This window comes from Cuculus canorus, chromosome 1 (genome assembly GCF_017976375.1).
Source record: "Cuculus canorus isolate bCucCan1 chromosome 1, bCucCan1.pri, whole genome shotgun sequence".
Classification (NCBI taxonomy): Eukaryota; Metazoa; Chordata; class Aves; order Cuculiformes; family Cuculidae; genus Cuculus; species Cuculus canorus.
Window position 1 is genome coordinate 84,854,045 of NC_071401.1, and position 1,153,433 is coordinate 86,007,477.

At 36.9% G+C, this 1,153,433-nt stretch overlaps 5 protein-coding genes and 1 long non-coding RNA gene across 16 annotated transcripts; 2 read left to right on the forward strand and 4 right to left on the reverse strand.

Annotated features, from left to right (window-relative positions):
- Nucleotides 1–52,651: 52,651 nt before the first annotated feature.
- IL1RAPL1 (interleukin 1 receptor accessory protein like 1) lies at nt 52,652–749,722 on the forward strand. Of its 3 annotated transcripts, none has more exons than XM_054056063.1 (11): nt 52,652–52,849; nt 138,816–138,921; nt 423,715–423,994; nt 479,303–479,489; nt 480,187–480,340; nt 593,280–593,354; nt 719,148–719,280; nt 721,168–721,313; nt 731,772–731,915; nt 745,413–745,583; nt 746,877–749,722. In XM_054056063.1, the coding sequence occupies exons 2-11, from the start codon at nt 138,840–138,842 to the stop codon at nt 747,593–747,595; spliced, it is 2,091 nt and encodes a 696-aa protein (XP_053912038.1). In that variant the 5' UTR covers nt 52,652–52,849; nt 138,816–138,839; the 3' UTR covers nt 747,596–749,722. The 3 variants fall into 3 exon arrangements, with proteins under 3 accessions (XP_053912038.1, XP_053912039.1, XP_053912041.1); XM_054056064.1 differs by lacking the exon at nt 52,652–52,849 and adding an exon at nt 52,878–53,003; XM_054056066.1 differs by lacking the exon at nt 52,652–52,849 and adding an exon at nt 311,320–311,361 and having other exon boundaries at nt 138,894–138,921.
- LOC128850917 (uncharacterized) lies at nt 241,432–246,364 on the reverse strand. The gene is made up of 4 exons (XR_008448152.1): nt 246,236–246,364; nt 244,585–245,062; nt 243,298–244,242; nt 241,432–242,364 (listed from the first exon to the last, which is right to left on the reverse strand). It is a non-coding gene; the product is annotated as an uncharacterized LOC128850917 (long non-coding RNA).
- Nucleotides 749,723–873,791: 124,069 nt separating the features above from the next.
- NR0B1 (nuclear receptor subfamily 0 group B member 1) lies at nt 873,792–877,249 on the reverse strand. Its single transcript, XM_009561090.2, has 2 exons — nt 876,606–877,249; nt 873,792–874,870 (listed from the first exon to the last, which is right to left on the reverse strand). Exons 1-2 carry the CDS (start codon nt 877,156–877,158, stop codon nt 874,626–874,628), a joined length of 798 nt encoding a protein of 265 aa, XP_009559385.2. The 5' UTR covers nt 877,159–877,249; the 3' UTR covers nt 873,792–874,625.
- Nucleotides 877,250–982,405: 105,156 nt separating this feature from the next.
- Nucleotides 982,406–991,504, reverse strand: TASL (TLR adaptor interacting with endolysosomal SLC15A4). The gene is made up of 2 exons (XM_009561098.2): nt 991,270–991,504; nt 982,406–984,426 (listed from the first exon to the last, which is right to left on the reverse strand). The coding sequence occupies exon 2, from the start codon at nt 984,423–984,425 to the stop codon at nt 983,556–983,558; it is 870 nt and encodes a 289-aa protein (XP_009559393.2). The 5' UTR covers nt 984,426; nt 991,270–991,504; the 3' UTR covers nt 982,406–983,555.
- Nucleotides 991,505–1,014,612: 23,108 nt separating this feature from the next.
- Nucleotides 1,014,613–1,053,459, forward strand: GK (glycerol kinase). 6 transcript variants are annotated; one of them, XM_054073930.1, is made up of 22 exons: nt 1,014,613–1,014,724; nt 1,023,801–1,023,874; nt 1,024,467–1,024,573; nt 1,025,127–1,025,204; nt 1,026,214–1,026,293; nt 1,026,840–1,026,977; nt 1,027,480–1,027,589; nt 1,028,185–1,028,251; nt 1,029,342–1,029,359; nt 1,030,232–1,030,267; nt 1,030,854–1,030,921; nt 1,032,474–1,032,516; nt 1,033,192–1,033,272; nt 1,035,162–1,035,240; nt 1,037,084–1,037,180; nt 1,038,864–1,038,948; nt 1,041,917–1,042,037; nt 1,045,164–1,045,307; nt 1,046,269–1,046,349; nt 1,047,889–1,047,975; nt 1,049,887–1,049,957; nt 1,050,983–1,053,459. In XM_054073930.1, exons 1-21 carry the CDS (start codon nt 1,014,647–1,014,649, stop codon nt 1,049,928–1,049,930), a joined length of 1,716 nt encoding a protein of 571 aa, XP_053929905.1. In that variant the 5' UTR covers nt 1,014,613–1,014,646; the 3' UTR covers nt 1,049,931–1,049,957; nt 1,050,983–1,053,459. The 6 variants fall into 6 exon arrangements, with proteins under 6 accessions (XP_053929905.1, XP_053929923.1, XP_053929935.1 ...); XM_054073948.1 differs by lacking the exon at nt 1,049,887–1,049,957; XM_054073960.1 differs by lacking the exon at nt 1,047,889–1,047,975.
- Nucleotides 1,053,460–1,085,845: 32,386 nt separating this feature from the next.
- TAB3 (TGF-beta activated kinase 1 (MAP3K7) binding protein 3) lies at nt 1,085,846–1,135,420 on the reverse strand. 4 transcript variants are annotated; one of them, XM_054062379.1, is made up of 8 exons: nt 1,135,234–1,135,420; nt 1,105,590–1,105,778; nt 1,101,600–1,102,734; nt 1,101,282–1,101,419; nt 1,097,964–1,098,124; nt 1,095,108–1,095,201; nt 1,094,277–1,094,360; nt 1,085,846–1,091,378 (listed from the first exon to the last, which is right to left on the reverse strand). In XM_054062379.1, the coding sequence occupies exons 2-8, from the start codon at nt 1,105,689–1,105,691 to the stop codon at nt 1,091,230–1,091,232; spliced, it is 1,863 nt and encodes a 620-aa protein (XP_053918354.1). In that variant the 5' UTR covers nt 1,105,692–1,105,778; nt 1,135,234–1,135,420; the 3' UTR covers nt 1,085,846–1,091,229. The 4 variants fall into 4 exon arrangements, with proteins under 4 accessions (XP_053918354.1, XP_053918361.1, XP_053918346.1 ...); XM_054062386.1 differs by having other exon boundaries at nt 1,101,282–1,101,359; nt 1,135,234–1,135,419; XM_054062371.1 differs by lacking the exon at nt 1,135,234–1,135,420 and adding an exon at nt 1,134,471–1,134,602 and having other exon boundaries at nt 1,085,851–1,091,378; nt 1,101,282–1,102,734.
- Nucleotides 1,135,421–1,153,433: the final 18,013 nt, after the last annotated feature.

Below are 1,153,433 nucleotides of genomic sequence, written 5' to 3' on the forward strand. Positions count from 1 at the left end.
CTCCCATGGCACCTAAATGCAAGCAGGGCAGCCACCATGTCTGTGTTGGGTGGTTAGTGGTAACTCGCGTGTCCTGGAAGTAGTACGCTTTGCACATAATCACGTGTGCGTGTGACAAGAACATTTTGGGATTAGTTATAGAAAATTGCTAAGGAGGTTATTTATCATTATTTGTGTGTGTTTGTAATTGTTTATTTTGCAAGTGCCTAGTATTGCAGATCACCTACTGTATTACTGATATCAGTCTCAAATGTATAATTCACTGATTGCCAGTTAGTTGCATATCGTTAAGAAATCAATAAACTACTTTGATCCTGATTTGATTTAGATTCTGTGAAATAAGCAGGTTTTTCCCTACGACTGTCAGAAAGCACTAAAAGAATTGCTACTGGCCAAAGTAAAACATGAAAAATTTGATCCTTTTAAAAAGATATTCCTAATGGCACAAACAAATATTTATTTACATCATATTATTCCCACTAAGAGTCTCAAAAAGTGATGGATAACACCAAAAAGTATATTAGGAGATCTAAGACAGTTTTATATTATTTTCTCTCTAAAGTTTTTTGAGACTTTTTCATAGGAGTTATCGAGTGCAAAAAGTAGCAGTCCATCAGATTTTGGCAAATATTCATGTTTACCCACAGACACAATATGGGACACGTAAGTTAAAAGATACCAATATTCTATTTTATCCTTTGGATAAATTCCTCCCTAGCTCAAATGACATAAATGGAAGATGTGTTTATATTCTGTGGTCACAAAAAATTTCAATCTTTTTGTTATAGATTTTTGCAGAGTGAAAATGTAAATCATAAGACTTATAAAAGTATACATAAATTTACAAGAAGTCTCAGGGCACCTTTCAGTCAATCTAAATTGGCCCCTACCAAATTAAATCTACTGTCATTTCACATCATCCCGTGAAATTTTATGCTAAGGCTTTGTATGATAAATTGTAAGAATATGAAATCTTTCATCTGAAGAATTCCACTGGGAAATTCATTTTTCCATTTTCTCTAGCTTTTGACCGTAAGAAATGATTTTAGAAGAGTCTTGTTTACAAATGACTTAAAATAGGGGAGATATGTGGGAGACATTTTCATATGAAAGAAGAGGAGGAGTTCATATGTCTACCGAAGTCTGTGTGAAACTCTTGCATAAACTGAAAGCAATATCACATATTTGGGTAATTGTCTTAGAAGCACCACACTTCTCTTGTAACAATTAAATAATTTGCTTGCAATATCTTAAAAATTTGTGAGAAGTAATCAAGGTATTTCAATGTTATCTGTCTAACTTTCCAATGCCTGATGCATTTTATAGTGAAATGGGATAAAGTGGATTGTTTATCACTCAAAAACAAGCATTTTCTTCATCTTTTGTTGCATTTGATATTTTTTAAACATGTTCTCCAGATGTGAAAAATCTATGAAATCATCTTAAATATTATCTATTTCTATTGGGCAGCTAAATGTAATTCATTCGAACCAACAATCATCAGAAAGAAAAAATACTTCTTTTCAATCAAAGATTCAGTAAGTTTATTTTGGAAAGCTGGAGCTTGTTTCACTTCACTGAAAATATTAACTCACTGAGATTTACAAATACAACCACTTTAAAAAAGATTCAGAGATACAGGATCGCATCTGTTGTAAATGCATGTGTTGCACTATAAATGCTCAAAGAAGCCACTTACAGTTTTAGGAAAAGGAGAATCTGGTCCCTTGCCATACTACACAGAAGCTCCAAACTGTAAGGATCTGATCCTGTTTGTCCACGATCAGCTCAGTGCGTATGATTAGTCCAACTGTAAGACAAGGTACCAATAAGATTTTCAGTGGTTTTAGTGAGTACTCAGAAACTAGAACTGAACAAGAACAAACACTTTTTTTTTCTTTCAAAAGTTGTTTTAATTGAAAACACAATATTGTGATGGAAAATTTTGCTCCGTTTTTATTAGACTATAAACCTTTTTTTAATTTTTTTTTTAAATTAAAGCAGAAATTAATTTCTATTTCCTTTGCAAGATGGGTATACATGCACATAAGTATGTGTTAAACTCAATTCTCTCTTTTTTCATTTTTTGCGTGTGATAAAATTACAGAACGACTTGGATGGGAAGAGGCTTTAGGAGGTCTCTAGCCCAGACTCATGTTCAAAGCATTGCTGGGAACAAGATCAGGCCAGGCTGTTTGGGGCTTTTTCTTGAAAGACCTCCAAGGATTGAGACTGCACAACCTCCCTGGACCACTGCTTCTGTTCTTGACAACCTGGACCAACTTGAATCTCCCGTGTTTCCTGCCCACTGTCCCACATAGTCCTGAGAAAAGCTAGGGCCTTCAGTCCCAGCACCCTTCCTATAGGTAGGGGCAGGTGGCTGCTAGGGTCCTGCAGCAAGCCCAGCTCCCTCAGTACCTTCTCAAAGGTCCACTGCTCCCACCCTGACCATCCTGTGGATTCCCTTGGACTTTCCTTGGTTTGTCCAGTCTCTTCTCTACTGGGACACCCAACTGGAGGTAACACTCCCGGTGGAGTCTAAAGAGGGATGGTCCCTTCCATTGATCTGCAGTGCTGCTCTTGCTACTACAGTCCAGGGTGCTGCTGGGTGCCCTTGCTGCTAGAACACACTGCTCGTTCATGTCCTTGATGACCACCAGGACCCCAAAGCCTTTTCCCCAAAGATGCTCCTCAGCCCCCAGGCTGTAGCTACCAGGGCATCTTCCTTCCTAGGTGCAGGACTTGGCATCTGTCCTTGTTGAATTGCATAAGGTTTTTGTGGACTCATCCTTCTGAGTTTTCTCTGAACAATAACCCTGCCCTAGAACATATCCACTGTTCCTCCTTCACTCTTCAGTTTGGTGTCATCCGCAAACTTGATGTGTGCTCTGCCACCCTGCAGGATATTGATGAACTTATGCAGCAGAACAGATCTTTTTTGGCTCCTTCTTTTCTTTTTGTGTTTCTTTAAAAGCTGCTTCTTCAGACATTAAAGTGAGGGAAAAAAAGATGAGTTTCTACACTTTCATCACTTATGGGGTTGTGATTTGGTTTTTGGGGGGTTTTGTTTGCGGAATTTTTTTGTGGTTTCTTCTTTTCGCCTTTTTTTCAGTTGGAAAAACAGGTGAGAAGTAGAATGGATGGTAAAGGGAGAAAAACAACCTTAAAATTAAAATCTTGACATGGAAACCCAAGGCTCCTTTCTAAAATATATTAAATGAATAGGATAAGAGCCTTGCAAAATGAAAGAGAGTTTGATATGATTTTCCAAATAAAACTTTTTTTAAACTCTTTTTTTCTCCCATAATAACATATATTGCCCCTCTGAAAATGCCAGATTTAAATTACACATATCTAAAACTCACTAGATTTAGATTTACACAGAGCTGATTAAATTGAGCAAGGAACCAGCCCCATGCAGAATAACTGAGGCCTCAAACTCTCATACAATTACTCTGGATCAATGACTGATTAAGACAGACAATTATAATCTAACAAATGAAACTCCTTTTACATATTTTCTGTTGGATGGAAAAATGCTTTACATATTGTACAAATTGGGGATATGGTCCTGTTGCCATTGCCAAAGAATTAGCACAGAATCAAATAAATGAGCAAGAATGTTACTGAACCTTTTGTAACCAGGGAATGTGCAACTAATTATTTTATCTCAATGTGACAAGAGAAAATTACATTTCAAATGTGCTGCCAATAAACATAACATCGGCTTTTTTCCAGGAATGGTGCCTTCGGCAAGGCCTGTCTGATTCAGACTAGAAAAGTTTCTGAGCATTGTATATATTCATCAATCCTGATCATCTGATCTCTCTCTTGATAAATTAAAGGCCCAGGAGCCTCAAGCTCTAGAATCACAGAATAGCCCAGAACAGTGGGGACCCACGGAGAGCACCTGGTCTGGTTGTTTGTTGAAAGCATCATCTTAGATCAGGTTATCTGTGGCCCTGTCAGGCCAAGTACAAATATCTCCAGTAAAGGAGATCCCACTTGTTCTCTGCATAACTTAGTCAAATGTTTAGTTGTTCTCACCGTGCAGAATTTATTTCATATATCCAGACAGAATTTCTTCCCATGTCCATTGCCTCTCATCTTGGGAATCCTTGTGAGGAAGTAGCCCCTCCTTTTCTATAGCTACTTTCCAGAAGGCCATGATTAAATCCTCTTGACCTTTCTCTTGTCTAGGCTGGTCCTAATTTTTTTCAAACTTTCCTCATATGTCTAGTTCTCCAGCTATCGTGATGGCCCTCTGTCACAGTCTCTCCAGTTTTTCCACGTCTTGTACTGAGAGTAGAGCAAAACCGGGTGCTCTATTTCATATGTAGCCTCATATAACAATAATCACATCTCTTCATCTGCTCGATATATTTTTACAGATACAGCTGAGCACACAGTTTGACTTCATTAATCCCACAGTTGGTACTGCTGTTTGGGATTATTCTATCCCAGGACTTTGCATTTCTCTTTATTAGACATCATAAATCTGTATGATTTGCATATCTTCCAGCCTGTCACTGTATTGCTCTATGTTCGCCCTTCATTTTAAACTATCTGCTTCTTCTCCCAATTTTGTAATTTCACTTACCAGTTCCACTTACCCAACATGGTTGAGATTTGAAAATCTAAAGTAAAAAAATACTCTTAATAAATGGTTTTCAATCAGGAAAATGTGAGCAAAGAGAACAAACAATTAGTAACACTGAAGAAACAGTGTGGAAGCATCTAAAGACTATTTGAAAGCATCAGGCAGAATTTTAGACCTATGCAATGCATTCTTCCTTGTAATAGATAATAACAGATTAATGATAGAGAAAACAGAATAAACACAAAGTTTAGTCATAAAACTCCAATTTATAATCAGTTATAACATTGTTGTGGCAATTAGCCTACCTCGCAAAAATGTCCTTATTAGGAAGCAGATAAAATGCCATTGAATTAACAGAGGAAAGAATCAAAGAGGCAGTGCTGTAGTTTCCTCCGGTCAATGGAGAAATGGCTATATGGATTGTATTTACTATGCAAGGGTATCACCTATATCTTTGCTGACAGAAAAGGAAGGAATTAACACAGATGAAAAGTCACTGTTCTTACCTCTCCTGCACTTGCAAAAAAGAGATATTAAAGTACGAGCCAGAGAAGTTCACAGTGCCTAGCTCAACCAAATGCTGGAGCACCTGTTGTCCAGCAGGTGCTCTAACATGTTCTGTTTGGAATCAGGAGCCTTAGCATCACCCCTGAAATGTCCAGCAGCCAACACTGGCTTCTTTTGGTAATTATTTGCACTTGTATCTTTCAATAAATCGGATTCTGTGACCTTTATGGACCAAGGCCATTCTCTGACTGAAATACGGCAGCTAAGAATGTAGCGCATCATATATGAATATGATTTGGAAGCCTAAAATATGGTTAATATATGTGTACTCCAAAAAGTGATCAACTTTGGAAGTTGCTGTCTACTTGCTTAAATGACTTTACCCTCTGTCTTCACCCTGCCCCTTGAAAACTAGAAAACTACAGGCTCAGAAATATTCTTTCTACATATAGATGTGCCAAATTAAAAAAAAAAAAAAAAAATCTTAATTGCTCCTCATGAAACCCTCAGGCATAAAAGTCTTTAAAGTTCCCAGATAATTGCATCTTTTCACTGCTGTCTTCACTAACTTTCTGCAGGTGTGTCTGGATTCTTTGGTTTTTTGAACTTTTTCTCAAACAATTCTAAAACTGTAAAAATTACACTGAGAAGTGCATTAGGAATTATAAGCGTAAGCACAGCCAAATCGTCTATACAGCTTTGCTTCTGACTTCTCTTCATAATACATTTCCATTCACTCACTTGGCATTTAATTTCCAGTCAGAGAAAACTTTAATAAGATTCACTCACTTAATTGCTCAGTCTACTGCTGCCACACTTTATCTGGCCTCTCAGACACATTAAAGATTTTAACAAGGATTTGCTGACTACAGGATATAAGTATCAGGCAATGAATTTACCAGTAGTATCCATAATAGCCACAGTTTACTTATTAAAATTGAAAGTTTTCATTAGGATAGAATAGTTACTATTCCCATGTTCCCTGTTTATCAATATAACTGAATGTCTAACAACTTTCTAGATTAATGTATATAAATAGATGTACCTCTAAATGTTGCTTTTTTTTCAGGCACGTATGTTACACATTGGGAGCTGTTTTGGCTAGATATATAGCTGGTCAAACATAATTTCTAGTTTAATAATTGTATTGTTTCTAGTTTATCAATTGTACAATAGTTAATACAAGCATGGAAGTGTGAGCAATGAAGAAAATATTAAAGAGTGCTTAGAATTATTCACCTTAATAATTTTTTTGTCTTCCTTGCCACCAAGATATTTAAAAAGTGGGGACTCTATGTCCAAGAATACAGTTTGGTAAATACCCTGTACTTATGATTTCAAGACTTCATGCTACTGCTGCTGTTATTGCTGCTGTCCTTCTTTCACAGTAGATGAAAATGCATTTTACGGATAACTATTTCTGCAGAAATTTTCTTCTACATCCAAAAAAGAAAGAAAAATACGCTACTTCAGAAAATAATGTTTTGCTAGTCATCAATAAATATTACAAAGATTTTTTTTCATATCTTTAGATTTTCTCATACTGCATGGATGTAATTTTTACCTTTGGAGCGATACATCAGAGTGTTATCGCAGCACAGAATGATAGCCATCCTCAGACCTAGGAAACAAAAAGCATGCTCAGTCATTCCAAAATATTATTCACATGAAAATAATCCCAAAGCAACAAAGAAAAATCCTGATCTGAAGGGGAAATGTAATAAAACAACAGCACACCTTGTGACGAAAAAAGACAAAATGTTCAAAATTTCCTGTTCAGCAGTTGTGCAGTCAGAAATTATGTTTAAACTGATTTTGGCAGTGTGAAATGATGGAAAAATTGATAGGTTCAGAATGTTCAACAATTTAGTAAAAATCGTTTTATGAAAAGTTTCCTTTTTCAAAGAAGTATCCACTCACAGTTAAGAAACAATGACAATTTATCTGAAATGAGTGACAATGCCAAGAAGGGGTCACTCACAAGGACATGTCCCTGAGCCCCTGAGAAGAGACACATACCAGTGGTGTATGAGCTGCTGGTGTCAGAGATGGGAAGGGACACTGAACCATGTTCATGTTCTGTTCTGAGTAAACAAAACAAAAAAATTTATAAACATGAAAGAAATAGAAACACAGACACAGAGATGGATTTAAAAGTGCAAGTTTCAGTATTTTAACTTTATATTTTATTAGAAGAAATTAAAGAAGAGGTCCATCCTGCCAAAAATTCTGTAGCACCTTGTGATGTTCCTATTTGTACTAAGCACACAGCACAACCTGTGGAGAAATAATTTTAATGATTTTTGGAACTTGAATGCTTTGCATAAGCCACCTATTAGCAGCTTATAGAGACTTGCTGATGTTATACGTAATGCTACAACACAGAAAATCTTAGAGGGTTATCAGTCTTTGAGTGTCACAGATGTGTCATTTATCTGTCAGGCAAAGAATACTGCAACGTTGCTCAATAGAAACACCTTGCAGTAATGAGCCACCTTAATCTAGGAGATGTTGTTCCTCTGGTTTCTCTACAGTAAAAGGAAACAGCACTAGAAAATGCACAAAAGCAAAGCCAAGCAAGGAAACAAATGTGCATGATAATACCTAAACCCAAGGGGCTGACATAGCAAGATAGGAAGCTTTGGGCAAGGAAGAAGTCTGCATAAGTTCATCTTGATTAACTGTGACAGTGTGTACACTTCTGGGCTTGAATGTGTTTTTGAGTTGTTTGTTCTAGGGGCATACCCTGGCTGTGTCTGCTCCCATGGCAGGGAGAGAGTCTAGCACCTTGCCATCTCTCTTTGCACTCTCGTTTCCATACAAGGCAACTCCTCCCTTCCTTTGAGCACGCAGTGTCCGTAACTTACTACCGGGGGGGGGGACCATGAAGCCCAGAATCCCAGGCTGAGCAGTGGCACACAAGGGCAGGTGCTTCAGGAGCCATCTGCCATCAAAAGAAAATGCTGCAGTCCTGAGACAGGTGACAGGCTCAATGGTTACAGTTAAAACAGGAGCAAGCTGAATGCTGTAGATCTGATCATCCCCGCATTCCACAGAGCACATATGTGGTTGGAGCAAACTAGCTCTCTATGGGACACTGCCTGGACGTAGTTCACAGAAGAGCATACACCAGTGGGGGCCAGTAGATGGGATACAATTTCTCATTAGGCATATTGAACAAGTGGGCATCAGGGTTGTTTCTCTTTGCCCTATAGTGTCTTCTAATAATATCCTGTTGTCTTAGCACACCACTGCATGCCCATACTTTTGTTCCAATGCTCTGATAAGCTGAAACATTGCCCTCACATTATTTTAAGTACTCTGGACTGAAAAAACTACTCACAAAAATTACATATATCTTAGAGTCATGGAGCAGAACATGGGGCCCTGACTTATAGCTGAATGCCATATACTGTGGATGTGTGCCAGTTTATGTCACCTGAAGTCAGAAACAGAAGAGAACCCATTTATTTAGCAGTATAACTCCAGCCAATGATTCAGAAGTAAAGTCTGTTACAGCTCTCTGTAAAGGTAAAGCTGGGAAAGTAATTATGTTGGAGAATTCATTTTAGGCTGTGAACCTGTTCCTAAATTATAAATCTAGAATATCCTTATGGCTGGAATTGCTGAAGACAATCTACATAAACAACATCAACTACAGTGAGCTGGAGAAAGCAAGTTGGCATGCTCAAGAAAGGTCTGAGAGGTCAGCTCTAGAATCTCATTTTCTTAAAGGGATTAGCAAAACAAAGCTCGTGCCTGGGAATGGAGCCAGAGAAACTGCTTTCTAATTTGAGCATACATTCAAAGATTCAGCATTTGAGTACCCGGTACATCAGCTTGATGAAAATCCAACAGGTTTTACCAGGATTGTGAACTTTCAGTTCAATTCCTACTGTTGAATAACTTGTGACAGGCTTTGAGGAGAGTGGGAAAAAAGTACAACTAAATAAATACATAAACAAAAACACTGGAATCTTACACATGCCACTTTCAAAGAATTCTGTCCCAAGTCTGGAATCTCTGATCTGGCCAGCACTGTGATATACAAAAAATGTAATTCAAAATCTTTTCCAAAAGAAGGGCAATAAGGCTGTTCCATAACTTAAGAGACCATGATACTCAGAAAGGCAGATGTAAAAGGGACAGCTGACCCTTCCACCCCAGCACTGTTAGCCCCAGAAGGGGAAGGTGCAGAAATGCTTTTTCCTCTCGCCATCCAAGATTCAAATATAATTTTCTCCAGCATTTTGTATGCAAAGGAGATTGAGGTATAAGGAAAATTCTGAGAGGCCATTTCCTTTAACCCACACAAAACTCCCAGATTCCTTTTCCTTACTGGCATATGTCTCTCCAGAAAAGATGGGAAAAGTGTTCATTTTTACGTTAAGGGAGAACCCTGGGAAAACAATCTGATTAATTTACTTGACAAGATACATGTTTTAACTGCAAAAAAAGGGAAGATACCAAGAGTATTTGACACCTGTCTTATAGTAGTTTGAATAGTTTTAAAATATAAAAAATCATTGCAGAAGCTTGGCGTTCTACTTATGTCAGTACTCTCCACCTTTCAAATCCCAATGCAGAAAAAAATCAATTATACACACACTGCATTCAATGTTCAGAAGCTATGAGATTCTTCTCGAAGTCAGGCATTGTATTGCTTTTCTGTATTCAGTTCCCAGGTGGGAAAGAAAGGCCTGTGGGGACAGCAACAATCTGTGTTATACAGTGTTTAAATTTTGACCATATCTCCTTTTGCTGTGCTGTATTAAGTGCCACCATGAGGAATTATGAGGTCAAGGGGGAAAAAAATCATGCAGGATGCCACAAAACTGTAGCTTTCATTGCAGTGAAAAAGCTCAGATTGCCTCTGTGAAAAAAAAAGAAAAAAAAGCTGTCACACAAATGTACAAAGGGCATTTTAAAATCATTTTAATAATGAAATATTTGTCAGAACCATACTGAAAACTAGATTTCAGATCAGTGAACTGATTTTTCATGCATTATACAATGCCAATTAATGTGTAAATAGCTATGAAATAAGGTAGGGTATAATTTAAAAGTTCTGTGTTTTACAAAGTAAGCATCACAAAGCTTTTCATGTATTAAAGCTCAAAAAACAAGGTACAACCTTTAACATTCACATGTAAAGAAAAAGCTGGGGGAGAGAAGGAGCAAAGATTCAAAGTCCATTTTAAATTATGGGGCAAAGACTGTCTTCACCTCATATATTATTTTCAGCTTCAAAAAAGTCTCTGGGGCGTAAGACACACACAAATCCTTAAGAATTGCAAGGAGTGAAACACACTAAAAATTTGGAGAAACAAAACCAGGATTTTTATTATTTCCTTAAATTATTTCCTTGGTTAAATGCAGTAGAGATTGTATCTTTCAGGACAAAAGTATCTATAGGATGGTTTTATACTGCAATGCTAGGACTTGACTTTTCTCCTGAAAACATCCATGTCATCAGTGTTCCAGTCATGCATGCCATCCAACTCATAGCGTGTGCTTGGCCTCTGCTTTAGCTTATACCACCAACTTCTCAATGGAGAGGAGCCTGCACATGCTGGCTGGGCTCGTTTCATAACTCTTTGGGTAGCATAGACATGGCTAAAGCAGGTCTGGGACTCTTGCAGCCAAGAGTTTCTAATGACACTTCAGTAGACCCTTTGCCCTTATATATGCCTCAGTGATATTTCAACTCTGCATCACTGCCTATGTCTCACAACAACGGCAAAGAAGGCAGAAGACCAATGTCCATTAAAAAGTGTGAAGATGCCAGGAAGGGATCTCTTTCAGATAGCCCTAGTGGTATGCAACTGTCTAACATCTTCTGCCAGTAAGGAAACCAGTTTCTCTAGTTATAGAGATTTCTTTTTCATTTGATTCAAAGAAACAAGTACTTCTGAAGAGTATTTTATAAAAACAGTAAAACATTGCTACCAGGACAGTGATGTGTTCATAAAAATGTATCTGGGTACATACAGATCTTCCAGTCCTTCTCCTCCTGTTTTTAAAGAGGCTTTCATAGCACGAACCTGATATCTACGGACAACTGTGCAGTGGGGCTTTTTTTTATTATTATCCACAGAGTTCACCTAAACCAAAAGGGAAGCAGGACTAAATGACTCAACTGAATTAGGTGGAAACAACCCAACCACAAACCCAAAGATATAACTCCTTTCTTTAGACTCATGTGTCTGAGCATTCACCAATCGAGGCATTCATTCTTGTCTTTTCGGCCATCTCTAGATGGTTAGTGTCAGGGTTGCAGTAAGGTAAGGCAAGCGACAGGTCAGGCATTACTGGCATTTGGCAAAGACTGATACGGCACATGTCAGTCCTGAAGAATATTGCAGCTTTGAGCTGCAATCGGGTGCAATGGGCACACAGTTGGTATGAAAAATTACACTAGGAATTCCTAACTGCCTGTAATTCAGGCAGAATTCAATCTCAGCTGAATACAGAGTGAAGCTACATACATCTGTTAAAGCCGTCATAGGAATTGTAGTTTCAGAAGAAATGCATGCTGAGAGAGGAGAGAAATGGATGTTCAAGAGTCACCTTGAGGAGATGAGTGGCTTTTCCAAAATCCTATAGAAAAATCTTCATAAAATCAAGACCAAGAGAGTATGTGATAGCAGAAACAACTACTTAGAACAGTTCTAATACTCAGGTCAAAAAGTATTTGCATAAAGAATATGGAAGTCCTGTGGCAGATGGATCAAAACTACTTAATATCATTCACATCCATGCGTAAAAGGCAAAGCTCAGGTGAAAAAAAAGACAATCACAGGCCTGGATGACAGAAAGGGTGGTGTTAGAGCTATCAAGCATTTTCAGAGTTCAGCTGATAAAGATGATGTCAGAAATATTTTGGCATACAAGAAATCTAAGCATCATCAATGTGATGATAAAAGAAGTAGAATGGGGTCAGTCCTAATATGGCAATAGAATAATAAGATATGGAAGCATGGTTGGAGGCCCTAGCCCACAAGAAATTAAGTCCAACACATTGAGTTATTCAATAACATTAGGACAGATATGTACTGCTGGGTATAGCCCTATTTGAAGGAAAAGAATAGGGTCAAAATTCAGATTTAAGAGGACAAAATTAAAATATCTAACCATTAAATTTAATCAAATTTTTAAAATTTTTAAGAACACACTGGCAGTGCCTTTTTCATTTCTGTTTAGCAGCTAAGCAAAACTGAAAGTCTTCTCATTGGAAATTGTTATTGGACTACACATGCCACACTACAGTTTCAGAAGAAATTATAAACTTACCACCTTAGTTTTTATTTTGTTTCTACATTGGGACGTTTACATATCTCCATCTTGTTCATACTCTGTGCCTTAAATGAGAAAGGACAAGTGAATAAATAACCTGACTTTTGATCCTTCCTTGAAATCACACTGTTTTTAAACTAGAGATCTCTGGGTGTTACCACTGTGCCCTAAGTAGTTTTAAAAGTGTGGAAGATGACAACATAAACTGTTACAATAACTCTGCCTTTCTACAGATGGGTTCTGCTGTTGTTTCTGTCAGACTTCTAATACTTCTACAAGCCACTAAGGGCTGTTCTGAGTAAGTGTTCTGAATGTTCATTACAGCAACTGCAGTAGTTTTCTGACTGAATGGCTGTGAGTTGTTTTTATTGCTTAATCAAGCAACAAAAAACTCCAGCAAGTATTTGTTTTTTCTAATTTTCTCCTCCTTTACCAAAACACTGTATTAATGTGAATGGCAAGTATTCATCATGTGTAAAATGTCAAGGTAATTGCAAAAGGCCATGGCGATATCATAATCACAAATTGAAAAATTCTGTTACTACAGATTGGATGCCTGGAAATCATTTGTAGTTGAGTAAGAAGAAATATCTTTTTACTCTTGCTCCCCAGGACAAAATATTGTATAAAAAAATTTAATTAAGGCTAATCTCTAGGGCACGGAATTGTTTCCATTAAATGGCCACCTCTACTGACTTCTGCTCATTTTGAGAAATTAATTGAAAGCAATTATGTCTTAGCACTATTTTGTCTTTAGGTTTTAATCAGTCAACTCCTGTGCAGATCTCCCACCTCTTAATGATGATATTTTATCTTGTAATCAGTGTACGAGATGTTCTTTATATTGATAGGTAGTTAAAGCTGTATCTTTTTGTTAATTTCATGTAAGGTTATAGAGCATCCTATTTGAATATGGACAGAGTCTACATTTACTGTATAGGAATATAATGCAAGTACATCGCAGAGGCATAAGCAGAGATATTATTTGGCTGCATTTAATAATGGTTTGATTGTTTTTTTCAAAGTCACATTGTGGATGTGTGTGTGTATATAACTATACGTGTGTATATCTATGCAGGTGGAGGGGAAGAGAGTGAGAGCATGGCGTTTAACATCTTTAGTTCGGAAAAGGACACAACACACTTGTAGTATTTTATGTTTTGAAGAGGAGTATTACCTTTACTTTAGATCTTGTCCTGGAAAAATGACAGCAGACTTATTTCTGATTTCAGATAGTGTTGCTTATTATTTCTAAACTGCAGTCTTCCCCCCCACACCCGTAGATTGGGTAACAACTTCATCAGTGTTACATTTTAGTGTCTCTATATATTAATATGCAATATCTCAGAACCACAACTCCTGCCACTGAAAGGTCCTTGGGGAACAGGAATACATCCTTGGGGAAATATTTAGTATCACATCTTTAAGCACACACTTAATCTCATAATCACTGGTATCTCTGACATGCATATATAAACTCAAATTTTTGAAACAGTACAAAAGTAAGTATTCCTATCAGGCTCATATTTTAAAGCACTGCATGCTCTTCCAAATCTTACCTTTCATTCTATAATAGTATTTTTTTACTTACAAGAACTGCATAAAATTCCCTTAAAATATGAACCCAAGATAGGTGTTACAAAATGTCAACAGGATGTTAAAGTGTAGGAGACAGGCCAACAGATTTGGCAGCTTAGAACTCTCACATATTTTAGCTGTAATGCCTGAAAATCACCCAGATGCATTTCATCATGTTTTAATATAATGAACAGATATCACTACTCTGTTAATAATATCCCAGATTAAACAGCAAAAAGGTAGATACCCCACCTGATGATGCTTTGCTGGAGGCAAGATGAGTGTCCATCCAGATTACAAGTATATAGGTAGAGCATTATAAGAATATTATTTTCTTTGTAATTCACAAAAACAGATTCTCCCTTAATACACATCACAATTTAACATTTGCTTTTTTTTTTTTTCAGTATATTTAAGTACATTGCTGAATCAGTGCCTCAATCAGAATAATTACACTGATGGCATTTGAGTTATATCAGCTGGAAGCCTCAAGGCAAGGGTAGAAGAAGTCAAGTGGAATATTTCAGCAATTAAAATAAAACTAATGATTGAGGTTTTTTTGGTCTCCTATGCTAAGAATTTTAGTCAATTTGTATCTTTTGGGGTTTTTTTTGCAAATAGATTTATAGTGGGGCCTGAATACAAGAGCTTTGGGCCTACCTAGTCTTTCAAGATGTAGTTTGACTCTTACTTTAAAAAAAGAGAAATACAAAGATACTGGGTAATGGTGTAAATCAGAACAAGAACAGTTGGTTCTGCTTTTCCCAACACTACCCTCTATGTAGCGGCACAGGCTCATTGCTGCTAGAAGTACCCAGAACCAGCAGATTCCAGGATGAAGGGGATTTTTCCCACCTCCATTTGATGGTTCATTGACAATTCTCAAAAGAGCACAGTAGCACAGAGAAAAGGTTCCTTTTAGCAGCTTTTATTTGGGACATACATAGCCTCTCAAGAGTGTATGTGGCAGCTTGCATTTGATGTAAAATTATTGAATTTAACTATTACACTGGGAGTAACCAAAGTCTTTGAAGCTTTCTGCTTCACACTGAATGAAGGATGTCCAACACACATAGACAGACAGAGAGGACTCTCTGGTCTTGAACAGGCAGTGTAACCAGTTGCTGGCCCCAGAGCTGGGTGTCTCCAGCTGCTGGCTGGGCTCCACAGCCTACTCAACCCCATGCCTCCCTCCAGGGCCCCTCCAGGGCTGGCACTCAGCTTAACCTCCCACCTCACCACTAAGCTGGCTTGGTGTTCATCAGTGCTCATGCACATAGATGCCTAACACAAGAGTGTGCGTGCACTGAAAACAGTTGGAAATCGGATTTAGTGAAACAATAGGCTATATCGTGCTGAAGTGCATGGATCAGTCAGACAAGTATGCTGACCAGTAACCTGTTTGCACATCACTAGACCCTTTTAATCTCCTTTTCCTTTTATTTTCTCATGTTTGTTCCTGTCTTATCTACCTCACTCCTTCCCCCGAACAATCCCCTTTAAACATCCCATAAGAAGTTTTACATAATCAGAAAATGTTCTTCCCTCCTGCACTTCAGTTTACATGGTTCTGCAAAGACAGTTTATTTCACTGATTCATATTGGTGGGTTACATGCCAGGTTCAGTGGTCCAGTCCTTCTCCTTTGATAGTTTTAGAAGTTGCTGATTGTATTCTGCAATTATTGCTGATTAGAATTTCACTGATAAGGTTACTAGAGATCATATACCTACTACTGTTTCCCTGATCCTTGCTGGGTTTCCATGTCAAATCTGCACGGCCTTTCATCAGATAACCTAGCAGTTATGCTCTTTCCCTGTGTAGTTTCCTTTACCTCTCCTTCGCCTTTGGGCTTAATGGTAGAAGCACTCTCTCACCACAGAAAAACATTTGCACTTCTAACGTTACTCATGTTGTAGTGAGGACTATAATTTCTTAGCCATCCTATGGAGTCAACATAAGGAGGTAACTTCAGAAGATACCTCTATGCTACCTCAACATGAAGATACTACTTAGCTTAGTTAATACTCATGCTCTGACTTTTGCAGATGGGGGCATGGTTTGCCCTGTCCACTATATATGAGATATTTTAGGAACCTACGCTAGGCTACGCAGATAGCAGTGCACATATACTTACCCTCAGTCTACAGTAAACTATCATTATAGAAGTTTTCAGTAAAAGATATAAGAATATGAGGAAGGGAAAAAGTTGTACAATACAGCACTTCGGTAAATGAAGAGTCACTGGTCTTGCATAGAGTCAGGCATTTTGAGTTCTGTCTGACACCAGTTAAATCTCTGAAATACTCCCAATCTCAACATACACACTGTGAGCACCCCTTTTGAACCTCTGGTTTAGGTCAGAGATTAATGTACTTTTGGAAGAAAAGTTATGTAAATCCTTGCAGTATACTCTATTGATCATTTAAAGAAGCCAAGGATAAGGAATAAATTTTGCTCTAACAAAAAAATGTAATGACAGTATCTTTTGCCAGCCACCATCCTACTCGGCTGAAGCTGCAGCTATAGAAAACAAACCAAAGCTATTCTCACTGAACTAATATGTGAAGACAAATGCATTTGTAAAGGATTGATAGTTGAGACAAAGGACTATAGGGGAAAAAAAACAGCAAGGTGTGGTTTAATAATATGCGTTTGCATGTTCATGAGTGTTTTTAATGCAAAGGAGAGAAAACATACCTTTATTTTTACTTTTGAGATAGTAGCGGAATCACATTGCTACCAGTAAAAGAACACTATAACACTCTATAGCAGTATTTGAGGGGAATAACTGAAAATGTGTGTTGTGTGACAGAGAGGAAAAAGGACTTTTTCATTAGATAACACAAAGGCTTTTTAAGGCCTCCAATTTTAATTCTATAGACAATTAAGAGATTCTTTTAGTTTTAATTTTTTTAAGCAGTTAAAAATGTGCTGTATAGACATATCAAGGAAAAACACTGGCTATGCATGGTTTTCCTTTCCTCATTCACATGGCTAAGACCTTGTCAGTGGCCTCAGAAATGGGGAGGTATTGGAGTGTAGCAGATAGCAAATTCAGAAAAGATAATTGTAGCTTTTAAGCACTTTTTAAATACAACCTAAAATTCACAGACTATAGCACTAATGACATTCTTTGTTACTTTGGTGGCTCTTATTGAGTAATTTTTTCCTTTGTAGTTTGCTAATGTAACAGGAAATCATTTGAGAATCTACAGTATCAGAATCATTGCTACATTCTTTAACATAAAAAGTAGCTGCAAGGCATCAAGAAGACATCAGCAACAGCACCATCAAATACCAGAGATGATGAGCAGTTGACAATGCAGTGTAGGACTATGTGACAGCTCTTCTGTTATGTAATATTCCTTTGAAGTTGCTAACATTAGAGAACCAGGCTTACTTTTACGATCTTGAAGTGTTCATGCATATAAGGGCTAGGTTTTCAGCTACTTTAACCTGCAGAGCTTCATGGGCAGCACTGGAAGCAAGTGACTTGTGCTTACTGAGACCCATTTTAAAAATATGGCAATGTATCCTAGCAGTAAATTCTCTTTTTTGGCGGCACTACGTTACGAGGGAAAAAATATATTCTGAACATTTACTGATAACTTATCCCTTTTTCAGTAGCATGCGTGTGTACATGCAAAAGTCCAGCAAACCCTGAGTTAGTTTTGATTAATCATTTAACAAATGGTACTAGAACAGTTTCTCTGTTTTTACATACTTATGTTACATAATTTTTAAAAAACTACATTTACCACGAAAGGTAAATAATACTTTTAATAATAATTTTTATATTTTTCCCTCAATCTGGGCTTTAAAGAAGTTTGTAGTTCCCTTACCTCATAAATCTCAATCTTCGTACTTTATAAACCAACAAAAAACAGGGTTTAAACATTTGCTTTAACAATAAGTACAGGATCTCTACAGATCAATTTTTCATGGTTGGAATTATCCCTGATTCAATGTGAAGGAGAAAGTTTCAAAGATTTCAGTTACTATCAGCGTAATAGTTAAATTCAATCATTTTACATTAGATGCAAGCTGCCAAGTTCACTCTTAAGAGGTTATGTATCTCCCAAATAAAAGCTGCTAAAAGGAACCTTTTCTCTCTGCTACTGGGCTGTATTGAGAATCTCAAATGAACCAACACTAAAGACAAAAGGTCATTCAGTCAGAGTCAGTACATATAGCCCAATGCACTTGAAAGGCAGTAGATTAATTCCTAGAATTTTAGTCAGAAGTCAAAAATAGTTGAAGATCACTTCAACTTTGAAACCCAATATGTATGAAGAGTTTCCTTTCAAGCAACTGCCTGTAGTGAGAAGGGTTTTCAAGCCTCAGCCACCAACTCAGCTAATGAAAGCAAAGGGAGTAATAGTTGATGAAAACTGCGCTTTTTACAGAGACTGCAATGGTGTTGCTGCTTTGCCATTAGGAGTAAACATAACTTACATAATTTATATTCATATGTATTTATATATATGTATGTGTATTTATATGCATGTATCTATACATATACCAACTCAATAATTTCCAGCATTCTGCTATGAGAAACAAATTAGTATGTTTCCCTGGAATATATTAATAAATTCAGCTTCAATGGGCCAAGAAGATTTAGTAGAAAAATTATACTGGGATTAGATTTTTGAAACAGTGGGACATAAGGTATTCTCTTCCTCTTGAATTCCCAGCTTAATTACATTATACTATGCATGCTGACAACAGAAAAAGCATCTCTTCAATAAACACTTTTAATCTGTACAAAACAGAGTAGCAATGGAGAGCTCTGTGATGCCACAGTCTTTTACACAGTGGTTTGAGGTTACTGTCCTTATTAGGGAAACATCCATGACTAATTAAGCAAAAATGAAAAGAGAATCTATGCTTCCTGTATCCTAGCTGTACATACTAATGCTTTTTATTGGCATGTAGTAACCACTGCCTACTGCAATGGATATTGTAAAAATCTGAGTATGTACTTCTATCATTTATTGTCAGGCAGAATAGATTTTGGGGTTTAATTTTGACAAAAAAGGCTAACTTCATCAGTATCTTATGCAACTAGACTTATTCTCACCATCTTATTTAGGTGGATTTTGCATAAGGAGTTCTCACTGCACTTTGCAAAAATAAGGAAGCCAATTATCAATTGCAAAAGTAATATGGAAAAGGGAACACCATTTTTTTTCTTTTTAAGCAGGGACATAATACATCAAGAGTAGAGTATGGTAAGTACAGATGATAGCATCTCTTCAGCACCAGTCAGCCAGAGTTCCTCTCGAGTGTAGGCAAGATATCTTCCTCCATAGTGAATTGACTCAACCAAAGCTCCACTGAGGCAAGTGAGAACAACTCAAATTACCAAATTAATCACCCAGAAGGTGAAACACATTGCCTAAAACAGTTCATTTTTCTTCTAAGAGGACTAAATTTGCTAGACCATGACAGCAGGAATCCATTGTTCTCATGATGTATAGACAATTGCAAAAGCATATATCTTCAAGTGAGGCTGAGTTTACAGATATTTTGCACCTGGAGAACAGAAACATACTCTCTGTGACACCAACAGACGTCAACAGGACACATGACATGTGACACTTCATATCACAAGGGAAGAAATCACTTTGAGCAGTCATCCTGACACATTCAAGTTTTCTATAAAATTTCCAGACACTTCAATTTCTGCTTCTGCATGAGCCCAGAAACATGATTCAGTCTTCACAGATGCTGACATGTTCCAGTCTAGTTCATTTCAATTCATTTTGGGTTTGCTAAATTAGTTTTCCCTCTGCAGCCCCTTCAGAGCTCAGTTCAGAAGGATCCTTCTGCCTGTTTCTATTTCAATACCAGAAAAAGCAAAAAGTGTCTGTTTATCTAGCAGTTTAGCTTCCTTTATTCACCTCTTTAGAGCACTATCTTATAAGTAAACGTCATGATTTGTCTGAATTTTCTCAGGTGATAGAGGAAAATGACCGAGGATGACTGCTTTAATCCCTGGAAAAAAGAGTAGTGGTGATTTATTCTTCTGGATGCTGTGAAATAAGTACCTACTAGATAATAAGTCTACTGAAACTGAAAGAAGTCTGCCTCTTTCCATATCTGTTACAAGAAGGGAACACTTTATTTTATATATTAACAGCAGAAGTGCTAGTGATGTGAGAGAGGTATGAAGAGTGGAAACTTTTTTCTGTCCTTAGCTGATTTTCTTCTTTTCTCAATTTGAATAAATCTTTTAATCCTCAATCAAAACCTTTTTGGGCTGACAGATGGATCTGATTTTTCTCCAGTTTGTAGCAGGTTAAACCAGGTGATAAAAATTATTATACACTAAGTGACAAGACTGCAGATTAAAGTAAAAGGAGACCTAATCACATAATTTTTGAAGAGGTATTTCCTTTGATGTAGCACCTGGGGAGGGGGAGTGTCCTCCCCTCTTATTTTCCTTTTTTAGGTTTCTTCAGATTTTTTCATATAGCTATAACATGAAGGTTTTAAAATCATAAGTAATTTGAGATTTGGTTTCCTCCTCATTTAAACTTATATTTAATTAGTACCTGCTCAATAACAAAGACTTTGCATGATTTACCCTCATTGAGTACTAGTTTAGATTTTCTTAAAGCAGCAAGCAAGCAAGCACTGCTTATAGGTAAGTATATTTGGCTTTGTGTAATAGGCACTTTTTTTTTTTTATTTAGTCAGAAAGGTGTGTGGTATAATTCCTTGACTTATGGAGATGGAGAAAAATAAGTGCATCTTACTGTAGTGCTGAAATGAAAAGTTTGCTTTGATGCAGGACACTAGAATTACTTATGAGAGAGCACTGTTCTTGTCATTAAAGCTGGCAGCTGAGCTTTCATTACCTAACCACATAAAAATGACATCTGGACAGACAAAAAGTCAGCAGCACAGATGAAGAGGAGTTAAAACCCACTAGATCAGGTAGAAATATTGAGGTAAAATTGCAACCGAGACGTGACAAATGCTAAAGAAAACACGAGTAGATTTCCCTGCCAAGGGATATAACCCTGAATAGCAAAGAATTCAGGTCTCTAAGGCCTATGGATAAGCTGTTTTCTGAATGAGATTAATAATAAATTTATCTGTGTCAAAATCTGTAAGAATGTGTGCACCTAAGTCTCTGAACCCCTATAGCTACGCAACAGCACTCTGCAGGGCCCAGGGCTAAATTTTAGGCCAATATTGCTTGAGAATAAAATTAAATTAGCAGCATGGGCTTGATATATATCTCATCCTGAAATAAAGTGGAAGATTCTCATTCACATTTATAAGAGCTAGATTGGACCTGATATTTATTTCTAAATTTTTATTTACAATAAACACGACTCCAAAAGTTACCACAAAAAAGCGTTTCTTACCTTTGCCTCTCCATCCAATTTCATGGGCCCATGGTATAAATTAAAGTTGAAAGTAATTCAGATATTAATATTTCAAGTCTTCTTTGTAATTTTGCCTGTCAAATACTTTACAAAGAGGAAAGGTGCATACTAAACAATTGAATCATAGCGCCCTAAAAACGGAATCATACAAAACAAATAATGTAGATTGAGATAAAATACCAGGGAGGTTGGGGATTAGAGGGGATGATTTTGGATTTACAAGTCAACATTTTAACATGTAACTATAAGCAACAGCCCACCAGTATCATAGTATCACAATATCATAGTATTATAGTATAGTTAGGGTTGGAAGGGACCTTAAAGATCATGCAGTTCCAACCCCCCTGCCACAGGCAGGGACATGTCCACATGCCCAACGCCCCATCCAACCTGGCCTTGAATACAGTTGGCCTTCTGGGCTGCGAGAACACATTACAGGCTCATGTCGAGCTTCTCATCGACCAGCACCCCCAAGTCCTTCTCTGCAGGGCTGCTCTCTAGCACGTCACCCCCCACTGTGTACCGAAAATGGGGATTGCCCTGACCCAGGTGCAGACTTTACACTTGGCGTTGTTGAACCTCATGATGTTCTCAGAGGCCCACTTCTCCAGTCTGTCCAGGTCCCTCTGGATGACATCCCTTCCTTCCGGTGTGGCAACTACACCACTCAGCTTGGTGTCATCTGCAAACTTGCTGAGGGTGCAGTCAATCTCACTGTCAGTATCATTGATAAAGATACTAAACAGCACCGATCCCAGCACGGACCCCTGAAGGACACCACTTTTCATGGATTTCCATCTGGACTTTGAGCCATTGACCACTACTCTCTGAATATGACCATCCAACCAATTTCTCATCCACTGTACTGTCCACCCATCAAATCCATATCTCTCCAATTTAGAGAGAAGAATGTTGTGGGGGACTGTGTCAAAGGCTTTACAGAAGCCCAGATAGATCACATCCATCAATTTACCCATGTCTACTGCTGTGATTATCCCATCATAGAAAGCCATCAAGTTGGTCATACAGGACTTGCCCCTGGTGAAGCCATGCTGGCTGTCATTAATCACCCATCTGCTCTCCATGTGCTTTAGCACAGCTTCTAGGAGGATCTGTTCCATGACCTTCCCAGGCACAGAGGTGAGGCTGACAGGTCGGTAGTTCTCAGGGTCGTCTTTTCTACCCTTTTTAAAACTGGGCACAATGTTACCCTTCTTCCAGTCACCAGGGAGTTCTCCTGATTGCCATGACTTTTCAAATATCATGGAGAGTGTCTTGGCAAGAACGTCTGCTAATTCACTCAGGACTCTGGGATGCATCTCATCAGGTCCCATGGACTTATATATGTTCAGGTTCCTCAGGTGTTCACGAACCTGATCCTCCTCTACTGTGGGAGGGGGTCTACCCCAGTGGTCACGATCTTGCTGTCCCATGACCCAGGAGGGGCGATGAGAGCAGTTATCGGTGAAGACTGAGGCAAAAATTCATTGAGTACCTCAGCCTTTTCCTCATCTGTTGATACGTGCTCACCATTTCCAACCATCAGTGGGGGTACTTTCTTTTTGATCTTCCTCTTTTGATTGATGTATCTGTAAAAGCCCTTCTTGTTGGTCTTTACTTCCCTACAAGTTCAGCTCCGGCTGCACCTTGGCCTTCCTGACTTCATCCTCACACAACCGGGCAGTGTCTCTATACGTCGCAGGTTCCCTGTCCCTGCTTGAACTGCCTGTGCAGTTCCTTCTTCTTTTTTAGTTTAACCAGCAGGTCTCAATTCAGCCATGTCAGTCTCCTCCTTTTCTTGCCTAATTTTCTATATATGGCGACTGAGCGCTCTTGCGCCCTGTGGAAAGCTCCCTTAAACATTTTCCAGCTCTGTTCTGCTCCAGTAGTTGTATTTATTCCTGGCCTTTGTTATCTAGTCACAAAAACACAGTAATGTTAACACTTTACAGAGGGAACAGGCTCCCATTCTTGCCAAATGTGGCATAAATTATAATATCTGTGAGGCAAAGTATTGTATGAAGCCCATACATGTATTGCCTCTATTCATATTAATTATCATCTTACATACAAAAATAGCCTCTTAACATCTACCAGAATGAACATTGAAAAGGGAGCAGATTGTAAATCTTGGATTCAAGGTTGTATTTTAGGGACTGGCAAAATATTTCTAATTTATTTTTAGTATGTACTGATATTCTCCTTTTCACAATCAGTGAAACAGTTCATTGCTCATGTAGAATAAAGTACTGTTTTACTAAGAAAAAAGATGTTATTGCTTTAAACAGGCTTGGCCAAATCAACTGCTTAAATCTTAACTACATTAGGCAAAAGGCTGAAAGATAGTTTATCACTGTCTGTAACAGGTACACTACCAGACTATTTAATTCCTGTTGAGCCGGCATTCATAAATTAACTCTAATAATGGAAAGAAAAATCTTACTTAATTTCTAGTCCAACTAATTGTTTCATGGTTTATGAGCTGAGTATTTCAACAAACAGGAACACAGCCAAATTCTCTTCAGAAACTACCTGTTTGAAAACAGGTATCATAAGGGCTTCAGAATTTATTTTTCTATAGTAAGTAAACCAAGATTTTAATTACAAACATGAAAATTATTTTTAATATTCCAATAAAAACTTTTTCTGCCCCAAAATTCTGGGATGGAAAAAAGTTGCAAAAATGATGTTTCAGAAACACTAACACCAAAATACAAAACTTACAGTGAAGATATTTGCTTTCTGAAAAGAACTAGAGACCAGATGATGCCTTTTTGGGGATGAGAAAGGAGGTGGTTGTTGGTTAAATTAAATAGGGCCAGTTTTACTGAATATTTCAACTATGGTATAGAAATACATCCAAAGACTTCAGTGATCATTCAAACTAGCCCAAACCCTGTATATCATGTTGTAGTTTCTTTCATTCAACAGTAAATATTCTGTTGCAGTCAATCACTGTAATCCAGGTTGACTCAAATGCAGTTGTCGGATTCAAAACCTGGATTATCTTCTTGAATAGCAGCTTTTCATTTTTCTTTTATTTTTAAAGGCCATCCAAACAATAATCGGGGTAGCTATTTGATTTTATTCCTTGCCCAGAAACGTAAATGTAAACAGAGTAATAAAGGCGTCAGCAGGTACATAAGTAGTTCGTACAGAATGACCTCATTTATTTATTATAGGAAGAATGCATCAGGAAGGGGTTTACACATTTCCTTGAAAATATATGGATAACAACAGTCATAGCACAGCAAGAAGTAAACGGATGTTCACTTATAACTGTCATTTGTAAAAATTGCTCCTAGTCAAGGATTCCTTAAGCAAAGTCAGTGGTGAAAGGAGGAGAGACGAGTATTACTGCAGCCTAGTGATTCAGGGGAAGCCTCTGGGAAAGGTCCTACAATTCAGACCCTCTCCAAATCCAAGTAAATAGGACTATAATGGGTAAATAGAGGTCTTAGTGAGGACTACCACGCAGAACTGTGTCTCATGTTCCCACTAAGTGAAAGCTCTTAAAAAGGCAATAAATACAAGGTTATTAAAACAAACCCTCTCGGGGGAAGATGGGGGTGGGGTGGGAAAGAAAGGAAGAATTCATTCAGAAAAAGAACGGGGTTTTTCATGGAAAAGATTGAATATTTTAGAGCAGGAGAACTGATGAAAAGGCAAAAGTACTGGTGCTCTGTTGGCAAAACTTGTCTTCATCTGCAGTTTTGGTAACTGTTGCTTAGGTAAGAAATGTTTTGGCTTTGAAACATGAGCCTGTGCATTCTTGCAATGTGGAGCAATGCATTTATCTGCTGCTTTTAGTATGGTTGTAGAAGGTAAAACTCAAATCCATATTTCAATATTGCAAAGGTGCTTATGTTAATGAGATTTAGAATGAATATAGTTAAAACCGTTTCTTAGTTTAGGAAATTAAGGCACAGATGGCCTGCTTATTTGCATATAAATTACATTAAAATTTGTTTACCCAAGACTTTTGGTCCCACAGAACATTAACCAAACTGAAATTTTTTTTTTTTTACCTACAGGAAGAAATCTCTGTGGTTTTGGTTGTTGTATTTGTTTCTAGGTGACAACTTGGGCTTCATTATAAATCTGAAGATTCAACATCAGTAAGATACTTAATGCTTCAAATTATCAATTCAGGTCCCTTGTCTCAAATAATTCACTTTGGATGTCTGCATCTTTCTGTGATTAAATCATACAAAGGTGCATGAGAGAAGCTGTGATGTAAAGGGAGATTTCCCTATGAGAGATAAAAAACATTAATTTGGAGATTGTCTTTATTAAATAAGACAGTTTGTCCTTATTTAATAAGCTCAGTTTAAGCTCTAAAGAACTGATCACGCAAAATGAAATAAATGTGGTTCTCAAATGACATTTAACCTCGGATTTAGCCAATGGCAATAGTAAAGGTCTACCTACCTCTGTTTGCTTCTACTGATTTTGGAACTCATTTGGTTTACATTGTCATATAACTGCATGTATAGTTCAGCAGAGACACAGCAGTTTCTGACTCTATGAACATATCCTGATATAGACCGAGAGGGTATAATGTTTCAATGAGATCAATGTTTTATACTTGAAATTATTTGTTTCAATCAAACAATTCGCAATTTTGGTGTGTGGCTTTCATAACATTGATACATTGTGGTAATTATGCATTCAAATAGACATACTGCTATTAGTAAGAGTATCCTGTTACAGCCATTATGGCATGGATTAAAAAAAGTGATTATCATCTTTCCCAATCACGATCACAATTTACCAATACAATTCCAATTACAAGTATAGCAATTTGAAAGGATTTTCCCAAAATTATCGAGCAGTCAGTGCTTTCTAATCTCACACGTGAATATTTCTTCATACAGCTCTCTCCAACTTGGTTTTACATAACTCTCTAATCCATTCCCAGTGAATGTGCCTTCTAAGTCAGATAATAGTCTCCATTACTGTATGCCAGTATAAACTAGAGACACAGAACAGAGCTAATTTTTTCCCAGTGCAGTCTTACGTCCTTTATTCATGGTGAATTTACACAATGGAGCGACAAAGATCTCCCTGGGCACTGGAGAAGCATTACCCAAATCTGAGCTCTTATAAAAATCAAAGAAATTTTCTAATTACTTTAGTGATTATAGACTTCTTCTTTCACAGATTTCTTTAAAGGATTCAATAACTTGCATTTTTTTATGTTATCTATTTACTTCTTTGTATTAGTCTCCTCAGTTCAGCTGCAGAGAATTTAAAGTGGCTCTTTGAAATGCATTTGAAACTATATCTTCATGCTGACCCCTTGCTTGAATATTAGGTCGTAATCAAGCAAATATTTAAGAGTGTCCTCACCCTGATTAACAGTACCTACTGCCAAGGGTACACATTAAGCTAAATATTGGAATGTTAGTGAATAAATTTCTTTTGTAAGTTCAGCTAAGATAATTGGAAAGAAAAAGCCCACCTCTTGGGCAGAAAGCCCTTTTTTTCAGGTCTGCTGAACATGCTTGCAAGTCTTTTTCAGTATTAGAATTACTTGGCATTCGGTCAATTCTCACTCTTCTTTCAATAGACTAGCTTTTTCTGTATACAATAAAGTTCCTTTGTTCCGTTCTGTCTTCAGTCTTATTTGCCTTCCCCATTAAGCAGGTATTTCAGATTGTTAGGTAAAGTGAAAAATAACGAGAGAAATTTCTTGGTTTGTTCTTCATTAATGTTTCCTGTGCTTTTTCAGCTTTTTTAAAAATATGGTTTCGCTGTCCTTTCTGTCACTTTCACAATTTGTCAATATACTATTGCAAAGGTAAGTGGTACAGGCACAGTATTCATACTTTTAAAAAAAATATTAACACTGTACTATTTCAGTTTGCTAAATAGTCTACACAGTAGATCCTTCTAAAACCTATATCTAGCACTAAAGGGATTAGTTATATTGAACATATTCAAGTAGAATATGATTAACAATTTTAGTTTTCCACTGATGTTTAGGCATTTGAAAGCTCTTGATTAAAGCGTTAAGATAAAAAGCTCGATGTTTTTATAGAAGCATTGTTTTAAAAAAGTATACACATCTGCATACACATTAACATAAACACAAACTGCCATTCATTTTTAGTGAGGCTGCAAACACTATTCTTATATATAAAAAGCTTACAAAATGTAGTGCCAAGTGTTGTAGCTACTGAAATGCATTCTAGGAGAGTTTTGCTTTGTTACCCAAACACAGGCTCAAGTGCAATAAACACCAAAATATATTTAGGCAAGCAGTGAAATCAGCTATTATAAGTTATATCTTAATTATTTTCTTCTTCACTAATGTTTTCTACTTTTAGTTTAGGAAAAAAATGTATAAACAAAATGCCTAAATCTTATGCCACATATATAAAATTTAAATAAAAACTTGTATCAATATCTAAATAATATGAATATGCACATAATCAACATTATAATCTTTAAAGAACAAACTCCTTATTTTAAGATACTATAATTTAGAAGAATGATATATAATCAAGTCAATAAACTATGTAAGACATTTCCAATATAAATATATATATACCAGATAGGGATGAAACACCTAAGCATATTCAATTTGCAAACAGAAAATTGTTGGTGAGAAATCTTTCAAGAATGTTGCTTATTCTACTAGTATGGTATCTCTAAGCCACAATGCAGTTCTTAGCAATTCCTTCTGTGTGGGAGATAGCATCCTTTCTTTAAAATGAACAAATAATTGTATTCCATCACATCAAAATTAAAAATCTAGTTTTCTCATCATCTGTGATAAAAATGAATTGGTTTATGTACATTTACATACAGCTGCAATAGGTAGGTTTTATGGAGACATTTAGGTAGAAAACTACATTATTCATTCCTAATGATAAAATATATGACAACATTTAAGCCTTTTACTTCTTTTAGAAAAATTGCAGTCACTTCCACATAATGTGGAAAAAGTATGCTTTACAGCAATGTTTTAAGTATTGTATTCTCCTTCACTCTCAAGGACTTTTTCCCCAAAGATAAAAGATTCTATATAAAAGTAGAATTGTTTGGGCTCACTGGAAACAGATTTTTTAGTACTTTTTGAAGCCTTTGACAAGTAAGAAATGGCTAAGAAAGTGAAAACTGTTGAGAATACCCTGAAAAAGCTACACAAGAACAACAGCTATTAAAAATCAGCTAGAGCAACATTAAGCAAACTATACATTCATTCATATGCTGAGGTTCTTATTAGAACTAAAGAGAATTTTTTTACCCCTTCTTCTCACAACCTTCTACCCCAGTCACACATTTTCCTGAAAATATGCATGTGCGACTGAAAAATATGTTAATCTCTAAGAATGTGTTGAGCTAACGAGAATAAAAACCCCTAATTCTGCAGCCAGTCTAGTATAACACAGGTGTACCTTTTTTCCTCCTCTGTAAAAGATAAACAGGTTGTGAAGAGGCTGTGAAAACTTGGAATTCAACAAGAAGCCTTCCTTCTGCTCCTACTTATACTCTACAATATTTATCAAAGCTCATCATATTCACCGGTCAGCAATCCAAGCCAAGGTAAAAAAAAGGAGAGAATAAAAAGTGGTACATTTCAACATTGAGGGAAAGCAACTTCCTGATTCAGAGCATTGTTGGGACTTCAGTGGTGCTGCTTATGATGAGGCTGCAGTGCATTTGCATAGGACTTGCCTTTTCTTGCCTATAATAATTAATTAAGTATAGACATGTTAATGTAATTTAGCAGAGAAGGTTTGAATGTTTCAAAAATCTGATTACTTTACATTTTGTAATCCTGGAGAAGGTATATGAAGTAAATTTGGAAGAAAAGAAATACCTGCTTTATAACTCATTTTGGGTTATAGGGTTTGATTCCGCAAAACACTATATTAACAATTTCCCATGAAACCAAGGAGTAAAACACCACAATAAAAAAGGCAGAAATGAACCTTGATTAAAGCTTCATAGGAACATGGGAGCCGCACTGCAGTTTTGGAACTAAGACCAAATGCAAACAGGTGTGGTTATTTCCTTTTTTTTATTGCGTGGTAAAACAGCTAACAAAAGAGTCACCCACATAGTTTTCCAAATACTAGTATCTCAAGTAAAGACCTTAGATTGTCTCTACTGATAGAGGAGAAGCACATGCCTGGTAAATCAGCCAATAAAATAGCACAGCTAAACTTCTGAAATTAGAAATAAAATTTAAATGCCCAGTTTGAAAATAAAATTCTACCAGTTAGACTCAAATTATGCTCTTAATGCAAATTTTCTTGTCCGAAGAAGACTTCAGGTGAATTTGGCTAATTAGGAAGATATTTGGGAGTGAAAAGGTAAGAAAAAAGCATTCATACATTCATAAGCATACATCAGAACATGTTTGTATAATAAACAGATACATTTTAAGTCCTTTGTGTATTTAACAACTTCTAGTCATAACACTGTTCCAAAACAACCACAACAGAGCAGTTTCCTTGCTAGCGTGTCACAATCCAGTAACCACAAGGTTCTGCATTTTATCTGACAACAATAAACCTTCTCCTGCTTTTATTTTCAGTTTTGCTAAGTCAATAAGAGTCTTTTTAGAATAACTAACATTAGATAAGAACTACAAACAGAAGCTGATATTAGATACTATTGTTGAATGTTTATACTATGTGACTTGCAGATCAATACATAACTAATATTTTACAGTGAAGTGGAACATAGAAGCTGTTTTGTTTTTCTATTATACCTCCTGTTTTTCAAGAGAAATAGTTACACATTGTTGATGCATTAGACCAGAAATATTTGCAAGGGGATATATTCTCATCTGATAAAAATCCATATAACTCAATTAAAGTTGATGAAACTGGCCAACTTCTATTTGCTATATATGCAGCCCCAAATGAGTGTTCCTATATTTTTTTAAATTCAAAATTAAGAGTATGCATCTTAAAGAAAATGATTTATCAGCAGTCAGTGTTAGTTTTTGTCTTCATCTGCCACAATGGCATTCAATGACAATAAAAATTATTCTTTATTTTTTATTCCTCTTACTATTCTTTTCAGTAAAGGATGGCTGAATAAGGAAATATGGAAAGTTGACTATAAACTGCCAGTTCTTAGGGCTACCACACAAAGACTTAAAGAATTTGAAATCTGTCCTAACAGCTGGGGACTTAGTCAGATGCCTGGCAGGAACTGTAATCTTTCCTTTCTATTTTTCTTTTTTTTTTCTTTGGTGGAAGACTGAAGAGGTCCATAATTTACCATGATTACTTTAAGAAATGATGCTGAGTAATAAAATATTCTGGCATTTTATTTTTTAAGCACGGAAGGAAGTATTGAAGGCTACCCATGATTAATGAAATGTAGTATATGACATCATATCTCAAAATTGCTCCAAGAAAAATTTCAGAAGAGCAGAATTATCATATTCCTCTGTTAAACACTATCAAAAGAATAAAATACATTCCTCTTCTTTTGCTCTGTCATGTCTCAACATAAACAAAAAGCACAGGAATAAAACTAACTCCTACTGGAGGCCAGACTTTCTTGTATGGGGACAAGGGGTGGAGAGTCAAGTGGGAAGCAACATTGCATTTCAAATAAATGAAAATCTATCACAGTTGTCTTTGATTTTTTTTGAGTTTATATGTATAATTAATAATTATCTCTATATATTTCTATTTCTAGAATAATATTTTATATTTTCTCTATCTCAAGTTTAGCAAGAACGATGAAAAAGGCCACTTGTGAACACTGATATTTTATACCTAAAGTTGCAAACACCTCTTTTACTCTCTGAGTTGCTACAACTTCTCTTCCCAGTAAATAATCTTGGTCAATGTATAATTTCATCACATTTATGGGAATGTTTCATAACTATTCAGTCACCTCAAGGTAGCCAAATATTACCTTTTGTTGTTTCCTTTAAGCATGAATATTTGAAAGGTTATTTTGAATGTTAGAGATATAAATATCTTATGGAAATTTGGGAAGAATAAGGTGGTCAAGCCACTCCCAGAGAGACAATCCGCTAAATAAAGAACCAGAGAAGTACTTCTTTCAAAATTAAACCAGTACTTCTACTAAATATAGTTAAATGTAATACTTAAAAAGCCAGGTCAGTCACAGCAAGGTTTAATTACATTTCTGCTATACACTATTTCTCTTATCTTCATAAAAAAATATCCATTTTTTTCTTACTGCAAGCTTCAGAATGCCTATCCTCAAAAATAATGTATGGCAAAACCAGGAAGAATCATACTGTATCAGCTGGAAGAAAAGACAACGTAACAGGAAAGCATTATTTTTCTTTTTTTCCCTTCTCTTTTCTCTCATTTCCTTTTTTCTTATTTCATTTTTCTTTTCCTTTCTTTTCTTTTCCTTGATTACAAAAGGAGGGGATAAGCTTGTGCATATACACAAACAAAGACATATATGCCTGTCTCTTCATATATACTCATATACCTATGAGAAGACCAATCTTTTACAGTTAGTACTTAGGTAATAAAATATTTTGTAAAGAATCTCTCTTTGTGACTACTTCTGAAAACAATGCACATTTTTTTTAATTTTCCTTTCAAATGTGAATGGGGAAAAGCCTTCATGTCCATGCATCAAACATTATGGATGTAGTATCTCCAGTCAGATTGAAGAGAATATTCAGGGTACTCTGAAGACTAATTTGATTTAGACTATAACTTCAAGTATCTTTATGAAAAGGCATTACAGAAATACAGAAATATATTTTACTACGTAGTTAAAAAAAAATACCCACAACGTATAAACAAGCTCAATGGTTTGTTGCCCAATACAAACAATTCTTTCCTCAATAAAGAAGAACAATACTTCTTTTGTTATCAAAAATAAGCTCACATTTCTTGCAGAGGCAATCCCACTAAAACTGTTGGTGCATACTGAACAACCAGGATCTTATGGTATTGAATCCAAAGGACTACAGTCACAACATTCATCATGCATCAGTTCCCAACATGGCATTATACAAGCTGTGTATTTACCTATAAAGTCAAACAGGCCTTTTAAACATGCTAATTCTAATTAATTTATCTAATTATAAAAAGTATGTCCCAGTTACTCTTTTATAGTGCTGATAGGAAGTACAACTGACTTTCAAAACTACAAATCATTGAATAATGATGTATAACATTGAATAACGTTGAATAATTATGTACAATAACTTAAGGCCTAAAATCAGACAAAGCAAAAAGAAAAGGCAACTAGTATTTCATCTTATGCATATTTTTGACTCACGCTTTCCAGACTTTATTTCAACCTTTTGGGGTAAGTCTACACCACTTAATTTCAAGAAGAATTAGAACCGATGGAGTGGTTTTGCCCTTGGATACTGGGTGTTCTATAACTGCAAGGAACCAATGTTTGATACTATCAAAAAATAAAAATTAAAAAAAAATACCAGAAGCAAGACAAGATTTCAAAAATAAAAAGACAGCTGTGTCTACATCGCTTTGTTTGGAAAAACTTTACTTTATCTTGCATAGTTTTATAAATCTGAGGGAAGATGTGATGTCAAATAAAAGCCCACTGTTACAGAAAGGCTTACTTATATTAGTTTAAATCTAAAATCAATGACATTAAAAAAAATAAAAGCATTGTATGGAGTAGTGAATTAGGAGTCAAACAAAGCTCTTCTCTTATAACTTCATAAGAACTAAAGCGATGCATTCATAATTCTTAACATTAACTCAGCACCTTTCCCTTTAAGTAAAAATTTCAGCTTACACATAAAATAGGTTTTTACTTTCACTATTTACATAATACCAAAGAACACGTAAATCAGGAGACAAATGTCTTACTGAAGATACAGACCTGATTAAAGATATTACTTCTATTTGTATACACCATGCACTACAAGTTGTTATAATTCTATAACTTTGAGAGCATAAAATTTTTGTGGAATGCTTCAGACAAAGTCAAGTAATTTAATCAAATTAGCTTTTTGATATATAAACTTAGCTGGCTGACTTCATGTAAAAGAGGTTACAGTCTTACTTATGTGATTCTTCTAACATCACAGCTGAAGATGACAGGCATATGGATGATGTTAAAGACTTTAGCTGAAGCAGCTGTTTGCAAAATGAGCACCTGTTGATGGCAAAAGAGTAGGTTCTCACCTTCATTGTTTTGAAATGTAGAGAGAAGTGGCTAACAATTTTTAGTGTATAATGAAAACTAGAAATGTTTAGGATCTACATTTGGCTCAGGCTTTCAAAAAATACCACAGCTTTTTGACTTCATGCACAGACTGAAGTCGATGGGTGTGATTTTAAAGTAAAACATACTCCTGGTGGAATAAAAAAATGCAAACACAGACTGAGACACTAATTTTATCACAGACTTTATGCTGTAATAATGTAGGAAGAGGGAAACCAAGTGCAAAAAACTCAGGATGTCCTTCAACTTTTTATTCAGTCATACCATAGGGCCCAACTCTTTTTTTCCGTTCTGCCCAATCCCTCTCTGTAAGGCTTAATTCATAGCATTCTGTCTATTTTGTAAAGGAAGGTTCCAGGTAACTATTTTTCATCAGGTTACAATTCTCAACCCATGAACCCTCCAGTGTAATTTACAGCCCCACAAGTTTAAGAAGGTCAAAGTAAACCCAAAGGAACACCAAGGAATGATGCTGTCTGTCATGCGCTCTTCCAGATGCAAACAGACCGTGTTGCAGAGCAGGATAAGAAGTTATTATAGGAGACAAACATGTCAAAAAAACTTTTTTTCACAGAAACATAGGACTAGAACTTACCGGAAGGCTCAAGGCCTCCTGCCTTTTGCAGTCACAGGCAGTGGTGCAGTAAAAGATTTAGTCAAAAACAATCAACACTTCCCAGCTTCCATTGATAGACTTTAGTCTTAAAACACACTTGTGAATGACAGCATTTACAGCAAAAGAGAGCAAGAAAACTCTGCTCTCAGTCTTGAAAAAAAACCAGCTCAGTAGTTACCCAGAGGCCCAAACACAGACTTAAATTCTGAGCAGTATCAAGTTCTACTTCGATAACATCTTACAAAGGACACTGCAGGCTTTCTTGTCATAGGGAATAACAGATAAGGAAAGGAGAGACCTGAACATGTGGGCATGCTTCAGCTCCTGGCCTTGCTGCAAACTATCTGATTGACCACTGGCGAAATGCTTAAACATTCTACAAAATGGGGATAATCCACTTTATCTCCTAAGGGCTAGGAGAAGATAGGTTCATGCATTCCTTAGGCTTTAAAATATCCTATAGTGAGGGAAAATTATGATTTACAGAAATTGATTTGCTCTGTGCATACATATGTCTGTTGAGAAAAAAACATGCACACATGTGTAAAAGTGTTTTCTGAAATACATTTAACTCTCCTTTGGTTTTCAAATGTCTTTGGGTTTTAGAAAGAAGCTCTTTTTTGTTTCTGAGAACACTTGCCTATTTGTAACAATATAAACTGAACACGAATCTCATATGAGGCACATGTAACAATTCATACTTAGGTTTTGAGTTACAGACACGCATTTTCAAATTTCACATATTATGTATTTTTCTGTTTGTTACATGATCACCTGTGGTAGCATCCACAAGAGTTGAGGACATAATGGTATGTCCAGGCATAAAAAACTTCCTAATTGAATGTGGTCAAGATACTGTGCTCAACAAAGTTATTTTTTTCCAGAAAGGTTGGACACCTTTAATGACCACACATATTAATAACCTCAGGTTTGTATCTTGGTATTTTTAAAACAATGGCTGCTCCAACTGCTGACTGCATTTTCTGCCCTTCTGGAATCGGTGCTAAGTCAGGGGGAAGAGTGCCACCTAATGATCTGTAACTAAGTACAGGTTACAGCTGGTATCTTTTGGTTCCAGGTTTCTACACCCTCCATTGCCTGTAGGCTTAATAGAGATTCAGGAGTGGCTAGTTGATTTCACAGTTGTTTGTATATACAAACACAAATATGGAACTGTTTGCTTTTAAAAGCTGAATGGGGAACAGTGATCAGCTTTCCATTTAGCTTTCTAACTACAAACAAGCTTGAAAGTATTTCATTCTGCCTTTGAAGCGCTGTTGAGTGCAGCAGTAAGGCAAAGGCATCAAGGGGGAAAAAAAAAGAAAATCCTGAAGTATTATAGTTTGCTTTCCTAAATTAATGGGAGTTAGGACAGAAAACTATGACAGAAGTCACATGAATGAGGAAAATATTATAATCTAATAGTTGCTTCACAGAGTGATTCTTCCCCATCACAAAACTGAGAATTACTTGGTGAAGCAAAAAGATAAATACTTTCACAGAATATTTGAAAAATTGCATGTAAATTGCAAAGTTGTATTCAATAGGAGTTGTATTTTAATGTATTGAGACGTTGCAGGGGTTGTCAGTCACAGTAATACATGCCTCGGGTGGCTGAGTGTTCAAGCACTCCTTGTCTCTCTCATTGCACCAGAGGAATGTGTTAATGAGTCCATAGAACATAATCATGTCATATATTAAAGCTATGTTAATTTAAATGGCTGTGGAACAAATCCTGGGGCTAGGAAGATGCATAGCATGGAGCCAAATGAAGCCATGCATTTTGTCTTGATCCTCTGGTCACACAGGCCTAGTTCTCTTGAATGATCAATTGCTAAAGACACCTTGAGGGAGGGAAAGCTACTCTGTAGCTAACTTACTTTCAGCTACTTTGTCCTCAGGGATGGGTGATAATAAAACTGCTCTAGTGAGGATTATTTGGAGATGGATTGAGCACAATTCTTTTGGCAACACTGCTGCTTCACAGAAAAGTTGAAGGATGTTTTATATCTTCTCTTTGTTGCGTGTTCTTAGTTAACAATTTCAAGTGAATCACGAGAAAAAGGATTAAAAAGCCTTTGCTTCTCAGCAGTTCAAATGCAGCCTTTTAACGAATGATACAACTCCTGTTTTCAAAATGTTGCTTATTTATAATGTTATAAAAATAAGAAGACCCATTCTGGCTTCAACCTTATCATTGATCTAGGCCAGGCATGACTGCTTAACTGGGCCAAGAACACCCTGACTTACATTGTGCATACTGGAGAGGGATAATGATTTGGCTGAGTCTTTCTCTTGTAAACAGAGTGCCTACTCAGTGTTTAGCTGACATGGGGAATACTTGGTTCTACATTGCTGCCATCAAATTTTTTCTTCCCTTTGTGTGTACAAACAAGGATACTGGTGGTGTCCCCTAGCAGCTCTCCCATTCTCCAAGGAGTTGTAAGTAACTGCAGTGAACCATAAGTGGTCTGAACAGATTTCAGTTCAATTTTATAGAGAGCTGAACATGGTAGTGATGACATTCCCAAAGACAGTAGTAGTTGCCTTAGTCTGGGCTTTCCATTTGCATCAATATTACACTTTTGCAGAGTAGTTCTGAATCACTGGAGGCACGTCCCCTCTTGGTGCAATATACACTCCACAAGCCTTTGTGGCTCCACAGTAAAATCCACTCCTAAACTGTACTCCAATTTAGGTCCACACTTAGGCCCTATGGATTCGACTTTGCCCTAAATAGGCATCATTTGCACGTCAGTGTCTTCACAGAACTTGTTGCACACACATTCTGTCACAGACTGTCATTTAGGAAACTGCAAAAGAACAAACAGGGACAAGAGGCTGCAAGAATCCCTATGGATTTGGTCAGGCAGAGCCTGTAATTCTATTGTAGGCGAAGAAGCAGCATTGCTGTAGTGTCTTCTGCTGCCTTTTCTCCAGGATGAGAGAGGTGACCAGGGATACCAGCCCTAACACCAAACACATAGCAGCCACTCTTTAACCTTGGTTTGGTCCAAGTGGCTAGCAGCCCCTGTTTGTCTCCCTTCTTTTCTAATAGATGTGATTCCTACTCATCCACTCAGGTAGACTGATGCATGACCATAGCCTGTACAATGGACTCCCTGATGAGAATCTTCTGAGACATCACATGCTGGCAGTTTAAACAGTCTTACATTGTTCTCTTTTCTCTGGCACTGCCTGAAATGGCTTCCCATTCCTAGAGCTCATTTAGCCCAAGCTAGATAGCTACTAAACTCTCACAAGCCTGTTGAGGGTGCTGTTCCCAAAACTGAAGTCCTAGATTCTCCTTCAATATGGAGAAGAGACTGAAAAGCTGTTGAGTACTGTAATAGATTGAATATTGTCAGAAACAGATTCTATACTCACTGTGGTGGTGTCAAGAGTGCTGCACAGCCTGCCTACACTTGGAGTATCTGAACTGCACACAGTGATTATGAAGAAATATAATATACCACGCTAGAATATCTGCAAACTGTACTATGTATCCTTAGAGATATGAATGGAAATGATCAGCACCCTCAGGACTCCCAAGGTGTGCTGGGAATTTAGATATCAAAGAAATCACCAAATTTAGCAGCAGAAGGGGATGGACATGAGTCTTGCAGCTCTAAATGCAATTAATGCAGAAGGCCAAACCGCAAAATTGTTGTCACTTTGTCTCAGTTACCATGTCACTTCAGCTTTGAATAATATGGAACAACACCTTGCAAAACATTTTCTGAAATAAGGCCTTGTACTTAGTTTATTCTCCATGTTTAGCTTTCTTTTTGGCCAGGTGATAGATGATTTCAATACTTTGGTAGACATTGCCAGCAGATGACCTCACAATACTTCTATCCCATAGTCACGTTTCACCTGATACTTTCTACCAGCTTCTTCCACAAAGACATGTGAAATATCTTCCTAAGAGTGTCCTTTCCACCATTTTTCACCACCAATTGGGTAAAAAAATCAAATGAGTTTAATATTTAGAGAGGAAGTGTGAGTATTTGTTCAGAGTTCAAAAAGTAAGGAGGATAAAAATTTCAAACGTGAACTATGTATTTCCTTAAATTCTGTTTCTCTTTTTAGATCTCTGTTCCTGATGATAAGCATATACTAATTTGCAAAAGATATCTTTTTTTACCTGCCTGCTTCTGTTTAAGAAAATAGCCTCCCTATACCTTAGACTAAACTTGCTACTTTTACAGGGAAATTATAACTCAACAAGCTTTAAAAAATCAATTGATCAAACAGTTGTAACCACAAGAAAAAAAGAAATGTAGTTGTGAGAAAAAAAGGAGATTGATTAAAATTCAAAGATATTTTAATCATTTGCAACCAGTTCTTGAAAAAAAAGTAACAACTTTAGCATTCATTTTTCTTTTTCAGTATACATTAAATTGGAAGTTTACTGATAGGCTATAGCTTAGTTAAGAATTTATTCATACTATATTGTATTGTCCTTTTGTTCAGAAAGATAATCTGAGGAAAGACTTTTAATGAGGTTATAATTTTTTCCTTGGCTCTTAAAGGCAAAGGTGACATCCCCCCTGAAAAGAAAGATCCTTTTCTATTATAATTACGTTTGACAATATCTGCAAATATAGCTGCAAGGGAAAGATTACAGTGACAAGTGTCAAAATTAATAATCTCAAGTAATAAAACATTTTTAAAGATTGCTATTTTCTTCACAATGAAACAACAGCCTTAGATGCCATTAGATCCCAGTATTATGTCCTATGGAAGTATAATCTCCAGTATCATACCTTGTTTACATGTGCAGATTCCTGTCAGCCCATCATACCCTTAATATTGTATTATAAGATCAAGCAGTGATCATTTCTGAAGCTAGATAAATATTCTGAGCGCACACGCAAGTTCAGTCTGGAAAACGGAAAACAAAAAGTGTCTCAATAAATACCCCTTATTGTTGAACGTTTCCAATTTTGCTCTCTTGTCCCATTGAAGACTGCAACACCTTGCCACTTAAAAAAGAGAAAGAAATTAAAATTTATTAAAAGTAATTAAAATATACCAAACAAAATGACATAACTCTGAAGAGAATTAATGGCTGTTGATTATTTCGCTATGACCTGAGAAGGAGACACAAATAAGAGACGAATGACTCCCCAGTTCTGGGTCTGACAGAGCACGGTAGATCTTACAGCACACTTCAACTGTGAGAATCCTTACAAGGAGTTTATAATCTTTACTTTCTTCTCTTTTTTTTAATAAATACTCATAACTCTCCTATAAGACTTTGAGCATTATGTCAGATGTAATCCAAAGGTATAGCAAGAGATCTATCTGTGTTTTTTTTTAAAAAGTGCTTTTAGTTTTATTTTTATACCTGAAGGCCATTAGTTACAATTCCCTATTCACTCTTCGGGTGTTTAGAGATTTTAGGATATCAGAATTGTGTTGCTATTTTGCAAAAGTTGAATGTCTGTATAGGATGCGATCATAAAGCATCATTAAAAAAAGTAATAAAAAAAAATGTTTTTCTTTTAATAATCTCCATCAATGTTACTAGTTTTATATTTCTTACTACTGCTTTGGGTTTGTCTTTGAGGTATATCAGATGCACTGCATATGAGACAAACAGTAAATGAGAAAAAACAGCAGAATCAGTGGTCATTGCCTAAACACATTCGCATCAAGATGGTTTAGGATCGTGCCCTAACAGGGGCTGGGCTATTACTGCACGCATAGGTGGCAGCTGGAAAACTAAAGGAGCAGTTCTGTTTTGATTAGACTGTGTGGAAGCGCTGGTTCAGGGATATGCTGGCTTCAATTGCTAACTCAAAAGAGCCTGTAACTTTAATGTTCTGTAAAAACCTCTTCAAAAATGATAAAGTATCATGAACTACCAGATTTTTTTTGTCTTTTTTGTGCAGTGCCTTACTTTCTAAAGTCACAAATTAATCTCTACTTATTATTTTACATCCTTTTTAGATACTAACAACAAAATAAGCCCACACAGACTTAGGCATCTGTCACATACTTTCTATTTCCAAGCTTGCATCCATTTTCCTATCTAGTTGAGAGTGAAATAGGTCCTTCAAAGGTGAAATTCACTGAAGATGTCTACACTAGAATGACCTGAATAATTTTAAACCAGCTCTGATTTCTCTCCAGTGCCTACAGAGGTAGTCTCGATGATGATGATGGCAGTCTGGGTGCCTAAAGTTATAGAAGATTAGTTCTGCCCTAATTACATGATTTAGCATCACAAATTGTGGAGGCAGAATTTTTTTTATAATTTGTCACAATAAATTACAAAATTTCTTAGTGCTAGTTTTGAAAAATCTCTTAAAATCAATTTAATTATTTATGATCCTCTGATGAAGATGCTTAATATTTTCACTGCCATTAATGATAGTTATGTCTTAATTTAAAACTGTTAAATTAAGAGTGCTTCACTTTTTCTCTTAAGAAACAGTGTTGTAATCTTTCTTTAAATATATGTGTATATGTATATATGGATTACACTATAAGCCCTTGTGGAAACACCACTGAAACTCAATCCATCATTGTTGAATGATGGAAAGCATTAAACTAGATTTTGATTTGTAGAGGAGTTGGGTTTTGTTTTTCTTTTTTTATTTTTAATTTGATTTTGTTTGGTGGTTTTTATATAAGTATTTCTGCTTTAAATTTAAATTTAATTCATAGAGGTGCAGTCAAACATAAGTCATAGATTCAGAACAACCTGGCAGTAAAATCTTGGTCATTTATTTTAGTGGTTTTATTTTTAATTTAATGTCAGACCACACAAAATAATTATGTGAGAGATAAGGCATGGGAAAGAACTGCAAGGAAATGAAGCAGGAGAAAAGAAACAAATGACCTGAAAACAACCTTCAATCTATAGTCCTTTAATTTATCATTAATGCTAAGTCCTTCTCTACTGCATCTCTTTGTATCAGCAAGAATAGATCCACAACACAAAAATGTATGTGGTGTAGTATGAATGTACTAACCAGAGATAATAAAATTATTGCAAATATACAAGCAGTTCTTTTACACATGAATTCCAAACCCTCATGTCCTGAGAAAATGCACTGCTAGTTAACTGCTTTGTACCAAACCCTTATACTAGGTGCATTTATAAAAAACATATATGTTTTAACTTTTTATGAGTTATGGGTTGGTTGTTTATTTTTTTTTAATGTGATATTTCTATTACATTTTCTCAGCCTGAAAAGAATTTTAATTATCCTTATTATCATTTGATATAGAAGACACAACAATTTGATGACATTCTGCCTTTTAACTCTAATATTTGAATTTGTCTTTCCACTTGACAGTTACTCTGTTCAGAACTGAAAATACGAATAGGCATTAATCCAAAGAAACTCAGTTCAGTTTGCAGGATTTTTTCTGAGTTTCCCCTGTCTTCAAATCATGTTTAATAACAAAGTTTAGCATTTCCTAATTATGCTAGTATTGTTGAATTAAAATTAACAGCTTTTTTTTTTGATATTCATGCCTTTTGCTCAACACAGGTGACATGGGTAAGTGCCTTCATCAATAGCACGGTTACACATTGATCTTAAGTGTGAAAGGAGATGGAGGTGAAGTTAGGCCTTTACAGTTTCTGTGAACGCAAATTTATGCATCTCAGTGGGACGCTTAATTTCGAGTTTTATTCCCCAGAGAGTGAAGGGTCCAGATTCAAAGCATTCCAACACATCCACATTACCACATCGACACTATCAGAAGTAAACGTGGCTTTCAAGGCTCTAACATGGCAAGGAGGGAAGTAAGGCTACAGCCATTTTACAGTACTCAGAAGTCTGATGCTCCAGGAAACTGCCTATAAGCCAACAATTTTTGTTTGGGTTGTCCTAACACTTTTGCATGCACTGCAGTCATATTTATTTTCTGAAACTGCATTTAAGCAGCTTAATTTACACAACTTTTTTTTTGTTGTTGTTTTTTATACTGAAATGACAATTTACAGTTGGATATAAATTATGGCAACAAATGTGCTAATTAAAACCAATTTAATTGCTTTGATTCAGGCATCTCAGTATACCAGACTTTACTGCATCCAAGACCTGCTGAATTTCAGGGAAGCTTACCGTAAGTGCCTCTGAAAAATTCTAAGCTGTTCTGCCTACTGTTAAATATGCAACAATTATCAAATGCATTTTACTTTTATGGAAAGATACACAAGTATTAACTAACTAAACCCCGTGACTCCTATATATCATGCAGATAAATGTATAATTTAATTTTCACTCTTTACTTCTTAGTCAGGTAAATTGAAAAGGCCTATTACGAAAGAGTGCAGGATTTGAAAGAGCACCTTGGTTTCCTGGTTTTTCATAACTGATTGCAGCAAAACCACACTTTCCCTCTAGCTGTATGACAGAGGGGGAAAAACTAAAAAGCTCCAGATGTACTACAAAAAGCCATTATACAGTAAGGCAATTAATATAGTACTACCTCAGATAACATGTAAACTTTAGAAAATTATTTTTTTATCTCAGTGTACAATTTTGTGGCCTGCATGTTTCATACCTCACGATATGACAATGCGTTTAGGTCCATATTATACACATACTGATATATTTCACTATACTAGGATCTATACAGTGAAAAAAAATATTTACTGGGAGAATATACACTGTTGTGAGAAACAGCCATGTGCATCTGGGAGACCCTGACTCATTGAAAGAAACTGTCATCAAAGCAAATGGCTCAATAGCTGGAAGGTGATATTTTCCCCAATGCAGCAGCAGGTACTGAAGCAAGAACTTCATCAGTTTTTGGAGTATCTAGTATAAAGGTGTTTTATGTTCTTTTAAAGTTTGTCAACCTTTTGTTTTCAAAGATGACATGTCTGCTTGTTTGTTTCTTTTTCCAAAATAAGGTTTCCTCTGAGTGATGCTATCCAACAGAATATATATTACATTATGAATAAATTTAAATTATATATAAGTACGATACCTAAATGTATTTAACTACACTGTATGTATCCCTAGACAGTGGATGTGAAGTGTCAGTACATATGCTCAAAGACCTCCCTTATTTGTAATCAGCCTGAATTAGTCTGAGAAGAATTCTCAAATCTGATAAGAGTCCAGTTCCATGGACTGAAGGGTCTCAAAAAGCAGGGGAGAACAGGAAGCAGCTTGCTGTGCCCTTCCCCTTGGCAAGCATCCGCCATAGGGGCTGTGCCACCACCACTGATTGTGAATCCCATTTGCTCCAGTTTTGTGATACAAAAAGAGCGCAAGTGTCTGTCAATAGGGCAGATTTTACACACTGGAAATGAGAGGGCAAGAGCATGACAGAGATCTTTCATCTTGTCACTGTCTCTTTATCAGCATTCGGATCATATTGCCTTCATTTCAGACCCTGACACTCTCCTCAGCCTTTATTCTTCTTTCTTGTTCTGAATCATCTACATCCACTACTGAAAACAAAGTTTTCTCCTTTGCATTGACAGTCATTTCTCTTCTTCCAGGACACCATCACTATTGGTTTTGTAATGAACAGCTTGTTGCTCCTCCAAAGAAAAAGAATGCTGGCCTTTGAAAAAAACTGTCATTTTTAAGATAAAGCAAGGCAAAACTACACGTTGAAATAGAAGCTATGTTTCTTCCAGGTCCATGGGACAAAGTTATGGACACAAAAGAGTGTTCTTGTAAACCTTAATCACTGCTGATCCTCCATTTTTGATTGTCTGCAGCTTGTTTCCTGAAAGAAATCAAGACAGAAGAAAGAAATCCAGAAAGACTTGGAAAACCTGAATTTCAGAAAATGTATAACAGAAGTCTAACAAAAATGATTACAGATTCACATCAGGAAAAGATGCCTACTAAAGATTAAGCTGTGTAAAGCCTCAAATTTGTTTATCATGTAAGGTTGCCCTGTAGTCACACAGAATCTCAGTAGCACACAATACTCTCCCACCAAAGCTCTCATGTTTCTCTACCGACTTGAAGAAATAATGCAAAGTCTTCACAGTCCATATACGTTAAAAGCAAAATAAAAAAATATAAAAGAAAAAATGTCTACAGGGAGTCAGCACAAAGACCTAGCTAGCCTGTTGTCTTTCATAAGGACTAGTAGAAAAAGCCTAGGAAAAGCCTAGGCAAAGGGTGAAAGAAATAAGTGAAGCAGACTGAGGTCTTCTTACGGCATGTTCTTTCACCTTGGCCTTAGGTAGTTCATGCATTTTCTGACTGGAAAGTTGTCAGATTATTGTTTAATACAAAAGAGGACCCTCTCCAACAACAATATATTTAATCTTTCAGAACTGATTTATACTTTGGCCTTCAAAACATCCTGAGGCAATGAATGAATTATTTAATTAACTTATTTGCTATGCATCTGTTCTGAACATGTCACATCATAATTTCACTGCTCTTCCTGATTCTTGTATAATGAAAACTTCGGTCTTTACATTACTTGCGTATTTCCAGATCTCCCTTCTATTTCCCTCAGTATCGTCTTTTGCAATCCAAACAGACCTAGTCTGTTCAGTGTTCCTCCATCACTCTGAGTAAAGGTGTTGTATTTGTCTATTCCCTTGTTAATTACTTTGCTTATGTACTTAAGAATTACTATTTAGTAATTCGGACTTTTTTGAGAAAGGGTAACTTAATCACATGTCTTATTCAAGATCAAAGTGATTTGTTTTCTGTTCCTGTTCTAATCATTCATGATGTTTTGTTTGTTTGTTGAAGATTGCTAAATATTCAGCTGACATTTTTGAGAAACTTTGGTAGTGATATTGATAGTTTCCTTATTAGAATCATAGAATCATAGAATAGTGCTATAGAATAGTTTGGGTCGGAAGGGACCTTAAAGACCATCTAGTTCCCCTCCCCCCGCCATGGGCAGGGACACATTCCACTAATCAGGCTGCCGAAGGCCCCATCCAACTAACACTTCCTTGTGGAACCAAAATGAGTTCAAATGATGGTAGCAATAATTCTTTTAACATCTTTAGGGTTATTTACTTCATACATAATAGAACAATAACAACATTTTCTATAAATTTAATATTTTTCAACTTGTTACTGCTTTCTTCACTGATTTCTTCAACTAATTCCCATCCTACTCAATCATCTGCTGTTATCAATGATGACAAGTTTAATCTTCTAATGAGTTTGAAAATATATTTTCTCTATGCTGTACACCATTAGTGGGTTGATCCTCAACATTTTTCTCTGTGCTGAGTTGCTATAGTTTTACATTTAATTTACTACACACAATTTTTCAATTACTGGGTTGTGATTTTCATATTTCAAATATTGTATTTTCATTTCTAACAGATCCTGTACTCCTTTGCTGGATCAAACTAACCCTTTTTTTAATGATCTGATTCACTGAGCATGTAACATGAAGACTCTGAACAATTTATTTTGCACCAGCTAAAATTTCTACCTCTTTGGGTGTTTTTTTTTAACTTCATTCTAACTAACTTCCCTGTTTCTATGTATTTCCTCTATTTCTATGTATTTCTATGTATTTTACTGTTTACAGTAAAGCAACACTTAATTAGAAGAAGGTGAGGTTCTTTTGATATCTTTTTGGAGGGATCTGGGGAGATTTGCTCCTGGAATTGGAATAGTTCACACTGATCATTGTACAGTGGCACTTAAATAATTGGCCCTTCAACTAGGTGCTATGCTGCTTCTCCTTTTGTGAGTTTTCTGCTTAGTTGTTCCAAAGAGCAACTACTTATTACATCCTAAACTATAATCATCACATCATGTTCCACCATAACACTTGCTTAGTCCACATACAGTAACTGAGGTTTTGTATCACTATGGTTTTGGCTTTGCCTTCATAATCTTTCTTATCTCCCATTCATCGTCACCACCTTAGATACATGGTCCAAAGCATAGCTGTATTAGTACACTCTTTCATCCAGATACTTTAATCAAGATCTATCATACATCTAATGAATTGATTTTCCTCACCCTTTTTCCACTGTGTGTGTTGTCCCTTTCTTGCCCTCAAGTAATGTGCACAGTTAATACCTGAACGTACGAGTCTGGATTTCCCCATGTCATCCAAATGGCAAAATGAAGCTACAAAACATATTGATTGCAGACAAAACCTAATAATTTAAATTAATAATTGGAGTAAACCTTTGCAGTTGCTAAATCAGGTGTGTTGGTAGGCACAAAATCAAGGGCCTCTGTATACACACATGTCTGTGTGCATAAGGGAGACAGAAAATCAAAATGCTGAATTAAAAAAATTTCATGGGTTAACGAATTTTGACATGTATAGTTTTATTTTAATTGATTCATGAGCTCTGTGAGGTAATTCACATGGTTTTGGTTTTAGTGATCTTTTGTTCAGCTTCATAACTAAGCAAAGGATATTTTTACTCAAGAATGTTAAACCATTTTTCAGTCTGCTCCTGTCAAAGTGGTTTGTATCTACACAAGCAGTTTCTGGATTGACTCTGTATTTTGTCAATCAAACTCTTAGATATATGAAAGTTTAGTACTTAATGTACTTCAAGGATGGAAGTAACTGTACTTTTTTTGGAATCTACTCACAGGCAGGGTAAACACCTTATTTCCCTGCTTCTGGCAGTCCCACCACTACACTGACCTACGTGACTTCATGTTCTGGTTGGTCTACCCGCCCTAAGGCTTCAGAAGTCATTTTAGTGCTGAGTGAGTGCCTTACCCGCAGTCACAGAAGGAAATGCGTATTAACGCACCCATTAACCACATTTTCAGAATGAAAAAAAAATAATAAAAAGACTAAAAGTCAGTTTTTTCACAAAGCAGCTGAATGACTCAACAACGTTTCGCTTGCTTTCTTGCTTTTTCTATTTTTTTTCTTTTTTTTTTTGCAAGTCAGGTTACATTCGTCTCTTTATTTCTAACACTTTTCATATTTGTGACTGGCATTTTCTCATGGGCAAAAAAGTGAAAATCCCTGAACTGATGATTGTTACGAGTCAGGAGGTATATTATGTGAATATCTCTTTTGCTTTTCCTCAGCCCTGCCTTTCTCACCCACTGGCACTCAGTCCTGGCTGCTGCTGGGCATACATCATTGGCTGAGGTGGATTACCCTCCTAACTCTAGTCAATCGTTCCTATGCAACTTCTTTCTAAATAATGTTTATATTTAAAATCTCTAGTTTATGATCTCTGAATGCATAACAGAAGTGCAAGACCCGCGGTTCTAACTGCTGTTGAAGTAGCAGGAGGATTTCTATTGACTTTAGAGGAACTGGATGAGATTTATATTGCTGAATATTCTAAAAGTAAACAGATCTTCAAAGGAAATTAATCCCTTATTACTGCCTTCTGGTAGGTCTTTGAGGAAAAAAAAAAAGCAACTCTGAAATGAAACACACATATCTTTTTTAATGCATGAATGCACTTCATCTTTTTATTTTTCTCATCTTTTGATTTTTTTGTATTTAATCAAATAGATGAAGTCTAAGTAGCTTATGGGTGGATATTATCTTCATTGGAGATATCCTAATAAGAGAATAGAAACAGCAAGTAACTATTCTACAAAATTAAAAATGTGCAAGACATGAGCATTTAATTATCTTGACATTATCCTTGCTAAATCAGGTTAAAGCAATAAGTTGCAGGACAACCAAACTATTCCCTTTATATGTCTAATTCCACCTTCCTTAAAGATTAAGAATAAATAAAATGCATGTTTTGAAGGAATGGCTTTCTGAATTAAAGTATCCTCCCACTCAAGTAGTAACAAGATATTTAGGTTTTATGTAATATCAGTTTTCATCTATAGGTGTTGTAATGCTTTGTTCAGGCCACCTACAACTGATGCCTACCTGGCATGGGAAAACTTGTCTCAGCTGCATATAGAGACAGCGAGGCCTTGGCACAGCTGTGTATCAAATAGCCTGAGCTGTCTGACATGCTCTGCACAAAACTGCTGGATTAGTCACACAAAAATGGTACCAACAAGAAAAGCGTGGTAAAACTGGAGCATCTGGTACAAGATAGCTCAGCAGAGAGTACAATGTGCTTGTACTTATAGAAAGTTACATGTAGTTCAGGTGGAGAAAATCATATTGCAGCTAAGTCTATAAACAAGAATTGTTGTGATTAAATGTTTTAGTTAAGAGATGAGTGTTATTCTCTGATTGGATGTGTACTCTTTAGAGTGAGGCTCCTCTAGAAAGGAATATAAAGGAAATGGCTTTTGAAGCTTTCTCATGACATGTAATTATGGATTATGCTTTTCAAAATATCTGCTCTCTTGAACAATCTTGCCTGGACTTAATAAAAAATAGATAATATATAATATAAAGCACACAAAATAAAATAAAATTTAATATATACATAAATTCAAACCATAAAACATACACAGTACTTCAAGGAGAATCGGAGAAGTTAACCAGATCGCATTTTTCAGGTTTCATCTTCTTCTCTCTGAAGCATTCCAGACTACTTAGTTATGCCAAAGGTAGACAAAAAGGGAAGCTGTTTTTTTTAATACGATCAATGGAATTGTGTTTTGAAAATTGAAAAGAAAAAAAGATAGATAAAATGATGACCTTTTCACTTTACCGAAACTTTACTAATTAGATTGAGACTGCAGCTTACAGGGCTCAGATGTAGTTTTCTACATAAACAGGGCTTCTATTTGGTGTTTTCACTTGGGGATGAAGGTATATTTCAGAAATGTTGATTTCACTGCTTTTTTTCATCTAGAAGACACGACGCTTGTTTTCCATACTGTTAGATTTATATAACCTCATAGTTCTATTATGTATGCACACTAAGCAAGATAATATGGAAGTGCTGGTGTTAGCCTATTTCTCCCACTGTGCTTGTTTAAAAGTGGGAAATAAACACGCAAATGGAAACATTATTGAACACCTGAAGCCCACAGGTAGGCAGCAAGAAATCAAGGCCTGCCAGTCTTTGGATTTTCTGGACAGACTTGCCACCAAGGTGAGCATGAGGCCAGGAAATTTTGAAGGACACCATGCAGCCAAGGGATGGTGTTAGCTCTTGGGTACTATCCATTCAAGCGTATTGAATTTACTAACTGAAAACATTCTCCACGATGCTAGCATCCTTCAGAGCCACAAACTCTGTCAGCTCTTTCATTTTAAATATGTATTACTTTCAGAAAAAGAAGTTTACTTTGACCGCACTATTTCACTTTCCATAATAAACGTTAAATGGGATAATCCTTTCAAAGTCACTTACTGAAGTACAGATGAGGATGTGGTTTCTGCTGCTTCCTTACTTCAAGGGACAAAGTGCCTCAAGATCATACACTGTGCAGGTACAAGGTAGACTACTCGTTCATATTAACTCATTCATTATACACTGAATACCATGACATTAAAACAGTGTATAGAAAACAGATACGGTTTGGCTCCTATCTTCAGTGTGTACGTTTAAAACACTCAAGTCATGACGAGTACGAAGGAGAGTCCTTTCTATATTATACATGCCATACTTATTAATAGGAGGACAAAATCAGAGATTCCATATGTGGCTGCGGAAAATAAAATCTAAAATCTCTTTAATTTGCATCCATACAACTGCATTGCAATTCACAGCAATTTAGTAACTGAGAAATGAAGTGAATCCACTTTCCTTAACCAGGGAATGACTTTAAGCCAAGAATGCAGGTGTTTTGTATTCTATATATATGAATGGCCTAGAGCTTTTCTGTGTTATTAGTCTGTTTTTAGCCATTTTAGCAGTTACATTGTATTTTGCTCACATCTTTTGACTTTCACCCTTTTTTATTTTTCCTTTCTTCTGTCAGATCCTTCATCAGCCTCTCCGGGAACTTACATAGCTCCCATGGCCACCGTATATGAACAACTCACAAACACTAACGCCTTTTTATCTTCACGGCACCCTTGTGAATAAGAACAGTGTTAGCTCATGTTATAAAGAGAAGGGACAAAACCACAGAGATGAAATTACTTGCCTATCAATGGAAGAGAAATCTCTAAAACTTCTCAAACATCAGGAACTGAAGGCAAATGTGCCAAATGCCTGGCCAACGCTTTAACCTCAAGTCCTTAATTCCTACTCTCTGACCTTTGCAGAGCACAAACGCCCTTGAACAGTTGTACATGAACAAGGCTCTTGATATTGCATAGCAGAGGTGCCTGTGCTGGTAGTGTGGTGTCACACCTCCACGTTAAGAAAGCAGCTCTCCCAAAAGACAACATTGAGAATCAAAGCTGGGAGCCCCTCCCTCTTTCCCTCTCTCAACAAGCTAGGATGCCTGGGCTTCTAAATCAAGCACCCAAACCAGCTCTCACAAGTAGGTAGTATGAATCATTTAGCCAACTTAAAATGCCCTGTACTAACCCACAAAGAGAATTCCACCAATTTTTTTCATGTCTCTTTTACTGACCCATGCATATAGGGACCACTCATCATAGTAGCACCTGAATGCCTGGTCTAACTAGTCACATTAATTTCTGTATTTTAAAATTCAACTTTGACTCCTGGTTGTTGCATTCATTTCTAGTTTCTTCTGGGGTTTTTTGGGTTTTTTTTGGGTTTTTTTTTTTTTTTTTTAGCCAACATGAAGAATGCCATTCTGTTATCATAAGGAGAGGTGGGGTAGGGTGTGAGCGAGCTCCATGAATTCTGCAACAGCTCCCACCTCTCCTGCAACCCACTGACTCTGCACAGCACATTAGCTGCCTATTGATAATCCTTTATCACGTTCCATAATAAAATCACACTTTCCCACATGCTGCTTTTTTCTTTTCTTTCCTTCTCCTCTTCTCTTGTAATGTGTTGGGGGTTTAACAAGTGTAGCAGTTTGGATTCCTCTCTACAGCCCTACAAGGAAACCAGGATGGATTTAGTGGTAATTGAATGTTGCCTAGTGTCTTTGTCCTTGTTTTGGAAAGCATCATGCACACAGACATAAACAGATAGGTAACTGCACCCGTTTCTTTCACATTACTCAGACATTTCCATCTCCACCGCCCTCCCATCACATGCAATGGGTTGTAATAGTGTGAAATGACTCTGACCCAACCGTCACAGTTGGACTCGATGATCCAGGAGGTCTTTTCCAATGTAGTGATTCTGTCTACAGGCAACTTTGGGTATCTTTTCCTGTAAGTACACATCAACAGCACTGATGCTATGGAAGAGGGGCTGTCTGCTTCCCTGTGCATTGTGCAGGATCGCGATCAAATTTATTGTGGGGGAGTCAGAATTTTACAGAGTTACATTTTAGAGAACATTTGTTTAGTGTTATAAACATCTGCAAATGACTATTTATTTCATGAAGTAATTAACATTCCTAATTAGATGCACCTTGCAGCTGCTGTTAATCTTAATTGGCAATAATGCAGTTACATTCTGATACATAGCTTCAGAAGAGTTACAGAAGAGAAGGAGAGGAAAAAAAAGAAAGAAAAAAAATCTGAAGGGAAGGAAATAAAACTGTTCCCACACAGTTCAGAGAGTTCGCACAAAGAAGATCCCATGGCAACAGCGAGGCCCACAGTTTGCCTTATAAAAATCCAAGAATAGATAATGTATCATCTCTCCTAAAACAACACTTCGCTTCGGAAACCGGAGGGGAACGGTGGGTGTGTTGGGGGGAGAAATAAACCACAGCAGGAAAAGAGAAGCAGCAGCCCATCCTCCGCGCATCTTGCGCGCCCGGCGTTCTGCCCCATCCCCTGCCCGGGGCGGGCGGTTCCCGGGGCGGAGGGAAGGAGTTGCTCCAAGCTCCTTTCACCTATTTGCTCCCCTCTCATCCCCAGAAAGCCCCCTCCACCCTCGGCGCGGCGCTGCCGGAGAGGGAGCGCTCGCCCATGGGGTGGCAGCAGCGCCGCTTCCCAGCGGCTGCCGGCCCGGCGGAGGGCGCGCTCAGCCCAGCCAGCCCGCCTCGGAGAACACAGGAATCATTTATGCGCTGCAGTTTCTCTCGCCTCTTCTCCCTCTCTCTCTCTCTTCCTCTGCTCCTTAGGATATTTTGGGTGGATTGTGGTTATCAATCAAGACCTCCTCTTCTTTGCTGATCACTTGTCATTTTCACCGGGGATTAGTATCGTTCGGGGCAAGCGGACAGACGATTTTTTTCCTTTCTTCTTTTCCCTTTGGAGGTGTTTTTTTTTTTTTTTCCTTACCCCCAATCCCTTTCCCCTTTTATTTTTTTTTTAAATTATTTATTTATATTTTTTTTTTGGCCGGGCGGTGAGGGTGCTAGGACACGGAAAGCACCCTCCCCAAGCCCCGGTCCGCATCCGCAGCGCTTTCCCCTGGACCGCCGCTCGCTGGATACTTGTGCGCGGCCCTGGGTACCGAGCCGCCCGCGGGCAGCGCAGGGGTGCCCAGGCCGCCCCCCCCACCCCCAGGTCCCGTCCCCCCCCCGCCGCACCTGGATGGTACCTCCCGCCGGCGACGCGGGCACTTTGTGAACTAGGAAGGAAGGGGCGACTCGAGGGGGGAAAGGGGGGGCGGGTGGGGGGGACACGCACACACACACACACCCGACGCCGAAGTCTGTATGGAATTACCTGCGCCCGCGGCGGAGCTGGCACCGGTGGATGGATGGGCGCCGCGGCACTCGTGGCCAGCTCAGCCCCAGGAGTAAACGCGGGGCTTCTCCGGCCGAGTGCGCAGTGTGGTGACCGGCACTCGCCTCGCTGACTGATCGCACCGGAGGGATATTTCGGGAGACTCCAGTGGGTAAGGTCATTTTATCCAGGCAGAAGCCCGGCTATCGCTAAACTTGGTGGTGTGGGGTTGAGATGGACACTTTCGGGATTGCTGCATTACCCTGGGGCGAGGGGCTCCCAGCCCTTATTGGCAGCTGAGTGGAATAACTGCAGTAGGTCTTCTGGTGAGTGCCTTTTGCCATAAATAAAATAAGAAATCATCTCCTCTTCCCCTCTCTATTCCTGCACTCTCTGGATTGGGGAGAGTACTGAAAAGCAAGGAGTCTTTCATTTCCCTCCCCCAGTTGTAATATTTTTGACTGAAAAATGTATGTGGTAGTAAAGAAGCTCTCCGTGATGGAATCTGTTTCATATGAGATTGGATCCCATCCACTGGTTAAAACAAATGTTTCCAACTCTGTGCAGCATTCTGCTGCATTTCATAGCTGCATTGGAGGTAGAGATATCCTGGCTTTCAAGTTGTTAAACTTTAAGGTGGCAATCCTTATTAAGCATGGTACAGTGCTTTGATGCTAAGGGGGTTAAATGCCACTGGTAATTTGGGATTACAACTGCTCCTGTAAATCCTGCAAGGAAATTATAAACTGCGGTACAGTAAGGGGGGAAAAAAAAAATCTCGGTAGCAGAGACATAGCATAAATGCCACTAGCCTGAAAATTTTTCATCCACCTCCTATTATAAAATATTTTTTTTCAGCCAATAACTTACCTACTGAAACCTCAGACCACGTGTATAGGAGTTGAAGATTTGCAAACAGAGATGCTGTCTTCGGTATTTCATACATATAGGCATCTGGCTGAGGGACTGTGTGTGAATTAATTCCTCTGTTAGTCGTGGTGTGAAGCGAGACAGGGAGAAAAAAGAGAGAAAAGATTGTCGGCTCAAGAACAGAAGCGAGCAAGGGAAGCACTCCAGCCTTTAAAGATTTAAAGGGATCCAAGCAATGCACATTAGTTATAATTCTTTGCAAAATCAATTCTTATAGAAGGAATGGGGGAAGATTCAGGGATTTGATAGTGATGACGTTGTGCAGTGCAATGCACTGCAATGCTAAAGTTATATAGTGTGTGCGAAAATGTATACCCTTATGTACTGCTGGTGGGTTCATGCATAATGGATGGAAGAAGATATGCAGATCTGTCTGTAGGAAGATGGGTGTATTTGTGCAAAGACAGCGATTATGTAACTTGATTACATCAGTGGCATCAGTCGCCGATAGTGGAATAATATGCTCATATAGTGTATTGATCACTTGGGTTAACTTTGTAACGCTCCCGGCAGCGGGGGATGTAGACCAGGGCAGAGGAGGGGAGATCCTTGCTCAGCTCAAGGGGTTTGCCTCTCGCAGGCTGCCTTTGCATCAGTGTGCTCGTGGTGGAGTTTCCCTGGGACAGGGAGTTCATGTAGGAGGAGGCTGCCTAGTTGTTAATTCAGCCACACCCGCGGAGAGGGCTCCAGAAAAGCCCCTGCAAGGCTGCACAATGGTCCCATTGAGCAGATCCGGCTGTGTGCTCCTCGGCAAGGTCACACAGCAACCTGGGATTTCAGTGCATGGCAACAGCTGAGCGGAGGAGGAACAAAACTGAAATTAAAATTGGTCTTCCTCCCCTTCTCGACATGGTCTACCTCCAGACAAATCGTTCTGCTTCCCCCTCTTCCAGTGCTTGAGGCAGAGATGGTGCTGTTTCGCCCTCAGTAGGAGTGGTGCTTAGCACAGATAGCGTTGCCTCTCTGGGTGTGTGCAATGACTGCCTTGCAGCTTTAGCAGGATGCTGCTTCGGTCTTTTAGAGTACAGCATGACTGACTTTAGAAAAAAGTATTGTCAGATGTGGCGGCCTAATCTACCTGTTACATTTACAGGGAACCTAAAAGGTGGTCCATTAACACATTTCAGGCATCTCTGAAGAGCAGAGGTGTGACAGGAGTCACATCGTTTTAACTCAGATGGGCTTTTGTACCAAATTGTCCACAAAGATAGTAGTATCAGGACATCCTTTACTTTAATATCCATTTTAGAATCATAAATCACTATTTCTATCTATTCACGGTGGGAAGGGTTGTTGAAGAATACTCCTTGAGGACAGATAAGCTTGCACAGGCACTGCTAAGGCCCTGTACCTCTAATGGATGCATTTTCTGAAAAATGTAAGCCTGATGAAATCTTAACTCAGCTGAAATGAGTGGTCTTATCATCACTGGCCTGTGTCCTTCCCCACTTCACTCTGAATTCATTCTGGCAAAATTTCACTAAACCACTCTCAGTTAAGGAGAGGTGAGGGCAGAGTGAGGTTTACACATCTTGATAAACATGATCTTTGCATAGCTACTAGATTTAATGCACTGTCAAACTCACAGTAGTTTTACTATGGAACCAGTCTGAAAAATCATTTTTTCCATTGCTTCCCTGAAAACTTAAGTATTTTTAAAGTTGGTTCACCATTAGTTCATGACTATTTTCATATTTCTTTCAGATAGGTCTGGGCAAGCACTAATAAATCCTGCTAATGTAGGTTTAGAGTTTGACATTCATATGCTGAGTAAATTGGAAAAAAAAGGATATGACTGTTTCGATCCTTCAGGGGTCAGAATAACACTATGGCAACTCCTATGGAACTCCTATGCATTGCTACAGCTCTTAAAATTTTCAGAAATGTCCATGGAGTGCTCTGTTCTGCCACACATGATTGCAGGCATGTTCTTTCCATTTAGTTCCTTACAAGACTTGTCGTGACCCACAGACTACATACCTGTATCATCCATCTTAAAGGAAAGCACGATTGCCTACAGAAAGTGTTATAAAACTGGTGCATTGGCAGGTGGGGATACGTCACGTGGTACGTGTAAACTGGCATGCAGCACACACGGATTTGCAAAATCATGGTAATAGGGAACGCTAAGCAACCAGGTTTTATTTATAGGTTAATTTCATTGTTGTAGGTAGCTGTACCCACCTGGTAAAAGTAGAAGGGTTTGGCTCCAGTGCAATATCTGTTCTGTTTGCACCAAATATAGCTTCTTTGAGAGGAAACTTTCCTTGCTGAAGTAAAACTGTAAATCACTCGGACAAATGAAGAGAGAATGTGAAGGGAAGTATTTACATAAAACATTCCCAGGCTCCAAATCTCAGACCACTGAAAAACAGTGAGAGTTTTGCCACCCACTCCTCACTAGCACTGGAAAGCCGGCTTTTAAAGAAAACAGCCGTGCATGAGGAATAATCTCAGTGCTTCTCCCAGAAAGAACAGGCTTCTGACTGTTGTTATCGCTGAAGACAGTAGACTTGTTTAACTGCTGATAGGAAAATGTGAAACATACGGGGCAGATCTTAATGAAGCTTTTTTGCTGTTCAGTGATAGTCTTGTAATGTATTCAGAGTACTTTTGTGGCTATTGTGTCAAACCCATGTATCGGGAAACAAAATGAAAAATGGATAACTGACTGAGGTTCTCATTCAGTATATTTGCACTTATGGAGAAGTGTTTAGATATACTTCTTTGTTTCATAATATCTATGATCTTTAGCGTCTAGGAGTATATAGTGCATGATGCATCATAATATATGGCAATGGAAACATCCAAGCTCTGATTAATATGATTAAAAACTAGCAAATTATCTAGTAGTTCTCAAGTTGTAAAGTTAAATTATAGCAGTACCATTTGCACAGCTATAGATAAGGTTGTGTCAGCATTTCTATTATAAAACTCTATCTTCTTGCCATCCTTTGTGTCAGGGGTTCATGAAATAAGAATAATTTACAGTAGAGACCACAACAGTTTTTGGATTACCATCATGGCCTGACAGGTCAGGAATCCATGTGTTTCTTTAAGTCTTTACATGCACATCTACACAGTATCATCAAAGAAGCCATTATGCTTTGTCAGTTCAAGTGTATGCTTGGTTTATTTTAAAATGTAATTAAATATGAGATGATGAACCACAGTGACTCAGGAGGGATCATTTAACCTGTCATTTTGCATGCATTTTCGTAATGTTTTCATATTCTTTAAAAAACCCAACCAAACTCAGATCAAATGCAGCAACAAATTTTACTTGTGATAGCTTAAGATTAATGCACATTTGGAAGAGAGCTTTTTTGGAGGGGGGTAGGGGAAGAATGGAGATGAAAGCTAGTGGGGTTTTAATGTGAATTTTCATGCTTTGCATGTTCTGCTAAGGTAGTAACATAGGGAACTCCATCTATTGCAAAGGGGGAAAACCCTGTGTTATTTGCCAAAGCTATGTAAGACCAGGGCAAGGAATCAGGTAGTGCTGGTTCTGTTTTAACTTCGGTACTTTTTTTTTCTAAGTTTACTGTACTTGTGTATTATAGGAATTGCTAGGTCATTTCATGGTGTTATACAGCGCACTATTTATGCCTCAATAACTAGGTCTGAACAAATGAACCAAGGACTTCAGTCTTACTGCTCTCTGTGCTTAGAAATTTCATTAGAATTAAAAATTTCATGTTCATAAGAAGAGCACACAGAGATACAGTAGACCTTCAATGGTCATAGCATCAACTACAGTGATTTCTCACAAACATTTGTTGATTGAGGATGAAGGAGAAAGGGAGAAAATGAAAAAGAAAATAGAATTTCACCAGTGTAATAGATAATGTTTCCATTCTATTTTTAATTTTGGGCATAATTTAAAGAATGCTCAGTTTCTGAAATTCAGGAGAATGTAGTTTCTGAAAAGAAACTCAGAAACCTAATTTGTGTATTGAGAAGGCTGATACAATCTATACAAATCTATACAATCAGCAGGCAGACAAGGGGTAGTATTAGTGATTGAATGGCTAGTGGTGTCAGAAAGTTTTCTGTTCTCTGGTCTTTCACAGCTGTCTTTAGTGAATAGTGCATTGTAAAAGAATTTTTTCTTTTTTTTCTTTTACTATTGTAAAAGAAGATGGAGACTAGTAGAATGGGTTAAAAAAGGGAGCAGAAAAGCATATAAAATACACACATTGGTGATGGTAGCTCCTGTGTCTGTAGAGATGGGGTATGTTTCTATATTCATTTTGTCTGTTCTTCACTAATGAGACCCATATGCTTAAAGTTATTGTAGTTCCCAACTCCCAGTGCTCTAATTTTTCTGGGAATTCTTAAACTCTTTGGTGAGGATCATCACCTTATCATTTACAAGCAAGTTTTGCACAATGAGACTGTGATCTCTCAGCTGATATAACTTGAAGTGCTTCTCCATAAAATAATAGATTAGTGGCAGGAACATGAGAGAAATAATGTTTCCTGTTGGCTGTTTTAGAAAAGACAGGTATTTAACGCAAATAAAATTTGCCTCTGACGAAGCACAAATCGTTGGAATTTCCAACAAAAATCTCCCAACTGTCTTACAAGACTGCCTCCTTCTAAGCTAGTGCAACTCCCACGTAAAAATTCGGTATCTCGGTTTCACCTATGAAGTTCCACTTAATAATGTGTGCTCAGACTGTCAGTAGCAATTTCTGTAAACTCAATCTCAGCCAAAAGTTTAGACTATTTCAATAAAAATGAAGTCATGGTAACGTACATCATTATAATGTGCAGGGAAAGGCTTCTGCTAGTGAGATTAGGTTCCAACCTGGGTTCCCACACCAGTCTGAGAATTGCTATGCCTAAGCAGTATAAGGAACCTGCATGTATATTCATCCCTGCCCATATCCATTTGGCAGTGCATCTCTACTGGATTTGACTGAGATCAGTGGATCATATGCCTCAAGGATAATTCCTACACCAAGAAGATCTGTTGGTATGATGGAAACCTTGGGATGGAGCCACTATGTCTGCAGAGAGATATGTTTGGCCGGGATGCTTTTGTGTGGCACTGATCCCTGGCAACAGTTTTGGCCCTGTGTCTGTCAGGTTGCTGTTCAGTGCACAGAATTTCAGGGTGGTAGCAGAGCACAGCTGCTACTGTATAGCACCTTGGCATTCCTTTATCCTTGACTTTTATTCAGTGCTTTCTGGCTGTCTCCTCCCAGACTAAAACTTTTTTTTTCCCCCATGAAATCTTACCTTTGCTTATTTTAGAACAATGTAACTGGAAATGCATGTTATTTCCTTTTCAGCAAGTTGTGTGTGTGACGGAGATATGTGTGTTTGTCTGTGTATCAGTCTACCCACAACATCTGTGTATTTACTACACATAGAGTTTGTTTAATTCAACATCTCCTCCTACAAAACAGAAAAGGCCTGTGAACTTTCTACTAGACATTTCTTTAGGCTTCCATGACTGAAGTTGATGTGCTTACAGTAATGTTAAATCAGATGCATCGATTGGCATTGTCTGTACACATATATATATTTAGTTATGTACATGCACACATGCACAGATACATATGCCTACTTATGTGTAGGTGTATTTGTGCATTTGCATACATACGCATTTGCTCATGTACATACACAGAGGAAGACTGAAAGCAAGAAAGAAGAGGTATCTAGTTATTTCTTAAATGTAAGAAACATAACACTGTTCAAATCTACCATGAGATGGTAGGTGGTTTTGAGGGTGGATTGAGCATTAATATATTATTTTTAACAATCTGTAAATGCATCTTATTTGAAGACAACACAAATTTATTTTAGAATGCCAAAACAGAAACGTACTTTTAAAGGACTGTCAAAGATCACCAGTCAGGGCTAGGTGGTATTGTCTGTGATTTTAGAAGTATACATAGTGTTAGATCCCTTTAAAAGGTCAAACATTGTCTTTCAGGTGGTAACACTTTGAAAGGAACAATGTGAATGTTTCTTGTATACCTCTCCAACAGAACAACAGATACTATTGCAAAAGCTCTTGTCCATTACTTTGGACAAGCTTAGTCAGAGTGTTTGCTCAGTTCATAGCAGAAGAAAGATCTAAATATAAATATAGAAAGTAAAAGGATTGCAAAACTTTGTTAAGTATTTCTTCTGCAATGCTTGCCTTACCAACTGATGAATTTCATATTTAGTATGTTTAAAGTATATACATACTGCTTTTGGTCACTTCTTATTGAGAAAGCAAATAAGGAAGGAACAAAGGACCAATGAATGACAGCAAAAAGAAAAGACTCCCGCATAAAAAGATTCCCATCTGAAGAAAGAGATGAAGGTTTTGTATTATACGAAGAAAGAGGGAACTTTTATATTGGAGAACAGGGAATGCAGTGGGGAATACTAAAAACTAGTGGAAGATACTTTAGGTTCTCATATATAGTGTTTTCCTGGTGACTAATAAAATTAAATTGTGACAAATCTAAAATGAGTAAAGGAAAAGACTCCTTTACATGGTTTATTCAAAATCTGTCTCTTAATGGCAAAGATATGGTGAAGAAAAAGTTCTAGAAGAATAGAGTAGCTTGAGTAAGTGCATGAATAAAAACTAAATTTTAAAATTTCACATTGTAATAGGTAGCTAGATAAGAAGTTCATCAGCCTGAGTAACAAACAATTAGATTGGAAGGCTATCACCTTGTCTACCCCAAGGGCAACCTGCTAACTTCCAGTTATTGTATAATCAATGGATATATGCATCTGTGATCTTTAAAATGTCCAAGGATGCTCCATCCAAAGGATTTACTACTGGCCTCTGTTGGATGTCTACTGTGTGACTGAATGGACTGTGAGTTCCTGTGGCCATAGTTTTTCACTACCCATTCAGTTTACAAATCCACAAGTTGTGGTATTGGTTAATAAAGATTTTGTTTTAGTCCTGACTGGGCAACCTAATTTGGCTGTTTTAATTCTTCTTTACTAAAGTCCTGATCCAAAATCCACTCAAATAAATGGGAAGATGTCCACTGCACTCAGTAGGTACCCAGTCTCAGATGTCTCCAGTTTTATAATCTAATTGCCTCATTTTTGTTAGTTTCTGAGAAAAAAACTTGTGCTGCTTCTTGTCTTTAATAGGTTAATATTGATTAGAAAAAGAAAATCTTGTAAACTTTGATATAATTCGGTAAAGCTTCACTATGTTATTGACATAGTCAGTCAGTCTCATCCATTTCAATCATTAAAAGATATGCAACGCTAATATTTTCTTTCTTTATAGAATGGAATGTCTAGGTTGTTAAAAGGTTGTTAGACTATTTCTGGTCTCTGGTACTTCCAGTTGCTATGATGAGAAACTCATGAAACCCTTAAAAATAATCACTAAAAGTATATGCAGTATTGATGTACGTGCTGAGGTAGTTCTTTCTAAAAATTCAGGAAGTTAATCAAATTATGGATATATTTTACTCTTTAGTGAGTTTAATATATTCTCCTTCCTGTTGCCTCTTATAGCACTTTATAGTATATATTCTATTGAAAGACAACCACATGGCTCAATGGACAGACACTGTACATCTATTTATGACTGCTGAGTTACAAGGGACCTTCTTTAATTAGTGTTTTCTCTGAATTATGTCAGTTTGTAGTAGCACTTAATGCTTAAGACTTCCATATTAGCTAATGTAATATCTCTCATTTCTTCGGCATCCTAAAATTAGTTTTGCAGGTTTGAAACAAAGATAGACTCTTATTAGGGTAGGTAGTAGAGGAAGATGGGTTTCCACAAAGGCTCACAAAACTTGAGGCCTTTGCTATTGTTACGGAAGGAAGATGTCATTCCATGGTCAACTGAGACACTAACTTTAGGATCTCTGGTATCACTACAAACTTTGCCTCTTTCTGAATGTTCCTGATAGGAACAAAGAAACAAATCCTTAGCAATGAATTTTGAACACTGTAAGACAAAGAAAAATTTAATTATAGATTAGTAACATTTAATTCTAGTTACTGCTTTGTCATACTACTTCATCTATTTACAATATAAACTCTTTGTTAAGATTTCCATTTTATTATATATCGTGTAGGGTTAAAGGAAGAGTTACTGTGAATTTAATCTCCCTGCCTCAGTAGAAATTCAGTTTTCTGCCAGCCATTGAAAATCATGGGCAGTATTTGCTTTCCTCCAGAAAAAAAAAGGAAATTTCCATGTTTGGTAAAAGGATTTATTTATTTATTTATTTATTTAGCGCTTAGGTTATGGGAGGATTGACTCAAAAGATGAAATTTTACACATAAAATTTTAATGAAAACTTTTTTTTTCTGTAGAAAATTAATCAGAGAAGGTAATTTCAGATTACTTAAGCAGAACAGAACTCTCAGCTAAGGTCTTTAGATGCTAAATAATACAAATATGAAAATAATACTGTGAGTCATACTACTGAGGGTGGCTGGGTCAGCTACCTGTTTCCTAAGTACTAATCAGTCTTTTTAATTTGAAGTTACCTCACTATTTTTCTTCTGCTTTTTCCGTGTTGTCTGAATTAATTGCATATTAAATATGGTTGGGAATGAATCAAAGGTGGCTTGTGTTTTTCCCGTTTGCCACATACTTAACAGAACAAAAGTACTAACAGGAATAGCTTTTTCTAGTTTAGATGCCGAACTTTGACCCCATGTTTGCTTCTAGTGATCAAATTTTAATTCAGTGTCTGGGGAGTTGCTGAAAAGACTGCTGTTGGTCTCAGTGTATAGTACGTTAGATTTGGGAAAATCTTAGCAGCAAGTTTCTCTCATTTCATGCAGTGCGTTTGCCTGTCAGTGCAGGACCATCACCAGCTGCGCACTCATGGGTACTGCCTTTGTGAAGAGCAGCTTTTCCAGAGGGAAAGCTGGAACAGAGTAGCCCCATTTTGCCGTGAGATTATCCCAGAGGCAAGGGGATCTCGGATTTCATACAGGAAACCTCTGCTATTTGTTTTAAGTCTCGTTACTAGAAGTGACAAGTTGTGCTCCGTGCCATCCTTTGGGCTAATTCCAGTTGATGGCTTTTGCCTGCAGCCAGACCAGAGAGCTCAGCGGTGATGCCGGCAGCATTTCCTCTGTCATAGCCAGCCACAGGAATATGTCCGGCCAGCGGGCTCTGTGCCCAGCATGACCGGTCGGGTGGACTTATGGTCTCCTGTAGCTTGTTTAATACAAGACATTTTTGTTTGCTCTGAAGATACTCGTGTTTGCTGATGGGGAACAATATTAAGTGAAGCAAAGGTAAACCGATTTCATACAGAAACTCCTGTCAGAGGTCTGTGTTGCATCAAGAATAAGCTTAGAGTCATTCCAGTGAAGCTGTTTCATTCAGCTTGCCAGATTGAGTCCAATATGAACCTTCAACATAGATATTATTGCATTAATTTTAATGAATAAACATCACAGACACATTACTTATTTAATTAACATAGCAAAACCCATTGTCAGCAAGCAAAGAAGTTATATTGTACAGCCGCTCTAATGCAATCACAAGAGTATACTTTATGGCTGTGAGAATATAATTTTCTTGTTAAAAGCCTTTGATGTTTCTGTAAATATGTGAAACCACAGGAAATGTGTAAATAAGGCTTGCCAGTCATCTCAAATGCCTTATATCAAAATGTATCTTTTAGCTGTAAACTATGTTTATTTTGATGTCTTCAAATAATGCTGATGTATACATACGTATATATAAATATAAGCAGAGGTATACATGTATAGAAATGTCTTTTATTATAGAATTGTAGGTGTTAATATTGAAAAATACAACCATAATGACAATTTTCATGTGTTACCTTTGCCATTACTTTTATCTTTGAAGTTACACATTAAGGGTTGTTTAACTGCAACTTCTCTTGTGCTTTCCTGCCTGGTCCAGTGCACTGTTAGACACAAATGCTCTTTTAATTCATACTCAGGAATTCAAGAACATTGAATTGGACCAGTTGCAATACTTGACCATGGCTCACTGCTCAAAGTCTCACCTGCATGTCTAGTTTGGACCTACATGTGTTCCATCTGAATTCCCTCATGCATTACCGCATGAGGTGGTTCGAAGTTTCTGAAAATCAAGGAGTCAAGAGACCACCAGTCAGTGGAATGACAGTATCTTGATGTGCAAGATAGGCTGCTGGCCTTAGGCTGCTGGCTCTGCGTTAGTCCTGAATTCATAACTCAGGTGTCTGTGTTTTGTAAAGCAGGGGAAGCTGTGGGCAGTATATCTCGTAGACTGTCAGGAGCTGTTTGCTGTGTAGTCGGGTTTAAATTGCAGTAGGACTCAAAGTTTTAATGCACATTTTGGTTTCCTTAATCCCACACTGCCAGAGACTGTGAAAATTGTTGCTTGAAAGTAATGTCTGTAATCAGACTGTAGTTCATCTAACAACGAAACCTTAACACGCAAATGGAGATGTAAATAGAAGGTAGCCCAAAGTGTATCAGGCTTTATCAGTGCTACCCAAAACATAGAAATAAGTACATTTAATGTTTATCAGGAAATGTGATTTTACAGTCCTTGCTTTTGTTATTATTTTTTGTGCTGTGATTTTAACTCTGCAGAGTGTTCTCAAATAAGCTTTTAACCTTAGGCTTTATTGTGATGAATGAGGATTACTGAATTTTCAACTAGGGGCAGTTTCCTACAGTATTATCTTGTATTTTTTTCCTACCAAAATTGGTACAGTCTTCTTAGCTTAAAAAGGAAAGATGTTTTCTTTTTTTTTCTTTTTATAGAAAATTTATAGTCTTAAAGGTTATTGCAGTGTGAGGAAAAGTAAGTAGTAGTTTAAAACTATGTTCAAATAACACCGTTTTTTTTACACCTGCAAAATTTTTATTTTGGTTTAAGGATTATGTATTAAGACATAAGAAAACTCCACACACAAAAAAAATCCATGAAGACAAGGGAAAGGGGCATGCCACAAGAGACAAATTTTTGTAAAGTAGATTTGAAATTAAATTTAGATATACATTTCTTTAAGTCCATAACTTGTTTTAAATTTCAAATTGTCTTTCTGCTTATCTTAGAGGACAGGCAGTCCTTCTTAATATTTAAAGCTAATTTTTAAAATGTATGAGAGGCCCAATTTTCACTCAGTCCTTATCAAAGAATGAAATAAAGCAAAACATACTGTCTAGCTACGCTCACTTTCCTTTAGATATACAGAAGTAGTTAAAATACAGAAGGGAGCACTATCACTGATTTCAGTATCAAAGTAGTATATACTTCTAGGAGGTGTCATAAAATTTAGTTTATGGAACTCAAAAGTTTTACAACACAGAATTTTTTCATATTTGACAATGGGATCACTGATTTCTGCAGGAGTTCTTTGCTGGTGTCTGGAAATCTAGCCCACTTTTACTGTTACGTGACGTGCATGATGCATAGACTTTAAGGTCACCACCATCTATAATACATGGGTGAAACAAGAACTGTTTTATCAGTTTCCATGAGCAAATGGAGACTTGACTTTCCCTGGCTGTTGACATCTCTTTTTAAGTGAACACTAAATTTTATTTGAAGAGATATCTGTAGGGGAGTAAATGTCCTTAAATGCTGCTATATTTTATACTACATACAAATGGATTATCTTCAGTAATGTGGAATTTAACTCTACCAGTTGTGACATTCTGGCTCTCATCAGTAACTTACAGTGCTTGTGACTCTCTTCTGCACACATCACTTATATTGTACTAGAATACCATATTTATGTAGTTTATTGTTCGTGAGATTTCCTAACCTGGATAGACAATTAGGTGTATACCTGCCTGTCACTGTAAAATAGTGGGAGCTCTGCATTTAGGTCTTCTGGCTGGCTTTGAGAAAATTCATCCTCTTTCAATAAGCAAACTGTACACTGTGCACTAGCAGTGCCTGGCTGATGGGGAACGCATCGGGTGCCCCGCGTCAGTAGTCACAGGCTTTGCAGAGAATGAGAATGTGCTTGGAAAGTCTTGTTCAGCTCCTTAGTTAACACGTCTGCCATGTAACAGTGGACAGGAATGGGGAAGGCTGCTCTACGTTGGATATTAAACACTATTAATCATTAAGAAACTGTGAAGTCCTAGGTGTCAGTCAAGGGCCTCTGGCGTGGATTGATCACATAATCTTTTCTGTTGTATATATCATCTCTAGGGAGAGATCACTGCCTCCTAGGCTAAGTGTCAAGCCTTAGCTTAACATCAGCTCCCAAGTGAAAGAGGAGGCTTGGCAGGGGGTGGTGTGCCTCCATGGCAGCAATCTGGGGCCAGCTGGCCAGGTGCTGAGAAGGTCAACACCGTGACGTCCAACTGGTGGAGAGCAGTTCACAGCCACACTTCCCAGTACCTGTCCCCTCTCAAGCAGATTGGCCAGGACCGCTGTAGTTCTCATTTGGTCTGGGGTCACTTCTCAGCCACCTGTGATGATCCCAACACTTATTATTACTATTATGTTGTCCTCTGTAGCTTTTGGAAGTATTTTTAGTTTCAATTGTGTGAAGTGCAGCCCCCTCACCAACAGGTTTTTTTTCATGCACAAAACTGATAGTAGGTGTTGTGTGTCCCAGACTACACGCAGGAATAAGCTTAGGGATGTCATGGTATGAGATGACCATTCAATGCAGACTGAAGTAAGCCTATAATCTTGGAATTAGAGGCCGCCCTTGGAGTCAACAGACTCCAAACAGAACCCAGCAATAAACTCGCATTATGCAGTGTAGATCATCTGGGAAGCATGTGAAGGAATTACTTGCATCACTTGGCAATGCAGACGTATTGCCTGACTTCAGTTCCCATGAGCAGAATGGGGTGATAGCACTTCTCACCTCAGTAGCTTGCTAACAGAATAGATACATTAGAGACTGTGAGATGTTAAGATATGGTAAGATATGGTGTTTGGCATTGTGAGGAGAGCACAAAAGACAGGCTTCTGTCAGAGAAAATGGATGGGTTTCCTTCAGTAAAGTATTAATGCGTGCTGTATTCCTCCTCTGAAATGTGAGCTAATAATCACAGGCTCTGCAGTTGTTTCTGGGGATTTTATTATGCAGACGGTAATCTCTAATTATTACTTTGTAAAAACTCATGCACATGTGAAAGGGGAGAGTGAGATGGAGAGGCATAATCTAACTGAATATGAAAAGCATATTTATAAGCAAGTCTTTTTTTCCTTAGAATGAATTATCTCAGATTTAGCCTTAAAAGTTTGGAGCTCTCTCTGGCTATATCTACGTCTATAAGATGCCTATGTCTCTTTTTTTATTGTCCTCTGAAAAGACTGCAACCTGACTCCTGACTCTAACAGACTCTCGAGACTGGTCAGTGCAGAGCTGTGCACCTTTCACCTGGCTGTTTCTCTCCCATCAGAACAGGCAGGTGTGTTCCTGTTGCCTTCTGAATCAGGACTTGGGGGCACACTGGTCTCCAGCACAGGTCCCGTTTGGGTTATCACTCTGTAACACAGCTGCTCTTAAGAAGTAAGCTACAAACTTTCATGGTTTTGTATGCTCCTTTCCACAAATTGCTCTGCCAAAAAGAGGGCCAGTGAAAAAAAGGTTTGGTGAAACAATTGCATTGAAAAACAGAATTTGACACAGCTGTACTTCCCATTTGTAGGAGAACTGAAATGCACTCAACACTCTGGCAGATCATATTTATTCAGCAGATTTCAGTTAAGGGTGTTACAGCTTTTAAAGACCAAGCTGGACTTTTTCCAAAGCGTTGTTTTTTTTTTTCCTTTCCTCTCCATACATAACTCCATACAGGTAAATGTGCATCTGGCTGTATTCATGTTAAGCATTTATGATGGAGTTGTGGAATACATTCCTTTACTTTGCACTGTCTGAATTGGCAATAGTGTCTGCTATGGGAGAAAGTGGGTTTGTGGCTGCAGTTTGGATGAGAATAGGGATTTTAATGTTGATTGAAGAATTTTTATTATTATTTCTTTCTATTACAAGATTTCCCATAATTGCCCAGTTTCCACTTTCCTCTGTGTTGTGCACACTTGGAACCCATTCCATACAGCTTACAAGAGAGAGAAATTGGATAGGGGCAGCTAGGGAGCACAGGTAATAACAAAATCATACTGGAAACACTATCGACAGTAGCCGTCAGCTACCACTTCCTTCATAATTTTTCATAGACATCATAGTAGAGAAGACAGAGGTTAGAGTTTAGTGTGATTTTAGTCTGCTTGAATGACTGAGGACAGCTATAAAAAGCCACCTCAGGCTTGATTTCATACCAGCTAATTCTCACAAAGGATGAGGTCTTTCTCTGGGAAAAGCACAAAGATGCTGTGATGCTGTGGTGCCAGAGTGGATGTCACCTAAGAAACAATCAACAGTTCAGTTTTCACTGGGCTATCAAAACAATTAATTTGCTCAAAATCATGTTGATTCTGTAAGGTGATTCTACCCACAGAAAAAGAAATTTCTGCACAAATTCCCATGAGACTTTCAGAACTCTGTGGCATAAATCTTTCCTCCATCTGTGAAATCCCAGTTATTAAAGTTTCAAAAATAGAAAAATAAACTATCATTGAGGGGAGGTAAGCATAATTTCATATTATTCAGGGTATTTAAATGAAATATTTAGGCTTTTAGTTTGAATTTGGACTTCTGGCGTTTTATTAATAAGCAAGTTTTAATCTATTCGAAGTTGAAAGATACTTAATTTTTAGCACAGCCTTTGTTTCCTTTTGCTTTCTTAATAATCAGAAGGTCACACAGTATCAGATGAAACACCTTGTGACAATCTAAATTGAGTATATCATCATTATTACCGTTATCGGTCAGAAAGAATTAATTGAATTGTGAGTATTGCTCATAGATCATGATGTCTACTTCTGAAAAATGCACTGACCTATAAATTGTCCTCCAGTAGCCATCCCCAGACTAGGTAGAAGAAATGCCATGAAAAGCTAGACTCAATAATCAATGCCAATTTGATTATTAACTAAGGTACTCTTTATTGTGACGTTGGGCGTGCAGGGGATAACTCCACCTAATGTGCATGCAACTTCCACCTTGTGACAATCAAAACTGAGTATATCATCATTATTACCTTTATCAGTCAGAAAGAATTAATTGAATTGTGAGTATTGCTCAAAGATCATGATGTCTGCTTCTGAAAAATGCATTGACCTATAAATTGTCATGCAGCCATCCCCAGACTAGATAGGAGTTACTACAAGAAATTTGTAGAAAGGTGTCTTCTTAATGATGAGTGAACAGTAAAGCTGAGAAGAGGGCAGCTATTCAAAGGCCCTTCTTAAAGACTTTTTGTTAGATTTTTTTTAATTGCAGTTTTCTATTTCTAGTATGAATTAACATAATTCATATATGAGATATATTTAATTTCTTTTTTTACGTCTAGTTATTTCCTTATAAGAGAGGAGACTGGTTGAACATGCACTAGCCACCACATGAATTTATAGATACATGTTCCTAGTGCCACATTATTTTTTATCCCAAATATAATAAAATTGTTCAGCAGATAAATGATTCCTGGAACAAGTTATCTTTGTGTTTATTTTTTAAGATCTATTTTACAATGATTCATAAACTTTAATTGTGAATTGTTTTATAAAATAAATTTTTTGCTACTCATGATATACTCCAGTTCTGGTTATATGTAACCACCCTTTGAAACGGAGGACAGGGCCCTATTGTTACACAGTCCCTGCTCCCTCTTAAAACAGTTTCCTTTTCAGTTTGTTCTCTATTGTGGTTTCTGCTTTCAAGGCCAAAATAATTGCTGGTCAGCTCTGGTTTAGTATCCTTTAATTGGCATGAGTTTTCTTCTGACTCATGTCTGTTCCCTAATGGTATACAGAAAACAGACCTAAATTTTCTGATATTTATCACAATAAACAAGCTAAAATTTTCTGTTCTAGTTAGACTTCCTATTCCCCATGCTTCCTTTAGAAGGTACCTTTGCATTTGTTGTGACCAGAGTTCATCTTTTGGAGAATACCTGCCAGAAGCCTCTGCATTATGACAGGTCTCTCTGGTGTCATATGCAGTAGCTCTCCTACATTCCTGTCTTAAAATATGGATGCTAAATTTTCAGTTATTCAATGATATGTCATTCTTTTTCTGTCATTTAGAAGACTGTACTTATCCGATACTGTTTTTCTGACATACGGTGTGTAGCAGCGTTCTGCTTTACTGGGAATCTGTGGCTGGACCATCCAATCTGTAACACATTACCACTCTAACTTAAGTATGTCTTTAATGCTGAGAATCTGCCTAGAATCTGAACAGTAGCCAAAAGTATTACACTCTTTGCTTTTGCAACTGTTCTTAACAGTGGTCTGTCTTGTGGCAGTTGGTATTAATTGTTCATTGTTTAAGCCTGCTTAAAAATCCATCTTGATAACAAGAATTGCCTATTCCATTGCTATTTTGTACTTTACAGTCTATTGCAGTAGCTACTAACGTATAGGTATGTAAGGTGAAGGGATCAGTTTTACTTATTGTGTATGAGCACGTTCACCAAATCGTCACAAACAGTGATAAGCGCAAGGCAGAGAGACCTTGTAGAATATGTGTTATCTTACCCTCGCAAGACACTGTGTTGCTCATTGGTTCCTGTAGTTATCAGCTACTATTTAAAATCCCCTCCTCTCAGCTGTAAAAGCATGCCAGCAAATCTGGCATTCCAATGCAAGTCACAAACGCAGCTAAGAAAAATTCTGATTCTTTTTTCTTTGCCTACAGAAATTTCGCATATATTTAGGACAGACAATAATCAGATACTTCATTATTAAAAAGAAAATGGAAGAATAATGCTGCTGGTTTAGGAAGAGTATTAGCTTCCGAAAGAAGGGACTCTGGGAAAGTAATGATAAAGCATAATATCAGCATGATAAAAAACAGGTAATCTCTAATTTTTAATAGGAGTAATGTAAATAACACTATTTCGGGCAAACAGTATGCTTGGTAGCCTAAGCATTTAATTTGTGGTTCTTCAGCCTCATGGCCTTATTATGTACCATTTTTTCTTAAAAACATTTTTTCTTATGTACAATTAAGCTTTAGTGAGGGTATAAAATTATAGTAAAGCCAATGTGAGTTAAGATTATCAGTGACAGTGACATTTGTCAGACGCAAGAATAAAACTAATTTAGAAACACTAAGCCTTGATTGTATCAACTCAAATTTGCATAACCAGTGTTAAAAAAACTAGTTATGTTAGGTGCTTAATGTTTCAGAATGGCTTTTAAGTATGGGAGTAAGACTGGGAGAGGTATCAGATAATTTTAAATTGTAGGATTAAGATGTCAGAAACCCATCAGGAGAAGCGACCGTGCCTGTGCTGCTGAATGCAGCAGAGCCATGGACCATTCCCTGATCCTGAGGCCAAGTGACTGGGCCAGTTTGTATTTATGCTTTGTAATTTATGGGCTGAAGGGGTAATCCTGTCAGGATTGGGGTTTGTGAGGGTTGTTGTTTGGTTTTTTTCAGTTGAAGATGTTGGAAGTGATGTGAGGGCATTGTTGCAGCCTGTTAGACTGGTGTTTTTGCAACATAAATGGAAGAATTGTGTTGTGTAACGGGATGATGTGCAGGACTGTTTGCATATGAAGCCTTGTGGGAAGTTGGTTGGGGGGTCTGTAGGGCAGAGGGACTCTTGTCCTGACTGCCAGCTAGCCGGTGCTATGCCCTGCATTCTGCCTGCTCACCCAGACAATGAGCCTCGGTTCCCCCAACCCAAAGCCACACCAGAGAACATGCTAGCAGGGAAGCAGTGGAGTCAGCTGCAGATTCAGTCCTTAAGCTTTCTTCCTGGCTTTATTTTATGTAGCTCTGGTGCAGCCAGGGAATTCTAGCTGACTGCAAAAATGTAATACGCAGACAGTTTAAAAAGGACTGTAGAGAACCAACCACACACCACTTACATGTCACAAGCTCCAAGCTAATAACTCCCAACATCCTATAATTAATTAGAATTAAAAAAGCCCCAGAAATTACAATGTGTCAGTGAAAGAGAAATCAAGGGCATTAGGGATGTCCTAATATATATATACACACACACGGTGCAGCAGTGAGAATACTGATGTAACATTCTTTGTTCAAGTAAATGAGGAAGTTTTAAAGAAGAAATTACTAAAGATATAATAGAGGAACAAGTCCCACGTTGCATAAAAATGGTATCATTTTTCTTCATTAATGTGTAAGGTGGGAAAGGACAGATAGGAAAAAACAATCCAGAAACAATATGTTCTTACCTACGTCACACAGAGGAGAGCCAAATGAGACACATCTAGATGGGTGGCACCTTCACAGGCCCTTTTGTCTCACTATTAGGCACATAGCAAAAACTGGTTTTCTTACTAATGTCAGGTATATTTAATCGGCTAGGCAAAGGTGTAGTCATCCTGACGCAAGATGTAATAATCACCCAAGGAAGCAGCGGGGGAAGGAAGGATTGCTTTAAGGCTGCTTCTGTGGAAGTATGGAGAAGCTAGCGAGGGGTGAAATAATATTTCCAGAAGGGGAAGGCCAGTAGTTTTTCAGGCTTATGTCTTCTTTTCCTCCCCTTAGGTAAAACTGTTTTGACACTTTCTTGTAGTAATGCAGACATACCAAATGAATCTCCCCAGACACCACCCAAAGAAAAATGGCAGGAAAAAAGAGATGTTTGTTAAATTTTATTTTCACTTGATTTTACTTTCCACTGCAGAAATTAATATTGTGCATTTAGTCAAGTTAATAAATGCAAGGTTATCACATTCACAGCATTTACACATCATTTTGGATATTTTCAAGGTAAACAACATCCACGTTTCCATATCACTAGAGGAAACAAGCTACATGGAGAATACAGGAAATGAGTATGTTTCCCTAAGTAGTAATTTCACAGTATTTCTTTTCCAGTTTGCAGCGATGAGAGAGGATTTATATTGTTCAACGAAGTAAAGTTTAAACCACTCTTGTAAACAAGAAAAAGTGAATTGTTATATGGCAGATGAAGTACGACGAGAATTAATGCATTTCTCTCTCAGAAGTAATTTCTTCAACATGCATAAAAAACAAAGAACAGAGCACTCTGAAGAACAACTGAGAGAAAACACCACCACCAACAAGCACACACGCCTGTTCTTGTACTGGGTTGACCCTGGATGGGTGCCAGGTGTCCATCAAAGCCGCTCTATGACACCTTTCCTCAGATGGACAGGGGAGAGAAAATATAACAAAAGGCTCATGGGTCAAGATATGGACAGGGAGAGATCACTCTCCAGCTTCTGTCACAGGCAAAACAGACTCGACTGGAGGAAATAAAATTAATTTATTGCCCATCCAATCAGAGTAGGGTAAAGAGAAATAAAACCAAATCTTAAAAACACCTTCACCTCACCCCTCCCTTCTTCCTGGGCTTAGCTTTACTCCAGATTTTCTCTTCCCCATCTCCCCACAGCACTGTAAGGGGACGGGAATGGGGGGTTGCAGTGGTTTCATCACACACATTGTTTCTGCCACTCCCTCCTCCTCAGGGGGAGAACTCCTCACACTAACCCTGATCCAGTGTGCGGTCTCTCTCATGAGATACAGTCCTCCACAAACTTTTCCAGCATGGGTCCTTCGCACGAATTGCAGTTCCTCATTAACTGTTCCTGCGTGGGTCACTTCTTCAATGTCCAGTCTTTTTTCAGGAACAGACTGCTTCAGTGTGGGTCTCCCATGAGGTCACGAGTCCTGCCAGCAAACCTGTTCCTGCATGGGCTCCTCTTTCTATGGTTTCACAGGTCCTGCAAGAACACTGCCCTGGTTTGGGCTTCACATGGGGTCACAGCCTCCTTAGGGCATCCTTCTTCTCTGATGTGGATTCCACCATGGAATACAGATTCCACCGTGGACCTCCGTGGGCTACAGGGGACAGCCTGCCTCACCATGATCTTCAGCACAGGCTGCAAGGGGATCTCCGCTTCTTCACCTGGAGCTTTCCCTCCTTCTCCACTAACCCTGGTGCCTGCAGAGTTGTTCCCTTCACATATTCTCTCTCCATTCTCCAGGTGCAGTTGCTGTTGTGCAGCAGATTTTTCCCCTTTTTAAATATGTTACCACAGAAGTTCTACCACTGTCACTGATGGGTTTGGCCTTGGCCAGTGGCACATCTGTCTTGGAGCCGGCTGGCATTGGCCCTGTTAGACATAGGGGAAGCTTCTAGCCGCCTCTCACAGAAATCACCCCTTTAGCCCTTCTGCTAACAAAACCTTGCCATGCAAATCCCATACAGCTAGATCAGAGTGAATGTTGCTATGGGCTAAATGATAATTAGGCTGAATGTCACAAAAAAGTTCTCAATTCCATCAGTTGCATTTAGCTCTGTCTGCTTTAATAGTTTGGTTTGAAGCAGTAGCACAATCTTGAAGCAAATCTCTTGGCCTTTCCCAGTTTCCACGCTGTTTCCAGGCAGCTTTTGTAGCACGCGTAGCACATTGCCTTGGAGGATGGAGCACCACTGGTGTCTCCCTTCACTGCTGTGCTGAGAGAGTTCTGATTCCTGTCAGGCACACATGGATTAAAATCCTTGACTGAACCTGTGAACAGCCTCGATCTGGTTTCATGCACCAGATTAAATTTATTCAGAGATGTCCAGAGAAGGCCAACGAAGCTGGTGAAGGAGCTGGAGGACAAGTCTTATGAGGAACGGCTGAGGGAGCTGGGGTTGTTTAGCCTGGAGAAGAGGAGGCTGAGGGGAGATCTTATCGCTGTCTACAACCACCTGAAAGGAGGTTGTAGTGAGATGGGCATTGGTCTCTTCTCCCATGTGACAGGTGATAGGATGAGAGGGAATGGCCTCAAATTGCACCAGTGGAGGTTCAGATTAGATATGAGGAAAAAAATCTTCACTGAAAGATTTATCAGGCGCTGGAACAGGCTGCCCAGGGAGGTGGTTGAGTCACCATCCCTGAAGGTATTTTAAAGATAGGTAGATGAAGTGCTTAGGGGTATGATTTATTAGTGGACAGGTGCTGTTTGGCTTGATAAATTCAAAGTTTTTTTCCAACCAAGTGATTCTATGATTCTGTGATTCTTTGATTCTATTCTGAAGTGCAATCTACTGCACAGTGTAGAAATTCGGACTTACATGCTACATTATATGATCTAATTAGTGTTTCATTTTTATTTTCCTTAATTGGCTGATAATACAGGATTTATTTTTTTTAGTGAAAAGGGGGAAAAGCCCAATGATGTGAAACCAGAATAAGTAAAAAGAAGGTAGTTTATGGGGATAGTGATAAATAGCCTGAACAGTATCATGTGTTAGCTGGGAAAATGAAGGGAGTGAAATGAAGAACCACCTTTACCTTTATGGAAAAAGTGGGCTTCCTAGTAAAAAATGAAAATGAATAATAATTAATAAGCGCTTTTACCATTCACGTAATCCTGTCAACAAATTTAATGAAGCTTTAACAAAGTACTGCCATGTAAGCTAATAATTTTAAAATGCTCAGCCATAAGTTTGTGTCTAGATCTTCATTTGCTCCTGTTAAAACAGGATCATCAACTCTGTGTATGTATGTTCCAGCCTCCCCCTCCTGCCCACCTATGTTAAAGGAGGTTTCCATTTCTTCATCTGGCTTGTAAATCTTAAAAAAAAAAATAAAATTGATTTTTAAGCAGAAACTGGTTATTGAATTTTACCCAGTTTTGCAAATATTTTTAAAACAGCTGAAATCACTCTTTGGCCCAAGAAGAAAAGAAGAAAAAAAAAATAAAAAAATGAAAGAGGAGATTTACACATTTCATAGCACTATTTTGTCAGGTTTTGTGAGAAATTAATTATTTAATATGTCCCTTTGATCCATAACAGGATTAAAAATAATTATTTTCCCATTTTCTGCTTTCCTCTGGGGTTGTTTCAGTACATATCCCATTGTTTGTGTAGTCTTGCATTATTTAGGAAAATCCTCAGATATTGAACAGCTGTTTGCTGGTTTTGACCTGCAACAGTAGAATAACAGCACTACAAAGACAACAGATTTTGGCAGCTGTAAACTATGTACAGCTGAACTATGATATTTGCAATTAATATGTTACTTGCAAAACTGCATCTGCTTGTTTTCATTTCTGACTGTTTTTCCAGTAGCTCCATTTACTGGAATCTACAAAGAGCAAAGAAATTTTAGAGATGTGAATGAAGTTACATAATTTTGCATTTCTTTGCATTATATTTTTCATATCAAAATTTAAATTTGGAGTCTTAAATTGGTCTGTAGATTGGTCGTGTTAGGTCCACATGAATTTAAGTGTTAGTCAATAGTCAATGTTGTCTTAATACCAAATGATGTCTTAATAGTAAAAATACAAAGCATATATTAATCTTTTCTCCAGTAGACAGATATTACATAGATGCTTTTTTCAAGTGGCATTTGTCACTGTTGTTTTAATTACAGTAATTGCCTTATTGAATGTGCTAAGTAGAGTCCAGATACAGTTATGTTACAGTAATAGTATTTTATGCATAAGAATTTATGACATAAATTCTGCTAGCTATGTAACTCTAAAATGCCATTTGTCTTAATAAGGTTAGTTGACGGTCATTCCTTTACTGAAGGGAAGCAGTGGGAAGAGATGTTAGAGTAGAAACTGGAAGACGGCAACTCGAGGAGACTTCGCCAGCTGCATAGACAAACAAGGCTTACTTTATTATTGCCTTAATAAAAGCTATTGAGCCCTGAGTACATAGTAGTTTCTTGGCACCACATACCCTGTGTGCATGGAACATCCGATTCACCCGTTAAGTGGTCTGTTCAGTTACACTTGATTTCTCTGGCCCATTTTTTGTTGCTTTCCAGCCATGCTGTAGTCTCGTTAAACAAATTCCTAAGCAACTACTGTATAACACATCCAAAAAAGAGAAATGTCCAGGAGGTAGGTCCCACTCCTGCCCATTACTGAGAAGCCTGAATTCCCATGCAGCCCTGGAGAAAAGGAATGCTCCCTGCGCACTGTGGGAATAGGCAGGAGCTTGTCTGTGCAGGCCTAGCTTTAGCACTGCATGCCCTACTGCCTCTTTCTGGAAAGCAAATTTGCGCACACATAGGATAGCTCCAGGAACTAAAAAATCTGCAAGACTGATAATCTCTGTATTTCTTTTTGTTTGTTTTCTAAAAAAGATTTTGCATTAGCTAAACTATGTTTACACTGGCTAAAAATAAGTATCTTTACCTGAATCATAAGCTCTTGAGCCTTTCTGTAGCACCTTGGTATATTGTTTAGTACTCTCAGGGTCTTGGCATCTCCAGTATATGTTTCCAATTAGGACACTGAACCATGACAACGGTTTTAATGAGTTAAAGAATGCAAATTTATGGTAAAAAAATATATAAAAAAAAAAATAATATTTTAAACAAAAATAAGGAAAAAAATCAAAGTATGTGAAATGTGCATAGCATACATATCTGAGTATTAAACAAGATATTCAGAATCATTCTCATGAACAGTCCTTTTGGTCTAGTTCAGAAATTAAAAATATAGAATCTGTGTTTACATATTAAGTAGCCATTTAGAGAAAGCTATGCAGTACTTGATCAATATTCTTGAAGAAGATTGATGAGTATTCGTTGTGCTTGAAAATGACCAATCTAGAAGGAGTTGATGAATAGGTCATAGTCAAAAGATGATACTATAGTATCATCTGAGTCTGAACTTAGCCAACATGTTTTGGTAATAAAATCCTAGTTAACTCTTTTTATGTTTTATTATTGTACCTGAGGTGGATTGTAACTATTGAACAGAACAGGGGATTTTGTTGCTAAATGTGAGTGTTTCTGCAGGCTGTCCATTGCTCTGGCTTTCATGCAACAAAGCACATTAAATGGCTTCACTCAAGCTTTTAGGTGTTCATTATGCCTGACATTAAGCCGAAGAAGAGGAATTTTACTGGATGGAGAGATGAATAAAGTTCTCAAAAAATCATAATCTTCACATCTTTTTTTTTGTATAGTTAGTACACTAGAATAAGCTTGTTTTGTTTACTTTCTTGCCTTAAAGATGAGCCATTTGACAGAATAATTTTTGATTTTTTGACTACAATTAGTCAAGGGTAGGGATACGCTCGGTGGTTCCCTCTATGAGAAAGCAAAGCAAATGACTTGTAGTATCTGATTCAGGAGAACATTTGTTTGGTTGGTTTTTTTTCCTGTGTTCACATTGGAAATATGTCATAAAAGACTCTTTCTCAAGTAGTCCTTGCATTTTATGTTGAAGATGCATTTTATGTTGAAGATGGATGGGCCCCTCTGTTAGTTGTCTCTGTTTATTCTCTAAAAATTGCTGAATTTTTTTCAGTATACGAGTATATTATTTTGCAGGTTTTGTTGCTTCTTTGAGTAGATAATAGACAATGAAATACATGACTCTTGAGAAAATATGAAAAAAATAGTGGTGACTTATGTTCTGCAGAACTACAAAGTTTTTTTTTTAAATTTTAGTTCCAGACCTCAAAGAGTGACAATTCTTCTGATTTTACTCGCTATGACTTTTTTTTTTTTTCCCAGTGTATTGGAATATTTGCCATACACTATTGAGAGCTAACATGTAATTAACTTAAAATGAGCTAAGGCTGATACTAGGTTTTGAATAGTAGGCTAAAAAAAAACCCGTTTTTTTTTGCAATGAGAAGAGTCTGAATTTAAGATTTACTGTTTGAAAATGGGGTAAATTAATGCTTTCATGGCTAATGGGTCTCCAGGCTAAGAGTTCATATATTTGTATCTTTTGATACTGTTTTCAATTAGTATTTCACTATGATAAATTTTTAAGGCTGAATTAGCTGAACCTTAGCTTTTGTTTAATTTAATTGGACATTGATATGGTAAGAAACAGAACATCTAATACTAAGGCATAATCCATAGTGTCATGATTAATTAATTCTACACAAAATGGTAAGGTCAAATTATGCTCTTTATGACACGATCTCCCATCACTCCAATCGCAGCTGAAGTGTTCCAGGTGGAAAAGACAGCCTGGTTTTATTTCTTATGCTCATTTATGGTGTCTGTATCTTTTGCAGTGAGGGGTAATACTGGTTAGGAACTAACGACCCTAGTTAGTTTTACTTCTTTTGAAAGTTTCACAATTGTGTATAACCCATATCACCTTTATTTTGTCTCTGGTCACATAAGAAAGTCTACTTTGATCTATGACTTTTATTTAAATAGCAGTGAAGCTTTTGTTTTTATTAACTTACTATTGTAGACAGTTTCGTTTCACTTGCGTGTCCTGTTGTTATACTTCTCCAGGACGCTTGCAATTAGTTCTTCATGCAGGTTTTAGCTTCTCTACACTGCAACACAGCTTGCCATACATATGAAGCTTACAGATGTATCTGTATTTGGTATTGTATTTTCTGTGTAGACATAGCTCTTTCCAGAGAGACAGTGACACAGTGAAACAAGGTAGTGGGAGGCAAAACGGGAGGTGAAGTGAGGACTGTGTTGTGTGTGCCTTCTTTGCCTCACTTGACAATGAGACAGGGGCAGGACTAAAGGCAAATGGTGCCTTAAGTCTGTGCTGGAAGAACGCAATACCAGACTGACTCCGCCGTCCACAGCAGCAAGAGCATCCCCAGGAACTCCTTGGAACTTGCTCTTAGTATGACAGATGATTTTGGAAAATGACAGAGGTATTTTAATTAAAAGACAGTATCTGCTACATATTATCTCTTTATAGATGAGGTGAGTATGTTCATCTTTTCATTTGATGTCTTTGAAAACTAGCAAGGATCACTGCTGTTAACGTGAATATCAGCTTGCCTTTCATGCGTTGGCTCAGAGCCAGTTTTATGAGTTTTTGGTGGTGCTGCCAAGTTCATCAGGTGCTTTCATGTAACTGAGGTTATTCATGTGGATAAGTTGTTATAGGGCCAAAGACAGGTATTTTTACAAACACCTAAGGTCTTCTGAAAGAGATTTAATGGCATGACTCAGACACAGTTCCCCAGTTTAAGTGCTTTAACAGTTGCCTATATACTTTACTTGAAGAGATTTGATAATTGATGACATTGAGTAAATGATAAATTGCCTATTATTTTCATGCAATACTAGTCAGCAAGAGCACAGTAATCAGGTTTTGTATTCAGTGACCTTCTATTTAGCTTATATTGGTGGTAAAAGAAAAAATAAAAAGAAGGAACAAAAAGATGTCTGTCTTTCCTCCCAGTAAGGCTGGGCTGCAAGCAATGCAACAGTATGGCAGAGTGTTCTACAGGTTAGTTTCTTTTAATTGTAGACTGCGTTCCCAAAACAGCTTGAAATTTGTTGGAAGTTGTTTCTTTCATTCAGGCACAAACTAGTAATGCTCAGAGTGAAAAAAAAAGCAGGAAAAAGAAGGGCAAACTCTTTATATAGAGCTTATCACGGTGGAGCAGAAACATACATTGATAATGAAAATAATAGTTTGAAGAAAGAAGATGACTTTATGTGTGGTTTTATTTTATTGCTTTTGTATCAGTATTTTTTGAAAATAGGGAAATTCATAATTTCAAAAATTAAACACCTTTAATTGAGACACTCAAACAATCAAATGTGTTCATTTAAAATTTCAAACAAGGAAAATGTAAGGAGTCTTAACAATGATCCCATAGCATTTTTATTCTACAACATATGTTTACAGCTGAGTTATCAATGAAAATTTACAGTGAAAAAGAAGAAGAAATCAAAATATCTATGTTATAGCAGAGAAATTATAGTAACATACGGTAAAATAATAATGAATCATGCTTCTTCTTTGGTTCCAGCTTCCTTATACTGCTGCTTAGCAGTGTTCCTGTCCAGGAATATGCATATTTATCCTATCTTAAATACAGGTTCATATAAAATATGATCAATATTTAGCAACTGATTTAAAACAGCTACAGTGTTCCATGAACAACATGGGGCTTCAGCCTTACCTTTCTTAAAAAGACATATAATCGTGTAATTTCTAAACGGTACTTTACAAATGGTGTTAAAGTAAGCTATCTCATAATCTTTTTGTAAATGTTCATTAAATTAAGAGTAATACCTCTGTTATTCCCATTCTTAGATATTTATATCTAAGAATCCAATATCAAAGTATCCAATGTGAAATACTACAGGCTAGAGTGTTTAATAATGTTTTGTTGTAAGCATATAAAGCAAAGCAATTATAGGTACAAAGCCGAAGTGTCATAACATTGATGATGCAAAGATCTGGAAAGACAGAAATGTGTCTTTTGTTGATGGCTTTGCTCTAGACCAGTACTTTAACTAGAACATGATAGGTATTGATTTCACTGTAACTAGTACTGGTAAGTATTAATTTCACAGTAATAGTGTGAATAATAGCAGGGACTTGTTCCCCACACTAGTAAGATCATACTTTCCTTCAGCAGAAAGAAAGTTGGATTCTCCAAGCTGCCCTGGGTTACACAGATCACGTGAAAACCAAAAAAAAACCCAAAAATGCTGAGATCTTGTTTCCATTGCTAAGCACCAACATGATTTTCAAGAGATGCTTACATAAGCTGGGAATTAGCCTCCCCTCAATGCAAACATTTATAGACTGATTTTCCAGGAGATAATGCAGCTTTTATTATTTGCATACATACTTGGTATGTAGTGCTTGGGTTTTGCTGTCTTTTTCCCTCTCTCACCATTTTTTAATCAACTTGCTATTTATTTTGAGTTTTCTAATTATTTCTCTTATGAAAAATACGTACCTTTCCATACCTGGATGCATAAATTACAAATATTGAACTGTCATCCATCAGATAAAACTTCTGATTCTGCATTTGTTAACATTTTCCTGCTGGCCATACTACAGCTAATTTTGGTTTCAACATATTAAAATGCCCTGCTTGATATTGTTTCACACTGAGCAAATATGATTGCTAATATGGGTACATCAGGGTTTCAGCCCAATTTCTACAGCTTGCATTAAGGAATAAGGCTTCATAAAAATGTATCAGACCTGATTGTTCCATGTGTAGAGGAGACGGTGGACTGCACACTTCTGTACAGAAAGGCAGTTCCCCAAGGGCAGGATACCCATAACTTGGTAAACGTCTTACAGGATCCTTTTCTGCCATTACAGCTGTCATCTTCATGGCCACTATGGTTTGAAATTGTAAACATGAAATATTTTATTACAACTGTAGGGAAGAATTCCACTTGAGAGATGGCAAAGATAAAATATTTACCTCTATTGATCAAAGAGTTTCTCTAGCAGAAGGGTTTATTTTCATGTAGTCATGTGAAAGAGTTATACTGGAGATCTAGCAAAGTGTGCTTAACTTCCTCTGCCTTCTGAATCAACGTTAGCATATATATGAAGGAAAATGTGGGTATAGGTTGATGGTAAAATTGAAAATATATAAAAATCCATGGATGCACAGTGATTGCAGAGATGACATTTGGGGAAAAAGTAAGATCCTGATATCATAGAATGAGAGGATGGCTTGGGTTGGAAGGGACCTTTACAGTCCCTAGAAATCCCGCTGCTGTGGGAAGGGACATATACCACTAGATCACGCTCCTCAAATCTCTATCCACCTTCACTTTGAATGCTTTCAGTGACGAGGCATCCACAGCTTCTCTTGGCAACCTGTTCCAGTGTCTCGTCACTCTCATTGTAAACATTTGAATCCTTACGCCCAATGAAAATCTAGCCTCTTTTATTTTAAAACTGTTGCCCCTTTGCATCTACTGTTCCTACTAGCAGCATTTTCTGTCCTTGTACAGATAACTTAGAGGATCAGGAAATAAATGAAGGTCTTTTTTCTTTAGTAAGCCTAGCTTGTGCACCGGAATCTATCAAACTGATCATTGTTGCTTATTGACAGCTTAGGCTCCGATCTCCTGCTGTAAGGAAGGACTGTTTGCATAGTAGAGGAATTTCACTACTGTGTAGCATTTCCAGAAATCTTTAAGCCAAATCAGTTTGGTCTTACTCTTAAATTTGGATCAAACTGTGTTTGTTGTGCCAGCTTAAAATCTCCTGTCTACATGAATTTACCTCCTAGATCTCTCAGGCATCTGGTACTAGAAATATAACGTTGATATGGATGAAGATGGTAGTAATAGTAATTTTTTCTGATAAGCTTTTATTTTTTTTTCTGAGAACATATGAGCAAGCTTGTTTTATTTCTTTTAAAGCAGCAGATGTTTTTCTAGGAAAGTATTTTAATCACCCTTAGATAGTTGCTGTACAAAAAGTGAATCTTACAACAAGCCTGTCCTTTGCATTTATGTATGTCACCTCTGCTGACTTTGCTGAGATAATTCTGACTAGTAAAACTGCAAGGTTCTATTCTAGGCCACTGAAATCAACTTCTGGATAAGATACTATTTCAAAACCTGCGGAAGATAATAAGTAAGGAAAGGAAAAAAAATACATTGGGTAGATGTGGAAGAAAGGAGCAGTTTGACTCTCAGATTCGTGTATATGCAGGGCTAGGAATTAAAAAAAAAACATATTTCTAGTTTAAATTTGACCTGGAAATAATTGGTAAGAAAATTATATTACACCATTTTAATTTCTTTTTAGACAGGATATATATAAAAATTGCAAATATAAGCAACTATTACCATGTTACACTAAATTAGAAGAATAAAGTAAACTACATCTAAACTGATACTGATGTTCATTTAATCCCACAGATACAATTTTCTTAAAAAGTTCCAAGATTTGGAGTAAACATGTCTCATCTGATTTACGTTGCTCATTCCTTACTTTTACATTATTTTTTTTCCTTATTTTTACAATATTTAAAATTCAGCTTCTTACTTTTCTATCAATAAGAATAGTTGTGAAGATATAAATTATTTCCGCTTTCAAAGTTATTTCATTCGTACACACTTGCTAGCTAGGGTTTCGATATTTTCTCATAACATTTACTTTTTATTGAATAAAATACACATTTTGAGTGGACAGATTATCAGTGTATCCCCAGGTACTTCCTGGAGTAATTTCCATTGATTGGAGTGCATGTGCTTGTGAGAACAAAGATGATCAACTGCACTGAGTCAACAAGACAGTTATTATACTGCCAGATGCTTTTATTTTCACATAGCAAGAGGAGCTTTATGGACCATTGTTTTCTTTTTCTCCCAGAAGGAGTTTCTAGTTTACTTATAATGCCAGAAATAGATGCTCTGTTACATATTTAGAGAAATTCCTGGCAAGACCTTAAGAAATATAGGCTGTGCTACACAGACACATTCTTTATGTATGTATTGAACTTCCCGCATTTGTTTTAAGAGATAATTCTGGGTAAAAACAACAACAGCAGCAGCAATAAACGACAGAAGCAACCAACCAGCTCCCCCTCCCTCCTTCTTCTCTCATGATAAAAATATATTGCCTTATTATTGTGTTTTTTTCTTCCTGAAAGAGGTGACAAAAGCACTCACCATCTTTCATGTCTTGCTGTATGGACACAGGTCACAACAGCTGTCTGAATATCACCTCAGAAAGGCTATTTCTGTACTCTCATGTGGTTTGTCTTCACACATATATTATTTGCTTTTTCTAAGTGCTTGTTACAAATTGACCTAATTTGTCAAATGTGTAATGGATGTTGCATATCTGAGATGCTGTTGAACTTCTAAAGGTTGCATTTATACATTCACGTCTTTGGGAAGCCCATTGCCAAAGTTTATCAAAAGCCTTTCAGACCTGCCAATTGGTGTGGGAATATCACCAGATTACTAATGCATTCTGCTTCTGTCAGTCTAGTTAGCAAATGAGAAATGTACATATGTGGTATTTTGTACTTCTGGTCAAAGCTAAAGCAAGAAGCACAGAGGAAGTGTGTTTCTAAAGCAGACTGTGTCCTGGTGAATGCTGAAATGCGAACAGGTGGATTAAAAAGGTATTGTTTAAATCAAGAGGCAAAATTTTCATTTTTCCATTCAATAGGACATTTTCTGCTGCGTCACACATAAACTTTTAAATATTTACTCAGGATTCTTACTGTACTGGTTTAAATTCAGTTTTCTTAGTAGAAGAAATTCCATAACATTAATCTGAGGAAGACAGTAAGAAAGCTATATTTACATATCTGTTGGAGAATTTATAGGAGTCATTAGAGCTGTAATAATATGTTTGTATATAATGTATATTATTATATAATGTTGTATATATAAGAATGTATGTTATAATAGTGCATATAATGTAGAATTATGTAGTACGGACGGCAGCCAGAATAGTAAGAATAGTAAGTGTTGGTGCACTAATAGTATTTCTGAAAAAAAGAAGAAAAGAAAAAAAACTTAGGGTTTTTTTTGGTTTATACTCATCAAACAGGTCAGTCAGCAATGGATGAATGTATGTACAGACAAATGTGTAAAAGCCGGCTTTTGCAGACTAGCCAAGTAATTTTTCGATGTCACTGTTTAGCTTGTACACATGTGGACGTGATGTTTCTAGCATTTGTTAGTAATGGAACCAAATTCAAAATACAAGCATGAAAAATACTTTTCAGAGTGTTTAACCAATGTGTAGAAAGTAGCTCTGCCTTCTCTACCTGTAAGAAAGATGTCTTGAATTTATGGACTTACTCTCTTCCCAAAAAAGTGTCTTACACTCCTGTGTTGGTTGGAGCACTTCAGACTGAGCTTAGACTGGCTTATGGTGAGAGTTGAGAGGTTTTCTTTCTATGTGATTCTTGAGAACTCTTGCTTTTTTTTCTGCTAAATATTAGAAGTATACATATAAAGCAATTCCTAGCAGCAGAGCAGTGATTGCATAGCACCACACAAAGGGCAAGTATTATTTCCATTTCTTTTTCATGCATCATTTAGTGCTTGATGCAGTGATTTTGCAAATCCTTTAAGTAATCAAGGTGTACAGAAAGCAAGGAAGAAAGAAAGAAAAAAATAAAAAAAAGACAAAGAAAGAAGAGAAAACAAGCAAGCAAGCAAGAAAAGGAAAGAAGCTTCAGCAAGTCAAGTAACTGAACAGTGAGCAGCACTGACATTCTCACTCGCCTGCGCTCATATCAAGATATCATGTATCCTCAAGTTCCAGACATAATTTGTGTGTCTTGTAATGCAAAGGGAACAGAATACAATGGAAGGCAATTACATTCAATTGTTGGTAAATCCACGTTCTACCAGTTAACTTATATTGAATAGGATTTCTGAGACAGTGAAGAGCTAAATGGAGGAAGGATCACAGTCAGGTCTGCAGAAGCCTTTCATGACCCTAGAAGTGCCATGACCTTTTACTGCCTAGAGGATGACCAAAGCAATTGTGTCTGTGTTCCTCACAATAGTCCGAATTGAAAATTTATTTTAAATTGTAGTTTTAAGATTTTTTTTTTCCTAAGAGAAATTACTCTAATATGACATCACTAGCACTGCCTGCTGTCATCAAACAGAAATCTCTGCTGGGTTGTGCAGATCAAAGCAGAATATAGAGAAATACAATGGGGCCATTGTTACTCTGAACATTGCAATATGCTTAATTGTCGTTGTGCTTTGTGTTACATCTCAGAAAGAATCCTTGAAGGTAAAATTTCCATTTCTCTTACCTCCATCCAGCCCTTTTTATATTTCTTCATATGTACTTTGGTAGTGCAGGCTGAAATCTGATAAATATTTCTGATTTCTTTGTCATTCATATTGGGATAAATCCAGTACAGACTATATGGATAGCAGTCACATTAAACTCCTTAATGCAACATTACATATTATCCTAGTGCTGGTAGTTTGAAAGTAACATGGAATTTTGGAAGTAACAAAAGATTTTGAAGCTTATGTACCTAGCATTGAAGCCCAGTGTCAATACTCCTAAAACAGACATTCCACTTCATCTAAACTGTGGAGGAGGTAAATTCAATAGTAGTGAATCACAGAATCACAGAACATTGAGGTTGGAGGAGACCTCTGGAGGTCATTGGGACAACCTGCCTAGCTCAAAGCACAGTGAGCTGGACCCATGTCTAGATGGCTTTCAAGTGTCTCTAAGGATGGAAACTCCATAACCAGGTCAGCCTGAGCCAGGTCTCAGTAACCTTCACTGTAAAAAAGTGTTTCCTGATGTTCAGAGAGAATTTCCTCTGTTTCAGTTCGTGTTGCATGTCCCTTAAGGGGATCATGACTCATCCAGACACAAACATTCAGGAGAGGTAGACAATGGATTTCTTCGTGTTGTCCTTCAGCCACTCATAGGAAACAAACATTTCATATTCTGCCTGCATAGGCAAAGGAGCAAGTACTGTGGAGCAAGTGGCTGAACTTGATCACTTATATCCTAAATTATTGTCTGCATAGCATGATATTCTGGGTAATAATTGTTTAGTGGTACCTGTTAAATTTAATCTTCATTGGAGAAAACATTTAAGTATTGTTTGTATTCAGGGCTTTGAGATGTGTGCAATGACTAAAAAATACATACTTCCAGGCCCAGTGGGTCGAATATGGAATGTTTTAAACAATGTGACAGTATTTGAGGGGAAAATGATGAGAATACACGAGCAGTTTGGTGGTTAAACCATTAATCTGGAAGGAGAGTGATGTAAACTCAAAGTCTGTTTTCCAGCTTAGGCAACAATGGGATCTAAACCTGGTTCTTCCCAGGTTTTAACTGCAATTTCCCTATTTCAACTTTAAATACTTTGGTTATAGCCCCTGAATCCAAGAGCTAGACTAAGAATAAAACCTTCCTCTTACCTTTTGCTACATGCTACACGTAAGATACCGAAAGTACCTGCCTAGATCCGTGAGGAACCTGCTTCTTTAAGTCAGGCATCCAAACTCTGCTAGGCAGAAGGTTGCCAAATGGGAAACACTGTAAAACTTTGTTTAGAGTGACTGAATTTCTTTGTTGACTGGGCTCTCTATTTGATTTGGTTCTGTGTTTTGTTATGTCGTTGTCTAAAGATGATTACCTACTCTCTGAGTATTCAGTGCTAAATTCCTTTCCAGCTCTTAACGCCTTCCAGCTTTTATCAGCCAGTCTCCAGATACCAACTCTGACCTCATAAACAAAGCTTTTGCTAGGTGCAATATAAGGTGTGTACCTTACTTAGTCCCCTTTAGATGTAGTGTATGATAAAACTGGAGAGATATTCATGAGCTGATCATGATGTGTATACACAGTTTACTGTAGAGGGTTTTTTCCATTTTATGTAAGCATTATGGCCTTTTGTCAGTCATTGAAGTTGTACAATGTTGATGATACATAAAGTGTATAGGATCAGTCAACTACTGGAACCATATTCTTTTATCTACAAGTCATTTATAATATTGCAATGCCAAATTTTGGGGACACGTGATATTTGTGATATTTTAGACTATTCAGATTAAGCAATAGATGTTGCTATGACAGGGAATATATACCTAAATGCTAGCTTTTTGGAAAAGTTTTAACTAAGTCTAGTGATCTTCCTAGTGGCTAGGAGGTGGCCAGTCAGACCCTTTCCCTCTCTGGCCCCGACAGTATGAAAACAACCAGCTAAAGAAAAGACAATACGTATGTGAGTCAACTCCAGATTGAAATAGGCTGAAAATCTGTGCTTCCAGTGTAGTCAAAAGAGATCTAGCCAAGACAGTCAGTGCCAGTCAGAGAGCAGCTTTGTGTTTGGATGGAAGTCTCTGCATCTTGGTGAGCTGAACCGAGATCTGCAGCTGGTCCAAAACTCAAGAATTGTCCTGTAAATGGAGCAACAGAAAAAAGTGACTGATAAGAAGAGGAAGTAAGTAAGCACAGAATTGTTTTCAGAATATTTCACAGAATATTTCTAATGCAAGAATCACAAAATTGTTCTCTACAACTTAATATATGTTACCTAGTCAGGTATCTGGAAAAAGTGGACCTTACTATAACACTTTCACTTACAAAAGCTATGGTAATATACTTCAGTTCAAAAGCATTGTATACTAAATATGTAGGTCTGTAATAAAGTAGAAACTCAAAGAATGTCTTCTTATGTAAAAAGATTATTCAAACTTAAGGACTTACAAGTCTGTTTCTATCAGAACACTCAGACATTCCCATTTTTTTTCCATGTTTTCAAAACTCTTTGATGGACTGGCTTCTCTGAGAGGAAGGACTGTAAAATTAAGTGAAAGCTACCCCAGCTCCTAAAAAAAGAGAAATATTTTTAATAAGAAATATTTAGGATATATTTGCCCATGAGGAAAAATTGTATCTGTGAAATATTATTTAATCATTAAATCACAGTTTTGGTGCAGATGGATTTCTTCATTCTATGTGTATCATCCCTTTGCATGATAATTTTGGAGCTACTAAATTTTAAGGTCTTGCTCCTGAAGAACCCTGTGGAAACAAGAAAGAGGCACGTCATAGTATCTACATGTGTCATAAAAAAACTCTCACTGACTCTGAATGCATAGTTTCTGGAAACAAATTACTTGGAGGGACTTCATGGACCATCAGAAATAGTTTTTAGCCATGAGATCATATCTCTCAAGTAATGCATTTATTGTTCTACTGACCTTGACTGGGTGCTTCAACAGTAGTCACTGAAAGGATAATTACAATTTACAGCTCTTCTCGAGTAAATGTATCCAGTAGAAATGCTGCTAGACCATCACTAACTAGAAATTATGTGGAGAGTTGCCTTCTCTTGTCTTCCATCCTTATTCATGCTCACAACTTTCTTTGGGCATACCGTCTACCCTTTCCTTACCACCATTTAGTATTTTGAAGAGAAAGTTTTCATAATCCCAAATGTGGAAACTGTTTTACCAGATCTATTAATGAGATACTATCTCCATAGAAAAAGATGATAGCTTTTATTCTGTATAAACATTGTCTCATATAGCCTGTATTTAAATAAAGGAGCTATGCATTGATGACAAGCATAAGTGCAAGGTGAAAAAAACCCAAAAAAGTATATAAGTAATTTTAGTTGTTCCTCAGATGTAAGACATACTCTGTGGTCTTCTCATTAATGCCTGTAGTGCAAACTAGGAAAAGGGGATTAACAAAAGAGCTCTTTCATTTGTTTTGACTAAAGATAGCGCTTTAAATTTTTAATGTGATCCACGTTGCCTAAGCACTAGTAGAAACGAAAGATTCTAAGAAACTCTTCATAATGTTTCAGTTCAGATTGGACTGTAAAAGAAGCATTTACTTCTCCCTTTAAATACATATGTATCAGAGATGTGAAACAGAGGGTGGCAACAAAGATTCTGCGTTAAGAATTTGTTGCAGCAAACCCTATCTTTTCACTGAAAATGTTTTAATAGAATTGCAAGCAATTTTACAGCTTTTTGGTTATATATTAGGTAATGAATAAGTCAGTGTAATTCATGGAGATTTGAATATTTCATTATACCCATCCAGGGGCTAAAAGACAAAAAAAAAAATAGTTTCCCCAGTTTGGTAGATCAAGGTACATTGAGTCAAGGTAGTAACAGCCCTGGACACTATCTACAACTGCATCTATAATACTGAGAAATCAGCAGTCATTTCCAGATTGGGAGCATTACCTAACACCTTACAAACATATCATGTATTTTTAGGTTTTAATCTCTTTTAATAAATACTGTTTATGTAATGGCAAGAGTCAGTATCAAGTATGTTTTTCTTCCGATAATCTTTCTGTTGTCTTTATTGCTAAGGAGCCATTATGTAATAATTTGTATTGGAACTGTGCGTGCTTTTTAAGCATGCAAGGTGAAGAATGCACCAGGCCACAATTTGCAAAATGGCCTTTGGCTAATTTTGAAAACTAAATCAAGGAAAACAAATACGGATGCTAAATAGGTTATTTTGTTGGGTAACATTTGAAGTTAGTATGGAAGCACTAAGGTTTTTGAAGGCTTTTTGAGCTTCGTGTAACTAAGAGTATGTATATTTAGCACATAACGTGTTAGTAATTTTTAATCATGAAAGGGAAAGTGAATAAAAACCAAGGTCACATGTCCAATGTTTAATTTTGAACTATTTATGCAAGTTTCAATAGGATAAAAATAGAGGAATTATTTCTTTTTTTCTTCTGATGGCGTTATCCTGCCCAATGTGTAAGTTCAGTAAAGGAAAGGTTGGAAGGTGCATAAAGGATGGAAAAATGTTCTTAGGACTTAAAGGAATAAAGACAAAAAGATTCAGTAGGTGGCAGTCTTTCCTTTGAATATTTTCAGCACCAAAATCTCTTCTTAAGTTTCTTCTGAAAGCTGTTGTCTTTTAAAAGGACCTTAAAAATAAAGAGGTGCCCTCAAGTTGTTATTATTGATTGCTTGGGATGTTTGTTTTAGGCCTTGCCCTAACCAATTATTATGTCAAAAAAATCTGTTGGCTTTCATTTCCTCAATTATCTCAAGTGGATATCATTCCTTTTCCAAAAGCTGAAGAATTTTTGTTCTCTTTAAAGTGATGGCTTTATCACCTAGTGCAGTCATGGCAGTGAATTTAAGCAAATGCAGGTCCTTGCAGCAGTGTACAAGACTGTTTATTGGCTGTTGTGAGGGTTGGAGAACAAAGAGTGGACACAAAAGCATATTTTTGTCTGGATAGGAGTAGTACAACCTTGATTCTCCTTTTCTTAGCAAAAAAAGGTGTTTGCCTCAAAATAATAAAAGTGACATTTTAAGAGTTGAGAAACACCTGCTAATGAGCAGAAATTCAGGCCTATTTCACTTACCCAAAGACTAATTGGAGATAATTTGTATTCTTATTTAACTAAACAAGATGTTAAAGACATTATGGGTATAAACACAAGATATTTGGGATTGGCTAAATCAGACACACAAATCTTTTGTGCCATCAGTACTAGTTGATACATGTGTTCTTGGAAGTGAATGCATATTTGCAGATATACATCTTTAAAATAACATCCATTATGTTTTGTTATATTTTGTCCATTCTTCGTCATTATTTTACTTTTCATATGTTTACTAGTGGTAAAAGAAAAAAGAAACCTATAGTGATGCACACTGGGATACAGTGTGACCCAATGGAGTGCTCTAGGAAATGCACAGAGACAGATCAGGAGATAAATGAAATGTCAATATACAGCATAATCGTATTTCCAGCATGGCTTTTGTGTACCTCTCAGTCTAGGTCTCCTGGTATTTGGCAGCACTTAGTGACTAAATGTGACTATTGGGCATGATCATCCACCACAAAAGCTTTCACAAATTCACCGTACCATTCTCTTATGGTGTTCTTCTTGTAGCTCACCTGAATTATGACTCCTATGCTTATGGCGCTAAAGGGGAACTGAGGTTCATTATACACTCACGTCTCTTTTATTCATGTAGGCATTGACATAATTTGTCTGTTGAGGAGCACTTTTTCTCTAAAATTCATGTTGTAAAGATGTCTCCCTGTCCTACCATTTCCTTTAAAGGACAAATACACATTTTTGTTCCTGTTAATTTTCCAGAGACGGTATGGTTTGAAGTGAGATATTATTCCTTATCTTATGCAATTAGTGTCATTTTAACTAAGTTTCCACACTAAGACCTGATTTTTTTTCCTAAATGTAAACATTTAGGAGAGGATAACATTGAATTGTATTAATATAGGAGCAGGGTTAGACCTGTTTTACTCCTAGTAGCTGTTGCTCAAGCAGGAAAGAATGCCATTTGATTTCCTGACCACAATTTGTAAGTGTAATAAGAAGATTTTTTAAAAATGGAATAATAGAATCATAGACTCATAGAATCATGGAATCATAGAATGGTTTGGGTTGTAAGGGACCTTAAAGATCATCCAGTTCTAATCCCCCTGCCATGGGCAGGGACACTTCCCACTAGATCAGGCTGCTCAAGGCCCCATCCAACCCGGCCTTGAGCACTTCCAGGGACAAGACAGCCACAACTTCCCTGGGCAACCTGTTCCAGTGTCTCACCACCCTCATGGTGAAGAATTTCTTCATAATGTTTAATCTAAATCTTCCCCCTTCCAATTTATAGCCATGCCCCCTCATCCTATCACTCCATGCTCTCATAAAAAGCCCCATCCCATGCCCCCTTCAGGTACTGGAAGACAATTATAAGGTCTTCCTCCACGGAGCCTTGTCTTCTCAAGACTGAACAACCCCAACTCTCTCAACCTGTCCTCATAGCAGAGGTGCTCCACTGTATTAACATATGCTTTATGATCTGGTATTGAGGGAAAATAGCTGCGTTCATGTTGTAAGAATTGAGTTGAATATACTCATAGCGCCTTCCTCTCTTTTTTTATATGAAGTGATTAGATAACATCTTGGCACTGTCTAAGAAACAGAACTAGTAGAGAATACAGAAAGCTCATTTCTAAGGTCTGTTTCAGTTAATGTAGCTTTCACTGACTGTCGATTAGATTTTGGATAGAGGTTAAGATGCCGATCTTGACCTACAGAACCTGATATGATGTAGGGCCTGTTTTCAGTGATACCCATGTTGTGCAGTCACAGCTGAAATTAATTCCCGTGCTTAAAAAAGGATAAGTAGGTGGCAAGCTGTCTTTTTTGACATCATTATTATTTGAGGGCAAGGAGAAAAAGCTTTCTTTCTAAGGAATTTGCTCCCTAAATCTGTCGTATCTGTTGATATGTAGGACTCAAAAGTACCTTTTTGGTTTTTTTTATTCTTTTCTTTAACATTTTCAGAGATAAGAGGAATTTTAGTATGTTGTTTGATAAAGGTGCTGGTCTCTCAGCAACATTTGTAGAGTGATGTTTTATTCCCATGGCTTCTTTTAATTTAATTTGGGAGAAACTGGGATTTATAGTTTTTCTTTATGTTCAGCAAGGATTCAGAATTTGTAATTTGTTCCCCTTCCTGAATGGGAAAATATTAACTAAGGAAATGCAAAGAACATGTAATTCCTCTGGGTAATCCTATATTTTTTTCCAGTTGTTTTGATCTTTGAGGGAGCAGCTGTCATATGATGCATTTGTTCTGGGCTGTGAAAGTAAAATGTTATGTGGGTGCCACATGAGAGGGATTTTTATATTAAGTGGACCTAAGAAAATATTTTTACTATGATTCAGCTTTTCCCTATCCTGTGCATAATGGCTTCTACTGAGAGACTTGATATCATTCTTTTTCCTTTCTTAAAGTCTTCCTTTCTTTCTAAGCTCACTTTCATAGAATCTTAGAATTATAGAATGCTTTGGGTTGGAAGGGACCTTAAAAATTATCTGGTTCCAGATCCCCTGCCATGGGCAGGGACACCTTCCACCGTCCACCAGGTCAGGTTGCTCAAAGCCCCATCCAATCTGGCCTTGAACATCTCTGGGGATGGGGGCATCCACAACTTCTCTGGGTAACCTGTTCTAGTGCCTCACCACCCTCAGAGTAAAAAAATTCATCCTAATATCTAATCCAAATCTCCCTTCCTTCGGCTTAAAACTGTCCCCCTTGTCCTATCACTATAGTCTGTGATGAAGTCCCTCACCAGTTTTCCTCTAGGTCCCCTTTAGGTACTGGAAGGCTGCTATAAGGTCTCCCCTGAACCTTCTCTTCTCTGGGCTGAACACCACCAACTCTCAGCCTGTCATCACATGGGAGGTGTTCTAACCGTCTGATCATTTTCATGGTCCTCCCCTGGACTTCCTCCAACAGATCTCTTTCCTTTGTTGAGAACCACAGAGCTGGATGTAGTACTCCAGCTGAGATGGCGTGAGAGCAGTGTAGAGGGGAAGAACTACCTCCCTTGACTTGCTGACCACACTTCTTCTGATGCAGCCCAGGATATGGTTGACTTTCTGGACTGCAGATGCACACTGCTGGCTCATTTTGAACTTCTTATCCACCAGGACCCACAAGTCCTTCTTTTCCGCCCTACTCTCAATCCATTCTCTGCTCAGCCTGTAATTGTGTGTGGGATTGCCCCAACTGAGGTACAGGACCTTGCACGTGGCCTTGCTGAACTCATTAGTTTCACACAGGCTCACCCCTCAAGCCTGTCACCTCCAGCACTGCTTGCACCCTGCTGTGTTGTCCGTCCAATGGATATCAAGGTGGCTGAAGCCCTTCACTTTCCCACAAAACATTGGACCAGATGTTCTTCTGATGTCCCTTATAATCTGGGCTCTTCTATCATTCTGTGGTTCTAAGTCTGAAGGAGAACTCAATAACTAGGGCAAGAAATTGGACAGATAGTGCCATTACCTGAAGTTCAAATAGTTCTTGATGGGACTTACTAGAGAAATGAAGCTAGAGTGGCTGCCATTGGAGGAAAAGGTGAAAGATTAGGTTCTAAGAGAGGTGTTTGACCACAGAGGACTGGGAGGTGTTTGACCTCAAAGAAGAAAGGTAGGCCACGAAAAGGCTGGATTTGAGTGGGGCTTAGTCAAAAGAAGTGGATGGCAGGAAGAGACTGACTTAACGATTCCATTCTTAGAGAAAGTTTATAAAGCTGATACTCAGTTTACCTGATGATGTGAACTGGCCAATCTGTGGCTGTAGGGTGCTTACTTGTATGCAAATACCTTAAGTAATTTTCACTCTCAGCAGTTACTCTCAGAACTCTGTGAAAAAGCTGGAAGGTGGGGAGATGTATCGAGATATCTTATGACTTCTGCTGTTTGGGTGCCTGCCTGCCCACTCCTTTCACAAGCATTTCCCTGTGGCAAGCAGCTCCCTGAAAGCTGGTAAAAGGCTTTGAACTGTTTTACTAAATGCAGTTGGCAGAGGAAAAGTGCTTTCTATCAAGAAAGCTGGAGCACAGTGTTTCCCCAGCTGCTCCGAGGTGCCATATGTTTGCTGCATGGCTACTAATGATACTCCTTATTTCTTCAGGAGACATGCAGTAACCCTCTGTAGTGATACTTTTATGAGGATAAGCAAACTGCTGATACATGGCAGTATTTCACTAGGATTAATGCAAGGGTCAGCGCTGTCAAAGTAGCTAACACAAGGTGCATGAGGAATATGGAGATCAGGACCAGTGGTGTTACCAGTCTCATTTGACACTATAAAACCTTGGGAGCAAGACTCACAAATCTTTCTGACTTATTCAGCACTGCAACTGAGATTCAGCTGAACAGGATACTGGGAGGATGTTTTCCAATGACATTTTAGATGTTGTTGTTGTAATTTCTGTTAACAATAATATAAGTAGAATTTAGCACAGTACAATGGAGAAGTATATAGCCATCGGAATGTGCTTCCCCCATGCTCCCAGACCTTTACCTGGACAGCTATTTGCCAAGTAATGAGACCATTCCTCCTTAGGGTGAGAATTTACTCTTTTCTGCCCTAACTAGTAGTCTGGACAGTAACGAGGAGATCAAACCAGTGTGGAATAAGATGCTGAGCAAATGCAAGTAGGGCTCAGTTTCAGAGCTCTCCCTGTGGGCTGGCAGGATGGCAGCCACCAAGAAGAGAAAAAGTGAACAACTGAGCATGTGAGAGAATTGGGGTGAATGGCGGTTGCCTAGGGTTTGGAAGGGATAACAGCCAGGTGAATATAAGCCAAAACCAACAATGTGCTGGAAGTGGTGTTGACAAAAGTCTCTTAAAAAAAATCTCTTTATTGGGAGGCTTTGAGACAGTCTTGTACAGTGTAACACGAAGAAGTCAGGTGTCGCATTACGGTTAGAGATTTGCAGTCAATGGAACAGTTAAAACCGATAGGACACAGAAAGACTAAGGCAAGAGGTACTCTGAGGAGGAAAACTGGTCAAGGTTTTAAAGTTACAAGGCTCTGATTTCCAGAATGACACTGCCAGGGGAGCCCATGTCCATTTCTTGCCTCTACAGATCCTCAGAAAATGACAGCATTGATTCACAACTGCTTAAGGTTATTAGTCATCATTCATTGACTTGGCTGCAGTTACAATCAGGAATTGAGGTCTGGTCCTGGTAAAGTGCAGTGCTAAGTCTTCGTTCTGCTTCCTACAGAAGTCCAACACAGTTCTGAGCTTTAATTAGTTTGGATGTCAGACCTCCAGTTGGTGTCCTGGGGGAAGGGCTGGGCTTGGTATAGTCGGAGCACTTCTGGAGGAGGAGGAAGAAAAACAGAGAGAGAATATGACAACTTTAAAATGCCAGCACAGAAACAAATATGCAGGAACAGGGTTGCAGTGAGCACTGGATAAACCCTCTCTCCTTCATGATGCAAATTAAACAACTAATTTTCAAGGTGGAAAGCAGTTAGCCACAGTAATACTGGAGCTTTTGCCTAGTAGCGTCACTTCAGCAAGGCAGTCGGTGCAAGTTACCAACTACAGCTGTTGCATAGGGATACATTGCCATCTCAATGTGACCAGAGTTATTAAGGGTAGCAAGGAAGCATGGAGTTCTTCCTGAGTCAGTATAATAGTGTTATCATTATAATATAATGTTATTTTCTGTAATAAAAGTAATGGTCAGATTTCAATGGGGATCTGGAATTTCAGGTCATATTGGACACTGAATTTCAAAAAAGAGGAATGAGGTGCTCTTACAAGGCTAAAAGACTACCAGTAAGCACAGGAATTAGAGATTTTTTTCCTCCACTTGCAGGGATACCTTGGTAGGAAGAACTGGAATAAAAAAAAAAAAAAACAACAAAACTGTTTTTCCTTGAACATAGAATAGTGATGTGGCTATATGGCTACAGGGGCTGGTGAGACTACAGCTGTACATCCCTTATGGTATGGCAAAACAAACATGCTGTGAAAAAGTATCACAGCTACTGCCATAAAGTCCTGTAGCTGACATAGAATTTTGGTGAGTTGAGAAAAACTTTAGAAAGCTAGCTAGTGAAATTAAGTGGGAAAGACAAGAAGTTTCCTAGATTGCTGTGGATGGGTTACATTTGTGCTGTACTATCTGATCTAGTTAAGTGATACAGTTGAGAGAGGTAAATACTGTGCTAGATGACAAGGATTTATCATCAGAGTGTGATGAACACTCAATACTATATTGAAAACATATCTGAGAGTATAAAAATTGTGTGCAAGGAAGTGCACTGCAGTTAACTAGATAAATCTAGTAACGATGGAGTTAGTCGATTAGTTAAAGATTAAGCAAAAAAAAAATCTCCTTAAATTGTTTAATGATCAACTAAACTTACTAAATATAAGGGAAAAAAATAATTTAAGGTTTTCCAAGTGTAATATCAACAAGGAGGTCATTCTATGCAGTATACAGTGTGTTTCAGCTCAATGGCAAAGGGCCAGCCCTAAAAAGTAAAAGTTTCAGTAGTAGCTTTATGAGTTGAGATACAGACAGTATAATAAAATGTTGGAAAATTGGGTAGCATCATAGTATCATAATATAGTTAGAGTTCGAATGGACCTTAAAGATCATGCAGTTCCAACCCCCCTTCCATATGCAGGGACATCCCACTAGCCCAGGCTGCCCATGGCCCTGTCCAGCCTGGCCTTGAACACCTCCAGGGATGGGGCATCCATAACCTCTCTGGGCAACCTGTGCCAATGTCTCACCACTCTCATGGTGAAGAAATCCTAATGTCCAGTCTAAATCTGCTCCTCTCCAGTTTATACCCATTCCCCCTGGTCCTATTCCCACAAGCCTTTATGAATAGCCCCTCTCCAGCTTTCCTGTAGGCCCCCTTCAGGTACTGGAAGGTCGCTATAAGGTCTCCTCAGAGCCTTCTCTTCTCCAGGCTGAACAAGCCCAATTCTCTCAGCCTGTCCTTGTAGGGAAGGTGCTCCAGCCCTCTGATCGATCATCTTTGTAGCCCTCCTCTGGACCCATTCAAAAGTTCCATATCTGTCTTACGTTGAGGATTTCAGAACTGGACACAGTATTCCATATGAGGTCTCACAAGAGAGGACTTGAAATTGTGCTCAGAGGAGAGGAGTGGAGGAAGACCTCAGGCGACATGTAGACCAGCTTTTCAGCTATGTTCATCATCTACATTCATTGTATAAGTCACATGACTGCTTGGTGTATGGTTAAAAAGTTGCAGACTGTAATATAGTCAGAGCTTACTTTCTAGTCTTCATTGTTTGAGTGTCTGAGTCGATGTCTATGTAGGCTTAAATATAGTCATATAGAAGTGTTTTTTCCTCAGTCAATTTTCTAATGAGATTTTTATTAATCTATCATTTCTGACTGGCTAAACTAGTTAAAAATATTTTAAAACTGTTCCTCTTTGTTGCACATATTAACAGACTGGAAGAAAACAATCAAACAAAAATGCATATGTATTTATATTAAATTATGATATTAAGAGATATCTATGCCTACTAGAACGATTGAATTGCAGCGCTGAAGCAATTAGATTCTTCATCTTTGTTTTTTCTTAAAAAGCTAATAGTCAATGTGCAAGTCATGGTTTTCCATTGTAGCCACACAAGACCAAAGCTCTGAAAACATATACCAATCACGTATATATAAAAAGCACAGAATATACAGAACATGTTGAGCAGAATTATCAGTAAATACACCCAGGTACTAAGATGAAGATCTTAACATATTGTCTATAAAATCTTTATATGCAAATTACCTTTTAAGTCAGTTTTGGGGGAAAGTAGGATAGGACTAGGAGCTGTTTTAACATTAAAGTATAATAAATTTGAACTTGAAAAATTCAGGTATTAAGGAGTGTGGAATGAGTTTCAGGAAAATGTTTACAATTTCAGCTGTTCCAGGCTGTGCAGATTTCACCAGCATTTTAAACATACTGAAATCAACAAGGCTTAAGCACCTGCAGACAGAAAGTGACTGGGAAGTACCTTCTCCATATTGTCTCCCAGAAAACTACTAACTTCAAATGGTCATCTAGAAATTGATGCTGTAACTTTTTGCAGAGAGATGTGAATTCCACTGGACTAGTACTTCAAAGGACAATTACCTAAGAGATGTGACGGTGCTCACTAACTGACTGTGCTCTTTTTTCTGGTTGTCTGTGATTTGCTGGTTTTGGTTTGGGTTCTTTTAAGGATTTGAGTATATGTTTTAGAATTTCACTAATGTTTTATTTTCTTTGAAACTAATTGTTCTGTATGGTGTTGATTTTATACAGCAGTTATTGAAGTGTTCTTTAGCAGTACTGTTTATATGGGTGTATCAACAATCTGCAGTTTCTTTTGTCAAAATACGCTTTCAAATTAATTGCCTTTAGTAAATAAACCTAAATTATCACACAGGGGTCCTTTGGTAAGGTCTTTCTTCTGATTTCAGGGCTTTGCTGTTGTAATTAGCACATTGTTATAAATATATTTTGAGACTCAGTTATAATGAAAACACTTCACTTAGCATACTACAATCAAGGAGGTATTAATTCTGTAGAATTCATGAGGTCAATAACTAAATCAAGAATAAGACGTGTAGAACATAGAATTTGCTTTAGAACTGTAGAAAGGATATGTTTAAGAGTAATAGTGACATGCTAGTGAGAATGAGTAATAGCATGAACCTAGAGAGATCTAAAAAAGCAAATTGCCAGTGAAGAGAGGCAGCACTATAAAGGCCCTGTGCAACAGCTTTCAATGTGTAGGTTCATTCTGCTGAATCTCAGCAGTTAGAACTCCTGAGGCACCATATGGAAATTAGATGCATTCTTTCAGCAGTGGTACATGGGTGTTTCAGACCCTGTTTTACTTTTCACATTGTGGCTGTGCTGCGCCACTGTAAAAGAACATGCAGGTAAGTCATATAATATATAACATATAACTAAAGGCCTTTATAGGTTGATGTAACTTGTGATAATGCATAAAACCACAGGAAATATAAAAAAATAAGCTAGTACAGGAATCTCAAGGAAAAAGTATCAAACTACTATAGCTTATGTCAAAATTAAGAAAAAATAACTAATATGCAAGGCTTAACTTGGAAAGCTTTGAATTAGATTTCTTTTTTATATCTGCTGTCACAAACATGCTTTTATTGGGGTGTTTTAGTGCATTTAGGCAAGAGGATGATTTTCAATTTTACAAGCAGATTAAAAAAACATGATAGGAAGAGAACTAAAAAAAAAGACAAAAAATACAGATATTGCTGAGGTTATCTTTCAGAATGAGAAACTGAATGAATTTGTTAGGAAAAAAGTGATAAGTTCTTGATGATGCAGATTGCTCAGTTTTGAAAGGCTAGAGAGTACTGTTTTCTGTCCCTGACTGAAGTTGAAGGGAAATCACAAAATCATTACCGTGTAAACTCTGTTTTGTTACTTCATGCTGCCGCTGTTCTATTGAAGCTTTCTTTTTTTCAGTGCAAGGCAACCATGTACTGATGCTGCTTCACGCTGCTACAGTCTGTGTGGCTTTTCAGCTTCTCTTTGATGTATTACCTGGTGTCTTTTTTCCCTTTTCTCACTTACCTCACTTTACTACTTTTCTCCTCAGAGACACTTGTATCTTGATCACTCCTTTAGGCACATGTCAGGAAAAGTTACAAAGAGGAGGCTGTGAAAAGTGACATATTGCATATTTGCTTATATCCCTGCCACAGAAGAGCGTGCTCTCAAAGTGACCTGAATGGCAATTTAACTATCCAAAATGCTTTGTTCCACAAATAAGTCAGGGACACATAAATGCACCTGCATTTGTGCATGCAAGTTTGCATGTGACCACAGAATCACAGAATCACAGAATTACCAGGTTGGAAAGGACCCACTGGATCATCGAGTCCAACCGTTCCTAACACTCCCTAAACCATGTCCCTCAGCACTTCATCCACCCATTCCTTAAACACCTCCAGGGAAGACGACTTGACCACCTCCCTGGGCAGCCTGTTCCAGTACCCAATGACTCTTACTGTGAAGAATTTCTTTCTGATATCCAACCTGAACTTCCCATGGTGGAGCTTCAGGCCATTCCCTCTTGTCCTGTCCCCTGTCACTTGGGAGAAGAGGCCAGCTCCCTCCTCTCCACAACCCCCTTTTAGGTAGTTGTAGAGAGTAATAAGGTCTCCCCTCAGCCTCCTCTTCTCTAGGCTAAACAACCCCAGCTCTCTCAGCCGCTCCTCGTAAGACTTGTTCTCCAGCCCCTTCACCAGCTTCGTTGCTCTTCTCTGGATACGCTCCAGAGCCTCAACATCCTTCTTGTGGTGAGGGGTCCAGAACTGAACACAGTACTCAAGGTGCGGTCTCACCAGTGCCGAGTACAGAGGGAGAATAACCTCCCTGGACCTGCTGGTGACCCCGTTTCTGATACAAGCCAAGATGCCACTGGCCTTCTTGGCCACCTGGGCACACTGCTGCCTCATGACCAGTATAAATTGGTAGATGCAGATGACCTTCTTCTAGGCTAAACAGCCAGTTAACAGCAGAAATAATAAATTTGACTGGTAAAGTGTTAAAGCAGTAAGCTGCAGAAAGTCTTTTACATGCTGATCTGGAACATAGGCTAAGTGTTAATGACTGCAAAAGTATTTGGAATTGGGTCAAAAAAGGGACATTAATCAAATAGAAATGTCAGTATGAAGTTAATTATTGGAACAACATATGCATACGAAAAGGAATGAACTTTTTCCTGATAAAAACCAAAGCACTAAAGGCTCTGACTGTAAGCAGATAGTAACACTAATGCTTGCCATGCTCCACCAGTATACATCAGCCCTGACCTGCAAATGTCTTAACATTGAACCTCTGTTGAGGAAACACTGCCAGAAGAGTCAAGCTGAGTCACATTATGTTCCAGTCTCCTGAAACTGAGTACACAGGAAGGAAGCAGAGATAAAGTGACCTAAATTAAAAGCTGAATTTGTGTTTTGTGAAGTGAAACCACTCTGCACTAATTTCTACATTTAACTTCCAAATCAACTGACTAGGGATACTCAGAGATGACAAGGATTAATTAAAAATAATACTAAGCACCCTTCCACATGAAGTTTCACATCTGGAATATTTTGGAACTTCTTGCACAATATCTCATTTAATAAAAGCCAGAATAATTCATTTCTTCATACTCGTATTTTGAAAATTCTGAATTTGAAGTAAGTGAGATTCTTATGTTTAAAATAATACTTTATTCCTGAAATAAGCAGCTGTAGAAAGGGAAATCTTAGCACTCATGGATTTGTTACCTCTGGATGACTTGAAACATGAATGACAGTCTGAATAGTACAGTGTTAGTAGTCTGGATTCGGATTTTCATATTCAGTCTGATAATATATTTCGTTATGACATCAGTTTTATGCCAATGTTAATATTATTTTCTCTTACCATCTTACAAAAGTATCTCTTTGTCACTCTGTCCTGAAGTGAACAGCACTTTGTGTTGCCCTTTTTTTTTCTTATGCTTTAGTTCAAAAAAACACAACGACTCAAAACTGCATAAATTGTGTGTTCCCCCTCCAGTCTGGTGCCAGCTGTTTGAAAGGACATCTTACTGACTTTGCTGAATTGGTGATCAGCTCCTCAGTGAGCCTGGAAACTGGAAATCTTAGGGGTGACGCTGAACCTAGCCCACGCCAAATGAAACAGTTCCTTCCTTTGGTATCTGTTTGACTGATGTCAAACAACATACCTTAGAGACAGACTGAGACTTTTTTTTTCCAGCTGGTGGCATGAGATGTTGGATATTTAACACACACATCTTCATCTCATAATTATTTCTCTGTTTTCTCAGAATTCAAACATATGCACCCTTGAGTGCCTGTTCAGATCACAGATTCAATTAGATGCTCACTTTGGGCTTCAGGAGAAATACACAGGTTGATGTTAAGCTTCTATCAGATTCAATATAACTATTTCACATTCTTGGTATTTGTGGTGCTATATAGGTAGATTTTAAAATACAAGGTATAAAATGAATGTGCAGTGAATGAGAGGAAAGGAAACTGGACTGTAATCATTTTCTCCATATCATTCTGGGTAGTTTTAAGAAGTGTGAAATGCTACTGAGTGTAGTAATGTACACATTACTACATTCATTAGAACTTCACTCTATATGTTTTACAATTTTAAACCTACAGAAAAACTGAGGTAATTACTGTTATTTTCTATTGTGACAAACAGAAGGATTTAATAAACCAACTATTCCTCCTGACAAACCCAAGAGACAAAGTTTTGAAGGCAATATATTGAAATCTCCTTTAAGAGCAAACACAATGTTCACAATGCCTGACTTGGTCAAGTCACACTTACGAAAATCCTGGAGAGGAGAAATATTTTTGTCTTATATTAAAAAATCATGGAGTTCGGTAAACATGATCAGATTTTTCATGCATTGAAAACTGGCATCTAAACATTTATATAAATGTATTTCAACTTGGAAGTGTGATGCTATCTCAGTTATAATTCTAGATTACCATTGTAATCTGTGTAGCCTTCTGTAACAACTCATTTTTTTTTTCTCCTTGTGGTATAGAAGGTTGCTCACCAGATGAGTATTTATGAGAACAGAAAGCAATGTCCTCTGATGCAAAACTTCATATAGATACTGATTTCTCCCCAGACTGTTTTTGAATTTGAAACCTGTTCCTATATGAGTAAATCATCTATTTCGAGATTCAGTGACTGGGCTTATCACAGGCCACAGAAATAACATAGATATTTTTTCCAACAGAATATAAATGTGATATCTATATTTTTGCCCATCTTTGTTACATTTCAAAGCTAAGAACAGTTGAGATTTAATCAAAATGTCAACCTGCCCATTTTAGGTACTGATAAAGCAAGGAAGATTTGTAAGGTTTTCAATTGACTGCTTCCCAAATAATTAGATAAACACTGGGATGTATCTTATCCATCTCTATATATCAAGCTTTTAATGAATGCTTATTTTACACGTTCTGTGGCTGCAGTTTGAGTATCACAAAGTATTTATGGATTTGGGTATATAGTATCTTTACAATACATGCTTTATAGACTTCTAGAAAACAGAAATGCTCCCTGGGTGGAAACATTGAGAGAAAAGTCTGTGATGTGTTAGTCAACTCAAGAATTAGTAAGAGTATTCAAAAGCAAGCCTGCCTCAATAGAGTGTTTCAGAGAAGTAAAGTATAATAGATTGTATAATTAAATGATACTCAGTCCATGGCTGAAAGTATTAGAGCTACAACATATAAGATAGATTGTATCAGGTGGGAAGATGGTTTTTTATGACTAGGGAAAAAAGTGAGACAATTATATCCATATTGCTTGATAGAAGTCATACAAAGATTTCTGATGCTTTGGTCAGTGGAAAATTACTCTCTTAGTCTCCTGATAGCTAGTGTCAATTCTTTGGAACAGTGGGCTAAAATTTTTCTAATGCTACATATATATGTATTTTTTTATTTGCTTATATGTGCAACTTTTCATTGCTTGACTTTGGACAGCTTTGAAACTTCATGCACAAGAAACCCTCTAACTTCTGTGTGTGAGTTCTAGAGATGAAATTTAATCGCAAGATGCAAATCAGAAAATAATTAAGAATTCTATGTTCCGGATGGAATGCTCTAATGCAGAAATATTTTTCCTGGATTAGTGTGTACAGGAAAAATGACTTATTTTAATCTCTGTATGAGGGCTGGAGAGATGATGCTTCAAGGAAGATATCCATCTCTGATTCATCCTTCTTTTAGGGCAGGATGGAACTGATATAAGTTTCTACAAGATAACAATAAGCTGTTTTATTTTACTTGATAACAAACAAACAAAGAAGAAACCCCAAGGCAACTCCTACCATTGTCACTGAAAATAGAAAACTCAATATGCTAAATTGTAGAAGATGATTGAGAATGAATTTAACGATAATCTGAAAGATTCCAATAAATCATTCCAAAGGATTACCAGGAATAGACTAATTGGCCATTATTTGCATGAATATACCATTCTTTCTAGGTAAAACTTTGTTCCTGGAGTAGTGACTGATCCATGTGCTATGAAACCTGTAGTTTCTGAAGGCTGTAACGACTAGAAGTCCAAATCTTTCTTTAGCTGTTAAAGCAGATGTATTGGATGTATGTGGCAAGGTTTTGCTAGAGGAGTGGCTGTAGGGGTGGCTTCTGAGACAATCTGTGCCATATCCAACAGAGCCAGTGCTAGCTGACTCCAAGACAGACCCGCTGTTGTCCAACGCTGAGCCCGTCAGCAGCACTGATAGCACCTCTGTAATAACGTGCTTAAGAAGGAGTAAGGGCTGCTGTGCAACAGCAGCTGGGAAAGAGAAGTGAGAATATGTGAGAGAAACAACTCTGCATACACCAAGGTCAGTGAAGAAGGAAGAGGAGGAAGTGGTCCAGGCACTGGAGCAGAGATTCCTCTGCAGCCTGTAGTGAAGATCACGGTGAAGCAGGCTGTCCCCCTGTAGCTCGTGGAACTCTGTGGTGGAACAGATAGCCACCTGCAGCCCATGGAGGATGCTACAACAGAACAAGTGGATGTGCCGTGAAGGAAGCTGTGACCCCATGCAGATTACATGCTGAAACAGGCTTCTGGGAGGTGGTGTGTCCAGTGGAGAGAGAAGCCCACACTGAAGCAGGTTTTCCGACAGAACTTGTGACAAGTGGAGGACTGACACTGAAGCAGTCTGTCCTTGAAGGACTGATCCATGGTGGAGCAGTGTGTGAGGAACTGTAACCTGTAGGAAAGACTCATCTTGTTTGTGAAGGACTGTCTCCCGTAGGTTTGACCACAGGTTGGAGCAGGGAAAGAGCATGAGGAGGAAGGAACGGCAGAGAAAACACATTATGAACTGACTTCAACCCCCATTCCCCATCCTCCTGCACTGCTCGGGGGAGGAGGTAGAGAAGTCAGGCGTGAATTTGACTGTGGGAAGAAGGGAGGGATGGAGGGAAGGTGGTTTTAGTTTTGTTCTTCTTTCTCATTATCTTACTCTCTTTTTAATTGGCAATAAATTATATTAGTTTTCCCAAATTGAATCTGCTTTGCCCATGATTGTAATTGATAAGTGATCTCCCATGCTTATCCTGATCCATAAACTTTTTGTTGTATTTTGTCCCCCTGTCCTATTGAGGAGCGCAAGTGATAGAGTTGCTTGGTGAGAACCTGGTGGCCAGTCAAGTTTAACCCACCACACCAGAGAAAAGTATCTTCACAGAAAGTAAGCAAAGGGAAAAGGTGTGGACTCCTTCTGTTAGAGATTTCAAGTAATTCATCTTTCGGTCAGTCACAGTCCAGTATAAATTCATTACTATGAAGTATTGAACTTACATTTTACATGTACAAATCAGATAGACCATTACTTGCATTCCCATGTCTGTCATCCAACAGATGGATGTGAATTTACCGTTCAAACCAGTCAGTGATCAACATACATTTAATCAAGCATGTTAAGAAAGAGATGTTGCTATAATAATTGACAAGTTTAGAATTATTGTGATGAGTCACTGGGATTCCTGACAAAAGTAATATTCAGGGTTAGTACAGCATAAGGAGGAAAATGCTGCTGATCCAAACTACTAGACATCTCTGGTTTTCTTAGATGGGCCTAGTCAAACTGTTAAATTGTCTAAATTTAACCTTGCATTGCTAAATTGTCTCCTAGTTTCAATGATTCAGGGCATTTTTGTTTTTTTAACTTGAAAAAATCACGTGTTCCTTAAAACACACATCATCGAAGTACCATTGATTCAGCTAAATTCCATTAAGACACAAAACCCGAGCCTGAAATTAGTGATCTGCAAAATTATGATTTATTTCTGATGTTATACATTGTAAAACCACCTACAAAATCTGAATTCTGCTTTTCAATTTCAAAATTTCCCCTGAAAATTAAGAATTCTGAAATTTTACTTCAGTTGTTATACTTGTGAATTACATGCTCCTCATGTGAGTCTTTATTCAGGGAGAGATTTAAAATTAATCACATCAATCTAGCATAGGAGTTTTAGATGCAGGCTAGAAAGGAGAAGAAGAGGAGACAAAGCAAGTGCCCTAGGCAGATAATAGTAAAATTACTACCATGGAAGAATTATGTCATAAAGGAAGGGTCATGATTGATGTGGTTATCTTGTGTAAAAGTATTTTTTTTTGCAATAAAACTTGAGTCTTTGAAAAACAGGAGGATGGACAGCAGATGAAGCAGTTTTCTCTGGATGTTTTGTCTAGTGGGAAAAGAAATTTGCTTATTTGCAGGCTTGTGGTTTATTTTAAAGATTAGGTGCTCTGGGATTCTTTTCATGTAAATGTGACATCTATTTATTGCAATAAAAATAGCAAGTTTTTGCTGTGGTGTTTGGAAATTTTGGTGGTGAGTGATGTATAGTAAAAGAGATAATACCTAACTTGAGCAAAGTATGGGGAAATAATTACAGTAATCAGACTCATGAAAGAATAAAGGTGATCAAGAAAGCATCTAATGACTGACAAAGACAGATGAGGCATATTCAGAATGGAAAATAGGTACAGTAACCTTTTGAGTTACCTGTATTTATAACATTTTACCAGAATTAAATGGTTTGCAGGGACACAAAGACCTTTAGCTGCAGTACAATGGAAGAAGTAAAGACATATAGAGGAACCAAAGACATATAGAGGAACCACAGTATTCCAACCTCCTGCCAAACACAGGATATAATTAAGGTGAAGAGGTAAAAACTGAACAGAGAGATTAATTTTTAACAAAGCTTTTGTCTCTGTGGGTGTATGTGTGTGCATATGAAAAGGGAAGAAATGTACAGGGAAGCATGGACAGAATGTACTTAAGCTTTAAAAAGCATTAATGTAGTGCTTCCCAAAAGGCTTGTGTGCCAGGCCAGTAAGTAGCATATCAAGGATGAACTATTATACAACTAGATGTATAACTTATTGGAGACATACTTCATTCATAGTTCTGAATAAAAACTTTATTGGATTCCAAATGCAGAGTAATGCAAGGTAACTGGTGAAATGTTGAAAGAATTAATATTACGGCCCTCATTTACATTTCAGAAAAATGGCAAGAAAAGCTGCATCATTCGGCAAGAAAAGCTGCATCATTCAGCAAGAAAAGCTTTGTACTTTGGAGTAGCTAAACAAGCATAGTTTGCAACTGAAATACGGGTTAGCCTTGGTTAGACGTAAATTTTATCTCATAATCATTGCTGGGTTTCAGGCTTGTCGGCAGTGGAATCACAGCTAACAGAAAGGAATACGATATAGGTGTTAATCTTACAAAGGATTGCTGTGTTTCAGGTTTTGAGTATAATTTAAGCTTCTTAACTATGCGCATATCTTCAGTGGATTATGAAAATCAAACAAAATTTCCATCACCATTATAAGCTATTAACTATAGATTGTCATTCTTATACAACAGTGGGTATGAGTGAAGTCATCTCTAGAACACCTTTGTCATAGATTGTTCAAAAAAATAACCTACGGAGAGGGAGAAGTGGGAGGGAAAGAGATGAGTACATTACCAGGCAGCAAAGTGGTAACAGACATATATGAATTTTAGATGTTCAGGAATAGCTAACATAACAAGTAAGTCTACATGGAGAGAGAAGGAGGGAGAACAGTTGTGAACAACACACGTTTCTACAGCAAGATGGACTGCAGCATTTCCAAGCATAGGAGGTAATATGAAATTTAGGCAACGGTTGTTTTTTTTATTTATGTATTGTTTTGTTTTGTTTTTTTAGATGTAACTCAAACATTAAAGATATGTAACCAAGATTTATTAGAACATACAGCTGTTGAAAAGAAAAAAGTAAGCCCGAGACTCATAAATCACCTGTTGGGGAAAAATTCAGACATGAAATTGGTAGGAATAAAAAGCCCATTAATAGCTGCGTGTGGCTCAAAAGTTGTTAAAAAACCAAACATGTCTACTGCTACAACTGATTTGCTGCAATTAATTCCCATATATTTTGCCTTCAACTCGTCATCATTAGCAATTCTGGCAATTCTGTATTTATGAAATCAGGTATAGCATCCTTACTAAAATATTTTGACATTCATATGCAATCATAAAACATCATGTACTAATGTGCTGTTTAATGCAGAAATAGGATAATAATGGATTTGGATTTACAGTATGTTACTTGGACAGTATTTCAGTTCTCAGGCAAAATTTTCCCAGTTCTTCTGTAGCTTTTAAGATATTCTGAGCATTCAATACAAACAGTAACTCCAGTGAAGAGACAGAAGAGCTCAGTACAATCAGAATTTGGCATGGTTTGTGTTTAAAAATTCAAGGGTGGAAAAGGGTATATATATTTTTTTTAAAAAGATACTTTACTTACTTTTTTTTCCTATATAGCAATAACAGTGTAGCACTTTTGAAGGCGGATGTGAGAGATATGAATTGATCTATTCTGCCTCTGTGAAGACTGTCTCTACATGTGTCATATACAGATAACATTACTGAAGTCATTATCATTATCTCTGAGCAAGTGTTTTCAAACGTTTGATATCTTTTAATAAGAAAATAGTGCATTCTGTATAAAAGAGCTGGCAAGAGTCAGGTGGTATGGTTACACAGGATGAGAACTGGAGGAACAGAAGTACCAGCGATTAAAATTCAAGATAGACAAAAAGAAGATATACCATGCCCCCTCCTTCCTGCCCACCCTCCCCCACCCCTGCATAACAGTAATGGTTAATAAACATTATAATGTTCTCTGTAGATATTTACTTACTCAAATGTGGGGTGATTGAGGCTAGGACACTTTAGTCTTAATTTTGCTTAGCCTTTTAGTTTAAAATAGTTCCTACATGGGAAAATCAAAACAAACAAACAAACAATAAACCTAAAACATTGGTTTTTTTCCCAGAAATGATTAACAAGCGTGCAACTGATTCATGTAATGGTCCAAAATACTAATATATAACATAGTGTACAATACTCCTTTTACCATGTTCCACAGATGTCGTGCTTTCCTGGGAAACATTTTACAGTATATTATCTGCCTGATCATTGAGAATTAGTTATTAATTAATTCATCTTCCTTTCCTTTTTCTTAAGTCAACTAAAACAGTAGATGAGCCGTTACAGGCCTGTGACGTGGAATGATATGAAGGAGTGCAGCAGAATTCTAGTTGCTCTTCTTTAAAACTATAAGCTGAAACAGTTGTCATTTAATTAGGGCAAAATAATAATTTAACAAATCTTATGTGTTTATAATCAGGACCACTGTGAATATCTTTTTCCTACCATTAACAAGAAATAGTGATTTTTTTTTTGGTCACAATAAGTAATTCTGCTAATTTCATAGTTAAATAGTGGAATTTTTTAGTCTCTAGGAAGGAAGATATAGTATTGTTTCTGTTTCTTTAAGTCTTTGCAAGGTCTGAACTTAATGGTGAATCAGAAAATTTTTTCTTCTGGCACTGTTATTACCTAAATAGCAATGAGGTGGTTAGTACCACAGCAATGTGTGCGTTCCATTTGCTTTAGCTTTAAAATTTTGGAGAAGTAGGGAAATTATCGAAGGATTGGTTTTTTCTATTGTTGTATATAATAGTAAATTTGAAAACCAGGCTGTCCAATGTCAGCTTTGTCATGGCAAGAAAAATCCATTCCTTCAGTCTTAGTCTCAGCCTGAAAACTTCCTATGAGCAACAAAAATGTTGTGCTATGCCTCCACTTCCTTAAGGATCACACCTTCTTTCCGTTGCCTCTAAAAATTTGCTGTGCATCTATTGCTTGCTCCTTGTTGCAAACAGTACCCTGTTTCCCTCAAAATGCTCCTAGTTCAGATAAGCAGCAGTAGGAGTAGGAAAAGAGCAGAACACACATGGACACACTCTAGCCGCTGTAACACTGCCTCCAATTCTACCCGTCTAAGCAGGTTTCTCCAAAGGAAGGATGCGCAGACATGCAGAGTTACTCTCAGGGAGCCAAACTCTTCTCTTTAGCACTGAAGAAGAGTAAAAGGAGCAAACCAACAGCCTGCCTTCAGCTGTACTGCTTTTAAATCTTTTCCAGTAAAATGAAACATACAATAAAGGTACAATAAATTGTAAGCAAGTAGCTTGTTATACCGATTGCCATGCCATCTGATATAGATTACATGCCCAGATCAGTTTTTTAGCACTGGAGAAGAGTAAAAGGAGCAAACCAACAGCCAGACTTCAGCTGTTGTGCTGTTTACATCTTTTCCAGTAGAATGAAACATACAGTAGAGGTACAATGATGTGTCAACAAGCAGCTTGTTACACCAATTGCTGTACCATCTGATCTAGATTACATACTCAGTCAATTCACTGTGGATTTCTGTTTATAAAGCAGATTGATATATCATCTGAGTTAAACTTCCCCACTGACATCTTAGAAGAACTAACAGTTAAAATGTCTATGACACTGCACATGTATGGCTAAGCCCTTCTGTAAGTGAGCAGGTCCAGAAGCAGCCAGCAGTGTCCATTTACCAAGACCCTCTGTGAGCTGACCATGTTTTCCTGATGAACGGCTCAGATAATGTGTGGAACTTAATTTCTTCTGTTCCTCTGGAGTGGGTGTCTTCAATTGTGAGAAAGTACTTCAAAATGTAGGGCTTCAGTGGGAACTGGGGATGCATTTGTGTGCTTTGTTCTCTTTGTGTTACATTGAGTAATAAGTTTAAAGACTTACTGGGCTCCTGCTCTTCTCTTCCTAAAGCTCAGAAACAAAAAAAAAGAGCTTTTCAGGTAGGTGGAAGTAAAAGGGAAAAGGTAAAGTTTTAGGAAGTGCAATGACTCAAGCCTTTCAAAAGCAGAAATAATGAACCATAGAATCACTAGGTTGGAAAGACCACTAGGGTCATCAAGTCCAACCGTTCCTATCAACCACTAAACCGTGTCCCTGAGCACCCCATCTACCCATCTTTTAAATACCTCCAGGGATGGTGACTCAACCACCCTACTGGGCAGCCTGTTCCAGTGCCCAATGACCCTTTCTGTGAATTTTTTTTTTCTGATGTCCAGCCTGAACTTCCCCTGGCGGAGCTTGAGGCCATTTCCCCCTTGCCCTGTCCCCTGTCACTTGGGAGAAGAGGCCAGCTCCCTCCTCTCCACAACCTCCTTTCAGGTAGTTGTAGAGAGCAATAAGGTCTCCCCTCAGCCTCCTCTTCTCAAGGCTGAACAACCCCAGATCCCTCAGCCATTCCTCGTAAGACTTGTTCTCCAGCCCCTTCACCAGCTTCGTTGCTCTTCTCTGGACACGCTCCAGAGCCTCAACATCCTTCTTGTGGTGAGGGGCCCAGAACTGAACACAGTACTCAAGGTGCGATCTCACCAGTGTTGAGTACAGGGGCAGAATAACCTCCCTGGACCTGCTGGTCACGCCGTTTCTGATACAAGCCAAGGTGTCATTGGCCTTCTTGGCCACCTGGGCACACTGCTGGCTCATGTTCAGTCGGCTGTCAATCAACACCCCCAGGTCCTGCTCCTCCAGCTTTCTAGCCAGACTTCTCCTAGTCTGTAGCACTGCATAGGGTTGTTGTGCCCCAATTGCAGGACCCGGCATTTGGTCTTGTTAAATCTCATGCCCTTGGACTCAGCCCATCGGTCCAGCCTGCCCAGATCCCTTTTGAAGAGCTTCCCTACGGTCCAGCAGATCGATACTTCCTCCCAGGTTAGTGTCATCTGCAAACTTACTTAGGGTGCATTCGATCCCCTCATCCAGGTCATTGATAGAGACATGAAACAGGGCTGGACCCTGCACTGAGCCCTGGGGGACACCACTTGTAACCGGCCTCCAGCTGGATTTAACTCCTTTTATCAACACTCTTTGGGCCTGGCCATCCAACCAGTTTTTCACCCATGAAATGCAGTCTCTCATCTTTGTGGATATTTCCTGGGTGAAAAAAATCTGACAGATAATAACAATTTCCCTCCTTGCTTGCCTTCAGTGCTTTTGTTGAGGTGACGTTTCATCTGCTTTCAAGAACTTCATTCTCTGGTGTGTGTCTAAGATCCCCCTCTTAACCATTTTGTACTGAAACACAGGAATGTCTCCAGTAACAAATGAAGGCTGCACCACTGCTATTACTGTCTACTGATCCTTGCCATGCTTTCTGCAGCATGTGCTGAACTGCCAGAATTTATGATAAAGTCTATTACTCTAAATCACTCAAAAGAAAAGTGAGTGACACTGCTCAGCAGGAAAATGCTAAAGAAGAAATTGTTTTAAGCACACCTTATCCATAAGAATTAAGCTTGCAAATCCATCCAGATGTATGCAAACACCTGTGCAAGTTGTTAAAGAGTTCACGAAGCCTTATGGATAGCCTTACAGCTGGCCTTAGCCCCTTTTGTTGTCAACGATGGGCATGACAGATTGTAATAACTTTCAAGTTCAGTTACAAGAAAAAGTATTTTTTAGTGTAAAGAAAGAATGGAAGTAACACAAAGATAAAAAGACAAGTGCTTCCCTTCAGGGAAAAAAGCTGTCTGGAAAGTCATCAGTGAATCATGTGCTGATGACTGAGAAAGACCACGAATGGTGACTGACCTGGAAAAAAGGCATTGTATTTCAATTCTCTGCCTTCCTCCTTCTTCTCCTTCCCACGCATCTCCTACTCCACAATCAGGAATAAGTAACCTGAGGAAAGGGGAAAGATGATTTCAGCGCTAACTGAATAAGTTTCAGTTACACCTGTGACTTGAAATCCTGAAAGGAACAAGATTTTTAAAGCCTAAATTAGGGCCAAACTATGTTTATCAAAATCGGAAAATAGCTCTTCAACCATAATAAAATAAAATAAAATAAAATAAAATAATTCCATTCATTCATTTGCTTTTCCAGAAACTTACCCTTAAAGCACTACCGGTCTATGTGTGGATGACTTCTTATATGCAAAACAGATTTGCTATATATATGAAATCTATTTTGTGTATATGTGATTCCAATGACTTCTGTCTCCATCATCCTCTGCAGGTTGGTGGTTTCAGGTTCCAGTTTTCATATTTTGAGCTACAACATGAAATATTCTAAAGAAAATGCTTAGAGCATGTGTGCCTCCACAGGTTCCGTATAAAAAATTCTTTTCCTTCCAGGAACTGACTGAAATCATAATACTTCATATTCCTTTAATCTGTTTGTTGCTGCTTGTTCTCATATTAAAGGAGAGGAAACCCTATAGTTTTATTGTAATTTAGAAGACTAATTTTAGAAACAGGTGACAACAAAAACCATTAATGAATTATTGATACTGCTTGCATGTCAGCTCTGAATATGGCTGCTTTGCTAGTGTGACTTTTATCTCCAGTTTATGCTACAGATGCATATCAGAGAGCCTGGATACAAGTAGTTATAAAAGCACTTATATTTAGACTATTTTGATAATGAAAATCACGTTTACTAAGGCTATGCAATATTCAAAGTTAAAGAAATCATTAAAATCTGCATATGTTTTTAAATGTTGTAGTACCTCCATGCTTTGGAAGAGGAATCTGAAATTTGATAATTGTGGTTTCCTCATATAGAACATACTTAGTGTGAAAGTACATATTACATTTAATCAGTCTGCATATGCTACAGAGCCACACAGACATCTATAATTAAAAATCTCTGAGAAGTCTACTGATGCTTCATGTTTATACAGCATTTTTATGCTGTCCTTGCATGTCTTATGACTCAGGAGTGAAATAGCTCTTCCTTGCAGTTGTTCTCTCCAGAAGATCCTGCCCTGCTTGAAGACCTAGGCAAGGATGTTTGTGGTCACACAGAAAAGAATAAATTGTCCAGTGGCAGAAGGAAGAGAGTAAATATGAATACTATGGTAGATCGAGAAGGAAATGAGATCAGTAGAAAGTGTTTCTGGGAATATGGACAGAAGTACAGAAGACTAAGCACAGATATGAAAGACTAAGCAGGAGCTATAGACGTCAGAAAACGTTAGAGGAGAAGGAAACTGAAGAATAACTTTCTATAAATAACAAATCACTGATACTTGCAAGTCCTGGTAATGTTGAGTTATGAATGGCTCGCTTAAAGATGTGTCATATGTACTGGCAAAACTGACGTTGCCACTTCTGCAGATTTCTATGAAAGAAGTTAGCAACTTTGTACTGCTACAGTTTACTGCCTTTTTGACATAAAGTTCACTGTCCTGATTGTTCAAGGTTAGGATGTTTCTGTGTTAACAAAGTCATTGCTTGATTTTACCTAAAACAGAGAAGAATAAATTCTATGTCCCCAAGGTCTTTTTAAAAAAACTTTAGCATCTCCTTTTAGGATGAATAACAAAATCTTATACTATTCTAGAATATAGCCAATTGTGCAATCTCCATTTGTATTTAGTATCTATATCAATCATGAAAAAAAAAAAATCCTTTACATGTTTCCAAGAATTTTTGATTAAGATATAGGGTTTGTTTTACATGCTCCATTTACGTTTTTCTTGAGTGTCTAGCCATTGAAGTAAGAAGAACGCATTTTGTACAATGCTACCAATCTGCCTTACCACTTGAGAACTTTGAAGGTAGTACTTGCAAGGCTACTCTGTTGAGAGCTTAAATGGTATTGGTGGGAGGCCAGGTAGCCGCAACTGGTAATGCTGAAACTGCTGCAAGGTTAGATTAAAATTAAAGAAAGCCTAAAAGTATGTTCTCATCTTATTCTTTTCCTTTGTTTCCCATATTCATTTCAGAGCTCATGTTGATGAATTGTAAGTAACAATTGACTTTGATAGCTATTGATAAAACCCTCTGTGAATAATCTGATAAAACTCTAGGGTATTCCAGTCCTTAGGCTACAAACCACATAATTAAGCTTTACTGAATTTCTCAGACAGACAGAGCCTAGCTTAGCTCAACTCAGACAAATTAGGGAACGCTAAAAGTTTGAAGTACTTCCCCCTCTCCCCTCCCGACCCCCACTTCCCCCGCCCCACTCAGCTGCAAGATTAAGGGACACAGAGCCTTTCTGTTTCTCAGTTGCTCCAAGCTGCAACAGGAGGTGCCGTGGAGGTAACAAGGCATATATCACAAGTGAAATATGGAAATGGGAGAGGTCTGGGAAAATGATGGATTGTGTAAACATGAAACAATAAACAGAATATGAATTTAAAACTTTTGTAGTGGTCTAGAGATAGACTTTCTCCAGGATTTGTAAGAATTGACTAAGGAAATATTTTTCTACTTGCCTTTTTGTGCCTATGAGGAGAATTGTAAGTACTTTTATCCTTTGAGATGTTCCCAGTCGCAGGAAGAACAGCTGTCATTGACAGACAAATATTTCTTTCATATGCCTTTGTAGAAATGCTTCATGAAAAATATTTAACCTCTGAGGAAGAAATGCAGATTGTTATGAGTCTTAAAAAAAAAAAAAAACCACAGGCAAACTTTGTTTCTCAACAGCCAAAGGAATATAGGAGTTTGTGGAAAACATTGGAAAAGGTGGGAGTTCTACCCCAATGTGTGCTAGCTAATCATCAAATTTTACATCTCATTCTCCTGTCTGACTGTATTGATTCTTATTTTTAAGCTTTCTGTATTGCTGTTTCAAGGTGAGGAGTTTGCTTTCTGTTGAATGCTATATATCTTTTCCAAATGAAAGCACTAATTTATTCCATGCTAGAGGGGACACCATATCTTTAGTTTAATTTTAATCAAAATCTTCTGCTTTGTTATCAACACTCATCTCAAAGCTGAGTAGAATCAATACGCAATGAAAATGAAATTATTTACTCAGTGTTTGTTCAATGTTATCAGCTGCATAAAGATTCGTAGTATACAGAGCAGAGCAGATATATGTCTATTTCCATCTCCTAGTTGCTTTCAAAAACTTTATTCCTGTCTTTGTGATACTATCATTTTGTGCCTACTGAATGCAGAAGGAACATAGTTTGTGCTGGTTCATATACCAGTACTAAATTTATGCCAATAACTTTTTCTATTTGTCATAGTACAGTGTGAAGAGAATATTTTTAACATGTTTGAAAACACAGTTCTGTGATGTGGTTCCTGATAATGGTAATTTCATGTAAAACTTTTTGACGTTAGCATATCTTCAGTGTTGAGAAACAAACCTGTATAGTGTAGTTCCACATGCATGAGATGTGTTCCCAGTTCTATTCTAGAAATGTATACACTTTAAATAATATACATCCTGGGGCTGACTTACCAATGCTTCCTTCACTTGCATAATCTTGCATAAGCAATCCTGTTGAAGACTCTCAGATACAATGCAATTGCTTACATGCTTTAAGGTTGCATGGATCTTGACAGTTCTGTTCTGATCCCCAGCTAAAGGCTTGCTTGAGTTTCATCATGAGACCTTCCAGGTGAATGCTTCCCTGATGTGAATAATTATTTTGAAAGTTGACAAGTGTATGGCTCAGGAAGTAGAAAGCCAATTAGAGACTGGCAAACAATTTTTATGAAAAAGCAAATCTAGCATGCTTCTAACTCTTTTTTCAATGTTTTAGAACATTGCTGTTTACCTCACTTTACAGCTTTTGTTCTCAAGAATGACATGGCTTTTTATAGATTTCTTGCTGATGGTAGCCAAAATAAGAAAGAAAATGTGAATATTGTCAAAACTAGCCTTTACAATGACCTTCATTGTTGGGGCAAGAACTGAGGTCATATTTGGCTCCTAGTCCCAGACTGTTCTGCAGCAGTGCTTTGTCCCAGCAAACACTTTACCAAAATATTCTGCTCTCAGAGACAGCTATGTATGCTTTGTGGGTGTTTATGTATAATATATCTTCCTTACGATAAAAACAATGATTACATTTTAAAAGTGAATGGTACACAATCTATTGCATTAAACTGGCTTGGCTTTGCAAGGATAGCTGTCATAAATCGATTTTGCATGTCAATAGTGGCTATTAGCTAATTATATAATCTGGCTCTTTGATGTGCTTCATGCAGCCTTACTTTTAGACAAAGCTGCCAATGGAAGAAGAAATGAAGTTTTCTTTTCTCTCCCTTTCAATTACTTAACTCCTATCCTCAGCTTCTACTGAATGTAATTAAATGATTCTTAGAAAAATATTAAGAAGTCTTTGGAACAGTTGTGCTTGTGAGCGAGTGAGCGGGGGTGTGTGTGAGACAGAGAGGGAGTGAAGCTGGCAGTGGGGGTGTCTTCTTTCTTGTCTGAGCAAACTGAGGTAATGAATGGTTTCCCGCAAATATCCATCTCTACCAGCCAAACGTACAAAGCATTTTCCCTCAGAGTATTATTGTAATAAGCATTATCTTTTGGGAACTCCAATTCTCCACGCTGAATTTCTCTCCACAGTACAGTAGGATTTTTGGCAGGAGGTAGCAAGGAGCATATGGGTTCTTGGTATTAGACAGAGATGTACTGCTGATGGTCTTGTGACCTTACTTTGCAAGGATATGTTAATGATGCATGGGAGTTACCTTGTGTTATCTAAACACTGTTCCCAATTTGGTCAATTCCAAACAAATTTATAGAAGTGCATCATAACGAAATGTCATGGAAACAGATTTAATTAAGTGCTTTACTATCTGTGTATATTCTGTAAAGTCAGCTTATAGAACGTCTGTTGTTTTTGCATGTCTGTTTAAATCAAATGTGTATTACTTCACTGTAAAATGAGCCTGTACCTCAGCTCACATTATAGCTTACCAAAATTCCTGCAGATCTGTGCAAGTTGGCATACTAGCGCAAATTTATATGGGTAACGCTGTGACCCAAGTATTTGTTAATCTATTACACATTGTTTCACTAGATGCACACTTTCTAATGTGGGTTTTTAATATTGTCTGGCTGCAGCGTGTCTTCTGCTATTTAGTCCACGTAGCTATTTAGCAGGGTATATAATTACTGCTGTATGTAAGTTTCCAGGACTTGATTTGTGTTATTTGGGCAAGAACAAACCTTGAAACAGCATAATTTTATTTTTCAGTTATTATAAACAATCCTTGCTAGTCTGTTTTAAGTGCAGTGCTGTACTGTTGAATTCTGTTAAGTTATATCTTCTTTGTCCATGTATGCATGCATGCGTAAATGCTAAACACTGAAGCTTTGTGTTTTTATCTCATGCTCATACAACCTTTCTAAGGCAATACTGCCATTTTATAAATAAAGGCAATGGTCAAAAAATGCACCCTCTTGCTCCATTTCATATACAACACTATTGCCCCTCTTTCTATTTTCTCCTATTCTCCTATACACAAAACTAACTTTTAGTTTTCTTATTGTGGTAAAGCCCATATAAATTAAGTAGCAATGTACTATGCTCTGTAATTCAGAAATGTAATTTTTATTGGTTTAAATGTTTTTTAAAAATGACAAAAATTAAAAAATTCCAGCCATTTGTTTACTTCATGAAGGATTTATTATAACAGTCAGAAAATTGACTGTAACATAAGAAATAAATACTGTATAAAGACAGTTGAACTGCATTGTTTATGTATATCAGGTCTCATTCGCTTGGATTTATTTATTTTCTGTTCAGTATGAGTACTTTATGTGTGTTACAAATCATTTGACAACTTTTCCTGGCTCATCTGCACTAGATAGCTTGTAAAATGTAATTTGCAGAGCTCTGTGACCAGTAGAATTGTTTAAGCAGTCTTAACATTTTTTTTTAATGAATACTAGCCATATAGCTTCACCTAAATAATTCTCTTCTCTTCTTAATGGCTGTGAACTCTATTTGCCTTTGAAATTTTGATAAATATCACAGGCCTGCAAGAATAATTGGAGAAAGATTATTTCCCTTTACCGTGTTCTTCTTTATTTTTCTTTTTTAAAGAAGATAGCTGTGGCTACTGAAGAGCAATATTAAACTGCACAGAAGTTAAGACAATGGACTAAGTCATTATTCCAAACTTGGGCTTTTGTTAGGTGGGCCTTATAACCTTTGAACTGCAAGAAAAAAAATTAGGAGTGCTTAATAAAAGACAATTATTATTTTTTCGGATACTTAAAAACATTTTTATCTGGTTTTGGAGATTTTTCTACAGTTGAACTAAACAAGTTTTCTCAAGCTAACTATCATTTCTTCCAATGTAAAAAAGTCAGGAAATAAAGTACATTAATAGTCCTCAGCCTTCATTTTTGCAGCACCTGTTGTGTGCCAAAATCAGTCTCAAATTGGGGAATTTAATATATTGTCAGTTACCATAAATTTTGATTACTGTTTCTGGTATCAATAAACAGATAAACACTTCAACACTTAAATAACTTATAAAAACAAAAAACCCTCAGCTTCAATCCAGACACCTCTCTTACCCAGTTTCTGGTCTCCAATCCCATCAACACATTCCATCACTCCATCTCCTTGATGAGATAATGGGCGGCACAGAAGGTGGGGATCGGCATATTGTGCTTCCTTTGCTTTTTGCTGCTTCCTGTTTATCACTCAACTCCTCAAGTATGTTTTCCTTTACCAACTGCAGCCTCTTCAAGGCCTGTATCAGCTCAGGTGTCTCCTCTTCTGCATCCCCCTAATATCATCTTTATGTCTACAAGCTTGATCAAAGTGATTTTCTGTTTGAAACTGTGGTGCTAGGACCAAGCGCTGTGTCTTACCTTACATCACGGTCCTTCCTTTCAGTGCTTGAAGGGGAAATGGAGAGAAATGAAAGTATTTTGAGAATGTAATTTTTCAGGCTTCTCCTGGGAAAAATGAGCATCAAAATATAATCTCAGAATATCTGCTTGTTTGGTAAGGAGACAATAAAAGACAGTGCTATATTATGCAGACTGAACTCCCGTATGTACAGGATGTTTAACAATGCATGAATGTGTAACATATGGCACAGGACAAAGGGCTGATGTAGCTTATATACTTAATTCTGTTTTTCCTGATGTAGCATTTCTTACCAGTATACCAGATAGTTAAACATGGTTTTGAAGCCACCAGCATCTGTGATGTGTATATCCCTCTTGACAGGATCTTATTCTTTTAGTCTGCTTCTATTTCATCGCTATTTCATGATTACTTTGCATTAATGTATGGGGCACACACTACCAGGGGTATCATTCTGGGAATTGAAAGGGTTGGAGAGGACTGGAACAACTCGATTTTATATAAACAACTTTTAAGTAAGATAGCCAGAAGTCAAGAAGACAACTGGGAAGTGGCTCTTCATTTGAAAAAAAATATGATAGGAACATGTACAGTTTATCCCTCTGGGATAGGAACCAATTAAATTATTGGAGAATCTCATGTCTTCAAAAATATCCAAACTCCATTAGAAAGTTTCATATTTTTAAAGAAGGGTAGAGATGTCTGAGTATTTCAACATTATTTAAACTTTCTTGTCTCCTTGGGATGATATAATATATATATATATGGAGAGGAAAACTAATCTTTCTGGTCGAATTCCTATGCATATGAAAGAAAAGGGAATACATTCAAGCAATTTTCTGTATGGCTTTCTATAGGGGACCATATTGAGATCGGTACTTGTCCCAGAAGAACATATTTTGCAGAGATTACCAAAGAGGTGTTGTTGGTGGAACATCTCAACTGCTCTATCAGACCATTATCTGACTTTACAACCTAATTCCGTATATGCAGAGGGAGTTTTTTTTACTATTTTTATCCTGCTGCAGCAGTTAAAGACATAATGGTCTTCTTTGAAAAAGGAAATGAATAATAAAGAGGTTGGTCTACAAGCCATTTATGAAATGAACAGCTCTTGCCAGTGCTGTCATAAAGATTATACTTTCAAATAGACTAGCATATCCTCTCTGCATTGTATCTTTTTTTATACAATACTATGGAAAGAAGCATTTTGAAAAAGTCTGTGGAATGTTGTGATTCCAACTGATCTCCCTTGTTCCTGTTACTAGATTGTATTTTTCCTGTCTCATCCTCCTACAGCCCTTGAGAGAGTATACAGCTGCTAGCATAGAAGAATTAGACATTTCCTGTGTTAGAAGATTATTCTCTGCTTTTATGAGAAGTTGTGTATAGTTCAAACATTAGAAATCTGCTGCCAAGTACAGTTCAGAGCATGATGATAAATAATGTAATTAAACTAGAAAACATTTTAATGATTGCTGGCTATTTAGTGGTCTTAGCAATTTAAACAAAAATCACTGCAGCTATTGAAACTTCTAAGCCCCACAATAATTTCAAGACAATGTGGTAGAATTCTTTTATAAACTAAGTCATCGGTGATTTCCTGAACACTTACCCTGATATTTTTTGTATTATTTTTATTGCTAAGCAGAGGAAGAAATACAAAATATGATTTGGGTTGTTAAAACAGCATAAACCTGTTTCTTTTTAGCAGGGACTGTCTAGGAATAAAGCACGCTGTAGAAGTCATTCTGAATTCCCATGAGGACAGTTGCTGCAAGTTGACAAATGTATACTTTGCCAGCTCACCATTCTGTGCTTTATTATGGTTAAGGAATAGATTAAAAGGGCATGGCTTCTCTGTTGCATCAAGCCAACCCTGACTACAGAGTTTTATTATTCACTCCAGTTTCTACTATATACTGTGTCTTTTATTGCCAAGTATGAACAAAGTAGAGACACTAGCACTTAGTTCATGTATTTTCCTTTTTACATTTATATAGTATCTAAAAATGGCCAAAATGTAAATACTTTGTAATTGGAGAGAAAAACTTACCAACATAGAGAAACGTTAAGGGAAACCCTCAATGCTGAAATTAATAACTGATGGGTCCATATGTACAATTTAACCAGAAATTAAAAGTTTATCCTTCTGTGACCCTAACCACACAACTGAGTTCACCATTTACTCACTTTCATTTGAACAAGCAGGAATAGGAAATAAAAAGTTTTAAAAGAAACTTGGGTTTTTTTATTATTATTATTCTAAATGTAGAACATCTTTCCCAAAGTCAGGTAAGAATTTGGCAATTTAGCATGAATCTAAAAATCCTCATGCATTTGCAGAAGAGGATGTGTACTTAGAACTATGCTAAGTATAAAAAATAAGTTCTGAGTGCATTCTTGAAGATGGCATAGCACGGCTTGCATGAAATGATGCACTCTAATGGAGATTCCCTGCAATGCTCAGCATGTCCCTCTCCTTAGGTCTCTGGTAGTTCAGGTAGATGACATCCTTTTGTTTTTAATTTCTTTTTCTTACACACACACATACTGAATTTCTAAAATCTAAGCAAGAACGGGTAATTGAATTATCTATTTTGTAATCATTAATTTATCAAAACACTCTCACAATCTTAAAACATATTAGTGTTTAATAAAAAATTAAGAGAATTTATTGTCTTGTCCACTTTACTGTAGCACTTAGTATTTGTAAGGCTGGTATTAAATACCAAAATATGTTTACTCCAGCACTTGCTAAATATATTGATGCAATTGCGAACAAAGCATTCACTTTTTCTTGAATAATGTATTTGGTTTAAAAGTTGGGGATTGTTCCAAGCAGCATTATAGCAGAATTATTCAGGATTTTCCAAGTTTACTCTCACAGAAGTTATATGCCCAAACACTGAAGAATCCTAAGTGACTCATTGTCATTAAGAATAAGTGATGGTGTTTGGCCAATATATTTTTCTGTGAAAATGGGGCCTCTTAAATGGGTTCTCAGAGAAGTCTGTACCTTACTGACTTTTTGCCTGAAGTATAAAAATCTAAATGCACAAGGCAAAGCTTGTGAAGAGTAAAAATATTCTGTCATGGTGTACATCCTCTGTGAAGGTTAATTATTAAATCTCATGAACAACTTTTGGTCCCTCACAAGGGCTGTCATTTGGAATAAATTCAAATAAGCTTCGCTTTTTTTCCCTCAAATTTTGAATAAGCATGAAGGTAGCAAATATTGGTTTGGAGAGGGTAGAGATTTTTTTTTTGTTCTGTTTAATTGACCATTTTTGTTTCAGCTATCAGAGAGTATTTCCATGCTCTTTTCAAGGCTGCCCTTTGTGCTTTGTATAGACGCTACTATTTATAGTAAAGAAGAGGGTGTGCAGTCCTTGTAGAAATGAAAAATTATTTTTATACTAAATCATAAATATTATGGATAAAGTTATATTTATTGGGATTATTACTCAACAGTAGAACGAGCTGGAAGCTTGATGGTACATCTTCAGATTCATGTGAACCATAATAAGTGAAGGAAACTTCTGGATTTTCAGAAAAACATTAATGTGTACCGTTGATATTTTAAAAGCTTTCCTTCCTTATCAAATTTGTGATTTAAATGAAGGGTAAGAAACCTGGAAAACAGATGCATTTGAGAAGATATTAATTCCAAAAGGTGATCATGACAATGAAATCAGTGTGAAGAAATCTTTGAGATTTTATGTTTATGCCTTCACCTCAAGTGCGTGAATATTTGCTGGTGGCGATTATACAGATGATTGTCTTTGACTTTGAGTTTGACTTTTGACTTTGGTGCAGCTTATTGGAAACAATTTGCTTTTAAAAAGGATAATGGAAAACAAGAAGAGATATCTGTTAATCCTAAAACTGTTGTCTTGTGTTATAGGAAGTGACGTGGTTAATCTGATATACAATCTTCTGAGTAAGAATCTCAGATTTTTCTGCTGGGGCATGGTGAGAGGGTGACACTTTTGCATAATTTAGCTCTTTGTCTTGCCTGCTTTGGTAATCAAACTGTGCTGAGAGTAAGATTGCAAACTGAAGCCCTTTTGTTTCAGACAACATTACACAAGCATAATCTGTTCTCAGGGCAATAGTCATCCAGGGAACAGTCATCAAACGCTAGCATGATGTTTTTACCAAATTCAAGGCCATAATGACTGCTGTGTTGAAAGCAGAATAGTCCCTTTCCGTTTTCCTTTAAGCTACACTAGCCGCTGCTGTAATACATAAAACAGCTAAATGATTTCATAACATTATTAATTAATTTAAATGAGAGCTGCAGTCTGCTCTTCTCCAGTCAAAACTTTCAATTAACTGGGACAAACACGGACTACAATTTGAGGCAAGTCATCCCTTTTATCTGTAAAACTCTCATTGACAATTAGACATATTCATGAAGAAAGGAGAATTAGATCTTTTGTGAACATTGTAAACCAAATAATTTTAAACTAGCCACAGACAGAGGAAGGACTTTTTTTGACTGTAATATTGATATTTTCATACCTATTGAAAAATACTTTGTCTCATCTACTTATTAAGGAGAAAAGCTGAGAACTAGTCAAACTATTTAGTTTGTTTCATAATGGTCTAAATAAGTATGCCCTTAAATCCATGTTAAAGGACTTTACTCAGTTGGTCCAAAAGCAGTCTTTTCATTTCAAAATACACTTGGCAAACATTGGATATTTAGGGAGGGCTTTTTTTCGTGTAGGTAGTCTAGGCCTCTCAGCAAGCTAGGCTGACTGTTTTTTCGGAAGCTAACTTATGTTTGTGAACTATGTAGACGGTTAATTGCTTCCTGATATCGTGGCATATTCATCCTGAATTAACAAACGCATTGCACACTAACCACACTTGCTTTGCTGACACAAAGCTATACTCAGGCATTGCAGTAGGTTAGGTTAGTCAGCAAGATAAAAGGATGGATAAAAGGAGGTAAGCCAGGAGTTCAGTGACAGTCTAAGCAGATCTAAGTGCTCTTGGCTGTAGAGCTGCCTACTTCCATTTCCTCTTTCACTCCTGTATCATCTGACCCTTCCTTGAAGATTCCTTGTTCACAGCAAAAGTGAATAGAACACTCACATAGTCCAGTGACGGCGGGGAGGAGGAAGGGGATGGGGACAACAAAAATAGAAGTAGATCTGCTAAGTAGACATTTTTCAACTGTAGAATAAAATTAAGAATAAAATAAAATGCAAAATCAACGGAAGCTTTGGGGCCCTTCAACAACGTGCTTGAAGTACAAATGTCTAATAAAGAAATTATAAGGACATATATATGCTATAATCTTGATGTGGGTTCTGACCTGTTCTACTCTAACAAATAAACCTTTTTAATCGACCTGTGACAATTTAAGTGAAATTTCTATTGGTGGACACCTGTCAAAGTGCACCATTTTAAGACTGTGCTTTAAACTTTATGCGTCTGAATGGTATCTCGCATTGGTTTCTGCCATGCCTTCAGTCACATACAATGTTAATTAGCCACTTTGTTTAAAGTGTGTTTTTGCAACTTGATTTTCCTGTTTCCCACTTTTCTTTTGACCTCTCTGCAAAGTATGTTAATTGCCTACTACACCACCACATTTACCCCTGTTGCATCTGGTGGAAACTTTTCATGTCTTTGTGGATGTATGAGAATGGTGGTGAATAAAATGTGAGGTGTTTAGAATTTCTTAGATAGCACTAAATGCGTATACACAATGAGAGGAAGCAGAAGTAGAGGACGATGGAGCAATACAACTTCTAAGATTTTTTAAACAATTGAGAACCCTTGATAATTCATAGGTAATTAAATTACTGCCATGTGTCTTGTGTGGGCATCAAAGTCAGTAGCAGTGCCCAGCATAAGCCATCAGTTCTCTGAGTAAGTAGGAGGAATGCACACATCCAGCCCTTTATTTTCAGGACTAAGTAATTAGTATTGACAAGCCCTGAAATCACCAGCATTGAAAGGGGTGTATCCTGCCTCGGTAATATCGAACGTGCTTAGAACTAACACTCGCTTAAAAGTAACCTTAAACTAAAGGATTTTTTGTCAGGGTAGACAATTTCTCCATTTCTTTCGGAATATCCCTATACTCATGCTAGTGTGCTTCAGCAAAGGTTTTTTTACATTCTGTTCGTTGAACAAGTTCACAAGAAAACCTAAAACCTGTATACGATATAAAACTAAGAGAATTACTATGCTTGTCCAAAGGTATCTGCTTCAAAGACAAAATTATCCTTGTGGCAGATTAATGTCTTTTAAATATTGTAGACTGTATGAAATCTCTTGAAATACTGCATGTGCTGAGAAGATTCCTTATAAAATATAATGTTTCAGTGACTATCTGACAGCAGATACAGAAAACAGAGTACAGCGGAAAATGCTAAACCCTTATCATGTCCCCTGCTTTGAAAGCAGGAGATTAATTGATTCACAGGGGACCAAAATGTGTTTTATTAAATATTTGTATTAAAAAATGAAGTTCAAGTTAGTTGATTGATACAAGATGATAGCCAAAACTTTGACAGTATCTAATGGCTCATCTATATCAGAGCTAAAAGCTTCTCGGTGAGCATAGTACTTGTTCCATTAGAGCTGTGATAATACTCTGCACTTGCTAAAACCTGCTTCCATCAGGATTTTGCACTTTAACACTTTTCTCCATCAACAGTTCATTTGCACATAATTACTAACAATGCATGCAAATTAAACAGAAAATAGGTTTCTCTCCCCAGTGGGCAAAAGTCAGCAAGGAATGTACTCTCCTGGCTTCTTTAGTGGCCTCAAGGTACATAATGATTGTGGCTGTTAGCATTACACAGTAAAGTGTGTACAACTGTGAGCAGGGTATATAAGGCAATAAACAATAGGCAATAACTAGATGTAAATATCAGTCTACAGCATGTAATTTAACAAGGAACAAGGATGTTATGCTTACACCGTTTGTTTAAAGTGGATCTAATACAGAACTGCAGGGCACCTCACCCTGAATTCTTACATTGTCCCTATGTTCTCTGCATTGTGGCTAAGGGTGGATGTAACTGTGGGGGTGTTTCAAACGTGATGGTCCCTTCTAGACACAATACGCACAAGTAAAAACCTGATGTTTTGTTTATGTGTAATTTCGCAGATGAATTTTTTCACTCTTCCAATTCATGTTTCTTCCTTTCTACTTTTTACCTGATTGACAGTTCCAGAAGTAAACTGGAACTGTTTACTAATTCATGCCTAATTCATGCACCAGTTATAATGCTTTACACTCTATAATGCCTGGACTCACAGTGCCACATGTTCCTGTGCTTTACCATTAACCAATGACACTGTCGTAGTGATATTCCTTGAGTCTTTTCATGTATTCTAAGCCATTCTTTTGATTCTTTTCTCAGCTTCCTGAGAAATACAGGATGACCTGATAATGTGGATATTGCTGAAATGTGGTGTGCTAGCTAAACTGTGTATTTCACATGCTTTAATTTTGCACATAGTCCAGACATTGAGTACATGATTTATTTCCCCGTTCTTCAATTTCAAGACAGATAGTTTTCTAAACAAAGAATTACCAGTATTCTCTGCTTTTCTGGTTTTTGGGTTTTTTTTTTTTGTAAAATCTTGACACTGTCATGAGCCACAATGCTATAACAAATGAAACACACATATATAGTTTTTTAATCCACCTCAGAATTTATTATGCCAAAACTGTGGTCAGACATCAGCAACACCACTATCTATTCTAGGATTGCTTATTGTTTTCAAATAATGGTGAACATAACAGGTTAGACAAATCCAGCATTTCAACATGAGTTGGCTGCACTAGCTGTTGAATGAGTCCTTATTGGACCATCATTTGTTTCTATATGATACATTCTGAGTAATGGCTATTGCCAGTACTGGTGAACTGATTGTTACCTGTGCTCTACACTCTTGTGCTCCCACGCTTAACAGCTTTTTCATTCCCTGCCACTTTGTTTTGAAGCAGTATGTTCCAGATTGTGTTCACTTCATAGACATCCCAATGTTATTTTCAGAGTAAGTTTCATAGAATTAAAAGCATGGAATAAAGCTATCCCACTGCCCAATGTCAGCATCAGCTGTACTAAGGCAATGCGTTCAAACGTTAAATGTACTTTTAAAAAGATCCTTAGATCTCGGAAGGTACAGATTCCACAATTGTCCTGCTCTGTGCACATCCTAGGATGGCAATTAACTCTTTTAGGAAATGTAGTATGACTACTATATAGCTTCTACCACAATTGATAGATCCTTTTCTGCAGAACCAATATGTAGCCAGCTGTTCTTCATCTTTTCTGTATTTTGTTGATTACATCTGCTTAATTTGATAATTTACACTTGTTTCTCTAAAGATCTATTTATTTTTTCATGTTATTTCTGTGGTCTGTAAAGATACTTTTCAATACTGCCTATGACCTCAAACGGTTATGCAATTCATCCCATGTTGTTTGATCTGGAAGGGTAATAAACTGAATATTTTTCCCCATCATGTAAACAGTTAAAGAATAATACTGAGATAATAACAGGCTATGTAGAGGTCCACTTGGTATCTGGCCTATCCAATTATTTCCTTTTGATGAATCAATGGGAAACTGTCACACCTGAATTGTTTTTTGGAAGCCCTAGAACAACCTTCTTTAAATAAATGTAAAAAGAAAAGGGGGGAAAAAAAAAAGAAAGAAAAAGAAAGGACCAGAACTTCATAAGCTGTTATACTTCTAGGTTAATTAATACCTGTAATAGCTTTTATTAATATCCCGGTGCTATAACCAACGAAGAGAGTAAGAGTCAGTAAGATCTGTATGTATGGTATCAAATTCACTTCCTGTGAATTTACCTTGCACATGCATTCACTTCTAATCCCTCAGTAAATGGTGAACACAACAGCCTTGAACAATCCACAGTCAGGAGTAGGCAGATGACTGACATTTCCTGTGGGTCATCTGTTACTTCTGCAGCAACCCAAAGAACCCTTTCTTTCCAGTTCGTTGTATGAGGCTGGGTTGGCTGCTGTTAGACAATGAGAGACCACGTTCTTTTTTAGTGTGCATGAGAGGAGTATGTCATTGAATTAAAAATCCTGTGGAAATAATATAAGCATTGGTTGTTGATGCATATATTTTTAGAATGCACCTACATTTTAGACATCCATTTTTCAAAGACATAAAACCTCAACAGTGCTCTTCTGGATCGAGAATTTGTATATGTAATTTTTTTTTTTTACTAGTAGTCAGTCAGTAGCGTGGATTAATGGACAAACATGTTTATGCTCAGTTTGAATTCTGTGGAAACCAGATGCTTTTCTAGTCAGCTTTTAAAACTTCCTGGGGGCTTTCACAATAGGAGCTGATAAAGTTTTATAGAATGCTCTACTTTAATGTTTAGTGAATATGATGAGAATCATTCTACCCTGTACAACAGAAATTAAGTGAATAGTTTTGAATGAGCTACCATAAACATTTGCGTTTATTTTAAACGATAACATTTTAGTTGGTGCAATATGCTCCTTTGAAAGCACACAATGTGTATATGTGTTATGGAATTACAGCACATGCTCAGGAAATGGGAACATTGTTATGTAAGTCTTCTAGGTTTGAAGGATTGGAACCCACATTTCCCAAATGCCTCAACCAGTTATTTTGATGACAGCAATCTCTATAATTTTTGGGGAAAACAAGGTGCTCTGCAGCTTTGCATACTAATTTCAGGATCCTGGAAAAAGAAGCAAGAGTAGACAAATTCTGGCTTAATACTTATGACATTTCCATAGGTAAGAAAGAGTCTCAGGATTCTAGTCTCTTCTTCCATTTCTGTTATACATCTCATCCATTTTAAGACAAAAAGGTTTGAATTAGGGGCTTGGAGTCCCTGATCTATCACAGGTGACACCAGAGAGGGTCTCAGTCTCCTCCTTATCAATGAGTGTCTGAAATCCTGATTTTGAAGGGATAGATGAGCACCTGACATGGTGGAAGACAATGTTCCTAATTTCACAGGAAAGTTATTGTAGAGTTGTTGGTTTTTATTATTATTTTTTGTCATTATTTTTTTTAATCAAGATGTTGAAGAATGTCATTATTATAGCTCTCAACTATGAAAATTGCCAGAAATATACTGAATGTACTGAAATTACAGTGTAATATTCAGTCTGTGACCAGGATATATGTAAATCTTTACTTGATGTATATTTTCATTTGTCATAATCTGAAAATAATTTTGGAGGGCTTTGGAATAGTTATTGTTATCCATCAGGCTTTTGCATTTCTAAGGCTGGATATCATATATATCATGGCTACACATTGGTAACACGTGATTTTTAAACAGGAAGATCTGCCTCTTCTGAAAATGTCCTCTTCCTCTTAGTGTCAAATCAAAATCTGCAGCTAGTAGTAAGTGGTACTATTCCGCAGCACTTAATGGTTGTAGTTGCTTAGACCAGCGACACCACTTTCTGACACTGGATCTCAGTATAGTTTTAGCTCAGAGCTGAATGTACGCGGAAGAGTCATGGATCTGCTACTTTCTATTCAAGCAATGAAAGTTTCTTTAGCATTGGGATTATTAGGTAGCAGATTGGTGGTAGGGCAGTTCACTGGCTAGCAGAGTTTGTCTAAGAAATTAAAGGGGTCAAGATATCCTTTTCAAAAACTAGCCAAATAGAGCAACAATGTCAACACTAAAAATGAAGGAGAATTAAGGAATGTTATTCCAAAGTGAACCATGAGCTTGTCAGCTTCAAAGTTATCTTGTGTCAGTGCAGCTAAATGTTTTCCAGTTGTAATGGGAGAAACTTTAGCACCATTTATAATGCTTCCTCTTACACTTCCACTCTTTTTTATACTAAAAGATCTGGACTTAGAAAATTGTGATGTGCTTGTCAGTGTTGTACGCAAGATGGTTCACAGCGATGAGGTGTGGAACAGCACAGAAAGAGCTGCTGTGATGATGGCTGTATCTATGGAATCACAAGAAAATGTTGCAGGAGAAGAAAACAAAATTGAGAACTTGCTCTCCTTTGAAATAATTATTATCTTCCAGCCATTGTGGTGGGTAGTCCTGTGTGCCCTAATAAGTTGCCATTTAGGTGTAACAAATTTTAGTCATATCCAGTCTTGAAATTTTCTCCTGATAACTTTGATAAACTACAAAGACATATATTACAATTAAGTAACATATCATCAACGTTTAAATACTTCACAAACCAATTTAATGACGATAGCCTTTGTAGAAATTGTTCTGCTTTTAATGATTATGCACATGATGCTTTATCTGAATGGAAAAGCTGACCTACATTCGTATGCATCTTTCTCTTTAGGCCCTTCTTGTTCTTTTCATATGGTTCTTTTGTCTTTATCGTGCAGTAGCTTGTCTCTGAAATCCCATATAGGTGGTGAATTACACCTGCCTGAATGCTTTATATGTGATATATATGAAATTATCCTCTTTCTTATAGTGAGATGACATCTTAGAAGAGTTTTAGCATAGATAAAGAAATTGGTAAAATTGTGAACTTCTGGATTTGGAAGGAAGGCTTTTTTCCGTTGTGGAAGCACCATGTTTCAAAGCAAACTGAAGGTCCTTTGACTTTCTCTTCTTCATCTAAGTCTATGTACTTAAGACTATAAAATGGGAGATGTGTTTTAATTATTCTCTTCCAGAGAACTAGCAGTCTGGTCTGTCTCCCCTAAGAAACTAAGTAATGGTGCAATCATTTTCCAACTACCTTTCTTAGCTGTTGAGCTATATTTTTGTAATTTTGTTGCCAGGTTGCCAGGTTACCATCTTTTTTTTCTTTTTTTTTTTTTTTTTCCAGAAAAAGAAATTATGGTTTCAAACTTTCCAATTAACCCATTGGCCTAATTATCATCATGAGCACACATTTCTTATGTATTCTACTAGATATGTTGTTTCCATCAATTATTTCAGTCCAGTTGGTTTCACATGCTGTGTTGCAAAAACGTTTCCTCAGTTTGAGAATCTTATTTCTTTGTGATCATCAGTTGTGAACTTTTAAGATGCGGACATCTACTTGAAATCACAATACTAGGCTGTTTTAGATCTAGGCCTATATATTTTTTTTTTGTCTCATGTGAAGGCTCTTAGGAATGAACAGAAACTCCTGTCCATCCATTGTTTCCTTACCCTGAGAGCAAATAACTCACTGGCATACTATCCAGGCTTCCCTTGCCTGCCTCTTTTGAACCAGCATGTCTGACTGGCTGAACTAACCCTGATGAATTATCTGGAACTGAGAAGGTTGCCCCACTGACCTGGATCCCGCAAGGTGCTATGAGACCATTGGAAAGCCACTGTCATCTCCCTTTTTTACTTCTCTTTTGAAGTTATACTTTCTCTTAGCCACAGCAGTTGCCCAAAGTATGGGTCAGAGAGTTTTCAGCTATGTAACTATTTTAATCTGTGGTTCAGAAGGACAAGGTGTTAAACTGTTTCTTCAGTAGAGGATTCACAAGCATATGATGTGTTACATTTCAGGTATCTGCAATCTGTTGCATTTTATTTGTCTTTTAATAGAAAAAGCAGTGTCCAGAAATCTTATCCATTACGTACTACACCAAAAAGTCATTTAATGGAACAATCAGGTACATTGAGCAATTTTAATACTAGAAGGTCTCCCACTTATCCAGCTTGTCCAGATCCCTCTGGATGACATTCTGTCCTTCTGATGTGGCAACTGCACCACTCAGCTTGGCATCATCTGCAAACGTGCTGAGGTTGCACTCAATCTCACTGTCTATATCATCAATGAAAATATTAAACAGCACTGGTCCCAATACGGACCCCTGAGGGACGCCACTGGTCACAGATCTCCATCTGGACATCGAGCCATTGACCACTACTCTCTGACTGTGACCATCCAACCAATTCCTTATCCACTGAACAGTCCACCATTCAAATCCATAGCTCTCCACTTTAGAGAGAAGGATGTTGTGGCGAGACTGTGTCAAAGGCTTTACAGAAATCCAGATAGATCACATCCATTGATTCTCCCATGTCCACTGATGTGGTCATTCCATCGTGGAAAGCCTCTAGGTTGATCAGACAGGACTTGCCCTTGGTGAAGCCATACTGGCTGCCACTAGTCACCTCCCTGTGGAGCTAGCATAGCATCCAGGAGGATCTATTCCATGACCTTCCCAGGCACAGAGGTGAGGCTGATAGGTCGGTGGTCGTCTTTTCTACCTCTTTTAAAAATGGTCACAATGTTACCCTTATTCCAGTCACCAGGGACTTTTCCCAATTGCCATGACTTTTCAAATATCATGGAGAGTGGCTTGGCAACCACATCTGCCAGTTCCCTCAGGACTCTGGGATGCATCTCATCAGATCCCATAGACAGACTTACAGACTTAATGCTCTTCAGGGGGTTATAAAGAACTGCCACATAAAAGGAGGCTGTAACGGATCAGACGTTTCTGTTTATTTGGGGTTTTTTTTATGTAATCAGGTGAAGCTTCTCTGTAATTTTGTGACTTGTTTATGGTTTACCAGTAACAAGTTTGCGCCTTGTTCCACAATCCCAGAACCAAGAAAGGAGATTTCAGTGCTTACCCCATTTGTCACTTGTCAAGAAGAGAAACTGACATCTGTGAGATTTTTACAGCTGTCTAAAGGCTCTTCTGTTACATGGAAAGACACAGAATTAAGCTAAGAGTTAGTTTTGTTTTCTTTGCTTTGTTTTTTTTTTTTTTTTTGTTGTTTGCTGTATTTTTAAAAAGTATACTAATCATGCTAGCTAATAGCAATTTCATGATGTTTCCACAGAACAGTCGTGAAGTGTTTTGCAGGGTACATAGGATCTTGCAATTTTATTTTTTTCTTTGAAGAGGATATGATGGAGGAAGGTAATGAGTTAGTTTTGAATATGTATAAGGGAACATTCTTCTAAGTTAGAAAGGCAGCATGGGGAAAAAAAGTTATTTTCAGATAATTAGGTAATGGAAGCTAGCTAACATTTATAGGCTAACTGAGAATCAACCCCTTAAAGTTATTCTAAGGGACTGAGCCAATGGAAAATTTCTTACTTCAATTAACTTTAACTCAAGTTTTGGGAAAGGTTCAAAATGAACATAAGTAAAATTAGGAAATGAAAATTTTCTTTTCCATTTTCCTGCCTTATAAAGAATTGTGTTATTATTGTTAGCTTAATCTCTGCTGAACTGTTTTAGGAAGCATGTGTGTACGTTTATGTATTTTCCTCACAATGGGTATATATATATGACAATTTAAGAAAAAATGCTTTTTCGGCATATCCCTCAAGAATGTTAGTGTTGAGATACAGCTGTATTTCTATTTCTATCTCAACTGGAAAATGAGATGCTTGGCAGTACAGATGCGAGAGGCTTTCTGTGTCACTTTTGTGTCAAGCAATGACACTTTCTACAGAAATGACTTTTTAAAACACTAATAGTATACCCAGTTAAATTTTTTGTGGAACATATTTATAGATATTCAGGAATATTCAACATATTTTCAGTATTGTGGTTCATAGAAACAAACAACCCACAACTGAAGATCTGAATTTGTGAGTACTGCTTGAAGATGAAAAATATTAGGATCTTTCTGTTGTATAAAGAAAAGGGAACCAAAAATCCTTGGTTCTCAAAGGTTTTGTTAGTCGACTATTCACCCATGTAGTCTGGCAATCTAATAACCAGAGAATATGTAAAACATACTAGTGTTAATACAACTTTAAAAGCAGCAATTAAGTTTATAGCAACCATACATTGCTTTAGCTTTCTGGTGGAGGTAACAGAAATTCAGAAAGAAAAATAAAAAGTAAAAAGGACTGTGTATGCGAGTTGTTCACCTGCCTATTGCTTAGTGAAACAGCGGGCTTATTCTGCTTGTTAAATCAAATTTTTTTAAAAATTAAGGTACCACTAGGTGACTTATAAAACTGTTTCTCCCTTAAAAAATTTGTTGCTCAAAGAAGGGTGTTTTCAATTTGTGAAATATCACACAACTCAATGTAAATAATTTGGCTTCTCAAAATTATGCATTTTTGGTTTTCAGTTTAAAACCTAAGTATGTAACAGCATCTAGGCCTCAGGCATACTCACTGCAGCTATGAAGGCATTTTCTATGAACTTGTGGGATGTCCCTTGGGATGTTCGGATAGTTCTTTTCTTTTCTTTTTTTTTCTTTCTGACTTGCTTATTTTTTTCACAACTAGGGTGACATTTTCTAGAATAGTCAATTGCTGAGGCATTCACCTGGAACAGGGTACATGAGATGTTAAGTACCTGTTTTTTATCAGTCATACCAATGATGTCAGAGAGATTTTCCAGCCTCCCAGACAACTTCCAAAGTCATGAGGCATCAGCCTCTGTGTACTGATCTTTTACTCTTTCCATTTTCTTTGTTTGAGTTTTTGACTTTTAAAATGAAGAAAAGACCAGAAAAACTTCGCATCCTGTAGGAAAGGGAGTGGAAACAGAAGAGAAGAGTTGGAAAACTCTGCACAGAGCCCATGTAAGATCTGATTTGTTGCTCATATTGCTGCAAGGAGACTGGCTGCTGCTGGGAGCCACTGCTCCTGTTTTTCCCTCCCTCAAGCAGTAAGTGCTTTCTGCTATCTCAAAGGCAACAACAAGCTTTACTTTCTAGGGATTTACCACAAGGAAAATAGGCAACAGTCACTTTTGCTTATGCCTTTAAACTAGATCTCAATCTCTGAGTATTAATCTACATGAGAAAGGCCTCCATGGTGGCATCACTTGTTTAAAATGAAATCCTTGCTGTAACACTGCATTGTTTCTAATTGACATTCTTGTATTTACTGAGGTTTTCTTTGGTAACTTCAAGCTTTATAGCTACTGCATTGTTTCCCTACAAAAATATGAATAAATACATATGAATACATGTATGCATATAAACATATATATAAGCAAATATTTGTATATACTTGCATTTCTTTCACAGTAATCAGCAATATAATTTTTGACAAATGGTTGAAAAAATGTGTTTAGATCTACTTTCACAGTCAGAATCTATTCAGTGAATTTGTAATTGCATAGTAAGATCCTGTGGTTCTCTGGATAGTATTTATTAGACTCACACCGAGCAAGGAGTTGACTCTTGCTAGTACCCTGGAGGCTGATGATATCAACTTCAGGATTTCCTATGGCATCAGTTAGTGCAGTGACTGAGAAATGAGATTTTGATTTCAGAAAGCTTGACTTAGGTCTAGAGTAAAATGTGGCATAATACTTTATGATATCTACTCTCTATGCCCCTGGAAAATTAACCTTAATTCCTAGCTTCTAAAATTCTAAAGACCTATATAATTTATAATTTCCAGTGCTCATGGTACTTAGTTAAATTTTAAACTTAACTAAAAATGTTAGCATTGTACTAAAATTAACTCATAGAAGTCCTATATTTCATATTTTAATTTCTGTGTTGATAAGCAATATATTACCTAATTTCCCGAGGCTGCATGTGAATGTAACTACATGATAGTCCTTCACCTGTGATGCCTAAATGCTAGTTTGTTCACAGCCAATGAATGAGCAAACATCCTAATGCTTGTGTGTTTCTGTGTGAGTATAAATATTGTTATAAAAAATAAGATATCACAAACTGTTGTTGCAAACTGTATTGTCTCACTCCCTCATCTTTATATTAGTCACAATCATTAATGCCGTAAGTTTGTCCTTAGTTCTCAAATGTCTTGGAACATAAAGCCATAAGATGACTTCTATATGAAGTCATCATTATTTAATTAATTCTTCCTGTAATGTGCTCTTTTACACCTCCACTATTTCTTCTTCCTCACCCCCACCTGTTCTCTTCTAAGAGAAAGATATTTTAAGATACCGCTTTCAAAAATTGTTTCGGGTACTCAGTAGCCTGACTGTCAATGGAAGTGCAAAAGATTCATGGTGTCTTTTGAAATCAAAGCTTGTTCTATGTGGTTCCTGTTGAGAGTTTTTTCAGTTGCTGTACAGTGTTGTGTTTAACAGAGGTCGATATCAAAACCACATTGGTTTCATCTGGGTCGTTATTTATAATATTGCAAAATCATTGATCACAGCCCCTCCCCTCCATTAGATAAGAATATTTTTTCATAAAATACTATAATAAATATTGATAGCAGAGATAGACTCTAATGTCCAGCTTGACTAGACAGATTTGGTCTCTCTTTCCTCTTTTAACACATTGAAATATGAGATGTTAGTCCTGTCAGCCATTCCAGAGCAAAGCTGATAACCATCGCGACCAGGTGACACCCTCTTAGTTATATGGGGAATTAACAGAATGTTTAGTCCCTGCCTTTACCAGCAACTCATACCACTTATTTTCCAGAGGACATGAATAATAGAAATACAAACCTTTATTCACATCTTAGAAGTGAAGGCCTGTGATTCACCTGTCTCCCATCCTAATAACATTCACTTCTGACTTAGGGTAGTCAATATATTAGTTTGAACTTGCTCTTGGGATTTCGGCTCATCTGAAAGGAAATTATAGGGGTCTGCTGTTTCCTGTGGTTCAGTCTTATGTTTCTTGTTTTGCTATTCCTAAGATGATGAGCAAATTAGGTTTTAATAAATTGTTTGTTACACCATCAATCTTGTGCTCAATCTATGGAATTAATAAATGGAAGCAAAACTAATGTGAAGAAGGGCGTTATTTTCTTTTGCAGAGGAGGAGTAGATTATATGATAAAAATCAAGGACTAGATATTGTTTTTCAGATTTACTGAAAAGAGCACATGGAATAAATTAATCAAAGTTGTTTCATTCAGGAGATCTGTTAGAAGGGTTTAACAGGGACCCAGTGAATTTTAAATATGTAGACAAAATTGACACTTAAGCTCCAGGGTTACATATAGTGTGCACATGTGTTTGTTTCATGGTGATTTCAATTTACGCATCTTTTTTCAGGAACAATAGATAATTTTGGGTGCAATAAATTATTCACAAACACTGTATTCAGCTTTTCTACAATGTCAGTATTATGATTAGTTACTTCAAGTTTGTTTCAGCAGCAATGTAAGGTCAGTGTTTCTTTCTTCTTTTTGATACTCTAGGAAGCAGACACGGAAAGACAAAAGATGAAAGCTCCTATTCACAGCTTGATTCTCTTGTATGCTACTCTAACTCAGAGCCTGAAGGTTGTGACCAAAAGGGGATCAGGTAAGTAAGTCTTTACTCCATCTTTACAATGTGGTTTGGAAAGAGGTGCTTAATATTTGCATGTATATACTAAGATGTTGTTATACTCATTTGAAACATAGTTAAGAGGATTTCGAAATATACGTAGTAGTTTCTCTGTATTTTTAGACTATATTTTGTCACGTGAACTTGATGAAAAAAACAAAAATGCTGACATCAGATATGTAATGTGAAGCCATTGTAATGATTCATCTGCTGATGGAAAGTTATTCCTGGAACAATTTAAGTTACTTAAAAGACTTTGTTGCAGTCATGTTGTTAATGCGTACTACTAGATTTCTGTTTGACTATTATGACTACTTTATGGTGAAGAATCTCATAGATATGAAGATCATGCAGTACTGATTTAGGCTACTGATTTTTGTAATACAATAAATACATCAAGCACATTAAATTTAATATCCATGGAGAGTGAACAGCACAAACTGGTTTTGAAAGGGTCACCTGGTACATGGTTGAAGAGTTCAATTCAGAGAAGGAAATACTGACAGTTTTTCAGAAACCAAGCAGATGGTGACTTGATTACCAAACATTTTTCATACAAATTCATATAGAGTTATCTTCATATGTAAACAAAGGGAACACAGTGATTTGGGGTTCATTTTTTGTCCTGAAATTCTAATTTTCCCCTCTTTCACTTCTCATTGAATAATGAAAAAAAATAGGGGATGCTGCTTCTGCAAACTGTCTTGCTGTACAGCACTGAAAGACACTAAATTCTTAATTGAAATCTTAATCGCATATTGATGGAATTAGTTAATTTGGTTTGTTGTCACTAGTTATTTTGCTTCTGGCATTGGTGTGTTTCAGGTAGTTTTTTGTTGTACTGTTCCAGAAGTCTGGCCCTGATTTCTTTTTGTATTTTTTTTAAATATGTTTCTAGCTGGAGTTCATTAGTAGTTGTAAACTGGTGCTCAGGGGGGACACATTTTGAGCAAGAGCTTAAAACATATGTTGTATTTTCAATGGATTGTAGCAACATTATGAAACTGATTCTCTCTCCCATATTTCAGTGACTGGAAATGTAGATGGAGGCAAAGCAAACAGGGAGTACTATTATAAAGTAAGGTAATTCTCAACCAAGATTTGAGATTAAAATATATTTGGGGTTATTTCAACTCAAGAACACTGGAATATGCGGACTGTGTGCAGAGAGAAAGTTGGTGATGGGTTGATGTGTTTGTAGTATGATGTTGAAGTTTAGATAGATATCATAGTTATCCTTTGAATATGTCTGTGTGAGATTTTTCTCGTTGACTAATATTTAATACTTGTAATCTTTAAGTTGAGGCCCCTTAATCCATATTTAGTATAAGCGTTATCAATCATATTTAAGTAACTTTTACAATGGCATCCATTTTTTAAGGAACCCCAAAAAACACCCAGTCATCAGATACCTGTTACTTGAAAGTGACAATAGGACGACTTGGGTCATCTTTGCATTTTATTTCACTATTTTTGCCTGTATCCTGTTCCGCTGATTAACCAATGCAGGGAAGAGTGGTAAATATACATTTTAATTTCTGTTTAGGAAAGTGATCTATTTGCTGCCCAGCAAAAGAAAAAAGCATGCAATACTTTTAAGATGTAGAGGCTATATTCTCATCCTGATGCTGTAATAAAAAACAAACATTGTAGTGAAAATCTTTGGATCATACATTACTGTGACACGGGGTTCTTGGTGTTCTTGCATGAGATCTGCTTATCCTGCATATAGTTTCAATTAACTGTGTCGCCAAAGAGGCCTGTTTGTCCTACTGTATGTGCAAACGTAAAATATCTGATTTGGTCATCTTGCTTTGGCCTTTGGTCATCTTGCTTAGTGACTTTAGACTTCAAGAACTTCCACAGAAATAGGTGAAATGTAGTAACGTGGTGGTGCTTGGTTTGTTTTTGTTGTAGTTGGTTTTGGTTTGGTTTTGGTTTACTTTGAATTTTTTCCTCTCTTGGGTGCTCGGGAGGCCTCTTTTGCAATCCTGAAGTGCTTCTACAAGGATAGCCTTACTTTAACAGAAGTTTTAGCAAAATAAGGTTCACTCAGCAGTACTTTTAAGAAAATATTTTACTAAAACTAATACAACTTATTAACAGTTTCAAATCACCCTTTAACATAGAATGGATTTATTTTACCTTTAGAGCATATGGTAACTGTGTTTGTTACATAAGAATGGCTACATGAGCAGTAACAATTCGATTAATAAATACAATGATGTAAAAACCGTTTCTCTAGATCTACATATATTCAGAGACTCAATTAGTTTTAAGCACCTTAAAGTTTTCCTGTTCATTATAGTTGAATGCTCAACACCTGCAAGTTGTAATGCCTTCTTAAGCAAGAAAGATAAGATCTTTTGCCCAAGTCTTCATCATTCCAACCTCCGAATTCAGACCAGAAGCAATTGTTAACTGGGTACTTTAGGTATTCAGTGAAGTCCCCATGAGTTTCTGGAGAGGCTGTGGAGTCTACAACAGCAACTGCAAAGACAACGTTCATTTGGCGCTTAGTGGATATCAGATGTAACTTACTAACCAGGAAGCTGACTTTTGCACTACTTCTTGGCTTTCTTAAGTATCTCAAAGCATCTTGCTTTGTGAAACAACTCCTGTTTTCGATCACCGTGTCCTGCATGATGCAAAGGAAATATAAATACTTAAAGCATGCATCTTTTGATTTGTTCAGCACGTGGTTTTACTGGAATTGTCTTAAACCTCAAAATCATAGGAAATATTGCCTGCTTTTTAGCATGATACCAAACTTCATATAAATTTACAATATGCCTAAAAAATGCATAGATTTACTTTTTTGCAGTCTACTTAGTGGCTCTTGCTCAATGCAGTCCTTGATAGTGTTTTGAGAACTTTATGTTAATGTGTTAATGCATTTCTGTGTTTTCTTGTCAGTGATTTTTCCTGAAATTATTTTGTTTCATAGTTTGAACTAAATTGTAGATATTTTTTAGCCATGTGGTTTAACAGCCTTAGAAACTTAGGTTTCGTAATGTCTGTTCTTTTCAGGTTGAGTAGCATTTGATCACTAGCTTGTGGTGAATAGGGTTTTTTCTTATGAATTATTTAATAATCATCAAAGAGGAAGTAGGTTAGGAAAGAGAGCCTCATGCTGATCCATACAGATTTGGGGTTTTTTCCCCTACCATGTATGTTAAATAAAATACTTGAGCACCGCATTGCCATCTGGTTTGGTTTTTTTTCCCCCAAGGATGCTGAATAGAGAAAGAAAATAAAGGACTTTTTTTTGCTATTAAAACCCAAACCTATTAAAATGAAGAATGGAGAAAAAAATCTGTAAAAAGATTTTATTATAGAAAGAATTATGATTTGTTCAGTATAATTAGACAGTATTAATGTAGAGGCATTTAATACATTGTTGTTGTCTAATAGCAATCTAGTGTTGCCTTGAATCAAAAAAGGTAAGCGTTGTTTTTGCTTTCTGCAGTTACCTGTTTTTTCTACAGATTATTATGCATCATCAATTAATTAATTAATATTCAGTGTTCAGTTCTGCTATTGTGAATGGGAATTTTCTTTCCTAGGTCAAATTTACTCTATGATGAAATAATTTAAATGGAAGACCACTTTTTCCCATGATGGTTTATTAGTATATGTATGAGATTCCTCACATCATTGTGATGAGATTAAAGTATCTTGTCATGTAGGAGAAGATTACTTCTCTTTTTAGTGTCTAGTATTTCTGTGCCTTAGCTATGATGGATGACTATGGATGGTTCTACTTGTGTACTTGTATGGAAGATCAACATTATGAAGAAAAGCAGTAAAGAGCTTTGACATTGCGATGGGTATTTCTGAATTTTAGTTTCTTTTATAGGAGCAAAATATGCATTTTAGCTAGATACAATTATTCAAGATTTATTTTTTTCTGTTTTAACTAGGGGAATTCCAAGGAACAGTCTGAGATTATATAGTAAAATGTCAAGTGATTATTCTGCTTGACAAATTCAGTTCTCTTAAAGAACTATAAACAGACATTTTTCTAAAGTATGCCCTTCTATGAATTTTTATGAATTATTTCTCATGTAAGAGTGATATGTTTTAGAGACTAATATCAGATACATAAAAAAATATCTCTACACAAATGAGACAGTTTTACTTTTTAAAAAAATATTTCTTTTAAATGGAAAAGGTACACGTGATCAGTGCAACATTGACCTTAAGATAAGCAAAGCCAAGATTTTACATGACAAATGTCATAATGAGAACTCAATAATTTATTAAAAAAAATTTAAAAAATTAAATCCGTGGCATGAAAATTCTTCACCTGTGACAGTTTAAGAACTCTTTTCAGGTAGGAAGACTTTTTGAATTCAGTTTATGCATTTGTGCCCAATACTTGTACTGCCACTATTTTACAGAAAATAATTTAATATCTATATCTAGAATACAGCTTACGTGTCAAAAATGCTTAAAGAAATTGCACACAATTGAGTGCTGCGGCTTAGCAGAGGACTGGTACCCAGTATTTGAGTATTTGGGTTTGTATTTTGTTTTGTATAGTCTATTTATTAATCTTTTATAACCCCTCTAGATGAGACTTAGTCTTAAATCACCCTATTCTTCTAAGTGTCTTTCCTTCAGTGGTGCCATTGTCTTCCTCATTCTGCCTGTGTTTTGATCGCCTGAGTATTTTCTTCTTGGATTCTTGTCAAAAGATACTTAGTTGATAAATGTCATGTTGTGTCTGATATACACTGAATAGTAATCAGATGGTTAAAAAAATAAATGAATAGACATATATCTGTTGTTCTTTTTCTTACACAATTTATAGACCGAACACTCGCATATACACTACTTCAAGTACACTGCGCTTGGATCAAAGCATTTACAGCAATTAAAGGGTATACTTCTTGTAAGCATTAGGACTCTATGGCAGTTGATATTCATGGTCTCTAGCTGCTATTTTCACAGTTAGTTTTCCAGTATTAATTGATATTTGTGGCTTGTTGGGTGGTTACACAAATCCTGAAATAATATTTAGAATCTATCTGATGTACATAATTAAATTCCGTGAGCAAGGCTTTTATAATTTGAAACAGCTAAGACTGTTATTATTACTATGAAAACCTTTTTCTGTTTTTCTGGTGGCAAGAAGCAGAAGTGTAGTGAAAGTTGGTCCTAAGCAAAGATGTGTGCAACTTTCTTATTGCGTTGGAGGAACGGGAATATTTTTGCATCATGACCTGATTAAGAAGTGCACTTCATTTCACATGAGGATTGTTTCATAAAACTCATTTTGACTTGACATATACTTATGCAGCCTTGTTTGTGGCATAGCTGTGGGACTGAATGGGGAGAACTCTCTGAAACATTTTCTTTTTGAAAGAGAAGAGAGAGAGAAAGATGAGGGGAAACCTTTACAGTTAAAGCCGCAGTGGAGATTAAATGGAAATCCCTGTTGTTCATTCTCAGACAACTTTCTTATGTACAGAAAGTACATGTTCTTTTTTTCAATGGAAGAATGTATTTTTCTGAAAAAAAAAAAAATAATCCTTTACAATATTTCTTTAGCTACAGAATGTTGTATGTGTTGCTTTGCTATGGAGTAATTTTCATCATATAGTTTTCATTTGAAAAAAACCCTGAAAATAATCTTGTTGGAAAGAACACTAGTTTTTTTTAGTGAGCTTAAATAGATACTTGGTCACAGAGATGGTTTGATGGTCTCTATTTTTTTAAACTAAGAATGCAGTTCAATGTGTCGGATGAACAGCAATGATATGTATTGTTTACTATGGGGGTGGGCGAGGGGCTATTATTAAGAAAGAAAGAAACATCATTCTGTGCCTCTAGAGGATTTGGCCAATAAGAAACAATTACATTGCAAGCATAAATCCTTTATGACACATGATTTATTTTGGAGACACTGTGAAAGCCGTTACTGTTACTTGTCCTGTGAGCATTTATGAACAGGGTGACTGGCATTTAAAAAATAGTTATATGACCTTTTGTTGTTGCTAGGATCCATACTAATACTTTTCAGAGTCCTGGAAATGGTGAATAATACCATTATGTGAAAAGACTGTCTGTGTGCTAGCAAAGGGTCAATGTTTTGTAGTGTGCGATACATATTGAGAAAAAAACTAATGATAGTCAAGGAGACAAAACAAAATCTAAAGCCAAGAAGACAACAATAGGTATTCTTACATAGTTTGGTCACTGAGTTATAGTAGCTTTTTAGAGTGACTCTGCTTCCACTTCTCCACTTGCCCTGAGGAATGGTTAGCAATTGTTTCACTGATGGCAAATGGCCAAGAAGATGTAGAATTACCAGTGATCTCTGATCAGAAATAGCTGTTGCAGAAGATTTACTTGTTTGAATGTTTTGCTGACAATTTCATATTAAATAATGACTGTAAGGTGACAAAAAAACCTCTCTAGAACAAATAATGACCATCTGATAGATTTGTCTTTAAGTGTACTCAGTTCTGAAATATTATTAAAGTATAAAAATAAGCTGTGATACTAAGTTTTGCCCTTTAGAATATTTTATTACACTTAAAGCAAATTAAAATTGATGAAATCTGTCATGTATTAGAATGTTTACTGACTTGTTCTTTCTGAAAGATGGCGAGAAAGTGCTATCAGTGCTATACACACATGTGAAGTAACTTAGCATGAAAAGAGCAGGTAATCCTTTAGATTGCAGTATCAAAATCTTCAGCCATTCTTGCTCAAACTTGGTTTTGCTTTTATGGTCTTTTTTTCAAATGCAAAATGCACGTTGCCCATCGTTACTTTAAGATTTATTGTTGTATCTGTTATTCAAAACAGTTTTTTTGCAATAACAAGGAGAATTATCTCACTCCTATGATGACATAATAAATTATGACATAGTTATGTTAGTTGAAAGATGAGTGCTCCTGTAATTTTATTGCCTTGCGCTGAAGGCTTAACTCATTTCAGGAAACTATCAGGTGTACAGATGTAAAGCAGACATTTGTGTTGAAGCAATCTGCAAATTCATTTGGAGCAGCCCACTTCCACAAGTGACTCTTTTTCATTGTTGGCAATGAGAGGGCTGCAAACTTGAAAACAAGGAGCAATTTTTCTTCTCCTTTTAAATAAATTTTAATTCCAATTAAAACAGTTTCGACTGACAAACCTAATTTTAATTGCAATATCATTTACATTGGAAGGGACCTCTTACAATCATCTGGTGCAATCCCCCTCGTTCAAGCAATGTCAGCTGCAACAGATTGCTAAGGACTGCGTGCAGTTAATTAAATGACTTCAGGACTGTTCTTTAAACATTTTTTTAATGAATTTAGGCAAACCTTTTAGAGATTATATGTACATGCTGCAGTCTCTGACCCTTGCTTTTTTTCCAGATGAGAACTTCCCTAGACATCTATCTCATAATAGATTTTCTTATCTCCCAGTGGAAATCGTGGCATGTTTAGGATGGTAACACTGAATTGCTCTAATATGGAGTTACAACATACCAACAAAACACCTGGAGCTATTGTAATGCCAGGTTCTAAAATCTGATGTAACTTGAAATAACATTAGATATGATAACTTGGTATCTGTTCAGGATGTTCAGATTCTTTCACAGTGCAGTTATTTCTTTCTTGGAAATTACAAATGTATTCAAACTCTATTGAAACATTAGCCAATAAAAGAGACATGTTAAGCTACATGGAAAAATCAGTGCATACGCTGTGTAGTTTACCATTCCCTTGCTACCTCGCTTTTAGCCATAGTTATCCTTGATAATATGAAAAACTTAGTATCTTATTATGGGAAAAGTAATTGGCTAATCTGAGACATGCTACCTTTATGCACTTTTATATAATTCACTATAATCTTCTTTTATGAGGTTTGTCATAGTAGTTACAACAAAGACAGTGACTTGGGATATCAGAATTAAAGAGCAGGACAAAAAGTCAACGACTTTCAAGAAAAGCATCAATGTACATGTATTGTCTAGATAAGAAGAATGCAGTCCAAAGTAAAGCTGTTAATGCTGGTTTTTTTAATAAGTACAAGGTTGGCTTGTCTGAAACTCCAATTTTTTGGCTCAGTGTCATTGACCATACAACCTAGAGTGAATCTGTACACACATAGGCATCAATATCTGTGCTATGAGGGAAGGCTAGATTGCTTCCTAGGGATCATGGAACATATCGAGATGCTGTTAAGCTGTTGCATTGGTGATTGCTTGGGTGCAGCACAGCAGAGGAGGAGGGAAAACATAAAGCAATGCTGTCAAACTCTGAGCTCTTTCTAATCAAATGGACTGAGCCAAGTACAACGAGGAGTCCAGCTGCCTTTCCTAGGAGTGAATAATGCAAGCCCTGTGATTTCACAAGGGGCCTCCTGAAGGCCAGTGAATGCCCTGCTTTCTTTCTGCTGACTGCATCAGGCCGCTTTGAGCACTCTGCAAGAAAAACATTTTTTTCCTATCATCAATTTTATTTTTTCCATTGGCAAAACTATAACTATTATTTATATTGTTATAATTTAAGAGACAAAATAAAATTTAGCTTTGTATTTTCCTAGGAAATTGAATAAGAATCAATAACAGAACATTCTAGTTGGAGTAGGTGGGCCACAAATATGCATGCATTCATTTTATAGTATATAGCAAGCAAAATGGGACTGCTAACAGATGAAGTAGGAAGCGTAAAACAGACAAAGTATGGGAAGAAATAGTGACAAACGATGTTTGTCAGAAAATGCATTTTTATTGGGAAAAGTAGCTGTAATTTCAAGAAGAGAAATAAATTTCTTATGGTTAATAAGAATTATAAGAATTACAGAATTGGATGGCCTATATTTTTTAATTGTAATGATTTTTATGTATATTTGAAATGTATTCCATAAAACTCACTTGAAAATAATTCATGTATAACATTTGAGATAAGGAAAACGCTTATTATTTCTTTTTCTCACATTTTCAAAGAAACAAATGCATGACAAACTTAGTTCAGTCTATTAATAACTTTCATTGTTTCCCTTGAAATAGCTGCCAACTCTTATTGTCATCTGAACTTCTTTTTTTACAGTTCCTAGCGAGGTTATCATAGATATATACAATGGCATAAAAATAATGAGATTATTTAAAAAAAAAAAAATGTTTGGACAGGTTGTCATTTAACAACCTAAAAATTCTGTCGCCCCCCAAAAAAAAGACTTAATCTGATAGAAAAAGCAGATAACAATTTTTAATAGATAAGGCAGTGACTGAATTCCAGTGTGATTACACTTTGAAAGTGTCCAGAGAAGCTGTTAGCTCTCCTCCAATAAGAGTCCACTAAAAAGCAGCTGTCCTTGCCATCATCTGACTAGTGTGAGACCGTCTGTAATTCAGGGCAAACTTATGAGAACTGAAATTTTATTCATATTTAACCAGGTGGATTGCTGTCTTTTTTGGCACTTTGCTACTGTTAAGTAATGAATGTGCAATAAACCTGTGTTTCAATGTAGATCATGCTATTCTTATACCCGTACAAAGCCAGCATGTTTTATATGTGTTTGGCATTGAAGAAAGTTAGATAAAATGCTGCTGTTAATACAAAATCTAGAGTAGTTGCTGCACTTAGGATTCATGTGAGCTTCTACCCTAAAATGGTATTGATCTCAATGGGTAAAATCAGTCATTAATTTCAAACTGTGCTTGAACAAGACCATTCAGCAGAGTTTCCTTCTCACTATCAGCACATGAAACAGCTGAAGTTTTATTTTCTGGTAAGTCTAACTATGAGATCCAAAGAAAATACTGAAGTCCTGTGCTAAGTCTCCAGAATTAATAACACTGGGGAGAGAAGAGACTTGAGTTTTTGTTTTGTTGGTTGGTTGATTGGTTGGTTTTTTTTTGTTCTCTATGATTCAGTCTTTCATTATAAGCTAGATGAGGAAGAAAGGTACATTCCATGGTCTTTAAGACATTTACCCATTTCCTTCCTTCAGTATAGATACACAACGTGAAACATGTCACGAGGTATGGTATTTGCCCATCACTCAACAGCAAACTGTTAATGTTCCTGAGCTGAGAAACTCAAGAAAAGGCTTCAAAGCTGGCTTTCTGTGACAAGATGCATTCAACATCAAGTATTGACGATTATGCTCAACAGAGAGAGGCTTCTGTCTCCTGCACATGATTTCCTACATAGATGTAGACAGTGCAACAATCATCCTCCTCAAAATCATTGCTGTTGAACATTTTATGTCCAAGTTCTGAATTCTGTCAATCACAACTTTTGTTTTATTTAAACTGAAAATCACAGTAATCTAGTTTCTGATAAAGGCAGTTGCAACTTTTATTAATATGTAGGAACTCTTGGAAATGAATTACTGTGACACACTCTGCTGTGTAATTTCAAATGTATCTGATTGGCTAATTGTTTACTTATATCATAGCTGTTTTGTTACACTGTAAATGGCACAGTTCCTTTCTTTTTCTACCTAAAATTATTAAAAATAATTTAATTGAATTTATGTTTTATTAGGTTGATTTCATAGAATCATAAAATGGTTTAGGTTGGAAGGGACCTTAAAGATCATCTAGTTCCCACCCCCCTGCCGCGGGCAGGGGCATCTCATACTAGATAAGGCTCCTCAACCTGGCCTTGAACACTTCCAGGGAGGGGACATCCACAACTTCCCTGGGAAACCTGTTACAGTGTCTTACCACCTTCATTTTGGAGAATTTCTTCCTAATGTCTAAGCTAAATCTTATCCTTCCAATTTAAAGCCATTCCCCCTTGTCCTATTACTACATGCCCTTGTAAAAAGTCCCTCCCCAGCTTTCTTTTAGGTTTTCTTAATATATTCCTTGAATATAGCTCCTTGGATATATTCCTTGAATATAGTTCTTTATTTTCTCTCCCATTTGCCTGATCTTAATTTCTAGGCCAAATTTAGTATGAAAGCTTTAAGTCTTGCTTCTCTCTTATGGGAAAGGTCAGGCATCAAGTTCCATCACACTCTAGAGAGCAGAATAATGTGTTATGCATACTTTGTTCACAGTCCTTCACTGCTGTGGTGAATTCTCAATGGTAAGTCACATGTGAGAGTAATTTAGAGCCTAGAGCTATATCAACAGCATTGGTTACTATTGTTTCAGTAAAGGTTCTGCTCATAACTTTTGACAGGACAAACAGTTAAGGCTTTTCAGAAAACCATTATAATGCTTAATTAAATTGTTATAAAAGTCATGTAAATGTTAGTAACCTGTAGTGATACTATTGTATAACACTGTTTTTTTAAGCATATAGACAAGGAAAGGCTTGTTAGGAAGCATGGTGTCTTCTATTAGATGAATGGGTGCTCTTTTGAAGGAGGTCATCTTTGTCACTGTCAGGTTGTGTGGGGGAAGCAGATCACCTAGAGGAGATTGTATATAATTCAGGGATATATTGAAAAAAAAAAGAAAATAGGTTGTTAAGGAGTTAACACAAATTCAGTAGAGGTAATAATTAAGCTGGACTGTCATGAAACTATTCCATTTCTATCGGGCTTTATTATTCAAAAGTAATCAATGTCAGGTTTACGGGTCTTTAGGAGAATGTTCTTACTGTAAGGAAGACTTTGCTGTCCCTAAGAAACAAAATTTTCTTCAACATCAAAAGCTCACTTGCCTTGAATATTGTATAATTTATGTTATCTGTATCTCATGAAGGAGCAAATATTTCTAAATGTAATTTTTCTGCACATTACATTTTTTAATATCCTAGGGTTTGGGATAAAATATTTTCTCTACCTACACACCTAGGCTCCTGCTTTCCAATGTATGACTTAAAACTACAAAATTATGCAGACTGATGGAAACTGTGATGGGGTCAGAAGACAAAGAAGTTGCATCATGGTTAGGAACATTATCTGTTTCAGATGGTATGAATGGTCATTTTTTTTTTCATGGTAATGAACTTCAAAAATTTTAGATAAATCTCCTTGGCCACAGTTTACTTTTGACTGTATTTTAATCTGTAATTCAAACATTTTTTAAAGGGTTAAAAGGGCACATTTTTGGTCTTCTGAATGTGATATTCCATCTTCTTATACCTTTTTCAGGACGGTGCTGGATATCATGTATATAATGCTCAAGGATGGACCATTGACACAGTTATAAGATGTTGGGGGGTTTGCTTTGTTTGTTAGGTTTGCTTTCCTTCTGGGGTTAACATCCAAAGGGATTAGTGTGTCAGCTCAGAAAGTAATCACAGGTAATTGATCCACATGTAGCTAAACTCAGAGTGTTAAAAAAGAGTTGAATTACTTTCACTGAAAAAAAGAGAGAAAGCTCTAGGCACAGGTGCAGGAGAGGAAGTTATGTGAACAAAAAGTCAAACCAAAACGAGAAAGCAAATTCTGAATTTATTTTGTTTTGTGTAAAATTTTATTTTCTTCAGTTCCCAAGACAGTTTTAGAGTTGTTAAAGGATGATTTAAAATAAAATACAAATGTGATGAACAAAACAGTCCTGAAGCAGAGTGTTTCACACTTAAAGCTGAGTCTTCAAACTGTTTTTTAGAAGTGTTCAGTTACTGAGTTTCTCTTGTTTTGGCTGAACGTAGCTAGTATGGGATTATGCAGAGATGATGCACTCTAAGATAAAGGGAGAGCTGATTTTTTAAGACAAAATCTGGATGAGCAACTTTAAACTCACCTTCTACTGAATTGCAAGTCCCACATCAATGGTATGACTCTGCTTCATGTATGAGAAGGATCTATGTAATGAACCAGCTGCAACTTTAGATAGAGACACACACAAAGGGGCAGCATCGATTTGGAGAGATCTCCAAATACAGTTATTTGTAATCTTCCAATCAGTTATCTATAACAGTCAAGCAATCTATATTTAACACCAGATAGATTAGTATATTTCAGTTGTTGGAAGAGCTGGGAAACATTATTTACCCTGAACAGGTAAAAGATATAACTTATATATTGAATGCAATATAGTTAAACAAGGCAAATATATTGCCACACAAAATATTTTATAAGGAAAATGTTAAGTTACCAAGTATTAATTGGTAAGGAATGCATATTTAAAAATAGATTTAAAACCAAACGAACAAACCACAAAGCCAAGAGGGAACATAAAGATCTCAGATTTTAGTTTCTTAGATTTTAATTAAATGCATGTTAATATTCTTAGACTGTTCAAATGTAGTCTTTCCTCCTTTCTGGATACTCACTTGTTTCTGTCCAAAAATAGCTCAATCCAACAATCCAGCTCTTTTGTCAAGTTTCCCTCTTGACTTTTGAGTTGTTACTGAGCTTCTCAACTTGACAGTCTGTAAATAAAAAGCACTTCCTCTAGCTGATTTTCAAGATTGCTGCTCTTAACAATCAAATTCCTCAAACATATTTAGAACAGGTTCAGAACAGATGTAAATCTTTGCAGTTTCAAGAAACTCAGTAGAATTCCAGTGAATGTATTTATGTCACTTTGTTCTTTTACTTTGGAAGAAGAAACAAAATGGCAAATTAGTCAATTATAGCTCTTAGGGATCATCTGTATATTTTAAAATAGCCTGAACTTTTATATACTTTCTCCCAATAATTGATTCTAGCATTGCACTGCCTTTATTAAGCACAGAAAGTGCAATAGTTGAACTGCAGTATTTCATGAGATGCCCTAGAGGCATCAACATTTGGACATGTGTCTGATTCAGAGCTCCTGTATCATTCTTGCTCTGGGCAAGGAGGGTAATTTGCTGCTGGCCTAATTTTATGAGCACGAAGTTTCTAGTTTCAGCTCTACCATCTCTTCCTGTCTGTGTAGCTTCAATTTTCTGGCCAGGAAATGCTCCCTAGTCCAAGGTTTTGACAGAGTGAACAAAGAATGAGGGGAGATATTGCATTGCATTAGTCTGGAGGAAGTGTCTTGTTCAGTAACAGTTGAGCCCTTCAACTTTCAACTCTGTCCAGTAGAAGCTTTATTGCGTTTTGACATTTTTAAGTGCATATCAAAAAAATGACAAATAATAAAGTGTTAATATTAGAGTTAAAGTAGTTTTGTCTGCAGTTCGACTAGATTACAGATGAATGTATGACTTTTGCACTTTTCACATGTTTATGTAATGTTTTAAAGGCATCCTTATCTTTAGGGAGAGGCTAGGGTTTCTTCAGTGTGTGCAAAACAGCACATACAGATGCAAATGAGTGGATCTATGGACTGAATCCAACTCACTGCTTTAAAAAGAAAATGTTGTTTTAGATGTCAAATGCTAGAAGTCACTATTTGACTTTTGAAATTATCGTTTTGACCATCAAACAGTGTTTGCTTGTTTCTTTTTTTTTTTGTGCATGGTTAATATAACTTCTAATTTATTTTACTGTGTCGCCCTGCACATCCGTGATATGCTGACGGAGAACTTTTTCTAAAGTAATATTATATTTCCTGTTCCTGTAATGTTATGTATGGTTCTAGGAGGGATTCTATTATATAACATCACATTTATTTCTTCTGATTCTATTCAATATAGTGTATTTGTGCTTTCTACTCTGAAATACGTTAGTAGATCAAAATCACAATGGGATAATCTGTTGGATTGGTGGTGGAGAGGACTGGTGGGGCTGCAGTCAGGCAGACCGCATCATGTGCTTGGCGTTTCTACAAAATCATTGTATTAAATTAATAGTCACATCATTTTCAATCTCATTAAATTTGGCTCCACTTTCGAATTTATATTATGATCATGGGGAGGGGTAATTTTCTTATGTCTGACTTTTATAAATGTACTGTAATTCAAAGTCATGACCATGTAGTGTTATATTAGTAAGGAATGAAGTAAAGCAAACACCATTCAGCTGAAGGGAGGTTCTACAAAAATCTTGGAGAGAACACTTAAATATTAAAAGTTACATCTTACATGGCATTTTGGCATCAGATACTTCTCAGTCTAGCTATTTCTGAGAGAATATGTCTGTCAACCATTTTTGGTCCTGTTCTGGTAAGGAAACGCATACAGTAGTAATCGTATCAATTACCATCCACTAAAGAATTGACTTACAGGAATTTCTAAAAATAAAGATGTCAGTCAGCTATGCATGTTGCTACCATATATACAAAAATTTTGACACCTTTGAAAATTTTATCCTCATTTCAAAAGAGAAAATTCAGAAAAGCAGAGACAAGTGGCAGAGGTCTAAGCAATGGTGGTTTTGTGGATGCTCTTTATTTTTACCATCAAGAGCATAGGACCAGTTTCAACATTCTCTCTCAGAAGGGAAAATGACAGAACGTGTCTATGGATCTTTAGCCTGGGAGGCTTCCCAACATCCCATAACAAATCTAAGTTTCATTGATGACAGTATCATACACTTCCATGAATGGTTTGAGGCATTCCTCTCCCTCCCTTCCTCCAATATTAAGTCAGATGGTGTTATCATCTGAGTGCCTGCAAAAAAGGCACATTTCTTCCATGGTGTATGTGCAAAGCAGAAATCAATGCTGTTTATTCAAACTTATTTTTTATCTTTCATCAGCAATTTGAGCCCCACTAGCATTTTCTTAAACATTTAATATCTGTCTCATTACACATTAAAATTTTCAGTGGTCTAATGAAGGTGATGTTCTACTGAGTAATAGGATAAAATACTTCATCTCAATTTTCCCAGGAAAAAAATCACTTTATTTTTAACTCTGACCTTTCTGCATTGTTTCACATCTCTTCTCCCCAGACAGGAACTGACTATTGAATATATTTGGCTACCTTTGTTCAGCTACTGTTCTCAGTGTTTAATTACTACAAGTATATGTTTTTAAAATATTTTCCAGAGCTGTAATGGTATAATAGATACATCCATTACTACTTGCTTAAATGAAGCATGTGCAAAGTGAAGAGAAGATCCAAATCTCTGAAGATATCTCATTTTACCTATCAGTTATTCAAACGCTCAGAAGGTGACTTTAAGTTTTAAAATCCAGTCTTTCTTTAAAAGGCTGAGGAATTAAGTTAATATTTTCTTTTTTTTATTATTTAATTCATCTGTTTTTGAAGTAAGCATATCTAAAAAAATGGTTTTAAAAGCTACATCTTTCTATCAACATGAGGTTTTAAATTCTGCATCTGAGCAATAGAAACAAATCACCTCCACAGAAAAGTATCTTTCCTTTTCTGGAAAGAGTGATACTTACAGTTATTTCTCTACTTCCAAGCACTGTAAATAGCTTCACATGGTACTACTACATATAAAATTCCAATAGGTTTACAATCAATCTAGATTCCTGTCATTTGTGCATCCTTAGCATTATGTTGCCTAATCATATCTACTTTGTTTAGTCTGGGAATTTCTGTCCAGTCCCCTCTCACTGATTTGGGAATAAATAGAACACCTTTAATTCAGTCCTGTAGTGATGCAGAACAATGAACAGTAAAGGGTTTATGTGCACATGCCTTTGTCTCCCCTTCCTCCTTTGTTTCTCCTTCTTCCCTTAGAAAAGGAAGCATGCGTTTAACTTTATTTTTCAACACAAGTTTCAGTGAGATCTGAAAGCAATAAAATGGGGGGGAAAAATAAATCTAAGCACTGCTGTAAGTAAAAGAGCTAAAAAATGGAAGCTACAGATGGATCCATCAGAGAAGCACTTAACATAATTAAGCAGAAATTACAAATTATGGTTGATTTGGTTACAGCATATTCTGTTGTGTTTTCCACAGAAACCTCCCATTCAGTGGCTGAATGGAGGACACCACCCATGTTAATTTCTACTAACTTCTTGTGAACCTGATTAAAGTCTTTAAATTTGTCTTTAGCTAATTTACCTCCATCACAAAACCAATGTTCTTCAGAATCATTCTTGTGGGGATAATTTTTTACAGTTAATTAGATGTTCATTAGCTAACAGCCAGTAGAAAGCAGGAAGTTTCTTGGTTCAGCTGTTAATCGATAAATTAACCCTGTTCTTCCTAGCTAATTTTTTAGACAGTGAAAAATTCCTTTCAGTGTTCTTGAAAAATACCTATGCTGTAAACCAAATATTCAAGAGGACGTAGTACACATTTCTCTCAATGTTGTCAAAATCAGCAGAAGAAAATTCACAGAATGATGATTTCTTTAGGTTTAATTTTTCTTCCTTGTCTTGCCGATATTATGGAAAATGAGTTTTACTTTATATGATGTCTGATTCTGCATGGTGCTGTATTCAATTCCATAATATGAAATCAGTCAGTATTAGCATACTCTTCTATTTAAGTGCATTCACTGAAAATAATGAAACACTTCGTTTTTCAGTTAGGCAGATTACTTAAATGTCTAAATATACTCAAGTAAGTTTCAATCATTTCTGCTTATATTTCTGGCAATTTTTGAGTTCCCATGTTTTCTCTTCCTTCAGCCCATTGCTATAATGGAAGCTAGATTTAGTCTTCTGATTTCTGCTTCCCCTAGAGTTTCAGAGAATTTAAAACAAGTCTCAATTATTTTTCTTTTCAAAGATCAGTTTTGTCTAGTGCAATTGAACTCATTTGCACCAATTTAACAGATTCTTCCTGACTCTCAGAGTTATTATCTGCTGATTACTCATGAGTCAGAACCTTAGACAGAAGTCTGATATGGCAATGTTAACAGGAAGTTAAATTGTTATGTTATATATTTTAATAAGTGCTATAGACAAGTAAATGAAAATTACTGTGATACCAGTGATGTGGATAATAAAAGGAAAAAAGAAAAGTCTAACTTGAATCTTTAGGGGTTTTAAATTTAATGGAATGCCTTGCAATCAAATAATGTTCAAGTAATTGTAATTTATGCATTCCAGAGGGCATTTCAGGGGTTTGCCTGAGATATAGAGGAAATAGATAGTAAAATGGAATATGCATGTATGAATCTCATGAGGTTCAGCAAGGCCAAGTGCAAGGTCCTACAGCTGGGTTGGGGCAATCCATGGTTGAAACACAGGATGGAGGAAGATGTGATTTAGAGCAGCCCTGTGGAGAAGCACTTGGGGGTGTTGGTTGATGAGAAGCTCGACATGAGCCGGCAATGTGCATCTGTAGTTCAGAAAGCCAAATGTATCCTGGGCTGCATCAAAAGAACCATGACAGATAGGTTGAAGGAGGTGATTCTGCCCCTCTATTCCACTCTTGTGAGACCCCACCTGGAGTACTGTGTCCAGTTCTGGAATCCACAACATAAGAAGGATATGGAACTCTTGGAATGGGTCCAAAGGAGGGCTACAACTTGAGAGCTTCTGCTGTGAGGACAGGCTGAGAGTTGGGGTTGTTCAGCCTGGAGAATGCTCTGAGGAGACCCTATAGCAGCCTTCCAGTACCTGAAGGGGCTACAAGAAAGCTGGGGAGGGACTTCTTGTAAAGGCTTGTAGTGATAGGACTGGGGGCAATGGCTATAAATTGGAGAGGGGCAGATTTAGTATAGATATAAGAAGGAAATTCTTCACGATGAGTGAGGTGAGGCACTGGCATAGGTTGCCCAGGGAAGCTGTGGCTGCCCCATCTCTGGAGGTGTTCAAGGCCAGATTGCAAAGGGCCTTGAGCAGCCTGGTCTGGTGAGAGATGTCCCTGCCCATGGTAGGGGTGTTGGATCTAGATGACCTCTAAAGTCCCTTCCAATTTAAACCATTCTATAATTCTGTGATTCTATGTGTAAGACATGGTCTTAAAAGAAAGCACAAGATTTTTTATCATCTTAATTTCTTATCATTATTGCTACTTTTAAAGTGTATTTTAATAGAGAGAGTCTGAGAATTACTCAAGTATTCTATTTTGTAGTTTAACTCAAGTCTAATTATTCTCCTTTTGGATGCTTGTATAAATCCTTTAGGAAACTGTTACCATTATTTTGTTGTTTTGATATCAGTCCCAGAGGACTGAACCTGTGCTCTGAGGAAACTACTGAGTGCAACCAAATAACCACAGTCCTAAAAAAGTATTATTGAGCTTTCAAAGGTATGTGAAGACTCATCTTGTGTTTGTGTGCTGTAGTTCATTCTGAATGGGTCAGGCTAGAGGTAGTTCTTCATAACTGTGTACAATCATCAAAGACCTTTTATGGTGTAAAAGCACAGTAGCTGTAGGAACTTTTCTGCTACAGAAGGGTTTAGTTATGGTTACAGGATGGCATAGGCTGGAGATCCTTTCTCTGTACATTTTGAACTTCGCATTGCGTGGTTCTAGCCTGTGTCTTGCCAAGAAGATCTTGATTTATTGGGCTATTTCTCTTACACTTTCACAATGTATGCAAATTATATTCAAATCTCTATTAACCAGCAGATATGACACTGCTAGGCAACCAGTGCACTTCAAATATTTTTCTGTTCATCAATGGTAATCCCTGGGATTTCTTGTGACCATCTTCTAGTGACTACACTTCATTTCCAAGATTCCTAGAAAAAAATGTAAAATCTTTTTTAAAAAAAACCTGTTTTCTTTCTTAAACTTACGTCAGTTAAAAGCCTCTAGTGTCTGTCTTCTATGCTATTTCTATGATTTTCATTTTAAGGGGCATAAACACATACGCCAAAGCTGGAATATAGTATTTCCTGCTTTACTTGGCTACTCTTTCTTACATTCCTAATATAGAATGGGCAGGGATATAGAATCATGGAGTCTTTAGGTTGAGAAAGACCACTAATGTATGTGTCAGATTTTTTTTTTTCCTGTGATAGTCAATTCTGGATTTAATTTTGACAGTAGAAATAATTTAGTCTTAATAACTGCAAAACCAGTCTTGCAATAAATCCATCTTGCTCTATACTTAATAGCAGTCTCAGAGATCTCATTAACTGGGGAATGGAATAAAAAGTGATGTAGTCTTGCCCACCTAAGTGAAGCAGAAATGTTTGCAGAATTTTAAAGAACTTGAGGACAAATGCAAACTCTGTTATCCTTGTTTTTTAGTGCATTTAAAGAGATTGTTACAATTGACCTTTTCACTTTTCCATTTGTATAAATAACAAATTATTTCAAAGGAATGTTTCCTCTCACAGATTAGAGTAAAAAGCAGATTAAGGGGAAGAGTAAAATAGTTTCTGTTTCAGCATAATTGTTTTCACAGTGAATTCCTGAGAGCAGATAAAGTAATGCTGTATTTGAAAAATGATATATTTATATATTAATAATTTGGGTGTCAAAATAGTAAGATTAATAACACTTTTTAAAAAGTAAATTTTTTTCCTTCCCGATAAATATTGAACTTTATAGTAGTGGTGGGAGAATTCAGGACTTGACTGAATGGCTAATGATGGAAGCATGGTCTTTTCTATTTTCAGTAATTAAATGTTTGTATTTCAAGGTGGAATTCAGTTCTTTGTCCCAGTGAAAGGGAGAGCATTTGAGAAATGGAGGAAAATTTAAAATTAATGCAAATGCAGTTAAATGTAAGCCTTACACCTGGCTAGATGCCATTTGTGGAGTATCGAACAAGTAGAACTTGTATTTTCAGCTTTATCTTTTTAATGAGAAACACAAAACATATCATAAAACATGATACAATGCATTTACCTGCTCAGAAAAGTGTCTGCAGGTTTTTTTTTAGTATTGCATTGTGAAACTATTAACTTTCTTTGTTGTTGATGATGAATCACAAAAATTGAAATTAGTAAAATCTTTTTACTCTGTGTTGGAACTCCACTGATCATTTAATGAATGTTCTTAAGACTCTTCCCCAATCTCTTTGAAAACACTTCTAAAACTTTTCTCAGCTTCATTTGTGTGTTGCTTTTTCCAGTTGTCCATAAGAGGAAACTTGTTAGTTTTTCCTCTAGCACAGTGGGAAATCGAGTGCAAAAGTTGGTGGAAGCCGTCCTTGACTAGTGTATCTGCTAACCAGACCTCTCAGATTTGTTAGAGAAGGATTTTCCCCCAAAAAACAGGATTTTGCCAAAGAGCAGGAACCCAGCATGAATGATCAGTCATTGGATAACACCCTTTCTAGAAGGCAATGAATGTCAGCAAACTGGACAGGAAATAAGGTGCCTAAGTGCTCTGGAAGGTTTGTTGTGCTCTCACAAAAACATTCCTCAGCATTTCATGAACTGATAGAATGGATTCTACACACTTATAAGTAGGCATATTTTATTTTGTTTTGCTCTGAATACTAGCCATGTTATTGACGAAGAACAACAGGGAATAAAATATTCTGGCTATTTCCCGTACTCCAAACTTATGAGCAGGGGTAGGCTAAGACTGAATTTAGAGCGGAATGTAAATAACTTGATTTTCACCATTTCATTGGTGGTCAGTAACTGAATTGGAAGTGAAACCAAGCTGTTAGCCATTGACCACTTTTCAAAAAGTCGGGCTCTGTGTTTAGATACGAAGATTTAGACTAGGAAATTACTTTAAGGAAAGCATAAAAATGGAATTTAGCTTTATTTGTCCTCCTTGGGATTACAAGTGAAATGAATCATAAATATGGTACCTAGATAAAAAATATTATAATTAAAGAAAACCATTATAAACATTAGTAAAAGTTTAGCTCTTTAAAGGAAATTAAACAAAATCAAAGAAAATCAGAGAATATTATTTTTGATAAGTATTTCCCGACCAATAAAATAACAGAAGAGTGGAGCAAATAATCCTGTAATCAAAGACTTCTGGCCACATTGATGTCAGTGCTTTTCACAATTACTGTTATTGTACAGGACAAGTTTACTAGAATCCAAACACTGTACATGCCAACAGATGACAGTAATACACAGTATACAGAGAACTGACTGCAGTCTTGTAGAGTCAACAAAGAACTGTTTGAAAGTATACAGCAATTCTTATACTATTACCTGTTGTCATTCATTCCTTTTATGATTTTCGTAACTATAGAAGAGACTTAAACCAGAACATTATCTAACATATATTTTTAATTTGTACTTGCTTTGTCAAGATATTTTAATGCAAAGTCCTTCTCTTTCTGCATTTAGTTTTGTTCAGTTCTACACTGAAAATAGCAAATCTTCACTTCTTCAAAAAACATATTCTTCTAGAGTTTTTCTACAGAAAATATGACCTCTCCTTCTTATCTTTATGTGAATCAGTGAAATTTACATGCAGTAAAATAAAACCACGACATGCATTCACTGAGCTCAGACATGGCTAGATAATTGGTGATTTAACTTTTCATCACAAGGGAGTTTCCTTGACATGTAGTTTAAATGGAAATCATTCGCTCCAGCACTCACGTGTGGTTTGCATTCTTCTCAGCTTTTTTTCAGTCACGTCTTTGTCATGTTACAGTATAGAAGGAACATGGTTTTCTGTAGTCTTCATGATAGTATCTTTTCTATGTTTTATACAATACTAGTGATTCCTGGTTTCTGAAAGCCTAAATGATTATTCAATATATTAAAAACAACAGAGTAACCATCTTGCTTACAACCTTTTGCAGAAGAATTCAAAATTCTGTGACTTAATTTGAAAGACAGCATAACAAGATGTTTTATATTTCTTTTAAAACAACAACAATGACTGTATTTCTCCTTTGTTATTGATAGTACCTTCCTGAAAACTTCTGAAGATATTTTTTATTCACACCAATATTTTCTTTCCAGATATGGTAAACTGTGATCTTTTTCACCTATTTTTTTTTCTGAAGGAATGTAAATCAGCAGTCACTTAGAATTGCTTTTTTCGTTTGTTACGCTCTGGTAATATAGCTCTGGGAACAGGGCATGAGCTTTTACTGCTGACTGTGCATGAGCACAGAACATAAGATTTTGTTTTGACACAGTTATTTGCTTCTTTAATTTAAAAGGGGCAAGAGGAAATTGCTGAATAAAGAGCTGGAGGTAAAGAAAGCAGTGTCCAGCTGAAGTACATGACAGAAAATTGGCTGTGGTCTTACTCATAGTTCAGCAGTGAAAAAGAGAAAAGAAGGAAGATAAAGCTCTTTCTAAGTCTTACAGTATTATGTTGCCAAATGTGACACCTAAAATACTTATATCCCTTTTTACTTTTCAAACTAGATTTACTTCACCCTTTCTCTGTAGTATAGGATTCTGTTATTTGCAACTGACTCAAAACTTATTGACATTAACAGTGCACCTTGTAATTTTTACTACAGTTTTTTTTGCTAAATGGAAGGAACTAAGAAAAGAAAGAAAGTAAATTAAAAAAAAAAAAGGTTAATTCAATGTCTGTTAGCCTCTGAAGTGTTTCAGTTAAAGTAGAGAATATTTAATGGGCGAGAAAACATAAAGAAGCTGTTCTTTCTCTAGAAAGTGCTTACATGGGTATCATTTTACCATAAAATTAAATTAGTTTATTAATATAGGTCAATGAATGTAGAATTAATTATTTTCTTAATTTATTTGATTTGTTAGTTTTTTCAAGATTACCTTTTGTAGATGTATTAAATATCATAAGGAAAAAATTGAATCTTGACTGTTCTGATTCCCAAATCCCATCTGTAATTGTCATCATTAAAACCAGTTTCAAATCTTTGATTATTATAAAATTTATAGTAGCTTTCCTTATAAAGTTTGCAAATAGAATGCATTCTTCATACTTCATATAATTCCCCGTTTCCTGTTCCTTTGCCTTGATCAAGAGCACAGTGTGAGCACAAGCTCAGTTCTCTTGGTTACGTTACAGCTGTGTACCCACTTCTTCCAAGAAGCTGTTAAGGTAACACTGTGGAAAATTAGGTGGTGGATATATATATATTTTTTTTTTAACATGATGCATGAATTTTTATCAGCTCACAGGAGAGTGCAGTGAAAATGCAGTTATAGCAAAATAAGACATTTCCAAAAGTATCCTCAAACTCCTAAGGCACCACAGGAGGTGCTCCAATAAAAATATTTGCAGTCTGTGTACTTATTGGAGATACTGTATAATTCAATGGTTTTGAGCCATAACGATGTATCAGTTTTCAGTACACTAGTTCTCAGAGACGGAATAGGACCAGCAATCAGGAAATCATTTCATGGAAAGAAGTGAGGCATAGGCTTTTTTTCAGCTTTAGGACAAGTAGGACAATAGTTTGAACTCCTGCTACCAGAAACTGTTTATGGATCCTAGCATCTCCTACTGGAGGAAGAAAGTGCAGTATAAACTGATTATGGCACTTCTATTTGTTTTGTAGTTGTTGGGGGAGGGTAAGGGATTTCTTTTCATTAGGGTCCCAGGACACTCCCAAATCATATAGAAGATTTTTGCTGATTCTACAGGTATAATGTTCTTTAGATGAAAGTAGATTCATTTAACTTAGTGTTTACTGTATGGATGTTATCCATAGTATTGCTGTGTCAAATTGGTATGCACTTTTTGGATGGTGGAAATATTTCAGATATTTCTAGTTATGTTTAGTGGAAATGAAATGTTCTAAAATATTTTATGCTTTTGTGCTTAATGAAGAGTATACAAATAATTTAAACAGTTAGGTAAATAAAAGATAAGGGGAATTTAAAAAAGAATAATTCTTGGAAAAATTAAAATTGACATCCTCTTTACCAGCATCTCAAATGATATGCAGCCAGTTTGATGTTGTTGCCTTTCATGAAATTTAAAGAATCTATTTCAGGAGTATTGCACTACGAACCCTTACTACTGTAAAAAAACTCTTTGTTCTGCCAGAAAACAGACAATGCCTTTTAGCTCTGTTGGAAAATGAATAGCTCAGCAACATTTGCTCTAAGAAGGTAAAGTATTCTCTAAGATTGTACTTCATATTCTACTGATGCGTTTCTGCATGGTCTGAGAATTATTCTATAAAACGTCTGAGATGATACCCTGACCTAGTCTATAAATAAATTAAGTTGCAGCCAATTCTTGTTGAAATCCAGAATTTTAAATACATTAACTTAGGAGATAAATAACTTTGTCCAGAAATGCTTACGGACTGAATTGCTGCAGCTTTGTGTAAAAATTTATCATAATTTAAATTGAATCTTACGCACACGATAGCATAATGCAATTTTTAACACTTATTTTGGACATTCATTTTTCAAGAATGTGTCGGACTCAGCTTATGTATTACTATGTGGTAGATTTCAGTTGGCAAGACTGACTTTTTAGAATTTGTCTATCTGTAAGTATCTTAGTTTGCATCAGATCTATGCAGCAGTTAATTAGCTTTTCCTGTCCTTTTAGACTTTGCCAGTACACATGTGATTAATAGTTAAAGACTGTTTACTTAGATTTTAAGAGCTGCGTTTTAGGATTTAATGTGTGGTAAGAATAGGTTCAATTTAACATGTAAAGAGCTTGCATGACCTAATTAGCTTATTCAATAACTTGTTAAAATCAAAGGATATGAATATGTCTTCATCTTTCTTCATCATTTCCCTGAAATCTGGAAAAAAAAAATCCATAACTTTACATTTACTGGCAAGTTCATTGAAAACATTTTATATTCTGCTCTAGCTATACATACATTTAATTAAATCTTCCTGACAGCAGTATTGAAAATATTTATTGATAAGTGCAGCTAGAATAAGCTAGGGAAGTAATTACAATGCAGACTTTTATAATCTCTTACTATGAATATTGAAATATGTTAACATTTTAGCATATCTTCTCTCCTTTTTTCCTAGCTTAATTAAAAGTAACTTACTTAAGAAATGTTTGTCAGATCCAGTAATTAAAATCTCATTAAGCAGTAATATACCAAGTAATGACCATGTTTTTTTTTTCGTTTTCCCATGCAAAATAATATTCTTGTAGTGTCATCTTTTCCTGCCTGATCCCACTAATTAGACTGCTATCGGTTCCATGATGATCAAAATACATTTATTGGTGCTTTTTTTTTCATCTAGGAGTGCAGAGAAAATGGATTCAGACAAACTCGTTTTTTTGAAAAGAGAGGCCTCAACTGATATACTTTGCTTTTAATAATATAAATCTATGTGGGAAAATCGAAAAATAATCTCTAGATAGCTGTGTGAAATATGAGTGATCACTGTAAAAGTAGACAAAAGTTTTTAGTTAAAAGATTTGTTTCAATAAAGCTATGCAATTAATGGATTAATTAAGGGGAGGGGGGAATATTACATTAGCTGGTCTTTTATGGTGTGAACTGAACTATTCCATGTAGTCACTTCAGCACTCAGTTGCATACTTGTGTAATCGGAATGTTTTTTCCAGAATTATAACTACTGTTTTGTCTCTGGTTCTGAATTTTCAGATCTAATTCTTAAGCTCATCTCCGTAGTCACACAAGTTAGTTGTTTGTTTTTGATTTTTTTAACAAAAGAAAGGAAAAATAAGACAAAAGCATTATTTCTCAAAATTGCTGAGCTTTGAAGAAGAGAAAAACAATGAACCAATCACTCAAGGGACAAGCAAAGTGTGCTCTTTTCCTTGATCTTCTGATACACTACTAACAAGTTAAAAAAAAGACTAAAATAAAAAGGTCTTAAAACATCAAAACAGAAAAGGGTTTAAGTTCTGTTTGTTTTGATGAGGACAAATCTGCAGCTTTTGGTACAGTCAGATACTGTATAAATAGTAGAAGAAAGTTAAAGTACATTACATTACTGCTTTCTGAATACACTGGTATCTTGTCAGTAATTCTTTCAACTAATAAGCATTTGAAATATAAAAAAAAATGAAAAATATATGCGTTGTGTTTTAAATTGTAATATGTCTATCAATAGTTCAATTATCGCATAGCATTGGATGTGGGGTTTTAGTGGCCTCTGGCAATCTGGGGAGTTTTTTACACTCTCTCATGCTTGCAGTGAGTGCTTCACTTATCTTTTCCTCCAAATGGTTAACTTTCTCAGTCAAATTTCTGCTTAGACTGCATGACAGTCAGACTTGTGTGCATACACCACTGTAATTTTGATTATTAAACATATGTTGTCAGTAAATGCTCTAAAATAATGTGTAAAATTATAAAAAAAGTAGATCTGTCCTATTTAAGGAATAAAATTAACTCCATCTCTCTTGTTCAATGCATTTATTTACAATTTAGAAACCTCACTTATGTCATTGTGTCAGCAAATTGTGTTATGATGTGGCAGATGTGACTTGATAATGAGTTTTCTTCTGAAGTAATACAGCTAAGTCTGACAGATATCTAATTTATAATAATTATTACTTGCCTTCGTTTTTTTAGAAGGAAGAAAACTCTCAAATAAACAGGCTCTCTTTTTTTTTTTCTTTATTTTTTTTCTTTATTTGCTTGATGGAGAAAACTGAATTATTGGGATAGCACAGTATATGTTCATGCATTCAGTGTAAAAGGTAAGGTTCCTTTTTGTCTTCCCATGTGCTCCTCAAGTACCCTGGGCTATGTACAGACCTATGAGAGCTAAGTCCATTAGATACTAAATAGAAAAGCTTATAGGCTCAAGACTTCAATTACAGATCCAGGAATTCTAAAGCATGTATATTATTCCCTTAAGCTGTACACATATTTCAGTGCTTCGGCCATGCTGAATGATTTAATGAATATAAATGTTTCCATGGTGCTTATGAAATTCTATTATTTTATGCGTATTGTTTAGTAGAACCAAAATTTGTCTTCATTTGGATAAAAGAGAGTTAGATTACCTCTTCAGGTCTCTTCTCATTGTATTTTCTGTTATTTTTTTCTGAAATACTTAAACTGAAATTGGACCTGTTTCCATTTTTTAATAAATTTTACTGCATTAGTACAGATGCCTTCTTTTTCCTGGTATATGCATGAGGCACAGAAACCCCTCTGATAACAGCAAAGTTTTTGAAATTAGGATAGGTAGCATACTCCTGCAGAAGGAAGATGTGGAAAAGAACTTAGATCTTTAAAAGGTGTGGAGACTGTAGAATTGTTAATGGATCTACTCAGGCATATCCTTCTTTCTCTTTGCTTTTTTTTTTTTAATTATTATTTTTTCCTTAAAAAAATTGTCCTGTAAGTGTAATAATAGATTCATATTTGTCACTTTAGTAACCTAAAAACCCTCTGTAACTTCTATTTCTACTTGTTTTAAGAACATATCATAACTGTTCAACCTGCTATATTCCCGACTCCTTTAATTGTGAAAACAAGTAAAACTATAGACTTATCAGCTTCTCTAAACCAAATTCTTTAGCAATCTCAATTAATCCGTAAAGGAATCAAATTATGTTCTAAAATGCATGCAGGATTGCAGTTAAGTCTAGTAATTTTAACTTATAAAATCTCCAAAGCATGTAGCTAGGGCCAAGGAAGTGCTTTATTGGTGAGAGACGTACTTAGTATAATACTTTAAAACTCTGCCTTCCTTAGTGTTTTCTCTTGGTGTGGATATGGCTTTAGGAAATGGTGTATGTTGCTAACAAACTTTGAAATCCTAACATCATTACATTTAAACTGATTTGACCTATCTGAGGAGCTGAAACTCATTGGTTTTAAATCCCAAGAATTCACTGCTGGTTCATAGACTCTTACCATAGGCTGTCACAAACTTGTCACTAAGTGAAGGGTTTAATTTCGCTTTTTTTGCAACTACTTGAGCCAGTTCCAGAAACACTAAAATACAACCGCTTTGAATGTGCTAGCAGAGTATGACTTGGAGTCAAGGTATGACTTCTGGAGCAAAATCATACACGCTTATACCACCAAAGTAAAAAGACTTACAGAAAATAAGTTACTTGCAGCATTCCCAAAAGGTACTGAGCTTTTTCAGTCAGTCACCTTTACATCATTTCTCAGGCTCTTCAGCAAGACCAAATTATTTATTTCATTATCTTTCACTCCAGTAGAAAGCATTGTATTAGTATGTTTTATATTTAATTCTGGATTTTTCTCCCAGTCATACTAGATATCTTTTGAGAGAATTCTTGAGAATAGGTCACGTCTTTGAACTGTGACTTTTCTACAGTGCGATTACACTTTTGGCAGTGCTTGGGAGCTCTGGGATATCCTTCATGATCCACTTCTGAAGCTCTCAAAACTTTTTAAAACTGCCATATGGTGATATTTTGACTTGAGTTAGATTAGATAACATAACTGAGCTTGTTTAATTTATGTACTCTTTTTCATGAAACATGTATTACTTCACTCACAAAGATTGTGATGAGTTATTTTTATTAGAGCTTCTTGAAATAACAAGCTATGAGTACTGCAGAGGTGGCCATGAAAGGGCAAATAAACAGAACCTTTGTGAAAGAGTACAGACTTGAATTTTTTTCAGCCCTAAGGTCTACAAATAATTGTTTTGATCAAAAACAGTTCTTTTTTTTCTGTCCTTAGTATGTGCTGCAATAGTTGTCTTAGGTAATAATTACTTTTTTATTGAATAAATTCTGAGTGTTTCAAAAAAGATTGGGAATTTAAGAGCTGAACTCAGTACCAAATGTATAAATGTATATTATTCATGGACATATTCTTATCAGTCTTTTTGTTGGTGGCGGTGGTGGGTTTTTTTTTCTGTTCTTAGGCTCATTGAAACTAAGCTTGGATTTGTTACTTTTTCTGCCTTGAAGATTATGCAGGCCAGGGCAACAAGAGATAGCTCTCTAGGAACTCAACTCAGAGGATGGAAAGATTAAAAATATATACAATCAGTTTGAAGATGTTTTAAGTAATCTGTGCATAGTTCTACAGCTGAAGTAATCTGTGCCTCCAACAGATTTTCCAGAGCTAGAGTGGTTTATAACGTTATACAAAGTTTCTTTTCTAAGCCAAGAATATTGGTTTTGACTAAAAAAAGATGTTTTATCAGATTTAAAACATAAAGCAAAGATTTATTGCTGGTTTGGGGTTTTTTTATGGTGGATCTCAGTTGATAAAATTACACACTTATGATTATAGCATAAATAGGATAATCTGGCAAAAAAATCTTGCTCTTGTGTAAATCCTAGTAATAAATGCAATGCTTAGTTCACATATGAACTTCTTGCCTCCCTTTCTTTTTCTTGTGTTAAATGAAGTGTCTATACTTGAAGTACTGCTCTTTCATTTAAAGTGGTGTAATTTAATTTTCCTTCATGCTGAAAGAGCCTGAATATGAAAGGATTTTCGTAAGTCAGTGTGTAGTGTACCAGCATAATTCCTGTTCCCACATGAAAACACCTATGCTTCCTTAAAGCACCTTTTAATGAAAAATTAATTCCATCTAGGAAGTGTAACTATACTGGCAAACACAGACCAATGAAAGCCCTAGGAGAGATGGACACATAACTCTTACTTTCTTCCTTCTCTTTGTGCTGATGGGATGAATTAAATGCTTTGCCAAAAGTGTGTCTTGTGGAAGACACGCTTATTTCCAGTGTCTTCCTTGCTCTCTAATTCACACTATTAAATGGCAGTGTTAAAGCAGTCTGCACCTCCCTCACAGGGATGATAGCTATAGAGTCCTCCATGCAGGAGCCAGCAGTGTTGAGACTGGAGCTGGAGAGCCAATTAGGAGAATAGGGAGCCTGTCATTTCAGAGAAAGAAAAACACAAATGCTTCTTTAGAAACAAACAAAACCCAATAGACAGTCTCAGACTAAATAAATTAAAGGAAGTAATTGTGTAAAAACTTTTCTGGCTTAAGCAGTGCAACTGGTACTGGGAATTCCAATAAGAATCCTGTACATGGTATCATCTGCTTTTCTATATATGACTTTTTTCCTGTCATATAACTGTTCAAACTTGATTCATGAAGGTGAAGTTTTTTGCTGTAGGTCATATTTAAAATTCTGTAATTAAAATGTGCTTTTGAGGATTCTAGAGAAATAAAAAGAATGGTCATGCATATTAAATCCCTCACAAGACTTTCAGGCTCAGTTTTTTGATTGGTCTAGGTAGACAGCATATAGATTTAGAGAATATTTCAGCAACATAGGGAGCAGGAACAATCGTAATTTTAGACAAAATCCATGAATGTACTCTATCTTGAAGTGACATCTATTCAGAAAAAAAATAAACCAAACAAATTATAGGGAGATATTTTATCATAAACATTGCCTTCACCCAGCAAAGATTTATTAAGAACTTAATGTCTGCATTTCAGTTGTACGAAAAGAACACTCGGGTCACTAAAATGGATGTTTTAGAAACATTGGCATCTCTCTCCTATCAATAGTCATATCAAATATAGTACTTTGATAATTTAATACAAAACCTTTCTTACGTAGTGTCTATCCTGACTATATTTTTCTGCTTTTCAGTGTATCGTCCCTTAGTACTCTATTCCTATTATCATCTATTGAGCTCTTTCATGTCATAGAAGAGTCATTTGGGACTGGAGCTAAGTAAAATATGAGTTCCACGCTATCTCGTTTACTAACTCTTTGTTTAAAGGTGTTAAACATTTTCTTTACCTTTCACAATTGAAGTTAGAACATTATATGATGATATAGCAAGGTAGGAATTGAGATGATACTCTTATAAGTGAAACACCCTAGGATAAATATGTTTTTAAGAAAACACTGAAACAAATAGCTTTCTTCTACTACTCTGCTACTATAAGGGTAACAACTATAAGCACATAGGAGCTTTGTTTTTTATAAAAAAAGCATGTAGGTGTCTTGCAACCAAGAATCAGTAGGGTGCTAAAAGCAGCTGCTTTCAGATTGATTAGAAAGAATCCAGGAACCTGAACATAACTCTCACTTGAGTGTGGTGAAGGCAATTCAGAATAAGTATAGTCATTACTATAGACTGTCAGGAAATAATCCAAAAATATGGAATGTTATAAAACTTTTCAGCTTCCCTAGTTTATGGGCTCTTTTCTTTTAGGGTACATGCTGTATCATGTGCTGAGGTTTTCTCTTATTCAGTGTTCCTATTAATATGTGTGTACATCCATAATTATTAGTTTTAGTTGGCATTTAAGTACAGTGATTAAATAATGCATTACTATAAACACTGTTTATACAGATGCATATTTGCATTTACTAATAGGGAAAATGAATGATTAAAAAGTTATAATTTGGAAAAGAGTATTTTACAAACTTCTGAATCTGTACATTTAACCAAAGTAATACTGAAGTAGGGAGAAGGTTAAACTGAAATGAACTTAATGAATCGTGGGTCTGAGCCATCTTTTTACCTCCAGATATAAAAGTGAAAAGAATATCTCCTTAGAAAATCCTCAGACTGAACAACCAACTTCATTGTTAGCCACCTACCAAATCAGAAATTGTTAGTCAAAGGTTTCCGTTTCCTCATATTCTTGGCATCACCCTTTGCTCATTGCTAAATCATTGGCACAGCCACTAAGAATCAGCACTGATGAGGTAAGAGTGCCAGTTGATCGCACTAAATGTTGGAGTGGAATCTGTAACTGGGAAGAAGCATGGAATATGGAAAGACATGGAGCTGATTGCCTCATCTTCCCAGGCTGCTTGTATAAATTATGGCATATCTGACAATCTAAAGGTGGTTTTTCAAAGCTGTTTAGACACCTCAAACTAATTGCAATTAGTAGTGGTAAAATACCTTTCAGAAGAATGTGTTGTGAATTTCCCTCTTTTCCATGCGTGTTGTTGACATTAGGGACAAGGATACTCCATATTGAAGTTTGAGTATTTTAACTGCTGAACAAACAAGAGGTCTTTGAGACCTTTCTTATTTAAATAAATTTCAGAACGTTTTTTCAATTGATATTACTGATGGAACAGTCTTTTAGGTCTGTCTTCAGGTGCCTAAATACGAGTGTGTAGCACAGGCTGAAGCTGGCCTGGCCTCCAGCTGCCCATGCAGAAAAGCAGAGCTTCCCTTCTCTCCTGTATCAGATTTGGCAGCCACATGCGGGTGGGAAATTTTGAGTGACTGTAAATGTGTGAAACTCTGCCTGACCACTTGACATGGCATACTGGAGGGAAAAAAAAAAGAAATGTTTGGAGAAAGTTGCTATAAGAAGTCTGTATTACATTGCATTAAGATTTTCATTAGCTTCCAAGTAACAAATCCAGCTGGCAGGATAGTTACCATTGGGAGCTTGCATATTTGTACAGATATATATGTGTGCATGTGTAACTCTTATATGAAATTTTATATGTGTGTGTGTCTGTATAAACTTTTCAGATTTCAGGTTAATGTTTATAATTTGTGTGTAAAAGAGTTATTTTAAAAAGTTGCTCCTTCTGGAATATACATAATTTTTTTTTCTGCAGAAAATATATCTTCTAGATTGAGTCATTATTTTGTTGCCAAGAGATTATAATGGCCATTGGTCATACTGCCTTAGATTAGATTCTACAAATGCCTTAGAGAATCCAAAGTTTCTTCTGCCTTATTCCTTTATCCCTGGTGCTACAGCTGAGTTGGGGGGTTTTGTTGATCTTATTCTGCTACTGGGAGAGGAGATTCTACCTCACCTGCCACCTCTGGTATCAGCATTGACAATTACATGTCCTTGCAGAGGGTCACATCAGATGGCTAATCTGACAGGAAGGAAGAACTCAAAACATAACATTAGGAATGGACAGGGAGTGGGAATAGGGAGAAGAAAGCTCACAAGTAGGTAATAGCAAAATTTGTCTTAAAATGTACAGGAACAAAAATGCATCTTCTTAGGAACTGACATAATTTATTAAGAGGGTATTTTTACATGTTACTTCATAGATTAATAACACTGTACTTTTCCATTATCTGAATACTAGCCTCATTGATTAAATGGTAGGAGATACAAGACACATCTTATAAATGCATTTCTTCAGATCAGAATGGAGAATATATATTTTGCTGTAATGATATCTATTTCTTTCTGAGTGAAACAGAAGTACATCTAAATAGAGATAGAAAGTTTGGATGTCCGAATGTATTTCCGGTAAGATTATCTAGTCGTTTTATAGCAGAATAGCTAATACTTGAAGGTGTAAGAATGCTGACATTCTACATTTAATGAAAAATCTTGATGCAACTGATTGAAAAAGTATTTGGCATTTCATCTTCATATTAAAGACAGAATTTCATGCTATTCATTCAACCTCTGTTGACTTTCCAACTAGGTAGTAATGAAATCCATACATGAAATCTGAGGGCAATTAAAAGGGACTTGGGACATATGGTGAAGGGGCTGGGGGCACAAGTTATTGTTCTGTGTCATTCCTACTACAGGGAATGATGAGGGGAGGAATAGGGAGGGGCAAGAAATAAGTACCTGGCTCCGAATCTGGTGCGAGGAGAAAAAACTTTGGGTTCTTTGATCATAGGTTGTCCTGCACAGCACCAGGCTTGCTCTCCAAGGATGGGGTACACTTGTCCCCAAGAGGTAAAAAGGTAATTACCAAGAAGGAAGCAGTGCTCATTAATAGAGATTTCAACTAGATGCACTTGGGGCACAACAACCCCGTGCAGTGCTACAGGCTTGATGAAGAATGGCTAGAAAGCTGCCTGGCAGAGAAAGACCCCGTGGGTATTGGTCAAGAGCAGACTGAACATGAGCCAGCGGTGTGCCCGGGTGGCCAAGAAGGCTGATAGCATCTTGGCTTGTATAAGAAACAGTGTGGCCAGCAGGTCGAGGGAAGTGATTCTACCCCTGTACTCAGCACTGGTGAGGCCGTACTTCAAATACTACGTTCACTTTTCAGCCCCTCACTCCAAGAAGGCTGCTGAGGTCCTGGAGCATGTCCAGGGAAGTGCAACGAAGTTGTTGAAGAGACCGGAGAACAAGTCTTACGAGGAGCGGCTGAGGGAACTGGGGTGGTTTAGCCTGGAGAAAAGGAGGCTGAAGGAAGACCTTATTGTTCTCTACAACTACCTGAAAGGAGGGTGTGGAGAGGCGGGTGCTGGTCCCATCTCCCAAGTGACAGAGGACAGGACAAGAGGAAATGACCTCAAGCTGTGCCAAGGGAGGTTCAGATTGGACATTAGGAAAAATTATTCACTGAATGGGTTATCAGGCACTGGGAGAGGCTGCCCAGGGAGGTGATTGAGTCACCATCCCTGGAGGTGTTTAAAGACGGGTAGATGCAGTGCTTAGGGATATGATTTAGTAGTGGGCAGGTACAGTTGGACTTGATAATCTCAAAGGTCTTTTCCAACCTAGGCATTCTATGATTCTATGATTTAGTAATACTTTGTGTTTCTCTAACATAATTTCAGTGCGAGTGTACAATCTTGCCATTCGCTCTAGTACTCAATTTTATCCTGTTCATCCCTTAGATATAGCCCCATCATGAAGACAGCATCTAGGTAACATTATTCTAATCTAACCTGTGCATACTATTGATACCTCTGGCTAACTTCTGTTATGTATGAAAAACAAGGAGGAAGAAAGTCGTTTCACTTAAGAAGTTCTCTGAACGGAAGTACTGAGGAAAGTATTTCCCTATTACCTTTGTCTATGGATTTTAAGTCCAAAATCAGCATCTTGAATTTAAAACAGAAACATAGAATATACAGATGTTCTTAAAAGCAATACTGCAGGAGGGATTAAAGATGTAAAGGTATTTGAAAATACTAAATACTACCTTTGAAGACAGCAGGAAAAGGTAAAAAAATACAGACTAATCCATTCCCTCTCCTACTACTCTCATTTTGTCCAGTTTATTAATGCTTGAACTTAGATCTTCATAAATGGATTAGAAGTATGTAAGTAAATCTATGATCAAGACTAGATCCATGTAACTTAGTGGAAAGAAAAATAATATTAGGTACTTGAACTTCTGCATTCTCTAATCTCTTTCTTGCAAATTCCCTTGCAAAAAGGTATAATGAGTATATATGTTAATTACAAATCTGAGACACGATTGTTACCCAAACCCTGTGTGTCCCTGTTTAAAGACTGGTGAATAGGTGATGTAGTCACCTATGTAACTGAGTGTGAATATGAAAAATATCTCTCTCAGGAAAGAGAATTATTTGGGTGGAAAAAAAGAGCTTTAAAAAAACACTTTACTGTTTAATTACAGTATAGAAGTAATCCTCACCGGACATCTTTTATTTTAGAAAGAGTAAAAAAAAACTTCAAGTAGTAAAATATTGCAAAGCCTGCAGCAGTCTAAATATGATGCATATTCATATAGTTTATAAGTACAGCTTAGGATCTTGCTGTAGAAAGTGTAGAATTGAAAATGAAAACAAACAGGCAAACTGATAGTACCTTATTTAGTGGTGGTGGTGGTGAGGTTCTGAGGTTGGATTTCTGAGTTGGTTCTTTTTTGGCAGAAAATACTAAGTTTAAAACTTTGACTGGAAATATTTATGGCACTGAGTAGCCAACACCGTAGTACTACTTATGGCATTTATTCAGCATGTAGAGAATTTTTAATTGGCTGATTTAGAACATGTACATGAATCTGAGTCTTCTATGTTTTATGTAAATGATTGAGGCAGTAGACAGTAGCCCTTTTACAGAAGGACAAATTCAAAATTAAGTCTACAAATCTCTCTTGTTATTTCTCAGTAGTAATTTATAACAAAGTCTAAAATATTTATATTTCTTGTGTAACATAATATTGGATTTCTGGTCAGTTTTTTTCTGAGGGTGTTGTTTGTTTTTTTTTTTAAATTCACATATTTCTAAGAACATGCCTTTTACGAAGGTGTGTAGTGATAGGACTAGGGGGAATGGCTGTAAATTGGAGAGCGGCAGATTTGGTCCAGACATGAGGAGGAAATTTTTCACGATGAGTGTGGTGAGGCACTGGAACAGTTGCTCTGGGAAGTCCTGGCTGCCCCATCCCTGGAAGTGTTCAAGGCCAGGCTGGATGGGGCCTTGGGCAGCCTGATCTCATAGGAGGTGTCCCTGCCCATGGTAGAAGTATTGGAATTAGAGGATCTTTTAGGTCCCTTCCAACTCAAGCCATTCTATGATTCTAAGTAAAGCTTGTGAGATCTAAGGTTGTGCTGAAATGTGTATCTATACATCCGTGTACATAGATGCATTTGTGTTTAAACATTCCTTATTAGAATATGCCAGTCAAAGTTTGACAAGAATTCCTTGTGGATGTCTGGTAGTTTATGTGATCTATACTTCCATATTCATAATGTCTGTAGTCCCCGTGTTTTGCTCTGAGCTCAACCAACTTCTTTCCTCAAAATGGAAAATTGTATATCTCCAGGACTGATTAAGGGATAAAATGTAGATTATCTAAGAAGCCTCCTATACAAAACAGAAGAGGAGAATGGAACAGCAAATATGCGGTTGTCTGAAACTCCACAGCAATGTATTAATATAGAAATACTAAGGAAAAAAAATAAAACAGCCTGGACATTTCTGTGTAGATACTTGCTGTTAAAAAAAAAATTAATTAGAAAACTAGTGGGGAGGATTAGCCAATTTTTTATTTGTAAATCATAGGTGGGAATCACTATTCAAAGAATTTCTGACTTCCTAAGGTCAAAGAAGTAGCCACCAGTGGACTCTGGCTGGATAGGATGCACATCATCCATAGTAACTGAACCATACTTCTTTCACTATGAAACACTCTATAACAGATGGATAAAATTGCAGTTTTCCTAGAAAATGAGCACAAAGACATTTGAAAATAGAAGGCAAAAGTAGAATTTGTTGTTCTTCATTCTAATTAAAAAAAATTAAATTAATTCCTCTGTGGCAAAGAAGCCCTTCATAAATGATATATTCATAGCCACCACTTATTTAGCAGAGATACTGCCATTATTAAAAGGAATATTGATGAGTTAGCTAAAGCTCTGAATATATATGCAAACAAATGTGATTCTTTCCTTTTCTTTAATTATACATGCTATTAATGCAATTTGTGTCAGAGGCTTGTGTATTTCAAGCATGTTTTCTTGATGCACATGCTTTCAGATTCATGTATTAAATTATTTTCTGTTTTCATTGTGTTTATTATGTTGCATATGACATGCCAGAAAATTATTGAGATATTTAGAGGAAGGAAAACCTTTTGATAGGATGGAAAAGAATGTTTGGAGTTTTAGTCAAAATGTGGTGATGCTTCAGGCTTCTAAGGAGAAAGGCCTTTATTTTTTCTTTCTTTTTGTGCCCCTATTTTTTTTTCAGTTTCTGTTGTATCAATGTCTACTGTGATGCTTAATATTCCAGTAGACTACAAAGCAGACACTTTTACAGTTACTCAGTTCACCCTTGAGCATTTTATGAAGTTGGAGACACTGAAGATTTTATAAATACTATATTGTACTGTAGTAATTAAATACTAAATATATTTTACCTTGAGAATAAACGCTTGGTGCAATTCCTGATGCAATAAAAATGCTATTTTCATACTCTACTAGTGCAATAGTGATGCTTGCTTTGCCTGTGTGGTGATCTGACTTCTTTTCTTGTTTGGTATAATTATTACATAAAAACTTGTGGAAAAAAACATTGATAGAGGAGCAGCTGATGTGTCCTCACTTCTCAAATATATCTATTATCTAAGCTAAAAGACGATTCTGTTGCAAGTGACCTTTATAAGATTTTCTATATATACTCTCAAACTACAGCCTCATCTGTATGAACCTATGATTAGTATCTTCTTAAAATAGAAAAGAAGGGTCAGGGTACGATTGTTTTGGAAAGTCATAAGTTTCATTGTCTCAGCTGTAAGAAAACGCTGACTTTCTCATCTTGTGACTTAACTCATACTTAGTGATAGAAATCCACTGCATGCTTAGTTGCCTTTCCTGTGACAGAATATTCATCTGGCAATAGTGACTGCACAAATAACAGCAGTGTTGCTAAGATGTATTCCAGGTAATAGTTGATGCCTTTGGCCTAAACTGGGTTTCTCTAATGTTTCACTTGGGGCATGCAGGCACACTTCCTTCCACTAAAGGGCCGTTCTAAGCAATGGGATTCACCAACATCGGGTCCAGGTGACTTTGTAATATATTAGCTGCGCGTCAATGGATTTGTGTCTTTACCTTGAAGCAGATCCTGCTGAAGTTAATTTCTGGTTTGCATGAGTGAATAAGTTATTTGATTCAGATCAACTTATTAATCAGTAATGAAACTAAATGAAGATTCGGTGATATTAATAGGTGAGCTGTTTGAAATGATGGCTGAAAGACTGAGACTGTACATTTTATCATCAGTGTTCTGTGAAAAAAATAGCCTGCTTGCTTTTTTTTAATCAGCTAGAATGCAAATAGCTTTACCAAAACTATTTTCTCTTTTTCTTTCCCAATGTATGATTTTTGAGACAGACAACAGTCTTAATTTTAGGACTGTGACAATTAGAATTGATTTATTTGAAAGAAAATATTTAAACTTTCCTCCTTAATCTTGATAGCTCTTACTTTTCTAGATAACTTGATCCTACAAATTCTCACATTTTCCACTAGTTTAATTTACAAATGAATCTAAGAACAGTGAAAGACTACATATATGCAGGATTCTAGCCCCAGTGATTTTTTTTTTCCTATTACCCATTCCTGAATTACAAGACAGCAGAATTAAAATGGAGCAGTAAACAAACAAACAAACAAACAAAAATGTTTTCTTGTGAGTAGTGAGAGAGGTCTTGGGACTGGCTAATTTGTGAACTAGATTGTTTTCTCTCTTTTTCTAACTTCTAATTTGCATAAGATATTTAAATCGTAGGCATGGAGAAAAAATTCAAAACTTTTGGAAATAAGAGCAAAGCAGGAATAATTGCAGTCTGAGTATTTCTATTGCTGTGGAAACGAAGTAATGATTTATTTGTCTCACTTTGATTCCAAGAGGAAAGGAAATACTATGTGGTTTCAGAGAAGAAAGAGATTAACTAAAGAGCTAATGATTATCAGAGAAATTCTAATATTTAACTGTGTGACAGGAGAATACAGACATTGATAACTTTGAGAGCATCTGTGAATTACAATTTTTTATAAAACTATTAGGTTTGCTCTTCAACTTTTTTGCTGAAGACTTTCTTGTGTGCATTGCCAAGTTCCAACTAGGAATCTAAATAGTGTGCATGCTTTTTCTTACTGTTCAGCTACGCTAGTAAATATGGCTGGCAAGCTCTATCAAGGAATTGCAAAGAGCTGTCACCATTTAGTATAAGAATACAAAACCTACTTTCTGACACTGTATCTTCCAAATTAAACTGAGCATATTTCAAGCCCATGTCTGTGAAATAGTGAAATATACTGCTGACAATTCTATTCTTTGTAAAGGTATTGTTATTTTTATTATTACCCTCTAGCATTTTATAGGTATGATTTACTGTAGACACTTCAGAAAACACTGGCCCAAGAGGTTGAGATCTTAAAAATACTGTACAGAAATAATTCTCACTTCAATTAAACTCTTCTTCTGATTACCTGAAGTCATTATAAAGCTGTTTGATCTTCCATGAGTAAAACTTTCCTTTTGACTATAGTGTACATTACATAAGCTGCAATTTGGATATGATTTTTTTTTTTGGCTGCATTTCTAACAAAAGGCTTTTCTTATGGCAGAAAAAAAAAAAAAAAAAGTAGCAAAAGCAATTTCCCCTGAGAGCAGAGTATGCTAAAGAAATGGCTATAAGGCGCTTTTTGTTTCCCTAGAGCACGTGTGAGTTAACATTCAATTTTACAGTTATCTTCACTGTTATCATTTTACCTTTGCTGTTATCATTTTGGGAACAAAAAATCCCAGGCCATGTTCACTATGTTGAAAGAGAGAAGAAAATATAGGTCTTTCTGCATAAAAAAATTGAAAGCATTGTCAAATTTATGACTTGAGTCACAGCTTTGAAGATAGAAAAAAAAAACCCAAAGCCCACAAATGTTTCCAAGCCAAAATCTTAAGTAAGCAAACCTTCAGATGCTTATCCTTTCATTTCAGGAAGGTTATAGAAAATGAATGAAAGTAAAATCTTAACTATTGCTGTCATGCGATTTTCTTTGGAAAGTTTCAGTAAAATGATTAACTGTTTTGTTCCTCCTTTTCCTCCACCCCTTTTCTGAATAGTTTAGATAGGATTTGTAAAGAGGAAATGAGAAAGGTGGTGAGGTAAAAAGATAACATTATTTGAACTAATTCAAACCAGTTTATTTCTCTCCAAATATAAGAAAGTTCTAAATGTTTTGAAGATCTAGGCTGAGAGTGAGGCAGTATTATGATGTTTTTAGTTCTAATGACAGACTGAAATATTGATTTTAACATTTTAAAATGATACTCTGAACAAAATTTATTTTCACGTAGTAATGAAAACTTTTTAAAAAGACAGGCAACCTACTTGAAAAGCTTATTGTATAATGGTTGATATATAATGGTGGATTTTCTTGATTTTGGTTTAGGAACGAAAATAGGTGTAGTAGAGTTTAGAAGCATTTGCATCTGGCCATTTTTTCTGGTCTATAGGAGTACGGGAAGCACAAAGGATGCCAAAATTATATAAATGTAGAATCCTTCCTAGAGAGAAATATAAAGAGTTTTAACTCAGAGAAATACCTAAAAACATTTAATTTGGGGTTTACTGAGACTTAATAGAAATAGACAATAGGAATAGATATTTTAGAATTTACCTATCATTCATTTAAAATAAGTTTGTTCATATTCAGTTCCAATTAATATTTGTATTTAAAAAACTACATTGATGATAGGACACGTGATAAATTGGGAATGAAGTGTTTTTCATGTTGCCAGAGCATTCTGTAAGTGCTCAGGTTAATTTCCCTGAAGAACTCTAATATGTGGATAAGTTGTCCAAAAAGAAGATAACAAAAATAATATAGTTATTTGGAACACAGCCAGTAGATAAGAGTTAATATTCCCGCTCCTGAAAAAGCTGGTGGAATTGACATCACTAATTATTCACAAATCAAATACATCTGAATGAGTTTGAGCCTGTTGATTAAATCTTCCAAAAGCATGTTTTCTGCTGAAGTCATTCAGCAGTTCAAACGATATGCCTGATAAAGTTGGACATAAAAGAAGGTGTGGAAGTTATTGTAGTTTATTCTGCACATGTGGAAGGCTGTTAAATCTAGCATGAGTATCTAATTGTATTTAAGACAAGAAACACAGCTATCTTAACACTAACCTCTAATCAAATACAAAAGTAAAGATGAGGGCAATGTACCGTGCATAATGCTGTTATTTTAGCACACCTGATAAAGACAAAGCTTGCAAGTGTTGACCAGTCTTCCTTGTCTTGTTAAGCTGAAACGTGTAATAAATTTCACTCCCCTTTACTGTTTTTGTTTTAAATAATTTATCAGAGAAGGACACTTTAGAAGTCTGGTAGCTTTGTTGGCCTGTTAATTGTGTGTGCTGTCCACTGCTTTTTTATGTGTTGGTCCCAAGCATTTAATTTCAATTTTGGTTTTAAATAGTAATTATTTTCCTAATATTTTTGTTTATTTTTTCTTCCTCTTGATGAAAACTGAGACCTTGCAATAATGTGAGGGAGGGATTGGGAATGTGATTGCTCTTTAAACAAAAACAAACAAAAAAAAAGAGCAAACCCCAACCAGCCAAAACCCAGGGTCTTTCAGTTGGAATAAAATGCTGTATAATGGTGTTTGGATTATTGAAACAACTGGAATATCTGGGGAAAACAACCACAGAAAAAGTCTGAAATAGCTAGGCATTCTAGTAATCTGGTAATTCTATCTCTAATTGGCAACAGTACAGTTTTATGAATCTTCATTTTTGCCCAGATAAGCTAAATGCTAAAAATGACATTTAACAAAGCAATAGCGTTCTTCACAGCTGTAGTTTTTATTTTATATTAATTTATTCCTCTAAATAAGTCTTTTCCTCACAGCAAGTAGAAAGTGTTTCTCTTTGGTGTTTTACCATTACCCCTGATGTGCAGGTATTTTCCATCTTAAGCAGAATCATGTGTTAATTAAATATTTTTAATATCTGATCACCACAGAATGATCACTTCCATATGTTCTTCCTTTCATTATACCAAACAAATTCAGCAAAGTGCTGCCCCACAAAGCAGGACTGCATTTGGTGCATTACTGCATCCCTGTATCCTTTCTCTTACTTTTCTGACAAAGGGAACAGCAGTACTCATCCCTGTGGTCAGCTCAGAAACAACACACACTATTCTATGATTCTATGAAGTGCAGAAGCCTCACGTTCTCCCCTTTGACCTGAAATTCTGGCACCTAAGTATAAATAAGTCAACATAATAAGGTAGACACACCAGAACGGTAACTCTTGTTGACTGCTAACATTTTCTCTCTGATGGATGTCATATTTTGTTTTACTATAGATTAAGGAAATTTGTAAATGGAAGAAAGAAAAAAAAAACAGGAATTAGGAAAAAAAAAAAAAAAAAAAAAGCTAAGTAAATGAAAGATTTATTTGCTGGGAAAAAGTACCTGAATACTGATGGTGCATTGTGCTGTGGCAGTGTCCTTACAGATGAATGAATACTTAGCTTTATTAGGATGCTGCTTGTTGGAAGGAAGTAAAGTAATGAATTTTAAGGGTAAATTATAGTTAAGAACTATTCTTATGTAGGATCTATGACACAAAAAAACATTTAACTAGCCAGATTGTATTTTTCTTGCCTGTGATGGCATTTTACCAGCTCTGAGTACATTTTAAGAAAGTTAAGAGACTGAATAATAACAAAAATAATATACTATTTATATAAAAGTTGAAGGAAAAAAGATAAATAAATCTTGTTAATTGTGTTTAGTCAGCAAAAGAATTGTAGAGGAAAACCTGAGTTAACTACAGCATTAAATGTTAAGAAGTATAATCCAAACAACCTTATCATTCATGGTAGTTAGTTGGTGACTACTGTTCAGTTTTTGACCAATTGCACATTTCGAGCTAATTAATTTAAATATTGTAGAAGTGGGTTTTTTTAAATGTTTACAAGTTTATTTACAACTTAATTTGTTTATTTTTAAATTTCTTGCGCCCTATGTGTACACATGCTTTATAGATTAGTCACAACAGAGTGATCACAAGAAGTTAACGCTTCACAGAAAAACAGAGTTGCCAGGCTATCTGGCACTCTTTACAGTGAATGTGCTAACAGTAGAGGTTCCTATGAAGCCAGGAAGTTAGGAATTTCTTTTACATTGATCAGTAAGGAGGCTTCTGTAATTTCCACCCTCCAGTAAAAGAACTGCTGAAGAAATGTTGGAGATGAAAAAATAAAAGAGAATATGAATGACAAATGAATTATGTCTAAGAGCATAAGTATATTATGAGCTATGTAATATTAGATGCATAATACTGTTATGTTTTAGAGCATAATAGAGTATTTTAATAATTAATAGAATATTTTAAAAAATACTATTTAATACTTTAAAATTTTCATATATTTTTATGCTTTTATTTATAGGTTATTACATTCTTTCTAGTTTCAAGTGCTATTTATACAATTTGTCTCCTAAATTAAAGTGCCTGAAAGTAAGCTACTTTTATACTACCTCATTTGCTTCATAGAGTTAAGGTCTATGGTATCCCGTGAAATAGTACAGTTAGAGCCTGCCTGCTCAATCAACTTTGGCAACAGCCATCAGAGGGCAATTGTCTTCTTATTGACATTTTGTCAACACAGTAATGTTAGTGATAACCTGTATGTTGAAATGTACAGCACAAATCATCCAAGGTAACTTATTAAAATAAAAATATATAGTTCTCCAGACTTCTTAAAGTTTCTATTGTAAGCGGAAAGCAGGTGAATTGGCTTTTAAAATAATCATAGCTGTTTGAAAGTTGTTGTTAAACTGCAATAGCTGACATTTTAATCTCCATCTTTCTTGCTAAAGTAATTAATTTTAAGCCTTCAAGTATTTATGTTGGATATTCCATCTCTAAATAATGAGCAAGCAAACTGAGGCACTTCACTAGTTCCAGTAAATTCTTAGTATCTGTGTTGTTATTTACTGCTTTAAAAATTTTTGAGGGGAATTTATGCTAACCCTGAAAAAAAGACCTCAGTTTGCCAAATTTATTCTGGAAGTGATATTTACTGATACCAAACAGATAATTCTATGAAGATATTGAATAGTTATAGAGTAGGCTGAAAAACTTTGAGTTGAGAAAGGAGGAGTTATGAACAAAACAGTTTCAGAATTAAAAACAAACAAACACACAAACAAACTGCTATAACTGTAAAGGTCATTGTAACAATCCACTCATTTTCTGAGTAAAAGTTTCCAGCTTTCTAGAGACTAAACTCAAGTCAAACCCTTTGAAGTAAAATGTGTCATCTTAAGGTAAATATGAGAAGCAATTTTCCCAGGAAAAGATCTCAATTAAAATAAATTCTCTATTCATCTTTGTAGATACCTGTGAGAAAATAATATTTATTATTTATTTCAGTCATTGAAGATATCACCATCTAACCCATGCTACAAAGAGACAGTAAAGATTAACAAGGGAAAAAAAAAAAAAAATCATGGGTGCTGATGGGTGTGCCAGCAGTTAAAACACCCTTTGTGTCTCTTCTTTTCCTTTTTAAGTTGTTTTCTGCATCCTGGTCAATGTGCACTGAAATTGTTACTGATATCAGTATTAATATTAACACTGACTTATAAAAAATTAATATGTTTAACATTACTACTTAATGATAATTCACGGTTCAGGATTACTTGCTAAATAATGTCCTGTGGAGTGTATTCATTAAATAAGTAGGGATTTCAATCCTCCATATTTGCTTGGGGTTTCTTTGGAAAAACAAAGACTTAAATTAAGCTATTTTTTCATTGTTTTCATCAGTTGGATATTGGCAGTTGTGACAGTCACTGTGCCAAAAAGCCCTTAGGAATATGGATCCAAAAACTAATAGAGGCCTGTTGGTAGATTTCTAGTGCTTAAAGAGCTTTTTGTAATACTTCTGAGGGTTGTATTTATGGATGGCTGTCAAAATGTTTACCAGTGTCTTTACTAACATTGATGAAAATGCAGTATTTAACAAAAGAACCTGACATTGCCTGGAATTTCACCACCAGGTGGTATCCATTTACATACTTAAAGATATCCCTGGTATGTGAAACTCTATACTTTGTTGTGTTGATGAATAAATTCAACATTTTACTACTTTTTATTAAAATATAATGCAGATTTGCAACCTGAATTTGGCAAGTATGCTTGCTTGTGCTAAAATGATTTTTAAGAGGAACGTGTGTTATGCTTTGTATTATTTTACTATTTCAGGCAGATTATGGAGAAGGGCAATAGGGCATGTGAGAAGGTTGGAGGAAGAAAATAGCAATAATGTCATTTATTAAAGTGTACTCTGTTGGCAACACCAGTAAATAAATATCTTGCTGTGTTAGTCTCTCCTGCTTAAACTCCAAAATGCAGTTTGTTTAATTTTGTCGCTGACAGACCATTCGTTTCGTATCAAGAACAACTTTAAGTATGGCTTGAATTGTTGTTTATCACAGGTAAATAGCTGAAAGGACACGTATCAATGCTATCTTGTGCAGGTTTTTATACGCTGGACATGAAGCAAATGCACAATATGCTGAGATCAAATGTGTATGTGGCTGAAGAAAGAAAGTAAAGCAAATTATTCACTGTTTCAGTAACACACACCACTATTTAGGTTTCTTATGTATGTTACCCTAAATATTTAAGGGAATTTGTACCCATTTTGTAGGAGAAAAGATGCAAGGACATTGTACAGATATTGGAAAGATAATGAGATAATAGTGCTTGGAGTGTTATCTTAGCTCTCATTATATGCTGTATTTTTGGGGTATCTTATATTTTCTTCTTCATTCACCCATGACTCACTTCTCAAATGATTTTACTGTGGCAGTAATATAGATGTATTTTTTCTCACTGTCTTGGCACAAAGATGATGTGAGAGTTAGCCATGCACATTTACTTCCTAATAGGTTAGACTATATCAGTGAAATGCATGGTAAAGGCTCAAGGATTTTATTTTTTTCCCCTTCAGGTTATCTGAAAAATAATACTTAAATATATTGCTGGTTAAGTTAAATATTATAATCATAGATCACACATTTCACAGAAAAGTTGAACCTCAAATGTAGCTAGGTTATTGATGCCTCAGAACTAACAACTATTTACTGGCATATATAAAATAAGTAGAGCTCATTTCCCAGCAAACAGGCATCCTAAAACCAGCCTTTTTACTGTTGCACACATTCCTCTCAGCTACAGCTGATGTGAATGAACCCTAAGGTGAGCCAGCAAGGCAAAGAAGTATCCTGGAAAGGGCTGAAATGAAAATAAAAATGTAAAGAATGTATGCAAATTGCAGAGTGATCATCTCTTGAAATATGTATTTGAAGCTGTATACATTTATTTGAAACGATACCTAAATCAGGGTGTCTCATGACTGGCCTGATTAGCCTACAGAAACAGATGTTTCTGAGTGGCGATACTGATCTCCTCTAATTTTTGTTTCAGCAAGTCATTCCAGCTTCCTGTTTTAAGTCTGGATGGAGAAAATTGCATCCAGTGGTAGAGACTCCTCTAGTCTTAGGACGAAGCAAATAGTTCCGTGGTGCTCGTCTCTTATATTATGCTGCTCGTAGACAACATTTGTCAGATGAATACTTGGAAAATACAGAGTTGGCTAGGAAGAAAGGACTGCTTGCAAAGGTGGAAAGTGACAGACCTTGTTAACACATCCTAGTAAGAGATCATTCCTTTTAAGACTTTTGTGCATATATTTATGCCCATACAACAAACTGCAAGGAAGATTCTGTGTGAGGTTTATCAGTCTTTGCTTGGGTGCCAGGCTGAAGAATGTAACTGGTGGTGTTAGTGGTTCCTGCAAACTGTTTTTCTGCTCGTGTTGTTAATTTCATGATCTTTCAGTCCAGGCCACAGTGTTTGCTATTATATTATGTATAAACTAAAATGTTGATGTCTAAGAAAGCCTTAGGTTTACAAAGGTTTGATCAAGATCTTATATCCATGTTTAGCGTCTGTTGCAGCACATTGCTGAATCACAGAATCACAGAATCACACATGAATCACACAATGTTACACATGAAAATTTTTATTATGTAAACCACTTCTTTATGCAGTTGTTTCATGGTATTTTTTGTGAAAGATTTGAAGCCCATTTGAAAAAAAATTGGTTCTGTATTGTTCTGTTACTCTTTTGCATGGAAGAATTCCTCAATATTAACAGGAACAGGAAAAAAAAATAGGAATGATGGGTCTTTAACTGGTTGGTTGGTGAAAAACGTTTGAGTGAAAAAAGGCTATCAACATCACAATTTTTTTTACAGTATCAGTGTCTTCTTGATGTCTTCTCTAAAATGCCACTATTACGCAGTTACTGGTGCATTATGCATACATACCATACAAATTGACAAAGCCCAATTTATAGTTAAGGGAAAGAGAAAATATAATTTTCTCTAAAAGCTGTTTTCTTTCTAATTTTGGAATATACTGAATGAAACAGATTCTAAAACACACAAAGAGAGAAGTTTGTTGGGTAATCAGTGATATAGACCTAGCATGACTATGAGAAAACAATCTATAATTTTTGTTATATTATGAAAACACATCATGCACTAATAACATTCTCTGTGTCTATTTTGGGCAAGGTTAGTAAATCAACAAAGTGTAAGATTTTTATTTGAACTAGTAGAGATTATGGAAAAATCAAATTAGAAAAAGAGATGAAGGAAAAAACCACTACTTTCCATTTCATTTGGTTCTGGACAAGCAGAGGAATGTAAGCCAAGTCTTTTCTACTGCCAAGAAAATTCACAGTCTTACTAATAGTCTTTCTAAGTGTTTAGTGAATTCGTCTTGGTGGTAGTACTTGTTAGCAACGGCCCAGTGGAGCATCAGCTGAAATTGTGGAATTAGTAATTAATTGTAAATGTGACTAGTTTTATGTCCATTTTTCATTGCTTCTTGACTGATATTTAGTATTGATACTCAAAAGTAATTGGCTCTCTTCCTATTTCCTGGCTGCGGGGCTTGAGGGATTCTTTTGTGAGATGTGTGTGTGCACGCTGTATTTAAAATGTGTATTTTGAGCTTTTTGGGAAACTTCTCTTTGTCAAAGCAAACAATCTACAAAGGTTCTGATTTCAAAATATAGCAGTCAAGTTTCCAATTCAGACTATTAGACACAGAGCCTGACTTGTCAACACTTTTTCAGAGATACTAGATGATATGGTAAAAAGTGAAAAAAAAAAAAAGAACATGTGTTTAATGTGGAAAGTGTCTCATGACAACAGATCATAGCATCATTAAGGTTGGAAAAGACCTCTAGGATTATCAAGTCCAATTTTCAAATGAATTAACTGAACACAGAACAGGAAAATGTAGAAAATTAACAGGATGTTACTGTGGTGGTTTAACCCTGACTGGACAGAAGATGCCCACCAAGCTGCTCTGTCACAGGGGGAGAAAACACCACGAAAAGCACTTGAGTCAAGATAAGGACAGGGACATCTCTCAGCAGTTACCATCCTGGGCAAAGCAGATTCAACTTGGGAAAAAGAATTTAATTTATTGCTAATTAATGAGACAGTATGAGAGCAAATCTGAAAGATACTTTCATTCAACCTTTCCTTTCATCCTTTCCCTTCTCCCCAGGCTCACATTTGCTCCTTGCTTCTCCACCTACTCCCTGCAGGCGGGGCAGGGGACGGTGAATGGGGATTGTGGTCAATTCATAACACTTTGTCTCTTCTTCCTCCTCACATTTTTCCCCTGCTCCAGCGTGTGGTACCCCCAGTTGGAGGCAGTACTGCATGAACTGTCCCAGCATGGATACTTCCCACAGGTTGCAGTTCTTCATGAGCTGTTCCAGCATGGGTCCTTTCCACAGGATGCAGTCCTTCAGGAACAGACTGCTCCAGTGTGTGCACATTTCAGGTCACAAATCTTGCCAGAAAACCTACATGGGCTCCTCTCCACAGGTACTAACAGCAGCCTCCTCTGGCATGGGATCCTTCAGGGTGCATCCACCTGCTCCAGCATTGGATCCTCCATGGGCTAGAGGGGTACAGCCTGCCTCACTATGGTCTTCACCATGGGCTGCAGGAGAATCTCTGCTCCAGCATCTGGAGCACCTCCTTCCCTTCCTTTTTCACTGATCTTGGTGTTTGCAGAGTTGTTTCTCACACATATTCTCACTCCTCTCTCCCAGTTAATGTTGTGCAGCAGTTTTTACCGTTCCTTCAGTATGTTATCACAGAGGTGCTACCAGTGTTTCTGTTGGACTCAGCCGTGGCCAGTGGCAGATCTGTCTTGGAACTGGTTGGAACTGATTGTGTCAGGCACAGGGGAAGCTTCTAGCAGCTTCTCACAGAAGCCATGTCTGTAGTCCCTCCACTACCAAAACCTTACCATGTACACCCAATATATATATGCGTATACAGTGAAAGAGTAAGCTTCAGAGACAAACCTCACTCAACCTAGGATACATATTGCCTACTTTCCAGCCTGTTTTGTGAATAAAGCTGTTACCGTAACAAACTATGATTTCCATATGGTCAAGCAGAGTGGTTTTAGAGGTCTTTTTTATGTATTCATTTATTTTTATTTCCTGTATTTTTTTCTCTGTCTGAAGAATGGGACAAGATCAGAGAGGAGAGTTTCTAAGGTCAAACTGCTGGGTTAAATATGGACATGCTCAGGATGTTTGGATTTTAGGGCATCTTTATTGTAAGGATCAAAGAAAACTCAGTTTATGAAATTGATAGTGCTTACAATGCACTGCCGTAGTGTCATTGCAACCTAGTCTAAAAACCTTGTTCTTAATGCAAAGATTCATATCATATAAGCATTTTAGTAAGTTTTTTCTATGTAAAAAAAAAAATCATAGAATCACAGACTCATAGAATCACCAGGTTGGAAAGGACCCACCGGATCATCGAGTCCAACCATTCCTAACAATCCCTAAACCATGCCCCTCAGCACCTCATCCACCCGTCCCTTAAACACCTTCAGGGATGGTGACTCAACCACCTCCCTGGGCAGCCTCTGCCAGGGCCCAGTGACCCTTTCCATGAAGAATTTTTTTCTGATATCCAGCCTGAACCTCCCCTGGCAGAGCTTGAGGCCATTCCCCCTTGTCCTGTCCCCTGTCACTTGGGAGAGGAGGCCAGCTCCCTCCTCTCCACAACCTCCACAACCTTTCAGGTAGGTGTAGAGAGCAGTAAGGTCTTATACTGTCCACTTTTTGTATGCATAATATTTAATCCTTTGTAAAGACATTGTGGACAGTGTGGTAAAAAAAAAAAAAATGAACTGGAGAAAATATGTTCTTTTGAATCTGCCTTTTCAAAGGTAAACTTTGTACTAAGAAGTTAAATCCCAAAAGCGGTACCTTTCTTTTACTGAACTATGGTTCAGATGAAAAAGTGTGTAAATATCCATCACTACTTTTATTTTGGTTTTCCTGTTAATTTTCATTACTCTTTTCTCACAGAAGAATCTGGTATATTTTCAAAGCATTAAAACAAAGTTTACAACTATATTATCTCAATTCCTTTATGTGTTACGTTATAAATCAACCTTTAAAAAAGGCAGAATGCATCTTCAGTAGGTATAAATCCATTGTCCTTATTGGCTGCAATGAATGTTGACAATTTACATTACTAAGGGTTGGGACAGCAAGACTTCCTTCAGCTGTAAATATAAGAAATAGACCATAATAATATAATATAAAGACTGTAAATCCAGTCAACATTTCCCTTTACTTGTTCAGAAAGAAATATAATCATGTGTTTAAGAGTACATGTACGGTATAACTTACACTTGAAGAACTTCATGTCCGATGTGTTTTCAGAGACGGTTCAATGATTACAGTTTATTCACTGAAGTAATTGTGAACATATAATTATTCCTTCCATTACTAATAATTACCAACCCATTTTACTTCAGCATAAAAACCAAGACAAAAAATTGAATTAAGGCAGCCTGAGAAGAAGGAAAAACGTGTGTTCTTTAGTTGTGAACTCTAAAATAAAACATACAGAGCCAATGGGCCAAAAAATTGATTTTGCAAAACAGTGGCATGACTCTTATTTCTTATTTCTGCTTTCTGTAGAACTCCAGTCAAATGGAAATCTACATCCTTAGACTTTTTTTTTTTTTCTGGCATTTGCAACACAATGTGTGTCTTTATAGAGTGCTGGGTTCGTATCAATAATTTTCTTCTTTCAGTATTGATACCATTACTTGTGCATAGAATTGCTGCTGTGAAGATGGCAAATCTAAAGTTATCCCTATTGCTGAGAAAGCAAGTCCTACCAAAACCTTTGGGCTTTAAGCAGTGTTATTATTAGCTTGCAACTGATGCCATTACAGGGAAATGTAAAATAGTACTATAAAAATCACCGACTGGAGTGTAGATTCTTTGGGACAGGGACTTGTTTGGACTAGAAAATCAAGAAGAACGTTAGGGTTCATTGTCTGTAGTTTAAGTAGGTAAGAATATTATTAAGTTCTCTCATTTAGGACCCATTTGACAATAATTCACATACTACACATGCAGAGTCTTTTTTCTGCCTGCATAGTCTTTGCTTTCAGATCTGATGTTATAGAGCAGTTACCTAGGTGACCTCAGAAGTAATAGACAAAATAATTGAATACCCCAAAAGAAAATGTAAGAGGTGAAGTCCTTGCATATTCATGCACATGTTCTCTTTATTTTAAGATTAAGGGCTGAGAAAGAGAGATATAGCATTAGTAGACTAAAATTTTTAGCTTCTGACTATCTCTGCTTTCTGACAACAGTTTACTTCCAAATTCTTGTTATGAGAGAAGTGGCAAATCCCCTGAGTTTATTTACTGGATCATGCCGGGGTTAGTTACCTCAATATAAACAGCAGCAGAAAAGAGTTTTGCTCTGACTCCCCACTCCTTTCACCTAGTCTCGTGATAGTGGGCCGTTGAACATTATTAATTCTTTGTCATACAAGCATACAAAACAAAGCATATTTCAGCATCTTCCATGTTTCTTTTTAGAAACATCTGAACTGAAAGCAGAGTTCTATGCATTAGTTAGTCAGATTTCTGGATAATCTAGACACAATGAGTAATTGCTTTGGAGTCTGTTTATACAATGACAGTTCATAGTGAAGCACTTATCCTGAAAAATAGGTCAAATCATACAAACGTTTTTCCTCTGAAATGTATTAAAACCTCTTAAGCAGTAAACTGATCCTATAAATGTGATAGAAGTATAGCTCTTTGGCATAAATAAAAAAGAACTTTGGGAACATTTTCGAAAGACTCATGGCAACTTTTTGGCATTGTTGCTCACCTGATAATCTGTATTTATTAGTATAACTCATGCTAAGCAAAGTGGGACAAATCAGTTGTCAACAAGTAGGAGGACTAGTTATTAGGATAGTATCAGATTGCTCATAAGCACATATTTTTCCCTCTGGATTTTTCCCATACTTCACATTCTGGAAGCCCATTCACATTTTAACGTAGTTAAGCCTTCACCCTATCTATTTGGTAGGTATTACTTGATTATACCAGCTATCCAGATTTTAAAATAACACAATTCAGCACAGTCTGATAAGCCTAGAACATATTCAGATCTATTTCTGACATTCATTATTCTTCAAAGTAAATTTCCTTAAATCAACCTAGGTATTATTCCCATGCCCTAAATTTCTCTTGTTTATTCTTGCTCACCTGTGCATGAGTTCTTTGAGTAATGCCAAAGTGCCCAGTGGTTTAGGTCATGCTTCTCTCTTTTTCCAGATTTATTCCTCAAAGTTGAGAAAATCCTAAACGAAACCATAGCTTTCTCCCTCCAACACATTGTTAGGTTGAACATTTTTCCATCCCTGAGGTGCTGAAAAGGTGTTTTGCAAAAAACACCCTTGCAAGAGATAGAGCACCTTCAGCAGTGTTATGGAGCAAAAAAAAATAAAAGGTAAAAAGTATTTCCAGGCATCACAACTTGCAACAGATACATTTATTATAAGACAATTCTTTATCACAAACCACTCAGCATTTCTGTGGTTTATTGTTTCACTAGAGAGAGGTAGTTTTTTATCAAATGTTAACTTCCACTGGGGGAAAAGCAGAATGCAAAGAGAAGATACGCTCATATTCCAATGTTTTATCTTTTCCATTATTTTTTCCAGATCACTACAAGGTCTGTCAATTATGTAGCCAAATCATGCACTCTCTCTGACAAATGCATCAAGGCATGACATCCTATCTGATTAGATTTCAATTGTGTATGCTGAAATTTCTTCACTTTGACAGTCTGAAAGCATCACTATTGATTAGTGATTTTTAAGCATAAGGCTTTCATATTGCAACAGTGTTTGTGAATTTAGGTGAGATTTGTGTCACCTGTAACGGAATTGTTGAAAGATACTGTGGCTCATAATATTGGAACATGTCATGGAAATTATTTTTTATCAAACAAGAAACAAAATGCAAGTAGAAAGAAAAATAATATCCATCTAAGTTTGTTGTTAATCATGATACAATAAATTCAATAGAAGTTATACTATCCACTGGAAATCTGAAATGTATGTGCATATCGAAGAGATTCATGTCTCAAAAAATATATTGCAACCCAACAGCACTTATTTTCATTAAAGGTAATATAATTTATATTCTCTATTTTCCTTTCTAACAACGTGCAGCATCCTAATATATCTAAAATAAGAATACTCTCAATTTGTTTATATTTTTATATTGTATAATATCTTGACTCTTAGTGCAATTAATGTGGTCTTGCTTCAACATTTTACACTAACTCAGTAGTGTTTTAATTTGCTTATACTGTTCATTATACAGAAATAAGCTAGGTTTTTGGGCATCTGTCCAGTCCAAAATCTTTAAGATTGCAGAGCTTAGGAGCTTGGCTTTAGGTCATGTGTATCATGAAGGAGAAACTTTCCCCATGCACTGCTGTGCTTGTAAAAAAATAAAAGCTGCAAAGAAACAAACCCAAACACCAAAGAGCATAACTTTTAACCTGATTCACCTCTACAGAAAGGTAAGCAACCCTAACTCAAAATGCAGAGTTCTTGCAATCAGCATATGCAGCAGGTGTTCTTATTGGATTGATAATACGCTGCTGTGATCTGGGACATAGAGTATGTCAGTGTTCAGAACATCTTATTTTATCATTTTTCATGCTTTGGCAGGGAACAGAGTGCCCAGTGTGAGAAGCCTGATGCTTTTCCCATTAATAGAAACCCTAATTCATCACCACCAAACTTATTTAGTCTGACCATTCAGTTCTATGTTTCATCCGTTAAACAGCTAATGGATTGTTTACAGAACTTCTGAATGGAAATGTACAATAACCAAAATACTAAAATAGTGGAAATTCAATGTTAAAGTTATGCAACTCAAATTTCAGTCATTTATGAAGTTCATTGGTTATTAACAACTTCATGCACGTGGGCTGCATGAAATATAAATTCTGTAATTATACATGAGTGTTCCTAAGTACAGGAAGAACCTGATTCACAGTCAAGATGCTTGCTTAGAAAAATCTTCTGTTCACACTGCATATTTTCATGAATACCTGTAATTCAACAACAACAGCATTCTCAAAGATGTAGATGTGCTGTCAATCGAAAACGCCCAAAGTGGATTGTAGTAAAAGAAGGGTTCCTGACGGCTCTTGAATAAGGTTTTGCTTCCAGCCTGTTGTAGTAGCTTTCCTGCTCGGTGGAGGTGTCCTCATCTTTGGAAAACCTCCTATGAAAGCAGATACAACCTCACCGTTGTAAAATTTCACTTTTACACTCTTTTGAATATGTTAAGCTTTTCTGTGGTTGCTCTGTTCTTTTTTCTGCCCCCAGTATCTAATCTCAAATTGGTTTGGGTCACTGAAGTACATTATGGTTTGTTCTGCTGTACTTCTTGTTGCATCGACATGAAGAACTGATCAGTCCTTTTGTGGAATGATTACCACTTGTTGTCAGCCTTAATAATGCATGAGATCTGTATATTTTTTGTGACCTAATGATTATTGTGGTAAAGAGATAACTCATCCTCCTAAATTTTGTTACTCAGGTTATGCTCTGACTCTTCAGAAAAACTAGTTAACCTGAGCAATCTGGCATGAAGTTCTGATTTGCCCTTTCTTAAAAAGACTTTAATCAGTGAATCACTGGAACAGCTGGTAGAGGGCATTTTTTTTCCTCGTTTATTTTACAACTTGATTTCTACTTCACTGACTGTGTCATGGTGAAAGATTTAGTTAGAACAAGCATGACACTGACATTTAAATCATTCTGAAAAGCTGGTAATGATGTATTTTAAAAAGCCAACTAAAACCTTCTATTCTGCTAGCATTTAATCATTCTTTTTTAAAAAAAGTGACAAAGTTTGAAAAAATATGTTGAAGTACTGGGAGAAATTTCAAGACTGAAAAGTCTCCAAATATATGTCTCAAAGATCTGTCATCACTTTTCTACGGTATTTAAAAGAAGAGTCTTAATGATCCTTATTCCTTCATTTTCCTTAATTTTTTTTCTTAAACAAATTCTGTCTTTCTTATTTGTTTGTTTTGTTGTGCTTAAAAAAAATGCTTGTGAGGCGAAACAGCGCTTTCTTCATTAAAGTGGATGTGATCATTGTGACAAGGGATCTTTGGAGTTTGTTACATCACAGAGGAAAGGGCAGATGTATTGCATTTTAGTATTTCAAAGCTGACAAGCTGATAAATCTATAAGTGTATTTTGCAGACTTAGAAATTTGTCAGACAGAAGCTGAGCAGCCAGGGATGGATTTTTGAGTGCTGCAGGTTGTTTATTTCATGCAGGAAAATATTCCAGAATGTGAGCAGTTAAACTCTTGTGATCGTAAATTTTGAGATGACCTACACAGCCTCTGTGGCATTATTTTTAACTAATAATCAGGTAATGATTTGTTTATATTACACACCTACATCATAAATCTTTATTGAAGTGTCTGGTGGCACCTAGTTTTAGTAGTATCATAATGCAAGATTGGAATAAAGTTTTTTTGAAAATAGATATGACATACACATTACTGCAAAACAGATTTCTTCCGACTACTGTTATTGCTGTGAATACCAAATGAATTTATGAATATGAATGTTTAAAAGCATAATTCTTTCTAATACAGTCTGACATTTATTAATACAAATATCAATGATGTAGCAGTAGAAACCATGAATACTGAAAATTCTGACATGGCTTAAGGCTGAAGCTGGAAAACCAGATTAGCTGTCATGCAGACATTTTTATAGTGTGCTTGCTTAACCTTTGGAAGAATGATTGTGGTGGATTCTCTTTTTTAATAAAGACAGCTGTGTGAGTATCTGGCAGCCAAGGTCAACTCACTACAAAAAATTCTTCCCTCCTTAAAATATTTTCCAGTTCAAATAGGAATTATTTCCAAACTGTCCCGTAGTTAGTTTTATATATATATTGCCATATCAATGGACCTTTTTTTGTTTCAGGATTTATGAATTTTTGGTGAAAAAAGTACAACAGCACACTGACAGTTTCAGGTTGTTCTCAAATCTGAAGATGGTAGTACACAGTATTACAAAACTACATTTACACATTTCTTCCACAATATTTAATGTCTAGTACATTTCTGTTATAGTTTTCTTTAAAAAGCAGAACTAATACAACATTGCTTTGTGTAGTCTGCCCATGATGCATAGAAGAGTTTCAGTAGATATGACAAAATAGTTTCTGTATTTCTGAATCTTCAACAAGAATACTTCTAATTATTAAAGAGCATTTTTTCTTTCCTGATTCAGTCTTTTAATCTTTTGAAAAAGTATACTTCTACTTAAGATACCTAGTAAATACTACACTGATGCACTTGGTATTTTTTATGAGCTCTGTGATTATCTTACAGACCTCTGGAAATTAAAATTTTGATTAGTAATATGAAGCTGAAAATAAAACTTCCTTTATCTATTTACACTATAGGATTTTTTTTTTTTGGCTGGGTTCATTTAATTTCTCTCTGCTTTATTCATCTTCAACTCTACATCCCTCCGTATTTCCAAGTGCAACTGAATAAATGCATTGTTAGACTTGGAGTAGGGGCTCATCCTCTTCCCAGCCATCTCACCCAGATTAGAGGTCTGTCATGTTTTTTCTTCTTTTTCTTTTCACGTCATTTGACTTTAGGAATTCAAGGCCTGAGATTCAGATGAAACTCTAGTGACTGAAGTTTGTGATGTTTTTCCTTTTTTTTGATTTGCTGTAGTGTTGCAAAGAATAGCGGAAAAAAGTTTCAGTACCAAATATTGGACATGAAATCAATTTGTCTAAAATAAATAAATATTTTGGGAAAAAAAATATGAGCAAGTGACTGAAATCTAGCCCCAACTTTAGGTTACATACAGCTTTCCATCTTTCCCATATGATTATTTGCTTGGTAGGTATGCCAATGTATATGTGATCACAACTCATGTACCTTTTCTCTGAATAAAGGGATTTAAGTGCCTGAGGAGTAGGATTTTACATATATTTCATATAAACAGCCATTTGTCCGTTAAGCCAAAATAATTTTACAAACTGCTAACCCCAAAGGTGTCTTTCATGCTTGTGAGCAACTGTTAGTGGCTTTTATTTGATGGTTGTAAATGGAAATCTATCCACCCGGTGCTTTTGATTATTTCTTTGTCTTTGGACAAGGACAATTAAAAAAAAATAAAAATGCACTCCTGTCCTTCCTGTATGATGGGATAAAAAGAATCAATAAAAATATTGACTTCTTATTAAAACTTTTCCTAGGTTATAATTGACATGCATTTAAATTTTTTGTATAGGTGTAAAAACTCTTTCTGTTGAAAATATTTTGTGCATTAAATCCTAAAGTCATTCTGAACAGTAAAAAATAAAAAAAATTCCTTCATTACAAGACTATAATGGTATACCAATGATGCATGTTAATTGGTAGTCTTCCTATGTCTGTCACCTTTCAGCACATGAACTTGATAGACTGTTTTTTTTCGTATGAGCTCACACTGTGCATTGTTTATACATACTAGGCTTTCATAGTTTTCTTTTAGTCCTCAGGCATTTGGAGTTTACTAATTGGGTTAACATTTCTAAAGATGCAGTGGAATTTCCTCAGATAGCTAATATAGGTCTGTATCACTGTGTATTCCCATGTAAAATTTAAAATTCAGAAAAAAATACGATAAGTAATGTCTTTGGTTGCACAGCACTGTATAATGTCAGTTTATTTTTCATTGTGAAATGGCAATATGACTTGTGAAGCGCAGCTTGAGGGTGTGAGAGAAATGTGACCATCTTTTGTCTACTGTGCCAAAATCTTGCAGGAAAAAAAACATTAGACTGATGGTATCTGTTACTATTCGTAGGATTAACGCTCCATGTAAATTCCAGATGTTGCTCATGTGATTGGTGTTCCTGGTGACAAAGCGAGACTTTCCTGTGCCCAGCTAGGGCAACTGTGTGTCCACTTGCCGTTCAAAAGTCCAATTTGAATTATTCAGAGATATATCCTCTCTCCCTATGCATCAGAAGTCTCTTTCCTATGTATTTATAAGAGTAGAATATTAGTAATAGCTTATACGTGGTGGTTTGTAGGTAGATTATATGCTGCTTATCATGATTTTATTCTTCATGTTAAAAGTGGTTGTTTTTCTGCTTTTCACTTGCTAATCCACACCAGTTTCTGGCTTTTCCTGCCCAAGTGAGACGTAAGGAGGATGCCAGTGAAAATAGATTTCATTCTTTCCATTTTGCATCAGTCTGAAGGACTGATCTCATCTGGATGGCAGAGTCATGGTATCATCAGCACTGCTGAGCCATTCTGAGTGCCAGAGGCAGTCTGAGTGACTCATAGCTGAGACAGTAGGGCTTTTCAGAGCTGCCTCTGGGGCAGAGCCATGAGTCTCACAATCCTTGTGCTGTCAAAAGCACCAGTAAAGCTTCACAGTGCCCATGTGTGAAAACACCAAACTGAGTGGGTTGCATTCTCATACCGATAAGAGCTATGAATGGTGCAAAAGTTCAAACTCACATGCTTGGATTTACTTCCTCCATCACTGAAATTGTAATAACAGATTGCAGATCTCTGATTTTATTCCCCAAACTGGCTGTTTAAATGATTCCTTTTAGATCTCCCTATCTTTATCCCAGTTGCCTCCAGCAATAGAGGGACACCTGCCAACAGGAGTCAAAAAAACACTATCAGTCCAATGCTAATAAGCACTGTATTAATCACCATCTTGGTGACAAGCTTGTGTGTGATGTATGTGTGTGGGCTGGTAACAGATTAGTACTTTGTCTAAGTATATACATAACACATGAGCCTGAGATTTCGTTAATATCTATAAAATTTCTGTTACGCTAAGGAGTCTCTTCAACACAGCATATAATACTAGACACAGATGTCCTAAGCAGAAAAAAAAAGCTAAAGAACAAAAAAAGCTCTGTTCATCCTCATATTCCTTCAGTGTCAGGATCCTCTGTGTTTTGTACTCTTTTTTTGTTCGTATTTGAAAACCTTTTTGCTGAACTATTGTTAGTCCTCCTGACTAGGTAATTCAAGATTTCATGTGAAGTTGAGGCTTGTTTGTTAATTGAAATGTTTAATTCTATGTATTCTGCAAACTCTCCACCACCACATTATAGTGGTGATCTATATTCAGCTGAATAATGCAAAAAAAAAAAAAAAGAGAAAATATGGAAGCCTCACTTCCACTTTTAGTTTTCATGAGTGACCCGTTACAGTGTTAGGTCCTGCACTTATGCTTCTTTTTATTCTGCCTTTCTTTTCTTCCACACCAACAGACCTTTGGGTTTTATCTCTTCTCTAATCACAGTCATTTTTTATTTCTCTGGCTAGCATTTTTTCATGAAGTTAAACTGTTATTCATTTTGTAGATGGGAAAATACCAAAAAGAAAATTCCAGAGACATAGGGCTGGGCTCAGTAGGTACTGAAATTAATTGATTGCAGAATTCCAACCCTGTACATCACCACTAGGACAAACAAATCACCTTAATCTGTGAAACAAAAGATGAAGATTACAAACATGGAGCAACACAGTATGATATTCTGCTGTATGACAAAGTACCTTAGCATGAAGAGAAAGGTCATCATTTTTTGTGCAAGCTTAGCTGTGACAGGATTGTGTTTTTCTGATGATATTGAATATTATTTTAATCCTCTATTTATGATTCAATTTACTACAGTTTTTCTTTTTTCAATTCCTGTATTTAACATGTGATGTACTTCTTAAAAAAAAGAAAAAATGTAAATGAAATACCAGTGTTCTCATTATGATGTAGCTAAGGAAAACAAAGAGGCAGATTCAGCTGCAAGGGTGAGAGATTTTCAAGAGGTTTTGAAAAGGACAGTCTGGCCATTGCTTTTCATAGCATTGAAATCTTGACAACTGGAAAAGCAGCAGATGAATAACTGATAGTCTTTGCTTCTTAGATGTTCTTCATCTAATCCTAATCTATAACTGTCCCAGTATAGCTTTACCATAGACAAACAACAGCATTTTTAATTTTATTTTTTTTCAGTTTTATCATGTTGAGTGTCAAAATACAACCACAAAATTCACTTGGTTTTTAAGTTATTTTGTTTGCGTAATTCTGGATTACAAAACCACACAATGGAACCATTCTTATTCCTGTATCCAGGCATCTACAGTTGCTGATAAGCACCCTAAAATAATAACAGATAAAAATATTAACAGTATTTTCCTTCAGTTATTCAATTTTACTGCAAATATATTATGACTCAGAGAAAGAAATGTAGGAGAAAATAGTGTGATATTCAAACATGTATGAAAGATCTTTCAGGAAAAAATAAAAACCTTAAATTCCTAATGGATTGTAAATTTTACTTTTATTTTGCTGCTCTCTTATGGCATAAGAAATCAGAAGAAAACTTCCTTAGTGTTATTGTAGTGCTGTCAAGTCAAGTAACAAATTGTGCTAGGCTCTATATGAAGAGAAAAAAAAAAATATATATATATACTATTTCTGTGTACAGGACAAGGGGTAATGGATTTAAACTGAAAGACAGGAGATTTAGATTAGATATTAGAAAGAAATTATTTACTGTGAGGGTAAGGCACTGGCACAGTTTGTCCAGGGAAGCTGTAGATGCCCCATCCTTGGAGGTATTCAAGGCCAGGTTGCATGGGGCTTTGAACAACCTGGTCTAGTAGAAGGTGTCCCTTGTCCATGGCAGGGGGATTGGAACTAGATGATATTTAAGGTCCCTTCCAACCCAAACCATTATATGATTCTGTGATTCTATGTGCAGCTATGGTAAGGGAATTATCTGCAAGGAAATGCATTCTATTTCAGGTTGATATTGTAGGGGGCTACATTATGAAGAGAATGGGGGAAAAAAAACCAAAAACCAAAACCAAACAACCCTTGATGTAGAAATCTGTTCTCTGAAGTCAGCTAATCCTATACAGAACAACTGACAATTTGATTCGTAATACAAAAATGAGAGCTCTAGATATCTGTCACTGCTGTTGATGGTTCACCAAAACTGATTTGTATTCCAGCAGTAATGGACTCATACAGTGGGAAAAGAATATCTAATATAAAATATATTCTAGGGAGCATGCCTATCAAACACTGATTATCTCTTATGCTGTGCTAATTTATAGTGACAGAATGTTTCATTATAGCCTCCTTTGCTGTTTTGCACCAGGTTAGGTGATATGTCTGGTTTTGTGGTTTATTCATTATAATGCTAGGAATAAAAAACTCAAGAGCGTGTTTAGAATGCATCTATATTCCTCCAAGTTATTTATGTGATATTTTCTTGCCTTTTAAGTTGTCTGTTGTAAAACATGCAAACTAATTGTATCTCTCTTCAGTGAAGAATAAACTTAAGTTGCTGCTTGTCATTTTACTACTATTCATATTGCTTCATGCACACTCATCAGAAGCCTTTCCAGAAATGTTAGTGATGAAGACCTATAGCAATCTTCCACAGTGGCAGCAGTAGTTCAGAAACACATTAGGTTAGATGCCTGTGCAGAAGCCACTATGTTACTTATGATCATAGAATCATAGAATCATAGAATCACTAGGTTGGAAGGGACCCACTGGGTCAATTAAAATGTTATTTTTTTCCAAACAGGTTAGGGCAATGAAAAAAATATATGCTTGAATATCTCTGGAGCTAAGATTTGCTTTCAAATCTTTACAAACACTAGTTTTTTTCTTTTTTTTTTTTTTTAATGTTACGCACTTCTTTTACTGCATGAGATGAAAAGGAGAAAGAACTTTGATGCTGTTGTATGTCTAAATCATGCCATAATATGTTCTTCCATAATATTTTAAAGGAAAAAACAAACAAAAAATGAGTTGTTGAAAGTTGGGAAGTTTTTCTTCACAGAAATAAAATAAAATATTTTTTAAAAGGAATATGATATATTTTCAGCTCATTTGTCTGTACCTCTTCCTTTTCAGTCTTATATACACAGGAGCATATGCTTTCTGAATCTGTGAAAACCAGATTACCGATGTTTATCTTTATGCATTATTATTCCCTATTTTTACTAAATCTAGTATTTCTGCAATTTCATTTCTATAGCATGGTACCATTCTTTAGCAAAGAATCATCTTAATGTGAAGAAATTTTTCTTTATAGAAATTCTGATTAGTCAATGGCCTATGTTTTGAACATATTAAAGGTCCAGTGTACAATACAAATATCAATACTAAATTTTATAATTCCTTCAAGGAAAATTTTAATAATTTAAGTTAAAGTGTTTGGGTTTTAGCTTTACCCAGTAAAAGTAAGGAGTATGTGTGCTATAGTAATAAAGTTTTTAAGGTATTAATTTGTAATTTTATTATAAATTCCTCTTAAGATAAGCCAGTCTCAAAAACAATGGAAACCCCACCCACCCCCAGGAATATGTGTAACTAAAGTCATAGTATTATGAAGAATGGAGTAAGATGAAATTCGGTAAAGCAGTCATATGCAGAGAATGAGTAGCTATGTATTATACTGTATATGAATGTGTGTGTATATATTTCTAATGCTGTATGACCAAATTTGTTTAAATGAAATTAGACATTACTGAAGAAGAAATAATACTTCTAATACATACTTTTCCAAACTTTAACCAAGTTTAACAATTAGAAGGCCCCCGCTTAGACTTTACACTGAAGTCATGAAGACTCGGCCTTTAAGTATAAAGACTCAAGGACAAAGATCCAAAAATGATGCTTTTAATTACTTCCTTCTGGTGGTAACAGTGAAGCTATTTCTTTCATGCAATTAATATCTAACATGAACAAAACATTTTTTTTCTTCGGAAGTACTTTTCACGTGACACTGGAAAATAGACAGCATTCAGGGTTTTGGTTTTTTTTCTGTAGAATGACTTCATGTAGAGATAGTTTGGTGGCACTGTTCTTGACTCTCAAAGACATTTTATCTATTCGTTAATATATACATTATATTTTTTCTAAAAAAAAAAAATGGAAATTTTCATTTCATTTTTTCTAAATAAGAAGTTACATCTATTATGTTGATTGTTTCTTTTTAACCTACATGGACCAGAAATGAACCTTACATTTTATTGCTTCAATACAGTATCATTGTTCCTTAATTTTTTTTACGTCAAGACTTCCACATAGTCATAAGAGACCTTGGAATTTAGAAGCTAACATGGGGATTAAAGCAATACTGAGAAAAAATGTATCTAAAATATATATGTGTGCATTATATGTAATATATAACGTGTTTTGTATGTAGATGCATATGTATTGTGTTTGTATGTATTATATACACATGTATGATTTTATATACTTGTATGTATGCATCTCATGCAATGCCCTATGAAAGTGGATCCCATAATGGTAACTAAAACATCAGAAATGAAGAAAGTACCATATCGCTTCCCCATGTCATTTTTATTCCTTCTTTGATAAGAAGCGACATAAGGCTTATCACTTTCTACACTGTTCTTGATAACTGTCAGCTCAGCTTCTCCAAGGACATTGGCTGTTTTAATCCTGATGTGTAGGATGGTGTGGATGTCTGCCATCATAATACGATGCATGTGCTTGTCTTCACAATTACCTTGACTGTATTTTCCTTAAAGTGGGTGGTAGCTCTGCTTAATGTTCACTGTATAGATCCTTAGCCAAGAATTCTTGAAGCTACTGTTCTAACAGATAGATAAAACAGTGTAAATTCTTTGTAGTTTGCTAGAGTTGATCTCTCATGTCTAGATATTTGTGACAGAATAATGATTGTATTAAGGTAAATTTTTGGCTTCCTTATTAAGTTCTGCTGCCTGCCTCCTTTTCTTTAACAGGTTTTTTTTTCTTTCTTTTTATAGTTACTCTAAATTAAGAAAATATATACAACTTCATGAACTACTTGACTACAAGGCTTGTAGTGATAGGACGAGGGGCAATGGGTATAAACTGGAGAGGGGTAGATTTAGACTAGACATAAGGAAGAATTTATTCACCATGAGAGTGGTGAGGCACTGGCACAGGTTGCCCAGGGAAGCTGTGGATACCCCATCCCTGGAGGTGTTCAAGGCCAGGTTGGATGGGGCCTTGGGCAGACTGGTCCAGTGGGAAGTGTCCCTGCCCATGGCAGGGGGGTTGGAACTGCATGATCTTTAAGGTCCCTGCCAACCCAAACTATTCTATGATTCTATGATTCTACTTTGATTATCCCCTTCTCATCTCATTATACTCAGATTTTTTAAAATTTTTTTTCACAGCACATTTTACAGAAACTGTTAATATTATTTTGGGGGTTTTGGTTGGTCTTGTTTTGTTTGTTTGATTGATTTTTATGAACAGTTTTTAAGTAACAACAAACAAAAGAGGCAGAATGTTCTTAGCAGCCAGAACTATATTACCAAAACTCACAATTGCAAGCTGGTAGCAGGATTCAGTATATTGTGAATAAATATAAAATTTATTTTTATGTGTGTTGATCATAAATGAAAAATTAACAAAAAATAAGTTTTAAACAAGAATTAGTGCACTACTTACATATACTTACATAGATTTGCTGTTTATAAACACAAAATCTAGCTCCTAGATTCATTGTCAAACATGAGAGTTTAATAACAGAATTATCTTGAAAAAGACTGAATGCAATTGTTTGAAAAAGTGTGTTTTGGAGTTTTTTCATGCCCAACAGAAGTATTTGGATTAAATGTTAATTTGAGTATCTTTTTCATAATGCTAGTGTTTAAAATACCAAAAGAAAGAGTAAAATAGTATCTTTTAGCCATCTGCTAAATACTAATGTACTCATACCAATAGTGTACATTGTATAACACATAATGTCAAAATTTTCTTTCTTTATTGTCACTTTAACAATGTTTTTAGAAGTACTGAGGGTTTATTCTAAAATAGAAATTCAGTTTACATTTTTCATATGACTTTTTCCTTTAGAAATTAAATAGCTTTCTTGCCATATCAAGAAAAAATTCTGTTGGACCATATCAGTGTAATAATTTACTGTCTTGGAATAGTTATTATACAATCTCCTAAACTTTGCTAAGCATGATAGAACTAGAAAGGTTCCTTCTATTAATAAATATTAAAGCAATATTTTTAACTTAGGTTTTTAATATGTTAACAATAATAGTAGGTGGTAGTTACTCAGTAGTTGTTGTGATTGTTCTTGTGGTTTTGAGAGAACGCAATCACCTAGGAGTTCTGAAACCAAAATAGGATCTTAATTTCTTCCTCCTTTTGGTTCTGTTTGCTGCTTATTCTCCTCCTTCTCCTCCTCCTTTGATTATTGTTATTCGAAGGAAAAGGGCAAAAGTAATCAGAGACTTGAATCATTGCATTCTGAAAGACACACTGACTATTTAAGATAATTTTTTCTAATTCTAAAGCTTAATTTATTAGTCTACTATTTTTTGCTTCTAGTAACATAGTGATGAGTAAAGAGCATAGCAAATCTATTTGGGGCGTGTGATATTCATTGCTTATATATATATATAAAGTACAGTAAGATGGAGTTTTTTTCTCTCCATTTTATTGCAGAATTCAAAATTCCCTTTTAAACAGCTGTATAATCTCTACATATTGCTTAAAAGGACACAGGTGTAGTGGTTTGCTCTGACTTCAGAGGATATCTGAATGACTTTGACAGCTAAATGAAGTCTAATGGAGTAATGCATTTATACCCAATTGTGCTTGTTAATGATTTAGAAAAATTTTTATTGAGCAACTTCTGTAGGCAAGTTTTGTTTTGCCTGACACTTCATATAAAAATGCATACATTTTTAGCAAATACTTGGCAGTGGTTGGAAGCTGAGGACTTGAGAAAGAAATGCATGGTGTAAAGGAAGAAAAGAAAGAGACAGAAAGAGACACAGTTCATGAAAAAATTACTGGTTAGAAGATTCACCTGTGATGGCAAGGTTTCAGATATAAAGTCCACCTTTGCTTTGCTTTACACATATCTGAAACTCAGCTTCTGACAGTCTGCACTGGGCTTTTCTCTCTTCCACAGCCCCAGTGGTTTTTTTGCTGACCTAAGGGTTTATGTTATTAGTCTCTAGTAGATTACACACATATTGGCATATAACTTAAGTCCAGTGCTATGCCAAGGACAGTCTGCCATTGAAGGCTGGTATGAGTCCAGGATACCTTGGAGCACCTACCAGGTACAGCTGGGACCTGGCTGGACAGAACCAAGCAGGCACTCCTCTGTCTGGGTTCTGAGCAGGACTGTCCTTCAGAAGATAAAGTTAGTTCTTTCTCCTGATTACCTTCTCTTTTGGAATGATTTTCCTTTTTACCTTGTAGACTCCCTTTTAAACAGATACATCCCACAGTTTCTTCCTAGTGTCTCTGGAAGGAATTCAAAGAAAGCAGAATTTCATCCAATCTCATATGCTCTCAAGGCTGTTAAGTACATCTATTATCTAACAAGAAGTACAAAATCATCTAGTTCTTTTAGGGATGCCTTTGAAAACTACTTCTGACCTTTACTTTCTGTCATATAACTGCTTCTTTCGTAGAGCAGAGGAAATCCTACAACAACCTGCACAGTGCTAAAGGTCTCTTTACCTATGTGGAGTGCTAACTAGTGTATTAAAGATGTTGCTTATCCTGCTTTAGCTGAAATTGTGTGCCAGAGTATAGTTATTTAGAAGAAGAAAACAAAATGCTTTTCTTTCTGATTTTAAATATTCCATAAATTCAGATGATTATTGTAGATGGCCCCTGAAAAAAAGCAGGGACAGACAGAACAGCTTATGATTCAGGGCTCTACTTTATGTTAAATTCAGTAAATATACATTTATTTAAATGATTATTTAGCCATGCCCTCTTTACTTCCTCATTCTCCAAATGCAGGTGATTATAAGTCAGAGAAATCTATTTTTCTAAACAATTAAAGCTGTTGTAGAAAAAATCAGGCTTACTTTTAGTTTGCATGCAAATTTGTCTCAAATTTCTGTAATTTTATGACGTGAACAGCATTTGTCCTTTCTCCAGTCATATTAAGGGAAGTTAAATAAAATAGCTTCCAAAGGAAAAAAAAAAAAAAAAGGGCTGTTGACGGATTATCTGAAATGAAAGAGACTGCCTTGCTCATGTGTGGACAGTAGAAGTGATATCCTTTCCTGATGGTCAGTTATGGTCTGATTGACTTATACGGATGTAAGGTCAGGCTGTGCTGAGCAATCTAACCAGGCTGCTTTAAATCCACCCACTGGCAAAATATCTTTATATTTACAATTCTCCTAAATGTTATTTCAGTTAATCTCATCATAATTCTGCATCATTTCATGTAGTAATCTTAACAGGGCTTGAATCTGTAGACAGTTCTGATTTATTGGTTCTTTCAACATACAAAACAAAGTTGTGCTTGTATGCATTCGTACTTTTATCCTCCATTTCCTGTGTTTTTTAGGCATTTTGCTAACTTGGATGCTATTTATTGTTAAAAGTGCCATGCTACCAGTATTTCACTTTGTGTTTACAACACTTATTGTCATTCAATTTTCAAATATGCAACATATAAATCGTTTTTGTTCATAGATTTTGAAAAGAATAATTGAGTAATTAAGAGAACATATGTAGAGAGATTATTTGCTATGCTGTGCTATGCTATACATATACTATACTGACACATTTTCTTCAAGTTAAATAGTCAGCTAATATAAAAAGACCCCCAACGTTTCACATCAAATGGAGAGTAATACATCTACAGTTCTGCATTTCTATAATATCAATCTCACTGAAATATCACAGTGCTTTAAAAAAGTTATTTTCTTTCCAAGAGTGGGAGAAATACAAGCTTTATTTTAAAGGACTGAGTCATTACTGGTGCTAGAGTCTTGCCTTGACACAGGGTAAATTCATGCTTAAATAAGTTTTTAGGCATCTTTTAGCATATACATGTGAGAGAATAACATGACTCCTCTTGCACTTTCAGCACAGAAAAGCATAAAAATCTGACAAAATGCTATTCAGACTCAAGTTTCTACTAGTGGACTTGCAGAGATTTAGGTGTTGCTATGAGAGTGACTAAGACATTAGCGTGGGCAGAAATAATTCTGTGAATGAAATCAAAGTGCTGGAAGTTATGTGTATTTTTTAATAAATGTTATATGTCATTATACAATTTAAAACTTTAGATAAAATCATAGTATGGCTTGGATTGGAAGTGACCTTTAAAGGTCATCTAGTCAAAACCATCCTGCAGTGAGCAGGGACATCTTCAACTAGATCAGGTTGCTCAGTGCCCTGCCCAGCCTGACCTTGAATGTTTCCTGGGATGGAACCACCACTTTGGGCAACCTGTTCCAGTGTTTCACCACCCTCGTTGTAAAAATTTTCTTCTTTATATCTAGTTTTATTCTATTTAGTTTAAAACCATCATCCCTTGTCTTATTGCAACAGGCCGTGCTAAAAAGATTGTCTCCATCTTTCTTGTAGGCCCCCTTTAAGACACCCAATAAGGTGCCTACAGAGCCTTCTGTTCTCAAGGGTGAACACTTACAACTCTCTCAGCCTTTCCTCATAGAGAATGGTTCTATCCTTCTAATCTTTTTTTTTTATTTTTGGCCCTTCTCTGGATCCACTCCCACAGGTCCACGTCATTCTTGGGCTGAGGGCTCCAGAGCTGGATGCAGTAATCCATGTGGGGGTCTTACCAGGACAGAGTAGTGGGACAAAATCACCTCCTTTGATCCTCTGGCCTTGCTTCTTTTGATGCAGCCCAGAATACAGTTGGCCTTCTGGGTTGTGAGCACACATTGTTGGCTCATGTCTAGCTTTTCATCCACCAGTATCCCCTTCTCGTTCTTGGCAAGGCTGCTCCCAATCCCTTCTCTCCATGTCTCTCCAATTTAAGGAGCAGGATGTTGTGGGGGACTGTATCAAAGGCCTTACAGAAGTCCAGGTAGATGATATGCATAGCTCTTCCCTTATCTAATGCAGTCACTCCATCCTAGAATGCCACTAGGTTAGTCAGGCAGGACTTGTCCTTGGTAAAGCCATTCTGGATATCTTAAATCACCTCCCTGTTCTTCATGTGTCTTAATATAGCTACTATGAGATCTGTTCCATGATCTTCCCAGGCACAGGGGTGAGGCTGACATGTCCGTAGTTCCCAGGGTTCTTTTTCCTACCCTTCTTAAAAATAAGTGCAGCCTTTCACTTTTTTCCTCTCACCAGGGACATCACCTGAGTCCCGTGACTTTTCAAATATCATAGAGTAGCTTGGCAACTGCATCAGCCAATTCCCTCAGGACTCTGGAATTCATCTCATCAAGTCCCGCAGACTTATGTATGTTCAGGTTCCTCAAGTGGTCATGAGACTGATCTTGGGAAGGACTTTGCTTCTCCTGTCCCTGTCCTATGGCCCATACACTCAAGAGGTCTAAGAAGAGAGACTGCCAGTGAAGCCTGAGGCAAAAAAAAAAAAAAAAATTGTTGATTACCTCAATTACCTCAGCCTTCTTGTTGTCCATTTTTACCAGTTTGCCAGTTGTTTTCATCAGGAGAGGTATGCTTTCTTTGACCTTCCTCTTCTGGCTGATATTCCTGTAGAAGCCCTTCTGACTATTTGCATCTCTTCTCAAGTTCAGCTCCAGCTGTGCCTTGGCCTTCCTTAACCTATCCACACAACTGGGCAGTTTCCTAATTTCTTATACCTGGAGACTGAGAGCTCTTGTGCTCTATGGAGAGCATCCTTATAGCTCTGCCAGCTCTGCTCTACTGTCTTGTGCATGAGGATAGTTTCCCAGGGTGTCCTATTGACTTTTTTTTTGCTTTCCTAAATTTCAGAGTCCTGATTTTACTCTTTACCTGACCCATATCCCTCAGGACTGTGGACTCCACCTGTGCATGACCACTGTAGCCCAGACTGCCTCCATTCTTGATATCACTGATTAGCTCACTTTTGTTGGTGACCATCAGGTCCAGTAATCACATCATCTCTGGTTGGGCTTTCTATTACCTGGCTTAAGAATTTATCCTCTACTCATTCCAGGAGTCTCCTGGACTGCCTATAGCTCACCATGCTACTTTTCCAGCAGATGTCAAGGTTGTCGAAGTCCTGCAGCAGGACAAGAGCCTGTGAGTGTGATGCCTCCAGTATCTGGAGTAAGAAGGTTCCGTTAATAGGCTTCTCTTGATTTGATAGCCTGTAGTAGACACCAGCCACAAGGTTCCATTTGTTGCTTCAGTCTCTAATTCATACCCATAAGCTTTCAAACTGTTTGTGGCTATTCCTCCGAGGCAGCTCTTCACATTGTATACTCTTGATACAGGGAGAAAAACCTCCCCCCATGCTTCCTCGTCTGCCCTTACTAAACAGTCTGGTGCTATTGATAGCCACACTTCAGTTATCTGATTCACCCCATCAAGTTTCAGAAATGGCAACCAAGTCATAGCTTTCTAGAAATCCAGTGGCTTCCAGCTCCTCCTGTTTGTTGCCCATGCTGTGTGCTTTGTTGTGGAGGCACTCCATCTGGGCTATCAGCCATGTCACCTTCTTAGAGGAACTCCCCTTCATTCTTTTGAGATATTTCACCATATTTTCCCCCCCGTTTGCTCCTATTTCCTGGCTCATCTCTGTAAGACTTCAGATGTGCTGCAGTGTAGTCAGTATGTGTCAGAGCAACAGACCGAGAGCTTTTTTAGCACGCCGTCCCTCTAACCTTGGTGTGTCATCCCACAGCTTGTTACAGGTGAGCCTGATACTGTCCTTCTTCAATCCATCTTAAAGCTCTGTCAATGAGCCCTGCAAGCTCCTGAGCAAAGACCCTCATCACCCTTTGAGAAAGATGAATCCCATCTGATATCAGCAACCCTCATGCTGTGTAGACCATCCTATTATCTAAACCCCAAAGCTGTGGCAGCCACACCAGCCATTGAGCTGTCTATTAATAGACTGGTTGTGTCTGTGTCTTCCAACGTCACTGCCCACAACTGGAAAGAAAGAGTAAAATAAAGCCTGTGCTCCAGAACCCCTGACCAACTATCCCAAGTCGTGGCTTCATCACCATCCACATGAAAGAGCAGTAATGGGTAATAGTCCAAGGGCCGTACCAGGCTAGGAAGTTTCCTATTAATATCCTTAACCCAGACCTCATGGAGACAGCAAACTTTCCTAAGAGGAGTGTCTGTCTGGCATATTGGACCCTCTGTTCCCTCAGAAAGGAAATGCTCACTACTATATCACATATCTTCTTCCTGCTGAAGGTTGTTGTGATATGGAGGGTAGGTTTTTTTGACCTTGACATCACTTCTGGTGTAGCTTGACTGTCATCCTCATCGTCTATTGACTGACCTTCCATATCCAAAGTCTTGTGCCTGTTGTACAAAGGCACCTGGGAAGGCGAGGTGGGCGAGGAGGCTGTTTGTCTCCCATCCTGAGCATGGACTTGCCTCCATAACTCCGGGATTTTTATAAATCTATGAGTGGCTGTTTAACCTCCTAACTGAAAAAAAAACCCAAAAACTGAGTAACATTGCTGTTGCATATTTTCCATATCATTTAGACGGTATAGAAATTAATCAATCTAGCAAATTTGTTTCCATTACAAATTAACATGAAGTAGAAACTATTGTAAATTTAAGGGTCCGGTATAGCTTTTAGAAATAAATTTACCAGCCTGGCTAACACCTTTTGGATGATGAATAGATTTTTGGGTTTTTTTAATTTCCTTCTTATGGAAGTTATGTAATAAATTGCACTTCATAACTCAGAATGACTGAAAGACTAATTTTAGCTCTGAAGGGTTTTTACATCTAAATTGATCAATAAATTAGATGGATTAATTAAGTTCTGCTGTCAGGGCCAAGGACTGTCAGTGTATGTAGCCTTGCTGATGTATCATTTATTATAATAGTATCTTCAAAGAACTATAACTTTTTAAAAGCCTCTGTATATCCTTTCTCTTTTTAAGGCCTTGAAAAGTTCTGCCTCTTTCAAAGAATGAAATTTCATCCTGTTAGGGAAATGCTGAAGTGTCATCAGCAATATAGACTTGCACTCACCTGTAAAAGACAAGCAAATTCAGGAGGAATGTAATTTATTTCTGACAGTTGCATAAATTAGAAAGAAGTTTCCTGACAGATGAACCTGATTACATTTTGTCCATACAGCCAAAGTTTTACCTGATGAGAATAAGATAATGAAGGTTAAAACAGTAGAATTATTGACATGTGAACAAATATACGCTAATTCCCTTTCACCGAATGAGAATTATCTGTGTTCACAGCAGACCCCTGAAGATATTTAACATACAAAAGACTCCATTCTCCAGTTCAGAATTTCTATAATGCACAGCTAATTCTGATCTAAAAATGCCAGTGCCTAAGGGAAGACCTGGGCTCTTTCCACAGAGGACTAATCCTGGAATATGCTAAACCATCAGAAGTCTTATGAATCATGTCCAGAATTGTGCTACAGGTTCTAGTGCTGTATGATACAATGCATTTTGTCTCTGAGTAGTAATTGCCTTCCAGGTGAGAAATCCATAAGGGAGATGGATGAGGAGCAAAAACCTTTTTCATTATGACTGACCACAAAAGACGGTGTCCACTTCACAATAGTACGCGGGCTGATAAGTTTAAGGAAGTTATGATATGCATAATACGTATATTTTCATGAAAAAAAAGAATTCTGTAATGTTTTTCAGAGCACAGCATAGTCTGAATCTTACTGTAGAATTGGTACTGTAGTTTAGAGTTTAGAACAGCAGTTAGTTTGTTACATTGACCACATTTTTTCATGTATTCATATATCCAATGACACATTCTCTTCCTGAGCTTTTACCAGTAATTTAATATCATAATAAAAAATAGAAGAAGAAGAAGAGGAAGAAAGGTAATAGATTCATTGACTATAAATTAAATAACACTAACTTTTTTATTTGTCAAGAGATTTGCTATGATTCATTCCTGTGAAGAATAACTATATCTTATAAAATGTCATTCTCTAATGACAAATACATAGAGGGAGATTAAACCATAGACAACTCAGGAGGCAAGGGGAGCAAAACTGAAACAATTCTACTTCATAAAACAAGTTTAGTTCCTTCAGTTTTGTCTCTGCAATTCCTCATCTTTAGTTATACCCCTTTTTAATTAGTCTGCATTTGAAACATCAAAAACACGTGAAATCTAGATAGGTATAGAAAGCTCTGCGCATTTTTTTTCCTTAAAGCAGACTTCACTGGTATAGTTATATTAAAATAACTAAATGAAATAAATACATGACAAACTATATGAAAACATACTTAACATATGTACCTTACAGACTACAGTTTGAGAAGTAAAGTCAACATTGAAGCAGAAAGCCAGAACTTTTAAAACCATGAAAGGTAATTAAAATACTCCAATCTCACTGAAGACCACTGTTATTAGGACTTTTATAAGTGTGCCTTTTACACAGAACATGTTCATATTGCAAATAGCGCTCAATAACTCTTAGCCCATTCCATACTCAGAGATAATTCTAAACTAAATTATAATCTGACTGGCTAACTAATTTTATTATTTCTAATTATTTTGAAGTTGTTTAACAATGTTATGAAACTTCCTGGCTATTTTGAGACAAATTGTATTATCCATATTTTTTGAATATGAAAACAAAACCATAATCATGTAGTTGTAATGCTCAAGTTATGATTTATACATAATGCCATAATGCATCATTTTGGAGTAGTCTTTCATATCACCTTTCTATCATTATATTTGCTGCTTCTTCATTTTCCCCTAGGAATTCCATCATTTAGTGCAGAATGAGCAATACTTCTGCAAAATAACTTTGATTTGGGCTTATTACTGAAAATAGTTCAACTTCCTTCTCTGCATCCTCTGGTATTTCTTTCTATTAACAAAACCTATTTAAATAGGGTTAAGAAGCCTTGATTCTACTGGTCTGTAAGCCCCTTTGAGTAAGTTGATTTATGACTAGTCGTCAGTCCGGTAAAAGCCCTAGTTTGTATGCTTGCTTATCTGTGTTTTCATAGCTGACAAGGGGCATATATCTCTGGCAGGACAATTTGGTATAATGAAAACTGACTGGTTCTTACATCCCCAGTCTTTCTCTCCTCAAAAATATGACATTAAAAATATGACTAATCTTTATTTCTTTCCATTTCTACTCATAAAGCACCAACAGGAAATTGCTGCAGTATTTATGAGGATCTGATTATGTTATGATTTCTGGAAAGTGTAACTGGCTTCAGTAGATGTATCTGGATTTCTCTTAAACAGATGATCAAACACACACACGCAAAATAGAATGAACTAGTCTTTAGCAAACTGTAATGCTTACCAATTTCCTCTTTTCATTCTTCCCACTTCTATCTTACCCTCACTTCTTATGCTTTTTGATTAGTGATTTTTTTGCTCTTGAATCTCTGATTGAGAAAGCATTTGAAAAATAAAAGTATAAACTCAGTACATTGAGGATTTGCAAAGTACTCCTGCTTTATTCTTAGTTTTAAGACTGGAAAAAGTAGAAAATGCATGCATGATATCAAATGTTTATTTGGCCAAATCTGAGTGATCAGTTGTGAGGTTTTATGAAGTTGTGAATACCAATAGACTCCAGTGAACTCCATACAATCCAAAACCTTGCTACCTGAGATGTTTTCACCGTATTTTGTGTTTGATTTGTTCTTTTAGTTAAGACAGCATCGTATCAAGATCATTTATCTAAATGTGAAGTATCTGTTTAAAACTCAGAGCAACATTTTCTACTTACAAGTAGTTACGAACTGTTCCTTTGTATCAGTATTTCTTATCATTTATATCAATTACTTCAACTTTCTTGTAGAAGGTTTATATTTCGTTTAGGATATCACACTCAACTAATACCTCCTCAGGGTTCAAGTTTATGTTGCCACTACAAGATGTTAGATTTCCCCTTATTTCAAATGAAAACAAGAAAAAAAATGCGAAGTACCATGTGTCAGACTCTACTTCACATCGTGCATTGTTTCTTATACAGTTCTACTGTCTCATATGCTGTAGAAACAACTAGTATAACGAAATGAAAATCCTAGCCACTTAAAAATTACCAGAGGCTTATTGCATCATAGATTTGCAAGAATTAGACACCTGAAGCTTTACATGAAAATGGTGAAAATACCATGGTCTATTAGAAAGCAATTTCCTGCAGGCATCTACATGTAGGAATCTGACTTTCATACTTTCAAAAACCTAGCAGTGGCTGAACTGCATCACTAAGTGCTTAAATGTCTATGAAATCTTGCCCCTGTTCCTCCAGAATCTATGTAATGGAAGAAATTGTTGCAGTGAAATGACTCAAGAAGGAAGTATATGTTAATGTGTACAAAAGTGATATAAAGATGCACACATTCATTGTAGAGTTGTATGATTATTCTGTCACTTTAAGGACAAAAGCATTATGGCATATAAGCGGAAGTTTCCAAAGTCACTTAAATACTTATGAGCTCATTTCTCAGATGACCTTCAGTTGTACATTTAACTAACTATAGAAAATATTGCATTGTGACAGATCTAGCTTTCATATTATAAGTTAATGAGTTTCTCTTTTATCTTAGTAAATTAACATGAGCACTGCACAAAAGATTACAATGACATGATAAAAACATTAATTTAGTCTTAATTATTTAAAATGTGTTTTATAATCTTTTGACTCAAAAGGGAGAATAGTTGTAAAAATAAATATCATAGCAAGAAAAACAATGCTTTTCAGCAGTATTGTATATTATATTTCTGAGCCTGTGTGTACTCTATAGATATAGTCCTAAACCGTGCCTCTCAGATTTGTGTACAAAAATCTGTTACTGACTTCTTTGTTCCTGCATAGAAACAGGCAATAAGAACAAAGACATGGCATTATTAATTGATAGCATTATTTTTTACCTTCTTTACCTGCTCGTAGACTGACTTCATTCCAGGAAAGAAAGATGAAATCCACTTTCCTTTTGTAGGCAATTTTTTCCCCCCAAGAAGTTATGTACCGATTTCTGCAGTATTTAAAGCACAGATCATGTAACTCAGACCTGCCAAGCCCCATGAATTATGAACTTTTCCCATATTCCTTTCCTATTTCATCCTTTCAATGCTTCCAATTCATATCTTCCCAGCATTGCGCAGTGGCACCTCACCAGTTTCTGTAAGGCAAGGTGCCATTTCTGTCTTCTTTTTCTTGCATGGCCATTATAAGGAAGGAGGATCTTTCTGTAGAGTAACCCTTTTGATGTTAAAAAAATTTCTGCTCATTTGAAATGTATGAGGATCTGGCCAAACTATCTTTGATTCAAATTATCTTGGGAAAGAAATAGGTAAAATTCAAGAACATAGAAGTGTCTTAAATTTCTTGTTCTCCTTTGTTTGCCATATTATTAATATACTTTCATTCTTTAATTATTATTTTTTCTTCTAAGAACTAGCTGCAAAATGTACCCATAAATGTATATCAGCTTTGAAGCAGATAAGTCATTAAGACCTGCTGTATACCCAACATACAAGTCTTCTCAATCAGCAGGAGTGGCGTTTGTGTTTGAAAACGTTTGCTTTCGTTTTGCTTTCGAAGTAGATGATAACTTTTGACAGAGTTGCAAAACTAAGCTGCAACTGCTTTGCCAATTAAATTTCAAGAAATTTGATTTAGGTCTACTTTATAAAATACTTCAATGTAATAGAGTTGCAACAGTATAAAATTTAGCTGAAACTAACAGTTTCAGCTTTACATGAAGAACTTTACATGAAGAACCTCTTCATGCTTCATTTGTTGATAAGTTTGCAGTACCACTGTTCACCATTCCTTAGCTGACTTAAGTACACTTCATGGCTTCAAGCTGTTAAGTGGAAATTAATTAGATGTTCCGTTGCATTATGAAAGAAAAACTGAAGCCCACAGGTCCAGAACTGTCAAAATGTGAGAACTTCTCTCACTGAATCAGGAAGAAAAGTACCTTCTCTGCCAGCCTCCAATCTGACCACTGTGGTTTGGGAAGAGAAATATGCTACAGCAGGCTTACTTAGTCTTTGCTCTTGATTTGTATTATCTGAAAATGTTCAGTGGTAATTGCAGAAGCATGAAAAAATCATTGTCACAAAATAAAATATTTTATTTAAGTGCTGACATATTTGTAATTATTAAGCAGCTTTTAAAAAATTCTTTTCTGAAAAGGGAAACACTACACCTTAGTTGCATGCAATTACTAAAGAGAGATGTATTCTCCCATTTAAAAATTTACAAGCATAATTTTACAAACGATTTCCTTATGAAATGTTGATGCTTAAAGTGCATTCTTCCGGCAAATACAGTTTCTCCTTTATTTTTGAGAATGTTTGAATTACAGTCTATATTATCCTTTTTCCTAGGGTCTCTTGTGCCTATTTCACATTGAAAAATATGTGGATTTATTGTCTTTTGGGTTTTTTTAATCCTTTTTTTTTTTTTTTTAGTTTATATCAATAATATAGCAGAAATAAAGTGCTACCAAAAGTCTTGGATTAAAAATTACTTAAGAAATGACTTTTTTTTTTTTAGTGCAGATACATTTTGATTAATTGATGTTTAATTAATTTTGATTTGAATTGCAGCTGACATGTTTGATTTTTTTCAACTTTTCATAAAGGAAGTGAATTCTATTTTTTCATAATATCATCTGATTTATTGTCAGAAAACTGAATCCTCAAGAATGTTTCTGGAAGCTCTAAAATTCTTTGGATGGGTGAATGGAAGCAGTAAAGAAGAAAAATCAGTAAGATGTATTTGATAGAAGGGAAAAATCACCCATGGTTCCTTTATTATGCATCATGGTAAAAAGAGTTTTGCTGGATGTGATTATTGAACATTTGTTCATGATTACTAAATAGTAATTAACAATACTATTGAGTCTAGCTTATTGTTTATCTACATAGTTTTATTAAGCCTGGGTCCTTGACAGAATTTATGGGACATAGTGAGATTTCATTATACATGTGCCTCTTTAATTATGAAACTCTTCATATTACAGAGGTCATCTTGACAGATCTCATGAATCATACATATTCCATATAAATATGAAATGTTACATTCTGTGCAGAAACTCTTTGTATAGATTTGTCCTAAGTGAATTCCCAGTAATTAGATTCAATGTTTAATGTTACCTGTGAACATAGTTACGGTTGGCTAAAGTAGAAACATTGATTCCCCCCATTTTTCTCCATTTTTGCAAATAAGTATATTAGTGAATTGCAAATTGGAATGTTGTAGAATCAGTGTCTGGAGGTGGTGTCCACACAGCCTGAGTCATTTATTCCACAAGGTGTACAGACCTAAACAGCTCTGCAGATCTGCAATGTTGTGGCCTTATAAAAAGCAGAAAAAATAGATGGTAAATAAAGGGAAAGATTTTTTAGGGGTCATTTGATTTAGATAAAGTTGACTTATACTTTCAGATTAAGAAATAGTTTTAATTTAGGAATTAGGAAGGTAACTGGAGGAGCAATGCATTGCTCCTCAAAGGAGTACAGAACCAGATCCTAAACAAATAAATACAAAGTTTTAGGGCACATCAGCAAGTTTCCTGGAACTGTAAATGACTATGACAATGCAGAATGTCTTAAGTGCTATTTACATTGCATTATGGTTTCTGTATTTGTTATTTTTTGTTCATCTAAGAGCTAGAGAGTTGCTTGAAATACTCCTTTCCAAATAACAGGTTATAGAACTGATGTATTTGAGACAGAGCCATTGTGTTCTCTACTGTATGGAAACGCATTATACCAGAACAATTAAAGCAATGCATTGTACCAGAACAATTTCTTTCCAGTGCTTTCAGTACTACTTGCCTTGTGATTTCTTGTTCATTAATTAAGGAAGTACAATGCAAGTTAGTGAACTTCAGACAGAGACCAAAATATATAAATGTGCCTTTAAAAGGAAAAAGATGCTATTTTTAAAACACTTCTGGCTTAGTTTATTCTAGTTGTTTGCATAACTGTAATTAAGCTATAGCATGCTTCATTCTTGCATTAAATTAAGTAGAATAAAATTATTGCTTTTTTAATAATACCAAATTAACTCTCATTAATGAGAATTTAATTACTGTGTTTCACATTAGATATAATTAGCTAACGATCTATAAATCTGTATGAAACACAATTTAATATAACACTTTATATAATAAAATAACTAATCTAAGCCCAAGAAGTAATTAAGCAGATGTCATATGTGCCATATTTCATTGTCCATGAGTGAAGACAGCTTAAGCTCTGGTAAAATATAAAAGAATAAATTTGAGTTGGCCTGCCCAAAACCCTCTTCACCATTATGTAGGTTTTTATTTTGTAGCTTATGTTTAAAAAACATATGTAGTCTTTTGTTTCTTTGCCATGGTATTATTGTAATTGTTAGTAGGTGAGTAAACAGTGTATGTTGAACGCTACTGCTTAACTATTTAGCAAACTTTGCTGGAAATATTGTCTCTAGTTTTCTTGGTTTGTTCTTTATATTAAGAAATTTTAACCAGATAATTTTTTTTATTAAAACGAAAATTTCCTAAGAAAGAATTTCAATATTTTCATGATGATGTAGTCTCTGAGAATTTCTGCTCAAAACTAGTAAGCAAAGCAAGGTCTCCTTAGGTCTTTGCAAGAGTGATAGCTTAGAAAGAGAGCTTTCGATGTCAGCATGAGTTGAACTACCCTGCAAGTCTGCTGGAGTCTTCTCATGCTTAATCTGTGTCTTTCCAGTCATTTAAGAAAAAAAAAAAAAAAAAAAGACATGGGAAGCCTAAGAAACCCAGATCCCCACACTTCTTTACTATTCCCCTTTGGAAAAATAAACATTGCTAGAATAAAATAATCTAGTTGGAATGTACTTTTTAATGTACTCCATCATATTCTTCTCTTAGGTTAATGGACTTTGTGGTATTTATAACTCAAAGGAGAAAAGTGGAAAATATAAAATTATCTTTTCTGCGTATTGTGTTTGGTATGTGAAATGATTACTTAAGTATGCAGAGGAGTTGAAAGCCGTGTACACATCTTAGTCTGAAATGTCTTACAAAATATTGGATTACACAAAAAATTTATAATAACCTCCCTATAATTTTTTTCTTGAATTGAACTTTTGAACTTCAGTAAGAATATAGATTTCTTCCCTAACTTAAATATATGTACATAAATATATTTCTATAAATATGAAACAGTAATTACATTCATATATTTTCTGTTCAGGGACTGTTCATATATAAGTTTCTGTTCAGGGACTTTCACATCCTTGAAATGCTTAAATATTGTCAAACGTGCAGTGTTTAACACACGTTCACTGTCTGCTGTATATCCAGAAACTGTGTCAGTCACTAGTACTTTAGACTGCCTTATATTTTAAAATTCTTATTTCCTGTAATGTATTTCCTAAAACTAGTATTTGCTGTCTTGAAAAGGGACATAGAGATGCTGTTACTGGTAAAAGAGTACAAAGACAATTCTTCACTTTGAATTCTACCTGTCTGCAACTGAAGTATTTGTACTGACTTCAGTATAGTTATCTCTGATTGAGGTCATGCGTGCATATATGTAGTAACAATGATGCAGTATAAATTTATTGACAAAAAAATGTTCAAGACTGTAAATTATTTTAAAATCAAGGTCCAAGCACTTTAAATTAGAATTAGAACCTATTAGAGCCAAAATGGAGTGCAGACTGTTGGGATTTGCCACGTGATTTGGTGTTACTTTCAGATTTAACAACTGGTCCTTGGGGCAGGGTACCAAACCAAATATCTTGTCTAATTTGTGAGAACTAAAGAAGCATGCCTTGTATGCAAAACTGAGAATTCAGTGTTAATCTAATGAAAGAATTACTTTATTATAACTGTCTCCAAGCAGTGCTAATTTGACTAAGTTCTCAGAGCATGAGGATTCTCTATACTTCAGGAACAAAGGAGATGTTGCCATCTCCAATTCATGATTTTTCTGATGCTCAGATCTTGTTTGACTGTGTTTCAAAATCCCTAGATCCTTTTGGGCTGTGTGGGCACAGTGTAAGCTCTGCGAGTTGTTGTAGACAAGATCTTACATAAATTCAGTCTTATTTATATTAATGCAGATTCTTCCTCCTTTGTTTGCTATTTTGCTTTGTTCATTAGTGGTTGCGATCTTCTCATTGCTTCTCCATACATAATCTAATTTCTTGTGTTCTTCTGCTGGTGATTAACAGAAAATGAGAAAAGAGGTTTGAATTGTTGCACACAGGAAATTTACTTGCTGTGTGAAGTTCTGCTTTAGGTCAGTGTCCCCATGACAGAGGCCTCAGGAGGATGTGAGTGGATGTCAAACTGTTCTAGAGCAACAAATTACAATGAAACTAAGAAATTCCACATTGTGTTAGCTAATAGTATTGTTAATTCTAAATATTACTTCAGTGAAAAATGATAAACTTTCTCATAGAATCATTAAGTTTGGAAAAAACCTCTAAGGTCATTAAGTCCAACCATCATATTTTATCCTTTCGCTGTTGTTACGCTTGCCCTTCTTCTGATCTTCTGGGTCCCAAGTGCAATAGCAACAGCCTTCTCTCTGCAGAAGCAGAACTGCAAAAGACCAAAGTTTCAGCAAGTGCTCTGTGTCCCCAGTCCTTCACGAGTGGAAGTATGATGTGGCTGTGTGGGATTGCAGGTTTGTGTGACCTCATGTTTGTGCTTCTGGTAACACAGCCTGCTTGATTGATCTTTCTTTAAGAGTTATCCCTAAATCCATCTTTATCAAATCTCTCAAAATCCTTTATTAACCAGTAATTGACCATTTATGATTCGTGTTTATAGCTGTGGGGCCTCTGATAGCATCTTGTGTTTGCAGGTTCAAAGCTTTTGTTTGTATCTTGTGCTCATACTTTTGAGGACTATGAAAGCAGTGATTCATTACAAGGCATGTAGAAACATACAGGTACAATAACTTCAGCAAGGAGAAGCACAAAAACCTACATCTGGGGAGGAAAAAAAACAAAACAGGGTCCAAGATATGCTGGGACGTACCCAACTGGAAAGCAGCTTGGCAGAAAAGGACTTGGAGCTCCTGGTGAACACCAGGTTGAACTTGAGCCAGCAATATGCACTTGTGGCAAAGATGGCCAATGGTATCCTGGGTTGCATTAGGCAAAGCATTGCCAGCAGGTGGAGGGAGCTGATCCTTCCCCTCTGCACTGGTGAGACCACACCTGAAATCTTCGTGCAGTTCTGGGCTCCCCAGTAGAAGAGACATTCACATACTGGGAAGAGTTCCCCAGTAGAAAAGACATTCATATACTGGAGAGAGTCCAACAAAGGGCCACTGAGATGACTACGGGACGGCAGCACCTCACACATGAGTTAAAGCTGAGAGAGTTGGAACTATCCAGCCTGGAGAAGAAAAGCCCACTATCAGTATAATTACCTGAAGAGAAGGTGCAAAGCCCAGGGTCTTTCCATTGGTTCTCAGTGACAGGAAAGGAGGCAATAAACACAAATTGAAACACAGGAGGTGCTGTCTGAACATCGACCAAGCCTTTGCACAGATTGCCTGGGGAGGTTGCGGAGTGTCCCTTGGAGTTATTTAAAAGCCATCTGGACATGGTCCTGGGCAGTTAGTTCTAGGTGGCCCTGCTTGAGAAGGGTCTTGGCTCACATGATCTACAGAGATGCCTTTATACCTCAGTTATTCTGTGGTTCTGTGAATGCTTTGGTACCATCCTGTTGTTAATATGTAGTAGTTACAGTAGTATCACTATTGTAAGTAGTATATATACAGCATGGTATAAGCGTGCTTGTCCAGTTACCTCAGATTAGCTGCTGTGAAGTAACATATTAAAACAGAGAATCTTGTTTGCTTTTAATAAAAGGCACCTGTCCTTGAAGTAATCCCATCAAAATAGAGAAGAGTGATTTAGTAAGCATATTGAAATTCAGAGCAGAGTTTTCACTGATATTTCATTTTTCTCCTCACCTTTATCTTCTTTTATACATTGATTTATCTGTCTTTGGAGACAGAGATTGAAATTGAATCTTTCCTTTGCACATGCTTTACTATGTTTTAAAGTTATATGCAGCATTAAATACTTAATAATGATTTAAAGAAGTAAAATTCATTCATACATCCTGACACGCTAGACAGTTTTAAAAATGTGTATTGTTATATCATATCACTCATGTCAAGCCTTGCTTAGGAAGTCTTACTAATCAAAATCATAAAGTCAGACTTAAAGAAGGAGTGCAATGATTTTCTTCTAATACAAATGCCAGCTAAAAATCACTGTCACATTTTAAATAACTCAGAATTATTTTTCAATTAAAAATCCTTAAGATTGCTTCTAAATACTGATTGGTACTCCATGAAGTTAGATTTAGGCAGCAAATAATAATTACTTTTTTTTTTCTCACAGAATAAAGCATGATGTTTCTGCGTTGTTGTATGCATGTTGTAAAGTATCTTTACATTCATATAGTATTTTCCCACATCATAAATATTTTCTGTGTAACTCCCACAGCATAGAATGTGTAGCTATATAAAAACGAAATAGTTCCTACTATTTCCTACTAAAATTTCACCACTTCATAATAATTGAATTGGATGTCAAAGTCTTCTTTGGATTTCTATTCATTTCACACTGCTTTCCTACACTAACAAATTAATTTTTTGTGCTTTTATAAAGTTTGTGCTTAGATCCTTGATCACAAATTATAGTATACTTTGATTTCTGTAGGACCCTCATCATCATCCTCAGAGATGTTTTATCACAGAGCAAAGGTACAGGAAGCGGTTAATTACAGAGCATTGTTGAAGTCAGACTGGGTGCAAAAAGATTATTGCATGAAAGAGTAGTCCATTAAAGAATATTAAAACCAAATTATATAATCACCATCTGGGGAAGTCCTTGAGCCACTGATGGCTGAAAGCTGACAGAGTTAACTGGAGATGTTCTGGGATGCTCTGCCAGCTGAGTCCTTGCTGTCATGGTCCTACCCAGGGGGAGGGAAGCCCTGGTTGTTTGGGCTCTGTTAATTTGTAACATCTGAGAATCTTCATTATATATTTCTGTGTTAACTGTGAACTCGGAGACAAAGCATCTGTACTCAAAACATGGGTGTAATCAGCAATCACTCAGTAGAGAATATGATAATAAGCATTTACTCTTACCATGGATTTTTTCTGGCTTTGCAATAAGAGGTCAGACTTCCACCACAGGCATTTGAAAGGTCCGTTTTTTTGCTTTGATTAGGGTGAAATTAGCTTAGGTAAATTTTAAAATTTGAGAAAAACTATGAAAGGAAGCATTTAACTGATTCAGAATATTTTTTTTTTCACCTTCCAAAAGCGCAAAGAGGATATTTCAAACATCATCATTTCTAATAAATTTAATTATATTTAGATATTTTCTTTAAACTAGGTACACTGATTTTACATAGTTCTTCATGACTATTTACAGAAACTAAAGTGAGAAATAATTAATCTTTGGTAAAGTTTAGCAGGAGAAAAGTGAAAATGTGCATTCATTATTATTTGTGTGTGAAGAGTAGGGAAAAGATGATGACTGGGCACACAACTTTGGTCCTTTGACTCCACAGTTAGTTTCATTTGGCATACTTTTTCCCTTTCATATCCACTTCTGAAGCCTGAGCATTTGTCATGGGAGAGGGAGGATGGGACATGAGAAAAGGCGGCTGGATTTTTCCAAGCCTGGAGGTTTTGGTATGAGGTATTGGGCTTCCAGCAGGAAGAGGCAGATGGGATGAAAGATGTGAGAATACACTTCAGTATGTGTGGGAGGACATTAGGCACTTCTGTTGGAAAAGTCAGAGAGTACAGCAATATTTGGCAATATCATATTACTGTTGAGATTTTCTAGATAGCAATGTGTGTAAATTTATTGAGTATTTGGTGAAAAGTTAAGCTAAAAGTTTCAAGGCTGGGGAGGGACTATTCATAAAGGCTTATGGTGATGGGACAAAGGGGAATGGATATAAACTGGATAGGGGCAGATTTAGGCTTCATATAAGGAAGAATTCACCATGAGACTCGTGAGGCACTGGCACAGGTTGCCCAGGGAAGCTGTGGGTGCCCCATCCCTGGAGGTGTTCAAGGCCAGGTTGGATGGGGTCTTGAGCAGCCTGGTCTGGTGGGAGGTGTCCCTGCCCATGGCAGGGGGGTTGGAACTACATGATCTTTAAGGTCCCTTCCAACCCAAACCATTCTATGATTCTATGATTCTATGGTTCTATGATTCTATGATTTCCAGACTTATCACATATTTTCTGCAGTTCTCTTTTACTCATACTTCAAAAACACTAGTGATTTGCTGATCTTTATGTGCCCAATTAAAGGTACTATACAAGTGCTCCAAACCAGCAACAAGGCTAGGCATGAGATATCACTTCTTTACCAAATAACTGAATGAATCCTAAAAGATAATGATGGAGAAATGTTTAAAAATAGGTGCTTTATACTGATTTGACCAGGTATTTTGGTTGCAGATATAATGAAGTCCCAGCTGCTTATCAGATGAGGCATATTTCTTGACATGATGGTAAGGAGACTGTAATTTCCATCTCTAGCAACTGGTAAACATAATGTTCATATAGATTAGAATCTGTTTGGCATAGAGACTGTCATTTTAGCATTTTTAAACTAGCTGCTTTATACTGAGCAGTTTCTGATGTGAGAAATTAGTACTACTATAGTACACATTTTAAGTAACAAGACCCATTCAAAACTGGATCTGGGGGATGTTTCTGAAACAGAATGACAATGTCTGAGTTTCACTGAAGGTTTCAGCTTAACTAGTGGTTTTTTTTGAAGCCTCACTTTATATTTTTAAAATAGTAAACAAATAATTTGGATTCTCTTAAAATTCTACTAATCCTTGAGAATCGTATGTGCAATATATTCTTAAGATTGTCTACTAGTTGGGAGACAGCTTTATAAGAAAAAGGTTGGAACCAGAAGAAAGAAAGGACACTAATTTTTGAAACCTTCCCTATGTTATTTAGGAAAGCCTACTGTGAAGGAACAGTGCTTTAAAGCCTTAAGTGCTGTATGCCAGAAACATGAATTCCTTTGCTTAACAGCGGCTGAATTCTGCTTGCACAAAACATACATCAGTATTTTTCCTAAAAAGCAATACTTTTTTCTGAAGTTAGTAAGAAATGTTATCACATGTATTTTTCAGTATTCAAGTGAATTTCATAAACTTCTAACATTTTTTTTCTGTAGCATTTTAAAATTAATGACATGGTGCCTTTTTGCTCTCTTCTGTTAAATTGATAAAAAAAGTTGAGAAAGCAGTGGCCCAGGCATTCTTTACTGCTATGCCTAATTATTTTCTTCAGAGTTCCATCCTAATTGGCATTACAGGCAATAACAGTCAAAGCAAAGAGATTTTATTTTTCCCTTTGGAAGTGTCCAAAGTCTAGCTCTGAAATTTGAATTTTTGCTCTTCTGTCAAATACCCTCTTGTGAGATTGCCTACTCCTGCTATATCTCTCCAAAATTCAACTGTGCGGCTGTAGTTCCAAAGAAACACTTGTCTCTAGCCTTAAGAGAGGCTTGCTAGTTTCCTGTTGTAGTAATAGTGGTTCATAGTGGTTCTAAGTGGTTCATAGTCATTTATACATAATGCTTAATTAGTATAAGATAAACAGACGGTATTAATGTTTTTGAGTGAAAAAGATGTTTTGACTTCAGGTAGGCAGATGTTTCCAGTTCTGCATGTTACTGTGCTGAAACTTCCTGATTTACCAAGTTATAGCTGGAAATCCCTCCTCCTATCTTATGCATTTTATAGACACGTTTCAATGACAATTTTTTTAGTGAAACAAAGAATTAGACATAATTTTCTCTCAGTAATATGTTCTTATTGCATATGCTTGTAATTTACATATACCCAATGTCTTTTCCCTAACTGACAATTCTATACGTGTTTAACCCAGCTACGTTTCAATTTGTCTTTATTTCTCAGTATTAATATCACTATACTCTAGCTTTCTAGAAACTTACACTTAAGGCACATGGAACCTATTCCATAATAGGATGCGTGTGGCTGGTTTACCATATGCTGACCTTTGCTGAAGCCCTGTCCCTTTATTTTGTGGAGAGGGCCTTAGCCCAGAAACACTATTGTTGCCGTTTACCATTCATACACTGAATTTGCTGAAGCTTGCAAAGCCTTGCAAAGAAGCTTTATCCCATGCATCTCTGGCATGCTTTGCCAAATGCAAATATTTGTTTACGTTGCTTGCCACGTCACAGGCATATCCATGAGCTATGCTTTTTGAAATCCAACTGAAAATTTTACATAGCTTAATTACAGACTCCTCTTGCTGAATTTTGAATCCTAACAAATTTACAATGATGTCATGGCACAAAATGCAGTACATGAACTTTGTTCTAGAAGTGGTGACTTATTTTTCTCAGAAAACTAATATGTAAAATTTATAGGATTATTTACAGTTCATCCATTGATTTTTTTAGCTACAATGCAGTTCTTCAAAAAGTGTTGAAAACTGAAAACCTAACTTATATCTGTTGCAGACTATTCCAGGTATTCCTTTTTTCCCCCTAAATTATCTGTTTCAGAATGCCTTGTTTAATTTTTGTGAACAGTGTAGTAGTTCTCAAATTTTGCAGTATAATTTCAGTATCAAGCTATTCAGATAGTTATTGACAGAAACACAGATATTTTATTAGTATCTTCTTCAGCCCTTTCTGGATTGGTTTTGTGGGACCTCTTTAAAAACTGAACTTTTTTCACAGGGGTGGGTACAGGGGAAATATACTTCTGTGCAGAAATTTTGCTGCTCTCTGTGCACAGATTATCCGTGGCACATGAATGTATTATTATTTTTAAGGTAGGATTTTTTCCTCCCCAACTTCATATCCTTGATGCAATTTACATTTCAATTAGTTTATGATAAACTAGAAATAAAGCAGAAAAAAGCCCCTGAAGAAAAGCAAATTTAACAAGTTGCTGAACAATAAGGTCAAACAGAAAGTAAATGTACAGGCCATAGGCACTTCAGAACCATTCTAGAGAGCCAAATATAAGCATGCATGAATAGTCCCATGTATTACATAGTGACAAATATAATGAAAAGAAATCAGCCTGGAGACAGCAAGGTTAAAATTAAATGAAAGAGGGGGAACTAAGGAGGAAAACATACTAGAATGTGCTTTTCTTGGTTTATTGGTTTATTTGTTCATCACTAGGCAAAAAGAAGTATATGTAAAAAAAAAAAAGCTTTTAGTAAAAAAACCTGCACCTTTCAACCTTCTGTTTCAGTTTAAATGCCTTTAAGAAAACTTCATTTTTTCTCTTCAAGTATGTTCACTGTCCATTATATATGCAGAAGATGTTAAAATGACATTAAAAAGCACTCAGTTTTCTTACCTCTAGTCAGTACATAATGGGTTTAAATAACAAATGATGTTTAATCTAGATATGCAAGATAAAGTTGGTAATAAAGTATGAACTTCTGGAAACTTCATTTTAAGAAGGAGGCCTGAGTATGGCTCATTAAAAAAAAACAAACAAACAAGCCTCACACCCAACAAACCAACCGATCAACCAAACAAGCAAGAGTGTAGAAAACAACTCCCACCACCCAAACAACAACAGAAAGCTTTAAATAAGAAATTAAGGAGTAGAGTTACTTATAAGAGCACTTTGGTATTACGTACAAATTAAACTAAGAAGGGGACTGAAACTGAGAAACTGATAGCATCCGGGTTACTTTATAATCTGTGATTCAGTTTACATCCCCAATACTTCATCCATTGTAAATTTTGGAACAAAATATAGATTGGAAAATATTCTTATTTAAGGATACTAATTTCCTGTGGAACTGTGAAGCATCTATATTCCTCTCTCCTGTAGGGATTTGCCTGTCCTTTATTTGCTAGTTTTGTGTAAGTCTCCACTGCTTGGCTGAAACGTAGGGAAAACAGCAGTGTTTAAGACCGTATCAGTCAAGTACACTGCTAGAACTTGGTTTTGGCAACCTCTGCTCATATACTGCTGAGCCATATTTTATGAGTGATTTTTTTTTATAGCATGCAGATGTCTTGTTGTTATTAAGTAATAATCAAATGCAAAAATATAACAAAAACCTCCCTATGAACATCAGTGGTAAATGGTGTAGTTACTGCAGGTATTTGTAATCCAAGACTGAAAACACAACATGAATTTAAAATCATGTTGTTAAAATAAAATAGGAATTTAAAATTGTGTTGTGCTTTTTCATTCAGTCAAAATAAGTTTGCGTTTGTTTTTTGTTTTCCCCATATGGATAACATTTAGAAAGCAAAACCAAATTCTGAAAGGCTAGCAATGGAATCACCCATTCTCACTGATTTTGCTGTATTTCTGTTGTTTCCTGTTAAATCTTGTACTGTGATTGCAATGAGTCTTTTTTTCTGGAGAAGCCAGAGACATATTCCTGGAACACTTATGAATGACACTGGCTCATTTATTTCCACACTGATATAGCCTGAAAAATGAAAGTATCAGTAAATATAACTTTCTAGTGAGTCTCCTTTTGTTGCTGAAATTACATACCACGGTGTTTAAGTCTATATTGGCTCTGGCCAATAAATTTACATAATTTATAACAGACATAAATTTACTAATTTATTTAGAGCTTTTTATGTATCTGAGCAGCATGTGCACTGTAAAATAAATAAAACTGGTAAAAACTAATTCGAGAAACGGACCTCTCATAACTAAAATAGGAGAAAATTCTAAAGAAAACTCAAAACTACATTCTCATGATTGTTTGCAGTCCCATTTATATATGGGGAATTCCAAGACAGATAAGTTTTACTTGCCCAGGGCCCAAGAGTAGATCAGTGGCACAACTGAAAGTTGGTGTTGGAAGTTCCTAAAAATTATTATTTTAGACTATGTTTCCTCTGGGACATAGAGAATTTTTTTTTTTTTACAACAAGGTCCAGCTTAAGAGAACTTTTATCCTATGTTTGGGAATTGAAACAGAATAAGCTAAAGCCTGTTTTTTTAAAAATAAAAAAAAAAAAATAAAAAAAATCAGCATGTTAATAGAAAATTATATGTCTTTACTTCCTAGGAGTTGAGTTTCCTTTATGAGATTCTGATCAAATGTATGCTTGAAAAACTTCTTTCCTTAGCTATGCGTAATTTTGACACTGTTTGGCTTAATAAAAGTGTTCAAATACTAATGGTGATAAGCATTTCAGAAGATAGTACATAGAAAATAGTTTCACTGTAGGAACTACATTTGGAAAGCTGGCACAGTTGAAATGATGAAATTATGGTACGCAGAGTAGACAAATTCCTGTAATTATGGAATTATTCCTAAGAGTAAGATCAAGTGTGAGATTTACAAGGAATGCAAACCTTAGGGGAAATCCCTAGCAATGTTTTGTTACCTAGTGTTTAATTGTGAAATTACTTCCTCTTTCTTCCTGCTGCTGCTGGCTGGCTACTTGGCAAATTATAAAGAAGCAGCCATAAATGAAAGGAAGCGTTGTACACAGCTAAATGAGCTGCAGTGCAAGTGTTCCAGAATTAATAATGTATACTTGATGCAATATGTACATCCTGCTATATAAAAGACCCACAAAGATTAAAATATTGATATTTCATAAATGCGTCAAAATGTCAGCAAAGAATATACATAAACATATTTTATGTTAAAATTTTTGTTAAACTAAAGGTCATTTGGCATACTTTTTATGCCATATTTGTTGCTAACATGCTGTGCTGCTTATAAAATAAATAGAATGTTCCTATCTTTCAGTCCAATCTTGCTCGTAAACCATTTAAAAATATCTTATTCCAATGCACCACACAGATCTCAATATACAAATTTTAGGCATTTCAGCTACTCACATTGAAGCCAACATGAGAGTTCTTTTATGGTTCTTACCCCAAAAGAAAATTCAGAAGGAAATGATGCACAATATCAGTATAATTAATTAATAAACTTCCAAGCACAATCTCTCCCTTCATTCATTCAGACATATACTTCAAAGACTTCATCCTGATACTGTTTAGACATTAATTATTTTAAAGGCAGGTTCTGAAAATTGTGGAGAACTATGATCTAACCACAGGCTAGTCTTTAAATTGGTATGCATTTTCCTCTATGAAATAAAAAGGCAGAAAATTGACTAAAGCTATTTCTTTTTTTTTTCTGTAGTTCCTAATCTTTTTTTACATCCTTTTCTTTCTGTAGATTTGATGAAAACTCTTGCAACCCTCTACATTTGTTATCATAACAGAACACAGAGAAATTATAAATTATATATAAATCATTAAACTATAAATTGTTTCAGAGAGGAACTATCTATTTATTTTGCATTTATTTAAGCCTTACTAAATGGTTATAATATGTTATTTGAGGTTGGGAGAAGGGTTGTGAAGTTAAAAATTAGGCAAGTAATTAAACGAGGAATTTCAAACTTCAATTTTATCAAACAATATGTTTTATATAAAAGTGTTTCTTTATATGCTAGGATGATTTCTTGAGCCCAAGATGGAATTTTATAACTTAAATGTAAAAAAGGATGTGGAACAAGAATAAAGAATTGATTGAGAATCACAATACTTCATAATTCTTCAGTGGGGTGATTACCAAGTTGTACGCAAGAGGTGAATCACCGGTCCCTTTTTCCCCCTATAGATGCCATTGGAATGCTAAAATATTTTAAAATTGCATAGTATACATAAAACTGAGCGGTATTCCACTAAATAATCAGTCACTAGTGGTGAGTAAAATATCAGGGCTTTTTTGAGATGTTACTGACTTTGAGGACAGTCCTTACACTTTCAATAGAAAATATGGTTTAGAATATCTACATTGAGCTCTCTTTATGCCACCTCTTGAAATAGCCAGCTGAACGTTGTTTATATTGTCAGAGCCAAAACAGAATTCTCTCTCTCACTCCTAGTCCACCAAATACCTCATTTCATCAAAATACAGGGAGAAGTTTTTACATTTTGCTTTTTTTCAGAATTAATTGTGAATACAAAATCATAGAAAATTATTTAAATCTTTTGTATAGTTGGCACTCATAGTAATTAAAGCCTGAACAAGTAATAATAAATTTATTCCTAAAACTGAGAAGGAAATATCTTTCCTGAATAACAAGGTTTTTGAGGCATAAAATTTTCCTCTCAAATGAAGTGTATGCATGCTTGATTGTTTTATAAAATTATGCACTTTTCTTTCCATAAACTTCTATTTGTACTGGTTTAAACTCTGTGTCATGATAGCTCTTCAGATCCAGTATTCCAAGTTTGCTGTATTTTATTCATGATCTATGAGGTTAATTATGGGATTAACTATTTTAGCATTTATTCTTTTGTGAGGAGAATGAATGTAAACACACCTTACTGCTTGGTTTTACAAAGACCAAAATGCAGAGAAATCAGATGAATCACCTTCATGGGTAAAGTCAATAAGCCTAATTAAAATTATTTTAAACACTCAAGATGTGAAGTGAACATGCATAAATTTAAGTATATTTAAACATATGTGGACTATCTCATTCAGAACTGAAGTGACTTTAGAAGGCTCTAGTTTATTATTCAACGGAATGAACAGCAGCTGGGCAGTTACTTTGTGTAATAAATATCTCATATTTATCACTAGACATAGTGGTGGTGGTGTGGATGCAGAGGAAGGAAGCACAGAAGAGCTCTCAATCTCCAGTGTCCTGCCTGCACAGTTCACCTGCGTGCTCCCATTCACTCAATTGTAACAAGGCTGTAACCTTGTGTTTTCTGCTTCTTGACAGATAACTATCAACCAGATGTAAATTAAACTGAGAATATATATTTTTTTTACATACATGTGAGTCTCCTTTAATACTGATTTTGGTTTTGTGCCTTAGTTATAAATGCCCCTTTAGGAAGTTCTGAAAGATTGTCCAGGTGAGATGTCTTGATAGAATAAGATTACAAAAATATTGTAAGAGGTATGACTTAAATTAAAACTTTATTTCTTGTAAGTAGATTTATGTAAGGTTCTTTGCTGTTTGCTATGTTATTCAAAGGTCTGAAAAACTCAATGTCTTTTCCATAGGAAAATAAGAAAATTCAATATAAATTTGAAGAGAAAACATAAGCAGATATATCTGCACTGTCAGGGGTTTTTAGAATCATGATTTTTTCAAAACTGAGCTACCTCTGAGGTATTAGTTTGGGAAAGTTTAGCTCCAGAAAAGGCAGGCATGCAAAAATTGCATTATTTGTGGTTTGTTTTTTTTCTTATTTCCTATAGCCCTTATAATATAAATACTGACATAATTATAAATGAGCGTGCAGTGCATAGTAGCATGCTTTGTGTATCAGTTTTGTTGAAACATTAGTATTACAAATATTTGGCGATGAAATAAGAGAGTGATTTAATTGCATATTAAGTAGTTTTTAAAGAGTTAAAAAAATGATTTCTAAAATTTTTAAGCTATAAAATTGAAATAAATTTTGCTCTAGTCTTAAAAAGATGCCAAAGTTTAATAAATTCTATCAATGTCTTTTCAGATTATTTTCTGAAAAGGCTCATGAACTGCCATTACATTTTGATAAAGCATAATTTATTTTAATTTTTGTTTGATTTGGGTTTTTTTTTTTTTTTTTAATTAAAGTAACAATCAAGTATTTCTGACTCAGCTGTAATGCCCCATTCCCTACAAGTACTCTTGTTCCCAGTAGGAGCTGTCATGGTTTGAAGGTTATTGTGCCCATAGAGGATTAATCTATAACAACAATTGTCTCTTGTCTGTGTTCCTGGACACTGCAGGACAACTAAAACTGTCAGTTAAGTGACTACATCTATACTGCATTTAAATAATTTTGTATGGTGCTTCTCATCCACTTTCATTTATAATAATCTTATTTTTCAATTTATCTCAGATCACACTTCTTCTGTGGGTGATCTTTAATTCACTATTCCAGAAATGGGGTAATTTATTTCCTTCATTTTTACTGTTACCTTGAAGATATGATCCATCCCCTGGAGCTTTCAGGTTTTGTAGACTAAACTCTGTACTTCTCCATTTTCCTCACAAGTTTTTTTCTTTTTCTCCTTTTTGGTTTCTATTCTCTGTATTTTATCTGACTTTTTGATAGTTGTTCTGAACTGTGCAATCAGGAATAACAAAGTAAGACTTAAACTTCATAAAATTTAGTTAAAAAGCTCCAAACCCCTATTGCCTACACTCAAGCTTAAAGATACTAAACCTCACTGGGAATACCAGCCCTCAATACAAACTGATGTATAACCATGGCATTTTCAAGCTCTGGCTTTTAAGCAAACTTAATCAAAATGCAACAAAAGGCTTCTGAAGGTAAGTGCATCTTTTTTTTCGAGTGCCTGTGCTACTGTGAGACAACATTCTAACCGAAAATTTACATGAGAAGAGTAGAGCAGTGCTGTCATCTATACTATACGGTGATCCCTGGGAGGTACCTTCCCAAGGAGAAATTATGGTCATCACCACTAGGTCTACATGTAAACTATTGTGCTAAGATAAGAGGAACATAATTCTGTCATTTTTTAGGTTTTTTTTTTTTTCCTAATTTAAATGTAGAGGTGTTAAATCATATACCAGTAAAAAAAAGCAAAACAAACTTGCCAATATTTTCAGAGTATTCAAATACCAGCTAAACATTTCTATTGCATCAGTATACTTGGTTAGCATTTCAGTGAGATATATTTACAACCAAATAATGATATAGTGTAAAATCCTTAGTGGGTTTATTCAAGCATGGATATTTATTTTTGTACAGGAAAATAATGTAATCAGTTATTTAAATTAGGTTTTATCCATCTGTGAAATGCAGAATAAACAAACACGATTATTATTAATCATCTTAAATATATATATATAAAATCCTTTTCTATGAAAAAAATAAATGACTGTTCATGACAGTGCAACTTTCTTACTAATCAAAGTAGTATGGTTACATCAGGTCTTATTTTTAACAATTGATTTGATCTAAATACCAAGAGAACATACTATTTTTGGTGTCCTTTTTTGTAATAAAGTGAAATAATTGTTTTTTCTTCTATTTTTGAAAAAGCCATGAATTTTTTTTTTTGTGAAAAAGAGAATAAAAGACTTCTCCATAAGTTGGAAATACTCTGTGGACTTCACTGGAAGTCTTTGTGTATGTGTGAGATTAAAAGTGACTTGAATTCTTGAACTTTCACCAAATTTTATCTTTATTTACTTGTATTTATAGCAAAAAAATACATAAAAAGTTATATATTTTCCTTGTAAATGATTTGATCATAATTATTTGAGAAACTAACATGAAACTTTTCAACTTTGAAAATTTTTCATTTTTTTCTTAGATTCTAAATTATCCCAACTTTCCTGAAATAATCCTCACGTACTGAAAGAAATCTGTTTTGCTTGACAAAACAACAAATATCTGAGCCAGGCAAACAGCAGAACAGAAATGCGTGCAATGTAGAAGAATTAATTCAGAATGTCAACAAGATTTCATCCAATAAACTGAAACATACACACACCACACAGTGGAATCCCTGCTTTTTGCTTACTGCATGTATTGAAGTACAACTAGTAATTTATGAAGATAGTAATTAAAAAAAATAATTCAAGACGCACACTGAAGTTTTGACATTTGACTTAGACAACACATATTGAAAAATACATTTTCTTAAAAATATTATTTGGTTGTCAGATTATATTTTTTATTTCGTGTTTGTGTGTTTTGAATTTTGAGCTTCCATTGTAAAGTTTCATAATTTCCTTTTCTTTTTGACTCATCTCAACAGACTTAGAGTATACGTATCAAAACTGATAGTTGAAATAACATTAGAGACTTGTGATTTGAGAAAATAGACTGATAATGCAAAATTATAATATATGGAGGTCCCCAGTTGCCTTTCTTATTCTGAATGATGGGGAAGATAAGCAAAAAATTCAAAGTCTGAAGTTAGAATATTGATCTTTTACATTCTAGCCAGGGAGTTATAAGTAATGGAATTACAATGATATAAATACATAGCGACCTTTTTTTTCCCTCCTGAGCCCAAAACAAAGTCAAAATAAGAAATACAGCCTTTTCTTTCACTTCACGACCTGAGGTGTAGTAAAATGAAAATACAGCGCTATATAATTGGAGTTGTCAGTGGAATTTGCATAATAATTACTGCATTTTGAATTGCTAACCTTTATTGAGTCATAGGACATGTCTAATGTAAATTATCAACCTGCAAATACTAAATTAAAAAATATAGACTGTTAACTTGAAATAATAGTAGATCTGAAGAGAAACCTGATTCTTTTTCTAAGACAAGTTAGAATTTACTGACAATTATGGAAGTATCTGGAAGTGTCTAAGTTAGTTTTTTCATAAGCATGTAGGTAAAGAAAAATGCCTATAGCAGGGTGGCTATGGAGGCTAGGTTTGGGTTTGTGACTGAACAATACATACCAAAATTATCTGTATAAAACAGTGCAATAAATAAGAAAAAAATATGCTTTGGAAAATAGCATACATTTAGTAGATGAAAAAAAGGGAATGCTGTGCTCTTGGAAGAATGAAAATTAATGTCGTGAAGACAAACACCAGTCTACTGGACTTGAGAATGTGCTTTATGTTTCATTTTTTATATTAGAAAAGGAAATAATGATATTTATCTGATTCTGTTGAGTAATCCAAATATCCCTATAAAGAAGGAAAAAAACTTATTTTCAGGCTTGTGTACCCCCTAATCCTGAAAATCGAGTGATTTAAGTGAAAACAAAGAACCGAACTTAACATTTCATCTTTATGTAAAGCTAATGTGAAGCAAAACTCTTGAGACTCTTTAGGTTACAAGTTATTGATCCAGTATGTAGCCACTACTGTGGAAATGGTTGCACAAGTTTTATAGGTGTATAGATGTTATGTACAGAGTAAATACCTAAGGAAAATGAAATTGACTCTGTAATAGAACAGAGAAAGTTCGCTCCTTGGCTTCACACTTGTTTTCCAGACTTTGCAGCACAGGGATTAGTGCTCAACTGCTAATCTGCCTCAAGGCAGTTTTAACTCACTTTGACTCAAACTAAACTCTTGAGCAGATTTTGAGAGAAATAGCAGTAAAAAAAAGGTACAGCCTTACTTGATTAAAAGTGATAGTTCTGGCAGCTGTTTGTTGGAAAGGTCTAGCACATGTTACAGAGGAGACACTTGAAACCTGCCAGGGATTTTGTACAGGGTGGCACTCTTGCCCTCCCCAGGACTTCACAGTCTGACTCACAAAGGCACGAGCTTCGGACAGGGTATGGCTGGTGGTGTTGCAGTGGGATCCCTGGATTGCTCGGAATGTGGCCCACTGGAGCAGAGGGAGGTTTTCCTTAGGTCCTGCTGGGTCTAGATTCAGGGACCTGAACGAAAACCAAGTAAAAGGAGGAAACAAACTCTTCTGTGCTGGAAGTGAGAGCCTCCTACCCTAAGTAAAGGGCAGCATTATACAGGCAATACATTCATTCCTCACTCTCAGTGTGCATAACAGCGATGAAAATCTGGTGTATTAGATACTGACACTAATAATAACAAACTTGATTGCAGTCCTCTTGCTCTCATGCTGTACCTTCCCAAGTGCGAACTCAGCAATTCTGTATTTCTGCTGCTTGCCCTGCCTGTTTTCTGAAGCAAATCCCCCCAGCTCTGTACATTGCTGTGGAGCTACACAAACTCCTTTTCTACATCAGCAAAAGGCTGCACCAGAGTTCTGTCTCCTTCTCTCTCTCTTGCAACCACTGGTGCTTCTCTGTAAAGTGTGACTGGGATAGAAAGTCTGTGGGTCGCGGGGCAGAGCCCGCAGGGAACAATGTACCCTGAGGTACCCTGGGATGGTGTGAGGAAATGGACAATGCTTCAAGGGACTGAAAAACACAGGGAGAAATCTTGGCCCTTTTCATAGGAGGTGCATTGGAGCAGGGAGACATGGGAGACATCCTTGAAACCCCTCTGGAAGCATGAGAGAAAAAATTGAGCAAGTGGAGGAAAAGAAGGGAAGAAGGCATTCAGGAGGGAGAATAGGGCATTCTCATGGGTACACCTAGGCAGACAAAGGGACTGAAGGGACTAAGACTGATATTAGCAGATGAACACAAGAGATGTGAGTAGGAATGTAACTGTTGGAGCCAGCTTTGGGAAAGCAGGTTGAGGAATGAGGCATCTCGGCAAAGTGGACATGGGATCAAGGAATCTGGAACAACAATGGAGGAATGGCTGTATAAGAAAAGGGATAAACTAGGAAAAAGTGTGGTATCTAGAGAAGTAGTATTTGGGTGATGCATGTAAGGAAAAACACTCAAGTCTGGGGCAAGGAGTTAGGACTAGAGTGAAAGGTCAGAGAGAATACGATAAGAGAGTTTATATTTGTTTGAGGACACTTCTAAGTCTATGTTTCATCATTCTTCCAATGTCAGAAGGCAGACATGTTTTTCAAGCCCAATGTCTTACTATGAAGTTTGTAGATAGTAAATTGCTAATGTTGTTAGTTACTCCGTTTTAGAAATCTATGAATAATTCATATTTTTAACCATGATCAATTTGATGTATTTTGTCCAACTTACTATTATTATAATCATAGAAATTAAATGTATTAAATGTACTAAAGTGGTAGATTTAATGCTGTTTTAATATTGTAGAAATATTGGAGGTCATTAGCAAGTTCACAGCTTCAGTTCTACCACACTTGCCTATGTATTATCAATCTTCTAAAACATTAAATCTGTACAGATATGAGTCTTCAGTATGGTCTAATTTGGGCTGAGTTGGCATGCAGGAGCACGATGAATGATGTTTGGAGGAGGCATTTTAAGCACTTGACTCTGTGGACTGTCAAAGTAGGAGCATGTCAGTAAGCAATTCCTAATATAAAAAGCCTACCTTCAACGGAAAAAATGTGGAGATAGTTACTGGTCCACGGATTTGTATTAGTGACTCTTACTGAAAAAGTAGTACAAGAAAAAAAGAAAGAGATTGTTAAAGATACCAAATACTGTCCTGGAGAACTAGATTTTTTCCATCTCTGCCAGAGAGTACCTGTGTAAGTAGTTTATTAGAAACCCTTTTTTCTGTATATTAATGAATGATGCCTTATCTTCAAGTTTTGGAATTTATATCCTGAAGTCTGATTAGTAACCAATGGAAACATGGCACTGAGAATATCAAGTGCTTGTTGTAAATTTAGACATATGGAATTAGAAGATCTTTCTAATTTTCTTTATGTACTTCTGTTTCGCTTATGTAGAACGGGATAGTAAAGCATTCTTGTCTCATAACAGTTCAGAAAATTTATTGATAGCTATGAAGATTCAAGCAAAGCTGATGGAACATTGCAATTTGTTTTCAGACAATGGAATGATCAAACAATGAGAAGGAAAGAGAGCATTGAATAATTTTTCATTACACAAGCACCGTCCATTATATGATTGAATGCTGCAGGTATTCTGTGGAGAGCAATACTGTATTACCATGTCAAAAAAACATGTATATGCAGAGGGGGTTGAACATTCAGGCCTCAATAAGTTTTGTGATAGTGTAAGTGTTCTTCTATAATAGTTGGTTTATATCCAATAAATGTATTTTTATTTGTAGTTTGTGTTCAGAGGGAAAAAAAAATTCTCCTTGACACAGGCACAACTAAGGTACAACAAAACAGATATATGTATGACAGAGGGGACTGCTAATACCTCACATATAAATCTTGGTTCCATTGCATCCATTTACTCAAAAGATTCTTTTTCTTGCTGGTTTTAGAATGTGAAAATGCAGACACAGAAATTGCACATTTTGTATTATAAATAAATGAGACTGCATCTGGGTGCTATTCAAGTAAAATAACCTATCTTTTTTTTATGTTGTTAGTGTTTGCATTGTTAATAATTTCTAATTCTATTAAGATAGCTATCTTTACATATATCTTTAGAATACAGATAGGGAGAGTTATTTTCTCCAGGGTAACCTACATTGTAAACCATGCAGGAAGTTAAAATCACTGGCACATACCGTGAATATTCAGCAATTTGACTTATACATGCATTTAAAAAAAAAAAAAAAAAATCAGCCTTGATTCTGGAAGGTCTACTATGTTCCTTTTAACAGTCGTTTTCACTTTTAACTTCAGAGAGACCTGCATGAGCACTCTCTAACTCCCATTTCCACTAGCACCATCTGTAATTACTTTTGGTCTTTTTGTTGTTATCAGCCTGGTCAGCAGCTGGCTTACATCCCATAAAAATCCATGTTTCTCCTCACTTCACTGTTCCTCCCAAACTACCATTGAAGGAATAAAGCTACACAGCAAAGATGAAGTAAAATTGAAAATGTTTGAATCAGTCTATTTACCTTTTTGTGACTTTTAGTATGAGATTATTGGTGACCTCCCGTCTTCTTTAGTGGTCTCCTACTCTCTTTCACTTCTTCTGTGGACAATGTTGCTGGTTCTTTTGGAAGTTCATGTTCTTCTGCCCTGTGCCTTTTTTGCCTCTCTTTTACTTGTCTTTTCTCAGTATTCCAATTTGTCTTGGTAATCTTCTTTAGAAAGGTAAACATGTCCTAGCTTCCTTGATTGGAAAGGAAGAACAACTGACCCAACATCTCCCCAGTGACGACATCATTCCTTTTGTTGCTTTAATCACTCAAGTTTATGGAACATTAATTTTAATGTACTTCTGGAGCTCCTCCTTTCATCCCCACCCAGTCCCCCTCCTATCTTTTGTTCCTCGCACACTACTCAACTGACCTTTCTTTCCATGTAATAGAACCATTACTTCAGTCTCACCATTCTCCTTGCTTTCAGCACAACTGAACACACTTTTCTTGTCTTATTTCATAGCTTCTGAACTTTTGTTTTCCTTAAATTTTCCCTTCTCCAGTCACTCCTCTAGTATGTCCTCATATGTTAAAAATGGTTGTGCATTAATCACGTTTCTGTAAAAACTTGAAAAATATATGCAGCAAATATATTTATAATGTAGTTAAAGTATAAAGATAGTAATAACCGCCTCCTATGTTATAGGTATGGGAAAGATTTGCCTTATAAAGAAATGCCTTCTCAAAGCACCTTTCTAAGCTGAGTTAAAATTCAGTATTTTCATCCTTGTATCTTGTAATTAAATAAAAGCTTACAAATTCACTATTAAAAATATTTTTACCTACCTTAAAGGACTTTTTTTGTGCAAGATTGTCATCACAGAGTAAAATATCCCAACACTGTATTATTTTACTTAATTCTGTTTTTCACATCTGTGATCAAAATATGCAATCTGGAGATTCCTAAGGCTGAGAAAGCAACCAAGAAAGAGGAGTCTAGTTTTTTTTTTTTGCTTTAGTACTTTTATTGAATGAATATTATTTAATAAGAAATATTAAACTAATAATATACTCCACAAAACACTCGCTTGACTGATTGACAGCAGAACCTGAAAGCATCTCAGGCCCCGCATTCCTTGAGAAAGTCTTCCTGAGGCATACATAGACAGTGTTTTATTCAAACAAAGTAATTTATTGGCATCTTTGTGGTCCCTCTCGTGGTGTTAACAGAGGCCTCTTGTGCAAGGCTCCTTGCAGCCGCAACTTCCGTGCCTTCCTGCTCAATGCCTGGAAAGTGAGCTGGACTGCAGGCCTTGCATCATGCAGAACTACTTTTACTGAACAATCTAAGCTAGGCAAAAAACATCTGTCTACCTTATAACGTCTACCAGGACTATCCTCTATGTCCTACGTATCAAAGCTACTGCATGTTGAAAATCCACACCCGCTTCAAACAGACACAGCAGTGCCTCGCAGGCATCTTTCCCATGCTACTCAGTCAGCCATCACTGTCACGGTCCTTGTGTGCCTTCACATCTTTAGAGGCATTGCTTTTCCACATGGCTTGATGCAGCCAAGCAGGAAGTTGTGCTTGTGTGGATCTTGGCAAATGCAGCTTATGCAGAGGTACATCATGACCCAAAGTATCATAAATGTCTGATTAATCATCCTCCTGAGACACACTCCTCCATAGCCTCCTCCTCACTGTTCCAGCTCCCCTACAGGCTGCTGCTGTTAGTCTCTGTGTCTCTGCGTGTGTGGCCTGTAGAATGCATAGAGCACAGGCATGACTAGGATTTCAGAAAGCACAAAGACCCAAATAATACGGGAGACAGTAAGGAGCATGCCTTCATGTTCGTCTGGCTCCTGGCTCGTCAGTTCCACCTCCTCCAGCCAAGACATAGTCCAATCTCTATAGTGCCATTGGGGGTCTTCAACATCTCTGAAAGAGCTATAGCCTGCTCCCAGTGCACGCTGCACGACGCCCAAGAGGATCAGGATGTGGGTGATATCCACAGCCATAGCCTGTAGAAGCAGAGAGAGAAAACGTTCAGCAGGGCTAGCAGGGAGGAAGATGACAGCTGGAGCAGTGGGGAGAGGAGACCAATGGGCCTGGGGAGAGGTGGTGAGGGAGCTCAGAGGCAGCAAGTGGAAGGTTTATGAGTGGTTTGAGGAGGGGAACATATTCTTGCAGCCTTCCAGGCTCCTCTGCACCAGCCCTAAAAACTGCTCTTGCCCTGCCCAACGTGTTCCTCCCAGTGGCTGTGCCCTCCCCCCAGCCTTAGAAATGCCCTGGGGGCCAGCAGTTAGTCCTCGGACCTTACCCAGCCCAGCCTCCCTCCCAGTAGATGTATTGCTTTACTTAATTCTGTTTTTCCCATCTGTTATCTTATTTTTTCTACACAAAATCAGTCAAATTCCCTCTCCCCAGAGACCTGGATACCTAATAAGGCCTGTTTCTGCCATGTCTCCAATGATTAAATCTTTTTGCATTTTAGTAACACTTGTGAACCTGAGAACGAAATATGCAGTGTGGAGATTCGGAAGGCTGAGAAAGCAAACAAGAAAGAAAAGTCTAATTTTTTTTCCCTTTAGTATTTTTATGAATGATTATTATTTAAAAACAAATTATACACTAATCAGTTCACTTATTTTAATGCCTAAGTAGCAGATGAAAACCAGAGAGAATGTGTAAGGGTGCAATATTAAGCCATGATCCCCTTCAATCTGGAACGCTTGCAAGCATTCAGATATAATGACGGTGATCACAGTATCAGATCAGAGGTAGACAGATGTCTTAGTTTTAAAACGTGTGACACAACAAAACCAATCAGCCAGTGAACAACACAAGCAAAGCACAAGTTTGTTGCTCTCTTATTCAGAAAAACACTTAAGCACACTGTACAAGTCCTTGGACATGGGGAACCAATTCCCAAAGTTATAGAAATGAATCCCGACCTGTTTGGATCACAATGTGATTCCTGAAAACAATCCAGGTCACTCAGATGCAGTCCGGCACGCACACTGTAAGGGAACAGGAGGGAGGCAGGGAAGAAGAGAGAAAAAGGAAAGGAAAGAACTCAACACATAGACAGCAGCAGCGGCTTTTTTCAGGCCGCGTGGTCCCGGCCGGTCTGATTGAAGTGATGGTCGTGAGAGAGACAGCGAGAGAGCAGTGTAGCGCGAGTGCTGCCTGCCTCCATGCGAATTCTTTTCATAAGGGCCGTCCAGCCCCCCGCCCCCATCAGCACGTGTTGGGGGGTCTTTGCCACGTGTCTTTTCAGAAGGGTCTGGCTCAGGCAGTCCGGCGGGGGGTGTCAGTCCGGGCATCGCTGGCTACTGCAGCACCTCCTGCTGTGGCAGCCACCTCTGGGGCTGGAGCTCAGCCAAGCCGGGAGGGTACTGTCCACTCCTGCGCTACCCACTCCTGCACTAGCCCTTCATGTAGCCCGGCACCACAGACAGGCTGGCCCCACAAAGCACCCAAAAGGACAGTCTTCAGAAAAAACGTTCAAGGCAAATAAAGAAACATAGTTGGGCTCCAGAGTCTTTGGTCAAACAAGGTAATTTATTAGCATCTTTGTGGTTGCTCTCGTGGTGGTTGAAACTGTTGTCAGCTTCTGTTTCTCTGCCTGTGGTGCCCGTGGAACCCATAGAGCAGAAGAATGATCAGGACTTTGGCAAACACCAAAACCACAAGATGTGGGAGGCAGTGAGGAGCATGCCTTCATGTTTGTCTGGCTCCTGGCTCCTCCGTTCCATCTCCTCCAGCCAAGACATCATCCAATCTTCATAGTGCCATTGGGGATCTTCAGCATCTCTAAAAGAGCTATAACCCACTTGGTGTGCATACTGCACAACGCCCACGAGGATCAGGATGTATGTGATGCCCACAGCCGTGGCCTGTAGGAGCAGAGAGAGAAGAGGTTCAGCAGAGTGAAGTCAGAGGGAGATGACGTCTGGGGCAGTGGGGAGAGGAGACCAATTGGCCTGGGGACAGGTGGGAGAGGTGGTGAGAGAGCTCAGAGGCAGCAAGTGGAAAGTTTATGAGTGGTTTGAGGAGGGGTAGATATCCTTGCTGCCCCCCAGACTCCTCTGCACCAGCCCTAAATGCTATTCTCACTTTTCCCAAGGTGCTCCTTACAGTGGCTGTGCCCTCACCCCAGCCTCAGAAATGCCCTGGGGGCCAGCAGTTAGTCCTTGGCCCTTACCAGGCCCAGCCTCCCTCCTACCTGCCCCACTCACCGCTGTCCTGAGGTGTACTGCTGCAGCAGTACTGGTGTCTGGAACTCCAAATGTAGGAGGAATCAAAGCTACTCCACGTTGTAGATCCACGCCAGCTTCAAACAAGCGCAGCAGTGCCTCGCAGGCATCTTTCCCACGCTGCTCAGTTGTGGACGAAGAAGTGTGGATGGCTGGTCTCAGTGGCATGAGCGGGCCATCACTGACGCTGTCCTTGTGTGCGTCACATCTTTAGAAGTGTTGCCCTTACACATGGTTTGATAAAGCCAAGCAGAAAATCGTTTTTAGGTGGGGCTTGGCAAACGCAGCAGAGGTCCCCACCTTGTCTAGAGGTACATCATCACCCAAGAGTGTCCTGAAGGTCTGGTTTCTCATCCTCCTGAGACACCCTCCTCCATGTCCTCCTCCATCACTTTCTCCTCACTGCTAGAACTGCTCTGCTGGGTGCTGCTGTCAGTCTCTGTGTCTTTGCCTGCGTGGCCTGTAGAACACGTAGAACAGAAGAATGATCAAGACTTCAGCAAAGTGCCGAAGAGTGCCCTCACCCCAGCCTTAGAAATGCCCTGGGGGCCAGCAGTTAGTCCTCGGACCTTGCCCAGCCCAGCCTCCCTCCCAGCAGACGTATTGCTTTACTTAATTCTCTGTTTTTCCCATCTGTGATCTTATTTTTTCTACACAAAATCAGTCCAATTCCCTCTCCCCAGAGACCTGGATACCTAATGAGGTCTGTTTCTGCCATGTTTCCAAAGATTAAACCTTTTTGCATTTCTAGTAACACTTGTGGTCTTGAGAACAAAATATGCAGTGTGGAGATTCAGAAGGCTGAGAAAGCAACCAAGAAAGAAAAGTCTATTTTTTTTCCTTTAGTATTTTTATGAATATTACTTAATAACAAATAATATATTAATTGAGTTCACTTAACGCTTAAGTAGCAAATGAAAACCAGAGAGAATGTGTAAGGGTGCAAAGTTAAGCCATGATCTCCTCCAATGTGGAAAGTAGCAAGCATTCAGATATAATGATCACAGTATCAAATCAGAGGTAGACAGATGTCTTAGTTTTAAAACGTGTGACAGAACAAAACCAATCAGCCAGTGAACAACACAAGTTAAGCTCATGTTTGTTGCTCTCTTATTCAGAAAATCACTTAAAACACACGGTACAAGTCCTTCAGCAGAGATCACAAACTAAAATAACTGGATGAATCCTTTTCTAACTGGGAGTTCATTTGAGTGCGACAAGGAGATTCCTTGTCCCACTCTGACACATTACGCTTCCAGAGGAGGCTGTTGGTTGCGTAGTGTGTCCCACCCGGGACCCACGAGCCACACGCTCACGTCTAGGTCTTTCTGGGGGCTGGGGTTCGTTTATCCATGCAGCCATCTGAAGGCCAACAAGGACACTCCCAGGGTGAAAATCAAAAGGGGTATTTATTCTGGCTCCGACAAACATGAACGGATCAAAATACTGGGGTGCACAGACGGGACATGGGGGAACGAATTCCCAAAGTTATAGAAACGAATCCCGACCTGTTTGGATCACGATGTGATTCCTGAAAACAACCCAGGTCACTCGGATGCAGTCCGGCACGCACACTGTAAGAGAACAGGAGGGAGGCAGTGAAGAAGAGAGAATAGGAAAGGAAAGAACTCACCACATAGACGGCGGCAGCAGCAGTTCTCGGGAACAGGTGGTCGAGGCAGCAGCGGTATTTTCCAGGCCGCGTGGCCAAGGCTGGTCAGACTGAAATTACGGCCGAGAAAGCAGTGGAGCGCGAGCGCCGTCTACCTATTTGCGAGTTCTTTTTATAAGGGCCGTCCGGCCCCCTCCTCCCCCTGCCCCCATCAGCACGTGTTGGGGGGGTCTTTGCCACGTGTCTTTCGGGAGGGTTCGGCTCAGGCAGTCTGGCGGGCAGAGGAAAAAGGCGGGAGGTTGGGGGAGGGGGGGGAGGAAGAAGGCGGGGGGTGTCAGTCCGGGCAGTGCAGCACGTCCCGCCGTGACAGCCACTTCTGGGGCTGGAGCTCAGCCAAGGCGGGAGAGCGCTACCCACTCCTGCACTGCTCCTTCACGTAGCCCGGCACCACAGACAGGCTGGCCCCACAAAGTGCCCAAAAGGGCAGTCTTCAGAAAAAAAGTTCAAGGCAAAGAAAGAAACATAGTTGGGCTCCAAAGTGTTTGGTCAAACAAGATAATTTATTGGCATCTTTGTGGTCGCTTTCGTGGTAGTAACAGAGGCCTCTTCTGCAAGGCTCCTTGCAGCTGCACCTTCCATGCCTTCCTGCTGAATGCCTGGAAAGCCAGCTGGACTGCAGACCTTGGGAAATGCAGAGCTATTTTTATTGAAAAGTCTAAACTACGCCGAGAAACAGCTATGTACATTATGAATGTCTACCAAGACTATCCTCTGTGTCTTATGTATTTCTGGGTACCTTTGGAGGTATTCCTCAGCCTGAGCTTGCGAGGCAGGCAGCCCTGTCTCTTGGCAGTGGAACAACGCAGCACATAAGTCCCAGGCCGGGGTCATCAAGAGCTGCAGCAAGCAGCGCTCACATGTAGAGGCAGAGGCGGCTGCCAAGGTCATACAGGAAGGACCCCAGACTACTCTTCAGCTCATCCTCAAGGTGCAGGAGGAATCAAAGCTACTCCATGTTGTACATCCACGCCGGCTTCAAACAAATGCAGCAGTGCCTCGCAGGCATCTTTCCCACGCTGCTCAGTTGTGGACGAAGAATTGTGGATGGCTGGTCTCAGTGGCATGAGCGGGCCATCACTGACGCTGTCCTTGTGTGCATCACATCTTTAGAAGCGTTGCCCTTACACATGGCTTGATGAAGCCAAGCAGAAAGTCGTTCTTAGGTGGGGCTTGGCAAATGCAGCAGACGTCCCCACCTTGTCTAGAGGTACATCATCACCCAAGAGTGTCCTGAAGGTCTGGTTTCTCATCCTCCTGAGACACCCTCCTCCATGTCCTCCTCCATGACTTTCTCCTCACTCTTAGAGCTGCTCTACTGGGTGTTGCTGTCAGCTTCTGTTTCTCTGCCTGTGGTGCCCGTGGAACCCATAGAGCAGAAGAATGATCAGGACTTTGGCAAACACCAAAACCACAAGATGTGGGAGGCAGTGAGGAGCATGCCTTCATGTTCGTCTGGCTCCTGGCTCCTCCATTCCATCTCCTCCAGCCAAGACATCATCCAGTCTTCACAGTGCCATTGGGGATCTTCAGCATCTCTAAAAGAGCTATAACCCACTTGGAGTGCATACTGCACAACGCCCACGAGGATCAGGATGTATGTGATGCCCACAGCCGTGGCCTGTAGGAGCATACTCTTTGTCTTTTTTTTTTTTAAGTGATTTTTAGCTATTATTATTCTTTTCTTGCAAGGTTTTAGGGATAGCTAGTTGGTTGGCTGGACAGCTGTTATACATTTGTAATAAAACACAAGTTTTTTCTCCCTAAACGTACCATGGGAATAGGTAGAAGAAAAAGGCAAACACAACATTCGTAAGCAGCCTCCTAAGGACATTGCTACAATGTAAAACCCGCCCTGAGTCTTAAACTTCTAAAAATGAAATTGTCACTGTCGTGCAGAAAAGAGATAAAGAAGAGCATTTGGGTTTGGAATTGGCTAGAGAGATTGAAGGTATAGATAAATATATAGGGCATAACTGCATAACCTGGAGAAAGGTCCTAGTATGACTTTGATGAGCAAGTAAAAAGCCATCTATATAAATTCATCCACTTTCATGCATACTTAACATTACTCTGCAGACCATGGAAACTCCTCTTCACTGGACTGGGATGTTATGGGGAATACCTTAGCGACACAAAATGCATATCTTTTAGAGTTACTCTTCGCAAATGTGAATACTGAATTACTCTTCAGTACTTCATAATTCCAAGAAAACTTTTGTAGCCATGTTAATTTTTTAGAAGAAAATAGGATTCTCAGCAAAAGGAGGTGATGACAGCCTGTATTTTTCACGTTTGACTATGTAACAAAAATCTATTAATTGCCTCTGTCGGTTATTAAAACAAGTAATCAAGATGCTCTGTGCATGTCTGTCAGGCTGACTGCCCTAATCAGGCTCAGCAAATTCAGTGAGTATTTTGCTAAGCTTAATTAAAATTCAGCCCTGCATTTGAGCAAGCCGCAGTGGTTTGGCAGGCCTTCAAAGGGCTATACTGCAGCACAACAATAAAAGTGGTAAAGGCACACCATAACAATAAATATAATGCTAATGTTTCCATTATTCATAAATCAGGTAGGAAGTTAGTCATTTAAGTATTTTCTGCTTTCTGTGGCGATAAAATTCAAATTTGTGGATTTTTCATTTTCAATCTCTGCAAACGTTATTCTTGCCAACATACCATTTTATAGCTCTAATGAATTGAAATTAAATACTTCTAACACTTAAGAACAATACTCGATATACTTTATTCACAATGCTGAGAGAACTGCACATGGTTTTATTACTCATGGATTAAAAATTGAAAAATGGGACTTTTGCTTTCAGTGGCAATGCCGTTGGACCTTTAGTGGGTAATACATTGGCTTGATCAGTCACTCCTTCAGGTATCCTCTTTATCTACTGTACTGGACTATATAGCCCCAGCTCTAAGTTTCTCCTAGCATTGTATAAATTAAAGTTCTTCAGCATTAGACATGTAATGGAGTCTTCCCTGAAATTACTTAAATTTTGATTTATAAACAAGATTTTATCTTTATAAATACTTGGGGGGTTTTGTTACAAAATCCCAGCTGTTCCCCTCATATCTTAAGTATCTTTGGAATGTTTATTCATTACGCCTCATGAAAAATGTTATTTAGACCATATTTCTTCAGAATTATAATTTATTTTTGAAGAATAATTCTTTATGATCACTTTGAATGGCTAAGGGTCTCCATCAGGAACCATATACAGCATATTCTTGTGTCTTGTACTTCATGACAATGCCATTATCCTTGTCTTACTAGCTTTGTAACATGGTATGCACTACTGATATTTTAATATTTTGTTTGCTTTCTTGGCGAACACTGCATTGACAGTCAATCTTGGCTGAAGATTTATTATTTTTTGCCTTCTAAAAGTGAACTTCTGGAACAGTTAGGCCTTTCTTTGTCTTCTGTGACAAAATAAATTGACACCTATACTAAGAGATTTTTATTGTACCATTGAAAGAGCAAACTTTGGCAAACAAAGCCATTTTTCAGCAACTAGAGACAGCAAAAAAGTAGAAAACACTAAAAGCTGAAGCAAATAGTCGTCACTTTTGATCAGTATTTCTAAATCAGATTTTTGTCATAGGTAAGAAACTGTGGGGATATTTAGAAAGGAAAAAAGCTGATTTAGAAATGGAGTGATTGAAATATCACAAAGCAGAGACACGTATTCCTAGCTTTTGATATATTGATCACTTAAATGTTTAGTATTTACTAAAATTCACTAACTGTATAGTGACTTGTACAATAAGAATCATAAGTGTTTTGCAAGATAAATAAAAATCCACATGAATGCATAATAATAAAAAACTATACCTAAGAGTAAGAACAGTATGAAAATAGTTTTTCATGGGCAGATTAGAGATTCTCATATAAATTCTTTGACTGAATGAGATTAGAAAAGCTGTTCAGTAAAATAACATGCTCCTAATAAACAGAGGATAAAGTGGGGTCCTTATTTACATGAACTCCATATACCTTGACACAGCAGAACAAGTAAGCATGAAACTTCTTTGCATTTTCATGGGAGTGGATAACCTATCTGCCATTTTTTTTTCGTTTCTATTTTCTGCAAATCTAATCTGGACTTTGTTAAATGACAGCCTTTGATATTCTTAAACAGACTTGCAGAGCATAGATCTTTTGCTAGGTAACTGTTCAGCTGTCAGTCACTAGCTGTTACTCCTTTCCCCCTTCAGTCTTACTGTTGCACAGTCTTAGGAATATTTCCAAAACCAACTTACAATGGACATTTAGGGTATTCCAGGGGATTGTAAAAGGACTAAAAAGGGATTGCAGAGTTTATGTTGGCTTTTTTTGTGTTTTTTTTTTTTTGTCTTCTTGTTGTTATTTTGCCTAGAAGTGTAGGAAAGGAATCTGTTAAATGAGAAAAATGAGTAAGCATCCAAGTGCTATAAGATTATGAGTGCTGCCTACAAACTGTGACTAAACATTTAATTCAGATTAAAAAATGTCCTGCATCTTTCAGTATTTTTTTCCATGAGTCATGACAAAGAATACAAAGACCCATAAATATTTAGGAATGAAGTTCTTTCTAACTCCTTTTCCTAAATCGCCTCCTGATAGCATTTACAATTATTCACGATCATCAAAAGGATCACTGTGTTGCGAGATTTTTCTTCATAAGAGCAAAGACTCAAAAAGAGTAAGGTTTTTAAAAATAAATCTTACCTCAGTTCTCTTTATGCCTTGAGAGAGACATGAAATGAATTGTGACAGTCATGTTAAATATTAAATATTGGCCAATAGTATATTAGAATGTTTTCACAGATTAATGTGACTATTTTTGCACATTTATTCAGAAAAGTTTGTTATGGAATTAACATAAGTGTAAAATAACCTGTAATTTCCTTTTCACCGATTACTGGCATAATATTAGGTTGGAAGTTCTGCTTGCTCAGATGAAATCACTTTCTATAAATCATATTAAATACATTAGGATGAAATTTTAAAATAGTGCAGTTCAAAGAAGTTGAAAAAGATTGTTCAAATAGTTCAGTGGAGAGATGATTTTAGCATTCTGACGTGATCAAATCAATCTTGAAATAGTATTTTTATTACTTATGGCATCAGGACTCTTCTTTTAAAAGTCAACAAGGAGACATTAGTGGAATTGAGAAATAGAGTTAGATCTAGCATTTAATACAGGTGTAGTAAAACAGTCAGTTTTACACATACATATGTGTAACAAGTAAACTGAGAGACTGTTGCATTTAATTAGACTTCCTTTACACCAGAATGTAGCACCATATAAAGAGCAGTGTCACTGATGGAGTTTCTTCAAGATCTTTCTGTACTGAATCTTTCTGAAATCAACCATGGTTACTGTATATTTGCGTTTAATTTTAAACAACAGAGGATTGCTTCATTGTGCCAAACTAAATGTATCTGGTATTCAAGTCTCTCCTCTGCTGGCATCTGGACGGGAGGCTTCTTGGAAATCCCAGACAGAAAATAGAAACCAGAACATGTGTTTAATTTTTTTTCTTCCCCCCCTCCCTTCTTCTTCTTTCCCAACCCTTCTCTTTCTGTATCTGTACTGGAAAAAAAAAAAAAAAAAAAAAATAAAGAGTACTACTCCTTTTTACAAACATGCAAAAAGTTCTTTTTTTAGAGACTTGCAGTCTGTCTTTATTCTTGTATTTCAAATCTTAATGATACATACTATTGTTATAGACTCGTGCTTACTTGTGTGATACTAACATCAAGTTTTAACTGTGATTCAAGCAGAGATGAGTATTTAGATCTTTACTTACAGCCACATATTCTTGTAGAATTGTTGTGTAAAAGTGAAGAACTAAGGGCACAAAATACTACAATGGTCAAAACCTAATATAAGAAATTGCACATTGTTAGTAGTGCCTCTGCTAAGTTGTTGAAAGCTGTGGAGTCTAACTACTGCATTGTACTGATGCGTCTCTTTTGCCGTAAGCCTTTCAGCTTGATTCTTTCTAACTGCAATGTGATAGGTACTGAATAAGTGATTAACAATTCACATCTGAAGGATCTGTTGCGACTAAGGCCTGCTTATGCCGGAATGTGCATAAGAATAAAACCTTCTGAAGAAGTAAAATCAATTCATAGTAAAACTAATAAATGACTACACCATATATACATTTTCTTTGCTTGAATGTTAGATAAATTGCATTTCTAACCACAGAAATGACTTACTTTGTTTTAAGTGCTCATAATTTCTTTGGGTTTTTTTTTTTTTCCTTCTATGACTGCTGTAGCTGTCATGTTTTAAATGGTTTGTTTCTACCAATCAGATGTCCAGGTTTTCCATAGTAATGACATAAAACAACAAATCCCAAAACATTTTATCAATTTGTGAGGCTTTTTTATTCTCTCTGGCTGCTTTTGTGAAAAATTAGAAAAAAAATCATAACTAGTAATGCTCTCTAGCTTTTGTGGTACATTTTTGTCTGGGATTAAGAGATATAGGCCCTTGCAAATTATGAAGGAAAAACAGCATAAGCCTTATGGCTACGTTTCGTTTTCTTCTTAGGTATCATTTTAACTTTACTTTGTCTGAAGAGACCTTTTTAGAAAAGCTAAACTAGGAAACTAAAGGAAACTTACTTTAGGGAACTAAAGAAGAAATGGAAAAGAAATTAAATTATCTGGTACTATGTCAAATCTGTAATCTGGTGTGCAAGCACAAGTGAAGAAGTCAGATTTTTACCTTTTGGTCAATGCTGTAGGTGTATATCACCTTAAAACAATAGGGCAGCCACCATCAGCAAGTTCTCAGAGCTGACTGGCTGCAAGCAAATCGTCACTCACAGCTGGCATTAGTATAAATCACCACTATAACCCAGCCAAAAGATGAAGATTTTGAATGACAGTTTTATGATTACTGGCACCTTTAATTTCCAGTATAATTCAAAATAGCTAATAGCTAAACTTTCCAATCTCCATTACAGTGCTGGGAAATGATGGTGACTGTTAGTATAGTAGTTTAATAATAGTTAATGATAGTTTAAAGTTTAAAGAAAAATTACAGTTGATAGAAGCTGGAAGTTGTTCCACTAACATTCACTGTTGGAGCAGCAATTTATATTTTGTATTTTTTCTTCTTTCTGAAATGACAAGAACAATAATGAACTAAAGTCTGAATGAGACAAAAAAAATGGAAATTGTTCCCACAACACTCACATATGATATAGGAAAGTAAGAAAGAGGGATGTGTAGTGAAAAGTTCTGCCAGTCAGGGCCATGAATGCCTATTGTTTATAAGGTGGTGGTGGTTGTTGTTGTTATTATTATTATTATTAAATAAAAAATAAGTTGCTTGCTTGTGGTTGGTTTGATAGTTGGTTTCTTTTCAGATAAAAAATCCTGCATTTTTGTATGGTTAAAACAGAAGAGAATGCATAGCACAGTAATAGAAAAAAAACTTCAAGTAAAGATCATGGGTGAAGCAGTATGTAAATACTTGAAACAGTTTGAGTCTTTCAACATCTACGGTTTAATAATGCCCATACCAGTGCTTGAGAGTATTTTTATGGACTTCAGAAAAATATATATCTCTTCCTAAAATTCTACTGTATATGCTGTATGGTTTTTTTTTTCTCTTATTTTGGGAATTACATTTTCCAGAGAGCAAAAGGGAAGAGAATTGTTTCACAGTGAGTTCTGTATGGCTTTAAACTTTACAACTTTGCTGAAACACATGGACAAGTGCAGAAAGTTAAGTTATTGTATAGCCTTTGAAACCAAGAACATGTCAAACTGACTACATTCATCCACTTTTTCTTGTGCCTTCTGTTTAATGCTAGCATGTCCATACACTTAAAGAAAAATGATAAAGCTGTATAAATTTATCTTGGCTCATGTATTTATGGAAAATGTGTTGCTATAGATTTCTGTATGGCATTAGGTCTGTGGCCCTATATAATAAGCGTCTAGAGAGCCATAAAAAAAAGGAATTTGTCTTTTTACTTTGTTGATCACACAATTTGTGATAAATAAGTGCTTTGAAAATTTTCTGGCTGATTGAAGTGGGTTTTGACACATGAGATTAAAATTACATTGATAGCAATATCAGTATAGAAAAGTATCTGTAAACACTCTTTATGCATTTGTTTCCCAGTAGTTTCACAAACTGGTAAGCTGGCATGTCTCCATATGCTACTTTGTTTCTGAAGTTATTTTCTTATCCAGAATCACTTTTAACTTCTGGTTAAAATAAATATATCAAAAAATTCTTCAGTGTTATGAGGAAAATATGTGCGAAGAAGGCAAGTAATGTGGCTGTTTTCATGACACACCCAGTAGAAAACTTAATGACTGTAAGAGTATATAATGAGATTCATGGATTTTTTTTCAGGAGTACTAGTATTACTATACAGTGCAAATCCTACATATCTCCTGAGGTAGTATAGCATCACAAGTCTTTATCTGGAATCCTTCATGTATGATTGTGCCTTATGGACATAAACGTGAAGAAAGAGTGATCTGTAACTTTATGGATCTCACTGTGTTGGGCCACCAACTAACCCTTACACAAGAGTGTGATGAGCTGATACAGTGAGTGTTGATCTGATCCTAAATATGCTTCTTGTCTGGGAGATGTTAAAATATATCTTGTTGGTGTAGGAAACCTAGATAAACTGTTAGTGATTCACATAAAGCTCCTTGATAAACAAGACAAAGCTGAATCTCAGTCTTTTGATTGACTTAAAATTATGAACAAATATGAAATCATAGATTTTATTAAATTATTAATACTGTTAAGTATTTTTTTTATATATTTACAAAACAGCTGCTTAAATTTTAAGTTTTATTGGTCTTTCAGTTAGAGCCTCTTGATGTAAGTAGCTCACTTGCAATAAAAAAATGTACGAGGCATATAAATTTTGACTATATCAAATAGACTGCCTTCAGAAAGTGATTACCAGGAATTAATTTAATATTACATCTTTGCTGTAGATTCCAAAATCACATAAGCAAACATTAGTTGATATGTATGTCAAACTTCAGGTTTTGTTGAGTTTTAGGAAAAGCTCTTCCATCCACATTTGCCTTCAATCTTCATTTAGTATTCTGTTCATTTTCAATTTTAATTGCCACTTTATGGTTTGCAAAGATGGTGTGCAGCTGTAAAATACTACACTTTATTGCAGCAAGAGGAATATTTATCTGAATGGATACATTACGGCTACGCTAAAGAATGGGCCTATTTTACTTTATCAGCAACTAAGGGGAAGGTTAATGGCTATGATATATGTTTTACGTTCTGTGTGAAACACAGAGTATTCTGCACTCTTAAGATTTACAGTGTGGAAGACAAAGACAAAATGTGTGCTATTCCAAGCACTCTCCTAACAACATACTGTAAACTCAGGAATTAACTTCAAAACCAGTAAGTATGTTAAAACAACATTAATACTTGAAAATAATTTCTTGTAATGATATCTTTTTTTTAAGCTTACGTGGATGGGAAGGCCTTATACATTATCTGGATCTCCTAAATAAGTAAAGAATGCCAGTAACAAGGATGTTTTTTATATTTATTGTATTTCCATCAATAATGCAACAGGAATCAGAAACAGAGTCATACTAAAATGAAGTGTGGGGTTTTTTGTTTTTTGGTTTTTTTGAGAAAGAATTGGTACCTTCAGGAAGTATATCATAATCCTTTAGCATTCTATGAGGGAGTCTCCTCTGTTCAGCAGACAGACCAGATCTCATCTTAGGGCTACATGAATGCAGTGATAAATATCAGGCATAAGGGAGATAATCAGCTGTTGGCTTTTCCATCCTTTCTGTCCTGTGGCTGAAAGGAAACACAGTGGGTGACATCCCATCCCACTGGGCCAGTGTCCCCCAGTGACTGTTAACTGAACCACTGTTGGACTGCTACCGTTCTGGTAGGACACATTGTGGTGCTTTTCAGTATAGGAATAATTAGGATTACGTCCATTAAAGATTCTATATTCCTGAAAGCTAGTGATAGTACCTATAGAGTCTAATCACTAGAACAAAATTCAGATCTCTGTTTAGAGAACAGTGTCATACATGGCACAGGAATGGTTGACCATATTATAGTAAGATCATAAAGCAGCAAAAAGCTAATTGAGAACTGTTCAAACTTAGTCAGGAACTGTCCACTAAGACACAAATTTGATATGCATTTCTGGAATTCCTTTTTTTTTTTTTCTTTTTCCCATCATCTAGATAGCTCCTTTATATGGCTTGAACTTTCATCCGGGAGACTTGGATTATGTATCTGTTACGTGGAAGGGATTTCATTCCCCATCTGTACAAAAAGAGGTACTCTGCATCTCCCCTGTGCAGCTCTCCTCTGCTGGAGAAGAAGAGAAGTTTCATTAGCCTAGGAAGAGAATAGGGAAAAGGGACTGGCCTCTATGCAGGGATGCAATGAAGAAAGCTAAGGCCCGCTTGAAATTCAATTCAATCTGACAAGGGATGTCAAGGACAACAAGAAGGGCTTCTTCAAGTACATAGGTGGTGAAAGGAAGACTAGGGAAAATGTGGGCCCGTTGCTGAATGAAGTGGCTGCCCTGGTGACTGCCTTCTTTGCTTGAGTCTTTACTGCTAAGGCCAGCCCTCAGGAATCACAGAATCTGGAGGAAAGAGAGAAAGTCTGGTCTAGGAGCACCGGTTTTGAGATCATTGAAGCACTTCAGATTATTCTCATGATATGGTAATCAGATCATGGTTTTCTTTTTGCCAGATAATCAGCTGCCATAAACTGGACTACCCTTTATATCTGCGGCAGAGAACCTGCCCATGAACTTTCAGATGGTTTAGTAGGACAGTTCTTATGCATTGTGGGTGCATGAAAGAGTTGGAACCATTATAACATCTTAGTAAATAATTTGATAGATTTTCATGTTTCAAAATGTAAAAGTTTGTTCTGAGAAGTGAAAAGAATGATACCACTAGGTTCCTATTGATACCTATTACCTGGAAGAGTTTGTACATTGAACTCTGTGACTTTCTGATTCGCATAAAAGAGTAATTGAGAGGTCAACAGATTGAGATTATTTAGTCACTTATATGTCGTTTATCCATCTGTCATTTACAATAAATAGCTATAATAGCTAAAATGCTAAAATGAGGGGGTCAATGTGGGAAGCAACTGACAGCTTTGGCTGTAGGAGCAACTCTGAGTTTCTACCTTATCTGCTCTTCATTTTTAGGAAAACTTCACAGTTCTTGTGTCTCAGCTTTACTTTTACAGACCAAATTATTACTAAAAAAACTCTTCTAATCATGTACTCTACAATTAATACTGTGTTCAAAGAATCATAAAATCATAGAATAGTTTAGGTTGGAAAAACCTTTAAAGTTCATTTAGTAAAAACCCCTGTGCAGTGACGAGGGACATCTTCGACTAGATCAGGTTGCTCAGTGCCCCATCCAACCTGAACTTGAGTGTTTCCAGACATAGATCATCTACCACATCTTTGAGCAACGTGTTCCAGTGTTTCCTCTCCCTCATTGTAAAAGATTTTTTCCTTATATCTAATCTGAATGCACATTCTGAAGAAGTCATATCCACTAATTTGTGGCTGCTGTACATAAATTGAATATAGTGATTAACTTAATAAATATTTAAGAAGTGAAGGTGAAGTTCCCATCAATCAATACATGCTTCATTTTAAAACTTCTCAAAAATAAAATTAAGTTTTATAAGAATTCATGGAGAAATGGCTCCTAGAATGCTACTTTCATATAAAAACTAATAACAGGTGTTAGGTACCAGAGACAGGTGTAATGCAATTAGCTTAGTGCCATACACAGACCCTTCTTTCATCCTGCTCCAGCTGCTTAACACTATACATGTATTTCCCAGTGTGACAGGTGGCTCTTCCTACAGTATATTTTTTATTTTGTGGTAGCTACAGAATGTCCTTTCCTTTTATCTAGAAGGAAATGGGGTATTTAAAGATTCAGTTGTCTTTGTAGATTCTGGTGACATAAAGACTTCCTTTTTCTCTGCATATTTTAGCATCTATTCTACTATCTTTTGAGGGGATATGTTGCCATGATATTTGCTTAAGAACAAATTCACTGCCAAGAAACTGTTTGGGGGGTTGTTTGTTTGTTAGTTATCATTTGCTTGTTTTATTGCTAAATTCATTCTCTGTTGAAATACTCTCTGATTTTGGTAGATCTGATATCTGTATAGCTTAAATTGATGGCATGATTCCCCAGAAATGTAGATTTAGATACTTCTTTGTGGAAACTGTGTTCCTCTAACATATTCCAAAGAGTTCAGTGCTGTACATTTCTCCAGTTTCTGCAGCTGAACCGAAAATACATCCTTCCAAGATGAGTGCTGATACAAGTAAATCATTTGTGACCCCTGCAGCAATACCAATGTTGCAAAAAAATCCTGTTAAGAGCATTAACAGCCATAACATCCTGGATTCATAAATCATATAGTTCTGTTTCCATCTGTTTCTTTTACTCCGGCCCCTAAGGAAAGAAGCTGCAGGTTTAGGTATGAAAGTCGTCCCACTGCTTCCCGTTTCTGTATCTTCTCCCTCTTGTAAGGCTATTTGCAAGCCTACAGATGAGAAAATAAGGTGATGTAAGTGAAAATAAACATATGTATACTGCTGTCATAATGAAAGGGCTTGATTTTTCTGAAATTTTAGGACTAAGAATTGAAATTTAATGGTAGCTACTGTATTGACTTCAGAGATTTTATTTTAAATAATGACTTCTAAAAGAAATTAAAGAATAATATTTAAACAATGAAAGCTTCCACTAGAACAGCTGCAGATGTAGATAGTACAGCTAGCTTCTGTATGCTACATAATTTCCTTCAAATTAAAGCTGTCTTAAGCAGGTAGAACTGGAGTGAAATATTAGTAATGACACCAGTTTTGACAACCCAGAACAACTCACTTTTCTGAAATTTGGATCCCAAGAATAAGTTTTGCTATCAAACTAAAAAAAATCATCCTATCATAAAAGTCTAATCCAAACTCTAGCTTTTCCTTGCAATTCAGTGGAATTGAAATTTGGGAGTAGACCCATATGTCTATTTCTACCATTATTTTTTTCATGTCTTACTTCCCTTTTGAGGGCCCATTGTATTTAAACTTTATTTTCATTTTTCCTTTTCACAAAACGTCACTCAGTCTAATGATCTCAGTGGGATGAAATTTGTACCATAAACATGGGATAAATAACAAAACTTGAAATTCCCAAGTCATGTTGTTATTTATGTTTTTCTTCTGAATGCACATTCTCAGAAGTCATATCCAGTGATTTCAGGCTGCTGTACATATACCAGGGGTTACTAGTGGTTACAGCTATATATACAAATTATATTTTTATTTGTTTATTTGATTGGCTTTTGTGTGTGTGTGTCAGTTGAGCTTGACAAAATGAGTTTTGATCCATGATCTATGATGTTATTTGCTGTATTTCACTCTCAAGTATACATGGAGAATTATTATAACCTGCAGCATGGGTGCTGATGGCCATGCAAACTGGCCAAGAAGACTGAAAATTCATAGTAAATAAAATTCTTCTAGGTGAATTTAACTTTCATGTTTGCTAAAACAAAAGGTCATAACATGTGTAATTAAAACTTTTAAAAGTAAAATATAGTAAATACTAGTGTAAGAGAAAGAAGTAATGAGCTCTGCCCTCAGACAGTGTCTGGAGTCCTAGATGCTCTAGGTTATCCTAATAGGATTCCGTTCTGTTTTCCAGAGCAGAGTAGGTCTCTCACTGATTCATATCTGCTGGACCACACAGATGTCTTGCAAATCCTAAAACACTAAAAGCAGGACTCAACACCACCTTCTATTGAGTTAATCCTATAAAAGGCCTCCGAATCCATCAATACCTCGAACTTTCTGCAGAATTCTTACCTAATGCTAGTTAACAGAATCCCCTTTTCAGAATTTACTTACTTAGTTACTCAGTTAATTTCTGTCCCCACTATGATAGTTTGGGGACGCAGCCTGAACAATTCAGCTCTCTTATTATATGAGAAGGGATTTGCAGGAGTGTGAGTTCTTAATTGTTCAGTCTGAAATGCACAGTCAGAAAACTTTGAAGTTCAAGCCAATTCTGTACTTAAAGTATGCTGAGCTTTTTATCACCATGAAACAGTGATCTAAGGACATTCGTGCTAATATCTGCTTTTGATCCAACCGCTGATGTTACTTTGAAATATCATTGCTGCCTAATGAGCTTATTTAGACATGTATTCTGGCAAGGTGAACATTCCAATGCGCAAAAATTATCTAAAATACAAAAGTTTTTTCAGAGGTGTTCATTACTGATATAAGACCATTTAAACTGTAAACATTCTCAGTGTTCTGAGTCTAGAAGAAAAACGTTATTTTGCAGATTAACCAGTGACATTCAACATCTAGACAGCTTAATAAATTCATGAAGATAATTTTCCAGAGTTGCAATGTAGAACTATGAAAGGAGTTTCCCAGGATTACAGCTCATGTAATCATGCAGCTTACTTTATCTGAGAACAAGAAACAATAGGCAGCATACTATCTGGTTCTTTAATGAATTTGCAAAATTAATTACACCCTTCTTAATATGAAAAGGTAAACATCGTCATCAATCTGCTATGAAATAAGCAATTTTGTGCCTACATGCTCACCTACTAAACGAAAAGACGTTTTAACTTTATTTTTTATGATACTTTTATTATGCAAATGTTACACCATTATATTTCTATGAATTATACTAACATTTAAATGCAGAATATTCCTTTTCTTTTTTAGCCACTACAAAATTTATTAGGGTGTGTATACTAGTAGGCACTGTGTAAATGCAGCATGTTCTGCTGAGCCAGCAGAGATTAAACTAAATGAGAACACACTAGCTATAAATTTGACAGGGTTCATTTTCTAAAGTGACGGCTTTATGCATCCGCAAATGGAAAGAAATAGAGCATCAAGTTCTTAATTTTTTCTACACAAATAAAAACTGGAGTACTGAATGTCTTAATTTAACATCTTCAAACCAATATTATTTTTATTAGGTACTTGAATAGAGTACAATGCAGGAAACAGGAAGAGATGGTGTAGGATTTTTGTGTTATGCACCTTCGGTAAGAACCATCTTGTTTTTAGTTTAACTCTCTGTGACATTTTTCTAAATATTGTGGCACAAATCATGTTCTGTAAATTTCTGTATTAGTGACTATGTGAGGACAGAACGTTATATAAGTTCCCATGTTGCATATAAAATCTGTTTCTACAGCATGTGTATTTGGGATTCAATACCTTTCCCAGTTCAAGTCACTAATTATAATTCTACTGACTGGATTGAAACAGGATCACTAAGTTCCATATCCATTGCTATTAGTACTGAGTTTAAAGGCAGGAACAGGCTTTCCAGCAAATGCCTGTTTCAAAACTGTTCCGAATAGGCAACTACTTTAAAGACAAGTACCATCTCACAGATAAAAGAACAAATTCTCATCCCAAACATTCCTGCTTATGAGTTAGCTTGAAAAGTACATACACTGAAAGTGTATATAAAAGAATGGGTGGTCATTAAAACTTATCGTGGACTTAATTATTCAGAATTTATAGAATCATAGAATCTCTAGGTTGGAAAAGACCTATGAGATCATCAAGCCCAACCGTACCTGTCTACAGCTAAATCATATCCCTAAGCGCTTCATCTAACTATCTTTAAGTATCTCCAGGAATGGTGACTCAACCGTATCTCCTGCACCACCAGGATTTCCTTCTTAAAGAGCATCCATCCCTCTTGGGCTCCTTTGCCCTTAAGAACTGTCCCCCACGGAACTTTATCAACCAGCCTTCTGAACAGTCCAGAGTCTGCCCTCTGAAAGTCCGAGGTGGCAGTTCTGCTGACCCCCCTCCTTACTTGTCCTAGACCTGAGAATTCTATCATCTTGTGTTCGCTGTTGTCCCAGGTGTCCTCCAACTGTCACGTCTCCCACAAGGCCTTCTCTGTTCACCAACAGCAGGTGCAGCAGTTCCCTTATTGGCTTACTCACCAAATGTGTCAGGAAGTTGTCTTCCACACACTCCAGGAACCTCCTAGACTGTTTCCTCTCTGCTGTATTATCCTTCCAGCAGACGTACGGTAGGTTTAAGTCCCCCACAAGGACAAGGGCTAGTGATTGCAAGACTTCTCCCTGTTGCTTGTAGAATATCTCATCAGCCTCTTTGTCGGTTGGGTGGTCTCTAGCAAACTCCCACCAACCATAATATCTGCCTTGTTAGGTGCTCTCATCATCACCATCGTTAAACTCTAGGCTATCAAAACACTTTCTAACATAGAGAGCTTCCCCACCACCTCTCCTTCCTTTCCTATCTTGCCTGGAGAGTTTATAGGCAGCCATAGCAGTGCTCCAGAAATGCAAGCCATCCCACCACATTTCTGTGATGGCAATTATATCATGGTCTTCTTGCCCAACAATTCTAGTTCCTCTTGTTTATTGCTCATGCTGCGTGCATTGGTGTAGATGCACTTCAGCTGCATTGTTGATCCTGCTACACTTCTTTGGGGAACAGACTTAATCTGTAAGTGGCTACTCACGGAATTTTCTAACCCATCGGGAGTATTTATATCTGTGCTGCCCTTTGAAATGCTATCCCCCACTTCCTCTGAGGTGGTGGACCAAAGGGCCTTGCCAGTCCACCATTCCCCAGACACTGGAGTGCCACTCCCAGTTTTTTTTTCTGTCAAGCCTGGTTTTGACCATCTGCCCCTTCACACGTAGTTTAAAGCTCTGTTCATGAGCCCTGCTAGCTTCTTGGTAATTATATTTTTACGCCTTGGTGACATGTGTACCCCAAGCTTGGACAGCAAGCAGGCCAACTCATGATCAGAGAACTCGAAGTCCGGCTCCTCACGCCAGGTTTGGAGCCACCATGTGGCAGCCGTCACTTCTGGGAGCAAGGAGCCATCCACCCTGCACTCTCTCCTGGGTTTCCTGGGCTTCCCCTGTTCCGGCAACCACCTTTTTGCCTAGATCTAGTGCCCAGCAGCAGAACTTACTGTTCCTGTTGCCAATTCTTGCTGACTGACCATTGTTGCTCAATCATATATATAAAAATAAATTTAAAGTTCAGAGTTATAACTTCTGTTTTAGAATACTGCGGACACTACTTCTGTCCTTCCTGTTTGTTTATGGCCGTCGTCTTCTGTAAACATGTATATGTACAATTGAGCAAGATTGGTGAGATGTAAAATGCACGAAACTACAGGGTCTGTTCAGTTGTTTAAGCAGGTTTCAGTGTGCTACATATTCACATTGCCCAACTCCTGGTAACTGAATTATGAGTCTGTCATTTCAGTATTTCTATAGACAATGGAAAAAGTGAATCACTTCCATGGTGGAAGTGATGGAAATGGATGATTCTGCTTAGCTTTTTAGTTCAGACACCTAATTTAAGATGATGATAAGCTGTCTTCCTCTCCTACCCCCCAAAATGTTTCATCTGTGAAACACTTATCTAACACCCAAAAGAAAGATTATCAAGCTTACAGAAGATGCATAGAGACACTGGAGTGGTTAGAGGGCTTACAAAGGAGATATTTTCCTTATCAATTTCAGTTATTGTTACTGTTCACAAATCATTGCCATTTTAAATTTTTAAACAGCCGTGTTGCTGAGACAATAGTAGTGCATATCAGAGTAAACTCACGCCACTAGTGGTTTTTACTCTGAACAAAGAGACAAAGACATGTAAAAGCAGTCGCTGATTTCTTTATGCAAAATACAGGTCTCAGTGTCCGTAAAAGCCTCATCTCATTTTCTTAACAGCAGCAACTTGAACAAAAATGTGAAAAGAAAAAAAAAAAAAAAAAAAGAAAGGGAGGATTATGAGGAAAAACAGTTGCACAGGATTTTATGATCTGACAAAACTTTGAGTATAGTGTAACTGAAAACATTTCTGTGAAGTGATAAGCATTTAAAAAAATGGCTTTACTTTCTGACTGACAACAGAGAAGTACTTTAAAATAAATTTCATAGCTGAAAATACAGTGTAGGATTAGATTTGCATCCTAGTATTCACTGGTGTACCAAGAAGGGGATCAACGGCCTAGCCATATGCCACAGTTTTCAGTGATGTTATTAAATTCTCTTCTAAACTATATCAGAAGGAGTACTGTATTACATTCAAAGTTCACTTGAATGAACACACAGAACCTTGAAAGGCATGAGGGTCTTTACAATTACCACTGCTGACAGCACTAGCGTTCTCCCTTCGCTGCTGCAGCTCCTTCCCCAGGTATTTTAAAGGTAAATGAAAACCTGCCAACATAACACTGCTCCAATGTAGAAAGTTAAGAAATAGCTTTTATCCTGACTTTTTTCCTTGCTTTTTTTACAGTGAACAGTGTTGTTCGTATCACCTGTTGGTGTTCAATTCCAGAATGGGGTTAGTTAAAGAAGGCCAACAATTGCTTTCTGACAGTGAATCCTTAAGTGGCTTCATATACTCAGCCTAGACATTTCTTCTTTTCTCATGAAAGCTGAAACAAAGGTTTCTTTGCAGAAGAGTAGAGATGGAAGCTGGAAGAATGCTGGCACATACCATGCTGTGGTGTCTTTTTTCTTGTTTAGGCATCTGCTCTTGGCCATAGTGGAAGGGAGACTGTTCTTGGTGGGCTTTTGATATGACTCAGCACAGGCATTTCTCTGTTCTTCTATACCTTCAGAAAATATGTTAAGTACAGTATTAACAGATATTTCATGAGCATTTTTCATGAGACAAAAGAGAATCCAGAAATAATTAATTAAGCGATCTGCAGCAAAAATAACATTAATTTCTCTCCACTTTCTGCTTCTTCATGAACCTTGTGTCTACTCAAATTGCAAAATACTTAACCATTGTAGAGCACAAGAATGCATGCAGCACGCTGGCTGTTAGTGGTAATATTTGTAAATTGTATCTTTACTGTAGATTAATGTTGAAAACATCTAAAATCATCCAGAGTTATCTGCTCTATGTTGCATGGGCCCATTTCACTAGTGTTACTGAAAAGATGACAAAGTTAAACCTCTATAAACTGTACAATAATGTGAATTGTAAATTTAATTAAAACAACAAATAATTTAGGATCTTGAAATGGCCCTTTTTCATCTTCATTGTTTGACAGTTACTGCAAATCTTCAAGTATTTTCACTGCAGATACTGAAAGATATAAAATTGATTTTTTGCCACATATTTTTAAGTAGAGATTTTATTGACTGTAACTCCATGGATTTGTTGTTCAATACCAGAAAACTTCAATCATTAAAGCAACATACATTTCATAATACTTAACTATTCTGTACAATTACAGAAAATCCTGTAATTGCTGTGAGCAAGTATTTTTCTTGATTTGTTGTGCTTTACAAATCCCACACAGAGTCCAATTGAAGCCTAGCAATGCCAAGCTGGCAGTGGCTGCAGTATTAGCTACAAGAAGGCTTAAGAAAGAGGCTGTCAACATTTCCTCCTACAGACCTTAAATAGCTATGGAACATGAACAGAGCTTTGTATAAAAATGTGCTTTTGTCCAGCAAGTAAAGAAAATCAATTCTGTATTCATGCTATAGCGTGTCATGACAGTACCTCTACTCCTCTTCACTAGGTTCTTCCTCTGTTGCAGCACAATATAGTCTTAGTCTACTGTTTTGCTAATGTTCATAATTTCAGTCAACTAAAGTGGTTTCAAGTAGAAAGACAAAGATTAACTTCTTGAAGAATAATACCTTCGCTTGTCTCCTCTCAAAAATAAAGAGACAGATACATTGGAGCAGTTCCCAAAAAAAATGCAGGTATTTTGGGACAGTGAAGTGCTTCAGACTAAGAAAGCACTGGATCAGGATTCCATTTCATCATTTCATTTTAGGAATGAAAATTCAAAGACTGTGACTTTACCCAAAACACTGCTACTGCTGGACCGGTGGACTTCAATCCATATATCTGTCCTATTTCTCTTTAAGAAATCAGACGTTTTTATGATGAATGCCTTTGTTTTCCTCCATCTGTCCAGTAGACTAGCTGTTGTATATTGCCATGGAACATCATTTCATTTTAAATAAAAGTCAAGATATTTGTCTTTGAAAATAAGCCAGTACAATGTCACTGTGCAAGATCACACATTCAATCTTTTTCTATGACAACTTGCAATCAAATATTAAAAATTATACACAGTGATAAAATTTACGCAGAAAGTGGGTACTGTACAACCCACGGGCAATACTTGTCATAAGAAGTGTGTTTTCACTGCTTACACACTGAGTGATGCTTAACAGGTCATAAAGAAATTAGAGATTATGCAAAATGTGGTAAACTAGAGGTTTGTGAGGCATTTAGTTAATTTCTTGTATTCCATAAAATACAACAGCTACCTGAGAGAAATGGAGATTTTATGAGATGAAAGTTCAAGTATTTGTCTGGTAGTTACCGAACTATTACGTAAATCATAGAGGACTATGATTTTTAGAACAGATTTTATTCTGATTGTGTCTAAGAACACACTTTTGAACAATATAAGGCTTTTTCTACTGGGGTATTTCAACTACTGGGTAAGCATAAATATTTAATTTCCAGCAACAAAATGTTTCATAACATTTTTCTTAGCATAACAGAGGAAGAGCTCTTATAAGTTCTATCTCAATATGGAGAAAGTTTTTAAAATGTGCTGGAATATTCTCACCAAATGATTTTTTAAGTTTTGTGTCAAAACCTGAAGAAGTTATTCTAGGAAGCCACCATTTGGATTTTTATCACCTTAACTTTATGCATGGTTTAGGTACTTCTACCCATTACAGGAAAGGTTTTTACATTCTATTGAAGACAGTTATTTTGAGAAATGTTAGTGATATATTGCAGCAAGAAGACTTTTCTGAAATTGAACTTCTCTAGTGAACTTTTGATGTGATATTTCAAAATCAGGTTATTCCTTAGACTTAAAATGGTAGATATAACTTCTGCCTTCTCCTTCATGAGGGAGAAAAAGCATTGGGAAGTGTACTTTTGACCTTTAAACTCTAGATACTTATATTTTGTAAGACTACTGAAGATATATGGAAGAAAATAATGCTTCTTTTTCTACCTCACGAAAGAGTGTTTTTTTTCCCATCTCCTTCACAATTCTACTATTACATTGATAATTTTCAGCGGATTTTTCTTCCATAGTCTGGAAAATATTCATCTTGGAGCTTTTTATTTTGTTTATTTCACTTATTAACTGAAATTCCAATTTATATAATTTCACTTTTCTTTTTGACACCTCTTTGTAAACTTTTTATTCATATTTACTGCATTTAAGATTCATTGACTGGTACTGGTATTTGTTTTGGGGACTCTAGGTGGTCTACTGAGATACTGGATGTCTGAGGCAGGGTTACCGTTCAAGAATTAAATGCTTGTCTTTGGGTTTCTACATGAGTAGCTACAGCTGTGCCGTGCATTCCAAATTTCATTATCATACATGGAGACCTCCTCAATAAAATCATTGTATTTAAAGAATAATTCCTCTCCTTCTGAAGTGGTCACATTCAGTATTAAAGTGACTCTCTACCTCAGTCCACTTTCTGTATCAACTAAGGGTAGGATTTTTGTGTTGCCATCTATTGCCATTTGACTGAGGCATCCTGATGCTGGTGTGTGTGATACACAGCTTGAAGAGACTTGCACCTCTCAGAGAGCAACAGCTGATGTCAAGGAGTGATAACTGTCATCTGCCAATAGATTAATGTGCTTAGGCCATTAAATCAGATTGCTACTTAGGGTTTCGTGATTACCAATGCAATGCTTAATCCACTGGTTAATATTGCTGTCTGATATTATCTGTTTAAAGGTATATGACTTTTGTGGTAGAAGCTGCTATCATTCTAGTTAAACAATATTATTCCTCTCTAGGTGAAAGAGATCTGTGACTTTAGAATAAGTTGTGAGTTCTTATGAGAAGCATGTACTGCAGCATTTGTAAATGTTAGTTTCTTATGCTTGCACGGTTTTATATTCTTAACTTCATGTTAAAACTGAGATACTGACTTTACAATGTACCCGAGTTTTTTTCTTTGACAGTATAACCGCTGAATTACTTGACTAGGTTTAGAATATTTTGTACTTTGATTTTGCTTTCTGTTTCAATAGGTAATATGATGAATTATTTATGAAGCCAAATAAATAGAATTATTACAATGGTTACAGAATCAAGTCCCTGATTTTATTACAGTCAGTATTCAGTCAGGCTACTGGGGTTTATGTACAGACAATGAGAACTTCCGTAAATGTTATTTCCAAAGAAATTTAGGATTTGCAGTGTTATCAGGTAAAGTCATTTGTTTCTAGGATATGCATCATCTTGAATTGCTGGATTAGCAATTCGTGTATTGCATTGTCAGAAATTACCAGGATATTTTCTGAGCAGAGATTGTTTCAGATGCATTTACTTTCCGTTAATTGGGCCATATTATGTGTGGGTTTGTGTCTGTGTGGGTTTGTCCTTGCATAGAATTGTAAATGAAGAATGACAGAGGGAGAAAAAAACCCCTTTTAGTTATATCTTTTTAAACCAAAATAAAGCTGTTTGATGCATGACAACCAGCCATCACACCATTGCCTGTGTTACTAATTAATAGGCTTTACAGGTTTTGATATATTCAGCAGTATGACGTGGCTAAAAATCAATGCTAATGATCTGTGTAGTGTTACAATATAGGCAGCACATTGTCAAAAACTTTTATAAATGTAAAGTCTCATTTGTGCAAAATCTGTAAGGACAAATAAATACCACTGTAATTCTCAAATAAGTTATTATGCTTTCACTTTTCTGTGAAGAAACTTATTTCCAAATCAAAGTGTGGCTATTTTCATGTTACTTTTCAGTTTGGTTTTTTTTTTTTTTTTTTCTTTTATTGGGTTTAGAAGATTTTGTACTTTGATATTGCTTTCTGTTTTGGAAGGTGAGAGGATGAATTACTTATGAAGTCAAATAATTAACCCAGATGGAAACAGTTGGTCATTCACCTTCAATGTTCTTTGAAAACCCTCTATACAATCTTATCTTGTTCTTACTAGTTTATCGAACTTAGATCGAGCTCAACTCTTACTGAAGTTAATATTAATGTCCTCATTTATCTTGCTAGTTAAGATTTTCACATTCCTTTCTTCTGTTAATGAGAAATCCTTTGAAAATTAACTTTAAATTTTTAAATTTTGGTTTCTGCAGGACTATAAGTAGGATATAATTACATTTTTTTAAAACTGTTAAACATCCTATTAAATGCACATAATATTCATATGTAAAGCTATGTATGGTAAGAGTAAATTCTTTCCTTAACCAGGGATAATGCAGTTCAGTACTTGCTACAATTCATCAGCTTTCTAATTTTCTGCAACACAAGTGAGTGACGTGAGACAAGCATATGTTAACTCAAAGGTGCCATCATATATCTGACATTTAACCATTCACAAATAAAAACTCTATTTAATTGGAAAATATCAGGAATTAGCAGGAATATATTGAATAGGAAGTTGTTGAAATAGGAGCAGAGAGGAAAATAGAAGCTCTAACTCAAGTTGAATCTTTCCTGGGAAATTGCATCTCTCATAGGCAAAGCATAAAGTACAATTCAAGATTCAGAAATGTCAATCATATTCAACTGTCCTTCAAACAGTCAATATTCTGGCACATTTTAGCTATATCCCCTGGGAATTTTTGCACCAAAATATTCTCAAGATTGAAGATATTGATACATATCTGAGAATTGTATTTATTATATGTCAGTATATTTATCATATTTCAGTATTTACAAAAGAATAGAATTTAATTGAAAGCAGCATTCTAAACTTCTGTAAGTCCAGGTTTGTTTATCTTTAAAGTTTTTAAAACCTTGGGAAAGAATGATCCAAAGGCTAGCCGTAATGGAAAAAGGAAGAACTGACCAGATCTTTTTTTGGTTATGTTGATTTGGGAGAGTAAATAATATCTGAGAGACAGAGACGGATAAAAAGGTTCTGAAGGAACCAAAAGCCTGACTGAAGATAGGAACCTTGCTAAGGAACTTAATGAATAAAGTTTAAAGGGCAATGAGGACAGGCCAAGATGGCAAACCTACAGGAATTGGGGGAAAAAAGCTGTATTGCAAAACTGGGAATACTTGGACCTAGGAAATCAATCCAATGCAAGCTGCAGGAGCCTATATAAGAAGCTGAAGGATAATGAGGAGGAAGAGAAGGATCTGTCTTAGGAAAGGATTAGGCTTTAGGTAGTGTCACAAATGTAATTTCTACCTGCCCATGAATTTGATTCAGCTCCCTAAAACCTCATTTATCTGTGACAACCTATTACAGGCATATTACTCAAAAAGGAATAGGACTTTTAAGTATGAAGTTAGGCATCTAACAGTTAGACAGCCTATCTTTCCTTCCTCTTGCAAATTTCCTTGGCTGATTCACACATACCTTTGACTAAACCTGTAAAACACCAGTCCCTTTTCCCCAGAAAAGGCTACACAAAGATCAACTTTGGCATTCCTTACCATTATCCTTGTCACTTACATATTCAAGTTTAATCTTATAACAGAAGAATGTTGAAGGTAGCTTCAGGAAGCCAGTGAAAGCTCTCTGTTTAGGAATAGGTGTTTGTTTATAAACTGTTATAACCATATCGGAAGGAAGATAATTTTCTGACATTGTTGTCCTCTCAGCTTTTTACAGAAATTGAACAAACCATTAAAACTGAATAATTTCAGAACAGGGAATAATAATAATTCCACGTTGCCCTTATTACAGAACTGAATTAATTCTAAGGCAGTTAGAAATACATTTGGAGCTTGCATATCTTCTGTTGATCCATAGGAAAAAAAATTAAAGTTACAAGATGCTAGGACAAATCGTCCCCTTAAAATTTAAGATATTCTAACGTGCCTGCACAACTACATCCTTTTCTATTGACTTTGGAATTCAAGGATCAGAATAGAAACAATCCTGCATCTCTATATTGCTACAAGGATGATTTAAGTCCTCACATCACAGAAAATATGACTATGGAGAAGAGGGATATAGCTATTGTCTAGAGATAGAGAAGAAAAAATATATGTGTCTGTATCCTTATAATTTTACCGTAAAGTTAATTATGCTCTTGAGGACAATGACGATAAATCAAGGTGTGAATATCATACTTAGCTTAAGTAGTAATAATTGGCTGTCATTTTTATTTCTTTTTTTTAAAAAAAAGATTGGTCTGGGCCTAAGGCACAGAGGTTTTAGAGAATGCTTGTTTTGTAAAATGTTGAGGAAAGTATTTGTGTGCTGGTCTATTGGTAGAAGAAGTGGTCAAATATTTTAATTCCTCACAGTCTACCTCTTGTGACCCATATCACTTCTATTATTTTGTTTAATTGTTCTAAAGCTGTTGAATTTACAACTGGATTTCTATAAGTCTCTAGTGATCTACAGTGGATATCCTACATGCAGGGGTTTTCTGTTTATACACAAATAAAGTTTTGAATGATGAGTTTCCTTCATATTACTAGGTGACTCGGGATCTCGGGATCCAAGAGGCAACTCCCCTCCCATGGTATTGGGCTATACTGCAGTCAGTACTTCAAGAGCCTTTAGTGTATCTAAAGACTAAAGCATATCTAAAATAAGTGTATGGAAGACAAGCTTTTAACACAATGTTCATAAGTAAGACACTCTTCACAGTTTTTGAGAGTGTGAAACTACATGTGGGAGAGAAGAAATCTTTGGAGAACTACCCGTGAGTCCAATGGGGAAAAACTGAAGCCTTTGCTAGTTGCTCAAAAAGCCTTTGCTGCTTTTGATTGCAAAGATGTCTTAATATCAGTCAGATTGCTATGTGATTAAATATTTATGAAAGAAAATTCATTTTGTATATGGTAAAGTGTGCTTATGCAAGAAAAGACTTCAGTGAAGTGGTTTTATGGATTCCTATAGTTGCTGATCCTGAGAAATGTTGACTTTCAGTTACTTCATCAAGAGGCAAATGCAATCAGGAATTTAAGAGCAGTACATTTGTCAAATACCATAAATACATAAAGGAGATCTGCTGTATCTGGGAGCATTTATTACCAATCACTTTATCAGCTGGACCATTTTAACAAAAAGAAATGTTCATTCATTTAAGGAAACTATCTGAAGACAGCTGAAACCCCTGATATAGTGACTGGGAAATATCTCCTCTGAATTGAGCTGTTTAGAAGCTAGTTGTCTATTCTAAGTTAAGTAAATTTATTTCACTCATTTTAGATATCTAAAATTTGTTTCCCTTGCCATTTTGGTCCTCCTTAAACAGTTGCAATACTTAAAAAAAAAAAGAAATAAAAATTAGACTAAATGCTTAACAAAATAGTTGAAGTTTGATGAAGTGAACTAAGGTAAGTTAGCATCCTGAAAGACAGTTAATGCCTAACTGTGTCTATCTGACGGTATCTTCCCAATCTACACTTGCATACTTATTTTTTTGTTAGCGTCTGCTACAGCAGTGGAGACTAACATCAGATTTATAAAAAGTGTATATCTCTTCACTGGTAATCCAAATAAGCCTGTAATTTAAGAAAATTAATCCAACTGAAAAAATAGTAGCATTAAAGGAAGTGCTAATATTTACTATAAGTGTATTCTTACCTGTGGTAGCTAAAGGCATTGATTGTTTTAATTTGAAACTAGATGTGCAGTATACTAGGATGATGTAAAAGGAGGTTAGACTCATTTAAGTGGGAGATTTCTTATATGTTTATTGAAGTTTGCTCAAATGCTTTTCTGTCTATCATGTAATATATTTTCTATTGGGGAATTCACTTTAATTATTTACACTGAAACATCCATTACTCTGCATTTTTATTAAGAAGACATTCTGTGAAATTTCCATAATTACCAGTATATATTTGTAGTCATGTGCTTGTCTTATTTTACAGCTCAGTGCATATGCATAATCTAATGCATATGAATAAAGTTTGAAGGGTATTTTTTTCTTTTTCTTTTTTTTTTTTTGTAGAGCTTGTTTCCATATCATATTGCAATAAAACAAGAATCAGAGCTATATAAAGGCGAGAGAGAAACAATATTTTTGGTGTTTCAAGGCAGGGAGTCTTGTCATTAAATTCTAATAGTACTTCATTAAATTTAAATGGGGAGCTACGTTATCTTTTTTTTCTTTTTTTTTGCCTGCAAGGTAGCAGATCACTTTTACCTTGATTAGATATAATGTTTTTAATTTTCAGATTTTTTTGCATTCTAGTGTTCATACTGATGCACTGCTTGCAATGCTTATCCAGTTTCATAGTAGTTTCTGAGTGTCTTTTTTTCACCTATAGCCTACCATTACTAGCAGAGCAACAGATTTTTCATTGTGGCACTTTCTGATGGTTTGAGGATGCACAGAGTATTGCCTGCTTGGGTCCAGACCCACTGTTGGCCTCAGAGCTGGAGACACAGTAGAATAATTCTATTACACTTGAATTTTTATTCAATCAATTACTTAAACTAATATAATTTTCTTTATAGTTAGATTACGGCCTAGCAGTTTATAAGTTTATTAAATAATACTTGTAACTAAAATTTAGTGTTGCCTGAATATGACTTTGCCAAATATTGTTTTAAATAGCACCCTATCCAGTCAAATTAACATCTAATAAAAAACCAAATTATAATTTTCCTAATATCCGATAATAAATAAAAAATATAGGTAAAATAAAATCAGCATGAAATGTACTCAGTACTGTTTCAGAGGACAGCTGATGCTTATTTCACTCCAAGATAATATTTTCAACTTACTTATGGAACAGAGCAACCCTGAGTTTACCAACTCTGTGAAAATAATATGTCGGTAATACCTGTCTCGGCTTTCATTTTAGTCACTAGAGAACTTCTGAAACTGCAGCTGATTTTGCTTGTCCTGTGGTCTTTTTAACAAAGATGAAACATAGCATAACTGGTAATACCTATGCAGAGTTGACTCATTGGGAAGGCATCTTGCCTTCTTTTTTTCAGAATCCTGTTCTAATTACTCAAAACCAAAAGGGTGTTTCCCTCAACAGCAATGGCAAAGGTCCAGTGGCTTTAATCTAGTTATACTTGCATGGTATTACTCAGTGCAAGCAAGTTGACTGGAATCTGGCCTTGAACAGAAGATTCATGGACTACAACCTGCTTCTGTATCCCATTAAAGATAACTTATTATATCATACCTTTTTCCAATATGTAAGTACTATAACAGGTTCGGCTAACACAAAAGGATAAAATAGTAGTGTGGAAAAATCAGATATGCAGAGCAGGAAGATAGAATGACTGTATTTCAGATGTCGTGGTTACTATTGGGCCAGTGATTCATTTTTACTTTATATTTTCTATATTTTTTAATAAGCAAAATGATTCATTGCTAATATAACTGTAAGTGTTTTCAACATCTGTCCTAGAGGTATTACAGGTGTTTCAGCCTGTCCCATATATTAGAGCATTTTGTATTTCTCTCTCGAGTATGTTCCTTCAAAAGGGGTATCTGCTGCATTCCTGCATCATATCCAGCATCAATCACTTTGATTAGGGTCTCACTCCACAAACTGAACAGCTTTTCTTCCATGGCAGCTCCATATGTTTCCTGCAGCTGTTACAGTTTCCAGGCAGAATGTGACAGTACTCTGTTCTGAGTTTGTATTCCTGTCAAAAAAAGGCAGGAAATTATTCCTCTCTGCTTTGATTTGCTTTGAAATCAAGTGGCTTGAAACTGTCGTACAGTTAGACTATAGTTTCCTACAAAACCATATTTGAAACCGTGTCTGCATTGCCTTTTCATAGCTATGACTCTAGAAAGTACACACTACCGAAGTTTGTTCTCACAGCACTGTGTGAATATCATCCTAGAAAGGAAACACCAGGGAGATTTTTAACATGGATTGAATGATAGAAGACTACTATCAGTTGCAGACTACCTTCTTTATAGCTATGAGCATGAAGTATACTGAGTTTTATCTATGATTTTCTGGTTTCTCACTTGGGAAAATATTTCTGGTTTCTTGATTAATATTTTGTTTTCTTGCACTGAGGCAATATGTAGAACTACATACTACAGTACACTGTACTACAGTATAGTAGTAGTACTACTACAGTATACTGAAGGCAGTGCAAAGAAGGCACCAACTAAAAGATTCATCTCTGTTTGCAGAAATACTAAATATTTCCATGAAGGACACCTTGAAGATCACCACCACACTATGGTTTTGTAACATCTAAGAAATACAGAGACCTCAAGTTATTAAAATGTACATGTATGCAAATAAAACTCCAAACCAGTAAGGAGAGCTGATTTTATTTTTTCCTTTTTTTTTTTTGTTTGTTTTGTTTCTGATCACTGGCTAAGTCTGACAGTAATAATTTTTCTAAGAACATGATTAATCCTAAAACCACATGCGTTTGTTCACCAACCAGGCTTTGTTGTATCATTTTTCACTGCATTTGCTTAGCTGGATGCTCAGAGATATAGACAATGGCCCATTAGATTTTGGTGACCAGAAGCCCAGTTTGGCGTGTCTAAAATATAGTTTTCATTAAACTCATAATTGTGCACATGTTCAGGTGACAAGTATTTTTAATAGCTCTGTGAGCCCAAAACCACAGGTTGACAATCAAGATCTCCCACAGATGAATGAGCGTAATATATTCACTGTACTAGAGGAGTGAAAAATAACTTCAACATCAGAATATCTAAGTGTTTGCTGAACCTCTACCTCTGTGATTCTACACTATTAGACCAGTTTTAGCAACCCAGGCAAATTGATCTTGACACTGCCAAGTATACTGTTTCTCTGTGACTTCAGGATGACAGTAAGTAGTTAAGCTGTCGCAGTACAGAAGCTTCCTTTTTCCCACCAAGTACAAAAGAGAAAACATGTACAGACTGTCAAACTCATGCACCGTGGCAGCAACATTATGACTCTTACAGGAGCTAAGACTGTAGTCATAATGAAACAAGCTCAATGAAAAATCCTTCTGAAAATACAAAACTACTAAGAAATATACAATTTTTTATTAATTGAGGTAGTTCTTTGTCAGATAGTTTTGTCCTCTCCATGTGAAACGTAAATTTTGGCTGAATATAGAAAAAAATAAATAACTTAGAACATTTTTCTTTGTTCTAATGTACGGAAAACAGGCACCTAAAAGCAGAAGACAACAAGATTTTGGTTTTGGTTTATAATATTTTAATAAAATGCCTAACTTTTTCACTGGAAGCAGAAATTTTCTGTCCTATTTCTAGGTCAAAATCATTTTTATTGTAGCAAAAAGGCTTTTTTTTTTTTTTTTAGTTATTCTGAAAGTAAATTTTCTGAGCTGCTTGATATGAATAGGAAAAGTAAATTTATTATCTATATGAAGACCCTTGTCAAACAAAGCACTTAGCTTTTAAGAGTAACACCGCAGATTTCAGACAGACATCTTGAATGTTTAAGTGTTTTTCTGAGCAACGTTACAGAGAGAACATTTTTTATTAACTAAATTAGCAGATGGACATATTTTGCCATATTAGCTGCATAAAAATAATCAGTTGTGTTTTCTACTCCTCACCTGCTCATTTCCATAGTAATTAATGCTACGGTGAGAGTTCTTCTTGGTTAGGTGTGGAATAGGAAGTGGGAAGAGTGAAAACATGTTGAGGGGGGTAGGCAAAAGCCCATCTGGGGAATGGAAAGCCCTAGTGCCCGGTGTTGCCGTTGGGTTTCAAGGGGCTCAGGTTCCGTGCTGAATTTTTCAGCAGTAACTGCCGTCTGGCAATGTTGGACACAATGTGAAATACTAATATAATTTCTAGTCCCTCAGGAAGACTAAATTCTTACGGATTTGTGCCAATTATAAGCCAGTTTGTGTTTTAAATTCAAGCATTTGAATTCTAGCTAAAATTATATTCCCTCTGTAACTGAGGTAGAAATTATATCAGGAAATCATATTTGGTAGGTGAGTTGTGTTTATTAGCTTGGGCCTGAAATGCTAACATGTTACAGAGCAGCCCCCAACTCAGACTGAAGAGCAGTTTTGAAGCAGTAGACACTGTATATTTCTTGTTAGTGGAGAATCCCAGTAGCTGTATAATAAACACTCTCACAATGTGATTAATGCTTGTTTTGGCTGGAAATCATCTATGGTGAGAAACATATTGCACTGTGTATAAAAGTTTCTGGACATCACTGTAGAATCTAAATGCCTACTGTTGTGTAGTAATTTTTGCCAATTAAAAATCAAATTACCTGTCTTCTACCCTGGGTGGTGGTAGGTATGTTTTAATTGCAGTGAGTCAAAATCAAGTCATAGATACACGCAAAAGGAGAAAGGATTTTCTGCCAGATTTTCTAAAATATAGATTGTCTATGGATATACATTGAATTCTTGTATTTTTGTTTTCTTAAATACCAAAGTAAACTTCATTTAAAAATAAACTTATGCTCTTCTTTTCTGTACACAAAGATGATCAGCCACTCATACTTTATGCAGCAAAGTTCTTTAGTTGTACTCATTTTAAGAAGCAGGGGTGAAATTTTCTGGTGGTTGACTTCTTCTAAATCTTTCCAGACCAGGAATGGAGCACAGTAGTCCCCCATGCACAACAGCTTACTAAGGTGGTACTTCATTAAGGTCTAATATATAATATATTGATGTCTTGGATTTATTGTACAGATAAGGCTTGGCTGTAATTTGTAACATAATATTTTAATTAAACAAACAAAAATTTAATTTAAGATAGGAGCAGTGAGTCAGGCTGTTTCCTGATTAAACATTGTTCATCTTAGATTGATGGTGGTTACCATGAGATCTCCATAGGTCTAGAGCACTTGCATCCTGTATCACTTGATACAATGTCTTTGCAAATTTTTTGTTTCAGATGTTTGAATAAATTCTCTATAGCTGTAACGAGTGCTTTCCTTTCTGGCAGGGAATAATACGATTCCCTAATATTGATTCAGTTCCCATGAATATTCAATGCAAAATCATTGGAGATTTGTTAATAGAAGAATTAACATGTACCAAAAAGGAAGTGCATCAGGGAGATTATATTTGCTAATAGATTTTTTTTTCTTTCTGCTATGCTAAATGATGTTTTTTCTCTATAAATCTTCGTTAACACTGGCGATTCAGCATCTTTAACCTAATTGTTTCATTTGCATGCTTTGCCTTTGTGATTGGGTTACAGTTTGTTTTACTTTAGTCTTTATTATTAGCTCTCTGGATATATAATTATGCTTTATTACTTAACATTCAATTTACTTTGATCAGTATTTGAGTGTAAGGCCTTACACAAAGGCAACAATACACAAAAATACTTTTCTGCTTCTGTGAGCCCTTCTGCAACCCTTTGGCTCAGTCTCTGTAACTCTGGAAAAATTTAACTTGCAAATGACATATTACGGCTGTAGTAATTACAGTCAGCTGAAGAACTAGAAGATAAGTTTCAATTTATATCTGAATTGGTCATAGCATCTAGTGTTCAATCGTCACATCATTTATGAGCCCCCTCCAGAAAAAAAATAAAAAATATCACTTTTGAGAAATTATGAAAAACTGAAATATACTAATTGGATGTATTTGTCACCCCTCCTATCACTGATTAAAAAAAAAAAAAGAGATTTTTTTTTAATCCAATTAGAATTTTTTTACTATTTCAGATTTTTCAGGATAAGAGCTTTAGAAACCTACTAGTTCTTCTTCTGCTCCTTCCTTAACTTGGATTAGTGTTTGATTTATCGTAATCTTTTTTATAATCAATGGCGACTGCTGTTTAGAAAACATTTTACAGAGAACTATTAGCAAATATAATATTACAAAAGTAAAGATAGCAAAAAACAGGTTACAACTTTTTTACTGTTTTTCATAGGCAGTTTATTATAGAGCAGTGATCAGAAAAAGACAGATAAAATATTTGCAAGTATATTAGATTCAATAGGCTATAGCATTTAATATTAAGTATTTTAAGAATAAGACTTTTTTTAACCAATATAAGTATAATGCTCAAATTTGAACACACAATCATCATTTGAAAATTCAAAAATATACTGATAATTTTATTTGAAATGGATGATTATGATATGAAGACTCTGGTCATTTAATCAGGAATCTGAAATAAACACATTAATTTAAGTTCCAGATTTTCAAACATCTTTTAACAGATTCTAAAGGAGAGCAAATGAGCACAGGGAAACAAATCGAAAGTGTGATTAAATATGTCAGATTATAATATCAAAGGTAAATGACATCTAATTATGTAAATATGCTTTTATAGTAACAAAAAAACCCTCTTAGACAAATACAGTGTGGAGCTTATAATTTACCTACATTTAAATAGATGATTTATTTAATTGCTGAAGTAGAGTAGCTTAAGGTGTAGCTAATGGAAATAAATAGAAGAGCAATAAAGATAAAAAACTGGCTGAGCGAGATACTGCACAGGTTTTATATCAAAGAAAGAGTTCACCAGATATGGATTAGTAATGAAATTTCAGGGATAATTTTTCAGATTCATCCGCATTAGTATATTTATTAATGACATTGCAGAAAAATGAGAAATATGTCAATGGGAATCTTGGAAATATCGAAGCGAAATGGGTGAGTTTGTAGCTAATAATCAGGAAATAAAATACAAACCAAAAGCACGTCAACTAGAGATGGCAGTTCAGGAAACATCTCTGGTTGAATTTGTTGCTTATGGAAGAGCAAACTGCAAATATAATATACTCGTATATTGAAGAATAATATTGATTTAGCTAACGACTCTCTGAATCTGTATACATTCAAGTTCCAAATTCTTTTTTATACTGACAACAGTATATGCATGTCCATTATACTGTAGTCTTTCAACATAAAATGGCAATTGCCTTCTCTTGAAGTCAAGATGAAACCCATAATAATTGACAGGAGAAATTACTCTACTGCTAGAACATTTTCTGAGTCTTTGGCTTCATTTTCACCTGAAAGCCCTTTTGGTTAAAGAACTCGGCACTGACCAATGTTTGGACAAGCTGAAAGGATGGATCTACTTACCTAGTTCAATCTCAAATAAATTTCTAAGCCTAATCAGTAAGACATATGGCATTAAGATGGATGGTGGTTTGTGGTTTGTTGTTTGTTTTGGTTTTTTTAAAGAGTCTTCTTCAGAGGCTGTTTTAAGGTCACTTACTCGCATTTTTATTGAAAAAAAAAAGTATTTGTTGCTGAAGAAAAAATACCTGGAACTGCTTTGCAGACTTGATCTCAAAGTTTCACCTGAAAATCAGCTCTGGATTAAATAAGAAAGCATCTATCTTCAGACCCAACTACAGCAAGCTGGTAAATATTTGACAGTTTGCTTTAAAACCTCTGAGATTAAGCAGCAAATTTATATAGCCTTCTGTATTGACTGCTGATGAGTGACCATCCACACAAAACAAGCAAATACAAAAGTCAATACTGATACTGACTAGGCAAGGTGATTCTGGAAAACAATAACCAAAATCATTTATTTTGAGGCTGCTAGCCTTTGAGATCACTTCTGTTCTGAAATTTTAATATTTAATGAAAATGATATTTTGCACTCTTAAAATGTTAAGGAATAGTTCGTCTTAAACTTTTTCTGGTACAGAGCAATAAACTGGCAAAGGAAATTAGATAAACCACCTCAGTTTTATCAGCCAGTCACTTAGAAACATGGATTTGTACAGCACTGATTGGAAAAGCCATCTGTGCTGTCTATAACTTTGTTTCAATCAATATTGATAAAACTCCTTGTGACAGACACTTTTGCCTGAGTTTGTTGTAAATGAGAAAACCTTTTTCTTAGCATTTCAATTTGTAGCATATTCTCTTATTTTCTTGCTTCGTAAAGCTAGTGTTCTTCCTGTTGTGGACTGCAGCATAGCTGTAGGTGTTCAGCCTAAATTTGTTTGGGTATTGTTGCATCAGTGATGATTTAGGGGTCTTTTAGCAGCCAGAACAACAGAAAAAACCAACCCTAACATATACCTATAGCAAAATCAGTAAGTATTGTTTGGGTGTTGTTTTGATATTGTTTAAGTATAGTTTGTACTTGTTATTTTGAACTTCTGAGCGCTGAAGAGAATGCACCTGAAGAGGATCAACACAAAAAAATTAAGACTAGCCTTCTAGCTGGAGAACCAAGAGTGGGAGGGGAAAGACAAAGATGCTTATAGAACATGTTCTAACCTGCCACAGTGGGAAAACGCTAGACTCCATTGCCTCGCTCAGTATGAATGCCTCGCTCAAATATGAATAAAGGTGCTCTTTTTAAATCATTAAGATAATAATTTTTCAGTTAGGAAAATAGCTTTTAAACATAGCTTTTTGTTGTTTGTTTGGTTTTTTTTTTAGTAAGCATAACTCTCTAAAAATAACAGTGAATATCATACAAATTTCAACATGGGATATATCTCACATACTCCTATACACATTTAAAGTTCTTCTTCCATGTTACTATTCCCAAGCAACCAGTTTCTCCTGCCTGCTGCTCTAATGAAAGTGTACTTAATAGAGGTGCATGAAATTGTATGTTTCCTGAGAAGACATTGTGGTCAACCTAGGAAGGCTTCAATCGTAGTCCTTATAAGAATAATTGATGACACTGTGTTAAAATTAGAATATTAACAGTGTTGTTGAGATATCCCAAATAATGGTTCAACAAGCTTACTTCACCTTGTCTTTCAGTATTTTTAATGAATGCAAAAAATAATCCTGAGTGGCTTTAATTTTTGTCATCAAGGTGATCTATGGTGTTTCAAGACAGAATAAATGGGTTAATTAACTTTATTGTATATGATATGTGTCAGTTTGCAATAAATTCTCAATACATTATCTAGAGAGTGACTTCAAAGGTAAGATTGTTACAGAAATATATTTTCCTATTTCCTTTTCACTTCAAGGCATTTTCACTTTACAAACAGTTCCAGTTACTCATGGACCTTCTCCAAAAAGGAGACGCTAAGCAAAAATAAGCATTCAGATTAATTTCAGAGGGTGACTAGTTAGTTTCAGTTCCTGGAATTTAAGACTTAGAATTTCTCATTGATCTCTATTTTAAAATGGTTTTGCATATGAGTGTTTTGAAGATTGTTCTATGTTGAATAACAGCTGCTAAAATAGGTGGGCAAAAGCACAAATATAAGCTTTCCTGACAAAACAAATCAGGGTGGTGCACTAAGCAACTCTTATTTTCCTTTTTCTTTTTGTTTTAAATAGATTTTGTTATCGTATTATCAATAGCTCAGTAGGAAAAGATGAATTTATATCTTTGAAAATTAAAATAATAGACGGTAACATTATTATACGGTGACATTTTTGCTTTTCACGTCAGTTTATTCCTTGCCTCCTACATATGCACATACATCCTAGAAATGCATGCTTGTTCAGAAATACGTGAGTATATAGTTTGCTAAAGCAGCTTATACCATTAAATTTGGAAGTTAAAAAAAATAAAAGTCAATGCCATTATGTTTACTTACTTAGCACTTACTTTAATTACTTGCAGGAGTTGTCATTGCTTAGGCAGGTAATTAATGCGTAAGTATCCAAAGATTCTGTAAACTGTTGCTACTTTATTCATGTTGTTTATCAAACCAAGAGGAAGACTTCCTATTCCCAGGATCTTACAGACCAAATGCCATGTTACCACTATTTCTTATGATCAAGGTCTTATGCAATTAAAATAAGTTACATTTCATATAAATTTAAAAATATCTATAAAATATATCCTCAGAGGCCTTTGTGCTCAGGTTTTATATCAGAAAAATCATTATTCCAAAAAATTCTACCTGATACTCCTTAGAAGTGCTGTTCAGTGACTAGCATAGTGACAGATGTTCTTAGTGGTAGCTTGTCTTCCTCTGAACATTTGGATCAGATGACTAACCAAGCACTACAAAATGCCTTGAGATACAGCAGAGTCCAGAAGTTTCAGACTCACATAAAAAACCAAAAAAAAGTGTTTGAAACAACCTCCTTGTAAATCCTTAAAATGCTACAAGAAATTATAAGTAAGTGGTACAGTGAAAAGAGTAGGCAAAAGATTGTCCTATTTTTAAAAAATACAAGACCAATATCATCCATCTTGGGAATTAAGACTGAATAACAGGTCTTGAATGTTGTTATGTCTCGTTGACTTCTTCAGTTAGATCTGCATGTAGATCCTAGAGCTGAACTAATATTTTTGTGAATTCCTACTTCACAGTGGTCCAATTACAAATGCTCAGTTGTCTCTGTACTATATTCATGAACCCCTTCTGATCTCTCACAAGAAACCCATGTTGTTCTCCACAGGATTTTTCATGTCCCTAGCAGAACTGACCTGCTCAAGTACTAACATTAATAATCTTTCTGAGCTTTTGCCGGTAAAGCACTTTTCATACAAGTTTTTAACTGAATGATGCTTGGATCCTAAGCTTTTAAAACTGGAATAATTTTCCCAGTAGCATCTCTATGTGACAGGTAGATGATAACAACTTTCATAAAATTAACATTCTTGGGGGACAAAATATGTATCTTATTCACCAGCCACCACTGAGCCATTCTGTGATGGAGAATAAGCCTTTTAGTGTGACTGTGGATGAAGTGTTTAATTTCCAGCAGTTACTCTGTATTTAAAAAGAGAATACAGATTACTTACCCATTGTTGTATAGTATATTCAGATCCCTGGACTGAAATGTGCTGTAAAGTAGAAGCATTACATTCACTGTCACTACATACACAATGGAAAGACATTCATAGCAGCAATTTCAAAGGTAGGTAGTGCCTTTATCAGCTTTTTAGAAGATCAAGGTTTCCATTTGCCTACTACTTAACCAATTTTCTAAACCTTAGCATACTGTGATGTCCATGTAATCACATAATTCCTTTAAAAAAAATGCTGTGTTGCTCGTTATTAATAATGTTAGCTGCAATTAAAAAAATATGTAACTGTTCCTTGGACAAAAATAAAAAAAGGTGCAATAGTGGCAGTATATCAGCTTGGACTTCAGCATCCTTGCCACTTTTTAGGTGTTTCCTTGGGAAGAAAAAAATAACCTATCTTTGTAGGCAACACACAGGAGTTTTTGAAAGTATGAACTCCAGTATGCTATTACAAACTTTATGCATTTTACAACACACTAGAGTACAGTATAATGCAATAGTTATGCTTTATTTAATAGGAGAAAGCAGATATTCTATGGTTTTGAATGTTTTTGATAAAACAATGCCACATTATGTGTACATGTGTATGGGGATGACATCCCAGGGCTGTCAGGATGTAAACAGTAATACAGTTTTAAAATAACTTTACTTGTGAATACAGTTAATTTTTTTTTTGTACTTTTCTCTGGTCATTTATCCATTATATTCAGCTATATAACATTATATTATTTTTAAAAACTGAGTGATTAGATGCAATAAACAAATACCTTTTGACTTGGAAATGATTACACCTGCTGCTTAGGTGTAACTGGTATAGCGTTAGCTAAGGCTTTGGCCTAAGAAAGCATAAAAATTTTGTGTTAAAGTCACAGACAGAAATAAAAATGCAAGCATGAAAGAAAAATATTTATTTTCAGTAGCTGGAGAAGAACACAGTTATTTTTAGGCTGGTGGAATTTACAAATACTGTTAAAACATTTGAAGTTTCTTAAAGTTTGTATTTAAAAATTTAAGCATTGATACTTTTGTGATTAAAATGTTAATCAATTTTCCAATTAATTAATCTAATTTCAGACTTCCTTAATGCTTATTTAGGCTTCTTTTAATATACGCATAACTATTTGATATAGAAAGCGCAGAATCCCTGTTAAATGTCCCCATTATTGAAATGCCAGTATGTAGTGCTCTTCAGTTCAAGGAATATAACAAATGTAATAAATAAATAAATAGTGTACAAAGAGTTTCTGAAGATTCTGAGGTTGCTAACCATATTTCAGCTGGTTATTCAAGTCAATCCATTCACTGAAATACAAAGTGGCAGCTGCTCAAGTGTGCATAGTAGTGTTTCTTTTCTTACATTGCTGAACAGAGGATACTGCATCCAACTGAGATTGCAAGGGGAGTTAGGAAGACAGAAGGTAATTGCTCAGGGTATCTTGAGAATAACGCTTTTAATCATGTGAAAAGTGTTGTGAGATACTTAGTGACCCGCATGGTTAAAGTGTCCATCACACCTATCTTGCAGATAGAATCATTTAATTCAATGCAGTTTGTTTGCACAGTTTTTTTTAGAGGAATGCTGAGCCTTCTGTGGGTTTAGGTTGCATCTTGGCCTTTCTAGCAGCACAACCCCATGAAATCCATCCAGAAACTCATGAAATTTATTTTGACTTTGGATGTACAGTGAGAACATGTAAATTGGTTGTAAGGTAATCCTCCTTTAGGTTTGAAATTACATTAGGGCTTGTCTACATAAAAGCAATCAGGAAACTTAACCCAAATTGACTAAAGTTGTGAATTCAGAGCACCATAATTAAAGTAGATTAGTGGATTCACATCCTGAATAAATTAAATTAAACCAAACACAAGTCTTTTTAATTCTGAATAAGAGTACCCAGGCAGGAGTTTAATATAGTTTAACTAATCCATTTTAAAAGTTAATTCTGATTGATCTTTATGGGTGTCCATGAAAACGAGATATGCAGTGGTGTATGTGTGGGTGAATGCGTACAGAATCTCAAAGAAATATAGTCAAATTAATAAAATACATCTTTGTTCATTTACATTTACCATTTCACAGAGTATAGTGATTAAACATTCAAAATCATACAAGCAGTCAAAACAAAAGAGTTCTGTGTTTCCAGAGATACTAAGTATCTAAGTATATAAGTATATATAAGTATATAAGTATATATCTAAGTATACTAAGAATATTGAACTTTGGAAGTCAAACTATGCAGGAAAGCATTATTCCCTTTTGTGTATGGATCAATCTCATTAAGCTTCCTGCTCTCTTTAATAGATAACCTAGTCTACAGGGGCAACTTGAGTAATGGTCTATACAGAATACCTTCAATGAGGTACCACTGTACATAATCAATAGAATTAATAGCAAAATAAAATAAAACTTGAGCTATATATCATACACATTCTATTCCTTACATAAGGAAGGCATAATCTGTCCTCAGTGCTGCAGCTATGTCTTCAAATAGAGAAAATGAGATGCAGAAAATCAGAGGGGATTAGGAGTTGAGGTATAAGGACAAAACAGATTGCAAGAATGTTTATAGTCTCTAGTTTATTTTTAATTTCCTGTTTCATTTGCAATATATATTTCCTTTCCAGGTTTTATTGCTGAAAATTTTCCTTCATTGTGCAAATTGCAAGTCATGTTTTCAGTACAGCTGGAAGTGTGCTGCACTCATATTTACTTGCTATAAATGGTCCTTCATACTTACCCAGTGGTGTACACAAAATTTGCTATTGCTGTTTCTAGTTTCTGAATAGTATTTATTATTATTCATAATATCCTATTTGTCCAGAACATTTTTATTAATTATCTGAGAAAGTGAACTTCATATGCTGTATAGCTAAATTAATCATAACATAAAGAGTATATAGAATGAAGTTAATGATTTATTATTTTATAGCATTTTCTACTCATTTCAAATTAATTATTCTTCTTTGATGCAACAACTTGCAATAATGAATTAATGCAAACAAGAAATATTCTGATTGATTACAAATTTAAGCAAAAAATCAGGGGTATTTCATGTTAAAAGGGAATATTATCATATGCAATTTGATAAACTAACAAAACCAGAGTAGATAAAATAATGTTAATATATTGTACAACTGGATGACCAAATCATAAAAAATAACAGTAATGTGTAATGTGGGAAGTTTAACGCTCCATAGTGTGAACGATGAGAAAGGTCAGATATCTAATTACTGATCTTGTCATTGCCTGGAAGGTTTTGTAGGAATGATACTGGTAAAATCTGTTTTCCTATTGATTTTATAATTGGTCCTAGTTTTTGTTTCTGTATTTTCTGTGTTCCACATTGTGTATTAGTTCCTACTTAAGTCTGTGAAGAAAGCTGTAGTCTCACAATTTGGGGTTAAAATGTCAGTTAGAGAAAAGTGAGAAATTTATTAGCACTTTCCCTTTTAAGAAAAGGCGAAAGAATGCATATGAGTTTCTAACTTTTAGTGTGTGCAGTATGTTTGCTTTAGAATTATTTCACTTAAACTGGGTGAGAAATGCTCAGCTAAACTGAATTTCTGGATTTTTATCTGATAGTTCTTTCTGAAAATTTAGCTGTATTAGCCTAATAACAAAGCCATATTTCTATTTTTTTCTTAATCTTATTCTCTAAGATTACTTTTCAGCTGTGTATATTTTGGGTCAGTTTCCACCTTCTGTGTCTTCAAATGGTCTAGGTTGCATTCCAGCATCATAAAGCCAAGACTGGGTTGCATGCAATCAGTAGGAAATGCCAGTTACAGAGGTATGTCTTAATGCTTTTTGGTCATTGAGGAACTTCAGTATAGAGTTTTTGAGTGTAGAAATACACTGCTGTTGGGTAATTGCCTCTTTTTAGACACATAAATTACTTTCATTAAAAAAGGGAGCAGAAATTACATATCCCTTCTAATCCACAACGAGAATTTAATACTGTTTTTCTTTAATCATCTGCCCCTCTGATATCATCGGAAAGATTCCTGGTGCATTACATTAACCCACACTGTGGGAGAATTGGACTCAGCCCTCTGCAGTACAAGAGGTTGAAGCCCATACCTACCTCCTCTCTTCTCTGAGGTAGGAGTGTTCATTCACCCATGATGGGTAGTTTGCTTGTTGGTTTTGGTTTTGGTTTTTTTTTTTAAAGGCAAGAATGCAATATATCATGTGCCAAAGAGAAGAGGAACAATCTAGGCGAACCTTTAGAATTATCACGTCAAAAGTGAGTTTTGATCCCTGATCTTAAGACTGCAAATGGATCTTATTCAACAGGTTTAATACAAGTTCAAATCCAAGCTGAAAATAAACGTGTACACTGGATACTAAGTATGTGTTGTGCTTTTGACAAATTCTTCCTTTTAAGTAAAACTAACTAGTTCTAAGATGTCCGCAGCAGACTTCAGAGCAATTTCATCGGATGTAGTCTCATATAAAATCTGATTTTATGTGCAGAATGCTACCTAATTAAAGAACAGTTAAAACAAGGACAGCAGCTATTTATTTTTTGATGCTTTAAGCACATTATGAAAGCTTAAGCATTTAAAATTTGCATTGTTCACTATGGCTTAGAAATAGGGCTCCTTTGCCCTACTTCCATTTTCACAAGCAGAAATGTAATGAAAGTTTGCAAGAGAGGTTATGTCAAATAGGCCAAATTTATACAAAACCTTGATGACATGTGGAGCCAGAAATTGTCCAGAATAGGAAAACTAAGTATTCCTTAGAGGTCACAAAGTACTAAGCAAAAATGAAGGCTCCGCAGCTAGCATCCTATGTGCTTTGGTAGGTGAGGGTAATGTAACAGCTCCTCTGAGACAACTACTAGGCAAAATGATTTGGAGCAGTTTTGTGGTTGTTCTGTCTTACAAAACAAATTAGACCGCAGCTGCCCAAGGGATCTAGAAAATAAAAGGGTAGTCACATTTTTCCCTGTTTCCTCTTGACCAAAAAGTCTGCAGATGTACTCAGAAATCTGTACAGTAGTAATTAGATTAGCATGCTAATTGGACTGTAACTCCATGTACTCAGGCAAATCCGCACCCATTTTTTAAACCAGTTTTGTTTTTTTTTCCTTTCAGAAATAGAAGAGTTTGTTCAATATCACATCTAGTTGACTCATTTTTCTTTCCGGATGTTAGATTTTTCAAGAGGTGAAAAAGTTCCTTGAGATTTAAAGTTTATATGTTTGTGTATGAACATGGAATTTTTTGAAAAAGTTTAACTATCTTATAAATTGCTATTTTATAATCTTTCCTGAAAGCTATACTACATCTCACTATGAAGTTAACAGTATTTAATTAAATGTATTAAAATTATCATTTTGGGATACCGTATGAGGCAATATCATTTTTCTATGGAATTCCTTCATTTCAGGTACTACCTACTCACTCTGCATATGTATTTTACAGCCCACAGCAAACAGTAGCCTCATTTATTGTTTTTCTCAATTCTGTTTTGTTTATCTAAATCAGACATATTGCTTGCTCCGTTTCCTTAGTTAATAGAACGTACTCAGTGTGACTTACAGAGTCTTGTACCTTTTGACTGAAAGATGATCTGATAAGTTTTAGAATAGAAGCAAATCACTTCCAGGAAATCTGATTTGCTGAACTGAACTGACAATACTTCAAATTCTTCCTAAGACATGTTTGTTAGTATCTATCTTTAATTTATTTGCTTTTATGTAATTTATAAATATAGTTATATAATAAGTAGGAATGGATATTATTTGACATACAATATGAGCTGTTTAATGCATGAGCAAATGTGCACACATTACCTACTGGATGTTTGAAAATTTTTCCTTATACTTCTGTGAGGTGACACTGTCAGTAAGAGGATGGACGCTGTACTGTGCCAATGCTAGTGTTTCTCATGGATCCCAGTAAAAGATGTAGTGCTTTATAAAGCAGGGAGAAATTTAACTCCATGACTTTGTTGAACCGAGGTGAATGCATTTGTGTATATACGTAATCATATTGCTTTCGGTTCTGGTAAGAAACAAAGAGACTACAATTGCAGTATATTTTGTCCTCAGAGTAAAGAACTGATTATAAAGTATGAATTTCTACTTTCCATTTCATTTATTTTTCTTAATTTAATTGCTAGTGAATCTGGTTCTCTTTTTAATTTCATCAAATTAGAGGGAACCAAATGACTTGTATCAATAGTAATATAACTTCCACATTTTAATGCTGATCAATCTTTTCTAATTAGGATAGGTACTAGGATAATTCAATCACCGATTATAGAAAGGCGCTAGGGGAAGGCGTGTGCTGAGCACGAGAGAAACACTCAGGAAGAGTCAGAAAGTGATCAGGTGACAGGTTTTTTTTCTCAGATGTTGTGCTCCACTAGCCAGAGGGCAGAAATGATCAAGAGCTTATTTTATTCAAAGTTATTGAAAAAAAAAAAGATACACAGAATCTGAGCTTGGAGAATCTACACCATCTCACTGATTACCCAAAACCACACTCTGATAGGTCAGCTGAGCCTTTTTGGTGGTGCCACACTCCTGAAACAGCTGTCAGCAGTGTCTTGCTGTAATATTTCTATAGCCAGTGTATTAAACTGTGCAGTTTTATCTTCCCTCACCCCTACTGGGAAGAATAGAGAATGAGGATATTAGGACTACTGTGCTTTACCCTGACCTCTGGAACTGCAAGCCTTTGTAATAAAAATGTCTTTTTAAAAGTTTCTGCCTATTGCTGCAATAGAGAAACCCAATGAAAACACATAGAATTCAGTCGGGTTTCTTTTTTAAGAAAAATGCTTATAATATATCAGATATAAAAAATCAACAGTTTAAGCCATATCCATTATAAAAAGCCAAATTTAACATATGATGGATGAGTCAAAATGGTTCGCTGTATCTCGATCCAGCATTGAAGTGAGGCCAGCATTTTTCTGTTAACTGAGGGGTTTTTTTATTATTTTCTTTTCATTCATCATTTTACAATTCAAACTTCTTTTTTTTCCCAGTTTTGATAAAGTCTTGATAAGATTTAAACAACTTTTTGTTTCTTAGTAATTTTTTTGATGTCAACAGTAGATTTTTCCCTATATATTGTTTTGAAAAATTTTCAGAAAGACATTCATTACAAAATGCTGTATTTCTTCAGAATTAAGTCCAGGCCTACATGTAACTTTGGAGCTTACTTCATGACCATCCCACGCCTTTTGTGACTATTAATAAGCACAAAGCCCATGACTACTACCCATCAGAACAGAAAAAATAATGCATCCAAAGATACATTAGAGCAAAGAAAAAGTTAAAGCACAGCAAAGCAAAACCCTTTTTGATGAACTTGACTCATAAAGGAAGAAGACAAAATGTCAAATTAAAATATTAAAACTCTCATACTGAAATTCCCTTCAATGCTCGCTGTGTTATTCATTGTGTAAGTTCATCATTATCCCAATACTACATTAAAAACATGATACAAGCAACGTGGTACTATTTTTTTTTTTTTCAGGATTGCTTGTTTTGGGTTTTTTTCTGTCATGTACCCTAGATTTAGGAAATCCCTATGCTATTGTAATAGAACTCTGATCTGATGACTTTGAGGTAATATAACATTGTTCATTTTTCCCATGGTAGGTTGGAATGAGGCATTAAGGAAAAGAAAAATGAAAAAAAAAAAAAACAATCAATCTCTGTAAGAAATAGCTTTATGTGAAACGTAGTTGGGTATCATGCAGTTAAAGGTAGTTGGCAAATTTGTATGTTACAATTTTGTTATTCTGTGTTTGATAAAAACATCTATGACTTGGAATGTAGACTAAAAGTAAATACAAATGAATACAAGTGAATACAGGTCTTTCACATCTGCTAAATCCCTGCTATTTTTAATACACATTATTTTCTCCTCAGCTGTATTTTATGCCAAAATCTTCTCAAACAGCAGATTGTCAAGGAACAAACTGGGTGTAAAAAATTAATGTAAACCTGTACGAAGAAGAAAAAAATGATAAGAAACTATGTGTGTTGGAGTTCAGAAGTGGTTTCTAGGGCTTTGAAAAAGAAATAAAACAAATGAAATTGTAGTGCCTTGAACTTTCTTATATATATTTTTTTTTTCCTTATAAGAGTTCCAAGTGCCAATTAATATAAAGCTACTGGAGAATTCCAGGCAGGTGACGCTCCAGGGGACTAGTATCTCCTATTTCCAAAAGAGATTTAACAGAGTCAAGGAGCTGCTGATGCTGCTCACGTGCTCACGTGGTGCAAAAGGAGTTCCCCCTTAGGATATTTAAAATAATCCCTTCTTCATTCCTTTCTCAGCCTGCAAACGTGGTCCTGCCACTCAACAAATGGCCTCTCTACCCCAATGTCCTCACCATCCACTAAGGGCCTCATCACAGTGAGAATCACATCTCCACAGTATGGCCTTTTTCATTGTCCATCAGGAGATAACCTCTTTTAGGGAAATTCTCCTTGATGTCAGTTATTTGTTTAAAAAACAAGAATCAGGGTTTTTGTTATTTATTTTTAAGAAATCTCTTTTTTTAATAAAATTACTGGAATTCTAGACAACGGTACTATTTTTGTGGTGCCAGTGATGCACTATTCTTATCAACCTGCCACTAATTTTGCTATTTCTACCTGTCTGCTAACTAACATTGCAGAGCAGAAGCTCCTCTTCCTGGAAGCTCTTCCCTGCCCTGTCTACACTTAGACAAACAACTGATGCAAAATCTACCATTCATTTGTACAGTTATTCTTATGTTCATTCATCAAGTCTTCCCTCTATTTTCTGTTGAAATTAGTGGCTTTGTGTTTTTTTTTTAATACAGATTTATAGTTACGTTTTCCATTTACTTAAAATTAAAGTGTGATATTTAAAGTGATTTTTAAGTGGAGCATAGAGAGAGAGCTTAGAAGTAATGCTAGAGCTGGGTCTAGGAATTCGCTGTTGAAAGCTGAATGTTTCCTCTTTGAATCATGCATTCTTCCAGCATTCTGAGTATTGTCCTGTCATTTGTCTTCTTCATTATTTTGGAAACCATATGATACCATTTAATTCTGGTGGGGAAAATATTGTTACAAATTAGGGGGTCAAGGAAAAGAAGAGAACACTGGGGAGAGGGATTGGTGGGAATTTTTATAGTATATTTTTCATTAGAAAGGAGATACCATTTATTCAAAAAGCGATTTTTTTATTTAACTTTTTTTTTTTAATGTAACTCAAGCCACCGTTTTTACATCTTAAAGTAATGAAAATGAAAAATTTTCTTTTTCAGTATGAAAAGTTAAATATGGTCCAGGTCACTTTTACCTTGGTAGTAAAGTTACGTCAAGCATTAAAAAAAAAAAAAAAAATTTAAAATGGCAAATTTCTGAATTTTAGTAACAGAAAAATATAAACTACTGAATTAATTTTATTAATTTATTTTTTCATTACAGTTGGGGATAGCTGATCTCAGACTCTTCTAGGGTAGGTAACTTTCCCGGCCTTTTTGATTAGGGCATTATGAATGTCTGTGGAACAAAAGATTAGCTAAGAAGATAAGAGGTCAGTTTCTGGTGAGCAATCTCTGTGATCAGAAATTATAGAATACGTAATGTCATTAAATACTTTCTATCTGTGTGAAAGTTTGGATTGAAAACTTTGGATTGGACTGTGTATGTTATTTTTGGATTGGACTCTATATATAGTTTTTTTTTCTGTTTCTAATATAAGAAAAATGTTGTGTCTAAGCAAGTTTGTCACAAAGAAACATGCTAAAGTAGGGTTTGTGTGTTCTGAGAATGTTATTCCTGGCATATTTTGCCCTGGCAAGCTAAAAAAAAAGTGCTAAGTTTTACATCATCAAGCAGCCTCTGACCTCTCATTGAATGTTCCCAATACAGTTTTTAGAAAAGAAGCCAGGAAAAAGCTTAAGACTGATGAAATAGACTCATATTTCAGCAAAATTCATTCCTTTTTGCGTTTTCCATTTCTACTTTGCCTATCAAATCTGAAATACCTGTTGACCCTCCTGCTAGACTACGTTGGCCTCAGAGGGATGACCTCACTTCAGTGTTTCTTTGACAAGGATTTATAGATGCTTGGAAGTATTTGGAAAATATTTTTTTAAGAAGAAAAATATATTTTTATATGTATATCTATTGTCTATATCTATAAGTAATATAGCAATCCCTAAAGTAAGGCGATTTTTTTCTCCATTAGACATTTGAAAGTGATATTCTATAAATTTGAGCCATTAGTTCACAAAAGATGGCATGTTAAAAAAAGACTCACTTTTCAGAGCTGAACTGCTCAAAATCACACCAAAAAAAAAAAAAAAAAGGAAAATACTGATGTTCAAGAATATCCTAGAAACAGAATTGTTTCTTGTACTGAGTATATTAATTCCCTTCTCTACTCCCTATGAATTTCCTCTAGCTGCTGGTCTGCATGGTGACTGGTTCTTCATCCAGCTCCACAGGTGTTTGCCAGTTTCTGGAATTACGTTCACTGCACATACGTATGACAAGATTGCTTTTTACCTGCAGGACAAAAATGGTTTCCTGCTTCCTAACATGTTAGCAAGGAACTGAGAGTCGTGTTTTTCCTTTCCCTGGGTGACAAGTATTTTGAGCTACTGTTATTCTTTTTTTTTCCAGTTATACTTATTCTGCAAATAACAATTGCAGAGTTGCAGATTGTCTCAGATCCATCTAGGGACTCTGTTTAGTGGTTTAGTTGGTTATAAGGGAGCGTATTATAACCATTTAATGTTGATCACATAATCAAGTGCTCTGCAGCACCCTCCAAAAATGGATCTCTCTTGCCATATGAATAAATTGTATAACTAACTTCATGATGTTCCTCTTTAATCACTTCTACAGCACATTGTGGATTAAAATCCAAATAAAAGCCTGTCCTTTTGATCATTACTTTAAAATGCTGTTGACACAATTAAAATTGCTGTCATACCTCACACACTTGGAAGGCAAGAAATTATTAAATTTAAACTTCTAAAAGACAGAAAATGAATTATTAAGTCAAGAGGAGATTTATTGTGTAAGACTTTATATCTGGACTGACATCTTTTCCTGACATTAATATTGCTCAGTTACTTACGGTCTTTCTTATGCACTATGGGCTTATCTTCATGGCCATACAGCTTCACTATTCTCTTCTCCTGTGGGCACTATTTGTACCCCACTTCAGGCAACACAAATTTAGATCTCCAAGAATACAAAGTTAGAGAAAACACTGCTCCTTCCCCTGTATCCTCTGGAACTGGTACTGGGAACACAAGGTTGAAACGCTACCGAGCTGCCAGATTATGACAGTCTCAACATCTCTTGCAGCCTTCATATCAGGAAGATAGGCTGTCAGGAAGCAGTAAATTTAACACATACAAGCAGTAATAATTCAATAGCCTCTTCTAAGGGATACCATGAAATAGTTGTGCTTTCCAGATAGAAAAAAACTTGTGAATAAATGTGAAAAATATACAAGGAAATGCAAAGAAAAGGCAGCCTTAGAACTGGTAGTAACATCTATTATAAATGTGTTACTCTGAGGTGAAACCATACAGAAGGATGGACTCAGTAGAGAAAGAACAGAAGAGCTTTTGCTGAATTTGGTGCAAGCATATATTAAAGAAGCATATGTGGCCTGGTTTGGTGCTGGTTGCTATATATATATGAGGATCTTACCATGAAGACTGACATTATCCAGGATTCAGTAAGCACTGAATAGAACATATATACATACATATATATATATCTTTGACTTTCTTTTTCATTTCATTTTATGATCCGTTCCAAAATTGTCCATTCTTCTCTTAATTCAAAAGTCTGAAAATACGAATTCCAAATTATTTGTGCTGGTGGGAGAAGGATATTCACTGCTGTAAAGTACTGTTTTTATTTGTTATCACAAGAGATTCTGGGAGTTTCTTTTAAAAGTTAAAGACAGTGCCCTAGAGCATACTTGGTACAACATAAGTTAAACCAATCATCGAAAGAAAATTAATGCATTGCAATAGGTATATTTTTACTTTAATAATTTTGCTATTAATGCAAGTGGTGGAAATAACTTTCTTTGCTTTTATTTAAAAGAGGTACATTTACTTCTTATAAGCTTCATTTAATTCCGTTAAATACCAAATTATCTGATTTTTTGTTGACACTGAACCTGAAGAAAATCTGATCAAGATAATTTCATCCTTTGTAAAATGTTGTTCCTACCACAACCCTCACAAAGTTACTAAAATGTTGCATAATCTGTTGTGTATTCACTTTGAAACTGAGAACTTGTGAGTTATTCTGATTTGCATTCCCAAGAGCTTCTGGATAATGTGTAAGCTCTGCACCTTATGAACACACATGAAGAGTATCGTGGAAGACTCACTCATCCTTCATCTTCTAGAGGGTGTAGGAATCTCATTGCTACTTTTTGCCTTGTTGGAGTTCAGTGGTCATTTTCCTTCCTGTGTTTTAACTTTTCCTTGATCTTTTAAGCAGCTGATTTGACCTCTCCTCTACAACTCATGGAAAAGTCCCAACACCTAGTGGGGCGTTTTTTTATTTCCTTTAAAAAAAAAAAAAAAAAAGTGAGGCAAAATGCAATCTCGGTTGTATACAGGATTCATTCCAAATGACTTGTGTGGTGCTTTTTTAATTCAGACCAATAAAGGAGCAGGGCATGAGTTTTGCATTCTTTAATCCATGATAATGTGGACTCTTCTCAAGGGTCAAGCCATTGCAGTTGGTGGAACAGAAAGAGGCAGTAGCAGAAGGTACTGTCGTAGGAATTTCCCAATGCTCTTTTGATCACCTGCTCTCATTTCCCTGCCCCATATCTAGCTCTGCCCACTGTCCTACACCACTTGACTTGTCCCTCTTTTGTTTATCTCCATCTCCTCTCCCAGTTTTTCTATCACTGTGACAGAAAATATATGCCCTGTAGGGAGCTCCACCTTTCATGTTTCTCAACAAGCTGTATTCCCAAGCTGGTGTGTTTCATGGTGGGATATGCCCAGTTTGTGCCCACATTCTTCCTTACTCTCCAGACCTCTTACATACCATTAAGAAGCACACACAAAGAACTGCCGCTGACCTCTTGTTCTGCATCTTCTGTTTCATTTTGCAGGAACTGTGTTTTCATTACTCTGTTCTTTCCTTTTCTCTCTGAGTTAATTAAAGTTAATTGAGTAATTGATACTCTGCTATAGAAACTACCCAGCTAGAAAAATATCAATGTGTGGAGTAACCATACGTGTAGAGCGTATCTAATATGCTATCTTATGTAAAAGGTCCAGAAGTCCCTTTAAATTAGCTTTAACAAGATACCTTTCCTGAAGAAACAGTTAAGAGCACACCTAACAAGCTGTGGGTTCTACTAGTGTTCTGCAATAGATAGCGTTTGAACTTCAGTGAAAGGACATAGATCTAGCTCCATTGAGACAACGGCAGGAATCAGTTGTCTTCTGTTAAAATGGTTTCTTTGGACTCTTGCACTTGGCATTGCCACCAATGCATCTTTCAGAGTCTTTGGTGCATGAGCAATTTGCACATTAGGGGGGTGACAAAAGAGGTGTATGGGAATCCCATCGTAAAATTCTGGCTATTGTTTTCCCATTGGAGCAACAAGATCTCGGTACCTCTAGAAGTTAATGGTGGCAATACAAATTTTGTGTTTAAAGGTCTACTTTAATTCCTAATTGCATGGGCAATCAAACCAAATCCTTTTTATTATCCATTTTGTAAAAAATCATGGGTCTTTTTCAGTGACAGGGCTTTGCAGGTATATGTAGAATCCACTGCTCCAGTGATTTATACTATGGAACACACACGTTAACAGTCATCCTAAGGTACTGTATAAGAAAATCTTAAGTCAATACAAATATTTTTTTTAAAATGCAGAATTTATCAAAAACATTGACTCGATTTGAAATATCTTTTTTCCATTTCAATTCGTGATGAGTTCCAAAATTGTTCATTCTTCTCTCGATTCAAAAATTTGAAAAAACAAATTCCAAATTATATTTTGCCTGGGACAAAACAAATATCTTATTACTTCTTATAAGGCCTGTATGAGCAATCAAGTAAAAATAAAATCACAAATTATTTTCTGATTATTGACATTTCTGTAGAAAGGAGAATTTGCTGTTCTTCAGATAATATGGTAGGAGAATATGGCCGTAGGCATCTCTGTATAGTTCTTCTAGTATCTGCCAGAGGCAGCAGATGATTTTGATGGTTTTTTTTTTTTCTGAATCTGCATGACAATGCATCTGGTTACTGTTAGAACAGTTAGTGTTTGTGCCCAGGGTGAGCTAGAAAATTTCTGAAGGCTTGTTTTCCCAGAGAATCTGGTGCAGTATATGTCTCTAACTTACAGGAACAACTAGATTGATGAAAAAGAAATTATGAAAATTATGGAAAAATGTAAATTTATTAATTATTTATTTTAATAAGCTATAGGTTTACCTGTAGTTCCTTTCCAAAACTATAGATTTGTGCCTAAATTTGTTTCATTTGTATTTAAAGATGTAGCATCATGCCTAGCCTTATCCAAGAACTACATCTTTGACACAGCCCCCGCCCCCCTCCCCCAACATCCATCTATCTAATTGGAGAGATATGGATTCAATGGGTGGACTGATCAGTGGATAAGGAGTTGTTTGGGTGGTCACATTCAGAGAGTAGTGTTCAGTGGTTTGAAGTCCAGATGAAAATCCATGCCAAGTGTTGTCCCTCAGGCTTCCGTATTGGGACCAGTGCTGTTTAATAACTTCATTAATTATATAGACAGTGAGATCGAGTGCAACCTCAACATGTTTACACATGGCACCAAGCTGAGTGGTGCAGTTCTCACACCAGAAGGATGGGATGTCATCATGTTGGGGAACTCCATGATTTCAGTACAGGATGGGGATGATGTGATTGAGAGCAGCCCTGTTGAGAAGGACTTGGGGGGGTCAATGATGAGAAGCTCAACATGAGCTGGCTGTGCATGCTTGTAGCCCAGAAGGCCAACCGTATCCTGTGCTGCATCAAAAGAAGCGTGACCAGTGGGTAAAGGGAGGTGATTCTGCCCCTCTGCTCTGCTCTTATGAGACCCTAGAGTACCATGTCCAGTTCTGGAATCTCTAGCGTAGGAAGGATACAGAACTCTTGGAACAGGTACAGAAGAGGGCTACAAAGATGAACAGAGGGCTGGAGCACCTCCTATATGAGGACAGGCTGAGACAGTTGGGATTGTTCAGCCTGGAGAAGAGAAGGCTCCGAGGAGACAATATGGTGGCCTTCCAGTGCCTGAAGGGGGCCTACAGGAGAGCCAGGGAGAGACTTCTAACAGAGGCAGGTAGTGATAGGGCTAGGGGGAGTGGCTATAAAATTGGAGAGGGGCAGATTTAGACTAGACATTAAGGAGAAATTTCTTCACCATGAGAGTGGTGAGGCACTGGCACAGGTTGCCCAGGGAAGCTGTGGATGCCCCATCCCTGAAGGAGTTCAAGGCCAGGCTGGATGGGGCGTTGGGCAGCATGATCCAGTGGGAGGCGTCCCTGCCCATGACAGGGAGGTTAGAACTGGATGATCTCTAAGGTCCCTTCCAAGCCAAACCATTCTATGATTCTATGTTCTTATCTGTTGTGTTAAGTAGGTTGAGTCATGAAAAAATTAGTTCTCTGTTAAATATGGAAATTTCACTTCATCTCATGCTAATGTAATTATTTTCTGTTTATAATTGCTTACGAGTACATTTTTTTCCTCATTTTAGTTTAAGTTGTTTTCTAAAGCTTAAATAAAATAGTCAGATTCAAAGGCATGGGTTGACATTTAAAAAAGTAATGATTGGTACCTTTTTTCAGAGAAGCCGATCACCAAAAATATTTGACCTCATTCTTTTTAGCACTGAACAGTAATATTTAGAGGTTTGTATTATTCAAGGCCAGTTTCTTGTTAGGAATACTTAGGAACGTGTAAAAAGTTAAAAGGAAATGCAGTTTTTCTAGTACGAAGAACTAAATGTTGAGAGCTCAAGGTTAACGTAAATAAAGCTTCCGATCCTTAAGCAAATTATAAGATATATTTGCACACAGGATAAACTTAAAATGAACGTAGTTTATTTACTTAAAGGAAAGTGCAATCAATTAAGATACAATAGAAAAGGACATCACTGAATTAAAAATCAATAGTCCTCCTATTTACAGTATCTAATGTGAAAATCAGCATTTAGAAGAAGAGGCGTATTACTTTTGTAGGAAAAACATCACCATCTCTTACAACTACCACCAAACACAAAACCAGGTAGATCACATAATTAAAATAAATTATATTTCTTTAAATAATAATCCAAATATTTTGAAATCTGGATAGAAATACTTAAACATTGGCTTAAGTAATGTCTTATTCTGACATCGTTAGGGTTCTATTGTTTTATAGGTGGAAGGACACACATACTTTTTTATTTATTGAGCCCATATAATTTCAGTGAGCTGTATCCACTGCAAACAGCAGAGATCTACTTGCCCTGAGGTAAAGTAAGTATGTTATTTTTTGGTGGCTCATGGAACAATAAACACAAAAAGGACTTTAAAAATTTGTGTTATTGTCATGCAATGCTTTGCTAGGTTTTGTAGAGAACAGTAGCATATGGAATAATAAGATACAATAGATTTGTTGGAAATGAGTGTCTTAAGATTAATTAATTTGGGAAGATAAGTCTTAGTTGAAATACACAGATACAAGTTTTACCAGACATTGCCAATGTCATTTTCTGAAATTAATTCATCATCGCCTTTTAAATCAGTGTATTGTTAAATCTACTGACTTTTCCTTCTAGTCTACAGAAAGGTTGGCTGATAAGATTTATTCTCCAATGAACCTGAATGACATTTTTTCTACTAAAGTATAGGGTTCACTGGCAAGACCATTATAATTCAAGTAAAAATATACTCACGTTCATATGATTTCAATTTTCATACAAGAATGTTATCAAGATCTGTATGTTGAAAAATCTATATAGCGCATAAGTAAGAAAAATAGCATTGATCCTGTCTCTCTTAGGAAAGCTGTTGGATTGTACTTCTATGAAGGAACAGGTTTTCTTTCTTCTGCAAAAACAAATAAACCATAAAGATGGGCATATGTAATATAAATATATGGATGTGATATCAGCAGAAGGTGTGGTTTGTATAGAACCATAGAATCAAAGAATGTTTGGGTTGGAAGGAACCTTTAAAGGCCATGTAGTCCAACCCCCCCTGCAGTAAGCAGGGACATCATTAACTGTATCAGAGCCCAGTCCAATCTGACCTTGAATGTTTCCTAGATGGAGCATTTACTACCACTCTGGGCTACCTGTGGCAATGTTTCACCACCTCCGCTGTAAAAAATTTCTTGTATATAGTCTGCATCCACCCTGTTCTAGTTTAAAAGCATTTTGCCTTGTCCTGTCGCAGCAGATCCTGCTAAAAGGTTTGTCCCAGTCTTTCTTATGGAAGTCCTTCATTTTTCCAGGCTGAACAATTCTAACTCAGCCTTTCTTCATAGAAGAGATGTTCCATCCCACTGACAATTTTCAGACCCTCCTCTGGATACACTCCAACAGGTCCATGTCTTTCCTGTGCTGAGGACTCCAGAGCTGGAGGCAGTACTCCTGGTGGGGTCTCTCCAGAGGGGCAATATTACATCCTTTCACCTGCTGGTTATGCTTCTTTTGATGCAGCCCAGGATTCAGTTGGGTGCCTGGGCTGCATGTGCACATTGTCAGATCATATTCAGCTTTTCATCCACCAGTACCCCCAGCAGGTCTCAACTCACCCATGTTGGTCTCTTGCCTTCCTTTCCTGATTTCTTACACCTAGGGATCAAGAGCTCTTGTACTGTATGGAAAGTACCCTTATAGCTCCACCAGCTCTGTTCTGCTCCCTCGTCCTTGAGGGCAGTTTCCCAGGGGATCCTCTTGACTAAATCCTTGAAAAGCTGGAATTTTGCTTTCCTAAAATTCAGAGTCCTGATTTTACTTTTTACCTGACCCATAGCCCTCAGGACCCATAATCATCAAAATCTCAGAACTCCATAGTGCAGAGAGACCAACAGATAGACAGGGAAATATGTGACTAAACAATTACTTGACCAAGCACCAAGAGAGTCTTTTTCAAAGAAACAGAAGCATCACTGAGATAATGCCTGATTTAGTCTTTGAAAAACTGACGTTTTAGCATTCTGCACTGTATGGGCTATTATGTGCTGACATCAGCATGAGAATGGTAAAATTGGGGCACGACTACACTTTTCATTACAATCTCTGCTTTTTCAAATCCTTATGTGAAAAACTAATGGGGTTTTTTCATATACATATAAATATGTATATATGCATACATAACCTACCTCTAATAAAAAGGCTAACACAGGAAAGTCATGCTTTAAATAATCATGTCATCATATTGAAGAAAAAAAAAGAGAATGGAGAATATTTTACAGAGAATGGGTCTGGAAACACTCGACTCCCCTGTAGCAACAGTACAATTTGATTCAAAGCAGCAATACAATTATTTTCCCAACCAGTCAACCATTCATGCACTAGCACAGACCAGGTTGTAAAAAAACATTTTAACACTTGGTGACACAGAGTGAAGTGGTGAATCAGTGTTCATGTTAAGAGGGAGATTAGCATTTTTGTCTTATGCTTGTAATATGGGGAAAAAAATGTAACAGTGAACATTTTACTAGTAAAGTTTTCAGAAAAGTGTAGTACTGTGAGGAGATAAACAGTAAAAATAAATTTAACCTTTAAACATAGTCATAATCAGATGTGGAAATGCTGAACATAAATAAACCAGTAGGCCTGGAGCATGTGGGGTGACATTAAGATGAAAAGAGCACCATCAGGTTGAAATCAGAGTTGAACAAAGAATAAAATTATACAGCTACAGATAGCTCTTAATATTAATTCAGTAGTTCTCTGTGATTAAGGAAAATTGTGTCTTTGCATCTTTCTTGTTTGAAATTGTTTCTGTGGAGTTGATAACAGAAGTGTCTCACCTACTTTGCCAGTGCTAGACTGGATGTCATTCACTGCTTCTGTCTCTATTGCCTTATAATTCAGCAATGATGGGAGCTGACATGCAGAAGGAGGCTGTTCTTAAAGTAGACTTTGAGGCTAACTGCAAACTAAGAAAGAGGAGACTTGAGAAAAAAAAGAAAGATAAAAGAACAAATACAGGGGACAGAAAATGAGAGAGGAATGATAAAGCTGGTCAGTCTTTTTTATTTCTCCTCCTTTACCTCTAAAACTGCTGAGCTCTCATGATGATAAGAGTGGAATAGTAATAGCCTTTCAAAATTTTTTGGTTTTTTTTAACTCTTTGACGGTATTTTTGTTAAAAGAATGTTGTGCTGGGATATTGGTGTAAAATTTTTATAAATGGTATTCTGAGATAAAATATAATGCATTTTAAGTGTATATAATATTAAATGATGCCAGAACTCTTAACTACAAATAAGGCTGTTGTATACAGAATACTACTCGTGGGGGACTGTGTCTGGCAAAGATGATATGTCTTGAGAATCAAGGAGTTCTAAGGAGAATTCTGCATGAAGAAGGAACTAATTCTTGTGTAGTTAGTCCAAAATCTGAAAAGCAAGAAAAAGGGGATCCTTTCTTGCTTCCTTGGAGTATGTCCCTAGCTGCACGTTGAAGTCCCTCAAGAGCCTGTGACAGTTTTGCCTCTGCAGTGTGACCGTAATTGACAGTAAGAACTGAAGGTGAGGGAAGAAGAAACTCCTTCTACGGTCCTCAGCTATGAAAGCTCTTGTGCGAAATTGGAAATAGATTAGTGGGTGCTTGTAGTGAATATTTTATTTGGTACGTATTTCATGTGGAAATCAGCTGGCATCTCCAGCATCACTGCAGACCTATTATGCAATTTTTGGTGTATTTCTAATTGTTGTGGATTTTTTCTCTGAATTAGATTTGTACATATCGGTATTTAGACAGAATTTCTACTGTGGTCTATATGTGCATGAACTTAAAACCCTCCACAATTAGCATTAGAAAATGAGATACTTTCTTCTGAATGTAGCTTCTGTTTTTCTTTTGTACAGTACACCGAATATAGTCCTGAACATATCTGAACCATGTACTAAGCGAAAGAGCAATATGTAGCTCAAGAGTCCTGGAAAGAAGACTTCAGATAGCCTGAAGTCATTTCCTGTCTTTGCTAGAACGATAAAACCTGAAGAGCTAATGAAGTAAAAAAGGTCTTTTTCAACTTTCAGGACATGCAAAGATTTTCCAGCAAGAAAGCATGCAGGAAAACTTAAAATGAAAAAACATATTTGCTTTCTTTTACAATAGTAAATTTTGGGGAAATTACTTTTGGGTAATTTACATAAAAATATCGTCACCTTAAGCCTATCAAATTTATCTGTAACACCTTGACTATGTCAAGTCACTGAAGCAGAGTGAAGCACTTGTTAATGAAAAGAAATTACACTCCTTAAAATGAAGTCTTTAAACCCACTTTATCATCATTAGAATTTCCAACTATCTATCCCTCAAAGGTTGGATTATTTATGTTCACTTTAATGTAGTTGAATTTAATCAACACAAGTAGATGTGGCAAAGCTTACCTATCTCAGTTAAGATGGAAACTGCACTATAGGAAGAAAAGGTATTTTCAGATATAAAACTGTTTTTTTAGGGATAATTCAACTGGTTTTCTGATTTTTTTTAAAAGAATTTTTTTTCATCTTTCTCCTAAGGTAGTCTATAGAACTCTAATGATCTATTAATGTATAGAAGTAATGCTTCCTTTCTATAATAAACCAGCCAGTTAGCAGCTTATAATTTTCTCTACCTGTTTCCACTCTTGTATATATTCCTTCAGCTGCCACTGATAGTAACAACAACAACTAACAACTAACTTAAACTATCTCAAAAACTGAGGTGGCTGACCATAATATCTACTCTAGGACAGTCTACTCTTTGTGAAACCAAGGCTATAACTGACATATCTCAAAGAAAAAGAGCTTGATGGATTTTAAAGGAGTTTTTACAGCGCTATTTATGACATGCAGCTTTGACAGATCTCAGTGCTAAGTTGGAGATGGTAAAAAGAATCAGAAAGATACAGGCCACCTGGCAAATAAACAATGGTCATTTCTTCTGCTGCAGCAGGCACTTAGATGTCATGTTGGGTTGTCGGGGTTGAGGTAGGAACATCAGTCAATCCTAACTGTGAATAAAATGAAATACGATTCTCCTTGGGAAATTATATTTGATTTAATCAAAGCCAGGAAGAGACTATCTAGGTAACTAGATAGATGGATTTCTTGCACTTATTTTTGAAAATAAACAAAACAAAACAAAACAGCAATATAGAAGCCATTCTACAAATATAAACATTTGAAAACCAAACATCTTTAGAAGGGTTCTAGAGTGTATTTTTTTCCTTGCTGTTTTGCTTGGGATTTTTTTTTTCGAGGGGGACACATTGTTTATATTTAGCAATACTTAATGTATATACCTACAGGGAAAAACTGTCCTACCGTATACTTGTCATATGTTCTCTCATATTCTTGAGAACGCCAAGTGGTTTGTTTCCATAAAGCTTTAATTTAATTAAGATTGTCAGATATCAATATCATTTAACAGCAAGTGAGACGTATATACTTGTGTGTTTATGTAGATGAAACAAGCAGTATTACCCTGTATATGTATGATAAACAGCAGAATAGAGAAGACTTTTGAAAAACCTAAATTTCTTTAAAGATCATAATTTCAGCGCCTATAATGAAAAGACTGCATTGATGGCTTTTTAAGTAAGTATGCATTGCTGCTTTTTCAAAGTGTTAAGCCAGCAAGGAGCAGTATGTAAGAATAATTATATTTGCATAAATTTGAATCACACATATATACAAATTGTATATGTATTATATACATATATGTTTCAGAGATACATATATGCTTTAAAAATATATGCAAGTAAATTTATGGTAACATTTGAAAATGTTGTGAAGACTGAATTAAATATTGTATTTTATAAAAATAAGAAAGAAATAACAGCAAGGATAACAATACATCAATAGAGGACAAAATACAGGAAGCAATCCTGGAAACTGAGATTGGGAAATGGCATTGCAATAGCTTAAACTTACTATGATATTGTATAAGATTATCTATACCAGGTCAGAAAAAAGTTGCACCCAGTGTAGTACCTTATTTTGATGTCAGCCTGTACTGGACAGAGAAGAGACAAGGTACAACCATGTTATTATATTTTCAGGTATACTCATACTCCCCACTAGCCAGCTGTTATTGTCTCAAATCATTCTTTCTGATGTTTTTTCTCCCATGCATTAGGAGAAATGTTTCAAGCCTATGCAATCTGAGGCAGTGATTTACCTTCAAGCACAGAGGTCAACTATGAGCAAAGAGATAGCATATCTCCTGTTTTGAACTTCCTGTCTGATGACATTAGTCCTTTAATTCCAATTTTGTTTTATACAAACAATAAACATTCATTCCTTATTCATCATCTTCTTGGCATCCTTGATTTTGCAGACTTCATTTACATACCTGAGGTTTAATAGCCAGTTGTCATACAGCAGTGTTTGTATGTCTTTGAGAAACCTTGCTGCTCTTCTTCACTTCTTTTCAAGTATTATTAACCTTCTGGGGATAAGAGGATCAGAATTATTTTAACCTCTCTCCTTATCATTCTTGAACATTTTGTTTTAAATTATAGCTGTTTAGGATTTGGGGTTTTTTTGCTCTTTAGCCAATATTTTCATAGAAATCTTCATTATAATTGCAAGATTTTTGTCTAATTAGTAAGGTTAACGAGTGGTAGTTTTTAACTACCATTAGTAACTCTTCTTCAGTGTTTACATAAAAAAAATCAGAATTATTTTCTCCAGTTAGCATTATGTCATATTTTATCACTAGTTCCTAGAAGATAAGTGTCCTCCAAAACACTAATCCTCACCACCATTGGCTACCCTTAGAAGTATAAAATGATATTGTAAAATGACTGAAGGATAGTAAGCAATTCTCCGTGTTTTAAAGGAAATAGAAAGTAGACAGACCAGTTCGGTAGACCACCCTGTCTAATATTTTCTCTATGGTTCTCTTGAAGACAATATGTTTCAGAGAGTACTGTAGCAAGCATATTTGCAACAACCGATTTGGAGAGTGTATTTCTTTTTATATTTGTCACACTTAACAGCTTGAAACAAGAAACTTCACTCCTTCATCCTTGAAATCATTACCATCACTCTTCAAGGCACAAGGTAATCTTTAACTGACAAGAGCACAAAGATATGTTTAAAGGAGGCAGATTACTCCATCATTTTCCACCACGGGTAGATTGCATCTTTCTGTGATATATGTGGCCCTGGCCAGTGTTAAACAAAGAGTGCTGAACTCATAACAGTTCTGCTCCAGCGTAGCAGTTCATGTAAGATAGCAGATGATCCAGTGTATGCACAGCATTTCTTGTCTATAGTACATGAAAATTTAATTTCAGCTGAAATTTCATGCTAATACATATCAAATAAACCCAATTGACTGTACTTGTAAGTAATTTTATACTTTGCAAGTATTCGTTAATACATTGTGCTGGGAGTCAAGTCTGTTGTTGCTTCTATTTTTGGACAACTTTGTTATGAGAAAAAGCTTTACAATTATTTTAAAAAATATTTTCCTTGTCTGTGTGGAATGGAGAAGACAATTGTGGAATGGAATTGTAGATTGCTGTCACCATTTCTTTAATTTAAAATTGCCAGTCTAAAACCTGAAAATAATAATTGTTGTTTGTCTACAAAATATTTTCAGCAGTAAAAAGAAGTTGGGACAGTTCAATTTCTGGCACCATCTTGAGAAAATCTCTGTGTTCAGTAAATTATTTAACATCTGCTTGCCAACTAAATATGGGGACAATTATATCTTTCTAAGTCACAGTGGTGCTATGATAGATACACAAAAGCCACTAACCACAATACTGATCATCTGATTAAAGAACTGAGACCACCAATCATCCTAATCTAGCATGTTTTTCTCAGCCAAATTCCACAACTGTCCTGTATTTAAACTGCTTCGGAAGAGACATTGATCCACCAGAGAAGAGACATATATACAATCAACATCTTGTATGTATTTGGGGCTGCACTAAGAATCAGAATCAACATGTTTGAAATTATTTCGACTCCTCTGTTGACTTTTTAAATTATTGTATGGTATTTACAGTATTGTAGGTTTAATTCCTCAAATAAACATTTGGTTGTGTTAACTAACTGCCTATAAACCATATACCAGGACACTCTTTCTGGAAATCCTTTAAATTTTGTCCAGCTACTGTTGAACTGCTTGGCTAGCACACATTTTCCAAAAAGATCCTAGTTTGAATTTTAAGTCACTAGGAAAGAATTTACTATTTTCTGTGGAATGGATGTGAATTACAGAAGCTCGAGGGAGGATTGTTTTAATAGAGGTTTTTTTCTATGAAGTGTGACAACACTTCAAACTGGCACACTGCAATTTTTGTTGGAGGAAAAGAGGCTTGACATGGGTACCATTACTTTAAAATGTCTGATGTGATCAGCGAATAGGAAGGAGTGCCATGCAAGATATAGTCCCAGATATAAATGTCAATATGTCTACATTCAAAACAATGTGAGATACTTAATATTATATTTGTAAGGCATATAAGTGTAAAAAAAAAAATTATTAAGTCTCTCTCAGTTTCTCTTGCACGTCTATAAAACTTACATAACTTCCAAACCTGAATACCTTCATTCTGTCTGAACTGGAAAATTCAGGAAACATGTACCTGAACAAGATAATTTTCATATTACAGTTGACAATTTTCTCCTATATATTTCAAAATGTGTTGTTCCAGAGCTCTGGAATGTATCTTCATAACTCTTTTAGATTAAACTGCAGTCAATCTACAAGAAAGCTGTGGATGGACTGTTCACAAAGGCTTGTAGTGATAGGACCAGGAGCAATTGGTACAGACTGGAGAGGGGCAGATTCAGACTAGACATAAGGAAGAATTTCTTTGCTGTGAGAGTGGTGATGCACTGGCACAGGTTGCCCAGGGAAGCTGTGGATGTCCCATCCCTGGAGGTGTTCAAGGCCAGGCTGGATGGGGCCTTGGGCAGCCTGGTCTGGTGGGAGGTGTTCCTGACCATGGCAGGGGGATTGGAACTGGATGATCTTTAGCATCCTTTCCAACCCAAAATATTCTATGATTCCATGATTCTATGATCAAATTTGATGTCCTTATAATAATGAAAGTTGAAAATAACTTAAGGGAGAGTTTAGGGCAGGGTGGAGCAGTCACATTCAGGGTTGAACTTCTGAGGCTATTGATCCCTTTTTTAAAGCTCTGTGGATTCATGGAAGTGATCTGCTTACTTCTAAATAGATTTTCACCTAATTCCCACATCACAGTTTTTTTTTATTCTGCAAACTGTCCTGAATATTAGATAATATGGAAATTTGAATTAATGCCATTTTCAGATATTGTTGCCATATAGAATTAGATATGCTTGTAAAGGACAATTTTAGTCTCCCATTAATAAGATATGCCTTTCTTTATCTTCTATATGGTGTCACTTAGCATATTAGTGCTCATATAATTCTAAACTGTGATTATTTTTTTCTGTTAGAAAATCCCTTACACTCAGAGGTGACTGTCTTTGGTTTGATTGCACACTGTGCAATTACTTTAAGAGTACATTCTTATGCAACATAATTTCACCAGCTTTATCTCTGTGTTCTCCAGTTTTCAAAGTTTCCTGATAGTCCACGGAAGACAAAAATCTCTGGACTTATTCTATACAGAGTGCAGATTAAAAAAGCATATCCAACTTGAAAAAATTCCCACCAAAAGGTAGCCTAACTATCAAAGACTGACTCAAAGTCTGTTAACTAACATAGAGTGCACAGAGCACCAAAAATTGTATACATTCCATTCTCAGTGAAGAAATAATATCCCAATTCTTCTCTCACCTGCATATGTACAAGGACAGAGCATGTCTATCTGTATGAAATTTCTGTTAAAAAGGGATCTCTGCTGTGATGCGCTTCTGTCCATAGAGCAGAATAAGCAGCACAGATTGAGTGAGAAATGTGTCAGATGAAGGGAAAAATAACAATAGCATGTAATAAAACAAAAATAAAATTTTGTCATGCTGCTTCAGTCCTAATCTTTTTTAGAAGTGATTACCAGAATGCTAGTGACTCTTAGGGGCTCTTGCATTGGATTCCACAGTCACAACTGCAGGGATGCTTTTTTGGACAATACATTGTTAAGGACATAGACTGTAATCCATTGTTTACTAAAATCTTTGACTTTCTAGAAAGTATAATTCTCCAGTTTCATCCCCAGTGAGATGTTTTCAGCATTAGTGGGTCAAATCCTTATTTGTTTTACAGGCTGTGCTCCTGTGAGATAGAATTATTTATCAGCATAATTTACAGTTCTAAAGAATTCAGCTCATAGACCTGTGTAGACAAATACTGAAAATCTTTCTCTCATCTAATTGCCATTGCTTTAAGGTATAACCTTTTATGCTCTAAAGCAATTTCTCTCAATATCTTCCACAGAATGATTTGTAGTTTTGTTAGGTTTGCATTTGTGTAGTGGTTCTGGGGAGCTATACAAAATGCACTCTTCCTCCTGATTCTTCCTTCCTTTATCAAGATATGATGAGTTTTTCTACTATTGATAGGATCTTTCTCCTTTTATATTTTTTACTAGAACCCCTCTTGCACTTGGAGACTGCAAAGCTCCATATAATTGTATTCATCTATTTTGAAAATTCTTACATTTTCATGTATAATTTAGTTCTTTTTCAAGGATTTTCTGGGAACTACGAGTTCTTTTTGATCATTCTTCATGACCATTTATTGTACTTTCTAGCTTGCTCTCTTGCATGAATATATACAGTGACTACTTAAGTTTGTGTGTCAGTATACAAATATATGTGTATACCCACAAATTTATGAGTGCATGCATACGTATGCATGCATATACACACTCGTGTATATGCATAACTTATTTAGAATATACGTTTATAGATATTCATAATAGCATATTTAGACATTTAAGGAGGCACATAGATCCTAGCTCCCAGGGTGGCTAGCTCTGTAAAACTATTATGGAGCATAATTTTCTTTCTATGCTCTTTTCAAGGACGTTAGCTCTTCATGACACTTTCTGAAGTCAAGTGTGCAGTAGTATCTGTTCATCACCGTGACAAAGCATTTCTTGTCTCTGCAAATTGAAGTTCATTACATTAGTGCTGATGTTCTCTCAGCAGGTGGTCGATGTCAATTATTTTTTCTTCTGTATAATGAAAGCTGCTACATATTCATTTCAATTCTGTTACAGAGCTCTGAAGTTCTGACAAGCTGTGAGCAGTTCCTCAATCAGGTAAACTTATGAATAGCTTCATACTAGCTGGAATCATCATGTCCTGACTAACCTGGATTTCTCACAACTTGTCTCTATGTTTGCCTCATACACGGTGGCTAGATTGTCCTTTTCCTTTCTGTTTTTAGGGCTTATCACAGAAGACAGGCATCCAAACTTTGCTTGTTCACTTGCAACAGCTGTTTCCAAATACTGGACAAGCTGATTTTATTTTAATGGGCACATGAACAAGATAATTCACAATGATCTGAAACTTGGACCATGTCCACATAAGCAATCTACCTTGCCCTTGCCCAAGTCATCATGAAGTCTCTAGTCAGATCAAACTAAGTTCTTCTCCTCTGGGGACATCCTCTGGGGATGCTTTCAAGACTAGTGTGCTCGCTGTCCATATCAGTCAGATGGACACAAAACAACCTGACTTAAATCTTGAATAAGGTGCTTCTTAATCATACTGTATTCAGATGAAAAAAAAAACCCAAACCAACATAATATGAATCTCTCTTTCAACTCTTCCACCTGTTGCAGCGCTCAAATTCCAAATTCACTTCCAGGAGTTTGTAATAACTTTGATGTATTTTACACGTGTATTTTTGTGTATGTGTGTGTGTGTATATATATCTTATCTCTAGTTCTGAATTGAGTGAAAACTATTTTTAATTGCTTAGGTATTCAAAAACTTCTCTAAAAATACAAAGGTTTTCTTCTTCAAAAATCTTTTTTAATCTTATGACTCATCAGAAGGACAATAACTCATTGTGTGCTTGTATTACACAGGCAACTAAGTCTGTTGGGAAGTTTAAAGTTATGCCCATATATAGTGTCTACTTGAGCATTCCCTCTACCCAGTCATTGGCAGTGACCAATGTGGATGTATCATCAGAATATTGAAATGTAAGGGATAAAGAATAGAGGGTTGAGAAAACTAATTTCAAATTCTTCTAGATGATAAGTCATCAGAATTATTTTTAAAATGGAATAGAGGAAGAGTGTAGTGGCTGTGGTTCTGCCACTGTTTAGCAGAACTGATAATCCAGACTTACTCCATACTCTCTACTTTAGGTATGTAGAAATTTATTGTCAGCAATATAAAAACATCTGTCATACTCACAGGTTTAATGAAGGAAGCATGGAAGAAGAGAGTGTGATTTAGAGGTACAATTATTCTTCTTGAAAAGGTGGTTAAGAGTTGTGTAGCTTGTTCTTTAAAACACAGAATCACAGACTTACAGATGAACTGAGGCTCCGGGCACCTCTAAAAATCATCTGGTCCAAACCTCTGCTCATACCAGAGTCAGGGAGAGTAAGTTGCTTAGAGTCATGTCCAGTTGAGTTTTGAATATCTCCAAGAATGGAGACTTCACAGCCTCTGTGTGTAACCTGCTTTAGTGTTGGACCACCCTGACAATCAAGAAGTGGTTTCATATGTTTGTATGGAATTTTCTTTGTTTAAGTTTGTGGCCATTACCTCTTGTGCTGTCAGTGGTCACCACTGAGGGGAATCTAGCTCCATCCTCTTTACTCTTCCTATTAGGTATTTATGATCCCCCTGAGTCTTCTCCCCTCCTGGCTGAGCAGTCTCAGCCTGTTCTTGTATGTGATTTTTTCCAGTCCTTGTATCACTTCACTATATTTACTCTGGTATATACAGGTCTCTCTTGTACTTGGGGGCCTAGCACTGGACCCAGCACTCTTGAGTCTTGCCAGTGCTGATAAGACATCAGTGATAAGGATCACCTCTTTCAGCCTGCTGTTGACACATTGCCTAATGCAGCCCAGGATACCATTAGCCACCTTTGCTGCAAGGGCACACAGCTGGCTTGTGTCCAACTTGGTATCCACTGGAACACCTGGGGACTTCCCTATCAAGCTGCTTTCCAGGTGGAGCATATACCGAGACCTGGAGTTATTCCTCCCTGTGGTCAGGACTTGCTTTGCTGAGCTTCATGAAGCTCTGGCTGGCCCTTCATTCAGCCTGTTGAGGTTCCCCTGAATAGCAGCACACCAGTCAGTTGCATCACTCCATCTAGTTTTGTATAATCTGTAAATTCACTGAGGGTGGGCTCTGTCCCATCAACAAGATTGTTAATGATAATGCCAAACGATATAGGTCCTGATATATTTTCCTAAAAGAACACCTGTGTGAGGTTGTAGAACCAACACTCAATGTTTATGAAAAAAATAATATTCAGACCGTGTTATAACACAAAGTCTGTCTGTCATCTTGCTTACAAAATACAAATGCTTCCTTGAGTTTTTTGATTTTTTTTTTCTATTTCTGTCATTTTTTTGAGAATGCTTTTCTTCCACATGGATGAAAAAAATCATAAACCAGTATTTTTTAAAGCAATTGTCGTAGTATTGATCTTAAATTATGAAAATTTTAAATAATATTGTTCATGCTTTCTGTGTCGGACTTTTTTTTACGTGTCTAGAATTTATGTTTCCTATATTTCAAACTTAGCAATTTAGCTTTGAAAATAGATGCTCAGGCTCTAACAGTTTCTGTGTTTGCTTTCTTTAATAGAAAAATATATTGAGCTCTTATAAGGTGATAATTACTGATATCACTGGAACAAGTAAAAAAAAAAAAATCATTCACTGTTGATTTTATGTAGGATTTCATTTTTTCCTGGTTCTGGATTGCAGTGATTTGTTTTAGGATTTTGTTTCTTCTTTCCTTCCTTAATGATTTGATCTTGATCCCCTTTAACTAAGCAGTATGTAAGAGTTGATGAGTTTTCTCTAGATGGTCATCTAAAAGGAACACTGATGTTCAATGATTAAGAGATAGGCTATTATTCTTTATGTTTGTCTTCCTTAGAGCTCCTTACAGCTCAATGGCCACCCTATGTTTAGTTCAGAAGGCTTTATATTTACTTTGATCAGTTCTGCAAAGTACTGTAGTGTTCTGATGAAGCAATAGGTTCCGTAAGGACTCAGGAGGAGTGAGAATTTAGCATTTAGCATTTATTGGATCAGCTGGTTTTTTTCCACCATTTATAAATGTGCATTCGTACTATTCTTCTGCGTCTTTCCAAGTGCAGTGAGCCAGTTTGACTTGTCCTGTCTTGTGTTGTGTGATTATATATTTGTGAAGCTTCTTTTACACTAAGAGACTTTTTCTCACAATCCTCTTTCTTATTTTATCATCATCTGTGCTGTCACGTAGAAAGCAAGTAGAGGCTAAAGTTCAATGATGTTTCAGTAATAAAACTTTCTTATGCTACCTTGCAGACACTAGACTAAAATTCCTCTGCTATCTTCTCAAATTACTTTTCTTACTGTTGTTCATATTGTGCACTTGGAAATCAAACATTAGAAAAGATTTCCCCATCTGTCAATGATGACAATGTGCTAGACAATAAGGTAATAATGAGGAGAGGGACGACAGAAATAGAAGGAAGTGTTATGTGTATCTGTAAATACCAATAATTGAGGATCAGAAAAGGTTTTAGTACCAAGCTTCATGAAACCCTGCTCCTTTTGATGCGCACAAGAGCCTTTTTTTACAAAAAACATTGTTTCATCTGCATGTGTTATCCAGTACACTATATATTGCTGTTGTACTGTGTTTATGAATTATGGCTAGGCAGGATCCAGCTGCTTAAGTTAGCAAATCATATTAGGAAATGACCCCTGTGGTGCCTCACGTGTACTTGTTAATTATAAATGTACAAGTATACTTAAATCAGCATATGGACAATCAGTATTTAGGGGTTTCTACTGGGATTTAAAAGAAGAGACACCGTAATAATCTTCCTTCTTCAGCACAAGAGGACATCAGGGTAACCAAGTCGAATTCTTTCGAACTCTGGAATACCACATCTTTTCCAGCTGGTAAAGCTTCACCTTAGTTTTATCATCTACCTGCCCTATGGCAAGATTTGTCCAAAATCACAATCTTGTCTTCCTGGCTATTTGTGCCCATTTATTTTTGTGCAGATCTAGTCCTCTAGGTTAAAGAGCAGCTTTCACTGTGTGTTGTTTTTTCTTACACTTCTCTCACTGCCTCTCTTTTCCACTCCCATGAGATTGAAACATACAAGCCATCCTTCCATATTAGTTTTGTAGCCTAAGCTAGCCACACCTTAGCCTTCTAGCCTCATTATTAGTCTTCATTTAATAGTGTTTTCTGTTTCTTTAATGGCCTACAAGTCCTCCTCTGTACTCTACCATTGGCTCTGCAAATAGTAATGTGCAGACAGAGACGTGCAGAAGCTGGAACATCATTACTAACATCAATTTTTATATATTCAAGTTCTTAGAAGACATGTAGGCTAACAGTTAGGTTCCTGGTCTAAGATGAGTATGAATAGCAATAGAGGAAAAAAGAGGAGAGGAAGAGACTTATGTTTATGTACTTCATGAATGTCTTCATGCAGAATATCTGCAAGTATTAAAAAAATGTAATCAGATAAAGTACTAGTTAAACCCAGCAGAGCCTGCTGTAGCCATTTAACTCTGCTTGCTTTTGTAGACATTGTACCAACATCTCTGCTTTTTTCCCTCAAGATTAAGTTGTAGTCACTCAGCATTTGTCTGTGAAGTCTGAAAGAAATTTTTGCAAGATGCCAAGGGAAAAATATGTCCTCATTTCATCTAAAACCAAACTTTATCCCTGCTTGAATCTAATCCCTAGTTCAGCTTCCTTTCCTACCATTCCACCTAGAAATCGTAATGGGAGACTGGTCTCTCTCATAATCTGTGCAACGTTTCCCTACAGGGCTTGTATAATAATTGTATTTCCAAGTAGTTTGGTAGGATTATATTTTGGATTAAACTTCAGGAATACCATTTGCCAAGACAACTGAAAGATCTATTATGAAGTATATGTGTAAATAGGGCAGGGTACCGGCTTTGTAAAGGAAAAAAAAAACAGCTACTTTCATAAGAACTGTGTGGAACAATGTTTATCAGATTGCAATTTCTATACCAATGGATGTGCATAACCTTTCAGGATTTTTTTAAATGTGCATAATATATGTTTATGAAGAAGGATAAGGAAAACAAACAGAGTGATATGGAAGAAACGGGAGCACAGAAAATGTACCCTATATTCAGCACAGCAATAATTAAAAATTTGTGGCATTATTTCATGTTTTGGATGGATATTTGTGTGTGAGTGTTTGCATGTGTGCACATCTGCTTGCATGTACTATCCATGTGTGTCTATTTTTTTCTGAACCAAGTAACCCTCAAATCTGAAAAAAGTGAAGATCAACTACATGCTCCTAATTATTTCTTCCATCTCTATCACAGCATGCAAGTGCTGTAATGAGGAAACGAGATCTGTGAGTGCCACAAGCAATATCAATGCTGAGGAATTCATATAGCCTGTATAAGTCCTCATCACTTCTTTTCACCAGGCAAAAAACTGGTTCAAGAGAACTGAGTCTTTTGAATAATGATAGAAGTTACAAGATGCGTTTCCAGGCACTGTGCTCATTTTTGCTTTTTCCTTTTAGAAAGTTAAAATCAAACATATTCCTGTATTCCCACATGACATTTTTTCTGGCCAGATTTAAACAAATTGACTGCCATTATGACCAATGGTATCTCCGCACTTATAGGTCACAAGTAATTGATGAACTTTACCACAAAGCTATTTTTACCACCTTTAGGAAGGGAACCTGTGTAAGTCTTTCATTTTTAGTGAAACATATTTGTTTTGTTTTTTTTTTAATTTGGTTCATAAGTTTAGAGAAAGAGAAATTTCAGAAGTATGTCTTTTATGAGACTCCATTAAGCCCTAAGTCATTAAAAAATATTTTAGCTTTCTTATTCCTTTCACTTTACCCTCTAACTCAAATGACTAAAATACATTCTGTTGTACTTTTTCTTTGCTCTACTGTTTTACGACTCCAGTATATGCGTCTAAGTATTAAAATTATATGGAGAAAATTTATGCAAATTCTTAGGGGAAAAGACCACACAATAAAGTTAACATGCACTTTTCATTGTTAATGTAGCATTATATACTTTTATGTGTAATATCTATCCATCCTCTGTACATTGACATGTTGGTGCATTAGAGTTATGTGCAGAATTATATTGAAAGTTTTGTGTGTTTTTTTTTTAAATTACTGAAATCTCTAAAGTCGACTGAATAAATAGAGTCAAGAAAGGTTAGGAGACCACATATTAAATTGCATTCAGATGCATTATAAATTATAATTAAAAGTTTCTACTATGTGATTGCAATCCTATCACCATTAAAGTTGTGTGTTTGACCCATACTATAAAAATCATCACAAATGTCTCTCTTCAGTGCCTTAGTGTTATTCTCAGTAGTGGACCACAAGGCATTTAGCTGAACCATCTTTTTGATCTTTATATGTGGAAGTTGGAGATAGAATTGAATTTCTGATACATGCCTTGCAGGGCAAATATATAAGACTACAGGACCATTACTGTTGTGAAAGATCTTCTGTTGATAAATGTAAACACTTGCTTCCAGATTCTATTAATCCAGCACATTTCATTAGCAGTAAACTCATTTGGAATAAAGTTACAGATATTTGACAAAAAAGGTGCTTTACATTATGTCTGTCAGAGTAGCAATATTCATCTTGCATTAAACAATTTTAAAACTAATATTATGTAAAGTGACATGGAAATAAAAATGGCGATTTCCTTTTTTAAAAAAAAAAAACATTTCCAGAGGACAGCAGTCATTCTTCATAATGGCATTTCCGAAAATGCCACAAAGCCATAGTCTCTTGTCGTATCTGATCCACATATTCTAATGTCTAATTGTGCTGTCGTTACAGATGGAAGGAAGAAAATATATTTCTCTAAAAAAATAGCAAAAGCTTGACTTGATCATTCTATAACTGCAAATATATGGCTTTTGTCAGTATGGGCCCTTTTCAGGCCAAATAAAAACATATGAAATTGCTTATGTGAATACTAAATATCTGAGAATATGGTTAGTAATAAACTATGACATATATTCATTACTTAAAGGAACTAGGTGCCCTTAGATGTTAAAGCTTGCATAGGCTCAGATTTCTTTATACCTGCATGTAGAATAGATTGAGACAAATGCCCATTCTTCAAGGAGAAGCCTATACTGGTGCCCTGTGCTTCAGGAAGGACGTGGCATGAGCCTCTATGTTTAAAGCTGAAGCAATTATTTCACTTAGAAAACTCTGAAATGGAAAGACAGGAATAGGCTTCAGGGACAGAGGAATATGCAGAAGAGTTTAAGTACATTTATTGGAACACAGTCCATAATTTGAAATCTATGAAAGTTCAGTGATCATTGTCTTGGTTCAAACTGTCAGCTAAGCATTGATGAAGCAGAAGCTTCATCATGACTTCCACTAGTCATGGTATTAGAGGACAATTTGGTTAACATGGGGCATTGCTAATGTAGTAACATATTCGTCACTCTGTTGTTCCAGAAAGCTTGTGAAATCTCCATTCTTGGACTTACTTGAGTCTCAGTTCGACAAGGTGAAAACAACATGTTCTACCTTGACATTAGTTCTGCCTTGAGTAAAGACTGAACCAGATTATCTTCTGACATCAAGTTGATCTTCTCACATAAATTATTTAATGTATAGAAATTATCTCTAATACATTCACTGATAAGGAGGTATAAGGAAAATAAGACTTGAGTGAAAAACAGGAAATTTCTGGGTAATTCTGCACAATATGCCTGTAGGCCAAAACTCCTCTTAAATCTGTTCATTAGGGCAGTATTTTCAATAGTATATAAGTGATTTATTAGAATGCCTTCCACTATAAACAGAATTTTAGTATTTGACTGCCATTGTCTAACTGATATTTAGACTCTTAAGAATGAAGTTAATAAGATTACTTAAGTGCTTGAAGATGAACACATAGACTTCAAATAATTCAAAACCTATAAGGGATTAAGATAGTTTGAAAATTCTTTATGTTTATCAACAGAGAATATTCTTGACAGTTACTCTGGTCTGCAACCAAATTGAGTAACCAAAAAATGCCTGGCCTTCTTCAGCCTGACAAAGAAAAAAAAAAAAAAAGAAAACCTTTTGAGAGACTTCTCAAATTAAAATTAAATTATGTCCAGCAGTTCTGGTTCCAAAACAGACAGCCATCAGAAAGGAATGACCCAAGGAAAAATTGAAAAAGGAGAATGTTAAGTGAAATCTTAAATCTTTACTTTGTGAAAAGATTTTTTTTCCTAAATAGATTTTCAGATTGGTAATTATAATCCTTCACAATAGCTTTAAAGAGATAAAATGATAAGCACCAACAATATACTTCCTAAGTTTCTTCTCTCTAAGATATTTTATTGCATTAGTAGAATAAATATTTTGTTTTGTCTTTAACACAGAATTTCTGTCTTAAAATGTGCAAAACAGAATATGTGAAAAGCTTACTATCAAAAATTGAAGCTAACACAGGTCATGTCAAGCATCACCTTTTTCTCAAACAGGGAAGAAGAGTGGGAAGAAGGCATCTCAGATGTCCTTTAGAACTGTTCAGCCAAGTCAAAATATGTCTCACGCAATGCTGTCAAGATCAATAAGACTTACTATACAGTGACATGGTGAAGTTACTTTGGATAAATTATTCATTAAGAACTTCAGAGTTTTTATGGCATTTTAAGACAATGATTTAAGCAATCTCAAAGGCATGGCAATTCAGACTATTGATCCAAAGCTTGGAGATTCAACTAATTATACCCAAATGCTGCAGGTCAATGAAGTTTTCAAAACTAGCCTAAAAAGTTAGGAGAATTAATTCATGTGATCTATAGTATTCTGTCCTGAGGGTCAAGTTTCAAACACTGTAGAAATGCTCTTAACAGCAAAAGCAGAACTTTTGCTTTCTGCCAAGCTTGAAGATAGAAAATATTAATATTAGAAGAATTAAGCAAATTTCCAGGAACTTCGGTCCACTCTCATGGGTTCAGAAATCTATTTTATTTTCATATTGCCCTACAAATATAATTTAATTTGAAATAATTCTACTCTAATTTTAAGCTTGTTACTTATTTAATGCTTTCTATTTTAGGAGTATGTCCTTTTGTGAGCTTCAAATGCCAAGTGTGTGTTTCTGCATTTAGAAAAATTTGCATTGACTGAATATATTTAATGAAAGAAATAATTTTGCTTTTCAGTTTCAAATGCAAAAATAAAACCTAGCTTTGGCATAGTTAGAGGCAGGACAATGTGGCACAGAACATTAGAAAGTTCTGCAAATAACCCAAAACCTACTGTATAAGCTTTTTCAGATCTCTGAGTAAATAGCTTCATTTGGCTGTATTAGTACTTTCAAGAATCCTCTATCATTTAAAAATATATTAACTGTGAAAAGCAACATCTTTTGCACTGTGCTATATTGCTATACTGAAAATGCCTTTGTTAAAGAGAGCCTTTGAGAAATGCTACTTTGAAACAGAGCCTGAACATTTACAAATCTTACCAGTTCCTTTTTTTACTTAAAGCAAGAATGGATCATCTGTTCTGCCATTATCTACTCTTGCCTGACATTGACATTGCTGAAACATGTGAAAAATGAATGAAGAATTAAATAATTTGAAGATAAAATTTTGGGTCCGGTTTGAGAAAATCAAGGAGCAAAATAGATGAGAATAAACAGGGTTTCTGTTTCTGTTTTGTTCTATATGCAACAGTTACAGACAAATCTAGCTGCTGGTGACAGAAACCTGAAGGATCTTGCGATGTGTGTTCCTATTTGTCTCTAATCCTATATTCAACATTGTACTGAGGGTTGTTAAACATTGATAAGCTTTATTTGCCCTGTAGGTCCTCTGAGACCATCGGGCCTAAATGCCGTGAAGACCTGGATTCGGTTTATGCGTTGTTGAGGTGGTTTAGATACATGTTAGTACTCAGTATGTTCTTTCCAAAGGAGAAAGTCAGCTCTACTGTTAATTAATATTGACATGATTGTAATGAATACCTGGCTGGAATCGTAAAAAAAAAATTTTGTAAGCCTTTCGTAAGCCTTCAAAATTGGGAAATTTACAAAAATCCGTGGAATTACATATTCCTCATTTTTTATGCACCAGCCTTTTTAAAGAATGCTTTAAGTTTTCTTAGTCCATATAACATGCTAATTCTGGAACAATATTTCTCTGTTTTTTCTATTTTTTCTAGGAGAGCAAGAACTTTAATTTTTGGCTAAATATTTCCCCATTGCCATACTTTCTAAATTCTTGTATATGAAACAACTTATTATAGAGCCCTTTTTGGAAAAACAACTATTTTCATTTGTTTCTTAAGAGGTGCTTTTAAGGACAGAAAAATCGCAGTGATTTTATTACAGTCCACACACACTTAATTTTTCAGTGCCATTTTTGAAGTCTTTTGTTTTGGTTGATGTTGGTCCGTACAACCTTTACATACAGAAATGGTACCTGCTTGTCTCCCTGTTGGTACAACTCGTCGAAAGATAGAGACACCAATGCCATTTTCTGGGTGCAAAAAGATCATGTGGGGTTTCTTCAGCGAGGTTAAAGAAAGCAAAATAATAATAAACATTAAACACTTAGATTTCTTTTTGTACCTTGAAAATAGGTTCTACTTATCTCATTTGAAATTTTAATCCATACTAGTTTACTTAAAAGCTATTAAGGTGTAAAGAACTTCTGTAAACTACCATGAGAAAACCTGAAAAACAATAATTCTATCCAATAGAAATAATATTTTTTAAGTTTCTTAAACTTAGAAATGGTAGGCTACCTGTTAGATCTTGGAATAAGATAGTGACTGCTTTCAACAACAACTGCAAATTTTTTGTTAGTTTTGAAAGGCTGAATTATGGAGAGAGTATAAAGCATTGCATTTAGAACTGGGTTTTTTTTTAATCAATAAAATATAAAAATAAAATATAAAAATAAAATAAAATTTTAAATAATTTAGAATTCTTAATGTGATTTGCTGAATTTGAAAAAATAGATATTTTACTAATTGTTCAAGAAACCCAGAAAGCCTTGACATTCTGAACTCTAGCATGATAAAACTTGAAGAAGTGTTTCAGGAGATTAGTTTAAATACTTTATTCTGAATTATTTGAATGAAATGATGAGGTTGGTTTTTTAGGTGGGTGTGATTTTGATTTTTTTTTTTTTTTTTTTTTTTGTGATTCTGTTTGTTCCTATAAAGAATCATTTGAATGGCTCCTGCCATTCTCCTGAGGACTGGTGTTTTCTTACTGTGACTACTAAATAGGTCTGACTACTGAAACAGAACAAAACAAAATGCAGTTTCTCATCTGACTCTTGCAAAAACGTTTGGAATCAACACCGTGGGCAAAGGAAGATAAACTTCAGTCTGCTACTAGAGCAGACCTGTAACAGTGCTCTTTTTTGCCCATGTTTCTCTTCCTTTCTACAACTTTTACTTTGTCATTGCTTTCCAACATGTAACAAAGTGATGTTTTCCTTTTGTTCAGCTGGAAGAGCATGTATATTTAAAAAGCTAGCCTAATTTATTATTTTTATTATAATTCCTAAAGTAAATATTCTCAAAACAAGAGAGAGGCCAAGTGTGTTTGCTGTTGCAGTCACTGATTGATTTGAACTGTGCTGAACTTCAGGTATTTTTATGTTGCTCCTCCAGAAGCAGGAACTTCTGGAGGTGTAGGGCATTTTTCCTGACTCAAATGTACAGACAAAATGTCACATTGTATTTCATTTCTTCTGCTTAGACTGTTTTAGTGTTCATCTCCAAAACCAGCAGCTGTTCTTCATCTTTATCCTTCAGTATTGCCTTTTAAAGCTATACTACTAAATACTCCAGAAGCTTGCCCAATATATCTTTATTCACTCTTCACTTAGACGTACTGGTGTGTGGATGACTCTTATATCTCTAAAAGCAGCTTAGTCCAGAGAGATCATTCTCCATATCTCAGGATCACAGTTGTTCAAGGCAATTTCACTAACAGGATAAATATATTTGTTGACGTCTCTAAGTTGCTTTCTACCAAGTGGGATATTATCCTGATTATCCTCTACTATTTAACAGAATGACATCAGCTCTCTTCAGAGCAGGCTTTCCTAAAAAGAAAAAAAAAAACCTAAAACTTCCTTTTGCATCCTTAACTCTTAACAGTATGGAAAAAGCATCTTATGTCTATTTTTGCATTTTTTTGAGTTGTCTTATCCTCTCAGGATCACAGAAACCTAACTTTTGCCACAGGACACTCAACTTGATCTACCTGTTTCAATTTTCTAAACAAAAGAACATACTGTAATAATTTTTGAGCTTTAGATTGTCTTAGAAATACAAATGGGAATCTTTTTTTTTGTTTGTTTGTTTATGAGAGACTGCAGTAATAATAGCTTATTTTATAACTTGTAAGTTTATTTCACTGTGAATTTCTTAAGGTCAGTACTTCAAATTATCAGAAGTAGATAAAGGATCACACTTTGGCTTTCAAATTATTTGCTTGAAAAGATACAAGGAAGAATGGCAGGCTGAAAAAAAAAACCCAAAAAACAAAACCCCAAACAAATGAAATCAAACCAAAATAATAAAATCCCTAGACTTCCGAGCTTTGCTTTTGTGATTTTCTAGTAGCTGAAGGGGGCTACAAGAAAGCTGGAGAAGGACTGTTTACAAAGACTTGTAGTGAAAGGACGACGGGCAGTGGGTGTAAACTGGAGAGAGCAGATTTAGACTAGACATAAGGAAGAGTCACCATGAGGATGTTGAGGCACTGGCACAGGTTGCCCAGGGAAGGGGTGGCTGTCCCATCCCTGGAGGTGTCCAAGGCCAGGTTGGATGGGGCCTTGGGCAGCCTGGTCGCGTGGGAAGTGTTCCTGTCCAGCAGGGGGGTTGGAACTGGATGGTCTTTAATGTCCCTTCCAACCCAAATGGTTCTATGATTCTATGATTCTATTTTTTACCTATCTACAGCAGAGCAAGGGGACAAATTAATATTAAGAGTTTCAGAAGCAGCCCACTGACTTTCTCCTGGGTGATAATCTTCCTTTCTGCTTTTCAAAATCCGATTTCTGTGTTCAGTCAAATTAATGTTTTCTCTATTGTATGTTTTTAAAGTCCTCTACATATGACAGCAAACATTCCCTGTCAACTGATGAAGTAGGCCACGGAGAAGTAATGCCCATCTTTTTGACCACAGCGTAATTAAAGCCCAGAACAAATTAATGGTCTGCAAAGTGACTTGCTGGTAGAGAGCTGTGCAGCTCCCAGATTCTGAGTTTATATGCACATTGGCATATTCCCATGCTTTAAATACTGGTGCTAGCAAGGTAACAAGTTCTAATGTTTGCTCACCTCCCGCCCCCCACTGTGTATCTAGGTACTGCTGGCCACTGTACTTTTTCTTTTCTTTATTTTCTTCTCCAAAATAGAATATATCATATTTAAACCTAGGTGGCTCAAACAGTAAGTAGAAATCTAACAACCAAATTATCAAACTCAGACTCTGTACTTTATGGATATAAAGCCTTGGAAGACTATACTAGCTTTGGCTGATCCAAACTCCAGCTGAGTGACTTGATAAAATATGAGGTTTTATTTTTTGGGATACTTAGTTCACGAGTTGCGAAATATTAATATTGTGCCTGTGTGAAAGCATGTCTGAAAGCACAGAGGAAACAAAGATAAACCAAACCATTACTGTGTATACAATGAACTGCCTTGTCCTTGGCTATGCACTGTCTCTGAAGTTTAGTGCTATGGATCAATTCAGCAGGGCATTACTACAGAAACAATATTTCCATAATAACACAGCAAAGTTGTTTTGTGTGTTCTTTTTAGCTTTCCCCTTCTCTGCCTTTCACAGTGACATTCCTTCTAACACTTTTTTTTTTTTTTTTTAAGTAGTTGTCAGTCTGGATCCCTATCTGCATATCTAACACTAGGGTGCATGCCAAGCCTATTACTCCTCCATGGTCAGCACATGCTGAAGGTCAAAGGACAGATTTTTGCTGTAACTACAGAAAAATCAGGCATTTGACCTAAAATCACTCCTCCTTCCATTTGTTAATTGATTCCAGAGTTAAGAATGCAGACAAGAGTGGATGTTAACATGAGTGACTCTGCACACCCATGACATTCAACTGTCTCAGTGCCTTAAATATTGGAGGCCCAATGGGGCATAAAAGCTGTAGCTCTGGAATGAGCCATGTCAGTCAGCTTGACAAGTTCTCTTTTTTTTTTATTATTTCCATCAAATTTCATATCAACTGAGGTGCATTGCTGACTAAGACTTTAGCTCACACACAACTGAACTGTTGAAGCGGCTCACTGAGAGTAACGCTGAGGTCTTATTGTTTATCCTGTCTTAGCCTGTGTCTGCCCCAAAGTGCTGTTTCATTTCTACTAGTTTGACACTGTGGTTAAAATAAATTTCCTCTCATAAAGACAGGAGGTAAAAATAACATGAGCTTCCAATGAAGGACCGGGGCCAGAAAACTCTTCTATGCTAGTTTTTGTCATAGCCCTAGGAAACCAAAGGAAGAGGGCACGAGTTTGCCCCTTTTCCTGACATAATACTGCGTTTGTGCTGAAAATACAGAAAGGTCTTTCTCATTCCCATGAACAACCTAAAAACAAACTAAAAATAAATCTGTATTTTTTTTTTCACTACGCCTAATGCAAATTATTAGTCCTGTAAGTTGATTACAGGATACATAGGAGAAGCATAAGGAGAATATGTGCCACGGTACAAACTTGTAGAGTAACATAGAACCTTACTCTCTACCTCTCTGCATTTACCATCTCAATTCTATAGAAAGACTTCCAGACTTCCAGGGGCTCAGATTTCCATTGAAAACTACATATAAAAGATGAGTAGGTATATTTTAGAAAGGTAGCAAACTACAAATTAAGCCTGAGAGCATTTAAATTATTAAGTGGCTCTGTGGGCAAATTCCTGCTCAGTGACTGAAATGGATCGTTGTTTTGCATAAAGGTAGTACACTCACAGCAAAATAGCAACATTATTTTCCAAAATGCTTGGATTTAAATAATTTTGGTGGTGATCCATGAAGTTTAGGATCTTGTCTATATTTGAAGAAAGAAAAATGAGCATATGATTTGATTGTATTAAACTGCTTTCATTACAATGCATTGCAAATAGAGATTCTTACATTGCTGACATTGTAAGCAGAGTTATGAGAAAATAGAGATATAGACTGCATACTAGAATGTGCAAATTGTGTAAACTGATGAACTTTTTTCAGGTGAAAGTTGAACAGTTCAGACTTCTGGCAAATATTAAGAACGTAGCAGATCTTTAAAGAAAGTAAGAGAAGTTTTGGTTTTCTCTTCCTGATACCAGAAAATTTCACAGGAAAGGAAGAATGTTAATAGTTGTTTTCAGTATGTGTTAACATATGTTCCCTAGAAGTGTTAAATTCATAATCTATTCTTTAGCAACCAAATATATGACTTGAAATTACTATAATGTGAATTAGGTGTATTTTACATAGATGCTCATTTACTTTTACACAGAAAAGAAACAATGTTTGCATAAACTGGAGTATTTTGGTGTATTATTTCTGTCACAGAAATGCAAGTAAGAACACAATCATGTGTTTTTAATAGAAAGTTCTGTTGAGTTATTTATGCTATTGTCTTTTTGGTATCTGAGTATCTAATGCCTAATTTGTCAATATAGAACTCAGACTTGTACTGGTAGTTTTATGCAATCTGGATGGCAAGGTGGCTTTATTTCAAATTTAGAATGCTTTAAATTCATGGGATCTCTACCAGAATATAAAATTATTAAGTCTGCATTTACATAATTTATAAAAAGAGTTTCAGAAGTTAATTCTTTTACAGTGTTGTGCTTTTCTGTATCGTAATACATCTTAAACTTTGGGAAACATTTATAGCTACTAACATCCTCTTTTTTTTTCTTTCTATTATTTGTGTTGAGTACTTCTCATATAGGATGTAATTCTACTGAATCACAAAGATTGTTTATCAGACAGATAGGTAGGTACTACTCCACAAAAGTGATGGAATCTGTTCCAATTGATTTTTAGCCCTGCCAAGCAATTTCTTTTGTTACACATGAAATATCTGAGGTTCCAGAATGCTATTATTTCCTGAAAGCAAATAATAACACAGTTTCCATCCCTATTCAGAAACAAAAACTTCCCTCAGATGTACACATGCGTAACTAAAATTGACATCAGAAACAGCTGTGCACATGTATCTAAAGGCAAAGCTTGGCCTTTAATCAAACTAATTTTCTGGTGCAAAAATTCCCAGTTATGATTGTTCGGTTTATACTGTAGATGAGCCATTCATTTATCTTTCTTTCTTCAGTAGCATATCATGAATTGTAAACCTTCAGTAATTATTTCTTGTGGATTATTCCATTGCATTGCCAAGTCAATTAATTTGTATTTATATTAATCTAAAAATATCAGTCATATGTTCTAGGCAAATCTTACTATTCTGAATGTGATGAGACAATCCAAAAATGAAGCCTGTAGCCCAATTAATACAGTATTGACTTTGCTAATAACAGGTTTCAGGCTTCATAGCAGCTCTGTAAAGCTTTGGGACTTCTCAGGCTTTGTCAGGACTTCTCTTGGCCAGTCTAGAGCTGTGTTTCACATGGCTTAGCTGTATAAAGCAGTGTTCTAATGACCAGATGGCTATTTCCTAATTTGTTTTACTTTTGCTGAGCTTTGCATAACTGTGTAGTATGACCATAATTTTATATAGATAGTACTGCCAAGTAATTATTCTGTGTAGAATGAACTATTTATGACCCGAGCATAATGATGTAGTGTAGTCGAATAAAAGACTGTAAGTGAAATAGAGCCCTTAAAAGTGGGAAAACAGCATGCAGTGTAGAGAAAGTACAGGGATGGCATGATAAAGAGGTGACGTGGTTATACTAGGAGTGCCAGACCTATAAGCAACTCATCAGTGGTCAATTACCTACTGACAAAGAAATGCAACCTTCAAAGCTGGGTAAAACTGGTTTTCAGAATTAACAAGGAGGACAGAGAGCAAGTATACAAGATAGGAAAGATGATTGACATATAGTAAATTCAGATACAGTAGGGGCCTTCTAGACAAAAAAACAACCAACCAAACAACATTCAAACCCAAAACCATATGAGGAGTAAAAAACTGTGTTAGAAACATGAATAACTGACCCTGAAATGAGGAGCAAGAAGCTACCAACATGGCACTCCTTGGGGAAGTACATGGAATGCTGATGACATCTTACAGTCCTGCGCTCCCAGACTGATACTGCAAACTGTAGGACCTATAGAAGTAGTGTAAGGGTGAGAATAACCCCACAGAAAGGGGTACAAACTAAGAAATGTCTGCATAACAATTATAACTGGCTTACTTTTTTTATTCTCGACTTTGCATAAAAATGGGGGAAGGGGAGTGTTCCTTCTACCAATAGAAAGGTTTTCAGCATAAGAAGTATACCTCAAGTTTCTTCTGCAGAGATTGCATCCCCTGTGTTGAGGTGTAGATCACTCCATTTGCTCACGTGCTTTAGGATTCTATGTGTCTCAGAGAAACTCTCTGTGCAGAACAATTCTTCAACCTATTCAAATGATTCTTCAATATATTAAACTGAATTAAACAATTTTAGTTTAACTATTAAATTATAGCATTGCATTTTTCAATGTCTCAAATGGGTTCTTTATTCTACGGGACAGGGAGAACGTTGATGATCTAAGTGCCTGCTTCCAAAGAGCAAATGGTAGACAACCATAAAGTTCAATGTCTTTCTCTACTTTTTTCTCATAAAATAATGATACTTGACAGTGGCTATTAAGATCTCAAGACCATTCTTACCGCTCATTACCTTGCTTTAGGCAGACTAAAGTTCAGATTAAAAAAAAAAATATTTAGCATTTACAACTGCTTGAAACATTCATGTTTTGCCTATCTGTAGGCAAAAGCGAGATTTCTAGCAGCATTGTTACTGGAAAACAATAAGCTCTTTGTAAATGGTTTATTCATCTAGTTTCTTGTAGGGGGCAAAATTATTCTAATAAAATGATTTCTTATTATCTTTCATTCTTTATTTTTAATTATGTTTTTGAAGATTGGATACTAACAAAACACTTCCTGCTTAAAATTCAGTGTAAAATGTGAAAATGTTTCAATGAACTATAACAAGAAAAACAAGGTAGTCCTGTGAAAGATTAGATGATATATTCTTAAAATTTAGAGATTTGTAAAAGCATGGATTTTTTTTCCCAGTCAGCGTTGGATATAGGATTATTTTTTTTCTGATTTCAGTAGAATCTCTCTGGAACTGTTACATTTTACAGATGGAATAGAACAATTCTACAGATGGAATAGAACAATGAAATGACTAGTTAACAACACTTTCCTATCATTTTTCTGAATGTGTTGATATGTGTTACTCTCCAGTCACACTGAAAATATCAAGTGATGGCTTTTAATAGGACAATTTTCTGCAACATAAAGCAACATATCAAGAACATATTTGGACCATTCTCATTCTTAGAGAAAGATACCAGTCAAATGCTATAACGTGGTGGGGTAAGAGTGGGAACAAGAGAAATAAAGGTACTGGAAGTGCTTCGAGCACCTGCAGGAAGGAGCACTGCAAGCTGCAGCCTGCAGCAGCAGTCGGAAGAGAGTCCCTAAGCTGCCTTACCACTTGGGGAAAAGGAATTTCAGAAGGAGGGGCAAAACTTCAGGGCAGCATCCAAAGGGCAAAGTAAGCCTACTGTGTCTTTTATCCAATGTCTTTACACAGTAGCAGTAAGCAAAAGCATAATAATAATGCTCATCAATAATTTTCTGTGGTTTTTTTCCTTAGATCTGCATTCATCTTCATCTTTAGAGTTATATTCTTGAGATTTACCCATTATAAATGTCAGCATAACATTTATGCTGGAGTTAAATTTTGCTTCTCCAGTAACCCACATATATGAAGATCAACATTGGTTTCTACCTTTCCTAGACCATAATCTAAGAAGCGTAATCCTACCTTTATTTCATGCTCTTTTTTCGAAGAGCTTGAGTTTCATCTTTGACAAAACAAGAGTTTATGCAATTTGCTGTGAAAGATTTTGTGATTTCTATTTTTTGAAGGAAGTATCTAACTTTTTAAGAAATTGGTTCTTGCTGTCATATCTTGAAAGCCAATCTCTCTGCACTGTCATGAAAATAAGTGCTCTGCCTGTTCACGATGTTTTGACCATCATGAATTAAGGAACTTTACTGGCCATCATTAGAGACTCTTCTCATAAATACAAATATTCATGCCAATTAGGGCAACTGGCTTCCAATTTTGTATATATATATAGATACATTATAGGGTCTGATCTAAAACCTTACTGTAATTGATAGAAAATATCGGACCAAGTCCAAGTCAATGAAGATAAATAAATAGAAATGGAAATGAAATTCATAGAAAATACTTAATATTACCATAATCTATTTCCTATTTGCATTTCTGCCCATCCTCCCTCAGTGTTTTAAGATGTTTTGTAATGAAAGAAAACAAGGTGTTGAATGTCAAAACCTGAACAAGAACAAAATCCATTTTTAGGATGAGGAAAGTGACATGAAGTTGAATAGAACTTTTGCCATCAACACTATTCATAAGGACCATTTGTTGATTAAACTGTCTGTTGTACTCTCAGCATGTCATATTGCATTCATCACATATGAATTTAAATTAAAAGCCATATTCCAAAATATAATAATTGCCCAGTTGCCACATGTACCATCTGAGTGCTAAATAGGTGCTAAATTTAAACTTTTGCTGTACTTCAGCAGCTGCATGAACCTATGAATAATTCATTAAGTATATGAAATAGTAGATTAGAATTAACCAAGTAGTTGCATATTTTAGCTAATGTTTAGAATGGAAAAAATGTAACTAGCCAATTCACCAGATACTTCCTAATTAAAAGCAATTATTTTATGCAGCTTTTTGGAAGAGCCACTTAATCCTTAATATGTACTTTAGATAAACAGAAAGGAATCGAGCTAAAATTCAGATTTACAAGAAGAAAAAGAATGAATAAAAGAAGAAATAAAGGAGAGAAAAGGACTTCTGTTAGGTAATTTGCAAGTGGCTTGTAACGTAGTTCTAGGTATTCTTGTTCTTGAGTTCCTTAACAGACAACAGCTGATTTCATAAACTTACTTAGCTTCATTATTTTCATGTCCTATTTTCAGACTGAAGAAATAGTTATATATTTTCTATATCCACCAGGATTTTTTTGCCTTTCTTCTAAGTAACTAGCATGAAATTCTATACTCCCTGTTTCTAAATTGCCAGAGATAGATTGGTACTGTCCTTGTATGTGTTTTTTACGCTTTTTTAATGCTTTTTTGGTTGTTAAGCAACAGCAAAAATCTGATACATGGAAACGGAAAATTTTCTTTGCAGACATCACACATTCTTGTTCTCACATAAATTGCCAATGCATAAGCAGTTCATTTTATGTCTACAGACCCCAAAGTATTGTATTTTTAAAGCCAGGAAAAGGGATGCGTTGTCTCACTCGAGGTGTGACTGAAAGCAGAAGATTTATTCACTGATGTTGGAATCTAATGTAATGTAGGTACGTAAAGTACAGATACTTGGACCAAAACATATTTTCTAGCAAGATTTCAAACTAGGAGAGACTAAGAGCCTAAATAGAGAGATGTCTGATGTCCACTTTGGGTGTTTTCATTGTGTTTTCCCAATTATATTTGTTAAACAGCAGTGTCTAGTAAAAATCACACTGTCTGGAGAAGAGATTTCCTCTTTCAGGGAGCTGCTGGCTTAAGGAGTGGCCAGGTTATGCATCTCATCCCAAGGGCAATTGGACTCTTGATTCCTTCATTGCATGTTATGCTGGCCTCACGGCTCTGGGTATTTCCCCTAAAATTGGGAGCTTAAAGATTTCAGTTGTGGAGCTTATGGACATATGTGATTGTGACTGTATTTTTTTTGGCGGTTTTCAGGATGGTATTTTCTTTAGTAAGAACAAGTATTGTAACACGTTATGCAAATTCTTGACTGAGACAGCAGCATGAATCCTAAAGAGGAAACAGAAATTAGTGATGATGTATCCTATGGTGGAAAGGAGAATCCCCATCATTGAGGAAAGGTGTGAAGCTTCATTCCAATAAGACCCTTTGCCTGCTTTCTTTGATAGTCATACTCTCACACGTAAAAAAGAATGGGAAGGTTTTTATGATACTATTTGTAATTTTTGTGGGACTTAATGGGTTTTAGGTTTCTTTTTTTCAGAATACACGTTCTTAGTAAAAGTCAATTTTGAACTAAAGCATTCTTTTTGAATCATTTATAGAAACAATATTCCAGGCCTTCACTCCTGTATTTCCCTGCTATCTGTAAGTAGTAGAGGGAGCACTCATCACGCCTGCTATGAACAGGTCAGCTCATACTAAGTAGAATTTAGGAAATATCACAAGAATACATTTCCTTGGTTCAAAATGACTGTCCATAATACTAATAATGAAATGTTCAGGGTTTTTACTGGGGGGGAATTCCAAAGAAGATTCATGTGCATTACCTAGCATTCATATTCCTAAAAAGATTTTTTACAATCCCCATTTGTGTTTCTCTGTTTGCTCACCCATCACAGGCATTGCAGTAGCTAATGTCCTACTTTGATGAGTGCTTTGTGATGCCTTATGTCTGTAAGACTGTACAAAGCCAAATTCTGGTTTACTCTTCTTCATGACAGGAATATGGCTGTGGAGTTTTAGACTTAGTCTAAGTGTCTCTCATTTCAATGTCTCAACATCAGAATGAATTTCTGAGGTGCTCATTCTTCTTCTATTCATTGTCTTTCTGTACTCCCGTAGTTCCTAAAGAAGCCACAAAGGAAGAAAGGGAAAAAGGAAGGAAGAAAGGGAAAAAGGAAGGAAGGAAGGAAGGAAGGAAGGAAGGAAGGAAGGAAGGAAGGAAGGAAGGAAGGAAGGAAGGAAGGAAGGAAGGAAGGAAGGAAGGAAGGAAGAAAAAAAAAAAGGATGGAAGAAATAAGAGGAGGAGGAGTGGAAGACAAGTATGGAGAATATGACAAGCATATTAGAAACAAGGTAGCAATAAACCCAAGTGGCATTACTTCTATTTAGAGTCCTTTCAGATAAAATAATTAAGCTGATGAAATACCTTAATAATATAACTATTTTGAAGAGATTAAGGTACTCTGAAATTGCTTTTACTTCCATTGCAACTGCTTATACATAGTATAACAGGGTTTTGCAATTCTCAGTGCTTTAATAATACCTAAGTGAGAAGGCTCTCAGTCTAGGCCAAACACTCATAAGAAAAAGATAAAGGCGAAGAGGTGAAATGAGGTAACAGTGCAGTGACTTTTTAATAAAAATCAGTAGATTAGGGTGACGTTTTGTGTGATTAAGTGGCAGAAAAGTTGATCTAGTGAAAGAATTAATTCATTGAAGTTAACAGGAATAACTTTCTACATGGTCATAAATATCCTACTTTGTGGATGTTTTGTTTTACTTCAGATTTTCCCCACTCTGTTGAATAAACTGTACTTCAACACAGATTTTTAAAATACATGATTGTTTCTGACATATTTTTTTGCCATGATTTTTTTTTAGTCTTTTACGGGCATGTATACAGAGAAAGATGTTTGTTCCATCCCCTTAGCCTGTTCCTTCAGTATTTTAAAAAATCGTCCAGTGTGATATATTTCTCAGGATCACAAATAATTATGACAACCGGTCAAATGCACATTCCAGATTCCACAAGGCTATATGGCAATTAAGAAAATTCTGATAATATTATCATTTGGAATTATGCTATAATTATAATAATGTTCAGCACTTACAAGATGTCTTCTACCTCAGAATCTCAAAAAGTTCTGAAGAATATAATTTGTATTCAACATGTGGTACCTCTGCTGTTATCCCTGTTTTACAGATAGTTCCAACCCCCCTGCCGTGGGCAGGGACATGTGCCACTACATCAGGCTTCCCAAGGCCCCATGCAACCTGGCCTTGAACACCTCCAGGGATGGGGCAGCTGCAACTTCCCTGGGCAACCTGTTCCTGTGTCTCACCACTCTTATGGTGAAGAAATTCTTCCTTACGTCTAGTCTAAATCTGCCCCTCCCCAGTTTATACCCATTGCCCTTTGTCCCATCACTACAAGCCTTTGTAAACAGTCTCTCCCCAGCTTTCTTGTAGCCCCTTCAGGTACTGGAACGTCCCTATAAGGTCTCCTCAGAGCCTTCTTTTCTCCAGGCTGAACAACCCCAACTCACAACCTATCCTGGTATGGAAAGTTCTCCAGCCCTCCTATCATCTTTGTAGTCCTCCTCTGGAGCTGTTCCAACAGTTCCGTATCCTTCTTATGTTGAGGATTCCAGAACTGGACACAGTATTCCAGATGAGGTCTCACAAGAGAGGAATAGAGGGGCAGAATCACTTTCCTCGATCTGCTGGCCACGCTTCTTTTGATGCAGCCCAGGATACAGTTGGCCTTCTGGGCTGTGAGCGCACAGTGCCGGTTCATGACAAGCTTCTTATCGACCAGCACCCCCAAGTCCTTCTCTGCAGGGCTGCTCTCAGTCACATCATCCCCCATTCTGTATTGAAAACAGGGATTGCCCTGACCTGGATGTAGGACCTTGCACTTGGCCTTGTTGAACCTCATGATATTCTCAGAGCCCCACTTCTCCAGCCTGTCCAGGTCCCTCTGAATGACATCCCGTCCTTCCGGTGAGGCAACTGTACCTACCACTGAGCTTAGTGTCATCAAGCCCAGAGTTCCCTCAGCCGCTCCTTGTAATACTTGTTCTCCAGTACCCTCACCAGCTTTGTTGCTTTTCTCTGGACACACGTGGAGACCTCAATGTCTTTCTTATAGTGAGGGCCCCAAAACTGAGCACCATATTCAAGGCACAGCTTTTTCCCTGTAACAATAATAGAGAAAATAGTAATTGAAAGAAAATGTATTTTAAAAATGAAACATTTTTTCCCACAAAATATGGAAAATTTTAAAACAAGCCATATAACATGTCAGACTTTCTCTGGTTTTGCAGATTTAAGAGGAAACTTCGACCTCGCAGCTGCTTTATGATTGTCTAATGCAGAATCTTCCTCTGAAGGGACTGGATCTGTGATAGGATGTTTACTCAGATTAGATAAAACAATTACTCTTGATATGCTATGGATTTTCAATTGAAAATACTAAGAAATGACATTTCTACACAACAAATTCAAACTCATAAAGGATACACCAATCTTGTCTACGAGAATACTAATGATCTTCAGAATTTAATGATTTTTTTAAAATCAGTCATCACACAAATTTAATTGTAATAAAATATTCTGTTTTCACTTAATGTGACTATGAATTGTCTATAAATGGCATATATTCATCACTGAAATAGTCTTCAATATTCTTACAGATAATGTTGTAGGTGAGAATCCAAATCAATTTTTCAGCAATGACAAACAAAGGGCACTGACAAAGTGAAGAAATTGCTTGGTCAGCTAGCATATTTATTATTAATAAGCCTTTGTTTCCCCCACAGGTCAGGGAAAGTGTTTTACATCAAAACATTTTCCAATATTATCCACTATTGCTTGCGGGTCAGAAGCAGATAAGAGTGATGATCATCAGGATTTAAACATATGCAGTGGCATTCTGACTTTAGGAAATCGAAAGTCATGTTGTTAGTAAATGAAATTCACTAAACTTTACAAAGGTGAACTTCTCACTCGTGCTTTACAGGAAGCATGAAAACTGAATGCAATATTCTTCTGAATTATATCGCTTTGGGTTAGAGTGCACCAGTTCAAGGTTTACTACTGAAGGCAGTGCAGTCAGAGTTATGTCCTCTTAAGGAAGTTTATGTAGAACCTGTCTTTCTGACATAACTGTTATCTCAGTATGATTACATATGTGTTTCCAGAGAATAAAGATAGAAAGGTCCTTTGAGAGAGATGTGAAGTAGAAATTTATGCTACTATGTTCTCCTCTGTTTCCTCTCTCCCACATATCCTGGATGTAGTTATACATATATCTAGACAGTACTAGATATATATAGATAACTCTAGATATATCCTCCATTTGTCCCTCACATTGTAAATATCTGTCAGGAAAATTATGCTGCATTGCTGCTACTTGGATTCTTTCAAGGGGTTAAGAAGCCCTGGAAACTCAAATTCCTTTTAGGCTGTTCTAAAAATCTTAATGAAAATAAATTCCCTAGGAAATAAAAAAGAAAAGGAAAAAGATTGATTACCCAGAGATTATTTGAGTTAGATTAAGGTTTAGTAAAGTATCACTTCTCTATAAGTAACCTATCAACACTGTAATGTGTGAGAATTCTGCCAAACTGTGTACTTGGAGGTAGGATGAGAGACAGTATATTGTATTTAGCCACTACCAAGCACTGAATGCTTTCTCCTGCGTATCTGTAGAATCTGTGTGTATGAGTGTAAATCCTGGCTTTGTTGTGTTTTTCTTACCATATGGGGTCAAAGTAAAGCATTTAGGCTATGTGTTCTCCTGGACAAAGAATCAGGATGTAGTTATTTGCCACTCTGAACTAGACTTTTGTTCCTACAGCAGATATTTTTACAGGGTACTTAAGTATCCTGCAGAAAAATATTACTCAGACTTTGTGTTCTTTTACTGTCATAATTTCAAATGTCCCCTTAGTTCAAGTCTCTTGTTTTCTTCCAGCTGAACTGGAAAAACATGCCATTTTTGTGATGTGAACAAACAAGGACCAGGAAAACCTGTCTAATGTAATTTTACTTGACACCTAAATTATAGTCATGTTTGGAGGCAGGAAATAAAGAATGCAGTAGAAATGGAATGGGCTGTTTTTTCCTTTAGTTCCAGTGCTTTCTCTATTGTCATTTTCTGTGTATAAAAAAATAGAAAGGTTTTTTTTCATTACCCACTGACCTAACAAAACTAATGAAAAGTTTAGTTCAAAATATTTTTCTCTGGACCTACTTTAAAATTATAACTACCTTATAAGGATTTTAGGCTGGAAAACAGTCAATTTTAGCCTGTTGGTCCTAATGTTGTTATGCTAGATTATCAGTGAACCCGCTGTCATTTATTTTAGTATGCTAGATAGAGTACTTACACAATTTTTGTTTTATGTAATATAAATAGCCTTCAACACAAACAAATTAATAACTTTTAATTACATATTCACTTTAAACAAATGACAATTGTCATTAAATACAATGCAAAATTAGATTCAATATTATATGAAACCAACATTTTGCGCAATTTTTGAAAGACATATCATTTTCCATAATTTTCAAAACTATAAAAATAATTTATCTGTCAGAACACATTACCATTTTAATAAATAGTTATATACCTAACCTAGCATAGAATACAGCCATACATGTGAAGTGATAAAGCACATAAGGAAGTTTTGCATTGCTTTCAATACTATTGCATATGGCAAATCAATGCAATTTCTAGAATTTTTTTTCTTCTGTTCCAAGGAGCATTCATCATCGATGTTCTCCTGACCATTTAGGCTACATTTGACCACTGTTGTCACACAGATTAGGGATATTAGTTGTTGCTACTTATATGACTAACGAGGAAGACTTAAAAGACAGAACCATACCATTTTATCTGGCTCTCTGTATCTTTGGATGGCATCATCTACATGGATATGTTCAACAAAACCTGACTCTCTTTTCTTTCTCCTACTGCTCCAAACTGTCACTGTTTTGTAAGTTTTTCCTTCCTGAAAAGTGCTGATGAAAAGCTCTTGCTCTGACTGAATGGGAAATAAACAGAAAGATGCCTCTTTGGCTTTTTTTTCCCAACATTAATATTTAAGTTTGAGGAATTTTGAAGGATATGAAATTTTGAGATGATGAGCTAAAACTGTAGCTTTAATTAATCACACCCTTAATCCATCATAATGCTTATGTATACATCAAGCTTTTAAGTATGCAGAAGTGATTTCATATCAGTGTTTTTTTGAGAAAAGAACCTTGTCTAAGTAAAGTTTAAGGTGAATTTCTGTAATTTCCCTGTACTTATATAAACTTATATGCAGTTGAAATTTGTACAAAATATATATTTGATTTTGATTTTTAGTTGTTGGAAACTTCAGGTATTATGGGTGACAAAGCACTAGAACAGGTTGCCCAAGGAGGCTGTGGAGTATCCCCTGGAGATATTCAAAACCCATGTGGATGCATTCCTGTGCAACCTGCTTTAGGTGAATGTGCTTTAGCAGGGGATTTGTATTAGACGGTCTCCAAAGGTCCCTTCCAACCCTCACCATTCTCTGCTTCTGTGATTTTGTGACTTGTGACTCTGATTCTAAAGTTAGATATCTTTTAAACAAATCTAATTTTTCTCTTTTTCGAAGAACTAGAAATAGGAAAGGCAACTGGGAAATACTACTGTGATGATATGTCATCCTCTTACAGTGCACCCACAAAGGTGCCTTGATTTAGTGTCTGATACTTGTTTTTCGGACATATTATAGACTTTTTATCAAGACTAGGGTGATATCACCAGGCTGACCAGAGATATGATGAAATTCCTATTTAGAAGAAAAATGGTTGTACCTTGTCTACTGAGAAAAAAATATGCCTTGACTGATGCATCATTGTCAACCTTTTCTGCCATTGTTTATTCTTCTCTGTTTTCTGTGGAAGTTCTTCAGACTCTGTCCATAAATCATTGGTTATTGTGCTGCCTGAAGATACTAGGGCAACAGAGCACATTAAAAAATCTTTTTATGCAGTGCCTTTAGGACATTTGCTTATAAAACGCAGAGAAGCACATATTAATAAATATTTCCTTGTTACTAGAAGAATGTGTGCAAAATACATTTAGTGAATTAATATCTGTTTCAGAGGGGCTTTTTATTTCGTTCTGTTTAATAAAGTACAAGCCATGTATGTATTTGGATGTTGAATTTTTGATAATCTGATTTTTAGTGTTCTTTCATAATATTCAGACAAGTGATTGAAAAGCTTTATTATGTTTTGGAAAGCTCTAAGATTAATTAATCTAGAGAAGGAAGAAGAGTTTTCAGGAAAAGGAGTTAAAGGAAGAAAATTGACTCAAAGGGGCTGCCTGGTTGATACTGACCCAACAGGATGTACTAGATAACCCATTTAGATCCTTTTTGGCCATCCAATCCTATGAAAGAAGAAAAAGACAGAAGACAAAGAAAAGAAGCTTGTATAATAAATAAAATCACAGAAAAAGTAAAGGTGATACAAAGCACAGAGTATGTAACAGTGAATGATTGGTCCTACAGCTCAAAGAACAAAAGTTTCTTGTTTTGAGATTGCTTGAGTCTCTTAATCTCTTGGAAGCAGCGTTTTTGAAGAGGACTTCATAGTCAGCTGGCAAAACGCACCCTCTATTTCAGGAGTATAAAGGTTTCCATCATCTCAGAGCAATTTAGAACTAGCAATGAAATATATAATATTATCTGGTTTTGTTTGTTTGTCTGGCAGGGTAGAACAGATTTTACAAGATATTTACCCATCCAAAGGTGTCGTAGATGCCTACTATGATATTAAAAATATATTTTTGTTCCCAACTCACTTCAAAACTGGATCATGGATGCAATCATGGATGTGCATTTGTGTTCTCAGGGCCCTGCACTGTGATCCAACCCTACATACTTTGACAGCGTCAATAGATATCACTTCCCTTGTCCTTCCCTAAGGGCTCTCCAGTACCACAGAACAGGAACTCTTGACATTTATGACAATGTTCTATTACATCTATTACATTCGTAGGGTTGAAGACTCAAAAAGTGCTTAAAATCACCTCTTTTGATTTTTCTTCTGTGAGCATTCTGTGTATCAGAGTGTCCTGAATTACCTAATAACTTTGAAGTACTACATACTTTTTTAAAAAGAAGTGCAGCTTCCTTCAGCACCCCGTACAGTCCTCTCTGCTTGAGCTTTTTATGTTGAACCATGAGCAGCACTCCACGCACACAGTTTTGGCTCTTTTCCAACATAAAAGTCTTCGTACAAGTGCCCTTAAGTATCAAGATTATATAAATGTGCTGGCTCGTACAGTGTGGTCTGTTTGTTCCCCTCATCAACAGTTTGTTTTTTACTTAAGTCAAAACAGTGTAGAGATCTGTCTTGTGTTTTCTTGTCTTCCCCTTTGTACCCTAAATATGTCCACTCTTTCTATACCCACAATAACTTTCATTGAAGGATTTTTCATTTCAAAACTTGATCATCAAGGAGAGTGATTCAAAAGCACTGGTCACTTAAAGGAGGATCTTGGACTTCATGGCTATATCCAGTTCCTCCAATGTTTACTATGCTGCTATGGGGAAAATATTTATATGCATGAAGGAGAACACACCATGCTTAATTTCACGTATGTGGTAACGCTTAAAGCCAAACTCCCACTGCAAAATAGCAATCAAACTGTTCAAATAGAGTTTCTTTAACAAGACTCATACATTGTTTCCCTGGTGTGGATTGGCTTATAGAGAGCTCAAGGTAGTAGTGCCTTTGGAGTGAAACCTTCTGTAGGGATTTTCCACCTCATTTTCTCTTTATGAATTAGATAAACCTGATACTTTCTCTGAAATAGAGTATGTCACATCCTGGAAGTCCCTTGGTTCTTGAGGTGCCAGACTGTGCCTGTTAGGAGATGGATTACGTTGGGATGAATGCAGATCTCTGTTTTCCTTGTGGGGCCACCAGGAATTATGGCTTTTTGGCAGCACAAAATGTCTTCCTGAGGCGCTCAGTGTGCACAAGCAACATCATTTATCTTTTGTGCAGTGTGCCCTGAAGGCATGTCTGACACCTCTGCTAGCCAAGGTAAAGAGGAACAGCAGAGTGAGATGCTGACTTTCCTCATCCACCATACCCATTCTCTGAAAACAGGGAACACTGCAGAAACTTTGGAATAAAGAAACATAATTGTCTCTATACCCACTGCCACTCTACTTTCTCTTGTGCCACCTATTGTAATCCAAGTTTTGAATTCCGCGGTTCTCTTTGCCCGCGGAACTGTGATTGCACAGCATGCTGTCCCAGGGGAATTTAATTTTGAAAACCTAGTGTTGACAGAAAGGCCCTGATGCTGTGTCATTGCATGGCCCCTTCACGTGAAAAGCTTGAGTATTCTAGCCCCTTTTTGAGGATTTCCAATTCAGTGAATGTAATATAAGATTACTTTGTTGTTACAGAATTACATTTTCATACTGAAATATGGACATTTTCTGGGTTTTTTTGGTTTCTGCCAAATTAGTAGACTTATTCACATTAGTGGTGTGTTACTGGCCAGGTAATGCCCTGAATACATTTCCATACAGTAATTATAGTACACAAAACAGACTCAGAAATTACTGAGGTAGCTTACTGAAACATTTAAGGTAAGGTGTTTGAGCTATCTGAGAAAACTTTAAGTATGTATTTGCATTTCTATTTGTAGACTGTTATATTTTTAATGATATATTTATGACTTGAAGTGAGTAATGTTTTATATACTGAGCAAAAAGTTAATTTGCTTAGGTGACTCATACATTCAACCTAACTTCATTGAATTTATCTCCTGCCTCTTTCCTGGGAAATGCAATTCTCTTGTTAAAAACTGATACTGAAATGACATCTTACTGATGTCTGTAACACAATTCATACTTTTTACTTCTTTCATCACTGTTACTAGAAGCACATGGAAAATATTAAGATACAGTAATGTAAACAAATTTTCCTCTTTAAAGGAAAAAAAAAATCAGTTTAATGCTAGAAAAAGCAGCATACAAAAATCTATTTCCACTGAGTTATTTATGACTCCCCTGTGTTAGACCAGACTGCAATACCATTTGCTCAGCTATATAAAGAAAACATTGTATACACTATTTTTCAAGTTAAGAAGGCAAAAGTCTGTGATCCTACTTTGTCCTATCTTTGGAGTTCATATTGATTTTCCCATAGAACTACTTCACAAGAGAAACTAAGGGAACTGAAATGGATCAAGCCTGGGGCCAGACTGAGAGTAATTGTGCAAGAACCCTTTTTTTAAGAGAATTTCTGAGAGCAGCAGTCTCTGGGAGTGTGACTGTGTGCAAGCCATGATATTCACAGGCTGCAGTAGGGGAATACCAGAGATATGTCCACCAGAAACAATTTTCCTGGGAAATATCTAAGTCATCTCTTATTAGTATGACTTACTATTTAAAGTTGCTACCAGAATCTGGAGCATTTTCTGGTAGACCACATCATCAGAGAATGCCCCCCTTGGTCAGGCTTACAGCTGAACCAGGCCAACAGAGTGAAAACTTTTCTGATGATATCTCCTTCCACCTGGATCAGGTTATTTGGTCCATTCACATCAACTGACTAATGTGCATAACATTTGAGAAAGACTGAAAAGTTTGAAGCAATCTGAGACTGTTAAATACAAGCTGCTAATATTCTACAGGATTTGATTTTCGGTCAGCGTTGTTCATAGAAAAGGTGTTTTGTTGAAATATTAATTGGACGGAAAGTTTTGTCTGACCTACTGAAATTAATGATTCTTTAATTCTGTTTCTGTAGCTCAGGCATGTATTGCAATAGTTCTGAAGTGAAGTCTCAATACGCTATTCCTGTCACTTATTCGCAATATGAATGCATCACATTCTTTTCTGTATTCTCCAGTTTGGTAAACAGATTTTAATGTTTTAGAATATGTCTGTATTACAGGCAATATGATCTTAAGCATTTTTTTCTGTTACGTGACAATTGTCTCAGTACTTTTTTAATTATTTTATAGATTCCGTAATAACAGCTTGTGGTTCAAAAGCCTCTCCATTTTCTCATCTTAAACTTATGCCCTTGTGTACATAGTTTTTGGAGACACTGGCCAAAAGCATTACACAAAGGATGTGTTATTTAATACACCAGAGGTCAAAATGTTCATGATTCAATATGCCATAGGTCACTGCATTTCAAAATCACTGCATATTTCCTAAATGATGCCTAGTTCTGAAATATATTTTAGGAATTGACAACACTTCAGCTACTTTGGGAAAACACAAAGACTTCAGAAATGATTTAAATCAGTAGTTATGGGGTTTAGGCAGTATATATTTATTTTGCTGTGTCCTTAGTGGGAAAATAGATTTTCAGATTCTGTATCATTGTCTAGCATTGTTTTTACATTTCAGGTAATCCATAAGGAGTTCTTCAGCAACACTTGTGGGACATAATTTTAGTTTATATGGCAGTTCTTAATGACATTTTGATAGGTCCATAATGAGTCAGATTTTTTTGTTATGCACACTGTCTTTTCTTCTTTCGAAGGGAAATGTGCAGTTGTCTGACTGCTCTGATGTGATGCATTTTAGAAATCAAAATTCGTAATATTGCTGTGAGTTGCAGTCCCTTCCCTCCCTTTGCCAAAACAAAATACCATGATTTGGTGGGTTTTTCTGTTGTTGTGTGTTTTGGTTTTGGGTTTTTTTCAGTTTGGGCTATTAGTCATTAATTTGATGCTTCAGGGTCTAAGAGTAAATGATTTTTTAAAACCAGCATTTTAAGAAAGATTATTACTTGAGTTATCATGAAATTACTCATAATCAATACTCTTTTTTCTGCCTTTTTCCTGTTTTTCTTGCTAAGGACTATATTTTTTTGGAACTCTGCATGCATGTCAAGTTTTTGAAGCACATAGAAATGAAAAGTTTAATGTAAGACTTTTATTTCTACACATAGGAAAATTATGTCCTTTTCAAGATGAAACAAAAAGTTAATCCATTTTTCAGTCGGTGTAAATGCCACCATTAATATCCATTTGATATTAACTTCCACCTGCCTTGCATTTCCTGAAAGACTAGCATGAGATACATAAAAAAAAAAAAAAAATAAAAATAAATCAGTAAGTAATTAATCAAAGGATATTGCTTGGAAAATAATCTTATGAAAAAATCTCTAAATTTTGGTGGCTCATACTTTTAAGAATATTATCAATACAGTGTCATTACATTTAAGTATGTACAAAAGTAGCATGTTTGCTGTTTCAGTGCCAAGTAATAGATTAGTTGATGCAGCAAATGCTGTTCGCCATTAAACTGCTTACACAGATCCATGAACTGTAGCAGTTTTCATGATGTCCAGGAGATGTATTGACTCAAGATTGCCAGATTCAGCTGATCTTATACTTTCTCTGCCTCTTGGGGCTAACAAATTCACTATGGTTTACCAAACATGTAAAAGCACAATACTGTGCATCTAGAAGTTATTTTCCGTGTAGCCCATTATAAGGGGAGTCTAATTAACTGACTGGGTAATCATTGCTGGTTTTCTCCAGGGCATATGCAAAAGGTTGGTTTAAATTTCTTCTGAGCTTTAGGTAGAACCAATCTAATTAAATCCACTCAGCACAACATCATGTGGAGATGGCAGCATGTCTCTGGAAGCAGTCTAGTTTTGGGAGCTTCTCTTCTGTATTGCATGGATGCACCTGGTTTATTTCCAGGTTCAGGGCTGTTCAAGAAGAGCTAGCTAAAGGGATATGCATCTCATTTCCAGCTTTCAGGATTAGCTCACATAGAGCTAGTTTGGGTCTTTACACATTTGGTGCAGGTTATCTTTGTTCACTAAGAACTTAAATGTCACTGACTTACGTGGACCACACCGTCAGAGTTCAGGCTCTTCTCAGAAGAAGCTGTTTTACAGTATTTTTTTGAGTTTTGCTTTTCACAGACTGGTCTATGGCTGAACTCTGGCAAGAGTGAAAAACACATTAGATCAATAGCCATGATACAAATCATATGCCATTTCTGAGTGTCTTCATGAAATGTTTTCTTAATGTTCAAACATTGGATGTGACTACTACAGAATTTATTTTATTTAATTACTAATCAATAATTTATATATTTCCTACGTCTTTGCAGATTACTCCAAAAGCTGCTAAACAGATACCTGGGAGAGTTCTCATTATTACTGATCACAAGTTCTCTTGCGCATCTTAGTGTGCACAGTAATTTTGAACATATCATTATTTTAAAAGAAATATCCTTTCAACATTCTTTGCAATTGCATTTTTACTGTTTTAAGCATCATTTAATAGTCAAATGATATATTAGACAAATATCAGAATTCAATTTTGATGTAAAAGATATCTAGCTGATATGATGTTCTTCTTTATAAGCCTAATAAACGTAACTCTGAAACACTGTCAAGTAATAAAAATTGTAACACAATTTTCCAATGATTATTCTATGCCACTCAGGGGCATTAATGCTTTTATCGTTGCTAACATTCAAACTAATGAAACAACTCAGTAGTATTCTGCAACATGAACAACAAAGAGAAAATTGCTAAAGAAAATCTAACTAGCATGTTAAATATGCAATATTTTCTTTAGCGTAATAAATGGTATTAAGGTGATTTTATCCTTTGCTACATGTAAGATTATATCTCTGACTTTCATAGTTAGATCACATTTTATTTTTCTGTTCGTATTCAATAAGGGGTTTTTTTGACAATCCAAACCAGATTTTATATGAAATTTATATTAGTTGTGACACTTTAGTGAACAGAGATCATCCTACATAAGACAGAAAAAGCATTTTAAGTATATAAAGCTGTTTGCAGTATTAGAAATTCGATAGATGAGATTTATATAAATTGATATGTTCCTAAATACAAATATATTCATATACTATATGTATGTTTATACACTTATACACAAATAAACATACATTTGCATACATCCATATGTGTTTTTATGTATATATACATACACATAAGTGTTTGTGTAAGTGTTGTATAATTAGCATTCTTACTACACCTTATTTACCTACCTGTTAGGTGAAAAAAATATGCAAGAGTACTTAAAGATGCAGTAAGATTGTTCTTGAAATTACTTTGATGATATTTTGATCACTTTCATTATAGCAGTTGCATCAGTCAGTGTCATCACAAAACAGTGTGAAAGTTTTTCCTGTCCATCATAATCTAGGCTGCTATTTTTTAATCTTGTCATGTTTAGGCAATGTAGGTTGACAAGACATGGTATGATGAAGACTCCACATAAAAACTACTGAAAGAGCAAAAGAGTGCACCTAGACTGTGTCCTAAGATCACAGTGTCAGAGACTGCGTGTCCTCTTCTACAGTGAGGTCAACCCATCTCATAGCATACGGCAGAAAGTTTGCTGTGGATAAGGCTTCTAGCTCAGTGTCAGACATGATTAATGAGAAAGAGAAGAGAACATCCTCCTTTTTGACATCAAGGGGTGGATAGAGGAGAATGAAAGAGTGAAGGAAAGCCAAGCATTTATATCTGAAAAAAAATAATTAGAGTCAGCAAAGCTCTGGTTTCAAATTACAGTTGTGTGTTTGTGCATTTGTCATTGTAATTTGACCCCTTCTATGTGACAGGACTTTTAAGGAAAGATGGTAGAAAAATGCCCCCTATGGAGCAACAAAAAGGATTAAAAGCTTTGAAGGAAAGAAATTACAAGACAGAAACATAATGTCAAAAAAAAAAAATCTCAGAACTAGATGTTTCTTAGAATGTGTTATTAGTTTCTTCAGCTCTGAGATGAGCTTTTTTGAGACAGGATGTAAATGCCAAAAGTCATGAAGGATCTTCCTGTTAACACAGATATACCGTTCAAACTGTAGAAGATAATGATCATTCCTCATTTACTGAAGTTATTTAAAGGAGTACTTTTGTTGCAAACAGACAATTTGTAGGTAGAAAATTGCTTTCTTAGATGCACGAGCTTGTCATAATCGGAACCAGAGTAATTTACCATCTGGGTAAAATGTGTCAGATCTCACAAGAAGCTTGAAGGGCAGACTAAATTAGCTCAAATCTCTTGGTTTTGGAATGTGCTGCAGTAAAATTATCTATTAAACAATAAAATTAGTCCTTGGGATCCTGGGATATTTGTACTACAATGAGGAAGGAACTTATATTTAAAATTTTTTCAAAGGACTTCCCTAAAATATGTTTGTTTTGTGAAGTGGATAGGAACATGCATAGTGTTACCTGCATGTGTATGAACTTCATGCTGAATGCCTCTGCTTTATGAGTTTTTAAATAATTTACTAATTATAATAATATGTTTTTATTAAATTATTACTGATGATTAATTATTACAAAGTATTATTTTAATAATTTAGCAATAGTTTAGTAAATGTTAATAATTTCAGACTATATAAATTTATCTGTCATTAGAAAAATGGGCTATTCTTTTCAAAAATGTTTATCTTCCTGCTTTGAATTTTATCTGAAAGTGACATATCTTAGAGACACCAAGAAATGAATTTTAAAAAATATGTTTTCATTTATGAAAAAGAACAATTAATAGAGCTAGAAGTTAATTTATTGGAAAACATAGAAATGAAACACCGATTGAGTTGGTTAAAACCTGACTTTATATCTAGTATAATTCAGTTGAAAACTTATCTGCAAATGTGCAATACTATCAAAACAACTTAAAATGAAAATTCTTCCAGGATAGTTTCTTTTTAAGATATCACATGTTGCTAGTGATAATGCAGTTGAATAATACTTGTTTAGCAAGCAGGGCTTTTGAACATTTTTTGAGAGTAATACTTTCCTATTCATCAAACAGCAATATTCTGTAAGTTTACTGCAACAGAAAAGCAGGTCATATGAAATAAAAGCAAAATGTTAGTCCGTTTTAAAATATCATGGCAATTTCCAAACCAGAGCAGTCAGTTCCAAGAGATGAAGAGATAAACAATGGATGTTTTCACAGTTCTAATGATATGGCCTATACAGTTTTCCTCCGTAGCCTTTTGGTTGTGCTTGTTTGTTGCTTTTTTAAAATCTTTGTTAGCCATTTACTTATTTACGTGTGGAGTCATTACAAACAAGTTTATAACAATGCAGTTCATAAATAGGTTTCATTTTTTTTGTATGTTTGTCAAACGGGTCAATTAGAAAGTTATCTTTGTTACAGTCACAGATAACAGAAAGGTATATTGTCCCCAAGGAAATAAATGAAACAGCTATTCTGGTACTTGCACCTACTTGCACCTACTTGCTTAATCCATCATGAGAAAAGTAAACACCCAAGGAAGATATAGATACTTTTACCTGAAACATAAGAAACATAAAACCAGACAAGTTTTGTCTTATCCATGTTTGGAAAAGGGAGGTATGTGGGAGTTAAGTAGATCTATACTTAAGCTGAAAGATTTAGTGGGTATATTTATCCCTCTTCATAAAAGAATCATTCTGCAACTCTTTAAACCATGAAAATTATCTAAGGTTTGCCTTTTATTTTTTGAAACGTCCCAGTTTCTTAATTTTCCCATAAATCTATTTGTTCTTAAGGAAAGAAAATTTCTTAATACTTTTATTCTAAGATTCTGTTTTAATGAAATGGAAATTCACTAGACAGAAAAGGATTTTAAAGAAGGTAAAGCAGGAACTTTTATTTTGGAATAATAAGCAAATTATCAATTCTTCAAAACTGGATAAGAGTAGGCCCCTTGAGGAGTCTGTACAAGAAGTTATATTGCGAAATGTGCTTTATCTGTTACTTTTACAGTAGCCTGTGTATAATGAAATAAATTCATACAACAACAGAATCACAGAATCACTAGGTTGGAAAACACCTCTTGGATCATTGAGTCCAACCATTCCTATCAACCACTAAACCATGGCCCTGAGTACGTCATCCACCTGTCTTTTAAATACCTCCAGGGATGGTGACCCAACCACCTCCCTGGGCAGCCTCTGCCAGTGCCCGATGACCCTTTCTTTTTTTTTTTTTTTTTTTGTTTTAATCATTTTTGGTTTGTAGCTTTTATAACACAGCCACATGCAACACATTGTGTTTACTGCATGGAAATAACAGTGCTATGTAAGAACTCTATAGGTGGAAAACTCATTAGTCAGCAGTTTGACAAGAAATATTAACATCTAGATCAGCATTTCTTCTATGATATAGCTGGAAATTTAAACCTGATCTTTAATTTTTTTTTTTTTTTTGCTTCACTGACTTAACTATTTGCTGATGCTTGATATGAAGTCAAGAAGTATACACAAATGCCTCCAATCATGCTAAGAGTATATTTGATTCCGAAGCTCTGCTTTTAACGTGGATTAGCCAGGAGATAATATTTTGGTTTCAGAAAGACTTTCATCCATTGACAAAACTTGGGAGGGAAGGTAGATAGGCAGATAGTAGAATTCAAATTCTGCATATCAGGATCTCCCGTTCCATATGGAATTCAAGTGTATCCCCTTTATTTTCACCAGTCTGTTAAGAAGTACAAGGAAGGCTCCTTGGTCACAGCTTCTTATGGGAAGAGGTGAAGATTGAGAAGCATCTGGAGGCTGTTCATGGAAGAGTGGAGTGACAGACATAAAATGCCAGGCATTTAGCTACTGGAACTGGGTGTGAATTATTCTGACATCTTGACACTTTCCACAGTGAAGCAGAAGAATCACTAAATGCACCAATTAGGAGAACAGATGTCAATATACCTGTGTTAATTTTGAATTATTTTATTGACCATTAAAAACTACTTCTTCACTTCCTAGTCCCCTCAGCACATTTTTATCTTATTGAAAGATAAAAGTGCCATATTTAAGTAGTATTTAATTACTAAAAGAAATATAGATAATTTGAAGTAGAAAATTGGAGGAGAATCATATCAGCTGGAAGTTACTTTATTTTTTTTTTTAAAAAAAAATATTTAGAATAACGTATTATGCCATGTTATACAACCCTGACATGATATCAGGGTTGTATACATGATTACATATACATGATTATATATACATGATTACATTCTGGAATAATATAAACCCCATAATAATAAGTAGCATATCTAAATAAGAGTATATTTGTGAACAAAGTTAAAAAATAATGTTTTCAACCTCAGGCTGAAAGCATACTTTGAAACAAAACAAAATTTTCCAGTCGACACTCTGTTCTTTGTCTCTCTAGAGCAGAACTGTGGCCTATATTTATGACATTTATGACCATCAAGTTTCTTAAAACATTTGAAAAACTAGAGGATAAACAAACTCATGTAAGAGGTCAACAAACCAGTGAAAATGTCATTGAGAAAAGGCACTGTCTGTTCAGTTTTTCGGTATGGGGTTTTTTTTGTTTGTTTTTTTTTTTTTTTATTTTAAAAATCAATTAAGCAGCAACTGTATTTCATTGTACAAATAGCCCTTTTTGTAGAAAAGTGATATAGAGAAAATATAAGGGAGAAAGGTATAGAAAGAGTCAGAACCTGCAATCTCATGTCAAATTCAAGCAATAAGTAAGGCCAGTTTTTTTTTAATACTGACTGTGTTTACCTACTCAAGAAAACTACCTATCAGTTATTAAATTTAAGACATAAATAGATTGTTGAAAGTCTATATTCTGTAATATGAGATTTAACCACATACGCAAAGTTCTTTCTTGACCTCATTTCAGCTAACATGTGATGCTATTCTATATGGGGGAAAGATTCGCAGACTTGTAATCTCAACTCTTTGTATTTAAAATGAAAGCTATATTTGCAGCTTTTGTTTTATTAACTCATTACTGAGAAGAAAGAAAATATAATTGTGGACTTTCGCAAGAGAGGGTGAAAAAGAACATACTCTTTTCTTCTTTTTTTGTCTTCACAGATTAGAGGGGAGGGCTGAAATAGGAAGACCATTTATGGCCTCAAGTAATATCATAAAATCATAGAATGGCTTGGGTTGGAAGAGACCTTAAAGATCATGTAGATCCAGCCCCCCCTGCCATGGGCATGGACACATTCCACTGGATCAGCTGCTCAAAGCCTCATCCAGACTGTCCTTGAATACCACTGATTCAGCTCTCTAAATCTTCTACAGGCATTCTGGAAAGATTTTCATTCAAGTTAGGCACACACACTTCATTAAAGTCTGTATGTTTCAAGCTGTGAATGTGGAATCTTGGTTTGGATAACTGGGACAGAAAGCCATGCATTCAAATATATTCAGGGTCATTCTTTTTAAAAATGTGTGAAAAGAAACTTCAGCAAAATGTTAAGAAAATGTGAACTTTAAGATTTATCTGATTATTAGTGCCTTCTTTTCATTCTCATATTTCTGAAAATATGCCTATTTTTTCTTTATACTGTCTTTCACTTTTGCCATGTGTAGTAAAAATATTTTAAAGCTTGGAAATTAAGACATGGCCTACTGAATTTTGTGATACTGTGAGGTACTCAGTTTTTGACTTAAATGAGAAGTGAAAAATATATTCTCAGGCTTGTGGATGCATATAACTGAATTAAATACTGATAGATTCTTGGCTGCCTTCAGTTAAATTTTGTGCACAAAAATAGTTTTTTTCTGGCAAATACATACATCTGCTCTTAATGTAGTGACAAAAATCTTATATGTATCTGTATAAATTAGGAGTGACTCTAATAGTTTCATTCACCAGAATGAAAGTAGAATGTGGACTTGAAACTTTTTCATGACCTTAGCTTAATCAGTAATGAATTTGCATTAGTTTTGCAAATGTTAACATCTGGAAATGGCATAAAACTTTTTTTAATTTATCTTAGGAGATGCTTGTAGATTAGTCATACGGTCCGGAAATCAAAGTAATGTTCACCTGGGAGCTCTGCTACCACATGAGCTCATTTAAGTGTGCGATGCAAATAGAGAAAACCTGGTGAATAACTTGTCACCATGGAGGCTATGGCCCTGGAGCTTTTTCCTCACAAGGGGTCCAAATACTTTTCTTCAGATTGAATTTTTATACAAGCAAATTCTATATGCAGTAAGGAGAATTACACTGGGTGCTGATTCAAAATGAGTTTGATAAAGGCCGGGAGCCATCCCATTTCTGTCTCTTGAAATGACTCAACATTTTGTTCATATGAATTGGATTTAATGATCTTGATAGATACTGACACATCAGTCTCTTCAGAATCCTTTCTGTCTGTATAATTAAATTGAAGGTTGGCACCAGGGAATCTGGTGCTCTGTCAGGTAGTATATGTTTTTTCCAGCCTCGAATGGAAAGACTGTACAGGTGTTGAGGTATTATTCTGCTTCACTGGTTTGGAAGGAAAAGAAAGAGAGTGCTAATAGGCTTTTTGTACTAAGTTAGATTCAATTTTCCATTAACTAAGCTATTATTATTAAGGGTTTCTGTCTGAGAACTGTTTTCTATAAAGTACTCTATTTCCATATGCTTGTTTTAAACCACACACTATTTCTATATAAATTCAGGCCAAGGAAAGAAGTGTCCCGTTTTCTTGAGTAGTGAAATCCACTCTATTTTCCTCTGTTTGTAGCTGCTGACAGGTCTAATTTGTCAACTCTCTGACCAAACACCTTTTACAGTCCAGCTGCGGATGTGTAGATGTGTAACAAGGCTTGCACATTAGAAGATATATGGACTTTTCCTCCTAGAATACTATTTCTCCAACTTAATTTATCAGTTTTCTTTAATCTTTTGTTCTCTATTTCCATACATGTACATATACATACACATACACAGAATCACAGAATCACTAGGTTGGAAAAGACCTCCTGGATCATCGAGTTCAACCATTCCTATCTGCCACTAAACCATGTCCCTGAGTATCTCATCCACCTGTCTTTTAAATACCTCCAGGGATGGTGACTCCATATACATATACATACACATACATATACACGTATACATACACATACTCATACAAGTACACATACAAATACATGACTAGAAAATTATGGTTTACAAATACAAAGAAAAAAGCTGATCTGTATTTTGGGGAAATTAACGTCATAGCTACCATCTAGATTTCTAGTCAGGTTGTTATAAATAAACACATAATAGCATTTAGGTTTATGGACCTTCAGTGCTTTTTTCCCAGCATATTTCTAACTGGGGGATTTATCAAACTTTATTATTTATTTATATGATTATTTACATGCATACACACACGTATCTTTAAATATATATAAATAAACAATAAAATTCATTGTTATGTAATATAACTTGCATTATATAAATGATATAAATATTATTATATATAATATTAATATGCACTGTATATAATATATATATTCTACATACTATTATATATAAATATTATATAATATAAAGAGTTATATACATAATATAATATAGATGATCTATTTTTATATATGTGTATATATATATAAATAATAAAATTAATTAATTCCCATGGTTAGAAATGCAGTGGGGAAAAAGCACTGAGTGTCCATAAGCACAAAACAATTTATTGCCTATATGTGTCCACTCTACTTGAATCCTACAAGCAAAATACATGGCCTTGAAACAGAAAGACAACACTAAAAATGGGTGGTTTCATACGTAATGCCAAATACTACAGTATTCCTTAACAAACACAATATTTAAATATGTACGTGAAATATACCACACCAAACACAACACTATGATAGGCAGTGCGTTAACCAAAAGGAGGAAAAGGAGGTCATGCAGTTTATTCAAAAGAAAAGAGACAAAAGAGGAGGCCGTGCACTTATTTCTGAAGGAGAGGAAAAGAGAGCAAAGGAATGAAAAATAGAGAAAAATATCACCAGTCTTGGTTTCAAAGTCTATTCAGCCAAAGGGAGTTCATTCCTTCAGAGTACTCTGTTGAAGTTTCCCCATGACCAGTATCTATCCTTCGACTTTTATAGTTCCACATCAAAAAAGCAGCTATTCATACCCGGGAGGAGCGTTTGAGACTGATAAAACCAAGACAGATTCTGCCTGTTGTCCTTATCTCTGGCTTCTAAGGACCCCTTGGGGCACATCCTCTCCCTTTAATCAACCCTTTTAATGGGTTTTAGGGGATTAAAAACTGATATGGCCCTCAGGGTCCCTGTTCTCTTCTTGGGCTCCTACACATCTGCAGTGCCTGTCCACTTACAAAACGAACTTCTTTTTAATTCCACACTATACTGGCATGGATTTTGACCCTTGACAACATCTCTGTACATCAGGGGTCTTTACTAACAATGGTGGAGGCAGAGGATTCATTCTGTTCTCTTACAGAGAAGGAATTGGTGTGACATGATAAAGAAGATTATGAATAGCAATGGAATTTTTGACTCCTCTTTGAAAAATTGCCTATCTGTTTGTGAGGTGGTGGCCAACTGAAAATTGAATGGCATTTACTGCCTTTCTCTGCCAAAGCTGTTTTCAGTCTTCTGTTAGAAAGGCATTGGTGGGACCTTAAAAATTATAATATATCTTGAATGGAACACCAAACATAGAGGTGGTCCAGAAGTGAGACTATGTTAAGGGCATTCAACAATATATATGTACATACATACACATGCTGATTATGTATGACTCTTGGAAAAATACTGTAGAGAATTACATACCTTAGCTAAAAATGCACATCCACTTGAGCATTTCTGACTCAATATTGCTAGAGTAAAATGTTAGAAATTAAAGTATATGACAGAGGGAAAGGTAAAAACTCTTCTCTATCAGAATGACTTAAGCACAAAACATTGGAAATAGTGCCTCCTAAAACTGATGAAACATTGTGATTGCTCTTACTGATACTTCTTATATGTTTTATCTCTAGATTTAAAAACAATTCAGATAGAAACTCTCATAGAAGACAAGTAATTATTTCTGCATTCCTGGAGTTTGCTTGGTCTGAACCACTACACCTAGACAGCTGTTCAAGAACCACTGCTGGTTGCAGGCTTCACACTGAGAATTGGCTCTGGTGTGAAAGAACAAAAATCCCACACATTCTCTGCTCAGTTCTCTCCTGCATTTTTCCCTTTACAGCAGTCTGAATCTCTTCTTAGCTTTCATTAAGCAGATCCTTCTTAAGCTAAGTAAATAAACCCCATATGTTTTGTTTTGCAGTTACTAGACAATCCCTTTGTGAGCACCAAGAACTTGCATGTTTGGAAAGGTCTGCGAAAGTACTCCTCAAAAGTTTTATAAGCAAGATTTTTTTTTTTTAACTTTTTTAAGTATGTCGAATGTTATTGTTCTCTAATACAGTCTGAAGAACCTGTTTTTAAAGTGAATAGAAGATTACTAGAGTAGCCTTGCTGTAGCATTACATACTGTAAAAGAGAAAAAGTTCAAAGCAGGCAGTTCAAGGTATCTGCTCAAGACAAACACAGGTAAAACTCAAGATATATGCAAAACAACTGTCTGTTTTAAGCCGCTATAGTAGATGCAATTTGGTTTAAAAGGAATTCATTAATTGAATGCTAGTATTTTATTATATGTAATTGTTTTAATAATAAAAGTCTAAAATGTACTCAATATTCAGCTAGTTTTATTATCTCCTTTCCCATTTAAGTGAATTTGCAGTAAAACCAGTTTCACTTTTAAACACTGTGTGGCATATGCAGGCACTTATGTTTTGTCAGACCCAAGTTTTGCTTATCATTTACTAATATTTAATGTCATAACATCACGTTATCCCTCTACAAAGATCCCATATTCCATTATTCTTGCCATGATGAAGGGAAGAATAAGTGCTGGAAAACATCTAATCAACACATCAATTTCATTTTTGTGAGTGTGTAAAGGAGAAAATCGATTTATATGGTTACTAATAATGAACAAGATTGCTGTCCAGAAGAGGAAGACTCCTGTTGCTATCTTATTTGGTCTAACAAAAACTTTGAAGACTTGGAGATACTGGATGGCCTTTGACAAAGGGTAGGAGACTATGCATTCTCCTTTCCTCAAGTTGCCGTGAATCTTCACATTTCATTTTATCAGCAGTAGAGAGACAAGAGCTGAATGGAATACTAACTTCTTATTAACTGAAATCTCTGTTCAAGTCTCTTGGAGGTTCTCACCCTCTCTTAGGTGTTGGCCCTCCTCGCTAGCAGAGAAACTTTTAGTATGTGTCTGACCGATCATCTATTAAGCAGTTTAAATGTTTTCTTCCTGCTAGGACCAGTTTCATGTTGTATTTTTGTAATGTGAGATTCAATGCACTGGCTTCTCTTTAGATGGATCTAACAGTATGAAAAGAGCAACCAGAAAATAAAAAGGTAAAAAGAGATAATTATTAAGAAAAGAATACATTCTGTCTATTTACTAACCAGAGATAAAAATGTAGAAATAGATGTTAAAACATAAAAATGTATGTTTAGCCCTTATTGGGGTTGCTAGTATTTTTTCCTGTAGATTACCTGTAATCTTACTGGGCATGTGTGTGCATATATATACGTGTATGCATAAATAAGATTTATCTATCTATACATAGCCTTTTAAAACTACTTGAAGCAGTCTAATGATCCCACTGTTCTTCAAAATTACTCTAGAATGGTTGTAATCAGGACCACTGCAGAATTTATTGGATCTAGCTATATTTGTAATTAGCATAGCCCTTTCACATAAAAGACTTTAATTTTACAACATTTCTGTCCTTCATTCTGAATCACGCTTCAGGTAAAGAACAGCTCAAGAGCCATGAAAGTGTTCCCAGAACAAATTAAATACCTTAATTGCTTGGAAAGTGGGTGGTTAGTTGGTTGGTTTTTTCCCTTGAGCTTTTTAAAAGCAAGGGATGATTTTTGATTTGTTTTGGATGACCATGTTGCAAGTGAGAAAGTTAGGTTATGGAAGCAGTGCAACAGCAGTACCACAAAATTTACCTTGTGCAGTAAGTTGCCTTTTACGTCATTATTAGCATTTCTTCTTTCCTGAGAGAGTGTGCTTTTGAAGGAAAACTTATTTTTTAATTGGTACCTGGTTGCTTTGAAAAGATATTCATATATACATGTTCATGAGTCTTTTTTGCATATAAAATCTGTGAGATAAAATAGTGTCTTTTATTCTTGATGGCCACCTGTTCTTTGATATTAAGATGTGTAAGTTGAGATCGGTGTTGTGTCTTACTGATCTTGTTCATCTTCATTCCTCCTTGGAACACATGATCTATTGAAATCTCTGAAGATTAGAAAAGCTCTGCTGAGGAGGTAGTAGGGATAATTTTGTGTTGATTGAGGTCAAGAGGTTAATGAATTATTTCAATTATTTATGTGCCAAGTAGAACCTTTCTGTTTTAAAATATTGAAAAACAAAGATAATCTTCCAATGCTGTAAAAGCAAACACATCATAAATCCATAGAAGTTGTGTGTCAATTGTAAGAAAGCTGAATCTGGTAGAGGTAGCTCCTTGACCCCAGATCTGGCCACTACCATGCATAAGCACATACACTAATCCATGTGTGCACCCAGTAAGTGGCCTTAGGTGTAGTATGAGACTCATGTTACCCTGTAACGGGCCCTGAGTCATCTCAACCCAAATTGCCTCACATGTGTGCGTGTACACGTGCGCATACACAAACACAAACACACACACCCTCCCTCTCTCTTAGGTCTCTTCAGTAGGTGGCACAAAGCCCCTGCCTCCTCCAGTATTTGCCTCTCAGACTTCGATCTTTCCGTCTCTTTACCCAGACTTATGGCCTCTTTTATCCCTGGCTCCTTGACCACTTAACCCAACTCACCAGCCAATCCAGCCTGATGTTCACTGGTGCATGTGGCGATACGCACACCCTCACATGCTCCAGTGGTGGCCTGTAGGCACATGGACCCTTCAAGCCCCGATCTCACTCAGACATCCCAATGCCTACCTGCACACAGATAGAGAACCACTCACACAGGAAAATAGACAGAAAGTAAGTTTAATGAGAAGACAAAACAGATCAGGCAGAGAGTGTGACCAGATAGACACAGCAATGAGAGCTGCTGCTTACATGTTACCAACTCCTTTTAGTCCCTTAACTCACCATTTCCCCTGACTTGTTCCTCCCAAATGATCCTAAATCCCAAAGATGCCTGTGAGCCTTTTCCTGGCCTGACAGTGATGGGTGTCCACCCCAGCCATAGGGATGGTCATCTCTTGTGACATCCTGAGTAGAATCCAGGGCAGGGCTCCTCGCTTGCAGGTGTCCTCACATAACCCAATGAAAGGATTTTATCTTCTTATCAGGCAAAAACTGACTTCTTTTCTTTGTTTAACCATGTTGAATGCAGATTGCTCTGGTTTAATTGAATATGTGCACTGCCCATGCCAACGACAAATAAAAAACTATGGAAATAAGCAATTCCCTTTAATAGCATTTTAATAGCAATAAAAAGCATTTAAGTTTGTGTTGAGTTTATAAGGTGTAACCAAGGTAGTACTGGAAAAATATGAGCTAGTTGGAGCTTTCAGGAGGAAGAGATCAAGGCAGTAAAAGTGGCAGTGAAAGTGACAGTGAAAGGAGATTAAGCTGCTTACTTGTCCTGTCTGCAGTAGTGATAACACTTTTTTGTTGTCATTGAGAACGCTCCAAAACAAATATTGTGATGTCCCTACATAAGGACAAAAGCAAAGGCAATCTTTCCTCATGCCTCATAACGTTGGTGGGGATAGAACAGAGGAAAAAATATCTTTCCTGTCTTCCAGATCATACAGTGCACAAGAAAGGTGTGAGGAAATAATACTCACGTTTAAAAAAAATCTTTAATTTTCAAAGCGTGATGAAATTTTACAATGAGTTAACTGGGAGCAGTATTTGAGCTATGGTTTATAAAAGGATGATGGTATGTTTCCCGGCTTAAAAGGCAAGTTTCCACCTTTTGTCCCTTCAGAAAGCATAAACACAAGATCATCTTATCAGTTATGGGCAGCATGTACCATCATTTTAGAAATCATGATGCAATGAATGCATGTATAAATATGAATTTATAAATAAACCTCTTCCTGACAATGAGTTTAAAATAAAACTTATTTATCAGCTATGAAATCATAAGGTGATGGTTTAATGGACTGAAATATCCTCTAGATGTTCCTTTATTAGCTAGTTTTCTGAAGGCATTGCTAACCTGGAAATAGCAAATTCCATTGCTAGTATCAAGTAACACCTAACCTGTGGGAATTTTTGTGCATGTCATTTGTATGCAGAGGAAAACCGTGTTGCTGTGGAATTTGGTCAGAGCAAATACAGGCTAAAGATTAGGCCTGAATTAAATGAAAAATATTTGAAACCAACCTAACTGCAGATGCCTATAAATAAAAAATAATGTACAAAACATAGATACGCTTTTCAAAGTCTCCTTTATACAGTTTAATCTCCACTTATAGATCTCTTTGACACCTGACTTTTAGATAATACAATTATGTTTTTTTCTGTAGTCCAGGAGTGGTGCATTTCCCCATTTTTTTTGTGTGCCTCATTGCCACATTAACAGAGGAGGAATAGAGAACAGAATTAAGGTTTAATGCATTCTATATGTAGGATTGTTGAAGTGAAACTTGAAGAAAAAAATTGCTCTATTACTTTTCTGCAGTCTCCACTGATTTCTCAGACTAGAAATAAGACACTATACAGAATTGTTCTGTACTTTAAAAAGACATTTTTTCTGTGGTGTTTTTGGTGGTTTGGGAATCCATGGGAATATACTGACTGGGATCTTTGGGGATCTTATTAGCAGGCAATGTGGTTCATGCAAAAAGAAACATTTTCAGTATCTGTTGCAGTGGGTGGTGGGCTTAAGCACCAAGAAATGGGTGGTGGCTGTGGTTCCCTCCTCCTTTACCAGTCTCCTGGTGGCTGTCCTCAAAGCTTCTCCTCCCTTTCCAGTCCCTTAACACACACTTGTGTGTTCAAAGAATACTGCAACTTCTGGCATCAGACTTGATAGTTTACTTAAAAATAAGCAAAATCAGTCAACCTTTTTAAAAGTATTTGCTGCAAGCATTTTATAAACTTTTAAAAAAATATGCCCAAGATTTGCAGTTTCTCTTCTCTTTCTTCTGCATCTTAGCTTAGCATAAACACACTTTAATATGCTAGGTAAAATTTTTCTGCCATGGAGGAAGGCTTACAAATAAGTGGAAGAAGAAGAAGAGGTGAGCAAGAAAATGAAGGTGAATAGGTGAGTAGAGAGAAATAATTTAGTTTTAGAAAATAGCTGTTTTATTGTTCTTAATGACATGCTTAATTTTTGTTACTCTCTGTGAATCCTTTTGTTTTGTTAGTCTGGCATACAATTTCATCAATGCTACCTCAGTTCCTCTTAAATATGAGTGATTAGACAGAAAGGCAATGCAAATCTCCATTAAAAAAAGTGTTCAGAATTAAGACCATAATTATATCTACAGCAAACATATGCTATGATGCTTTTTTCTAAATACTTGATTATATGACCTTAAAGACAGACCAGAAAATTCTGTCAACATGTTTTTGAGATATATTTAAATGAAAATGTACACAATTGAGATGGGGAAAGCTATTAAAGGTTTCCAACAGTTAAAAAAGACATGCATAAACAAAAAGACAGTTAGGGAGAAAGAAAAAGAAAATACGTACTAGATGTGATCTGTATGAAAGCTCTTTTTTGTCTCACAAGAACTCTTCCTGTTCCCAAACTTAAGTTTTAAATGGAATGCCATGTGTAGTATCTATCTTTGTAAGCATTTGCTTTACAGACATCTAAACCCAATCTTTCTCGTTGTAGGTTTTCTTCGTCACTTGAATAAGTAGCTTGCTTATGCATAGCATGGTAACAGTTATTGGTAGAACGCGGTAACTGAAAAAGTATTTAGGACATAGATTATAAAAGAAAGAGACAGAAATATGGAAGATATTAAGTGCATTTTTGTACGTCCACGTCATGAGAACCTAAGGATTTTTCATGGAACTAAGCAGAAATTCATAGTGCATAATAATCAAGACGCTTTCAGAATTGTTCACATGAGCCTGGATACTAGAAACTGTTAAAAAAAAGGAAGCATGACAAGGTTTGTTAGATGAAACTTCTTGGTTTTCCCTCTAAAATATCATAGTATCATGGTATAGTTAGGTTTGGAAGGGACCTTAAAGATCATCTAGTTCCCAACCCTCCTGCCGTGGACATCCCACTAGATCAGGCTGCCCAAGGCCCCATCCACCCTGGCCTTGAACATCTCCAGGGATCCATCCACAGCACTCCCCGAGAGTGTCTCACCACTCTCATGGTGAAGAAATTCTTCCTAATGTCTAGTCTAAATCTGCCCCTCTCCGGTTTATACTCATTCCCCCTGGTCCTATCCCCACAAGCCTTTATGAATAGCCCCTCTCCAGATTTCCTGTAGGCCCACTTCAGGTACTGGAAGGTCGCTATAAGGTCTCCTCAGAGCCTTCTCTTCTCCAGGCTGAACAAGCCCAATTCTCTCAGCCTGTCCTTGTAGGGAAGGTGTTCCAGCCCTCCGATCATCTTTGTATCCTCCTCTAGACCCGTTCCAACAGTTTCATATCCTTCTTATGTTGAGGATTCCAGAACTGGACACAGTATTCCAGATGAGGTCTCACAAGAGAGGAATAGAGGGGCAGAATCACTTCCCTCACCCTGCTGGCCATGCTTCTCTTCATGCAGCTGAGGATACAGTTGGCCTTCTGGGCTGAGAGCGCACATTGCCGGCTCATGTTGAGCTTCTCGTCGACCAGCACCCCCAAGTCCTTCTCTGCAGGGCTGCTCTCAAGCACATCATCCCCCATCATGTACTGAAAATAGGGATTGCCCCGACCGAGGTGCAGGACCTTACACTTGGCCTTGTTGAACCTCAAGAGGTTCTCAGAGGCCCACTTCTCCAGCCTGTCCAGGTCCCTCTGGATGACATCCCATCCTTCCAGTGTGGCAACTGCAACACTCAGCATGGTGTCATCCGTAAACTTGCTGAGGGTGCACTCAATCTCACTGTCAATACCATTGATAAAGATATTAAACAGCACTGGTCCCAGTACGGACCCCTGAGGGACACCACTTGTAAAGGGTCTCCATCTGGACTTTGAGCCATTGCCCAGTACTGTCTGAATACGACCATCCAATCAGTTTCTTCTCCACCTTACCACCCACCCATCAAATCCATATTTCTCTAGTTTAGAGAGAAGGATGTTGTGGGCTATTTTGTCAAAGACTTTATAGAAGTCTATGTAGATCACATTTGTCAGTTTACCCATGTCCACTGCTGTGGTTACCCTATCATAGAAAGCCACCAAGTTGGTCAAACAGGACTTGCCCCTGGTGAAGCCATACTGGCTGCCATTAATCACCTCCTTATCCTCTATGTGCTTTAGCACAGCTTCTAGGAGGATCTGTTACATGATCTTCCCAGGCACACAGGTGAGGCTGACATTTCATGGGGCAATGTAAGATCACAGGGGACAGCGTCCGCTGGCAGAGGTAGAAAGCTATCTACTGCAGCATTTTCACTATGAATAGATCTTCTGTTGCCAAAGGAACCAGATACCTCAAAAATCTCAGTTACTTTATCTTTGTGACAACTAAAGTGAAGGCTATATTTTTTATTGGTTCTGATCTGTAAAAAGGACTCTTAAACCTACTTTAATCTCCCTGAAGATGTTTTGAATAGCACAGAGTATCAGGTAAGATACGCTTTCCTTTACTGAAATATTATTTCTCTGAGATATTTTAAAAAAAAAAAAAATCTTAGGAGAGAAGCATGCAATAAGAAAGTGAAGAGCTAACATTTTGTGTGACTGTAGGTCTCAGTATGCTTGTCATTTCAATATTAGATTTACTATACTTACACAGGTTAAATACTTAGTGCAAATGTGTGAAACACTAACATCATCTTTTTTGACACTTTTATCATATTAAGTTTGCACTTAAAATGCTAGGTGATAGTCACGAGTCTATGCAATTCCCAAGAGTGTTTCTAATTTCTTTACAAATAGTATAATTTCATAGGATCATGGAATCATAGAATCATAGAATCACCAGGTTGGAAAAGACCTCTTTGATCATTGAGTCCAACCATTCCTATCTGCCACTAAACCATGTCCCTGAGCACTTCATCTACCCATCTTTTAAACACCTCCAGGGATGGTGACTCAACCCCCTCCCTGGGCAGCCTCTGCCAGTGCCCAATGACCCTTTCTGTGAAAAATTTCTTTGTGATATCTAGTCTGAACCTCCCCAGGCATAGCTTGAGGACATTCTCCCCTGTCCTGTACCCTGTTGCTTAGGAGAAGAGGCCAGCTCCCTCCTCTCTACAACCTCCTTTCAGGTAGTTACAGATAGTAATAAGGCCAACCCTCAGCCTCCTTTTTTCAAGGCTAAAAAACTCCAGCTCCTTCAGCCGCTCTTGACTCTCATTTTTCAAGAAATACAATTTTTATATGATAAAATTATATCCCTGGCTGAGTATTGGGTTAGCAAGACATGGGGTTCTTTTGCATATCAAGGATTTGTCAACGGAACTGCTAATTACTAAAGTAAACTGAAGAAACATTCTGGATGTTAGTAAACACCTGAGGATATTTTCCTCTCTCAACATTTTCCCACAAAATAAAGGGATTATCCAAATAATAAATCAGACTTATTTTTTATTGGACTGTTCTAATGCAATCTTTTGTCTCTCATTTTATTTCTGCATCTGGAAAAATATCACTCCAAAATTTTTAATTTCCCTCAGAGTATGTGGTATTGAGCTATATGGCTTATTCAGTAAGAGTTTGTTCACAACTGAGGAAATCTTATAAATCTGGAATTTTCTGTAGATGATTAAGCTTTGTAAGACATTGGGTTCCACTCATTGTTGCATTCTACCTTGAATTATAAGAAAAATCTATTTGAAGCTCAAGAACTTGTCTAGATTATTTGACTTAAAATCCATACCACTGTGAGTCTTTATTAAAAAGTGCTGATACTTTACTGGCTCATACTGTGCACCCTCACCCCATGACTGATTTTTCTTAGCTTCAGCTCATAAAATTATTAAAGTCTCTAGCTGTTTCCTGAAGTGTGGCAAAGAATGGTTAGGTAACATTCCTATTATGCCCTACAGAACTCTGCTGAGTGTGATGGTTGTAGGAAGGCCTTGTGGCTCTCCATGAGACTGACAAAAGTGGCAATTTGTACACTACTGGTCCTTCTCAGTGTTACAGTCTCGGTGAAACAGTATTCTTGGAGATTTGACTGCTGTAATTCTTATCTACAAATTCAGTTGATGTAAGCTGTGGCTTTCTCTGGAATTTCTTATTGGGACAAGAATTGTGTACATCTCTGCACTTAATTTCCCAGTCCTCTCTTTCCATAGTTGGGTGAAAGATTCTCAGTGGACTAAGAAGACAGCAGGAGGGGAGGACAGAGACAGCACAAATTATTCTTTGTTGAGCATAAATTTCATAGTCTTCTCCAGATATCATGTGAACAATGTGGAAGGTATGCCTGAAATTTATAAGTGAAAAACTCAGAAGGAAAAGAATAAAACAGAACATTTTGAATTTTGAAGTGGAATAATTAAGACAAAAGAAATTCTGTCCAGCCTTCTATGCATGGGTGTTTTGAATTAGATCTTTCAGTCCTGTAGTTCCAACTTTTATTAGGTCTTCAGAAGCAGCTAATGATTTTGAATACAAGCTTTACTTTTTTAGCTACTAAGGCAGCATTTCCTGCTCACAAGTGGCTCTCATCCAAAAGTGTTTCCTAATCTGACATTTTTGGGATTGAATGTCATTGACTTTCAGCTCAAAGCTGTTTCAATTTGCACTTGATATGATGGAGTTTTTAAACTGTTTTCCATGCAGAGAAACAAACAAACAAAAAAATCCTGCTGTATTCTGACTTGGTTTGCAATGCATTTCATCATACAAGCCTAAAAATGCTAGTATATTCATAGAATCATAGAATGGTTTGAATTGGAAGGGACCTTAAAGATCATCTACTTCCAACACCCCTGCCATGGATATGGACATCTCACACCAGACCAGCCTGGCCTTGAACTCTTTCAGGGCGTGGTGGTATCCACAGCTTCCCTGGGCAACCTGTTTCCATGCCTTACCACCCTTTTGATGCAGCCCATGAGATGGTTGGCCTTCTGGTCTGTGAGTGCACACTGTCAACTCATGTTGAGCTTCTTATCAATCAGTACCCTAAAGTCTTTCTCTGCAGGGCTGCTCTCAATCATTTCATTCCCCCATACGGTATTGAAACCGCGGATTGCCCCAACCCAGGTGTAGGACCTTGCACTTGGTCTTGTTGAACCTCCTGAGGTTCAACACTTCTGAGGCCACTTGTCCAGCCTGTCCAGGTCCCTCTGGTGTGACAACTGCACTGCTCTGCTTGGTGTCATCTGCAAACTTGCTGAGGATGCACTTATCTCACTATCTGTATCATCAATGAAAATATTAAACAGCACTTGCTCGTCCCAGTACAGACCCCTGATGATGATGTTTAATGAATATCTATAGATGCAGACAATCATCTTTTGTTCAAAAAAGTTTGTGTTTTCCTCCAAGAGTTTATCTTTTCTTTTGAGCTTGGGTTTTTTTTGAGGAATCATAATAGAAAATAAATTGTGAGATTGCTCCTTTTGCATGCAAAACTACAAAATGTTGTGAAAGAAATAGACAACCAAGCCATATTATCTATGCTGTTTCAACTTCAGTGCGCTTGTCTTTAAGTTATGTTTCTACTTTTCTTGTTGGTATCAGTGATCCTGCACAGTTTAAACCAAGGTCAGAGTTTTGCCTTACTATTCATAAAACATAAGAGGTTTCAGCTGGCTTTCCCATAAGCAAATTAGCTGGGCCATCAGAAATAAACAGGAAGAAAAGTAAAACTAGCTTATTCAGTTAAATGAGTATGAATGATTCTATATTTGAAAGACCTATTTAAAAGAAAAAGTGCCAAATGTCACTAGACACATTTTAGGAGTTGAATCACTACCTTGCAACTCATTAAACTTTTAAAGCAAAGTGTACACCATTTTAAGGTCTTAGACTGGTTCAAGGGCTTGGTTGAGTTAAAGCAGCTTAATTGAATTTCACCATGTTAAATTAAGTTTATACATGGTCCGGGACTTAATTAAGAAAGTCCTACATAAACAGTATCAAATCTGATACTTGTATATTACCTATCTTATCTCATTTCTTTGAGAAAGAAATAAAAATTTACTCTTAGTCGTCACTTATTCAACTGTAGATCTAGCTCAGCTCAGGAATGGTAAGAAGAATTTTCTTTTAGGTCGTGAATCATCAAATTCCTGTTAACTTTGTTAACAAGGTTCTGTATTTGCAGATCCCTCTGTGGTGCTGATGAAAGATTTTTCTGTAGTTTCATAGGTGTGTCTGACATCAACAGGCATTACAGTTGTGGGTGAAGATCCAGTTTAATCATGAGAGGAGGCAGTGAAACTTTATTTTTTATTTTAGTTAACTTTATCATCAATAGAATTCGAGCTGTAAATAATCTGAACTATATATCAAGCCTTTTGTGCAATTTATAGTAATGATTATTAAAATATACTCGTTTGGAATTCCCAAAAGCTGAAAAATAACAGATAAACTGCTTAAAATACCCAAGAACTCATTTAATTTAAATCAAAACACGTTCCTTAAAGTCTTAAACTGAAACTATGTTAGCTAAAAGGCTTTCATAAAAGGATTAATTCCATGAGAATTAACTAGCTTGTGTGCCTAGGTGTTAAGCTCCTAAAACATCCTGAACTGTTAGAATGGGCTTAAATACCTGAATTCATCACTAATGCCTTGGTTAAATACCAGCTCAGTGCTCAAGTGTCTTAAAAATACTTCTAAAAGTGATGTGTTTTCTATTTATTTTTTTTTGTCATAATTAGGTCAACTTAAATAAGAGAATACTGAGTTCTCTGAGAAATCAGAAATCTGAGAGATTTTCAAAGGCTATTGAATTGAAAGTTCTGTCTTTTGAAATGATAGTCTAAGAATATCTTGAGAGGCATAACATGCAGGAAAAGTGGTAAGTAAGGGTAAAAAATAGAGACTCTGCTAGATAAGATTTTTGTGGGGACTGGTTTACTTAAAATGAGAAAGTAAACTACTCAAAACTGCATTTATATGGTGCTTTTTAGTGGCTTTCTAAGGTTATGGAGAATGCAAATAGATCTTTTAAGCAAAAGCTTGACACTGCAAATAACATCTAATCGAAACATAAAAAAATCTGAAATGTTAGTATAGGTAAGGAAAAAAGAAGGAAAAACAGGAATAATCTGTTAGAAGTAGGACAAGTTTTTTTCCCCAGGAGAAAAGGACAAATAACTTGTAAAAATGTAGTATGTTAAGTTGCAGAGAAAATAAGTCGAAACAACAAAAACAACCTAAAATTTGTCTGAAATTTTACATGAATAAAAATAATTTGCCTGAGAAACATTGTAATGAACTTAAGATTAAATGCCTTAAAGAAAAGTTGTACAGAGATTCTATCCTAGGTAATAATAGTCAGTTTCAGGCTTTCCCTGAAACAACTGACATCATTGTCTCATGTTATGCAATGACTTTAGCAGTTGCCATTATATTTACTGCAATACCAGTAAATATGCAATTATATTTACTGCAATGCCAAGAGCTAATACTGTAATGAAATCCAAATATCTAGTATGAATTCTGAAGTATGCATGAAAAGTAATTCTTCATCAGTCTAAAATTAATTTAAATGACTGAAATCTTTCTATACTCTTCTGACTTAAAGCATTCACATAAGTTCACTGAAATACTCAAAGCAGAGATAAGTTCACTACTGTCTTTAAATTTCTTTTAAAGCATTGTCTTGACCTAGATGTGCCACGGATTATTATCAAACTGGTTTATGCCATCAAGTTTGTAGAAGAAAGGCTCCATAAATCATCAGTAGAAGGATGAAGCATGTTTGCATACACATGCAGCATTCTCTTCCCATTCTCTTCTTTAAAACATTGTGGCTTTCTCCTGCTTGAATGTATGTTCCTGTATGTATTTATTGAAGGTGTTACACATTTGATAGTGGAATTATGGACTGCTGGTTCTGTGTTGTACAATACGAGCTGTTAATTTACAGTCCTTAGTAAAATTAATGGGCCAACGAGAGATCCTTTTGGAAAGAGAGAGTAGTAAAAAATGTGGCTTTTTTTGTTCTCTGTGATAATAATTATTGCAAGAAACAATATCAACTGACCAACTCCCAGTCAAGATTATCAAACTTGACTGCACCTTTCATTGTGCAAAGAGATGTAATCGTAAGATTACCATAGAGTATTTATTTACAGTTCTCACAAAGGAACAAAAATTCTGGAAACTTGGTAAATTTAATGCAGAAAGGCAAGGTAAATTATTTATATCAAGGCATTCTACTTCACCACCTGTGTTTTCTGACACTAACAGTAACTATTGCTGTAGTCAGGCTTGGTGACAAAAAATAGTTTTCAGGGAAAACAGCTGTAGAGCTATTATTCCTGACTTCTTTGGAGTAGTTCCGTAGCAACTTTGGCTTTACTGTAAACACAATATTCCATGTTTGGTATTAATTCCATTCTTATAGCTATAGAATGATCTGAGGTGAAAGGAGTTTGGTGTAGCTTGGCTCTTAGATGCAAGTAGCTTTCAAGGACTGCAGTTCAACAGGGGTCATAAAAATAAAATAAAAATGAAAATTAAAATAGTATTGTAACTTAACTGCAAATGAAAATCATTCAGTATCTGTTTGTTGAAAAGTTCACCTTAAGTTTCCTGTAACAACTAGTATTTAAACCAGATGCTGCTAAAAGTATGACTAGAGAAATGTAGCCTAATGCTGTCTCACCTCCAGCTGTAAGACATAAAATATTTGAGTATTATTGTTTGACATATTTAATTTATAAAAACTAATGCAACTTCATTAGGATTTTAATATTCATGATTGCCATGGTAACTTGATACGAAATTATTACATGCATGAAAATTAAATTGCGTTTTGTATGTTTATCTGGCTTAAGTTCAATTTATTCTGCAGACACTAATCAATGGAAGAGGTAATAAAAAAAAATATTAAGCTTAAGGACCTGATCCAGTACATTACATGTTTTCTGTCACTATTTTTATTTCCAAAGTAACTGAAGTGCCTTTATTTATATCTGTTAGCTGATAAAATCTTAGCTTTGAAACCACCAAGCAAAATTTACTGTAACTTGTATGGCAAATGCATTATTATGTCTTTTAAAATATTCTTGGTTATTAATATTGGATATCATCAAGGACAGTAAACTAATATTATTAGCATTAAGTCTAAACTCTACATTTAAATATTGCATTATTAAATAATGTCCTTAATTGTTATAATAAAGGGTTCTTTGGCTATTTGATAGGAAAACAAGATCTTGGTAACCTATGGCTGGATCTTAACATTAGAATATTTTGAAAACTATAGCATTAAGGAAGTGATTAGATTAAATCCAGTGGATCTGTTTATATACAGAAAAACTGCTTATTCCTAACTTCATTCTGGGAAAAATATAATCTGACACAATTATAAATATTTACTTGATTTAGCAAATAGTCATTTAGAGATAGGCCAGAACTGAAATGCAAACTGCAAATACTTTTTTTACCAAACATGATTGTGAACATGTACAGTAGGAGGCTCCTTTTCCTGTTCAGCTCATCTCCCATTTGCATTTTCTTGACAAAAATACCAGTAGGCTTTCTCTTGCATGTAAAAATAAATATTTAATTTCATCACATATTTTAATGATTTCTTTTGCTGGTTCTGAAGAGGACTCTGTTATGATAAAGTTTTATTTTGATTTTTTTTTTATTAAGTATACAATTGAAGAATCTTTGAAAGAAGAGTTTATGTTGGAATTTGTGTACCAGGCTAGAATTAAGAACATGCCAATTTCCTGATAGAGAGCTGAAATGATATAGGACAAGGTTTTTTTTTCCAAAGAGCGGTAAGGAGAATCTTTCACATCTTTTAACTGATACTCAGTAGGAGTGACACTATTTTGGAAGTGATACCTGATAATGGATATTGGTCTTTTATGGCTCATTTAGATAAGTTATCTTCATGGTTGTCCTGAAGAAACTGATTGTCTCAATAATGCAATTCAGAATTCTGCATTTCAAAGCTAGCTATCCAGTTAGAGAAATGTTTCTTGTCTCACTTTTAGTTTATGAACTTATAGTCCATAAGACTGGTATGACACTTGCTTAAACTATTTTCTATCTTTTCAGTATCTGAAATGATTAAGACTATGAAAACAAGTGAAACACTGGGTTCTATGGAGCTTCTTGGCAAGCCTTCTGCCAAGGTAGAGCTGTACTCCATGCTTTTCAGAATCATGGGTACAAACACAAAGATTTATGCAGATATTTATATGTACCTTTTGTGTTTGTGTAGCCTTGTTAATAAAAATTCTAAATGTGTAGCACCATTGAAGTGTCCTGAGGTGCAGAGCAGAGATAGTCTATAGGTGAGGACAGTTCTGTTTTATAAAATTCTAATTAAGAAAAAGAAGAATCAAACAACAACTCCAAAACCAGACGCAGAAGAAGAAATGAAAGAAGATTTTGAATTTCAGTAATAAATGCCTTTTGTTACAACTGGGGGAGGATAATTATTTAATTATTCAGTTTACTTCCTAGACATCTGGATAATAAATACTGATTTGTTAATAACATGATAATGCTAAATCAGCTCACTCAAAACCAAACAGAAAGTGTATTTTCTTTTCATATTCAACACCTCAAAAAAAATGCCTGCTATTGATTTACTCAATTAAAATAAATAAATGAAGCTCTATGGACATCCACAAAGACAACACATGATGACTCTTTGTGGCATATAAACATTGCTAATTTTTTTCTGGATAGTTGCCTATGGCTTTGCCAAAATATTTTTTAATAAATTGCACAGTAACAATTTAGGTCATATTATAACACATTTGTGGCATGAAATGCCTACATTTGGGTTTCAGATCTTAACAGAAGCTGAAATAAATACAATGGCCTCTCAGCATCATTTATCCCTGGTGTATTTGTTCTCGTTAGATATTTAGCACAAACATCAGGTGTCCACAATCAATCGGGGTTCTGTAGGAGGCATTTAGAAGGTGGAATTGTAAACAGTTTTAGGGTAGAAAGTGTCGACAAAAACATTTTAATTCACAGTGCCTAGCATTCTAACATAGACCAAGTTCTTTGGGGGTTGTATATATTTTTTTTAATTAAGTGAAATATCCTAAAATATGATCATAAACAACTAATTCACAGAAGAAAAGGGAAAACTATACATGCATGCAGTAGGTCATGACTATTGTTAAAGAAACTAAAATATCCCCTTAATTTTTTTTTCAAAAACTGACCCTTTAAATCAGAAGTCCTAAAAAGCAGAAATCAGTTAAGTGATAATTGTGCCATACTAACATGGTTGAGGTTTTATGCAAATGAATACTTGTGATTTTTTTTTTTTAATGAAAAAATACGAGGTTGGAAGGGACTTCAAGGATCATCTGATCGGACCTTATGTCATATTTTGGAATAAGTAATCTTGCAGAGATAGTGTTTAACAAGTGTTTTGAGACAGTATGTCAGTAGTTACTCAGTGAAGCCCTAAGCTTTAACAAGACTCAGTTGTCTGATGCTGTAGGTAAAATATTAGTGTTTATACAAAGTTCTTGGATATTCCAGTATTTGGTGAATGATATATTCAAGACAGTATTTGTATTAAATTAATGAGACAGCTGTGGCAGTACAAATTTAACCCAGTAATTTTAAAAGGAGTACAAAGGATTTTTGTGTTTAACATAGTAAAAATACTGCATGACAGACGATAAATTCAGATTTTTGAAACATTTTCTCTGCCTTCTTCTAGAGCTGGCTTTTGGAAAAGGTTTCTGAATAATGGCAGTTAAATGATGCTGAGAATATAATTTCTGTTTGGTTCTAGACCCTTTATGAATTTAGATGTTGTATTTTTTCAAGGTATTCTACTCCAGAAAACTGATAATACCTGTGACATATTAGAAAATTAATGCCAGCTATAGTTTTGTATTTAAAGATGTTTATAAAATAAAAAATAAAAACTCTCCTAAAACTGTAAAGGTTTGATAAGGTTAAGCGTAAGATATATTTCATGAGACAAAGAGACCTAATTGAAAATATTTTTTTACAAGAATATTGAAAGTTTTAAATCATATTTGTGTTTTAAGTTTATACAAACCTTGAATTGTTTCACTAATTTATGGTTCCATTTTTCAAGTTTTTTTATTCATTCATTAAAGTTTAACTGCAGCTTCGAAAATATAAACAAGATTTGCAAGGGTTTTTTTTAAGCCCTTTATTTTTCATTTATATTTTTGTCTTCTGTTTTTCCATTCCTTGGCTTTCAGGATATCTCCTTTAGTACACTTTGTCACAAAACATAAAATAAATGTCTCTGGTGCTCTATAGCTCACAAATACCAAAAAAACCCAAAGAAATCCCAATTGTGCTTGGACAACTTTATCTTTTAATCTGATCTTATTCTACCATACGCATTGTACTGTGTTATAATATGATTAAGCTAAGGAACAGCTTAACCAAAGCTTTAGGTAAGCCTACCAGAATTCTATAAAAAATTCTTGCAGTTCTTTGAAAAGATTAGTTAAAATTCTCTCACTCAGAAATAATGGAGAAAATTTTGTGTCAATTCAAGTATCTTATTTATTTGTTGTTAGTAATCTCTAAAGTCAATGGAGTCACAGTGATTCTACTTCACGTAATGAAAGGATTTGTTTCAGAAGCTCTGTTTTTTGATATAGTCTTCTTGTATCCGAATAAATAAGAGAAATCACATGTTTATATAAAAAAATAAGTAAAAATCACACTTGTTTATATTACATTAAAAAGTAATATTTTTTTTTTTGTTTGAACTTCCACACACACACCTACACAGGGAGTTGTGCCTTGTAGAAGTAGCTCTAAATGTCTTTTTCTCTGGGAAATGTTTCTTAAAACAAGTATGACCAGGAAAGAAAAGTATAGGGCAGTGAGAAGAGAGCATTTGGTCTACATCATGAGTGTGTCCTAGTAAAGGTCTGGAATTGTAATGTAAACCATTGGTCAATAATGCCTATGCAGTCATTTTTTTAACAGAATTTTACTTGGATAGAAATTTGAAACAATTTTATAACTCTCCATTTTAAGCTTTTGTATTGAAAATTTTACATTGATATCCCCATGAAATTTATACTTCTTTTTAGAAAAGTGTTTAGAAGCAACTGGAACTATGTTAAACAGGATATCAAGATAAGAAACGTGAAAGCCTCAGGTAATGGCGATAATATAGAAAGTGATGACCAGCTAAGCTTTTATCAGCAACACAGAATTGAAGAAAAAAATCTGACAGTGAAAAATATGTTTAAAAATTTCTGAATTTTTATATCTCAGTGTTAGAGAAGTAATTCTTAACATACACAAATATTATGGATTTTTTTAGATTTCAGATTTATAATTATTTTCATGGTGCAATTAAATTTTCAAGGTCATAATAGAGACATGTTTCAGTGGGGCAAAAGTTGAGAAAAAAGTGCTTATACATTACATATCTCTAACTATCTAAATTAAAAATAAATTTTATTTTTTCTCATTTCCTCTAGTTCTTCCTGTTAAGTTTATTGGCTTTTAAATCAAGCTGGAAAAGGATGGTTTAATAAAAACACATTCTACACTTGTTTCATGAATGTGCATAATATTAAATATTACTAATACTTTAAAATTTAATTTGTACTGCGTGTTCTGCTATGGTCTGCCTATGAAAATGTGGTTTGTTTCATAATAAAATAAACTGGTAACTTAGAAAGGCCTTCACCATATCTTAGATTTGTAACTATCATATATTTTTGTAACATATCATTATATCATAATATATATAATATATATAACCAAATATTATTAGATCTGTTTTTAAAGCTGGAGGGAAATGGCTAATCGCCAGTACTAGGTTAGAGCTCTTGATTTCATATTCTTAAACAAAAACTTGAGAAGTTAATGTAGTATGTGTCAAGAAACTCAATGTGAGTTTTCCAAATGAATGATGCATAATTATAACATAGAATGCATTATGTTAATATTTCAAATTGCAATCAAATACTTTTGACAGTTCAAAACAAAAAGAAATAATTTCTTTTCATAACATCTTCCTTCACTTCTGAGTTAAGTTGAAAACAAAATTACAAGACACAACTTTGCATGTTCAAGGAAGATGCTACCCTCTGAGAAACCTGGACTTCCTTACACTGCTCTTTTAGATTTCTTTCGCATATTCTTTGTAGATAAGGTAATGAATTGTTAAGTTTATGAGTTAGATTGCATGTATTTCTTCTCTAGTGTAGATGTTGCTCTATTTTGCCATGATAGAAAGAGGTATACTGTGGAAGTCTAGATAGAAAATGTTTAAATTAAGCAGGGTCTTATCTGGACCATTATGAGCAACCACAGTTTTTCAGAATCAAAAATATTAACTTAAACTGAATAGGTGAAGAGCAGTGATTGGAGCTCTTTGTATGAAAAGAAATAGTCAAGTCATTAGCCTTCTTAAAGATAAGTGTTTACTTGATTTGCTGTCCAAAAGGTAAACATCGAGGGATAAAGAAATTATTTAAAACGGCAATGCTGGTGCAGGATGAAGCGGCTATAAATTGATTATAAACGTGTTAAAACTGACAAATTTTCTAAGCATTGAAAGTTTTGGAACAGTGTGCTGAGAAGCATTATATGGCAAACATACTGAATTTAAAATCAAAAAAACAATTTATGATTTCTCTATCTTAAAAAAGTTTCTATTGAATCTTCAAGGTTTTTTCATCAGACATTCATCGGTAAGAATCACAACTGTCACACTGCTCTCTCAAAACAAGGGGTTTTACACAGTAAAACACAATGTAAGTGCAACAAAGGTTATAAGCATGCTCTAAAAGCACACTGACAGTACAATTTGAAGACTTCTTTTGTGTTTTCTTGTCAATCAGTGGCGTAAAATATTTTGTCTTAATCATACTGTTTCAGGCACATTTTTTTACTGCATCTTCCCATACCAAAGTTCACATTTTCTTTTGAAACCCACTGTATTCAGCCTTCATTTATATCTGTCCTCTAGATAAATGTCGCCTCACCAAATTTTGGCAGTTGCAGAAAGTAATTGAAAGCATTTAGAATGTAGTATTAAATTTATAATCCTAGACCCTAACATTTCCTTGGTTACAATGGCAGAGAGAGGAAGAAATCTGTATTCTCTGTTGATGGCAGTATTGACTTGTCTTGAACTGTCTTGGATTGTGTAGGCAAATCCTCTGTACCGTACTTGTTTCTTAAACATTTAAGAAACTGAATTGATTTATTTCCAGAATACATATATTACTAAATCGCAGTTTCGATGGTATTGAACGCACTATGACAAGAAAATTCTTTAGTTTGTTTGCTTTTTTTTTAAATTTGTACATACTTGGTAAAATTTTCATGATGTGTGGTCCTTAGATCAATCACAAATGTACTAGGTGACATAAAAGTATTAATAAATGATACCATGATTGCACTAATTTCTGTGTGCACCAGTTTACCCATTTTCCCAATTTACCTGAAAAGTCATCCTGAGAAATATTACGAATTAGGCTGTAATTAACTCCAAATTGCTACTTCTGGTTGTTTCCTTAGCTGATGCCTTTGAACATTGTATGTTTTAGAGACACATGATCAAAGGGTTGAAGTCAGTTAGTAGCATCTACTTTTCAGATCAGAATGATTTCTAACATTTCCTTCTTCTTCATTCTTGGGAAATTTAAAGTCAAGATTGAACACTTTTCCAGATGGGTATGTCATCTCAGTTTTTTCTGGAACGTTTATAGCTAGTTATGTTAGACTGGAGAACTGCATGATTTTTTTTTTTTTGCTAATCTCATGACTAGCAACACATTATTATGTTACGATTTGCAATGTACTTCCACTATTACGTCACTTACTGTATGAAATATCTTTTGGTTTTCTAGAAAAGTACTTCAGAAAAGTCGTTTACATTAAGAAAGAAAGCTTGACTCCAACGAATAAGGAGTAGTACTAAAATAGCTTTAAGGAAGAAATAGAATTTGCTTCTGTTTTGTTGTGACTGGTCTTGCAATACCAAAACTATTCTGACATCTTTAGTGATGAGATGTGTGAGGGTCTCAAGACTATTTTCTATTTCAAAACCAGCAGATGAAAGGAGAATGATTGTTATTGGATATTTATTATTGGAAATCCTATTGTGACTTTAATAAAAAGAAACTTATGATCATAATATTCAACCTGATCAACAGCAGGAGACTACAATATCTCTATCCTAACATGAGGAGGACATAAGTGACTGTTATCATGACCCCCTGCAAGGTTTTGCTTCAGGTATCTCCCAAAAAATCATGAATTTGGACAATGTCTAAATAACTGAGAAAGGAGGCATTTCAGAGGGTGATTAACTCACCAACAAGAACTTTGTACTCTTAATCAGAAGGCAAGACTAGCATTAAAGAGCAATGTTTCTTACAAAAGTACAGTTATTGTTTTGGATCGTTCCTTGTTTTGTTTGTTTGGTTTTCTTTATTTATTTAAGTGGGTTTTGTTTTAGTCATAGAGACATGGTAGACTAGAGAACTTAAAGAGAAAAAAGGAAAAGTGAGAATCATGAAATACATTGCTTGGATAGTCATGCTTTTTTGAAATATTCATAAATGAGGAAGCTGTCTGTTTCATTTGCCATGCCTTATGTTTCATAGTGATTTTCATTCCTTTGTGATCAAATTGCGTTCTTTAGATGACACATAGCATCTGAATGAAAAAAAAAAGAAAACCCCAAAATAGTTTTTAGACAGTTATAGATGTTATCTGCTTCACTCAGATAACTGCCAGCTGATACATTTTGTAATTGCATAGAGGTCTGTATACCAGGGCGTTAGCTAGCACATAACAAGAAACAAGATCTAGTAAGGAAGGGGAAGACTATAACACAACAAATTTAACAAATTTAACAAATTTAACAAATTTAATTTAAACAAATGAAATTTGTTTCATTTGTGTTCTAAAAAATGCATATATTTTTTTCTTCCATTTGAGAATAATAGAGCATTACCAGAATATATTCTTTTGTAACTTTGAAAATAGAGCTAACCTATCACTTTTAGATAGTTAGAGATTCCTGTTTAATGATACTTGGTGACATTATTTTTAGGGATTTATTACATAATTATGTTCTTAATATTAAACTATTTTAATTATCGATTTTCATACACTTTTTACTAGAATATTTCTACTAAGGGATTTTTCTGTATACATATACATGTATACAGACAGACCCTAAAAAAAAAAACCCTCTACTTTCAGAAAATTAATGAAATGTTCTTGAGAAATGAATAATGTATTAGCAAATTATATATGACTATTACTAAGATTACAATTTTAATTTAAATTCTTTATCAGACAGATTTATACTGTGTTTGATTTGCATTCAAATATTTTAATGTAGTGACATGGAATATAGTTAGATTCTATTATAGGTTATGTTTCCATAAATTTTCTGTTATTAAACATAATAATTTAGATTTGGGGTTTTGTTTTTTATTCTCGACTTTGGGAACACGTAATCCATATTGCCATATTTTTACATTTTACATGTCTAAAATCTGGATTGATTGCCCGTGTTTCGAATGTTATTTGAAAACTGACATTTCTGTAGTTTCTAAAGATTTTTTTTTTACTGTACAGCATACAGAAGCATATTCACTAAAGAACTCATGCTAAACAGAATGCTTTCTATATGATAAACATAATACTTTCAATAGGTAAAATGATTTATTATTAAACTGAGGCCTGACTATCAAGAACTAAGAAATGGAACCCAATTGTCTTTTGAACTTCCCGTCCACATCGGATGAGCTTGCATAGGTGTGCAGGTAGGAGTTGTGCTGCAGTGTTCTCTCACGTTTTCTCAAGAAGTCACTAGGGCAATAAAGTCTTCTTATCTTCTTTACTGTCCTCTTTTTTTTTGTATTGATCATGTCCTGTTTAGAGAAAAATTGCGAGAAAACTGAAAATAAGGAAGTTTACTTTTTTATTATCTTGGCAATGGTAAAATGAAAAATTTGTTTGAATCTTCTGTTGCTCAGTCAAGTGATCTTTTTCTTCTGTCATGTCAGTAATGTTGGTCTGTTTATCATCTTTCTGGTATCTTGTGGAGAAAAGCTCTGAGCACTTGAAAATTCATAAAGTTACATTTAATGAGTTGCTGGTAAGCAGACAGATTTTGTTTAGGCAGCAATGGCTAGAAGCTAACAACTATGCTCTAGTTGTTTTGTTCTTTTCTGTCATAAACTCCTAATACTGCTTTGGAAATAATGATCATAGGAAATCTCTAGATTTGTTACTAAAACAAGTATTGTACTGTTCATTGCTGTTAGTGCTTATAGAAGACCTAATAGCACATTTGAGAAGGAAAAATTAGAAAGCTGAAAAAACATTCATAAGCAATTACTTCATTATTTGGCTTCTATTAAAAAACAAAACACGGGCTACAATGTATTTATGCACTGATTAACCTTCAAGTATAGCTTTTCTCTCTTTTAAAAGATCAAAAATTATCTTAATTTAACATTAACAGATTTATTACTCTTCTTTGTTTATAGTATATTCTAAGGCAGTATTCTGTAATTTCCATAACAGCAGCTGTATTCTAGGTGTACTTCTAGGCTTAGATTAGAACTATAGCAAAATAGTGTTATGCTTTCTTTTGTTTGAAATTGCTTCTAGAGATGAAATGCAATACGTGCTTTTGTTTTGCATTTGGATTTTTCTCTTCCAAAGAATTCATTAGTGAATCTAAGGGAAGCTTAATTTTACTTATTGCAAATAAGCATACTTTTGAATCTCATCTACTTCATATTAGGGCATGGCAAAGTATTGCAAATTTATGTTAAAAAAACAAAAACAAAAACAAAACCAAAAACTTGATTTAAAGGGGTGGAAGAAGTACACCTTTTTCCCATTTATGGTGACGGCTACTATTTTCTAAATTTAAAATATGGCCACTTAGTTAATACTGAAAAACAGGTAGGATAATGTGACTATATCACAGCTCCAGTTTTAGTCAATGAAACTTTTTTTTTAGCAAACTAAGATTTCTGAGTTTTCAGTTGGGTATCGTCTGTTGGATCATTTAGTCTACAGGTTTTATTCTTTGTTTTCCTAGCTCAAAGAATCTCATTCAATCTCTTTCTGGTATTCAAACTGTAAGATTTGTCCAGCTGTCTGTTGAAAATGTTATGTTCTCTAATTTGATAAGCGGAAGTCTATAGATGTCAGAGTTTTAACTAGGGCACTCAATCTCCTTATCTGTATAAGCTTGTGAAATTCCTACTCCTGCTTGGCTTTTCTCTAGCAGCTTAACTAAAGTTTCATAATATCTTGTCATCTTTGCACAAAGCGACGAAGAAAGAAATTTGCATATGAACTAAAGGTGTATTATGCGGTGCTCGTATAGTACTTAATGGGGCCTATACAGTCATAGCCAGAGAAGATCTTAGAGTGTTAACAACAGTACAGAGCCACTGGTGTCTGTGCAAGGGGCTGGAATTAAAGCAGAACACTTGATCACATGTGAAATGCAAAGCCTCTGGATTTACTGTAAAAAGAAGTAATCTGAATATCTGGAGAAAGAAAAGATCATCCTCACAGAAAAGAGTCACCACAGTCAGGAAGTTCTCCTGCTCCATGCTGTCTCCATCTGAGGTTTCTGTAGTAGCTGTGAAGTCCAATTCCATCCTTATCCACTTGCTCTTGGTCAGGAAAACACATCCCAAACCAAACGTGTCCCAATGACTCATTTCCACAAGAAATATTGACACACAGACACACGGAAGCAAATAGTTTACTCATCTCTGTTCCCAGCATTGCAAAGGCTGAGGGCTTCCAGGTACACACAGCTGCAGTCTCACTGAACTTCAGAGTGACTCGGTCACCTGGGTTTTTGAGCACTGGCTTCATGAAGGGCTATGTCTTCATCTGTCTGATCCAAAACTGACCAATTCCATTGTGCTGCACATCTCTAGGGCTCACAGAGTTCTCTAGGATACTTACCTCAGGATCAGGTAGTGAACTATCTATGTTGTGGCTGGTATTTTTTTGGTGTGAAAATACAGTGTAAATTTATATTTAGATTTTAACCAAATTTTTATAGTAAAATATGCAGAAAGCCTTTAACAAAACATGTATTCAGTGAGGTGGCTTCTTTTACTGGAAAACTTAATTTCTTCCTATTAAGAAGATTCACTCCTATTTATAAAACCCTTTTTCAAGAAATTATTTTCAGGATTTATTTTCTCAGTTCATTATAATTTAAGAAAAGTTAAACTGATTTTCTCTAATATGAAGGTTTATTTCCATTATTATTTCCTTAACCTGATTTTGAGTATGTGCTGATATTGGACAAAATGCAGAGGGAAATTCAGCTGATCATGCAGAATAAAAATGGTTTTGATGTTTACTAAAATTTAGCAAGAGCTTTTTTAATAGCCGTCTTCTGCCATGTCGTAAACATAAAACTGTATAACAGAGATTTTGGAGTGCCAGTGCTGATGGTGTGTTTCTTGTAGTGATCTTTGAATTCATATTGTTCTTTTACTATAAAAATGTTGATAAGCTATTTTTCATGTGTTCAGAAATAATGATCTGTTTGTTGTGAAAAGCAATATTTGTGCTTTTCTCAAAATATTAGCTATCACTGTACTGAATTCAGATGTTCTGTATGGTAAGGGAAAATCCCGCCTAACATTATTCATTATAGGATGTCAACTGTATTAAAGAGTTTACATGTCTTTGGCCATCATTTTTTTAACATTGCATAAATTGCTTATTTATTCAGCAGTTTAAGATACAAGTTAGACACAGATAAATTAAATATCCACCTGGATATCAATAACATTTTATGTCCTTCTTCTCAATTTCCTTCCCAAAATTATCCTGAAAGGAATGTTTTTATGTACAGTAATCTGAGAAGTTATTCACATCCACTTGTCCTATGTAATAATTTTTTGCCTTTGCCTATACCTTTAAGCAAAACATTTAAAGCAGGAGGAACTTTACTGCCAGCTTCTTTTTTTTTTTCTCCTTTAAAAAATAAAAGTGCGCTCAGACCCACTGTCGATGTCCATGACAAAGTTCTTAAATAATACTGATCCCAGTATAGACCTTTGAGGGATTCCACTCATCACTAGTCTGCACCCAGACATCAAGCCGTTGACTGCAAACCTCAGAGTATGACCACCAAGGCAATTCCTTATCCACTTACCCACCAAGTGGTCGACCTGTCAAATCTATGCCTTTCCATTTTAGAGACATATATTTTTCTGGGACAGTATCAAATGCTTTGCACAGAGGGGGGCATCAAGTCACTCTACCTTTATCCACCAATGCTGCAATCCCATTGCAGAGGGCCACCAAATTTGTCAGGCATGATTTGCCCTTAGTGATGCCTTGTTAGCTGTCACCAATCATCTCTCTGTTTTCCGTGTGCGTTAGCATAGTTTCCAGGAGGATCTGCTCCCTCATGTTGCTGGGCACAGAGGTGAGACTGACCAGCATGTAATTCCCCAGATCTTACATTTTTGCCTTTTCGTTAAAGTGGGGGTTATGTTTCCCCCTTTTCCAGTCACTGGGAACTTCTCCAGTCTGCCAAACTTTCAAATATAATGGAGACTAGCTTAAAAACTTCATCTGTCAGTTCCTTCAGAGCCCTTGGATGCATCTGATAAGGTCTCATGGACTTGTGCACATTCGAGTTCCTTAGATGTTCTTGAACCCAATCTTCTCCTGCAGATGAAAGAATACAAGTAAAAAAAGCTGGGTTGATGGGTTGAAAGCTCTCTGAATTGCAGCTGAATAGCATGAGGTATAAAATTTATTAATACAACAAATTACTTATAATTTATTATATTAGTATCATCATATTAATTATTTAAATGTAGTTTATCTTTTAAATTACTAATAAGGGCATTTACTTTATCAAATTGACCCCAATTAAACTAATTTTCTTCAGCAGCTTGTTTGTCTTTTTCATTTTTTAAGACTGTAGGAAGTCTCACTAAGACAGTCTGTGAAGGGAAAATTCGGTTTATGATTCTTCATTTTGGAGGAAGAAAACAAAACCAATAAAACTTTAGTTCAATTTATCATTGTGAAATTTCATCCAAACACAAATTAAATCTAAAATATTAAAAAAAAAATCAGTGCTAGAATTGAAAAGAAATCAGTTAGAATGTGTGGTGATGGCACGCACTCGGTGTACTGAGTGTGATAGAAAAGGAGGAACAGATCAGCTGGTAGCTGATGCAAAGTAGTACTACTTAGAACTAAGCCCCTCTGACCTCAGCAATTTAAAAATAGTGAAACTATTTAAAAATAGTGAAACTATTTATTGGTGGTTAGGGAATATCAATAAGGATGGTCAGAAATCATGAAATAAAGATAAATAAAAAAAATAAAATGAAAATAAAATGAAATAAAAGCAGTGTAACCAACTACACTGGCTTTGGCAATCTAACTGCAACCTCTGCTCCAGCTGTAGAAGTGGCATTTAATATCTGATCCAGAAAAACTGATGCCAGTGGGAGTTTGTTGTAAAGTTCAATGAATTTAAAATAAAGTTCTAAGTAATTTTAAAATATTGACTTCATTTTCCTTTTCTGCCTTTCACTTCTTTAAACAATTTCTGTTTCGAAAAGTGAAATGGGGCTCTTTAAGCAGAAACATCAAACTACCTCCTGTATTTCAAGAGATTACCTTTGCATTTCATTATTTTTCAGAAATATTGTTTGAAACATTGTATTTAAGTTACATGGATGGATGCCCAGCATATTCTAAAACCATAAAGCTTTCTACAAAGAACCATGCATTCAACAGGCTTTCAGAGTTTAAGGAACCCATTGGTCATTTTCAAATTAAATAAAGGTGCAAATCAAATGCTGCTTAGAAGTGGTTTAAAAATATGTATCAATTTATACCCATCTGAAAACAAGCATTATTTCCTAGTAATAAAGCTTTACCAGAATACACCAAACTCTAACGCATGTGATTAAATCACAGTTTATTTGCAACTCATGCTAGCAAGAGACGGAGTTTGAGATTTGTTTATCACTGCTTTACATTTGCAGCTGCAGCAATCTCTCTTTTGAAATATTCTTTCTTGGGAAAAAAGTGGTAGTACTATCCATATTTATCTTTTATTCATAGTAAGAAAATAGTAATCCTTTCTGGACATGAGAAGGCTTATATCTGGGAATGCTTAGGAATCTAAAATAGTGATGTTTAGGAATCAGCTCTTAAGTTTCAATTCATTATGAAAGCCATAAAGAGCAAACACCAACTGTTACTCCAAATATAAGGTAATACAAAACAGATGTTATAGTACCAGAGAGGGCTATGCTTCAAATTCATTTTAATTACCTTGAGTGCACCTTCTAATGGCAGATCTTGTTTTCTGCTCCTCGTTCTGAGTAGAAGCCATACCACCTAGACACTTCTGAATGCATCATTAGGCTGAAATCGTGCTGGCTTTAAAACCTGTTAGCCTGAGGCCAAATCAGTTTTGGCCCATGAGCCTTCACAACATAACTGTGTGATGAGACAGCTTTTCGACAAACAACCATCCACAAGATTTTCTTGCATAAAGTGTTCATCGATTCATCCAAATTTATATAACATGCAGAACACAGGATTAAAACCAAAAAAAGCACAGAATACTTACGAGTCTTACCTTAAAGGAGATCCTTCTGTCCCTTCGTTGACTAAATTAACTTTGTCTTGCAGTGGGCTGTTTGTAAATCAGCCATGGTGCACCTCTTTTTTCGTTTCATTGCTATGCAGATCAGCATCTTTATGGTTGTAGTGTTTCTTTCCATTTGCGTAAAATTTACTACCTAAGCAGGTGTTAAGCTGAGGTTTATTTAACTGCCCTTCATGAAATAGTGTAGGGAATGTCTTCTTTGACATTACTTTGCCTTTTCTTCCCTTTCCTTTGTGATTCAGCTTTCTATATGCAATGAGAACATATAAGTAAATATATGCATGTAACATTCATACTATCATATGCTTAATATTTTCAGTCTCTACAGGAACATTTCATCCTTTTCCTAGATATTTGAGTTATTTAGGTTAAAAACAGAAGGAAACTAGGTCAAGAACTTCTGAATATAAATAACTGAAATTGTATATCGAGCTCATAATGAAATAAGACTGTTGACATCAGTGGAACTGCTGTTACTGGTATTTGTTAGGGTGGTCTGTTTCATTGTCGAGATTAAGATTACTATTTCATAAGAGAAAACTTTTAAAATGTAATAGCTTTTCTTAAAAGTTGTAAATATATTGTTCAAAGAACAATACTGGTTTTTGTTTTACAAAACAGAAATGATTTGATATGTTGGGATCATTTACACTAAAATAATTTAATTCTCGTATGCATCATAAATCATTAAATCATGATAATTAGAAATACATGGAAGAATATAACATCTTAATAAAATATGAAATGTTTAAAGTAGAGTTGATATTTTGGGTTCTTTTATGTTGCAGTGATATTTGACAAAGAACTAGATTCAGAGATCTTATTTTTAAGGAAAACATGAACATAAACAAAAGGGAAACCTAAATCATCAAAATTAATCCTCAGAATTTCACAAAACCAAATGCAAGTTTTGCTGAATGAGGGAAAAAAAATTATATGTCTATAAGGAAAGGTAATGTATATGTTTATGCTGGTCTTCATGCTTTCTTACACAGTTATTTCAGTTTTATTCTAGTATTGCAATCCTGTGTATCTCCTATAACTCACTGTAAATCAAGAGATGTTTCTTCATCTGGGAAATAACCAATCGCAGCTGCGTGGCTGTTTTCTGAACTGCAGCTCCCATACGCCATAGCAATGACATCATGAACTGAATGTTTCTGCTTGTTCCTTTACTTACATAATGGAAAACATTTTCTCTGGAGCATATGCAAGGGAAGTGGAACCATCCATTGACAAGCACTAATAACAAATTTCATCATGTTGTAAGGAAATTATATAGGGGTTCCAGTTATGAAAGTGGCATTGTGTTTATCTCCCTTGACTTTCTCAGCTATTAGTTGATTTCTAGAAAAACCATACTCAATGCATGTGAAACAGAGGACTAAAATGAGAGTTAGCAGATATTGCTTCAAGGTATACACTACGGGAACATATATTCTAACAGCTAATATGTCAATAACATATTGCGAGCTCACAGGTGTCTTGGGTGGGATAACGGCAGTCATACTATTTCTAGGTCACAGATTGTTCCCATTTATGTGAGGTAGAACAAACTCCTAGGAGACTCTTTGACAGATTGACTTAGTGCGGTACTCCACAATGTGGGCTGTCAAAATCAACACAGTCCCTCTAGGGCATGAAGGAGAGCAAGCTGAGGTTTTCCACATGCCTTCACTCAGCTAGTCAGAGCTGTTTTGTGTTCTATGTTAGAATTAAGCACTCTTGGGTAACCCAAGCCTCTGCAAAGTACAGCAGTTGATTCCCACTACCTCTTGCCAGAGTCTCTACATTCCTACACTTAGGAACTTCCCTGAGGATGACTTAAGAAACTGTTCTGTTGCTGCAGGGGAACCAAGGGACACAAAATGTGAGAGAAAATGTGGAATGTAAAGACAACCTTGTTCTCTCTCCTTCTTTCAGTTTCTTGAGGGAAAGGACAGAAATGTGTGTGAATTAACTCCTTTTTAAGTTAAATATGCCTTTTGCCAGTTGTCAAGAGAAGTATTTCAGTGAGAATTTCTAATAAATGAGAAGTCTATGCATAAATTGTAAAAATACAAAAATATTTCTTTAAATCAGTTAAGAGATATGTTATGTTTTAAAAATATGAAATCAGTTTTGTCCTGGCACTATATATAATGATGAAATGGTTGCATTTTACATAAGAGTAGCACACACTAATCTCTTCTGTTTTTAATAACTGATAATCTCATATAAAGTCTCTAGCAAGGAGGACCGTGTGAGCTTTCTTTATTAGTTGCTTCTTTCAGGTCCAGCATGGAGTTACTTGTTTCAGGAGGAGGAGGAGCATTATGTCTCTAGAGAAAAGCTGACCTAACTGGAGCAAGGCTGTACTTCCAGAACTGAGCCACACTCCAATTCCCATGGCACTATACTTCCTGTGTCTGGGCACATGCCATAATGTGCAGCTAATAAAAACAGGCAGATGGAGTCTGCTTTCATCAGTCTAGCCAGAGACTATATCTCATTGAAGAGAACTCATATTAGAATGGAAGCTTAAAATGAGAGGAGAAAGAAAATTTAAAATTTGAGACTCATCATGTCATTTTAACCTTGTTCCATTAGCAAAAATAAAATAATCACTCAAGAGCAACTGCATTTGAAATAGTCTATTTTAAACTCAAGTTCCAAATTGCCTGTGATTTTATAATGACCTGTACTTAGTTTTACTGACATGAACTTTTTGTCACTATACTTTCTGTACTGATACATTGTGATAATTCTTTGTATATTGAGTTAGAGAACAACTCTTTACATGTCTTCAAATTGATGTTAATGTAAATAGATTCAACAAGCTAATGAATATCCTTTTTCCATTTTGGCTTTTCCTCTTCTATTTTAAATCATTACAGGCATTTAAACAATTTCGTTACAGCCCTGCATACACACTAGAAGCAATCAAAACAATCTAATAACTTTTTGGAATAGTGAAAGTCTTTCCTGCTTTCACACATGGCTCTCAGAAGGAGAAGATGTACTGTTCATTAGCAAAGACACAGAGCTAGTGCTTGTTGCAGTTGAGACTAGGTATCTCACTGCAGTTCTGCAAAACTGTAAATGTCAGATCTCAGTTTAATTGTGGCTATTACATATCTGTATAAATATTTTTATATATATAAAATAAATATTATAAATTTTATATATATAAAATAAATATTATACAGATATTACATATCTGTATAAATATTTTCAGTATGTAAATATTTTCAGTACTAGTGGATCATGTTTATAGACTATGCTAAAAGGCCCTGAGTTATGTCATAATTGAGGGGAAAACGGGTGAACATTCTCCAACAGTTCTGCTCCTCTGAAGGAAGCAAGTTTAGTCTTCAGAAACAAGCTGCGTATACATAGAATTCTTCTCTTAATACTGTCCTCATGGGTAATAAATACTGCTACATACTTTTTTTCTGTGAGATACCTATATGATCCAACAAAAAATTGGGCCAAAAGATTTGAGATTTAAAGGTCAGTAGAAAAGTTATGCTCTGAACCTTGGGAAAGGGGAGTAGGGTAGATTGATTTTGGAGATCGCAGAAGATGATACACTTGAGGGACTCCATGAAAAGCATAGACCAAATGTTCATTCTGCTTCCTAAGGTGACAGTGCATCAGAAGGTCCAATACACTGTCATTGGGTTTAGACAGACTGCTGGATTTCTTTCAAACCACTTTCTAGTTTCATTAAAAGAAATTGCATGCTTTATATTTCTGATGCAGCCAGCAATTTTTACAGTAGCATAATATAAGTAATTTAAGCCAGTGATGACATTTTTCTGGTGCATTCATCTTAACAAATGTTTCACTTAATTGCCTTCTTCTTCTCTCAGACAAGTGTGGAATGTGGGTTGTATTTGGGAGAATAAAGGAAGTGATAGTGACTGAGTAACTTCAGTAAAAGTTACTCTCTTCTATCCTTTTGATGAAAGTTCTCTGAAGCTGTCTGGAGTCTGCTGTAAATACATGAAACTTCCATGATTTCTTCTGCAAATCTTGTCTCTAGTTTTTCCTAAACTGAAATTCTTAAACGATGTAAGAAAAATATTTTCTTCATATAAGAATATATATTGCTTAAAAATAGTTAGAGCTTACAGCTATCTTCAGTGGTTTGGAGGGAAATGAATTTTTTAGCAACTCTGTCTCGAAAACCTTAAAACAGTCCTTTTGCATAATTCAACTAACAAGATTACCTGTAAGCTATTCTACCTTGTTAATTTTATCAAAAATCTGGTGGCTAGTAACAGTATTGCAAAAAAAAACCCTCGACCTTCAGATTAATCCATGAAGTTAGATTGTTTGTCTTCAAAGAGGAAAATTTTTTCTTGTCAAATATTTTGGTCAAAGAACAAACAAAGATGAACAATATCATAATGTGCTTCTTGGCTGGAGAGAAACATTCAAAACTGTTTAAGTATATTAGGGAATAACAAGTAACTCAATATAATATTGGGAAGTCCGGGTATGATGGAACAATGATGTCAACACTTCAATGCAATGGCACCAGGCTTTCTGCCTTATTTCTGAGTCAAGGAAAGGGTTTCAGCTATTTATGGTGCCATCATGTGGAGACTTCTGAGCATTGAAGAAGTTGAATTAAAATTGCTTGATTAGAATGAAAGTTGGCCCCCAAACTGGTATTGGTAAGATTAAGCTATAAACAGGTGCTTCAACTTAAGAAATCATAACTCGTTTCTGATTTGCCAAACTTCTAACAAGTTTACCTTTCTTGCATAGCTTCTCATGATGGTTACAAGAGTCCACCAGATACTGAATCCAGAGATTTCAGTATTTTATTTAAAAAAAATACCTGTGATTTTTTTCTTAAAGGGGAAAAATGGTAATTGTCTTAGCTTAACATAACTGAAGAAAAGTAATGAAGCTAATTTTCACTCTCTGACATAGTTAAATAAATGTAAATGTAAATATAAGTGTTGAAATATTTTCTTCAAAGCCTTAGTACTTTTCCCTGGTCGCAGCAGTCTTGTGTTAAGGTTGTGCAGCATCATGCAGACTGGGCAGTTTTTTTATTCTTTTAATGTATATTAAAAAGAGTAGGTCAAATTTGTGCTCATTTGGGTAGAAAGAGACAGTTATGCTCTTTTGTACACATCTTAAGAATCAGGAAAACATTAATCTATTAGTAATTTTAATGTCTTTTTATTTTTTTTTTCCAGTGAGGAAAAGACTGTCTAATCCACCTAGATAGTGACAGAAACAGGTCACTCTCTTTTTTCCCAACAGATTGAAAATGGGATATTATAATAGTACCAGAATCACCTTTTAATTCGACATGCACTTGCCTGCACAGGTGGCTGTGATTCATCATGAGAACCTATATATATGTTCTTTGATTTAGCTGCATAAGACAAATTGTTGTTTAACAGTTCTTTTATGAGCATCCCATTGGATACCTCTATGCATGCAGAGGGAAGAAGAAAAATTGCGAAAATTTTCTTCTTCCCCCAGGGAAGAAGAAAAATTGAGCCTCCTAAATCTATAGTAGACATTTTCTCAGTTTTCTGGTAAGAGCATTTCATTGTCCTGGTCTTTCTTCATGGAACATAATACTTCAGCTATATGCAATAAAGAAATCTTTTGGTTGCTACAACTGATGTCTCAACAGTTGGTTATCAGCTTTTTAGATCTGTGTATAGGATAATTTGTTTTTGAAGATAAAAAGCTGTCCTTCCATTTGTAGGCTAGGTTGGAGAGTAAGGACTTTTTTATTTTCTTTGATGAGCACCTGCAATAATTTTATGCAAGGAATATCAATATGAGGCTTTTTTCTTCCTTATACCACATTTATATTACTTTTCCAAAGTAACCTCTTACACAGGTTAATCTGGATAATTTCTAGGCATGTATGTCATGAATCCACATTATTGTGGAAAAGAAATTCCTGGGTTTATCACTAAAAATTTAATGTACCCGTATTGATTTTAAAAGAGTGGTCAGTTATTTAGCTTATGGATATGGTATGGAAAATTCAGTAATTTATATTTAGCCTGTTTGCAAAATTTTAGTAACTTTAAATAGATCAGGAGAAGATGAAGAATTATGTAAAGGGATGACAGATGAGGATTTTGTCTCTCTGAGTTTTTTTACAGAATTTTGATAAAGTGAAAGATAGGCTTTGAGTGGACTATACAAGTGCATAGCTCTTAATGCAAATGTATATTGCAATTTCTTTTTCTCGTGGGTGTTAATTTTAAAAGTCATAGCCAGAATGCTGAGATAAGATGTAGTATGGTATGTCACATTAGAAACATGTTGATACCTCATGAAGGGAGCCTAGGGAAGAGAGAGGAATTTTATTCAGGCAAAATTAAATGCAGTAGATAAATTGCAAAGTAAACTAGCTGAGAAACTACAAATGATCAAGAGAAGAAAGCAAAATACATCAACTGAATAAACCAATCAATTTTATATGTTTGGGAAGGATTCTTTGCAAGTGGATAACAAGTTATAACTAGGCTGCATCTTAAACACCCTAAACCTGTCATTTTTGTTCCCCAGTGCATATTATTCTTACATAAAAAGAGATGTGATCATTGAGTCCAGTGGGCCTCTTAGAAGTTACAGAAAATTTATTGTAACACTACTTCTTAGCCTTGACTAACAAAAAGAATTGAGAATCTAGGGAATTGTAGTTTTTTATTATAATGTAGTAAAATGTACTGTGTTGTGTGACTTTACGGCTTGCAGGGCTAGCATTCTGGTAGAAATATGGGATTTGTAATGGAAGGTTTTATAGTCAGCTGAAGTGGAGAATGCATTGTAAATGTGTTTTCTGGCAATCTGAGACTTGAGGAGGAGGAAAGCTGGTTTCCTTTTTGACCTTAATTTTTGTGCTGATAAAATTAACTTTGGCCAGAAAAATGCTTTGCTTTTCAAATGAGATTTGTGTACTCAAATTTGCATCAGCAACTCAGTTACAAGCACAATGATGAGACACCTCCAAACCTTTCTGAATATATCCAGTCAAATTTCAGTTCCAAAGCAATGCCTCTTTCAAGCTATGGAAGAAAGATTTAGTAGCGTTTTTGATGTTATCTTGAAGCTGATAGTGTTCTTGAAGAGGGAAGAGGGACAATTTTTCCAGGAAATTAAGATTAATTTCTTTGAAGGTTGCTGATATTAAGTTATGATTATTTTATTATGGCTTTTGATTATACTTTTGAGCAACAGGTGGTGGTAAAGCTCATAATCTAGGGCTTTATAAACCATCCACTCTTGTGAGTGTGGATAGACAAGTAGAAACAAAATTGAGAGACAAAGAGAGGTTTTTAAACATTACTGTTACGCTTTGGTATTTATATTACATTAGTTCATCCACAGTTACAGGTAGCTGTGATATGTGGGCGCAAGGCATTAAAGAAGCCCAAAATATGAGTGAAGCATACCAATAAAAAAAAGACAAACCAAATATAGGAGGACAGCCAAGAAGAAGTTAAACAAGCCTGGCTGGTATGACAGATTACAATGAAGGTAAATTAATAGCCTTATATATGTCAGCAAGATTTACGGATTTCACAGTTTAAAACAAAACAAAACAGAGAAATTTTACATTCCAGAACATCCATTTCAGACTTTCTCTTTTTATGAGGAGGAAAAGGAAAAAAAAAAACAAAACCAAACACTAACTCCAACATATTGAGTACATGAGCTAGAGAGATACCTACTTAAAAAAAATATTTATATTTCAAATGAAAATTGAAACTGAGCAGCCTGCTGGGAGCTGAAAGGAATGCATGTTACAGTCATACCTGATGAAAAAAAGTATGGAAATTCTGCTCAAGGATGTTGGACTATTCTGGGCTTAGAGATTACAGAAATACAAACTGTGGTAAACAGTTGTTTACAACATTGATGAGGAATATGTAACAGTAAAATCTACTTCTGAAGTAAGATATTGCTGAACCTGAGTGTTTTATGTCAATGATCACAGTAAAAGCCAGTAAATGATGTGAGTTTTTCCCCTTCCTTTAAGGCAAATCAAGCGAGAAATATTAGTGAGTGGGGATGTCTTGCATTACTATTATTATAACTACTCTTGCTTACTTATGTGACACAGTGTGAGTGCATGTGTGTTTTCTGAGATAGCGCAGATTAGATCATTTCTGTAGGAAGAGAGTAATAACAAAGCTTTTATCCAACATTATTTTTCAATTGGAAACCTGGTACAGGTCAAATGTAACCAACTCTGTTGAGTGCTGAAGCCTGTGGACTGACCTTGTACATTACCAGAAATTAAGGAGCGAGACATAAAATTTATATATATATATAAAAAAACCCAACTGTGTTGCACATTTGTTTCAGTACTGTTTTTTTTAGCTGGACGTTCTTTTCACAGAAAAAAATTTTATAGGATTCCATCCTTGTTGGAGCAATAGTTCTCATCTATATACCCTAAATAGAAGTAATGAATTCTCAGGTCTGACAGACGGGGATTTAAAAGAGGTGCTGTATTCCTTGTATTCTCTACTTGTGTTCTTATCATAAAGCAGTATTTCATTGTGTCTTTTGGGGCTTTAGTTCTTTTTTAAGTCTTGAGAGGCTATTACCAAGTTAAGAGTGTCTTCCCATGTCAGTCATAATAAAAAAATGAAGATATCAAAAGCAATGAGAACTTTAATTCATTTTGTAACTCTACTTGTATATTAAGTCACAACCACAGTATTACTACAGTGGCTGTTACAGCCAAGAATCTGCCAGTGGTCAGCACTATACACATGTTCATAAAGGCACTGTCCAAGCCCTACATACTTGGCAAATTACGTGGAATAAAATAAAACAAACCTACAAGAGAAGGGTTTTCAATATGAAGAACTGATAAAGGGCAAAATTTTCTAGGGGTTGTAATGTAAGCTTGTAGCAGTCACACTCTACCAAATGCCACCAGTGACATCTTTCTGACTGAACTAAGACCAGAAGTATCTTTGTTCTTCATTTTACTTACCACTAAACATAAAATGTGAAAAATTTTGTCTCTGCCCCAACCTCAAGGTGCCTGATGTTAGGTGTTTTAACTTTGTATTGCCTCACAGCAAGGGACTAGTAGTGAATTTTCCTTATGTGAATGTAGATTTAGTAATCAGATAATTAATTCTTCAAATATATTCTCCACTAGTAATAGATTTGTTTCACTTTTGAGTTTCTTTATGTGCCAGTAACATTGTATAATAGAAATCAGCAAACTAGTGTATCTAGCATGAAGTAATTCCTCTGCCTTGTGTTTACCTCCTGTAGCGAATCCTATTATAAAGCTGTCAGTTACTCTCTTCCTGTGGCATAAAGAAACCTTTTCTGACTCAGCAGGATCAAGAGATCCTCTGAGTTTTTTTCAGGCTCAGGACTGAGTGATGCCTGCCTTAGATCTCACAATAATGTGTATGATGGGGAGAGGGGAGGAGGGAATCAACATTAGAGGAGAAGAAGCAAAATAGTTTGGTAATAAGATGCTTTCTAGCAGATGGGTGGAGGTTGGCATTGTTAAATGACTGGAAAGCGGAGGAGACTATATTAATGAATGTGATGCAGATGAGAAGTTCAAAGGTATACAGTAAATACTGTCTATTCAGATGATTGCAGCCTATTTGTGGGTTTCATGTATGAGAATCCTAACAGTACAGGTCAATCTTCACTGCCTGATATTTCAGTCTTAACATTGAAAGGTGTCATTTTAGTGGAAAGTAGTAAAAAAGTGAAAAGTAGTAAAAAAGTGAAAATATGTTCAGAGACTGCTCTTATATGTGCACACACCTAAAAAGAACTGTCCTGTATAAAATGATCTGTAGTTTTCCCACATGTGTGTAGAAAAAGGAATGTATATTAAATCTGTATTCTTTATTAGAATGTTGGGGTTTTTTTTCTCTTTAACATGCATGGCTGTGAAGTTCCATGATTGTGTTTGCTTACAAATAATTTTTTGCATAAACGCTTTAATAGACAGGAACTTTTCTATTAAAAAATATGAACGGACTAGTATCTAGTTGTGTTAAGCAGTCTGGCCTTTAATTTACACTGCATTTTCAAGTAGTTGCCTAAGGCAAATCATTACCAGATGGAAGTACATTTCAATACAACTTACTATTTGAGCTTAGAGTTATTCTTTTTATTCCTGATTGTACCTTATAATATTATAGCAATATTATAATTGAAAAGTCTAGTTGGAACAATCAGCATCAGAAATACCACATAATATGTACTCGTATTTTTACAGATTGTTGCATGCTTCCTTAGAGGATGGTATACATATTTTTTAACCCTCAAAAGTGTATTTTGGGAAAAGTTCCAAGAGCTAGATCAGGGCTTTGGAATAATTCCATCCTGAGTAATCCATCATTCCTATTCTCTTACAGGGTGTGTAAAATCTCTTATTTCCATCTTCTGCTTTACTCTGCTGGAAACATAAAGCTCACGTTACTCTTTGTTCTTCAGGAATTTACTTACATCTGTAGGCTGACAAGTTTATCAAGTCTGCTAAGGCTAAGATCAGATCAACTGATAGAGCTAAAGGAACTGTAAAGTTTGCCTATGTGCCCCCAGACCAAGGTAGCATTACTGATTTTAAATATGTATGAATAAATATCAGTCATCTAATGGTGTCATTACTGTAAGTTTTAATCTTAGTCACAAGAGTCACCCATGGATAAATTATACCTAGTAAAGGCTCAGTCACCCGTCTTCTTAGCCTGAGTTAATTCTTTCTCTGTTTTCAACTTTACCACATCTTGTGACCAATAATTGATAATTCTGGTTAAAGTGGAATATAAGTTTTCCTGAAAGTAATAAATGAGGAGCAATTGCTCCTTGTTTGACTAATCTTGTTGTAACCTCTGTACTTCTGCTTAGAATAAGTGCAAAGCACTTTCTGTTGGCATGCAATAGCAGTTATTCTGTCTGGCATATTGAATACAAAGATTCAAGTGATCAGTGCTGAGAAGGGGAAGTACCTAAAACTAGAAACAGACCTTCACTACCCCTTGTAAACTTCGCCTTTTGCAATGAACTTCAGTTCCCAGCAAGAGTATCTTGATAAAGATTTGCATGTTATATTACTGGTATAATATGTGTTAGAGAGAAGATTTATGCATAAAGTACTCTTTTAGAGCAAATGTAACCAAACTGATGGATTCAGAGAAAAATATCTCCTACTTACTGAAATATTTTTCCCCATCAGTCCAATTAACTTTGTAGTGTGGCTCTAAGACAAATTTTTTTTTCCCCAGCAGGAAACTTGTTCTTATGTCCTAAATTATACAGTAGCCTTGTTTATCATAGACTCCAAAATAAGGTGAAAATTCTATCATGTATTTCATTTAAAATTTTTCTAAGAGGAAACTCATAGTATGAAATAAAGCATAGCTAATTTATATTGCATGTCTTGTGTTTTTTCAAAAAGTGACTAATAATGTGTTACTTTTCTTGAACTCACATATTTTAGGAGAAAATACTTCAGTGAAGAGACTGTAAAATGAAAACGTGGAATTAATTTGTTTTGCAGATATCTATTTTTGGAAAGCAGAGCAATTACTTCTCTCTAAATAAAATTTAAAAAGCCTGCCATCTCTATAGAATGTTACATGATTTCCAGCAGAGCCATTTGGGTTTTTTGGCAGCATAAACGCATGAGTGTGGCAAGATAAACCAAAAAACTTTTTGTGTGTTGAATAAGTACTTTAGCAATTGTATAAGGTAAATTCATGTTAGTATTTCAGAGTGAAGTTATTTTTGGGGTACTCAAAATCAGTACCATTTGAATAGGTTGGGAGGCAAACTGGAATATTGGAAAGTTTCACAAATAACTCACCAGTCACAGACTGACATCACTGTTGAGGAACAGCTATAAGACATACTCTTTGGGGTCCTTGGGGTACTGGTCAAGGCAAGTACATCGTTATTTGCCTGCATGTCACATTGCTTAAAACTAGATGCTATAGCTGCCTTGGAATAATACAAAGCTTAAGCAGACCTAGAGCATGGTGCAAAATCTAAACCACCTTGCTAGGAATGGCATAGCAGGATTTCTAACTAATTTATACTCTGAGAACTTTATCTCAGAGAAAGAGATGATCCAACTACCTCTACAGATGACACTAAAGTGAATACAATGAAATGTCTCTCAGTTTATGTAATTTTCATTTAGGAGGTCTTGAGCCAGAACCATTTGTCTAGGAGAAGCCAGAGATGAGATCATAGTGAGAAGTCCAGTGCTTAGTATGTGACTCTTCATGCAAAAAGCAAAGCTGGATCTGACAACAATAGGGTGCCTACCAGTTAGCTTTGCAGTCTTGTAGATGGGTTGGCCTCAGAGTGAAGTCAGATATCAGCTGCTAAGTAATTGAGTACTTATACAAGACCTAAGATTCACAACCTGCAATGGTTCTTTCCACATAATGTAGGCATCACCAACTTTCTTTTTAAAACGCTGCATACTTATGGTCTTGCGAATATTTAGAGTGAGGTTTTCTGCATTCTACTCATGATTTTCACTCTAATACACTGCAAGAGTGTCTAAACTGAATAAAATTTATTTTATGATAAAATAACAGTATAGAAATGACAGAGGTTTTCTCGTTGGCTTTGATGTTTGCATACAAGGCATTGTATATTGAAAAAAAGTATTGCACTCTACATAACAACCCATCTGTTAAATAGTGAGGTGCTATGATTAAGACTGTTGTGTAATCTGGCACATTGCACAGAGATAAACTTCTTGAGGTTTCAACAAATAATATATGCATGGTAAGCTGTTAAAAGAAACTAAGGAGATTTAAATGACAGTTTGCACAACATAACTTTATTTCAAGGAACCACTGGTAACTCTACTGGATAGATCCTATCAGTTTTGCAGGAATATATTTCTTTGATATTAATATATATTCATTTTGGCTACACAGTGGGGCTTCAACCTATCGGGCAGTAAAAATTCAATATCATACTTCTGTTATTTGAATTATGTTAGCATCCTTGAATGGAAACTATGATCACATTAAAACTAATAAGGACTTTTCCTAGGAAAAAAATCCTTCCACTGTAGGACATACACAGATTTTTTAAAAATACTTTGAGTTACTTGTAATTATTTTATTAAGACAGTGGATTTGTTTAAGTTGTTCACAATGATTGATTCAGTACCTCTAAATTATTTGAATATTGTCAGTGTAAAAGCTTTGCTTTTATCCAATATTCCTTGCTTCTTTACTTGAACACCATACAAAAGATACCATCACTCTGAAACAGAAAACCCTGTGAGGAGTTAAATGATTTGAATATTATTATAAAATATTGCATTTGTATGTTTTTTTTAAATATGTCAGAACAGATTTTGAAGTTATAGAGCTACCTATTTGATGGAATATATATATCTGACCTGGTGGCTAAGGTAAATTGCAATTGTTCTTGTTTGCTATGGCTGCCTGCAGATCCCACTGGGCTGTCACAGTCCTTGTGTGTACAAATGTAGCGAATAATACCTCAGAACATCACTCATCTGAGAGAGGAAGAAGTACTTGAGGAAAGCAACATAATATTCATGATTATTATTATTTTTAATCAAAGACTGCCTGTCATGATACTTTTTTCCCTGTGGCTTAAGGAATTGCATGGATTTTCTGATTGTCCAGTAAAAACATTTTGGGCATATTTAAGGACTTCTCAATGCTGACATAAATGCTATCTTTTCATAACTGATCTGGAGCAAGACTACAGTAAAAACTACAGTCAGAGATATGGAGGTGACCAGTCACTACTGCAAATAAAGCACAGAGGTATTTACATGGCCTAGGCACAGCTGAGAGATTCGCACATGATCTTGCTTCAATTTTACAAGAAAAAAGAGAAATTAGGTCAATAACAATGTTTAAATACTTACCTAACAAGCGTTTTGAATTTGAAAGTTTCTAAGTCTAGGGTATATTCATGAGAAATCATTACATTTGTGGTATTAAGGTAATGCCAGCACATTAAGGCTCTTGGGGAAAGTGTTTAATAGGGAATTATTTTCAAATGTTCATCTGTAAATTGCCCGGTACATACTTATCTTTTGAAGAGTTGTTACATCATTTGGAGTCTAATTTTAATCACTGAAGGATGAAATGGGAGAATTTTAATCCTGCTTTAAGTGTGCATTTCAATATAGCATTAACTGTGGTGTTGCTACTGATACCTCTGTAACATATCTGACAAAAGCTGCAGGACAAATTGGATAAATCAAGCATTCAAGCAAGCATTCAAGCTCATGAGCTTTTTTTTTCTTTTTGACCATGTTTGCTCAAACTATGAGAATCCTGTGGATTTTTCATGATTGTGATCATAAGGTAAAATTTGAATATAATAGGAAGAAAAACAGAGAAAGACAAATGTGTAGTTGTATGTATTTACTTATGTAATTGTAATCCAAGTCATAAACCCAAGGTATATGTGTGGAACAGCCACAAAAAAAGGAAACGCTTATATAAAAGCGTATGTTTTCCATTTTGTGATCTTGAGGGTGGGGTTAATATCTGAATCTCAGACTCAGTGATTGCTTTTTTGTGTATGTGTTTGTTTGTTTTTGTGAGAAGAGTTTTAGAATCATGGAATCATAGAATTGCAGAATGATTTGAGTTCAAAAGGACTTTAATGATCATCTAATTCTATCCCCCTCGCCATGGGCAGGAATACCTCCCACTAGATCAGGCTGCTTAAGACTCCATCCAACCTGGCCTTGAACACTTCCAGGGACAGGGCGTCTACAGCTTCCCTGGGCAACCTGTTCTCAGTTCCTCACCACCCTCATCATGAAAAATTTCCTCCTTATGTCTAGTCTAAATCTGCCCCTCTCTAATTTATAGCCATTCCCCCTCGTCCTGTGACTATATTTCCTTTTAAAAAGTCCCTCCTCGGCTTTCTTATACACCCCCTTCAGGTACTGGAAGGTTACTATAACATCTCGTCAGAGCCTTCTCTACTCCGGGCTGAACTTCTACACCACTTAGTAACACAGAAATCTATGGCATTAGATGGGATCCTTGCAAGGGTACTGAGGAAGCTGGTGGAAGTTCTTATCGAGACATTTTCAGTCTTTTATGAGCAGTCCTGGTTAAATGGAGAAGTCTCAATTGACTAGAAGTTAGCAAATGTGATGCCCATATACACGAAGGGCTGGAAGGAGGATCCAGGGAACTACAGGCCTGTCAGCCTGACCTTGGTTCTGGAGAAGGTTATGGAGCAGCTCATCTTATTTCCCGAGGCTTAATACTGGAGCCAGCTCTGTTTAATATCTTTATCAGTGATCTAGATGAGTGTACTGAGTGGACCCTTAGTAAGTTGCAGATGACTCCAGGTTAGGTAGGAGTGTTGGTCTGCTTCAGAGAAGAAAGCCCCTACAAAGGGATCTAGACAGACTGGATTGATGGGTCAAGGCCAATTTTGTGAGATTCAAAACAACAAAGTTCCAAGTCCTGCAACTGAGTCCCAAAAACCCCATGCAACCCTACTAGCCTGGGGAACAGTGACTCCAAAGGTGGCAACCTAGGGGCATTGGTTGACACCTGGCTGAATATGAGCCAGCAGTGTGCCCAGGTAGCCAAGAAGGCCAACAGCATCCTGGCTTGTATCAGAAATGGTGTGGCCAGCAGGACTAGGGAAGGGTTCATTCCTCTGTACTTGATGTTGGTTGGGCTGCACCTTGAATACTGTGTTCAGTTTTGGGCCCCTAACTACAAGAAGGACATTGAGGTGCTTGTTCATGTCCAAAAAAAGGGTAATGAAGCTGATGAAGACTCTAGAGAACAAGTCCTGTGAGGAACACAGAAGGAGCTAGGGTTGTTTAGTCTGGAGAAAAGGAGACTGAGGGGAGACCTTATCAGTCTCTACAACTGCCTGAAAGGAGGTTGTTGAGAGCTGGGTGTTGGTCTTTTCTTCCAAGTAACAAGTGATAGAACAAGAGGAAACAGCCTTAAGTTGTGCCAGAGGACGTTTAGATCAGATATTAGGAAAAAAATATCCATCAAAATGTTTGTCAAACATTGGAACAAGCTGCCCAGGGAAGTGGTGGAGTCACCATCCCTGGAGGTATTTAAAAGACATGTAGATGTGGCACTTAGGAATATGGTTTAGTGGTGGACTTGAAAATGTTAGGTTTACAGTAGGACTGGATGATCTTAAAGGTCTTTTCCAACTTCAATGATTGTACGATTCCATGATGCTTGCTCATTTGTGTCTATTTTGGCAAAATCTGCAGAAAATGGAACTCCTCACCAATGTATGGGAAGGTATCTTGAAGTACCATGTGGGTCTGAGTAAGCCAAAGGTACAGCAGAGGAAGACTAGCTTCTGCCAAACAAATTTAAATTGTAGATACCACTCACGAACATCTTCTCTGTGTTCATGCGCTTTACTGCATCAAATCGTTCTAGATTCTTACCCACTTGAAATGGTAGGTGGGAGAGAGGAAAAGCAGGGCAAAAAAGAAACTGAGGAGAATCTATTGGGTCTCAGGTTTGCAGATGTTTGACCTCTGAATAACCAGCCTGTGGGAGGTCTTATTAACTTCAGTTGTTCAAATTATTTAAAATAAGCTTTTGTGTAGGTATTTCAGGATCAAAGTTTTAATATCTAGAGAAGATCTGCCAAAACTATGGCTGTTAGTATGAAGCGGCAGTCGCTGACAGCTGTGCATCCATGTCTTCCTTCTCTTCCTAGTCAGGTTCGTATCTCTCTGGAAGGAGCCTCAACAAACTCTTAAAGTGGCAAAACCAGACTGCAAACATTAATAAAATGTGTATGACTAAGAACATAGTTCAATAAGGAGGAATAAACTTTTTAGTGAACTGAAAGAAATTTGGAGATGAAAATAGAAATAAAATGCAAGTATTTTGTATGCCTCCCGAACTACCAGCATAGTGCCGTTGAAGTGGGAATAGACAGGTTTTTTTTCCCTATTGAATACCAGCAATGCACAGTGCCTTAACTAAGAGCAAATATGTCTCTTTTGGCATGTGTGCAAAACAAGCAGGATCAGAATTATTTCGAGAAATAGATGTTTTGCTGATTTATTTTATCGGATTTATAAATCATTACATATGAGTTTTAGATGTTAATTCACCTGTTATCTGTAGATACTTTTTTGATACTCTGAGAATTCTGCCATATTTATGTAGTACTCGATCAGGTGCCTGGGAAAAGAAAAATGGCACTTTTGTGTAAACCCATATACATCATTCACTGCTTTATCTTACAGTACTGCATGTTTTCTTTTTCCCCCTTTTTAAAGAGCACACAATATTCTGGTTAGTGATTTTGAATAATTTAATAGGAGAGTGGAAGTGCTTTTCAAGATAAATCTGGAGGGGGAAAAGTATGTTTTTTACAGCTTGTCATCTGAAATTATGAAGACTGAGCTAATTGTTCCTGTTTAAAAGGGAAACAAATACAGATAAAAGCTTGTTTATGTGCATTGTTATTTTTTTGTTGTTTAAAAACCAGATGAGTAACCCAAGCTATAAGTGGTCAATTATCTTTAAGTAATAAGATATTGAAACCTAAGGGTTATAAATGCTCAGCTTAGGGATTTCTGAACACACAAAAGGCAAATGAAATTATTAGGTAAGTGTAGCTAATAAGGAAAATTTATGACTTTTCAAGTAATTTTACTAGTCCCCCTAAAATACCCTATCTGGGAAGTTGTACCTCTGCATCAAAGAAGGGAAAGTATGTTTTGGTATTACCATACCTTTGTGATACTTTGTCTACCAAATGTTTAATATATTACAGTTATTAAATTATTAATATTTTAATTAATATTGTAATATTCACAGTGCAAAAGCTGTCTATTATACATTTTTGTGTCTTGGTTAACAGTATATTTGATTGTCCATGGCTGAATGCCTGGAGGTGACTAAGAGGAAGAAGTGATTTAATAACAAAACTAAAATATGTATGGATATGATGATTTCTGCTGTGCAAAGTAGTAAACATCAATGCATACACAGAATTTGTTCATTCCCAGTAATGTCTTTGACAGCAACTTATAGACTAATGATGGTGTAATGAATTCTCAAGACAAAAGAATGCCAGTAGCTCACGGATAACTTAATTATTTCTCTTTTGAAATCATATAGATGCCAGAATGATTTCAACAGTGTATGGTCCGTGATTTGACAGTTTTTTAGTTTTTAAAAGCAGCTGTTCTCTACATTCAAAATCTTTTTGCCTTCTCCTGTGATCTGTTGCACTCAGTCTTGTTATGGGCAAGAGGGGAACTACTCATCGTATGTAGGCTATGGACAGAACCAAGAACAGTGAAAATCCTAATCATCAGATTTTTAAATCAAAGAACGATTTTTAGTCCGTGCTGGATTGCTACAGAAAAAACAGAGAAAAATAATAATACTAGTACAGGGAAAAAAAAATTATAACAGAATCTAGACAGTGTAGTTAAAATTGCTGCACACATACATTCTTAGCGCCATGCCTTTCTCTGCTTTTGTGCTCATCCTTACACTGCTCCTGTGTTTCATAAAGCCATTGGCTGGAGAGGTTGAGGAATTTCAGAATCTCAGCATCATATAGTAGTTTGGGTTTGAAGGGACCTTTAAAGGGCATCTAATCCAACCCCTCTGCAATCTGGCCTCAAATGTTTCCACAGGTGGGCATCTATCACCTTTCTGGACAATCTGTCTCAGTGTTTCACCTCCCTCACTGTACACAATTTCTTCTTTATATCTAGTCTAAATCTACCCTCTTTTAGTTTAAAACCATTACCCGTCATTCTATCACAACAAGTCCTAAAAATCTTGTCCCCATCATTCTTCTAAGCCTCCTTTAAGTATTAAAAGCCCACAATAAGGTCTCCTCTGAGAACAACCCCAACTCTCTCAGCCTTTCCTCACAGGAGAGATATTCCATTGCTCTGATCATTTTTGTGGCCCTCGTATAGACATGCTCTAACAGATCCATGTGTTTCCTGTGCTGAGGACTCCAGAACTGAACGCAGTACTCCAGCTAAGGTCTCACAAGAGAGGAGTAAAGGGGCAGAATCACCTTGCTTGACCTGCTGGTGACATCTCTTTTGGTGCAGCCGAGGATGTGGTTAGCCTTCTGGGCTGTGAGCTCACATTGTTGGCCCCTGTCCAACTTTTCATCCACCAGTACCCTCAAGTCCTTCTTGGCAGGGCTCCTCTCAGTCCACTTGTATTCAGTCGCTGTTTAGTACTGAGGATATGCTGATACTTTTGGGATCACTGTAGGAAAAGCACTAACACTCAAACTAGTTAACAGATTTATGGTATTATATAAAGAATACAAGTACTAGAAAAGGAGAGGGTGATCTTACATGGTCTTCTGATGCTGGGAACCTCATTTGCTGCTGTATTGTGTGAGGCCTTCCTCATTGATCATGGCTCTTTGTGATTTACATAAAAAATATGCTTAATAGTACTTTGTATAATTTCATGGCATTAAAGTGAAAAAAAAAGTAAAATAAATTAGACAATACCTACCTTGTCCTTAGAAAAGCTGTTGTTACTGTTAAACACATGAAAACAGTTCCAGACAGGCCGTGAGAAGCCAAAGCAGAAGCTGGAAAGTCCTGAGAACTTGTAGATCCAGCAGAAAGCTTGTAGCCTTTTACCAATGGCAGTATTGCGCTATTTACGAACCTTGTAGTCTTCTACCATCCTGCCCGTGTTTGGTGAAATGACTGGTTTGGTAGATGAAGGGCTTATTCAGGTTTGCTTGGCAAGGTCTGGTAGCAGGATGGCTGCAGGGGTGGTTTTTGTGAGAAGATGCAAGAAGCCTCTATTTTGTTCAACAGAGCCAATGCCAGCCAGATGGACCTGCTGCTGGTCAAGGCTGAAACAGTCACTGATGGTGGTAGTGCCTCTGTGATAACATATTTAAGAAGAGGGAAAAAACTGCTGTATAACAACAGCAGTAGGAGAGAGGAATGAGAATACAAATATGCAGACACCAAGGTTAGTGAAGAAGGAGGGGGAGAAAGTGCTTGAGCTGCTGGAGCAGAGATTCCCCCGCAGCCTGTGGCGATAACTATGGTAAGGTAGGTTGTCCCCCTGCAGCCCATGGAGGTTAATGGTGGAGCAGAATTCCACTTGCAGCCTGCGGAGGACCCAATGCCAGAGCAGGTGGATTCCTGAAGGAAATTTCCTCCCATGGGAAGCTCATACTGAAAAAAGATGCTGGCAGGACCTGCAAACCTGTGGAAAGATAGGAGTCCACTAAGGACCAGGTTTGCTGGCAGGACTTTTGACCTCATGGGAAGCCTGTGCTGGAGAATTCTGTTCCTGAAGGCCTGCACCCCATGGAAAGAATCCGTGTTGGAGTAGTTAATGAAGAACTACTGCCTGTGGGAAGGATACATGTTGGAGATGTTCATACAGGAATGCCTGCTGTGGGAGGGACCCTATGCTGGTGCAGAGGAAGAGTGTAAAGAGTCCTCCCCCTGAGGAGGAATGAGCAGCAGAAACAATGTGTGTGACCACGACTCCCATTTCTGTTGCTTCCCTGCACCACTAGGGAGGGAGAAGGTAGAGAAAATCAGGAAGAAGGAAGTGCTGAGGGGAAGGTATTTTAAGATTTGTTTTTATTTCTCATTACCTTACTCTGATTTAAGAGGTAATATAATAAATTTATTTCCCTGAGTCGAGTTTGTTTTGCTCGTGACAGTAACTGCCAATTGACCTCCCTGTCCTTATCTGAACCCATGAGCCTTTTGTCATTTTTATGTGATCTTGTTATTCCTTTTAAATTCCCTTACAAAGGACACATAATATCATTAACTCTTAATAGCTAGGAACGTCATGAAGCAGATTTAAATTCAGTAGAAAATTAAGATTGTCAAAATACTTATATCTTGAAATCTTTAAGTAGGCAAGGAGGTGTTTTAATATACCAAGGAACTGAAAACTGTGTGTTAGCTCTTACTCTCCTGTTACTATGGTGTTCTGATGAAGGTCAAAAGGCATAGGTGAAGGTTAGGAAAACACCTCAGTACTAACTAAAACTTGATTTTTAAGTTATCCTTTTTTAAAAAAGTAAGAATTTACTTTACTGATACAGAATAAAAGTAAAGTTAGTGTAAAAGTTTTAGAGAGATTATTTTATTATTTGCCAACCTTATTCTTCTCCACTGATGGTTACCAGTTAGAAGACTGAGAAATGTCAACTTTGGCAAATATTTCCCCCTCCCCCCATTAATTTCTGGCCTGGTTTCAGACTGTTTGCATTTTTTGCAGTTTTATGTATTTCAGTAGATTAGAAAATTGTCAGGCAGCGCATTTCAGAACAACTTTGGTTATTGTGTTAGAATTTATTTACATTTTGGCTTACAACTTTTTTATTTATCTGGATTTAGACTTGGAACAGGTGTTCAAATCCACTTTCTTAATATCTTCCATTATTTTCATTACATACTATTTTATGTCTTGTGTACAAATAAGATTGACGTGGAGGCAAATAATGCCTCCATCCTAAAAACTGTCTGTAGCAGCTTCACTCTTTGAGAAAGAGAGTATCACATATTCGAAGTACTCCTTTTCATCCACTCAAGCACTGCATCACGTTTATAAAAAGCACACAAAAAGTGCTAAACTGATATAACTGTCAAAGTGAAGATCCAGCTGAATATTGTAAAGACCTTTGAAAAACTTGAAATGATCCTAATCCTCAAACCTCGTTTCTGATTTTCACAATGTGTAACAAGAAACTGCCTGTAAGACTACTCACAGATATCTTTGGATTTTTAATTCATGTGATCTATTGACCATTCTAAAATAGTCAGTTAGATACAGATTGTATATCTGTGAAAGTGTGAGTTTTTCTTTCACCATCCTATATTTCATATTATTGTTGTTACTGTTTGTGATATTATGTACTAAACATTTCCTGGCACTGAAGCAGGCAAGGTCCTGGGATTGTCTTGTGGAAACTTATAGAATTTATAGGAATCACGTGTGTGGTGTTGCTGGTTTTATGCCTCTTAGAGTGCTGTTTTGTGCTTTTTTTTTTTTTTAAGTTCATCTTCCATTAATTGTTTCCAAAAGACAAAATCTATTATCTTTGCAAGCTTTAGACTGTATCAGCTGAATGGTGTGGTGAACTGAAAAGCAGGTAGGTATTTAAAGTAGCCTCTCTTGCCATTGTTTGAGGTGCATCTGTTCAAGCAACTCTTTATTAGTGAGAACTTGGCTGTGGTCCAGCAGTTTAATTAGCATTTGCTTGCCTAATGTCTTATAACAGATAATATTATTACTGAATTCAGGGACTCTAAAAATCCCATATCTGACAAGGTAGGCTTAATAATGAAAATCACTGTGTTTTTACATTGTATTTGTCTTGGCAAGAACACCTGCTGCTATATATAGATTTTTTACTAGCTAGAAAACATGAAGTTCAGAGTTGCATTCCCTGAGTTATTCACTCTTTAGAAGAACAGAATCGAGCACAAATTAAAATTGAATGAAAACTGGAGGGGGAGATGCAGAGAAGGACAAAGTGTACAGCAGAACATCATTTTCTAGACAGATGTTAATTTGTTTCTCACTGGGTGAAACCGATCTGCTGTAATGTATTTGTGTGCAGGTTTTGAAATGTTTTTGAGCAGAATGCCTCTGGAGTGCTGTGGGTTGACTCTGGCCTCTGGGTTGCCTGATTTCTTCACACAGCCTAGCTAGCTTGACTCCTTTTTGAAGGCTGCTGAGAGCTGAATTTTGGAGACGGTACTCACAGAAGGAGTCATTTCATGTTTTGTTGAAAGCAGAGGAAACATACTCAACCAGTGGTTCTCAGAAGCGATGCTGCCTTGGTATTGTCTCTTCCTCTCCAGTCCTCCTTTTGGCAGGGATGTGGGGAAAGCGATGTGGAAGTATATTGTTAGTATATACGGACTACAAAATTAAGAAGCTGAGACGTGATTTTCTTTCAGCGGGAAACTGGGGATTACTCTCTCCATTTAGCAAAAAGGACAAGTCCATTTGCAAACATGGGTATATGCTCTGCTGTACAAGTACTGATCATCTGTCTTAGAAACTGTAAGGGTTATCATCTGTGGCTATGCAGCACAACCTTACTTTGCGCTTTCCTATCCTTGTTGTGGGACTCATCACAGTTCATAATCTAGTATCATTGGGTAAACTGGCAACAAGTTTGGCTTTAATTCATGTGTTGTGCTGTAATTTGTCTTTGTTCATTAGCTTTTATGTAAGTAGATGATCTGTCCCTGGAGGTGCACGGGACAGCAGTGACAGGTGCTGCTGTTGCCAACCCAAAGTGAGGTCTCTCCTCCCACGATTCAGTGCTCAGGGTCTCTTTCTGCATACACAGGCAATTTAGTCACGGCTTAATTTTAAGTGTTTGAATTTCACATTCCTGGTTGCCCCATCACAGATCTTCTTTCTCTTTTAAGTAGACACAAAATGAATCTTCTGTTAGGCGCTAGAATTATATACCTGAAGTAGACAGTCTGAGTAGTCCCCAAAGTGTTAATTTTCCATATGTTTTACAATATATGAATTGGATCATTCTTAAGAATCATCTCTTGGTAAAATAAAGAAAATATACTACTTACAACATTTTTTTCTCTCTCTTACAAGTGCATGTCTCCATTCTTTCAAATTGCTGTATTGGGATCTACTGCTTCTCTGTAGAGACTTCTGTGATACGTCTAAAATATCAATAATAATGACCGAACAGAGAATGAAAATTGTATGTAATTGTTCTTGCAATGATCTCAAATTCTGCCAGGCAGCATATCATGTCTTCAGTTATGACTCTGTAGTTGTGAATCTGTTTATTTAGGGACACAAGGGAAAAATTAAGCAAAGGAGGCGTAAAACATTTCTCTATGGGCTGTAGGGACTGTCATATAAACTTATTTCTTTTTAATCAGACTGGAGAAACCCTTGAAGAAAATAACTGAATGTAGTCTGATGTAACCATACTGAGGATCAACAAAGATATTAATAAAGATTTCTTTAAGGATTTATTAGAATTAGTAAGCTGGTGTTTTTCTTCTGACAAAGCTGGACCCATTCAATAGAGGCCAACTTGTAACATCAGTAGCTGAGGCAATTATTTTCAGTCCTCCTGTTCCGTAATTTAATCTTTGAAGTACACTTATTCCAAGATTTTTACTGTATCTTCAAAAGATAAAATATTGTTTTTCTTATATAGTTTTATGTTACAAATATGCTTCTCAATAGTAGTGGTAGTAGTATTGCACCTGTTCAAAGGTGAGTATTCCTTGTACTATAGTGATCAAGATGTGAGTAGTTGCATGAAATTGGTTTTGACATTTCAGATAAGCAAAAGAGATGACTATAAGGTGGTTACAGGGCTTTTCTAAGTTTCTAGTTACCAATAAGAGAAAATAGATAAGGTGCACTTGCACAAAGAAGTGTAAATGTGAACTGACCACAGAAAATGTAAGGTACAACTTTAGGCTATAAATTACAGGATAATAACAGTAGAGGAAGAAGTTTATGAAGCAATTTACGGCAGCAGTTTCAGAAAAAAAAGTATTTAAGTGGTCTTAATATAAGAACCTCTATTTCCTCCATTGATTGAGCTGATAGACAATTAGAACCATTGACCCAGAAGACCTGGAAGGAACCCAGAAGTTTGCTTAATAAAATAACCCTGCCATTAAGAACAGCAGGTCATTTTATTAAGGGAGAAAAAAAGAGGGCATTTTTTTCTTCTTTTAAAGTTCGTACCTATAAGAGTAGGCTTGCTTACTCTCTAATAAAACTTGATGGATTTCATTTTTCTTTGTGTATACTTCATTTTACATAGATTTCAAGTAGATAGTGCATATTTTCATGTGAAAGGTTATTTTCATTATCCTCCACTATCTCTATGTGTTCACTTGGGTGGAATGGATCTTATGATGTGAAAAACTGTCTAGTAAAACATATAAAAATGCATATATATGCAGATTAAATAAAAAGCTAGCAGCTGTTGGCAATTCAAGAAAAAAGATCAAAATATTAACTTATGAACTCTTCAGTTTCCTATTTATTTTTTGGATGATTTTTCATTAAGATACGTTTACTATGAAACTTTTTTAATTCTAACATTTTAGAGTTAGAATTTGAATGTCTTTTATCTGCAGTGGTTAATTTTTTTAGTACTAGATTATGTAGTTACCTTTTCAATAGGGCCTTGTTCACAAAAGAATTAATAATTCTACATGTTTAAATGCCTTGATGGGACCAGACATTCCAATGGGTCTTTTAAACATGCTTTGCACTCTTGATCTTCAGGATATTTCATACTGGAAACAAAATACCTGGCACAAAACAATGTTACTTAGTTCTTTGCAGAGGAGGAGCTTTGCAGTGCAAGGAAGGCAGGAATTTTTTTACTGGATAATGTGAGTCCACAGGCAAGTAACACAGTTTGGTGAAGTAGGATTCATTTTAAAATCCGGAGTTGATATGAATAACAATGTTTGACTATTTTGTCACAAAGAAAATGTTTTATTTCAAGCAGTGATATTTTGCATTAAACTCTATGTTGTTGTGCAGTATTATGAATACAAAATATTATTTCAAAAGGAAAACTGAAATATTTTTTACTTTAATGTTTAATATTGCCTGCTTGTTTTCTTTTCCAACTTTCCTTCAAAAAAAAAATTTTGATCAGGATTGACCCAATTTCTTAGGTACCCTGATTTCAATGAATTGAACAGATAATTCTATTGAAGCTTTTTCTGTTATTTGTTGTTCAAAAACCTGTAGATACAAGCTAGTCATAGAGACAGGGTAAGATGCTGACTAGTAGAAAAAAGAAAATAATTTCTTAGGTTGCTAATTTCACTTTTATGTGAGGCTTATAATGCATAAGTGGAATAAAATGTGCTTTAAAATGTGACCTATGTAAAATACACGCATGCTATGTGGTGTGCGTATACAATGTAAGCTTGAACTGGGTGATTACTGTGATTGCAAGAAGAAAAATAGCACACATCTAGAAGATTAAAGAGAAATCCAGAAAGAATCAGTTCGGTAATATGTTGTTTTTTTTCTGAGACTATATTTTCCAGAGAAAAAAATAAATGGGTTCTGCTCTGAAGAAATACTGTTAACTCTGGAAAAGAAAGTCAATCAATGAAATGGATGGATTTCAAACACACTTTCTGCAAAATTTTGGCCTAAAATATGGAGTTACTAACAACATTTTTATCAAAAAAAGTCATACCATCTAGAGTTCATATATAATCATTTAAATTAATTGAGACCCAGGTTTTAAATCTGATCATACATTTCCTACAATTAAAAAACGCTTTACTTCCATTTACAAAACCACTTCTGAGGAAACAGAAAACAAGACTCCTGAGAATGAAAGCTATGAGAATCTTGGGATTAATACTTATGTGCCTCATGCTATTTATTTGCTCTATTACACATGTGAAGTAATACACCATATGCCATATAGTAAGATTTAATTCCATCAAATTTCACACGTACTACACGAGGGATGTGTTTTAGCTTAGGTTTTACTTCCTGGCCTACTCTTTTTGTTAGTGGAACATTTAAGAACTGATTTGCAATTGCCATTTGAGGAGACGTATAATCCTGCCTTAGATTTTCTTTCCTCTATATTATGGTTTGTACTTCTGCATATCATAATATGAATTTTTCTAAATAAAAATGATCCTTAAAAAAACCTGTTGCCCTTAATTTCAAAGTTCAACTGAAAGAAAAAAAATAATTTTATCAAAAACTTCTACATCAGCATCATTCATACTTACCAGGATTTTTCTGTAAAGCTATAATCTTTTTATTTATGCTAGTGGAAGACTTTGATTGGTATGGTTAAGTCACATACAACATTTAAACCTTTTCCTCAGGTATCTTTGTTGCCATTAAAATCGAGCCTTACAGAAAGGTGGTAATTAAACTGCTGATGACCCATATAAGAGCCAAGTTTACTTACAGACTGCAACACAGCAGTGTACAAAACATTGCTCAGTTGGAGACAATTTTATTCTCAAAGACAAGTTTCCCATGATATTAAGACTGTATTGATGAGAAGCTTGATAAACATTTCTTAGTCTATTTACAAACCCAACTTTAAAATGAGACTCAAGTGTCAAATGGGAGACACATATGACTTGTCCTACTGTTTGGCTAATGTACTGAAAAATGCCATGTGAACAGCCATCCTGAGCTACTGGAGTGGCACTAATTTATTACTATAAACTGGAACAACCAATGGCACTAGTAACAAAATCCTGGGGGAAGTATATGAAAATGTGAATGAGGAGTTGATGTAACTTCTCTGACTGCTTTCAGAGGCTGTGCTGATCTTTGAAAGGCAAGGAGAAATTATTCGTTACTTGGAAATGCCTCACTGACAGCTGGGAGCTTTGCAGCTCTCCAAACTGGAAGCTGTGAAGTCTCATTAGCATAGAGTTGCTCCCAACCCAAAGTACAGATCTTAACAGCTTGTGCGGTCTACTGTGTTAATATTGGGCTGGTTTATGTCCAGCCAATTCAGGCCAGGCTAAAGTGGGCCAGTCTCACTCTGCCTTATAAACCTATTTATACTTGGGGTTTTTTCCCACTCAGAATACATAACAAATATTTGTAGGAGGGGGGGAGATAAAAAATGAAACAAAAATCTCAAAAAAACCCATATATATGTGTATATTTTCATATACTGTTTTTTATTTTTTCCTGGCTTTTTAGAGAGTCCTATTAGACTATATCTCTCTTGTTGTATCCCCATTTCAGGCATTTAACCTGATATCTAAACACCCGTTGAAGCAACTGGAATGACACAATTATTTTCATCCCATCCAAAGGCATAGATATTACAGGAAGTCCAAGAAAAATGCATATCTTGATTATCAAAAAATATCTAGTATTCAGGTGATATTTCTCCCTATATTTGAATTGCTAGAAATTCAGAAATGAATGTTGCAGTTTTAGGCTCTTCTATATATTCTTATATCTTTCTACCAGAAATTGCAGTTCTCCTCAGAAAGAAAATAAGAGACCTTAAGCTTACACACCATAAATCAGTCAAACACCTTCATGCATAAACTTAACCTTGGAACATTTTTAAAATTGATACATATTAGGTACCCCAGAAAACGAGGTGTGGGGATATAATATGAACTCTTCCAGGAACTTCATGTTTGTTGAATTTATATGAAAACAACTTGGATGCTGAGGAGAAACAAACCAAACCAAACCAAATCAAACCAAACCAAACCAAATCAAACCCAACCAAACCAAATCAAACCCAACCAAACCCAACCAAAACAAACCAAACCAACAAGGAGCAGCATAAGTACTGATGTTTACAAACAAACATGCAAAACTTTATTAAGTATGTTGTTTTTTCCTATGTCTTCTCTACCTTTCAAGGTTATCCAGTCTTGTTTGTCTCTGATACTTCTAATATTTTTTTTTCTACTTTATTTCCTTAGTTTTATTTCTTTTAGTTTGGAAGAGAAAAAAGGGGTGGTGGTTTTCATTTCTTACAGAAAATATCCCTAGTCCTTTTTTCTTCTGTCTCGACACATACACACAAATTCTTCTTTGGCTCTATAGGTGATAGAATCTATGTCTATTTGTCTACTTCAATCACATCTTGTCTTTTCTGGCATAAATCTGAGACTATTTTTGTACATTCCACGTGTTGCCTTCCTACACTATTAGCAGTAGGCTATGACACCAGTGACCCTCAAATTTCACTGCTCCAGTTTGGACTCAGATTTCAGTCTCATTGGTATTCCCTACACCATGCAGTAAAATTCATCATTAATAATTAAATTGTGTATTTAAGTGTGCGTATATGTACAGAGGAGGACAGTGAGGTTAGATAGAAGGTGAATTAGTTACTAAATTGAACAATCCCTGAAGAAATTTTAAATAATTGCAGATCAAAATCTATTTCAGCTCTGTGACCTTACCTTGAAAAATATACTAGTAGTTCTTTACCTTGGTGCATTTGAGGTAGCAAAAAGGCCGCATGAAGATCAGAGTGAAGCATCACTCAATAAAAGTTACTCCCAGTGGAATATGTGGGTTATAAGGCACTCTTACCACCATTTCTAATTTCTTTGAATTCCTTTATAGAAATGTTCATTCCTTCAGTGACTAGAAAGATGTAGTATGAGCTTGTAAGCCAGTTTCTTCAATCTAAAACACAGAGATTTCTATTTAATTTTCTTACACTACTGGATTTTTGAATATATTCAGAAAAATTGTTCACTTAATAGAAGTAGCTCAGTTTTCATGTTACTCAAGTATGAATACACGCTATACAATTAACTAAAAGCTTATAGAGTAAGAAATTTCTTATGATATTTATCCAGTGCATTCACACCTAGTGCCTACTCTGGATTAAAGAAACTTCTTGGTCTTCAGACAGGCATGTAAGTACTTGGTTTAACTGAAAGCATAGTTTATTTTGCTTAGTTTTGTTTGGTTTAGAACATTTTGCATTTTATATGAAAAATAATTCTTCCTTTAAAGAAAAAAAGATAAAATTGAATAGGGGAGTGGCGGTTGTTGCTACCATCCTATACAATGCTACAGTCCCTAATCCTGTTGGTTTTGTGTGCCAGGCTTCTTTGGATGATGTATCCTATATGGATTCATCTAATGACTAAGATAATGGAGCCTCATAGAAAAGTTATAGGTCAACCAAGAAATCTGTCTAACCCATGGCAGAGAATGACCCATGAGATTCAATTTATTCAGAGAAAAATGACAGCATTCTGAAAATCATAACTGTAATTTTTTTCACTGGAAAGCATTTTCAAGGAAAATTTAAGATTTAAGACAATTTAAAAACATTTAAAACACAGCAATTTTGTTGCTGTTGCCTGTTGAAGTTAACAATGCTGCATAGCATAAGCAAGAAAGATGGCAATAACAAAAAAGTGCCCTAGCCTTAATCTGAAATGTATGTCTTAATGCCAACTTTACATATGAATTTTATCTTGATTTTGGCATCTGAATTAATATCTGCACAACTTTACTCTCTCTAGAGATATCTGTGCTTCGTGCCCTAGGTGCTTTCTGTCTATGGTTAGTTAACACTTCTTTCCTAGCAAGTGCTGTCCCCTCTGCCAGTCAAATTGTTACACCAGGAAAGAAGAGCCTCCTCTTTGGCCACTTCATGATTAGCAACAAATATAGGAACGTAATGAGTATCGCACAAATATTGTTCAAATATTCAATAGGTTAAATACCCAAGAAAATGTCTGAAGTAGGACAACACCACTGGGCTGAACTATTTACTTCTTGCCTCCAGGAATGTCAATAAGCATTGAGCATGAACATTCAGTATGCGCTTTGCCTGTCTGGAATGCAAAGTTATAACTGTACAGAAAGTGCAAGTGTTTTAGACTTTTGTTTTGTTTTGTTTTGGGGTTTTTTTTTGCTTAAATATAGATTTCTTTTTTGTTCAGTGAGCCTCATAAGGTTTGAGTTTTCAGCGATTGTCTGCTACTTTACATAGGTATAGGGTGAAGAGCAGTAGAAGCATATCTTTTAAAGTTGGTTTGAACCAGTCACTGGAGTATCATCTTGATGTAAATTGAAACAATTATTGAAGTAAATCAACATAAAATTGTATTATTTGTTCTGTTTACTTTAGAAGTTGTGATTTGGATGACCAAAGTCCAAATCATTTCTGCTGTACAATTTTGTTACCATGTCTTTTTATCTTTAGTCGTGTAATTTGTTTTTCATCATTTATCGGGAGTTATTATGATAGTAAGGATTTTATATGATATGACTACTAAGAAACATGGCTACTAGGATAAATCTGAGCCATCTGAAATGATCATGAGTCCCAGTAAAACTGTAGGTAAAAAGCAAATCACAATCAAATAAATGTGTTGTGTCCTTTCATTAAAGCCTAATGAAAAAAAGATTTATACTATATAAAAAAATTCTCTTTCAGTCAAAGTTTACAGATTTTTCTGATTGAAAATGTTCTCAATAATTCATTCAAAAATATTTCTGCTCTATTCATTGAGGATATAAAAATGTATTTGAATGTAAGAATGTATTTTTTTCTTTTTCTAAGAACTCTTAATTTTGCTTTGGATCTATTATGGGATATAGCATGAGGAGGGAAAGGGAAATGCTCTGATATTTTGATTTTACCTTTGAAATTCAATGCAGCTTGCCACATCCATAAAGGTACACTAGAAAGCTTTTTATCTTAATCTCGTGGGATTTGGATTCCTAACTCAATTAAATCCATTCTATTTCTTTAAATTTGCTTCAACCAAAACATTCATGCTAAGCTTCAAAGTAAGCTTTGGTGAAAGCAGCAAAGTTTTCTTCTCAAACTCAAATAGTAACGATTTTCATTTCCTTTGCCTAATGAGATTAAAGTACTGAACTACTATATTACTCTGGTGACCTCTTTCTCTTCGGTAAGCTGTCTCAAGTGTGGCAAACAAGTGGCATATGGGAATGAAGGAAATGTCAAACCAGGGAGCAAAGATTTATAAAATGTAATATCTTTCATGGGCTTTAGCTTCTAGACTTAATATGGACAAAAAAGAGGAAGTAAAATGCCAGATGCTATAATAATATGGGTTCTTCTAAAATGGAAAAAAGTGTACAAACAGATTTATAAAGGCTTTTTGTAGTCCATAGAGTGCAGATTTACTGTAGTTAATGTTTTCTTTTTAAAGTTCAGTTGATATTGCTGTTCCTTGCTAAGTCTTTCATGAGATTCCTATTGGCTTTAAACTGCCATGTTTTGTACTTGGTAGCATCTGCAGGAAAAGAGCACATATCATAAAAACTTCTTCAATTAAAAATTAATATCTATTTCTTAAGCAAATATGTTCTTTCTTTAGAAGTTTGATGATAAATCATCCAGTGTTGCACATATATGGAAGATTTTCTTGTAGTTTTGTGGAACAAGCATATTTTTTTCTTGCTCCCCTCCCATCAGTTATATTCCACTTTTGATTTATTTTAGTTAACAAATTCCATACTGACAATGGCTAAGTTTCTTATTTTGGCTAGTATATATTTTCTAATTGTTATGGCACTGGATGCTATATCATGTGCTGGTAGTAACCTTCAGAGCAATATCAAGAATTTATTTTTCTATTGAGCCATTCCAACAGAAAATTGTTAAGGGCTCCTGGGATTAAAAGGCAATGCAAAAGAGATGTGAGGCATGTGGCTTTCTGAATGTTGAATGATTGTATAAATGTACACAAAGTAGTATGCAAAAAATACAGCAATATCTGTTAGTAGTGTATAGTTTTTTAAAATTTAAGAAGTGTAATCGCAGAACGTAGAGTAGATTTATCTCTGTTGAAAAAGTTCAACTATGATTTAAAGTAAATGCATTACCTACTGAAGAGACAGCTATATGGAGGATGTCATTTTGGGGTTGTTTTTTTTTCACATCTTTATTCGCTATTTACTGCTGTCTGATGGTAGGGCAACACAGCTTCTATTCTAACCTGTCTTGTATAAAACCCCTGTTGTCTCCCAATGCAGCAGTGCTCATTACCAGGCCACAAAATTGGTGCCATGACAACCATAACCAGGCCATGAAGCATCTACCCTTCCACATCTCTGTGCCCCCATGCCTTCCTCCCTCTTCCCAGGCTCAGCCTTTGGGTCCACCTCTGCTCCACTCACATGCCCAAGAACATCTATGGGGAAAATACATTATTCTTTCCTCAAGTGTTTAAAATATTTTTGGAGTGTCTCAAAATCACTGATGATTACCGAAGCCGTACTTCATGGATTTCTGGCGGCACTACACATTTATATTAACTTACAGATATAAATATTGGTATTAGATCCTTATCCAAAACCACTGTGATTACTATCGCAGGTCAGTTCTTTGGCATGCAAATGCACACTTAGGTAAAAAATTGGAGCAGTCATGTGCACTGAAGATTATTTTTAAATCCTTGACAAGTTTGAGATCAATTAATAACTTTATCATATTGAGTAAAAGAAAAGAAAATATGTGCCTAGAACTGCTTTAGGCTCCTAAATGCAATACTGTATTTGAACTTCTATTTAATTGCAAGTATAAATACAAACACCCGTATAAAAAATCTCGGTCTAGAGCTTGAGTCTTGCAGGACTACCTGTAATGAACCAGAAAAAAAGGTTTTGAAAGAAGCAAGAGGGACCAAATGGGCATTAAGGAAGAATTATTGGTTTGCAATAGAAAATTAGGAAGTTCAGCATGCATTTGCTTTTCCTTTGGTTCTCCATCTTTCATGGTATATTTATGCAATTCATTTCTTAAAAGGAACTTTTATTTTTAACTTTTTCTACCACATAATAATGATAATTAAACACTCTTTACTTTTATGTAAAAGAGAAATGACCTAAAAAGCTCCCACCAGATAGAAATAAAGGTATTTTCATGCTTATTCTGGCTCTAAGCAATCCAGTACCTAGGCATATGTACTCTATTTCATGTTAATGTAGTACTGTGAAGCCAAGAAATGCAGCATTTTTAATTAATTTATTGCATCTCATAGCTTTCTTTTTTCCATTACTCCTCTTCCTGTGGGCTAGTGCATTTGCCAAGGTTTTTCAACTACTGCATCTGCCACTTTTCAAATTTCTCTCAGATGAGGCTGGGACAACTGCAATTCTTGGGAGCTAACTTCTTTAGTAGATGATGATACCCGAAATAATTTTTCCGTCTCCCTCAAATTTCCTTCAAAATCTTATTTTTCCCTTACTGGCACTGCTCCATACTGGCCATTAAACACTTCTGTACTGAGAACAGAGTACGTAAGTTTTTAGCCTACCACATAATTTTTGTAACAGTTTTCAAGATAATGGAAAATAGGATTTAAAAATTTACAATTGCTATCTCAGACAGAAGTGCAGCATACCTGTAACAGCAGTCTTAGCACAAGAGGAAATTCAATCGTGTAAAATACACTTGATATAGTCATTTGAAAACATTAGTACTAATGATAAATGCATTTTTTTTCACGTTTACAATTTTATATGATACTTCTTTGATAGAAGAAAATCTAAGTGGTCTGAGAATAGAACTGACCATGTTCTTTTTCTTATCTCTTATTGTGTTGTATTTCTAAGCTCTTCTTCTTTATTCTTGTCAGAGTTCATTTTTATAGCAAATTAAATGATACACCGACCAAAAATAGGAAATCTGCATTTCTTCATAATGAGAACACACACTAAAATACCATGTGTTGTGTTTCACAGAGCTAATTGGCTCTGTAATGGATGTGCTACAAAATACAAAATCTTGATTTTGTTTTTCTTTTTTCAAATGCTAGCAAGCCTAAGCAAAAAGCAAAAAGAAACAACAAAGGTAACAGGAGATAATCCAGAACAGATTGATAATTTTAACATCGTGATTTTGAAAGTTAAATGTTATTATGAAAATTGTTGTAAAGAAGTAAATCTTAATTCTATGAATCACTTGATAAACTTATGAAAAGTTGTTTTATAAAAAGCAAGTTAAGGGAATACTGTTGTCATGCCAGATTATGCCTTATACTTCTCCACCCTATCCAAAAATCGTAGCTGCACTGCTGCAATATTCTTTGTTCACTTGCTCTACCTATCATGTTTACTCTCCCCATGTACTGCCATCTTATTTCTGCATCCCCTAGTGCCTTTGCAAGTTCTCCACTCTAGGAATACAGCCTGGTGTTTTCTCCTTTATATATCCATTTTTCAAAAACCTGAAGTGGATAATGAATAAGTAGAAGGCACAGTGACATTGCACAAACCTCTGTAGGAAATTATATTAAGAACAGAAGCAAAACCACAGATAAGTAGGAAAAAAAGGATCTGTTATTTTTTATTTTATTAAATATTAATTAATGCAATCGATTTATTAGAATTTACTGTTTTAGAAGTGTGGTTTTAAACTGCCAGACCTAAATTATTTAGATGTCCAGAATCTGTATTTCCACCAATGTATTGGAAACCTGAAGACCTCTGCTGACTCTGAAAACTATAAATTCAGTTGAAGCTTTTGAATGAAGCCAGGCTGAAGCAGTGGTCTCAGGAGCTATTAGCTTTATTTTTCTTTCCTTCTCAGCACTGAATTTTGCCTTGAAAATTATGTGTGTGATCCTGTAAAATGAAGTGGAAGATCTTCTCGGTAATATTAAATGTTTTGTGTGCTGGGTCCTATCAGCAGGTATAGCCTGCAAGAAGCTTGTTTATTCAACCAAACAATATCATTATTAAGACAGGGATGCAGTGTGGTTTATTTCATACTCTGAAATCACTCAAGGAAATAACTGAGTGAATGATATTCATCCTGGACACTGCATTGTGCTATTATGTGTAGCAATAATGAGTAGGATATTAAAATAGAGATGTGGACTACAACCATGCATTTGAAGGCAGTTCTAAATTTTCAAAGATGATGAATTATAAAAATATTTTCCAATTTATAATATAAAATAAAATACAACTGACTGCTTGATAGAAATAAAAAGATTTGATATGTCTTTAGAGTATTATTTTCCCCCCAATTGTTCTGTGTCAGCTTAAATGTGGGTGTTGGTTTTGTGTCCATAGCAGCCATAACTAAGAAGGGGAGCACTGTGTATTTTGTTTAGCCAATGTCCCACTCATACATGAAGAAAAGAAAAAAAACTAGTCAAAATAGAAAAGGACCACAGTTTGAGTACATGAAATAGAAATCTTGCAATCCTTTTAATACTAACAAGTCCAGCTGAACATGAAGCCTTTCCTCTTTTCTGTGCCTATATGTGAAGGCAGTAAGACAAGTGTTTAACAAGCAAATGTGTAACAATTTTGGGTTTTGTCTTTGTTTTGTGTTGACAATTTGCCTTTGTCAACAGAAAAAAATCTAAAAATTTCTATGAATGTAAAGGGTGTCATGAATTTAATTATTCTTTGATTCTTTGAAAATGTAACTTTACATGCTTCAAGGAATTTGTAAATCAGGATTTTGATTAGGTCTATGTTACATCCAAGTTTTCCTATACTGAAAAATGTATGTATACTCTATAAAATACATGCAGAGTGTATGTGGGAAATGTCAGTTAGCACATGCGTGCAATCATCATTTCACGGTAATCACATTTTTAAGGTCATGACAATATATTTTGCTTTCCATTATTAGGTTTTAAGCTGCTGTTTACATGACTGAGTTACAGTGGAACAGAAGCATTTCAAGCATAGATAGACTTTTATCTTCTGAAATATCACTGTTATTACAAAATATCACAGAAGGATGTCTGTGTCTGATGATGAGAATGATGAGCTTCTATTATATCTGTCAAAATCGCATTAGCACCTTCTCATAGATGAAGGCACATTGGCTGAGAAGTAGTATGAGGTATTTTCTGAAAGATTTTCAAGGTATTAAAGCTTCCAGCTGTAATAAGGTTAATGCAGTTCTAAGTGACTTGAATGTCAGTGTTGGCAGAGTTTAACGGGTATAACATTTCCGTAAGCAGGAAGAGAAACATTGTCATGTTCACTTCATTGAAAGACCACACCGAGAAAAAGATAGATGTTTTCTTAAAATTGTCACTGAACATAACTCTAATAAATCACAGATTTATAGAATTATTGAGGTTGGAAGGGGCCTCCGGAGGTCATCTGGTCCAAACTGCTGCTCAAGCAGGGTCACCTACAGCTGCTTGATCAGGAATATGTCTATCTGGCTTTTTATTATCCCCAGGGATGGAGACTTGGCAACATCCCTGAGCAACTTGTGCCAGGACTTGATCAGCCTTACAATGAAAAGCATTCCCTGATGTTCAGACTGAACTTCTTGTGTTTCAGTTTGTGCCCATTACCTCTTGTCCTGTCTCTGAGCACCACTGAAAAACAACCTGACTCCATCCTCTTTGCATCCTTCCTTAGGTATTTACATACATTGGTATGATCCCACTTGAGCCTTTACTTCTCCAGGCTGAACAGTTGCAGCTCTCAGCCTGTGCTCAGACATAGGAGAGATGCTCCATTCTTTTAAAAATTTTCCTGGCCCTTTCCAGTCTGTCCAGGTCTCTCTTGTACTGAAGAGCCCAGAACTGGATATAATTCTCCAGGTGTGGCCTTACCAATGCTGAGTAGAGAGGAAGGATCACCTCCCTCCACTTGCTGGCAATACTTCGATTAATGCAGCTTAGCACACTATTGTTCTTTTTTGCTGCAAGGGCATATTGCTGGTTCATGTTCAACTTGGTATCCATCAGGTGGGTGTTCTGCAACATATCTTGGAGCCTAGGGTTGTTCTGCCTCAGATGCAGGACTTTGCACTGGGGCACACCACCAGCTGAAACATAAATTACAGATTCATAATATTATGAGCATGCCAATATTTATATTTGCCTGAGTTGTTCTCTTAAGCTGTCTGGTGAGACATACTGATGTGATTAGTGCCAAAAAATGATCAAATAGTTCAGTAGATAGTTACATTAAATTGCAATGTTAATTGTACTTTGTGATACGAAATCTTAATGTGAAACTTTAGACAATTGTATGTATTTAAGAGTTGATGATTTGTATTCTCTTTCCATAGAAATGTCATCCAAATTATATATTTGGAATCACTATTTCACAGAGCATTAATGTAAATACAATGCCTACATATTCAAACTATTGTTAACATTCTCTTTAAAACTCAGGAACAAAACTTTGATAATGTTAATTTTCAAAGGTTTTGTAATGTTCTCTCTGGTTTTACATGTGAGTACAGAATACCTGTAGACATTCTTGAATAAGCATACTAAAAGGGACCACAATTGCTTCTTAGCATTTTTTTAATGAATAATAACATGCTGAAATAAAGTCAAGGATATCTACTTGGCATAGTTAATCCTTCATTGAATACTAAGGCTTGAAACAGAGTTATTCTGCAGTGTATTCTCATGGATTCGCCAAGCTCAAAGAACTGAGAACCATTAGAACTGAATATGCTGCAAGAGAAAATATGACTAGCAGATGAATATAATAAACTAAAATGTACTAACTGAATTAGGCAGTGAAAGTCAAAATTACAATCTGATAAAAAGGTATGATGAAGAAGCTATTAGCTGGTAACATATACTGCATAGAGGTGCATGTTAATTCAGTTTTTGATGTGGAGATTTAGAAGAAGAGAGAAACACTCCTTCAGAAAGGTAAAAAATAAAATTATCAAAGATGTAAATAAAATCTGAATTAAATGGAAGTCAGTTTCTTACGTCCTATGGGGAGGCTAATAGCATAGCCTTGTCTCTGTTCACTTCAAATTCTTCATGATTATATGTATGTCTTATTAGGGTTTTGTAAAGGTTACTAATTTTTAGGAACTGTTGGGTAGGAAAACTGGAAAAAACATATATTATTGTCCCTTCCTTGTCTTAAAAGTAAACACAGGAGGACACAATCCAAAGATATATGAAATATTTTGCTATGTGAATTCTGTTCATAATGCAAATTGATTCTAAAGTTTTGTGTTTTTTCCTCCATCTTTCAGTGATGTATAGAGATGTTTGTGTGTTTCTTATTTTGCTGTCTATAATAAGTACTGTGATATTATCCAAAAACAAATATCAAAATGGGCATGATATTCTCCCAAATAAGAGATGAAGACATTTTCTTTAACATGCTAGTACTGCGGTATTATGTACAGTACCTTGAATTATCTGTTAAAGTCAATATTCCCCCAGCTTTAGGGTGAGAGGCATTTGACTTTATACCTATGCAAAAGTTGCTTTTCTAAGCTAACTAGCTGTCAAAGCTCTTTAAAAGTTAACAAAAAGAAGTGGCAAATTCAAAGACCAAATATTTATGAGTCATAGATATGCATTTTAAGATGAAATAAATTGATCTTTGGATATACTGATTGCTTTCTACTGAACTGGAGTGAGGGCCTGATTAACTAGTGAAGTTTGGACATTGAGTTTTTAAGTGAATTAACCTAATGGTGGATTTTCCTCACTGAAATTACTTAAAAAAAAAAAAAACAGCATAAGCTTTTGTTAAGGAAGCCGTTGTATCTGTATAAATTTTGTTGGTTTGGTATTCCTAACTAAAAATAATAGAGGAGTAGAGGAGTTGGATTTTTTTTGCTATTGTATTTTGTTTTATTTTGGAAGTCAAAACAACTTCAGTATTGCCTCCTGAAGAACAGTTATTGTGGAAGAGTATTGGTGCTACCTGATGTTGTTCAACAGGTGAAGAATACGAAAATTATTCTTGAATTATTACTAGTGAAGACAAGAAAAAATAAAAACATTAATCATGTAAATTAATTAGTAATATGCTTCTATAAAGGAAGGAAATCCTAGTAAGATCTACTTAACTTGTTCTTGAGTAATCCATTAAAAGTACTGATAGTCATTTTCCTGGCACTGTCTTGCTCTTATTGCTAAGACTGTCTTTTCGTCCTTCGAATCTGACTTGAGCTGTCACAGTTTTTGGTTCAGACCACAGCTCCTTGTCCTAATGTCTTCTGAGCCCAATACCTTCTTTCATTTATATGGCTATCCTGAAAGTATTTTATTAATGCAATTCACAGTTTGTGACAACTCGCATGCCACATGGCCTTTGCGTTGCACTAATTTCTCTCCAGTATTTTCTAACTGGTCATCACAGAGTTTCACAAAAGAAAAAAAACCAAAAAACAATTGCTCAGTTATCTCACAAATTATCTACATTTAACACAAAATCTCATAACTGTTCTGCATAGACAAGTACATGACATTAACAGTGTGAAAATGCAGTTAATTTTTCAGAGATCAAAAGGGCGCTGCCAGTCACCCAATGGACCTTTACTCAAATGCAATGCTTTCCCACAATAAAGGTTTCTGTGTGAATAGTGCTCTCTGAAGCCTTTGATAATCTTTTGTCATTTTCTCTTCTTTTTTAGCTGATGGATGCACTGACTGGTCTGTGGATTACAAGAAATATCAAGTTCTAGTAGGAGAACCCGTTCGTATAAAATGTGCACTCTTTTATGGATATATTAGAGCTAATTACTCACTAGCCCAAAGTGCTGGACTTAGTTTGATGTGGTACAAAAGCTCTGGACCTGGAGATTTTGAGGAACCTATAGCTTTTGATGGAACTAGAATGAGCAAAGAAGAAGACTCCATTTGGTTCCGACCAACAGTGGTACAAGACAGTGGGCTCTATGCATGTGTTATAAGGTACTGTATTTAAATATACTGCATTTTAATTAACCAGATATGAAATGTAATAATGAGACTTTGTGCCCAGAAAAATGTTTTCTGAGCACTTTCCATTTTCCTCTCCTCCTGGTATTTCCTTCTCAGAAATGTTTCATGCTTAAGTAGAAAATACTGTTGACATTCTTGAACAATTTTTTTTTCTTATAAATTTAGATCACTTATTGCAAAATACAATGAGATGGGTGGGACTGGATGCATAAGTCATGTGTTCCTTCTTCTTGTTTAGCTCTTACAATCACTGTCCTAGTGTAAAAATTTTGTGTTCACATTCAGATTTAATTTTATATGGATTTTATCCAATGGTTTCTTTAACTATTTTTCTGTAAAAATCTTTATTTGATGTAAAGTAGTTGCATCATGGAAAATGGAAGATGATATTTCAGCATTTTTACAGACATATATCCTCAAGAATCATATTTAGCTTAAGATGATAATAGAGCCTGGGTGCCAGATATTTTCCAAAAATATTTAACCTTCCAATGCATCAAGCTTTATCACCATAACTTGGACTACATTCTGTGTCCTGCTTTCCAAAACAGTAGTGCAACATCTTTCTGCATCTTTAAAGTGGCACTGAGATATTGTTTTCTGCCCTTTGCAGTAAAAAAGTTTATCTAGGCGCCTCCAAATTGTCTCACAGCCTTATACTCAATTTTGACTAGATGTGAAATTATGCAAATTAGAATTTATACATAAAAAATACAGAGGAACATTGATATTAATTGTTTAGAGGTTTGAAATAATTGATTATTGCAGTTAGTTGAACAGATGAGGTAGTGTTCTTCTCTGACCGCATATCTATAAAAATAGTGGTACTACCACTATAATAGGAGTCAAAAAAAAAAAAAAAGAGTAAGATAACTGACTGACCAGACAAGAAATACACGATGAAGCCATTCTGATGTTGCAAGAAGAATAGAAAAATTGTTTTACCAGCACCTGGAGATGGTTTTGGGTTTTTTTGGAGGGGGATCTAGGGGAGAAATGCTGTCTGGGTTGTATGTGATGAAGGAGCTTTTACTAGATGGCGATGTTTTTAGACACATTTGTTCTTTAAGATCTTTACATAACCAATGAGATATTTCGTATGACATATTATTTTCAATAACATTTGCAATGTGTTTCTTCTTCTGGTAATGGTTATCTTTAAAACTTAGGACAAAAATTATGCTTAGATTAGTATTTCTTTCAGATAAATGTGAAACAATAGCTATGAAAATGGCAACACTACTGTCAATTATGCCAGTGTTATTTAAAATACCATAATTAATCCCTTCTGTTTAAAGAAAACCTTAAATATCTTATATTGTACTTTCCAGCAAGTACAGATACATGCTGAATTTAGATAATCAGTCATACTTTAAAATATGTTTATCATGCCAACCCATTTTCATGCTTTTTCAAAATGATTTTCTTTATAATCTGGAGGTAGGTAAGGGCATGTTCTAATCTGCTTAAAGCTACATACAACTTTCTTATGACATGTTTAATTTTCAGCTGTCAGTGCCTATGCATTATAGATTGACAATAGATTTAAGAAGATACAGTAGTAATTAGTATGTGATCTTGAATACTCCTAAGAACAGTTACAGAGCCATTTACTTTGAGGACACCTACTAGAATAAGCAAGTACTGGTTAAAGGGTTGGTGCTAAGAAGTCTGTGCTTGTTATATCGGTGTTTCAGTTTTAGATTTGTTGGATGGAACCTTTCAAATTTATGATGAAGATAGTTATTGGCAGAAGGCGTAATCCTTGTTTCAATATATATATTGAATATATATTACGGTTTTGTATATAGTATTATATGTATATATAACGTTTTGTGTTTTGTGCATATAGTTGAAGGTTACTTTCAAATGGTTTTGAATGACTATTTATAATCAAGTTTAAAACTTAATATTTCATGTTCCTGAGAGAAGCACTTATTTGATATTTAACCTGAAATAACTAAAATTAATTGCTAAGCAAACTAATGGTTCTCTTTTTTCCCCCTTATTCTTTTCAATTCTTACACTATCAAGTCTGATCAAAACAAAAAAAGAGGCTGAATTGATGCCATCTGGCAAAATTATGTAGTCTATCCGATTTTATGGAGTTATTGCTATAGAAATGTCTAGAAAAGCCTCTCACATCAGATAACTGTCTACTGCTCTTTACTGCTGCATAGTCTCATCACTGCAATCAGAATAGTCAGCCCTATTGGCACTTTATGCGTGGTTACTTGTAGAATACACCAAAGTATCTGGAGAAGGATTAGAGTTGTAATTTCTTTCAAGGAGCAAAGTGAAGATTGCAGGGATGAGATTTAGGAAGTTTTTCTAACAGATTTGAAGTTTTTATTTATTTGAATGACAAGGGCTTTAAATGCCTTCAGAATGATGTTATAAGCTATTTGAGAATTGAAGACCCAATTGAGAAGCTCAGTTAAGAGGCTTAAAATTGCCTAGTAGCAAATTTGTATTTGGTGTGATTTTTGCAATAACTGGAGTAGAAGAACGAAGAGAAGAGATGTACTTGTGATGTAATGAGGGCAAAAGAACTGCACTTTGAATAGATGGTTCTGCCTAGTTTCTTGAATGGCTGGAACAGTCCAGTACTTATTATTATCTTTGCTCAGAAGCTCCTTTCCTCATACTTCTGTGCTTTTTCTACCTGTCCCAAAAATAACAATGAGAAATGCATATCTTGCACAGAACATGTGGAGAAAAACATGTTGGAACAGACTGTATGACACTAAATGAACAATATTAGAAGGGTAATTAGTGGACCAAACTAATTTCTACAGTGACTACATTACTGTAGAAACATGAGGTTTTGTTGAGCAGAAACATTCACATTTCAGTGAAATCAACTTAGGGATAGAAGTGAAGTCTGGCTCTTTTTCCTTCAGAAGCAAAGAAATTACCTTCATCCTTACTCCTTTTCACAATACTCTCACCTTTAATTTGCTATCCCTGCTATTCTTCCTGTGGGAAGCTGGCAGCCATAAAGGAACTGGGATCAAGACTTAGCCTTAGTATCAAGACACTGCTGCACACCGTAGCTGGAGAAGAGGAGACAGACAACTAGAAGTAACTTTCAGCTTACTACGGTCAATACAAGGACTATGAACAGATTCATAAAAAATATATGGGCTTCTATCCTGCTTTCAAGGAAGAAAATAATGTAGTTGCATTCAGGTACAGCACTGTACTATTCTGCTGCAACTTCAGTGTGCTGCAATTTTAGTGAAGCAAAAGATATGTTGTCTCTTAATGGATGTCACATCATACAGTCACTTGTATTTATCACATATAAGAACTAGATATAACCAGATAAGCTGCACAAAGAGTTAATGCGTATATGAAACTCAAACTTCCAGAAATTATGTGTGTATTTATACACTGAATATACCAGTAAGTATTTAGCTCAGGTCAAAGGGGTCTAAGAGGAAGGCTAGACTGGGTTTCCTGCTAAAGACCTACAATAGGATGTATTGTTTTTTATAATACAGTCTGCCAGACATTTGCATTAGTATGCCAGTTAAATTTGTGAAATAAACATGAGATAATAAATATGATGTTTAAAATAAACACATTTTATTTTTAGAGAAAATGCATAATTTATTATTTTAGAGAGAATTGCCATAGTTTTTTGTTTGGTTTATTTGGTTTTTTTAAGGCCTGACCGTCTCCTACAGTAACTTGTTGAATTACCAGTGTTTTTTTCAGATATTATGGAGTCTTTTTTTATTCGTTTCAAGATGTGTATCTATTTCTATATATATCATACTATTGGTTCCTAAAAATACATATTGTATGTAGTCATAGTATGTATGTGCACAATTATTTAATGCATAATCAGAAACCCTGAATATAGAATGCATAAGGAAATCTTTGCTTTAGTGAAGGAAAAAGAAAAAAAGAATATTATATTTTCATAAATCTTGTGGAAGCACTGTTGCCTTATCATCTTGAACAATGTAAAATATATTTAAAAATGGAAATTACAGTTACATGGTGTCAACTATTTTTAAAATCTGTCCTAGTGCAGGAAAGGCCTTTCTGCAGTCACATAGTTCGGAATATTTTTATTTCTTTCTAAAGTTTTTGCCAATAATTATCTTAAGAAAAGAGTAAGTGTTCAGATAACTAGATGTTAAATCTGAATGTAAATAAAAAATATTAAAAAGAGAAAATATCTGAAAATAAAGGCTTAAAGTAGTTTATCTTACAAGTTCAAACACATGATGTTCCCTAGATATCCACGGGATCCCTGGTTATATTGTGTTATTAGCAAAGAAATCTTGCAATAGCTGAGAGAAATCAGCTTTCTTAAAAAAAGATCAAGTGTGCTAGCAATACACAGGAATCACTCTCAAAAGCCTGATATCCTATAAATTCCTTTAAGTAAGTATCATCACAGCGGTAAAATAATCAACAGAAAAGGAGCACTAGAAACATTTAAAATTGCTTCACGATAGTTTGGAATGCTGTTTTCAATTTCCAGCATTTGCTTTTATTTGGACACTTTTGACTAAAGACCAGAGGTCCTTGTTTACAGCGCTGGCCCACACAAAGAAAATAGTTCTGTAAGCTTTTAGCAAATAGGCATTCATAGCTGTATGGCAAGAAAACTGAGGGGATGGAAAAGGAAAACAGAAAAAAAACCCCATAAGGATAGAGATTGCACCATGTGAATTATCTAAATGTTGAACAACCATTACAAGTATTTGTACAGAAGTCAACAACTCTGACAGCCTCTTAAAGTGCTGTACAGGTTCAGGAGAACATTTATCACACACAAGAGATGGACTTTCCTTGGTCCTCTCTTTTATGTTGATGTGGTTCATAGAGAGTAAGATAGGCAATTGACTGTACCTTCATTCTTTCTGCATTTCATTTGTAAGCTTGTCTGAGCCTTTTCCAAGGTCTTGTTCTTCTGTGACAGTGTTTGGTACTGTAACAAGGAATCTGTCTCTTCTAATGATCAAGACCTGATACATCTAATTTTCAAATAGTAGGTTGGTAGCCTAACCAGACATCCATGAAATTTTTCACTGCAGCTTAGGGATGCCTTGGTGAGCAGAAAAAGCCTTCAGGATAACACTAGGAATTTATACAGGCTGAGGTAATGGATCTTACATTAAATATCCCATAAAGATGGAAAAAGAAGTTCCTAACTCCCAGAAATAAATGAGATCTGGGAAATTCTTGAAGTTGATGCTTGTTTGAAGTCATGTGATTGAAATCTTCTCATGTTCAATTTGATATATGCTGTGCATAATGCTAAATTCTAGCTTGTGTTTGCTATTTGCCTGGTGAAGTGAGAACTTGACACTGAAAACCAATCCACCAAGCAAGCATGGAAGTGACAAGATAAAGGATCTGTATGATCTTTACAGTGGGTAGAATCATGATTTTAAGTGAAGAGCCTTGGTGTACTAGATGTAAGCAAGTCTGAGAACTAAAAGAGTTAGTCCAGAGAATTATAATATATAGGTAAGACTTCATTAAAGTGTATATTAATTTGCACCAAGGGTAAAATAAGTAAATAAAGTAAGTAATGCTTGTACTTAACACAGGATAGGGGATGAATATTGATATTGGAAAAGAAGAGAAAATTGGTGTATTTGGCTGAGCAGAAGGCATTGTTAATATCCTATTTTAACAGCTCTGAACATATAAAATGCTTGAGGAGAGAATTACTTGGAGAAAAGCATTCTATGTGATACCATGTTTCTTTTACTACTAATTATTTTGTTGTTGAGATATATGCTGAAATACAGCAATGTAACAAACAACTTATTCTGTCTTTAGCTTCTGTGATTATATTAGAAGCTTTTTTGTTTTTCCGTATGATTGCTTTTAGCAAACGAGTTTTGTCTGCCGTTTGATTGTCTAGGTTATTCTTGTCACAACTAAATTAATATTTCTGACCAAAAAGAGTACCACTTCAGATCTCATTTCAGTATAATAGTAAAATAGGACTGTGATGTCTGGTTTTGCAGCTGTAAATTTAAGAGGGAATAATACTAACATGTAGCATTAGTAGGTGCTAGTAGGTTGCATTAGTATGCATTGTTTGTAGTAAGAAACAGCTTATAATCATCGAATCATAATGCAGAATGTTGTCCGTGTTACACTCTCCTGCTAACTTCATCCATCTTAGAAGAGGACCAGAAACCATGTAACAGTATAGAGGAAGTGGCTTACCTGCTGTCCTATTAACAAATGTGGGAGAAGGAGAAAATATAGATAAAGTTAATTTCATACAATAGATACATAAGTGAAGGGTAGATAATTTTCTTCTAAACACTAGAGAAAATGGAAGACGAAGGCAGAGAACTAAAATGTCTTGCACGTGTTTTCAAAATCAATAGCTACAATTTTTTCTGTCTCCGAAGTTTGTCTATAGGGTTTTTTTTAATTGTTTCCTCTAACAGAATTGAAAACAACCACATTATATAGCTAGTAATAATATAGGCCTCCTACCATTTATATGATCATTTAAGTTTTCTGTTAACATCTTATTTCAAATTCTAGTTTGACTCTGCAAATGCTTACCTCTGTGTATATAAACAGCCTGGAGCCATCAAATTCAGTTTAAGCATCTAAATGCTAAATAGCTGCATATGAATTTTTTCCTTCTTTGATGCCCATTGTTTTCAGGCCGAAGAAAAATTTAGCTGACATTAAAACAGAGTTAAGGCTTGATTCAATTACACAGGGATAGGTGTCTAAGAATATTTTAGAGCTACTAGGAGCATATCCAAGACATTTGTAAGGGAATGACATATACGGTACTGGATATGGAGAAGGCTGTATGTGGGATACATTTTGGCAAGCCACATGCTACTATGCACCCACTCTTAGGTAAATAAAATGAGGGGGTTTTGACATTTCAGCTAAACCATTTGCTAGGCTCCATCAGCCAAACTGACAAATATGGTAGTTTAGACATGGCACACAGGCATATGAATGTAAGAAGTGCAATGTCTTGAACTAAATCCCAAACTAAATTTAATTAATTTCTGTATTCATATCACATGCATTGAAATGTACTGGCTGATATGAAAATTAAGGGACATATCTGCACTCAGTGCTATGTCATAAGACTGAAATTTTAAAATATTAAACTTACTTGAAGAGTCTGTAACGTAGGAACATAAAGTGATTGAGTTAATTTATAATCTAAATTCTTCTGAAATGCAAATCTAAAATAGTGGTTGAGGCACACAATTCATCAAACTGACTTAAAAGCCATGAATTCAACACATCTTTCTTAGTAATAAGATTAACATTTCTGAGGTTTCTGCAGAAACAAATATTACAAATGTATTTTATAAAAGGGGAAAGAAAGGCAGCAGCTGAGATTCTTTTGTCAGATTCCAAGAAGCATCAAATATTAAATGATTTGTGGTGAAGTCTTACATGATCTTTTCAGAAGGATTGAATCTGAAAAGCATGTTTGTGCTATAACTCAGAAAGGTTACGAATGCAATATATAGACTGAAGAGACCCCTGCATACTGACCGCTTTCTGGTGCCATGATGATAGCAATGAGTACAGATGGGAAGAAAGTGCTATGTTTCCAGGATATCTTTGGAACAGTTCAATACACCCTTGCTTTCCACATCAATAGGATTATTTTCCCCAGACCAAGACAAATCTAAAGCGGTCCTAGCAGGGTTTACAAGTTCTTTCTTGGCCTGTGTTCTGGTCCTTACTTCTCTTTCCTCTTCCTTCATAAATCAGAGAAAGACACTGTGAGCTGAACACAGGCAAAGCACAGGAACAACCACAAAGCTGCAGATAAAATGAAAAGAATAAATTTATTTCAGTTACCTCGTGATCAAAGGCAACTCTGGAAAACAGCACCCTGGCACAGGGAATGCAAGCAAGAACACAGGTGCTGCAGAGCTCAGTCCTTGCGAGCTAGTGTGTGTGTCTAAACTGATGGTTTCCCTGTATTTATTAGAGAAAAGCAGACTTTCGTCTTTCTTACAGCAGGGCTGGAATCTCAAGCATGTTGTATGGCCCTGTGTTTAACAGGCCTATGTTATCTAAATACAGAGGTTCTACCTGTCAAGCACGCAAGGCTGAACAACAATTAGTATTATATATGTGTTTTTCTTCACCCCAGCTGCAATTTACTTCGGTGTGTTTATAATCCTCTTTGCCAATCTTTCATTATATTCCCACAGTCATCTAATAGCAAAAACAAAGAATAGGTTGTGTGTTCCCCAGCATAAAGGAGATTGGAATGGTGGAGGCTTCTGCCCTCCTCTCTCCTCTCCTCTCCTCTCCTCTCCTCTCCTCTCCTCTCCTCTCCTCTCCTCTCCTCTCCTCTCCTCTCCTCTCCTCTCCTCTCCTCTCCTCTCCTCTCCTCTCCTCTCCTCTCCTCTCCTCTCCTCTCCTCTCCTCTCCTCTCCTCTCCTCTCCTCTCCTCTCCTCTCCTCTCCTCTCCTCTCCTCTCCTCTCCTCTCCTCTCCTCTCCTCTCCTCATGTGTGCTATGGAAAATTAAGGATATTAAGAGGATGACATGGAGATAAATATTAAAAAGAGTAAAATATTTGTGTTGTTTGGTTTTTTTTTTAATTTCTTACCTATGAGGAGAAATATATCAGGAAAATCAAGATGCCAGTCAGGCCAAGTCATTGGAAGGACTCTAGCCTTTCTCTTGTTTTCCAGATGCACTGATGGGTTCTGGCCGCTCTTTTTCAGGCTGCACCGTAAAGAACCCCTGTAAGGTATTATTTTATTATAAGGCATATATAACTATTATATAGCTGGCTCATGTCAAGCTTCTCAAGAACCAGCATGCTCAATTCCTTCTCCACAGGGCTACTTTCAGACATGTCATCCCCTAACCTGTATTGGAACCACGGATTGCCCCAACCCAGGTGTAGGACCTTGTATTTGGCCTTGTTGAACCTCATTAAGTTCACACGTTCACTTCTCCAGCTCTTCCAGGTCCCTCTGGATGACATCCCATCCTGCTATGACAACTGCACCAATCAGCTTGGTGTCATCTGCAGACTTGCTGAGCGTGTACTCAATCTCGCTATCTATACTATTGATGAAGATATTACAGCACTGGTCCCAGTACGGACCTCTGAGGGACACCACTTGTCACTTGTCATGGATCTCCATCTGGACATTGAGCTGTTGACCGCTACTCTCTGAATGCAACCATCCAACCAATTTCTTATCCACCGAACAGTCCACCCTTCAAATCCATTTCTCTCCACTTCAGAGAAGAAAGTTGTGGGGGACCCTGTCAAAGGCTTTACAGAATTCCAGATAGACCACAACGGGAGGTTTTCCCATGTCCACTGCTGTGGTCACCCCATCACAGAAAATCACTAGACTGGTCATGCAGGACTTGCGTTTGGTGAAGCTATGCTGGCTGCCTCTAATCATCTCCCCATTCTCCACATGCTTTAGCATAGCCTCTAGGAGGGTATGTTCCATGATCTTCCCAGGCACAGAGGTGAGCCTGACAGGTCAGTATTTCCCAGAGAGCTTTTCTACCCTTTTTTAAAAATGGGCACAATGTTACCCTTCTTCCAGTCACCGGGGACTTCTCCTGATTTCCATGGCCTTTCAAATATCACGGAGAGTGCCTTGGCCACTACATTAGCCAGTTCCTTCAGGACTGTGGGATTCATGTCATCAGGTCCCATGGGCTTATATATGTTCAGGTTCCTCAGGCGGTCACAAACCTGGTCCTCCTCTACAGTGGAAGGGGTTTTACCACCCTGGTCACCATCTCGTTGTCCTATTAACCCAGGAGAGCTGAGAAGAGTGGTTGTTGAGGCAAGAAAGTGGTTGAATACCTCAGCCTTCTTCTTGTCTGTTGATATGAGGTCACCATTTACAGCCATCAGTTAAGGTATGCTTTCTTTAACCTTCCTTTTCTGGTTGACATACCTGTAGAAGTCGTTCTTGTTAGTCTTCTCTTCCCCTGCCAAGTTTAGTTCCAGCTGAGCCTTGGCCTTCCTGACCCAATCTCTACACAACCAGGCAGCATCCCTGTGCACTTCCCAGGTTCCCTCTCCCTGCTTGCACTGCTTGTGCAGTTCCCTCTTGCTCTTCAGTTCGACCAGCAGGTCTTGACTCAGCCATGCTGGTCTCTTTTCTTCCCTGCACAGTTTCCTGCACCTGGGGACTGAGCACTCTTGTGCTTTATGGAAAGCATCCTTAAATATTTGATGGCTCTGTTCCGCTCCTTTGTCCCCGAGGATCATGTCCCAGAGGGTCCTACCGACTAACTCCTTGAAGAGTTGGAAGCCTGCTTTACTGAAATTTAGGGTCCTGACTATACTCCTCTCCTGTCCCGTATCCCACTGGACGTTGAACTCCACCAGTGCATGATCACTGCAGCCCACTGCAAATGCAAACTGACCTATGCAAATTAAATCTGTCAAACAGCAAGAAATCTTTATAATATGACCTTCCCATGATTTTGGCATTTATCTTTTTGTCTTTGCATACTAAATCTTGACATAAACTATTTAAAATACATGGCAACAAATAAGGAGATAAGGTGGCTTTTTTTGAGTTTAGCTTTTTTTTAACTGGATTCATTATGATATATTTATCTGTTGTCTTAGAATGAAAAAGATCCCAAAGTTTTCATTAAATAATTGAATTAAATATAACTTTAATTAGAGGGTTGTATTTGTTTTCTAAAAAGGATATTGAAACTGATTGTGTTTTTCTTGATATGTTAATTTTCTTTATGAAATCCTTGAAGAACAGAAAATGCTTTTTATATACTTTTTTCAGTTATTTAAAATATGTAGGGAAAAGAAAAAATAATGGATAGTTATGAATCTATTTCACCTTTCAAACAAATCTTTCCACTTTAAAGCACAAGGTGAATTGGACAGATTTAGCAGCAAGGGTAATCAGCTTCATTTCTGTGATGTTCTTAAGTTTTCAACATCAAGCTTGCTTCTGAGGGCAGAGTGTAAAGAATAAAGTTCATCACCTTCAGCTGTGGGTTATTAAAGTGACAGAGAGATTACTCAAATGAGCACAAGTACTAATGCCTTTTCAATGACATTTTCATGACATATTTTTGTTGCGGGTTTTATTTCCCCTGAAATGTCTGTCTACCCTTCTGTTGACATTACCATTAACCCCAGCTTGGTTCAGTATGTGATCCAAGGCAATCTTTCTTTCCAGTCTGTGACATCTAGCCTCAGGACAAAGCCAGGCAGGCTAGTGATTTTTTTATGGCACTGGTCAGGCTTCAGATTATGCATTCAATGCCCAAACAAAATGTCTATAACAACTCCATGAAGGTGGTGGGGTGAGGGAAGTCCAACATATAGGACATCAGCACTGTATCCCTTGGTCTTGCTGTATGTTGTAGCACCCAAAACATGTCCTGAATAACTGATGGGACAATATTTCAATAAAGGCTTGTGGAGAACTGAAAGAAGTGTTGGCAGTCATAAGATAATCAGAAAGATACAAGTGATTTTTCTTCTATAGGCAGTTTAGCCTCAGACAGGATCTGGAGGAGAGGACAGAGGAATGATCCAGGGAGGAAAAGTGTGCCATCGGTTTGATACCAATGGTGGAGAGGTGGAGAGAAGTGGAGTGTGAAGATTTCTTTGGCACTTCAAGAGAAATCCTTTGCTTAAGGCAAAATTTAATAAACTACAGATTTTCACCTGTGCATAGCAGCTGCCATCGACACCATTTCCAGTTCTTATTTCATTTATTATTCTGCATTCTTGTATTTAATGAATGTAATGGGTTTGTCAGGGGTATAGTTAATTTTATTCATAGATCTAAGTATAGAGTTATGTTTTGGCTTTGTGTTGAAAGCAGTGCTAATAACACAGAGATGTTTTAGCCATTGCTGAGCGGTGCTCACACAGAGTCAAAGCCTTTTCTACACCACACCCCAACCCACCAATGAGTAGGCTAGGGGTGCACAGGAAGTCAGGAGGGAACACAGCTGAAATAACTGACCCTGACTGGTGAAAGGGATAGTCCGTACCATATAAAGTCATGGTTGGCATTAAAAGCTAGGGGAAGAAGAGAGCGGAATATGTGGAGTTATATGTGTGATAGAGCCCTGCTTTTCTGGAGATGGCTGAACACCTGCCTGCTGATGGGAAATCATGAATGAATTCCCTATTTTGCTTTGCTTGCAATCACAATTTTTGCTTTAGTCAGTGTGCTGTCTTTATCTCAGCCTGTGAGTTTTCTCACTTCTACTTTTCTAGTTCTCTCCCTCATCCCACTGTAGGTCACTGAGAGAGTGGCTATGTGGTGCTAATAATTTCCCTGGGAAACTGCAGTCAAATATTCTAGTTTGAAAGGTAAAAGGTTAACGAAAAACTTGTATAATGATAAAACTATATATGAGCTTATAAGGAAATGAAATCCTTTGTATTCAGTTCTGGATATGCAACAAGTAAAATCAGGACCTGCATACTGACTGGTAAAATAGAAAGAAAAGTGAGATCAGAGCACTTTTGCTGGAGGTTGTACATGCATTGCACAGACAGAGTACCAAACAAGAAGGGGAAGTGGCTGAGTAGAGGAAAGATAGGGAAAAATATATATACTCATGCTATTTAAAGATAACATTGTAATATAGGCACACAGGATGGCAGGATTAAGGGAACTTTAATTACTGCATTCCTTTACATCTATTTTTTTTACTTCACAGTTTTTCTTCATGCATTTTAAATCTATATATTGCGTGGCTGTAGAATTGTATACTTTTGATTTTAACAGAGTGCATATACCTTGTTAAAATTAATATGTTATCTCATATTTTTCTGTCCTACAAATTTTGCCCCAAGCTCTATAGCACTATAAATAGAGACGCTATTAACAAATCGTATAGATTTAATTTTAGACAAAATTATGTTGAGTCCTTGTCCTTCTTAATAACTCCTCTATGATAGTGATGAGATCTAATAGTGGTGTATGCAGTTTTCCAATTTCTAGGTGGTATGTTTCTCTTAGGCCCCCCACATAGGAACAAGTGGGACAAGTGTTCTTAGGCAGGCACAGTCTATGCTGGTGGTGACACCGAGGGTGTGTTTGAGCTCCCCCCTGCAGAGTGCTGGCTGCTACATAGCAAAATACCCTCTCCCCCAAAGAAGTGTACTATTGCTTTCAAGTTTGGAAAGTGGCAGTCCCTTTAACTGCTGACAGAAATGTTGCATTGATCCATTCTTTACTTAAAATGAGAAGAATGGCCTCAGATAAATGTGAGACTTACTGGAGTGCTATGATATACTGACAGTAAATACTCTGTGCTTATTGAAATGGATATTTTTTTCTTTTGATTTTTGTGCTATAGGCAAAACAGCATGCCGACTCATTTATGGGCCCCAGAAACACCCTCTCAAGTCAAGTCTGTGCTTGACTTAGTTCAAGGGTTCTTATATTTAGAACAGTTGTTTTTCCACTATGAGTAGTATCCCTTATCAATTAATATTTTTGAAGGGGGGGGGTGTTATTTTTTTATGGGAAAGTTTATTTAGGAAATTGTTCTAAAGCCATACATATCCCAGCATTAGACTTCTTGGTCAAAGGGACTCTTCAATATGGTATGAAAGAAAACAGGGATTTTGTTAACCTGTCACTGTTCACCAGAGAGAAAATACCTAGTTGTTAATTAGAGCAATAAATCAGGAGTGTATGTGATTATGTTCGATTTGTTTAGAGTGGTACTTTCAAACCAAAAATCCTCCCACATGACTTCAAATTGTGGGTGTTCAGTACATGAGGAAAACTGGCAAAGGCCAAATGAAGTGAAATCATCTAAAATAGAGTTTGGATAATTTTATTTTCTCCATTTTTCTAGCATGCACTTATATTTAAAATAACAAGACCGATGAGATTAATCAGTAAATGCCATTTATGTAACTTGATATGGCCTGCAAATGTGACTTGCAAGAGATTTTATGACAGTTCTGTTAGTGAAAAAAAGTAAGATAAAATTGCATGGACAAAATAATATGAGAAAAATCATAGAATCATAGAATTGTTTGTTTGGAATAGACCTTTGAGATCATTAAGTCCAACCGTATCTGTCTACTACTAAACCACATACCTGAGTACCTACTAAATCTACCCCTCTTTTAAGAATCTCCAGGGATGGTGACTCAACCACTTCCCTGGGCAGCCTGTTCCAGCTCCTGGTAACTCCTTCAGTGAAGAATTTTTTCCTGATGTCTGATCTGAACCTCCTCTGGTACAACTCGAGGCTATTTCCTCCTGTTCTATCACCTGCCACTTGGGAGAAGAGACCAAGGCCCACTTTGCCACAACCTCCTTTCAGGTAGTTGTAGACAGTAGTAAGTTCTCCCCTCAGCCTCCTTTTCTCTAGGCTAAACAACCCCAGTACTCTCAGCCACCTCTCATAAGGCTTGTACTCCAGATACTTCAACAGCTTCGTTGCCTTTCTCTGGACACTCTCCTGCACCTCAATGTTTTTCTTGTAGTGAGGGGCCCAAAACTGAACATGGTGTTCAAGGTATCACCTCACCAGTGCCGAGTACAGGGTCATAATCACCTCCCTGGACCTGCTGGTCACACCGTTTCTGGTACAAGCCAAGATGCTATTGGCCTCCTTGGCCACTTGGGCATGCTACTGGCTCATATTCAACCAACTATCAATCAACACCCCCAGGCCTTCTCTACCAGGCAGCTTTCTAGGCACTCTTCCCCAAGCCTGTAGCATTACATGGGATGTTTTTGTCCCAGGTGCAGGACTCAGCACTTTGTTTTGTACAAGCTCATACCACTGGTCTCAGCCCAGTGGTGCAGCCTGTTCAGATCCCTTTGCAGAGCCTCCCTACCCTCCAGCAGATCAACACTTCCACCCAGCTTAGTGTCATCTGCAATTTTCTAAGGTTACACTCAATCCCTTCATCCAGATCATTGATAAAGATATTGAACAGGGCTGGACCCAGCACTGAGCCCTTGGGAACACCACTTGTGACTAGTCTCCAGGTGGATTTAACTCCCTTTACTATGACTCTTTGGGCTCAACCATCCAGCAGAGGGTGTGCCTGTCCAGGCCTGTTCAGTTTCTCAATCAGAATGCTGTGAGAAATGGTATCAAAGGCTTTACTAAAGTCCAGGTACAATGTATCCACAGCTTTTCTCTTCTCCTTTAAGCTGGTAACCTTTGCACCGAAGTCAGACTGAGAGGCCTGTAGTTCCTTGGATCCTTTATCCAACCCTTCTTGTAAATGGGCATAACAACAGCCAGCTTCCAGTCATGTGGGACTTCCTCAGTCATCCAGGGTGGCTGGGACATGATAGAAAGGGGTTTGGTGAGCACGTCTGCTAGCTCCCTCAATACCTTTGGGTGGATGCCACCCGGTCCATAGAGTTGTGAATGTCTAATTGTCCAAGCAGGTCTCTAACCATTTCCTCTTGGATCATTGGAGATTTGTTCTGTTCTTCCTTCCCGTCTTCTGGCTCATGAGGCTGAGTACCCAGAGAACATCTGACCTTACTATTAAAGACTGAGGCAAAGAAGGCATTAAGTACCTCAGCCTTATTCTCATCCTTTGTCACAATTGTTCCCCCTGCATCCAGTAAAAGATGGAGATTCTTCTTTTGTTGTTAATATATTTGTAGAAATATTTTTTATTATCTTTCACAGACTTGGGAAATTTAAGTTCTAGTTGGGCTTTAGGCCTTCTAATTTTCTTTTTGCGTGATCATGTTGTGATCCAGATTTTTCTGAGGCAGTCTTCGAGCACTGAAAATCAGAGTTCCTCAGACCTTCAAGGGCAGAGCAAGCACAGCTGTTTACTGGATGAGTTAAACTGTGCTGGACAGTGTATTACTGACATGCCTCCCACAGAAGGCTTTACATAAAGTGATTTTGCAAACTTTGCAATTTAAAGTACAGAAACAATATACTTTTGCATTTGTGTAGGTTTGGATTCCATCATAGATGCTACTTCTTCTAAAAGTACAAAAAAACACCATGATTATCATGATGGTTTTAATTTTCTGTCACCAAATAAGGGAGAAAATATTTGTTGTAAGAGGACTATCATCTGCTACTCAATAACTGTCATGCAGAAATTGATAAAAATTGGTCAGGAAGTAATTTTCATGTATTTAGAGTGATTTTGATGTCACAGTGTAGTTAGCAGTTGCAGTCAAATGTGTGTGAGTTACTCATCCTGTACTGCATCCTCAGAATTGTTACAGCTTAATTTTCTGTTCTGATTTTAAATGCTTAAAAGTCTATGTTTTCAGTCATTTTGGCTTCATTAATCAGCAATTTAACATTAGTTAAAATAAATTTCAGGGGAAAACAGCATGAAGAATATGTCAAAGGTCTTTCCATATTTAGAGTATTCATGATCCTGCCTAGGCCATGAAATACATATGAATGAATGCATTTCTGTAAGAGATGGAAGGGGAAATTATGCAAAAATATTGTACATTTTGTTAAAAATGAGCGAAAACTCAAAAATAAGCATATAATAATTGATGTTATTTATAATTATCAATAATTCCTATGCTTACCACTGTACCTCTATATGATTTAATTTTAGGTAATTCTCCCTGTAAGGAGCACGGAGTTGGACTCAATTCTTATGAGTCCCTTCCAACTTGAGATATTCTATGATTCTATGATTTCTATGAGATTTTCTTCCTATACCCTTGTACATACATATTTTCTCCTGAGAGACAATGAAAATGATGTCTCTTTTTTTTTTAATATTTTATGACTCAGAGAACAGGCAGTATGCACAGTTATTTTTATCTTCTGTGTATTAGCAGGTAAACTTCTTGCTAGCACTAAATGGCTTCAGCTGGAGAACTGACCAACCTCTTCAAATAGTAGCATCAAATGTTTCCAGTTCTCTGGGGTATGTATAGGGAAGGAGGGAGAGCAGGATATACATGTTTAGAATTCTCTTTAGAAGATATATGTTCAAGAATGCAATATACTAATCTCAAAGCAGTGTAATATGAGACTAGCTATTTTACAAAACAATACTGTGATCCATGTTTTTCTGCTGCATATCAATATTAAAAAGCTGAAAAACTAGCAGACAAGGATCTTGTAATTGAAAATTTCATTTTCCAAAATGTTTAAGTGTGTAGTCAAGTCTATAAATATGTAGTTACTTGATTATTATTGTATTTTTTGTAATGAAAATATATTAGGAGTTGAGATGAAATAAAATATGTAATGAAGTGCACCAGTTCTGTAACATCCAGCAGATGTAACTAATAAACTAAAGCACTTCCAGAAAAGTATGGGGATAAGTTTGAGAACCTTGATAGACAGACAGCAGTCAGAGATAACCCTACCGTTTTAACACTACATATTTGTAACTGTTTGTTTAAACATTTCAATCCTTTCTCCAGCCATTACAGATTCCTGTTTTCTAGAGAAAATATATAATTATTTCTAGTAGATTTATGGAAGTGAAAAATTTGGCAGATGATAGATTAGATAGATGCAGACACTGATTTTAATTCTCATAATGCAAAGACTGTTCCAAAACATGACTATTTGATCCCTTCTTATATGGATTAAAACTTCTAGAACAAAGCATGTATCACATGTACGGGAGAAGGAACTCTGTCTAGGAGTACAGCAACTGAAAATGTCTATTGAGTCATTGTAAATAATGTTCAGACATGAGCCTCTTAGTTTTTGTTTAGTTTCTGCACTTGTTATCTTAAATATGTGTCAGAGGATGAGAACATCAAGTAGGACAGCTCAGAAAAAAGGCAGGTCAAGGTTCTGTGGTAGGACACTTGAGTGATGTCATTCAGTCTAGGAACAATGACCCAATTATGACTATTATATTTGGAGCCAATTACTTGGTGTTTTGGTGAATTATTTATTTCCTAAACATTTAAATTGAGTAAAATTATTTTTATAAAATACACGCAAAACCTCAAACAATTTGCATTCCAAAACTGAAATAGTTCATTTCAGATTGTACATCATGCAGATGATTACAGGGTTTTGCTATGATCTCTTCTAATGTTAAAATAAAAAAATCTTTGACAATGGAATGACAGTATTATTCCTTAAAATGCACTTTATTGGGAAACAGATCCTTCCATGAGAAGGAGCCTATGATAATTATAATTGGGAAACTTAACCAGGAGCTTTGATAGTCCTGAAGAAAGTGATGAAGGTAATGATGTTCTTTTGTATTCTTGTGCTAAATGACGGTTTCGTCTCTGACCAGTAGCCACCTTATTTACTCTTTCTCATTCATTCTTCATTCCTCTTTCATTCTATCCTTTATTTTTAATAGTGTAGTGAAGGAGGACATGATGTATGTTTGTATGGCAACACGTAAATGTCCAGTCATGTAAGATGAAAAGAAAAAGAAATTTAAAAAGAGAAGATTGTAAAGAATTCCAAAACATAGAATCTATTTCCATGGATCACTAGAAGAACTTCAGGAGTTCTAATGCAGAAATTAAACAAATACTGTGGAGAGAATGAATGAGGTTGTGTCACTGTGATTTTATCTGAAAATATGCTTGCTTTTTTTCTTTCACATGTTTAAGTATGTGCAAGGGACAAAAAATAACGTGAAATCAATTAATAAATAATATGTATGCAGATAGATTCATCTTTTGAGACTGGATTGTGGAGAACATTACAGATTATGAATAGTGTCACTGTCATGTCACATTTAAAGCTTTGAAAATAAGAAAGGGTGCTTATAAAGAGAGGGAGCTTATAGGATCATGTTGTCCATAAGTATAGTATTTTTGTCAGAGTAGTACTAAAATTCATGGTGATGGAATGTGCAGGCAACAAAAAGCTTTATGCATTGATTAAATGCCTTGGCTTTGGTCTAGTATTTAATCAACTGCCAGGACAATTTATTGCCTAGCAAACACAAGCAACATGAATATTATCCTTTCATCTCACGAGTACAGACAAACGAATGCTAGAGTTTCTGAAGACAGCAAGCTAAAAAACTGAAGGGTTTTAGTATGCACATAAATTGTCTGTGTATACATCCATTTATTTGTCCATGTACATAAATTCAAGATAAAATTGCGCTACCATAGAATCATAGAATGGTTTGGGTTGGAAAAGACCTTAAAGATCATCCAGTTCCAACCCTCTGCTGTGGGCAGGGACACCTCCCACTAGATCAGGCTGCCCAAGGCCCCATCCAACCTGACCTTGAACACTTCCAGGGATGGGGCATCCATGACTTCTCTGGGCAACCTGTTCCAATGCCTCACAACCCTATCAGTAAAAAATATCCTCTTAATGTCTAATCTAATTCTATCCTCTTTCAGCTTAAAACTATTACCCCTCATCCTATCACTACATTCCCTGACAAAACGTCCTTCCCTACCTTTCCTGTACGCTGCCTTAAGTACTGAAAGGCTCTGGACCCTTCTCATCTCTAGGCTGAACAGCCTTAAGTCTCTCAGCCTGTCCTCATAGGGGAAGTGTTCCATCCCTCTGATTGCCTTTATGGCCCTCCTCTAGACTTGCTCTAACAGATCCATGTCCTTCCTGTGCTGAGGACTCCTGAACTGAATATAGTACTCCAGTTGAAGTCTCACGAGAGCAGAGTAGAGGAGAAGAATCACCTCCATCAACCTGCTCATCAGACTCCTGACTCAGCCCAGGATACGATAGTCTTTATGGGATGCAAGCGCACATTACCCCAGAGTTATCATATTGCTTATTAGCAAAGCTCAAAATTTGTAGTTAAGAAGTTACATTCAAATATTAAAACTTTAAAAATCACCATATGCCCTATGTAACACTGGACTTGAAGGTCCATTTGAACATTATTTTCTTGGTTCACTTACAAGGTCAGAATGATAAGGTTTCCACCTTGTTTCTTATTGCAATTTAGAAATCTGTGATCACTAGTATCTTCTGATTGGTTCTTCTGACATAGCAATTAATGAATTAATTTCAATGACAAAAGAAGAGACATCCATCCAAGCCTTGAGACATCAGCAATATGAGCTAAAAAGCAACAATTAACTAAAATAGCAGCTTATCCTCCATCATGCATGAACTTCTTCAACTGTACTGGAGTATTCCTCAAAAGATATGAAGCACGTATCATGGAAATTAGTGGGTATGTTGTGCTAAGAATAAGCAGTTAATGCTAGGTTTTATTTCTTGTGTAGTTACAGTTACAAACAGATGACATGGTGCTGTTTGTAAGCAAAAGAACCAAATCTACTATAACTAAACCCTGTGGCAGCTGACATGTAATACCAAATAGGGACCACATTCATGATGATAACCTTAATCTCAAGAATCAACATAGGACATTGAAAATGAGACAGAGAAAGGTTAGCATTGAGAACAAAAGTACACTCTCTTCCACATGACCAGAGAGCAGGTGGAGGAGGGTTAGTAGAAGCTGTGTTTCCTAAATCCTGATGAAGCTTGCACTGTAACTGCATCAGAAAAGAAAACAGAAGGAAGTTCTTGTTCTATTAACATAGGACAGATGTTCATGTTGCTGGAGACTCCTGAAGACATGTTTAGCAATATAGCCTTTAATGTAAGTGGGTTTTATCCTGCATCTGATAGATATCAGTTTAGATTAGATGATCGAGTAAAAGAATTACAGAATGGCTGAGGCTGGAGGAAACTCTGGAGGTCATTTGGTCGAAACTCTGTACAAGCAGGGCCACCTAAAGGTGGTTGCCAAGGGCCAGGTCCATATGGTTTATGAATATCTCCACAACCTCCCTGGACAATCTGTGCCAGGCTCAGTCACCCTCACAGACAGAAAGTGTTTCCTGATGTTCAGACAGAACTGCTGTGTTTCAGTTTGTGTTCACTATCTCTTTTCCTGTGACTGGGCTTTACTGAAACGAGCCTGTCTCTGTCCTCTTTGCACCTTCCCTTCAAGTATTTATATATAGACTTGAGATCCCCCCAAGCCTTCTCTTCTCTAGGCTAAACAATTCCAGCTCTCTCAGCCATTCCTCACATGTGAGGTTCTCCAGTCCCCTAATCATCCTAGTGGACCTTCACTGGAATCTCTTCAGGGTGTTCATGTCTGTCTTGTACTGGGGAGCCAGGAACTGAACACTGTACTACGTGTGGCCTCACAAGTGCCAAGCAGGGGAAAAGGACTACTTCCCTGTATCTGCTGGCAATGCTTCTTCTAATGCAGTTGAGGATACAATTAGTCTGTTTAGCTGCAAGGGCACATTGCTGGTTCCTGTTCAACTTGGTGTTTCCCAGGACTCCCAGCTCCTTTTCCATAAAGCAGTTTTCCAGCTAGCTGGATGTCTGCCAGCACATCTTGGTGCATGGAGTTGTTCCTCCCCAGGTGCAGGACTTTGCACTTCTGCTTGTTGAACTAGATAATATAGAGCTGATATGAATAAGATTATTGTAGGAGTATGGGTAGTTATTGTTTGTTGTGGGGTTTTTTTTTATTTGTTTGATTGGTTGGATGGGTGTGGTTTTTTTTAGGGAGTGTTTCTTTTGGTTTGCTTCAAGTTTTTTTTTTAAGACAATGTTGTTAAATTACTGTGGCTGAGTGTTCTCTAATTAAAACAAATTTGTGGTTGCCTCTCTTCCCTCTTCTACCAAATGAACAGTTAAAATGGAAACTGCAGATTTAAAGAGAATATTAGGCATTTTTCCTGTCACAGTCCAGAGAAATACCATAGTTAAGGACAGAGTTCCCACAATAAAAGAAAGGGAAGAGTTGTTACAGGGCATAATATGGAATAGTTTGCTGGAATCTCTAGTCAAAGCAGCACAATTTTTGCCTAGAATGGAGGGTATTTCTTTGTTTGATTTGGTTAGAAGTTCTAATTGAATGCAGATACATCTGCAGAGTGCCTGTTTGTTAAACAAAGTAGCTAAGAGCTTATGGTCCTTCTCCTAATACCTGTCTGTTGTTTTAGTCTGCAGTTTCCCAACATTTTCTTGATTCTTTCTATTCCTCTTCTTTCCCTCTGTCATGAAAACTTAAATCTGTGTCAAAGAATGAAGTAAACAGTAACCTGCCAAACAACATGTTCTTCCTGAGCAAGTACTTTTATTTTATTTATTACATTTATTTAACAACAAAGTTTCAAAAGTTTCTCTGTCCATAACTAAAGTCACTAAAGAAACACAATAGATTTTGAAAAATGAAACAGGGTCATGTAATTTTTAAAAGATTATCTGTTTTGCCGTTGTAAAATTCTAGTGAAATAATGATCGTGCATTAATGATAATAATGATGCTTGTGCATCATCAGTCTCTCATCTTAAATCTGTAGCATCATCTCTGATCTTCTTGCCTCTCTGATCTTTTTGCTTCTCTAATCTTTTGTCTGTTTCCCAAGAAGGACTTCCATTACCTTACCATAAAGTTTTTTTGAAGGTATTTCAAAAGTAGAAAACATGAAAAAGAGATTTTTATTTTTTTTTCTCAGAGGATCACCAATAAATTTCAGGATTATTTTAGACAATACATAAGTGATTCAAGAAAACTAATCACTAAACTACCAAAATAACAGAAACAAAAGTGAGTGTAAATGGTGAGGAGAAAGAGTTTTGAAAATCCCCTCCCCCCAATGTGTACAGTCATTATATACAGTCTAAGTGATATTTCTTAATCCTATGATATTTCAGCATCCATTTCTGTGATAGAAGCATTTAACAGTTTTAGGAGTCCAGAAGGTTGCAATTTCTAAATTTCTGGATATTGTTTAATAGAGTAAATTAGTTAAAAGCATATTTCAATAACAAATTGCTAATGATTCTTTACACATACTTTTTTTTCAGCAGTTCAGAAATAGTTGAACTTTGTTCTTTTAGTTGCCAGTTCTCATATGCACCAATTTCACTCCCCCAAAAATCGTTATAATAACTCTCAAAGTATCTTGTAAAATAAAGTAGAAAATATAATGATTTCTTATTTGTTTGTCCTTGTTATTCATGCTTACAAGTAAATGTTAAAAACTGTGATTAAGAATATTTCATATGATGAAGCTTTCTAAACCAGGAAATGAAACAGAAACAACATCTCTTTTATTATTGACTTTATTTTGTCTGAATAATGATTTTTAAGCCTTATATTCTCTCTTTGACTTTAACGTGACCAGAATAAATGACTTCCTCTCCTACCTATCATCTATCTGTCATTTTCCTATCCTTTTTTCTTGCCAGATATCTAAATGGCAAAAAGTGGGTTGTTTTGATTAGAGATTTGCAGCAACTAAAAAGTAGGTGTTATTATGTAAAAATATCATTGCTCTTAGAACTTCTTTATGTTTCAGTGTTACAACTAGGTCTCTAAGGAATAGCATTACTTAATGATTCTGCACTATTTCCAAGAACTGTTGCAACAAAAGTAGGAAATTCTAAAATAGTTTCGATATGTATTTTCTTTATTATGGAAGGCTGTTAGTGGATTTTTTGGAAGAAACTCTTCTTGTATATTTTTAGTTATTATTTACGGAAGTGTGGAGGTTGAATTGTCTTTGGGATGATTAGATAATTGCTAAAAAAAGCTTTATTTTTCCTTTTCTTAAAAAAGAAAATAAACCCCATAGCTTTCCATAAGCGTTCATAAATATACATATAAGTGTATGATAGACTGCTAGGACACATAGAATGAACATTAGTCATGAAAGGACTAGTCTAGTCATGAGGACTACTCTACAATGACCTAACAGTCTTTTCTTGCACTCAGAAGTAAATTAGATGGTCAAATCCTTGCAAATTTGTCCATTATTAAATTTTGCTTTGAGTAAGGGTTTGTATTTGCTGACCTCTGAAGTTTGACCTAAATTATGATTACACGAATCTGTTGACAGTTATAGTTAATATTTGTCCTTTTATATTTTTTTAAAAAGAAGATGCTCACTCCAGCTTGCAAAGATTTTGCTTTGCTTTTCACTAGTTTCCCAGAAATGAAACTATTTCAGGTTCTCCCTACTTCTAAACACTCTTAGGGACTGTGTCTGACTACAAATAATGCAGTTCTGCAAGGTCTGAAGAGCAAAGCAAGTGGTGCTGTAGATCTATTTATGTTATACATATTTCTAATGTTTTATTTTAGCCTAGATGCGGTTCAGTACCTTGGCTTGAATTTCTGCTGGTGGTGGCCAGAGCGCATTAGGTCTGATCTTGGAACAATCTTTCAGTTTTGTTTCCTTTGAAACAGCCTGGTTTGTATACTCTCAGTCTGCAATAGACACGATCAAGAAGTTATCTTTGAAAGTGAACTCTTGATCCAAAGTAAGAAGCCAATCTAAGTGTGCCTCTCTTTTTCTTCCTTCATCTCTGTGACTCCTTTTTCTCATTTTGGTGTTTAGTGTGCCTCTTAAGGTTTTTTGAAATACTACTGCTGGTAGTTTGTTGTCTTGATGACACCACCACTTACTTATCTTTTCTTCCTCTAAATAATATAGCACTCTACTTCTCTGACCTTGCACTTTTTACCCATGTTCTACTCACAACATTTGCTATTGAGTTGTCAATTCTGTCCTGGAACACCTGTTTACCTGTATTTGCGCATGGGAACACAATCATTCAAAATATACCCCCTCACTCCAAAACCCTATCAAAACTCACATCTCTAATAATACACACTGTAACTTGCAGCTTAACCATGGATAGTTAAGGACCAAAATAGGGTTACTTAACAGTTAAATTATGGCTTTGTGAGAGGAGTATGATATTCAGAGTGAAAATATGCTAATTTTAATTATTTATGTTTGCCACTGTACGACTTAAATTTTTTAATTATTTATTGCTGCAGCTGATGTTGCAGCTGCACATAGGACAATTTTCAGTGACACGTTTTCCCAGAATATATTCAGCTGAACTGGATTTAGTGATTAATTTGAGAAGCTAAACTTACTCTTTGAGCATCTGTTTTTCCACATTGCCTGCAATGCAGGTTATTCCTTTCAGACAGAGGAACAGTCAGTTTAAGAAATTTTGTCCTGTGGCAAAAAGAAGAGATTTTATTCAAGCTCTACTGCTTGGGTTATCGCTTAAGTTCAACTTGTTAGCATGTTTTAAAGCAAGTAAGTTTGTTAAGATTAGGTAAATTCTAAAGTATTTCACTCTTTTTTAATTGTCATTTTCATGTTAATGCATTTTTTTCCATTTTACTTAATGGTTATTCTTTAGTGACACAAGTAACTCAACTAAACTTATGCTGTAGCAGCTGACATATTTTTCTACTGAGAGTGTTACATTGATTATTTTATTTCTGTATGTACTTTTGTCCTATTGGAGAAAACAGAGGTTTATTGCTGTGGTAGTCCTGGGTTGTAATTCTCACTGAGCCTACATCTGGGTGATTGCAGACAAGCCACTTGACCTCAATATGACTCAATTAACCCAGCAGCAAAATTGGGTAAACATCAAAATCTCATTGAGAAGCAGCTGCTGCATCTAAATTGAATTATCTAAAATAACATTGTGACAGCATTGCCATTGGGTCTCAGAAGACTTGAATTTTAATTGTTTTTCAATCATAATGCTACATGAAATCCACTGTAAAAAGCATACAGATAATGATATCTCCATAGTTTTGTAATGCCATTGCCTGTATAGTCAATGAAGGCATTTAGAGCAAATCTGTAAAGCAACTGTGATAAATTCTTCTTACATTTTTCAAATCTTGCCATAAACATTTAGAGGTATATTTACTTACAAGGGGTGTGTGCTTGTATAATAGCAGATAGCAGCAATTTCATCTTTAATTCAACCTACAACCATAAGAAATTGCATGATCTTGAGGACAACCTAGAAAGCAGGAAGATTATAAGAAGGTTAATTTTTTTTTTAAATACAAATGACTCAATCTTGGGAAATATTCTATGACAATTATTGCTTTTTACCTCAATTTCAACCTGTTCCATTTCCAGTTTGCAATATCTGCTCCTTTGTGTATATTTTCAGGCAATGTGAGATGTTCTTCACTTAAGCTGTGCCATGAAACCTATAATAAAAGACTGTAATTGAAGTATGAGCGTACCTTTTTTCCAGTAATGGAAGAGTCTGCACTTCTGAAGTCATGGATGGCCTAAGAGTGGTCTCTCCTGGCACAAGCAGCAATGATGTCTTGACAGGACCTGAGTTTATATCTTAATCATTTTTTCTTTCATCATACTGAATTTTAAATCTGAACTATTTAACTTTCTTTTTTTTAAAATATGAATTTAGACTTCTAATTCTCGTGCACTCTTTTTATAGGACTGTAATTTAGGATGTTGGCTGCTACTTCCTACAACTGAACATGAGCCAGCAATGTGTCCAGGTGGCCAAGAAGGCCAATGGCATCTTGGCTTGTATCAGAAATGGTGTGACCAGCAGGTCCAGGGAGGTTATTCTCCCTCTGTACTTGGCACTGGTGAGATCGCACCTTGAGTACTGTGTTCAGTTCTGGGCCCCTCACCACGAGAAGGATGTTGAGGCTCTGGAACATGTCCAGAGAAGAGCAATGAAGCTGGTGAGGGGGCTGGAGAACAAGTCTTACAAGGAGCGGCTGAGGGAACTGGAGTTGTTTAGCCTGGAGAAGAGGAGGCTGAGGGGAGACCTTATTGCTCTCTACAACTACCTGAAAGGAAATTGTAAAGTGGAGGATGCCAGCCTCTTCTCCCAAGTGACAGGGGACAAGACCCAAGGGGGAATGGCCTCAAGCTCCACCAGGGGAGGTTCAGACTGGATATTAGAAAAAAAATTTTCACAGAAAGGGTCATTGGGTGGTGGAACAGGCTGTCCAGGGAGGTGGTTGAGTCACCATTCCTGGAGGTATTTAAAAGATGGGTAGATGAGGTGCTCAGGGACATGGTTTAGAGGCAGATAGGAATGATTGGACTACATGATCCAAGAGGTCTTTTCCAACCTGGTGATTCTATGATTCCCTCAGCATACTAAAAATTTTGTGTTACTCTGGGATATTTAAGGGTCAACTACTTGGGAAATAATTGCTATTAATAGTGATCATGCCAGTATCCTGCTCTGCCACTAGAAAAAGGTCCTTAGCTTACTTAGTAAACTTTAAAGTCAGGTTTAAATCTGGATTTGTCACACAGGACACCTTATGCAGATACAACTGCAATAGCAAACATACATACTATCTTTTTTTCTCATGAAGAAATTACTACTGCTCAGTGAAAGAAAGCTATACAAAAGCCTATATCCAAGCCTAGAATCTTGCTTTTTCTGTTATTTGTATACTTTTCATTAGGCATCATGATTTTTACCCTCTAATTATCTTTTATTGTGAATCACTCATTATAATGAATACACTCATTATTTTTTATCCATATGCAATGCATATATTCAAATGCCAGTCAGTACAGTAGCAGCTGCATAGGAAAATACACTTTTTATACCATACTTGGCTATTTCTCACTCTATGTATTTTCTTTGAACTATGACCAAACTCCTTATGAAAGGGATGATTGTGTGAGTCACTTGATAACCTACATAAAATTTTATTTCATACAATCAAAACATATATTTTGCCTTTTCACCGTACTGCACAGAGCTTCTGAGGTTATCAGCCATTTGTAATCACTTAATGTATTTCATAAAGCAATCACATGAGGGGAAACTGATGTTTGTTTGAACACGGAACCAGGTTTATATTCTGGAGCTGCCTGTGTGTGAAAACCAATTTTATCATTATTTACAGTCAATGATCTGCTTACCTATATAGCAGCAGAGATCAAATACTTTTTTATGTTCTAAAACTTAAATTAAATTTCTAATCATGAAAATTAAACATACAGCTTAAACCTCTCCTTGTACAAGTTCTATTATTTAATGGTATATTCTATTCTACTATGTTTACTAAGCACTAAGATAGTTATAGCCATGATATTAATAAAAATAAATATATAACCTTGATAGGATTTAGTAAGTAGTCTTTATGTAAACTGTAAAACACGGTAAATATTTGGCACTTAGTCTCTTCTCATAAAAAATCCAAACTTTGTTCTTTAAAAAATGATAAGTATCAGTATCCGTGATATAGTGGGTAAGTGGAAAAAAGATTTCTGAATTCTCAATACAATAATCTTAAAAATAAATTTTATTTAATAATGTAAATGAAAACTAAGAATTACTAAGTATACACTCAATTACCACATATTATGTATAGAAAAGAAGAGCAATATGGTCCTCTGGCAACAAAAAAATCAAGAATATGCTGGCCTCTTTCAATATAGACTTAATGTTTTAGGTAACCTCATGAAATAGGAATATCCGGCTCCAAAATAGTAAAAAAAATGAGCTTTAATTTGACCTGAACCAGTATCTTATATGGAGCCACTTATGTAGGGCCTAAACCATGTGTTAGTTCCAAAGGGGCACATGATATTGAAAACCAGTACAGCCATGAAGCTGTGCTCTACATGAACAGTCCTTGCAATGTTTTGCTTTTAATTATTTTTCCACCCTCTGTGAGGTAAATTATTGTTAGGAACTACAAAATTATCCAGAATCCTATTCACCTGCCCTGAGAAGTGTGTTCAATGGTGGGTGAGGGCGAGGGTGAGGTTTCAGTGGATAATTGTATCCAAATGCAATAGGAAACTTTAGTTCCTATTAATTCCCCACCAATTTCAAGACTGACTTGATGACTTGCACTTGAGATAATAGTGTCTTAAAAAGACTTAGTAGGTAATGATCAATCTACGAACTATCTATCCTTTTTCTTCCTCCCTATCCATAAATGGGTTCAGACAACTAAGAATGATCAAGAAGAAAAAAATTGCTTCATTTCCCATTTCTTTCTGATTGTGCTTCTCTTTCTCTTATTGCAAACAAACCTGGCCAGAAGTGGCCACAGAGAATACTTTTTCTAGGTTTTCGCACCAGAGATGAAGGCTGTCGGCACTGAAGTCCCTAACAAGTCCCCCTATTTCCTCTGGGATGTGGGGACCTCCTTGAATTTGCAGTCTGCCCCTGCACCTGGGGTTTTCTAGGAGAAAGTAACTTCCGCTCAACACCCATTGGAACATCTGTTTGGGGCCGTCAAAGACCCAAACTACCTTAGCCAGTGGTGTGATGCTCACTTGGTTAGATCCCAGATAGCTCTTTGGAAACCCTTCTGCATTCCTGTGTGTAACAGGTTCCATTTTCTTACTCCAGGGTCCGACTCCCTTCATCAAAGAGGGGTACTTTTATGGGCAAAGCTTCCCCTGCCTGTGAATACCATGGCTCAGATAATGGTCTAATTAGCTCAGGAATACAAAATAGAAAATGCTTTTGGAGCAGTAGGTGTAAACTCATAACATCATTCACAAGAGCTCCTGACTCATACCTGTCCTGCATACAGCCTGTCTTGCTTTTCAAACAGTGATGGTGCACAAATGTATCAAGTAACTTGCTTTGTATTTTATTTCTGTTTTCATTGGGACCTTGGGGTGGGAGGAAAGGGAGGCGGGAAGAGTGATGGGGACAGGAGTTGGGAGATCTTACAGTCTCATTTCTGTTCTCTTCTCATGTCACATCCTTGAGCATCACTAATATTTCATTTTTCAACCTCTCTCCTCTTCCTTTATTTCCCCAAGCTGCTTTCTTTTTTCAGGTTTGAGGAATGAGGGGAGATAATACAGTACTTCTGTGTACAGCCTGATTCCTGTCCCTAATTGGGAAAATCAATAGAGGCTGCTGTCACAAGTGTATGCATAGGGAAGAATAATGACAGAAGAAACAATTTTGATGGAGCACAATACCCAGGCACATAGTTTGATGCATATAGTGAGCATAGACTTCTACTAGAGTAGATAGCAGCCCAGTCAGCAAAGTGTTTTCTTGTCCTGATGACATTTTATTGCTTTTCAGGAGTTCTTTCAGAATTTTAGTTGTTTCTAACTGCTGCTTTCTCCTTTCTTAATTGAAAGAGCCAGTGTGTAACTCTCAAGATTTTGTAATTAGTATTATTCAAAAAAAAAAAGAAAAAAAGAAACAGAAGTATATAGGGGACCACAATTATTCAGTTGCTAGTGATTTTGTTGCTTAGTTTTCTAGGCAGTATGATACAAGATATTACCAAAGTTTTATTTTTAAAATATTATTAATAATAAGGAACTTCTTCTCTCCATTCAATCCATCCTTAAAGGCTTTTAGTACAAAAAATGAATGTGAAAATAATTCTCAGAAGAACAATCCTAAATTTCTAGTGGTTGAAATATTATACTAAAACTTTCTCAACAGTTTTGTTTGGTAGTGCAGTGAATAAACACAGTTAGCACCAGTTATTGTCAGTAATAGTAATTTATGTTATACAGTACCTTGCAGATAAGGATATGCAAGTCTTTCACAGACAAACTTCACTTGAGCATGAAGTAGACAAGCTGGGTTAAATGAAGGCATGTGATAATGTCACCTTATTTTCCTAGGGAAAATATACTGAAAAATGAAACTAGATGCCAAGTTTTTAAATACCATGAAATTTCAAAAGAAAATGTACAAAGTGGTCTGATGTGATTTGAGCTGGAGAGGTAGAAGAAAGTATTTAACATTTAAGTTTTTGCTGAGCTTTTTATTATTCTTTCTGATAGTTTAAAAACAGACAAACAAGCACACTATTAAGTGAGACTATTTTTCTGTAAAAATGACACACTTTTCATGGAAAAAAATTATTACAATCATATTCTTCAGTAATTTTAAGCTTAAGTATTTTTTCTCATTTAAAATGTAAAACAATAGCATTCTCATTTGCTATACTGTCATTTGAATTATAGAATTTGTAAAATAGTGTCACTTTATCAAAGTTCACTGATTCTGATGTCCAGCATTCTGAACTTGCCAGAAAAGCTTTCACTGAGGAGAGAGAAATTACCTGTCAGTAGGTCGCATTTGTTAGGATTTCTTCTGCTGCGTGCAGACTCTGTGTGCAGTGTATGCAGAAGTTAAGAGTACAGAGCAGTTCAGCAGTTATTTATCAACCGAGGCATACAATAGACAACTGGTAGTAATGTGCCAAGCTTTAGTATATCTGCACCGTGAATGAGACCCCAGATGTGTGTGAGATGCTGATAGTGAGACAGCTATTGGTTAGGTAAAACTTGGCCTCTCTTGCTCATTCTCAGACATGCAGAATTTCTCAGTTCCTGGGTTTTCTGTTGGTTTGTTTTTGGAGAATATCAGAACTGTCACAGTAATGTATTTCTTCTGGAAGTCTTTAGCTATTATTTTCTCAATAATTTCAGTTATATTTCCAATCTAGAGTAACTTTAAATTATACACACTTTCACATCTTAAAACAGCCAGTCATACACGTGGGTATTATTTAATAACAAGAACATTTGATCTCCTCTGTTGTTCAGATAAATGCTTATCCAAATGGAAACTTTCTCTTCATTGAAGGACTTGCCAATCCGAGGCGCATGGTGAAGCTTTAGAAAGGCTTCTTCAGAATAATTAATCATTTTTTAGAGAAAAGGATGTAAACACAATTGAAAATGTTCTAGTATTTATTCAGTAAACTGTAATGATGGTATACATCATGTAAATTGTATGCCATTACCCTTTTTTAAAATCTATGTTGTATTAGCTCATCCATTCTTGTTTATTACTTCGGATTAGTTCTGTTTCATACACGCATCATGATACTATTCCACTGCACTATTAGATATTTGTTGAAAAAATCTTATGCTAGTCACTTTTAGCATAAGCAAAGTGGCTATTACCCTGAAAGTTATTAATTTTCACATTTATTATTAAGCTGCACCAGGGATCACAAACGTTGCTAATAAATGAAGGTGCATGACCTCTAGTACTCTCAGATTAGTGGCAATAATTAATTGTAATCAGGTCTTTCCACTTTGAAGCGATGGGCCGTGGAAGCGATGGTGAACATAATGATACAAAATAAGGAAACATTTATATTGGGGTTGTATATTGGTATACGGGTCTTTGTTAGCTTTGGCTGTATTAAATAACTTTAAATGCCACTCAGCTTTGCTATATGTACTATTCTAAATAGAATTCAAGAAATAAATATCTCTCAGACTGTCAAAATTACACAGTGATGCAATATCCTATAATATGTCTGAAGAAGTCTATTCTTTTCTTGATACCATATGTAAGAAATTTAAGCAACAGCTGCTGACACAGGCAATGAACCTCACAGTGAGTTTCTTCTCTCTGCTTACAAAGTTGGTTTGTTTCTTTTCCCTGAAAAACAAGAAATTTTATAGTCACAGTATTTATGTAATACAGGAAAATATTTAAAAATGCATTCCACATAAGCAGGCTGTCTTAGCATGTCTTTACTATGTCTTCTCTGTATTCTCTTTCCTGTTTTATAAATATCCTATCTAGGATATTTATGAGATAGGATCTGTCTCTAACCTGTGCCTCATGAGATGTTTAGGATATTTATAAATATCCTATCTAGGATATTTATATCCTAGATATATAAAGGTAGGATATATATATAAGGTAGGATATATATTATAAGGTAGGATCTGTCTTTAACCTGTGTCTCATGAAATGTTGACTCAATTATAACTTAAACACACAGACAAAAACATATTTACCTCCTTGTTTCTGGAACACATTTTCTGCTTCGTGATGTAGCTGATCATGTTTCTATCTGCTTAAAATATGTAAGTGACATATGTTTTTTTATGCTTTGCAGCAACTTTTCATGCATTTATTTTAAAACCAATTTCAATATTATTTTAAAGCGTTTCATTTTTCTCTCCTCATCTCTTCAGGTGATTTTTTGTCTGTTTTTTTTCCAACAGTGTTTGCTGTTAGAAATGAGGATATTATGCACGAGTTTCTCCTGACTACTTGGGTTAGAGAAATAGTTTCTTTAAGAATCCCATTCCCTACTACTGTACCAGTTGTGAAACGATTTATTTCACTTTGGGATATTGAAAGCCTCAGAAAAGTGACCTGAAAAATAGCCTTAAGCAGTAGCCCTAGATTTTGTTTGCATGAGGCAGTGCATGCTAGTTTAAGAGTAGTGCCAGTGCACCTATATTATGGCATCTGCAGAACAAGTTGCACAGATGACTCAGGAGACTATACTCCTGCTTCCAATGTCAGCTCTTGCAAGGTGAGCTGAGGACACCTGAAGTCTAATTAAACCCTTGTGAAGGCACATGGTTGCAAGCTGACTGGCTTCTTAAAGAATTTATTTCACCTTTTCTTCCTCCTTAAACAAGAAAGAAACTTACTGAAAAACAACCCGGCTCCGATCCCATTGAACTGAATGGAAAATTTCCTGTTCACTGCAAACGACTTTAGATCAAGAACAAAGTGACCTTAATGCTTTTCTGTGATGCTTAAGTGATCACTCATCTCAGTGCTGGATTTCCTTCAGGCCTTCCTTCCTGCCAGCCTTTCTGCCTGCCCTGCCTGCATTCTGTTTCTCCTCAAGATGCAGTTTCAAACACTTCTTTAAAAGTTCAGCTTTTTTCTTAGCAATCTCGCTGTCTCCAGATGTAGTCTAAGCACACTTGTCCTTAGTTATTTTGCAATTTTAGAAAAACAAGTAGAATTTCAGAAACAACAAGTGGAAAAACACGTGGCTTTATTTATCAAACACTCTTCCTTCTCTTTTTGAAAGGCCAATTCTTTTCTAGTGTAAGATTCTCAATCATGGGCTTTCTCTTGAGCATCTATACATAACACCTAAAACAGGGAGGCATTCATTTTGATGGGAGCGTTTTGCTACTACTGGAATGCAAATAATATGTTCTAAGACTAGACCTACAGAAAAAGCACACATTATTTCAGTTTAGTTTCAGAATAAAGGCATTTGTAGGAGTGGGTTTAAAAATGATGTGGAGAGAGAGAGAGAGAAATCTGTAAAATTTTTGTTTGGTAGTAAACATTTATATGCCTCTACCACTGAGTATCTAACTGTGACCTATAAAAGAGATCGTAAAGGCCAGCCTGCTTAGTAAATAGGAGCTGCATTCAAGTTGCTTCAGCTGGCTAGACAATGAGAGCATCCACCCCTTGGTTCAACCTTTTAGAAATACTGAATGATATGTCCCACTCATTCTTCTTCACTAGGAAACGGGCCAGATTGTTTGCATGTGCTGTAACACCACCACTGCTGGGGACTTAAAGCAGCAACCGTTCTGTGCTCGTTCTGCTGTACAGCAATGCCGCTTGGCTTCCTTTTTTGGTTTCTTTTTCATTCAAGATGAAATTAAATAGAATTTTCACAGAGGGATGCACTGTGTTTGAGTAACAGCATTGAAGTATGGCTAAAGAGGATTGCTCCACGTTTGAAAGCGATTTCTTTTGGATGAGGCATTAATTACAATTATTTTTGTGCCTTTTAGATTTTATTATTACTATTATTTTGTTTACTAATTACAGACATGAAGATTGAAAGTCTGTTATGAGAAACACCAAATATTCTACCAAAAAAACACATTTTGTAACTACATCTATTCAAGAGCTATTAGTGTTTGTTGCATACTGGAGACATGGCTTTCTACATACAGCTACTCCCATACCTTGAGACACAAAGTCCTTGAGTTTTGCTGCAAATTTTTCAAGAGCATTTTGGAAGTACTGTTGAAAACTTGTCTGAGTCTGCATTAATTTTTATGTTCATCAAGTTATATGACAGGTTAGGATTACGTTCAAAAAGTTTTTGATATTGATGCCGTGCATATTTTAAGAAAAAGAAAAAAGTGAGAGCAAAGCAGAGGCAAAGCAGAGAAGACTATACTTTTTTTGGAAGACAAAGTTAAAAGGTTGAGTCAAACAAGATGAAGAAAAAGTAGCAAGCAGCTTTAAAACTTAATAGGCAAAATAAAATATTTCAAATTTAGAAGAGAGGAGCTGTGGCTTGGGCTGGCTGCAGGAAATGTTTTATTTTGTAGTCCTTTCTCTGTACGTAGGGGCCCGACATTTGATTCAAACAATTTCTTTTGCAAAGCAGTGCTTTTCTGGTCTTTTTAAAGACAGCTTCTCAGTCATGCTGCATTTTATGGTCTTTTTCTGCCTCTTAGTATTCAAAATTATAATAGAATACTTGGTATGATAGATCAAAGTGACGTTCTTGTCGAGTTTCCAAAAGCGATGTTTAAAAAAGTAATGCTCCAGCCCACCATGTCATCTCTGTCTTGGTTCTGTCTCCTTTTTCTGTAGCTCTGAAGAAAATCATGCAACTTATGTCTAATTAATATTCTTTTTGAAGATTACAATAAGCTATCTAAAACAAAGTAATATTTTTAATGTGTAAGGTTATTGCTGAGGAAGTTAGTAAGATAATAAAATATCATTAAAGACTAAATGGCAGGAAAAATTAAAACCAAATTTTTTTCTCATACCTTTGGGATTCAGAATTACTTTGAGTGCCAGTAGGAATGTAATGATTTACCCTTGTGGTGTGCTAACCTTGGCTGGCTGCCAGATGCCCAACCTGCTTCCCTCTCATTCCACATCCTCAGCAGGATAGGGGTAAAATATTAGATGAAAAAGCTTGTGGGTCAAGATAAAGACTGGCAGATCGCTTTCAATTACCTTCATGAGCAAAACAAGCTTGACTTGGACAAAACATAATTTAATTTATTGTCAATTTAAAAAAACGTAGAGCAGGATTTTGAGAAAAAAAGACAAAACTAAGAACAGTTTTTTCTTCCTTCTCCCTAGACTAACTTCACTCCTTCATTCTGAAGTTCTCTACTTCCTCCCTGCCAACACAGCCTGGCACAGAACAGGGAATGAAGGTTGCAGTCAGTTCATAACAGTTCATCTTTGCCTCTCCTTTCTCCTCACACTTTTACCCTGTTCCACTGTGGGGCCACTACCACAGGATACAGTCCTTCAGCTGCTCCAATCTGAGTCATTTTCATGGGCTGCTGCTCTTCAAGATTTGCTCCAGCATGAGTTCTTTCCAAAGGACACAGTCCTTCAGGAGCAGGTTGCTCTAGCGTGGCTCAACAGTTGGATGCAGCTCCTAGTGCTCCTACACAGAATCTCCACAGGTTACAGCTTCTTTCATAGCATGTCCACCTGCTGTGGCATGGGGTCCTCCACAGGCTGCAGTGTGGATATTTGGTCCACTGTGATTTTCCATGGGCTGTAGGGAGATGACCCGCATCACCATGGTCTTTCCTAGGGGAATGTCCTGCCTGCCTGCTGGACTCAGTTGTGTCCTTATGTAGACCTATTGAAACTGTCTGGAAAAGGGTCTGTCTAGCATCCAGCAGCCCCCGCCCACTTCTGACACAGGACACCTCTGCAGCCCCCTGCTGCCAACACCTTTCCATGTGAACCAAATATAGCCCTTTATTTTGCTTGGTTCTTCTAATCTACCCTAGCATGTTGCTGTTGGACACAGGCTAAGTCATTAATATTTAGGCTATGTGTGTCTTGATTTTACTCCTGCCATTTTCCTGATGTTACCACCCTGCTATTACATATGAACATGAATATGAATAGGTTGTGTAAAGGATGAACAATTAGAGGGAAAAATGACAGAGTCACAAGAAAGGGCCGTATTTATATGCTACAAATAAAATAGGAATGTAGCTTTTTCTTTCATACCTTCTCTGTGGGTTGCGCTCCTTCATCTTGTAATTTCCCAATTCAGAAATGGAGTTGATTGCAACAGGTAAGTGTTCAGAATGGGATTAAAATTATTTTTGTGATTTTTAGTCATATTACTGTTTGGGAGGAGTGGGATTAGTCTTTCCATGTCAGTACCTCCTCTGCAAAATAACATTTTTTCACTTCATATATGATGAGACAAAGGTATTACAGAGTGTGAAACACTTGGCTACATTTCGTTGAGGTCACAGGCAAATACTTGAGCTGGAGATGGATGGGGTTTTGTGTCAGAATATGTCTAGCGACAAAGCACATCCCTGGTACATTGGGTGAAGTCTTTTCTACCGGGGGCAGTGATTTACTGTCATCACTGTGACGGTATGTTATTCATTATTCAAGATGGATGATTATTGATTTATTTTGTGTGCTGTACTTTGTTTCTTGATTGGATTGCTAGATTGGTTTCAGAGGAAAAAAAAATCTGTATTGTCTTGTTTGTTCTATGATGAGGCTTCCCTTCAAAGGGGGAACACAGCTGCATGAAAACACGCTTGAATTAAGGTAGTTAACAGATATTTATATGAATGCAGTCTCGCTTGACTGGATGTTTTGCATACAGGGAATAAAAAAAAAAGGGTAATATTTTTAGTGGTCAAATAGAACAGCTGTTTTGAAATCTAAACTGCATATTCATGAACTTTCTTCCTGCCTTATTTAACTGATTTGAACTTTCAAATACTAATGCTTCCTCAGAAGTTTTACTCAGACTAATAGTCTTCCCATGTTTATACAACATGCAAACACACCTGATACACATACAGGCATTATCTTAATATTACCTAGATTTTGTTGAACAAAAGATCATTTAACAAATATATAATTTGCTGCCTTTATTGCAGTTTTATAAGTGACACTGTTATAGAAATGGGTATGACATTTGCATATATGTTTAATTGCTGTGGAGTGAACATAAAAAGATAAGAGAGCCAAGAGAGCTTATTAAAACTGAAATGAGGGCAAGCGATAAAAGAATATTTTAGTGGTGCTGCAGTCAGATATGTCAGTCTGCCCACAAAACCAATCTTATTCTTGGATTTTTTTTTTTATTGGGAACAGAAGATGCAAGTTTTACGTAACTGGTCTCTTTTTCTTTTGAGCTACACTTGATATAAAGAGTCTCTCCATGACTATATTTAAACTTTGGGGCCTCAATAGCCCAGAGGACCTTCTGGAGAATAATGAGAATGAAGTAGCTTCCATTCTTAATTTTCCATTTTTTCTTTCCCTCCCCACCTCCCTCTCCGCCTTACCCCCTTTTCCATCTCATAATAACCCAGGCTGTATGTAGGGGCACATGAGCCTAACCATGGTGTGCCTCTTAGCCACTTCTCTGAATTCCAACACTTCCGATGGGATTTAGTAAATAAGAATTATGTTTTTAGAGAAAGTTTTGAAAGGAATATTTCATTGTTTGAAAGGTTAAGCATTAGAAAGTTAGGAAAATCTACGATTCTGTGAAACACCAGTCTACTCTGGATATGTAAATAAGCTAAATTCACAATGAAAAATAATGTATAACCATATAACTAACAGCTCATAAATACTTTAAGTGCACAGAAAGGCAGAGCTAAAGGTATATGGAAATCATTTAAGTGAGAGCCTTCCTGTTTTTTGCATTAATGACATCATAACCAAGGCAATGCTTTTTTTATAAATAATTCTATAAACGTACTCCTGATTTAAAAGAATAAATAACCATATATAAAAATGTGCATATGCTGCATGCCACTGCAAGATCTTCCCTCATCTGCTTTTGAATATCACATTCCATCTGAAACCACCACAGATATTTTTATTTAGGCCATAAGTCTAGCTGTGCAGGAAAACTACAGCAGGAAATTGTCTTAGAGGAATCTATGCTCTGAAGAGGCAACCTATTTCTCCTCATGTTCGGCATTTCAGCAGACTGCAGTGAAATTCTGCTTTGTCAACAGAATAAGCCCAGTTTGACTAAGTGTTCAGTGCAGCCTTCACTCACAAATCAATGATGAGCTGTCACTGAACTGATGCGGGAAACAGAACTTTGTTACACAGCTTGTTCCACAAAAAAAATTTCAATTCTGTTCTCTGCAGGAAGACTCATAACTCCTGATATGAAGCTGTATTAGCTTGCTCCAAAACTGAAAAAAAGTGTGCTTGAATAAGTAAAATCTACCCAAAACCAGACGTATTTGTTTCATGTTCCGTCTTACTTCTCTCAAAACAATAGTTTACAATTAATTTAAGGAGGGACAGTCGTCTCTGAGACTCTTATAAATACTGCTCTCTGGGACTAGGTTATAAATACTGACAGCTGAGATTGCCTCAGCTATTTCTAAATGAAGTACGACCATGGCACATGTTTTTTCCTTCAAATATGTATCTTGTTTGATTTATTGTGTATGATGATACTCTGAAGGAACACCTCCCAAACCCGCCAAAACTGGTCATCCTAGTAGCTTAGTTTATCTGAGTAGTTTGCAATGAGAAGCTGCAGGAGTAAGGAGTAAGCAAATACTCTATTTCTACTGAAACTCCATCTTGCTATAAAAAGTAATACTCGTGTTAATAGCACTTATAGGAGCAGTTTGGTTTTGGTTTATTGTGTTTTCACAGTTTTCTGTGTTTACTGTGAAAGAGTAATGTCATTAATACTCATTGCAAAATAACTGTGGAAGCTAAAAAACTCATATGAAACCAGAAAAGCTACTCTTATATCGTTTGCCTATGTAAGTTTTTTACTGTGTGAAGACATCTTTGGTTTTATAATTATTTTCTTTTCATAATAATAGAGTGGGCTGCTGTCACGTTGTGTTTATCAGAGCTACCACAGTAAGTTAAAACTGATGATTACTTCTACGCTGCAATATATTTGAACACATTATTGAGTTCTGGCTTTCTTTCACAAAGCTGCCATGCTTCAAATGTTTTGACTGTGTTACGAGGTATGAGCTTTTTCATTTGTTTACTCAAATCCACAAAAAAATGTAGAAAAAATCCATTCATTGTTCCACTTCTAATACAATTTACATTTTAATATATATATATTTATGCATTTGATTAATAACTGTACTATATTCATTGATATTTTGGAATGTCTGAGACTAAGAAATTAGCTACTTTGAAAATTATTTAATATAATAACAGAAAAGTCTGTAATTTTATGTAGTTTTTTTAAATATACAAATAAATTCATAAGGGCCAAATATTCTGTTGTCAACACGTTTTACAATAATATGCAATATTCTTGTCATTAACACTAATGCATACATGTAAAAAGAAAAAAAATTGCCTCCGTAAGTTGATGACTATAGGACTTTGATATTGATCACAATAGTAGCAAAAGTGTCTCATAAATTTCAGCCTGTAGAGGAAGGAAGAATATAATGTTCAAAAATTGTGTTCCTCAAAACGTTTGTGTTGTGTTACTGCTTTGCACAGTTCAGCAAAAACCTTTTGCTGCATATTTTCTTTGCTGTGCTGCAATTTGTGTTCTTATTCAAGATCTCAGCATTTCAGTGTTACTCCTTATCTTTCAGTAATTGGAAACTGAAATATTTATGAGCTATTTTTCTCAAAAAAAAAAAAATAGTAGAAAGAGAGAGAAGTTATACTGAAAGCTTCAGAATAATGGAGTAACAATTGCAGATCCAAAATTACAATGGAAGTTTTGCCTTAACAAGCCCTGTTTAAAAACAAACAAACCTTAAGTTGCTTAGAAAGAAATAGATTTTCTGGGTTTTTTTTTATATGTTTTCTCTCTCTCTTCACAGTACAATTTTTCAGTGACATTTATAATTATGCTATCCTGAAATGTTATCAGGGATTTTTGCTACTATTTTATATTTGTTTTGTTTGTAATAGCTTCAAAACTGGTTAGCTTAGAAGAGAAATATCTCTGTTAATTTCTTGCCCGGTAAAAAAAAAAAAAAATATTTTGAGAATATTTAGGATTTAAGGCACTTATATTGATATGTTATCTATATATTTATAGTGAGATTCATAGTGTAAAGAAATATATTTTTGAAATAGATTCGAGTGAGGTTAAAATTAGTAGGTAAAACATAACATTCAGAGAAATATCAGTAGAAGGAATGTTACTGTGAAACTGAAGATTAAGAAAATAGAAATTGTATTTCAAATTTTCTAGGAAGGTGTAGAAACTCATTAGATGTTTTGGAAAGTTTCGGAAAAATCATTAGACAAGAGCATTAGCAGAATATGGCACATTCAAAAGCAGTTATGATCACACTCGTGAACTGTGGCTTTTACCACAAGATGCCATCTTTTGAATGCCTTAGATTAAATACCACTGAATGGATGGCACATGCTACAGAAAAATAGTCTTATAGAGAAACCTGATGGGAATATATTCTCAAGGAGATAGATCAAGCGAACAGAAGAGAGGCAGGGATATACACAGCTGAGAAAAGAAAGGGGGATACCTGGAAGATACCTGTGATTTGTCAAGAATGACTCATCTCCAAGATGGCTCATCTCCAAGAGCTGATCTATGGTCTCAAGTTTTAACATAAACATACTGATACCTCATCTGCTCCCATGCATGTGGTATCAAACTGTTCAGTGCCCAAAGATGATTGTGGAAAACATAAAGGCTTTGTGAGGGTCAGAGGAGCAGTGATGGGTAAGATACCCCCATGACCTGTGAGTGGAAAGTCACCCAGAGAAGTCACTTAAGAGGGGCTCTTTCCTGGAAAACATTCAAGCTGAAGGTCATATGGAGCTTACAAAGGGATGCAGTAAAGAAAAGTATTTTCTGGGAAAAAATATTCCTGAATAATGTTTTGAAGGGATTGTGAGGATGTGTGATACTTATTTTGGGATGTTTAGAGGAAGGGAAAAGGTAGGAAAGAGACTAAGGTATATTGAGAAGTGTGGGAAATGTATGGAGTAGAGAATAATAGGCAAAGGGATGGAGGGGGAAGGAGATAAAAGACTGTCCAGCATACATGAGCTGATGGGGAGTACTCTTGTCTGATCTCTGCAGTATGTCCTATCTTCTCAGTAAAGGGCATTTCTGTTTTCCATGTGGCTGTTTTGTCTACCCTAAATGGGTGTTCATGCATATTAGTAAGCTTTGATCTGGCCCGGTTGGTAAGTAGATATCTGAGACCCAGCAGCTGGTGGGAACTGTGAACCTTGTGCCAGCAGCTGGGGTGAGCAGAGGACCCGGGGCCAGGTCCTGAGATGAGTGTCTAAGGCCAGCTGCTGGAGGCACCCATGTCATGTACATGGATGTGTATATATTCCACTAGCTGACTTCAACTTAATCAGCTGGAGGGGAGGAACTGAGTTTGATCAGCTCTTTAGTTCAGCAGTGCTGTACATCTGTGTAGGTGCCTGTGTGACTGCCTCTGTGTGCATGTGTGTGTAAGCGTGTGCTTAGTCTGGCTGCTGGTGGATCCTGGGGCACAGAGCTGCAACAGCTTCTTGTCTATGTGGTTACTGCATTCAGCTACCTCTAACAAAGGCATCAAGGATGCAAGAAGTCAGGTTTCTGAACAAATGGCATGAAAATAGCTATCTAACCTAAATAGATCTGAATATTGAAATACTTGCAAATAGATATGAATTCACCGATGAAAAATGTAGCAAAGTGTTTAATTGATATAGGAATTCGCGGGTTCTTTTTGTTCTTTTCCAATTTGAAGAATAAAAATGAAACTGAAATAGATTACAGAAACAAAAACATGGAATGGAAAATGTGCTACAAAAATGACAATACAGGTTAAATTGTCTTTTCAGGAGAAATTTATATATTTATTCAATTATCTACTGATTATATAAACTGATGGCAGGGTTTTGAGCCGTAGCGTATTTACAAAGTGAACTAATGTGTGATAAACAACTCTTCTTATATTTACATCTTGGGAGATTTAGGAGTGAACTTAGGGCACAAGAAACAGCAGAAGATTAAACTGGCAGCACCAGCCCAGCTGGAATCTGTGACCTGCTCTGAGAGGAAGCAGGCACACAAGCCAAAGTAGAGATTCTTCATTTCTGACAAATGAAGTGGATTTTTCTGTGAGACCACCACCAAGAAATAATATGTGAGAGGTGTCTGCTACAGTCCTTCACCTATCTGTGCTGAAAGGCACTTTACAAACACACTGACACATAAAGATTGGGCCAGGATCCACAAAAAGAAAGAGCCACTGACTTTCAATTATCTGAAATTTATTTAGAATTGTTCAGTTTACATTTTATGTCTGAGGTGTGAATTAAAATACGTAGGAGAAATTTTTTTGTCTAACTAAAATAGCTTACACATGAATGTATGAATTAGATAAAGTTATTCAAAGCTGTCTGTGCAGAAATGTTGTCATATATTCATACTGCCACTGTTCACATGATTTTGGATTTTCTTGATATTCTGGATGATTCATTCTTCTGAGGATAAGAGGCAGCAGCAAACTTGAAAACTAAAACAACAGAGGAAAATATAGTATCTGGCACCTGTCTGTTCCTTATCCTCATACCCTGTTCACTGGGGCAGCTGAAACCTCCATTGCTTTTTTATTACTTTGGTGGCTAATAATAATATGACTGAATTCTCAAATGCATCACATTCTGTTTGGAGCCAGCCACGGGAGGTGGAAACCTGGTGTTGAGGGCAGTGAAGGTACACAGCTATTGTGTTTTTTTTACATTTTGTCAAAAAGATCAGGAAAACAAGAATGAATTTATCTGGAGATGCTGCAGAAGAAAGGAATTACTCATTCTTTAACATGGTGTCTCAACTTATGCTTTGAGAACCTTGCAACAAAATGTGTTTTCTCCCTGTCCTAGCTGCTTCAAGAAATTATTTCCAAGGGATCCTTGAAAAACATTTACTTAAAATGATTCACTGAGCTTTGTTTTCTTCTTTATGGAGTTAATTGTTTTTATGCTTACAGTCTTGGAGACAATGGACATTATGCAGATACAAGTATTGTGTTTTCAGGAGAAGTGTCAGTGTTGGGAGGAAACAATGGCATGCTGTCTCTTGTGAAGAAGAGATTTTATAGCTTTGACTGCTGAGAGAGTGCTTTGATGCTAGATAAAGCTTGCATTTCTACACTTTCCTTTGAACATGTGGACATAAAGATGACTTTTATGTACTTTTAAGTACATTTTAGGGCAGATAGGCAGACTGAAAAGAAGCTCTAAGGCTGCACTGAGAACTAACACTTTCAACACTGGGCAGAATAGGTAGCTGGGGTGTGTGGAAGTGCTTGCTTGCTGTATTTGACATCAGGGCTACTGTTGATATGATTTTAATGTTATACAATTCGAATTCTGGTTTCTTTTTCCTGAGCTTCCATGACTCTGATCTTCAGCAATAGCCCTGAAGCAGATCTGGGTCACACTTTGGAGCTCAGAATTAGAGTGAACTGTAAATATTTATTGTCTTGATACAGATCACACTGAGGCAATTTTGGAATCTATTTTGTGGTAAAACCGTTCATATGAATACAGTAGAAAATACCTAATAGATAAATTTCCCATGTACTTTAGGGTCATTGGATGAAAGACACATCTAATGTATATTAGATCCCTTTTTTATTGATCTGTTTCTTCAAATTCTGCTCTCTTTCCTATATGTAAATTCCATTTTTTTTTTGAATTCAGGACTCACTCTGAGGTATTCAGTTGTAAAAATTTCATCAAGTTCTCTCACCTTTCTAAAGGTTGAATTGGTGGCATGTTAAGCACTGCCGAAGACTGCCTTTTCTGCAGAAAGCCAGTACTTTCTTTTGAGTTCTAATTCACTCTGTACACAGTAATGCTCTTACAATCATCTGTGGGATACCATACTACTTGAGAGACCACCATCTCTCTAATTTTGCTTCTGATAGAGAGGACTGACAGATTCTGAATTGTTGATTCTTGATAGGAAAATAAATGTAAAATAAGAATATCTTAAGTTATTTTTGACAATTTGTTTCTCAACAAAGGTAGCAGCCATGAGTATTGGAATTGTTTACTTTTTAAATTGAGAGTTGTAAAGCAATTTCTTTTGATAATTTCCAGGAGTCTGGAGAAATGGCATCAGTGTGCTAGGAAATAACCTTGAAGTAATAAGCTAATAAATGTGATGATTTTTCTCTTGTTTAGCAGCTGCTTTGAAAGCCTGTCATCCTTACTCCCATTTTTATTGGGTAGATATGGGTAAGAGGGATAGAATTTCAAAAGAATCTTTCTCATATGTAAATATTATTCCTTTACAATCTATAATAAATACTATAGTTGTTGGATATCTCTGTCCATGTCTACCTTTAAGGAATATCTCTGATAGTGAAAGGTTAGAAATCTCTATTCAGTAAAGAAGACGCTCATCCAGACTCAGCAAGAGATAAATTTCTAATAATTCAGTAACAAGATGGAAACCTTCAAGAGATATTCTTTACACAGCTGCTTAACAGCCAAACGGAAAAATCTAACAGTATTTGAGACAGAACGATAGGATCTGTCCTCCTCTAGCTCAAATTCAGAACTTGTGCTAATTCATCAAGAAAAGAGAGGGTACGAGGAGGAAGCCATTCAGCATCTTCTTTGTTTCCAATAGTGCTCTCAGTTCAAGCGGTATAAAAGAAGGTGGATTGCGTTTACAGAAGGGATGATTTGATGGTAAAGATGTTCCAATATTTGATGACCTTATGAGTCATCAGGATGTAGTAACACCCAGTTGTTCCTGACAGCAGAAGCCTACAGAGACACAGCTGCTTGGGCACACACTGTTACACCAAATGGTAGGCATAATTTTAAGGGCCTCTGGCTTCAAAGAGTAAGCATTTTTTTTCCCATTCATTCTCATACCAACTGTTATCTTTTTCTGTCCTTTTTATATAAATTCTTGAAAAAGTGTTTTCCTTTAAGAGTTCCCCTCTACTGCCTGCCAATTAAAAAACCCCAACTAACCAACCAAACCTCAAAAACATAAAAAACAGATGTTCCATGAACATCTGTGCAGCTTTGCGGAAGAAGGCTTCTGGTCCTGGGGAACACCAAGTTAAACATGAATGAGTTCTGTGCCCTTGTAGCAAAGAAGGTTAATGACATTCTCCACTGCATTAGGCGAAGTATTGTTAGCAGGTGGAGGGAGATGATCCTTCCCCTCTGCTCAGCACTAGTGAGGCCACACCTGGAGTGCTGTGTCCAGTTCAGGCCTGCTTAGTGCAAGGGAGATGTGAACATACTGGAGAGAGTCCAACAAAGGGCCACAGAGATGATTAAGGCTCTGTAACATCTCTCCTATAAGGAATCAATGAAAGAGCTGAGACCATTCAGCTTGGAGAAGAGAAGGCTCAGGAGGTTATCCTCATGGTATACAAATATATGAATGGAAGAGTGACCGAGCCCTGGCACAGGTTGTTCGGGGAGGTTATGGAGCTAATCTTGGAGATAATCAAAAGCCAGATAGAATGTTCCTGGGCAAGCAGCTTTAGCAGGGGGTTTGGACCAGATGACCTCCTGAGGCTCCTTCCAACCTCAACCATTTTGTGATTCTGTGATTGTGTAGTAGAAAGAATGGAAAGAATAGTAAAACTTTGTTAACTTGTCATTTTATGAAGAAGCCATAGTTCTGCATTTCTGCTATTCTGGCAGATGATGCTAAGTAAAGTTTAAATTTACTTTCCTTCATGATTGTTGGTTCTCAAAAAAAAAAAAAAAGTGCTGTCAAGTCCTGAATTATGAGGATACAGTCTATGTAGAGGTGTTCCATGCTAAGGCATTATCTCCCTATCGCGGTTTGTAGAAAGCTAAAAAGATTTTAATCTGTAAGTGTATACTTGCACAGCTCTTCAGTCTGCCATGTCCTTTGGGAACATACATTGATCTGCTGCAGAGAAAACATTTTGTATCTTTCCAACACTTCTCCCTCTTAGCACTTTATGACTCATTGACCCAAAATTTCTTCACTAACAATCCCAGGAAGCCTCACTGAAATGAGTAGCTAATTTAACACTAAATTCATAAGTAACACTAAAATATTAAACATACTGTTAAAATCAGACTAGTAGTAATCCATACTGTACTCACTCTATACTCAATGCAGTACAATGTTTTTTTTTTACTAATTCCCATCCTTTTTACTACCTGTAACATTTTTACCTGCAAACTGTGTGCAAGTGCTAGTGTCTGAAGGAGTTCACATACCAAATATTTCAACAGACAGTAGTTTTAAAGTTGAGCTTTAATCAGAATGTGTAACATATAATGTTAGTATGCTTTAAAAACCTTCCTATGATAACATTGTTAAATGACGTAGTCTCTCTGGTTGGTTTTACAATTACTGGAACCCCTATTATACCCATTTGACTGATTTTTATATATGTATGTATAGATTATTACAGTATAGGAATATAGTTCTAAGAATATGGGAATTCTCTTGTGAACTGAACTGAAAGAAAACTAACTTTAAAGAAAATGTATTTAAATATAGATTTTTATACTGTAGGAATACAGATCTACACTACAGGGATACTTAGATCAATGTATATTCCTGTGGTGTAAGAGTATGGGGGTTTTTTTGTTTGTTTGTTTTTAATTAATCTGAAAGGAAGCTTTAACTTTAAAGGAAATTTTCTATGGTGTTATGCAACTGTGACTTCCATGTAATTGTCAGTGCACGTTCATAATTAAGATGACTGTCATAGTTTTGTTCAAGTATTTTGTACTAAGAAAGTGAGGTTTTATTAAAATGCAAAAATCAATGCCAGATTGATTCCATGTCTCACAAAGGGAAAAGTTTCACTTAGACTTTAAAAAAGACAGAGATCATACAGAAAAGTCAATAATATAAAACTGTACATGTATTTTTTTTCTATCTTAGTCACAAGGGAAGCTTCAAGATATTATAAGAGAGAAAATTCAATTCCCCTTCTAAAGTCTAATTTGTATTTTATTTTTACTGTCTAGAACATCAGTAAAGGACCTTTCACATCAGTCAGTAGCTCTCTCCAACACAAGGAAAGCATTACTCTAATACAGTTAGATGTACTTTTACATCCTCTTCTGGCAGAGTTGGAGAAGAGAAGAGGGAACATGGGATGACAACATGTACGAGTTGTGTGATGAAACGTGAAATTTTTGGCTTCCAAGAGTGGAAGTGAGTGCTAAAATTGATCAATATTTTCTGGTGTGACTAAGTCAAACATATTAAAACAAGTATCTTGCAGAGCACTGATATTCAAACAATCCTGGAGGCTCATGTGTGATGTGTTATTTCATAGTATCATGCATATAATTAGGTGAGCCCTGAGGGAAGAAATCAGTGCTTGTGTAATTCAATTGAGGTCAAATGCTGTTTTCAAACTGAGTTGTCCCCTTGGGGCGTGGAAGCAGGAGATAATTTCTAAGGCACAGAGGAAAATTGCAGTCAACTTCTTTCCATCTCCTTCTACTTTTCTTCTCTTTTCCCCTCTTCCTCAAGCACTGTTCCAGCACTTGCAGCTCTGTTGCCTCTGGAAGCTTTGTAGAAAAAGAAATCTGTGGTTGCAAGCCATCCCTGAGTTTGGGGGGGAGCAAGGGGAAACCACCAAGTAAAAAAAAAGGGATTCTTCCTTAAAACACGCTATCCTGAACAAACAGTCCAGAAGCCACAGCCTGTTGAGGACATCGAACCCTGCCACCAAGGGGACCTTCCTATTTGGCAGCAGTTCTGGCTGCCGTAATGTATGCTGACCTTCCTCCCTTGCCAAGTGGCCTAAGGCTTCAGGCAAAACAACCCCACTGCTGCCTAAAGGCACTAAAAGGTTCTTCTGTGAAAGGTTTAAAGCTCACAAAGAGACTTTGGAACCACTGGCCAAGAGTACAAGTAGCTTATCAATAATGTGTTCTTGTTTTTTCCTCTATCCAGCTTTTAGGCATCCAAATAACTCTAACAGAAGTTACTTGAACTGAGAATGGACTAAATTGTGTTTGCAAAAACATGAAAAAATAATTAACGAACTCAACAAGTTTTCCCATGAAATCTGATGGATCAGTTATAGAAAGTGAATATTGCCATCAGTGTCCAAGATTACATATTAAAATTTAAGTTACTGTGAAGAAAAGGTGTTTCTCACACTTTTTTTTTTTTTAATATCCAGTTCTAAGGATTTGGTAATAAAATTACTTTCCCAACTCACTTTGTACGATGAGGGGAAACATAAAAGAGATTTTTTTCTGTTTCCTGTTTACTCTCTAGTCTGTTTACCCTGGTAAATAGCATAATACAATAACATAACACAGTACATGCAACAGATTTCCATTAGTGCAAAGCTTACAGATTTTCTAGTAATACTACCGAAAGGTAAAAATGCAGTTGTCGTCATGATGCACACTGGAAGAAAGTGTCTGCCCTGCTGAGTGTTAACTTCCTGATTAGTCCTCATGTTTAACATACCCTGCAAAAATCCAGTGTCATGACGGGCCATTTTTCCTTAAAATGAAGGAGAAATAAATGGTATGAAGAGGAATACAGAGACTTGGGAGAATATCCAGTCTCTAGTGGATGCAGAAGGAATAACAGTGACAGGGGATAAGGACAAGGCTGAGGTACTTAATGCCTTCTTCGCCTCAGTCTTTAATAGCAAAGAAAGTTGTTCCTTCTGTTTACAAATCCAAGAGTTAGAGGGGCAGATTGAGGCTCCCGTGATCCAAGAGGAGGCGGTTAGAGACTTGCTTGCCCAGCTAGACGTCCACAAGTCTATGGGGCCGGATGGGATCCACCCAAGAGTATTGAAGGAACTGGCGGATGTCCTTTCCAAACCCCTATCCATCATCTTCCAGAGGTCCTGGCTGACTGGGGAAGTTCCACTAGACTGGAGGCTGGCTGATGTTGTGCCCATATACAAGAAGGGTTGCAGAGAGGATCCGGGGAACTACAGGCCTGTCAGTCTCACCTCAGTGCCAGGGAAAGTCATGGAACAGGTAATCTTGAGTGCTATCATGAAGCACACGCAAGAGAACCGGGTGATCAGGCCCAGTCAACATGGGTTTACAAAAGGCAGATCTTGCCAAACTAACCTGATCACCTTCTATGACAAAATCACTCAACTACTGGATGGGGGAAAGGCTGTGGATGTAGTCTTCTTGGACTTCAGTAAAGCCTTTGACACAGTTTCTCACAGCATTCTGCTTCAGAAACTGTCAGCCTCTGGCCTGGACAGGCGCACACTCTCCTGGGTTGAAAACTGGTTGGATGGCCGGGCCCAGAGAGTGGTGGTCAATGGAGTTAACTCCAGCTGGAGGCCAGTCACAAGTGGAGTTCCTCAGGGCTCAGTACTGGGTCCAGCTCTGTTCAATGTCTTTATCAATGACCTGGATGAAGGCATTGAGTGCACCCTCAGCAAGTTTGCAGATGACACTAAGCTGGGAGGAAGTGTCGACCTGCTGGAGGGTAGGGAGGCTCTGCAAAGGGATCTGAACAGGCTGGACTGCTGGGCCGAGACCAATGGGATGAGGTTTAACAAGACCAAATGCCGGGTCCTGCACTTGGGGCACAACAACCCTATGCAGCGCTACAGACTGGGGGAAGAATGGCTGGAGAGCTGCACAGAAGAGAAGGACCTGGGGGTGCTGGTTGACAGCCGACTGAACATGAGCCAGCAGTGTGCCCAGGTGGCCAAGAAGGCCAATGGCATCTTGGCTTGTATCAGAAATGGGGTCACCAGCAGGTCCAGGGAGGTTATTCTCCCTCTGTACTCGGCACTGGTGAGACCGCACCTCGAATACTGTGTTCAGTTCTGGGCCCCTCACCACAAGAAGGATGTTGAGGCTCTGGAGCGTGTCCAGAGAAGAGCAACAAAGCTGGTGAGGGGGCTGGAGAACAAGTCTTATGAGGAGCGGCTGAGAGAGCTGGGGTTGTTTAGCCTTGAGAAGAGGAGGCTGAGGGGAGACCTTATTACTCTCTACAACTACCTGAAAGGAGGTTGTGGAGAGGAGGGAGCTGGCCTCTTCTCCCAAGTGACAGGGGACAGGACTAGAGGGAATGGCCTGAAGCTCCGTCAGGGGAGGTTCAGGTTGGATATCAGAAAAAAATTCTTCACAGTAAGAGTCATTGGGTACTGGAACAGGCTGCCCAGGGAGGTGGTCGAGTCGCCTTCCCTGGAGGTGTTTAAGGAACGGGTGGATGAAGTACTTAGGGACATGGTTTAGGGAGTGTTAGGAACGGTTGGACTCGATGATCCAATGGGTCCTTTCCAACCTTGTGTGATTCTGATTCTTAAGATTGCAGTCTTAAATGAAAAACATTGTTAGAAGTTCTGACCGTGTTTAGCAGGTATCATTATTGTACTGTGGTTGCATAACACCTTATTTGGAACTGCAGAAAGATGTTGTTTCTTATGATCAACACCAGGATCAACAGAGGTCTCCTTGCCCTGTTCACCCTTCCTTTGAATGCTGACTTTGTGTTCTAGATGAAGATAGATTTACCCTGAACACCTTTCATGAGAAAAACTGCCTCTTCACACAAAAGACAGACAGTGCCATTTTTTCCAAAGCAATCGCATCATGGCAGATAGATTGATTGAGAACAGTCATTACAAGAAGAAAAAAAAAGTCTTTTTTTATTATTGAGGTTCTTAGTTTCTGACTCTGCCTGCCCCCAGGCTCTTGACTGCTACAATAAAAATCTGTAAATCAGTTGATGGTCGGTATTGCTGCTTTAGACTCTTTTAAATGTAATGATCCTACATAAATATACCAAGTCAGGCAGAATTAAACTTAGGATACACTTGTGTGTGTATGTATGGAAAAGTTATTCATAAGTAGCACTTGAATATAACTGAATTCAGGTAAATGCATCTGCTACTGCTTTAAATATTACTACATTTGTTAACATGATACAAGTATCAGTAGCCAGAGGTAATTAATGGAAAGAACCTACTAGTAATGTGTTCCTGAGATGATTGTCTTCATTATCCTTCTGTATCAAAACTGAAATAATTTTCATTTGGATTGGTTGTTCTTTCTTCTGTTCCTGGACACAGAAGTTAGCAACTTGGTTGAGTCTCTAGTGTATTAACAATTATTAAACATTGAACCTTATCCTGACTGTGAGGCTTCCAGTAATTTTGTAACCTACCCCTTTTCTACAGTTTGATTTTATACAGAATTTAAAATTACTTCTAATTTTTTTATGTTCTACGCATTATAACAATATTATACACAGAATATTACAGTAAAACTTGAAAGAAAAATCTTTTTTTACTTTCCAAATGTAATAATTTATTCTTTTTTTTCATGTTATGCAGATGTATAGATTTTATTGGGGTAACTGATATCACATTGGACTATGTACAATAGACTTTAAAAAAAAAAAGAAGTCTTGAGTAACATGTTGTATCAAAATCACAAAACAAGCCCTCGAAAATAGTTAAAGAATTCTACCCATGTACCCTGGTAGTCTGTAGATCTTTGAGCCCTGTTGATTTCATAGGCATGTTGTGATAAAATTCGCAAGAGTCTTTGTTTTGCTAGACATGAACAACAATGGAGGCAGGTATTTTAGCAGGACAGTCCCACAGTTTTCCACACAATTTTTCCTTTAATTTTTTTGTAGTTGTCTGTTTTTCCTTTATGTAGAGATGAGCATGAATAAGGTGTGCCCTGCTTCTAGACTAGACACCTAAAACCGAAGATACATTCCTTTTTTTTTTCCACTTTGGTCATCCTCTCTTCAATCAAGAAAAAAACACGAAATGCACATGTGTATTTTCCAGCCTATATCTCAAAGAAACAACATCCTGAAGAGGATGTCAATTCAAGCAGAGAAAAACAACAGAGAAAGGAAAATAAATATTTTTCTTCAAAATGTACGGAAGTTGTTCAACTCAAAAGCTCAGTTGAAGTAAACCTTTTAATAAGGTTAATGGTGGTAATTATACTGGTGTGAGAGCATGGCTTACATAGGTAAATGACAAGCTTTAATCCGCTTTAATTTCTAATATTTACTGGTTAGTTCCTTTGATTTCTAAAATAAAAATAATTAAGTTTTTAAATAGAAACAAGTACTACAATTCATTGAAATGATGAATGCATAATTGTCATAAAACATTTTCAGTTGCTAATAATCATTTCAAGTTTTAAGTTGGCTTTGTTGCAATTAACTTTTGTTTCAGTTAATTGCAGTCTTAAGGTTTTTTTTTTGAAAAGCAGTCTATTTAATGGATTTGATTGTAAGAGTAAAGTATTGCAGAAGCTCGTCTATTACAAATTGCTATAATTCCATGTAATTCAAGGAAATTGTATCTGCTTATTGCAATTGAGAATCTCAGAAGACTAAATAAACATTGACCTTATTTTAGAAACTACTGACTTGGGTCATGAGTTAAGCAGAGTTTTAAGGGTGTTGCTGTGCGTTTCGGGTCACCGTCTGGAGGAGAGATTTTGTAACGTGGTTTTTTGAGCCTATTTTTTCCTGCTTTTTATCAAGATATTCTTTACTTAACTGTACTTTTGTTTTCTTTACAAGCCTTTTCCATACTTCATGCTCTTCCACAAACTTAACCGTATTCTTTTAGTTGTCTACAAAAAATTTTTTCAATCTTCACTCTGTCACGCTCTATCTCAGGATTTGAATATCAAGGTATCTTATATGACAGATATCCTTTGTGAATGTACATCTATAACAGCTGCAAATTAACTAAAATTAAAGTGAAATAGCTAGTGATGAACTGGTGAGGTAGATGTCATTTCAAGCAGAGAGAAAGGTAAAAAGCAGAAGTCTTCTGATTTTATTTAAGTAGACTCTTGTTCGTGCTCTATTTGCTTTCACATGGCTGCTGTGCAACCGAGAGGTTAAATAGTATCAGATAAGAAAAGATGAACCATTGATTCAAGGGAGCAGTGGGAAACTGGACATTAGAACAAATGCTTCTGGGATATAGAAGTCATTGAGAATTCAAGCCGTTTTTACACTTTTCTTTCCTATGATTCTCATGGGATTCAATTACACATCCACTGCTACAAGGCCTTAAAACTTTAAGCATGATAAATGGCTGCAACATTATAAGACCAATAATGTAATCAATAAATTAAAGTAGATATGATTGCTGTATTATTTTTACTTTCACACTTAATAGACAACAACTGTATAAATGACGTGTTAGGGTGAAGATGACTGCATGGGTTCATGTCAAAGGCCAAGGCAGCTTCTGTCATATGTTTGTTCATCAGTGGTAGCAAGAGAAAAAATATTTCCCTAGTCCTTATAAGCAACTCAGTCTAGTGGACAAGAGAAAGGAAATACATAGAATTCTAATAAGTCCTTTGCGATGTATTCATAATTTGTGTGATTGTCATTGCCCACATTTTTTTTAAGTAGCTGTTGCAGATTTGAGTTTTCAGACTGCTACTGCTTTGAAGCGTAGCTGCCTGGTGAAAAAGGACTGCAGTTTGGACCACACTGGAGAAGTAAAGGAGAAGAACTCTTTGTAGAATTTGCTCTTAATAATAAATGTAACATTGTGTTTCCATTGGGCATAAAATTTCCTTAGACTCATGAGCTCAAACACATGGAAAGGAATAAAAAAGAATATTTAAACGTACAAATTAAATAGCCAGTAGATCCCGATGTATTGAATCCTGTCATCCAGTAATGGAATCGTCTTTCATCTAGTTAGTGTACTCTCATCTCTTAGAGCTTGATCAGTTGTTTAGACCTTCTCCTTATTTCAAGTGGATAGATCTTTCAAGAACAGAGAATTTGGAAAAACAGTCTTAGGTGACTTTTAATGATTATTTCAAGCAAAAACAATTCATGTTCAGTGCATGCATCCTTTGCTTTGCATAAAGTTTAAACACCTTTATTTACTTTATACAGCCAGTTTCTTGAACGGGATAATAAATTATACTTACAGCTTCATTATGAGGAAGAGATTTTGTGTTTGTTCTCCTTGCAAGTTCATGAATTAACTGGATAGCTAAGGGTCATTCAATTCCAGAATTTACACTTCTAAGAATATTCTCTAATTTTATAGTTACTTATGTATCTTCCTTTTCAGGTTTACACCTTCTGTAGAAAATTGGACTATAGAGTTCTTTGAATGAAGTTCCTTTTTTATTTATCCTTAAGTATGTCTGTCCTGTCTTCTTCAACAGAAAAAGGAAACAGATACTAAAAACCTAATGAGAATGAGAAAATGTAGCCAGCTTTGAGATTCTGCCACTTCCAATACACACGAGACTGATGTTTATTAGCAATCAGAATCTGAGGATGGAGATAAAATGGAAGTTTTCTCTGTGATGTAGGCAAGATCCTCTTTCACTGTAAAATGGGTCAAACGAATTCACAAAACAGTAAAAGGGAAATCTTACATTGTGTTCCTGGAGAGTATTCAGTTTTACTAGCTCATTTGCTTCCCACCTGGAAACTCAAATGAGAAAAAAAAATAAAAAAAAATCATTTCAAGTAATTTAGTCTTTCAGCCTAATTAAAGTGCATAATGAAGTGTGGGAAGGAAGTCAAAGTTCCCTAGCCTCTGTTTGGCTGGTATATCAACATCCAGCAGCAGAGGAAGTAACAACTTTCAGGAAAAAGCCCAAAGTAATGAAGATGGTAGGTAATGCAGAAGCAATTATAAAATGCAGAATAAAAAATTAAAATAAAAATGAAATAAATAAATAAAAATAAAATATCTTATTTTTTTACCTTTGGCTCAGGATGATCATTTAAAAACACGCTCATGTATGTTTGCATTAATTATTTTTTTTCATATTAGACTTTTATTTCTATTTTTATTGCATTACAGAAATTCAACTTACTGTATGAAAGTGTCCATTTCGCTGACGGTGGGTGAAAACGACACTGGACTCTGCTACAATTCAAAGATGAAATATTTTGAAAAAGCTGAACTTAGCAAAAGCAAGGAAATTTCATGCCCTGAAATTGAGGATTTTTTATTTCCATTTAGGGAGCCTGAAATTCTGTGGTATAAGGTAAGGAATGCAAAAGATTTTCACCTTCAATAAGACTTTATGCAATGTTCTTATGATTTTCATGATCTAAATATGATATGAATCTTTATTGTTTTAAAATTTGTTAGGAACAGGCAACAGAATCAGGGATAGAAAAGAATGAACTAAATGTGAGAGAAATTCAAATGCTTACTTTGGTAAACTTTAGAGTTGATTTTTTCTTAATATCCATTTGTGGACGTTGCAAAAATTGGCAGCTTTCTGCTAGCAAAGAAGATTGAAAAAGAAAAGTGTTACTAGCCTGGTCTGTTTTGATATGCTCAGGTAAAGCCATGTGAGATCCTTATAGAGCAACTACTTGGCTATACCAGGCCAATACGTGTATCTAAAAAGTAATGGATCACAGACAGGTGTAATGGCAAATAATTAGCTGGGAGGCACTCAGCAAACTAATGTCAAAAGAAAACCACCAAAAGAATAAATTCCTCTTCTTTTTCTTATCAGAGGGCAAATATTAAGGCAGATAATACAATTTTATAGTCTTTTTTCTTTTTGATCACAAATAATTGAACTAGATTTTTAGTTATTTAGTGTATGCAAAGTTTATAACTAGCCTGGGCTCTTGCCTAGCCACTTTAACTTTGAGCAGCATTGTCAACAGTGGTCCAATTTAAGTGTAAGAACGTAGTCACTGAAGTGTTATATTATCTTTAAACAGGAATGCAAGTCAAAGACATGGAGATCAAGTATTGTGTTTAAAAAGGACACTCTTGTCATTCGTGAAGTTAGAGAGGATGACATTGGAAATTACACTTGTGAATTAAAATATGGATTCTTTGTTGTCAGAAGAACTACGGAATTAACAGTTACAGGTAATTACAGGCTCTTGCTATCTTTTATCTTTAGAAAAAACATTGAATGCTGTGATTTCAGCCATTATACATACGTAAATCACTTTTGCACAAAACTTTGCTGTGTGCCTAGATATGAATGATTAATACATTAAAGTTGTCCTGAATACTTCACAGTAGTATGTGTAACATTTTGAACAAGTCTGAGTTTTGATCTATTGCAAATGTTTGCAGGTAGGTCTTGGTTTTGAATGGAAGATGTCAAGAAATAGCTAATTTCAGCAAGCACTGCCTCTAATAGAAAATGAGAACATTAAGTGAATCATACTTCTTCATGTGGTTAATGCCTTAGTACCTACAATTAATATAATTCAGTAGCTGTAATTGCCTTTTGATATGAGGATAGCTGTGTCTACAAGTCAACAGCATTAGCTCTAGCCCAGTGAGACCATTGCAACTGAGTGACAGATACGTAAAGGGTAATGTTTGACCAGCAAGTGACTGAAGAATAGTAGCACTCTTCCTCTAGTACTCTCTTAGCTTTCTCTAATTTATAGTTCAAGAACTTCCTGATCTCAATCATCATGTGCTGTGGTTACCAATTAACCTATTTTCCATTAGTCTGATTATTCTTTTAATCCATTTATTCATGGCTTCAAAAACATTTTGAAGTATCAAATTCCACAGAGTAATTACATAACATAAATAAACTCTGTAATTTAGCAAACAGCAGTTGAAGAAGATGCATTTAATATAATCTGCATTTGAAACTACTGCATTATTATGTAAAATATATCACAGATGAAAACCGAATATATACGGTAATGTAATGTCTACAGCGGCATAAAGTATGAAGAATGGTCCATTAAATTTTCAGCTCCTCACTAAACTTATAACATCTATTTTACAAACATGTAAAGTGTATCGTTGAACATACACATCAGATAGAAAATTAGCCTCTGGAGTTATAGGATGACATTGGAAGACAGGAGTACATCATTATGTATGTAATGCAGTGAAGTTCCACAGTATATTCCTTAAAAGAAGGCAAAAACTCCTGGCAAACTGGAGGTGAACGAGATCCACATCACTGACAAAGGTGCTTGCTTATATAGGTTCTCACATCTTCAAAATACCTAATAAAACAAGAAACAAATCTTAGAGAAGGGGTTTTGTGGGCTTTTCTTGTTCCTTTTTAGCATCTAACAAATAAATATATTGCACACAGAAAATTAGTAACAGCACTTGGGATATGCGTTAGGCTAAATTGCAACAGTTTCACTTTATGGTGAAAAGTTTTCTTTCTATTTTGATGTGTCTCATTTGCCCTCCTCATTATCAGAAATTATAGTGAATTATGGTTTGTAATTTTCTTCTAGTAGATTAGTCTGGAAATCATATTGCTTATGCCATTTTGAGAAAATTCAAGCAATCAATCATATTTATTTAACCTCAATATCCAAGATCTCTTAATAATTTTTCTTTTGTACAGCATTGATTTATTTGGTCAATACAGACAGGCAATTACTGTCTAGTGATTAACCTTACAGTAAACATCCATATACTCTACTTGATTGACTTTCATATACGGAAAACAGAAACAGTCTTCAAGAATTCGATTTACACCAGAAGGAGGTTGTAAATTATCTTTTGCAATATATGATGTATAGATTTGAAAAGTACATATACCTTTAGTCCTCAGGTGATCCCTTCTCTCTCTATGGTTGGTGCTCTACTGGATGGAATACATTTCCATCTCAGACTGATGGAAAGGAGAAAGGAAAAAGTATTGGAACCAGATGCATGTTACTATTTGTGGTAATAGTTAAAAAAATGTAATTAATCACTTGCAGTGTAGGTAGGAGTTCAGTATTTAACTAGACAGAGACAGAAAGATACTTGGCTGATTTTGATGTGGTAGAAGTGAATGAAAGCATATGTAGGGAATTATTCAGTTTCCACCTCTGCAAATCCTGGCAGATGTAAGGAAAACCTCCAAATTAGTGAAATTCTTGGGTAGTACTGCAGATTTTCACATCATAGTTATAGTATTACAGGACTAAACAGGACTAACAGATCTACTCATAATAGTACTAATTTTATGCCACATATGTATTGATGTCTTGATAAGACAATGGAGCTTGGAAGGCACTGTTTGTTTGATTTGAAAAAAGAATTAAATTTAAATCCAGAAACTGAGAAATGTTGCAAATCCCAAATTCAAAGTAGAAAATTAAAATGATAGTTGATGGCTTTACAGTATTAATGAAAATGTACTTAATTGAAACAAAGGTATGCTAAATCTTTCTGACGTACAGTCTCCAGCACGTATCAGGCAGTATCAATAATGATCACGCTTGTGTAAACCCTTGCTAAGAATAAATTCCATCAGTAATTCCCAGCTCCACAAGGAGTAGAAAAATTATTTCTAAGACACTTGAAATTTCTCTACCAAGCATACTTTTTAGTTAGAATAAAAGAAATTAATAAATATTAGTAAGAATTACTAATTTGCCTCAAACTTTCAGATCATATGGGAAGTTGCAATGTGTTTATGAAAAAAATAGATTTATGAAAAAGATAATGTCTCTATTAATTAGCATTACTTTGTATGGCAATGATAAGAGTGCCATCACTATACAGTCATGATCAAAACAACACAATCATGTTTTTTTCCATTTTGTGTGCTATTTTTCCATATATGTGTTTAAGTAAGATTAGAATTTGGACTTTCTATATTTCTTTCCTGGAATATACTACTTTTCCTCTAGAAACTCACCCCCCCCACACACACCCCCACCCCTACCCCTCTGCTGCAAGAAATCCACAAGTCAGCTGGTTTGTATGTATACATTTCTATCGTTCTATAGAAGATGAAGACATCTGCCTTTGTGCATTGTTACCGTTGCCTAGTAAGAAATCAAACGGTTAATTATTTTTCTAAGAAATCGTAGGTACCTGGTTGTTGACATAAGAAAATTCAGTGTGTTAAATAGAGTAGAACTCTGTTAAAGTAGCATTCTTGTCCTGCTTTCTACCTAGTAGAGGATAGGAGAAAAAGGCAAAATATCCGGAGAATATTATTACAAGATCATAGGAATACATTCCAGTTACATAAAATTCTCTTCTTCCTTTGAATCTCCAAAACTGAGAATAAACAAGGGAAAAATGATAATTTTATAAAGTAACATTGTATCAGTGGATAGCCTATCTCTAAACAATTTTTACTGATAACTTTGCCTCAGATTGGAAACTAAGTTTGGGCCCAGGCAGTCATTTGTACAAATGTCATGAAGATATTTATTTTAAAAGTCTTTTTTGCAAATGACAATTTAGATGTTCTGTAAATGATATCAAAATAAAAAACTAGTAAGATCGCATGAGAATGATCCTTTGCTGAATTTATAGGGAAGGAGAGATGCCAAGACTTTTTCTCACAGACTTCTTGTGCTACTTCATGCAAATAATATATCTTTTCTTTGTTTCAAATATACACAAATTTGACTCTGCAATTCTAAGTTCATGAGCACCATAGTTCTACCTAAATTAGAATGATAGACCTAATACTGAGGAGACATAAGCAAGTAACTAAGTGAGGAATGCGTCCTGTAAGTTTGTTGAAAGTACACTGACATTCACAGTAACCTGAAATTCCTGGTCATTTTCAAGAGAAATCTTATTGGAGAAGAAAGGGTAGGATTTCTTCAGACAATACGAGAAAGGATAGAATCAGTTTTCTTGACCTTATAAACAGCCATAAAAAGCTCTCTTTCTGATATTATGCATAGGAATTAGAGTAGAAGGTGAGTAATCTTTATAAGAGAACAAAGCCATGTGTATAATCAACTGCAAAAACATAAATTAAGCTCCTAGATTGCTTAAGACTGGCAGGATGAGCCAACTATGACATTGTTGGGATGAGGCACTAGCTAGCCTTCCTCGCCTCTCCTCTGTGGGCAGCAGTGGAAGATCACTAACTTCAGGATCCCCTTTATTTTAGCTCACAGTACAGCCTTACTGCCTCCTGTAGGGACCCACTGTCGCTATTGTAGAATACTAAGCTACGTTATACATACATTATTTTGATTATTGATGTTGTGTATGGTTTTTATGATAATCTCAGTGCTTTACACCTTACATATTTATGCGCCTCATAGTGAATTATTTGTAAATAATACACAAAATCTTCAAATGTTATGTATTTGTTCGGTACCAAGAACAGGTATATGCTTTACCTCTTTCCAGAGTACAATTCCTTCTTATAATACGAATGCGTATCTTAGATTTTTAGGATAATTCTTTTTGCTTTGATTTTAATATTGTTTAGAAGATCTGTATCTCACACTGAAAATACATTATCGTCTAAGTGGTTTGAATCAATTTCTGTATTGTTGAGATCTGACTTATCAATCATCTACTTTGCAAAATACAAACTATACACTGATTATTCTAGCTTGTAATTAAAGTAAATATTCACATAAACTATGCAATTGGTAGTTCTTGGTTTGTGTTTGTGTGATTAAATGTCCTAAAAAATCCTGCAATGTACAAAGACACTTTAGACATTTATACCTTCAGACTGGTCAGATTAGCACTTTTTTCTTTCATATGTGGAAGTTTAATTAAGGCATGCCTGCTTTCTGTGATACACTTAATTAAATGTATGTTCAGACATGGGAAAGAATCATATTTTAGTAGCATAGTATTAATTTAGTTATAGTGCACATAGTGGATCAAAAATATGTTCCAGCAGGTATTTCTTTTAATTAAATCTTTGATTTAATATTATTATGATTATTACTTATAGTACCAAGACAAGTGCAGAAACTCTTTCCACTTTTGCAGAATTTCATTCAGGTCTAATGAAGTCCTGCTTGGGTTTAAGAGGGAGATCATGAATCCCCACTGCAGTATCAAATAGTTTTCCATGATGAACAACATAAAGCAAGCAGACCTTATTAGCCTTGCAGATGGAGCATTACTTATTCAATTCCTCCATGACTTTTTTAGTTTTAAATATTAAAACATTTTTTTCCATTCTGTTCAAAGTAAGAAGCCCTTATACCTTACAAATGGAATCAGGGCTAATCAGTAGGTTCTTATTCCCAAAGCCTTTCCTCAGAGAGATCCTTTATTGTCTTTGTTCATTGATTATCCCCCTAAAGTCCCCTTGAAAGCAACTCCTACTGGAAGAAGCACAATTTTAGATTTACAGATTTGAGTATGTTCACCAGGAAGCTATAGCAATAGTAAGTTTAATGTAAATTAATGCAAGTATTTCTATTATTTAAAGTTAGCCTGCTTGGTTTAAAATATTTCTGCAATAATCTTGAAAGTGCAAGTACTCTTTTGCATCTACTACTCATGACTTTTTTTGTCTTTAGATTTTTTAGGCAAAGAAAGAAAGTAATTTATCTGTTTCACGATAATGCAGTAATTGACTCTGCTGGTGTTGCATAAAGGTTGGGATTTGTCGAATAAGCTTTGTCTCTTTTGCTTTCTGACAGAATTAGTCTTCATTAGCATAGTAGAAAATCTTAAGTGACTGTATGTATGTATGCATTTTTGGTTCTGAAAAGACTACTGTGAAAATAAATTGTGTGAAGAAATAATTACAATTAAATTATATACCTAGCCTCACAGATCACTACATCTGGAACTTACATACATGACCAGTCACCATATTTTGGGAAAAAGAAAAGGAGTGCTGGGGGGACACTTTGAAGGTTTTAGCCTGCTTTATGTTCTATATTTTAACTATGTAAGAGAAAATGCATTTTTTTTCCCAAAAAACCCCCATTGTCTTTAATTTATTTCCGGTTCTGCTGCTCTTTCCCACTCAATACATTAGAATGCGGAAAGGTGCTGCAATAAGCATGTACCTCTTTGTTTTTAGCAGGTGCTAAGTGAGAAAATTGTTAAAGAACAAAGAGGGTTGTCTTCCACATGTTTAGAGCTTAAGAACACTCTGCTTGGTTTCTGCAGTTAATGACAGGGATGAACCATTTTGAATGCACCCAGCCCCTCTTGGCTTCAGCAGATCCTAATAATTATCAGAGCTGATGCTTATTCCTTTTGTTGATCATGAATTTAATTCATCTCCAGAACATATTCAGATAGAAATTCTATTTACCATTATTCTGTGCAAAGACTAATAGAATATAAAGCAAACAATAGACTCATTATGAAAGCAACATGTTCAAAGTGCCAACCTAGCATTTTTATAATGTATAAAATCCTGTAGGATTAACAAATTCGTGCCTGAAGTGTGGGTTGGATTTTTTTTTTAATTAGAAATGAGTGATGTTCTTTTAAAGTACAATCATTTTCGTATGGCTGAAAATAAGGGTCCAAATTAATGTCCTGTGTGCATTTGAGTAATAATAATCAGAATGTTATGTAAAGATTTCATTAAAACTTTGTCTATAAATATTCATTTAATGTATTAATTGTAAATGGGTTTAGTGGGTTATTCAAACCCAGTCTTATATGAAGGCAACAATGAGAAAATCTTTACATATTTTACTTTAATATAAGTACAAAAGATGTCATGTACTATATGTTATAAGTTGAAATTACGAATTAGAACATCAACTAAAACTTAGCAAAAGAATGGACTCAAAAGTTAAAGGACAATATACTCAGCTCTATATTGAACCTTGCTACCTGTGACCTGATATTTCTGACTTTGCGATATGCTAAATTGGGGTCCTCACAAAAGCCAGCTTTACTGTTTGGAGATTATTCCCATCTATGGTCACTGGAGAGAGTTATAGAACACTAACATATATTAAAAAAAATGGGGTTTAGTATGTTAAAGCAAATTATCAATATTTACAAGCTTTTTTCAGTCATTCTTTTTCACTGCGTGTTATGCCTATTGATATCTATGCTTGTCTCACACAACGTGAATAAGTGGAAAAAATATGTATGACTTGTAATAGTTCATAGCAGATGCTATGAAACAATGTAATTGATGGTGCCCTCATGATGTCTGTTGGAGTCCTCCTTCTTGACAATATGTTGTTGGTGAAAGCTAAGGGGATGTTTTAACGTTTGGTAATCAGTAGAAGAAATCCTCCTATACCCTGACAAAGATGAAGAATTCCACTTAAATATGTGTTATGTAGGAAGTGCAGTATGTTGCTGTGTATGCTGTTAGAATTACGACAGTTTTACTTATTTCTGTTGATTATGTTATTAGAAACCTGAGGACTCTTTAAGCTTATGTCAGAGTTCTTTTCCTGCAGATTTTTTTTCAATTGTGGTTTTGTGTATAAGGTTAAAAAATAAGATCAATAAAAACCAACACTGAACATATTTGGGTTTTATATCAGTTGAGAAAAATTTAGGAAAATGCCATTTCCTGATTCCCTTTTCCTCATGAGTCACATCAGAATATTAAAATATAAGCATTTTTTTAGTGGATCTTGTTACCATGGTGCTGCTTCCCATTGTTGCAGTTTAGTGTGGTAAAGTTGTTAAGATGAGCTCCATTCTACAGAGAAAAAGAAACTGCAGATAGAAATGTTTATTACAAAACTCTAAGTGTTAGTGACTTCTAAAGACATAAAAGACTTATAAACCCTTCGTTCAATAAGATATTCAAAAAATTAAATAAATCTGCTCTTAAGGCACCCAAGATGCTTGTTAAGCAACCTTTAAAAATGTAGTTAAATGACATTCAGATTTAATGTTTCGCATTATTGCTATGGAATCAGAAGACTTCATTTTACTTTTATGTTCCCCTAGAGTATGTTAAATACAACAATATTGTCCTAGCCGAGCATTTATCATTTCCCTAGCTTTTCTTTGAAAGCTTTAGATGATTTATATGTACAGTGGAGTCTTCTGGGAGGGTATTTTAATAGAGTATAGAATGTATAAGTACAATAGCATATGGACCTTGTGTTGCTTTCATCTTCAAAAACAATCTGTACTCATCCTTAAAATTAGGCTGTATGCAGTTACATTAACTGAATGTTTAGCTTTAAAATGGAGGGTAATTTTCCATTATTTTCAATATCTTTCAACTAACTTAGTCAAATTCTTAACTTAGAGCCAAGTTTTATGATATTGCTACTATATATTTTCAGTTTGAAAATCCAGATAATACAAGTATCTGAAATAGTTGCAATTTTTATTACAGAAAAGCTTTGCTTAAAGAGGAAGAAGGAAGACACCTCATTTTTACTGCAGCATTGTGTGCTTGGGTACAGTGTTAAGAGAACAGTAGCCTCAAAGTAATGTAGAAAGTATCTAAGATGTATTCCAGTATGCCAAAAGTACATTTATCTTAAAGAATACTCATGTCTTGAGATGACCTCAAAAATACTGTCCTTTCTCCTTCACCGTGGCCAAAAAAAGAAGTGATTGGCTTTTCCCACATTGTTGCCTGCCGGTAAAAATTAACCATCTAAAAGGTCATAGTATATAAACAACGGGAAAAAATGTATATGAAATTTAAGGAACAAGTTTTACTTGGAATTCTTTTAAAGGTGTGAGTTGGAAGTGAATTCTTGTTTTCTTTGAGATCAGTGGCAGTGTGCCCACTGATTTAAAAACCAAATATTTTTCCTCTTTTGACTTTTTTGTTAAGAAAGATGAGAACTCAAGTTCATTTGAAAAAACAAAATCAGATTTTTAGAAGATCCAATTATGCAAATCACCTTGATGTTTTATTGGTTATTCTTTCTTACAATTTCTTTTTATTAATTATTGATTTTTAAAAAGACATTTAAAAATACCTCCATTGTGTTCTAGTAACAGGAGAAAAGGTATGATAGCTGCACATTGACATTCCAAAATAGGATGAACAGTAGATGAAAACTTTTTCTACAATAGTAAAAGGAAAAAATCTGCCCATCTATTTGTTCATGATTCTAAAATACAGTTTTTATTTCAGAATATAGCTGAAACTGTTGTTCTTCCTAGTTTACTTACTTGGTGAGTAGTTTGATCCTACTCTTAATGGAATCACTATGGATAAAACAGCTACTGACTTACTATAAAGAATACAGGGCTAAAATAAAGTAATCGAGAAGAAATTTTCAATTCTAGGGTACTTTATTTGAAAAGTTTAAAAATGAAAAGTATGTGAAAAGGAATAGGAATGAATAAATCAAAATTATATCATAGTTCAACTTCTGATGTTTTATGTATTCATATATGAGAGCTTAATATCAGAAAACAATTTCACCAATTCTTTTTTTTTCTGTGTGAAGTTGATAACACCTGGTTATTGTTTGAATATAAGAAAGAAATTGCAGCTAGCAATGACATTTTTCAATTCTTTAATACAGTACTTTCTTTCACTTTGGAGTATTATATTCACATCTAGAATTACATTAACTTAAAAATATGAGATGTAACATCATAGAAACAAGATTGAGGGGTCATATAGAACAGTGGATTTCCTCCATATTTCTTAAACAAAATGCAGAGGGAGGAACTAGAATAGAAAGATGTCTGTAGTTTTCTCCCTTTCTAAATCATTCTATCCCTTCTCGCTACATCCTTTCCAAAACTATGATATTTCTCAAGACACAGGATAAGACAAATTCTCAGTTCCTATTAGGCTCTTTATAGATTCAACAGTCCCACAGCGTAATTCTGCTCAGGTTGTGGGAGGTTTATTTATGGTGAACATTTGATCAGTTGTCTGTGTTTTTGTTTTTTTTCAAGAGATAAGATTCCTCTCACCTAACTTTCATACTTACACTCAACTCCATATGAGCTAGTTGCTCTTCATAGCAATTCTGTGGCATTACTTGTCTCCTTCTAATGCTAATGTGTGAAACATCAGCTGAGATGTTTTATATGAAGCCCCACTTCCGTCCCTTAACGTCTCTTTCAGGTGACAAACTCAAATGTAGATTTACAATATAGGCATCTAATTTATATGAATCCTACTTTAGGGTTTCACAGTTGTTATGCCTATAATATTTGGAATGGTAAGCTGGATTTACATAACATTTTGTTGTTATAAAACAAGTCCAAAAATTAATGACAGCTTTTTGAAGCAGACAAGAACAAATCTGTAGTAGAAATGTCATTTGGTTTTAGACTGAGATATACAGCTGAAAAATGTAAGCAAGCTTTTGGGAGTAAAGACTGTCTTCAGGACACTGGGGCTTAATACATCAACTGGTCTAATAAAATATATTACTTCTACCACGTTTTGTCTAAGCCATCATGTCTAAAACAACATTATGATTATTGTTTTTCATGGTATTTAAGTTTTCTTATGATGGAATCACAGCACGTATTTCTTTAAGCTAGCTGCATTGTGCAAAATAAATATAGGGTTTTTTATTAAAATCTTACTACTTTGATTCATTTTGGCAGCTGGAATAAACTGTGCTTCACGTGTAACACCGAGTGTACCCTTTTCCATTCTGTGCTTTCAAAGAAAGTGATGATTGTGGTAACAGGATAACTGAAAGCTTTCCTTTTGTTTCACTATTCTGAATACAACTCAAGCTAAACACAAAGAAAATTGAGTCCTCTCTGAAAACAAGGGTTTTGATTTAAGACCTGGGGAAAACAGAATAAATGTTTTATCAGTAAGTAGGAGGGTTATGATATTTCACTGTAGAGGTGGTAAATTTATTTTAAACTACTACTTCAGTTCACTACTTACATGCATCTTCTATCAGGATGTTCTTAATGTTGCTATCAACTGGCACTAATGCCCAGGTGGGTAAAAAACCTGAGGAGAGATGTGATTTTTATTTTATATGTGATGTTTATTTTTTATATAGTATGCACAGCATGGGAGTCAAGCATTACACTCCATGAACAACTCCTGCTTCTTTTGCAGCTTTGTGCTTTACATTAGAGCCCAAGCACCAGCTGCCTTTTAGCATCCCGTGCTGGACATGTCCTAACATACCACCCTCTCCTGCATCTGACATAGCTTGTGATTTCAATGACCGAAAAAGACCTTTCTCACTTTGTCGATCCTGCCCTTTGAAAGGACAGACCAGTAGTGCACTTCAGGTCCTGGCATCGCTTCCAAGATACACTTCATCAGTAGCAGCAGCTGGCACCTCTGAAGGGGCCACCCTGTCTCCCCACAAACACTGCTATGGTTGCTCCTGCCCTCTTTCAAACTACCCATCTGTCCATCCCCCCCTTTGAGAAACTCAGACAGTGTCAGTGGACAAGCCAAGGCTTGGTAGGAAGGCAGTGTGAAAATAACCTGCTGCAGAGGCTTTTTTTCTTCTCCAAGTGACAGGGGACAGGACAAGAGGGAATGGCCTGAAGCTCCGTCAGGGGAGGTTCAGGTTGGATATCAGAAAAAAATTCTTCACAGTAAGAGTCATTGGGTACTGGAACAGGCTGCCCAGGGAGGTGGTCGAGTCGCCTTCCCTGGAGGTGTTTAAGGAACGGGTGGATGAAGTGCTTAGGGATATGGTTTAGGGAGTGTTAGGAATGGTTGGACTCGATGATCCAATGGGTCCTTTCCAACCTTGTGATTCTGTGATTCTGTGATTCTGTGAGATGGAGGCCACAGAGACCACTGCTTCTGTGGGGCCAAAGAGAACACCTACCCACCCCCACCTGAGAAACAGAGGAGCCACAGCCTCTGGCTGAGAGCAGTCACCCTCTGTGCAGTGGCAGAGCATTGCTGAAATCTTGTTTTGATTTTCAGGTGCTTTACTCTTTCAAACCGATTCCATTAGTTTTGGAGAATTTTTGAGCTAGCATTCAGAATTCAAAAAGTCACTCATGAATAATTTGGCAGAGGGCGAAAAATGCATTGTGATAAGCTAATTTAAATAGAAATAGACTCATTCCTTTGTGTGGGTTGCATATTCTTTTTTAAAAAACAATCTAGATTTTTATAAGCAAATTCAGATTTCTGAGGAGCTACTCTGACACCTCCAGGAAAAAAAAATAAGACTAAGTTTGTCAGTTTTGTACAATAGATATTTATAGCAATATCTAGAACTTTCAGTTGTGTTTGAGGAATGGCAGTTTTTCAGGATGAATGAGAGGGCAGGAACAGAGATTAAGGAAGAAAATATCTGCAAAATCTGGATAATGTGACATTTACTGGAAATTATGTGATCATAACAGGAAAAGTATTTAGCTTTCCCTACTTTTTTTTGCACAAATAAAAAGCTGTACGCATAATAAGAAATAGTCCTATGCAACTACTGTTCCGACAAAGACATGCTTAAAGCATTGAAAGGGAAAAATATTTGAAAGAGCTCTTCTGGCTTCTGTAAAGTGAAGGACATTTCAAAATGCTTTTGCATGTGCTCTGTAGTGCTTTATTGTAATATATTATAAATGCTAGTTGGCAGGTTATGTCTCATATTTTCAAAGGCTAAATCCTGTACTGCTCTGCTGTAGGTGTCTTCTTGTCTATGTGGTTCATGAACACCCTTGTGATCTGTCGTAGTAGATTTGATATGCGCATAAAACCGAGAGAATAATGATTTGCAAACTCCACTCAGAAAGGTGTACACACATATATATGCCTTCTATGGGCTGGATAGAATGCACAAAGCACTGAAAATGTCTTATTTTATGCTCTAGTTTATCTATATAGGAAGAAATTACCATATTTAAGCACAAGTTCAGGGTCGTGTTATTATTTAATAGTTCCATAAGAAACGTGATAAATTCTTTGAGTTGTCAGTTATTTGGTTTTTTTCTGACTTTCTAAAACAGGAATTCAGAAGAATGTTACTTAATTCAGCAAAGATAAAACAACCCAAAACAATAGAAATGACACTTCTAGGCCTTAAAGGCCAAATTAAGCGACTTTCATGACTTAAAAATTTTCTTTCTGTTTTTGAATGTATAGCAAAGGAACTCTTCTTAAAAACCATGACAGTTGACCTAATTTCCTTATTAAACTGAGTGTTCATAGTATCAAAGGACAGAAAACTTGCATTAACTTGATTAAAAATACTGTACTGAGTCAAGAGAAAAAATGATGAATCTACTCTTGGGATTGTAAAAGCATTTTGTGAGCAGGAGACATTTTTAATAAGTAAATTCTTACAGAATGAATAGCTACATATGTAGAAGGTCCTTATAGTTCATATTCATGTTCATTATGGAAGACTTAAGGAAATGACTGGAGTATGAAATGCAATTCTGACTTAAGAAATTAATTGGAGGGGGTCTCAAATATCGTATGTTTGTGGCAGTTGATAAGACCTAGTTAAATTAAATGAACTATTGCTAAATTTTTGGGCTATGGATTGTTTCTTCACCATGCATAGCAAAAAGGCATGTATTTTCTTAGAGGCCTGTCAGCACTACCAGCATGTTATGTTGTTATCTGCAATTTCAGCCATTAAAAGAGAAGCTAAGCCAGTCAGTGTTGGAGTAAGTTTGTCATAGAATTGAAATACTGAAATTGGTTTGCATTGAGACTACTTGCATTTTCAAACTTCATTGTAGACTCTACAGAATTTTAGAAAAAAAATTACTCTGTATCGTTGTGCTCTTATGTTGAAAGATTTTAAAGAAGCTGAAAGCTGAATTAATTTACAGCTAAGAGACATTTATTATTTTTTTACTTATTCAAATAGAAAATGTAGTCACATGACTTTTAGAATAATTTTTACCTGTTGCATTTTTTATTAAAAATATTGAAGAGTTCATGGTTAAACGCATACACACATTCACTAAATCTGAATGACCTGGCTGATTACCAGTCAGCAGAAAGCATTCCCAGTTTGAACAAATCCTCTTTTTCTTCTCCAAAACCTTCACCGACATTTTCATCTGAGAGGAGATGAGACAAGATGTTGTTTAGATGTTTATTTGGTTTTGTGCGGAGAAAAAATAATTCTTTTTTTTTGACAGTATTTAGCTGTATTTAACCTCTACTGAATTTTGAGTAATACATCTTTGAAGAAATATGTGACTTTCTGCCCTGGAAGAAAAAGACAATTCTTATAAGAAAAAGTTACTTTTAAAATCTTGCTTAGAATTTATTATTAGAAAGCTCTTCTATAAAATGAGGCAGATTTTCATGCCTGTAGTGATACACCAACTCTTTTTCCTTGATGACAGTGTTGCTGAGGCAAATGAAAGGATTGCTGTGTATTCAAACCATGAGAGTAGTACAAGACTGGAAAAACAGCGTATTGGTTTGAGACAAACATATATTTCCTTCTACTATGAATCAGGGACTTTGAAAGACTTTAAGAATACACCCTGAAAGATTCAGTGGGTGTGGGAGAAAGTGAAAATGTGAAGATGAAAGGAGTAAGAGGCTTCCACAACTAGAAATGAAAAAAACCACACATAGAGAAAACAGAGATTTGTTCTTCTAAAGAAAGCCTACTGTAAATGTGTTTTTATGATTTTCCCTACTGTGGAAGTCTGCACTAATTTTCACAAGACTACTAACACTGAAGACAGTGATGAGCTAATCAGAAAACAGGAATATATTTAAGTTAAAACAGTTGTATCTGCCATTGTGAACGGCTGCTGTAATCACTACTTCTAAAGCCCATTGTTGGTTTCAACAGTCTGTGATACAACGGAATTACAATAGCTGTTGAGAGTCCATTAAAGAAAACAATATAAATGGAATTAATATGCTTAGATTTCTTTTTATTCTATACAACTGATTGAAAAAAGAAATGGTAGGGAGAGAAAAACAAGAGGGCAAATCATTGTAAAAAGTAATTAAAGGTCTGAATACTTGGAGGGTAAAACATTGCCACAGCTGCAGTGAAGACTATTTGGCATACTTTAAAATATTAAATGGATTTTTTTTAAAGGTTATATATTGAAATATTGTTATGATTGTTGAGATATCAGAGATTATCAGAGATATTTTGATTCTAATTTCTTTTAAAAAAAAGTCGGTTAAGTAAGGCTTTTAATTTATTGAGTTTGCACCAACAGGCTCTATAACAAATATTTTACAAGATTTTCTCAGTTGAAATTACGAATAGTTAGACTCTGGCAGAAGTGCAGAGGTGATGGATACTTAGTTAACTTTTTTACATTATGTATTTCTGCATTCAGCTGGTGAAGAATGTAACCGACCTGAATCTCACACAAATGATGCTTGAATGTAAGTTCTGTGTTCGAGGTCTTTCTAGACTGATACAATAAAAACATCAGCTAAAAGCATATCTCGCCATCATTTACTTAATTAATAAATAATGATTTCCTCTCTCACCCCCAAGGATAGTCTTCACAATAATTTTAGAATTAATATGAAATCCATTGAAGATTTTTACTTTTATCTGTCTACTTTGCCTTTACCTGTCATCATGAAATGTTTCAACCACATCATTCAGCCTTTTCCCTTTTTAAAAGCTTTATAATCACTGTCCTCATTCTGAGTAACATAACAAGTAAGAGGTTTCAAATCACCTTTGAAACTATTGCTATGTAGTGTACTGCATGATTTTGGTTTACTTGCTTAGTTGCTTTTAATCTAGAAATGGCATTACAGCAAAGAAAGTAATGCTGTCAAATATATTAATCCATTTTTCTCCTTCCCTAAGGTTATGTTGGCTACCTATACAGACATTTGAGAAATATCTATACGTCTTATGCTTGAATATTAGATAATGTGGAAGTGTAAATGCATAAAGAATATCAGAATAGTGTTTTAAAAGAAGAAGTTAATGTTTAATGTGGTTTATTATGCAAATAACTTGTCACAGCCTGTAAGCCTCCCTCCATACTCCTACTGCACTGAAGAAAACCCCAACACTTTAGCTAGGCAAAATGAGAAATATTTTTTATTTTGTCTGGTAAAAGTAAGGTGGGATTTCTGCACCCACATAGCATATTTTTTTAAAATAACCTTGACTAGCCTTTGGAACTTAATTCCAGATGTCTGGTACTCCACTCATGCATTGTTATAGGGTTTAGATCACAAGCCGCAAAAATTGTGAAAGTGAGTCTGAAGAAACTCTATAGCTAGGCAAGCACCTGGAATTCTTCTAAACCTTTTTTTTTTTTTTAAATATGTCATCTGTAAGAAAGTGAATACTTACACTATAAATCAGGCTTTTAAATATTGATTGCTAATGCCTTGTTTTCTTTCTGGGAGATTTATTTCTGCTTAAGACAGCAAGAAGAGAAGCTAAAATTAGATTCTTTTTTTAAGAATCACGATTCAAATCTTAACAAACAATGAAATATGAATGCAGAAATAAATAAAAAAATATAATTGAGAACTTAAACTGTGTTGAAGTGAGGGAGTATGGGAGGAGGTCATGTGTTAAAGAAGGCAGATACTGCAACAAATGAGGCTCAAAAAATCTTAGTAATACTACTGGTGATTAATAATTAGGATGTGCTTCTTGAAAGATCACACTATTCCCAATCTTTCTTTCTAAGTGACATAATTCTGTTACCTGCACAGTGGTTCCATCAAATGATGATTTTTGTGGCGCTGCTAGAGTTGGTGAAGTGTAACCCCTGTCTGGCAGTCATTCTTGGAAAAAAGGTTTTTGTTACCAACAAAGCAAATAAATAATGTGTTTTAATCAGCTGCTCTGATACTGCAAGCACAGTAACATGCAGGAGCTTTCTGGACATATCTAGACAGTTTGAGGTTTGGAGACTTTTTAAAAACTTTTCTTTAGTTTCACTGCTCATGAATTCAAAGACTCAAAACAAAACTTCTCTCAATTTATCAGTCATTTGCAGGAGATTCATAAGAAGAGAGAGACATTAACTTTCTGTTTATAAATTAAAAGCTTGTCTCATTATGATTCCTGGGTGACAAATATCTACATTACAGAAAATGTCATTATAGCCAGCCATAATTGACACCCTCAGTGGTAATCTCAGCAGAGAAGATGAGTCTTGAATAGTTTTGGAGGTTGCACTACTAACCACTATTAGGTGGACTCTCTAAAGTACATTAGCCAAGGAGGGGTGGAGAAACCTTGTTTTCTACTCTAGTTTGTAGATAAATAAAAGAATATCATCGTCCTTTGCTACTCAGAACAAATAACTTCATGTAAAATTAAGTGGGCTTTGTTATTTTTCTAAACTTTTTTTCAATAGTTCACCTGCGACTGTTACAGAAATGGAAAAATAAATCCTAAATGCCATATCAAGATGTTTATTAAAGCGTTGCCTAGGTTCAAATTCTTTTTTTTTTCAACAGAAACAAAGAAAATAATTGTGTTATTCCCTATGTCACTTCGAGACCCCTTCAGCTCAGCTGTATGGTGTAGCCACATAGTTTAGCAGCTGACAAGAGCGATGAGTTTGTGCACTGTTTACAATGGCCTTAAGTGATGATTGGTCTTTGCATTTGAAAATCATCATTGCTGTAACCAGAATCCTAGAGTTCACTTTGTATTCTCTGGAGGTTCTGTGAGGTGTAATTTCACAAAATAACTTTGCAGGTATATTGTGAAATTTGAGACAGTAATTTTGGGACCAGTGTGGGCCTATATATATATTTAAATGGTATTAAACTGGTTAAATTGATGGTGCTTTTACTCTATTTTTCAGGTAACTGTTTTCAAATAGCAATTTGTACAGTGAAAATCAGTATCAGCATTCAGAAAGGCAGCAATATTTCAAAAAAAACAAAAAAAAAATCCCACCAACTAATAGAACAACTGTTAATGATAGCCTGTCCTGCCTATCTCAAAAGGTGAAGGGAAGGCAGAACATTTGCACTCTTCTGTCAGTGTTCTGCCCAAATTTAAAGCTGTTGCCTTTAAATTCATGGCTGCATTGCTCTTCTACTCCTCCTATTTCATCAATCCTTCTGCAAAATAACTGAACAATGCTTGAGAGCTGAGATAGATATTGAAAGTTTCTAGAAAGGTCAGCTGAAACATTATTGTGCTGCTCTCAGTCTCTCTCCCTGCTGGATCTCAGGCTCCTCACAGCCATGCTCTTCAGAGGCAGCCTGTGAAAAATGCTTGCCAGCAGCACTCCCTTGGTAATTGTTTCTTGATCCAAAGATGCTGGTGCTTCTAGAATAGGCAACATGTCAAACTGACAGTGAAAACTGCACAAAGCAGAGTTGCCTCTGACTGTCAAACCTTATGCTGTTGATGCAAAAGGTAAACCTCAGAGAGTGACTGCAGGTAAGAGCCACTCATTCTAGATAATCTAGATTTTTTCTAGTCAGCCGCAGGCTTTTATGAAGACAGGTTGGATATGACAGTGCTAGGACTAACCATTATCTTCACATTTAGTAAAATGCAGAAAATTTTCTCCAAAGGATCTTTCAATTGCTGCATTACAAATAGAGACATACAACAGTATTTTGTGTGCTTTTCTTTCCAGTCACAAGTTCTTCTGATCAGATTCTGAGGGAAACAAATGTCTCCAGATATTGACTTCAGATTCTGTAAGTCCACCTAGGTTCATAACATTATTATGTTCCAGACAGCATGTGAACATTAAAGTAATGAAGCATTCACCCTGAATGATTTATAGAACGACCTTTCATTTTTTATAAAAGTTAAACCAACTAGTTCAAAGCATTTTGAATTAATACTGCTTTTAGTTTGTGATCTGCAGGCATAAGGAAAGATATAAAATATGTAGAGCTACAGGATAGTTAGGTACAACTTTATTTATTCAGTAGGTATTACTTCAGTACTAGTGTAAGCTACAGTTCCTCCCTGGATCATCGTCCTCCATGGAAAACTTTAATTAGCTCCTTGCTAACCCTCAGACCATTTCTAGAACTGCATTCCCCTACCCTCACACAGCAGTGAAAAGGCTGGTCAAGTAGAATTATCATTCTACTTCATAGGATCATGAAATGGTTTGGGTTGGAAGAGACCTTAAAGATCATCCAGTTCTAAGCTGCCTGCCATAGGCAGGGACACCTTCCACTAAATCAGTGTGCTCAAAGCCTCATCCAACCTGGCCTTGAACACCTCCAGGGATGGGACATCTACTACTTCTCTGGGCAACTTGTTCCAGTGCCTCACTACCTTCACAGTAAAAAAATTCTTCCTAATATTTATCAATCTACCCTCTTTCAGCTTAAAACAATTCCCCTTTGTCCTATCACTGGCTCCCCAATAAAAAGCCCCTCTCCACCTTTCCTATAGACCCCTGTTAACTATTGGAAGGCTGCTAGAAGGTATCCCCAGAGCCTTCTGTTCTCTAGACTGGATAACCCTAACTCTCTCAGCTTGTCCTTGTATGGGAGTTGGTCCAGGCCAGTGATTATCTTTGTGACCCTCCTCTGGACTCACTTTATCAGATCCATGTTCTTCCTGTGCTGAGGACTCTGAAAGTGAATTTAGTACTCCTGGTGAGCTCTCACAAGAGCAGAGTAGAGAGGGAGAATCACCTCCCTCAATCTGCTCATCACATTTCTTCCAGTGCAGCCCAGATTGGCTTTCTGGGCTGCGAGCACACATTGTTGGCTTAAGTTGAACTTCTCATCCACCAACACACCCAAGTTCTTCTCTTCAGAGTTACTCTCAATCCATTCTTTATCAAAATTGTGCTTGGGATCGCCCTGACCCAGGTACAGGACTTGCCCTTGGCCTTGTTGAAATCCATGAGGTTTGTACAGATCCATCTCTCTAGTCTGTCAAGGTCCCTCCAGATGGCAGTCCTTCCCTCCAATGTGTTGACTGCACCACACAGTTTGGTGTCATCAAATTTGATGAGAGTGCATTCAATTCCACAGTCTGAGTCTCCAACAAAGATGTTAAACATCACCAGTCCCAATATCAGCCCCTGACAAACACCACTTGTCACCCATCTCCACTTGGACATTGAACTGTTGACCACAACTCTGCAACCATCCAGCCTAGTCCTTATTCGCTGAGCGGTCCATCCATCAAATCCATGTCTCTCCAGTTTAGAGACTAGAATATTATGTGAGACAGTGTCAAATGCTTTAGGTCCAGGTAGATTATGTCCGTTCCTTTTTGCTTATCCACCAGTGCTGTAGTCCCATCATAGAAGGCCAAAAGATTGGTTCAGCACAATTTGCCCTTAGTGAAGCCTTGAAGTTTGTCACCAATAACCTCCTTATTTTCCATGTGCCTTAGCAAAGTTTCCAGGAATATCTGCTCCATGATGTTGCCAGGCACGGAGTTGAGACTAACTGGCCTGGAGTTCCCTAGATCTTCTTGGGGAATGTGATGGACTGCAGCTAATTAGAGATATTCAATTCTTGTTGAAATTATTCTTTCTAAAAATAATTATTACCACTGAAATTCCAAGAAAGTTCATTGCATTTTGTTTTTGTAATTGCTTTTTTAAAAACAGATAAATAACTTTGAATTTAGGCTAGTATTTTTGTTGCAACACTGTACAATATGTTTTCCAAGCAGTCTATTTTGGGATTGATTTGAGGTATAGATTTTAAAGTAGTAATGATAGTGGCCAATAGAGTGTAAAAAAAGGGACATGAATCTGTATATAATCTTAACTGTATTCTCAAAGAAGGCATATCCGTACTGACAAAAATAGGATGGAATTAAAGGTCCCTTTGACAGTGGCTTTCTCCCGATTACTATTTCACAGTATCTGAGAAATCATGGTTCTTTCCTCATAGTGAGAGATGGAAGTCAATAGGGCATTTCTTTACTGAAAAAATTGAAGATACTGCCTCTCAGATGAGTATATGTTAGTATTAATAGCATATTTTGTGGAAGAAAACTTAATCTTAGATAGTAGGGCCATAGTTTGGCAAGCCAAACCTCACTGGTGTGACTGATTGGTGGTTGCCTGCCTCTAAACACTGAAATTACTACCTAGTATGTATCAGAACTATGTTTTGAAGTGTAAGATCTCTAGCCAGACCCTAACTGTGATTTTTAGATAAGGTTTATCTATAAGAAGGGGGCAAAAAAAATATCATAAATTGTCTGTTTATACTGATATCCATGCTAAAATTACCAGCTTCTTTCATGAGACAACAATGTCCATCAGAACCTCTGGACTCTGTAAAACTTCCATGAGAAAAATATTATATTGGCGCAAAAGAATCTTTAAAGGTTTACATTGATATGAGACTGTATTTATTAGTTGCCACTGGAACTGCCTGATGTTTGTATCTATCTCTTTTTCAATGTAGCTTGTCCCTCTCTGGGGAAATATATCTGTCACCAGCTCAGTAGAAGTCCCTGTTATCACAAAGTCTGCTGCCAATTGCTGGCATCAATTTGAGTTATTACTGATTTTTTGGGCTTTGTGTTCAACCAGAAGATGTGTAACACATAGAGATATATTAGTACTTTTAGTACAAATCATAAAGTAGGAAAGGGTCCTTAGATAACTTTATTAAGGAAGAAAGCACATTAATGATCTTTTTGTGAGATTTTATAAAACTGTAACCACTTGCTTGGATAGGTGTGCAGTGTAACTTTTAATGGTGCATAATATTCATATATAATTGCATTGTATATTTATCTTTTTTACATTCCTTGTTTTCCCTGATGTCATCCACTCTATTCTTTTATTTAAATTGGAACCAAAAAGTAAGTTTACGTTTATTGCAATGATAATATGTTCTGCTTCTGGTAGTAACATATAAATTAATGAAAGAGAGAAATACAAGGAAACTGGACTGTCTTTTATTTTTACTTCTAATTAAGTAATTGATAGAACAGAAATGTTAATACTGTTCATGTGTATTAAATTAGAAGCTTTTAGACAAGTAGTCATGACATGACTTGCAGACTCAATATATTCAAATTCAAATATCTGTATTGTATTTCTAGGAAACTAATTCATAGTAATACCAAAAACGTCTTTATTAAAGATTTGGATTTATTTTTATGAAGCTTTCCTGGCTTATTTATCACTGTTAACATAATGGTGTTTCAAGAACTGTAGCTAATTTTTTAACTTTTCATGTGCACCTTTATCACATTCTAATTAGAAATACTGACTGCTCTTTTTAGCATGGTGAGGTGGCTTTAAATAACTTTGAAGGTTTCAAATTAAAAAAAAACCACAAAGAAGATATCTTGTGTTGCAGTGGTAACTAAATAATGTGTTCATATTAAAACTCAAAATATTGACTAGAGGTACTGCCTGTGGAGCTATAAATAAATAGTATGTATGCAAAACAAAATGACTAGTCCGCTTTCTTTCATGTTCTCTCTTAACCTTTTCCCTGAATACCCAAATACTTTTAAAATGCAGATTTTCAACACTTTAAGTTCCCAACAGAGAGCAAACTTTGTGAACAAAACATAAATTTGTAGTCTAAGATGTGAATTTTTCATTGAAGTAGTAAGAAAGCAGTTACAGAGTGTATTTAAATTTTCTCTTAGATGAAGTAGCTACTGAATTCTCTGTTGAAGACAAATGCTGAGAAATGTAAATAGGACACACAGTCATACACAATGTATTTATACTTGGTTGCATATATAATTTACTTTTTAAAACTCCTTTTATTGTAGTTTATGGAAGTAAGGCTTCTTCTCATTTTTAGGGTTGGGAAAAAGTTTTCAAGTTAGAGGACTGTGTGATTTATTTATAGGACTTTTCAGAAACTCTTCTGAAAGATACTAATTCTGCTCTGAATTAACCAATATCTCTACATGTGGACAATAGTAGTTGCATAAGGAGAAATGAGAGAACCAGGGTATTTCCTGAGAGTATCTTCCAGTTTTCTCTTGAAGTTCAGGGAACTTTTCCACTGCTGACTGTACTTAGAAGTCTTTTTGTGATCTCTGTTTCACTCATTTGTCTAGTCCTATGTATTATTTAGGCGTCCACCATGCCTTGCAGGAAAGAGATTTCAGTCTTTTAGCTAAGGACTGTGTGAAGAACAATATTATTGTTTGTTCAGACTCTTTGTTTTGCTAGGTTTATTCATGGGATTTTGTATAAGAAAAGTGAACGGTCTTTCTCAGCTCTTCTGGCTGCATGATTTTATTATAATGCTTTCTGATCTCTGCTTTCAGTCATCTAATTCCCGATTGAAAAGTCTCAGATTATCTGCTTACTCCTTATATGAACATTACTACTTATGTGGAAGAGAATGATAAGAAAGTATGTTCATAAAACAGTGTCCAGGTACAAAATTTGAAAGCAAGTATTTGAGGAAGATACCAAGTAAGATCAAACATGTTAGTTGAGTTTTGCATTTATTCTGTTACCTGTGCCTTCTTTTTCTTTTTAACTTTCTATTTTGCCTTAATCTTTTAGCTATCAAATAAACACTTCACAATATTTCTGATCTATTTCTTAATTTATTTATTCACATGTTTGTGTGGTTTATGATTTTTTGATGGTGGAAATAATTAATCTGGAAAAATCTAAAACATTTTCTTCTCATCATTGGAAGTTCCAGTACCATCTTTAAGAAAGCATAAGATAAGAATATGGTATATGCATATGGTCATAAATTCCTATTCTCTCTAGCTAAATAACTTGACCTGTCAGTTTTAGTGGTCGAAGATTAAGATACTTGTTCAAGGCATGCTAACTGTAAAATTGGTATTTATGATCAGTACAAGTCTTTTGGAGGAAATGTAATATTTGTTAATAGTTATTGACGGGCTGATTCTATTCTAATTTACATTGTTAAAAAACAAGAATAAAGTAGATTTTCCAGTTGTAACACAGAGGCTTCAAAGAGATGTTGCTGTCATGCTACAGAATATTCTGGTTCTCAAATGTAGAAGAGTGTGATTTCAAATGCCTCCAACTAAGTGTTGGTGCAAAGCATGCTGAAACCAATGAAAATACGTCATAATTCTCTCCGTTTAAAGTTGATAAACTTTAGCTCTCAAGAAGTCTGCATCCAGTATTTGTTTGGCTGGTTTGGTTTTGTTCAATCTGTTGGTATTTATGCCCAGCTTTACTTAAAATTTTCTTTATTTTTAAATCCACAGAATTTAAAGCATACAGATAAAATAGTGATCAATTTAAAATACCCGTAGTATAAAGCAGTCACCTAGATATGCTCCCAAAGGCTAAAGCTATCTTGAAGACTTTCAGGAGAAATAAACTCCACACAATTACACACAAATATACACAATGTGTGTGGTGATAGTCAGTGTGTAGTTTTGTCTCATCTTTTTCTAACCACTAGGCTAGAAGAAATACACCATGTATTTAGTCTGTGCTAGTCATCTAGGCTCTTGCCATAATCAGGGGAGAGCAACAAAGGATCACGGAGGATATCTTGAGATTGATTCACAGTTAGAGGTCTCCATTTCTGTCCTCAGTTAGGGGAGACTGTATACAGTTTAAATGGGTGTGGTTAGTGAATTATATCCATTCAGGACAAGCAGAAATCATCAGTCATTTAGAACTGATAGCAACTTGATTCTTGTTTACAAGATATAGAATATGCTCATGGCTGAAGTACTCAGGTGCACTCAGATTTCTGCTACTGTTTTTCATTCTGAGTTTTACCTTCCTGGTACTTCGGTTTCCCTTTGAAAAAAAGGACACAACTGTACTTTCATTCTCCTGCTTGTCAGACAGTATAGCTCTTTAGATTGTCGTTTACTTTTTTTCTGTGTGTTGAGGTCTCTTGTAAATTCTGCAACACAAGTACTAAAAGACAGTATTCCCTATCATATATACTGGATGTAAGATACATCACCTTTCACAGAAATCATTAGTATTCAACCTAACCCTCCTTCCTTGTTGCTCTCAACCCAGAAATGATCGGGACAGCAAACTAAATAACAAGTTGCTAACAGTGAATTATCCAGATAAGTTCATGTCCAAATCCACAAAATAATCTCATTTTTTGGTGCTGCTCTCACGAATGGATTTCACAGCAGTCAGCATCAAATGGAGAAAAATGAAACACTTTTTTTTTTTTTCATTCATTAACAATGACCAATGCATAGTTGTTACTAAATAAGACGAAAGTTTTTTTCTATTTTATCAATGTCCTCTTTTTTCCGCTCAACCCTAACTCTTATTCATATATCTATATCTATCTATTTAAGTATGTAAAATATTCACAGCACCGTGGAGAGATGTAGGCTGTGCGCTTCCCATGTAGTGGTGTCATGACATATAGGAATTAAAACCCTATGAAGATCGTCACATAAGATGATTACTCAAAAAGAGTATATTAGCCCAGGATTTGAAATTGATGAACAATTTGCAGTGTTTATGCTGTATGACACAGTTATTACAAGAAGAATGTAATAAGAAATTGTCCTGGGTTTAGCTCTAATAAATTAAATCTTCTTCAGTTTCTTATGCTGGCCAGCTAACGAGAAGACAGGAAGTGCATGGGAAGCTGGGAAGGGACACATTTGGGACAGCTGGCCCAGGCTGGCCAAGGGGATATTCAATACCATGTGACATCATGCTCAGTATATAACTGGAGGGTTTGGCTGGAGGGTGGGGGATTGTTGCTTCTAAGTGGGCTGGGCATCAGTTTCCGGGTGGTAAGCGACTGCAATATGCATTACTTCCTTTGTATGTTCTTTTATTATTATTTTTGTTATTATTTGTTATCTTTCTTTGCTGTTCTGGTAAACTGTTTTTGTCCCAGCCCATGAGTTTTACCTCTTTTTTTTTTTTTTCCTTTCTGATTCTCTTCCCCATCCCGCCAGGGCTGGAGAGGAGTGATGAGTGGTTGCATGGTACTTAGGTACCAGCTGTGATGAAGTCATGTCAGAATTACTCCTATCTGGTAATGTGTATCTTAACCTTATTGAATGGAGCTTAGGCTTGTGTTAAAAAATGAAACACTCGTGCCTACAAGAGATGCTAGTTGGTGCAACTAATATTGGAGATTTTCTTTAATGGAAACCTTAACTCTGTTCCAAATAAATGTAGAGACAATAATAAGAATTTCAAGGATTAAAGCTGTGATGTATTTTAATTCTTGACACTGCTAATAAATTTCTTATATTAGTTTTGCTGATTAATTCGTATGGCATGAAGAATAAAAAATGCAATTGGGATGAGAGAATGAATATTTTCTTACCAACCATAATTGATCATCCTTTCAGACTGTAACACTATATCTCTCAGTGTTTTCTGGCTACAAAACTGTAATCTGCACTGAAACATGCAGCCTTGTTGGAAGCTCAGTATCTTCCAAATACCAGAGGTAGTATTAACAACTGTGCTCAAATTCATCTCTGTTCACTATTTTCCTTTGCTGTAGTTAGTTCCACAGAGTGGAAAGAAAGTGATGGAGAAGTGGCTTTGAAGATTTGCTAGGAGCAGAAAATCAAGTATCTATGAAGATTTCAAGCTATCTTTGTTGTGAACCCTGCTGTTTACGTTTGTCACTCTTAAAAGTGTTTAGATAGAGATAGAGTTTACCGCTATATGCTATTTTTTATTCAGATGTGATTTAGCCTCTTTTATAATGACTGGATGCTATATAAAAACTTACATTTTTTTTTCAGTAGAATAAAATAATAGAACTCAGTATAATAAAGGTAGTTGACAAATAAGATGAATTTTAGTCATTACTCCTTAATAGTAACCTGCTGACAATCCTATGAGCACAGAAATTTTATTTAGTTATCATTAGTTTCTGTAGTTAACCACTGAACCCCTATTTCATACCTTCAGTTGTTGTTCCCTGCCTATCTACCTCCTGGAAGACTAAACAATGTATGTCTGTTAGAGAAATCAATCAAATTGCAAAAATGCATTCAGATACTGACATGACTGTTTAAGAGTGTCATGCTTATAAGAAGAAAACACTGTCTTACTCATTTGTAGCAACTGACAGTAATTTCTGAACTCTTTTGAACTATTGTGTGTTTAAATCAGTTAATCATTATACAGATTTTCCTTTTTCCCAATAAAGTACAAAACATTGTCAGGAAGAAAAGGGGGTTGAGGTCTCTTATATGGTTTCTTTATATAATAATATCTGAAAATGAAATGTATATTAACATCTGGGCTCCCGGAAACAAAAAAAAAATAAATGGGCTCCTAAATTGTAATACAATATCACAGTACTAGCAGAATCCCACAGAGGTCCTCATTAGCTTCCTGCACAAAATCCCTGGTATGTTTCTATGCAGCATCCTTTTGAACTCATCTATACTCATCAACAAGCAGCAGCTTACAGGTACTTGCAGTCCAGCATACTTAGTCTGAATTTCCAAACTGTTGTGCTTGCATGTATAGTTACTTCTGTGAGATTAGAAAGATTTCTTGAGGATATAGCTGCATAATAAAGTAAATATAAAAGATATTCTATATGTTTCCGGTGCTTTTTACTGTTTAAGTTGGTAGGAGGAGCATTTTCTGACTTAACTGCAAAGTACTGAGCAACAAGTACATTTTCAGAATGTAATAACCTATGAAGAGATTGAATGCTGTCAAGACAGTCCTGTTTCTCGGATAACTTTAAGGGAGTACAGACGTAGTTTGGGTATAAAAGGCATTCTGTGCTATGAAAGACAAGGAAATGGGATTTAAAGGATATTATTCAATGTACAATATATTCTTTATTGTAAAACTCCTAAGCTACAACTTCCCTACTCTCATTAATTACTCAAATGAAATTACAAAGTTATTTTAAGTAGGAGTACAACCAATTACTAAGTACCTCCTTTATAGCAGTGCTATCTTAAAGATGGTTTAAATATTTTTCCTAAGAGTTGTTTCATCATTATGATTACAGTTTATGTCATTGTTGGTCTTTATGAGAAATCTGAAACACCAGGGGATTGAAAATATGATCAAATCATCAATACCAAATGGAATTGTATGTAATTTTCAGAGAAGGTAGCAGTGAGTCCAATAGATTATGTAGTAATAACATTATGTTTAAATGGATCTATTCTAATACACAGGTAACAGTGTGAGTTTTGCTGGCATTTTTAGATGGAAGTTGTGACAATTTTTTGATGATACTCTAGAACCACCTACAGAATATGGGTCATTGTTTATGTGGAGCAACACAACCCTGTTCCTGCTCTCACAGAGGGCATGTTGTCTCCAGTAAGGGTGTGTAATTTGTATGATAACTTAATAAAGACTAGCAACAGCTCCCAGATAGTCTTAAAGCACAGCAGGGGTGAAATCCACCCAGAGCTCTCTGGCATATTTTTAAACTGCTTCCATGCCATTCTGAAACATTACATAAAGTCTTCAGTAGTCCTGCTTTAATTTACTATGTGAAATAATTTTTACTGCACAAAGAAATTTTCCGTAAATATTACAATTCTGTTTAGCAGCAAAATTCCTAATATTGGTCTTCAAACTCCTTGTTTATTTCTCCCTTGTGTGTTCTCCCCTGCCCTGCTTTATCTTCATCTTTTTCACTTAACTTCCTCACATGGAAGAAGTCAAGTCTGCAGCAATTCTTATGGTAATTAATTCTGCTAATATTTTTTTGAATAAACACGAAAAAGAAAGGCGACTACAAATATATTGTTCTTGCATACTTTAGAATGCCTCAGTATTGTTACTTTACAACAAGCACTTGTATCCCTTTATCTTTCTCAGTCCTCCTAAAATTAATTTCTTTTTTCTGGAAACACTGAAACTTTTGAGTTTAAAGATGCATGAAACAATGGGGCTTAGATGAGAAAATTATGTAGGCACTTTCATGATTTTATGTATTAACTAGTAAATGCAATTTTTAAACACATCAATAAAACCTCAGGTATCATATAATCAATATATTTTCCTGTTGTCAAATTCACTCATTACAAATATTCTTTTATGTCAGCAACAAATTGGAGGGCAATTCATAAAACTGTCACAATTTAATATACCTTGAGCCTTTTCTTATATAAGGATTTTCTTTACAAGAAAAAAATCAACAGGTAAGTTGGAATAACTTATTACGTATATTGTGGCATATGCAAAAATCAACAGTACCAAAAGTACCTTTTCCATTAATGAGTAAACCAAAAGAAAGTCATAAAATTAAGGGAGGTTCACACTAAAAGGAGTAATTGTGGATAAAAAAAAATAGTAACATAAAGAACATAGTTAAATATAAAATATGGTCATACAGTTACTTAGAAAACTGCTTAAAACATCATGGTGGTTTTATGGACAGTGAAATGGAATTTCAGCACTGATATTTTAGAAATGTTGTTGCTGTTTTCAGACCATAACTTTAAGTTGCAGCTACTTGACAGATGGCTGTGAAAGAGAAGCCTTACTTCCTTTCTTAGAAAATAAAGCCAGCGCTGAGCTCACCAGTGAAAGGGAAACAGACTTAGTGGAGAAAGCCCAGTGAACGGCCACAGAGATTAAGCATCTGGAGCATCTAACATATGAGGAGAGACTGAGAAAGCTGAGACTGCTCAGCTTGGAAAAGAAAAGGCTCAGAGGAATATATCCATGTGCATAAATACCTGATTGAGAAGTAAAGACAATAGAGCTAGACTATTCTCAGTGATTCCCAGTGACAGGACAGGAGGCAATGGGCACAAACTGAAATATAGGAAATTCCATTTAAATATAAGAAAAAACTTTTTTACTAAGTAGGTGATCACACAGAGGTACAGGTTGCCCAGGTGTGGTGTGTGCATCCTTGGAGATCTTCAAAACTCAACTGGACACAGCATTGAGCAATCTGCTGTCATGAATCCTGCTTTGAGCAGAGGATTGGACCAGGCAATCTCCAAAGGTGCCTTCCAGGCTCAGATAGTCTGTGAATCTTTGAAAATATATAAATGAACAAAAAAAAAAAAAAATGGCCAAATTAATAGATATGGCTAAGAAGTGTCAATCCAAGAATCTTGCCTTTGTTGAGCATTGCACTATGACATGCTTCTGTCTCATCCTTTACATTTATTCAGTGAGAGGCTGTTGTGATCTGGTGCAAGGAAATTCAAAAGGAGGTAGAAAGACACAAGATGATAAAAGGAGCCAGTGAGTGCTGGAAGTTTTTCAAGAGCACTCTCCTGGAAGTATAAGCACACTTCATCCTTGGCTTAACTGTGAGATTCTGCTCTACTCAAAACAAAAAGAGATGCATACCAGAGATGGAAAAGTAGACAAATAGACATTAAGAACTACAAGAGCATTGCCAGGTTGTGCATATATGCAGTTAGAAAAGCAAAAGCGCAGCTCGAATTTAAACTGGCTAGAGATGTCAAAAGCTACAATAAAGGGTTCTTCAGATATGTAAACAAGCCAAAACAGGAGGAAAATATTGGCCTGCTGTTAAATAGGAGAGGTGAATTAGTCAGCAACAACACTGAAAAGGCAGAAGTTCTCAACACTTTCTTCACCTCTGTCCTTACCAGCAGTGTTGGGCCTCAGGTCTTGGGAGCAAAAATCAAGGTTGGTGCAAACACAGACCCACCATCAGTGAAGAAGAGTTGTTATGCAAACTGTTACAGGAGCTTGACCCCTACAAATATTATAATGACAATATTCACCTGAGGGTGATAAAAGAGCTGACTGATTTTGCTGCGAGGCCACTCACTGTAGTCTTTGAAAAGTCATGGAGAGCAGTGGCTCTTCCAGATGACTGGAAGAAGGCTAATGCCACAGGAAGGGAATAGAGGAGGATACAGGAAATTATAGGCCCATCAGTCTTACATCAGCCCTTGGGAAAGTGATGGAACAAATCCTCTTGGGGCTTACCACAAGTCAAATGAAGCATGTGACTGGGAGAAGCCAACAGGGATTCCCCAAGGCCAAATTATGCTTGACAAATCTGATCGCTTTCTGTGACAAAATAATCTGCTTGATTGATGTGGGGCGACTGGTGGACATTTTCTACCTGGATTTCTCCAAGGCTTTTGCTGGTTTTTGCCACAGCCTCCTCCTAGAGAAACCAATACCTTATGGTCTAGTCAAGTGATCCATGTGGTGGGTGAGTGTCACCCAGAAAGTATTGATAAATAACTGCATTTCAAACTGGCAATCTGTCACAAGTGGGATCTCCCAGGGATTTATATTGGGCCCAATGCTGTATAATATCTTCTTAAGTGATCTGGATGATGGGGTCTAGTGTACCCTGATAAGTTGGATGATTATTCCAAACTGCATTGGGAATTGGACACTTTGGAAGGGAGACCCATCCTGCAGAAACATCTGGATAGACTAGAAGAGTAGGATAACAAGAACTTTATCGAGTACAAAAATGAAAAGTGTAGGTTCTTGCACTTTTGAAAACATTTTCCAGAAGTTCAGCACAGGCCGTGATCTATGCAGCTGGGGGGCAGCTCTGTGGAAAGGAACCTGGGGGTCCTGGTGGACAACAGGCTCAATATGAGCAAGCAGTGGGCTGCAAAGAAATGCAATAGGGTATTGTGTTACATCAATGAAGGCATCACCAGCAGAGATAAAGAAGTCCTTCCCCGACTCTACACCCAGAATACTGTATTCATTTTTGGTTCCCTCTATATATAAAAGATGTGAACAGGCTGGAAAGGGTCAAAAGAAGGGCCACGATGAAGACCAAAGGACTGGGAAGCCTGCCATGTGAAGAAAGGCTAAGACAACTGGGTTTGTTCAGCCTTGAGAGAAGAAGGCTTAGGGGAGACCTTATCACTGTATTCTGTTATTTCAAGGATGGTAACAAAGAAGATGGAAACTTTCGAGGAGTCGCATGGAAAAGATAGGAGCTAGTAGGTACAAGCTACTGCTGGGCACATTCTGATGGGACACAAGAGGAAAATTTTTCACAATGACAATGATCAGCCATTGGAATAATCTCCCCTGCAAAGTGGTGGATTCCACAGCACCAGACACATGTAAGATTCAGCTGGATAGGATGCTGGGCTGTTTTGTCTAGACTGTGTTTTTGCAAGACGGGCTGGACTAGACGAACTTTGAGGTCCTTTCCAACCTGGTATTCTATGATTCTATGATTCTCTGATGATGATCTCTAAGCTTATGAGTAACTAGCAGTCTGCATGAAAGCCAGTGTTCAGACAGTCACCCTGGGCACTTGCTCTTTGATACCGGCTTTCAATCTGACTGAGCCACTGGGTTGGACCCTTCATTCTGGACAGATTCCGCTAGGGTTATTTGTATTCTGCTGAATGTGATTATCCCTGGAATTTGTAAATTGCTGTGATATTCACTTCCAGTCTTGTGTGATTCTGAAATCTGTTTTAGTTGCTTAATTTTATTCTAGAAAATGCTGTATTTTATTAGAAAAATAAATGATTCTTCCCTCCCTTCCTCCCTCTCCCCTCTCTCTGGATGTACATGTGTCCATATTTATTAACACAATTGGCACCTCTTATTACAAGCTATTGCTAAATAAAATCTGTAATATAGCTTATCAGTTATTTATGATTCATAGGTAAATAATTTTCAGATTCACTGCTTTCCCAAGTATTTCAAAGAGAATTAGAGCCACAAGTAGAATGCCTAATATCTCATTTCTCCAGCAGTGGAAAGCACAGGGTATTTCAGTTACATTCAGTGATATGATAGGTATACCTTAGCCGTTTCAGTTATAGCAGCTTTGTTGAAATATGCAAATAATGTGTTGCATCATCATGTGTATCTCACTGGCCATGTCAAAGTCTTTTAAGTCTGTGCTAATGAAACTAATATTTAAAAGACACATCCTTAGAAATACAACAGAAATCTCAGATACTTGCATACCTCTATAGAACACTTTCAGACAAAGTACACTTTTAATACAAGATAAAATTAAATCATGCATAGAAGACATACATATCAATCACTGATTTGCAGGGGTAAGTGTAGGGAAGGTTGGTGGGGACAAGTGTTTTGTCTTTTTATACAAGATTGAAGCTATAGCTTTCCAACACACGTTAATGCAGAGAAAATTTACTATATAGTTTGAGCAAGCGGATCCATTCTGAAATTTGCCCGTGTGTTTCCTTCCAAAGATATGAATCACTCAAGGAAACTGAATGCTTCAACTTGAGCTTGTGCATAAGTGCTCACAATAGAGTCTATAAAGTAAGAATATTGATTTTGGTGGAAAAAACCCCATTTATTACAACCCACAATGGCTTTCTATATTTTTTTTTAATTCCTCTGAAACACCAGCCTTTGATTGACATTGTGAACCTCATTTAGTTTGCTTTCTTACTGTTTACCATGACTCAGGTCTTCAAAGGTGCTGAGAAGCCTAGCTGCCACTTCAGTCTATATTACTGTGAGTCAATTGCTTAAACCGAGTTTAGTATTAGATGCCTATTGCATTTGAGGATCCGAGACTAAATGGTTATGTAAAAAAAAAATAAAAATCTGATAAACTATTATTTTGTTTTAAAAGAAATGGAATATTATTCAATAATTTTATCTGCATTTGACAAGAACTAAAAGCTTCAAAAAAGTATGAACAGCTTACTTCCCTGCCTCTTGCTAACCAAATCTCATTTATGATTTTGGTCATATACAGCTAGGGACATCTGGACTCCTTAATGTTTCTTTGAACTTACCTAGACATATGAAGATCATCTGTATTTTTTAAGCATCTTTAGTATGAGTGAAAATATAGAGATAAATGCATTGCTTTTCAATTTTCTGAAGGTTAAATTTAAACTTTTAAGTATCACTTTATTTCAACAATGTTCCTCGCTTTCATATGCAGTATAAGTATGCAAAAGAACCAAACACTGTCTTATTTATGGTGCTAAAAAGAAAATGCTTGGAGCCGGTTTTGCAATATCAACCATGCTGAAAGAATTACTTTATTTGAAGAGAAATGTTAAAGTTTGTGATGTCCTAGTCATGTTAATGAGAAAAAAATATTAGGCTCGAACTTCAAATGTCATAAAAAATATACATATACTACCATGCAATACTAGATACTGGTAAATACTGTTCAAGTTAACCAAGAAGAAAATGCTAACAAACTTTTAATTTCAAGTTGCATGGAGTTTTTGTCAAAAAATGTCTTAAATTTTAACTTCTACATATGGACAATTATTTTAATTATTTTTTCTGCTACTGAACACTCACTTGCGGTTCTCCTCAAATGTTGTGCTATTGTTCTGTATCATTTCATAAAAAAAATATTTAAAAAAAAATCATTGTGGTATGTAATGCGAGTCATAGCATCATCCTATATTGCACAAATGCTTGGTATAACGTTAACAAATTAATGACCTTTATGTATGCTGCTGGTGATGTTTGGTGTCAGATTGTTTCCGCTTACCTTGGTTAATGGGTAATTCAGATACATCATGGATGAAAGTGTCATGCTTTGAATATAATTTGAAGTTTCACCGTCTGAACAGATCTATTCCTGTCTGTCACTGGGATTTATCAAATTTCTGAGTACATGACTTCTCATGACTAGTATTCAGAAAGCTAATTAACACTCAAATACACTTGATACATATTTTAGAAACTCCTCATTGTACAGTTCAGCATCTGTATATGAACTAGCATAGGGAGATATGAGTAATTGTTTTAATGAAAATTTCACCTCTGAACCACATTTCACTGGAGTTCATTGTGAATATAATTAGGTCTGCCATACTCCTCTCCCTGTCAAACTGCAGATAAGGCACAGAAAAAAAAAATTCTTTGCTGTAATCCTGCTTAAAGATGATAGGGAGGCACTGATGAATTTAATATCATTCATACTCTCTGAACAAGAACCATTCAAATAATAAAGTATCATATAATGTCTTTTAAAAGAAACATTTGTCTTTTAAACAAAGATGGGATAACACTTTTAAACAAATACACTACAGGGCACCCACTATAATAAATGAAGGAACATATCCTGTATTCTTCAGTCCCATGCAAACAAGAACTTGGACTTGCACTTCATTTGACTTTTCTTTAATAATGACTAAAGGGACATGTTTTCTCTCTGTATGCCAGTATGAACCCTTTGTTGGTGGTTTGTAAAACTTATTAAAGTGACAATAAGCATTAAGAAAATATTTTTCTTTATGTAAGCAATGGCTGAAAGATTTAAATTTTGGACTTAATTCAGGGATATATTCCATATATACATATATATGGAAGAATTTGCTTCATGAAAAGTCTCCCAAGACCTTTAATTTTTAGCACAGCTTAGTTAATGAATATTAATATAGTTGAGCTTTGGCTGTACTCTGTAAATGCTTATCAATTTGTCATGTAAGGATACTTTATCTGAGAAGGAGATTTTCTTAGTATTTGCATCTTTACCCTCTATAATCTGATAATGTAAATAACACTGATTTAAATGGAAAATTAGTTGTAAGAATATTGAAAACACCTTCCAAGATGCAAGAAATTCTGGAAGACAAATATTATGTTACTGAAGAGGGTCTGTTTTAATGGAGGGTGTATTAAACTTCTGTGAAACTTTCCTGATCCTGGAGGAAGAGATGAAATGCAGGCTAAAAAAAGTGCCAACCTTGTGGCGAGTTTATAACTTGTTTTTCTTTTATGGTTGTTTGCTGTGCAATACAGAGTGCTCAGTGCTTGTAAAGTACAGGCAGAGCAATGGATACCTAGAGGTACCTTGGATTACTTTCAGAGCTTTGGTAAAGACACAGCACATATCAAGTGATAATGTGCTTTGAAAGCTGGCTGAAAAACCCACTGATTTTTATTTAAGAAGTTCATAGGGTATGATGAGTAAATGGGATAGAGTTTACTGGTTTGTGAAATGAAGTACTTGCTGAAAGTAAAGGCCTACACAAGTATCTATTTCTCACTGAAGCTCTATCAGAAGTGTTCAACAAAGCCTTTGGATCATTCTAGGGTGGCATTTAACCCATATCACCAACAAAAAAACCTTGTTATTTTACTCTATTGTAAATTGAAGGAGTGACGGTTCATTGCCAAGACAATTTATGAGCAAAAATGAAAATGATGAGTTATAGAAAAAAGCTAGAAGGCATCAAGTTTTGTCTCATTATGCATAAGTCTGCATCACAGGAAGAGAAATGGGTCCAGCCATCTTGGATAAGGTTAAAGCACGATTTTTAAAAGGCAGCAAAGTCAGTCATTGTCTGTCAAACAAAATGAAATGAGACATCAAGCAGTTAGAAATGAAATGAGAGGAAAATAGGAAAATAAAGACCTAAGCTGAAGTGTCTATTAAAAATTTATCATGAGACAGCCTGCATGTTTGAAGGATAGAAGAAAACTCCTTGCTATCCATGCTTGTTAAGTGCTGCTTGTGACCTTGAAATGTGACCTTGAAATGTGACCTTGAAAAGTATGATTTAGTTCCTTAACAAAGAAAAATAGTGATAAAGACAGAAATATATAGATGAGAACAAGCAGAGTATCTAAGAAAATCTGAAAAGTCTATGTGATAATTTTCCAATATCCGTGAAGGAATTAAGAAAAAATCCTCTAGATTTTTTATGATGTGGTATGCCCTAAATATTTACTATGTGAAGGTTTTACTTTTTTATTTATCTGATATTCTTATTTGTAATATATGCAAATCTTCCTGAATAGAACTTTGTTTGTTTGTTTGTTTGTTTAAATGTGAACTATGTTATGATAGATGATTGGTCAGCTGGTACGATGAATTTTTCAGTATGAAAAATGACTAGGTCGTTTGGAGTGCTGAATGTTCTTTAAAGGCTGAGAAGGTAAATTTCTGTCCATTTAAATGGCCAATTAAAGGGTATAGGAATATAACTGAGATTGCAGAATGGTTGTTCATGCTGAAGTAGACTAATTCAATATAATCATACCAAGGTAATGATCACCTTACCTAACCCTTAATAAAACATGTCAAAAAATTTTGGTGAGCTTGTTAGTCATGACATGAGAGGTCAAGCACTGAAATCTGGAAAAGAATTAGAATTCCAGAAGAAGAAAAAATAATCAGTGTTAATCTTGGAAGGAAGGAAGGAAGTAGCATGGCTTTCTGAAATACTTCTTTGCATTAGTGGAAATTTGTGTACTATACAACAACCAAGGAGTCTGGTATGTAGAGTTAGTTACTGCAGTAACAGTTAGTAAAACTGTTTCTGCAAAACTCATTTGAACATGTAGCATAGTGAGACATTGGAGGTATAGTTGTAAGAGGCCTGATAAAATAAGTGATGAGAAAGATGAGGAAAGACCTATATTTTTGTACATATATGCAAACTTACTAATTATATTTTAGGATTGTTTTTAACACACATCTAGAGAACCTTGATCAGGCAAAATTACGTAAAATATGTTACTTTGTTTTAATGTACTTACCGAAGCTGTAGAAGACTCAAAACTATTCCGTAATACATCAGGTTTGTTTGTGCTTTCAAGTTGTTGTCTCATACACATTATGAAGTTACACCATTATGAAGTTTTACGATTTGTTGTGTAATCACTGGTTATCCCATGCAAAAAATATTATACTTTTATCTGTTTAAAAAAAGTACTTCCCAAAGCCAAATTGCTCTCTTCGAGAACTCATAGTGGGACATACAGTTTTTCACTTTCAAGTGCTGAATTTAAATTCACTCAGGTCAATTACCTCTGAAGATCATCATTATCTGATAGCTCACTAAGATAGGAAACTTGTAGTACAGTAGTTCTCGTCAATAAATAAAGTTTCCATTACTGTTATTCCACACTTTTCATCTTCTCTGAAGCTGTTATTCCATGTCAGAACTTAAGACTCCTTTAATTTTACATTTCTTCGTGCAATCTGTCTTCCTGACCCTCGCGTTCCAGACATCTCTGAATAATGTATGATTTTCCTTTCTAGACCTCAAACTGTGTTAAACAGTGCTTTTGGTCGATTAAGGGCTAACATGGCCAATGTCACAATGTAAAGCACAGTCCCTTCATGATTAATGAGTTTCAGCTCCTTTGGAGAAGCAAAGCAGAAATGCTGTAGCCATTAAACTTATTCAAGCTGCACTTGAAGAAAACCCAAACCAAATTGAAAACCTAAAAAAACCAACTGGAAACTAATGAAAGATCATTTACTTAAAATCCAAATATTTTTTTTCCTCTCTATGTTGTAATTTTTGAAGTTGATCAGATGTTGAATCTGCAAGAATGGGCAATTTTTCTTGAATTCCTGGTTTGTGGTTCAAACAATAAGCAGATTAAGAACTATACAGTGAAAAATCAAAGCATCTATTTTAAGCTGCTAAAGAGAACAAAAAAAAAATCCATTAAAGTACCTCAGGAAAATATATAATTCTTCAAGTTCTTTTCATCATCTGAAAGAAGCTAAAATTTATAAATATAACATATAGGTATAGGATAAAGTAACAGGATGCATTTGTATTGTTGCTGTAGTTTGGTAATTGCTTGTGGAAAGGAAGAACTAACAAACTAAAACAAAGAATGGAACTGAAGATAATGTGTCTTATTATTATAGTAATTAATTAACTGCAAGAAGTTGTATGTATATGTTTATTTGTATATTCTATATGTAAGTAAAAGTTTGATTCAATAATTCTACAAATCACATAATCTCATGTACATTCTTCTTATTTTATTTCTCATTATTCTGCACTTCCTCTAGCAAAGAATGTCTGTAATTATACTTTTTTTTAAAAAAACTCTGAAATTTTAAAGCCCTTTTCCTCACAGTACCATAATAGGCTTTTACAGAATGGCTATTCTTAGAGTTTAGTCACTTATAAATATTTATACCTAGGCTCTGATAAAAATAAGAAAATCTATTCCTCATCTTCCTTTATTTTATGAACCTTGTGTATAAAGATTGTGGTGATTATTTTATCATCTTTCACTAGCATACCCACATTTATTCCATCTTGAGAGGTAAAGATGCAATTTATACAAATGAAGTAGTTTTGAAGAAAATATTTTCATGTATATGTTGTCTTTAGTATAGACTTAGAGATGGCAAATTTTTCTGAAAACTGAAGTAGAAAATCTTGCAAAATTATCTTTGTGTAAGAATGGACAAGTTCATGGAAGGAGATATGACTGTCTAGGTTTTATTGCTGGTGTCCTAGTACTTAAAAATTGTGCAGGTGGCTTTTAATGAACAAGTAAATTATGTCTTTATTTACTTTCCAATCTTGGTTTTCAAAAGTTTGTTTCTGACAGGGATTAGGGAAGGGGATTGAATACTGAATAAAACCCCCACATTTTCTATGCTGTTCAGGACTCAGATTGAAGATCAGAAGTCAAAAAACAACCTGTGAAAACAAATTGTGATGGGCATAAAGGTTAATTTATATGTATACTGAAAAACATTCTAAAGAAAGTAATAATTTTCTTAATTTCAATCTTAGTCTAATAACAGGCATACGTTTTAGGGAATGTCCTCGTAGCTGTGATATACTAGATATTTCAAACTGCTACTTGCAAGGAAACATCTATAATCAATCGTCGGTTATATTATTCAGTTTTTTAAAAATCTCAATGACTTGTATGTTAAATTTGATATATGTCCACATTTTATCTCTGGATCCAGTTTTTGTACACTATACAATCTCTTCAGGAAATTGTAACAGGGAAATATAAATGGAATAATTAATGATATTTCCCTCAGAATGTAGGTGTAGATATTGTTTCATTTACGTAGTTGTCCTCTCCCTCAGCTCTTAGCAGATAATTTTTTAAACCAGGATTAAGAAAATAGAAACATCTATCAAGGTGCCCTTCAAGAATGATGACTGAGCCCTTAGTTATTACTTCTTTAACTCCTCACCATGAAACATGGCTGTGCCTCATGTACAGGTGTCTCATGTGCTTCATGCAGCTATACGAGACCAGCCTTACATGAATGATTCCTCCATTATACTGATGGCCAGGCTGGCATTCTTGTGGGTGTTTCCTCACAGGTCTTATTAAGCACCTTGACATTAATTCCAACTATGAATTTAAAGCTAGTTATCAGAAAAAAAGATCCTCTCAGAACATCAATAATTAACCTGAATATGACAACTCTTTGATGTCAATCCCCAAGGGATTCAGTTTGGTGAGAGATCATCTAAGAGCACAGTATTTCTCTGGTTTTGCTTGCAAATCTCATGTATTGCATCACACCATGGTAGAATTTTTCCCTGTACAAATGTTTCAGATAATCTCCCTGTGCAACAGTTTCAAACCTTGCCATGATTTGAGTCAATTGGTATCACACTTTTTGTTGTACCCTTCCAATGACAGGACAGAGACACAGATTACAACAAGTTATTCACTCTGAAGTAGTGTTTTATCCCTTCAAGGTTGTTTCCTCTGATTTCATTAAATGGATCAAATAAATGTTTTCCTCCTATTTCCCTCTTTGCTTTAGTTTTCCAAATTATATCAAAATAATTGGGAAAAATACCCCAGAGAACTTATGTTTTTTTTTAGCATCAGAATGCCAGAATTACTTAATTTCCTGCAAATAAGAAGAACCTTAGAAAGTAAAAATGATGAATTCGTGTTAGAAAATAACTGCTTTTTCATAATTATCTTAGTATGTAATATTTATATTTACGTAATTGCCAAGATATGACAGTACAACTCACAGAATACCTATAGATTGTATTTTGTAAGTTAGTTACAAAACTAAACTTTAGTTACTACAATTAAAGTAATTTTTAGACAGCTATTAGAAAATTAATATATAGGACTGGATGATATAAATTTAGTGAAAATAATCCACTTAACCATGGGCTGGAGAACATCCATTGAGGAAAAGAGCTTATGGCTTCCCTTGTCTTGGAATGACCTTTTTGTATGAATCTTTCCTGTTATACAAAGGATGCACTCAAAAATTATGCATAAAAACAAAATATATTTTAATTATATAATTATATAGATTTATATTTCTTTATGCACAATAGAAGGATGTCTCGTCCAGAGCCCACATAACAGATTTTTCTATAATGAAGAAAACCTCTCTTTCCCTAGAGAGCCTGCCATTTAAGGGGAAAAAATAATCCATAGTAACATTATGATTAGTACATAATATTAGGGAAAGAAACAATAAGACATTGTTATCTATAAATAGTTAACTCCCTTGGGGATGTGGAGAAGGAAGCACCTTGTAAGTATATGGGAAATGCAAGGTGAATCCTTGAAACTAAGGGAGAAATGATGTCTGTTGATACGCTGTGAAGCCTTTTGTCTTCACTTTCTTTTGTGATATGAGAGGGCAATTCAACAGAGAAATAAAAAAAAAAATGGAATTATATCACCAAAGTTATAAGAATGAGTTGTGAATTCAGCAAAAACATCTTTAATATCTTTGCATTTGAGAAAGAAAAAACCCAAAGAAATAAGAGAAAAGAAATATTAAAATGATAAAAATTTAGAATTGTCTTAGTGGTAAAAATAAACATGTTGGGACATAGGTAGCCTAGATGTGATGACTCAAGTAGCAAATCTGATTTGAAGATGATATCCAAGTTAAACGCCTGGACTGATAGACTTGGAGAGAGATTTTTGGTGATAAGAACAAGGTAGCAAAGAGGAACAATGGGATAAGGCTTGTCTTAGGCAACTGAACTTAGGCTTACAGCTGGACATACAGTAAAATTTGTATCAAAAATATCAAACAGAGGTCTTAGCGTTGACAGTCAAAGTGAGACTATCTGACAATAACGTCTGAGCTAGCCACCCAAACTCTTTTATAACAGAGAAAAGGAAGACACAACTTTGAAACCATTCTTTCTAAAATAGTAATCTGAAACAAATCAGTGCCTAAAACCATTTTGGTTTGTTTGTTTTCTGAAATGACTGTAAGGGGGGATGTGGTCTACCAGTACAAACACAGCGCACATAAGCTGCAGATGCCTGAAGTTATATGTGGTAAATTTTTTGAAAGAATATAGTGCTGGGACGTGTTGCCATGTAACAATAGAAGGTAAATTCGTTTTCTGCGGAGAGGTTTCATGAAAGAAATAATTTAAACAGAAAATGTACAAGGCTGAGAGGACTCAGGTAACCATGGAGAAAATTGCCACAGGATTTGAGATCTTATTTTTCTGTTTGGGATAGGCTGAAATAGTGATCCAGGTCAGAAAAGAATGTAGTTAAAAAGGATGGAAGAGCAAAAAAAAAAAAAAAGGCATGAGGTGAAAGTTAGCTTAAGAAAGCTAGTAAATGAAAGAAGGAAAATGGACCACTTTTCTTCATATTAGAATATACAGAAGATACTAAGGACTTCATTTTAATAGTTTCCAGAAGATATATGGAAACCCAGTTAGGGGTAGACATTGTGATACGCTGTGTCTGTGAAAACTGAAGAGAGAGGACAAAAAAAGAGTTGCTGAAGAAAAAATGTGAATGCTTTTTTCTTTACCAAATGGAGGAGACTTAAGCATGTTTGTGTAGTAGGGTGAAAGAGATCAGGAAAGGCCTCTGACCCATAGTTAGAAGAGTGGAAGCCATTGAGTTAAGGAGGGCCTGCAAACAAATTGTCAAACCAGCACAAATTAAGAATTGCTGGTGGCAAGACAAAAGCTAACCATTACTTGCTGAATAACTGCGTGAGTATAGCTACCATTTATTTTGACACAAGTAAGTAATAGGACAATATCATGGCTTAACACAGCTGCAGAACTGATTATCTATGGGTCGTTCTTGGAGCTGCATCTCCAGGATGGGAGCTGAAACCAAGGGCTGAGTGATCAATTTGCTTTGGATCAAATCCAGAGATAGTTCAGTGGGCACAGTGAACCATCTGTCCAGAGAAGCTGGGGAGGGATGTAAAGCACTGTGTCCCAGAAAGTGGAGGAGATAGAAAGGTTGCACAAAGTCTGCTGTAGAGAGGGAGAACAGAAGAGAGTGAGCCTTGCAGATCCCAGGCTGTGAGCATCGACTGATACAGGTGTGGGTGAACACCTTCTCTTGGCAGCCTTGGCACACCAGCAGGACTCCTCGATGCCTTGTGTCTGCATGTGGGCTGGCAAATTCAACTGACAGGTCCTGTAGACCTGCCCAGGTTGGAGCAAACTCAGGAAACTGGGAGTGCTCATCCAAAGGGTTCTAGAAGTGCTTGTAGTAACCACAAAACTGTGGTGTTAATACTTACTGTGATTATATGGCACTGAGTTTATTAGAATTATCTACTGGTAATTGTCATATCATAGTTATATGACAGTCACTGCCAAATTTAAAGTAAAATATCTGCTATAACTATATCTGCTATTGCCATACTTGCATGTTGCGATCTGTATAACCTATTAAAATTAACTATGCATGGACTTCATATATAAAGATTTTTTTGTTCCTTAAACAGCTGTAAAATTTTCTCTCCAGCTATCAAAATTAACAATGATAGAACAAAAACTGAGTGACTGAGACAAGTGTGACATGAAGAGAGAGCATTCTGTGTCTCTGTATAAGAAACAGAGGGCTGAAATCAGACTAAGAGGAACAATAATGTCAAGCATTCTGTCTTTTTTTTTTTTAACCACAAAAAAATAGGTTGATTCCATCTATAGAAAAAAAAACATGAAATGAATACTAACTAGACAAAAGCAACTTATGAACAGAACTGTATGTTACAGGTGTTAAAGGGTATAACAAAAGAGATTTAAACTCAAAAAAATGAAAATGCTTTACCAGGAATAAACTATATGTGAATGGAGTATAAAGGAGTCATAGTCTTTAAAGAGGATATGATGCAAAGGCAGGAGAAAGGAGAGATGAAACTCACATTTGCAAAAGTATGCCTTGCCATGGAATAATTGTGACAATGAAGAAGAATTTTTTAAGGCTGAGGTTATAGAAGCTGTGGCAAGACTAATAGTAATATCAAGTTTCATTAAGGTTATTGTAGTAGGTAGGATAAATGAAATACATTCTGAGGACAAAAAAAACATGCAGTAATAATGAATCAGAGGTTATAGTGAAAAGTGGGAAAGAGAGAAGAAACAAGTTTGATGGCTGGAACTGTCAGAAAGATATGAAAGAAGGGATCCCAATTGACATGACTGGCCATATATACAGTATGTAGCAGTATACACAAAGTTGTATTCTAGCAATTTAACTACTCCTCAAACTGGGTACACTTCCTTGGTCTCATGGATCTGTGAGGAACATGGTAAGAACTAAATTGTTAGCTTACCTCAACTACCTTCTGTTTTCACTTTAAAAAATTAGGAATATAATAATAATGATTCACCTAAGAAATATCCTTATCAAATACATCACTACAAACAGGAAAGATGAACATTAACAGCTTACTGGACACTACCATTTTTCTGAAAAGCAATTTGATACAGCAGATGAGCCTAGAAAATCTGGCTAGCTTGATCTGGCTGTAATGCAATCTAGTCTGTAATACTGAGTTTCTACACAGACTTATTTTTGAAGAGTTCAAGTGGAAAGAACATATTCAAATAACTTATAGGAGGCATATTTAGGTGTACAAAATATGCAACTATCTTCACATTATGGATATATTGAGATTACAGTATGTACTTACCTTGTTTTTCCGTCACCTTTCTAGAAAGGACATTAGATTCTGACTAAGGCTTGCTTTATTTCTTGTTCCTTCACTATAGTTCACTGATCTTCTAGCAGATTCTTAATTCAAGAGTACATTTATTCTGGAAAGCATGCCAGAAAACATATGATTACTGAAATAGGTTGGTTTTCTTTTCCCCCTTACATGAAAATTAGACAAAAAGACCAATGAATCAGCATGGTAGTTGTTTACAAGGGGTGATGGCAAAATGCATTTTTATAACAAGTTATCACCATAAAAACTTTGTAATCTCAGCATTTTACCAATCCTGCAGTTATGTTTTATTATAGGCTTTACACAGGTTTACAAAAGATAAGGCTATTATGTACAAATTTGTTTAAACACAGCTATTTTAGAACCTTTTCCATGATCATTTTTTATTGATTTTGCTGTCAGTAAATGTTAAAAAAATAAGGTTGCAACATTTTCCTTTGTCAGAACAGAAGCAATATTTGTTAGAGTGAAAGGAATTGAGTGCTTAATCCTCACACTGGGAGAGGAAAGGTTAAAGGCAGCCAGAAAAGCTTTCTCAGGAGCACAAGAATATGGACAGGTAATGAATGTATTACTGTCTTTCACCTTTGTAGCTTTTGAAAAGTAGACAGGGAAGAAAAAAGAATGGGAAAAGCCCAGGAGTGCGCCTACGCTTCAATACAGATAGGAAACTTAGAAATTTATTGGTAAAGGGTTAGAAAATTAAACTTGGTGAAGGCTCAAAATGTTTAACTTTCACGTTTAATATTTAGTACTCCTTGGAAAGTAATCATGCTAGGGGAGCCCAGAGGCAGGACGAGATATCCTGAATTTATTTTTTTTTTTACTGAAAGACATATTAGAAATTTTAATCAGGGACTTGGACTTCAGCTTCCTACAATAAACACCAGTGAGTAGGCTTAGTGTGTGCAAGAAGCTAGGAAGGGACATGGCTGGGACAGCTGACCCAACTGTCCAATGAGATATTCCATACCATATGACGTCATGCTCAGCAAATAAAGCTAGGGGAAGAAGAAAGAATAGGAGATGTTTGGGGTGATGGCATTTATCTTCTCAAGTAATGTCATGCATGACGGAGCCCTACTTTCCTGAAAACAGCTAAACACCTGCTTGCCAATGGGATATAGTGAATGAATTCCTTGTTTTGCTTTGTTTGCAGCTTTTCTTTTACTTAGTAAATTGTCTTTACCTCAACCAATGAGTTTTTTCTCTTTTACTTTTCTAACTCTCTCCTTCATGCCACCAGGGAGGAGTGGGTTAATGATTGTGTAGTTCTTAGTTACTGTCTGGGGTTAAACTACAACATGTTCCTAACAGCCTTAATCCCTACTACCCTAAAATAAGTAAACAAGCGAAAAACCAAACCAAACCTCTTATAAAAAAACCTCCCTCAAAACCCAGTGATGAACTGTGTGGTAAAAAGACCACACAGACTGTGTGGTGAAAAGACCACAAAGACTGTGTGGTGAACTTGTGCTCTGGCAAACACAGATTGAGTAATGTATGTCAGGCAGAGTGGGATTTAATGTCTTCCATGCTTTATTTGTGGTTGTTTGTTGAAGGTTTACCAGGATTGTTTGTACTTCTCTCTCTTTCACCAGAAATACCGAAATGGAAACAGGTATTGTTCCTGCAAAGCTTACTAGAATTTGACACACTGTGCCACAGGGTTTCAGTGTGACTTTTGCTGGATTTCCCCCACTTCCCTCACACACATACACCCACACCCAAACACACAGGGCAGGACCAAAATGCCCTGCCAGCTCAAGCTTCATCTCAATGATATAACTTGTGTTCTTTTCGAATATCATGATATTGAATAATTCATTATTTATTGGTGGCATACAGTGGATGTTTGTTGTCTTTCAAGATGCTATTAGTTATTTCCAAGTCCCCTTTAAAAGTGCATCTTCTAGATAAGCATGAACCTGTACAAATTTCATTTGGTTTCCAATCTTCAAATGCACTAAAGCACTGTATATTCTCTTACTTTCTCTAGCAGTTGTTTTGGGAGAATAAGCATCCTGTCAAACAGATAACACCTGCTGGTAGATGTAACGCTGAATGAAGGCTCTGTTACTTTTGAATTTAAATTTCAACTATTTATGCTTAAGGCAACAGTCCCATTATTTTTTTTTCCAGAACAATTTCTATATAATGCTTCAGTAACCTACTGTCTCAGGACTAAAATTTGCAATATGTGCAGATTTTCTGTGATTTTTTTAATACATACTCTTGTATTTCTCTGGATAGGTATTCCTAAATGTACACATAAAAAACACGTTTTCATGGAATCACATTGAAACTGTGATGCTGTTACTTCGAAATTTTTCTATCTTAAAGAATATTTAATTCCTTTCATCCTTGGATTTTGAATGTGTTGAACAGGCTGATGTCTGAATAACTTATTAAATCATCTGGTAAATAATTAGCCTTGAAAATTCTGAAGGAGTCATGAGTACTGCAGTCAATGAATGACTTTATTCTTTAGACTATCAACGAGAAAACTGACTAAATAATGTTACTTCTCAGCTCCCCTACCCCCACTGCCATTGCGGCATTGCACATCTGCTCTTGGCTGAGTGCTTTATTTACTTCATTCAGGAAACTGCAAAGATGCTCATCCAGTTCATAAACTTTGGAAGATAGTTTCTACTATACAGGAATTTTCATTCTCTTTTTAAAAAAATAAGTATATAGTTGTTCATAACTGCTGAGGAGCATATTTATAGTTAAATAATTGAAGTTAACAGTAAGTATAAACATTAATAACTTTCAAAAATATTTTTAATTTGTAAAATACAGTTGTCATTGTTTTTGTGATATTCCTAGTTGTTGATGTACAGTGCTTGTCAAGCAATTCAGATTAAAAGTTGTAACTGACTGCAGTAACCTTCAGAAACGACAGCAGAAATAGTTTTGGAGTATGCTGGCAACATATTGCAATTCTTGAGATGTCAGAATTGATCACTTGCTAAACAGATCCGATTAGGAACAAGTTATGAGCAGTCACTTCTGTGATAATACAGCTTGTAATGAGATACCATCAAGTCATATTCGCATTTTGGTGTGAATTATTTATTATACATAGTCAGGATTAAAAAGTATAATGCATTCCACACTGCATTTCCCCAAATGACAAACTAATATGTTTTAATTTATTTTAATTCAGTTATCTGAACTAATGATATTTTAGTGATGTTTAGTGATAATTATAGTCACTGTTAGTGGCAACAGGGATATTGAGTGATTAAGCCAATGTAAGTTATTAAATTTTAAAACTTGAATTTTAAGAATGCATTGTCAGAGGAAACTGTATCTCAAATATCTTCTTTCAGTACCTTTTGGAGAATTTCAGTGTTTTGAAATACTGCTTTAAAATGTATTTTTCCTATTCAATGTGTGAATTTCTGTTAAGATTTTTGAACCGAGTGCCACAGTGCTTGCACCTTACCCGTTCATTGTCCAGCACATGTATTACAATGAGTTTAGAGCAAAACAACTATAATGCTAAAATCACTGGGCAGTTTTTTCTTGTGACAGTGTCATACAGGTCTCATAGGAGCTGTGAGCAGTCACTACTACTCTGAGTAGAAACATGATGAAAGCCAGACACATGGCTACCGAGGAAGTAGATTGGATGGAAGGGGAGAAATTCTTTCAGCAGGGCATTGTATACACTGAGCATTCAGGTGTTTTCTAAGTAAGAGGTTTTGCAGCCCCCTCCCCTTTATTTTTTTCTTATGTGGTTTATCTTACTCATCTGTATCAGTACAATAGCTTTATTTATGTATTCAGGAAACTATTTGATTTTGGGGAGCTGATGTTCTGTATGGCTTATTTATGCCTCCAGTGCAGCACTCACTGGGTAAGAAATCAGTGCCATTTCAAAATGTCACATTTCATAAATCTCTCTTTTTCTTCCTTTTCACCAAAACAGACTATTAGAGACCTGTAAACCCAGGGTAGAATATACTATCGCCTTCAACATAACTGTCTGCTGGATTAACCTAAGGGGTTTAAATGAATTGAAGGAAAGGTTTAGACACCACATTAGAACAGTCTCTTCGGAATGAGGAGAGGGAAAGTGGTTTATAGTATTATATGCTGGTTTTCAGATCAGTATTATTTATTATTTTTCCATGTACCTATATTATCCAGTGTGCACAAAAAAAAAAAAAGCTATAATCAGTATAGATATAGTGCAAAATAACCAAAATAATAAGAAAGCTGTTTCTATTTTATTTTTAAATGTGAGTTTTACAATGTACTGGAAACTACATAGTATGCACTACGAATACATACAGTTCAAATATACGACAGCTAAAAGAGTTTATTTAGAGGTAATTGTCACCTTAAGAATGTTTTATGTGTTACAGAGCAGCATTTGCTATACATTTTTAAACTATTGTCTCCATCTCACATTTAAATCGCTGATGATTACTGACAAACAACTGGGTTTGTTTCTATTTATTCTGTTCTTTTGTTCTGTAAAAAAATTCTTGTATTATTCTTCTCTTTTTATTAGAATGTTAAGTCTTAGATTGGTTAATTTATTTGGAGGAAAGCTTATATCACTGTGATATTATTACATAATAAACATAGTAAACTAAAATTATTTAATTTATTCTGGTGAAATTTAAAGCTAGACATGTATTTGTAGTAAAGTTTTTCAGCTGTTTTTCAAACTGAAAACAGAAATTCACACCTTGATAATTCACTAAGTATGCACTGAGCTAGAATTGTCATGTAAATAGAAATGTCACAGTGGATTTCAATATTTAGACTACAATACCCTAAAAGTTTTCGTGATCCATTATAGTCTGTGTAAGTCCAAAGAAGCTGAGACACTGTGATCAGCCCCGTTACACAATATATTGACATGACTGTTTTTATGTTGGGGTTGTTGAAGAGTGGCTGATCAAGCAGTAACTTTGAAGTGTGGGAAATCGTATAGAATTGTGACAAAAATATTCCAAGTATCTTAGTCCAAGCAAGTAAAAAACCCTCTGTTGTTACATACCTAGTTTAAGCGCTACACTGATAAGAAAAGGATTACAAAAAATACCTGAGGAGCTATGAGTTTAAGTAGTCTTTTAACCAATAAACAGCAATTCTCACATTACATTGCACATTTTACTGCACTGCAGCTGTAAAAGCTGTGAATGCTCATTCAGTGTATGGGATCAGAATAAGACTAATCTAAAAGAATTTGTTGTTTTGGTTTTTTTTAATAAAAGGGCAGTCATCCATGCACTCAAAACAAAACCTTGAAATGTGTGTATGTGTCAGGTCATCAGCACCAGCTGTTTCATTTGACAGCTTTTCTCTTATCCGTCTGTACTACAGACTGCTTCTGTTATTTTTATTCAACATATATAAATTACACATTGATTTTTTTAATGATACTATAAATATATTGAGGAAAATATCTACAATGTCTAAGATTTTGACTGATGTTGTTAATCTGCCAAAGTTTAGACCAAACTACGCAGTCTTAAAGTGGTTATGGAGTATTTGGTTATATCTTAGGTATATAGTGGCAAACTGAATGCTTACATACAGATAAATCCAGATTTTTCTGTTAGAAAATAAAAGAAAAGGGTTTAAACAGGGCCATGATCTACACAAATCCCTCCATTAACCATTAAGTAGAAATTAAACTATTATAAACAAATCCACTCTAACACTAATTGCCTGCCACACTTAATAGTTATCTGTAACATTTCAACATTTCATTTTATCTTTTTTTTTTAGGATATTTGCATTGAAAACACTTGAAAACACAAGTAGTTCATGCCTCATAGTACCATTTATCCCCATTTCTGAATTCTAAGCACAGCATCAGTCTGTAAATACAAATGCATTCTAGAGAGTCATCTCCTGCATACAGAACATTTTTTCCCAGCTAATTTACAAGAGTGAGCTTCTACTAAACAAGTTGCTCTTCAAGGCTGCATTAATGACAATAAACAAATTCTTACATATAAAAAGGAATTTAGTCTTTGGCGAATATCTCTGTGGTCTTACCTATTACACTGCAAAGTTTTTTTGCAAGTCCATATTACTCTTATCTCTCTGCATAAATTCCTACAAGAAGTGATCTGTCTTATATTTCTATGCCATAGTACATTTGCCAAAACCTTGTTTCTATAGTATTATTATAGTATTGAGTGCACCCTCAGCAAGTTTGCAGATGACTCTAAGCTGGGAGGAAGTGTGGATCTGCTGGAGGGTAGGGAGGCTCTGCAAATGGATCTTAACAGGCTGGACAGCTGGGCCGAGACCAATGGCATGAGGTTTAAGAAGGACAAATGCCGGGTCCTGCACTTGGGGCACAACAACCCTATGCAGCGCTACAGACTAGGGGAAGAGTGGATAGATAGCTGTGCGGAGGAGAAGGACCTGGGGGTAATGGTTGACAGCCGACCGAACATGAGCCAGCAGTGTGCCCAGGTGGCCAAGAAGGCCAATGGCATCTTGGCTTGTATCAGAAACGGTGTGACCAGCAGGTCCAGGGAGGTTATTCTCCCTCTGTACTCGGCACTGGTGAGACTGCACCTTGAGTACTATGTTCAGTTCTGGACCCCTCACCACAAGAAGGATGTTGAGGCTCTGGAACGTGTCCAGAGAAGAGCAACGAAGCTGGTGAGGGGGCTGGAGAACAAATCTTATGGGGAGCGGCTGAGGGAACTGGAGTTATTTAGCCTGGAGAAGAGGAGTCTGAGGGGAGACCTTATTGCTCTCTACAACTACCTGAAAGGAGGTTGTGGAGAGAAGGGAGCTGGCCTTTTCTCCCAAGTGACAGGGGACAGGACAAGGGGGAATGGCCTCAAGCTCTGTCAGGGGAGGTTCAGGCTGGATATCAGAAAAAAATTCTTCACAGAAAGAGTCATCAGGCACTGGAACAGGCTGCCCAGGGAGGTGGTTGAGTCACCTCCCCTGGAGGTGTTTGAGTCACCTTCCCTGGAGGTGTTTAAGGAACAGATTGATGAAGTGCTTAGGGACATAGTTTAAGGGAGTGTTAGGAATGGTTGGACTCGATGATCCAGTGGGTCCTTTCCAACCTAGTGATTCTATGATTCTATGATTATTAGAAGTTTTACTGCTTACCTGAAGTGAATCAAGAATGACAGCTGATCACACAAGGTAATTCGCTGCCAGCATGCAGGCTTTACATTGATTTGTATTTGTAGTATTTATTACATCAAATTGCTAATACTTAGATTGAGTTATGTTGTGTGGATTAATTGTCTAAGGAATTAAATAAAGTATTCTCATGTTTGGAAAAGGTTTCCTTATTTGTGTAATTTTTTTTCTCATTAGTCAAAATATGATTACATTTTAGTACAGTGTGGATTGTACATTGACCAACAATCAAAAGTGCAACATTCTATGTTGATATGGAGACGTGACTATGCAGTGGATAAAGATTTAAGAACTAGAATAAAGACAAAAGCGACACCATATAAAATGTTTGTATTCAGAAAAAAATCCACAGAAAAGCAGATAACATGAAAGATTGCTTTTAATTCTCACTAGTATAGTATTGCAAAAAAGGCAGTCTAAAAGACCAGTACGGAACATAATCTCAGACTTTTTGTCATGCAAATGACAGTGGGTGGGTGTGTATTTTGACTTCTGTCTAAAAAGTCTGGGAACATACTGGTGGCTTTGCTGTAGTCCCTGAGGCCAGCAGGGCAGATGAAGCAGCCAAGCAGCAGCCTCGTCCGAGAGCCAGGGGCCACAGGCAGCAGGACATCCACCCCCTAGGTGCTAGGAGGGGTTTCCTTGCATCAAGACAGGGAAATACATATCTTTCTGCTATGCAGAGAGGCATAGGAGTTTGAAAACTGCTTGTTGTATCTCTGTCTTCTCTAATGATTTTAGACTTCTATTTTTAAAAAAAACCCTGAAACTTCTAGTTTTAATCCAATGAAGAAAAGCATTTTTTAATCTAAAAATGGAGGTGTTGGAGATGGGATTTGGTCTTGGTGGGATGGTGTCAGTATATTTTTGAGATCATAATGTATTTAGGTCCTGTCATTTACTATAACTAACTTATTTAACATTTAAAAGTTTTAGTTAATATAGACATTATATCCTTTATGGTTTTAGACTAAAATATTTTCAGATTCGCTGGTTATACCTCATTAGAAATGGCTGTATTATTAAATTTGTACTGAGATATGTAATTACAGATTATGTTCTTGGTCTTACTTTGCAACTATCTTAGTCTTGCTTCTACATATTTTATGAACTTCCAGTTCAGATCAGATGTAGATCAGATGTCTAGCACATATGAGATTGATTTTAGTAAGTAAAAATTTTTTAATGCTTCTCTTAATTGGCAGAGAATATTTTACTTAAGAGCAGTGGCATGGAGAATTAAGTGAATTTGAGTTCTATCAAAACATTGAATTCCTGTAATGTGTATGATTTTTTTGAATGAAAATAATAACCATTAAAGCCTTTATTTTATATACAAACCATTTAAATTGGTATTTGATTTTGTAATATGTGCAGAGGATATCTTTTATTTGAAGTGAAAAGAAATATAATGAATGCTCCTGGCCTGTAACGTGCAAGAGGTCGTTTTATATTATACAGGGTTCCCCTGTCTGGATTTGTGATAGAAATATCACAATATATAGAATCAGCTTTACTAGTTTGATATTTTATGTCAATGACTATGAGACTGGGTTTTATTCTATGTAAAGATTTTGAAAGGAAAGTCGCATTTTGGAAATATTGAATTTTTGGTTCTGAAAGTTGTGCTATTCGGTATCCTCTTTGCATCTTAGCAACAAAAATGTAGTACACCGCTCCACCTGAAATGTAAAGGTAGCTCCCTGCAATTATGGGGATTCATGTGGGTCAACAATTTGATTATTATGGGAGAATGCAGCAGAAGGTTAAGGGGAAAGATGATAGCTGCCACCAGAAGGCAACTACTACAGATGGCTTTAGATATCAGAACAGATAGATTGAGCTGATCACTCCATTCATTTGGGAGAAAGTGTACAGAAGGAGGGATAATGCGTTGTTAACGGTTGCTAAGCAGATGGCCTTTTGCATTTTGTACTAATTATGGCTTTTCTTCTAGATGGGTGCTTTTGTACCTAGGTGTGCTGAGCTGCAGTAATCAAGCCTTATGGCACAAGATACGTAGTCTGCCTGGAAAATTAATATAAGAAGATGTGAAGTCTTAACCAGGCTTTGTCTATTGTTTTAGTCTCTTTGATACCTGAGTAGCCTTTACTAGAGTGCCAAATTGAGAAGCAAACCCCTCAACTTATCCTGAAGATGTCACAGGGCAGGTTTAGCCATAACCAGCTTCAAAGTTAAGCCATCACTGTAGTCACTATAGAATGGTTTAGGTAGGAAGGCACCTTAAAGATCATCAAGTTCCAGTCCCCTGACATAGGCCGGGACACCTCCCACTATATCAAGATACTCAAAGCCCCATCCAACCTGTCCTTGAACATCTCCAGGGATGGGACATCCACAACTTCTCTGGGCAACCTGTTCCAGTACCTCACCATCCTCACAGTAAAAAATTTCTTCCTAATATCTAATCTAAATCTACCTTTTTTCAGCTTAAATTCACTCCCCCTTGTCCTATCGCTCCACTCCCTGATAAAGAGTCCCTTTAAGCCCCCTTTAGGTACTGGAAGGCTGCTAGATAATCTCCCTGGAGCCTTCCTCTGTACTTGGCAGTGGTGAGACCACACCTTGAGTACTGTATTCAGTTCTGGGCCCCTCACCACAAGAAGGATGTTGAGGCTCTGGAGCATGTCCAGAGAAGAGCAATGAAGCTGGTGAGAGGGCTGGAGAACAAGTCTTATGGGGAGCGGCTGAGAGATCTGGGGTTGTTTAGCCTGGAGGAGGCTGAGGGGAGACCTTATTACTCTCTACAACTACCTGAAAGGAGGTTGTGGAGAGAAGGGAGCTGGCCTTTTCTCCCAAGTGACAGGGGACAGGACAAGGGGGAATGGCCTCAAGCTCCACCAGGGGAGGTTCAGGCTGGACATCAGGAAAAAATTTTTCACGGAAAGGGTCATTGGGTGGTGGAACAGGCTGCCCAGGGAGGTGGTTGAGTCACCTTTGCTGGAGGTGTTTAAGGGATGGGTGGATGAAGTGTTGAGGGGCATGGTTTAGGGAGTGTTAGGAATGGTTGGATTCGATGACCCAGTGGGTCCCTTCCAACCTGGTGATTCTATGATTCTATGATTCTATGATTCTCTTCTCCAGGTTAAATAAGCCCAACTCTCTCAGCCTGTCCCCACAGCAGAGGTGCTCCAGCCCTCTGATCATCTTCATGGCCCTCCTCTGGATTTGCTTTAACAGATCCATTTCCTTCCTGTGCTTAAGACTCCAGAACTGAACACAGTACTCCAGGTGAGGTCTCATGAAAGTAGAGTAGAGAGGGAGAATCACTTCCTTTAAACTGCTGGTCACGTTTCTTCTGATGCAGCCCAGGATAAGGTTGGCCTCTGAGCTACAAGCACGCCCTGCCAGCTCATGGTCAGCTTTCTAATCTTTCCACAAACATCAATGCAACAACAATTTGCTTAAATTTTACCAAGCCTTGATCTGGTTGTTTATTTCCTGAAGGGACCTTAGAAGCTGAGAGGAAAATAAAGGCATAATTTTGCATAAAATATAAGTCTCTATGGGATATGCTTCCTCTAATATGTTAGCTTGTTTGTTTAATCACCTTTCTGAATTGCTTGAGTTAGCAATTTTTTTTCTCAGTCAGTAGGCACTTATTCAAAGGAAACCAAAATCAAAATAATCTATAGAGAGGGTTATTCTGTTTGGAGCTTTTAATGTTATGCCCTCTGCAGCTGTTAAATATTGCAAGCAATGAAACTTCTTTTTATTTTTTATGCAGGATTTTTTTTTCCACAGTATTTTTTTCTCATCCTCTTCAATATTCCAAGTGGAAGAGCAAGCCAAAAGTGAAAATTATCTTGTTGAGTATGTAAAATCTGTACATACATGAACCAGCCCTCTTTCCTCATCATAGGAGCAGTTCTCAAATTAATCCATAGAAAGGTATCCTCTGAGGTATACATCAATTAACTGGTTTAGCTGTTTTATGGGGAGGACTTCTGCTTTTTTTTTCCTGATTTCAGATATGGAATAAATACTCTGTGTTTCAAAGAGCGACTTGTTATCTTGAATAACATTTTTTTAAAACAGTGGTCTGATCCCAAAAGATATTCTTAAAAACAAAAGGAAAAATAAGTGAATGGTTGCTATCTGTTGTTTTACTTTTCTGTCAATTTTAAATCTGAAGTTTTAACTTCATTTGTAAAGGCATTGTAGCAAGATATTAAAAGGGCTTTCTGAATCATGTTTTAAAATAATAAATAATAAATTGGGAATAAAATAAAATTATAGCAGCCATTGTATATCCCAAACCAGAAGGAAAAGAAAAGAAAAATAATCACTTTATTTAGTGTTGGTATTCTTGTACAGACTTAAACCTGGATAAGCAACTTTGTACAAATTTATACTGTTTTCTTTTTGTGAAGAAGTCTATGTTAGACAAGTAAAACTTCTGTTTTAATGTAACTTTAATATTTACTAGTTTATTTGGAAGGTAATTCTCATTCTCTCGGCATGCAAGATAGAGAGAGACACTGTTAGTGTAGCTGTGCTCTTCAACTTTCTTGTCACAATTATTGGCTGTGTCTCATCAAAATATCTTCCTGAAATTCCTGTCATGTCAGCAAAACTTTAGTCTGCTGTTGTTATGGAGTGTCTTCTAATGAGGAAGCAGGAACCCTGATGAAATCTTTAGGTGTAACTGTAATGTCCCTATCAAAACCTGGTTTATTTTTCAGCTAGCTTTTCCCCCTTATTTCATCACTGAGCATGTGTGTATCAATGAAAGAGAACGTGGTGATCTTAAATCTCCAAAATGTCTGTGTGTGCACATGATATATAATCAATACATAGATGACTCCCTAAATAGCAGAGTCTAAAAATTAGGATGCTAATTCTTGTGGAGTTCCTAGCATCTTAACATCGTAACATTGTCACATCCTAATATAGATGTAAGAGTCAGATGTGATGAAGCCCTTGTAGAGTCTGCCCCTTTTGAATATTGCAGTACTTATACACTAGATTTTTTGTGTTCAACTCCCATCACAAAAACATAGTCGTTAATATTTGACCGTCTCTGAAGGCCTCTGCCACCTCAGGTGATGGAAATGCTTTGGGAGGAATTTTTCATGTAGCCCATATAACTCCACAAGAAAATCAGCCGATTGCATTATTTCCTTACCATTTATATCCCTGAAGTGGATGGTCGCAAACGCAGTGTTTATGTCAGGAGTTTTTGCTACAGCTTTAGATTTCTGTGTCAATGTGGTGTTTGATGAGGTTATAAGCATTATCATATTTCTATAAAACTAATTTCCAGTAATAGGGAAAATCTATTTTCTTTCCATCTGGATCACGTGTACAGTGAATATATATTGAAAAAAATGGAGTTTTAATTTGTAAATCCAGACTTGCTTTCATACATATGAAATTGCACTTAAATAGAAAAGATTAAGAAACCCTGCCCTGTTGACACAGTTATATATGCTATAGTTTTAGTGGCGAGTTTTGTTATGTGAAAGATGACATCAAAAGCCTTTTGGTTTTGTTTTTCTCGATTGAAATAGAAAAAGAAATTTTCCAAAATCTTAGGATGATTTTTAATACTGTTATAACTTTTCATCTAAAAGTCTTCTCTACATAGCAGACATTTTGCAAGTCAGTCTGGAAGCACAACTGTAATATTGTTAGCTTTTAAAGGAGAAAATGCTGTCTTCACCCAGTTCTATAGGCCCATGGAGCACTGTTAAGATAAGCAAATGTTAAGTGTTAGTCTCTGTTGGTCTGTGAACTTAATCATGCATAACCAGGAAGAGTTCATTTATTTTAGCCAAATCGCACCTCCTGTTCACTACTTACATTATCCTCAAAGGAATATATCAATGCAAAGGGTCAAAGTCTGCTGGACCGCTTGCTGTTCATTTAAATTATCACATCTTCTGATCATAAATGTACATGTTATACTAAATGTGAAGAATTCTGCATATTAGAAAAATGAGACTTCTTTCTGAATGACAGAATGAGATCAGGGTTTCTGTGTAAACCGTTTTGTCTGCAGCCTGTGTTTGTGAGTAACATGCCATTATTTTATAGTAGCTGGCATCTATGAAAATTCTTGAACAATAAAATGTTGCAAATTGATTTAAAAAAATTATACAGGCTACTGTAATAGTATCTGAAGAAAAATATATCTTATTTTACCGGATTGTCTATGACAGAACCAAATAACTGTTTGAGAACAGACTTGCAGAGGGAAATATAAGCAAGGACTTTACCTCATTGTTCATATAACTGTTATATTCAAGAAAATCACTATTGGAGAAGCTACATTTTTCTTTTTTCATTCACCTAGCATTTACTTATCCCAGGGGTTAGCTGAACTACATGTGAAGACAAGGATTATTTACTTGCATAAGTTCTTCCAAGAATGTATTATTGGATTTCATATTGCCCATCTCCATTTTGAAAGGCTTTTTTTCAGTGCCTTGTAAATTCCTATGTGGAAACGCCACAGGTTTTAGGTTCAGCTGATTTATTATGAACTTCTTTGCTGAAGCTGAGAAAAGAATACCACAAATCACTACCTATTTGTGTGTTTGATACCCTAAAAGAGATTATAAGGCAAATCTCATGAGCAGACAGTTTGTTTTGAGAAAATAGAGGCAAAGATACACAATGATTTTGACTTGCAGACCTACACAGGAATTTATTATTACGTTACATTATTTCATAGTGCATTGACACCGTCAATTAGCTTAATGGCTCCAGAATATAAAGGCTTTTGCTAGCATCACTGCAACTTCTCAGTCATCAGCCTAAAAATGAATTCATGTACCTGCTTCTTTTGCATCTTTAAAGATGCATTAGAACAAGCAATATGACATGTTTGTAGTCTCAGCTGCCTTCAGTCTTACTGCGCCTATTTTGAGTGCATGTCATGAAAACAAGGAGACATCTACATTGTCTTAAATTTCCATGTAACGATGGTATTGTACTGATTATCTACAATGTTTGATACTTTGGTAGCATTGCAAAATTTCCTTCCTGTTGCTGTTTTTCATTGCTTCTGATTTGGTTGTGTAAAGTCAGAGTGAATGAGATGCCCAGAAGACGTGGGTAGGTGTAACGTGGTGGCATCCTAAGCAAGGTTGCCATGGAGTCAAACTAGACCCCATGGTCCTTTTTCACTGCAGGGCCCTGGGCGATGGTACACCCTGAAGTGTGGAACTACCAGCAGGCCCCCTCAAGTTTGTTCTATGCACGTCCAGGAGAAGTTTGGGATCTATGTCAAACCAAATTTCCTTTCTGGCCAAGTTTGTCTTTCTACCAGTGAAACAGTGTTTATTGAGTGCTGCAGCAGTGTTCTCTGAACCCTACTTGATGAAGCTAATTCTGCTTGATGAAGCTAATTCCAATATTACAATACATTCCCCCTTGAATAATTTATAACTATTTTTTTTTTGGACGCTGTGTCCTGCGAAATGTGTCTCTACTTCCAGCTGTATTCTACCTAGCAAGGAATGTTTTTTGATTGTGCACCACATGACCATACAGCGACACTTGTTCCGGTGCCATATCTGTATTATAAACAATTAATACATAACCAGTGTTGACTTCTGCACTGTTCCATTGAACTAATTGAGATTTTATAACATTTTCTTGCAAAGGAGTATCCAAAGTAGAATTTGCTGCTTGCTATATGTTCATAAATTTATATCAAAGTTGTATAAAGGGTTATCATCTTTCTCATCACTGATGGAAGGCAAGTTTGTCCAGCCAAAGAGCACAGTAGAATTTTTGGTCAGGCTAGTACATAGGCATTTGCTGATGGAAACCCAACAAATTTCTTCACAACTTCCTTCAAGTTAATTCTTAGTTTTATTAATCTCAATTTTGCTTGTAGCCTGAAGCAGTCAAGAGATAAAAATGGACAACTACTATAGAGCAGATACCAGTTAATAAATCACAGAATATCACAGGGGACCAATTAGAAATACTCTCTGACCTGACTGAAAACAATCCCCGTAATTTAAAGAATTTGTCACTGTCCTCATTTAAGAAGCCCCCTGACAGGTACACAATATGGAAACATCTGTTACTTTCCCCAGTAGTTCATTTATACTCCTTTTCTTAAAAGTTATAATCTTGCTAAATATTTACTTTTGTGTTTTACTTGTTAATAAACTGTCATTGCTGTGAATAGTGTATTTAGTATAAAGAGAATTATATTTTCTGTTCCTTATTAGTGTGCTTTAAAGCCACACCAAAAATATACTGATACTTGCATGCTACTTTGTAGTCTTTCAGAAGTAAGTTTGCAGTTTGATTGATTAGTTTCCACCAGCAAAGAGAAGCAGCTGCAGTTCTGAATAAAATTGTGCTAATGAAGCTTTCAAAGTGGTGATCAAAAGCAGACTTTGCTCTTTCAATGAACACTTTTCTAAAGATAACTAATTGTGCTGTTTCAGCAAAATGTGCATATCAAAGCAGCTGAATCATACATTGCAGTTGAAACTTTAGAGCATGTTTAACACATTATGATGGCTAATCTTTGTCAAATTTGGTTTGTCAGTTGCAGAGGAGTAGAAAATGATTAACTGTATTTTTAGCACTAATTCATGTAGTCAATCAAGAGTCTGAATATAAAAAATATTCTATATTTGCTCATAGACAACTATATATACTTGGCTGTGAAGACACATGTCTAGATCACTGGTATAGTTTTGGTAAAAAGTACAAATCTCATAAATTCAAGAACAATTTCAGTTTGATGGACAGACAAGACAAAGTTGTATGAGCGGTTTGGGCACAAAGCACGGTCTGCCACAAGCTTTCTGTCAGATGTCCTGGAATAGTCTGCGAGAATTGAATTTTGACTCGTTTGGCACCTAAAGACAAAGCCAAGTAACCTTCAGAAAATTCCCTTTGTATATTCAAGCAAAAGCATATTGTTCCCAGCTCAGTTAAGCCTCATCGTATCACTGCACTAACTTCAGAAGGCAAATTTTGCTGCCTGCAGTGAGTTCTGCACTGCTATTTTTCGACTGCTTTAGTACCAAGGCCACCTACCTCACGCTGGTTCCACCACTCTCTGAAACACACTTCAGTCCCATCCATACTGTAGGAAAACCCACATACAGTAGAGGCATGGTTTTCATGCTAAAAACTGTCAACAAAATAAAAGGTAAAACCAAATTAAAAACATAAACATTATAAAATCAATTACCTGAAAGATATTAAAAAATACCAACAACCCACACATGAGTTGAACAAAGGTGCCAATGTACTTTTCAGGACATGGAACAAAGAACCTGTTGCAGAGCCTGAAAAAAGATTTTTGTCTTGACTGTAAAGTAGTTCTTGATTGATATATAGTTATAGGTTTCGTCCATTTAATCCAATCTATCTCCATAATAAATCCAAAGACTTTGTTACAGATTTCAGGTTTAAATCTCTATGGTACATACAGGAAGCTTATAAACTGGCTTTCCAGATGGTGTATCAACACAATGAAGTCATGAGACTACTTTGGATGACATTGAGCTAGGCAGCTCCTTGGGATGACAAGATTTTTTTTTAACTCAATCCACTAGATGTCATTACATTGTTTACCTGCTGTGTCTTTATTCTAGATATATAAATTTTAAGAACAATTACATATCTGTTGTACAGTATCCTTTTTTTGGCCTCTTTTATACTCAACTTTGAAAGTAGTAGGCTGAATGAAGATAATATGAGATGTCTCCGACAGGATATATTACTCTAAATGGTTCAAAGTGCTTGTAAATGTTAACTCTTGAGAAAACAACACATCAAATAATGCTTTCGTGTTTTCTATTAGTAGAGGATAACTTGGATGTTATATGGAAGTATTCTGACCTTTCTAGGTGCTCATCAGGCCAGTAACAAGAATTATTATTACAGAAAAACATTACTTTTATATTTATTATAATGTTGTACATGGTCTCCACAGAAAATATTAATTTTCTCTTATTCTGCCCTCTTTCTGGTTTTCTGTGGTATATGTATTTTTAACAACTTAATTCCAATTCAGCGAAATTGCATGCTCAAAAACAATCTTCTTCCTGAACTTCTGTGACTTACACTATTCACAAAGATAATACCATGAAGAGAGATAAAAGAAAGTTCAAACTAAGACAAAACTTCAAATGATTTTTTTATCTGTTAATTTTTTTTTTTTTTATCTCTGGTATATTCAAAGCCACCATCTTTATTTGCATTCATTATCCAACAGAAATTAAGTGGAAAACAATCCTTCCATTAACACTGTTATAGATGCTTAGCCAACCCTGCTTTCCATTCTCCATTCTTGAGTATCAAATAATGCTTTCTAATAACTTAAATTATTTTAGGAATTTTCAACACTGATATAAAAATATTTTTTGATTTAGTATGCATTTTCAGAATATCCTGATTTATTTTTAAGCAGTCAAGATAAAAGATGTAATCTAAATGTTACCATAGTATCCTGAAAAAAAATTATTAGCATCCAAACATTCCACAATCTAAATACTGAAGATAAGAGAAGGAATAAATAATGGTAAGGACTAATTATGAAATAAAATAATGAAAACAATTCCATTTCACCTAGACTTTGTGCAGTTTCTACATAAAAGATGTCCAGTTAAATCGACTCTCTAATTCTCTAATTTTTTTTAATTAAAATCTCATTATTTCAAGTATTTTTCAAAAATCTTTATATTGAGACATATTTAACTCTTTTAAGGATGTGAGCATACAAACATAAACTAAAGCAATATACACCCAATGTAATGTATGCAATTACTTTAATTTGAGGTATGTATGTAATATGTCATATTCCACTAATATAAGTTGGTCTATGATGAAACTAGAAACAGAAGAAAACAAACAAGGTGACTCTGGGTGTTAGAATTTAGCTTATAGTTAGGTATCTATGTAGTTATGTATACATATACTTATGTATCCGTTACACCTAAATATACACGTAAAATTTGCACTTTATCTTTTTTTTTATTTTGCAGCTGTCAATCGAGATCATGCATTGCTCTATAACGTAACTTGTCCATTAGAACCATAGTCGTACATTAAGGGTGTTTCAGAGATTTTCCTCCCTTGTAACCTTTACAAGGTTTTTCTGGATTGTCTCCTGATATCACTAGCTCTCTTCACTGCTGATATGAACATTTTGAGGCAAGGTTTTTAAAAATGGACAGATTAGATGTCCTATTTTGAGAGCTATTTAAACAGAAGTGCTGTAAAAATACAGATTTGCAAGCAACTAGATTTGCCCACCAATTATTTTGATGAACCTTTGCAGTGATGCATTAGCCACAAATGGAATGAGGTCAATGGTTTCCCCAGGGATCCCAGTGCGAAGCCGCCGCATCTTACATACAGATTCTACCTTATAATCTGTCCCACTGCATTAAGCATTTTTCTGACAACATATATAGTTTTACTCTTTAAGATAGTCCTTCAACAAAAAGTCTGAGACCTTTGAGGTTAATGTGGGAATCCCTTCTGCCCCTGTTCAAACTCAAAGCTGTGCAAAAGTTATGAGCACAGTGGATTATTTTATCAAATATTCTTTGACAGTTGATTATTTAAGCTAGTTTTAGTCTGTAAAAAAATACCATGAATTATTCTTTATAAGATTTTAGATGATGGCTAGGCCTGGTTAAAGTGAGTTGGGTCTTGTGATACATATGCAAATTGAGGCAATATTCAAAATTCAGATGATAAGAAATAATCTTAGATGACCAAATATGATGTTCATTTGAATTTGCAAGCATTTCTGAGACATTAGAAAGTAAAAGGGTAAAAGGTGTGGTCAGTGAGGTGCCTGTTTTTTATCTTTATATTTCTCCATCTCTGCAGCTAGGGGTTTTCCCAAACATCTCTCCATAAAAGTCACTTTCGGAATCTTAATGTTGATGGAAAGAACCTTTTTGATTCCACCTCTTTGGTAAATTAAAAATTATAAAAGGAAAGCTGTTTATGCCATTGTTTTAGACCCCCCCTTGTTTTCTTTATTTTTGTCTACAAAGAGGAATTTATGACTGTTTCACCAAAGCATATTTTTAAGTTTCTTTTTCCTGTTTCCAAACTGCACTGTTAATCCACAATTTATTTGCTAAGACAGTATTTTTGAAAAATGGATTGTGTAAGGATGTTGGTGAGAAAATGTAAAATTTCTGCTGTTGTTCATAGGAAAATGTTATTAATATGCAGATTAAGTCACTCTGGAAGTTCAATGAGAATTAGATTTAGGTTTTGTACGTTGTGAGTGTATTTCATTTTTCACAAAGGGATCGAAAATGTCATTACATAATCTTTTATAGCAAATAATTCACTTCAGAAATGAATAGTGTTTTAAAATAAATGGTATATAACAGTTCTGGGGAGACATTGTTGGAACTCCTACTAAAGAAATAGAAAAATTGCATCGTACATCAGAAAGAAATTTACGTAAGAGAGATTGTTCTTTTTAAGGTCTCCAACTCAAGGTCCTATAAGAATCTCTCCATTCTTCTTACCTCTGAGCCACAGGTGCCCTCTTCCCTACTCTCAACGTAATCTTTAAATGGTCCCTTAATGAGTCATCCCACATTAGAGAATTAAGGAGAGGGTTCGGTAGAATCCTGTTCTCAAATTTACAGCATGTCCAGTATCACATCTGGGGTTCATGCTTTTGTGTCTGTCTTCCTGTGAAGCTGGGACCCTTAGTTCAAATTACCTATACAAGAAAATCTACAGGGGAAAAAAGGTTGTAAGGCAGAAAATAGGAATTAGATAGCTTTGCCATGTGAAACCTTAGGTCCTTGTGCATCAAAGTACTTTTGCTTCTTCTGTAGTCAGAATGAGACTGGGAGCTGGACAGTGTGTTACACACCAGTAGCAAGACATTTGGCGTTGTGCTATGCACTGCTTTTTTCTCCCTCAGAAGAAGCGCATGTGTCATTAGTTATTCCAGGCCTCAGAACGACTTTAGCAATTGATTGTTTATAGTTTGAGATTTCGAGTCTGTAGAGATTTTTTTTTTCCATACCTTGTGACTGCAGTTAGAGAGAAACACCTGATTATACTCATTACTCCTGTGCTGACAAATCTATAGCAATGCTAATCATCAAAACCAGAAATCTCACCTCCTGTCGCATAATACCAATTATATTATCATTGTGTAATTTTTTAAATTTCTTTTATCTTCAGGCATTTTACATTACTAAGATGTTTTTGCTCAATTTTCTTTAAAAAAAAAATTACTTTGTTACAGTGAATCTTGAATACCCTATAGTATATATATGCCAAAACAGAGAAACACTCAGGCCATTGGAAATAAGATAAGCTCGCTAGACACTTAGTACTACTACAGAGGTGGAGTTATTTCTTAAAGGAATGTATATTTGTGTCCACAACTACTGAAGTGAACATGAAAGCGTAAGTGTAGCTAAGAGAAAGACAGATGGAGAAGCCAGGCTCCCAGTGAAAGTTTGGCTTAACACACTTCTCATCTCACTTGCTCCTTCCCTCTTTAGCTTAAAGAGACCCACTCTGCCAGACACATCTTGAAAGCTGGCTTTGGTTACCCAGCTGTGCCTAATTTCAGGAGTCTCAGGTGCAGTGATACTCTGGCTGCAAAAGGTGTGTTGCTATAGACACTCCCCTGGGGAAAGCAAAACAAAAGATGACAGTTTTTTACCTTTCTCTTTTCAAACTCTAATGAGATGGGATGGCTGGGGGAATCCAGTGGTAAAATTTTCCTCAGTTGAAACAAAAAGGAAATAGAGAGGGTTTTTTTGAAGAGTTCTTTATCTTTTTCTGACAAGTGATTTAAAAATTCTATTGCAATCCTACCACTTCTGCTAGTTACTGTTTTCCAACCCAATTCTCTTTTCCTACGACAGAGCAGAGCCCAATAACTGAACACAGATTCTGCCTTTCCACTTCTGTATCTGGGGTCCATGCCAAAAGGGTATAACATCTCATGTGCAGTTACCATATGCCACAGTTTAATCCTAATTTGATGTGACAGTAAGACCCCTTTCCTTCTGTTATTTTATTCTGCCTGCTGATGTCACTTTGTATCCCCAGTCCACCTTTCCATTGCAGCAGTCCTATGAGCTGCATAGGTACGTACTGCTGCATGCATAGGGCCTTGCAGCTGGAGGAAGATGTTGTTGTACTGATCTTTTCTGCCCACGTTTGTGACAGGAGAACATGAGAATGAATTCTGGAGATCTTCACTGAATTGTAGAATTAGTTTCTAATTTTTTATTTATTTTTTTTTTTTTTTTGGATAATCCTCTCCTGATAAAATCTACTGGCACTCCTAACAGCATCTCTGATATCTGATTACCGTCAAATTGCACTTATTTCTTGATGCAAAAATTACTACCAGGTATTTGACAGCAAAGGTGTTTTCCAACAAGAGCTTCAACATATTGTTAGAAAATTCCGAGATACCAGAGTTTTTTTCTGACATACAAACAATAAGGTCAGCTTAAGTGCAAGCCAATATCATGGGAGCACATTTTTATTTTTAATCTTTTCCATTTTCTTTTCTTCTCTCAAATTTACTTGACAAATTTCCATTTAACATTAGTGTTTACACATGCTTTGCATTACGTTATGGCTTAAATAAAGAAAGTAGAGCGTATGTCTCTGTAGTATGGAGAGAAAAAGACAAGTAGATTAGTGAGTTCTTAACTTAATTTGCATTGTGTTTGTTCTGAATGCTTCGTTAGTAGTCAGGACAGTAGCCTAACTACAGGAGTGTGATATACTTTGCATTCCAGCATTACCGAAGGACTTCCTGTAACACTTTGGGTACACGAATTACAGTCTCTAACCCTCAGTCTTTACCTACAAAATGAAGATTTTATACCTCATATATGAGATAAGGGAATATTGTGTTTTAAGTTCCCTGGTCATAGAGTACCATTAGTATCTGATTCTGTTTTAAATATGACCTATTCATCTATTTTCTGAGTCTGGTGGGCTAAAAGCATTGCAGTGATATCTCTGCACTAAAATCCAATATGGAGAAAATACTGATGAGTAGCTAGTGCTTTCGCACTGTTTAATCATCTGTAGCTATGGGTTGTGCAAACCATACAGGTAGCACTAAACCTGTTTGAGTACCACAACTGTCAATTTTAGAAGATTTATCTCTGCTTACTTCTTTTCCATTTCTTACGTTGCCAATTCTCTCCTCTTCATCCCTACATCTACCCTAAACTTATCTTTTGCAGTGTCTCACAGTGGTTATGGCCACCTGAAGGTATCCCACCCTCTACCACTGCCTTCCCAGTCCCGCCTATCCCCAGCTGTTGGTTTTGTACACACTGCCCAACAAATGATATTTCCTGCCCTTTAGCCTTGCAGATCTACATGGTGATTTGCTGCTGCCCTCCTGCAAACTCCTTATGCTTTCACAGATGCCTTATGCTGTTATTTTGATTCTCTTTAAAGACATGGAACATGGGCAAACATAGCTTTCTCCCTGCTCTGCAATTGGAGACTGGACCATGGGACCATGCATCACTGTAAAAGAGTTACTTACATTTTTTATGACTTGGGACTGGAAGAAAATTTTGTTTTCCTCTCTATTCCCCTTACATTATTCTCACATTGTCAGTTATCTAGGAAAGACCATTCCACTAGGTTCAACCTAAGTATACAAAGCTCTGGTTAACAAAGGGGAATACTAGTGAAACACTTCAAAGGAATTAAGGGGAGTTCCTCTAAGAAGTTAACACTGCAGACAGCTCAGCTGAAGTTCCTCTACGTGCAGCATGGGCAACAAACAGGAGGAGCTGGAATTGAGCAGCAGGATAATTATATTTGCCATCTCTGAAAAGTGATGGGATGACTCACGCAGTTGGAGTGCTGCAATGGATGGCTACAAACCCTGCAGAAGGGACAGGCAAGGAAAGACAGGTGGTAGGGTAGCTCTTTGTTAGGGAGAGTTTGAAATGTCTAGAGCTTAATGATGGTGACAATAAGGTTAAGTGTTTATGGGTAAGAATCAGGGAAGCTGAACAAGAAAGATATCATGGTGAGAGTCTTTTACAGGCCACCCAACCAGGATGAAGAAGACCAATTATTCTATAAGCAGCTGGAAGAGACCTTATGATCACTAGCTCTTCTCCTCATGGTGGGATGAGTAGTTCAATTTACTAGATGTCTGCTGGAAATACAGTAGAGCAGAGAGAAAACAGTCTAGGAGGTTTCTTGAACGTGTGGAGGATAACTTCCTGATACAGCTCATGACTGAGCCAACTAGGGTGCCCTGCTAGACCTGTTGTTTACAAACAGAGAAGGACTTGTGGGTGATGTGATGGCTGGAGGCCATCTTGAGCATAGTGATCATGAAACCATAGAGGTTTTGATTCTTGGAAAAGTGAGGAGGGGGATGAGCTGAACTGCCACCTTGGACTTGCAGAGGGTGGACTTTATCCTGTTTAGGAGACTGATTGACTGGTTGAGTCCCATGGGAGGCAGCCCTGAAGGGCAAAGAAGCCCAGGAAAGCTGGACATTCTTCAAGGAGGAGGCCTCAAGGGTATAAGCGAAGGCTGTTCCTATGTGCAGGAGAAAGGCTGACAGGGAAAAAGAATGGTCTGGCTGAACAGAGAGATTTGTTGGAATTCACTAAAAAAAGGAGAGTTATGACTTTTGAAAGAAGAAGTGGTCTACTCAGGAGGACTACAAAGATGTTGTGAAGTTACACAGGGAGAAAATTAGAAGGGGCAAAACCCAGTTAGAACTTAACCTGGCTACTTATTTAAAGAACAGTAAAAATGTTTCTATAAATATATCAGCATTAAAAGGAGGGCTAAGGAGAATCTATAGCCTTTATTGGATGTGGGGGAAACCTAGTGACAAAAGATGAGGAAAAGTCTGAGATATTTAACAGCTTCTTCACCTCAGTCTTTAACAGTAAGACCAGTTATTCTCTGGGTACTCAGCCCCCTGAGCTGGATGACAGGGACAGAGAGTAAAATGGAGCTCCCATAATCCAAGAAGAAATAGTTAATGACCTGCTACTCTGCCTAGACAGGCACAAGTTTATAGGACCAGATGAGATCCAATCAAGAGCATTAAAGGAACTGGTGGAACTGCTTACCAAGACACTTTCAACCATCTATCAGCAGCCCTGGGTAACTGAGGAGGTCCTGCTCAACTGGAGACTAGAAAATGTGATGCCTGTCTACAGGAAGGGCCAGAAAGAGGATACAGGGAACTACAGGCCTCTTAGCCTGGCTTCGGTACCAGGGAAGGTTATGGAGCAGATCATCTTGAGTAACATTACGCGGCACTTACAGGACAATCAGGTGATCAGGCCCACTGAGCATGGGTTTAGGAAAGCCAGATCCAGCCTGCCTAACTTGATCTTCTTCAATGACAAGATGGCCTGCTTGGTGGATGAGGGAAAGCCTGTTGACTAGTCTATAGTAAAGACTTTGACACCTTCCGCATAGCATTCTCCTGGAAAAAATGGCTACTTATGACTTGGACAAACATACATTTTGCTGGGTGAAAAACGGGCTAGATGTCCAGGCCCAGAGTTGTGGCGAATGGAGTTAAATGTAGTTGGTGGCTGGTCTCAAGCGATGTTCCTCAGGTCTCAGTGTTGGGGCCATTTCTGTTTAATATCTTTATCAGTTGTCTGGAAGAGGGAATTGAGTGGACCCTCAGTAAGTTGCAGATGAAACTAAGTTGGGCAGGAGTGTTGATCGACTTGAGGGAACTTTCTACAGAGGGATATGAACAAGTTGGAATGATGGGCTGAGACTAACTGTATGAGGTTCTACAAAGCTAAGCATTGAGTTCTGCACCTGGGACACAAAACATCCCATGCAATGCTACTTGGGCTTGGGGAAGAGTGGCTGAAAAGCTGCCTGGCAGAAAAGGATCTTGGGGTGTTGGTCAGTAGCCAGCTGAATATGAGCCAGCAGTGTGCCAAAGTGGCCAAGAAGGCCAATAGCATCCTGGCCTGTATCAGAAATAATGTGGTCAGCAGGACTACGGGAGTGATTGTCCCCCTGTACACACCACTAGTGAGGCCACACCTCAAGTACTGTGTTCAGTTTTGCGCTCCTCACTACAAGAAAGACGTTGAGGTGCTGGAGCATGTCCAAAGAAGGACAGCAAAGCTGTTGAAGGATCCAGAGCAAAAGTCTTATGATGAGCGGCTGAGGGAAGTGGAGCTGTTTAATCTGGAAAAAAGGAGGCCAAGGGGAGACCTTAGCACTGTCTATGACTACCTCAGAGGAGGATGTAGTGAGGTGGGTTTTGGACTCTTCTCCCAACTAACAAGAAATAGGACAAAAGGAAATGACCTCAAGTTGTTATAAGGAATATTTAAGGTAAATATTAGGAAGTATTACTTCACTGGAAGGGCTGTCAAGAACTGGAGCAGGCTGCCCAGGAAAATGATTGAGTCATCATTCCTCTAGGTATTTTAAAGAGGTATAGATGTTAGGTTTATGCTTGGGCTGAGTGATCTCAAAGGTCTTTTGCAATCTAAATGATTCTGTGATTCTGTTATCACTGTTCTTTGCATAGCTGGAGAAATTTCAAATTTTTCAGTCTACTGTAAATGTAGATGTGCATATCATTTTGAGATTTGCTATGTTTTCTGAATCAAGGCTGTAGAAATTTTGTATTTAAGATTTGTTGCCCTGTAAATCCTTCTTTTCATGGGATACTTCTGTGTTGTTTGGTTGGCTTCTTTTTTACTAGGAAAAAAATATGAACAGGATTCAGTATAGCCCTTTGAGTAGAATTATTCTGTTTTGTACAAACCTGCTCAAAATTGAAACATTCTCAACAATATAAAAGGCTTTTGTGTCTATTTTTTTTCTTTTTCAAGAAATGAAAGAGCAGTGAGTAATTTTCACAAACAATGTATTTTCAGAGGTTTTGTCAAAGCAGTCGTTGTTTATCCTTTACAAGTCTTTTATAACCTCAATGTGTTCTAGTGACTTCTTGTGTCTATGCCAGTGAGAAATCATGACAATCTAACTGGCTGACATTTCAGATCTTGAAGATCAGCGATGTTGTTTAGTAATATGTAAAAAGAAGTAAACCTTTCCTTCTTTACCATTACCTCTTGTATCTCAGGATGCAGAAAGTGACACTGATCAAAGCAAATTTTGGGAGAATCTGATAGGAGTTTTGGTACTGAAAAATTAGTAATTAGATGAGATAAATATGTTTGAGACTGGAGAATAAGTGGAAGAGTACATGGCCCATGGAGAACCCTAGAGGTCTGAAGTGAAGCCATCTAACCAAAGGGCTTATTCTCTGGTGTACCGTGAGAATAATATTGTTCTATGAGAATTATCTGATCTTATCTCCCTGCTATGTGCCTTACACATTGTGCTCAAGGATTAAAGCCAGATGAACTGTTTTCATAAGTTCTCTTGAATTTGGAATAAGTTCATGACGTATATTTAAAATCTGCTTTGGTGCAGCCCTGCTCACAGTGATTCGCTGGTTATCGCTAGACACAGCCATGACACTGAGTTGTATTATCATGTCTGCTATGTCATGTTTGTATTACTAGGCTTTGGTAAAAAGCCTTCAACATGAGCAAATTTTTCAAGCAATTCCATCAAGCAAAATTAATAAAGAGATATCCATAGATGCCAGAAACAAATCCTGAAGTTTAACACTACTTTTGACGTGTGTTCAAAAGGAGGAATGGCCTTCTGAACAAAATGACCAAAACCACCTTCTTCCATATTTTCATCACAGTTTGCCATTCAATTCAGTCTTGTTCTGGTTCCATCCTAGTTCAACACTTAAGAAAGCCCAAATTTTGCTGATACACAGAGGGATTAGAAAAATAACAGCCTTGTACAGGAAATAATCAGGAAGGTGGTACAGCCTCCACAGGTCCTAAACTTGGGGAGCTATCACCATTTGTGAGCATACGATTGTTCAAGATCTTATTGGAGAAAAGAATCAAGAGATACCTTCTAAGCATGTAAGACTGGCATTTTATTATGTCAAGTCTTTGACATGTGAAATCATCACAGTTGCCTACAATTTTATTCATCATGGAAGGCTAATAAAGTTCTGAGACCAGTTTCACTTCCATAATTTCTATGAAAAGGACTGAGGAAAATCTCTGAACCAAACCTTACACCCAGGTTATTTCTCCACAACTCTCTACAAACCTCAATATAAAAAGAAAGCTATAAATTCAGAGCACTGAAATGCAATCTTGAGCTTAATAGTGTAAGAGTAAGATCTTGTCACCATGAATTTATGGCTACTCTCACCATAAAACATTATTATAGCACAGATGGCTATATGTTTGCCTATGAAAATAAAAGATTTTGTAATTCAAATATTTTCCATGTTTTGTCCAGTAACAATTATTAAACTTGGAGCAGTGATCTGCTCCTAGAAAAATACCGTGATGTTTGCATAAATTTAATTAAGATATTCCAATTTTAAATGAATATAAGTGACTTTTATGTAGCTGAATTATCCATGTAAGGGTGACTATCTTCAAATACCTATATGGCTAAGTTTACAGTGTGGAAATTACTTGATCAGTCCAAGATTATTTTTTGCTTTTTGTTTTTGTTTTCCATTTTTTTTTCATTCTTAAGGAAAGTAAATTTCCTCAAGGCAAGACAAAATAGTGTTTGGAATTCTGCATTGTACACACAAATGACCTGGGAAAGTATTTGCTGAACTAATAAACCCATTGTAGCAATTATGTAAATAGAGAAATTATGTAAGCAAACTGACGTCTATTCTATTAGTATCGTTCTACTACATAAAATGTTGATTGTGTCCTTGTAAAGTAGTCTTTAACTACTACTGCATCACAATCATTCATGTTCAATGCTAATGAATCAATAAGAAACATGGAGGATAGATGAGCCATTCATTCCACTGTGTTTCCTACAACAAAAACTAAGAGGTGTGGGGAGGACAGTGGCAATTTTTTAAAGGTTAATTTCTGAAAGCTCTGAACTGTAAACAAAACATTGCACATTTTCTTCTGTTTTGTGCTTTATTGTTTCTTCCTACAGGAAAACATTAGATAGTTTGCAATTACTTCTTAACACTTTATGTAATTACTTCTTTTATATTTTTATCTATAGAATGCGTATGCAAACAGTGTTCTAATTTGACTATTAACATTTTCCTAATTAGCTTAGTCCTATAAAACATCAGGCTAGTGGGTTAAGTGTAGATTTTTTTCTCCTGAAGACAGTTTTCTAATTTTGTACCTGTTACCTAGATAAACTTTTTCATTGTTACCATGGTTATATATGGACCTGTAACTAACTTTTTACCAATATCCATTGAATGTAAGTGTTTGAAGGCATTGTGAGATTCCACTGAAGACGTAGAAATGTCTCTTGTAGGAGAATGTAATGGCTGGTGCTTATCAGTGCAATGTATAATTACCACAAGATAAATTAGACTAGAACTTGAAAAATTACAGTTCATGTCAAAAAACTGTGAGATTTATGTCTTGGAAATATTCCACTCATTCATAGTGCAAAAATCCTTCAGTGACATCTCTATTCCCTCCAGTTATCCAGAAATCTTGATTTGGAACATCTTGTGTATACTCCCCTAAATCTTTCTTCCCTTTCATATATTTCCAAACAAATAATTATTTAAGAGAGAGAGTCATCCTGCAGATACATTGAAAAAGATTCGTTTTAGTATTTGTGGACAGCACATATTTGAGAAGTCTAAAACTTGAAGTGGTGAAATTAAATACATGTAAGTTACTATATGCTGTTCTTCCTGTATTAAGTGTTGTCTTTCATTTATGCCTTTCACTTACAATTCTGAGGAGACAAATTGCTGATTTTGTTTTTCCATGACTTTTGTCTTATGTACAAAGAACTTTATTTTCAAAGACAAAAGCATGAAATCGGCAAAAATATTCCATTGCTATTTATTTTGTTCTGATTACTATGGGGGAGTGCGTTTAAGCTGTGCATCCTAGGATCACAGTCCTGAGGAAGAGAAACAGACAGAGTCCAGATGTTATTGAGTGACAATCCTATTTTCATGCTACTTCAGACTTGTCTCTCCTGAGACAAGATACCTGAAAACATATAGTAATGAAATATGATTAAAATTAGGGACTCAGGGTTCTGCCCATGAGAAACTGGGCTGAGAGGATTCTCATGGGAATTCTTGTGTCAAGGATCTGCCTTATTTGAACTACATTGCTCCAGTTGCAAAAAAAAAAGAGATAAATTTAGAAAGTGTAGATATATAAATTCTAAAAGATTAATCCAAAATCCAGCTATTGAACTGGAGAAATCAATCTAACCATAAATAAAGTGTGAGACTATCAATACTTATCAAATTAAAGGAGGGGGAAAAAAACCAAAATAATTGTCAAGGAACTAAAACTTGCATTAAAGGACAGTTATTTAGACAATTAAATTTATGACTGCTCTGATTCTTCATTTTAAAATATATTGTTTGTTCTTTGCTTTTAATTTATATTTTTAATTCTACTTTTTTTTACTAGATTTCTTTTGTAATACAACTTCCCAAACTGCACAGCTGCAAAAGAAAATAAAGATTTAAAGTTCTAAACAAATACAAAATATCTTCCTCGACATGTATCATTAGGAGACATTAAATGGTTGAGTACCGTAGCACATATTGGTCTCTCTGCTCTGCAAAAGCAGAAATATGGTCTTGCTGGACAGACTTTGAGGTGGCATAAGCACCTCATATTATTTGTGGGTGATTTTTTTGTTACCATTGTGTTCATGAGAGTATCACAAAATGATCCAGTATTATGTACAGGTTCTATAATTAGTTATGATGGTTATCTATCATTGGATGGTTATCCATATCATTGTAATCTCAGTATGAGTCTAAGGAAATCACAAATCATGTTTCTAGTAAATCATCAAGATGTGCGCATTAAAAACATTTTTAGTTCAGAAACATAAAAAAAAAATGTGCTACACTATATTTCCTATAGCACCTGGGAAAATATTGGATTAAGAAAATGGAATAAAAATGCTGCATACAAAGATAATAGACAAAATATTTTTATTTTGGTAAAAATCTACTTAAATCTCAAAATTCCCATATGGCTTATTTCTTTCAGAAATGATGATATATTCTCTGTCAAAAGCATTTGGTACCAAGTTGCATACAAATGGTAATTGATGCTATGAAATAACTGCTTATTTAAATCTGGCTCTAAGTGTGAAGAACATATTCTTGATCTTGTTCTTAATCTTGATTTCCTGTTATGTTTTAGAAATATTTTACAATTTGAGCTCTGGACAAAAAATTGTTTTCAGGGTTTTAATTATATTATAGATTCACACGAGTGGGCCTCTCATGTATTCTTTACCTCTGTGGATTGGTTTAATGTCTTTTTCATGCAGGACTGCGTATTGCTATCTTTTTCTTTTTTCATTTTCTGGCACAGTATCAATGTGTAAATGCAATTTCTAGTTTTTCTGGCAGCTCTTAGATTATTCATGTTGGATTTCTTATAAAAAGAAAGTGGGCCAGTAAAATATAGGAATGTTTATAATACTGAGTTCTGGAAGTTATGAATGCAGGCTGAAGGAAGTCTACAGTGTTTCGACATAAACCCCTTTTTTGTACAAAATATATTTTTCCAGGCTATGCAATTGTGAGAGGAAATCTACATATTGTGTACAAGATAGAATAAAGAATAGTACTGTCTGGTGAATGCTCATATCTGGTAAATACTGACTGAAACATGATGAAAACTATAGGTTGTAAATCATCCAAGTGGTGATACTTTCTTGTTTCTAGTTGTTTTCCTGCTATTTTGGAGAGTTGCACTGTAGGACAATAAAACAGAGGAGTGTTTTCTTGTACTCAACAAATCTGAAATAAAAGAAAATGAGGTCTATCTCTCTTACTCTTTATAGCATTGCAATAGTATGATATGTGCAGTGACCTTGTGTGTGTATATGTATAATAGTTGTGGTTTGAGCTAAACTAGAGTCAGTTTTGTGACTAACTCAGTTGCTGTAAGTAACTACGTTCTCAGAAAGGTAACTGCATGTTTTCGAGATAGCGTTCTTCTTCCAAAGTGGTAACTCAGGGCATTGGTATGCAAGAAGGCCAGTGCTTATACTTAACCAAGGCTATCCTCTAGCTGGTGGAAAAGGGGCTGCACCTGCAAGGAGGGGCGAATAGGGCAGGTGACCCTAACCTGACTGACAGATTATTCCATACCATATATGTCATCCTTGGTATAAAATTGAGAGATCACCAGGGTCTCTTTCTCTTCTGAAATGGCTGATGTCCAGTGAGGACCTCATCTATCTGGTTGTTCCTGATCTGAAATCCATGTGTGCCTGAATCCAGTTCCTGAGTCCAACTCCTTCCTAGCCATGTATCCATTCCCTTCGTGTCTCTCTACATTATTTATGGTGATGTAGTCATTGAGGGGTGGGGGTGTGATCTCATATATTTGTATATATCTTATTACTTTTTAACTATTTTCATTGTTATTGTTAATTTTATCATTTCATTAAAGCTGTAGTTTTAGTTTCCAGCCTGCAAGTCTTTTTCTTCTCATTTCCCTCTCCCCTTTCCCTGCAACAGGTAGGTCAAGGCCAGGAGGAAGGGTCAGTTAAAGGGATTTTGGAAGCTCAAGTGCTCAGTTTTAGCTGCCAAAATTTAGCCAGGTGGGACTAAACTGTGATAACAATATAATCTTTATTTAAAGGTGCAGTGCAATCTGTCATATCAGACTCCATTTTTCATTTAAGAAAATTGTTGAGTGCTTCCAATTGCCTCCATCATGACTAAAAACAAAACAAAGAAACTCTTGCAGTGTGAATGTGTAACAAATTGGTTAAGTCTTTATCAGTAAAACCCATATTAGGCTTAAAGTCTTATTTTAATAGATGTAAGAATCAATTATCCTGTACATGTATTTCATTTCAGCTTGATTTTGTGTAGCTTGTTCATTTTGTCTATTCTACTTCCTTAATTTTGGTAAAGTAAAAAAAAAGATCCCAGGATTAAAGCAGACAATCTTGATTCCATTTAATTGATTGGGACAGAATTTTCATAAAGAATTAAGTGTTTTCTGTTCTTTCTAGATTAGTTCTTTCTAGTCTGCATCAAGACATTTGTTCACACACAAATTAAAAAGTGGAAAGGAACTAATAACTGAAGACATGTAATATGCAAGCTTCACTCATTAGATTTCTTTTTACACTGGCTTGCCAGCCTTTACATTCAACTTTTCTAACTCTGGTTAAATGCACTGCAGCATTTTGGTATAATATAAATTATATGTTATATACAAACTGTACCAAAGCATAAATTTGCCCAACTCTTTTAGCCCTAATAATATTCTGATTTTTACTTTATTTTTCATTCTGTAAGCCTCTACTTGATATCCTGTTTCCTTACCTCAGAGAAACTGAGCAGCAAATTTTCTTCCCAATTGCTATATGGGTTGATTTGTATGAATACTGCTTGCATTGGTGACCATCCCCTTAGGTAGGGCTGTTCATTACCTGGGTAAAAAATTTATCCTTAATTCACTCTAGGAGTCTCCGGGTTGCCTACAGTTCACAACTCCACTTTTCCAGCATCTGTCAGGGTGGTTGAAGCTTTCCAGCAGGACGAGGGCTTGTGAGCACGATGCCTTCTGAGCTAGAGTTAGAAGGCTTCATCAATAGGCTCTCCTTGTTTGGACAGACTGTAACAGACACTAACCACAGCTTTCCTTTTTTTTTGCCTCGGTCTCTAATTCTTACCCATAAGCTTTCAACCTGCTTGTGATTATTCTTCAGAGACACCTCTTCACAGTCTATCAGTCCCTTGATCAGAATTTCCATTAGTTCATCCAAGCAAATGTAAATCGATGTTCTTATTTGCTGCACCTGGGTGCAGCACAAACCTGCAGCACAAACTGAAAGAGACGTTTCCTTTTTATCCTGCTGCAGCCATCAATCCATTCCTCTCAGTCAAGGTATTATGACTTCAATACCATTCTTAATACTGATTAAGTCTCCTGAATGGATTTCCTGTTTTTTTTTTTTAAATACCAGCATGTAGCTTTTATTTCAGTTTTTACGCTTCTATTCATCCTGAGGTGCATGTCCTGATGTGTCTCCTTCAATGAATATTTTAAGTAGAAAACACGTAAGAATAATGAAGTACTAGTACGGAAAATCTAAAGCTCTGAAACTGATTAAAAGCAGAGTAAAACAACTGGTGCCTTCTATCACTTTCATAATGCATTAGTACATTATTCTTGCATATGGCTGTTTACTTCCCATTCAGCAGTAAATTCAGTATGTTATTGAATAATAAAGTGTAACTTCACATTTAGACAAAAGATATAAATTCATCAGTTGTGACAGCTAGAAATAAGTTTCTAAAATAAAATTATTATGAAATTTCAACATGCATTTAAATAATTTCAAGATAAGTGGCTAATGTTCAAATTCTTCATAAAAAGCTATTTATTCACTTGAGTGCATAAGGTCTTCTGAGAGAAGATTAAGTATATGTTTCTACTCTATATGAATGGAAAATATATTCAATTTGTACATTATGTTAAAAGAAAAAAATGCTATTAGGACAGTTTCATTTAAATTCATGTATTAATAGTTTCAGTTCCACTTAAAAGAAACATTTAGAAGCAATATGTGTGTGAATGAAAAATTCTTCAAAAATACTGCCTAATAGAAACTTTGATTAATTGCTTATTCTTGTATTAATCCTGGTTACTGGAAAAAAAGTATTTATATTCAGTGGCTGCACTCCTCCAAACTGTTTCTAAGCTAATAAATGTCAAGTAGGCATTCCTAAAATACTGAATGTATTTTCTTGTTATCAATCAAGATCTGCAATACACATTAAAGTAGTTGTCAATAGCAACTTCCCTAGAATGGAGGGGGCAAGACTTCCATCAATTAAAACTAGAATTAGCCTCACTGTCTCTCAGATGCAGAGTCGCTGTTACAGTTAGTGTCTAGTTATTAACATGACAGGGTGCAGGATCCTGATATGCTCCAGCCCACACCAGGTGTTCCAGTTATGGTGCCTGGAACCCTTCTCACTCTCCCACTTTCTTTATAATTGCTATGAATATTGGGCTGCACAGATTCTCTGTCTCCTTCATCTTGTGCATGGAACTGCTGATGAATGAAAAGGGAAACCCATAAAGCAGTTATTAGTAGAACTGTATTTGTAAATTGAGAAAAGCCATTGTTTAGATTGAATGAAAAAAATCCAAATTATATGAAGGAGTGGAGATGTATTTATATTCTGCCCTGCAGTGATACAATCAGAGAGGAAAATGGAGAAATTTGCCATTAAAAATAAATGTAATGAATCTGGGGCATCTGTTTATGCATTAATCGTAATTGTATATTTCATGTTGCCATTAGAAAGAGGAAATAATATAGCTGTCAACCTTATATACTATATCTTATGTTACACTGTGTGCTTGTATAATCTTTATACTTATTTTTGTCATCAGAGAGCTTAAAATATACATATCATGAGCTGTTGAATAAGTGGAAACAAAGAGTAATTACTTTCCTCCGTAAGTTCATATGTCATCCAAATGTACTTGAGTAATTTTATTGAAGAGAGAAGTTATTCATTTACTGAAGCACTTGCAAAATACAGAATTCGTGGCATCTCAGATTCTTTTTGAAAAATTTTCTTTAAAGAATCATGTAAGCTCATATTTTGTGTTCTCTGATTCCTTTCTGAGAAAAAAATGGCATAGAATTTTGTTTGCCTTTTCATTTCACTGGAGATTATAAAAATCTTGATACTATTCTTAATTACTTTAATTTTCTCAGGTAGCTTGTGTCGGTATTTATTTCTCATCTAAACTGAATTAATAGCTTATTGTCGCTGCAAAGAGAAGCTACAGCACTCTATCTGGACTTACCTTTTTTCATTTTTGATTAGTGCACGAGTTAGCATGTGGATAGTCATTTGTCCTTCTATGGAGGTTGTATCAATACCTTAATGAAAAACCCTTACTGGACACATCAGACTGCTGTTTTTGACATACATTCTCTCATTTTTCTAGTTTCAAAATGCAATATAGAGTGTACTCAAAGTGCTACAGTGTCTAATCAGAGCCTCAATGCATGATATTGGATAATTAGTCTTTCTTTTTTGCCTGATTTTAGGAGATAACGCATGACGCAGAACCACCTCTCTGGTGCTGATAATCTCATAGCATATGTTTACATTCTGAAAACATACGTCATTTAAGTTTGGTGGAGACTTTCTTCAACTCTCAGCATCTGTGAAAACAAAGAATATCTCTTTTTTGATTTCAGTCAGCCCACTGGAACAGGGAGTTTCCACTGCAGTTTCTTTCTCTAGAGTTTAACAAACTGTGGTTAGGTACGTATCCACAAGATAAGTGCCATAGTCTGGCAGCAGCAAATGGACTTTACCTTTTGAAATAATTTGATTTGAAAGGAAGCTTTTTGTTACATTTTTATATGCTCCCTGTGTCCCCATGACTTCACACACATTATTCCTCTGGAAGAGTTAATACTGGCTAAACAACTATAATATTAGTTACAAATGAAGTACATTTTCTGTATTTCATAGGACAGCTTCTCTGTCTCTCCCTACTTGACAATTTTCCTTCTGTGTTCCCAGATGTAGTTCAATAGGGCTTAGTAGGTTCTACATACTCAGGAGGAGACCTCTCAGTCTTTGATTTCCTTTCTCCAGCCTTTTCTTCTCCTCTCAGCACTGCAGTAGTCCCTTTAAATTCTGATTTTGGAACAACCCAGAAACTTACAAGCAAAAAAATACCTGTTGTGTGTGTAATATGACACCTCTTGATAACAACTTTGTTAGCTGTAAGAAAGAAGCTCTATGAAGTTAGTTTTTTTTCTTACAGATTTCCATTCTGATCACATTCAAGTCCTATAACTACTTTAATCTAAATGGGAAGCCGTGATGAGCTGTGAGCTGCACTTAAGTATCCTGGGTGTAACTGACTTCAGGGATGAAACAAAGAAAGCAGGCATTATAACTTTGTTTAATTGCAGCACATAATAGCAAAGTTGATTACAGTGCAACATGACAGTGGGGTTTTATTAATGATATGGTAATACAACTTGAAAAGGATGTATTTTCTGCACATACTTCAGAAGAGATTATCCAAAAATTCTGTCTTGCAACACTTGCGAAGGTTGTTTTATGGTCCCAGAGTTGGGAGCCTTACAGCATAGTTTTATCTAGAAAAACTACACTAACATATTTATATTTATATTTATATTTATATTTATATTTATATTTATATTTATATTTATATTTATATTTATCAAAGTAAGATTATTATGTGGGAAACTTTTGCCATACTAGCATCATCATTTGATAACATAAAATTTTATTGTTTAGCTGTAATAGCAGCAGAGAGCTGTGAGTGTAACATCCTTTGTTTATCACCTACACTTTCGATTAGTCACTTCATTCCCCTTAATTCCCCACCAAGACTTTATCTGGAGAGGACTGTAGGAACAAGCTACAGAACAAAAAAAGGCTAAAGTGAGAGGATAGCATTTATAAAATTCTATTACATGGTTTCTGTAATAACTTGTTATACCACAGTGAATTCACAAATGAAAACTCAAGCAGAATTATGTTTTATTTTTCATAAAAAGTAAAATAAGTCTTAAGCCCATGGGACTAAGTAACATATGCATAAATGTATACAGACATGTGCACGCAGAGTGATTGCTATCTGCTGTATTTCCAATGTACCATAATACCTGAGGGATTTTTCTGTTGCTATTATAGCTGTTTTTCTAAGCAGACTCATTCCTTCTGTTGTTGGCTTATAGATGAGAAAAAGAAAGAAAAGAAAATGGTAAAAAATTCCATGAGATCATTAGAAACAAAGTTCTGAAAAATGTGTCACATTAACTGAATAAAATTATGACTTGCACCTTCCCTGATTAATCTACTGTATATCAGATGTGCTGTAGATTGTAGATTGTAACAAGAATCCATGTGTGGTAGGGTCATACATAAATTAAAATTGGATACCTAAACTCAATCAACACTTGTAAGGTGTATTTGAATCTTTAAAATTATGGCATAAATGAGCATCTTTAATACAAGTTTTCATAGAGAGCACTCAATTTTAGGAGTCTTCAAGCAAAGAATACCTAAATGTCTTCTTTAAGGAAGGGTCTGAAGCAAAGTTTTCATTTATGTTTGTGCGTCTGTATTGCCTCCTTCAAAAAAAATTGGGCACACTACTTTAATTGGCATTTTCTTCATGACAAATATATTCAAAACCAAATGCAGGCAAAAAGGTAAGATTTGGCTCTCAGAAATCTTTTAAACTTTGTCTCCTCTGAGCTGATCATCCTATGAAAATCAACTTTCTTGAAGAAAGCTGAGAAGAGCACAGAAACATTCCCCATTTGGAATGCTAGATCCTTAGTTTTGCAATGATTGTTCATTCTTGGAGATCATCATAATTTTTTTTTATTGTTCAGTGCAAGAATGAGATCTCAAACCTGGTTTAGTCCTAGCATATACTGCTCAGTGAAATGTATGGGTCAGATATAAAAGTCTGAGGTTGTTTAGAAGCTGGAGATGCTAGCAGAAACCACAAGCACTGCTCATATTTTATTCTTGTCTTTCCAGCTAGCCTTTTAAAGCAATTTGCTACTGTATACATTTTTCTGCTATCACACTGTGTTTGGCTATTTGGTTATTTTTCATCATTAATCTTTCCACCATTCATTTTAGAGTAGTGCAGCTCACGCAGCATTAGGTTTTGTGATGCCAGGAACAGTCTTTTATGTTTCTGATTTACTATTTCCCTTCTCTTCAGTGATTCACAGTGAGTAAAAATGGTAAGATTGCCAACATAGTCTTGTCCAGCAGAGTCTTGGTGAGACTTTTATTCATAAATTTGTCCATTGTGAAGCTGAGTTTTTTTTAATATTTGTCTTCAATTACTCTGAGTCTGAGATCCACTGTATTTGCTCAAGGTACGCAATCAAACCAACAAGCAGCATTCAGCAAGTTCCTGAACATAAAAAATTATTAATTCAGATACAAATGGCATATAAGAGTGATATTGCCATCAGATCTGTCACACAGGCAGGCATTATTTCTTTTATTAGTGAAACTGCTGCATAGAATTTCTTCTGTTACTTTTTTACATAGTATTTTTATATGTGATTTATTCTCTTTTTAGTTCTAGACATAGAAATTGCCTTGTGACAAACTTTACAAGAAGGTATCCTGTGTCCCCTGTCTCTCTTAATTCACAGTTGGTATCAATAGCTCCAACCCAAGTAAACAGGAAAAGCTGTACAAAAATCTATTTAGAGCTTCTTTACATCAGGGAGATAGAAATACATTTTTTATTTTTTTTTTCTGCAAACTTCAGGAGGATGAATACTGCAGTCTGACAGTTGCATCTGGGAGAAATCAACTGACAAGTTATATAGGCTTTTAGCAAACAGAATGCATGGTTCATGACACAAGCTCCTGTCACTGTAAGCTGTTAAGAAACAAAATATGAATTTTTCATAGGAGGTTTGAGATATATCCTAGCTATATAGCCTATTTTCAGTATTGTTTTTGCACACAGAGAACCCAGCAATGCTGCTGTATTGAAGTCCTTACCTTTGAGTTACTAGTTTCAGCTCATATCTCATTGTGCCAAATTATTCGCAATGATATCTAAATGAAATGTCAACAAATTTTTAAGCAAATAATCCAAAGATATTCTGGTTTTGTGAAAAAAAATGGAACAAACAAAATTATTTGATTAGGTGAATTTCTAATGCACTTTTCCTCAATGTAAACCACCGCTGTACAATTGTTGTGGTTATATTATTTTTTCATTGGACACTGGCAACTTAAAAAAAGAGAGAAAAGTGTGTTATTTTGTTCATTTTGTACAAGCATATATGATGCTTTAAAATAGCTTTTCCACAGAGCATTTCGTCTTCTTAATTAGGGGGAAACTGCCTGGGAAAAATATATCATTTTAGCAATTCTTCCAAACTTTCAGATAAGACTTTTATTAGGTGGGGCTGATTTGGCCACACCAATAGGAAACAGGAAGCAGCATGCATATTCTCTTATAAACCATCTTCGGCTATTATATATTTCTGAGTAGGAAATAGTATTGTTAGATGCCCTTCGGTGCAAATCGCAATCCTGAATTAAAGCTTTACTTAAATATAATTCATATTTCATTTAGATGTTGAAAGCCAACATTTAATTCTTTTTCCACAGTTTCTGTAATTGTCCATATTTTTTGCTTCTTGATGGAGCTTAATTATGCCTTCGAACTGTAAAATAGGTAGAGAAGCTGCTGGTGTGGTATGTGAAGTTTTACTTTTGTCTGGGAGGAGAATAATGAACTGTTCATATAGTGAGTGACCCTAAAGATTTTACATCTGGGTTACCAGAGTCAGACAGGACTGCTGAGCAGTTAGCTGTGTTGTGAAGTGCATTACCAAGTCTTTTAGAGTAACTTCTCGGACACTGAGAAAGGAGCATTTTCTGGGCATCAGGATGGGAAGACCAGAAATTACAAAAGGGTCAAAGGAAGTAGAAGAATCATTGCTGCAAATACTCATCACTGGTGGCTGCTTGATGCACCAGTGGTCCTCCGGCAAGAAAAGGACTAGCTTTATACTTCTTTTCTTTGATGATGTGGTGTGCAGTTTAAGGGATTAAGATAAGACTGGCCCAAGAAGTAGGAAAATACTATACTTTTCCTATTGTTTGACCCCATTTAATTTTACACATATACTGGAGAGTTCAGTGGAAAGAAAGAAAAATCCTAGCTTAATCAGCTGAGCAGACAGTGCACAGAAAATCTGCTGCAGGGTATTCAGAACAAGGTGAACAATATGTTAACAATACTGTGTGGTCTCTGATTACTGTGACTATACTAGAAGAGCTCCTAAAAAATTAATTGTAAAATAAAAAGTACAATTGTAAAATAAAAAGTACAATTACTATGATTATGACTATCACTGCTATCATTTCTTATGATTTTCGAAAGCAAGCTGCTTCTTCCAAGCAGCAAGAAATGTGAATTGATAACCTGTATGAAAATCAAAACATAGGATTGTTGTTTCTGCTATTAATGATGTTAATTTTAACTCTGACAGGCAAAGCTCAAGAGCAGAACTAGTTTGAAAAAAGGGTGATTTAAAAGCCACAGAGCAAAACTAAGGTTTGTTAATTGTCTAGAAGTTAAAATAACACAAATCAAATGTAAAAATACTATATTATCTGATCTCATATTGATAATGACTTTTGATGTGATTTGGTTGGAAGGAGAATTTTGGTGATATGTGTATCCTGGTTGATACACAGGGTTGGTCCCATGGTGGCAGGGACTTTCTTGACTAGAGCTGTTCAGTATAAGTGCTTACAGTTACGAAAGTTCCTGTATTCTTTGAGTCTGACAGCAGCTTGCATACTGATACATATTTGAACATCGTACCTAGCCGCATGCAGTCATGTACCCTGATGTAGCTTTGGTAACTCTGACATCATCCCAATAAGCGTAAAATGTCTGATTTTTCAAAACTTCAGTACAAGTAACTTATTTCAGTTCAGATAAATTAAATAATGCTGTCACAGATGGTTTGATGCTTTCAAGAGTCTGATAGCAGTGATATTTTGCTTAGATCAAAGATACTAATGCATAGAAGTAGATTATTTGGGGAATTATAGTGAGGAGTAATAATAACTCATGTTTCCATGATGATTGGAGGCATAAGTGAAAAATCTGCTTCTAGCCAGACAGTGTTTAGAACTAGAATGTCCTTGTATTAAACTGTTTTCTATAATTCTTGTTAGACATATTAGTTATTAAATGTATTACTCTTCAAATAGGTCTAAATATGTATCTTTGCTCTTAGCATGAACATCAATATTGTGTAAAAATTCAAATATAATAGTGATTTCAGCCTTGTTCAGGACATGGTAGGGAAGGATATCACTCCCATTCAAATATGTGTATTATAACAAACTGGTTAAACAAACATACTGGGAAAAACTTCATTAGACTTGTTGTCAGATCAGAACTGGATTCAACAAGTTTTCAGAGGGACTTCAACTTTCTATCATTCTCCTACTGCAAATCAGAACTTGAAAATTAAACTGCTAGATAATTTTAAACAAAGAGAAACGTGTATAAGTGTGTGTATATAAGTGATCCATAATATAATTAATAATATAACAACTGTAATTGGCCCTCTCATAATACTTAATAATACTTCAGAATCATTAGCTAATTAGCAGTGTACTTACAAAGAGCAACACTACACCACATAGCGAAAGTGTGTTCAGTCACTCAGGGGTGTTTTGCTTTCAGCACAAGACAAACATGTAATGACTAATTACTCCCTTCCCTTCCCTTCCCTTCCCTTCCCTTCCCTTCCCTTCCCTTCCCTTCCCTTCCCTTCCCTTCCCTTCCCTTCCCTTCCCTTCCCTTCCCTTCCCTTCCCTTCCCTTCCCTTCCCTTCCCTTCCCTTCCCTTCCCTTCCCTTCCCTTCCCTTCCCTTCCCTTCCCTTCCCTTCCCTTCCCTTCCCTTCCCTTCCCTTCCCTTCCCTTCCCTTCCCTTCCCTTCCCTTCCCTTCCCTTCCCTTCCCTTCCCTTCCCTTCCCCTCCCCTGCCTTTCTGAGTCAGTCTGTTTGTAGATTTATCATTTGAATGCCCTGAAAAAGAACAAATCTTAAGGGCTATGTTTCATTTCTGCTTAGAAGAGGAGTTGAGAAAAAGGCAACTTACTGACTTTGGGCTTTGCACTGACAGTTCTGTCAGGCTATAACTGATTTGAGCAGTCAATTCAGATCTTTCTCACCTAAAAACAGGCCTGAAGCACTGACACCTTGATTGAGTGTTTGTATTAAGCACTGAGGCTTCTTGTATAGTCAGATGCACACCAGAAGAATGGATGAGAGAAGTTTAGAAAAATCTCCTGTATGTCTCATCTAATGCAAAGACAACTCCTAGTAGACTGTATTCTGAGGTGGACCAAGGTTTCATTGGCAATCCTGATTCAGTAGATGGGAGACATTTACTCAGGGATTATGAGGCCAAGAACCAGTTAATCTGATATGTCTACTTGGGAGGTAAATCTCTGTAGGTTTCTAACAGAAAAACACAGATGGTCATACATTTAAATGCTTCTCATTTCTACTTCCATAAATGATAGTTAATGAATATGCAATGAGCCCATTTTTCTTAGACCCCTAGACTCCTAATGTTACGCAGAGATAATTTTTTTACAAGCAGAACACAGGAAATCTCTAGATATGGTTGCCATACATGATGGTGTGATTTCAGCTTATTACTCTTTAAATGAGTCTAAAGCATTTCTTTATGCTTTTTTACAGTATAATTTTAAAGCATGAATGTTCAACATATCTAAAGAAAAAGTCATCAAAAACATGTCATTGAAATAGCTCTTTATATGAAGAACTTGAAGGACAGGAACAGAGCATTTAAATGATTTTTCCCTGTATCAACTCTCTTAACACTGTTGAATGACAGTGTTGACTTCAGAAAAAGAAAATATCTGTATCCATCTGCATGCTGTGATATCACCTATCTAAAAACTATTGCTAGGATGTTTTTCACAAAGTTCCGGTATCTTGCTCATTCACTACACAGTTATAATATTGAATGTTTATTGAATGCTATTCTGAATTATCACTTATCCAACATTGGTGTGGAAATCCTTGAAGAACAATTTTACCTTTGCTTCTTGTTAGACTGGAACAAGGAAAAGTGGAACAAGGAAGAACTGAAACCATAGAATAACTGGGTTGGAAAAGACCTTTGAGATTATCATGACCAACTGTACTGTCCGCTACTAAACCACATCCCTGAGCACCTCATCAACCCAACTTTTAAATGCCTCCAGGGATGGTGACTCAACCACCTCCCTGGGCAGCCTATTCCAGTGCCCAATAACCCTTTCAGTGAAGAAATGTTTCCTAATGCCTAATGTGAACCTCCTCTGGTGCAACTTGAGGCCATTTCCTCTCATCCTATTGCTTATGACTTGGGAGAAGAAACCAACACCCACCTTGCCACAACTTTCTTTCAGGTAGTTGTATACAGTGATAAGGTCTCCATTCAACTACCTTTTCTCCAGGATGAACAACCCCAGATCCCTCAGCCACCTCTCCTAAGAATTGTTCTCCAGCCCTTTCAACAGTTTTGTTGCCCTTCTCTGGATGAGTTCCAGCAGCTCAATGTCTTTCCTGTAGTGAGGGCCCCAAAATGAACACAGTATTTGAGGTGTGACCTCACCAGTGCTGAGTACAGGGACACGATCACTTTCCTGGTCCTGCTGGCCATGCTGTTTCTGATACAAGACAAGATGCTATTGGCTTCTTTGGCCACCTGGGCACGCTGCTGGCTCATATTCAGTCATCTGTCAACAAATACCACCAGGTCCTTTTCTACCAGGCAGCTTTCCAGACACTCTTCCCCAAGCCTGTAGCAGTGTGTGGGGTTGTTGTGTCCCATGTGCAGGACCTGTAACTTTGCTTTGTACAGGCTTATACTGTTTGTCACAGCCCATCGATTCAGCCTGTTCAGTTCCCTCTGTAGAACCTCCCAAACCTCAAGTAGATCAACACTTCCACCCAGCTTAGTGTTATCCATGAACTTACTAAGGGACACTCATTCCACTCATCCCACTCATCCCTGTCATTGATAAAGATATTGAACAGAACTGGGCCCAGCAATGAGAGGAATTATTTTTTAAAAATATTCCATTTAAGCATTTTGAACATGGATTGTTGCCTTTGGTCATTCAAAGGGAATTCTGTTCAATTCACTCTGTTTGCCTATGCATAATAACAATGCATTTTATGGATATTTGACAAGATAATCTGTAACCACTGTACAATACTGAAATTTTTACTGTATACATTTGAGATTTATTATAAATTATTAAGCCTTTTTGAAAATTATTTATTGTTTATACATTTTCTGAAGTTAAATAGAGGCTGGAACCAGTCTATTCCTTTATTTACCATCATAGCTGAGAATCTGAAGTTGCTCCAACAGAAATATTAAAGAGAGAGTCTAATAATTTGTAGAGTAGTAATCTTTACATCAAATTATTTAAGTTTTGTTCTTCCCATTTGGAGCCATAATAAGCAACAAAGTGATGGAAAACTAACTGTTTGCAGCAGACGTACATTTTCATTCCTTTTGCTTTGGTACTTCATGCCTAAATAATTTTTGAAAACCTAAAACCCCCAGTGTGCTGATATAATTGCTGAAAACCAGTACAACCATTTAAGTCAAATATCACTGTGTAATGCATGTATTATTAACTGTCTGTGATCAATGGCAGATGACAGCTTTGAGCTAATTAAAAGAACCTTCCTATTGGACTAAATGAGAGAAACAATTTTATAATTTTATTGCAAAATATAGATTTCTTGCAATAAAGATTTTACCTAGCTATTTACTTTAGCAATAAATATGTGGACATAAATAATTTTGCAAGAGTTTTTTATATTTTAATATTTTTCTAAATACATATACATATATAAAACAGCTGTTTGCTTAGATGTGATTGAGGGTTTTCGGGAAAAAAGAAAAATATAAAGTTGTTATTACAAAATTCTCATTTAAAAACTCATAAGCTCTCTGAAGCTTTTTAGTTACCACGGCAATTGTTATTAGTCAGGCTTTAATATAACACATAATAGTGTTACAACTGTAGAAATTCAGTTTCCACGGTATACTTGATAAAAACACCATGCTTTTCTTCTAGATATTCTGAATCATTCCAAAGAGCTGCATTAAAGACAGATTTCACTAACTAGTTTATTTTTAATATTTATAAGCTGTAGCAGAGATCAAAGGTGTTTGGCATCTAATTATCCTGTTAAATGAATGTGATCTGTGTGTAGTATATGGCAGCAAATTTGAAAGCAATGAAGAAAATTGTATTCAAGACACTTGCTATTGTCTTCATCTCAACCTACTGATGAATGAATGACAGTATAATGCTTTCTGGCTTTTAGATGAGGACATAATGATCTGAAGAATGTCTCATCAAGTTAAAACTACTCAAGCGCTCCTATTTAACCTTTTAAAAGTTTAATACAGTGTAACTGTGATTAAAAATCAATCTCCTGTCTAAGACAGGAACTGACAATTCAACCTGATCAACAGGATGCTTCAGGTCTGTGTGGCCAGTGTCTTCAGGCAGACCTGTTCAAAGCTGGAAAGGCAACTGGCATTTTCACGTGCATATGTACAGCCTGCAGCCCCCAAGCAGAGAAGGCTTTGGGATTGAGACCAGATGCCACGGGTAAAGCTTCTGACACCAAAAATCTATTGCACCATATACTGTTTTAAATATTGTAAACCTATAAAACTTAGAACAATGTTCCTTAGCCCAAAGCATATTAATTTCCTGTTTCTACATGGTGACTTGTGGGCAGTTTGTGGGGAGTAAACCATTAAAAAGATTAGCGGCTTACCCTCCTGGACCTGGGGGGACCAAGGTGCACCTCAGCCTATGAGTTTCTAGTTCTTAGTTACGAATAAATCCCCAGATTGAAATGCCTAAGTTGTTCCTGTCAGGTGTGTTAACCACTGACAGTCTCATAACATTTAGCTGTAATTTAAGCAATAGAGAAGAAAACTAAATTTTGTCAGCTTAGCATTTGTTAAGCTGCAACTGAGAACATGAAGGGCATTTGACAGCTCAGATGCCTTGTCTCTGAAGACAAGGCTGCCTTCAGAGAAGTAGTAGCAAGTTTAAGGTTTGAATGACCTTTTTCAGATTCCTGGTGAAATTCATTGTGATGAATCAGAGCACATAATACTTTCAGCATTTATGAGTTCAGACTCTTAGAGGTGTGACTGCTTTTGTTACTCTGGTTACTTCTGATTCATATCATATGTCATTTTGGAAATGTGGGAGAGCATATTCTTTTTTCCCTTCTGAAAGAAACCTTGCACTTAAGGAGCATGTTTATTTCAAGGGATTCACACACGTCAAAGAAAATTTCTAGAGAGATATGAGTTGAAGGAGTCTTGTGTTGGGTATCCCAACCTCAATTCTAAAATCTTTGGGAGGAAAAGTCATATGTTGAAAATGAGGTTTGTGTCTTTCACAAGGTCAGAAATTCAGAGCATCCTTTGTTTGGAACGTAATCCAGAGAAAGTTCCAGTGCTCAAAAAACTTCTCTGATCCTTGGTTATTCAGAAAATGGGTTATTTGAGTTGCAGCAATCTTCCTTTGCAAATATGTTTTTGAACATACATACATAGATCAACATATGTGTGTGTTTATGTAGACTGTGCAGTAGAATAAATCTTCGTAGGTTCTTGCTCAACCTCATGATAGACGTTCCTATGAATGTCTGTATTGACTGCATTTCAAAATCTGTCACTCATGACAGAAAGCCATGTTAGTCTTAGAATTTGTGCTTTACCATCTTTCTGAACATGTGAGCAACCTGTTTGTGTCATCCCTCCCTTAAAATGTCTGATTTAGTATCTGGTGTGTGGTAGCTGGTTACTATGATTTCTGGTCTTTTCTTCCACCACTCCAGGGAAAAGATGCTCCTGGCATTGGTAATAAAATAATTTTTTTGGGTAAAGTCTTCTTCATACTCTCCCCGCATTTAGATTTTCTTTAAAAAAAAAAAACAGGGCTTACATTTCAGAGCACCTGAAATATAGATAGCATATTTTGGGTTCAAGGTATTTGTCTGTCTGTTTTTTTCATTACCTAGCAGTAAAATAAAGGAAGGCTTGCTGCACATCAGGCAAAGGTAGTTGTCTATGTTAAGGATTCATGAGTCCCTTGCATTATAAAATCACATGGTTATTTCTAAGCAGCTAAAAGAATCTATGGCTTTTGTACCAAGTTTGTCGTGTGCCCCAAGAACACATTTGTCCACATGCTGACAATATTTTCCAGCACTGTCATTGCTTTAAGTTTCAACACTAATACAGAACTTGGATATTGTGTGAAATAGGGAGTATATTAGGATTTGTTTACTCCTTTGTTTACTATTCTGTTTCTTACTTGCTTGGACTTAATTTTACATTTATGATTGACAGTTTTATCCATTATATTTATGAAAATAAATTCAATGGTTTAGTAGTGATAAGCAGCACTGTGATAAACTTTGACATTTCAGTGTTAGAAAAGTCATTATTAGCCAGGAGACTTTTGTGCTTTTTTTTTACCCCCAAGAAAAAAGGCAAAACTCTTGAGTGCCAGCTTTGTCTTTCTTCTCTGACCAACAAAACAATGGCAACCTTACATTCAAGATGATAACATGGTTACTCAGGAAGAAGCCAATCTCTCAATATTATTTGTATCTAAAATTTGTTTGGAGAGGATTCATTTGCACTCAGATTAATTAAGTGATGACAATGGGAGAATCCCATCTTCAACTCTTACTTAACTTGAATTTGTAAATGAATGTATAAGCTTAAGGTGCTACCTTGTGAACACTGAGATCAGTAGAGTAAATATGACTAAAGAAAAGTTGCAGACATAGATGAACTGCAGCTGCTTTTAATTCAAATAATTAATTTGAACAGCTCCACTTCCAGCAACTCAAGATGAGACTCGATGTTTGGATATGAAGAAATAATAAGGCATTCAGATGTCATTGCCAATTATTTTTATAAGAAGATTAAACGCTTTTCATGGTTTGGTTTTTACTTACAGGAAAGTAAATAGGGAAGTAGAAGGCTATTATTAGTTACAATGTGTTTGTGAATCAATGAATAATTTGATCATACAGAAAATTAGCTAGAGACCTATATTGGTTTAATGACAAATAGTCAACATTTTGGTTTTATTTAAAAAGAGAAAATAGATGTAAACCAAATCCCTAGATTGGTTTTGTTGCTAAAAAGCCTCTTCCTTTGAATGAAAATTCCTATTGAAATAGGAGACAGATGTGGGCAACAGCTGGAAAACTTTAAAATATGGGGGGATTATATTTTGCTGTTTGTTCTGGTACACAAGATAAAGACTTTTATATACTAAATGTTGGATATATTTAGGTTTTAAGACTTTAGAGGTGTTTCAGATATTGATGAATTGGTTTTCGACAGGAAAATGAAGTGTGTGGGTTTTCATCAAGTTTGAATGGATACAGGATTTCACAGGAAGGCAGGTGGCATTCAATATACTTCTTACATGTCTCAAAGAAAAAAAAAGGAGCAGGTGAAACAGGTGAAATAACGTCCTTAAAACAATGACACAGGTCACTGTGTGTGATATTCAAGGTAAGACAAGACAATCAGGTGGTCAGGCCCGGTCAACATGGGTTTATTAAAGGCAGGTCCTGCCAAACTAACCCGATCTCCTTTTATGACAAGGTGACCTGCTTAATGGATGAGGGAAAGGCTGTGGATATAGTGTACCTGGTCTTTAGTAAAGCGTTTGACACCATTTCTCACAGTATTCTTCTCAAGAAACTGGCTGCCTCTGGCCTGGTCAGGCACACCCTATGCTGGGTTAAAAACTGGTCGGGTGGCTGGCCCCAAGGAATAGTGGTAAATGGATTTAAATCCAATTGGAGGCCGGTCATAAGTGGTGTTCCCAATGCCTCAATGTTTGGTTAAATTCTGTTCATATCTTTAGTGATGAGAGGATTGAATACATCCTTAGTAAATCTGTGGATGACACTAAGCCAGTCGAAGTGCTGATCCGCTTGAGGGTTGGGAGGTTCTGCAGAGAGATCTGAACAGGCTGCATTGATGGGCTGAGACCAATGGAATGACATTTAACAAGGCTGATTCCTGCATTTGGGACACAGCAACCACATGCAGTGCTACAGGCTTGGGGAAGAGTGTCTGGCAAAGAAGGACCAGGGTGTGTTGGTTGACAGCAGCTGAACACGAGCCAGCAGTGTGCTCAGGTGGCCAAAGAAGCCAATAGCATCTTGTCTTGTATCAGAAACAGCATGGCCAGCAGGACCAGGAAAGTGATTGTGTCCCTGTACTCAGCACTGGTGAGGTCACACCTCAAATACTGTGTTCATTTTGGGGCCCTCACTACAGGAAAGACATTGAGCTGCTGGAGCTCATCCAGAGAAGGGCAACAAAACTGTTGAAAGGGCTGGAGAACAATTCTTAGGAGAGGTGGCTGAGGGATCTGGGGTTGTTCATCTTGGAGAAAAGGTAGTTGAATGGAGACCTTATCACTGTATACAACTACCTGAAAGAAAGTTGTGGCAAGGTGGGTGTTGGTTTCTTCTCCCAAGTCATAAGCAATAGGATGAGAGGAAATGGCCTCAAGTTGCACCAGAGGAGGTTCACATTAGGCATTAGGAAACATTTCTTCACTGAAAGGGTTATTGGGCACTGGAATAGGCTGCCCAGGGAGGTGGTTGAGTCACCATCCCTGGAGGCATTTAAAAGTTGGGTTGATGAGGTGCTCAGGGATGTGGTTTAGTACTGGACGGGTACAGTTGGTCATGATAATCTAAAAGGTCTTTTCCAAACAAGTGATTCTATGATTCTATGATAAGTTATAGATTCCTTTCTTTTATTTGATTTATAAATTCTTTAATTTTGTTATCTTTCTTCTCTTGTCCTTATTTGAACAATTAGGTTTCTTTGTCATTCAAAATACTCATGCTGTGTATTGGTATGCTATTCTTTGTTTAAATACATCACACTCTGTTATATTTCATCTGTATATGTAGTCAATAAGAGAAAAATCATATTTTTTCAGTACCCATCTATATTGCAGCACTTTTTGCTGGTAGCTTGTAATGACATCTTTAAATTATGCATATTATTTGGCTTTTTATTCATAAATCAACAGGGAGAAAGCCCAGGCAATGAAACCACGTCCTAAGTTCGCAGTTTACTATGGAGTTAGAAAAACCCATTACAAACATTATTTACACTAGAAAGGATGTTTCATTGATTTGATATTATTTAATCATTATATCTCCCCCACCGCAAAACAGACTTTGTGTATTGATTTGATTTGGTAGGTTTATTGTGGTTAACTTGTGATCTCAACCAGGAATTTCATGCATGCATGTTTTTAAAAACAGGAGCTACTTAGTTTCTGTTTCCATTCCATTCCCTTCTTAAGGCATATGATACTTACAAAAAATAATTTTCTTCATAGTAGTGTACTTTAAGATTTCTCTCAATTTCTATACTATTCCCCTTCCTCTCTCCCCAAATACTGTTTGACAACTTGCTGGCAGTAAATGTTAAAGTGACTAATTAGATTGCATCTTCTACAGCTGTAGTGTGTTACAATGCAGGCTAGAAAACGGGTTTCTGGCAAGGAATCCTGGCTTCAGGAACCAGGTCACTAATACAGAGTGGCTGGACGAAGGAAGAGTGCTGGTGCTTGATTGATGAGATGTGAACTGTACCCAAAACAGCCTCTCCAGCCTTTCAGCTGAACTCAAAGGCTCTAAGCAAGTAGCCTTCAGCAAAATGCAAGTGAATTAATCAGGAGACAGTGGGGAGAGACTTGAAGATTAATGTAATTTTGAAAGGGTCATTAAAAAAGTTCTTAGCAATTCACATACTCTTAAAGAATTATCATGGTCATAACATTGCCCTTTCGTAAAACTGGTGTACTTTATTTAGAAACATGCCTATAGGTAAAGGTATAAACTGCTTAAGCACAAAAATAAAAACCAGTTTAAAAGTTTAATCCATAATTTCTTTCAAAAGACTACAATATAACTTTTCACTGTCAAAATATTCAAAAGCCTGTGGAATTAGTTGTAAAGTTAAATTACTAAATCATGGTTGTTAAAAATATGCTTTCAGTGTTAGAGCTTGTGCAGTGAAAAGACAATTTCAGACAAATGCAAGACATAGCACTATGACCTTTAACCAAGCAAGCACTTCTCATAATTGTAATTGCCTTGGGCTAGTGAATGCAACTATTAAACTAATTTTCACAATAATTGTACATGTATTTGAAAAGATGTGTCATGCATCTTTGATGTCTAACTTACAATAGTTTAGTATAATTACAGCTAATTAAATCAGATGGGGAAAACTGTACTTAATCATGTTATTTTCTTGAATAAAAAGATCTAGATTTGTTTAGATAAGACCTACAAAGTATTTCCTGTATTCTCAGTATGAGTCCAAACTGGAGACTTTTTTTTTTAAGCTTTGTGCCCAGTAATGTTCACAGTTTTTGGAAATATCAATAATTCTTCTTTGCTCAAAATTTCAATTAAACCTTTCTTTTTCATTTATTATGTAGAGGTGTTTTTTTTTCCAAATGCCTAAGCAAATGATGACTAGCAGGAGAAAAAAAAAAAAAAAAAAAAGATGAATGTCAGGCAATCACTTCTGATGCCGCTGAGGTGATTTGGTGGTTTGAATTTTCTCCTCATCATCCATCCATTCAACTTTCACCCCTGCTGTATAGGTAGAAAAATAATTTTTGAGTGTGCATCTGTATCTCTTAACCTTTTATTTTTTTTGCCTTTATTTCTGCCTTTTTTTTTCTTCTTTTGTTCCTGGATCATGGACTTGCATTCCTAGTGAGAAAACCAACTTACTTAAAAGTACCTTCATGCTGAAGGGTTAGTTTACTTACTGTTACCTACAGGTGGTACATAGGAAGGCCAGATCACTAGGTTTGCACCAGCTAACATATTGTAAGAATGGTCTCAGACTGGGCTTGCTCTCTGTACATGAGTAGGGAAGTTGTAAGCACTGCTCACAATTTTAGTACAAAATCCTCTATGTCTGCCTAAAGAGCCAGAGCTGGAGCTGTGTGTCCTGCATACAGGTCCACTGTAAAAATCTCTGGAAACAATTTCTACTAAGGAGTTCCATGTGAACTGGTATGAATATTAATAATGTTGAATATAAAATATCAATGAAAGTGCTGAGCAGCAGGAAAATCGCTAACTAAAATTAATATATTTATGTAGTTACCTTATGACAGTGTACTTTAATACTTCTATATGCAAATAATTCTCAGCAGATAGAAGGATGATGGGGATTTTACGTTTTAATTTTCACTTCTCAAAAACATCTGTTCTTTCTGCTATTTGACAGAAGCTATTAGACAGTCTATTACGTTTCCTTGAATCTTCTACTTTCCTTAGAAGTCAGTAGGAGTTTTCTACCAATTTTTCCAACTTTCATGGTCTGTAGAATTTGTCTAATAAATTTTCCAAATTTTAGCCTTTCTGATATTACAGAAATGTGATATAGTAGATGCTAACCGTATCTGACCATCTTTTATTTATTTCAACAGATTATTATTTATTTTACAACTAGCACATAGACATCAGTCTAGCTTTTCTGTGTTCACCTACTGTCTTTTTCCATTTGTATATTTCCAAAACACCAGAATAATGAACATTATAGCTACTTAAATATCTGGGGAGGGTCAGGAATGGAGAAGATAAAACATATCTTCAGACTGTGAAGACAGCTGTTTATACAGAAGAGTATAAAAGTAGAAATGCCTATTAATGAGGCAAATCCCTTTTAGTAAGTGAATCTTAAGGTGCATTTATGATAATCAAGATACTAACATGCATGTAAATGATCTCAGAATATCTGATTGTACCTTTTTCTGACATTGATTCATAATATCAAGAAATCCTTCTGTATATAGTACTTGAGATTAAAAACATATTTCAGATGTTCCTAAGTGCTGCCAAGACTCAGCTGTATAATAACTTAACACTTACAAGCAGCTTTTAGTATGTCTGTTTTTTCAAACAATAACACTTGTCAAATTTTCCCTTATTTTCTTTTTAAAAAAATTAGTGGTGAAAAACCCATTCTAGAAAAGTTTGAATGAGACTTTTTTTCTCATCTAAGTTCTTGTGTCAGAACTCCAGTGCAAGGCTGTTCTGGCATGGGCAAAGCAGAGGTGGACAGGAACAAAATGGTTTCCTTTCCTCATCCCAAATATATTTGTTACAGAAATACTTCAAGAGGATTAGGAAGATAAAAAAACTACTAATATAACAAATATTATTTCTCCATGGTCCCTTGAACATGAGTGAGTTCAACAGGTGATTTTGGACCAGATAACTAGATGACTAGATGGCTGAGGTCATTTCCAACTTAGCCATTCTGTGATTCTTATATTTTACATAATTAGTGCACTCTCAGAAACCCTTTGAAATATCCACATATAGATGGAACATTCTGATTAATATATAAGGTAAAAATTACAAAACTTTCAGTGATGCTTTCTATTCGAAAAGACTATTGCCATCTGCTTGTAACATCTTTACAATATTTGTTTCTGAAATATGTTTTTTTAAATCTGCCCAAAATAGCACATGATTTTCTAGTGCGATTTGCTATATACTTATAATTTTTCTTTTTTGCTTTTCTTATCTGGTATATATGGTTTAGTTTCATTTGGCCTGAAGTATTTATTAAAACTAATTCTCTTCCTTTCTCTCTAAAAATGAAGGAGGAGGGAGTAGAAAAGACGTGCATACGTCAAGCGACACACATTCACTATGACTAGCAATGAGGTTTTCCCCAGGAAAATGACTGTGGCATGACTCCAGCATTCTTCCACACCAAAAAATTTTCCAATTTCTTGCTTATTGATTCCTGATAGCTTGAATTTACCTTGTACTTTAAAACTATTTCTACTTCCAGAACTGGGACAGAGAACAATGTCTCTGGCTTCACAGAGGTTTTATTCTCTGTTTCTTTACTTTTTTTTTTCTGTTCCTGTTGTAAAATATATTCATTTCAAATTTATCAGAAACTAGTCTAGCTGAACAATGCTTAACTTGCAGTGTAATGATGAATGTTTTAGAAATGCACATGAAGGATAAATATATACATATGGAACTGGTTTGGGACCCCACGAACACTTGATAGATTGGGTTCTATCAAAACAAATAGGAAAGTAATGAAAGAGGAGAAATCTTTGAGTGCTGCAAGAATTTGAAACTTTGCATTTATACATGAAGCAGCTAATATCAGTAGAAATGCATGATGTTTTCATGCTTTTCTCCATTATTCCTTATGCAAAGTGAATTTGAGAATGATTCACTTTTCTTTTTCATTTCTTTCTCTCTGTCACTGAGTATGATTGAAATAGGAATATACTCTTAAGTTTCCTTTTTCTGTAGTGCTTTTTTACTTTCTTTTGAGCCTCCATTGTGGCAATCTCTATATTTGCAATTTGTGATTAGTCCATTCAATGACTAATTTAAGTTAGTGCACTACAGACTATTAAGCTTCCCACCACCCTAGCTGAGGTACCATTCCTTGTTGCACCACTTTTTATTGTGTGTTCCCCAGTGATCACCTCTGAACAGCTCTAATGAGGCTTCAGCTGGGTTTGTATGAGACAAATAGGGAAGCTGAGCAGAGGGTAAAGAAGCAGAGAGGAAGACAATAAACATGAGGTTTCTTAAGCTGCTAAAAAAATTAATACTATTTACCTTTTTCTTTTTTTTAGTTTATTTGATAAATAATGCCATTACTTAATTTGGCACTAATCTGATGCTTTCAGTGTTTTTTTTTTTTCCCGGGGTTATATATTATGAATCAGTAATAAGAAGGGCCTGTAATAGCTTTTGAAGTCCCAGTGGAACCCACTACTACTAAAAACTATGCCAGCTTAGCTGGATGGCAGTATGCTGTAATAAGGGAGAAAACTTCCATATGTGCCACCAACAAATGTTAAGGGTAAATTAAACTGCTGAGGGAGGCAATAATTCCCAGATCCACTGTGGGAGGAGTTACATGAATGAAAACAACATATATTGTCACTATATGTAACTGAGCTATAACTGAGTCAGAAAGAAAGTGTTGGAACCATCTTTATGTTTTTGACACATATTCTGACTCTTTAACATGATACAGAGTGCCTAATTTTCCAAAATACCCAGTACCTATGAGCTGCAGTGGGAACGTCATAACCACAGACACTGAAAATCCATCTAGGTATCTGTCTGCATATTTTAGTAATTAAAATATACATCCTTAAAATACAATTTTCTCATCTCTCACCCTTGTTAATACATGGAAGTCACTAATAGAATTACTATAAGCCCGACAATAAAATCATACTTAAATCAGTGTGTACCTGTATTCATTTGAAGTATAAGAAAAGACCTTGACAAGCTTGAAGGGTGGGACTCATGAAGTTCAATAAGGCCAAATGCGAGGTCATCCACCTGAAGTCAGGGCAATCTCAAGCACACTTACAGGCTGGGCAGGGAATGAATTTGAGAGTAGCCCTGAAGAGAAGAATTGGGGGCTATTGGTGGATGAGAAACTCAACATGAGCTGGCAGTGTGTGCTTGCAATGAAGAAAGCCATCTGGGCCATATCCTGGGCTGTATCAGAAGAAATGTGAGAAGAAGATGAGGGAAGTGATTCTGCCCCTCTAATATGCTCTCATGAAAATCCATGTAGAGTATCGCATTCAGTTCTAGAGTCCTCAGCACAGGAAGGATGTGGATCTGTTAGAGTCAGTCCAGAGAAGGGCCACAGAGATGGTCAAAGGGCTGGAGCACCTCCCCTTTGAGGACAGGGTGAGAGTTGTCGTTAAGTCCAGAGAAGGTTCTAAGTAGACCTTATAGCAGCCTCCCACTACTTAAAGGGGGCCTACAGGAATGATGGGGAGGGACTCTATCAGAGCATTTAGGGGTAGGATGAGGGATAATGGTTTTAAGCTTTTTAACTTTGTCCAACCACTATTTTCTGTTTCTAAAGGAAATTAAGATAAGATTTTTTAAAAAACAACACAACTAAAGAGATTGAAGTCTGTCATCATTTCCCAGTTACATTATCTGGAAAAGAAACAATCCAATGTGTTCTACAGTTTGCCAGCAATGGTGCTTTTTATCAATTTGATGTAATTTAAAAATTGAGATTTGTGGTGTTGTTTTTCTTTAAAAGAGCTATGTAATAAGAGTATTACTTTCAAAGAGATTTTCTGGGTTTGGAGCTTGTTTTACAGATATTTTAGTATATAAGTAAATACAGATTTTTTTTACAACTAGGGTTCGGGTTTTTTATGCACCAAACATTAAATTATGGTTGTGTAACTACCAGCTCTATTAACATTTCTGCAGACTAAATGTTTTTGATGTCTAATCTCTTTTTGTTGCCAAGTAACTGTATGATATGTGCTAATATAGCATCTGCTGCACCGGGTTTTTATAGTGAGCTTTATTTAAAGCTTAGTACATCAAATAGACAATAACTGCAGGTCGAAGGAGGTGATTCTGCCCCTCTATTCCTATCTTGTGAGACTTCACCTGGAGTACTGTGTCCAGTTCTGGAATCTTCAGCATAAGAAGGATATGGAACTGTTGGAATGGGTCCAGAGGAGGGCTACAAAGATGATCAGAGGGCTGGAGCACCTCCCATACAAGGACAGGCTGAGAGAGTTTGAGTTGTTCAGCCTGGAGAAGAGAAAGCTCTGAAGAGACCTTATAGTGGCCTTCCAGTACCTGAAGGGGGCCTGCAAGAAAGCTGTGGAGGGACTTTTTACAAAGGCATGTAGTGATAGGACTAGGGGCAATGGCTATAAATTGGAGAGGGGCAGATTTAGACTAGACATAAGGAAGAATTTCTTTACAATGAGAGTGGTGAGGCGCTGGAAAAAGTTGCCCAGGGAAGCTGTGGATGCCCCACCCCTGATGTGTTCAAGGCCAGGTTGGATGGAACCTTGGGGAGCCTGATCTAGTGAGAGGTGTCCCTGCCCATGGCTGCGGGGTTGGAACTATATAATCTTTAAGGTCTCTTCCAACTCAAACTATTCTATGATTCTATGATTATCATTCCCGGGCATGTTTCCCTCCCTCCTTTCACGTCAACTGTGTAAATTTTGGGCGGTTTAATGTCCTATGGTAGAAATTGATTTCCTACCCTGTTACAAAACTGGAAACTAAATCTTTAGGGCTTAGACCAAAATGTCCTGTGTCAGGATGTCTGGTGTTATAATGGGAGGGTCTGCATGCACAGTACAGGTAGAACCAGGTAGAACATCTGTGAGATAAACTGTAGAGTTTTGCAGTTCAATTTGCATGGCACGTCCCTCACCTCCATTCCCATCCTATCTACTACTGCACATCCACAAACTACCTAGGACATCCTGGGAATTCTCCAGAATTTCCCAACCTGATCGTAAGTGCAAATACTTGCTAAAAATTGCACATGGGGACCTGCTGGAGATTATTTGGTCCAATCTCTTGCTAAGAGCAGGTCAGTGATGGCAGGTTGATAAGAGTTGTATTAAATCGGGTTTTGAACATATCCAAGGGTGAAAACTCCACAACACCTCTGGGCAACTTGTTCCTGTGTGATCGTCCTTATAGTGATTTTATTTTTTTAATGTTTAAGTAGAATATCCTGTTTCAGTTTGTGACCATTGCATTGTGACCCTCACTGAGAAGAGTTTGTATCTGTTTTCTTCCTTCTGCCATCAATTTTTTTTACACATGGATGAGATCCCCCTTAGTCATATTTTCTCGAGGCTGAGCAGTCCTAGGCCTCTCAGCTTCAGTTGCATGAAATGTTCCAATCTTTTAATCATCATGGTGACCCTTCAATGTCCTTATCCTGGTAGGTCTACATCTCTCTTACACTGGAGAGTCCAGCACTAGACCCAGCACTCCAGATATGTCTCATTAAAGCTGAGTAAACGGGGAGGCCCACCTCCTTCAACCTGCTAGTCATTCTCTGCCTGTGCACCCAGAGTGCTGTTGGTCTTCCTTGCTCCAAGACCACATTTCTGATTTATGTCCAACTTGTTCTATGATCTCAGGGTCCTTCTCTGCCAGTCTGATTTTCAGCTGATCAGATCCAGCCTGTACTGGGGCCTGGGGCTATTCCTCCCCAGGGACAGGATTTGGCATTTCCTCTAGTTGAACTTCATGAGGCTCCTGTCAGACTATTTCCCCACCCTGTCAAGGTCCCTCTGAGCAGCATCACACTCATCTCATCTATCAACCATTCTTCCTAGTTTTGCGTTCCATCATCCAGGTCATTAGCGAAGAAGTTAAGCAGTGCTGTCCCCAGCACTGATGCCCTGGGATACGCTGCTGGTGGAAGGCCTCCAGTTGGACTTTATGCTCATGACGGGACCATCTGAGTCCAGCAGACCAGCGAGATTTCAACGCATCTCACACACTTAGTCCATCCTTCACTGGTATGTCAGTGAGAATGTTATGTGAGATAGCGTCAAAAGCCTTGCTAAAGTCGAGATAAACTGCATGGAGTGCTTTACCCTGGTCCACTGAACCAATTATTTAATTACTAAAGGGTATCAGATTGGTTAAACACAATTTCCCCTTTGTAAATCTGTGCTGACTACTCCTAATCATCATCTGGTCCTTCATATGTTTGGAAATGCTTTCCAGAACTATTTGTTCTATAATGTTCCTAGGTGTCAAGGTGAGGCTGACCAGCCTGTGTTCCCAAGATCTTCCTTCTTGTTTTCCTTGAAGATGCATGTTGCATTTGCTTTCTTACAATTCAAAATCTCCTAACTTAAATGCAAAAAAAGCCCACTTGAATGGAACAGATCAAAAATAGCTGCCTGAGAGGAAAGAAAAGTTAATGTGAGCTCAAAGAGAAACACAAAGGGGAAAAAAAGCACTCGCAGTGTTCACTAAAGTAGAAATTATGAATTTTTCTCAATTTTTGGGCCACAAGAAATGATGGTATGTCCAAGTTCCTAGCAAAGCAAAGACAGATTCAGAAGACTAAATTACTGAAATGACTTTGAGAAAGAGATGGACAGGTCCATGACAGAGTCAGAACAGAATCAATGGGACCAGGTCACCTTTTAAGTCAGATTATTTTGAAATAAAACAGAAGAAATAAAAGGTTGACTATAAATCCTGAAAGAGGACACTATGCAATATGTAAAAACTTTAATTGCAAGGCCATTAAATGACAGCTCTTTGGAAAGATTGAAGTGATCATGGTCTATAGGGTCCTATGCCCTTTGCAGGGCCTCTTCAGAGATTGAGAAATCTGAAATGTCAGCATTATCTGAAGAAAGAAGCAGTTATGAAAAAAAAGAATCTAGAATTTGTCTTCAAAGGTCATGAACTACAATATTTCCAAGGACTCTCTACCCTAATTCTCAAAATGCATATGTTCCTATTTGTTTCAACAGCCTTATACAAGATTTATGTAGCACATCACTTCACTGAAGACTTTTCTATACAAAGGCATAACTTAATGTGTAGATATAGGAGCAAAATAATACTCTTATGGGTTCTAATAGCAAGTAAATATGTCTCTAAGTAGTTACAATAAGGGTCATAGTCCATATAAATCCTTCAAAAAAATCATTAGTATAACTTTCCAGAGATAAAAACTGCTGGGAAACAATGTCCCGAAGGCTTTCATTTGTCTTGGAACAGAACAATAGCAGAAACTGCAGCACAGATAGTTTAACTGAGGTGAACTGGATTTGCTTAATGCTGTTCTCACACAGTGGTAAGGGAAAGGTTGTAAAATTGTAGAATATGCCCAAACAAACCAGGAGCACAGTGCATGAGTACTAAAACATGCAAATTGTAGTAGTTTTCTCTGTTATCAGTTTATTTTGTCTACTAATTGTTGTCATTACAAGGGCAGAAGATTTAGAGACCACACAAAATGTCAGATCCTATTGGCTTGTTTTGTAAGAGTGTCCTGTTAACGTGATAAGAAACACTCCTCAAACAGAGCAAAAAGTGCTTATGCAAAGCATCCACTTACAGAGGAAAGATGGCTGTTTTGGCCTAGAGGATTCATATAAGCCAGTCTTATAAACATGGCAGAACAGACAAAATTTCTACTGAATGAAATGCTGGTGAACTTCGTCATTAAGATAAAATATCAGGGAATCTCCTGGTGGAAGTGCTCCTGGCTGCAGTTTCATTCTTCTGTGAAGAAAAGCATTGATTTTAATTCAACACACAGATAATCATAGAATCATAGAATCACTAGGTTGGAAGGGACCCACTGGATCATCGAGTCTAACCATTCTTAACAATCCCTAAACCATGCCCCTCAGCGCCTCGTCCACATGTCCCTTAAACACCTCCAGCGAAGGTGACTCAACCTGGGCAGCCTGTTCCAGGGCCCAATGACCCTTTACGTGAAAAATTTTCTCCTGATGTCCAGCCTGAATCTCCCCTGATGGAGCTTCAGGCCATTCCGTCTTGCCCTGTCCCCTGTCACTTGGGAGAAGAGGTCAGCTCCCTCCTCTCCACAACCTCCTTTCAGGTAGCTGTAGAGACCAATAAGGTCTCCCCTCAGCCTCCTCTTCTCCAGGCTAAACAACTCCAGCTCTCTCAGCCTCTCCTCATAAGACTTGTTCTCCAGCCCCCTCACCAGCTTCATTGCTCTTCTCTGGACACGCTCCAGAGCCTCAACATCCTTCTTGTGGTGAGGGGCCCAGAACTGAACACAGTACTCAAGGTGCGGTCTCGCCACTGCCAAGTACAGGGGGAGAATAACCTCCCTGGACCTGCTGGTCACACCGTTTCTGATACAAGCCAAGATGCCATTGGCCTTCTTGGCCACCTGGGCACAATGCTGGCTCATGTTCAGTCGACCAACACCCCCAGATCCTTCTCTTCCATGCAGCTTTCTAGCCAGACTTCTCCTAGTCTGTAGCACTGCATAGAGTTGTTGTGCCCCAAGTGCAGGACCCGGCATTTGGTCTTGTTAAACCTCATCCCATTGGTCTCGGCCCAGCAGTCCAGCCTGTTCATGTCGCTTTGCAGAGCCTCCCTACCCTCCAGCAGATCCACGCTTCCACCCAGCTTAGTGTCATCTGCAAACTTGCTGAGGGTGCACTCAATGCCTTCATCCAGGTCATTGATAAAGACATTGAACAGGGCTGGACCCAGTACTGAGCCCTGAGGAGCCCCACTTGTAACTGGCCTACAGCTGGAGTTAACTCCATTGACCACCACTCTCTGGGCCCGGCCATCCAACCAGTTTTCCACCCAGGAGAGTGTGCGCCTGTCCAGGCCAGAGGCAAACAGTTTCTGAAGCAGAATGCTGTGAGAAACTGTGTCAAAGGCTTTACCGAAGTCCAAGAAGACTACACCCACAGCCTTTCCCCCATCCAGTAGTCGAGTGATTTTGTCATAGAAGGTGATCAGGTTAGTTTGGCAAGAGCTGCCTTTCAGGAACACATGTTGAGTGGGCCTGATCACCCGGTTCTCTTGCATGTGCTTCATGATAGCACTCAAGATCACCCATTCCATGACTTTCCCCAACACTGAGGTCAGACTGGCAGGCGTGTAGTTCTCTGGATCCTCCCTGCAACCCTTATATATATATCACATGCTTGTTTATAGCAATAATAACAGCATCCATCTTGTTCACCATTTCTCTTTTTTTTTTTTCAGAGAATCTGATGATGTCTCTTAGATGGAAGTGGAGGGACAAATTTAACAGAGCATGCAGACAGACCAGGCTTAGTATGATATCATTATTGTAGACATACATGGAAAATCTCATTTCCGCTGTCTTTCTTTAGGGATTAGTTTTGTACAGAAAGCAATGGTGCAATGCAGAGGAACTTGTGCAAGACAGAAAAAAATGGTTTTGATATTTTTTATCATTCAGTATTTTTATTTATCTTTTTGTATTTTGTATTTCTTTTTTGGATTTTTTTTTTTTTTTTGTTGGGGAGGGAATCCTGTCCCTATAATATGGAGTCTTAGGATCAAAAGCCTTGCTTTACTTCTTCATTTCTTCTTTGTAAGATCAAAATATAGATTCTAAATCTGCCACACGGAGACTGATAATTCTCAAGATGTTAGGCTGATATTTCACTCAATAGTTTTAACTACATATACGCTTTGGATTTTTTTCTGTATTTCAAGATTGTGTTAGCATCTGTGATGACAGCATTTTGATTATTTGTACTTCTTCCTTAGAGACCACTGTGAACTGTCACTGTGTGTTCAAGGAAACTAACAAAAGAAAAGGAGCAATATATACATCTTCTCTGAAGTCACAGGAGTAGCACAAATGTCACATCAGATTCAATTAGAGATGAGCAGATAATGAAAACCCAAACATCTGGCTGCATTTGCTCTTCTCCAGTATACAACCTGTTGTTAATCACAGGAGACTCAACTAGCTTAAAACATTTTGAAAGGCTTATTGGAAATATTCCCATCTTCTAAGGTTTCATTTTAACAGTGCCTCTTTACTCATCACTGAAACTTTTGCATAATAAAGTTCTCTTTCCATTAGCTATGATTTTATCTGCTTCTGCACTTTCTTGCAGGAAGTGTTAATATTCTATTTACTGCATTACATAGTTCTTTTAGGAAAATTTTCTTTTGTATAATAATCAAGGATTGTAAAGTTAGTTTGGAAAAAAAATCAGAAGAAATTGTGAGGTGTCATAAATAAAGACCATTTTCATTTGTATGCCCAAAGCAAGAAGCGTTAGTTTTTTATTAATGTATGATAAGGAGAAGACAATGAGAAAGACATTAACTGAAAGAAGAGGCAGATTTTTTGTCTCTCGGTGCAAGGTTTATGGGAACATTTCAGAAGATAAAAGCTGATCTTCAATCAGTCATAGTGATTACTAAGTCACATTAAATAGCTCATTTAGTGATATGCCTATGGCTTCACACGTATTTTCAGTATCCTTATATGTATCTGTCCTCAGTTTGAACTACTTGATTCAGGGTATAACAAGGCTTGTTCACACAGTGAGTCAGAATATTCTTATAGGGCTGCTGTGCAATTCATGGCATATGTGAGTTTAAATGACACCTTTGTGGATGAAAACTAATCTGATTGCAGCTGAGAAATGAGGTTTAATGTTGTTAGAAGTCTCAAGCAGGTACAAAGATTTTTGCTTTTATGAAAGACCTTGCCATATATTTCTTAAAAGACAATGATTTTTCTATTGATATATCTAAATAGGTGAGGCTATATCTATGTCAGGAAAAATAACGAAAAAATCCAACACCTTTGCATTGCATTATTTAAGTTTTACTCTGCTCACAATTCCTCTGAGGAACCTCAGGGATCTCAATATCAATATTCGCCTAGACAAAGACTGTGCATTATTTCAAGACTGCAAGTATAAGCTGCTCATAATTAATTTTACAACCTACTATAGACCCCTTCTACAGCATTATTTCTCTTTCAGACATCATTATTAAAAAAAAAAAAAACAAAACAAATCCAAAAGTATTCACCATTATTTTCCAAGGTATTGCAGTTGTCAACTGAAATACTATAGTTTTTCCTCCTATTATAATTAGCTGTGATTGCTAAACATTGCCATCTACAGCAGCTTTTTATAAATGAGGGCTTTCCAAAGGCAGTGCTTTATTATTTCGAGAACCCTCCATGAAGTGAAGATTTTAACATAACAAGCTGAAAAACAAATCTATTGTTTTAATCTCATTTCAAATCTTTTCAGTTGCCACAGGTATAACATTATGATGTTTGAGACAATGTTTGATTAAATGTTGAGATGTAGTAGTTAGAAGGGTAAGCACACCACTCCACACACACTTCATAGCCAGGCACCGGCCAGCCCTGAAGGCATGACAAGCAGGCAGCAGTAACTTGCCAGAAGCTTCAGCTTTATAGTCAATCAGACCTAACACCCCTCCTCTGAGGTGTCGCATCCCCAAGGTTGTTTGCTTGTGCCAAAAATAACACAATGAAGAGAGGAGAAAAAGATACCGAGGCTCAGATTATCAGTAGGAATGTAAATTGTAATTCTTTTAGTTTCCAGAGGCTAACTAAGAGATGAGTGATCCTTCTGAAATGCAAGGTGAATTCAAAGAAACAGTGTGGACTTCAAAAAAAGAACTCCATCTCCCTGGTTGCCTTTGATTTCCAAGTCTAAGAATATTTTGCCTAAACATAGTCATGATTTCTTTGTGCTATTTAAACCTTTGCTTTCTTTGCAATATCTTTCAGGGAGGTGTTAGCAATTTTTTTCTAAAAGTGGTCTAAATTCATAAACGTACAATGTTTAATCTCATTGCATTATCTCAAATCTCAGAAAAATCAGAAGGGTTTTAGTCCTCAGTAAATAAGTTTTACTTCAATAATTTGATAAAGAATTGTTCTAAAATATAGAAAACTCTGACCAGGTAAAGCAACCCTTCCTGTTATTTTTTTGTCCTTATCGGAAGTGTTCAGCCTATAAATTGCTTTTCCAAGTTGCAGACCACTTCACACAGCCCTATCTGCCTCTAAAATCTAAGACTATTTTAATCATTACAGTTTGCAAGGAAGACACTGAAACCACTTTATAAACAGGAATAAACATATGTTCTATTTTTTCATTTCCAGATTACTAATATTTTGATGTACAGTTTGGATTAAGCTTTTCCGAATTAGCTGTGTTGAATTGTAACAGGTGGCTGGTCTCTTCAAAATCACAGAATTTTACGTAGACCAAATTTTTGTATCATGTGACCATAAACATCTAAAGCTAAAGAGGCAGCTTAGAAAGAGTAGTAGAGAAGCAGGTGGCTGATGTAAAAATGTTATCATCTGGCTAGTTTCCAGCTGGATGAGTGATTGTTGTGGCTCTCAGTTTCATCGCTGCAAGACATATTGTTCAATATGTTTTAAACGCACATCTAATCTGATAGACATGGAATGTGAATATAGGCACTTACTTTTTTGAGAAGGATCAAAATGAAGCTTAATGATGCATCTGAAATGAAATATTAATTTTTAATGCAGCTTCAGAATTGGTTACTTCATTTATGTTGGATTTTTTTTTTTTGCTTTAGTTTGTTTCTAATGAAAACAAGTTTGACACATTTGTTTCCAAACCATCCATCAGTTATGGTTTAGAAATCAAACATAAGATGGACTGTACACTTGATTGATTATCCAACAGCTTTTCTTTGAAAAAAATTTACCTGTCAAACCCCATTTTTTGGGGGAAACATACCAGAAAAAAAACGAACAACAATAGAGAAAGACAGAAAGAAAAACAAAAAAGGGAAGGTGAGGAGGAAGAGAGTGAGAGAAAAGTGAACCCATGCATCAGTAGAAAACAAAACCCAGGATCTAAGTTTCTTGTCGAGAGACTTGAGAATTCCTTCATGGAAGAATAGAAATCTGGACAGTGTTCCTCTTGTATGACAACCACGTTGATAACTAACATGCCTGGTGGAAAAAGAACCTCCTCTTTAGTTTTTTAAACATTCAAAAGAAATACAGTCCTTTACATACAGTACAGAACTTAACCAGCTGTAGTTTTAAATTTTTTAGATTTTATTTGATTTTTGCTATTTGGTAAAAGTGATAAGATTATTTTTTTTTTTTTTTTTTTACGGTTCAGTTTAGTAGACAACTAATTTTAGTAGATAAATGTGTCAATATACCCATCGGAAAATTGTATCAATTTTTTAATAACCTGTGGTATGATGGGTTGAGCCAGTTAAGAAACCATAGCCCATGGTTTGAAGGATATGAAACAGGTTCTAGGAGATGCATAGGTCTACTTCAGAGTTTCTAAAGTAAATGAGGACTGCAGAAACTCTGTGCTATTGATTAATGTTGCTATCTATGGAAAGTGTAAACTTGAAAGGGAGAGTGGCAGCTAAGAAATTCCCACCTCTACCTCAATGCACATGGATTCATTGCCATGGAAACATTTGTAGGCTAGTAAATAGATAAAATAACAGACACTAAAGGTGTTGATTGACTGAGGGCACATTTGAAATCACCTTTGAAAATCTGATATTTTAAGAATACCAAGATATTAAAATTATTTTCCTTCCCTATATTACTCCCATTCACAGTGTTTTGCTACAGTCTAAAACTCTGGAATGCTGAATACTCACAGATGTTTTTCCTTTTCCAGACGAATGAAGATGTTGGCCCTGAGAGATAACGATTGCTAGTAGTATAGACATGCCTACAACAGTGTTAGGTTGATATGCATCAATAGGGAATGCAACACTGAAATAATGCTATTTGCCCTAATTTAAAGATCTTAGATTTGCCCTGTTTTATTAAGCATTAATTCTACCTGGCCAGAAATATTAACTATCACTTTAAAATATGGTGTATGCCTTTGGTGTATCTTTGTTTTAATGTTTTTATGTACTCTGTGATGTCAGGACAGAGTGAATTCTCAGCAAAGTGGAAGGAATGGGTGACAAACTGGAGGGCAAAGCTGCTGTTTAGGGAGATGTTGATGAGTTGGAAGAAGTTCCGAAGTCTAACAAAGACAAATGTAATGTGTTGCTCTAGGAGTGGAACAACCTTGTGCGGCAACACAGAACTGGGGATTGACTGAGCAGCTAAAAGCTTTGTAGGAAAGATCCTAGAAGCTCTGGTGGATAATAACTTGAGCACAAGTTGGCAAAGGATATCTACATAGCTTTTGGCAAGAATTTGGCTAGCAGATCCAGGAGGTTGATCCTTCACATCTGTTTACATCTGTGAGGGCATATTTAGAATGGTGTGTCAAATTTGGGGCTTCCCAGCGTACAAAAAGAGAGGATGTATTGGATTAAGTCTGGTGCAGGACTACAAAGTGATTGGGAGCTGGAACAACTGAGGTGGTGAAATCTTCTTCCACAGAAATGTTCAAAACATAACTGGGTGAGGTCCTGACACCCTGCTCTATTGGACCAACAGGATATTGGGCCACTTAGTCTCCAGAGACTACAGAGCCTACATGCTCCTGTGATCCTGATTGTTTTTATTAACTTTTTTTTTTTTTGTTTAATCATCTGTTGAATCTTACAAGTTATGTAAAAATTACATTGGGCAGAAGTTTTATAACAACTTCATACTGTGTTTGAAGGATGATTGGTCTGAATATATTCGACAGCCTGTGTATATTCTTATAAAAGAGGGGAGTCTCTTAGAGACTTGAAGTACAGGATCACAAAAGTAATACAAATCTTTTCTTAAACTGAGAAAAATACTGTTTACTAATCTACTTACTCATTCAATTCTGATTAACTCCACCAGTTAATGTATCTTTACTTACAGTGAGAAAACTTAGTTTGCTTGAAGAGTTTCAAAACAGATTTAGAACAACAGTGACTCAAAAGACATTATCTGATGAATGGTAATTGAGTTGAGAATGACAGAACTATAGAAATAAATTTAAATTCATACTGGATGATGTTTAAAAAATGTCAATGTGCTGATAATGTATGAGTCTTTACAGAGAAGTTAAGAAATGGGAATGACTAATTTTGCAGTTTAAGAAAAAGTATATTTTGAATCCTTTTCCCTTTCACTCACTTTAGAATTGTCGAATTTTACATAAATAAAATACTGCTGAAGACTTTCACAGGTGTGGCTCCCTACAAAGTCAATATTGCAGAATGATTTCCTATAGAGAGTAGAAGCTGTTGTTGGAATAATGAAATGAAATAGGGTCTATGGACCAAATCCAGTTCTTTTTCCATCCTTGAAGATGTTTTTTTATTCAGTCCAGACCAGGATTTATAGTCTGTTCAGATATAGGTAAATCTCTGTAAAGCAGAAACATGAGTTGATAATGGATCCATTCTGTAATTGCTGTGAGGTTGAAATTAATACCCTAGATTTTAAAGGGCCTTGATAATTTAATCAAAGAGAAGAGGAAACATAGTAAAGAGAATGCAACTAAATCTCTCCTGCAATTCGACTGACAGGAGATGAGTACGTTTAGTAGATTAAACGCATACACATGTAGCTCTGTGTGTGTTTCAGTAAGAAAGGGAAGAGTGAATTTGACAAGTTGGAGGGAACAAATATTATAGAGTTGTATCAGAATGTCAAATGTACTTTAAACCTCTGACAGCCCATAATCTGCCTTAAAGATTCAAGTATGAATTAATGTTGGAAAGCAAAACATCATAACGTTCCAGGGGACTACAAAAGTTGGTGCTTTCCCATGAATATTTGCTATTAATTTTAAATAAAAAAAGAATGAATAAACTTTTCTTTATATAGCATGCACTTGTCTGTTGGAGGTCAATAGAGAGTACACTACAACAAAAGTAGTAACAACCAATGTCACTTCTATGAACTGCATTATTTATCTGTGTGATCTGAACATGCGTCAACAAACGTCAGAAGGATTTTGATCATTACAAAACTATTCTTATTCTACAATTTGCCTAAGTCTACTAAAATTATTTCAGGGTAGATCAAAAAGGAGGAAGGGAGTCATCTTATTAGGAATTTCAACACTATTTACTGTATCCATCTCTTGGATCTCAAAATCTGAGCCTTTTTCTAGTTCTTTACTTTCAAAAGTTTGGATGATGGTCATAATGTTTAAAATATTTTTTATCAAATATTCAAAATTGTTTTGCACTCTCTTAGTTTATATTGTTTATCTGCTAATGACCATATTTGATAGAAAGGTAATGAAATGTTATGACAAACCATGAAATAATCATGCTTATGAAAATATGAAATTCTAGCATGTCAGTGCATGTTTTTATGAGGGTTTACAAAGATTACTTTTTCAAACACAAGTGCCTTCAATACCTTAGCATGTGAAAGTCTGTAAATTTTTGTGCTATATCTGCTCTCTAAGTAAAAACATTTACAGCTGCTGACATTATTTAAACAAAAGAAAAAATGAAGCAGTCCTGAAACAATAGGTATAATATAAAATTTTATTTTATACAATAATAATCAGAAAACTGTATATATTACTTTCTCTCTTTTTTAGCACCACTAACAGATAAACCACCAAAGCTTTTACACCCCTTGGAGAGTAAGCTAACAATTCAGGAGACCCAGTTAGGTAAGTAGGAAAAAAACTTCTATTCAAATAGAAGGTGTTTGATGAATTAGTATATAATAGTAATGTGATAATATGCTGGAGTTGATAATTTCATTGAAAAGATATATATCATCTAGAAGATTGCTGTTCACAAAAAAAACACTGGTGGTAATTAATATTGTATAGTAAGTCCTTGAATAGCACTGATACTGGTTTTTACCTTTGCTGAAAGACTATAATTATAAGCATACTGAGCTTTTCTTTCTGAACATGCTTTTTATGTATATTTTTATGTATTTACTGTGATATTTAGTGCGATTTTGTAGTTTAAATTCTGCTTTTCAAGACTTCTCTGCTTTGGCGATTACTTATGGAATTGCAAAGATATTTGCTAGTTATAAATGTTTTGCTGGTCTAAAACCATCCAGCAGTGAGAAGTTAACATAATAGTTTCTGATTATTCTGATGTAAAAATGAATGAAGAGAAATTGACGAGTGACAAAACCATTGTTTTTTCACTTTTTTTTTCTTGCCTAGTGGATGGTGGGTATGTTTTGTCACTTTGATGTCCTGCTGTCATAAAGGTAAATAAGGTTCCAAAGCTAAGTACATAAGTTACTACAGTCTGCAGGGTATGACATTCATTCTCCTCTGCAGACTGACACAGAGGACAACTTGTAAGAAACAGTCCTCAGTAGTTTACACTGGAATTATACTTTGGTGTCAGAAAAATAACCTATTGACAGAACTTTTAGCATGTTAGCTGCAGAAACAAATCGAAACAAATCTGGTGGTTGTCTAAATCTCAAAGGAAAAAAATAAAAGGAAATAAAGCAAGCAAAACTAAGTACCTTCTTCAGCACAACACCAAAAAAAAGCAGAAGGCTTGCAAATTAATTCTGACAGTCATTGGCAGAACATTTTATGGTACTTGCCAGCCTATGGCTAATAGTGGGCAGAAAATAATTTGTCTTTGTTTTGATATTGATAAAATGTTGCTTAAAACTATTCATACTATCCAGGTAATATTCTGAGATGCTGATAGATATGTTTTCAGAAACAGTTATGTAGAAAATGGAATATGTAACATATTTCCTTCTAGAGGCAATTTCTATTGTTCTGAAGGTATTGTTTCTGACGCATGAACTCAGAAAACTTCCTGTATGACAATTCTAGATGATTTTACCATTTCATTTGAAGACAAGCCTAGGGTACAGAAGCTAAAGTTACTCTACACAGTTTTTTTCCTGTCTAATTATCCTAAGATAATTTTTATGAAAAAAACAGAAGTGAGAACCTTGTTTTGGCTTTTACGTTGCCTTGCTAAATATAATGTATTGGTAAGATTACTTCAATAAGAGTGTAATTATTATCTAGCTAGAGGCTTTTTATCTCTGATTTTTAAAATTAATTATATCTTTGATTTCTCATAGTTCTAAGAAACAGATTAAATGATCTCAGAAGTTCCGAGCTTGGAAAAGACTTTTCAGAAAAAAAAATATGCATAGATGAATATGAAAAAGTTAATTTGAAAATGTCGCTTTCAGACAGAGATGAAAAAGTCAACCATAAATTAATATGAAGCTACAATACTTAACCTTATATAGAGAAGCTACAAGAATATATCAATTTATTGTTTAAAAGCCTCTGAAAAATCCCATGAGAACTAGAAAAAGTGAGAAGAAGTGATAGCTCCCTGACAGGAAAATTCGGTTTTCCAGTCTTAGACTTAATGTCTTGATCCTGATGGACAATGTTTGGAAGGTCTGTGTTTCACTTTCACTGAGAAAGTAAGTGTTCATCTCAGTGAGAGTTTGTACCCTGCAAAAAAATGCAAAATATTTTAGTGTTGGAATAATGTTGAGATTCTCCAACATTAAGAGTTCAGTTCTTAAACAGGACACCTCCACCCAGTTCTAAATCATTGTGGGAAGGCTTCAGATATCTCTCGTCCATTTGGCTCCAGCACTGCTGAGGGATAGAAATATCTGACATTAATTGCTGAGATACATCAGTCTATATATATTGTATGCACCAGCAATTAAAAATAATGTCATGGGACCACAGACCTGTTGTATTGTTATTCTGTGTGGCGTCCATAAAACAGCATCGGAGCATCAGAGCAAAGGATGACTGCACATTAAGGAAGGAGTTTATATAAGGGGTGACCAATAGAGTGTTATAGAATAAGGTAACAACACCTGGACTTGCTAAGACAACAGGAAAGAAAACAGAGCTGGAGAATCTGCAGCCCTATCCTATGATCCTACAGGCTCCCACCACGCTCACGCTATCTGCAGTCGGTCTTGGGAAAGGCGTCCCGCTGTTCACCTGACAATCCACTATTCACCTGATGTTTGGGAGAGTGTTAAGCATGCCTGAATTGTAATGAGCAACCTCAGAGAGTCACAGAAATCTTGAGACCTCATCTGAAATATCTTTTTATCATGTTGAATAGTATTCAGAAAAGCACAGGATAGAAATTGAAGAAGAAATTAATTTTACAAAGACTTTTCTTGAAAGACATCATGAGACAGCAAAGAAACTAAGCAGAGAAATCCTAGATGAGAAAAGAAAGATCGGTTCCCAGCTTATCCTGTTCTGCATTTAATGTTTTTTCTTTTTTTGCAACTTCACTTCCAATTTTATAATCAATAACTTAATCCTGCTACAAGGGTGAAAATATTGTTTTCTTTTTGAGATTTTCTCCTGTTAAATGGATCCTTAAGGTAGCTGTGGTGACTTCAATATAAACTGCTTCTCTGGAAACAATGGCTCCAGATAAAATATTATGCCAAGTACAGTGTTCAAAAGTTTGCAGCCTGCAAGAAGCCTAGAGCTATAAGGAGGTGAGGAGTGCTTTCCACACAGCTTTGAGCTACTTTGTGGACTGGCAGCAGCATATGTCAGAGAAGGGAGAAAAGCAGACAATGGATGGGAGGCAAGGCAAGGAAATGCACTTGTGATGAAAAACAATACAATGACCCGAGAAACTATACCTCACAATGTCGTTTCTGTAGCCCTTAACATGCTAACAAAATCAAACAAACTAATCCCTGCTAACATGAAATACCCTTGTAATAGTAATAGAAAGATAAATTGTTCAGTTCATATCTGTTCAGAAAGGCATTAACATGGTTTCTTACATGCAAAAAATCCTAAAAATTAATAGATTTTATATATTATATAAACATATCATAAATAAATATTATATATGTATGATTATATAAATATATCATATCCATTATATATATACTTATATAAAATTCATGTTACCGTTGTATTATCTTTTTCTGTTTTGATAAATTCTAAGTCTCTTCGGTTTCACTTGTGTGTCAGGTAATACTGTTTTTACCATGAGCACTGCCAAATACCTGTCCTCCTTGAGGAAACAGGAAGAATAATTTTAGTCTGATTTGATAAAATCTGATTTCAGTATCCAGCTGGTCCAGGTGTATCTCCACAAAAGGCAGTAATGGTTCTTAAATAAATAAATAAATAAACAAATAAATAAATAAACAAACCTCCCATTACTCAGTAACTATTTTAAACACCTCAAAAGCCAGTTAGCCTCTGTCGTCCCCATTTTTCCTATGTTTTTCACTCTTCTGGACAAAGCTATAATTTGAAATGCCAAAATTCATGTGGCAAATAAAGCAATTGTTGAATTTTTAGCTAGGCTTAATGCTAGAGAAAAAAAAAAAATAAGGATTTCTAGCAATATATGAATGGAACTAAAAGGTAAGTTTGGATAGGAACCTAAACACTTTCCTTGCCATCTGAGTGATGTAAGTTTTCTTGAATTCCATCCAACACTAAATTAATTACTTTTGTGGCAAATACGCAGTGAGTGTTTTTTTCCTATTTGGTTTTAGGGCATTATTTCAATAAAATTAATTTTTACCTAGTGAATTGGTGCTTGCATCTTTCTACTCCCTCCCCATACGTATTTAAGAAAAAATGTCACTAAAATTGCTTTTAATGTATTATTTCTAAAACAAGAATACAAAGAAATTCCAGAGATAAATCATGAGGAAGAAGAGAATGCTATTTCATTATAGCCCTGTGTTGTCATAAATTTCTTTTGCATAAATTGGCCTTGCTAATGATAAAAGGCCTCCTTAACTAATTTAATCAGTAGCTGTATAATAAAATAAGTAAAGTGATATGAAATAAATAGGAATCTGTGCCTCCTTTCAGGATGAAAATTTAAATGAAGTAATATCTAAAATTATTAATTTTTATCTCTTCATATTTCATCTAAATGCTATATTCACTCCCTAATCACTTTCTGTTTGAAATACAGTGTAAATGCATGAAGAACCTGTGTGTTCTCAGCATCTAGGGAAAAAAAAACCTAACTGTCTTTGCTCAAGTTTCCCTACAGAGCTAGACATCAAAATTTAAAACAACCATTTAGGAAAAACATGTACAGTACAATGTTTACCTAACTCTGACCTAGACAAAAGTTTTTATATTGTTATTAATTTTCTAGAGGTTTTTGGTGGTAATAATAGCTACATACCTTAACCAGTTCAAGCTCTGTTGTTGTAGATTGGGACAGATACACAGAAAATTGGAGGACACAAAAAGTGTCAGAAATAGCACCAATAGCAGCTATGGGTGTATTCAGTAAATCTAAATGAATCTAGTAAATATGATATGTTCTGTTTTTTATGAATGTACTCAAGCAGTATTATTCAGTAATGCAGAGTTTGAAGGGAACATCAAAAAGCTGGTTTTTTTGGTTTTTTTTTTTTTTGGCTAAAGCAGTCCTATGATGAAACTCAGAATATCAGATTACCAACTTTACCGTATGCATCACTTTTTAATCTAACCAGATGTAAACTGACCAAAATCTCACACATGTAATTTTACACATTCTGCTTGAAAAAAAAGGAAATATTTTTCAATTTTTTTTTCTTAGCATTTTCAGCTCAGCACTCCAGTTCCAAATTGAGAAGTATTGCATAGGAATATGTTCCCAAAGTGAAAATGGACTGAGGACTTCCAAAGGTCTTAACTCGGGAAGAAAAATCTAAAAAAAACCCAAATCCAAACCACATGGTAATAAGGGAGATTTTAATTACTAAGGTCTGATTATTAAAAAAAAAAAAAGAAAAATATATCTTAGGTACCTTGTAGTCCCTTCTTTAGACTTTCAAACTTCGGACTCATCAATCCAGCTTTTCTATAGCTGAGGCTGTCCATGAAGGGCCAAACATAGTTTACTAAAAAAGAAACAGTGAGTCAGAAACATTTAACAGCACTAAGCAAAAGTTTGTCATTACAGCTCAGTGGCAACATGTCAACTGATTTTTCTTCCACACTTTTTCCTAATTTAGTCAAATCCTGAAAGATCTTAAGATAATTTGAACTAGAATAACTATGTATTTTAAATGTTTATTTTTCTTTTTTCAATCTGTGTGTGCATCTGAGAATAGATACATATATGTGTATATCTAATCTCTCCATAAATATATATTCACATATATAGATAAAATTTGACAATACATTTATACAAACTTTATCTCACTTTATTAATACTCTCTCTGGAAATCATTTATCTGAATTAATGATGGAATAATAAAAATTTATTTATTCATGTTGGATTATAATCTGTTGAGAAATGTCTGTTCTAAAGGGTACTATATGCCATACTTATCTGAGGTAATTTCTATGTTAAGCATCTAAATAGGATTTAATGTGATCAAAAGTGTCTGTTCAGTCTCTCGGCAACTCTGTACATTTCATTCTTTATGTAGAGATTAGATATATGATAATTTCTATTTCAGACTTTTGTGCAATTTTTCTCATTTCCTACTAAAAAGATAAACAGCGAGTTTATTTTTAAAGTTTTTTATTTTAAACGTTGGGGTTTTGGGTTTCTTTTGTTTTTATGAGAGAAGTCTGTAGAACCTCAAAAGATTTTCCATATCAGTTGGATAATCATCCAAAAGTTCAGTTTCTTACATAAGTCAATTAGACAATCAAAACTTTTATGTATTTTACTAGAAAAATAAAATAAAATAAAATACAATAAAACTCCTGTGGGAGACAGGGAAGTGTAACTTATAGAAAGTAAGGTTATAGTAAATACATAATACTGCATAACAAGAAATGCAATTTAGAAATAGGCACATAATTTCCATCCTGTGAAATTATAGACCTGAAAGGACTGTAATTTTCTGAATTTAAAACATCAGGAGTCACATTGTTCTCTGATCATTTTTACCAGATTTTTGGCTTCAAGCTATGCTCTGTTTCTAAATTATATTTAAGTGCTTCATCATATATAATGTTGAAAGACACACGAGTGTTTCCTTGCATACAAAAAAAAATGAAACAGTGCTTAATGGAACTATGGAAAAACATTAAAATATTAAGTGGTAAATATCAAAACAAAAATTTAATAGTGTGTCCCCAGCACTTATAACTGATAACTATTTTAAATTAATGATTTATAACAAATTTTAATTAATGAACTCCTCCAGAGTGTTCTGCTTTAGTGAGCAGTAATGGTCTTCACATGTAAAGCTAACCTCAGTAAGGATGTTTTTGGGCTACTGGTGGAACGACAAATGCTAGTACCTTTTTTTTTTTCTCCCAGTAATTATTCTGCTTTCCAGTTCTAGAATAAATGCTTTCCAGTATTATTGGTGAATGCACATGCTCATGCAGTCCAAATGAGGATTGGTTTTACAAGAAGCTGCATTGCACATTGTTTTTATCTTAGATCTACTGTGGATTTGTGGCTTGTATTAAAGTTCAGTGCTGTACACATTCTGAAAAATCCATCTTAATTTGCGTGCAACCTTAATAGCAATAATTATGAGGAATTTGACATTTTGTCATGCCAGTAGAAAATGGAAAGTTATTTGGAGGAACTCTAAGGGGTTTAAATACTTGTTATTAATTATATCATAGTAGTATGAATATTTTGAAACAGTAAGTTGAACAGGATATTTTTCCTAGTTGTTAACAGGCGTGTAACACTTAAAGTTCCTATTGCTCATATCTAGGTGTTATTCTCTGTTTACGTAGCATATTATGGATAAATACACAGATTATAGTATCCCTAGATATACTTGACATACATTTGTTATAAATGGCCAATTCACTAGCTATTTAATTATATTTATTTAATATATATATTTATTTAATTATATTATATTTAATATTGGAGGCATTTGCAATAAAAAAAAGTCTTATGGAAAATGTTTGCTGTTATATAGCATAATTGATTAAACAAAAGAATTTGAACAATGGTTCATTTATGACATGTATTGTAATCCTTCATAAAACACATTGATAGTGATGAATGCACGATCAAGATATATATAGGTCAGTGAGGTCCTTAGCATTGAGTTAAGCTTGACAATAATAGGATGCATATGTTTATTAGTCCAAATTTCATATTCGATAATAAATTACTAGGAATATGTTTAACACTCACATGCCAATCATAATTTGTGCCCTATATCCCTCTCAGAATATTCTATATGTATAATCATAAAATAACATAAGAGTATTTTCCACAGACTGTACTCTTAATTTCTTATACTTTTGCCTAAAGGTAAAACTATACAATAGACTACTTATTTACTTTTCTTACTTCCACATAAGAAAAAAAATATCACCTGAAATGAGTGATTTATTCAGCACTTAGTTTTCACGTCAGTCTTAACCTACACACAAAATAATCCAGATATAAAGAAACTGAGGTTGAACACTTCTTTCCCTGAACTCAGAGGTAAATCTTGAGAACTGTGGACTTAGGAAATTAAAAGAGAGAAAAGGCATTCAGTTCAGTAAAATCACATTTTAAATTTACACTTCAGGATCTAGTTATTTGCGAGGCCTGTCTTGGGTATCTACCTTGAACTTCATAGCGAGTGTCACCTGCTAGTCATTTCAACTGCTTAAAGTATCTTTCAATCAGATACATGCTTTATTACAAATTTATTGTTCTCATTTCAGTAATTAGTTTATAATGAATGAAAAAAATGGAGGAAATACTAGAAAATATCATACTAAGAAATAAAACACATCAATTGACTATTCAAAGTCAAAATATAAATAAATGCAGCACATATTCAGTTAACCCACATGAACTTTATTAAGAAAAAACTATAACAAGCATTTCAAAATTACCTCTGTCTTCAATGATGTAATGGATAAACTGGAGATGTGAGACTAAAGGGTCATGTATTTTGTTTCTTTCACATTTCTTTCTAAGCAATTCATTTAAAGTAGTAAATGCTCGTACTTTTAAATAATTCATTTAGGGTCAGCTCTTTCATGGGTTTTCTAACAGCATGCATGTTTTATTTCCGCTGAATAAAAGTCACGAGAGGACTAGCTTCCTGATGCTGCATTTGCGATACTTTTAGGCATTGATACTAAAAATACCTACAGGTTTGTTATAGTTGAAATGTTAGTAGGGAGGTTTTGTAGGTTTGTTGTCTGTGTTTTTAATCTCTCGCTAGTTTCTTTTAAATAGATCTTTCATCCCACTTAAGTGAAAATGAGTGAATTTCTTTTTTGGAAGACATTTTTAACTTTTAGCATGGAGATTCAATTCCCATATGAAGAAAGATTACTTACAAAAAAAAAGCAATAAATATTGTAAAATCTTTCTTTTTTGTTTGTTTGCTTTTTTTTTTTTTTCATATCTCAAATGGTAAGAAATGTTAAAAGAGGCATCCAAGATGCTATTTTTTGTTTCCTACTTTTTGTTTCCTAATTTGGAGAGGTTAGGCATATTAAAAAGCTTGTAACTATGAATACTTCCCTTCACGTGAGTACTCAAATCAGTGAGATTATTCTTTGTAAAAATGAACAAAGAAACGAACAAAAGTTACATTTACAAGAGCAAAGTGTAAGACTGAAAATATTTGGAATTACTATTGAGGAATAAATTGTCTTTGGTTTGTCCAGGGTTGTTGAATAATCTGCTTCCTATAGTAGGAAGTATATGCAAATATATTACCAAAAATAACATTTCAACACAGTTTATTCAAACGAGGATTAAAATCTATTGTAATATTTACTGCATGTTCACATACAAAGAATAACTCAGCATACTTGAAGGACTTTTCTGAGAGCACTGGTAACTGTTACAATTCACTGACTGGTGTTTTACTCTTATGAATATCGACTTATTTTATTTTCAGAGTTATTTTCTTTTAGGAGTTCCTTGTACTAGTCTCCTTGAGGTACGGAGAATATAGTTAGAAAATGGAGTTTGGTTTCCAGGGCAGCCTAAGCCTGCACACCAGGAGTTCAAAAGAGAAGTAGCTGTAAAAGCTTCTACTTTAACAGAAAAGTCTGCGGACTTTTTTCCCTACTAACAGTTTCCTGGAATCTCTGGACACGCAAACTCCCTTTTTTCGGTTGTTTTTTTGTTTTTGGTTTTTTTTTTAGTTTAAAATGCTTCTCACACAGTCATGATGAAAGAGGAAGTTATCAAAAAGTAAAAATCCATTTAGAGTCAGATGCACAAAAAATATTTAGATGCCTAGCTTCCATTGCTGTCAATGTCTTTGTGTTCCTGGTATTTATATATTTTGAAGAGTGTTCACTTTGTCCAGCTTGAGACTTATGACTCAAATAGGTTTTTGAATTAATCAGCTGAGCCTTTCAAGGGCATACAATTTTACCTGGCAGCTAGTTTAGCCATTAGTGGTATTATGCTTCATAATTGCTTTAATGCAATGCTGCTCTGACGCCTGTTTCCTGTCATTCTCCTCTTCGTCAGTAAGCTTCAGAAATCATGTTCACAGTGTTTGCAATGTAGCTGAAAAGAAATCCAAAAGGAAAAAAAAAACCCATTTTTTTAGTAGATGACTCAATACGCTAATGGTGACATTGGTACAACAAACCCTAGAGCCAAGATGTTGTGAGGGTCTGAGTGCATGGCGAGGGGGTTAAGTGGAGAGAAAGCAGCATAAAGGTGTTTTGGCTCAAACTGATTATGAAACATCATTCTAAGTCAATATTTGGTTATAGTAAGTTCCCCATAGGGTCTATATAGATCAAGAAGCACCTGTATGACATAAATCATATCGCATCAGAGTGAAACTGCTCTGCAACTGCCTGTATCTTCCCATCAACGTGGCTTTTGTCTGGACTTAGGCACACTGACAACTCACTCTATTCACTGTGCAGGAATTTGGACTCTGCATAGACATCTGAGACAATATACTGAAGTTGGAGTGTGTGAGGATTTTCCTTCATACCTATAGACAGCAGGTGAATACCAGGCTTTCAAAAATATTTTAAGTAGAGCTTTCAGGAACATCTAACATTGAAACATTTAACATCATGAATTTTATAATGGGAAATGTCATAGGTAAGATGCATCATAGAAATTTATAACCCGTGTCTTCTACTGTATTTTATTTTTGACTGTTAAATTCATTGAAATGTAACTTCATAAACTATTTTAATGATTTACTATAACTAAACGTGACAGATAATTCTGTTATTATTTTGAAGTTATTTAAAGCTATACATGAATCACACTGTTATTTAATTGGCTATCTGCTATCCAATTACAGAAACTTGAGAGCAAGGAATAAATTTTACTGCCATAAAAGAAAAAATTATATTAGTCATATCAAATCAATGCTTTAATCAGACATTCAGTTAATTTTGTTTATCAGCTTTATCTCCTATGTACTCATTTATATAAGTAAAAAGCATACTGGTTGATGGTTCTTGTTTTTCAGTAGAAGTACACATGATAAAGTAGTGATACTGAGAGCAACATTACAAATATTTTTTATCTGTTTTAGTCATACTTATACAGCTCATCAAACTTCAAAGACAATTTTAACTTTAGCAGATGATATTTTCACTGGTAAATGTTCCGGTTTTTTATATTGTCATGTGAGATTTATTTTTCAGACTTTTTTAGTTTTTCATCTTTGTAGCGTAAAAAAAAAAATAATCTCAGGATTGTTCCTGCCTTTGAAATATTATTTTGTTATGGAAAAAAATGTACTGACTTTAATACAACCTGCACAAGTAAGGCTGTTGACATTAAATTGATCATCATGTGAGTTTTAAACACACTGCTGGTAATTTGTTGTCAACTATGAAATTTGGACTGATAACCATATGTATCCTGTTATTCTGAAAAACATATCATATGACTAATCTTAGGGTCATGGAGTATCTTATTTTTACTTTAGTCTGACTTTATGCTATAAGCAACCATCAATTAAAATGTTCAAAATTAATAATTTGAAAAGAGAATCACTCTGGTTTTGAAATTCTTCTGTTATTCTTCTGTTATTTTCTCTACACTGGAACCCAGAGCTTTCTGTAAGAATTTTGAGCTGCTGTGATCAGCATCGTAAGTGCCAAACTACCAAACCCCCATCCTCACTGCATTCATGCATACATTTTCTCAAGTTTATTTTGCTTAAGCTTTTTATGTAATTAGAAGTAGAGTACCAGCCTGAAGTAGATCAAAAGAGGAGACTTTGTTAATAGTAGTCAGTATTTCTCAGAGCTTGAGCATCTCCTTTAAGTGCTGCTTGTCATTTAGAAGTGTTATCCTTCTTATGGCAAGATCTTGTCACTGATTGATCTATCACGTACTACTCTGCAGCATCTCTGCCCCTATCTCTGGCTTTGCTTTGTGGCAATCTGTTAACAAGTGTGGGTGTCAACCAATTGCTCTGAGCTGTCATAATATCCTAAGGAATGAAATGTAATTCGTGAGAGTTTATGTCCTAAATTCACTGTGCTTCATTCAGAATTAGCCGAATAGATGAGGGGATCCGTGTGGGTAGTTGGAGTTTGCCTTGCTGTGTGGGTATTTCACTGCTGAGGCTGTGCCTGCAGGTAGCTCTGAACCTCCACAGAGGAGGAGACTCCACTGGATCTTAGCATGTCTTATATAAAGGTCATATTAATCTCAGGGCTGGGATTACCTTCCAGATGACAGCCCATGCTCCAGGATTGAAATAAGTCTAACTTTTCTTGAAAATAAGACAATTTAAAGCAGCCTGTTTCTAGGTCCTCATTCAGCATGTTTGAGTTTTTCCAGTTGTCTAAATCCTCCGGACAGTAGAGGTTTCAGTCAGATGGATAAGAGAGTAGAAACACAAAGCTAAGAAAGACTGCGGACCAATCTATAGCACTATAGGAAAATTCTTATCTACCAGAATGCTGACAGTGGGAGTCAACGAGTGTAAGATTCCTTGACAACCTTTATCTCAGGTAGATGTAGGTAAGAGATATGCCAAAGAGATTTGGGAATAGAGCTGATTCCACTTCAGTACAAGTGTCTAGTATGTTAGGTGGTACTTCTACAACTCCTCAAACAACGCCCCTCCCCCCTAAAAAAAAAGTGTTGAACTGCAGTTAGCACTTTACAAGTAATTCATAAAGGAAAGTAGGTCTCCACTAGTTAGAGATGGCTGAAGATAGAAACTGCTCGTTATTTCCAAGTCACTTAATTGGGATCTCAAGAGTGACTGAGTTGTCATAGGGACTCTAAGCTGAGTCCCAGTAGCAGCAATTCCTGGAATATATATTTAATGCATTCTAAATGCAAGATAAAGGATTAATAAATTTAAGACAGCAGGATTTTCTTTAGTTTTCCAACAGATAACAGTACATATTATCACTTACTGTGGCACAGAAGATGTGCCAATTCCTTAAACTGTGATAACACATTTGTGAGTTAAAGAACAATACTGAGTCCTTATTAAATTATCTTTCTAATATCTATTTTGTCTATACAGCTCCTTCACCATTAGTAGTGATACATTAGCTGAAATTACTGTCTGGATCATTTAAAAGCACTGAATGTTAAGTGAACACATACTGCTCTCTACATCAAAGGTACACTGAAAGTTATATTCTACTTCAAAACCTCAAAATCTTTTTCATGTTCATTTCTGTTATCTGCTAGCAGTATAGCAATTCATCATATATGAGTGCAATTTCAAGGTAGTCCCATTTTTTTTCTTAGCTCTTCTTGTAACAGGGACATACCATTAAGTCTTTCTATCTTATAAACATAATGGAGGCTGTTTATATATGTATTTTTATGGCCTTTGCATACAGAATGATAGCTCATGCATCAGATTGAAGGGTGTATTTCTGTATAGTAAACATTCTCCACTTACCTACCCTCAGATGCATTATATATGATACAGGTAAATATGCATACATAAAACTATGCAGTCTAAATAATGAAAAGCTGACGTGTTATGTAAGTATGGTCAATTTTATTCCCTGGTAAATTCTATACAAAAAAGGAATTTTTTTTAATTTATTTTATGAAGGATAAAGACAGATATACTGTATTTAAGTCTTCTGTTTACCTTTAATTATAGCTTTTCAAAAGGAAAACATCTCACCTGTGTAGATTGTAGGCACAAGTAGTACTAGATTACAATCTAGATTTTACAGGCAGTGCAGAATAATGATAAATCTATGAGAAACACATTATCTTACACACAGTTGAAAAAACACATCCCATTTCATTGTCTTTAAGGCAGTAAGTCATAAAACCTTTTTTTTTTTAAGACTGAAAGAAGTTGAATTTTATCAATTAACTATTTTCTAATAAATAAGAAAAAAGATAAATAGATTATTGTTAAATTGACAGCTTAATATGGGAACTTAAATTGGAGAAAGAACATTTTTCTCCATAGGTCTCATTCTTCCTTATGCAAATGTGCTACTGAGTTCTGCCTGCTTAAAATATTAATCCAAAGAATATTTATTTTTCTCTAAACAAAAACTAGAAAAAAACTTTTTAAAAAAGAAAGAAAAAGAAATAATAAATCATTAGTAAAGGTCAAGACTTGTAAAGTCTGTGTTGCCTTTTTATAAACATCAGATGACAACAGAAGTAAACTAGTAAACTGGCAGTAGCTGACTTGAGAAAATCTCTAAAATGTAGCTAAAGGAAAGAATTTGTGATACGAATGTTAGCATTTTTTTTTTTTTTTTAATAATAATCAATGCTAGGATAAAGTGTCTCTAGCAGATTCTTCACATGAATTTTGATTGAAGTAGGTAATAATATTAAGGATCTTTAAATTATACATGTTTCTCATAAAACTTCACTTTCAAAACCACACTGCTTGGAGTAGCAAGTGAAAAAAAAATAGTGAGATGGAAGACTGGCATACATAAGTAATGAAAACACGAATTTCAGAAGTATTGCATTGAAAGGAATTCTAAGTGTTTCTCTAGTCCCAAACTTTTTCTGATTCTCTTTAGCCAATCAACTTAAGATGTCTGTGCAATTTAAAGTCTTTGCAGTTACATAAGATAGAATTTCAGGATTTTGCGTCTGTCTGTGGATATATAACAAATGATACAAATGATACATTCCTTATGTCTAACCTAAATCTGCCCTCTTTCAGTTTCAAGGTGAACCCCTTGCCCTTCTAAAAAGTTCCTTTTCAGTTTTCTTGTAGGCCTCCTACAAGAAAGCTACGATGAGGTCTCTCCGAAACTTTCTCTTCTCCACACTGAACAACCTCAATTCTCTCAGCCTGTCTTCACAGCAGAGGTGCTCTACCCCTCTGATCATCTTTGTGGCCTTCCTCTCAACTCTCCAACAGGTCCATGACCTTCTTATGTTGGAGGCTCCAGAGTTGAATGCAGTTGGCTTTCTGGGCTGCAAGTGCCAGTTCATGTTGAGCTTTTCATCCACCAACGCACCCAAGTCCTTATCCTTAGACCTGCTCTCAACCCATTCTGCACCCAGCCTGTATTTGTGCTTGGGATTGCCTCTATCTAGGTGAAGGATCTTGCACTTGGCCTTGTTGAACTTCATGAGGCTCACAAAGGCCCAGCTCTCAAGTCTGTCAAGGTCCCTCTGAGTGGCATCCCTGCCCTCCAACACGCTGACCATACCACACAGCTTAGTGTTACAGTAAACTTGATAAGGATGCACTCAGTCTCATTGCCCATGTCACCAACAAAGATATTAAACAGCGCCACTCCCAATACAGACTCCTGAAGAACAACACTTATCACTGGTCTTCACTTGGACGTTAAGCAGTTGACTGCAACTCTTTAAGTGTGACCATAAAACCAATTCCCTACCCATCGAGTGGCCCATCTGTCAAATCCATGTCTCTCCTACGGGACAGTGTCAAAAGCTTTGCACAAGTCCAAATAGATGATATCAGTCCCTCTTCCCTTACCCCTCTATGCTGTAACCCTGTTGCAGGACACAAAATTGGTCAGAGACCACTAGTCATCTTATTTTCCATGTGCTTTAGCATACTTTCCAGCAAGATCTGCTCCATGAACTTGCCAGGGACAGATGAGACTGACTGGACTGTAGTTCTCTAGGCCTTCCTTTTATCCCCTTTTTAAAAATGAGGTTTACCTTTCCCCTTTTCCAGTCAGTGGAAACTTCACCACATTGCTGTGACTTCTCAAAGATAGTGTCTTAGCAACTTCATATGCCAGTTTTCTCAGGACCTATGGATGCTCCTTATCAAAATCCCACGGACTTGTGGACATTAGGGTTCCTACGGTTCTTCTACAGTGGGCAGTTCATTCTCCCAGTCCCTGCATTTGCCTTCAGTGACTTGGGTGGTGTGGCTAGAGCATTTGCAGATGAAGACTGAGACAAAAGAAGTCACTAAGTACCTCAGCTTTTTCCATATCCCAAGTAGCTAGGTTGTCTATTTCCTTCTGGAGAGGGACCACATATTCCTTAGCTTTCTTTTTATCACTGACATACCTATAGAAACTTTTCTTGTTGCCCTTGAAGTCCTTCACCAGATTTGATTCTCTCAGGTCTTTAGCTTTCCTAACCTCATCCCTGATTGCTGGGACAATTTCTCTGTATTCCTCCCAGGCTACTTGTGCTTTCTTCTACCCCTCTAGGCTTCATTCTGTGTTTAAGATTGTCCATGATCTCCTTGTTCATCCATGTAGAACTGTTAGTGTTTCTGCCTGACTTCCTCTTCATTGGGATGCATTGGTCCTGAGCTTGGAGGAAGTGATCCTTAAATATTAACCAGCTTACTCATCTCCTCTTCCCTCCAGGCTTTTATCCCACGGTACTCTACCAAGTAGATCCTTGAAGAGGCCAAAGTCTGCTCTCTTGAAGTCCAGGGTAGTGAGCTTGCTTTGCACCCTCCTCACTGCCCTAAGGATCTTGAACTCCATTATTTCATGGTCACTGCAGCCAGGGCTTCCCTTGAGCTGCACATTCCCCATCATCCCTTCCTGTCTGGTCAGAACAAGGTCCAGCATAGCACTTTTCCTCATTGGATTGTCTATTACTTGGAGAAGAATGTTAGCATCAATGCATTCCAGGAACCTCCTGGATTGCTTATTCCTTGTTGTGTTGTGCCTCCAACAGATACCAGCATGGCCTAAATCCCTCATGAGGTGCACAGCTTGTGAACATGAGGTTGCTCCTATCTGTCTATATATAGGGAGTCTCATCCACTCTGTCTTTCCACTTAAGTAGCCTGCAGTAGAGAGTTATTCTAATGCAACTGCAAAGGATTATTGGACATTCAAACACTGTGCCTTTTGCAGTACTGGAACTGTACATTTTGCAGTGATGGACTGCTCTCCACTTGTCTATCTGAGAGACATTTAAAACACCAGCATACAGTTTGCAATTAGTTTTTGGCTGTACCATTAGTACAGATAGGAGAAACACTTCTCATAACAGTAAAGCAAGAAAGATTTGCCTAAAAGAGCATTTCTTTTTAACAGCAACAGCTTCTTAAGTGTCAGTTCCTGTAATGAAATGTTCTGCCTCTCCTGCTGAAGTTTCACCCAAATATCCTGAGAGCAGAAGATACTCCTTTCCCAGGATCCACTATAAAAGTGACGGATAAGTAATGGAATAGGAGGAAATAATTATCTCAGGAGCCTCTTTATCTTCACACATCCTTACCTGAATTCACCCGAGGAGCACTGAAAATTCTGTAACTCACTCAGAAGTATATGGCAAAAAAAAAGATAATGCAAGTATTGTCCTCTTTCAGACTCCTTGTTGCTGGAGTACATACACCGGTGATAGCCAAGCAGAGAAAACTGTTACTGAAATTACTAAAATGTGCTTCTTCTCAAGTACAGTTAACTTTCCATAAGATCCTAGAAAGGACACCGTATTCTTCTTCTTCCTTCACCACTATCTGAAAATTCTGTCTGGTCACAGTGTAGTCTCAGAGCCCTAGTATTAATATCCAAAAATATGCTGCTTAGTGTAGCCTTCATTTGCTATTTCAGCATTTTTGCAAAGAACCAAACCATGTGTTTGGGTGCATCCAACATGTATCCACATGACCATTTTTAATGGGAAATAAGATGTAAAGAATATTTTTTTGCATGCATATGTGTAGTAAAAGCTGTGAGTAGTGATTACAAATTTCAAGACAGTACTTATTAGTAGTCTTTTCCACACTAATTCAGAATGATTATTATTTGCAGACAGAAGTATATTCATGTTTTAGCAATGCATAGAACATGTTCCCATCTCTGGCACTATCTTACTTCTGGAATGGACTAAATTGATAAGAGATACGAAAATGCATGCTATTGAATTCAGCACACCTGCTTGCCTTTTGTTTAACCATTTTGTATCAACAATATACTTTCTGTGAATTAATGAGCTATGTTTGCATGAGTTTGTGAGACATCACACACAAACTTCCTCATTATAGTTTATGTAGTTGCGGAAAGAACTGTTGCGTAGATATGCTTAATGAAACATGGAAGAGCTTTTTACCTGCTCCTAGCATCTTTTGCTGTGTTCCATATTCATGGCAGATTTTTTCCCTGAGTATTTTTTATTCTTTTCTCTCTTATCAAACACGGATTTTTAATGATAGGTATGATATTTAGACGTGAAATATTCCAATATGTCATGCCTGGTACTCTGTTCAAGTTTCAACAAATGACTTAAACCTCAGAAATAACTTCAAAAGTATTTGAGATATCCTTCAAAGACTGTTAACCAAACAGCTGGCTCTGAGAAAGCAGAAAAGTTGAGAAAAGGCTAAGAAATATGAAGCAGATTTGGAGACTAGGTATAATGGGTAAGAATGAGAGCCTCCAGCAGAGTGAAAAAATAAAGCTATGCAAACCCAGAAATTCAGGCACCAGGAGATGAGAATTCAGGAAGCACACAAAACCTCTTCTAAAAAGGAAGAAATCCACACAGCGGCTGAATAAAAACAAGCAAAGACTGGCAACCAGCAGAACAAGATAAAAAAATCATAGGTTACAGTGTAACCACAGCCCATTGTGGAAAATTTAATTAAGGCAACAAATGGTCCCCATTGCATGACAGAGGAAAGGGAAATCCACAGACTCCCTCACTGAGGTAATGTAGTGTGATACAGGGAGCAGATAAATGCAGAACGTGTGTTGGTCAATTGCCTTATGACTATAATGGAAGGGCATAAGGCATAGCAAGAAGAATCTGTCTTGTTCATGCTGCCAGGATTACAATAGATATCAAGTAAGAGATCCTTAATAATCTTCTTATTGGGCTGTCAGCCTGTGAGTCTAATACCGTTTCCTTCTGTTTGTTAAATGAATACTGAAAGAAATGTAAACAAATTATGTTGCAGGAAATCTATTATTTTTCTAATTATATTAGACCATGCTGGGTTATAATTATACATTTGTTTTTTAGTTCAATAATTATACATAAAATCAGATTTCTATAAATGTAAGTATCAGAAAATATGATGCATGTGTTAGAAAGTATGATTCTTCTGCTTCCTGCCTGGGGGAAAAAAAGAAAGAGATAAAGAGAAGAAAAAGGGGGAAAAAGTACGGAAATTATGGTCAGCAGTTGCTCTGTCTTTTGAGAATGATTGATAGGGTACTCTTCATTTGGCCTTCGAAGCTCTAACATCCTTTTATCTTAACTACTCATTTTCAATTTCAAGCTTATTACTGTTATGTAAGACTTTTAACAATGACTGGTCATGACTAAAATCAGCTATGCAGTGTGTTTTAGAGTCTGTCCAGGAGAACTCTGCACTATCTGAGTACCTTTCCAGACTATGCCGACCACAGCAAACTGCATTTGGTATTGTGTTGATCTGTACTAATACAGTCTGTGCTGGATTATCTATGTTACTCATACTTTTTGCCATGTTTACTAGCAAAACCTTTGAAATCATCAAATCCATGCAGGCCAGTAATACCTTTAGAGGACAGATGAAGTGATTCGGAGATCATCAGGTAGAGAGCCTGTTCCTGACGTAGTATCCACTCCTGTCCCTCTGCATATATGTGATCAACCACTGACACACAAAAAGTTCTTAAATATTGAAAAATTTTGTCATACAACTAGTCATGTTAATTCTTACTTAAGCAAAGCTCTGATAATCTGGGTCCTGGAGTTTCCAGGAGCTAATTCTTCATTAAAGTTTTGGTTCAGGTGACTGGAACAGCTGAGAAATATATGACATTTTTTCCTGGCAGACACTTATGTGAATCCGACTTAGTAACTCAACAGGCAATAACTGAATGCTTTTATATGGGGTCTAACTGTAAGCCATCAACATTAATTTTGCACTCCACAGGGAAAGGCAAAGGCTTAGGTTAGAGAAAATGAATTACTGTCACCTACTGAGCCGAGTGGCTGGTTGCAGGCAAGTGGCTTTCCCTTCCTTGCCACGCTTCCACTTCACTTGTATACATTGAGGACCGGGTATCCTTGTTGGGAAAGAGCACAGAGCAGAAAGAGCTATTGCAGGACTACTAATGTCTAACCAATTCCTTTCACAGAGTTGTCTCTTTAGGGTTAGTGGTGCTATCAGTTGGGAGGAGTTTCTTCAGTCTCCTTGCAATTGTCTATTTTGAAAAACGCTGATGAAAAAATATCCTGTAGCAGCAGGTTTGGTTGTGGTGATGCATCCAGGAGACCCAAAGAGAGAGACAACGTCAGGAAGAGGAACACTGATGCTGGTTGTGTCTAAATGATTAAATACAAGAGTGTTAATGGACAAGCGCAATGAAATCCGACTTTTAAAATAAAAATGCATATTATGAAAGACAGTGAGAGAAGAAAATACTAGAAAATAATAATTCAGTAGTTGTCCTCTCTTACACCTGCAGGATTTGACAGGTGGGGAATTTTTGTCCATTAAAAGTTTTGGGCGTATTACATTTACTGATAGCACCCTATCCTCTTGATTTAAGTATATATGACAAAATTGTAGTAAGTTCTTAGTCCTTTTGATATTTTCACAGTATATGAAACTACTGGGGTCTTTTTTCCATTTTTAATTTCTAAAAATGTTTAGAAAATTATTTTATAAATGCAACATTTCAAAGTGTTTTGTAGTTTGTGTGGTTTTGCAGGTCTCTGTCAAGAGAATATAAGACATGAAAGCTAAATTTCTAACAACTCGCCTCTTTTCCATTAATCACTGTTGCCAAGAAAGCACCTTTATAGGAATAAAGAGCTAACATCAGGTCAGAGAAGTACAGTGCAGAAGTACAAGGGGAAGCTGTAGTTTTTTCAAAGTGGCTACTTACTGAAGGATGTCTTCAGAGAGTAAAAGTTTCTTTTAAAAATGCAATCAGAAAATAATCTCTAATTAAATGCTATTTTTTTAATTTTATTTTTAACACATGGCTTCTTTGGGTTCCTGTACATGTGTGTAGGTAGAATAACTATCAGATGATATCCCATATGCTATATCTTCTGTAATCTTTCATAATTTTAAAAGAATGAGGAATGAATTCTTGAAACATGATCCAAGGGCAAAAAAAAGAGTGGCAACAACATTCTTTCTACTGTTTCACAGTATGTGAAATATGTTGTGTTCTTCTTTAGACAGAGTAAAAATCTGAGTCAAAAAGAGAGAGAAAGCTCACTTGTCATTCTGGTGCCGGGAAAACTTGGGACATGAAACTCTATTGCTCACAGCATAGAATGACATTAGAGAAGCTGTGGGCATGCTGCCTCCCCATGGAAAAATAAATCACTATTTACTTTTGTCCTCAGCATTTGAATCAATTCTTCCTCAGATGCACTGACAAAATTCCTTCCCTTGCAGCAGCAAAGGTTATGGCTTTTCTAATTCCTATGATGTCCTGAATTATGGGGATATAAATTACTTTTTGTACTTACTAGTATAGCAAAGGTAATTCTTGTTTTTGAACTTAAATGAAACTTAAAATCTCTTAATCTTGTCCTTAAAATTTTCTCTGTAGAACCTAAATAAAGCAGTTTTATTTGAAGGATCAGTTGCATATGTCATGTGCACGAGGCTTTTCTTAAACCCTATAGGTGTTTTTAAACTTTGTAATGGAAATATTTTCTTGAGATCTAAGCCTAATTCCATATTGAGGAATTAAAGAAACTGACTGAAAAACATGGGGAAAAATATTCGTTCTAGATCTACCTTAATCTGTTTTTTTTCTATTGCTTAGCTCAGGCTGCCATCCACACGGGTAAACACAGCTAAGCCTCTTTAATATAATGTCTCCTTAGTTTCATTCACCATATGTGACAGTAGTGCTTACAGTTGTGCATGTTGGAGTAATGGAGATGTTTTGTTAAAACACTCCAGTTCTATCCATGGAAGCTTACCTGCTGATACTCTCATGAACCTGACGGCAATGTTTGTCTGATAATAACAAATAGTGTCCATCTGCTCTATCTCATCTAACTGCTCTGTAAGGACCAGAGGATCTGTCTGCATCATCATCTGTCAGAGTGGTCTGAGGAAGAGAAGTACAAAGTGGCCTTGAATAACAACTAGAGTAACTGTCTGTTTCTCTAAATGTCAATAATTCAGTAGTTAACACTACAAAAATGTCTATTTTTTTATACAGGAGATGCACATTCAAACTATTCAAGAACATCATATTGAAAATTGATAGAATCAACAATTGTGTTGCAACCCGTTTTTTATCATATTTAATATTTCGTCCTGCCCTCATTTGCACCTCTGAGCATTTGCACCAGATGAATAGTTACTGACTTCCTTGAATAGTATGCTGCAGCCACATGCTCTATTTATACAAGCTGCTTAGTAACAGTGAGGGGGTGGATGCTTCCACCATATTGTTCATACTGTGTTTATTCACCATCCCGGAGAGATTTCTTTTCTTTTCCTATTTCCTCTCCTATTACTTTCTTTGGCTTTATGTCTGCTTCTGAAGCTATTCTTGCATTTTTTGTTTTATCGTTTGTCTCAGGGCTGTTAAACTAGTGACAAGCAATCTATCAACATGGTGTTAGTATGGTGATTTTAAATTTGCATTAGCTGGAAGATACCAGACTTGCTCATTGCTAAAGCAAGTTTCTGTCTCACTCAGCTTGTGTTCCATGCTCTGCCATGCAGGTTAGCCTTGTCCTATGCCTCTTCTCTTCACCTAAATCTAGAGCAAGAACCCTTTCTCTCCCAGCCCCTATCAGGAGTTGGAGACACAAAAGCTAGATTTGCTGTTTTCCCATTGCTACAATAATGCTTTTCTCAGTAAAATTCTGGAGGTGCTACACAAAGAGGGAAATTCTAGGTCCTGAGGATGGGTTGGGTAAAGTGCAATGATTTGAACAAAGGGCAGGGAAGGAGTGACCTGCAGTGCTATCATAGGCTATGGGGGAAATTTACTTCTGGGGCATCTTTGACTCTTAAAGACATCAGGGATGATGCAGACATGGCCTTGGCCACAGTACACCTTCATTTCCTGACCTACTTTAGTCTTTATGCAAGAAGTTCAATAAGAAATAATGTCCAGGGCATCACTGGTGGTGATGCTTGTTGTTGTTTGGGAGGGTGTGGAAGTCATGAAACATCTCAGTGGTGGTGTTCTATCCCTACCCTGAATACACTTAAACTATAGAAATGTGCTTATACCATAATGTCAATGTGTGTGTATTCTCAGATTGTCCATAAACAAGAAAAAAGGACTTAAAAATAACTGAGTAGCCCGTGAAGCTTTTGCGGTCACTACACACACCACACACCTGGCTGTACCCTGCACTGGCCAAACCGTACTGAGACCCAGGCTTGGAGGCTCTTGCACAAAGCACTGAACAACCCCGGCAGGAAGCTGAAGCTTTGCGATTTACAGCTAACTCTCTGAAATCCTGTAAAGTAGATCTCACATTTCTACTGTATGCATCAACTTTCTTGCAAAGTCCTGATTTTCAGCTCAGGAAAAGCTGCATTTAAGGTATCCCTGTTGGGACATCTGTGTAAAAGCCATATATTTTTCAGGGCCAGGAGACAAAAAGAGGGCTTCTCATCTAGTGCAGTGGAGAGGGATAGTACTCAGTCTTATTGTGTAGTGTCAGATACACAAATGTTCTTCTGAGGACTATATCTTCACTAATCCAAAGTCTTTGGTCACTATGAAGACAGTGATTACTGGCTTGTGCAATCATGGGTGTAGAAGATGCCATGTGATGCTATTAAAAGCCAAATGGGCTGAAGGTCAACACCAAGCAAATATCTCCACCTACCTGCCAGCATTGGTTGTGAGGAGTTTTCCTGTTCCAGATGACTTGAAGGAAAACAAAAACTAAACCAAAATTATTAACAGGTTGACAAAACAGAGAACTGTGTATTTTGGTGCATACTAATGCCTGAATGAAAGTTCATTCTCCTAAGGGGACAGTCAGGTTTTCTTACTGGCCTATTGATAATTTGGGCTCTTTTTACTGTGAATTATGTTATGATGAGGTAAAATACTATACCATTCCCATTAAACAAGAAAAGGAACCCTGGGTTTACTTGCAAAAAAGGTAAAGCTCTTAATCTCCTGCTTCCAGACTAACTTCCAGTGGCTTCAGACTGAACTCAGATGGGATTTTTCTTTTCAGAAGCTCTGTTGAATCCTTGAAAGCAGTATTGAGCTGAATTAAAAAAACAGTGCCATTTGTGAGAGCATGGTAAACTGTTCCCTTCTTATTTCCCTTTGTTTGTTTGTCTGTCTACCAAGAAATGATGAGACATTCTATTTTCAGCATTTCTTGGGCTACAAAATATCTCATCTATTTCTTTTTTTTTTATCTAAACCATTTCTTAAAAAGAGATAATAATTTAAATTATATTTTTCATTTGTGCTTTTTAAGATGCATGACACTTGGCAGATATATCTATTTTTGCAGTTGTTATTCAGACCAGCTGAAACAAAGAAGTATTTCTTTCAAAATAATGAGTTTCCATTTGCATGACTTCGTTATGTGTCTCTTACCTGTACTGTAATAACTGGTTTTCAAACAGCAGTACTAGCACGACTCTTATGCGTATGTTTTAGAGTACAATTCATTGGACTTATACTGGCAATACTGGCTGATGATGCCACAGGTGGTAGCAGGTCATTATTGAGAGCATTCCCAGAGATAATTTATTGCATTTATAAGTAAGAAACAATGCGGTGGCTAGAAGAAATTCCCATAGAACATTAAAAAAGACCTACAGAAATATTGACTTTAAATTACTGAAAATCATGTCCCACTTTCTTCCATGGTACGTACATTTTGAGTAATTCACTTTAGCATCAGGTAAAGATTTGAACATCAATTAAATAGTTACCCAATACATTGTAGCTACATGTTAGCATTTAATATAAGGGTTATTCCACATTTCATTATGTTGTATAAAAAATGAATTATTCATTTCTCTATATACGACGAACAAAAAATATTTTACCAGCATCAAGTACTGTGTCCTTTCCAAAATCCATTTGATTTTAAACCCAGGTGAAAAGATGATGAATAAGTGAGAATATAACAACAGGTTTTACTTCAAATCAGAGATGTCACAGAAAGTAAATATGTTGTCTCAATGGATAACAAGAAAATGTAGATTCTTCTGGGTAACTCTTGCCTGTAGTCTGTGTGCTGAAGAGCCTTTTTACAACAACAGGGAGGGCTACTACCTGCATACAGCCATATATATTAGCTAGCAACACCAAGGTACCCAAAAGTCAGAGGGAAGAAAAGAGGAGGGACGTGGGAACTATTGGTATGTTGTTGAGATAACTTTTCAAGGGAAGAAGAACAGATAAATAAGCAATAACAAACCCATTAAAAACAAACTCGTACCTAATGTTGACAGAAAACCACCATTGGCCAAACAGGTTAAAATTTCTAATTTCTCTGTATCATTGCAATGATAGATTAATCTTCTCTTCTTATGCTCTTAATGTTTGAAGATAATTGAAAAAAATATTTTAAATCTATGAAGCTAGAATGCAGTATTAATTAATCTTTCCCTGCTTCAGACAGTAGATTTGAAAACTCAGTCAGCAATGCCTATTTTTTCTGCAGAGTAATTGGAAATGGTTTCTTTGCATTCTTTGAGGGATCATATTTCCTTGATTTATTTTTATTTACCTAGATATGCAACCATGAAATAGGCCGTTATATCATCCAACTGGCATTAATAGATTAAGGAAAAGTTTCAATTGTCCTAGGTTTAGACGTAGGAAAAATATGTCACCACTTTTGTGTAAACACTTTTTGTGGCCAATTGCCTTCATAGACAATTTTCTTTGCCGTGTTTTTGAGATAGAAATGCTATCTATTGGCTAAAATGAACTGGACTTTCAAAGTTCAGGTGTGGCCTTGTTGAGCAAATGGTTATACCATTATTTCAGTATCAATATAATACATTTATCTTATAGAAAATTAATTGTTCTAGTGTAGACAGAAATGCAAAAAACTGAACATCTTAGGCAAGCTATTAATTGCATTTAAATCATTCAGACATATAATCAGTAAGAGACGCGTAATATTCCTTGAATCACACAAATATTCTGTACGTGTCCACACTGTAGCTACAGTCTGCATGGTATTAATGACTGCACCTCCACTGATAAAAATCAAGTCTTTGACCATGTACAAAAATGTTTTCTACCTTGGTATTGTCCTGTAAGCCATACAGTCACTTAGTAGATGACAAGCTCCTTAACTAGAAAACCTTACATGAGGAAGATTTACAGGTAAAGTCCACTGTCCTTCACACACTGCTATTGATTTCAATGCATAAATCCTGACCTTATGTGAATGTACTATTGGAGCAGCTACAGAACTAGAAGATATGAATGAAAGTGCATATTCAAATCACTCTGGAATTTATTTTGACCTAGAATTATCAGAGCTAGATGGCAATGAAGAAAGTTTAATGTCTGCTTGAATCTTTGTATTACATTGCTGCTGCATTTCAGAGACCATGAGATTAGCGAATAGGTCTACCTGAACATCTGGATATGCTTCAGATTTTTTCCCCTTGACAGAGCAAAAAGGGCACTAAAAATGCTATGATCACCCTTTCTCTGTTTCTTGTGAGGGTGTTTGAAAGAGTTCACCTACCAGTTTCAAGTCTGGCAAAAAAAGCCAGGAAAACTAAAATAGTTTTTATGGGAGTGCATTTGTTATGCTATCAAGAAATGACATTGTTACCTCTCAGGGAGAAAGAATAAGAATGCCTTGTACTGTGGAAACCCACAATGAAACTTGAAGAGACATACAGACAACAAGAGTTTACAGCAAAACAGTTTCTTGCTTTGTTGTTCTCTCCTCAGCTCTAGGCTATATGATTCATTGTCCTGAAACACAATAGAGAACGATAAAAGAAAAATCCTTGCCTGTTACTCTAACATAGCCAAATAGGTTTCAGATTTCATTTTACCTGTTAATTAGTGCCTGAAATTTACTTTCATTGGATTTTGTTTTATAAAAGTCAGTCATCAATTAAAAAAAAAATAATTTGCATGAGTTAAAGAATAGTATATTTTTACCAATGAGAACATGCAGCATTTTGACATCTGATAAACTCTATATTTCAAAGTGATTTTTTAAACTTTGAGGTAAAACTCTCTTATTTTTTAGCATTTAAATGAATTTTCATGCTTAATGCTCAAGAACATGATCTTTTATAATGAGTTTAATGGGACATTCTGACACTGCAAGGGGGATTATCTCTTCTTCCACAGTTCAGAAAAAAAAAAGCCAGAAACATCAGCACAGCAGACAAAACAGCCCACAAGCACTGACTGTCTATGTACCTTCTTTTTGCAATGTATGAATTCACGTCGTATATTAGAGTCTGGTCCTTAGGGAAGATAACAGAGTGCGGTTTATTCTTGGTGAGTAATGAACTACATTATTATAAGGAAAGTCCAAATCTCTTTTTCCCAGTATTTTGTGTATGACCTTTTCACTCATTACTCTCACTCATGGACATGTTATGAGCAGCTTCTTTAAAGTTCAGAAGGATTTTGGATATCTGTTCTTCCCTCCTCTGTACAGCACTTTAGGTGTTACATCTCCCTTGAAAGCCCAAAACTTTCAAAAGGCAGAGTATTTTGAGTAGATCATTAATCTCCACCACTCTGTGGAAATACTTGTTTCCCTTCTCTGGTTATGCAGGTATGCTGGGAGAATAGGCCCATAAATTGCACAGCTCTTTACCTCATATTAATAATCTGAAGACTTTGCTTCTTCCCATGTTAACTGTCTACTACCTGTCCAGCTGTACGAACTACATGGTGACCTGTGGGATGAAGCAATGGAACTTGTCGGAGGGAGTTCATCCCTCTCTGTATAGGACTCACAGATAGGGGTTTGATTAACAAGCGATGTTGTACAGAGACCAAGCCTCCATCTTCAACTGGCTTTGAAGGTATCAGTAGGAAAGTAAAGCTTGCACTAGGAAACCATGGGCTGAAATTTGGCCCTGATGTAAAAATCTTGAAGTATGTGAGTGGACAAAGCAGTGATGTAGTCAGTGTAAAAATATTAGCACATTCTCAGAGTGGAGTCCAGGTGCTCATAAGTAAGCCTTACAGCAAGGTTAACAATCCTTTATAATAGAAGCGTCTAACTCAAGGTAACATTCACTTCTCTTAGAAGAGCTCACATCTGTCTCATACTGTAAACAGGAGATGAGTACAGGGTGGAAAATGAGGCACGTGGAAGAAGAATCCTGTAGAGCATTTTTTATCAAGAAGGGTTGAAGTTAGTTTTGAAATTCTAAAAAAGGAGATGGAACAAGTCCAATATGTGGGAATACAGAATAATGCTGATAGGAGATAACTTAAATCAAGCTACCTTTCTTAGTAGGAGTTCATGAGAATGGATGACAAACTCTCACCTTAGTATCAAGGACAAGTTGTTCACATAAATTGCACCTTTGAACTCATATGATTTCTGCAGCTTCACCTGCAACCTTCAATTTCTATGTTTCATATGTTTCTCCTATTAGTGTTGATGCAAGATGTTGTATGTAATTTACTTAACCACTCCAAATGTAAGGAGAATCTGTCCTCACCTTGATACACACACAACATGACTTAGTGTGTACAGGACCTTCACTAGCACAGCAAGGCAGTAACAGACTTCTTTGGACTCTAAATAATCAAATTTTCCATTTTAAAGAATTCAGAAATTCTAGGTTTACAGGTCCAATGCAAATACACACAAAAATGAGACTAACTCTATAGCTCAGGAACCAGGAGTGGGCGGGGAGAGAAAGAAAGCCGATAATAGAACATATTTTAACCCATCACAGTGAATCAAGGCTCAGCTTGATTGCTTTACTCAGTACAAGTAATATTAATGCATATTCAAATATAGATATTTTCTTACTCTCTGTCAGAAAATGTTGGTGTGCAAGAATGAGCAATGAGTTGACATCTAGTTTCTTGTGAAACTGAAGAAATCTGTGACAGAAACTTTTCAATTGTTGGTTGAGTCTTACAGTGAAGAAATCCCAAAGAACAAGTCAGTGCTCAAAGAAATATGTATTTTTTTGACAGTAGAAGACACGTAAGCAAAAATGAAGGAGATTCTTAAGTGTCTTTCAGAAAATGATGTGCAGATCAGGTTTCTGTGTTGGACCTTGTAGTACATCGCTTAGGAGGTAAAGCATCTCTTCTGCTTCCAACGCACTGTTGGTGTCCCACTGGATAATCCACTCAGGTTGCCCAAGCGTCCTTCCATTCCTTAAAATGACCTTTGAGAATCCAAAATAATATTTTCTAGATTGGCAAACTATGCAGCTTGATGAAATAAGTGAAAAAGGGTGAAAGAGAGAAGCAGGTTCAAAGTGTGCTCATATTTACTAGTGCTGGGAAAAGGGAAAGTAAATATATGAAGTAGGACATACAGTATTTTCTATGGAAATCCCTAGTTAAATTTTGGCAGGTAGCATCTATGTTCAGGCCATACTTGTAAGCCAATAGGGAGCCAAGGAAGCGCCTTGCCACTTACTAAGGAAAAGTGGTGATGATTCACCTGTGGTTATCCATCTTTCTTATTATAGCTCAAGTCAAACTTGTACCTTTCTGCCAAGTGGTGAGAGTGACATCGTTAATGGATGTCATTGGGGAGAAAGGAGTGTATGGCACTATTCAAATATTTTGTGAGGCAAATTATATCCCAAACACAAATAATGTTATCTGGACATTAGGTAGTCAGGGCTTTTATGATTTATCTATAAGGTCTTTTCAAAACACAACACCACCTCCTCCACCCTCCAAATGGATGCCAACATTACCTACTTGAATGACATCTTAGCCAGAAACCCAGCTGTGTTTGATGCAGTAGGGTAATATATATTGCCTTTCAATTCAGTGTAGGCTTACATCTGAGTGGAGATCACAGGCAAAGCAAGTCTGCTTGGAAATACTGTAAATAAGTATGGGAAATGAGAAGATATGGGATGGAGTTCTTATTTTTATACTCTGGAGTAAGATGAGTCTGATGGGCACAAGACCCATTATCTCTGCAGTTGCAAGATACTACTTTCATGCCACTCTTTAAATCCTCATTATTAGTTTTTTTCCTTTTGTTTTGCTTTGCAAGTCTCATTTTCCATTCTCATTTATGGCTAGCTATCCCCATCTAGACTTATAGTCTTTCCCACATTTGCCCTGACATTAAATCTTTTCTTTCACTTACCTGGTGCAAATTATCAAGCATTTTCTGTTTCCTTTTGTGGTGTCCCTGTTGTTAAGAGTTTCCACAGAGCTGTTATGATTCTCCTTCAAATTTGTCCTTAAAACTCTCCTCGACAATGATGTGATGATTAAATTTGGAAAATAGATCACTAGTATGTGAAAATTGCTGGTTTTAATGTCATCGACTCATTTTCCCTTGCATTTTTCCATCTGCCTATATCAATCTACTGACTCTAATCTTAAATGTAGATTACAGATTTAAGATCATCAAGCTTAAGACGATCTATGAGTGTTGTCTGCCTTTATAATGCTCTGCTATATGGCTGGAATTTTTAGACATTATGCTAATGTAAATTATTAACCTTTCGCAGAGCGCAGAGATAAGGATTTTTTCCCCTGAACTTACAGCTGAAAGCTGGAACATACAAAATGAGAATTCTGTTTCATAGAATGTTTTAAGTTTTCACTAAATGGAGAGGAAAGCTGTTTATAACATTGTGAAAAGCAATGAGGGAAGATTATGCATCATCACAGTTGCCTCATTCTGAAAAGCCTTCTGTGGTATGAGGGGTGGTTTTGTGTTTATTCTTAAATAAAAATAAAGCTATTTTTATACACTCACTGTAAAATTTCTTTAAAAAAGGCTTGAGGAGGGAGACTGAATCAGGCAGAAGCATGAAGCTGTATCTATCTATGCTATTTCTATATGCAGGCCTATGGAGTACCAGAAGTATATTTGTCCAGAAAGCCATCCTTACAGGTGAAGGAAAGAAAAGAAAAAATAAGATAAAAAGAAAAACGATTTTTAGAAAATAATATTAATTTCAATTAAAATTTATTTTCTGATTAAGAACTCTTTCATCACAAAATTATACAATAGTTCTGTCTTCTAATAAAAAATATCTGTTTCTTTAATGTGTTTTCTCTGTAACAAAATGAGGAAAGTAATTTAATATCTCTATTGGAGTGTTGTGAGAAGGCATTGAAGCTCAGAAAGCATTTAAAGAGCCTCAGGGAGAATATACCAAAGTCACATGCATTCAACCTTATTAAAATACATATACTTAATATTAAATTATTTTAATAATAGCAAAATAATAGTTTTCTTTACTATTTTGTTATGCTTTTTATGGCTATATAAATTGAGTGTAAGCATAAAAATCAACAAATTTTACATCCCAGCAGTAAGGAAATGTTTCAGAGTGTTTGAAAGTTTTTTCTGTTTAAAAAGAAAATCCCTCCAGCAACATGCTTCCACAGAGTGTATAAAAATTTGAGCAATGTATACAAAATCTTACTAGGAGTGAATTACACAGAGGGATTTGTTTGTTTCTGTTTATATTTCTGCAAGGTTTTCTAGAGCTTACCAACAGTGCAATGAATATTGAGGGAAAAAAGGTCATGAACACATTTTCAGTTAAAAACATATTTGTATTTTTTTTTCCTGTAAACTTACCTTTGTGCAGTTTGTTGGTTTTCTTTCAAATAATTACTGCAAAATATATACATCTATATACTTTGAGCTCATGTTTAATGAAGTCTTTAATCAAATGAAGAAGTTTGACTTTTAACTATAAATTTTAAACCAGATAGATGTAAGAAGCTCCTGAAAGATAGTAAACTATAAGTGAAATGATGGTTTAGAAATTAAATCCTAACTTACTTGCACCTCCAAGGAGCAGACAGGGATCAGCAAGTACCCTGGCACTGGCATGTGTGGTGTCTTCAGCCTCCAGAGGGAGGGTCATTCGTACTCATTCTGTGTACAGCATGAGTGATGGTACATTTCCCACAGCAAAGAAGATTTCATTTTCAGACAAATAAAATGGCCTGTTTTATTTATTGCTTAAGCACTTGCCATTCCTGGAGCTAACTGTTGAAAAAGTTGAAAAATGATGTAACCATTACCAACTCTGACCAAGATAAATTATGTGAACTTCATCAACCAGCACTCAAGTCCTTCTACACAGGACTGCTCTCAATCACGTCATCCCCCATCCTGTATTGAAACCATGGATTACCCAGCCCAGGTGTAGGACCTTGCACTTGGCCTTGTTGAACCTCCTGAGGTTCACATAGGTCCACTTCTCCAGCTCATCCAGGTTCCTTTAGATGACGTCCCATCCTTTTAACATGACAACTGCACCACTCGGCATGGTACCATCTGCAAACTTGCTGACGGTGCACTCAATCTCTTTGTCTATATCATCAATGAAAATATTAAACTGCACTGGTCCTGATAAGCTTTCTTTGTATCCCCTGATGATCACAGACCTTCCTTATTCTGTAAAGCTTAAATGTCAAGGATTTACTCTAGGGTATTTGTCACCTATGGGAAAGAGTCAGTGCCATATATGGTCTGTTTTAGACCACAGGAGGCTTGACAGGTCATGAGCAAGTCACAGGAGTAGTTAATCTATTCAGTAACAGTGTTAAATGAGAGTTTTATGTTCTTACTAAAGTATAGGAAGTTGTGGAAAACAAGTTACTTTTGGAATTAAATTTAAGGAAATTATGTTTGACAATATGTCCTTTTTTTTTTTTTTCCCCACTCTGATATCGTTTCCATTGTCTGGAAAAAAAAAAACCAATTAATAGGGAAACAGCACAATGTATATTCTTATTCTTCAAGGAACATTTTAAAGAAGGAACTGTACAATATTTCCAATATTTTTTTAAAACAATTATAGCTTTTTATTTTGTTCACATAATATTATAATCAATAGTGAAGAAAGTAATTTTTAAATAAAATGCTCAGATAAATACATACATAGAGAAAAGAAGCAGAACTTCTACTCAAAGTATTGTCTATTAACATAAATTCATTTTCAGTTAATAATAACTGAAACGGAATTTCAGTAAGAAAAAAGAATGTCATAAATCACATTAAAAGAAAAAAAAAAATACTCTTTTGTGCTCCGTCCTGGTGGTGTTAAGGTCAGGCTGGACGAGGGTGTGGGCAACCTGATCTGGTGGAAGACGACTCTCCCCATGTCAGGGGGATTGGAACTAAATGATCTTTAAGCTCCCTTTAAACCCAAAACATGCTGTAATTCTATGATTACTTAAGATTTAAAGCCTCTTTGATGGGAAACTCTATGTATAATGCATATTTTTCTGTAAGGGCTTCCATTGCATGTCAATATTGCAATTATGTTGAAACTTACTACTATTTTATAGTATTATTCATTTAGAAATGCAAATGGAAGAAAATTAAATATTTTATTGTTAGAAATCACTTTCTTCCTTAGAAGTCAGCAGGTTCTTTTAGTTTCTAATGTTGACACATTTCTGAGAAACACTATAGATTTACACTTAAATACTGTCAGCATACAAAATAAGAAAGCCTTGGGTTTTTCTTTCAGAGTCCTAGGAAGCTGTGATCTGTCATGTCACAGATTTATGTAATACTGACTTTCATATCCTGGGTAGTGTATAATTTAGCCTGCCACATGAATTATGTGTCTAATTTTAAACATTTTCTCAGATTAAGGACTTTGAAGCTCCCGAGTTCTGTCTGTGTGTATATATATGGTCGCATATACAGTAGCTTTTCTACATATATAAATACAAGTGTACATATGTGTACAAATACACATACATTTGTAGTTGTGTATATATGTGTATGTTTATATGAATATTTGTGTGTATTTAAAAAAATTACAAATATTTACAGATATGCATCTTTAGTGGTTCTACTAATATTAATAATACATTAATAGTAATAATGCTATACAGTGTATCACCCGATATAGTTCAGTCTACAAAGACACCGCTAGGAAAAATATACAAATTTTCGCCATTCAGAAGTCTTTAAAAAATCTTGTCAAAAAAGATCAGTTTAGTTGCAGATTTAGGAAAGAATTTTCTTTGCAAGAAGACCCACATTAAATCCTGAAAGGGACATATTGAAAGCCTAATAAAAGTTGGTAGATATCCCAACTGATATAAATCTGTTAAACTGCACTATTTCCTAGTGTAGAACAAAATAGTTTGGGTCCATTATACAAAACTGATTATTGATATCCTGGTTAGGTTTTACTGTGTCCCTAGAGACATTAAGTTTGCAGTAGATAAATCCTAACCTCCATACTAAAATTACCTCTCTTTCTGCTGTGTTCGTTCCAAAGTTTGTACATGAGAGAACAACAAAGGTGCACTCTTTCAATGTGCTTTTTCACAAGCAGTATTATACTGTGTCTCTGTTTAATGTAGGTAAAACCAAATTGCTTAGAAAAACTGTTTAACCGTTGAAATATCCATAATTTTCATTTATTTCCAATTAAGATATTATGTCAAAAGATTTCTGAGATCAATCATGAGAAGATAATTCACATAGCTCTTTCAATCTGTCAGTGTAGAAGATTAGCTGCAATGTAACCTGTGTACTAAAGTTTGAATAGAGGAAAGGTCTCATTACTAAGGACGAAAACAGTAACAAAGAAACATCTTAAACTACACTATTGGTTGTCAGCGTTGTTTTTCCCTGTGTCTAAGTTTGGGATGAATACTTCATCTGTTGGCTGCACTAGAAGTAGGATAATTAGGTAATTGTCACAAAATGATATGATGGCTTAGTTGAAATCAGGATGCAGTTCCTGAAATTGGAGTGCACACTTGGTGGTTTTGCCAATTAGAGCATAAAACCTTCAAAACCTTCATTTCTTCTTTGTCACCTTTTAGGCAAGAAATGTACTGTTTTCCATCCATAAACTTACTTTTCAGCGACTACATATATTTTAAGTTTCAATGTTCTCATGTTTAATGGCCCAAAGATCACTGCTGAACATAACATGGGACTATAAAATCAGTGTACAGAAGCCAATAACTGAGCTTTTGAATTAGTGTCAGAATATTTATTCTTAGGCACATTCTGCTGCAGAATAAACCCCTTTCTTCTGCTATGAACAGGCTTCACTGGAAACAGAGGTGATCAGGAAACATGGAAACAGAGAGATTTTGACATTTTGAGGTTAAACTGAAAAGACATTTCCTGGCAGGCAGCACATTTCATGTTTGACAAAGTGTTGCATAAGTACTGACAATTGTCGCCTTTTCCCAACCTTTACAAAGTCAGAATGAGCAAAGGTGCTATCATCCACACTGAATGAATTGTGATCTAGATTTTCTAATTCAACCAGGTTCAAATTTGATTATACTTATTTATGAATCCTTTAATGATATAAAACTCTTTTATGTCTAGTTTTCTGACTCCTTTTTATCTCCCAGTAGGAAAACAGTGGAAATTAAGTGGCATTTTCATACTTATTCTGGGGTAAAGATATACTTCTAGATAATGTAATCAGGTTTTTTTGTTTTAATAGTTGTTAAAACATTCTCAGTTCTTGATCAAAAATACAATATTCAGCATGATGCATTCTACATTACTATAAGGATTTATCTCTCATTTAGCAGACTAAATACACTGTACATTTCTTTATAAAATATTTACCATATTTTGAACGATAATGGAAGTACCTTACCAAAATTATTGCTACTTTTTCCATTCAAATAAACAGGAAGAAAACCCCAAACTTGTGGGTAAAATGCCAATGTATAGAACAGTTTAAATTGATTAATGATGTTGTTTTTTAACTTTCATAGAATCACATAATGGTTTGGGTTGGAAGAGACCTCTAAGGTCATCTAGTCTAAACCTTCTGCAGTAAGCAGGAACATCTTCAAATAGGTCAGGTTGCTCAGAGCCTATCCTATACTTTGAATGTATCCAGTGATGGGCCATCCATGACTTCTCTGGGCAACCTTTCCAATACCTCATCACCCCCACACAGTAAAAAATTTCTTCCCAATATCTGGTCTAAATCTACCCTCCTTCAGATTAAAACCATTACCCCTCATCCTATCCCTACACTACCTGACAAAAACCCTCACCTCACCTTTCCTGTAGGCCCCCTTTAAGTACTAAAAAGGGTGCTGTAAGGTCTCCCCAGAACCTCTCTTCTCTAGGCTGAACAAGTCCAACTTTCTCAGTCTTTCCTCATAGGGGAGGTGTTCCATCCCTCTAATTGTTTTTGTGACCCTCCTCTGGACCTTCTCCAACATATCTGAGTCTTACCTGTGTTGAGGAATCCAGAACTGAACACAGTACTCCATGGAGGCTCTCACCAGTGAGGACTAGAGGGGCACCTCCTCTGACCTGCTAACCACACTGCATTTAATGCACCCCAGGGTACGGATGGCCTTCTGGGCTGCAAGTCTACATTGCCAGCTTGTGTTCAGGTTTTCATCCACCAGTATTCCAAGTCCTTCTCTTCAGGGCTGCCCTCAATTCGTTATCCCCTAGCTTGTATTGATACCAGGGATTGCCCCAACTGAGATCCAACTGACTTGCACTTGGTCTTGTTGAACCTCATGAAGTTAACATGGGACCACTTCTTCAGTTTCTCTTGATCCTTTTGGTTGGTATGCCACCCCTCAGACGCGTCAACCTCACCACTCAGGTTGGTGTCTTCTACAAATTTGCTGAAAGTGCACACCACCAACTGTCTTTTATGAAGATATTAAACAATGATAACCCAAATACAGAGTAGTCATCCCTCAGGGTCACCACTTGCCACCGATCTCTATCAGGACATTGAGCCCGTGATCACTAGCCTCTGCATGCGACCTCTGGTGTGTTCACCATATTTCATTTTAAAATAGTTGAGAGTCATCCAAATTCTTCTGTTGTGATACTTAATCTCCTGATTTTCCATTAAAGCATCACTAGCAAAATTTAGTGCCAAATTCAATGGGGCAGCAATAGAATGGCATTCCTATAGGCAACCCATATGATTTTCTAAATGAAATTTTTGACAACAATCATCAAATGCTATACTTTGTATCTCATTATGTATACTTATATATTATTACATTCAGAAGTTGCTGAAAGAAAAAGGCTACATAATAGCATGGAGGAACACAGAGCGTTTGGCACATGTTGATGTCAAAATGATGATATTTTTTTAGTGAGAAACTAAGTAATAGGTACCATATAGTATGTTTTTCCTCTTACCACAACATAAAAAGGATACAGAGCTGTTGGAACAGGTCCAGAGGAGGGCTACAAAGATGATCAGAGGGTTGATCCTGAGCACCTCCCATGCGAAGACAGGCAGAGAGAGTTGGGCTTGGTCAGCCTGGAGAAGAAAAGGCTCTGAAGAGAGCCTTATAGTGACCTTCCAGTACCTGAAGGGGCTACAAGAGAGCTGGGGAGGGACTGTTCACAAAGGCTTGTAGTGAATGGACTAGGGACAATGGGTATAAACTGGAGAGGGACAGATTTAGACTAGACATAAGGAGGAATTTCTTGACAATGAGAGTGGTGAGGCACTGGCACAGGTTGCCAAGGGAATTTATGGATGCCCCATCCCTGGAGGTGCTCAAGGCCAGGCTTGGGCAACCTGATCTAGTGGGACATGTCACTGCCCATGGCAGGGGGGGTCGAACTAGATGATCTTTAAGGTCCCTTCCAACCTAAGCTATTCTATGATTCTATGAAGTCAGCTCAGAGTTTGGCTTCAGGAGATACATCAAATCACCTTATATTGCAGAGATGGCATGAGAAAAACCTTTTGTATGTGCACTGTCAAACAAATGCAGTGTATCTGTTCCCAGTAGTCCTTCCTATACTACCTTTACACAGCAAAATCAGGGAATAACTTGAATTAATTTATCTATATTATGATGAGAAATTTTGAACTGAACTTAAAGCAAAATATCAAGCAACATGGTGAAAAATAAGAATGCTGAATATAAATCATCTTACTGCTGACTTCAGCCAGGCAAAAAAACGGAAGTAAAAGCACGGAGCATTCTGTACTTGTCATGATCCTCGATTTGTAAATGTCTTGTAACCAAGTCCTGACAGATGCTTTGTGTAAGAATGATCGACTTCAGCAAAGTTGTTAGTCAGCCCAGTCCAGCCCTCCCCAGTGATCAAAAACCGCTGCTCCTTTGCTACAAGCTCATTCCAAGATCTTTTAATAAATCATGTTGATGTTTATCCTCTAGATATATACATTGGAAAATAGGATGCCTCTTCACCTTTTTTTTGCAGTTCACTGAAACTGTTAAAACACCCTAAAGACTAGCTCATTTGTCACATTGTCCTGGTTAGGAAAAATGCTTTACACTACTCCCTTACTACTTACCCAAGAATCTTAACGTTTTCTAAGGACTGAAGAGTTCTAGGACCCATGAGAAGTAAAGAAGGATTAATATAGGTATTCCACAGATAAGTAATTTGTACAACAAAGACATTAATGTCGTTCAGATCAACTTTCAAAGTGAAGCGGAGTGAGATTTTAAAGAAATCCCTAAACTAATCAAAATATACATATCTGTATTTATTTATCTTCTTAGTAGATTTTTGTACCCAAATCTATGACTTCTGTTTCAAGTGCCTGAGGCATAAAATATTGCTTTATCACAACTGCGTGAACATCCTTAATTGTGGGTGAATGCTGATTTTATATCAGTCAGAGTATTTGACTAAGAAGGAAATACTGCTGAGACATATGTGAAACCTAAGAAATCATATGATATAACCTATTTTTATAAATGGATATTAAAATAAATATATGATGAAAAATATAAAGAAAAGTAAACACATAAAACCATGTAAACATTAGTGACAGATACCGAACTTTGCAAAATGACTCTAGGAAACACAAGATTTATAAAATAATGGCTTGAATCTGAACAAGAATTTCAACATGTTCACTACATTGTTCAGAAGTCAAAATGTATTGACCCTTGAGGATGGTATTTTCAAAGACAGCAGAAGCAGTGGGCTATACATTTTGGTATGGAGAAGATTGATTTTCATTTTAGTAGTTGCTGAACAACTTCTATGGAAGTATGATGAGCCTTGTGTATTTTCTAAGTCATAACATTTTTAACTTTTTATTATTTCCTACACTAATTATAAAAACATCACTTGTATATTTGCATAGAAGAGAACTATTAATTTTAAATATTATACTAAACACCTTTATGGAAAGTTGTTTTTATAAAAGCTGCATCATGGAAAAGGGTTTGAGTTTTTACACAAGTTACCCAAAGCAGAAAAAGGTAATGTCACATTTCCTGAAAAAACCTGCAATGGAATTACTGCCTTGTAAAGATTCTATTTCAGCCCATGCATTTGACAGTTGGTGGTCTGTGAAATGAAAGGTTTGGGATTTACTAGACCATTTACACTTTGTTTGCAACTTTTTCAGGTTCTTGCAGACCATGTAGTACTTCTGGAATAACTGTGGAAAATATTACATAAATATAGTTTATGTTTTGTCTATTTTCCTCATTATTTAATGACTACAGACTATTTTTGCCAGTTAAGTATCTACAGCAACACATATTCATGAAAACATAATTTGTTCATTTCTTCATTGTTCCTTTTACTGAAACAAAATGAAAAAAAATGGTTGTCATTATTGAAAACATAGTACTATGAACAATCTCTTAAGAAAAAAATCTCTTAATTCTATACTGTGATTTATTTTTATATTTTACAAGCAGTAAAACAATTCTGCTTTGTCATCTGTCATTTGAAAGATTGTCATTGTCATCTGAAGGATTTTCACCTGTACGTTGTAAAACTGTTGTTATCCCCTCCTTAGTTCTGTTTTAATATCCGTAATTGTTGAGAGCAATTATATATTTCTTCAAAATAAAAAAAAATGCCGAAAATCCAGGTTAATTATCAAGAAATGTTTTAATACTGGTGATATAAAACACAGAAGTGGTAGAAGGAACCTTGCTCATACTTGTCATTTCTGTTGGCATCCTCAGTCTAGGTTAACAAGATATAGACTAGAAGGAAGAGCAGGGCAGTCTAGAAGGGAAATCTGTTCAGTTCCTGCCTCACAGTTTACATATAGGTGTATTCCACTGTAGTAAAGGCTGACTGCAAAATGCTTTCATCTAGCCTTGAAGCCAGGTCAAAATCACCCATGATTTTAAGGAGCGGTTATTGAAGTAATATTTATAAATTATCAATAGTTGTTCCCCATCCTTTTTCAGTCCTACATGTGTGATAGATATTTTAGAACAATTCAAATTATTTTTATAATCATATGATACTGCTATAATCTTTAGTACAACTCCAAACAGAACAAGGCTTTAATGTAGTGAAAACAAAAGAAATTTTTTAAGACTGAGGAAAGAACAGTCTGACTCAGTTATGTGCTTGAATACCTCTTTTCACCAGGTTAATTTGATTATGTATGTTAAGCGGATGAAACTTTCATAATCTTGTTTGCCAATCTCACCTTGAATGATTATAGCATATACGATTGTCACAGCCCGTGATTTTATTTTCCAGACTTGCTTGTATTCTGTGCAATTTAATTACAATTCTGACAGGATTGCAGCATACTAATTAGTGGCAATAAACACACTGGAGATTTTGGAGTAAAGAGATCTGACAAAAAACATCAAAGTACTTTTTTTGTCATGTATTTCTTTAGTCAACCTGAGTAAAACCTTTGTTAACTCAAAGTTTAGAAATGCTGTATCTAATAAGTAATAAATAAGTGTAAAATAATTCTTTTTCACCTGGTTTTGATAACAGTTAATTTTGTACATTTTTCCCAGTACTGCAAAAGCACTTTCAAATGACAGAATCTGGTGACCAAAATTTACTGTCGGAAAAGTCCAACTGTCTTCTTGTTTTGGATTTATATATCTTTCTTGATCATGGTTTTGGCTTGGCTTGTTGTTGTTGTTTGGATTTTGTTTTCCATTGGGAGAACAAGCATTAAAGTCAGTCACTAACAGCAAATAAACCCTCATCAATCATGAACTGTGACTATGTTGGGAAGATTTCCTAAATGTTATATTTCGGAAATATAACATTTAGGAAAATGTTATATTCTTCAATTAACGATATTTAAAATTTCTCTTTCTTATACTGCATTTTGGCATTTAGACAAGTACATCAATACCTGGAGAGCAAGAAGTGCCTAAAGTGGATGATTCATCCCATTCTAAAGTAGTTGGCTAAATTCTCTTAGGAAATACATTATACCCTTTAGTGACTACAGAGGGATCCTTGATGTGCTGCCTTTAAGATGGTGCTTAAAGTCAGAAGACATTAGCACTGTGTTTCCAATTTAAACAGAGTGGTGTAATTCTCTCAAATTCAAGAAAGTTCAGAATCCAGCCTCTGTTTCAAGTAATGTATTTATATAGCAGAATTTGAGCGAGATATGGTCAACTAATGCTGTAGTCATTCAAGAACCTGCCACGTGGGGGAAGTACTTCCTTCAAACAACGTTCTTTGCAGGTGATGGGGCTTTCAGGGTTTGTCCAAGAATCTCCTAGGAATTATGCAGGGACTAGGAAGGTTTTGGTTTGACCCTCTTTGTTTACAAACCCTGTTGCTTGATGGATGTAAGCTTTCACAAACTGTGAATCTTTTTGCTGGTTTTGCAATATAAGTAATTAAGTATTACCTGTAGAAAATTGTACTTCCTCTGGCTGGGATGGAATTAACATTCGTCATAGCAACTTGTATAGTGCTGTGTTTTGGGTTTGTGACTAAAACAGTACTGGTAACAAATGTTTTGGGTCTCACTGAACTGTACTTGCACAGCATTAAGCCTTTCTCATTTTCCTACACTGTTCTCCCTCAACCAAGTAGACGGGCTCGGGGTGGGTAAGAGGCCTGAACAGCTGATCCAGACTGGTCAGAAGGATATGCAATGCTATATAAAATCATGCTCAGCAACAAAAATTGAGATAGAGAAAAACAGAAGTATTTTAGTTTTGGCTTCCAAGGTGGCCTTTGCTCAGAACTGGTTGGGCATCAGTCTGCTTATGGGAGGAGGTGAGTGATTTCCTTTGTGTTGCTTATGGTTTTTCTCTCTTTCCTTCGCTTGTTAAAATGTCTTGTCTTGACTCACAACTTTTTTTTAACGCTGTTATTCTCTCCCCTGCCCTGCTGGAGCAGGGAGTGAGTAACTAGTTGTGTGGGTGCTTGGCTGCTGCTTAGGGTCAACCCATCACAGTTCATTTGGCACTCTAAGTGGAGCTCAAGGGGTTCAAGATAATGACTGATCTAACCATAATGTGCTAAACTGAATTTATAGCTGTTATATCTGTTTAGATGTTACTTGGCAGGCTGTTACTTTCTGTTGCTAGTCCCAGTGCTGACTTTTTTTGTTCCTTCACCTGACAGGTCACTCCTTTTCTTGTGGTACATTCAATTCCAGGGATTATTGGTGACTGCTTTAATCTTTTGCAGTTTATGTTGCTTATGGTTTTCACTTCTCTTGTGACTTGTTACACTGTCTTCATAACAACTCACAACTTTTCTAACTTTTTGTCTTGTTATTCTCTCCCTCATCCTACCATAGAGGAGGAGTGAGTGAGTACATGTCTGAGGGATTAGATGTTTTCTGGGATCAAACCACAATGCAAGATGATCCTTTAAGCTTAACTGATAAAAAAGAAGGAAATTGTCATTCTATTCCTTATCTTGCATTGTATTGATAACAATTAGACAAATAGCACTTCTGAGATTTACATCCTCATGCTTTTTATTTAAGATTTTCCAGTACGAGTTTCAATAGAACAAAAATTTATGTGACACTATGAAGCGGATTTAGATCACATCAGGCTGGTAGGAGGGCACTGCAAAGAGGCAGCCTGCAGTCTCCTTTCCAGAATAAATACTCAGCAGAAGAAGATGTATTTTGTCTAGTAGTCTTGCTTGTTTATGCTTTCTGTGTTTTCACTGCACACTACACTATAGTATCATACGCAGATTAGCCAATAATAAAAAGGAATATTGATCATAAATGGACACCAGTTTCCTTACTAGCTATATTTCTGGAATGCTAAGGATATACATTTACTGCAGCTTTTATGTATGTTTCAAAAGACATGCAAATATATCTTACTGTGCATTTATATTTATTCCAGGGACCTGTTATTTGACTCTGTAATTATGTGGCAGGTGTTCATTAAAAGCAAGCAAATTCTACTTCTTAATATTTCATAAATATTATAATAAATTAATTTCTTTAAGTTCCTATCCCTTCTTACTGAGACAGAAATTGATAATTTCAGCCAAAATATTGTTGAGAAACATTTGTTTGGTTTGTAATTTGTTTGATTACAAATGCGAATAACTACAGGAACAGATTGTCCTGGACCTAAGTGGATCTGGCAGGGAAGCAGATAATAGATTTCTGGTTTTAACAGAATAAGGTTATTATTGACATCTGTATCCTTGGGATTAGCAACTAGAAAAAAGTACCAGAACAAATCAGGGTCCCTGCTCCCTCTGCTTCGCTTCCTTTACGTTCCCTCCAGTGTATTCCTGCCATCCCACATCTGCTTCACTTCAGCACACCCATATTTCTGGATTATTGAAGTCTAACCTATCCAGTCTTTTCCACTGCAGGCAAAATGATGAAATGATTTTGCACAGCTGTGACATTACACACCCTGTATTGCAGGGACGAGAAAATAAGTGAAAGAATGCATAACCTTGTTCTTGTGATGTATGCTAGGAAAAGAGCAATATCGGGAAGCAGGGAATTTGTGGAATTCAAACTGCCTAATGCCTGACTACCAGGCCATCATAGCACTGGCTAAATAAAGACATACAAATGTGGATGAATTATCCTTCCTGGGAAGAAGTTGCCCTAATCTAAATAACTATTAAACATTGGTTTTAGAAAGCATTTGAATATTATAAACAGGTGGGAAAAAAAACCAAGAACATAGCAACAAAAAAAACCCAAACCCAAACATCAGACTCATCAATAAATCTACCATGGAACTTATTTAGATAGGAATGTTCTGCATGATTCTTGTCTTAAATATTTCTTAAGAAATTGATCTACTAGACAGACTAGAAGAGATGCTGAGCTCCTTGAAGACAGATCTAGAGAAAAGAGCAATAGCTTATCATGTTTAGAAAACTGAAACATGAAACTCTGGCATGACAAATGCCATGCTAGACATTGTATGACCACCAATATATCAGATCATCTTCCTTTGCCTCTTTTTTTCCTATCAGCAAAATGGCAATGATAACACTGACTTCTGTTTTAAAGTACTTTCATATTCAATGTTTAAAAATTAAATAAAAATTTAGATGTGTAGTATTTTGAAAAGCATCAGCACAGTTATAAACAGAGGAGAACATCAAAGGTACCAAAACAGGGCAAGCTTTATTTTTAGGTTCTTGTCTTCATCATTCCAGAGGGGTTTTTTTAATGCACATGCTATTTTCCTATGTGGCTTTATTTGGGGGTGCTCATTGATGAGAAGCTTGACATGAGCTGCCAATGTGCACTCGCAGCCCAGAAGGCCAAATGTAACCTGGGCTGCATCAAAAGAAGCGTGACCAGCAGGTTGAGGAAGGTGATTCTGGCCCTCTGTTCTGCTCTAGTGAGACCTCATCTGGAGTATTGTGTTCAACTCTGGAATCCTCAACATAGGAAAGATATAAAACTGTTGAAACAGGTCCAAGGAGGGCTACAAAGATGATCACAGGGCTCAAGCACCTCTGCTATGAGGACAGGCTGAGAGAGTTGGGATTGTTGACCCTGCAAAAGAGAAGGCTCCTGGGAGACCTTATAGTGGCCTTCCAGTACCTGAAGCGTGTGTACAATAAAGCTGGGGAGAGACATGGGTAGGCAGTGGCTTTAAATTGGAGGCAGAAAGATTTATGCTAGACTTTAGGAAGAAATTCTTCATGATGACAGTGGTGAGGCAGGTTGCCAGAGGAAGTTGTGGCTGCCCCATCCCTGGAATTGTTCAAGGCCAGGTTGGATGGGGCCTTGGGCAGCCTGATCCAGTGGGAGTTGTCCCTGCCCATGGCAGGGGGCTTGGAACTGGATGGTCTTTAAGGTCCCTTCCAACACAACTATTCTATGATTCTATGATTTAATTTAAAGTTATATTTCATTACAATAAGAACAACAAGAGCAGCAAAAGCAATAACAATAACAATTACAAAACACTACAAAGATTAGTTTTGTGCAGATACGTATACACATTATGAAACTTTAACAAAATTTCCATAGTTGATTGAATTTTATAAATAATAGTTTTGTCTATTGAGTATGCATACATACATTTATATAATACAAACACAATATAGATATAGTATGAATTACACTTTGCTAAAGTCAGATGTTTGTAGAAGATGTTTTCCTGACAGCTCTACCTCGTCATCACATTTTCAGTAAATAGTGCAATGAGGAAGATGGTTGTAGTAAGATCAGCAAGCGTTCTTACATGATAAGAAGTAGCAGTCACACACACTAATCCTTTGAAAAAAGCAACATACTGAAAGAATACTGTCAAAATTGTTATGCTTGAACTACCTACCTTGATAGTAGTTCCCTATGGTAAATCTTACTGTAAAGGTTGTAAATACTTATGGCAATGTGATTTGAGAGAAGTATTACAGGGTTGAAATTCAAGAATTTCTGCTTTCTGGTCATTGTGCTCTTGACAATATATGTGATGACAGAGGAAAATCACTTGGGTAAGTTGCATATCTATGACATCTCTCTATGTTGGTGGTCATCCACATTACTCAGAATAAACTTATGCCAGATTTTCATAGCTCATATTCCAACGGCAGCAAGGCAGATACCACTTCCAGTAAATGGTGTCTTTTTCAGCTCCACAAGCAACCAAAGACATCCAGCCAGTTTTTATCCAGACTTCATGAGAAGTTACACTTTTTTCTCCCTTTTCTCATAGGTCAGGGTTGTATAAGTACTGACTAGATTTTATCCCTTGATCTTTCTTTCCAAGTCGCAAAATCTGAAAAATGTATGCAGTAAAAAAGGGCATGCATTAATGTTAAAACTGATGTAGATTTTTACACAGTGCAAAATAAAGTTATGCTTTTGAAGTTCGAATTTCTCTGGAAAACTTTCTTTTTTATTGGTGTAATATAGTTTTTCTTTTTTAACTGAAGAAAAAATCTTCTATTTTATTAGTCCTTAAGCCTGATATTTCTGAGATTAAGTAATTCACGGTTTAGAACCTCCTACTGTCTTCAAATCTGTATAAATTACAGGTATGTGTTGAATAGATAAAGGATATTACCCATACTCACATTAAATTTGCTAACTAAACTTTTGAGAGTATTTGAATAAAATATGGTAACTCTGGAAGCCACAATAGTGACTTCAGCTTCATAGATGGACATATCCTTTTACCCAAAACATCTCTCCTACAATATTATATGTCTACATTACAACAATATCTGTCTTTCTGCAGATAGATACCTGTTTTTACAGTGAAATTCATTAATTCTGTTCTCCAGTGCAATTCCAGATTAATTGTACATATAATTATCAGGGTATGATATCTGCAAATCTTGTAACAAAATTTGTCAATATTTTGAAAAATATCTTGAAATAAAAATGTCAGAGTAGTTAGAAAGTTGCAGATTTCAGCTTCCTTTGGTTAAGTCTTCCTACTTTAACACTTCTGAATCATTTCAAAGATTAACTATTACTATAATATTTACAGACTTCCTATGGGAGGCACGTATCTCAGTGAACTGATAATCTCACCTCAGAAACAGTTAATCATGGATAATTTGTGCATACTGTTATTATTTATGTTTAGTGCAGTGATGATGCATGGAAACAAACAAAAACAGTACTTGATTTTACCAGTCAAAAAACCCAAATACCACATAGGATATGGAGTTTGTATCCAGCAGATTTCGGTCTGGATGAAATACATGCTTGGGAAATGAATGTTGTATAAGCAGAGTTGGAAACAAATGTCATGTTAATTCCATCATTTTAAGCAGGAGGGAAGGAGGAAGAAATGAGGGAGGAGGTAAGAACAGGACAAGAAAGAGAGGAGTCCAAGAGGTGGAAGGAGATTGAGGGGCACCATGGTGCCTGACTGGCACTGCCAGTCAGCTCCGCTTCCTCAGGGTCCCTGCCAGCATGTGAAAGCAATAGGGGTGATTCTTGGCTGTCAAGCTCACGCCAGCAAAACTGTCTTCAAAGCCCATGGGGCTGACAGCTCTATACTCATTTTCTTTGTCTTTTTATTTTTTTTGCAGAGTACAGACACAGGGTAGGAAAGTATGCAAAAATAAATTATTGTGTGTATCTTGCTCAGTAATCACCTGAACAAATGAGGATTTCTTGAACCGATTCTCAGCTTAGTCACTGCATAGTGTTCTGCTCCCTCCTCCCACTCATGGGATTCACGTCAAATGAATCCATTTCTTCAGTTATATTTACTGTTTCCTGGCAACCACCCACCTTGGAAAAATAAAAGCCTGTATAACGAGAAAAAGTAAAGGACCTTCTCCCTCCCTCCCTCCATCCCTTGGGCAAGGATTCCTGTGCTTAATTCTGTGTACAGTCAGGCAGCCTGTATCCTAGTTACTTTCCTGAGATAGCAGTTATTCAAATAGATTAGGGGCATGACAAATCAGCTTGTTATGTAAACTCAACAAAGCTTAATCATGTGAATAATTCTGATTTATAAAATTAGATATGTGAAGTTTTCCTTTCATTTTCTCAGCCTGTTCGTGCAGATGGTCTGTTTCAGCTAGGAAAATGAAACAAATTTTTAAAAGATGACTTCATACAAATATTTTTCTCACTTAATTTTATGGCAGAAAATTAATTGAAAGATAAAATTAATGATGACAGAATATTAAACAATAAACAATAAACTTAACCCTAATCATGATTGGTTTTATTATCTTTTAACAAAGTGCATAGGGAAAATATGTACAGATAAATCCAAGAAATTGTCCTGAAGAATTCTTGAGAAGTTTACTTTTAAGGGGAAACCAAGATTTTCATTGCAGGTTGTGGGTTTTGTGCTTATGTGTGTGAAGCCCAGGACTGCTTAATATGTTATTTGTGTTCCTTTTATTGGTACTTGAATGTCACACGTTTGTTGTTTACTGTTATACAGTTAACTTATTCTTGGAAGGTAGCTAAGATGTACATTTGAAGAAAGCTTAAAGAAGGAAGTGAACTGCATAACCAAAAGCATGTCAGCAGTGGACCAGATCAAGTCAAAACCTTTATAATTCCTTACTCTTGCTTCAAGAGAGACTGTAACAAATGACTAGACAAGAGCAAAAATATGGTATTAATTCCCCAGATGTTATCCTAAACTTCATTAACTTGCAGATCAAGGACTTCCATCCTCAAACTTAACTTCTTTTGGAAGAAAAAGAGGCTAGTGCAGACACACACAACTAATACAAATTATAATAAGTTGTAAAATATACATTTCAGACAATTTCCTGGAGTTATACAAGGTCTACCAAGAGCTAAATGACTTACACAAAACTAGAACAAGCTGCAATGATCCTTAAGCTAGAGTTAGCCTCACTTGTGCATCCTTTGCGCAGAGATTTGGAACAGGCTGCCCAAGTAGGTGGTTGAGTCGCCACCCCTGGAGGTATTTGAAAGACAGGTAGATGAAGTTCTTTGTGATGTGATTTAGTAGTGGACTAGTATCGTTGGACTCCATGATCTCAAGGGTCTTTTCCAACCCAGTGATTCTATGATTATATGACATAGAATCATAGAATCGTGGTAGCATTTAGGTTGGACAAGACCCCTAAGATCCATTAATAGCATGATAGACAATATACTCTGGAACTAGTACATACATGTGACTGGATATGCATGGGTCTCCTGCAGGTCCCTAATGACAAGTACTCCTGTATGGCACGTCATGGAGAGACTTGAGCATGCAAATCAGAGTTCAAAGATGCCCTCTCTTCAAGAAGGACAGAGAAGAAAACTTACAGAAAAGGGAGAGACAAATCTTTCTTCACAGTTAAAGAGGGATAAATAAGGTTCAAGTTAAGGGACCAACTATACCCTGTCTTGAAAACAATAGACTCAAAGGGCAACAGGGACCTTCTACATTGGTTAGAGAAAGAGACAAATAAAAGAAATGGAGTTCAAAATATATTTTTGTTCTTCAAGTAACATCCATGATTTGGACCTCAGCCTCGTGATATGATGTCTACTACTTCATCTCCTTTTGTTCTAAAAATCCTAAATTTTATGTTTTGTCAAAAGAGATGGGCTAATACTAGTTGAAATTCATATGCTAGTGGTGAAATTAAGTTCTTGAGTCCACAACAAAAGACACTAGATCATATTTACCTTGCAAGGAAAGGAATATCTCAGACAGCAGTTTCAATAATACCTTGTTTCAGTGATTTATGTGGGATTTAGACTATCAAGTCAGTCTGTTAAATAACCATCACAAAAAATTGCGTTCTTTCAGTGAAGTTCTGGTTTAAAATTACTATTAGTAATATTTTCCAACATAACCCACCTTGAATTAACAACACTTAGAAACATTGTGCAACTAGTACGATGACCTCTTCTAAAATACATTGATGACAAAATATGTTTTATTTTAGTAAATCTCATGAATAAATAGCATTTGAAAGTTGAGGAAAGTAATGAAAAATATATCTGTAAGCAGGAACAGCAGAAAGCTAAAGTTTTTATTTTATGAGATTATGTAGATTAATCCCATTTACTGTGGGAAGAAAAACAAAACTTTATATGATGTGATATATCAAATAATAAATTATATAGAATAATTTTATTAACAATTTTCAGTACCAGAAGGAGAAGAGGTCATTCAAAATTAAAATGCAACACATTTGAAATGAGAGGTCCTACTTACTACAGCATGTAAATAATCTGCGGAACTCAGCACCATATGAAATAGTGTTAAAGCAAATAAATTTCTAGGATTTCAAGTAGTATTTATACAAAGTCTATTAATAGTCTGCAAGATTAAAATGAAACAGACTATTAAACATACTATTTCAGTGTACTGAGTGATTAAGAAATTTTCTCCCCAATGTACGTTTTTTAGTTTCCAGATCTAAGAGAAAGATTTGAGGTTTTCATTTAATGTTTGCTTAAAATCTTTTGATATCCTAATTACCTATTGATTTTTTTTTTCTGTGTGTGCCAAGAAAACCCACAAAACCCAGAAGGAACACTGAATTCTTATTTCATTAGTAAAACTGAAGAAAGACTTGTGTTTGTGTTAAAATGGAGAATCAAATGGAGAGAGGAATCTTACAGATGAAGATGATTGGGCTTTTATTGCAGAAGGAAAGGACAATGGGAAATTTTCCATTTGAACCTGAACACTGTAATTAATTAGTTGACTCTGACTATTAACTCATGAAGCCTCATGATTCTCAAAGAAATAACGAGAAAGGATAACGCAATAGAGACAACAAGCTTAAAGAAAGCAAATTTAAAACTCCAAGGATTGGTATGTTACATTGTAGGAAGCAAATGTAAATCTTGAAAAAAAGAGAAGCTCTGGAGAGTTCAGAATTCCTAATGACATTATATTGAGGACACATTAATATTTTTCTATGCAGAAAGTTGGATCAGAAGTTTAACAGCCAGCTACTGTGGCTGCATTACAAGGTCTTCAACTTCATCAAGCGCAAGCAGAAAGTAGAAACCAGATTAGTTTATTAGACATGCGTATAGAGGAATGCTCATATATATAGGCAGAAAATCAGAAAACACAAAGCTTTCTGCAGCGACCAAAGGACATAAATTACGTTAAGGAACCATTATTTAATTCTAGGAGGACTAAAGTTTTGTTTCTGGCAGAAATGTGTTTTATTGTTGCAATATACAACTTTCTGTTGCCTGTGAAGTGATACGATGAAGGACAGATTTTTTCTTTTAACCTTTGGATGATCTTGGATTTCCTCCTTTGGGCCAGGCTAGCACTAGAAATGATGCATTTTTGTGTTGAAAGGAAATTCAAATTATGCTTCTAGTAGTTTGATTTATTGAAATTTGAATGGCAAAGTAGTTCCCTCACTTTTCATATTTACTCCAGGTAATGCATGGTGGGTATAATCTGAAAAGCTTGAAATACCTGTTTTTTGTTGCACAGAAAAAAATATTTCTCTACAACAAAAATATCAAGGCCTGGATTAAGGATCTCAGATTTTAATGTAGTAAAAATTAATTCTTTTTCCCACACACAGCAGCAGTGTAATTGACAGATGATTATATATCGGCCTTTGCCAAGAATATTGCTAAGCACTTTAAGTCTGGCAAACTGTGTGATACATTGTGATTGGCAGAAAAATCTATAATTTTCTCTTGGGGAAAGGCCAGCCTTGTATCAACTCAAATGTTACACCACACTCTTTCCATCACAAAATTCCAGCTGCACACATTAGACATGCTCCTAAAAAGATGGATTTGATTTATTTTTAGTAGAATAAAAATTTATTTAAGGAAACAATAGCTTAGCCAACTTGTTTTTCCAACTTTTAACATCTTTGAAGTCAGAAGATGCCCTTGGATTCACCTCTGGATTTCAACTCACAAATAAATTATAAAATTAATGGTGGCAATTCATTCTCGAGGCTTGTGAAAAGCATATCCTGTGCCCCTGGAGTTTCTTCCCCCCATTGTCTCTGATGTAATCTTCCAGTCATGCAGCCAGAAAATATATATTCAGAAAAGCTTTTGGATTGCCCCTTATAGGTTTTTGTCAGTCACCTTTTCACATTTCTCTCTTGTTTTCTTGAGTGTGATCTGAGGATTTTCTAAGAGGTAAACATTGTTCATCATCATGCATGTATATAGGCAAGCTGCTGAAGCTTTTGATATTTTGAGTTCAAATCATGGAAAGATATCATTTAGGTGAAGCAATAATTGTGGGCCTTCACCAGTTTGACACTGTGTGCCTAGTGGGAGTTTCATCCAATCTCCTATTGAATAGCTGGGTACTATCTCACATTCTGACATCTGAGCTGAACTGGACTGATGGACTGATTTCTTTTACTTGAATGATAAACTATGTAATTGATGACAAATACTGAGCTGTAGAAGCAAGAACAGAGAACCATAGGAGGGTATAGTTAATTATAAAAACTAACTGACCATTTCTGGCCTACTTTTCTTGGAGACCTGAGTTAAGGTTTTCTTGCAGATCAAAATAATTACATAGCAGTTATGCATATATTCAAACACAAGTCATTTGCCGTCTCACTAAAAAGAGCAAGCATCTGAGATCCCATGACACTTTGAATGCTAATCCTTTTCTTTAAAGTAAGTGAAACAGTCTCTTTACTGTCATTTGCAGTCCTTTAGGACAAATAATCTATGTACTTCGTGCAGAAAAGTAATCAAAAATGCCGGCATGATGAAATGAAATCTTTGAAAGATTAATTCTAGAATACTAGTGCAAAAACTCTTCTGAGAAAAAATGGGTGAAGCAATGGCTTTTTAACCAAAAGACATCTTTTCCCAATGTGTATCCACATTCTGATTATGATCAAAAGGTGTATTTGACTGTATAGAAACATACTCATATGTTATTAAAAGAACTAGCATAAATAATAACCTTTTTTTCCTAGAAATATTGCAAATACTTAATTAGCATTGAAATTATCTCTGGGGTGACAGTACCTTTATATATATGTCTTAAATGACATTTCTCACCAGAACCTCATGTATTTGAATGCAAGAAATACTGGAGAGCAATTTAAGTTGTGAATGCTGCAAAGCAAGCTCAGTAATGAAGCCTGACAATGAGGTTCTAATCATTACTTTCATAGCAATTATGCAGTATACTGAACATGACTTCAACTCCTAGAGGAAGATGGACAATGAATACCAAATTTTGATCTGCCTTTTAAGACATTCTAGACAATTTAATTGGGATCACATAATTACTCAAAAGGCAATCTCAAGAGTGTCATCATTCTCCTGTGTAAGCCCTGAATACCTTTTTATCCTGTTAGAGTTTGCCAAAAAAATGTCACAGGAGACCAAATCTTACAGTAGATAATAACCTTACTGCTGTCTCTTCAACCCTCACAGCTGAATTCTGAAATAATGAGAAGATTCTGCTGCTAGGAATAAACTTTTTCATTTGTTTGGGATATTTTTTAAGCCAGACCACCCAGTTATATCTGTCATAGCAGGAATAGGGTTTTAAAAATAAAATAAAATATTGAACAGGGGAGTCTTCATGAGTTTTGTTGACTGACTTATTATGCACTATTTACAGAGGTATCTAACAGTCCATTGATAGCTGGGTTGCATATATTTCTAAGGATCCCTTTCCATCTCTGTAGAAGAGAAATTACATGGAAATAACACTTTTTAGGATGGCATCTCAACTGTTTTTTGCAGAAAGTTTACAAGTAGAATTTATTCTGATACTCTTTTTTGTTTCACTTGAATACACAATGAAGTTTGATAGCATGTTGCTACAACATATGTCTTCGTGTTACTGTTTGTACCATTTATTAGCAAAGAGAGAAGGCAAAAGACCGCTACCAACCAAATTACTTATTTACTTTCTTAGTCATGCCCACTCACAAACCTTTTGAATTCTACCAAAATGAAGGAATCTGACGGTATAGCTAAGATAAATAATTTTCAGACATATTCTTCCAACTAACTTGACTTTTATATGTCAAAAATTAAGATAAGGCTGAAAGTCTTCTGCTACTGCAGATATTTGGATTGAGAGCTTAGTGATCCACCAGAATATTGCCATTGCCACTTTGTCGTCACAAGCAGATATTATACTATCTTTCCTTCTTTTCTTTTTACTTGGTCATCATTCACTTCTACAAAGACTTCTGTGGGCCTACCTGAACTACTCTATCTCCCATTTCCAGGGGAGAAAGGCAAGCATGTTTTGTTTCTACAGACACTGTAAATTCTAACACTGATAGCTAGAAGTCATTATGCATAAAACAAGGTAATTGCATGACAATTAGACTATTTCAATAAATTCTGCTTATATTTCTTATAATAAGAATTGAAGAAACTGCAAAACAACAACAAAATTAAATTATCTCAAAATATATTTTAATATTTTTACTTTATTAACACATATTTTTTAATCTAAGCAGGTTTTGACTACAAAATGAATTTACAGAATATTTCATGGTTACGGAAGTTTTGTTCCTATCTATTCACAAACTTCCATAATTACCAAATCAAATATGTCCACAGAAAAATAAAACTTATATAAAAGGCAGTTACCTCTCATTCTCACCTTGTATCAAACACACATAAATTAAAATCCATATTACAGTAATTTATACTTCATTCCATGCAATTGTCAGAAAAATGAAAACATTTTTCATTGTTCCTTATTGCTTTGTCTTCCATGTTGGTTAGTATTGTACATTCATTAAACATATAATAATCAACTGGATTAAAACAAGCATATGAAAAGAATCTTTGCAATTTCGTCTTCAAAACAGCTCTCTATTTTAAGAGGCATAATGCAGTCCTCAATTGTTTTTAAGGTTTAACATTAATAGCAGTAATTATATACTCCTTTATCAACATTTTCTTAATTGTCACCCACAGTTATTTACATGTGAATACAGAAATGGCATTTTACTTACTGCTAGGCAGCTGAGCTGTGTCACTTGCATAATTTATAACATGACTAATTAAAATGAATGAGTTTCCTATAATGTTCTTTGCAGTGTTTACTGTATGAAAGTTATTTAAAATATTCAATGCAACAACAATAAATTCCCTATTCAAAGCATTGTAAGCAAGTATATTTAATTTAATGTTAACCCACTTTCTGCCAAACTGAAAGTTGATTGAGAACTCTTTAACAGCAGCATAAGGTTTCTGTATATCTTCTTAACATTTTCAAACAGTTTTGTGTGTGCTATATAGCCTACATCTGGAAAAGTATTTTGAATATACCAGCCCAACTTCACCCTCTTGGTGATGGCATCCTTCCCTAAGACCAAATATTTAAAAGGACCTGTTGAGTAATCCATCTTACAGTGTTTCTTCATGTTTTCCTTAGTTGCTAGTGGGAAAGAAGTGTATTATTGATATGAATTTCAACAGCCTGAAGCTGTCATTGTTTATAATATTTGTTTGATTAATGTCATTTTCACAAAGTGCTATGGGTTATTTTCTCCTCAATACTTTAATGACTCTTGTCACCATTTTGCATCATTCTCTATAGAGAATGCACTGCTCTCCGCAATCATAGCCAGGAAAAGGCAATGCCAGCATTCAGTGTTCAACAAAATTACCAAGTTTTCCATCATAACCTGAAACAGAAGACCATATTTTACCAAATTCCTTGTTACAAATACTCCAAATATATTCTTCTAGTATGTGTTCGTTCTGCTAGCACAAAGTATCTAGCTAATTAGCAATAACATGCATGGAAATGATGCTGTTCATGTTAAGGAACTTTGCATAATAACCCTATGATTAGTAAAGCAATTACAATAGTAGCTTCATGTAATTATTAATCATTTCAATAACTTCTGTATAATAAATTTAGTTCATTTTTAGTCCTAACTCATAATATTCCTTTTCATCAAGTTTCTTGCTTTTGCTTTTTAATTGTTGAGTAACTCCGTCCGCTTAATTTAAAATGTTCTCCATTATTTCCCACACTTCAAAACAAACATTTATAAGAATACTACATTAGTGTCAAAGAGTGGCTGAAGAATAGGTATATCTTCATGACGCAGTTATCCTAGCTGTGGAGATCATTTGCATTATGAATTTCTATCCAGCAGCTTTTTATGAGAGACAGTTCTGAGCTTAAACAAGAAGAAACAAAAATGCTTTATATATGTCCATTCTCTCACACACTCATAGTTTCTTGCATAGGTAGCAGTGCAATTAATTCAAACCATTGTTTCTTGCTCACTGACTCAAGGGTTAATAGTTTGAGTCTACGGCTATCGAGGCAAGTACACTCCAAGGCCATGCCTTGCAGGAGAAAACGCACTTTCCCAGTTTCTCAGAGTCACGAAGAAAGATATCAGGTGAGAAGTATCAGCAAGTGGCCTTTTATATAGTTGTTTGCAGAATCCACTTTGTGGTCTGTGTACTAATAAGACTGTGCACATAAAATACTGATACCTTTAATTTAGCAGTTTATAAAACATAAAATAAATGCTGTCTTCAGAATAGGGCTGGCATAACAGTGGCTCCCTCTTTTCCTCATACCTTCCTTTTATGTGACCTATAGACCCTTCTCAAGGTGAGAAAGAAAAGCTGAAAGTGTTACACTGAAAGAGCCTCTGTATTGGCAAAGAGTTTTATGGTTTGCTTTGAAAAGGCAGAATTAGTTTTAAGTTTAACAGCCAATAAAGAGACCACTTTTATCTGCAGTATTTATCATAGCATAAACACATGGTCATCAAAGTCAGGCCTTGGTCTGGAAAAAACATCCCTGTCAGGCTTGAAGGATTGTTAACTCCATCTCTTTATTGGGGAGCAGCTGATATGCTGGAGGACAGGACTGGGAGCGGACAATTAACAGGCTGGGAAAATGAGCAGGAGAAAACCTCAGAAAGTTCAAAAAAGTGAAATGCAAAACATTGCAGCTGGAATAGAATACTGGCACGGAGCCATGTAAGAGGGAGGCCAACTGCCCAGAAACCACTCTGCAAGAGATGTTGAGGAAACTCAGATATTCATAGTTTATTGTAAGCCAGTAGTGAGCCCTATGGCAGAGGCATGCTCAGCAATCTGGGCTGTATTGGCAGTGGCGGAGTCAGCCCACCCGTGGAAGTGATGTCTTCCCTCCACTGGGCAATTGTGACTGCATCTGGAGTACTATGCATCCGCTAAAGGAAAAAGGGAGAAGGGGAGTGTTCTGGGGTTCCAGGTAGGACCTCCCAAGGTGGCATAGTTTCTGTATGCTATGGAAAGAGGGAACCTGTATCCCACTCCATTTCATTTCTCCATCACTGTGACAGCCTATTTGCGTTGGTGCAGCTAATCTAGTATGAAGACACTTTTTTCATGATCTCCTTGTAGCTGTTAACTTAGTTCCCATTCCACTACCTCTAACTCAGGATGTACCTCTAGAGGACTTCTACAACAACTGCTATGTCGTTCTCTCAATTTCTGTCAAGGAAGGCAAGCCAACAACATAAACCCAAACCAAATGCTGAAAGAATATTTATCTATATTTTAACTAAGCATTTGGAGCTACCTTGAATTCCCACTGGAAAAACTGTGTGTGTGTGACTCTATGCATATGTATAGGGCAGCCCAGATTGTACCCTGATCTCTGAGCCTTGTACAAGTTTTTCGTGTTTTTCTCCTATTGGGAAATTCCTTTCTTTGCCTTCCAAATCAATATGGCTGAATGCTTTTCTCAAAAGCTTCTGCAAAATGTTGCGTATCTCAGGAATTAGTGCACTATATTGCTCTCCTTCATCCAACATCCTTAAAGCTAATTTTTTTTCATTAAGAAATATCACTATACATCTCAGAGCAGTGGAAAAATGCACAGTAGAAATGTTCAGCTCCAAGATTCTTCTTCCTTTGCTGACCGTGTTGTAAATTCAGATCACTTACCATAGTTCCTAGCACATATTTACATTGAATCTATATGGATATTTTAGATACTGACGCACTTTGCAGTGCTTTGATCTTCTTGTTTTCCTTCTCCCAATGCTGACAACTTATATAGAGTATGATATATATGTAGATCTTTTCCAGCTTATTCTTTAGCTCAGATAGCATGATATACTTTTGATAAAGAACATTGCTCAAGAAATGAGGAGGGGGGATGAAGCAGAAAAGAAAGCAGCTACATGTCACTGTTCAAATCCAATTACAGTTCTTCCTATCCCTTTATATTATTTTTCAAATTAGCACAATCTTCAATTAATTTTCACTTGAGGGAGGTAATACTTGGATATTTTCCACTGCATTGCTTATTGTAAAGAAAATAATATAAGATTTCTATAAAACTGCAGTTTTAAAGGCTCCAATAATTGGGCCAAGAAAGTTCTAATTTAATAAGGCTACAGGCAAACTATTACAGGATTTTTTGAAAGCTGCCAAAAAATACCTGCTTATTTTTTCCCTTCTGTTTTCTCATCATATGATAGAGTTGTCCAAAGTAAAGCAGTCTCAACTCTATTTTGTGTCAAATTTTAAGGTGCTCATGTTTTGGGGTTTGGGGTTTTTATCTCTCTTTTGAAATTGCTCATTGGGAAGTAAACAAAACCTCTGAACATTTTCAAAGAATAGGATTATGCTGGCTGGGCATTTTGTGTGAGAATGTGGGTGCATTTATGCCTATACCTTGAACTGTCTCTCTTTGTCTCTCTTCACATCCTGTATATTAAAAATGTTCATCTTTGTCTAAACTGACACACCTCTGGGCAGATTTTCAGCTTTGTAAAAAAAAAAAAAACCCAAAATATTTTGATGAAATTTCTCTTCCCAAAAATATTTAACTAACTCTGCTTTAAAGCAACTTAATCTGCTTTTGTCACTGATCTGCTCCTTGTAAACCTGCCCAGGATCCATTTGAATAACCTATGACTCATCAAAGTCTGCAGGAATGTGAAAGGTATTTTGGATGTATTGGAGAGGAGGGAGAACGTAAAAGATGGGAGGAAATGGAGAGGGTGAAGCATCTTCCCCTGCCTGCCCCAGCGTGTCTCTACTGCCTCTACTGTGATTCACAGTGATACGTGATCTCTGCTTGCTAAGGAACAACACTGCCTAACTTGAAGCATGAGATGAAACTAATCATGTGTAGCATGACTTTCTTCCATTCACTGGAAGGTCGGTCATACTAGCATTTGTTTGCAAAGGAAATGTTTTAGATTTTTGCTTCTACTGACTGACCTGGATGCTTTCACTGGGGAATCCACGCCTAAGGAGTTTCTAAGTTCAAACCAAATGTTTCCGTTTCATCTAGAAACCTTTCAGGTTTTCCATCTCTATTCCATTTTCTGTCACATCTTCCACTTTTCAAATTGCTTAGAGAGGAAAATAGGAGCTTTTACAATATCGATTACTTCCAAAGTCAAAGGTCTTGGTGTAGCAATAAGATCTGAACATTTACAACAATTTTCTACATTTTTCAATAAGGAGAAAGGAAGCACACTGCCAGTTCTAGGAATTTCTTACTAACGTAGTATTTCTTCAGTTCAATCTCTCACCAACTGAACTTCACAAATAAAGCTAAACCCTTCAGATTTCCTATTCTTTTTCACTTTCTCAGATTTATATGCAGAAAGCTATTGCAAACATTAACCCTTCACAGAGATGTCATTGCTCCTTCCTAAATTGGTTCCTATCACAAAATCAACAAGAAACATAAGAAGTGCTACAATTCAAGCTTTTCAGATGGTGGTAAAACACACTGCAAAAATGAAAGTAATTTTTATATTACATATGCAATTTTTGTTTGCATGTGTATATTGCATGTGCACATTTAATTTGTACATTGTCTTTTCTCTGAAAACTATGTGAAATGCTAAAATTGTTTTTCTTTTAAAAGTGGATGGATAAGTAGGCATGAAGAAGAAAACAATTTTTTTGTGTTGATGTTGTTATCATTTTCTTACACAGTTAAAGAGTTAATTTTCTCAGTCAGTTCCTTACACAGCTAAAGAGTTAATGTCATGAACACCTGTAATAAGACTTAGGGATGATCAGATTAGTATTTATTATCAAGCAAAAATGTATTCTGAACAAAAGTATTGACTGGAATCTTTCATCCGGAAAGATTCTTCTTCCATGTCATTGTCTTTATGTTGTTGTATTAGTAAACAGAAGCTAAAATAGATAAAGCATTTTGATTAAGTTCTTACATTCCTAAAAATATTCTTCAGATTTAGCATAGCTTGAGAAGCTTCTAACTTTTTCTTCATGTGACATAGTTGATCTATGCAACCCATAAGGTCTACATAAATATTCTTTTTTTCTATGATAACGAGATCATCTTCAACAAATTAAAAAAATGTAATTTTTGGTAACCATGAACATCTGGAAAAGAACATCAGTGCTTCCTGTTCTACAACCTACTTTGGAATTTTTTTTTTTAAACATGTAAAACTTCCTACGTTGCACATTGTTCATTTTTATAGGTTATCAGAATTTAAGCCTTCCTATCTCTTCACTTATCATCAAATAGGGTACTCCAGAATGTGAAATCCATCACACTAAATTATATTAATATTTACCAGAAAATGCTATTAAAAGCAGGCCTACGGTTCACTAAACTGTCAAACAAAAGTACAATCACACCATCTCTAACGCTCATTTGATTCTGCTTTTTTTCCACAGTAACTATAAGTAGCTAATTTTAGTAATCTCACAAATGTGTTTTCCTTTTTCTTTCCTTACAATGTTCATTGTTTTATGAAGGGCGAGAGATTTTGTGCAGGAAGTGTCAACAAACTACTTTATGTTGTTTAGAAGACAGCTAAGGTAATTGTTAAGATAAATAGCATTTTGTTTACTGCAGGTGCCTAGTGGCTTTCCACAGGAGTAGATTTTATTATCCATCTTAATTAATATCTTATTTTTTGCTGTAGAAGTTGGAATGATTCTCACATGAATGGTCTTTACCGATGATATATAAAACAGGTGAGAGAATGAGTATCAGTGGTAACATTAACCTAAAGAAGTAATAAAATTTATGTTCAGATTTAGTATTTATATGAAGAGTAGAAATTTAGCTTAAAAAGTATCAACTTGAAAAAACAGTGAACAAATATACTTCCAGCAAAATAATACATTATCAGTTAAAGACATGAAGCAAAGTCAAGGAATATTCTAAAATTTATTCCAGAGACCTTAGTGACGAACAGCAGGTGAGGTCAGTCTACCATGTAGTACAAGTGCTCAGAAGGCAAACAAAACTTTAGTTCGAGCCTGATGGGCATTGTATATATCTCAGCATGGAGTAGTGCAGAACTTGCATTCAGTCTAGGACATTGCTCTGGGAGAGCAAAAGAAATGAGCACCTTGTGATGTTTTGATAAGTAATATTTGTAATCACAGAAAATATTTGTAGTTGAAATTCACTGCATGGGTTTGAAGGTTTCTTAAAAGAAATTCTTTGTTTTCTGTTACTAAAATAGTACTGAAGGTATCTTTCCATTTGTATTTCCTTGCTTATAATTATGATTTATTTCATTGACTGCTATTGATATTTGCAAAATAGCATTTCCACATCATTAACTCTCCACACCACACAGAACTTTAAGCCAACAAGTGTAATTTCACAAAGTTACAGGGGAACTGGAGGGCTTTGCAGACTAGTAATTCATCCAGAATTTGCTTTGGTCTACAAAGCCTATAAGCTGTGTATTAAGATGCTGCTTGAAATTCTGTGAGAAGTTCAGGACTTTACACAGTTTATATGCAAAGGCAACTGAAATTTGTCAATCCTGTTTGTGGTTTAGGATGTTATAAACCGTCTTTCACAGAGTATATGTGAAAAACTAAATGCACCATTTCTAGCAAGTGAGGAATCAGTTTCACAGTTCTACAAACTGTTGAACAAGCAGCTAATAATTTTCCTAAATATTTGCCAGAAGTCATGGGGGTGGAAAGGAAAATGTCCCCAATTTTGTGGCATTGAAGCAATTTTAAGTAATTTCTTTAGAAGCAGAATACAAAACCCCACAGCTCATCTACCAAAAGTTGTGAGTCCCTAAGTGTGCAGAAGTTTGTCTGACCTCTGTGAAAATAAGAGTTTATCTCAAAATATCAAAATATCAGCAATTATTCTGAGGAAATACAAGCTGCTGAACAACCATAGTATTGCTTAGTTAGGACCAGTCTGGGCACGCAGAGGATGGAGCAGCACAAGCTTGGCTTTTCTAACCTGTAGGTTCTCCTTGGAAGTCTATAATAAGAGGGAAAGTAGGAGTAAGAAAGTAATAATGTTCATTTATGGTGGCTCTTGTACTGAAGTTCGTGAGGGTGAGTGTCCACAAGAAATCTGAAGAAACATAAGGGAGATTGCTGTCTTTCCAAGTTCTTGACAAACTTAGTTAAAATCCCACAGCAGGAAAATTTGTAGGCTACAAATCAGTAGCAAGAACTAACTACTGCCCTTCATCCATCCCTTGAAAACACAGTGCAGCAGAGTGAGAAGGAATAAGGGAGAACTATGACATAGAGGAAAATATGTTCCCTAGATTTTCAGTCACAAGAAGCACCAAAGTTATGCTGAGGAGAGGATCAATCTAGCCCTCAGGAAAATGGACAATCATTGCAGTAGAAGCCAAACACAAGCTTTCTTATTCACTTGGGGGAAGACTACTGTTTTCCTTTCAGTTTCAGTGTAAGTGGACAATTTCTAGATACAGAGAAGATATTTACAATCACAAACTTAGAACTTGGGCTAGCATTTGTAGTTTAAAACCTCTTCAGAACTATCAAGGCTTTACTTCAAAGTCTGCTTAGTAAGCATAGGGTTCTTTATGTGTTTAATGGGTATGAGCTTCAGCTAAACTCTCTGAATTCAGTTTTATCATTACCCAAATGGAAAATGTTTCTAGTAAGCAATGACTTATAATCACTTGCTATTTTTTCTAATTAATTTATTAAATTATTATAATTAATAAAAATATGAGTTATATTCTAGCACTATATTATTATATATTCATGGTTTTATTCCTGGAATAATACAGGCATAAGAGCAGATGGCTTTTCCCACATGCGACAGTTTTATATATAGACAATAATTTCTTAATATGGTTCTGTTGAAAGTTGTTTTGAAGTATAGCTTAATAAGATCTCTATGTAAAATGAAAGGATTTCAAAAGGACTTTTGCTCATTCCAGTTGGAGGCCACAGGGTGTGAGGATCTGAACCTGAGGTCACAAAGTGACTCTGTGTCTCTGAAGCCAAACATAAAGTTTGCTTTTATAAAGCTGAGGGTAACAACTAGCTTTATAATGGTTAGCAGGAACCACAATATCAATGAGAATTTATTGAAATTCTTTGCACAATCCTCATTTCAGGAGTCAGCAGTTTGAAAATTATTTAGAAAAGGACTCAAAGGAAAATGTAAGGTTAAAAAACCAGTCTCAACTATAAAAGACTAAAAAAACTGAATGTATTTAACTAAACAAAAGGAAGGTTAAGAGGTGAATTGTTTGTAGTCTGCAGCTGCCTACATGAGGAAAGTTTTCTGGTAGTGGAAGGCTCTTTAATCTTGCAGCTGAAGGGAGAATGAGACCCAGTGGCTGGAATTAGAAGCTTAATAAACTCAAGGTCAAAATGAGATAGACTTCAGCAGTAAAATGTAATTAAACTGTGTAACAATTTGCTGAGGTTTGTGATGCACTTCCCATCATTTAAAGTCCTTAAATTAAGATTAGCTGTCTTTTTAAACGATACTCTCAAACTCCACCAGAATTGTGGGCTCAGTGAAGGAACTAGCTTTTGGGGTTGTTTTGCTGGAAAACAGATTTGGATGATCATAATGATTCCCTCTGGATAAAGAAACCGTGAAATTTCAGAGGCTTATACTCTGTTGTCCTTTCTCATAATGAACAATATCTTCATTTGCAATTAATCTCTTTTGAAGCCAGTGGAATTGCATGTCCAATATGTGCAACAGATTCTGGCTCTCAGTAATACTGTTTTACAACCTCATTCTGGTTTAACACTAGTAAGAAAAATATTAAAATTTGTAAGACACATAGTCCTCTCATGTACGATGATTGTGATTGAAATCTTTATACTATCCGGAGTGTTATTTCATTATTTGCCCACATACATTACACTCCACCATTCCTTTTTTCAGGAAAATGTTTGGCCATTGCTCGCTGAGACAGAAACCCTCAGAGATATTTAGCACTGATTGCCCAGGGATATTGCAGCCACCAAACCACCCCGAGTATCACTCAATGAAGCCACTGGATGGTCTCTTTTACATGGAAACTTTTCCTTTGTTCTGACTTTAGTGCTACAAGAGTGGTGGGATGGTGGCACCAAACATGACTGCCCAGAGTAATGATTCACTATCTGAATTCACTATGTGCAAGACTATGTGTTGGGGCTGGGGACACAATTTGTCCTTTACGGAAGCCTATTTCATTATACTTAGGAATGTTCACCTTCTAACTGATTAAAATAAGTCCAGAAGGCAGGGTTGATAAAACAATGTACAGAAATTCTCATGCAGCCCATAACTTCACATGTGCAATAGTGATAATCTGCAGGCACGTCACTAATCAATTGAACAGGAGCATATTCCATGGTACAATATTTAAAACAGACTCCTAACAAAGGTTAAATTGAATCCACTAACATCACTTAACTGATTAAAATCTTCCATTGAGCAAATGTGGTGCTCCATGCTTGCAATAAACAAGATGGTATTCCAAATGCTTACCTTCCATTAAAATAAGAAAATTACATTATAAGTTAGAGGGCAGCTTTCTCTTATTTTATGGGACTACTTCCAGAAGCAGTAACTAGCAAACTGCCAACATGCTTTTGAAACAGCTCACATATTTTTTTTTTTCTAAAAAAATACACTGAATGTTATTGGCTTGCCTCTGTTTTATGCTTGCATTATAAAGGTAATCTATGTAAAGTATGCAGTGTTAAAACTAGCACAAAACTCAAGTCACATGTATATGATGTATTCATATCTGCAGATTATGTCTTTTAAACCATTATTTTAATTTTATGTGTTTACTTAGTGTTTCCTTATTTTATTTTCTAAATGCAAAGGGTCATATTATTACAGAAATATCTGATCCTATTAAACATTTGTTGTGCAATTCATTAATAATACCCTCAGGTTTGGATATTATTACATAATTATATAATATTATACTATCTTGTGTTTGATATTATTACATAATTATGTAATACCATACTATCTGGTGTTTGAATGTTCTGCAAACAAGTGACTAGGAAAATCCATCCATTAAAAGCTTGGCTGCACTTACAGTAGAAAGCGCACATCATAAGGCATGAAGTGCCTTTGGATGTAAAACTTCTGCCTCTGTAAAGGCGGTAATGAGACAGCATATGGTGTTGTGCATAACCCCTGGTAAGCAGATAAGTATCTTGGGATAAAGACAGGTTAATGGCTAAAGTAAAAGTCACATGCTCAAGCAAAATAAGATATGGAATTCTTCATATTTCTTCCAATCAGCAGGTGGGTGTTTAGCCATCTTCAGCAAAGCAGGTTCCATTGCACGTAATGGTGATTTAGGAACACAAGTGCATACCTCTGAATGTTCCCCCTTCCTTCTTCTCACTCCAGCTTTTATTGCAGAGCACAATAGCATACAGTAAGGGATGACTGTTTGGCCAGTTGGAGTCAGCTGTTTTCCCTCCCAACTGCTTGTGTACCCTCAGCCTGATTGCTGGTAGGCCAGTGCAAGAAACAGAGGTGGTCTTAGCACTCTGGAAGCACTGTTCAGCAGTAGCTAAAATATCCTTGTTTTATTAATGCTGCTTTGGTCAGAGATCCAAAACACAGCAATTTATGGGCTGCTAAGAAGAAAATCAACTCTATCTTATGTCTGTCCCTGAGACCTACTGACCTGTCAGCCTCACCTCTGTGTCTGGGAAGATCATGGAACAGATCCTCCTAGAAGCTATGCTAAAGCACATGGAGAGCAGGGAGGTGATCAATAGCAGCCAGCATGGCTTCACCAGAACCAAGTCCTGTCTGACCAACTTGGTGGCTTTCTGTGATGGGGTAACCGTAGGAGTGGACATGGGTAAACTGACAGATGCTATCTATCTGGACTTCTGTAAAGCCTTTGACAGAGTCCCATACAACATCCTTCTCTCTAAATTAGAGAGAGGTGGATTTGATGGGTGGACAGTAAGGTGGATAAGAAACTGGTTGGATGGTCATATTCAAAGACTAGTGGTCAATGGCTCAAAGTCCAGAAGGAGATCCATGACAAGTGGTGCCACTCAGGAGTCCATACTGGGAGCAGTGTTGTTCAATATCTTTATCAATGGTATTGACAACAAGATTGAATGCACCCTCAGCAAGTTTGCAAATGATATCAAGCTGAGTGGTGTAGTTGCGACATCGGAAGGATGGGATGTCATACAGAGGGACCCGGACAGGCTGGAGAAATGGGCCTCTGAGAACATCATGGGGTTCAACAAGGCCAAGTGTAAGGTCCTGCACTTCGGTTGAGGCAATCACCATTTTTCAGTACATGATGGGGGATGACGTGCTTGAGAGCAGCCCTGCAGAGAAGGACTTGGGGTGCTGGTTAATGAGAAGCTTGACGTGCGCCAGCAATGTGCACTTGCAGCCCAGAAGGCCAACTGTATCCTCAGCTGCATGAAAAGAAGCATGGCCAGCAGGGTGAGGGAAGTGATTCTGTCCCTTTATTCCTCTCTTGTGAGACTTCATCTGGAATATTGCGTCCAGTTCTGGAATCCTCAACATAAGAAGGACATGGAGCTATTGGAACAGTGCCAGAGAAGGGCTACAAAGATGATCAGAGGGCTGGAGCACCTTCCCTACTAGTACAGGCTGAGAGAGTTGGGCTTGTTCAGCCTGGAGAAGAGAAGGCTCAGAGAAGATCTTATAGAGACCTTCCAGTACCTGAAGGGGGCCTACAGGAAAGCTGGAGAGGGGCTATTCGTAAAGGCTTGTAGGGATAGGACCAGGAAGAATGGGTATAAACTGGACAAGGACAGATTTAGACTGGACATAAGGAAGAATTTCTTTACTGTGAGAGTGGTGAGGCACTGGCACAGGTTGCCCAGGGAAGTTGTGGCTGCCCCATCCCTGGAGGTGTTCAAGGCCAGGCTGGATGGGGCCTTCGGCAGCCTGATTTAGTGGAGTGTCCCTGCCCATGGCAGGGGGATTGGAACTAGATAGTCTTTAAGGTCCCTTCCAACCCTAACTATTCTATGATTCTATGATTCTAACAAAAACAATAAGAAAACATAGTTTACCTGATTTCACTATGATTAAATAATTCAGTTCAGTAATGCAGTGTCTGCAAATACAGTGTGAAGTTAAACTTTCATGAAAATTGACCTCTGGTGACAATTTTTTTTTTTTAATAGTTATTGTGCCATCAAGCAATGAAAGCTACAACCTTCAAGCCTATCAATGAAGATTAATGCATCTGGAACTCATAGAATTGTAGAATGGTTGGGGTAAAGGGACACTAAAGAGCACCCAGTTCCAGCCTCCCTGTCATAGGCAGGGACACCTTCCACTACATCAGATTGCTTAAAGCCTCCAGGGATAGGGGCATCCACTACTTCTCTGTACAACCTGTTCCAGCGCCTCACAGCCCAGTAAAATATTTCTTCCTAAATCATTCCTTTTCAACCTTAAAATCATTACCCCTTATCCTATCACTCTACACCTTGATACAGAATCCCTTCTCAGCTTTCTTGTAGGTCCCCTTTAAGTACTGGAAGGCTTAAGGCTTATACTTAAGTATAAGGTCTCCCCAGAGCTTTGTCCAGGCTGAACAAGCCCAACTCTCTCAGCCTGTCCTCATATGGGAGATGTTCTAGCCCTCTGATCATCCTTGTGACCCTACTCTGGACCCATTCCAACAGCAGATCTATGTCTTTCCTGTGTTGAAGACTCCAGAACTGAATGCGATACTCCAGGTTAGGTCTCACAAGAGTAGAATAGAGAGGCAGAATCACCACTCTTGATCTGCTAGTTGCACTTCTTCTGAGGCAGCCCAGGATGCAGTTGGCTTTCTGGGGTACAAGCCCATTTGTCAGTTCATGTTGTGCTTCTCATCCACCAATTCCACTCCCTTTTTACCTGCTTTGAAAGTAGTTTAGATAAAATTTCATATCTGTCAGAGAGTCAGGTTTATCTACTTTGCATATAAATAAATTTCCACTCCATATCACAGTATGGCAACAAAACTCCTGGCATGCTACCTCAGTGGGAGGGAGTATCAGGGAGGCAGTGTGTACAAAACCCCTTGGATTCCCTCTGAAACCTCATCTACATCATTGAAATAAACTCCCATTTCTATTTGCCACTTTGTAGGACAAAAAGTGGAACAATAACAGATTTTGAAAGTAATTTTTACTTTCAGTCAACGGACTTACAGCTGAAGTCTCTTCCAGGTTTTGCAGGCATTGCAGGCCTTCATTTCTTCATCACTTTGAAATATTCACGTTTCTCAATATCTTTGGAAATGTTTTTTTGCAAATAAGAGACTATATATTTGATGTGGCGTATATGCTACTAGCAGGAATGATTATTAAACTCTACTGGTTGGGTATTAGATACTAGAGAAAAAGAACATAAACATTAATGAGAAAACTTCACTCTTCCATTCCTTCTTTTGCTTCCCTGCTCCTCCTCCAAAAACTTGACAAGATTCAGTTTCCCAGATTACCCCATCTTAGATAAGGATCTGAAAAGTTAATTTTCTCTGAAGGAGCAGAGGTTTACTTATGATAACAGAAGGGACTTTAAATGGCTAATTTTAGGCATTACAAATAACACAGTTGGAAAATCCTGTAGTCTCCCTACCTGTTCCTAGTGCCTCATGGCACCATAAAGAAAGAGCAAGGTCATCAACTCTGCAATACTGTAGTATTGCAAGGCTGCAGCTGAATGAAATTCCTCTCAACTAATTGGAACCATTTTTGAAGTTGGCAGTAATTCTCACTTACACCAGCTATTTCAAATTAGGTCCTGCTAATGTGTATATCCATGTGATTTTTTCATTGTCTGTTGCTGGCATGCTCTAGTGCTCGTACTCCACATCTTATCTCCATTTTTTTTTCACTGGCACTGGGCTGTGTACATTTACATTTACTTTTATCTCCCAGGTGTAACAAGAGCCTGTTTGCTGTTACTCAGATGCCAGTGTGGGTAGCGGTTCATTGTAAGCATGTGTAACAAAATAATATATTAAACTTTGAAAAGAAAATATTTCAGTCTGCATTTGGGATAAGAAAGGCTGTTCTGTTTTATAAAATTGTATACTAAACTGTGATTGAAATGATTAGTGGTACTGCTTTTTCATCTTAGAGTCTTTCTCATTATCTTAGATTTTAAGTATGACACTGAAATTTCCAGCAGAGAGAAACAGTTGAGAAAAACATTTTGCTACAATCATTTTTCTTCCCTACATGTGCTATATTCAATGCATCCATTTTAAAACAATGTTGTCATCCTTAGAATCTACAGCAAACCCTAGCCGTGCAAATTTTAGAGCGTGCTTATCACTGTGGGACTACAGTTTTCTAATCTTTATTATATATCAACATTAAAATAATTAAAATCAAATTTTACGTAATAGAAGGAAATATACAGGTTGTCGAAGGATTTTTACAGTTCAACTTGCTTCTTAAAGCTAAGCATAATTGCTTTTTGAAGTAGATGAAGTAACGAAAGAGCATGTTGTTGCTTGTAGAATATTCAGAGAAAATAATATGGGAAGAAGAAAGGGTCAGATAATTAAAATCCGAGTATTTCACCTGCAATGCATTCACATATTGCCAATCCTTTCTAGCAGCAGCTCTTTCTGACACTGAGACTGAAAACAAGGTTTAATAAACAAAGAATCCTCTGAAAACCTAGTTCTTCCTCCTACAAAAGAGAGTCAGATATAAGAACTTGGGCACTGAAAAGTGTAGGGGCTCTTCAGACATTCTATATAGACAATTGTAATCTCTGAAATGGCAATTTATTGCTACATCAAGCAGGAGTGCCTCAAATTTATGGAAAAAGCAGTTATTTGTTGTGGTTACCAGCCACATCTGTAATTCCATATGTGACCAGAACTGTCTCTGCCATACAGGCAATTCACATCCTTCAGGACCCAAAGAACCGGTGAAAGTCATCTGAACAAATGAAGGAATCTGCAATGTAGATATTTTCTTCTGATATATTGATTAGCATGTCCTTTGGAGTAAACGCAAGTGGTGTCCCATATACTTCCGACAAATTGTATCTCACAAGTACTTATTTAGTTTCATTGACCAAAAGTCAGCTACCTTCCAGACAGACTGTAAATTCAGATTTTGCCAATATTAAAAAAAGTAAGATCGTGTCTTAATTTTGCTATGAAAGGAATTGAAATTGGCATGCTGTGGCTCTTGATAGTGTTTTTCATGAAGGGTTCAAAGGCATGATTAACTTCAGCTAAGGAGTCCCTCTGTCCTCTCCCCTACATGAAAAATTTTCAAATAAATGTCTGAGGAACTGTATTTTTTCCTGTACCTGGCGTGTTTTTCAAGACAGCAAACTAGTAGTGGTTCACCCTACGTGTCAAGGAGACAGAAAGACAGACAAAAGAAGTGATTTGGAAATGAATGGATTGAGCCATGGTCTTATTTAACTTTTAAATATTTTGTATTGTCCTTTTAAAATACAGGAGAAATTGAGGGTGAGGGGAGAGAGACAGTTATTGTGTTTGTTGTTACGTTTCTTATTTTTTTTAAAAAAAAAAACAAGAGGCAAAATATCTTTTATGGTACTGAAGGGGAACAAGTCACAGCAAATAATTACTATCTGAATGATGCTGGATATTATCATGCGCTTCTGTTCCCAGTATTTCCTATTTACCAGGTTTCAACATCTGCAAGATTAGTGTGTTGGGATGTGACTGTGAGTAAAAATACAAATGATTTCAAGAAAGGAGAAGCAACTTCATGGAAGAGCCCCTCAATAAATGCAACAGCTATTTCAGGAAGTTTCTAAACTGGGAGACGTAGAAACTGTAATAATAGGTGGGGAGTAAAGGTCTACATGTTACTTACTCTTACTCAGGATCTGATCCAGAGCAATAACTCTCATCTACAACATGGGTTTAGATTTTTTTTAAAAGATAATTTGAGTCTCTTGGATCAGAAAAGACAGTGACTGGGTTCTATTGCAGGGCTTGGCTCAAATCTAAGCTGTGGGGATATGGAATTTGTCCACATCTCTACCAAGCTACAAAGGAGTGAGGATGGAGGTTCAATAAACTGTGAGCTCAGTAAAATACATGAGATTAGGTAAGATTTATGTACATACAGATGGTTTACATTACAACTTAGAAGTTGGAGATCTCTGAAATAGAAATTCTTGATATATTATGTTTATTTTGACATGGCATCATTCAATGGCTGGACACCAGCCTTGAAGGTCTCCCGTCACTAGTATTTTACTGGCCATTTACTACTGTCACTTTTACAAATTCACCTATTTTAGACCCTGATGCTGCAGGGAAATCTGCTGCTAACAGTAATGATTATTTCTGTTGTCTGAACTGTTGATTCTTATATACAAGTATTTTCTCTAGGACTTGTACCAGTCTTTCTTCCTGTCATTGTATTTTCTTGTTCTATTTTTTTTTGGTGTGTCCTCCCCGTGATAGTTTTTAATGAAAGTGAAAACAATCATAGAATCATAGAATGGTTTGTATTAGAAGGGATCTTAAAGATCATCCAGTTCCAAACTCTCTGCCATGGTTAGGAATATCTCCCAGTAGACCAGGCTGCTCAAAGCCCCATCCAATCTGACGTTGAACACCTCCAGGGAGGGGGCATCCACAACTTCTCTGGACAACTTTTTCCTGCTTCTCACCACCCTCTTTGTGAAGAATTTCTTCCTGATATCTAGTCTAAATCTTCACCCTTCCAATGTATAATCATTCCCCATCATTCTACCACTACATGCCCTTGTAAAAAGTCACTCTCCAGCTTTCTTGTAGGCCTCCCTTTAGGTACTGGAAGGTCACTATAAGGTCACCCCAAAGCCTTCATTTCTCCAACTCTCTGTCTCTCGTCTTTCCTCCAACCTCAACTCTCTCAGCCTGTCCTTGTAGCAGAGATGTTCCAGCCATCTAATAATTTTTGTGGCTCTCCTCTGGACCCATTCCAACAGTTCCATATCCTTCTTATATTGGGGATTCCAGAACTGGACGCAGTACTCCAGATGGGGTCTCACGAGACTGGAGTAGAGGGGGAGTAGAGAGGGCTTCATAGAACTAATTCAGAGAGTTTAAAGCCATCATCCTTACTCATTCTCATGCTTCATAGTTCATATAGATTATGGCCTGGATGTTCAAAAGCAACTACTTAAGTTCTCTGTCTACACTGAGGTGTTGCTAAGGTAATTTAAGGGAAAGATAGGGCTGTTTACAGAAAGTCTTGAAAAGGTGCCCTTTAGAGAAACTGATAGCAAGCTAGATATGCAAATATGTAGGCACTCTAACTATCTAGTGCTTTTAAACAACAATTTTTATGATAATAGATCTGCCTCATCTCATACATGTTCAATACTTCCCATTTTATCAAACAGCAGAAGCCTAAAAATATCTAGCTATACATTTTTTAGGAAACAGGTTTCCTGAGTAGAAGTGACTTAATCCTTAGAAATTTTCTGACACCAATTGTTACAAGCCCACTCTCATCCAATGCATTAGACAGTCATAGACAAATCAACAAAACAGCCTAATTTAAATCTTCTGAATGATAAACTGATTTTTGCTCATATTTATCACATACAAATTACAGAAGAAAGTGAGATAACTGTAGTGATAATAAGGATGCACAAAGCAGTTAACTCTCAGTTATCCATGGGAGGATGATCTGTGTTGTGGTTTAGCTGTGTTGCTTGTACAAGGCAGACCAGCTGGCTCCACCTTGACCAGTCCCTCTGAGGAGACAGTCTCTCAATGTCTCCAAAACAATCTGTGTCTTAACTTTGCAATCATTACAGACAATAATTTCGTTGCCCCTTCTTTTCCCCTTTCTAGAATACTTGTTCTGCCTTTTGATAGTCTAATGTAAATATTTGCTTGCTTGGGCTATCACACTACTGTTTCCTTATGAGTTAAAAACACTGATAATAAAAAAAAAAAACACTAAAGAAATAAAATTAAAAAAATAAAATAAAAAAATAAAGAATTCATCATCTGTGTACAATTAACTTTGAATCACTTAATGTTTTGCACAGACATTCCTCTTCCAAATGGCTTATAATTATTATTATAATAAAGCTTAAGGCTTTTTTTTACATTATTAATTCACTGACTTATCTGGCAAATATCCAACATATTTGAAACCCCTAATCTTTATGAATGTCCTTCATCTTAGTTTTCATTTTGTGTGCTTGCATAATGAACACCATTAGGCCTATCAAGAATTAAGTGCGCTTCTGAAGTGTAACTTACTTCAAAATACAGAAATTCCTTAGCTGAGAATAGTTGTCGGTTCCTGTTTGATCCATTTAGACATTGCACTACTGACTCTGAAACTTATATGTGCAGACGTATGCTGTAGATTCTCTGCAGAAATTTGGAGTTCCAAAGGGATGTCTTGGAGGTATATAATATCCCACAGGTGTATGTTACCCACATATGTTGAAATCAATCTAAATAAAATTCATGTTATTCATGTAATTCAATTATTTACAAAATAAATGAGTAGCAAATACAGAAGTATCAGAAAAAAAATATCTTTGGATTATTTCAGAATCAAATCTTTGTTAAGCTAGATGGAATTCTCCCTAGGACTTGTACTAAATTGTAGACACATACTTGCCCTGCACGGTCAGGAACTTGTTCCTCCTGTCAGCCATACATCTTCAGACTATATGCATGAGAAAGGTCTTTCAGACAGAAGAGAATGTTAACTTGCGTACTTAAGGCATTGTTTATGGTTTTGTTTAACTTCAAAATCTCTTCTTGTCCTTGAAAATATTGACAGCCAATTCTTCAGGAAGAAGTTTCCTTCCCAGACTGTCCATTGTTCTTATTTCTCTTTAAATGCTAATTTCCTTTAGGTAGGATTGGTGTGGAAATCTTCTGTCTCTTCCTTAAACAATTAGCAAGTCATTAACCTATGAGAAAACGTTCTTTCTTACCTAGTACAGCAATGCAGATATCTCAATAGGAAATTATTTCCATTCATCAAACTTTATTTTTTACAGAAGGTTGCAAAACAATAGGTATGATTTTTGCAAACTTCATTTATACAAATAAAGGAGATTTATTTCAGTACAGACTTATAACTGATGCTGGATGTGATTGCAAATTAGTATCTCTGAAGCGATGGCCATATTTTCATATATGTATAATATAAATATAATATTATAACTTAGTCCAGCCTTTGTCTTCGAGAGACCTTAAAATGTTCTCTTATTTTCTAAGTACAGAGTAAGGAAAAGGGGAAATAGGAAAAAGGAGAAAGACAAGGAGTAGGAGGAGAAGGAAAAGGAAAGGAAAAGAGGAAAAAGGAGAAAAGGAAAAGGAGAAGGAGAAGGAGAAGGAGAAGGAGAAGGAAAAGGAAAAGGAAAAGGAAAAGGAAAAGGAAAAGGAAAAGGAAAAGGAAAAGGAAAAAAGGAAATTAAGACCTCTTCTGAGAAAAAAAGAGTTTGAAAAATGCTTCCAAGCTGTAACATATTCAGGTTATATAAAAGCCAGTTTATCACTGGCTACATTACACGGTAAATCTTAAATTAAAAATGCTTAACATGAGGATGAATTGCTTCCGAATATTTTTCTCCAAAGCTCAAACAAAATGAACAGGCAAACAGCTTTGCATTGATATAATTTAAGTCAACTTGAATGGTGCCAAGAAAATTGCTGTTCATTTTTTCCAGTTTTTCTAACCTTCCTTGCTTCTCTGCCACTTATGGAATCTGAGACTGAGGACTGCAACAGCCTGCTTTTTTTCTCCTTTATACTGCTATTTAAGATTCAAAATGCATTGTGCAACTGCCAATACCAAATGACCTTTTGCTCTGTCACTTCTATATCATTTTTTGTTTTCCTTCTGGTATGTGACAGTCCTGTTGCAATGACTCTTGCTTTGTTTCTCTGTGAAGCAGCACCAGAAAAACTGATGGGAATACAAGCCTCTTCATGCTATCAGAGGGGGTTCATGGGATGCTGATATTCTATTTTAAACTGGATATAGCTGGTCCCAGCTGCAGCTCCTCCAGCATCTATAAGGAATCCTCTCACAAGATCCCATAAATGCACTATTACTATTAATGGAATACAACATGTCACTCAGCAGGCAGGCCACTGATGTTTCCATAACTTCCTAGTCATAATTTCATTTTAGGAATTAGAATTAAAAAAGAATAACTACAACCTGTAATCCATCATTCTTGCTGATGTTTTTCCTACAAAGGAAAATCATTTCGTCCAATGATCTGACATCTGGTATACTTTTAAGTTACTATGTTTCCCATTCTTTTCCCATGAAAGTATATTATACATTGCAGAAGATGCATAATTTTTTTTCTCTCAAAACTTCATAGAACAGTTCACATGAAGACTTTTAAACTGCTTTCTTCCTTGCTTTTCTCAAGTGCCCTTGCACCTCCCATTTATCTAATTTACCTTTATCCAGTTTCCATTAGAGATATTACATCTGTAGACAATGTTCTGTTCCAGTACAAATTTACCAGCCTCTACAGAATTACACTGTGCTAAAATCAAAGCTGGAAATGGAGAGTGAAGACAGTAATCAGAAAGATGATTGGGAAGGACTTCAACTCATAAATTATTTTTTTTCTTATTATTAGCATACAAATTGCCACCAAGAGTCTTATTTATCTGCTTGGTTTTTTTTTGTCACAACCATAAAGCCGTATTTGTGCCTCTGAATGATTTAGTAATATTGACAGCTAAATTTAGATACAACATATACAGTCCTAATATTTTCCTCCTAGGATGGGGAATTCTGATTTTGAAGAAGCTGAAAATCACTCTTGTACTGGAGCCTAGAAACTGAGATCAGAAGCTTAGAGGCAGCAAATATCTCTACCTTGAAAAACAATTCAGCAGAACATTAACAGTCCAATTTTCTGACCTGGTTTGTGTTGAGGCCTGAATTTTGACAGTGTTTATATTTTAGAGTTTTATTTCAGAATAGATGTAGATCAGTCCCTGTGACTCCATGTCCTCTCCACATATGTGGCTCAAAGCTGCCCAAAGTGAGAATATTTGGTGTGCATGCAGGGTTCTCTTTAAAAGGAGTTTAGTCTACATCAAGATTCCTTTGAAAACTTTGACTGTACATGGTAAATGAAATGGAGCAGATGATTACCTGCAGAGCTCCACTGCAGCTCTGAACAGCTTGATGAAATATATAGTAACAATTTTTTGAATGGGCTATAGATTCATGGTTTGTTAATATGATCCTCCTTGTATTAATTCACTGTATAGAAAATACCAGAGGAAGAGGTAAACCAGAGTGTCTCAGATTTAAATGCTTACATGCCCTGACATGTGCTGTGATATCTTCTTAATTTCAGAACAAGCATATGATTTGTTTGCAGAGAAAACTTTTGGACTGGTCTGGATTGGACAAACAGACCCAAGGGTCTGAAATCTGAAATGCAGATAATAAAATTTGTCATCTGAAGACTCATTAAGATTGGGGAAGAGGAATCTGAAGCAAATAGAAAGGCTAAGCTAAATCCATAAGAAACATTCTCCCTTGTGTTGCTGGGGAACACTGGTAAAGCTGCCCTTGGAGCAGTAGGAGATAAGAGCAGAAGAAAAAGCTGGAACAAATGCTACAAAATCCCTCTATCTAGACTGTCACAATGAAAGCTGAGTAAGAGAAGATTAAAAAGCAAGGCCCTTGGGTGAAGGGTGATTTACAATGATTTCAGGTGTATTTGAAAGAGTTCATATAGCAAGTGCTTTGAGAAAAATTGGTAATTGCTGTTAATATATGCCCCAATCATGCGTTTTGTTTGGTTAATGAAGGGGAGGGAAAGCAAGGAGATAAAGGAGGGGGGGGAGGGAAGGGAAAGGACAGAAAGCAAAAAATTAAACAATGTGGGGGTTTTGGTGCCAACCTACTTTTGAAAACATATTTTGAAACTACCTCTTTAAAGATTCTAGGAGTTTCTAGGTATGTTCATAAGTAAAATGTCCAGATGCTTCCCCTGAAAAGAAAGTTTGGGATTAATTTTACAAGGGCAAATGATACATATATTTATTACACTAGACATGAATTAGCTATTACTATTATTTTTTTCTGTCATCAATTAACTAGTGATAAATACACACTGCTTCTAAATAAGTTGTTTGAAATGCTACAAATTGTGATTTCTTCCCTAAATTTCTTGGGACTATTGTGGACGTAAACTGAGTTTGTCTTCCTGGCAAAAAAAAATTATTGCACATTCAGATTGTTTAATTAAAATCTGGGAAACCAGCAGGACATGTATATTGCATTTCTCTGCTTTTTGTGACAAAATGCCTGAGATCTAACAGGTTCAGAAGTGAATGTTCTGCTCGAGTTCTGGTGCTGTACCTGCCATCTCATTTTCTGAGTACTTACACAGCTTGATAATTTTTGCTAAGCATCTCCTCATATATTGTAAAATCCTTCATATTAATTCTTCAGATATTGCAATTTTATTATTGATATTGAATTTACACATTAAGATATCTTTCTGCACTCATCTAGATGTGAGCCAGGCTCCTACACTCCTGCTTTAATCAGGTATAGTCAACGCAATGGACTCCAGAGAATTATTAATCTCGTTCTGAATTAAACACCAGTATGAACCAGTTATATTTTTTGCGGAGAGGATTCTTATTCTGCACTCCAGGAGACTCACTGGAGGCTTATCCATACAGACATATTTCAAGCTAAGCATTTGCAGCCATTTTTTTTCGATACTACATTCTGGGGCATCCAGGAGATCTTTTGTACTTGTGGCCAGACATAAAGAAGACTAAATAATCATCTTTCATGCCTGAAGTGTTTGAGAAAATCTTAACAATTTACATAGATATGAGCTTATTACTAAAATTCATATGAGGATATAAGTTTACATATACTTCAATGTTGCCTTTCAGAGAGACCCAAAATATGCATAAATGCTTACAACACTGCCTGAGGAATGATCATTGATCTCTATGGTTTCTTTACCCTCTAAAACATGCAATGCATCCACCTAAAAGTATCTTTGGAAAAAACATAGAAATTTAAAAATTAAAGTACATCAAGTCATTCTCTATTAGCAAAAAAGTTGTACCCAGGAAGGAGAGGCTGTGCACTCCTCTTTCTTGAGGACACATAGAAGATACAACTTTTCTGCTCTTCTAAACATTGATCTTTATGAAGATGAATATATAAGGGATAGATTTCAACTATTTCAGCATGTTCTTGTCTTGATTTGGCTATTCCTTCATCTTAGGTTTATTTGAAAGAAAGATTACCAAGGAGAAGACCTATCTGAGCATCACTATGACAGTCTATTAGTGAAAGAAGCTGTATTTCATCAGTGCTTATCATTACATTAATAATGATCTGAGTTAATGAAATGCAAAAAAAAACCCTGACCAGTTAACAGGAATTCAATCCACAGAAAAGTAATTTAACAACACTGACAAAGTATGCCTAATATGAAACATAAAAGACAACCTTTCCTTATGACTCTGTTTGTGGAATTGTCTCCGTAACTCATGCAGAGACTTAGTAATCATTGTTCTTGAAGAAAACTAGTTTGAATGGTTGAAGAATATTATTCTAATAATGATATTTACTTCTTCATTGAAAAGGAAAATACTTAAACCCAGATTTAGCATTCTATGTCTCTGAACAAGGTATTGAAGATGATTTCTGTAAGCAACTAGATCTCCTTTCTCTTGCATTATACTATTCTTCACAGGTTTAAATTCAGGGGAACGTGTCTCTTTTTTGTCACTAGTATTTCACACATAGTTTGTTTTCAATAGTGATATTTTTGTTTACTATCTGATACTGGTAAACAACTTGCTTATTGTTTTGCAATGTGTTTTCTTGTGTTTACATAGAGATCTCAAACCGTAAGTCCAAGTGCATGTGTTAACTTACATTGCGTCTTCATAAAGTGGTGGTCTATTGATTGAGTATATGCAGCTAGTTCTCCTTTATGGTTAATGTCATCTGAAAGTCCTAGTTGAAACATCTCATTGATCTTCAATATACAGTTCTTTGTTATGGAAATAAATCAAAGGTGTTCCCAAATTATGCTGGCAATAATATCATTTTTACATCTTACCTCTGTTTATGGCAAAATGTTACCATCCATGAAAAAAATCTAATGAATGAAAATATTTTATTGAACTATTTCTTCTTTGGAGTAAGGAAGTTTATAGTTTTTATACTCTCATTTAAAGCAAATCTACAAGATTTGTATGCTGATCTATATATTTCATTTTGAATGAACTTTAACTTGGTTAAAATTTTATTTTTAACTAGTTATCACAGTAACAAACATTAGATTCGAATTTACTGTGCATGGAAGACATGTATTTTTATTTCTGTGTCCATATATAGTCAATTCTATCCACATCAGAAATAATATAATGAGTAAGTGTGGCCATTTTTGCAGACATATTTGTTTTCACAGAATCATAGAACACTTTAGGTAGGAAGAGACCTTTGAAGTTCATTGACTCCAAGACCTCTACAACTTCAACTAGATCAGGTTGCTCAGAGACGAGTTCAACCTGACCCTGAATGTTTCCAGGTATCTACCTGGAAACTACCATCTCTCTGGGCAACTTGTTCCAGTGTTTAAAAACCCTCATAGTAAAAAAATTCTTCCTTATATCTTGGGAATGTCTTTTCTGCTGATGTAATAGCTGATTTGATCAAACTATTGATTTTCTCTTTGTGGAGGAACACTAAGTTGTTACGGAATCATTACGGTAATTTCTTTACGCTGTATTCAGATACTGCCAAATAAGCATAGGGAGAGCAACATATTTTATTTTCCTGTCTTTTTATGGACAGATATTTTTTTTGTCTGTTCTATTTAGAAAGGGGAGAAGCAAAGACGTAGCAGCCCTGAACTTTGGCCAAGTGCATTATAACAGCTCCTCAGTTGTGATTTGGTTTTAATGAAATGTATAGAAATGTGCAAATAATGGGGAAAAAGAACCAAAATGAACACCTTTTTATATTCACATACCTTTATTTAAATTAAAATAGATTTAATAGAAAAAAACAACAGATAGTCCTATGAGTTTTTGAGATATACAAGTTCACATTTACTCCCAGATACATATATTTCTTCTTTTACAAATCTTGTCCAAAGAGAATAACTTTCAAACACATTTTCAGGATAAGAGTCTCTTTCCTGGCTGAATCGGTACTTCAGTAAAATAGACATAAGAGCAAAATTTTTATTTAATGAGTGGTGAACTCGACTAAAACATCTAGTCAGTTCAACAATTTTTTTTTTTAAACAAATGAGGTATTACCCATACTCATAGTTTAAAACCCCTCATCTGTCATGAAAAGAAAATGCTGGTTTCTTATGAGAATTCACAAAATTCTGTAGTGTCTTAGCACTACTCAGAGAAGCTCAAAACGTTTTTTGTCTTCAAACACTAAGAAAATTAAGAAATGAAAGCTCATTGTGAAAATTGACTAAGAGAACAGTTAAATGATATTTGAACACTCGCAATAAAAAGAAGCTACATGTTTTAGGATCTGACACAGCTTAGTTATCATCTAGTACTTTGGATGTTCTGCCTCATTACTGTCCACTTTAGAGTTATGCTGATGGGTTTTGTCACTGGGCAATTGATAGTGCTAATTGCTCAACAAACTGATAAAATGGAAAAAATATTGAATCAGTGTGTACTGCAACTAATAGTCAGAGCTAAAAAACAGTAACAAGATTTGAAATGCACTTCCTCATATTCTGTTCCGTTATCTTCATTATTTTGTGGTCACAAAGAACCACATTTGAAAAATAACTCATTTTATATGCAGACTGAAGTGAAATTTTCATCACTCTTCAAACACTCTTTCATTGTATATGATATTGATAGGAGGGAAAAAAGCTAACAAATTAATTGAATTCATTTTTTCCTAACATCTTTCTCTTATCCTTCAGAAAAAAAAAAAAAAGGCTCATAAAGATTCATCTCACGTTACATTACAAGCATGTCTGAAATACTGTTTTTAACTGCTCAGCATTATGTGGAATGTGACAAGGTTAAAATCTAACTTTTGACATGCTCATCCTTAACATTTTGACATTCTTTTAGCCTGGCTGTGTGAGATAGGTAAATAAAAAAAAAACCAAACATATTTTCTCTCTAAATTAATGTAATGACTACTTTCATGATGAATTTTCTAAATCATTTTCAGCTTATACTTTCCTCTCTATAGGTTCAATTATCTTTGTCATAAAAAAAGAGCTTTTTTACAGACAACCTTTAGCCATTTTTCGTGGCCTAATTTAACTACAAAGCTATTACCACCACATTTTAAAGATGATGATAGATTGCCTTTTAGCCTATTAGAAATTTTCAGATTAGATATTATAATATTCATAGATATAACCTTAACAATTATGGAGTAAAATTCTAAAAACACAAATATGGCTTTAACCTTGAAACCTGACTGAGGTTCAGAGACAGCAGAATCCATCATATCATATAAGTACTTTGTCACGGCAAGTTCTGTGATTTCTTGAATTGACTGAGATGACACCTGAAGGTCAGATTCTTCTGAGACTTTTGTATTATGCTTTTCTTGTAGCTGATTTTACTGCCAGATAGCTCAGATGTTTCAGATACACCCTACACCTCCCATTTAACTTTTACACTAATATGACTTCTCTTATTTGCTTTTAAAAGTGGGTGTAATTTGGCTGCTTTATTACTGTGTTGTTTGCTCATTTTGCTCTCAAAAATTAGAGAGCTTGTTTTAACAAAATAAATAACATACATAATTGACTGAATTGTTTGAGTACTGGGATAATCAATAATCACTCTAGGAGATGTTTCTTCAAGTGGAAAAGATTCTCTGAATTTAAACCATATTTCTAAGTTATATGTAATATTTTCACAGAGAAGTCCTCTGCAGACATTAGCAGAGCTACAAGAGACAATTTACCTTAGCAAAATGGTTTCAATTAGCTAAGTTTTCCCAAACATAAACTGTTGGTTGGAATATAACTGTCCATACCACTAACAGGAAGGACTGTAAACCAGTATTAACAGCCAAGTCTTTTACCAGGTGATGTGAATAAACAGCTATCTTCCTTTCGTTTGTGCACCATATCCTGAGAGCACAGAGGGAACAATTTAAAAATTAATAAAAAGGAAAAGGTGCAACTTTTTGTCTGTAATTGTGAAGATTTACGTTGAGCTAGGACTTATGTTAGTTAAATTTATATTTTATTATATATCAAGGAAAGCAGAGTGATTTTACCCACCTGACATGATCATTGTGTCAAAGACCATTCTATTTGCCTTATTACATTGTCTTTCATTATTCAACTTGCTTCACTATTTAGGGACAGAAATCTTCTCTGCCTAATAAGTTTTTTCCCCTGATGCTTTTTCCTGCTGTGGAAAATCTCACCGTAGTAGCACTATAAGGCTGCAGGTATGTGGGGTGTAAAGACCTATGGCAGTTACCTGGTACTCACTCACTTAGAAAACAGGAGTGCAAAGCAGCAGCAGCAGCACCTCCCGCAGATAAGAGCTACAAGTCTCCTATAGCTTACCTAATCCAGTATTAAAGAAGTAGCAGATAGATGAGTGAGTTACCAGGCTGCCAGTAGAGTGTAACTTCACTGTTACCATCTTGCTTGAATAGCAGAGCTTGTGAGGAGTGTGTCTGTGTTCCCCCTGACTGCACAGCAAAGGAACTCAGCACCAGCTAAAACAGTCTGCTGTGGCCAATGGTACTGTTAATAGGCAGCCAACAATATACTTTTTTTCTGTGACTGAAGAATACTATTATAGCAATAGAAAATATTATATTCAATTAAGAAATTAAGTTAAACCCATTAAGATAATGAGGGCTAAAGTTCAAAATGACGGACTGCAGTATATTCTTGATTCAGTGTTCTTGGAGGAGATTTAATATTATAATGTAAATACATTTTCCAGTGCATTGTGGGCTCACTAGTGGTATGGTTTTTATGTGTTTTTAATACATAAACATACTCAGATGCTTAGAATATGAGATTTCTTCCCCTGTAACATCTCTGGAAGCCACTGGTTCAGCCACATTGCATAGCTGAAATACATGTGTGTTTATGAACCAAGCATGGCTGGATTTGACTTTCCAAAATTATCCAGTCCCACTGCTTGCCACTGTCTCTTCTTTTATAGTGGTTTAAGTGCCATTGCGAATGAAGTCTTCCTTTCCCATCTCCTGATCTTGTCACTTTCCTTTCTGAATCCCTTTATTGAATGTTTTTCTCCTTTGTAATATGGTAAAGCTATTAATTGTTGATGACAAAACCCTTCACAATAACCTCAATGATATCTCTATTTCTAGTTTCTTTTCATCTGCACACACCCAATCCTTCTCCCTTGCTTTCTTCTTCTTCTTCTTCTTTTTCCTCCCCCTCCTCCTTCTTCTCCTTCTTCTTCTCCTTCTTCCTCACCCTCCTCCTTCTTCTCCATCTTCTTCTCCTTCTTCCTCACCCTCCTCCTTCTTCTCCATCTTCTTCTCCTTCTTCTTCTCCTTCTTCCTACTCCTCCTCGTCCTTCTCTTCTTCTAGTTCTCTTTCTATCATCCTCTCATCCTCTGGCAGTCTTTCCTAGTATTCAGAGACTACTTGCTAATGTCCTTCATTCATTTCTCATTATCATGAATAATCATCCCATCCAGTATTGCCTAGTGATTTGAGTTAACTATCAGTGCAAGCTCTTTAAGAAAATGTTTTTCAATTTATTTGTAAAATGTTGTGTAAACATCAACACACTATATAGCTATAATATTACACCTTTCACAGAGAAAGCATGTCAAAACAGCTATAGGTCTGCAGTACTAAAGGCTCATCAGGTAAACAAGGGAAATAAATTTCAGTCATTCTCTGCTATACTTCCATTGAATGTTTTCATCTTGATTATACTCCCAGAATTCACATCCAAAAATTTTTAACAGGGCTTTTTAGCCGACTACTCTATTTGACACCTTGAAAACCAGGGAAAGTTAAATTTTAGCCTAAAAATCCCCATAGAACAACTTTAATAAAAAGGGCATTATTTGAGCACATATACATGTTGCCTGAATGCCAAAAGCACCTTTATATATAAGCATCTAAAGCTGGACACACAGAAATCACTAGGCATTTATCTTGTCAAGACCAAGCTATGACTTTAAACAAAACTGCAGAGTGCTCAGCATTTTAGAAAATCAATGTTCTAAGTAGTTCATCAGTAGGATTTAGGAACCCTCTTTAAGGTACCATTTTTATGTTCTTAAGTATCAGGCTTAAAGCAGACCTTTAACGGAAAGTTGCACCTATTTTTCTCTGCTCAACAGCCTGAGAGCTGACAAGATGAGAAATGCTTGTATCCCTGAATAACTTGCCATGTGTTTATTTTTTTTGGGAGGCTTCAGTTGCAACTTGTTGATTTAATGCTTTCCTGCAGAATGGTGTCATTTGTGAGGAGCGTCATAAGAGGATCACAACTACGGATTTTTTTGGTGTGTTAAATGAGTACTTAAGAAACAAAAAAAGAAAAATTAAAATCATTAAATCTTTAAAAATGGTCTTTTATGATCATTTCAGCAATTACTGAAATATAATTGAAGTGTATTTACAAATTTCTACACTGAACTTTCATACCACCACTGTCACAAATCACATAGCTTTCCAGCAAAGGGTCATTTCTAGTATTCAAGAAAGGGAGATTATTTAAAATGAAATATTATTTCATTTTGGGCAGCCAGATCTAGTGGGAGGTGTCTCTGCCTATGGCAGGAGGGGTTGGAAGTAGAAGATCTTTCAGGTCCCTTCCAATACAAACTATTTTTGATTCTATGATTCTATGATTCTATGACTGTAAATTCACAATGATGTAGTTGTTGGCTTTAGTATGCTTTTAGTTGTCATTTTCCTTCTTGGTGCTGTGTTATGTCTTGTTTATTTTGCTTTGTGGTATTCTGTGAAAAAGGAAGCAGAGTTTTTTCCAAAGATTTATTTGGAAAGTATAGGGAGCTTGCACTAAAAATCCAGCTTCTTTGGAGTACCTATGCATTACACATTTGGAATCGGCAGAAATTTTCCTTAAAAGTTTATACAAAATGTGTATTAATATCATTACTGTTGCAAGTGGGTGCTTATAAAGGTGGAGGAAAAGGAGAGGTAAATGAGCTTTACCTATGCTTTTGACATGGCAGAGCAGTCTTTCTCCCCGGATTCAGTCAGCTTAGGGTAGTGCACATCTGATTTGACTGACATGTACTTAAATAACAATAGATTGCTAAAAGGAATGAAATTTATCCTAAAAATGTGGATGTTCTTATCTTTTGATCACAGTATCTATGAGTCTGTGGTCTGCTTTTCAAACAAAATCAAATAATTTCAGCTGGCTAAGAATTCTCTTTTATTCTCTCTTAAAATATCACTCTGGATTAAGGCTTTCATATCACTGAAACAACGATCCCCGTGCCACCTAAACTTTGCAAACATACAATACTTTCTACTTCTTTTGCTTGCAGATTTTTGTCTCAGCTGTTATTTTCTTTTTAAATTATAATATCATTTTATACCTCATGGGAAATGAAAGACAGACATTGAGCATGAAGAAGAAAACATCAGAAAGCCACACTGTATCGTTATAACAGTTACTGGATACATGGATGAGTTCAAAAAAAGAAAGCCTGAACTAGAGAATTTAAATAAAAAGATGTGTCTTTGTTGCCCATACTACACACTGAAGGAAACCTAAGGAACAAAAAGGCCTATATGCTAACTACAAAAGTTCTTGACTTATTAAGGAAAGATGGATACAACGAACAATACAATTTCTCAGTCTAAATGGCTTACTAAAAAGGAAATAAGGACTGAAAAGCAAGAAAACTGCTGATAAATTCTTCAATTCCTTCACTAAAAATAAAAGACAATCAAAATACCCACTGGGAGAATGCAAGTTATATTTTCCAAAGGCTCAAGACCAAATCCTATTTTTCTCAAAATTTAGACTTTTTCAGCTCCAGAACTCAGTTCAGAGTTGTTTCTGTTTTGAAGCTTTGCTACAAAATATTTATCATTGAACTGAATAGAAGATTTGACATGGGACATTTGCTCATAGGGAAATATTATGCAACTTGTATATTTTAGGGCCAGATGTCTTGTGGAGCTATTCACAGTCCATGTGATCACAGTTAAATAATGAAAGCTTTTAATTAGAGACGTATGCTCTCAGAAATAATGCTTGTGTATCTACTTTAACATCATAATGCTGCAAAATATTAGAAGTCATTGGAAAATTAATCCATTGTCTTCAGATTTGTACAGATGAAAACATAATTGAACTGTAACTCAGCTAAAAATTTGTTGTTTACTATCTGCCTAGTAGCCCTCCATCCTTCATTTTGTTTTTTAGAGTATATGGATCTAATTATTAAGTCAATAAGAGCTCTATGGATATTTCTTTCAACTAATTATTTATATTAACCAACTGATTAGAGTGGCGTGGATTCTGATTTGAAAAATAAGGTACAGCTTGACTGAATGAAGAGATTTTTCAGTCACTTTTCACCAGTCTGTGAAAATATTTACACTGTAGTATGAAGATTAAAGATTGTACAGAATATTGAAAAAGAGTTCAAAAAGTGTCTTAAACACTGCAGACATTACAATGTCTTATTTTTTAGTTACTGGAATCCAAAGCGGAAAACACAGTCCTATAAACTGTCTATCTGAGAAAAAAAAATACAATACAATAAGTTTCACAGCAGTGGAAAGCAACATCTAGTAATTCATAAGATTATGAAGAGCAGGATTTATCTTAAATATTCTTCTCAGAGGCTTTGGTACTTAACTTAGATTTGCAGAGAAATATTCTAGTCAGACTGGATTGATGCATCTAAACTCTGTCACAGAGTTTGAAACTAAAGCTGTTCTCTTAAAAACGTGGAATGGAGGGTCAGTCCTTCCTTTTGAAACATGCTGGTGGGACTTGCTGCTGTTACCTATGCCACTGCATGCTGTAAGGAACAGAGATGGACTCCAGGCATCCTTAGACTAGGAGGACAAATATTTGCCTCTGTCTGCAAAGGATTGCTGGATAATAGCTGCAATCTTCTAGGAACTGTGTGCTTTTTTCAAGAAATAATTCAATATTTACTTGGCCAGAAAAAGGGCCTTTGGAAAAGCATGATTCTCCAGCCTGCAATGAGGGCACTGACCTCAAAGAGAGAAATCCTAACTAGTAGCTATGACTCCCAAGTCTACCAAATGCATTTCATCTACTGTACATTTACTGCAAGTTGTGGGAAGGTGGTGAGAGAGAGAGGAGATGCAAGATTCCAAATGACAACAGAATTTGAGAAAAAATGTCCATGTAACAGGAAAAAATGTAACAGAGGACCATAGAACAGCTAATAACAGGAAGATGTTTTGAGGCACAGACTAAAGCTGTCTCAGTGAGTCATAGTTCAGAAACAGGAAGCAGTAGTGGGAAATATCTATTAGAAAGAGTTTAATAACATCCAAAGTCAAAGGGGAATAAGAAAAAAAAAAAAAGAAAAAAATAGTCAAAATGTTCAGACACATTGCTTATGCTACGACCACTCATCAGTAAGGCAAATAGCTTTGACGAGAAGGAAAGGCATTTCTCCGAGGAAGTCTGCATCATGTGTTGCAACATCTGCATGAACAGACCTGGACAAGCCCAAGAACTGGCAGTAGCATTAGCAACTACATTTATGGTGGAAGAATTCACAGAAGAACTGCTAGCATGCTTGTCATCCCTGCACAGCTGGGTCATACAGATAAATTCCCTTGCTGAGAAGTAATGATAAATTCCTGCATTACATGGCACAGGTATATTTGTTAATTTGAGGGCCAGGGAAATCTACCCTCAGAAAGTCTGTCCTTCTCACTCCATGTAGGAGAATGGTCTAAAATATGTTAATCTTGGCTTCTGCTACGGATCTTTTATAAGGTCTCAATGGAAAATATTTTGAGAAATAGAAATATATTCAGTTTCCATGACATATCAAAACCAGTAACGTAGTGACAGATAAATACTTATCAGAAAAAAATATCTTCCAAGAAATATCTTTCCAAGAAAGTTGCAGATGGACAGAGAAAGAAGAAAGAATGTTTCATATAATAGTGGCGTCAACACAACCATATGTTTATCAAGGAACAAGTTGAAAGAGACCAACCATCTCAAAGGGGTAAAACAACTTTGTTTGAATCATAAATGTGATTTCTGACCCTTTATAAGTTAATAAAGTCCATGAAGAATGAAACATAAGTAAAACAAATTACCTTTTTTTATTTTTAAATGATAGGCATGTTTGCTCATAAATAATGGTGTGATGAAGCTAGAACAATTTTGGAAGGGCTTTTGATGTTTGATGCAGGGCAAGCATTTTTCTTTCAAAAGAAGGTTGTGCTTTAGCCTCTGTGCTGTTCACAGCACTGCTTCTGCAGTGGGGGAAGGTTGATAGTTGTTTCAGGAAAGCCAACTTAAATTTCTCTAATGAGTATATTTTTAACAGAATCTGGAAGCAAGCAATTGATAAATAGGAATCTATGAAGTAATTCACTTATTCACTTATCTGGCTGCTTTCCTTCTAAAATATTTATCACCTGAATGAATAGTAAGAGAGAGCTGCATATCAAAGTTACGGGGCATTACAGGTCTTGTAACATCTTTCTGTCTTTGATGGCTCACTATCTACCTTTGCAGGAAAAGATCTGAGCTGAAAAAAATAATACAGAAAATTCACTGACTCACTCCACCTCAGTTAATAATTAATGACAGATGTATGTTATCATGCCAACAGCACATTCAAATGAGTTAGGCTGCAATAAGGAAAATTAAGCCCTCTGTGAGCCATGCGGGAACCGAGTTAGGTCAGAAACACATTGTAGTGTGTGAGATTTTGCCTTCCTGAAAAAGGAAATCTTTGTTAGGTCTTTACGTTGAATACCTTGCCTAAGGAATTTGGTAAAAATTCCTTAAATAAGGTATGAAATTCCCATGATTTCCAAATAGGAAGCTGCTGAATCTGACTGCCACTTAATGGTTTGTGACTTAAGATGTTGTAGGGCAGGGAATATGTCTGCCCCTGTGCTTATTCACTGCCAGCAGAAGTGTGGCAGTCATCCTGCCTAGCTACCATAGGAAAAATAATAATGACAAAATTGATGTTATCTAGTTTTCTATTGTTATGGTGGGAACACAATAAAAATATAATTCTTTATATGACTGGCTGTATTTCTGTCTGACATATTTTATGAATAAGGAAAAAAAAAAACCAAACCAAAATACCTGAGGTAGTTCACAGTCCTCACAGTTGGGTACTCCTCATTTGGTTAACGTGAACCAGCCAATTCCCCCTCAGTCTAAGAGATGATATCGTTGTATCTTCACATAAAAGTGGATTACAAGATTTCCCAGCTTGCTGTGTCTGCAGTGACTGGAAATGGTTTTTTTGAATTTTTTTTAGACTATTCTTCAGAGTAGTACTTACTCACTGCAGGTATAAAGGAAGTGGAAAAAAAGTGAGAAACTATTTTGGAAATCAGGCTTTCTAAAAGTCTTATAGAAATCTCGCTTTCTGAAGGAGGGATACTCTAGTTTGCAAGGGTAAGTAATGATCTATTGAGACAAAACCAGGAATTTATAATAACTGGAAACGGATAGCAAGGACGTTTCCAGTTCTTTCATTTCTGTCTCTTAGTAAAAGATTGCTGTGAAATCTTGAATCTCTGTTGTTTAGTGAAGCTTTTAATCTAAAGATGAAGGGTATAAAAGCTGCTTATGCAGTGCTGTACTTTAGCTGACAGGATGAATCAAATTTGGTGACCTAAGACATTTCTTCTGTTCTGCTGTTCACAAATTACCTGTGACTGAAATATTAAGTTTGCTCTCGAATGTTTTCACTCCTAAAGTCCTTGCTGATCTAGATGAAGTCTATAAAGAACTTGAATGATACACACGTAAGTCATTCTTTGTGCAAAATATTTTATAAGACAGATCATATCCTGTGACCCTCTTTCAGAGGATTGTCTTTAATTTAATATATTAATATGTAATGTGCTGCTTCTTGTCATTTTAATTCGGATCCTCATATTTTTAAGATTTTATTATCCTTCCTAATGGGTAAGATAATATAAATGCTAATGAAAAAGTTACTTTTGCCTTCAAAAAAAATATTAGTCAAGTCATATAAAAACTTCACAAATTTGAAAACATAACGCAGTAAAGACCAAAGCGGAGACTGGGGATGCAGGAGAGAATGACAAACAAAACCACCCAGAACACTCCTTAATTACCATAGAAATTCTTTATCCTGAGCATTTGCTCTCTTGAAACACCTCTACCCTGTCCCAAATCTAGCAAATTAAAGAAACAACTATATGAAACAAAAAGTTTATACCTGAAAAACTTTAAATAATATCTTGTTTGTGAGACTTAAATTAAACAAACAAACACCAAAACCAAACAAAAAAAACAGCAGAAAAAAACCCTGATATCTTTAGAGTATGAAAATAAAAGGAATAAACAGCCCAGGAGTGAGGGGATAGGAGATGTGTCCGTGTGTTAGTTTTTCTTCTGAGTGATCTCTATCTACAGCTGATTTCACCATGTTTTTGTTTTGTCTTTTTTGTTTTTCTGGATTGTTGTTTGAATTTTTTTTCCTATTAGCCCCAAACCACCAAAAGTAAAACATAAGAGATAGCTGAGGCCTATGACCATATGTATTAGGCAGAAGAAACAGATAATAAGAAATATACATCAGTTTATAAACAGTAATTTGGAGAGACATTTGTGTCTTCAGCGGATTTAGATTAGGTTTTTCTCAGCGGAGGAAACAGAGATATCTGGAGGAATCAAAGCATGTATGATTTTTTGTTGGAGACAATAAATAAAGTCATACATAGTCAGTAATACACAAGCAAGCAACTGAGCATCATAGGGGTTTTTATTTGTGGAAGGATTAGAATAATTAGAAATGACTGTTTGAAGTCAGTTAGATGAACAGTAATGGTGTCGGAAATATTCGGTTCTAATTTATGTGTGCATGTGCTAAAGCTCCATAAACTATGCATTATCAAGTGGTTTATTAGAACACTAGGAACTGGCCTTATACATGTATAGTCTTACATCTTTCTCTTAGATTTCACTCTCTCTAGGCAACACATAACACAAAAGAAAGCACAACATGGTCTCAAATAATATTGGTCTCATTAATTCAAGTTATTAATAAAAATCAAATTTACCCCTGCCTTAAAAAGGAAATATTTACCATCTTTAAAGATATGCAGATAGTAGTATTATGATAACTTCATCCTGTCAGCAGCTTACTTAATTCCAGTAATCCTAATGAATAACTACAAATGTAAAATGAAATAAAATTGCTGGCTAAGACTCCTAAAGTATTTCTAGACACATCAGAATTAATTATGATTTGTAAGGTATAAGTCATGACAATGAATATTTTTCAACTTGACCAAATGGTGCATTTCGATCTGGGCTTCTGGTATAGTTTGTTCCTAAATTTGATTTTCACAGTTCCAGCTATACTGAATTCGTCTCCTTCATCTCCTAGGAGAAGGAATAATGCTGCAAAGAATGTATCAGAGAATATCAGAGTGACAAGATAGGAAGATGGAGGTCAAAAAACTGCAGAAATATAGGTTCAGATAATTAATCAGCTGCAACTCTGTTTGATGATCCAGCATAAGTTATGTAAATAATGCTTTGGTAAACACCTGGACAAACTAGTGAGGAAGAAGAAATCTATTTTTTTTAGGAAAAACATTGGATCTTATAAAACCAATGGTGAATGGAATATTGCTTCTTGACATTTTTAGTGGTTTTGAGGCTAGCAGTGCTGGTATGTGTTTTGTTATAAATGGCCCTACCTTGAAGATGCTCATACTGCAGAGCAAAGCTCAGGTCCTGAAGGTGTGGTTTCTCCACTGAGAATCTGGCTTTAAGTGCTACATTCAGTGGTCACTGGAGTGTATCACCGAAATTAGTAATGTTTATATACATCATCTCATTTTTGTTGGATTTTATAAACTAAAATTTGAAAAGACCTTAAAGTTTCAATGTTAATATATCTTTTCATGTACTTTATGTGTTCTTTCCTTTCTTCGTTTCTGCACCAGTCTTGGGAAAATATGTAAGCATCTTTGAGAGATTAAACTATGTTATGCTTAGTGCTCTCTAAAGCCACACTTAAGTCATCTTACAATCATCTTGTACTCATTTTGCCTTGAGAGCAGTAGTGAGACATTGTTAACAGTGTGAAAGGCAGCACATCTAACTGCATATTGTATCATAAGAAGAGAAAATTATAAAACGGGTATGAGGTGAAGTACCTGCTTAGAAAGCTGTAATTTTGACTGGTAATTAAACTCGAGTGTTTCATTTTCCCAGTCAGCTCATCAGTGACTCTAGAAAATAAATGATCTGAAAGTAAAATCCTTTGGGGAAACAATAGTAATTAATTACATTTCTCAAGGGGCAATATAGTCCCAAATCTTCTTTCTGGGTAACCTCTTGAGCAACAGACATCACAATGTACAGGTGGCAAAGTAGGGAGGATAAGAAAAAAATATAATTTAATTTGAATATTCATGAAGTCTCCAGCCTTGCTTGTAGTCTAGCATCATTTTCTTAAAAATCACAGAACCACCACGTTTCCTATAGTATGTCACAATCTGCCACATTTGTCCATACGAAAATAAGGAGACAGTATTACCCAGGATTTGTGGCGGTATTTTTTCTGGCATTCTTCCAAAAGTTAATTACATATACAGACAAATTAGTGATTAAAAGGACCTAGTAGGTCAGAAAATAATATCTCTTTGCAATGCAGGAATTTTCCCAAGAGATCCTATTATGTTTTTTCTCTATATTGAATTAAGACTTGAAGTGTTGGGAATTCCTCTTTTGTTCTGGATAATTAATCGATTCTACATTTCCTATTTTTTTTCTGTCTAATTTTTCTTCAGTTAATTTCCTTCAGTTACCTCAAGTTATTGTGTTTACTCCCTGTATGACTATCAATCCTTTCTTAGTTTTTGTTTAGCTACTCTGCACAAATTAAATTTTTAATCTATTCTTGTATGTCAATCCCTTCAGACCTCTTACATGTTTCCGTATTTTTCTCCATAATCCTTCTGTTCTGCATACTTCTTCTAGTTATCAATCTCCCACAGTGAGAGCTGAATTTAAAACCTCTGCTACAAAAACCCAGACATTTTATGGAGCAAGGTAAAGACATCTTCCAAAAAAAAAAAAGAACTAGCAGTATTGAAATTGTTGGAGTAAAATTCCAACCTGTTCTTTCCTCCAGTCTGCAGAAATGTTGTAAAACTCTGTCTTTAATGACAATCTTAAGTTGGTTTTGCTTGGTATTATATAGACCTTACAAGATGAACTCAAAATGAAACGGTACATGACAAGAAAGTTTAAAAGCAGACGACAGATGTTTCACAGCAGACATGGAAGATAAACAAGCATGCTGTCACAGCACCTTTCAGGACAAGCAGCAGAAGTAGCCACGCTAAGAATTAAGGATTTTCATCTTGGGCAAAGTTCCGCAATGACTTGGGTGGATTTGTTCTTGGTCGTGAGTGTGTTTCTTACTTGTGGCAGTATATATCTCCATCTAACTACAGCAAGTGGAGTACCACAGCTCCCCAGCTTTCCAGGAAAAGCCGGGTACAAATTTGTTGCTTAGGCAAGAGAATTACAGTACCATCCTTTTTCACAAGCCCACCACTTCATCCCAAAGTCACATTTTTGCTATTTTCAGTCAGGGGTTGCCAGCATGCAGAATGCTTTAGAATACACGATGCCATATAACAGTGTTTATTTTGTCCTGATCAAGTGCAAAACGAGGTTGAGGGTTGGAAGCAACATCTCTTACCACATTATCTGAACTGGCAGTGACACAAAAAAAGAAACGATAAAAGCATTTTCTACTTTATTAACAACATTTTATTCTTCCCTCACCATTGGAGGTGTTGTCAATGAGAATATATCAGGACAACATACCCCCAGTTACTCAGTCTTGTCATATCTTTGCCGTGTGATTTCTCCTCTATAGATCAAATAACTTACATCACTTGAAGATCTATCAATATTTTTGTGTAGGACTGTAATAAGTATCTATCAAAGAGAAATCTGCACTACCACTCTATATTTCCTTAAAAATTCTTGGCTTACTACAGACAAAAGTTTATCCAGTACTCTCACATCAAGAATAGCATGGTTTCAAATGTTTGTGTCCTGAAATGTAGAAATATTAACAGCATAATGAAAGAAAACAAGGTGATTTTAAGGCTTTTCCTAATCATTTGAGGTATATTCTTTTGCCTGAAATTACCTCTGAAAAGTTCAATCAATCAGAGAAAGAGAAGTTTTATATGACTTTTAATCAGACCATTTTTATAGTTAAAATTAGTCCTAGAACTTCATTCATACTTAAGTAGCCGAAGAAGTTATGAAATAGCTTGTAAGGAAAAGTCCCTTGGATTTCATACAGGTAATTGTCATACAATGACAAAAATGAAAAAACACAAAGTTTATCTGAAACTTGTTTGAGATCAGTGGCCTATGGATAGAACACAGCTGTTCAGAGACAGATTTCAGCACAGAGATCCTAAAGGTTTGGTGAGTCAGTGCACCAAGATGACACAGTTTATGTGGCTGTCAGTGACTGGAAATAATCATATTGACACATGGATTTAGAGTCGAAGTGTTCTCATCCTTGTGAGCTATCTGAAAAGGGAGGGTAATATAAGCAACAAGAGTCAAAAGCAAGAATACAACTGAGGTCTGACATAAATTAAAGAAAAGGAGACTAACTCTACAACTCAGGAATCAAGAGTGCGAGGGGAGAGATAAAGTGATGGTTACAGATATTATTCTAACCTGTCACAGTGAGACAAGGCTCAACTCAAGCACTTCACTCAGTAAGATGCCACCTAGCAGAACACCTCAGTATGTGTTTAACAGCATGTGTTTAAGAATACACATGGCCTACAGTGTTGTCCTTTCATGTCTCACATAATATTAAATTATATATACCTCAGGAATAAGGGTTTTCTTGTTAAGAGGAACCTCCCTTGACAAAAAAAAAGGTTCCTATGTGAAGAAATTATTACATTAGGCATGTAATTATTTTGAAATATTATGGAATAATACCACTCAAACAACAGAAAATGAACCGAATGATAATATTTTCTAATGTGACTTATCAAAACATCTAAGAAACAGAAGTTTTGAATGCAAAAACTGTTCTACAAATGTGTAGGTCCAAATCTTGTTGTTTGAGCCAAAAAGAACACTGACTCTCTGCAGATTTCACAGGGCAACTTTACCTAAACCTGAGGGTTCATCATGGCATCCAAACTTCAGTGGTGCCAGGGAGGTGCTCTGACATCAGTGAATAATATCCTCCTGTCTCTGTCTTGCAGAGCAAACAAAGCAGTCAGGCAAACTTCAGAAGGTTTCAGAATTTATGTTCTATTCCAAATGCTAGTCTTTTGGCAAAACCTGAAGAAAGAACATAAAACATTAACTTCAAGTCAGAGGTTGAGATACTGAAATGATAATGAGCAGATAAAAATTATTAAGTGGCATGTCTTTCTCAAAAGCCTTCAATTTTTGCTTTTCCTTTATTACATCCTAATGTCTGGGAGATGGTGGTAATTGTATAGCAGTCCGGACATGAATTCTTTAAAAAAACCTAATGTAACAATGATGAATTCTGACTTTGTCAATTCTTTTGCTACATAGGCTTTTAAGTTAAAGAATTTTTAAAAATCTTCACGATCTGATTCATCAGAAAAGAAAAATCTCCAGTGTGGAAGAAAAGGAGATTTTTATTTCAACATTTTAGCAAGAGTTTCCTTCAAATATCTTCATTTTAATTTTTATAGTTAGTTGTGGAACCCCAGGACATAGCCTAGTAAAAGATAATCACAACTATGTATCAATATTTCCTCTTAATCAAGTATTAGTAGTTTGGACATGAAAATTGACTGCTTCATTCACTCTGGATTTCAACTCACTTACAACTTTGTAATGACAAGTAAATTGTTAGAGTAATTCCTATTTTAAAATTGCCATATGTTCAAAATCCAGACTCATAGAATACATTCATGAGTACATATTTTCAGTGAATCTCAATTATATACCATGCTCATTTGAACCTTTTCTTAGCCTCTAGTGAAATATTAAAGACAGATCTTCACCTGACTTTGATGGTCTTGGCAAATAATTTATTTTCCAATTTTAGTCTCTTCATACTATTTAGTTATTGTAGTTAATTAGTAATATCAGATTAAAAAGTCAAATGAATTAGAGGACTTTCTTTGGCAAACACTGCAGTTTAGGGAGTTCAAGTTAACATGAGAGGAGGTAATTTTTTTCTGCCCGATTAAGAGAAAATACTTAGGTTCTCCTGTGATTCCTTTTCAGGTATCTAGACAGTGCCAGCAGAGAAAATTCACTTTGAATCTGGCACATGATTAAAGCTTTAGGTGTGGGAAACCGAAGTAAAGGCTTTTTTGTTTGGGTTTTCTAAGCCTAACTGGTATCACTGAAAATAAAAATAAACGGATACTGAAGTTTAGAGACTATTTTCATAGTTTTGTTTTTTTTATTTTTTTTTAAAAAAAAAGGATTATATTTGTGTTTGTTGAAGAGGAAAAATCCCAAGACTCATGCCTTAGCTGCACAAATGGGGTGAGAGGAGCAAATGTGTTTGGATCTCTATTTCTTAAAGACTGCATACTGAGCAGTCTGGGAATAAAACACTGCCAAAATGTAACAGTTTGATTATATTCATTTTTTACAGACTTAAATGGACATAATGAAGAATGAAGGCCAGAGTAAGATCACATATACATAACCAATTTTGTTTGCTAAAGTAGCGCTTTGCTCATGTAAATAGCGGCCATTTTCAGAGAAGAGAACAAAAATACCATTTCTGATATATATGGCTAAAGAAGCAGAATCAAATTTATCTGACCATATAAAATGATCCAAAACTGGCTGCAATTCATTTTGAGCCATACCACTTCCAAAGTCAATAGCACCAAACAAAAACTGTGGCTCATTTTGAATACTGTTTTAGCATAAATTAACATGAAAAAAATTGCAAGTTTTTTCCATGTTAGCAGAATTATAACACTGAATGTGAAAAATAAAAATCAGACATAAGAAAAAAATTATAAACCACAAAAGAAAATGGGAGATTTCCTCCTTCAAATTAGAGGATTTTTTTTGAAGGGAAATGAATATTAAATGGTTAAAATGTTTCTAAAAACATTTTGTTGGTCAGAAAAAGTGGAACAGAAAATCCTGTACAGTTCATCTTAAAACTCACTGTAGCTTTGATAAAGAATTCTTGCATTATTAGTTTGGCCTTTATTTTTACTGCTAAAATATCCTTAATTCTATTATGGATTACTCTTTCATTTTAATTCAATAATTTTTTCATACCTTTTGGTTATAAAATTAGCTTTCTATGCTGGACAAATATTTTTCAATATAGTATAATATTTTATTTTAAATTATCCATTCTTTTTATAAGTTACACCCTGTGATCTATTCTCTCTTCAACAGTTCAGTGGCCTGGGTGGTAGTGATATAGTCACATCCTCCAGCTCTTTCAGTTTGTTTTGGAATATCCTTAAGTTTTATGTGTTCCTAGCCCAAGGACTGCTTAGAATTCTGGGCACTGTTTGTCATTTATTGAGATTGTCTGTCTTGGGAAGCACTCACAAACAGCTCTGCATTCAGTAGAAGATGAAAGATTGAATAGCTCTTGCCCTAAAAATTTACAAAGAAGTTGGGCAATGACTGGGTTTACACATTACACAAAAAGATGCTGATAAATCTTCTTTTCTAATGCTTTCAGAAAGATTCATATCCAGAGTACTACACTAGTCTTGTATTCTTACCATTCATGCGAGTTCCTTGGTAATACTGCTAAAACATCTGGGTAGAATCTGTGGATGATCCCTAAGAAGGGCTGTTGAGGAGGAATTTGAAAGGAGAGGGGAGAGGCAGGGCATGTGCTGCATTAACACCTGTGTGAAAAAGTAGACAGAGAGTTGGACAAGCAAAGTCAAAAGATGACATTTGAGATGTAACTGGAAAAAAAGGCCAATCATTCAATGCACCCTACATATTAGAGTGGCACAAGGAATGGTGGCTTTCTCTCCTTCCTACTGTATGGTTTTGCAAATCTTTCTGCATGGTACATAGAAGAGGCTTGGGAAAGTCAGCACTTTTGGGATGCATGCACTGCTCTCTCATAGACAGGAAAAAGAGTCTTGATTTAGTACCTAAATAATGCAGCTAATGGCAGCATGGAAGGAGGATAAAAATGTGACCTTAACAGTTGCCATGACTTTTCAGCCCAGCAAGGACAGGGAAGTAACTCTAATTCGGTCACAATTACTGCTCCTCCTAGGCTGTTGACTCAGTCAAAAGGCTCAAACTACCTATTAAAATTAAATAGGCAGGGAAATACATGAGAAGAATAATGATGTATTGCTTAGTTTCGTCTGTTTTTCTTAGTTTTGAACATTAAATATATTGGAAATTACATATATTGAAATTTCTAATAAATTTTTAAAGGCAGTGGTGTTCGCAAATCACATACTGACAGAATAGGATTCTTTTTAATGACTTTCTCACTTCCCATAAAACAAACAATATTTAAAAAGCTGTTACTGCAATTTCCTCTCCATTTTTTACACTATTAACACACAGTAAATAAGACTCTTTTTTTGTTGCTGTTATTTATTGATTTATAACATACACTTCACAGACACAAATACACTTTTTTAATAGAACATCAGGAAAAGAGCACATAAAATCTAATACAACATAAAACATAACTGATAAATTGCAGAAATAGAATGACTGCAATAAGGCATCACTGTGGATTGAACCTGTGATGGGCTGAGACATCTGACAAATGTTAGATTCTGCACTCCAAAGAATCTTTCCAGACTGCTTTCCAAGTTTATATTGCTTAACACAGAAATTCAAATAGTCCAGCATACATAGTAAAGGCATCCTGTGAAATCAATAGAATTTAACCTCAGCAGCAGCTGTAAGATTTGTACTCTGGATATTGTAAAAAAACAAGTAAAAATTATTCAGGAAGGGCATACAGTTTATGAGTAGAAACAGCAATGCTAATTGAATTCTACAAAGAGACTATCATTGAAATGTGAAGAGCCTTTGCGTAAATTTATGGCCACATTATGCCTTCATTTTGCATCCCATTGTGTTCATCTGGCTCATAATTTGGTTCCACGAGCCAAATCCTCAGCTGCTATAAATTGGTGTCATTCCACCGAAGGCAGAGAAGCTACACTGATTTATAACAGCTGTGGACCAAGCTTGTTTATTCTTTCTATTTTTTTTTCAAATATTTAAATGAAGGAATAGTCAGAAGAGCTTCTACTGTCTAAAAACCAGCTGAATAAATGTAGTTTGAAATAGATCCAGTATGGCTGTAGCACTTACATTACTCAAGGAAAAATGCAAAACCAGAACTACAACTGAAAATCAGTTAATTGGCAATTGAGAGATCACCCTTACATTGGGTCACATACTTGTCTGCATTTCTGTGTTGTTTTTTGAAATGTGGAAGATTTTGAGTACCAATAAATTGTAATAGTCATATTAGAATGTGAATCACATGCATCATGAGGATAGTCTAACTTTGGGTAATTAATTTTGGCTTCTGAAATCACAGAGTTCCTATTTATTACATTAATTTTCCTTTTCTTTGTATCCCGTTTTACAGGAATTTAGTGAGTGGAAGCAACTTGAACTGAAAAATAGAAATGAATGTCAATATTATTTTTTTTTTCTATTTTTATCCTGTTAGGACCACTGTAGATATTTCTTTGATACTCAGAATTAAGAAAGATAAAGCTGTATGACAGAACATCGACAATTCTGAAGGGCTTTGACTGGAGATGTCTTGTACTTTCTGAAGTATAATGAAGTGGCATTCAGTTATTTGGAACATTCCAGAAACTATTTCAAATACTGAAGTACCAAGTACTGACTTGGTGGATGGCACTTTTTTATTTTTATTTTTTAAACCTTTTTTTTACTGCATTGCTGTTTATTGGAGTGAATTAATTCACCAGGAGAAATCAAGGACATAAGACTATGAAACACAGAGTACACCCAGTGGATCAGAAGATATATTGTTTGGATCAGGGCCTCCCCCTTTAAAAGTATGAAAAAGAATATAAATATGAGAGAAGTTTTGAAAAATGTGGAAAGTGTCCCTTTATGAAGGAAGAGTTTATTGCTTTTAAGTAGTTAATAATAATTCATTGTAAACTATTAATTGGTTAATACTGATCAACTAATGAGTAGTTAATACCTAGGTGAAGGTGATTGTTTCTAAATAATCATTAGTTGATACTGATAAGTGACTGAATAATGATTAATAATGATTATTATTGATGATAAAGCCCACTTGGAGTGTACCTTCAGTGAAACTATTTATCCTTTTCCAGAAACGTCTATCCATGTAGCATCTAAAGGATACTTCAAGGAAATAAGCCCTTTATTCTCTTTGAGAATGTCTAAGTGACTTGTTGAGTAAATGAATGGAACCCTTGGTTTGACTGCAATATCTATCTGATTATAAGGTCTCTATAATTCTTGTTGGAACTTTTTACTAACTCTAAGCAAACAGTACAGAACTGATTCTACTGTTCAGGCAATGTGCTTGTAATAATCTAAAATACTATTTTGTGTAGTGTGGAAAGGTTCATTAAGTTATGCATAAGGGAGTTTAATATAGCATGAAAATACAACTCTTAAAGTGTATGATAGATGGGACTTTAAAATGAAGTTTGTAGAAAAAAATTTTCTGAAAAAATCTATAGCCCAATTTATTCACTGAAAAATTCAGAGCTGGTGTAATAATGTATAACCTCAGATTTTTTTTTACTTCAACTGCTGTTATGCAAGGATAATATGCAGTTTGAGGAGGAAAAAAGAGTTATTTCAGGAATTTGAATCAGGTTCTTTTGGATAAGCCTATAATCCAGATGTAGTTGAGTTAATATACCTGGATTCCAAGAAAATATATTTATGCCAAGAGAGCCTTCAACAGCAGGTGATGAAGCTAAATTAGATCTATGAGCACTTTTAGTGGCATCAATTCTGGACCTGGTAAAACACTGTTTGCACTGAAACTTGAATTTTTGCTATTTCCCACTCTATGAGGTTCCAGAAAACCCATAGCTTCTGAATCTCTCAACTCCCATGTAAATCATTATTTGAACAGTGTTCAAGGGTGAATAGGGAGGTGCCAGCCTCTTGCACAGAACTAAATTTTATTCTTCTTATTCAATCACTGCTCTCAAGGGTATCACCTCATCAAGGATTTAAATGCTAACAACAGACGTTTTGCCACCTCCTGCTAAGAGAAACTTTATGACCAGTGAGAGGCTTTGGCTCATACTGGAGTCCTGCTAAGGGAATCTAAAGTTTAAATAATAAAGTTTAAATAATATGGCAACCAGGTTCAAGCATGTTTTCTCGTTATTCCATGGTTGTTGGCATCTCTAGCATAGCTGGGTGAAGTTTTGTCTTATTTCTTGTGTGGGGTCACTGAGGGACATGTTCATGTAAGGTAAGCAACATGATGCCAGATGCCAGCAAGCCCTAGTAGTGCGGGCTCCAACCAGTTGGGAAAGGTCTGTACTGGTGAGTCAGACACTGGATCTCTGTTCCCATGGCTAAGGGCAAACGCACACAGATGCTGATGGCTGAAACTCCAGAGTATTTTTCCTCATGCTATTAAAAATCACTTCATTGAACCGCACATACAGTACTATTCAGTGTATCTAGAGCGTGTTCACCAATTCCTATTCTGAAGATGTGACAATTCCTTGCTGTATGAAGTAGAAAGCTAAAGCAGGTTATAAAACTGTGATGGACGATTTAGGTGGCTGTATTCAGCTGTAAGCAATAAATGCTGAGCTTGGCAGAAACTACTAAAGGCGAAACTTCAGGTGATTTACTAGCAATTTAAAGCACATGAGATTTGTAATGCATGAGGCCCTCAGGCCCATCACTTCTCTTCAGTAATGGAAAACAATATTTTGGTGAAAAATGGCACGTTTAATTTCAACCTTGTGCTGTAAAATATAAAGGCAACCTAGTTTTCTTCACTTTACAGGGGGTAACTATTCAAACTGCAGGTAGATGTTAAAAAAATGGCAATATTAATATCCTTTGAGTGAGTTTGTTATGAAGAAAAAACAATATTTCAGGATAACTAAAAAAACCCTTGCAGTTTTAAAACTACTGGTATAAATTATTCAAAATTTGGTTTGAGTATGACAAACTTGTGTAAGATTAACTCCATAGTAAGCCAGTACAGCTACATTTTGATAGAAAAAAATGAAAATGTCATCTGTTTATACCCAAGTACGAATACAGCTAAGTAGTCCAAAAGTAAATCTTAATTTAATTATATAATTATTGAGACATCACATATTTGGTGTGACAGAGGTAAACACCATCCAGCTGGGGAATTATACTGAAGTTTTCCTGGTACATCAAACTTTCAGTAGAGTTACCATTTGCCGTGTGAAAAATACATCCATGATAGGTGAGTCCTGCAAGAAACCAGGTGGTAATCTAATGACTGCAAATCCCCCCCCTAGCTAGCAAAGACTGGTATCTGACTTCTCCTGTGGTATTAGTAGCTGAGCAACAGTTTACTGATAATACAAGATGGAGCTGAACAATTTGTTTTGGTTCACTTTTTGCACTCTGCCCAAAACATCTGGCTTCTTTCGCATCTTTGCTCTGAGCAATACATTGTCCTTCCCTCTGCTCCCATACCTTTATAGTGCAAGCTCTGCCCAGCATACATATCGTTGTGTACAGCTTTGCAGAAAGCATTATTTTAGTTACAAAACAGCTGTTGTAAACATTCCAAATTCCAAAGGTAATAAAAGCATCCCAAAATACTTCTTATGGATAGACGAATACATGAAAATTTTATCCATTCATCCATTTGCTAATGAATATTAAAGCCAACTAGTAGGCAATGAAGAAATAATACTTCTAATTTATTTTTTCTTTGAAGTTTTTAATGGAGTCTTTCTTTCCCTTACTAAAAACTTGAATCTCTTCAAACTTCTTTATCATAGTTAAACTCTCTCTGAGAAAGTTTCTAGCCAGAAAAGCAAGTTACTCAACAAACCACAAAACCTTAGAGCAGCAACATGAACCAGGAGGGAGGGAGTTAAAGCGATGAACTATGTGTTTATACTTTTATACTGAACCTGTTGAAACCATGGTAATACATCAATCATTTCTGTCCTACCAGTGTAACTCTTCCTAACTTGCTTAATAGAAAGCATTAAGATGAAAAGGAAGTAGTAAAAGCACTTTCTGTCAGATGCCAGTGTACATCTCCCCTTAAAATCTTGTATCTATACAAGGATCCATAACTGACTAGAAAGCAGTTTTCACATGCTACAATTATTTTTTCACAAAATTATTCAACTGGAATAAAAAAAAATAAAAATCACAGAAACTTTTAAGAACTAAAATCTCAAGATCAGTCAAAACTTTTCATGATAGCTCTTGATTTGATCCTCTTAATTTTTTTTTGCATTTTTTAAAACAAAATATCCATTTCTTTTTCCAGTAAAAGGTTTACCTTATTAACAGACTGTGCTAGACTTCATTATTTGGAGTAAATTAGGCATGGCAAACTGTTTAGATAACAACAACAAAAAAGAAAAGCAAATAAGTAGAGAGTGAAAGTGTTTTTAATGGCATAGCAGGTGGGGAAAAAAAAAGGATTTTTATAGATAAATCTGCTTTCAAAGCAGCTGATCTTACTAGTCAGGTTTTTATGGCAATAGGTGACAACATTTTAAGGACCGCTAGAGAGAAGGCTGTTGTAGAAATTAGATGAGATGCAGATCTTCAGATGTTAGGAGTGTTAGGATAGGGCGGCTGTCACAAATGCTGTGGAAGAAAATAACAAAACGTAGACATATTCTATATTCCTGGCATGAGAAAGAGCAAGACCTGGATCTGCTCACAATTGCTTTCCATCACACACAAGTAATTGCTATCAGTCAAAGGATGTATTACGCTTTCTTTTCCATTTAGTGGGTGCAGAAATCAAGTCGTATTTTCACACAATTCTTCCACTTCTGATTTCTCTGATTTAGAAATGTCTAAACATCAAAATATTTGAAGGTATTAAGATTTTTCCTCTTGACTTCTTTAATGTAATTTCCTCTTTTACTCTTCCCCTCATCTACCCTCCGTGGAGTCTCCTTTTTTTCATTTCCATGAGCAGTGTGTTTACAGTGCTTTAATTCAAAGAGATCAGATCCCAGGGTACTAGAGATCACTGCTCTTCCTAAATCACACTTCAAAGGAAGTCTAGGACTAGCTAAGGATTTGCAATTTATGTTCACTAATTGGAGTAGAGCACCTGATAAGGCAGAATATTAGATCTCATTTAGTCACAAATGATGAAACAGTGATGTCCAATGGCTCTTGTAATGTAAATTGATTTCAAATTATTATGGAGTCTCTCTTTAGTTGACCAGGATTGCATAGACTTCTATGTAAAACATTTATTGTGCTCTAAGTGTGTGTGTGAGATTCTTTTTTAAGTAGCATGGTTTTTAATGAAGACTATTGAAGCTGTGAGCACGCAGAATTTCTTTTGAATAAAATTCTTTTCCCACTAATAGATTTCTTTTTTATTTCTTTCCATACAATATTTGACCAAAGTAGTTAGTTACTGTCATTTCATACTCTAAAGCTTGCTGAAATGTGACAGTCATATTTTCCTTGCCTCTATATAGGCTGCTGTCTGTAGCTTTTCTTCCCATGCAAACTCTTTTATATGCTAAAAAAGACAACAGGCAGGGAGTCAAAATCTGCAGTGCCTACATAACAGAGACCAGTGGGTCTGAACCTGGAGTTCAGATGAAATTATTGCATGCATTAGCAATGGAATCATTTCTGCAGGTGTTTGGTCTCGGGAAGATTGTGGTAATTTCTTTCATAATATGTTGTCACAAAATTGTAAATCCGAAAATACAAGAGACTTCAGAAAGGAGAGTTTATCAATCTGCTTAATTCTTCAACTGGCAATATTGCAAGGAATGAAAATATATGCCATCCAGCCTGTCAGTCACAGTAAATACTGGGCAATAATGCAAGAACAATTAATATTTGTCCAGCTTGCCCTACTCTCCATTTCAGTTAGATTCTTATCAACAATCTCACAAAGACAATCAAACTTGTCTAGCTTGCTGAGTTTGAATCAGAAGCTCCGTTTAAATCTCTCTAAACAGTTAGTAAGATTTCTGAGACTTGTATATGTACAAACAAGTCAATTTTGTTAAGAATAATTGATTACAACAGCTTGTGACTCAATAATGGTTTGGTGGTGGCTGGGAATACGACACTGTTTGCAAAAATACATCGAAAGTCAAGCACTCAAGCACAGAAAGGAGTGATACACAGGTAAGAAATACGTAGTTTAGGTTAAAGTATAGAGAGATACTAGTAATTGGGCATTGGTACCAGGATCCTTGCGAGGGAATTATGATCCTTGCTGACAGGAGGAGTTCGCTACACCTGTTCCAGTTGTCCCATCCTCCACTTCACATAGCAAGATGCCTTGTTCTGCAGTGTGCAGCAATGTGCTGCATCTCCACTGACTTTGCTTTTCAAAGCCTTTTGCTTTCAAAGCCCATGGGGGGAGGGGGAGGGCAGGAAGGGGGCAGAAGAGCACCCAGTCCCATTTCTCCCCACATTCAGCTTCATTCTCACATATATCAATTTCAAACTTCCTATCATAACAATATAAAACCAACTTCATGCACAGATTGTGGTCATGAAGGAATCAACTTTTTTGTTTTAACAGAACAACAGCAAAGGTAGTAACTTCCAAACAACAGAAGATTTTCAGATCTACTTGCCTGAAATCCCCTTTTTATGGGGTGCTTATCACCTTCTGCTCTGAATTTTATCAATGACGATATTCCTCAAGCCTAATGTTGTCTGTTTTCTGGAATGGTATCACATTTGAATAGTATTTTAACAGTCATACCTTTCAGGACACAATGGAATGATAGAGGAGGGTTAAATGGTTTTTATAACATTTTTGTCAGTCATTTTAAATGGTTCACACAGTAATGAAGCACATATTAACTACAAACATGTTAATAAAATTAAGATTTAGCATTTAGTCACTGAAAACCACTGTACAAATTAAAAATCTCAGAGTAACTTACATGTGAACAATGTCCTCTCAGCATCTACAATTACAATTTGAAACCAAGAGGTAGCATGTAAACACAGCTGAGCCTATTGTTTTTAAGTTCATGTCATTGGGATCTTTAAAATAGAAGCCTTACTGCGTTACATGATGTATGTTATTTTTCGATAATTATTATCCATTTTCACCAGAAAAATTGGTTATCTTCGTAGCACCTGAGAGTCAGAAAAAGTCAGCAATATGTTTGGTTTAGCAAACTATCTCTTTGTTTATGTCATTATGTGAGAGTTTTTATTTGTCCTTGGTTAGTTCTGCAGTTATGCTGATAACTTCTTTGTAATCTTATTTTGTGGTGCAAAATTTTCTGATGCATCACAGGGCCAAAATCCCAGTGTTGCCCTCCAAGTGCCTGGGATAGTTCTTCAACTCAGCTTCTGTAATATGCACCCAAAATAGTCCGAACTAAAAACAATTCCTAAGCAAAACTTTATTAGAAATATCTTTATATCCAACTCATGTAGTATGGATGCATAGGGCATAAGCAGATAGAATGATCCATATGGAAAGAATTAGCCATTCATGCCAGTTAATACACTGTTTGAGAATGTTAAATCTGAATGGCAGAAAATAATTTTTTATTTGGAATGCAAGTTAAACCCCAAATACAAAACATTGTCTCAATGGTTCATGAAATTTTAACATTTTCTTTCTATTCTTGTGGCATACACTCATAATTGTCCTGGGTTTACGTTAAAAGAGAAGTGCTAAAACAAAGGTCAAAATTACCTGAACTTGAGATGTTGAAACCTCTGTAATCTGCATAGAAAACATTCTATGATGGCATAGTTTGTTCCAGGCCTAAGGATTCATAGTCCATTTCGGTTTTGATATATCACCAAAAATATTTCGTCACATATTTTTTCGTGTTGTGCATAGCAACAGATAAACTTCTCTCAGCTAAAATACAGCAAAATTTGTTCTTGTTCTGGAGATATGTTGCACAGACAAAATCAGGACCTATATCTCTTTCCATATGGTCTTCCCAAGTTCTTTGGATCAGTCTGTTGTTTGTAGAATATCAAGCAGTAAAGTAAAATCTGTACAGGCTCCTCCATGATTTCCTATGTTCTGTGTAATTTAATGTCCACATGCTGGTCTTCATCCCAGCAGGATGACAGTGATCACATAAACATATAATTTGTTATGAATAACTCACATGACATATTTAAAGGAAATTTGAATGCACAGAAGATAGTTTAGCTAAAATAATCTTTGCTTTGCAGATTTATCAATGAGTGTCAGATTGGGGTCTTTCCAGTAAATGTATTCTGAGCAAGACTAAGTCATATACCACTTCCATTCTGTCACATCTGGAGATATAAAAGCTGGCAGGAAAAAATCCTACATAGGTTTTCATTTAAGTTCTGCATGTTTTCTATATATTTCTGTGCAATTCTAAGGCACTTGAAAGCACAAAGAATGTTATGTTAGGTTTTGTTTACATATCTCATCCTTTGACAGAACTCAAATATTTAGGGACACAATACCTTTCCTTTCCCTCATGGTCTACTGAATATCATTTGCCTGAAAGGCTAGGATAATGTGAAAGGACAATTTAGATACAGGAGATTAATGCTTTAAAAAAAGCGATTCTCACATTAATGAGCACAGTTTAAACTTTGTGATTTGAATCTGACAAAGGTCAATACTTGGATAAGAAATAAGAGTGTGACTTTTAGAATTGAAATTAAATATTTTTTTTAGGAATATTTGGTGCAACAATGATGCCAGTCAGTATTTCATTTTAGAGTAGCCAACTCTTTCATTCAGCACGAAACAATAAGTTGCATTTCCTGCCAGTTTACTAATCCCCTTTGAAAAATCTTTCCTTTATTAGGGTAGATAATTTCTCAAAATAAAACAAATTATAATACTGAAAAAGTTTATTTGAAACTGTCAAAAGAACCTTATTGATAAATTTGACCTTATTGCTGAGACCTTATTGCTCTCAACAACTACCTGAAAGGAAGTTGTGGAGAGGAGGGAGCTGGCCTCTTCTCCCAAGTGACTGAGGACGGGACAAGGGGGAATGGTCTCAAGCTCTGCCAGGGGAGGTTCAGGCTGGACATCAGGGAAAAAAATTTCATGGAAAGGGTCATTGGGCACTGGAAAAGGCTGCCCAGGGTGGTGGTGGAGTCACTTTCCCTAGAGGTGTTTAAAGGACGGGTGGATGAGGTGCTGAGGGGCATGGTTTAAGGATTGTTAGGAATGGTTGGACTTGATGATCCAGTGGGTCCTTTCCAACCTAGCGATTCTATGATTCTATGACCTTTCTCTAGTCTGTCAGCCAAAGCTCATTTGAATTCATAAATAATTTTGCACCTTTTTCCTTTTTTTCCCTAAAACTAGAGATTCACTGAAAAAGCATTTCATTGGCCAAGGTAAAGAGAACTGTATAAAAGCTTTGTGCATATCTGAGGAAGGAGGCACAGTTACAGTCTATATATGATCTTTTATTGGGAATTTTGTTCTTTGCAGTCTTCTGAGAAACTGGAACATTCGCAATTCTGGATGAGAGCTAATGCACCCTGCTTAGCATCTGGACAGACCTTGCCTCTCTCTGTTTGCAAATGAGCCTGTTGCCTTACGTTGCATGACTAGTAGGTATTTCTTCCTTCCACCAGCTCTAGTCTCTCCCATGTGTAGAGAAGTTCCCTTCTCTACCAACAGAATTACAAATTTCATCTTAGTTTTATCACCATCGTTGAATACTTCCAGGCAATTTCTATACATGAACCTTTTAATTCATTTAAGATGCCTTTCTTAGGAGAATAAGAATTAGTTAGGAAGCATCACTAAATAGGTCAAGTCCCAGGATGTTATAGTCTCTGGATAGTCCTTCTTTTTATGCATAAAAAACAAAGGATTTTCTTACTGCATCTTTAATGTGTAGAAACATTATGTTCTCTGCAAATTCAGAAGAGGATGAAAGCATTAATATTTAAACTGAATTATTACCCATATACTCTCAAGGAGACACAGCTTGAATCCAAGGAAACCTCAGATATTTCTGGCAAAGCTGGCAATGCAACCATTACCATAGTTGCATTATCAGGGAGCTGAGAAGAGAATAAGTATTTACTTCCTGAGGGCAAACATGCCTTCCTACATACTCCCAAAGGGAATATATTTCAATCTACCAATAAAGAGGATACATTCTAGAGAATTTTAAAGCATTATAGTGAAGAAAAAACTAATATAGTATTTAATCCCAAAGCATTTATCTTGGCTTCTGTCCAAATCTCTCACATAATTATGCAACTTTCTTGCTGGTCTTTTGGCTAAACTCCAGTCAAACATCAGTTTCATATAGTATGAAAACTATGTCTTGCACTAAGGATGTGGACTCAGTGGTCTGAAAGGTCTCTGCTACAGCCACCGTGTTTCCATGACTACCTTTTGTATTAACAGTAAGTGTTCATCCTCTGACACTGGAAATAAAATCCTTTCTTGTAAGGTGTGGGGTGATTTTGCTTTTCTTTCCTCACAATTAGTCGCTTTCTCCAGCTGACTAAGATTTAACCGTTCATCTTGGCTTTCAAAGGAGCTACTCTGATATTCCTCTTCCCAGTTCACCACAGTCTTTTTTTCTCTGTGATCATCACAAACACATTTAGGGGCAGAAAGCAGGCAGCATTCAACAGGGCTTTCCTTGATCACGTGAGACAGAAATACAAGCAACACATAGGCAACCGTTGTGAGGAGTGAAAATTGTTCAGTGGCTCGTGTATGAAAGATCGACTAAACACCTTTTTTTTAGTTCACATAAGCACCCAAATTCAACATGCCTGCTGTTGGTTGACTCATAATAAAGGACTCCAAGATGATAAACTTTTGCATGGAAGGAGTAACATGGACTATTCTCATGCATTTATCTCAAAGCAATAAGAGACTTAAACAGTTTTATATTTCATTACACTACTACAGCTGTTGAGCTGGGCAGTGGTAACGATGAAGATTATTTTGCCAGCCGTCAACAGATGGCATTTTACTGTGCAAAATGCTGTGGTGCTGTGAAGACAGTGGGTGAAATCCCCAACCAAGACAGAAGTTTTGTTGTTAGCCTATGTTGTACTTCAGCAACTGGTTTCTCATCATGCTAGCAATCATAGAAATGTATTAATTATGTTCTACTGGGCAGAAAACATAAAGCCAGTCTCTTGAATCAGAAACATTCTTATGCTATTTAAAAGCACTGTAGAAAATCTTCAGTTGGTGAATACAAAGGCAGTACAGAAATACAAAATGCTGCATGTAAAATACAGAAGGGAAATGAACCCTTTTATGAAAAGAAACAAGACAAAGTTTATTTAACTTGGAGTCTAGATTTTTCCCAATGGATTACAGAAATAGGAAAACCAGGGAAAAATAGGATCCCCCACCATGCTCATTGAAGTAAGTGATCTTGGGAGATCCTTTCCAATCTATTCTGTATTTTTATGATTCTATGAATTAATATATGGAGCACACATTGGCTATATTGCAGCAACGCGAGAATGATTAATTAGATTAATTAGAACACTTATTCAAGTGTTCTAAATTCATGATGAATGTTTCAATTTCTTCACATCTGCATCTTCTAGCAAATATTGTCTCTAACCAGGAAAAGGCCACCAGATTACATTGTTAAGGTCTGAATTCATCCCTATTATGATACCACTCACAACAGTAATTGTGCTTTCAAGGTGTATTTTGGAAGACTTACAAACATATTGAATGAAGAAACTTGGAATCTGTTGAAATAATAGTACCTGGATCATTAAACAGCATATGGACACCCATGTAAGAACATATACATATTTCTGTATCATATGCAGCTAGATTTTTCATCTTGATTGTAGATTAATGATATGGAGTATTAATATTAGATGGAGTAGTTACCACCGTACTTCTTTCTTCCACATATAATTCCTTCTGTAACATAGTGACCTAAATTACAAAATGTTTTCCTTGATTTTCATCTTGGCTCTTTTGCCTTTTTCATTTACCTGTGCCTTTTTCGAGTACAAAAGCATCCAGAAAGCACTATGTTTTCTACAAGTCAATATTGGAGAGAAAAAGAAGTAAAAAGTTATCTGGGATGTTGTAGCGGATACTGCAATCATATTCCTACTAGAAGCAGGAAGACTTCTAGAAAAGGAATGAAATGTTATGTGCTTGATGAGCATAAGAGAAATAATTCTCTTCTGCTGTGAAGCTCATGATCCAATACCTGCAGAGTATAAACAGTTGTGTACATTCAATTATGTACAGGCTATGAGTCATCTTGTAGCTTAACAGTGTTAAGCAGTTTCTTCATTGCAGAAACGTAGTCTAGACCTGAGTGATAACAAGGGTGGTTTCACTAGCAATCTATTTAGAGACCTTTGCAGTGTCTAAACATTCAACATTTATTTATTCTTTTCCTAATAAGCTTTAAGTAATATCGCCTTACTGAATTATACTTGACCTCCTTTATATAAATGTATTAATAAATCTTTCCTTTTCTTCACACTTCTTTACATAGCCTGCCAAAAAAAAGTAACCTCCTTGAGGAACAGATGAAGAAACAATGAATGGTAAATGAACAATCACAAATATAACTAGCAATAGTTGTTATCACAGTGATAATTACTGACCTCCACCAGAAGGAAGATCCATTGCAATTTTAAAGTGTTTTGTACAGAAGGAAGAATAATTATAGATCTAGAGTATGTAACACATCCTACCGTTAAATCACTGATGTGCTTCATAATGAGTAAGCTGTGGTACAGAAGCAGTACAGATGTTCTAATACAGCTTTTTACAGCTATATTGCTGTCAGGACTCTAGCTGTTATCATTTTACTATGTAATGTACTCAAGCCAACTCATTCATTCAGCTGGTGCTGGTGAGTCTTAATTGTGGAATCTCACTGACTTGCTGCCCTTGCAGTTTAATTAAACAAAACAAAGCATAGGAGGACAAATCTCCATGACCCCTGATGGCAGGTAAATTAGAAGCGAAAAAAATCAATAAGAATACCAAAGTCATACACAAGACAAGTAGCAGAAGTGGAACTGCATTTAAATGTCAAGGTCAGAAATTTTTGGTAAAAGACAGTCTCACCCAAAACAAATGGGCTTCTCAACATTTTGAGAAATGAAACATCTTTGATTTGTGGCTGATCACTGGAGATTCCCAAACTTACATTCCTTTGGTCTTGGATATCAACAGTCAGGTGTGGCCTTTCACATGCAATGCAGTGAAGCTGAAAGGCTGAGTTTTCTGTAGGCTACATTCATCACCTAAGAAGCAGCTTTGTGCACCATAACTGGTATGCATCCCTGCTCCGGTGATGGTTGACATAAGAGGCACTGTAGGAGCTACAGCTTCAAGCTTGAGCTGAGCTTCCAAAATCCATTTTTCTAGGCATAAAGCTGTGGAAGAACATCAAGATCATTAGTTTGAAGTTCTCTAGCAGTAAAGCCTTGGGATCCCTAGCCTCAACTAAGTTATTCTCCTTAAAAGAGAGTTTTAAAACTCTCAGAACATAGGTTGTCCAAGATCAGAGCCTGTAAATCCTCATCCTAGCATCCTGGCTTAACAAGCCAGTTTTGCTCTTGGATCTATCCTGGGCTAACAGCTCTGAGGTGTTAGTCTGTTCAAATTAAATGAACTAATAGAAATACAATAAAATAAAATAAAAATAAAATAAAAGTTCAAGTAAAGAAAATAACAAGTCTTTTTACTCAGAAATCCTCTTTCCTGAAAACCTCTGCCCTTTCATCCTACTGTTTGAACTACAGAAACTTAATTCTACTAAACCCAGCATGTCCAGCCTATGAATCAGTCTGTTACGGTCAATTCATAAATATAACTGTAAAAATTCTGTGGGAGATATGGTTTTGTTCCTGTCTAACCAATAAGCAACAATTTGCCTGGGTAATTTAAATAATCAATTGGAACTTTTCATGTTCCCACTTAGTGAAAGGGTGAGCTAGGAGCTCTGCATTTTTTTGTCTTTTTTAATGAAAATCTGAGGGGTTGGAGCTTTTTACATGAACAACAGCTCATCTGCAATATCTCCCATGTCACCAACATAAATTTTTATTCATGAGTGACATTTGAGTAACTAATATCTTTTTAATAGAAATATCTCTAAAATGAATATAAAAAGCAGAATTTTTTTTCTTCGAAGTCTTCATTTATGCAGAGAATGTCATGTCAACCTTTTTCTTCTGCCTTTTCAACAAATGCTCTTTTCAAACTACATTTCTGTTTCATTTTAATACGTAACACATGCCAATCATATTAGGAATGATTCATTTTATTTAGGATGGCAAACTGCTTCTCTTAGCTAATTCTTAATCATGATGCCACTCTTAAACCTACAGGAGAAGAATCTCTTTCATGGATGAAGGAAAGTAGCTGCTGTCAAACATTTCTTCAATACCTCTTTTACAGTGTTTTGTTTTGTTTTGTTGGGGGTTTTCCTTCCTGATCACTCCTCAAACAATGTAATCTTTTAATATTTGAAGATCTTTTATGTTAGGGTCTTGGTAGATTCCAGCCTTCACTACTTTAGTTATGAAGACAGAGGTGTAAGATGCATCTCCATGTTAACAGGGTTCAGGCTGTCATCTCATCTGTGTGCTGGAGGTCTAGTCCTGGAGTTGTCTGCAGGCAGGGAGATGCTGGCAATTGCAGGACATCTGTCAGGATGGAGAGAAGAGGATGAGGTGAGAAAGGGTGACTAGAAGAACATGAGGCAACAGGGTGTTGTGGGCTTTTGTTTTGAGGAGGAAAAACAATATCTCCATTCCAGCTATAGGTTTGATAGGCTCTTACAGATTAGTCTTTTACTGAAATCTGCTTTTCAGCTACTGTAGTATCACTGGGCAGGTGCCAGCAGGCCATGTCTAAGAGGGTATCTTTTCATTACTGTCGCCCAGCCTTGCATTTGAGGAGGTCACGTCTTAATCTCGACAGCATCAGTCTTTTCCCACTTCCCAACTACTCCTTCCACACAATACTGATCTAAACATTAAAAATGGAAACAGCTTCTACAAGAGATCCTTACTGTAGTACAAAGGGGTACAATTCAGCAGGACATTTTAAAAAATTACTGCTGCTGCCACTGAGTTAGGTTTTCTCACTCTCATTGGGACTGGTTTCCATTTTAGAGACTGACTTAGAGGAAACAGAATAGTTTCAGGACTAGCCACTCCATGCCATCCTATTACCTGCCTCGAACACCAAGGAAACTGCCTGCCATCAAAGTCCTGAAAAAAATCTTCACTCATCTTCAAATGATCACCTGGACTAGCAACAATTTTGCCATTTCCCATTTGCCTTTTATTATTTTCTGGATTTTTCATATGTCTTGAATTCTGTTGTTATTTAACACTTCAACTTTTTCATCACACTCTAAAAAGTGTTTTAGCAGAGCAATTTATTTAAAGTAAAGTTTAATATACCTGTTATCAAAAATTGAATGCATTAAAAAAAAAACAAACAAAACTTTAGACATAACTATCTCTGATTATCCTGCAACTTGGATAAAATAAAAGCAAGTTGTGGACAAACAGTCAACTGGATAAGCTCAACTAGGTCCTTTTTATCATAACAATAAGTTTCCCTCTTTTAACTTCTCAAACAAATGTACATACTTTTATTAAAAAGCATATTGCTGAAATTCTATAAGAAGGCTATTTTTTCTTGTCTCCTAGTGATAATGAAGGTGATTACTGGTACTATTTTATTTGTGCATCCTGTAAGAACAGACAGATTAATTTCCTACAATGGAGACAGCCATATGATCTTGCTTCTTATTAGTAGCATTGCTGGAGTTTAAATTTTGTCAAGATTTTAATAATAAAATTGGGGCTGTTTTCAGGAACTTTGACTCCTAAATCTAGATTTTGTCCTCCTCCTCTTGAATATTGCTAGTTACAGGATGCTGGGATAGTGGACCTTTGCTTAGATTCAGTCTGGGTGGCTGTGTTACTCTTCCTCACTTTTTGTGTTTGAAGATTAGGTTTCTCAAATTAACATTAAAAAATATTTCTTTTTGTGAAAGAAGGAGCATTTTCAAAGTAAGAATTTTCATTCCCCACTGATCTAATTTCTGATAATCCATGTGACTTCACTTAAGGTACAGTAGTTTTAAACTTCTCTGAGGGTGTACTCTGTATGTTTAGGAAACTGGATAGATATGCAATTGTGCAATACGTAATGCCTAAGGCCATTTATTTTAGGCTGTTGTATACATGATATTCATTTTCATATGTGTGTCATTATAAGACATTTTTAAAAAGATGCCATTTAGATGCCAACAGACTGGTTGTAAACACTGTAATAAGCACTTTCTACAAATCCATCATTGTTTTAGTACCCAGTAGATTGTATCAGCAGTTGAAAATAACTACATCATTAAAAATCAAAGCATATAGATGCAACAGTATTCTTTAAACCTGACAATGGGCTAGATAGTGTTAGAATTAACACAGCCGCTTCTTTTCCCCAGACTTTGATTAAAACTGTAGCTGCAAGTCACAAGTGAAAAGAGGTTTTGCAAACTTACAGTGGTCCCTTACGTACAGGTGTCTACATTAAAAAGCCATCATGTATCTTGGAATGACTGGCAGCCCCAACTCTGGAGTGGCAAAGGATTGCGTCAACAGTGGAGCTGCTGCTCAGGGTGGCACCCCACACCTCTGCAAAGGGCTGCACTGTCAGAGACACCAGTCTGCCACCTTCCTCCTTGCACAGTTTGTATCATAAATGTTGCATAATGAAAATTTCTCTCTGTTCCTGTAACTAGCAGCTGTCATACCTTATATTTCTTTTGTCACTCAACTATGCTTTTAATCCTTGCTTTGAGACCTGTGAAAACTGTTAAAAAACACAACAACATTGTAGACAACGTTCTGCGCTCCTGGGGCTTGAATGGAGCAAGGTGAAATTTTCCTTCACTTTTCTCTGCTTTTAAGAAATGTCACAGCTCCTGTGCCTCTCAGAGCACTTAGAATATCAAAACAAAAAATACAGTATTGGTGGGTGTGCAGCAGGAGGAGGGTAGGTTATGTAAAATGGTCAGAAAATTCACAATTACAGTAGTAATGAGGATTTATGTCCTGCTCCCTGACCTCAAGTATCTGGGTTCAGAAAAAGAACATGTAAATCTCTCAAGACTTTTACTGGCAGGACCCTGTACAGTATAACTGTGGAAATTACAACTAAAAGAGGATGAAGGTGGACTACAGAAATGAGGCCTACATGGCTGCTGAAAGAAGATAAATCATTTAAGCCTTACTGTGGTCCAGATTTTTCAGTACTCAAAAGCACTTCCTCTTGACAAACAGGAGCAAGAAACCAAAATAACTTGATGATTAATTGTTCTTGAGAAGGAAGTTATTTTGGAAGGATCACGTTTTATGATGCCCAGAAAGGTAACCTATTTCACACACAGATAGACTTAACAGGCTCTGTTTCTTCCCAGCTTCCAGCCCAGCCGGGTCATTTTCCTATTAAAGAGTGATAACCACCTTAAAGACAGCCCTCAAGCAGGTGTATATTTAGGAGCATAAGAACACCGCTCCCACCATTGTCCTTGTGGTGCAAGAACAGCTACTGTCTTCACCCATTCCAAAATTCTGAGAGAAGGCGGGTTTCTGGGACTGGGTCTTTTCCAATTGACATTTTCCAACACATGGTGTGATCTGACAGAACAGGTTAGTTCATAAAAATGTTAGAACTCCTAATGTTTCCAGTGTGTGCTGCAAAGTTCCCCAGAGGATGATATTCTTTATTATCTGTAGTTTTGATTCCCTTAAAATCCGTTTAGCAGGTGTAGGTGAAGCTGTGCCTTCCATTTTCCAAAATCTCTGCTTTTATAAAACATCTTCCATACGCAGACCATCTCTACAGTATTTTTCAGAATACTTTCTTAACTGAATAATTTCCTGCAACATATTAAGACAACTTATTATTTAAAATATCTTTGAGACTTCAAAGCTGAGAATTTGCTATGTACACTCAAATTAACTAATGATCACGCAAACGTTACAATCCTTCTTTCCTAACCAGTTGAAAACCAGGCATTATGAGACGTTATGGTAAAACACAGTTTATAACGTTGTTCATTTAGTCCTATATCTGAATAAATCATCTGGCTGAACAGTCAGGGCCTGAAATATCCACAAGAGGTTGAATAGCTGATAATTTCTGTATAAACTGACTTGCCAAATCTGCTCCTTAAGATTATTGATACTTTCATTTAAGTGTGATCTGACATAGTAAGTTTTTGCTATAGCTCCCCAGAGTTAACTTGTTTTGGGGAAAAAAAAATGTTTTATTTATCATTATATAGAATCCAGGACATACCCTGCAATTCTCTTGTACAGAAAGCATTGTGCAGGCACGTGAGAGGGAGACTGGGAGAAGGTAATGGGGCCGCAGCTGGTTGCCATGATTTATGTGCAGTGTTTTTTGACATGGACTAGCACCCACAAGATATCAAAGCAAATCTATTATATTCTGCTCAGAAAGAACAAGCAAACAGGATTTCTAACAAAACATCCACAGCAAAAGATTTAAAAGTTTTAGTCTGTTGAGTCAACACTTGTCACCTTAAAAAAAAAAATCAACAACAAAAGTCAATTATTTCCATAGCTTACACAGGTAAAAGAAAGCAAAGTGAAAAAGGAGTTGTGCTATTGCAAGTGTGCTATATTAGAAAATTATTGTCATTGTAGACATGGGTGAGCTGGATTAATTTCAAGTAGTTCCTTAGTAAAACAAAAGTCTAGCAACAGCTGAGATATGAGGAGCCACCTAAGTCCCACTTTCAGTCTGCTGCTGCTTTACCTCTGGGTTTTGTATGGGAATGAAGAAAACGTTTTGAGAGATGTAATGGCTTGAAACTCTCTGCCTTAGACGTCAGAGACTCCAGTTCTGGAATTTCTTGGGGCCTAGTGTCACCTACAGAACTCCAGGAGTTTACCATTCTTAATATCGTAGAATCAGAGAATGGTTTGGGCTGGAAGAGACCTTAAAGCCCGTCCAGTTCCAACTCCTCTGCCATGGGCTGGAACACCTTCTGCTAGATTAGGTTGCTCAAAGCCTCATCCAGCCTGGCTTTGAACACCCTCAGGGATATATCTTATCATTAAATATTCTTCACCAGAGACACATACATTGAATTATTTTCTTCTTTCTTTTTTTTTCTTTATTTTCTTTTTTGCTTAATCTAAGCTGTCTGAAATGTGATGAGATATACAGGAAACCCCTCCTGTTTTTCTTAGTGTTTCCCAAAATATGACCCAGAGTAGGACTTCACAAAGCTAAATCTGCAAGATGCCATTTTAGTTGTCAGAGACTGCTGAGGGGCAGTGGGATCCCTGGACTTGTGACCTAGCTACCTCACTTTTGTGACAGAGACAGACCATAAGAAGTATGGTCTCCCATATGGGATTTCTCACAGAAGTCCTTATGGGACTTCTTTATGCAAAGAGAACTTCAAGTTGCTAGCTAAACCTGTTTTCTTACCACGTAGCACCATTAAAGCACAAAAGCCACAGCACCGTATTCAAAGTCAGTATGGTCACAAACTAATCCAAAAACAAGACACCAAACAATATTAAGCTATGCATGATGCAGACAGCTTTAAAGGTCCCAAGTAGTAGGTCTATAAGAGCTAAAAAACATGTGAAGTTAGATATTTAGAGCCACCTCTCCTTTTTTTAAATTATTTTTTATATTAGAGATATTTTGTTAACAAGAATATTTTCTGGTGACATCTAAAAACAGCTAAGCTTCTAAACCAGAAATTAGCATTTGATCTGACAGAAAGGGCACAAAAAAAAAAGTGCTTGAGAAATGTATTCATCTAAAAAGCCCTTGAGAAAATATGAACTTCTGGAGTAAAAGTGAAGTAAATCTTGTAGTGCAGTGACTTTCAATTGTCAATTGCAACGACTTTCCTTTTCTTTAGCAAGTCTTGCTTTATGATTGTGATACTCATCTCCCACCTCAGCCTCTAATTCTGAAGAAGTGGGAATGCAAAATACTTGCTGAACCACTGATTTATTAGCCTTAAATTACCATCTATCGAGAGGAGAGGCTTACTGTTAGGAAAATCCCTTGCCCAGGGAAGTGAACACCCCGTCCCTGGAGGTGTTCAAGGCCAGGTTGGATGGGGCTTTGAGGAGCCTGATCTAGTGGGAGGTATCCCTGCCCACGGCAGGAGGTTTGGAACTAGACGATCTTTGAGGTCCCTTCCAACGCAAACTATTCTATGATTCAAGATCATTGTTTCAGGGGTTTCGTTACATCTTGTGAAATGAAAGGTAGTTTGACAATATACATACCTGAGAGAAGTTCTGTGCACTTTGAGCCAAAAGTGCCATACATCACTTCTTTTTCTGCAGTTTGCTGTAGTGGTTGCTGTCTTTGTTGATTCTGCCTCTTACATTTATGCTGCTAAAGAGCCCATTCAAAGCAGAAAGTGTTGGAGTTCCTTTTCCTTCACATTCCACAGAAAATTTTTGATACTCTTAGGTTGATCTTAGATCTTACCATGCGTGTTTCACTGTAGCATCTTATTAAGTGTTGCAGACACAAATATCTAAGGGCAGGGAATGCGTGAGCAGCAACATACAGATGCCTCCATTAAGCGCCCTGCTGTCGAACTGTAGTTCAGCAGCTGGAAGCCTTGAAGGGTAGAGGACTTTTCATATGGCAATGGATGACTGAGTGGTGCAAATTAGTTTAGCTTTACGGTGAATGAGGGCTAGTATCTAATTAAAAAAAAAAAAAAAACAAACAAAAACCAAAAAACCCCAAAAAACCAAACAGAGAACCCGAATGTACAAGAATTAGGCTTTTTTTTTCTAATTTAGAAAAAAAAAATCAGAAATTCAAGGAAGTGATTATTCTAACCTCTCCAATAAACAGTGATATCTACAAATTCAGTGAAAGTTCAAAAGTTTCAGTCTTTCTATGATCTTGTGGCGAACCTCTGCTGATGGGTTTTTTTTTAATGGAGGAATGGTTGTGTGTACTCTAAGTTTACTCATTTATGGCTTGAACAACTTATTCAATAAGTAATTCAGAGTCCAATGCGATCAACAAACCCCTCTACAACATAACGAAATAGGGACAGGTCTACTAATGAAGAGATACAGCTGTGTAATCACATTCAGTCACTTTGTATGATGCTTGCATGATACTATTCAGTGGAATGACATTACCCAGCCCATTCAAATCTACATTCACTAAATTCAAAGTAGAAGGAATTTGTACATTGTGTATTCACAATTGTATAGGTACAAAATCTGATGATTTGCCAAAGGCTTCGCAAGAAAGAACTCGGTGATGAGACTGGAATTTAATAGTTCTCATCTGGCAGTTATATTTCAGAAAACAGCTCTTTGGGTTTTTTTTCCAATTTTACCTAACCTGCTATATCAAACATTCAGGAAGAGAGTAACAATCTAGTTAGAGTACAAGATATCAAGCTTTGGAATTATGTGTGTGAACTGCACATAGCGGTAGGTAATACTCTGCACGGGCAACGAAGGCATCAAGAGGAATCCCTGCAGGTGATCCTGCTGTAAGGGAAGACTTGCAGATCCTGAAAATATGATCATATGATTGGTTTATGGCTCAAAACTGCATGGTACTTTATTTTCCTTTTTCTCTCTCTTTTTTTTTTTTTCTTAATGGTGTTTACAATAAGGCTTTCAAGAACTGTTGAACTGGTTTAGGATGTGACACTTCTTTGAAAACATGAGCAGCTTCTCCTTGCCTGCCTGCTGGGCTTGGCAGATGGCACTGGCAAAACAAGTGGGTCACTGACTTTGTGGAATTGCCACCTATCTGTCACACCTCAGAAGTTAACAGCTTTTACATCCCTCCATTTGGAAGACTGACATCTTGTCAGTGTTTTTTCTGTAACACAAATGAAAAGAATGGTATTTCATTCATGTCTGATAGAGTTTGATTGCTTCTGCCCTGGCCTTTTATAATTTCTTTTTGAAGTGTTAATCTTACAAATAGATGGGATACTTATAAATGCGTAGATATTGCCTGTGTACAATTTTTATAAATTTTTATCGTTGCACAGCAAAGGAAAGTCCCATATTTCAGCACACTTAACGTTTTCAATCTTTTGGCCCTCAATGTTACTTGATATTCAGCATGACTTTTAAGCGCTTCACTTCCAGGATACATCTTTGAGGATTCTTCTAGAAACAGTTTGCAGAAGAGGTCTGATATTTATCATTGTTTCCAGCAAAGGTGGTTGTCCTTCATTGGAGAATATATCAATTCACAGGCTAGAACAGGTGCCATCATGGTATGTCCTAACTCGGATGAGTGATGGTGTAAGTTTAATTTAAACTGCCTATACAAGATGGCATTTCACGAACTACAAAACATTCACTATTTGCTAATTACAACAAGCAGGTTCTTAGCAGGTTGATGTTCTTAATTAAAGCCAATACACTAAGAATTTACTTTTTTTTTTTTTTTAAATGTTTCCAGGTTAGACAGTGCCCTCTCCTGGTCATGGGGTCCCATAGCAGTGGTTTGCAAAGCGCCCCAAACGTTGCCAATTACAGAAAACAGACACAAACCCAGTGTGTTGCTCTGCTGAAAGGATTTGATAGTTTCAAGGGAGTACACTTTGTTGTGGTCCCACCTTGCATTCTGCTCTACTTGAAAACCATACTGTGTACCAAAAATTGTTCTCAGTTTGGATAGCAAAGGGCTTTTCATTAATTCAACTTGAATCCAGTTGGCTAGACTTGACAGTGCAATTTTGTCACAGCAAGTAGCAGGAACATGTAGTGCTTACATTCCACTGTTCACAAAAACCGGCTCAGTAAAGTAAGAACATACTAATCATCCGAAATAAGGGTGGTGGAGAAATACGCAGCTGAAGCTTACTTTTTAGGTGTTCTTTTGTATGTCTTTATTGCATTATTTCAAGGTAAAATATGATAATTATACTATAAAGTCAAAGGTGTAATTTTCCTCTTTAGCCTTTCTTGAGGATGTTTTTTTATTGCTTTGGAGGAGGTATTAACAAAAACCCTACTGCTATCAGTTTCACTTAATAATTCTAACCTCATGCCTTTTGAATTTTCCAGGGTCCATAAAAAAGCAGTTTACCCAGAACTCGACTTGAGATAGAACATTCTTAAGATTTACATCTCACAGCAAAGGAGACAGGAAGAGAGAGATGGATTTCCTTAGTAGTTAATTCAAAATATGTATTTAAATTCCTTCAAAGCTAAGCTATAAAACTGTAATAATACAGCATTTACAGAAAAATTTATATCAATGGCGTAGAAAGCATTACATATTCATCAAACTTTTATAGTTTTCAAACCATTTCTATGGTTTTTCTCAGCACAGAAAACACACAAAGAGATTCAAGATTTTGGGTTAACTGAATGATTTCAATTAATTGACTGACGGGTTGTTTTGTACAGTAGCTTAAACATGAAGGAAAGCAACTTTTAAATTTATTTACTTAAATTGTCCATGCGTTATAAAAATAGACTTCTTCAAAACAGATTGTCCATGCAGCACATTCACTCTGTGCCAAACTCAGCATCTTCTGGCACACTCACTTCAAAGGTACACTTCTGAGGAAAAATATAGCCCATTGGACAGCATACACTCACTCACATGAGGGCAGCTCTGAAGCAGCGATAAAGATGTGCTCCTAAAATACTCTACGCACTCATAATATTGCCCTTCAGTCAGCCTTTGCCTATTACTTACACATACCTGCAACTGTGACATCTCTGCTCCACCAAGTGAGCTCTGCCACCCTCTGCAAAGAGCTGTAAACTGGAGTAACAGACCTCCTCATTAATGGTCACAGATAGTCATTAGCTGGTCACTGAAACTTTCTTGATGACCTGCTAATGGACTTCCCACTGGCTTATTGTGAAGATTGGTCAAGGTAGATAGTATAGGTAATTTATAACTGAACACCTGGTAAGATAATGGCCTTTACAATGGCCTTTACTCTGTGACTGTAAAGAACAGAGTACTACTAAGAAACATTACATCAGTCCTGATTTATTTCTCAGGTGTAAATATTTCGCGTTGAATGGAAACTTACGCATTCTCTATTTAAAATGTTTACATTTTTTATTTAAGGGGGAAATTTATTTAAGAATGTAATGATGGAAAAAGCTTCACTCTCAAACTTACTTTCTACCATTTTTCCCTTAACAAAATAATTTATTTAAAAAAAACCCAAATAAATAAAACAACTATACACGTTAATATTCACCTGTGAAAGTCTTAAAGGCCTACAGAGTGCAAAAATCAGCTCTCAGTAGGTGCCTGTTAGCTGGAGAGCTTTGATGGTTCAGCACCTGTGGTGCCTAATCTCTGTGAATCATGGATAAACTGGTCAGAAGCTTCAGTCCCTCCAGCTGTGATCTTGCCAGCTCTTAAAAGCTAAAAAGTTTCAACTGGGCCTTGACTTGGTGGGAAAGCTCTGGAAAAAGCTCAAGTAGTGACAGTGATGTATTAGATAGCACTCTTCCCACTAAGACTGGTAGATAATGCACTAGGGATTATCCAATTATCACAGGAGTCTGCTATTGGTTTGATGTGCAAGTATCTTCTTCTGTTTTGAGACTGATCATAGTCCAATAATCCTGTGGTTACTAGGTATTTCACAACCCTGAACATGTGCTAGATTGGATGACTGTGGCCAAGATATTCATAATCATTTAAGGTTTTGTATTTTCCTTTTCATATATTTGTGTGCTGCAGTTAACGATGTAAAACCTAAAAGAAAAAACAAATTAGTTTATATCTGTTACACAACTGCTATAAGAAACTGGATATACACCTGTTAAAATGTCTGTGGTACAACCAGGACATTTATAATGTTCCATTACACGTTTTCGTGTACCTAACCCACTAAGTGGTATTCCAATACAAATGGTTTCAAAATTGCAAAAATCTTTCTCTCCAGTGCTTCTAAATGACACTTCTTGAGCTGTGTAGAGATTGAGAGGGTGGATTTGCAGGTAGGTGTCCTGGCTATTGCTCCTCAGGATGTGGAAACAGGAGCTGTGGTTGTCTTAAGAGAGTTTTTGCCCTCTTGCTGAAGATCTTCAGCTTACGTTTGGTAACTTTGCCCTAAATAAGATGAGATTAACAAAATGTTTCATTAATCAGAGATTTTATTTCATACCTTTTGATTACAAATGAGACCCTCCTCTCCGTTCTGCTTTCAAGTTCTGCGATACTCCTGTCTCTTTAGCAGTCATTGCTGGCAAAGGGTGTGGCACCAACCAGAAGTTCATCTAATGACTGGAAGCAGCTCAGTTCCTAAACCTCTTGTGAAAGCAGCATAGATAGTATTGCCCTTGATGTTGCATATTTTCATTACAGACATTTGATTCTGCACCCGAATGTGAGAGTTCAAGCCAGGTGAAGGAATCAGATCCTTTTACAGAAAACCACAAATCATTTCAGATAAATAAAGCATTTATTCAGTAATTAATCTTCTTGTTACAGCATCCTGCATTTTTTTCTGTACTAAAAAGTAAATAAGACATTCAGATATTGATGTTATATGTTTGAGAAGGACCAGGTTCTGACCCAAAGCAGTGCATTTTTAAGGAAATTCACTGAACCCAGATGGAATCCTTATGGCAACTCGGTACAGAATCAAGTAGTGTTAAGAATGCATCTTTTTTTTTTTTTTCCCCAGAAGCTGTGGTCAGTCAATTTTAAAATCCTAAGATCAAAAATTGGAAGTGTAAATAAAATATGAGTTTGCTTGAGTAGTAATATAAAATCCATGAAAATACTCTCCTCAGGGAGAAGAAAACAGTCCTTAAATCATGATGGTTCTTTAAATCATTGCATAATTATCCACTAAAAAATCCATGTAGCAGTTTAGAAGGATTAGTGCACATTGAGACAAGCATCTTTACAGCACTGAATGGGATATCTTTAACAATGTGGCTGTCCAGAGTACAGCTAGTTTTATCCAATCTTACCAACGCATAAAATGTGTGCAAAGTACTGTTTCATTCACTGTATGGGCTTTAGCTGAACCCCCAAAGCCAAGTGGTACTAACACACTGTAAGACTACACAACGAAAACAAACAAAAGGGAGGGCATATTACATTTTTTAGTTTTCATTATAATGATTAAACAAGTAACATTACACATATATAGAATTCCTGCTCCTTGCTGTGTGTACTTAATGATTGAGTACATTAATAAGGTGAGATGTGTCCTACAATATACAAATGAGTTAATATGTCTTTTTTTTTTGTTTAGATATTTAATACTTTTCTGCAAAAACAGCTTAGCAATGAGCATGTATATTTCTACTAGCTGTTCCTTGGAAATAGTACCCTACAGAAATCTACTGCCTGCTTTGCAGAAAACACTGCATCGCTGAAATAGGACAGATGTGATTGCACGTCTATGTTACCTAACGTTTATCTGTTTTCAGAGAAAACATGAAAATCTTTGGTTGAGTTAGCTCTTTTTGAAAAAAAAAAACATATTCTTTCATTTCTTTAGCAAATACAGAAAACTTTGGGAAAGAATACAAAACTGAATTCTATCCTTACGTAACATTTAATTTCATTTTCATTGTACTTATTTTCAGAAAATATATTTAACAGCAGTTGCAAAACAAATAGATACTTTGGATGTTTTCAACAGCAGGTGGAAATTGAGGGTCTTTACAGATATAAATTGTTTATTTTAAAATCAACAAAAGCCACTGATTAAAAAATGAAGCTTTTCTTAAAAGTTTTGAAATAACATCTTTTCTTACATTCTTTTTAACAGGCGGTTCTGCTAATCTAACCTGCCGAGCTTTCTTTGGATATAGTGGAGATGTCAGCCCTTTAATCTACTGGATGAAAGGGGAGAAGTTTATTGAAGATTTGGATGATAGTCGAGTTTGGGAAAGTGACATCAGGTAAAAAAAGCATTTTCCTTTTCAATCAATATCTTTTTTTGATTTTGATATAACAGTTGTTATCACAGGCTAACTCAGGATCTGATCTCTGGTTTTTGACGTCCATTCTTTGCCTTTTCAACTCCAGCAGTAGAGAGCAGAAAAATGCACACCTGAACTCATATTAGAAAGCTGCAAAAGCAGAATAACTGCTCGACGAGTGTAACTGACCGGAATTTGCATAGTGACTTTTTCAAGCTGTGGAAATCTACAATAAGAAATATTAAGACATTTACTAAGGTGAAAGAAAGAAAATGAAATACATCAAGGAAAACAGTTTGAAAGAAGTCTTTTTAAAACATGGAGCCCTAAATAAATACTGAAATCTCTCTTCTCTTTTGGAATATTTTTATTTCGTTTCTTCAAGGAAAAAAGACCAGCTTCCTAGAATGCTATCTGGCCTGTAGAGCCAAGCATCCTGTTACGTGGGCAGCTTATTTCTGTTGAAATACTTATTTTAGATAGGATCTGGCAATTTACGTCATGTACTTTTACTGCTGCAAAAAGTGCTGCCTCATTTGAAAATTAAGAAAATGTGGGTTTGTATTGAGAATTACATGCCTGACATAGCATACAAACTCCTATGCAATACAAAATATCTATTAGGATCTAAAGAGATTCCTTTTTCATTTATAGATCTGTATGTGTGTATATCACTGTATTTATATATCATGGATAAACCCAGAATTGAAGGCAAATTTAAACATATGTTGCAAAGGAAACTAATCACAGATGTGTTATCTACAGTAATTGTGTCTAGTAGAACAAAAGAGAGCTTATTTGTACTTTGCCTCTTACATAAGAGTTTACTTTCTCATCAAAAGACATGAAGGCACACTGATTTTCATCTTAACCTTTGAGTTCTTCAGTCTAACCAAAACAACAGAAACAATTCCTTTACAAAAATCAAGAAGGCCACACAGACATTCAAGGTCATTTCGATGGCCCAAATATAGGCAAAACGGAAGCATATATCACCCCAATCTACTTTAATTTTATTTTGTAAAGCTCCAGACTAAAACACTAAGTGGCATACAACAACCATGTGAGGTGTATTTCATATCTAAGCTCTTCAGTCGGAGACTTGTCAATCTGAAGGTTGATAGAAAGGTGACAAGAACCTCATTAAACCTTCTTGGACCTCATTAAACCTTCTTGGTTTGTGGAAGGAGGAGCAGGCAGGCTGGTTTCCACTTCTTTTATAAGGTTTGAGGTGAGGGAGCAGCTTAGAGCAGTTTGTCATTTGCTATGCTGGGTTTCTAAATACACTAATGGGGTTGCTAAGAAATAAAGAATGCCATGCAAAGACAAGTGGAGTCTTATGCAGGAGATCTTTTATTTAGCATCTGTATGAACGTGCAGCATCTCCTATGCCAGTTCTTTCTTCTGATTTACAACATCAGTCAGATTTTATAATACATACAAGAAATAATTTTTCAGACCCTGACATCAACACACCGTTTCTGAGTGACATGTCAAAAAGTCTCAGAAAGTGCACAAATAGTTTGTGGTTGGCGTCGTGTGACTTTAAACCCTAAAATAACTGTTTCCACTTTTCTCTGCTTTAACATTTCAAGACCTCATATAATACAGATCAGGTGTGTATCACACAGTGTATAATACCAGTGTGCATATCATCCTGCTTAGAGAAGCTCTCATTAACATCTGCAAAGTCAAACCTCCTCATTAGTGAGGAAGAAGAGCATATAATATAGTTTAACTAAGACTTCATCAAACCATAGCCAACTTTGAAGCCAGAGAATTTTAAGTGGCACTACTGCATCATGTTTATCTAATGCTCTGCTATAATTCAAGCAGAATAGCAGCAATGGTTGTTTTTTTTCTTAGGGTTCTCAAGGAACATCTTGGGGAACAGGAAGTTTCCATCTCCTTGATTCTTGACTCGGTTGAAGAAGCAGACCTGGGTAATTACTCATGCTATGTTGAGAATGGAAATGGACGTCGACACGCCAGTATTCTTCTACATAAAAGGGGTAAATATACAGCTTTTCTCCACAAAATTGTACATTATAGGAGTGGTCAGTTTGTACAACTTCCTTCTGATGATCACATGAATTTTGGCTTCCTGAGTTATTAATAGGCAAGGATTATTTTTCTCCAGATATTTCTACAACTTTGAGAATAAAATAGAAAGACTGTTGTTTACAATGTCTGTTACTAAGAAAAAATGCATTTACACCTTTTCATTATTTCTATAAAAGATACATTTAATAATTCATGAACTTTAAAGTTAATACAGGCTCAATGTAGGAAAAAAAATAGGAAGCTATAGGTAATACAGCTGTAATAATTTTTTGTAAGAAATGAAATCAAATTTTAGACAAGCAAACAAAAATACATTCCACTTCTGTCAGAAATGCCACCAAAACCCTACGCCAGCGGAGCTCTTACATAGCCTGACCATGGACACTTTCCTTCTAACACATTTGTTTAACGTCAAGATTTCTGAAGTGAAGAATCATGACAGAAACTTCTGAGGACTTTCCTGTTCCTACTTACCACTCATAACCCATGATTCTACCCCACCTAATGGCCACAGCCATCTCCCATGGAGGTAATTACAGATGGGTGGAGAATTTCTCCCAGTCCAAGGTCCCAAGATCCATTTCGTTCACTTTACCTCCCACAGGGTGCTCCACGTGGCTGGGCTCGATGCTCACCATCTTTGGTTTAAGAGAGTAAAGAATAATCAGGACAAGTGTTTGTACTTTGCTGTCATTACTATGCTATTTTTAGATTGTAAAGGTGAGCAAATCAGGTTCTTACTGTGGTGCTGAACGACTTGTGCAATCTTAATTTATATCAAAGCAGTGATTTCTTCCTTAGTTTTAGTCTTGTAACATGCAAAGTCTGTCTAAAATTAATAGAAAGGCATAAATTAAGACAATGTGACTCATTTATTTGAATGTATTTTTGTGTACCTCCAGTTAATGGAATACAACTAATTTGTAGCCATTTTTCTGAACACTTGCCATTGCTTTTTAAGAGTTGCAGGTGTAAATAACCAGATGTTCTGCTCAGCCTGTCATTTGTCTCATTTTCTTGAATTTACTGAGATGAGAAATTGACTTATTAAGTTAATTATCCTTAATAATTTACCACCTAGTAGTCATATTCTCCTATTTCAGAGACATTTGAACTCAGAGCAAGAGTTTAGCCCAACAAACATTGAAATCCAATGGCTAGTCATTATTAATACAATTAGAACATGGAAACTGGAATGAAAGAATTTTTAAGGCTTAAATTACTTTACAAACAATACTTAATTAACTGATATGTATTAAGTCACATGCTGATGGTGAGTCCTTATTTTCCCTTCCACACAGGCAATAGCTCCAAAACTGACAACACATAAGTTTTTCCTGTTCTATGACCACTAGCTTTTTAATCTAACGGTATGCATGCATAAATTTTGCAAGTGTCTGCTTTCCTTGCTCCTTCTCTTGGAGAAATCATTATGTCAAACATACCACACTATGTGGCTTCATCATGACATTCTTAAGAGAAAGTAATCTCAATATTTAATTGCCCTTATAAATAGCAAAAAGCCAAAAATAACAAAAAGCCAAAAATAGCAATAACTTCCCCAATATTTTTTTTCCTCTTTAAGTAAAGCTGAATCTGAAGTTTTGATTTAGAAACAAAATCTGTTGTGCCCTCAAAAACCAAAATGTACCTCCTATAAACCTTCTACGTACTTTCATATTAACAACTGTTTCAGTGATGTGATAAATTAACCATGACAGATAAAAATTTGAGCTAGTCTCTCAGGTCTCCTAGGAAGAGGAGCTTTGCACTGCTTGGTTAGTCTCCTGTATATCACCATGACAACATTTCAGTTTAGGTTTCCTTGTTTAGATCTACATTTAGTCTCTGCTAGGAATGAGTTTGCTGTTTATTAATTATTGATTATCAGCTTACTTAGAACAACTAGAATGTAACAATTAGGTAAATATTCTTCCTGAACACCGGGACATTTGCAAACATATTAGTTTTGGTGGGTTTTCTAGTCAGTGACATTTTTTCCAGCAGTATAAGCCAAAAATGTGCTGAATCTGGAATGTTCACCGAATACCTGAAAAAGAAATTATAATCCTTCTTAAACTTCATATGTGGTACATTATCACCTGGATCACAAGGGACAGGAAAGCAGAAAGCATTGTTACTGAACAAAAAGCATTCCTGGGAAAAGAGATATTTAGGGCTAAAAGCTGCAGTGGGTATTCAGGTACAAAATTCAAGTCTTTCAAACACCCTTGCAACTGCTGCTTCTCCCTGGTTAATACGTTCTTTGTAAACTTGATGTGCCAGGGGGAGCTTTTCAGTATGCCTGCTATTGCACAGAAAGAGCATGAAGTTCAGAGTCTAAATCATCAGCAAAAGCCTGATGCATCTTCCTCACTCTTCCCAAGTCAGTCCAGCAGAGACACACATTCACCTCACAGAAAGCACAAGCAAGGTCCATCTGATTGTAGTCCCTGCCACAAACCAGCACCTGACACATTGAGCCATGGAGAGGGGACTTCTGCTCTTTCCCTGACATGACACTGAGACAGAAACCCGGAGCAACCCCTTCCGAAGAGAAATTCTGGGAGGAGAGCAGAACATAGCTCCCCCAGAGTTTTGCAGGAAAAGCAAACCCAGTTAGAGTATCCACTACCAGGGGAAAGCTGGGAGCTCTGGCATCTCCCTTTAGCCCAGATGCCAGTGATTTGCATCTCAGGGAGCTGACCCCAAATTTTCTCCTGAGCTTCTTTTACCTTCTGTCTGCCAGTGGATAAAATCTATGTTCTATGTTTATGTGCAGCCAGCTAACCACTTTTAGACTCCTACCGTACAACTTTCCCCTGATGCTGCGCCCAGGGAGCATTTAAGTCAGAGCAAGAGGCAACAGAGCATTTTAAGCATGACAATGCCAATGCTGTTTCCTTTTCTGGTCCATTCCTACAAAATTTGTCCAATAATAATCAGAAAAAGAGAGAAATGAGAACCAAGGACATTTAACTTTCTTTGCCTTCCTCCATCTGTTGTCCAAACCCCTTTCTATCACATTTACAATAATCAAATTATTCCCCCTTCGTGTGAGAAAAATGTGTGAGACATTATTTCTCGTGTGAGAAAAAAAAAAATCTATTTGTTAAAATCTAAGGCTGATTTTATTACTTATTGGTGATAGTTGTAATCTATCATCTATAGCAGTTACAGGTTAATCTTCAGCCAAATAGAGGAACCTTCTAGAAATTAATTTGGAGAGTGGTAGTGACAGTAACTAAGCATATATTCATTAATGACAGACCATATATTGCAGAAGATATAAGGGGAGGATCACACACTATAATTCTATTTTTTCACAGGTTTTAATTCAAGAAGACAAGCCCACAGTCTACCAATGTCGTAGATAAAAATGCTCTTCTACAATGTTCTGTATTGAAAAGTATCACCTTCATGATGGATCAAAAACCTCATAGTCTCATTTAATAATACACTGTATTGGAAATACAGATTATTATCTCATTTTGTGATTATTTTGTGGAAATTCTTGTCTGTATGTCTGCAACTAGAACTCTAAAGAAAAAAATTATCTCAGATTGTATCTTGGCTTTTTTAAAAAATGTTATTGATATTATTTAAAAAGCTTAATAATATACCTATATTTTTCATAGGACAGAAATTAGAACTAAGAACACGTAACATATTTTATGCTTTTTTTTCAAAGTATGTCCTTCTCTTTCTTCCCATTTAATCAATGCTGTCTAATTTTCTTTGCAGGACCTCTTTTAGCTTTTTAGGTTTGTTTTTCTCTGTCATAGCTGTTCTCAATGGGCATATATGAGTCCTGTTGACATCAGCATTGCTGATGAACACCTTAAATTATAGTGTCATTCACATAATAGTGTAAATATGGTTTATTACAGAAGAACTTGAATAAGCTAGGTTTTTGACCGCATAAGCATTTTCATGTCACTAGGACATGATTTTACACAGTGGCAGTGATGAGTGACAAGACTTAAAAGAGAAAAGAAACTAGTTCTTTTCTAACCTCTGAAAAGAAACTGCAGGTATTATAGCTCACTGTACCATAAGGCTTCACGATGCTTCTGGAATTTCTGAATGGGAGCTCATATGTGAGATATGAGAGCAATGAGTTTTATATTTCAACTTCTATTAATTAGTCCCAGTTACTTGAACATTCCAGCAAATCTCTAAGCCTCAGTGGAAGCAAAACTGTTGTAAGACTCTGACCTGCTTTGTCAGTTAAGGCCTTACACATGTATATCTTCCAGTGTATAAAGCATTCAGTTTTTATTCTGCACTGCAGGAAAAAGCTTTTCTAGTTCCTCGGTAGATTTTGGAATTGGAATTGAAATTGTAACTGATTTGATGGGAATAGATTTTTCATCCTCCAATTACAATTGAAGAAACCTTCAGGGTCTCATTGTGCTGAGCAGTGCAGAATTTTAGTCTCTGAGAGGTTCATGACATAGGGCCAGAAACTGCCTCCCTTCTTGTCCTGAACCTAAGCAAAAGTGAGTGTTCTTTTTACAATCAATCTCATCTAAAATAAGATAAATCCTCCTGCCTCTCAGAAACTGCTTATAAGATTTTTTTTCTTCTTTAGTTAGGCTTTTCTCATTCTTTAGAAAATTGGACATTTCCAGCAAAAAGGTTAGTCAAATTACTTATCATGTACCTAAATCTAGGCTTCCTCTGACAAAGTGTCAAACAAGTTGGTTTGTTTAACAGATTCGATTTTAAAACTGCTTTTTGTACCACTTTTATCATAGTTCTCCTCTTTATATAACGTGCAATTTTAACCTTGATTGGCAAGAATGACAGTATTTTAAAATAAAATGTCACAAATTGTCCCCATAATCCATGCAGAGCTAAATTATTCATTAATGCTATCCCCCCAAAAATGTAAACAGTGTGTTTTATGATCTTGCATCCTTGGAACTTGGTACTCAGTTTTTCCCTACATTTTAGCACCTCCCAGTTCTTCTTACCTTAATTTCTTCCAGATGATCTAAAAGAAGTAATTGCGTGGGTTGTCTGATTTCTGTAGTGCAATAATCAACTGGAAGCTCTCCCAGTCAGTAAGGTTTTAAGTCATACACAATTTGGGGAAGCTAAGCAGACATTCATGCAGTTCTACACCATGATGACTTTTTTCCTTCAACCTGAAGTGTAAGCTTCCTTCAAATGCAGTGTTCTGTATTTAAATGTGGTAAACTTAAGTAACGTTGCAGCATCTATAATTTTTTCAATCTTATCCTTTCTTGAGCTAATATACTTTTGGAGATAGTGTAATTATTCTCATGCTGGGAACAGGTATATCGCACTTCTCAGAAGAAATAAAAATGTCATTGGTAAGAATATACTTCTATTATAATAATTTACTATCGCTATTCTAAGAACACTGAGAAATCCAACAGCACCATGTCTTAGATATGCTGCCTGCCATACTAATGAACAGGTTAACAAGATCCTTGTCTTGTATTTGCACACATATATCCATACATACACATAATCCCAAATCTGACTCATTCTTTTTCATAGATGAACAGAGAATATATATTATATAGTGATCTAAAAATGATGTGAGATAACTAGATTTTGATAATTCTAATAAATAAAATGAAACAACTGCATTGAAAATCATATTAGAAACAGTAACTAAACTTAGCCATCTTAAGTAAATTCTGCAGATGTCTACAGGCACATGTGGCCTATGCTGGCAAAAATCATATACTTTGTGCTAAGAAATGCTTTCATAATCAAGCTAACAAACATCTTAAATATGTTTCTTAGTGGTACCAGAAATATTGTTATCCTACAATAACCATCAGCAATCATTTGCAACAGTATCCATAAAGTTGTTTAGGTACCTTAAATACAAAGAGATTTTATTTGGCACGTTGAAACTAACAAACATCCTAAAAAGTAGAAAATAGATTTTGGATATGCATATGCTGTATAAAGCTCTGGTCCCATATTCTATGCATTGGAAAACTTATATACATTGCACATACTGCAATAATAACATTCAGATAAGTATTCCTCTTGTAGCTAGCTTCCTCTTCCTTTAGAAGAAACACACTTGTTTATAACCAAAGCTGCATGTTATGACATATCAGTCTTGAATTGGTGTCAGTATCTCCCTTCTTTACTTTCTCTCAGGTGTTGTCATGAGAGCTGTAGTATTGTCTTCAACTGCTTTCCTTCCAAATTCTATTCATTACCTTTATGTTTAATTTAACAACTGAATTCTATGAAAGTATACCTAGACAAACTGAGAACTGCCTCTAATCAAACCTTGTAGCTTTGTGAATTAAATCATCCAAGACAAGCAGAGAATGGAAATGAGTTTAGGCCACAAAGTTACGAAGATTTATGTATGTGTTAACCTGAAGCTCTGTGAACAGTCCTGTTGACTTCAAAGGGATTACATACACTCCATGAAGTTAAGCAAGCTGCATAAATGATTGCAAAATTGAAACCTCAGATAGACTGTAATTGGATTTTGAAAAAAAGGCTCAGAAATTGAATACACAGCTATAAATCACATCCTTGAAGAGTTGTAAATCACACAAAAAAAAAAAGAATGTTTGAAATATAATTACTTTTTCTCAGTAGCTCAGCTGTATGTGGACTAATGAATAGAATGAGATTAATTTTAAATTATCACAGGTCATTAAATGTAAAGTCCCTGAAGCATGTCATGTAAGTCAAAAAATATGAATCTTTTAAGGCAACACTTTATTTACTTTCTTGCTACAACTCCAACAAGTGAATTACCTGCATGACACAGTGAAAGGAAGTTTATCAAATATTAAAGCCAGGTAAAGATCAAAAATATATTCTACAAATGTGCCTAATAATTAGGATAGAATAAGTATTAGATGAATGCATTTATTACCAGCCATTTTGTGCCAGTTATTTGGAGAGGACACATACTTTATTTTAATTAGCCATCTCTTTCATTGGGTTGCTTGGCCAAAGACTCCCAATAAGGAAAAAAAATTGTAGCCATTGGTCAAAATGCTTGTAACAAATCTTGTTTTAAATTGAAGCTATTTATTCGGAAACCAATCTACTACTGCAGCAGTAATCAATGTGTTTTTCCTTGGAGTAGAACTGTTCCTGTGCTACCGGAGGACTATTGTTAATTGCCTGTAACTAAATGATTGCTGTGCTTCTGGATGTAACTCCCTGGCACTCATTCATTTGTTGTGTTTAACAGAATGCTTGTCCCCCTAAGGTTTAGCCAAGTAATTTTCCTCTACTATTTTCTACGTTCAGCCTCAGCTTCTTAAGTAGGGCCAGGTCTGTAATGTGAGCAATGTAACACAGAAGCTAAATAGATTTTAAAAGGTTTGCACTTTTCATTTCTCCCCTCTGATGTGGAATTGTGCTGAAATTGAATCTTTTTAGTGTGGAGCCACTACAGGAAACTTGAATTTCAGCAGGAAAACCAGATCACACTTCAAAGGGAGTGTAATGCCTGCTGCAGCAACTGTACTCAAATCACAACGCAAAAGGCAGAATAGAGCAGCACAAAAAATTGTTATTGTGAAAGTAAGCTTACACTCTAACCTTGCTGTTATGCTTTAACTTAGCTTTAGCTGTCACTACGTCATTGTTGACATATACATCACCAACACCCTTGGTGTCTGCAAAGCACATTTCAGGGGCAGACCCTCCTACAAAGAAGTCAGGCGTGCCTTCCCAAATTTACATTGAGAAAACCGAGGCACAGAAACGGGAAATGGCTTTAGTCACCTGGGGGGCCAACAGCAGAAGCAATACAAAGTCTTCTACTCCTCATACGTTCAGTTCAGCTCAACCCAGGGTAACAGTGCTCCCAAAATCCGTGTGGCAGCTCAAAGCTGGCCGGTGCCCTGGTGGGGCATGGTTTATCATCCCTCAGAAACACTAACTTGCTTGAAAGCAATCAGCTTGGTGTGCCTGTGCCCCTGCCAATCTGTCCCACCTTCTATGATGCTGGATAGATGTGGCTCTCACAATTCCAGTGCTTTAGGGGGTCAGCTCAGTCGTTTGCAGGGTGTGTTGCAAGGATGTAGCAGTCTGCCTGGCTAATTACTGCTTCACTCTGCCTCTGGACCCTGAAAAATAATACCCAAGACAGAGAGAAAACAGCTGATAGATGTTGTCCAGCACAGAGGGAAATACAATCTTGCTATACCAGATGGATAAAGCATGAAATTTGCTTTGCAAACAAAACTCTTTAAGAAAAAAACACTTTATTCTTATGTTCATAAGTGATCACAGTGTGCTCTACAGCAGCATACAATAAGGCAATTTCTAGCACTTTTCAGGTTGACATAGAGAATTTTGTTGTTTGCTTTGGTTGCCTAATTTAGGATGGTTTTGTATGTGTTCAGATCGGCTTTATTGAAGTAAAAATGTAGACATAATCTTGAATTGCTTTATGGGAAAAAAGGTAACCAAGAGGGAATCTTTGATAGCAAAAGTAATGCAGTACATAGTCTGTTTTCATGCACAGTGACAATGAATAGATGACTACCTGCAGTTATTACTTCTATTTAATCTCAAAATCATTAATTTAGGGAAAACTTTTGCTTTCTGGGGTAAAGTTTTTCCTTGCCTTTAATGAGTCATAACAGCAGGCACATAAATGAGTATTTTGTGCCTAGCAACCTGAAATATTAAAGCCTTTCTTCTAGTTACCATTGAACAGCTGCATCACCTGTAGTACAAAATGATAAACAGGGTATAGTAAGCCAGTAGAGAGTAATTTCCATTTCCATTTATATTCTAAAATACTGTATTACTTGTCTATGCAAACAATCTCTTATTGGATGTTTTTAATAATATTCCCCTCTCTGGACCAGAAAATTACTGAAAGTCTGAAATAACCATGCCCGTCTAATAATAGCTAACACAAAGGACTTTCCAGCACAGTTTTGGAGAGGATGACATGGAATATAAATGCCTTTTTATTTTATTTTATTACACTTCTAGTGTCTTCTAGAGAGCAATGAAATCTTGTTACAGTTGCCTCAAAATAATAAAAAAGCGTATGATTCTCAGTAGATGCAATCAAAATAAATGGAATTGTCACTTTTTCCTCTAACCTTTTTTTTGTCTAATTGAATTGTATTGTACTGGAGTAACACGTCTACACAACTGCATGCATACACAAAAAAAGAGGTTACTTCAGGGCTACTCTGCATCACTCAGACAGAGGCTGCCCACTGAAAGAGGATACTGTGAAAATAACATGGAACCAAGCTTTTTCCAGCACAGATTTTCATGAAGAAAATTGCATATTTTGGATTTCCAAGATTTTATCTCTTGGCATTTGTCAAAACTGAGTGATATTGGAAAAGTACGGGTAGTCTTAAGACATACCCTTTATTACTCATTTCAAATTGCAACATTTTTAGTAACGGTCTTCCTCCTCCCCCAGTTTTCAGTCAAGCAAATGAAAAGTGAAAACAAAATGGATGCCTTCTAACTGTGTTAGCTTCCTTGAGCTGCAATGGATAAGACTAGGGAGGGGGACTGGTGGTGGTGGTGGTAGAATCCCATGACGACCCTGCTAATGATGGTGGTAGTTGTGGCCACATTTGACCTGAGTTCATGTCTTCAATAACAGAGCTACATGGTGAGGAATTCAATCCATCATGTTAGTCTCCAGTGGCGGAGAGCAGCAAAGACACTAGGAGGTCATAGTCTGAATGGGAACGCCAGAATGGACAAATCAGAATAATTTGCTGTGACACATAAACCAGCCCCATCATGGGAAAAGGAAGCATAAAGATGAACTGCACATCATTGGGAAACTGTCAAAGATGTTAACGTATAGCTTAAATGTGAGGCTGCAGGTTTCCTTGGATAGCTTGTCTCCACATCTCTTAAGTTTTTTTATTTAAAAAAAAATCTGAAAAAAATTTAAAAAGGCATCCTTAGTGTAATCTTATGCATTAGACTGAAACTCACCTTATTTGTTTGTTTGTTTAATAAGAGAGGAGCTGTGTTTGCATTCTAGTGTCCAAAAGAGAAACATTCACCTCTGCTTTCATTGTAAGTGGAATGTCAACATTTACCTCTATAAAGCAAACTGTGATCTATCTTTAGAGAGAGAAAAAGGAGTTTTCTTAAGGCATATGCCCATACTCATATACACACCCCCAACCCCTCAACCCAATGCATTTTTTAAGTCAGATGGTGGACCAGAGTAATTATTAAAGGCTATTATTATTATAATTATTAAAGGAAAAAAAATACTAATTATGTATCTCTTCAAGGGTCTTATAACAAAATATTTACAAAAATAGCCAATCATTCATTATTTTATTTTAAAGTTTAAGATAAGTGAGAGGTCAGCTGCTAATCTTTTTCTGATTTGAAATGTGGTTGTTAAAGCGTTTTGTAATTCTTTACAGAGCTGATGTATACAGTTGAGCTTGCTGGTGGGCTTGGTGCTATTCTGCTGCTGCTTGTTTGTTTAGTGACTGTCTACAAGTGTTACAAGATAGAGATTATGCTCTTCTACAGGAATCATTTTGGAGCTGAAGAACTAGATGGAGGTAAGGCAGCTTCTTAGTACATTACCTGCTTTTAAAATATGCCTGTCTTTTATTTCTCTCCACCAAGGACCAAATTTCAGTTCAGTTCAAGAAGCGTTAACGACTGAAATTTTTGTTTCTCACTGCATTAAACACTGACTTGAATATGCATTCCTCATACAGCACATTAGCAGCAGTGATTGCTGAGCTGATCTACATGCTGCTCTCTGGAGTTCCAGAAGACATTCATGTCTTTTAGATTTTTATTTGCGACACTGAATATAAATTACCAACATTGATGCATTAATGATTTTCACTTTCTGTCAGTACTGAAAGCCAAATTCACTTCTCCATAAGCTAGGGAGTGTCTTCCCTAATTGTATTCACCAAAAAGGTATAGGTTGAAGTGAATCTCAATTTACTGCTTGTTTAAACTGATCCGTTTCAACAAACTGTACTGAGTGTTTGGGAATGTATCCAGCAGTTCATTTTCTTGAGTTTACTTAACCACTGAAAAGCAGCTAATGGTCATTAAAGTTGTTCCGTGATTCAAGGACACCTAGACTAAACCAAAGTTATCCACGATGTATGCACTGGCTTGTGTCAAATGTATACATGAGTTTCCTTTTCTTCTCTTTTTAAGCACTAAAGAAAAAGGTTTTCTTTGCCTCTAGCCCTGCTAATCAAAACAGCTGCTGAGCAGCAAACACGGTTGAGCTGCAGGCTTTGATTTATTAGGATTGGTTTCTTGGGTGAGAGTTCCAGACATGTTTTGCTACCACTGTGTCTTTGGTGACAGGACCTTCTGCTTTACTGAAATACTAAAAAAAAGTTATTTTACAGTTCAAGCTAATAGCCCATGGGCAGAAGGCACTGTGACATAATAAGTGTGTACTGATAAAGAAGTGCTGGTCAAATCTGTCACCGATAAGGGTGAAGAGTGTCAGCAGAATTAGACATCCTTACATAAGGGAAAGAATTCCATAATAAGATCACTAGGGAATGACCCACTTCTTCCTCCCATCTCAAAAAGCAAAAGGATTCGAAATGGGAAATGCTCAGAACAACGCTCCCAGGAACTTTAGAACACTTTGTATCCTTCCACTGAATTTACAAAAAGGATGCATTAATATAGCATCTCAGTGAGGGAAAAATCAGCTTATTCTACTATTTTACCAAGGAAGAAACTGAGGTCCAGAGGGACTGTGACTCATGGAGGATTTTGGCGAACACCTTTGTTTTTAAGGAGCTGAGATCCTCCCATCTTCACAATGCAGACCTCAGTTCAAATGGGCATGCTCACTTGTATCAATTGTATTAATTGAATAATAGTCATGTTATATTTTGCAGAAACCACTGTTTAATTAATAATTGGTTAAACAGATGCAATTTAATGTTTTCTCTTTCAGTATTAGTAATTCTTACTTTCACAGCTGTCATTTATTTTTATCTCAAATAATTCAAATTAATTTGCAAACTTACTCTAGCCGGTGTTACACACATGCCACCCCATCCCAGATGTTGGTCACTTAGGGAAAGCAATATTTCAATGAAACATTTTAGAGAACTAATCACTGACCTCTAAGGAGTACTGTCCTGGGATTCAAAAGAAGGAAAACCAATATCCATTCGGTGTATGCTTCTGGGCAAAATTTATTGTTAAAGAAGATAAAGCAAGGATTCTCCTGATAATCACTGCAAACACTAATAGCTTGGGTATTTAATCACAATAATAGAAGATTTCCTAATGAAAAACTGTAGCTTCTACTGTATTCAATATACTAGCAACATGGAGAAAAACCATTGTTCCAATGAAGTTATTGCAGCTGGACTTTTCACTCTGTCTCTTTCACTTACACGCTTGTAAAAGCAAGAAGACAGAAAGAAAATGTCCCGCAGAAGACCAAGACATAGCTTTTGCAGAAATAAATTGCAGACATACATTCAAGTCCTTTCCTTTGGCTTAGTCTGTTATTGACAGACACAAAATGCTGAACTCTAAATCTTCTAACTGAATCTCCTGCAGTGCAACAGCAGAGCGCCCACGTGCTATCCATAATTTACACTCAGGACATACTTCAGGACAGCATGCAGATAAGCAAACATCAAAATATCATAGCCTTTTTTTTGCATGCTCTATATTGTACCCAGAGAGGATTTGAAATACTTTAAAAGTGAGATCCAATTAAAATTTTCAGTTGAAAATCTCTTTTAAAATGCAACACTTCTTTTCTTCCCTGATTCTTCCCTGATCAAGAGAACAAGCCCTTCAGAATGTCAAATCTCATCACAATTCCTCTTTCCTTTTCAAGCCTTACTCACATTATTTTGTTTCAGGCTATTTCACGCATTTCTATGGAAGGCATGGGTAAATTTTGAGAAATATTTGCAAACAAAGTAAGTGTAGTTAATGCAACTGGATTTATTGCTTTCTGTAGGGGCACTGCAGGTTAAGCAAGAGAACACAAATACCAATTCCTCATTTCTCTGGTTTGCAGCTTTGAATTTCCCATCTCCTCTCTCATCCAGAGGACTAGACTCTCCTCTTTTTTATTTCTCCTGCATACACTTTAGCTCAATCTCACCTTTATTGTCTCCTGGGAATAAGCTTTGAAATCTCCTTTTTTGTTTTCATGGTTAATTCCCTGCCTTTCCTACTAAACTGGAAAATAATTGAATCTAGGTCAAATTTTACTGTTTTTCCTCCCACTCTGTGCCTATGCTTTCCAGCCACCTGGGAGTTGACTCCACACCAGGAGACTGCATGACAGAGACAGTGTTGTGTCCTTCAGTGTGCAGCAAGCCAACATGCCAGTGTTTATTCAGGGGATCTCATGTGAACATAGAATCATAGAATCATAGAATAGTTAGGGTTGGAAGGGACCTTAAAGATCATCTAGTTCCAACTCCCCTGCAATGGGCAGGGACATTCCACTAAATCAGGCTGTCCAAGGCTCCATCCAATATGGCCTTGAACACCTCCAGGGATGGAGCATCTACAGCTTCCCTTGGCAACCTGCTCCAGTGCCTCACCACTCTCATCCGACATATCCCCATGGGAGGTGAAGCACAGGGGCAAGAAAAATATTCTGACACTTGGTAAACCAGTAGCTCTCTTATCTACAAGTGTTTGGCATGACCTTACTTCTCAGAGATATAACTCATCCCAACCAGTTTAGTGGTCAGAGACTCCCAAATCTGTTTAAGTGTTGAATTTCAATTCAAGTTCTCTCCACATACACAGTGAAGACAATACCTTGAAATTCTATGCAAGCAAATCAATGATGCCCTGTATTATTCTGAAAACAAGAAAAATTCAGAAATAGATAGTTCACTGGAAACTGCTAGAAGTTGTTCATTCTTAAATGTCAAGCAGCCATTTTAGGTTTGCAACTCTAAATTTAAAAGCTTACTTTAAAAAGTCTTGTCCATAAAGCGTACTTTAAGGATTAAGACATTATCGGGGAAAGCCACTTTTAGAAGAGATCATTTCTTTTATTTTGCTGTATATTGAACTCCAACACAAGAAATTTTATACCATCCTCTGAGGAGTGTTTTAGTGGTTACTGTTTGTGTATTTGTATTTTCCAAGGATATTTTCTTGCTCTTTCCCAGTTTTTAAATTACTTGTTAAAAAATCTAAGTACCATACTTCATTGAAAGAGAAGAGTAAAAATGCAAATAAACGTTTACAAGGACCTATCAATCACACCTGCCCTGACTTCTTTCTACCTTGCACTGTCTGATCTTAAAAGGCTGTTTGTATCAGAAGAGATATTACCACTCTATAAAAATCTGCTTTTTGCCTGCATGTAATCCACGTTCATCCAGGTCCCCTAAAATCAATGGAAATGTCCCCAGGGTTTTACACGGGACAACTTTCTTCTTTGTGAGACTGCTTTTGCTTGTCAAATTGTTCAAAGATCAGTCCCCAGATGTAACAGCCACAACAGACACGAGGTCAGAGTGGGGATTCAGACCACTTCTCTAACCAACACCATTTCAAATGATGCCTTATAGTGGCCAGGAGGCTCAAAGTCACCAAAACATCTATTGTCAACTTTGTGTTGCCTTTTCAAGACCTGACAGTTTCCAGTGGATGTGCAGATGTCCGTATGCCAGCTTTAAGGTATACTAAGGGCAAATCCAGAAGTCTATGGGTGACAGGCTGAAACCCATTAGATATGGTCAGATAGGCAAAATTACTCAAAATCATGAACTTATATATGTGTTTACATTCCAGGTTACAGCTTCAGAGAAAAGAGTATATGGTACAGTTAGAGTTAGCACTAAAAACATTCTGTGGGCACCAACCCCTACTAGTAAGTGGGCATGTTAGCAACCATTTAAATTAGTGGAAGTTTTTGTATGAAAATGAGATCTTTGCTTAGCAGCTAATACGGTGACTTTCACAATGACCCTTGGTGCCTTTAGACCCTTTCACCTGTTTCATCAGCAGTGGACAGGAGCTCTCCCTGAGGTTCTCAACCTTATTCTCAGCTTTCTTTGCCAAGGAAAATTTGGTGACTTGAGAAAAATATAGCACCTGTGCAACTAGGGTGCAGGCAGGAAGGAACCTAGGACCCAGCGCCCGGAGTTCCTCCGTGTTTCACTTTCGGTTCTGCAGGTTGCCGATTTTTTTTCCCTCACATTGGTGAAATAAAACAAAGTGCTTCTATTGTGATTAAAATGTGTCACTATTGAACTTTCTAAATTCGGGAAATCTCATTTGGATTTGGTGCATGACATCAATAGTGGCTGTTTCTTGGCTGTGCTGTTTGCACTCTCTTAAGAGATGAGTTTTGATTCCTTGCTGAGGAGACACAAATCAATGCTTAAATTAGGAGACTAATGAAACACATTCTGTTTTGAAGTCTCTGTTGCACATGGGAATCCTTAGATAATAATGGTTTTTGTCCTTACTGTTATTTACCTACAAATGACTAGCAGTGTTCATGGTCAGACCTATGGGGTTCCTCAGATAATATCTTATTAACTGTACAAGATGAGACAAGAGCAGATAAGATATAATTCTTAGTGGTTTCCTGGGTTCCAACCCAGTAAACCTCTAATACAGCTAGGAAAGACAGTGCTTTGAAATTCTTAATATTTCAGTGTAACTTAGTTGCTAACTTTCAAATATAAATTTTACTAATGGTTTAGGCACTGCCAAAGGACTTATGTTAATGATTATTCTATGCAGGTATAGCTTGACTGAAATTACTGTTGAAGTTAGTGACTTTGCAATTACAGAATCTTCCCTGGAGACCCATAGAATGAGCTTGCAATAGCAGCCATGCCACTGTGCATGTATTCGTATTGGCTCTTGGCATATTATGGCAATAAGAAATCTCATTCTATGAATACCAATTTCAAATTCTATTAAAATTACATTTAGAAAAATGCAGTTTTCATCTTTCTAAATATTACTGGTTACAAAAGGGGATTTTCCTCTTCTTTAATTACAATGTTATTGTTGCAGAACTGCTTCTCTTAACTCTTCTCATTTATTCTACTTATTTACATTTGAAATGCAATTTAAATGATAAGATCTCAATTTATGTCTCCACTGAATGTGAGATTTTCTAGATTCTGTCCTTGAAACTTACTAATTCAAAGAAATATTCTTGCTTTTTTCTCTCTCCCCATTACATAGAATCTGAAGTACATGTATAATATATATGTGTTAAAAAAACCCCAAAACAATATTACCAAAAATGTCTTTAAATTCAGGTTAAAAAGTCCAGATGTCAAATAGAAAACCAAAAGATTATCATATATAAATCAATGAAGACTGAGATATCTCCTGTTCCTCAACCAGCAGCACCCTCAAATAGTTCTAAACTTCAAAGTTCTTTTATCAAAGGCCAAAGCACATTCCAGATATCTGAGGTAGGTGAGATGCACACAGAATGTTGTCATCTAATTTTAAGAATCTTAGATTAAAAGCCTGTTTCCAAGCTACTTCTCCCTTGACTTTTATTTATATCTATAAAGATTTACTTAACTTATCCATGCTTTCCCTAGATCAAGGTTGTCTTAGCTTCAGTTTTCAAAATACTTAATAGCAATGATAGGATACAGGTACTGTCACCGAGATCAACAGAACTGAGGATTATACATAGAATTCAGCATGCATTTTATACAGGTAACTAGTTGCTTTGTTGAATTAAAACCATAAGAAGAGCATCAACTCTCAACACCTTTTATTCAAGAAAATTCTTTAGTATAGAAAAATTATATTCTTCTATTTTCAGAATTTATATGGCACTCTTTACTAGTGCCTCTTACTACTTTCTCCTTTTTTTTTGAACTGTAGCTAGTTTCTTCCAGTCTTTCATAGATAACTATTATGCTATTCCATTTTTCCAGCTGAGTAGATACCATTCAGTCTTTCAATATCTACTAATAATATGTTTTTTCTAAGTTTGATGTCTTACCTGCAAATAATTCATAGCAACGAAGAAAATAATTTCTGTCACCATCTTTTAACATTCATAATATTTTAACATTGTGAAACAGACTCATGAGTTCTCATATCTGTCAAGAGCAACTGCTAATATTGATGCCTCATCAGTTTTTCATATTGAAAGCAGAATGTCTTAAGTGGTAGTAACAAATTTAAACTTCCATGTTAATGAGAATGACTGAGAAATATTTGAGATGTATTCTTCATTTAGCTAGGAATACAAGATCAGACTAATTATAAGACAAAAAATAGCTTTAATAATAGGCTATTCAGTTTAAATAAGTAAAATTCATCTTATGTATCTATCAATGCCAGATTTTAGTTCTGATTATAGAGGGAAAATACAGCTTACACCTGAAAACATGTCACTGCATTATTTTTGGGGTAAACTTTTATCAGCAGGGAATCATATTTTTCAATGTCAAATGCAGCATTGATATATTGGGGGTTGCATAAATATAAAAACAACTTCAAAATTGTTATTTCTTTTATTTTCTTTATGTTCTTTAGACTTCCAAATTCAATAAGGCTTAACGGGGGTGAGGGGAGAAAAGAAGAAAAAAAAGGGGGAAATAAGAGAAAAAGAAACACTTGTCCATTGGCTTAACACTTCTTTAACTTAGAATCATAGAATCACTAGGTTGGAAAGGACCCACTAGATCATCGAGTCCAACCATTCCTAACATTCCCTAAACCATGCCACTCAGCACCTCATCCACCCATCCTTTAAACACCTCCAGGGAAGGTGACTCAACCACCTCCCTGGGCAGCCTGTTCCAATGCCCAGTGACCCTTTCCATGAAAATGTTTTTCCTAATGTCCAGCCTGAACCTTCCCTGGTGGAGCTTGAGTTCATTCCCCCTGTCATTTGGGAGAAGAGGCCAGCTCCCTCCTCTCCACAACCTCCTTTCAGGTAGTTGTAGAGAGCAATAAGGTCTCCCCTCAGCCTCCTCTTCTCCAGGCTAAACAACCCCAGCTCTCTCAGCCGCTCCTCATAAGACTTGTTCTCCAGCCCCTTCACCAGCTTCGTTGTTCTTCTCTGGACACGCTCCAGAGCCCCAACATCCTTCTTGTGGTGAGAGGCCCAGAACTGAAAATCTTGCCCAGTGCTACATTTATAAAATCTGCCTTCAGTTTAACTTTACCCGCTCTGCACAAGAATATGAACTATCATTGAGAATGCTACGCTTAAATACTTTGCCACAGAAAAAGCTAACGGTAGTTCTTAATTTTTATTAACATTAAAAGGGCTTGATATTAAAAAATAATAGAAAATGTTGATGTAAGATTCACAAGCAACAGTAAGTAATGTGAGAAAATGTATAAGCTTTTCTAAAGACTTAGGATTTGGGCATTTTCCTCAACTAAGTATTTAAATCACAGTTTCCATTTCATTAAGGGTGATGAACAATATTGTAATGTGTACATTTAATGTGACCCCATGAATAATGAAACAAATGCAGATTATGAAATGCCATAGCCATTATAATTTTGAAGCAACTACAGTCTATAGGAAATTTCGAAAGCCCAGGAGTTTGTAACCTTTCCTGGACACAGCTTATTTTTTAAAGAGGAAAGTCTCCTGCATCAGCTTGACCTCAACTCCCTGCTTCTAAGAACCCCACTTAAAACCCTGGAAGTTAGAGTTAAACCAATGTAATGCTCCTAGACTCCAGTAATAGTATCTCAGTCGTTACTAGGCTGGCATGTACTCTGGCAAAGGAGGGGAATCAGCTATCCAATTCGGTATTGATATAGAAGTAGAAGACCTTGTCAAAGCCAGACGTTGCCAGCTACACCTAGCTGCAGAGCAGCCTGCACACGGTCAGCTGCCTTTAGTGCACTGAATGTTTCTGAAGGCATTGCTAATTACTCTGGAGGGTTTTAGATTGCACAGAGCCGTGGGTTGACCCTGGTGTCTAGGTCTTACAGCTTCACTGCAATGAGAATCACTAGGAAATATGGCATTGTGGGATTTCTCTTTGCTTTGATCTATTAATCTGTCTTGTGTATAAAACGTATCGAAATTCGAGTTTGTTATCTGCTTGAACCTGGCTGATGAGAAAATACTGACTCTATGAAAGCTGTTTGTTTTTCTTAAATAATATTTTTCATTCATATATATAATTTTCTGTCTCCCATTAGCAGAATAGCTGCAGTGTTTAAGGTTTAATTAAAACCTCAAAGGCCCAAACTACTGGCTTCTTGGATCACAACATGGAAATAGTTAGAAAACCTGTATATCTAAAATATAAATTCAATGCTGAATCTGTTTGCTGGACCCTGTAGAAGATGAAGATTTATCAATCCTTCTGTAGGCACCAGTTTACCATTCCTTCATGTGTAGCTGTTACAAAAGCATGCATACAGATGAGTTCTTAGATGTCTGATGGCAATTTATTTACCCCAAAATCCCATTTGCATGTGACAAAGGGGATGTCTATAGAGTCTGGGTTTCATTTTATGCTCACATCAAGCCTTTAAGTTGCTGCTGAGCATATGCTTGAAATAACAAGCATTATTTGCAGCATCATCCCCTAAAAGTTTATGTCACTTCTGCTGGATTAACAATGTAGAAAGTTGCAGGGATTACGATATGATTGCATGAGTACCAGAAGGAATACATAGCATTAAAGAATGCATGTTGCTGTGATGCAACAGGTGTTTTGGCTAAAATCCTAGGCCACTAAATGAAGTAATATTTCCATGCGTTATTAATAAGGCTGGGATTTCACCCTCAATGTTTACCCTTAAGATCAACCCAAACAATTTTGTCAGACCTGAGACTGAGTGCAGCTCCATAACCATTACTCAATGCTTTCAACTCCATAGAATAGTTAAAATTTTATAGCAAATATTGCAAAATAAAGTTATATAGCAATATTGTACCTCACAGTCTGTTTTGACCAGAGTCTTCCAGTACTAGTGTTTTTGGAATGACTGAAGCATTTGTGAGTTGAATATATCATACCTTGAGGACAGGCTGTATTCAACCCCATTGCAATAAACTAATCCAGAGCTTCCACATGTTTTTTGCATTAAAACTGGTTCAATTCAGCCATATAAGATCTGGCTTATGTGTTGTTTTAATATTTTCAATTAATAGATACAAGAAAACTACACAAAATAGAAGCTGTAGAGTTGAAGAGCTCCTTCCTAGTTCTAAACTACCTCTAGGCAGCAAAAAGTAACTACAGACCACATAACTGAAGAGGATTACTTGTCTGTTCTCAACGAATGGGAAGAGAAGAGTTATTACATCAAAATATTTCAAATTATTGCTATTGCATGATATTTTATGTCATACTGAGCTCTGTTCAACAAATTAAAGGACAGCCATTACATAATACAGCTCTGCAATGTATCTGGACGCAATGCAAGATGGGCTTATTCTGATATGATTCTAAAAAAAGAATCCTGAAATGGTTAAGGGAATAAGAGTGCTTTCTGGTACAAAAGTACGTGTAGATAATTGCTTTCAGTCTCCATGGGAAAGAAAAAACATTTCAGATGAAATGATCAACGTCCTTGCCTTTGGTTATTAGCAGCTATTTTTCTTCCAAAGTGTGGGAGGAAGCAGGTAGTAACTATATTCCAGTTTATTGCTAATGCCTTACAAAAACAAACCTTTGAAATGGCGTAATCTATATCTAAAGCCAAAGTGCAAGCAACGATCAATCACATTTTCATTTCTGAGGATCCTTGGATAGAAGACTTAATTACTTGCTGATGAAGGCAAATAAGGAAATTCTCATTTTAAAGAAAAAGCTTATTTTGTCACTGGCTATTTTTTTGTTTTCAATTTAGATTGTTGCCTTTTTTTCTGACACTGTAAATCCAGCCAGTATCTGAATTTATTGCATAGCCAAATATGTAATTATCATGCTACATAGTAATATAAGTATTATGATTTGATTTGTGATTAGGAGCAGAACAGGAATATTTTGATGAAGTGGATTTTTTTTTTCTTGGAAAAGAAAGATATGCTGACACCAAATATTTTCACAGATAAAATACCTGTTCCAATGAATGGCCAAGAAAACACAAAACTGTGATATACTTCCTGCATGCTTCCTGGGAGTCTGGAGAATCCTGGATGCATTGCTCAAAGGAAGGCTTACTTGGAGAACAGTCTGAGAGCAAAAGGCTTGAGAGCAAAGCTGAAAGCCTCCTGTTTCCATGTCACATGACCAAGAGACTAGCAAGATGCAAGCACCATTTCTTAGAGTGTTACAGCTGTAAGATCAGGATGTCTGCAGGCTCCCATCTTTCCCTCTCAGTCCATTTGGACAGCATATTAAAAAACACAATTTACAATCAAAAATGATCTTTAGAATGTAGGCAGCGGTCCCATCCATTACAAGTAGGAGTAGGTGGGACCATTTAACTGAGAAGAACTGCACATAGAGACGTTATCTACAGTGTGTTTAAATACTTTCCTGGAGATTTCAGCAATTTTATGATATCTCCCATTTTTCATTATGATTGAAGTTCTACATTTTCTTGACTATCAATTAGAGAAAATAGTAAATGCTCTTTGATCACATCACATCACATCACATCACATCACAGGAAAGAGAACTTATGATGGCTATGTAGCTATCTACCCATTGGAGTTCTTTAAATGTTTCAGAGTTGGCAATGTGGCTCAGATATCTTTAATTAACTAAAAGCAGACTAATACATAAATATCATAGAAATAAAACAAAGGCATATGTGATCATCCCAGGCATTTCACATCTTGCAAATTGTCTGCTCATGCCAGTGTGTCAGCCCATCAGATAACAAAATTACCACATAAGGAAATTCTGCTGTAAAGTGAACTTTATACTTTTCGTGAAAGGAAGTTGAAAATAACTGACAGATGGGGAGTAAAATAGCTAAAGGAAACCACTGTGCTAACGCATCGAACAGTTCCCCAAACTGGACTACACATCTTACTGGATTGGAATTTGAATAAACATATAATTGCCTGCACCCGTCTGTGTAGATACACCCTAGATCTTGGCTGTTCATAGCCCTTCAAATGCTATTTAAACTACAGTACTAGGATGAATAGAAACATTCCCTGCAATACCAGATAATGCAGTAAGCGGAAGTGGTGGAGCCTCCATGGTATGAAAAATGTATATTTCAAATAAATACATTAGTGGAATATCTACATATACAAGAAAATAGTGGCAGAGTATGAATAATTTTCCCTCTAGGTAGGAATGTGCAAACCATCTTAGAAACCAATACTCCAAGCCTTTAAAACAGTTTGAACACTGCATTATTTATCATCTTAAGAAATGATACATTCTCAGCTTTACTCAAAGACTTTCAATGAACTCATTTTGTTCTCAAGCATGTGCTTTGGTTATGACCATTATTAAGGTGATGATAGAAAATGGCATTACTGCATCATCATTTCGTCAGTAGTCATAATTTCCCTGTATATCTCTTGCCCTCTCTCTATGTTAACTCAGTTGCTGTGTTAACACTGTCCTACAGAAACAAAAACCTGCTATGTAATCTCCCTCTATCTCATACTAGATCCAGTTAGTGCTATTTCTAGGCATTGTCAAAGGCATGAGGATCTTGTCTGTTGTGAAGGATCACGGTTTCACAAATATTCCAGAGAAAATTAATGGAACAAGTGAACCATAGGAGGCAGCCCTTCACTTTTTCTTCTAAGTTTTTCTGCTTCATTTTTCTTCTTCTTCTTCTTCTTCTTCTTCTTCTTCTTCTTCTTCTTCTTCTTCTTCTTCTTCTTCTTCTTGCACACAAGAAGTGTGCAGGGGAGAGAATAAGCATGAAGTAATTTCATGGGTTTGGTGAGTTTGAAGGTAGTTATGGATTTACCATTTAAGTTTTGTCATCTGCAAATGTTTATAAGAATAATATCTATGCTTTCTCAGAGTGAAGAGTGCACTGTTCAAGATTAGCACCATTTTATTAACTTCATTTGTACTCTTTGCACCTATCTTGCATTTGGCAAGCTTTTCCAAATAATGCTACCAGAGTACCAAAAGTTGCAAAACGAGGAAAGGAGTGGCTCACTAAATAACTGAAGTTAGCACTGGAGCAATATAACATTACTTATGAGACACAGTCAAGTATCCAATCAGGTCTCTTTTACAAGTAATTGATATTCTTGATAGCCTATGCATAATGTTGACGAGAGACTTAGAAGGATGTTAACACTTCATTACTCTTGCCATTGATTTTTTTCTGCTTTCTTCACAAGAAAAGTCAAAACCTGACCTCTTATTCCACTGAATTAGTTCCAGAACACTTGGCATTATTGACCCCCTAATGAAAATTAATGATGGCTCTTTTGATCCAGTCTTTCAAGTAGGCACAGCAAACACATTTAAGAAATAAGCACACTTATTTCTCATATTGAAATGAAATAACACACTGTTAAGTAACAAAATGCACATTAATGGAACATTAAATTTGCAAATTTAACCACACAGAATCAAGAGAGTTAAACTACTTTATCAGGAGTTGATGACTCAAAAATTTAAGCATGGCAATAATTTCAGACCAGGAAAGAAAATGAGTTTTACAAGATACACATAAAATTAGAACACTTTGGCCCAAGGTCCTAAATTTAGAGTAAAAATCTTGCAAAACTGAAATGGTTTTACCATGCAAGAGATGCAATTGCACATTAGCCTAGGTATTTCCATGTTTTCCTTTTAAATCTAAAGAAGAATTCACATTATTTTCAGAAACTTTTTTCTTTTGTGCTCACAAGTTGTCACCCCACAGTTGAGTGGATTTCCTTCATACAGAGCCTCACACAAATGTTTATGCAAAACCTGACTTCAGTCTTTGGATATGGATCCCTTCTCCCTTGCATCTGTGTAAATAAGGATTACCTCTACCAGGTTAAACAGGAAAAGTGTATGTGTTCACATCTACGTATTGGATGAAACCTGGTCATATTATCTGAACAACTTCATACCCTGATAAATTCTTTCAGAAATTATTCTTGGGGAATTATCTGGGAAATCTGCAAGAATCATGAACTAACTTACTTTCTTCCTCTCTTTCCTTAGATAACAAAGACTATGATGCATATCTATCCTATACCAAAGTAGATCCTGATCAATGGAATCAAGAAACTGGAGAAGAAGAAAGATTTGCTCTTGAGATCCTACCAGATATGCTTGAAAAGCATTATGGATACAAGTTGTTCATACCAGACAGGGATTTGATTCCCACGGGAAGTAAGTCATGTCTTCATGCTTGTTTATTTCCTCAGCAGCAAGTGCAGTAGTTGCAGAGATTGTTTTGGTATTGTTTCTACACCTCCTCCTTCAGAATATCATCTTAGAAAATGATAAAGATAAGCAACAAACATACTTAATGTGTATAAGGTGATCATTTATAGTAATTGTATTATACTGATTGAAGGTGGGACAGTGTTGGAAGAGCTTGCAAAAGTAAAGGAAGTGAATGACACCACCATTTTTCACAGATTTTTGAGAACTTGCATATCTGGGAATGAATACAGAAGTCTTTGAGTTTTGTTCCTTAGAATTTGTCTGGAAAGATATCCATGATTCCAAGTGTTTATTACAGAAATTCTGATAGGAAGGAAAAAGTTGTGTTTGGACCAGGGAAAGGGCTGAGTAATAACATCTACAGCAGAGCAAAGTACTGAATTCTGGTAGTGACCACTGGAGATTAAGGCACAGTGGAGATACTGGATCATTCTCAGAGACTACAACTTAGAATTTATTCCAGCTGGTACACGTAGATATTTTTCATGTTTCTTTCAAATATTCCAACCTGTACAGAAATTTTTTTGTAAGTTGCTGTAATATTCTTCATAACTACAGTGTAACCATATAGGCAGCTACTAAGTTCAATATCTTTTACTGAAGATAAGAAAAGATGCTTGGTCTAGGCAAAGCACAACATCAGACATAATTGCATGGATATTTTTGAAGTCTACAGCAACAGCAAACATTAATTTACAAGAGACAACACTGTTTTTGAGAACGTGTGTTCTAGAGGCATGAAAAGAAAACAAAAATCTAACCTTACAGTACACCTTAGAGTATCTTTTAGGTTTGAGACTGAACACCTGAAGAAAATATTTGCTGCTCTGTTGCCCACCTGAATGCCTTTGCCTGTTTAAAGGAAAAGATGGTGACGGACACGCTTGTTCCAATAAAGATAAAGACAGTGATACAAAACCACAACTCGTGAACAAACACTCATAATCCATAGTGACTGGGGGAATAGAAATTTTACAGGATAATAATGGTTGAGACTGAAAGGGAGGAATCTCTGGAGGTCATCTGATCCAACTCCCTGCTTAAGCAAGGCCACTTAGAGCAGGTTGCCCAGGACCAGGTCCTGGTGAGCCAACCTGGTGCATTTGCAGGTGATGGGTTTTTGCGTATGTCAGTGAGCTCTTCTGAGAGTAGGGATTTGTTTCTGTTGTTTTCCCCAGTCTATGGGAGCAGAGTGTTTTCTTAGACTGAGTTATGAGCACTTGTCTTATTTTGTAGCCTACATTGAAGATGTGGCAAGATGTGTAGACCAAAGCAAGCGATTGATCATCGTCATGACTCCAAATTATGTGGTCAGAAGAGGCTGGAGCATCTTTGAACTGGAAACGAGGCTTCGAAACATGTTAGTCACAGGCGAAATCAAAGTGATACTGATTGAATGCAGTGAACTACGAGGAGTTATGAACTACCAGGAGGTTGAGGCGCTGAAACATACCATCAAGCTCCTCACTGTCATTAAATGGCATGGACCAAAATGCAACAAATTGAATTCCAAGTTCTGGAAACGTTTACAGTACGAAATGCCTTTTAAGAGGATTGAACCCATCACACATGAGCAGGTGTTAGATGTCAGTGAGCATGGGCCATTTGGGGAACTGCAGACAGTCTCCGCAATTTCCATGGCTGCTGCCACCTCTACTGCTCTTGCCACTGCCCATCCAGACCTGCGCTCCACCTTTCATAACACGTATCATTCACAGATGCGCCAGAAACACTATTATCGAAGCTATGAATATGATGTACCTCCTACTGGCACCCTGCCACTTACCTCAATAGGTAATCAGCATACCTACTGCAACATCCCTATGACACTTATAAATGGGCAGCGGCCACAGACAAAAACTAACAGGGAGCAGAATCCAGAAGAGGCTCACACAAACAGTGCGATACTGCCCCTCTTGCCGCGGGAGACTAGTATATCAAGTGTCATTTGGTGACCAAAATGCAAGGGGCCACCAAACCCCTTGAGTAGGAGCTGAATCTGCAGTCTGGTGCCTGGAACTACATCCTCGACTGCTGCTGTTAAACATGCATTACAACTGATAACATACGAGGAAAAACAGGGTCTTGTACATATGTTTTTTGCAATTTCTTTGTAGCATCAGTCTTCCTGTTTTACCCATGTCTCTTCCCATTCACATTTTTGACTTTGTTTTATATGTCATTGGAATTTGTATATTTACATTTTTTTCTAAATGAAGAGACTGCTGTATAGATAGGAACCTTTTTTGCTTCATTGGTATAGTTTTAGACTTTTTGTTTGTTTGTTTTTAACCTCTCTTGGGAATGCTTGGACAAAGCTATGTTGATATCAGAAACGCCATCCATTTTGTTGGCCTGCCCAGCCTGTTTCCTGAAGGCCATGCCTGCTGCAGTTCACTTCTTTTGGAAAATATTTGTTCTTAGAAGGACCCCATCCCTCACTGAGAGCTCCAGTTTCATTTCTACTCCCCTAATGTGCACTGCTTCTTCCCTGCCCTTACAATGGCCCCCATTTGGGGTACAGTCTGATCATCTAACATGTAACTTGGTAGATACTTGTCAAACAACAGAGTATACTCAATCTGTATTGGTTGCTTCACAATAGGCACCACAGAGTGTGAAGAAAATAGAGATGGTTTGGTTTTTGCTTTCTTGGGTTTATTTTATTTTTTTTTTAATATAATTTTAAGTATAAGCTGAATGTATCCCTTTTATAAATATAAAAGCAAACCCTATTTTTAACATTTCCTGGAAAAATATTAATGTTGTTGTGGACTTTATTTTAAACATTTAACTTTTTATTTCCCCCCTTTCAAAATCCTGCAAATAAGATCATTTGCAATTGTCAGACAATTAAGACAAGTGAGGCAATAGGCACTGAAGTGCAATGTGTCCTGCTAATATTTGCAGAACTGACTTTCAAACCAAAGGGGAATAAAAAGATGATAATTTGTCACTTTGTATTATATAAAAGTGTTATTTTCTGAAAAACTAAGAGCAAAACATTATTTTGCTGTGGATTACAGAGCCCCCTTGTATTTTAATGTTCCAAAAACTGTATTTGCTTTAAGATTATATGTTCAGGATTAAGCAATCTTCTTTCACTTGGTTTTAGCTTGTAACTATAAGTAAAACTTTATTAATTTCAACATGATTTCAGTAAAAACTCAGGCAGAAAATAGTGACATGAATATCAACAAATATAATTGTTCTCAGAATAAGTTTTATTTATACAGAATTAATATTTAAATCAGACCTGGAAGTATTAAAAACAGTTTATTCACTTTAATGAATAAATAAATTAGTTCTATTTTTCATGTATGATTCTATCTTTGAGGAGTTGCCAATAATGTGTGTACCACGGTTGCCTGAGAAGAAAAAAAAGAAATAGTATGTTTATATCTGGACATCTTTAAGACAAAAGAAATAAGCATCTTATGTTTTAAATAATGAAAAGTCATTTCTGGTTTTAGAATGAGAGAGAAGTGGTGTTGTAGCATACAACATATTCAGGCCAAGCTCTCTGCTACTCTGCTAGCAGAAGCAGGGAAGCTAAGGTAAAGCTGGTTGCGGCACACTGTTGTATGGTCATGGGTTTGATTAACCCTGGCAGAAATATAACTGGTATCCTGGCAAACAGACATTATAGTCTAGTTATACAATTAATTAGCTGTAGGTATTTTTATGTTAGCTGAATTATATTAGCCAATATAATGAACATGTGGGGTTTGTTCATCCTGATTGTCACAATAAGAAAAGTACAGTTTATAATATTTTGGTCTTCTCTAATGAGCAGTGATGGGTAGAGAGCAGTTAAACTGCAGTTTGGGGGATGTTTGTGGCAGTAAGCCAGAAATAACAGTATGGGAGGAAATGACTACGCTCCTGTTGTGAAAGTCAAAAATCTCAGTATCCGTGTAACAAGCTAATAGAGCTTTGGGATGTGCACTGATTTTTATTTTCTTAAAAATGTTTATTTCTCTGAAAATTTGCTCAATCCCTTTCCTACACTCTGTTCTTTATTGAGGTGTCTCCCTCTGGACAACTGCCAAACATCCGCAAAATGGAAATGAAGCTGCCAGGCTAGATACATTTTTAAGAGAGCTTTGCACATTTGGCTATTTTCATAGTGTAAGAAAGCTATCATTTATTTGCTTTTGCAGACAGCTGTCAGGCACTGATGGTATTTTCCTTCATTCAACTGGATGCCAAATACCCCAGTATTCTCTGAAAGCAATGCATTCTTCCTCTCCTTTTCCCTCCCCTGTACATGCCCTGAGCTAAAGACTGGGATGTGGAATAAATGTAGAATGTAGCTATCTTACTGGAGTCACATTTAGATGATTGGTAGGCGTTTCCTTAGGCACATGGGGAGTACATTTCTATTATTCTATTTTTAGTGTAGATTTAAGCACTTTCAATAGCATGATTCAGGGATTAATGGATAATATTTGATATTCGCACTACTTAAAACAAAGGTTTTCTTATAATGTTTTGTCATAATACTAAATAAAAGAAAAACAAACAAAAAAAGAGAAGCAAACCACAAAACAAAGCCTGAAATAAATGGAGAAGCTGATATGGCTTCAGAAACATTTCTCCTTAGTATTCCTCTTCTATGAACAGCTCTGTGTGGGGAACAGTAAAGGAAACATTTGTGTGTTCACGTGCTCTATGTTTGACAAAAGTTCTGTTGGAACGCAAAATAAAACAAACAAAACAAAGCAACTAACAAATCTTTCATTACCCTAGTGCTTAGGCTCTATCCTCTCTTGGTGAAGATGTTCCAGTTTTTGATAATCCTGCTGGAAGTGTGCATGCAGTGGCCACATATGAGGTTTAGCCATAAGCAAATAGCACTTTATTTAAAAAAAATGCACAGTGTGATTATCGGAAAAACTTACTCCGCCTGGACAATTACTTCAAGTCTATATGTGGATTCTATGCATATGAATTACCCAGGTGTGGTGCTTTGTCTTTATAAGGTTCTCTCTAATCAGGGTGGTCCTTGATATAAAACTAGAGGACTCTGTTGCACAACATGTAGAAATTCATATATAGGTTCTCCAGACCTATATATGTTCTCCAGACATCACATACAGCTGGACAGCAATGGGGGACTGTATAGTATGCAGCTAATAATTTTGAAGGTGAAGTGCATTGCTGGGTCTGATTCTGTTCTCACTTGCAGCAGTATGATTTGAGGGTAAATTTAATAAAGCCAAATGAGAGCAAGATTGATTTGAGTGGGAGGAAAAATTGGAAATGCAAAGAGAAAAGGAATTCATATTTGCAGTCTGTGACAAGCTGAAACCTTGACTGCAAGGAAAGCAGCAGCAAAATATCTTCTGCATTTTAGTAGTTCACACCTGGCAGCCAACACCAAACTCTTTCAATATGATTTGGTTCAGAGCTAAATACTGTTAGGGTTTGATGCAAAGTAGGAATTTTCTTTTACTGCACGACTGTGAAAACCATGTGTATGTTATATAACAGGTGATAACCGGCTTCAAAATAATTGGAAAACTTCTTGTACCCACATGATTAGAATTCACAGAGTTTTATTTGGATATTGTTCATTAATGACACATTTAAATTATAGATAAAGCAGTGAGATTTGGGAAAAAAAAAACTAGTAAACGGGTTTTCTTCATTCTTAAACTGAAAAAAAATTCTTAAACTGAAAAGAAAAAAAAAGAAGAAAATGTCAAGCTAGCAAGCCTAAGAAGAGTTTAATTAAAATACAAAGAGGAAAAAAAATCACAGCAGTAAAGTAAGCTCAAAAATAGGATAAAGCCAATGAAGAAGAAAGGTCAAAATGCTTACTTTTTTTTTTCTTTCCTTACTGTGTTGTGGTTTGGTTTTTGTCATGTAAAGCTTTGTACTCTGGCTGATGACCTACATAAAGAAAGTGGCTTTGTAGAGGCCCATCCAGCCAGATCATCAACACAAATACATCCCTATATGTCTAATATACTTCCTAATAATTTTTAATTTGTTGGTAGTCTAGCACAGACAGTTTTTGGTGTGACTTCTATTGTTGTGACATAGAGCATAGCAGAAATCTGTCAGTAAAAAAAAATTCTGTGACAGGCTTAGTTTATTACCCAGACTAACTATACTCTTTCACACCCACCCTTTTTCTGATTTGCTGTTATTAGAATGTTTTTTTAAACTCACTTCTCAGCTAAGCAAGAGATTAGTGTGACTGCCATCAGAAAAAAAAATGTGAGCAATGTCATAACAATGATTCTTTTTGTATAATGAATACTGCAAGTTTCCTTGCATGTTTTCTCTATAATCACAACCCTTTGGCCTCCTAAATAGCCCACTGAGTGGAGGTTGGAGAAAGCCATTGTGTCTTGCATTTGAGGTCCACTGAATGGCTACTGAGGTGTCATTTGTGAGGTAATTTTGCAAGGCTATTTCCCATCAACTCTTACTAAATCCTCCAAGAAGATGTGTTGGCAGCATCACACTTCTCCAGCTGGCCTTGGGTTAATGTTCCAGAACTTGGAGTTGTTACCCTGAATAGTGAAACTAATAGAAATGTTACAGGAATTAATAATGTTCTTATGCTTTTTGTTTGTTTAAATTCTGTTTAAGACAAAATTTGCTTTGCACTAATAAACTGTGCAGGTAGAAGGTCAAAAGCTCACAGTCATGAAGTAGTAAGAGCAGAAATTACAAAGTAGTGCCTGATAACTTACTGGAAAATGTATAAAATCTCAAGTTGCACAGATTACTAAAACTTGAATACATTGATATTGAAGGTTGGTGAAGGAAAGAATTCTGTTTGTTATTAAAAGCAATCTCATTCCAAAAGTTTATCAGCATTCTTACATTAAATAGCCAATATCCTAGATAATGTAATTTCAGAAACATTCAATAGTAAATTAAAATATTTTTTTTATTTTGGTGGAATAAGAGTGATGTGATTGTCTAGGATCTAAACATTAAGTGAAATGGATAATCTTTATCTAGTGTTGAGATTACAGAAATTACAAACATTGCTTTTCTGTGTCACTGGTATTAGAAAAACAATTTGAAGCAAAATTTGGGAGCTAAGAATCTGATGAAGATTTTTTGATATTTTTTACAAAATCATCTGTCTTAACCATCTAGACCTGTCAGAAGGAACAAAAAAATTACTCCTAAAACAAAGTGGATATGCTTTTTAACCTTTTCTTTCTCTTTTTATTGCATAATAGTAGGTCTCCACTCCCTCAAAATTACAAAATAATCTAGGAAAAAATAATACCTACTGAGCCTATACTCTCAAGCGCACTTGGTAAAGAAGGGCAAGACAGAGTGAGGGGCTACACCACATGGCTGCGACTGAGAATCTGTACAGTGGGGAGACCATATGCACCTTCAAATGGAGAGAGAGGGCATAGGGCCCTCTGGCCATTGCGTTTAGTTACTCCTGTGTAAGGTGGGTGCAAAAGGAACTATAGGCTCAATGCATTGCCACTCCTCTATCTGCTATAGGCAACACACAGGGAAGGTGGGCAGTAAGCCGTGATATTAGTAACAGTAAATGTTATTGCCCTTAGCTGACTGAGCACAGATACCCTATTGTAAAGCAGCCAGAAAAGCAGAAACAGCTGACAGCATTTTCCATTTGTTCAGCGTGAAAAGTAAAAGGCAGCACTGAGCATGGAAAGAGGCTACCTGACTGGGTTAGTGCAAAATCCACTAAATCGCAATTGCAGGGAATTACCATCTCAATCAGCTAGCATCATACCTCTCTCCCCTTTCCTCCGCTCCCCTGCCCTCCCCTCCCCTATTCACTTTAGAACATTGTACATATGTCTTCTTCAAATGGAACAATTGTGTAAATACAGAGAGAAGAAACTATTGACACCACTGCCTCTCCATCTACCTTATCAAAACACTTCAGTGACTTCAGGCTCCCTCTTCGAGATCACTAACCTATGCCTACCTCAGCAAAACACAGGAATCTACAAAATACACAGATATCTCGGGAAAAATCATTACAATAAGTACTCTCAAAACCCAGTTACATCACAAAACCCACTTTTTACATTTTTATACCTATACTTAAGTTTTTTAACTTGTAATCATTTAATCATAGAACAGCACAACAAATGAAAATAAATAGCTCTCTCATAAAAATTCAAGGAATACCCAAAAATCCAGGTTTGTTCACAGGTCAACATTTTCCGTGTGTTGCAAGAAGATGACAGACTTGTAACCTGGACACTTCTAGCTGACACTGTGAGACAGATATGTAGCTAGGGGTGACATGGAGTGGGAGATTTATAGTGAAGATATTTCCTGGACGTATCATGACCAGATAGAGGATATATGACAGGCACTCATCTAGTCCTGCTGCCACAGATTACAGACATCTTTTGCCTGTAGAACAGTGGATATCTAAATTTACCAGGTATTTCCTTCACCTCCCAAGTGCTATTTAAAGTCATTTATATAACCTTGTTAGAGGTAGGAAATGTTCTTTTTCTGGATGACAGGATCTACTTGAATCATAGGAATATCTGCCAGAGTTCCTATCATTGCAAATAATAATTAGTGTCAGTACAGTTTGTCTCCTATTAGCTCTACTTTTTCACCTTTCTAACCAAAAGAGACTGTGAATACCTCTTAGTGCCATATAGAAAGTAGCAGTCCTACACTTTGTTTTTTCAGGGTTTTTTTTACTGTATTTGAAGACTGAGAAATAGTAGTAGACACTATCTTACTGAAATGACACTTTCCAGATTGTTCTTAGGGAATATTGAAGACAAATTCCCTTTTCAGTCATTGTAAGCATCTTACATGCTCTGCTTCTTTCAAAATACTGGCAAAAAGCAATCCAGAGCACAAGAGGTTGGAGTCAGATGGAGCTGCACATGCATATAATTTTCAAGAGGCTTTCACTCCTTGTAGCTTCTTGTGTTGTTTTTGTTGCTGTTGTTTTGCTTTATTGGTTTTTTGTTTGTTTGTTTGTTTTCAAAAGGAAAGAGACATAAAGACTGAGATACCACTGCATTAGATAAGTTCAGTGATGGCACAGCCATGTTAGAAAGAAAGGAGTCGAGCTCCAGACAACTGAAGTAGTCATAAACCAGGCTGAAAATCTCCTACTTTTGCAGAGTGCAGCTGTTCAAAGAGCTGCTGAATTTCTTAGCTCCCACTTCAGTCAGTCCTCCACTTCATAGACACTCCAACAAAGAGATTTTGAAAGGCAAAACAGTGCTTTTGGGTGCCATAATAATTGGAGTCTCAGATACATTGACTCTGAAGCATCATGCTCACTGAGAGAAGTGGTTTCTGTGAAAAACCTGAGGCTTCACATTTTGCTTTTCTGTTGGTCATCTGTTCTCTTACTAACAAAGGTTCTCCTAAGACTCAAAAAATAAAAAAAAATCAGATGTTTCAAATTCAAGGTAAATCAACAGCCCATTCTTCCTATACCTCTTCCTGTCCTCCTGCCCTAGAGAGTCACCAGATATAACTTAAATACTATCTATGGTTTGGTTTTGTTGGGGTTTTTTTAACATTATATTAGTCAGGAAAGTCAGATATAGTTTAACGTAACATCTTGGTTTCATCATAAAGGTTTATAGATTGGTTAATCATTTTTATTTTATATCTGTTCAGTAGCCAATAAAGTTAAAGCAGGCAACTGTCCAGTGCTGGGCAGTGGTAAAGCAGCCAACACAGTTAGTAAGTTGGGGATGCTAAAAGACAAATTAGTCATCTTAGCTCTTACAGTGAAATGGAATTAAATTATCTTCCCAGCATTACATTGAAATATCCACTGTTGTCTCTCACAGCGATTTTTGAGTGATATATGAATTTTGCAATAAAAACACATTATTATATCTGTGCAGTTATTATTGTTGTGGGACTATTCATGAATCTGAATTTAAGCATATTTGTCATTTCATAGCTAAATATTTTTATTAGGATATTGTACATAACCATACTTTCTTCAGAAGACAATAAAACAAAATGACCAAAATGTCCTTTATAAGAAGAATATGTGCCTAGTTGCAATAGTAGAAGAAAAATTTTCCCACCTTCATGTTTACTAAAAAGCTGAAAATGTAACACAAATAAAGAAACAAAAGTCTATAGTGAATTGCTTGACTCTAATGTCAACTGCAACATCTTCTTACTAATTGAAATTTGTCAGGGGGATTTAGTTTCCTTAATTTGGTTCCTTACTTTATTCAGCTCAAGAGAACTTGGCTGTCCATAAGCAGAGTGTGCAACACAATTCAAACAATAACAGTTCCGTCTTGGGAACGTGTTATTCAAAGCTAATAGCTGGATAAGCACCTCGATAAAGCACTTTGTTACAAAAGCTCTCAGCTGACCTTCTGTAATTCCAAGAATAACCATAATTGAAACATTCCCTCTAGCTCCTATTGAATACACTCATATACATTGTAGATACAAATGTATAGTTATCAACCTTAAAACATTTTGCATTGATGGAATGAAACAAGTGATAGGCTTGATAGTCATGATAGGCTTTGGGATCATTCTTCTTAATTTGCTTAATGGCCAGTGATAGTCAAAAATAACTCTAGCAGAATTAATGCTGTGTACAACTGGTGCAAAAAAAGAGCAGAATCAGGCCCAGAATTTGTAAACATAGATTTCTGATTATTCTACAATTTAATTGAAAATTCGACATCATTGACTCTTCCAAATGTTTGTTACTATTGCTATATATACCATAGATTAACATATGCTTTCTTATAAAAGTTTTCCTTAAGGCTACAGGTATGATGGAAAAGTGGAAAATATGTCTCTTCCTTTATATTCTTAGTTCAAAATCACTGAAGTTAAAATAGAAGCACTAAAGTTAAGTGGAGATACATCAACCTATATTTATGTCTACTGTGTATTAAATATTTTACCTAAAGAGATTAACTTATATTTATTTTTAAAGAAAATTAGATGGTTCATAGCTGAAAGAAACCACATTTTTTTAATACTACTATACACATTGCTGAGAAGCAAAAGAGACGTGATCAAAATGTTAGCTAGTTTAAGTGTATGTTACTTTAAAAAGAACATGTTTTATGTTATCCTAACCTCTGGAAAATTCACCAGACCTGGTGCATACAACTGAACAACTCATTGTAACATCTATAACATGTTAAACATTTTTGTATTTTCATCTTTTTATTCTTACAGGAGAAAAGACATCACTCACTAAATATGAATGCTGCACATGTTAGCAATAGAAATATTGTTTTTTGTAACTTTGATTGCACTTGCCTTAACTTTTCCACACATATATACAAACACAAATAACACATAGAAGGGAAAAAAAAGAGGATTAAGGAAAATAAAATCCACAAAAATAGGCAAGTTTTGCATTATTTAATGAATAAAGACACATAAGCATATTCACTAGAATCCTTGTAAAGAGCACATGATGCTGTAGGTTTGTTAAAGCACAAGGTGTACTTTGTCTAGATTAAAAAAAAAAAAAAACAAAACATAAAAAACAAACAAACAAACAAAAAAACTTTGGTGTGATTTTGCTTTAGGTTTAAAAAAGTTGGATGTTAAAAATAATCTTTATTACTTGCATATGAATATTTTTGTATAATAATATCTGAAAAAGGTTTTAAAACAAAGCAAAAAACCCTACTTGCATTATGGTGTGCAAATTTTAGAGAATAATAAACAGGGTATGTGTCCAGTTTGTAAAAAAATGTTCTCCTTTCAAGATTATTCTTTCACTGGCTAAATGCAAGGTTATGACAACTTGAAATACTTTTTTTGTGAACTGACAAAGAAAAAATAAAGCAATGTGAATAATTTGCCTATGCAAACTTTTTTTAAAAGTAATTGTTGCTAATAGCAATATAAATTTAACAGCATGATAGTGAAGGCTTTGAAGAATCCAGTGCAGTGATTTGCCTTGCAGGATATACTGAGCCAGAGCATATGCATGGGATAAATTGGCATAGCTCCACTGGAGGCAATGGAGCTGTTCCAGCTTATACCAGCTGAGAACCTGATCTTTTGTTCAAGAATGCTTTTAACAGTAAATATCCCTCCATTAATATTTTCTTTCTTGTTGTTTTCTCTTGTTCTATGGTTTTATTTCTTAAAGATATTTGTTTAGGATGCATATACCGTATATGTATTCTTTTTTCTTAAAAACATGAAGGGTTACTCATAGTAAAGCTCACAGTCTCACATATCTCCGAGGGAAAGATTTTGTGTGTGTGTGTGTGTGACTGTATGCATATATGTTTGATTTACTACTACATTGCTCCAGTTTTATGACTCTCTAGCTCCACTGGAAGCACAGGGTGACAGAGGAATAGGATAACATGGTAGTGAAAAAATTTTTCTATCAGAGTGTGTTGTGGTGTGTGTGAGAAGAATGGAAGACCCTGACTAAAACAGGTACTGTAGTGGAACAGAAGTAGCTCCAATCACAGCAATGTTGCCATTGCACAAATGAAAGCTAAAAAGAAAACATCAAAAAAGGCATTATGAATTATGATTGCTTTTCTTTTTTAAGTTTGTTGAATACGACAGTATGCCTGAGTCAGACAAATTCCATCTTTGGTTTCCTGAATGGACGTTAAGCTCTGTAGTTCTGCTCTCAACTGCAGTGGCATAAATCAGGAGTGTCATTATCCAAGGCAATGAATTTATACCCTATTATACCAGTCACATGAACTGGAATCACATTCTTTTTGGATTTTCTATCAAGACCGTCATCTTCTCAGCTCTTTGAAAGACGCAAGAAACACTTAACTTGTTTCCACCCTTGAATTGTTTTCTTAAAAAAATATGTTTTAAAAGTTATGGATGAGAAATGCTCCAAATTTGAGCCTTTGTCACACAAGAATTGGGGGCCTTCCAATAAGAGACAGGCACAAGGGCGCAGCAAAGCTTACAAAGGCTAATCATATGCTGTAGCTAGAGCTTAAGTTAGCAAAACTTTAAACTTAGCTGCGAAGGTCCAATCCATAAACCAACTTGTGTCTTTGTAGCTCATGAGTTTCACAAGACTTTTAAGACATGACAGCTGGATCAATTTACCTGCAGCAGCTCATACTTAAATACATTTAAAACATAATCACTCTCTTATGTGCCTGCAACCTGCAGCTTGGAGTCAAGGTGACCTACATTACAAAATGCTCTTTCTACAGACAGGCAACTTTTTGAACTTTTGTCTTTACTATTCAAAATATCAGTAAGGTCATCTTATTAAATGCTTATGGCTTCACCGATATCAACACTATTCCTTGACCTGGTGTGGTGGCAGTAAATGCATTTAGCATCCTATTAGACACCTTAAGAGTTATGATTGCTCAACTACCAGCTTGTGAAGTACACAGAAATATGGTATCCGCCATAAATTCAAAGAATACCTATGTATATTTAGTTCCATTTTTTAAATATTGCTATTAAACAGACTTTAATAAAGAAGTCAAGAATGAAATGCTCTGTTCTTTAATAAAAAAGTCAAGAATGCAATGCTCTGCATTCCTTGCAATTCTTAGACTCATGACTAAGACAAATTGAGATGCAGAAATTTTACTAATCACTGGTATTCCTTCCCCAAATCCTGCATGTATAAACACAGCCACAAAGGGCTGCGTGCTTGAAGAGAAACAACACAGACAAAGTAAGTAAACAAGAAGACTGGTTGAAAGAGCACTGAAGTCTTGGCTCCAAAAAATAGAGAAACACAGAGAGAGAAAAACTGAGACAGAGGCAGACAAAGAGAAAGCCAGAGGAAAAAACCACCAACAAGATCCAGTACTGATTAAAATACTCAGAGTATATCTGGAAAACCTTCTTGGAAACTCCTGACATGCACCACGTAAAGTCATTGTCTGGAACTCCAGATTTCATAATGGCTGTTTCCTGACAAAACCTTAGGTTCATTCTCATTTTCTTTTCTTTTTCTATGAGCTCTCATCCTCACAGGGTACTCCCTTTCAGCATGCTGTGACTGAAATACTGGAAAAAAACTTCTGAGCTTAGGAAACTGTCTCTGTTTTTGAGGGTCTTTTGGTTCACCAGTTTATTATTATAAACAATTTCATTAATTGATTAGAATAATAGATTTTCCCTCTCCCTTATAAGTATTTATTTCATCCTTGTATTTTCCCAATGTGTTTTTCATTTGTTCTTTTTTATTTTCATATTTACTTTGTATTGCAGATGTAATTGAATTTGGTAATTAATGAAAAATTATGCCTCTTTTAAGTACTAGGTCTGACTTAGGAAGTCAGTGTGGTCACTGTAACTGGAACATTGGTTCTTGACAGAGCTGTGCAATGCAACTATTCACGCACTTGTAAGCCTACGTTTTAACTACTGTGCCAAGGAGGTCAGGATGTCATTTGAAGTAATACACACATAACAGAAAATTAAATGCTCAGGTATTTATAATATCCACTGAAGTGCAAATAAAGCTGCTATTTGTAAGTAAATATCTGTTTTATTTCAATCGGCAGACTACATACAATGTCTTCTGTTAAACAACCTGCTAAGAATTGTAAGACACCCTCATAATCATAAGCTACAAAAGGTGATGCTGAGAATAAGGAAAAGTGCATCTTTAATTGCAGTTTGAGTTTTCAAAAGCTCTCCAAAATATCTGGGCACATCCTCACCTAAAATAGAATTAAACATGGGTTAGTTTCAAAGCTCAGTGGAAGCAAATGTCAAAAGTAAAATGAATAGTTAGCATATATTTCAGCAGAACAGGAACTACAGTGCTGTAACAGAGGAGACAAAACAGTTACATATAAGCGATATTTAAATGCATTGTCTAGAGACCGAAAAATAGACTGCAGAAAATTAATCAGAGATCTTTGAAGTGCTTTACTTTCCAGTTGCATTCAGAATGTGTTCATTCATTTAAGTCAGTATGCATGGCACGAAATCAAATAACTATTTTTCTAGACTATGAATGCTGGTGAAACTTAATCAGTTTAGTATGTTCTCCATACTTAAATGCAGAGGAATGTACGCTGAGCAAGGTAAAGCTAGGACAAAGCCAGTGCCCTTTAGGATTGCTCTATGTGGTACTCTCATTTCTGTCTTGAGAAATTAGATGTTGACTATCATCAGATTTAGTATTGGCTATGGCGGAGACAGCTGTCAGAAGCAACATAGCTCAAATATTTTATGTGGGAATATACTGTGGCTTCTCTGTCAGCAGCGCTGGATACACTGCCAACAACAACCACGAGATGTTTGCACTCCTGTGAGCATCAGCCTGCACCTCATGGTAGCACCACAGGTACTTAAGGTAATGGAAAGAATACAGAAACAGTAAAGGAGGGTTATACCACGAAAAAGGATGCAAGAAGAGCTATTCCTCCTGTGCTGGTTGACATCTCATCCCACACAATAAATTCCTTGGTGCCTCCACCAGGTCTTGCTTGGTCCCAGTTTCTGACCCCAGGCAGATGGGAGAGATAGACAATGCTGAGCCACACTGTTCGTACTCCATCATGTGGTGCTAGCTCAGCCATCTCTACACTCCTTACTGCAAGAGGTGACTTCCTCCAAGTTAACTCCCAAAACTCATCTGGATGTTACTACTAATGATATGCTCTACTCAACCATAGCATTTCATGTACTAACAGTACACAACGTTATTTTGCTGTCTACTGTGAAGACAGCTTTTGCTTTTTATATTCTATTTATTTTAATACATTTAAGAGAACATTCTTGTTATTGAAAACAAGTTGTAAAGTTAAGGAGTATATACTTATTTTGTTATAAAAAAGTGAGGATGTGGTGGTATGAAAGAAGAGACTAGTTTGAATTTGTAAGTAATGGTGAAGAGCAGCATTTCTTCTAATGACTGAAATCACAGAACATACACTTCTAAGTAAGTACTAAATTAGCATTTAATGTAATCAAGAGAGACCTGCAGAAAATATCCTTAGTTTATAGCTAAATTAAATACAATAAAAAGACAGCAACCTAAATATACATTTGTCAAAAATATTTGAACATCTTATATAGGAACAGATATTAAGAAAAAAAAATCAAAACCTGTGTTTTTGTCCATAGTAACGTTGTAAAAGTTGCCTCAGTGTCTCTGGTAAACAATTAGCTTTTAAACTGATTAAATACATATTTCTATAACAGATTAGAAGGGGTTTCAAGGACTTATTACAGCTTTCTTTGTTGTAAATGGGATGGAATGTCTCTGATCTCATCTCCTGTTAAAAAATACATTTTATGACTTCTAATTAAAAAATTAAGAAGTGAATTTTTTTTAAAGAAATACTTAAATCCCAGCAAGGATTTGATTCAAAAGTGAACAGACTTAAAAACAAGAAGGACATTCCACCCTTGATTTCTGTTTTCTTGCTAAAATAAAATTCCAGTTGCTGGAGGTTCCCTTCAGAGCTTGTCCTGTGGGGCTGAGAAATGAGGTCTGCCTTCAAAATTACATGGACTACTTTAAGAAAAACTACTGAGATCTGAAGCTGAATTAACTTTAAGTCGATACTTTTTAAGATTTGCCATCTAATATAATTTATGCATAAGAGAATCTGGAGTATAAATGATATTGTTACAGAGCTTTAATTTCAATGTGGAAAGAGATAGCTCTGTTACTGGAGAAATTATGCTCACAGATCAGGAGTATGCAACCATCCTCATATTAGTCTTGATAAAAAAATATCCACTCAGAAACAGTAGAAAAGAACTTGCTTTTCCTCCTGACTCCTACTTGTAAGTGACTTAAACATAGAAGAGAGAGAGCTTCACCTTCTTCCCAGAACTACAAACGGTTTACAGTGGATATGAAGTAATTTTTGCACCCTTCCTTCAATTAGGAAATTATTTCTGGAGAAATACTTTCTCTCTTGAGGTCTTGTTGTCTTAAAATACTTCTTAGGACGTGACCACTGTAGAAAATAAGTGTGAAGCTTCGAAGTGTAAATCTCCTCTATTAGTCATGAGAAAGACATCTGCGAAAGAAGTCCATTCAAGTCCAAAAAAATCTTCATATGTGCTTCAGATAGATCTTAGAAAGTGCCATTAAGTAGAAATAAAGGACAGTCTTATAAAAATTGCACTAGGACAAACACTACTGGCTGTCAAGTTACATCATTACTTTAAGTACCCAGTGTGGTACTTTCCTTAAGCTTAAATCCAAATAACTGTTGTTCTTCTTACTCTCTTAGATATATTGATCCAGACCATCACTTTCTACTGCTCAGAAGTCATTAAACATTTATACAAAATATATTGTTTCTATGCCAATGTAATTTCTATGCTCAAATAATTGTCTTATTTTTTGCATTTACATAGAACGTAATAGGGTATAAGGTATCATATATATTTTCTCAACCTTTTTCTTGTTAAGAAAAACGAGACAAGTTAGTCTAGTCTTCCTATAATAATCTTCCCCCTGAGCATAATTAAGGTTTCTCCATGATGGTTCTCTTTGGAAAACATCTTTGTGGAAAAATGATTGAGCTTGCAGCATCCTGTTAATGATCAACAAGAAATCTTCTACCGAGGTTTTGAGATATCCGGAACCAGTCAGAATTACCTTATGATGAACTGTGAACTCTGTAAGAGTTTGGGGTTATTTCTCATCTGGCTTTTTTTGAGGCAGTTGTTACAATCCCTCATCAATTTCCAGGCTTTGGTTAAGTCCTAAGATCTCCTGCTGCTTTACCATATTATTCTTAAACTTATCTATTGACAAAAATGTGAATCAGAATTTTTCCTTAGCATAGCTAAAATCAAAGGCACTGATAAGACTGTGCCACAAGAATGATCAAAGAGCTCCATTACCAGTCTTTTCTGACTGAAAAAATTTTCTTTTCAACATAATCAAATGTAATCTCTTTTATCAATTTGTCTCTATTGGCTGATAATTGATCACGCAGCATGTTAAAAGTTTTACTGAAATCTGGATTATTAGATCTATTTTACTTCCATTTTCTAGAAAAACAGAAGCCTTACCTGGATGGTGTTGCACAATGCATAGATGATAAACCACACTATTCAATTTCCTTTTTATTTGCCTCCATAACTTTCAGTTGTCTCTTCTAAAATATTCCAGAATCCTGCCTATAGCTGAAATCAGATGAAGGGGTCTGTACTCAGCTGTCATTTTTTCTCCATTTCTTAAATGTAGATCCTACGATTCCGATCTTTTAGCCAAAAAGCACAAGTCATCAACTTCATAAATGTACTAACAGTTCTTATTATGGGATCTAGATTTAGTGTGCAGGGGGGCTTTAAACCTCTGGAATGGATATCTCCAAACTGAGTTTTACTTCAGTCTTGGATTTAGTAATTTCATTTGCCTACTGTCTTTCCCACTATCTTTTGGGATAGTTGGCTAATCACCCTAATCAATAATACCAGAAAAAAAGGCCAAGCTTTCATTTACATTTTTATTCATGTCAATGTTACTGTCTTTGCTCTGTCCTTATTGTGCAGGGGTTAGGGTGAAGATGAGATGTCTTCCTGCTCTTGTATATTTACATGGCTATTTTTATGGTATAAATTCATTTGCAAGTTCTAACTCTGCTTGACTTTTGCCAGTGTTGATTTTTCTCTAACCTTAGAGACCTCTAAATTTACTTTGTAAGTATATATCTTTTTTTTCCCATTCCTTAGTGAGTTTTTTTTTTGTTTATTCTTTTGAGTCCACTGCTCATCCCTATATTTTTTTCTACACACGTTTTCACAAGTTGTCCTCACTGTGGTCACTTTCAAATTAGCAAATTAAACAGTGACTGGGTCCAGTCTTTGGCCCTGGGGCCAATGGGTGCACTCATGCTATTAAACTCTTTTGGTATCTAAAAGAGGTGCCTTATCCAAATTCTCTATTAGGAACGGTCATGCAGACTTGCTCAGGCACTGACTAGGAGAGCACTTGGTGGCCCAGAGCAAAATCATCACAGAGACCCTTTTAACAGTGTGAGGCTGAGATAATAGAGCACCACAGGCAATGTTTAATTAACTCATGTAGATGACTCACTATGTTCCCTAGCTCTTCTTTCACGTTCACTGCAAACGAGGACAGAAAGTTATTAATCCTCACAATCTTATAATGAGTTTCACACATTTTGGAGTATATCTGAAATCTTAAACTCTTGGAAAGAAATATTTTGGGATAATTTTACCATCCTTTTTAGAAAAAAATATTCAATCTTCATGACTTCAAAAAACACCTGGAAAACACTAAGTAACAACATGCTAAAGGTTTAGGGACTTGAATTATTTCCTTACTTAATAGTAAAAGTTTTGAGAATTTGATGAAAGGGGTCTAATTCACAGCTTTGAATGCTTGAGATTGTAGATCACTTGAGACTGCAGACTTCATTCAACGTCAACATTGTTAAGCACTATCCGGCTTGCAACCCGGCAGGTTTCAGATGAGTTCTCAGATAGTCAACGTATTTGTATATTTAGGGTCAAGTATGGAGGCCATAGCATCTTCTGTCTCCAAACAGGTATAGCAAGGAATTTGAAACAGCCTAGAGAGCCCTTTTCACTCTCATCATTCATAGGAACTGAAATCGTATCATAATAAAATTTCAACATATTTTGACTAGATGGAAAAATTCAAAAATATATAGAAAGTAGTGCCCTTCAGCTTAGTAGTACAGTATCATTGATAGGCTGGGCTTTTTGAATTTGCAGATGGAGAAAGAAAAACTGATGCTATATATACACAAAGCTTCCCATAAATGATATTCTGAACTCTGATTGTAATTTTAGCTTTGTTTCTGTATCAGTAGACTTAATCAAGACAGGAGAAATAAGGTGCAGTTTCCTCTCCATTTTCAGTCCAACTACTCACTTGATTTGATTATAATCTTCCTTCAGCGTTTTCCAGAGAAAACTGAACTGGGACATGTATCAATATATATGCTTCTCGAAGTCTAGAGTATTTTCTGATGTGAAATATCAGATAATGATAGGTTATGGACTAATTGAAAACACAAAACAACGATACAAGTAATATTTGGAAACACTCTTTTCTTGAGTTTGAAAGAATAGCCATCTACAAGCAAAAAAACTTGAAAGTAAAGCATAGATTTATTTTTTGCCTTCTAAAAAAGAGACTTGGATAATTCACAGATTGAAAAAAAGATTATTTTTGGAAGTGTAATACAAGGAAAAAAATAAATAAAAATCTGGTATATGTTAGTACTTTGTATTTGAAACAAATTGTTTGGTTTGGGGGGATTGTTTGGTTCTCATTGTTTCTCTTCAACAGGCTTTTCCAAGACCTGATTTAAGCCTCCCTGCTTTTCAGTACTTGAAAATACGATGTTTTACTGGTCACACAATTTGATTCTGTTAAAAAGAATTTTTGAATGTCTTAAGAATGTTCGTGATCTGGATTAACACACAAAGAATTTCCACCACGTGAAAGTATCACTTTGGTTTGATTTGTTTTTTTTCACCTGAGGTAATCCTCTGTAGTGGAATTACTTAGATGGTATTTCATGCAACTGTTACCAATACTAGTAGCTTTCAAGACTAGTTTTGAGGACAGGTTAGAAGATATTTTCTTCCGATTTAAACGGAGGTTGCTGAATAATGTTCTTATTTCAAATATCTCTGCTGCTATGAAGATTTTCTTTATTTGTTAATTCATTTACCTATTGTGGAACTGTTTCTGTAGAAACTTGGATTTTACTTGTATTTTCATGTGGTGAGTTGACCTTGGTTGGCTGCCAGATACCCACTAAGCTGATATTTCACTCTCTTTTCTCAACACGGCAAGGGGAGAAAATATTATGAAAGGCTTGTAGGTCAAGGTACAAACAAAGAGATCATTCAACAATTACCATCAAACAGACTCAGCTTAGGGAAATTAATTGAATTTCTTGCCAATCAAAATCAGTGTAAGATAATGAGAAATACAAACAAACTTAAAATTACCTTCTGCCTGCCTCTCCCTTCTTAGGCTCAATTTCATTCTCAACTTGTCCAGTTCCTCCCCATGAGCAGCCCAGGGCAATGGGGAGTGGAGCTTGTGGTCAATCTATAATGTTTCATCTCTCTCACTTCTTCCTCCTCACACTCCTCCTCTGCTTCAGCATGAGGTTCCACCCACAAGAGGTAGTACTCCATCAGCTCCTCCAACGTGAACCTTTCCCACAGGCTGCAGTTCATAATATACTGCTCCATCACGGGTCCTTTCCACGGGGTGCAGTCCTTCAGGAACAACATGGGTCCCCCACCACATCACAGGTTTTGACAGAAATTCTGCTTCAGCGTGGGCTTTCTCTTCACGGGGTCACAGGTATTGCCCAGAGCCTGATCCATCACAGAGGCTCCATGGCATCACAGATTCCTTCAGGGCACATCTGTTTGCTCCACTATGGGGTACTCCATGGGCTGCAGGGTAGATATCTTCTCCATTATGGACCTTCATGGGCTGAACAGGGACCATCTGCTTCACCATGGTCTTCACCACATGTTACAGGGGAATCTTTTCTTCAGTGTCTGGAGCAGCTCTCCCTCTCCTTCTTCAACAATCTTGGTGTCTGCAGGGCTGTTTCTCTCACATATTCTCAATACTCTTTCCCAGCTGCTGTTGCACAGCAGTTTTTCCCCTTTCTAATTATATGATAACAGAAACGCTAACACCACCGCTGATAGGTTCAGCTTTGGTCAGCAGCATGTCCATCTTATAGCCATCTGGAACTGGTTCTATCCAACAAAGAAGCTTCTGCATCTTCTTGCAGAAGCCACTCCTGCAGCTCCACAACTATCAAAACCTTGCCAGGTATACCTAACATACTCCATTAATGTGATCTGCAACGAGACGATCTGATTATTTGTTTGAAAGCTTTCCTGTTTCCATTCAAAGTTGTCATTGTGTGTATTTGCCAAGGAAAATAATGCCAATTTACAGAGGTTCAATGGCTATATAGTCAACATTATTTTGAAAATTATTTCCAATCTCTAGAAAGCACAAAATGTGTCCCCTCTGATTATCTAAGTTTTATATTGACCATATAATCACAGAAAAAGAAATACCAGTTATGGTACTTACAACTGAATTTCAACTCTTCAATATATCGCTTGCAAAATCTGTGCACAGGTCATTCAACTTTATCATGGTTTGCTTCACCTTAGTGAAGTACCTTCCAGTTATCTAATTTCCTGCTTAGCTTAAGCCCACACCCACAATTTGGAATCCATCTGTGTGTTCTTTATGGTTATATTTATTTTCTTTCCACACATTTCCTTTCCTTTTATGAAGTGTACCAATGACATGCAAAGGACCACAGTGGTCTAACAGAATCAAGAAATATAAAGCAAAGACACATAACATGTCCTTGCCACCTGCTACTTTATGAAATCAAATTAAAAGAGGGCTGGAAGATGGCACCACAGTGAGGATTATAGATGAAGTGTCAGGCATTATTTTAATTCTTCTTATCTTCTGTCAACTTAAATAAATTCTTGAAATGTACTGGGGCAGAGAACAGGGAGGTGGTTCTACAAAGGGCCTAAATTAAGAATGTCTCTTTTTTCCTGTGAAGCAGAATACTTACTGATACTTATTCAGAATAATATCTGTTAAATGTTGTAAAAAGAGGTAAGATTGTATTGTTCCTGTTGTTATTAGTGCTGCAGAACCAGCTGGGTACAATGTGTGGTTTCTCCACAGAAAAAAACCCCAAAGTTACATTGACTGCAGTCTAAGGCAATCTGAGGCAATGATCCAATTTACTGATGTCCTCAGGACACCTAGATTCCACAGCTGACATAAAATGAAGGTAATGTGACTACACAGCTGTCACCAAGGGAATGGGGAAATCAGCAGGATTGAAAAAATATACATAGGGGTATGATTTGACCTGGTGAACATTTACTACAAAGAATGAAGAAGAAGGTCAGAAAAGATTGATTTTGAAACCTCAAATTGGATAGAGAAGGAAAACCAAAAGTGTAAGTTTATTAGCATGCTCTGTCTATCTCTGGATCTTTCATTGCCAGGGTTACTGCCACCTGTCAAAATACAGGAGGAATTTTATAGTGCTCAAGAGAAGTTGGTCTCACAAGTGCAAACCAACAATGCTCTGCCTGTGCTTAGGGTACACAGTTACCTAGTGACATTCATAGCCCTTCCTAACGCTTTAGGTTCTTTGCACCATGCAGGAAGAAAAATTCCTGTTTAAGAAGGCAAATCACAGCAAATAGCACCTGGAGTAATGAATATTTATGCCAGAAGATATGAAACAATGAGAATAAGCACATATAATCAAATGTACCATTCTCTCAGAGTCAGACACTTCCCTTCAGGCACAAGTCGTCTGTCCCCAAAAGAAATTCAACCCCTCAGTGGATCATATATAAAAACTCCTTCCTAAAGTCAGATTGGTACAAGGATTGTAAAGGCTCAGCTCTCTACCTCCTCCTTTGCTGTCTGTGGTAATGAGACTGGTTTAAGTGTTACTAGGTAAGTATTTGGGGGGCAAAATAAATCCCTTCCATTGCAGTTTTTCCACTTCACATACAGCAATTAAATATTCAGTAGTCCAAAGAATGAGTAGGAAAAATTACTTTGTAGCCTAAGGATAAGGAGCTTGTTTATGAAGAGGATATCTAAATTCATATACCTTCTCCCTTCATTCCATTCCTATTTTACTTACAGTTTTCAGGTTCACTCTTTACAGCAAATTAACTGTTAGGTTTTTTGCAAGAAACATGGGACAGCTGAACACAATGGATTCCAGAATATATTGAATTTTTCAGTAAATTTAGCCTTCTTTTTGTTATGTAGATGTATGTTCTTGGTTTTGGTCACATATTGTTTCAGGAGAAAACATGCACTTTTCCAAAATGATTAAGTAAATTAATAATCTAAATTTTTAGATCTGTAAGACAAGATAATAAATACTGATCATTTTTTTCCTAGTTTGTTTCTATGTGGAGTTTAAGAAACCTAGATACAATTTCTTTAGTGACTTGGCACCAGATTATTGCTATGTTTCTAGAAGTCCCTCATGACTTCATGCAAAATATGCCTGAATGGGACAAAGTACAAGATCAGTATCTGAGAAGAGATATTTAAACATGCAAAGATTTCAGTGGGAGGTGAGGACCCAGAAAATCTCATAGATGGGAATTTCTGCCTCTCAAGCATATCTGAGAATCTGTCTCAAACAGGATGGATTTCTTACAGCTATGATTAAAGGTTAGGAACTCCCCGCAGTCCTTCTCCTTTGTTCATACTACTTTATTGTGCTTTCCTCCATTTAATTTATTTGTTGTTGTGAATAGATAGAGGGTCTTTATAAAACCCTAGTGAATGTACTTTTAATTAATTTACTAGCCCTACAGTTGAAAAAAATTCTGTAGTTGTTCAGGCATTAGAAGGAAAGTTATATTGAGACTACCTTTAAGAATATTTCACGTCCATTAACAAAAACTTTTTCCTGTTCTTTTCTTGCTTGACATACCTACCTTTTGCCTTCAATGCCTCAGAATCACTTGCTAGCTCTTTTCTTTGGGTAGAAGTGGGTTGGTTTTAATGTTGAGGGTTTTTTTTCCCCCTTTGTGAACTTCCTGAAAGATTAAAGGACAAATTACACTCAACAGGAAGAATTTATAACTAAATTAATAGGAATAATAAGGCAAACAAACACAAGAACTGATACGGAGGTAAATAGATAACAATTTGTAATTTATTGTGAGTCAGGTGATACATATTTTAACTGGCTTTTCATTGTTACTAGGTTTAGATACACAGAGAAAACAGAGAAATCACAACTTATTAAAACTTACTGTTCACAGATGGCAGAAGCACTAAAGAAGACAATGATACAGACTGTAGGAATAGGACAAAAATTCTTGCTTTTGATTTAGTATTTGTCTTCATAAAACCCCTTGTTTTTAGTATCTTAACATCTTGTTTTCTTCGATAATACTGTACTAATACTAATGGTGAATACTGTGCTGTTTCCACAAATGGAGAACGTAAAATCAAGTAAAATCTGCATTCAGACTTAATTTTCTCATGTTAGATTTTCCATATCTTTTGTACACAGCCTTGTAAACATAGTTTGCCCAAACTCTGGGCTTTGATAGCTCACTTCTCAGGAAGCTCACATCTATCTAGAATGAGTAAGGCACAGTAATTTTAGCAATGTTTACGCCAAACACAGCATCCTTCATCTTGAGCTCTTAGTGGTATTTTGGGTGCTGAATACATGATAGAGCTTGCAAAGAAGTAGCTTGCTGTAGCATGAATACGAAAGATTCACAAAAAGACAAAATCCAAGGGAATAAAAGAACAGACCTTGACTTGAGCAAATGCAGCATAAGCCTAAAGCACTCTAAGCATGAAATGATCATTGAAATAATCATGAAACAATCATGCCTGATTATTAAAATGAATTCCAAACTAGCTCTAACTAACATTATGTATGGGCATCTTATTTCTTGTTAGATTAAGTCAAAAACAAAACTGAACCTAAAAGTGTAGGTATAAGTGTATTTAATTTCTTTTTCTAGTCTTCATGGTGCACATTCAGCCTCTGCATCCATGTTCCCTCTTCTACCTGATGATTCTTGCTCCAGTTATAAGGAATATGAACACACCTCCTGGGAGCACGCTTGACACTGGAGCTTGCCAATTAGGTTGGTCAGAGTGAAATTTCACAAGAAATTATGTACTTCGAAGGTGATTCAGAGGAGGATATTGTTGAGAATTTTGTTCATTCCTTTTTCAGATGGATGATTTTTAATATAACACTGACCTGTCCTTTGTTGCCTCCCCACCATCCCCCCCCCCCCCCAATTCCACATCTATCAATGTCATCTGCTTGCCAGTTAGAAAAAAATCCATTTTAGCAAGAGAGGGGGAGTAATTCTCAGGCTACCATAAAGCATAACCTAAATCAACACTCTCATAAGCAGTATAAACAAAGTCAAAAGTTCTTTCTGTGATCATTCTCATGCTGAAATGAATGAACCATACATTGTGGTTCTGGACCATCTTTAAAGACTATGTGTCAAACTAATTTTACAGCAATTACCAAATTATAACGCATATATGACCTAAGCAATTTTCAGTAGTCCCTATGAATGAACAGTAAACTTCATGTTTTAGAGTTTATTTAGATGATTATATTTTAAATAATTTTAATTGCTTTTATTAATCATTAAAAACTAATTGCTTTCATAATTTGAAACTTAAACGTTAGTAGAAGTTTAAATGTAGAAATCTATAACTTTAAGAAGAACTTAAGTTATTATAACTATTTAAAATGGGAATCTAAAATGGCAAAATGTTAAATTACCCTAGAATAATATCTTAATCATGTTCTGTAGGAGTTTATATCTGTTTTCAATAACAATAAAGAAACCAAACTTCACTTGAGCAGTGACAGATTGAATTTAAATATTACTAGCAGAGCAGATCCATAAAAATTATTAGCTTAAATGGCATGGGGTATGAGATGTTATCTATTTATCTGCATGTATTCTTTTAAAAAACAGCAACAAACTTAACTATACTTTGTGGTTATCGTTTGTTTCCATCCAGAGAAAAGAAACAGAGTTGTCATTTCCACCCATTTTACTCACTAAAATACTTAAACAAGATCTCTACTAGGAAGTGCGATGTACATTCACTAGAACATAATGGCACAACCCCTTATGGTAAGCTGTTACCATAAACCTTGTCACCATCTAGATTAAGTCTCACTTTAGGAGAAACAGAAGGAGGGCTGCAAGCAGCCTGGTTATGGGTCATACTAGAAGCACCCATAGGATCTGGAATGGAAAGTCACCTTTAGTATGAGTCTGTATCCACCACCAAGTTTCTGGAACTTTTACTTTTTTATTGGCTTAATTCCACACAATTTTTGAAAGAGCTGCATAGAAATTACTGACAGTTTTAACAAAGTAGCCCTTTCTTTGCTTGTCAAGCATTGGATGAACCTCTTGTGCAATACATAACAATAACAAAATCATACTTAGTATAAAATGCACCAAGTATTATTCTTAATCACCGTACTGCTTATGTAGCTGTTCAAGGTTCAACTTAATGTACAGGGAGTATGGTTCAGGTCAAATACCTAATTCTATGGATTAAATTTTTTATCATGTCATGACTGCGGTCTCCACATATAGCATTAGTAGTGGGTTAGGTGAAATGGAGTCACATGGACTCTAAGAACAGAGCATTCTCTAGTATGTGGAGGGAGTTGATTGCTATTATATTATTTTCATAGTCAAACTTCGGAATAGTTGTGAATTGCTTCGCAGGCAGGCTAATCTGGGTACAACTAGTCTCTAAAAACATGCATAACCAGTTCATCATGAAAATAATCATGTGGTCACATGATTGCGTATTCATTTTCACAACTTCATTCTTCCTCCTGAAGACAAAACTGTGATGGAAATAGTTATATACCTTTTACATGTAAGCACATATCATTCACACGTATGGCTTTGAAAAAATAAATATGTTCTTGTTACTAGCTTTTGTATAGCTAGTTCTTTAGGGCACATATCGGAAGATGGAAAGCTACCTGCCTTAATTTTCTGGAACACAAGAATTTCAGAGGTATTTATTTCCAGCCCCTGGGTATTGTGTCAAAGCCAAGGACTCTAAAAAAATCTTGTGTGCATCTCAGCATGACTGGCAGGCATGGCTGGGACTGCCTGAAGCCACCTGTCCTCTGCAACCTACATCACCTGGGACAAGACATCTAATGGAATTTAATATTTATGACCATGTATGTTACAAAGGGCATGCAGAGCATCTAGGTGAAACAAGTTATACTGAGAACATAGTCCGGTACCATGCCACTGATCATTTTTTTTCCTAACAGGAAGCTGACTTGACAAGTTCTAATGGTGTGTTTCTTGTAAAGAGTTTTAATGCCTTTATTAAGGAGAAAGTAAATTGGAATCCTGCTAATTTTGGTGCTTGATTATATTCCCTCAGATTTTATTCTTCCAAAGTTTAAACATAAACTAGCAAAAAGGTTCAGATCTATTAGTTTTTTTTAAAGCGCAGGCATACATTGGAAGATCACTAACCACAACGGCAAGTTACATTTTTCTTCTGCATTAGAGGCAAATGTTTGTTGGTTTGCCTATTTTTTTCTGGACAGAATGTGGTATATGAAGTTGATTTTCATTGACTTACTTTTTAAAATCAAAAATAGCACACTTTTAACTGAGATTTACAGTGACAATCTAGTGCTAATAAATTATGATATTTGATTTATTTTGGTAGCTAATCAAGCTCATAGCAAATCACAAGTCAATGCATTACATTGTGGAAGAGAAATGGATGTTGGCATGGGAGGAGGAGCAAGTATGATTTAGTAGCTATATAAACAATAATATAATTTGCTCCTTTATTTGAGGTTATGCTCTGTTCAGTATGTCTTCCCAAAGCGGCAAGGGGAATGATGATAAACCCCATTATTCTGTCTCCAATATTGACTGGTAAAATGCTAATGCTTCTGATTTCATGAAGGATTATGTTTGCCTGCATGATTTGTAAGTCACATGAAATCCTTTAAAATATATGTTCTTGAGACCTGTAAATTTCACTAACAAAACCTGCACATTTTAAATAACCTTCCTGTGGCTTCTGTGAGACTTTGTTACTTGAGACTTTGGTAAAAGAATGATTTGAGTTTTCTAACACAAAGTTTCTTTTGTTCCTTCTTTGTTGCTTATTGCAGTCCTTAAAAGCTCCCTCTAGTATGAACTGATATATTTGTGTTCATTGAATTGGCATTTTCTTGTTATTCTCTGAAGAGCTTGCAGGTTTAAGAAAGTGAAACTTGCTTTACTCATAAATTAGATTTCTGTGTTTACTCTTCATTTTATCCAAGTCATTTGTTCTCAGAATTGAACATCATTAGTTTTCACAAACAGTAAACAATTGTTTTTGTGTATTGATTACATCATAATATATCTCTATTAACTAAATGAGAGCATTTAAACTCACATCTCCAGTGTAATTACGGGCTAGTCTGCTGAATGGTAGCATTTCAAAATCTGTTTGTGTGTTCAGGTCTAAGTGATTGATCACAGATGTTTTACCTGTTGAAAAAATGCAACAGTACTGCACTAAGAACAAATTCTTGCTAAATACACCTGCAGTTTTTATGCTGGTAAGATGTTTCCTTTTTCTTTTCATATGTAACTGTCTCTTGTGACATAGTGATATAATGCTTGTCACCAACCAGTTCTACGACATCCAGGAAATTCTGAATACACAAGAGAGCTTCCTCAGCATTTGGCTGGAGAACATCATTTAGAAATTCAATTAATTTTTTAATCAGAAAAGGGCTTTTTCACACTGACATCCTCAATGATGTTTATTTATTCCATTTAAATTATTTTTAATTCATTCTCTCATATTTTTTTCCTCAGGCCAGATGTTATATATCCAACTTGAATTACTTTGTATTTCTTATATCACACATTTCTTCACTTGTTACCAGTTTGATGATTTCAACAAAGATTTGTGAGAACAGACAGAACAGGTAACATTAGCTTTTTAGCAGTTCACAAAAGAAAAATCTTTCCTTGGGTGACTGGCAGTTTTGTCCCAGAGTGCCTTGCTACCTTTAGCACTTCTCCTGCTGATAAAGGAAGATGAGGATAACCCGACCCTGCATCAGCAATTTGTTCAATAAGAAAAGGTATTTTTCTACATCTGTTTTCCTAATGAGAACTGTGTTTTCATATCTGGATATATTTAGGTATTATGCTTGTAATTAGAAGTGTTAGTCTAAGTCTCAAAATCTCCTGTGATAAACCCAGCAAGCAGAATTTAAGAAGATGATTAAGATAATTTGATGTTTATAGGCAAACAGGAGAGGAATCTGTTTGCTTCATCTCACTTGCCAGCTGGTGATGGTGAGTGGTAAATTGACTTTGTGTCTCCAAAATTGAAATTGGGTTAAAAAAATGTTCGTTTTATTCTCATTACTACTTCCCTGAGGCTTATTTTCATTTAGCATCTGCATTAGTGTTTTACCTGGATCAGGAGTACTCTTTCGAAGTGTTACTCCAATGCTCCCTGTTTGCTATGCTTTGGTGCACATTACAGAGGTGGCTCAGAACACTTGATCTGAATTAGCTTTGTATAAGACTGAACTTGAGTGAACCCAAAAGGAGAGTCCTTAGAATCACAGAATCGTATCATCATCAAAGTTGGAAAAGACCTCTAAGATCATCAAGTCCAACCGTCAGCCCAACATCACCACGGCTACTAAATCATGTCCTGAATTGCCACACATACACATTATTTTAACACCTCCAGGAATGGTGATTCCACCACTTCCCTGGGCAGCCTTTTCCAATGCTTGACCACTCTTTCACTAAAGAATTTTTTCCTAGTATCCAACCTAAGCCTTCCCTGGCGCAAATTCAGGCCATTTCTTCTCCTCTTTCTGCTAGTTACTTGGGAGAAGAGACCAACACCTACCTCACTACAACCTCCTTTCTGGTAGTTGTAAACAGCAATAAGGTTTCCCTTCAACCTCCTCTTCTCCAGACTAAACAGTCCCAGTTCCCTCAGCTGTTGCTCATAAGACTTGTTCTCTAGACCCTTCACCAGCTTTTTTACCTTCCTTTGGACACACTCTTACTGCTCAATGTCTTTCTTGTACTGAGGGGCCAAACTGGAACACAATGTTCAAATTGCAGCCTCACCAGTGCCAGTGGCACAATCACTTCACTACCCCTGGCTACATTATTTCTGATATATGCCAGGATACTGTTGGATTTCTTGGCCACCAGGGCACACTGCTGGCTCATGTTCAGCTGGATGAGACTTGCACCTACAAGTCCTTTTCTGCCAGGCAGGTTTTCAGCTGTTATTCCCCAAGTCTGCACCGTTGCATGGGGTGTTTGTGGCCCAAATGCACAACCTGGCATTTGGCCTGGTTGAACCTCATGCAATTTACTTTGGTTCATCAATCCAGCCTGTCCATATCCCACTGCAGAGCCTTCCTACCCTTGAGCAGATCAACACTGCCACCCAATTTTATGTCATATACAAACTTATTGAGTGTGCACTCATTCTCCTCATCCAGATCACTGATAAAAATGTTAAACAGAAATGGCCAGAACACTAAGCCCTGGGGAACACTGCTTGTGACCGGCCACTGACTGGACATAACTCGGTTCAGCACAACTCTCTGGGCTTGGCCACCCAGCCAGTTTTTTACCCAGCCAAGTGCACACTTGTCTAAACTATGAACTGCCAGGTTCTCTAGGACTATGCTGTGGGAGACAGCATCAAAGTCTTTACTAAAGTAGAGGTAATTAATATCCACAGCCTTTGCCTCATCCACTAGGTAGGTTACTTAGTCATAATTTACTCAAGCAGAGCCCACATTTCATGAAGCTGTGCTGACTGGGACTGATCCTCTGGCTGTCCTGCACGTGCCTGGTGAGTGCACTCAAGATGAACATCTCACTAATTTTTCAACTTCAGGCTGACAGGCCAGTAACTCCCCAAATCCTCCTTCTGGCCTTCTTCGTAGATTGGCATCACATTGGCAGGTCTCCAGTCATCTTGGACCTCCTCTGTCAAACAGGACTGCTGATAAATGACAGAGAGCGGTTTGGCAAAGTCCTTCACCAGCTCCCTCAGAATTCACTCTTTGGTGGATTCCATCCAGCCCCATAGACTTGTGTGTACAGCTGGCATAGCAGGTCATTAGCTGCTCTACCTTGGATTATAGGGGATTTATTCTGCCCTTCGTCCCTGTCTTCCAGGTCAGGGGGCTGAATACCCTTGGGATAACCATTCTGACTCTTATGTCCAAGACTAAGAAGGCATAAAGTACCTCAGCCTTTTCCTCATCTTTGGTGACAAATGTTTTCCTACATCCAACAAAGGATCGTGATTCTCCATGGGCTTCTTTTTATTTTTAGTGAATTTGCAAAAACATCTTTTGTTATTTTTTACAATAGTAGCCTCATTGAGTTTTAGCTGGGCTTTTACTTTTCTCATTTTCTCTCTCCATGACCTAACAAGATCTCTGTACTCTTCTTGACTCACCTGCCCCTTCTTTCAAAAGTGGTAAACTCTCCTTTTGTCTCTGAGTCCCAGTGCCCCAAACGTAACTGGAAGGTCAGCCTGTGGAACCAAAACCTGTCTGAAACCTCCTTCGCCTCCTGCTTGAAATGTCCGTACCATGGACATGGGGTGCTCAGCATCAGCTGGTTTGCTCTCATGGTCTGTTCACATTGCTATATCTGACTGGGCAACAGAGACATAACTGCTCCTTCTCCTTCTTTTTGCTCGCAAAATAAAGTTGTTTTGCAACGGTAAAAATTGCCTGCAAACATGAACTCTGGAAGACATCAGTGTAAATCATTCTACACTAATATATATGTAATGAAATGTGAGTGTCTGTTCATAAAATCTGTGTGACTAGGCATTGTTCAATATCTGTTGGCCCAGGATTTTGGAAATATCAGGATTATAGTTGAGATTTGCACAATTTACTTTTCACTTAAGTGAACAAGTTTACACAATTTTTTTTTGGAGAACAGGCATTATTGCCACTGGCTGCATTAACCCAGTAAAGATTGGTTTACAATTGACTTTTTTAAAACATCATTTCATATTTGGAAAGATGAGTAGGATTACCATACAGAAACAGGAATATACCAACCTCAACTAAATGGGCAGAGCCTCATGGGAGCACTTTTTATGCAAGTTTTGTAGAAATGTCAGACAAAATGATTTTGTAGAGACAGCAGACCCCATCACCTCTCATAGGCTATTTTCAAAAGTACTTGCATGTACTTGTAAGATGATGAATGCAATAAAAATGCAGGAGAGGAATGAAGCATGTTGAAAAGATCTAGCTGGTTCTCTACATTAAAGATCAAAAGAATATATTCTGTTGCACAGATTTTTATTTCTTTTTAAATTTTGAAACCCTCCAAATGTGTGAGAAAGTATTACAACCTCTTTGAACTTGTTACCATGCTATATTATAGTGCTTGCAACTGAAACACAGGCCTACTTCTCCAGCTTGTCCAAGTCCCTCTGGATGGCATCCCATCCTTCTGATGTGACAACTGCAACACTCAGCTTGGTGTCATCTGCAAACTTGCTGAGGGTGCCCTTAATCTCACTGTCAATATCATTGATAAAGATATTAAACAGCACTGGTCTCAGCATGGATCTCTGAGAGACACCACTTGTCACAGAACTCCATCTGGACATTGGGGCATTGACCACTACTTTCTGAATGCGACCATCAAACTAATTTCTTCTCCACCAAACAGTCCACCCATCAAATCCATATCTCTCCAATTTAGAGAGAAGACTGTTGTGGGGGACCATGTCAAAGACTTTACAGAAGTCCAGAGAGATCACATCTGTAGGTTTTCCCATGTCCAGTGCTGTGGTTCCCCATCATAGAAAGCCACTAGGTTGGTTAGACAGGACTTGTCTTTGGTAAAGCCACGCTGGCTGCCTTTAATCACTTCCTTGTCCTCCATGTGCTTTAACACAGCTTCTAGGAGGATCTGTTCCATGATATTCCTAGGCACAGAGGTGAGGGTGACAGATCGGTAGTTTCCAGAGTCATCTTTTCTACCCTTTTTAAAAACTGTGCACAATGTTACCCGTCTTCCAGGCACTAGGGACTTCATCTGACTGCCATGATTTTTCAAATATCGTGGTGACTGGCTTGGCCGCCACATCAGCCAATTCTCTCAGATCTCTGGGATACATCTCATCAGGTCCCATAGACTTATATATGTTCAGGTTCCTCAGGTGGTCATAAACTTGATCATTCCCTACACTGAGAGGTGCTTTTCACCTCTGATCGCCTTCTTGTGTTCTATTGACCCAGGAGGGGTGAGGAGAGCTATTGTCAGTGATACAAAGTCACCATTTTCATTCATCAGTTGAGGCATGCTTTATTCAACCTTCTTTTTCTGATTGACATACCTGTAGAAGCCCTTCTTGCTAGTCTTCACTTCTCTCGCCAAGCTAAACTCCAGCTGTGCCTTGGCCATCCTGCCACCATCCCTACAAATCCCTACAAATGGCCTAACTGGGCAGCATCCCTTTACTCTTCCCAGTTCCCTGTCCCTGCTTGTACTGTCTGTGCAGTTCCTTCTTGAGCTTCAGTCTGAACAGCAGGTTTGAACTCAGTCACACTGGTCTCTTCCCTTTCCTGCCCAATTTCTTGCATTGAGGAACTGAGTGCTCTTGTGCTTTATGGAAAGCATCCTTAAATATCTGCCAGCTGTGTTCCGCTTCTTTGTCCCTGAAGACCATATCGCATACTGACTAACTCCTTGAAGAGCTGGAAGTTTGCTTTCCTGAAATTTAGGGTCCTTCCTGACTATACTCTTCATCTGTCCTGTATCCCTCAGGAACTTGAACTCCACTAATGCGTGATAACTGCAGGCCAGGCTGCATTTAATCTTGATATTACTGATGAGCTCACTTGCATTAGTGATCAACAGGTCCTCATGAGGTTCAACAAGACCAAGTGCAAGGTCCTACACCTGTACCTAGGCAATCCGTGGTTTCAGTACAGGATGGGGGATGACATGATTGAGAGTAGCCTTGCAGAGAAAAATTTGGGGGTGCTCATTAATGAGAAGCTGAACAAGAGCCAGCAATGCATGCTCGCAGCCCAGGTGGCCAACCATATCCTGGGCTGCATCATAAGAAGCGTAGCCAGGAGGTAGAGCTTCTTATTCTTTGCTTTAACACAAAAAAAAATTTAGGAAAGAGGACCTCTTCCAAATCCATATAAGTAGAAGGAAACTCTGAGTATTACACATTTGTAGTATTTTAGTTAGAATAGTTACACTATAGTTGTAAAGTAAATTTTTCTTAAGTTATTTGCAAACATGTTATCAACTATTTTATCATGAGGTATCTTACAGGGTGAGGGGTCAGTTTTTGGGAGGGGTGAGCTGTGGGTATTGTTTTGTTTTTCCCTGAGATCCACTCCAGAACTCACCAGAAGTTTAGGCTTTACAACAGAAAAATATTTCAGGGTAATCTCAGCTACATCTGAAATAATAAGACCTGAAGTGCCTCAGGTACACAACGAGTCTGTACCCAGACAGACCTGTCCACTGCTCTGAATTTCAGAAGACTTATTAGCTCAAATTCAGTGCTGTGATTGATCAGGATAAATCTGTTTTTGCTGCACTGTACCTGAACTAGGCAACATTTCTAGCTTTGAAGTGAAGGGGATTCAGGGTAGCATGAGCTTTCTAAATTGTGATAGACTAGAAGTAGGTTTATATTAGCACTTTCAGGGCATAGGTATCTTCAGAATTTTTCCCACCCTTCTTATTATGTTGTTTCTTTAAATGAAAATTCACCTACATAGTTATCCTATCAGGTATTGCACAGCCCAGGGATAATTATGTCCAGAACAAACAACACACCTATTTTCTCAATTTGACTCCTCTCCAGCCTGCTGGCCTCAATTGTTTTAATCCTTGAGACAGCAATTGTAATTACAAACTTAACAGAGTAGAGTAGTAATTCTTGTTAGGTTCTACACTAAGTATGACCTATTTAAGATATCATCCTAGCCCTGGTAATCTTGTGAGTTTTGTCAATAAACCTAGCTCTGCTGCTTCAAATTCCCGCTGTAACACAACTATTAACACACAAGTGCAGTGACCTTCCTGAGTCTTACTATCAATCAAAAGCCAAATGCCACTGCTGGCACTGACCTTCATCTTAGCTCTGCGAGCTTTGCTGGATCTGTCACTGAACCACGATGATCAGACTTGATGTTAATCCTATCCTATACCAAATTCTGGCATTAGTATAATAACATAATACTACAAAGACCTTGATTAACTCAAGCAGTAATCACAAACATATGCCTCACCTTTATTCAGTACTTTCCAATCACACTCTTCTTCTAGTGGCTTCTATCTGGATCTTAAGAGAAAATGTGGGGATTTTTTACCTGATGTTAACCCGTTCTCATACAACCAAGCAATTAAGCTAACCCCTAGTTAAATTCAGCCCGTTTTCCTAAAGACTGACATTAAGTCTGACTTAAATGTAACCCTTCATTCAATGAAGTCAAGCAGCAAACCTCCCTTTGGCAGAAATCACAGTGCATTTGCCTCTGCTTAGCCTAATACAATACAATATTTTTTGTTCCCTCTAGTCCTAAAGCCTAATGTCAAGCCTTCACTCAATGTAGCAATTTATTAACTCCATCTAACCTGGGACTTACTACAAAATGTTTCTAAAAGGACCAGATCTATGTGCCATGCAGGATTCATACTTAACATTAATTCTCCATTCTCAGCTGTCCCAAACCCTGACTACAAGCTTCCCTGTATCCTGCAGGACCCAGATTTCCTCCTCCTCTGAAAGATGATCTTGTGTCCTCAAACACCCTGGAATTAACCTTTCTTGCTTGAGGACTGCTCATCACAGTCAGATGTGCAGCATTTCAAGGGAGAATCATAGGACTGTTCCAAGCGTAACCCCAGCCATAATGAAAACTACTCTAATCCACTCTCTTCCTGAATTCTGCATATTTGCCCATGTCAACTACAACCATCACTGATCTTAGTAAGGCCAAAATATATAGCTGGCTCTGCTACTCTAAATCTTACTGTGGCTCTAACAGTGGCAGCAGGTATTTCTTTGGGCAGGTCCTGGCCTGACAAAAAGTATTCGGGCATTCTCATTGAAGTAAGTCACAGTACTGACATGGGTGGCTTAATGTTAATTCTTGAGTTAGTGATAGATGCTGCTGTATACTGTCAGAGAGTGATTAACACTAGAGTTAGAGGACAGGAGAGCAAGAAGGCACTGGGAGATTTATGGTTCACTCCTGGGAGACTGGGGTAGGAGTTTTTCACAAGTGAGTGTTTTAAGATGCTGTTAGGAATTGATGGATGGTGACACTGTCATTTCATTAAGGTTAAGACCAGAAGTAACAGGATTTAAACAACCAAGTGTTTCTATATCATGCCAGATCCACAGAGTCAAGATGTGATTTTTATGTGCTTATAACACCAGTCCCTTCCTTTAGTTCTTTCCTTTAGTGGGAAAACCAACTTCTGCCCTCATGAGGGGGCAGCAGACATGAGCACCAGCCTTAGCTACAAACATCAACACAAACTCTTCCTTGATGAAATCCTAGCACGATCATGAATATCTCCAGTTCTCTACCAGTTATGAGAGTTCACATTGGCCACAGCCCTCAGCTAGCCCAGAGGTGGTCATACTGACATTATAGAATTAAACATGGTAGCAGAATCAGAAACATGTGCTTTCAGTTTTTCAGTTTCAGAATACATCCAGGTAGCATTCATACAAGCAGGAGCCACACATATTTAATAGAGGTAGTAGTCATGTTTACCTCATAAATAATCAATAGTGTGTGGACTGTCAAATTGCAGCCTCCAAATAATCCCAGAACTCAATGAACCTTCAGTGAAACAGCTAACTGTTCCCTGGCTCCTACAAAATTTGGACAAATGTTGGACTCTGTTAATGCTTTATGTAATTCTACGAAGTATAATTCTTACACCTTAGCAAGACACTGGCACTGCTACTTATGTGAGCCTTCCAAACTTCTCCCCATCATTTTTCCTCTTAAAGCTTTTTCACTTTGTCCGACAATTTATATAAATAACTATATGAACAGCAATCAAACCACAATCCCTCTCTAAACAGAAAGAATACTTATAATTCTTCTATTTGAAAAAACAAACCAACCCAAATGTCTACACAACTTTCAAATTTATGCATTATTATATGTTCATACCTGTTCATCTTCTGAGCCATCACTGGCTAAGGTAACCTCTGATGCTGGTTAGCTTGAGGTTAAGGCCTTCATATGTCAGACCTCTTAACCTCCCAACACCTACTGTCACAAATAGTAAAGCAAAATCTGGTTCTAACTCAAATCTTTCCAGTCCCAAATGTAAGACTTCATCTGATCTCACTACATGCTCCTTGGCTTGAAAAGCAAGAAAGCAGTTCATATACACAAAAAGCAATTACTGGTTTAAGATGTACAATTGTTTCTGAGTGAGGGTTAGGCTTGGTTTATATTTTAGGAGGTCTTAGGTCACCGGACTTTGTCAAATATTGCAGTTAGGTTTGTGTCTTGAATACAGTCCAGATGAAAGAAGAATAATGGATAAACTGGGTCATGTAAGACTCATGAGAAGGCTCTGGCTGAGACAAATAAGTATTGTATTCTTGTCTGGACCAGGAAGTATCCATGTGTCAGCAAATCATATTACAGTTAGAGTTTGAGGCAGTAATGTCTAAAGAAATAGTTTTACTGCTTAAAACATCTTATATCCTCGTGGCTAAGATGATGAGTACTTACAGAAAATCTTAATGCATCTATAACAAATTTTGGATGAGGAAGATGTACCTCAACTTCAGTTTAGGGCTCAGGACAGGCAAGACTGAATAGCTAGGATTATCGCTATGGTCAAACAAAGGCTTACATTTAATAATAAGGAATATGCTAAACTCTGGTCTAAGCGCAGAGGAAAGGTTTTAGTTTCTTGATAGAAGCAACATACAAGGCTTGCAGTTTGGGCTGAGCTGCAGTTGTGCAGTTGCAACTTGAAGCTTGGTCTTAAGAAAAGGTTGCTGAGCAAAGGATGGCACTTGGTGTTCAGAGATAGATTACAGTTCAAGAGTTAGGTTTGTATCTGTACCCTTCTAGATTTTTAGAGGTAACAATCTAGATATCAGCAGACACTGAGATTATAATTTGTGGTTCTAGCTTGTATTGATGTAAATAGGCTATGATATGGGAGTAACATGGATCAGGTCTCAGGATGGAAGCAGTAGTTGATCAAGTACGTTAATTTGCTAATTTACTAGTACTGGGATCAGGGACATCAGCAGAGCCAATATGAAATTGGTTCTGATTTTCAGGGTGTGGTAGTAACCTGTGAAATGTTGTGGACTAAGTTTAAAGTTGCATTATGAGTGAGACTCGGGTTAAAAGCAGCAGACCTCAGTCTTCTGTTGGGAAGTGCAAGAACTTGAGGACTCATATGAAGCCTGTTGTTGGAAAATGCAAAAAGTTGTGCCACAGTTCTGACAGAAGATAGGATTTACTACAGCTCTGGAAACAATTGAGTTCCATGCTGACGTTGGTGTTAGATTTGCAGTTAGGGCTCAGCCGAACATGAAATGGTAGATTTCTTGCCCAAGCAGCACAGGACAAGAGTAAGTGTTTGTAATTAATTAAGGGCATAATGAGGTCTTCTACTGTAATGGTAATTTGGCTGAATAAGCATTGCAGTCAGGCTTGGAGCCAAAAGTGCTTACATGGCTAATACGTTAAATTCTAATGAGGACTAGCGACAACAGGAATGTTTAAGAGATGGAGATGGGAGTCACAAGGCTATAGCATTAAATTCAGCATTGGGATTCATTTTGGGGGAGCAGGGGCTGATGAATTAGTTTGGTTCATTGCTGATCCTGACAGCAGGTAAGTTGAACACTTTGTTGTCATTCCAAAGTAATAGTGGTCACTGTGCTGTCTGAGTTGGTGTTTCCATGCTTGTGTATATATAAATGTATACATATGAGTAGAATACATATGTATATATACTCATGTATGTATGTATTCACATAACTAAATTTTGACTTAGGACTGAATCTAAACTAGGTTTCAGGAACAGTTCCAAAATGAAAAAACAGAGTGAGTGGCCATCATCTCTGTAATTCTTTAAATCCTTGAAGAAAGAAGCGGGTTTGAGGTGGGTTATATTACTAAGTGCGGTACTAGGACTCAAGTCAGCAGCTTTGCGAGAATGCAGACTTGTTGCTTTATTCTGAATGCCCTATCATGTCTCTGAGACACAAACAAATTATGTATACTTTGGAAGCCAACAGCAGTTACCTGGCTCTGGTATTAACATGTGCTGCATCAAGTTCTAACCATGTATATGCAGTTGTAGAAGCAGTAAAATTCAGCACCTCCTTTAGCCATAGCTAGAGACTTCTGTTCACTGCAGAAGAAAACAACACAGTTCAACAAAGTAGTGAAGGCAAGTGGCAGCTTTGATCCTAACCTGTATGTTGCATCTTCTGGAAACAGGTTTCTCCCCTTAACCTACACCTAATGCAAATCCTGACTTTAATTTCATTTTAAACCAGTGACAACCTACAAAACTGTAGCCACTCCAGCTCAGTGGGACACTACTCTTCAGCCTTATTTGAATGAATCTCCACTTTGGTGTCTGAGCACTGTCTGCAAGAAATTGCTTTACTCAGATAGCACCAGCTCACAAAAGAGGAGAAGACAGCAGAATAAAAAGGCTCCTAAGTGCCTTGCCGGTAAGGTTCATCTGCAACCTTATCTAAAACCATGGAAGAAAAAAGCATCAAATTGTATTTCCATTCAGCCTAGGATAAGTAATCCAGGAGGGAAATATGAAAAGTATTTAATTTCTACAGTCGTCTATTCATTGCCTGTTTGTTGTTCCCTCTCTTCAACATGCATTACATGAATATAAGCAGAAAAGAGGAGTATTTAGGTTAATTATTTCACTGAACACATCAATTTTTAGTGTCTAGTATATAAAAAGTAAGGCAGGGTAAAAGAAATGTTTTAAAATAATTAGTTCAGGGTTTCAATTTTTTTCTTATACAAATGAAGATCAGATAGAAGTAAGTAATTGCTTCATTTTTACATTGTTCTTTCCTGTTAACATATAAAAAAGTATGAAAAATGATATTTTAATATAATTACTACATTGATTTGATTTTTCTTGTTCTTTATATTTAAAAAAGCATGATAGATAAGTTGCTTCTATAATGAGTTTTAAGTGGATTCTGTGCTGCTAAATGAGGTTAGAGTAATGGTCTTCATAATTGAAGTTTTCTGAAGTAATGCTAGTTAGAATATTGGTCTTATTATTTCCTCTACTTAGATTTAGGATTTCATTTTATTTTGTTTTATTTTATTGTAATTTAAAATAATCCTTCATTTAATAGAATCTATTAGAAATGTTGCCATGATAAGACTGAAAATTTAAATGCTGCTTTATTACATTCTCCTATGAGAATGTAATAGCTGGGTCTAGCACCCCAGCTATATATTTAAATGTATACACTGCCAATTTTCTCATTACTGTCATGATTATTAAGCAAAATGCTGCTTCATTTAATCTGGTGAAATATGTGGTATTTATCAAGGAAAAAATCTCTTCAAGCAGGGCATATAACACATGTAATATCTTAGTGTCAAAGCTAGAGTTAAAAATACATTAGTGTAAGTGAAATGGAAGCCAAAATATTCATAAGATCACAGAAGCTGAATGGAAAAAAGCTTTTGAAGTAAATTAGTATTATTGCCTTTGACACTTCCTATGGGAAACTATATTCCAATCTCATAAATGTACTCATGAAAAAAGTTCCCTAGTTCTGACTGGAAACCCATTTCCATTAAAACGGGTGGATAAACCACTGTAGGCTTCAAAGGGGCCAATACTTCAGCCAGTGTTATATGACTAAATGGCATGTGAATGCAGGCAGGTGGAGGGTCCCTACTTGAGTAAAGAGCACCACGGTTGTGTGGGTTCCTAAACTCATCATTCGTCTACCCATCTCCACTTCTGCTGTCTCTGCCTGAATAGATATGCACAGCAAAGTAGAACAGCAGTCAGGATGAGGTGTCTGCTTTTCTAAATCTCTTATTAGCTGCCTTGGACAGCTCTGCCCATTTCTTTGCCCTTTGTGACAAGGGAACCTGAGAACACAGACAGCTGACCCAGGGCTTTGGTTCCTAAAATAATGGAAACCTACATCTCTTTCTCCATTTTTTTTTTTTTTTTTCTGGTTATGTTTTGTTCAAGTGCCCATTTTCAAGTGAAATTAAATTATTGCTTTTAGTATTTTAGACAATACGTTTCATTCTTTTAGGAGAAACACAAAGATTTACAGCACAATAAATCTTATTTCTGTGATAATTTTGGAGCTGTTAAATAAAATGAATTATTTTAGTGAGTTTGGTTTGTAACTAGGAAGCGTTAATCAGAAAAGCAGTGCAACTATAGAAGCCCTTTCATCACATGCAAGCACTTTCATCATTAAAAGTGAACTCTAATTCCATTTAAGTAAAAGTCATTTTGGCAGCTGTACTCATGTGTTGTTTGAGAAGAGCCCACCTTCCTCTAAAGTACTTTATGGCATAAGGAAGCATTTCACAGGAAAATTGATCTACTGTTGTTCTACAGTGGAAAAGAACAGGGTTACAACAAAATATTGCCAGTCTCAGAGCTGGTTCCTGCTTTTACATTTCTGAGCATGAACACAATTTTCCTCTAAGAATTAAAAATTGTTTATATGATGCCACCTGAATACCCAGATACAATTGAACAAATGCCATCAAGAAATGGATGGAAGTTACCATTAGTTAAATAAAAATGGTCACAGTCAAAACCTTACAGTTATTTGCACAGGGAAAAGCCCACCCAAAAGCACCACGTGGGAAAGTGGGCCCTGGAGCAGATCTGTTCAGTTCCTACCGGCCAAGTTAATCCAATATGAGCTGGAAAAACAGAGAAGCAATGGATTATTTTTGTGAGTAACCATCCCTAACTTCACATTTCTGTAACTCTCTTGGGCAGGGAGACCAGAAATCATGAAATGCCTGTAACGGACCTTAGTTGACCTTAGACATGGAGGAAGTCAAAGGCATTTCTCTGGGGCTAAGTGATGAGCAAGGTCACTTGCAGCCTGTGTGGACAATTGAATTTAGAGATAATAAAGAGTTAAAGCAATAGTCTCTGGAGGGGGAATATACAGAGGGAGGCTGAGACCTTCCTGTCATCCATTTCCCCTCCCTTCCTCCAGTCTAAAACCTAGTAATAAAAATAATACAAGGCTTTAGCACTTAAATAGTGTTTTTATTTCTTTCAATATCCTTATTCTCTCAGGTTTCAAGGTCACTTTCTGAATCACTTAAAAGAAACAAAGGCATAAGCAATTACAAAATAACAAAGAGAAGAAATCAGGAGCTAATGAGTTCAACTCAAAGTAAAATCTTTTCTGAAGTCATATGTTTTTCCAGCGCAGAGGAAAAGTGACAGAAAACACTGACATAAACATCAAGAAAGAGAAAAAAGTTTCAATACTAACACAGCCTAACACGTTAACAAATTGTGAATTGAGAAAATAAAAGCCCTGGGTCCCTTCTCGGTTTCCTGCAAATATTTGTATATGTGGAGTCTTCACAAATGTTTCAGAAATGTTTTGTTCAAGAAACTAATTCTGCTCCTATTAGTATCAATAGGAATTTCACAGTGAATCCTAAAGAGTTACACAATTACTTTTGAAGCTATGACATCAGAATAGATCTTTAACATAATACTTTTGTGGGAGGATGGAGGGACACCAACACTTTTATTAGTTCTTGGTTTCATGTTAGCCATATGCTTATATATACACACATTTCTGTTAAAGCTATGTAAATTCATGGCAATGTGCAAATCTGGATTTGTGAAATTAGGTTTATTAATAATAATATGCTGGTCCCATTTGGAAAGATTTAAAAAATAAGAATTCAAAATTACAACATGGGAATCATTTTGTTTAATAAACACTTCTTGGGATTTGAATGAATAAAACTAAATTGAAACGCCTTTGTTAAAAAGGAAAAAATAAGAAGAAAAAACATTGCCCATATATACATTATTTGCATTGTGGAAAACTCTATTCTTCATGCCTCAAGTCCTAACACTAACATTGTGCAAACATGAAGAAAGAAAGAAGAAAATATAAATGAGTTTAGATGGACAGATTAGATAATATAAATTATAGTTGCTTTCCTACTAATACCAATAGTATTTTCAGTTCTGACATCCTACCTTAAGTTATGGCACAGAAAAGAGAAATAATTAAGATAAAAGAAGTAAAAATAATTTAAAAAAATGATTTGAAGGTTTGGCATACAAGAAACTTCGACATACTCTGTCAGTCAGGAAAAAGTATCAAGCGCTAAACTTTCATCCTTCATGTCATAAGGTAAAGAGGAAAATCATCCATAGTAATTTCTTTTGCTAAGGAGAATTTAGCCAACTCAATCCCAGAACACAAAATAGTCAAGGCCTGCACTGATTAGAACTGTATCATGGGAGAAGAGGCTCTGTAGGGTGAACCAGCTGGTGTTGAGGTCATCCATCTGAGGAGCAGTGAAGGAGGAAATACCTACCTGTTTTTCCCTTGAAGTACAGGAAAATCCTTGAAAGCGTGAATTTTCTTCCTGTTATTCTTGCTTGCCTGTATGATTTGAACTTATGCCTGAAAACCATAGATTGCATCACGTGCTTGGGTGCAGTATGTGGACAGAGATATTCTGCTACAATATTAAAACAAAGAAAGGACCTGCTGTCAAGGCCAGAACTGCCTTTAACTGCCCTGGTTTGCAGCCTGGGCTGTAGCGATCTTACACTAGCGCAGTTACTGCCAGTAACTTCAGCAGGCAAAAGCAAAGTAAGAAGTGAATTCTGCCATTTATGGCCTTCACTAGAATTATTATTGAACACAGTAAAGTATATATGAGCTATTTTAAAAGACAGCATTTGAATTTCCAGCTACAGTTAAAGAATCAGCTCTGATGCTTTTAGAGGAGTTAATGAAACTTCTAAATCTCAGAGCAGTTTCCTGATAGACTTAATGAATAGCTGTCAGCACAACTGGCACTAATTGGCATGCTTTTGGGTATCCTGGAGAGGAAAACTCCAAGTGGATAGTAATCTCACACTTCTTTGAATCATAAATGTTCAGAGTCACTTCATTTCTAGGGCAGTCCGTTGATATTTCTACTTTTGTTTCTCTGCTGATTCTTGTTCTGTTCACATGCAGAGACCACAGTGTCTGTTTTTCCACAACACCCTATGGAAGGATTTTAACAAAAATAGCTGTGTGGGAGGAGAGGAAAAAGGAAAAATCTTCAAGTTATTAGAAAAAAATTAAATCTAACTAGTCTGTGGCACATAACCACCTTGATTTCATCAATCATATAACTATTGTGCTACTTTAAATAAAGCTTGACACTGTTAATTCTGCACAGATAAATTCTCATGAGGTCTCTGGCTTTTAAAGCTTTGCCACGTCAGATGTGCCTTGAAAGTAAGATGTAAGTGCAAGTTGCATGTATGATATTTTTCATGGGTGGCTGTTTATGTTAAGGATTCTCCCAAATTTCTTCTGTGTGCATATGTCTTGTAAAGACTAGCATCATGCTCCTGCCTGAAACAGGTAACTGTGATGGGAAGACATCAGCTTAAGATGAGAAATCTTTCTCAGTAAATTCATCACTTTTCTTAGGTTGAAATGTTAACGGTAATGTTCTTGCGTTTAACAGAAAGTGACCCAAATGATGATTTAAACCCACCCTGTTACAAGAACCTACACATATCCTCAGACAGTCACTCTTAGCCAGCTCAGTATCAGTTACCACATAGCAGAAAGTGACTAATTTTAAACATTTTTGGGCACTTTGTTTAATCCTGTAGATTTTGGCCAAAGTCTGGAAGTAACGTATTACAGAAAAAAATATAGTAGTATGGGAACAGGAGGTCCTTCTATATACAATTGTATGCTTTCTGTTGATTGTCTAATTACTGAAGCTAAATATAATCTTTAAAAACATTCAAAACTGCAAAGAAATCAAACTTTCCTATCATAATGTAGCAGTTTAAAAATAGAAAATTAAAATGCAAGTGTAACATAGTAATATAATTGAATCAAAAGAAAATGAAATGTAATTATCTTCTTGGAACAAGGGGTTTGTAATTATAATGGTGGCGGTATTAATGATATGTCATATTAATACCTGTAATAAAATGCCTTCTGGAGCTTTCTCAGCTAACAGAAAAGTTACAGAAGACTAGTAAAGCCAAATGTTAAAAGAATAAAAATATCTTTCTCATGGCTGAAGTCTTGATGGATTAAAAAGTACTAGAAATAGTCATGAATTACGGTGTGTGACTTTTTTTCCTTTAATTTCCAGAAGTCCAGTAAGTACAGTATAAAGGGAAAATATATATTTTAAAATATGTTGAGGAAAAAGGCTGTCTCTGGATTGTTAAATGGGATGTAAGAGTTGGTTAGGCATATGTGGTGGTGTTAATCTGTGAAGACTTCCTAAAAATGGCACTTGTATCAGTGGCATGCCCAACTGCCTGCAACTGGAAATTCTGTATATCAGACCAGATGTAGTAATATTTGAAGGTTGTCTGGATAATGAGAGTGAAAGCCATAGTGTTTTGTTCCCTTTTGTACGTAAAAATGTCTGTATTTCAGATATGGCTCTCCGTTTGCTGCCACAGAGACACCGTTTTCTGTGTTTGAAACCCCGGGTTGTGCCTCTTGAGTGCTCTCACCACAGGAAAGGTACTGATCTCCTCCTCCTGAGCTGATGAGGAGCCCAGCCTGCTCCTGGTTATTGCCCTAGCTCACCCCGTGCCTCTCTCATAAGCATCAGAAAGTACACCCGTTTTCAAAGACTCCAAGAGATTTAAGTTGGTGAAATTCCAGGCTGTTCTTTGGCCAGATTTTCACTGAGTCTTGTTTTATTTTCTCTCCTGCATAATGCATAAAATGGAACATAAGAAAGCAAGATATAATGAAAGCAGCAGCTATAAATAAACATGAAAGGTTACCCAGATATTTTCTTAAAGGAAATCAGATAATGGAAACAGCATATCTTATGGAAAATGGATTCTTGCCTTTTCAAGTGCTAGTCTTACAAATATTTTCATGACAATACTTTGAATGTTTTAGTAACTACAGCAACCATGTTTGGAGTACTGAAGACATATTCTTGCCCAGAGATATTTTCAGAAGAAATTAGATGCTCTTAACACTACCACTAACTGTAGCATCGCCTACTGAAAGACAAAGAGCTTAAAGATTTCTATTCACTTTAAATTTCACTTCTGTTTAATTCAGTTCCACTGGGTCAAGCCCTCATTTTTAATACTGTTTCTTGCCTTCTGCTTGAACAGAGCAATGAACTCAAAAGTGCTTTTAGTCATAATGAACACTGAATTAGGTTGTCTATTGCATTTTTGAATGCTGGCAACAGACAATTATATATAGATTTAAAATATTTCTGAAAACATTCTTGACTGATCCAGTAAATTTAATACATGTACATATATACAAATTTCTATCAAAAAAATATTCTGCTCCATTGTTTTAGAAAAGTTTGGCCTGACAATGTCTCTTTAATTGCAGCAGCTGTGAAATTCTAAAATGCTTGGGGTTTTTTTCAGTTGAGCAGATCCTGTTCTATGTAGAATAATGGCTCATTAAAGAAAAACCTCCTAGGAGAGAAGTTGTCTAAAGCATAATGATTCAGATTAGCGTTTCAAAGGAATTTGGAATAGTCAGTCACCTTTGATCTTGTTTAGTACACTAAATGAGGATTCTGTATATCAAGTCTGCAAGCTAAATCCATGGCGAAGAAAATTGAATAAAATGGATTATTTCCTGTGTGAGGCCATTTGATAGATTTCATTCTAAATGCTCTCTCTCAGGAATTGTATGAGATCCTAAAAGCTGGAGAACAGACAAGCAGGAGGATGTGAATAAGGCTGGTGGTTAAATCCATCAGCAGCTGACAGAGTCCAAGACAAACTCAGGTGGCTTTTTCAAAGGAGAGGAATAATAATGCAAGCAAGGAAGCTGCTCATATTTTAAAGAGGCTGCAGTTTGACCCAGCCTCAGTTAAAAGGCATAACACAACACCCATTCTAACTCAAAGCCCTGCAGTTCTCTCCCCAGGTTGTTGGAGAATCAAAGAACACGTATGTTTCTAACAGTTCTCTTTTATATAGTCAAAAACTGGATTAATATATTAAGGTTTTGACTAGTTAGGGGTATGGGTGTGATATCTTGTTTGTTTTGCTCTTTTAACTCCCTGGAGTTTTTTTCTTAGTCACATTCTCACGCACACTGGAAGGGATTTTACATTTCCATTAGAATGCATGTTTTCTTCTACCAAACAATTTTGTATCTATTTTAGATTTGCCTGATTTCTTTGGCAACACCACAGAATGATTTTTCCGTTGTATCATTATGCCTCAAATCTGATGATTGAACATGTCTGAAAACTTAAAAATTATCCATGCTGCAGTCAAATATTTTAAAACTCCAAATACAGAAGATCTCTAACATGCACTAAATACTGCGGGGGGTGGGGAGGAGGCAGGAAGTGTGGGGAGAAATGTTATAGAAATATTCTGTTAGCAACATATTTGCTTACAGACATTTAGTGTGCATGTGCTACTTATGAAAATTTTAGTAGTTTCAAGATGTTATTGTTTAGCACTGCCCCAGCTTAATCAGCAGCCCAACAAAGCAGTTGTGGTGGTCCCAGTTCCTTTCCTCCCTCCCAGGGAAAGGTAAATGAGAAAAAAAGATTTGCAGTTTGGAAATTAAAGCAGCTTTAGTGAAACAATAATAATCATAAGAAAAATACTATTAATAAGAAAATAATAAAACATACACAAATATAGGAAATCACACCGACAACGCCCCTGCAATAACTATGTCACCACAGATGCTGCAGAGCAGTCACAGGGAAATTGTTCTGGGCTGGAATCAGCAGCTCGTGAACTTGATTCAGGAACGCACGGATCCAGGATCAGGGCAAAAGGACAGACAAGGTCCTCAGTGGATGTCGCTCGTCAAAGAAGAGAGCTTCATCTTTGTAATGTCTCAGTTTTGTATTGAGTATGATGTATATGGAATTACATACTCTGTTAGTCAGTTTGGGACCATCTGTCCTGACCGCTCCTCCCTGCAGGTGCAAACCTTTTTCTCCACTTTCACTTATGGCATTCCTCCAGCTCATGAATAGCCTTGGTTTCTACAGGAATAAGTATAAACAATGACCTTTCTGCATACCAGTGTCCCATGTTATCACTTCTAGAGAGAAATACTGTCCGAAAACATGCAGTCAACTTTCAGAAAATGAAATTACTTGGATGAGGTTTAGCTGAAGTTAGAAAACTGATTCTACTCTAGATGAAATCAGAACACAAGAATTCAAGATTTAACACAAACTTTATACCACTGCTATGATCTCTAGAAATCCAGAATGCATCAATCCAGACTCAATATGTCTGAAGACCTTCAAAAAGGCAGTAGAATTCTGGCAATTTCAGGAAAGTTGTTAAAATAGAATGTTAATAGCATAATATAAAGCAATACCATGTAAAATTAGGAGGTTTTTTTCTTTAAAAACAGAACATTTCAGGATAAACGTAGCTGAAAGGAAAAAATATACATACATATCTAGCAATAAAAAGGAGGTTTGTACTTTTAATTGGAAGTGAACATAGTTTTCTCATATAAAAACATCACATATATCTAACCACCACAAAAGAATGTTTCCTGACACTCAGAGCAGCCCCTGTCTTGTGCCTGTCTTTCGATTCAATTATACATTTTCATACTTCTGTGTTACCCACCATTTCATCAAGATTGTTGATCATCTGTTTGATCCTTGATATTTCAAGGGACCTCCACATTTTCATTCCAATAGTCTTTTTCTCATCACTGAGAGAACCACTGTCATTTTATCCTTCAAGGATATGTTTTAGAAAAGCTCTCATTTTGCAGGTGGGAATACTTTCATTCTGTATTCTTAATTTAAGGACACTTTTACTATTTGTAGTGATTTGTCATCTTAGTTGGATATGTCTACACTCTAGTCAAAGGTACCATTGCACATCCTAGAAATACAGTCACATAGACCAATTGGATATTTATCATGGTTTTAGCACTGGACGAGAGTGAGTCTGTAGCAGCAGCAAAGTACTCTGCAGGTGTTGGAAAAGCTGCTGAATAAATCTCAGCAATTGAAGCAGCTTTTATTACCATCCAAACTAGCAAATTTTAGGGCTACTTTGGATATGTGTATGTGATCTGGAGTATGGGATCTGGATCTGGATTTGAGCTAATACAGGTTCTCCACTGCAGATGTTATTTTGGCAGCCATATCTGTATTTTCCTCTAGTAGTTTGCATTGGTAAACACTACGGAAAGCAGGGGAAAAAAATCTAGGAGGAGAGCTGGGTATCAAAACATCTCATTACAGAATTAACATTAAAAAGAAAAGGAACAGTAGAATGGAGATGAATACCATTTTCAAGGCTTAAAAGAAATTTTAAATTACCCTGAAGGATAAATAGAAGAAAAATAAGTGTATTCCCAGAACAAATTGCTCTGGGTTGTATTTCTCTCTCCTTCACACACTTCTTGTAGGACCCCAGGGCTGACAATGCCTCAGAGGCCATTAGGATAAGGATACTGCAGTGGATTTGGGAAAATACAGCTTAATATTTGACTGTTCCTTTGAAGAACACCTAGGCTTTCAAGTCCATGAATAACAACTTTCAGATGACACAATAATATCATTTCATGATAAAATACACTGTGTTTCCTCATGGGTTTGTTAAGCATTTGGTTGTTTAGCAAAATGCTACGGGTTCTCTGATATGTAAGATAAGGAGATGAAGGAAATAGAGAACTCTTTATTCATCGGCCCAACTTGTCACTCTGGTTTCTGGTCACCCTTAGCTTCTTACTGAACCTGGAGGTGTGCATATGTCCCATTTCTGTGCTCTTCTACAAAATCTTCTCCTTTCAAAAGCTTTTGGCCATTAATATCTGTGGAGCTAAGCCTTGGACAGTATGAGGACTATGCTTTATTTTCCTTCTTCAGTTTCCTAAGATGTTTGCATGCCCTTCACAGCACCACCCATCAGATACACAGACCTCAGTCTGTAACCTTAGAAACAGACACTTAGACTTTTAGGTGGGATATTTTTCAATTGGCTTTTAAAGAGATCAACAACTTGTTGCATTTGGGCCCATGTCAAAAGAAAAACCTTAGACTTCACTTCCTGTTTCAGAGACTATCTAGGCAGAGTATTTCTTTAAGCAAGCAATACTTACTTAAAGATTTACTGACATAATTCAAAATTACTTTCATCTAGTGATGTCCTTTTTATTTTCTGGCCCCTGTACATTCAGAGAGCAGTTTGAATCTGCAATTCATAGAATCATAGAACCACTAGGTTGGAAGGGACCCACTGGATCATCAAGTCCAACCATTCCTAACACTCCCTAAACCATGCCCCTCAGCACCTTGTCCACCCATCCCTTACACACCTCCAGGGAAGGTGACTCAACCACCTCCCTGGGCAGCCTGTTCCACCACCTCATGACCCTATCCGTGAATTTTTTTTCCTGATCTCCAGCCTAAACCTCCCCTGGCGGAGCTTGAGGCCACTCCCCCTTGCCCTGTCCCCTGTCACCTGGGAGAAGAGGCCAGCTCTCTCCTCTCTACAACCTCCTTTCAGGTAGTTGTAGAGAGCAATAAGGTCTCCCCTCAGCCTCCTCTTCTCTAGGCTAAACAACCCCAGCTCTCTCAGCCGCTCCTCATAAGACTTGTTCTCCAGCCCCCTCACCAGCTTTGTTGCTCTTCTCTGGACACACTCCAGAGCCTCAACATCCTTCTTGTGGTGAGGGGTGAACACAGTACTCAATGTGCGGTCTCACCAGTGCCGAGTACAGAGGGAGAATAACCTCCCTGGACCTGCTGGTCACACCGTTTCTGATACAAGCCAAGATGCCATTGGCCTTCTTGGCCACCTGGGCACACTGCTGGCTCATGTTCAGTCGGCTGTCAACCAACACCCCCAGGTCCTTCTCGTCTAGGCAGGTTTCTAGCCAGACTTCTCCTTGTCTGTAGCACTGCCCAGGGTTGTTGCGTCCCAAATGCAGGACCCAGCATTTGTCCTTGTTAAACCTCATGCCATTGGTCTCAGCCCAGCGGTCCAGCCTGTTCAGATCCCTCTGCAGAGCCTCCCTACCCTCCAGCAGATCCACACTTCCTCCCAGCTTAGTGTCATCTGCAAACTTGCTGAGGGTGCACTCAATGCCTTCATCCAGGTCATTGATAAAGACATTGAACAGAGCTGGACCCAGTACCGAGCCCTGGGGAACCCCACTTGTAACTGGCCTCCAGCTGGAGTTAACTCCATTTACCACCACTCTCTGGGCCCGGCCATCCAACCAGTTTTCCACCCAGGAGAGTGTGCGCCTGTCCAGGCCAGAGGCTGACAGTTTCTGAAGCAGAATGCTGGAGAAACTGTGTCACAGGCTTTACTGAAGTCCAAGAAGACTGCATCCACAGCCTTTCCCTCATCCAGTACTTTGTCATAGAAGGCAATCAGGTTAGGTTGGCAAGACCTGCCTTTTGTGAACTCTTGTTGACTGGGCCTGATCACTCATTTCTCTTGCATGTGCTTCATGAGTTTATGCACCTCAGTATATTTGGTATGGTCTAAGTTGATAACCTCTCAGCTAAACAAAAAGGATCACTTCACATCTAAAATAAACCTCTATTCCTATCGTGACCATGGCAGTAAAAGCACATGCATGCACAAGGAAACATGGAAGAAGCATAAGTAGTGTATACAAATAATCCTGAAACTATAAAGCATCAGATCAAATTATAAAACCACAGCTTCAACACTGTTTGGCTATGGTTATCTAACTAAATATAACATTACAGAAATTGAGATTGTTCAGTGTCAAGCAAAAGGAATTATTATAAACATCAAAAAGTCACTAAGAGATTAATTAAGAAGATTGGAACTGTTTACTGTAGAAATGAACTGAACAAGATAAAAATGTGTGTAGTTGGTAAATGAATCATTTTTAAACATTTTTGTTCTAACTCACACAACTGTAAAGTATCAAATTTTAATCTGCTTAAAGGAAAGATTTATTTTAGACAATTTACAACTGTTCTGTAAAATTCATATTGTGGTTCAAGCCAAGTGGTGTAGACTTTGGTGGAATAAGAATTCTTTACATTTCTTCCATCAATGATTTCTTCGCTGGAAAATTACTTTTCAAACATGCTTAAAATGTTACTGTTTGTAGTGATTTTCTCTGTAGAACAGAACAATTTTATGTCAGTTTTCTAACAGAAATGAAGAGCACAAAAAAATAATTTTTACACTATCAAATTCAAATGTCTCCGACTTGATATTTCCTGGATTTAATTTTATTTATTTATTTATTGCCCCCTGGCATCATTTTATTTATTTTCCTTTCATTTCAAAAGAATTGCAGTATGAAGATTTGATATGGAGAAAAAAGTAGGCTTTTCTATTTTTTTTGGCTTTTTTTTTTAGAAAAGCAAACTTGTTCTAAAAAAAATTTTGCTTTAATTTTGAAAAGTACTAGTAGAAGTGATTTAACATATTTCCAGTGATTCAGGGAAATCCCAAAGGGAAAGGTTACTATTATTTGTGGATATAAGCGCTATCCTTACAGCAGAATTTATATGCTAATTCTTTCTGATTACGAAGAAAATTTTGGTTTGAGTAGATCGCATGGGTTTTGCAAGCCTGGTACAGAATAGCTCTGCCAGCTCATCAGGAAGCAGGCACAAACTTACTGGAAGATGTGCAGATTCTCAGAGAGCTGAAACTTATTTTTCTCCCTCCGCTGGGCTGTGTCACGTGTTACACAATGATTGACCATATCTGATGCTTTACAGTTTCCCTCCTCTCTCTCCTCTCCGTCTAACTGCATTGGACTCTCAGACCAAGACTGAGAATGCAGATTGATGTTCTCCATGACTGAGAATTTTCAAAAGCATAACAGAATATGAAAAGCCATGACACTGAGCTTTCTAAAACAGAGTCCAGTCCACAGACTGGTAGTAACATTGAGAGCAGGGCTAGCACACATCCTGTATTACCCAGACTGCTTCCTTTTCCCAGTCTCTGGTTCAACTCATAAGTGTACGTGTCTGTGTGTGTTGTTGTAAAATACCCAAGAGCATCCACCCATGACATTATGTGCTGGACTAAGGTCTGAGGCAGGTCAGCAGGAACAGAGAGAGCTCCCTACATGGTGACACCCACACAGAAAATAATGTTAGGGATTCTAGGAAGAGGGCAAGATGATGTGTGTGAGGGGTGACCTGTCACTGTGAGGGTGCGACCAGTCTCAGGTCATGCAGGCAGCCTCCAGGGGAGAAAGGAGTACCAGGCTGGGATGTTTTGGACAGGATTACGGGTTTTCAAGATGGTAGCAGGAGGTGGGCTAGGTGTAGGAACAGAGATTGCTTGGGGGCAAAAGGAGCGTTCCCACTCCCACCTGAACATGTTAAATGAGAGGTTATTTTCATGGTGGAAATACAAGACACTGTTTCCCTTGCCTCCACTGTCAGGCTTATACTGCTACCCCCTACCCTATTCCTGAGATCTTTTGTTTTTTCTCTTGGAAATGTGGTTCCTCCAGCTGTGATTCTGCTTGTGGAGCTGGGTGGCTGTTACACCAGTCACACTTTCATAAAATTATAGTACCAGTGGTCATCATGAACATTCTGCATCTCAGTAATTGTTTTTCATGTGTATAATCTTAATTTCATCAAGTACTTCTATGTAAATTTCACATCTCTCATTCTTTCACCAGTAATGAGAGAAAAATGGATAAAACCTGTCATCTTCATAGAAATTAAGTGGTATGATATGCAATGTGAAGTACAAAATATTAGAACTTTAACATATAGCTTTCAGAATGACTAAACTTTATGGCATAAAATTGTTCCTTTAGATGTTAGATAGAACCCAATGTACATATCATAAATTAAAAATAGAATCTGAAATTATTTTTATTTTTTTGCCCAAAACATGTTCCTCAAAGACACTTTTTGTCCAATAGAACATTTCTATTTTTTACATTGAATTTTCATCCACAGACCAAGAAGATAAAAATTATTTAAGGATTCTATTGTTACATTTTTCTTCACTAAACCCTCTTTAAAATTATATTTTGGTGCTAATACCATTACAATTTCTCCAGTAGATTTTTGATAGTAACTCATCAAAGAAGAGTTGACAAAGACTTCAGTCCACCATTCTATTCTCTGACCTACGCACATCTGTTCGCTACCCTACAACCTTTTCCAGTGTTTTGCTGATGGCATCTGACGTGGGTCAAGCACTGGAAATTCCACCAGTTCTCCTAAGAGAAATGGGTCTTCACATTTAAGGAGTTTGTTTGTAGTATCTATGCAAGCTGCAGGATAAGAGGATTTCTTTTGGATTTATCAAGTCGAATTCCTGTGCTGCTGTAAAAAATATCTGCTGGCATGTACCAGCATCTTATATTTGCTGATGCTATTAACAAATCTGGCAGCTTTATAGAAGACGAATTGAGCTGCAGCCTCTTTCATGAAACAAAACACAAACCATACCTCAGATCAAGTAGTATATTTTTTCATAGATGTTTAATTCACAAACATAAATAAAAGGATAAAAGGAAGTTTTGTTTAATAATACATGGTGATGCACACATGCACAGTTGGTGATTATTCCAGTTAAAGTTTCCTTTAGGCAAGCACAGGTCAGGGAAACCTCAAACATTACTGAGCAACTTTCCCAGAACATAACAATTAACTTCTTTGATTCAATTTCTAAAATTGTCTTTTTGTGGACTGTAGGAGAGCTTTCTTTTTGTAAAATATTCTCTTTTCACAATTATGGGAGGTGGTTTTTTTAAATGAGATTGGTGTTCCTTGTAGAAGATCCCGGTCACTAACAACCCCTCCTTGATTCAATCCTGTAAATGTTTTTTAAATCCTTTCTCTGAAAAGTCTTCTCCCCTTCTGTATGGTTATTTAAATGAACTCTGACACTTCCAAGTACAAATCAATGAGAGATTTAGCTACATTATAGAAGAGATGGTGGAACAAAATGGCTATCCAATATTTTAAGTGCAGTAAGATACTCTTCTTGAATCTGCAAATTTACCGTTGTTCCTTGTCCCGCTTGGTCAAGCAACTGCCTCTGTTCATTTTATATATGGATGATCTGTCTCACTGGTCAAATATATATATTTGCAGTACTCAGAATTATGATCACTATATATAGGTGATTATATATGTATTTGACCAGTGAGACAGGCCTTTGCATACCAACATGGATTACATCGGAAATTCCCTTTAAGGACAGTCTTGTTAGTACTCAAGCAGAGATATTAATTGGTATCAGAGAAGTAGCTTAACCATGAGGAAAAATCTCCTGCCCCAGTGAGTAGGGCTCATTAGCTGCAGCATACCACCATTTTGACACTATGGCTGCATTTCACCCCTAAAGCTGATTTCCTTTCAGAGCATAAGTGGTACATGGACTCCACACCCATGATGACAGTAGATCCAGGACTTTGTGTGAGGCAGTCCTGGAGAATTTGTGGGAGAATTGTTATCTGTGCTATGGATGAAAACTGCTTCCAGTTAGCGTTATGGACAGATGAAAGACAGGTAGGAAATGAAACAGGGATTTGCTCACCCGAAGATATTGAAACTGAAGAAATAACACTGCCTTTGCTGTAGAACTGCAACATTATCACAGCTCAAGTGGCAAAATGGGGCCTGACAACAAGACTTCAGCAGAAACAATAGCTGAGGACAGACTGTTAACTGTGAGACAGAGCAAGATATAATGCACCTTTTGATTTCCTGGCTCCTCTGAAAATCTCAGACCCAAATACGTTTTTATACTGCTTTATTCTTCACTCTGTTGCCTAAGAAACAGATCTACTTTTCATATGCAGCTGAAGCCACTACTTTTTATTTTTTCAGTTAAGGCGATATCTGTCATCATGGTCCCTGTGCTCTGCAGGGAGCTACACGCACAGACATGGCCATGTTCTGCTGCATTTGCCAGTACTATTTGGTTGATCAGCAGCATTTCTCATGTCTTAGTTATTCAGCATAGGTAGGACTTGGACAAACCGGTTCATCAAAAGCACAAGAGAATTCCTTTTTTGGTGTATTCACCGTGGATTTTGCCCAGCTGTTGCCAATAGGTCTAAGTCAATAGGATTGCTGCTCTGTTGCACTAAGAATTCTCAGCCATCAATAAGATGCAACTCATTATGGCATCTTTGGGTCTCTTCTGTTTTGGCAGCAAGCAGTTGAGATTCTTCAGTCTTTATTTGCTCTTTTTTCCAGTCAAAATCACTAGTGAAGTCAGAAATCGGAAAAAGATACGCCAAAATTATTATAAATAATTACTGCTAATTGTTTCATTTTGTAACGTCTACCCCCATCCTTTATGATTTTGCAGCTACCCTAAAATCTTTGCTTTGTTAGAGAATCCTTTTCTTTCCTTTTGATTCCTGCAGAATTCATCATTAGAAATAACATCCTTTCAAGTATCTTCCAAAAGTAACCTACTTGGTGTCTTAAATAAACATTTTTTAGTAGTAGGAAATGCCTTGTTTGTCTTAGTTTGAGATATTATTGAATACATTTAATTTATAGAATAGTAATTAACATTGATGAGCACTGTAAAAATCTCCTAATACGATTGTCCCATAAGTCCCAACTGTTTAGCTTTGGAAGCAATGAGAAAACATTTAATTGATCTTTAATCAGAAAATGCTGATATGTCAATTACATTCAAATTGTTTTCAAAGTGCTTGAAAAACTTTCCCAATGTGGTGTTTGAACTCCTGAAATTCCCCTCCACTCAACCATCCACTTGTAGACACCTCCATAGTAGGCAGTAGACTAGTGGTAAGAGAAGAAACATAAAGTTTGACATTCCCAATTCATTCTGTCATTCAGATCAGGGTCTTGAATCTCAGTGTCCTCCATCCATGCCTCTTAACCTAGTGAAATCTGGGAACAACATTTAGTTTTTGTCTTTATATGATAAAGTGCCCCATGTCCCCAACACCTTTAGGGTCAAGATACAATTTTGCTAGTGATAAATCCAATTCACTTTTTCAGAAGATCAAAAATAAAAGACTTTCTTGGCTGGAATTCTTTTTACATCACCCATACGCCTTCACTGGAAAGAAGGGATGATAGGAAATGCAATAAGATGAACCATTACCTGTGGTTAACCATGCACCACAAAAAAGCATCCACTTAAATGTACTCTGCAGCCTCATGCAAAAAGAAATGGCTAACCCAAAAGAATCCCCCAATATTTCAATTTATGAGAAAACTGGGAGAACCTAAAATGGCATAGAACTTAAACATACTCAAATGTCAGCTGAAAATCTTAAGCAGTAGGATATTCACTTTGTCTCTGTCTTGCTGGTTGTCTGGGAGAAAATCTTAAAAGATTTTTTTGAGATAAGAACAGGAACAGTCTTGTGTTGTCCAGGGTTATATCTAAATGACTTCTGAATGGATTACAAAACAGGAAGACCTGCATAGCTGACATATTATTGATTTAATTTTAGCCCAGAAAAAAATATTATTTTTTTATCTACTCAAACCCATTATAAGATCCATTATTTATTGCATAAGGCTAAAGATTTTTGCATATTCAAAGCTCAATCTGAATATAAATGGTATTCAAACTAATCTTAGACTTAGTCCAAATTTGCATCTTTAAAACTAAGAAAGTAAACAGGTTTGCAACAACAAAAAAATCATTTTATACTGAGCTTGCTGTTCAAAGCCAACAGTGAACACCGAGTGCTTATGAGTGAGAAAATATCAAATCCAGCAGAAATATAATTCATGACACTTGGCATCCTGCTTTGGGAATGTCATGGTCCAGATAACAATGGAGCTGCAATGGAGCAATGGGACCAAGGTGAGCAGCTGAAATGTAGAATTGTCACTGGCATTTGTGATATTATTGTTGCATTGTGATACTATCATTGCAAGTATTTCAGATATGCTTAGTACATGAAGTCCAAGTGGTGCATTGTCACATGCAACTCAGATTCCATTAATATTGACCAGAATTTAGGATGTTAAGATGATAGAGATAGAGATAGAGATAGAGATAGAGATAGAGATAGAGATAGAGATGAGATAGAGATAGAGATAGAGATAGAGATAGAGATAGAGATAGAGATAGAGGTACAGGAGTAATTTTGCTTGTGATAATTTTTTTTAAACCTTCAGATGTGCAGAACAAGATGCACCTTTGTCTGACAGAGTTATTGTGAGTATGAAACAGCTGTAGAGTCATCAAAGATTACAGCCACTCCAAGGCATTTGGGAGAATTTGGAGAAGTAATTCTACTTAACCACTGTATTGTTTTCATGCTAAGGGGAGCCTGTTGTTGGGCAGTGGCAAGGGAAATGAGTGTTGATTTATAGAGAAAATTCTACACATGTTGAAAAAAGTGCAGAGCAAAGGATTTTACCCTCTACAGAAAGGGAAAAGGAAGAAATGAAACAAAGATGAAGATGATACAGAAGTATGTGAGTCACTGGAGCTGGAAAGTAATCTCAATCATCCTTGTTCCTCCACTGGATCATACCTCTGCTGTTGACCTGGAGATGATCAGTGGGACCAAAGACAGTATTCTTCTTTGCTGAAAATACTGTCGGTAAGCACAGACAATATGTACACAGCTGAAAATAAAGTTTTTAATTAAATGAGAGAGACCAGCTACAGGGCAGGCTATTTCTCTTACTGTTCTAGTTAGAAAAGAAGTCAGAAATTCAAAGTGAGAGGGCAGAGCTGAAAAAGTGATAAAGTACACCCATTCCTCTAAAAGTATTGAACTAGTCATGGTCTCTGTCGCACTTGATCCACCTTCTGGTCTGATTGCCCAAGGTGCTAAGTACCTGCTCCTGTCATTGAATTTCTTCTCCTATGTGTACCTGGGGTTTATGATTATCAGTCTATACTGGATGTACTAGAGCATCTCCAACTCCTCAGAAGAGCAGCCCCTTTTCAACTAACTCTGGGACAACCAAAAAATCATATTCCTGAGGGCAGGAAAGGAAGAACTCTCTACAGTTACTCAGTGTGGGTGTAAATGATGCTCATTCCTCTTCCCTGTAGGAACTATACTAGGGGCAACACTTCAAGGCACTTTGCTTTACCCTTGACATATCTTTATATAAATATTTGTATCTAGTAATGACAGTAGCATCTCCTCTTCTTGGTATAAGTGGATATTAGGCAAATAGAAAAGTACTGTGTTTTGCAGCTCTTTGAATTTTTTCATGGTGCCTGAAAAGGTTAAAATCCTCCATTTAAGAATACTGTGGCAGACGGACAAAACACCAGGGCTGAAATTAGGACCATGTCTACCATTAAACTGCTGGTACTTGGTGCATGTAAAGTAAAACTGTTTGCATTTCAAATGATCTAAAAATAAGTGGTTCGTTAGTCACTCTTCAAATTATAAATAAAATAATTTATTTTGTGTTTATTTGGTTTTCAGCGAGGAAAAATGACCTGTTCATTAGTTGTTTGTTCATTTACTGTCATAATATGTGGATCAATTTTTAAAGAATTAGTTTGTACTACAATGTAATAAAAAAAGTATTGGCCCATGTAAAGTAGAAGCAGGCAGTTCTATGAACACAATAAGGTACGATTAATTTTAATTCATCTTTGTTCTGGTAATCATGGGGCCACTCTAAACCGAAACGCTGGGGTTTTTACTTGGAGAGGTGATCTGTGTGCATATTATTCCATCATTTTAATCAGAGGAAGGGCAGTTTTCTATTGTACATTAGCATATGTATTAGGTCCAATCTATGCACAAATTTTGCATTAGCCTATGTTGATTGCAACATAAAAGGGACTAGTAATAGAGTGCTACAATTCCATTGCACATGCAGTTATAACCAGTGTATTAGTGCTTCCTACTGATATATCTTGCCCACTTTGTCATAAAAAAGTTTCTAATATAAGCAACTTCTTCTGTTACTAGGAGAGATGAAGTAGTGGAAGTTCATTTGTAGTCAGGCTTTAGTATATGAAATTATGAACAACTTAACACAAAGCAAACGAATTTACAGAGTCATTATTCATTGGCAAATGCAAATTCATGTAAAATTTCTTGCCTTTGAGTGAAAACAGCACTTGCTAACCCAAAATACATTGAGGGAGGAGAGTCTGCCCAGGGCAGTTTCTATAGATTAATTGCTTGTCTCTAAATTCATATACAGTAGCATGTTTGGCACATGCCTATGCCTCTACACTACACTTTCTTTCTTAAGTTAATGTAATAAAATTAAAAGGAAGAAGGGAATCTTTACCTAGCCAATATAGGTGTGCTTGCCAGTATCTGAATTATCTGTTAGCATACCAAGCCCACACTTGTCATTCATAGTAGACTGAAAAAAATATTACAAGGTCCATGATCTAGAGTCTGATCTCAAAATAAAACGTCTTTCAGAAGCAGGGTCAGTGGATGTTCAATCATGCTAGAAAAGTAAACAAATGGAGTTGGCATGTGGACACATAGGAGAGATTCTCTGCTCTTGTTAATTTTGCTCTTCAAAAAGCTGAATGAGACATATTTTTTCATAAGGAAGTCAGCATTTTATTCAAACTATCTTAACCTTTCACTAGCTTTCCTGCCAAGCTGCTGTGAAACAAAACCAGGCCCAGGGCATAAACAGGGTCTGGCAATTCCTCCCCTGCAGTCCAGTGTTTCTCCCAGATATTTCCTTCAAACCATGCTGTCTCCAAGAGCTGAAGGGGTGGGCTCTGGTGAAAGAAAGTCTAACTGTAGTTTCTCATTTTGTTGCTCTTTAACTTCCTTTAGGAACACTAGAGAAAGATTATTTCCTGGAAACCAAGACAATCTATAATGTAAATGTCATAGAATGGAAACCATATAATTTACTAGCTCAGAATCTGGTATACGATAGTAGCAAAACAAATAGAATGCTATGTGACTTAGAGAAAAAAACAAAAAAACCCAAAGAATGGCTAATCCAAAAGATGGTTTTCCTTCACAAGAGTTACATTTCACTACTTTCTCTTTTTCAGTCTTGTCCTTGAGCCAGAGTAGACTGTTATGCAAATGTTTATTTCAGGTCACAATGAGCAATGTAATGGAGTATCATAAGATGATACCTACATTTATACATATAAACTTCTATTGGAACTGCTCTTTGGATTTAAATTGAGTGTGATTACATTTTTGCATTAGATATATGTTATAATCTTAGTTGCTTTCCACAACTGTACTTGTCTACAGGGGAAAAAATACCTCCATTCAGATACAGAGTTTTGAAAGTTTCAGCAGAAACTTGATTCTTTGATTGACCATCTCCAAGGATTTCCATTTTCAATATTTGTCAGCATTATATGAAGTCTGACTATTTACAGAACAGGGCCTTCCCATCCTTCCCTGGAATAAAATCGCTCAGAATGCAACTGGGACCGTAGAAAATTTTCAGAAAAAAAATCAGAATACGGTCTAAACTACAGAAACATGTCTTCTGTTTTTTGTTTTTTTTAAATTCTGCGTGGTAATTACTTCAGCAAGTCAAGATTTTTAAGAAAGATGATACCTGTTTTTGAATTAACACATGCTAAATTTGTAGAAAAACACAGAGGGAAATAACGGAATTTTTTAGATCTGAAACAGACGCAGGAATTTTAAAGCAGTTCTCGACTCAAAATAGCTACTCTGAGTTTAATTTAATTATGTTAGTCAATTAGACAGTCTAAGAGAAAAATATGGATGGCACTAGCCAGGAAAAAGGGGATGTTAGAAAAGGAAGAGATGATAAGGTCATTGGGTCCTGTGGGATGAGAGGTGAAATTAGTAATTATCACTTACGGAACACTGAGTTATCAGGAAACAACTTGAGAGAAACTGCACAAAACTAATATCTCAATTGACTCTGTGGCTTTTAGTATCTTTGGAGGTCATTAGACTTTGAAAGCTATATTTTGTGAATTCCTGCTACAACAGTGACATCAACAGTTCTACACAGCTTTATACAAAGACCCAGTCATGAAAGCTAAATTTCGATGACTTGATCTTATGTGTAGTATCTTTTGAAACCAAGAAGTCACCAAACTCAGAGTCACCAAAACTTAGTCACCAAAATCAAAGTGCTTCATTACGATGATGATGTTATTGTCACTATTATTGTTATTACTACTACTACTATTAATATTATAATTGCGTAGATTGCAAGCTAACAATGAAAGAAGAAGGGTCTTTCAGTAACATGAGGGCATATATTTGGCTTGGAGGTTTCACTAAGGTATTACACTTGGAACCAGTGAAAGTGATACAAATGCTCTCAGTGTGAATTTATTAAACAAAAGATGCCTTACAATTGTGAATTCAAGCTCATGGTTACAATTGTTCACAACTGTTCTCATTCTAGCTAAATAACACTGTTTAAAAATTACAAAGGAAAATGGTTTGCAAACTTTAAGTAGGTCACCTCCCACAGTATCTCTGTAAATTAGTATTAATTTCTTTCAAATGGCAAACTGAGGCAGAAGTAGTCATTAAAACTTCTGATTCCACAGAACGACTGAATATTTCCACTCTTTTTGCTCCAGAGGGATCTTCCCTAGGAAGGGTTATCGTATTTTAGACTGCTTTCATTCTTCTCCAGCACTATAAACTATGAAAGAGACCAGACTCCAAAGCACCATACATGTCTCAAGTATTTTCATCATCCAAACTTAACAAAAATTTCCTCTTACAAATGCATCTTGAAGAAATACATGTGCCATTTTGAGACATTCCTATATAACTGCTTTCCTCTCCTATCATAAGACAACAGTTCATACAGGAATTATGGCAGCCTGAAGCCAATAAGGACCACTTGAAACAGAGCAAAGCTGTCACTAGGCAGAGGCTGACTTGTCAGCCAGAAGTTAGATTAACACGTACTGAAGACAGTGGGAGTTATTTTAAAGTGATTGCTTTCACTAGGAGAATGAACTTTCTCAAGTTCAGCCTTATGCGATGTTGTTTTCCTTTCGTCAGTTCACTCAGCTCCCAGGAAGTCACACAGACAAAACCAAAATTAGTGAAGCTACAGTTTTGTTAGTTATTCAGGAAATAACGCAAGACCCAGGAATGCTGGTGTCTAAAATGATTTGAAGCTGAGGACTTTGGAAGTTAAATATCACAACAATTTTAGGTGATCCTTGGCAAGATCCTTTCCCGGATTTTGCTCATAGTTCATATTTTGCTGGAGGCTAACTTACACACTTTTCACATAAATCCTCTGCTTTTTTTGTCACCACAGGCAACTCTCTCATCTCCCATGGCCATCAGTGTCACAGAGTTGGTGGGGTTTTTTTTAACTTCTTTCTCCATTTCTTTTCCCTTCAGTACTGCCATTAAATCCTACTGCTATTTCTTATATATCTGAGAAATCCAGTCATTCCTCTCTGTCCCTAAGAGCAAAACATGTGTTCCTACAATATTTTGTTTCTTTGGTGCAGCAAACCACTTCAGTTAATAGTGTTGTCAATAAACCCAGCTCACATTCATTCCTCTCAGCACAGGAATTTGACCCAAACTCCTCTTCATCTTCTTTTCCTCCTTCTGCAGCTCAGATCCAGCTGCTTTCTGTGCTTCTGACTTTTCTGCTGATGTCCATTGTTTTCTTTCTTTCCCAGGACAATCCTGTGGGGCTACTTAGATAGTTGGTTTAATGTTTTCTGCAATATGATCAGTTAGCTATATAACCCTTTAGTTTTTGGGGTCTATCACTCTTTATGAAGGAAATAAAGTGGTTACAAAAGAGGAAGAAGAGGAAACTCTAATTATGGAGAGCCAAAGTCAATGGGAAAGGAAGGACGCAGTTTTCATATACATATAAAAATGTACGCATTTAAATATAAAAAATACAAAAATATAAATATACATATACAAATACATACATGAGTCAGCAAGAGGGTTGTGCTGGAGTGTGTTTTGAACTCCACCACTACATTGGATATTTACTTCTTCCCTCTCCTATCCTTACACCCTGCTGTCTGATTGGATCATTGAGACTTAGAGCAGACATATGACAGCAACAAAACACCTTTCCCTCATCACGTTTACATACTGCACGGTTGAATAGAAGAGAATCATAAAACTAATGTTATTAGCCCCAGAAGTTTTCCAGAGTTGGATCTTTTTTTTCCAGATTTGCTACATAGAAGCAGCTTTAACTGACAAGTATTTGTCCTGTTCCCTGGGACTAATTCAGGAGCATAAATATGCCAAATTCCCCTCTGATCAACGTATCAGGTCAATGCCACAGAGTGAGAACCATTTTCAGTTTATCTTACTGGGGACAGAGAAGAGACAAAAAGGAAAAAAATTACAAAAGGCAAAAATGTAAGCTTCTATTCTTTGACTTCAGTGCTTCTTCAGAGATCTTCTTCTATGACAGAAAGAGAACCACTGTATATTGTTAAAATAGAGTGATATAGTAAATTCTATTTCCCAATTTCTGTGAGTTTTACAATTCCCAGTAATAATACATATCAGATTTGGAGGAATTTTCATCTTCAAAGTATTGAATTAATTCTTATTATTTTTCCCTAGGAGTGTTTTCTTCTTGTCTTTCCCTCATATTCAAGAACATTTTATATTTGCCTACTTTTCCTTAAAAGTCTTATCCAATTCCCATCAAAGTAAATGGAAAAATAGCACTGGAGTCATAAATGAAAGAAGAGGAACTTAGATTTCTGCTTCTCCTCTGGGATTGTTTTTACTTAATTCTTTCCCTTTTCTTTTGTATTGCTGTCATTTTTTGTTATCTTATCAGATTTTTAAGTCCTTTGGTTAGCTCGTTTCAATACATCATTTGTTCAGCTCTCTATTCTGTTCATCCCTTTCCTCTTTATTTTCTTTAGGTATTTTATTAGTGTTACTTGTCTGAACCTGTCCTGTCTCACTTTTCCTTTTATTTATCCTTTTCCCTCCCTCCCTCCCTCCCTCCCTCCCTCCCTCAATATTTCTTCCATTACAGTAGAATCATAGAGTCATAGAATTGTTTAGGTTGGAAAATACCCGTAAGATCATCAAGTCCAAGCATTAACCACTGTCATGTCCACCACTAAACCACGTCCCCAAGTACCACATGCACATCTCTTGTAAATATCTCCAGTGATGGAGAATGCACCACTTCCCTGGGCATCCTGTTCCAATGCTTGACAACCTTTTCAGTGAACAATTTTTTCCTAATATCCGATCTACATATCCTTTGGCACAACTTCAGTCCATTTTTTCCTCTTGTCCTATCACTTGTTACTTGGGAGAAGAGACCAACATTCACCTCACTAAAGCCTCCTTTCGGATACTTATGGAGGTCTCCCCTCAGCCTCCTCTTCTATAGGCTAAACAACCCCAGCTCCCTCAGCTTCTCCTCATAAGACTTGCTCTTTGGACTCTTCACATACTGTGTTGTCCTTCTTTGGACATGCTTCAGTACCTCAATGTCTTATAGTGAGGTGCTCAAAATTGAACACATTATTTGAGGCATAGCCTTACCAGTGCTGAATACAGGGGTACAATCATTCCTCTATTCCTGCTGGCCACAGAAGCCAGGATGTTATTGGCCTTCTTGGACACCTGGGCTCGACTGCTGGCTCATATTCAGCTGGCTATCAACCAACACCCCCAGGGTCCTTTTCCTCATGGAAGCTTGCTAGCCAATATCTCCCTCAAGTCTGTAGCATTGCATGGGGTTGTTGTGACCAAAGTGGAAGATGTGACATTTAGCCTTGTTGAATCTTATGCAGCTGGCCTTGACCCATCAATCCAGCCTGTCCAGATCCCTCTGTAAAGACTTCCTTCCCTCAAGCAGATCAATACTCCTGCCCAGCTTGGTGTTGTAGGCAAAGTTACTAAGGGTCCACTTGATCCCCTCATCCAGATCATTGACGAAGGTATTAAACACAATGGATCCCAGTACTGAGCCCTGGGGAACACTGCTTGTGACCAATCACCAGCTGAACTTTATTACATTTGCCACAAGTCTCTGGGCTCAGCTATATAGCCAGATTTTTACCCATCAAAGAGTACATCCATCCAAGCCATGAACAGCTAGCTTCTCTAGGAGAATGCTGTTGGAAACGATGCCAAAACTTTACTAAAGTCCAGGTAGAAAACATCTACAACATTTTCCTCATACACTAAGCCGACTGCCTTGTCATAGAAAGAGATGTGTTTAGTCAACAGGACCCGCCTGTTGTGAACCTATGATGACTGAGTCTAATCCCCTGGTTATCCTGTACATGCAGCATGATGTCACTAAAGGTGCTCCACACCATAACCCTCTCTGGCACTGTGGTCAGTCTGACAGGTCTGTAACTTCCAGCCCTTGTTGTAGGTGGACACCATATTATCTGCCCTCCAGTCAACTGGAACCTCCCTGGTTAGCCAGGACTGCTGACAGATGATGTAAAATGACTTGGTGAGCACTTCTGTCAGCTCTTTTAATACCTTTGGGTGAATCCCATCCAGCCCCATAAACTTGTGTGGGACTAAGTGGTGTAGCGGTTGCTAACCACTTCCTCTTGGGTTATGGGGACTTCAATCTGCCCATTGTCCCTGAATTTATACTATGGATTATTTGCTATGTATAGGAAAAGCATACATTTTTGGAGTTTTTTGGGTGAATAGTCAGAAACAGAAGGAATGTTCAGGCATATGAATAAATCTGGTTTTATTCTGAACTATGCTGATGAGCTTTTTTTAAAACAGTTTTACTGAAAATAAGGACCTCTATGAAAATCAGTGATGCCAGGAATGAGCATCGTGTAAAAACAGAAAACACCAAAAAAACCTAGCCAAGATCTCTGAAAAAATGCTAGGAAGAAAAACAGTACAATGCCAATGGTTTAGAGATACTGTGCTGTGTAGGGACTGTTCATTTGTCTGGTTGGATTTGTTTTCTTTACAAAGCCCATTCCTACTTTTTTGCTGCTGTGGCATTATTGCTTTGTGTTGGCAGTGTAAATTAAAACTGAATGTCACATTTCTCACATAACAAAATAAGGTAAAATCCCTTGCAGCAATTCCCAAATAAAATACCATCACCTTTTGTGCTGAGATATGCACAGCCAAAGGAGTTTTTTGCAGTTTTGCCTCTCACATTTCGAGGGCATCTGCAGTCAGAACCTGATTTTAAACAACTGGAAGTGATGCTCAGCTGCTATACCAAAGGGCGGGATCAAGCCCTTGATATTCATTTCACATTTTCCATATTGCTGTTCTGAATGTCACAGGTAGTTAAATAGGACAACTCTGTGCCACATTTTCAAAAGATATGACAAATTTCCAGCATTTCCCCAGGAAATGCACATTTTAAAGAAGAGTTCTTTTAGAAGTTGACATGCTAAAGCATGTTTCTTTCTTTTTTCCTCTGAATGTCTAAAAGGTTGTGGGCTTTTTCCTTTTTCTAGACTAGCAGTGATGCTTCTTTCTCTTTCTCTTTCTTTTCTTTTTCTTTTTTTTTTTTTTTAAGGTATATGAGTTATTTCCTTAGAGACTGGTACAGTGAGAAGTGAGCAAGGTACTCTCCTGCAGGCTCATCTGACCTTGCAGTCTGGTATGCTGTTTTACAGGAGGAAGAATAAGCCATGAATATTACTAAAAGCCACTGAAGCGTAACCATCTTCCTCCCAAAAGGCACGTGTAGACAGTTTCAAGCTAGCTCCAGGTGAAGAGGGTGCAAGTTAGCACCATTCAGACATGCAGGTATGGGGCTTTGCCCACACTTGTTCAGTGAGGTCTGGAAATGGATCTGGCTAACTGCCCACACTTTAGGCTGCAGCAAAGCTGGGTCCTCACTCTTGGTACCGAACTTCACAAATAGATACATTCATGTTTGTTAAGTCCTATAGCTGTAGGAAATGGGGACAATTATTTATAATGTTCTTTTAAGAAGGATCGGTGGTTTTGACTGCACTGAGATGAATGGAGGAGATTGAGGGGTGCTAGGCTAGATGTGAAACCACCGGAAACTCTCAGCTATGGGTGAGCATCCGTTCAGTATTATTCATAATTTTGCCTACTCTGATTGCTAATTAAGACAGCAGAGAGTACTGCACAGTAGAGGTATTGGAAGAAGTCTTACATCTACTGACATCCTAATTGGAAGAAGGAACTCCTGCATTTCTCCCGCGTGCAAGAGCTTAGCAGACAAAAGGAATAAAGGAATAAAATCCCTGCAATCCTTTATGTAAATATATAGAGACCAAAGCAATAAATACGGATTGTCTAGGATCCAAGTCATTCCAGTTACTAGCATCTAGCATAGCTCATATCGAGAAGCATAGAGGAGGTTACTATAGCATGCTTCCATTTCCTTTGCATTGATGGGAGACAAGTAAGTTTGAAGTCAGCTTTTTGTGTTTGTTGTTTCTGAAAGCAGCTGAACTTGTTGAAATGCATTATGCCATGGTGTCTAAAACCTATTGGCCTTTTTGCTTTATTTTTGCAACTCAAAGGAATGTAAAGAAGCATGAAGCATGCATGTGCTAAAATATCCAGCCAGTCGTTTCTGTGAGAGTAGAGCTGGAAAGTATAACTTATGCTGATGGCGTGCAGCAGCCAGGGCACTTATGGTACCTAAACTGCTCATCTCCTTTCATTTGCTACAGAATTGCAGATCATATAACATCAGAGGCTAGGGAGATACAGCGTGAAATTACTATAATTTGCCTTTAAATGTCAGGTTAATTTTACACTTGATGCCTACATTTTGAAACATCATACTACACTACTTTGTTTGTTATTTCTTTAACCTGGAGTAATATAGTGTTTGAAGAGCTGAAAGTGAATATGGATATGGAAAGAGCAGTCTTCTCTAGAAACACAGGCATGTATGAAAAATAATGGTGGTGATAATATGATTTCCCCATTTACTTCCTATGGTCACTTCTAGCACAGCAGATTATGTCCAAACTTTACTATTCCATTTCAACCTTCTTCTTCCTTACCCTTTACAGACTTTTTTTTTTCCTCCTGCTTACAATGACAGACTAACAGCACAGCTTGTAACTTGAGCAACTTCTTTCGTCCCTGCTTTCTTTTTTAATACCATTAGCTTTAATAATTCTGGATTGCTTTATCTGTTTACACCCGTCTATAATGAGATAATTAAAAACGTATGAGGTGTCTTCATTAAGGCACATGGAGGCTGTTCTTTTTGCATTACTTTTTTGTTTCTGCTGTGAGTCAGACCTTTCTTTCCTCCCACAGTCTCCTCTTACTAGGTTGTGGGGTGGGGGTTTTTGAGATGGAGGGCAGAGACTGTTATTCTGGAGCCAAAACCCACTTGTCTTCTGGCAGTACTATTATGCAAGGTTCCTTGAGTTTCCAAGTAGTTTTTTGCCTTGTCAAATAAAACACACCAGCATCACTTCATTTCTTGGTTCAGCTATCTCACTTAGCTAAAAAAGAGAAACCCTCTGCTGCTCTGCTGAGCATGGGTCTGCTGTATTAGATTTCTGGAGGAGCAGATTTGGGATTTAAGCCTCCTGTGCAGTAGCAAGCCCCAATACTGGCCATTTGTTCTTCCTGCAGAGGCATGCCATGAATGTTGTAGCTTTCTGACTATGTTACCTCTCCTTTACCTAATAAACTTTACTGGTTGACCATAGGTATGGAGAGGTAGATGTTTGTGTCCGGCCTATTAACTCGAAGTTACCAGGAGTTTGTGCTGTACCGTTAGATGAACTCAGTTTCCCCTCTCTCTCCCCGCGTATTTGACTGTCATATTCTCCTAAGGCGAACTGAAAACCTTGGAAATCAAGTTTGTTTGGAAAAGAACAGTTTCCTGGTGGGATGCAAGGCAAATTCAGATCTTTTCTGGGATATGAACAGTACACTGGTGGGTGTCATTCTCAAGTTTCAAGCTGAAGAAAAGATCCAAAATGTGTGAAGTTCCACATTACAATCCACAGTCTGCTTGGGACTAGACCGTGATCTATATATATGGACCTTTAATTTTTCTGGGTCCCTTCTGGCTCTGGAAATATTAGAATAGATTTTGCAGCTCAGTTCTTCTGGGGTAGTTTGAAAATTATGTTGAACTCTCCCTAGGCCATCTGATTTTCCCTGATGAGTTTCCACAAAGATGAAGTTGACAAAAGATGATACTAAATTAGTTTTTTCTATCTCCATTTTCCCTTTCTGTTTTCATCAGTTCATCATATGTGTGCTTCATACTTCTAAGGAGACTAAAATTGGAGGAGGGAGGAGGAGCTGAGGAGCTTAGGTGGCAATAGGTGAAATGGAAAAGCCAGCAAGGAAGAAATAGGTCTTTAAATCATTTAGAGAATGGGTGAGTGAGGGAAGAAGGCATGTGAAATGTAATAAACATCTACAACTGACACTGAATTTAGGAAAGGCTCATACTTGGCTAGTGGCAGAGCCCTGGGAATCCCCACTAGTGAAAAAGGTACATACCTGAAAGACAGACTACATAGAAAGGGAAGTCTTCAATCCCACCATGTTACCACACAGTTCACACTCAATTGTTATATGTTCTTTTTACCTCTTTCATGAATTGTTTCAAAATGGTATGACAGATCTCAGATCAAAGCTGTTTCTAGACTGAGTGGTGCTTGACTCAAAGATGTTGATAGGGCTTTAGGAATTCTTGAGAGATCAAATCTACACAAGAATCGTAACCATACATCAGCTATATGATTCTTTTTTCTATTGCCTTGAGAAGTAGTTTGTACTCTGTCACTAGGGAATTGTGTGTAGCAAGAACTATACTTTAGTAAGCCTGGATAACAATGAAATTCTGTATAATTCTTGCACAGTCACTCAAGAAGACTCAAATTAGCAACAAACTACACTGGGAAAAAATGTAATCCAATGACAAAGGTATCAGATACTCTTATAACATGCTAATATCCCATACTCATCACTGTTTCAAACTGAATACTGAACAGGCAGTTCCAAATTAATTTCACTAAAAATGTCTGTTTGCAAAGGAAATTGGTCAGTGTGCTCTCGAGATTGAGCTGTAAATTGTCTACATCTGGTTGTAGGGTAATTATCATGGTAACAAGAAGTACAGAGATACTGGTGAGCATATTGCTATGGAGATTCAGTGGCTTCCAGAGAAGTCTCTTAGTGAGACATGCAACTTACCTTAACCACGTGTTATTACTTATGGACAACCAGCACACTAGTCAAAGGAGAATTGCTTAAATCAATAATTCTATTGAGGAAAGGAATTTTGTTTTTAAAACGATTCTTCTGTCATGGATTAAAAACAGGGTGTCTATAAAGTTCAGTAAAAGAAAAATGGCAATAAAAGTAGCATTGCAGGACACCACATCTATTCTCCCACCAAGATTTCCACATTGCATTTTCTTATTTCACAAGTCAAAACAATGAGACAGTGTTTACTTGTATAAGACAGTACATGACAGTCTCTATGAAAATTTCATAATCATATTTGGTATATTTGAGTGGTAAATAAGTTTAAGAGGACATATAAAATTGATAGAAGTTTTAAACTACTGTAACTTGATCCAATCTGTCATTTTGTATACGGTATTATGCTGAGAGGTAATGTAATAACAAAATCAATGAATGGTCAGGTGACTTGTACATTCTTCTTGTTGTTTTTTGTGCTGTTACTTAACTTAATCCCTGTTTAGTTTTGAGATTGCAGATTGAGTACTTTTCTGGTTATATGTATACACATTATTAAGTCCCTGACCTTATGTACAAATCATGTACAGGATTATCTACCTGTTAAAATTTTCATACCAAAAAAAGGAAAAGAACAGAAACTCCCATTTGGATTCTGTAGCACCTTCAAGGATGCTGTTGCAGTGTTGTGGCATTTGGGATGGAGTGTGCATTTTGATTTACTTTTCCTTGGATGCATGCAGTAAACCAAGCATATCAAAGGATGGAACCTGTCTATGCTTCACCCTAACCTAGAGACAGATGGACTAGTTATAAGCATACCAGTATGAGTCACAGAAACAGCGTATCTATCTTCAGCAACACAAACCTTGAGGAAACCCCAAAGTTTCCTTTTTGGTTTCTTAAAAGATTCTTTGTAGTTCCTGATTTAAACTTTTACAAAGCTGACTACTCTGAAACATAGACATAGACTTGTAGTGCTTGTATCGTAATCGTGCTTTGAGATCCTCACAGGTGGCTTCTGAACATTCTTGTGTTATGCTGGAGAGTATTTAATGCCCTGTCTTCCTGGTCTTAATATCAATGAAACGTTAGAATTCCTGTTTGGGTAAAATAACCAGCTCCAAAAAACTGATTCTATTCTTACTTATACTATTGTTTCCCTCTTGATATATTGATATAGGCGCACACATCTAAATGTTCACATATTTAATTGTTGACATATGTTGGTATATTTGTGGGTTTATATTTATATTATATATTTATCTCATATTTTTATAGATATTTAACTTTTATATATCTGTGAGATTTGTGTGTGTGTATATACATATATATAAATATATATAAAAATATATATAAAAAAGACAGCCAGATACACTCTATGTCAGTTCAAGTTAGATCTTTCGGATACAATGCACCCTTTCTCTGGCTCTTATTTCTAGAATAGAGTAGATCAAATTTACTCACTGAAATATTTGCTTTTGATATAAAGTGATAACATAATTGTTCTGCAAACTGATGGTTTAGAAGTCTCATCTGAAATGCAGAAAATAATATAGCTCCAGATAACTATGTCCTTGCTGACACTAAGGAGTCATTTCAATGAGTGACATCTCTTCCAATTTTGTCCTCATCTCAGAAATTCCCTGGAGAGCTGGCTGTAACTAAGAACATGATATAACAACTCCAGCAATCAAAAAAAAAATATGGAGGAATGTCTAGAGGAATTTGTCTTTTAAGAAGCTAGTCCTTCATGAGATTCAGACCAGTAAACAGGGACCAAGGTTTCCCAGGTTTTGTCCACTGGCAATGACTGTTTAAGGGAGAAAGGGGCATCTCCCTAGAGTACTTTTTTCAAACACCTGTTCTCTGAAAATATTATTTAAAATATATAAGACGAGTTCTTACTTCTGCAACAACATTGCATGGATGGCTGTCCTCCCACGCATTGATATAATCACAGATGGTGGTGAGAGGGACCTCTTTTTTTCTGGTCTCACTTGTAAAGACTTTGCATGAGTACTTGTGTTCCGGAGAAGGAGCTTTCTTCCCCAAGTATCCTGAGAATTACAACAATTTTGTATTTGCTGTTTCAATAATATGAATTGTGTTATGCACTATATCATGACATAAGAAACGGGAAAGAAGAGCTAATATTATGATGTTGGAGAACCACTGAATTAGGCAAGGAGACCACCAGAAAACCCTGTGAGCAGAAAGGGGTGGGAGAAATAGCGATCAGATAAGCAGAATGACATAAATTAATATTTGTGTGGTCTCTAGATGCAAAGGTCTTCATTGAGATTGATTGGAGAGCCCAAAATTGAAGGTGGTGTGAGCAGGGGGAGAAACAAGACCATAAGGAGGGAGGGAGTGCTGGGGGAGAGATCAAGGGCATTTGGGGTAACACACAGCACCCGTCCATCTTTGCCTACTCATGGTGAGCGAGCCTTTCAAACACAGACTCTAGTATCAGGTGAGCACAGGTACCTACTGACTACATACTAGCTAGTCCTTCCCTCTCCCTCACCCAGTCTGCCAAGAGCTTGACTGTATTGTTTTTATCATCTGCTGTGGGAACCAAGGTAGGACAGAGAAAGGCTCTGCAGCCAAAAGCTTTGGCTCAGGGTCCCAGTGCTGGCAAAGCACTGCTCTTGTCTTCCAGGCAGTACCATCCCTGCAAAAAGCTGCAGCTCTGCTACTGGGCTGCAGCAGCCAGAGCATGGACTCAGATCCACGTCGTTTCCTTTTAGAGGTAGTATGTGAAAGGAACTGTGGTTTTGATCCCTGCTTTATGTGAGCATGGCACAATCATTTGCTGTGGGCATGAGTTCCAACACTATGCAGTCTCTGATCGGACTTCGAGGTGACACCATGTAGTGGATATTTGGCAGACTAGACATCTCTGAGTCTCTACTAAAAGATCCTGATGTCACTAGCTGCAAAGGGCATAATTTGCAGAGTAGTCCAACCAGACCTCAGCATTCCCAACCAGCTAGCTTAGTTACAAACTATGCATGACTAATGTGCAAAAACCCTAAAAGTATCTCTCAGTAAATCCTACACTCTACCTTTGAAAAAAAGTAAAATAAAGCAGACTTTTTTAGTAGTTTTCCTGAGGCAAAGCATTGAAATAACCCATCAACTAGAAACCCTAAGTTTCACCTTAAAGGGTCTTTGTGAAACCCAGCTCTTAATAAAAGTTTTTTCCCCACAGCTATAAAGAAAGACATCAAGCTTGATTCATCTTCACGTTAAGTTATGCTAGTATAATTACGTTTCTTCCAGTGGATTTACATAAATGCAAATTAGTCCCACTCTATCTTGCATGCAAGTAATGAGATTTTTCAAGTTCTGTAAAGCATCATCTCTACATCTTTAATGAGTTAATTCTCTTCTCTTACTAATTTTGCTATAAATAGTAGGAATAAAGCAGGGTGAAATACGATAAGTTATCATTTAGAGTTTCATTTTTCCACCTATGTTTATAACTCCTAAGGTTCATCTTAAGCACCAGAAAATACAAAGTAAAGCTCAGGCAAGTTTTACTGTCTTTCACACCAGAATGGCGAAGACTAGAATTTTTCAATGCTTTTGTTACAAATACCAATTTCTCTCTTCTCAATAAAGACCATTTTCACTTAGAAGGTTTTTTTGAATCTCAACAAAACCATTGTAATGATTTCATTTGCAGTGAAACCTAAGAAAGAAGCCAATTTCACTGTTTAGAGTATCATTGGAAATATTTTTTTCAGCTCTACCACAAGCCAAGCAAGAGTAAGTGATTAACCACAGAAGGATTTAACAGTAGTGTGTGTGAGATCGTGTTAGCACAAAACCCTCTCAAAGATGAGTTTTGCTAGATCCTTCCTTTCATTTTATTTCCACTTTGTTAGTAATATGGTGACTGAACTAGTCCTTTCATGAAATCCACTAATCTGACTTCTGCAGGTACAAACCAATATATCCTGGGAAGATCTGAGATAAGTCTGGAGAATTTCACCCTATGTTCTATCTATAAGTTCAGAAAACCTGCTATGTGGAGTTGTCATTCCTCTTTTTCCCAGGGAGTTAGATCCCTGAGCCTAAGATTCAATTCAGCTCCTGCTATGTGTTGGCAGTAATATCACCTTCTTTTATGTTCTGTCCTGAAATGAAAACTCAAACTCTTTTATTCAGTCTGTCTTGCAATCATGTAAGAGATGCTATACATTAAATAACATGTGTGTGTATTTAACGTGATTATGACTTATGATTTTTAGGTAGGTTTTCCACGATCCACTCCTAGAGGTTCTCAAGCCTTCATGTGCTACAGCTGAGTTTAAAAAGAAGCGGATAGGCTTATGAGCAACATTTGCAGTTGCGTATGATAAGCTGAATAGTCAAAAGAGAGGATGAAGTAAATCACATTGGGTTCTAAGAATTTATAAGCCATGGACAGTATTGCAAAACATGATCAGGTACATTATATTAATTTAAACGTTGCCCTTTGCTGAAATATCAGTGAGTGTTCATTTGCAGAGCTTGAAACAGCATTCATCTGACCAAGCTCAAGATTCTGCTCTGCAAACCGAGCTTTCAGCTGGGTTTATTACACTCTGCTTTGGATAAGCTCCAGTGTCAGAGTCTAGCAATTACAATAAAGGTATTTAGGAAAAGACACAAAAGAGTAAATAATTGCAAGGCACATGACTCCTATAATTGATAGGTTTTGCTAGTGTGGGCAGCATCATTTAATAGCTTATCTCAGTCAAAAATTTTCTCTGCAAGCGGATGGTCAACAATTACATTCTTTTATTTAGGTTTTGATTTACATAATCATCTGCAAAGATTTTAGTTCATTTTACGTGAAAATGAAGACAGTTTGTTAGCTACATTCTTGTATACATAATCTCATATGATGAATTATCGCAGTAGGATATGCTTTATTAATGCACATATTTTTCTTTCGACATATTTTAATTTGCATTTGAGGCCAGAGGTTTCAGTCTTCTGTACTCTTCCTTTACCTACCACCACCACCCTTCGGTAGGAGATGAAAGGACGCTTAGTCTGATGCTGACTTCAATTAGTATTTCTGAACCAAATTTACTGTCAGGGTCCTGAGTCCACTAATTGGTCCTGATGAACCTGACCAGCCTCACCAGTGACCTCCTCTAACACTCATCTGGTTTACCCAGGAACTGCCTCTAGGTTCAATCCCTTTCTGAGTCCTGGCCTGAGCTATATTACTGCCAGCCCTCTACCCAGCCCTGTCCCTTGCCATCTCCTGCCTCCCCTGCCCTGGTCCCCATCCTCATCCCAACTTTGCTCAACAGCTCCATTGTGACAGGGACTCTGCAGGAGGTTCTTACTCCACTAGTCTGCTACTGCCTGCCTGAGCCATGCTGCACTTTGATAAACCTTTAGACATGGAAATCTTTAAAAGTTAAAAGTTTCCATAAGAAAGTTACAGTTGTGATGAACATTTGTCAAAAAAATCCTTCAGGAAGCTCCAGCACAGCTGATGACTGGATCTCACTCATTCATATAAAAGAGTGGGGCTGAGACTCACTCCTTCTTTCTGGCCTGGAATGTCATTTTGAGCCCAGATCACCCACATCCAGGGATTATTTTGCGTATCAGGATATGGAGTAGTGTATGTGACAGCTCCTCTCAAACACAAGAAATACTTAAGCATTTAGGCAGCATGGAAACATAACAAAGGGATTCTACAGCCTTCCTGTTCAGGTGAACCTTTCGTGACAGCAGATCTGGATGAGCACAAAATCCCAGACATTCCTCTCTAACTCCAGAAACAGGATGGATGCAATGTCTCATCTAAAGCTAACGTTGTCTCTTAGTACCAAGGAATGCTGCTTTTGCCAGGAGAAGGTTGGAGATTTCATCTCAACTTGGAATGGTTGCTTCCAAGTGGGAGGAGGTGCCCTCATTTCAACAGCTTGATCTTTCTGTAGGATCAGACATACTCTGCCTCCACACAGCCAGAAGCACACAATGTCCTGAAGCAGTCCCTAAAGGAGATATCAAGAAATACTTCTCTTCAGAAATTTTGACAAAGCCTTCTCATTTCCAAAACTAAAGGAGAAGAAGGCATTTCTGAACTTTACCCGATAATTTTGAAGCTGGGAAGCACATCTGCAATTCAGATGTTAGACTAAGATGACCAGCTCTCTTGCTTGATATGGTGATCACTTTTTTTTTTTTTTGCAGTCAGGTGTCCTGTTGTTTTGATGAGTGAAATAGAGGATGTCATTTATTTTGCATTGTGGCTTTAAGCTAAATATTTTAAATTGTCTGTTTCATAATGCAGATGTGAGATGTTCCAGATTACCATGAAGAAGCTTGCTGAGTGATTTTATTTAAATGTTAGAAAAAAATGATCTGTTAATTATCTTTATTATCTTGGCATGATATCAAAATTTACAGATTTAAAAAGCAGGATGATTGGGGTTTATGCTTGTATTCAGATTGGGAGTGTTGTAATGAAGGTTTTGTTTTGTTTCATTTGCTCTTTCATCTGCACCTCTTTGTAAATGGTTTTGAAGGACTGAGCCTTACTTGGACACCTGGTTGCATATTTGTCAGTTTATTATCACGTTTGCATAAACCCTAATGAGATCATTTACTGAAACCTTAATTGCTGAACTTTTGGTTTGTTCTGTTTTAGACTTAACTGAAATGGGAATATTTTTGGTTTTAATAAGGAAGTCACTTGAATATAATGCAACATAAATAAACTCAGCAATAACTTCATAATTGATTTTACTCAAAAAATTGTGATGGGGATGAACAAAATCTAGATTGCTTGGCCTTGTTTCCCCTAAATAAAAACAAAAATGCAACAAAATAGCAGCTGGTATACCCTGGAGGGAAGACAAACTTGCTCAGGAGAGACAGTTCTAGATGCTGCAGAGTGTGGCAGGAGAATAAATTTCTCAGCAAGGAGCAAACAAACTGGGTCCCAAGGTCATATTTCTCTAGGCACAAGAGGACACTTCTGTACTTAGAGCCTCTTCAAACTCAGCAAGACAACAAGCTGACTGAAAATAAGACTAGAAGCAAGGACACAATCGATAGAGGTAGAATTGTGTTTAAGATATTTTTCACTGCTTTTTCTTACCAGTAAATTTTAGTTTTCTCTGTTTGCAAAGCTAACCAATCTAGGTTAAATATTAAGGAAAATGTATTTTACTAGAACATAAAATAACTCCCTATGGGAAAGATCTACATGGACTGACCTGAAAACTCTGGCATACTTTAGGTCCTAATATACAATAAAGAAAAGATTTTGCCTGCATCAGAAGAGTGATGAAAGAGTTCAGTCTAGAACTGAAAATGTAGATATATGCATACTAATTCTGAACACTGTCCAAGATGTTTGGGATTATCTGGGTTATGAAATACACTACACTTCTAGACACTGCTTCAACTCATGTTTAAATAGTTTCGCATCATCTTACCTACCCTGTTGCTATACTTTGGATTTGGTTGTTTTGCTTTTCAGATTTAAACTATGATAATGCAGAAAATATGCTACAGAAATCTGGAAAGTCAGCTATTTGACTGATTTTATTTCTGCCTTTTAAGATGACAATCTCGGCCCAGTTTTCCACAGGCCAGGAAGAAACAACACAATAGGCATATGAACAAAGCTAAACAAGAACTTGAAAATTAGTATCCTGATGTGGATCATTTTGTCATAACTGCCAGGAGAACCAGGAAAACTTCTCCTTTCAGTCCAACAGCCCTCTCCCTGCTCCCACTTGGTCAGCCCGTTGCAGAAGGAATGTGTTCCTGCCTCGCTGGGGGATGCTATAGCCTGCAGTCTGAACTGCTGTGCATCTAGTAACATTTGAACCAGCATCATTGGTTATGTGGCTTGTCTCACAAAGACTCTGACTCTCAGCTCAGTGGGTGGTTGTAAGGTTAACTCTTCCAAGGAAAAATTACTGTAATGGATGTGCTGGCTTGCCTGCCCTGCCTTCTGTCAGACCATAAATGAATATAATGGCTCATCATTCTGCTACTTGTGTCCTTCATGGAATACAGCCACCAACATCATGTAAAATCTGTGATCAGCATGGATGCATTACTTGGGAGATCATGTAACTACTTTTGCTGTCAAGTAGAAATAATTTCTGACTTAATTACAGCATGGAAGCTATTTCACAGGCCACTCCCTGGCATGGTGACATGCCAGTTAACACCTCCAAGACATCCATAGGTACGGTAAAAATTGTTTTGAAATTCGTGGTGTATAACAGAATACAGGAGGAAGCATTCCTTAGGAATCACATCATACAAGCTGTTTTTACTGTAGTCATATGCCTATATGAGGTCTGTCCTGAGGCATGCTTTGAGCAGAGTGTTTGGATTAGATGACCTGCAGAGGTCCCTTCCAACCTGAATTAACTCTGTGATTTTGTGAGCTGTGAACTGGTGTCACTGACATTCAGTCAAGACTGAGTTGTACTGTAGTATATCAGCATCAGTCGTCCACAGTGAGATCTCTGCCATTTACTAGCCAACCCTTCAGTCATCACCATGTCCAGCACTGCTCTCATTTCTCTTCCAATAATATTTCTGAGACCCACTGACTTTCTGAGGGACCTCACTGGTAGGTTTACTTTGTTTCAGTTTGACACTGGGTCAAAGAAATGTTGTCTGACAGGATCAGAAAACCTGTGTGGCAGTTACCATTGGTATCAAAGCTTCTTTATTCTGTTTTATTTCTGTTTTTCTCCAGCTGTAACTGATCTTCCTGAACAGCACGAGCCTGCAAGGCTGTCAAATATGAACCAGAGGAATTTCTGTTGAGCTTTGTGCTTCAGCTCTATTTCATGATTTCCCATATTTACAAACAAATAGGAATATGGGTGATAACAGGTCTCCATTGTTATTCTTCTGAAAGTATCCTACAGTTTCCTTATCCTGGAGGTCCTGCAGTATGCAACACAGTTGTTCCTTTTATAATAAAGAGTTCTGTCTGGACTCACATCTTCAGGACATTGTAAGGTCTGCACACAACATTCTTTTGGCCAATGTCTGTTTGCATCTGGAATCTTTAGCAAAAAATATCCACCATTATCTGGAGTTTTGGTGCTGAATGAAATTGCCTGTGCTAGAAAGACCCACTTTGGACTTCATAAACCTGCTCAAAATCATTTCCCTAGAGACAATCTGACTTCAGGAAGACCACGCTTCCAAAGGAAAAAAAGACTGAATATTCCTAGATGTATTTGTCAAGTATGCCAACTGATGTTTCTTCCTTCTATGCTCACTCAGCTAGCCAAGCTGCTCCACTCCTGCCTCAGCCGCTGGTAGGTTGAGGGCTGACAAAGCTTTACATGCAATAAGCTATTTTGAATAACATTATGGGCTCTGTCACAAGGTACAGTCCACATCCTCAAGTGGAAGCATCAGTGGAAATTATAATAGTCTATTAATTCTGTAACTCAGGATACAATACTAATTTCCATCTTCAGCCAGCTCTGGGATAGGTCTTCCAGGTGTTGTGAGATACACCAACTGAAAGACACAGTCTATATAAAAGTTATGGTCTGGTAGGATGTAACATCATCAAGACCCCTCTTTTGTTGTGTCAAACCTTCAATGCAAGCAGGACAGCTGTGGGCTGGGTTTCTAACCTACCACCTCTGAAACCATTTCTAGGAGGCTGCTAGCTGTAACTGAGGAGTACATATAGATCAGCGAGGTTTGAGCACTTCTGAGTCATTACCATCAGTTGAAGGAGCTGTAGCAATACATACTGTTCCTGAAACCCCACAGCTCCTTTAATCGTTATAAAACAGGGCCCCCTGTGGCTTGAAAAGTGTAAAGAGAGATCGTTAGCCCTACAACTAAGAGTAAATAAATAAGTTGACATGAATTATGCTTTTCCCCCTCACAGGATAGATGTCCAAGTTTTTGAGTTGTTCAACAGTCCTGCTGTGGCTGTACTTTACCTTTTTGTAAGCGGATGCAAGATGCTTTTCACAATAATAAAATAGAAGATAATAATATTTTGGCTTGTGAAATTGGACAAAAGTCTGATTTTTCTAATTACAAGACTTAAAAGTAGACACTACAAAAATTTTAGACAACAATGATCAACTCTTTGCAAATGGAGCTTGAATTTCTGCAACAATGATCAAAGAAAAGCAATTCTTCTCCCATTAATATTTATGAATTAGTTAAAAAATTAACTGTTTTGCAAAAAAGCTAAAGATTTTATGAATTCCATTAATAAGGCTAAAAATAATGTCCTTAAGCATATAAAAGAAGCTAATACTTTGTATTAGTTCCCCAATGTTTAAAATAAAAAAGGAGTGTCAGGTGACATTTCAAAATAAATATAAAGCTAATATCCATGCAGATAAAAGACAAATATTTGGATATACAGCGTGTACCTTCTAAAAACAAGAAAGTAGAAACTGAATTTTCATTTGCAGGACTAAGAAATAATGCATAATGAAAAAAGGTTGTTTTCACCTATAAATTCTTTATGAAGAGATGAAAAGATCTGGTTTAGTATTGGAATTATTAATATCATTATCATAAACCAATATTTTTCAAGGTGTTTTTTCTACCGAATGTTTTGTTCTGCTTTTCCAAAATCTTAGAAGATTTTAAGAGATACACTGTTCAAAGGAACATAGAACTGAGTAGGCGAAGGCTCTCGGTTCTACGGCTGCAGAATGTTTAGATAATTATAATACTCAGGAAGAAATTCATTAATGTTACCTATAAAATTTAAACAAAGTGCTTTCCAAGATATACCACCAGGCATATTGTTTCCAACAGTTACAGTTTTATGTACAGACATCTAGACTCTAACTCACCAAAGGTAATTAGTTTACTCGGCTTGAAATGTTTGAAATATTAACTCTATTTATTCACTATACTTCATCAGATTTGGCTAGGAAGGAAATAAAAAGACAGGGAGCTGAACAGCTAAAAAGTCCTGGCATGAACTAGCTGGAAACAGTAGTTGTGTTCTGCAGAATATAATAGTATTTAATGCTGAATATTTAGAATTCTTAGGCACGTAATTTTTTGGGGTTTGGCTTATAAAGATTTTGGAACAATCAAGAGGCAAGTGCACATCAGTTTTTAATCAGCGTGTTTCCTTGTGCCTTTTTTTCCTTGTCCAGGAACATTTTTCACTCCAAGTCTTTTTTTTCCTTTTTTTTCTTTTTCCCATAGCAACACAGTCCTGCAACTTCACCAGCTCTAGTCATGTAAATCTCTTTTGCTGAGTTGTTTTTCTGTATGAGTTTAGAATGATTATTATTTGGCTCGTTAATTTCTGTCTAAAAAGAAAACCATGAATATGAGAACTCTATAAACTATCCACATATTAAACAATACAATCTGCTGTAAGATAATAAGATGCATACATAATACACAGGAACACACACTTCCTAGCAAGACATAGCTTTTACTGTAGTTACATTGAATTTAATTTTATGTATGCTAAATAACACCTGTATAAACAAGTAAGGGTCAACAGTTAGCCAATCTATGAAAGCCAAATAACCATCACTGCATGATAAAAGCTTAACACTTCGAATTTGTGGGAACCTAGTAGCTATTTTCATAGAGGAAAAAAAAAAAGTAGTGCTTAGGAAATAGCTAAGTAATTAAAAGTAACTTTATAGAAGACAAACATTTTAAGGTGCAGCTTCTTTTCAGCTAGGGAATTCAATGTGAAGTATTTAGCAGCCCCCTTACAAATTGAGGAAGTGCTGAATTTGGAACCTGACGGTGTGAGAGTCTAAACAGGATATAGTTCTTAGGGGCTGCTAGAGGCAAATGGTGCTCAATATTCATCTGAAAGTTGTGGACTTTTTTTTATGGAGAACCCTGTACCCAAGAACCCCATAACAGTTCCAGAGCTTCCATGCAAGTTTCACTCATCCTAGGGCTCACTCCTCCCTGCATTTGAGGTATACCAGAACAGAAAGCAACCAAAAATGAGCTGCAGCCAGCAAAGCAATCCAGTGACTAGAAACAAGTCTCCTTCTGTCCTGGGAACTACTCAGAGACACGATGTAAGGAAGACCCAGAACAATTGCTTTAGCAATGACAGAGGCAACTGCTTCCTAGATTTTATCTTTCCAAAGGCCCTTTATTCCTTTTTTCTTTATGACTATCTGTCTAGGCATGGCATACAATAAAGAGCAATCACAAGACCCCCAGGAAAAATTAAAGACAGAAAATGAGATGTCACTGCCAGCAGAGCAGTTTGTCAATCCCGCAGATGGTTCTTGGGGAGCTCTTGGGAGAAAGACTTACACAGGGAAAAAACCTTATGAGCTGAATGAATCAAGCAGCAAAATCCACTCTAAAATGCCATTTCTTTGCCATAAATATCTACCAGCATCCATGCCCTTGAAACTTTTCTCTTATTTCTGTCTATGATCATTTGACTGTTTAGATCATCCTGCCACCATATGCAATTCTGAAAATAAGACTAATACAAAGAAAACCTATATGAATGCCTCACACAATATTCTTCTGATCGCCTGTGAACAGACCCTCATGGTCCTTGAGCAGCACTGAGCTACCAAAATCCATTCCAGTTTCCTGTCTGCAATTCATGAATCTCCTGTCAAGGTGCAATATGGCCAGGGCGGGTAGCAGTGGGGACTGTGGGACAGACCAGGGTAGGGACCTTCTCCAGTTGCCTCGTTCTGCTGTGAAGAGCAGAGAATTATGACAAGGAACACCAAGAACTACTCCCATGTGTCAGTGCACAGAGGAGTAAGTTCTACCCAGAATCTCTCAAAACTACTTTGGGAGTCAATATAAATGACCGTATATGCTGGTCAGAGAGTAGAAATGCACTGGGAAGGAAAAAAATGAAGCAGCAAGAAAAATACTTTCAGTAACTCTGAGTGTCATACTCACTGCCCTCTCTCTATGTTAATGGCCTTGTAGCAGTGAGAAGGCAGTCTGTCAGAGGATGTCAGGAAGGAGATTCTCATACTAAGCTGTATGCTGCAACAGCAGAGCCAGGTGAGCTCTGATAAAGTGGGATTGCCCAAATGCATTGCTAGTTGCTGGGGTGATAGGTGCCTGAGATAGGCTTGTATGTAGTGATTTATAGGTGGAGCAGAGAAAGTCTGTGGTAGAGTCTGTTGCAAGGTGGAGAAATACGTGAAGAGACTGCTGTCAACATTATGGTAGAGAAGTGATTCACTTAGCAGTCATTGAGATATACTCTTGCTGCTTTTGTCTCCTAAGAAAGTTTTCTGTATTGCCTATTAGAACTAAGTGCTTATGAACAGAAATGTGTTGCCTGTTAAAAGGCATCCAATAAGTATATTTTACTGTATTCAGAAATGTTATGTGGAAGGACCAAACAAGTTATGTAATTATGTTTATCATTTTAATAATTAGCTCAGCTATTTAAGCCAAACTTATACACTGTCTACCATACCTCATAGCAGGCTTCTGACAATATGCCCTGGTTTTGCTGAAAGCCCTCCACAACATCTAGAGAGGTACTGATACCACAGTCTGGTGAGCTGTATCTCTACTATGTGTGGAAGTTGAGGACTATAGATCACTGGACTTGTTCAATACAGGGATCAGAAAGTATGTCCAGACCTCAGACACTAACACATAGCTTCACAGTAGGAGAAAGTTCAATAAATGCCACTGGCCAGGTCATGGCACTGATTCTCGTCTCTCTTGCCTCTCCCCCTGGAAAGGATGTAGAAGTTACAGCTACTGAATTAAGAGCAGAGATTTAGATTTGGCACGGAATAGTCCCATTAAGTATATTTCATCCATGTTTCTAACATTGTAAATCTGTTTTAAAGTGCTATAAAATTTAAAGCCACATACACAAACATAATTCTACTGAAAACATGTCCGTTAACACAGACCTCAATGACATCTCTAAAGATTTTGCATCACTTCAACAGTATTGTTTATCACATACATACACTTAGGCAATTAATTCTGCAGCCATAGATAGTCAAGCAGTAATAAAACAGGAGTTATCTTGGTAAGGTAACAATCCAGTTGCAGATCCCAAATGCATCTTCCACAAGGACATGAGCCAATTATTATCTGTATAATATTAGACAAATGTGAATTGGAATTAATTTCACTTTTCTTTGCTTCCCTCATAGTACTTGGCACTTCCTCATGCTGAGTTCAGATGCTGAGCTGAGAAGCTCAGAAAACACCCTAGCGTCAAGGAGTACTGTTTCAGCTTGAGAACAAAAGGTGTGATATTGCTAATGTTTAATATCTTCTAAATTGGAGATGGAAAAAGAGCTTCACACGTGTAAGAGTTGAACAGCAAAGAGGGAGATAAAAGAACTGATTAAATTTTTGCAGAACGGCAATAGCTTAAAAACAAAGCAAAATTAGGAACCAGCTTTGAGGATCTGAACAAAGCTGGTGACCAGAATGAGATGCTTCAAAGAAAGAGTGTGAAGCAAGCCACACCGTATCTAAAAAGTGGTACAGAAGAACTGGTAACACTTTCTCAGTTCCTATGGAAAATCTTTTTCTATTGCTATGAAGTAGTGCATTTGATGGGCTAGATCAAGTAATAGCAACCCAAGAGTTGTAATTAGCATCTATTGATGGTTCTCCCTGGAGACAGTAACCATTCAAGAGTTTCACTAATGATTAGAGGGTTCTAAGGTGCTACAGAAGATCCTTGGAAACATGGAGAATGCTGCCATCAGCAATCTCTGGGATTGCCTGATCTTCCCCCTTGCTCTGTTTCCCACATATCCAACTGACACTTTCAGGGGTTTATTACCATCCAGACCCAAACAAATCAAGTAGAAAAGAGTGCTGCAGAGCAACGTGCCTTTCAGGACTTTCTGCCAGAATGATTTCAGAATAAATATAATTTTATTAATCACCCGGGAGTATTTATGATGGTAAATGTTGCAGGTTTTCATAACCTTTACAGTGCAAATTCAGGTTCAGAGGTAGTTACTCCAAGGCAACTATAGAATATTTGTGTCTTAATCTGCTATACTTAGCTTTGTCTCTGTAGATGGCAAGAGCTATCACCTTAAAACAGAGAAGATACCACTATGAGGAGAACAGGAGGGTAGAAAGTTTTTTTACTGTTACAACATAAATGGAGTCATTCATTCTTTAGCTGGGCTGAAAATAAAGAAATTATGTAGAAATTTCCCTACAGAGTGAGTACTATATGTGTCATTAGTTTCATAAACACACACGGTTCAAAGCCAAAAGCAGAAGGCAAGAGGCTCACTACCTTCAGGAGAAGAGAAGAAAAGAGGTCATGGACTGTTGTCTGCAATACTTTAGCACTCAGCCACCTCTAAAATTACTATAGACACTTTGAGATTCAACACTGTCAATGGACATTCCAAAATCTCAGAGGTAAGCTCCCAGAAGTGTTAATCAGTTACATAACTCCTTTACATGTCCCAAAATCTCTCAGTGCTGCTGTATTATTTTCCATATTTTTTTACTTGTGCTTTCCACAGTTTCACTCCCCAATTTTCTTTTGGTAGTGAATCTACTACAGATTTCCATATGGGTTTCTCTTTTCTCTCTACAGTGGGGTTTTGCTTTAGAAAATAATACATCTGTTTCCCCAGTAAAAGTTATGTAATTCTTCATTTAGCCATACAGTTTTGCTCTCTCTTTTATGTTTTCCTTCTTATCTGTATGCGCACCATCTGTGCCTCTACTACAATGTTCTTACATGGCCTCCAGGCTTAGTTAGTGGTATTAAAGTTTTATTACTTTGCCCTTCAGCCTCATGTTAATCATTTTACTCACTGTTTTAAAATTCTGCCCCCTCAAACCTTCCTGTTATTGTGTCAACCACAGAGAAATTTATCCCCCTCACCCTGATATGATATCACACCTCACTGTATGATGATGGCTGATGATCAATGGAAATACTGTAATAACGAGAATTAAACCCTGCTGTTCTATTCTGTAGGATGTAAATTTATTAATTACAATAGAACATGATAGCTTTCCAAGAACTCAGGGTAAGAGACATACAAGTGAAACTAAACAAAGAAATGCTTTTAAAAGAACCTAGGTCACTTTTTTTCTAATTTAATGATTAAGCCATTTCAGACAATGCTTACAGCTTATGTATGGGTACATACAGTTGTGCTAAAGCCCCTCAATCTCTAATAATGTGTATTGTGAATCCTGCAAATCAACCCTCAAATTTACATTCTGCCCTGTTCTGTTAGGGACATTTTGAGACAGGGAACTTGTGCAAATAGATCAGAAGAAACACTAGAGATCAGAAGGGCTGGACAATACTCAAAAATCAAAAAATGTTGCAGAAAAGCTGGGTCACGTTCAGTCTGCAAGAGGAATGGAGATTTCCTGATTAAGGCACTGAGCAGCAGGATGAAAGTGTAAATCCTAGCTCTGCCAGAGGTTGCATGTATATCCCTGGGCAAGTCACATCACATTTCTGTGATTCGTGTCTGCAGCTACCAAAAGTGGATCATTATTTTTCCTTCCTCAAGGATTTCTGAGAGTGAAAGCTCTTTTGGAGTTGGACTTTTTCCAACCGTATGTTTGTAAGAGATCTAACACAATAGCATTTTATCTAACTGAGATTTCCAGATGTTACCATAGCACAGATAATTAAGGCTTCTACTTAATGCAGCACAAAAAAAAAAAAAAAGAAAAACTGTAAATGATCTTTTTAATTTTTCTTCATTAATGTAATCTGGGGATAATACACACTGGAATATCTAGATTTATAAATTTGTTGTTATAAAGGCACAAATGAGAGCACAATCATGACTTAATCATTCTGAAAGAACTTACTATCTAAATATAATTTTGTTCATTGCTGTTTTCAAGTTTGTGGAACATGGAAAAGGAAAGCAAGAGATTCTTTGTTCTGAGACTGATGAACAGATGAACATTTATTGTAAAAATATCAACAAGCTTTGCAAGAATACAGACTGCTTCTTTTGTCCCCTTCCTGAATTCTTGAGGGAGAGTAAGTGGAGGACTTCCCTATCAAGTTATTCTCAATAGTGACTGTGTTACTTGCAATGTCTTTGTTCATATTCAATATGATTAAATTTTATTATCTCTTACAAAATCCTCTTTACTGTGTACATTAAAAGGACAAACAACTAAGCCCTCCCCATGTACATAATAAAAAAAATTAAATATAATTAAACAGAATTTTATGCCATTTTCATCCAATTCCATCTGTTCAGTTTGCATTGTCCTCATAGTTCCAGTGTATTCCTAGTTCTTCTCCATCAGAAATAATGAAAATCTAAATTGAAGCAATTGTTATTTATATAAAAGGCATTTGCCAACCCAAGGCCTTCAGCAAGGATTATTTTAAATGCAAGTTTAGTTACTTATGAGAACTGCAGCAGCTGACTATAGGGTAAATAAACATACACATAAAAGTTTGGAAGAAGCTAATTCCATGGTGGCTTTACCAATAACATGGAAAAGATAGCTCCACCCTAAATTTTCAGATATACATATTTAATGGTATATGTGCGCAAAGAATCAGAGTGATGATTCCTATAAAATTATCTGTTCTGGAAAATAAATCTGTATCTGGTCAGGTGCAAAACACATCAGCAATTGTGGAATAACAGCCTGCATAGCTCAGCACTGCATTATGAGCAGCTCTCCTCAGATCCTAAATAACACCAATCCATTTGCTGAGGTCTGTCTGAATTATAGTTCCTTTCAAATGGACAATAATATTTGTTGATTTTTCATTTCTCACAACTATGTTTTCTGAAATGACTGCAAGCTGCCAGCATGGTATGCTGCCATTAAATTAGATGAAATGGTCTCCTTGCTTTTCTGAAGGACTTGAAGCTGGGAAAATTTCAGTCTGGTCTCCCACCCACACATTCTCATCCTGTTCCCCTCGTCCACATAACATATGCTTCAGGTCAGGCCAGCACCAGTGAACAGACACATGTCTCCTGAATGAATTCATTCATCAAGAGTGAAATGGTTAGTGTGTTATAGAGCCACACATAGTATTTGTAAATACTATAGCCTAGATTTCAGTTAAGAAATCGTATATTGTCAACTAATGCAGTATTAAATGATTAAAGCTGAGATTAAAGCTATCATTTATTTTCTAATAAGGACATAAATTCTTTGAGCTGTAAGACCAACCATGTAATTGCACTACTCTGTAAGAGGTGCCTACTTAAGCACTGTTGTTTAGAGCATGATTCCGTTGAGAGAAAGACAACGCAGGAGCCTCTATATGTATTAGCTCTCACTAAATAAACAAACAAACAAAAACTCCACCCAAACCCAAAGGCACTTCCATTGCAACGACTTCTATTAAAAAACAATCTATTTTTAACAAAACACAAATTCATAAAATTCAGTCTGACTTTAATATATCTTAGTGGTTTTCTTTCTTTAAAATATAAACCAGTCATTTTTCTAATCAAAGTCAGGCAATGAACCATCTTGGCGCCTGTCACTAGAAGTAACAGTTTGGGGTAAAGCTGTGATTCATTCTTCCTATCATTCTTTGAATACTAGAAAAATAATTCATTGAAGTCTCGTTTACAAACTTCACTGCGATTTATGCAAAGTGGAGAAGAATCTAGCAAGTGCTCTTTGCAATGACGTGGTTGCATTTCTGAACTCTCCGAGATAAGACAGGCCAGACCTCCTGCTCTGGATGAGCTCTGTCCTGTTCCAGCACTGGGATTCTGTGAGTATACCACGGCTACTCTCTGACAGTAGAAGCCAACATTATAAATGGAAGAGATATGCACCCAGCTGTCTTTCCTCCCCTGTCATAGACACATAATCCAGCATACACCAGAACCTGGGAACACAAAGTAGATGTAATCAGCAGTTTCTCAGAATTTTTTTTTTAGGAAATCGCCTGCTCTCTAGAGCCTTTCTGCACTGCTGCAGGTCCTGTCTAAGCTGCTGATGACCAGACATCTTGTTGGCTAAAATTCTAGTTTCAAAATACTAATTTTGAAATATAAAGTAGGTTTCTGAAATTGCCTGCATGAGGACTAAATAAGGTCATACAAAATAAGATTATCAGAGCTTCACTTTTTCATAATATTTATTTCTTTAATAAGACTTCCCTGACAAACGACTTTCTCAATATGAAGCTGCGTGAAAGTTACTCGCGATATAAATGAAGGCTGTTTCCTCACTACCACAGGTGCAGTTATCCCAACTTGCACCAGCTGACTTTTGTCACTTGTGAATTTGCTCTGTTCCTGTTGAATGTCAATTACAGCCTTATTTAGTCAGAAATTTCTTTTTTTTTCTGAAACTATTATTTCAGAATAATTACAAATCCAGCTACTGCCTTGGGACTAAATGTAGTTTTTTAATTATTCTGCCAGGATACCAAACAAAACTTTTGTGTTAAAAAGTCTATTTACTTTTAAGACGGTTGATTATTCAAGCTACTTATTAAATTCATTAACATAAGTTAATTGTGCTGACACAGAACGCAGTGATTCAGTACTTGTAAAAGTGACTAATTAGGTATGTAATACCTTGATAAACCTTCAAAACACTTCCTTAAATTGGCTGCTACAAAATAAGAGTGCATATTCATTTTTCCTTTATTTAATAGGTTTTATTTTGGCTGTGTATGGTGGATTTCCAACCAAAAAATACAAGTATAAATTAGAGAACAGTGAAAGAAGGGCAGCAAAACCCAATAAACAGTTTATGAAGTGACAGGAAAAGAATGTAACGTGTACAGTTGAGAGAAAAAGGGCAAGAATATATATGATAGCTGTATTTAACTACTTCAGGAGAAGTAACATAAAATACGGAGAATTACTTCCAAGTGATCAAGGATAATATAATAAGGAGTAATGGGTTGAAACTCGAAGAAAAAAAAATAATTTAGGTTAGATGTAATAATAAAAGTGCTAAAACCAAGGACGACTAGACAATGGAAAGATATACCAAGAGGGGTAATTGGGGGACCACCGCAAGGAGTACTCTAGAGGAAACTAGATAAACGTATGCAGGTTTAATGCTGAGTATAAATCTTGCCCTAGTGCAGAGTAATAAACTAACCTGGTAACCTTTTCTAAGCTAACATTTCAATGATCATCATGAAAAAGATGAGGTACAGATGAACATGGTGTAGTTGAGCTTTGATTTAGCAAGTTTTAGAGAGTAATTTCCAGACCTGAATTCCTCCTGGCGAGCCTTTATAAGGAAATGAAGACTGATAAAGCTAAGTATGGAAACTTGAGAGAGAATGCCAGACAGAAACGAGAAGAAACAAAATTCAAAAGAAGCAAACATATCTTCCATAGCCATATGCTCAAATCATAGTCACTGCATTACTCATCCTGCAGACACAGCTTCATGCAGAGACACATGTTCTGATCTTTGAGAGTGCACATTGTAACATGCATGTGTATCGCAGCATACAGGCTTCCAAAATAACAGCCCAACAGCTTCACAAGTGTAACGAAGCCCTGAGCAACGCTTCCAAATATGCATTAAGTAGTGAACGTGTACTTAGCCAAGGAGAGCTGGAATTCCATCTAATTTTTAAATTTTTACCCAAAATCACACTGGCACTGAGTAGAAGGTTTTTTCTGGGGTGTGGAATATACAGTAGCTCTATTTATAAGCCCATGATAATTCATGAGCAGTTCTACCCCTCATCTTAATCTGTGATCTAATTTGGGATCTCATTTTCTTCCACCCTTATCCCATCTCCCCCTACATTACACTCCAAATAAAATACGCTCACAGAATACAGGAATAGAAATAGAAGAGTGTAAATCTTTCAGAAGCATTTATAGAGCTTCTCTGCACTGTGGCATGCATTCAACTGACAGCTGCTGCATGCCTTTGTGTTCTCATTCATTAGACGCTTCTGTCTAGAATAAAACTGGCATAGTGCAATTCTTTATACCTTAATGATCCTTCTGCTCTTTCACTTGCTTCACAAGGTAGATACTTTGTCCAAATATTATGAATAACGCCTAAGGTATTGCTCTGGTTAACTAGCAAAACATCAAATATTCTGCAGAACTTTCTTACAATTTGAAAAAAATAAATATCTGAGCAGTAGTTTGGGGTAGGTCAGTTTGTTTAGGGAAGGAATTATTAACAGGCATTCAGAGACACAATTAAGGTAAGTGAAATAATGGCCTTACTTTTACCCTCAATATTTAAATCATTTCAAGTATTTTCTAGAAAGGAAAAAAGGAGCAATGCAACTGGGCAGCATAAAATTACTGAAGTTCTAAGACAACACAAGTTGGGAGAAGAAAATAACTTCATTAGCTTAAGTTTCAAAAATATTTACGGAACTTATAGTTTTGAGAAGACCATCTCTATACACAAACTTAAACGCTTTGCTTTTATCTAAATACACAGGAGGTCACTATGTCTTTCCTGCTAGCAAATGAGAAGCACTAAGTCATCCAAAAAAGGACAGCTTCCAAAGAATCAGAAATGTTTTTGTTGGACAGCAACAGTTTGGGCACTGCATTTTTAATTTCTCTAATATCCTAATTAAAAATCCTCAGACAACATGTCAGTTAATGATATTAAGAAAAAACACAATTTCTAAAGTAATGATTTACAAAATCACCCACAAGTCATGCCAGCCAGTTTTTATACCTGCAGGTATACTCTGGATCTTAACAATAATATATGTTGTGTTTATTAGCAGATCTCTAATACAACATGTACATTTTCAGTCTTAAATAGCTGTGACTTCTGCAGCAAAGCAAGTAAAAGAGCTATTGCTCTTTGCTGCATGGTAATAAGCAACATTTCCTGCATTGCATGTATTCAGGACCTGCTGGGCTTGAGACTATCTATGTCCTTGGGGAAGATAAAACAAAAATAACACCGGGTATATAATTGTGGCAGTGGACTCTCAAAAGGAGATACTGCAGCCATGGATTCTATCATGCAAACATTAAAGCCAATTCCTCTCACAATCTTAAAAGCAAAAATATAGCCTGACTTTCTTCCTCTGAAGTCTACCATTTGCCTCAGTAAAATTTTATTTAGGTGCTTGGATGATGTTTTGTGAGTCTAGAAGGGTTTCTAAGATGTGGCAGAGTTGCACTTTGTAAGTCAGTCACTCCTAAGAAATATGAGGTTAACTCTGTTGAACTTTGTATATGCTGTTATATGTGTACTTAGGTACATGCATTCTTGGACCAATTTTATACTGTCTGGAGAACATTACATGCACTCCTGGAGCACAGCTTCCTGTTTAATTTCATCCCAAAGGAACCCAGTTCACATGATGAGACAGCTCTGTGATATAAACAAAAGAACTCTGGGTGGGGATGCTGACAAGATTCAAGTCAAAACCGCACTCCTAAACCAAAATTGAACTCCAGTGAGAAGCCTCTTGTAGTGGTTTGAGATTCCTGTAGGGGTAATAGGAGCCACTGGGATTCTCCAGCAATTTCTCAGCACTATTCCTGCAAAATCCTTTAAGATGTTTTGGCAAAATATTAGCCTTTCTATATATCACACACTTTTGGTCTGTTGGTTTGTATTGTGGTCACAAGAGATTTATCTAAGAGTCATGACCCTATTGTATAAGGCCTTGTGTAATACTAATTAAATATGCTAATTATATACAATATGCATATATATACGCACATCTGCATTGCAGATCACTGCAGCAGTGTACCTTTGGGTAGATTCATCTAGCCAAACCTTACTCCTATAAAGTCAGGTAGCTACTCTTGGTGAGTCATCTTGTCTCTCCATAGCAGTGGAGAGGAAAAGACGCACAAACAGAAATATGTTCAGTCCCTTCTCAAATGTGTGTCAAAAACAAAAGTATCAAAACAACCGTCAGAAATGCTTTTTTTCTCTTACTAACTAACCATAAAGGCTAATGAACGCTGCTTGTCTAGATGAGTTTTCAAAGCTCCTGCCTTTCAATTTTCTTACTCCTATAAGTACGTGGTATTTCAGGTCAGTGAAAACTGGCTTATCAGTATTTCAAAAGTGTCACTCTCATATTTGACTGCCACATGGTGGGATTTGGCATCACATAGCTTTAATTTTGTGTCAGAGGGTGGAAAATATTGACTGTACTAAAAAGTTTAGGTGCTTCTTTTTTACGATAGAAGTGGAGAATACATGTTAAAAGTTAAGGTACTGATTCTTCTTCTTCCCAGAATACTAAATCCACCAGACTATATAACAACTAAACTGACTTCTCTTAAAATACACCATTTCTGCAGTGAAAACAATCTATCTTCAGAATGTTAATATGTGCGTTAGTTGTAGATTATTTTAGCATTCCCTCTCATGCAGTTGCCAAACCCTTTGGCTAAAAGCACTCAGACATCAAAGGTCATTTGGGCCAACAGTTACTTTTGTCAGCTGGGTAGTTTCTTTCACTCGTCTAATTAATCATGCTCTGCATATTTCTCAGCACAGGCCGGTCTCAGGGAAACAGTATGTGTCATTGGTACTGGCTTTATTAAAGGCATAGAAAAGAAAGTAATTTGCAGATAATACAGAAATAAAAGGTCAATACTGGATATTGTATAATTGACTGAATAGATGATAAAAATGTTTTGCTTTTCTTGGAACTTAGATATTACCTAGTGGGAAACAGAAAAGAACAAGTAGATGAATATGGAAATCAGGTAGTTTAAATCCTACAGTCCTCTAGAATTGTAGTAATAATTTTGTAAAATTACCCTCTTAGTTTGTATGCTGTATAGCTGGCTTTTATACTGCAATTTAAGATAGGAAAGCAAGATATATTTTGAAATGTGGAAGACTGAAAGACCTAAGATATTGTGGACTTAACTACAAGCAGAAAGTCTAAAATTGTGACAGCATTTTGAAGATTTGCATATTATTGTAAGAAAAGATATATTTTCATTTTTAGGCAGATTTTATATAGCTGCACATCAAAATGCCCATTTTGTCATGCAGTTACTTGTTGTCTATGGTTTATTTTGCAATAGGAGTCAATCTAAGCCTAGCTTAGCATTCTTTTACTACTGTGAATGCAAGAAAAAAGTAGCAGAGAATAAAATAAAATAAAAAAATATAAATAAATACAAACAGTGACTCCTGTTAAAAGCTTACAATTTAGATCTGTAAGTTCAAAAGAAGCCTAAAAGAATGAGGTGAGGTGCTCAACATCTAATTGTGGCTAGTAAGCTCAATTTTTAATGACTTTTCTTTTGTTTATCAATGAGGGCACAGATTTAAGACTAGCATAAACTGTAAATAGAAGAATGCTTGTATTTTGGCAAACAAAGATTGGAAATATTAAAGAGCAACATATTTATACTTGTGGGAGCTCCAAAAATTTACTTTCTTGTGCTCCTTTCCAGTTCTTTACTCATGAAGCTATCCTCTTCTTGCCATGGGACAGCACCAGTAGCTTTAGAGCTCTGCTTAGAAGCATGTTTTCCAAATCCAAAGAAAATGGTAAAGGATTTGCAAATAAAGATAATCAATAGATCAGCATTTAATTAACAAACATAGGAGAGGTGGAAAATTCTACAGTTGTGCCTATCCACCTGTTTTGAGGTGCTTGTAATACTCTTTCTAAATTTGATCTGTTCTCAGATAGGGCTAACATATTATTCAGCAAATGTTAAAAAATGCAGAAATATTTTATTTGAAATACTGTAGCTATGCTGTGTTTTCACATTTGGCAATATCAGCAGCGGGTTTTGTGATTTGTATGAGCCTTCTCCTGAAAATATGCTGACATCTGGACTAACATAAGCTTTTGAAAATATGAAGAATTACTTATGTTATTTAGCTGGAAATAACTTCGTATCCTCTCAGCCCACACGGGTGATGAGACAGCGAGTGCACCGAGAAGGAGCTTGCAGTAAAGGCTGTGAGGATTTGAGGACATCTTTCCTACATGGACTGTTACCAGGTATGTTGGAGGAAACTCAAGTAATGAAATTAAATGTGGAGATCTTAGCCTCTGCTTTCCCTTTCAAACTTCGTAATGATGATTTAAACACCTACACTCTCTTGCCCTAAACAATTCTCTTGCCTGACAAGCACTGTGGCAAAGCCAAGTGTATAACAGCATGCAGGAAGGAGGCGGTAGTCCAAGGCTGGCCCAGGGAAGGGCAGCAGGGGGAAGGTGAGCACTGGTTGGAGGAGGAGGCTGAAGCATCCCAGGAGACAGGACTGAGGGAAAGAAACTTTGAAGAAGGCAGAGAAGAAGCGATGATACTAGAAAAAAACAAGCAGAGGAACACATACTCAACAGAACATATGCCCAGAGATGGGAACAGAAAAAAAGGACTCCAGTTTTAGGTATCTCTGCTACCAGCTGATAACAGTGATGCCTCCTATAAAGCATCTTGCCCCTAGCTAAATGTTGCTCCACTGAGGAGGAGATAGCTCTTCTATTCAAAATTCAGTTAGCACAGAAGACCTACGTCTCTGGAACAGAGATAAAGACAAGACTGCAGCAGCCAAATGTTTCATTTTCTTTTTTTTTCTTTTTATAAAATGACAATTTCGACTTAAGAAACTAAAATATCCAAAAAAGCATTGTTAATGATTGGGTAAGAATTTTATACCATGTAGGATTTTAATTTGCCTACTGCTGGTTGATTTTAATTTGCCTGCTACTGCAGATATAGTTATATTTATTTACATGTTGCATACTGTTTCTTTTTTTCCACAGGAACTCAATGTCACTAATAGTAATAAATGACTAGTGGTCTTTAACAAAAATTACTATTTCATGGTGTATTTATGTGCTTATTTACATGTATGTGCAGGCTTTTTAATGTATTTAGATATTATACATTTATCTCACTGTTTAACTGTTGTCTTGTGTCTTGTTTCCTGCACATTATTTAATTCTTGCTAAGAAAATAAATAATTATTAATTTCCTTACAGGGTTTTCTATAGCTATCTGCATTACAGTATCTCAGTGCTTGATAGTTACTCTGTTCATATCATTGCAGTGGTGGCTGAGATGAAGAGAAACCAAACTCCATTCTACAGAAAACTCTGGATTTTTGACATAGAAATATTCATGTCAAAAAAGAATGTAAATATTTTTCCCTGTGTCATTGGACAGCCTTTGACTTGCTAGTTTTGATAATTTCTTTCTACACAGTGTGTAATGCACTCACAGCAATTACAAAGACATAAATCCAGAGTCAAGTGGAGTTGATGGTTTGCTTCTGCAAACTGGCAAAGCCAAGCTGGGGCAGCTTTGTCACAGGGAGAGAAGAAGCCAGACGAAGAGGCAGAGCTAGAAGGATGGTCTCAGAGGAGGGCTGAAAAAAACTTTTTCCTTCCTGGAAGCCTCAGAATTTAATGGATCCTGAAGAAACAGATTCACTGCCACTGCTGCAAGCAGAGTCAGGGCAAGAGAGATGGAAAGAACAAGATACTCTCAAGAGAAATTTTACTCCTTCACAGCCACCTTTACTGCCCTATATCCCTCGAATTTTCTCACGGCAGAAGTTAGTTTGTCTCTGCAGGACCTCAACCAAGGCAGAGTAGACAGTGGGGCACAAACACTTTGCAATTCTTTTTTATCCCTGCTCTTATTCTACTGACCCACTCCACTGCCTTTTTTCTGTTGCTTGAAGCTAAACCTAATAACTGACAAAAAAGGGTACGTCATTCTGTATCTGTAGGTTATGAAATTCTCCTTCAACATCCTTTTGCTCAGTATTAAAACCTACTCATTTTAAAAGGTAATAAGCACTTAGCTTCGTAAGTACATTAGTTATGTTAAGCTTTTCTCTTCCTTATAATATTAGCTGATACAATAGTTGTTCCAAATTACTCAGTACAATTGTTCCTTTAAAAGACGACAGCAATTGTCGATCAGCTTTCATTATTTCAAGTGCTTACCTTTCAGCCTTGCTAAATATTTTCTTTTTCCTTCTTACTTAACAAGCTCAGTTTGAATCATCATATAAATTGGTTTGTTGTTTTTCTGTTTTTAAATAACCCAGTTAAAAGCCATTTTGCCCAGATATAAATGCTGTTCAAAACCACAGGGGTGGCTATAAAAAAAGCTGTCAGAGGTACAAAGAAAACGATTCATCTGTCATGTATAAAGGCACAAAATGGAAAAGTCAAGAAAGAGTAGTAAGGAAGGGTCAAGGAAACTTCAGAGGAGTTAGATTAGAATGAGCCAGAGGGGAACAAAGTGGGATGGTGGACACTAAGACTGATTTTCAAAGGAGAATGCTTAGAGAACGTCTTCATATGTCTAACATACATATTTTCATTTGGATTAGTATCTCCCTGTTATACACACAAGGCACTGGTTTTTTTCCAGAAGTGCCTCATGCAAAGAATATTAATTTTTTTTCCTTCTCAAAGTAACACATTTGGAACAGTGAATTCTGCAGAGAAAATAGAACAAAGAATCCTCTTCTAAAACTCATTTTAGCTTATTTAAGTTTAAACCACCAAGACTCACAGTTGGGGTAGATAGCAAAATAACACTTCTATCATTCTGGTGAGTTTACACAGAAAGAATTCAAATAGCAACATTAAAGAAAATGGTAAGCTTGTTTGTTCATGGTGAGGAGTGGAGGGAGGGGAAGTGGCAGCCATCATTAAACAAACACAAGGAAAAAGGAAATCAAGCAGGGAGCAGAAAAAACATAGGAGGAGTGTGAGGAAAAAAAAGGCTAAGGATGGAAATATTCAACAGCTCCTCAGAAACATCTTAGATTCAATCTGCTTTCAGCTTTAGTCTGCTAGTTAACTCCTGTCGTGCTTGTGACTAGCTATGGTCTGGGCCATTAGAGTGTCTGTCTTCATCAGGAGACAGACTCCTTAATTTACCAGTCATCTAAAATGTACTGGACGTGAAAGAACTGTGAGGACACAAGCATTTGGGGTTCCTCTTCATTTTAAGGATATCTGAAGGAGCAGAACTCCTTGTGATTAGCAGCATGGTAAAGTGGCCACAGTCTTAGTACTGGATACTGCATACATGGGGACTGAAAAGTCCACATATCTGTCCAATTATGTCTCCTTATAAAATGGATTATATGTCACTGACTTATTAGGAGCCCTTAAATGCAACTATTCATACCAACTCCGTGAGATCTGGATGTGGTATAAAAGTCCCCTGCTGGTATCCTTCCTATTGCATATTCACTTAAGACAGAAATTTTGCAGTTTTGTCTGTGCAATGTTGGGAACATTGCAGCAGCAAGTTTCAGTGCTGTTTATTAAGGTATGCTCAAGATAGATGACCTGCAGAGCCTGCTGTGGAGTTGAGTGTATGTGTACTGCAAGGCTTTTACAGCAAGTCTCTAAAGAGTCCTGCTAAGCATGTAAGAATATGGGATTTGAAACACTTTATAAGCTCGTCAAATCAGTGTAAATGATGAGACAGAAGTAATGCCCACCTTTATGTCCTCAAGATCAGTCCTCTGTGCAAATTGAAATCAAACGTCAAAAACAGAGACCGCAGGGCTTTTTAAAGAAACAACTAGAGGTGCTGTAACTTAAGCAAACCATCTCTTTATCTGACTTCGGTCCTGAAAACATTGTGAAACATTAACTGCAAGCACTATTGCTGCCTCTGCTTATGATAAATAAAAGGAGAGCACGCAGCCATCAAACCACTACAGTTTGCTGCTTCCCTTGCCACAATCTGGTGTTAAATTTTACCCAGCAATGCTTACTCAGGTGCCACACAACAGACAATAGAGAATAAAACTCTTCCTTGTTCAATTTTCTGAATGCTTGCTAGCTTTATATCTCCAGTGAAAGCCTGATCAAACATCAGCTGCTTCTTGAAGTCAGACATATTTTTTTAATTTTCTTTCTTATTTTTGTGTATTTGTGTAAATGTATTCCTTCGTCAGCTCATCTATTTACTCATCAATTGAAAGATTATTTTTATTTCTCTTAAAAGAACACTCAAGTCTTTGTGTCACTGTAAGGATTAGGTTTGTAAGTTTTTAAAGTGGGAACCTTCTTTTTTGTTTTTGAAAAAGAAAAAAAAGGATTTCCACATTAAGTTAAGTAGAAAGAAAGGATTTTAGTCTATTGGAGAAGGAAGAGCAATATTATTAAAACAGTATGCACAGTCTGATGCAAAAAGTATGTGAAACATGGCCCAGACTGATCTTTGAAGGTTTAATGGGATTTTCATTTCTAATTTCACATAGAAGGAGAGCTCATTTTTCTGTTTGTGGCTCAGGATGCACAAAATAAACATGTCCCTATGAGGAAAAAATAACGTCTTCAGTACAAACTGTGAGTCACGGCTCACTTGAAGAGAGCAATAATAAGGAAGCAGTGCCATCTACAGGCTCTGTTCCTGCATCCCGGAACAGGGCTGGGTACCACGGTCACCACCTTCAGCCACAGTCGTGTATAACGAAGGAAGTGTCTCCAAGCAGTGTGCAGTATCTATCCGAACACCTGTTGGAGATACTCGGAATAAATTTTGCATTTCGCATTATTTCTTCTGGCTGTGGGAACTTTCTAACGTGTCCACACGTGTTAGGGTTTCTCTGAAAAAGGAAGAGTATTTTATTCTGCAGTTTTTGTGTGGAATCTCTGCAAGGCTGCACAGTACTCCGAGAGCTGTGGTTTTCAATGTTGAAAGCAAAATAATTCTTACCATAAGAATTTGTTCATTTTCTTTCATATAATTGTATGCCTTCTAGAAAAATTGCAGTTACACATAAAATAAATAATTACAACTAACCGTAAAACTGACTTTATATTTTTCTCTTATTCAGTTCAGGATTCTTCCATATTCTGAGTAGACATGGGTGTTCTGCCCACCATCAGTGTTTTCCATTTTCCTTTACTCCTTACTATCACATTTTCCTTTAGCTTTCGCAATGGCAGCAGCCCTGAAGTGGATAGTGAATATTAGACAAGCTTCAAGAGATTCACATGGTGCCAGTCCAAAGCTATTCATTTTTATGCCTTCAAAGGAATGAAAGACCTATTATCGTCCATTTAAAATGTATTCATTTAAAGGCTATCACATTCCCTCTGGAGTTCTTATATGACTTCCCCTCTACTCAGATGTATTCAGAGGAGTCTTCCAATGTTAATCTCAGTTCTCTTAATCAAAAGAATGCAAATTTCACTGCCCTATCTCAGTTTGGCATCAGCAGGACTGACTACTACTTAGAAACAAGGGTTATGCTAAGCTTGTTCTCGACTGTAGAAATATTTTATAGCTTTACACTGTTTGTAAGATGTCATCCTATTACCCTTCCTCATTATCATCATGACTAGTAATGTTCATTGTGGACTTAACATTATCATTAGATTGCAAAGCAGTAGTACCGAACGACCATTTTTATTGCAAGGTATACATATACTTTTCTCTTGTCATTTTTGTCCCTTTTGACAACTTCAGGAACAAACTGAAATTTAATGTAGAGTGTGTTTTTTATTGTAAACTACATATTTTTGTTTTGGAAGTGGTAATCAATAATGATGATGAACATTTTGTTTGCTGTGTATGAACTTGTTCAATTCTTGCTGCATGTTTCTAGTTATGTAAAAAAAAAAAAATACTGCTTTCCAGAAAAGGTGTTTGCTGTTTAGGACCATTTTCTGCTGCTATCTTTAATATTTTTCATATTTTACCTAGCTGCTATGAATGAGAGCATACTAACTATTTTGGATGGAAATGCTAACAGAAGACAGCTAAACAAGGAAACATGCAAGAAAATTGACTATTCAGAAATCAGATAAATTCTAGGAACTTTTTGTGGGGGCAGAAGCAGATGATTAATAGTCTATTGAATTTGACCAAAGTAAAGTTCGGTGTCCTTCGGTATTGCTTAGGCACTTCCATGTACATAGTACTATTTGTACCGCCATAAGTAGTCTGTATTATACAAAGATAAATCCCTAATATTAGAATAGACAGTAAGTAACTTGTATAAACTCAGCTTTTAATGATGATTCATGTGTTTCAGTACACTGCAGGAATAAAAATCTGAGATATAAACAGGAGCTGTGAATAGATTTTCCATTATCTTCAAGTTGACAAATACACCAGCCACTTTCAAATATGATAAAACCTGCTTTATGGAAGAGAGTTTTACTTATCTAGTCATCTCATCCATGCTGGGACACAGACTCTCACTTAATGTATTCTTTGGGAATATAAAGACTCAAAATTTAAAGTAGAAGTACAGCACCCTACCACATAGTACACCTAAATATGTTTTGAAAAGTCAGATTTCAAAGCAATGGATAACAGAGAACTGAACAAGCAGAAGTCTTATTTTTCTTCTTTTTTCTTAAGCCAGGACAGAACTCCAATATTATTTTAAAGTTCTCTTGGGTTTGTACAAAAACTGAAACTATACCAGTTGCAGTCATAACAAAATCCAAACTGGAATAGGGGAAGTGTGTTTCTTATGTGGGCCGCAGAGCTCAGATGCTAAAGAACAAAAATGTAATCCCAAAATGAGTTTATAACTTCACTGATATTCTGGTCATTTGTTTTTGTCATTCTCATCTGTCTAAAATCTTTCCTTTGACCAATCCATTTCAAAATTTTCCTATTGAATTAAATGTGAGAAATTTTGGTTTTGTAAAATTTGTGAGTGAACTCTGAGACCCTAAACTATAGCAGAAGAGAGAACTAATGGGGAAAAAAAATAGGAAATTTATAGAGTTTACTTTCCTCCTGGTGCACTTTTCAGGAAAGCTAACACTAAATAAAATTACCCTGAAATGTTTCATTTTATACTTTATATCAGGCTTGAGGTAACATTACTGAACCTGCCTCAGAAAACACAAAAATTTAGAAATTGATTCTTCCCTTTTGAGCCTTTGCAGCACAAGGTGTCATTCAGGGAAAATTGTAATGACAGAAAACCTGAATGTATGGAAGTTGCCTACTGTCAGCTGAAAAGCCTTGCACAGCCTTTTCCCAAACCTCTCTGGGAACAAGTGAAAGAGTGGGGAAAGAGTGACAAGAATCACACCAAGTGTTGCAGGACAACTCAGGCTATTTTAAGACCTGATTTCTGTCCTGAGATACCTGCTTGGTGCTGTAATTTAATCAGATGCTTTATCAGAACAGGAAGCAGAACCTGAAATCCATTAATTTTATGTAACCTTTTCTGCTGGCAGGTCCAATAGGGACTTCTTTTAATACAATATTTAGGAAAATGCACTTTTACACTGTCATAAACCTTATTTTTAGTCTTTCTGTCACTTCTCCTAATCTGAGTATGTTTATCACCATCATTCCTCCTGGGCTACCTCTGTAGGGATATAATGTATTCTGATTGCATAGTGTCTATTCATCTATAATGCTGTTGAGTCAGTTGCAGTCATATTTGAACATTTGATAGTTTAACCTTGAAATAAATGATACTTGAATATCTTTTTACCATACCCAAATATGTTCCTAACTAGTCATCAATTTTTTACTTCCATTCCCCTGTCATTATTATAATTCCATTTTTACAGCAGAAAATCTCCCTCTTTAAAATGTTGTTCATTATCCAGAAATAAATGACACCACCATCATGATTTGTATGCACTAGTTTTGCAGGGGTGTTTGCAGGTGTGTGGGTTGGTGAACGCATGTTCTTTCTAAAATTCTTTCTTAAAGTTAAACTGAAAATGTGTGCTTTAGTTCCAGGCAGGAATGCAGCAGCATTCCTGAGGGAAATAGGGAGTCTAACAGCTGGCCCTGCTGGAGCAAAAGCAAAACAGCATCAGGGGTTTGCCCTCCTCGCATGGAGACATAAAGATATGAAGGACTGAACAAGCAACTGTTTGTATTTTACAAGGCATACTGGGCATTCTGGATTGTACAAGTTCATGCTATTTGTCAGTAATTACTTACACCAAGTAGGAACTAGATACCATATTTAGAAACTACACTTATTGTGAACCACTAAGGATTACAGTTAGAAGAAATATTTTTGGGAACGTATTCAGAGACACATGATTACTACCCTTACCATACTTTCTTCTCATATGGATGCAGTAGAGGCTCATGTAATCCAATCCTGAACTAATAGAGCTCAGGAAGGGAGGTTGTTCAAAAAGTACTTTTCAGGTGCCATCTGAGCGACGAATAATTAGTCCCTGGCATGTGCTTATATACCCCTTGAAAACTGCAACTACATAAGCGCTAAAGGGTGTAGTTTCATAAGTTAATTGTGGTTCACAGAGCAGAAGTTCAGCTACCCTGAATCAGAAAGTAGTGTGAACCCCTGCCAGTCATGAAGGGGTTTTGAATGCACTTAAGGAATTAGTTGAACTTTAAATTTAAAAGGTATAAGGTCATAGAGACAGCACTTCCCCGTACTGTTATATATCTTATTACATATCTGTATTCCTAAATTACGTATCCCTAGAGAACAACCTTTCTGGGTAGCTTAGCATTGTGATTATGATTCTATGATTCTAGATTTGAGCTAAATTAGAATTAGTTTTGTGATTGCAACCCAGTCTTGCCTAAGTAACTTCATTTTTTGAAAGCAAACTGCATTCTTTTCAGACAGTTTCTCTCTGGAAATGATAACACAAGGCATTGGTGTGCAGAAAGACCACTGCTTATACTTATTCTTAGAGCAGCCAAGGCCATCTTTGAGCTAGTGAAGAAAGGCTGCGCCTACAAAGAGGGGTGGACAGGACAGGTGACCCCAAACTGACCGACAGAGTATTCCATGCCATATACGACATACTCAGTATAAAACTGAGAAATCACTAGGTTCTCGGCCCTCTTCTGCCATGATCAATGTCCCGTGAGGACCTTGTCTGTCTGTTGCTCCTGATCCTGGATCCATGCATTCCTGAATCCTGTTCCTGAGTTCAGCTCCCTCCTAGCCAGGGACCCATTACCTTTGTATCTGGTCTACAGTAATTGTGTGATGTATAGTTATCGAAAGCCAGGGGCACAATCTCAGATATTTGTATATATTATATTACTTTCTAATTATCATTATTATCATCACTATCATTTCATTAAAACTAAAAAATCATTTTAGTTGCCAACCTGCAAGTCTTTTTTTCTCTCATTTTCCTTTTTCCTTAGCCAGAGGGGGTTAGGGGAAGGAAATTGAGAGCCCAACTGCATGGTTTTAGCTGCCAGAATTATCTGGTTTGGGGCTATACCAAGACAGTAAGTAGGTTGTAATTTATACCTTTTTAAATCTATGATAAATTTACATTGCTGATATCTTTTTTTTTTTTATGGTTTTGGAGGTGGGTTTTTTTTTTGTTTTAATTTTTTTATTTTTTTTTTTGTAATTTACTGTAGGAAAAGACTTACCACTGAATCTTGTAAGCCTGCATTATAAGTCAAATGACAAATAGAAGTCTTGTTATGAAGATGATATATACAGTGCAGGTTGCTGATGTTCTTCTCCAGAAGATTAGACACTTGACAGTAATTTTCCAAAGTACAGTAGACTTATAAATCTAAAAACCTAGGGTGTCTATAATTGCCAAAAGATGAGAATTCATTAAATAGGTGGAGTAATAAATAATGAAATACTTTTGTCCACTACAGTCTATAAAACAATACAGTCACAATTAACCAAGAACAAACATTCAGGAACAAAAATTCAAAGTTCAGATGATGGAAGAAATATTTATTTGTAATTCTGTTGTTACTGGGGAAAAAATTAAGTTTGCTGGGACAAGATTTAGTTTTATTTAGCTTCCTTGTTTACCCTAATATTTCTTCAAATACGCTACGAAATTTTTAGACTCATCTGTGCAGATATCCAGGATCATGACAATAGATGAAATCGGATTTTTAAGTTACTTATTATAGCAAATTATATATATATATATATGACTTTTTTGTTATCTATTTTAAATAAAGGAGAACGGAGTAAATGCTTTTGCTACATGTTTTAAATAGTCTTTTAAGATTCTTGCAGAAACAAGAAAACAAATTCAATTTTATGATATATCCCACTAGATACACTGTTTAAATAGGTATTTTTATGCTATATGTGAGCATATTCTGAAGTAGGTAAGGATTTTGATATGCCCTGTGAATGAATGTTTCATATACTAAGGAGACTTACTACGTTACTAAGATTTAAGTACACAAAAGTTGTTTAAAATAAACTAGATTTTATTACTTCAAAATCGTAATAGCACCTAGAAGCAAAGTGACATAATCATCTCAATTTTTTCAATTTGTTGAACTTAGATTGTTTCTGCCCCGGTAATGTCTTTTTTATTAGCTTTCCCTGCAGGTATCACTGAATGTTTCAGTGTGGCTTTGTATTCTTACAGGGACTTTCCCAGCATGCCTTTCTCACTGGTGATTTAAATCTAGCAGCCAACAAGTTGATCGCCCTTTGTGGTTGCTGTAGGTTGGGTTGCTTCTGCTCCATTATAAATTGTAAGCTATTTTTAAGTTTCTGTTACATTTTGACATTTTCCTTCACTGCTCTAAAGTGCTCTTGCTTACTGTGTTCAGAAAATGTTTCTGGTATGTGCAAGTTCTGTTTGGTTTTTTTAATATAAAAATTATAGCCTTAGAAAGTAGATAAGGAAACAACATTAATAGAATGATAGAATAGTTTGGAATAGGTTGGAAGGGACATTTCAAGGTCATCTAGTCCAACCTCTCTGCAGTGAGAAGGGATATCTTCAACTATATGAAATTGCTCAGAAGCCCATCCAACCTCATCTTGAATGTTTCCAAGGATGGAGCTCCTACCACTTCCCTAGACAACCTGTTCCAGTGTTTCACCACACTCATAAAAAAATTCTTCCTTATAGCTAGTCAATATATATATCTGCCCTGTTTTAGTTTAAAACCATTACCCCTTGACCTATCGCAACAGGCCCTGCTAAAAAATTTGTCCTCATCTTTCTTAGAAGACCCCTTTAAATACTGAAAGTCTGCAATAAGGTCTCCCCTTCTCTTTGCCGGGTTGAATAACTCCAGTTCTCTCAGCCTTTCATCATGGGAGAGGTGTTTCATCCCTCTGATCGTTTTTGAGGCCCTCCTCTTTCCTTCCTGTGATGAAGCCTCCAGAGCTGGATGCCGTACTCCAGATGAGGTCTCGCCAGAATGGAGTAGAGGGCAGAATCGCCTCTCTTGACCTGCTGGTCATGATTGTTTTGATGCAGCCCAAGATATGGTTGGCCTTCTGGGCTTGAGAATGCATTGTTGGCTCATGTCCAGCTTTTCATCCACCAGTACCCCCAAGTCCTTCTCCACAGGGCTGCTCTTAATCCCTTCATCCCTCTGTCTGTATTGATACTGGAGTGTTTCCTAGTATAAACAGAGTGGCTTTGAGGTAAAGTAATAAAAGTACTGGGTTACCCTAACAAAATGGAAAGGAAGAAAATAAAATAATTTCCAATCATTTGCAAGAACTGTTTATTACAAAAAATGGAAAACAATATGAGAAAAAAAATCAAGTAGAAAAAAAATACTGATGATTTAGGAATGCAATACAAAGCAAAAATTGTCTTGTCTTCACTACAAAACAGATTAAAACCAGTAATAAGCATAAAATCTGGAGAATTATCTGTGAGGAGTCAAATATTTTACTGATGCTTTACAAACAATAGCATCTGAATACTATTGTATATACTAAATAACATCCTTAAGTCTTGAGATTGGGAAGTCAAAGAGACGTTTCCTCTGCTTCTGAGCGTATAGAACTCATATTTATTGCAGTAGAAGGCCACCTGAAATTGCTGAGGAAGGTAAGCAGCAGATGAGGTGATGAATAAACGATACATTTAATAACACCATTTTCCACTATTGTTCCCGTGTGCCTGCAAAATTCTCATTTTCATATGCTAATGAGCATTTCTTGACAGTGCCCAGTATATTTCATATTTGAGGATATATTTGGGGGTGTTTTTGTTCGTTTATCTCAAAATAACTTGCCTTCAAGTACAGTCAAAAGCTGATACTGCAAATCCTCCCGCTTCTTGCTTTGTGCTCTTTAGCAGCTTCCCATTGACTTTTTCACCTGCTCAGATTTCAAAGCATTGCCTAAGGTACAAAACCTGCTTTTTACCAGTTTCACATTTCAAATCTGCCACACTGAAGCAGAAGAGAAGAAAACCTGTTTAATTGTGCTTCCAAAAGCAGTGATCTGTTGCCTCCCCTGCCACCTTCTTAATGCATTTTTATTTTCCTACAAGTGCAGGAAAGACCATTGCATTTTCTCAGTAGGCTACAGATAGCTCACAAGAAAATTAGTGTCTTAAAAGTGGCTTAGTAGTATATTAGTGTCTGAAATTTGGCAGGAGGGCAAGACAATGGAATTTAGATCTCGAACTTGAGAGCATGGTGTCTTATAAGCAGGGAGGTTTTGATAATGATAACAAATAGATGCCGAACAAGAATAAGTCCTCAGAGAGTTTAGACATAGATTTCAAAGGCATCCTCCAACCACTTCCTTTAACCCCTTCCCATGCACACGCGGTAAAGTACCCTGCTCCTCAGCAGCTTGTCTGCAGGAAGGTGCCATTTGACAAATCCTCACCAGAGCTATGCAGTAAAATTGTGTTATAAAGCCATGTTGGTCCACCTTTTAGGTAAACTTAAACAAAAAACACCTGTATACAGTCAGGTGATTTCTACATTTTTGTGGGACCCAGTTGGCTGTATAAGGCAGCTCCTTTATTTGTGGCCAGACACGAATTAAAATTTCAGATGTGGGTGTATGACATGTATAGCTTCAGCTTTCTAAAGCAGGAGATAAGTTTTGCTCTAGTTTTACTTGCAGATTAGGTGCTCAGTGACATTACCTTGCATCATTCTTTCACAGAGCTAAAATATATGTGATGGTCCAGTAAGAAATCAATGCCAAATACACACTGCAGCTAAAACAGAAGTCGTAGACTTTAAAGAGAGTGAGTGGACATGACACGGCATATCTTCAGCTGTTAAAAAGAGGCGTGTGGGAAGTGCTGCAGCTATACTGCTGGAAGAGCCCAGACCTCCTCATCACAGTGCAGCAGCATGTTGTCGGGGCTGCAAAGGCCAAAACAAGAAGCTCAGCTATTTTGCCATTCCTGACAATTGCTATTTATATGGTACTAGATCCCGAAACAAGTCTAGAATGAGAAGTATTACAACTACAGGGGTATCACATGAATGGATATTATCTTCATACAGCTATATTTACATAAATGCATTACATACTTGTATTTATGGAAACAAATACCTCACAGGACTCTCCTTTAATGAACTTTATTTCAGGTGTTTCACTATATTAGAAGCAGCCATGACAGAGCTGTTTCATGTCAGGTTTGATCATTTGGGCAATTTAAAATAGGGTACAGAATTAAAACTGAAGTGTTTCTAATTCAGGTACGTAGTTTTCTTCACTATGTCTTTCATGCCGTTTGTGGTCCCCATTTGCATTAACATTGTTGAAATAAAAAGGAATTTTTCCAGAAGATTTTTCCTTACAACAGAAAATTCAGACAGCGTATTCCTTTGCAAATAAGAAATAAATGTTTTATTTAAAAAATGGAAAGAAATATATTAAAAAAAAAATCTGAGCTCTTTGATTTGCATATTTTTCTGAAAGAGGCTGTGATGCACATTGTCCAATATTTCAGCTGGAAAGGAAAAGGCACACTTCCATGAAATTCAGTGTTTGACGGAGGTAAGCAGAATAGCAGTCATGAAATACTGTGTAAGAAAGAAAAGAAAAAATTGAACTCCATTGTGACAAATTGAGGAGATGCCATGCTCTTATTGGTTTAAACCCTGATAGCAAGAAACCAGAAATTACCTCTGAGGGTAGTGATTGTGTTGAACAAGATGCTCCTCATTTCTTCTGTATATTTTGATGGCAGCAGCATACCTTCTTTCACTTTCAGGACTATGCCTAATATTCTAAGAGAACTATATTCAGTACAACAAACTGCTAAATTTATGTGTAACAATCAAAACAAAACAGTTTTCAGAAGGACTTTTTTTTACTTCTCATAGGAGTTTTAGCCTCAATACAAAAGTCACTTTCCACTCATCTGTTAGCCTGTGTGACCTTCAGCAGAACTCCTGGGGAGGGACAGATGGTAACCCAGCCACTCTGGCCAGCATGAGGTGACCTGCATGTTGCCACTGATGTTGTCCACATCCACGTTTGCCCTGTAGCCCCAAGGACTGGTGTTTCCCTATTACCTAAAGCTGTGTTCCCTTCACTCCTTTCCCCAAGACATCTCAGCTTCCTAGGTTACATAAGTTAACTAGGTATTTTCTATAGCCCATAGTTATTTCTTTTAACTTCTTATGGCAATCATGCAAATGTAGATGAAATCTCATTATGCAGACTTTGTATCTTCCTGTGGACGTGTAGGTTTGCTAGTTGGAAGTGTCAGATTCCATCCATCAGGCTAAGAAGATAAGAAAATGAAGGAGATCATAACTACAAAAAAGGAGCAAATTTGCAAGTGCTTTGACCGAGCCTTTTTACAAAGTCAGATGTACTATAATGTTGTGAAGTTTATTCAAGGTTTCAACCACACAGACTGTTCTGTGCACGCACTCTGAGAAGGCAATAGGAAAAGAGAAGAGTAAAGAGTGTCTTCCCTTTCTCATAAAATGATCATAACAAAAATCAAAGGGTGCTCCATACTCCTTTTCCTTGGTAAAAATCAAAATCAGAGCTGACAGAGTGAAATAATCTCTGTGACCAATGAGTATGTGAAATGTTGGATTTTCCAAAATGTATTTAGTAAAGGACTAACCAATTACCACAAGGCTTGGTTTTGCTGGTGGTTTTCTCCACCAGCTTTCTAGGATTATTGCTGGGTTTGGCTGACAAGAGCGTGTCAGGAGAGAACGAAGGCTCCTGGACTGCAGTAAAACCTGCTCATGATGCTAAAATACAGCAAAGTCAAAGGCCAAGCCTACACTAGAAACAGAGCAGAACAGGAAGACCTGTAGAGTGAAAACCTGTGCTAAAGACCTATTATTCAAACTACAGACCTTAAAAATATTTCACTTTGAACTAACTCTAGCCTAGTCTCATGAACTGGGTGCTTGCAAGCAGCTGGAATTCATCTTCTGGCTTAGTTTCATGTGAAGGCAATCCAGCTTCTGTTCTTCTAGACCTGTCCATTGTATGAGCCAAAGAATGGTAAATCAAAGTGGCTGAAAAACTCACTTCAAAAGTACACTGATGATCCAAATGATACTGCAAACATTGATCACTCTTGTGCTGTGTCATGGCACAGGGACACTTAGATAAAGTCTTTTTTTTTTTTTTTTTAATAGGACTTCACATCCAGCACCATAATGACAGAAATAAAAGATTTTTAGGTGTACACCAAAATCATTGCTTTGTTGCAAATTTGTTGTTTCTTGCAATATCACTTCAAAAGCTGCACATATTTCAAACTAGTCTGAGGATGAATTGGGATTTTTTGGGGGTAGGGTACATCTGTATGTATGAATTCCACATATCTAAGTTAATTCTCCTTTAAGCCTAAAAAAGAATCCTAAAATTAATTAAACATTAATGTCATCTGTCTATGTATTGCATGGCTCAATTCATTTTTGTTGATTCCAAACTTTCCCATTACCTCCAATCTTTTAAAAAAAAAAAAAAAATCAGAACATAACCTAAAAAGGAGATCCTGGATTTTTTCAATTGTTGATTTCTAAATTCATCTTTAAAAACTTGGAAGAAAAGAGAACAATCCACCTGCATAATTACAAAAGTTAGAGCACTGTAGTCATTATCTTCTTATATTTAATTTTGCAGGAAATAAATTGTTTAAGGTATATTACCTTAAACAGCAGTAAACATTCTAATGAAATAGCAGCTGAAGCAGTAGAGCATAAAAGTAATATGTATAAATTAACAAAAAGGAGATGATCAGTTGATAGGCTGTCCTATAAAGTTTGTATGCATAATTCAAATTATTGTTAGCAATTCATGGATCTCAGTTACAGCCCTTTTTGACTGCAAATCACAAAGTATATTTGTTCTAGAAATAATACCACTTTTTGATGACAAAATTTAAACAGTTCAGATATCAAATATTTCATCCACCCAGAAATGCTTTATAAATGAGGGGCAGAGCTAGAGGGAAACAAATATAGCAAAGATTTTACTGAATACAAAGACAACAGAGCAACTTTTCCCTTTTTTTTTTTTTTTTGTTTTCCAATATAAGTTCAGCATAACTTCAGTTCCTGGGGAAACACTTATACTAAAACTGAGAAGTATTCTGGTTTTCAAGTTGATTATTTGAATGCCATCAAGACCTAAGTGCCTACATTTTAAGCTATGAAAAACAATTCCATACAGATTGTCTATAGAGAAAAAATTGGGAAGGGTTGAGAAACAGAGACATTTGTATATGATGTAGGAAGAGTTTATATTTAGTAATCAAGAAAGAGTCTGAAATACTCTGCTATTTGCATTTGAGATCCAGATAGAAACAAAGCATTTTTCTTAATTTACAAAATCTTGAGTTTTAAACTTTTCAGCTTAAGGATTCTTATACAGGCACACAGTGATTCTCATCTTTGAGTAGTCAAGAAAAGCCAGCAATCAAAATGACATAGAAATGCAATAGTGACAAAGATATCAAGAAACTTATGTGTTCCTAGTATATATCTGAGAATATGGACAGATTCCTAAAAATGTGGGATGAATTTAACAAAGGAATAGGCACACAGCAGTTTATTACACAGCCACATAATTTGCTAATTGGTGTAAGGAGAGCACTGAAATTAGATGAAAATTTAGATTTCACTAACAATTTTTATCAATTGTCCTGGTAATTAAATGGGAAATAGAACAATCAGACTATGAAGAGATAGTACCAAGATGGTTATTATGTGGAAATACTGATGTGCCATTGGAAACCTTATCATCACAGGTTTTAAATTAAATAATTTCTCTTGCTGTGAGACTTTGAAGAGTGTCTTCCAAGATCAGAATGCTTGAGAGGCCAAGGTAATGTAATACATTGACTAACTGGAGAATCATTAGCTAGAAAAGACTATCCAATGGGAAATACTTTCCAACTATGTCCAAACATTTCACCTGCCACTAGTAAAAGAGAAGTCTAATGATAAATCTGTAAAAAATATGGAAATTCTCTTTCACAGAAAATTTCAGAATTGTCTTTGTTTTGAAGTGAAATGAAACACAGCATTTTTTTTACAGTCTTCAAAAGAGTTCATTGAGGGGAGATAGGAAGAATGCTGTCCGTCAAACAAATCTACTGCTTGCTACTTCATACTAGTGCTCATCAAAGTTAAAATATAAATTTAAAGACAAAACTAGAAAAACAAATTGAAATCAGAAGTGGACCTCTTGTTTCAGTGATATTGAGAAGGATGTCAAAATCACTGAATTATTTTCAAATAAAATTACTGTCAAATGCACACAGTTCTTGAAATTTTAATAGTCATAGAACTGCATGTTCTCACAGGACTCCTATGACTGAGAAACTCCATCTTAAGGAAGGTAACCACAATAACACATATATTAGAAAAAACCAAAAGTATCATTTGATTCACGGGCCTGTGTTACCTATAGATACAGAAGATTCATGCAGCTGGATTGCTAAGTATGTCCCTGCCAAGACAATTTAACTGCGTAGCCCTAAATAATACAGTAGATGACATTTTTTAACCTCTTCCCTCTCTCTAGATGTAGGCTATGACTTACATAGGTGTTCCAAGTTATGAGTAAGAAAATGTATTAAACTAATTTGGGATTCTTTTTGGATGCTCTTGGTCACTTGGGATGAAATCCTAGATGTGCTGAATTTGCTGGGAGACTCAATCATGACTTTTAAGTAGTCATGATTTCTTTTACCCGTTAGTGTCTATTTCAATATTGCAAACTTGCATTTAGCCTTATTAGTCACTTAGTTTCTCCCTTATTGAATAGAAGAGAATGATTCAATACTGTGAGGATAAAAGTGGAGATCCCAAAGCATTTTATACTTTCTTCTTTGTTTATGTTCTCTCATTTTCTTGCAATTTTATCCCTTTGCCCTCTCCTATTTGATTTTCTCACTAAGCATCCACTGTAATAAAGTGCCATGCTCAATGGAGTTGCAGTGAGCGATTTAAATAATAGCAGGTGTAGATGTGTAGGAATTTTGATTGTAATGCGCTGCTGAAAGAACTCATGCATTTATAGTGCAGTAGATTTCTGAAACCATTATGGCAATAAGCCAATCAGCTAGAATGTGCCAAGGGCACTTCTGCAGATGTATGGAGTCGATGGAATTCATTTCAGTCACTTACTTTTCAGGTAGGATTAGAGGAAATTTTGATCAGTTCATGCATCTCCAATTTGGCCTTCAGCTTTGAGCTCTGGCTACAGCAGAGCTCTCAAGCTGTGCACAGATGGGGCTGGATAGTATCTGGGTGAGAAGCTTCCAAAAAAAATCTAAATGCTGCAGTGTGTAGGTGTTGGTAAGTCACTAGGCAATATGCTTCCCTCAGGTCTGCTCCTTACAACCATGCCTTTCACCATAGTAGCAAATCCCAGCTTGCTAGAGGTATTTCCTTTGAAGATATAAGATCAAGTTCCTTATCAGTTGAAAATCCTATTAAATGTTCTCCAGTACTAGTCTTGATATTGTGTCTAGCTTCCAGATCAAGTAATTCCATTATGTTCCATCTCCTTTTTCCGATTTCATTTTCAAATAGAGCAAATTAGAACCACTGCCAATATAAAACAGCTATGACTGCATTTTGCAGAGAATTAGTTGAGACTATCTGTATCAGAAGAGAGGGGATTTTGTTTTGAGCACTAATCAGAACAAACTGCAAATTCTCACTTTTATGTATATCTGTTGAGAAACTCTCAGCTTTAGGATTGTTACTTTGTTAGTGTAATCCCTATAATCTCTTCAAATTATCCCAAGCCTTACAGTTCAAGTCAAGCTTTATTTTTTGAACTACAACTTCAGTTGTTCTAGAGGACCTCAATTACAAGTTCATGCTGCACTGCACCTAGGAATACTTTCAGTACATTATGTAGGTGAACATAATGTGACTTACAGTTTACTGTTCTATGAAGCATTAGCAAACTTGCTAGACACGACATTGAGCGAGAATTAATATGGACAGCTCTGAAGTAGAGCAAAAAGGCCATTTGTCAGGTGCTTGACAGAATGTCTTACCCATTGGTTTTAGCACTACTTTGCAGTCTGGGATAGATGTCTCTCAAATCCAGCTCTAACACATTTGCCACTTACGAAACTCTGTTAAGATCATCAAATGTGAAGGAGATTTTTTACCGAGTTCTCTCACACCACAACTGTTCACAGAAGCTGGGAAGTGAGCTTGGTGCTGAAAAACTATGCTGAAACACTGGTGGGGTTGGAGGGTGGGCGATGTGGTACCATAGCTGTGTGAAGTGTTGGTCATGCCACGGGCCAAGTTCTGCTTAAGTTACTTCTGCCTATACAAAAAATCAGTGGAGCTACGTGAATGTATATTAACTAAGGACCTCATCGTAGCCTGAATTTGCTAACCTGCTGGCATGGCTTTGAAACCACATAGTGGCCCATTGATTTTTTCCTGCTTCACATTGTTTGCAGGAAAAACAAGTTGGACAAAGTATAATGGAGCACGTAAGAATGACACTGAGAAGCTACACAGAGGAACATTACTTTTATGAAGTGCTTCGGAATCAAAAGCTGCCTTTGTACACATTCACACACCATCATCACATCTCCTCAGTAACTAGCCCCCAAAACTAACAAAAGTAGACAGGATGATAACTGATGTAATTTTGGTGATGAAATTATATGTGATCTATCAAAATCTATTCAAGAGATGTTGTCATTTTGCATGCTTTCAAAGAAATGCACCAAGAAGTATTTTCTGTTATGTTGGGAGTTAGTTTTGAAAGATGGGAGATAGAAAACCTGACACACAAATTATATCTGTAATCAAATGGCCATATCTAGCATATATCACTAAAACAAAAGCACATGGAATATCAATTCTACCTCAGAAGGCAGGTAGGTAGGATGGTCTATCTCTTTCATTCTTTTGCAGCTGAGGTATTTTTTCAGTTTTACTGAATTTCTGGTCACTGTAGTTACAAGACAAATGGATTGTGTTAGGTTATCTGACAAAAGCTTGTCTGTACACCCACAAAAGGGTTCAGAGTGGGGAGGGATGACCCCAAATAACAACATTCTTAGCCACTGCCAGGGCCATTCCAGGAGCCATCAGGTCATCAAAGGACCATCTGCACAAACTCAGAGGATTACAGGACTACAACAGTGAGCAGGGAGGAACCCAAACTGAAGACTCAAAGGGAAGGGCACCCTCCCAGTACTGCAACAGCAGAGCCTCAGGACCGGCGCCCAGGCTTGAAACCTGTCGCCATGAATCATCTGCAGGAGCTGTATGGATCACCTACTGGACTAAGGCCAGTTGCTGCCTAGGGGTTGGACCCATTATGAGATGCAGGGGAAGAACATTTTAGCATTGCACAGGATCTGCCACAGGATGTTTCAGGGAGAAATCAATGGTGAGAAAAAGGGAGGGTTTTAAGCAACTTAGGGTGGAACAAATGGAAGCAAAGAGGGAAAAAGGATCCATTTGCATGTAAGCAAGGATTGGTCCATGCAGTTGCCCTGCCCTGTATTGTATCATCCCAGCCTGCCTGCCTTCTTAATAAAAGTTCACCTTCCACTGTTTTCTGATAAGGGGATGTTTACCTTGTGTGTGTGTGCACGCGTGTGCATGTACATCTGTCTGTCTGGGGATCTGTGCTCCCAGTAACTGGAATGGGGCTGCAGCCTTGGGAGCTCACATATGCAGGTTCCATCAACAGAGGAGACTGAGCCCCACTGCTAGATGGATCTACCTTGTGCATATATATACATTCTTCCACTAACAGACCTCTGTCCTGCTCAGCCAGAGAAGGGAGCAGGATGAAGCCTTTGGTACTGCCTGTGTTTTGTGAAAGCCCTGGGTGCCTGTGATTTGCATGGCCAACCATCTGTCTATCTGTATACGTATGGTGCGTGTGTGTACTCTGTGTGCAGGTGCCTGCTGGGAATACATTTTCAACCTCACTACTGGTTGGACCTGGGGACACAGAGTGGCACCAGCCTTGCCTCTCTAGGGCTGTCATATCCAGCATGATGTATTTAATCATGATAAATTTGGAATTTCCAATTTCAAAGTCTCCTAACAGAGCGAACATCAGTTCTTAAGAAGTCTGAGCAGGTCTGTTGCTTAGCTTCCTGAACGCAGTCCTTTCCTTGACTGATTTATTTCATTTGTTGGAAGTAATGTCTGCCCTTAGAATCCACCAGTCACCGTGATAGTCAGGAGATCCTCAATCAGTGATGGCAACTGCAATGTACAGATCTTAAATTCCCCATTAAAACTACTCAAATACAACAATACATCTTAATACATCCTGCCATTTAAATGTTAGATTATGGAAGGTCTGACAGAGCTCAATTGAAAATGGAAGAAAGTTCTTCAAGGTACAAAGACTGCCTTGTATGTCTACCTTTCAAAACTCCAAAGGTAAGCAGTGATTCTATTCTAAATTAATAACTAGGCACATTAATCAGGACTTGCTTAGATATACAGAACTTGAGCGATTGCATATGTATATGATAGTACTGGAAAGCATTCAACAGGAATCACTGTGTTACAGTAACATTCATATGTAAAATATTTTGACGGAAAAAATTATACAAACTAAGGAAAAATAATACTTCAGTAAAGTATTTCAAGGGGGGTTTCAAGGAAAATTGAGGGATATCACAGAGCGTAAGAGCTAAAAATTCTCTCTTCCATTAAGCAGCACTGTAAGAGGTAGAAGATGATTAATATTCACTGCACGGATTACTGGAAAAATCCATACATGTTTAAAAACCTGAATTGGCTATTCCAGTCTCAAGAGAAAGGGCAAATAAGTCTGTTATTGAAAAGCACATGAGCAGGAAAGCAAGCTTTTGATAATGTCAGCATGGATCTCAATTGCTCCTTCACAGGCAAAAGGTGAATATTGATTAGTGTCATTCTCTTGCCTTTGGGGTTGTGCTTTTTTTACATTTCTGTAATGAATCTCTGAAAAAGGCTTCAGTTGGGTTTTTTTCTTCTCATTTCTTAGGATGCATACAAACATATCTGCTTTTTTCCCCAGCAATAGCAATGGTATGTTACTTCTGCCTTAGTTTTAGCCAGTCTAATCTGTAGAAAAGCATGGTGTTGCACAATGTCAGCAATTCTGCAGAGCAAAAAGTTGATGGAAACGGCAGGCTGCTGTTAAGAGCCAGCAAAGGGGTTATGGGAAGCCCCAACTCTCTATGAAAGGGGTCTGTGAGGTTCTCTGGGAAAATATGGAGCAGTAACATCTGTGTTTCACTGAGCTTTCATGAGAGAGAGCATTCTGGACAATTTTTATTACAGTCTTTTGATGAAACTGAGATGGCATCATTGAATGTTTCCAAGATTAGAAATGTTAACATTTCCTTCACCACATTTGAGAGCTGTTTTTGACAGAGTATGGCATAGCAGACATAGAAAGACCTGCTGTGTTGCAGATTTTGCCGATCTCTATAGCAGCCATCATATGCTCCTTTAATCTTTCTGCTTTCATTCTATTTTATTTCATTTTTCCTCCTCTGTAGCAAAATTTCTGATGTATAAGAGTCTGTGTTATTTGTGGAGTAAAAAGTGTAGAGGAATTACAGTATTTAACTTTTGATGTAAAGCATTCTTCTTTGGGCGTATTGCAAACAAGATTAGCTATTTTCCTTTCATAGTCTTTGCATACTAATTCCGTAAGAATTGCTATGTTGCAAAAGCACTTGGTTCTTTTCCTCTTTTCTTTCCCTTCTGTTGTTTAATACAATTTAAAGAAGTAAATTGAAATCTGCTGTTAAGTGGAACCTGTTTCTTTCAGGAAAACATCGTAATGGCCATTGAGAAAATGGTACATACTGATATTGTAATGAACTGATGTAATACACTGCATTTCATATACTCAAGGCAATTAGGCACTGAAAATTACACATCCACCAACTTTACCTACCCACACTGACAGATTAAGAACAGTCCCTCTAGGGTATTTTTAAGTGTTTTGACCAGTCTTGCTTTTAAACATCACTAGCGTCAAGACCACCTCGAAAAACAAAAATCCAAGATATACTTCAAATATATCTGCATTTAACAATTTAACATTAAATAACACAACAATGAGATTAGAAAACTGTTCCAATTTATCATGATGCAATTTATAGCTATGCAGAACATTTAGAACTGCAGATGGAAAATACATTTTAACCTTAGTTACTGTTAGCAAATGCTAGACAGATTCAAAAGAAGCACGTTTTATTAGGATTCACTGTGTTGCTTAAAAAATTACAACAAAATAGTGTAGAAGAATATGATTAATAAGTTGTTTTGGTTTTTTTTTTTATTTCATTCCAATAGAAAATCTGTGATCCGCAGTTCAGGAATTATGTTGGCAAAATGGCTGTCCATAGGAGGTAAGAAGACTAGGAGACATGGATGGTTAAAGAATCCAGGCAACTAGTATTCCACACAATTTAAGACTGATAGTCTTCAAATATGCAAGTGTCTCCTGCCTCTAAGTTTATCCGTGTGGTTGGTGAATAAATTAAGAAAATGTGGGATTATATTACAATACAGAAGGATCAGCTTAGATTTCTGGACAGTTTTTGAATTTTAAGGGCAGTGACACAGAAATAGATTGAATGGGGGTGTCTTAGACGACCTATCAATGAAACTTTTGAAGACAGGTTAGACAAGCTGTTGTCAGGTATGGCATGGTATATAATTCATCCTGTCAGGACAGGAGGATGGATTAGATGACCACCTAAAATCGCTTCCAGCCATACAACTATTTAGAGAAACAGAATATCCACCCACTATAATTTATGACGTTTCAGCTTTACTGCTTCTCTTCATATAATTTTTTCTTGTCACTTTTATAGTTCTGTGATAAAATAACTGGTGGAAGGGAGGGTTCTTTGTTGAATTATGTGTCTGTGGTTTATATTAAGGAAACATTGAGGGCATAGCAAGTCTAAGTGTACTGGATTCTTCAATAGTCAGGCAAAACTAAGCTAGCAGTGCCTGCTTTGCACTATGAGTAACTGCTTTATTCTTAGAAAGGCTCCATTCTGTCTCATAAATAAGGCAGCAAATACTTTCAAATGTTTTTCCCAACATGCGAAGAAATTACAAAAGGTGGACAGTGTGGATAACAGAAACATGTATTGCTCAATATTAAGAAAAGTGGTCTGCCCCATCCACAGTGCATCTTGAGCAAGAAGTGCAGAATGCAGTGTGTCCCAAGGGTTTAGTTACCCAGTTGTCCAGCTCAACAACCCAACTGGAAGGAGTCACAACTTACTTTCAGCCCGTATATTTGATGTCCTTCCAACAAAATACAAAGCACTGAGAGGCAGGGAGGAAGAAAACCAAGAAAGGGAACTGCTGGCACACACTATGGTTTCACCCCAGAGCAGAGCTGGGTTGTAGCTAGGGTGTAGGGCATAGGAGGCCACAGTTCTTCTAATTGAACTGGACTCTTAATGTCAGAGAAGTTTCTGAGCAGAACTTCTAGATAGAATAACTAGTTCCAGCTAATTCCCATTAAGTGTCTTGAAGTTCAACTGTATGATCCACTCAACTTAATTTAAAGAGTTACTGCATGTTAACTGCTCTGTGTTAAGTTGTCCACAGCAAATGTCAGTGAAAGTTTTCTGTTCACAAGTCAGGTATGACAGAATTGATAGAAAGTGGTTGTTGTGAATCAGCTTACAAGTGGTAACTTCTTGAGCTTTGAGACTTCCTTATCAGAGCCAACTCAGCCATTATTCTTACATCCCTCAGTTACTGCTAGCTCATCTGGAAATCAGATGGAAATAATTTACACATTACAGGTAATAAATGCTTCCTCAGTCATTTCACCTTGTTTGGGAATAGCTGATGTTCTCAGCTCAGATCCCACCAGCCCACCAGCAACAGGATTTTTCTGACTTTACCTTATTTGAGATTCAACTACTTGAGAAGGAGAGTTTCCACCTAATTATTCTAGACATTAAAAATACAGTACTGCTCCTCGACTTGTCTCAAAAAAGTCAGCTGAGGTAAAATGAACTGGATATTCTCTTTCTTTGAGAAATTGATTCCTTTTCTTTAGCTAATTCTTATTTAAAGACAACAGATACTAGCCGTGTACTTAAACCCTGGAGCAGCAGGTTTCCTAGGTGCTGGCATGAATGTTGTTACATGTATAAAAGCTTTCTTTCTAAATACCTCTCTTCTACTCGTACAGGATTTACTGACTTTTTTTTGTTCCTTTCCTTAACCTAGCCCCACTAGAAAGAAAGAAGATATGAATTGACCTGCTAAATTTTGCTATGTATACATATATGTGTATGGACTTGTGTATATGTGAGAAGCTGGACTACAGTTTCAGCTGAGAGAAGATGGATAATGTTTTGCCAGAAGTGAGGGTGACTCTAAAGGCTCCAATTTTGGCTTTGCCGAACTGTAGTGATTGATAGTTCAATGTATAAACTGAATCTATTCTTATTCTGCAAAGTACTGATCAATGACTCCACCCTAAAACAGGTATGCTGGGATCCAACGCCATCTGGAGGTCTTTGTGCCTCTCCATTCACTCCAGACAGAGCCCACATGCCCCGACTAGACTGGATGTCAAATTTCAAGATAGGTCTGTTTAAGCAAGGTGAAATTCAACCTTTGTGAAAAAAATAGTGAATGGTTAGATAAAATGAAAGGACAAGTTCTTTTTTCTGAATTTGAAGTCAGTGTAATTTTCCATGCACAAAATAATAATGTATGGACACACAGAAGAAAAGGTACCTGTATGTTATGTATGCTTGTATAAATACTTGTGGGGTTATTTACCTACATCCAGAAACATTATGAATATCTAAAAAAGCTGGGCCAATTTCATTGCTGACATAAACAGTGAAATGACTAATGATTTATATCAACAATGTGAACAGTTTGTGGATTTGCATATAGTGCCATCTAACAAGTTATATCCCTGTGACCTCACAGTGCTTGTTGATTTAAGGACATTTTTGCCCTATGCCAGTCTCTAGTTGTTTCAGCTACTGAATCTTACTTGTATACATTTCAGACTGAAAATACTAGACTTCCATAATTTAAAATAAATGTTAAGAGTGCTAAGGCAATATGAACACGCAGCTCTCAAAATTTCAAAATCTCTTGATATGATATTTGGTTACATTGTTCAGGACTTTTTTTCAACTAAGGAAAAAGAGATCACCAATTTGCTTTCTGAGATTTTATTTTAATTCTTTTTATTTTAATTTTTGCAAAATGTTGCACTGCCCAGAAGGTCCACTAGAGGAATAAGTTCTGGTTTTGAAAACAGATGAAAATGACTGACAGTACAATAAATTGAAGACAGTATACAAGGCCAATTCAAACTAAGAAAATTTAAGTTACAGAACCATACCTTCAGCATCAAAGTTACTGCTGATTAGGCATTAGCAGAATTCATAGTATACCAGCAATAGAAAAAAATGCTGCAAAATTTAAAGCAAACTATTAGAAAGGCTACCAAAACAAAGGTTACATATTCAACTTGAAAAAGTAAGACTATAAATAAAAGCCATGTTTTCCTTATCTAAAATAAACACTCATAAACATATGAAGCAAAAATGAAAGTCGTTTTCTAGAATATATCCTTTCTCAGACCTCATCAGGGAAAGGGATATCACACAGCAGTAACCTCTGCCAAATGGTGCTTTGTGATAAGAATCTAGTATCTGGACTGCTGGAGTCGCAGTCCTGACCATCCGCAATGGGCATCCACTCTGAAGTGGGTTTGAGCAGCTTTTTGTACAGCACTGCTTCTATGTAGCTGAGGAAGTCACTGTGGGCATTGCAGGATTAAATTGCCTGGGAGGCTGCTCTGAGTTAAATCGTCTCAAACATCCTGAGGGCTGAAAGAAAGAGTGCTTATGAGAAGATTTATGCCCAGAATGTCAGGAATGAAAAGCAAACAGAGAAAATGTTTAAAAATACTCAGAAGTCATGTTAATATCTGAACTGGAAAGGAGTCTTTACTGATACATTTAAGAGTATGCAAAATGTTATGGTGTGTCTAACAGCACAGACCTCGCAACACACTGCAACACTACCCAGCAGAATATGGGTGGAGGTTGATTTTCACCTTCACAGGAAGTAGTGAAGTCCTATCACTACAAGCCTTTGTAAACAGTCCCTTTCCAGCTTTCTTGTAGGCTCCCTTCAGGTACTGGAAGGTCACTATAAGGTCTCCTCTGAGCCTTCCCTTCTCCAGGCTGAACAAGCCCAACTCTCTCAGCCTGTCCTCATATGGGAGGTGCTCCAGCCCTCTGATCATCCTCGTAGCCCTTTCTGGACCCATTCCAACAGCTCCATATTCTTCTTATGTCAAGAATTCCAGAACTGGACACAATACTCCAGATGAGGTCTCACAAGAGAGGAATAGAGGGACGCAATCACCTCCCTTGCCCTGCTGGCCACGCTTCTTTTGATGCAGTCCAGAATACGGTTGGCCTTCCGGGCTCCAAGTACGCATTGCCAGCTCATATCGAGCTTCTCATCAATGAGCACCCCTTTCTCTGCAGGGCTGCTCTCAATCACATCATCTCCCATACTGTACTGAAACTGCAGATTGCCCTGACTCAGGTGTAGGACCTTGCACTTGGCCTTGATGAACCTCATAAGGTTCTCACAGGCCCACTTCTCCATCCTCTCCAGGTCCTGCTGGATGACATCCCATCCTTCTGGTGTGACAACTGCACCACTCAGTTTGGTGTCATTTGCAAACTTGCTGAGGGTGCACTTGATCTCACTGTCAATATCATTGATGAAGATACTAAACAGCACTGGTCCCAGTACGGACCCCTGAGGGACACTACTTGTCATGGATCTCCATCTGGACATTGAGCCATTGACCACTACTCTCTGAACACAACCATCCAACCAATTTCTTATCCACTGAACTGTCCACTCATCAAATCCATATCTCTTCAATTTAGAGAGAAGGATGTTGTGGGGGACTGCATCAAAGGCTCTACAGAAGTCCAGACAGATCACATCCATTTGTTTTCCCATATCCATTGCTGTGGTTACCCCATCATAGAAAACCACTAGGTTGGTCATACAGGATTTGCCCCTGGTGAAGCCATGCTGGCTGCCACTAATCACCTCCCTGTCCTCCATGTGCTTTAGCATAGCTTCTAGGAGGATCTGTTCCATGATCTTCCCAGGCACAGAGGTGAGACTGACAAGTCAGTAGTTCCCAGTGTCACCTTTTCTACCCTTTTTAAAACTGTGCACCAAGTTACCCTTCTTCGAGTCACCATGGATTTCTCCTGATTTCCGTGACTTTTCAAATATCATGGAGAGTGACTTGGCAACGACATCAGCCAAATCCCTCAGGACTCTGGGATGGATCTCATCAGGTCCCATAGACTTCTATAAATTCAATTTCCTCAGATGTTCACAAACCTGGTCCTCCTCTACAGTGGGAGGGGCTTTACCTCCGTGGTCACCATCCTGCTGTCCATTGACCCAGGAGGGGTGAGGAGAGCAATTGTCAGTGAAGACTGAGGCAAAAAACTTATTGAGTACCTCAGCCTTCTCGTCTGTTGATACAAGCTCATCATTTTCATCGATCAGTGGGGGTATGTTCTCTTTAACCTTCCTTTTCTCATTGACATACCTATAGAAGTCCTTCTTGTTAGTCTTCACTTCCCTTGCCAAGTTCAGCTCCAGTTGCACCTTGGCCTTCCTGACCCCATCTCTACACAACCGGGCAGCGTCCTTGTACACATCCCAGGTTACCTGTCCCTGCTTGCCTGAGGCCTGAGAAGTAGTTGTCCTACCCCTGCTGTCAGGAACAGCGAGAAAGATCACCTCTTGTGTCACAGCAGTGGTCATGGCCATGTCAGCCACCCAATTCAGAGTCACCACCCAATTTCTTTGCCTCTGCACAGGGCAGAGTTGGGACAGAAAAGGATTTAATCCACTACTTTCCCTACCCAGCGGAAAACTGTGCGTAGAGAACTCAGGGTCAAAGGTCTGGGGCAAGAGAGTAGTTTTGCCTGTTTCTGTGGGCATTGTATGCTTACGAAGGCTGAGCAGCTTGCTCTTGGTGCTGCACAGATGTCACTATGGCCCCACTTCAGCACTAGTGGAGGACAAGCCAGCCAGTCCTGGCAGGTTGGTAATGATGCTTGTGTTCTCCTTTGTGTCAGCTTCTGAGGTAGATTCTTCCCTGCCCTGCAATATTTTCTGGACTTTACACAGAGTTCTCCCACAGGCACTCTTTTGCTCCAGCGCTGGCTCGTCTTGCGAGTTAGAATCTCTCCGCCTGCTTCTAGTCAGTGCTTGGTACGTTGTCCTCACACGAAAATCAGACCCTTCCCCACACTGTTCCATACCAGTTTCTTCTCTCCGATTCCTGCATGGATCTCCAAGTCTTCAGCTTGGTTCCTCCTATAAATCTTTTAATTTCTTACTTTGTCCTTCCTATTCCTCTGACCTATGAAGAGACACTTTTTTTTACCAGTTCACTGCAGAAAGGCTTGATAAATTGTTTTTCTCATTCAGATTTCCTACTTGCTGTTCCCAGGTACTTCCATTTGATTAGATAACACCTAAACAACTAACAGTATTGCTGGTCAAAGAGAAATATGATAGAGTACAGCAAGTTCAAAGTGGATACGTTGTGCACAGAAGCAATATTTTTCATGACAGCTTCAGAAAACTGAGAATAGAGAAGTTGTTCAGATACCAAAGCTGAAGACGCAAGCAGGTCTCCTGAGTCATGAAAACTTCTTTAGTTAGTGGCACAATAGATCCAAACTGCCTCAACATGACTGTTTAGCTGAAAATCCTTACCTGTGACCAAGGTTCAGCTATTACCATTTAATATTAGGAGTACTGCAAACAAGTCTCTTCTGCCACTCAGCAAAGTCTGAACACTAGTGGGCATATTAACAAAGTCATAGTGGCAGATGAAGTTGTTTTAAACTGAAAGAGTTGAATTTTTTCTAGTCCTTAGTCAAGAATCATCTTCTGCCACTAATCACTATTTAAATGTTTTATTATCATGCTTTGTGCTCTTGTGAAAAGAGATTTGTCAGGCATTCTTGAAAGCCAACTATTGTAGGCTCATACGCTGCTTACAGAAAAAAAAAAGGGACATACATATTTATCTTACAGAGTTGTTAGATAAGCTTAGAACCTACTGTAAACTCACAGAACATTTATGCATAAACAGTAAATATTCCTCATATGTATATGTTTGTATTTGCTATATATGTGTACAAGCATGTGTGTGCATATATAAAAGCATCAACTAAACATAAATACTAAATCTGCTCTATTATGGTCTGAACTGGTAGTGAAGAGCACTTTAGTTGCATACTTTTTGTTCTTTGGAATTTTGGAGGTGATCTTCAGGGCACACAATGCTACCCAGAGTTACGTGACGACCAGAAGAGCGTGCATTTAATCTACACAATTGCTTTTTATGATGGGGTTTGTGGGTTTTGCTCTGTTTTGTTTGTTCAGGGACAATCCCCTTATCTATGATGACATTCTTATTGCCAAGGCAATATAAATAATAGTGATAATAAGATTAACTTGTGCCCCTAGAAATATCTGGCTACCTCTCTCCAGCTACTTCTATTTTCCTAAGCTCTATCCAGATGGGCGCAAGGCAACAAGAGTCTGCCCTGCTCCGTACCTGAGTGTAGGAGCTGTGATTATCCTTTGCGCAAGGTGGCAGTAAAATAAAGCTCTTCCAACTCTTTCCTCTCTCCCCTGCACACCTCCTATTAAGGAGAATGACTACCTCAACTTTATTAATTGTGTTTTTAAAAACACCTCTTATTGCTAGTGGTCAACATACATGTGAATAATACACAGAGTTATTGATATCTTGTACTTCAGGAACACTGCCACACTTCTCTCTCCATTCTTTCACTAATATTCCCCAGGGAAAAGGCTAGAAAACTGTACACTAAGAAAGGAAAGCCATGAAACAACTCCCCTTAAATCAACGATTTTCCCTTTTAAAATAGGATTTTTTTTCAAGAAAAAAAACAAAGCCCACTGCTTTGGGAGAAAGGAGCAATTAAAAAAAAAAAAGTAAACTCAATAATTAAAGTAGCTTCATGCTAGCTGACACCATGTGTCAGATAATGATTTTGTTTTTCTATAGGAATACATAGTCTGAAGAAACATCTTTCAAAACCTGGTAAGCAATTACTCAGAATAAAAACAAAGAAAAGCGTGAAGTGCACATCAGTAATTGTTCTGATCTCATTCAGTATTTACTCTTAGGATATTTTTAGAGGGATTTTTGTTTGCTTCTTGTTTTGGCAGTTACAATTATTTTATTCTCCTGGAGCCCAACATGTGTCGAATGGAATATTTTACTGCAAGTTAAATTAGAGTTGACCAAACTACTTTTAAGTCTCAATATGTTCCTAACACATTTTCCCCATATGGGAGAATATCTTAAGTGATTTTTTTCTTCAATATTTTTTATAGATTTCAACTCTGATAAAGTCAATAGAAGTAGTTCACTGACAGTAAGCCTTTGATGAAGCCACTGTTTGAACTATGGGTGGAATTGCAGCTAAAGTATCCTATTTTATTATCACTGAAATATGCAAAGTAAATGGCTTGTTCATTCCTCCTTCTGTATGCCAACTATGTTTAAAATGTAAACATAAACTGCTGTTTAATTTGAAAAAGCAGGGATTGCTTACCTTGAAAGCACAATATAGTAAGTTTATACTGTGTAAGTAAGCTTTATTCAGAGACATGTTAAAAGACCAGTCACCCAACTTTGGATACGAACACTCTCCACAACCTTTTAAAGCTTGTTTTGATGACTGTAATCTTATTCAAAAAACCACTGTGTTAATAAAAATTAACTTAAGAACTTGAAGAATATTTTATTATGAAGTACAAAAATACTATCTATGTAAAAACAATAAATTAATTTATTTACAGTACTTTACACTATTCTGCTCTAGGGCTTTCATTGTATTGGATTTATTTTTATTTTTTTACACACCTTTATAATTTTGCACAAAGCATTTCCAAAAGCATGTCATCCATGTTCACTGCTCCAATGATGGGTCTAAAGAATAGTTCAGCAATCACATTAGCATTAATAGATCTCAACAAGGATAGAACAACATTCAGCTTGGCAAATCTGGCTTCATCACCTCTGTGAATGAGTCTGACATGTTCATTTAGAGCTTGCTGTGCTTCCCTCTGCAGTCCCTCTATATACTGTGTACACTGTAGTCCAGGTAGATCTGAAAAGAAAAAATAAATTATTTTGTTTACATAGATATTGGCTATAAAACAACATTCTTCTTGCAGAACAACTACTAACAGCTTACAGATTGTATTTATCACTCAAGAAATGATGCAAAATGTTATAGGACTTCTTGTACGCAGAACCACTATGTGAAATTTTACAGGGCAGCTCAAAATCTTACTATTCAACATTCTTCTCCATTGCACAAAATTGAAATACAATATTTGCCAACATTCATTTAAGTGTTAAATAAGTTAGCTGATGAAACAAAAATCTTTAATTGAAGAATGCTCTCCAAAAGATATTTAATGACAAATGCAATCTGTAAACAGCAGGGAAGGCAATAAAAATAACTTGTTCACTTCTACCAAATGCATGATTCACATTTAAGGCATCTTTGGACAACTGTTTCTGAGTAGCTCCCGATTACAAGTGGCAAGAAACACTAACTCCAACATATGACAAAGTCTCCCAGTGAACCACAGGAAGGATACAGAAGAACAGAGCAGGCAGAATTTCCCCTTTTCAGTTTAACTGATACTTCGATAGCGGGAGTGCAGGAAGAGCTATGTCCCACTTTCAAATGGTACTGGCATATTTAGGAAGAGCCGTATCCAACCTGCCAGCTAACTCTCAGGTAAGTCGTCAACATGGTAGATCAGTCACTAGGTAGAGCTGCATCTACGGAAATCTCCACTAAGAAAGATGGAAAAAAAAAAAAAAAAAAAAAAAAAAAGAAAAGAAAGAAAAACACCCCATAATAAATACTGCACAGAAAGCTGAAAAAGCTCATTGTTCCCGGAACCCTGAACCTTGTCTTGCTTCCTTTCCAGGGTGTGCAAACCTCTCGGAGAGAGCATGCTGGGGTGATGTTCCTCCGTGGTGATGCTGCCAGACTCCCCGCTCTGAAACGAGCAGGGGGAATTGCTGCTGACCCCTAACTTTCCCTGTCTTGGGCTTGTTTGGTTCGCGGAAAGCCTCTGTGGAAGGCACCAACCCCCGGGATTCCTGACCCAGCCACAGCCAGGCGGTCCGGAGTCCCTGCCTGCTAGACGGGGCCCCGAGTAAGGGTCAATGGGTGAAACCTTTCTCTGCCCCTCTTGAGTTCCCTGGGGCAAAACAGCGAGCAACTCCACTGCCCTTCTGGTAGAATCATAGAATCATAGAATCACTAGGTTGGAATGGATCCACTGGGTCATTGAGTCCAACCATTCCTAACACTCCCTAAACCATGCCCCTCAGCACCTCATCCACCCGTCCCTTAAACACCTCCAGGGAAGGTGGCTCAACCACCTCCCTGGGCAGCCTATTCCAGTGCCCAATGACCCTTTCCGTGAAAATTTTTTTCCTGATGTCCAGCCTGAACCTCCCCTGGCAGAGCTTGAGGCCATTCCCTCTTGTCCTGTCCCCTGTCACTTGGGAGAAGAGGCCAGCTCCCTCCTTTCCAAACCTCCTTTCAGGAAGTTGAAGAAAGCAATAAGGTCTCCCCTCAGCCCCCTCTTCTCCTGGTGAGCAGCAGGAGAGAGAAAAGGGTTATTGGAGGGAAAATCGGTCGGAAGAATAAAACTCCTGCAGAAGGAGGGAAAAGGAGGTGCCACTAATGACACCAAGGGCTTTTGCGTATGCCTTTCCTAAGTTAGGAGTGATGCCCCGTTTGCTGCTGTGAGGGAAGGCAGAAAAAAGAAAAGCTCCGGGATCTCCCTTTAGCCCGAACGCCGCCGGTCACTCACGCGGGTTGAAGAGCACCGTCCCTTTGAGATAAGCGTACTCTTTGGTGCTGATATCCAGGTTCCAGCACTTGGCCTGGAAGCCCTTGATGGTCTGGATCTCTCCGGCCGCGAGCAGGTGGGCGCCGCGCTGAGCCCGTCCCGGGGGCGGCTCGCCCTGCCGCCGGGTGCTGAGGATGCGCTGCAGCATGCTGGGCTCCGCGCTCTCCACCGTCTCGAAGTGCACTCGGTCCTGCGCCAGCCCCAGCACCAGCAGGGGCGCCCAGCAGCCGCGCACCAGCAGGAGCTGCTCGTCCAGGGGCAGCTCTTGGAAGCACGGGACGTTCTGGACGAAGCGCAGCGTCTTCACCAGAACGGCCGAAGCCGCTTTGCAAGCCACCTGCGGACTCCGCAGGGACAGCCGCCGCCGCGACCCGCAGGGGCACCCGCGGGACGTCTGCCACCGCCTCGGACCCGCCGGCGACGCCGCCCGCTCCTCGCTCCGGAGGATGCTGTAAAGGATGCTGCCGTGACGCCTGCTCTCCGCGCAGCAGCGGCAGCGCTCCGCGCACGCCATGGGTACCGCGAGCACTGCACCCGGGATGCGGTACCCAGGGATGGGGCACCCAGGGATGTAGTACCCAGGGATGCGGCACCCGAGGATGCGGTACCCAGGGATGCGGCTCCTAGGGATGTAGTACCCAGGGATGCGGCGCCCAGGGGCTGGGCTGAGCCGCCTGGAGGGCTCGGCGAGGCCGCGGTCCCGTCTGGAGACGCGCACTGCTCGCTCTCCGCCCGGCTCTTAACTTATTTATAGTCCGCAGCAGCGCACGTGTGTGTGTGCGTGTGTGTGTGTGTGTGTGTGTGAGAGAGAGAGAGAGAGAGAGAGAGAGAGAGCGCAGCCGCAGGCGCTGTACCAGCGGTTCAGAGGGGCAGACACTCTTTACTGGCTGGAAAAGAGGGGGGGGGGAATAGTAAAAACAACAGCAACAGCAAAAATCAAAAAACCAAGCAAGCCCTCCTCCTTTCCCGAAGCAGCGGTGCCCAGAGGGAGCCGGCCAGCCGGCTGCCCCTGCCTATAGGCGGCGTGACGGGCGGCCAGACACCCCCTCCTCGCCCTGTGCGGTCCCAGGGGACGCCCGTCGCTCCTTCTTTCTGTGCCCTGTTCAGCTGACCCCGAGCCTCTCCGAGCAGGGCAGGGAACGGCTGCCGAGGGTAGCAGCTCACGCCTTGCCCTCGCCGTGCCCCTCGCCCCGTGGCAGCCCCCGTGGAGGGCCAAACTGCGACCGACCCCGCTGCCCTCCTGCTGTGCCGCCGAGGGGTCGGAGGCAGGAAAGAGAAAAGGTGTATTGGAGGGGGAAGGTGGAATCGGTCCAAGGAATAGAGCTCCTGCACCAGGGGGGGAAAAAAGGAGGTGCCGCTACTGACACCACGGGCTTTTTTATACGCCTCTCCTAAATTAGGGGTTGGAATTAGATGATCTTGAAGGTCCCTTCCAACCCAAACTATTCTATGATTCCAAGTTAAGGGTTATGCCCCATTATGTCCAATTAATACCTTTGTGCTGCTGTGCGGGAAGGGAGAAGCAGGCATGTTCCTGCCCAAACTAGGGTGGCTGGGTTGCAAGCAAGGCTTCTCTGTCGGGGTGCCCTGGGATTGGTGCGCCTGCAACGTGTGTATGGATACTCTGTGAAACTCTACCCAATGCGTAATTCCTTTCCTCTGCTTTGTGATGCATGATCTCACGTTGTTCTATCCATCAGTTTAAAACACTTCCATTTTCCTCTCAGGTTTCGTTTGTCCTGAAGTGAGTCTTGCTTCCTAGACTTAGAAACACCACTTTTCTGAGACCCGTCATTTCTGAGCGGCGTATAGATGCCAAATAATCCTTCCAGGCCTGTGTATTTACACAGGAGGGATAGGGGAATAGTAATTATCCAAATGTGATTTTACTCTTGAAAGAAAAATTAGTGCATGTACTTTCTCAGTTGGACTAAATAAAAGTGGGTGCAGCAGAGAGGCATACTTAATTGCTATGGCAAATAAAGTGTTACTTGTCTTTGCTGCATGTGAATTAATCCAGAAGCATTTTATGTTTCCTGTCATCTGGAAGAACCTTGACACAGATTTAGAGAAAGTAGCCAGTTACAAGGAGCCTTCTGTACTTGCTCCATCAATATCTGCTACTAAGGGATGTCTGAATCACCCCTGGAAAAAGACATTTGCTTTCAATAAAAGAAAGCATGTTTTTTAAGCAAATATCATTGAGTAATTTGGATTTCTTAGAAACATAATAACTTTAGTCTGGACCACAGCAATTTGTTTTCCCTATGAAGTCAGTCCTACTCTATCAGCTTATATAGGTATAGAGTCATAGTCATTTCTCTCTAAATATTTCTTCACAATTGGACTCAGAAGGGATATTATTTACAAATGGCACAAAAGGCACTTTCATATAAAACTATATAAAGCACTAGTGGTTATCTGTCTCAAGTAAATGTTGTTTTCCAAATGCAGGTTGTCCAAAATCTAGAGCATTATACCTTCGAGATTATCTATGAAATACATTTTTTCTGCAGATCTGAACTGGCTTTGCAGTAGTGGAGAACTGTTATATTCCACCAATGAATTGATGCCTAAGGTTTGCAAGCAGGTTAGTTGAGTCCCTGGAGTAGAAAACAATGCTATTTTAGTGAATATAAATTAATAAAAAAAAATGCTTAGGATTAAGAAAATAGTTAATGATATCAAATGCTATCACATTTTTCATTTGAAAATATCGCTGGTAATGGGAACATGCTCATTTATTTTTCTAGAACACTTCTTTTTCATTCTAGATTGCTACCAGTTGCATTCATCATTGCTTTATCAACATTGTTATGTTAGGATTTTAGAGGGGATATTAGGATTATTGTTATGCTAAATTTTAGGTGTGGGGAAAGGCCACTAACTTTAGAGATAAATGTCAAGTTTTAGGAAATGAGCATCTGTAAGCTTGTAGTTGGCTTCAGTAACACTTCTCCCATGAGGTATGTATTACTAGACTGACCAAGGAATCTGGTTTTTTATCACTTGCTAACTTGGAAGGTATCTATGGGAAAGCATGGTACAGTTGGGATTCAGATCATTGCCTTTGCAGTTTCAACCTTGAACTCCAGTTGTGAGAACATTCTGCTTCTTATAGTAGGATGTTGCTTACACAGAGCCCTTAGATAGTGGCAATATTTAACTTTTATACCAGACCTACAGTAGAAATTTTTCCTAATGGAGCAATCTTAGTTGCAGGTGTTTATTTGTTCAAGGCATTCTCTTTTAACCAAGTCTCAAAAGTAGATGCAATTCTACTGTCGCAGAATTATGTTGCTGACATAGTTCATTTTCAAAACCAACTTATACAGAAGGTCTTTGCCTTCAATAACTATGTTAAAATGGGTATCCCATAGTGAGACTGAAACTTGATTTACTACACAGTGCCAGGAATTACATTACTGTAGTGGTAAGTGTACCTTCTCACATAAGAGAATGTAAGCACTTATTTCTCTCTGGCTCTTAATGTACCTTAATGCATCCATTTTATTAAGGTTAGATAGTCTCTTTTCCAGCTAAAACATCAAGAATGTCCTAGAAATAATTATTAGTGTTTTTCAGATTGATAAAATTTGAATAGCCTTTATTTTCAAGTCTGAGTTTTGCTTGTCCGTAGAATTCAAGATAAAAGTAAAAAAACTTAAAAGCTTCCTATTTAGAATCAAAAAGAAAACAAAATCCCTCACAGACAGGTAATTGTGTTTTGATGGAAAATGCTTGAACACAGTTTTAGCAAAAGTGGATGTGTCTGGCTTCTGCTGAAAGATATATCCTTACTGGAGTATTAATCATCTCCTTGTGATACAGTCACAAATAGATTTAGGTGTTTGCAGACAAAGGATTACTTGTTTGTGTTTTGGGGTGGGGGGTGGGAGGGTGGGGGTGAGGCTGTTTTGTTTGTTATGCTTTGGCTTTGTGGGTTTCTTTGTTTTGTTTGTTTTATATTGTTTTGTTTTAACTCAGACAAAAGCCTTGGATATAAAGGTGATACAGTGCAGTCTTGGCAGTTTTACTATTTCATGTTGCTCTTCAGAATCTCCATATCACTCATCTGGTGGCACATTTGGTTCTTGGCCAGAGGGCGAGACTTCAGTTTCAGAACAAGACAAAACAAACATTTGTTTTTATGCTGTCAGTGCTTTAGTGCACTTTTAGCTAGAGAGGGTGCTTTTATTCCAGTGAAGAATTGGATCCTGATATCCTTTAAATACCTATTATTCTTCCTAGTATAAGTACTGAAAAATAAAATTTGATCTTAAGGTCAAAAACTGTCACTTAATTTGAGGATTAGCCAAAAAGAAGTTAACTTTTTCTGTGGAAAAAAAAAAAAAAAGTGTGGGGTGTGGAATATTATTAAGAGAATATGTTTAGCAAAATGTCTTTATATATGAGAAATACTCCATTAAAACAAGGTTTTAGAAGTTAAGTATGTTGTTGTGTCTCGTGTTTCTCATTGTGACTGCCCAGTTGTTAGCTTGACCACTGTTCGTATTTCCCTTATTTTACTGGGGTGTTTACTTGAAAATAAGTGTGCATTAAGGAAAAAGTATCATTATGAAGAATGTTCTACGTATACACTGTACCCTGTACTCCTGGTGCCACTGTTGCCTCCTTCTGTGATGGGGAATGGATTCATTGGGAGGAGCGTACTGAGAGCCTGATTGATACTGCCTGAGCCAAAGACAGTTGATATATACCCAGTCAAAGGATGCTGACCTGAATTTACAGAGCTTGTGTAACTACCCCGAATCTCGCCTAGCAATATGTGCTTGTTCTGGATCAGGATGAGCATATGGTGATGTTTTTATGGAATTAGCTAGATATACTCTAGCTAATATTTGCTAATTCACCATAGCTAATGAAGATAGGTTTCAGTGGAGGCAAAATTAGGGAAAGAGAAGCAGTGCTGTAAACTTTTTTTCCAGTTAAAGGCACTTAGCTCCTTCTCATTAAAAAAAATTTAATTGATCTTTAGGCTCTAATAGGTTAGCATTAACAGGAGCCCTTTGGGCCTCTGCTGTAAAGAGTCCCAGCACTCTAAAATGGTACATTTAAGTATGCTGTTGGGGATTGGACATCTTAATGTTTAAATATAAGAAATAACTTCTTTTTTTGTTCAAAGTGAATTTATGCTGCACCCAAACGTCTGCCACTGTGACATGCCTAAGGATGCAGTCCTGTAAGACCAGATGAACCAATCTAGTACCTCATGGGAAGTGAAAGAAGTGACTCCCACATATGCACTTCCTGCCATTGCTTTCCTTGTGCCAGCCTTGGCACTCACCTTACTTGTTGATGAGCCACATCCTTTTACTAAGCTGGCAGAATTTTTGTAATAGCAATTACAACACAGGTAGCAGAGAAATAAGATCCCTTCAGATGTGCTTTCATGGCTTTATTTTCCCCAGTGATGTTTTTGAAATTTCTGCCCAACCTGACAAGCTGTAAAACTTGCGATACGGCAGAATTCTGCTTGGCCAAATCAGCAAAAAATTAATCCGTCAATAAAAAACCCGTGCAGTTTTCTGCCAGTTTACTGAACTGAACTCATCCAGGTAGAGAAGAGATGAGTGTCAGAGCAGGTAAAAACGAGTAGCTTGATCTCTCAGGAGAAAGGGGAAAGGACAGGACCACTACTGCTACTCAGCCACTGTGTAGCACTACTGCTCCCTCAGGGGGGTAAAGCCCTAAAGCTCCAGAGCAGAGAAACTAGGGATAGAAGAGAGAGGGCTCGTAGAAATCTTTGATTTTAAAGTAATCTTTTAAATACCATCTGAAATTGATCGGCACTCTTGCCAAAAACACTTGAATAAGGGAATTGTGTTATAAAATATTAGTGTAGAAATACTTAAAATTACTGAGCTTATTACATTTATTTTCCTTGAGGAATACATTGCTGATACAGAATGATAGATGAATAACAGGAAAAAGAAGCTGGCAAATTAAGCTTTTCAATACATTGTTCAAGGTTGCGGCATACAAACTAAAACACATTCTGGCACTACTGTGGTAATACTACACTGTATCCATTTCACCATTTCTGTATAAATACATATGCTAATTGCAGCTGATGGTCTGACACTGAAAAGGTCAAAAACACACTTTCATTTCTGAGTAATATCATAGAATATGCTGCTAATAAAAAAACCCTACATTTAAATAGCTTATAAGTCAGCATATATTTTATTTGAAAATCATTGTGAGGGCTTTTAATATCCTTGCATGTTTCTGTAGATTTTAATCCAGACATATTTCACTTCAGTGGGATATTTAAAAATACCATCCTTCTGGTGACTCAGTTATATAATTTCTCATTAAATCGGGTTCACATTGTAGTATTAGAAAATGTGTTGGTTTCCTTTTTCCATTATTCACACATGAGTTTGACAGATGCATAAATGATTTGTAGGATCACTCTAAATTCTAAAAATCTGTATCTCAAATATTTAGGATCTTCAGATAAATTCTGCAGTTCTTTGGCAACATCCTTTGCTTCAATCTTCAAGTTTCTATACACATTCTGTAGCTAACAGGAAATTCATTTGGCATTCTGTTCTGCTGGCAGATGAGATAGACTGCATCTTCAGTTTTGTCAAAATAGTCAGACTAGCTTACCCTCTTTAAAGACAGGATTTTGGTAACCTAGATTGTTTCAACAAAACTGGATTAGGGAGTGACCCAGCAATTATGCTGGCACATCTAGTGTACTTGCAGTCATTGATATCCCAAAGTACAATGAGACGTACTAACATCCTAATCTATCTCAGCTGCAGCCAGACATCCTTGGCTGGTCTGAGATTCAGAGAATTTAAGCCTGGCTGGAACCATCACTTCGTTGTTGGAGTTCCTAAAGGCACTGTTAAACACTGAGCTTTTGCTGACTGAAGTGCAGCTTCTGCTCATCTCTATGCCTTTGCAAGAAACCATTCAATCTCAATTTGAAAACTCAGTCCAAGACATAAAAGCCCACTACTCCACTGGCTGTTTATCCAGGATTTTATCACTCTTACTATATAAAATTAACACTGTGCTACTGCTTTTGGGATTCAATTTATAACCTCTAGGGTCCTGATACACCTTTCCCTACTAACTTAAGAACACAGGAGTTGTCCTTCTCAGTAGTAATTCATTTCTTAGTAAGTAAAAGAGATTTTAGCTTATAAACAGAGTTTGCTAACATTAAATGTATTTCTCCTCTTACAATCTGTTCAGTTGATACCCTTTGTGGCCATTGCAACACCTCAGGCAATTTCTAACACCCTTTGAACTGTGGACATCAGAACTGCATAGAGTATTCCAATTATACTGTTCCCATCAGTGCTATATAGAGAGATATAGTCATTCCCCAACTCAAATTCATTACTCTAGACCTCATACACTGAAGGATCATATTAGTCGTTTTGAGTTATTGTTGCACTGGGAGCTCATGTCAAATTGCTTGTCTGCTGTGACTCTCTAAATAATTTTCCGATCTCCTTCTTTCTACAACAGAGGTATAATACCTTTGGTGTTTCAGTTTTGCATTTGGATGCATTATAATGTGTTTCATATAAGTAGGTCCAGCAATTAAAGAGAGGAGCTTTTTTGGCCTAGGATTGCTTCTCCTCATTACCATTGGTAATAATCATCCAAGAACGCATAGGCATCCTTTGAGTTGGAAATGGAAATATTCTCCTTGGTACTGATATTTTAAATGGTATGTCATGTCACTCAGGAAGGTTTTACCCTGATCTAAGGAATGTTGTATCTGGGTGATTTCTTTTTCGATAGACCTAGACAGAGTGTCGTGTTATAGCATACTCCATGATCCCTCTGTTCACATTGTCCAGATCAGGAACTTTGCCACAGCACCCTGTACTTTACTTTTAATCCATGCAACCAGGGTCCTAAGTGAGTTGCAGCAGTTCTGCAACATCTTTCCCACACCCTTAGAGTTTTGCTGTCTGTGCTCAAAGCCAGCTCTGATACCTGCATTGTGTAACCTTAGATCGGTGATACGTGAGACAGAGCTGTGAGAAGCCTTATGGAAGATCTGTCCCACTTTCTTCAGGAGCTGCTTTTATGCTCCGACTCCTAGTCCTTGTCTAAGCTATGTTATAGCTATGCCTGGGCCTGGGCCTGCACCTTGCTCATCCCGACTTTGATTCCTCTGTCTTGACTTCCTGGCTTGACCCTGGACCTGCTACAGGCTTGCCTGCTGATTACTGGTCTATGGCTCACCCTGGTCACTGTCACTGGACCTGCCCCACTCAGCTTGTTGGGGTACTATGGGAATGCACACCTTGTCAATAAGGAAACAGCCCCTGTATGCCTCATCATGATCCTCAGCCTCTGGCTCATCCTCATCTGCTTCTTCTGTTTCCTGAAACAAGGCTATTCCCACGGATACCAAGGTGCAGGAAAAAGAAGGGAAGAGGAGGAAGGGCTGGATGTGTGGAGTTCACTCAAGTCAAGAGCTGGGCATTGCTGGTCAAAGAGCTCAGAAGTACTCCTGACTCTGACAATTCTCAGAATCCACTAAACAAAGACACATTTGGGTAGGTTTGCAGGTAGAGTGTAACTAAGAAACGTAATGACAAGCAGGATTGCAGGCCTACAGTGAAGCACCTGAATTGTTGTAAATCCGCCTTGATTGGTATAGAATGCAGGCAAACCACTGACTTATATTTTTATTTTTTTTTTAGCTATTATCAGTGCCTTCATGATACTTCTTGGCAATAGCTCTGGATGTGCTTTTTCTCAGACGTTCTTTTTCACTTTTCCAGTAGCACACTGAATTTAGTAAATTTCTTCTTGTATGTCCAGACCTGTTAAGACACATTGTATGTTTTCTATTGTGTAGCTGCTAGTGTATGTGGTTGTAGATACTATTGGAGCAGGCACTTCCATCTCAGATGTGCACCCCATGCTTTGCACTGACCTTCTTGCAATGTTTGCTCTACAACTTTGCGTCATTAGAGAACATCACAAGCAGTGTTTCTGAGGAAAAAGTTTTAGCCAGATCAGCAGAGTCATGTGGACGGATAATTTCTCTTCTCATTAGCACTAGAAGCAAAAATGAGAGAAGAAAAAATATTAGGACTTAGAAGTCTTTGTTTATTTATGTTGTCTTTACCTATTAGACTACATACACCCTCTTTTCTCCACTGTTTGGTATTAATTAAACATTGGGACTAATAGATTGGTACTTTAATACATTTTCATTTTGTTATCTTTTTAGATCTTTCAAAAGCTTTGCTATTTTTAATTACACTACAGTATCTTCTTGAAGAGTGTTAGATATGTGATTAAGCTGTAGCTTGTTCATGATACTTTTTATTTAATTACAAAGGTTATTGAGTGTTTGAGACTGGTTATAGAGTGCAGGAGAGAGATCTGTGCCTGGCTGTTGCCTTCATGTAGCTTACCTCATTCAGACTTCTTACACAGTCAGCTTAAAGAAGGGTGTGCAGTGAAGCCTTTTGATTATGCAAACAACTTCTGCTGAAGGGTCGGTACTGAAAGTATTGTACTTTCATAAGTCTGCATTCCTTTAATGTCTCTCTCCCTCATGTCAAACCCTTGTTTATATCTTTATCCACACAACTGGCTTAGTTGAGCGATAACTATGAACTCACCTAAAGAGCTAGTGGTTTATGCTTCCAGAAGATGGAGAAGATGAAGATAAAAGCAGAGGTGAAAGCACTAATTTTCTGGTTCAGCACACGAAAGAAGAAAATGCTTTCATTATTTCTTTGCAGCAAGGCCAGTTCGTTTATTGTCAAATCTTTGTTGCTGCTTCTTGTGCCTGTCATTTCATCTATCTCCTGCAAAAAGACTTTCAGTGGAGAGGGTTTAAGCTCACTGTGTATCTATACTATTGTGTTTACTGATAGGTTATAAGGAAATTCCTGGAGATAAGAGGAAGAAAATTAATTTATATATCTCGTAATTGAAAAGTTTCATATAGTGCATTGTGTTAGAAAGATGCACACAGTATTATGAAAAAAAAAACAACATACAAACAAATAAAAGGAAAGAAGAAAATGTGAGACTTTGAATCTGCTGAAGTTTCATGTCTACAGACTTGGGTAGTTTGGCTTCCATTTTTTAGGTTCACTTCAGAACATTCTGAAACCCCTAAATACTGGCATGTTAGCACTAAAACTGATAGCATAAATTTCCTTTAAAATCCAAACAAATCAAGGATCACATGCTATTTCAGAGTTAATTGTTCAATAAAGGTGTCATAGGCAATCAAATTAACAATGTTTAGATTGTTCTGCCATGAATACTAATCAAGAAATAAAGGAACTTCATTTTGAACTAGAAATCAGTGTGTTTCCATGACAGAATGACATTTGTGTTATGCTAGCTTTAGATAACACGTTATGTGTTATCTTGTTTTGGATTCACTTAGAAGCAGAGATGAAAAATAACCTACAATATTGATGTGTATATATATCTTTATCATTCTATTTTGGTTCAGAGAACTGAAATTAAAAATGTTTATATGATTTAATCAGATTTAAATTAATACTGCTGACTAGTGTTACATTCCTGAATAAGAAGGGCTTATGCGTTATTCGGTGACCATGACAAGAAGGTAGAGACGCTGAATGCTGAATTTAAAAAGGAGGAAGTTGTTTATCTTTACTGTATTGTGTGCCAAGGTGTTTTTTCTGGATCCAGGAAAATGCAAAGCATTGAACAGAAAAGTTGTCCCAGTTCCCATAGTAGTGGCCTTAGTTCAGAGGGTCAAGCTACAGTGAAACACATGCATGTTGTTGCTGGATGAGAAGCACCCATGATGGAGGAGAAATATGCAAATAAGCAAAATAATAGGTCACTGCAAAGAAGGACGAAAGGCATTGCCAGTGATAGACATAAAATGTACACATGAAATAGAAAATGAAGGTCAGTAAGTGGTAATGTTGATGAAAGCTTTAACTTAGAATACTGGAAGTGGAAAATTTTGAAGTGATGAGGGGCAGGGAAAGGAAAATGGAAAAGAACTGAAAATTCAGTAGAGCTTGCAAAAGGAGAGAGACAGAATGAAGAAAATTTGTCCATAGAAATAAGAAAGATTGCTAAATGTATTCCCTTTTAGTCACCTTTTTGGTAACCTGTTTTTAGGGGGTTGGTTGGTTTAGGTTTGGAAACAGGATCGGGAATTGGAGTTAGAGAAGGAAGGCATTCTCTTTTATTCCTTCCAAACTGTGGAAATCATACTCAATAGTTTCTAGTGAAATTTCACTAGAATGTCACTTTTTCTCTGTTTCACTAATTTCACTATCGTCTCAAGTCATGTCTTTCCAGGTTTGTCTTTGAAAATATCGTTGCCTTAAAAGAAGAAGATTGAGAACTCCTTCTTTCACATCTTCATAATTTCTTTTCCTTACTATTATAGTAGGCAGCATTCAGAGGATCAGTGACAGAAGAAGGAAAAAAACCCACTAAAATGTTATCATTGGCACTTAGTTTCTCTTTCTTGCATCCAGAAACATATTCAGATTAAATCTTTCACTGTAACTTTTACATCTTTTACTTACTACTGTAACCTTGTGGTGCCTTGGACTGTAAAGTCCTCTAAGGTTTTATCCACCCCTCAGAATTAAATAAGAGTAGTTTTGATAAGTCCAGAAAGAATAGCAATGACTTCATGGAAATGGCAGTCACCGTCCAAGTCCTCCAAGCTGTCAGTTACATCACTCACCTTCATTCCTACGGCTAAATTAAAGCTGCAGTGGTCTCACATCTTCATTTTGATGAGTTGACATATTCTTAATAACTTTGATTTGATCTAAGTAATAACCACAGTTCCCTGATGTTATGAAGCAACATAAAATGGAAATCCCATGTGTTTCTGGCATATGGTGTCTATGCTGTACTGTGGGACTGTAATTTGGGAAGGATGAAACACTATTAAAAGAAAATTAACAGTGTTTTTCCTACAACATTTAAAAGCTGAGGTGATGTTGCTGAAACACCATCATTTCATGTCTCTGTTGCTGACACAGCTCATCTTGAAATAGTTTTATTAAAGTCATTACAGGGTCAACGGAAAATCTCCATGCATATCTAGAGTATTTTGAGTGATTTATGTGAGTCCATGGATATTCATTATGATGATATTCTTTCATGTTTCCATTGACAGGCAGAACAATGTCACCGGTAATGCCCAAAATAAATTATTTCAACATAATACTGGACCTTACATGCAACACAATTAAATTTAAGATAAGTCTTAAAGTTTGACAATTAAGGAAAGTTAAAGGACATATTTCAAGTAGCACTTGTCACCCTAAATTGCCCTACTCTGAGTAAGTCCTGACATGCAGTAGGCTTTGTGACACAGAAACAGACATGTCATCTGTATTCTGTGCTATAAGTGGAAGGGAAAGAATGTAGTGAGACAGCCTATTCTAAATTCTCTCACCTTGTCTGGTTTATAGGTACTCTATATCAATATACTGTTTTCAATGCCATACATCTCACAGTACTGTAGTTTTCTGTATTATATATTTGCTGTTGTCTGTAGCTATCAAAAGATTCTCTTCAGTAAAAGTTCATGTGTAAGTGCCCATTATCCCCATCAATTCTGTAACTGGCCCCAGTGAAAATGGGGAGTGCTTACAGATTTCCTGGATACATTCTGCTTTTATATTCTCGTTTATGCAGGATGATGAGAGCTAAAGACTGACTTAGGAGTGCCATTGTGCTTAGGAACTCTGTAACTGGCAGTAAAAGACTGTCAGCAGTTTAGCACAGGAATGGACTATCACAATTAAAGCCAGAGAGGACAAGCAGCAAAGAGGTGAGCTTATTTACCTGAGGTTATGTAGCAAATCAGAAACAGTACCGGGAAGCAAATCTACCCGTGGGGTTGTGGCTTTGTTTAAGCCATCAGGATATTTTCCCCAAGATTCAATGAGGCTAAGAGTCATCCACCATTGTGAATTTCCTGATTTGTTCCCCATTCCACACCGGGCCTAGCATTCACCTTAATTTTAAAACATTGCAGGTTGTATTCAATACAGTATGTTCATTTTGGTGAATGTACAAACACACATTGGAAGCTTGGGTCTCTGATCAGCCGAAACAAAGGTCAGCCAATTGCCTCATCAATGAATCATTGAGAAATGTAAGCACTATTCACAAAGGTCTGACTCATGCTGGTCTCAGCCAAGTGCCACTTTCATAAAAACAGCGGAAGTTGACATCAGTGCAGTAGTCAGCATTTCCAGTACCAACATCAGGAGCATTGTTCTCCACTGCTAATGTACTGGAGCCCTTTCTAGGGCGGATAAAGTTCTGCAAAACTTCTTCTCCCACTTCTCTGAATCTTCTCCATTTTGTTGCATGGTTTCATGCAGGTGTTTTTTAGAGCCTGAGTTTTCCCTGAAAATGCTTGTGTAGCCATTACAGGGCCCTACCTTCACGATCCAGTCGTATCTGTAGTAGTTTTCTTCAAAGCATAGAAGATACTATCTCATATCTGAGTCACGTTTCTTGAAGGCACGCACTGTTCCTGGGGAAGGGGGGCTGGGGACAACACAATATAGTTAGAAAAACTAGATAGGAGGACCTGTTCTTTCATAGTCTTCTAAAGCCATCAGAGTGGTATTTTAGTTATTTGTGTCAAATTGCTTAAGTTAAATAAAAATAAGAATAAACAGGAAGAAGAAGAAGAAGAACAACAACAACAACAAGCAAAAGAGATAGATTTAAGTCTAATTTTCCAACGCAAACACCTAGCATTATGCTGAAATTAAGCATATGCTTAATATCCTCAAGGACACTATCTGGAAGAAAAAAAGAAAACACTGTTAGACTCCAACTTAATGCACACAATTTGCATGCTGTTATCCTTGATTTGACTGTTAAAGAATGTAAACATCAATGTTTTAATTCAGTAATAAGTAGCATGTTAATGAAGAAGGAAAGACTGTTTTCCCAATTTAAAGCTGCATCTGCACACTAGCCTTGTTACATATTGCATATCTACTATCAGGACGTGTAACTTGGCTCAGCCCAGCTATTTTAGTCAGTGAAACAGTGCAGCTTAACACTTCCGTGGTGAACCAATGAAAACAGGTTTAAAAATAGTGAGCCTTGGAGCTACATATAGAGAAACACATGGTGCTTTGCATAGCGACTTTGCATATATTTACCTTGTTTAGTGCAGTCCAAGAACAGTGCAGAAGGGAATGGAAACAAGATGGGTGGAATAGATAGGCAGAGCAAAATTTGTATAATCAAAACAAATCTATAGTTTCCCTGTAGATAAGACTATTAGTCGAATATGAAAATATTTATCTGGTACTTAATTGTAAGTGAAAGATATGTGATTTTTAAAAAAAAATTAAACACCAAACAGAAAAAATGTATACAACTTTTTATTTCCATTAAATTCACCCTTACGTGAGTGATTCTGGCTGAATTATTTTGTTGACTCTTTCTCAGTAAACTGTTGTAGTTATGCACACCTTTAAGTAGCTCTATTTCCTCTATGATCATATGGTCTTAGATGCTTAGTCCTTTTTTGTACTATTGAGAATTATGTGCATAACTCAGGGCAATGGAGAAAATATATTTTTTCTTTTTTTTTTTTTTTTTGCTATGCCAAAGGAAAAAAAAAAAAGCAATTTCCATAAATTTCATATTTATATTCCATGGATGATACTAAATTTACCACAGAAATACATATGCATACATATCACCATCTGGAGGTACTTTATCCATTCTGAAACAATGTGAGATGTTTCTGAAGCAGATCATGACTGTATTCATGAATTGAAAAGTTCAAGATCTGATGACTGATGACTGCTGAGAAGTGTTTTACTTTCTTAAAACACCCTTTTCAATTAGAGTGAAGATCACAGAACGAAACAGATTCATTTGATTCAGTACTGGATTTTCACAGAACCTTCTTTGCCAGCTTTGGTTTTCATTTTTATTAGGATCAGAGAGGTTTATAGTAAGAATAGAAATCGATTTCCCAGTTGTTACAGCAGTAAGATTTTTGAAAACAAAGAAGTAAATTGTTTGAACCCGTAGCTGAATGTTCGGTTTACCAGTTTGGGGCTGCCCTAAGTATTTTGGTTAAAAAATATGAACACTGCATCAAATCCACTGATTTGGAAATTAATTAGGGGAAAAAACCCAAACAGAAAAACTCAAACCAAAAAGACCCAAGCAAAACAAAATAAAACCATCCACTTCCCCTTGAAGACTGATTCTTTTAAGAATTGATGGAAAAAATCATCAGGATAACAAGAGCAACTGAAAAACAATTCATCACCTGCAGTGTTGGTGAGACAAATTGTTGTATCAGAAAGTTGTTCTCAGAGATTTTGAGCACCTTCATTCTCCCTGTTTCTCATTTTATCTTTACCTTAAGAGCCATCCACCCATCCATCCAGTCTTTTCCCTCAATAACTAGTATTTTCTTCTGTGGCTAATATTTTTTTATGCCCTTGAATTAATTTCTAATTAATCTGCTAGTTATGGTTAGTTTATTTTTCATTCATTCAGAGTCTGTACAGTACAAAGAGGTCATAGGTAAGCCAAGTCCTAAAAGGTGTTCAGCCAGTGATCAGGGGGAGCAGAAGCTTGATCGGTGTTTATATAAATTGTATTCTACCTTTCTGGGGTCAAGTTAGTCCGTAGTTTCCTGTTCCACATCTTATGTTTTATTAACATAATTTATTAACATTTTATCATAATTATTAACTGTATTACTTAAGGCCCAAAGTTGTGGAAAGTTCTGTGAGTGCTTAACTTTAGGCATATGGTTAATTTCTGTGAATTCAAGAAATCTGGTCTGAGTATAAAGTTTACAAGCTTTGAGTGTTGGAGAAAATGCCTTTGTGACTCTAAATTAAATTAAATTAAATTAGAACTCTGTATCTTTTATCATAGCCTTGCAATTTAGTCCTGCAGTACCTGAATTCAAACCAAATTGTTCAAACAGATTTGGGCATTTGGCTTGATTTATTTCCAATTTCTTGGCCGCATTACTGCTATCAGTCATTTTCCCCAGTGAAATAAAGCAAATTTGCCTATCTTGTTGGCTTCATTCACTGGGAACAGATGGGAATGGCACAAAGAGGATCTTAGAGCAAAAGAAGCTCTAGCAAAAGAATGCAGAAGACATATTTTGTATAACTTGCATAGGCATCACAGCATTGCACCATATCGTAATTTAAAAATCAGAACTGTAGAAAAGCTACAATATGTTAGATCAATAATAGATAAAATAGATGCCTAGTCAATTTTGGTTTCCTCTCCTATACTCCTGTTGCACTAGGCTGTGTCTAGTGTATACTAAGTAATTCGTACTGATGTTTACTCTGGCCAGTGTTTTTTTTTAAAGGAAAGGCAATTAACTGAGATTGAATACTGCAATTCCTTGTACACTCCACTTATTTTAGTTGGATGGTCTCCGCGCTGGTGCTTGGCAATATTAGTTTTTAACTGATAATAGATGCATTTCCATAACTGAGAGGTTGCAGCGCTTGCAGCAGTGCTGGCAGAGACTGGTCATGCAAATAGTTCTTCTACATGAGGGTTTATCATCCATGCAACACATAGGCCTGCAGTTACCAAGATTCGGGCACAGAAATTGCCTTGGTTCTGCTGCACATTAGACTGATTAGAAATAAGAACGTGATGATAGCTTCAGTAGCTACACTGAGCGTGAAGTACAAACTCCTCTGTGTCCTTGATTTCTGGTGCCGCAAAGCACCAAACCTAAGCACTGGAGATGAGAGGATCATTTAGGAATGAAACACATCTGGATAAAACCTCATCATGTCTTGAATTCAGGGTGCAACAGGAGTATATATCCACACTAAGGACCTTGGAATCACCCCTGACATCTCAAAGTTCAGATGATAAAGACTACAGCTTTCTCCCATGTTCTTGGATGTTGCACCTTATTGTTATTAAAGGCAATATGACTGTCTTATTTGCATATTTTCTATGTTGCAAGATTCAGTCTTGCTTCTCCTCTCCCACTCTGTCTTCAGAGCACATTATTATTCTTATATGGTTTTTGATTGGACCTTTTTTTCAGTTTTCTGACATATATAGATATATTTTGTACCTAATTTTGTGTGTGTGTGTATATATATATATATATAAAGATAGATATACGCGCATTGTAAATATGTGTAGGTGGGATCCATTCCATCTGAGTGTAGTTTTTATCCTGCAGAATTCTCATATTTCAAAATCTTTATTTTCAGAGTGAATTTTGCCGCATCTGGTAATCTGTGTTCCATATCTTTCTTCTGAAATCTCTAATAATAGTTGTACTGAAAAGGACACAAGAGAAGTGGAAAGTAGCCTGGAATCTGTTTATGCAGTTTCATATTGTATCATTAATCTTCAGCTTTTATTTCTACACACAGGATTAGTTTCAGTCAGCTTATTGTATTAAGGTGATTCATGCAGCAAATTCACTGGGGTTTTTGTCCTCTTGGATTTTTTTGTTTTGTGTTGGTGTTGGTTTTTTTTTTTCATTTTAGCTTTTTTTCTGAAGGAAAATATGAGATGAACAAGACTTTACCATAAAATATGTAAACAGTAAAACCAGATTGCTTTGCATTCAGGTTTTGGGGGGATAAAGGCCATATGCTTTAGTTATTCTCCATGCAAAGAGCAAATGAACTGACTTCTCTTTCTTCTCGCCAGATATAAACCTCTGGGCAAGGTGGTTGCATGTCATTGGCTGAAAATATAGGCATAATTATGTAATTTTGCAATAGCAAGGAATATTTCTTTTCTTCTGTGTCTAAAGCTTGTTTTACCTTATTTTGTCCCAGCCAGGCCTAACTCAGGTTAGATCAAACCTATTTGTCTTAATATAGTATGGAGAATTTTTCTTTACTCCTTAAAAAAAAAATGTTATCAGCAAACAAAAGTGGCTGGGCCATTTTTCAGTTAGTAGACAGTAATATGTTCCTGTCATTACTGGGTAAAGAAAAATACAGACTACATCGTGCATCACTGTTGAAGCAGGATTACAGTGTGTGCTTCACTTAGTGTCTCAAACAACTTAGTGTTGTCACAGGTACAGAGACTATGAATCTCCACATATTACTTCAGCAAGGCTTCTAGTGCCCATTTTCCATGGACTTTTGTAAAAAATATTATTATTTCCTTAATAAATAATGAGCAGGAGAAGCCCTTTCTCCAGAAAATTTGTGAGATGAGACAGTGCAGATGTAGTTTGTGTCATTTTAAAATAAACAGGAGACAATTGTTCCTGCTACAAAACAGCTGACGGGTATCAGTTCTATTTTCTATCATTACTGTTAGAAGAATGATCTATCAGGACTTTTCCCCAGAGAAGCTTAAGTTAAAGCTCCAAGGACATTTTCAAATAGACTGTAATAATTCAGACATTTTTATCAGCAGCACATTTGGATACCGTGCTGGCTTCCCCTTGCTTTTCCTACAAGCCTATGATGCTTTTCTCACAATAACAGTAAAGGGCAGGCAAATTCTATGCAAGGAACATTACCAAAGTGCATGGCACTAGTGTACAGACACATGTAGATAACTTTGCACCTTTTCCAAGTACCTAGTCTTCCAAACCACTTGTCTGTAAGTTACCTGTTTAAAATCTGTTTGTAGAGAAGAATTTGTCCATACTACAATTAAAGTTGCAGCTGATTCATTGTGGTAAATATGCCTCCTAAAATGCCATGAGCAACTTGTGATCTTAGTGATGAGGTTAGGAACATTTAGAAAAAAATATTCAGTATAGTCAGAAGAGGATGAACAGCTTAGTATCTTTATAAAGACAAAATAAAATCAGTCTCTCCTTGCTCAAAACGGCATATTCTTGAATTCTACCATCTCTGTATTTCTGTTGGGTTTTGTTTGGGTTTAGTTTTATTTTGTTTTTTTCCTCTGTAAATCATAGTGTCAGTTTGCTAGTTGCTTGCAATTCCTTATTTACTTATTGTAAACTAGGAACAGACAAAGCCTGTCCTTATCATTATTGTTTGTAACGAACTACAGAAAGAAAAACAGGTACATGTGGTTTATCTACTGTTCCAAGCAAGTCAACAACAAAATTAAGGATACAGCAGAGTTTTGTGTTTCTCAATACATAAACCCTCCAGATAGATACCTACAAATACTGTTTCAGAGTTGAACATTAAAGTCTTAAGTATGTGAAATTCTGCACTGCTGAGACTATAGATTCCTTTAACTTTGGAAAATAATAGCAGATAGTTTAAACTGTATCTGCTGTAAAATGGTATTAAAACCAGATTTATCCACCAGCTCAGGAATTAGAATTTAAGCAATAGAATAGGCAAGTAAACTCTTATTCTGTGCTAGAGACACTTCTTCAATTTTATGTCCATTCCTGCTGCATGAACTGTGCATAAAATCACTCCTTTTTTTCTGATTTGGTTGCACAGCTCCTTGTTGAATCACATAGATGTCTATTGTACCACATCCATTGTTTTTATGATGCAGATCTTTGAGTGAATTTTCGTTTCTCTTTACTTGAAATTCACCTTTTATATACCTGTTTTTGTGGTGATTATTGGACAATGGAAGTACGGTGATTGAGAACTGCACCACAGAGTGCAGAGACAAAGAAGGTGAAGGGAAACGTGTTATAGCTCTAAATTACCTCAACAACATAGTGTTTCAGAACATTAACAATGATATTTTTAGACTGCAGTTTATAGTACATAGTTCTCAGTGTAACAGTTTCAAGTATACCACACAGACAGATGCTGTCATATGCAGTTATACTGTGATGTGATGTGAAGGTGAAAGATTAGAGGTCCAGAGACTGAATGTACACAATAGACTGATATGTTTTCTTTATGGAAAAGCAATCACTCAAAATAGAAGGATTTTATATTTGAAATATGATACTGATCATTTGTAATGTGTTATAAATTTATGTGTTAATTAACAGAATTGTAAAAGTATGGGGTCTGGACACCAGAGGGGTTTATAGCATCTGTTACGAATGTCCCAGGCTACTCTCAGATCCATTAGCATTAACAGAGATTTTCTTGGAGGTTGTGCATAACAGTATTCTAACAGTTGTGTATCATTACATGTAGCAATAAGAGAGGCTTGGACTTTGTTGGTAATATTGTGATTTGCCTTTTTCCTTGTAACCCAGCAATGAAAATCAGTATCTTGTACCTATTTCATCTATTGTTCAGTTTCCTTGATTTCCTTGACTTAGTGACTGCGTTGACACCTTTTTTAGTTTAATTTTCTGAGATTTAAAACGGTAATAGTCAGCCCAAAACAAAAAAAAAACCAGCTCATTTTCTATCTCAGTGTGTATGCTTTGACTGGCTGGCAAACAAAAATGAAAGCTAAAAACATTTACAACTTTGTACACTTAAGTAAGGGGATTTTGTCTTAAGAAAAGTGTTTATTAAAAGTTCCAGCTATGGCCTTTAAAAACATGATGTACATTATTCAGAAAGCAAGGAACATTGACAAGCTAAGTGTTCTTTTCACTAGAAACACTCTTCTGAAATGATTTCATAATAACAAAATGTGAAGAGATACCAAGGTCAATAGAAATACAATGTTCCTCAGAGAGTAAAAAAAAAAAAAATTGTTTTACAAAAATATTGGCACTGCATTGAAGGAATTGAAGAAATTTGCAATGATATGTTTATTAAATTTACTTATTGTGCTTCCCTAACAATACTTTTATTTTTCTGTCTACCACCTCTTTCATCTGCTTGTATTTAGATGCTGCATTTTTACCTATGTGTTGATTGTTCTCTAGATAAACACCATCTTAAAGCATAAAGTAAGAGATTTTCTCTATTTTTAAATCTGAAGTTTTTTCTTCACACAAATAAAGTGAAAATTATGGACGTACAAACTGAAGGTATTACAACCTTAATTATAAAGGTCCAAATAGTCAACTTACTGATATGAGTTTGGAAATATAAATTTCAGATTTTAGATCTAGCACATTCTACTGTGCTATAGGAATCATGGATCCCTGTGGTATTACGTGCTTTAACAGCGATGGAAAATGTGACTTTGCAGAGCTTGTGTTAGAATTGTTATGAACTGAAAAGAAATAAAGTGAAAGATTATAATACTTTCACTTTAGCACTTCATTTAAAACATAGTCTGGAACACAACAAAATGGGATCATTTTCCTGGTGAATTTAACATTAACTTTGATTAACTTTGTGTTGCTCTATCACTTAATCCTTGACATTGACCTAGGGGTTTTTTTTAATTATTTGAAAGAGTCATTCTGTAGACACTTATGTCCTTGTTATTTAGAGGAAAAAATATCAAACTGTTGTGGGCTGTAATTAAATTAACTTGCATTTGAGGTTTCAACTTCAACCATGTTAACTCCTTACAAGCTGGCAATGAGACGTGCAAGCAACATCTTATTTTTAAGCTGATATCAAGCCTAAATTAAGGTCATATTCAATATAAACATAATGATAGAATTAGATGGGATGTTGGCAGAGCACTCGTGTAGGACAGTGGAGTTCTACGTCCGTTGCCCAGCTTGGACACCAGATACTGTGACTGACCTTGGATAAAACAGTCTGTCTCAGACTTCAGTTTCCCATCTGTGAAAGGGGACTGATATCTTCCTACCATAGAGGTATGTTTTGAAAACAATATCTATTCATGACAATGAGACAGTTACTCAGTGAGGTTTATGTAATACTAGATAGTTTCACCAGCAGTAATGCCAGGCGGTGGCACAGGTTATGAATAGCCTGCTTTGAAAGGAGGTATTCCACCTACAAGAACACACTGCCTCTTTAGAGCACCTTACAGCATGGCTAAATTCCAGCTTTATCATCTTTATAGTCACTATTTTTTTTCCTTAGCCACTGACTCTAGAACTTTCTGTTCCATGTTTTTCAGTTGTGTTTGAATTTACTCTTCCTGACGAGGTTTTTTTAAGTCTACAAATTAAGTGTTATTGTGACTGACCAATAAACCTCTGCAATGGAAGACGGGTGGGAGATGGGCAAGGAGATGTCCCATTAACCTCAGGGAATAATTCAGGGTTTGAACGACCACATCTATTACAAAGAAGCTAACTAATTTCAACACCTAGGGGTCAAGAGACTGGCCTTTGCTTTAGGTAAACAGCTATCAGCAGCTGCGTAGATGTAAATGGTGATGTAAATGTTTCTCCCTGAGTTCATCATAAGAGTGTTAATGTCTCCCTGAGTTAGCCAGACCAGCACGGGAGTGTGTGAATACCTGGCTTAGCCCAATGCAGGCTATAAAACCTGAAAAACGAACAGAAAATTTTCAAAAAAAGAAACAGACTTGAGGTGGCTGCAGCCAATGTATGCCTTTCTGGCAAGTGGGGATATCAGTATCATGATGGTGAGCATGTTACAGAGACAGGCAATGGGAATCACACTGGTATTGAGATTGTACTGTGTATTGCAATTGCTATATATGCATATATATTCATTTTGCTAAGTGTAACTTAGACTTGTATTGTGTTATACAACGTATTTTGAATCACTCTGCTAAACCAGAAATCCCATATAACACAATCTTTAAATAAGTAAATTTGATATGAAACATTAAACCCTCCACGTGTGAAATTGTTTCTCACAGCATTCTACTTCAGAAACTGTCAGCCTCTGGACTGGACAGGCGTACACTCTCCTGGGTTGAAAACTGGTTGGATGGCCGGGCCCAGAGAGTGGTGGTCAATGGAGTTAACTCCAGCTGGAGGCCAGTCACAAGTGGGGTTCCTCAGGGCTCAGTACTGGGTCCAGCTCTGTTCAATGTCTTTATCAATGACCTGGATGAAGGCATTGAGTGCACCCTCAGCAAGTTTGCAGATGACACTAAGCTGGGAGGAAGTGTCGATCTGCTGGAGGGTAGGGAGGCTCTGCAAAGGGATCTGAACAGGCTGGACTGCTGGGCCGAGACCAATGGGATGAGGTTTAACAAGGCCAAATGCCGGGTCCTGCACTTGGGGCACAACAACCCTATGCAGCGCTACAGACTGGGGGAAGAATGGCTGGAGAGCTGCACGGAAGAGAAGGACCTGGGGGTGCTGGTTGACAGCCGACTGAACATGAGCCAGCAGTGTGCCCAGGTGGCCAAGAAGGCCAACGGCATCTTGGCTTGTATCAGAAATGGGGTCACCAGCAGGTCCAGGGAGGTTATTCCTCCTCTGTACTGAGCACTGGTGAGACCGCACCTTGAATACTGTGTTCAGTTCTGGACCCCTCACCACAAGAAGGATGTTGAGGCTCTGGAGCGTGTCCAGAGAAGAGCAACAAAGCTGGTGAGGGGGCTGGAGAACAAGTCTTACGAGGAGCGGCTGAGAGAGCTGGGGTTGTTTAGCCTGGAGAAGAGGAGGCTGAGGGGAGACCTTATTACTCTCTACAACTACCTGAAAGGAGGTTGTGGAGAGGAGGGAGCTGGCCTCTTCTCCCAAGTGACAGGGGACAGGACAAGAGGGAATGGCCTGAAGCTCCGTCACGGGAGGTTCAGGTTGGATATCAGAAAAAATTCTTCACAGTAAGAGTCATTGGGTACTGGAACAGGCTGCCCAGGGAGGTGGTCAAGTCACCTTCCCTGGAGGTGTTTAAGGAACGGGTGGATGAAGTGCTTAGGGACATGGTTTAGGGAGTGCTAGGAATGGTTGGACTCGATGATCCAATGGGTCCTTTCCAACCTTGTGATTCTGTGATTCTGTGATTCTGTGAAATATTTACAAGAACCTGATCAGACAGTATTTGGGCTCTGACACTAATTCACATCCAGCTTCTGAAATACATGAAAAACAGTGGTGGCTAATGTAAGTGACTGAAAATAAACTTCAGAGTAGATAATCCTTTGCCTTTTAATAGGCATCAGTCAAGAATTTTGATCTCTGAACACACTGGCTTTTTTATTATGCAGGGTTTCTCTTTCAGAGCAGTTATCGAAGCAACCTAAAAGTTTTCGCTGCTATGCAGACCCCATCTTCTGGCAGCCCTGTTTGTTTTTCCTCATGTTTTCAGTGACCAACATCTTGTAGAACAAGAACTGCAAGAGGATGATAGATGCTATTGTTGGCAACAAGAGAGTCCCAGGGGTGTATAAAATGTAAATCGTCATACTAAGATAGGCCTCAGCTGGAACCACAACACCTTAAACAGGTGTTCCATACAAAAACCAATTAAAAAATAATTTGAACCTAAATATTACCACACTGCAGAATTAGATGACACTTCAAAGGTTTATTTATTTTCTAGCTTTGATTCTAGCTCTTGATCACCAAATAATTCCAGATAGGATAAGGATTTGCATTTAAAAGAACATAAAATGGCAGCTATTAACAGCTTCTTGTGATAACAGTTTGTGTGCAGATTTCAAAATATAAAAGTATGTTTTTGTGGAGTACACTCCAGACAGGAACTAAAAAGTGCTAAACTTTGTGCTTGCTTAAGGATTGCCCCCAAGTCATGATGAAGAATCATCTCTTACTACTAAGACTAAGTACATAGTGGTATGTCAATATGGGTCAGAAATTACCCACAACATAAAGAAAGACGGAGGGAAAGAAGAAAATGCATCTCTTTCAATATATATTCTGCTTTGTTGATGTTAGATATGAACAGTTACAGTCTTTTCTGTCATATGTTTCAAACTAAGGAACAGAAAATTTGTTTGTAGCCAGTATGTTACCTGAAGGCTGAAAATCACAGGTTTCCTAGTGGGTTTCTAACTGGAAATATGATTTCAAATTATGCATTAGAGATGTATAAAGAAAAAAACATATTGATTATAGAAAATTCAGTTACTGACATCTACAGGCCATTGATTTTCATTAACCTTTCTTTTTAAGCTTTACAAGCAAATCGAGCTGGAGTTTATATCTTGTGATAAACAAAGGTAAAGTATAATATGCCCCAAATCTTAAGATGTCTCTAAATGTAGCTGACAATGGATAACCTCACTAGATCCCCTTTTTCATTGCTTTTTTATTACTGTACTTTTTTCTCCTTTCTGTGAGCCACAGTTTTCATTCATCAGCAGTTAGGCAAGAGATGTCATGGATGTCTGTGATATCCATGGTTTGCATTTTCATGAGCTTCCAGTAGGACATAGGAAGAGATTCAACTGAGATATTTTAAGCGGTTATGTTAAGAATTTCTACTGCTTAATATTTGCAGACTCCAACTGGATGGAATTTATGGGTATTTTCCCCTTAGACTGTGTGATTATAATGAAAAAAACATTCAGTGCACTTTCCATAGGAAGCATAGTTCAAGGTGAAATTCTGCTATAAGCAAAGACTGCATTAAAAATAAGTGCACTCAACAGCTCAATTCTATGGGCATTTAATCACAGCTGCAGAGCTGAGAAGTAACCTTAATTCAGTACTCCCTTTAGGTCCTAATAGTGCTTTCAGAATTGCATACTCGTCAGGGAATATGAGATCCACTACTATAATAGCCCTAGACATTCCCTAAATTCTTGTGATCAGTCTTGTAATTCACAACTTTGACTCCCAAATAGCAGGAAATATCAGGCTTTGAGCAAAATATAAAACCAGAAAAAAAATGATGTGAATAAGATTTTATTGAAAATCCAGGTGGAGTCTGCCTGAATCCACCCTGGCTTCAGAATTTACTTTGGAAATTCCCCAGAACTGGATAAAATTTGAATCTGTGGTCCCTGCTACTTCCAATAATAGAGTTAAGGTCCTCAATATGAAATATTCTATATAGCACAATTTAACACAAGCAGACCTAAAGTGGGCACTGACTTGGTTATCTCTGATAGCACTACACTAAAGAGTATATTTATATTGGTATGGTAGAGCCAAGCAGCAGATTGGAAAGCCATGGTATCAAAACCCATACTGATTTCACTGTATAAGGTAGTTCACTTACAGCTGTTTGGGGTATATGTGTGCACAGCACTTGATTCTCCTACGTTTCTGGCATTTCTGAAGAGTTTGACCACGTTTCTCTTCAAAATATAAGAACATATATATTGAAGTCTTCACTAGTCAAAATGTTTAAGAAGTGCTGAGGGAAATTACTTTTATGTTGATTAAATTACTAAATAGCACCAGTCTTTTGTATATAAGGAGTTATATTTTCTTAAATTTTTCTCAATTATGGTTAGTTTAATTCAATCTATTTTAAAAGTAATTATGATGAAAGATTAGGAATATGAAATCTTAGTTTCTTTAGGGAATTAACAGAGAAGACGAAAAGATCTTGACATTATTTGTGCCAAATGCAGGGCCAAAGGATCATTTGGTTTTAACTATTAAATTTTATGCAGATGAAAAAGATCATTTTGGGAAGGACTAAGTCTTGGAATTACACAACCAGTTTCCCAACATTCAATACTTTTTTATTGAGGAGTTAGTCTACTGTTGCTATGTTTGCTTCACAAAGATAATAAAATAATATGCCTGACCAACTTTAATTTGGCTGTATTTGCATGAAAACTCTCAGTTAATTGGTTCTTTCTGTCAAAGCCAGGAAAATATTAATCTGGACCCATTAAGGGAAACAATTTTTCAACCTATTAGAGTATTCCTAGCATTACATGACTGAGGGCTTTCAATAGCACAAAAGGGCAAGCTGACCTCATCTTTCTTATGAAAATTTGTTGCCAACTTATACTTTTTCTCCATTTGAGAAATGCATATGCACTGATTCATTATGAATCTGATCTTGCCTTTTTTCCAGTCTGTGTTTTGGATCCCTTTACTTCCTTAGTGTAGCCTGTCATGGGTGTGCTGATCTCAGCCTGTATCTATGCACATTAAAAAAGTGTAGCACTAAACGTGCACATGAAGCTTTAATGAAGTTTTCAAAATGTTAAAATCTGAATTGGCTTTTACATGTTTAAACTGTGATACCATGGAATTTTTGTATTCTAAACTTTTGCTTGGAAATCATGGATTTTATATGGATTTTAAAAAGGAAAGGTAGTGGAGGGCAGAAAAAATCATAAGGGAAGTATCAAATCTCCAAAGTTCTGCTGGCTTCTTATAGGTTTAGATATCATGTATATTTCCAATAATGTATCTCTTCTGATGTGCCTTCTACATGATCCAAGAGAGGTCTTGCACTGAATGTCCATGCCTTTTTGGAGAGCACGAGGAAACGGGCTGCAAATTTGATACTTGGGACAAGGCATTTTATTGCAGTACAGCTTCATGGTGTGTTTTTTCCCCCAAAAAAATACACGTGTGATTCTTACTGTTACAGGTCAACTTAACTAAAGTGGAAGGAGAGCTCCAATAAGTAGCTGAACTCCCAAGTTGCTGGGAGCAATAACCTGAAAGAAGGAGCAGATTACATCCAGATATATTAAAAGGGTTATTTTTCCTTATGGAAAATGCTTCTGCATTTTTGTTCTCCTTCTTCAGCAGACTATTTATAGGTATTACAAAGCACTCTTTAATGACTAACTAGTCAAGGTGTTTTGATTTAGTCTTCTTTTCTTTTGCCTTTCCTATTTTATTTTTTTTTCTCACAATAACGGGGTGAAACTCCAGAAATGCTAGAGCACAGGAGAATGAAGTCCTGTGTGCACATATTCCCCAAATAACTCTAAGTGAACTAACTTGTACAGTGAAATTGGTGATAGATTTATTATTGTGGCTTTTCAATCTGCTGCTTGGCTGAGCCATACAAATACTGCTGAGTGTAGTGCTATCAGAGATAATTAAGTCAGTGTTCAGATTAGCTCTCTTTCAGTAAATAGCATTATCAGTTAAAAAATAAATAAAAAACAACATTGTAATACAGCCAATGACATTAGGGAAAACAGTAATCAACTTCATTTTTAATTGATTGGCTTGTTTAGAATTTCTTCCTGTAAGTTGAGGTGAAAAATGGCCGTTTTAATTGCAGTGTGTCCTGAGGTTTTCTTGTGATATTCTCCCTGTGAGGTTCAGCAGTTATTGAGTGTAGGCGAAATTAAATGTAAAAGCAGTTGTTCCAGTAAGAACAAGAAAACTCTTCAAAGGTTCAATTTTGAAGCTCCTTTTTGAGGCTACAGGTCAGTCTGCTTTTAAAGGGAATAAGTTTTCCTACATGTCTACAGACTGTTACTTAAAAAATCACCTTTGCCTGTGTGTTAACTAATGTACCCAGTTTCTGGGATTACTGAGTGACAAGTTTCAGGTCAAACTCACTTTTCTACTTTTTCTTACCATGTGTGTCAGCTAAAATGCAAGTGTTAAAATGCAAATTTTACTTCATTTGCTTTGCCCAGGATGGCAAATGTGTAAATACATATCTACAATGTTCAGTTAGCTTTTCTTCTTAAAAAAACTAGAATACTTAATAACTGATAGTATTCCTTTCCTTCCTAACTTGATTTTAGTGACAGTTATGGGTAGACTATTTTTTTCTTCTTATCTTAGACAGCTCTGCCAGTTTACTTAAATTTATTGATCACATTTCTTAAGAAACAGCTAATGCTCTGAAACGAATGAACAAGCCATCCCTAACAGTCCAGAAATCATCAAAATAGTATCTGGCACAATAAATGTCAAATTTAAAGATAGTATTTCAAATGTATTTTACTTTCCTATACAGACATTCTTTCACAATGGTTTAGCTGTTTTGTCTAGTCTTCTGTGATGTGTCTTTGCGTGATATTTTTTTAAACGTTCTTCAAGACAGTGCTATACTATGCGCAGATAGTATTAAGCAGAAAATCGAGAAAAGTATAATAGAGCTGAAAATAATATTACCTCAGCAGTTCCTTCCACCATCACAGATGCTATTGTTAAAGAGAACATTGTATTGATTTGTCATAGAGAGAGCTTGCTTCACATCCAGTTCCGAATGATAAAAAGAATGATGGAAGGAAGAAGAAAAGAAGGTTCAAAGAAGGAACTTCTAATGCAGCTGTCCAGCTGGTATTTTAGTTTAGCTCAGAAGGACATTTTAAAAAGGCACCTCCTCACTATCCCCACAGACTGTTTTGGTTTATATTTCGGAGTGATTTTAGATTGTGCAAAGTAGCTTCTTCTGAATGAAGCAAAACTGAAAGATTCTCCACAGTAATGTACCTGACGCTCTCCAGCTGCTAACGCGATTACTTCTACAGAGTAGACTGGAGCTAGACCAAAGTAAAACCCCTGAAATATATATGGTATCAATGTTGAATCCTTGGCACTGTTTTATTCTACTCATTGGCTCCCACTGCGCTGCACTGCCGAGCTTGCTAATGTAGGTACAGCATGATTCTATTCCTACTTTATATAACATTCCCTATCCATCCCTCACACAGCTGCTGCCTGAGAGCTGTTACAGCAGATCCTGGTATGAGGTAGATGAGAAACAAAATTCTTCCAGAGGAAGGAAGGTTAAGGCTGCATTTCAGCAATTAAAATTGCTCAGGGTAGAGGATGCCTTTGGAACTCTATTATATAGAGAACCCAGGAAGAAAAAGAGAGTAAACTGGATTCCTAGGAGATTAATGAGCAGTAGGACATAACTCTTAAGAAAAGAGGTATTTTATGTGTCCAGGACAGGGTTCAGGAACAGACTGAACAGAAAGAGCACAGACCCAGGCAGAAGCCAGCAATATCCTTGATTTCTCCAGTATTTTTTTTTTTTTATTTTTGAAAGAATAAAGTTATCAGGGGAAAGAGACAGTCATAGAAGGGCACTGCTTTTTCCTCTACATGCAATTTTTTCTCAGGGGCATCAATATTCATTCATAGTTTCTTATATATTTCTTCAATACGTGTTAAAAATTCCTTACTTGTTGTTGAGCAAGATTTTGAATTGAAGAGTGGGACAAAAGTATCGCCATTTGCCACATGGAGTCAGTTGATGTGGTAACGTAACAAGTCACAGATATCACATATGCTGAAATGCTCGTAGCCCACTCACAGAGCACTTGTACTCTACTCAAGTGACTCACAACAAAAACAAACATGGAGCAGTTCTCAAGGAGAGCAAAGTTGACATCACTAAGACCCTCACACTATCATCAACTGACTGCAGTGTGAAACTTAACACTTCTCTTTGGATGTTTGTGCAGAAACTGCAGCAAATTTTGAAGATATGGAATGATCAACATAAAGATTATTTTGATAGATTAAGCTAATGATATTTTGGAACTACATGAATGGAGCATTTCTGGTTAAATGGCCTTTGGTCACAACAGTCTTACCTCTAATTTGGAGAGAGACAGGTTTGATGGGTAGTCTATTAAATGGATAAGGAATTGGCTGGGTGGCTGCATCCAGAGAGTTACAGTCAACAGCTCAATGTCCAAGTTGAAACCAGTAATGAGTAGTGTCCCTCAAGGATCCATACTGGGATCAATACTATTTTGCAACTTCATTAACGACATAGATAGTAGCATTGAGTGCACCCTTAGCCAGTTTACAGATGACACCACGCTGATTGATGTAGTTGATACACTAGTGAGAAGGGAAAGTGCAAAGGAAGTTGCCTGGTTTCACTGTAAAGAATAAGGTTTTACTTGAAACTGTGGTGAAATCCAGAAACGTGTACTGTTGAAAGATACAGAAAAGGTCCCTTCCTAGGATTGTCTATGGCATGTAATTTGCTCCTCACTCAGACATACAGCATGTTCCCCGGAACACACTTCTCATCATCTCAGATGTTGCCATTTCCACCTTGTTCAGCCTGTCTCTGAAGGTTTGCCTGCTGCTTAAGTCAGGAAGTAAATAAGATCTTGACCCAGTTTCATTGACTCAGGTATTCTGAAGAATCCCAATAACTGTATGCAGCTTAATTTTTTTTATTGCTATTTTTTTCTGGAGTTCATCTACATCCTTCTTTACTGTTATTTTTTGTTAGCATACAGGTTTAGATTCATCTTTTGGAAAGGAGACCATTTGCAACTTCAGATGCATTCGAAATTCAGCACAGACTTCAAAGTCTGAAGCACAGATTTTCATGTCACTTACTATTTTCTCTAAATAAATTCTTCCCCTAAATTATGTTACACCTTCAATGACTGATCTACAGACACTAACAGTCTTTGTTATAAGGCTTCTTAAGTGAAATAAATCACAACAAAGTAAATTGATGCTACAGCATGTTGAAGTAATTTAGTTAAATTTATGAGCCATTAAAAAACTTTTCCATGAATCACTTTATCAGAGCTTAATTTTATAAGTTAACAAGAAAGATAACTCTCAAAGTCACCCTACCTACAACATTACTTCTTTGAAACTTCTGATATCCAACACTGCACATGTGCTCATCAATCCTCAGCTGTTCTGTTCATCTTTTTATATTTATTATTGATGCTGTAGAGATCTTGAATTCCAATTTCTACTTAATTCTTTCTTTTAGCTATTATACTTTATTGCAAGATGAACATATGTATGGTATTCCAAAACCCCTTCATGGTGTGAAAAATACAGAAGTATTTAGCTTTCCTTAATTTTCCAGAAAATGTAGTCATTGAACAAGTAGCACAAGGAAGTGAAAGAATAAGAGTATTAGATTTACAGTAAAGTCTGTAATTTGAATCTAATTATGGTTAGCATCTACTGTTTGTAAGAAGTTTGGCTTTGTGATAGTACTTAACAGGTCACAAGGCTTTTGAAGAATCTCTCACAGCTGATTGAGTTTCAGATTCGTATCATTTTTCCAAGTGCTAATGGACATCAATTCATTTTTTATGAATTTTAAAGGACCAAAACTAGTATTATTCCCTTTCAAAATCCTTCAGAGAACAATGAAATCTTACCAAGAACTGCGATCTTTATACTGAAAGCAAGAAATATCTTAATTGTAGTCAAAGATTCAAATAAGAATTCTACAACAAAGAGAGTTTTGAAAGCCATACATGCTTGATCTTTGTGTAGGTACTGTACTGTGCAAACACGTTCCAGGGTCCTGAAATGATGGAGTTCTCAAAATGTTGCTCCATTCACCTTACACTTCTGAGGATGAAGTTATAATGTTGCCTCTTAGTTTTTATAATACTGAGAGTATAGTTCTGAAATTGCTGTTCTTGGGAATTGCTAAATTAATGCATTTAAAAATGTATTAAGCCTCATAGCGAATCTGTCTGGAACAGTGAAATTCTAGGTGGCTTCTTCAAAGTCTGCCTGAAGAGTTTCTTGAATGATATCCAGATACTGCAAAAGCATTTTCAGCATTATCAGAAAGTGAGGCATTTCTGAAATGTTCAGGAAAGCAAAAGCCCCTAGAATAAGAGTTTAAGTTCTTCCTGTTTGCAGTCCAAGCGTGCATTCCACACAGTGGTCTCAGTGTGAGCTAAAAATAAAACAAGGTCTGCCTTTGGGTCTCAGGAGTGAGGGACAAACAGTTACAAGTTACGGAGACGTGCCAAGCAGAGTACTGCCAAGCAGAATGGTGAGCAAATTTAGGGTCATTGCCTAATTGTTATTTTATTCCTCAGGGAGACAGGTTAAAATGCATGTAGAGTGACAGTTGATAATGGACTACCTAATTTATCACACATCTCTGTCTCTGGATTATAACCAAAATTATTCTACTTTAAAACATGCTACTGTATGAGCTCATAGAGATGACTTGTAATATCCAAGTCCTACATTGCTTAAAAAAATTTTAGTGCTGCCAAGCTGGTTTTTATTATCCACTCTAGAAAATGATCATGACACCTGTACTGTGGAAAGTGCTAGTCATTTCAGCACACATCCAGTAAAAATAATTTTGTCTATTTTCTGTGCTACACACTGGTGATACCAACAACAGTATTCCTTTTAGGAGGAACCTGTGTTAAGAGTCCTTTCATCATAGCTTGGATGTAGGAGCATGGTAGTTTCAAAGTCAAAATTACTACTTTGCCTTTTTCAAGGCCTGAATGCTTACTTATTTTAGTATTGCAAATATTTATATTGTTGATAGGCCATGAACCCATGCAGTTTTTTTCAATAGGATTATGTTGCAGCAATTGATTTTCTTTCAATGTGTGAACAATGAAGTCATTTTACTTTGCCTAGGCCTTAATCAAATATAGCTCCTATATTTTGCTGTGAGTGGCTGCATATTCTTATCTTTCAATAGGTTATATGACCACTCATAAACTATTTGTGCAATCAGCACTGTCCTTCATGAGTCACCTGTCCCTACTTCTGTTATTCACATATATAATGTGAACAAACAATATAAGGTGTATTTTGCCAGAACTCACATTCTTGTGGTTCTAGACTGATTAGTTTATGTTATATTAGATACTGCCTGTTGTTAATGACCTTAAAATAGGTCTTTCTGTGCTGTGGTAGGGTACAAGAGCAGATTACCCTCCTTTTCCTTGGTAGAAAGGATCTGCAGAGGGATCTGAACAGGATGGATCAATAGACACAGGTAAATTGTATGAGGTTTAACAAGGCCAAGCCCTGCCCTTCATCACAACAACCTCTTGCAATACTGCAGGCTTGGGGTAGGCTGTCTGGAACGCTGGTCGGCAGAAAAGAACATGGGGGTGCTGGTTGACAGCCAGCTGAACATGAACCAACAGTGTGCACAGGTGGCCAAGAAGGCCAGTAGTATCCTGTCTTGTATCAAACATAGTGTGACCCGCAGGAGCAAGGGAATAATCAATAATCATCTCTCTTTACTTGGTGCTGGTGAGGCTGCACCTTGAATATTATGTTCAGGTTTGGAGTCCTCGATACAAGTGAGACATTGAAGTGCCGGAGCTTGTCCAGAGAAGGGCAGCAAAGCTGGTGAAGGGTCTGGAGAAAAAGTCTTATGAGCAGCAGCTGTGGGAACTGGAGCTGTTCAGTGTGGAGAAAAGGAGGCTCAGAGGTCTCTTCCAACCTTAATGATTCTAGGACAGTATGATTGTTTGGCTTCTCCACCTGCAGCCAAGATCCTATGAGCAACAATAAATATTTTATTAGGTATATTAAAGGTGAGTGAAACCACAGTTTGAGAAAGCTGTAGGGCAGCCGTAAAAAGGACTTCATCCTATGGTGACCCACTATTAAGCAGCCCTCCATTATGAAAGGTAGCAAGAGAAAACTGAAGCTAGACAAAAGAATATATGGGTTTTCTGAGGGTGAAGAGATAAGAAAAGTTGCAGTGCCTGAGACAGACAAGCTATCAGTTGCAAAAATAAGTTTATACCTGTTCCCTACACCTTTCCTCCGTTATACATTCTGCTAGGAATTAAGGACTGTGCTCTAAGCGGAGCTGACAGCTGTTGTGAGAAGTTTATTCAGCAAACAGGCTCAATATCTTTTCTGCATTATCAGTGGCTAAGACGTATCCACTCTCTGAAGTTTCCTTTGTAATCTTTTATCAATATGTAGTGTTACAGGTTTGCTGTGGCTTTGGGCAGGTTTTTATGCCTGTTTTTAGCTTTGGCCCTCCAACTCTTGCCCTGTGGTAAGCCTGCTTAAATAAGTACAAAAGGTTCTTGAAGCAAAGGCAAAAAATGCATAACAAAATTTATTGCCCAAGTGTAAATGCTGAGAGCAAATCTTCAGTCATCAATAAAGAGGCCACAGCTGGAACCATACACTCAGGGAACTGAGGCCAAGGAGGTTTACACTTTTTGCAGTTGTTTGAAAGGTGGGTAATATTACAGAGGAGAGAAAATTGTGGAACAGAATTAGGCCTCAGAATATTTCCTGGTTTTACGGGCTACATGCAATCAGGGATGTAGCACTAAAGAAGATAAAACCAATAGTCATATCATTAAAGTCACAGATATCTTACACAGGTGAAAAATCCATTATCCTTTTTGAAATATCCACTGAGTTTAATTAATTTTTCAGGTCAGTATCAGCTTTGAAGGTTTTTGTGGCTTCAGCTCAGAGAAAATGCCGTAGTTTCTGTGGCAGTTTATTTTTATATTGGCGGCTGTTGCTGATTTTTCTGGTTTGTCATTCTCTGTTTCTTTATTTAAACAATTAGGTCATTGATAATGGATTCCAGAGTCTGTGTGAGAACTAAAGATCCTCAAATGCACACAGCTGTAATGGAAATCCCTTTGAATTAAAGGAACTGAAATATGGGTTGCTTAATTGGGTGAGAGCAAAAAAAGAATAGAACAGAATTACAAAAGTCAGAAAGCAGGAACAACTGCTGATCTGGGGGGCTGCCCAGCACTTTCCTTAGGTGTTTCCCTCTTTAGGTGAGGATATCCAAAACAGCTGTGAAAGCCTAGGGCACACTCAGTACCTAACTTGAAGAAAGAAAATTACTTGAAATTTCTTATGTCTTAATTGAATTAATTTTGATTGGTTCGTTGGTGGGTTGATTGGTTTTTGGCCTTTGAAAATATTCAGGCTAATCTTTTGAACTCAGAGACCATATCTGATTAATAATTATCTCGTTTCTCATATCAGAAAATTTTGGGGAAATAACGTATTGAGTTATACTCTCCAAATGTTGGGTTCTTTTTTTGTCTTCAAGCCCAGAATTTGAGATCCGGAGAGGATGAATTTCCAGATGAAAAAGGTAAAAGGAAAGCATAGTGCTTCAATACACTTAAAGCTGATTCATTTATCATAATAAAAGCACTCTATAAACATGATATTTGTCTCGACTCACTCAGACATCTCCAATTAATACATTTTATAGCTATATTGTCTCTCATTCAGAGCAGGTGCTGGCACAATACCACGCACTCAGAATCTAACAAATTGGTCATAGAAGCAGTAGTTTAAAACTTTTCTTTTTCTTTTTTTCAATTAAAACCATAGTTAGCCTAAAGGCAGTTAATGTGTTTTTCTTTCTTTCTGAGCAGGTGTCATTACCAATTTTAAAGGAATGTATGCTTAACTTCTAATTGTTTCCAATCTGATATTTATTCTGAAGGTTATAAAGACCCATACTTTTGAAGACAAAGTTGAATGTTAACAGCTGTCTTAATATAGTGGAAAAAACAGTTTTTATTACAGTATAAGCCTAGTGTTCTGAAGCCTAGACAATCCATAGAAAAGGAATCCTTCCACAAAAAATCTGGGAGAGGAAGTTTTCTAAAACCTGAGCTAAAATCATAGGGAGCTGACTGGAATAGGGCAGATCTGCCCATTTCTTCTTAAGCAAGCAAAGTGTGGAATTGGAGATTTCGTTTGGTACGGTGCTCATTGCATTCCTGTTGATTTCAGAAGTATTATATCCTCCATACTGTATACATTGAGATTGTATCTCTTAAGAGCCTGAAAGTCTATGGAGATTTTCATTTTTTTGTGTGACATTCTACAGGTGCATTGCCCAGTCTTCATAATAACCCTAGCAACTAAGTGACACCATTGACCAGTTATGTCCTCAAAATAATATTTTTCCTGATTTTTTTTCAATGTTCACTTTAGATATTTAGAATTAACATTACATATTCATTCCTCCTTATTATTGGCAGTTCTGGGAAGTATTAAAAATGTATAAATCCAAGGATATAAATCTGAAGATCTGTATTGCAAGAGCCTTTATGGTTTGCTCATCATTTGCTAGCTCATGGATATCTTTTACTTTCCTGTAATGGAGAAGCCAATTTGCCAAAAAAACAATAAGACATTTAGAGCACCACCTTTGTCAGTATTGTGATGATGTTATTTTGACTTTGGCGTGGGGAATTCTTTTTGTTGATGTAAGTGAAGTCTGTGAAGATTGTGTGGTGAATGTGTAATTTAATGATCCATACTAATAACAGTGTGATTTATTCTATAGAACATATCCTCCTCTTTATATGTATAATAATAATCAAACAACTACACTTCAAACATCATTTGACTTTGATTCATGTTAAGAATTCCTTTTCATAACATAATTCTAAATGCACTATCAATTTAAGAAATATGAAAATCAAAACTTGGAACTCACATTACAACAACAATTATGTCTATTTTCTTTTAGAGAAATATAAAATGGATATGTGAAGAATGCAAGAAAAGCTATAAAGCATCTTATTTACATTACTATATATATTATCCCATTTTCAGAAGAGTATGTAAATGTGATTAGGTGCAATCATTTGACAGATGCAAACAGTACAGAGTTACAAATGTTTGTGGCTGTCTATTACATTGTCAGTCAGAAAATAGGCAGAACAAAGTTTGGCTGATTACAGAGATTAATATAAAACCAGTAGAAATCCCTTTTAGTTCCTAATAACACAGGTAATTGAAATTCTGGAAAACAACCCAAAGTTTTAGTCAGAACTGATTTTGTGATGGAGTTGAACACAACAGTGAACTGAACTGCCTGTTCTTCAAATGATCTATTGTATAACTCACAAGTAAGGGGCATCATTCATAAGTAATTCAAGTAAATTGTTTAGCTTTCAGACACCTCCTTTCACACTTCCACATAGGTTTTCTTGTAGCTTCAGTTAAACAAGGAGGGGAGTGGTCTGCCAAGGAAGCACTAGAAATAAGTTTATAATAATAGCACTACCTTTATGTTTATGAGAGATACAGAGTGAATGAAATACAAAAGATAAAAGCCAAAGGGAGTAAAAAAGTGTTTAAGTCTGTTTCTGTTTTCAATTAACTTGTTAAAAAACATAAGAAAAAATGACAAAAGATGCAGGAAGTATTTGATTAAAAATTGCAAAGATACAGACGTGGAAAATGATAAGACTCCTTTTTTATATATACAATTAATCTTTGCTTCTCAGTCAAGTACATGAAAAAAAATATTTCTTGTGATCAAAGCAAACTTTCCAGTAGATTTTCAGTCTTCTCTGAGCCCCACTGAATGATTTATGCCATGAGATCCCAGCTTCCTTTTGTTGTTGGATTTTTCTGAAGCTTTCCAAAGATACTGCATAACCCTGCTAAGAAAAGGATAACTGTTGTTGTTATTAGAGGTCTTTTTTCTGTTTACAAATCACACATATAGTTTTGAAGCTCTTAGGTTTGTATTTTGCTGGCATATTGTTTGAATAACTTACGACTCAAGGTGTTATCTAATAAGAACTTCTGCTCTCAAAGCAAAGATGGCTCAGCAGACAAAGGTCCAAATCCTTCTCAAAGGGCTGTTAAGGATCTCCATTTTGTAAGGACAGTCAGATTGTAGATTCCTATTAAATTACTGCTCATCACCTGAGTCAATGTAACTACGTAGTACCCTTCCTTTATTCAGGGAAACCTCTGATACTGAAGGTGAGCGATACAACTGGGATAAGTTCGCACCTCTCATAACTGTGAGCTGAAATTCTCGATTAAAAGGCACACTTACACAAAGTAATGTAGGCTCCCTTCAGAGAGAGTAAGTGCATAGAGAGGCACCCTTGCCATCTTTCACCTCATCCTAGACTGCTATCCTGGGATAAGCCACGATGAACTCAATTTGGAAAAATTCAGAGTGGACTACTGCAAGTCGTTCACGTGCCTGAGCCCTGAAACAGTTCTTCAAACTGGTCTGAGGCCTGAAGGATGCATGAATTCCACTAAAACAACTCCTCTGTAGTACAACTGCTCTGGTGCTCTGTTCTCCAAGTGTCCCTTCAATGTTGTATAAGAATAAGAAGAGTTGTTTCAACGAGTTACTTCTGGCATCTGAAATTACTTCTTCATGACTTCTACTCTGTTATGTGACTAAAATTCTTACATTTCTGTCATGTGGTAGATGCAGCCAGATGTTTGAAATGTATTGAACTTCTGTCTCAATTCATCTGTTCTCTTTTGGTTTTGTCCAATTATAATAAGGAAAGCAATGTTTTCCCTGCCTGCCTTACTCCCAAAGTATTTAATCTCTGCCTATGGCCATTCTGTTTTCCTAATGTATTAGCAGGACGACTCTGGAATACTCATGAGACAAATTCTGGTATCTTCACTTTAAAAAGAAGACTGATAATTGATTAGGTGTTCACACAGTGTGAAGGGCTGTTGACATATTAGAAAAGCTAACTAGAGAGAAAAAGACATAACACATGACTACAGTGAGAAATTTAAACCTTGATGAAGAACCTGATGCAGCAATCAGTAGATGATGTTTTACATAGTACAGCAAGTCAAACTACATGATCATCATGATCCCTTCAGGTTTCAAAGTCTATATGCCTTTATTCTGCTTATTCTCCTTTATTGGAAGTGGATTTTTCTGGAAGTGATTAAACTGCTGAACTAATTGAGATTTAAGTTAATCAAGGAGTTTGGGCTGTTTACTGGAAATGGAAGTAGCATATATTACATCAAAGTGATTGTGGCAGCTTGCAGGAATTTGCTCTCGGAAAGAAAGAGAATGATTGAAACACAGTGAGCCACCAGAAATATATGAGGGAGAGGGAAAAGAAGTCTGACGAGATATAGAACAGGGAAACAGAGAAAACAGTTATTTATTTAGCTGAGATACAGAGCATTCTGTGTCGGTCAGACAGAATCATGGCTGCACAAGCCTAGCAGCAAGCTGACATGGTAAGTGCTGCACTATTATTTGGTTTGTAATTGATATTTATTATTTCTGTCATTATTATAGTTCTGACCTTTTTAAAAGCAGATAGATTTTTTTTTTCCAAATCTGAATGTGTTAAGAGATTTTTAGCCTCATTTCTAGCTTTTAACCAATTCATTTTGGTTTAGCTTCTGACAAACTAGAAGGCAAGTGGTAAGAAAGGAATTAATCTATCCTCTGACTCTAGATCGGGTTCCTTGTGAAGAAGGTTAGAAATTTTGTGAATCTTTGCTGAGAGTCTACTATGTGTTAGATTTCTTTCTGCCACACTGATAACAAGAGTTAGCTCAGCTTTCAGAAGCAGATTTGTACATCTTCAAGTCAGTAACTGGCTGATGATAGTGTAAACACTAATTCCTGTGGAGCACAGGGTTCCCAAGATCTTTTTTTCTATTGTCCATTTGAAAAGAGAACATACACCCACACCTTTCCAAGGACAGGGCTCTGAAGAATACTTAGCAGGCACAGGGTAATCATCTGATCACAAGCTAACATGCTTACCTTGTGAGGTTCTCAGCAATTTCTAGCCTCAGCTTCAGGGTGAGTGCATCTTGAAACTATCCCTCCTTATCTTCTGCACTCAAGTCTCTTATGCCCTTGCTCATATGTATCTACAGTATATTCTCCCTATTTGCCTTTCCTCCATTTATTTCATGCTAATAAACTTCTGGAAAATATGTTTCTACTGTGCACCAAACCAACAAAAATAGAAGGCCTGTATGGGCTGTTGTCATTTTTCCACAGCGGCACAGGATTTAAGAACAAACCTGCCACATGGAGCTCAGTTTCTACCATCTTTTCTAACCAAAGAGCTGAATTATTGATGAACAGAACCTAAAGCATTTAAGGTTAAAATATGTACTATAAATCATAAACCAACAGGTGACCCCAAACTGAATATATAGCTGAATTAATTTTGGTTTCATGTGACGTCAGCATGGCCCCTTGGATGAGTTACAGCCTTGCCTTACTCAGGGATTATCTATTATCTAATCTGTCTTACTCGATTTTCAGTTTCAGGCAGGCAAAATGATCATGTATACCTGCTTGTGTCAGTAGCTAATTTTAGGTAGCTAGCTAATTGAAGATGTTATGCTCCTTTAGCTTGCAAGTAGAAATTCACATTTTCTGATTAATGTGATTCATTTATTTTAGATTTGACTTGACAGGATGACAATGTGTAATATAGAATACAAGGATGACAGGGTTCTCCATCTCCTCTGTCACATTTTATTATTAATGGTCTAGTCAAGGCTGTGGCCTACAATATCTTACCTGCAATATTTGAACAGTATTGCAGCCCTCTATGGCCTACACAATAAGTTCTCACAGGTGGGAATATGCTTTCAGAAGGGTGAAAAGTTAAATAGTTTCTTTATATTTGTAATAGATCTGCGTAACTGGCTCTATGACATTCTGATGTGATTGAAAAATTACTACGAAAGAAGTAATGTGAAAGAAAAAGAGAAAATCTCTGAAAGGAAGCTAAACAAAATTTACCTGATATAAAATTGCTAAAGTGTTTTGGAGGGGGGTAATATACAAGGGAAATTGACTAACACATCAGTTGGTGGAGGAAAGAATGGTTTAGATGGGAAAAATGGAACAATAGCCTGAAGTTGAAAAATGTGTCAATAAATATAAACATAACATCAAATAAAAAGGTACCAATATCTTCAGCACAAAAATCTTGAGGAAAGCAGTACAGTGTTGGGAAAATGGTCCACAGCTGGATCCATGGAGCAGTAACATGCATAAGCTCATTGGCAACAAGTGGCTGCGTGCCAGAGATGCAGAGGGTGGTCTGTCAGTCAAGCACCTCTCAAACTCTGACAGCAGAGGGACACAGGAGGCAAAGGCCAGAATCTCTCCAAGATCACAGATGATATGAAATGTGTGTTTCTAAGTGGAAAACTGTGTATCCTATTGTTTCTGTAGGTCGAATGCCTTGTATACCACATACAATGCATGTTGAATGTTCAGTTTCCTGCCACAACAGTCTCCTTTCTAACTGTATCAACAGTCTCTCTACCATCTTGATAACTGCGTTAACAGATTAATCTGCTCGGTCAGTCCAGCCTGCCTAGGGCCATCGGTGCTACAGCACTCCCACTACAGATCTGCACACAAACAGCTGTCATTGAGTTATAGCAACACTCATTTTGGAAGGAGCCTTGAGACATCTCTAGTGCAATTTCCTGCTCCAATTAGGTTCAACACTGAGTTCAGACCAGTTCGGGGGGGGCTTTGTGCAGTCAAGTCTTTAAAGGACAAATTGCTTCTTGAAGGACACAAATACACAATCTCTGAGATGTCCAGGTTAAAAGCCTTTATCTCCTCTCTATCTTGCAAAATGACTTCAAGCCCATTCCTTATTCTCTGCCGAACTGGACATGCTTCCCAGTCACATGCTTACTCAACCTTTCTTCTCATACTAGGAATCTGTATTCTTGTTTCCTATTCTGCTGGCCATTCCCTCAATCCATATGTTTTTGCTTCCTACATTTTTATACAGCCTCTGAGAAGAACATGATGGCCAGGGGAGTAATGTCTGTTGTTTCACAGAGGCAACTGAGGTGGTATAGCTGCTATTGCTGTTTACATCCTCACTCATGCAGATCTCACCTGACCAACAGCAACAGGGCATGACTGATTGCTTCATGCATCTCATCAAGAAAATAAGATGCTCCATGCATCTCATCTCTCAAGGAAAAGAGATTTTTTTTTAAGTTTCTACTATTTATTTATTTATATATTTAACAAATGCTCTTATTATCCAACTCAGACTTAAGCTGTTTTTAAAAGCAGGTAAAAAAGCCATTTTGTATGGTAGAGAAGATTCATAGAGCATGTTCTGGAAAAAGTTTTTGGCCAAACTGTCTTATGACGGAGCAGCTGGAGCAGCTTCTCTCTCAGTGTGGCATCCACAGTAAGCTTTGCACAACTCACTGTGCTGCTGCTGCTATTAATTGAGGTGTTGCAGAGTGGCAGATCTAGGGACTTGGTGAACATCTTATTAAAACTCCAAGGACAGATGACTTTTCTGGTCAGTAGGGAAGTTTTGCACTGTCTAGATTCCAGTGACAGTGTTATCTGCAGAGAAGACAAATTACTGCTTTTCATGGAGTTGTTTCACTTTGTTATGAAATGATGGAACATGCATCTGTCTTTTCTTTCTTGTTTATAAGACCCTCAATAAGGCAGAAAATAGACTTGAGGCTTTTGAGATTTTTACTCAAACTTTTAAGACATTTTATGAGGTAAAATAGATCTAAAATAAAAAAAGTCCTGTCCCCAGTCCCTCATCTCCAAGGTGCGAGGTGAGAGAGATGACTGAATGTCTCTGTTAAACTTTTCAGAATATTTAATGTAATGAATAGAGCTTTTACATGGAGTTTTTAAACATTTCAAAATGTTTAAATATTCAAAATCTCTCATGAACATTCAGTCTTTTGCAGAGATTTCACTGTGATTGTGGATAAATAGGAATTATTACAGCAATAATATAGTTGCGTATGCCTATAGATAGTTTATGCTTGTCTGATTAAAGAACACTGTTCCAAACTGTACAGAAATTCAGTCTTCAGCCTTTATTCATTCATGTGCTGGGTGTCTTACAAAAGAGTTTAAAAAAAAGAAGTAGATGTGTTAGCAAGATGAAAATGATGAAATAGCAATAACACATTTCCAAGTCACTGGTATAGTAGGAGATTTAGAATATAGAAAACAGAAGAAACAATGAAATGAAATGAAGCTCAGTCAAGATGAAGGCTATATTCAAAAAAGTAGTAGCATTGTTACAGCCATAATGGATAAAAGGAAGGCATAATACTAAAGGATAATTTTTTACTAAAACCAACTGGGATATCTGGAAAAATGAATAAACTTTTAGGTACACTTTCCTGTCAGCCAGTATAATATACATATTAAATATGACCTTCAGAAATAAGATACTTGATTTAGTTTCTTTGGTTTTTATGCATGCCCTTGTACTTCTACTGTAATTTTTCAGTTGTAATGTTGCAGCTGTAATAATCTAAGGAAAATTAATGCAATTATGTTACATTTGAGAATTATATTTTTGAAAATCCATTCTTTTCCCAGCTGTTCTAGTATAAGATATCCCCTCTCTCTGTAAACCTTGCTTTTTCTCTACTACAAGAATATAGAGAAACAAGTTGCATCTAAAAAGTTAAGATATATATATATAAAGTTAAAGTTAAGATAGAGAGAGAAAGAGAGTGTGGACATAGTTATCAACTGCAGAAAAAAAAATACATGAAGAGAAATATATAGTTTTATATGATAGAGTGGAGAGAATCATGGTGTTTTGTGGCCAGGAAAAGTATAAATCAGAACCAAAAAAAAAAGAACATAAAGGATGCTTAACATAGACGAATACAGAAAGTAAAAAACAGCTGCACCACATGCTTCATATAATGTGGAGATTGCAGAAGAATCAAGATGAAACTGGTGAGGATCTTTTCTAAAAAGAAATGCAAACATTTTTTGTATTATCATTTCTTCCAAATAGTAGGGTTTACTATTCCGTCTCCCTGTGCCTATTTTTTAAAAAAAGAATTAAAAGAAAAGAGGAAAAATTCATATTTTTTGTGTTATTTTTCAAAGAAGAATCACTGACGTTTTAGTCAGATATTTCAGTTAGCCTGTGCTGATAACTGCGAATGGTATTACAGTTGCCTTTAATACCATTGGCAGTAAACTTCAGCTGTGCTTCTGTTTATTTAGAAATACAGCAAAATGTTGCCTGTGTTTTGTGAATAATATATGTTACCATACACATAGAACTGTAAATATGAATACAAGAAAAATACAAGGTGTGTGAAAAACTCAGAGCTGTGTTTTTATGGGTCAAGTATGAGAGGAATCCACTGCTGGGGAATCCATTGATGAGGATCAAGGTAAGTTTGACATTCAGTGTTTCACTCTTGCCAAACAGAAGCTGCTCTTCTTTTGTAAATCCTGCTGTACTGAGTTCCTCGTTATTGGAAGTGCTGTTTCCAAATAGCTATGATTCAGTCTGATCTTAAGAGCACTTCTCCTGTTACCTGCTCTCAGCTCATCTAATTGACGTCTTTGTAGCCTGAGTGGCAGGGCCAGTCCAATTTTATCCCTCCATAAAGCTATGCCAGAGGTAGTACTATCCCAGTTTCATCCTTGGTGTTAACCTTTCATTAATTTCTAGTGTTTATATATTTTTTGACCATTAATAGAAGCTGGTATCTCACTGCATTTTGTATCATTAGCACAGACGTATTTATTTCAGAATTCCTGAGGCAACCACGTGTACAACTATCATATCCCTTCCACAGATACCACTATGGTAGTTGATACAGATTTGAGGGTGAAAATGATGGAACCAGAAAGAGTTTATGGTAATCATAGGTCACTTACTCTTCATTACATGTCACGTTCTAATCTATATAATGTTCCTTCTCTGTTACGGGATTGGAGCAGATTGCCCATTCTTGAGTTCAGTATTAATTATACTCACAAGTACTTCTGTAGTTGAAGGTCCCGTGGTAAACTCCTATTTTATTTTTAGGGGTTTATAATTCATTTTTAAAAGCCCACTTTAGACTGAAATATGTCACCACCATCTAACACTGACTTATCTGACCCAGCATTAATATATGATAGATATGAAAGGAAGAAGCTGCACTTTGAATAATTCAAGGTGATTACCTCATGTGGAAAATCATTCTTTTCATGTTCATGTCATCAGAATAGCCAGATAAGTATGCACCTAACATTGACAGGTTATAGCTCATCTTAGAATGATGTCAATAAACACAGGCCAGTCATCTTCCCTACTTTTTCTTCCTAATACAATTTGCATTACAAGAATTTAATTAGGTATTTTTCAAAAGTCAACAGAAAATGCTGAAAGAGGTAAACAGATCAGTCTTTTGACATTCCCAGCGCCTGGATACAGGGTGGCATGATTTTTAACAAGATACCTTAATCTGTATGTCACCAAAGGAGAAGTCATTTCCATTGATACTTGTATCGGTGTTTTTTCATTAATTATGTTCTTATGCAATTTGACAGCTGAGTTACATATTAAGAGGACAGGTGCGTGCATCACAAGACCTGCTGAATGAATCTTTAGATAACCTTTCCAAAAATTCATGAATACAGTTTAACAGTGCAAATAACCATTCTACAGAGAAGCAGAGATCTCTTCTCTCTTAGAAATTATTGCTAGTCCATTTCCTACCATTTACTTCACTGAAAATAAAGTATTTTTTTATTATAATTTAAATGCAGAGCTAAAACAATTGCAATCTCTTCCACACCTTTCCTTATTCTAATCTTTACTTCCAGTATTTTTTCTGCTAGTAGTGCACAAGAATAGGTCATTTAAATATGGCATTTTATGACCCCCACTTTAAACTGTACAACGTTGCTCATTACAGAGTATGACTGGTTTTGTTGTACAGAGCACACAACCATACCTTAATCTGTACATATTTCATATCCTTCTTGTGCATTTTTTTTCAGCCATTCATTGCTTACTAACTAGACCATCAATAAATCTAGACTCTCTTAAATTTTTAGTGTAGAATTATTGGAGTCTTCGTGAGTAAGATATGACACAGGATACTTCAATTCTGAAGCTTTCCATAGCATAACTATTGAAATTATACCACAAACATTTTAAATGTAGTGTCAGTCTTCAATTAGATGAGTCACAAGAAGGATGGCATAAAGAAACAATAACAGTATAAATTTTGCTTATCCAAGAGAAAAGTAGATGTGTTTTAATACCTCTTTGGTCAATAGTTAGTCATGTATTTCTATTTTTAATCCTATTTTGAGCCGCTCTTGCTTGAAAGTTCAACTCCAGCTCCTCAAACCTAACTATAAGGAAACATGAGGAAAAGGAAAACATATCTGAGCAACTATAACAAGGCATTATTGCTTAAAATATGTTTTAAATATAAGGATAAAAAATGCCTTAGAGGGATATGCCTCAAGATTTTGCAGTTTGCTGGAGTCATATGCAATGTGTACCATTCCACGGCTTCTACTTGAGCCAGTATGACCCTCACAGATTTTACTTTAGAATTGAACTTTAAATGGTTTAAGACTATTGAAAAACATTTAAAGATAAGAAGTTTTAAACTGTGTGGAACTGTGGTTAAAGCTATTGAACAGATTATCTATTTATAATGAGATAATTATGTCTTGTTAGTAAAATGTGTTAGATTTGCTATAGAATCGTTTAATAAATACTTGATCTTCCAAATGTAAGTGTAAGAACACACAGACTAATACACCATATTATGTCTTCCTGAGAATATTTCATTACCTGTATTTGCAAAGCTATTTTTTTTTTAATTTTTCCATGCTTTTTTTTTTTTTAGTTTTTATGATGTTATTTCACTTCTTGTTGTTAAGGAAATATGGACATAGTAAAATGAGGAAATGAGTTCATTTTTAAAAACCTGTATTGACAGTGCACAGCTGAAATGAGCCATATGTATAATCTTGTCATTGTTGTGATATATGCTGTTCTCTTCTCAACAGCAGATGAAAAAAATGAAATAACACATATAAGACATATGCATTCACTTCTGTCTCACATCTGGAGATTTACAGTACCTCTTGATGGTCTGTATTTATAAATCTGATTAATTTTTTTTTCTTTTTAAGACATTCATTTAGTGAACAGTCAAGAAATGTACTGCAGTTCTTTGGTCTTGTCCTTCAGTCTGATATGCAATGATGAAAACACGACTTTTAATACAAAGTACCAACTTCATGTATCTTTTTTTAAAGCACAGTTTACAAAATGGTTAGAATTACCTTGTTTATCCTCTACTATTGTTGGATGATGTACTTAATACAGTTCCAAAAGTGACAAGTTATGTTTAACAGTCTGAAGTGGTGCAATTCCCTCACTAATAAAAGCAGTAGAAATTATTATCATCACTATTGAAAACATCAGTGTATAGTCCAAACATTCAAAATATTTAAAATAATTCCAGGATGCTTAAAGAATCACAAATTAAGATTTTAAGCCCTCCTCCATGCTCTAAATCTGAAGGCTGTAATTCATTTACTTGTTCTTGAAAATGTGCATTTGTATTTCTGAAAAAAAGATCACCAGAAGCACTGAATGCTAATGAAAAATTCCCTTAAAGAAAGTCCACCATCTCTCTTTGAGATATCACTGCAAACTCATTTATCTTTTGAAACTATTTGTGCAGTTTTAAAGGCAGATTAAATGTATGAAAAGTCACTCTATTAAAATGCAGCTAGATTAGCAGCAAAAAAAAATAAGTGGATTGTGACTTCTGTAAGAATTAGTTGCTAGTGTCACTGTTGATCCTACATATCCTCTGATCCTTTCTCCTTTTCTATCTGTTTGAAGAAAACTATGTAAAAAAAGCAATTGCAAGGAAACCCACCACTGCTCTTATAAGACAGCTCTTGTTTCCTCAGCTCTTCTACATAGAATGAAGAATTACTGTTTCAGAGTGGTGGATATTCTAGCTTAATGGAACTGATAAGGCAAAAGCATTCAAAGAGAAAGAAATTCCATTAATTAGAATGGTTACATTAACGGTGCACGTGTTCTAGCTATCTGGGCCTCTTAAGTGTTTTGCTTCTAAATAAATCAGGTGTATCTAATGTTTTTCAATGTTATTTTACTGAAACTGGTATTTGAGAAACTTGTTGAGAAAATTAGAAGTAATGAAGTAGCCTGTGGAGGTAATGTCAGAGTGAACAGGAGATTCTGATGTAAGGACCTAGCTTCCTAATTGTTATTATGCTTACAAGGACAGCGTTAAAAGAAAAATGAATGCCTTGCTTCACACCTGCTGTAAAAGGTGCTGCAACTCTGGAGCTTGTTTAAATCATTCTTCCTGAAACAAACTACTGAATGAAACTCAGGCCATTTAATTTCCAAACAGCAGTAATTAAAATGAGTCACATCATTAGAGTTTGGCAGGGCTGTAGCATTTATTTTTTCACTATCACATAAATTTCAGTGAAGGTCAGATTTGTTGGGGGGAGGAGAAGAACCTGTCTGCTTTTGTGCTCATGGGAGGTTAAAATATGACTTGTTCACAGTGTCCCTCATAGTTCAAGACTTAATGGTCCTTGACGGGGATAGCCTAGAAGTTAATTTTACTTTGTGTCCCAAAAGCAGTCATTGTCACTGTAATCCTTCTTGCAGGCTGAAAGGTATCTTCACCACTTGATCAGACTTTCAATAGCGATTGATGAGCAATATCACTAACCAAGAAGCACTTTGCTAGTCCCTTCTTGTAAAAGACAAAAAGGAAAGGAAAGAATGGTGCAAACTTACCTTTTCGTAACTTTATATCTTTCCAATGTTCCTTATTTTAAATGTCAGATGTTGCTGTTTGTAAAAGTCAAAGTCAAACACTGCAAAATTATGAACTACTTCTTGTGTCTTTTCCTACGTATTTCTTGAGTTCTGCCAGGGAGAACGATGAATACACAATGGAGATCTACATCCTCTTTCCAGTTTTGTTACCAGGGGCAGAGAGATGCTTGAAGCCAGAGAAGGGCTTCATTGGGGAGGCCTGTGCTCTAATCTCTGGGTAGCAGAATACTCTTGTGCAAAGAAACCTAAAAAAATTAATTTCCAGACTCTGATAATCTCTAACATGCCTTTGAAACACATACACACCTGATTTCTTTTTTGTTTAAACTTCTCCAGAGTCAGGGATGCCATATATGGTAGAAAGAGCTATGACAACAGAGCTGCCCTCCAGCCCCTTTTATATTCACTGTTTTAAGACCCAAATAATAAATATTCTCAATTAAACAGCTTTAAAAGTATTTTAATATTTTAAAGTATTTTAATACAGGCACAACAGTATGCTTACTGAAAAATCGAATGGCAAACTCTTCAAGGGGTTAGCATCCATCATGAAACCATTTATTTATTGAAAAACATCTAATGAGAGAAAACATAAGGCTGTCTTACCAAGTACTACAACTGTAATAGCTTCAAATGTTCACAGAAGCTAAAAAGAAGAATTGTAGTCTCCTAAAGTAAGCTCTTACACAACATGAGCCATAAATTTTCTCTCTGTGCTCTCTGTACTGAGCACTCTTATTTTCCCTTTGGCAACATTTGTGAAGCAAGATATAGGTAGACAGAAAAATAATAGAATCTCTTTGGGTGTAACAACAGATGAATTTTAATAAACTCTAAATTAAAGTTATAACACATGGATTAAAAGTCAAAACTTATATGTAATTGTGGTCACAAAAGTAGTAAGAGTGGAAATAATTTGTGTATGAGCTCAGGTTCTCCAGAGAGAACATGGTGTTTTTAGTTCATGAGGTCACTGCTTAAAGCGCGAATTCCAGGCACAAGTTTTGTACTCGGTACTTCATGTAGCGTATGCATCCCCTAAAATGGTTCCTGAAGATAGGAAGGGAGAACACATTCACTGGCACATAGGACACCAGAGCTCTTTGTTTTACACTAGCTGTTCCTGAAGAAAAGACATTATTCAATATGCTACAACAGCCTCCTGCAGGCCTTTGCTAGCGGAATCATAGGCATGGACATTCTAGCTGTTGGTCTTCATGGTGAAAGGTGCTTCTATTCCTGAAGGAAAAGCAGTTTGAACTCCATGCTTGATGGTGAGTATGCACTGTACAATCCACTGCAGATAGTGATACTAAGCCAGTTCAAATGTTACAAGCAGGATGGTCAACACCAAATTTCAGTTTACCCTTCCACTCCAGGAACCACTCATGGTACCTGGTACCTGTACTTCCCTACATATTTGACCAATGCAAATACTTCTAACTTGCTAGAAAATAAGTTGACCCAGTGACCAGGTGAACGGTACTACTGAGTCTCTGGAAAAGTACAGTCTTTCTGCTACAATAACTTTCAAAATCTTTTTATTTTTGAAGGAAAAATTTCTAGTATAGAAATAATGAAATAATAACAAAATAAAATTACGTTGTTTTCATACCTTTCAAAAAAGCACATGGCCAAATTTTTAAATATGAGCTCTTCCTAATTTGTCTGACTAATTTATTACTGGCTTCAGACAAATGGTTTTCCTGTTCACAGGAAAACTTGAGGAGTGCATGTTTCTTGGACTCCATATAGCTGCTGCCTATGCATGAAAAATGCTCAGAATCTTATGCTATGAAACATTTCCTCAGTGGGAGTCAACTCAGAAGCACTGGCTTTAGGAGAGGTGTGACATTTTAACAGCAGGGCATTTGTCTCTACAAAACTACATTAAATGAAGACAAGTTATAGAAACAGGTCCAAATAAATCTGTTCCTGTATGATGGGTTTTGTATGCAACTCTCTTCTAAATTCCGTGGAGATAAGGCAAAATCACTTAACTGGTTGAATTATAGAAAAAAAGCCTACATTCAAATTTTTCCAACTGTGAAAATAGTGCTTCAATTGCATATATGATCCTAATGTTATTTTCCTAAGAAAATGCCTTTGATTTGTTGAGCCTTTATGAAGAAGTTGATATGATAATTATATTTATTCCTACAACTGTTGCTTTCTCTTGGGAAGATTTACATGGTACTCTGATAGGTATAGGCATTCTTATGGTTCTTCAAGGGAATGCTGCTACAGAAGCATCTCTGTGAGCAAGATAAAACGTTTATTTGAGTTGTCAAAATAAAAAATTACGTTCAAAATTCTTTCAATTCTGCTGCTAGAGAATTCAAATCTGTCTTCAGTTTCCTAGAGGGGTTAAGCTTACCTACTTAAGCAGGCTGGTAAGACTGACTTCTACGGGAATTCAGCAGAGCTCCTGTAGATGACAGCTAAATTGATGCCATAGCTGACAGTCCTACTCTACTCTACCCATTTGCAGGGCCTGCCAGTCCCATCCAAAGACCTCTTTAGAATTTGAGAAAGAGCTCATCTGGCAAATTTTAAACAATAGGAACTGAATGCACACCAGAAGTATGTGTTTTTAAAAGCCATTTAATGTTAAACAATGATAAATGTATACAAATGGGTGGAATACTTTTAAATACACCCTATGCGACAAGTCCTCATTACAGCTGATGTCATTAGAATGAAAACTATATTGTTATGTATAGTAAAGGTTCAAAACACAATTCAGTTTGTTTTCTGCTACACACTGCTGCAGTTTTAGGTTAATGTAATATTGTCTACTGACTACAATAAAACCTTCTGGCCTTGAAAGATAAGTAAGTATGTTTCTTGATCTATGTTACCTTAGTAACAGACAACATCTTCTTATGAGTATTAGTGACTGGAAAAGTGATAGTAGCTTGGGTGTTTGAAGTGGAAATATAGGCAACTTTTATTCCAGTTATATGAAAATAGCATTGGTTTTACCATGATCAGCTTGTATCATGGGGGTTCACTTCTTTCAATAAGCATTAAGTTACTTGTCAAACAACACATGCATTTAGAACAGGTTTTATATGGGAAAAAAAAAGAGTACACAAACAAAATAATTGATTCTTATATAAAGTAAAATGTACCTGAATAGTCAGCTGTTAGAAAAATTCTATTCACTGAGTTGGTCACATGATTATTCAGTTTCACAGACTCTATCCTTGCATTATTTTTCACTAGAGTCATCCCTTGTAGAAGGTTAAAACAAAGAAGCATGTAGGAGTACCAGGAATGGTCAAGTACATTTTCCCTTAATTGAAATATCATAATAGTAAGAACAACAGAAAAAAGGTGAAAAGAATAAAAAAAGAAGTGCAAAATATTCTTTAAGAATTTATATAGGCAACATAGAGACCATTTTCCTCCTCTTTGACCTGCTATAGTATTTTTGTTTTGGCTGTTGTTGAACCATATAAGTGCCTCCATCTGTACCCTTTTAATTCTCCTGCACAAAAAGAGTAGAATTGATATTATTATTACAGAATTAACAGAACAGAATATATTGAGTGCAAAAATGAAAAATGTGACCTGGTTTGATGTAAAATAACTACGTGCTTATAAGTTAGCCCTCATTTCTAGAGGTGGTGCTATACTTCCTAACACACATTAAGCATATACTCATTTCATAGCTTGGTGCTTCTGCTGTGCTGGCATGGTCCCCAATGCAGCTGTAGGGCTTTATATGATTAATAACACGTTCCTGATTCTGGCACTAACATGGAACAAATTCAGCAGCAAGTACAATGAAAATGGGTTTCTGCACAGCTGTAAATTCCTTGTGGCTGTCACCATTACTGTGCAGGGCTGTAGAGAAATCCAGTACAACCAAGAACTTCTCTGGTCTTAAGGACAGGATGTCATCCAGAAGGACCTGGACAGACTGGAGAAGTGGGCCTGTGAGAACTTCATGAGGTTCAAAAAGTTCAGGTGCAAGGTCCTACACCTGGGTTGGGACAACCCGCGTTTTCAGTACACGATGGGGGCGATGTGATTGAGAGCAGCCCTGCAGAGAAGGACTTGGGGGTGCTGGTTGATGAAAAGCTCGACATGAGCCAGCAATGTGTGCTCACAACTCAGAAGGACAACTGTATCCTGGGCTATATCCAAAGAAGCTTGGCCAGCAGGGCAAGGGAAGTGATTCTGCCCCTCTATTCCTCTACTCTTGTGAGACCCCACCTGGAGTATTGTGTCCAGTTCTGGAATCCTCAATGTAAGAAGGATATAGAGCTGTTGGAACAAGTCCAGAAGAGGGCTACAAAGATGATCAGAGGGCTAGAACACCTTCCATACGAGGACAGGCTGAGAGAGTTGGGCTTGTTCAGCCTGGAAAAGAGAAAGCTCTGAGGAGATCTTACAGAGACCTTCCAGTACCTGAAAAAGTCTACAAGAAAGCTGGACAGGGACTGTTCATAAAGGCTTGTGGTGATAGGAGAAGGGAGAATGGGTATAAACTGGAAGGGGACAGATTTATACTAGACATTAGGAAGAATTTCTTCACCATGAGAGTGGTGAGACACTGGCACAGGTTGCCAACGGAAGTTGTGGCTGCCCCATCTCTGGGTGTGTTCAAGGCCAGGTTGGATGGGACCTTGGGCAGCCTGATCTAGTGGAATGTCCCTGCCCATGGCAGGGGGGTTGGAACCAGATGATCTTTAAGGTCCCTTCTGACCCTAACTCTTCTATGATTCTATGATTCTGTGGTCTAGCCTTCTGCCAAAGGCAAGGAGGTTGCCCATATGGGGCTGGTACACCTGGGTCTGAATAAGACTTTCCCTATAGGTATCCTCAAGCCTAGATAGGTGTGAATTCTCTGATCCTTGCTAAAGTGAGGTCACTTTGCTACCTGTTTATAGTCACTTGTTTAAAAAATGAAGAAAAGAAAGTAATTGTCTTTGAGACCTCTCTCCCCCGACAAATTTACATAAAATTGGTCAGTGAATTGAATGCCTCTATAAATTGACATATAAGGGTATATAGGTATCTGCAGTGCACACAGAAGTCTTAGGAAATCAAGCAAAAAAAAAACCCAAAAAATCAATACTGTAGGGATGATGAATATAAATGAAGACGGCATGTTTTCCTATTTAAAACAAGATAAAAAAAGATTAATTATTCAGTGTGGGAGAAGAAGGCACAAAAAAAAGTATTATGGGCCCGTTATACATCAGTGAAGAGAACAGACAGAGCCTATCAAGCCTTCTTGTTTTTAAAGACGAGAGGATACTTCATGAAAACACAAGGTAACAAAGAGAAAATAGGCAAATTACTTAGTTTTTTAAAGGTTTGGAACGTTCAAACAACATCTGCAATTGTCATGGCCGAGACAGCAATTATGGTAACTATTCATCTTAATACTTTGAAAAATAAAATATTACCAGGATCCAAAAAGTCAGTCTTCTCACTATTATAGGCTAACATTAGCCATGTTATAGATCAAAGCACTGGATCTTCACCTGAAGCTCTTTGTGAAGTGAGCTGTCATCAGAGCCAGCACACTGGAAGGGGAGAGCTGCACACTGCAATATGTTGCAGATCCTGTAGTTCAGCTGCCATCCTAATTGACCGCATTACTCAATAGTAAATTTTAGGAAGTACTGTCTCCTTTCTTATTTTGTTTGTTAATAACAGGAGGCACATCCTGCAACAGAATCAGCAGCAGCATTGCTTAGTAAAGAATGTGAAGGCTTTGAAATAAAGAACACTTCTTTCCAAAGAAGAGAAGCTAGGTTGGATTGCTTAAACAATAAGTATTTGTTATTCTTAGAATTGCAACTTCTTGATTTTATTATGGACAACTTCTTGGTTTTATTTGGGTAACTATTATCCATAAAGACAGAAGAGAAAAATTAGCTTTTGAAGTGTTCTTATATTTACACTATGATTGCTATTTTCTTATTCCATGCGTTAGTTTGACCTTGTTCACCTAGATACCATGAAAATAAGCTTATTATTTTTTTCCTCCTCACAAGTATGCTAAGGCCATACTGAATCAATTACAAATACTGACAGAACTCCTTCAGATGAAATTGTCTCTAAGACAAATCGTGATTCTTCAGTATATGGTCTCATTTGTTTTTGCTTCGGCATCTAGTCCTCATTTTTCTTGATCTGCTGTTCATCAGTCTCCTGTGATACTCCAAATTTTGCTGTTTAGTAGTTGAAGGAACAAATAAACTGATCTTTGTATTCTGTTCTGCACATTAATCCAACTTGGGGTTTACTTTCTAAATTGCACAAGTTTATTTTAAAACGACTTAAGTCCAAATACATTTTAAATTACCTATAATGTTATATAAACTCTTACCTGAGAAAACTGAAATTGTATTAAGCCTCTTCGAAATCTTGATGATTATTTTTACATTGCAATAAATCCATCTTTCACATTTTATAGGGACAAGGGAAATAAAAAAAGGTATATTTTTCCACAAATTCAAAAACTTAAACCTGTTATCTTTTCATGGAATTTGTGCTCCCAGTTTCTTTGGGTGAATTTGAAACTGTGAAACTGAATTTTACTGATTTATTAGGTAATCACTTCAGTACTTTTAAAAAGTTACAAAACAAAGATATAAATTTACCTGCCAGTTTATCTTCATTACCCATCTGATCCTCATCTATTGATGCATCTCAAATTATTTAATGCTGATTAACACTCTTATATATTCAGGTTTGGCTGACAAGCCAAGAAATATAAATCTGGATTTCCAGATGCAGTCTGGTGGATTTCAACATGAGATCGTGGTCCTCAGTTTGCATATGGCAGCTTTCTTCATCACAGATCCACCCTTTTCAATATCAGAGATGTGCATAGTTCCAGCTTAAGGCTTCTTTTATTCGAGTTTTTGTAAATATAAGACATTTCTATCTTTCTTAAATACAGCTTTTACTTTAAATGCACAAAATTCAGGAGCATTTGATCTGGGAAAAAGGGAAAGGTTTCACATCTCTCTCTCTGGATATATACTTTATAAATAGACAAAAGAGGACGTGTGAAACAAGAGAAATGGGGGAAAAAAAACCCAACAACTTAGTTCATCACAATATTTCAATCACTGGAGAAAGACTAGACACATTGAAAAATTAGAGAGAACATTTTGTTATTATCTAACTATACACTTAGCCTCCCACCTGCCTCTACTGGTCTACACAGTAATCAGAGTGAAAAAGGACAAGATAGAATATTACAGCACATATCGCAATGAGGAGAACACACGTCTATGAAAGTATAACAGTGCAGCATAACCCACAGCATTTTATCTCAGAAAAATGCGTCCCACTTGTGCACTGACATCATGGGCATATTAAACACCTTTTAAAATGTACACAAATCCTCTGACCCTTGACTTTGAGTGCTGCAAGGAAAGTTTAACTTGGCAGAGAGACAAACATAAAATTGTACACAAATCCTCAAGTACTTGAAGACTTTGCTGTTGTTTTTATTGTTGTTGGATACACCTTGAAGTCAGGGAAGCACTTTAGAAACTTCTTTGCCAGAAGGCTGTGGGAGAGGCCTTCAGATCCAGAACTAAAACAGTCTTTACATTGAAGCATGTTCATTTCTCTGGGAGGGCAAAAGGAATGAAATAAAACAATTTTAAGTCATGCCTCCAATTCAGTCTGAGTGATGGTCAGCATGTCAAATTCCAAAGAAAAAGAGGCCGAAGTCAGAAGGTGTATATGACTACTATATTTTAATTCACCATAACTGCCAAAGATATTTTAATACCTTACAAAAGTTAGAGAACATTTTCTATTTCTTAGGTACTTGAGAGGGTGGAAGAGCACATTGCTATTTCATAACTTGCCGTGGAAGGTCATCGGAATATTGCATTTCCAGGCCCTGATCCCACAAAGCTGAGGTGACATGAAATCATATTGTCTCATTCTTTTATCTCCCTGACAGGAAAAAGCAGTCATTCCCAATGCCCATCAGTCAAGCCTGCTGCCAAATCCCCTCAAGAAACCTTTCCCAGGCAAATGATTCCAAACAAAAGCAGAAAAAAAGTAATAACACAATGCCAAAAATGCTTCAAACCAGCAGTGGTAAGAAAAATGTTTCTAGGACAGAATGACCCAACTATTACTTTTATTTATAACTTTATAGACTAGGCTAAATTATTATTATTTCTATTGTTTATTACCAAGCTCTGGAAATGCTGGACTTGAAAACAGTTCTCATCCCAACGAGGTTGCAGGCTAAGAGCAAGTTATTTACACTAAGAACACAACAAGGAGACTGGGGCAAACCTACACATGTCATGTCCCTATAATTAAAATAGTAATTCCTGCAAAAGGCATTCCTCTCTTAGAGGTAATGACTTAAAGGGTTTAAATGTATTCATTAAAACACTTTGCTTTCTTAGAGATAATCCACATTAAAATATTTTCTTCATTTTCTTCTTTTCACTTTCTTTTGGTAATAACAATAAGAAAAAAAATCTGGAAAATATTTGGACTTTCCTAAAGGCTTGAATTGTAATAAGATGGGAGATTACATGGGTGAGATAAGAACTTATTTTTTTTCTGAGGTTCAAGTTAGGATTTCTGTTTTGTTCACTTTACAAAGGCCTATTTACGCTCAGTGGAGAAAACACATTATCCAAAAGAGTCAGCCACACAGAAAATAGATCTATGAGTCTACTGCCCTAACAGAACATTAATCTTACCCATATAAGTTATTAGGTTGTTTTCATACATACTAGTCTGAAAAAAAATATTATCTGTGAGGTGTTATTATTTTCATGCCCAGAGGACCTAGTTCAAGACACTATGGGTTGTCCAAAAATGTATTTTGAGAGTCTCTTTCTTGAAAAGCTTACAATTTAAGTAGACAGGGCAGACACTGGAAGGGGAGGTCTGCCAATAAGCACCTGTTTGCCCAGAGTTTTGCAGAATTTTTGTACTGTTTACTTATCATATTTATTAGTATCCAATCCCAACAACAGCTCTGACCCAAAAATAGGAACGCTGATAGCTAAATCCCATATTTTAGTATTTCACTGACCACTGAAAATAACTCAAATCTGTGTGTGGTTTTGTGAGTATGAAGATGGGAAATTAAAAAAAAAAAAAATCTGAGAGTGTTACAGATTAGCATATACGAAAGACTTCTTTTTTTCTGTCTTTTTCTCAGAAGAAATGTTGTAAGAATACCATTTCTTACGGAACTCGGCCTGGGCACCACATTCTGCATGAGACCAATATTCAAGGCAAGACTGGATGAGGCTTTGAGCAACCTGAAGGTAGAAGGTGCCCCTGCCCATGGCATAGGGGTTGAAACTAGATGATCTTAAAGGTCTGTTCCAGCCCAAGCCATTCTATGATTCTATGGATACCTTGAAACAACAAAATATGCAGGCCAGAGACAGAAATGCGACATCTCTGAGATAATTAAATCACCATCAATGTTGTTCAAATTGTCTAACATTTTAAAAAGTTATTAAAGGGGACTAACAGACAGATGACAAACCCACAAAAGCAGGAGTTCAGATCTCACCTGAGTCTGTTAATCAGTTCTTAATCAGTTTATAAACTTTGCATGGGATGGGTCCTGAAGGTTTTATTATCCCAGCTGAGATTATGTCAGGCTCTATAGTGCATATATGTAGACGTTACCTCCACTGATCAGGACAGAGCATGTAATCTATATCTAGCTGCAAATAACTCAGTCTGGTAGTCATCCTTCAAAAACTTTTAAAAAGACAGTTTTTAAAGTCTTTTTGCATTCAGAGCCATGCGCCAGGCACAGCCTTATGGCTGATAGGCATGAACTTCAAATAAAACAGCAGCTCGTCTTAATAACATTGCATGCTGTGGAATTGTCTACAGAAATTTTAGCAGTACACTTGAAATACCTAAAGGGTATGATATACATAATTTTAATAAGCCAGTAGTATTGTAAAGCTTGAATTGGAAAGTGATTCACTCCTGGATAGCTTTAATGTACAACACACCGCTGATAAATCAGACATGAAAGAATTTGTGATTCAAATTAAAACTTGTTTCAAGTGAAAGATACACTTTGTTGTTTGAAACCTGAAGACTGGTAGTTTAACTATGACAAGCCAGCCAGATTGTATCGTGAAACATATGCAATGATATTAAACAAATTATGGAGTCATGCTGAGTATTCCTGATTCTATATTAGAAGTAAGGGAAGGAAGAGAAGCAGGGGAGCAGATACACATTTAGCAGGCATATATTGCCTCCTGCAAAACAAGAAAGATGCAAACCAACACGCACCCAGGATAGAAAAGGGCAAGAAATTCAAACATGCCTAACCAAACATCAAAGGAAAATATCTAATGTAAAAGAGATTTTTTTTTCTCTCCTTGTGCCTTTCAGGTGAACAGCTAGGGAGCAGACATGAGGATCAAGTGTCATTAAGATTAATGCACCACCAGGGGTTGCTGGTAGATTCTCCACTTACTTATACCACATAAAAGCAGCCTCAGTATTGGAAAAGCATCTTATTCCCCAGCTATCTGACCATTTAGTTTTCATTTAAATACCATTTTCAAATAGAAGGATTACATGGATATTGCTGTCCTTTATGCATCCTAATCTACAAAGCAAAACCCTGTGTTAAGAAAACTGTTTAAGGAAACTGTATTAGGGACCGCTGGAGGCTGTCTGGACCAACTTGCTGCTCCGGTTGTAGCAGGTAGCTCACGGCTCTGTTCTGTCGCATTTCGAATCTCTCTGAGGATGGAGATTTCAGAACCTGCCTGGGGCCTATTCTGCTATCTGACTGCCCTTATAATGAAAACGTTCTCATATCATGTCAGAATTTCCCTTTTCACCATTTCATGTTCCTACCGTGCACTTCTGAGAAGAGTCTGGCTCCATCTTTTCTGATCAAGGGGCTGCAGGTAGCAGTGAAATCTACCCTGAGCCATCTCTTCTCCAGAGTGAACAAACACACATCTCCCAGCCACTCTGTGCACCCATGTGCTTCAGCTACTCGTCTGCTACAATAGCTCTGAGCTGGACTCGCTCCAGTGTCCTTCTTCTACTGGGATTTTCCTACACTTTTACTTCACAAAAAATGTCCATAGAACTTCAGTTGTGGTTTCAGCAGTTCCCAGAGAGAAAAGAAGGATCATCTTCCTAGAGCTCTTTGCTACACTCAAGGATGCTTTTTGTCTTTCCTTCAGGGGCCCGCTGCTTGTTCATGTTCAACTTCTTGTCTGCCCAGTCCTTTCCAGCCAAGTTTTTTTATTTTTCAGTCAGTCAGCCTACAGTCTACACAGAACTATTCAGTGCTAAGTGAAACACTGTTTTTGCCTTTGCTGGACTTTATGAAGTTCCCTGGCCTGTCCGTCTTCCTCTGAACCAACCTGCCCTTTTCCTTTGTACTGACTTCTCCTTCAGTTAGATATCCAGACCATTAATAAAGATATTGAACAGTATTGGTTCCATTATGAACCCTGAGGTCACAACTATTAACCTGCTACCAGATGGACTTTGTACTGCTGATCTTTTTAGCCCAATGGTCCAGACAATTTGCAATTCACCCTACCATCCAGTCTATAACCATAGAAGAACCTGTCAAAGGTCCTGCTAAAGGCAAAGTAAACAACATCTACTCATCCATGCTGTCAGTCATCTTCTCAGTGAAGGGAATCATGTTGGTCAGGCACAACCTACCCTTAGTAAATCCATACTGGCTTCTCCCAATCACCTTCTTGTCCTCCATATGGCTGGAAATGACTTCCAAGAAGATTGTTTTTCAAACACTGAGATCAGGCTGAGTAGCCTGTAGTTTCCTGGATCTTCCTTCCTGTCCACTATCTTTCCAAGACAATCTTTGCTTTAAAGGATGCAGGGAGATCAAAAGCTGCTAAGCGACTCTGTCCAAAGTTCAGATCTCAAAAAAATCCTGCTTGTTTTCAACTTAACTCCAAAGATATTTAAAACTGCCACCTTTCATGAATACTTATTCACAGGAACACAGAAGCCACTTCAGGATATGTTGGAAAAATAACCAAACAAACTAGGCTGGACAGTGCTAAGTAGAAAACTGAGAACTCACTTCAACAAGCAAACAGTGTTCACTGTCTCCCTTTCAAGACCCAACTGAGCATGTGAAGCAGAGTTCACAAAAAACAGGTAGTTCCCTTTCACCTGGAAGTTTGGTGTTTGAAACTCTGTTGCAAGAGGGGAGTTAGACAGATTAGTTTTCCTCTTCTGCCTGAAGAAATCAAAGCTATATATGTCACTCCCACTGGAGATTTTTCTGTCTTATTCTTAAAAACCTACACGGACAGAACTCCCTCAACTTCCCACAGCAATTTGCTTTACTGCTGCACAATTGTCCATCTTGTCTTTTCACCTTTTTTTGAGACAATTTAAGTTTGTGACTTCTTGTCATTTCCAGAGTGGAGAATAATGTACCCATCTGCCAAGTTTTTTCTTATCAGCAACGTAAGAAATACTTTGATCGTCCTGTTACTCCTCTGCATGCACTCTCTGTACTTTTAGCACAGTGTCCACAGACAGGTACAGTGAACTATATTGAACAAAGAGATAGGAGTCTTTGACGTGCCTTAAAACAAATAACCTTCTTTATGCATCTTAATGTGTTGTTTGTCTTTTTCACGACAACATGACATTGCTGACTCATACTTTATTTGTGACCCACAGTGCTCCCTGGACCCTTTTTTGCAGGACTTCTACCTGCCAGATGTTCCCCATCTGAAACAGAGAGCGAAAAAAAAAACAGATATTTTCTCTCTTTCTCCTTATCTTTCTTTTTTCTTTTTTTTTCAAGGAGGGGTGTGCCTCATGGGTGGTCATAGGGGATGCCACAGTGTTTGATTTGAAAGGTCAGAGGTGCAGTTCTTCAAGAGCAATTTCAGGCTATAGATCCCAAATGACAAAGACATCTCTGTACTCTGCAGTAGCGAATTACTCAACCAGGTCTCTGTAAATGAAATGCCTCTCACACCACAATTTTCCTGTGTTTTGAAAATAGAATCTTCAAGGGGACTTAAGACTCAAAGACTCAACTGATGCATTTGGTGCCCTTTGTGTAGGTCACCATTTCTTAAATCACGACTGGACTCAGTTATCTGCTTCTATGGGGATAAGACATTTTAGTGAAGTCCCCATAGGAATTGTTTTTAACGCTGTTCACTGAAGCTTCATAGGCACAAAGAGAATTGCCAAAGGTGAAGGTCAGATGAAAACCAACATTTAAAAGAAAAAAACATACATAAAACCTTCTGGATCCTCTGACATTTTCCTTTGAAAAAAGTCACATTTAACTTAACATGAATGCTAGTACCACATCTAGTTGCAATGAATAGTAAGTGCCCTGTTTGTATTTGACCTTTAAGTAAGATAGATTTTGGAGTGTTAGGAAGCAAGCAATATCAAACAGCCTGAGAGTTAAATACCTTACTTCAATGGCCTGAAACGAATGTGACCCAGCAAGCCTTTGTCAAGAGCCAGAGGATTTTTTTGAAATTATAAAGCTTTTCTTGTGCATGGTATGCACACAGTGTGAGAACCTTGCTAACCAAAAAAAAGCAGTCTGGAAACTCCCTATTTAGGATTTTACAATAGGTTTTTTAAAAATATTAGCTGGAGAAGCTGTTGTCCTAACAAGGCATGTGCCTCATGGGGACAGCTGACTCATTCCCCTGAGAAGGGAGAGAAGAGGATGGACAGTAGAGAGGTATTCTTGGGGAGGTGGAGAGAACAGTTAGGTATCACCCCAGGAGGGGTCCCTGCAGATGGAAGGATGGCAAGAAACACCCATTGTTTCTTTTGGCTTCTATCTGCCTTCAGCCTGCTGTTACCACACCACAGAGAAGTAGAAGGAGGGATATCAGATGGTCTGGAGTACACTAGTGAGCCTCTGGGTTTGAAGGTGCTCGAGTGACTTTTTTTGGTAAATCTCTGGTGGGTTTAACTTCAGACACTGTGACAGCAGCTCTGAGGCACACTGGCAGGCATGGAGGCTTGTGGGCAGCACGCAGCAGGGCTGTTCTCTGCACCCTCTCAGGTTAAACTCTTCTGAAGGCATCCAACCAAAGTAAAACAGAAGGAGTTGGTTGGTTGGTTGGTTGGTTGGTTTTAAATGAAGCCAAGAGCTACAATGATGTGAGAGACTGAGTGGGGATCTGAGCCATGATTTAATTAAAAAGGTGAGGAACAGTGTACACAGTGGATGTAAAGACTTCATCAGCTGAAACTGAGACAGTGTCCCCTAGAAAAAGCATTAACAAAAGGGATAGACCATTTAGAAAATGAGGCCAGTGAAGAAACATGGTAGTATCTGATGGAGAATCAGTACATATATAAAAAGAAAGTGGAAAGAGAAGCTAAAATGCTAAGGTACATTTCACAGTTTGCATGTGCCCACTGGGCAACGGGACCAGACCCAGTCTGCTGGACACCTGGGCAGGAGGAGACCATGAGCCACTATGTGCCAGTCACAGCTGGTTCCAGCTAGCTCCGAGAGCCATGGTGTGGCCAGCCTCCACCAAGGAGCACACAGGCATGGTTAGGGGTAAACATTAGCCACAAGGAGAGGAGAAACAAGGTAGATGGATGGAGAGGATGGTCCTGGGTACACAGAAGGAGGTACATGCTTTTACAGGACAAGGCACTGCGATCTGGAACTGTCCTCAAACCTGCTCTGTGTACTTCAACCTACAACGTTTCAGAAAAAAATAAGTACCAAATGCAGTAAATCCTGCCATAGCCCTATGAGGTACTCATGTTATTTCCATATTACCAACTGATATTGTAGAAAGAGTTAATTTTTTTTCTGTTTCTCAAAGTATCTTGACAGTCTGAAGAGTGACCAGAATTACTAGCCAACTGCATGATGTTAATGCAAGTTCTCCAACTGTGCAGCTGCTGCCCTAGAATCTTCTGTTATTTAGATAGCAATAGTTGCATATATTTACTATGTCAGAAGGAGACCACAAGTTTCTGACAGTGCTTAGAGTGCTTCTGACAGTTACATAAATTCACATGGCATTTATGTAGAAGGGTGGAAAATGATGTTTTCTTTTTTTACTGGTAATTTTAATTTACTCTCGTAACTTGCACACTCCGACACATGATGAAGTGAGTGAAAATGTATTTTTAAGTTAATGCATAGGTCTAATGCCTTTACATTATTTTAATTACTCCCCTGTAAAGTTTTTTGGCATGTATCAGCTTGGATAAATAATGTCTGCAACGTCCTGCTTGGTTGTGTCTCTGTTATCCTGCAAGGATGTTTTGCAGGTTCTCAGACTGTCTCCTCAGCTGTCACAGACCAGCAGTGACTAACAAGAGCACATGCAGCAAAAGACTGATTAGTATTGACTGCAGGTAGCAACCTCTGCCTCACTACCACTGTGGAGACCTTGACAGCTCTGTGACCCTTGTCCCGCACCATTCCCTCCCGCCAACTCCCTTCAGTTCTTCTACTTGAACAAAGTATTACATCAGCATTGTTTACTGCAGGAACTCATCCAGGGAAGTCATAACAAGACAATAGATATATAATCTGATAACCTTGCTAGCTTGGTTAAATCAGAACTCCTAACAAGTAGAAGAGTTTAGTAAAATGGAATAAAAATACTACAATATTTGTTGTCAGTGGTTTTTCAGCTCTGTCTTTGAAAACTTAGTATTTATTGTGCTTCTATTTAAGATTAAAGCTAAGCTCAAGGACACTAAACAAAACAACATGAACAAGGTCAGACTTTACTTTTAAAAAAACCCACAACAAATGCTATAATAACTAAAGCAGGCAGGCAGGCAGACTTCTTCATTGTGTTCAAACAGCAGCAATGAAAACTATATAAAAAGATATGAATGTGCTATTCCAAAATTCTTCCAGTGGTAACAACCTGAATTGCCCTGCTTTGTATTTTATTAGGACAGCGCCAAAAATCCTAAAAGAGCAACATGTATTAGCACTGTCACATTAGCAGCTGGAGAGCAAATCACAGATCACAACCATGTCAAAGCATCATCCACTGCTCCTCTGGGAAAACAGTCTGAACTTCCCAAATACCTCCCTTCCCACCACAGTTTTGCTAATCCACACGGTGACTCATAGCCGGAAAGAAGCCAGAAGGCAGCACTTCCTACACTGTCACCACTCTAAGACCGCTCTTACCACCTGAGAGTGTGTGTGCACATATGTGTGTACTCATTAGTTAACAGTTAACAAATCAAAATTCATGTTTTTCTTTATTTATGACTTAATTTTCTCTCCATTACTTAACCATAATGATTGTATCTTTCATTTTAAAGCAGTCTGGGTTAAAGTTCATTGAAAACAATTATGAAAACTTGAACTAAAGTTTGCAGTACTAAATAATGTCTATAATTACTAGAAAGGGAAAATGTATTATCTATAGTCTCGACTTTCTTTCCCTGAAGGAACCATATATCACATGGGACAGGAATGGAATTTTGACTGTACCATTTCTCAGATGCTAAAGAAGAGTCATAATGTGAGATGCTGTTTAAGTGGGTGGTGGGGCTGTTAATTAAGGGAATGAAAATTAATGAAATTAGTGGCATTTTTAGGCAAGTTGAACAGAAAAAAAATACCATATGTAAATAGTTGGAGAAAAACCTGCAACCTGTATCTGTCTTGCAATATTTCTGAAAGCAAAGATAGTGACTAAAAACTAAACTCTTTCCTGGGGAATCTGCTCAGGACTGAGCCCTCCTGAAAATCAGGTCACTTGTCTATGTGTCAGAAAATAGATTTAGGGATCTAACTTCAAGCAATCAGTCTTCAAAGTATACAGAAGAATCAATCTTGAGGAAAGTTACTGCTCCATCTGTATGGTTATACCTGTGTAGGCACTCTTTTACTAGAATATATTATCTTATTTATCCTAGAGAAGCTATCTTCGGAGCTTATTTCCCTGGCAGAAGACCGTTGCACTTATACTGGTAGGTCTGTGGATTGTTTCTATTAGAACAGCCAGCACAGTGAAGACATGAATTTTGAGTAGAAGAAGCTATATTTTTAAACAGCATTTTTTATCATGTAACTCACTTGGAAATCCTGCTGGCATGACTGCAATGGAGATCACATTTTTTGCCACTGCAAACTGCACTACCTGTGCTAGCAAAATTGTCTGGATCCTCCATTGTGTCAGACAGGAAGAGGATGAGGAAAACAGAGAAATGATTACTCACAACTGGACTGGACAAGCCTTCTGATCTAAAATCAAAACTAGTCTGCTTTAACCAGGTGGCCTCCCTTGCATCTTAGTTTATTTTAGCATTGTGTAGTGAGCCGGTTCTAGAGGAAGAAGGGAGAGAATCAACTAGTTCCCTCTTCTTCCCCTCTCCTCTGTTGTAAGCAGGCTACAGTGATATGCAAGCGATTATATAAGGCTCAGATTATTCTGAGCTATAGAAAACACTTATGTAATAAGCATTTTCCTTCACATATTTCTTCATCAGCCTCATAAACAAGGCCTTAATTTCTTCAAATCTTTAGAAGTCTCATTGTTTAACAGGAACCTTTTAGTCTTTTTATTTATGTCCAGTGGAATTCTCAACACTTGCTATACCGAGTACATTCCTGAAGCTATATGTCAAATCACAGTGCCTGGGGCTACCAAGAAAAGGGCTTTTGGATGCAGTTTCTAGATTTTTTTTTTACAAAGATCACAAAAGACTTTATCAGCTTCTTTTAAAAAATACAGCTGCTATAAAGTCAATCTTACTTCACTAGCACTACCATCCAAATTTCCATGTGCCTCTGAGAAATAATCCTCTGCTGAAGACTGAGACTATCAGCTATGGTCCTGATCTAGCAAATAATAATTAGGGATTTAAACTGAGTGTTGTCTGCTTACCTGATTTGTTGGTAGATGGAATAGAAAGCATCAAATTTCTGTTCCACTAAGCAACCTTTTGAATAATGGAGTCGAGACCTGTCTGAAACCATGTAACTGCTTACTTAATTACTGCTGCTGGAAGCAGTGCTCCAAAACCTTGTAGAATATAAGAGTTTTTATTCTACTAATGATGCATCATATGAAAGATTAATGTTTAGACAGCTTTTAGTCCCCTGAAACTTCTACTGAAAAAAAATGCATTAAATCAAAACAGTCTCACCTTCCAGAAAAACCCTATAGGATTAAAAGAAACTAATCTTTTTATATATATATATATATATACTTCTGTAATAGATCTACACAAGTTTATGACATTGTAGTAGATACTTTAAAGATTAAAGGGAATATTACTTATTGTCCAGTTCAATAACATTTGTCATCAATCTTTGTTTAATACTAGGAGAGAAAACAGGACTCTTCATTTCTACCCTCTTTTTTCTGGTTAGGAAAGGCATGTGATGGAACAGTATACCTGCATGATTTTCATGAGTTCTCTCCTATTGTATACTTCAGTACTTGCAAGGCCTTCATGATTCAAGGAGACTGCTGTTTTTTTCCAAAATGAAAGTTCGAGTAAAATAACATTTATTAAATCCTTGTTCGATGAGCTATGTTTGATTTTTTAATTAACATCTTAAAAAGCTTCAGGTGAAAGAATGGAAGTTGTTTTCAGCCTTGAATATAATTATTAAGGCTGTAAAATGCATTTTGGAAAACATTTTAGAGTTACTTTACAAGTTTGTATTTCGTCATCAGAAGTCTACTGCAGGTTGTGTCATCCTCTCTGGACTTCAGAAAGGTACTGAGCACTCACACATCGTGTGGCTCCAAAGAAGAGCTAGACGTGCTTTGCACAATCTCCTCTTTAATGGCTCAAGACGTGCAGGCTGATCTTGTTACCTCCTTCTCAGGAATCAGGTACATAAAATTCTTACAGACAGGAGCCATTTGCCATATTCGGAGGAAGAGTTTCTCCTCTATGCTTCTTTCCATTGTTTTGGCTCAGGATGAAAAAACAGGCAGCCCAGAATTAGCTCAGATTTCACACAAAATTCTCCCAATAAGCAGATAAATGCTACTCTTGTCATTACCAGTCAGAGAAACGTGTATCAGCTTTTGACAGTATTCCGTCTTCTATTCTGAGTAATGTCACAGGTACTTCTGCTTAAGATAAAGGCAGCAACTCTGATCATCTCTTCATCTGTTAGTATCTGTGCCTTCCTGAATGCTTCTTAAGGCCCTGTGGCTTCTGAGTGCCTCAGTCTCACAATGTCCTGTTTTACCATCTAGATATCTTACCCTTGTAAGCCATCAAACTTCTACTTTCCATTCCATCCTTAATCCCACCACAGCTGATATGGTTCCAAGCTCTAGATCTTCACTCAGACTTTCTATTTGCCAGAAAGTGAACCAATCTGCTGCTGCAGATTTCACATAACAATATAATCTTTTTGTTGGTGCCTATATGCAGTTTTTGGACACACCTGAAAAAACAGGAGCATCTGTTTCACTGGTAACAATGCTGCTGGCTTCCAAACATGGAAAGCAAAGTAGATTTGCTCCCCCAATGCAGGAATCCTGACTTTCCTATTTGTTTCAGATATTTCTTGTCTTACAGAAATCTGATTTTGATAGAAGCAGCTCCAGTCTGAGGTAGCTCTATATGTTCACACCATATACATGCAACTAAGAAGACTGACAGTTCTGTTGCAGCATAAATAAGAACTGTTTACTCAGTCTGAGCTTTGAACAATTTCACACTTGTTACGTCTGCTTATAGCCACTGAGCGAGATAGGGCAATAGGAAACTATAGAATGAAACCACTACAACTGCAGCCTTGGCATTCATCCACTCAGTGAGGAGCATGCTTTCATCAGACTAGCTGTAGTCAAGCTCATTAATGACCATCAGTGGCAGGAGCACAGGTAGGACTATTATATCCCAAAAGGCTTAAAGTTGGACTGAACTGGCCGCCTGCTAGGACTGTGTTTGTCACTGAATATTCCTTCCAAATTATCAGTCTTGTCACAGCCTCTCTGCAGATAAACAAGTACACAAATAAAACAGATATTTTTGTCTGCAATAGGAATGTTTAAAACAAATTATTTAAAAAGGGCAAAACAGATGCTATTACTTGTTACTGAATCTGTATCTCTTCTATTAAGAGTCTGAAGATCTGAATGGATCCTTTGTCCAATAATATGCTGCGGTTTTAATATGTTACAGTTTCCTCACGTAGGGAAAGGAGATTAAGACAGGTTGGAATACAGCTTCTGTTCTCTTTATCTTCTCATTAATGAAATACTATGAACAAAGATTATCAGTATGAAGTATAAGAAATTCTTATCTAGAAATAAAAGCAGTGCACCTGGAATGAACCACTTGGATTGTGTTGCCGAATTTCCTCTATCCAGTGTTGTTTGGTATTTATTTAAACTTAAATTTCACCATAGATTTGCATTCTGTTACATTTCAGTAAAAAAATATGATAGATTTGATGTTCATTCGAACATTGATTGCACTTTCTAAATAGAAAATTATGTTTTAAATGTTATGATGGATCTGAAATATTTACGCCATAATTAAAAATGAAAACAGAGATTTAGAAAAATTTTCTCCTTATAAGCACGTAAGAGAATTCATTGTCAAGAACTAAAAGTAACAACAATCTGTAACTGGCTTCCTAAAAATGGATTGAGAGATTTAGTAAGAGAGGCCATTAGGAAAAATTCTTGGGCTATATTTAAAGCAATCCATTCTTCTGTGGTAGAGAAGTAAATGTTACCATAATTAAAATATCAAGTCTTTCATTTAATGGTTAAAATAACAAATAGTGCTGTTATTGCTATATATTATCTTATTATTACAGTAATTACAATTATAAAGTTATTATGATGAACAGAATTGCAGCCATAGTAGTAATAAAAGCAATGCACGTTATTAAATCTGATGAGATGAAAGCCAATAAACCAGCATAATTTTATAACAGAAAAAAAATACCGTGTTTTGCCCTTGTGTATACAGACATTATTGTTATTATTATCTTGCAAGTATGTCAAGGGCATGCAAGCAATTTTCTTATTAAGGGGGAACATTCATATTACGTATTCATATTGAAGGGGAACTCTTATTAAAAACAAGGCAAATTAAATTGTTTTCCATACAGAAGTCACTGAGGTTTATCTGGTGGTGTGATGTTGCTGTGCTCAACAGCACGTATTAAGCAATAAGATGTGACAGAGAGTACAGGAATGAAGGTTAAAATATGACTATAGGTGCATTATAAGTCACAAGGCTGAGAGAATAGAGATTTCAGTCTGGGGAACAAGGCAGTTGTCTCCTGAAAATGAACTACCTAAAGTAACTTATGATTATTGTATAAATATAGAACAAATGTAATGCTGCGTTAACTATGGATTCTCAGATCTCAGGTCAGTTTATTCATTACCTGTTTGGAGGCAAACACCAACAAGGGAGGCAGCTGGTTGAGGTTTCCGAAGCTCTGTAAAGCTGGCTTTGTCTCAGGCCATTATTATACATAACCACTTTAGAAACTGAATTGGTAGTGTTTCATGGCTAAGCATGTCCAGAGGTATGTCCTACATTGTAATAAGCTTATTGGAGGCACCACCACTAAAGCTTTCAAGCAGTGTGAGGATACGGCAGTATGACTTGTGCAGGAGCTGCCTGGCAAGGAGCAGCAGAGATGTCATCACAAGTCAGGCAGAGAGAAGGAGGGAAAGGGACTCCATTCACTGCAACAAGCCTCCTTGGTAGCTTTCAGCCAGCTTCCATGCAGTTCCTAACTGACCCACCATTACAATTTCAACATAGTTACGCTATCAGTAAAGATGTAGGGCAAAGTCCATACATACATATTGACTGGCAAGCATAAATTTGAGTTATTAACGTCTTAAATATTTCTAAATATTTGAAGTCAAACTCACTGAACAGCATAACTCAGCTGATAAGCAGGAGCCTCATGTTCTCCTCCATGTTTTCTGGTATTTCACAAATTAAATTATTTTGGAAGCAAAATTAGTATTAATTAATGTAGCACAGAAGTCTGAATATATTAATTTCAAGATAAATTATAAATATTACTAAAAAACAATTTCTGGCGTAAGATCTGGAACAAAGCCAAAGCTAAAGTCTTATTTTTTTCACTCTAATATAGGACTTATTATAGACCCTCACTTAAAAAAAGAAAAAGCAATGTGTTACCAAATTACAAGCTAGAAGTTGTTAGTAAAATGAAACTGTCAACTGTTGCATAGAAAATCAGAGGTATTGGTTTTCTCCTTTTGAATCAAGCCTTTTGAGAATGTTCTTCAAAGCTTTAAATTGATAGAGGAATCTAATTAAGACATTGTCTCCTATGTATTTCAATATTCTTAAGTCCATTTCTTATTTCTCAGTGATCAGTATACATTTTGGACTGTATAAATAATTCATCTCTTTTTATTTATAAAGTCATCTTTATTTATAGATTTGTTGGTGCTTTGTGTTTGCCTACAAGAGCTGTGGGTTAATTCAAAGCTAAAGCAGATTCCCTAAGATGCACCACTTCAAAAGACAAGAAGTTGACACCTCCCCCATTCATGAATAGTTCTTCAAAAACAACATAAGCAGCGTCTGAGGGGAAATTTTTACTTAGGATTAAGAAGCTCAAAGAAGCACTGTAAAACTGAAACATAAACCAAAGGTTTTGCCAAATGCATAAGCCTGTGAAGACTAGTTCATTAAAAAAAAAAAAATCACCTCTTCTTGATTTCGTTGTTTTAAAGTGTGAAATGCATCATGTGCCATCTAATTTATGGTACTTCAGTACAGGCAGAAGTAATGATATATCCTAACCAACATGACAATAACCGTTGGTGAGGAAACTGTTCCCCAGGTTATGTTCCAGCAACCTAGTGATGGAAAACTCATCAGAGGATCTTTTAAAAAGCAACAAATTCCTCACAATATTATTGTTCTTGCTTTATTTCTTGCTTTAGCTTTTTCCCAAAACTAAACTGTGAATCCCACATAATACTTTAGAAATCCAATTTATAAAAAAATCTGATCTTTGTCCTTCTCTTCCTGTGATCAGTCGATGCTCCTTTGACTGCACTATCTTAGCTGAAGTCTGCAATGCACCATTTTTTTAGGCTGCTTTAATGAAAAGACCTTAGAGTCTTCTTACTCATCTCTCAGGTTAGGAGCTTGTTTTGCCTTCAAAAGCATGATATCGAGCATTTACAGTTTTACAGACAAAATGCTCTTAACTAAAAGTTAGTTTAAAGTAGTTAACAATAAAGAGAAATAGAAGAGAGAAACAATAAGCATAACAATTTATAGAAATATTTCCTACCTCTGTCTGCATCCACCATGCTTGTTAGGTGCAATGGATAAAATTGCATTAAATGCAGCTTTGTTTCAGATTCAGTAATATGCTACCAGGCCTGTGTGTAGATTTCCGGGATTTCTTTTCTGCTTTTCTTCCAGTGTCTTTATGCTGTTATCCATTTTTTTTTCTCACTGTTCTTCTTGTTATCAGACATTTTGTGCTTAAAGCTCTGATTATTATCTGCACTATTTCCCACAGAAAAGTTCCATTTATAAAAAAGAAAATAGAAAGATAAAAAAAAAGGCTGTGTATAGTAACATACCATAATAATAATTCCTAAATTGTACTCGGCTTTACAATCAAAATTTTTTAACCTCCAGAAATAACCAGGTATGGGTATAAATGTATGTTGTATATCTCAACACAAAGAAATGGAAATGAAGATGAAAACCAGGTTACTAAAATAAATATGATGAAGACTCTCTGGCTATAGCTGAAAAGAGTGAACTGTAAGAAAACGAAGAATTACATTTACTGTTTTCTTATTAAAAGGCAAAAAAGAGGTTTGTTCTGTACTGAACTGGGAGACCAGCCTTGACATACTAATGCCTGAAAACACAAACAAGAAGCAGGAAACATAAGGCAATTCTTGCAATTGCAAGTCTGCAAGTCTTGGTCTGAATTATAGGGCTGGCTGTCATCAGGCTAGCAATGGATTGGATAAATAGAAAAACTGAAAAAGTGTGTGGTAAGAGACTACATCAGTCATTTGAGATCCATAAAAATGTCCATTAAGAAAAGAGAGAATAAAGTGATATTTAATGTGTGGTGAAGAAAACTCTGGAAGCCTGTGTGCTCCTTCTATGTAATTCAGAGAAGCGAATAAGTTCAGAAATTCTTTTGCCATCTGCATACATGAAAATTTTAAAAGGCTGTTCATGTGCACAGAAAAATTATTATGCCCACAAACTGAGAAAAGTTAAGTCATGGTTTACCAGAATCTATAATGTTTACCCATGTAAAAGAAAGGAATAGTCCCTTTCATTGCAGAAATGTCTTCTGGTGTGACAGAAGGAAATATTCAATTGCCATAGCAATCCATGCCACCTACTTTTTAGTTTTTTAGCCATCTTTCACTTTGTCAAAGTAGGATTAATAATTATTGTTACACTGAGTCTTCAGTCATTTGTGGAATGCAGTTAATTTTCATGTGCTTTCGAACAATCAGATGCTCACGTTACAATTATTTTAGCTACATAAAGCATTAGAAGGGTCTTCAGGACCTTCCTGTCTTTACAAATGATCTCCACATACTCTTACAAAGAACAGGCTTTGGATATGTGCACTGTCTTCCAGTATTGTTCCTACAGATGCCATTAGAAGTACCTTTTTCTTCTGTTATAGTATGTCCCTCTTTTTTCATCTAAATACAATACTAGTCCTTTTTACTGGAAGGTAATTCTTTTAAGTGTTGCTGCTTTCCAGGACAGCCTCATAAATGTTGCCCTATATCCTTTGTTCCTATGTTCTGGCAGTATTAAGACGTTCCTTCTTTGGTCACGACCAGCTTAAGCAATCCAGGCAGCTTTGTATGAGAGGTCTGTCTCTTTATATTTTAAAGCACCACTTTCATCTTTGTGACATTGACAACCAAGATCAGCAAAGGTTTATATTTTCTTCTCAATAGAAGCACTGGATAACACAGGGGGAAGCAGTCCTAGTAGGAAGATTGAGACACACCTCTATTCAGTGATCGTTTCCTCTGAACAAGTGCAACTTGAGACCCAGGCATGTTTTTTCCATTTCATATGGCCTCACACTGGTATTATGAGGCACGATCTCAAGTTCTGTTCCTCACTTTGTAAAGATACTGCTTTCATTCTCTTTCAGAAAACAAGTAAGAATCTTATTAAGCCCTACCTAAGATTAGCTGGCTTGAGATAGAACGTAAAATTGAAAAGTAAAATTAAGACAAAAGCAGTATCTTTAAGGTCAAACCACTGTGCATCATCTGTCAACATTGCAGGCTCATAACCTACTTGTCCAGATATTATGAAATAAAATGCTTCTTATTGTACTTTTATGAAGCTGGGAATCTTTCATTAAGAAGGCCCATCTTAAGGCGATAGCCGTTTGCTATGTTACTTCTGCAGGTACGTGTGTGTTCTGCTGTTACCATGTCTAAATGGAGGAATAACATAGACATTGCTATAGTTATTGTCGTTACAGTGTTATCCAATCCAAATGTAACTGAAATACTAAAATGTATACTACTTTTTTGAAGGACAGTCTGTACCTTAGGATTTTTTTAAGAACTGGCAATAGTCAGAATGTTTTGGGGGGGAAAAAAAAGATTAAAATTAAACGTGTATTTTTCTCTATTGTGCCGCATCTGTTTTCTGTCAGAATGAATCCTGCTGATCTTGGTTTCAAGGTTTCCATTCTGTGTGCTTTTAAATGAAGGTCAAGCAGTAGGCAGCAGAGGGACCTTGAAGGTGTCATTGGCTAGAAATACATAAGCTTTATAGCTACACTGCTAATTATTTATCATTCATGGAGAGAAATATAGATGGGCAAAATGATATAGATACAGATACTTCTGTAGCTGTATGCACACTAGTATGGCAAAAGAAAGATGCTTAATATTCGGCAGTACAGGTGAATATACATGTATGTTTATAAGTGAGTACAAATGTCTATATGGTGATAGGCATTCCTACCTCTTTTTCTGTGTTCAGAATGAAATTGTTTTCTGTACGTGCTATATTGCTCACACATACAGTCTAAGAATACTGAGAAATCTATGAAGGGAAAAACCATTTAACAAAGCTGTCTGTCTAGTACGATTATATACTACTATGTGTTTTTTCAAGGCTAACCTTGACGTGGCTTCTTTTCATTAAAAATAAAGGCCTTGGAATGAGGTCTTACACCTGAGAAGGCAAGAATTTTTTCTGAGTGAAAAAAAGAAAATATTATTTTGGTAAATTGGGTCCTTTTTTACGTTCCCTGTTGTGTTTTTCCTTAATTTTGTGATTGCCTTGAAGAAGGTACAAATTCTTGTACACATTATCAGTAATTTATGCCTTCCCATACATTAGCTGTTGAATTTGAATTTAAAGCAGAGTTTATGGGAATGCTTAATGTAAGTTCAGAGCAAATATCCTATTTGTCTAAGTCAGCTGTGACTTACGAAAAGTAGTAGACACTGAGCTTTACATTTGTCAGACAGAAACCATGCAGGATGACATGTAAGACTCTCAGCATAGGAGCAGTTATTTCTCATAAGTTGTGGCTACACTTCTGGATAGTTGGCCACTTTTAGCATACTATACCCAACCGTCTGGACTCCTGAGTTTTCAAGCCCATGGCTTTCCGCATGCTCTGTAGTCGAAGTATGGAAGAAATGTCCAGGCTTCACAATTATAGATACTTTTCACATGAAAAAAACTCAGAGTTTGAAAGAGAAAATTAGTTTGATTCATAGAGTATATGGATTTTTTACTTATAGTACATACTGCCACAAGACTTTGAGTTTATGTTGACTAATTAAAAAAATTGGAAGAAAAATTCCTCTAATAAACTCCTTCCCTTCTGTAATGTATGACTAAAAGGCTTTTGGTTCATCTACCAAAACCATTAGTGATCTTGGCAAACCCATATTTCACAGATTTGCCAAGCAATCATGTCATTCCATGATTAGGAAATGAAAATTCAGAAATACCTTAAAAAGAAAAAAAAAGATACCCATTTTAGGCCACATTACAGTACACTGCTTTTCCTTCCTTTATTACCTTGTCTCCTCTAAACAACTGTGTGAGATAAATGTCACCTCCCAAAGTTTCTCCTTGTACAGAATAAACATCTACGTTGACATTAGCCCACCACTCAGTGCTGTGTCATGCTTTATTACCTTTCTCAGTTTCTCCAAGTTCTTCCTCTCAGATAAGGATGACATTTCTGCCCCACCTCTCCTCTTTGTTTTCATGATTATTTCCCTTTGTTTTTTTTTGCTTTACTTTTTTGCTGCTTATTTTCCCCCCACTTTTCCAGAGTGATTAGACCCTGTAATAATGTTCCCATCATTGATAAGGACAGAAAAAACTCATTATTTTTTAAGATGGATATACAATGCCTGCATGAAGGTCGCAAAGGGCACAGGTTTTTCAGACAGGCACGATGTTACTTTGCCCATTCTTTTCCATAAGCCAGGAAGTTCCATCATCTGTCACCTTCATGCAGCCATCGGTGTGGTAGTGACCTTCCCAGCAGACAGGCTTGTTAGTTTAAGGACACCAGTGGACCAACTGTAGCCACACAGTTCCCAGACTACACGAAACATTTCGGAGCAATCTTATGTCTATCTGTAGCAGGCCACAATGTGCTACTTGCAAAAAATACAGGAATCAAAAGGCCCTGTTATTTTGCTGTTTCCAGGGGTATGAAACAGCACAACACCAATGCTACATATTTGTTCTTTCCTTTCTTTTTTTTCAGATCAGCGTTAAAGGCAGAGTTTTCTGTCTTCCTCCAGTCCATGTCTTTCTTTTTGTCACAGTTTTGAAGTGCATCACCTTCTCTGCCATTTGACAAGAGGGCAACCTGACAGGACAGCTTTAATCAGTCCCAGTTCTGCCTCATGATTGAAGATTAGATGTGAAGTAGATGCTGTGCATCCCACATCTTCTGGATTGTGGAATTTGGACAGAAGGAGCAGTTCTGATCTAGTGTCATTGGAGGAAACTGGTGTTTCTTTGCAGATGTTACAAAAAGCAAAAGACAAGTTTTACCATTTGTGCTGTTCTGCATTAACAGTAGCTTTGGTTTCCAGTCTGGTGGATGGGACTTCGGTTTCTGGTTGCAACTCTGAAAACAGAATACTTTAAATCATGATAAAGAGATAAGGAATGGTGTCATGCCCCGGATTCACGAGATACACACTTGTGTCCAGGCCTTCTGAACTGCACAGCCGAAAGAAGGTGATTCATTTATCTGTGCAGCGATCTGGAGGCTGACAAGGTCAGTCTTGTGGTGAAAATCAAAGGCAAAATTTATTCTGGCTTCGACCAAAATAAACAGACGAAAATACTCAGGCACACAGATGAGATATGGGAGTGCAACTTCCTGAAGTTGCAGAAAACAGATTTTAATCTGTTCAGTTTACAGTCTGGTCCCTGAACACAGCCAAGATCACTCGGATTTGATCCAACACACACCGATGCCAGTCAAGACAACACAGTAAGGTAAATAATATTTATGTATAGAAAGAGAGAGAGTGGTGGGAGAGAGAGATTGGTACGAGAAAGAGAGAGAGAGAGAGCTGTGGGAGAAAAAGAAAGTCCCCATATCAATGGGTACCCATCAGTTCCTTGAGAACACGTGGTCACTGCAGCAGCTTCTTCCAGGATGTATGGTCCAGATTGGTCCCATTGGAGTGATGGGTGCGCACGCCGCCTGGCTCCTTGCAAGTTCTTTTACAAGGCCAGTCCATGCCCCATCAGCATCTGTTGGGCTGGTCTTGCCACGTGTGTGCAGAAGCTCCTTTGGAAGGATTTGGCCAGGGCTGTCAGGTGTGTGAGAAAGTGGGTGGCAGCGCCCACGGCTGCATCTCCTATCCCACAGCAGCCGGATCAGGACCAGGAGCTCGGCCAGGTGAGGGGGAGCGGCGCCTGCTCCTTGCACCTCCCTTCCCATTGAACCTGGCACCACAGACGAGGTTCTCAGGCGATATCCTAAGATCAGTCTTTGGGGACCGCCCACTGCTGCACCCCCTCCACTATTCATTGCCAGTGCTGCAAAACAAAGGCAGAAATGGGCAGCCTTCAGACAAAATGTTTAAGGCAAACAAAGAAATAAAGTCAGATTATACAACTGGAAAAAAAAACGTGGGTGATCCTAAAGAAATACTTTTCAGTGTTCTTCCTTCAAAGAATTCCAAAGGATTAATTTCTTATAGCTGAGTCTCAGATGACTAAGGTGATGAGGTATTAATTCCCTCTGAAATCTTTCCTTCCTTTGGGACATGTATCTTGTTTTCTCTATGTATGGAGTCTCAGATACTTTATTCAAACTGAATATTTACTTAAGCATTTTTTCAAAGTGGGCTATACAGGATTTTCCTTACCTACCCAGCTCCCTAACGTGTTAAAATATAACAAATGAGCTTTCCATGGCACAGTCAATCTTAAATATGCAAACACATTCATTTTTGTGGTGGGAGGAGAAGCAGGTAAAAACAGGTCTAAAAAAATTGCAATTTGGCATACTTATTGGGGAGGAGAGAAGGTGTGGAAAGCTAAACTTCTTATGAAATTCAGCATACATTGACAAATTATTTTGATTGATCTGCAGATACATTTCAAGAAAATTTAAAAAATTCCACATAGCTTTATTTGTGATTGTGCAGTTTTGTGTCCTGAGCAGATCCTGTGCTTGGGTCTCTACTGAGCGTTGTTATAGTTTCTCTATAACTAGCCAAGTGCTAGGCACCATGGATTTTGCATACTGTGACCAAACTAAAATTCTTCAGAAAGGAAAAATAACTCAAATAGCATGTTATATCAGAAATGGTGTTTGAGCGCTCCACAGGGAGCACATCTAATCCAGAGCTTTCTCCACAGGCACTCTCCTTTTATGCATCTATAATGGAAATGAGGCTCCTAAACTGCTACTTTTAGGTGGAGAAAATGGGAGGGGAAAATGAACCCACAAGGCAGTTTCACTAGTCAAAAGGAAAATGGATGTATATAGGCTTTAGAAAGCTTTTTAAATTGATCATTGAGCTTGTTAATGTCTTGTGCTGCTAACTGGGAGTAGACATACAACATCTGTGTTGGTTTAAATGTTTTGGGAGTTTCTGACTATCAGTTCTGCCATTGTTAACACTGACAGAAAATTGTTGCTGACATGAGGTCATCATAATCCTGGATATAAATGTCAATACTTCAGATTAATTGGATTTATTGGGAACAGCACTGCCTGGAAAACTCTTAAACTAGGCCTGTCTCCTGACTTCCTTCAGTTAAAGAAAATTTCCTTTATTTTTTTTTTCCCTTGACAGAGTGAACATATTCCTTTCTCTTATTGTCTTCCATATCATCACATAGACTAGCAACATGTCAAGGTTGCTGTGTCCTGCAAAGAGTGTGAGAAGTTAATCTGTTTCTTGTTGAGAGAAGAGTGGCAGCTGTGAGGGTTCCCAGCTTTCATCCCCTTCATGGGCATTGGTACTAGTATGGTCTTCCAGATGGACTTTCCTCCTCTTCCCTCCTGCAGACTCCTTTCCTCCTGGAGTTGCTTCCTCACCTGGTCCCTTCTGTTTCTCTCCGCTAAATTAAATTATGCTTGTTGATTAAATGTAAAATTAAATACAATCTGCAATAAATTCCTCTGCTGTTAGCCCATTTGTGTGGGGTTTTTCTTGCAGCTGTACCGAAATAAATAGAAGTCTGGCCACTGAAACTGGTGAAAGTCTCTTACATCTAGCTTTGTGTTATTATTTCGGTTGTGGGAACAGTGATATCTGTAGAATTTCACTCTACAAAACAGATTGCTGAATTTTTCCTGCACAGGGGAACCAATGAACGACTGAACTATGAACCACAGACCCATCTAGGCTGGTATCTGACTGCTGCAGATGTGTGCTGGAACATTATTGCAGCTGAATTGAGCCAGGGAAAGATTCATATATTTTAATTCACGCTGATTAAATAAATATTCTTCCAGTGACATTTTATATTGCACAGGCAATACAGTCCCTCCAAAGTTCCAAGAAACAGTAATCATAAAGGTGCTGTAAGTCTTTATTTACAACTTGATTTCTCTGGGATATTTTATTCATAGCCTTTTAATACTGTGTTTGACCTTTCTTTCCTTTCCTGGGAAGTTATTTAATACTGCTCCTAAAGCTGATTTCTTGGACACAGCACTTCTAACCAGTTTTTTCTGATGGTGAAAGGCAGCTTTTTCTCATTCTTTGTTTCCAGAAGCAATCTTGGAGTTCACAGACAAGAACTTCAAATCTTTAGAAGTAATTCTCTCCAGTTTACTGATGCACAGACATAAGCCCCAGTCTGCCTAGAGAAATACAGTGAGAGTGAACTAAACAGCACAAATTAAATTACCTACCATTTGGCATTCCCTATGTCTGATGTTTAAATAAGGTCACACAGGATTTAACCTGTAATAAAATGTCTATTTATGCATGCAATAGACAAAAAAAAATATATTTGTTCCAGATCTTTTCCCAATAAATCTCATGGGTTTACAACATCTTGCAAAACCTGCAGTGAAACAACAAAAGCATGCATTCTACACCACCGCACGCTGGTCTTAGTACAAAGAATTTTGCTTAGCAAATAAGCTTCTGTTTCTTCTTATAATATACTGTGGTGAGGGAAAAAAAAATAAGTTAATGCTCAAACAGACAGTGAAACATTAAAAAATACTTCAAGATTTATTAAATTGTGTTCTCTCTATTTTATGCCACCTGTATTTTTGCATGACTTCTGCTCCTCTCATTCACTCTCCAGGCAAGTGACAAGCTGGACACCCCAAACCCACAACCAGGGCCCAAGCCAGGAGCCAGATCAGGAGCTAAATCCACCGCTAGAGTGATGCGTCAAGGTATTACCTCATACCTTCTACTACTCCTTATGTCTCTCAACCCCTGAAATAAAAAGTGATCCCCTGGTTTTCTTTTGAAGCAAGGTACCCCAGGGAGCCCAAACCTGTCCCCAAGGGCAATGTCCAGCTTCCAGTTATATTTTCTTTCTGCTGCACTTCTGTACCATGCTCTGCAGGGTCTGGGTCCTTGAGATCCAAGTATTATTTCTTAACCGTTCGGGCAGCAAATCTCTGGAATCATTATCATTTCCATATGCAGACAAGCATCTCGCTACTTATCTCCTTCCTTTCACAGTCAAATGTATCTGTTTTATTACAAATAAATGCAAATATTTATTAGCAATGTGTGCAGCCATTATTATTGCTCTCCTGATTAATGCTGTCTCTGAGGCAACGGCATGTGAAATATTGCTTATAACATCCCCAAGTAAAAGCAAAACTGCCTTTAAAGTGTTCTTTGCCGAGTTTAATACAAAGAATGAAAATAAATAACGTCAGGCCTTTGCCAGGATCTGCCCATTTTAAACTTTTCAATGGCACAAATCATCATTAATGAAGCACTTAACATTACACTCCTGACAGCATAGTATAAAAATTACTGCAGTCATCCAAAGGATAAGAAGAAACATGGCAGATAACTTCTGGAGGAGAAAGATTTACAGTCTTTTAACGAAACTTTATGGGTTCAAGATTACATTAGAAAAAAGGTGGGGGGAAATGTTTATCACTTAAAAGCTTTTGGGGGAGACATTTGGAAGGAAATTGTGGATTTTTTTTTTCAAAATGAATACAAGAAAGATCAGAGAGGAAAGTCTCAGAAGCAGTGAAATCTATTTTGTACCATCAGCTATTTTGATATAGAATATTGTGGCTGGAGTCACAGGACTTAGATTATATGCAGAATAAATTTATAATGCAGAATAAAGTAAATTCTATTATGTAAGTACCCTTGTTATATAGTTGTAGTCAGAGTTTGTTTCAGAAGTAGCTGACAGTAAGTTCAGCAACTTAATTTCTTTCCTGTTTATTTGTAGAAGTAGAATATCATGATCTTCATACTAAATTATACATGGAAAATAACTTCAAGTACATATGCCTGTAAGACATGGATCAGAACAAAGATCCCTCTTTGTGATAGAGGATATGAGTAGAGTCTGGATAAGAGTCTGTGAAAAGCAAGACGTTTCACTCGTCTCCACTAAGATCTATGGGAGTATTTCTGTGGAGTCTGGATGGTGGCTGACCAGGTCCCAGTGATGGAAAGGGACATGCCTTGTGGCATGAGTTATTCAGTGCTGTAAGAGAGGACTGCTCAGTTTGGACTGATCCCTGGTGGGAAATAGGTTTTAAGACGGGCCCCAGTCAAATGGGAAGAGGAAGAACTCTGCAGACAGTAATTAGTATTCGTAATCAGAGGACGCAAAACTGTAGGGTAGGAGAAGTATTTAGCAAAACCAAAAAAATGGAATATAAAATTTCAATGCCACTTTTCTCCTGCAACAATTCTGAACAGAACCAACAGAAGAAAGATGCCATCTTTGGCTTTGTTTCATAATGCATGCAACTGGAAATAGAAGACTTGGGTATTAAAATGCCTTCCAGAAAAAAAAAAAAAAAAAAAAAAAAAAAGAAAGAAAGAAACAAAACAAAGCCATTATTCAATAATGCTTCACACTGTTGGGTCCAGTGAATGCAGAAGCCACTAAAGTATCAGAAACGAGAAACTCTACAGATGACATTTGGTTCCCTTCTCCTGTAGGAACTCTTTTGAGGATAAACAATGCAATATACTATACAGAGAGAAGAGTTTTGCTCTCCTGACCTCAAAAGATAACACCAATATTCTGAAATTCAATTTATCGGCTTATCAAGATGAACATTTGTGCTCCTCATCAAATTCAATAGGTTGTGATCAATTCCTACTCCAAATTAGGTGGTAATGTTAAACCTGTATATTTTCTCCAGCTTGATCTACTTGACTGAAAGTTTGGGATTTTCCCTTGATTCATTAGCCAAAGTATTTCTAAATTCAGCCCTACTTTATTTTCTGTCCAAGTACATGATCTACTTAAACCCTGTTTGTTTTGTTTTACATTTTCTCAAAAGTTAGCATAACTCACTAACATATTTACTTATCCTTTGCAAGGAACAGATTGATTTGGGGGGAGGACAACATGGATCTTAAAAAATCTTCTCTACTTTCTGTATTTTATAGAACTCTATATTTCTCTAGAGCAGCACAGATTCTCCCAAATGTTTCTATGATGAAATAACAAATAGTAGCATGAGAAAAAATATAAAGCTGTAAGGCATTCACAAGTTACTAACCAAGGATAGTGTTAAAGAAAGCTAAACTAAAAATAAATTCCTCTTGTTTCTAGATCAATATTTTGCTGTTACCTGCATCATAGATCATTTTAACTGTCAACTTTGTAATCTTTTTGAGACTGCCCCAATTAGGAAAAACAGAATTAGTTTTCTGCATAAGCTTCCAGAAAATGCATTGCCAAAGTCCCAGGCAGAAGTGAAAGTACGTTACTTTCCTTTAACCCATTAATTTTGCTCTCTATCCAAAATGGACCAAGAGTTCCTACAGTATAAATTCGTTTTTAGTTAGAATAATTTAGAGGAGCTGGTGTGCTAAATATATCTCATCTAAACAACCGTGTAGCCATCTTCCAGAAATAAAACTATGATACTTCCACTTATTATTTTGCCATTTGATGTTTTCATTTGACCTATTTTCTTCCAGGATTCCTGATGGTTGCTGTGGGAAACCAAGACTATCCTCAATTTCTGTTAAGTTAAAATCTTGCCCTTTCGTTATTAATTTTTTTTTTAATTTAGGGATAATACTTGTCAGCACAGAAGCTGGAGAAGATAGGGATTACTGGGTATGTGATAAATGTTGAACATGAAAGACTGCCAGAAATGTATGAACTATCAGGGGCAAGAGGAGACTTTCAAAGGCAAAAATAGGAGTAAATGCCTTTGAACATTAGTGAGAAGTTGGCAGATGAGCATCTGCTTCACTTTTGATGAATATAATGACAGTGTGAAAGAATGAAAAGTACTTCAGTCACTAACACTTATTTTTAAACGGGCCTTCAGAAACAGCCTCTTCCTATACAGATGAGTTATTCTAAGGGGTCACCTCATTTTCACCTTACCTTTTCCACTGATTAATACCATCCACTTGAATGACCTCTCCAGTTAAGCAATACAGTCTGGTTGGAGCTTAAAAAACAAGTTAATCTTGATTAATATAAAACTTGACTATTACGGCAGCCCTCTCTGATCTTATTGACTTTCTCTTCTCCGTGTTCAAGCTAACTTTTATCCCACCTATTTCTGTATTCAGTGTCCACACAGCTCTCTCCTAATGTTTTGTGTGACTCAGTGAATGGAGTACTAAAACTGGGCAAATTGACTGCCTCTACATTTCTATTACTGTGTCAATGCAACTCACGCCAGCCCTTGCTGTGGTCAGCGTTACATATTTCAAGAGCAATATCTGACTGAGCATTGAGTGTTGTCATTATGTGCTACTGCGAGCAGCCTGTTTAGCTTGGAAGGACTCTGAAAAGACAAATAATACTTTGATTATTTTTTTTTTCCATTTCTTTGATGCATGACAGCTCGACTGTACTCAGTGAATCTACTGAATACCCACTGTGTAAAAAGCATGCTATACAAACCGAGTACATGATAACAGACTGCCTGGAAGGTATTCAGGGACCAAACTGCGCCTGCATAAACAGCTCCTGGTCAGCTACTGCAAGTCTGGCAAATGCAAAAAGCCTTTACAAAACTGAGAAGAGTGTAAGTGTTTATTTGCCTTGCTGCTCTGAACACCAGAGAAATGTTTCCAGCTAGGCTAAGGCAACACTTGGGCACTTGGGCTGTTGTCCCCAGGTTTGGAGATGAAGACAAGCCACACTGCAACCTTCAGCCAGCAGCAGATGGTGTCACTGGGAAGGCTGCAACTCTGCAGCTCTTTGCAATCCTGCTCCCCATATTCCCACCACATTGTCACAGCCACAGCTGCAAATGGTGGCCAAAGCCACTGCTACTGCACAGGCAGATGAGGAAGAAAAATAGAAAGCTGAAGTTTCACCTCTTCTGAGGCTGAACAACTAGAGTGGGAGGTAAAGGCTTCTGGTTTGGTGTATTTTTTAATAATGGATGAGCCATTATCTTTGTAACTATTACATGACATTTTGGTCATTTTGTGGAAGTCAGTTTCCATCAGAATTGTTATTACTGTTTACTATTTTCCTTTTGGTTTGAGATGCAGACTACACACAAAGCAAGCTATCTATCTCATGGGAAACACGCAGCCATGACTTACAGTTTGAGCTGAAAAGACCTCATTAACACAGTGACATTTGGGGTATCATTAGCAAAGGCAATAGGCACCCTTGACAGTTTGGAGAAAAGATTTTACAGAGCTCAGAAAGATCCTGCATTACCTCCTGCCCCAGAAACACGAGTCATGCTCTGTCTGTCAGCATAAGATTTAACTAATACTACTGTAAACACTGTTTCTGTGAAGACTGATTTTTAGTTAAATAATTAATAATATTCATATGCTGGTGAAATAGCTAGACATACGGAAACCTGCCTGAGTTACTGTGCAACCATCTGAGCTGAAATCAGGGCCAAGTGAGATACCATTCTGTCAGTAATCTTCATCCTAGAATGAAGAAACATTTCCAATAGTTTTGAAGTTTTGGGAGGTCCACTGAAATTTGCAAGGCAATTTGCAAATGAGGGATCTACTCATCATCTTTAACATTCATTTTCAGCTGACAGTGATTTGATTTAATGCCTAGGATATCTGGTTTGGTTTGGTTTGGTTTGGTTTGGTTTATTTTATTACAGCAGTAATTTGCTAGTTTCATACTCTATAGATACACATAGGATGGCTGTATCTGGTCGTCTTATCTCACAGCTTACCATCTTTGGTCTCAACAGCGAATGCCTGTGTAATATACCAATAGGTTTTTACTAACACATCAAAGTTTTCTATTCGACCAGCTCATGCTGGGAAACTTAGATGTGTCCTCTCCAAGGTCATAAGTAGCTGGGCAGTAAAATCCCAAGCAATGCCTCCTCATCCGCTCTGCAACATTCCCTTACAACTACCGTAGCACACCCCCTTTCCCAGCACTTCTTCCAGTCTTGCAAATAAATGTGAGGTCTCTCCCTCTGAATCTGTGAGCCAGCTCATTTTGCTCCCTCCTTTTCTTTCTCACTTTCATCCTCTAGCTTTTCTGAAGGTTTTTACATAACGAACTCGCTTTGAAATAGTTTCTGGCTGCCCTGAGCACAGAGCAAATAGCGTAATGTCTGAGCTGCTCCCTTTGTGGTTCTTATTCAACAGAGAGGGAAAATCCTGGCTGAGCAGCCAGCTCCCAGCACTGCACCGGACAAGTCCTGTAGAGGTCATTGATACCCCTCCACAGGCTTTCTCTGAGAAATTTAGTTGTGATATGCCAGCTAGGTATCTACCTGGAAAAATCTCCTGAATGGATAAATATTTCGAGGGGTTTATTTGGCTGATGCATTTGCAAAAAAAAAATGTTGTAGTATTAATTCTGGAGCCCATTTGTGTGGAAATAGTGGAATTTCTTCTTTACAGTATGCCCCCTGAAGTCTGTGTAACAGGCTCAGTGTCATACAAAGCATTGTGTTAATACTGCCAATATAACTACACAGGTTCTGGCATCAAGCAAGCAGCAGGGCAGCCCTCCCAGGGCAAGCAGCCAGGCAGGGATGCAGTGGCTGTGAACTTGACCTTCACCTGAAGGGGAGAGAAACCTGGGTTTGTCAAAATGCCACGTCATTCCCCTACCCATCGAAATAGAATTAAAATAAAATTCCCTGCCACATATACAAGTAAGGGAATCAAATGGCCACTCGGCATGCCGTTACAGAAGGAAGGAAAAAATAAACCAGCCTGAAGACCTTGAAACTCACTGGTACATTAACAGATGTCAAGGAGATCTTTCTGATTTAATCTGTGACAGGCTGCCATTTTCTACATTCCTCAGGCAGCTAAAAACTAGATAAATTGTGTATGTTTCTAAGTTCTTAAAACGCCAGTTGAAAGAGGTTTTTTGCATGTTTTCCTGTAGTGTGGATTTTAAAAGCTGATCTTGGTAAAACGATGACACCTTGTGGCACAGAACAGCAATCAAACCCATACAGCCACACAGCTTTAGATGAAGCATTAACAACAGATTACATACCCCAGAACTATTTTGAATTTTCAATTAGTTGGGTTTTCAGCTACCATTTTTTCTTATATCTTCAACCTAAAATTGTTCTTGGTGTTTACAATATTTGTAAGCATCTTTCCAAATAATCTATAGACAATTGTTATTCAGGAATACAGAAATCTCCAAGTTAGTTCTTTAACTATTCTAGCAATGAAAAAAATAATCATGTTCACCTGTCTAATTTATTGTATCATTTAAAAAGCACACAGCATAATTGTTTGTCTTCACAGACTTCCTGATCACACTTCAGGCAACCAGATGCTTTAAATTGCACTGAGAAAAATAATACGCAGAATTGCTAACAAGAAAGATGTGACGCCTGTTAGTTTTATGCAGGTTAAGGAGAAGGCTCTGGCTGTCTGGAGTTTTCTCATAGGGAGGAATTTCTATTATAATTATTTTAAGTGGGCATAACTGAATGGAACAGATGTGATGCAAAGTCATTTTTGAGCTTTGATCAGATTCTGGAGGGTTTCAAAACAGTAACTTTATACCAACTGTATTAACTTAAGAAGACTGGAGAGCTAATGATTTGAAGACAGCTACTCCTTTAATTTATGGATCTGTTCAAATTAGAAAGCGTAAACAAGTGTAAATGGATAAGAATCCATAAGAACAGGGAAAAAAGACCTGAAGATTGTTGCAGCCTATCACGTAAAATATTTGTGTGCCCAGATGGCCAAGAAGGCCAATAGCAACTTGATTTGTATCAGAAACAGCGTGGCCAGCAGGACCAGGAAAACGATTGTGCCCCTGTACTCAGCACTGGCGAGGTGACACCTCGAATGCTGTGTTCAGTTCTGGGCCCCTCACTACAAGACATTGAGGTCCTGGGAGTGTTATGAGAAGAGCAACAAAGCTGGTGAATGGACTGGAGAACAAGTCTTACGACGAGCAGCTGAGGGAACTGGGGTTGTTTAGCCTAGAGAAGAGGAGGCTGAGGGGAGGCCTTATCACTGTCTACAACTACCTAAAAGGAGGTTGCATAGAGGTGGATGTTCTTTTCACCCAGGTGATGGTTGGTAGGATGAGAGGGAATGGCCTCAAGTTGCACCAGGGGACATTCCAATCAGGCTTTAGAAAAACTTCTTCACTGAAGGGGTTCTCAGGCACTGGCAGAGGCTGCCCAGATTGTCACCATGCCTGGAGGTGTTTAAAAGGTGAGTAGGTGAAGTGCTTAGGGATATGATTTAGTAGTGGACAGGTATGATTGGACCTGATGATCTCAAAGGTCTTTTCTAATCTAAGGATACTACGATTCCATGATTTCAAGTTTTATACAGTTCATAATTACTGAGTGCCAGCTATCAGTATCAGCACTAATTGCTGACCTTACCAGTATCTTCTCTGACCTCAATCTAGACAAGGTATGCTGCAAATTATTGGGATTTCAAGTGAATGATGATCTGATTAACGTGATTGGTGAGCTATTCCTGGTATTACATTATGCAACTAAAACATTATGCTTGCACTCATATATTTTATAACTGTCCAAAAATTAAAATCTTTTTGTCAGCATAATAACACTGCTCAAGCAGCACTCTTCAGTTCCAAGGGTATTCTGGGGATAAGAAAAAAACTCGCAATGTTATATAAAAAGCACATCATAGTCAAAGATTTGATATATAGGAATCAGGTATATTTGCTGCCTCTGTCATTTATCATTGGAAAGTTTCAAATCTTGACACCCTTTCTGCATCAAGAGGTAATTTTTTTCCAATCAGATGGCAACAAACTGTATGTTTTACATTGGCATATTGAAAATTGCAAAATAAATCTTAAATAGTGTTCACCTCAAATATCATGCAACAAACAAGTCAAATATACCAGTAATGCCATATGACTAATAGTGCACTTATATAAAATGTGATGCCAGGAAAATAGTTTCTCTCCTTGTAAAGGAGTCCATACTAGTCAATTATTGCAAAATCCAATGATGCATTAAGTTATTGCTGCTGTAGGCAGTGCATGTCCAAAAAATCACAGAGCTTTTCTAACACACATTAAACCAGAAATACCACCCTTCCACAGCGCTCAGGACTGAAGCACAGGCCTTGGTATGGGCTCAGTCATGTCTCCCACCTTTCAAACTTCATTGCCTGCCATGGAGCATTCTAGATCTAATCTTGAACATGGGTCCTGTAGATAAAGCATTACTGGGAGGTTTCTTGTCTGACAAGAGTGGTACTGATGGTCAGTAACACAAAGATGGGACAATTTACATCTCTAGTTTTCAGTCCCTGTAGACACGCTCCCCAGATAGAGACTAAACCTTATCACTCTACAACTACCTGAAAGAAGGTGGTAGTGAGGTGGGTGTTGGTCTCTTCTCCCAAGTAACAAGTGATAGGAAAAGAAGAAATAGCCTGAAGTTACTTCAGGGGGAGTTTAGACTGGTTATTAATAAAAATTTCTTCACCAAAAGGTTTGTCAAGCATTGGAACAAACCACTCAGGGAAATGGCTGAGTAATTATCCTTGGAGGTATTTAAAGACGTGTGGATGTGTTGCTTAGGAGCATGGTTTACTGGTGGACTTGGCAGTGTTAGGTTAATGGTTGGACTTGATCTTATATGTCTTTTCCAACCTAAATGATTCTACGACTCTAAATAGATCTGTAGTTTTATCCTAGCTAGCACTTGTGCAGGTATAGAAGAGCCAAGGGCAAGTTCATCTCAGCCAAGCCTCTTGTTACCTCACGCTTGATTATATGTCACCTCTCTCCCCATATGCAACCTAATTTGCCTGGGTGCTGGAATATCTCTTACATCCAGCACTGCTATGAGGCTGACAGGCATGAAAGTTTTTCCAGAATCATCATACAGGTGCTTTATGGCCATTTTGTAGCACCCTATATCTTAGGTCTTTAAGCTGTTTGTCTTCTGTATTCCTTTTCGTTTATACCAGGTCACCGACTTCGGTGCAGATTTCTGAGTTCGTGCTCACAGTAGAAACAATGGAGCTCAACTGCCTGCATGCCTATGTTTAAGAGAACACAAAAACGCTGGAAAATGACAGAAAATAACAGTTATTATGCTTATGCACTCTAAAACAGCCAGACAACTCCAAAAAAAGAGATGTGCAATTCCTCTTTCTTACAGTGGCATGGAAAGAATACTTATGTCCTGCTCTGCAGAGCGAATGAGTTTTTTGCGGTCTCAATGAGTCATTAGAGAAAGTGAGCTGATGAACATGAATTTCTACAATAGAAAAAATAGCAAATGAGTTTTCTATTCTTCCTTTGTTCTCACCTTCTGTTTTTAAAGTCCTAGGAACTAATAAAACTTGGCACTTTCACAAGCTCACAAATGAGAATTAACTGTCCCTGTTGTGAGTTTGGAGATTAATTTAACCTCCCTTTGGCCCTGCTGTGAATTACAACTGTGGCTTTTTTAATGTTGGCCCACCTTAAAAACAAGAGCAGGTAAAGAAATCCTGCATCTGCTAAAATCCCTTAAATATATTTTTTCCCATTTCTGAGTACCCAAATGCCTCTGTGTCTTCTGACTTTTTACTTCCTTGGGTCCCTGCATTTGGATTTGCAGACACTTCAGTCCTGAAAGTAGTGCTCCACCACATAAAGTAGGGGTTCAGGACAGTCTGGTTTTCAAAATATCTGGAAGCTGCAAGCTTCAAGCATTAGTGAGGCATCCACTCAGACAGCCTCCAAAATCTGTCTGCCTAGTAAAACCCCTTTGAGAAGCAATGGCATTTTAACATAAGCAAAGTGTGAACTGCATGTCAGAAGGATGATGTGCCCTTTTACCAACCTTTTACAATTCATTTGCTACAGCGCCTGCCAAATCTGAAATCCTAAAGAAAAATAATGAGATTTTTCCTCTCTATGGGCTGCCTGGCACCAATATTTGAACTAGAATTAAGAGCTCCTAGAGCTCAGAAAACTGCACATCAAAATACAGCCACAGGAAAAGCTCCAGAAAATTATCCTGGGTGAAATTAGAATCTGGCAGGCAATCAGATGGCACCGGCTCAGTTTTCCCATCTTCAAGTGGGACAGCAAAACTGTTTAAAATGTAATGAGCACTTTTATTTCATCTTCTATTTCCATAGTCTTACATTCAACCTGTCATCCCATTTTATGCATTCACCTTGCCTGCTGCCCGAAGATGACCACAGAGCACGTGCCACCAAAGGGTGAACACCCTTTTGCTGGTGGTGAAACAAATAACATTGTGAGTCACTCTGCCTTTGTCAAAGTAAAACCAGTAAAAAATTAAGGTTGGTAACACTGCTGAAGAGATTGGAAATGTGGACTGTAGCATCTGGTGGTGGTACTGCCAGCATCTGCAGCACTGAAGCTGGGCTGGCTTCTCCAGGTTTGATACAGCAACAGAGGAGATTCTGTTTTGCTGGCCTCTCTTCCTCTCTTTTTCTGTTCTACACATCAAAAATGAGTTTTGAAAATGGCTTACATTTGGCAAGTATAATGCTGGCTTCTTTGCTTGGAGCCATTGTTTCAGACTCTGCGGACTCAGAGAGATAAGAAAATACTGGTTATGATCACATCCAGTTTAAAACATTCCTTCACAACCATTTAGTACAAAAATTACTTTTTCAATTAGCTAGCTGTAATTCTTTCATGACCACATCAGAGGCTAAGACATATTCCTTTGTCTGTAACTCTGTGTTCACTTCAACTGTTTGTTGCTCATTTTCAAACATTTTTTTTTTTTGCCTCAGTCAGAACTTGCACATTAATCAATAAATAAATCATAGCAGCAAGTCCATTCCTGTACTTTAGGAACTTGTGCATAATGAAAACATATGTCAAATTCATGCAGCTCTTTGACAGGACAAGAGATTTGGTTTAAAACTGTAATACACCTGAGAATAAAGTTCCTGAAGGAAATTGCTTTAATCAAATCTTACAATCAGGACACATTTAAGCCAAGAAACTGTCCATCTTTAAAACCATGTTATGCAATGTGTTTCAATTACAGGGGCTGTGGACTAACATTAACACTGCACAGGTCAATTTAACTAACATGTTCCTAAATGCATCACGGATTAAACCTCATAAAAAGAATTTAAAACCAAATTTCTCGAACCATGAAAACTAATACATTTTTAGATGTGCATTGACATATATTTTCACTACCCCAAATACAACCATAATATGAAATCAGGCTGTTAAGATGAGAAATACTATTTACATGTGTCCTCAGAATTAGTCATTTGGCTCTCAAATTCACTTGTGGCTGTTGTATATATTAGTGCTAAAATCCCATTCTATTTCTGAGCAATACACAAATACCTCTGTTTATTATTAATATTGGTGCCCTTTGTTCAACATGTTCATCAGGAACAGAAGAAAGATCAAATATAGAATCCCCCAGACCTCAACAAAGACAAACCATTTTGATTATCCTGATAAAATGCCTTCAGACTCTCACAGACAGCTCATGAGCTCTCCAGTTGCTATTGATTCCTACAAGAAGGCAACTTTCATAAAATTGAAAAGAGAAATAACTTTGCTTTGCATTTCTTTTAAAGGTGGTTGTCTAGATTTTTACACAGAACTCAGTCACTTAATGTCTTGTGTGCAATGATACCTCTACCATTGCAAAGTTGTGTATAGTGATTTAAAACTTGATCCAAAACTAGCTTTTTTGAGGCAAATTTGGGCTTTTTTTACTTGCAGGTGATGCAGCTGTAAAGCAAGTGAAAACTTGTTATATAGCTTATAGACACCAGATTCAATGAAAAGGAATCAGAAGGGGCTGAACAAATGAGTCGTCTCCATTGGACCTACCGGTCTTTCACAGATCATTCACACTGTTTAGCTTCTATGCCGTGACTTCATATTTAACGTCATATTTCCCATTCATAGATTTCTTAGCATATAGTTGTTCACTAGTAATGAAAATCTTGCTTTCATTTGGATGGAAGGGGCATGGGAAAATTAAACCTACACTCTTCATCCAGCCTATAAATCTTGACTCTATTTTTTTTTTCTTTCTAGGAAAGCTGCTTCACACAAGGCTTGTGCAGCTAGAAGAGTTTTAAATTTTCTAAACTTGCCTAATCCAATCTAGCTTCTACCACTTTCTGAGTGATTTGATGTCCTGGTAGCTTATGGAAAGCCTCTAATCAGGGCAAGAAATCAATGCTATCTGACTCCATTTATGTGACCAGTCAACATGCACAGCATGAATTTCAGCTGAATACTCACAGGTAGCTGTTCAAAGTCAGTTCCCAAGGAATAAAAGGTCAATGGGTATTCATTAAGCTATATTTTCAAATGAACAAATGCAATAAAATAACCTTATCCTCCCTAGATTTTCTGCAAGCATAAGCAGAAATGGGAATTGTCAAGTCAATTATTTATAGTGATTATGGGATACATTTTTATTAGTTCATCTACTGAATACTGCAAAAAAAAGTGTCGGTACTTCTCTAAAAATTCTTTACTCAAATAACAACAACTTAAAATCTAACAATTTCTAATCTTCATTGGCAGGTTATTTTACTCCTTGCTCATACACTTGTAGTAGATTTAAAATTCTGTTTCTCTGCCTCTCATTTAATTGGCAACATTTGTTTCAAACTTCACCTGGATCTGAATCAAAAGCTATATGAGTTGCACACAGTGTATTGTGCAGACTCATCCATTAATAAGTAATCATCAATAAATAAAATATTTATCATGCTTACAAGTATCCTTTGCCTATAAGCTTAACAAATAGTCCAGCTGTTTGAAAATAACTGTAGAATCCATATTTTCCCTACTAAGAATGAGAGATAAAATTCTTGCTTAACCTGGATATGGAAGGGACCTGATGGCAAATTGACAGGTTTTTTTTCCAGCTGTTTCCTTTGCTTTACTCAAATATTTCAAACTTTTAGTTTCGTTTGAGGATTTTTTGTTTTCATTCCTGTGATTACGTACAAAAAAATGCTTAGTGGTTATTCCTCACCCTCAGTCTTCACCTTGTAGCAATTTTTCAGGTTATCGTCCCTCATTATTTCTTGTAAAACCAAATTGCACTCACAATTTCATTTAATGAAATGCAGAAAAAACATGTGGAGTTGGTCAATTTAAATGATCTGCTTTTATATATTGCAGTATACTTTTGAAGAAATGCTTAACAGAATGGAAGACTGTCAAAGCACTCTTCCATTCTCATACCATCTTGTATTTCACTTGTATGAAGGAATCAATTGATGCCTCTAAAATAATCAATTTTTAATGACGAGTTATCTTTTTTATCATAGGGAGATCAGGAACAGGAATTTACAGTTAAGAGATGACAGTTCACTAATCTAAAGTCTTTTTATTCCCAAAGATGCTATGGATCAGTTTGAGTTCCCACACTTCTATAGACACTCTAATAGATCTTTTATTTCTAGAGAATATTTTCGAACAGTTCACTCCTCTTTGAAGAAATGACAAACTTTCCAGCTGACATTTTAGATTCATCAAAATATGTCATGCTAGATGTAGTAGGCTTTTCTTCTGCTGATTTACAGACAAACTGAACGAGGAGATTAAAAGTGTATTTGGTTGAATATCTGTTCCCCTTTGACAGCTCGCCATACAAGGAACACCAAAATTATGACCTTTCTTTCTGTCAAAGGTACTGCTCTTTATTTATCAAATGCTCAGTAATTACAAAATTAGGATAACTCATCACTCAGTCTAAACAATCAAAGGATATACTGTCAAGCAGTCTTCAGTCATCTCTACAAGCAAATTACATTCTTCCTTTTGTACATGGATGTGGACACAGTGCTTTTAATTTTGTTGCCTTCAGACTGCATTGCTACAGCTGAATGAAGAAAAATGCAAAATACATACTTGAGATAAATCTTTTCCTTTAAAGGCTGCAAAACAGCAGGCAGTTGCAGTAGGCTGTAGGGCCATGTGTTTGCTGGACTAGGTTCCATAAAACTGGGTATCAATGCCTCTGTGGTAGTATGCCTTTAATCAGGACAAGCTGCTCTCAAGATTTTTTTTGTTCATTTGTTTGGTTTTCTTAGTCTGTGTCCCACGCCCACAGCCAGCTGAAATCTAGAGGCCTAATTTCCAAAACCATTCATATTTCTGGCTCCCGCTACAGCAGATACAAGCAACGCTGCAGCTGTGCTCATATGGGGCAAGTTACGTCACCCAGGCCAGGGTCAGATAATCAAGAAGCAAAGAAGTCAGGCACGATGCATAGAATACCTAAGAGAAATTTAACTAATTCCAAGTTGTTAAAAATAGTCTCCAGGGCATTCTGCCAGAGAAAAGCTTTCCCATCAGCATGATCACTCTCTTTTAGAGTGAGTGAGGAATGAGAAATTATTAGCTATCTCTGTTATCATCTCCATCTTCATTTTTGATAGTAAGGGGGGGGAGAGGCAAAGGAAAAGGAGGATTTTAGGAAAGTCGCCAGCTCTCTCTGTCCACCCAGTAGCAGAGAGGAGAGCCAGATATGACACTTCCATTGTCAAACCATTGTGCAGTTCCAAAACTGAATTTAAAATTTGCAGAAAATCCCCATCCCAGAATATTATTTTTTTCCCACATAATATTAGTATACTTACTAAATACTTTCTATTCTCTTTACTATTGTTTTTGTAACACAAAATTTCAATATGAATATAAAATCAAAAGCATGACTTCACGTCATAAATACCTCAGGAAAATCTTGGCACAATATCTTGACCTCTTTAGCAGGTGCTGATCTTTTCTCTCTGGCCACCAATGATAGGACCTGAGGTAATGGCAGGAAGATGGTGCAGGGAAGATTTAGGTTGGATATTAGGAAAACGTTCTTCACTCAGAGGATGGTGGGGCACCGGAGCAGGATCCGCAGGGAAGCAGTCATGGAGTCAAGCTCTAGCAATATTCAGCAAGCACATGGACAATGCCCTCAGACATATGGTGTGGATTTGGGGGTTGTCCTGTGTAGGGACAGAGGTTGGACTCGATGGTCCTTGTGGGTGCCTTCCAGATCGGGACATTCTATGATTCTATGATTTGGACTCCTCAGTAGGAAAATCTCCAGAGAAATCTCTAGAGGAAATATTAAAATGTAGTAATCTGCATCTTAGCCAAAAAGTGGAAGTTCTATGTGAGGAATGACAAGTTACATCAAAACCATTACATCTCTTCACTTCCATTTCCTCCTGTTCTCTTACTATCCATGGAAGGACCATTTATAAAAGTTAGTATACATCTGGAGCCTCTAGATATTTCCTTCAGCTCCAAGCAGCTTGAAGGAATTATGTCTTTAGATTTGGTACTACTCATGCAGCTGCCTTTCCTTGCAGATTTACTTTGTGCATTCTGGATCAAAGATTTTCTTGAGCTTCTCTTTTATTCAACACTTTCAGCCTCTCTTTTTACACTCTTTCTCCTCATCTGAATGCAAATTTCTAAGCTCTTTTCTCTCCATACCTCCAGATTCTTGTGATCTGAACTCCTCAGTCTTTTTTTCTCATTTCATCCTAGTTTCACTTTTTTCTCTCCACAGTCTCATCGTTGCCTACCGCTCACATGGTAATTATTCATGCAACCTCTTTGCTGCATGTTTCACCATGTTGTTTGGCAGCTCTGGTCAGCTATCCAGGGCTGTTTTCAACAAACACTGGTCCTCCTCTGATCTCTCGCTATTGATGTTTTCAACGACTCAGTATTGACTGGGTTTCTTTTCCACTTGTCCTTAGCCAATGCTACCATGACCTTTTCTATGGCCACCGAGTTATTGCAGTTCAAATATATTTTTTCATCGTAAGATACGTCCTTCCAACCTTCTTTAATTTCTCCTATGAGCATAATTGCTGATTTTCCCTGTGCTTCAGTCATAACTCCTCAGTCTTCTGAGATAAATGACTCTCATTATGCAACTCAGTTGACCACAGCTCCAGACCCTCTCACATCTTTTACCTGCCATCACACTTTTTCCTATTTATCCCTCCATTTTTTCCCTCAGAAAAGAACTGTTGAGTACCCCAAATTAAAATCATGCTTCAACCTGTTCATTCCAGGACACTATACATTTTCTTGCTCTCATTGTTCTCCTATGGTTTTACCTCCATTTTTAACTTGATCTTCTCTGTTAGTCTCTATGGTTTCATATTCCCAGTATCATTTATTTTGCATTTCTCCTGAACTCCTTTGAATCTTTACCTTCACAGTAATGGTGTTTTATTCTCTTCTGTCTAAACAACAGTTCTAAAAAACCTTCAATTATATTTGTTTTTCCGACAACTGCATCTTTTGTTTCTCTTTTTATGTTAAGTTTATTCTGTATTCCATTTAGCCTAGCTGTCCATCAATAGATACAGATGGTTCTTGTCCAGGTTCTCAGCTTCTGCATTCTCAAGCACCACAACATCTTTGACAAATTTACTCCTGCCTTCCCCACCCTTCCACAATGATTGTTTTACTAATCCCTTCTTTTGACTACATTATTCCCTCTTTATTCTTCCATTGCTATTTCATTTCCAAGTCATCAAACACGAATAAAAATAAATAGGCTTATATTTACTCAGAGACAAACCTATACGATCTATCCAAAGATTAAATAAATTAATAATAACAAGAAAATTAAATTAATAATAATAATAACAACAACAACAATAATAATAATAACAACAATGCATGGAAACATGATACTTCCAAAACTATCGGATTTGGATGTCTCACGCTGGGAACTTCAATCCAAATGGACTACCTGAACACATAGCTTCTCCCCAAGTCACCATCACATCACTGAAGTTGCTGTTCACATACTCTGGAGATAGTTTCTTTCTCTGTTTATTAAAGGCTTACATCTGATGCCCTTTCTTAAGCTGAATAATACTTTGTTTCATGACTCAGCCCATTGAGCTACTGACTTGCAAAGACAAGTGCTATTTAATTGAAGTAAAGATGATAGAGCTTGTCTATAACAAACTTGTCTTTTAAACATTCACTTTATTTTGAGTTTGAAAGACTGCATCCAATAGACAAAGATCAGAGGTTGTGTGACTTCATTAAACGAAAGAATATATGTAATGAATTTTTCTAATATGCTGCTGATCATGTCACAGAATGAAGAAACAGGTCATTAATGAACTTCATTAGACAGTATCTGACAATTGACATTCAAACTGGACATAATCTCAAATTGGTTTATCTTCTTACAACTGCTTTTTATCTTCAAATGCAATAGAGTACTTTGTATGCATAAATGGTTCAATAACCCTTACAGTGTATGTGATGCCAACTGACATCAGATTAATTGACTTTTACACAGGTACCTAAGATATATGGTGAAATCATTAGGAAATAATCATGTTCCTGCCTGAAAGGTAATGCACTATTTTACAAAAGGCTGAATCCATTATTTTAATCATTTCAAGTTGATTTAATGAATACGATTCTCACAGGTACCATTCTCCTTTGTTCCAGTCTTCAGAAGTATATTTATTACCAGAACTTCTCTTTGCCATAGGCATCTGGACGTCATGGTGAGACTAACAGAAATCAAGAAACTTTACTTTACCACGTGTATTCTAAGAACTGTATATTGTTCTGATTGATCCATTTTAATTGGTTTTTCAATGACTTAGTCTCTAGCTTCTTTTCTAAGTTTACCTGATCAAGGCCTGAATTAAAAGAAGGAAGAAGAAAAGAAAAACTACCTTAGGGATGATCAGTATATAATCATTTATTCAATAGTCTAACATACTCATGATATCCTTATTTCAAAGAAGAGCACATTAAAAGTTGCCAAGGCCAAAGAGATATATCCAAAGGGCAATGTAAAAGAAGAAGAAAATGGTCTGACGAGAGGAAATAAAATTAAACTAAATAAGTGCTCACAGATCAAGACTGCTAAGAGAAGCTGATAAAGCAGATGTTTACTAAGCGCTGGTAGCCTCATTAGATTAAAAACTATAAACCTGTCACTATGGATTTTAAGATGTAATTTGAAGCAAAATAAAAGTAGTTGCGTGAATTAAAAATAACCTCCACTACTTCTTTTTCCTACTAATAAATAGCTTTCTATCATTCCGCCTAATTATACTTTCACAGCTGTCTGTTATGAACTATGCAGCTTCATATGAAATTGAATGTATTAACAGCAAATTGAGTTGCATACTTCCAAATAATTTGCATATGGCCTTGAATGTACAATTTTGTGATGTGGGCTGGATAAAATTTGTCTACTGTGAGACTGAATTTGGGGAACTCCAAATTCTCTGCAGAAGGAAGGTGAAGCATTTCTGATGCATGCATGGAGTAGCAAGGATGAGGACATGTAGCAGTAATATGTGCAGTGTCTGGTAAATGTGAGTGGTGAATATTAGAGAGAAGTTGTCCTGAGACATTGTTATGTGAAATATGGAAATTTCTTTTGAATTCAGAAGATGCTAAGATGTCTAGAAGACAGACAACTGTCGCCTGGGAAGAGGCTCTGGAAGCAGGAACCTGGAGTTTAACTGACATCATGAACCTGGTTGTAGAGAAGATTTGGAGGCACTGGGTATCTATTCAAAATGCAGGATAAGAGAATCAGAATATGCTGGAGACAATGAACAAGTAATACTGATTAGGTCTCGTGAATTTTTGTCTTCCGGACTTTTGTGTCTGCCAGTTCATCCTGCCTCTTGGCTGCTGCTGCCTTTTCCCTCCCTATTTATCATTAAACCCATCTCTTAGTTTGTGAGTGTGCTGCTTCTTCTCAGGAATACACCATGAATCTGGTGGTGGTTGATTGTTTTAAAAAAAAAAAGTTCGAGATTACTGGGACTAAGAATTGCAGCCAGCAGTACTTCCCAACAACTGGGACTGCTAAAACAGCAAATCACTTTAAGGGAAAGGGGCTGTGAAAATGGGGCAGGGCAGCCAGGATGAAGGACAGTGCATGAGGGGAGCATGCAAGGAGCAGGGTCGTCTCCACAAGGGCTTCCTGTGATGCACACAGACGAGGGAGGACATAGCATCTGTCTGATGCTCAATCCCTATTTAATATTGGTTTGTGATTGCTGAGATCCTCTCAGGATCAGTTGTTGGTCCTTTCTGGGGTGATTTTATGAAAATATCTTTTGATAGATTAACCTTCCCCTACCTGTTAGATTATACTTTTTTTTAAATAATAAATTCTAGGTGCATATAAAAAAATAAGCAAATTTCTGCTTGATTTCTGCAGACATTCAAAATCATCGCTGTGCATTTTTAAAATGACCTTCATAATGGAAGAAATAACTGCTCAGTAGATTTTTTTATTAACTTCTCAGCAGTACATCTTTAGTCAAGCACTGGGCTTCTGAGGTGACACTTCAGCCAGCTTTTGCTAAATAGGTCAAGAACACCTTGAGATGAACTGTTTTAAAGTGCTGGAACTGACAACAACCTCTAACCTCTCTTTCTTAACAGTAGTGATCCTGCTGTTGATTAGCCTGTCTCTAACATGGTTAATATCTTTCTTTTATTTGATAAATAGTTTTCATGTAGAAATGCATTGGAATTTGTCACCTGTGTTAGAATGGTGCTGTTAAAGTAATTACTTTTTTTTCTGTTCTGACCAGCAGGTCCAGGGAGGTTATCCTCCCTCTGTACTTGGCACTGGTGAGACCACACCCTGAGTACTGTGTTCACTCCTCACCACAAGAAGGATGTTGAGGCTCTGGAGCGTGTCCAGAGAAGAGCAACAAAGCTGGTGAGGGGGCTGGAGAACAAGTCTTACGAGGAGTCACTGGGAGAGCTGGGGTTGTTTAGCCTGGAGAAGAGGAGGCTGAGGGGAGACCTTATTGCTCTCCACAACTACCTGAAAGGAGGTTGTGGAGAGGAGGGAGCTGGCCTCTTCTCCCAAGTGACAGTGAACAGGACAAGGGGGAATGGCCCCAAGCTCTGCCAGGGGAGGTTCAGGCTGGACATCAGAAAAAAATTCTTCACAAAAAGAGTCATTGGGCACTGGAACAGGCTGCCCAGGGAGGTGGTTGAGTCACCTTCCCTGGAGGTGTTTAAGGAACGGGTTGATAACGGGTTGATGAAGTGCTTAGGGACATGGATTAAGGGAGTGTTAGGAATGGTTGGACTCGATGATCCAATGGGTCCTTTCCAACCTGGTGATTCTATGATTCTATGATTCTACTTCTACCCTTCAAGTGTGATCCACTTTTAGGCAGGAGAACTGCATCAAAGAAAATACCTAAGTCACCTCTGCCTTCTATGATTTTACTCTCACAGTTCTATCTCTAGTTGCTCAAAACTTAATCCAGCAAAAAGCCACTGTAGAGCCTCGCTCTGTGCCTTATGCCTTTTCCATTCCAATTGTTCATTCTCCTATTCCTCTTAGTGCTTAGTGAGCAAATTTCAGTAAGGAAGTGAAATATTTGGTAGTCAGAAGCGAGCCAGACAGCATGCTGGTCTGGAGGAGGGCTGTGGAGCCCTGCTGTCACCCTGGGGAGCGAGGGCCTGTGCTGGCACACAGCTGTAGGACACCAGTCCAGCCACAGGTTCCTCATCTCTCCTGCTCAGCTGTGTTTGCAAAGGGAGCGAGTGGAACCTCATGTTTAATACTACAAGTCTTTAAGGTCAAAAAATGCCACAGGTGGAGCAGGCAAATGGTGCTGTCTTGCAAATACAGAAGCATTCCTTCCAGCCAGGGAGTAGCTGGAAATGTTGACACCCCCTCAGACTTGTCTTCACACAGTAAATTGTGAAACCTCTTTCCTCAGCTCCCTGCTGTCTCCATGCTCATTTCACAAACACTGTGTGGCGGAGACTTCCTTGGCCTCCAGATGCTCCCTCACCTCTGCCACTGGGAATTTGCTGCCACCACCCACGGTCCTGAATTCTCCCCATCATCCTTGTCTTTCACCAGCGCTTCCCTCCAGACACTCCATATCCCTCCAGACACTCAGTAGAGTCATACTATCAGTCCTTTTATTGGTTGTCAGGGAAGCCAGGATCTTCTGTGAGGGAGCTTATAGGGGTAAGGGGAGGTTGAAGAGCAAACGAGCAGACCAAGCATGGTGTGTATAAACCACCAAAAAGAGGGTAGCGTGGCAAGAGGGGGAAGCGAAACCTTGGGGGAAACCTGGAGGTTTTGGCATGGCAGAAGTGCAGGAGCCCGCAGACTTGTGGAAAGACAAAGCAGGAGGGTACTGCTGGGGGAACAGCAGCACAGAGTTCAGTAATAATCAGCTGTTAACTCCAAATGAGGTACTGCTAACATTCCTTGAGGAGATTTTCACTTTAGGCAAGGTAGTTCATCCAACATTTGCCTTGGCAGAGATGTAAGAAGGTCTGAGACTGAGCCTCAGGAACAATGTTCCCGTCAGCCCCTTAGAAAGCCTGCTTAATATTCCAAAAAGTCACCTTAATCCTGTCAGCATTAATGCTGGGGAAATGGCAAGCCAGCTTTTCACAGTACAGCAGAAGCAGAAGTAACGCTGCAATGCACAGAATAATTCTGGTTTGACCTACAATTATGTTAATTCATGTGTTAGTGTCTTTTTTTTTTTTTTGCTATACATTTCTAAACTGTAAATGGTCTTCTAAGACCAGATGGTTTTACCCAGCACAACATATCTCTGGAGTCAGGTCTCAGTCCATGTTAGCTGCCGTGGCACCGCTGACTAGAGGCCAGCCCTGCCAATATGCACTGGCAGATGTCAATACACAGTTTTAAGCTGTCTGTTGTGCCCATGCTGTGTGTAATTATGGAGGCTGTAGAAATTCCTGCCCTTTCTGAGCACCATCCGTATCCATGGTATCAGCCTGTCAGAGACAGGTTGCATCTGTGAACACAGAGATGCCAAGTGGGCACGATCCAGATGTTGTAAGCATACAGGCTGCATTTAACTAGATGTGTGGTGAGTTACTAACTTCACCAATTAGCAAAAGTGCAGCAGGCCTTTCATATTTGTGGATATTGGTTTAAAATCTGTACAAAGTCACCACCGTAAAGTAGTGATCTCTGTAAATCCGTAATCGTCCCCCCAAAACTCGGGAGAACAAGGGAGGACTTCCCTGTCCGCACCAGTCACAAAGGTATTTTATAGCAATTCTGATAGACATGGTAACAAAACCTGCAGTCCCTCTACCCCTGCTCCTGCCCAAGCCACTTATACTTGCAGCTCCTTACACCCTCAATAAGTCCCATCTACAGAAAGTCATAGTACACAGAAGCTCAGAGAAGGAACAATTCTAAGTAACTCCTCATTGCTTCAGCTGTTTAAAGGACAGTAGAAGGGGAACAACCTGAACCTCAGGGCACTCAATCAAACCCACCGGGGCCAGAAGGTCCCACCCTGCCCCTGCCCCGAGGTGAAGCCCCAGCAATAGGTCTGGCTGGAGTGAGTGCTGCAGAGCTTCATTTATTTCAGTTTTAACAGTTAGTTTTTTCCTTCATCTGAACACAGCAATCGAAGAATGAAATGCTTACTTTCATGTTCAGCCTGCACTTCACATCCCTTTTTCTTCCCCTCCATTGCTTCTTGGTATGGACAAGAAATTAGAGCCAGCAAAGGGGTTAAATTCAAATGCAGAAACTGCAGGTTGCAACAAATCCAACAACCTCCTTTTGCCTCTCTTTTTCCCCTCCACCCCACCAAGAAGTGTTTCTCGTCACACCGCATACCCATCCTTCCTGGAAACACACAGGTAGTGTTCGTCTGCCATGGCCCTGGACTAGGACTCTTGGGGGCACAGTCACACTGCATATAAACAACAAAGCTCCTAGCTGCTATAATCCTGTTATCAGCAATGCATAATATGTTCAGTAAAAAACGCCTAAGGAAGCTGCCGGAGTATGCTGAAGGTGGTTATAAACTACCCTTCCAAGCTCAGGTTCTTGACAGTTGGCCAAAATATAAACCAAACAGTTACTGAAATATTCATTACAATTTTCCTTGCCTTCTTAAGTGATCTTAGTTATATTAAAATAGCCATATTATTAGGAAGTATTGTGAGGGCAGAATTCAAACTCCCTCCAACACACGTTCCCCAGCCGCCACACTCCATCAGCATTTTGATAAGCTCACGTCAATGAATGATGCGTTCCTGGCTAAAAATCAGTTATTTAACAGAGCTACTAAAAATTGGGATTGCTCTCTTTAAACATTTGAGGCAGAAGAGGAAGGGAAGGGGGGAGAAGTAGAGAGAAGATGATAATCGCTTTAGGTAAGAACCTGACTCATGCTAATAGCAGCCTAATTGCTATCAAAGTGCTTTTAGCAGGAAACAGCCACACCTAGAGAGGCATCTGTGTAGAAGAAGATGAGTTTTAAATGGACGGAGGACAGAGATATAACTGAACTTTCAGCTAAGCACAGCGTAAAACAATAAATATTTGTTTGTTTATGTAGAAACTGCCTTAAATTCAAGACCTGCTTGCTATTGAGTCAGAAAATGGGATATGGCTGGTTAGTAATTCTTGTGAGAAACTGGTACTCTACAGGGCTCAAAATGAAATGGAGATTTATATTTAGGCAGGGGAAAGCAGTGTTGTAGGGAAGCAGTGGTTGATGCAGTCTTTCCAGAACAAATCAGCTTTTGCAATGATTATGACCTTTCCCTAAATAAAATTCATAAATGTCAGTCTGACAGTACAAAATGAGACCTTTACTTGAAGGCAGGAATGATTATATTAAGTGATTTGTTTCAAAGAAAGCTGCTTGACTATGAAATGATTTGTAGTTGATTGATTAGTCAAATGTAAGTATCAAATACGCCTCCTATGCACCAGCTATGCTTTTCTACAATTGAGATCTGTGTTTCTTCTCCACTGCTCTGTAGAGCATTGCTTTGCTCTAACACTGTCCTCCACGCGCTGAGCCCCCTGTTCTCACTGCAGCTCTCTGACACAGCAGGGATGGAGTGAGCCCAGCAAAGGAGAGGACCTTCCACGTGGGTCTGGGCAGACCCCTCAGCCCCTGTTCTCCAGCCGCCCTTGCTGTATCCCTTTCTCTGCTGGCAAGCGGGTGCTCCCTGTGGGTCTCAGTCAGGGCCATACTGGCTTTCTGAATAACAAACAATAAAATGCTGGTTTGTTTGTGCAAGATGCGGTCTGTGGAGCAGGTAGAAATGAGTGGAAGAACCGATTACGTTCTCTGATGGAGGTGCCAGATCTTTCAGCAAGGGTATTGATTTATTCATTCAACTCTGCAAGTTGCTTTCTGATACATCTTTTACTACTAAAATTCAGTGACATGAATGTCAATAGGCATGGACCAAAGCCCCGTGTTTTGAAAAGCCTGATCTGTATTTTTAGGACATAAAGCTTGCTATGTTTGCTTGATTTTGCTGTCTTCTGCAAGCCATTTTCATAGATTCTAGTGTATCCTTTTATCATGAGGGAGTTTAAAAAGGTGTGGGAGATCTGTTGGTAATGGATTTTGCATGGAAGACACACGTGTGCCTATGCACTACCATGAATGTTATTTTCTTGTAAAAATAGCTATTTTTTTTCTATTTGTAAATTGCATTTGATCACAGTCTAGAAATATTATATTCCAGAAACTGTCTATCTTAAATTGCTGAATAACAGCATTTGGGTAGGCTACTATGGCAACAGATATACAGTCTCTAGATTCGCACATCAGATGTTCTTATGGCAACTGTTTCTTTGGATACCCCATCATTGCATAAGCAGGAAAATATACTAAGCTGTCCCAGTAATATCTGGAAAGACAGCAGCAATAGAATAAACTGACATGTTTACTATTTTAAGCTTGATTTTGAAACATACATAAAGGCATGACTTACTAAAAACAAAAAAAAATAACACAAAGGACAGGAGTGCAATCAATAATGCAAAAAAATATTTATTATAAATTAGTATTTATATTACACTAATACTTAGAAAGTCAGCCAATGATGGATTGGCATTAACAATATGTTAAACTCTATACAGACTCAAAGTAGATAACATCATTGCCTCAATGCCACTCCGTTGTTTTTTTTCTTTCCTTATTTTTTAACACTTAGTGAAATTTTGCAAAACAGGACCTTCCCATTAGAAACACATCACTTTCAAAAGACCTTGACCTATTTTACACAGCAATGATCCTAACAAAAGAAAGGTTAGCCATGCTGCCCAGCAGTCTGTTTCAGCTTTCCTTAGGCATTCAAAGGAACTTTTTTCATTAATCAAAAGTGCTTCGGACTAACCCCTGTTTTGCAGTATACAGTTCTCTTAACAAAAGTGAATTCTTCTTCCTCTTTCATATTTTTATAATCGCTATCTCTATACGACCACTTCACAGCCGCAGGTCTGCACAGTAGCTGGCAAGAGTGGTGTCTGTCTGTGATCATGGGTCACCATCATCCATTGCAAAACTTCACCTCGGTGCAAAACACACAGTTATACTCTGACATTCCTACTGATGAAGTCTGTTTGTAAGCAGTTTTTGCTTCAGAAAAAAAGGATGGTAACTTTTGAACAGGAAGACACCAGTGAAATAATTCGGGTTAATACAGAAGAAACCATAAAGCTTATCAGTCGATATCTTTAAGAACAAATTATGAAAAATTCTGTGAGGGATGTCATAAGTAAAGCCATTTGGGGCAGGGAGATGGACAACATGAAATCCTAAATTCTGTATTCCTGTGCCTCTGTGATTGTGCTTGTGCAGGCATAAGCCTTCACTTCACACAGTCCTAGGGGTAAGATGGCAGACTCCAGACAGAGGAAAGTTGAGATCAAATGTCAAGCACATGAGGGGAAAAGCACTAGAAGAATGTCATACGCTCTTAGTCATTTCTCTACAAAACTTTTTTTAATGTCTGAGACTCACTGAAATAAGCCCTTGCAGAAAAACTTTCATTTATTTCTTTTTTAAAAAATGGCATCTGGCCCATGATGGGGGCTGCACATTACAAATATTTTCACTTATTTAATATGTATTGGAAGGTTTAATTAATTGGTAGGTGGTAAATGCATTTTTATGGAACAGAAAAATGTCTTAAGAAACTAGAAGCTGACTTTGCAAAACATAAAAGCTTTTAATGGCAAGTATTCAAATATTATGTATTAGTGTGGCTATATGGGGAAATATGCAAACTAGGTGTGCTAATTTCTGAGGATATTTTTTCACTGTATATTTGTAAGAAGCGGCTAATAACAATGTCTTTGGCCTTGGTGGTCTCCATATTCCTCTCCCGTGATATCTGCATGGTGATTTGATCTACGTTAGTCATTATAAGCTCTGAGGCCAGGATCTGAGTAGGGGATGCTCTGTTTGCTGTGCTATCCATGATGTACTGCTTATACAGTTCCATCAGTTTCTGTTCAAGGTAGTCATTCAGGGCTGAGTCTGAGAGGGGCTGCTGATGGGGCATTAAGCTTGCCAGCCGCCAGCACGAGGAATAGCCTTGGACCGGTTTGCGGTTGGTGTCACTGGGGGGGATCCTCACAGAGTCCATGGGGGGAGGAATCTCTGAGGACTCCAAGAAGGGGCCTATGCCACTGTCACAGGTAAAATCTGTTGTGACTGAGCTGATCGGCACCACATAGTCCCCAGCTATATGCAAATCATTGTAGTTCTTGCAAATGCTTTTGCAGGAAGGTGGAACCAGGTAGGTGTCTTTTTTTGTCAGCCCCTCACAGACATGCAGAGCTGGGGATGACTGCCCTTCAGATGCAGGGTGCTGTGTAGGCTGTAGGAGATTATCCTTCTGCCTTCTGCTGTGCTTGCTAGAGCAGACTGAGGAAATGCACCTGCCAGCAGATCTGCATCTCTGAAGAAGGCTTTTTCCTTGTGCTTCATCCGTGGAAGAAAAATTAATGGACCTCATTTCATACACAACTTCCTCAGCTGAACTCTTGCTGTAGAGTTCAGAGTTCAGGTCTTCACAGAGGTAGGCGATTCCATAAAGGTAACCTTCCGACAGCATCCTTCAACAAAGGAAAGGAACCACCAGTAGTCAGAAAAATGACAAGGAAAAAACATCAGTTCATTACAAAATCATTGAGTGGTGATTACACTCACAAGTCTCTTACTAGCTGCAGACAGGGATTTCCAAATTGGATATGAACAACATTGTCTCCGTCTTTCTACAGGACTTGAGTGAAGCGATCAGCTAGTCTCCCTGTTGTGCTGCTAACTCAATCACATCAAAGCACATTCTGTATAATATAATGTATGGCTTGCCCAATACATCCAATGACAAGTGAGTTGGGAAAAGAGGAACGAAATAGTTTGTTGTGGTAATAGTTGCTGTAATAGCTTACACTTATTTATACTTTTGCTGTTGACTTCAGAAAGAAGCCAAAGGGTTTCCCCCTTTTTCTCAAATGCTTTGAAGTAAGTTTTGGTGTGTATGGTCTGTCAGCTGCCCCTGAACTATGTTGATTTGACATTCATATTGAGAGTACCACCCGCTCTGTTCCAGACTAATTGACTGTATATGTGGTTCCTTTTTCATTAAAAAAAATCCCAATTCATTAAATTAGCATTTTTCACTTCTGCATATCAAGCAGGATGGAATTAATTGTCTCTAACTTTTAAACATGAAAATGTAAATGGCTAAAGCACAGCTTTTTGGAGGCATGACTCATCTGGCCTGTTTTAAGACACCTAAATTGAAATGAGATTAATTGTGTCTTAGATTTCCTTATCACTCTCCAGTTACCATAAAAGATCTTAACCTGACTAACCTAGCTGTAGAAATCTGCGCTGTACTTTTGAAGATACACATTTCAGTGCAATACACAGGAAAGTGCATATTTCAGAAGTACTCCAGCTCCTGCACTGTTGGATTAATCATGAGTATCACCAGCTCTGAAATCAGTTTCCATTGCATTTCTGCAAAGCCGTGATGAGGTTACAGCACTGACTAACTCTCTCCACTCCAAGCAGGCAGCTCAGTCTCAAAAGCTGCAAAGACATGTTAGCATAGAAATACAGGACTCTCTAGCAAGGACATCCATCTGCACATCAGCAAATGTTCTGTTCAGCCTTTAGCAGTTCCATACCCCAATAATAGTTCTTATTTCTCCTTTTTTTCTCTTTCTCCTTTTTTTCAAACAGATGTCAGGACGACTATCTATGAGAAAGAAGTTCTAAATAAATTTTGTGGTTCAGTAAAGAGAAGGTAAATATTAAATAAAAACTAAATTAATAAAAGAAAAATGGGATTTTTCTTTCTATAGTACAAAATATTTTGTGAGCTAGAGGATCAAATAACTTGTCTTTGTTTTAATAGCAGGTGCTTTTCTTCATTTACTATTTAATCCAATTATATAATTTTAATCCTTACGGATACTGTCCGTGCAGATATGAGCATATGTCCCAGTTATTTGACGGTTTGCTTGTCTATTTCAAAACACCTACCGTGATGGAGCATCAGAATGAGAATAACTTTCCACAAACTATAAACGGGGAGGTGGCATTTCTCTGGAACACAGTGTACTATCCCATGCTGCTGCTGACTGCTCAACTTACCTTTCCGAGAGTGAAAGGACTCTTTATTTCTTAGTAAAGTATTTCATGTGTCACAGCTGCTAGTGCAAAATACTACACTAATGATAAATGTTGGCTAAATCCTTTCTAAATAGGGATATAGGCATTAGGCAGATGTTGGGAAGAAGACAAAGTGAGAAAATGCTTTCTTTGGGGTGCGAGAGGCGGGGGGGGAACACTTCTAAACTATGAAGGAGGCTGGACGGAAAATAAACATCCTTCAGAAGGAAATATTAACAGAAATTAAGCATGTCCAAACACTTGCTTTGGTGACTCTGGGTCCTCTCTGCTGCTGCCGGTTGTGTGAGATTTCCCACAGGCAGGTAACAATTAATAAAAAGCAATCTATTTACATAAGAAAGGGGAAAAAAACATGTTTGGGGCTTGGAATTCCATACAGTATGCTGCTGTTGCCTTGCTTTGGGGTTTTAGCTGCAATTAAGGTGACACCACAGAAATCTTATCCAAATGCTAGAGCTACTCATGCTATAGACTTACTCCCCCTCCCCTCTCTCTTTTTTCTTGTTTCCTGGTTTTGCAGTGCAAAGGCTGTTCCCTTCCCCTACTCATACACGGCACAGATGGCTTTGTTATGAAGATGCCACTAACCAGTTCTCTAGAACTGGTATGTACTTATTCCTATACTTACTTTTAATGTGGATTCTGAGAAATGAGTGGAAATACAACATATGGCCTGTTCACTGCTCAACCAATATACGAAAAGCCAGTTGTGTTCAGGTAGCATGTGACACTTCTGCCCCTCCTACTACCCAGATGTATGTTGTTTCTGTCATAAGGTGATACACTGGGGAAATGAAACCCGTCGGTTTCATTTCTTGGCACTGCATTCTGCAATACATATTTTAAGAGATTTAGAGCACACTGGCTGAGCCAGGAGTAGAAACAAAAGAACTGGTGAATTCAAAAACATTAGGCGTTTGGGAGTTGTGTGTTTTTCTGAACGAGTTACAAGTTTACCCTCCAATGTTGGCAATGTTTCCCAGCTCTGCAAGAGAATCTGATTGAAGTTTTGATAGGTAGCGTTGAGAGCCTGAATGCAAAAGAGAGATGCATCTGTCTCTAGTCCTTGTACTTAATATAATATATAAACCTGTCAAGTTGTTATTTCATCACTATCAATGGCTGGTCATGCAATTGAGGCAACTAAAATTGTTGCATTTTACACCTGATAAGGATGACAGTTTTCAGTAATTCTGCTTTCTTGTGACCCTTTTCTCAATCCTCCTTCCATGCCACAGACACTTATAAACCAGGATCCCAACTACATAGGGGTTATATTTAATGTCTTTCAATATTTTTGGGTTCACGCTCCTTAAACTCAGATTTCATTTCCGTCTTCCTGAAAATAACTGCATGACTTTCCTTGCACAAGGACAAAAAAACTGGTATCTTTTACAATTCTAATCTGATGCATTTTGCATGTGATGTGAACAAAGAGATTTTTTCTTGTGTGGCTACTGTCCTGGCAATGGGAGCTGACTACATTCTATCAAAGCCTAGTGGAGATAGAGAAGATTGTCTGAATTTACCTGGCATATTCCTTATTATTGCCAGATGATCTTAAAAACTCCTGTGTCTTGTCTGGGTTTTTTGTTCAGTTCTTCAGCAGAAAAAAAGCCCAAAGGCAGGATGAATTTTTAAAGCCATGTGGAGAATTCAGTGGTATTGCCAGTATTTTCCAAGTGGCAGCAAATTTGCTGGGTTATAGTGCTTGAAGATGGTGCCAATATTTGGATAAAGATCTCAGATTAGAGTCTGGGAGCAGGCAAACAGGGAGTTCTTGGCTCAGGACAAACCAAACACTTAAGGAGAGTCTGAGAAGGGTACACAAAGAAATATGACAAATTGTGTCCTATATAAAAACCTGAGCAAGATGAAAAGTTGCTAGGGAGAACGGGAAGAACACTGGGATCACATATCTTTGGAGAAAGGGACATTCTTTTGCATTACAAAAGGAGGAGATGAAGAAGGGACAAGCTTGTTTTGAATGTGTTTGGCTTTTAAATCCCTGAGCAAGGCTCTGAATGGCACTAAAGTTGTGCTGCTGGTAGCTGCAGTTAAAGTTTTATTACACATTACACCTTACGTTCTAGCTGACTTACTAGATAGGACCCTAGATGACAAAGTATCCCTGTCTTCAGGGAACTCGAATAGCATGGGTCCATCTGTAGCACTTTTTTTCCCTATTTTAAGAGACACTTTTCCAGGTTGTGGAGACACATATTTCTTCAGTGAGGTTTGGGATGTACCTCAAACCGCAGGACATGCATGCAAGATTTCACCAGGCAAGCAGGATAGGCTGGAGAGCAAGCCTGCACGCATTGCAGGACCCATATCTCACCTTCTGTGAAACAGCTCCCGGGAAGCTTCACTGCATGCAGTGTAGGGAAATCAGGAGAGCAAAGAAGTAGTATGAGTTGTGCATATGGATTAGTATAGCCTTTCCTTAACATCTGAAACCCACAGATCTTTAGTACCTGAACCCCTCTTGATAAGTGCTATCTCCAGGGCCCAGGGCTGGCTAGGGTAAAGGTAATGCTGATAACACTAAACCGGGTGGTGAGGTGGATGTGTCAGAGAGACCTGGACAGGCTGGAAGAGCGGGCTAACAATAACAGTACAATGTTTAACAAAGACAAGTGCAAGGCCCTGCACTTGGGATGACATAATGAAAAAGCCCAGTACAAGCTAGGACATGGCTGGGAAGCAGCCTTGCTGAGAAAGACCTGGACATCTTGGTGGACAACAAGCTGAACAGTGGTCAGCAGTGTGCTGCTGCACCAGTGAAGGCAAAATGGGCCCTGGGCTGCATTTGCAGGGACACAAGAAGAGACAGAGATGTGATCGTCCCACTCTATTCAGTGTTTGTCAGGCTATACCTAGAGTGTCTAATTTTGGTCCTCGCAATTCAAGAAAGACAGGGACAGACTGGAGGGGTCCAGTTGAGCGCCATGAAGTTGATCAAAGAGCTGGAGAACCTGTCCTGTGAGGAAAGGTTGAAGGAGTTAGGACACTTTTCCCTGGAGAAAAGAAGGGTGGGAACCTCATCGTTGTATTCCAGTACTTAAAGTGCACCTAGAAAGAGGACAGAAGCTCTCTGTTCACAAGCGGCCACATGGAGAAGACAAGGGGCAATTGGGACAAGTTGCATTGGCAGAGGTTTTACCTCAATATATGAAAGCAATTTTTTACCGTGAGAATAATCAATGACTGGAACAATCTCCCCAGGGATGTGGTAGGTAGATCACTGAAGGTTTTCAAGACACTTGGAAGGGGTGCCAGATAATCTCATGTAGGCTCCTCTTCCCATGAAATATTGGACCAGAAGATCTTTTGAGGTGCCTTCCAGCCTGGGCTGTTCAATGACCCTATGATTCTATGATAACAGTGACTGCTATTTAAAGTAGGAATTGGCCCACTTTGTCCACAGCAGAAGACAAGAGGAATAGCTAAGGGCTGCTTTTGCAGAAGCATCCGAATGCTGCTGCTGCTCCGGAAGATCTGGAACCAGTAGGACTGCGCCATGAGGCTCCTTCAGCAGTGGTCATGAGCCAAATCCCTATTGTCCGCTCCCTACCATCTTTTCATTTTCCCACAGAAGAAAGCATAGGCCCTGCTCAATTTTATTCACGTCAACAGTTCAAGAGATGCAGGAAAGCTAGGAGTGCTTCTCCTAGGGGGGAATATAGGCTGTCTTGGAGGGGAACGAATAGAGTAGGTTTGAGAGGATACAAAGTCTGTATTTCAGGAGCATGAGGGAATCTCTTTGAAGTAGAGGCTGAAGGAAGCAAGTGAGGGCAGATATCCCCCCCGAGAACACATTACACCTTAGATGTCTATTGTACTGTTGAATGTTCCTGTTATACAAGAATGTCTATTAATTTTTAATCATGTTAACCGGATGGCAGTGAGCTTCAGGAGCACCTGCTTTCTTTCATTCAGAAAAAAAAATACATTCTTATTGTTTGTTCGAGTGATGTTGTATATCTTTAATGGAATTCTGGGGGACAGGCTTCCATAAAAATGCAATGAAAACTCTACGTGGGCAAACACAGCTTCTTGAGCTCTCAATTTCCCATCCAAGTCTGGTTTAGCAGTTCCTTGAAACTTCACACAGAGCAAGCCTGGTTTATAATATTCCACACTTTTCTTGGTCCTCTATATCCATACAAAGCTGTTTTCGGACATGATCAATCTGTTCTGATAGCATTTTACATCTCATCTCCACAGTCATAAGCAACAACATAAAGTACGAGGCAGGATAGGATTAAGCTCCATACTCATAAGGATGATTGCACAATATTTCTACGCTTGGCTTTCATGTCTTTCTAGGGTGGAACACATTTCATGTTTCTGGATTTCTGTTTATTTCAGTGAGTTGTTAGTTTTTGTGGATTGCAGTATTTTGTATCTAATCAGTTGAGGTAAAGGATAAATAAATTCATGTGCATTCTTATCGAAGAAAATACAATTTCTAGAAGTGAAAAGAATAAATGGTAAAGTAAGACAGAGAAGGCAGAAGGGGTTTCCCAGGAGAAGTGAGGGAAATGGTGCGCTAACAAGCATTGAAACGTTAGTCACATCCGCTGTAGAGTATAAAAAGGAGGGGGGAGAGTGCATTTTGTGTGTGTACACCAATGACAAGCTGTGAATCTGCAGTGAACCAAGAAAATGCAATGATAAAGCTTCTTTGTTTATATTTTTTAAAACATCATCCTGTTTTCAGAGCTATCTCAGCTTTTTTTCTATTATTTAAATATAATGCCCATGTTTATTTATTATGGTAGCTGGTTTTATTTCTGCTGTACAAAGTACTCCACTTTGAAGACATTATTTAGACACTAACATGCACAGAAAGATCAATACAAATACCATAATTATGATAAATGCAACACACCTGCTAAGACTCCCATAAAAGTATTCCGGAAAACATTTTTATATGATTTTATTAAAGACTAGAAATATCGAAGGTACAATTTTTTTTGCATTGCAAAGTTGCATTGCAACCACAGTAAGTTATGGTTATGAAGATGGCACTTTTGAAATGTTCTCTTCACATCTTAAGGCAGCAGAATCTGCTTGTGGATACAGGCTGAGACTCTGAAAACTTGTACATGCATTCGAAACAGAATAAGTACATTTTCATTTTACCAGCTACCAGCTCTGATCCCGCACAAACAGAACCAAACCACTTTGATAAGCAAGAGAAACATTTTCCCACATTTAATTAGCGCACAATATATTTCAATTCTTACCTCTAAAGATACAGCAGCTGATCAGGTACAGAAAATTAGTTGTCTTCTAACCAGTTTAAAGGTTCCTGTGAGTCTCTCCCACCACAAATGCAATTTTCTGGTTTTATTTCCTTTTTAAACGCACTTCTAAGATGACCTGCGTTTTATTTCTAATCCTCTATAGCACAGGAGCATAGAAAGAAAGTCCCTTAGGAGATGAGGGGGTTTTATAACTGACTGAACTGCAACATGATGAGCTTGCTTCCTCTTTTATGTCTAAATGAAACTTTGTTGTGAAACTGTATACTGTTAAAATAGCTGATTGCAACACACTCAGTCCAGGCAGATGGACTTCTCTTTATTAACTATTACACAAAAAAAAATCCCTAGTGAATTGAACACCTAGAAAAATCTTAGAGAAACAGGTCGTTTCTTGGCAACTTACAGTGTAGTCCATTTCAATCACTACCTATCATTCTCCTTTTAACTGACACATCAAGACATCTAGACATGTCATGATTGTCATGCCAAACAGGTAGGAAGGGTGAGATGCCAAAGCAGACACGTGTTTTACAGCAGGCCTGTTTTGCTCTCTGCGGACCCTTGTACATCTCAGCTTTCACCAAACAGCACAGCTCAGCTGGTTTATCAGGTTTTGCCAGGTATCTACAAAACCTGTCAGGTTGAAAGTTAGCCTTGAGGTGTGTTCAGTCCCTCAGTGCCTGATATACCTGTGCAGGCAGCTTGTGCTCACGGGGGCAGTATATGAAAACAATTTGGGAAACTGGGAGTTCACCTTTCAAGTTTGAGGTGAACGGACAATTGATATGGCTCTGAGATTGGTGTTAGAGTATTCCTAAAAGGACAGAGGACATTTCTTGTTTGAAGGACGTAGCTGGACTGTTTTTTTCATTCTCAGTGTATTTTAACACCTTTATTGAGGACTTTGTAGGGTTTTTTTTTTTCTCAGAAGCCTCCAAATTTGCCAGCCATAAAACACATTGTACTACAAAGCCTCTATTAACATAACTTTGCTAGATATTTGTTGTAATATGATACATGATCGGGACTAGTATCCAAAGTCTTTTTAGCCACAGGCATGGAAGAGGCATATGCGTCAGTCTAGCCCTACCTACACATCTCTAGCTAACTCACACAACAGTTTAACCAAATAATGTTATGCGTAATCATATGCTATTCTAGGATCAACAGCATCTAAAAAGCACAAAAACTGAACCAAATTTGCAGTCTAATGCAAATGTGTATCTTCGCTGCAAAAAGTGCTCCCTGTAGAAGCAAAGCTACAGTAGTAACAAACAATGCTTTCATGCTTAACACTGACATTAATATTAACATTCTTGGGGGTTTTATTCTGATCTTTCACCAGTACTATGGTCCAATCTCAGGCCTTGTCAAATTTATACTGGTCCAACACTGTTTTCAGCATTTCCATTATGTACTGGGGGGAGCAAGAAATAAATCTCTGGTAAAGTTTTACCTTTTCTGTAGATCCGTAGAGCTCTGTATACACAGGAGCTCAATATTTCTAGTTACACTGTCAGGAAACAACTTTGGTAGTATAAAAAGTCATTTCTGTGAAGATCCTCAGAGAGTTTTTGAAATATTTTTTAAATCATCTAAATCCATGTAAAAGCAGCAAGATACAAATGGACAGGGTTTTGAAAGTAAAAAGTGCTTCCAGAGCAAGAAAAGCACAGCTATACAGAACCACTGTATATGTACCTATTTTCATATAGATACCTAAATATAGATTTAAGGCTTACCTTCCAGGACACAGATTTGGAAAAAAAAATGGCTTTTTTCCTCAGCTATATATATATAATGTTTTTAGCACTCTAGAGGAAGTAAAACACTATTTCTGCACGATGACTGGATGTGCCTATGGAAGGGAGATGTAGAATTATTGTTTCTTCTCATACAAACTGCACTTTAGTATCCTGACACTCTAGTCTTTGGGACACTCATTTATTCTAGTGACTTTTGCCACATTAATTCATGACCTTGGAAGGGTTATCCACAGCTAAGAAGCATTGTCCTATATGAATTCTCACATTCCAGCTTATCGACCTCTCTGAGCATAGTGCTCTGAGGGCCAGGTTCAGAGCTGAATAAGTTGAGAGACTATACTAGTGGCACCTGACCCTTTTCACAAAGACATCCACATGTGCTGTGCCTCCTTCACCCAGTGGAACAGACGTGAGAGAAGAGGGAAAGCCTCAGCACCTTAGGGAGTCATTCTGTCAGTCCCTTCATCTGTAAATGTAGCTCAGACTACCTGAGGCCACACCAACTTATTTTTGTCAGTGTACTTTGCTACAGCAAGTCCAATGCATCAAGAACATGTTATCCTCACCCCAGTCCTCCCAAAAAAGAAAGACATTTCAAGTAATTTGCATAGTTCTCTGTTTCCTCCTCTACCATGTTTGTTCTTCACCCGGGGAGGTTCCTCCAGGAAACTGCTTGAATTTTTACCCTAGGTACATCTGCGTCAGCTTTTTATTTCAGTTCAAGAGTTTATTTTCAAAAAAATCTGCCCACTGTATGCCTCCAATATACTTTGGTTTCCCTCTTGAAGCATATGAAGCAGATTCCTTTTGGATGAAACTCGGCAGGAGGGCACACACCGGGACCACACTTGAAATTTGCCATGGACAAGTCCCCATGGGCTTTCATAAGACCACAGTGGAACTACTCCAAAATAATGTCGCCGGAACATACAAACAGCGCTAGCTGTTTCACTGTCCACATCTGCTACAAATGGGATACACTATTGGATGAAGTAAGCAGAACAGAAAAATGCCGTTAGAGAACTCATCTATAGGATAGTACTAGATGGTTTATCATTTCTTCACCAAGTAACCCTTGCCCACCGTCATCCAGCTGGTGTGTCTCAATATGTTGTAACTGCTAACACTACACTGCCATAAACATAAAAGAATGCTAAAGTTCTTTCTGTGTAGCTGCCGTCTCCACCAAAGAGGTTCAGTATAAATAAATCTCTGCTAAGCCTGAGCCTGTTTTCTCAAACAGTGCATAGGCAGCTGCCTGTCACTTGTAGGTGAAAAGTTTGTATTTTAAAGAGCCTTTGACACGATCAATACTGCATAGCTTTTTATTAAAATTGGTAGTAGGAATAAGTGCAGAAAATAAATCCATTTTCCTGTGTATATATCCAAGCAGGTATGTACACACTAAGGTCTACCAGGTTATCAAACAATTTTAGCCTTGTTCTCATTTTGTAGGTCTATAATATTAACTAGGAATTTTGAAATTTATAAGGTTAAAGATTATCACCTATTTTACAACTACTTTGTGCAATGTGACAAAGGGGATATTTTGAATACATTTGTTCTTCGGAAGAGAAGAGGGCATGGGAAGGGGATGAGCACATTATCCAGTACTTTATCATAAAGGACAATCATGAACGATTTATCATCCTTACAGCAGCAAAACCAGTGCTATTTCAAGCTGCCCAGTAACCCACACTTGATTAGAGCCTGAAACTCGTTTTCCAATGTGTCAATTACAGCAGTATAATCAATTTTTTTGAGTAAAACATCAATTTCTAGAAAGGAAAAAGCCTCCATCACACACATGTTGTTTCCTTTCTTCATTGCTGGTAGCAGAAAACAGATCAATATAATTTTCTAGGAAAAATGTGAGGATTTCTATTTTCCAAATAAGTACCAGTCAAGTCTGTTTTGGAGAAAGTCTGAAGAGAGTCTCCTGAACAAATTACTACACCCTCCATGTGTTATGTGAAAAGGTGGTTGTGGCATTGTTCTCCTCTCATCCGCATGTTTCCTGTCAAAGAGCACCTGTAGCCACATGTTCCCAAGGAGGGCAAAAAGGAGCATGGATACAGAGAGCCTTTTGTCTCTAGAAAAGATGGGGGAGTTTTGGTGCCTACCTGCATTTGCTGTTTCCAGCTGCCCATGGCAGGAGGCTGCTCCTATGGCACTGAGAAGTCTGGCTATGCTTGGGGCCCAGAACTTTACCTCCAGGAATCCAAGTCGAGGAGTGTAGCACCTTCAGCACAGGTGCTTTGCTTAAGTCAGACACTCAGTGTTTAATATTTCAAAATTCAATAGTCGTGACCATTACAGCTTTTAGTAACCTCTGGAGATGAAGGCCACGAATTTCCTGATTTCCTTTTGCATTATAATATGCTTCTTGTACTTCAAGTGACAATGTAACAGGTAACATTTGCTGTCTTACATGCTCCTTCTCATCAATAAAACATACAATTTATTCCCATATTAAATTTTGTTTCTATTTTGTGGCTTACGCAAATGTTTCATTTATACCCAATTATCTCTACAGGTTCAATTTATGTGAAAATTAAGAAAAAAAAAAGCAGAGCCATTGATATGAGAAAATTACAAGCAAGACCATTGCACCTTTCAATAAAATCTCCAAGGCCAAAGAGAGTTTTCTGTGACAAAAGACAGCAGTATTGGACATAACACACTGAAGCTGCTCTATATTACCTTCCCAGCACTAGTCTTTTCTAGTAATAAATAGCCACTCAATGAAGTTTTTTCAGTTCATGTTCTTTTCTCCTCTCATTAATTTACATGAATTAGGAGACTGGTGTTGTCACAGTTCAGAAATCTTTCCTTTTGATCTCAACGTCTCTTCATTCATAATCCTTCATTCACCTTTTTTTTTTGTCAGACTGTTCTGCCCATATTTTTTTTAATTAAGGTCAAAAATAATGCAGCACCAATGTATTCTGAATAATGGACCTTATTGTACAAGTGTTCCCATTAATAGCAGAGACTATATTGTGGTTTCCATGCATAACCACACATGGGCACGTAAGCATATAAGCAGTGTTACCTAGTCTGCAGTGCATGAATCACAAGTGGCCTGTAAAGCATCAGAGGTAAGCAGGGCAGGCTGGGCAGGCTGCCCTCTTTCCATTGTCAGTGCCCGTCCAAAAGCCAAAAGGTTTTCTTTTTTCTCTGTTTCCTTTTTTTTTTTTTTTAACTAGTAGCATGATAACTTAGAAACTGATTATTTCAAACAAAATCTACATGTCATCTACTTTTTTATACCCCTTTAGCCTCAAATAATAATGAGGATAAAAAGTGGTCCACAATGTGTAGATATACAGAGATATATTTACTGTAATACTGATGTACACCATAAATACTGTGTACAGCTTGTTCTCTGCTGCTGACTGAAATATCTCATGGTATGAAGCATTTCAGTTAGCAGTAGAGAGGAGCTTGAAACTGCAGTATGCTGTGTAGAGTGCAAAACACAACTACTCTTTTAAGCAATGAAGGGTATTTTTCCACATCTCTCCAACAAGCTTGACTAGAAGTTGTACCAGCATCTCTCACTCTGCTTAAGTTTACACCTTTCACATCCTTTCAGGGAGTCTTCTAAACTAATTTTTAAGCTTTCTGGGACACAAAGACATCAGTTCTGCTCCTTTCATAGAATTTGCGATAGGCCCACTCTCACAGAGGAAATTTAGCAGTGACCTTTTCTGTCTGTTTTTTATCCCCAAGAAGCACCATTCCTTTATAAGTACCTAAACTTCCAAAATATATATATATATAATTTGAAGAGTTGGTGGTTTCTCCCAGTTTTAGTTTTGTTTTAATGCTTTTTCACATTGAAGTCTTCTTTAAATGTTTGAAACTCATACTAATAATTTCAGCAAAAAATGTGAAAAAATCTTCTTAATTATTGTTAAATGTAAATCTCAGTATGCATAAGCAAACAGGAATGATCAAAATGAGTATTTCAGGAGGTAAACAAATAAAGCAGCCACCCCAGACCCCTGCATTTCAAAGCATCTCCTGCAGAATAAAACAGTGTTTGAGCCTCTATGTCAGATCATTTCCTGTTGCAGGAATACCACAGGGATGTTACAATGCATTCCTTGCTTCATAAGTCTGAAATGGTTACTCACATATGTTCGCTTAATTAAGTAGCAGCTAATTACACTCTATGTATCAGATAGAAAGACACACATGAAAGTAGAGACAAGACTAAACAGTAGATCTAAGAGGAAATATTTTTCTTACAATAGCTTAGGTTAGAAAAGACCTTTAAGATCATTAATTCCAACCCTTAACCTAGCACTGCAAAGTTCACTGTTAAACCTTGTCCCTAAAGCACCATGTCCACACTTCTTTTAAATACCTCTAAGGACAGTAACCACTTCCACTTCCCTGGGCAGCCTGTTCCAATGCTAGACAGCCATTTCAGTGAAGAAATATTCCCTAATATTCAACCTAACTGTGCCCTGGTACATCCTGAGGCCACTTGGAACGTAGTTTCACGTTTTTCTCCTCCCCTTGGCTTACTTCCTCCAAGAATCTTTTTTTTTTTTTCCTGCTTTTTTGCCTCTAGGTGAGCTTTGCATTCCCTTCTCAGCAGCTCTGCAGATTTAATAAGCTTTAAGCCTCAGCAAATCCCAGCTGATAAGAGGAGGAGCTTATTGTTTCACCTGTCTGCATCTTGAAGGCAAGGAAGACTATTCATTTCTGCAGTATTAGCTCAGTACAATATCAGCAGTTTTCTTCCCAGATTTCTGTCAGATTCCCAGTGTGGCTAGACAGACTCTCTGGGATAAGCCGGGACCTTCTGTGCAATTCCAAAGGAGAAGCTAGTTAATTATATTATAAAAGTTTCAAATGTTATTTCCAAAGGCAAAACAGATTGGCTAGAACACTGCTTACCTGTATAAAATCTTGCTATATGAAACATACTCTAATTCCAGTGCTTGCCTTGAGTCTTTGTTAAAAATAAATCATGCGTCACACTGTTAATGTACTTCTTGCTTCAGTGAGAACTAGTCACTGGCGATGAGGCTTTAAGATCAAGCAAAGAGCTTTTAACTAGAAAATAGGATTAAGCAATAAATAGGGTGTTTCTTCTTTTTTATTTTTTTTACTATACCTCAGTGTAACACAATAAAATCAAAAGCAGTCAGGCTACTAAGGAGGGATTTTTTCAGATAGTGTATCAAAATACAACAAAAACTGCAGAAACCCAAGGGGTATTACAAAGGTCTGGTTATATTAGGTGCATTGGCATGTCTGTAATTTATAGGCACAGACATCCAGTGATAACAGGTTGAATTTCATGCATATTTTTCTCTAGTAATGGTTCTTACTTTGGCTATGATTTCCTCATCCTTCACTTCTTATCCTTTCATCTCTCCAGCAATGGACTTTTCCACCTATCCCAAATTCTCTGCTAGTAACGTTCAATTGAAAATTGTATTTGAATTCAGGCATTGTCTTCAGGAGGTTTACAATGGAGATGATTGGGAAAATCAGGAAGTAGCAACAGAAAAAGCAGTTGATTCACTGAGTACTTTTAACGAGGCAAGAGTAAATCCTCCTGTGCTTTGATCCATTCAAACCAGATGCCAGCAGACCACAGCCTTTGGTTTTGTTTGAGTGAGGTATTCCTGCACAACTGTGTGAGGAGAGGAGAGGAGAGGAGAGGAGAGGAGAGGAGAGGAGAGGAGAGGAGAGGAGAGGAGAGGAGAGGAGAGGAGAGGAGAGGAGAGGAGAGGAGAGGAGAGGAGAGGAGAGGAGAGGAGAGGAGAGGAGAGGAGAGGAGAGGAGAGGAGAGGAGAGGAGAGGAGAGGAGAGGAGAGGAGAGGAGAGGAGAGGAGAGGAGAGGAGAGGAGAGGACTGGGACTGTGGACAAGTTTCTGAAAAGCAGATTAAAAAAATCAACTCAGAGACCCATAGCTTTCAAAGTAATGGTTGCAAGTACAGGACAGAAAAACATGACATCAAGCAATTATAGACTCTTAGAGAATCAAGGAAGCTTTTTCAGATGGAGACTGAAACTGAGATTTTGCAAGGAAAACTTATAGCAAAAGGTTATTTATTCACATAAACAAGATGAAAACAATTTAAGAAAAATGGATCCAGTGTGGTTTCTGAAAACAATACATGTATTTGCTTTAAGGTAGAACTCAGTGATTTAACGAAAACCGTATATTTGATGTTGTGCTTGGATGATTTACTGAAGGTACATACGCATATTCAAAAAGACTAGGACAGAAACAATGCAAAGATTTAGGAACAAGGCAGAACATTTGAAATTAAAAAGAAAAAATAAATTATGAGCCACCAATGTGTCCCTTTAGGCCAAAATCACCTTGTGCTGCATTAAGCAGAGCATTGCCAGCAGGCTGAGAGAGCTGATTCTTCCCTTCCATTCACCTCTGGTGAGACAGTTTTGCAGTACTGGGTTCAGTGCTGGGCTCCCCACTATGAGACATGGACATACTGGAGCAAGTCCAACACAGGATCCCAGAACTGATTATGGGACTGGAGTACCTGCTGTAAGAGAAAAGGTAGAGAGCAGGCTCACAGGGATTTATCTATGTGCATAAATACCTGATGGGAGGAGTAAAGGCAACAGAGCCAGATTCCTCTCAGTAGTGCCCGGTGACAGGACAAGAAGTAATGGACACAAACTGAAATACAAAAAATTCCATGTAAAGGCAAGACATATTTTTTACAGTGAAGGTGGTCCAACACAGGAAAAAGTTGCTCAGAGAGGCTGCAGAGTCCCTGTCCTTGAAGATACTCACTGCCCTGAGCAATGTGCTCTCACTGACTCTGCTTTGAGCAGATGTTGGGAGCAAATGATCTATGCAGGTGCCTTCCTGCCTCAGCTGGTTTGTGATTCTAAATAGGAAGGAGGTAGAAATAACATTAAAAAAATAACATAAAATAACAGTGATGTGTGAAAACACATCAAAACAATACAAAGCATAAATATCATAGAACCATAGAAACATAGAATCATAGAATTATAGAATAGTTTGGGTCAGAAGGGACCTTAAAGCCCATCCAATTCCAACCCCCCTGCCATGGGCAGGGACACTTCCCACTAGATCAGGCTGCCCAAGGCCCCATCCAACCTGGCCTTGAACACCTCCAGGGATGGGGCAGCCACAGCTTCCCTGGGCAACCTATGCCAGTGCCTCACCACTCTCATAGTGAAGAAATTTCTTCCTTATGTCTAGTCTAAATCTGCCCCCTCCAGTTTATACCGATTGCCCCTTGTCCTATCATTACAAGCCTTTGTGAACAGTCCGTCCTCAGCTTTCTTGTAGACCCTTTCAGGTACTGGAAGTTGTGATAAATTGACTTAGATCCAAGTAATAATTTCTACCCTAGAAGTGGAATGGAGATAATGGCTACATACAAAATGTCTAATGAACACAATCTCAGCTGAGAAGATGAATGTTTTGAATTGCCCTTGCTTTTTTTCTCTTTTCTTTTTTCTTTTTTCTTTTTTCTTTTTTTTTCTTTTTTTTTCTTTTATTTTTTTTTACCCCAATGCTTCCCACATGTGAAATTTTCTTTCATGAGGCAGGACCTCTTCTTGACCTGTGTTACCATTATTGCTTTGCCTTTGTAAACAGCCCCTCTCCAGTTTTCTTGTAGGCCCCCTTCAGGTACTGGAAGGTCACTATAAGATCTCCTTGAAGCCTTCTCCAGGCTGAACAACCCAAACTCTCTCAGCCCATTCTTGTGTGGGAGGTGCTCCATCCCTCTGATCACCTTTGTAGCCCTCCTCTGGACCCATTCCAACAGTGTTGCAATATATGTGACTGTATATAATGACACAACAGGTAAAAGCTAGGTATGAAATTAGATAAAGAGATAACAGAACAACCACAAAGGAGAAAGATGGAGAATAAAGGTAAAGAAAGATTTTTCTGTTAAAAGAAATTTCTGATACTTGGTAATTTGTGCAATATTGCAACCACTGCCAACACCCTCTATGCTTCTGAATGAGTTCTGTAAATGACTAATTTTCTTAACTTGTAAAACCACATAATAGGAAGTACTAGTTTACACAGCACTTTCAGGAAAACAAGACAATCTCATGGATTTGGTTACACAAAAGGGAAACAAACTCAAGCAATTTGAAATTTGCTTAGTAACTACTAAGCAAAACTGGAAACTAAGAGAAAGCTAACCAAACAACGCGGCACAGGTCAAGCAATTGTGTTTCCATGGTAAAAGATATTATGGGAATAAATTTGTATGCTGGTATCAAGAATCCCAAAACAAATAGGAAAAGTAGCAATAGTCTCTATTAAACTGAAAATTTTATCTCCTAGGTCAGTATTAAGGAATGCTTGTATCTTTCTGGGCATTCTGGAATTGTTCAAAACCACAGGCCTGTGCTGTCAGTCAAAGTTGGTTATTTCATTCTTTTTCTTTAAATTGTTTATAGTGTTATCATTTTCTGTTAGGTAGCTGGCATCTTTAATGACTTGGTATTTATTGGGAAATAACTAGATAAATCATCAGCAATTAGAGATGTTGAGTATTTGTGCCACTCGTAATTTTATTTTTTCTCGTATCATACTAAGCTGTATTATCACATACAACAAAGAAATTGTAACTTAAAAATTACAGTGACCCTACAAACATGTGTATCATCATCAAACGAAGGAGTCATTCATGCTATGTTGTCCAGGGCAAAATAAAGTAATAGAAGAAGTTTGTAAAATAATTATACACACCCAGATGCTGTGATAAGGTTAGGAACACTTATCATCAGAGCATAATTCACATTCTGCTATGGATTGATTTCCTGTTACGAACACTAAGAAATATTTCACAACATCCCTGACTCACTCATGTGTGATACATGATGCAATCAATGGCCACAGAAATTTCCATTTAGCCTTGTACCAGAACACAGTACTTTGAACCCCATATTATTATGCCTAGGCAAAACCCACGATTAAGACTGCTTGCTGCCCTTAAATCAGTTTGTTTGCTTATCACTCACAGACTCTGGACTGCAGAGAAAAGAGGTCATATTCTAGATTATGTTCTCTGGTATCCTTGAGGAGCTCTAGATTATGACTGATAAACTGAACTATTTGAACAGAATACCTGGCCTCTGATGAATACGATGAATACCCTAAAGAGGAGTATTATTATTTTTTTATCTTAAGTGTTTGAAACAGCTACATCACTCTAAAGAAAAGACTGCGAGGGCCATATCTCCATACGTCCCCAGTTGCATCCCACTTCTCCACGGTTCCAGCTGTATCTCCAGCACAAAGCATGAACTCTCCTGAAGAGCAGAAGCTGCCTGGTCACTGCCTTGCTTGCCTCTCAGCTATAGCTAAGGAGAGGAGAGAGAAAGGAGAACTTCAGCCATTCTGTTACTTGCTTTCCTGCCAAGAAGTGTCACTTTTGGGATGAACTAAGCAGGTTTGACCAGCTCTGCATAGCTATTGAAGTGCACTTCCCATCCAATATGCAGCTATTAGAGCAACCCAGGAAAGAGGAAAAACTACCAGCACCCTGATTCATAATCCTGGCAGCTGTAGATTGATCCAATATGTACTAGTAGGCTAAGGTTCTCATGAAATAACGTAGGAGGAGATGGGGAGGCGAGAGGAAGGAGGCAAGCAAGGGAGGCGAGGTGAGGACTCATTGTTATCCCCTTTGCTCTTTCAAGTGGTAAATGGAATTCCTTATGATTAGGAGGTTGAATGTACCTCTTAAATAGTGAAATGTTTGTTAATGCAATGAACACCAGCTTGAAATGAGGAACAATGGGTGTCATTGTAGCACTGGGGTGAAGAAACTTTGTCTTGCCCTCTTAAAAAAGGAGACTGTTCTGAAACCATTTGGGAATTGAGAAGCTCTTTTACCTATGGACTGTTACATTTCTTTGACTTCTTCAGTCCTCAGGCTCACAAATACCAAGGGTACAGGACTCACCTGGCGCAGGTGGCATGGGTCATGTTTAAAGGCACAAAGGTGAGAGGAAGAATTTGGGCCTCTTGAGATCTGCATTTGTGAGACAAGGCATATTTTACAATATTTGCTAAGAAATGGACACTCCACCCTTGAACTGCTTCTTTTCCAGTTCCTCATTCCTTGTCTCTTGAGGTAAATGAACTGATCATTGCTCACAAAACTGTAGCATGAACTTTACTATAAACAAGATGAACTTGAGTCACCAAAAGAGAGGCAGAGCAACAAATACAAGGTTCACACACCAGCTACCCAACCTGCAGAAGGACACAACACATTCAGGGAAAAAATTTCCTCACCTTCCTTCCGTAACAGCCTCTTCTTCAATGAGTGACTGCATATCAGATTTCTTTAGAAGGCTGGCTGTTAAGAGTTTACCTGATAAGGGCTTTTTGTATTTCCAAAAGATAGTGTGCAAGGTGTTTCTTTCAGGAGATACTCTTTGTATAAACAGCATAAATCTGATCTTCAAATTTTATGGGAGTGGCCTGGAGAAAAGCTAATGTTCCAAGCTAAAAATAGGTTCTTGGAGATAATCCATTTTGATGAAAAAAAATCTCTCCTTTATTTGCCAAAACAGATAGCTCTATTTTGACTGACTTTAAAGCATCTGAAAAATTCAGTACTTAATTCTGTTATGCAATTCTTAAATCCTTCCTCTCCTGCCCAGCAAGCTGTCATGAGAAATGAGCTTTGTTAGCTGGGATCATCTGTTTCACATACACCGTCTCAGTTGTCAAAACAATAAAAAGTAAAACCTTCTGCTGACACGTGTAAGAAAAACACAGTATTTCAGACACAGAAGAGTGCTTTGTTTTATATCAGGCTTCTAATTACTATAAAATTTTAGAGAGAAAGAGGCAAACAGAAAATATGAATCAGTCCTATCAGGAGAAGGTATGGAAAAAAATCCTTTTATTTGGATGTTGTGTCCTCTGAGAACTTAAGAAATAGCATAACTGAATCTCTAGGGGGAAAAAAAAAAAGGCATGTGTTTAAGAGGGTAATGAGATGACTGCTATTCGACGTATATTGTGGTATTATTTTAATACAATATCTGAAAATTTTCATATTATACAAAATTTTAAATATATTTATAATATATATGACATTTACTAAATCACATATATTATATATCTATGTAATAATTATAATTATTTAGTATTAAAACAATTTCTTTTAAAAGTTCACATCATACCTTAAAATATTATTGTGAATTAATTAGAACTGTACTTTCCTACATTAAAAATGCCTCTCACATTTCTAATGGTCTCTGTTTTAGCAGATTCAGAGGAGTCACTATTAATCATCTGAGAACTTTTTCTGTTTACTCACCATTCATCTTGTTTACAAAAGTACAGCAAACAAAGATAGTAAGCAAAGATATCCAAGAGAAATTTATTTTGATGTTAAAATTTTAATCTAGTTTCTTTCTTAACTAGGAAGTGACAAAGCAAAGCAAACAAATACATATACACAAACACGAAGTACATTTTAGGGCATCCACAGGAGAAATGCAGGTCCCCTTCCCTTCTTAAATTCACTGCAAAAGCTTCCTTTGACTGCAGGGGGAGTAAGAATTTTCTTAAAGTAGTTTTGAAGTCCTCAGCTGTGGTGTACTCGATGTGCAGTGTCTTGGTGATTAGCCAGAGAACTTTTTCTGCTAAGAATAGAAAGAATAAACTACATCCATAGCATACGAAATCAAACTGAGCAGTGTGTTGCCTAAGGCTGACTCCCTGTCTCAAACGATATGGTAGAAATGAATGTATAAAAGTTACATTCATTTCATTACATTCAGTTACTAAAGTTAGCAATTAGATTTCTTTGTATTATTATACCAAAAATATAATCTCATACAGAATGAACAGCCATGAATGAATTTATCTTAGAATAATAGGAACTTTATAATGCCATTAGAAAGGTAATTTTTCTACTTCTGCAATAAGTAGATGAATTTTAACACTGCTACAATGATGTTCATCATCTGAATGTCTAGCCTTATGATTTTATCTATGCCTCTATTATCTTTTGTCCTAATAGCCTCAATAAGGAACATATACATTGAAATCACTCTTTTGTATGCTATTAATTTGCTTAGAAGACTCGACTCAGCTTACAGAAGTTAATGTACTCACAGAGATGACTCACAAGCAAGGCAGCTAGAGCAGTTTCCACCCTAGCTCTCAACTAAAGAGCTTCTGCTCCTGCAGAAGAGCGCTGTAACCTGGACAGAATTAAATAACTATGAGTGAATTGTTCTGATAACGGGCAAAGAGCATTACTGGACTTTTACAGTATGAATATATTAGTACATTCCATTAACAAGCAATTGCTGGGTATACTAAAGTATCAAAGGTCCTGGAATATGAGGGAATAACATGCCTACACTGTGCTGCAGATATCAGGAACTTACCTCGGGAAACAAGAGCAGGAAACCGTGTTTTGAGGTGTACTAAAAAAAAACCAGGAACCTGCTGTTCGAAAACCATTCAGCCAATGTATATGATTCACATCATTTGACCATGTACAGAACCGCATAATAACCTACTGAAATAGCCATAGCTGATAGCATAGATGGAGCCAGTTTTAGGTTGCATATACAAGTCTGTAACAAACACCTCCTTTGCGCAAGCACCTGTGCTTCAGAACGAAGTACGCAAATCTGACCACACTGGTTGTCTGCGACACTACACTATGTATATAAGTGTTACCTTATAGTCACTCCAGGGAAAGTTATCCCATATGTTTCCCTTTGGTCTAGCATCCAGCCCTTAAGGCTTGGCTGTAAACCAGATGGCACTGACAGAAGTGGGTATTAAACATTAGCGTTACCCTGGGTTTCCTGGACTGTGGCAGGCTGGTTCACGTGATGGGTCAGGATTATGAGATGGGCAGTTCATCTTTGCCTTCCAGGAGAGAAGTAAGAATAGCTGAACCAGTCACTGTTTCAGACAAGTTATTCTTTTTGTACGTTGTGCTTCTCCGTCATTGCACCAGGAAAGTACATTCTTTAGATTAGCTGTCCTAAGTAATGCTTAAGATATGTAGTCTCAGCAGATGCTCAAAAAGAAGACAATGAATTATCAAATTATAAATTCAATCTTCAAATATCAGTCAACATATCCACTTTCTGTTTGGATGACTGGGCTTTTTGCCAAAATGATATCTACTAGGACAAGGTTTATGGAACAATATCCAACACCAAATCTCTCCAGAACGTCTTTACCTATAACTAGGCTTTGCTGGACTCTTCTCACTCACTTGGTGATCTTCTGCAGAAATAGTGGACTACTATTGTTACAAAATCCTTGCTGGGACTACCGACTTTTTGTTTAAATACCCACCCTCTTCTTTCATTTAAGGAAATAGATAGAAAACCTAAAAATACATAAAAATTTTCAAAATTTTTGAGCCATAAAAACAGGGAAAGAGTTTTAAGCTGGAAGCAAGTCTTAAGTCTGGGTTATCCAATCACCATATCAAGATTTGTTCCTAGGTCTTCATTCCTTTATTCTGAACCATCTGCTAGGTTACCTATCTGTTTAACTATTAATCTAGTTGCAATTTCTACCTGTTCCTCAGATGTAAAAAAGAAATGCAGAAGTTAAAAACTGGAGCATGTCCCATATTCCTCTTCTGGTAAGAGATTCCTGGGCAGTGAATGACTGGCTCAGAATGATCTTGGGACTGTCTCCACCTTTAAAATTTATAGAATGGCTCCCTAAAGCTTATTTATCAAACCACTGTAGATTATGAAGCATTACCCAACTGCTAAATCATTCGGAAAAAGTAAAGATAGTGGCAGTCCTGAGGTCATTGTTTGCTTCAAATACTTCTATTGTTTCAGATTTTGCTTGGAGACATGTCACATGGGAACTGGCATGCAGCACTTCTGAAGGAAAGAAAAGAGACTGTTCAGCCGCAGCTTAAGTTTCTTGAGAACTGTAATCCACTTGTACACTAGCTTCATAATCTTTGCTATCTCTATTTCATATCCCAACTTGTCTCAGTTTAGAGGACAAATGGAGAGGAACTGAAAATGTGTGCTGATAGCTACCTACACACCTGTCATGGTGTGGGAGTGCAGGTGGAGCATGGCTACAGGTGCTCAGTACTGAGCAGTTGTTGCACTTACCCTCAAAAAAGTCACAGAGGCATATATGCTGTAAGAAACCTCTGAAAGCCCAGTGGTCCTGCCCCCTGTTCACAGTAGGTCCATTTAGAGTAGGTTGGTCAGGCCTTCTCCAGCTGCATTTTGAGTATCTTGAAGGATGGAGATTTTACAGTCTCTCTGAGCATCTGCTCCAATGTTTAACAGCTCTGACTTAGGGGTAAAGGGAGTTAAAGAAAACCAAATAAACTTATTTCTAGCCATTCCTTACATCTAAACAGAATTACATGAGTTCCAACTGGTATCTCTTCCCTCCTGTGCTGTCATCATGCACCTCCAAGAAGAGACTGGACCCATCTCCTCTATATCCTCCTACTAGGTAACTACAGGCAGCAGTTAAGATGTCATGTAGGCCTTCTCTTCTTGTGGCTGAGCAAACACGGCTCTCTCAGACACCATTCATTATCTACCAGGCCCCAAAAGAACTCCAGCTACTGGTAACTAACATAATTTTGCCTTAGGATATTACGAGAGCATAAGGAATCTCCAGAAGACCTCTATATAGCTGAGCTCTCCCTTAGGTTTTATGGGAGAGACACTAGTTTTCTATGTAAAATTGAAAACAGCAATGTATTAAACATATTCTCAAAATCAGACAGTGCAGCTCAGTCTTCATGGCAATAGTGTAGCCATTAATATCTCCAGAATTTCCCGGCAGATAGTTAACATTTGATTCGATGATATGGAGGTTGAAGGTCAGTGAACAGCTGAGGCAATCTAAGAGGTTGCAGTTGCTGAATATTTCATGCAGTCCTCAGTCTCCTCCACATCATCTTCTATGTATTCTTAACCTTTCCCATGCTCCTAGCCGTGGAAAGCTTTGTTTTTGCACCAGCTCTGGCACTCATTACAGTAAGAGAGTCAATTCAGCTTCTTGGCAGAAAACAATCCACTTTTATTTTGTCTGGGTATGTTTTCTACCATAGTAATGAGCTCAGACAACTCAAGAAGGGATCCAACAAAAAACAGACCCATTGCACAATGAGCGGAAGCTGTGCACAGCTGGGACCAGGACAGTAGTGGTAAAAATACCATCTTTTAGGACCGATGTGCAGCTAGATCAACTTAGTGTGTGGAATCATGTCTCTGCTGGTTATTACTAGAAAATTCAGTCCTGTTGTCTCTGTGGTTAATAGGAATGCAGTTACTGATTCCCAAGAAAGGCAGTGGCTGAGGAATGCAGTGCCTTTGGACCTGAGGGAAAGCTGTCCTTCTGCTCTGCCAAGGACTTGTGACATGATCACTGGCCAGTAATTTAGCTGCTCTGAGCCCTTCTCCAGATCTGTAAGAAAATGCTAGAGGCATTACCCTCTCACAAGAGCTTTTGTAAAGATAGTACATCAAAAGGTTTTGAAGTTCATAGATAAAGAAATACCTGGATCCTGGGGCCATCTAATTACCCAGAGTAAATGACTAGGCCACTATATAATAACCAGTGCCCCTTCTGAGGATGTTGCACAGCAATTCAAACAATTTTGCAATAGCCAAACTGGAACAGCAAAACCAAAGGGATGTATTTTCTTAGGTATACTAAGTGTATATTTTCCTTAGTATAAATAAATATATTTCTACAAAATGAATGTATATTTGATGGTATATTTTAATAAACACTATCCTTCTGCATTCTCTGTAGAGATATGATACCCCTCACCTAAACCATTTCTTTCTGCTTTGTTTTAGTCCTTCTGCACGATATAAGAGCTCAGGTTAGTGCAGCATTAAAAGAACTTCTTTAAATCTATTGTAGCGACAGTCTCAGTGTTCTCGTACAATTCCATGGCTGCCTTTTATTTTCTTCATCACATATGGAAGCCAGAGCCTGAAGTGTGTAACACTAAATTTTCAATCTTGAGCCAAGATTTAGAGACAAAAGTGTCAAATATCAGTACTTAGAGCAATTCACCTTTTTTTTTTAATTCTACTGTCATGCATAGCCACTTCACTTAAGCTTATTTCTGGAAATATCCACTATCCAGTTGGGGGGGGGGGGGGGAAGTGTGAAAAGATGCTGTGTATGAGCAGGAATTGCCTTTCCTCTGCTAACTTCAAAGCTAAAGAACAGAATAGGTTCTATCATCTGCCTATGGAGCACAAACTAGATTAACTCATTTGATAAGCAAAATAAATAAACAAATAAATAAATACTAGCAAAATACAGTTGCTACTAAACCAGTAGGAAACTAGAAAACTAACTCTGTTTTAACCCTCCCCTTCAATGCAATGTACATTTTCCTTCAGGAGGAAACTTTGCAGTAAGTTGCCATAGTTTTGTACAGCATGTTGAAAACCAAGTATCTCACTGTTAAGGATTTTGAAGCACAAAGTATTTAATATACCACTAATTAATATTTACATTTCTCTGAACTGTTAATTTTAATTCCTAAGAATGTTACTTTTCTCTCTATAAAATCTTTGGGGTTTTTTGTTTTTTTTTTTTTAATTTTCCCATTTTGGTTTGCATAATAATACACATGTAAAGATTTATTGATTTAATAGATGTGTTTCAAAGTACTTGGTACCAATTGTCTTTAGAATGTGTTCCATTCAAGTTTTATTTTTGTCCACCAGAAAGACAGAAACTGCAACAACGATTGCTCAGGGTTTGAACAGTGCGAGAATAAGTCTAAATATAAAATGTCATTCAGGGAAAACCATTGTCTAATATCAGGTCAGAAGTAAAACACATCCTGCAAGACACTCATTGCATCACCACAATTATGGCTTCACAATAAAACTGTTCTTGCCAAATAGTGAGAGAGTACTGTATGTGGATAACTTCCAAAATAAACCGAGGAGACAGAATGTAGAGTTGTTCATTCTAATCTCCTTCCTCTTGATCTACAGAAAGGTTCTCTGCATACGGGTGCTGTGGGTGATCTATGTAATGTAAGGGCACTGGCAGCAAAGGTCATGATCTGTTTGTGTTTGCACTCTGAGCCGTTAAGAAAGACTGACTTTATCCACATGTGCTGGCATATGCACTCTCACACATACCACTCATGTTCCCAGTAGGCAAAAGGATGTATGTGACAGCGTGACTCGTTATTCTGGCACACTGTACACTTCATACCTACACCTATTCCAGTCTTGTTTAAACTATTTGCCTTCAGCTCTTCCTGGGGGAACACAAAGATCAGATATCAGTAAGGAAGAGCAGAATTTGCTGAGCCCTCCCCGTCACTAAGAGGCAGGAGTGAAAGACATGTGGACCTCTGGCACCCACTCTTTAACACACACTGTATCACATGCTTGGAGTAGCCTGACACAGTCACATTTTGTCCTTAACCTGAGGTCAGTAAAAAAGAATCAGCCAGAAAGAGCAGAATTTAATTACCAACATCCCTCCATTCTGCTGAGATGAGGGAAAAAGAACCCAAAAGCAAAACAAAAACCAAAACCAAAAGCAAACAAATGGGTTTATTTGCAATTGGAAAATTTTTCTATAGGAACCAAATTATGTTGCTTCTGAAAAATGCATTGTAAATAGTTATGTGCCTAATGAATGTCTTTCAAATGTGTTCACTGTCTTAAAATATAAAACACAGTGGGGCTCTACTCAGAGGTGGAGAAAACTTCCATTCTAATTCAGTCTGCACAATAAGAGGTCAAAAAGTTGCATGTGAAACAAGGGCAGCCTTTGCAGGAATCCTCATGGCACGAGCAGTTGAAAACACACGCCATCTTCATAAACAGGGGAACCCAATTCAGCTGTGTTGTCTTTAAATTCTCCAAAATCAATGGGAGACTCCATGATTTCTGCCAGCCTTGAGATCCCTATAAGAAGTATCTCTAACTTCCAAAATCTCTCCCTCTGTCATGAATGCTAATATATACAAGGCTCCCAACTAGCATTTGCTAGATATTAGCTTGATTTTTTTTTCTGTTTGACATGTTCTTTGCTAAGGGAGTAGAATAGCTAACAAATTATATTGCTGCACTGTATAGATCTGCCTTAGCGAGACCTGAGCCAGAAGCAGAAGAAATTAGTCTACACAGATATCCCTTAAAACTATCTCTGCAGAGTGCAGCCTCACACCATCTTACTGTAAAGGTATGGACACAGCTCCTCCCCTCCTTCCCCTGCAGGCAGTTTCCTTGGGCCAGTGCCCACTATCTGTACTAATAACTCTGCAAATATTAACACTCATGTGTTGCATAAAAAAACACCACGGGGAAAAATCAAATTCTATTCAAACACTGAATACAAATATAAAAGAACAGAGACTACACTGTTGAATGAGCTAGGAAGAACGAGCTATTCTCTCCCGGGTTTTTTTGTAGTTTCTGACAAAAATCTTCCCCCTTCTGTCTCTCTTGCTTGTGTGTCAGTTGCAGGTTAAAGAAATGGCATAGTTTATCATTGCCACCTGTCCCATTCCAGGTTTATGAAAATAGACAGGCACTGCTAGAGAACAGCCAAGAAAATGGCAGATCTGCACCGCCTAGAAATTTTCTGCAAACCAGTGAACCTTATAAATTTTACACAGGTGCAGCAATACTTCATGTTTTCCATGAATATCAATCATGATATTGCTTTGGATCCTGAGAGAACTCAACCTTTGCTGAAAATAATCATGTCTTATTCTTGAGTTAAAATATGCACACAACACCATACAGCAGTTTTTAAAAGAAACAAAAGAATTAACACAAAGCACCCCACTTTTCCTAGCAATTATATTAATGAATTCACACTTAACTAAAATCCCATTAAACTAATTCCTTGAATTGTTAATCAACATAGAGATGCTGTAGTCTTGCATAAACTTCTCAAGTCAACTGCAGTTGTTGCCCGTGGCTTCAGAGTAGAAGCATATGCTATGGCAACTTAAGTATGTAGAGGGAGGATTTCTCACAAAATCAGGAGATCATTCTGACCTTCTAGTATGACCTGCTGTAGATCTTTCTTTATGGGCTGTGGCACATCCCTGAGTAAACTGATATCTGAACTACAGCTTAAGTTTTAAGGAAAAATACCATTCTCGGTTATAAAATTCTAGAACAATAGGTAATCCTTCATATTTGGTAAGAGGTTCCAGAGTTGCATTACTCACTACTGAAAACATGGTTCTTGGTACTAAACCGTATTTGTCACATTCCAGGTTTTGTAATTATGGACTGCAACCAAATCCCTTGCTATCTATTACACATTAACAGATAAGTGCTGTCCACAGACCAAACCAAGGCTCATAGATGCCAGCTGAGGCACTACCAAACAAAAAAAAAGGCCCCGTTGGAAGGAAGCATTGGGTAAGATGTAATACAAAACGCTACCAAGCAGCAGAATCAGATTTTGCTTATCAGGCAGCAGCGCCAACAAAACACCCTGAGTTTGGATAACTACAACTAATAGGGAGCTGTAACAAAGACAAAGCTATTTAATTTTATCTGCTGGGGCCGATTTATTGGCAACATGTGCCACTAGATAACTCATGTGCTTTAGTCAGAGCTATGAGCTTTTGCAATTCTACCATGGGCCTTGCAACATCAGCAGTTTTTCTTGAAGCACTAGTTGCCAACATGTAGTAAGTGTGGAAGATCAAGACTTCATGTTTTAAAAGTTAATATTTCTGCTTGGTGCATGGTAAAGTTTAAAAGATGAAGCAAGCCTCTTTGGGGCTGATAACATTTTTCAGCTGATTCTATGGCTATGATGACTCAGTTTTGAACACCTCCTCCACAACATTCGGTCTGAACATTCTGTATCAGAAACAGCATGGCCAGCAGGTCCAGGGAGGTTATTCTCCCCCTGTAATCAGCACCGGTGAGACCGCACCTCGAATCCCGTGTTCAGTTTTGGGTCCCTCGCTATAAGAAGGATGTTGAGGCTCTGGAGCGTGTCCAGAGAAGAGCAACGAAGCTGGTGAGGGGCTGGAGAACAAGTCTTATGAGGAGCAGCTGAGGCAGCTAGAGCTAGAGAGGAGGAGGCTGACGGGAGGAGACCTTATTACTCTCTACAACTACCTGAAAGGAGGTTGTAGAGAGGTGAGTGCTGGCCTTTTCTCGTAAGTGACAGGTAGGAGGAATGGCCTCAAACTGCACCAGGGGAGGTTCAGGCTGGAGATCAGGAAAAAACTTTTCACAGAAAGGGTCATCGGGCATTGGAACAGGCTGTCCAGGGAGGTGGTTGAGTCACCATCTCTGGAGGTATTTAAAAGTCGGGTAGATGAGGTGCTTAGGGACAAGGTTTAGTGGCAGATAGGAATGGCTGGACACAGTGACTTAAGAGGCCTTTTCCAACCTAGTGATCCTATGATTCTATGACCAGACTTCCAGTGGACATCTTGGGTTGGCACCTCCCAAGCATTCATCCTGCACAGCTATACCTTGCCTCAGAGCAGCAACACAAACGGCTGCACAGGTATAGCCTGCAAGAGGGGTTCTTTCTGCTCTCCTTCATTACAGATCTTGCCCAAGAAACACTGCTGCAGGACACAAATTCCTCAGACTGTGGCCCAGGGACCTCATCCAGCAGGTTCTCCTGGGAGCCTTGCACAGCCCTCCCAAGACCCTCTCTGAGTTACACAGACTTCCCTCAGAAAACACGTCAGGTTTCCTGCACCTCAACTCCTAGCCAATGGCTTCCCTATAGCCAATGGCTCCTCTCAGCCAAAAGCTCCTCTCATGCCAGCAGCTCCCCCATAGCCAACTGATTCCCTCAACCCCTGACCAACAGCTCCCCCTGACCAATGACTCCCCTCACACCAACCCCTGATCAACACTTCTTCTCATAACAGCTCCCACCATAGCCAATGGCTTCCCCCATAGACAACAGCTCCCCCATAGCCAAGAGCTCCCCCACAGCCAATGCTCTCCTCATGCCAAACCCTGACCAACTGTTCCCCTCGTGCCAATGGCCCCCCCTAGCCAACGGCTCCCCCATAGCCAACGGCTCTCCTCATGTTAACGGCTCCCACCAGCCAACGGCTCCCCTCATGCCCACGACTGCCCCCTCGACCAACGGCTCCCCCTGACCAACGGCTCCCTTCATGCCCACGACTGCCTCCTCGACCAACATCTCCCCCTGCCCCACACCTTCTTTCCACTTCCCCCCCTCCCTCCCCCAATCCAAGAAGTAGCGAGGCGGCGGGATCCTGGCCGCGAGCCGCCCGTCACGTGACACCCGCCACACACCCACTTCCCGCTCTTCCCGCCCCCCGGCGCTGATTGGCTGCGCGCGGCCGACCCGCGCGGCAGCGCCCCCCGCCCCGCCCCGCCGCCGGCTCCCCCCGGGCAGCCACGCGCCGCCCGGCCGCGCGCGGGCAGGGCCGGGCAGGGTCCCGCGCGGCGCGGCCAAACGGAACGAACCGCTCGTGTGCGGGGAACCGCGAGGAGCGGCGGCGGCGGCTGAGGCGGCGGCTGAGGCGGGCAGGGGCAGGGGCAGGGGCAGGGGCAGGGGCAGGTGGGGTTCGCTCTCATGGCCGCGTCGCACCGGATGGTGCTGGGGCCGCTGGTGGGCTCCATCGATCAAGGCACCAGCTCCACTCGCTTCCTGGTGAGCACATCGCGGGGTCCCTCGGGGAAGGGCCGGGGCGGGGGAGGAGGGGGTTCCTGTCCCGCATCGCTCTGCCCTATTGCAGGGGCAGCGGGTGCTAAACCCTGCTCCGAGCTGGTCGCGGTTTGAGTCTAAGCGTGTGCCTCGCGCTGAATGAAGAGGAATGGACAAGGTGCCCGGGCGCTGGAGGAGTAGAGGGGTGCGAGTTGGGTGTCTGGGATGAGGCGGTGTTGGCGCGCTGAGGGGACGGTGCTGCGTGCCCCGGTAAAGCCGAGGGGGCCCTGCTGGAGCGGCGGCCGCAACTCCGGGGGCTGCGGTCCCGTCAGAGCATCCCACGCGCTGCGGGGACTCGGGTGGCTGCGCTCGTGCACCTTAGGAAAGACGGGACTGTTTAAATGCCCATAATGGGGTGATTAATATGTTAATCCACTCTATAAAGCTTTTAGTTGATGGATCTAATTATTTCCATATTATGCAATAGACGGTAACTAATGTTGTTATTATATACGAAACTTACTATATAAACTTCCTACTTGCACATCTGTACAAATGCCCTGTAGCCTGGTCAGTAAGTCATAGAATCATAGAATAGTTTGGGTGGAAGGGACCTTAAACATAATCCAGTTCCAACCCCCCTGCCATGGGCAGGGACACTTCCCACTAGATCAGGCTGCCCAAGGCCCCATCCAGCCTGGCCTTGAACACCTCCAGGGATGGGGCAGCCACAGCTAACTTCCCTTGGCAACCTGTGCCAGTGCCTCACCGCTCTCACAGTGAAGAAATTTCTTCCTTATGTCTAGTCTAAATCTGCCCCCTCCAGTTTATGCCAATTGCCCCGGTCCTATCACTACAAGCCTTTGTGAACAGTTCATCCACAGCTTTCTTGTAGACCCTTTCAGGTACTGGAAGTTGTGATAAATTGACTTAGATCCAAGTAATAATTTTTGTCTTGGAAGTGGAATGGAAATAATGGCTAGATACAAAATGTCTAATGGACACAATTCTGAACTGGGAAGATGAATGTTTTGGATTGCCCTTGCATTTTTTCTTTTTTTTCTTTTTCTTTTTTTTTTTACCCTCTGATGCTTCCCTCATGTGAAATTTTCTTTCATGAGGCAGGAGGCTAGAATATCTTCTCAACCTGTGTTACCATTATTACTTAATATCATGACCTTCATGAGACTATGAATGACAAAACACAGATCCGGGAGTAGAGAGAAACTCCAACCTGACAAATGACACCAGCAGGCTGTCTTGAATACCAGTCAGGAGTCCTTTTTGGAAAAGAATTTGGAAACCTTCCCTGTAACACCTCAAGATAAATTCTATCTGCTTTACACGCACACAGAGTTTAACTTTTTTTCTTAGCCTAAAAGAGTAACACTAGTAAAACTAAAAGACATGCTGCAAGCTTTAAATTTATACTTGAGCTCTTTTTACGGGTTCTTCTAGCAAGGAATTTCTTACACTAGATGCATTCATCAATGTTTTTTACGTAGTTGGGTTTCTTTCTGTCTACATAAGGTATGTTTTCTCTATATGAGGATTCAGCTGTGCATGTGAATAAATGAGAGGCTATAATTATTTCCTTATTTTTTAAAAAAGTGTGTTGTGTTTGTCACTGTTCTATTCTTCATGCATCCATCTCAGTTTCTCTCAATTAGTTTCAAAATACACTGTTGCCTTAGACTTGGCAGTGTGGTCAAACTATTATAATAATAAAGTCATATGGATTTGAGCAAAAATGGTGCATCTTCACTGAATTAACTAATGGGGCAAGGGGAAAGAAGAGGGCAAAGCATGCAGGGATCTGCTACAAGCTGTATTAGTCAGTCAGATAATATCAGATGTATCTGGAGAATTCTGTTTTGGGAAGAGATTGCCACAGTTAGAAAAGAGACTTTGCTTTGAAATATATTAAACAAAATGTTATGCAGTATTCTTTTTGCCTGAGTTATTTCAGTGGCTTTCAATATCTCTTGATCTCTTACTGTTCTGGTTTCAGTTGAGATAGTGTTAATTTTCTTCTAAGTAGCTGGTATAGTCTTGTGTCTTGAATTTAGTATAACAATAATGTTGATAACACACTGATATTTTAGTTGTTGCTGAGCAGTGCTTACATTAAGTTGAAGACTTTTCAGCTTCTTGCACCCTGCCATTAAGAAAGGCAGTGCACAAGAAGCTGTGAGGGGGCACAACAATGATGGCTGACCCAAAGCGGTCAAAGGGATATTCCATGCCACATAAACTGGGAAGAGCTGGTCAGGCGGCATAGGTTGCTGCTTGTGGACAGGTTGGGCTTCAGACATTGGGTGATGAGATTTTCATTTGTATCCCTTGGTTTTGGGGAGTTTTATTTCTGTCTCTTTTTAATAGTAACAACAATAACAATAATGATAATTATAATATCATTAAACTGTTCTTATGTCGGCCCATGAGTCTTCTCACTTTTATGCTTCCGATTCTCAGTTCTCTCCCCCATCCCACTGTGGGGGGCAATGAGTGAGAGGCTATGTAGTTCTTAGTTGCTAACTGGGGTTAAACCACAACTTTTTTAGTTCTTTTGCATACCTTTCTCACTAATCTCTCTACATTGTTTTTTTATTTCTTCTAGTGTTTTGAACAATTTTCATCTTCAACGAGTCACCAGTAAAAATAAAATTGTTGGTTACTTTGCACATGTCTCTTCAGTAGAACAGTGCAACTGTTACTTAGTTTTTTTAAAATGGAAGAGGTATGATTTTGACTGGGTTAAATAAGTCTGGGTAACAAACTCGCTGGTCCTTTGGGACCAAAAGGTAGCGTCAGTAGTTCAAAGTCTAAATTTGCAGTTACAACTGGCCAATTTACAAATGGTGTTCCACAGCAGTCAGTATGGAGGGCTAATACCCCACAGTATTTTCATCAATAGCCTGAAGGATGGATTGGAATGCCTCTCAAGTTTGCACATGACCACAGACCATGGGGGTAAAGCTGTCTGGAATTCTAGTTGGAGAAGAGGCCTGGCAGAAGCTTCGTGAGGTTCAATAAAGTTTAACGGCTGGGACAGAAGGCTAAGAAGCAGCTTAGTGACAAAGGACTCCCGTTTCCTCCTGGACAGCAAGTTGAATATAAGCAAGCCTTGTGACCTTGTGGTGGTGAAGATTAACCACATTAAGTACAGTGCAGAAAGTAATTATTGCCGTCTGTGTGGCACTTCAGAAGCAGTATCAAGAATATTGTGTCTTGTTTTGGTCACACCAGGTGATGAGAGTCTGAAGAACTGGATTTCGTACAGCAGAGGGTCACTAATGTGATCGATGCAGTGCAGCACAAGGCATGCAAGGAGAGGCTGGAAGATCAGGGGTTGTTTCATCACAGGGAAGTCTAAGAGGGTGTGTTCATCTCTCTAAGCATAGTTTGTAGAGGACACAGAACCAGTCTTTACTCAGACTTGCACAGAAAAAAGACAACAGCCAATGAACACAACTTGTAGCAAGAGAAATTTCAAATAGAAGTAAGGAAGAAATGTTTTGTTATGAGGGGCTCTGGATCAGAGGCCCAGAAAGCCTGTGGAATTTCCATTCTTCCAGATACTCAGCAACTGACTAGAAAAGGCCCTGAAAAACCTGGTCTGACTTTAAGCTGACCTGAGCAGTAGGTTAGGCTAGATGACCTCCAGATATTCCATCAAGAAATAATTAGTCTGTGTATGGACACGAGTTTTGAGACATTCTCCTGCTTATGTGAGCAAGCCAGTATGAGCATAGGTGATAAAGAAGTACCAGAATTTAGGTGCATTTGTCTTCCTGTCACTCCTTATTTATCCTTGCCTCTCACATACACTACACCTACAGTTTTAGCTTATGATGGAGTTTTACCCATTTGGGTAAAATCTAATTTGGGTCTTTTCTTTGCTAAGCTACTTGCTTTTGCAAAATTAACTGTAAATATTTTTGAGATCTCAGCTTTTCCGTTAGGTTGAACCTGCATGACAGATTCAGAGTTACCAGGGAGAGCACAGCGCTTTGAGTACTAGTGCAATTGCATAAGGCTAATTTTCTTAAAGATGTCAAGCAAGAAAATAAAGTTGGCTAAACAAGTGTATCTGGATGACTAAATTATAGTCTATATGTTTTGCAGAACATTTTCATCAAATACTCATGTGTATCATGTTCCATTTTACTTTATTCAAGAATCATATAAAAATCCATTGTAACTTCTTTAGCTAAAATCTTGGGATCGGGAGTTGATGGCCAGCTGAATCACTGCCTTATCTCTTACAAGGTATTTACTGGGTAAAGTCTTTTTGACATTTTATACAGGAACATCAAGATTGAAAATATTCAGTGAAATACATATATAGTACTTCAAGATCTAGGTTTGTCAATGAGCCACATTTTTTTTTCCACCTCAGTGGAATATTTCTTCCTTCCTTTACTTCATTTCCGGAAGAAACATTCAAATAAAGCTGTATCACAGTGTAACCATTCCTTTCAGTAAACAAAAATTAGTTTTAATTTTAGATAAGGAAAATATTGGAACACATTGAGCTTACCCTTCAGAGGGGAATCCATTCCACCCCCCTACTGAAGTAATATGACCTATTGGTGAAAAGCAAAACTTGATTGTATACCTAAGAAGAGTTAAAAATTTTGCCAATAGTTTAATTTTTTCCCTAACTCTTAACTTGAACCCCTTGAAATAAGTTGTAGTTTTTCTTTTCATTCCTATAATATTAAGCACCTCTTTGAGGGGGGAGGGAGGTCTGTTCATCAGGAGCCTCACAAGCAAGGTAATTTCTGAGAGACTTGTTAAACTGTGCTTATTCATAAATTTCTGACTACCCACTAATCCTAGTCAGATGCTAGAAGTGACATTATTGTTTGTCTGTCCTTATTCCCCTAGCTGGGTTGATTTCATTGCACTTACAGAACTCTAGCTTTGAACTTGTTTGCTTCCAAAGCCATAGCTGTTTCAGCTTAGCAGAAACTCATGAAGATACAGCATAGGCTAACAGAAGCTGCTTTTCTGCAGGCAGAATTAACGTGACAAAGCTTGAGAGTCATGAAAAATTATTTCTAAAAATCTGCATTTTCACTACTGTCTCTTCATCTGTGCAGCTTCTTGCATCACTTCTATGAGCCTCATATTTGTTTGTCTCATATTTCTTTTCATTCACTGGAAATTGTTAACAACCGATTGATCTGAATTATTTTCAACTAAGATGATACTCAATGTAATACCATGCAGCTGTTTGCACCCCTTCACATGATGTCATGTATTATATTAGAGACCCTATAAAGAACCTCATTAAGTGATCAACCCTCGTGCTTGTCTGCATGCTTACATACAGCATAGCTTCAATCTGAGACTAAAGTTTCAAGCTCTAATTCTTTGTATAATAATTTGTTAGGGGTGGAAGGAGGGAATTATTTATTCCTTTAATCTCACCAGAGAATTTAGTACATGACCGATGGTTTTAACTATCTGTTGTCAAACAACCCATGTTCAGGATCGGTTTGTGTCCAAATAGCCTAGACAATTCTTTTGTGACTGCTGCTGATAGAGTTAGGGCAAAACTGACTGACTTTTTTTCCTCCTACAAAAAGGGATGGGTCCGTATCATAAACTGGAACCAGTTCTTACTGAATATGAAAAGAAGGAAAGCAGTGGCAGAAATACACTTCAAAGCTGTTTCAAAAGGAATGTGTTGACCTTACCTGAACTGCTCATACTTATTGTCACCTACTTCTCTCTCTCACCCCTGTCAGAGAGAAACAAGGACCATCAGGGGATTTTTTTTTGCAGGGGGAGGTGGTGAGCAGGGAAGGAGGGGAAGTCTCATTTATTCTGTTTATTCACCACTTTGTTTATAATCTTCTAGGTTTAAATGTAGTTACTCATTTACATTTGGCTTCCTTTTGTGTATCAGAATTCTGTTTATCACTGTAGAACATGCTATGTGAAAAAAAAGTTAAACTTGTTAAACCTTTGCCCTGGGGTACAGGGAGCGTCTGCTGCTTTTGTTGAGGATGTCAGAAGCTTGTGGTTTTGTGGTGGATTAGAGGAGTGTGTTTACCTAGTTCTTTTCTATGGGCATGAAAAAATCTATGCATTTATAGTGTTATTGCTTCTGTTGAGAATTTATTGCTAGAACAACTAGTTAGAACAACTTGCTTCAAAGGAGACAAAAAGCATTACTGTGCTAGAGCTTCACCTTTTATTACCTGTAGGTCACACACTCCAGGTTCAATGAATGACCCTATCTAATTGAACCTATATTTATTTCCTGGTAACTGTAAGAATCCTCATGCACTGCCTTCTGTTTCAGTGAATACTGAATGATTAAAGAGAATGATTACTGAATGATATTTAACATTGTTAGTAGGTCAGATACAAACGAGTCTTTAATCTTTTCAGTTTTATTGTAAAAACTTAGTAAATGTTATTATGCTTTTGGCAGAAAGGCAATTTCGATTAAAAGGTTTTGCTGTATATGTGCAAAACTTAATCTCTCCTATAGCATTTCAAGAATCATATCCCGTTATACTAGTTCCTTCCAAGCACACAGTACTGGCAGAGCTTACTCTTTTATTAGGATAGAATGGTAGATGAAACACAGGTAAGTAAATACAGTAAAAAGAATACTGTGATTTTTTTTCTATGTAATCTTTCCAAGTGATAACAGAAAAAGATGAACATGTACCTTTTTAAGACTTCTTTTTTGGAGAGTGGAGGGGAAAAAATAGCTTCTACTGTTTTCCAGAGAGGCTATGTTGTTTCCGTCATTGGAATTTTTCAAGACCTGCCTAGAAAAAGTCCTTGAGCAACGTGATGTAGTCTTATAGCTGACCCTGCTTTGAGCAGGAGATTGTACTAGAGATTTTTCAAGGTCCCTTTCAGCCTGAATTATTCTATGGTCATGAAATTATAGATTACTTTGGATTGGAAGGGGCCTTTCAAAGGTCATCTAGTCCAACCTCCCTGCAGTGAACGGGGACATCTTCAACCACGTCAGGTTGCACATAGCCCCAAAAACCTGACCTTGGATGTTTTCAAGGATGGGGTTTCTACCGCTTCTCTGGGCAGCCTGTTCCAGTGTTTCGCCTCCCTCATCATAAAAAATGTCATCCTTATATCTAGTCCGAATCTGTCCTCTTTTAGTCTAAAACCATTACTTCTCCTATCACAACAGGCAGTGCTAAAAAGTCTGTCCTCATCTTTCTTAGAAGCCCCCTTTAAGCACTGAAAGGCCACAGTACTGAGGCCTCCAGAGCTGGATGCAGTACTCCAAGTGGGGTCTCACCAGAGTGGAGTAGAGTGGCAGAATCACCTCCCTCTACCTGCTGGCCACACTTGTGTTGGTGCAGCCCAGGAGACAGTTTGCCTTCTGGGCTGCTAGTGCACATCGCTGGCTCATGTCCAGTTTTTCATCCAGCAGTTGCCCCTAATTCCTATTTGGCAGGGCTACTCTCAATCCTTTCATCCCCCGGCCTGTATTGGTACTGGAGGTTGCCCTGAACCACATGCAGGACCTTGCTCTTGGCCTGATTGAACCTCATTAGGTTCACATGGGTCCAGTTCTCCAGCTTGTCCAGGTCCCCCTGGATGGCATCCTGACTGTCAGGTGCGTCAACAGCACCACTCAGCTTGATGTTGTATGCAAGCTTGCAGAGAGTGTGCTCGATCCCACTGTCTATGTCATTGATAGAGTTATTAAATAGTACTGGTCCCCAAACAGATTTTAATATATAACTAGATTCTAATACGATTCTAATACATAACTAGAATGTTTCTAAACGTCAAAGTTTCAATCTGAAGATACACATTAAGGTTTCAAAGAAAGTGGAGTATCAGAACTTTATCTGGTCTGTTAGAATTGTTTTAATATATCGTTTTAGAGTAAACTGTACTACATAAACGAGGTCAAGAATTTACGGATTAAAAGCTTTAAGAGAAAATTCTATAATTTGTGGAATGAGAATAGGGTGTTACCAAGGGAGTCTGGAAAAGATTCAGTTGTATCTTTGAGAGTGGATGGGTATAATTGAATTTTATAGCCTTAACACAAAAGTGGTTTCTATATCTGACCGTCATCTACTTGCCATGAAAAGATAGCATAGTGTCCTAGTAGCGTGTTCTGCAGTTGACAGGCATCTGCAAAAGATTCTGCATGATGCTAGAGAGAGCTATTTTCACAGGAACATCATCATTGCCCAGTCAATTATGCTAGTGTATTCATTTTACAGTGAAGTTGGACGTGTTACTAGGCTTCATCTTAGCTTGGCCACAATAGACTCCTTTTGGAAACCACTGATGGTTAATGAGGATCATTCTGTGTTCTGTGAGTAGAAGCTCAGCTTCTACTGCAAGGCAGAGCCTCTAACTTGTGATTCTTCAAGAATAGCCATTGGTATAGTCCTCAGGATTCTCTGCTCTGCTGTTGCTGTTGTAGTATGTCCAAATCTAAGTCACTTTTCTGCATGTTCTTCTTTTTTTAAATCTATTGTGTTGCTGCAGTGACATTCTTTTCTTGCCAGAGTATTCATAAGCTCCGTATTAGTCGTTTGTTTTGAAACAAACTGTTCTGCCTAGGTGCTTTTTCTTTCTTCACAGTTTGGTCCCTTCAGTGATTTTTGAAATATGTGTATTTGTCTGTCTTTTAAAATCACTTTTTCTAGAAGTGAGCTCACTTGAGAAAAGGCTTATCTCTGACACAAAAGTATGAGAGCAGGAACTAAAAAAATGTTATTATGACTAGCAGTGATTATTTTTCTGAGAGGTATGCCCTAAAATGCATAATAAGTTTTAATTTCTACAACCTCCACAAGAAAAAATCTGTGTCTTTCCCAATCCATCAAGAAAAATTTTTAAAAAAGCATTTATAATGGACAGCAAAGCTTGCCAAAGTATTCTTTGCTCATCTTAGCTATAAAAATTCATATTTATGACCCCTGGTTATATGGATATTTGGGCTGCTGATAGAAAATGAGTATCAATTATCCCTGTATTTGTTAATAAGTATAAAATGTTAGTTTATGGTTATTTAAACCTCTGTGTTCATAGAAAATTCTGTTGTTTAATTTATTTGCAGGTTTTTAATGCAAAAACAGCAGAACTCTTGAGTCACCATCAAGTTGAGATCCAGCAGAAATTCCCTAAAGAAGGGTATGAATTATCTGTGGTTTTTTTATTTGTTTGTGTACATTTTAGTAGAGCTTATGGATTTTTATCTATGACTGATCAAAACTGAACTTGATTAATAATTATTAAGAATATAGTATCAGCTATAAAGGACCATGTGGTAGGAGAAATGGCAAAACCTCACACATTCAGAAACTAGAAATACTTTGTGTCTTACTCTGACCACTCATTGTCGTATTTAAAGGTTAAATTTTACATTTTAAAACCAACATTTAAATGATGCTTTAATTCTCATTTAAATTTGTAAAGCTGCTCATTTTTGCAACTTATTGTTTGTTTGCTCTTGACTGGCCTACCATTTGCTGCAAAAGCCCTCTGTATAGAATAAAACAGAACAAAATTATTTTTATTCCACAGATGGTTTTGTTGTAAAAATACAGCTTACTGTTTTAAAAAGTTTTAGACTCATTACACTTCTTCTAGATATGTAAAACATACTTTCTAGTTATGATTGAGTCAAAATGCTCAGTTTGTTTTTCAGAATAGAATTTATTTTTTTTTCTTAAATGTAATTTTTTTTGTCTTTTTATTAACTGATGTTTACTGGTTACTAAAGATGGGTGGAACAAGATCCAAAGGAAATATTAAAGTCTGTCCATGAATGTGTGGAGAAGACATGTGAGAAGCTGCAACAACTGAACATAGACATCACTAATATAAAAGGTATTCCTACTACTGAGGTACTATGGGCTTTAAGATACTTATGCTTGAGCAAGTCAGATTCTCTAGTTTTTAAGTGCCAAGTGCTGGCCTCGATATGTTAAATTAGAATTTAAAGCAGTTTGTTTGGGAGGAATAATGAGAAAATAAGTCTGTCATGTTTATTAGCTATGCAAAATCTACAAAATAAACTTTACCTAATCTTGCAAAATCACAGACACGAGTGATAAATTAATAAATTCTGAAATATAAATAAGGGCTTATTGGGAAAAGTTAGTTTCCCTGTCAGTGTTGTTGCTGTCTCAGTTTGTGGAAAAAATATAAAAGAGTTTGAGCGTATAGGTTCATCAGTAAAAGCTGAATGATGAGTTTTTAGAAGTAATATTTCTAGCTTATAGCATAAAAAAAAAGTTGGAAGCTTTTTATTTCCCATTTATTTTCCTCTTGTCCTTACCTGTTCCTCCCTCCTCTTCACCTCTCCCTTCCTTCCCCCACCCCTCAAAAAGGGGAAAACAAACCTTCTGAAAAGGATACTTCTTTCTATTTTGTCCTGAAGCCATTGGAGTCAGCAATCAGAGAGAAACAACAGTGGTTTGGGACAAGACAACTGGAGAACCTCTGTATAATGCTATTGGTAACTAATGTGTTTTCTGAATATGTAATATAAAATGAGTGTGGTGTAGAAAAATGCTTGCCTAGTTTTCTGTGCAGATCTCATTGTGACCTAGCCTACTAACTTTGATTTTTTGATATCTGTGTCATAAGCTGTTATGTTTCTCTCTGCCAGTGCAATTAAAAAAAGCTTATTCTGTTAAAATTATTACCTAATGGTAGATAAATTGCTTTATGGGCTTTTAACAAAAAACAATGTTCCTAAGGAGGTTTTTATGTCAACGACATGTACAAAGCTCAGACTTCTGCCCAGTCGCTTCCTTTTTCAATCGCAACAAATGAAGGAGCCTACTAAATTTCGAGGACACTTTGATTTAAATTTAAAGGGAAAATGTGTTAAGTAGGGTTAATGGATACTTACTGATTTGGAGTTTTATTTTCAACTTACCTTGTTATGTCAGATTATGTCAGGTTATGTCAACTGAGATATAGTAATTGTCTAGATTTGCTCTTTTAGGCCATTTCAAGTGCCAGATTTAGTGTAACATAGCATCGCTGAAAATAAAAGGAGTCTCTTCTATATTCAAATGTATGTTGTTTACCATATTATCTTAAGCCTAGCTGTACCTTGATAACTCTGACGTATTTCAAAGTATTAAAAGAAATAGTAAATAATCAACCTGCTGTTTGTTTTAACTTCCTTGTTTAATTATAGTCACCTGTAAACAAAATAGTAGTAATCGTACGCCTATGATCTGGTAGAGAAAAATATATGTCCTGTTATGTGGAAAATCCTCTTCAATTTTTCGGATCATTTGTTCTTCCAAATCAAATGAGTTTATCTAACCAGTTTTAAATTTTGCGACGGTGCATTAAAATTACAATGACAATACAATATACTTTCAGGTAAATTAAAAGCTAAAAATAAAGACATGAACTTAATAGCAAGAGCTCTAGTTTTGTAGAAGAAACTTGTACATGTCATTTTTTTATGTATCAAATCAGTTGATCAGTTAATTTTATGTTTTTAGTGTGGCTTGACCTGAGAACCCAGTCAACAGTTGAACAGCTTCTTAAAAGAATTCCAGGACAAAACAAAGCCTTTTTTAAGGTAAGAGATATTTTAGAACATTTAAATAGTAGCTGAACTGTTATAGCTACAGTGTCATAATTCTTTGATTTTTTGCTTGCTTGATTGTATAACTATAACATATATTGTGTATTTTTCTATAGCCAAGAAATGGATGTCACCAGGTATATAAAGTTATTTGATTTTTAAATTCTAGTAGAATACAAATTCTATCTTTCCTGTGTCCTGCTGCTCGTTTTTATTATCATCACAAAAACTACAAAATGTTGTCTAGTCATATGGAGATAATACAGGGCTTCTGCAAACAACTATTTCCACATAAATGATCTCTGAACTACATTTCGATCAGCTTTGATCTTTGTCCATTAATGCACTGGTCATTTGGGTATTATGTTTTCAGACTTGTGTATTGTATGCTTAGTACTTGTTTAAATAACAAGCTTGTGTAATTTTTCAGGGTTGGTTTTGTTGGTTTTTTTTTTGACTTAATATCACAATTTATAACTGCAGTATTCATGGAAAAGATACGTGCATGGTCATTGAATTTTTTTTTTAATTATTTTGCAGTTTAGGACTGGTCTTCCACTTAGCACTTACTTTAGTGCAGTGAAAATTCGTTGGCTTTTGGATAATGTGGAAGGGGTTAAGCAAGCAGTTGCTGATGGAAGAGCTATGTTTGGGACTATTGATTCATGGCTTATATGGGTAGGTATTCATGAATTTAGCACTCTCTAAAATTAATTTCCGTATCTTGCAAATTCCTGTGCAAGGTATTGTGATACATGGTGCCCACTGATCACACAGTGGTGTCAGTACAGGCCACTGAAGAAATTCCATTCAAATTCCATACATATGAACTTTTACTGTTCCTGTATCAGTATACTTTTTTGTAGGTGCTTATGTGTCATTTAGCATTTATAAGTTGCTGTAAAATTTTGCTCATGCTTTTAGAAGAATCTTGGAGTTTAGAAAGGTGTATTAGCCACCTTTACAGTATAAGAATCCAGGAGGTACTGCTGTACACTTGTTAGCTCTCTCATGCCTTTGTTCCATTATATCAGGTCTGCCTCTTTAGGTGTTGCAGAAATATCGGAGTTCCCAGTCCCAAGCTGAAAGTTTTGTGAATGCAGAATTTTTTTTTTTTTATTTGTTGCAGTAAACATGTATGGGTTTTTTAGTGAATACTGCTGATATTTTTTTTCTTCAGAGTTTGACAGGTGGAAAGAATGGAGGCGTTCACTGTACAGATGTAACTAATGCCAGTAGAACAATGCTGTTCAACATTCATTCCTTGGAATGGGACCCTGAGCTCTGCCAGTAAGCTCGGTTTTTCAATCTTGCTGTTATTTAAATAGATTCTGTAAGTGAAGTGCAGAGAAACTCATTTACTAGGAAGAATCTATTACCTAGACTAAGGTCAGAAATTACTGCTATATTTACTGTAAACAATAATTAAGATTCGTTGTTCTCCAGATGTCAAAATAGAACTGTCTGGATTATTTAAAAGTAGCAAAGCCTTGATTTCTTTCTGTAGTTGGAACACCATTTCATGGAAATGGTGACATTTAATAGTTTCTTTATTCGTTAATCAAATTCATAATGCAGTTGCAATTATAGTGTCTCTATTTAAATTTATTAATAACAACATTATAAAAATATTGTTTGAAGAGGAATGACTTACCATATGAAAGAGCTGGATATATCTTCACAGTATTTAAATATATGCTCCATACTTCAATTTCATATACTGTAAAGAGTGGAAAAACATAGTACTGCATTAAACCGTAGAGATGGAAGTTCCCTTCGTAGTTTTTTTTTCCTTTACAGCTTAAACTTATTTAAGAAAATCAGTGTAAAACGTTTTCTGATTTAGCACTAGCTGTGTACATAAATTATTTTGTACTGTGTCCAGGTTTTTTGATATTCCTATGGAAGTACTTCCAAAAGTACGAAGCTCCTCTGAGATTTATGGCCTGATGGTATGTTTTCTTGTGTATGTGTGAAGTTAGATCTTGTATAAAATATACCAATACCAATTTGACATACCCATAATGGAAGACTAGTGGGTTTTCTAGACCCATATTGTATGATATATGATTTGTATGTCATTATCTACTGTTTGATACATGATTTGTATGTCATTATCTATTGTTGTGTATTGTTATATGAAGTTGAATATCTGAGTTTTTCTCTTTTAAGTGTCAAATAGGCAAAACAAGATGGGAGAAGTTTTTAGTGAGATAAGAATTTGATTATTTATTAAAACCACTTAACTGATTTAGAAACTACACATTAGAATGCAATGTATAATCAGTAGATTAAAAGAATGAGGTTGATCTTATTAAAGCACAATATTTTTACTTGTACAATTGAAAAGAAGAGATGAAAGTCACTATGGAAGTCTTAGTGATCTAAGAAGACTGGACAAGATGTGTAGTGTCTTATTTCCACATAACTGAAGGCAAGATTAGTCAATTTCTGTGAACTGGAAAATCACCAGTGACACCTTAGCTTGCCCTGTTTCTGAAAAATAAACTCCTTTTGCTGGGTATGTTTACATAGCACTCTGTAAAAAAAAATGTTTTGGAATATTGTGATTTTAATCATACAGCTTCCAGTGCAGCTGTGAATATGACTTGAGAGTCAGTCTTCGAGAGTTTACTTTGATGTAGCACCTACTCTTCTGATATAGTGATATCCAATTAATTTTTAAAAGCTTCAGAATTTGATAAACTAGATGTTGTGATTTTGCATTCTTTTTCCTTTTTTTTGCTGAGAATGTACGGCCATTTTGTAAGTAAACAAGTTATAAGATTTTTATTTAAAATATGCCTGAAATGTAAGAATTTTTGCTAATCTGTTAACAGAGATGCCACTAGAAGTTATTGCTGACTTTCATTAAGGTGAAGATCAGATAAGCTGGATTTGTGAATGAGTGAAGTAAATGGGAAAAGATACTGCTTGGCAACTGAAACAGAATAGTTGGTCACTTGAAATGTGAACTTTTATTTCTCTTCTCCTTTCCTTCCTTTTCCCCCCTCCCCTTTTCCTTCCTTTTGCTGACTGTAGAAAATCTGTCCTAGTCTGGTGAGTAGAGGCTTCCATTAGGCTGGCCATATATATCTTATCCATTCCATTCAGATGTTGTGCATTTCCATTTGCTTAAGGATTGGTAAAAATACACTTTCTAGTCCAATACATTTGGTAGATATTTCAAAATTTGAGATGTTGCAGTTAGAGTTCATGTCAAAGTTGTTACTAAAATGTAATCATGATGTATGTGTTTGCCTTAATTTGCAAGCTGTTCAATATTTCTTTTTATAGTGAAGTAGAAAGTACAGCTACTGGCTAATAAATGTTGGCTATCTTATTTTATAAATAAGTAAATGTGAATTTAAGAAAAATATTCAGATTGGGAATGCACTTGCATGGCTTCACTGAAAATGCATTTCCACAAAGAAACAATATAAAAAAAAGAAGTAAAAATTTCCAGGATATTAATTTCTGATGATACTTATTGCAAGAATGCACCTGAAAAATTACAGTGTTTGGAAGAAATTCTGTATGAGACTTAAAATGCTGTATCTTAAAATGAGGCATTTGCCTTTGCTTAGTGTGTCATCACGATCACTTTTTTTCTACTTACTTGACCATTTTTGCACTTCTGCATTTTTCACCTGACACTGACTGCACAGGTTACACTGAACCTGAGCTTCTGTACACCGTTAAAAACCATTGAGGGGACATAAAGTCTGCCTGTAAATGTCTGCTCTCTATTTTTTAGCATTTTAGGCATGAGCTGCATTAAGCTGAAGTCTGATGAACACTTGAACTGTCAACCATGTTGCTCATGTGACCCTTCTTTCTTTTCCCTTGAGTTTAACTTCTTTTTTGTTGCCTTAAACTGTAGTCACGCAAAGCTAATTTGGAGCTTTTCTTTCTCTTTTTTTTTAAATCAGAAATCTGGAGCTTTGACAGGTGTACCAATTTCTGGGGTAAGTAGTACTTCAACTCAGACTCCACCATAAGAATTTGATACTGCATTTATCTGGAAAAAGCTTTAAGATGGGTGAATCCTGCTACAAATTAAGTTGATTGATTTTCACTTCATGTTAAAAATGAAGTAAACTTTTGAAGTCGAGTTATTAGTTCACTTGATTCTTCATTAATAACTTAAGGTCTGGCTGAGTCTGGCTGACAGCTTTTATATGTATGTGTAGTGCTGTGGGAAACGTAGGAACTAAAAGATGAGTAATGATACAAAATGGAAGCAAATTGATTTATTTATTAAAGGAGTTCAGTATATACATATATATGTAATCATATAATATATAAATGTTGGGCGGATTCTCAGCTTTTTCCAATACAACATTCATAAACATAGGAAATTTTAATTTTGATTTCTTCAAATTGTTCGACATAAATAGTACAACACATTTCATTTCAGGTCTTATAAAGGGAAAAGTACTAAAAAGCAGAAGTTATCTCTGTAGATTTTTCCTTATTTTGAATTACCTATGTGCTCCTAATATCTGTTCATGCTCATTTTTCATGCATTTGAAAAAACACCTCTCTTTTCAGTGCTTGGGAGACCAGTCTGCTGCTCTTGTTGGGCAAATGTGTTTTCAAGACGGGCAGGCAAAAAATACGTAAGTGGTTATGAAAGTTGTAAGATAAATAGTGCGTCACTGTTCCATTTTGAATTTAGTGTTACGTTGTCTTTCTAGCTAACTGCCAAATACTTTTGTACTTACCACGTAACTACAGCTGTACCTTCTGAGTGTGGTGAGCAGTCCCAACTTTTATATAAAATAGTGGAGATACTAAAGTTAAATGGTTTGTGAGGTATATTTTGGAACAGTCACGTGAGGAAATATCTCTGTGTGACAGGAGGGTTTTTCATTTTAAAATTCGTTGAAACACATTCAGTCAGTTGCAGTATCATTTAAATTGTGACCTAAAGTTAAACAAATACAGGGTATATGAGTTGGATGTCATGGACCTGAACAACAAAAGAACTACAGTATTACTAGATGGGAAGGGTTCATTTCAGTTGCAGTGCTTAATTTTCTTTCTTTGTCTAACTCAGTGTAAAGAATTTTATATTTGGGGTTTTTTTTTCTGTTTCTCAGCCTCTTAGTGCCCATTGTTTAATAGATCTGATCAGTTCAAGCGGGCAAATGGTGTAATCAAACATTAATTTGAGCAAAAGCTATCTACTTATATAGAATTATTGTTCCATTTGCAACCATGTGCTTAACTGAACATGTAGGTACAGACACAGTATTGAACTTTCACAGATGTAGTAACCCATTAATCCATACTTGTTGCTAATTAACTTTCACTTCACCTTTTATACTTGTGCACAAATCTAATGGTTAGTGGCCTTGCATTTTAGTAAAACAAACATGGTTCTGAGCAATATTGTCATAAATTGTTTTTATAAATAATACTTTTATAATACAAGGGACCTTTTGAAAAAAGTTCAGCTAAACCAAAAGGTTAAAGTGGTATTTTTTACTTATTTGGGTTATTGCTTTACTGGTTTTTTCTCCAGATGTAACTGAAGACTTTCTCGGTAGTAGTTTAAGCTTTTCATTTTCAGGGTATTAGAAAGCTAGAGAACTCATAATTTCTTACAGCAGCGTGGAGTAGATTATAAGTGTTTTGTACTTATCATATTAAACTGTGTCCTTTTATGTGTGCATGTGCATACATATATATGATGTGGTCTTTAAATGAGAAACATGCCATGTTTAGAAGTTTTTTTAACTGAATGTGTTTACAGAAACCCTCTTCCTTGTGACAGGAACAAAGTTCCTTAAATTTTCCCCTTTAAAAGCTGGAACTTAATATTGTGAAATATTTTATAAAGGAGCTTTCATAATCAAGTCAAATTGAAGTAGGTAAACACTGCCACCAAAGAGGAATTCACACTTAGTTTTCAGCCATATCTGCCCTTTGATCACATATTATACAAGAAATAGCCAGACAGAGAGGTGTGGAACTGGATTTTTTCAGGTACAGGCTGCATTCAAAATCAGCATTTTGAGAGTGTTTTATCAGTTAACAAGAGCACAACCTTCATGGGGCAAAAAGCACTGTCTTGATTCTCCACAGGGGAAGTCATGGTTTCATCAACTGCAGTAGCAGGTTGTCCTTTAAACAGCCTCGTTTAACTTTCCTTTGCTTTCATGCTAGGTATGGAACAGGATGTTTCTTGCTGTGCAATACAGGTCAAAAGGTCAGTTGCACTTTTAGTTGTTTGTTGTTTTTTTTTTTTAAAAAAATCTTTATTTAAGTTCTTGAGTACAATGATGCATCAGCCTTTCTTAAACTCATTAGCAACGATTATATTGCTAGAGATAAGGAAAAGTGCATGCTGAAATATGAAGACATAGGAAGTATTAATTTGTTCATGGCATTTCATTAAGGCTTCATTTCCTAGCTCCTCAAGTTCCAAAACAATGAACTTTTCCTAGCAAGTTTCTTGCTCTTTCTTTGTATATGTTTCTTAACCTCACCCAGAAGTAGTGTGTTGTGTTTCTCCTTGTCTTGGCTATCTTACTTATTCCCTTCATTTTCTCCCATTGTTTCTTTGTAGTTGCAGTTGAATAAATAATGCAAAGCTTTGGCTTCCTTCTCATTCATTTCTCCTTCAAAATACCCTTAATTCTTTGCTATAAGGAGACTGGAAAGATCTCAGGCAGCTTATGGAAATGAGAATTAACACCAATGATCTGTGGGTTCAATCTTAGGTGGTTATTTAGAGTGATTGATTATTTACTTTCCATACTTAATTTTTTGTCCAGTGTAGATTTTGCTTCTTATTTATTATCATTTGAATATTTTTATTTAAATATTTTGTTCCTCTGTTTGTGCTTTACCTTTTTTTTTTTTTTCCTTTTTCCCCATTTAGTCTGTGTTTTCTGAGCATGGTCTTCTAACCACTATAGCTTACAAACTGGGCAGAGACAAACCTGTTTGTTATGCACTAGAGGTAAGTCCAGTAATTTCTTCCTTTTTGTAATGATATGTGTCCTTCCTTACTTCTGTTTTCTAGTATCCTTATGTTATGTTCAGTTGCATGGAAATCAAAGTAGCTTTGTGTTATAGCTTGTGTGCCTCAAGGCTTATATGTGGTTTTGGTTATCTCTATCTTCAATCTATTTCATGTAATCTGATAAAAATATTTCTACATTGCATCATTTCTATTTTCAGGGAATGATGGCTAACACATTTTGTTCTGTTACACAGTGTTTAAACTTTAATTAACATTACAATGAAATAAAAGCAAAATTTTTAAGCTAAATTTTTGTTTAAAAAAGAGGGAGAAGTACTAGTGTTTCAATTATCCTCTCATAAGAGAAGTCATAACTAAATGTCTTTGGGTTTTGTTTCATTCTAATAGATTTCACTACTGAATTTTAAAATTCTGAATCAAATTTCCAGATCAATCCTGTAACAATTGAGCTTTTTGTACCTACTAATACTTAGGTGCCTACTTGCAGAATTTCGTTCCTCAGTTCTCCACACAATTCTGAGAGCACCCAGATTCTGAAGAAAACTGGATTTTTACTTTAACTTCAGGGTTCACTGATCTAAAGCTCTCTTTCTGAAGCATAGATCAACTGAGCTCCTATTGGAGACCAAAGCTACTTCAGGAATAATAGAATGATTATTCTTCCATCTGCGTTGCTTGATCTAATAGTTATTCTCAAAACACACATACTGAATTCTCTGCTGCTATTGAGCTTTAGTAGAGAGTGTCCTTTCCATGTGAAAAGGACAAAAACAACATACAGGATTTTCTTTGCTGGGAGGATAGTTTGTTATTTACCAGACTTTACTAGAATGTAAGAGGCTGTGTTCATTTCCTTTTCCTTCCCTGAGGAAAGTTGATCTTGCGTTTGCCATGTTCTGGCAAACTTTTGGGGTTTCATTTTGAGCAGGTATGTGAGAAGTTTGTTTTATTTTTAACCCATGTTCCTAAAGCAAAAACTGGAACTATCTTGACAATGATTTGTATTTCTGCATGCTCAAACCTATGCATGATTCCTTTGCTTCTTCTTCATCTCCAAGTCTTTAAGGATATTGTCTGAAGAAATGGCTTCAACAGGATATGTTATGTCCTTTCTCCCTTATCCATAGAATCATCTGTAATCTGCTGGTTAAAACACTTTCCAGAGAGACAAAACGGATGTATTCAGCCTTTCCTTTCAATCAAACCCATATCTTGTAACTGTAATAACTAACTGGTTAGAAAACACCGTGCTACTTCTGGCAGAGGCTTTCAATGAAAATATAATGCTGCTCCCATTTCACTTGAAGCTTAGTTTGATGGACTTGATGCTGTTTTATAGAGAAATCCATTTGTTCTTTGGAGTGACATGGAATCCATGTCATTCATCTATGATACGAAGGAGCCATTCAGGACTGTTTGCTGAGGCAGCAGAACAATTTTGCTGGAAAATACAAGTGCCTAAATTTTCTGGTTTTTTAAATCAAAGCATAAAAATCTTAGTTTGTCAGAACAAGAAGGCTAAGGCTACCAGACGTCGTAACTGTGTATTCAAGAGAAGACCTAAATTAGAAAGACAAGCCAACTGCTTACAAAATGTCATAATAACTCCCCTGCCATGGGAAAAGTCACACAACGTGCATCTTTTCCACTTGGAGCCTGTGTAACAGCCTGCCATTTTTAAATGGCAGTCCCCAGCTGCCAAGAAACTTGTGGGTTTTTTGCAAGCATTTTTGGCAGTGCTTTAAGCTGTGACTGTAAGCCTGCAATTGGAGGCCATAGCTACCACTCCTCTCTAGTCTTGTAAAAAGGAACATGAAGCTACTAGTTGTTGTCTCCTAATGTTGTAGTAATTTTGTTTCCCTCAGGGATCTGTTGCAATAGCTGGTGCTGTTGTTCGTTGGCTGAGGGACAATCTAGGTATCATTAAGACTACACAGGAAGTTGGTGAGTATTCACAGTTTGGAGCTGTTCAGTTTTTTAGGTTTTCTTTCCAGTGTCTTGATTTCTCTAATGTTGAATGAAAGCTCAAATATTCAGGAAGGAAAAGGTGGAAGATGCATATACTTTGCTGTGTTTAAACAATGTTTTTGCATCCATGAAATCACTGTCTATTAATATATGTATTTCATACAGCATATCAATACAGTCTTTGAAACCATTTGTCAGCTTTGTTCTATTGCAATCTGTATTTCTTTTAGTAATTTCCCCAGCAAGTAGATATTCACAAAGATATTATACTTACAGTGTATTTCCTGATTTCATACAGAACCAAATTTTCCAGAGCCAAGAGTATTTATTCTCTATTACAGAAGCCACAGCGTATTTGTTCCTAAACCTGTATATTCATTCCTGTCATAAACACAAGAAACTGAGGCCCCACATATGCATTATTTATGTACAAGACTTCATATCTATTGAGTTAGGGACCTCAGTTTGCAAAGCTGGTTCTTAAAGGAATTGTGAAAGATGGTAATCGGTTTCAGCTAAGAATTCATTAATCTTTTAGCATTTGGGTAGCTGATATTTTCTGCTTGAGCAGAACAAAAACAAACTGGTGTGTGACATTATAGAAACTAAGAATATGTCAAACTTTGCAAAAGGAGAAAATGTCAAAAGTGTGCAAGTGTAACACTTTGAAAGTGACTCATTTAATGAGATTCAGCATTAAAAACATTTTATTACATATTTTTAATAACAATATCCTATTCAAACATTGAAAAATTTAGAATTCATTTTATGTAGAACTTCAAAGATTAAGCAAAAGCTTAAAACATCAGTCTGTTTTTCTGTAAGAGAGCTTCACAGATCATACAGAAGAATATAAACTACTGTGAATTAGTCCGCTGTTGAAATACTACAGTACCTGTCGGTTTCACAAGTTTGACTAGACCTTTGAAAGGTTTGAGTTTCAAAAACTTTAGTCTTGTCGGTGTTAAAGTCATGTGGGACTTTGTCATCTTTTCCTGTTTCCCCAAACATGTCCTTCCTTCTGCCTTCACTCCTCTTTTAAGTAGAGTCTGTATGAAAACACCATTTTAAAAAGCTTTCCTACTTTCCTGTATTGCTGTGCTTCTCTGATCCATGCAAACAGAAGAAATTTACAAAAGCAGAAAAAAAAATACATTCCTTTCTTTCTATAGGAAGGAGCTGCACATTAGCATTGCTTTCTTTAGTGTTCTAGATGTTTTAATATAATTTTTAAAACCACAAATATTTCAATACTGGGGAGTTAAAATATTCAAAGTTATTACTGGGATATTAAGAAACTTCAGATTTCCTTGTAGGTGGCCTTGTGATTATATACTTAAGCTTAGAATTTAGAACTCTAAATCCATTTGAAATTAATGGGAATTTAGTTCTTAACTCCCTTTGGTCTTGATCCAGTTTCACTTGCTTGCCTTGACTTAAATGCAAGTAATGTGACCTTTTGGACTGCTTTGAAGGTTGCATTTTTTACCCACAAGATAACCATTGAAAACCTCATAGAATCTAGGCCAGAATATCGAGTATGATTTTGGGTTTAAGTTCTGATTTTTCATTTTGCATTTCTTACAACCCCCTGTGCGCACCTTCTTCCATTTATACTGTTTCAAATGAGCAGCTAGTTAATGAGGAGCAGGGTGCCAGAGTTGGTTGTATTTTCTAATTTTATGTAGCTTGATTATTTTTGTAGCTGCCTATCATATTCTGTGTTCCCTATTTAAATAATAACACCTTTAAATGTCATATTTAAGTGTTGGTGCAGTTGTGAAAAGCTAAGTGAAGACTGTTTCTGTATGTGCATTAGAAAAATTGGCTGCGGAAGTGGGGACTTCTTATGGCTGCTACTTTGTGCCAGCATTTTCAGGACTGTATGCACCATACTGGGAACCCAGTGCAAGGGGGTAAGGATTTGACTAAGTATTGCATTTGCTGGGAGATTTAATGATTTTACAAATAGTATTACTAGTCCTTGCAGGTATATGAATTGCTCTTTTTGGTTTTGTGATGTGTCTGGATGCGTCATTTTCTGTAGTATCTTCAAGCACAACTACCGGGTTTCTAGTTTGTATTTAAGCTGTTCAAAAGAGGGACTACTATTGGAAGAAAAAGAAGGATTAGCTAGCTCAGCTACTCTCCCTCCTCTCCCCCACCTCCAAAAATAAGGGAGTGGGCAGGGCAGGGAAAACATTTGGGCTGGGATGTACATTTCAGAGGACAAGTACAAGATGGTTCTGTCATTCTCGCCAGTAATGGGGCCAGCTTTTTTTCTTCACACATTTGTGGTTCTGAAAGGATTTTCATCTCACTAAACAGAAAAACATACCTGTGAGCTGTCAGACAACAAAATTAGGAAGTGAAGAATTTAGTGCTGATGGATTAGGTTTTTTTGAGCTCGGTTACCCATGACTGCTGCATTCACTGTTTCAAATTATACAGGCTACTTCATTCCTCCCCACTTCTCCTGCCTCTCCTTCCCCTTATGTCCAGCTTTCTTCCCAGCCTATTGAACACTTCTTTCTCCTTTCCTTCCAGTCCTTTTCCTAGTTGTTAAGTCTTCGCTAGCTGGTGCAAATTAGAACTACTAGTTCAAACAATAACCTTCTATTTGTCTTTTTTCCTATTGTAAGCTTGCCTACTGTTGCTGGAATCACAGCGTGCCGTAGGAGTCAGAGGCATAGGAAATTTAAATATAAAATAACTCTACTAAACCGAGAAAAGAAATCTTAAAAGAATATCTAGTTCCCAAGGTTTTGAGTAGTTACATCTTTAGCATTTAGATGCTTTTTGTACTTAAGGAAGAAAAGCAGTCGGAGTTACATGTTTTTACAGTTTTTCAGATCACAGTGCTTAACCTTTTAACTGCTAAGAAACTATCTTTGGAATGGCAACAGCTAAAAATGTTCTTGAATATCTTTGAACTTGTATGTACCCATCACCAAAAACAGCAGCATTTCTGTGTGGTATGCCACTGTTCCTCAGATGTTGAAAAAGAATAGAAGGATGATTTTTTGCTGTGCAGATCAGAGTACATGGACAGAATTTAGCTTACTCGTGGTTAGATGTAGCATAATTTCCATATTCAAAAATCTCTTTGGAGATGCAGAAAGAACTAATGATCAGAATAGATCCGAAAACAACTTTAAGCATGTAGAACACAGCAACAACCCAGCAAGGCTTTTCCTTAAGAACTGAAAGCATGAAAGAATTTACTAAGGTTTTAGTAGTAGTTGATATTAGTTTTTAAAGAAAAATCTGCCTCGATCATACATTACTTTTTCTTAAAGGAAGACTGGAATTTGTGTCAGTGTTTGTGTGTGTATTGGTGAATAAGCACACATTTGTATGCAGATTGGCAATGAAATTTTGATTTATGGCAATTGTTTTGATACAACACTGAAATCATGTTTGTCAGGAATACAAGTATAAGAGAGTTTAGATGAAGGAGAAACAAGCTTTTTAATACTAAAAGACGGTCTTCATATGGAGGTACTGAATGAGCTTTGAATTAGAAGGCCTAGGTTTGAAGTAAAGGAGTATGTGCGGTAAAGACGTGTGTCCTAACTGGTCTTTTTCCTTTTCAACAGTATTATCTGTGGCCTTACTCAGTTTACAAATAAAAACCACATCGCCTTTGCTGCACTAGAAGCGGTCTGCTTTCAAACCCGAGAGGTAAAGGCAACTTCGGTCCTAAATTAGTTGTAAATTAGTATGATAATGCACTGTAGCTTCAGGAAGAGAGAGGATTTAAAAGATTAATCATATGCTTTATATTGTACTTGGATGCTATTATTCTCTTTAACATGGTGCTAATGTTATAAAATTGTTCCTGTGTGCCTCCCTACAATGGTGTGGTTGGGTAGTACATTATTTTGGGGTGACAGTGCTGCTTTTTCTCAGCACTTTAAATAAGATTAACATATTTTGTGAGTATTTTGAGAGGCAAAACATAGAAGCATTAAAATGACAAGGCCAGTGTCATAACTAAAGAGTTGCATTAGTGTAGGACACTACATTTTATATTGTCTGCTATGATGAAGGTGGCTTATGTTTCTTCCAGTACACAAGAACAAAAATGAATTGGAACAAGACAGCAGGAAGGAAATTCTGGATTCACTTCCTGCCTGTTACATCTTGCAGTGCCTTTGCTGCAATACCAAACCTAAATTCTTGCAGCAGAATTGAATCCTCGAACCACATCAAGGGGATTGATAACAGCATGATCTGAGCATTAGAATCTTTATTTCACTGCCTACTATCAATTTATACTCCCTGTGTTCCATACAAATACAGGAGAAAATGAAATCTTAGAGCCCAATGGGTAACACTCAAACATTAGTTTGATTGCATGTTCTTAAACTGCTGTTATTTAAACATACTGAATTTTAAAACGACACCTAGCTAAAACTGTAGGATAAGAGGAAAACAGCTTGCTGTTTCTGTAGTGACATAGAATACAGTAAAAATTACTCGTGGAAAAACACAACGAGAAATTTTACCTAGATGTCTGCTTTTGAAGCTGTGCTAACATTCTCTGAGTCTTCAGAAATTAGTGAAGGAGCTTGGAGGGGGCTTGGAAGAAGCATGGATGTCTAATTCTTGTACTGGAAGTCAGGGTAAAGTTAGAAATTGAACTGATAATCTAATTTGTTGTCTGCTCCTCTCTTTCCTTGTCCCTTCTCCCATCCATTCCCTCTCATGTGCCAGCTCAGTGAACCTTCCAGCACAAAATTATCCCTCTTTTTGCTGGGCTATTTTTCTGCTGGATTAGTGACCTCAACTGCCTCGCAGAGAAGTGTAGCAAATGTCAGAACGAGAGACAGTGTGTGTAGTGGGAGTAGGAGGGAGGTGCAGACAGAGGAAGCTTGTTGCATTTTTTCTTCCAGGAAGCATTATGGAAAAATAAGCAGGTTTTCAGTTCTAAGACCAGTACAATGCTGACATTAGACAAAACTTACATACTTGGATACCTTGCTTTTCATCCAACTCAGTACAACAGAGATAGGAGCAGCATGATCATTATTCATTTTGATCTTTCACCCCTTCCTGATTTCTAGCATTCTTTAATTATTAATTTTTTAAATCTCTGCTGCATGCATGGTATGACCCAACATGCTCTTGCACAGTGGTAAACAAAACCAGAGCATCCCAACACTATCCGTATGTAAAGCTGAGATTACAAGGTACTGCTGAAATTCTGAATTATAAAAAAGGCAGGTGAAATCAGCATAGACAAATGTGAAATGATAGATGTGAAGGAAATAAGTGATGGGGAGCACTACTAGATTAGTACTGCCAGCAAACTTTGCTGCTGTGCTATGAATCCTCATTTCTAGATTATTTCTAATGTTTTGAATAGTGCAGTCCCATGAACAGATGCTAACACCGTGAAATCTGGCCTTTTACCTTCTTGTTTTTAACAATTTTTTATCCTGTGGCAGTTCTTTTGATTCCTGTAAGGATTTTCTGGTAAGGGACTTCGCTGATTTAATTCCTGGGAAGAGGTAGAATCTGCTGGACAACTCATCTCTATATAGTTTTTACTGCCTTACAAACTACATTTTTTTCTTTTTAAAAAAACATAGTGACTGTTACCAGCAAGGATTGTATAGCTGGGTCCTTTGTGCACTACAGAAGAGCACAGAATGCATTGTAGTTTTGGTCTTTTGTGTGGTCTATGTAGTTTTATAATTTAAAGCTGAGAAAAGCACACCTCTTTTTTTTTTTATTCAAATAAATTGAAGAATTGCAAAGATAAAATCATTCTGCCCTATTTAATGCCTAACTTTGTCAAGAAAAGTTATGCGCTAACCTTAAAAAGTGTAAATGAGATATTTAATTGACTGCTTTTACTAAACCCTAGAAAACCCACTATTCTGCATTTAATGCCGTAGTGTTACCAGCAGCTAAGGTTTGAGGCAAATCTTATGTATTTAAGAAACCCTCTACAAAGCATATCGATAGTTATCAGTGAATTAAATAGTCTACTCTTAGTTAATTGTACTTTGAAAACACTTTAACAGTTTACATTTATTTTCAGCAGTCCACTGTGTCCAAGAGAAAGAAACATAATTTTACAAAAAAAATACACTGAAGTCTATCCCATGTAATACAAAATTCTCAATTTTCAACAATTAATTGAAAATATTTCAAGAGGCTGCTCTTTCAAAACAGTTCAAAGTTCAGCAGTTCCTGTTGACGTGTCCTCCAGATTGCCAGTTCAAATGTTTTAGTTTTTCAATTCTTTTACACATCAAATTAGAGAAAATATCTTTGCAAACTGTAATCAACAAAAGAACTGCATTCAGTATTACTTCTTCCTTTGTTAGCCTTGATAAATGTTGTAGTTTTCATTAGCATTTCTTCAAAATTCTTCTCTCAGACTATATAAGCAGTACATACTGCATGTAGAGGAGCAGAGGAGAAGTATCTCCTCTAGGATATCTGTAATTAGAATGCACTTGCAGTATATTAAACAAAACTGTACAGTCACTACCTTTTGTTTTGCCCTCTTCATATGTAGGAGTGAGTAAGTATCTGTTTAACGCTCTTCAGCAAATACTGAATTATTAGTATTCTACAATTAAAGGGCATAGTGGATTTTTCTGCAATTAAATTGTAACATCTTATTACTCTTAAGATTTTAGATGCCATAAACAAGGACTGTGGAATACCACTAAATCAGTTACAAGTAGATGGAGGAATGACCAATAACAAAGTCCTCATGCAACTCCAGTCAGACATTCTTTGTATTCCAGTTGGTAAGATGAAATTACAACTTCTATTTTCTTTTTAAAGCCAAAAGCAACATTGGTTTGTAATAGTTAATGAGGGCAAGTTGGATGGCTTGCTTTGCTGTTGTTGCTGGTCTTTTGCTACTGCCTGAGAATGTTGGGTTTTTTTTCAGAAAACGGTTTTAGATCTTGCACCCAGTTCTGAGATGCACTTTGCTAGAGAATCACTGACTTATTTCTTGTATTGAAATATTGGAGGCTGGCTGATGTTGTGCCCATATACAAGAAGGGTTGCAGAGAGGATCCGGGGAACTACAGGCCTGTCAGTCTCACCTCAGTGCCAGGGAAAGTCATGGAACAGGTAATCTTGAGTGCTATCATGAAGCACACGCAAGAGAACCGGGTGATCAGGCCCAGTCAACATGGGTTTACAAAAGGCAGATCTTGCCAAACTAACCTGATCACCTTCTATGACAAAATCACTCAACTACTGGATGGGGGAAAGGCTGTGGATGTAGTCTTCTTGGACTTCAGTAAAGCCTTTGACACAGTTTCTCACAGCATTCTGCTTCAGAAACTGTCAGCCTCTGGCCTGGACAGGCGCACACTCTCCTGGGTTGAAAACTGGTTGGATGGCCGGGCCCAGAGAGTGGTGGTCAATGGAGTTAACTCCAGCTGGAGGCCAGTCACAAGTGGAGTTCCTCAGGGCTCAGTACTGGGTCCAGCTCTGTTCAATGTCTTTATCAATGACCTGGATGAAGGCATCGAGTGCACCCTTAGCAAGTTTGCAGATGACACTAAGCTGGGAGGAAGTGTCGACCTGCTGGAGGGTAGGGAGGCTCTGCAAAGGGATCTGAACAGGCTGGACTGCTGGGCCGAGACCAATGGGATGAGGTTTAACAAGACCAAATGCCGGGTCCTGCACTTGGGGCACAACAACCCTATGCAGCGCTGCAGACTGGGGGAAGAATGGCTGGAGAGCTGCACAGAAGAGAAGGACCTGGGGGTGCTGGTTGACAGCCGACTGAACATGAGCCAGCAGTGTGCCCAGGTGGCCAAGAAGGCCAATGGCATCTTGGCTTGTATCAGAAATGGGGTCACCAGCAGGTCCAGGGAGGTTATTCTCCCTCTGTACTCGGCACTGGTGAGACCGCATCTTGAGTACTGTGTTCAGTTCTGGGCCCCTCACCACAAGAAGGATGTTGAGGCTCTGGAGCGTGTCCAGAGAAGAGCAACAAAGCTGGTGAGGGGGCTGGAGAACAAGTCTTATGAGGAGCGGCTGAGAGAGCTGGGGTTGTTTAGCCTTGAGAAGAGGAGGCTGAGGGGAGACCTTATTACTCTCTACAACTACCTGAAAGGAGGTTGTGGAGAGGAGGGAGCTGGCCTCTTCTCCCAAGTGACAGGGGACAGGACTAGAGGGAATGGCCTGAAGCTCCGTCAGGGGAGGTTCAGGTTGGATATCAGAAAAAAATTCTTCACAGTAAGAGTCATTGGGTACTGGAACAGGCTGCCCAGGGAGGTGGTCGAGTCGCCTTCCCTGGAGGTGTTTAAGGAACGGGTGGATGAAGTACTTAGGGACATGGTTTAGGGAGTGTTAGGAACGGTTGGACTCGATGATCCAATGGGTCCTTTCCAACCTTGTGATTCTGTGATTCTGTGATTACAGCACTATAGTGGTATTGAACTTTGAAGTTAACATATCAATTTCTAAACATCAAAGGATTTTAAAATCAGTGAAATTGACACTCTCCTGCAATGTTTTGACCCTGAGAATCTTGCTTAGAAATAAATCAGAAGTTCACACATCCGCTGCTTGTTTTATTGTTCTTGCATTTCAGCAAATAGCAAATCCCTTTTTTTCTGTTCCCTTCGCCTGCACAAACCTTTGATTTTATTTACAATGTAAAGCAGGACCCACAAAACACATTGCCCATTTTGTTTCCTCCTACAGCAGCAACGAAGAAGGGAGTAGAGGTTACAACAGAAGCGAGAATCTTGTAACCAGTTTTCCTGGCATGCATAATGTGAAATACAAACCCAAGTTTACAATACCATTATTCTGATCCAACAACAATGCAGAAGTTTTTTAAATGATCATATAGCAGTTCTTTCATAGAAGCCCTCTAGAACAGCAAAAGCAAAAAAGTTTTTGAAGAATGTGTTTTGTTATACTAAAACTCTTTAAAGACCTCACTTGAAACCTGGAGCATTTCTGTGTCAGTGAAAAGGGTGTGTTGTTCTGAAGACATTGTTTTGACACCTGTAGCAAATCCCAAGTTGCTGAGTATTGTAAGCTATGCATTTGCATTCTTAAAGATCCAGTGTGTCACTGAGTAACATTAGGATATTGTAGGTCTTCATCTATACTGAAGACTGATAATTCGCTGCATTAATGTAATCATCTTGCCTACTATGCAGCTTCTACAATGTCATGTAGAAAAACATCATGATGTCTCTTATGCCTAAATGTGAGACACTTCGGAATTTTTTTAACTTGAGATGATAGCTTACCTTTAATAATACATAATACACAAGGCTTGTACTATCTGCGTAGATGCGTAGTCAGCAGATGAAAGGATATGATCAGTAAAACCAGATTTTAAAGGATCCTTTACTTGAAGAGTTCTAGAGTTAATGGAACAGATTTAACTTTTTGGGGGTGGAATGGTCTTCTGTAGTGTTTGTGGAAGGCAAGCAAGCTTGTAAGTAGAGGTGTGTAACCTGTTTTAAGATGCCTTTTCTAAATATAAATGCTTTTAATAACACAATTTCTAGAGCAGGAGAACAGCACTGATAAACAGTGAGCACTGCTTTGTGGAAGGAAAGGGAAGACACACAAATAGTAAGTTATTGTCCGGACAACTTTAAGGAAACTGATGGATGAGGTCAGCAGCTCTGCACATGGTGTGAAAATGGGCAGTTGCATGATTCATTCTTGAAGAAACAGTAATCTGAGACATTTCAAAGACTTGGACAATTCATAGGTGAAGTTAGCCTCATAACCATGTGAATGGCAATTGGTATACTTTAAGGAAGCATATAGAAAATACATATAGAAAATATATAATATTATATATGTAAATATTTTAGTTCTGATGACATCAAGTGACTTTCATTAAAAATCATCACGGCCTTCTCTGTGATTTACTTCAGTAAAGCCATCAATGCCTGAAACAACAGCTCTAGGAGCTGCTATGGCTGCAGGAGCTGCAGAAGGAGTTGGAATTTGGAGTCTGAATCCAGGAGATTTGACAGCAGTGACATGTGAACGATTTGAGCCACAAATCAACCCGGAGGGTAAAACACTTTCATATTATTTAAGAACTTGCAAACTTAGTATTTGGTGCCCAACATATAGGTTTTTTCCTTTGTTGCAGTCTAATATCCTGATAAAAACCAAGCTATATATGAATATTCTCAAATGTTGAAGATCAACTTTGTAATATTTAGCTTAGAGAAAAGTGCATTTCACTTGCTGTTTTGTCCATTTATTGAATGGTAAGATTGGAAAATGATTAAAAGAACATAATCCCACAGAGGAATGTGTAGGTTTTCTTTTCTTTCTTCTTTTTGAAATAAACTTGGCACTGGGCATTGCAGTTAGTAGATTTTGATCTATCGCAAGCAAAATCAAAGAAATAGTGAAAGATTTATACGGGGAAAGATGTCTCCTAAAGCTCCTGTGCGTTTACGAGTTTTTGCAGAGGCAAAAAGGAGAGGCTGTTTCAGGGAGACTTTTCTTTTGGCTCTAAAATGCCTACATTAATCATTCTTTTTTAGCTAACTAACGTTTTTGTCCATTCTTACGTGCTCCTAGAGAAAGAATGTATTTGACATAATTAATAAACATGCAAGACAAATGCATTTTTGTATTTTCAATTATTTCTTTATTTTTGCAACAGAATTTTGGTTTACTATTTTGGTTGTAATCAATGCTGTAATCCCTACTTCAAGACGGTATTTTCAACATTGAAGAGCTTCTACATGAATAACAATTGCTTCATGTTGTCCTATTTCTAAATCTTATCAGTGAACATGCAGAAAATTGGTTTTAAGGTTTATTTAAGGTTTATTACTGCACATAACTGTGGGAGTTTGATTTGGTTTGTTTTTTTGCATTCAAAACAGTGTTCTGTAATACTTGTTCTGTGCAGCAAACTGTACTACGCAAAAGAGGAAAAGCTAATATTGTAGTGTTCACTTAGTATTCGTAGTTGTAAACATATGTATTTTCTGTTTACTGATTTCTCAATTTCAGAGAGTGAATTTCGCTATGCCAGATGGAAGAAAGCTGTGGTGAAATCTATGGGCTGGGAGACATCTCAAGCTCCTTCAAACGGTAAATCAAAAATTAGTGTGGGTCAAGTATTAACTTAGCTGTTTAGCCTAAGTACTTAATCTTGGCTTTGGTGGCCCTTTCTGTTCATACCATCTCTGGACTACTCCAATGATTTAAAAATTATTTCTTAAAAACACTGTGGGAAAAAAACAGTAAAATAAATAGGTAGATCTGTTTTTCTCTTGAAAGGACACAAACAATATCTAGTAGCAGATTACATTAAATCAAGACTAACTGCAGGTTTTGCAGAGTAGCATTGGTTTACAAAAGAAAAAAATCTTACCTAGAAGAGGAGAGACAGCACGACTCTAAGGCAGTGCAGGGATTTCATAAGCTTTCTTATACTATAACCTCACGTTGCAAAGGAGAAATGCTTCATCCTATGATTTTTCTTTCTACATCTTGCCTCTACTGTTTGCTGTATGATAAGGAGAGATCGATAGCCATATCAAAATCCCATCTATCTGACCCAAAAGGGCTAGGAGCAAGAAGTTATGATAAAGTGAAGGATTGCATAGACCTCTTGTTCACACAGAGACTATATAAACACTTTAGAGGGATTGAACAAGAACTTTCTTCTGAAGTAGAGGGCTTTTTCATCTGCCAGGTTTGAATTAAATAAAACCTGCTGTCTTTTATGATACATAATTTGAATTTATATTTCAGCACTATTTCAGTTTTTAGTCGTAAATAATCATACAGCATGTCATTTGCGGGTCTTATCTTCATTTCATTTTCCTTTTGTTGGAAAAACTAATAGAATGAAAGTATTAAGTAAAGAATCTTCAAAATGTAAACTTCCTTCAGAATCCACAGTTGCAGCCCTCAAGCTGGATGAAGTCTCTTACTTCATCCTTGAAAGCTAAAGCTAAAATTTTCCTTTTATCATCATATATGTTGATTTAAGTATTTTATTTGACACATGGCTATACAAACATCTCTCAAGGCTGTTTGGAAGGGACATAGGTAACTGAGCCTGAGTAACAAGATTGACTTCAGTGTTGTCCATTACAATTTAGTAGCTTTACATCTAACTCTTTGTTATGTATCCTGTTATAAAATCCAAAGTTCTTGATACATGTATTAGTTAGATATCTTTATTCCTTTGAAGGACAGAAAATTCTGTCTTGCAGAAAATAAAACTAGATCTCATTTTTCAGTTCTTGTGAAAAGGGTTATGTTTATTAAAACTTACCCTTGGTGAATATCTGGTTCAACATTGGGTGGGGGAAATGTTATATTTATTAGTTCTTGCTTTCAAACTTTGTCTTCTGTCTGCTAGGGGTATATAGCAAAATACTAGAAATGGGCTCAATCTAGATAGTGCTAACAGTGGCATTTATATTTGAACTCTTATTTTAAGAGCTTGTTTTGAATTGTTGTGGGAATTGTGCATGATCTTTTTCAGTTTTTCTGCAAAAGTCACTGCCTATGTTACTTTCTGCTTTCATATGTTTTTTAACACATATATTTCAATTTATATATATATTTCTTTTTTGATTTGCTTGACTGGAAACACCCTCCCCTGGATGACATCAGGTGACACTAGTATCTTCTGTAGTCTGCCTTTGGGTTTTTTTATTATGAGTAGCATAATAATGTTAATCGGAGCGAAGTACGTCTCAGGTTAGTTATTATTTGAACTGAATCACTTTAAAAGCTATCTAGCTTAAGTGTTGGAGTTTTTGATATTCCATCTGTCTATTTTTAGCAAAAATGACTGATGCTTTTTGTTGTTCATGCACACAAGTGTTTGAGGGTGTGAATTAGACATATGGTACCTAAGGGAACCGAGTGAATGCCATCTTGAATTCATCCTCATGTGCCATGAAATTCATAATTGTTAGATGCTCATGAAAACTTGAACCGCCCCTTACCTTTGTCTAGCTATGCAAACCCTACACAGTTTATAAAAAGAATGTAGGTTGGAGTAGCTTAGCAGAGTTTTGCATTGCCTGCCTTACGGTGTGCTTTGTGGTTAGAATAAGGTTCCATTCTTTACCCTGTATTTCTTAGCATAACATTTAAAATTATTTCAAGGCTCTCATTCATGAAGACTTTTCTTCTGTCCCTGAAAGGCTTCATGCACCCCTTTCATTTTTCTGGTCCCCTTGGATCTATTGTATGGTTAGAAATCTTCATCTACTAAATCTACAGAATATTCTTTTTTGCACTTTGCTCTTGATGGATAAATGAATTCATTTTGTGTAAAGAGAAGAGATCATAAAAAGCCTATCTGCAAAACTGGGGAAAGGGACTGTGTGCATATGCAATGAAGATGCATCTTCAACCTATTAATATGTTTAAAAACAATTTCTCAATATGGATGACAGTGTTAGTTACTTATGCCAGAAGTAATGCTTTTCTTTAAGATATTATTGTGCTAAGAAAAAAAATTTTATATGGTGATGTCATTTGTTCTTTGTTATTGTGTTTCCTAATTTCATTCCAAAGAAAATATTTTACAGTATAGCCATTGTTGCTGCTTAGTAAGCTCTTGGAGGTGGTTTCTTTCTTTTGGTTTTGGTGGGATGTGGAGGGGTATTAATTAAACAGACAGTGGAGGACTCTGGCGTGCTCCTGTGATGATGTGTTTGTATTTTGTTTCTACTCATTCAGCCTGAATTAACTATTCTACTGTAGTTTTCCTTGCATGGAAGAGACTGAGCTTATAGGAGAACTATAATCAAACTAAACAAATGCAAAAATCGAACTGAACAAGTGGATTCTCATTGATTTACTAACTCTGGAATGTATCTTTGAATGAGAACAGTCTTGATTATGAAGCATAAAATAAAGCCAACTGTGAATAAGTGGGTAAATTTTTAACAAGCTGAACTAAGCAACCTGAATAGTAATTCCAGGTCAGGTCCTTGACTACATGGGGGTTACCTAAAATAAGATGAAGATCAGTGTTAAGTAGGCAGATAAGCAACATAAATCTTGGGTTTATTGCTTTTTAAAAACAACTAATCAGTAACCTGCATATAAAAATCTAAATTTACACTCATAAGAAACAGGAGGTTCTCCCTTCCCTGTGCTTATCAGCACCTTTCTGATGCACAAGTGGAAAACGTATTCATCTCAACTCACTCTGGCCTTCAAAATCCTTTTTTGTACTAGTTTTCAGATAACTAATTATTGGTATAGTTACTGTTACTGCATATATAGATATATATACCCAGTATATTGATATATTATTTACGTGGTAAGCTTGGGGACTGGAGAAGCTGCAAGAAATTTCCATCTCTTACTTGTTCTTAAAATAATGATGTCTTAAAAGGAATAGCATCAGTGATGTTATGTCAAGGTTGTAGTTTTGCTGACCTGTGTGTTAGGGTAGAACATGTTATATAGAATTTGTGTTGCTGATTGGAGCATGGCTACTTCCCACTGGACCTTTACTCTGGTAAATATAGTTTTGCTTTTTAAAGCTCGAATAGCTGACTGGACTTTCCTTCTAACTTCAGTACAGGAACTCCATTAATTTATGTGTTACATTTTGTCTTTTAATGAAACACTGGAACTCCAACACAGTCATCAGTATAGTAGGTTTGAGGATTGAATCTGCTGAGGATTGAATTCATCCTTCATGTGCTGAAACAGCAGTAAGTCTTGCATGGCAACAGTGCTGTTGTTGAACACATCTCTGTAGGGCAGGGCCATGATTTTACAGCTACTGAAATGCGTAGGAAAAATCTGTTGTGACAAAATAGAGAACACTAACGTGGCAAAATCCTATTTACAAAATTGCTAAACTAACTGCCTTTTCATGCAGGACCCAATGACTGAATATGAAAAACAGTACTGTATTTTATTGTATCATTTCATAATTTCATCAAAATCAGGTCAATTACCTGTACCTTATTTTATGATCTTCATTATTCTTCTCTCCCAGGGGCGAAAGGGCAAATATTTTTTTATTTCACTGTTAAAGCAAGTTTTATGTAGCCGCTGAGGTCTTTATGCTAAGTTTATGTTAAGTCTTTCACACTAGTTTTGGAAGTGGACTTCTGAGAGATTTCAACATGTTCTGTAGCTGTAGTTTTTGGGGGGATGGGAGTTAACTGAAAGTGATGCTATATTTTTTTAGACTTAGTAAGAGATGCCTTTGCATGCTTAAACTGGCACCTCTCAAGTGAGCTATAAGTGGACACTGGCTGTATATGAGATCTTACTTCACATCTGGGGTATAAAGTTCTTTGACTTTATTCTCACAGAATAAGGTGTCAGTGCAGACTGTAATACTGTGTTCTTCATGCTTAAATACCCTTCAGGTTTTTCTTAAGATTCTGTTTTTCCATTTTAGTTTTGTGTGATGCGATAGTTACTGCAACTTGCGTGCTAATTTACATTTAGCTCATATTCAGAAAAAAAAATCAGTTTAGAGTACCTTCCTTCAGTTCTACTTGTTAAAAATTTACCCGTCTTAATAGTGTGGTCTCTGTGCACATCCCACACACTTAAGTTCTGGCTTATCTGGTGTCACAAGATACATCTAGTTTATAATTGTATTAATTGAAAACAAAAGATGGTTACGAAGAATTCCTCCTATAGCTCAGCTGTGTTATAGATGTTATTAGTGTTTTAAAGTAAATTCTATGTTACTAATGCGTGTTCTTTCTTCTTTAAGGTACTGGTAAATGAGACTACTTAATGGACTTTCTGGATCCAGCAGACTTTGTTTGTTTTCTTTTGTTTTATTGTCTGAAAAGATTCCACCACAAATGTGATTATACTACTTGTTTGTCTAAATCCATTCACAAATCCATCTGTTGCCAGTCCCTGAGTAACTTCGCAGCGGTACGCTGAAACTTAAGTCTTCAGCCCTTCGTTACTCTGCTCCCTTCCCCATCAACTCCCAAATGCACTGGAGGCCTTTCCATGGACTATCTCACATTATCCTCTAAAATTTCACAAGCCCTAGCTCTGTTTGGGAAAGTTGTTACAAAAAGCCCTGCAGTTTCCGAGGTAATGTCAGATATTTAGCTATCCTTTTTTAGGGCTCTTTACACAACACTGCAGAATGTTAATGATGCACTGTAGAACTTCAGTCTTACAATTCTTGCAGCTGCTGTGAATTACCTTTCATTGGTATATGGTTGCCAAAGATGTTTGATGGTAGTGGGCACTGGTCTGAAACATGTTAAATTGTACAAACCTTTTAAACACTAGCTCAAAATGTGTTATTAGTAGCACATATCAACATGGGTTTGACAATGAAGAGGTTGCTGCTATGGTCCACAGAGTACTGTTGCAATGGTCAATCACAAAGTTTAAAAGTTTTGTTAGGCTTCTGGATGATGTAGCCAGTTTGCCCATTGTAAGTATTTAAGACACTATGTTCTCTAACTGTACCTTTAAAGAGATGGGAGTAAACATGTTTTGGTTCAGGCCATGTTTCATGTTCTTGTGCTTTTGTGCTAGCTGGGAAAGACAAATTTGATACAGCATGCTATTTACAGGGCAAATTCTTGCTCCTCAGCAACTAATAACTGTTAAAACTACTCTGTACAATGCACTTTTATTGACTAGTACTGCATATATTCTTTCGTCCTGCTTAATGATATTTTAGTGACTATTTGTTAAACTTTGAAAGTTAAAGCTAGCTTAGTTTTTCTTAAAGAAAGTTTACTCCAAATTAAATATAAGTCCTTTAGTTATTGATCTCGTTTAGTATATCTCAGGGACCAAAATCTCCCTAGAAGTTTCCATGCCCATAGTTTTAAAAGCAAGTTATGCTGGGATGTACAAAATACGCTGAGACAACCCAAAACACTGGCTTGGAAGAATAAGCACTTGGCACCTGAAATAAGCCACTGAAATTCAATATGTGTGACAGCTGAGTTGTGCCTACTTCAAAACTTTTTATCCTTTACAGGTAAAGGAGTGAGGCTAATAACCTTGCCTTCAGCTTTCCTGTTTGTACCAACAGTATGACAAATGCCAGACTTATTGGTTAGGTCAGAAAAAATGTGTTCCGATATAGTGTCATTACATCAGTATAGGAAGATGGTGAGGTTAGATGTGGGATCAACATGGAGAATTTCAAAGATGTGTTGAAATGCACTAGGAGTTAAAGGGAGCGGGTTTTTGTGTGTGTTTGTTCTTAAAGATTTTCGTCTTTAAAAAGTAGTCTTTAAGAAAGTTTGTTGTTATTTGTTAAAGTATGATTAGAGACTTAGTTTTTAAAAAGATGTTAAATATGTGTGTGTCTGAAGCAGTGGACTGCAAAGAAGTTCAAATCTGTACAATATATTTAATATCAAATGCATATTAATTGCCTTCTTATTATTAAGTGCAATGACCTTTGACAATGTGACTTTTAGTTAAGAAGTTAGAGAAGAACATTTTTCGTCCTGTGATTGCATGTCTAAATTCAAGAGAGGGACTTTTTGTGTAGAGATGAAAACATACCAACATCATTCAAATCCCATATCTCTTATAAATGCTTAAATGTGAGGTGTGACAACTAACGTTTCTGGGTTTTCCAGTTTGTATTGGAGAGATGAAGAGTGAAAATGGATATGAACACATAGAAAAATCTTTATGCTCCTGAGCTTTACTCAGAGCTGTTGCTGATCCTACCTTACCCCAAGGAACAGGACTAACAGCAGCCTTTGGAGCACAGTGGGCAAGGGCAGCACACACCTCAAATACTGGACTTCAGAGTATATCTGCTTGCCAAAAACACTGAAGTACTGAGCCTGGGAATGATTAATGTTGAAGTGTTATGTATGTGGAGCGGGAAGGGTAGCACATAATACATAGGACGAGGATTTTTTGCTGCTTTTCTCACTTAACTTCTACTGGGAAACACAAGTCCTATTATTTTTTCACTGAGTTAAAATAATTATTTTATTTTCAATTGCTGTTGCAAATGTTTTTTAAGAATTTCACACCACTGTTAACTTTCTACCAACATAGTTGAAATATATTGTAAACTGTATGTTGGGGGAGACAAACTGTTGAAAGTTGGCTTTTTGTGAAGCTCTGACTTATTTTTTTTCTATAAATTTTCAGATTTATAAATTCTTACTTGAGAAATGCATTAACTTGGTATTAAAATACCTTAAATAAATTTATGTAAGCTGTCAGTTTATTCTTGCACGCTATCTTTCAGATGTGGATTTTTTTTTCCATGAGGCATTAGTATACATTGATGCACATTAGACAATGGAGCACCCTCTTTAAGTATCTGTCACAGACACATTTTAACTTTCTTGGCTATATGGCTCAAACACATGCATTCTGCTTTTCAGTGATACGTTCAGCTTTAGGATCTGGATTAGAAATTACATTTCCTCAAGTCCCTCCATGTCAGGAAAATGTGGAAGAACACAAGTAGAACAATGAAAAGGAACACAGTCAGTACAGATTTGATCCAGAGGTCTCAAACATTACTTGGAGGAGCCCGTAGGTCAGATGGGTTTTGGACTTGGTTAAGGGTTTGGAGCATCTGTCATATAGGAGAAGCTGGAACTTCAACTGGAACTGTTCAACCTGGAGAAAGATCAGGTGTACATACCTGACAGCAACTAAAGGCAATGGAGCCAGAAATCCCTCCTGTATTACTACTCCATGTCCAACAACAGGACTTAGCTTACAGTTGAGATACAATACCACAAATATTAATCCCCTCTCCTGCATATTGTTTCAGAATCAATATTGCTTTTTTCCACAAATACTAAAGGCTAGTGCTGCCTCCTTTGAAGAAAGGTTACTTGCAAAACTATGTAAATAGTTTCAGTCTCTGTCAGCTTATAGGTAGAATAGAAGTATTTGTGGACAGCAGTTCCTAGAAATTAATATGCCGGTGTTTCTTGTCAACCTTGATTTTTCAGGGAGAATTGATTGGGCAAGGGAGCCCATGAGTGCTGGGTGCTCTTCAAAAATGAAATCCTAACAGCTCAGGTGCAAGCCTTCCCCGTGTTCTGGAAAAGGAGCCAGTGGGGGAAAAAAACACTTTGGTTGAGTAGGGAGATCTTGAGAGATATCAAAAAGAAGAGGAATGCCTATGAGCTTTGGAAGAAGGGACAGGTATCTTGGGTAGACTACAGGGAGGAAGTGAGATCATGCAGGGAAAAAATCAGGAGGGCCAAGGCCCAACTGGAAATCAAACTGGCTAAGTCTGTGAAAGATAATAAATCTTTCTACAAATACATTAACAAGAAAAGGAGGACTAGGGAGAATATTCAGTCCCTATTGGATGCAGAAGGAACAACAGTGACAAGGCTGAGGTACTTGATGCCTTCTTTGCCTCGGTCTTTAATAGTAAGGGAAGTTGTTCCCCCTTTGTACAAACCCAGGAGTTAGAGGAGCAGAATGAGGCTCCCATGATCCAAGAGGTGGAGGTTAGAGACTTGCTTGCCCAGCTAGACACCCACAAGTCTATGGGGCTGGATGGGATCCACCCAAGAGTATTAAAGGAGCTGGCGGATGTCCTTTCCAAACCCCTTTCCATCATCTTCCAGCAGTCCTGGCTGACTGGGGAAGTTCCACTGGACTGGAGGCTGGCTGATGATGTGCCCATCTACAAGAAGGGTTGCAGGGAGAATCCAGGGAACTACAGGCCTGTCAGTCTGACCTCAGTGCCAGGAAAAGTCATGGAATGGGTAATCTTGAGTGCTATCATGAAGCACATGCAAGAGAACTGGATGATCAGGCCCAGTCAACACGGGTTCACGAAAGGCAGGTTTTGCCAAACTAACCCGATTGCCTTCTATGACAAAGTAACTCGACTACTGGATGGGGGAAGGGCTGTGGATGTAGTCTTGGACTTCAGTAAAGCCTTTGACACAGTTTCTCACAGCATTCTGCTTCAGAAACTGTCAGCTTCTGGCCTGGACAGGCACACACTCTCCTGGGTGGAAAACTGGTTGGATGGCCGGGCCCAGTGAGTGGTGGTCAATGGAGTTAACTCCAGCTGGAGGCCAGTCACAAGTGGGGTTCCTCAGGGCTCAGTACTGGGTCCAGCCCTGTTCAATGTCTTTATCAATGACCTGGATGAAGGCGTTGAGTGCACCCTCAGCAAGTTTGCAGATGACACTAAGCTGGGTGGAAGCATGGATCTGCTGGAGGGTAGGGAGGCTCCAAAGGGATCTGAACAGGCTGGACCGCTGGGCTGAGACCAATGCTGGGTCCTGCAGTTGGGGTACAACAACCCTATGCAGTGCTACAGACAAGGAGAAGTCTGGCTAGAAAGCTGCCTGGAGGAGAAGGACCTGGGGGTGTTGGTTGACAGCCGACTGAACATGAGCCAGCAGTGTGCCCAGGAGGCTGAGAAGGCCAGTGGCATCTTGGCTTGTATCAGAAACGGTGTGACCAGCAGGTTATTCTTCCTCCGTATGTGGCACTGGTGAGACCACACCTTGAGTACTGTGTTCAGTTCTGGGCCCCTCACCACAAGAAGGTTGTTGAGGCTCTGGAGCGTGTCCAGAGAAGAGCAACGAAGCTGGTGAAGGGGCTGGAGAACAAGTCTTATGAGGAGCAGCTGAGAGAGTTGGGGTTGTTTAGCCTGGAGAAGAGGAGGCTGGGGGGAGACCTTATTGCTCTCCACAACTACCTGAAAGGAGGTTGTGGAGAGGAGGGAGCTGGCCTTCTCTCCCAAGTGACAGGGGACAGGACAAGGGGGAATGGCCTCAAGCTCTGCCAAGGGAGGTTCAGTCTGGACATCAGGAAAAAATTTTTCACAGAAAGGGTCATTGGGCACTGGCAGAGGCTGCCCAGGGAGGTGGTTGAGTCACCTTCCCTGGAGGTGTTTAAGGCACAGGTGGACGAGGTGCTTAGGGACATGGTTTAGGGAGTGTAGGAATGGTTGGACTTGATGACTCCATGGGTCCTTTCCAACCTGGTGATTCTATGATTCCTCAGAGGTTCATTTCTGAGGAACTGACTCTTCAGTAGCAGAAACTGCTTTAATGAGGAGAAAAGCTTCTAGAGCTCTCACACTACAAATACTGGAGGCATCAGATATTCTCCAAGTTTTTTGTTTTAACAAAGAAGGGAAAAAAGGCGGGGAGGAGGATATTGACCTGTCTGGAACATGCAAGAACTCTGTCTTCATCATGAAGTGCAAGATGATACCTTTAATATTGTTCTCCAAGTAATGAATGTTGTGTCTCGTTAAAACTTGAAGAAGTTAAGTCTCTTTAAGACACTACCCCGTCCCCCAGGAAGCAGGTTTGTATTACCAATGCAAGCTGTTAACGTGAACCTCTAATACGTAAGCCTTAAAGTACACAAATTCTACCTTACCTCGGTTTGGGTTTCAGCTCATTGATGAACTTTCAGCTCAAGAGTTATCAAGAGCTGCCATACCCAGCAATAAATTTCAGCTCATGCTATCATTTCTTTGATTGTTAACAGTCCTTGTGCCTAACTGCTGATATTATACCAACAAATAACTCTGTACAATGCAAGGTTTGACAAAGTTCTAAACACTAAGAAATGTTAAGTAAAATTCATATTAATTAATTAATTAAACATGTTATAATAGTGCCGAAATATTTTAATTGCTAACAGGTTATTTGTTTATTCATGAGTGTGTGAATTACCAAGTCCCAACTGATGTGCAAATGAGGCATATTTTATGCTGGAATATGCAGATACCGTTTTATTATTCAGTGTGTGAGGTAAGTACTTAGGAAAGGTAGAAAAATACCAGAATTTTAGCAGTTTGAACCCAGTAGATCTGTATAACAAGAAATGAGATAGTTGGTGGTCATGACAGTAGAATGATACTGTCTTACAGAATATCCTTGAATGTCTGAAATTGTTGTAAAATTTTGTTTCAGCTTCATTTAAAAAAAAGAAAATCAGTTATTCCTACTTGCTTTTCAAAGCAGCATCTGTTGAAGTGATCACAGCAGCATTTGACACAGCATTCTCAAATATGTTGAAATAGTAAGTTAAATATTTATGAAAAAAAATGAGTCACAGCTGTACTACCTTACAACAGAAAGAAAGATATCAGCATATTAGCAGTTCATTTACACACCATAAATCAGTACTGCCAAACTAGTCTGCAGTACCTGTGTAGTCCTAAACACATGTGAGGAAAGACAGTGAGCTCTTTCATAATAATAATTAAACAAATCCAAGAGGTGTGGTAATTCTTGTTTACAGAAATTCCCGTAGAACTGTTACGAATTTTCACCCAAAAAGTCATGGAGTTCCACTTCCAAGGTTCACCTTGACCTAATATATCCACAAGGCAGCCATTGAAGTCTACGTAATTTCTTTCTCCCTGTGGATATTTAATCTTGGATATTATTTAGACTTTGAAATGATCTGTTGTTCCATGGCAAAGAAAACAGATGTAAGTAGGATACATGTCTCTTTTGAGTTTTCCTCGTATTTGGAAGTTAGAGGTTTTGTAGTGCATTACGGTGCTTGAAATCACACTGAACCTTCACACAGGCATCTCCAAGATACCTCTCTGTCTCTTTCTTCTCTGGCCCAGAAAAAAAAACTCCAACGTTTTATATTCATTCAGAAGACTGCTAACAGCTGTTGGTTTATTATTCTGGGTTTGCTAATCATCTCCACCACTTTGAGTGTAGACTCATAGTATCATAGAATGGTTTGGGTTGGAAAGGACCTTAAAGACCATCTATTTCCAAGCCCCCTGCCATGGGCAGGGACACCTTCCATTAGATCACATTGCTCAAAGCTTCATCCAACCTGTTCTTGAACACCCCGAGGGATGCAGCTTCCATGACTTCTCTGGGCAACCTGTTCCAGTGCCTCACCACTCTCACAGTGAATAATTCCTTTCTAATATCTAATCTAAATTACCCTTCTTTCAGCTTAAAACCATTACCCCTCATCCTATCACTACATTCTCTGATGAAGCGTCCCTCCCCATCTTTCTTGTGTCACAGAATCACAGAATCACAGAATTCTGTGTCCAATCGAGTCCAACCATTCCTAATACTCCCTAAACCATGCCCCTCAGCACTTCATCCACCCGTTCCTTAAACACCTCCAGGGAAGGCGACTCGACCACCTCCCTGGGCAGCCTGTTCCAGTGCCCAAGGACTCTTTCTGTGAAGAATTTTTTTCTGATATCCAACCTGAACCTCCCCTGGCGGAGCTTCAGGCCATTCCCTCTTGTCCTGTCCCCCGTCACTTGGGAGAGAAGGCCAGCTCCCTCCTCTCCACAACCTCCTTTTAGGTAGTTGTAGAGAGTAATAAGGTCTCCACTCAGCCTCCTCTTCTCCAGGATAAACAACCCCAGCTCTCTCGGCTGCTCCTCGTAAGACTTGTTCTCCAGCCCCCTCACCAGCTTCATTGCTCTTCTCTGGACACGCTCCAGAGCCTCAACATCCTTCTTGTGGTGAGGGGTAAACACATCTTCTTGTGGTGTCAGTAAAAGCATTCCTATTTCAGAACAGGAACAAGAAGCTGGGGCTTCTCCATCTGTCCCCTCACTCTGCTTCTGTAGTAAGATAACATCTGACAGTCTTAGGGTGTATGTAATCATGCATCTAGATGCAGAACATCATGCCATCATACACTGAAAACACATTCTGCAGAATGTGTGCTCCCTATCCACCCTAACAGAGGTAATCCTTCCTCTTGCACCTCGAAAGGTGGCCATATAGCTACAGTAAAAAGGAAACAGTATGTACAAGGATGAGCTAAATGAGAGTTATGCTGAAGTCTACGCATTGGGTATTTGTTGAGATTCAGGGCGGTGTCTTACAGGTTTTTCTGTGGATCTGGCTTACACAATGACAAGAACAGAGCACTGCTGGAAAACAGCATTCAGGAGAGAGAAAAAAAAAAATCAATGCACAGTATACTTGCTTTTGTATAAATGGAAATACTCCCACTCCATCCAGAGTTCAGTGTCCACACTGTAACCCTTTGCCAGCACAGCTGTGCTACCCATGAGTATAAGGATACTCAGCTTAGTTGATATCTTAGTGCAGCAGACATAGTGGCAGTGCTGGGCTCTTCCTGGCTTCTTTGGCATTTTAGGTGGGGATTGATCTGAAATCTCTCTATTACCCCAGAAAAATTGCTGTACTGCTGTCTTATTTCTCTGCATCGAGAAATACTTTTGCAGACACAACTTTGGTGTCTTGGGTTTGAACTAAACCAGACTGTTACCAGAGCAATTTTAATAGCTCATTTTTCAGGCTGAGTCACACAATGCTTCTAATTTAAACAAAGTAGAATAAATATAGTCTATTTGAAAGTAATGTTTCTTCAGCAAAGACAAACCTTTAAAGACTATGAGAAAGGAATTAACCGTAAAAGTTTTAAAAAAAGCCATCACGTGATGGCATCACTTGGTTTGGTTATGTGCACAGGTAAAACTGATTGATTCCTCCAGTTCCCTTTGTTCCTGAGATTGATCTTTGCTAGCATCCTATACGGTGGAAATTTTCCAAAGAACAAAATACCAGATTTGTCACCACTTCCATTTTCCTACCAGTGCAGATGTTGAGGAAATGTGGTCCTAACTGTAAAAAAGGAAACTCCTGTTTAAGCAGCTGAGTAGCTAGACATTGTTGGGCCTATGCATAGTACTCTTTATTTAAGCAAGGCCTGTTTTGTACTCAAAATACATTTGCACAGATATTTATTATGCTATTATGTCCATTTTCAACAAATGTGCATTTGCTCTTCTTCTTTGACATTTTCATCATTTGCTACTGCTACCTAGGTTAGCATTAGGTTAATGCCACAAGTGACTTGCGTGAAAACTAAATCATTATGTTTATGATAACCAACCACAATATAAAAAGAAATTCTACATGGTTATGCTAAGTTCTTATTTAAATCTGAAACTTTTGATTGATTGAAAGCTTAAAGCATATTTTTTTTGTCTTAACATAGGACCACAGAGTTGTTTTAGCTTTCTGAAACACATTTTTCCTTTGCTGAAAAGCACTGTTTATAATTTTTAAAAAGACACTTCATGAGTGTGTTAATTTCCCAGGAAAGCTAATTTCATTTGTAATTAAAGGTGTTCATGTGGCATTATGATAAACAGAGGCCCTTTGTTTATTCACAAATTAAGTCATGAACGGGCAACAGGTAAAGTCTTACTCTCTTACCCTCATGTACCACATATGCAAGCAGATTCTTGTCACCAATTAAACCTGGACTGTGTCTTCAGGCTTTAGGATTGCAATCTGTTGAGATTGCACTTTGTCCTCATGTAGCTACTTGTCTGTTAGATACTGAAGGAGTTTCTAACCCTATCATCAGGAGATGGTCAAATAACCACCAGGGACACTGGTCTTCCATCAGTAACCTGTGGCTAAATCAGTCAGGTAAGAACTTCTGTATCCCTTTCTGTCATCTTCTTTCCTTTATTTTTCTTCTCTTCATTCACTGCCTGCTTTGTGGTGGGCACACTCAGTATGTTTAAATGGCTCAATACAAGACTAATCCTTTCTTGATACTTATGCTATACCATTACGTTGTGGGAAATGTCTCTGCATTTCCTTTTTTAAAATACGGTGCTGGGTATCCTAGTAGAAATGAAAAAAGGGCAGGGTCTCTTAACCCTGTGTAATTATGAATGTGATGATCCTGATTGCTATGCCTACATTTGTATGTAGATTTAAGCCTAGCTCCTAACCCATAAAGCCCAGGAAGCCTCCTGGGCTTTGTCCCATCACCCCGTCATTGCGCATGGAAGTCCCTCACATAGCACAGAGTCAGCCCCGGGAGGTAAAATTGTGCTTCCTCACCATGTAAGAACACGGTGAGCCAGGTGCAGTAGCTCTACTAACTCCCTGCAGGCATGAGGCAGTAAAAAGATTCTCACCTGGGTTAATCGCATCTGGTGGTGTGGTGTTCTCCCTGCTTCCCCTGAAATCCAAGCGTACAGGCTGAAGCCTCGTGGTTTCAGTGCCGCAGCAGAGACAACAGCTAGGCTATAAGTGCCCCTCATCAGGGGACACTGGCTGAAATCCAACCTTGTAGAGAATGGCAGGAGGAATTGGATGCCTTGGGAAGCTGCCCACAGGCAGGGTATAAGCTGCCCACCACCATCTCCTTGCCCAAAGGGGCTGCCCTTCCCGCTCCTCTGTGTTCAGGCACCACAGTGATGGGGCCACCAGCTTGCCTGACCAACACTCTAAACTTGCCCCAAACATGCAGTGCAAAGTGATAATTTTTGTGGTACTTCAGGGACTTTGAAGATTAATTTTGGACCTTCAAGGACAGTGAGGCATCATGCTTGCACTAGGACTAAGTTATTCACCTTACGTCACACCTGGAGTCTGGAATGCTTTCATTCAGGGCCATCACTCTTAAACAACAGGACCTAACCAGATACCCGTAGTCTAATCAAAGACCAAGTCCTACACTGGGATGGCAGCCAAGGGCAGCTTCCATGCAGCCACTCACATCATTTCAGCTTTGCCCAGGTGACATTTAAAAAGCTTCTAGGGGGTTTTGACAAAAATAAAACCAAGTTAAAATCTTGCGTACTGTAATTGCATGTGTTTAACAAATTTATCAAGTAAATTGTGCAAAGGAAGGTGACTTAAAACAACACAAAATTTCTAGAGAAAATTTATTTCAGTGTGTCAAAGGAGTGTACCAAGTTTTATAATTACACCTTGGCAAAAGGATTTTAATGGAAAATTCTAGTGCATGAATTACATTAATTGTGTAACACTACTCAATGTGGCTTTCTCTGCTGTTTTAGTGATGGAGTAGGAAGGAGAAGAATAAAAATGCCAAGCTGAAACCTCTCTGTGCAGAAGTCGATAAGTCGATATTAGTCATGTTGGGCTCCTTCCTGTCTAATAGAATGCATTACTTTAACTTTCAGAGGGAGGAAAGTAATATTCTCAGTGATGAAAAACAGCTGAATATCATTAACAGCTTGCAAGTGGAGGTGGCGCTTTCATCACTCTCACTTTCTGTCCCCTCCCTTCTGCATCCTTTTCAGAGCCATAGCTTCATTTTCCGTGTTCTGACTTAACTGACCCCAAATTACAGCTTTCTGGCAAAATGAAGCTGGATTTTCTGAGTCTTTCTACTACATTTTGTCAAGCACCTGGATCCTTTACACACATTACTGGGAAAGAGAAGAAAACACCCACATTGAATGTGCTAAGTTTAACTATCCCTCTTGCACTCCTCATGCAGGTGTGGCATCATTTATTTCTAGGCAGAGTCTGACTTAATGCACGCAGCTCTGTGTTGGAGTGATTTACCATCCATCTCTCCCCCAGAGGCACAGGGAAAGAAGGTGGGCATGATGAGGTGGGCAGCCACTCCCAGTCCATTTGCAGCGGGGACCATGGAGACCATGGAGATGCCCATGCACCTGGGCTCTGGGCTACCTCGGCTGACTGTAAGCTGCCCTCAGCCTGGACCCCATTCTTCCTCGCAGGCTGCTTTTTCATCTGGTCTCTCGAGAGGTCAAAAAAAAACCCCAGCCTTGACAGCACTCCTAAATGGTCAATAAATTAGTTACAGCTAGTAGCATTTAATTGTTTATGGCTATATCCAAAACGGGTTTCAATGATACATCCATCATTCTGAGAGGGAAGATAATTAGAAAATTAGGAAATTTCATTAGGAAGTTACTCATCACAGCAGAACAGGGCTGGATGTTTTTCATTGCCATCAGCCTCCCTATTCCTCTTAGCCTTTAAATAGTGAGAAAAGTCATGACATCTCATTGCTGCCCTACAGACAGTTTATTTACCAAATGGGGGTAGATGTGTACCCTAAGGGGCACACTCCATATATAGGATTTATTGCTTTGTTCTAAGGGACTACAGCTAGTTTTCAGGCTATCAGTTCTTCACTTTTCCACTTCCTCCCTAAGGATCACTTTTCCATCTAATGAGATTGGCATTGTTAACTTTAATCATTTCAATACAAGTTTCACAGTACTTAGAGTTCCGGATTAAAATTACTACTTGCAGGCATGGTTATATATACGTACAGATATTAAAGCTTCTGGGTTTCACCTTTTCAAACTTTTCTCTTTCTCAAGCTCAAGAAGAACGTAAAATTAATTTTATTTTTTTAAAATCATGTAGTGTTTAAGTTGTTGAACTTGGCAGCATATTTCTGTCCTCTAACAGGACTTTGGAAGACAGCTTATTTAGATGGTATCTTAGGTCTGCTAGAGCTTATCTTCTCCTTATTACTGTGAGCCTTTTATTTTTAATCTGCGTACAGTAGTGTAGGTATGTCAGGAATATTGTACTTGAAGTTTATTATTTTTCCATTATTTCCCTTTCTTAAAAGACAAAATTACACTATAGTGCGTCATAAGGTCATAGATGTCAAACAGCTGATTTTTATTTTCCTGACCCATTATTTTTAATTAAATGTTATTTTCTGTTTTTTAGGATTTAATCTGTAACATGTTGAGCAATTGCCATCTGATATATTTTTCTGATGGGAGGAGGAGGGAACAGTGAGTAAAGGGGTTTATTATTAGAAAGCAAGTTCAAAGACTATTCTAAAATCTAAATGTGAGTAGGTGGATGAATATATAAAATCTTTGTAATATTGTGCTTTCCAGACCACAAGGTGGGACTTGTATTATCTATGATGCATTAACTGCGATGACCCATCAGCTCCAGATTAAGTTTTGAGGCTAATGAGCAGTGCTTATGGAAAATAGCCCAAAGTCCACTAAAAACCCAGAAATTAATTGCTGCAAAGAAACAACTTTTTATGAGAACATTGCTATGGCAAGTCATGATTGGTCATTTAAAATAAACCAAGTAATGTTTACATAGCTCCTCTAGGTTCTTATTATGCAGAGGGCTGTTGACTGGGTCTTTAAATATCCATGGGTTCTGATCAGGTCTTGTTAGCACATTAATAACATTTTTGAACACTTAAACTTCACCAGAGCGAGAAGGAATAAGAGAAGCAGGATTAAGGATGTGCGCACTTGCCTACACATTGACTGTAACTACGTCTAAAGAGATGGTTTACTCCAGCAGTTATCAAGACTATGAACTGGGATCAAGAAAAGACCGGGTGTTTTCTCTGTATTTTCTTCAATAGTAAGGGTAGCTAGCCTGTGCCCAAGGACATCTTTTTTATCCTTCCTGTAATTACATAATAGACAATTAAGTTCAAATAGTGGGAATAAAAGTGACTTGACTGTCCACTGGGGTTTTCTGTAGCTCAGGGGGAGCTGGCACTGGAAAATCCTATGCGGTGTATGCTGGCACAAGACTTGCTGTATGGCTTGCCCACTGCAGTGCTCGCTTCTGGGCTGCTGGAGACCCAGGGGAGCTGCGGACCACGGCTGACTCTGGCGGCATTTCCCACCAACCAGCAACATTTTCCCAGTCTTCCAGAATCTTAATGAGGCTCAGAAGAGCAAGTTGTGGGGGTGTCACAGGTGTGGTGCACCCTGTTTCTCCATTTGCTTTATGAGTGTTGGTGGAGCAGCCTTGAAGGTTGCTGGTGAGAGGACAATGACTATGAAATGAAGCACCAGCCTGTTCCTTCCTCCAGTTGCCCTTTCTGTCTGACATAGACCTCTCAGCAGCAGGGCTGAGTGCTCTGTTTCTCCCTCAGCACGAGTCTCAAACATTGCTACAAATGGTGCTCATATCAGGCAATACTTTCGCCCTTACATTAACTTAAACAAGGAAAATTTTCAACACATCTTAGACAGCATTTATTTCAGTGCTTGCTGACATACTTAGTAAATGCAATGAGGAAGGATTTGAATGCACAATTTATAATTTCTGACTGTACTTTGACTTTTAAAAAAGCAGAGCTATTGCATTTTAATTGTGTAAGATATATCAATGCTTTCCAGACAATTTGCAGGCTCCTTTCACCCAGCACTGAAATATGGTTTTGTCTTTTCTGCAGAATGAAGCTGTAGATTAAAGCAAATACATCAGTTTGCTGGTTTCTGCTACCAGATCTCAATTTGAAATTGTGTGGAGCACATAACTCAGTATTCTGCGATATCGGTAAACACGGTACCCCTCGTTTGAAATTGGTAAAGATCTTTGATACTGTTTCATAGGAACTCAAAACTGAATATGTGAAGTACAAAACATAGCCCATGCTCTGAGTGGGGGTTTTGTGTTCCTAAGCTGAATTTTGTATAAGTATTTAAAAGGTGAAATATAAAAATTAGAGCAGATATCATAACAAGTATTTTAGAGTTGTGAATACATCACACTTTTGACTTTGCAGATAAACAAAACTATTCATGCGTTTGCCATTTAATAGCCTAAAAAAATGAAGAGTTAACCACTATTTTATTTATAACTGAAACTTGATTTAAGATGAATAAATATCTTAAAATTGAAGGATGTCTAATTGGTCTGTGCGGACAGCACTCTGGTCATTACTTTTGCTGTATTTCTTCTTCTGCATTTCCCATGTTTGCATGTTTAATCCTCCTCTCCAATAGGGGCAGGAGGTCTGGGTTCCTTAATGAATAAGAATGACAACTAAGCAGAATCAGCACAGTAATCCTTTAAGCAACTGTCCATTTAGCAGACTTAGTAAAATACATACATAAATTAAGTATGGAAAATCTTGATGTGTGTCTCACATCACAGACTGTTTTTCCTTACTGAGGGCATGAAACAAAGTGCAATCAATGAATGTAAGGACAGGACAGCAAAAGTGGAGTAAGAATTTTTTAGGGAAAATAAGTTTCAAATAGTAATAAATGTTTCATAGCCTTAAATTCTAAAAAGAGTTTAATCAATAATGGGAAAGGTACCAAAAAAATTCTCTAACTCAGTATTGATTTTTATGTTATATTTATCCTTTGAAAGGTACTACCAGGTCATTACTGAATTAGATAGAATCCTTAAAAGTTAAGGACTTCTGCTCCCCTTAAAAGATACGTATTTTTCACTCAAGGTCACAGCCACTGTTTATTTTTGGAAAAACATTAGTTTCACATATTATATAAGGAAGAACAGTTCCAGCTGCCAAACAAGCCTGAAGTTTCTGCTACTGTCTCTGAGGGCTCTTACGTAGGCCTTTCTGTTTGAAAATTAAGGAGGAGTCAGTGTTCATAAAGTCAGGTTTTCAGTTAATGTCTAGCCAACATCACATCGCTAGATGATTTATGATGGCTAAAAATTTTCCCCTTCCCAGAGGGAACTCATAACCTCCGCACTTGTGTGTGCACTTTCAGGGCTCTGACTGTTCACTCGCAGGCATGGTGGGTTCCCATACAGACCATGCAGATCCACTAACAGAAGAACAATGTACAGACCTGTTGTAACAGTAGTTATGTGGTTAACCCTTGTGAGACTCATGGTTCTGCACTGGGTATTAAATTCTGCTGGTCACTAACTGTTAAATCTCGTTGGTTTTCTTCTCCAGATGAGGACGTTCTTGGATGCGGGTGTCATATTCTCTAACTTAAACATACTAAAAGGTCTTCAAGCTACAGCGTGGAATGTGTTTTCTTTTGCAGCTGTGTCACATTGTCAATTTAGGTACTCTGAAGTTTCACAGCTCTGACCCTGTTGCCCTGGGTGCCATTTGTATTCAGTAGAGAAAGTTACTGCCAAAGCGCAGTCGGGGTCTTGGGTGATCCGAGTTATCATCTGGACTTGCCCTACATTCCCTTGCAGAGGGGCAATCTGATTAGCAGAGGGAGACAAATCATGAGGCTGCTTGCTTGGCTGGACACAAAAGTGTCAAAAATGAAGTGGAGTTAATATGCAACTGTTTGAAATTTTCTTGTATTTACTTGAGTTTCTCTATTATTTCAAGGCACAGAAATATTAACATCATTAATTTAGAACAGAACACAAGCAGTAATGCAATGTAGTATCAAAGCTTTAGCTAGGAAATGTGTGGTAGGTAGGCTAGCGTCTGGAAAGACAAGCATTGAAGTAGTAACTTCATTTCTAGTGATATTGGCAATTCAGATATATCTTCACTTCTGTTGACATTAAGAGCTGGGGCATACTGTCTTTATTTCATCCACCAGCTTAGCTATGCCAGAACGGTTTACTACTGTGCAATGTTTACATCTTATCTATACTAGATTGCCAGCTAGCCTTCTCTTTCATTATACTTTAAATTTAAATGTATGCTTCTTAAAAAAAAAACAAAATCTATTCCTTTTTCTCCTTTAGTAGCTCACGTTGACTTCAATACCACTTCTTCATTTGCCTTTTTCTTCATGACTACACTTTTGGTTTTGGTTTGGTTTGTTTTTTTTAACCTGTATTTTTATTGATATTTGGAGGAGAAGATATCTTCTTTAAATATTAAATATACAGTAGGGCATAAAGAACAAAGAAACCCTCACCAAATTAAACCTTCACCAAATTAATCCTTCTTCCTAGTTCTGCTTTGCAACTTCATTTCCTTTCAGTTTTTAGCTTGAATAGCCTACCAATATTGTGATATGTAGATAATCCTTTTTTTCCTCAATACTGATTAAACGCATATGTTGGGTGGAAGAAAGTAATTGTTTAGGGAATTTTAAATGTAAGCCTCAACATTTCATATCGTATTTACTAGGAATACTGAGTGTCTGAATGAGATTAGGAGGAATGTGCCAAGAAAGGCTGTGTAGCATTGCAGCGGGTGAAACCCTTAAAAGTGCTCGGGTGTACCAGATAAGGCACCAGCAAATACCTCCAGCTGTATCCTGTGACTAGAGAGAGGCCAAATTGTTCAATTTAATTCTGTGTTATTTTATTTTGGTGACTTGTGAAAATTAGACCAGAAAAATAAACCTGCCACCAGTGGCTTACTCCTTATTTGTTGTTCTTTTTACCAGGTAAAAGATGATCTGAAAGTTAAAAACATTATGGCATCTGTAATTTATTCAGCTGTTTTTATTTCAGGTTTTGGTGCTCCAGTTAATAGAAATGGAATATGGGGTAGAGGCTTTATTTGAGGGGCAGTAACACACAAGGCATGCCTATGACAACCTGGATTTTGGCAGAAATTTTGGAGGAAGTAAGCAGTTTTTCTTTTGTAGCTGGGTTTTGAAACGTTCTCTTTGTGCTTTATCCTGAGAATTTTTACTGCAAGAGGATTTTTTTTCAGTGTGAAAAATGCCATTGTAGGCTTAATACTTAAGTTACCATTGTTTTGTGAGCTTAAACATGTGAACCAAACTGTAATAAAATAATAGTTCTATTCAGCTTGCTTTACACAGGATCAGTCCGAGCAATCTCAACGTTATTTGTGGCTGAGTCATCCAATGTGGTGGATAACTCTGAGTTATAGACTGAAGGGAAACATCATTTACATTGCTCTTTTGCATTTTTTAAGACTTCCTATTTACCTGTTTCAATTTCATTAAAACTGATAAGAACCATCTAATGCATTGTTATCCCTCCACAGGGAGGATTTTATTTCCTTTTGCCTTGGTACAACATTAAAAAGTATATGTTTCTCTTGTTTCTAATTTTGATATAATAAAGGATGTTTCCCTAATTTCCAAGGTTTTTATTACATATATTGAACCCCCTTTTCAGTAAGTTAACACATATAAATCATAAAATAGTTAATTCACATTATACTGGCTTTCAGTAAAGTAGATTTTCATAACAGTATCTAGAAATCTGGTGCAGGTTTTTTTTTAACCAATATTACGACTCGCTTAAAATTATTTCCTTCAGCAGTTATCTAAGAACTCAAAGACTGTACAGTATTGTCAGTTTGATTTGGCTTTATATGACCAATTAAGAAAACAGTGATGACTTTCTTATGTGGTGCCCCTGATGTCAGGTCTAGGGTGACATCATGTGCATAAAAGGTACGGATCCAGCTTCCAGCTCCACTGCTTGTATGCTATGCAACTGTGGACCGGTCAGGCAATGTTTGTTTCCGTAGTTTGTCCCTTGGAGTCGGGACAGTGGTAACACCTTGCTGCTGGTGGAGAATACTGTGGGAATGCACTGGCTTCAGTGCTGTCCTCTTGAAGGATTAATGGAGCTGTTTGGTGAATCTGTGAGGCTTTGCTGTGAGAAAGGGAAATAAAAGCTTTCCTGACGTTCTTTTGGCTTACAGCTTACCTCAGCTTTACTGAGAAACTCAGCAGCACAGCATTGACCTTACGCAAAGGCTACTAAGCATGTTTGCAGTTGGTAGCTTTGCTGCATCTAGACAAAGACTGATGATATCAGCATGTCTGCTGAGTATAAGAGCTGTGGCACACGGATCTTGATGAAGCTTATGTAAAACCACTACACCGCTAGAAAGACAAGGATGTCAGCTTGAGATTCCTCATTTGCTGCACCTGCTAGCTCTATTGCCTGTTTGTGAATTTAGATTTCTTTTAAGTAATGACACAACCACTACAGACGTTACAAACACAAGAAGTCAAGTTCCAGAAGACAAAATCCTTGTTTCTCTGCAATTAGACAGAGCTGCACAAGAAGTTAATAAGTTTAGTTTCTGTATCTTTTACATAATCTTAAGACGATTACACAAACATCACCATGAGCAACTCATCAAGTTTCTATAGGCATTTATACAATCTTCTCCCTTTCTTTCTAGACCAGTCTGTTTTTTCAGGATGTAGGAACATGTATTTGGGCCCTTGTAGAAATGCTGATTGCCTTTAGGCAGCTTCAGAAGCCATGTGATGCTGCAGGGGAATCAATAGGTAAAGGCTGCACAATAATTTCAGTTTTTTAAATGGTCTTGACCAAGTAAAGCTCTTTACCTCCTGCAAGCCCATTCCAATTCAAGAATTTTTTTACAAATAGCTACTTAACTCCAGCAAATTGAAAATGACATGAAAATGATTGGAAGCCTCACCAGAGTAGGTTCAGACTGGACATTATAGCTTGAAGTCCAGGTAGAGATCTGTGACAAGTGGTGTCCTTCAGGGGTCCATATTGGGACAAGTGAGTTTAATATCTTCATCAACGATATGGGCAGTGAGATCGATTGCACTCTCAGGAAGTTTGCAGATGACACCAAGCTGAGTGGTGCAGTTGCCACAGTAGGATGGGATGTCATCCAGAGGGACCTGGACAAGCTTGAGAAGTGGGGCGGTGAGAACCTCATGAGGTTCAACAATGCCAAATGCAAGGTCCTACTCCTCGGTTGGGGCAATCCTGATATCAGTACGTGATGGGGGCAACATGATTGAGAGCAGCCCTGCAGAGAAAGACTTGGGGGTGCCGACTGATGAGAAGCTCGAGGTGAGCCAACAATGTGCGCTCTCAGCCCAGAAGGCCAATCGTATCCTGGGCTGCATCAAAAGAAGTGTGGCCAGCAGGTCGAGGGAGGGGATTCTGCCCCTCTATTCCTCTCTTGTGAGACCCCATCTGGAATACTATGTCCAGTTCTGGAATCCTCAACATAAGAAGGATATGGAATTGTTGGAATGGGTCCAGAGGAGGGCCACAAAGATGATCGGAGGGCTGGAGCACATCCGGTATGAGGACAGGCTGAGACAGTTGGGATTGTTCAGCCTGGAGAAGAGAAGGCTCCAAGGAGATCTTATAGAGACCTCCCAGTACCTGAAGGGGCTACAAAAAAGCTGGAGAGGGACCGTTTACAAAGGCTTGTAGTGATAGGATGACGGGCAATGGGTATAAACTGGAGAAGGGCAGATTTAGACTGGACATAAGGAAGAATTTGTTTACCAGCAGCAGAGAGGAACCTTTGGCAGGCACAGAGCAGAGCAAGTTCTCACATGATGGGGGGGTTTGCTCTGTGGGAGCTCTGCAAGCTGCTCTTGTGTCCATCCTCTGTCAAACAACAGAGACACATTTATACCCACCAACCCTATGCCTGCTAAAGTCATTGAGAAAAATAGCTGTGTCACTAAGGGAAGATGAGAACCTACTGCCTATAATGAACCTCTGAGAATATCTGAGCCGGACAGTATAATCAAATTGAATATAACAAAGAGCAGGTTGGCTAAAGGCTGCATAGTGTATTCGCGTTGTACAAACTAGGGGGTATTGCCAGTCTTCTTCAAAAACAGTGCTCGTAGGAAAAACAGTCTCTTTGTATGGGCATTCTTATGAACTGCAGCAGAGGCAAAACGTGGGATCTGAGTGTATCATGAGTGTTGCTCCTAATTTCAAATCCTTGAAGGTGTTTCTCGGACTTTCCAATACAACTTCTTCTGCATAGAAGGCAAAATACAGAAATGTATGGATACCAGAGAGAAAGGTACTAGTGTTAGAGTGGAGCAAAAGCAGATTTCTTAAATGTGTGCTCTGGGCTGCAGAGTAGCTGGTCATCCCTTGCCTCTTGCCCAGCTCTGGAGTCCTTTTAATTCTTTGCCTGCTGTTTCTGTGATTTGGACATTTAGCTCAAAGCGGTCCTTCAGCTTTTCAGTCATGTACTGAAATCTAGACCCTAGTTCTAAGCTTCTTGCTGTTTTCTTCCATTCCCTGCCAATTTACTTTTATTAAAATTCAATCTACCTTGCATTTCTCTCTTTTTATTATGCTTTGGGAAAAATAAGAAATTTCAGTGCAATCAGTGTTTCAGTGTTGCTCATAAAATATTTTTTTTTATTTCTTCTTAAATGTTAAAGATCTCTCATTTGAAGTGTACAAGAAATTCATCTAATTATATACAAGCATGCCTCCACACGAACATCTTATTTTGAAGATATGATACAACTGTTTATTTAATTGCTATCATATTAAAAATAAGCATTCATGTCTTAAACAGGCAGGAGACTACTTCTTCTAAGTCCTTTTCATCTTTATAAATGAGGACATGCCTGAGCCTGTTGTCTGTCCCCCCACCTGATCAGGTGAGGAGTGGGGACAGAGAGTTTAAAAACCCTTGCAAAGACCTGAAGCTCTCTCTCCGCAATGCTCTGGGCAACTCTCTGTTTGTTTGTTTGTCTCATCTGCTTTTTCTCTCTCTCTCTGCAACTCTCTCTCTCTGTCCGCTTGTTCCTCTCTGTTTGTCTTGTCTCGTGTTTGTGTGTTGTGTGGACACTCACCATCTTCTGGACCCGCTGGACAAAGAGACACGTGCTGCTACATGTGGAGCTCCTAAGGTGATGACTCTCATCTCTTACAACTCTTTGTCTCTTGTATCTCTTTTATCCTTTCCTATCTTTTCACCTTTTCTTCTTTCCTCCTTTTCTCTTTCCGACACGTGCAGCTGCAGCGGGCAGCAGAGGGCGGTTTTGGTTTGATTTTGGGTTTAACTCCAGGCATCATTAGGGCTCTTGGTGCTGTTTGGGGCTCAGTTATGCAGGTTGTTACAATGCTGCGAAGCGTTGGACTGACGTTTCGTTCACTTTTGCGGCTGCGTGTTTTCCTGTCTGTGCTCTGTCCCATGCGAGTTGTTTGATCTTTTGCTTCCAGTGTGATCGTTTGAATCCAGTGTTTTAAGGGCATGCATCTTATTTAGCAAAAGGGAGTTGTCTGCTTGCTTGAGGAGAAAGTCGTGTCCCTCACAGTAAAGCATGGAGGTTTGGACACTCATGCTCAACTGCTCTCCATTAGAAAATGTTTTGAAGGAGTATAAAGCATGTCCCGACTCGGCAGAGTGCAGCTGGGCAGAGAAACACTGGCAGTTACCGGTTGCAGTGGCAGAAAGGATCAGGGCTCTTGCAACGCAGAAACGGAGCAAGCCCGGCAAAGGAAAAGCGTATGTTTGTGTAGTGCCTGCAGCCGGTGTCACGGCTGCTCAAAAGAAAAGGCTCCAACAGGGACAAAGGGAGGTAGAGCTGGAGGCGAAGCGAGCCTCCCTCCAGGCAGAGCTGGAGGAAGAGCAAACGTGCCTGTGATGGGAAAGAGGATTTGAATGAGCTGTTTGAAGAGAGCATTCAGCGCTGGCCAGATGAGAGGCAGATTAATAGAAAGTTACAGGGTAGCTTGCAAGATGCTTTTGAGAGGGAAAGGCAAATAAGTTTACAGTTGAGGCAGGATAACGAGAGCGAGTCAGAACACTCGGTGATATTAAAGGAGAATCAGACAGTTAAGAAGAGTGATTCCCTCTATCCTTGGGATGATTTATGTGAATCCCAAAGGGAATATGAGGTAGCACCTGCGGTCATGGGCCCAGCCAAACTGCATCCCCTAGTTAAAACAGAGATAAGCCATGAGCCAGAGAGTGGAGGTAATGGGGACCAGAATGCCCAACCACCTCCCACTGTGCTTATAAAGGAGATACCTTACTCTGCCACCGAGTTAGATAAACTGCAGGAGGAGTACAGCTGGCAGGCAAAAGAGACAGAGAATGAGTATGTGTGGAAGGTCTCTTTGGAAGGAGGAGCTAGGATTTGACTAAGTGAGGAGGAAGCCCAGGGTTACTGCGGAATAGGGGTATATCTCACGGTAGGTGACCACAGAGAGCTGTGGTCCTTTACCCAGTGTGCTGCGTTCTGGGCTGGAGGGCTCAAACCTTTAGAATGCAGAGACCCCACGGTCATACCTACCCCGGGGGTGAGCTATCTTACAGAGAGTGTGCAGAAGGCAGCTTGCCTCCAACTGGTGCATGAACGGCAGTGAGTCCCTGGACAACCCTCGCCCATGCAGATGCTAAACAATGCAGATAGGATGACACCATTAATTAGGGGATTGCCAGATGCACTGAAAATGTATGCAGTGCAGATCCAGGATCGATTGCAAGCTGCTGCAGCAGCAGGACCTCAGGCTGGCCCGAGTCTTACTTGGGGAGAAGTAGCAAGGGTATTATTGAATTATGGACGCCGTATGGGGTTTTGGACAAAGGATGGAAAGAATCAGGCTGTAGTTAGATGGATGGAAGCACTAAAATTCTCTTCTTTCCACTCAAACAGGGGTGGAAGGCCTGGGGAACCTGTTTCCCGATACCAGCTATGGCAAGAAAGGATAAGTAAAGGCATCCTGAAAGAGCTAATGGATCGGCAGTCTTTCTCCAGCCTGCAGCTACTGATAGAGATGTGGAAGTCCCCAGGAGACAGGGAACAAGGAAGGGAAAAGCTCATGGAGACAATCCCTTCAGCCCCTCCTGGTCCAACTCCCCATATTTCAAAGTAGGGAAACCTCCTCTACCATCTTCAGTAAGGGAACCAGAGGATGGCGAGTGGGTACATATATGAAGGCTCACAGAAAACAACCAAGGGAATTTGTTGGCAACTTTCCCCCTTAGCCCTTCCAAAACTCCCATTACTTTTTTGGTAGATGCTGGGCATTCCCTCTTTTTAATATTCGACCCAAAAGGATCAGCTATATCCCTTCTTGTCTCCTATACAGGTTATCATCAGGACGTCTCTTGCTCAGGAAGATTGGAGACAAGCACTGATCTTCTAGTAAGTCATTCTGTGTATATGAATAAAGATAAAACCCCATGATTCTCATTTTGAGGACAGAGAGACATTAGGTTTTCAGCACATCACTGAGGTTCAGTGATCCTTGCCTACTGGTGTGATGCTCATTCCTAGTAGAATTGTTTTTGTGTGCTCCTTCTGTGCTATTTCTGTGGTGAAAAGAGGAGCAACCACATGTGGTGGGTTGATCTTTACCACATGCCAGGCAGAGAGAAAAAGTGAGACTCAGCTGATTTCAGCAGCATCCTTTGCAGCAAGTACAAAGTTGTTCTGGAGCACAGGAAAGGAGGTAGAGAGGAAGAGAGGTCGAGAACAGTCCTGGCCTATGGGCAGCCACTAGAGCCCATAGAGCACGAGCAGGGTTTCAGCAGACACAAACCCACCAGTGTTGGCATGCACTGAAGGGCATGCCTTCTTGGGTGACCCCTCTCAGCTCTGGGTTTCTCTGCTCTGTTTCCTCAGGCAGCCAAATCATCTCTCAGCGCTTCTGCTCCTCATGCTGCTTGTGATCTTGTGTGGCTGCATCTGTCCCCTAAGTGTGTACTGCACAATGCTGAGCAGCATTAGGACACAGGTGATGCCCACAGCAATGGCTTGAAGAATAAGGGAGAGAAGGGATTCAGCAGGGATGGGTGGGAGGCAGATAGTGTCTGGGGCGGCAAGGACAGGAGACACAGGGGTCAGGAATGGAGAGGGGCTGAGGGAGCTCACAGGCAGCAAGGGGAAAGTTTATGAGTGCTGCAATGATTCCTTGGCTCCCCATCCCCTGCAGCGTGCAAACAAAAAGCCCCTCTTCAAAGCAGAGCTCCCAGGTCTCAAAAACCTCCCCAGCCGTGGTACCACAAGGGCGTCCCTGGCTTGAACAACGAACCCCACTTGCAGAGCATTGTGATGGGTCCGTGCGTGGACCCCGCATCATGCTCCCCTAGCTCTCCATGGCATCAGCAGCTGCAGGCCACTTCCACCTGAAATAGTGTATTCTGTTCTGTTCTATTTTATTCTATTCTAAAAATCAGCAAAAGGAAGCGGCACCTGCTGTTCAGCACTGTGAAGGAGCCGAGGATTGCATTTCTTTGCTCAGAGTGTAGAAAAGGTGCTCAGCCCAAACCCGGATGGCCTGCCTTTGATCCAAAGGAGTGTTTCCCTGGGAAACTTGTTGCCTCATAAGGCTCCAAATCTCACAGTTATTCAAATATTAAAATATATAAGAAGTCAACCTGTCAGTTCTGCCTCTTCATTTTCTATGTTACTGGTGCCACCTCCCCACCTTGTCCTTCTGGCAATACATGTTTGTTTCCTAGCTGAAACAGGCAGCGGGAGAGCTGAAAGGAAAGAAAAGGCCAAGGAGACCCCCATTGTTGGCCAGGCGGGGTGAGCCGGGATGGGGTGATGGCAGCACGTGCCCACAGGCAACCAACAGCAGCTTGTGAAGAAAGTGTTTTCTTTTTCAGACCTTGGAGTTTGACCAACTTGTGAGTCACAAACCAGTGATAAGAGTGGTTTTAGAAATGCTGTTGTCAAGCCTAAGCTGACAGCCCACTTCATGGGTAGTATAGGGTACAAACATGAGAGAGGATAAAGGATGTCACCTCCAGATCCATAGGGCCAGGAAAACAGCTGGGTTTTTTCTGAGTAGCAGAAAAGATTCCTGCAGAGGAGACAAAGGACTGGTTTCTAATTTTATGTTACAATCCCTTGCACTGCTCAAGCAGTGAGATAGAGCCTTAATATTGGGGGTTTTTTTAATACATTTTTCCAGCCATTTCAAAGTGCACAATGTGATTTTTCAAACCTAGCCAAGTATAAAAGGCGCTGTGGCATGTAATAGCGTAATTCAGAACTTGTCACAGAGCAATATATCTGCTATTTTCACAAATCCCTTATGTCAGATTTTGCTTTTGTTTTAGGATCAGAGCGTTGCCTCCAGAAAGCCCCTTTTGTAGTAGCTGACTGGTGCAGCTGGAGACGTGGGCTGGAGCTGCCCACTGTCTGCAGCGGCTGTCGCTAATTCAGTGCCTGTGTTCTGCTTTCTCCTTCAGAGCCGTAAAGAAACAAGCTGTGCAGGTTTCGCTAGACAGTGATAGCTTGGAACCTCTGACAGGTGCTTTGAACGAGGGGGCATGACTGCTGATGCTGCCACTACGCTGGTGCCAGCAGCCCCGTTCCTGCACTTTGAGCTCTTTAAAACCTCACACGAAAGGCAATGGGGCTCTAAACGGCGCCTGATGCTGTGGCTGGTGGTGCTGGGCTTGGGCACCTGGGAACTGGTTGGATAACTAAAACATGAAAGTGAAAGCAGCGGGTGTTAAGGTGTGATAGGGATTTTTTTTTGCTTTTAAACTGAAACATAGCTATTGCATACAAAGAAGGGAGCTGCCTTAATATCAGCTTGTCTAAAATAAGCCTTCTGACTAGAATTTGTGTTATTATCTTTGCATGATTATGTGCTAACATTTGGCTATTTTGCAGCTATTGTCTAAGTATTGCACACATTGAGTATCTTCCAGAAATACCCATTTTTAAACTTGATTTATTTAGCAGGCATCACCTTCAGGACATCTTTAGTTCAATAAAATTAGGTGTCTGCAGAAATTTCACTTGAAATTTTTCTCTTCTCTTTGTGCCTTCCTCATTTCGTTTAAACAGCTTTCTTTTAACTGTTATCTCTCTCATGTAGATTTATATGGGAGGATTTTAAGAGATTAATCACCATGCAGAAAGTTATGTACCTTTAAAATTTACTATACTGTCAACCTTAAAAGAAAAAGCAAATAAGAAGAAAAAGCAAATAACAAGAAAAAGCAAATATAATTATTAAGCATATTTATTATTTCATAGAATCATAGAATCACTAGGTTGGAAAGGACCCACTGGATCATCGAGTCCAACCATTCCTAACAATCCCTAAGCCATGCCCCTCAGCATCTCATCCACCCGTCCCTTAAAATTTGTTGCATTCAAAACTAGAGAAACCTATACAGCTTTGCATATTTAGTCAGACAGGCTAAGAATTATCTGGCTATAATAACTTTTTTTTCCTATACCTGTTGGTATGTCTCCTATCATATCAAAACCATAATGTATTTCTTAGTGTTTTAACACATGAATTCAGTGCATGAATCACTGAACCAGCTCCACTGAACCAGCAACAAGCTGTCAGTAAACTGGATTATCTGCCATATTTGTTTATACACACACACACATTACATTACCAAACACCCTGCTTACAGGTCAGATAAACATCAGGTAAACCTATCAATATTTTCCTATCGGATAAAAATAAAACCAGAACAGGTATGAATACCCACCTGGCAATTCGTATCATGGATACCCCTTTGTAGGTAGTTTTGATTTGCTAAATTCAGTGAACTGTGGTTTAACAGCAATACAACAATTGCAAAACTCCCTAAATGGTAAGAAACAACAGCAAAATGTTACTCCCGAGAAGTCCTTGCATCACACCAACATAGTTTGAGATTAATTCATATTGTTTTTGCTTCCAAAGTCTGTCATGGTGCTAAAACCAACGGATGTGCAGCAGGTCTTAACTGCTCTGCTGCCCACAGAAGGAGCTCTTGGCTCATTCTCCTCTCATTTCTCCTCCTGGAAGACCCAGGGCCACTGTTTCAGTGCTCAAGAATACAGTCGCTCTTTGCAGGGAATGGTTGGAATCTTTGTAAAGGCTTTGGGATTAACCTGTTCAAAATTCTGTACTACTGCAGTGTGGGAATAAATGTAACCTGACACCTAAGAGGTACATTTTAAAGAAATAGCCCAGGTTTTACCAGCACATTACCTTGTCAAAGCTGATGGCTAAAACTAAGTCAATTAGATTTAGTGCTATTAGTGCATCTTTTTTGAGTGTGGTGTTCAGGATTAGTGCAGCACGTCAGGCTACGCAATCAATAAAAAAAAAAAAGGCCTGAGGGGTGGTGGTGCAATAGGGTTTTCAGCTATAGTGTGATGTTTGGAGCCTTAATATAGATTTTATCTCTTCCTACAGCATATGAATGTTCTTAATTCACTGCAGACTTTTCATTTCCAATTTTTCAAATGATGGCAAAACAAAGATAATATTCTACAATCTATTAGGCCAAGAAAGCTCAGCTACTTTCTTCCCACTACGGGCTGAGCTCGTCTCCTGTGTCCAGTCTTAGCCACAAGATATATGAAGCGCTTGTGGCTCAAAAGCATTTTTCCTGCTCGCAGGTGATGCCTCAGTAAGTATTTATTGTGCCCAGTGGCAGTTCACTGGACCTTGTGCAGCTGAGATTCTCCAGCACATTATTGACTGACAAAATTTTTATTTTTTTAATTCTTATAAATTAGAATCATTAGCTTGCACTACAGAGCCTTTACAAAATTCTAGTGAAATCAGGCAGGTTTTTTTTATTCCTTTTCCCTAAACACTGACCAAAGTCATTGAAGGATACAGACGTACCGCTGCTGATGCCACACAGCCAGCAGCAGCCACAGGAAACACATTAGCTCAGAAAGAAGGAAGTTTGCTCTACTTCTGATAGGGGCTTTTTTTTGTGTGTGTGTGTCTCCCATGTACACAACGTGGAGCAAAACAGAAGAGGTACTGAAAAAATGGTCTTTCTGCAACATTTCCTTTAAATGAGAGGCAGTCAGACAACCAGGATGTAGACTGCTATTTTTTCCCCCCCTTGAACAGATAATAAAACTAAAATATGGTTGTTCCTAATGTTACTTTCCTCACTCTTCACAATAGCTCTATGAGAGAACGGAACACAGAAAATAAGCATCGTGCCTAGGCAGGACTGTTGATAGATGAGGACAGCTACAAGTAAAGGAGTTTGGTATCATTATGCTCCCAGTATTTCTTTGATCTGACATGTTCAGGGAAAATTATTTATTGTTACCACGTTCTTACTATGCAGTCACATTTACAGTATTGGTAACACAAAACCAGCACCAAGGAATGATACAAGAATATGTCCAAAATACATTTCACCTCTTGGTAAAAGGTTTGTCTTGGTGCATGCCTGAGATACATAACCCCAAACTAATGAACTGAATGATGCTGTGCACCCAATCAGGTGGAAAACAAAATAAAGAGAGAGAGAATGAATAAGCTCTTTAATTGCAACTTATTGCAAAATACTTTTGAAACGACCAGCTTATCTATGTTTTATCTGACCCTTTTTCATCACCTTTGGGAGGTGTTAAGAGATGTGAGCAAAGGAACTGTTGCCTCTGTGACAAGGAGGGACAATCACTAGTCACAAAACTTGCTGTGGCAGTTGGGCGAGTTTTGTCAATGTGAGAAGAAAACAAATTAATATAATTGGGGAAAAAAAAGTGCTAAAATCAGAGCGAGGTCCAGACTAGTAAACCTTGGTTAGGCTTTCCAAGTAAGTGGGTAAGAAAACCTTTTTGTAACTGCTGTCTCATATAACTCTTACGCATGATCAGTACTGCATGTCTCTAATGTTTTCAGGATGAAAAGAAGATGCTCCTATTCCAAATTTCACTGCACTGTTCTCTTTGAGAGGTGTGATTTTAACTGTGAAGGATAATCACTACTGATAAAAAATTAATTGGAATGTTTTAAATGCAGAATTTCATGTAAATATCTGCACCCAGGAAACAACATATTTCTCTCCTGACATTCCTCGCTATTTATGAGGACAGGCTGAGAGAGTTGGGCTTGTTCAGCCTGGAGAAGAGAAGGCTCAGAGGAGATCTTATAGCGACCTTCCAGTACCTCACAGGAAAGCTGGGAAGGGACTGTTGACAAAAGGCTTGTGGTTACAGGACGTGGGGCAATGGGTATAAACTGGAAAGGGACAGATTTAGGCTGGACATTAGGAAGAATTTCTTCACCATGAGAGTGGTGAGACACTGGCACAGGTTGCCCAGGGAAGCTGTAGATGCCCCATCCCTGGAGGTGTCCAAGGCCAGGTTGGATGGGGCCTTGGGCAACCTGATCTAGTGGGAGGTGTTCCTGCCCATGGCAGGAGGGTTGGAACTGGATGATATTTAAGATCTCTTCCAACCCAAATCATTCTATGATTTTATGATTCTATGATCATCTGACTTCTCACACTTGAATGCTGAATATTGCAAAAAGAAAATAGTAACTGGCTGTAGTTTCTCACATGTTCTGCCACTAAAACCTTAATCTGCCAAAACATACTAGTAAATGAGATGCACGTAAAGGATTCCATTTACTTCAGTAGGACCCATTTATGCAGTTGTAGAACTGAGCTCCAAAATACTCTTCAGGAATAAAAGCTAAAAGTCAGCTATATGGTGTTACACAGGCACAGTGGGATGTCTTTAATAACAATACACTGGACTTCGGTCAGCATGGTTTCAAAATAGGTAGTTCAGATCAGTTGCCCCAAATTTAGAGACGAAGAGGGAGAGGCTCTGAGAGGTAACCGAGATCACAAGAAGAACTGGTGTCCATGCTAGTGCTGGGATTTCTCAACCCTAATGGAAGGGCACAAGTGGTGACTACTTCCCCTGAGAAACTGGCATGACAAGCTTATTAAGCCTATCTAGATTACACGTGTGTGTCACGCAGCAGGTCTTCAGACCCGTGGCTGCAGGAGGTCAGCAAGGCCTTTGCCTGCAGCTGGTAAAGGCAAGTGAAAAACTGTTGCAGCTGAAGAATGGCATGACTTAATAGAGGTCTGAATATCTGCAGAAGGGAGAAAAACCCATACGAGAAAATTCTCTGGGAGACAGTAAGTCATTCTTCCAGACATGACACAGGTCCTTCATTTGTCAGGGCAGAGGATTTCTTTCTAAGTGGTTTCTCTTGTAGAATAAATTGGATGTCAGTAGAATTCGTGAGCTGGAAAAAAGAGCAAAGTGGTTATCTTTCATTTCTAGTTTTAAGGAATAGCTTTGAAAACTACTGGGAAACATTTACACACTCCACTTTTATTGCTGTAATAAACTTGCTTTCATTTTTAAAGCCAGGCATCACCTTGTGGATATTTCACATACTTGGTCATTTTTATAGCTCATGAAAATATCTATGTTTCCCTACTTGGTGATGATTCATGTCACAACCAGACACACTCAGCATTCACATGAACACAAACACCAGCCATCTCACCTTGACTCCCTCTCCAGCAAACCAGGATGGAGATCTGTCAGTGGGCATATACACATACTCATTTTCAACATGGATTCCTGGCAGCTGGGACACAATAGAAGTTGTATACACTTGCATTTTTCTCTGAAGACTTCTGTCTCCTTGCCAGAGACAGGGTATTCATCCACCTTGATTTAAAAAGACTGAAGGTGCACAGCCTGGATCCTAATAATCTGATTTTCCATAACCCCAGCAGTGAGAATTAGCCTCTAAGAGTCTTGTCAAAGTATTAAAGAATCTCTCAACTCTTTTCTTTGATTCACATTTCTCCTGCAATAGTTCTCCTATAATGCAAGTTACAACATACAATGCCGACAGGTTTTTGCTAAGCATATTAAAAAAAAAAAACCCAGTTTCCTAGGGCAGCAGGTTTCTGAGGGGAGGGAGCTGACACACTGGCCTCCAATCTATAAGATCTAAGATTTCCCTGTGTAGGCATTCAGGATTTGATTAGCCACCAAGATGCGCTTACCTCTGACCCTCTAGTATAGAGTCTTTAAAAATCTCTGCTACTAACAGATAAGACAGAGTCAACATCAGCTTCTGATGAGAATGACTGGGCTACAGTGAAGTTGCATCAGAAAAATAAGAAAACACCCACTCAACCCCCTGAAAGTCCCGTTCTGGAAGGTTCTATTTTCTCTATCCCTTTTCTCAACTGGATCATAGCCTGTGTAATGGTGAGCACCCTGTCAGTGCAGTAAACCAGTTCCTTTTGATTCCCAGTGAGGAAGAGTGTATTGGAGGAGGGCACCAGGACACGGCAGTGCTCTGAGATTAGCAGCCTGGCTGACTGCAGGGATTTGCAGCATCGCCGTTGATCCACGTAGATCACCAAGGCAAGGAGAAGGAAAAATAACTATTGCTTCTCATCTCTAGATATCAAAAACTCATAGCTGGGATTTGAAATAGTCAATCTCTCACAAGAATAACATTCCTACTAAGAATTTATTATAAAAAATAAACACTGTAAAGAATCACTAATGGTAGGGGGCTTTGCACCTCAGTCCTACTGGAAGGGGGGAGAAATCCAGTTTTAGGGATTAACTAGCAACCTAGGAAAAACACTGATACAGCTAACCCATAGTCTGCTCTTGTAGATTAGAGGCAGAGAGGGTAATCCCTTGAAGTTCTACATGAAAAGTGGCTCTTGCACTGTGATAAAAATGACATAAGAGACCACTCCACATGGAATCTGAGGGCACCTTCTCAATAATGAAGATTATTTTCCTGACAGATCCTACATGCACACAGCTGTTCAACACACAAAATTGTCTTTAATAGTTCATAGTTAACCTATTTTGATTTTTTCACTTCTACCAGGCTGCTTCATTTACAGAAGCATTGCTGGACAGGAGGTGGTGCTCACAGGCTGTTTGCTCCAAGAACTTCTACAGACACGAAAGTTCATAATTTAGAAAAAAAAATTGCTATCTATAAGATAATCTCAGTCAAGGAACCATCAAACACTTGGGGAACCTTTGTAAACAAAGTAGGATATATTTAATCTTGGACTGGAACGAAATGTGATCAACTGGGAAAACGTGGCAGAACATTTAATGGGCACATGCTATCACATTCAGTAAGTTTAATGTTGCTGCAGTTGAAAATCAATCTCTTGAAAAATTTGATTGATGATTCTCTTGTTTAGTTCTGTAATTAATACATGGACTACTAGATGAGAAGGTTTTGCCTGCATATCGCTTTGCTTTTCATTTAATCGATCGTGTGATAAGGCCAACACACATATTTAAAAAATAAACTTATTTAAAATATTTCACATCGGCTGCATGGACGGACTACAGTAGGCAAATCTTGTCTGGCAGTTGCTGTTTTACCAGAGATAACAATTCTTACATGCAGCATCAGCCTGAGTTTCGTAAAAGGGCTACAGGGTCAAGTCAGCCAGTCCAGTCTGTTTCTCAAAGTTTCATTAAAAGTTAATAGTAAAACCTGAACCAAGTTCCAAAATGACATGTATTTTTTTAGGATTTGCTTTATAAAGTATTTACCTATTTTTTTCTATGTGGTACACCACCAACCAAAAGTATCAGTGTTGTAAAGAGTATGAATATACACACAACTTGTTACTTACCCACTGCGGCTTTGAAGTTTTCACAGCTTGAAAAGATAACAATCAGCATCAGATTCATGGCAATATATCATTAGCAGTCAAAAAAAGAAAAAGAAAGAGAAAAGAACATCTGTTTGGCTAATGAACAATTGTTCTGTGAGGAAAAAGAAGTGAAAATCAGTTACCTGGAACAGAACCAAGTCAGTCCATTAGGCTGCAGTATCTGTGGTGATGAAAGATGACCAAGGCTTTTCACCACCACAGCTGCTCATCATGAAGAAAGCAAAGCATATGCAGAAATCCTAATTAGGGAGAAGGATTCAAAAGTCACTGTAAAGACAGAAGCCATTCCCTGCAGTTTTGTCCGTTCCTGCTTACTTTGAACCCATGCATCTGACTGGAAAGTTTCACACCAGGCACCCTCCAGAGCATGGGGTACTCTGCAGACACCCATTTACATTGCCAAAATCAACTTCATCTTTGCTAAGTCATTAGGATTAATTAGTCTGTTCGGGCTCAAAATTAGAGAAGAAAAATTTCAGGTGCCAGGACTTTGCAAGGCTGGTTCAAGATACTGGAGAACAAACCAGCAGAGAGCCCATGAGAGCTTGTGATGAATATTCATCAACCTGTGACTTTAAGTCTTTGATTTAAAGAAGGTAAGCCCCAGCTTCAGCTGACCCAAACCCATGACTCCCAGGCAGCTCCTGAAACACCTCTTCCGCAAGATTATAGTGTTTAGTCCTGGACTTTTTTACTATTATTCTTTTCCCGAAGGCCAACGATCCTGCCATGGTAACATCCACACACCAGGTGCCTAAGCTGAAGGCAGGCACTGTGAAGCGAGTCAGTGGGTGAGTGTAGCACGGGGCACGCCAGATGGACAGCTGTCCCCGGCTCATCCTGTGGCACAAGGCAACAAACACCAACTTTTTGCAACCTATGACGCTTCACTGTCACATAGGGGCTGCGTGTCCCAGCACGTGAAACACGACCACAGCAGATGGCCATTACATGCCTTCAAAAGGCACCACACATCCCATTTCAGCTGAGCAGTTGGCCACCAGGAGTTCCAGTCACGCTGCTACTATTCCTAGTCTTCGAAATTAATGCCAGAATTTGGTACCTGTTGTTATAAAACAGCTGTATCAGTTTGGAGTCAAAATATCACTTTCAAGCCTACAATGACTTCCCTCAACTAGCAAAATCTTTAATGAAATATTCTGTGTTTTTACTAAAAAGGAAAAATAAAACCCACTTCCACATCTAAGTTTCTGTAAAACACTTCCGAAAACAATGAAGCTTTTAGTCAAAAATCAGTTATCACGTGGTTCATTCAGAGGCTTTTTGGTTTTGTTTCTAATGGCAGTAACAGAACTGTATTTACTTTTTTTTTTTTAAAGCAAGCTTTGTTAACTTCAGCAAGGTCACTATGGTTTGGGAATAAAAGGACAATTAATTTGTCAAAATCTTCAAAAATGGAACTTGTAAAATTAGCAAATACACGCAAGGTTGTAAGTCTTGCCTAACTGGAAAGAAATTATCTGCAGAACAGAGTTTTTATGAATGTGTTTTAACTATTTATTTTTAAATCAAAACATTACTGTCTTCTAGGCAGACAGAATGTTTTATAAAACAAAACATCACTCCTGCAAGAGGCTTTTGCAGGTCTGCCCTAGTTTTTATTGTCAAATGAACACAAAACAACCATAGACCCTCTATCTAAAAATTAACATAGCCTCTTCTCCAACAACTTCACAAGGTTTCCACAAAACACTAGGTAAGCCATTTAATATATAGCTATTTGAGTCAAGTTGTTAAGTGAAATCAGTTATCTAATTCACCTCCTTCTGAAAACAGGGTGCAAGCCAAGAAAATAGAGTACTTACCCAGCACTACAGATCATCTTTTCACTGATCAAAAGCAACAGCATTTGCGTTCCTGGAACGCTTACCAGATCACAAGATCAATCACCTCTCTAAGCGCCACATGGTGCAGTGCTGTCAAACCCCGGCAATTCTCATACATAAATCAGCTAGTTCCATGCAATTATTTCAGCAAGATCATCCTCCTCCTCATGACATCAGGGAAACAACAACAAAGAAAACAGTGGCCACTACCAGTTGTCAGATATAGTCTTCTGGCTTTGTGTGTTCTTTATTGGCTTAATATATTTCAAAGATACCTTAACATTTTTAAACACTTCTTAAAGCTTGGAAATTTTAAAGAAATCAAGTTTCAATTGCAATGATTTCTAAAGCAAAAAAACCCCAAAGCTTGATTAAAATACAAACCTATCCTGAAACTTGTATTAATTCAATTTAGCAAAAGAAATGCAAACCTAAATACTTACATACATTGGCTAACAAAAGCTGGAAACCAAAGTTGCCATAGGTTCATTAGACCAGAATGTGTTTAATGACTGGAACTGCATGTGAACAAAATACAGCTGTAGCTCAGCCACAGAGCTTTCACAGTTTTAGATTATGGTGAGCTGATACAATAAAGATAATTAAGAAAACACACTAATAAAAAGAAATGGCTTGCAGACCAATTTACACATTTCAAATTATCCACTCCCAGAGCAGTCAGTGCCTTTCTGTAAGAGGTTCTAGCAGAAGATGGGCTTTTGTAATCCAGGTACTCAATATCATCGAGGATAACAGGAATGCCAACAATCAAGACTACAAATAAAAACTGATCATCTGCTATAGTAGGTAACAGTACTCCTTCAGTAACAACAAAACACTCTGAACATCCTATGTTCTGTTTCTACACCAGAAGCTGCACAGAATATCCATCATCTAAATGGGACTCCTGCTTATACAAGCTGTCCACATTCACAGGAACAGGATTTGGACCCCAGCTCAATATTCAGCAATTGCCTAATGAGAATCATGTTGGTCACCAAAAATAAAACCCCACAAGCTCTGAAATAAACGTGCTATAGCTATGGGTTCAAGAAGAAGACCAGAACAATCAAGACTATGAAAGCAAAAAGGCTGTATTTTTCAAGTGTTTCCTACTACATACGAGAACAAATGCAGGATGTGATGTTTGCTTAGTTTTATTAATTTATTTCTGCAGGAATCTGCAACTTGGAGTATGCACTTTCTGGAGGTACCATGCATGCATAGCCTCTGAATGCTTTTATACAATTTCATCTCTTAGTAATAAGTTCATTCACAGCATACACAAATCCAGAATGTAGACACCATATATACAGGATTAAACAAGACTGTGTCTTCTCTTTTAATGAAAAAAATTTAACAGGGTTTCACACAGCAGGAAATATGGATTAGATACACTGGTGCCACCATAAATAAATAAGTTTCAAGAACACAGGTTTTTAAGATCGCTTTCAAAGGTACTGAAAATCCAGGATTATAATATTGCATTAACTCCATTGATTTCTGATTATTCAAAACAAAGAAAAAATATTTGCATTAATATTTATGGACATAAACAGCAATGAAAGCCCCAAATGAAGAAATATGGCAAAATTCAGTCATGGCTAACTTCATATAATATTGACATTTGGAAACAAAACAAATGCAGCAGCACATAAAGACAGTACTGACTATGAGATGTGATATCTGTGCATGTCTTCTTTATTTACGGGATTTTGAGTCACTGTAGTACAGAGTACGTAAGTTCAGTGGTACCAAATAAGCTGAATTGTTTATGTCCAACTGTCCACTTCTTGTCATTTTCACATTCCAGGGTCTATCACTGAATTTTAAAACAAAAACTATCATCCTGATGACAAGCTTGTTTTTAACATATTTACTATTCTCACATTCTTTTTTTAAAACATTCTTTATTGGTTTTATTTTGTCCCCATTTCAACTCAAGTATTTTTATTTCAGTTTCAAGGGGTTTTACAATCAATATTAAATGTGAAAGTATTTAGAAATTGAAATAAGAGATGTATAACTGGGACAGATAAAGTAATTGAAAGAAAAGGTTTTTTTAAAAAAATGTGATTTAGTAGCATATCATAATCAAAGTACTGAGACCAGCTCTTTTAAGAATTATTACACCTTTTCACCACACCTCCTATTTTTCAATGGAAACACACACACACCACAGACACACAGATAGACGATTCAATCTGATCTAAGACTACATTTTACAAAGTACTTCCTTTTGCTTGCCTTCCGACCTCTTTCCTCTTCACCCAAACAAGGCTAAGAATTACATCAAATTAAAAGCAGATCCAAAGTCCAGGTCTTCTTTTGGTTTACTATGTTTGGAATAATTTTCCACAAGACCCACTCTAAATAAATTTTTAAAGAACTACAGTAGTATTCTATAATCAAAGGGAATTCATCTTAATAGCACAGTAAATATAAAATAAGCTTTATAAAATTTCAATGAACAGTGAAATCATTTTGAGTATCTGAATGTCCAAGTCCGTTACAAGCTCTACCACTCTAGTAGCATGGTTGAGGGAAAGCTCAGCCAAAAAGGAAAAAAAGGAAAACACAAGTAGTGCATTAACTCGACACAATGGCATCAGCATCCCACCATTCACACACACACACACACACACACACACAGAGAAGTTTTATACAATACAGTGCATTTTGTATGCCAGTTGACATTAGGGTTTTATGTGCATTCAATAAATATTACATAAACCAATCTTTTTGGCATAATCTGCAGTTCAGCTGGGGCATGAATGGCATCACCTGCTTTCAGAAGGAAAATGGATCTTCCAATATTCAAAATACAGTTTACATTCTAACAAACTAAAAATATTCAAGCACCATGTAAAGACTTTACTAGCAATGATTGAGCATGGGCATTTACAAGTAAAAGAATACAACAGAAGGGGCTGTTTTGTTTTTTTTCGTACAAGCAACAAATGAGAATAATTTAAAAAATGGAGTAAAATAATTGATACAAAGGAATTCATTTGCAATTTAATGGCGCTCACTCAGTCTTCCAAAAAGTATCTTGCTGTCACAGCAGCCTCCTTTTTCTTCTGGTGAAGCTGCAACTAAGATTAGCAAGTCTGCACTTACGGTTATTACAGTTCAGGAAATTTTTGGACTGCATGCACCTCCCCTCACACCTCCTCAAAAGTAGCATCTACTCCATCTGAAAATGGCACAACTGTAGTGATGCATGACATATCTACTCTCATTTGATGACTGCCATTTCAATTGCTATCATTTTGTAATTCCAGCAAAAACAAATGCTTCTAAAACTTCGACAGAAGTACAAATGAACAGAAAACTGAAACAGTCCAAAAGCAAAGGCATCGCATGGAAAAGTCATGAAGTTACCAGTATTGTTTTGAGTAATTCGTTATACAGGTGGTAACAGCAATGGTGCTGCTTATCTTAGGCCTGATGCTTCTGCTCATCTGTTTTCTAGTTATTTCAGTTTTGTCACTGTCCATTTACATGAACAAAATCCATATTCAGCTTCTAACTTCATTTGACAGTAATTTTTTTTACCCCTTTCCACGTGTGCAGGGAGGGAGGAAAGGAAAACTAGCTCTGATGCCTTTCATTTCATTTTGCGTACACTAATAGCTGGAGATCTCTTGGTTTATTTAAAATGATGTTGAAGATTTAATTAGTGCAAGAACATATTGAAAAATGCCAGATAAAATATTGGTTCCTCATCTAAGATCACAGTTTGGTTTTCACTGTTATCTTTATAAACTGCAGGGAGAGAAGACACCAGATTGAGCAAAGCAGTCAAGATGAGTTTTCCTCCACCCACCCCGTACAAAAAGCTGCTTGATTTTAAATAAGGATTCAGACACATGATTGTTCTACCACAGCTTAACATGTTATCATACACCAAGTGAATTGTGGTAATTGACCATATGGATGTGGCTGCCATGAGCTAGGAACAATTCTAAATGAAGTAGATTAAATCTCTTCTGGTAAGGTTTAGCTAGCACATTTTGCCTCACAGTGGCAAAGTCAATTACCGTAACTCAGCTGATGTGTTTGGTTGTGTCTCTGAATCTTGATAAAAGTTATCCCATAAAAACGCAAATGCACTGTACCAGCTCCTGACCAGTACACAAGAACATCCTACTCAGTCACACAGTTGTGTAACAATCATTCAGCTGCCCACACCCAAGTTCGATTTCACAAGTATCAAGTGCTTTATTACAGCAACCTGAAGCATTCAAACAAATTCAATCACCTTTATAATACAGTATTTCATACTCATAAAAGTACCAGTATGATTTTCAGTTGCAAGTCCTGTGTTCTTCAACCTACGGCAAATATTTCCTGACCAAAATAAAAAGAACACAGTGTGTAATTTCTCAGGATCTGGCATCTGCTATTTTACACAGGCTGGTTTATTAACAATGTACAAACAAACCTTTACTGAAGAGCTAATTGATTATTTTTCAGCTAACTTTGAACTAGGGCACAAAGTACCTTCTGTGCTGTAAACATCATGAATTCTTCACAAATTGGAAGCTGAAAAGGCCTAAGGAACTGGATACAAACTCTTCTCATACACAACCATGGCTGAGCTCAAGTCTTCCAAACCAAATGTGGAGTGGTCTGTGTTTGGCATATGTCACTGTGCTGCTACAGAGCACAGGCTTAGAAGACTGTTGCATATAAAAGCATACTTTAGCATTGAAACACGACGGCCTAATGAAAGCATGCAGCAGTATTTTCATCTGTAATATGGTAGAATTCATTCTTAGTTTATTACCAGTGTTGACACAGCCAGGTGAGCACTGTACAAGCAAAAGGGATTGTAAAAAATTACCTCTGATTAAACTCTCTGTGGCACTCATACAGTATCTCATTTAGTCACCTTAGGTTACTATTTCAAACAGCAATGTTTTGTAGACATAAGTTACCCTGAAAAAAAGCAGCAATTACAAATACCCTTCTCCTTTTTTTTTTTTTTTTCAATACATTGCAAAATTTATTGTTGCATTTACCTGTCTTCTTTTTCAGTAGCTTACAATCTAGAAGCACAGGGAGCCTTTGTTTTCCAGCTAGCTGTGGCCAGGTTAAGTCAGCTCTGGCTCTTCAGTTTTTCTGGTTAAGTGTAACATTTCACACCATTACCAAAAGTCCTATAATCTTTTTTTTTTTAAAAAAAAAAAAAAATTTTTTTTCAGAGCCACTAAGCAGTAACTGTAACCACAGGACTAAACACCAGTAGTTATTTGCTTTCCTGTATACATTCTTCCCAAAATTAATCCTTTTATTTTCAGGTTTCATTTTCTGCTTTGTTCACTGCAACGGGATAAGAAAGAATTTCACCCTTAATTTATTTATTTTTACTGCAGCACAAGCAGAAACGTCTTAACACATTACTCCCACCCCTTGCAATATGAAGACTGTTGACTGGCAAAGGCCGGGCAGATGGACTGAAAGGTTCCCCATGTTTCCTTCTCCTACAGCGGTTGGCTTGAGAGCCTGTTTTCAACCCAATGCAGCCCCTCCCCGACTTTCAGGTGTATCGTGGCATTTCACACTGCTCACAGCGATTTAGTGCTGGGTGATTTAGAAAGGTGCAACTATCACAATTCCATGGAGCCCCTTCAAAGTCTTCATCTCTTGGCTGAGCCCGTGGAGTCTGTTTGGAACTGGATTGATGCTCTAAAAAGAAAGACGATAGGCAAAACCTTACTACTAGTTTGTCACCCCATTACACATTCTATCTTAAAATGAACACAGAAACCTTTCCACTTAGTTAACATTAGAGGTCTTTTACTAAAGCATTTCTAATTCACTTTGTGAAATATTTACATTTAAAATATTTCCCTTCTGTAAAGAGTCATTTAACCATACTCCATTAAAAACAAAAAGAGCATTTACCACCGTTAGGTCACTGATACTGCTAAGGGTTTAATGGCTTAAAACATACTGAAAAGCTTGTTACTGGCACTGCAACACCTTCCTGTCATTCAAGGAATGACATCATAGGTTTACATACAGCAGTTTATTACCAAATTCTAAATTCCAATAACCCTACTTTACCTCAAGTGAAAGACTACTTCTAGTAGTCTTCAAACAGTGTGACAGATAACATATTTTCTACATCTTTCTCTAGCATTTATCCAGGCTGAAGAAAAAAACAACATAAAATAAAATGGTAGGCTTTTCTCAGAATAAAATGATTGTTTTTTTCCTCATGGTTTTGCAGAAGGGATGCATGTGTGTGAAGCAACACCGTTGATCTGTTTTCATTCATAAATCAGTATGTATGCAAATCACACATTAGGCAATAACCTGCAGAAAAACTACCACCACCACTTCAAGACCTCAGGATATCTATTAAAAATGAAAAATATTCCTAGGATGTAGAAACACAGCATTCTATGAAATGTTAATATTCGAAACAACATTAACACACATACCTAGAAGGTAAGGTTAAGGTATCCATCTGCTAAACATCTGTAGAATGGCTTAATTAAAAGAGAACTTCTGTTGTAAAAAGGACTGCAATTTGTAATTCTAAGTGCACACCCTGCTGTCATCTGCAAAGAAATCTAGCAGATGGCTGATGATAAAGTTAGTGCAAATAGTACTTAGGTTTATACTTAAAGAAAATAAAAGTAACCTCCTTGCTTAGAGGTAAAGCCTCTCCAGTCCAGAAGTTGCACAGTCACATTAATAGTGTGTGGCCTCAACAGACTCTTTCCAAGCCAGCAAGTACTGTGCTCGCTAGTCTGCATTCATGTTGAACAGCCAGACAGCAGCACAGAGTAGACACTGGTCTGCCTACGCCTTCAACAGTTGAATATTAAGGAAATTAGATCTTTTATTAAAAAAAACCCCGTATTTTGCTAACTCCACATTAAAAGCCAAGCTAAGAAAAAAAGTACACCAGCCCTAAATCTGATCTTCAGTAAGTCGACATACAAAATCAGGAAGCTAGTCATAAAAGTCGTACAAATCTTTACAAGACACTATGTTTCCAATCATCAAATAAAATCACTTTTTTGCACTTTTTGGCTTTGAAATAATAAATCAAATATGCTAGCGTAATTAAAAGAATCGTTTCTAGCATCATGAAGTAGCAGTGATTTAAATCAACGACATGACCACTGCAATGTAACATGAACTGAGGCAAGCTGTCTTCATGCCACTGCTCATGTTGCTGCTACTATCTTTTCTGTACAATACCACTTAGGCAGGGAACGCATCCCAGTATTGTTTTTGGTTTGAACCACAAGCAGTTGTTCTGGGACTTCACTTTCTTTTAAATGTCCACATAGTAAGCATTTTATTATTACATAAATTACTTGCTTCAAACAAGAGAAATCTCCCTATATAAATTCAAAATCCAACTGCAAAAAATTTTGTGAAATGCTTATCAGCAAGCAGAACTTATTTACAAAATCTGGATTTTCAAGCAAACTCTATGACTAGTGGTTCATCAGAGCAACCTCTTTCCACTAAAAATTTTAGTACCTGCTAGCCACAGTAAGAGGAGACATAGTAGTATAAACTTTATGACACGTAACATTTTCAGAGAAAAGACCACTCTTTTGTTTGTTTCTATATCAGAGCACAGGATCGCAGATCGGCTATTTCAGCAGTCCAATCCATTTTTTTTAACAGATTTCAGGAAGGAAAAACAAAATGCCCAAGAATACGTGGGACAAAAGGTAGGATTCCGCTCCAAAAATCACCACTACAGGGAGAGGAATTCAGAGAGCTACTGAGCTACCCAGCCACTAGGTGTCTACTGATAGGGAGCTCTCCTGTGTCCTGACTGAATCTCCGCTAGACAAAAACTGAGAAATAGATAGAGAGCTCCTGTGAGCATATAAAGCTTAACTGTCCCGAGCTGGATATGAATCCCAAATACTATACAACTAGCACAGAAAATTTTAGAAACTAGTAGTGAACTTTTACGAGTAGGACACTGTTATCTCTTTGGACCCATGTGCAGAAGTGTGTTCTGTCCCCGGTCTAAAGCTCTTGCTATACTAACACTTCAGGGCTACTGTGAAATTCATACTCTGCACAAAAAATACGTAAGGTGTGAACAGTCAAGTTAAAATATAAATGAAATACAAAAGCAAATTTTAAAAAGCTGCTGTGACCAATTAAACTTGCATGAAAGATCCCAATTAAGTTATAAAATCCTAGCAACACATATTAGAAGATGGCTAAAGAAACCTGAAGACATAGAGCTTTTTAACCTAGAGGTATTTAAAAAAACCAAACCAACTTAATTAGGAAGCTCAAGTTAGCAGGTAAAAGTTAGTATAGTTTCAACTGTTTCTCTAATAGTCAATAACCATATTTACAAACATATTAACAGAACATTCATTTTGCAACAACCTGCCTGACAAAAACAAGCTGCAGCCAGGATTACTGCACTTACAGAAGTGTTCTGTTTAGTTTATACCTAGAGAAAAGTTATAACAATTAGAATTGCTTCCTGTCATCATAGGGGCTTTGTAAATAAAAACAGAAGGAGTGGTTGAAGGCAAAGCTTTCTCAATGCAGATTAGGTAACTTAAAACTTGTTAGTTGACCTACCCTTTTTATATGGCTTTGGTGGCACAACAGGACCAGGCTCTATGTTATCGTAGAAGTTACATGTGGCTTTCGGATCAAAGTTCCCTGTCAGAAAAGAAAAGTAAGAAAGTGTAACTCAGAGTTCATTTACATGCTCATGCTAGTGTTATGAACACCTAGAGGCTTCAGATTTTATATATCTTTTTATCAAGACATTACACATTAGCTTTTTCGTGAGCAGCCTTTTGTCCCATAATTTCAGTTTTGTGTTGATTCTAGTAATTTTTAGCAGGCTAATCCCATATTGAAGAATCAAGTCCAGCTCAATGTTGGGGTGCTTTCCAAATATGTGAAAATGCAAGTCTTTCTGTAGCACATATTCTTGGTAAAAAAGGAGGACTACACATATTCTAATTTATTTGATTTTATTTATGCCAAGTTTCTGTCACAAAAAGATGATTTTTAAATACCCAAGTAGATTTCTGTTTGCCAACCTCTTGGTTGCAAACTATAGGGTTTTTTTTTTTTTTGGTGAGAGCCTTTGTTAGCAAATGTTAAATTTTTAAGTGAAGAACCTTCACTAAGGAGCAGAGTTCTTTTTAAATCAGCTTTCGACAAAGTCACTCTTAAGTCACAGTTTTCCTGGTAAAGTAATTTAATTTGGCCAACAGAAATATAAGCAAGCCAGTGTAACTGAAAAATACACGTTTCAGAGATAAAGTGACAATGATAATAAAAATTGAACTTCAAATAGTCCAAGAACAGTATCCACATTTAAGCACACACATATATTTAAATTACGTTTTTAAAAAACGTATGTTTTAAGTTTTTAAAAAACTATCAGTTCTATACCTCTAGATTGAAGGAGATCAACTTCTTTCAGTGTACAGTCAACATTTATCTGGAGCTGTCTGTTGAGGCTTCTCAATCTGGTCATTTCCTCAGGCTAGAAAGAAACAACCCAAAATAGAAATTGTGGGAAAGTCAGCATCTTATCTGACACAGAAATAACATTGCTGTATCTTTGTTAACAGCTTTATTAGAAACCAATTGTAGGCAAGGCATTGAAAAAAACAGCCAAGATCCCACTATCTTGTCCCATCCCCTCTACCCAACTTATTCCGGGGAAAAAAAAAAATCTTCCACTGGGATTTGAGGAGGAAAACAAGCCAAATCAACAAAAACTAACAAGAAAAAATAGCTGACTTTGAGTTGATAAAATCATACACCTTATAAAATTCTGTACAAATTCATGACCTGCTACATGAGTTTACATCAAGATGATCAAGAAACAGAATACAAACTGCACTTAATAGTACTGATCACAACCAGAAAAGATCAAAGTCTATTTATTTGCATGACTCCAAGGAGCCCAAACGTGCCAAACTTTCTAGCCTAGTATATTTAAATTGTTCCAATACTGTGAGACACTTGTTACTCTTAACAGAATAATCAGTTATTTAAGTCTACATAATTGCATATCATTAAGAAACCTCAAGTCCTCTTTGAATCTTCCCTTTAGGTATTTATGTACATTAAGATCCACCCTAACCCTCTCTTCTCCTAGCTGGGGAGTCCTAGCTCTCTCATCCTGTCCTCACAGGAGAGATGCTCCAGACCCTTACTTATCTTTGTGGCCCTTCACTGGACTCTCCAGTATGACCATGTCTCTCATATACTGGGAAGCCAGCTCCTGGACAACATACTCCAAGTGAGGCCTCACCAGTGATGAATAAAGGGGATGGGCAACCTCTCTCCCCAGCTGTCAACATTGCTAATGTAGCCCAGGATATCCTTCTTTGGATAGAAGTATAGCCACCTTTGCCACTTTGCCTGGTTTCCACCAGGACTACCAGGGCTTTTTCCGCAGAACTGCTTTCCAGCTGGTTGGCCCCCAACTTACACTGGTGCATGGGTTGTTCTTCTCCAAGTGCAAAAATTAGTACTACTTTCCCCTTCTTCAATGGCAAAGTTCCTGCTAGTCCATTTCTCCAGCCTGCTGAGGTCCCTCTGAACGGCAGCACAACTCACCCAGATTTGTATCATCAGCAAACTTGCTGAGGGTACACTCTGTCCCATCATCCACATCATTAAGGAACATGTTAAATGGGATAAGACTCAGTATTGACCCCTGCAGAACACTGTTAGTTACTGGCTTCCAACCAGACTTTGTGCTACTGATTACCATGCTCTTGGCCTGGCTGTTCAGCTGGTTTTCAATCCACCCCACTGTCTGCTCATCCAGCCATACTTATCAGTTTCTCTATGAAGACCTTATAGGAGATAATGTTGAAAGCCTTACCAAAGTCTAGGTAGATGATAACCACTGCTGCCTGCTCCTTTACCAGGCCAGTCTTTTCATCCTAGAAGTTTACCAAATTGGTCAACCTTGACTTCCCCTTGGTGAATCCATGCTGACTACTGCTGTCTGTTTTCTTGTCTTTCGTGTGCCTGGAAATGGTCTCCAGGATTAGCTACTCCATCACTTTCCCAGGCATCAAGGTGAGACTCACTAGCCTGTAGTTCCCTGGGTCCTCTTTCTTGAAGACAAGAGTGACATTTGCCCTCCGCTAGTCTTTGGGCACTTCTCCCCCACGCCATCATCGATCAAGGATTATCTAGAGTGGCCTTGCAATGACATCTGCGAGCTCCCTCAGCACTAGTGGTGCCCATTTCGCTTAAGTATTTCCTGACATGACCTGGGGATTCCGAAGGGCCTGTAAAGACTAAGGCAAAGGCAGCATTCAGTATCTCTAACCAGGCACCCCCTCCACTGAGCAATGGGCCCACATTTTTGCTAGCCTTCCTTTTTTCATCTATGTACTAACAGAAGCCCTTCTTTTTGTCTTTGACATCCCATGCCAGATTCAACTCCAGCTGGGCTTTGGCTTTACTAACCTCACCCTTGCACACTCAGACAATGCCTCTGTATTCCACTCAGGAACATACCTGTCAAATGCTGCCCTGAGACAGGTAAGTCATATGGCAATCCATACTAGTTAAGCAGCTAACAGACCCTACTCTCCCTTCTGGCCTACATTTCTGTGCATTGTTCATGTCAATGCAGTGAGTAAGTCTGAACTGATATGGCTAACAACAGCAGAAAGTGGAAGTTATTTTTCAGTCAGATGAATTCACTTACTGAGCCATTCAGATACTTGGGCTAGAATCATTTGCAGGTTGAAGTCACACAGATGGGAAGAATCAATAAGGAAAAGACAAGAGACAGATGCCAACTATTTGAGCCAACACCACCACCAAAGTGTTACTTGGCACATCCTGCACTTATCAAATGGTAAACATTGTCTATGAGATGCAACTATTCAAACAACAAAATATCTCAATACAACAAAATAACTTCATGAAAATGTGAAACCTTGCTGTGTGAACACTAAGCCATATATGGCTCAACTTTTTATACAGACTTGGCCATACATTATAGGTTGTTAGGAAAGTAACTACCTATTCAGTTCTGTGGTCCAGAAAAGGCCATGTAAGGAGTTTCAGAAACTGCATTGTGAACACTACGAAAGCTGGACATATTCCTAAATTACAAGAACTAGCTTACAATAAGCCAAGAACTTGCAAAAAGTAATCTCCAAAGACTGAAGATTTTATATTCCAAAATATCTTTTGTATAATACCTTAGTTCATGAAAACATAAAAAAAAATATATATCTTGAATTAAAATACTAACAAATTGCTTACTGTTGGAATTGCAGTTGTACAGCTAACTCTTCGAAGCCTCCTCTGCATTAGATCATGCTCCATACCATTGACTTCAGCTTTCAGGCGTTCAAGCTCTTCTTTCTCAAGCTTCAGTTCCTTTGCTAATCTCTCCATCCTTGCTCGTTGATGTAACAGCAAGGCTAATGTTTTACATGGAAGAAATAGTTACTACCACAGAAAAAAATAGGAAAATGAATTCTTAACTTATGCGTAAGGTTCATGAGTGACCTTTCTGGAAAAAAAGAGTGATCATAAACATGCAGCCAAATATCAGTGTGAAGATGCTTTCATGCCAAATGAACTACAATTTAGAATAAAGTTCTTCCAGTATAAAAACACATTTTAGACAGTAACTTGAAGTTGATATTACCATTTTGGTCAAAGCTTCTTTTTTTGCATTTGGTCTTTCTCCTCTCAAAAATACAAAGGCACCTGTACAAGGAGACAGCTTCTCAGGATGAAACAGCAACCTAGTTATATTAAAACTGTACTGACAAAACAAAAAATAAACACCAGCAGTAAGATCAGAAGGTAACACACTTCATATCTGCTGCTCGATATAAGCTGACACACTAGCCTTGATACATTAGCCAAATGTCAGTCCTGAATTGCTTTATTTTTTACCTCCACTACAGATTAAGCTATAATAACTTTAAATAATCTTGGCTTTTCAGAGACTACTGTAATTCTCAATACTGAAACTTCCCAAGTGCTCAAAGACAATACTGTAGAACTACAATAAAACAGACTAGAGAATACAGAAAATAAGAAGTGAGGGCAACTCAGGTGCTTCAAAGTCTTTAATTCTACAATAAAGCTGATGTGCTGTCCCCCAACCTCTCACTGCTGTTAATCATTCTCTCATACTTTTGTCATGCTACTGAAATCTGTGATTCAATCACAATCTGATGCTGCGCTCCCAGAGCAGCCGAAGAATTTTTACTAGCTAGAAAATAATATTCAGTTTCTGCAGGAAGAGTGTTTCTCAGTATTTCATCATGATGCCACGTTCATCAGTGTGATGCTTAGCAATTTCTGACCTGGCTGCTTTTACCTGATTGAAGTTTACTAGGACAGAGAAAAAAAAAATGAAATTTGCTGTGGGTATTCAGACAAACACACTGCTCACATAACAAAGGTGCAGCAAACTGTTCAAATGTATGAAGACATTGTAAAATCTGCAAAATGCTGTTTCATACAAAGCACCAGCCAGTATCTGCCTTTTTCTTCACCCCTATCCAACACAGGCAAAGAAAAAACACAAAATCGCAAGAATATTTACATACTAGCTAAAAAAAAAAAAGTTAGAAAAATATGCAACAATATGGCACAGCATACTGGGGGAGGACAAAAAAAAGAAAAGTCAGGAGCACAGCAATGACAGTGTTTTTTACCAGAAGTATTTTTGTGGAAAAATGTAGCACCACACTTTTGATTTTGTATGGATCCACCACTTCATGGCCAAAAAATAAACACTGAAAATCCTATCAAAAAATAACATCAGATGTTTGCACCAGTACTACTGAAAAAACTTATCTAATTTTTGAAGCAGCGTAAGTCATCCAAGTAGACTTTAAGAGATCAGAAAATGTTGGGAAAAAAAAGTACCAATACCGTATGATTTTCTGCTACTACTATCAAACCTTGTCTTTGTGTGACTCCTCCAATTTAACATCTGATATGACTACACTATATAGCTTTGCATTATACTCCTGTACAACTCAAACACGACTCAGGCTGCAAAGAAACAGTGGAAGTACAGAGATGAGAATGGATTTTTGGTAACACTTTTCACAATGGTTCATGTTTGAAAGAAAATTAAACAAACTTGTTCCCTATATTAAGCTGTTAAATACAGTCTTCTTTAGGACTCCTTTGTGTTAATGAAGAATATAATATTTATCCTTCTACAATTTACTTCTATCAAGAGTTCAGAGTGCAGCAATATCAAAGGCTACAATAAAATGTGTTAGATGCTGCCACAAAAGCAGATATCCCAAACCAGCAATTTGATTGGTTTTATTTTCCATATACACAAACCCAGCCAAAGCTACAAAGGCAAAACCAAGTTTCTACATTTCACAACATGTTTTTCTCAGTTATGTGAAACTACTTATCGTTTTCTCAAATAACCGATAACCTTTAATGAAGTCGTATTAGGAACACTAGTAAATAATGCATATGGCCTAAGAGTTACAGACCCATTAGTGTTCATCTCTCCAAATAACATTTCTAATTGGGTCTACTATGTACAGAACAGCTCTTTGTCAATGAGTTAGAATAGCTCAAAAGACACAAAGCAAGTAAGAAATCAAGAACAACAGGGTAGCATTAAAACCATTATTTGAGCTCTCTAAAGTGAAAGGAAGGCTAGAAGGAGTAGTGGAAGAATAAACTCTCTTTTCCAAACACAAATCCAGAAACAAAGTCCATTCTTTAAATTGCTGCTCATTATCATTCTGTCATCACCCCAAATGATTAGTTTAAATGCTTGCAGACGGATTCATTCTAAATGTTTGTATGTATAAAGTAGTTGCTTTGAGAAAAGCAGTTTTCAGATAAAGGTTAGATTTCACCATTTATTTTTTTCTTTTACTAAATTACTCATTTCTTCATTTATACATAGCATTAGGACTATGTCCTATCCCTATGCAGCAGAATACACATCCTACAATTTGTCTGCAAATCTCTTCCTTCTCTTTGAAAAGTCTAAGTGGAAGAAGTGAAATTTTGATTAAGTTCTTCAAAACAATTACTTTAATACCTTTCAACACAAAAATACGATTTATATTGACATACAAAATAATTTCAGCTGTAATCCTACTTCTCTCCCCTCTTTCACTTAACACTCTTCAATCTAAACCAAATAAATTGGATTCAAATTCCCTGCAAAAGTTAGTGCTTCACTTTTTTTTAAAGCAACCAAGTAAGGAACAAATACAAAAAATAACAAAATCCACATGTAAATTTATGACACATTTCTTCGATGCAGAATTTCCAAACTGAACACACGTTACATTACCAAACCACTTGCTCTTGTTAGCTGTAGTGTTTTCTTTTAAGCAATTCCCCTAGCATCAAAAGCACAGCAACTTTAAGAACCTCAGAAATTCTTCATGCATTACACTGAAATTTGGCAAAGTTTTTAAAAAATCAGAAGAAACTCTCTCATCAGATCATTTTTGGTGCAATTTCTATTTTTCTCCATACAGGTTCAAAAATTCTTACTTAATAAGTAGCAAAATCAAATCAAAACTGCATTTTACAATAATGCAATTTGTAGAGTGAAATGTTTACCTTGAGTGTAAGCATAGTCGTCTGATCCAGAACTAGAACTTCTCTGATACTTATGGCTTCCTTTTTCTCCTCCAGATCCTGGGATTACAGAAATAGGCTGAATAGGTTCTGGTGCTGCAGAACGCTCTTCTTGGTCCACTAAATTTAAAAGATTCTCAGTCGGTGCTCGACCTACTGTGATTTTAAAAATGGTTGGGTTTGGCTGAGATACCATTACCCGAGGAGACTGTGTTGGAGCACCCGTAGGTCCAGTTGGTTGCGTGTAGGTAATATATACTGGATTAACGCTAAATGGAGGTTTGGGTTGACCTGACATACCTCTTGACGGAGAGCTTGAAGGAGGAGTAGTGGCTGCATACAGTGAGTGCTGGTTTCGTTGAGATGGTTGATTACTTATTGGTGAAGGACTTCTGTTCATTGCAGTCCCAGGTCTTTGCGGTGGCTCAACTGTAATTTCTATTTTATTCATAGAACCTTTGGATAAACTAGGTCCAGCAAAAGGAGGAAGAAACGATACAGAGTGACCGCCTTGTTTTTGAAAAGTCTGGGATGCTTGCTGATATGGATGGGGCGGGACAGTTGAAGGACTAGGAGGCATGAAAACATGTGAACTCTGATGACTCAGCTGAGGAGGTTGAACTTGGTGTTGAGGAGAGCCAAAGGGAGAGGGACATTGAGATGTCGGTGGTGATCGAAAGGCTGACTGAGGGATCTGGGGTTGTTTAGGCGAATACTGAGAAGGTTGGTAGTTCTGTTGATGTGGATACACAGGTAGAGGACGGGGAGTATAATGTGGAACTGGGCCCTGTGGCGACGAATGCCACTGTGTATTCTGAGGAGTCTGTCGTCCTGAAGAACTTTGAGATGTCTGTCTTATATAAATAGAGCCAGGAGTCCCATAAAGATTGCTTGGAATCTGTGGAAGAATTTGTAGAGCTCTGGGTACACTCTGTCCAGAGGGGAGGTTTTGTGATACTGTAACAGTAATGGGATTTGTACTGTACCGAGGTATGTGCATATACGTGGGAGGAGGGCCTTGCATAGCAGACGTGTTCATTCCTTGTTGTATGGAAGATGGCTGAGGAGGTGGCTGTGGAGGAGGAGTAGCTGCATTTCTATTCTGGTCATTCACGAAAAATGGATTGTAACTAGGAGAAGCTGCCACAACAGCAGGAGCAGAATGTGGTTCTTGAACTAAGCATATCAGCTGTTTACCTGCCGTGCGTTGTGGATCAATATGTCCATCACTTGAACTGTGTACCAGTGTACGACCACCATTAAGTTGAGCTCCATCCCCTGCATGATAGCTGGTATGAGGGTGGATACCCAGATTAATGTGCAAAAGGCTATTTCTATTCATTCTGGTGTCATCAGGGCTATGGTACTCCATATACAAGTATTTGTTGCTCTCCTGTGCGAGGGCTCGACAACAGGCATCTAGGTTGTTGTTGTGCTAGGAGTAAGAATGGACACAATGTCAAATAGAAAAACAAAAAGACACTGCTGAGCATTCAGCAATCATTCAACTGAAGCTGCAATCAAGCCTAGCTTGAACACAACTAGGGATAGCATTTCACACACATGTATTTTGACATAAAAATGATACCTACTAGGTCACAGTGTGCAAGCAGTACACAGCTCACATCGTATCTAGCAAAAAGCTACGGTAACACTAGCTACAGTATGGCCTATTAAAAATCAAGTCCAGTTTGGGTGAAAGCAATAGTTAGACACCTTGGCATCTTCTTCAAGGAACAGGAATGTACAATTAACTACTTCTAATAACAACACAAATCAAATTCAACTAGATCAAAATAGGGAAGTTGAAACAAAAAATGTTGACATTTTAATGTTCACCTGAGTGTTTACTAGTTTCACCTTTACTTTACTGTTTACCTGAATATTTCTCTTTACCTGAAAGTTTAAAACCCCTACATTTTAAACCAGGTTCTCTTGGTAAACACAATTAAGTCAGAATAAGTTTTGCTCGAAAAAGTACTGGTAATTCCATAAACCTTACAATTCTGACAAAATTTCAACTTCCTTCATGAGTTTCAAGCTCAAGTTTAAAAAAAGTTGTATTCATACATGTGTAAGGAAACCAAATAATCCTTGTAAATGTTTGATTTGTTCTGTAGTGCCAGTAGCTGAAACTACACAGGTAATAAACCAGAAAATAAATCAGAAGTACAGTGGGGAAATCCCTTTTCCTCCTTCTACTCTACATTCCTTTTAGCTTAATCTAGTCTTGTTAGAAGAATGACACAAATGACAGCTTTTCGAAATGAGTAAAATCACTAGAAAGCATTCCAGGTTGTGAATTTTTTTTTTCTCCCCTATTTCTTATCCAACAACCTGTATCAGCCGTGGTTCAGTTTTTAATTTAACAATTCAGTTAAAATAAAAACCAAACAACTTCACTTTAAGGTAAGTTCAACTACATCTGGCCCTCAGCTCCCTAACTTTATTACACAAGATCCAAGACTGCTATTTTGTGTGACATACACCCTCTCCTACCAGAACAAGTGCATACATAGTTATATATACATGCATACTCCTCTGCCTTCCTTAGTATGCCAAGACTGCCATTCTAAGGAATACATATTAATAGTGGTTTCACTTCTATTTCAAACACTATCACTATATAAAGTCTGTACACATGTGGCCTTGCAATACAATTTTCAACAGCCTATCCAGCTAGTTGAAAATTCAGACGTATTTCTTTTCTAAAGGACTGATGCCCAGTCAGTCTTAATAGTAAAGCGAAGATAACCTTTGCAGAACTTCTCACATGACAGAAAACAGAAGAGTACAACACTTAATTATGTATGGCCCTCACTCTATGGATACTTCTCTCTGACTACTTCCCCTTCATGCCAATACCCCCTTCTAGACCCCAAAGGTCAATGGGAATATACAGACATATCACAGGCAAATTTAAAACCAGAACGTGTGGGAAACAGACCTTATAATAACCAGCACTACTGTGCCAAGACAGCAGTCTCAAAAATGTTAACCACTATCATCAGCCACTTGTCATCTAATCAGGACTTCATAAAGACAGTCCTCAGCTTCCTTAGGTCACTTTACCAGGCTGGAGGTAGGACAAGCCCTAATCTGATTTTCTCAGGGTATAGAATATATATGTTATTTCAAGGAACCCTGTTTTTAATAGGTCCAAAACTGCCACTGGTTAAATCTAGAGCATGTACTGCAAATAACTTAAGGGAAACTGGTTCATGTATCTTAAATGAAATATAAAGGGGGTTTGGAAACAAATTTTACACTTTTTACAATATTTGTAATGTAAAGCTAACTAGCTACCCAGAGCACTCCATTATAGAACACTACATGCTTCTACAGCTTTAGGGGTTCTTTAATTTTATCAGTTTAGGATGTCTATGACTTCAACATAGTTCATCAAAACTATTATGTACTTAACTGCAGAGAAGAGATGACTGTCAGGATAAGTAAAGCTTTATATGGCAGAGCATCCCCTGCTTTGCATTTGTCTGAAATCAATTACTTTTTATTTTTATTGTTTAGAAGACACACAATGCAAAAATTACAGCCACTTATAAGTAAACCTGCTCTCTTGCCAGGGACAGGCAGGATGTAAATACAGCTTTACTACTTTAATACACAACAATTTATCACATTAGGTTCCACCTAGCCACACTCATACCTGGCCAAACCAGATCTAACATGTTTCTATTCCACGCCTGGTTCTTCCCGTTAACGGAAGGTAATTCCAGATACAATGACTTTAAAAAAATTATTATGTGTAGTCACTTATTATCACTTCCAATTTCTGACTTTAGATGAAGGTGGAGAAAGAAATGGAAAGGGAAGAGGAGGGAGGGGAAGAACTGCCACCTGACTTGGAAACAATGAAGTAAAAATAAACCTCTGGACAGCTGTGACAAAAAGATGCTCCAAAGACATAAAACCTTTAGATTCCTAGCAAAAGGCAGTTCCTTATCTTGAAATAATGAGTCATTGTTTGCAAAAATCTCCTCCAATATATGTTATATAGGTACCCATCATCAATAATCATCCAGTCAGCCACTTTCCTTATTGTCTGTATGCATACAGTCACAGGGTGTACAGAAAACCCCCCAAAACCTAAGGAAAGAATAATAAAATATTTGTACATAAAAGACAGAATAAACATGCAAGTAGTGTAGTCTTCCACCCCTTCAAAATAAAACAAGAAGAATTAAAATCTATGCTCCATGTATACTACAAAAAAGAATTTTCCTACTACAAAAATAAAGTATACAGACTTTTAAAAACTCTTTACCATACCTGAAGCATGCACTGAGATACCACCCCTTCAGGTATCTCAGGGAAACGTTGTCGAAGATCATGGAGTACCTGCATGTCAAGTTGTTGACTGCCCTGCGCCATGCCAGATTGATGATGTTCCAGATTACCAAAAAATGGAATTCAACAGGCCTTCCAATGATTATGGTCTTCTGAGGCTTCTGGCATTTTCTGTTAAAAAGAGAACACATTTAATTGTCTTTTAAGCCATCACAACAACTTTGCCTCCTTCCCTAGCTGCGTGTGTGTAAGAATTACTGTATTACATTTTTAGATCTAGAAATCAAGAGAGACAATGGCTTAAATACAAGAGTGGGAATCATCAAGTCTCAAATTCTAATATTAAAATATTTAGTATATCACAGGTATGCCTACATTGTCACTGCAATGTGCTAGTTCAGGTCTTTAGACAGTCCCACTGTGATACCACCTAGGCATAAATTAAATTAATCTGAACTGCATAACATGGAACTGTTACGTATTTACTCCCTGTGAAATTCTTAACAGTTTATAGAAAAGTCTGAAATTATCACAAAGCACGCATGGCTTTGTTATTTACTACATGCTAGAAATAATACGCCGGAAAACTAAGTAGCACAATTATCAAAAAATACTCCTTTAGTAATAAGGCATAAACCTTTTCCTCTTTACATCACTACAAATCGAAGAAGTTGGAAACAATTTTTGTGTAACACAAAGAGTTAAACAGAATTTAAAGACTTTTTAGGATTACCGTAAGATTTATTTAAGATTTTTTGCAGTGCACCTGTTTGATTCATACTAACATCATTAGTGGCCAGAAAAAAAACCTCTATCCATTTCAAAACTCTTGTATTCAACAGCAAAAATATTCTATCTGACCTTCAATGCACAAAGACTACTAGAAGGCACATACAGTCTGAGTCAACATATGCTTTTGTCACTTCAGGCTCATGCTCTCAGCAATAATCAAAAGGTAGCTAAGTCTACCTAAAGACACACAAAGACTTTGCATGTAGGTGGTGTGTGACACAGCCCCTGTAACACATCTATTATTCCTAAGCTTCAAAAGCCTTTCCAACATTACTACTCAGTTGCATCCTTAACTGCAGAGTTAATGTAGTACTGCATTCAAAAATGGTAATGAAAGTCGGGTACCAGCAGTGTTGGTGTTCAAGTAACATATATGAGCTACTCCAAGTCCCAAATTTAAATCACACTTATCTCAGCCTCAGTGCAATTGTGGGCGGCACGTAGTAAAGGTATTCCAGTCAGCTTTCACTTGTTAGCTCAACTTCTAATAGCAGTTTAGAGCAGCACAACAGATCAGCACAAAGATACATGTACTTTAATGTGCCAATAAACTCCAACAGTTTCCTGCACCTTTCCTAAGAAAGTCTCTGAGTTTCTATAAGCAAGAAAATAGAACATATATCTTCAGAAAAATATAAAATGTCAGCTTCAGGGTAAAAATTCTGGGTGGGTTTTTTTTTGTAATATTTTGAATATTTAATAACCACATCTTTCTTTTTTCATGTACTTCTAAATAGTACTTCCTTTCTCTGAAAGGGGCAAGGCAACCACCACCACTACAACTACAAAAACAGAAGTCAGGTCCACTCCATTATCTGGCTACTTTGTATGTGGACAGCTCTTAACTGACATCAGCATTCATTAAACATGTTCACTCCAGGAAGGGTTGCTCTTTATCATATCTGAGACATCGTAGTATCCACTATCTGTTACATCACACTCTCACTAAAGATAAATGAGATAAGTTTAAAGAACAGTGAGATATGTGAATTATCCCACTATGATTAATAAATACTACAATAAACTTATACTGTATAATCACAATGCAGTTCTGTCCACTGTAGTAATGCTGCAGACTCCACTTATTTCAACAGGGAAGGAGTTTCGCTGATTACTAGATCCGGGTGAAACTTCACATTTACGCTCCCAATAGGGGATCTTTTATAAAACTTATTTTTCACAAGTAACAAATATCATACTCCAAAATGCGTACTACTACAAGAATTCTCAAAGACAACCTGACAGCAATCAAGCTCTATGTATTTCTAGACAACTCTTCTTTTCCCAGGAGGCAGGGGATGAAGTACAGTAATGTAGGAGTAGCCTACCAGAATAAATTGTAGTTAAAACCCTGTGGAATAACAATATAAGAATGTGAAACTCTGAAATAGAAGATAATAATTTTAAGAATTTCTTTTGCATGAAAAAAAGCCTTTGCATCACTTCTCTCTTGAAATGCAAGTTCAAATGTAACATAGCAGATCCATCATAAATACTTACAGTGTTTTCCACAACACTTTTACAATAATCTAAATTAATGATTTCTTTGATGGTTTTCTAATGTTTTTTGAATATGTGTGCTGAGTAGGAGTATAAAAGAAACTGGCAGTTATTGGCCAATTAGTAATTTTATCAGAGTTCTTTTCCAAATACAAATAATGGATAACAGAAATTTCCATTTTGAAGATTCTAGCCTTTACGGTTACATAGGTAGCATTGAAAAAACTACAAGAAATCTGAAATAATTTTCCTGAGAAGAAGGAACACACACAAACATTCAGAAATCCTTGGGTGTCATGGCTACAGTACTGTGGAAATCTGTTATTTTTCAGCCAATACTATAATATTCACCACTGCCCCACCTAAGGAGCCCAGCATTCTGTCCTGCCTAATCTGCTTGACTTGCCTACAACTGACTGCACATTTTGCACTCTAAGCAGGCACAAACTGGCTGAAATACAATACTTGCTTCCCATGTTGCTCCGCAGGCAGGTGGAGAATTGAGTCATTCAGAGATCCAAGAGTTTACAGCACAGACGACACAGCTAAAACGCTTAAGACAACAAGAGGTCCTCCCAGGCCATAAGAGTCTAGGAAAGCTATCCCTTAAAACTTCTTTCTTTTCACAGGCTAAGGGGCCATGCCAAGGTGCACTACACTAACAGTCTTATAATTATTGAAACTTCGCAGAGCAGAACACATCAAAAGCCAACCCAAAGTCACAACCAAAGAAGGGCACTTCACCTGCAACTTTCAAAAATGAGTTTAAGAAACCAAGTCTAGTTGAAAAGTATTTCACAAGGATGGAATAAATTAACAACGCTACACATGTGGCAGTCTTAAGGGCAAAACCAAAGGATATTGTTGTAGAATTGGTCCCGCTGGGTTAACACACAGAGGAAACCTTGGGAGCCACTAGTAAATCTTGGGGATTATGCAAAGCATAACTCAATTCCTAAACAAGTACACTAATTAGTTTTTCACACCTTTTACGTGCCCAAATTATAGGTACATTAAAACAGTGTCTTAAATTTAATCTTATTTCCTTAAGTCATTTGTGTACTTTGCAAGTTAAGGAAACAGTCAACAGTTTCATCAGTTCTTTTCTGAAAGAATGAATAAGAAAAAATTACTAGTCTTGATACTCCCCACAGATGTGTTCAAATAAATACAGAAGGAAACCCACTTCACTAAAGTTATTTTTGAAGTACTAAATCACCTAAAATGAAGATACATGAATTATGCCTAATGAGATCCAACCGAAAAACAAATTAGATCAATACATACTATTTGGAAGTTTATACATTACGTACTGGTGTGCACTTATGCAATTACAATGTATGCAGCAACTAAAATAATTCCTGAATTAATTTCCAGCAAACAGGTTACCTGGAAGACAGTTTTTTTGAGCTCATCAATCTAAATTTAATTGTTGAAGAGTTTTATAATAACAGTTGGACTTTAATGGGTAAGAGGAAAAAAACACCACCACAAAATACAAGAATAAACAAGTAGGTTCATAAAAGCAACACCTCAAAGGCCTCCTGCTTCTGAACACTTTAGATAAATTCTTTCATCTTAAAAGATTATTTAATTCTTTAGGTTACAAGGATAAGAAAACACAGATGAATTTAAGTATAGTTAGTTAAATAACCTCAATTTTTCCTCTGAATACTACACTAATGTAACTCTTAAATTGCACTGTCCCATCTTCTAATTAAATGCATGTTAACACCTACAGATAAAAAGCAGATTTACTGAATGGCATTCACATGAACTTAATCCAATATTTGTAAATATTTTTTTCCTCTTTGTTCATCTCTGATCAAAGTGTTTAAAGTAAGTTTGGGGCTTCAGATTCATAAATGCAGCAGAATTCCTTCACACGCTTGCACTGGACTGACAGGCGTTTAGCCAAGAGGCAGAAAAGGATTCAGCCAAAAATCAGCAAAGCTGGACGCTGTATTCTGTCAAAACGTTGCAAGAAGTATGAAGATCTCATGAAACTTAAGTGGTCAAAACAGTAAAACAATACCAACCTTTTAAGTATAGATTCTTCAGAATAGGAAAAAAATTAATATTAACACAAATTAGCAACATCAAAGAAAGATGAACATATATAACATCTCTACTAAGCCAAAATTACTTTGACTTTAAAGACATTTAAACGCATTAGCCATAAATATGTAGCAGCAAATCCAATAAACAATTATACAGTCCAAATTCATGTCAGTAATTCCTAATTGTTATCTGTTTAAATATCATTTGCCAATACTAACAACCAATTCCTGTTCCTATTTGCTACTGGCATTTAGGCACAAAACTTCACAGTAACACTGACAGCACTGCTACTCAGAACTTTGTCTTCTAAGCCAAACAGAAGAGAAATAACAGTCTGAATACCCTCCCTGCACGACACTTTCCATATTTTTCTGGTAGTGAACAGAGGGAGAACCGTAAAGACTGAGGACAGAAACTGAGGAAGAAGATACAAAATTCTAAAATTCAGTTTCATTAATCTAGGAAGTACAGAATTTTACCTTCACCAAAAATGGCAGGGTAAAAAATCGTGTCCAAAAGAAAAATATGACTGTCTTTAAATGGAAGAACAATAATAAAAGCTTAAAACTTATTTGAAATCACTTTACTAAAAGATCTTATTTCAACTTCAAAGCTATACTACATTAACTGGCTGCACAACATGAGTGACTTTCTTAATTTTTGTTCTAAATTTATTTATTAAATGGAAAGAATTTGCGAGTCTATCTTATGAATTACATTCCTTCCTAAGGTCATTTCAATCCATGAGACATTTCTCTCAGTTTGGTTATGTTAGCTACAGTTCTTGAAATTACTTTTTCAGTTCCATCACTGCATTTTTCCTACTTATTTATTTTTGCAGAAGTTGGTCTCAAGATTAAGTTACTTCATCTTCATGAAGAAAAAAAAAAAAGCCCTACTCTAGTCTGAAGCTTTTTGGAAGAACACAGACCACTCATGCTGGCAAAAATACTAGCATTATTATACTTGCTCTACAAAGTAACAGTACTAAAGTTTAGAGCAAACTTAGAGTACACAGAGGGCTTAGGAAGTACATACAAATGGTTTTATGTAGATCTCAACTTTTTTAATACATATTTAAAAACACAGTTGCTTATTAATAACATATTAAGACATTCATGTTTCATGCCTACTTCTAGATTTCTAAATTCAAGATGTCTTACAGTATGGAAAACATCCTACCAAAAAGTCATCCAGGTACTGAACTATGATGTTCTTCTTTACCAGGTACAGTGCATAAGAGATTCTCCAAATCTATTATTTTCCCAACCGTGAAAATTATTTCATTATATTATTGTAACACAAAGGTTTAAGCTGTGTTTAAAAGATTATCCTACTTACTGGAAGTACCTTTATTAAACCCAATGGTGAAAACATTCCACCTCTCACAAAAGTAAAATATCACCTATTCCAGCTTCAGTGCTCAAATTAAGCAACTAGTATAGAGCATTTATTATTATTTGGGAACTAAAAAAAACCCCAAATTCGTTTTAATCTCTTGAATGAAATTACCCTATAAGCAAGGGGTAGGGGGCAGATGTCAATTTAACTTCTAGAAAGATGTGGTCAAACTTCCACTGCCTGCAGAGTTATCTAGAGATTTTGCTACAGTCCTCCGAGGATGCCAAGATTTACTGCATATGAGGCAGCATGAAAAGAGTGAGATCAGTTGAAGTACATTACAACTCATACACAACTGAACAGCTTTCTCTACCTTTCTTCCCACTCCAGTCCAGCTGAACTAACTCAATCTGCTAAACCAACTTACAAAAAAAAAAAAAAAAAAAAAATCACGTTTTTCTAGTTTGATGAGCCCACTGAATATCACACCACTGTGGAAAGTAAGAAAAAAGGGCAAAAGGGGGAAAGGGATAGAGGACCGGGAACATCATACCCTTCTTTTCAGCACAGATAAGCCAACTGATCAATTAAAGCCCTAACAAAAACACACCTTCACATGAAGCAGACTTTGAATAAAAGAACTTAAGCCATTCTTGTATGAACAGCACTAAATCAGGATGGGGATTTTGCCAAGTGCTGTCAATACTAGAGTCAGAGAATGTGGTTGCAGCACTTTAGGAAAGTTCGCTGTCAGCTAAGCTCAGAAGACACACCACCAGCAAGAGGTCAGAGCTAAAACCATACTCCAAACTCCACGTCACTTCCCTGCAGTCCATGCAATACTGTTCTCTACAGAAATTATTCCTGAAAATGATTACAGAGCAACTCATTATAGGTAGCCAGCTCTTTATCACTGATATGATTATACCTTCCACATCTCTGTTGACGCATTGGTTACATACTTCCAAAGGCTAGAATACCCTCCATGCACTGCATGCCAGTAGTAAAACATGAGAAGACACAATGAGAATTAGCTCAGATGCCATATTTAGAAAGTGCTTTATTAGACAAGCGCTTTATTAATATCCTTTGGTTTTTACCCAACACTCCGGTTTTAAATATATATGATTTTAGCCTATGTCTAGATTACTACATGATCATATCCCAATTACACTTCTGTATTTCAATACTCAAGCAGATATTAAGGTGTGTAATTACTGTGGTGCTTCCCACAATGACTGCATACACATAGCAGAAAAGCTGTTAAAAAGCAATTTGTAAACAAACATGGATAAAACCATGAAATTTGAAGATGATTCAAACTGAGTTGCTTCATAAAAAGGATTAACTAAGCAAAAATATGTTTTTTAACATCCCATCCCACACATGCCTACTATTTAATAGGCATCTGCACCCAATTTTGCACTGTAAACATGCCTGGCATGTGACCTGGCTGCAGATGCAATCACGTAATCTCACCTCTAATCCTTGAGTGGCCTCTGGAACCACTGTTGGCTTAAATTCAAAGGTGCCTGCAGTAGAATATTAAAATGACTGTAAATGGTTTAAAGTCATCACACTACATTGATACTGGAAATAATAAAGAGAGCAATTTTGTACACTAAGTTTCCGTTTATTTAACAATTCAAATAAACAAAAACTACTAACTCATCCCACGACTGTCAGAATGCTTATATCAATTCGTTGACTTTGGATTTCTCTTGCAGTAATGGAAGGCAAATACTTTTAGGGCAACGTGACACCTTTATAAAGACTTGCCAGCTAGCAGATCTTAAAATCTCAGAAATACAAACTAAATTGTTATAAACAGCGCCAAGAGAGAAAATTTTCCTCACGACCATCTTCAGTCACACATTCATTCTGTTTAAACACTATGTAGGACAAAAACCAAGGATTACTTTTCCTAGCAAGAGACCTGCTAAAATAAATTTTAGGATTCCATATAGCTAAGTAAGAACAACTCTCCCACCTCACAAATCATGACGACTATTTGATACAGAAGGTTTTTTATTTACAGGGTAATACACGCTACAGGTTTGGGATTGTCTTGCTTCACAGAACAGGAAAGACATGTACAATAGAACTAAAAGACATTTTTTCAGTTCATACGAACGTTAAGTTCAGCAAAGCAAGTGAAATATTTAAAGTTGAGCTCAGCATGATGCTGTCACTGCTCTAAATGACTCGCTATGACACTAAAAAGACAACTTCATGGTTTGGTAAGCTGTCTCATGATGAACATTTGTTCACTTGTACAAAAGAAGATCAGATTCATAAAGCTCCTGGATGGTAGGAATGCAATGTGAATTACAGTGAAGAGGTACACAGCAAAATAAAACTAAAAATAAAGCTGATAAGCTATCACTGCTGACCAATTGGTCTCTTATATTATTATGCCCACTTGGCAATTCTTGGCTGGATGGATATCCCTGTCCACTTAGCGGTACAATAATTACACAGATGTGTCATCTAACATCCTAGAACAGCTTGGAGTACTGAAACTGAATGTAATTCATTAAAGTCAGCATTATGAGAATACTGTTACCTCATATTGATGAAATAGGAGCATCAAGCAACAAAGATGTTCTGTCTCTTGGGTTTTGTATTTTCCCCTTCACTAGTCTAAACTTGAGCAATGATCAATTTTATTCATGTTTGAAACTATTTCCACAGATTCTATTAATGAGGAATACTGTGACACAATGTGGTGTGTGTTCATCACACAAAACCAATATGCAATTCTGAGATAAGAGAAATCTGGATGGCAGAAACCCATTTCTGGCACAACAGTGACACTGCCTAGAAATAGGATTCAAGAATAATAAGGTTTCACCTGTGGTCTGTGGGCAAGTATATTAAAGATACAGGTTGTTACTGAAATTAAAAAATGTAACCAATTACTATTCCCTCTTAGGCACCTATTTTGTGTTGCTTTGTGTGTTTTGGCATTTGCCTTTTTTCTCCCTTTTATTAGTCTGTCATCTTTGTGACCCATCAACATCTAAATGGACTAGTGTTACATATTTACTTCCTCTTCCATTTCTGACAGAAGACAAAAAAAAAAAAAAAGTGTCACAGGAACAATATAAACATTCCAGTGTTTACACAGACCAAAAAAAACCCCACACTATCAGGCCCTAAGACACTGAGTTGCCAAGTGGAAAAGGAGATAGAAATTTTGTTCTACAAAGATATAACATTTTTAAAACGAGTCACACATTATCCTACAGCCTTGGTCGTGACTAAATTCCTGTCCTTTAAGGTAGGACTAGTATTTGATAATAACAGACCTTATTTATTCCACTGCTTTGGAAGCAAAAGCAAAATCTCCACAAGGTATGATTTACTTTCAACAGCTACATGGTATATCACACCAGGAGATATTAAAAACTGAATGATAATGAGAAGACCACTTAACTGGAACAATGATACTCATTTTAGCAAATAGCTAAAATGTTACTGACCAATAACAACTCTACCAAGTAGATCCAGGATCATAGAAAGGTCATGGCTGGAAGGTCATCTAGTTCCAAAACCCTGCCCAGGCAAGAGACACCTTCCACTAGATCAGGTTGCTCAAAGCCCTGTCAAACCTGATCTCCAACAGCTCCACTGATGGGACATCCACTTCTCTGAGCAGTCTGTTCCAGTGTTTCGCCACCCTCACAAGAAATTTCTTCCTGCTGTCCAATTTAAGCCTACAGTCTTTCAGCTTAAAGACACTGCCCCTCAACCTGTCACTCACTACAGGCGTTGGTAAAAAGTCTCTCCAACTTTTTATAAGCCTCTTCTATACACTGAAAGGTTGTATGAGATACTAGCAAATACTTCATTAGTAACTTACAGTACTCTTACTGCAAGGAGCAACTAGAATCACCTCCTGCTACATAACAAAGTTACAAGAGAGGTTTCCAAGACATTGAGATAGTTCAGGAATGGTGCTATTGTGCAGCAAGTACTAATTTCTGCAAGAATTTTATGGAATTCTAGGTGAAGCCAGAAGGTGCAAACACAACTGAGTTGGTATGCCTCACAGACAATTTTGAGATTATCACAAGTATCACGTTAGTACCAAAATCTATGAGGACGATGAACTGCCTTTCTTACCAGGATATACGATCTACTACTATTGACTGCACGTTTGTGAAATACAGGCTGTGGCTGGAGAAAAACAGCTGTTCTGAACAAGCACACTGTTAGCTTTCCCAATTTTAAGTGTTGACCCTGCTAAAATCAGCTTTATAATGATGCAAATTTTTTTAGGCCATTATATCCTGGGAATTAAAATGAGCCATAAAGAATACAAGAAAACAGGAAACTTGAGTACATACTATAAAGCACAGAAAAATGTTTCCTGCAAATCCACAGATCATAAACTTCAGCACTGCTTTAAGTACAGTCTTCTTTTCATATTCCAGGTTTAACAGTTACTGGTGGCTGAGGTTTATATTAGAGAGAAACTTAGCTAACAAACTATGAAAATACTGGACTACTGTTTAACATACAAATTGTTCCAGAAAGGAAGCTTTCTTCTCAGAGATGAGAGATTAACATTTCTCAAAAAAGAAATGTCTGAGTATTCCTACAGAGGGAAAGTTATCTGCAGATCACCGGTCTGAATCTCAATCAACTTAGAAGGAATTTAACACTGTTCCAGCCTAAGAGGTGTTTGATGCCTCCTACAAATACTAAGTGATTCTCAGCTTCAGCTCCTGCATCACAAGTTTAGGTGCTACACTTTGAATTCACGTACGACATTCAGAACAGGTTTTGTTGTGACATATATTCATTTACACTGGTCAAAATACAATGACTCCGTCCACAAGAGACTTCCACAAAATGAAACACTGTGCTTACTTTTTGCAGGTGTTCAGAGCAGTAAATATTCACTAAAGTGAGGAGTTTCAAAAAGGCTGAAGAAAACAGCCATGATTTTAAAAAATATGTACCAAATTGTCATTTGATTTACCCATGTAGAACTAGCAAAATTTCAGAGTTAACTACACTCATAAATCGACTGCCTCACATTGAAATGGCTATTCATGTAATTAACCTAAACTCCTCCTCCACTTTTCTTTACCTTCTCACTTTGATTTGAGCTTCTCCCTATTAAAAATATTTGCTCTATAAAATGAATTGCAATGAATAAATCTGAAAGGAACCACTGTCTGTTTACAAGGTAAAAGCAACATACTCAGGTTAGTTGTCTGAGCCTGTTGATACTTGCATAAAAAGAACAGTGCTGCACTCCATGCATTCAGGGATATACTATTTGCATTTTTTTCCAGTTATTTGATTTACTTGGGTGTCTCAGCAAACAATTTCGTAGTGAAGTAAAAGCTTGACTATCCTCTCAAAATCATCTGAAGCTGTGCAAGAACTACAAAATTTAAATTCATTGCTTTTAGTCAATCATGCTATGAATTAGCCACAGAACGATTTATGACAGCAGAAACTTTTTAGAAAAAAAAAGGCTATGCTACCAAAGAAAACTTGAACCATCTGAATTAAGCCATTCCTAAGATAGAGAGAGGATGAAAAAAGTCCTAAATCAACTGTTTAAAAATCAGGTTTCCTGTCTCTGAAATATCCTGGACAGACTTTGGTGATGGCTAACAGTAACAGTGCTGTAAAGAGCAGTGAAAAATAACTAGACTAGTGCGATTTCTCTGACCACTTTTTATATGACAAGCCTTGAAAATACTCTGAATTGAATACACTGACTGAATCATACAATTATAGAATGGTTTGGGTTGGAAGGGACGTTAAAGATCACTTAGTTCCAACCCCTCTGCCATGTCAGGGACACCTCCCACTGGATCAGGTTGCTCAAAGCCTCATCCAATCTGGCCTTGAACAACTCCAGGGATGGGGCAGCCATAACTTCTCTGAGCAACCTGTTCCAGTGCTTCTCAGTAAAGCACTTTACTCACAGCAAAATACTTTTTCTTAACATCAAATCTAAATCTACTGTCTTTCAGTTTAAAACTGTAACCCCTCATCCTACCACTGCACTCCCTGACAGAGAGTCCTTCCCCAACTTTCCTGCAGATGGCATTTAAGTACTGTACGGCCACTATAAGGTCTCCCCAAAGCATTTTCTTCTCTAGGCTAAATAAGGTCAACTCTCTCAGCCTGTCCTAGTATGGGAGGTGCTCCAGCCTTCTGATCATCTTTGTGGCCCTTCTCTGTTTTGCTGATAAGTGCATACATGGAAGAGCATTATAGGATCAGACTCAGACAATTTTTGCAACACAACCTGTCTGATGAAACTCACATTTTTCTGCATTAATAAGAAATTATTACAAGGCATAACTGTACATGTAAAGAAGAATGTGTTTTCCTGCAGAGATAAAAAGATACTAACTAGCATTAGTTTCAATTCAAATGACCTGCATATGTTTATTAGGGGCCTATATAGCTGACAACAGTACAAAAAGCTACATCTGTTGCAAAGACTTTGCATACTATATTCATTACAACTCATACCAAAGACGACTGGTTGAGAAAGAAAAGAAAATGGTACTGGGAAGTACAAACACCTATGTTTCTGGCCTGACTACTACTAGCCTCTCTTCATTTTGCCCACCTCAAACTAGAAGAAAAACCCCAGGTCAGAAAGAAACAGAGTTAAGTGAGGGAATGAGAAAACCTGATTTCAGGATCCCCAGCAAACACATACTGATGGAGGATATGACTCTACACAGAGGAGGGAAGTGGACAGGCACATAAACAGGAACACACACACACAAAAAAAACACCCCACCACCACAGAAATAAGGAGGGAGTAGACAGAAAAAAACAAGGAGCAGACAGGAGTTAATACAGAGCAATGCAAAAGATGATGAACAGTACAGAGAAGTACAAACCACGTTGTACTACCTACGCACCAGAAGGCATCAACTTCCACTTTCAAAGTTTCAAATTAAACTTTGGTGGCCTGTCTGTGTAAAGTGCTTTGACATGACTAATTGCTATAAAATATGGTGGATGAGTTATGTAGTACACTTGTCTTTTCTATCATTACAGGAGAATCTGCTAAGATAAGGAATTGTAATACAAACCTTACCTATTTTGTGATTATTTTCTGACAAGCCTTTGCATGAACACCCACTCATAAGCGTGTCACAAAAACAGGTCATATTAATATAATATTATGTGTAGCCTCTTAATTGTATTTATGCTATCTATATGTTTATGTCAATATAATTATAACATTAATTCATTCAGGTTATCTATAACCATATGTGTACATGTATAGACGACTGAGTGTGTGCTATGGTTGAGGAATGGCAGCACATGATTTTCCAGCAAAACAGAAAAGACATCTTAAAATAAAAGCATCACATGTCAACAGCAAGTATATGTATGTAGCTATACCATAGAAACCTTAGATTGAGGTGTGTGTTTGGGAGGGATTTTTGGGTTTTGAGGGGAAGAGAGGAAAGAGTGCCTAAACATTAGTTTGTTCATTCATTTTCTATTAAGATTCTTTTAAGATGAAAAATTTTATCTCAACTTAGCCCCAGAGTGACTTTCTGGGGAGATGTGCCTCAGGTAGTACAAAAAATGCAGACATTTTAAAATGTTTTCATTCTGCAGTGCTTTCAGCCTTCTCCATAAAGAATACTAACAGGATACAAAAACAGCCTAGTGGAAGAGAAGCCGAGAGTTTCCCTTTCCATAAGCAAGGTCTGTGTTACAACTGCTGCAGCAATAAACCTTGGTGGTATAAGGTAATGTTGCAACAACCGACACTAAGACAAAGCTGTAGCTGCCCTGTCTGCAAAACTGCTTCAACAGCAAATCTCCACGAGGAAGTCTAGATATTTCAGACCTACTTGTTCCATAATCTTAGGCCAGAAATAGGACAAGCCAAAACAGACAATGAAAAAAACAGAATATGAATATAACTGTTCATCCTAAGATGCATTTATGCATTCCTGCCAAAATTACTGCATAGCTTCAAATGATTTGAACAGTATCCAACGGTTTTACTTGATAAAAGCTTCAGAGTGTCCTCTTCCTTACAGTGAGCTTGGCACTAAATCAGGTGTTTTAACACCAGAGAGGGCAAGCTGAGAAACTACAGACAGCAGCAGTGACAGGGCAGCCACCAACACTGAGCTTTTCCACAAGCGATATTAATTCCTGCTTCATATTGCCAAATAACTTTCATACTCTTCTAAGTGCTCTGGGCAGAGGACAGGATTGGAAATTGATTTTTTTTTTCTAATAATATGACATTAAATTATAAGCTTTATGAATTACAATCACAGCACAAAGTGATTCTAAAGATCATGCTTTACCTCCCTCTCAGAGGCTTTCCATTGCGACTTTGGTACGTTATGGAAAACTGTGTTTGCAGTCCTGACACCTTGGTTACAAAATGACATTGCCTGCAAAGGCAGGTTGTCAGTATTCAGGTCATCAGTCATAACATTTGTTTATTTCTGTTGGTCTGGTACCATGCCAGAAAATTTCATATCCAAGTGATGAGATTAACGCAATTCTTGGCTGGAGCATGCATGACTTTTTACATACAGCTGAGTATAAAAAACATCAGTTTGTGATGATGGAGCTAGAGTTCACTTCCCAGAGCCTGTAATCACAAAATATATCAGGAACACGCTAAATAACTCTGTGGCTTTATAAAATCAGGCTTACAGTATGAAAATTAAAAGGAAAGAGGTTCTTTACTAACAGCCAAGCCTTCCGCAGTTGACACAGTATGGCTATCTGATTGTGAAGTTATGAGTAAATTTCACTTCCATTAGGTACAGTTACAGAAAAAAAAACAGGTATAAGATTGAATATGAGACAAAAGGAATGCAGCACACTTTCTGAAACTTTCACAAAAAAGTAGCATTTAGCTTTTCAAAGGATTTCACCCAAGAGTCTGTATTTATTATTCCAGTTTTTAAAGTATGTCTTTTTTATTCTACATGACAAATTAAATTAAACATGCATGTTAAACACTTAAAGCAATCAGCACCTTCTTAAAGCCAGAGCATTTCCACACTGATCTGTCCTACTGTACTCCATTAAGGTCGGTAGGATAAACTGCTCTGATTTCATTTCCCTTTTAGGAAGCTATCCTCATAATCCTGCTTTAGAAGAGGAAGAAAAAAAAATAGGGCTCAAAGACAGTTTCAGCTTAAAACTAGTTACTATCTCACTGTATTCAAAGAAGTTGGGATTATTTCACTTCTCTAAAACAAAAAGATGCAGTCCAGCAGCTTGAGGTAAGTGCATCCTCCAAAAGCGCTGTCCTTTTTTGTTTTAATAGACCTCTTTGTTCTTATGGGACATACATGGTCTCGTGCGTAACTTAGTAATGTAGTAGTATAAGAACTGCTTGAAATATTCTTTACGCTACACTAAAATTGCCCCAGTATTTGTGCTGTGCTCAGTGCCATTTGCCCTCACAAGAACAGAACAGGGCAACAGATATCCATCCAATTGTTTGAGTGGTTGCAGATGCAATCTACAACAACATAGAAGTCTTTCTTTCACCTTATATGGTACAGAGGTTTCTTTACTTAGATGCTGCAGTAAAGGAGGAGATGTGATGTTTAGTTCTTTAACAAATATCTTGATTTCTTAATTGTTAACAAGTGGCAGTGTTCATATGTTTTCTAGATAGTAACAATCCTGAGCATGCCATTTCATTTAGACATGAAGAATTTAAATCTGAAACACAGACCTTTTGGAGTAACTCCCTGGAAGACCATAATTCGCTGAGAACACAGTGGGGGAAAAAAATACCCAGGTCATGTATCTTCCCATGAATCAAATGCAGTCTTGTATACAACAGGAGATTAGACAGCAGAAAAATCTGAAGTTTAAAATAATTTCCAGTCATCTCCCACATCAGCATATTCCCCTGAAGCCAATAACTGACAGATAGTGTCTGCCCTAGACAAAAGCAACACAAAGTGACAGATCTGTACATTCCAGAACTAAAAAAGCAGTTTAAAGCAAAAATACATTAAAATAAAACTGTCATCTGAGGCCTTGATTCTGAAATCTAGCTCGAGTAGTCTCATCCTCTGCTTAACCAAACAGTTTCTTCAGACTTCTCATAAGCACTAAACACAAAGAAATCATAGCTCTTCTCATTTGCATGACCTGGAGTCAGGTATATGTTTTGGGTTTTCTCTGCTTTTAGAAGAGAGGGAGGAGCACAAAGGAGCCGAGAACCTTTGTCTGACATTTGTAGTGCTGCTTAAGCACTAGCTTTACGCAGGTTATCTATTTTGTTCTTAGTGTCGCTCCTCCTCTAAAAGATAGAAAGCAATGCCACACTTCCAGACTACTACAAACTATTACTTTAATTTGAAACAGAATTCAAACCTATCTGAAAATTAGCTATAGACATTTTTCAAATGCTATGAATATATACATTTTAAGAGTAATTCTGCTAAATCGGACTGTGTATTTGAAACTTGTTTTTCTACAGTACCTGAATGGCCAGGTGAACTGAGCAATACTACAACAGGTCTCTTAAGTTAAACTACGTATCATATACGGATTCCCTGTTCATTCCAATTGCTGCACAAATACACAAATGTAGTATTTAGATACCTCTGTAAGATGCCTGATCCTTTGATTCAGTATCAGAGTTAAGAAAAACCCAAAGATAATTTATCTTTTTAAAAACCCTTATCACACAAGTCACTGATTTTTACCTTAACTACTATTTCACGTGACCAGTTTTCCATTATACTAAAATCAGACAACACCAAGCTGAGCAGAGTGGTTGGCATGCTTGAGGGACAAGATGCCATCGAGAGGGGAAATGGACAAGAAGCTTGAGAAGACAGCCTGTATGAACCTCATGAGGGTCAACAAGGCCAAGTGCAACATAGCCTGCATTTGGTCCAGGGCAACTCCTGGTATCAGTACAGCCAGTGGATGAAGGGATTCAGAACAGCCCTGCAGAGAGAGACTTGGGGTACTGATGGATGAAAAGCTGGACATGAGCTGGCAATGCATGCAGGCAGCCCAGAAGGCCAACTATACCCTGGGCTGCATCAAAAGAATGCTGCAGCCAGCAGGTCAAAGGAGGTGATTCTCCAAATCTACGTTGCTCTTGTGAGATGCCATCCAGAGTACAGTGCTCAGCTCCCGTATCTCAGCACAGAAAAGACATGGACCTGCTAGAGTGAGTCCAGGGGTGCCACGAAAATGATCACAACGATGGAACACCTCTCCTATGAAGAAAGGCTGAGAGAGTTGGGGTTGTTCGACCTAAGAATAGAAGAGGAGACCTTATTGCAGCCTTTAAGTACTGAAAGGGGGCCTACAAAAAAGATGGAAGACAAACTACTTTGCAGGGCCTGTTGTGATAGGACAAGGGGTAATAGTTTCAAACTAAAAGTGGGTAGATTCAGGCTAGATACAAGGAAAAAATTTACAGTGAGGTCGGTGAAACACAGCAACAGGTTGCCCAGAGAGGTGGTAGAAGCCTCATCCCTGGAAACATTAAAGGACGAGTCTCTGAGCAACCTGATGTAGTTGCAGATGTCTCTGCGTACTGCAAGGGAGTTGGCCTAGATGAACTTTAAAGGTCCTTCGCAATGCAAAGGATTCTATAACTCTATGAAATTCAGTACTGTTTAAAGTTTGGCTCTTATCTTTGTTAAAAAAAAAAAAAAAAAGAGTGGAATCTTTTTAAAACAATGGTTATCGGAGAACTACAATCAAAACAACTTCCAGTTACCAGATTTACATAATAGTGTAGTATTTTAGCAAACTTTTCTGCCAAGAAGGATTACTAGGCTACATTCAGGATTCTACACAAGACCATGGACACCCAAGACACACTAATTGCCCATTACTGTGTAAAGTTCAACCTATGGAATTACTCTTATACCTTATTATTTTGTTTAATTTTCCAGTTAATTAAAAATAAATTTTACCCAAATTTGAACAATTGTAAAAGAAAACGTACGCTCAACTCAAACTGTATATACTTGCTTAAATTCAGGATCCTTATTACTATGATAGTTTGCCAGGTTTCCATATCCAACCATTCACTTTGACCAGAAGAGCAACTCCTTACATATTTGAAAAGTAAATTAACTGGACACAAAATATTCTTCTAATGAGAAGTGAACTTTATCATAAACAAATTTCAAAGTATGTTTAACACTAAAGACCTTCTTTATGTAGTTAGACATACTCAATTCAACTGAACTGATTCCAGAATAAACAGAAACTGCACATAAACAGGCATATACTTAATCTACAAGTTTAAACACTGTAGTATTGACTACCTACTTATGTATGTCAGAGTACTCACTATGTACACCAAACCTGTCAATAACTGAATACCATAATGAAAGACTCATAATAAGCATACTTAACTAACTAACTTATTAATTTGAATAATTCATGACAAAAACTTTTAAAATCCAAATAATTACTTTCAACCAAGAGCCAAAGAATTAAAGGAAATCGCATTACTAGGATTCAAAATGACATGCTCCCACTTTATGGAATTGTACATACAACTACTTTTACTTAAATAAAATTGAACTTTCAGATGCATTTTACATTTTAAGACATTTTTAAGTTAGTAGTATAAAACAAATATGTTGCTTTTGAGAAGACTATACAACAGAATAGACGTAACCTAGGCTAGTCTGAGAGTCTGCATCAGCACTTCACTTACTAGTAAATTTTGCAATATTATAACTTCTGATTAAGGTGCTATTGAATCGTATTTCCAGAAAAAAAAAAAGATAAGAAAATAAATTATTAAACATCTTAAGTGCAAAATAATTAACAGAAGGAAAAAAAAAAAAGCACACGCCAAAAATTACAAACATGACTACACTCAAATATCATATTTCTTACGAACTTTTTTAATAGTGAGCATGAGGCTTCAGTTTACTTCTCTTCTATGAAGAGAAACAAATATAACACAGTTGTAAGGTAAAAGAAATACTAAAAATCCAAATCCACACATTTTTTTCCAGCATACAGTGTCACCACTGAAAAATACCAAACAACAGCAATGCCAGCAAAACAGAGGGGCTTTTGCTATGGTTGAACTCTGAAAAACAAAAATTGAAACAAGTGAGCATTAAGCACAAACCCCTTTCAACTTCAGGAAAGAAGTTCTGGAGGAAAAAAAGAATCTAGTTGTCTAGGGAAGTACTGATCAGCTTAGCTATAGCACAAACTCTGTGTGTTTCCACAAGAAAAAAAAAATCAAATAGGAAGCCTCGTCTGATTGTTTCATCATCACTTTAAACCAACAAAAATACAGTAATTCTGAAAAAAAAAGAATTTGCTTCTCCTTTCCTTTGAATACTTGCTCCTCCCAATGCACTAGCACAAATCTTTAGGGAACAAATGGCAAATTGAATATTATTAAAGCTGAACTTTGGTGTACAAACCCTAAATACCAGCTCAGTCTGGATCAGCTCCCTGATTCACCTCAAAACCCCAAGAAACTTTGTGGCATAATAGAATACAAAACACTAAGACAGAAACAGGCAGCCAGGGGTGAGAGAGAGAAAAATATTAGATGAAAAATGCCACAATGAGATCTCACCAGGAAGATCTCAAAAACAGGCTGTCCTTTTAGGTAAGACAGAAAAGACTATTAGAAACTGGACTATATCATTATGAAAGCAGTCCAAGTCATAAATAAGCCTTTAATTCCATTTTGCACATTTCCTTCCAGGACGCACAGAAATCCCATAGCTGCAAACAACTATGCAATCAACAGCTCCAGTTGCAACCAATACTTCCGGTTGGCCGTACTTCAGTTAGTGTTTCAGATACCAAAGAAAAACTGATAACATTTCTAGAAGTCTTATTTTCAAGGTTAAATGACAGAACAGCAGTATCCCTACAAAATCCAAATGATCTATGTTAAAGCAAGCCAGGAACCTAAATCTTGGACAGGGTTGATTGTTTTATACTTCCCTGAAAACCTGCCTTTCTGACTCTTCATATTCTTTTTTCTTTGAAGAATTGGGGAGGGTTGTAAGCCCTGGCCACAGGAAAATCCAAGCTACCAGTATAGATAAATTGTGAATGAATTTCAGGGATTAGCAAACAAGAAGAATCACAGAAAACAGAAAATAACCCAAATAGCAGGGCAAACTATGCAAAATACCTATATTATGTTTGAAAAATGCAGTATTTTAAATGAGATGCAGAGATGTGATATCAGTTTAATCCTGTGCCATGAAAGAATTAAAACTAACAGCTGAATCACAGAATCATAGAATCACTAGGTTGGAAAAGACCTCTACGATCATCAAGTCTAGCCATTCCTATCAGCCACTAAAACACGTCCCTGAGCACCTCGTCTACCGCCTTTTAAATACCTCCAGGGATGGTGACTCCACCACCTCCCTGGGCAGTATCTTCCAATGCCCAATGACCCTTCCTGTGAAAAATTTTTTTCTGATGTCCAGCCTAAACCTCCCCCGGCAGAGCTTGAAGCCATTCCCCGTTGTCCTGTCCCCTGTCACTTGGGAGAAGAGGCCAGCTCCCTCCTCTCTACAACCTCCTTTAAGGTCGTTGTAGAGAGCAATAAGGTCCCCCCTCAGCCTCCTCTTCTCAAGGCTAAACAACCCCAGTTCCCTCAGCCTCTCCTCGCAAGACTTGTTCTCCAGCCCCTTCACCAGTTTTGTTGCTCTTCTCTGGACACGCTCCAGAGCCTTAACATCCTTCTTGTCGCAAGAAAGGAAGTTTGCAATCGCCACAGATGCCTCCTGAAAAGTTATTCAGCAGAAAGTTTTACAATTACATTACTATATCCATAACTTATGCCTTTGAGTATCTGTAACTTATTTCATAAAATTAACACAAATTATATGCACTCCGATATATACATAATAATAACCTATTCTAATTAAATCTTGAGGTTTAAACATTAAATAAGTTTACTAAGGCATATGCATTCTTTTTTAATAGTTAGTGATGTAACTAACCTTTAAAGGAATCCTAGTTAAATACTGTTTAATACAATTGCAATACAGCTATTTTACTGCTTTTTAAGAACGTTTTCCTGAAATAACCACCATGATACTTCCTGAATGTTCAAAAAAAAAAAAAAGAACCCAGCAATTTTTCTATAGAGTACCTGTCTACTAGACAGTCTTCTATAATAGTGTTCTGTCATCCTGTACATACTATCAAGTGACCAAGTGACTAAGACATTCATACTACATAACATGGGATCATCACCACTCACGAATAAACAATCTGAAACATAAAAGTTTTTCTAATTGCTTGACATTTCTTATAGTTCAATAAAAATTAATACTATTTTATGATTATGTAACTTGTTTACATAATTCCCAAATTCCACCATACCCAGAGGTAACTTTTCTTACAAGTTTAAGTATACCTTACACTTCCGGAGAAAACAAACCACACAAACACCACCCACACACCGATACCCAAAAAACCCTGCAGTTTAAAAAAAAAAAAGGTTCAGGAAAAGCAGACAAAAGGAATGTCTACGCAAGTCTAAATGTATTCCCCCCTAAGCAAGTCAAGTTTTCATTTTCTGAGCAAACTAAATAGCTTGTACCATAAATAGTTTCATTTAAAAATGAGTGCAGCTTACATAAGCAGTGGTAGTAATTCTAACCATTTTTAGTGATGGTAATACATTGAACAGGGGCAAAGATTAGCATATAAACATATGCAGTGCAGACAGTAGCATTTAGGAACCAATACAAAATATCAGTAGCCTTTACTATAAACTACTACTAACAAAGTTTAAACTCTAATATTCTGTGAATGGACAAGTGGATATAGTAGACCAACGATTATGCTCAGGCAAACTTATTAACGAGTAGCCCCAAAGCAGAAATTTGCCACTGTCAAGAGAGCACAACTTTTACCATAAGACACATCTGTACTTCCTGGAATCTATCTTTCTATAATGTAATAAAAATGTAATGAGATACTAAAATGTTAGTGTCATAACTACTTTTTACCCCTCCTGAATCAAAGACTATAAATCAAAGAAAAATAATTTAAACACTTTTCTTCCCCCTCTCCCCCTTCTTCTAGCATTCCAAGTACTTAAAGGAATCTTACCTTTTGGACGTTGCAAAAACCAAAAGATATCAGAAGGATCCTTTAGACTTCTTTACAGAAAGAGGGACTAAAACCAATGATCTATGATGTAGATTTGAACAGGAATCAATGGCAGGGGGCTAACAGAAAAGGACTAGGGTTTTGTTGTTTGGTTTTGGTTTTTTTTAAACTGAATACATAGAAGAATAGTCAAACTTCTTTTGAACTTTTCCTGATAGCTCTACAACACCACTTCCCCTTTATCTCTTCAAGATATCAAGTCCATCCCCACACTGACTGTTTCAGTGAATCCAAGAATGGCAATAAAATGTTTCTTCCACCTTCTCCAATCACCAGAAGAGTAAGTAGAATTTTCTCTTTAAGATACGGATTCCTTAAAAGGTGAGAGAAGTAGGAGTTCTTCCCTCATCTTTTCCATTATTTCTAGGAAAGAAATCCTCCATCAGCCTGAAGACACCTGTTCACTAATGCTGTGTTCTGATCTCCATTTAACATATGTGCATGAAAACAAACTGTGCCAGGATTTCTGAAAAAGAGAAGCCCAGAACTGAACTGTATGGCTAAGAACTAAACCAACACAGGATGCTGCCTCTGTGCCCTGATCACATCTTGGCTAACATATGTTCTCAGGAGACCTGTCACACATTTTTGTTACAACTTTTACAGAAAGTGGTCTCAGTTAGTGAAGAGCAGTTCTCAAGTGACTGAGTGGTGTTCCTCCACAAATAGAAGTACCGTTTGTCCCAGTACCAGCAATATCTATGTTGTTGGTACTAGTGCCTCATTAAGTAACAACAGGAAAGATCAGCAAAGATCCCTCAATGTCCACAATTACTATAGGAAGATGTCATCTAGTTAATCGTACTAAAAACATCAAGACCTGCTATACAGCTTTCCTGTCTTCAGAAAACTTAAAGTTGCCCTGTACAGAAGTCATTAATTCATCTCCCTCTCACAGATTCCTTACCCCTAGATGAAGGAACTCTATTGCAATACTTGGGTGACTTCTGAACTCTTTTTATCTCTACCATTTTTTTGTATTTTCCTTGTTTTTAATACAGTACAGGATCATTTTTAAAGACTGATCGAAAAAGCTGATGTTACTTAAACCTCTCTCGGGCCTAAGGCGACCTTCAGACTCATTTACCTCAACTCCCGAATCTGAAAAAGGATTGGCAGATAGCACATTTACTTGACTCAGAATTATCTTTAAAGTAAAAGAAGCATTTATTGTAGCTAGAGAATGGGCTTTAAAAGCAAAGAGGCAGATTTCATTTATGAGTGTCTATAATCTGCCATTTATAAACTTAATTCTACTGCAAGAGATATGACAGAAACTGCTTTCCCTTTGTGCCCCCTCTCTTCCTTTAAACTAGATATTCCAAGAAAACAATATTAAAATACGTCTGTTACAAACAATGCTAACAAGTTCAAACTGATATATAAGGAAGCTGGATGTAAACAAGGACTTCTCTCACTGTGACTACCTGCTACTGAAACTAACATCTTTAGTACAGAAGCAAGAGAAAGATCAAAACTGCGTGTATCATCCTGAACAGTTATTCAAACAGCTCATAAGCTCACAACACACCAGGCATTTGTAGATCAACAGTGAGATCTGTTTTGAAATACCTGCATAAAACATTGATGCTCATGAAGAAGGAACTGCAAGCAAACTTCTAGAACCACGTTTTCACAATATGGTCCAAACAGCAGGAAACTAAGCAGAGACCCAGACCAAACTAACAGTTATCCCATGCTGTCCATTTGAAACTTACTAATGAGTTGCAAAACCCATGCTAGTCTACAAAAGCACTGACAAAAATGTCTCCTTTCAATCACTATTGATGTAAGTGTTCCAAATTCAGTTACAACGCTTACTTGGCAATTCCAAGGTTACTAATGTCACATCTGTAAACTACCAGATGACCTAGCAGCTAAAACTTGATTTGTAGCAGGAAAGGACATACAGTAGCATTTCAGCAGCATTACCCAGAAAATAATAAATACTTTTTACCACATTCACATCAGCAGTGGGACAAAAGATGATATTTGATGTAGAAATGTTTGCTAGCAAAAATATGAAGCAACAGAGTGAAATTGTAACAAATTAACACTTCGCTTTTTCTAGGCATGTAATTTCTGATCTGACATTAGCAGCATTACAAAAAGAATTACTATTCCATCGAGATAATCTTAAGAATTTCAGGAAAGAAAGGCAGACATATTTCAACAGCAATGCTCCTAAAAGACCTAGTGCCTGGCTTATTACTTCAGCAAGCCACTCTTCAACAACATCAACATGAAAGCCAAATTTTACATTACTTTCAGAATTTGTACAACTTCCAGGTTAAAAAAAACCAACAAAACAAACAAACAAAAAAAACACCACCACCATACTCATCCACCCTAAAACCCAGCAACCCCCTCTACTTGCTCTGAGCTATTATTGATCCCATGCTCAATGACAAAACAACAAAGAAGAAAACAAAACCATAATTCTTTCAAGTGCAAGGAATAAATGTCCACACCTTGAGTAAAGCCAAAGTATACACACTCCCTACAGAATAAAAAGAATTATACTTGAGGATTTATACCAATGTGACAAATGCTATGACATATATAGACCAAAACAAACCTTTCACCAGCTATTTGCAGTAAGTTGTGACATTTTAAACCAGTACGAATTGTTCAAACAGATGAGACTTCAGAATAAATTCCCTTCTAACATAACCAAGGAAGGGAAAAATTAAAGCTTAAAGCTGCAATGAGATTAAAACACCAGCACTGCAGCGGATGTCATTATCAAATCTGATTACACTAAATACATTTTAGAAACTTACCCAATTTTTTTCCTGCGACAACATCCAAGACAAATACTGGTAGTAATAGATATTTTTTCCAGAAGTATCCCTGGATCAACCATATTTTCACAGAAATTGATCCACTTTTGAAATTAATATACACTTCAGTGGAAATATAATTCCATTTGAAAGTAAGTATTTAATTAAAGCACACTGTGTGTGGAACATGATTGATTGAACATAATCTGCTGAAAGGTGTTTTTAAGAAAACATTCTTAATTATCCACCAGCAAGCCCACAGGCAGGTAGAAAAACATCTATACTTAGCCCATGACAGTCATTTCACTGAGCACTACTATAGCAGAAATACCTTTATTTCTGTTCTGTAGCTTTACTGCTTGCTTACAAAGACATTGTGCTCTTTGAAAAGAGCAAAAGGAAAAGTAATTTTCTTTGCAATAGAGCTAGGTTAGGACAAAACTTGGTAATACATTGAATACGCTTTTAAAATACCACTACTTTAATTCAGGCCCTGAATAAACAAAAGCCTACATGGAATTGAAGAACTAATGTTTCTTAAGGACAAAGCTGTTCTTAACAGAGATGACATTTTTCACTTTTATGCTATAGTGGTATGCTGGCTATTACAAAACAGTACTTGAAGAGGAAGAAACATTCAAAATAGTAATCAAGGCGGTGTAAGAATAATGAAATGTTAGTTCCACTCTAACATTAAACTGAGACACACACAGAGCATGACCTATCTAGTATAATTAATCTTCAAAAAGAGGAAAAAGAACAAGAAAAAACCAAAACATTAAGAACTCACTGCCCATCTTGATTGTAGGCTTTATTAACAACATTGTAACTTTGTCTCACCTTCTTATTACAAACTGAATTTTGCCAGCTGTATTTCAGCTTCTCATATAAATAAAAAAGCTTCAGTTATGTTTTTTTCTGGTAGTTGTGCACATGAGTCCCCTGGATACTAATACCACAGTGCCACCTTTAAAGCACTGACTGACACAGTACAGAAGTTGCTGACCAACTACCACCTCATCCAGAGTAAGAGACCCTCAGAATGGATACTTGGTACCATGGAACCATCTACGCTACCAGGTCAGAGTTACATCATTTGTCTATAGCTGGAGAGACCTATTTGTACAGTACTACTAGCTTATTCATACTCTGAAGGCCTTTCAAAGGACAACTTTGACTGATACTTTAAAGTTTGGCAGAGTACCAGAACTATTCTAGAAACATTTTCAACCAACACCTTCAACATTTGCATATATGAGTCTAAACAAGTATTTCAAAACTCTCATCTTTTATTTAGAAATAATGCTTCACACATGTGAACTGTCATCATGATGTCATCACACATTCAACCCCAACAAAATGATTCTTGGTCTCTCACAAGAACAAGACAGCTAATATCATCCTTCAGACAATATTTTAGTCCATTAGGCCTATTATGCCTATTTTTAAAAAAAAAAAAATACAAACAGTACCAGAAAAGTTTGGCAGGGATTTGAAAGTAAAATTATTATTATTATTATTATTATTCTGTCTGACTAAAGACAGCAAGAGAGACATGAAAAAATATTGCAAACCCAGAAGTTACAGATATTCCTACCCTGTAACTTGAAACACTTGCATACACTTGCATTCAAAAGGTGTTTATGAAAAAGTATGAGGCTTTGTGTAACTCTCAGTTTCACTCTTCATTTGTCACCTGCCTTTTAAATGTACGATGTAACAAAAATAACTCTTTCACTGCAAGTACCTTTACTTACATTTATGTGTGCACATACAGGTACACACACATCAGGCACTGCACCTACTTCAGCTCATGGCAGTGTACAGAAAAACATACAGACACTCCTAGAGCAAAATGTGTCACATCATAGTCGAGCTGGATGACTAAGCATACGTGATTGACTTGACATTATCCAAAATTTACTAGATTTGAGAGCATTTAATCAATGGTTGGATCATGAGTAAAATCTCTTTGGTGTCAAAGAAGCAAATCAAAAGGTTTTGGCTGTAGTGATTTTGCTAAAACATTGCAGCTGTAGAATATCTGAACTCTCACCCCACTTGAAGATAGAGCTCTTTGAAAAATAACCCAATAAAACATCTTCTTAAGTTTCGTATCTACTATATGCTGCAGTACATCCAGAATCATGTAACTCTGACCCTGACTGAGAATACTTCTGCAGGCAATACTTCGAGGCCATTTATGCTATCTAAAATACAAACAAAATGAATTATCACAGATTTAAAGTCATGAGAAAGCATCTACAAACCAGCACAACTAAAAACTTAGCTTCATTTAAACTCTATATATTTTTGAGAGGGGACAGAAGGAGATAAGCTATTAGCAGGTAACATTAAGGATCATATTAATGTATTCTCTGGGAATCTCTTTCTATGATTATATGACTTCAAAAGAATCCTTTACCATTAGGATTACTCTTTACCACTATTCCTCTGCAACTCAATGGACAGACGTATCACCAAAGTTGGGTGGAAAAGACAACAAGGTGTTTTTATAACACCTATTGAATTTATCATCTTCCTCAGGATGATGACTAATGGAAGGAAAAAGAAGCTTCAGTGCAACCCAGGAAACAACAAGAAAGAATGGACACAGATCTCAAGGCTCTTTACATGTATCTACAATCACTTAAAGTAAAGGTTATGACCCAAACCAGATAAAAATACATCATAGAAGTATAGTTTCACAATAAGCATCCATTGCACTTATCCAATTCACTGTATCTAAACAAAAAGATTTCCGTTTAAAGGCAGATTTAAGTGCAGATTTTATTATCCTGTACTGATGTGTGTAAAATTTGATAAGCTAGTAGTTTTATGGATGAACTGAGACAATCTATACATACATTAATACAGGTTGTTAGAACATTCTGCTGCTACTAACTGACACCACTGTCAAGAGAGGACAAAGGGCAGGCTTTAACAAATACTGTGAAATATTTTTAAGAATCCTGTTCCCCACTCCCTACCAAGAAGAAATGAATTTAATGTTTCTTCTTTATACATGAAATACGCTAAGTGAAAATATACTTGACAAGGGGCAGAAGTACTGCTCTTCTTACAGATCTGGGAAAGAAAAGTGAAGCAATCAGAACAGACACTGACCTTTGACCGTGCAGGCTTTACCTGTAAGTTTTATGAGTTCTTTTATACCAGGCCCTCTGAAAACAGAACTGGTCAAGTAGACCTGTTAAAGAACATAAGCCTATGTGCAACTACTGCTCAAATTTGTAACAGTGAACACTAGCACTAAAAATAACACACACCTATTCATACGTGAGCAAGACGGGTTGGCCTATCAACTCTCAAACATTTATGTAGCACAGAAGAAGAGGGGAAAAGGAAAGGTACTGTACAATACCAAGCTGAAAAATCTTGAAATGTAGTTATTATAAAGGCAATTATAAGAGCACTACAAATAGCAATACTTTAGGCTAATTTCTTTATATAGCTAATATTTACTGTATTCATCAGCTACAAAGGTATTACTAGACTACTAACGGCAGCTTCAAAGTAATTATCTTCAAAGACAGTTTTATGCATGTTTACCTGAAAATAGTGTCATACTATAAGTTTTTCCATTAGCTTCCAGAGTGGCATATCTAGGCTGTTTCATTTTTTTCATGATGGGGATTCTCTACCAAACTCCAAAATATAGTTACTGTCAAGCCATCTAAGAAACTGTCTTTCCTCGTCCTGTTTTCTCCTTGCTAAAGCAAGGGAAAGAAGAGCCAATATCACATTACAAGTCATGTTTGAACAAGGGGAAGACACACCAACTGCATAGTCAAATGCTAACACTGGAACAGTAACAAGCCATAAATAACAGTAGCATCCTTCCATGGGACCTTAAAGATCATCCAGTTCCAGCCTCGCAGCCATGGGCAGGGACACGTTCCAGCAGATCAGGCTGCCCAAGGCTCCAGACAACCTGGCCTTGAACACCTCCAGGGATGGGGCATCCACAACTTCTCTGGGCAACCTGTGCCAGTGCCTCACCACTCTCATGATGAAGAAATTCCTTATGTTCAGTCTAAATCACAGCCAACGAACAAGATCTCAAATCTGACCCGAAGACTCTGGACAGAGCAGACCTAAGGCCTTGCTACTTTGGGGGCTGTCTGTCTTCAGAGATAAACCACAACAGTAGCAGCATCATACTGCAGTCAACACATCTAGCAGATGCAATGGCAGCTCATTTTACCTGTGAATGAATTCACTGCTTTTATTCCTTCTACCCAGCAAAAAGCAGCATCTGCGGCCCAGCAGACAGCACAGCCGTCACTATTCGAGCAGCCACCCCGGGCAGCCAACCTGCCACCCTCTCTCCAAAAAAAAAAAAAAAGGCAAAAGACCAAAGTTTTCTCAGCTCGGTGCGTGGGAGGGCGGCAGCAAAACAAGAGCCAGGATCAACACCAGCACCCTCCCATCACCACACCCCCGCCCCCGCGCACCCACTCCACCCCGAAATTCCCTGTGTCCCCCCCCAGACAAGTACCCACCAGCTCCAGCCCGCTCCCACCTCTCCTCCCCCTTGGCTGGGGTGAGGGAGGGGCAGGAATCGCCCCACGGCCCGGCGGGACGGAGCACCGCGCGGTTTCATTCCCCGCTGCCTCCCCACCCCCCTCGCTGCCGGGGCTCCCCTAACACCCCCTCGCTGTCGGGGCTCCCCCTCGCTGCCGGGGCTCCCCTAACACCCCCTCGCTGTCGGGGCTCCCCCTCGCTGCCGGGGCTCCCCTAACACCCCCTCGCTGTCGGGGCTCCCCCTCGCTGCCGGGGCTTCCCTAACACCCCCTCGCTGTCGGGGCTCCCCCTCGCTGCCGGGGCTCCCCTAACACCCCCTCGCTGTCGGGGCTCCCCCTCGCTGCCGGGGCTTCCCTAACACCCCCTCGCTGTCGGGGCTCCCCCTCGCCGCCGGGGCTCCCCTAACACCCCCTCACTGTCAGGGCGGCCCCATCCCCTCTCACCGTGCTGCGCTGGGGGCTCGGCTCCCGCGGCGGCCACATTCCCGCCCGGCCCCTCGCCCCCGGCCCGGGACGGCGGCCGCTGCGGGGTGGGGGCGTGGGGGGGAGGAGAGGAAACGCTAGGTTCCCCCCGCCCCAGGAAGCACCGGCAATACAGGGAGAGGGGGGGAAGGGAAGGGGAAGGGATGGAAGGGGGCTGGAGCGCGGCCGGGAAGCGCTTCCGGGATAGGCGGGCTGGGCCGCGCGCGCAGGGCGAGGCGCTGAGGCCGCCGGGCGCGCGGCGCGGGGAGGGGCGGGGCCCGGCCGCGCTCCGGCATGGAGGCCCGCGCGGCGGCCGGGCTCGCGAGACTTGGGGGCAGGGGGGCGGTGCTCGGCCGTGGGAGCCGCTCGGCCCCTCCCGGCGCCCGGAGTGGGTTTACTCTTAGCTCGGGGTAATACAGGCGTCCCGGAGCCGCTACGGGCTGGCGGGCGGGCAGGGAGGGAAAGGAAGGGAGGAGGCGGCGGCGGCGGCGGCGGCGGCGGCGGCGGCGGCAGCAGCAGCAAGCAGAGAAGGGAGAGAGGGAGGCAAGGCAGGGAGAGAGAGAAGGAGGCGAGGCAGGGAAGGAGAGAAGGAAGGGGAAGGCAGGGAGGGAAGTAAGGGAGGCAGGCAGGGAAGGGAGAGAAGGAAGGAGGCAGGGAGGGAAGGATTGGAGGGAAGGAGGTGGCAGGCAGGAAGAGAAGGAAGGAGAAGGCAAGCAGGAGGGGAAGCAGGCAGGGAAGAGAGAGAGAGAGGGAGGTAGGGATAGGGCAGGCAGGAAGGAAGACAAACAGGGAGGCAGAAAGGAGGGGGAAGGCAGGGAAGGGTGAGAGGGAAGTAAGGAGGGGCAGGAAGGGAAGAAGGGCAGGCAGGAAGGGAGGCAGGCAGGGAAGGAAGAGAGAGAGGGAGGCAGAGATGGGGCAGACAGGAAGGGAGGCAGGCAGGCAGACAAGGAAGGAAGTAAAAGGGAGGGAAGGAGGAGCAAGCAGGGAGGCAGACAGGGAAGGGAGAGAAGGAGACAGGGAAGAAAGGGGCAGGCAGGGAGAGGCAGGCAGGGAAGAGAGGGAGGTAAGCAGGGATGGGGCAAGGAGGGTGGGGGGTAAGTAGGGAGGCAGAAAGGAGGGAGAAGGCAGGAAGGGGTGAGAGGGAGGCAGGGATGAGGCAGGCAGGCTTGTGTTGTGCACGAACAGGACGGCCGAGGAGAGGAACGCTGTGCGTGGCAGCACCCACACAAGCAGTGGCTATTTTGTCTGCATGGCAGCGTGGGCAGCTGGGCTGGGCTGCGGAGGCCAGGGGTTCATCCCTGTATAAGGCTTCCCTCCGTCACCCAACAGACCTTCCTGAGCACAGCTGGAGTCACTGCTTGGCTCCAAGCCAGTATTGAAACTTTAGTCATTTTCTGAATATTAGAGGCAATAATAAGGTCCGCAGACGCAAAAGTCTGCATCACAGTCCTTGCTCATCTAGCAGGGGATAGCTGTTAGCATAAAAATGTTGTGATCCTACCCTCAGCTCTCGTCATCCTATGCCATTCCAAGTAATGGTTTTGTTTTCCTGTGCTTGCAGGGCACCCTAAAGGCGGTTGTGATAATACAGATTGATCCAACATGGACTTTTCATTGACGTCAGCGGAGACTGAAGTTTTCCTGTTGAGGCAGAGCTTTGCATATGGTTTAGTGGGTGTAGATTGATTTTTTTCATCCACAGACTGGGCCTTCGTTTGAGATAACATTGTTCTGTTTGTGTTCCAGTGAGAGCTGATCTAAGGTATCTCTTCCCAAATTAGCAATTAAAGACCATGATTTCTGTTTCTCTTTTTTTCCTTTGTTTAGCTAGCATCTGTCCTCTGTAAACCTTTTTGCTTCTTAGTGTTGCTCATCAGAGCCACAGAAATACTGTTGTAAAGAAATTAATCAGAGCAGATGCAGAGTTTCTATAACCACCTTCTGTCTCTGTTAAGATCTGGGAAGCGCAGGGTGAAGGGACGGGGCATGTATCTTGTATTACCTTTACTGAGTCTTCAAGTAATCTTCCATATGCAGGGGCCTTGGCTGTTGTGTTAGAGATTGCATGAAGTTAATTAAGGAATTCCTGTATTGTAATCTTTACAAAGGAAACAAGCCAAGCCTGACTGACATTTCTGGAGAGGCAAGATGCAAAACCAGAAGTAAACAGGATCTTTGTGCAACAATACTGTTATCTAGCAGAGACTGATTTGTATCCTATGATTGGAATTAAGATTCTGAAGTACACATTCTTCAGTCAAAATCCATAATTTTGCAATATAAATGTGTGCTTTTGGACCTAGTGGATAGTTCCAGTACCTCTATCGCATTTCTCACTTTTTTAAAATGTAAGAAACAGCCTGTTGTGCAGCTGTTGATCCTTACGCTCATGAGTCTCTACATCCCCTACTGCACATACCAGCCCTGGCTTTTTCAGCATTTTTCATGCTGTCCAGCTACTGTCTCAATGTATCTTGTGATTTGTTACTGTCAGATCTTTCCTCTACTGTTCCTCACTGTCTATATGTAAACTCCCCATGCTACAGCTCCAGGGTGTCTTGGCTAACCAGTGTGGCATAATGTGAGTAAGTTCCATGACTCCATTTCAGTTCAGTTGCAACCAATCCTTTAGTTTTGTTTGAAAATGATACTTTTCCTCTGCAACACTCTGCATTGGACTATAATGGAAGTGTATCATCTGGCAATCATTCAATTTATCGGCATCCATCCCACTTTCAAAGCAGGACTGTTCCAAGAGAAATCGCAGAGATTGTATTTTTCATCAGTCCATAGGTAATCATAGATTTGAGAGCAGGATCGTGCTACTGGCAAATTGATCAGTCTTTAAACTTCACAATTAATCATAGCAGAGCCAGTGCTCTGTTCAAGAAAGTAGGAAAAAAATCCTTATGGGTATTAGGTGCCTGATTAACCCAGAAATCAAAGATTGTATATGTCTTAACTTTGTTGAACACATCTCTAGTTTTATTGCTGATCCAGTTCTTCTGTCTCCTCTTATCCATATGACAGCTACAATAATTGATTCTACGGAAAAGTAATATTAGTGAAGTATTTAATGTATTTTTAGCTGCCTTTAATGGGATTTAGCAGCTGGAAACAAGGAAAGCTGCCGCTGAGTAATCAGGGCAGTTCTTAGACAGCTGTGTGAGAACCAGTGCGTCAGACAAGGCTCTGAAATACATCACTATTTTTTTCCTGTATTTTAAAAAATCCAATATATTCAATGAGAAATTTGAAAACTAGACCTCAATACTTGCAGTTCAGACAGTAACTCAAAGTAGAATGGAATTCATTGTTAAATCCGGTTCTGTAATACCTTCTAGATGAAAACGCCCTGGGTTTTGTGTAATTTTTTTTTTCTAATTTAATGCTTGTGGCAGTTATTACTACCCATCTTTGAAAGGCCTTAGGTTGGGATTTAAATTCCATGCTACATTCGTTTTTAAGCAGAACAAAAATGTAGTTATTTCTGCTCCCCTTTTCTCTTTCTGAACAGCAATCTAAGAGACCCATTTTCCTGTTTTGGAAGAAAGCAATTTTCTGCATGTTTGTGCCTAAGAACTGCAGCCAGAAAAGTAACTTGGTAAAATGGCCCTGTATTATTCCATATGTTTTTCTGTCTGAATAGTTACTATACTGAGTTAGTTCCATTTACAAATCAAAAGCGTAATTTCAGTGTAAGCACTGCAAATGGTGTTCTTTCTCCCTGTTACAGTTGTGGTCAGTAATCTGTGTTTTGTCACTGAAATATGCCTGATGGTGTTATTTGATGATGCATAAATAGAATACAGTGTGAATCTACTTGTCATATTTTTAATTACAAAAATGAGTAGCTTTTTTTGGTCCTCACGTAATTGAAATGATTAACATCATTATAAGAAAGCCAAGAATGCGTGTCTAGAGTAAGGAGGTACCATTTTTTCATATCATTTTACATATGGGAGGAAATCATCTTGGGATAAAGTCTAAGCAAAGTAATGCGTAGGCCTATGGCAATACCTTGTGTTAGTGTCAGAATGTGCTGACTGCTGTGATATTTCACTTGCGTACAAGAAGTCACAGACTTAAGGGTCCAAGCACAGTTATTTAGGTAGGAGTCTATAAGAGACAGAGTTCATAGTGGAGGATACTCTTAACAATTTTAATTCTGCCTACAGAACTGAATACACAATGTTAGTTCTGATATGTAAGTTCAAAATTCTCAAACCACCTGGGTATTCTTTAATAAATCCCGTATCATTGGTTTATAAGTTCTCCTCACTTCTCTGTCCTTTGTTACATTTTAAGTAATGTATCCTTGCCCTTCTCTTGTCTTAAGGTAAATTCTATGCACTAAAACAATTTACAGAGCAAAATTCACCTGCAAGGCTCCAAATTCAATCAAAACTTGTTGGACCTGTGCATCATCCTTTCTACTTTGTGGTAAAACTGTTTTGACTCTACTTGGTGCCCTGATTACTTTGCCATTTCAAATTGGTGTCAACTATGTGATACTGAGAGGACAATATAAAATGTCTGTTGTTTTAACAGGGATTGTGGATCAAGAAGTTGAATTTAAATTGAATATATTTTGCGACTTAAGAGTAAACACAGCAATACTGAAGTCAAGAAGTCAAAATAAACCTGTGAGAAAATGGAAAACATTCGTAAGATCACTCAAAAAATATTATTAACTTTGTCATGAGGTGGCATCTTTTCTACCTTATGAAGTGCAGCAACTGTCGTCGTCGTAAGTTGTGTATATATATGTAGGTGTAGATGTGCATATATATGTCCAATAAATGAGAAGTCATTATTCCTCAGTATTATCTTTTCCATGTCTAGTGTTCTCTAGCGTAGACATACTGCACTACAATCACATCTCTGATACACTAGAAAGATTTCAAGGCATGCCTTTGTATTCTCAAGTTCTGTGAGTGAGTTCCAGGACTGTTAGCAAGGAGGAACAGAAATATGCTGCTGTTTGGAGAATGGCCTTTTGATGTAGAGTACAGCGCAGACACTGCAAAGAGCAGCAAAGCTAGTGCTAGCATGCGCCTTTTGGTTTTCACTGTCCTAGAAGAAAACCTATAGAGCAGTCCCCATTTTTCTCTTTAAAATTTCCATAATTAGTTTTGCTGCTTTACAAATTTCTGGTCCGTGACTTGGGAGAACTAGATTTCACAGAAAAACAGGTTCTCCTTAAGCGTCCCTAAAAGTTATGAAAAGTTTCAAGTGTTCCTTTTCATTGCCTTCTTAACTGTTGCAATCCTGGCATAGTCATTGTCACTACAGCTACTTGTTGCTGAAAGACTGATGAATCAAGTTAGTAATTACATGTAAATAAGTGTTGTGGTGTAAATGTTTTCTAAATGTTTGAATGGGTTATGTAGTGTGAGAGAAGTGATAAGACATGCCTGCATGCATGCGTTTATGAGCATGCATTTCTGTTATTAGCATTCAAAAAGCATTTGTGATTTTTATTTTTTTTCTATAAAGAGACACGAAGATGATATTTATCTTTTGGATTATATATATATATATAATTTATTCCTTTAGGGTTATTTTTCATTGCAATTAACTTTGGTGCTCTGATCAATTCCAGTTTCTAAATATGTATGTTTCCCTGTGGCAGCAGGAGTTAAAATGAATGTGATTTTCTCATTCTGTGCCAGTGCTATTACGTGGCACTACTGTATTCTGTAAAATCAGCTGTCCTTATGTATCTTAGGTGTGGCTGTACTTCCGCAGTGAATACAGTGACTGTGGTGTTAAGTACACTTTACCATTTATGACCTACATGTGTTACATAGATATACCTTGGCAAGTATGTGATTTGTAAAATTGCTGGTAAAGTATTTTGAAATTCTTAGGGATAAAAGAGGTATATTAATAAATTATCGTGATATAAAATCTGTTGTGCTTTTCTTAATTTTGGATGATTTCATTGTTTGCTGTCCATTCGAGAGTAATATTTTTGATGTTTCCTGTAGTCGGATCTGGTAAGATCAGGGTGATATTTGCAGTTCCTAGATTTTTCACTGAAGTGTGACATTTGAAGAGGTGATAGTACTTTTGAATTGTACTGGCTGCTTGTCTAAACTCATCATCACATGCTGTCAGTGGCCCAGTCGTTGCTCAGTGCCAGCATATCTGTGAATGGGAATATGCGCAGATAGCAGATTACCACATTACATCAGACGTGGTTGCTGGTAAGAGGAGTCAGAATGATAGGGTCAAAAAAACCCAATCTGTAGAAATGAAATACCCATCCTTGTGGGAATGCATGAGAGTTTTGTGCAATGTGTAGGAAGCACTGCTGCCTGAGGTTCAAATGTTTCTTACATTTTCGTGTTTTCCTATTCGTATCTGTTGCGCAAGAGAGACATAAAGGACATTAAGAGATGTGTGGTTTGTTCCAGAGGGAAAGAGCGCTGTGTTTTGACTGTGATGCAAGTGCTTCCTTTTGATATCTGTTGTTATATTCCTGTAAAGATAAAGAAGTATAACAAAAAATGATTTTCAAACCATTCTCTGTAGTACTACAGAAAGTTGCAAACATGCTGCAGGGTATGAATAAAAATGAAATACATGAGGATTTGGGAGGGGTCCAGCTCATTAACTAGAATGCAATAGGTCTCATTCTGTGATTATTTTGATTGTATTTTACAGCCTGTTACGGAATATTTAATTTTAGCTCTACTAAAATATTGTGGGGCAACTGTAGGACTGCTTTACTAGGATGTGAGATGTGTGGAAACCGCTATTGGCATTCAGTCTATTGAGCCAGCAGTTTTATTATCTTTACATGGTAAACAATTTGGCATAACCAAGTTTGGGCATGAACTAAGTTTAATCTAGCTAGCATGAATGTTAACAGTCACGAAAGCAGATCACTGTGGGTTTTAGTGAGGATCTGCAAAATTCATATATGTATTCAGTGATGTTTGTACCATCAGTGATGAAGTGTGTGCTGTTGCATCTGTGTTACTCCTGTTTCTAGCTAGACTAAAGTTAGTATGAGTGTGTCCAACTACACTACAACCAACACTTGTTATGGAGGCAACTGCACAGTCTGCAGTGGTGTCATAGTTCATAGACTGGGTTAGTAGCCAGAAATTACTGTAATTTATGGCCTGCATGTGTTGCAAGGTAATAGGAGTATTTTGTCTCAAGTCACTGAACAAAACATGTAACTTCTTGGAACTTGAAAAGAAAGCTTTAAGGTAGACCCCTGTAATTAAATAGTTAAAAATATCTTGATCATTGATTTCCAGTTTATGATTATCTTGCTAGTACTGCGTTACAGCCTACAGCCAGAGTAGTTCTGTAAGTCAGCAGCACCACTTGTAGAGGAAGGGCGGGGTTCTTAGAGTACTAATTGTTCAGGGAAAGTTGGTCGCAGATGTTTTCTAAATCCCAGCTTGAGCTGCAACACTTGTTGAAATAGTTCTCTCAGTTCTTCAGAAGCTAACACTTAATTCCGAGGACATCTGTGACTGTGTTTCCTGTTCCAATCTTCCACCTCAGAACAATAATCAGTAAAGGACTGAACTCTGAGCAGCTTGTGGCATCCGTGAATACTGAAAACGTCTAATGATAACCTAAGGTTAGAACATGAGACAGTGTTGGTGATTCTCAAGGACTATGCACAGTATTACCTCTGTGCTTGGAATATTTTCTTTAGCTTTGGCACTACTGACTATTATATGCAATGAGATTTTGCAGAGTCACTAATAAAATGTGTCTTGTGTGGAGCTGGGGACACATAGATTCTATCTGCCAAAGTCATACCAGGTCATACATGGTGTTTGAATAGTTAGTGAACTTGCTTGCATTAGTTTCCAAGGGGGACTTCTTTTTTTCTCCAGCTAGCTGCAAAGCATTGTCACTTCTTTCTACCTGATGCTGTGATCAATAGTATCAGGTGCTTCCAACACTTCCAATGTGGTTTACCCTAGCTGAAGTGAAATATGAAGAATTCTTCCATTTCTTTCATCTGTCTCTCTGCTGAGGTCCTTTTGATGCTGCATATTTCTTGGTAATAACGTCCAAGCAATTAATTAATCAAGCCACAGAGCATCAAGTATCTAAGAATCTTAATATAAAGCATAAGAAAACTGGAAGCAAACACTGATGTCGTCAGGCAGAATTAGATGAACATTGAATCAGACTGGTTTTAGGAAATTCCAAATGGTGTATGGGAAAGTGTTTTTCACCGAGACACAATAAATATTCGACACCTTCTGCTCTTTCTGAAATGGAATACTTCACAAACTTAGTCCACCATTTTTCTCCTTAACAAAAAGAAGTATAAATATTCTCTACTAGAAAGAACTTATTGTTGCTGGGTTTGTATGGAAGTCTTAAATTTTATAAATTTTATAAATTTTATAAATTTTAGAAATTTAGGCAACTATTCTGAAATATGTAGCTTAAATATATTTGTTCTGGACTATTGAAATCTCTCATAGCCTAGCCTTGTGTATTTTTCTCTACACATGTTAGCAGAGCACAGAAACAAGTTCTAATTAACCTTCTGTCAGGTACCGCAGGAATAAAAGCAAGGAGAAAAAAAAAAGGAAAGAGAATTGCAGGAGTTCTCCTGAGTTGTATGACCAGGCAAAATTAGGGTATGTAGTTTCCTTCAGTCCCATAGCTTGAAACCCTAGGAAAAGTTCACAGGGGGAAGGAAAATAAAAAAGGAAAAAAGGTGAATGCTGAGTATCAGAGAGACATAACATAGGAAACTAATACCTTTTAAGTAACCCATTAATCTGACATGCAGCTTTCCACTGAGGAAATAGAATGTCCTTTCCAAGCAATATATTATAATTTAATTTGTGTCAAAGTCTGTGCCAACACAACAGTAAACACAGTGATTGAAAGTCAAACAAAATGGAAATATTAATTATTACATTGAAATTAATAGAGAAGAGAAAGTGAATACTTGGTATTTCAGAGAAGTATCAGGTAACTAGGTGAAGCAGTAAACAAATTAGGGTAAATGTTTCACTTGTCATTAATGGTAATGTCACTATAAAGAATCAGATTTTTCAACCTCTCCCTAGAATTGTTTCTTTCACACAAACTTTCAGTTGTATGTAAGGTGAGGTAGCTACTAATTTCCAAACACAGGTGGCTGTGTATTTTTAACTTACTTTGTCACAAGAGAGCCACACAATCCTCTATTGCAATAAAACACAAATATGGTCTTGAGATGGGCTATATTTCACATTAGGCAGTGGCTGGTGGCACAACTGTTTAAGGCAGTACTATAAATGGTCTGCAGGTGTGGAGAGTTGCTTTTTTTGTCTACCTTTTCCCCAAGAAAACATCTTGTTTAAAAATTTGCCTTTCAAAATGTGCCTTCAACAATACAATAGCTGGAATTATTGTTCAACCTTGGAAACAGGAACCCCACTCCAAAACCCCACCCAAAGTTACAGCCTATATCGTATTGTGTTTCAAGTGAAAGCAGTTCACTTTTACATTAATTACAAAGCACAGTCACATTTAAAGAAATAGTTGCTTTTTAAAATTACTTTTCAAGCCTCACTTACAGAGGGTCTGCTACTTATTCAAGTTAAAGGAAACCTGCTTGCACTGGCTTTGGCACAGAAGCTAATGGTCATGCATTGTTTGCATGGGAAGGCAGCCAGCTTCGAAGTGTAGACAAAAACTCCAATAGTATCCCCGCAGCAGAGGGTTTGCAGGACTCCTGGCCCTGTGCCTTTTTTAGCAATGCTATACATTTTCTGGGACCCATCAGCAGAGAGGAGGCCGATTTCCACCTCTTCTGTTTCCTATCTCATTGCAGTCTTTCAGCCAGAAGATGTGTCTGCCAAGGTGTACAACAGAGGGAGCTGGTGTAGTTTCAGGTGTGAGCTTATGCTATTGAATTTTGTCAGCCCTGCAGCTTCACTCAGACAAAAATGTTACTGAAGTCAATAAGCTTGCAAGGACTTGCAAGGACTTGTTCGATTTGGTTTTGTTTAGGGATGAGGCAGATTGGACCTTTTTTTTTTTTTTTTTTCTCTTTCAAATAGCTATAGGAAAAAATATACTGTACAGAAATCACCTCTGTAACCCACCACAGCTGGATTTACTTTTAGATTTTTAAGGAGCACACTTAAACCTAACATAGCCTGAAGATTTCACCCTGAGTCAGGCTCAGACCCATAATACCTGAGAAAAGAATCATGTGAAAGACATACTCAGCTGAAAGAATATTAAGCATGTATATCTTTCTTCCCATAGGCAAATTATTTTTTTCCTAGGCTTTCTCTTCCTTGAGTCATGACAATATGCAAATTTTCATTGCTGTGTGGGTTTTAGTCATGAATGACAGCATCTCCAGACATCAGAGGGGTTGTCAATTTTTATTTCCACTATAGTCCTGTCAGTTGTCAGTGTAAACTGAGAGTCTTATCTAGATTTCCCTAGAGCAGCCTAATGACCCTGAAACTAAGTGACTCCCCAGAATCTCTTACAAGAGCAATATAGTCATTAAAGATTGTTAATAGACTGAAACAGCAGTTACTTTCCAGGCCAAGGCTACTAGAGGCTAAATAATTTGAGTTAGATTCCATGTAGACTAAGAACTGGAAAGGTCTACAATTAGATGTGTTTAGATCACTGTCCTTTTACCATCATGCGTGCAGTGTGATCACCCGGACTCCTAACTGAAATGAGGGCTTTGTCAGCTCAGTTTAGGTAAGTGTTTACAGGATGAGGTTTGTAATTAAAATTGAAATGGTAACTCTAGTCTAATATCTTCTTTACACACACACACATATAAATTTCCCCAAGCTCTTGTTTTTTTTCCTGGATTATGTCTTCATCTGTCTCATCTTTGACCATTTATGTTTTCTGTGTTACACTACTCCCACTCCTGTGCAAACTGTTGTTCCTATGGAGTTCTTGTTGATCTCTGTGGGGCCCTAGCATCTTGCTAAGTTTTGTTAGATCCCAGTTCTGTTTGTTCTGCAACTGTTTGCAAATATAATGGTTTATTAACATTGATGCCTACTAGCTATGGAAATGTCCCTACACAGACATATGATTGCATATAACCACTTATTACCTTGCATCACATCTCATAATTTGTAGTGGTGAAGAGCAGGGTCAAAGTGTGCATAGGGGACACTCAGGGTTGGAATAGTAGCATTTTGTAGCCATTTAACACTGGCAAAAATAACTACACAGGATTTTTTTTTCTTTAAACAATGTGAAAAATTCCTGCCTCAGTTACATCTCTGAATCTTCAGTGACACAAAAGCATTCGTAATACATATCGCCAAGTCCTGAATTTGGCTTAGAAATTGTGAGACAGTTTAAATTTTTTCTTACATGTGATTTTTACTACATTCAGCTCTAGGGCCCCCAACATAAGAAGGACATGGACCTGTTAGAGTGTGTCCAGAGGAGAGCTATGGATACGATAAGAGGGCTGGAGCACTTCTCCTATGAGGACAGGCTGAGAGAGTTGGGATTGTTCAGCCTGGAAAAGGGAAGACTCCAGCAAGACTTTATAGCAGCCTTCCAGCCGAAACGGACCTGCGAGAAAGCTGGAGATGGACTTTTTACAAGGACATGTTGTGACAGGACAAGAGGTAATGGCTTTAAACTGAAGGAGGGTAGATTTAGGTTAGGTACAAGGAAGAAATTCACTGTGAAGGTGGTGAGGCACTGGAACAAATTACCCAGAGAAGCTGTGGATGCCACATCCCTGGCAGCATTCAAGGACAGGTTGGATGGGGCTCTGAGCAACCTGATCTAGTGGAAGGCGTCCCTGCCCATGGCAGGGGGATTGGAATTAGATGATCTTTAAGGTCTCTTCCAACCCAAACCATTCTGTGATTCTATGATTTTGCAAGTACAGCTAACATATAGTTATATCAAGACATTTGCTCTCCAAGATACAAAATACCTTTGGTTTGCTCGTTAAAACAGACAGTTAACTCATATACTGCAATTGCTTCCTGAACAGTAACCAGCAGAAAAGTAGTTCCCAACAGATTTCCTAGTCATGCATCTTCCCCAAACTATTTTAAGTAGATAATTAACACTGGGTAATTGGGAGCATCTTTAGTCCATGTAATTGTAAAGCCGATAATTTTTCATAGTTATGTGATTCATTTTATCTGAAGTTGTTCAACACGTATCTTTGTAACCATTTAATTTGCATGCTTGGTTGGTGCTGCCTTCCTTCAGCTGCCTTCATTTTGTGAGATGCTCAGTTAGTCACAAGGTTAAACAGACGGATTCAGGCTGATTCACAGCTTTATTTGAGTGCCCTTTTCTCACTGAAATCCTTAATAGGACTTAAAATGCACACTGTCCTTAAGGCTAAACTTCCAGCACTGCACCACAGCCTGCAATTTATAGATAGCATACCAAAAGGGAACAATTCCATGGTCATTACTGCCTAGCAAAAGTTAGCAAGTGTCCATGAAGATGGAGGGAACTGTTAGGTATGTGTATCTTTTTCCACGGCTTTACAGAAAGCACAGAATATTGACACTTCTGTTTGCTCCATCATGGGCTTTTGTATATTCTCTGAAAAAAACCTGACTCTCACTACTCCTAGTAAATCATCGTAGTTTTATTGGCAGGGTGCTGCATGAATCTGAAGCAGAGTGCAGGTTTGACCTAGCAGAATTTACTTCTACATAGTGAGCAGCCACTGTATTCTAATGTGGTACACACAAAAAAAATGTGGTTTAAAATTTTAATTTAAAAAAAAAGTTTTATAAGTAAGCTAATTAGTATAGCATCTATTTTCTGACAAAAATGTAAGATGAATATAAAAAAGTAGTTTGTATGTTAACATACTTACATTGTTGCTGTCTTAATGTTTTAATAGAAGTACTCTTAGTAAAAACATATTTCCTAGGTGAACATTGCCTTCGTTAACAATTCTAATTCAAGTAATGTGGAACGATGGGTCATATTCTGTATTTAGCCTGGCATGAGGCTCCAGCAGAGAATAAGGTGGGCAAAAGTAATTTCAAGCTGTCTCTATGCTGTCTGAATTCTGGACTTGATTGCATCTGCTTGCTCCAGGCCACAAGGTCCAAGGACTAAATGTCGTAACTGTATCAAATGCAGAGTCTGTCTAAGAAGAAATAGAACTCAGCAGAGCTTGGCACTAATGTAAAATTGTGGTGGAGTCAAAAATTACTTTTGGCTATGTTTTTGATAACTCATTGAAGTGATCTGTTCCCACCCCCCACCCCCCCATCGTCTTTTGCTCATCAGCCCGGAAGAAGGCCATTCACATCTGGGAAAACAAAATTGTGTTAGCCTCGACACAAAAATGTCTTCTACTCTGTGCCATCTCCTGGCATGTGGGGTAATTCCCCATGCCTTTGCCACTCATGGATCATTTCAGTGAACCTTCTTATTGTTCCTGGCTTTACTCAATTTTTCTGTCTTAGGTTAGATCGTAGCAGATAAATGGTGTGCTATTTCTTTGTCCAGTGGGCATTTTCTCTCTGCTTTAGGAAATCTGTGAATTTGGTTTTCTCTTCCTTTAGATTTTGTAGTGAAACATTTGGACACTTTTTAAGTGTTATAATTACATCTTTTCCGAGTTCTTCTGTCACGTTAGTTCCTATAGATATGTGTTTCTTTCCATGTTGTTTCTAATCCACCATTTTTCTAATCGGAATGACCAAAAGCTTGAAGTATCAGTCAAGGAGGTGTTGAGGAAGATAGAGAGGAACAGCAGCCAAGAAATTAGCCAGGCTTCTGGTGAAAAGGAAGAAGCTGAAATACCAACCTCCAATATATTGCATGTGAGAGAGACATCTCTTTTGGAGGTCTTAGATGCTTGCAGGGAGAAAAGATTGAGTTTTGTGTATTTGTCATCTCCAAGAGTCTTTTGGCAACTAGATTCCCTTCTTTTGAATTCTAACATCTTATAGTTGTTCTAATAAAGAGGAAGACTAGAGATATAATTAAAAATAAAATATAAGGTTCTTTTTTTATAGTGCATTTTATCCACAAGAAAGTGGACATAGACTGTAAGCCCTAAGCCTGCCTAAGACAAGTTTTGCAAGAAATTTGTGGCATGGACAAGAAGCCATAGTTTCAGTGCATAGTTTCTTTTATTTTCTTTTCCTTTCATGAAGGGATATATGAAATTCTCAGCTGATAGAGATTCAACAAAATGGGAGCATCATTAGCAAAACAGTAAATGTAAAGGAGACGTTTTTCCCAACCCAGGTTGTGTGGCTTTGTTAAATTGGAGGACTGGGTTTGTATGAGGTCTGCGTTGTAAAATTAATTTAATGGAACATTTTTGCCGTCAAGCCCTGATAATACTTCTGTTAGAATGCAAAAATAAATTCAGGACATGTTTTAGTGCAACATCACCCCCACCAAAATAAACACAACTCCCAACACAGCATATCTGAATGGCATTGTGACTTGCACACTCATGACTGTCAACAGATTTGAATCAAATTTCCTTCTCAGTTACCCAGCTGAACTGAGAGATTCATTGCCACTTTGATATGCTAAGTTCTGGACCTTTTGCTGCTGACAGCCTTTCCTAGTACCAGCAGTATGCAGTAAGATTGCCTTTTGCTGTAGGGAGACTTTCAGTTCTGGATGTGGAGTAGTTTTTAGTGACTGAATCTGATCAACTGACTTCTTTCAGATTCTCTCATTGATTTACAGCCCGCTGTGCATGGCATCACATCAAAATGACAAATCTGGAACAGAGCTTTCTTCTCTCCTATCATTAACTTTGGTTCATCATGATGCTTCAGCAAACTGCCAAGCTCTCCAGTAGTAATGAGATAAATATAACCAACTGAAGTAACAACAAGAGTGTAAGCAGCAACTTTATCTTGCCATTTCAACTTTACACTTGGGAAAAGGAATGACTGTTCTGGATGACTATCACAGCAGTTGCTGGTATTAGCCTGAGTTGTTGATGTTGACAGGGTTTCCAGAGGAGACTTACAATGTCCCAGTGGATTCACATTTTATATATGTCAGCTTGTAAATGGTTGGAACTTCCTTTTGGCATTACAAGGGATCAGCAGTAAAGAAGCTACATAAGCCAAATTAACTTTGGCTATAATTGATACAATTGACTTTTCAGATGATCTGGTCCAAAGCACACATTTAATCCTTTCAGTGGTAGGGTGTTTTCTTAAACTGTTCAATTTTTTTTTTTTTACTGTTTTTTAAACTTTCCCTGGTTTGCCCTGGATTTATGTTGACATAAATGTACAAAACATATCAAAACATGTTCCTGAAAGTCATCAGCAAAGTACTTAGTCCTGCAGAAGAAGGGTTAAATACATCTCTCGTCTACATTGCTGTAAATCCAAAGTAATACTGACAAATCAAAATAATTTAGTTTGACAGGAAAATGCACTACCTAGTACGGAATGCATATATCCTTGAGCACCCACAATGGTAAATCTGCGGTAGCAAACAGCACACCTGTATTAATAAGACACTAAAGTAAAAAATTTATACAGTCTACAGGAGAGGGAACAAACAGAAAAAACTAGTTCTAACAAAATAATACAGGAAACATGCCTGCTAAGCCAAAGCAGGTGACCTGGGTTAGATTCCAGTCTATCCTGCCATTGTACACCTTGAGCAACTCTACTGACTTCACTAGTGTAACTGAGAGCAAAATATATCCAGTGTATCTTTAAGACACCAGCAGTCTTAGGACAGCAAAAAAAAATGTGTGTTAGTAGTACATCTGCAGCCTATATGTCAAATGAATCTGACTTTTTATCATTGTATCTAAGAGACTGCGGATGCAGTAAGTATCTGTGTATCTGTGATTCTCATTTTTCATTCAGGAATGACACCTTCTATGTTATACTTGCCTCTCTTGTGCATTAATCTACTTTGCAGTTTTATGTCAAATACCTTGTTGAAATCCAAGTAGATTATGTCCTTTAATCACTTTGCCCAGTCTGTGTTCCTTGTGATCTCATCTCTTATTAATATCTTTAGGATCTTGCCTACCACCAAGGTCAAACCGGTCTATAATTTCCTAGCTCAAGCTCAGGCCATTTTAAAGAGAGTTGTTTGTGTAACTGTGATCCTTCAATAGCTACCTCCTTTTCAGAAGGCTATGAAGAATCTTTCACCTGGGTTGCACAGTTTTGTCTTCTAAAGTTTTCTAGAAATCTTGAAAATCTGGCTTTGTTTTAGTTGCTCTGCTTTGCTCCAGTGTGTTGAAGTGTACGTCTGGACTCCTCGCTACTAGAATTTTTCCATGTCTGCTGTCATCTTGTCTTCCTCCTACAGAGAAAATAGCTCACACCATTATTCATTTATCTCTGGATAGCTAAGGCTTCTAATCTTAAATCAAAGCCTTCACCTTTTTCTTACTTTTGCGAATATAGTGAATCTTGCTATTGAAGTGTGGGCAACATACAGAATTGCTTGGGCTACACAAATATTCTTGATCAGATTCTACTGTGATGTGTGAGAGGCCAAAATAATTCCTAAGAAAGCAGTAACACCTTTTACTAATCCACTGAGAGCAGAATCATACCTATGTCTGATAGTCGCTGTAGCCTTACTTGTCAGTATATACTTGTCAGCTATAGAAAGGAGTTCCTTAGTGGCACAACCGCTTTATTTTGTAATCTTGTATACCTTCAAACATGAAAAAAATTAAAGAGAAATAACAACACAGTAAAGAACAATATGCAGATTACAGGCTGAGGTTGCTCTTGATGAAGAAAAGTCATCAGACAGATAATGTTGTAGTACATTCTCTAGGTGTATACTTAGTCCAGATTGAAGTAATTGTATTTTTATGGATGAAAATAAACTGTAGAAAGTTAATTAAATATATAGCATCCTCACTAGCAGCTTCAACAGAAATGCAAATAGGCAAAAAGATATATCAGCAGTGAAGACAATTCCTGTCATAATTAGAACTGATTCTTTTGGTTAGGCCTGACTGCAATAATAAGTCACAGAAAGAAATATTGACTTTGTAGTGTCAAGTGTATGTGTGACATGAGAGTAAAGAGGAGATTTCTATTGAAGATTCTTTCAAATGAACTGAAAATGCATTTAAAATAAAGCATAGGAATTCTTCCCTCTTGCCATTTAAAACTTTTCTACCCTGATAATTTATTTCAGTAAATTGATGGAATGATTATATATATTTCTACTTGTTTTTAATTTTCATTTTCTAACTGAGAGGTTGCCAGTTCATTTCATAGGCAAAGCAGTGCAGATAAGGGCATAGAACATACCAGTTACATGGCGTCAGCATTCTTAGCATGCAGCATAGCTTCAAAAGGATGTCACAAATGAAGATCATGTTTAATATACTTTTGTCTTCACTAATGCTAATGAAATTTGCCACTCGTGTTACAGCTTTTTTTTTTTTGGTTTTACAGTCCAGACTCTTCATGGAGGAGTATACATACATGACTTCGTCAAGGTTACATTATAATAGGCTTTTTAAAAACTGTGGGGTTTTAGCAGCAGTAATTAAAAATATGGAACAGGATGGGACGCGAGTGGTGGTCTCAGCCCTTCTGATGAGAGTGAAGGGTTTGGGCAGGAGTGGATACCTTCAGTGGATCAACATTTGATGCATGGCTGGTGTCATAGACAGGAGTCTGGCTTCTATACACATGCGATCATTGTAGAGGAGCAAGGACTTAAAGCAGGAGCAAGACCCACCTGATGAAGTGGTTGACAGTGGCCACCTGGCTGACTGGGGAAGTTCCACTAGACTGGAGGCTGGCTGATGTTGTGCCCATATACAAGAAGGGTTGCAGAGAGGATCCGGGGAACTACAGGCCTGTCAGTCTCACCTCAGTGCCAGGGAAAGTCATGGAACAGGTAATCTTGAGTTCTATCATGAAGCACACGCAAGAGAACCGGGTGATCAGGCCCAGTCAGCATGGGTTTACAAAAGGCAGATCTTGCCAAACTAACCTGATCACCTTCTATGACAAAATCACTCAACTACTGGATGGGGGAAAGGCTGTGGATGGAGTCTTCTTGGACTTCAGTAAAGCCTTTGACACAGTTTCTCACAGCATTCTGCTTCAGAAACTGTCAGCCTCTGGCCTGGACAGGCGCACACTCTCCTGGGTTGAAAACTGGTTGGATGGCCGGGCCCAGAGAGTGGTGGTCAATGGAGTTAACTCCAGCTGGAGGCCAGT

Bases quoted from the DNA above. Each gene is read 5' to 3' on its own strand.
- IL1RAPL1 (XM_054056063.1), top strand. From the start codon at position 138,840: ATGAAAGCTCCTATTCACAGCTTGATTCTCTTGTATGCTACTCTAACT. The intron at 138,922-423,714 runs GTAAGTAAGTCT...CTTCTTTTTTAG, and splicing joins TGTGACCAAAAGGGGATCAG to CTGATGGATGCACTGACTGG. The intron at 480,341-593,279 runs GTAATTACAGGC...TCTCTTTTTTAG, and splicing joins TACGGAATTAACAGTTACAG to CACCACTAACAGATAAACCA.
- TAB3 (XM_054062371.1), bottom strand. From the start codon at position 1,105,691: ATGGCGCAGGGCAGTCAACAACTTGACATGCAGGTACTCCATGATCTT. The intron at 1,098,125-1,101,281 runs GTAAACATTTCA...GTAAAACATTAG, and splicing joins CGACTATGCTTACACTCAAG to CCTTGCTGTTACATCAACGA. The intron at 1,095,202-1,097,963 runs GTAAGCAATTTG...GTTTCTTTCTAG, and splicing joins GTACAACTGCAATTCCAACA to CCTGAGGAAATGACCAGATT.
- NR0B1 (XM_009561090.2), bottom strand. From the start codon at position 877,158: ATGGCGTGCGCGGAGCGCTGCCGCTGCTGCGCGGAGAGCAGGCGTCAC. The intron at 874,871-876,605 runs GTGAGTGACCGG...TTTTCTTTTCAG, and splicing joins GACGGTGCTCTTCAACCCGC to ATCTACCTGGACTACAGTGT.
- GK (XM_054073930.1), top strand. From the start codon at position 1,014,647: ATGGCCGCGTCGCACCGGATGGTGCTGGGGCCGCTGGTGGGCTCCATC. The intron at 1,026,294-1,026,839 runs GTAAGAGATATT...ATTATTTTGCAG, and splicing joins AAAACAAAGCCTTTTTTAAG to TTTAGGACTGGTCTTCCACT. The intron at 1,046,350-1,047,888 runs GTAAATCAAAAA...GGATGACATCAG, and splicing joins ATCTCAAGCTCCTTCAAACG to GTGACACTAGTATCTTCTGT.
- TASL (XM_009561098.2), bottom strand. From the start codon at position 984,425: ATGCTGTCGGAAGGTTACCTTTATGGAATCGCCTACCTCTGTGAAGAC.